At 43.6% G+C, this 1,153,433-nt stretch overlaps 15 protein-coding genes, 8 long non-coding RNA genes and 1 pseudogene across 73 annotated transcripts; 15 read left to right on the top strand and 9 right to left on the bottom strand.

The window, feature by feature from the left end:
- The first annotated feature begins 10,951 nt into the window (after positions 1–10,951).
- Positions 10,952–40,979, top strand: EIF2B2 (eukaryotic translation initiation factor 2B subunit beta). 2 transcript variants are annotated; one of them, XM_079127471.1, is made up of 8 exons: positions 10,952–11,188; positions 11,290–11,410; positions 11,563–11,711; positions 12,578–12,741; positions 13,330–13,425; positions 14,021–14,158; positions 15,349–15,415; positions 40,186–40,979. In XM_079127471.1, the coding sequence occupies exons 1-8, from the start codon at positions 11,026–11,028 to the stop codon at positions 40,296–40,298; spliced, it is 1,011 nt and encodes a 336-aa protein (XP_078983597.1). In that variant the 5' UTR covers positions 10,952–11,025; the 3' UTR covers positions 40,299–40,979. The 2 variants fall into 2 exon arrangements, with proteins under 2 accessions (XP_078983597.1, XP_078983596.1); XM_079127470.1 differs by lacking the exon at positions 40,186–40,979 and adding an exon at positions 16,572–17,116 and having other exon boundaries at positions 10,954–11,188.
- On the bottom strand, positions 23,867–55,521 carry MLH3 (mutL homolog 3). 4 transcript variants are annotated; one of them, XM_079127463.1, is made up of 13 exons: positions 53,952–55,521; positions 49,431–52,750; positions 46,048–46,146; positions 45,318–45,403; positions 44,378–44,482; positions 42,515–42,587; positions 37,105–37,176; positions 34,766–34,877; positions 33,048–33,207; positions 27,689–27,712; positions 27,528–27,606; positions 25,384–25,535; positions 23,867–24,211 (listed from the first exon to the last, which is right to left on the bottom strand). In XM_079127463.1, the coding sequence occupies exons 2-13, from the start codon at positions 52,687–52,689 to the stop codon at positions 24,092–24,094; spliced, it is 4,341 nt and encodes a 1,446-aa protein (XP_078983589.1). In that variant the 5' UTR covers positions 52,690–52,750; positions 53,952–55,521; the 3' UTR covers positions 23,867–24,091. The 4 variants fall into 4 exon arrangements, with proteins under 4 accessions (XP_078983589.1, XP_078983590.1, XP_078983591.1 ...); XM_079127464.1 differs by having other exon boundaries at positions 53,987–55,521; XM_079127465.1 differs by lacking the exon at positions 46,048–46,146.
- Positions 55,522–55,663: 142 nt separating this feature from the next.
- Positions 55,664–70,442, bottom strand: ACYP1 (acylphosphatase 1). 5 transcript variants are annotated; one of them, XM_079127473.1, is made up of 3 exons: positions 70,158–70,442; positions 64,029–64,120; positions 55,664–56,041 (listed from the first exon to the last, which is right to left on the bottom strand). In XM_079127473.1, the coding sequence occupies exons 1-3, from the start codon at positions 70,318–70,320 to the stop codon at positions 55,826–55,828; spliced, it is 471 nt and encodes a 156-aa protein (XP_078983599.1). In that variant the 5' UTR covers positions 70,321–70,442; the 3' UTR covers positions 55,664–55,825. The 5 variants fall into 5 exon arrangements, with proteins under 5 accessions (XP_078983599.1, XP_078983603.1, XP_078983600.1 ...); XM_079127477.1 differs by lacking the exon at positions 70,158–70,442 and adding an exon at positions 64,986–65,031; XM_079127474.1 differs by lacking the exon at positions 70,158–70,442 and adding an exon at positions 64,504–64,638.
- Positions 70,443–70,540: 98 nt separating this feature from the next.
- On the top strand, positions 70,541–80,749 carry ZC2HC1C (zinc finger C2HC-type containing 1C). 2 transcript variants are annotated; one of them, XM_079127469.1, is made up of 3 exons: positions 70,541–70,693; positions 71,453–72,270; positions 77,384–80,749. In XM_079127469.1, exons 2-3 carry the CDS (start codon positions 71,472–71,474, stop codon positions 77,551–77,553), a joined length of 969 nt encoding a protein of 322 aa, XP_078983595.1. In that variant the 5' UTR covers positions 70,541–70,693; positions 71,453–71,471; the 3' UTR covers positions 77,554–80,749. The 2 variants fall into 2 exon arrangements, with proteins under 2 accessions (XP_078983595.1, XP_078983594.1); XM_079127468.1 differs by having other exon boundaries at positions 70,543–70,693; positions 71,453–72,785.
- NEK9 (NIMA related kinase 9) lies at positions 80,473–117,248 on the bottom strand. Its single transcript, XM_079127467.1, has 22 exons — positions 116,875–117,248; positions 114,371–114,548; positions 112,520–112,575; positions 111,911–111,981; positions 109,989–110,094; positions 108,265–108,396; positions 105,933–106,043; positions 104,985–105,049; positions 101,229–101,279; positions 100,609–100,801; positions 98,512–98,656; positions 97,682–97,882; positions 97,459–97,505; positions 95,780–95,935; positions 93,905–94,013; positions 93,084–93,245; positions 91,626–91,796; positions 91,300–91,359; positions 87,705–87,919; positions 86,522–86,683; positions 84,402–84,611; positions 80,473–82,891 (listed from the first exon to the last, which is right to left on the bottom strand). Exons 1-22 carry the CDS (start codon positions 117,091–117,093, stop codon positions 82,769–82,771), a joined length of 2,943 nt encoding a protein of 980 aa, XP_078983593.1. The 5' UTR covers positions 117,094–117,248; the 3' UTR covers positions 80,473–82,768.
- A 4,737-nt stretch (positions 117,249–121,985) lies between these two features.
- TMED10 (transmembrane p24 trafficking protein 10) lies at positions 121,986–157,626 on the bottom strand. The gene is made up of 5 exons (XM_079127472.1): positions 157,338–157,626; positions 140,700–140,811; positions 135,134–135,207; positions 125,499–125,625; positions 121,986–125,091 (listed from the first exon to the last, which is right to left on the bottom strand). Exons 1-5 carry the CDS (start codon positions 157,560–157,562, stop codon positions 124,970–124,972), a joined length of 660 nt encoding a protein of 219 aa, XP_078983598.1. The 5' UTR covers positions 157,563–157,626; the 3' UTR covers positions 121,986–124,969.
- An 80,607-nt stretch (positions 157,627–238,233) lies between these two features.
- On the top strand, positions 238,234–241,634 carry FOS (Fos proto-oncogene, AP-1 transcription factor subunit). The gene is made up of 4 exons (XM_079124783.1): positions 238,234–238,541; positions 239,303–239,554; positions 239,950–240,057; positions 240,181–241,634. The coding sequence occupies exons 1-4, from the start codon at positions 238,401–238,403 to the stop codon at positions 240,820–240,822; spliced, it is 1,143 nt and encodes a 380-aa protein (XP_078980909.1). The 5' UTR covers positions 238,234–238,400; the 3' UTR covers positions 240,823–241,634.
- Positions 241,635–248,899: 7,265 nt separating this feature from the next.
- LOC306655046 lies at positions 248,900–253,313 on the top strand. Its single transcript, XR_013762166.1, has 3 exons — positions 248,900–249,085; positions 250,091–250,379; positions 250,580–253,313. It is a non-coding gene; the product is annotated as an uncharacterized lncRNA (long non-coding RNA).
- A 10,507-nt stretch (positions 253,314–263,820) lies between these two features.
- On the top strand, positions 263,821–266,500 carry LOC306655049. Its single transcript, XR_013762170.1, has 3 exons — positions 263,821–263,973; positions 264,113–264,368; positions 265,753–266,500. It is a non-coding gene; the product is annotated as an uncharacterized lncRNA (long non-coding RNA).
- A 19,906-nt stretch (positions 266,501–286,406) lies between these two features.
- LOC306655048 lies at positions 286,407–301,474 on the top strand. Of its 2 annotated transcripts, XR_013762169.1 has the most exons (5): positions 286,407–286,476; positions 287,263–287,354; positions 291,010–291,277; positions 291,604–291,676; positions 300,931–301,474. It is a non-coding gene; the product is annotated as an uncharacterized lncRNA (long non-coding RNA). The 2 variants fall into 2 exon arrangements; XR_013762168.1 differs by lacking the exon at positions 291,010–291,277.
- Positions 301,475–334,987: 33,513 nt separating this feature from the next.
- On the top strand, positions 334,988–340,236 carry LOC306655052. The gene is made up of 3 exons (XR_013762172.1): positions 334,988–335,223; positions 336,042–336,187; positions 338,020–340,236. It is a non-coding gene; the product is annotated as an uncharacterized lncRNA (long non-coding RNA).
- A 27,140-nt stretch (positions 340,237–367,376) lies between these two features.
- Positions 367,377–404,944, top strand: JDP2 (Jun dimerization protein 2). 2 transcript variants are annotated; one of them, XM_079126268.1, is made up of 4 exons: positions 367,377–367,614; positions 376,219–376,442; positions 397,563–397,667; positions 403,825–404,944. In XM_079126268.1, exons 2-4 carry the CDS (start codon positions 376,242–376,244, stop codon positions 404,008–404,010), a joined length of 492 nt encoding a protein of 163 aa, XP_078982394.1. In that variant the 5' UTR covers positions 367,377–367,614; positions 376,219–376,241; the 3' UTR covers positions 404,011–404,944. The 2 variants fall into 2 exon arrangements, with proteins under 2 accessions (XP_078982394.1, XP_078982393.1); XM_079126267.1 differs by lacking the exon at positions 367,377–367,614 and adding an exon at positions 367,740–367,937.
- A 66,773-nt stretch (positions 404,945–471,717) lies between these two features.
- Positions 471,718–493,727, top strand: BATF (basic leucine zipper ATF-like transcription factor). Its single transcript, XM_079125766.1, has 3 exons — positions 471,718–472,006; positions 474,372–474,476; positions 493,366–493,727. Exons 1-3 carry the CDS (start codon positions 471,944–471,946, stop codon positions 493,573–493,575), a joined length of 378 nt encoding a protein of 125 aa, XP_078981892.1. The 5' UTR covers positions 471,718–471,943; the 3' UTR covers positions 493,576–493,727.
- Positions 493,728–495,371: 1,644 nt separating this feature from the next.
- LOC306655047 lies at positions 495,372–508,117 on the bottom strand. The gene is made up of 4 exons (XR_013762167.1): positions 507,915–508,117; positions 504,520–504,675; positions 501,471–503,150; positions 495,372–497,171 (listed from the first exon to the last, which is right to left on the bottom strand). It is a non-coding gene; the product is annotated as an uncharacterized lncRNA (long non-coding RNA).
- Positions 508,118–515,986: 7,869 nt separating this feature from the next.
- Positions 515,987–575,384, top strand: FLVCR2 (FLVCR choline and putative heme transporter 2). 2 transcript variants are annotated; one of them, XM_079129233.1, is made up of 10 exons: positions 515,987–517,033; positions 545,652–545,793; positions 548,726–548,866; positions 563,261–563,328; positions 564,590–564,693; positions 567,754–567,864; positions 568,884–568,989; positions 569,114–569,225; positions 569,776–569,831; positions 573,580–573,917. In XM_079129233.1, the coding sequence occupies exons 1-10, from the start codon at positions 516,365–516,367 to the stop codon at positions 573,649–573,651; spliced, it is 1,581 nt and encodes a 526-aa protein (XP_078985359.1). In that variant the 5' UTR covers positions 515,987–516,364; the 3' UTR covers positions 573,652–573,917. The 2 variants fall into 2 exon arrangements, with proteins under 2 accessions (XP_078985359.1, XP_078985360.1); XM_079129234.1 differs by lacking the exon at positions 573,580–573,917 and adding an exon at positions 573,926–575,384 and having other exon boundaries at positions 515,991–517,033.
- On the bottom strand, positions 557,601–558,726 carry LOC306655045 (cell division control protein 42 homolog; annotated as a pseudogene). Its single transcript has one exon. The product of its transcript is annotated as a cell division control protein 42 homolog (transcript).
- A 2,393-nt stretch (positions 575,385–577,777) lies between the features above and the next one.
- ERG28 (ergosterol biosynthesis 28 homolog) lies at positions 577,778–586,621 on the bottom strand. Of its 4 annotated transcripts, none has more exons than XM_079129239.1 (5): positions 586,399–586,548; positions 583,971–584,133; positions 581,477–581,571; positions 578,668–578,786; positions 577,778–578,547 (listed from the first exon to the last, which is right to left on the bottom strand). In XM_079129239.1, the coding sequence occupies exons 2-5, from the start codon at positions 584,101–584,103 to the stop codon at positions 578,376–578,378; spliced, it is 519 nt and encodes a 172-aa protein (XP_078985365.1). In that variant the 5' UTR covers positions 584,104–584,133; positions 586,399–586,548; the 3' UTR covers positions 577,778–578,375. The 4 variants fall into 4 exon arrangements, with proteins under 4 accessions (XP_078985365.1, XP_078985363.1, XP_078985364.1 ...); XM_079129237.1 differs by having other exon boundaries at positions 583,971–584,129; positions 586,399–586,524; XM_079129238.1 differs by having other exon boundaries at positions 581,481–581,571; positions 583,971–584,129; positions 586,399–586,521.
- Positions 586,622–586,851: 230 nt separating this feature from the next.
- Positions 586,852–856,912, top strand: TTLL5 (tubulin tyrosine ligase like 5). 24 transcript variants are annotated; one of them, XM_079129232.1, is made up of 35 exons: positions 586,853–587,007; positions 588,287–588,455; positions 593,259–593,365; positions 604,829–604,911; positions 606,187–606,293; positions 616,930–617,060; positions 624,166–624,248; positions 631,640–631,709; positions 632,159–632,243; positions 641,966–642,067; positions 643,777–643,868; positions 644,586–644,693; positions 661,717–661,798; positions 663,260–663,321; positions 664,384–664,478; positions 666,724–666,765; positions 672,783–672,896; positions 673,425–673,516; positions 692,322–692,384; positions 695,830–695,868; positions 702,767–702,924; positions 703,834–704,140; positions 708,441–708,561; positions 711,139–711,285; positions 712,555–712,658; positions 715,185–715,312; positions 718,121–718,204; positions 718,743–719,144; positions 725,148–725,335; positions 745,305–745,459; positions 786,118–786,313; positions 803,140–803,357; positions 821,587–821,669; positions 825,551–825,625; positions 856,278–856,436. In XM_079129232.1, the coding sequence occupies exons 2-35, from the start codon at positions 588,382–588,384 to the stop codon at positions 856,298–856,300; spliced, it is 4,020 nt and encodes a 1,339-aa protein (XP_078985358.1). In that variant the 5' UTR covers positions 586,853–587,007; positions 588,287–588,381; the 3' UTR covers positions 856,301–856,436. The 24 variants fall into 24 exon arrangements, 23 of the variants coding, with proteins under 23 accessions (XP_078985344.1, XP_078985358.1, XP_078985357.1 ...); XM_079129231.1 differs by having other exon boundaries at positions 825,551–825,673; XM_079129220.1 differs by lacking the exon at positions 856,278–856,436 and adding an exon at positions 828,669–833,647 and having other exon boundaries at positions 725,151–725,335; positions 825,551–825,673.
- LOC306655051 lies at positions 771,745–775,913 on the bottom strand. The gene is made up of 2 exons (XR_013762171.1): positions 775,169–775,913; positions 771,745–775,074 (listed from the first exon to the last, which is right to left on the bottom strand). It is a non-coding gene; the product is annotated as an uncharacterized lncRNA (long non-coding RNA).
- Positions 856,913–859,762: 2,850 nt separating the features above from the next.
- TGFB3 (transforming growth factor beta 3) lies at positions 859,763–882,216 on the bottom strand. Of its 2 annotated transcripts, XM_079129236.1 has the most exons (8): positions 880,389–882,208; positions 879,893–880,040; positions 872,115–872,278; positions 871,724–871,853; positions 866,153–866,260; positions 864,377–864,548; positions 862,134–862,287; positions 859,763–860,930 (listed from the first exon to the last, which is right to left on the bottom strand). In XM_079129236.1, exons 2-8 carry the CDS (start codon positions 879,996–879,998, stop codon positions 860,772–860,774), a joined length of 993 nt encoding a protein of 330 aa, XP_078985362.1. In that variant the 5' UTR covers positions 879,999–880,040; positions 880,389–882,208; the 3' UTR covers positions 859,763–860,771. The 2 variants fall into 2 exon arrangements, with proteins under 2 accessions (XP_078985362.1, XP_078985361.1); XM_079129235.1 differs by having other exon boundaries at positions 879,893–882,216.
- Positions 882,217–884,846: 2,630 nt separating this feature from the next.
- Positions 884,847–966,005, top strand: IFT43 (intraflagellar transport 43). The gene is made up of 9 exons (XM_079129241.1): positions 884,847–884,993; positions 887,422–887,514; positions 913,153–913,217; positions 941,982–942,014; positions 942,656–942,702; positions 964,737–964,809; positions 965,071–965,146; positions 965,534–965,596; positions 965,730–966,005. Exons 1-9 carry the CDS (start codon positions 884,940–884,942, stop codon positions 965,847–965,849), a joined length of 624 nt encoding a protein of 207 aa, XP_078985367.1. The 5' UTR covers positions 884,847–884,939; the 3' UTR covers positions 965,850–966,005.
- Positions 966,006–972,842: 6,837 nt separating this feature from the next.
- On the top strand, positions 972,843–1,013,468 carry LOC306653774. The gene is made up of 5 exons (XR_013761791.1): positions 972,843–973,019; positions 979,065–979,242; positions 1,005,306–1,005,464; positions 1,011,037–1,011,190; positions 1,012,598–1,013,468. It is a non-coding gene; the product is annotated as an uncharacterized lncRNA (long non-coding RNA).
- Positions 1,013,469–1,019,929: 6,461 nt separating this feature from the next.
- On the top strand, positions 1,019,930–1,021,992 carry LOC306653773. The gene is made up of 3 exons (XR_013761790.1): positions 1,019,930–1,020,208; positions 1,020,495–1,020,605; positions 1,020,715–1,021,992. It is a non-coding gene; the product is annotated as an uncharacterized lncRNA (long non-coding RNA).
- A 4,090-nt stretch (positions 1,021,993–1,026,082) lies between these two features.
- Positions 1,026,083–1,085,262, top strand: GPATCH2L (G-patch domain containing 2 like). 11 transcript variants are annotated; one of them, XM_079126578.1, is made up of 11 exons: positions 1,026,084–1,026,589; positions 1,028,754–1,029,425; positions 1,042,823–1,042,887; positions 1,047,324–1,047,500; positions 1,050,028–1,050,107; positions 1,053,379–1,053,446; positions 1,054,380–1,054,434; positions 1,056,436–1,056,521; positions 1,068,414–1,068,508; positions 1,068,774–1,068,823; positions 1,073,534–1,073,666. In XM_079126578.1, the coding sequence occupies exons 2-10, from the start codon at positions 1,028,764–1,028,766 to the stop codon at positions 1,068,794–1,068,796; spliced, it is 1,311 nt and encodes a 436-aa protein (XP_078982704.1). In that variant the 5' UTR covers positions 1,026,084–1,026,589; positions 1,028,754–1,028,763; the 3' UTR covers positions 1,068,797–1,068,823; positions 1,073,534–1,073,666. The 11 variants fall into 11 exon arrangements, 9 of the variants coding, with proteins under 9 accessions (XP_078982702.1, XP_078982704.1, XP_078982705.1 ...); XM_079126579.1 differs by lacking the exon at positions 1,073,534–1,073,666 and adding an exon at positions 1,070,563–1,070,645; XR_013761752.1 differs by lacking the exon at positions 1,054,380–1,054,434 and adding an exon at positions 1,070,563–1,070,690 and having other exon boundaries at positions 1,026,085–1,026,589; positions 1,073,534–1,073,668.
- Positions 1,085,263–1,153,433: the final 68,171 nt, after the last annotated feature.

The raw sequence follows: 1,153,433 nt of genomic DNA, 5'->3' as shown, positions 1-1,153,433 counted from the left end.
CAGCCTCAGCAACTTAGTCAGACTTGGCCTCAAAATAAAAAGGGCTGGGGATGCAGCTCAGTGGTAAAGCACCCCGGATTCAATTTCCAGTGTGGGGTGGTGGGGCAGGGAAACTATGGTCCAAAGTTAGACGATGACTGTCTGTTGTTAGTATGTTCCTGGCCATGGCATCAAATCAGGGACAGAAACCATTCCTGGGACAGAGGGGAGCTGGATGGGAGAAGTGAGTCTGGAGCCTCTGGGGGCTGCCAGTCAGTCACTGAGGATTCTTTGAGCACCAAGAGGAGCAGGAAACTGTTGGAACCAAGGACACAGTTGTGCTGCCTGGGCAATACCATCATGCAGAGTTGGTGATTCTGAACTTTTCTCAGGTGGTTACAGTAACTAACAAGTCCTTGAAAGAGAGGGTTACTGAAATGAAAGTTGGCATTATTATTCTGGTCTTTGAAATTACAACAGGTCATCATTAAATGCACTAGAATCAACTTCTGTGGAGATTTTTTGGGAAAAAAAGGCCCTCTGCAGTGTGTATCTAGACCTACCACTTCGAAGATCAATATTAGTATTGATCAGTGTCACCTTACTATTAAATCTAGCTCCAGATGAGATCACTCAGTTTGTGAGGGGAAGCCTTGAGGTTATCTGTGTGACTTCGAAGCCCAAGTTATGGTTTCAACACTCAATGTCACAGCTGCCATAGCTGAGAAAACAGCTAGTTGGTGGACCTTGATCCCCAGTTTTTTTCCCAGAACTATAGACTGTATTTGTTTTGTGTCTGCCTGTGTGCATGGTACAGTCTCCGACCTATCAGTTGTTGAACAACTGATTTGGTCCCAACCAGTCCACCCCATAGTGCTGTTGTAGACACCCAAAGAGATAAGCAATATGAGATAAGAATTTTATCAAAAGGCAAAATCCTCTCAAATGTAAGGGGGTATACTTTGTACAAGGGCTATTTTCTGTACTCAGCGTGGTGCTTGGTATACAGGTGCTCAATATTTATTCCATACTGAACACACTGACTTATGAAGATAAACTGTTAATACACAGTAGGCAATAACAACAGGGAATTTTTTTTTTTCTAATCACATGCCCTGGAACCCCTATCTGCGTCTGTCATTAGAATTTCCCTCCAAAGTTCTAGCAATTGACCATGACCAAGTGGCAGAGAATTTCAAGAATAGAGCCAGATTACATAAAAATGTAAACCCAATATTTAGATCAAGTCCAGCTTCTAGTTTAGCAGAAGCAATCAAATAAGGACTCCCACCTCAGTCGAGAATAGGGCTTGGCTTCTAGGAGTATAAAGGTGAAACTTAGCCAAGACTGAAGCAACTCAAAAAGTTAACACACAAGGGGAATTTGTTAGAAGTCCCAGGGGGCTCCACCTTCAGGCATGGTTGGACCCAAAAGCATACATCAGCGCCTTTCAAACTGTCAGCTCTTTTGCATTCTCTCTCACTCTAAGGACTTGGCTCTGCTTCCTTCTCTGGAGTGGTTACCTGATTCTCCTAGGCCAGACAAGCTCTCTCCATAGGCAGGAAAGGTAGCAACTGTCTATCCAAAGCCAACCTCTTTATAGGAGATAACGTAAAGGAGAGAAACCTGCTTTTCTTTCAGAGTCCATATAGCAAATTGCAGGGAAGTCCAGAATGGCTTTGCACCACCAATCACTTATAGAAGTTGGGTGGTGGACAGACCCGGGTGGTGTGCCATGCCTGTCTGTGGCTAGGAGCCACTTGGGGCATCTGGAGGCACTGAGATTGACAGTTCCACCCAAATCACATGGGACAAGGAGGGGTAGTTCCCAACGGAAAGGGGGTGCAGGCAGACAAAAACAACAGGTGTCCACGACAATAGCACTTGTTCTCAGGTTGCGTAGAGACATGACTTATCCACCAAAACAATCTGAGAAGGATAAAAACAGTAGTGCATTCACATGCCCAAGTGTTGAGTCAAAGCCCTTCAGGAAAAGGAAGTGATCCTATGGTCTAAAGGAGATTCTTTAGAACGGGAGAAAGAGACAAATATTTTGATCAGCTTCCCTCCCTCCTGTTGAAAATTATCATCATAATCATTTACCTCCAAATTGAGTTCAGGTAACTTACTTGATAAGACAGTTATCCAGAATGTTTGAAATTGGGACACTTTGGGAAAAATCTGGAAGATTTGGTCAACATCACCGTGTTCCTGATGAAGGATTTCTTCTTTTTCTTACAAATAACTTTTATTTCTGATTATAAATGGGATATGTTTATTGCAGATGTTTTGGAAAATGCAGAACAGTACACAAATAAAAATGAAAATCATTTGAATTTGTTAGGATTGGGTGTGGCTGCAAGTGATAGAAATTCCAAAATAGCCATGGCTTTAATGAGACCAAAGTTTATTTTGCTCTCAGCTACATGAAGTCCAAAGGCAAACAGTCCAGGCTGGTATGGGAACTCTACTCCTTAGAGACCTCAGAGTGCCCACACTCCTGCCAGCTTACTGCTCTGCCATCCCTAAAGCATGACCTGCATCCTCATCTCAGCTGGCAGAGCAGGAATACAGGAAGGAAGAGAAAGGGAAAGAAAGACCAAGGACTCATCCCGGCTCTCTCCCAGGGAAGATTCTCAGAAGGAGCAATACATTTCTACTTCTACGGCATCCCATTGGAAAACATGGTCAGCTCTCCCTGCTAAGGATCCTGGGAAATGCAGTCTTTTTTTAGGTGGCTCTTTGCCCAGTTGAAATTCTATTACTATGGAAAAGAGGCAGAGTGGTTTTGGGGGGAAATTAGGGGTCTCTGATAAACTGATAATCATACTACACAGAGATAGTCATTGTTGACAGCAGTATAGGTCGTGATATACATGAAACACACAGGTATATATGCATATATACATATATATATATATATATATATACACACACACACACACACACACACATGCCCAGATATGAATATACACCCTGTATGTATGTGTAAGTTTATGTGTGTATGCATATGTGTGTACACATACATGCATGTATATATGTATATGTATATGAAATTGAGGTCCCACCAAATATACTATTTTTGCATCCTGAATTTTTTTTTTTTTTTTTTTTTTTTCCAGGGATCAAACTCAGTGGCACCTAATCACTGAGCCACATCCCCCAGCCACTTTTTTAAAAAAAACTTTGTTAGGGGGCTGGGGACATAGCTTAGTTGGTACAGTGCTTGCCTTGCAAGCACAAGGCCCTGGGTTCAATCCCCAGCACAAAAACAAAACAAAATGAAACAAAACAAAAAACAAACAAACAAAAAAAATCTTTTTTAGTTGTAGAAGGACACAATACCTTTATTTTATTTATTATTTTATGTGGTGCTGAGGATTGAACCCAAGGCTTCACATGTGCTAGGTAAACCCTCTATCACTGAGCCACACCCATAACTCCCCAGCCCTTTTTAATATTTTATTTATAGACAGGGTCTCACTGAGTTGCTTAGGGCCTCACCAACTTGCTGAGGCTGGCTTTGAACTCACAATCCTCCTGACTCAGCCTCCCCAAATGCTGGGATTACAGGTGTGCACCACTGGACCCAGATGCACCCTGCTTTTTAAAAAGATTACAGACTTTAAATGGTTTCTTTTAAAAATCTATTTTAGCACTGAATCATTTGACTGTAATAGGTAGAGTTATTAAAAATTGACTACCCCAAATGTAATGCTTTATAATTTTCTTTCAAATATATGTTTTTTAATAAGTTTTTATTTTAAAAGTTTCTGTAGGTTCTGGGGTATAGCTCAGTGGTAGAGTGCTTGCCTAGTATGTATGAGGTCCTGAGATTAATCTCCAGCACAGAAAAAAAAAGTTTTTGTTTAATTGTTTGTTGTGAAATAATTGTAGGCTCACATGAGGCTACGATGTACACACTTCTCTCTCTCTTACACCTTCCTGCAGCCTCCTCCAATGGTAACATCTTATACAGCTGTGGTTCATCAAAACCAAGACACTGACATTGGTGACAGATCATAGAGCTTATTCAGAGTTCACCAGTTATACATGTAGTGTGTGTGTGTAGCTCTATGCAATCGTGGGTAGCCTTGCATAACCACCACAAACAAAAAATTCAGCCACACTATCACAAGACTCCCTTATGTTATTCTTTCACAGTCACGCCTATCTCCCTAACCCCCCATCCCTAACTCCTGGCAACCACTGATCTCTGTAACTGCTATTTCATAAATGTTCCATAAGTGGAGAATTATGCAGCATGTATACTTTTGATTTCCTGAACATGATTTAACTGAACATGATTTCCTTGAGGTTAATCTAAGCCGTTGTATATATTAATAGTTTGTTCTTTTTTATTGCTGAGTAGTGTTCCATGGAGGACACCAATTGGAGGACATTTGGGTAGTTTCCAGTCTTTGTTATTATGAATACAACTGCTGTGGACATTCAGCAAGTTCCATGTGGACATTCTTTCTGTGGAATAAATGACAAAGGTACCAGTGCTGGATTGTATTACATATTCATTTTTAGTTTTGAAAGAAACCGTCAAACTATTTACAGGAGAAAATTTTAAATTTTAAATTTTAAAATGTGTCCTCAACAGTTCTTATCATTAAGCATTTCCTGTGTTATTTTAAAATATGCTATTCCATTGTATCTCTGTATTCTAATGTCCTTAACCAACCTCTTTAATTTTTAATATTTTGGTTTACCTACTTTTGTATTATAAACAACACTGAGAAATATTGTGGATTACTTTCTGTGCCTATTTTTGATTATTTTCTTAAAATAATTTTCCAAGTGTGGACATGATGGTTTGAAGGGTACGAATGAACATTTAAACTTTTTCCCTATGTTTTTCCAAATTATCCTACTGAAAGGTATTTCAAACACCCCCATAGCAACATGTGAAAGTTGGGACAAAGTTTCTAAAAATATTAATATTGCAACACAAATGATAGCTACAGGGTTGGTATCCTTAATACATAAATAGATCTTACAAATCAGAGAGAGAGAGAAATTACCCAATATTCAGAACATTGCTGCAAGTGAGAGAAGATTCCATTCAAAGTCATATAAACAATGGAGAATAGTTTATATAAGAAGTTTAGAGGTAGTTCAACTTCTGGATTTGTTGATTTTAAATGCTGCTTTAATAAAAGACACTGACTTTATTAAAAGATGCCACAGTACCTAAACTAACTATGCAGTCTCTGAAGCCAGACTGCCAGGCTTATATCCATTTTAGTTCTTCCCTAAGAGCTTGCTAGAATGTATGACTTCCACTTGCTAGATGTATGACTGAGCAAGTTACTAACCCTATGTGTTTCTGTTTCCTATTTTTAAAATTGTTGTATTAACAGTATCTATTTCAGCCGGGTATGGTGGTGCACACCTGTAATCCCAGCATCTTGGGAGGCTGAGGCAGGAGGATCATGACTTCAAAGCCAGCCTCAGCAAAAGTGAGGTGCTAAGCAACTCAGTGAGACCCTGTCTCTAAGTAAAATACAAAATACGGCGGGAATATGACTCAGTGGCTGAATGCCCCTGAGCTCAATCCCTAGTACCCACCCAAAAATACAGTACCTATTTCAAGATTGTTATGAAAGTGAAAGCACACATGCTGAGATATTGCACATAGCTGAGATATTATCAAGATTCTAGATTCTTTCCATTTTTCTGTCCTCAGCAGTAAACTTTGTCCCCAATCTTGAGATCTGATGGTTGCAAGATAGCTGCAATAACTCCAGGCATCATATTCAAGATCAAAAATAGAAAAGACTAAGTAGTATTCTGTTTCCCTCTTGAGAGTAAGGGAAACCTTTCTAGGAAGTGCCAAACAAACCTGTTTTTCATATTCTTTTTTTTGGCGGTGCTGGGGAGTGAAAGTAGGGCCTTGTGCTTGACAGGCAAGCTACAAACTAAGCTATATCCCCAACCTCTGTATTTCATATTATGATAGTTAGAAAATAGGTTATCCTACATCCATTTGTGAGTGTGTGTGTGTGTGTGTGTGTGTGTGTGTGTGAGAGAGAGAGAGAGAGAGAGAGAGAGAGAGAGAGAGAGAGAGAGAGAGAGAAAGGAATTAGCAGGATTGTTGTAGACCACTCAGGATTTACTCATGAGCTAGAGTCACTTTCTCTTTAGGTAGAACACAATAAAATCAGTTCTATTAACAAGAAAGAAACAAGAATGGATATTGGACAGGCAACCAGGATTTCTGTCACACATCACATTAGAAAAACAGGTAAACCATTATGACCAGCAGTTCATGAGAAGAAATGCAAATGATCAAATGATCAATAAACATATTTAAAATGTTCATCCTGATTAATAAGCAAAGAATATAAATAAAAGGTGTTGTATTTTCTCTACTGAGTTAGCAATGATGAAAAAGAATAATAATCCACAATGGTAACAAACACTTAAGGTGGCTAGCAAAATCTTACACAAGACATGTAAGACCTTTATAAGGAAAGTATAAAATTTTACTGAAGATCTAAATAAATGGAGGTATATACCATGTTCATGAATAGGAAAACTCAGTATCTTGAATATATTGATTCTCCTTAAATCGATTCGTAGATTTAAGGCAATCCAATCAAAATCTCAATAGATGTTTCTCTTAAAAAGTTTTGTTGTTTCTAGTGTGTATGTGGGTGTGTGTGTGTGCACACAAAAAATGTGAAACAACTTAAGACACTTAACAACTAGGAAATGAATTTTTAACAGCAAAACTTTCTTTAAAAAAATAAGGCAAGGTCTGGTGATATGGCACAGTGGTAGAGTGTTTGCCTGGAAAGTATGAGGCCCTGGGTTCAATCCCCAGTCACAAAAAAAGGAAAAAAGGGCAATTGTTTAAGAAAATGCTAGATTAGTTTAGAAATAGACAAATTAGTTATGGAATAAAATAGAAGGCCCCAAAACAGACTCACATGTTATAGAAAATTGACATTCAATGGTGGTAACATTAGAAATTATGAGACAAAGAATGAAAAAAGAAAATTGCATTAACACTTTTCACACTACATAAAAGAGAATTCCAAATTATATATTCAGACAAATTTTAAAATATTTAGAAGGGGCTGGGTACATAGCTCAGTGGTAGAGCACTTACTAGGATGTATGAAGCCCTGCTTTTGATCCCCAACACCACACACACAAAAATTAATAATAGGTCTGGGGCATAGTTCAGTGGTATAGCACTTTCCTAAGCAATCCAGAGGCCCCAGGCTTAATCTCCAACACCACTAAATAAACAAAATAAATAAATAAAATATTTAAAAGAAACTAGATTTTTTTTAAACTTTGGATTAGTGGTATCTTAAATTAGAACTAGAAGTTATTCACTATAAAAGATAAGACCAATATCTTTCAACATACATTAAAATAAAAAATTCTATTCTAAGATGTATCAAAGTGAATAAGAAGACAAGCCATAAACTGGCAAAAGATGTTTATTTATTTAAAAACATATTTTTGGTACCAGGAACTGAATCCAGGGGCACTTAGCCACTGAGTCACATCCCCAGCCCTTTTATTTATTTTCTATTTTGAGACAGGGTCTTGCTAAGTTGCTGAGGCTGACTTTGCACTTTCGTTCCTCCTGCCTGAGCTGCTGGGATTACAGACTTGTATCACCATTCCTGACTGGCAAAAGATATTTAGAAAACAACTGAAAAAAATTAGTATTCTGAGTATATAAGAAGCTCCTACAAATCTACTAGAAGATTTTTGTTTTTAAATCCAAAAGAAAGTATGTCAATCAGTTCCTTTTCTGTTACTAAATGAAACACTTAAGATAAATAACATCATTGGTAATCAGGAAAATCCAAATTAAACTTTACTTTTAAAAGGCATTTATTTAGGTCACAGTCTGGAGTTTCAAAGTCCAAAATCATGGAGGACAAGGGAATGTTTAGCCTCGAGTGATGACCTAAAGGTGGATGGTGTCACAACGGCAGGAGTATATGTGGAAGGAAGAAATCACATCTTGAAACAGGAAGCCAGAGAGAGGGAGAGGGACCACCAGTCTTGCTCCTTTGGTAATAATACTCTCAGAGGACTAACCAAGGGGTTCCATGAGAACTGCCTTAATTCCTTTCAAGGGCAGTGTCCTTAAGGACTTCCCACTAGGCCCACCTTTTTAAAGTCTACATAACCTAGGTTCAACTATCACCTCACTAAGAAGCTCAAAACAAGCAAAACTAAACAAGGTATCGTTGGGGATTCCAAATATACGTTATTTTTTTTTGTATAAAGCAATGAAATATAAGTAAGAATTTAGTTTATCAGTTATCCTTGGGTATGGGAGAAGGCAGAGAAATGGGGTAGAGGAAGAGTGCAAATATCCAAGTGTTAATATTTAGAGTATTTTTTAAAAAAATAAGACATAATTTTTTAAATTGCAGTAAAATAAACATAACCATCTTAGCCCTTTTTTTTATAGTTCAGCGGCATGCCAGGCAATGTAAATGCAAAAACATTTACCATCTATCTTTACAACTCTTCCCATGTTTAAAAAATAAAACAACAACAACAAAAAACACTCCATCTTGCAAAACTTAACTTCTGTAGCAATTCAACAAAAACTCTTACCTTTTTCCTAGTCCCTGGAAATCACTAGTCTAGTTTCTGTATCTGTGAGCGAATATTTTAGCTCTGGGAGTTGGTGTACACACACACACACACACACAGTTTTGTTGTTTTAAAATTCTGTTCCCGTCCTGCCATGTGTCTTGGAGTCCTGTCTCAGAGAGGTCTCACCCCTTTTTGGCCCTGCATGACCCCAACCATTCCTGTTCCCCAGCTAAGGTCTAAGTTGGCATGCTCATACTTTTTGTCCCTCAGGACTGGAGATGGAACCTAGTGGCACTATACCATGAGCTATGTCCTCACCCCTTTTTCTTTCTTTTCTTTTCTTTCATTTTTTAAAAATTTGAGACAAGGTCTCACGAAGTTGCTGAAGCTGAACTCAAACTTGTAATTCTCCTGCCTCAAGCCTCCTGAGTTGCTGGAATTATAGGCATGCACCAGCAGACTTGGCTCATTCTTTGATTTTTAATGGGCTGATTTATGGAAAAGAATAACAATACCCAAAATTGGCAGAACATGGTAAGTGCTAGCAAGCATGTAAAGTAAAATAATTTTAAAGACATTTTAAAATTTGCACACAAGAAAACTGATATTCTGACTTTTTCTAGCAATTGTTTTCAATTTGCTTCTGATTGTTACTGCTGTTATATAGAAATACAATTCATTTTTGAGTGTTGTATTCTTGCTAAACTTTTTCTATTGTTGTTGTTGATTCTTTAGCATTTTTCTATGTAGCCAATGATGTTTTCTATGAATAAGGACAGTTTTCTTTCATTCCATTCTGTATGCTTTTTAAATTTATTTTTCTTGCCTTATTGCAATGGCAGGAACTTTGAGGCAGTATTAAATTGGAGTGGGTAGAATAGATATCTTTACTTTGTTCCTGATCTTAGGAGAAAGCAGTCTTTTTACCATGAAGTTATGATTTTAGGTGTGTGATTTTGTAAACATTCTTTATCAACTGAAGAAGTTCCCTTTTATTCAGAGTTCTCAGTTTTTATCATGAACAGACCTTGAATTTTATCAAATCTTTCTTTTTGCCTCTATTGATATAATCTTGTGCTTTTGCTTCTTAGATTGTTAATATGATATATTGTAGTGATTGATTTTAAAGTGTTGAAGCATTCCAGGTTTAAATTCTGCTTCATACACATGTATTATTCTTTTTTAGTGTAGCTGGATCTGATATGCTAACAATTTGTTGCAGATTTTGGGTTCATGACAGATGTTGGAGATGTTAGTTTTCTTGCACTATCTTTGTCTGACTTTGATACTGATAAAATCTTTTGAAGGGCAATTTGTTAATTTGTCTTGAAAACGTACATGCCTAAGGACTTGGCTTTGAGGAATTTCTCTAAAGAAAATAATTAGAGCTGGGAGCGGTGACATATCTGTAATCCCAGTAACTCAGGAGGCTGAGACTGGAGGACTGCAAGTACAAGGACAGTCTGCAATTTAGGGAAACCCTGTCTCAAAATAAAATTAAAGGACAGAGGATGTCGCTCAGTAGTAAAGCACCGCTTCATTCAATCCCCAGTACAGGGAGAGGGGTAAAAATAGAGACTCCTATTACAGATTTTGGGTTCAGATCGACCTAATACAAGTATGAACTCTTCCCCTTCCTATCTGCTTAAATATTGTGGGTCTGTTTCCCTTGTAAAATGGGGTAAGAGCTCTATTTCACCGAACTGTAGAAGAGTCAACTCTCACACAGTGCCCATTACATGACAGGCTTTAAATAAATGGTAGCTCTTATATGTACTCTCCAGCCTCTGCAAGAGGGCAAGTCTACCTAATTGGTGGACATCACCTTTGCTCTCGTATTAGCTTCTATAGTGAAATCCTTGTTAACGGGTACTCTCTTCATCCCCGATTTCCTCTCTTCTATCAGACGTGCCAAGTCGTGGGAATATAAAGACAAAATAGATAATGGTCTCCGTCCTCGCAGGGTTGAATCCACTGGAGAGACGGGAGCAATCAGTACTATGCAATAAACAGCACTATAATGGGGCGTCTTCCCAAGGGGCAGCGGGCCCTGGACTTGGAGCGTTTGCGTCAGGACACCAGACGGTCACCCAGCTGCCGGGCCAGGAAGGAGGGCGGAGACTTCTCCGGCGCAGCTTCGGGTCGCCGCGAGCAAGCGTAGAGGCTTGCCGTTACCATAGCAGCAGAGTAGCCTTCCCTCCGCCTCTTCAGGCGGGACCGGTCACCCCAGCTCAGCGTTGGAGCGAACTGGAAAAGCCACTTCCGGTCGCGGCGAGCAGAGGCACCGTGGAAAGTGAACAACCCGAGCCCCACGTCTCTGATTGGCCCAAGCAGATGAAAGGGGCGGACCTGTTGTGTCTCATAGCGAAGTTTTCTTCTCCGAGCGGAAGTTGACCTCTCCCGCCCCGGAAGTGTAACCGTGCGTCTCTCAGGTGTGGATTGCCACTGTCTGCTGTTGCGATGCCGGGGGCCGCGGCGAAGGACTCGGAGTTGTCCGAGAGGATCGAGAGCTTTGTGGAGACCCTAAAGCGGGGCGGCGGGCAGCGCAGCTCCGAGGACATGGCTCGGGAGACCCTGGGGCTGCTGCGCCGGATCATCACGGACCACCGCTGGAGCAACGCAGGTGAGGGGAGCCCACCTCGTTCGCGTCCCGGATCCCAAGGATAAAAGTTGCCCAGGCCGCACGGTCAGCTGCTCTGCCTCACACCCTCTCTCGGATTGTAGGGGAGCTGATGGAGTTGATCCGCAGAGAGGGCAGGAGGATGACAGCTGCGCAGCCCTCGGAGACCACCGTGGGCAACATGGTGCGGAGAGTGCTCAAGATCATCCGGGAGGAGTACGGCAGGTCGGGCTCACGGCCTGGGCTCTGGGTTGGACACTTTGGGGACACTTTTTGCATGTGCTCTCTGCGCACTTGGAGCCACTGTTGTGGCTGAGCAGCACTTGTTGCTTACTTGACCATACCTGCTCCCCATTTGGGTCTTCTTGTCCCCGTAGACTGCATGGACGCAGTGATGAGAGCGATCAGCAGGAGTCCTTGCACAAACTTTTGACATCCGGAGGCCTGAGCGAGGATTTCAGCGTCCATTATGCCCAACTTCAGTCCAACATTATTGAGGCGATTAATGAGCTGCTAGTGGAGTTGGGTAAGACGTCTGAACGCTGGGTGGACTGAACAGGTTGCAAACGATTAGGAAACAAAAGCAAGCCCCTGGAAGTCGTTCATCAGCAGAGGTGGAAGGGATTACCTGTCCTCTGGTTCCCTAATTAGGAATGGGTGGAATACGCAGCAAGACTAAAGTAACCTTTTCTATTTTCTTTACAGACCAGTCGCTTATAGGCTGCAGATCCACTGTGGCAAAGACTCTTTTAGGACAGAGGTTTATTTTCATTTCAAAGGAAAAAACTTCCTAAAACCACACTTGATACACCCACCCTTACTAAACTTCCTCTTAATTTTTTTTCTACATATGTACCTTGTCTCTGTGACCCAAGAGACCTACAGATACTCATTACAATCAGAGTTCCTCATAGGACAAAAAAGCTAGGCCCCAAACTACTACTTCTAAATTCCTTCCCCATTTTTCTTCTCTTGCTTCCCTCTCTCAGGTAGAGGTTGTTGTGGCCACATTTTGGAGGAGGAGTTCTTTTAGGAAGCAGCTCTGTTCACCTCACAGTCAGAACTTTAGGGTTCCCCCAGATTACTGTTTCTTGACTGAACTTAGTGTCTTCAGAAGTATTTTTAAGGAGCTGACATTGCGGCAGGAAGGAAGTTGATGAGTAGGAGTGCCACTGGAAAAGAGATGCAGGATGAGAACTTAAGAGGTAGAAAATCCCAAAGGAGTGGAATTTTAGGAAATTGTGACATTTCATTTTAAGTCCATTAATCTTGTAGTACCAGGTTCTGCCAAGTGGGCAGTTTATGAAGGGCAAACATCCCTTTCCATACTCTTGTCATGTCTGTGATGTAGCATGGTGGTTTCATATTTCCCTTGCAAAAAATGTTTTGCAGAAGGCACCACGGAGAACATCGCAGCCCAGGCTCTGGAGCACATTCATTCCAATGAGGTGATCATGACCATTGGCTTTTCCAGAACAGTAGAGGCCTTCCTCAAAGAAGCTGCCCGAAAGAGGAAATTCCATGTCATTGTAGCAGAGTGTGCTCCCTTCTGCCAGGTAGGGTGAACTGGTGGAGTTGCTAAGGAAAAATGAAAAATGAAGGAATAAAGGAGGGAATGGGTGGAGGTAGAACCTTAACAGAATTCAGGTTGTTCATCTGGTGAACATTTTCAAGCTTTGGTTTAAGAAAGTTCGGTGAAACTATTGGTTCCAAGAAGAGATACATATTGGTTCTTTTAGGAATCACAAGAGGGTAATTTACCTTGGGAAGACTGGTGCTTTGTCTGATCTCACCCAATCCTTAAGTAAATAACAGGTTTCAAGAAGAGAAATATGTAAGGATGCAGGATGTTGTAAAAGAATGAGCCAGGAGTTATTGTAGCAGCTATGCTCAATTATGCAAGCAAGTTGTATTTCCAGTTTTGTGACTGCTTTAGTGCTACTGTAGAGTAATATGTTTATTAGCTTCCCCTGAGCTTTCCTGCAGCTCATAAGAGAATACCCATCATAGGCAGAAAAGTGGGTTATCTTTTGGAACTGGCTGCTGGATATGCCTATAGTACAGGATTCCCAAGTCCAGGTACATCTGAGAGCTTTTTCACTATTTCTTTCTCTCCCAGAATCAGCCTTTCCCTCCTATTGCAGGGCCACGAGATGGCTGTCAATTTGTCCAAAGCAGGTATTGAGACTACTGTCATGACTGATGCTGCCATTTTTGCTGTTATGTCAAGAGTCAACAAGGTGGGTGTCTTTGAAGTTACTCTGTAGAATTCAAGAAGATTATATTTCTAAAATACTGGGTTTTTTTTCTTCTTCTCTTATATCTATGGTAAAAGAAGAAAGATACTAATTACCCTTTGAAAGTACATACTTAGGCACTTTAAATCTATTAGCTGAATTTCTTTCCCTCTTGTCTGCATCATTGTTCTTCACTTGGAGTAGCATCCAAATTTGGTTAAAAAATTGAAAAGAAAGATGCAAAACCAAGTTAGGAGTGTCAGCTGTTAGGGATTGGCCACAGGGTTCCTGTCTTAGGCTCAAAAGAACTTGGCAATAGTGGATGGTAAATAAAGAAGACTCCTGGCTTGTCGGGAGGTATGGCATATAGATTCCAAAAAAGACAGGGCAGAGAGCAATAGGAATTGCAGTTTCCTGTCCAATGCTACATTCTTGTTTCCTTTGGAAAGCCAGAACTTTATAGTACTGAGCCTAGGCTCACTCTCCCCCTGCTGATCTATGATTTCTCAGGGTGCCAAGATGGAGGCCTGAGCATTCAACCTTTGGTGGCCAATGGCCCTGTCCCCGGGATGGCTCACATTTTCTTCTTGTCCCAAAGGTGATCATTGGCACAAAGACCATCCTGGCTAATGGCGCCCTGAGAGCTGTGGCAGGAACCCATACCCTGGCACTGGCAGCAAAGCACCATTTCACCCCACTCATTGTCTGTGCACCCATGTTCAAGCTTTCCCCACAGGTATGTGTGTCTGTCTCTAGCTTGTAGCAACAGAAAGAAGGGAGCCAGAGTGTGGGCTTGAACTTGACCTCCTCACTCTGAGTTTACTCAATGAATTAGACCCAGTAGAGGACAGAAAGAGCCACAGAAGTCTTGATCCAGAAAACACAATTGATAGTTATATCCTGCCAGCTTTAGAAGTCAAAATTATAATGTCAGTTCAATATGGACTAAGGAAAGACCCTGTACATGCAAGTAACCTCCCCCCCATTGCCCAACCATTTCTGAAAATGCCTAACAGGTTGAAAGTAGGGTCATAGAATTGGTTTTATTTGTCATTGTCATAAAGGCCTGTCCTTTATGGCCTGAATATAAGCAGATGCTAAGTAAAGAGCCATTTTGTCAGTGATAAAAGCTAATTGCATTGAAAACAACCTATTTATATGTCTCTGTATTTTTTAATTGAGGTGAAATTCACATAGCATACAATTAACCATTTTAAAATGTACAATTTAGTGGAATTTAGTACATTCACAGCATTGTGCAACTATCATTCTCTAGCTTTAAAACTTTTTGTCATCCCAGGGACTGTATAGAGGGAAAAGAGAGGTGGGAGGGGTGGGGGGGGAATGAAAAAAAATAACAGAATGAATCAAACATCATTACTCTATGTAAATATATGAATATGCAAATGGTATGCTGTTACTCCATGTACAAACTGAAACAACATGTATCCCATTTGTTTACAATAAAAATAAATTAAAAAAAAAAACCAACAACTTTTTGTCATTCCAGAAAAACACCCTGTACCCATTAAGTCATTGCTCCCTACTCATCCTTCCCCATCTCCTACTAACCACTAGTCTGCTGTCTATGGATTTGACAATTTTATATATTTTTATATCAAAGAAATCATATGTGACATTTTGTTTATGACTTTTCATTTAGCAGAATGTTTTCAAGATTCATCCATGTTGTAACATATGTCAGAATTTCCTTTTGAAGTCTGAATCATTCCATTGGGTATACCACAGTTTATCCATTCATTTGTGGATGGGCAATTGGGTTGGTTCCTTTTGGCTTCTGTAAAGCAAGCTGCTTTAAACATTTGTGTATAAATTTTCTGTGTGGGGATATATTTTCATTTCTCTTAGTTACATATCTACGAATGGAATTACTGGGTCTCCTTTAAATTTTTTTTTCTTTCCTAGTTCCCCAATGAAGAAGATTCATTTCACAAGTTTGTGGCTCCTGAAGAAGTCCTACCTTTCACAGAAGGTACTGGAGAGTGGTGTGCGTGTGTTTGGTCTTTTTGTCATTGGGGTGGTTAGTAGGATTGAGTGCTGTCATGTTGTGTATTTCATTATACTTCTTGTGATAACTTTGTATTTAGCAGCTGAGGATGGGGACCTGAGCTAGTCCTTGTTAATTTGCTCTTAGAATAATATATATGTGTTAGCTGAGTTCTTGGGGCCATGGTAGGTTGGAGCACTCAGCATTAACTGGGTTTGGCTTTGCACTTTATTTGAAATACAGGCAATGATTGAGTAGAAAACCTTGCCTGTTTTCAGTTGCTGCAGGGAGTCATTTTGGTGACATGACTGCCAAAGAAGCAAGTTTTGGAATTTTCATACCTGTAAAACTCACGTGTAGCCTGGATGCCCTTGTGTATTGGGTTCTTTTTCTCTACTCAATGAACCTGCTGCCTCCTAAGCAGTTAAGCTGGCCAAAAACACCTCTGAGCACAAAGCACAATACGTGGGTTCCTAATTCTTCTTGGAAGTTGAATAATTTCATCCCTTTATTTAAATACCCATTCTTTAAGAAATATATATTGAGCACCCACGGTCTCTAGGCATGTCAGATATAACAATAATAGGCCCTGTTCCCACAGAGCTTTTATTCTGTTGTGGACAATAGATAAGAAAACGTCAGGACCTGGGATGTTTTAGGAATAAAACAAAAGTGATGTGTTAGAAAGAGGCTGAGGTACTAACAAGATTGGACAAGGGTCTTAAGATGACATTGCCACCAGTTTTACTGAATGAATAGAGCCTGCCATGTGAAGATCAGGGCAAGAGTTTTCCAGGAGCCTGAAATGGGTATACGCTTACCCAGTTGGAAAAAGATGGCCATATGGCTGGAAAGTCCTGAACATGGAGGAGAGTGGTACAAGTCATAATGTGGTGGTGGTGTGAGGCCAGATTTTGAAGGTTGCAATCGCCAGATTGAATTTTACTAAGGACTAGGCAAAGGCATTGGAGAGTTTTAGCAGGGAGAATTACGATCTGGAGTCCTCTCTTCCAGTTTGTACTGTGTCACAACTTCCCTTCCTTGATTTTCAGTATGCCTGCACTATTGAGCCTAGACTCCACGTGCTACTTAATTCTTAGAAGCCTCAGCTTTGTCTTTAGCAGTTGTGATTGCCTTTCAGGGGACATTCTGGAGAAGGTCAGCGTTCACTGCCCTGTGTTTGACTACGTCCCCCCTGAGCTCATTACCCTCTTTATCTCCAACATTGGTGGGAATGCACCTTCCTATATCTACCGCCTGATGAGTGAGCTCTACCATCCTGATGACCACGTCCTATGACCACCAGTTGTTCTGAGCAGAAGCTGCTTAGACAGCGGAGAGGAGACTTGGTGCTGCTGCTGCAACGCATCCTCCTAGCAGCAGAGGAGTGGACAGAGTAAACCTTAAAAAACTTGATCCTGTTTCCTGCCTTTTTAGTCATCCCAGAACAAGGCGCGCATCCAGGACTGTATCTTGCCTTTTAGGTCTTAACAGAGCAGCAGGGCTTTACCTATTGATTTTGGAGCCTCTTAGTGACCTGGCTGTGTCTGTTTCAGGGACTTCAACTTTCTGGTTCAGTGATGTGTTAAACATAACACTGACTACCTTGCTGGGATGTAAATTTTTGCTCAGAAATGGCTCCCACACCTTTTCCTAGGCTGTGCCAATAAAAGCTACTAGAAGGCTCCTGAGTTTGTTTGTTGTCCTGAACTCTGATTGAACTGAAATAGCAGTAGCAGAACCATTTTCTTGTTTTCATAGAGGGCTGTAATTAGAGGGGAAAGTCTAGAACATAGAAGTACAAATGAAAGTATTTAGTTTTCATAATTCAGTGGATATGGTCCCCAATAACTCCTCAGTAATCTAGTCAGTGGTTCCAAGATCGCTGATTACCAGAATCACTGGGGAGCTTAAAACAATACACCATTTTGCTCCCTCTTAGACCTACTGCATGTGATCTTTGGAGAACCCTGGGAGTTAGTTTAAACCTTCCCAGAAAAGGACCCTCTTAAATGTCTTAATAGGACTATAGATTTGTACAACATTTTAAAAGGCAACCTACACTTCTAGAATTATGTGTACAAGCACACAAAGGTAAGAATGTTCAGCGTCACATTTGTAATGTCATGGCTAAGTGTTCAGCAATAGAAGAAACGTTAAATATGGCATTTTCGCTGTGGGATATTATGTATATAAGCAATAGCGGTTTCAAAAGGGTGGCTGAGAGCAGTGACTGGGTTGAAAGCATTTTGGATGGTTCACCCAGCACTTGATTTTTAGTTACCAATATTTAAGAATCTGGAGATTGCCCATTTAAGAAATTCAGATTTCTTGCTTTTCTTGAAAACTTAGATTGTGCAACTCCTAACCCACATTCCTAAATGGTAGGAGTTGGCTGCAGTTGGTTAGGGTCTGCAGATTCCACTGGAAGGAAAACCCACTGAAAACTTCCTGTTGAATCCATTTAGCTTGTATATGGTACTGGCCTATGCCCTGTGGGCAGGTGATTTGACACCCTTTAAAGATGGGATAGATTTATAAGGAAGTTAGTTTTAACATTCTGTTAGTTAAAAACAAGCTGGAGTGAGGGGAACCAAGCTGTAGAACAAAATGCATAATGTGACCTTTATTCAAAAGAAAATTTTATGATTTATGGTTTTTAACTTAAAATCTCCAGATGATCTGCCATATTTAGGAACTAGTCATCCTGAAATTGAACCTCCCTAGGATGCTTGTCACAAAGGCTGGCTTTCTACCTCATGTGGCAGTATTTGGGTGGAGGGAGGGAGCCTAGGAATCTGCTCCTGAGAGATTGGACAGGTGGTTTGATAATCACATTTAGGTCAACACTGGTCAGAGCAGGTTATGAGGGAAAGGCCTCTGCTCTGGTAGACAGAGCTCTGCCTTGGGTTTCATCTTCCTGACAGGGAAAAACAAGACCAAGGCTGTGTGACTCAGAAGAACTTGACTCACTCAGGCCTCAGTCTGTCAATTATTCTTTCAAGCATCTAAGTAAGACCCTATGCTTGCTCAGTGAAGTGGCTCATGGCTACCAATTATGAGCAATTGTCTCCTCTGAAGGCACCAATTCTAACAGCAATTCACTTGGGTATAGTTGTGTGGTTGGGGGAAGAAGAGCAGTGAGTCAAGGAATTTAAATCTGTTCCTGGCTCCAAAAAATGCTTATCCTTTGTGCATCGTAGTCTTGGTGTCTAAAATTAGCACCAACATCCTTCCCAGGCATGACTGAGATAGATGAAGGTTAGAAGCCGCCTCATCAGGCCAAGTCTTCAGTGCCTAGAACACAAGTACAGGAATGCGTATTCTTCAGGATCTTTATGTCCTAAGTTAAGTAAACTCCACAAAACCTTGCTTCTTTATTTCCCCTTCTCCCTTTTTCCATTTGAAGAGGGGCAAATGTTGGAAAGAGAAAAACTAATCTGAACAGGGCAAAACAGGAGTCCCACATCCCTCCTCAGAAGCCAGAATAAAAATCCTTGGAGAGAATGAACAGAAATAGGATTCCATGGATGCAGAAGTCTTCCTGAACATGCTAAATAAACCAAGTTAGATAACTAAATGAAGTTTGTAAAGACGCTCTTTCCCACGGTTTCTATCTTCCAAGTTGGGCGGAGGGCAGGAAAGGCACAATTCTTGGAACTTGAATAAGGAACAGAAATTCCTAATTTAGCCTCAGAAGAAAAATCTTTGAAAAATACTCCACCAAGAAAAACTTAAGTGTAAAGTGATACCTCAAAGAAAGAAATGCCGGTACTCATAGGACTGTACATTTCAGAGATGTGCTTCAAAACTGTGTCTCACAGCAATCTGTTGACAATCTTTGGGCTTATGAAGGCCAGTGGTCGCATGGGGTCTGCACACAGTGTGGCTCTGCAACACTGCATATATAGAACTCAGTACGTCAGAACTGGTTGGTCACATATAAGACCATGATGTAATTATTGTAAAGGTCACATACCTGGTCTTTGCAAAAACTCCGTAGATGTGCACCTCCCTGACAAAAAATGAATATGGTGTTTGGAAGTGTTTTATATCTGACCTACTTCTCTTTATTTCTTTTTTGTGGTACTGGGGATTTGAATACAGAAGTCTCCTACGTGCTAGGCAAGTTCTCTATCACTGAGCTATACCCCAGCCCTTAAATTATTATTTCATTTGCCAAACTGCTATTCCAGGGTATCGTGCAATGGCTAAGCAATTTAGTAGAGTTTGAGCTTTCAGTCCCTGCAGATCATTCGCATAATGGAGGGCAGCCTTTGAACCTCACTGCATTTGAAATGGTGACACTTGATGTTGCTATTAAATACTGTGCTAAAGAGAAGGATCCCCGGACCCCTGCCACCCTGAAAGCACATGTTGCATTTAGAATTAAGACCTGCCTACAGAAGCTTAAGAAGCATAGTGGTGAAAAAACAGAAACTTGATTTTATATATATATATATAATATAAACTTGATTATATATATATTCTTATTTTTTATTTTATATTCATATATATATATATATTATTCTGCATTAAAAGAAAAGTAATGCAATGTTGGCTAACAATAAACTTTGAACAACAGAGCTAACTCCAGATTGCTTTTTGGGGGGTAGGAGATGGGGGCACAGTACAGGCATCACTGGCCATTCCTTGTTTTTGTAGTAAATAGCAAGCTGCAAGGCCTAGGTCAGGGGCAAGGCCGGCCCAAACTCCGTTCTTCAGACTGCTGCTCAAGTCACACTAGCTCACTAGCTCAATTTGTTCACTGGCAAGACACTTAGGTCCCATAGCTATGATAGGTCACCTGAACTTTGGGAGAGGTCTTTAGATGAGACTGAGTACGCTGTAACAAATGGGCATGGGATCAAGATGACTCATGGGCATGTAACTCTCCTTTATATGCCCCATGACTTCAGAGGCAACACTTTGAAGGAACTTACTACATATTTGCTAAATGATGAACCAATGAATAAAAAGAGGGGTAGAAGAAGGGTAGGTGCAGATTGTGTGAATTGGATTATCTCAGACTTCCTTCTTTTCCTTTCTCCTGGCTCCACCTCTGCTGTCTGACCATTGATGAGCAAATCAGCCAAGAAAGGGTGAAAATAGGCATGAAATGCCGTGGGGAACATGCCAGTCACTTCTCTGGGTAAGCTGCTAAGTGTTTTGATGAGATGGGTGCCGCTGCAGGGGGAAAACAAGCAGTAAGAATCTGGTTCTTTGTGCCAGAAGCAGCTCTTCCTCTATTCAGTGAGCTGAGCATGGCTGTGACTGGAAGCTTTGCTGCGCTGCTCCTCCTGGCTCTCCAGGAGCCGCTGGGGCGCAGCTGCTGGGCCGCAGCTGCTCTCCCTTGGTCTGGCTTCCTTAGCCGACATACATCTCTAGAACCTGACCTTGGGCTCCTTCCTGCTTTGCCTTGGCTTTGTCACGGGAAGCCCACTTGCTAGAGAACCTCTCCACTTTGCTGCTCTTGAGCTCCAGACCTGAGCTCAGTTCTGTCCTTGCATGAGCCTCTCCCATTCTCCTCATTCTTGCCAGCACTCTACGCTTTGCTTTTGGCAGCTCCTGCTCATCTCAATAACAAAGAGTTAGCTGTGACTGATGACCTTTGAACCTGCAGGAAGCTACCGCATTCATCTTTCTCCTTCATTCCTTCTCTTTCTCCCTCACTAAAGCTAAGATTCTTGAAGGCAGAGACAGCCATATACACCTTTATTTCTCAGTAAATTTTGATGTTACCAAAAAGGGAACTCTCAAGAATGGCCATATTTCACATCTCTCAAGTTTTCCTCTGAAGTTACTTTACTAACCAGAATCTAATAAAGTTGAACCACTTAGTTTACAAATGAATGAATTCTTAGTAAATTTAAAATGTATTACATGGATACATCATGGGGTAATAATGGGAAGGAGTTTGCAACCTGAAGTCACACAGGCCTGGGTCTGCACTCATTCTTATTTAGCAAGGTCCTTAGCAACTGGGCAACATCTTTGAGCCTCAGACTTCAGCTGTGAAGATGGGAGACTAGCTTCCTAGAGGACTGTGGTAAGGATCAGAAATAAGTGTATGCAGGGCTGGGGTGTAGTTCAGTAGCAGCACACACAGTGTGCCTGGGGCCCTGGTTCAATGCCCAGCACCACATACACAAAAAAAGAAAATAAAAAAGTAGTATATGCAAAACACTAAGTATACAAGTCCCAGTAAATTCTAACTATGGTTCTTATTGTTACTGGGGTCAGAAAACTGGGATGCCTCTTTTGGCTTTATCATTTACTAGCTGTGTGATCTTAGACAAATCACTTAAGATTTTTCAGTTTCCCCCTTTGTAAAATGAAAATAATAATACCACCTATCTCAAAGGTTATCAAGAAATTCAAATGAGATAAATTATATGAAAAGTTATTTTACAAACCTTAAGGAGTGTTAATAATTACTATCATGTATTAGAAAATTAAATGCATCTCTGTTCATATGGCACTTGAATTAAAAACAAAACAGAAAATAAAATCTAACAGGCAATAAATTAATTTATTGGAACTGGGTACCCACCAATAATCCCAGGCAGAATGATCTCAAGTTCAAGGTCAGCCTGGGTAACTTAGTGAGACAAGGAAATCAAAGAGCTGGGGATATAAATCGGTGGTAGAGTGTTTGCCTACAGGCATGAGGCCCTGGGTTCTAATCCCAATACCACGAAAAGTAAATAGATATTTTTGGTTAATAGGCTGTTTTTATGCTAATGCATACTACTAAATTTATAAATTAAAAAAGGTAGCTCTTATGTTGCTTAAGTCAGACTAGCCAGGAAGACTAGTTACATAATTTATGGAGAACTTTTTCTAATTCTCTGCTACTCTCAAAAATACAGTAGTATGGAATGACATATACCAAAACCTTCTGAACTTCTCCCTCGTAATCTTAATAAGAGGTAACACTTTTTGAATTCCACAAATTGGTCTGACCTAAAAAGATTTTTCAAATTTTTGGGACAGGTGGTCTTCACACAACTCTGGTGAGTGAGGTTGAGGCCCAACGCCATAGCTCCCCACTGGACCTGGAGGCAGGGCCCCTTACAGCTTTGCAACTCCCCTGAGACACCGTCCTTTCTAAGATCAGAGTTCCAAGTGTATGAAACCCCCACTTATACAGTACAACGAAGGCCATTTGTAGACAGTGGTGCACATTCATCAGGGTTTCAATTATGTAACTATAAGGATCCCCTCAAAAAAGAATGAAAACTTCCCTTGCATCTATCCCGAGGCCCAAGTAATGAAGGCAATACTTTCATTACCAAGATTCACTCCAGGGTTGTTGGCAAACAAACTTTCTTCCATAAGCACACATTTGTTTCCTGTATTAAAAAATGAGGAAAATTATTTCATTGATATAAAGGCCAATTTGAGCCGGCTGGTCAGAAAAAGTCTTGTTGCAACATTTTACTAATTATACAGTGTCCCAGATGCAATAAACTCTACCAGCTGATTTTTTTGCTTTTTCACTAGTTGAGTCCCATTAACCACAATCAAGTCATCTGAAAAGGTGGAGGAAATACAGATTAAGAGTGCAATAACAAGTATTTGTAGTAAGATTAATCCTAGTCCCAAGTAAAATCATAAGGTCATTTGATAGGCATAATAATAAAACCAAGACAATTTAAAAGGGACCAAAAGAACCCTTGTCTCCTGGGGAGAAAGAGTGTGGGCTATATCTTGTTAGGTTGAAAGAATAAATGTTGCATTTGATATGACAGTTGCTTTCACGTAAAGAAACACTTTATAAAGCACAAAAAATCATATTTTAAAAAACAAGCTCATAGCATTTTTACCATCTTATGGGTACAGAATCTGAACATTAGTCTGTGAGTTTTAAAAATGTAATAACAAAAAACTAACAAAAGACCAGGAACAGAACTTGAAATTTTTCTCGTTCTATCTTTGTCCATGTTTCTCTTTATTAATAGTTTTTTAACCCATAAAATAATTTTATTAAAATCCCCACTTTTTTTTCTCCTATCTCTTTTGCCATACTGGGCCTCACACATGCTAGGCAAGCACCTTCCCACTGAGCCCCAGCCCCAGCCCTTAACTACACAGCTCTGATGGACAATTTCAGGAAGGGATTCACTGAAAGTAGAGAAACTGTAAATTTGTGATTTAGAATATTAAAAAGCAACAAAGGGAAATGAAGACTGAAGGAAAGGAGGGACTAATGGAGAAACCAGGGGGTAGTGGAGAAAGGCCGAATAGGACTAGCTGTAGTGGGGGTTTAGTATCAGCTCAATTTCATAAGTACATATTTGGAGGTTGGAAATAAATTACACAAAAAGAACAACCATGCCCCTCAAACACAAGCTAACCCACCAGTCAAACAATTAATCATTAAATTTCATCACTTAAAAGTAAGTTATAAATGGTAGACAGTATATGGCAACCTCCTGTGTCTATGGGTGCAAATAAAGAAATAGTCTTTAGGCGTGATTCCATCTGACTCTTCAGCCAGAGGGACCATCTGCACCAGAGGACTGACATGAGGGCCCTCTCCAGGCACCAGGGGGACTCAGCCAAGGCTGCACTGCTAGCTGCTGCTCATGCTCTCTGCTCAGAGGCAGTTAGCGTCCTTCAAGCCCTTGGGTTCCTCATGGATCCAAAAATCCACTCTCAAGGGGGCTCACGAGAAGGCATGGACTGCAGGCTCTGCCTTGCATCATGGCCTCCTTCTTTTCCAAAGAGACGCCATGCCTCGGCCATTTTTCGAAGTTTAGTAAGATTAGGTTTAACCTATGAAAGAATAATTCCAATTAGCAATATGAAAAGCCAGGTAGCATAAAAGTATTTGAAAATTACAGTTGTTCAAATCTGTTTAGGTTTCTAGTTTCTGGACTCAGAAAAGATTATAGAGTTCTATAGGATTATTGAGACTGCAAACTTTAAATCTAGATTCTTATCTCTTCACCAATGGGGAAAAAACTTTTTTCATTTTTTTTCTTTGTTATGTGAAACAAAGAGCTCTTAATGGAGTAAAATCAATTGGCTGAGTCAGGAAACTAGAAAAGTCTTTTCAGCCTTTAGCAGGAAAAATAAGCAAAAGAAAAGATTTTGGAAAAGAGCAACATGGACATTACTACTATTTGCTCATGATCTGTTTTCATTTAAGACTATAATAAGGATAGAGCTGGGTGCCCTGGCACACACCTGTAATCCCAGCTACTCGAAGGACTGAGGCAGGAGGATTGCAAGTTTGAGGACAGCCTGGGCAACTTAGTTAGAGTGTCCAAAGTAAAAATAATAAAAAAAAGGGATGGGGATATAGCTCAGTGCCCCTGAATTTAATCCCCAGTGCTGGGGAAGGAGATTATAATAGGGATAGAAAATGTTCTTAATTTACGCCACTCTGTGCCTTGATTGCATTATGCACATCATTGTCCATGGCTGCTGGGTAGCAAGAGCCACAGCAGTGTAGAGATCTCCTAAAGCCTGGTTCCCTGCCTGACAAGGATCCCCAGCCACAACTCAAGACATCATTGGATGTGGCTAGCTATAGTCACAGGTCACATTTCTAGTACATACTAACAAGAAACTGGATGCTGAGGCTATATTCTACCAATAGTGAACTTTTTGTATTTCTATCAACCTTTTCTACCTCCAGGAAGAACTTCTGCACCTTATCAGACCCAGAGCCATTAGATAACATTTCAAGATACACAAATCTGTATAGAAGTTAAGCTTAAAAATACAAAGCCATCATGTAGATAATCTGACAATTTAGTCTACGTTCCGTTTTGAATTTGAGCTGGAAGCCGAAATGAGCAAGGCTTTCAATGAAAGCTCCAATGCTTGTTTTTCCCAACTCTCACATTTTGAAAAGGATTAAGACAGATTGCACTTAGAAAGCAGGATTTGGAAAATAAAGACAAACTGCTCCTTCCTGCACATCCTAGTCATTAGTGTACCTGTTTCTCCTGCTCCAAGTGGTCTAGGTCAGCTAGTGGCAGCATAGAAGGTCTCCCGTGAGCACACTGGAATGGCAACTGGCACCACGACAGAGCTTCAATAAGGCGATAGCTCTCCTCTAGGCTCAGGCTGTCATTAAACTTGATGGCCCCTAAACAAAAGAGAAACCAGAAGGTTACAGTGTACGTGGTGGGAAACCAATGTTGACCCTGGGTCAGAGCCAAATATCTGGAAAAAGTAGCATTTCTTAGACTTTTTTTTTTTTTTTTTAATTGTGGCTTTAAATACAGCTTGAAATTGGAATTTATAGCCATGGATGAAACTTTAAGGCTTCAGGATTGACCTCTATCTGTCAGCTTTTCCTTAGGGAGTATTTACACGAGGCATTTCTTACCTTGTTAGGAGCTTGCTTTTGGGATTTTTCTAAGAGTATTTTTGCCTCTTATGAGTTTGTGAAATTGAAGTTAGCTTTTGTCCAAGGATTGTCCAACAGCAATCTCTGATTGTTTTCTTTCAATGCCAATTTTATTTGCTTCTTTTTTCTAATTTCCATAATAATTTCCTAATTTTATAAACCCTTGTATTATTAGAACTTACCTTTTATCTCTACATTAATTCACTGTGAAAAAATATCTATTAAGTATATGCTTTGCATTAGGAACCTTTCTGGGCAGTGAGACAAACATTAAACAAATAATTACACAATAATTTAGGTATTATAAAATAGAGAATATGAGTATATAACAGGAAGACCAAACCTAGTTTAGGAAGTCAAGGAAGGCTGAGACCTTGGACTAAGATAGACAACTGACTGAAGAAGGGGCAGGAGAGATTCCAAGCAGAGGAAAGACAAGTGCAAAGGCCCTGAGACTGACAGAAGTTTAGCACACAGGGAGAACAGAACCAAAGAAAAATGTAAAGATCAAGAGAAAGCCCAGTCATGTGAGATGACATTGAAGAGGCAGGCAGGGGTCAAATTATGAAGACCCTTAGAGTAAAGAATAAAAATATTATACTAAGAGCAGTGGGTAGCCATTGCTATATTTCAGTTAGAAGAATGACATACTCAGAGGGATGCTTCAAAAAGATTAAGAGAATAGCTTGAAGGGAGAGCCAGAATGGATGTGGAGAACTAAGAGCATTGAATAGTGGTGCATGCCTGTAATCCTGGCGACAAGGAAGGATGAGGCAGGAGGATCCCAAGTTCAAGGCCAGCCTGGGCAACTTAGTGAGACCCTGTCTCAAAAAGGGTTGGAGAAATAGCTCAGTGGTAGAGCACCCCTGGGTTGAGTCCCCTGTATACCCCACCCCAAATAGGGGCTAGAATGAGGGAAGAGGGGGTGAAAGTGAAGTCAGATCAAATGAGACAGATTTAGGAAACATTTTGAAGATAACGATGATGAAATTTAGTGATGGAGTTGCTGTAAGGATTAAGGGTAAGATAACGGGGCAAAGGACTTGAGGATATTTGCAGGAGACAGATTAATGATAGATCACAGGAGGTGAGAGAGAGAGAGGGATAAAAGGGTGAAGGGAGGAGGTCAGTGGATTGGAGACTTCACTGTGGTCTAATGATAGTCATGGGAGAGTCCGTAGCTGTGTGATCCCTAAAGTAAGTTCCTCCAATACCATTCCACATTTTGTCATCTTTGACTAAACCCTCAGTGCCTTTCATGCCTTCTGTATCAAGTCTAAAGAGTTTGCTGTGACCCAGGCGTCTGCTCTCTTACAGTCCAATTTCTTGGTGCTCTGCAAAGGCTACTTCCTCTCCCTGTGGTGAACTCCCCCTTCCAGGCCTGCATCCATCACCCTCTGCTCATTCAAAACTCAACTCCAACTGTACCTCTAGAGGCCACTCCTCCAGTGCATGTGCAAATATGTAACAAAGAATCCCACTATTGTGCACAATTATAATGCATCAATTTTAAAAAAATTAAAAAGACATCACTCCTCCACTTACATAAGTCAGTGTTGGCACCATGCTTTGTAAAATGTTTTAGGCTTTGTTTTTTGTGTACTTAGTTTTTTGTTTTTTTTTTTTAAATTTAAATTATGCTTTTTGGGAGGGAGCAGAAATGTGCCTCTGCTTCTTTCTCAGTCACTGCACTGAGGCCAGTGCTCAGCTGGCTGTTGAGGCTCTTACCATGGCAGGCTTGGGAGGCCAACACCTTCTGGACAGTCAGTGGCAAAGTCCCCTGGATACTTCCTGTGGCCTGCAGCAGCTACATTATTAACAGAAGGAAATGAGACAATGAAGCCTTTTATGTGTGGCAGTCTGTGTGAAACCTCAAGAGAAAAGCTTACCTCCACTTGTTCTTGAACAAATTCCTACAAATCAAAAAAGGAAACCAGGCATTAGTCTACTGTTACGTTGTATTACCCCTCCAATAGTTTACAGACTATCCCAATTTTCTCCTTTAAGATATGCCTCTGCAAGGAGAAAGTCCCAGCAATACAGTCTTAGGTATAGATTTGTTTTGTTGTAAGACTGCTTGTATGTATAGTCATAACTAAAACAAGTTTAATATTACATGCAAGATGAGAATAAATATACAAAAATCATCAACACAACTGTGCACTGTCACTTGTTTAGATATAACAAGCAGAAGTAAATTTACTTCTCACAGTCTATTTTTGGGACAATTCCCTTCATGTCAAAAGCTTATTTTCTGAGGCATTTTGTAAAGAAGTTTCTCCTCCCTTGGATATCTGTGCCCCTGGGGTAACCTTTTCAATAGTTAAGCCCCTGTAGATACTACAAAAGCTTAAAGAAATTTAAACCCAGCACTATTTAATGCTACCAACTTGTTTAACTTCTTGATGGGGGGAAAAAACTTGTGAGATACAGCACATTTAATGATTTCATTATAAGGAAACATGAGATTTCTTTACTCATGGAAATGGCAATGTAAAAATCGTCTTCCTAAGATTACAAAAGCATGATTTTCTTTCTAAATCAGACTCAGAATATTCTCTCTGCTCTTTCCTATATATTCTAGTTGACCAAATTTATAAATGAGCACTGTTACCAAGAGCCAGGTGGTAGATACTATATTTCATGTACATATAACATGCCACATATTTTCCCAAACAAATCTAAACAGAAATGACACCCAATTCACTAACAAAGCTGGTGTGGATGGAAATCAAACCTAACTTCTTTACTATTCTCTTTTATGCTTCTATATCAGGCTGTAAAACATCAGTTTGTAAGTCTGATGAGGGGAAGAAGGGTCTAATTCTCAGCTTATTTCCTATTTCAATGGTTCAAGTAATACAGCATAATTTAAATAATGTTTAAAAGGCTCATTCAGCAGACTGGAATATAGAACATTATAGAAGGATGTATTAAATGATCTTTCAGGTCAGACATGGTAGTGCACTCCTGTAACCCCAGCGACTCAGGAGGCTGAGGCAGGAGGATTACAAGTTCAAAGCTAGCCTCAGCAAAAGTAAGGCGCTAAGCAACTCAGTGAGACCCTGTCTCTAAATAAAATACAAACCGTGGCTGGGCATGTGGCTCAGTGGTTGAGTGCCCCTGAGTTCAATCCCTGGTACCCACTGCCAAAAAAATCTGCTGCTAGGATTCAAAGAGTTACCACCTCAAAACACCAAACTGTTTTGGCTTCTTCCAGAATCAACAAAATCTCTCTTGATCAGTCTGATCAGGTTTCAGAAAATCGTGATTATCTGAAACTGTAAGCTTTGTTTCATATTGAAGAAAAAGTCCTTAATGGTAGTCTTTGAAGTCACTCTAGGAAAAGTTTTTAATTATAATTTTCCAGTTAAATTTTTAGGGATTGAATTACAATAAAAGATTCTAACAGATCCTATCTTTTGGATTTAAGACAACTTGGAAACCAGAGCTGTGGAGAGAAGAGGTCTGCTGAGAGCAAAGCAAAGGTTGCAGGATCAAAAGGCAGCTGTGGGAAGGGTAGAGTCCAGGTAGTCCAAAAACTGCCTCTTGCTCTTAGATGTCCTCTCATCCGTAGCCTACACCATGCTCATGTCTCTTCCATCTTAAACAAAATTCCTTCCTCAGCCTCTGTCCTGCCCCCACACTTCTCGACACTCCCTAACGGTTAGCTGTCACTCTATCTCTCTTTATCTGTCTAGCCAAAGTGGATGGAAGAGTAGTCTACCTGCCTCATTCCTCTCCCTTTGCTCACTCCTGACCCCCACTCTGTCATCTGCCCAGCTTCATCCCCAGAAAGGGATTCTACAAGATGACTAATCCAGTTTCTCAGGCTTTGCTTTATGGCCACTGATGATCAATCCCTTCTCACTTACAATTTTCCTTGATTTTGGTGATATTACTTTTCCCAGATTTCTGCCTTCTTAGACATTTTCAACCAACCTTACAGTTTCCTCTTTTCAGCAATCACTTTCAGACCTTTGCTAAAACATACACACTGTAATGCTGGTGTTCCTTTTGCTCTCTCCCTTATATGATCTTCCTGTTCTCCCTGGACCATCACTTCCTTCCTCTAGATCCTTCTCTAGTCTCTGGTATTGCCAAAATGTACAATCTATTAACTTTCAGATATCTATCTACAGCCCAGATTTCTCTCCCAAGTGCTAGCTCTGTAGGTCAGCCCATCCGCTAGGTGTGCCCACCTGAAGGCACATTCACTGTCGACACCAAGATCATGATCCAACTCCTCGCCAGATGTGCTTCCCCCCTCTATTCCTGTGTCTTTCAATGACCTTAGGCTAGAACTCTCAGAATCACTCTAATGTATGTTTTTTCCTTCATCACCAGGTCTTACTGATTTTACCTACCAAATTAGTTCTCTCAAATATGTTGATCCTTTCCATTGGCTGACTTGGTCAAATCCTCATCCTCTCCTATTTGACGAAGTGCAATAGCCCTCAACTACTCAGATCTGCTTAGATCTGCCTCAGATCTTCTCCAGATCAACCTATCCCAGAACTGTCACTAAATCTATCTTCTAATTTTTATTTTAGAGATTAGTAAAGTAACTCAGATTACTAGACAAACTGTGAACTGATTTGCCTGTGCTCCAAACATAAGTGCTAAAGAAAAAGGAATAGAAAATTTTAAAGGGAAAAAAAAAAAAATAACAAGCAAATTTGAAAAAGAACCAAATAAAACTTCTGGAAAAAAAATATAGTAGTTGAGGGCTGGGGTTGTGGCTCAGTGGTAGAGCACTTGCCTGGCATGTGTGAGACACTGGGTTTGATTCTCAGCACCACATATAAATAAATAAAATAACGGTCCATTAACAACTAAAAAAATATTTTAAAAAATAGTAGTTGAAATAAAAGATTCAGTTTATAAGTTAATTATATAATTAAAAAGTAAATGAAGACAGACTTTAGTTCACTGAAATATATACAAGGAACTTTCCCAGAATGTACTAGAAAAAGATAAAGCAATGGGAAAAATGAAAGAGTCTGAAACATGGAGAGTAGATAGGTAAGGTCCAACAAATGTTTTACAGGATTCACAGGAGAGAGACAGAGAGAGAGAGAGAGAGAGGAGAAAGAGAGAGAGAGAGAGAGAGAGAGAGAGAGAGAGAGAGAGAGAGAGAGAGAGAAAGAGAGGGAGGGAGGGAGGGAGGGAGGGAGGAGAGAGAGGAGAGGGAGAGAGAAGGGGCAGTGTAGCAATACTGGAAGCAACAATGACTGTATACCTTCTAAACTGAAGAAGCAGATGAATCTCAAGAAAGAAATGAAAATAAATCCATACTAAGATACATCATAAAGAAACTGCAGAACACCAAAGACAAATAAAAAAATCTAAAAAGCAACCACAGGGAAAATCAGATTACCCACAGAGTAGTGACCATTAGCTGACTGAACTTCAGTGGCAAAAATAGAAAGTCAAAAGTAGTAGAGTATTTCCAAAATACTAGGGGATAAGTGGTGATGTGAAAGACTGTTTTCAACTAGACAATCATGCAAGTATGAAGGCAAAATAAACTTATTTTCAAAGACAGCCTATTATTCATGGGTTCTTTTTTACTTTTATTTTTTAAAAAAAATTTTAGTTGTAGCTGGACACAATATCTTTATTTTATTTACTTTTATATGGTGCTGAGGATCGAACCCAGTGCCTCACACATGCTAGGCAAGTGTTCTACCACTGAGCCACAACCCTAGCCCTCATTCAATCCATGAATAATTTTTAAAAGATTTATTTTGGTAAAAAAAAAGGAACAAGTAGGATGTAGGAAGCAACAGCAAAGACTCTAATAAATATTTTGGTTAATGTAAACATTGTAGAAATAATGATCACTGAAGTCTTAAAAACAAGGTGGAGTTAAAATTGAACAAAAATATGGAAGATGAGAGGGGAATGATGAAAGATAAAGGGCTGAAAGGTTTTTGTACAGTTTAGGAAGAGGATAGAGAAATAAATTACCTTTAAACTTTGCTAAGTGTGCATGTGAAAATTCAAGACTAGTTTCCGAAATGAATGGTGTATATAACTTCTAAACCAGTAGAGAAAAAAGAGAAAGCTCTAATGGAAAACAGGATGGCTGAGAATGCAACAAAAACAGAATAAGTTATATTTGTTGCAAAAAGTGAAATAACAAAGTAAGTAGTAATGGTCCTTCCCAACACCTCCTCAGTCACATCCAGGCTGTAGCTTTCCAAACCTCTGCCAAAGTAGAGTAATCATATTTAAAATGCAATCTCAAATGCATCCCTTCTTCTCCAGCAGTACCAGAAAGGGTCTCACACATGCTAAGCAAATACTATACCACTGAGTTACATTCTTAGCCCTTTTTATTTTGAGGCAGGGTTTTGATAAATTGCTCAAGCTGGCCTTGAATTTGTGATTCTCCTGCCTTGGCCTCACAAGCAGCAGGCATTACAGATGTGTGCCACTGTGCCTGGTTCAAATGTATCTAACTCTACTGCTTAAAATTCTTCATTGGCTGACTAGAGGATGAAATACGAACTACTCAGTATAAAAAGCTAAATTCCTTTATGATTTTGTCTTGGTAACCTATCAAGCCTCATCTAGTTCCAACACTACCCCATATATATCTTAATTGGAGCTGTATCTGTTAAAAGTTCCCCCCACGTAGATCTGTTTTGAATCTCTGACATTGGTTCCTGTCTAGAATACCCTTCTCCCCTGTATCTGGAAGGTTCTATAAAACATTTCTTAGAAGGCCTTTTGCTGGGTGCAGTGGCACTTGCCTGTAATTCTAGCAACTTGGGAGGATGAAGCAGGAGGATCACAAGTTTGAGGTCAGCCTCAGCAATTCAGTGAGGCCCTAAACAATTTAATGAGACCCTGTCTCAAATAAAAAAACAAAAAAGGGCTGAGATGTGGCTTAATGGTTAAGTACCTCTGGGTTCAATCCCCAGTACAAAAAAAGAAAAGAAAGAAAACAGCTTTTTTGTGGCAGTTTTCTTGACCTTCCTCTCCCTGTGCATAATAATCATTCTGTACTTCCATAACACTTTTTGAACAAACCTCTACTGGCCAAATTTCTTTTGTACTATAATTATCTAAATCTCCTTTCTCCTCACCTTGAGCTAGGTCACCTTTGAATTTCTAGCACCTCAAAAACTATTGGTAAATTATGTAAATGCATGTTTAATAAGGAAAAATATAGAGATTCTCCACAAAAGTTGAGGTTTTCACTCAGCAGTCTCCTCAATGTCAGAAGCTATGTCTCACCTCCACAATACTCTTGGTCACGGTAGATCTTCCTCTTCGAAGTTCATTGGCTTCTCTTTCCACAAAACAGAGTGGTACTTTTCCCACAAGGACCAGAGAATTACTAGTGTCTGGAAAGATAAATTCAAGGCCCAGATCTTCTAGATTTTTGTGGTAATACCTAAAGAAAAGAGCCTCAAATGTAAATGGATTGCTAGTACTTAACTTGCATTTCAGTACTAGTTCCAAGTCCTGATAGTTCTCAAAAACCGCCACAATCTTTAAAAGCTGTACTGTTTTTCCCATACTTACATGTTGGTTTGGGATTTTATTCTCAAATTTCCTTTTTGAACTATAGTAGTTCTCCCCTTATCCACGTTTTCACTTTCCAAGATTTCAGTTAGTTGTGACCAGTCATGATACAAAAATATTAAATGTAAAATTCCAGAAATAAATCAAAAATATTAAGTGGAAAATTCCAGAAAAAAATTTTTTAGGTGCTGGGGGCTGCACCTAGGACCTTGCACATGCTGAGCATGTGCTCTACCACTGACTATTTTTCCCAGACACAAGTTTTAAACCGCATGCCATTCTCAGTTTCATGGTAAGATCTCATGCTGTCCTGCTGAACCTCTGTCCCACTCATCCATGTGCTGTATTCACCACGCATATAATAGTCATTTAGCAGCCATCTTGGTTATCAGATGGGCTGTCTCCGGATTGTGGTGTTTGTATCCAAGTAGCCCTTAGTTTACTTAATAATGGCCCCAAAGCACAACAATTGTGATGCAAAGAAGGCACATGAAACATGGAAGGAAAGATTAACTGATATATGTGGTCATGCTTTCGGGCCCTTAGGAAAACCAGTATATGCATGCTTAGTGCTATCCATGTTTTCAGGCATCCACTGGGGGTCCTGGAATATACAGTAACCTTTTTTTTTTTTTTCCTTTTTTCCATTGAGATAATCAATTTGTTTCAAAATCTTGTTCCTAAGTTTTTATTCTTTACTGGGGACCTGCTAACTTCTTGGAGAGAGTACAAAGAAAAGGTCTGAAAATTCTTTGAATCAACATTAAAGCAGGGAGGTAATTAATAGCCAGGAAATGGGAAGTCCTGATTAATAGGGAATATAAATAAAGGAATCTGCCTTTAGTATAAATTATGCCCAGGGAGAAAGATGTATTGGCAACAGCAAATTCCCAAACTTGAAATAAACTGAGAGACAATGGTATTTTTCATTTTTAATAACTTGTGCTGCCAGGAAGGGGAAAATGTCCTATCTTCTGACTCCCTATATGATTTGTCCCTTCCTTGCATCTCAGTGTTTTACTTTTTTCCTAATAAGATTATGGTAAAATCTAGAATGAACCAAGACAAAGCAGAATGGAAGCAATTACTATACTAATTTTGCTTTCAGAAACAGCACAGTATAAACACTTGACTGTTCCAAAAAATCAGAAAACTGTTCTAAGCCAACTCCTGGAAAAAATTATCAGGGAAACTCTATCCTATACTCAACAGCTGTGATATAGTGGAAATAAGGGCATCTGGAGTCAGAAGAACTGCCTTTGAGCGCCTGCTCTGCCACTTATTGTTATGACCTTGGACAAGCTGTCATGTGAACTATCTTGGTCTCAGTTTCCTCTTCTGAAAATGGCACAACAGTTATGCTTACAGCTCAAAGAATTACTGTGAGAATTTATACTACAACATCACATCTTCATGGTAGTACTAACCACAGGAGTCTCCTTTGTGCCTCTGTCACTGTTATCTCTAGTGGAGGAATTACAGTAGAAGACAGCAATTTTTTTCGACCAGAGCCTTGTGGTTGTTGTTTCTCATAGGAATCTAAGAAGAAAGATGAATGGATTAAGAGTAAGAAGGGAAATCTATGTTCAGATAAAAATGAAGCATGGTAAGGTGCAGCCATGATATAAGTGCTCTAGTGCTTGGAAATGTGTTCACAATGTTCAGTTCTGGATTTTGGAGTTCCATTATTAAAGTCAAACTAGGAGATAGCCAGTCAGTTTACTCATTTGAGTAGTATTTTCCAAAATAAGGAATGTAAGATTTAATTTTCGCATTCAAACAAACAATTCAATGTTCCTGTAGTTAATATATGTGAGGGTGTTTTTGTTTTTGTTTCTAGGAATTGAACCAAGGGGTGCTTTACCACAGAGCTACATCCCCAACCCTTTTTATTATGTTAATTATTATTATTTTTTGGGGGGTGGTGCTGGGGATTGAAACCAGGGCCTTGTATATGCAAGTAAGCACTCTACCAACTGAGCTACATCCCCAGCCCTCCTTTTTATTTTTTATTTGAGACAGGGTCTCTCTCAATTGCTGAGAGCCTCACTAAATTACTGAGGCTTTCTCAAATTTGCAATCCTCTTGCCTCAGCCTAATGAGTTACTGGGATTACAAGTGTGCTCCACCATACCTGGAAATAAGTATGATTTAAATAATAGAGGTGCATAATGTAGATTACTGGGCAAATATATGGGTTTACCATATAATCCCATAGCTCAAGAAGGCTCCTGTGTTCTTCAGAAGATTTTCCCAGTCTCAAGAGAATTCATTAATTCTATTCTCAAATGGTGCAGAGCCTGTGGCAAAAGTTTTTCTAACATGATTTTTATTTTATCTTTCCTACCATTTTATAAGAAAAAGTGAAAATAGTGGTAGTATCACTGCCATTCTAGTCTATGAAACAGTTCTCTAGATCCTTACCTAATTCTTGGATATTAAGGTTTTTCATTACTTGACCACAGCAGTAAAGAATTTCCTGGTATTTTACCACCTGGTTGAACATGCTGCCTCATGACAAAAGTGTGTAGCAAAAATTAAAAAGCAGCTGGGCACGGGACTGATAGTGGTTCAGTAGCACAGCACTTGCCTAGCATGTGTGAGGCACTGGGTTCCATTCTCAGCACCACATACAAATAAATAAAGATTCATCAATAACTAATAAAAATATTTTAAAAAGCAGCCAGATGGGGTGGCACACGCCTGTAATCCCAGCAGCTCAGGAAGCTGAGGGAGGAGGATCAAGAGTTCATAGCCAGCCTCAGCAACTTAGTGAGGCCCTAAGCAACTCAGTGAGACCCTATCTCTAATAAAATATTTAAAAAGGGCTAGGGATGTGGCTCAGTGGTTAAGAGCCCCTGGATTCAATCTCTGGTACAAGAAAAAAAAAAAAATAGAAAAAAAGAAAGAAAGAAAAAATTTAAAAACATACATTGACTTTGATAAGACATAAGGAAAATTATTAATATTTGGTTGTCTGTGGGAAGAGAAAGGATGGGGACAAGGGTATAAAGGGCCATAATTCTTATACCTTTAGAACTGCATTTATGTGATTATACTACTTATTGGAAAGCAAATTAGATTTTAAAATAAAAACTTGGCCTTCTGAGATGCTTCCTCTGCACGCTGAACTGTGAAGAAGGTATACCAAGATCATATGGGCAGAGAAGCACATTTTGGTGCCGAATGTCATAATAAATTAGCCTGGTGACACACAACTCCAGCAGCTTGGGAGGCTGAGACAGAAGGTTCACAAGCTCAGGCCAGCTTCTACAACTTAAAGGACTCTGTCTCAAAATAAAAAATAGGGCAGGGGTTGTGGCTAAGTGATAGAGTGTTTGCCTGGCACAAGTGAGGCACTGGGTTCGAATGTCAGCACCACATAATAAATAAAATAAAGTTAAAAAAAGAGAGAGATTTGCAAAAAAAATTAAAATAAAAAAGGCTGGAAATGTTGCTCAGTCATAAAGCACCCCTGGGTTCAATCCCCAGTACTAAGGGGAAAAAAAAATAGCTCTGTCCAATGGGTAGATAATAATATACAGCATATATGCATTTGATCATGTAGATAAGACCCACACTCGAATTAGTGATCTGAACTACTACATTTCAGTTAAAACAAAGGCCAAACTGGAGAACTTTAGCTCCATTTTTCTAACAAACAATGCATGCTTCCTCACAATGGTTCCACTGAGAAAAACTCTTTCAGGTATACTAATTCTGCGGGCGAATCTCAAGTATCTTCTAGTTGTGGACAGATTCTTACTGGTAATAAGCTGCTCCAAACGGACACGCTCATGGGCAGCGTGCTGGTCCACCAAGATTAGCAGGTTTCCACCTACAAGATCAACAAGGATAACTGGAGGTTCAAATTCTCAGATCAAGATTAAAATAATCACTCTGTGTGGGGGTGGAGAAAAAAGTTTAATTCAACTTATTTAACAATATGAGCATAAGAGAATATACTAAGTAATAACAATTGTACCTTTATTACCTAAAAAACTGAAATTACGGAGAGAATAATAAATTTATCCCTGATTAAAAAAAACCTCTTTAGTTCATCAGCATTTCATTTATAAAACAGTTAAAGTTCTACATTTCCTAATGTTTAAAAACAAACTTTGCTTTATTAATTCAACTTTAATACAATGAAGAATAATTAAGACATTATTATAATCGGCAAGCTAACTTTAAAATTCATGAAGAATGTATTTCTTGTAAACTTTAGAATTTTTTTTTCCTATGACGGGGCAGAGAGGAAATATTTTAAACTTTTGTGGTCATATGGTATCTGTCATGACTATTCTTCAGTTTGAGTAACAGTAACCACAGACAATATGTGACTACTATAGCTGTATTCCAGTAAAACTTTATTTATGGACACTGAAATAAGAATTCTAGCTGGGCATGATAGAGGATACCTGTAATCCCAGCAGCTCAGGAGGCTGAGGCAGGAGGACCACAAGTTCAAAGCCAGCCTCAGTAAAAAGTAAGGTGCTGAGCAATTCAGTGAGACCCTGTCTTTCAATAAAATACAAAACAGCTGGGGATGTGGCTCAATGGTCAAGTTCCCCTGAGTTCAATCCCAGCACCCCTCACCCCCGAAAGAATTTTATGTAATTTTACTGTGTCAAGAAATAGTCTTTTTTTTCTTTTTCCACCATGTCAGAACATAAAAACCATTCTTATCTCCCTGGCTGTTCAGAAACAAGCAATGGCTAGATTTGCCCACCGGCTGCAATTTGACCTGCTTTAGATAGGCTTCTCAGGCTGCTAGGGGCATACAGGTTACCTGGGATCTTACGGAATGCAAATTCTCATTCAGGTTAGTGATGGTACACAAGCTTCTACAATTTAACAAACTCCCAGCTGATCCTGTCTACAGGCCTCACTTTAAAGAGCAGGTCTTTGGGCTGCCATTTTTTAGCTTGCAATTTTACTATTTTTGGCCAACAGGTGGAGGTTTATGCATTTAATCAAAATGGTTAGTGTCTATTTTTCTCATTTCTACTAAAAGATTCAAATATTGTCTATGACATTATAAAATTCATGGCACAAGAGCCTAAGATTGAAAGATGATAAAAAGGAAATAAATTTTCTGACAGCATGCTCAACCACAGGAAAAAACCTCTAAAATGTTGAATTTTAAACTCCTTTGAGGATAGGAGGAACTACAGCTGGTTTTGATGAACAGTGAACATCCTGTATTGGGCAAAACGATGGAATAAATCATAAACTGTGAAGGAGTTACCTCAAAGTTGGAACTGGACCTAATGTGAATGTCAGGGACCCTCTGCAACCCAGCCTGCACTGACTAGAGGAATAGTTTATCTTCTCATTGTGTACATAGTGTTCTTTATATCTTCCATTTCTTGAATGAAACAGAATGTAGATGGTAATTACTCAAGACGAAAGCTACAATTTTGATATTCCAACACAACAGGATAGAAGCTTCATGAGAGCAGAGATTTTTTATCTATTATATTTCCAGCACATAAAATAGCACCTGGCACACTGTAGGCACTCAATAAACATTTACAGAATAAATTCTTATTCTTTAGGGTGTCATAAGTGAATGACTGTATTTTATTGTAGGCAAAAACATGCAACATAAAATGCCAATATGTGGCATTAGTTTCACTATAATTTAAGAGAATAACTGACCACAGGAGTAAAGATTTTCCGGTATTTCACCACTCAGGAAACACTGCCAGTTTGCCCATTAAAAATATGATAATATCAAAATTAAAGCAAGTCAATTATAGGATAGGTTGCATTTGGTGTTTCTGAAAAAAATACCTGCATTCTAATTTAGGAAAATGTATTTATCTAAGAGCACTCTTGAACTCTGGTTTCTTTTAAGAGCATATAAATATTTAGCCTTTTACTAGAGATACTCTGGTAGCATCTAACTAATCCAATAATAATATACAATCTCAAGAGAAATCTTAGTAGTCCCTTTTGCTTCTTGGAACATCTGCAGATTTTGTGGTTACACTCATCCTGAGTGCCACCAGTAATGCTGTTGGTATCTGCAACAAAGAAGCCAGTGGCGCATGCCTGTAATCCCAGCTACTTGGAAGGCTGAGGCAGGAGCATTGAAAGTTCAAGGTCTGCTCTAGCAATTTAGGGAGACCCTGCCTCAAAATAAAATTTTAAAAAAGGGCTGGAGACAAAGCTCAGCGGTAAAGCACGTGCCTAGCATGTGTGAGCGGGCACAGTGGCACATGCCTATAATTCTAGCCACTCTGGAAGCTGAGGCAGAACTGCAATTTCAAGGCCAGCCTAATCAACTTAGTGATACCCTGTCTCAAAATTAAAAAAAAGAAAAGAAAAAAGGCTGGGGGTATAGCTCAGTGGTAGAGGGCCCTTCAGTTATCCACAGTACCATTCCAAAAAGAAATTTTTTTCAGAGAAAAATCTATTAATTTTCTAGAAATGGTAAAACTATAGGAATTTGACCTTTAATTCTATATTCATGATAATTCTTTTTTTTTTTTTTTTTTTTTTTTGCAGTGCTGGGGATCGAACCCAGGGCCTTGTGCTTGCAAGGCAAGCACTCTACCAACTAAGCTATCTCCCCAGCCCCTATTCATGATAATTCTGACAGAACTTTAGGTTAATCTGCCCTTGATCTATGACCTATGACATTTACTAAACAAGGTAAAAGAAAATGTTTTGAAAAACAAAAAGAATTAAATGCTCTCAAACTTTAGAGGCACTTATCCACAGGTCTATGAATCTAGAATCAACCTTCCATAGCTACTCAAGGCTATATACCACTCCGGCTTTTTTGGGAACCTTGAACTATTTTGCATTCCTTATACCAGTCCTCTCCTGCCCATAGAGCATATGTTCCAAGACTCCCAGTGGATGCCTGAAACTGCAGACTGTACCAAATCCTGTATGTACTACGTTTTTTTCCATACACATAAGCCTGTGAGAAAGCTTAACTTATAAATTAGGTATAGAAAGAGATTAACAACAATAACCAATAACAAAATAGAACAGTTATAACAATACATTATAATAAAATTGCCAGCATCTTTACTCTTGTGCTTTGGAGACATTATCAAAGAAAATAAATATTACTTGAACATAAGCACTGTGATACCATGACAGTCAATCTGATAATGGAAACTGTTACTAAGTGACTAATAGACAGGTAGTATACATAGTGTGGATACACTGGACAAAGGGACAATTCACATCCTGGGTGGGATAAAGTGAGATGGGGCAAGATTTCACCATGCTACACAGAGAAGTGTGAAATTTAAAACTTATAAGCGGTTTATTTCTGGAATTTTCCATTTAATATATTCTGACCTTGCTTGACTGTGGGTAATTGAAACTGCAGAAAGTGAAACCACAGAAAAGGGGGGACTACTGTAATTACACTCAAGATTCTCTCAGTAAAAAAAGTCCCGTCTCATCCACACCCTCACCTTATGCCATACATACTCCGTGTCACAGATTCTGAGTCTCAACTCACAGTCTCCATTAGCACCATCAGCATTTTTCCCGTCTTGTCTCTCAAACAGCTTTCATTTGCTAAAGTCTCTGATCATTGTCACAAAATCAGACAGTCCTCATCTTACTAAACATCTCAGCAGCATCTGGCATGAATGAAGTCTTGGCTTTACAACAACATTATTCTGTCTTCTCACTGTTTCACTATCCGTTGACAATCTCTTTTGCTGGCTCATACTTTTCTACTTAGCTATTAAATGTTGGAATCATTCTAGATTCAGGACCTCTCCTCATTCACTACTCTTTTTCAAGAAGATAAAATTTACATCCAGAATTTCAATGACTAACTTTATGCTGACAACTCATATTCACATCACCAGGTCAGAACACATCTGTGTAACACCTGTAATATAGAAACATTCTTGACATTTCATTTTGAATATTTCAGAGAGAATTTATACTAAACTCATGATTCACACCACACTATACCCCCAGCCTGCTACACCTCCAACCTGGCCTTCTAACATTGTCAACTTAGCAACGTAGGCCAGAAAACTAGAAATCATCTTTGCTATACCTCCCCCATATCCAATCCATCACCAAGTCCTGCCTGTTGACTTTATCTCCTAAACATTTCCCCAATGCATTCATTTCTCGCTAGGCCACCCTGGTCCCAGTCCACTACCATTTCTTATTGAAATGTCCTCCTCATAGTCTTTCTGGAGTTATTGGAAATCAAAATCCACTCTTCACTCTAAAACCCAGAGCAATCTTTTCAAAATGTAATGTGATGTGACATGAACTGCCCCCAAAACAACATCAAAATACAAACAATTTAAAAAAGAAACAACTTTCAATTCGTTCCAATTGGTGTTGGGACAAATTAAAGCTTATAACTGGCACTGAGTATCTGGTTCCTAGTCACTTTTCTAGACTCATCTCCAGCTGCACCTGCTGAAGGGGAAGAACTCACAACCTGTGTACATTATTCCCCCTCTTCTAAATCTAGTTAACTCATATTCATATTTCAGACCTTATTTTACAACATTTCTCTGACCTCCCTGACAAAACAGGTTCTTACAGCATCTTCTATTTCTCCTCCATAACAAGAACTACAGTTAAAACTATGTGTTTATGTAATTATTTATTTTTTCTCATATCTTTGTTTCCCAATCATTGTATCCCTAGAGCCTGATCCAGTCCCTGGTATACAATAGGCATTCAGTATGTACTGTATAAGTTAATATTGTGTATGCACTATTATTGTTTCATTAAATCAGATCATCAGGTGATTCTGTAAAACTCTTGATAAACCTAGGAGAGTTCATTATATAAACTTTATATTATTATAGAGGGAAAACATTATTAAAAAGTTAACAATATAAACTATTTTAGAGAGTAAAAGATGAAATCTCCCCCTTTGCCCACGCCATTTTCACTCCCTAGGCAAATACTACTAATAGTTTAACCTGTGTCTTATGTTATTTATGTGTGTATGTACATAAAATTGATTGTATTTTAAAACTGCTGTTTCATAATATTCTTAATTTAGATTGGTTTTTCTTCCTATGTCTGAATCATTGAAATTGCACTGTATACCAAAGATCACCTTAAAGGATGTCATCAGTCAATAAAATAACGTGGAAGAAAAAAAAGTTATTAGAAGACTGGCTGGCTTATTAATTGCGGATAACCTCCGTGCTTACCTGCTTTGCCGTTCTCTTCAGACTTAGTGCTCATTAAACAGGCAATAAACTTGTTATCCACTTGCTGGAGAACCTGCCATACGTTCAAAGAAGTGGAACAACGATAATAAAAATTAACAAAGGCTCATCTGCATAGGACACAAAACTGTAATTTAGAGTAGTCTGAACTACAACATTCATACTTAAGACTAAGATAAGGTACTGCTGAACCTGAGAAAGTCCTTAGGAAAGATAAAAAATTTGGGCAAATTAAGCTGGGGATGTAGCTCAATTGTGCAGTGCTGGCCTAGCATGTGCACAAGCCTGGTTTCCAGCCCCAGTACCAGGAGAGAGAGAGAATGGGCAAGTAGAGTGATCAGATGACATGAAAAGAGGAGACCACAAAGGAAGACAAACCAAAGCATCTAAGAGAAACATATTAATAACACTTTAGAGTAGATCTGAAAATTTCCCAACAGAGTGATTCTTACTAATAAGTAATATGACCAGAGACTGCTAACAAATAGAACTAAAATAACTTTTTAGAGTTTATGTGAAAGCAAGAAAAACCATTCTGGAAGAGTTACTCTATTAAAACAGTAAAAAGTCACTGGTAGGGCTGGGGAGATAGCTCAGCTGGTAGAGTGCTTGCCTTGCAAGCATAAAGCCCTGAGTTCGATCCCCAGTACCACAAAAAAAAAAAAAAAAAAAAAAAAAAAAAAGTCACTGGTAGCTTTAGACCTGATGGTTCCTCTCTGTCCAGATATCTGAGATGCTCCCGAAAATCTCTTAGTCTATTCCACTGCCCCAGGGTCTGTTTCAGTACCAACTTCTCCCTTGCTCCAATACCAGGTCAAAGTCACATTGACAGTTCACCTCCTTCTATCTAGCCTCCTAATTTGTTTCAAAACTGGAAATCAAGAAAACTAAGACAGCCAAAGTGGTGTATAGAGGTCAAAACAGAAAAGCAGATGAGATGAGGGGTTCCTTTTAGTTAATGGAACTCATCAGTCTGGGGTTCCCTAAGTCTTTGTAGCCCCACACGATAGAGTCATTAAAAAAAAAGTACATTATTGCACAGTTGAGGGCAGTTGATTTACAAATTATTTGTTGACATTTGTTGATCTGTCAATTATAAAATATAAAATCAAGTCAGGCCCTGTGGTACATGACTTGGGAGGCTGAGGCAAGAGAATCCCAAGTTCAAGGCCAGTCTTAGCAATTTAGTGAGGCCCTAAGCAACTTAGTGAGATCCTGCCTTAAAAAAAGGTGGGAGGGGAGCTGGGGAGGACTTAACTCAGTGATAAAGCACCCCTGGGTTCAATCCCCAGTTACTCTCCCCAAAATACACACACACACACACACACACACACACACACACACACAAACACACACACAATCTACGTATAATTCTGTATAGAAATCTGTTAATATTCCTTGAAACTGTAAGCCTGTATCCATAATTCATTACCTTCGAACCTGTTCAAGGACATTTCTTTCTTATAATTATAAAAAATTATAATTATAATTAATTATAATTAATCCCTTGCTTCTTCTTCTGATGATAAAGGATCCAATAAAACTTACAGCTGGGTGTGGTAGTACACACAGACTCGGGAGGCTAAGGCAAGAGGATTAACAGTTGGAGGCAACCCTTAGTAATTTAGCGAGGCTCGAGCAACTTAGTGAGACCCTGTCTTAAAATTTAAAAAATTAAAAGGGCTGAGGATATGGCTCAGTGGTTAAGCACCCTTGGGTAAAAGCTCCAGAACAACAAAAATTAACAAAATAAGCCCCATGCGCTTTGGCCAATGTAGTCTCTATCGTTAAATTAATCCAATTTCACAAGAACTAGTGTAGTTTGATTACAAAGTTAATTTTTACCTGCATTGAATGAATCATTTCTTTGGTGAAACGATAGGGATACAAGATGTTGTGAATTTTAACTGCTAAGCTCTCAGCCTGGCCACTGCTTACATCAACAGCAACCTAGGAATACACCAAAAATATCATTTAAATTTTAATTTTTTATGTCTACAGAATAAATTTAATTATGTCTATTTTACCAAAGATTTCAAAATCTCTTAAAAGCATTCATTTTCATATAATCTACAAAAGGTGGACTGAACTCAGGGAATTTATAGATTAAAAACTCCTAAGAATTAGTCTTAACTAACAATGTTTAATGGTGTATTATAATTATACATAATAGTGGGATTCATCATTACATTTTAATTCATACACATGATATAACAATAGAATTTGGTCAATTTCATTCCCCAGTCTTTCCTTAACTAAAATTTTTTTGTTCATAAACAAAATAACTGACAAAACCAATATTGTTTCAGAACACTTTGTCTGTGTTTCATGATCAAGTCCTTAAAGATAACTTAACTGAAGAATCAGTAGTCAAAGGTTCACCTATTACACACCCTCATTAACACACACAGTACATTCTGTGATGATGCAGCGAGGACAGAACATGCGCCCAGGTCCAACAATGAACTGTTCTCCAACAGAAGATTCACTACTTTATCTAATGATGCTTTATTATTCTCACCCTGCATATTTTGCTAAAGCTGCAAGTTAGGGTAAATGCATTCACTCCTTGTACTCTGATTATACACATTTAATTCAAATTGCCTGAGCTTCCAAAATGATGAGTATTCCTCTCCACATTAAATACTAATTTCCAAATAAATTGTCTGGAAACATGCCTAGTTTCCATTTATAATTACAAATTAGTATAGTCATTCATGTCCATACCCAGCTTAAATGAAATCTAAATTAAAATAACAGGAAATAAAAATTGTCACAGACCTACCTCTGGGTAACGGGCAAACACTGGATTGTCCCATTCTGAAAACAAAGACTGAAGGGATTCACTACCAACAGCAACATCCACAGCATCTAGGACAAAGAAGAAAGGTGAAGTTGGAATCACAAAGCTCAGGGAAAAGAGTGAATGGCCTGTTTGCTTGCAGCCTCAATATTCTACCAGTGTTCAGAGTTCGCTATACTATATCTCTAAGTTGTTTTGGTTTTGATATGTTACTTTTAAAACTGGAGTTGATGATTATAACTTCTGACATTATAGATTTTCTCCAAACTGATAGTAAGATTTCAGAATGCAAGTCCAGAAAAAACTGTGGCTCAAAATAGTAGCCTCACTGCATTTAGGTAAAAATATCTTTTATTTTTAGAAACAAAAAACAAAAAAAGTCTAACTTTTTCCAAAAAGTTCTGCTTAGATCAAACTACTGCAACATGAATTGCAATTCCAATCTTTAAAAATAAGAAACATTTCCCCAATCACAAGACACCACAGACTATGCATAATCACCCAGTACTGACCTCAAGTCTGGAAAAGTAATTTCTGATCTAAATGCATGCACTGAACTACTTAGTTTTGCTGTTAAATAGGGCCATGGGGAGTTCCTGGTTCCACTAAGGCACAGCTGGCACTGATCAGGCTTAATAATACAACCCTGCTTTGTTTTGTGCATTAGGTGGTAGGTGTATAAGAAATGTCCCAGAAATGTTACTGCCCCCACCTCTGTTATTCTGCCTCAGCACAATCCTCTCTTCCCGAGCTCTTGGAAGGAAAGGAAGAACAAGGTCGCTTCTGAAAGGATGACATCTGTACTGAGACCCTATATATTAAAAAGAAAAACCTAGAAATTTGAACTCAGCATACTAATAAACTATTAAGAAATTAAATCACATAAAATTTCTTTCTCTATAAACTGAATGAAGATATAAAGCAGATTAGTAAACACTAGCTTGAGCCGAGTAGAGTGGCACACACGCCTGTAATCCCAATGGCTCATGAGGCTGAGACAGGAGGATGCTGAGTTCAAAGCCAAACTCAGCAAAAGCAAGGTGCTAAGCAACTCAGTGAGACCCTATCTTTAAATAAAATACAAAACAGGGCTGGAGATGTGGCTCAGTGGTCCAGTTCCCCTGAGTTCAATCCCTGGCACTGAAAAACCAAAACAAACAAACAAACAAAACACTAGCTTGAGAATCAGACGTTCTTTAATGAAATTAATCTGCTAATTTTGGAATCCACATTAATATTTAGTCCATTATTCACCTATACCAGAATGAAGACCCATAAGTCACAGTGAGAGTTTTGCATGGGGAGGGGACACTCGGCAATATCTTGAGACATTTTTTAATTATCATAACTTGGGTGAAGGGTACTTCTGGCATCCAGCAGATGAAGGCTAGGAATGCAGTTAATGATATGATGTTGCCAGGTTTTTGGTGGTGCGCACCTATAATCCCAGCAACTGGGGAGGCTGAAGCAGGAAGGTTGCTAATTTAAAGCCAGCCTCAGTAATTCAGGAAGACCCTAAGAAACTTGGCCAGACTGTCTCAAAAAAAATAACAAGCAACAATAGGTGTTGGAGAGGATGTGGGGGAAAAGGTACGCTCATACATTGCTGGTGGGGCTGCAAATTAGTGCAGCCACTCTGGAAAGCAGTGTGGAGATTCCTTAGAAAACTTGGAATGGAACCACCATTTGACCCAGCTATCCCACTCCTTGGCCTATACCCAAAGGACTTAAAATCAGCATACTATAGAGATACAGTCACATCAATGTTCATAGCTGCTCAATTCACAATAGCCAGATTGTGGAACTAACCTAGATGTCCTTCAATTGATGAATGGATAAAGAAACTGTGGTATATATATATATACATACATACAAATACAATGGAATATTACTCAGCTATAAAGAATAATAAAATTATGGCATTTGCAGGCAAATGGATGAAATTAGAGACTATCATGCTAAGTGAGATAAGCCAATCTCAAAAATCCAAAAGACGAATGATCTCACTGATAAGCAGATGATGACACATAATGGGGGTTAGGAGGGGGGTAAGAATGGAGGACAAAGGGACTGTATAGAGGGAAAAGAGGGGTGGGGGGGGGGGGAGGAAAAAATAACAGAATGAATCAAACCTTATTACCCTATGTGAATGTATGATTACGCAAATGGTATGCTGTTACTCCATGTACAAACAGAAACAACATATATGCCATTTGTTTCAATAAAAATAAATTTTAAAAAAATTAAAAATATAAATAAATACAAAGGGCCGGGCATGTAGTTCAGTGGTTAAGAGTCTCTGGGTCAATCCATGGTTCCAAAAAAAATTACCTTTATAAAGTATCCTCTTCTATACAATAAAATTTGCCTCTTAATAATTTTCTTGCTGGGGTTAGTGGCATATGCCTATAACCCCAGCGGTTCAGGAGGATCAAGAATTCAAAGCCAACCTCAGGAATTTAGCGAGAAACTGTCTCTAAATAGAATATTAAAAAGGGCTGGGGATGTGGCTCAGTGGTGAGCACCCCTGGTTCAATCCCCAGTACAAAAGAAATTGTCATGTAACATTTTTATGTATGGTTCAACCTTGTCCTAATGTACTGCTCTAAACAAACTATTTCCAGAAAGGTAGCATGCCATGTGAATGGAGGGTGCTGAGGAATCATCTTGTCACGAACTTGTTTCTATACAAAAATATTCTTCATTAGGAAACCATTGGTTAACATGACCCTCAAAAAGTTTATTATAAGATAAACTAATCCAGAAAGTTAAGTGGATTAAAGTGTTTAAACATCTAGATTTCATTAACAGGAGCAAATGTTTATGTTGAGCAGGGCAGCTAAGACTTCCTCTTTTGTTTTGGCAACAACCATCTCACAGTTTAATGTAATCCAGTTAGTTATTCTCTTGGCATCATATCAGAAGCAGTTGCATTTCAGGAAGATGAGGTGTTGGTGCTTTAAATTTACTTCTGGTAAGCATTCTGTGAAAATCAGGACATAAAATGACCTAGATTGAAAAGCACATAAAATTGCCTTAAGAGTAACCTGATAGTCTTGGGAGCAATATGAAAGAAAAGGACTTTCTCCTCCTATTGAATACTTTGAAATTACAAAGTTATTTTTTTCAAAAGAAAAAAAACTGTAAAACATGGAAAGTTAAATATCTTACTTAACTTGAAGTCAGAGGCCCCTGCTAGATATAATCATCATAAAGAAAAATTATAAGCTAATTTGCAATTACATTCATAGGATTTACATTCTTTTGCAGCATTCAAGACTTTTAATATGGATGCAGATTTAACATTTATCCTCCTAGTACAAAGCCAAGAGTATACTCAGATAGAAAGCAGCTTTACCATCTCCAACATCTGGCTCTCAAACACACTGCCAAAACAATGTCACTTTGTTGACTGAGACCTGAGAACCCATAGCTCTAGTCCAGGTTTAACGTAGCCTTGTGAAAGATCTAAAAGTCACGGTACTGTGCTCCAGAATAACATCTTCTTATACCGAAAACAGATAAAGTGGATTACCAAATGCATTACAATAAAGTACACTTGAAAAGTATAGTTATGACAGTATATACTCAGCCTACATTTTGAAAAATTTATGGTTAAGTCCTACTTTCTGGGGAAAAAAGTTCATAAAATAGTACCATACAGAGCCATAGGTTTTATTGGAAAACAGAATGATTACAAAATCATTCTATCCTTAGTCTGGAAGCCACAGAGAGACACTTTCATTCTTTAAAGACAAATTTCTAGAAGAGTTGTACGTATGGGAAGGAGGGAAATGGGACAGGGAAGCACTGTGGAGCTTCTCAGCTATTAAATAGTTTCTTTTTCATTAAATGGGTTGTTTGGCCCTTCCTCTTACACATACACACACTCAGACGTGCATATATATGCTTACTGCCTAGGGGAGTCTTTCATTGTATTTCTATATTTAGTGTTGGAGAATCTTCATACACCATAAAAAATGTTTTATAATCAGTCTTTGAGTGCTCTGTCTGCTGAAATCATTTTTCCCTTACTCCTTGGCCATTATTACCATCTTCAAAAGCACTTCATGCCAGTGAACACTATATACTTACCATTCCCAAGTATGACATCCACAGCTACAGTTGTCAGGTCTTTAGTACAAACAGTCTGAATGTCCTTAGCAGGAGCAATGAATGTGCTAAGTCCAGTCAACTTGTTGATATAAACCATTCTTCCCAGAGCTTCATCAAAATGCTGCTGCCAATCCAAAGTGTTTGACTTTTCATTCTCAGAACAAGCTCTTGCTTTAGACTTCTTACTCCAGGAACAAATTTCATTTTGGTTGGCTGTGGAATCTTCTACCTGATTGATTAAAATTCCACTGTGAGAATCAGGACTTCCTATCTGTTGCTCTGAACCTTGGATGAGAACATCTGAATCTTGACTAATAATTTTAGAATCACTACAGGGTAATGCCAAAGGAGCGTCTGGTATTGCAGTGTTCTCCATTTTGTTGCTAGAATGCAATTCACTGTCTTCATTGAGGGAATTATCCTCAATGACAGTACCTGGCCTTGGAAGGATGCTGCTGTCTGTTTTTTCAGGTTCATTTTTAAACAACTCACAAAAATCTAGGCTTAACCCACTGTACAGGTTACCGTCTTCCCTACTGGGATCTGAATTTGGAAGTTGATTAAAGTGACTCTTGATCTCCATTGTTTGAGCCTCTTTTTCAGAACTCTTCAGTCTGGATAATTTAGAGGCCAGTGATTCTGGTGACTTCTCAACATTTGAAGGTTTTCTATTAAAGTGAGATAACTCGGTTAGAGTTACAGGACTTTCTTTCAAATGAGGCATCTGTTGTTCCAAACGATCTTTGGAAAGTGGAAACTTCTCTGAGCACGGATTGTGACTTACTGGTTGACAACTACCATTTGAATTGGTACACTCTGTAGTAGTGATTTTACAGACATCAGAGTTTTCTAAGTGGTTCTTGTCTTTCAGTGGAGTGTCAGGTTCAACTTGAGGACTGAGACTGGTAATGACTTCAACATTATTTTCTTCCATTTCTGTATCTAGAGGATTTACTTTTCCATAATGCCTCTTAAACTTCTCTAAAGATCCTAGTTGTGAACTTAGGCTTAGCTTCTTACGGCCTACAGGTTTGGAAGAACCAACCAATTTATCTGTTTTCTTAATACCATTTGAAACATGTCTATACCAAGGGAAAGAAGATGAAGCAGGAAATAAGCAACCTGTGTGTGATTCTTTATCACCTTCCTGAAAATCAGCAGCACTTTTACATTTTCCTATAGATGTGTTCTCTAGTCCATAACTAATATTTTGCCTGCAAAAATTTTTGCTTAGCAGTTGAGTAGATTCTTTACTTAGAGTGCTCATTAAAGCTTTGATGTCTGGAGTTTCAACAAAACGATGTGTTCTACTTCCAAGTGTTTCTTGGGCACTTGCAGGACCAGGTCGAACATAATTTTTAAATGAATGTTCTGCTTCAGTTGACTTTGTTTGCTCATTTTGTAGCACATGAGTTATAAAGCCAGTGGAACACAATTTTACTTGTCCATAACTAAAAACATTTATTCTTCCACAATTACTGGGCTCTTTTTCTCTCTGAGCACTATGTACACTCAATAATTCGGTCTCAAAAGGCAGAGATTGGCATCCCATTTCAGTAGCATCTTCAAATCTCTCTAGTTGATTCTGAATTCTTTTATATTTCAAGATGTTGGCAGCCATGCCACTAACAGTAGTACGTTCTTTCTGTATTTCTAAATCTACCCCACTCTCCTCAAAGTGATGTTGTGTCTGAAAAGGGCTCGAAAATATTTCTGAACTGGTTCCACATGGACTTTCTAAAGAGTTATGTTCCAAGCAAGATTTTTCATGTTTCTCATTTTCTCCTGATTTTGATACTTCAACTGTCTTTTGTTCTAACATCCTTGATTCTAAGCAACAGCCGTCTTTGTTGTGTAATGACAACTCTGTCATTTTACTATGGCTGGGCCCATCTGATTCATAAGTGTACAAAAATGAGTCATTTGTCTTTCTTTTGATAGATTCTAAATCCCGAGAATTCTGTGTGTTTTTGTTTTCTATAGTAGCTTTTCTTTTCACAGCTTTTGACTGCAAATTAAACATTTCATAGGAATCCAAAATATTATTACATGCTTCCTGGAAGCCACCCTGCTCATGTTTCTCATCTAAGGACACATGTTTCTGAAGAGTAGCACCAAATAAATTAAAATCATTATCTTCACTGAATTCCTTAATGTCCTCACCTGATAATTCCATAAACAATTTTTCTCGCTTTAAAAACATTTTCACTCCTTCCTGAATGCAAACCAAGAGAGTATCCCAGTTCTGAAACTCAATCAGAGTTTTTGCTGGCTCCATGCACACGTCATACTCACCAAACTGGCATTGCACATTGATGATATATATCCCATGGAGTTCTGGGGTAGATCGATGCCGAGGACTTGAATTCATTTGCTTACTGGCAGAGCCATTTTTTGGCTTGCATATAGTACTTTCTTTTCTTAATAAAAAGTCGATAAGTTTATGCAACTTTGTCCTTAAAACTAGTCTTCTGTTCACAAACAAAAACTGCATATTCTTATTGTAGTGTGCTTCAGAGCTGATATAGCCACTAAACTCAAACTCCTTATATTTAAAATGTATTTCTCTTAACTTTTGGGACTTGCCTAATCCATAAATTTGACAAAACCGGGAACATATGTCTTTAGTTTTAGGGAGTTGAAGAACCATAGACCCAGAAACATCATTTCTCAAAGAGAAAGAAACAGAAGGGTGCATGAGTGAGAGAGCTTCTACCCTCTGTCTAACCTTCTCAAACTCCAGTCTAGGATCCATGCATTTCCTCCTCACTGGTAACTGGTAAAACAGGTTATGTACTGTTATGGTTGTCCCAGCACTTGGTCTAGTCAAATCAGCTTCACAAGCTTTTAGGGCTTTTCCATTCTGAAACAGTTTCACAAAAGTTTTCATTGCCCTGTTTTTCTTGGATGAAATTTCCACAGCACTGGCCATGTCAGCTATGCTTGCCAAGGCCTCCCCTCGGAAACCATAAAACCTTGGGTTCTCCAAGTCCTCTACCGAGCTGCATTTACTAGTGAAATAACGATTTCCCACCTTGTCCACATCATCACTCCCCATCCCAAATCCATTGTCTATCACTTGAACTTGGAAGGTTTCCATATTCACCCTGATGGCCACGCATTTTGCTTCAGCATCAATACTGTTGAGGGCAAGTTCCTCAACACATTGGCCTAAGGAGCTTATGGCCAAACCAGAACGCAATTTGGCTTGTACTTCAACTGACAAGCACTTGATCATGGCAGGTAAAGGTGGTGAGAATGCCAGGCACTGGTTTCCTTCTCTGACTGGAAATAATTACCTATGAGGGGGGGAAAAAACACTGTATTAAGGCTTCGGAGTTACATAGCATTACCCATTTCTCTCATGCAAAGAAGAGGTAAATGAAACCTCTTATTAAACCAACTTATGAAACTGAACAAAATTATACCTCTGATTTCTAGACAGATCACACAACTAATGCTTGATGCAATGGATTTAACATCCAAAGAGGCACTCACAATTTCATAATTTCATTGCTCCTTTCTAAATCCCACATGCCCTAAAGTGAAATCATAATTAACTTGATGTTGACCCATAGAGACAGTATTCGAAATTCTAACCACTTCACCAAAAACAGCTGCCTAAATTAAATTCAGCTAAGAAACATTAGCTAGAAATTATTCATGAAAAGAAATCCAAGTTAGTTTCGTAACATTTATACATTGCACAATAACCATGACTTTTAGAAAAACTTATAACGAAAAGCTAAGCTATTGTACATAGGAAGGTAAAAACATGGGAGGAAATAAAAAAGTTAAAACTGTTTTATCAAGGAGACAGGCTTGAAGAGATTATGATGATCTGTTATTATTAAATTGGTTAAATGTAGTTGACTCAGGGACAAGGCTGGGAAAAGAAAGGATCAGGCAGAAAAAACTACTTTGCATATAAGCCTTTGATTTTTAAGTTTCCTTGCAGGAAAAATTAGGATTCTAGGAGCAGTAAAGAGCCCTCTCCTTCTTCATAAGTGAGAGGGAAGCATGGCTGCATTTCGCGCAGGTAACTGGTTTCCCAAACCTGGAAAAATCGGGGCTTACAGAACTTCGAATCATGAATTTAGCAGAGGGCAGCACGCCGGGGGCGCTGAATGCTTAGGAAGTATTCTGATTAAACCCAAAGCAACGATTTTCTAATTACGTCCCAGAACTTCCAGGGCCACGGTTCCTGGACAAACGGGCCAAGTCAGTGCGGAGCGGCGAAGGCCTGGAGGTGCGGGGCAAGCTGGGTCTCTCCCGGCCGGCCTCGCCGGACTCAGGCTCCGCCCTGTCCCCTCCCTCGCCTGCCTCGCGACACGCCGGTCCCCTGCTAGGGCGTCCGAGCTGACGGAAGGCCGTAGGACCTCGCGGGGCCCTTGCGCACTTTTGCTGCGAAAAGCTGGCCCGCAGCGGCCACCACAGCCCTTCTGGAGTTAGAAGGGCTCGAGGGACCGTCCTTTCGCCACGTGCCTTCCCCCAAGCCACCTCGAAACGAGCTTCACCAACTCCCAGACACTAACCGCCTCGGACGCCGGTCACGCGCACCTGGGATCCAGTGGGTGCGCGCGAGCCGACGAGCATGCGCTTCTGAGCGGACTCGCCGCGCGCGCGCTTCAGCCGGCGACACACCAGCGCGCATGCGCACAGGTGTTACCTGCCGCGACGCTCCCGCCGCCCAGCCTTCCCGCTCCTCCAAGTCCCCGCCCTTATTCCCCGAGCCACGCCTTCGGCCCCCCAACCCCGCCCTTCCTTTAACGAGACAAGTTTAATTTTCCCAGGTTGGCCTTGAACTTGGGATACTCCTTTCTCTGCTTCGCCAGTCGCTGGGATTGCGCACCACCGGGCCGGGCCTGTTCCTGGTGATTTTGTTTTATCCTTTGGTTTCTCCTCTGCACGTACTACTATTTGATTCAATATATTTCATTTATTTGCTTATTCTCTCCCCTCCCCAACCCCAGTGTACACGATGTGCCGGTTTGGGATTTTGTCCGTTTATTTCTGCCGTTATCTCCATGGCCAAGAACAGCGTCTGCCCTGTGGTAGCCTTAAGTGACTAAATCCAGAACCTTCAATCTTAGAATTAATGATTTTTCAGAGATGGAAAAGACTGAGAAACTAGCTCAACTTAGTTTACAAACGAGGACACCACGTCTCCCTTCACTGATTTTTTGGGTATCTTCCCAATGCATGGCAGCAGCTTTCCTTACTGAAGAAGAGCAGAACTCTTAAGAACACGGAGAAAAAATACTTTGGGAGTTAACCAATCCTCAGTTCTGCTTTCTGTCTCAATTTCATTGAAACCTTTTTCTTTTTTAAAATTGGGTCTTATGACAAAATATTTAAGCCCAGTGACTGTTGGACACATATTCAATCACTAACCAAACCAAATCAGACTTCTGGGGCTGATGAAGCAAAATTCTGATTACTGCGTGTATTAGTTTGCTGGAGCTCCATAACAAAATACCAGACTGGGTGGCTTAAACAGCACAAGTTTGTTTTCTTACAGTTCTGGAGATGATAAGTCTGAGATCCAGGTGTTGGCAAGGATGATTTTTTCTGAGGCCTCTCTCCTTGGTTTGTGAATAGCTGTCTTCACAGGTCTTTTGTCTGTTCATACACATGTGTCCAAATTTCCTCTTCATTTTAAGGCCACCAATCAGATTGGATTAGGGCCTTATTTAATCTTAATTATTTCTTTAAAAGTCCTATTTCCAAAGTCACTTACCAAAGTGTGTGTGTGTGGGGGGGGGCTTCATCATATGATTTCTGGGGGATCAAATTCAGCCCATGACATTACTTTATGTGAATTTCTTATCTAGAGGAAAGGAATGACAGCAGACATTCCATAAAAGTAATTAGTCCAAGACATCACTGAAACTGCTAACAAACTGGTGGCATTTGTTCTCATTAGGCATGCAGTTTCCTGAAGAAAACTTCATGTAAACCACTTAAAGAAATGATTCAAAGTAACTGCTTTTTCTTTCAAACTTCTTTTAATGAACTTGAAAACCTTTCTCCCACAAATGTTTACTAAATAAATATTTCTATGCCCCAAAGTCAGTTCACTAAGGATTTAAGAAAGTAGCATGAACAGGGCCAGGGATGTAGCTCAGTGGTTCAGTATTTGTTTCACATGTGCAAGGTCCTGGGTTCAATCCCCAGCACCGGGGGTTGGGGGGTGGGAAATACCATAAGCACATAGTTCTAATGTGTTTTTATTAGAATTGTGTAACATTGTGTTCCATCACACATGTAACATGCAGTAACAAATACCTGATACAAAAATAACTACTTCTAATATTCAAATTAATAATAAAAATCAAAACTGAGTTTTTCCTGGAAAATTTAAATTCAGGCCATTATTTCACAATTTGGAAATCGGAGTACTCCAACTTCAAGATGACTTTCTCATTGTTGAAATTTGCTCTGTCAATGTGCGATTTGGGACTTCCTTTCGTCTCAAGCCATTCCTGCATGCCACGCACCTTGGAGATGGGACCTTGCAATTGTCCTTGTACTGTGCCCCGGTCAGTGTTCTGGACCCAGCCTACCAATCCTAGCTTTTTACCCTCAGCCTAAGGGGAAGAAAGAGAGATCCAGTGAGATTGAACAAAATAAGACTACAATCTCTTGCCAGAATCTTGGCCTAGGATCAAGCCACTGAAACTAATTTGATACTGTCCAGAAAAGTCAAAACAGAAAGAGAGCAAGGAGGATCTCATTGCTGATCTTAACATCAAGTGTTGGCCACTTGACTCCATTTCTTTCTTCTTCTCTATAAAACCCAGGCACTAGAATTTTTTTCAATATGTAGTAAATTTGGTTAAGAACTAAAGACTCAAGTCCAAAACAGATGCTTTTAAAATGATCCCCTAAGGCAGATTGTTTTTTAGGATACTGGGTTATATCTTGTTCATTTTCCCTTAATCAAGAATCTACTGGGTATGATAAATGGAAAAAGCGTGAAGTTATCTGATCCTTCTCTTTATCTTTAACCAGGACCACACCTAAACATATCCAGATGAATTAGTGTCCATTATATCTTTAAAGATAATTAGAGTGTATTTTGCAATTTCCTGGGCAACTCAGCCATTGTTTTTACTGTAGAGAAACTGTCTAACCCAACATGTTTATGTTGCATTCAGGGCCCACTTTCTGTCAGCCTCCTAGAGAAGGAAAGCAGCTGTGACCAGCCTCTGAGCACCAAGTTTTCATGAGGCTACATAACTATTAAGTTTTCACTTGACTTTCTTCTCTTTTGTCTAAATAATCACAATGTCCTTAAAGTTGAATAAACTTACAAAAGTCAACTAATCACTGTAGTGGCTTTTTTTTTTTTTTTTTTTTCCTTTTCAATCTTCTTTAAGTCATAAAGCTGTGGCAAGACTTGAACATTTAGTAACGATATTTTACAGATAAGCTTATTTTTGTGAAAATATATAATTAGGATATTATAAAGGCCATTGATTACAAAATAATCTATCTATCAGAAGAGGGTGGATTATAAAAGAAAATGGGAGTTAGCATGATTTCATGTCCAAATGCCAGAGTAGTGACCTAGTAAATGTGGGAAATTGCTGGAGTTTGCCAAAGAAAACTTTATGTACAGCAGAAAAAAAAAAAAAAAAAAAAAAAACAAATCTGTGATAAGAAACTGAAGCATCCATCAAATTAGTTATGTTCAAAGCAAAGACATGTTTGAATAATAAAGAAAGAAAGGGACTCTGGTCCAATAGCTGTTTAAGGAAAAGAAGGAAATGAAGGAATGAAGAAAAACAGGAGATACCTACAGCATGCACTGTTAAGTGCCAGAGGAGAAAACATAAAAGAAAAATGCTGAGAATGGACTTTGAGGAGGACTCCATATCCAATTGACTAACAATTACGCTGTTCTGCTTCAAATTAACCTAGGGGAACTGGCTCTCTGGGTCTTAGAGTTACCATAAATGGTAAATAGCTATCAGAATGATTGTGCAGTTTTGAGCACACAGGGTTACAACAGTCAAATCTTTAAATTGCAGTGTGATTTATCTGAAATCCTGAGAGTGAATAAAACACTCCAAAATTTGAACTACGTTGAGAATGGAAATTTCCTCAGGTTTTATTTGTGCATTTGATTCTCTTTTTATCTCTTCTTTTTTTTTTTTTTAAAGATGTTGGTAGACCTTTATGTTATTCATTTATATGTGGTGCCAAGGATGGAACCCAGTGCCTCACACATGCTAGGCAAGCACTCTACCACTGAGCCACAACCCCAGCCCCCTCTTTTTATTTCTCAAAGAATAGCATAATGTTGCTCATTCATATTGTTTTGAATATCTGTCTTTAAATGAGGAACAAGTGGCTTTTTTTTCCAAAGAAAATTCCAAAAGCTAATTCTACTTGATAACCATATTTCTGCTTAAACAGTAACTCTGACCTTTTTTGTGACAGTTTTAAGGATTATAATCACCAATTCTAGTTTGCAACCTAAAAGGAAAGTCTTCTCAAATCATGAACTTAGAAGTCCATCTTAAGATAATAAAAAAAGAAGAGTGAACTAAACTCAAAGCAAGCAGAAGGAAATAATAAAAGAATAGAACAGAAGTCAATAAAGAATAGAAAAATTCAGAAAATAAACGAAACCAAAAGTTAGTCTTTGAAAAGGTCAACAAAAGTGAAAACCTTTAGACTGACAAAAAGGAAAAAGGCTCAAATTATTAAAATGAAAGAGGGGATACTGCCACCAACCTTACAAAAGAGGGAAAACTATGAACAATTATGTGCCAACAAATCAGAAAACTTATATCAAAGGTCAGATTCCTAGGAAGAGACTGAATCAAGAAGAAATAGAGGGGAGTGCTCGCCTAGCATGTGTGAGGCAGTGAGTTTGATCCTTAGCACCGCATAAAAATAAACAACTAAAATAAAGGCATTCTGTCCATCTACAACTACAAAAAAAAAAAATTTTAAAAAGAAGTAGAAATGGAAAATCTGAACAGACCTATCATAAGAGATTAAAAACTAGTAATCAGAAAACTTCCAAAAGGAAAAACCCAGGACCAAATGGCTTCCCAGATGAATTCTATCAAATGTTCAAAGAAATTCACCAATCCCTCACAAATTTTTCCAAAAAATAGAAGAGGAAACACTTCCCAACTAATTCTATTAATCTAGCATTAGCCTCATACCAAAATCAAAGCATCACAAGAAAACCTAAGACCAACCAATAGCCTTCAATGAATATAAAAGCAAAAATCCTCAACAAAATACTATTAAACCAAATCCATCAACATATAAAGAAGATTACATTACAAGACAAACTGGGTTTTATGGTAGAAATGCAAGGTTGGTTCAACATACAAAAAGTAATCCATTTAATATGCCATAGTAGTAAATAAAACAAAATTACACAATCCTCTCAATAATGGCAAAAAAAAAAAAAAAAAAAAAAGACCAAAACACTCAACAAAATTCAAAAACTCTTTTATGATAAAAACACTGAACAAACTAGGAACAGAAGGGAACTTCCTAACCTGGTAAGAGTATTGAGGGGGCTGGGGATATGGCTCAGTTGGTAGAGTGCTTGCCTAGCATGCATAAGGCCCTGAGTTCAATCCCCAGCACCACCAAAAAAAAAAAAAAAAAAAAAAAAAAATATTGAAAAACCCACAATTAATATCATACCTAATAGTGAAAAACACTGAAAGCTTTCCCCATAAAGCAGGAAGAAAACAAAGATATCTGCTTTTGCCACTTTTATTCAATATTATCCTTGAGGTTCTTTCTGTTCAGGACAGGGAAAAAGAAAAGGTATTCAGAAAGGAAGAAATAAAAATTACCTCTACTTGCCAAAGGCACACCCTGTATAGAAAAAATTCTAAGGAACACAAACACACACATACAAACTAGAGTTAATGAACAGGTTCACATGGTTGCAGGAAACGAGGTTGGTATAAAAAATCCATTTTATTTTTATACCCTAGCAATGAACAATTGAAAAACAAAATAAGCAATCCCAATTACTATAGCATCTAAAATCACAAAATGCCTATGAATCAATTTAACAAAAGAAGTAGAAAACTACAAATCATTGTTGAAAAACATGAAGGTCTAAATAAAAAGGCTTTCCATGTTCATGGACTGGAAGACTTCATATTAAAATGGCAATATTCCCATCTACAGATTCAACACAATCTGTGTAAAAAAATCTCAGATGCTTTTTTGCAGAAATTGACAAATTGACCTTAAATTCACATGGAAACATAAAAGACCCAAAATAGCTAAAAATAATCATGAAAGAGAAGAACAAAGTTGAAGGATTCACACGTTCTGAATTCTGAACTTACTACAAAGCTACGGTAATCACAGCAGGGAGCTGTAGCACACACCTGTAATTCTGGCTACTCCAGGGACTAAGGCAGGAGGATTACAAATTTGAGGCCAGCCTCAGCAACCTAGCAAGACCCCGTCTCAAAATAAAATAAAAAGGGCTAGGAGTGTAGTTCAGTGGTAGGGTACTTGCCTAATATGTGTGAAGCCCTGGGGTTAAAAAAAAAAAAAAAAAAAAGCTATAGCAATTCAAAAACAGACATAAGATCAATGGAAGAAAACTGAAGAGTCCAGAAACCCTTACAATTTTGACAAGAGTGCCATGATAAATCAGTGGAAGAAATATTAGTCTTTTCAACAAATACGGTTGGAACACCTGGATAAGCATATGCAAAAAAATGAAGTTAGGCTTGAGGTATAGCTCAGAGTGCTTGCTTAGTATGTACAAGACCCAGGGTTCAATCGCCAACATGTACACACACAGAAAAGAATAAGATTGGACTTCTTAATACACACCACATTAAAAAAAATCAAACTCCATTAAAGACTTAAGTCTAGAAGCTTAAACTGTGAAAGTCTTAGAAGAAAACATAAGCATGATTCTTGATCTGAGATTAGGCAAAGTTTTCTCATGCAAAATTAGCTAAATTAGACTTCATCATAATTAAAAAATTTCCAGGGTGCCTGTAATCCCAGCAGCTCGGGAGGCTGAGGCAGAAGGATTACAAGTTCAAAACCAGCCTCAGCAACTTAGCGAGGCCCTAAGCAACTTGGCAAGACTCTATCTCAAAAATAAAAAATAAAAAGGACTGAGGCTGTGGCTCAGTAGTTGAGCGCCCCTGGGTCAATGACTTGTACCAAAAAAAAAAAAAAAAAAATTAAAAATTAAAAACTTTTGTACTTCAAAGGACACTATCAAGTGAAATGATAACTCACAGAATGGGGAAAATATCTGCAAATCATATATCTGAAAAAAGACTAGTTTCTAGAATATACAGGAAATTCTTATGAATCAACAGTAAGAAAAAGAACTCAAAAAATTAAGCAAAGGATTTGAATGGAAACTTCTCCAATGAAGATATGCAATATCTTCTTTCACATGCCAAAAAACACATGAAAAGATGCTCAACATCTCAGTCATGAGAAGAAGGCAAATCAAAACCAAAGAGTATACAGAACAGAATATTACTCATATTTTATTTATTTATTTTTTTTTGCGGTGCTGGGGATCGAACTCAGGGCCTTGTGCTTGCAAGGCAAGCACTCTACCAACTGAGCTATCTCCCCAGCCCTACTCATATTTTAAAAAGAAGGAAATGCTAATACATGATCGCTGGATGAATCTTGAGGACATTATACTAAGTGAAATAAGCCAGTCACAAAGGAACTATACTGATTGCACTTATGAGTTACCTCAAATAGTCAAATTCATATAAAGGAAAAATAGATTCATAATTGCCAGGGGCTGGATGGAGGGAAAAATGGGGAGTTAGTGGTTAATGGGTACAGAATTTCAGTTTTGCAAGACAAAAAGAGTTCCATGGGTAGATTATGGTGATGGTAGCATAGCAATGCATGGATGTACTTAGGGTGACTGAATTGTATATTTAAAAATGGTTAACATAGTAAATTTTACATCCTATGTATTTTACCACAACTTTAGAAAAACATGTTGTATGGTTTCCAAATAGTTTTGGATTTTCCAATTATCTTTTTGCTACTGATCTGTATGTTCTCCAGAGAACATTCCTTGTATGACCTAAATCCTTTTAAATTCCTTGACACCCGAAAACATAACAACAAAATTCTCAAAGAAAGTCTGCTACCTCACATCCACTAGGATAGTTGTAATAAATAAGAAAGTGACAATGTTGGCAAGGATCTGGAAAAACTGGAATTCTCATAAACTGCTGGTGGGACTGTAGAATGGTATAAAGATTTTGGAAAAATTTGGCAATTCCTCAAAAAGGTAAACAGTTGTTATATGACCTTGCAATCTACAAGGAACAGAAAATACAGTCTACACAAAAACATGTACATAAATGTTTATGGCATTATTCCTAATAGCTCCAAACTGGAAACAATCCAAATGTCCATCCATTGATAGAAGAATAAAATGTATATCCAAGGGCTGGGGAGATAGCTCAGCTGGTAGAGTGCTTGCCTTGCAAGCACAAGGCCCTGAGTTCGATCCCCAGTACCGCAAAAAAAAAAAAAAAAAAAAAAAAAAAAAATATATCCATACAATGAAATACCACTCAGCCATAAAAAGGAACAAAATATGGATACATGCTACAATATGGATGAACTTCGAAAACACTACTGTAAGTGAAAGGAACCAGAAACAAAAGGTCACATTTGTATGATTCCATTTTAGTATGAAATATCCTGATTAGGCAAATCCGTAGAGACAGAAAGTAGGTTAGTGGTTGCCAGGGGCTGGGAGAATGAGGAGTAAGTGCTAACAGGTAGGTTCTCTTTTCTGGGTGATGAAAATGTTTTGGAATTAGTGCACAACTCTGTATATATGACAGAAACCACCAGATTATACTTTTTTAAAGGATGAACTTTATGGAACATGAATTATATTCCAACTTAAAAAAAAGCCCATTCCTGTATTCTCATTCATTTCTCTAGAAGTGATGTACTTTAATTAAGGGCTTAAATGATACTGACATGCAAACTGACCATAGCAAAATAAAACAACTGTTAAAAGTAACATATATATTTAAATGATTATAAATGGTAAAGAATAAGCTACCATCTGGGGCTGAGGCTGTAGCTCAGTTGCAGAGTGCTTGCCTAGCAAGTGTGAAGTACTGGGTTTGATCCTTAGCACTACATAAAAATAAACAAATAAAATAAAGGCATGCTGTCCATCTACAACAACAACAAAAATGTTTTAAAAGGAATAAGCTATAAGCTAATAAAAATGACAAGGCCTGGGGTTGTGGCTCAGTGGTAGAACACTTGCCTGGCATGTGTAAGGGCCTGGGTTCAATCCTCAGCACTGCATATAAATAAATAAATAAGAGATCCATTGACAACTAAAAATATTTTAAAAAAGAAAATTTACATTTTCCTTGTAGTTTTCCTAATCATTATTTGTTTTTCTGCATTCTTTTATTCCCTCTCTAAACTGGAAGTAAGAGGTAGCAGGTTGAGTAAGATGGACTGTATACCATCTGGTCCTTTTCCCTCAACAACTGAATTACTAAGTCACAGGCAAAGTTAATTGGAACTTAGCTCTTGCAATGACTTTCAGCAATTCTCTTTTTGACAAGCACTTTTCATGAGTATGAAACAGGAAGAAATTATTTGCAAATAATTAGAATAAGAGATACTGACAATTGATATTCTCATTTCAAAGATTTCGGTTTGAATTTTGAGTACCACAGTCCCAGAAGACATGGCAAGTTCTATAGTCCTAACTCATTACCTGTGGAGTTGGACACAGAGTGGGAGGCAATAGCCCAATATCTCCCTACAGAGGCAGGAGGGAAATTGAGATTGCACTCGTTTTTGTGTGTGTGTGTGTGTGTGTGTGTGTGTGTGTGTGTGTGTGTGTGTATGCTAAGGGAGATTACTGACACTAAAGCAGAAACAGAGGCTGCTAATGGTTTGTTTATCCCCTCAAATACTCTGTTGCTACAGAAGGAATACCAGAGTCCATGTTCAGTATTAGCATTACCTAGGTAATCTGGAACGGATAAAATATTTTTAGTTAGAAAATCTTCAGCTGGAAAAGGTGACTTTTTCCACAGCTACAATGAACAGAAAGGAATTCAGTTGGGAATGTTGGGAGATGGCTGGAGAAATGATAAAAGTTGGAGAGATAAAGAAAATGTAACAGCTATGACTTGAATAATAGCATAATTTACATAGATATGATCAGTTCATCTAAAGGCCATGTCCTCCATGAGTGGTAGCTTTCTTACAGCAAATGTGACTAGGTTTGATAAAGCCACATGAGGTGAACTAGCTATATTCCTCTTTGGAAGAAAAAGATCATTAACAAGTTTATCCATATGCTCAGGTACCACTGTTAGAAACAAACCAATAATAACATCAGGAGAATCTTCCATTTACATCCTGTTTTACAAACTGCATTTTCACATCCCTTGCTTTACAAACTAACTCCTTACCATTCAGCTACCAAATACCCAGCTTGTTCCAGTTCATGTCAGACACGCATCTCTGGTTCCCATGCTTAAAACCTAGGCATGTCCCCAAAGCCTGTAGGCCACATACCTGTGTGTACTTGCGGAAAAACACCCCTTGCACCTTCCCAAAAATTTCGTAATCCACTGATACCAAGGTGTCCCCTTCTGCCATGTTCAAACCTGTCAGAGACCAGGAAAGCAAAAATAGTAAAGGACGACCCCAGGACCCCCAATCCTGAGGCAGAAAGGGCCACACCGCCCTTCTCCATCCATCACCTCTGCCACCTCTCCCAGACCCCAAGGTCCCCGGACTGTTGTAAACGGAAGCCTATGAGTAACAGGAAGACGGCCGGGCGAGGGCTCGCAGCTGCCCCCAGAAGCTCTTTGGGGGCAACTACCTGCTTACCGAAGGACCGGTCCCGCTCCCTCCCACCCACTCCCCTTCCCACGCAGCCGCCAGAATTCCTTTCCACTAAGCGTCAGGGCTGATCACTCAGGGCCATGCCCTGGGCCCTCTTCCCGCCTCACCCGCCTGCTCTACCCCACCGGGGGCCGAATCGCACCGGCGACCACCAAGCCAACCGCCCGGGTCCCGCAAACGGCCGCTCCCGGAAGTTTAGCGTGCGGCTCCTCCTTCGCTGCCTCGCACGCCCATTACTCCGCTTGACCAATCAGAGAGGGCGTCTTAGCCCCGAGCCCGCCCAGAGGACGCGAGGTCCAGCCGCTGGGAGCTCGGCTCGGGGATCTGTCCAGTGTCTGCCTCGTCTCGGTAGACCAAGCCTTCAGCCCATCTCAGTCGCTAAGCGCATCCCAGGTCGCAGATGCCCAGGAGTGAAAAGCCACAGACGAGACGCACTCGGGAAACATTCACTCATTCAATAACGCTGGCTGACGACAGCCTGCGGCGGGCGGATCTTGTAGTAGGTCGTTTTCACACATCGGTGAACACATCAGAAACCTGCCCGGGGGAGTTTAAATTCTGGAGTTGGGAGTCGGACAACAGACACTAAACATCTTACATAAATAAACTGAATAGGGCACATACCACTTTTCTGTACTCTTTCAACTTGGGGTCATGCCTAGACGGGGAGATACAGGACATCTAGGTGGAGGTTATTTCTCTTGGACTTCTGGAAGCTGTCCATCAGAGACAATGCTTACTAAGACAATGCTTTTAAGAACTAAATAAAACACAAGCACAAGCAAATGGTTCATGGTTCTAGATTCTCAACTAAGCCAAATTACCAAATTTATTATTGGGTAAAGGGTATTGTTAAGGGGGGTTGTAGGTGGCGATTGTTAAAATTAGAATCAATTTGAAGACATTTAAATACAGCTACCGTTATGATTAAGAGTGTGTGTGAATGGTGAATGCATGTAATCCCAGCGACTTGGGAGACTGAGGCAGAGGGGTCGCAAACAAGTTCAAGGGAAGCCTCTAATTGCTTAGAGGCCCTAAGCTATTTAGCAAGACCCGGGGAAGGGGAAGGGGAAGGGGGAAAGAGGGGGAGGGGAAAAGAGGGAGAGGGGGAAAGAGGGGAAGGGAGTGGAAGGGAGGGGAAGGGAGGGGAAGGGAAGGGAAGGGAAGGGAAGGAGAAAAGAGAGGAAGGGAGGGGAGGGGAGGGGAGGGGAGGGGAGGGGAGGGAAAAGGAGGAGAGGGGAGGGGAGGGGAGGGAAAAGGAGGAGAGGGGAGGGGAGGGGAGGGGAGGGGAGGGGAGGAAATGTGTCTCGGGAGTTAAGTGCCCCTGGGTTCAATCCACAGTACCCCGCCCCACCCCCCAAAAAAAAGAATGTGTATGAAGGAAAACTGATGTTTATTGTTCCTCTTTGGATTGCTTGTATGCACTACATTTCTTCATAATATTCCATTTGTGAATATGCCAAGTTGGTAGACTTGGCATGGTGAGATGGGTTTGCAATAGTAGACATGTTCCCCACTATAGAGTAAGGATCTAGGTCCTAGACAATCATAAAACCTTAGTGCTGGGAGGCAGGGGGAGCGGGATTGAGTGCTGTATGTGGAATTATTTGAAAATAACAGTGAATGATGCTCCTGGCTGATATGATTTCTTTCTCTAAAATGCATTAAAAAAAAGGTTTTCTACAGAATTCAAAACCTATTGAATGTCTCAATGTATGGGGCATTATATGGTATACAGAAATGAATAATACATAATTTTTGCCCTCAAAGAGGTTTATAATTTAGTGTAAGGGATAAATATGCATGTACATAATGACAATACAATGCATGACATGATAATTCAATTCCATGAACACCCACTAAGAGCTCATCATGAACTAGCCCTGTGTTCTAACAAGGTCAGAAAATGTTAGGAAGAGCAAAGAGATTAATTCTGACTGGGAAGACTAGGGAAGTGTTCTTGGAAAGCATTTTTCCAGAGTTACACACCCACAACTTGTAGTTGAAGTTGGGATTTGATTCCAGGCAGCCAGTCCAGAGTCCATTCCCCAAAATGCTATGACTAGCATCCCAGTAAGCAGAGCGCATGGGAAGGTGGTACCATTGAGGCCAGAAAGTACCATCACTGCAGCTAAACCAGGGACTCTCAACTCTGGCTGCATATTAGGACTTTTGGGGAAGCTTCTAAAACTATGGATGCCTGGATCTCATCAAAGATATATATATATATATTCCTTTTTTTTTCTTTAATTTTTTTAGTTGTAGATGGACACAATACCTTTATTTTATTTATTTATTTTCATGTGGTGCTGAGGATGGAACCCAGTGCTTCACAAGTGCTAGGCAAACACTATCAGAGAGCCACAACCCCAGCCCCCCAAAATATATATTATTTAAGCAGTTTTTATTTTTATTTTTATTTTTTGTACTGGGGAAAGAACCCAGAGGCCCTTTACCACTGAGCTACATCCTAGCCCCTTTTTTGCTTGATATTTTGAGACAGGGTCTCATGCTAAGTTGCCCTGGCTGGCTTCAAACTTGTGATCCTCCTGCTTCAGCCTCCCAGGTTGCTGCAATTACAGGCATGTGCCACTGTGCCCAGCCTTTTAGCAGTCTTAATGCACAACCAGGGTTAAGACCCACTGGGCGAGACACTGGGGTTTATTCAGGGAAGCAGGGCTGAAAAGATAGGTTGGACCTAATAGAAATGCCATGCTAAGTAGGCATTTCAATGTTATTCTATAGGTGAAGAAGTCTTCACCAGGAGAGGGAAATGATAGGATCACTATTTAATAAGCTAAATTTAATCATTTCACAATGTATACATATATCAAAGCATCATGTTGTACACTATAAATATATACAATCTTTATTTATAAATTTTATCTTTTGGGCTGGGGATTTAGCTCAGTTGGTAGAGTGCTTGTCTTGCAAGCACAAGGCCCTGGGTTCGATCCCAGCACCAAAAAAAAAAAAAAAAAAAAAAAAATTTATCTTTTAGTGTGTATGTGGTACTTGGGAATCCAACCCAGGACTTCATGCATGCTAGGCACGTGCTCTACCATTGAGCTTCATCCCCAGCCCCTGTTGATTCATATTCTCTCTCTCTCTCTCTCTCTCTCTCTCTCTCTCTCTCTCTCTCTCTCTCTCTCTCTCTCTCTCTCTCCCCCTCATAGTACTGGGAATTGAGCCCCGGGCCTTAGCACATACCAGGCAAGCACTATACCACTGAGCTATATTCCCAGTCCCATTTAAAAAAAAAATTTTTTTTGGCAGGTCTCGCTAAGTTGTTCAGGTTGGCCTGGAACTTGTGATCCTCCTGCCTCAGTGGCCAGGGTAGTTGGGATTACAGGTGTGTGCCACCATACTTGACTTCAATTATATCTTTATTTCCCCTTCCGTAATGGGGATTAAACTCATGGCATCATGCATACTACGTAAGTGCTCTACCACTGGGGTACATCCAAGGCCCTCAACCATATCTTAAGAAAGCTGAGAAAGAAGTATTTAGAATCATTATTCTGGCAGCATCAAGAAGGACAGGCTTGGGGAGCAGATGTTAAAGGGAAGAGTAGCAGTAAGAAGGGTGAGGGCATCCCAAGGAAAAACAAGGAAGATTGCAACTAAGGGCACTAAAAACAAAGGAAGGGTCATTGTTTATTTATTTGCATTACTGGGAATTGAACCCAGGAGCATTCTAATAATGAGCAACATCTTCAGCCCTTTTAAAAATTTGAGACAGGGTTTCACTAAGTTGCAGAGGCTGGCCTCGAACTTGCAATCCTCCTGCCTCAGCCTCTCTAGTAGCTGGGATTACAGGAGTACACCACCATGCCTGACAGGAAGGGTCATTTATGGGAGACATTTGAGAAGTAAACTCAACAGAACCTGCAGGTCAATCAGAAGATAGAGGTGACAAAAGAAAGGAGTGGAAGGTGAGTGATGCTTTGAGCAGGAGCAGGAATATGGAGAAGCAGCAGACTGGGGATGGGGAGGTGATCACAAGCTTTGTGTTCTGTCACACTGAGCTTGAGGAGCCTAGGCTCAGTCATGTGCAGGTGTTAAATGGGTAGTTGGAAAGAAGATAGATTACAGTTCAGCTGGACAACATTTAAACAGATGAAACCTGAAATTTCAGCATTTGATAAAAGGAAGAGAATGTCTGGAACTGCACATATGTGAAAAGTAAAAGGGCTCAGGAGAATACCTAAATTTAGGGAACAAGCGGGGAAAAAAAGATATAAATGCCAGAGACTTGGAAGAAGATGGAGCAAAGACGTGAAAGAAGAAAGCAAGAGGGCGCGGGAGCAAGGAAAAAGAGTTCTCAGGTGGTAAATAATCAATAGTGTCAAGTGAGTAGGCTTAAGAAATAGAAGCTTATCTTTAGTCATAGGAAGGTCATTGGCAGCTGTGCAACTAAATAAACTGGAGAGGGTAGTAGCAAGACCACAGTGGGCCAGATGAAGAGGGGGAGATGAGAAAGGGAGGGGGTAGTGGATGTGGTTCTCCATTAAGAGCTCTCGTGTAGCTGGGCAAGGTGGCCTTTGTCTGTAATCCCAGGAGGCTGAAGTAGGAAGGACTAGGCCAGCCTGGGCATTTAGCAAGACCAAAATACACAACACAAAATTAAAAAGGGCTGGAGGAGTAGCGGGTTGTAGAGCACCCCTGGGTTCCATTCACAGTGAGGGAGTCAGCAGGGAGTCTCGTGGAGAAAAAGAAAAATGAGTGGGATCCTAACACAAAGGTGGCAGGTCAAGGGAAATGAGATTTGTTTTGTAGGGAAAAGTTAAATGTGTTTTAAAACCAAAGAAAAGGAGCCTATGGAGATGAACAAAATGGAGGGGTAAAGTGATGGAGTCAATTCCCTGGAGGGTTCTGAGAGAAACTAACTCAGGGGGAGCCCCTTCTTTCTCAGAAAGCAGAAGGAAGGAAGTCAGAGGGAGGGTAACATGCTGGAAAATTCTACTAGCTCGCAGGGAAGCTGTGGAAGTTGACAAGAGATAGGGGGAAGCTGAGATGACCCGCCCTGAGCAGAGTAGGGAATGTTCCCATCTGCACAGAGGTGGCACACATCTGTAATCCCAGCGGCTGTAGAGGATGAGGCAGGAGGATCGCAAGTGCAAAGCCAGCCTCAGCGATTTAGTTAGGCCCTCAGCAACTTACCCAGACACTGTCTCAAAATAAAAAAAAATAAAAGGGTTGGGGATGTGGCTCGGTAGTTAAGTGGCACGGGGTTCATTCCCTGGTACGAAAACTAAAGAAAGAAAAGAAAAAGAAAGAGAAGAGTCAACTGAGAATGAAAACTAGGAATAAAGGAACTGCCCTTGGAGGGCCCACCAAGAAATTTGTTAACATGTGACGGCTGCAACGTGACTTCAACACCGACTGCTGCCGTCTACATTGTTTCCCATGTTCTGGATCTTTTGAATAGTTACAGGGAAAAAGTGAGCTGCCTGTTCCAAACAGTTTACCCATATGAACTGAAGCATGAAGAAGAGAAATAAATTCTCTTCTGATGTCAAAAAGTTAGAGTATCATTTAGTGTTGAAACCAAGCTTTGCTGATTATTTTCGATCTGGTAGTTAACTTTATTATCATTACATTTGGCTGAGTCATTCCTGGGCCTAAATAGAGACGTCCACAGTTACCACGTGAGAATAAAACATAATATCAAAATAATTAGACTGGCCACAAAAACTACCCCGGAAAGACTGCGTAGCAAAAAATATATATACATTAACAGCAAGCTTCAAAGTATTGGCGAGGGAAGAAAGCACGGAGAGCACACAGCCATACCTGGGGCCCGTGCAGAGCAGCCGAGCGTGCTAAGAAAGGCTATCAGCAGGCCCACTCCGGCTAACAGGGCGGACACCGGAATCCTGCGGCGGGATGACTCTGGGACACAACTAGGGGCTCCGCCCTTTGCCAGAGACCGGCACACCCCAAGGTCAGGGAGCATCGTTCTCAGAAAAATACAAGTTCCTCTTTGATGGAGCCCAGAAAAGCCTCGCCTGCCCCTCCCCCGCTCCCCAAGGGCAGGGCTGAACTGAGCTGCAGAGCTGGCTGGACACTGGGTCAAGTGACACGGAGGCCGACCGCACCCCCGGCCCCGGCCGCCCGGGACCGCGTGCGGACTGCGCCTGCGCGCGCCTCCCAAGCGGAGTTCGCGGGAAGAGGCGGGGAGAGGCGCGCGCCGCGCTGGGGTCTCCGGGCAACCGGACTAACAGAGGCCGGCTAAGAGCGCCTGCGCGGCTGTCGGTTGCCGAAGGGTCTGGTCTTCAAAGCTAGGTCCTGGGGTTTCCCCTGAGCAGGAGCGGTCCCGAGAGCCTCAGGTACCGGGAAGGGAGAGGAGACATGGGGTCACACCGTGAACTCCCGAGGACCCGAGGGGCAGGAGAGCGAGGGCTTGCCCCTCAAACTGGAGTGTCCAGTGAGGGTTCCCGCAGACCCTCCAGGACAGAACATAACTTCCGCGTTCCGGATCTAAAGCCGGCCACGGTCAGGTCAAAGGGCACCCACCTCTCAAGTAGCCGGCCTCCACCGTCTGTGCCACCTGGACTCCTTGGATAAAGTGTTTGACAACCAGGCACCTGCTCCAGGTTCCAGTGGCCTCTGTGCTCCTTGGAGTCCTGCGCGGTTCCGGAGGAGAAAAACCCTGAGAACTCTTTGCACTGGTCACGGGGCAGGCATTTTTCTTACCTGTATGACGTTTACTTTACAGGTGAAGAAACTGGGACCAGCAAGGGAATGTTGCTTGTTTCGTGTCTCAGGCCTAAAACCAGACCTTCAATCCAGTGCTCTTTTGCCTGCTTCATAATCATGTATGGTAGAGGCTGGGACTGGTGGAAAGGAAACCTAGGTGGCAGGAACACCTGTGTCTGTTTTCCTGTCCTCAGGGCCTAACATAGTGGCACTTGATCATCACTCACTGTGTGCTTACTGAAGGAAAGCTCTGGCAGAACCAGCTCCACTGTCCCTAGAAAAGTTTAAGGGAAGTGTGGGCAGGGCAAATGTAGAAACAGTTTACTTTAGCAGCCGGGAGTGAACCTCAGACAAATTCTTCACATGTATCTGGTTTAAATCTCCCCTAGGCTTCAGTCCAGGCCCTGAATGGCTGGTCTCCAGTTGGCTCCACATCTGCCTGTGGGCGTTATGTTCCCACATAATAAAACGGAAGCTCCAGGGCTCCACTCAGCCCAGCAAGACCCTTATGAACAAGGTGACTCTTCCCAGCGATCTTCGATGGGGCAGAACAATTTTCAGCAGAAACTTCTGAGCAACAAAGAGCTAGCAATGGATAATGTCTACTCTCAACCCAAATGGAACCCGCGCACACAAGCCCGGAGCCACTTTTATCCCCACTGTGCTGAAATCAGCCAGAGAGACATGGGCAGTGATCTCCAGGGCCAGGGAAAGTGTTTGTTTTCCCCACGTTCTCAGTCGCGGTATCCCAAAGCAAATGACCAGGACTTTATCCCCTTTACAAAGAAGCGAGTTGGGGTGGACCGAGCATACCCTCTGAAACCCATGGTCTACCGGAAGTCTCATAGTTCAGGTGAGGCCAGCACTGATGGGGACCAGAATGTCTACCTGAGACCCCCTAAGTCACGAGAATTTTCAGACAGCAATTTTGACTTGAGGAATGGGGTGAACTCATCTGTCCTTGCTGACTTGCAGGGAGAGAAGGCCATGGCAAACCTCCGAAGAACTGAGTGGCTGCAGATCCGAAGACTGGAAGCTGCAGGGGAGAGCTTAGGGGAGGAAATACGAAGAAAGGAGATTCTCCTGAGGGAAAAGTTGAAGAAGACAGAAGAGGAACTCAGACGGATCCAGAAGGAAAAAGAACAGGCCAAGGGAAATGAAGACAGAGGGCTACAGAGAATGATCCTTCCTAGGAGGAAAGTTAAAGGTAATAACAGGAACACGACATACAAACCTGTCTTCTCCCCAGAATTTGGGTCTGAAGAGGTGTTCAGTAGAGACAGGAGAGAGGATAAAACTTGGGGACAGCCTCAAGAAAATTCTAGCTCATTCCTGTTCTCTGATCATAGAATCCAGAGGCTTAAAAGGGAAAGGCTGGTGGCAAGCAAAAACAAAATCCGAGACCAAGCCTCAGGGCCATTAGTGGCCAAGTTCTCTCAGCCTTCAGAAGAGCCAAGCAGTACTTTGGAGAGATCCACCAGAAGTTCTGGCCCGTCCAGGGTGCCAGGCTCCTCAGGTTCCAGCTGCTCCACGGAAGAGCCAGAACTGGGCAAGTGCAGCCACTGTGGACGCACTTTTCTCTTGCTCAGACTGGAGAGACACTCCACCGTCTGCGGCAGGATGCAGGGTTCCAAGAGGAAAGTGTTCGACTCCTCCAGGGCCCGGGCCAGGGGCACAGAATTAGAGCAGTACTTGAATTGGAAGGGGCCAGCTGCAGTCAAGGTAATAAGAACCCGGTGGATTTGACTTTGTGCGTGGATCCCTGTGAGGATCCCCGTGAGGACCTCGCTGTGAGGGCCTGATTTCTTTAGGGAAAATTCATGTGTCATGTAGGCTGAAGGTGGGAATTAACAGTTGTTGAGTATTCCTATGTGGCAGGCACCATGACAGGTTTTTCATGTGATTTTCATAATTCTGTAAGGTGTCATTACCTCTCATTTTACCAGTTCAGAAATCAAGGCTCAGACCTACCCTAAACACACACACATACACACACACACACACACACACTACGGGGCTTGGGTTAAGTAACTTTCTTGAGGTCGTAGCTTTAAGTGGCAGGGCCAGCATGTAAATCTTGGTTAGTCTGACTAAAAAAATCTAGAATAAAGAAATATATGCCCTTTTGATTATAAAAGTAGTACATGTTTATACCACATAAAAATGTAAAAAACATGAAACATCCAAAGAAGAAAATTATGCAGCAGTTTGTGTTTATTTTCTTGGTTTGCCAAGAGGCTCCTTGCTTTTGGCAATATTCTGTCACTTTTCAAGACTAACATCTGTCACCACTCCTTTAGCGCTACCTGTTCTTTCAAGATTAGATCAATTTGATGTGTCTTCTTGGTAAATACAAGAAGCACAACTACATTTGAAAATACTTTTCTCTTTTTAGAGTGTAAACACCTTGAGGGTAAAGGACTTTGGTTTTGGTTTTCTTTCTTTCTTTTTTCTTTTTCTTTTTCTTTTTTGGTACTGGGGATGGAACCTCAGGTCTCTTTACCACTGGAACTATATCCCCAGCCCTTTTTATTTATCTGTTTTTGGTTATCTTTTGAAAAAAATTCCTCATGTTAGAAAAACCAGGTTGTTAACTATATGGGCTTCAAGACACTGACATGGTAAGTTCAGGAGAACTTCATAGATACACTTGGAGAGATGTGGAGATTGTCTCATGAATAACCTGATTATCAAGGTTGTACCACTTGGTTTGTAATATGAATATTTTTCTAAGTGTGGCTTGCCAAGAAAATGTTATTTTAATGATATTTGTGTGTATTAGAAAAATACAATAATATGTAATTTCTGGGGATCATGAATTTAAAGAATAATTGTAAAGAAAATAAAGTGGTCAGTGTTGGGGAAAGCCTAGGCCATTTGATCTTAAAGTCCCCACCTAACTCTAATGTTGTAGGAAAATGAAAGTCCTTCTGTCTTCATTTCTTTCCAGCCCTGCCTCTGCTGTGCAGGCACCTCTCTCATTTACTAATTGATGTATGTATTTGCTGAGGTCCTTTCAAAACTCACATTGATGTGACGGCCATTGAGATGTGTACTCAAATACATCTCTTAATGGAGATGTACTCAAGTGCTTTTCTCTCAGAAAAGAAATATTCAGAGATGATCTCCCTAAAATCTAGTTTCCAACACAAAGTCAACATTTTGCACTGGCAGATAATGATAGGGTGGCCAGTTACTGTTCTTTCTTGTTTTCTTTTTGGTCAACCCAGTAATCCACTGGGGATTCCCTTTTCCCACCACAGCAATTTATTTTTGGCCACAACCTAAAAGAATCTTGAGCTTCTTAAAATTCCTAAATATAGTAGCAGTAAAGCTGCTGAGATCAAGATGCCCAACTTTGTGGAAACTAATTTGAGGTAATGTGTTGTATTGGGGAACCAAGGCAGGATTGAGGTGTACCCACTCCTGAGAATGTCCCAAGGATTATTCCAGCGCTCTGTGTCTTTGAAAGTTGAGTGTTATATGTCCCTGCAATTCCTCTAGTGCACTCACAAGAACAGGTGATTTTCCTGACACCTTTTTATCTTTTCATTACCTGTATCTCATGTCTACTAGACCATAAGCATTTGAGGACAGGAACCACACACATCTTTGTGCTTTGTGCTTAAAGTGTTGAGTAAAATTTCAATGTGATAAAGAATTTAAAAAGATAGGTATTGTACATACAGGGAGGCTTCCCCTAATTGGATTCTCTTTAAGGTCCCTGGGCACCATCTCTAACACTGACTCTTTGACCACCTTTTCAGAGGCTCTCTTAATGGATCCTTTCTCTTTCTTTGGTTGTATCTCTTAATGTTATCAAGAGCTTTTCCCCTTTTCTATTTTTCTTCTTTTAAAGATTTATTTTACAAGGGAGTGGAAGAAATTTAAGAAAGATTTATTTTAATATTTGCATGCATTTTAAAAATCATATAGTACTAAATCATCTGCAGTGCAAATCAGTGGTTTCCTTTACTGACCTTTAATCCAGCCGTCAGTTCTGTTACATGGTTCTTTTTTTTAAAAAAATTATTAGTTGTTGATGAAACTCTATTTATTTAGTTGTATGTGGTGCTGAGAATCGAACCCAGTGCCTCACACATGCTAGGCAGGTGCTCTACCACTGAGCCACAACCCCAGCCCCTGTTACATGGTTCTTTCGATATGCATTTACCTATCCTAAATACGATTTTTTTCTTGATTTTCCAATATTCTGCATTAGCTGGTGATTTCTTATGGAACTGTGGGCCAAGCTCTCCTTCATATCTCCTCTGCCTTTACTTTTCTCCATCCCTTTTCCCTCACTGTAGCTGAATTACTGTTTTGGGTTAATTCAGTAGTAGGATTTTTACATGACTTTGTACATTTTGTTTACTGCTGAGTGAACAAATTTCGCCCCTGTTCACATGTACTTCGAGTTAATAACTGAACATGTTTTTATTTCCTTCATCTTCTACATATCTATCTCTAATTTCTTTTCCCTATCTGATGTCTGACATCTGTTTATGTTCTAAGTGCTCAGATACCTCACATAATCTATCAGTTTGTTTTTCCTGAACCCCCACTTTCCTTTACTCTTTCCCCTCCTGCTCCAATCTGGACTGGCTCTTCTCCAGGCCTGGTGCAGACCTGTTTTCTTGGAACTTCTCTTAGCTTCTCTTCTGTGTTGGATTCCCTATTTTCAGCGTCCTCTGCCTTCTTTTTTCTTGCTTTTGAAACTTACTAAGAAATGTGCACAGGAGGTAAATTTTTTGTCTTGGAATGATTGAAAATATCTATATAATAGACTCCTATTTGACAATTTGGGTACAGATTTCTAGGTGGAGAATTATTTTATCAGAATTATTACTATTTTATCTTTTAAGGTATTTTGCTCTAGCTTTTAGCATCTAGTGTTTACTGTTGAGAAATCTAATGCCATTTTGATTCTTGCTCCATTATATGAAATGTTTTCTTTCCTTTTTCTGAATATTTATAGGATTTGTTTTATTATGAAAGTTTATGATGATTATGCTAGGTACATGGTAAGCCATTTCAGTGTCAAGAATTGTAGCCTTCAATTCTAGGAATGTTAATTGTATTATTTATTGGATAATTTTCTCCTTGTGCTTTTTTCCTGCCCTGTTTGGAACTCCTGTTGGCCATATGTTGGACTTTTTGAATTGACTTTGTAATTTTCTGATCTTTTCTACTTTAAATTTCTATTTTGAATTTTTTCCCATTCTGAGGCGTTTTATTGACATTATTTTATAACATTTCTACTTAATTTTTAGTTTTAGCTATGAAAGTTTTATTTATAATTGATCTAGCTGGTTCTCTGTTCCTGGGGTTTTTGTTTTTGTTGTTGCTTTTTTGGTGGTGCTGAGTATTGAACTCAAGGCTTCATGCATGCCAGGCAATTGCCACATCAATGAGCTATATCCCCAGCCTAATGTCATTGCTTTTTAATATATTCTTTTTATGGACACATTCTTTTCTAATATTCATCTTAGTGATACGTTTTTCTGTAAAAAAGTTTTCTTCTTGTTGCTGCTTCCTGAGTTTTTGTTTTATATTTTGGGGGTGCTTTTTCCTTTTTAGAGCTTTCATCAAATATCTGGTGGCCTTTGGCTATCCATTCATATTTACCATTGCATGGGTCTTGTTGACTAAGGTCTTCATGTTGAAGATTATTGATAGTGAGTCTTGTAAGTGGGTGCCCCAAGATCAGCGTTTGGAGGCTTTTCTCAGCACCTTTAGTGCATTCAGAGAACCCTTCTCTTTCCTAAGAGAACACAAAGGTGCTTGTTATTCTGGGAGCTGAGTTGGGGGGGTGGAGGTTGACAGTCACAGAATTTGCTATGTATCCTTGCTCTTAGTCCCCATTTTCAAGTCCAAGATTAACCCTGTTCTCCACCCTGTCTGGATTTCCTGAATCTGAAATCCATCTAGTTGGGTTTCTCCAGAGCAAAAAAACCCTGTTTTCATGTGAGGGCACCACAGGTGTTGGACATTTGGATGTGCAAGGGGAAGGGGAGCCCTGGGGTCTAGCACGCTTACAGCCCTGCACCTCCCTGCTTCCTACCTCCTGGTTCTTTCAAGCACTGACCCTCTCAGGGGTTCTGCTGGGAACGTCATTTGCTTCCCAGTGTTACAACCCTTGCAAGCCCTTGGTCTGTGTCTCCATTCTGACAAGTCAGTAACCACAGTCCTCCTTTTCTGTTCTCTTTGATTTTGTAGATTAACACCCTTTTTATTTCCTACTGTCATTCTCATGGAGACTGAGGAAGGAAATAAGATAAACACCACTTTGAAGGTCCAGTCTTCTTTTTTCCTTATAGGTGGAACCTCCTCAGAAGAACAACTGGAGGCAGAAGCACGAATCTTTCATCCATACCCTCCGTCATGCCCGGGAGATCCAGCAGATAATTGCCAAAGGTGGAAAACCCTCAGATTTGCATCCCATCCTGCCTGCAGAAAACCCAGACTATGTTCAGTGTCCTCACTGTAGCCGCCACTTTGCTCCCAAGGTGGCTGAGCGACACGTTCCCAAGTGTAAGACCATCAGGAACCGTCCTCCACCTCCACGGAAGCAGTATAGTTGAGTGAGCCGGCAACAGTGGAAACCTCCTTGGGTAGTTCAGAAGGTTCTGCTTCAGCAATGAACAGAAGTAGAATAATTTGATGTAAAGCAAAAGCAGACAAAACTTTGACATTGCCTAGAACTGCCTGCAGAGTCAGAAACAATGACAGCAGTTGCTAGGCACCAAGAGGCAGGAGGAAGACCCAACTTCCCACTAAATTACAAACTCTTCTGTGTGCCTTATGGTCTTGCCCTAGGAACTGATGGGTGAAGACAGAACAGCAAGCAGCCTACATTAAAGCTGTCTTCTCGCAAGCCAGACTGTGGTTTGTACGAGTGAAGTGCCTGTATTTGGCTGTGCCTCTTGGTCATGGTACATGTGTATGGTTTCTGTTAATTCTTCTAGCTCTTGCAAGAGGTCGAAGTTTTGGGATGAGCTGGAATCAGAGGTCCATGGTCGCCCAGATGGTAACTCTTACAAAAGATAATGAGATTTTGCCACAAGACATTGTGAATGGAAGTCTATCCTTGGCCTCCCTGGGGCATGGTCCTGGCCAAATGCCAATAAAAGTATGTGATGTTAGGGCACAAAATATCCTAAATCTTCCCTGTGGTGTACTGTGTAATAAAGGAAACATCTTTATGTACTTTACAGGGTAGGGGTTGGGGGAAGCTCATTATACTCCCTACTTGTTCTTTATTCTAATGGGTTTCATATGTTGAAAAAAAGAAAAAGGAAGAAACCGCTAGTCCTCTTGCTTTCAAATCAGATTGGTTGACTTTTTTTTTTTTTTTTTTTTTGCGACTGGGGATTGAACCCAGGATGCTTTACCACTGAGCTACATCCCCAGTTATTTATTTTTTAAATTTTGAGACAGGGTCTCATTGAATGGCTGAGGCTGGCCTTGAACTCGTAATCTCCTGGCTCAGTCTCCTGAGTAACTGGGATTACAAGTGTATGGTGACCACCACACCTGGCCTTAATGACTTTGAGGCAGCAAATCTACCACCATAGCAAGCTGGGAGGGTGTATAATGTCACGTGTCCCTGCTGACTAGAGCACACAGTCTGATTTCTATTTTAGACAGTAAACTTGGAAGGAAAAAGATCTTTTAAATTTTCTATGAAAAACAGTGCCTAATGCAAGTTGGCCCTCAATTAATGGGTTTTGAGGACTTATACAAATAAAAAGATGAGTGAGTCCTTAAGGAAAGCTCGCAGACACTGGATTATTTACTTAACCTGATATTTACATTTCCCAGGCAAGTTTACAAGGAATACACTAAGTTCCACACTTGATGTTAAAAGAAATAGATGCCAAGAATAAGCTGTGGTCACAGTTACAGAATGGTAGCTGGTGGACAGCTCTGTCCTGCAGATGTGTATTATTTGGTTGTGCAGTGTTAAAAATATGATCTGACATTTAAAAACTGGAATATGGAACATCTCTTAAAAAACTGGAGGTTCTGCAAACAGTGGGCCAGCAACCTAAGGACAGGTTTGGTGGGATTCAGAAAAACTGGCTCCTTCAATCAGGGATGGCAACGGGTGGAGCCTAGGTCACTTGCCTCATCTGCCCCCTTCCCCCCAGCCCCAGGCACCTGGCTTTGGAATCCCTGGATGGTTATTAAGGTTACAGGTCACTGTGTGTGTAGGGAGTGTTTTCTATATACACAAGGATGCGGTTATTCATTCTTAGTTGCCAAAGAAATAAAACAGTAGTCAATGCCTGGTGTTCTCTTTGATCTCTACACGTTTAGACCTTGGTTATTCACTCACCAGTCTTTTAAATTTAGCTTGACCTGGGTTTGGGGAAGAGGGAAGAACTTTATTTCTAAGTTTCTTCCTGGATAGGATGAGAGAAGACACAAAAATGCTGCCTATAAATGTCCATATTTTATATTACTTTATCCAGGAAACTTTAGTTCAAGTAAACATTATAAATTTTTAAAGTTCAAAAAGTTAAACTATGGGAAAAATCTCATGGTGAAACTCACATGGAAATTCACTTCGTTTAGAAGTGCCTGCAGAGACTATTTCTTCATGTTTCATGCAGGACGGCACCTTTTGGTCGACATTTGTTTTCAGGTGATTGATTACTTTCCACAACTACTTGGGAGGTAGCAGAGATTTGACAGTGGAGCTTTCCTCCTTAGGTTCATGGTTCTGGGGGGTTAATGAGCAGTATTACTTCCATGGTTAATCATTACAGCAGTGGGGGGTGGGCATGTTTTACAGTCCCGACTGCAGCCCACTGTGCTCTGACACTACCGACTGATACCTCCTTGGAGGCCCAGAGACTGTATTTGAATGAATTTGTCCAAAATACATCCTCACTGTGGAAATGTCCTATTAGGAATGTTTTGAATAGATGATAAACCAGATGAAAATGAAATTTGAGTTTTAGACTTCAGCAAATGCTCAGCCAAGAGCAGTTGTAACTTGGCTGTGCTATGCCAGGGAGACCAAATACGGCTCAGCCTCTTTGAGAGAAAAGTTTTGTACACAGAAACTGGCATGATCACTTGGAAAAGCCCCTGTGAGACAGAGGAGGTAAGTACCAGAAAGGATCCTTCCTTTAATAACTTTTTTGTCCCCCTCCCTCTGAACTTCCAGAGCTGTCACTTCAAAGTTTTCATAAACAAGTTGTAGTAGCAGAAATGATTTTGCTGGCAAGAATAAGAGATGGAAAAGCAGCAGAGATTATTTCTGTGCAACGTTCCTTATGCTCTTTCTGTTATAAGAACACTTATTTATTTATATAAACATTCAATTCAGATCCGGAATGTGGGTGTTTTACCTCCAGTGATGGCGGCCATGTTCAGGCTTACTGAGGCACAGCACTAATTCAGAGTTTAAATGTTTATTTAAAACAGAAATGCCAAACCACTCCACCCTCAACCTTTCCAGCACAATAAGCTAGTTCTTAGGCAACAGTGTCAGCGTAGAGGAGTAACTCAGGTTATACTGTAACTCAAAAGCAATACCTAGCACTGCAAAGAAGAAAAGCAGGACAAAGGAAGACTCAGCTACAGGAAACCATTCAAAGGCACTTCTGCTGTATCACCTTTCACTCTCTCCAACTACACTGCCACCTCTGAACTGGTTTCTGTTTGCATAGCTGTTTGGTAGGAAAAATCATGTTGTCCCAGGCACAATTTGGGAAAGTGCAAATTGTCTCTAAGGCACAGAATTTAGATTCTCAGCAAGAGAATAGCAAACCTAGATTTCCCAAGGGAACATGCTAGAGAAAATGACCAAGGCGTTCCACAGCCAGGGAATGACTCCCTTCTAGAAACAAAGCAGGGCTTTTAGCCCCTTCAACACTTGCCATCACCCCAGCCTCAGCAACGTACCCATATCCCTCAGCTCCAGAGCAGGAGCCAGCCTCATGATGAACACCAAAATCAGCCCTGCTGCTCAGGCCTGCTGAAGTGGTGAGCGTGAGGACGCAGGAACGTGAGAGGCCAGTCAGTCCTTAAGAATCCAATGCTGCATTTATGATGAACCAAAACCTACTGTCAGGGTTTACAGCAAACCCTCAGACCTTCTCTTACTTTAGGAAAAGGTTCAGTGATTACATTAGTACTAATGTACTACTCTTCTCAGAATCGAGAAAACAATGGGACATCAAACCAAAGAAGATCCCATTGGACAGAGCTGCCCATCCCCAGAGATGCGGCTTTCTCTGAGCACCAGCCTTTACGCCACTAATTTTAGGGAAATGGCAGATTTTAACTTACACAGGTCCTCCTCCAATATTTCACATCTGTTTGGTTTTTAGAAAAATAAAATTAAGTTTGTGACTTGTAGGAAGGAGGATGTAAGACCATCATATCAGTTCCAGTGACCCGAAACACCACAGGAACACTTCATAAGGCTTGATGGAAACACAAAGCCCCAACCACGTGGGAAACCATCTAACACTTGCCTAGAACTATCTACATGGAATTTTGTTCTTTCAGGACACTGTTTCTCTTTGGGAACACTATCTTGTTCCTATCTACAAAGGCACATCAGAAATGAGCTCACAGTCAAACTCCTTTCATTTGGCAGGTTCGACCTGTTCTGTTAGGCTTCCGGGACCCCCCAAGGTTTGGTGCTGGCTTTGGGCCACTCAAGTAAGAAAGATGATACAGATTCACTGTTTATGACATGGTTTCAAAAGACACCAAAAGGGGAAAAATACTGACTAGATATACAGGAAAGGATCAGACCTCTCAGAGCCATGAAGGCAGAGGCACGAAGTCTTCCCGGGGTAGAAGACTCAGTGTCACTGTCACTCTGACGCACTCTTGGATACCAGGCAGTGGCACTGAAGGAGGCACTCCTTGTGATTTTCCTAAGGCTCTTCTAACTGCCTGACTCAACTCTCTGAGACACTCCTCCTTAGAGGCATCTTCCAGAGCTGGGAAATCCCACCCTGCACTGGCCACAGCCTGAAACTCCAGCTGTGTGCTGAGGCGGGGCCTGCCCTTTGTCGACTCCTCACTGAAGACATTTCATCAACCCTCAGAGGAAAAGCATTCTAGGCCCACTTTTCCTCCTAAAGCATTTAGCTGCATGAAGTAATTGAACTTTCTGAAAACAAAACCTAGATTGACTCCACCAGACAAATTTTCCTGGACTCTGGGCTCCAGAGAGGGCTCAGAATACTTTGCCACTCTCCAGAGGAACCCGGGCAGGCACACCTGGTCCCGGCTGGCCCCAGCTTCATACTTTTCCCTCCCCCATCCAGAGGTGCACTGCCTGGTGCTGAATTCCCAAGGCAGCTTCCAATCAATGATGAAAATGACAAAAGGGATATGAGCTGCTACCAGTGCAATTAAAGTGAGCACTGTCTCTCTTCTTCAAAGGTAGGATCAATAGATGAGGTACAGAGCTGCTGCTGCTATGGCAGTCACTGGTGACAAAGCTAGGGCCACAGGGCCCTTCCATTCTCCAAAACAATAAAATCACTCCTAGATCCTATCTAAAAGGCAATGCCACTCTCCAAATGTACTAGGAAAGTGCTTCAGAGCCTCTGCCTTGCGCTTCTTGTCTGCAAGTGAACAAAGCCAGGAAAGCTGCTCTCTGCGTTCGGTAGGTGTGCTGTGAAGTACTCTGGATCCCAGTTTCCTGGGGGCAATATAGGCTCAGGAGGCTAGAGGCTGGGTCGACAGGAGTCTGTTCCCAGGAGGCACCAGGAATCTGAATCTAAGTCAGGCTTTGGATCCATTTCCATCTCTTCCTTTGTTGTCTGAGTTCCTCTGGAATGCATCCCCACCTGTTCAGAGAAACAGTTCCACATTAGCAACAGTGCCGTCTGGTCCTGGCAAATCAGGACTATGTTTTCAATGTTAGTCTCCAAAGGTTTGTAGCCACAGTTTTGTAGGAAGTTCATGGCACCAACTTAGAAAATGTCTACATCTTTACATTTGTGGCAGACGGGGTGACCAACTGCTGTGGTCTGTCCAGGACTGTAGGGTTTCCTGGGACACAGAACTCTCAGTTTTTAAACTGAAAGAGTCCTGGACAAAATGATCTTCCTGCCTGCTATAGCTGCCAATCTTACCTCAAATGTATATATTACTTTCTAAAATAGTTTCATAGGCATTCTTTCATTTAATCCAAAAACAAAAACAAAAAAACCCTGATATGGGATGGGTGGTATTATTTTCTTCTTTAGGTGAGGAACCAGGGTTCATAGAAACAAAGTGATGAGTCCAAACACATTTAGTTAATAAATGACAAACCAAGGGCTGAATCTATTTCTCTACTCCTAGAGTCTATGTGCAGAGATACCAGGGTTCTTTTTTCTTTTTTTTGGTGGTGCTAGGGATTTGAACCCAGGGCCTTGTGCTTATGAGGCAAGCACTCTACCAACTGAGCTATATCCCCAGCCCCCTACCAGGGTTCTTTAAAGACAGCACAAACAGCATCATCTGTGAAGTGCTTTTCCCAAACCATTTAACCTGAATCTTACCAAACCTTAAATCCAACTTCTAGTTTCAGAAAATACAGAGTAAAAGAAAAATGAATTAAACAACACTCCAGGGAAACAAGACAAATCAAGAATGTGGGAAAAAAAAAAAAAAAAAAAAAAAAAAAAAAAAAAAAAATCATGAAAATATTTTAAAGAGTGATAGTGGTAGAGGAAATTGTTCTAGGTTAAAATGAGGCCAATCAAATACAATGTGTGGCTCCTGACAAAATTCTAGTCTGATAAAGAACATTTTTGTGGAAAAACTGGGAAAATAAATATTATCAATGGAGTACTAGATGAAATTGAGAATATTTAGGGTCAATTTTGTTAGGTGTGATAAAATATTGTTGTTGTCCAGGACAATGAATATCTTTATTTTAGGAAATGCAAGATGAAGTATTTAGGTGGGCTACACACAATTTACTTTAAAATGGTTCTGAAAAAAATATACGTATTTACAAACACACCCTCCGCCCCCCAAAACACAGCAACATACGAACAACTGTTGGATCTATATGGTGGATATATGGGTATTCATTGTGAGGTTTAACATTTTTCATAAAAAAAGGTAAAAGAAAAAGCAAATAGGAACAACAAACAGGAAAAAAAAAAACAATGGAAGTTAGGTGATGAAACTCATTCATCCAGGTGCCTGAATAGGGTCCAAAAGCTTCTGGGACCCATTGCAAAAGTGACACCACAAAAGATAAGAGACTTGCAAAGGAATAAGTGTATCCAGTGCTTGGTGCTTTGTTTCTGTGATTTTTTAAAAAAAGACTCAGAAACTCAATTATTCTGTCAATGCTCTCACCTGCTGCCCTCCTTCTAATTTTTTGTTCAGCTTCTGCAGTTGTGTAAAAATCTGGAGGTTTTCTTGCTGCAGCTTCTGTTTTTCAGCCAGACACTTTAACACCAGACCCTGCAATCTCTCCACCTCCATCTGCAGAGTGTTGCACACACAGGCAGGAGTCAACGGTGTTCCTTTCCCAACACACGGTACTGCAGGATTCAGCCTCGATGGCTGGGGACAAGAAAAAGATTGCAGGAGAATCAGCTCAGGTGTCACAGTTTCCCAATCCAAACAGATTTCACTTTTAAACTAATATGATAAAAAATACACACACAAGAAAAGGTCTAAGAGAAACAGAAAAGTGCTGGGTTTACAACAGTGCCTGGAACTGACAGGACAAGGGAACTCTCATTGCCTTGGTCCCCACTAGGCAAAGGTAAAAGAACAATCACCTATTATAAAGGAGTCTGTAAAAAATTTAAAGTGCATGATTTGGTTTGGAACAAGTCCTTCTGATCACAGCAAGGACATGATGATCTAAAGGGTCAACATTCATGAAATGTAGTGGATCACTCTATAATGATTTGAAGGTGTGACTGCCAGCACAATTCAAGAAGGCTAATTCACCATCAAGTTTCAAAGGTTTTATTACCTCTTCTGGGAAGGTTTTCAATTATCCCAGTCTGGATTTTTCTCCCTTCTTCTATTGTACTTTGTTAACAGCCAGGGTCAACAAATGACAGCCCATGGGTCAATTCTGGCCTACTGCCTGTTTTATAAATAAAGTTTTATTGAAAGACAAGCATGCTCATTCATTATGTATTATAGGTCAAGCATCCCTAATATGAAAATTCAAAATGCTCCCAAATATAAAACTTTTTGGGCACTGACATGATGCCACATGTGAAAAATTCTACATCTGACTTCATGTGATAAGAGATTGTGGTCAAAGAACAGGCACACTAAAATATTGTATAAAATTACCTTCAGACTGTTTATAAGGTGTCTATGAAATATAAATAAATTCTGTGTTCAGACTTGGGCCCCAGCCCCAAGATATCTCATTATGTACATGCAAATATTAAAAAAAATCTGACAAAGTTTGAAATATAAAACACTTCTAGATCTTAAGCATTTTGGATAAGAGATACCCAACCTGTATTTGTGGTTGCTTTTGTGCTATAATGTCAGAGTTGAGTAGCTGCAAGAGATTGTATGGCCTGCAAAGTCTAGAATAGTACCTGGTCTTCTATAGAAAAGTGTGCTGCCTTCCCATCCCCAGTTTACAGTATTGTTTTATTTTTTTCCAGGTTATTTTTTAAAAATTTGTTCTCTTTAGGTATACATGACAATAGAGTATATTTTGACATAATACACATACATGTAGTATAACTTCCCTTTTTTTTTTTGGTACTGGGGATTGAACTCAGGGGTACTAAACCACTGAACACATCCCCAGCCCTATTTTGTATTTTATTTAGAGACAGGGTCTCACTGAATTGCTTACTGCTTTGCTTTTGCTGAGGCTGGCTTTGAACTAGTGATCCTCCTGCCTCAGCCTCCTGAGCTGCTGGGATTACAGGTATGTGCTACCACACCTGGCCTAACTTCCCATTCTTATGGTTGTAAATGATGAGTAGTTAGACACTGGTTATGTACTCATATATGAACACAGGAAAGTTGTGTCCAACTCATTCTACGGTCTTTTGGTTTAGTTTTATTGAAGTATTTACCACAATTTCATTTCTGCTGGAACTGGGTGCACATGTGTTGCTCCCTCCCTACACTTTAAGTATTACTTCTTATACTTAAGAGCCTCCAACCCATCCTAGCATTATCATAAAAAAATGAATCAGAATTTAGGAACTTCAGTTTTGGTATTCTAGAAGCAGAGAGAAAAGAGAACTTCTGGTGTAAAAAGGTGTTAGCCTGTCAGAAATGTGGCAGGGAAAATACTGATCCAAGGCAGCTCAGTTTAGTCTTGGGCAGAAACTTACAGGACTACTAGACAGAGAGAGCAAAGAGTTGAGGCAGGGCAGCCAGAAGACCAGGGAAGCCAGAGGACACAGTGAGGCCAGAAGGACTGGGCAAAGCTTGTAGTTACTCTACCTAGTTGGCAATTCAAGGTAAAAAGCTGTTACCCAGGCTCCCACTGGGGGCTTGTGCTCCGGAGGAATTGTGGAGGGCACTTTGAGTCCTTGAAGCTCTTCATAGGGCAGAGTATCTTTCTCAGATTCTGAAAATGCTGCACTTAGGGGAGATGGGCTATCAGGCATGGGGATGAATTCTGCATTTTCCAGCTCCTATATACATGAGAAAGAATCTCATCAATTGTTTGCAGAAATTTTATTTCTTCCAAACTCCCTTCTCACTTTTGCTCTAGCTTTCATTCTGTTGTGACATTAGCACCCTCTAGTGGGGCAGGACAGTTGTGATTAACAACATAGACCACCCTAAGTGGGAATAAAACCAACAAACCTTCATGGGTGGAGTAACAGTGATGCAAATTCAGACTTAAGCTCAAGGAGAAAGTCTGAAGTGTCTGGTGCATTTCCCCAATATGTTAAATTCTGCACAGGCTATTCAATGAGTGGGGAGGTCTGAAGGTGAGGACAGTAAGGCCAACTGCTATTCTGCTTAAAGGCTGTGGTTGAGGCTGTGCTTACACTCCTCCAAGGACTATAAAGTTTAGTCTTGTTGGTTATGGAGCTTTAAATCTGTAGTTTTTTTTTTTTTTTTTTCATAAAAAAATTTTTAACTTCAAAAACTTTATGTTTACTGTATATAATATGAATGGGCAAAGGAAGCTAATAAAAACCACCAATTCACCATTCAGATCACTGTCAAAATGATTACTATGCAGTCTTGTCCACATTCTTCTGTGCATTACATATTTAATTAACTTTTCACATAAATATACTTGAATATCATTTTTACTGCCTAAACCTCAACTTTCATAAATTGTATCTCTACTGTAAGGCATTCCAATTGCCCTAATATTCTACTTTATAACAGTACAAAAATCTATGAACTTAGTATTTGTACACATGCACTACAGAAACTGCCATCCAAGTAGATCATATTAATTTATAGTCTGTTTAAATAATACAGGTATGAGGATGTTTTTATCACTTTTATTAAAAAGAAAAAAAGGAATTAACATTTTGGTGATTTCTTTCCAGGTAGAAATCAGAAACCTAGATTCTTGCTACAAAACAGTTTACTAGGACAAGGAAAACCAAGAGATCCTGAAAGCTCTTTTCCAGTCCTTGCAAAGGGCCTGACACTTTTTTTTATCTGAGGTATTTCTTCGAAAGGAATTACCTTTCGAAGCCAGCCGGGACAGGAGCTGCTGGCCCCACAACTATTCCCCATGGCCTCCGTGGGACTGATTAAACCTTCCATTCCTCGGTCTGCTTCCATCGTTCCTCGGAAGCCTCCACTTGGGTCAGGAGTTTCAGATTCCTGATGACTGTTCTCCTCTTCACCACCACCACCAGGGCTGCCGCCACCACCTCCTGGACTAGAGTTCTGAACCACTGGTAGATAAATGGCACAGAGGTAGAGAGCTTTGCTACGCAACAATATAGATCTAGCATCTAATGGTTCCACTTACCCCTGGAGAGGTTCTTAGAGTTGCATTAAGTAGAATGGAAATAGTGCAGGACAGATATTTGAGACTAAATTGTTAGTTTTTACATAAGGTATCTTTATGTCAGGATCTTCACCAACCATAATTCACTTCCACTTTCTGAATTTGCTTATCCTATATTCACAGCAGATAATCAATATCATAATGCAACCTGAACAATCCCTTCAACCATAGCTCACTAGACAGGAGTGCCCAGGCTTACTCTGCATCTTAAAGAAATACATTTAGACTCCAGCATCCTCCACTGACATTCATCTTATATGAAAAGTTCATGTGCTTGCTTCAGCAGCACTACACTAAAACTGGAAGGATACAGAGAAGAATAGCATTGCCCCTACACAAGGATGACATGCAAATTCATGAAACATTCCATATTAAATAGAAAATAAAAGTAAAAAAAAAGTTCATAAAAATATTTGAGTCAAACACATCTTAAAGTTACCAGATAAACTCACCACTGGCAAGTCCCTGTCTGGGGAAACACCCAAACAGTGAATTCTTCAACATTCATCTAAGCATTAAATTTCTTGATAACTGTTTACATTTTTTTTTTTTTTTTTTGACTGGGGATTGAACTCAGGGGCACTCTACCACTAAGGCACATCCCCAGCCCTATTTTTTAATTTTGAGATGGGATCTTGCTAATTTGCTGAGGCTGGCCTCAAACCTGCAATCCTGCCTCAGCCTCCAGAGTGCTAGGATTACAGGAGTATGTGACTATTTGTACGCAGTTAAAAAATATGATGGCTGGTTCTTTTCAAGCTATTGTAATGAAGACTAGCTGATGTGTGCTCAGGAAATGCAAATGAATTTGGATATGGGCCAAAGAAAAATATAAGAAAATAAATTTGCCCAAAGCTAAAAAAAATATTGCTTAGAGCCAGGTACAGTAGCACCAAGAGACTCCACCCAGAGACTCAGGAAGTTGAGACAGAAGGATTCCAAGTTCGAGGCCAGTCTCAGCAATTTAGCAAGACCCCGTCTCTAAAAAATAAAAAGGACTAGGTATCTAGCTCAGTGGTAAAGCACCCCTAGGTTCAATCCCTAGTACAAAAAAATAAAAATACAAAAATTTTCATAGTATATTCTAAGGTTAAATGTAAAGGATTGTTTATCATCCCATGTTATGCTGGTTTGAGGACTGACTACTATGCTATACTGTGATCCTACTGCAACAGCTGTAGGTATGTAGATTCCAACATAAGCTCTTTTTTTTTTTTTGGCACCAGGGGATGAACCCAGGGGGACTTAACCACTGAGCCACTTCCTCAGTCCATTTTTATATTTTACTAGAGACAAGGTTTCACTCAGTTGCTTAGGGCCTTGATAAATTCCTGAGGCTCAGTTTGAACTCTGGATTCTCCTGCCTCAGTCTCCTGCTGGGATTATGGGTGTGCCCCGCCATACCTGGTTCCAACATAAACTCTTGAAGCTTATTTTTTTTTTTTTTACTATAAGTGGCTTTTAATAATTATAAATACAAGATCATTTTAACATATATACAATTTTTCATGCTAACAATAAAATAAATGCATGATGCTATCACTAAAATAACTAGAATTATGCTATCAAATAGGGTGGCCATTAATTGTATGTAGCTGCTGGGCGAGGTAGTACACGCCTATAATCCTACTGGCTCAGGAGGCTGAGGCAGGAGGATTGCGAGTTCAAAGTCAGTCTCAGTAACTTAGTGAGGCCCTAAGCAACTTAGCAAGACCATCTCTAAATAATATATAAAAAGGACTGGGGATATGGTTTATTGGTTAAGCATCCCTGGGTTCAATTCTTAGTTAAGGAAAAAAAAAATGTATATAGCCATTTAAATTTAAATAAAATTAAAAGTTCAATTTCTCAGTCACATTAGCCTCTTTTTGAGTACTCTGATCACATGAGGCTGGGGTTACTATTTTGGAGAGCCAAATATAGAGAATATTCCCACTGTTGTTGAAAGATCTATTGATATTGCTGATACTCATTGTGTCTGTCTTGAGAATTCCTTTCTTCTCTGGCCTCCTACCAAGATGAAACCACTCTTTATTAATTTTATATATGCCATTTATTCTTAAAAAGATTTAATCAATGTCTGTGTATCCTTAAGTAACACATTATTTATTTGGTTTGTTTTAAAACTTCATAAAAAGGTGTCAGGAGTGGTGTCACACATCTGTAACCCCAGCAACTTGGGAAGCTAAAGCAGGAGGATCACAAGTTTTTATTTTGCCGGCCTCAGCAAAATAAAAAATAAAAAGGGATGGAGATGTAACTCAGTGATAAAGCACCACTGAGTTCAATCCCCAGTACTGCAAATATAAAGTAAAAAATTAAACTTTATCAAAAGGTCATGAAATTTGCTTTCTACATTTCAAATTATAGAAATATCTGGAGGTGTTGTTCATTTTCACTCTGTACAAAAGTGTAATGGATGGGTATAACATTTAATCAACAAATATTCACAGAGCATTTTCCATTTGCCACTGTAATGTGGATACATTTAATGAATAAAAAGACAAAAATCTCTGCCTTTCCTTGAGAAAACTGTATTTAGCAAAAAGATATTTAATCATTTGTGACATGTACAAATAGAAATGCTGAACAATGGATTACTTAAGGAAACCAATAAAAGGTGTAAAAGGGGTGCATGTGTATGTAAATTAAGTTCAATAAGTCTAGATTAGATTTTAAACTGTTTCTTTTGGGGGAATTAATCTGTTTTATCTGTTGGATTCCATGGAAGTACTGGTCCTGAGATAACAAAGTCCACGGGGACTCTAGTAGATGAAAGACCAAGAAGGAATATTCAATTTCCTGGATGGTCCCAAGTATCAGAGAACCATGGAGAAAACAGTTAAAGGAAAACTATCAAACAATTTCAGGCTCATTTTCCTAAATATGCTGAAGTTTAGTTGACTTTCATTTCTGATGGCTGATTTTGAAGGATGGAATACCCCAGGGAATACCATGGAGCAAAGAACAGAGAGAACTCATGGCCCCTAGGAGAGTAAGGTTAAGGATTAACACAAGTTACAGTATGAGAAAGTCACTTAATTACTTCCATATGTGCTGAAGGCAAAGAAGTACTCTCCCTGACCACAATCTAAGTCATGACTTACTGTGAAACTCACCAACATAGTATCCTCCCTCTTAATCACTATATTCCTTGTTTCCCAAAGAAATTTTGTTTTCCCTTCAGTTTTGAAGACTACATGAACTCTAATCCAATGACCCACTCTTCAGAAAACCACTGGTACCTGAGATATTGCTACTTACCAGTTCCGATAGAGAGGCCACTGCTATTAGAACGGATGGTCTTAGAATTCAAGACTTTCTCTGAGGAAACATATTCAATCAATAAGCATTGTATACAGTCACAGGCAGGAAAAGTGAGAGACTAAGAGGGAGGTAATGAAGGAGGTAACTGCTATCTCAGACCCCAGATAACTTCACAATGATTAAATGCTGTCCATTACAAGACTTAAGAGAAGTAGCCTCTTTACTAGAGGATACTTTTGTTTCTAAGGATATGATCAATAGCACTGTAGGTGTGGGCCAAACCTGCCCAAGCCATCCCAACCCCTCACATATGAAACCCTTACCAACAATGAGAATGGTATGCCACCCACGGCATGATAGGTCTGGGACATGATGCAAAGATCCAAAAATAGGCCGAGGCCATGAGGTACAGATATCAGAACCATGTGGTCTCTCTGTGGGGGTCATTGCCAGGCGACCATTACCACCATTTCCCCAAGCAAAAATGTGATTATCTAGAAAAAAAATTAAATAGAAGATCATTTAACAGAACACTGGCCTCCCAACTTTTTGAGTGCCCCATCCTTTCTTTGGGGGGTGGGTACCAGGAATTGAACTCAGGGGCACTCTATCTGAATCACATTCCCAGCCCTATTTTGTATTTTATTTAGAGACAGGGTCTCACTGAGTTGCTTAGCATATCAGTTTTGCTGAGGCTGGCTTTGAACTCATGGTCCTCCTGCCTCAGTCTTCCAAGTCATTGGGATTAAAGGTGCATACCAGTGTGCCAGGGTGGAGTGCCCCATCTTTTCAAGATAGAAAATTGCCCCACCCTGTCCCAAAAGAAGTTGTTTACTCCTCCACAGAAGCCTAAATTCCTGATCCCACCAGGTAAAACAACCACTGCTCCTATGTACTGCCATTCATCCACTGCTTTACTCACTCAACAACTCTTTACTGGTCATTCATTCAGACATTTATTGGACACCTACTTCATGATAGGCACTGCCTGAGGCAACTGAGCAGTGAACAAAATTCAGTCCCTACTCCTGCAGAACTGACACTGGAGCAAGAGAGACTGATAATACACAAAGAAATACATAATGTTTCAGGGAGTAATACATGCTATGAAGGAAGATAAGGGGAGATGAAAAATAAGCAGAAAAATAGTGGGAAGCGGTTTATTATAGAAAACGTGGTCAGAGAAGTACTTTTGGACACTTAAGTAGAGATGTGGCTGAATTGAAGGAGAGAGTTTCCAGGCAGATGGAATGGCAAGCACATTCCAATGGCAAGCTATCTTTTGAAACATCTAGGTTGAGGGGTGTTGAATTAATGAGTCAAATGGTGATACAAAGTTTAAGGAATGAACTCATCTGGAGAGAGGACTGAGCCCTGAAAGGAGTTGGATACCTCTATCACAGCATTGAAAGATCTGCCTGTATTCTTTCCAGTTACCTAGTCACTGATAATTGGCACCAACGCAATGATCAGCAAAATACAGATAGAAATACTCAATAATTCTGAAAACATTTTACCAAAAAAAAAAAAAAATTAAAAATTTAAAAGGAAGGAACTTAGACTATTAAGTAATCATTATCTAGAAATCTGACCCATAAAAAAATCACTATGTTAAACACATGAAAAGTCAACGAGATTCAATATGTATAATAACTGGCCATTGATTTAATATAAATAAAAAAGTAAATCATAGACCAGCTATATAAAAACTAGTCCACCTCTTTCCCAATTAAAACATACCCATCTGTTTATAAAGCTTGAAATGAGAAGTACGGACTCACCATCAGTGGCAGCAATGGTGAACTCATCACCACAAGAGACCCTGATCACTTGCTTCCCACCAAGAGGTCCCCCCAACAGGTTGATCCCCAGACGCTTCTTGTAATTCCCAACTCCCAGCTGCCCACACTTATTACAGCCAAAGGTCAGTAACCGGCCTCGCTCTGAAAGAGAAGCAAAAATAAAACATAGATAATTGGGTCACAGAAGGAAGACACAGCCAGTGGACTCCCTGCACTAGCTTCTGACTGTCAGAGAGTCCACATGACTCTAGAACTATGGAGGCTATACAATCTAGCCACTGTAACCAGTTAGATCTATTAAGCAACTCAATATTCTATTCTTTCTCCAATATTGTATTTTTACTGTGGAAAATGGGTACTACCTAGCTTCTAATACATAGAGGGTACTAATTAGAGACAATGTAAGTCAGGAATCAGGTGTGATGTCCAGCATTTATAATGATTAACAGTAAAAAAAATATGTGTTTGAATGCCTGATTGTTAATGACAATAACAGATGGGGGAAATCAGGAAGATGAAAATGTTGTTAAGAAAAGCTAACGCTTTGGCTTGGGAGTCTGAGGCAGGAGGATTTGAATTCAAAGCCAGCCTCAGCAACTTAGAAAGGCCCTATGCAACTCAGTGAGACCCTGTCTCTAAATAAAATACAAAAAAGGCTGGGGATGTGGGTCAGTGGTTAAGGACTCCTGGGTTCAATTCCCAGTACCAAAAAGAAAAAAAAACAAAAGAAAAGCTAACACTTGATGGTGGAAAATAGCCTGAGCTCCTAAGGGACATTACACAGTTGAAAATCAACTTACCATCAATAGCAGCTGTATGGGTCTTGCCTGGGGCAATGGTACGGATCTTATAAAAGGACAGTTGCTTGGCCAAGGTAAAAGAGGTTGTGTAGGGAACCTCATGGTATGCCTGAAACGAGTAAAAGAGAAAAAATGGAGGAATAATTAGGCTGGGAATGGAAGAGGGTCAAACAAATCATGTTACCAGGAAGAAGGTGCAGGTAGCTTTCCATTTTAATACAATACAAAAGGAAATAAGCTCAATATGCAATCAGAGAATTTAGCATATGAAGCAGGATTTTCTGACAACAAATTTTTACATTCTAAATGTAGGTATGCAACACGTGAATTCTTCACTCTCCACCCCAGAGGGTACTTATGTAAGATAGAATCTTGACATCTGTCTTGGTTTCACACTGCATTTAAAAAGGTCAAGGCAAAGAATTCACATCCTGAAGATTCTCTCCAGCCTATGAAACAATGTGTGATCTAATGTCATCTAGCAGGTCAATAGTGTTTCTTAACTTCTTAAAACCCATATTGCCTTTTGAGTTAGTATAAAAATATTCTCTCCTGTAAATTTAAAATTTCACAACAAATCCAATGTTCCAACCCAACACAAAATCAAGCAGCAGTAATTCTGAATATGCCTTTCAAACTACACTTTCCAGTCTTGACCAGAGTTTGTACTTGTCTGAAAATTGCTACTTCACAGACAGCTTAAAAATTAGCTTTTGTTTTCCTTTTCTTTCTTTATATATATACATATATATAGTTTTTTTTTAGTTGTTGATGGATCTTTATTTTATTCATCTATTTTTATATGTGATGCTAAGAACTGAACCCAGTGTCCCACGTGTGCTAGGCAAGCACTCTACCACTGAGCCACGACCCCAGTCCCTCTTTTTTTTTTTTTTTTTAATAGGTCAGCAATTTGGGGCATAGTATTTTGGTAATTTAATCAAGGGCAGAAGTTCAGTAAGTTGCAAACTTGGTCTTTTATCAGGTGGTTGAATTCTAGGGCTGTGTTAGTCCACTTTCTGTCACTAACTTTCATATTTTTCATTGAGTCAGAAAAATTCTTTTACTTTGATTCTTTAGAAATCATCATACTCACAGAAAGAGGAAACTGACTTGATATCAGTGGTGAATTTCATGATGTCCTTGAAGGGGGAGAATGGCAACTATACTTAATGAGCCTATAAAGGATTAGTGATTTGAAAACAAATCTAAAAAACTCTCCAGGCGGATGATGAATGGAAATGTTACTTTTTTCATATTAATTTTCTTGTTCCTCTTTCAATAATAATGTAGAATCTGAATTTTTTCATTTTGTTCTTTATAATCAATTTATTTACAAGGACTGACATACTGCAAAATACCACATAGATTGATATATTTTTCTGTAAGCACCCGCTTATAAAACCACCACCAGATCAAGACAGACTATTCCCATCATCCCAGGATCCCTATCACCTCTTCTGACAATAACCAGACCCCTCTGCCCAGAGGTAACCACTATTTTGATTTCTGACATCAGAAGTTAATTCTGCCTGTTCTTGAACTTCACCTAATTGGAATCAGATAGTATGTTTTCTTTTGTGGCTGGCTTCTTTTGCTGTAAACAATGTCTGTGAGATCATCACTTGAATCTTTTTTTTTTAACAGTTTTTTTAGTTGTAGATGAACAAAGTACCTTTATTTCATTTATTTATTTTTATGTGGTGCTGAGGATCAAACTCAGTGCCTCACACATGCTAAGCAAGCACCATACAAAAGAGTTATAACCCCAGCCCAACTGTATTCTTAAATCAAATTCTGTGGTCAATAATCCCAAAGAAATTCCAACCAAGACATGTTCTGATGGTACGGCTGGGATATGGAGGGAGCACTCACTTCATGGTTGATAATTCCCGACATGCACTGATTCAGACCCAGTTTATTGAATTCATTGAGCCCACAGGCCAGCACTTTGCCTGACTGAGTCAGTAGGAATGTCCCATCACAGCCACACTGAACTGCAACAATGATCAAGGCCTTAGGAACATCTACCTGTAAAGGAAAAGGAAGTTGGAAGAGAAAAATCCCAAATATGTAATTCATATTTGGAAAAAAATTCCAAAATTCTTTCAGAAGCGACATGCTGCATTTAGCAGAAGGGAAGTAGAGGATGGGGAATGAAGTAGACGATAGGGAAGTAGAGGATGGTCTCTTCAGATTTGCCCAGCAGCTTAAGAGCTAGTATTTTCAACCAGGAGTTCAAGTTTTATAATCTAAAGGAAAGGTGACAGTTCCAGTCTAGATAGTCCCTGTCAGTTTGTTTTAGTAACAGGTCCTACTTTTCTGAAGGAGAAAATTTCTAAGAAAGGGGACTGCTCAGAACAAGCTGGAAAGGAGATGCTTCAATCCCTTGCTGGTTTCCTTTTCTGAGATGTAGGGCTTCTGGACAGCTATAGAAGAAGCTTCATGGTCCTGTGGGTTCCAAGTGGTCATTTTATAAGAGAAGTGATAGGGCCGTGAGATAGCTGCTAGGACTTCCAAATGCCCACATTCTTCTTCTTTTTAACTTTAAAAAAAATTTCTTTTTAGTTATACATGACAGTAAAATGTACTCTGACAAATTATACATACATGGAGGACAACTTCCCATTCTTCTGGTTGTAGATGATGGGGAATTACATTGGTCATGTATTCATAACGAACATAGGAAAGTTATGTCTGATTCATTCTACTACCTTTCCTATTCCCATTCCTCCTCCCTTCCCTTCATTCTCCTTTGTCTAATACAAAGTACTTCTATTCTTCCCTACCTACCCCCGCTTTATTAGGAATTAGCACCTGCATATCAGACAGAACATTTGCAAATGCCCACATTCTTCTATAGCTAATGTGTACGAAGCCTGAAGCCTCAAACCTCACGATTTCTACTATAGCTTTCAGAAGAGCAACTGCAGTGAATCCTATTGAAGGTGGGCCCCACAAACACACCATTTAATTTAAAAATGTAAATAGAAACTGGTAACAGTAAATGGTATAGTTAATTGTAGGTACCCTTCCATTGGGTAAGCCTGTGCCCAGGGGGTAGGAGAGAAATGTGAGGATGCTTTTCCCTCAGTTGGTTTCACCTCCTGTCAGCCTCTCACAGTGCCAGCTCTAGTAGTGCTGAGTGACCAGATATGACAATTCCTAGCACACGACTCCTAAATAAAAACAATTTCTTCTGCTGTTCAACTATAGAAACAGGAGGGGGAAATGGCTGTGTTAAGAGGTAGTATACTGTGTTCCAGTAGGTTCCTGAGGAAATTTCTGGGTATATTTAACTGTATGTGACTTTTCTTCTGTACATGCTGATTTTAGCTCTCATCCCTGAAAGGTGTGACTCCACAGTGCCCACAGTAGTTGTATCCACTATGATTCAATCAGATGATAAGACCAACAGTACTAAACCAGGAACCCTGGATTATCAACATACTTCAGAAATAAACACCTTGATATGAAGAGTTGGGGAACAGGCATACTTTTGAAGCCTGTGTGACTTAGACAGGCTCTAGGAAAGAAGCTGCTTCTGATTTTACCTTTTGTGGTGTATAGTAATCCTCTTCGGAATCCAAACCCAGTCGTCCTGAAACACACAAAAGAAAGTCATTCAGATTACAGCCAGTGAAGATGTTCTAAAGATTCCCTTTAAAAGAATTAACACTTCTTAAATAGAGGTTATGTGATGTGTTTGGATGCACACAAACCTGAAGTTAGGTTGTGCATCTGGGAAGAAATAGACAGAAACAAGGCTATACCTACCATACTCGCCACAGCCCCAAGAATAGACTTCCTTGCTTCGTGTCAGGACCACCACATGATTATCTCCACAGGAGACCTGGTCCACTGGATTGTTGAGGAAAAAGTTTAATTGCATCGGTTCTAGCACTTCTGGGCCAGCAACCTTGTCCACCCCCATACAGCCATAATAATCTGATCCAAAGGCATAGAGCTGACCCTCATCTGCAAAAGAAAAGAAAACAATCCATCATAGTACTGACTTATTTTGTCCAGTCTGAGAGCTGGGCAGGGCTGAAATGAGGATTTAGCCAATGATCACACATGAGACAATTACATCAGAGAAACCGAAAGGACACATGTAAGTCTAGGGCTGTCTGTATTTAAGGGATCATAAATAGTATTAATGTAATAAATAGTTTAAAAAGTAGAATTATCATGTTTATTCTATTTTACAGATAAAAAGATAAGCACCTAGGAAAAGTAAGTAATAAAATATGTAATGACTAAACCAAAACTAAATTTAGCTCTTAATCCTGATTTTGTTATCCACAGCCTCAAGAGGTAGTGAGATTATATTCTCCCTCATAAGGGGTACACACTGCATTTCTCCTAATCCTGCCTCTTCTGTGTTATCTACCTGCCTTATCCTTGCCCATCATTTCCTAAGAACAGCAAATTGGGAATACTGTTACTAATGAGCATATTTGCCTAATGTCTTTGCTCCTTGGATATTGTTTTTTTTTTTTTCTTTTTTCTTTCTTTTTTTTGGGTAAGATCTTAACCAAAACTGCACAGTGTTGAGCATAATCCCCACATTAAATGTACTTAGATGCTTTCTGTAGTTGGCTTACCTGTCACACAGACCGTGAAATCATCACCACACGACACCTGACGGATAGCTTTGCCTTGCAACTTTTCCACATGCTTTGGCTGTCGATAGGAAGCTTTGTCTCCATGGCCCAGTTGACCGTGGAGTTTAGTACCTCCTTGCATGTTCTGTGAAATAAAGAGGTCTCGTGAAGTTCTGACTTTTCACAATAATAGCTTATCTGTAAAATAAATTCTTTTTTTTCCTTTTCTGTGTATGTGTGTGGCCGGGTTGGTACTAGGAAGCAAACTCAGGAGCATTCTATCTCTGAATTACATTTCCATCCCCTTTTATTTTTGAAATGGGGTGTTTCCAAGTTGCCCAGCTTGGCCTCAAACTTCAGATATTCCTGCCTAAGCCTGCAGGGTAGCTGGGATTACAGGTGTGCACCACTGCACCCAGTTAATATACTTCTTATGAAGAAAAACAAAAAGGGAAAAAACAATTGGAAATTTAGAAATTAGAAAAAAAAATGGGAACATGGATTAAACCTTTTAATGGTAGGTAGTATAAAATCAAGGCCCACAGGTAAAGATTTAAAAAGTATTCGGAGTCATATACATCAGGCCTTAAAAGGATACATTTTTCTTGTTCTTCAACTAACTCTAAAGTGGAACTATATACTTAATTATGGTTAATTTTGGTCATTTACCTGAAACAGAACAGTTATAAAGAATCTGGCAACATCAAAGAGGCTGCTATATAGAGCTAACAGTCCTCATAACTTTTCTACAGTTTTACAGAGCTAAGTAATTCTTTCCATTCAAGGACTCAACAACAGTCCTCATACAAACGGTATTCAGTTACTGGTTTCACTCTACTTTTGGAAGCCACCCCTGGGGGCTAATTCTTTAAGGAATAGGGTCTTAGGAAATAACAGTAAATCATCACTCTACAACAGAGGCCAAATCATTCTTTCAATCACTCAACAGTTGTGTGTCTACTCCTCACACACTGGGAGACAACTACAGTCCCTGTCCTCAAGGAGAAGATAATCTGAAACCACTGAAAACAATGAACCCCCTCAAGGAGAGGAACCAAAGGCCTAAGGCATGGCTGGATAAAGAAAAAGCAGCATGAAATAAGCCTGAGAAGGCAAAGCCAAAGAGACAAGGGAAGCCATGAGAATCTGCTACGAGGAAGACAACTGAAAACAATGCTTCAGGAAGGGAGTGGCCCATGATGTCCAACGCTGCCAAGAGGTCAAGTTAGGAAAGGGCTAAAAAGCATTTGTTTTGCTGGGTGTGACAGTGCACAACTGTAAACCTAGCAACTTTGGAGGCTAAGGCAGGATTGCAAGTTCACAGCCAGCCTGGACAATTTAGCTAAAGACCCTGTCTCAAAATTTACAAAAAAAAAAAAAAAAAAAAAAAAAAATGCTGGGGATGTAACTCAGTAGTGGAGTGCCCTGGGTTCAATCCCTAGTACCAGGAAGATAAAAAATAAACAAAAACAAAAACACAACACCTGCTTTATTTTAGCAATTTATCAGTTATTTTGAAAACTGATCAGTTATCACTTGATCAGCTGACTCAATTGAGTGGTAGGGATGGAGGCTGCATTGCAGGTGAATGACAGAATAGGAGGTAAGGAAACAGTAAACTCACTGTGTTAAATAGGTGAGAAGGCAGAATCTAGAGGGCAACAAAGGGAAGTTCTATGCAAGATATACCCAGGCATCTTCAATCACTGGTGGAAGTCAGAGGTTTTCTGACATGGTGCAGTATTTCATTTGTAAAGCTATTTCACAGATTCTAGCTGCTCTGAACCTCACAATAATGAAACAAAGTAAATCCTCCAGCAATAACTCAAAGAGCACAGTCTTCTGAGTCCAAACCTAGGGCTCTTTTAGTTTTCAATCCTCTTTCATTCATTCAGAACACACTGACAGGTGATCTAGTATGTACCAGGCATGCTGTATAAGTCAATGAACTAAACAGAATTTCTGCTCCCCTAGAGCTAAAGTTCCATCACTCCATGCTGCAGCCTGTGTCATGTGACTAACAAAATGATTAGACATCACGGTCCAGGAAACAAGCAGGCTTACAGCACTCTTCCAAAGTCCTTAGCTCTCACTTACCACCCAGGTGTACAGTTCCTTCTCCACTGTGACCACAGCAAAGTGGGTATTCCCTGCGCACACCTGCCGGGCACTACAGCCACTCTTGATGACATCCAGTTTCTGAGGGGTGGATTTCCCACCACCCCAAACATAGACTTCACTGGTTCGTGATGTTACCACAGCAATGGGTGCTTCGGTTACGGTGCTTGACCTGCCAGTAACCCCCAGAACAAAGGCACATTTAACATAAAAACAATCTCAAAGAAGACTGCTCCCAGTCTGTTCCCTGAAAAGAACTGCCAATTATGATATGACAAAATATGTTCTTTTGACCCTCTCTTAGTAGGCTTTGCAATTCTTGCCTCAGGTATTCATCACAGATTGGCCAGGCCAGTTTCTAGTCTGATCCATAACACCTACACTTTTCAACATTCATCAAGGTAATGATGTCCACATTAATATAAGGTGAAATTATGGCTCTCTTCTCAGAAATGACTATCTGACATTTAAGCACATGGTAGCTCCTAAAAAGATAACAAAGGCCACTGAGATTAAATAATGCATAGACCCAAGTAAGACCCTTCTGGTGGGAATTTGGTACATATAGTATTAATTTTCCAGAGTCTCTTAAGTATTACCTTGGTCTCTTTGTAGGTGCATTAAGCAGAGTGACTTTTTCTTCCATCTCTCTACCAAAAGAAAAGCACAGACACATGAGTTTTGAAATAACAGGCTTCTACAATGCAACAGTGTCTCTTAATACATTTCACAGATTTAATTCTCTTATTAACTGAATGTATCCTACAACATGACACTACTTTGAAAGGCACCATGATAAAACTCAAAACAGTTATACAGGTCTTGCATTAAACAGTTCATCATATTAAAAAGGTCAGCAGTTTGGGGCCATTTTGAGTTCTGTTTCTGAGAACCAATCTAGGTTGGAATGGGAGCCTCAAGAACCTCTGATGCACATAATAGGTACCTGCATCTGGTATGTGCACTGACTCACCAAATCAAACACCTTCAAACCTGGGCTTGTTATCTTTCTCCTAAGCCAGCTTTTCTTTCTGACTTTCCTATTTCTCTAACTGGCAAAAATCTTCCCCTATTCTTCAATCAACTTCAGTCATCTTTGATTCCTTTCTCCTCCTTTTTTCAACATTTCAATTCTGTAGATTCTACCAATGTAGTACCTTTTATAAAATACAACTCTTTCTGTCCATTCTCACTGCCTTAGCATTTCCTATCTATACTGTGGTAGTGTCTCCTCACTGTAGTCCCACTCACTTTCATCACTTCTATATTAAGCTAACATTGATCCTAGTACTGTGAGGTGACTCTTCCTTAGGTGTGCCTCATCACGTGAACTGTCCTCTCATAAATGCCCAATATTTCTGTACTATTTTTAAATTAAGCCTGGCATTCAAGATTCTCTCTTTCCAATCTTCCTTTCTTTCATTTACAGCTCATGTTCTGGCCCAGGGTTATCATTCTGACTAAATCTAGCATAGATGCCTTACTGGGACGGTGCTCAGGTTATCAGTAATTTGTGTAAGCTCCTGAGATTCTGCACTAAGAATCCCAGGTCTAGAATAGCTAATGTAGCCAAACGGGACTTTGTGTTTCCTGAACATTTCTCATAACTTCCTGTGTCTGTGCTTTAACTTATGCTATTTTCTGTCTAGAAGACTTCTTGTTTTTTTCATCGAAGTACAAAATTTCACAAGTATTCCATGTAAATCTGTAATTATTTCAATAAAAATTTCAATTAAAAATTATCAGCTGGGTTGGGTGCAACAGTGCATGACTAGAATCCCAATGATTCGGGAGGCTGAGGGAGATCACAAGTTCAAGGCCAGTCTGGGCAGCTTTGCAAGACCATCTCAAAATAAAATAAAAAATAAAATTGGTAAAAGGGCTGGGGCTGTAGCTCAGAGGTGGAATTATCCTAGGTTCAATTCCCAGTACCATAAAAATTTATCAATTGTAGTATTTCAGTAAAAGATTTAAACATTTGCTTATACTGTTGGAAATAAACTAGACAAAAATTTTAAATGTGTTCGACTAGCTCCAGAGAGCGATACTGCCTGAATATGCATAGAACATTAATGGAAGATCACAGTGCTGTATCTGGAGTATGACACATAACTCTAAGCACCAAAACACTGGTTAGAGACCACTGGAAACCAGAAAAGATTAGTATGGATCAAATGCTTAAGTGTAAGACCCAAAACTATGAAACTATTAAAAGAAAACAGTATACATGAAATCTTTCTGGATATGACCCCAAAAGCATAGGCAAGAAAGCAAAATTTGACAAATAGGATTATATCAAACTATACAGAAAGGAAACAATCAATAGTGTAAAGAGAAACCTATAGAGAGGAGAAAATATTGGCAAACTATTGCTTTCAAGAATACATAAGGAAATTAAACAAGTCAATGATAAAAAAAAATCCCAAATAATCTGATTTAAAAAGTGGGTACATGAGGAAAAAAAGATTAAAAAAATGGATGAATGATCTGATAGACATTTCTCCAAAGGGGATATTCAAATGACCAGTAAGTATAGGAAAAAATGCTCAATAACACTCATCATCAGGGAAATGCAAATCAAAAGCATCCCAGTTAGAATTACTATTATTAGAAAAAAAAAGACAAAAATAATAAATGCTGCAAGGATATAAAGAAAGGGAAACTTGCCAGATACTGTTATCGGCAATAAATTAGTACATATTATGGAAAACAGTATGGAGGTTCCTCAAAAACTAAAAGTAAAACTGCTATATGATCTAGCTATTCCTCTACGGGGTATATATACAAAGGAACTGATATCAGTATATCAAAGAAAAACCGGCACTTGCATTTATTGCAGCACTATTCATCATAGGCAAAATATAAAATCAGCCTAGGTGTCCATTGATGAATGAATGGATAAAGAGAATGTAGAATATACACACTGTGGAATATTATTCACATCATTTGCAGGAACACAGATGGAACTGGAAGACATTATGATAAAAGAAATAAGCACAGGAACATAAGTACTGCATGTTCTTATGCTCATGTGGCAGCTAAAAAAGTTGACCTTAAAGGAATAGAGACTAGAAGAGCAGTTACCAGAGCCTAGAAAGGATGTGGATGAGGGAGGAATGAAGAGAGGATAATTAAGGGGTACATGGATACAGCTGGATAGGAGAAATAACTTCTAATGTTCTACATAGCATAGAGGATAACTACGATTAACAAAATTAATTGAATATTTCAAAATAACTAGAAGGGAGGAGTTTGGAGGTTCCCAACACAAAAAAATGATAAATGTCTGAGGCAACAGATATGCCAAATACCCTGATCTGATCATTACACGTTATGTACATGTATTAAAATGTACTGTACTAACTAAAAAATAAATTTAAAATAATAATACCTTTGAATAAACACAAAACAATAATAAAAGATTTAATGACAACAGGATAAAAGTAAATAGCAATGATTATGGAATGAGGTATGTATTTACTATATACAAAGACATGACTTGAAAAGAGTACAGTAAATGTTTGAAAAATTGGAGGAAATATTAAAAAAGATACAGTATAGTAGGACAAAAATAATATAATAAGATGAAATATGAACTACAAAATTTAAGAAAGATAATACTTCTCCTCTAAGTCGAGGCTTGAAGCCTCCTACAGGAAGGACAGCCTTCCTACCTCTAGACTGCTCAGACAGAATAAACCTCAGGAAATAGTCCGTCAGAAGTTAATAAAAGTTGACCTCAAGAAGTGGGCATGGGTTAGGGAGATAGCTCAGTCAGTAGAGTACATGCCTTATAAGCACAAGGCCCTGGGTTCGATCCCCAGCACCGCAAAAAAAAAAAGAAAGAAGTGGGCAAGAAGTACCAGAAGAAGATTCCAACTCCAACACACCATCTCAATAATCATATTTTAAAAAATTCCCAGATTCACACTTGTATCCCATAGCTGATAATCATCTTCTACCAGGTCCCAGGCTGAGCACCTTTTATGTATTACCTCCTTTAAGCCTCACCTTACCTCACTTTATAGAGGAGAAAACAAAGAAATAGAGTTGTTAAATTGACAAAGATAATGACAGAACTTTGATTCAAACTTAAAGATATCAGTGCCTATATTGTAGAATAGAAAATCCACATACTGAGAGGGTAGAAGGCTCTTGGGCCTCATCAATACAAATTTAGAGCAAATAGTTAAGAAGGTAAAAGAAATCACTCTCAAGCAATGGGAGCAGAGGTGCTGGTAGAAAACAGCACTAGAGTGGCCAAGTTAGGAAACTCCGCCATTTCCTGTGGTACTCTGATCAGGCCTCTACAGCAGTCAATCATCTCTAATAAAAGTGATCTATTTGTACTTTACCTCCTGCGTTTCCTGAGAAGGGGACGATCCAGAAGTTCATCTGCAGTGGGTCTCTGCTCAGGATCCTAAAAAGTAAAAAGAGATCACTTTTCACTTAAAGGAAATGGGTAATATTGGACTAACGAGAAATTTTATTTTGTCTTATAAGGATGAAGATTAGTAAGTCAAAGACTACTGTATGTTATCCTTTTGTTTCAAAAATCATAATTTCTTACATTGCATACCACATTTAATGCCCATCCTCTTGGCACCATCGACACTGTACGTGAATGAGGATGTTTACCATCCATGTTCTTCACTTTGTTCAATCAGGGTAGTAACTCTCAAACCTCAATATATATGGCACAGAATAATCACTGGGGTGCTTATTACGAATAGTTTTAAGCTTTAGCTACAGAAACTGTTGGTCTGGGGTGGTATCCAGGAAATTCACCCCCTCTTTTTTTATCTTATAAAACTCTAACTGGGTGTGGTAGTGCATACCTATAATTCCAGCAACTTGAGAGGCTCACAAGGTCAAGGCCAGCCTCACAAGTGAGGGCCTAAATAACTTAGGGAGACCCTGTCTCAAAAAACAGGGATGGAGATGTGGCTCAGTGATTAAGTGTCCCTGGGTTCAATATCCAGTACCACTACCATCAGAAACTCTACATCTCTGACTGAGGTTTACAAAATCAATTTATAGAAATCAACCTTGACCATAAAATATAGAGCACAGTTTAGATGGCAAAACCACCTTGCAAATATAGCAAAGTAACGTAAAAACGTGTTAGTGGGAGTATGTAACTACCATGAATTGCTAATACACATTCTGGGTACAGCTATGAATACATTCTATCCTGGGAAGATAGATGTGGTTCTGTGTGGTCTGTATCTATGCCATATCCCAAAAACTGAGGTTAGAACAAGAAAACAAAAAACTGAAATCAATATTTAAGTCATACCTACCTGGTCAAGACATGCATGGACCATTTGGATCAATTCCAAAGAGTACTGGCTAGAATCGACTTCCATGGCTCGGATTCCTTGTACGATCTTCACACACAAGTTGAGTGGATTCTATGAGAAAATGATGACTGCATTGTTCCTGGTTATATAAAGATGACATTATAATCTACCAGCAGGGGCTCACGGATGTCTGTGACCATTATTTAAAGAATTGGCAATTGTTCTATATTAGGTCTGATATAATATTATAACTATTAGTACACATTAGTAAGAAATGGTTGGGGATGCAATGCTGCTATCACATGGAATGAAGCTAACTGGCCAAAATGGAGATTAAAACTATGACTATATAGCCAATAGCATATTGCTCAGAATATATTATAATCTTCAACTGAATCCCAAGAAAAAGGAAAGTATGATTAGTTATGTTTCTAGACTTTAAGTAACTCTCCTGCCAACTAATTTACCTCCTAATGTATATATCCTAAATAACATCTGAATAGGTAATAAGTAAATAATACACAGACATCTTACGATAACAAGATAATAATAATAAAAATTATTCTAATATTATAACCATCTAATTGAAAGACCACTATGAACTAGACAGGCATATTTTATATATGATCTTATTTTCCCTTACAAAGACAACATAAAGAAGTTATTATCACTATCAATTTTTACACAAGAAAAATGGGGCTCAGAGATATAAATTGCTCAAAATTACACTGATAAAAAAAAGAAAGCCATCCTCCAACCAAAGTCTGACTCCAAAAGTCATTTTTGTTCCACTATATTATTTTGGAGAATTAGATGATAGTACTGAACAAACATTAGGATTTAGAAAAATGAATAGGTCTCAAAAAAGGCCAATGAGTTTGCATTACATTTGCATTTTTCTTTTTTTAATATTACATTTGCATTTTTCATATACAATATCTGAAAATCTTCATGAGGGAAATATATATTGTCTGGGAGATATATGTTGTTTCCATAGTACAGATAAAAAAAAATAGAGGATCAAAGCAATGAAGTGATTTGTCTAAATTCTCACATCTCATTGAAGGAGAGTAAACAGGAATTCACTTTAACTACTCAAGTGGTAGCCCATGGAGAAGCATCAACAGCATCATTTGGGAGCTTGTTTCAAACACAGAATATCAGATCCCTACCTGCAGACCTGATGAAACAGAATCTGCATTTTAACAAAATGCCTAGGTGATTTTGTATGCATATTAAAGCCTGAGAAGCACTGCTTTATATCAGGCTTTATTTCACTTTAAAAAAAGAGAAAAGGGGGCTGGGGTTGTACCTCAGAGGTAGAGCGCCTGCCTAGCATGTGTGAGGCACTGGGTTTGATTCTCAGTATCACATATAGATAAGGAAAAGAAAGGTCCATTGACAACCAAAAAATATTAAAAAAAAAAAAAAAAAAAAAGACTTAAGGGGAATCTGTTGCCCAAAAAACAATGACAATCTTTATTACGAGTCTGAATGTGTGATTTTTCATAAAAAAAAGATCAAAATACTTTAATGGGTATTATACAATTTGCTTTATCTTTAAAAAAAAAATTATGTAAGGTGAATTGGTGATGCATGCCTTTAAGCCTGTAATGCCATTTACTCAGAAAGCTGAGGCAAAAGGATCAAAAGTCTGAGGCCGGCCTGGGCAACTTTATAAGACTCTATCAAATTTTAAAAAAGGGTGGTGGTGCAGGGATGTAGCTCACTGGTAGCATACTTGCCTACATGCACCAGGCCCTGGGTTCAACTCCCAACACCACATAGCTAGAGCATAAGAACTAAAATAACTTTTCCACACTGGAGCATCACACAGGTGACACTAGAGTCAGTTCTAAAATCATAGTCAACAAATTCAAGTACAGTGCTCAAATTCTTTGATTATGGTCATTTCAGTAGGGAATTCACGTTGGAGATAAATTGATATACACTTTTTTTTTTTTTTAGTTTCAATGGATCTTTATTTTATTTTTAGTTTCAAGATATTTTATTAACAGCTACTATAAACAGTCAGATAGCTCAATTAGATTACCAAGTACAAAATCAACATACAAAAATCAGTAGTTTACATGTATTCAAACAATCTTTTGGAAAATTTAATGGAAGATTTCATATATAACAGTAACAAAAATATATTAATATGTTCTATAGTATTTCAATGATATAATACTAATCGGGTGACTGACTAGATTATTTTTGACTACAGTTGATTTCTGTCCAGGAAATCAGAAGCTCAGAGATAAATGAAGTTGATTCACTTAACCAACCTGTATTATTTGCAAAGACAATGTGGGATAATATACCAACTTACTGTAGCATCAAATGTTCTCTTGAGTGTAAGCAGTTCAAAAATGACACAGCCTACTGCCCAGATATCAGACTTGAAGTTGTATTTCACTCCTTGGCAGAGCTCTGGAGACATGTAATATGGGGTTCCCACAAGCTGAACAACAAAGAAAAAACCAAAAATAACCTCTCTTTTGAAGTAACTACATTAACATTTTAATAGTTAAATTTCCTAGAAAGTAGTGATAATAACCATAAAGCATTCATTAACAGATCCCAAAATGGTTTTCATGAGATAATGTCACTATGGGGAGAAATTTTATTCATATTAAATCTCTTGGGTCAGTTATAAAAGGGCAATCGGTGATAAAGGCACTGTAGTTAACTTGGGAGGCTCAATGGTTTTGATTCCTAGTTCACACAGGCTGTAGGCATTCAAGACCTACTAAAGACTTCACATAGATTGGGACAGACTTAGTCAAAGTTCCCCAATGTGAACTGACAGTGGGGAGATGGTAACTGAAAGAAGGGGTTAAAAGTTCTAACTGAAATGCACAGTAATGAAACTTTAAATGGCTATGTTTGGCATGTTAACATAGCTAGTAAATTTCTTTTTTAAGGAATTTTAAAAGGAATTTGAAAAAGATTCTCTGGTTTTAAGAATGGTTTTGGAAATAAAGTATTCTGTCCAAAAGTCTGCTTCTCCCACTATTAGAGACAAGCCATCTTGAATCAACAAAATAAAAAAAATTTTCAGATGATATGCCTGGCATTTATAAATTTTCAGATTATTCTTTCATTGTATTTAAATGGCTAAGAAAAGTCAAGTCTGGGTTTTATCAGATTGTTCTTGATGAGAAAAATCCATATAAGGACATAATTGCTTCTTTAGAAGCTCAACTTGGCCATCATCATACAAACAACTGAGTCCCTGAAACAGGGACTCACAACCCTGGATTGCAGACATATCTTGATATTATCCAAAAAACATCAGGATAAAGTTAATTTTTTAAAACTTACATTTCCAAGTTCTTTTAAGGATAGAGCATTATAAAACCAGAAGAATCATAATTGAATTTTATAATTCCTAAAAGGATAAGACTCCTGTCCTAAAGATCAACTTGTGTCTTCTTTTTACCCAAAAAGATGCTGCATATGAAGTCCAAAATCGGGTATTAAGTGAGTCCTCCAATTCCAACTGTGTATATTAAAGAACAAATTGTTTTCTGGGCATTAGGTTTTGCTTGTAACACAGGCTTCCCTCTGAACCAGAAGCAGAATTCAAAGGAAACATAAAAAAATGATTTTCGGGCTGGGGTTGTGGCTTAGTGGTAGAGCGCCTGCCTAGCATGTGTGAGGAACCGGGTTCGATTCTCAGTGCCGTATATAATTAAATGCATAAAACAAAGGTCCATCAACAACTAAAAAATTTATATATTTAAAAAAAATAAAAAAGATTTTCAAGGTTGATGTGGTGGTACACGTCTATAATCCCAGTGACTCCAGAGGCTGAGGCAGGAGGATTGCAAGTTTGAGGCCAGTCTCAGCAACTTAATGAGACCCTGTCTTGAAACAAAAAATAAAAAGGGCTGGGAATGTAGCTCAATGTTATAGTAACCTGAATTCAATCACCATTAAAAAAAAAAAAAAAAAAGTCTTGGGAAAAATGCACAAGATTTAGGGGGTATGATTATATCTCACAGAGCTAGAAAGGAAAAGAAAAGAAAATGAAGGGCAACCTGTACTCACAGTTTCAGCCATGGAATATTCGGAATTAAGTTTCTTTGCTAGGCCATAATCTCCAAGTTTTATCAGGTTTGCCTTGGTCAGAAAAATATTTAATGTCTTTATATCTCTGGAAAAAAAAAGATGCTGCGTATGAAGTCCATATAGACAATAGTTCTTTCTTAATCTCCATCCTGCCAAGATTGGTACAGAGTATAAAATGAATGTGTTACCACTGGTCAGATTCTGTTATAGGGTCCCAAATATTCCACAGAGTGATCATCACTTTCACACATATTCAATACTGAAGAGGGGACTTAGGGAGTAAAGGCAAAGAATTAACTTCACTATCCAGGGTTTCACAGCATAGAAATGTATCCCATACCAATGAGACCATTAGGAAAAGTTGAGAGTCAGATGAGAAAAAGTGCTGCAGGCAACCATAATTGCTATAAAATATACTGCCTTTTCAACTACCACTTACACCTTGAATTATAGTATCATACAATTTAGCAGGGGTTGGTGTCAAGGTTTTAAACAATCTGTTAAGGCAGGAGAAGAGGCTGCATGTCTCCGCATCAACACGACTAGGTTATTTTAGATCATCTTAATAAGTCACTGACCCTTTTTCCAAAGATGAATTGACCATGTATAAAATAAAATAATCCTAGTTTAGATTCCAGCTTCCTTTATTGAAACATATGAATAAACCAGAACAATATACTTGTTACTTTGAAAAAGAAAATAACATGCAACAGTAGCCATCCAATAGTTATCAAGAATTATATGCTTAGGGCAGGGGCTGTAGTTCAGTGGTAGAGTGCCTGCATTGCATGTGTGACGCACAGGGTTCAATCCTCAGCACCACATAATAAATATAGATACTGTATCCATCTACAAGTAAAAAAATATATATATTAAAAAAAAAAAAAAAAGAATTACATGCTCACTACAATTAGGTGAGGCGGTACATGCCTGTAATTTCAGATATTTGGGAGCCTGAGGCAGGAGGACCACAAGTTTGAGGCCGGCCTAGAAAATTTAGTGAGATCCTGCCTCAAAATAATATAAAAAGGGCTGGGAATGTAGGTCAGTAGTAAGTATTTGCCTAGCACACACAAAGCCCTGGGTTCAACCCCCAGTACTACAAAAACAAACCCACATATATGTATACATAAACTCATGTATGTGTACATGTAAACTAAGTGAATAAACCAATAAAAAAAGAAACATTAATGCATTACAATTGCTGGCAATGGTATAATGATGTAGAAATGCTCTTAAAATGGTTCTATTAAATAGACAGAAATAAACAGAAACCTGTTTTGTTCCTCCTAATTTTTATCAAATATTTAGTAAAACTGCACAATTGTACAATGAATGCCGTTTATTTAAATTGAAATAGCTTAATTACAGAATTAAAAACAATTGCTAATTATTATTGTGCAGAGAAAACATTTACTATGGATTCCATCCAAATTAATACTATTTCTCATAGCACCTTCTTGGCTTTCCTGATGAATTAATCTACTAAATTCTAAGACACCTCTAAAAGAAATGACTAAATGGTATCTAGCTACTGAGGAGATTTTTCTTAGATCACAAACACAGTTTAATCTCAAAAAGTGAAGATAACAACCCCTACTACTCTTTCCTGTCCTAATTACATCAATGGAAAAACTCTGACTGTTTAGTAAAGAAAAAAAAGTGCTAGCTGGGTACAGTATGCATGCCTATAATTCCAGCAGCTTGGGAGGCCGAGGCAGGAGGATTGTAAGTTTGAGAGGAGTCTGGAGAATGCAGTGAGATCCTGTCTCAAAATAAATCAAAAAGGGCTGGGGATATAGCTCAATGGTAGAATTCACTGGGTTCAATCCCTAGTACTACAGGAAAAAAAGAAAGAAAGAAAACAAGAATCCATCCATACATATTTTTAAATTCATTACCTATGAAGGATTCCAGCTTTATGAATACAGCTCACTGCTGAAACAATCTGAAAAAGGTACCACACCACCATCTGCAAAGACAAAATAAATTATATTTGGTTTGGAAACAAAAAATTTGAATATACTCTTGTACACACACACATGAAACAAAAACAAACAAAGGAAACTGCAACCAGAGACTATGATTTAATGACTTGACATCTTTTGCATGTACATTGAGTAGGAAAGAAAAGTGGTAAGGATAAAAAGAAAAAGCAGGTCACCATAAAATAGTTCTGTTGTCATAAAGTAAGAGTATGGTGAAGCAATCTTGTGGAAAGAAACTCAGGAAGCATGCAAATGTATGGAAAACTGGGCATTACCAGTAGGCAGTAACAGAACCAGAAAAGAAAGCCCAGAGTGAAGCATGATGTAGACGTGAAATGTTTGGGAAGCAGCTGGACAGGTTTCTTGTTAAAGGTTTTCTTACTAATGAATATCAATCAGAGTATGGAAGGAGCCCGGATAAAAGGAAAAAAAAAACACTCTCCATTGTTGGAATAGTAAACAGAAGCAAAATGTAAAAATTACATTATAATTCTAGCTTCCTTCTACAAACATATAAATTACCTCTTCCTCAAACAACTTGTCTTTCTGGCGAAGGATTTTGTCATACAGGTTCCCTCCTGAAATTAAACAAGAAACAGGTTTGAATTGCTTAATAGAGATCAAAACTCAACTCCTGTATCTAATAGGGTTTTAACAGGTGACACAAGGAAATGAAAGACTGAACTTTTTTTCTAAAGGAAATAATTTCTTCCCTTTCGGCTTTTCACCTGGTACAAAATATCAGTACTATTCGATGAAGATTCCCGTCCCCTCCCTAATGCAAGACAAAAATGGGAAGTATGGTATTTTTAGAAAAGAGGAGAGTAAAGATTATTCCTATAGTACCTCAATTAATGAAATCACTTCAAAATCAGATGATTTTCTTTTCTAGGCCTCTTTTTAAGGAATCTGCAATAATTTTGTAATTCTCCCAGTATGACTGCTAGAACACTTAGGTTACGTCTGTGATGCAATGTTTTATATATATAGGGTGCATGTCAACATTCTTTTCTTCCCACTTCCCACTGAAAAGGTTTCCCAAAAAATGCACTCCTAGATTGTTTCCAATCATTCCTCCTTTACAAATTTCTTCCTGTGAAGTAAGTGTGAATTTGCTTCTCTCGTTTTTTATAAAGTAATAGAGACTGCAAACAATCCTGGCTTGTCTTATTCTCAGCTGCAACTTATACTTTAGCCCTGGGTAAGTTTTTACAATTTCTCTTCCCCTGAAATTTAGTAATTTGGAGTTTTGATAAATGTATCATTTGTTCTGGTTCCTCCTAATCACAAAGAAAGTTAACTTCTTAAGGTTTCTTCTGTTTAAAAAAATTTCTAATATAATCTCCTACATTTACAATTGATCAGAACCAGAAACAATCATGAAACACCACAGTTTAGACTGGAAAGTTATACGTGAAGAATATGCTGGTACCTTTTTAGCATGCAGCCCAGAAAAGGATCTTGGGGATTCTCTTGTACAGTATGTACTGAACACTTGCTACATACCATGTCTCTACCTTAAGGGCTTTAAAGTATGATTTAATACAATCCTATAAGCTAGATACAGTGATCAACAAACTCTTTTTTGTTGTAGTTGTTACTGGGGAGTGAACCCAGGGGCGTTTAACCACTAAGCAATGTGCCCAGCCCTTTTTGTTTTTGAGACAGGGTCTCACCAAGTTGCTGAGGCTGTCCTTGAACTTATGATCCTCTTTGCCTTAACCTCCCAAACTGCTGAAATCAGAGGTGGGCAACACCATGACTGGTTATCAACAAACGCATTTTACAATAAGGAAACCAAGGCACAGAGAAGTTTCTTGTCCAAGGTTACAGAGCTAGAAAGTAGTGGGACTTGGGATATGGGTTGTCTAGTTTCTTAATAACAAGGTACTACTCATAGCTTACAAATGAATGGTCCAAAGAAATCAGACAAATAAAGCCATGCATTACTATAATTTTCATTTAGTTATGATCTTTAGACACCTTGCAACAGGATAACTTTAGCTAAAGTCAATAAAAATAACTACCACCTATAAGATTTCATTAATATATCAAGTGGTACTAAACCATACTATGTCCCTAATGGCTAACTAATATCATTTCAAAAGGAAAATTTTTGAAAGATAAATATAAACTCCAACTGAAAAAATAGTTTGAAGATGGAACTATAATCACAAGGAAGAATTTGAATATGCAAGGGAAAATTCCTCCCTTTATTTTACACACTTCAAAACTCTTCAAGGCCTGAATATGTCTCTTAAACTCTAGAAATTCATTTAAAGTTTTATCACTATATACCTGTACTTTTCCCCTCAAGGTAAGTATGAGCATAAGAATGTCTTACAGAGGAAGTCCCACTGAATTCTACCTTACCATTACAATATTCCAGCTCAATCAGCAGGGTTGTATTGTCCATGAAGTGATTGTAGTAGGCAATAATGTTGTCATGCTGCAGCAGTGCCAGAATAACAATCTCATTCAAGGCATCACGACGTTCCTTCTCAGACAGCCGGGTCAAATCAACTTCCTTCCACACAACCAGTGAGTCATCCTACAACACAGTAACAGAGGCTTTGTGCTTTCCTCCTGCCCAACAGTGAATGAATCCACGCCCAGATCTGTAAGCCTAGAAAGAAAACTTCCCACAGGGGCAAAGATTGATTCTTTTAATTTTTTCCTTTAAATGGATGTTAAGCTAAAGGTTCTGCATACAACTGAGAATTACAATTTATTACGGGAGAAAGTAAGGAACCAAGATTCCTTGGTTACTTTTACTTCTTACTTTGTTGATATACTTAATTTGCCTGAGGTCAGTTCTAAGTAAAAATATGGGATGGATACAGATGTCAAAGATTTTATTAAGGACAGAAGGGCTTGAATATTGGAAAAGAACTGGATAGCAACATTCACAGCTGATCACGACTTTTTATAAAGTGAAAGTACTAAGCTTGCCTCTAATTTTATAAATTTAGATTTTTCTAATGATTTTCATTTACCCTTTCCAGAAAAGTCAGATCCCCCATGGTGCACCATTATAATCTGTCACATTTTCTCTGTTCATGAAAATTTACCTGTAGCTCCTCATGTCTGTCTATTCCTTTTTACCATACCTCTAATTTTTTCCTGGTACCATTTCCCAGACACAAGCATCTCGACCACATAACCCTCTTCACCCTTTTGAATGCCTCTTCCAAGCCTTTGAAACTTCTTGGGGAAACTTTTAATAAGCTTTTTATTGTACAATTACTGAATGCAACCATTCCCTTAACTTTCAGCATTCACACACAGAAATGGCATTTGTCTATTCTTTTTCATTAACATACATATACAACTGAAATGCTCTTTGTTTACTTACTTGGTTTGATTATCTTCTTACTGAAACATAACCTTCTAGAGGGAAAGGGCTGCTTCTAACAGAACCTTTGTAAATTCATAGATCTAAGAAATATTTGGTGATATGGATAATGCTATAAATTCTGGGGAAGTTAAATCAAACTCAACTCAAAAACAAAAGAAGTAATCAAGTTCAACAGGGTAATAATGGAAAGGGATGAGCAAGGAAATGTGAAACTAATTGTAGTCCAAGATTTACGTCTAAACATTAAGTGAGCAATTCATTTACATATACTGTCATTTCTCTAAAAACAACAACAACAACAACAACAACAAAACCCAGGAATAGCAACATTCATCTCCTCTTTCTTGGATTCAGGGCAAGTAAGAAAACAGATTACTAATATATAATTTATAATAACAGCAAATCCTACAGTAATGTGGCATTAGGAAAAAAAGAATTAAGGATATTTTCCTGCAACCATCTTTCCTCTTTCCCATCTTTCAGTCTTAAACATATGCTGGGGATTGGGGGTGTAGCTCCAGTGGTAGAGAGTTTTCCTAGCATGTGGAGAGCCCTGGGTTCAATTCCTAGCAGGACAAAACAAAATCAAATCAACATATTCTGGCTTGGAACAGACAGCAGAACTGCAGATGGATCACTGGCGGATGAATCACCTTTGGCTACCTCAGCAAGTTCTGATTAAATGTTTGTCCTAGAGCTAAAGTTTCAAGACTCTAGTGATCAAATCTAATTTATGGTTTTTGAAAGTAGAATCATTATTGTGGAGTTCTGAATATACATTCCTAACTTGGGAATCAGTGATCCGTGGCTTTTTGTAAAGTATACACATACGCAAATGTAAATGGAAGAGGGTGAGATTATTTTGCTTATATTGGGTTCTCAATTGGTCCACGTTCCCCCAACAGCTTAGAACAACAAATAGTTATTTTTCCACGCATGAACCTGCAAGATGAACACCAATGAAGAAACCAACACATGGGGATCGTCTCAATGACGTTCAAGAAAAATATCCAATGAGGTGATCACTTCTGAACTTAGATAATGACAAAACTAGCCATGTTGAGGTTGAGAAGCTATGCCCCTCCTCCCCAGCCCGACCTTTGAGAGCTAGCTATACAAGGAGAGGAAGTAAGTTTTGGCAACACCTAACGTTCGCATACCACTTTCACTTAGTTTGCAAAGCACCTTCTCTTGATTCACAAAATAACCTAAAAAAAGGTGATTTTTAAGGTGGGTACCACTTTACAGATGGGGAAACTAAATCTCACAGACAGTTCAGTGATTTGCTCAGGTTTCCGGGGTTACACAAAAATGACCAGTTAGTGGAAATCAGTGATTAACCTATCCCTACAGCAGGTGAGCTGAAAAAGTGAAGACCCTGACACATATACCCTGCGGGTGTCTAAACATTATGCAAGGAGGCTCAAGACGCGGAGAAAGCCGGGAGCAGGTCAGGAAGGAGGGACCGGGAAGGAGGAGCTCAAGCGGCCGGGCAGCGGCCTGAGCCGAGGGCCGCTACCTCGGTGCGGCGGTACAGCGTGGCCTCCCCAAAGGCGCCGCGACCCAGGACGCGAATGGGGATGTAGTGCAGCTCTTCCTGCTCCGCCGCGCCACCGCCGGCCCGCGGCCCGGGACTGGCGCTGGGCCCTGGGCCCGAGTCCCCGCCACCCCCGGACTCGCTTCCAAAGTCCGAGTTGATGGAATCGCAGTGCCGCTCGTACTCGCCCAGCACCGACATGGCGGCGGCCGCGGCTCTCCGGGACCGGCCTGCGTGTCCCAGGCGGCGCTGGCCGAGCAGCGCTTCACTCGGTTCTGACGCCGGCCAGCGGTTCCGTCGGCCCCGCGGCCCCGCGAGGCTCCATGGTGGCGCCTGTCCCCTGACCCGGAAGCAGATCTGGGTGTTTCCGGCCCAGCCAAGTTTCCCCCGCCTTCGCTTGCCCACTTGATTAGTTCAGCTGATCCGGCTTTCCCACTCGGGCGGTGGGGAGAAGTGTGATCTCCCGCGGAGGTGGGCGGGCGCGTGGTGAGAGCGAGGTGGAACGGCTCGGCTTCCGCAGGGTCAGGGCGTCACCGAAGGGACGCTCTCGGGGCTCAGCAGCTGCTTCTCTGCATCCCTAGCCAGGTTTCCTTACTACCTGGAGGTCCAGAGGTCTTCTAGACTCACCTGTGCGTCAGACCTCCCACACGAGTGGTGATTGTGGAAGCAGTCCCTTCCAACGTTGGACAGCGCTCTTGTTTAGAGATACTGTAGTAAAGATAGCAAGTTGATACTCTCCTGCCATCTCAGTGGGTCCAGTTCTTTTTCCTCGGACCACCCCAGATTCCCTCTTCTTTACAACTACAAAAATATTTTCAGTCAACTCTCCCGACACTCTCCACTCCCTTCTTTTCCAAATCAACAGTCTCCTGTGTGTTTCTCTAGATCTTTGACCATCTAATCTCAAGCATTGTTTTGAGCATATTTGGAAATGGAGAATCTGCAGTAAGATGCTCCCTGCCCTAATAGCCAGAAAATTGCAGCACAATGAGCAATACCTTTCATCAGTTATGTGACCTTGAGCAATGTCACATGGCCAAAAATTTTTTTAATAAAGTTGCGGAAATGTGACCTACAACACAGGGATGATGGCTAACATTTATTTAGGGTTATGTTCTGGGCTAAATGTTTTTCCATATATTATAGCACTTAATTCTCACATTCTCATTTTACAGAAACTAAAATACAGAATGGCAAGTAACTTGCTCAGTGTGACACAGCTAATTAAGAGAAGTTGGGAGGTCACACCCGGCAATCTGGCTCCAGAGCCATGGAAAAGCAGGATGCGTTGGAGCTAAGAGGTCATGTGGCTGGAGTCCAGGGTGCATGTGAGGTAGAAGATGTAACCTCTTTTCAGAGTTTGGGGTTTCTTGTGGGCAATGGAAAATTATTGGAGATTTTTAAGCAGATGAGTAGTAACTACATGTCCAGCTTTTCTAGGGAAGCCCCTGTTTGTCTTTTTTCCCCCAGCATAATTAATAAAGCCTTTTTGTTGTGGTGCTGGGGATTGGACCACAGGCTCATACAGGCTAGGCGAATGCTCTACCACTGAGCTACATCCCCAGTCTTTTTTCAAGATAGGTTCTAAATTGCCCAGGCTGATCTTGAATTTACAATCTTCCTGCCTTAGCCTCCAGAGAAGCTGAGATTACAGGAGTAACAAAGCCTTCTTTTGCATGAACACCCAGCTCGGATACTAAATATGGTCACCTTGGATTAAGACCCAAATTATAATTTATGAGGAACTCTGATGACTATGTAGAGGATGAAAACTGGAAGCAATTTATATTTTAAGAAGAGGTGCTGACACATTATCAGTGAGTGAAGAGGAAGTTCAGATTTAAGAAATCTGAGAGATTTAGAACTTTATTAGTTGGGATATCATTGGTAAGGTAGATGTAAGCATTCCAGAGATTCTCTTGTTTTTTTTTTTTTTTTTTTTTTTATAAGTAGACATAAATAGAAAATATAGAAGGAAGATAGACTGGTAGAATGGGATGAGGGATGTGAGGACCAAGTTCACACCCTGGCCTCTCTATAATTCATCAATGTGCCTTTCAATATATAAAATCCTGCAGTCTGCATAACACTCTGCATTGGGTCTGAATGGAGAGTACAACGGAACTTCTGTCTTCCCTTATCTGGAACCAGTATTTCTATTAGTGTACCAGCCTTCATGATGATCTACTCCTACTACACATGTACTTGAGAGTTATGTTCTAGGCACTATACTGAATGTTTTCCATCGCTAGCTCTTCACATCCAACTGAATCCAAAGTAACTCAGCCTTCATATCCTATAATGTCACTCATTTTTTCAGAATGCTTACCTATAAAATGCTGATGCATTTATCTTGTTTATTACCTTCACTCATCAGACTATAAGTTCCATGAGAACCTGGATTTTGCTCTTGTTCAAGGATATATATATATATATATATATATATATGTATATATATAAATATAAATAAGTATATATATATATATACATATAAATAATCTGGGCCTAGAAAAGTGCTTGGCATTACAGTAGAGGCCCCAAAATTACTTGCTGAATAAATATCAGGTTGTTATCCCGTATGTATGTAACATTTAAAAAAAAACCAAAATGTAAGACTGCTTGATTGACGACTCATTAGTTTTGCTGGTTTCACCCCAGGGCTCTAAATTTTACAAGTATCTTTGATTTCAACTAATTCATTGAACAAATGTGTGCCAGCTTCTGGGATATAACACAGAATAAAATACATGTGGTTTCTACTCTTATGGAGTTTCTAGTTCCTATAGCAGAAAATAACCAGGCAATAATAATAGTTTGTATAAATGGTATAAAAATACAAAATTCTAGAAAGGAATTTTGGAGGGGCATCTTTCCAAGCCAAATTTGCTGGGTGTGTGAAGACTTCCTGGAGGAACAGCCAAAGCATTAAGTCAGCATTAAGTCAGCGATTAGCTAAGCAAAGTAGGGAGATCATTTTAGGTAGATGCCATTTCATATTTCCATTAGAAGGCACTTTGAGGATAGACATTAACTCTCATTTAACTGGATCTACTCTAGATCTTAGCTTGACTTAACTGTTAATTCTGTTAATCTGTTAATTTTGTTTAACAGACTAGGTGCTAAATACACACACACACACACACACACACATATATATATTTTGGGGGGGAGGGAGAGGCTGAAAGAATGGGAAAAAAAATTAAAATCAGAAGTGTAACTTTCATTCTGAGAAACTTAATAGGTTTCAGCCACAACTTAAAAATTTTATTTTTTCAAACCAGGCATGGTGGCACACACCTGTATCCCAGTGGCGCTGAGGCAGATGGATCCCAAGTTCAAAGCCAGTCTCAGGAAGTTAGCCAGGCCAAAAGCAACTTATTGAGACCCTGTCTCAAAATAAATAAAAAAGGGATGGGGATGTAGCCCCCATGGTTGAGTGCCTCTAGGTCAATTCTTGGTCAAAAAAATTTTTCCTCAGCACCTTTCCAATGAGGAACTTGATAGGTTTTCTACAATTAACTGGCCTAAAATTGTGAACTGTTCTAGTTATAACACTATGTTATAAGCTTAACAGAAAAACGCCCTCTTGCAGGGTAAGAACAGAGCTCTTATGCCAAATTCCTCATTATACTGGATATAACTGAAACTAATCATCTGACTTTGAATATTAAGTCCAGAAACACTCAACATTTATTCTAAAGGCATAATTCATTTTAAGGTGTCCTTGGTCAAAACAGACTATTTTCATATTTTAACAAATGAATACTTATGATATATTGCAGAAGTTCCCAATTTGTGGATGGTGGACTACCAGAAGCCACAATGTTATTGTAAAGATTAAAGAATCTACCAAAGACCAAGCAAAGTGTAATCCTTCACTGTGTGCTAAAGCAGTTGCTAGCTACATGTAGCTACTGAACACTTTTAGTATGGCTAGTCTAAATGGAGATGTGCTATAGTTGTAAAACACACACTGGATTTCAAAGACTTTATGTGAAAAGCAATATAAAATACTTTAATAATTTTTTAATAGTGACTGTATGTTACAATAACATTTGGATATATTGTTAAATTTATTATTTAAATTTAATTTTACCTTTTTCTTTTTGCTTTTTTAATATGATACTAGGAAATTTTAAATTGTTTTTTAGTTGTAGGTGGACATAATACCTTTGTTTTTACATGGTGCTGAGGATTGAACCAGGGCTTCACCCATGCTAGGTGAGCACTCTACCACTGAGCCACAACTCCAGCCCCAGGAAATTTTAATTTATACATGTGACTCACATATAGGACACCAATACAGTAGACTGAATGAATAATTTACAAAATATGTATTACCATGACAAGTATATAATACTATTAAATTCATTTGTAAGTTTTGCTGAACTCATTCATAATTTCTCTAAAAGTTAAATATCACTAAGAAATGACATTTTTGATGTTAATTTACACCTAAAAACTGGGAACCACTATTAAATTGAACTCAGATTATGGTGTCACTAATAAAATTTGTCTGGTTTTTGGAAGAATGGAGGTGGAGGATAAATAAGAGGTCAGTGAATGTACAAAGCACTTCTTATTGGCTCTTGAAAAGCAGCTTTATGAAAAAAATGTTTTACTGTCAAGCGAAAGCAAAGGAGACAATAGCTTTTACCTCCTGTGGTGGGGTTTTACATAGATGTGATGGGCCAAAAAAAGCAAGTCACAGGGGGTTCCAAATTGGGAGAGTGAGTTCAGGAATGGAGGGGAAGGAAGAGGGCTCCCTAGAGGAATAACTCCAACAGAAATTTCCAAAAAAGAAGTTACAGAGAATGTCTGGCTTATGTTTGGGCTTTCTGAAAAAATACATATGCATATATAAACATATATACATACAAGCATATATATCAGAATTATTAGTTTATACATGACTTACTTTATATACATATATATGACTTTTGTGCAATAAAATTTTACTAGCTCATCTAAACTCCACCTGAAGTAAAATTAAGAACATTATTTTTTCTCTAATCAGGTATCCTTTGAATTGGAGGAATTATTGCTAATCCAAAGAGATATTCAAAAGTAACAGAAAAAATATACACCTAAAATGGTTTCTACTAGCATTTATTTGAGAAAATTTATACAAAACCCCCCAATTCAACACAAATGAATCTGTATAAATCCCACATGCCTCTTTCCATTAAACAAAGAAAAAATGGCTTTGACGGGTTCATGACAACGCATAACAAAGTTTACTTAGAACTGAACTGTTCCCACTTATACAGATCATTCTGAATAAAAAACGGAGGAAAGCAGATAACAGCCCTGTTTTTAAAGCTTATTTGCTCTTATACTAGCCTGTTTTCAAAGGCAAATACTTTGACCTTTTAGATAAAATCAAGGCATAATATTAATTAACTTTTAAACCCAAAATACAGTGTCCAAGGTGGTATTTTGGCATGAGTAAAAGGAACGGACGTTAAAGAATTTTAATTCCCTAAAGCTTAAAATCACACTTGAAAGCAAAAGCATCAGCAAAGTAAAACATTCTCTCCTCTTCTACCTTCTTCTTTGACACTTTTCAGAGGAGAAGACCATAACTAACAGAAGCTTTCACTGCTTCTAAAATGGGAGAAGGCACCAGTCAGAAATATGAGATTCTTGTTAGACTAATGATACAGGCTAGGACTTTATATTTAAAAGTTTAAGGATGGAACTTAACCTCCTAGTTTATGTTTTTCTGTACTTGGTTGCATCCTGTCTTTTAATATGCTACAGACTTTCTCAACATCTGCTGTCCCTATGGCAAGGAATCTACTGCCAAGTTCTCAGAAGCAGCAACTATCCCTTCTCAACAGCAGATGGCAGTGTTGCCCAAGTTGGCAAGAGCTTATTGCTGCACAAGAGTTTACAGGAGTTCCGTTCCCCTCCAAAAAGCTTTTATATTAATAGTAACTAGAACATTGACAGACTAGCCTGACATTTTAACATAAACCATGCCCTCTTTCACCTCCACACTTTATCCATGTCATCACAACAGTGTTCTTTGATAATTTCCATATTCTGCTTCTTAACTGCAAGTGACATAGGCCCAAGTTCAGTAATTGTTATCACTCAATTAGACAAGCTCTGTAACAGTCAGCAGGGTTAAAAAAAGATTCCAGAAAAGATGGACTCCTTCCTACTTTCCTGGGGGAAGTGGGAAAGATTTCAAGTTACAGTTTTCTTCTCTTTCTAAACATCATCACTGTATCCACTCTGTGGGTAGGGGTGTGTGTGTGTGTGTGTGTGTGTGTGTTTTGCTGGGGCCTCATGCATCCAAGGAGAGTACTCCACCCCAGCTCCATGTTTTCTTTTTCACATTAGTATGGCCTTTAGGCACCTCCACACTCCCACATGTAATTCTTGGTTCTGCCTTCACAACATGTATTTTTCAAGTATTTACTCTCTCCATGACCCTCCTAGATAACTATTTGATACCTAGTATGCCTCAATTAAGTTGGTGATTGGCCATGCAAGAAGAGTTGGTAAATTTTACTTACTTTTCCTTGGTAAAAGTGATGTTAAAAATTCAAGCAACCACATATCTGATAGAGGACTTTTATCTAGGATAAAACTCAACAGTAATAAATGATCCAATTAGAAAATGGGCAAAAAGACAAATATTTCATTGAAGAGGATATACAAATCACAAACAAGCACATGAAAAGATGTTCAACACCATTAGCCATTAGGAAAATGCAAATGAAAACCATAATGTGACATTATACACAGCTATTCAAATGGCTAAAATTTAAAAAATAGTAATAATACCCAATGTTGGTGAGGATGAAGAGAAACTCATCAGTGATACTCTGCTGATAGAAATGTAAAATGGTACAGCCACTCTGCAAAGAGTAGGGATTTCTTATACAACTAAATGTGCTTTTACCACAGAACCTGGCAATTGCCCTTTTTGGGCATTTATCCCAGAGAAATGAAAATTCATGCTACCTAAAAACCTATACACAAAAATTCACGGAAGTTTTATTAGTAAAGGCCTAAAACTGAAAACAACCCATCTGTCCTTCAAAGGATGAGTGGTTAAACAGGCTGGGTGGTACATCTGTAACCATGGAATATTACTCAGCAATAATAAGGAACAAACTATTGATAAAATTTAACAACTTGGATGAATTTCATGGGAATTACGGTGAGTAAAAAATATAAATCTCAAAAAGTCACATTCTATACTGTTATATTTATATAACATTTTTTAAACAACAAAATTATAGAGATGATAAACAGGTTAGTAGTAGCCAGAGTTTGGGATATAGGGGTATATAGGAGGGAGGTGGTGGCTGTGGCTATAAAAGGGCAGTAGGAGGGATCCATGTGATAGAACTGTCCTGTAGCTTGTGATGGTCTCATGACTCTAGACACATGATAAAACTGCACAGAACTAAATATACATACACAAAAAGAAAAAAATCAAGCAGTTGCACGCAAACATTTTAATTGTCTAAAATGAGATTTTCTGTAAGAAGTAATCTACAGTTCTGAGTTCACTTTTATAAGGTATCACATTCACGACCCTTTTAAGAGACATAAAATTATGAAAGGATATCACCAGAAGCTATGTAAACATTTCAGCTAAGGGCCAGGTGTTTTCAGGAGGAAACCCAAAGAGGACAATCAGTATGAAACAAGTTCAACATGGTCATACGAATCCTGGTAAAAGAACTAGAGTGAAAGCCCAAGCTGGTGAGCAAGTGGGAGAAGGAAAGCAAACACGGTGCAAACAGATCACACGAGGAAACCCAGACAAATGCTGGCTTTGGCATCATCTAGGTAACCCCTGTTTTTTTGTCATGGGTGACTCTAATAATAGTCCTATTGTTGCAAAACCAGTCCAAATCCTACCAAGTTAAAAAGAAGTCCCTCCTTGACTTGTTGGGTGTAGGTAGTACCCTATGTCCTCCCAAAAGAGATCAGTTCTGGCAAGAGCGTCAATGTGCCTTCATGGTGCTGTTAGTAGGATGCCTGAGGCAAGGCATGTCCCAGCGATGTTCTGCTGGCTGAGATTCACGAGGGAGGAGGAGACTGGGTCTCATTACTCAATCAACTTCTTGGCCTTGAAGAAGCGACGCAGGTAGAAGACCTGCCAGGTGGCTAGTCCGATAAGGCAGAACATTGAAAAGATGCTGAAGTACAGGACCCGAGTGTTTGTTGACTCTAAAAGACAAAAGCATGTAATGAAGTAAGCTTCCTCAGTTGGCTGACCAATGACCAGAGGGAAAAGGCCATTAATGAACTTCACTCTGTCCCTACGTCTAAGAGTAGGACCTTAGATAATTAAAAAAAAGAAAGATAATTCTATGTATAAATGCTAAAAATTACAAAGATTAGTGCTATTGATCTGACAAACTATAAGCCAACAGAGGATATGATCAAGTGCATCACAGAAGAAAACTCGACTCTAACAAGGTTGATTTACTCTTAGCACAGCACTGAAGCACCAATTTTCCTTCCATAAACCCCACTTTTGCAAAACTGAGAAAAAGTACACCAAAATTTAATGTTTGGGGATTTGTCTCCTTTAGGGTTCACTTTTTGAGAAATAAGAGCTGCCTTCCTCTCACCATTGGTGTCACGCATCTCTTCCTCTCGCTTCTTCATGTAGGCAAAATCATTAACAATGGATTCTGAAAGGTCTTCTAGGCGTCGTAGCTCCACCTCTAAGGGCTTGAGCTTCTCAACTTTGGCGATCTGGAAAAGAAAGAAATTAGGAATCTACTCCCTGAAAACACTGCTCTGGTTAGGAACACAAAGAAACAGAGACATCTTTTTAGAAGCTAGTATGTTTAGATTCTCTCATTAATCATCCTAACAGATTTTAAAATCTGGCCTTTTACTCTTCCCTATGAATTATTTATATCTTTTAAGATACTTTAATTTAGATTATAATTTCTTCGTAACTATAATGTGGTAGGCTATAAAGTAAGACATACTCGTTTCCCTGAACTTTTCACTTTAATAAAGCACTTTACTTTTATTTACCCTTCCACTCATGTCTAGGAAAGAGACAGTATTATTAGTATAACAAGTGTGAGTCATAAAAGTCAAAACTAGTTTTAGAAGAGAAAACTCACTGAATTCCCAATAATACACAAAAATGAGAAAGTATGTATTGCTACAACATTAAGGTAAAACTCAAAATATAGAATTAGAGAATTCTGGTTTGCTCATACACTTTTTTTTTTTTTTTTTTTTTGTACTGCTGGGGATTGACCGTAGGGCCTCGTACATTAGGAAAGCTCTCCACCTCCAAGTTATACCTCTAGTCCAGGTTTGCTCATATTAATCCTACAACTTTAAGGTTTATTTTAGAACTCAGAGCCACAATGAATTCCACATTTACTCAAAACTATTGCACTAAGGTTTTTAGTTTACTCATTTATTTTTTGCAGTACTGGTGATCAATACCAGAGTACTCCACCACTGAGCTACATCCCCAGTCCTTTTCATTTGAGACAGGGACTTGTGAAGTTGCTGAGGCTGGTCTCAAACTTGTGATCCTCCTGCCTCGGCTTTGGAGTTGCTGGAATTACAGGCATGCATCACTGTGCCCTTTAAGAATGATACCCTGGTTATCAAAAGAAATCTCTAAAGATTTCCTTATATACTGAGAAATGAATGATGTGAGAAAGTCTATCTAATAACTAGAGGCATATATCACATAAGCAAGGATTTCATTATTCTACATTGTTTTCTTATCAATTTTGACTTTTGGGGTTTTTAGTTTGTTTTTGGTGGGGATTGAACCCAGGGACACACTACTACTGAGCTATATACCCAGCCCCTTTTAAAATTTTGAGATAGGGCATCCTAAAGTTGCTGAGGCTGGCCTTGAACTTCTGATTCTCCTGTCTTAGCCTCCCGAGTTGCTGGGATTACAGACACGTGCTCTATGCTGCCTAGGAGGAAATCCTGGGTTCAAGCAATCATTCTCCCTCAACTTCCCAAGTAGTTGCTACTATAGGTGCATGCCACATGGAGCTCATGATTTCCTTTAAGATGGATAAACCACCAGAATTTTCCAGACCTTGAAATTCTTACATGTCAGTTGCTCTCAAGTTTTTTCCACGGTGGGATTTCTTCAACAATTCTTGCTCTATATCTGCTTGTTTACTCCCTACTCCCCTATTTTACTATAAATTCTCTATAGAATACCCACTTTCTCTTCTCCTTTGTCCAATGTCTTCCTTGTTCCTTCCCTCTCTTAAATGTTAACAGCAGTTTACATGGGATGAATGGGAAGAGTTTAAGGGTGACTTTTATGCTCTTTGTTTACCTATATTCTTCCTTGAATGTGTGAAAAACAAGAAAACATTTAAAAAAAATTAGAACCTGCCATTAAGATTGGGACAGAAAGCCAGGTGTGGTGGTACACACTTGTTATCAGCTACTCAGGAGGACTGCAAATTGGAGGCCAGCCTCGGGAACTTTTAGTGAGATCCTCCCTCAAAATAAAAAATAAAAAGGACTTAGGATGTAGCAAGTGCTGGAGAGCCCCTGGGTCCAATCCCCAGTAACACACACACACACACACACACACACACACAAATTGAGTTTATATTTGAAGTACACAAAAACATGCTGACAGATTTGTGATTTTGTTCCATTGTACACACATTTTCTTACATTTGCAAAATGCTGGATACCAATATAAAAGATATATAATAGGCTGAACTTTAACATGCTTAACAATTTCTCTCCTGCTCTAAACTTTCCCTCCAAAGCTTCCTGAATGAGATAGTATAATGACATGACATGAAACTTCTTAGACCTAAATTATTTAAGGCTGCCTAAATAGAAACTTGCAAAAGGAACTGGAAGTGAAACTATGGCTATGCCTCTGCCAGCTGAAAATAATATATTTTTTGTTAGATGACAAGCCTAAAACCCAAAAAAATAAGATAGAATTAAACCTGGTACCAATGGTAGCTTTTGTAAGTAATAGCTCAAAAAACTTAATCCAAATGCTTTTCCAATATTTCTTTTTTAATTGTATAAGCAACACATAAATATGTACTCCTGCTAAAATTTTTAACTATTCAGAAGCAAAGAAAACAAAAACCGAAATTCTACCTTGGTAGTTCTTCAACTCCCAAATTCCCACATTCTTTTTCAGAGTTAATGGTGGTTATGAACTCCGTATATATTTTTCCAGATCTTGTTAAAATCCACACTACTTATGTTTCTGTATCTATACGCAAATCTTCTTCTAGTGTAGGTATTGCTCGGAACTCTGCCTCTATTCATAACCAAACTGTCCAATTTCTATCTTCTAAATCAATTTTATTTCCTCAATGAATCCCATTCTTGCTTCAGGAAACTATTCTATTTATTAGTGGAATGAAGATCCCATTTAAAAAAATTACTGCCCTAAAATAACTACTTTGTGTTGATATCAATTTAAAATCTAGAAAGCTTAAAGAAAACCCAAGTGCCTAAAACAACATTGCAAATATATTTCTACGCTTAAAAGTAGAAATCAAAATAATATTGGAAAAGGAATCAAGGAACAAAAAACTGTTCCAACAACTAAACTCTGAATGACTTGGCAACTAAATGGTGTTAAGGAAGGTCATCTGCCTTTGACATGTGAGAGCACAGTAAGACAGCAGTCTGCAACCCAAAGTGGGCCCTCACCAGAGCCTGACTGGGCTGGCAACCTGACGCCTTGGACTTCCTAGCCTTTCAATCTATGAGAAACAAATTTACTGTTTATTTTTAAAATGGAAACAAATAAAAAGTAATTATGTCCAAAGACAAAAATAAAACAAAGAGTAAAGGAGAGGAGGAAACTCAAAATTATAAAGCTATTTGATTATAAAAGGAAACCATTAAACTGGATTGAAAATTGACAAGTAAATCAAGAAGGCCTGAAAGATTAGTAACTGATAGATGGGGAGGAAAGGGAAAGAAGCACATAGGCACATATCAAGTTAAGAAGTGGGTGGTAAAAAACTTTTCATTACAAGAAAAATTTAGAATTAGTGATAGACTTTTATGATTAGTTTAAAACACGTATACAAAGTTTGCATGATTTTTTTTGAGATCAAACCCATGACCATATGCATGCTAACCAAATGCTCTACCACTGAGCTACAACCCCAACCCATTTTTGTTTTGTTTAAACCTTTAAAGATCTTAACAAAATATACTTTGAGGGCTTAGTGTGTGCAAGATATGAAGCTAAGTTACCACATTAAGCTCATAGGTGTAAAGTCTCACATATAAAGCTATAGTTAAAATATAAACATTATTTACTGACTTTTACAAAGATACACATGAAAAGCAGAGTGGAAAGAAAGTAGTAAGAGACTGATTCTAACTGGGAGAATAAGGAAAAACTTAACAGAAGTTAAGCGGGGTCTCACAAATTGGGAGAGGATATTGAAAGAGATGAGAACATTTAAGGTGTGTAGGCCTTGCTTTGAAGACTATGAATAGTGTCGACATAAGGAGATTAATATGCTGGAAACTAGAATAGAGGGTGTTTCAGCAGGTACACACATATACACACATATTCTTATGTTTAGGAGAAGGTGGTGTGATAATAGCAAATAAAAGGACCAAAAGTCAGGCTGAAGATAAACTGGGGAAAGAGATGAAAAAAAGCAGACCGATTAGTACATACTCGGAATGTGTTATTTTACATCCTATGATCTCATTCAATCCCATTACCCCAGAAAGTATTATCCATAAGTTTTCAGACAAGGAAACTAAGGCTCAAAGATGTTAAATAACTTCCCCAGGTCTCAGTGTGCTGATGCTAGGACTGAAATCCAAGTCTGAGTGTATACCTCACTCTACAGGTACTAGAAATTAGACAAAGAAAATTAGAAGACTACACTAAAATCTTCCTGAATCAAAAGTAAAGGACTGGGGATGTAGTTCAGTTAGGTAGAGTGCTGGTCTCACATGCACAAGGCTCTGGGGGTTCAATCCCCAGCACCACAAATAAATAAATAAGTAAAATAAAGTAAACAAGCTACTAGGGTCACAAGGATCTAAGTAAGTTGTCCAGTTGGTTTGACTAATGAACTTCCTCGCTTTCCCCCATTACCATTTTTGAAGGTAATAGAGGAAAATTTTAAACCAAATTCTAGTTAAGTATTCTCACGAAGATCTCCTCACTTGCCCAGAACTAAGTATCTATTATTAATGAATATCAAGAATCTTTATATCATAGTCAGTACAAAAAGCTAAGAAAGAAAAGCTCAGTATCAAAATCCCCACTTACTGTTCTGCTCTTCTGAACATTCTTCCTGGAGGAGGCTCCACGAAGGCAGGCCAGGGCACTTCTAGCCTACTTCTCTCCTATGGCTGGAAGCCTGGGATGTTTTGTCAGCAGTTTGACAAAGATGGACCACAGGACAATGTATACCACAGGTTCTCCACCAGGGGGTAGCACTCCCCTCGTGTGTTGTGTGCTGCCGTTACAATGAGTGCCTCTTACAAATGAGGAAACTAAAGAGCCCATAAAGTTACTTGGCCCTTTAGGTGGCAGACCAGGATTAGCAGCACACCATGGTTACTTGACTCCTCCCCAGGGTCACCAAAGCATTCATCTAGCATCAAAACTGCAAAGCTCTGCTATAAAACCCAAGAATAGAACCCTTGACTTCCAGAAGCACACATAGCTGTTCTCAAATCGTACATCTTTCAGACCTTATCCATGAAGACCCTTTCAACCACTCCTGTCCACACCAACTTCCTCCTTCCTAAAACCCTAGGACGCTTATATCGTGCCACATGATTAACAATCATACATTGTCATATTCACAAATTTGTTCTGATTTTAATCCTCTTCCCTCACAGTTTAGCCCCCCAAACCCAAGGAAATGAAAATAATTTACAGCTAAATACTAAAACACACTAAGCACTTCCACCTCATGTGTTGGCATGGTCTTCTCTTCTAGTAATTAAGTGCTGCTGATCCCTGGCTTGAGCAATTGCTTCCTGTGTGCGAAGAGCACTTTGCATCTCTTTTCACTCGGCACTCATATTCTTGAGGCCCATTATCTGAGAGAAGGCCCTTTCTACCACAACATCTATTGCTCACATGCAGTAGTAGGTAGGGCTGGGAAAAGCTAAAAATTATAGGCTTTCCCTTTGTATCTGTAACACCTCCCAAATATTATTAAATTAAACTCCTCCTACCCATAAACAAATCTGCCACTCTACTGATGATTTGAATCGACAGAGTTCAGAGTTATATGTAACTATACCAAGGAAAGGAGCTACCTCTCCAAAAAACTGCTTCCTAAAACAAGGGTGTGAATCCAGCTTCTAGGGAATTTATATTCTTTTCCTTGGTGGAGCAATGAGACTCACAAGAGAAGCTTCCAAATTCAATCAAATTAGTTTTCTGCCTCTATGTTCTGCACAAACTCCAAAAGTACAGCAATATGTTAAGACCATTGAGTTTAACACGATCAAGGTAAAGATGACGAGTGATATCCAAGGACAAATCTACTTACACCTTGGGGTAGGGAGCATATGAATCATCAGCCTACTACTCATAAAAAAGTTCAAAAGGCTAAGAAGGTGCCAAAATAAGCCCCAATAATTAAGAAAGTCCAGAAATTTAGAAAGACTTTATCCTGTCATGGCTATTTGGCAGCTTCCAAAACAGGAGAAAGGAGCTAAAATCTACTAACTGACCAACTATGCATCAGGTACATAGTTCTTTCATTTAACTTGTGTCATGAAAGGGGCTCTGGACCTAGTATGTGGAAGTGCAACTCCTCCTCTCTGAAGGCATTCAGAGAAACAGTTTTTTTTTTTTGTTTGTTTGTTTTTTAATTATTTATTTATCTTTTAATTTTTTACAGACTGCATTTTGAGTCATTGTACACAGATGAGGTACATCATTTCGAGAGAAACAGTTTTGGAATGTCTTCAGCTGTGGCTTCAACCAGCACTGTGTTTGAATATATGTGCTGATAGCAAATAACAGACTAACAGAACCCCTAGGCAAAACAAAACTGAAAATGCTGACAGCCACAGCAAGAAGGGACCATACACCGTTCAGGAATTAGACAATGGGTCAGAGAATTACTTCTTTATGAGACAGTACCTGCCTTAATTTGCTGAGCTGCACGATCAGACAAGTTCCTGAAAACAACTACTCTACATAGCACAAATGAAAAAGAAATAGCTTGATTCATGTAATCAATCTATAAGATGCTCCCCTGCCCCAGGAGGCAATAGCAATAAAGTGGCCAGAAGTTCTTTTTTCTTTTTTGGCAATATTGGGCTGTTCCAAACCCAGAGGCACTCTACCACTGAGCTACAGCCTCAGCCCCTTTTAATTCTTATTCTGAGACAGGGTCTTTTCTACATTGCCTGGTTTGGGCTTGAATTTGTAATCATCCTGCCTCAGCCTCCCGAAAAGCTGGGATAACAGAAGTGTACCACCATGCCCAGCCTAAGTTCTTAAAATACAACACAGGGAATCAAAAGTGCTTTATTTCTGAGGACATAAGAATTCTTTAACTTTATGCTTCTTTAACACATGGCAAGCACTATGTCTTCCAAATAATATCATCTCACATTTGTACGGTGTTTATACAGCAATTTCAAGGGCATTAACTAAGTCCTCCATAACATTTTAGATAGGTAATACAGTACTTCACCCAGCTATTAAGATAATAATTACTACTGAATTGTTCAGGACCACATGGGATTTCAGAATTATTAGTTCACATATGAGGAAGAGATCCAACATATGTTGGATGTGAGGAAAATAAACCAAAGAAAAGAAATGTGCTGCCTTTATGAATCCTAGCTGATGCCAAAGGATCCAAATCCTTTGGGCGTAAAAGCTCTCCATTATCTGAAGGGCCTAAAATTAAATGCCTTGAACTCTAAATATGCTCAGTGCTCTCTGGCAATTAACCAGGGAACAAAGTGCTTCTATTATCCATATTCTTATTACAGACATTATTAGCCCAGGAACTACTAATAGCTGTTTCTAACAAAGGTTCAATGGAGCCACAGACTGAAAAAAGGACTGGTCTTTGACCTGTGTTATACCCACCTCGCCTCCTCTGCCTCTATTGTTTGGGGGATGGCAGAGGGCTCATAAGGAATGTAGTGGGGAGGAGAGGTGGGTGGTTAAGAAGCGGAACCTTAGAGCTGTGTTGTAATCATGTGCGTAAAGAAGGGTTAGGATGTGCCAAACATCCCAAGCAGGAAGCAGGCAAAGGAAGCAATGTGACTTCCTTTCTGCTAGGGATTCCCCTCTTGGGTTAAATAGAAGGTCAAAAAAGATATAAAGTCCTTTTCCCAGAGTTAATAAAGCCCAAGGATAATGAGGATTCTAGGAGGTACAGTGGTTCTAAAATGTCAAACAGTGGCGCCCACATTGCTCTTTTTGTAAAGATAAAATAATATCAAGGGTTTTCAAGGGGGAACAAATTAGGTCTCAAGACTAATAGGGTATCAGGTGCCCTGTTACTTAAAAAATATTCATTAATGACAGACACTATGTTGGAGAACAATTACAACAGGCAAAATTATATAGCTGCTTGGAGAGTGACCCATGGTGGGGAATGGCAGCAGTAACCACAAACTGAAAACCATTTTATCTACTCTTGCATAATACCTACAACATTTTTCTTAGTGTTTTGTATCTCACAACAGCACTTTAACATACATTATCTTATGTAAATGTAATTAAGGCTGTTCTGAATCATGTAAGTTTAAAAAGATTTTTCAGTTTACTCTTAAATTCATCAAATGAAGAGGCTCTCTTGCTTCTTTCTTTTACTTGCACTAACCTGGAGAACAATCAAGTCAAAGTCTCTACTAGGAACTGTCTTCCATTCATTGCTGGATCACGTGCTCCTATCTATTGCCTTCAAATAACTCTATCTGTTCAAGTGTTGTCTACCTAAACAAGGGGAAAGAGCAAAGACCCAGGGAGCTGCAATTGTTAATACTACTACTTCCTGTTGCAGAAATAACCAGTCACTTCCAGTCTTCGTCCATTTTAGGATACGCCTCTTCTAAAGTTCTGGCCATTCCTAGAAAACTCTCCTAAATCACTTGAAACAAATTTCCTTCATTTATTTAGATTACGTTCTACAAAAATCACTAACATATCCTGTATTCCACTTCTTCGTGCCCTCAGGTACTGCTTGGCTGGGAAAGAAATCTTTTCAACTTTCTGTACAGTTATCAGTCTTAAATAGTTCTTAAATAGTGGTTTTTCAAAGGCGCTCTTCATTTTTGTTTTTGTTTTTTGCAGTACTGGAGATATAACCCAGGAGCATTCCAACACTGAGCCACACCCCAGTCCTTTTAAATTTTTGTTTTGAGACAGTGTGTCACTAAGGGGCAGAGTTGCAATCCTCCTGCCCAGCCTCCTGAGTTGCTGGGGTTATAGGCATGAGCCACTGTCCCTGGCTCAAAGGTGCTCTTTAATCAGGCATGGTGGCAACTTGGGAGGCTGAGGCAGGAGGACCTTGAGTTTAAAGACAGCTTTAGCAATTTAGCAAGGTCCTAAGCAATCATTTTGTGCTGCCCTCAAAGTCTCAAATAGAGATGAAAAAGCCTGTCATTCTTCTCCTTATCCCATGTATCCTCCACTTCCCTGTCATTCAAACACGTCAGTTTTAATTACTCTCTAATACTTCCTTTCTACTCATTATCACTATTTCTTGCAGTTTTCTCCTCTATCCCGCCTTCTTTCTTAAAGTTTGAAATTGTTTTAATTAAAAGCTGGGTTTTTTGGCTATGGTTGTTTCTAAAAGACATCAGAATTGTTCAGGACTAAACAGCATTAAATTCACATTCCAGATATATACCTAGTCGTTGGCTCTGGGGGAACAGTCTTCGGAACTAAAAACAAATCACCTTTTTTAACCTTTGACATCAACACGTAACTGAAGCTTAGCTTTTAAATTTTAATTATTACTACATATACCTGGTTTCTGCCTCAAGAGGGCTCATGGCATATGCTTGAGTGCAACATCTCTAAGGGACAGTTGGTTCAGTCCTTTGGCTGATGGCACAACCAGAATTACTATTTAAGGCCATTAATACAACTTTTTGTATTAATAAGATCATAGCTGGTTATCACATGACTGCTGAGAAAAACATCCTTCTGGACAAAACATAGCCTATTGGCCTGACTAAGGCACAGAATCTGACAGCACAGCACACTACTGCCTCCTCTGGCTGTTGCAGCAACACATACCTCTTCATAATTTTTCGCCTCCACTCCATGCTTCATGTCCAGGATCACGAGTTGGTCAGGTATCCGCCCTGTTCCTGAGAAAGAAATCAAAAGAATCATTGTGCAGAATATTTAAAATTCCGGGAAATCACCCACCCACCTCCCTCTCCCTCACCCCTATCCTCTCAATAGAGGGAAACAGACACAACTCCTCCCCCTACTCAGCAGCAGAAAATTCCTGGCTAAAATCACAAACATTCCAGACAAAGCCTCTATCTGTGTGGCGTGCTGGAAAGCAAAGAGAACATGCTGCTGGCAAACATCTCTGAGCAGGCACGACATAAGATCCCGCTACTGGTACTACAGAGGAATAGAATAAGAGAAGAAAAAGCACACAGGCTTTTCGAAATAAAAGTCACAACCCTGTGAAATTTAGTGGCATACAGATCAATAGGGAGTGGGAACCACCTTAGGCTGAAAATGCATATTTCCCTATCTGAAAAGAAAGCCCTGTTAAATTTTGAGAGAAGGCCACACTCAGGATTACTGAGTACACACTAAGCTTGAATTTATTTAACACGAACCTGAGTATCCAAAAGAATATAGGTTTTATCTAATATTTCATTTTAAGTCAAACATTCTGATCAATGCAAGGCCTACTTTAATAGATGAATAAAATGTTATAAGGCTATTCCCACTAAATCCTTAAAGGAGTTAGTAAAGCTGAAGGAAAAAAAAAAAAAAAAAAACTTTACAGGAATTACAATTCTCAGGGATATTTCTTAGAAAGAAAATGTCTATGGGGATAATAGGGCCAACAACACAACATTTGTATTAGAAAAAATTAATTTGATTCAGTGTGATCAAATAGGAATTCTACAGTGGCACATGCCTGTAATCCTAGCTACTCGAGCGGCTGAGGCAGAGAATAACAAGTTCAAGGCCTGCCTGGGCAACTTAGAAAGACTCTGTCTCAAAATAAAAAAAGGACTGGGTAGAGTAGCAGTGGTAGAGTGCCTCTGGGTTTAATCCCTAGCCCTGCCCCCACCCCAATCTAACCTTTTATTTATTTATGTTTTTTTTGAGTTGTAGAAGGACATAATACCTTTATTTTCTTTATTTATTTGTATGTGGTGCTGAAGATCAGACCGAGTGCCTCACATGCGCTAGGTGAGCGCTCTACCACTGAGCCACAATCCCAAAATCTAACCTTAAATCACTGAGTGAGAGAGGAAAGGGAATGACTCAAAGGGCCCCAGGAAACCACTTGCAAAAATTCCTTGGATTTCATCTATTTATAAAAAGCTAAAAATCACCTTATGAAATTCAGAGGGCTTAGGAGACGGTGCCACTTAACTACTGGGGTCCTTGAGCACAAAAGCCACAGAGAATGGTAATACCTCTACTGCCTGAGAGACACTGGAGATTTTTCTGAAATGGACTGAAATCAATTCAAAATTTACTCATGAGCACCAGGTGTAGTGGTGCATGCCTGTAATCCAAGTGGCTTGGGAGGCTGAGGCAGGAGGGTCACGAGTTCAAAGCCAGTCTCAACAAAAGCAAGGTGCTAAGCAATTCAGTGAGACCCTGTCTCTAATAAAATACAAAATAGGGCTGGGGATGTGGCTCAGTGGCTGAGTACCCCTGGGTTCAATCTCTGGTGAAGGGTTATGGAAAATAATATTCCTAAAAGACAGCCCCCCAGGAAAAACAGAGGGACAGTGTGGCTTGAGGGGAGGGAGGGGAAATTGGCCAAACATTAAACCTCTCTCAGTGCACCCTTTCCTAATAACAATAGGCCCTAAACTTAGACGGTCCCCCATCGCAGATTAGCCCTAAATGGAGGGACAGCAAAATATTGAAACTCTGGGAAACAATGGATCCCAAAGAACAATGAGTTTCAACCTTTTTACAACCACTGTCCTAAGTTAAAGTTTTAACCTGCACAACTAGCCCCTGACAGTAAAAACTGCACATACACAGCTTCTAATGATTACTTTACTTACCCTATAAAATCAAAATCTCCTCTAACTGACAGCCATTTTTCCCATCTGGAAAATGGGCCCCAATGGCACCCAAGTCCACGAAGGAATAAAGGCTTCTCTGAATCCCTTGAGGTCTGTCTCCCCTCCTTTTGTGCTTACATCTAGTACCAAATAAAAAATTAACTCATTGAGCACATGCCTGTAATCTCAGGAACTCAGGAGCCTGAGGCAGGCATGAGGATTACAAGTTCGAGGCCAGAGTCAGCAACTTAGTGAGACCCTGTCTCAAAATAAAAAGTTAAAAAAAAAAAAAAAAAAAGGGCTGGGGATGTGACTCAGTGGTAAAGCATCTCTGGGTTTACTCCTCAGTACCAAAAAAATAAAATAAAAATAAAAGAACCTCATTGAGAACTCACTGGGAGTTCTAGAACTGTGCTGGAGACTTTCAAAAGGTATAATCTCTGCCTTCAAATAATTCAATGAGGATCTAGGACATCCATACACATAACAGCAAAGCATAGTAAAATTTTAAGCCAAAACAAATGGCTCAGGTAATCCCAGCTGTGAAGGAATGGTAAGAGGGGGAAGAGGTGAGTTGTAGACTGCCTGCACCTCTGGTTCAATTCCTAGTACCAAAAAAAAAAAAACGATGAAAGAAAGAAAAAGAAGTACCTGAAGACCTGAAGGCAAGACTTGAGCAGAATAGTCTAGACAGAAGGCAAAGCATGGAGAAAGGCTCAGATAATGGAAATGAGTATGGCATGTTTAAAAGACAGTAAATAACTTCTTTTGGATAGACTAGAAAGATTGATTTGAAAGCAAGAGAAATACATAAAAATAAGACAAATCACAGACTAAGACAAATCACAGATGTCTTCCGAGCATTGAACCAGCAATCTCCAAGCAAAACAAAACATGGCACCCAGAGTAATCTCTTCTCCCAAATCTGATGTGTAATCCTGATTATGACATTACCCATAGGAGATGTAATACAAACTTTGCCTTTCTTTCTTCATTTAAAAAGCTTTGAAACACAAGTAGCTCCTAGCCCGACCTGGTTCAAATGATCAGATGTATTCTTTCTACTAGAATCTTCAGATTATCTCTTGTTTGTCACAGCACATATTAGGATTTTTCAAGCCTAAGTGAAACCACAAAACCACAAACCTCTGGCTGGTCTAATTTAAGACCATATAGTGTCTTGCACAGAACAGTCAGCTTATTCCCTTAGCTGATATCATGGCCTTATCGGTCTCTTTTGTAAAAAAGACCCTTCCAGTAAATCTCTCTGCATTTGCCTGGAAAATGATACCCCCCCCCTCTTTTAATTAAAACTTTATTTTGTTAGAGTAGTTTTAGGTTCAGAGCAAAATTGAGAGGAAGGTACACAGACTTCCCAATTCCCCTTACTCCTCCATGTGCGTAGCCTTCCCCATTATCCACATCTGCCTGAGTGGTATATCTGTTACAAATCATGCACCTACCCCACTACATCATTATCACCCAAAGCCCATAGTTTACATTAGGTTTCCTTTTGGTCCTCCAATAGTGACACTGGGATCAATGTATAATAACATGTGTCCACTACTACAGTTTCACAAAGTTTTTTTTTTTTTTTGGCTTATATCTTTTTTTGCCATATTTTTATTGGTGCATTGTAATTATACAGAATGGTGGCATTCATTGTTTCATATTCACACATACATATAATATAATAATCTGGTCAATATCATTTCTCATTATTTCCCCATTTCTGCCTTCTTCTCACTCCAGTTGGTCCCTTTGTACTGGTCTCCCTTTGATCTTCATGAGATTCTCCATCCCCTTCTTTTCCTTTTTTCTCTCCCTTTTCCACATATGAAAGAAAGCATATGACCCTTGACTTCTGCTGAAAATAATGTTTTCAAATTCTATTCATTTTCCTGAAAATGACATAATTTCATTTCTTATCATTGAATGAAACTCCACTTTGTATACATACTGAATTTTCTTTATTTATTCATCAGTTGGTAGTCACCTGATCAAGTTCCATAACTTGGCTATTATGAATTGCATTACTATAAACTTGGATATACATGTATTGCTATAATATGCCGATATTAGTTCTTTTGAATAAATCCTGAGGAGTGGTATAGCTGAGTCATATGGTGGTTCCATTCCTAATCTTTTGAGGAAACTCCATATTGATTTCCATAGTGGCTGTACTCATTTACAATTCCACCAATGGTGTAAAAGTGTTCCTTTTTCTCCACATCCTTTCCAGTATTTATAATTGTTTGTATTCTTTTCTTAAAATTTATTTTAATTTTTATTCTAATTATAGATGGACACAATACTTTTATTTATTTATTTTTGAATCCCAGGCCTCACACTTGCCAGGCAATTGCTCTACCACTGAGCTACAACTGCAACTGTGGCCCATATTGTTTGTATTCTTTTTTTTTTTTTTTTTTTTTGTGGTGTTGGGGATCGAACCCAGGGCCTTGTACATGCAAGGCAAGCACTCTACCGACTGAACTATCTCCCCAGACCCACTGTTTATATTCTTCATGGCTGCCATTCAGACAGATAAAATCTCAGTGTAGTTTTGGTTTGCATTTCGCTAACTGCTAAAGATAGTGAAAAATTTTTCATATATTTGTTGGCCATTTGTACTTCTTTTGAGAAATGCCTGTTTAGTTCATCCACCCATTTATTAATTGGGTTAAGTAATTTTTTTTTTTCTTAGTATATTCTGGATACTAATCCTGTAAAATGAGTAGATAACAAAGATTTTCTCCCATTTTGTAGGCTTACTCTTCACATTTTTAATTGTTTCCTTTGCTGTGCAAAAACTTTTTAATTTGATGTTGTCCATTTATTAATTCTTAGTATTATTTCCTGACCTTAGAAGTCCTATTGAGGATATTGTTGCCTTTGCCTATATGTTGAACTGTTGACCTTATATTTTCTTCTAGAAGTTGCAAAGTATAATTCCTAAGTCTTTGATCCATTTTTAGTTGACTTTTGTGCAGGATGTGATAAACATCTCATTCTTCTACATATGGATAACCATTTTTCTAAGCTCCATTTTAAAACGCTGACTTTTTTCCAATAAACGTTTTTGGTACCTTTGTCAAGGATTGGATGACTATACCTGTGTGCCTTTGTCTGCATCTTTTATTCTGTTCCATTGGTCTGCGTCTTAGTTGTATGCTAGTATGATGCAGTGTTTGTTAATATAGCTCAGAGATATAATTTGAAGTTGGATATCATGATGCCTTCCAGCATTGCTTTTTTGACCTTAGAATTGCTTTCGTTATTCTGGATCTTTTGCTCTATCAAATGAATTTTAGGACTGTTTTTTTCAGTTCTGTGAAAAATGTTATTGGTTCACAAGGTATTTTCATTGCCCTAAAAATCCTCTGTGCTCTACTTCATCAATCTTCTACTCCATCTACACAATCTTTCAGAAGATGTTACAAAGGCCATGAGACATCAAATCTCCATATTAGAATGAACGAAAACCAAATTGAAACTAGAAATCAAGTGCTGTCTATAGCAGAGCATACTACAGAGTTGGAGAAGATGCTCAATTCAAAGAAAGTTTTCTGATTACTTACCCTTGCTCTCAAAACATACTTCAAACATGTCATAATCTTCAGTGGTAAAAGCAAACTTCCCCTTGGATGCATCCTCCTTGGAGTATAGAATATGTCCAGCAGAATCTGTGATCTAAAATAAAATATAAGTAACAGTAGAGAGCAAATAACAGGAAGGGTATTCATAGAAACTGATAATAGAACAAGTCATTATCCATATAAGAGTTAATAGTCTTTAGCAACATTATTATATTTCAACCATCCCCAAAGATGAGACTGGATTAGAACATGAAATCTAAACATGATAATAAATGATAGTTAATCAAACAGTTTAACCACACTTGAGCCTAAACTGTTGCCACTATAGGATGCCTTACCTTACCAAAAATTGATCCAGCAAATGGTCTTGGTGATATAACTTGCATTTATTGGGGGGAAAAAAAATCACATTTTATAAAAAGCAGAATTTGATCATTTCCTATAAAGGAACACAGTACATATATGGAAAGGGACAATTATCAAAAGAATACACAAGAAGGAAAAGATATATAAAAACACATTTCTTCTATAAAACAAATCCCGATGGGGCAGAGATGAGAATGTGGAATGGAACAGAAGGTGTGCATGGAGAAGAACATCTGGGAGATCTATTCCAGCAAACTTCATGTCAATGGCTACACAGTGGGAGCAAGACATGGGGTATAAACAAAAAGTTTCTCCTAAAAGAGACATCCTGTGGACTAAGACAGACATAATTACCCTACGTACATGTATGATTATATGAATGGTGTGAATATACCTCGTACAACCATAGAAATGAAAAGTTGTACTCCATTCATGTACAATCAATCAAAATGCAGTCTGTAAATGTTTTTTAAAATTCATTATAGAAAAAGTTAAAGAGAGAGAGAGAGAGAGAGAGAGAGAGAGAGAGAAAGAGACACACACACACACACATTCTTGGCTTTCTCAAATGATTATTCCTTTCTTGTAGGTACTGCTCCATTACTAAAGAATGGCCTACAGGTGCACATGCCTATAATCCCAGTGGCACTGAGAGGCTGAGGCCCTAAGCAACTTAGCAAGACCCTGTCTCAAAATAAAATAAAAAATGGCTTGGGGTATAGCCCCATGGTAAAGCACCCCTAGTTTCAATCCCCAGTACTACCTTGCGGAGTGGCGGGGTGGGGGAGAGTGGCTTATAAGCACAGATGAAATGATATATATTACTAAACAAATAGCCACATATAAAGCAAGGTATGATGTGGTGATTTAGAAGACTGGGTTCCAGGCTAAGAGTACATGGCTCTTAGCAAAAGACACATTTCATCATCTAAGACAGGAAGCTACTTTGCAATGTGAAACATAAAAGCAGTGGCTTCATTAAATTAAGCTAGATGTTCTAATGCTATTTGTTAAAACAGAATTCTTCCAAAGAAGAAAGAAAAAAAAAACAAAAAACCCAGAATTCTTTTATAGGTGAAACTATAAACAAGAAAAATGGAATAGTGCACATTTAAGCTTATATATTTAAAAGCACTTTTTTTTTTTCCTCCTGAAAGTGGGCATTAAACCCAGGGGTGCTTAATCATGGAGCCACATCCCCAGGCCTTCTTTCACTTTTTTTTTGAGATAGGGTCTCACTAAGTTGCTTAGGCCTTGCTAAGTTGCTGAGGCTGAGATCCTCCTGCCTCAGCCTCCCGAGCTGCTGGGATTACAGGTGTGTGCCACCCTGCTTGGGTAAAAGCACTTTTTTGTTTGGGCGGGTGGGGGTACTGGGGACTGAACCCTGGGGCACTCAACCAACTGAGTCCTTTTATTGCATTTTATTTAGAGACAGGGTCTCGCTGAGTCACTTAGGGCCTCACTAAGTTGCTGAGGTTGGCTTTGAACTTGTGATCCTCCTGCCTCTGTCTCCCAAGCCACTGGGATTACAGACATGCGCCACTGTGCCTGGCTAAAAGCACTTTTTAACAGTAATTAATTCTGAATGGTAAGATTTCCCTTCATATTTTTATATTTTCTTTTAATTTTCCACAAAGGTATATATTGCTTATGGTCAAATATAGTAATAAAGTTATTTCATTTTGGAAAAAATTCTTAATAACTGAAAAAGATTATCATTATTCAATTTGAAAGATGTGTTATTGTAAAGGGTTTTATAGCACATCTTCTAAACTTCCTAATAATAACAGCAGTTAATATTAGTCCAGTGTTTTCTGCCATCCAATATCATTGATTAATTTATCACACATTGAAGATACTTGATCTGTTCTGGTCACAGGGTAAAAGGATGAGTAAGGTAGTTTCTATCTTCAAAGAGTTTAAGAATCTAAATAAGGATAGAGAATATAAAACAATACAGCTTCATTTTAGTTTTGATTTGCATTTTCCTGATTATTAATGATGATGGACACCTTTTCACATATATGCTGGCTGTTTGTACAAGGTGATGGAACATATTAATGAACTTGATTGTGACAATCACTTCACAATGTATATCAAAACATCACATTGTACACTTTGAATATATACAATTTCTATTTATCAATTATACCAAAGTGAAGCAGGAAAAAAAAAAAGAGAAATGAGACAGCTTTGTTGCAATGTAAAGAGCACACTATGAGAGAGAAGCACAAGTGTCATGCGATTACAGAAGGTCAGAGTGAGTGTACACTGGAATGAGTAACATGAACTGAATCCTAAAGGATGAATCTCCATCAAGGGAAGAAGAGGGATAAGGACATTTAGGACACAAAAGGTAGCAAATATGAAGGCCTTGGTTGGAATACATAGAAGACTCGAAAGAATAACAGAGTATTTAGATCCCTTCAGTCAGTACAAATCAGAGAGGTGAGAATCTTCTTAAGTGGTACACAGCACTCTTCAGACCACATTCCCCACTAGAGAGATGAGCAGGCAATGGGAAGGTAAAGAACTTGAAGTCAGTAACATCTAAACAGTCTTCCAAAGTCATCTCTGAAGATTGATAAAGGTCTCTTATTCATGAGATACTTTTTCTAACTAATCAACTAAAAGAAAAAGCGTAAAAAAGAACTACTTGAGAATCTTGGACACACACATATTAAAAGCCAAAGAGTCTGGGAACTAATCAAATCCCAAAGTAATGTGTAGTCACCAGTGTTGTTCCCGTCCTTCCTTTCCTCAGAATCACTTCTTGCTGTGCAGCCCCCAAAAGCACAATGATAACACTTAAGAACAAGAAGAAGTTCAAAAAAGGAGACTGTAGGAATAACAGATTTTTTTACATTCCAAACTGATGTGAAACCCCTAATTTGAATTTGGCTCCTATGAATGAAGCTGCAGACAACACAGAACTTCTCCTAGGCAAATTTGGGTAAGAGAAGTTTCTAGACTTGCTCACTGTACTAGCTTAACTGTTAAGAGAGAAGGCGTGAATTACAGATTGCTAGAAATATTTAAACATTAAGTGAAACCAGTAGAGGACAGCAGAGAATGGGCATCAAGGTTAGAGCACTGAACAGTCATAGAGTTTATCATCTCCACTCTCAGGTAAGAAAAGAGATCAGGTCATCATCCTAGGACAAACAACTCAATTTAACAGGGTTTACAAGATTTGGCACACATTTGCTCAACCACCTTATTTCCTGGAAGAACAGATTATGATCTCTTTATTTTCTCCTAAGATATTGAAAATGTCCTTTAAAAAAATTATTTTTTTAAATTTAAGGAGAAGAATCTCTCTAGATCGTAAAGGTACTTAAGTGCAGATCGTAAAATTATTAAGGCACTGGTAAAAACCCTTGGGCTGGGAATGTGGCTCAGTGATAAAGTGTGTGCTTGGCATACCTGGGTTTAATCCCCAGAAACACAGGACAGGAAAATAAAACAACAACAACAACAAAAACATCCTGCGTAGTGTGCTCTGTGAAATGAATTAACAAGTATTGCAAGGCATGGTGGCACATGCCTGTAATTCCAGGAGCTCAGAAGGCTAAGGCAGAGGACCATGAACTCAAGTCAGCCTCAGCAAACTTAGCGAGAACCTAAACAACTCAGGGAGACCCTGTCTCTAAGAAGTCTGCCATGTTTTTCTGAAAGACTCCAGAATAATCCATACCTCCTACTGGTACGTACAAGAAGTAAAAATTGTTTAAATTGTTCTCTTCTATGTTATACTAAGAAACTTCAGTGAAGGAAGAACCATTTTCTTTGTTCAATGACATCTGAAAATTATTTGTGATTCACCTTAGGGTAAAGACTTAAATGCATCACTAGAAGTCTGAAGGCAAAAGACCCAACCCATTGCAGTTTTCTATCAGCATGAAATTGACCCAGAAATTGTGTACAACAATGCTCACGGTTCTCTCAGGACCTCCCATTTTTATATTCCCTATAACCTTTAGCTGACTCTATGTGATAGTATTAATTTGGATAATTTAGAAATACAGGCAGGTAACTTGATAACTGAATTTTTAGGTTGGGCTAACTAATAAAACTACTGGATCCTAAGATTTTTTCAAAAAACCTGTAGGGTTCCCATCTAGTTAATATAACTTTGCAGTTATTTAAGAACAAAATCATTTGTTAAAAAAAAAAAAATCATATCCTCTAACCCCAACTTCATTACACACACCAGCAAGTAGCTAAAATTAGGGAACAGGAAACTAGGCCAAACACAATGAGTAGCCTGAGTTGGCAAAGTCTAATAGGTTTAAATAATGGTTTTTAATTTCCTTTAATTAAATGTTCTGATTATAGCCAAGTATGGTGGCATACGCCTGTAATCTCAGTGACTAGGAAGGCTGAGGCAGGATGATACCAAGTTTGAGGTCAGCCTCAGCAATTTAGCAAAACCCTCAATAACTTAGACCCTGGCTCAAAAAAAAAAAAGGGGCTGGAGATACAGATGTAGCTCAATGGTAAGGCACTAAAAAGGCTGGAGATGGAGATGTAGCTCAGTAGCTCAATGGTAAGGTGCCCCTAACTTCAACCCCTAGTACCAACACCAACAAAAAAGTTCTGATTACAGATCACTTTGAAAGATAACCTGTTTTTTTTCAAGAATTGAGAGATTTTATTTTTTCTTCTTAAATTCTACTAGAAAACTATGCTAAATGATTGATGCTTTCAACTATAATAGCAAGTCCTTAAAGGAGTCTTTTAATAATAAAAATACCTGTAATATTTATCATGAAGTTCTTTCATTGAACAAAGGTGATATTCAGCTATAAACCTGACATCAAGGAATAGGAAATAATAAGAGTTTGTTTTTAGATAACACTTCTGAAGAAAAGCAAACCAAGGTTCACAACTTAAAAAGTAGGGGGAAAGTGTTAATTATATATGTAGAGCGGATGATGTCAAGATTATGTGAATACTCACACTGAAACTGTCAAGTAAGTGAGAAGAGGTCACTGGGAAAATAAACTCATTTAGAATTAGATTTTCTTGGACCATTCCAGGCAGTGGCTTGAATTAGTTCCTAAGCACGTACTGCTCCTGAAGTCCTATTCCTTTATCAAACATTCAAGGATCTTGAAGTAGCTTAGGCCAATAAAGCAGTTAGGAACAGAGTTCACAAAGGAAGAAACAAATAAGTGTTTCAAGAGTCTGAAGTCAACAAATGATATCTGCACAATAAATAAAATGTGGCTCTAAGTTTTCTGGAAGCCAAGATTAAAAGACTAAAAAAAGAAATAAGCTGGGTTACACATCATTTGTTTTCTGATGAAAGCTCACGAATTTATCTCAGGGACAATTTTCCTGGAACTAACATGAACAACAATTTAGCAGGAAGGTCCCTGTCATTTTCAAACATGGTCTTGCTAAAGATACAGATACAGTTCAGACCGACTCTGTACAGATGAATGGCCTGGACTAATGCAGAGCTGGGACCTGGAGCAGTATACCACCAGCCCCAAGCCCTGGTTCTCCCTCCTGTCCCTCACCACTACCACTTTCCTCCCCATCCCAGCCCACTCCTACTGTTCATGGGATTCAGCCTTACTCTAAAGCTGCAAGAAGGATGGGCCTACTTTTGGCCACTTGTTGCTACAAGTGTATTGGGGGGGATACTAGGAAAAGATGTCTTAGTATTACTGTCCACCTAGATCTTGGTTTTTAGTATGACTTACTCTCCAATGAGGACTCTTTGAAGAAATAGCAGATGCCAGGACTGCTAGGGCTGAGGTGGGAAATGCACCAGATGAGCTGGAGCATTTTGTAGTGCCAGAAAGGAAATGCTTGAAAAGAAAAAAAAAAGTAAGAACGTGGAAATGTTAAAGAGACACAGGAACTAACCAAGAGCTCCCAATGGCCAAAGCTGAAACAACTTAAACAACAAAATAAAGCAGTAGTGGATTATAACCCCAAGTACACATACTGGTATAAATGACTGAATAAATAAGTTGGGAAGGGGAGACAAGTCTCTCAATTTATATAAATACTGGATATTCAAGGTAAAGGGTAACTCCCCACTCTTTAAGTGTGGAATGCACAAAATAACTTCCTTCCAAAGAACACAGTATAAAGAAAAATAACTTCACAGTGGATAAACTTGACAAATACTGTTAGCCAGATGCTCAAAGTGAAAATAAACAGTGATAAGTAATGCTAACATGATGTGATGAAAATGACACTTGACCTCCTAAAACCCGTAACTCCATTCTTACCTTGAGAAAAATCATCATATCCAATTAGACAGCACCTACAACATACCGTAATACTAGTACCCCTCGAACACATAAGGTCATCAAAAACAAGAAAAGTCTGAGAAACTGTCACAATTAAGAAGCACCCAAGGAAATATGACTAAATATAATGTATCCAAGATGGGATCCTACAACAGAAAAATGACTTACCAAAAACCAAAACAAACAAAAAAACCCCAGCCTATGGAAATCTGAATTAAGTATGGAATTTAGTTAGTAATAATGTAGCAAGATTGTTTCACTGGCCATGACAGATGTACCATAGTAATATGAGAAGTTAATGACAGGATATTGGATACAGGGTGAATGGGAACCATATTATCTTCACTATTTTTCTGTAGATTTCAAACAATTCTAAAATAAGTTTTAAAAAATATCCAGGGAGCTGGGTGGGGTGGTGCAGGCCTATAATCCCAGCAATTTGGGAGGCTAAGGCAGGAGGACATCAAGTTCGAGGTCAGTCTCAGTAATTAGTGAAACACTAAGCAACTTAGCAAGACCCTGTCTCAAAAGAAAAAATAAAACAGGCTGGGTGTGTGCCTCAGTTGTTGAATACCTCTGGTTTCGATCCCTGGTAACAAAAACAAAATATCCAGACAGATGAAATCAAACACAAATACACATGCACACATCTCCAGAGTCTCAAATTTAGTCTACTCAGAGTTCAGCAAGGAAACAAGCATTTTCACATATCTTTCATGAAGTACATGCAAATAGTTCATTGACTAGTCTTTACCTACTCTCATAAAATGACACATGCGCCCCATGTGATGGTACATGCCTGTAATCCCAGTGATTTAGGAGGCTGAGGCAGGAGATGGACTGCAAATTTGAGGCCAGCCTCAGCCATTTTGAGAGACCCTCAGCAATTTAGCAAGACCCTGTCTCAAAAAATAAAGAGCAGGATATGGTGATCCCAGTGATTTGGGAGGCTGAAGCAGGAGGACACCAAGTTCAAGGCCAATCTCAGCAACTTAGTGAGACCCTAAGCAACTTAGTAAGACCCTATCTCCAAATGAAAAATAAACAAGGGCTAAGGATGGGGTTCAGTGGCTAAGCACCCTTAGGTTCAATCCCTAGTACCAAAAAGTAAGAATTAAAAATAAAAAAGTAGAGAGGACTGGGGATAGAGCTCAATGCTAGACTGCCCCTGGGTTCAATCTCTGGTACCTAAAAAATAAATAAAATAACATAACATATGAACCATATGGGAGGTGGCAAGTCTGGTTTCCTATTGGCACAGGGTATGATCGCTTTCATTTGCTGAGTTAGCACCATACCATCACCCAAGAATATGTTTCTCTGACTCACTTTTACCACCCCCCACCCCCCCACCCCCCCCACCCCCCCCACAAATAACAACGTTTTTGCTGGGAGCAGCAGAGATCAGTTTGAAGCTTTGGTGTAGCTGGTAGAGATGTGAAGACATAATTTCCTTCAAACAACTCCAACCCACATTCTGTATTCTTCAGGTTATGATCAATCTGTAGAATAATACTAAGTATACAACTATTTTAAGAATAACCACCAACCTTGTAGTTTCTGACAAATTAGAAGCTCTGATATGGAATAAAAATGAACTGAAACAAAAAACAAATAGCCTTCTCTCTGACAGCATAGCTTAGTAATTAAAATGGATGGTTCTAGAGTCTAACTCTGGTCTGTGCTCCAATCACAGCTGTGCCATTTAATAGGTATAAAGTCTTGGGCCTGTTCCTTTATCTCTCTGTACCTCATTTGCAAAATAAGGACAAAAGCTGTAGGTACATCAGAAGATTACTGTGACGATTATTAAACGTAATACAGTTGAGTACCTGGAACTGTGTAAGTCACATAACTAGCACTCAGTAAGATGTTACTATTATTAGAGTAACTGTTAGCATTATTGCTATTATAATCATTAGTGATAACTCAGAACTCTATAAACATTTAGGTCCTTAACCACAGTTTCAATGTAAGAGTACTAACAGATAGCAAACTAGATAAAAGTATGCTTTATTGACCAAACCCAGGGATGAGTAGGGCCTGAATGGTTACTGCATGGAAACAGAGAGAAAAACAGAAAAGGGTAAATTCTCAAGAAAGCAGCAGCAAGATTTAGGAACTGAAGGGATACAAAATGCTTAACAGAGCAAGTATTCGATCCTTTCATCTGACAAAAAGGATTACTATAAGGACTCCAAGATGTCTCCAGCATTCCCTGCATGTGGTTTTTCATCTGATAAGGAATAACCACATAAGGATCCAACATGAGACATGAGGGAGGACTGTGTATGCATATGTAATGATCAGGGTTGTGGATGTATGTTTTATTTGGTGAGAGTTCATAAGTGAGTCTTGATTCAACAGGTCTATTACCTAAGATATAGAAAAGCAGAAAGAATACCAATTTACTAAAGAGGCTTGAGTTTTAGGCTAGGAAAATAATATCAGAAACACTTTCTAACGTCTACCACAAGGCTTGGGGTGGTAACTCAGCAGTAGAACACTTGCCTAGTATTCATGAAGCCCTAGTTTCTATGACTAGCACTGCAAAAATAAAATAAAATAAAATAAATAAATAAAAACAAAAGGGCTCGATAAGTCATCACTCTATCTCAAAAATGAAGACCATGGACAACTCTGATGGCTTCGTCATTATATTTAATGGGCATAAAATGAATTTACCCTGATCTTTCAATCAAGAGAAAGTACAACGTCTATCAACTGCCTTCCTGAAATCAAAGGATCACATCTAGATTTTACCCAGAAAAAAGTCAAAATTATAAAGTCAAATTTATAAAGGCCACAAGCAGAGTTTAACAACATCAAGTTCTTTCAAATTTCTAACACAATTCAGTAATGACATAGCACAGCACAGAAGTATTGCTTAAGCTAAAATATGATCAAAGAGGCTGGGAAGCTTTTTGTACAAGTGTGGAGAACCAGAAATGGAAAATTTCCAGGCACTGGTAAGATAATGGATAGATGCTCTCTTCCTGCTTCTATCAGAATTTGCTACATTAACTTAACACAGGCAATACGTCATGCTTGACTGAGGAGCGGAGGGTGGCAAGGAAGAAAAGGGGAGAAAGAGAAGGGGGAAGGGAAGGGAATGAGAAGGAAAAATCAGTTGCTGCCTTAACAACACTAGTGTGGGGGTGAAGCCAGATCAAATGTTTTTTTTCATACTGTTCCAAAGTTATTTACGGTAAAAACCTCCAGCATGACCCTTTCAGGCACAAACAAAGCCTTGTTCTTTCTTAACAACTAGTCCCTTGATTTCCCACACATTATGTTAAACAATGAGGTTGGGGGCACAGGATAAAGCAGATGACATCAACCTCCCTCATGCTTGAGTCTTGTTTGGGAGACCAAATTCTGGTCTGTGGCCAGCTGGCTGATTTCACAGAGGGCTCTACTGTCTCAGCTGCCAGGCTGCGTTATGAATATGGGGGCACTAGCTTAGCATCAACCGCCAGTCAGCAATTCACACCAGAAACAGCACAGAAGTCACTGCACCCCTCTAGGTTACCTTTATAAGTCTGTTTCACTTCCTAGAAATTAGACTGAGTCTTCAGAAGTTCCCATAAAGATGTGGTATAGCAATTTCAAGTTCAAAGTAGTCTCTAGATCAATTTAACAGGGAAAGGTGTGGACAACCATTTACTGAACAAGGTTTAAATGAAGTAAAAATCCTTTAACTTTTACAGACAAGGAAATACAAGGTCAAGTTTTAATTAAAAGCTAGGATTTGCTTGTTTGAGACTAAGTCTCACAACACTGCACAGGCTGGCCTCCAAATCATCATCCTCTTGCCTCAGTCTCCGGAGTAGCTGAAATTATAGGCTTGTACCACTGCCTAGCTAAAGCTAGAAATTTTTTATATAAGACAAAAACAAAAAACAAAAAAAAAAAAAAACAAAACAAAACGCAAAACACCCTAGATTTTAACTCAATAAAATGTTAAGTACTGAACTATCTATTCCACTGGACAATAGTCACATTAAATATAAACTTGGAAAGACTGTATTTTTCTCCCAATAAAAAGAGATCAGCCTGCACAGGGGTCCCCATAGCAGTCATTGATAAAAAAGACAGATACATTGTAGGCGGAGTGGGGGGAGGCAGGTTTGAGGGATTGAACCAGGGGCTCTCTACCATGGAATGACATTCCCAGTCTTTTTTCTTTTTTGAGACAGGATCTTACTAAGTTGCCCAGGTTGTCCTTAAGCTTGTGATCCTCCTGCCTCAGCTCCTCAGTTGCTGGGGTTACAGATGGGTACCAATGCACCTGGCCCAAGGATAGCTATTTTGAAAAATGAGCAAGAAGCATCCCATTTTTTTCTCATCTTCAATATAGAAAAGCCCTCAGTAAATACTGAGTAATAATAAGCTGAAATATAATCACCACCCCCACTTTGAAAACTGTAGCATATATAGTATCTTTCCATATAGCTTTGGTGAGGGGGAAGAAATCATAAGCCATGGCTTCCCAACTGCTAGTTTGCTTCTTCATAATTTTTAAGTCTTAAACTGGGGGTAGGCCTATGACTCAAGGCTGATTTTTTCAAAAGATCTGTTTGTCTTTAAGATCACTGGGAAGGACTAAGGCAGTAACTGGGCATAATATCCAAATTTAAAAACTCATATTTAGCAAAAGAATTGTTAATTAGTATTAACACTTCTGAATATGACAATGAGAAAAAAAAAATCTAGTCTGAGTAATTAGTTAGAAGATGATAAATTACTTAAATTATTACCATTGGCCTTTTCTTTCCTTTATAATAATGATTATAATAACTCTTTCCAACTTTTTCTGTAATCTATTTCTAAGGTACAAATCACCTTCAGACAACTTGTGTCAGGCCCTAAAATTAACTCATCTCCATTTTCCACTATTAACCAGGATTCTAAGTAAGAAACAGTAGAGGGTCCTACTAACTATTCAGGTATCACCTAGTCCTAATGAAATGCGGTTTTTTGTTTTGTTTAGTTTGGTTTGGTACCAGGGATTGAACCCAGGGGAACTTATTCACTGGACCACATCCCCAGTCCTTTTTCATATTTTATTTAGAGGCAGGGTCTCTCTAATTTGCTTTAGGGTCCCACTAAATTGATGAGGCTGGTTTTGAACTTATGATCCTTCTGCCTCGGCCTCCCAAGTAGCTGGAATTATAGGCGTACGCCACTGCACATGATGAAAATGAAGTTTTCAAATTCAAAATTAAGAAAGCTGATTCTGAGTTCCTACAGAAGGCTTTTATTGTCTACCTGATGTGATGGGGTAACTTCCACATTAAGGATGAATGACAATTTGATACTTCTGCTTCAATTTTGTGCAGCAAAATCTTTATAGCTGATAATACTGAACCCAACTTAGCCTCATTTTATGAAGAGTAAGGAAAAGGGGTACGGGGTAGACACAGTTGGAAACCTCAATATGAAATGCATCTCCGACAGGCCTGAAGCAGCAATCTTTACAGGAAAAGCCCTCCCATCATTTTCCATTCATTTGTCTGTATGTTCAGAGGATCTCCCTAACTACTCAAATGCTCTTTACTCGGTCAATCACTCCCTACCCCAGTCACCTGGCTTTTCACTACCTGAAGTTGTGTTTTTGGATTTTTATTTTCCCTCTTTTTAAGCTTTTTTGTCTTTGCTCCCCACTAAAGTTCAAGAACCTTGTCCCCTATTCATTCCCAATTCCCAGCCAGGTCTGGCACATAGTAAATATTAAATAAATATTTGTTGAATAAATGGAAGACTCACAAACAAAATGCTTGAAATTTTTTTCATTAAAATATCATATGGGAAGAAGGGAATAATTTTTTTTTTTTTAATTTATCTGGTCACTTCAATGACCTGTGTCAGATGAGCAATTCAAATTTTATTCAACAGGAAAACAAAAAGTATTCACATCTGTAAAGTTCCATAATGTGTCCTGCACAATAGAAAATCTATTTACCTCAGTCCTCTAACAATTATTTGAGCTCTATCATCACCACCTTACACATAAAGATCACAGGAAAGAGGTTAAGTAATTCCCCCAAGACCACACATCCTTTAAGTAGCGGAACTGCCAGGATGTGAACCCAAATCTATCGGAGTCTATTCCGGGCTCTTTCCACTGTACCGCAGGGCTTTAATAAGACCATAAACTGGGTGGAGTGGAGCACAGCTGCAATCCCGACTACTCAGTAGGCTGGGGCAGGGGGATTGCAAGTTTGAAGCCAGCCTGGACACCTTATAAAATAAAAAGAGCTCAGTATGTGCTCAATGGCAGCACACTTGCCTGGCATGCAGAAGGCCCTGGGTTCAATCCCCAGTACCAGCCCCTCCCACAAAAACCCAACCAATGTGAATGTCAGTTAAACTGAAGACACAATGACGGATAAGACATTAAGGAGTTCATAATGTAAGCACCATGCTGCAGAAAAAGTGCCACGTCTAACAGGATGTAATGGAAGCACACAGGAAGTACATAAAAGCAAAGACTAATTCAGGTTAAAACAACATTATATTCAAAGAACTGCAACGTGTTCAATAAGACCACAGCCATGACAGAAGTAAGAGAAAAGAGGAAGAGGGAAAGATCAGAGAAGAGGCAAGGACAATGCCTCATTCCTTCTGTTGACATTCTACCTAGAGGCAGGCCCTGTAAACATACAATGTCGGTATGGGAGGGACAGAGTCTCCACTTAAGGAATTTACAATCTTTCGGAAGAGAGGGATAAACACAGAAGTGCAACACAGATACAATAATGTAAATGCATTCACTAGACATTAAGACACTCGTAGGCAGGAAAAATGAGTTGGTCAGATAAATCCAGTCACTATATCCACAGATATCCTCTAAGAGACTGCCTCTTGGAGCAACCACCAAATGCCAACTTCCGCTAGATGGGTTTAGCACTACCAGAAGTTCTCATTTCTTCTACCTTAACTCAAAGCACAGCTGCTTTGGACATGTGACCAAAGAGGAGACAATCCATAGGCTCAGACCTAGAACATGGCCTGGCATATAAAAAGGAACTCTTCTGTTCAGAATTATATGTCTGAAGCTGAAATGATGTACTGAGAGAATCCTTGAGGCAGAGTCTGAGCCAAGAGGTCAAAATAGAATAAAAAGCAGAAGTGAATAGATAAATGAAATGGTCACAAATTATGCTAAAGGGCTGGATCTAGCCCACTAATGTGTTTTGTGGCCTGCACCATATGTTACAACTTTAAAAATGACATCCAGTCTGTGGTCTCTAAATATCATTCCCTATAAAAAGGAACCAGGACTCACTGGGGGAATAGACCTTCTAGTGTCTGGGGACAGATATATGTAAGATGAGGCTAGGGGCTGGGTGTGACAATGGTGTATGTCTATAAACCCAGTTATTAGGAGGCTGAGGCAGGAGGGTCCCAAATTCAAGGATTCAAAATCTGGGTAACTTAGTGAGACCCTGTCTCAGAATGAAATTTAAAAGCAATATGGCTAAGTGGTAGAGTCTCTGCCTAGCATTTGTGAGGCCCTCGGTTCAATTCCCAGTACCACCAAACGAAAAAGATAATCATAGGGCACCCTATTGTGCCAGGAAATGAGGAAGCTATCAAAACTAATGGGGTTGTCCCAAAAGGATACAGAAACCAATAAGAAGGAGCAAAAGGAACAATTTAACTTTTTTTTTTTTAAAAAGAGGCAACTGAATAAAACACAAAGATTCTAAGAATCAAAACAATAAAGAATTCGGTAAAATACTTAAAGAAAAAAAAAAGACAAGAAAACAAAACCCAAATCCCTCACTGATTCACACTGGAAATTACAATTCCTTATCCTGAAAATTGTCAAAGATAAAAGTATAAATTCTACATTTATCCTGCCTATATGACTTGTAAATTTCAGGGTAATCAAATGGTCTTTTTTTTTTTAATTACAGAAATATATACAATAGTATCTTATTTCACAAATAAAATGAGTGTACTCTGTTAGCCATACTGAGTTTAAAAACATCTTTGGTATTTTTCACTTTACATGCCCTCTACAGTTTAAAGTGCCCTGCCACCCTCTTCTTCACTTCCACTCCAAGAAGTTAACCACCATCAACCAGATCTAGGTTTCTGAATTCTTTTGAAAAATGAGATATGACAAAAGCACCCACATGCTTATTATCCTCCATTTATCATCACTGCTGTTGGATTTTCTTTCTTTTTTTAAAATATCTGGCCCAACTCATTCCTTTGTTATCTACTTGGCATTTGGGTTTAGGACCCCAGTAGTCCAATTAAACTGGTTAGGAGCAAAAGAACACAGCAGATACATCGGAGTAACTGAGAGGTGGTGAAACGCTAGTGTGCAGATGCACAAAGTCCTGTTGCTGAGGTCCCTTCAGCAGCTTTAGATCTAGATGTAATTCCCACAAGGCTGTACTATGGGCCTGTTTTTATTGAATGCTTACAAAAAGCAAGGCAATGTATTTGCACTCTGGAAAACATGAACATGAAAATAATCCCTGCCCACAGGATACTAACAGTTAAATAAGGAAGACAAGGCATAAACATGAGTAGTTACCAAAAAGATAGACAACAAAGAGTTTAGGGTATTGCTTAGGGTAGCTCTGTGGGAAGTGGCAATATAAAAAGCTTTAGAAACAAAAAATGAAAAGCACTACAAAGCATATTGGAAAATTTAAATTATTAGATGAGCAAGCCATTGAAAAGGTTTAAAACATTAAAAAAAAAAGAAAAGAAAAGAGATGACAGCAAGGTCTCTTTCACTGCTCCAATCTATTTGATGAACTACATCCTTTGAAGAGCCAGAAGCATGACCTCCAAAACCCTGTTTTTGCCTCTAAAAATTTGCCATCACTGCTTTCTGGGGTGACAGAGTTTACTACCCAAAGAAAATAATAAAATGAATGGGTCCTGATAATAGTTTATATTTCCCAAACACCATATAAACTACTTTATCAAATATCTTCCAATATCTTAAACTATGATGTTATTATAGCTGAAGATGTTAGAAAGTAAAAACCTTTCTTCCTTTTTTGACCAAGAAAAGCCCCATCCTGTTAAAAAGAAACTGCCATTGTTTTTATGGTGAATGAGTAAAATCACCTAAAACACAATCATATCTTAACTTATTTCGAACTATATTCAAGATTCAAAAACCAAACCAGGCCACTCTTCACTGTAAAACCAGATCAAAATGGCATTATGGGAAGTAGCTCTCTCTACCCCCGAGTTCAGCTGAGATTTAAACAGCCGAGTCCAGGCTCGGCATATCAAATGAGAAAGACTTTTGTGGCCAACAATGGACTTTAATCAATTCCAGAAATTACAAATTAAAGACAAGGGGAGGAGATGGCAGCACTTTCTCAACATACCCGACTACCAAACTAAGAAGCAAGTCCATCTGTAACACCGGCTTAATCTACCTGAGCCTGTTTCCTCATTTGCAAAAGGAGCTAACAGTGTCCACCTGCTTCACAAGGTGATGTGCAAACTAACTCATGGTAACGAAGGCAGAGCAGTACGGGCAGTGACACAGCAGATACTCAATAAATAACATTTTATTAATCGCGGTAAGATCTGTTGTCGCCAATATTTCCCCGTAGGTACCGTGTGTCGGGTGAGGCCAATCCCCCACAAATCCCCGGCATCCTGACTTCTTTGGAGAACCGAGCTACGTCTCAAGGCACCTGAGAGCCAAAGGTATAGGGCCCTGAAAGCGACCCCATCGAGGACGCCCAAGTTCGCCAGCCACCTCCTCTGCCAAAGCCTCGCCAGCCTTCTAAAGGCTCCCGGGCTCGGTCGCCGGCCCCGCCCCGCGAACGCCAACGAGCGGGGTGAGGGGGCGGTCCCCACCGCGCGACCTTCGCGCTCGGGGGAAGGCCAGGTCAACCCCGGCCTCCGCGGGCCGGACGCCCCGACTAGGCCTCCCCTCGCCCACGCGCGCCTTCGGTTTCCCTCCAGCCCCGTGCCGCCCAGTGCCCACCTTGAGGTGGGTGCGCAGGCCGCCAGCGCCCCCAGACTGGTCGGCGATCTCGTAGGCGCCCGTCACTAGCAGGTCCTTGTGGATCTCCTCGCGGAGACACTTGCGGGAGTTAACGGGCAGATGGAAAGAGATGGCGAGGACCGAGCTGGGGCCAAGCAGGAACGCAAACAGCAGCGCCAACGGGCGAGGGCCACCCTGGGATATTGGGCCAGACAAACCAGACATGGTGCCGGAGACTTGTTCGCCACCCGGGGCCTCTACCACGCCGGAACCGGGAGGGGTCACGTGACTCACCTCTGACCTAGAGATGCCATCGGCGCCATTTTGGAGACTGGCCAATAATCGAAAAATACATAGCAAATATTTTGGAAGGGGAGAAAAGCTGGGATACTATGTCGTAATCACGAGTTCAAATGATTAAATAAGATTTCCTGGAAACCTACTGCAGACGTTTTATTTTTGTTGAGATTAGTGACAACAGAGTCGGCCATGGCAACTGCGGGCAGCCCTGGAACTAATTCTCTTTGACCCTCCGGAAGTTGTACCTCTAGTTTTAAGGTCGGCGATACCATAGCAACCAAACTCCAATAGGGAACAGCCACAAGGCCCTTGGCTGAGCCCGCCCACTCGCCGCCTAGGCGCGCTTGACGGAGTCGGAGAATGAAACTGTCACCCCTCCCCCCCCCAAGCTTTGATGCCCTGGTGACAGCTGGGACATTGAGGCACTTGGGAGGAAAATTTCAAAAGGTTTTTTTCATTTGTCTATGAACGAGTGTAGGATAGAATCTTGAAGAAGAAGGTACATGTAGAGATCACGAGATAAGTGTGAGCTGGCGGGCGTCCAGTTCATGGCCCCGAGCGGGGTGTTTGAGCTGGAGCAACAGTTTGGCTTTCTGAGTATGCATCTTACTTATTGAGCAAACATTGAGCGTTTACTATGTTAGGTTACACTCTAACCAAATTTTAATTTTGTATTTAAACAATAAAACACCGTGTTTGGATCATTCTGAGAAATGGGCATAAAATTTACCAGATTAGCATTGTCAGGAGAAGCAAGTATTGCCTATTTCAAATGCACCCTTTATAGATCAAATAGGCTAGTATAGTAAGCAAATTCACATGGTAATTATTCATACACTCTTTTACAAATATTCATTGAGTACCTACTGTGTGCCAGACACTATACTCTGTATGTATGCTAACATGTTTATTGACTTAACAGACCATTATTGAAATGCTATCACATATTAAGAGCTGAAGAACACATGACGAAAAACAAGTAGAACAAACCCAGCCTGGTGGCATGCACAGGTAGTGCCAGGTACTCGGGTGGCTGAGACAGGAGGAATTCTTAAGCCTAGGAGTTCAAGGCTAGCGTGGGCAACACAGTGAGACCCCCCCCCCCTTTAAAAAAGTAAAAAGAAAAAAGAATATACAATAACCTCTGATTGTAATCGTTATCTACTTTGATTAATATGTATTGTGTATCAGCAGAAATACACAGAAGGTGAACTGTCTGCCCTTGGTAATTCAAATGATTGTTCTTTTTTTATAAGTCCTTTCAGTCCACCTAGTTCTTTTCCTGGAACTGAAGTCCCACAAACAAAACAAGAACAAACATAAAGGAGCTGTTAAACATTTTAAAATTTGACAAATGCCATATAATAATTATTTTATGGGGTGTCCACTTAGGAACATTTAGTTTGATTGTTTTATCCCTGATCTAAGATAAGAGTACTAGTCTCCTGAGTACATCCTGATAATTTGCATTGGCCTTTTCCCTGCTGTGCAGGGATTCAGTACAAACAGTTATTTAAATCATTGTTTACTTGAAGTTCTGGGGTTCTGCTTACCATTAGCAAGAAATTTGCAACCCATAAAATACCTGTGTATGTGTTTTGTGTTTTCATCTTATGTTTACCTAATAGATTATGCATTTTAAAATATTTTCACATATTTTAATGATCTTATTTGATATTTTCAAAACCACTGAAATAATCTGGACAAGTCTTTTCATTTTACAGATGAAGAAACTGACATTCCGAGAAGTCAAAGAGCTTTTGTACTGTTAAAAAAAATACTCATGACACTTCATAGAGAACAGAAAAGCAGACTTTCTTTTTTCACGGGGACTGTGGAGATTGATACACATGGGACTGCTATAAAGGGTTTTTGTAGTGGGGAAGAGACATCAGTCTCAACTTTGAATACAAGGAAAAATAGAAATTTTTAGCCAAGGATCAGAATGGGAGTCAGTGGGTGAAAAATTACTAAGAGGCAATATCACGGGTGAGAGGAGATTCTGGCTAAACTGACTTAGCAGGATTTTTTTTTTTTTTTTTGGAAATAGGGTCTTGCAAAGTTGTTGATGGCCCTCCTAAATTGCTGAGATTGGCTTTGAACTTGCAATCCTCCAGCCTCAACCGGCTGAGTTGCTGGGATTACAGGTGTGAGCCACCATACCCCGCCCCTTAGCAGGATTCTTGCTAAACCTGGACAATGCACACACATGAAAGTTCAAACAAAGGCCTAGTTCAGAAGAAAGTTCAGAACAGCTCAAACACTATTTGTCAGTACCCCAAATCCCTTAACTGAGAAGTGACAAATGCCTACGCCTTCCTCAGGAAGGCGTTATTATTCCTCACCCACATCCTAGTACTGGGATTGAACCCAGGGGTGCTCTATTTCTCGGCTACATCCCAACCCTCTTTGTTTTTTTATTTTGAGACAGGTTCCAGGGTAGCTGAGATTCCAGGAGTGCACCACTGTGCCCGTTTTTATTCCTTATTTTACAGATGACTAAACTGAAACTTGGAGAAATTGAGTTATTTTCCGATGTCCCAGCTCTCAAGTCCTTTCTCCTCCTCCTCCCCTTCCTCCTGTTCTTCTTCTTCTCCTTCTTTTCCCCCCATTACTGGGGATTGAATCCAGTGCCTTACCCATGCCAGTGCTCTACTACTGAGCTGTATCAAGTCCTTTCTTCTCTGTTCTTCCTTATCCCTGACCTCCCACACTTCCTGTCTCTCTCTGCCTTCTGTCCTTTGTTTGTCTCAGCTCTCACCACTATCTCATGTAACATACATTTTACTTATTGATGGTCTTTTGTGTTCTGTCTCCTTCATTTTAATATCTGTTTGTGAGGGCAAGGACTTTTGTCCCTTTTGTTCACCGCTCTATCTTCTTAACCTAAAATAGTGCCTAGCACGTAGGCTCAAAAAATAATGGTTCCACGAAAGTAAGACTGGTTCCTTGGCTCCTAGCAGAGGGTCCAACAGCAGATTCCCTCTTATTATTCACTAGCTATTTCCACACAAATTTATTTAATCCACAATCTATCATAAGTCCATGTAGGTATGATTTCTGTTTCACCAACATTATGCATATCTTTCTTTTTTTCATTGAGAAGTGTGTTCTTGGTTCCACGTAAGGACACAGAACAACAACAAAATCTCCCCTTTATCCTGTAGAATTAGAGGGTGGATAATGACCTTTAGGGAACTGAAACTTTTAAATTCTGTGCTTGCTTTAAGGAAGATACCAGCTTACATCTGTATGAATGAAAGGCTTCATCTGGAATTGGAGATCAAATGGAAAGCATCCCACAACCAAAGTAATTGCTCCTTCCTGGCCAGCAGTCCTGTGCTACCCCGTTGTCCTGAAACTTCCCCAGCCAGATTCACCTAAGATTCCCAAAAAAGCGTCATGAGGCCCCACCCTCTCCCCAGTCTATTCCTAAGCCACAGATTTCTCAACTTTTCCTTTGTATTAAAGGGAGCATGTCTAAAACATACTTCACCCAGTGAGTGAGTCGGAAGTTCTTATTAAAAATTGGCATTTACTACAAGCTTGCTGGGTGCTTCCGTGGCTGGGAGTCCTCCGAAGCACTTCGGCCCTCTGCTGCTGCCTTCTTGAAACAGTGTGGCTGGAGTCTCCACAGCCCCGTGCACAAGCTGTCAAGGATTGCTAACCCCAGTGTCCCTGCCCATTCCTGTTTACAGTGCTACTCACAGTGGGTGTTTACACAGCTAAGACAAGATGGGTTCTGTGAAGACACAAAAGACCCCTTTGGAAGGCAATTTGGCAATATTTGTCATGTGTCATACTCTTTGACCCAGAGGTTCCAAGAATCTCTTTAATGGGCCCTCTAAATGTTGGATTCCCCTGGGACCTGTACCTGGAACGTTTGGGCTGCACTCTGAGTGACATCTAATACCATGACTTTAAATCCATCTATAGGCCAATAACTTCCAAATGTAAATCTCCAGCCTTGACCTCTCCCGAGGCTCCAGAGTCTACACTGAGCTCCCAACTCCACAACTCCACTTAGATGACTAATAAGCAACTCACACTTAACTCTTGATTTCCCTTCTCCCTGCCCCCACTCAAATCTGCTTCCTCCTCATCTCAGAAGTAGCACCACCTTCTACCCAGTCACCGAGACCATCCTTGCTTCCTTTTTCTTTTACCCCCTCCCCACACAGCCAGTTTATCAGCAAGTCCTATCCGTTCTGTGTCCTAAATAGATGCTAATCAGTTTCTCCTGTCTAAGCTAAGGGCACACAAACTACTGCCCAGCCAAGCAGGCCTAATGGAGCAAGCAGCCTCCTGTTTTGTATTGCCCAAGAGCTAAGAATTTTTTTTTTTTAACCTTTTTAGAGGGTTTAAAAAAACAAAAACAAAAACAAGGAGGAAAAGCAGGAGCAAGAGAACATGTGACAGATCTTATATGGCCTGAAGAGGCTGGAATATTTACTATCTGACCTTTCACAGAAGTAGTTTGCTTCTCTCACCTAGACAAACAACAGCCTACAGATGGCTATCTCTCTTCCATTCTTGTCTAACCATAATCCTATTCATTAATATACCCAGAGTGATTTTTTAAAAATTGTTAAATTAGATCATGAAGAATGACACCAGAGCTGGGGTTGTGGCTCAGGGGTAGAGCGTTTGCCTAGCATGTGTGAGGCACTGGGTTCAGTTCTCAGCACCGCATATAAATAAATGAATAAAATAAAGATACATCAACATCCTAAAAATATATATTAAAAAAAAAAAAAAAGGAATGGCACCCTACTGCATCCCCAAAGGCCACTGTGGTCTGATTCCTACCTACTTCTCTAATCTCATCTTCCACTCCTGGCCTTCCCTCTTCTACAGTCACCTGGCCTTCCAAGTAGCTTGAGCTCTGACTAGCATCAGAGTTTCCTCCTCAGATCTTGTCTGGTGGACTCTGGACTCAGCCAGCTCCTCCTCACTCAGATCCCAACTCTAGAATCACCTGGAATCACCTAAACCCATCCCCAAGTTACTTTCTTAAAAATCTGTTTTTATTATCTGCAAATACTTGTCACTAGCTTGTGTATTTCTCTTCTTATTTTTTATCACCTCACCCCTTAGAAATTTAAGCTTCAGAAAGTCTAGGGCTTTGTTTTTGCCTGATCTATCCTGAGACCAGGCACAATATCCTGTATCTAGTGGTTATTCCACAAGTATTTGTTGTATGACTGAATGAAGTGCTACAACATAACATAAAGCATCTAGTAAGTGATGAACATGGAGCAGTTGCTCAATAAATGCTAGTTCCTTTATCTCCTAGTATTTCAATGGCTGCTTTTCATATGGAGAAGCTGAGGTCCAAAGCTGTTAAGTGATTTGTCTCAAGCCATACAATGAGTCAGTGTTAGAGCCGAAAATAGAAAGGAGCGCTCCTAACAGCAGGCGAGTTTTCAGACATAATTGTCATTACAGTTTGTAGAACTTGGTATTTATTCTTTTGTTCCAGTTCTAGTAAAAAGTTTTAGATACCTGTGTCGTCTTTCTCTATATGTGGTACATATTTGTAGTTTATACATGAATTTAAGTCTTCCAGAGCATCTACGAGGATACTAGTAGTCAATACTGAAACTTGCCGCATCCACCAGCATCTCCCCTCCATTCATTTTGCTTAAAAAAAATATAAATCTTCCTCTCCAAATTCCCACGGTGCTAAATTTTTACCTTCCTAGATGAGAAACGAACCTCCTCACCAGCTCCCTGTGACAATTAATGCTCTTCATCAATATTGTCTGTAGAATATTGTCTAGATAAACTACCAGGACCTTGTATGCTACAGCAAATCCTGATTGTCATGATCAAAGTTCTCCTAGTAATACGTGAGCTGAGAGCAAAAGAAGTCTGGATTTAACAATAAAAAAAATTAGGTAGCTAGACAACTCTCTCCGATTTGATCATTACATACTACATACTTGTATCAAAATATCACACTGTCCAGCTGGCCGTGGTGCTGCACGCCTGTAATCCCAGCTACTTGGAAGACTGAGGCAGGAAGATCACAAGTTTGAAACCAACTTGGGTGAGTTCAAAGACCCCTGGGTGAGTCTCAGAATAAAGAGTTTTATAAAGGGCCAGGGATGTAGCTCAGTGGTAGAGCACCCCTGGGTTCAATTCCCACTATGGCAAAAATAGATAAATATATAAATAGATACAGTGTGTCTATTATACTCCACAAACAGAATTATTATGTGTTAATTAAAATTTTTAACAATTGGGGATTGGGGTTTAGTTCAGTGGCTGAAAGCTTGCCTAGCATACACAGGGCCCTGAGTTGGGTCCTCAGTCCTGAAAAAAAAAAAAAAAAAAAAAGGATTAACAACTAGAAAGAATTATAGAGATGATACAAGCAAGAGATGCAAAGTGTGTCCCAGAAGAATAAGTTTCAGAAAACCATCACATGAATCATCACATGAACAGTCACCACCGTTCACATGCCTTAGAAACAAACCAAAGGCGAAAGGATAGGACCAGAGGAAAGGAGGCCTCTCCTGCGCCTCATACACACTACTGCTGCAGAGTCTGGGCAGAGACGAGGTTCTGCAGGTCAGGAAGGCAGAATCCCAGTGCAGAACGAGATAAAAGAAACCCATGGATCAGTAGGACTGGAGGAACTGGGGGACAGAAAGGAGGATAGAGTTGTGAAGATGGAATTCTTGGGAGAAGGAAGTAGTATTTCCAGGGAGGTAGATGGGAACTGCCCAGGTCCCTTGTCCACCTTATGTTGGTAGTCACTGATGCTACAAAGAAGGGAAAAAAGAAAGAAATGGAAGAGTTGCTCAGAATTTTGTGAAATAGCCTCAAAGTTAAGGTCCTCCAAAGGAGAATTCATGGGGTTCAAAAGGCATCTGCCCCCAACCTTAGCTACGCTCTGCACGTGGGCACGATACACACCCTCAGAGGGCTTGAGATTACTTGGTAGCACTCTGGGACCTTAAAGTTTTGTGACCCAGAGTGGAGATGACTGTTATAGGACTTCACTCCTGGTTCTGTGACGGTTTTGAATTTCTTTTCTAATGCATTTCCTAACAAGGTCATTAAGTCATCAGTATCCAGTGGACACTAGCACCAACTTGAAATCTGCCAAACTCTGTCTTCAATAGACGCTCCCTCCTGTGAGGAAGACGGAAGGAAGAACACTGGTGGCCGGCTCCAACAGCTGTCTCTTTACGATCTGTTGGAGTAGACTCTGCATGCCTGAAGCACCTGTGCAGCTTTTTAAACTACCAATGCCCAGGGCCCAACCCAGTCCAGAAGAATGAAAGCAGAATGTCTGGGCATGGCCTGTTTCAGTGGTTCCTGACTTTGCTGCATCTGAAGATTTTTTTTTTTTTTTGGTACTGGGGATTGAACCCAGGGGCGCTTAACCACTGAGCCCCAACCCCAACCCCTTTTTATATTGTATTTAGAGGCAGGTCTTGCTGAGTTGCTAAATTGCTGAGACTGTCTTTGAACTCACGATCCTCCTGCCTCAGCCTCCCGAGCTGCTGGGATTACAGGCAAGTGCCACCATACCTGATTTATCTGAAGATCTTAAAACAAACAAACAAACAAACAAACAAACAAACAAAAAAACCTGGTTCCCAATCCCAGATACTCTCATGTAACTGGTCCAGATTGCAACCTGGGCATCAGGGTTTTAAAAAAAATACTCCCCTGTGATCCAGTGTGCATCCCACCTTGCCTGTTCTCATTTCAGCACCAAGACTGCCCGGGCCTTTTGGTACATGGTCTCAACATCTCCCCGTTTGGTTTACATCCTTGTTTACCTTGCTGGCGCGCTGTCACCTTTTCACCTAGAACACTACACAAAATTTGTCCTCTGGTAAGTAGAGTGCCTGCAATCCTAGCTGGAGGACAAAGTTCGTTCCTCTGTAGGCCACATGCTCCCAGCTCAAGGGGTAGCGAAGACGAAGGAATGGAAGGCAAGGGTCAGGGTGGAGGGACGCTCTCTCCACAGGCACACGGGGGAGTCTTTTTTCCTTCTCCCTCGTGGCACGTGGACAAAGGAAGTATTAATAGCTTTTCTAAAGACCTACTTCTCCAATATTTGGATTTTCACAAACCACAGCCGGTGCTGTCAGTTCTACAGATGGCCAACTTCTGCATTTTGGATGACAGCTTCTGAAGATAGCTCAAGTTACATCCCTAAAGCAGAACACTCAATTATGGGGAAGGGAACCATCCCAATCTCTAAGCCAGAGGTCAAAAGCCACTACCCACACATTGGTCAGGGACAAGAAGATCGACCACCAAGCAAAGTCATTAGAGGCAACTGATACTTTGGAGTGAAACTGAAGTGACATTATGGCCTTAAGACAACCAGAGCTTAGTGGTATGGACTGGTGTGGACACAACGGCTTGAGACAGGGGTCTGACTCTGCCCTGCCGTGCTTTCACTGGGTGACCCTGAGCTAATATTTATGCTCGTGTTGACTGTCTCCTTGATAAAATGTGAAGCCAGAGACTGAGAATGGAGCCTTTCTTTGGCTTCTTACAAACCCGCATCCAAAGAGAAGTAGAGAAGCATCAGATTCACAAAGGTGCCTACACATCACTAACATGGTGTCTGCCATCCTCCTCCAAGGCCTGGTCCTGGCTGGCTGCAGGCTGTGGCTTCCATGGAGCAGAGTTCACTCTCAGAGACCTCCCCAGGGAGGCTTGTGTGACTGGGACAAAAGCTTCTACACTCATTTCCTAGGACTGCCACCACCGTGTGGCTCAGAACATCTGAAGCGTATTCTCTTGCAGTTCTGGAGATCAGAAGTCTGAAGTCAGGTGTTGGTGGGATGCAGTCTTTCTGAAGTCTCCAGGGAGACTCCTTCCTTGCCTCTTCCAGCTTCTGGTGGCTCTGGGCTTCATTGGCTTATGACTGTCTGACTCTCATCTCTGCTTCTGTCTTCACATGGTCTTCTCTTTTCTGTGTCTGTTCTCTTTGCATTGAGAATGCTTGTCACTGGATTTAGAACCCACCCAGAAGTCCAGAATGACCTCAAGATTCTTAACTTAATCCCATCCTCCAAAGCCCTTTTTTCCCAAATAAAGCCACCTTCACAGTTTCCAGGAATTAAGAATTCAATGTACCTTCTGGAGAATATAATTCAAACCCACTCAGTCTTCAAGTGGAGAATGTTAGAAAGATGATATACGAACTCTACCCATTCTTAAAGCCCAGGTCAGATGCTACCTGGTCTAGGATTTCTTATCACCTCATACCACACAGACATGATCTCCCCCAACAAGACGTTTGGGGACTCTTGTCTTGCCCATGTCTTCTATCCCTACCTCTAGACTACCTGTAGCAAAATTACCTGGTTAAAAAACTAATTTCTGTTCTTCCTGCCCCAGCCATCACATCATTGCTCCCAACAAATCAGGCTCTGGACCTAGGGGTGTGCATTTTAAGACCTCTTCCTGGGGGATGCAGGTACACCTGAAGGCTAAGCACCCTGTGCCGTTCTCTGAGCTCCAGGACCTGTTCCTGCTGTATCTCAAAAGGTCTGACCTTTATTTAAGCTGATGGAAGACAAGATTTAAGTGTATGGCTCTGGAGTCAGAATGCTTGAGTTTTGATCCAGGAAAATCTAAGCTTGGCCATCGCCAGCTGTGTGATTTCAGACAAGTTACTTGAACTGTCTGTGTCTGCTTCCTTGTGTAAACAAGGTTGATAAGAGTGTCTCCTTCCTAAGATTTGTGAAATAAAGCACATGAAAGACTTAGAACATCCAAGCACGGTGGTGCCCACCCATAATCCCAGCACCTCAGGAGGCTGAGGCAGGAGGATGACAAGTTCAGAGACAGCCTCGGCAACTGAGCAGGGCCCTGTCTTGAAATAAAAATAAAAAGGACTAAGGGAGGCTTAAAACAGACTCTGCCACATGCACCTGATACATTTAAGCTGGATCGTGAAATAGAACCGCAGTGGTTTGTAGGTTTTTTTTCTTCCAGGCATTGTGCTAGGATCAGTATCATCAACCCTCCATATCCACAGGGCCTATATTTGTCGATTCAACCAGCCGTGGATGGAAAAATATTAGAAAAAGATTGCATCTGTACTGAACATATGCAGACTTTCTTCCTTGTCATTATTCCCTAAATGACACAGTTTCACAGCAATTTGCATAGCATTTACATTATATTAAGTGCTATAAGTAATCTAGAGATGATTTGAAGTATGCAGGAAGATGTTGGTAGGTTATGTGCAAATGGTACAGCTCTTGGGCTGGAGTAGTGGCTCAGTGGTAGAGCACTTGCCCAGCAGGTGTGAGGCACTGGGTTCGATTCTCAGCACTGCATATAAATAAATGAATAAAATAAAGGTCTATCAATATCTAAGGAAATATTTTTTAAAAATACTACAGCTCTTTACCTGAAAGGGGGTCCTGGAGCCAGTGGCCTGCAGATACTTTGAAATGACTGTTTATGCTTTGACTTATTCACCCTTATGACAATGGTAAAGGCACGTCCTATTGTTCTCTCCCTCTTGTTGGATAGGGAAACTGAGGGCCAAAGTCCTGTAGCCAGTGTATGCGGAGTGAGGCTATGAAGCCTCTGCTTAGGGCCCACCTCCCCTGCCACCCGCACTTCTACAGCCAAAGGCGTTCCCTGGACCCTCATCAACTCTGCCATCTTTGAACTAGCTTCCTAAGCCTCTGCTCACACAGCATCCTCACATCAAATTCCATCCTTCCTCATCATGCTATGCTTTTCCATTCTCTTCTTCATCTGTGCGCTCCAAGAAAGTGTCCTCTTCTCAGGGGTGTTCAATCTGAACCAAAACTCTACATGTTTCTATGGAGCTTCTTCAATCTTTTATGTGTCCCCAGGGTTTCTCAATCTCCCTCCCCTCGCCCATTTCCCTATTCAGAGGTCGCCCCTCACATGCAGTCACTCTGTCTATCTTCTCCCCAAACCCCCGCAAGACCCTTGTGTCCTTTGAGGGGCTGCCTCCCTCTCACTTGCCTGTTTCTGTAACTCTTGTTGGTGGAGGAAACTGAGGACCTAGATGCCAGGGGAGCCGACCGTCAGCCCTCCACTCTCCATCCCTGGTCCCTTGGTCATCCCTAATCCTTCCCTCAGCCCCTGTCAGGGAAAGGCATCTCACGAGGCCTCACTGTGCTGCCCACCTCCTGCTTCTTGTCCCCGGTTCAGGGCACGAGGTTCACCATCAGGCACACAGGACTTATCGCTGTGCAAACACTTCCTCTTTCCCTAGTCCTGGTTCTCACCAATTGGTAATCAGGGCAAACTTCCTCCAACAATTTACTGAGCAAACATAATGCCATGCAACTGCTCTATGCAGGGTTCTGTACTAAGGCCAACGGGGAACTCAAACCTGATCTCCACCTTGAGAAGTCTCAATCTGGTACAGATGGAGCCCACCAATGGATACCACATGCCATGATGCTTTGTGACCCAGAACACCTGCCTTCTGATCCCATTTCTGCTCTTTACTCACTGTCTTACTTTGGAGCAATTTACCTTTCTGATTTTGAATTTCTTGGTTGTGGGATGGGAATAATGCTGTCCAAGTTTGTGGTGTGAATTAACAAAGATAAGATGCATTAAGGAGCTGGGCGTGAGGGCACACGCCTGTAGTCCCAGTGGTTGGGAGGCTGAGGCAGGAGGATCACGAGTTCAAAGACAGCCTCGGCAACTTAGCGAGAACCTGTCTCAAAATAAAAAATAAGGGGTGGGGGGGGGGGAAGGAAAAAATAACAGAACGAATCCAACACCATTAACCTATGTAAATGTATGATTACACAAATAGTATGCCTTTACTTCATGTACAAACATAAACAACATGTATCCCATTTGTTTATAATAAAAATACATTTTAAAAAATAAAATAAAAATATAATAAAAACTAAAACTAAAAAAAAATAAAATAAAAAATAAAAAGGGAGGAACGTTAGCTCCAGAAGCCAAGAGTAGAGGTGGTGCCACCTTTTGGTATAAATTGAGTGGTCCCTGTATACTGCAGGGTCAGCCAAGAAGTCTGTCATTAAGATTACATGAAAAACTGATGTGCTGAGCTCTGTGTTGGGCGAGGTGGGGAACTCACCTCCATTAGCTGGGGTGCATGGCTGGTGGTGTGGTCAGTCGGAATGTATCCACATACAACAACAAGAGAATATTATGGACTCAGTCTGCTTCCTAGGTAAGTGCTAATTCTGTGGGCACAGTCTACAAAAGAGAGACTATAGCAGGCCTGGAGTAGTCAGGGGACTGTCTCCCTGTGGAGAGGTCAGCATGCAAAATCACAACAGTCCAGGCAAAGTGATCATCAACACATCAAGGCCGGAGAGCAAAACGAGGTTCCTTCCCTCAGCCCTCTATCAAAACAAGCAGCCAAAATGGCCAACCTCTAAGCCAAGTTTGGTTTGTTCTTAATACTTCAGGGTTGCTTGGTGCTCTGGGCTGGGGAGGAAGAGGAGAGAAGGGCTAGAAGGCCTGGGCAAAGGTGGAAGGGACTGGGAGTGGGGAGAAGGGGCAGTGAGTGATGACAAGGAGAGGCAGGAAGTGGAGAGCTGAGCCAACTTCCCTCCTGGACTCTCCTGAGGTGACCTGGGAAGGAGGTGAGGCTAATTAGCCTGTGAAAGGAAGGATCTCGAGCTGGACACCAGGAGGGTGCACAGTACAGGCCCGAATAGGAGCTTCCGTGTGGGACCTACCTGGGTTTTCATGAGGGCTTCAGTGCTGACTGACCCTGTGACCTTGGTCATTACTTTTCCTCTTTGAGCATCAGTTCTCCTCTCTAAATGAGAATAAGAACATCTGTTCTGGAGAGCTTTCGTACAGGCTATAAATTACATAACAGAGCTTGCCAGAGCGTAGGTGATCAAGTTCTCTTCCTCCCACCCTCTCAAACTTCTAGGAATGCCCCAGAAATATCGGCCTATCTTTAGCTTCAGACTCCCTCCCCTCTAACCCATGGTGAAATTAGTATAAATAAAGAGAAATGGGGATGTAGCTCAGTAGTGAAGTGCCCCTGAGTTCAATCTCTAGTACCAAAAAAACAAACAAACAAAAAGAAAACCAGAAAAAACTGTAAAACGATTTAATGCTGAAGTCCTTTAAGTCTAAAATTCTCTGGCAATTCAAGTGGTTTGGTGAGTGAAGACAGGATCAGTTCACCTCCTAGGGACTTCCTAGGGACTTGCCGGTCATGGATGCTACATGGCTGGCTGTCTGAGGAGCACATGCCAGTGCCCCTCTGTTGCAAGAGTCTGTTACATGAGGCCATCTGGGAGGCGGATGGGATTCCCCAAAGCCTGGCAACTCTCCGTTCTCCATGCAGATTTCCTGAATCCGGGCTCCCTCACTTCCTTCTGCCAAGATTGACCTTGTGTGATGGTGAACGTGGAGATGGGAGTGGAAGGAGACATGACCCTGGTAGAAGAGTAGTAGTGGGTGAGTGGCGACGGTACGTGGAGACGGATTTCAGCCCACTCGGTAGAGGACACTGAAGTAAGAAGATGTCAGAGCGTCTGGGCCCTGGAGAGTTCACCGAGATACCATGGTTGTTCACTTCAGATGCACAAAACATCTCTCATTCAGTGAAAATGCCGTTACCCCAGCCTCCTTCTAGGAGACTCTGGTTCTGTTGTTCCATGGTGGCTGTGAATCCTGTAACTTTGTTAACCGTGTCCAGGTGACTGCACTGTGCAGTTGAAGGTGAAGGTGGGGTCCTGAGGCTGGCGACCCCAGGCACTCGGGGCTCCTCTGTGCTCCTTTCTAACCCTATCAGTGAAGCGGTTTGAACCTGCCCCCCGCAAGTTCATGTGCTGGAAATAATCCCCAGTGTGACAGTATTTAAGAGTTGGATCTTTAAGAAGAGATTAGGTCATGAGGTCTCTGACCTCATGAAGGAGTTAATACCATTTTTCTGAGAGTGGGTTTCTGATTAAAGGATGAGTTTTCTCCCCTTACCTCCTCTCTGTCCCCTCTCTCTCTCTCTCTCTCCCCCTCTCTCTCTTTCTCTGATCTTGGGCCTGAGCATGCTCACGCTCTCTTGCCTTCTACCATGGAATAACAAAGAAGGCCTTTGCCAGATGTGGGCTCTTCAACCTTGAACTTCCCAACAGACTAAGACAAGGAGTCCACATGTCTGATATGCTGTGTGTTTTACCATCCACATTCTGGCCCCTTAAAACCCACCGTCCATAACGTAGCACCCAGAGTGATGTTCCTATATGTAAATCTGATCCCATCCCCTCCCCACTTCTCGCCATGACCTGCTCTACCCTTCCAGTCCAGCATCCTTCCTCTGTGAGGACCTCTCTGTTCCTCACACGCACTGAGCTGCTCCTGACTTTGGCACTCACTGGGGTTGTGGCTGTTTCCTCCTCGTGCTCTGGATCTCAGAGGCCCCCTCTGCAGAGAAGCTTTCTCTCACCTGTCAGGTCCACGTGGTGCTCCTTCCTCGTACCTGTCTCTCCTGAAGTCATCACCACTTTGCTACAGTGCCTGGCACAAATAGATTCTCAGTAACTATTTGTTGAACACATGAGTGAATAAGTACATAGGATATGCTTATATATAAAATTATTTTTAAGTCCACATATATTTGTATGTGGTGTGATCACAGGCCTGGGGTGGACAGATGTTTCCAGGAAAAAGGGCCTCGAAGGCGAAGGGAAAGGAACACTTACTGAGCACTGACTCAGTGCCAGGCACCATCCTAGAGCTTCTCATACATTTGGTCCTCACGACCACCCACTGGGGCCCAATATGGTGGCGCACACTTGTAATCCCAGCGGCTCGGGAGGCTGAGGCAGGAGGATCACGGGGTTCAAGCCAGCCTCAGCAACTTGTCCAGGCCCTAGGATACTAAGTGAGATGTTAGGCAATTTAGCAAGACCCTGTTTGTAAATAAAAAAATAAAAAGGGCTAAGGGGTTGTGGCTCAGTGCTGGAGCACTTGCCTAGCATGTGTGAGGCGCTGGGTGTGATTCTCAGCACCACGTAAAAATAAATAAATAAAATAAAGTTTAAAAAAAGAAAATTAAAAAAGGGAAGCTGGGGACATGGGAATGTGGCTTAGTGGTTAAGCACCTCTGGGTTCAATCCCTGGTACTAATAAATAAATAAATACAAACAAACAAAAAACAATGCACAGGACCCTGTGGATGAAATCCCAAGGAATCGGATTTTTTGATGGGGACTAGCTTTATGGTCCTCATTCTACAGTTAAAGCAACTGAATCTGAGAGAGAGAGAGAAAGTAACTTGTCTGAAGTTAGCTATTAACAAGTGCCAGGATATAAACCGGAGTTTATCAGACTCCAAGGCAGTCTTGTTCTTTGCATCAGTCTTGAAGGAGAAATTACTTTAGTCATTACCTTCTTCTGCTATCAGGGAAGAAAAACAAAAGGCTCTAGTGGATGCAGCCCCAGATAGCTACTGGTGACTGGAGCTAACAACCTTGGCACAGAGCAGGGAAGATAAGGGAGGGATAGAGAATTTTGTAACAGTCTTGGCACTTGATCAATCTAGAATCAACCTGTTTCTTAATTTTATTTGTGATTGTTAAGAATCTGAATTGTTTTTCTTTTGTAAAAAAATATGTAAATAGTCTACTTGATTTAAGTCTCCCATGAGTGACATTTCCTGGGTCATCAGGATGGCCTAGGGGTACAAATAATCTTTTTGAACATCTCATTGCATTACCCAAGAGGAGTTTAGCTTCATCACAAGTGTGCTAGCTAGTTCAGGTCCTCTACCTTAAAATTCTAAATCTAATTTTCAATCAAAGGAATAGACTGTACTCTTTAGAATATACTCTTTTTTTTTTTTTTTTTTTGGTACTGGTGATTGAATCCAGGGCTTTGCACATGCTAGCTGAGTGTTCTACCACTGAACCACACCCCTATGCCTAGAATATACTTTTTAGAATATCCCCAAAACTTAATTTATACCCAAGTTTTCTGTTATCTTAGTTTCTGGCCACCATTTCTAAATGGCAGAAAGTCTTTTATTTTTAAATGTTAGAGCTAATTCTCAGTTAACCTGATCAAAATATATCAAACCATCTAGCATGGAATCTCCCAAGTTTACAGAAATGAGTAAGATACTTTCCTTGCTGGTGAATGCAAACCATCTAAAAGCCAACTCACAAGAGATTGTCACACCAGGGCTTAAAACTTAGTGCAGAGTCATTACATGTAGTATAAACAGAATCAGAAGGCTCTGTAATGCAGGATGAGAACTTAGTATGCTTCATTTTGTAGACAATGGGGAGCTGTATTCATTAGGACTCTTCAGTTTCAGGAGACAGGAACCAATTCCAGGTTAAAAAAAAAAAAAAAAAAAAAAAAAAAAAAAAAAGAATTTGCTGGAAGAGCATCGGGAAGTTTAGAGAATTAGAGGAAGAAGAACTGACCAGGAAGGAGGGGATCGCTAGGGAATGAATTTATGATTCAACTTCATACTGCAATCTCCAAATCCCTGCTCAAAATTCATTTGCTCAGAAGAGAGTCTGATTGGCTTAGCTTGGGTCATGTGTACCCCTCATAGGATCTGAATTGATTGCCTTCAGAATTCTGCAGAACAGGGAAAGGGAGACAGTTTCCAAAGCAATAGATGCTGGCCAGACAGAAAGAGACATCTGCTGTAGTAGCCACTGGACGTTTCTGAGCATAGTTATGATGCGATCAACTTAGATCATATGTCACTAGGTACTAGAATCAATAGCCATATTTGATCCTAACAACAAACCAATGATAAGGGCATATTGATAAAGCCCTATTTTTTTAAGACGAGGAAACAAGTTTTGAGAGGGTTAAATGACTTTTCCCAAGATGTAAATTTCTGCTTCCTTTTACTATATTATTTTCCTATGCTTTAGAATCGTTGATTTGGCTGCAGAGTTGAGAGGGAGAGAGATGGAAGGTGGGTTAGAGAGCTGTTCCAGTCAACCCTTCTAGAAAGAACCATCCAGTGATCCAACCAGGTATGAAGCACAGGGGCTCAAACACTGAACACAAGAACCATCGTGGCAGTTTGCCAAAAATGTTGACTTCAGGAATGACTGGTAATATTTCAGTGAACTAACTAATGAATTAGTTAATTGAGACAGGGTCTTACTGTGTTGCCAAAGCTGGTTTCAAATTCCTGGGATAAAGTGACCCTCCTGTTTCAGCCTAGGACTGTGGGCTCACACCTCTGCTCCTGGCTTGGAAATTGTGATTTCCATGTGATTATTCTGTAGCCTTCTGGATATTGGTCTGTAGACAGGCCCTTGGAAACCACTGACCTATGAGACCATTTTTTTTTTTCTCCCTAAATGTCCTCTAGTCCAGTTTCTCATCTTATCTCTTTGTTGTGGCTGTTAAGCATTATCAAGGCGTAGCTTTGGAGTACTTACAATGTGTACTCATTACATTTAGAGTCACATATCTGCAGGATCTCTTCTGAGGTCTTCAGGATGGAACAAGGACAGAGAGGTAAGGTGGCTCCTAACTGTCCCCTCATTTTGTTAGTGTGTCTGGAGCTTGTGACACTTGACAGGAACTCTTGAAAAATGACTTTGTCAGCTTTTCCTTTGAGGACAATAATCCTGGGTTATACCCTCCCTTTCACTCTTCAAACTCACCCATTTCTGGCATTTTGGAACCTAGAGCTGTGTGCTAATACATGCTGTCCCCGGAGGCGGGATCGTTTTGGAGTTCCTCCCACCCTTTGGTCCTCCGGTGGGCTCATCCAGCCTCGGCCTGTGAGAACCCACAGGTTCTGAGTGCTCTCTCTAGGCCATTGTAACAGTGTTGAATTTTCAGTAGTAGAAGAGTTCAAGAGAATGATGGTCTTTGGGAGTGGAAATCTGGTACGGGTGGGAAAACAGAATTTATGTTCCCAACTTTCTCCTGCCCTTTCCTACGGTGAGAGGACTCATAGACTAAGTAACTGGGAAAGGCTTTACCAAACTGCAGTCTGTTGAACACCATCCACATGATTTTTGCCAAACCTGTGTGCCACCCATCTGTTATTTCACATTTTTCATTAAATTAATTAACATGCTTTGCCACTGCTTGCTCTAGCATTGCTATAAACAATAATACTCTTAAAGTCACCGATTCATGAAATTGAGTTGAATATGCTCCCTATAATTTTTTTCTGGAACATAGTAAATGCACACTTACAGAAATTGTGCAAATGGTCACCAGTGTACCAAAATCTTCCCATGTACCCTTGGGGGTATGTGTACCACACTTTGGGAACATTACCCTAAAAAAGCCCACAAGCCAAGAGGCGGCCATTCCAGACCTCTTCGTTCATCATAGTTTGAGTGCCAACTATAAGAATATTTTTCAAGAGTCTCTTTCTAGATAAGTTACTCTTTCATATACTTCTGTTGCAAGGTTCAGGACAGGAAACAAGCTACCCAATGTATTTTAAGCAAGGATGAAATTCATAATTTTATCATTATCAGAAAGCTTCCCTCTTGGACCTAGGACCCAAACATTCCAGAACTGACTTTCCAGGGCAGCTGCAACTCCTCCATAACTAGGAGGCGACTAGTGAGATGGCCGGATTCACCACCAGGGCCTCACCCAGGGTTCAGGTGCCACCCTCTCCTCCTGTTGACACTTGTGGATCTGGAAATTGCATAGGGAACTACTACTGCTGCTGTACCTCCTGACATCTCCTTGACATTGACAGCATCACAGAATCAACAAAGCAGGAAGGGAGCCCCTGACTCAACCTCCTTTTGCCTTTTAATCTCTCAAGCGTGCATCTAATTTGATGGTATGTATTGGCATCATTCAGAACCCTACCTGCAAAGGAGTCTGAGAAGCACAGTTTATAGCCCTCCAGATTCTGCAATATGAGAAGGCTCACACAAGGGTGGATGCTGAGAGCCCATTTGTCATGTCCAACACATTTCCAGTCAGTGCGGCTCTGCTGTGGAGTAAGAAGTCACTAAGCTGAAGGGGAAAACATGATCAATGATCAATGCAGTTTCTTATGCTACCTCACAGTTACTCTTCTGTGAACTGGAAGAGAGAGTGTGTGTGTGTGTTTCTGTGTTTGCATGTGTGTTACCAGGTTTTATGTAATCTGAAGCTTTATGACACTCTTGCAAACCTAACAGGTTAACTCAATAAGAGTGGCCTCGGTTGCACAAATCGACAAGCCATGCCAAATGCTCAGTGACTCCTCGCTGCCTGTGGAAGTGATGGACTTGTGTTCTATACCTTTTACAAGTTGGCCCTTCGGTATCTCTCACAGTGTGCTCTGTGACAGCCCTCCACTCCAGTCAAAGAGCTCTAGTAATTGGACAAGAAACAACCAAGCTGTCTCCCTTCCACCCCTCCTGTCAACAGGGGCTGCCTTCTTCTCCATTAACTTGAGTCTCAATCTTCCTTTAAGGCCCAATTCTGTGCATGTGCAGTCTGCTCTAACATGGGCCTTGTTCTCTTGCTGTCTTCTCCTTGTTAGGAAAAATCTTTCCCCTGGGTTGGGATCTGATCTTCACCCTCCCAGGTCTTCACTTCCCTGGAACCTGCTTGGGGAGGTGCCCCTGCCCAGTTTCTTCCTTGTCCTTGGCACCTCCATTCATAGCATCTGGAGCTATGGGAATAAAACCATCTCCACTGTCACTCACACTGCGAGACAAAGGCTTGGGTAGAGGGGCTCTTGAGAGGGAATGTGGGTGGCATCTAGTGACAGAGAATGAACCCTGTCTGGCAACCAGCAACAAAAGAGGACTCTTGACCCTACAGTCACCAGGAATTAGATTTTGCCAACAACCTGAATGGGTTTAGAAGTAGGTTCTTCCATGGGGCCTCTAGATAAGAGCCCAGACTGGTTGATATGTTAACATCCACCTTGTGAGGACCTAGGCAGGGAACCCACGTGAACCTGCTGGCCTCTGACTCACAGAACTGAGAGCTAATAAATGGGTGTCATTTGAAGCCATCAAGTTTGTTATGGAGCAATGGAAAAGGAACATACCTCCAATAACCTGTCAACCTTGGCAGTACCTTCTGCTCCTATAGGATTCATGTATTCTTTCATATGGAATGCTTTAGCAGGGATCTCTTTGCTTAGCCCTTTGATATTTGGTCCTACCTGAACAAAAGTGTGGCCTCTTGTATTAGTCAGCTTTCTGTCACTGTAACAAAATAGCTGAGACAAACAATGACAAGGAGGAGAATTTTATTCTGACTCACAGTTTCAGATCAAAGTTGGTTGGCACTGTGGCTTTTAGGTCTGTGTCAAGGCATTATATCATGGTGGGAGTTCATCCTGAAGAGTCCCCAAAGTCTTAACTTCCTGCACTGCTAAAAGTCTAAGTGCAAAGTCTCCTCTGAGACCCAGGAAAAACTCTTAGCTATGAGCTTCCTGTAAAAATCAAAAGAACAAGTTACATGCTTCTAAGATACAATGACACAAGGGAAACATTCCACATTCCCATTCAAAGACTGAAATCCAGCAGGACAAACATCAAATCCTATATAGCTGCTCCGTGTCTGACACCTGGGGCACATGGTGACATAAGTCAGCTCCAGTGGACTTAGATACCTTCCTCGGACTGTTCCACCCTGGGGATCCTTGGAAATATCTGCAGGGTCTCTGAAGTATCAGGTACCTCTTCTTTCCAGTTGTTTGATAATTGTGATATCTAACAGTCTAGAAGAGCAGCCCATATCTAATGGGACTAACATTCACTCCCCATATTCTCAACATCTACCATGGGGCCCAGCATATGGTTGATGTTCAATAATACGTACTAGTGATACTGATTAATACAGAGCAAAGAAATTCTCCAGATCACCCCCTCAAACACTCCCAGAGTTGGCATTTGATGGTGTAGTTAAGTTGGACAACATGCAGTTCTCAGGAGATCCATGGTCTCCTTGCCTCTGAGTTCCTCCGTCTCTAACTTGCTTTCCTCTACCCTTACCCTCTGCATCTCACTCCCTTTTTCACCTGGTTAAACCTTTTTATTCTTCTTCAGCTCAGCTATGACATTCTGTGGAAAGCCTTTTCTGGGCCCCCAGTTCAAGATTAGCTTCTCCTACCAGGTACAGTGGTGCACACCTGTAATCCCAGCCTACTTGGGAGGCTGAGGCAGGAGGATCACAAGATTGAGGCCAGCCTCAGCAACTTAACAAGACCTAGTGAGAACTTGTTTCAAAATAAAAAAGTGAAAAGGATGTAGCTCACTGTTAAGGTCACTGGGTTTGGGCTGAGTTTGTGGCTTAGTGATAGAGCACTTGCCTAGCATATGTAAGGCACTGAGTTTGATTCTTGGCACTACATATAAATAGATGAATAAAATAAAGATCTATCAACATCTAAAAAATATTTTTTAAAAAGGTCACTGGGTTCAATCTCTAGTATTTAAAAAAAAAAAAAAAAGATGGGCCTCTCTTTTGTTCCCAGGCAGTGACCATCACCACAATTTCACAGTTGACCTTATGGTCATTATTATTTTCCACTAGATTATAAGTTCTATGGTGGCAGAGATAGGCTTCTTTTTTTATTTTTATTTTTTTCCAGTATTGGGAATCGAACCCAGAACATCACATATGCTAGGAAAATGCTCTACCACTGATTTACACCCCAGCCCTCTTTATTTTACTTTTGAGATTCCAACAGTCTCTATTAAGAGTAGATTCCCAATAAAGATAATAAATGTAGCAGCTGTGCTTCCTAATCACTAGGAGATCTTGTTAAAGTGCTGATTTTGATTTTTGGATTTGGGTAGGACCTGAGATTCTGCATTTTTAACAATTCCAGGTGATGTTGATGTACTGGTCCATGAGCCACACTTTGAGTAAGTACGAGTTAAAGGGCAGGCACTTCCACTTTTATCTCATTGGGGCAAAAAAAGTTTGTATTTAAGAGATGCTGCATGGGTTTAGGGTGCAAATAGTGGCCACAGGACAAAATTTCCCCTGTCATGGCTAAGCCAGTTGACTCATTTCCAGGGATAAAGCCAATAACCTTGGCCTTATTAGCAACTGAGCTAACTGCCACAAAAGAATAAATAACCACATTTGGCAAATTTGCATTTCAAAACTGTTTCCTTCCTTTGTTCACACTCTAGTGGAGGTGTTAATGAACCATGAAATGTCTAGAACATGGGTAGCCAGAGGGAAAGTAGCAGAGTTGACCCAGTCCCAAAGATCAACAATCTTCAAAAATCAGAAGCTATTAAGTGCAATCTGGGCCTCACCTAGTGGTGCACACCTGTAGTCCCAGCAGCTCAGGAGGCTGAGGCAGGAGGAGCTCAAGTTCCAAGCCAGTCTGCGCAATTTAGTAAGACCTTGTCTCAAAATGAGAAACAAAAAGTGCTGGAAATATAACTCAGTGGATTGAGCCCCTAGGTTCAATCCTGGTAGCACAAAGAAAAAGAAATGCAATGTGGTATTCTGGATTGGATCCTGGAACAAACAAACAAATGAACAAACAAACAAAAAAGGACATTAAGAGAAAAACTGGTGATATCAGAATAAAGTAGGGAATAATTAAAGTTGGTTAATAGTAATGTATCAATGTTGGTCTTAGCTTTTGATAAATGTAACATTATAATGTAACAGTATTAACATTAAGAGAACCTGGGGAAAGGTATGCATCAACTCTATTATCTTTGCAATTTCTTGTTTGTTTGTTCTTGGGATTGAACCCAGGAGTGCTTTTACCCCTGAGCTACATTCACCTCCTCTTTATTTTTGTTTTGAAGCAAGTCTTGTTAAATTGCTGAGGCTGGCCTTGAATTCGAAATCCTCCTGCCACAGTCTCTGCAGTCACTGGGATTTGTTGCAACTTTTCTATAAATCTGTAATTATTCCAAACTAAAAAGTTTATTTAAGGGGCTGGGGATATGGCTGAGTTGGTAAAGTGCCTGCCTTGCAGGCACAAGGCCCGGGTTCAATCCCCAGCACCGCAAAAACAAAACAAAACAAAACAAAAAGTTTACTTAAAAAAATAAAAATCAAGAACCAGGCCAGGCACAGTGGCACATGCCTGTAAACCCAGTGGTTCCAGAGGCTGAAGCAGTAGGATTGAAAGTTTGAGACCAGCTTCAGCAATTCAGCAAGGACCTAACTTAGTGAGACCCTGCTTTGAAATAAAAAATAAAAAGGACTCAGGATGGAGCTTGGTGGTAAAGTGCCCTTGGGTTCAATTCCTAGTACCAAATAAACAAAACAAACAAAAAACAAAAAAAGCTGGACTGTATAAGTTTTCTTCACATAATATTAAGTATAAAACAAGTTTCTGTAAATATAAAACCATTGCCATTAGCCAGGTGCCATGGCACCCTGGTATAAACCCAGCTACCTGGGCGGCTGATGCAAGAGGATCACAATTTTTAGGCCAGCCTCAGCAACTTAGGGAGACCCTCTCTCAAAATAAAAAAAAATAAAAAGGATTGAAATGTAGCTTGGTGGTAAAGCACCCCTGGTTCAATCCCTAGTACCAAAAAACAAAGCAAAACAAACAAAACCACAACCAACCAACACACAAAAAACCATCAATTGACATTGACTTCACAATATAAAACTGGAGATATGTCTTCATGGAAAAGATTCTCTAACCAAACCTAAGTAGCAATTAAGGAAGGGGTCACGGTGGCGCAGGGCATCACGTAGCAAGACAGAATGTCGTAGCTCAGGTCTTTTCTCATAAAACCACAGTTCCATTCCATTTTGTCCCCACTTTTGCAGCCTCATTTAACTCCCAAAGGTACCAGCTGGATTAAGTTTCCAACTCTTACTACGTGACAGTATGAGTTTTGGTGGGGACATTCAAACCACAGAGTGTGGGAATCCTTGGATGCTAGTAGACTTAGGATTTGGGATGTCTATCTGTGTAGTGACAATACTTTGAACACTTGGTCTTTGAACACATTTCACCTTAACTCTGCTTCCTTACATATTGAAGTCTCTAAGTCTGGTGAGGTCGTGAACTTGAACTTACCCATTGCTACATGTGTAACTTCTGACTCCAAACTTGGTCACATCACAGGTTCTTGGTAATTATTTGTTAGAGGATGAATAAGTGAGATCCTCAGTACTTGAAGTAAATTCCTGCCTGAGACGCATACAATTTTCAATGATATTTTATTTAATTAATGTATTTGTTTTGGTGCCAGAGATTAAACCCAAGTTTTCTTAACCACTGAGTCACATCCCAGTCCTTTTTAATTTTCATATTTTATTTAGAGACAGGATCTTGGTAGGTTGCTTAGGGACTCGTAAAGTTGCTGAGGCTGGTTTTGAACTTTTGAGCCTCCTGCCTCAACCTCCCAAGCCACTGGGATTGCAGGTGTGGGCCACCATGCCCAGCCTCCTATCAACTCTTACAGAAGCCATAGCTTTTCACCAAAATCATGTATGTTGTAGTGAATGTGCCCTGGCCTCAGAAGGCCACTCCCAGGGCCTGTGCTGAGTGCTAGGATCTGGGCTGACAACTGTGGTGTGGTTGAAGGGAAGTTTGTACTGTGCTGTGGCAGGAATTTCTCGCTTGCTGTCCTGTCTTATCTGCTTGCTTCACAGTTCTTGTGCCTCCTCACAAACCTGTGACCCCTGCCAGGCCAACTGGAGTCTTCTCTGTGATCTTTACAACTCGAAACTGGAGGACAAGGGGCTTTTGACTTTCAGAACATTGGATCGGGAGGCTGTGTCTCGAGGGCAGCTCTCAGTCACTTTCTGGGTCACGTGGAGACAATCTGCACCAGGAAAGAAGGAATTCAGTCAAGATATGGAAATGGCACGAGAGAGAGAGCTAACATCCAGGGTTGGGTGCTGGATCCAATTATACTTTAGGCCACAATGACCACCTGAACTTCCCAGTTGTTGTTGTTGTTGTTGTTATTATTATTTTGCGGTGATTTGGAGCAGGGGGCAGGAGAAGTGCTGGGGATTTTAACTCAGGGCTCCATAAGCTTGCGTGGCAAGACTGAGCTACACCCCCAGCCCTTTTAAAGAAATTTCATTTAGAAATAGGATCTCACTAAGTTGCTGACGCTGGCCTCAGAGTTGTGATCCATCTACCTCAGCCTCCCTAGAAGCTGGGATTGCAGGTGCGTGCCACCATGCCTGGCTGAACCTCTCCATATGATAGCCAAGAGATGCCTGTTTTTCTTTGGCTGATTTGAGTTTCTCAGTTGCCATAGAGAGTTTTGATTACTTTCTATACTTCTGGAGAAAAATGTGTAGTTTCTGTCCCACCCCTAATGGAAACCAGTATCAGTTCAGGAATGAGCTATGGGACCTCTGCTTGCCTTGGGTGCTGTCACCGAGATGGACCAGCAAACCTCAGGCCTTCCCTCTCCATCACATGATGTTGCCACTGGGGGATGGCACCTCAGCACAGACTGCGGGTCCTGCGTCAGCATCGAGGAGAGGGTACATCAAGGGCCTGACAGTGGAGGCAATGGTGCTACGGAGCACTTGTCACTCTCTCTTCTTTGCTACCCATTGGCTGGATAAAGAGGATCCTAAGACCCTGAAAAATAGCACAGCCACTACTGGAAGGAAGCCCAGTGTTTGTTGCCTTTTGCTATGGATTGAAAAAACTCACGTTGAAATCTAATTGCCATTGTGGTGGTGTTGGGAGGTGTCACATAAAGAGGTGATTAGGTTGTTAAGAGGGATCACTGCCTTTCTTCTGAGGGTAGATAGTTATAAATCAATTCCAGTCCCTTTTGCTTGTTTCTTCCACAGGCACCTGCACACTCTCCCTCTTCTGCCATGAGTTGAAGCAGCCCAAGCTTCCAGAAGTTTCTGCTATGACTCGGACTTCACAGTCTCCAGAACCATGAGCCAAGTAAACCTCTTTTCTTTATAAATCACCCAGTCTCAGGTATTCTGTTATAGAAACAGAAAATGGACCAGGACACCCTAAGAGCAAAAAACCTCACCTTTGTTATGTAAGTAATAAACTTTCATTGTTTTAAGGCACTGAAATTTTGGACATTTGTTTGTTACAGCAACCAGCATTAGTCTGACTGATACATTTCCAAGGGCTGGAGCCAGATTGAGTTGGAAATTTTTTAAGTAGGAAGAGGCACAAGCAAAACTTAGTGTACATCTTGAGAAAGACCATGAGTCAAAGGAGGAACTGAACTCTGTGGTCAACTCCGAGAGATGATTTCAAAGATGGAAACAGGAGAGCCAAAGGGTCAGTAACCAGGTAAGCCCTGAAAGAAGTGGGGAGTGGGAAATCAGATCAGGGATAGAGACTAACTGAGAGTAAAGCCAAGTGGGGTGCCCGTGGTTTGGATTTTGTGGCTGCCAGTAGGTTGGAACATGGGCGAGTCTACCTGAGAGGGGCAGGGGCAGGGTGGGCAGGAAGCACAGTAACCTGGGGAAATGATGCCAGGCATTGGGCCAAGGGGATGAGTCGAATCCACAAACAGGAAATCAGTCATGACGTCAGAACCTCCAAGGCTTGGGAACATGTTGGGATGTAGGGCGGGAAACAGGTCAAGGCAAGTGGTTCAGAACTAATGATCAAGGTATTTTGGAAGCCTGTCTCTGTGGAGTCTTGGGAATGGGCCTGGTAGGGAAAGGAAATTAGAGGACCAGCCAGGTGGGGCCGAGGCTGCCAAGAGGGGCAGCTGTGCTCTGCTCCTGCCGACTGTTGCCACGTGGATATGCAGCCCCCACGTCTTCCCATCTTTCCTCCCTTTTTAATTTTTTTTTTTTTTTCAAGAAAAGCAGGAAATTCAGATTTTTATGTGAAATCGCCTGAATTTTAAATGCTGGCAGTTCATTCAATTTTTCAAAACAACACCCTGTAGGCCAAACAAAACACATTCACAGGCTGAATTGGCCCACAGGCTGCCTGCTTTTGGCCTCCAGCTTGGAGGAAATGGGCAGAACCAGAAGCACATAAAAAACAAAAACCCAAACCATGAAAATCATTGACAGTTTCTCCTCATCTCCAGGCACCTCAAGATATGACTGGGAGGTACATGGATGGAACTGGAGAAGATCATGCTGAGTAAGATAGGCCAGTCCCCAGTACCAAAGGCTGAGTGTCTTCTGATAAGTGGAAGCTGACCACAGTGGAGGTGGTAGGAAGGAATGAAGTAACTTTGGACGGTACAGAGGGGAGTGAGGGGACGGGTGCAGCGGGAGGGGGTGGGGGGGATGGGAAGGGCAGTAGATTGAGACAGACATTATTACCCTATATACATGTATGAAAAAATTATTTAAATTTATCACTGTAAAAAAAAATTAATGAAAACAATTTTTTCTTTTCTTTTCTTTTTTTTTTTTTTTAAGATATGACTGGGATAACGCTTATAAAAGCATCTGGATTGAATCCTGAAAAAGTTATGGGCTCCAGAAGTTGCCAGAGACGGACCTCACAGTCCCCCAGCCAGGGCAGCTTCCTCAGGTTGGATCTCCAGCTTCCACGGAGCGAGGTCATCTTCCCCTTCCTCTCAGGTGGGCTTACTTTCCTTTCTGAATGGCCATCAACCCAGTCTTGACAGCTGTTTCCAGTGAAAGCAATCACTTGGGTGAAGGCAATTTAAAACAGTACTTGAACCAAACATGACCTTGACGGACTACATTTTATGATAGGAAATGCTTCCAGACCCAAAACCTCAAAAGCGATCAAAGGTTTTCAAAGACTGGATCCAACTAGTTCCGTTTATTAACCTTGGCCTGGGTCTGGGCCCAGGTCCTGCCCAGAGGATGTGGCAAATGCAGTTCGATTCATTTAAATGTGGTCTTAGGGGGAGTGTATCAACACTGCTGCCTGCACAACTCTTCATTTCGGGTGCAAACTTAGAATCTAGCTTAAAGTTTTGCACATTCCCACCATCCTGTTTGCCCAGGACCAAGCTGTTTCCTGGCATGTGGAGGTTTTGGTGCTAAAACGAGGACAACCCTGGGCAAAGTGGCACGGTTGTTCGCCCTACATTGAAAGGTTCTTTTCTCAGTGCCCAAGCTCTGAAGGCTTGATACTTTCTGAATGTCACTTTAAAAAGACAATAAAAAGCAGGCTGGGGATGTAGCTCAGTGGTAGAGTGCTTGCCTGGCATGTGTGAGCCCTGAGTTGGATCCTGGGCACCACAAAAAGAAACAAGTAAAGCAAAGCCTAACCAACAAACAAAAGCTGTCCATGCTGAAGTGCTCTAGTGCCTGCCTAGCCCTCCTGGTTTTCTTCTTAACTCTCTGGTTTTTTTGTCTGTTAGTTTTTGTTTTAGGGTTTTTGTTTGTGTTTTGCTTTGTTTGATTATTTTGGTACTGAGAAGGAGCCCAGGACCTGGCGCATGCTCCACCTCTGAGCCCAAGACCCTGCCCTCTAATTATTCTTACTCATCTCCTTTGCTGCTTTTTCTCCCTCTTCCTCCTCCTGCCCCCTGAAATTGCCCTTCAAGGTTCGGCCCTGGAGCTTCTATTTTCTGCCCATCCCAATGGACTCGGCTTTACGTAGAAGACATGCACATCTAATCCTTGAGTTCCTGCTCTCTTCTGAGATCCAATCCTCTAGCGCTGACAAATTCACAAACATTTTCCACGGGGATGTCTGATCGTCTCATGCCCTGAGTCATTGTCTTGCAGACCAATCCAGCTCCCACTCCCTCGCTTAGTGCCCTCTTCTATTAGAGGCAACATCATCTTTTCAAGCCTTTGGTCTCAAAATCCCAGACTAGACCCAAATTAGCATCCACACACTACGTGTCTCCCAGCAGCTGCCACACACTCCTGGGTACGTTGGAAGGACTCAAAGCAGATCTGGAGGAAGGAGTCCAAGGAGGAGGACATGTATCAGCGTCCCATCCCAGACTTGAAACGTCCAAGTAAATGCCCAGCATTTGCAAGGAAAAGCACAGCAAAGATCTGGCAGATGTCATTGCTGCTGACATAGTTAATACAAATTTTCATGGATGCAATTTCAACCACAGACATCTGGTCACCTCTGGGCATCTCTCAGTCCAGTCAAGTTGACAACCAAGATTACCCAACACCAACCCGACCCTTGTCAACTTCACACCAAAACACATCTTCTGAAGCCAACTTAATCCCCAAACAAAAGCAATAACAAGGTCGTGATTCTGCCTAACATCACACAACTGTCCTGTATACAACCGAAAAAGCACTAATTCCTTCTCTGGAATAAGAGGCAAAGTTGTGTGTGTGTGTGTGTGTGTGTGTGTGTGTGTGCTACTGGGGACCAAACCCAGGGCCTCACATATGCTAGGAAAGTCCTTTATCACTAAGCTACATCCCATCTTGAGAGAGGGTCTCACCAAATTGCCCAGTCTGGCCTTGAATTTGATCCTCCTGCCTCAACCTCCTGAGTCATCAGAATATAGGCATGCACCTCCACTCTTGGCTGTTTTAGTTACTCTAAGTAACTCAGAGGGCTGGGGTTGTGGCTCAGTGGTAGAGTGCTTGCCTCGCACGCATGGGCCACTGGGTTTGATCCTCGGCATCACATAAATAAATAAATAACAATAATAAAAGAGTATTGTGTCCATCTATAGCTAAAAAAAATTAAAAATATTTTTGAAAAAGTAACATAGAGATAATTTAAAGTACCAGAAGGATGGGGTTAGGTTATATGAAATTACTACACCACTTTATATAAAGGATGTGAGCATCCTCAGATTTTGGTATCTGTAGTGGACACTGAGGGACAACTGTGTTGTTGATCCACTTTTAGGGATAGTCAAAGATATGTCCAAGGTTCCAGACAATTAGGAGGATTAACACGACAAATACAGATTCCACTATTTTGCTTCATTTGCCAGACTCCTGACGGGAGAGCCTTTCCCTCTCACCCAGTACTGGGGTACCCAGGCACGCGTGACTACTGAGCTACACCCCCAGTCCTTTTTGTCTTATCCTGAGACAGGATCTGGCTAAATTGCCCAGGCTGGCCTGGAACGTTCGATCCTCCTGCCTGATCCTCCCGAATCGATGAGATTATGGTTGTGCACCACTGCGCCTGGTTTATACCATGTTTTGTTCAGCAGCTTGGAAACATTTCTTACTCTTTAGGAAAATCCTCTTCCCTATAGGTCTTCCTTTCAGGTATCTCCAAGTCTTTGAATTCCCCAGAGTTCCTTAGTTTTGCAAATACAAAGCACAGAGCACCCCTTCCGGGGTTTTCCAACCTCAGCACTGCTGGCATTTGGGGCTGGATAATTCCTTGGCGGTGGGAGTGGAGGTGCTGGTATGCTGTCCTGTGCATTATGGGATGTTCAGCAGCATCCCAGGCCTCTACCCAGGGGATGCCAGTAGGACACACCTACTTCCAGCGACCACCAGAAATGTCTCCAGACATTACCAAACAAATGCTAGGGGTGCAAATGGCCACATGTGATTCTTTTACTCAGAAAGGACATGGAGACTGTTTATGTACAGGAGTGAAGTGCATCTGATCTTAGATTCCTCGTAGGCTACATCCCAGGCAGCCATTCTGAGAGGTGGAGGGGGAGAATTAGCTCCAGGAAGGTCCCAGATTGCCCCCGTCCCCGCTCAGTCCAGGAGACTAACTGGACCCCATGTATCCTCCGAACAAACTCACCTCTGGAAGATCCTTTACACCAGGCCAGAGAGGATGTGGAGAGGGCAGGTTGGCGGGCATCTAAGGCAGTCCCAGAATAGGTGGCCTGAGTCAGCAGAGATGCTCCGGGCCTTGGGGATTTCCATGGGGAACTGTGTGGACAGAATTCCCCCTGGATGATGGTCTAGACAGGGCTCATCCTTCCCTCTGCTCACCAGGAGCTTCTGCTTCCCCTTTAGGAAGAGGAAACACTCTGGCTGCCTATTTTGGGGCTGAGGGACTGTGGTGAATTTGTCCAGGATGGGTAGCAGGATGTGTCTTCTCCTGCAAGGCATTTCAGGAAACATGCAGCCAGGCCCAAGGGGTCAAGACCGTCATTAAGACAATTAAGCAAATAAATGAAAGAAACCTGCCTGAATAAGAAAATACTATTTACAAGCAGATTAGAAACCAGCATGGTAATGCATGCCTGTTATCCCAGCTACTTGGGAGCCTAAGGCAAGAGGATTCCAAGTTCACAATTTTGAGGCCAGCCTCAGCAATTTAGTGAGACCCTGTCTTAAAATAAAAAATACAAAGGGTTGAAGATGTAACTTAATAGTAAAATACCCCTGAACTCAATCCCTAGTATAAAAAAAATGCTGAGTAAAATTCTTATTAATTTTCCCTATCTTAAAAAAAATCTAGTTTTTAACTGGAAATCCATATGCAGTAAAATGAAATTAAACCCCTACCTCTCACCCTGTACAAAACTCAACTCAAAATGGATCAAGGATCTAGGAATTAGACCTGAGACCCTTCACCAAACAGAAGAAAAAGTAGACCCGAATCTCCATCACGTTGGCTTAGGACCAGACTTCCTTAACAAGACCCCCATAGTGCAAGAAATAAAAACAAGAATCGATAAATGGGATAGATTCAAACTAAAAAGTTTTTTCTCAGCACAGGAAACAATTAATAATGTGAAAAGAGAGCCTACAGAGTGGGAGAAAATCTTTTCCACACACACTTCAGACAGAGCACTCATCTCCAAAGTTTATAAAGAACTTAAAAATCTTTACACCCAAAATATAAAGAACCCAATCAATAAATGGGCTAAGGAAATGGGCAGACACTTTACAGAAGATATACAGGTGATCAACAAATATATGAAAAAGTGCTCATCATCCCTAGTAATTAGAGAAATGCAAATTAAAATCACCCTAAGATTTCATCTCACACCAATTAGAATGGCTATTATCCAGAACACAAGCAATAATAAGTGTTGGTGAGGATGTGGGGAAAAAGGCACACTTGTTCATTGCTGGTGGAGTTGCAAATTGGTGCAGTCACTCTGGAAAGCAGTATGGAGATTCCTCAGAAAACTTGGAATGGACCCACCATTTGACCCAGCTATCCCACTCCTCGGTTTATACACAAAGGACTTAAAATCAGCATACTACAGTGATGAAGCCACATCAATGTTCATAGCAGCTCAATTCACAATAACTAGATTGTGGAACCAACCTAGATGCTCTTCAATTGACGAATGGATAAAGAAACTGTGGTATATATACCCGATGGAATATTACTCAGCCATAAAGAAGAATAAAATCATGGCATTTGCTGGTAGATAGATAAAGTTGGAAAATATCATGCTAAGTGAAATAGGCCAAGCCCAAAAAACCAAAGGCTGAATGTTTTCTCTGATAAGTGCATGACAATATATAATGAGGGGAGGTCATGGGGGGAAGAGAAGAATGAAGGAACTTTGGATGGTGTAGAGAAAAATGGGGTGGGAGGGGGCGGGGATGGAAAAACAGTAGAATGAAACAGATAGTATTACCCTATATATATGTATGATTACATAAATGGCGTGAATATACATTGTGTACAACCATAGAAATGAAAAGTTGTACCCCATTAGTGTACAATGAATCAAAATGTCTGTAAAATTAAAAAAATTAATTAAAAAATATAGTTTTTAAAAAATATAAATTTGGGCTAGAGGTTTTAAATATATGTGCCTATATCTATATACAAAACATATGTACCCACATATATATAACATACATATATATGTATATATATGTGTGTGTGTGTGTATGGAGAGAGAGAGAGTCAGCCAGGTGTGGTGGTGCATGCCTGTAATCCCAGAGACTTGGGAGGCTTAGGCCGGAGTATCTCCCAGGAGTTTGAGGCCAGCCTGGACAATGTAGTGAGACTGCCCCCCTACCAACTCAAAAAGAAAATTAGCATGTATCAATATAAAGAGCTGGGCTCTGGAACTTCTACTATAATTATCATGTAATTTAAAAATTTTTTCTACACACCATTTTATATTAACATACATGCTCTTCATCATTTCTAAGAGCTAAAACGCTTTCTGATGGTATGAATGAGCCAAAATGATTTTAACTGGAATCTATACCAAAACATTTACAGGTTCACATTCTCGACATTATCAACTATGCCTGTGATAAATAGACCTCTGTAGGCGTTTTCTAACTGCCTTCTTGAAAACATTTTCTTTCTTCTTTCTCACCTCCCTTCCCTTCCCTGAACCCTGCTCTAGCCAAGCAGATGCTGACAGCGTGATGTCTATTTTTCTACACCTCCCTCTGGCCTCAGGCGATAACCCACAGCCTGTGAGCGACAGCGGCTGCATCTGTCTGGTTATGTGTTTATGAACATCGGAATGTGGCTACTTACTTAGTGACTTGGTTTTCTCTCTTGATCCACAGGGTCTTTTCCAGGTGCGAGCACCCACAGGGTCAGGAGATCGGAAAACTTTCTCTTTCCATATTTTCCACTGTTGCTCAGAATTCCTGGATAGAAGGTATTATCTCCCCAGATTTTAGTTTCCCCTAAATGGGACCAAGTCTTGCCCCATCTACTCCAGATTTCATAACACACACACACACACACACACACACACACACACACTTGAGACTTTATATACTCTAAGCAAAACTCTCCGGGGAGAATACACATTAATATACAGTAAACTTTACTTGTTTTCCCTAGCAGTCCAGGGACACAATCTCCTTTACTTGCTCCTTTTCAAACACTCCTAGTACCTCCTGCCTCTGGGTCTTTGCTTATGCCTTTCCTCTTGCCTAGAATGTCCTTCTACCTATTCTACTTTCCCATGTCCCCTAAGACTCAGAAATTCCATTGCTTTTTTTTTTCTTTTCCTTTTTCCAGTACTGGGGATTGGACCCAGGGCTGCTCTACCATTGAGCTACATCCCCAGTTCTTTTTTTTTTTTTCAGTACTGGGGATGGAGCTCAGGGCCTTGTGCTTGCGAGACAAGCACTCTACCACCTGAGCTCCCAGTTCTTTTTTATTTGTATTTTTTATTTTGAGACTGGTCTTGCTAAGTTGACGGAGCTGGCCTCGAACTTGCCGTCCTCCTGCCTCAGCCTCCTGAGTCGCTGGGATTACAGGCGTGCACCACCACTCCTGGCTAACCTTTAGCATTTGAATGTATACTTTTTAGTCTTCTGCGAATATACACACCGAAGTGCAACTTGAGGCTCTCTGTGTGCCCTGGTCATGGGGCCGTAAGCGGATAGCAGCGAGTCTCTAGGGGTCGTTTCTCTGTGGATCCCACATGGGACAGAGGGACAGTGCCCACAGTCTCCCGCTCTTCCAGCTCCCCTCTCTTTCTTCCCCTTTTTTGGGGGAAGTCCAGGTACCCAGAGAGTTCCAGATCTCAACCCCCCAACGCACCGCGGCCCAAGGACAACCATTGCCCTGTGGCTCCAGGTTTTCCTACTGAAAGTTCAAGAATTTTCTGACAAGCGGGTGAATAAATCAGGTTCTCGTAGGGGACTGTGACACTCCCCAGGAGGGGTCCTCAGCCAGGCAGGGCTGGCAGGTAGAGAAGCGGTGCTGGGGTGAGGCAGTGGTAAGAACTCACGTTCCCTGTGCGTGCCAGACACTGCTGTCCCTTTACGCACTTTCTCATTTCACCTGCAAAGGGACCTCTGAGGTGGCATTATTGTGCCCATTTTACAGATGAGGAACTTGAGGCCGATGCTGAAGCCTCCGGAATTAAATGGGGCAGACAGAGCTGACTCCGCCTGGCGTCCCACGTGGCCACTAGCTGTCCACTAGCTGGTTCTTCCTCACGGCACTACAGCTGCCCACTTCATTCTGCAGGCGGGACCTTCCGCCTCTCAGGTGCCTTCGCCGTCACCCCAGGCCTAATCCGTCAGCCGGACCTGGTGACTGCTCTGGCTTCTTCCTCTCTCCTCTGGTCTCAGGCACCATCATCCTCTCCTAAACTGTTCCAATCGCCTCTTAGTTTGTCTTCCCGCCTCCTTCTGGGTCATTTTCCGTGCCATCGCCAGAACGATCTTTTAAAGAGATTCTATGGCTGCCCTGCGTAGAATCCTCCGATGAACTCCCGAGAAACCGTCCATCAAACCCGAACTCCTTCCTGAGCTTTCCAAGCCCTGCAGGATGTGGCCCCTACTTGCTCCTCAGACTTTACCCCGGCCACTTCCCCACGCTGGCCACACTGCCCTTCTCTGTTCCTCAGTCAGGCCAGCTGGCCTCCGGGGCACTGCAGTGGCTGTTCTCTCCGTCTGGACTGCCTTCCCCGCAGCGTCCATGGAGGGTTCCTCCTCACCACTCAAGACAGTTTAAAGGTCACCCTCTCAGAGGGCTCTCCCTCCCTGCCTGGGTCAGTGGCCACCTAATCGCTTGCTATCCCATTGACCTGTGTTAACCATCTGCACAGCACTTAACCCCCACGGGGTGCTTCCTCCCACCCTGCCACCTTACTGAGGATTGAAGTTGGAACCCGGAGCCTCAACCTGGGAGGCAAGTGCTCCATCCCTGAGCCACACACCTAGCCTATTTTTAAAACTTTGATGTTGAGACAGGGCGTTGCTAAGTTTCCCAGGCCACTCTTGAAATTGTGATCCTCCGCCTCGGCCTCCCTAGCTGGGATTATAGTCATGTATCACCACGCCCAGCTAAATGACATGGTTTTTAAAATAAAAAAAAAAATTAATTTAATGAGTCATACATGACAGTAGAATGTACTTTGATACATCATATGAAATGAAGTATAATTTCTCATTTTTCTGGCTATACACGACGTAGAATCCCACCGGTTGTATAGTTATATATGTACATGTATAGGGTAATGACGTCTGATTCATTCTCCCATCCTTCCCATCCCCACACCCCTCCTCTCCTTTCACCCACCTCTACCTAATCTGAAGTAACTCTGTTCTTCCCTAGCCACCTGCCCCACCCCCACTGTGAATTAGCATCCACATAACAGTGAAAACATTCGGTTTTTGGTTTTTTGGGATTGGTTTATTTAGCTGAGCATGATATTCTCTAGCTCCATCCATTTACCAGCAAATGCCATCATTTCATTCTTCTTCAAGGCTGAGTAATATTCCATCATATATATATAAATATATATATATATATATATAACTTTTTTTTTAATATCCATTCATCTGCTGAAGGGCATCTAGGTTGGTTCCATAGTTTAGCTATTGTGAATTGAACTGCTATAAACATTGATGTGGCTGTATCACTATACTATGCTGATTTTAAATCCTTTGGTTACAAACCAAGAAGTGGGATAGCTGGGTCAAATGGTGGTTCCTTTCCAAGTTTTCTGAGGAATCTCCATACAGATTTCCATAATGGTTGCACCAATTTGCAGTCCCCACCCGCAATGTATGAGTGTACCTTTTCCCCCACATCCTCACCAACATTTATTGTTGTTTGTATTCTTGATAATTGCCATTCTGACTGGTGTGAGATGAAATCTTAGAGCAGTTTTGATTTGCATTTCTCTAATTGCTAGAGATGTTGAACATTTTTTTCTTGTATTGATTGATTGATTGTATTTCCTCTTCTGTGAAGTGTCCGTTCAGTTCTTTAGCTCATTTATTAATGAGTTATTTGTTTTTTTGGTTTTTAGTTTTTTGAGTTCTTTATATATCCTGGAGATTAATGCTGTATCTGAGGTGCATGTGGCAAAGATTTTCTCCCATTTTGTAGGCTCTCTCTTTATATTATTGTTTTCTTGGTTTTAAAATTTTATAACTTATTTATTCATTCACTTATTCTCTGCATCTGCTCACTAGCCTCTGTCCACAGTTCCACAATGCCTACAACATGCCTGTCAAATAGCAGCTACTCAATAAGTCAAGGTGATTTTTTTTTGGGGGGGTGGGGGGTCCCAGGGATTGAATCCAAGGCTGCTTAACTGCTGAGTCATATCCCCAGCCTTTAAAAAATATTTTATAGAGAGATAGGGTCTCAATGAGTTGCTCAGGGCCTTGCTAAGTTGCTGAGACTGGCTTTGAACTGGAAATCCTCCTGCCTCAGTCTCCCAAGCTTCTGGGATTACAGGTGTGCACCACTGTGCTTGGCTATTGAGTGAATTTTTTTGAGTGAATGAATAACATTTTTCTCTAATTAATTAATTAAATTAACATTTACTATCTGTTAGGGACCAGATGCTAAGCTAAGGATTATGTGAAAAGTAAACATGAACAAAACATAAACTATGAAGAAATATTTGACTTGTGATGTCTGAGATGTGCTTTAAAATAATTTAGAAAAAAAGGTGGGGGAACAGGTAAGAAGTCTGGCCAAATGCTGATGACTACCTACAAGGCAGCATGCTGGAAATGGGGGTTACTCTATTATTCTCTTGTCTTTTTTTTTTTTTTTTTTTTTTAACTGGAGTCTCACTTTGTGGCCCAGGCCGTCCTTGAACTCCTGACCTCAAGTGATCCTACCTACAGGTGCACATCACGGCTCCCAGCTCAGCTCTTGTATGTCTTCAATGTTCATTGCTGGGTGTGGTAGCACACGTCTGTAATCCCAGTGACTCTGGAGGCTAAGGCAGGAAGATCATGAGTTCAAAGCCAGCCTCAGCAGTTTAGTGAGACCCTAAGCAACTTGGAGAGTCCCTGTCTATAAATAAAGTATAATTTTAAAAAGGACTGAGGATGTGGGTCAGTAGTTAAGTCCTGGGTTCAATCCCTGTACCAAAAAAAAAAGTTTGTATTAGAAAAGCGGCTTAGTTTCTTCTTATCTGTTCTGTGATCATGCTTTATGTTAGAGACCCTGCACAGGCCTTCAGCCGCATAGATTGGGGATTTTTTTTAAAAGAAGAGGAAAAAGCCCCAAAGGTAGGATGGGTCTAAGATGATGTCAAATAACCTATAAATATTGTAAGAAACTGTGGATTGGGGCTCAGAATTTTGGAGTGCTGATCTCCTCTGGGCCCACCGGCATAAAATAAAGTTTGGTTTATCCTCAAAAAAAAAAAAAAAAAAAAAAAAAAAAAAAAAAAGAAAAAAGAAAAATAAATAAATAAATAAATAAATAAATAAAAATAAAAATAAAAAAGCATAGCTGGGCATGGTGGGGAATGCCTGTAATCCCAGCAGCTCAGGAGGCTAAGGAAGGAGGATCACGAGTTCAAACCAGCCTCAGCAACTTAGTGAGGTGCTAAGCAACTCAGTGAGACCCTGTTTCTAAATAAAACAGAAAATAGAGCTGGGGTGTGGCTCAGTGGTCAAGTGCCCCTGAGTTTAACCCCCAGTACCCCCCTTCCCCCCAAAAAAAGCAGCTTATAGCTGGGTGTGGTGATACCTGCCTGCAATCCCACTGGCTCAGGAGGCTGAGGCAGGAGGATTATAAATTCGAGGCCAGTCTGGTTAACATAGAGAGACCTTACCCAAAATAAAAAGGAAAAAGGTCTGGGTATGTAGCTAGTGGTAGAACTCCCTTGGGTTCAATCCCCAGAACTGGAAAAAAAAAAAAAAAAAAAAAAAAAAAAAAAAGTGGTTTATGATCAAGACGCAGAGAAGTATATACAAATAACTATTTTGTTGCAGATTGTTGAGAATTCTATAAATGGGGAAACTTGTTAGTGAGTAAACATTTATTGAGCACTAAGTGTCTACCTGGGCAGTGTGTTAAGGACCAGGGATATAATAACCCTGCACGCACCACGGGCTCCACCTTCAAGCAGCATACAGCCTAGCAGAGCTGACAGACAGAAAGACAAAGCGCAAGAGCATATCCACTAGAGAGCACTCACTGGGTTTCGGGGCCAGGAAAGTGGTTGGGGTGAAGGGCAGGCAGGAACAGACTTCTAGGCAGAGGGAACCACATGTACAATGGCTCAGCATTAGAAAAGCCCCACAGGAGTTCCTGGACAGAAGGAGCAAAGAGAAGAGTGGGAAGAGAGAAGGCTGGATCAGGGAGCAGAGCAGACCCCACAGCAGGGATTGGAAGGTCCAGTTAAACAGCTGAGCTTCAAAAAGGAGGATCCAGGAAGGTGCCTATGACCCGACCTTGATGGCTGGGGAGAACTGCAATAGGCAGAGGTAGCCGGAAAAGGTAGCAGTGTGAACTCCAACCTGGAGGGAGAGAGTCCAAGGTGTTGAGGCAGGAAGGAGAGGCCGGGCGTGGGAGGAGCCCATGGTGTGCGCAGGGGTGCAGAGGTCAGTACGCCGAGGTAGGAATCCAGAGACAAGCGCCAGGCATGGATGCCAAGGAGTCTAGACTTTACCCCACAGACAGTGGGGAGCCATATTTGATCACTGGAGAGCTATGATCATGGGTGGCCCTTAGGAAGGATGGATTCGGTGGGGAAACCCAGCAAAAGAACACTACTGTGTGAGAGGCCATGTGTGTCTGATCTTAAGGCTCACTGAGCAGTCTGTGTGCCAGGAATTGCACTAAAAGTCAAAGATGCAGAGAGGAAAAAGGGATGGCCCTGTCTTGGCCCCTGGAGCGCAGAGAGGAAGACAACGCCAATGGTAACATAACGAGACATGGTGGAGACTGACCAGGATGTTATGAAAGCCTTATAAGTGGGGACGGGGGGCACAGAACTCAGCCTGAGGGGGGACATGGTCAGGAAAGGCCTCAAAATGACATGAGGCCTCCCTGAAAGGTTGTGTTCTGTTTTTGCAGTGCTGAGAAATGGAGCCGGGGTCTGGCCATGCCCTGCAAGTGCTCTGCCTCTGAGCTGCACCGCTACACCCCAGCCCCTGCCCGGCTTCTTGAGGCAGCTGAAGCTCAGGCAGAAAAGGGCTCGGAGGCGAAAGAGGCTGGGCTGTGCTGGGGAGAGAGACCAGAGAGACAGGGGACAGCCCTGAGGGCTTTGCTTGCCAGGCTCCTTGGTCTCCTGTCTCTGTGCAGAGGACCACCTCCTCCAGGCTCTTAACTCAATCACCCCAATCCTTCCCATTGTCCCCCAGCCTGGGGCAGGGCAGCCCCTTCTTACTGTTCCTTCGTCTTTTCACTTTCCTGATTGACAACTTCAGACCCAATCAACAATTCTTCATCTGAAATTGTCTCAAAGTAGACTGGCTGGTCGAGAGCAGTTGGGGGGTTAAACAGGAGGAGGAATGGGGCTGGGGTGCAGCCTTGTGGCAGAGCTTTGGTCCCGAGCTCTGACAATAAACAAATGGATAGTAAATAAGAGGAGGAACACGATCAGATCTACATTCCAGAAGGTTCTCTCATGAAGAACGACTAGAAGCAGAGGGTCCATTCTGGCAGTTTCAGCATTACAAGGGAGATCTAATGATGGCGGGGATACAGGTGGCAGAACACAGATGGACAGTGGGGGATGGTCAGGAGACACTAAGAAAATGGAATTAACAGAAGAGGGAGACAAGTTAGGGGTTTGTTGGGGTTTCTGGGTTTGCATGATGTTCCATTTACTAGGACACAAAATACAGAAGAGCTAGGTGGTGTTGAGAATGTGCGCAGGGGTACAGAGGGCAATAACCTTAGGGAGGGAGGTAGGGAGGTCAGAGACATATGCCAGACGAGGTATGCTAAGGAGCCTGGACTTTAGTCCACAGACAGTGAGGAGCCACTGGAGATTTTCTGATCATTGCAGAGATATGATCATAGTTGGCGTTTTAAAAAATTCTTTTTCATAGTTGTAGATGGACAGAATGCCTTTATTTTCTTTGTTTATTTTTATGCAGTGCTGAGGATGGAACCCAGTGCCTCATACGTGCTAGGCAAGCGCCCTGCTACTGAGCTACAGCCCCAGCCCCACAGTTGGCTTTTAAGGATGGGTTTGGTGGGGAAATCAGGCAAGAGAATATTATTTCTATGAGAATCAATATGGATTTGATTTTAATACTCAGTGAGTTGTTGAGCACAACTGTGTTGAGTTGCTGTGTCTTGGGTCTGAGGGGAACAACCAGGTAGAAATGTTGAAGGCAGCTGTATTTACATATGCACAGACCTGTGTGGGGAAGAAGGGCTGAGCCAGGCAGGGGGATTTGGAAATCAGTAGGATATGGTTATGGCTGAGGTCACCCATGTGACCGCACCATGTGGAGGGTGACAGAAGTGGACGGAGGGTAGAAGGTCCTAGAACTTCAACACTTAGGAGATTGGCTGAGGAAGAGGGACCCAAGTTGAGCTTGGAAACCAAGAAACTGGTTGAAGCAAGGACTGGGTAGGGCATTCAGAGAACGCACAGTATCCTGGGCCCTAGGGAAACCGACTTGTTGAGAGGTGTGTGTTACAGGCATGTGGAGACTTGTGTTTTTGAAGTAATTCCTTCCCATAAGTTGGAATGCTAAGCAAAACTCTTTCTCATTAACCCCAGTGCCACCAGGTGACCCGGCCCAACCCTTCACTATTGTCCAAGTGCGTCAGGAAAAGCCACCTGGCAGGAAGGAGCCAGGTGGAGCAGAGAGCAGTCAGTCTTATAGTCAATAACTAGTGATAAGGCCAGATGTGTGGCAATATCAAATAATCAAGAACTGGCGTCATCCCCAGGCTGCACGGTCAACTGTCTTCAGTGCGGAGACAAGGAAGGGGTGGAGGGATGTCCCAGACACCTGGGAGGGGCCACGGGAGGGAACTCACACTTGTGGGGTGGGCCAGGCACTGAGCTAGGCTCTTTGCATGTCATCTCACTGACCCTACCCCTTTCCAAGATAAGGAAGCTAAAGCTGAAAATGTCCAATAATGTGCTCGAGGTGGTGACAAGGTAACCTGGGATTTGAACTCGGAAGGCCAAAGCCTGGGCTACCTCAAGTAAGCCTCTGGTTGCCAGTTAAATGTGTTCCCCCCATGGCCTGAAGGTCTGCATTCTCTAACTTATGGGCACTGATACAAACTTTCCCGTTGAACTTGACCGGAGTGGTGGCTCTGTGCCCAATCAGCGGCCAAGTTAGATGGACTCCTGAGGTGGTTTACTGCTGGCACTTGCTTCAGACCAGACTTCCTGTTTCATCAGTCACACCTAGTGCCTCACTGCTGGGGTTCTTGCCAAATGCCCTCCTTGCTACTTCTGGGATGGGGGTGAGGTGACTGGGGAGCAGCCTACAATGAGGAGCCTGCCAGATCTACCTTACTTTTCAGAGACCCCAAAACCTGAAGAGCAACCTGTTACTATGGGGGTAGACCCATTTCCTCCTAGCTAAAAGAACCCCTTTGGGCCTGATTACAGGCCAAATAATGGGAATATTGAAAGGTTCTCAGGTGACTTTCTGGGTGCCAAGCCTTACGTGTGTACCTTTTATGTATTGTTTCACATAATCCTTAAAACAACTGAATGAGCTGGATATCATTATCACACAAAGAAGCAGGTTAGAGAAGAAAAAGGGTCTGTCTACACTCACTATATACCAGGGATGTCTGTATCGAAGGCCCAGAGAGCCACCCGCCCTGCCCCTCATTCTATCTCTGCCCCAAGGCCTGTGACTTGCCTTCTCTGATCTACGAGAAATTCCTCCTCTTTTCTAAGGCCAAAGGAAAGTCTGGCCAAGATTATGAAACGATGGCAAAGGAAATGCAGGCCTGGGTGTTCCCAGAGTTCCATTCGGAAGCTTTTACTCCATAAATCTTACACAGAAAGAAGAGAAAAACCCTGTCCCCTATTATGGGTGTTTTATAGGATTGTTAGTGACAGTAAAGAAGGGGCATCATGTGCCTGCGCATGTGTGCGTCCATGTGAACGCCCATAGGTGCGGGTGGGGTAGGAATTAGGCAAAATAACCTCACAGACCTGTTCTCTGTTTCTGGGGTCACACGGTGGCTGCAGTGACTTTTTTTTTTTTTTTTTTTTTTTTGATGCCAAGAATCGAACCTGTGCCTTGAGCAGGCTAGGCAAATACTTTCACTGAGCTATCCTCCCAGTCCCAGGGACCAAACTTTTGAACCAGAAGTCAGGACACATGTATTGGCTGGTGCAATGCTCTTTGAAGGGACAATATGCCAACAATGAAATTGATGCTGTCCACATGAGACACAAAGGTTGCTGGTTAACAGTCTGGCAGAGCCGCTGTGGTGTGCTCTGGGGGCATTCTAGAGGCCTCTGAGAGAGACAGTATTTTGCCAAGAACTGAAGCCTGGGTCCATGAGCATAGACCTGACAGCTGCCCTTGGCTGCTGAAGGGTTAGTGTTATCACAGGCAGATTTAAAGATGTTGTCATGGAGCTGGGCATGTGGCCCACACCTGTAATCCCAGCAACTGCGAAGGCTGAAACAGGGCAATGGCAAGTTCAAGGCTAACTTGGGCAGCTTAGCGAGACCCTGTCTCAAGACAAAATTAAAAGGTCTAGGGATGTGGCTCATGGGCAGAGTGCCCCTGGGTTCAATCCCCAGTACTGTGGTGTGCGTGGAGGGGGTGTTTTCATGGAGGATCTGACTTTCCCAGACATTCAGAGAAATTATAGTCCCTTCCTCCCCGCCTTCCTTTCCTTTTCCCCTTCCTTCCTTCCTTCCTTCCTTCCTTCCTTCCTTCCTCCCTTCCTTCCTTCCTTCCTTCCTTCCTTCCTTCCTTCCTTCCTTCCTTCCTTCAAGACCTCATGAAATCATAGTCTAAAGCCAGAAGGGAGATCTAAAACAATATTTTGTTTTAGGGGCTACTATGGAATATGTCACATTAATAATTGAATTGGCTGGGGCTGTAGTTCAGTGATAGAGCACTTGCCTAGCACGTGTGAAGTCCGGGGTTCTATCACCAGTACTGGGGTAAAAAATGTAAAAAAAGATTACCTGTATTTAAAATAGTGAGTGAGAAAAGAAGCAAAAGAAGCATGGAAGAGGAGTTCACCAGCAGGCAGGACTCCTGGGGGCCGTCTTGGAATTCTGCCCAGGGCTGGGGCAGTGTGGGAGGGAAGGTGCCAGAGTAGGTAAAGTTTTCACTGAAAACTGAAGAATGAATTTAACTTCTCCAGGCTGCCAAGAAAGGGAGGCAGGTAGATAGGGGAAGGGAAAAGTGGAACAAACATGTATTCCCTATTTTTGGGGAGGTGGTGTTGGCATCTGGTTGCTACTTAACCAATTACCACAAGTTTTTTTAATTTTTATTTATTTATTTTTTTATACTGGGGATTGAATCCAGTGGCACTTTACCACTGAGCTACGTTCCCAGTCCTTTTTATTATTTGTTTTGAGACAGGGTCTTGCTAAATTACTTAGGGCCTCACTAAGTTGCTGAGACTGACCTCAAATTTGGCAATCCTCCTACTTCAGCCTCCCAAATTGCTGGGATTACAGGTGTGCGCCACCGCACCTTGCTACCACAAGTTTAGCAGCTTAAAATGACACTTATTCATTCTCTCATAGAAATGTCAGGGGTCCAGGCGTGGCCTAACGGCATCTTCTGTTCAGGGCCCCACAAGGGCCTTGCTGGGGTACATCCGTCTCTGGAGCATGGGGTCCTCTTCCAGAATCACGTGACTCTGGGTATTGTTTAGTTGCATGTGTGTGATTGGGGCCCCTGTGGTCTTGCCAGCTGTTCACAGGGACCACTCGCAGAAACCAGAGACCACACTTCAGTCCTTGCCATATAGCCAGTTTATTTCCTCAAGGCTGGGGGGATTCTCTCTGACTTCAGGAAGAGCTTTCGAAGAGCTCACTTAATTGGGTCAGACCTACCCAGGGTAATATCCCTTTGATTAACTTAAAATCAGCTGATTGGGGCCTTAATTACATCAGTAAAATCCCTTTTGCCATAATCGGTGAAATGCTATCTCACCATATTCACGTCCTGCCCACACTCAAGGAGAGGGGAGCATCTCAGAGGAGTTCACCAGCAGACAGGACTCCTGGGGCCATTTTGGAATTCTGCCCCAGACTGGGGAGGTGGCCGGAGGGAAGGTGCCAGTGTAGGTAAGGTTTTCACTGAAAACTGAAGAATGACTTCAACTTCTCCAGACTGCCAAGGAAGAGAGGCAGGTAGATGGGGGAAGGGAAAGGTGGAAAAGACTTAATGGAAGAGAGAAGCGGGACAAAGGTTGCTCCTGAACAAAGGGCAGCAATGGAGCTGTCACATAGCAAGCTGGTGGGGCCATCGGGTGAAAGGCAAGAGGGTACAGAAAAGGTAGGCAGGTTACTGTCTTGACTGTCACGTTCTTTCAATAAGTTCTTAGCCTCAACTCTTGGTGACTGTGCAGGGTAGACTAAAGACAGACGCTGCCAACAGCAGAACTTTCACCTTGAAGCTCACTGGGCTCTGTTCCATATCTCTACCCACCCCCCATCTTTTCTAGAAAAGTCCCCTTCTCACCAGGGCACCACAGCTCTGTTGGTCTGGTGAAATGAGTATCCACACTCTCCCTGGACCCTCATGTCTGCACTTGGAAAGAGAAGCAGAGTCAGCTTCTGGATGCTCCTTCTGTGTATTTGTGGAGAAGCCAAACTGTGGGCAGATTGGAAAGGACTGGAAGAAGCCAGAGATGCTGGTCAATCTACACAAAAATAAAGAGCTAAACCAGGCACAGTGGTGCAAGCCTGTAATCCCTGCCGCTCGGTAGGCTGAGGCAGGAGGATCACAAGTTCAAAGCCAGCCTTAGCAACTTAGTGAGGCCCTAAGCAACTTAGTGAGGCCCTGTCTCTAATTAAATATAAAAAAGGGCTGGGGATGTGGCTCAGTGGTTAAGTGCCCCTAGGTTCAATCCCTTATACCAAAAAAAAAAAAAAAAAAAAATCTAATAAATCACCGATGCCTCCTTGAAATAGTTCAATAGGTTAGTACTCTCTGACGTATACACTTAAAAGAGAACTTCAAGGACAGAAAGGCCCCCAAATGAACATGCAGTGGAATTTTAGAGACCCTGGTATGGACTGATGGTGCATGCTTACCATGTGCAAAGCTCTGGCAGCAAAAAATACAAAAACAAAAAACAAAACAAAACAACACAAACAAAGCCCTGTCTCATATCATTCTGTCTAGTCCATGTTGTTTTTCTGTGCTCTGGCTCATGGGGTTGGCCAAGCTTCCTCCCTTGGACTATATCTAGTGCCCAGTGATCAAGATAACAAACCCTTGGCTGGGGACGTGGCTCAGTGGTAGGGCGCTGGCCTGCCATACGTGAGGCTCTGGGTTCATTCTCAGCACTGCAAAAAGAAAAGAGAATCTTTATATATTTATGTGGGAAAAACACTCTTCTGCCCTGCCTTCTGTCAAGCAGAAAACAAATCACCTGGCTGCCTCAGCTGGATAGCACTTCTGCCCATCCCCTCACACCTGTGGGCTGTGTTCATGGCTTCCAGACAGGGTCAAGGCCCTGAGGCCTCAGAACAGTCAGTCATGCTTACTCAGCCTTCTCCCTCCTCTCGACCTCTTGGCACAGCCTTTGAGTGGCCAGACTGTGTGTGGCGGGGACGGGGGTTGGGGGGACTGGGGGGTTGAAATTAAAAAGTAGGAATTGGGTTTTGTTTATTTTGCAGAAAGGTTTTAAAGGGGCCAAACTTGATCCCACATAGCCCAGATATGGTATGGAGGTCAGAGAAAAGAAACTGTGAAGTAAGATGGGGACTGGTGTGGGCACTGACTTCCTCCTAAGAAGCCTGGAACATCCTTTTCAAAACCCCACACAGCAGGACTACAATCCAGACTACAATTACAGGGGCATACCTGTGATCCCAGCCATTCAGGAGACTGAGGCAGAAGGATCACAAGTTCGAGGCTAGCCTGAGCAACTTAACGAGACCGTGTATCAAAATAAAAAAAATTTAAAAAGGGCTGGGGATGTGGCTCAGTGGTAGAGCACCCTGGGTTCTATTCCCAGTACAGAGAGAGAGAGAGAAAGGGGCTGGGGTTGTGGCTCAGCTCAGTGGTAGAGCACTTGCCTAGCATGTGTGAGGCACTGGGTTCAAGTCTCAGCATCACATATAAATAAATGAATAAAATAAAGGTCCATCAACATCTAAAAAAAATTTAAAATAAAATAAAATTTATAAGAGAAGAAAGAAAAAGGAAAACAGAAACGTGTTGTTGAGCCCTTGCCTCCAGCTCCTGGGCTAGTCCTAGACATGTTCTCCTTGGATCAGGGCTCCACATGGAGAGCACGTACACCCCTGAAACACACACACACACACACACACACACACACACACACACACACACACACACACAGAGTCTGGTGACAGATTGGGTCTGAAAAACCTGGCAGCCGGCACTGGCCGATGGCAGTATCGAGCCTGTTCTCGCGTCTCCCTGGAGTCCCTCTGCAGACGCAGGTGCGCGTCAGCGCCTGCTCTAATTTTATCCCTGGTTGATGGAGGAGACTAACTGAGCAGCAGGGAGACTGCTATTTTAGGGCTCTCGGTGGTTCTGGGTTATATAAAGCCTGTTGCCGTGACCTGCATTGCTTTGAGGCTGTGCCTCACTCTCTTGCGCGTTGTCACAATATGTCATCGGTGCAGACATTCACACACACACCCCCGGGTCTCTTGGGGAAGGAGGAGGGAAGAGTGTGCTGGCGGAGTGTATGTGTGAGTCTGTGTTCCTGCCAGCTTGCCGAGGGACGTGGCCTGCATAGACTGCGGGGAGGGCGCGCTGTATGTGAAGGAGGTTTGTTCTGGAAGGAAATGGAAAGATCTTTCTGATGCAGGAACGTGAGGGTATGTGCTTTGGGCTTAAGGACAGAGAGTTTGTGAGGCGATGTTGTGGTTCTGCCGTTGGCATGGTGATAAGAATAACTTCTATTTCAGAAACTCTTTTCATTTGAAAGGAACCCAAGGGTTCATAAATTATACACAAACATCTCTGCCTTTGAATGGCAGGAATTTTTTATCTGAAGTTAGGCGCAGCAGCCACATGAACAAACGTGATAGTCTGAATTTAGGGATGGCTCAATGGCAGAAGATGACATTTCCTACATAAGTGGGGTCAAACCTCACCTGGAAATGGTTTCCTTATTCATCAAAATACCCTCATGTTACTGGTATTGTGACAATGTGTAAAGATAGGTGCTCGCTGATTTAATCCTGTATGACATCTAATCTATCTGTGTCATTTCCAGAACTGAGTCTCAACATTTTTATTTTATGCATTTATTTTTGCAGTCCTGGGGATTAAACCCAGGGCCTGGCTCGTGCTAGGCAAGTACTCCACTACGGAGTCACCTGCCCCTCAGCCAGTCTTAATATTTTTAGATATATACACTTTAATAGATGGACAGACAAGAGAATTCTAATATAACACAGCTTGTTATTCTATGAATTTGAAAATACCAGGTTTCTTAAAATATGTATGATTCCTACAGATGAAGCATAACGGTTCAATGAGCTGATCATGCAGGCATTTTCCTGCCGCCCATTACCAGCCGGGGAAAGATGTCCCGTGCTTGGTGAGCTACGTGTTTCCCATATATAATCTCCCAGGGTACATGGCTGACATGATGGAACCCATGGAGCATGACGGCTTGGCAGGAATACAGCTTGGCTCCTGGAGCCTGCTAGAATGTGAGGCCTGAGGCTGAGACTCATGTTGCTGCTTCCTGGCAGCAGCCACAGCAGGTGGGATTCCCATAACTGGCAACTTGACTGAAGTGCTATTTCTTAGCTGCCTTTTTTTTTTTTTTTCTTTGTGATACCAGAACCCAGTGGATGCTCTACCACTGAGTCACATCCCCGACCTTTTCTATTGTATTTTGAGACAGGGTCTCACTGTTGCTGAGGCTGGTCTCAAATTTGTGATCCTCCTGCCTCAGCCTCCAAAGCAGCTGGGATGACAGGCGTGCACCACAGTGCCTGGCTTCTTAGCTGCTCTTTGAAAGACCTTTCTTTTCCACTGGCCAAAGCACTTCTAAGGGATTTTGGAGAAAAATTTGGGAGCTTTCCACTAAGAAAACCGGAAGAATCCGGCAGCTAGCTAGCTACACAGGGCTGAAGGGAGTCGGCTCCTTAGAGAACTCTAGTGAAGGAAGCCACTAAGGGAAGGAGGAAAGGGAAATGAACCAGAATCAAAGACGGGGCTTGCAGGGGCCGGATGAGGAAATGAAGCCAGGAATGGGGAAGGTATAGATGAATCACTGTGTGGAGTTTAGTAATAATTGACTTAAGCAGAATCTTCCCACTCATGCCTTCCCAGCCTCCTTCCCACAGGCTGGTGTCAGATACTTGCCACTCTCACTCTTTGGTGGGCTGTGGGCTGCACTCGAATCCCCCTCCACCCTGCTGTCAGAGTTTCTAAAACACAGATCTGGTCATTCCACTGAATAGACCTTCTCAATGGTTCTTTGCTGCTCTCTCTGGAGAAATCTCAAAAGCCTTGGCAGGCAGGCCCACTCAGACTGAGTCTGCTTATCTCTCTGGCTTAGTTTCCATGGGACCCTGCCAGCTCCTTCCTGTGTGGCCCACCGCACTCTCCATGTCCCTCCTTGACACCTCAAGATGAACATGCTGAGCTCTCCTGCCCTATATGTGTTAGCATGGACTGTTCCATCTGCCTGGAATGCTCTTCCCATCTTTTTTTTTTTTTTTTTTTTCTGGGAAATTCCTAAGCTTCCTCCAGGCCTCCACTCAAGCAACTTGTGCTAACCCTTCCAGGTCTAGACCAAGTGCCTCTCCCTTGGCATCTTCGTGCACCTCAGCTGGCGAGTTTAAATGCCCTGTGACCTATTCTGCATACACTGTGAGCTGGAGGAGAACAAGGACCACAAAGTTGCTCACCTGCCCGCCTGGTTTGTCCAGTGAACCACTGAATTTGAGCAGAAAGCACATTGTACAACGAAGCCTTCCTCAAAGTCATGAGGGATAGGATCTGAGGGAGATGTCAGTGCAGCTGAAGAGGAAAGCCAGGTCCTGAGAAATCTGAGGTCCCCATCCATGTCCTTGCCCTGGTCCTGCCAAGGCACTGCCAAGCCAGCTGAGTGTGCTGTGAACAGAACCTCACAACTCCATCCCACTGGGTAGCTGCTTCCTCTGCCCACATCTTGGTCATTCTGGCCTCAGAGTTCTGGCCTGAGAGAGAATCCAGCCACCTGAGCACCTGATGCTTGACCGAATTAAACTAGGTTGGTTGTCTTGGGTCAGGGGATCCACTCAGCCATTCAGGTGTCAGCTGACACTGGTATTTTTGAGGAAACAGATAGGATTGGGGGAGGTCCCATACCATAAATCAGGGTCCAATGCACCTAAAGAGGCCATTTAATTAAATCCCTGATGTGGTCTTCGTGTATAGGAAATATTTTTTATAAGATGGTTAATCATTACTTCACTCATCTGTTTTAATATCTGCATTTTCCTCTTGGGGGTTTATGATAGTAGGGCTGACCTTTTCTATGCCCTCATGGTGTCACTGCCCAGCATATTTTCATTTAACATTGTGTTGAAAATCCACACACGCGCGCACATATGCGTATGCACGCAACCGTTGCCCTAAATTCTCCATCTTCTCGGAGTTGCCCCAGGATAATAGAATAATAATGATATTAACCCAGGAAGAAACTGGCTATGGGAGAGGTGGGAACATAATTAGCATTTTCTGGGAAACTTTCAGAATTTGAAGCAGATTCTTTTTAGGCTCAGGGATCCTGGCAGACACTGGGCCCTCCGCCATGGAGAGGGAACAGGGGCGAGGGAGGGAGAGGAAGGCTGGCAGGCTCTCAGTTTTAGAGCAGCAGTTGCAGCAGCTCCCGCCCAAAAGAGAGGACGCTGGGCCACTGAGGGGAAAGAGGGAGAAGATTCTGTAGCCCACGGTGATGACGAGCAGGAGAGGGGACACAGTGGGATTAGGTGTATGAGGCAGGGTTACCATCACTCAGAAAGGCATGCACTTGAACTGCCAGGAAGCTAATCATGAACTGGAACACCATTCAAGAGAGCAAGTCAAAACAGTAGATTCTATGCTCAACATGTATGATATTTCAAAATCAGTAGCACGTTTGGCTTTAAAAGCTCTACAGGATCTTATGCTGTCAAATAATTTGATCTCTGTTTTAAAAGTCATACAACAGGGTTCTTCACAATGAGGATACCAGCTAATAATTATTGAGTGCTAACTGCATGCCTGTTATTCTTCTAAATATTCCACCTCCATCAGCTCAGGTAATCTTTACAGCTTTACTAGGTATGTATTCGGGGTATCCCCATTTTATAGATCAGCAAAGGAAGTCACAGAGAGGTTATGTAACATTCCTAATGTCACACAGCTAGTTCAGGATTTGAACCTAGGTAGTCTGGCTCCAGATCCCAAACCTGTAACCACCACTTGATAACCACCTCTGTGGTAGCCAATACACCTTTTTTTTTTTTTTTTTCCAGAGTTAAGAATCAAATGCAGGGACTTATACACACTAGGCAAGTGCTCTCCCACTGTGCTACAACCCCAAACCCCAACATGCCCTTTCAATACTGGCTGCTGATGATGTACGAGGTGTGGGATCTACCTCAATGCAGAAGAATGAGAGAAGCTACATGGAAATCCTGTGCGAACGTCAACATGACATCATTACTAATAAACACTATGAATCCAGGTCAGTCATGTCACATTCAAGGCTTGGCAACATCTCACGCAGGACTCAGAGCCAGTCTCACTTCTAGATGACCTGCCCCAAAGTATCCAGCAAGTGATTCCTTCATGCATTCACTCAGTAAATCTTCCTTGAGCATTACTCTGTGGCAGGTCTGCCAGCCACATGGTACTACACTCTGGAAATACATCTGGGACTAAGGACCTGGCCTCACGGAGCAGGTGATACATGGACTTCTCTCAACCAATGACCAACAGGTTTAAAGCCCTACAACATGGTAAGGCTGATGCCAACCTTTGTCCCTTTGCCCCTGCCTCAGAGGTGTGGGTTGCTGCTATCTGCTGGAGACTCAGGGGCAGCTCAACCACTGTGTGCTAGGCTGTCAGCCCTGAATGTCACCTGTGTCCAGAAATATCTTCCTAAATAAAAGTTTGAAGTTCTTACCTGGAAAGCGACATGGAGTAATGTCAAAGATGACGGTCATTTAAGACAGACAACTGTGAGGATGAGTGTGGTGGCGCACGCCTGTAAACCCAACAGCTCAGGAGGCTGAGGCAGGAGGATCACAAGTTTGAGCTCAGCCTGGGCAACTTAGCAAGACCCTGTCTCAAAAAAAAAAAAAAAAAAAAAAAAAAAAATTATTATTTTTTTTTGAAAAACAGATGTGGATGTAGCTCAGTGGTAAAGCCTTCCTGGGGTTCAATCCCTAGCACCCCCTTAAAAAAAAGACTGGATAATTGTGAAGAGAATATGTAACATGAATTTATCAGTAGTTTAAATCTGTATACTTGGGGCTGGGGTTGTGGCTCAGCAGTAGAGCGCTTGCCTAGCATGTGTGAGGCACTGGGTTCAATTCTCAGCACTACGTATAAATAAATGAATACAATAAATGTCTATCAACATCTTAAAAATATTTTTTAAAAAATATGGCTAAACATCTAATTGTTGGCAGTATAATCCAGTGGCTAAGAATCTGAGCTCTGGAGTCAGATCACTTAAATTTTATTAGCTTTACAACTTCAACCTTCCTATGCCATACATCTTTCTCTGTAGAACGCAAATGATCATCATAGGATGAGACGAAGGCTAAATAAGAAAATACATGTACTTATAATGGTGTCTGGAACATGCTAAGCCCTCTATAAACATGAGCGATTATTTTCTAACAATATTATTAGTAACCATAGTTACCTCCTGTTACCTCTAGAGAATGGCTTGAGGGGAAAAGGAGGGGAGTTCTTTACTTTTTAATTTGCATTATTTGCTTTTTGATTATTAGAGCTTAAAAACATATTACTTTTATAATTAAAAAAAGAAAAAAGGAAACAACAATAAACTTGCTAATTATTTTTTAGGGTTACCTGAGAGGTATGTAAAAAGTGTACCCCTTCCACCTTCTCCCACCCTGTCTTGTTTTTTTAGCAAAAAGCTGACTTCGGGTAGAAGACCTTAAAAGGCCTCTCATGACACTGAAAAGCGCAGGGTTGTCTGCATCAGGCAAGGCTTCATCCAGGGGCTTTCGGATCCTATCTCTCATCTTTCAGCAGCTCTGTCCTCTGGTGCTGAAGCCAGTCTCAGGCTCCTTGAGTTAAGGTGGCTCCTCTCTCACAATCCCTGCAAAGGTCTCATTGGGTTTCCCTGAAGCCCTGTGCCCACCTCTGGGCCAATTACAGGGCAGAGGAATTGAGCCGCGCTCTGATTGGCCAGGCTTCTGTAACACACCCACTTAGGGAGTACTAGTAAGCCACCTCCACTTAATGCATAGAGATGGAGAGTAAACTTTTTTATTCTACTAAAAAAAAAAAAAAAAAAAAAAAAAAAAAAAATATATATATATATATATATATATATATATATATATATATATATTAGTTATTTTAGTTGTCGACAGACCTTTATTTTATTTATTCATATTCGGTGCTGAGGCTCGAACGCAGTGCCTCACGCATGCTAGGCAAGTGCTCTACTACTTGAGCTGCAACGCCAGTCCTGCTATCTTTTTTCTTATTCGCGGGCTGGAGAAGATTATGAACAATGTCTACATCCAGGGTAGCGAGGACTAGCGACTTGGAATCAGGAGACTCACATAGAAAGTGAAGGATGAAATATAAAGGAAAAGGCCAGACACGCGATGTCAACCTCAGGAGTGACAGCTTTCTGACCGCCTTTCATGTCCTCAAGGCCTAAGTCTGGAATCTGGAACACCCCTGGGGACAGGCAGATACCTCAAATAAGTGCAGTGGGCGGCTGCACCAAACCCAAGACATGTGACCTAATACAGGCATCTGGGGACCACGATCACTATTACAGAGGCTGCAAATTCAGATTGGGTATGTGTGCAAGTGCATGTGTGCAATCTCTGTTTTTATTTTTATTTTTTTTGTGGTCCTGGGGATTAAACCCACACCTATATGTGCTCCACTGCTGAGCTATATCCCAGCCCTCCTACTTCTCCTCTTCTTTTTTGAAATGGCATCCGGCTGTGTTGCCCAAGCAGGCCTCAAACTTGCAATCCTCCTGCCTCAGCCTCCCAAGTAGCTGGGATTGTACATGTGAACCTTCATGTCCAGCTCTCTCTCTGTTTTTAAATGTTGATGGCTAAAGCAAATTTTAAAATACAGTATGTGAGCCAGGTGTGGTGGTGCACGCCCATAATCCCAGTGGCTCAGGAGGCTGAGGCAAGAGGATCCCAAGTTTGAAGCCAGCCTCAGCAACTTAGTGAAACCGTGTCTCAACATAAAAAATTAAAAAGGGGTGGGGATATGGCTCAGTGGTTGAATGCCCCTGGGTTCAATCCCCAGTACCAGAAAAAAAAAAAAATACACTTACGTGCGCCCAAACAAACATATCAATAGGTCGGAATCTGCCTGTGCATTTCCATTCCCCCAGTTTGTGACATCTGACAGAGTCGTATTGACACAGAGTGAATGAAAGTCCCTTTGGCATTTGTACAGTATTAAATCTGTGTACTAATCTATGCCCCAATCAACAAGAGCCCGATGACAGCCCACTGCCCAAAGTTCAGCCCTTTCATCTACACTATCGAATTCAGATCTGAAAAACACCACGGGAAGGTGAGGGAACATCACTATGAGAACTGTATTTTCATTTCCTGGCGGGGGTGTGGTTAAATTCACAACTTTGATGAGACACTAACCGTCGGAGGGTTTTACATTGAATTTCCTGTTTCCTTTTCTTAATAAAGAAAGGAAAAGTGGGCCCCCGCAGCAGCAACCGGTGATACACTGAGTTCCATAGGAAGACACCATGGGGGTTCCAACGTGGCCACAGCAAAAACAAAACATAACCCAAACCTGGTAAATAGTAGTACGCAGAAGATTGTGGGCCAAAGGGTTGCATAGGGTTGTTTTGATCATCTTATGCAGCAATTTTCCATCCTAAACCCATTAGACTAGTGGCCATGACCTTTATTTTTGAATTGCTGGAGGTTTTTCCCATGAGAGGTTTAGAATATAACAATGGTGATGGTGATAATTACTGTAGCTATCCTGTGCCAGGCATTGCGAGGGGTGCTTCCCATGTCTCGAATTATGGAACAAACCCTCTGAGAATCATTCCCATTTTACAGATTTATCTTGAGTTTCATTTGCTTAGACTCTCATGAGGCACCTACTATGTGCACAGTTCTAGGCCGAGTGCTGGGAGCAACACAGAGGGATAAGAAGCTGATCTCGACTCCCAAGGGCTTGTGGGGAGACAGCTTATGCACTGAGACATTTGCATAACAGTGTAATGATGCATGACTCAGGCCAAGACAAAAGTTTAGAGGGATGAGAAACTGCTCTAGGCCAGAATGGTTGGGACAGCAGAACAGGGGGAATGTCTGCTGGGGATGGAAGGTGATGGAGGTGATATCCTAGGTAGGTGTGTGGAAGGAAAGGGGCAATTTCCAGCATAAACAGAAATTTAGGAAGAGGACAGAATATGGACAGCATAATTTGATGCATGAGCACACAGCTCTAGTAGCCGCACAGTCCTGGGTGGGAAACCAGGCTCAGCGCCTTCCAACTGTGTGACCCTAGATCAATGATTTTACTTGTACTAAGCCTCAGTTTCTTAACCTGTGAAGTGGGCATAATGAATGAAATGATGCAGAAAAGATGCATGTGGCACCTGACCAGCCCTCCGTGGCAGTTATGATCACGGTCTCTTTGTGGGGATACCCTTGTAGCTAGCTGTTCCACCTGAATAGTGGAGAGAGATGTGTGGCCACGCCGAAACCATAACGTAAGAGCCCAAAGGAGGCCTGGAAACTCTAGAGCCATGAACTAAAAGCAGCGTGTATCAGCCCCAGAATCGGATAGCACAACCAAACCACAAATGTGCAGCTCAGGGCTTTAAAGTTCTGCAACAGGGCAGGACCCACTGTAAATTACTTTGTGTGATGGAGTCAAACCACATTTTTTTTTCTTCTTTTTCTCATCAGACTTCACAGGAAATGTACTCTTTTGTTCAGATGTGAGATAAGGCACCCTTCACCTTGACTCTCCTTTGCAGCACTAACTCACCCATTTATTTGCTCACTTTCTATCCTAGGCCCATATCATCAGCAGCATATATTTAGTAGGCACGTAGGTTTGTATTGCCCTTATGTTCTATTAAGACATGGTTTGGAGTCTGACATGACAATCTAAGAAAAGGAGGTGAGAGTCCCCAGGCAGACCCAGCCAAGGGGGGTGGATTTTTTAAAAGGTTATTTATTTTGCCATCAGTAATCTCCTACCATGCTGTTGCCCAATAATTATTTTTAGGTTTCATGACTTTCAACCTAACCTCTATGCCCAGCAGAGAGGATCTATGCTGAGGTGTTGACACGATTTCCTAGCAGCTGTTACAAATTAATAGCTTTGGCTGCCTTCCCAAGTTGACCCATTAAATTTATCAAGAAAATCGACCTTAAGGAATTTCCCCAAGACCCCTGGCCCAATATGATGAGACCTCTGCCCCATTCAAAGAGTGCCTCTTCTTGAATCACTTCAGAAAGCACTAACAGGATTGACGGTGGAAGGGCCTGGAAGGAGGAGTATACACAATAGCCCAGCAGGGCACAGCTTACAACAGTGACCAACAAGGGTCAATGAATTTATCTCCATATCCTGAGAAAGAAGGAGGCAATGATGTAACTAACCACAAACACAATACTCATGCCCAGCCTTGACTGAACATTTGCCACGCCCAGACATTATCTCATGGTCCACCCAACGACACTCTAAGGAAGTTACAATTGTATTCCTGTTTTACTTATAAGGCAACTGAGGCACAGATAGTGTAACTACTTTGAAAGATCAATAGTTCATAAATAATGGCGGACCTAGATTTTGAACCCAGGGAATCTGACTCCAGGGCTAGTGTTGGTAAATATTACCAAGTGATGTGTTTTTACTGGGGCAAGGCATGTCAATGGACCAGAAATAGAAAGGTGTCTTGAGAGCTTTGGCCTAGCATGATGTTGTTCCCAGTCATAACAGAGCTCAAGCTCAGACAGAAGAGGACATGTCCAGACAAATACCCAGAGATAAAGACTTTTTCTTGTTTTTGCAGTGCTGGGGACTGGACCCATCTGGGAAGGTTTTGTGCCTACTCTTTTCCCATCCTTTTCTGTTCTGTGGGGCCAGCCAGGTTTCAGTCCAGGGTGACACTTGTCATAGGGACTTACTTAGCCTATAGGATTACTAGAGCCATCACTGGTGCATGGGGCTCTATAGTGACTCTAGAGTGGCCAGTGAGACTCTGGGTGCCATGACACTTCTGGATAGGATGTTCTATTTGTTTGTTTGCAGTGCTGGGGATTGAACTCAGGGCTTCTTGCATACTAGACAAGTGCTTGCCCACTGAGCCACAACCCCAATCCTCAGATGATACTACTGGAGGCATGGCTCTCCTTGCCAAGCATCCCCAGACAACGGGACTTCAGGTCTGTGGATCCCCAATCCAACAGGGAAATGCTTCAAGGGTCTTCCCTGATCCTGTGTGTTTCCTGACTTGAAGGAAGGCCTCCACTTTGCATCAGATAGTTGAGCACAGTCTGGGAAGTCAGCTGTTCCTGGGTTTGAATCTGTCTTGTGCATGCTGCTTTGGGGAAGCTAACTTCTCTGGGCCTCCATTTCTTCATCTGTCAAAGGGGAGCGAACTCGAACCTACCTAATAAGGTTGTTTAAAGAATTAAATCAACGAAGTCACATCAGCCACATAAAGCTGTCCAAGTGTAAACGTGTGGGCGATAGTAATTGTCTACACTTTGTCTCCCTTTTGGAAATGATTCTCACTGTCTCAAGTCTCACGATGCACATGATCACATCCGGGTAGGGAGTGGCGAAGGGAACAAAGCCTGTTGCCATTGCCAGCCTCTCTTGGAAAGGAAATGGTTTCATCACCCAGTTGTCTAGGTCAGGGCCACTTTCTTCAGGGAAGGGCTCGCTGAGGCCTTGCCAGCTCAACATGCTTCGTTGCACCCAGCAACCCAGCCTCGCTCTGCCAGCCCCCAGAGTGCGAAGGATCCTGGAGAGACACAGGCAACCTGCTGGGCAGAAGGCTCACTCGTGACAGACCCAAAATTTCATTGTGCTGGCTTTTTTTTTTTTTTTTTTTTCCTGCACTGGGGATGGAACCCTGGGGCGCTCTACCACTGAACTACATCCCCATTTTATTTTATTTTGAGACAGGCTAAGTTGCCCAGGCTGGCCTCAAACTTGGGATCCTCCTGCCTCTGCCTCCCTTGTTGCTGGGATTATAGGAATATGTCACCACACCTGGTAAGGCCTTGTTCTTGTCCATGGTGCAGGTGAGAAGCCCATGGAAGTTAGTGCCCTTTGGGTCCTTTTGTGGATCTCCTGAATGACCATGACTGTCAACTTCAGCTAAGAAATCCTTGCGTTGAAAGAAAGGTTACCCTATTTTCCAGGGCAAGAGCAACTGCTAGGCTAATAGGAAACCCCCTTACGAAGTTGCCTCAGAGTTGCGTGGGCTGCCCCCAGGGCTGCCTGACCTTCCAGGAACAGCAGTCACCAACATGGGTAGGTGTACAGGTTCTGGAGCCAGACTCCCTCCTGTGCTGATCCTGTTACCCAAAAAACTGGGTAACGTGGCAATTGCCTTAACCTCTCTTTGCCTTCATTTCTCATCTGCAAGAAGGGATGATGACAATTGTATGCATCTACTCGCCTTTTTAGGCTGTTTTGAGGGCTCAGTGAATTTTTATAAAAATGCTTATGACAGGGCCTGGTGTGTTGTAGCATACGTGTTAACTGTTATGTCCCACAGACTAGAGATCTTAGTTCTGAACTGAGGCTCATATAAAAAGCAGGAATAAACCCAGAGTCCAAGACTGAGTAGATCTGACCCGAAGTCTTTGAATGCTAGCTACCAACTTGAATGAAAAGAATCCCTACTGTAGGAACCGTCGCAAAGTCCATTTCAACTCTGGGGACTGCAATCTCCCAAAGTAGAGAACGAAGGTCAGACAGTGGTTCTAGAAGTAGGAATCAAGGTACTCCTAGGTGGTAGAGGCAAATGAACTTGACCACTAGGGATCCCTGATCCTGGATCTCAGGGTGATCTGGAAGCCTGCCCTTTGACCTGAATATAGGTGACATTAGTAATACATGACTAGGTGAAATGCCAACCCCACCTGGCTGGCCCAGAAAAAGGAAATACTTCCCACACCTTGCCTTCGCACACGGGGCCCCCAGGGAAAGGTATCCCTGGTGCAAGTGCGAGCCTCAGGCTTCAGCGCCTGGGTGTGGCTGCAGGAACCACCCAGTACAAACCGGAGTGAACCTGCTGCCCTTTCCCTCCCCTGCTGCCAAGTCAAACAGAACACAGGGAACACAAATAGAATCATCACAATAAACCGGTTGTTGGAGCCAGACACAGGAGAACCCACTCCCTGGCACTGCCACCCCCTTTTCGGGTCCAGACATGATGAGGTGCTCTGAGGGCTGGGGAAGGTGTGGCCCGTGGGCATTCCTGCCCAGCAAGAAACCCTCTGGCTTGTCTGGACTCATTGCCACCCACATGGACTGCTCCAGGAGCTGCTTGCCAAGGCAGGGAGGGAGGAGGGTCTCCCCATCCTCCAAGCCCTGGGTCACCGGGAAATGCCCTTCCCACCCACTCTGCTTGACTAATGCTGCCTGTCAAGCAGGGAACTCTTCAAATGCATTCAAATCCCGAAGGCATCTGAGGTTGGGAGGAATTCGTGCTGGACGTGATTCCCTGCAGGGTCAGGCATGGGGAGGAGGGAAGAAGAGAAGGTGGGGCTAGTCCTAAGTGACGGTTTCAGATAAATCTGGGTAGAGTTCTCCAGGTAGCCGGTGAACTCAGGTAGTGCCCTCCCTAGCCTGGAGCAGGTCACAGTCTCCCAGAACCTGCCCAAACCTTTCTGTTGCGTGTGCTCTGGGGCATGTCTCTCTTTGCCTCCTTGGATCTTGGGCCAATGAGGAAATATGGGTGAGTCCCAGGAGGCAGGGATGGATCCATGTTCTTACTTCGTGGCGTCAGCACCTTTTCATGAAGTTCTAGCAGATCTTCAATCCCTCCTCTATTTTCTTTTGAATAAATTTGAGGAAAGAGGCTAGAGACTTCCTGTGGGAAGGAAAACTTGTGGACTGATCCAAGAGGTTTTCTGTGTGTGCCAGGGCATTGTGAGGATGTGGGAAGAGTGGAAGATCTGAAAGTGGGCACTGGGTTGGAACCTGACTCCACTGCATCTTTGGTTACCTTATTTAACTACCTGAGCCTCAGTTTCTTTGGTTGTCAAAATGAACAGAGGACCTAGTTCTCAGGGAGTTAGGAAGTTAAAATGAGAACATAGGGCCAGGTATGATCGTGCATGCCGGTAATCCCAGCAGCTTGGGAGGCTGAGGCAGGCGCATGGAGAGTTCAAAGCCAGCCTCAGCAACTCAGTGAGATACTGTCTCTTAAATAAAAAAAAAAAAAAAAAAGGAGGCTGGGGATGAGGTTCAGTGGTTAAGCACTCTCTGTTTAATCCCTGGTACCAAAAAAACAAAACAAAACAAAACAAAAAACAAAAAACATATGTGAGAGTACCTTACATTGCTTTGTCACATGAAAAGTACTAGATAAATTTTCCTTCATATTTCCCTCCTTCCCCGTCACGGTTAGAGGTTTGCTGCATCCTTGATTGGACTGAAAATTTGGAGAAGAGCTCGATGTGGTGGCATGTACCTATAATCCCAGCTACTCTGAATCCTGAGGCAGAAGGATTGCAAATTCAAGTCCAGTCTGGGAAACTTAGTGAGACCCCCTCTCAAAATAAAATAAAAGCACTTGGGGATAGTTCAATGATGGAGTGTTTGCCTAGCACGTGTGAGGACATGGGTTCCAATCCCAAGACTAACACACACACACACACACACACACACACACACACACTCTCTCTCTCACAGGCACACAAAGAATTGGAGGAGAGATCGTGAGATAGAATTGTACAGTAAACAAAACTTCTCTAACTCAACTCTGTTTAAAGTTGGGAAAATAAGGACACTCCTCCACTGCTTTCTAGATGGCAAGATGGGTTATTCAAGGCCTGGGGGCAAATCACATCAATGCTTTCCCTTCTGAAACAAAACATAAACACTTCATTCTCATGCCAACAACAGATCCAATCTAATCTACCCCCAAGTTAGGCTTTCCCATTAATCTGAACTTGAGGTTTCTCTCTCCTCTCTGACTTATGTTCTAGGTGGAGTCTTGGAGGTAGCGACCCACACTCTTAAAGGGGTCTAGTTTGACCATTAGTTGACAGAATAAAGTAGAGATTATCATTGCTTACCTGAAAGTAGCAGAATTAGTACATTGCCGTCCTGCCTACAGTCTTATAATAAGCAGTCTGCATATTGTTGGATATGTGGTATGCATCTCAACAATTATCTGGAGAGATTTAAAGTGCTGAATTTGACTTTGTTCCACTGACTATACCCTTGGTTGGAACTGGACAGCAGTTCCAAAGCTATTGTCTTCTATTAAGTGAAGACCAGATATGAAAACATCATGCTGGAGTTGGGTGGATGAGGCAGATGTTTAGGAGTGCTGGTGAACGGCATAGAAACCTGGGGAGTGGCAACAGAGTGGGAAGAGAGGTGAGGGAGAACTGTTTAGAGAAGGGTGTCAGGGAAGTGAGTAATGGGCAGGTCAGAGGATGGAGCAAAGAATGTTCGAAGGGAATGGATACATTCTGTAGGCAGGTGGTAAGATGTCTGAATGGGACTCAGGGAGGCTACTGTGAAGCAGCAAGAAAGGAACTCTGAGGTGCTTGTCCCTCAGAGATGGAAAATAGAATTGATACATGTTGGTAGAGAAATGGAGGGAAACAAGGCTAATCAGATGCCATTCATGTTCATGTTCATTATGCTTCCAACTCTGAAAGAGTATGTGCTCACCCCAATGGCTCCGCCTCCCATCTCCAAGTACTAGGGATGGAATGCAGAGCTTCATGAATGCTAACTAAGAAAGGACTCTACCACAGAGCTATACTTTTGGCCCTTCTGTATTGTATTGTATTTTGAGACAGGGTCTCACTAAATTGCCCAGGCTAGCCTTGAACTTGAGAACCTCCTGCCTCAGGGTCTAGTAGCTAGGATTATAGGCCTGAACCACTGCACTCAGGCTAATGGCTTGTTTTTAATTCCATCCAATGATACCCCCTTTGTATTCCCCTAAAAAAAGACAATTTAAATTCAGGTCGTGATATCTGAAGAAAATTCAAAGTGCCTTATCTTCAAACTTCACCTTCTGTTCACGAGTTGCTTTCACATGGTCATCTTGACACTACTCCTGTTTCTTGATCTGGTTTTATTTACAATCTGTTGCTGCACACTTCCTGTAACTGTTTCCAGAGCCCTGTGAGGAAAAAAAAAAAAAAAAAAGAGGCTGGCACATAGAGATTTCTCATATTTGCCCGACTTGTAAAGACAGAATTAAGCAATGTACAAGTCTAAGCTTCAGTTGCCACTGACCCAGCTTTTTCAGGCCTTCCCATTCTTAAGAATCACAGTCCTCAGGAATTTCTGTAATTTGTCCTTTGGCGAAGAAATCCTCCTGAATGGGGGTTATTCGGCATCCCCCTCAAGATCTAAGGAAAACATTTCTCAAGTTCTGCTGCTCTTAAAGCATGAAAGGCAAATCCAAACTTCTTTCTGGTTCTGCTTGACTCTGGGGCTTACTTCAATAGGGACAGTCCTCTAAGCTGGATTTCATTCATTCCTGTCTCCTGGGCAAGGCAGTTTGGTCAGAGACGGTTCTGTGGTCCGCTGTCTGGAGGAGATGCGGTTTGGGAGGGCACCCTGACAATTATGGCCAACTGAGGGCGGAGGGAGTGGTCTGGGTTTGGCCCTCAGTCTGGAGTCCCAGGCAGCACAGAGAGATCTTGGCTCGGGACCCGAGGCTGAGGCGTGCTGGGACAGCCTAAGGGGTGTCCTGTCTTTCCAGGGGCTGGGGAACCCTCTCTGGCCCGGGGGCGGGAGTTACTCTTCCAGAATCGGTTCTGGCTCCACAGCCGCCTCAGCACTTTCTAATTGCAGCCCCAAACAACAACAGCTACAGCGGCCGTCATAGCAACAGGCCCCGCCCACCCGGCCTCCCTCTCCGCTGACCGCACGTGACTGCAACGCCTGCGTCTCTCTCTCCGCCCCCGGCGCTAAGGGTGGGGGGAGGAGGCGGGGAGGATGACGTTTACTCTGTCGTTTCCAAGGATATAATGCATAGACGTCAACGTCGCCAGTGTTTAGTGTGTAACGTTCTTCTGTCTCCATGGGAACGTCAGGCGGCTAAACACTGGGCCCCAGCAACAGGCTTCTGATTGGCGCGGGGCTCCCAGGGGCGGAGCCTGGGCTCCCGGGCCGCTCCACTGTGTTGCTGTTTGGGTTGTTGTCTACCAGTTGTTTATTTCTCTGTCAGATCTTGGAGCTGAGGTCTAGATCCGTCGCCAGGGACGGGATTCAGGAGAAAACGTGCTCAACGTGCAACTTGCTCCTGCCGATTACAGCCCAACAACAGATGACATAGTTCCACCGTATCCAAGTTCATTGTGGGAATCTTGGGCCTCATGGCCGGCGTCTGCCGCAACCCAGTATTTGGTGTTATGCGCCCTGCCCCCACCCCGCATCACATCTCAGAAATGCCATTAGCCTCTTAGACACATCCCAGAAACTGTGTTGCCTTCACAGCTGGCAGTTGTTTATGCTCTCAGGAGCAGTCGGGGGACTTTCATACCTAATGCCTGGATTCAGTGCTACCCCCTCAGGATTTGGCTGCATTTTTCCGTCTGGTCCTAATTCTGTTAAATGACATCATTTACCCGTATTCCCACCCAGAGATTTCCAGATTTCTTGGAGGTTAGTATAAAGGAATCCCAAAGGATTTGGGGTGGGTACGTCTAGTTATGGATGTATTTTCTTTCTGCCCATTTTAATTCAAAACGAGGGCCTTTTGATTTCCCCAAAAGAAATAGAGGACAGAGATGAAAAAATAAATGTCACATATCAAGATACCAGATTTCTTTTCTTTTTTCTTTTTGCTACTGTGGACTGAACCCAGGGAGGCTTACCACTGAGCTACATCCCTAATCCTTTTTATTTTTTACTTTGAGGTAGGGTGTTGCTAAATTGCTTAGAGTTCTGCTAAGTTGCTGAGCCTGGCCTCCAACTTGCGATTTTCTTGCTTCGGCCTCCCGAATCACTGGGATTACAGACATGTGTCACTATGCCCCATCAAAATGCAGAATTTCTTGATATGTAATGTATACCTATGGAGTTAAACATTCCAGGCCAAATAAATGTCTCCAAAAAACAGTTCTGCATCTTTATTTTTCTTGTAGTATTAGGGATTGAACCTAGGGCTTTGTGCATGCTAGGCAAGTGGTGTACCACTGAGCCACACCCCCAAGCCCAGAAAGTTTTAACCTTACCCTGGACTCCCATCAGTGAAACCAAGTTAACATCTGGCAAGAGATAGTGATCTAGCTTCAGGGGTTTCAATCGAGTTCTTCTTAAAAGAATGCCTTAAAAATCTTTAGGTATAGTGTCAAATAGAATAAATCTTCACTTGCTCATGCACATACAAGTCTGAAATGTTTCATAAAAGGTTTAGATGACCAGATAACATGTTTTAAAAACCCAGAGAGATGCCAATACAAACCTCAAGTTGAAAACAAGAAAGTAAAATTATTCTCCTGGATTGGAGTGGATATAAAGGTTATCTGTTCTCTCTAATCTTAGACCACTACCTCCTTTCCCCTTTATCTGCTTGGATGAATATACTTGTTAATTCTCCCTGCCCCCATCCCTTGGCTAGCTTGGCTAGTCTCACCGCCTGTAATTTCCTTCAGAGATGTGAGTGAAATTAAATGAAATTGGGAACTTGCTTAATGCAAATAGAACCAAAGGGCACAGGCTCTTTATCATAATGAACTTCATTCTGATTAATTCAGGAACTGCAAGTGCTTACTATTTACCCAGTAAATATATTTAAGTGTCATGCAAGTCTCCCTCTTGTCCTGACACTGCCAGGGAATATTTGGAAGTCTGATATAAGATCATTTTTAGACCATCGAACACCCCTTTCTAATTCCATCCATTCCATTTTTGTTTCCAGGAATACAGAGTGTCTTGGTCTCTGAGAGCCAATGTATCTGGGTTACACTGAAAGAGAAGTAATGAGACAATATTTACATCGAACACTGAAGATGACCTGAAAAGCTGGAGGAGGTGACTGAGGACATTTTTACAGTGTGACTGAGGAAGAGGGGAGGAAGGTGGACAATGACAGAATCTCTAAATGCCTAGATTTGACTCCAGCAAGTGAACCAGATTTATGACCCTGTCCAAGGGCATCAATTTTGACCTCTCAGCTTCCATCTCTTTTCGTTCTTTTTTGTGGGGGAGGGGGACTTGCTGGGGATTGAACCCAGGAGTGCCTTACCACGGAACTACATCCCCAACCTTTTTTTTTTTTTAATTTTGTGATAGGATCTCACTGAATTGCTTAGGGTCTCACTAAGTTACTGAGGCTGTCCTCCAACTTGCAATCCCCCTGCCACAGCCTCCCCAATTGGTGGGATTACAGGTGTACACGACTGTGCTCAGCTAGTTATTGTTGTTGTTGTTGTTATTATTATTATTATTTGGAAGTACTGGGGAGCAAGCCCAGGACCTCAAGCATGTACTTTACCACTGAGCTACATCCCTAGTCATTTTTTTTTTAAATTTAGCCAGGTGTGGTGGTGCACACCTGTAATCCCAGCTGCTTGGGAGGCTGAGACAGGAGGATGGAGAATTCAAAGCCAGCCTCAGCAAAAGCAAGACACTAAGCAATCCAGTGAGACCCTGTTTCTAAATAAAATACAAAAATAGGGCTGGGGATGTGGCTCAGTCGTCAAGTGCCCCTGAGTTCAATCCCCAGTACCGCCCCCCACCAAAAAAAAAAAAAATTAAAATAAAAAGAGCTGAGGATGTAGCTCAGTGGTAGAGTGCCTCTGGGTTCAATCCCAAGTACCAAAAATGAAACAAATAAAACAGAAATAACTTTTTTTTTTTGGTATGATGAGGCGGAGACCTGGGTGCAGTGGTTCGCACCTGTTATCTGAATCATTCAAGAGGCTGAGGTTGGAGTGAACCCAGCCTGTGCAACATAGCAACACCCTTTTGCAAATGAAAAAAAAATTGAGAGAGAGAGAGATTGGTGGCAGAGGTGGGGATATGAGAAGACCTAGAAATGGAGCAGCAGAGTCAAGGTGGAGTGAAGGGGTATAATTCGTGGACAGACCCAGATGAGGGCCCAGCTGTGAATAGATGTGCCCTTTGTCAAGGAGTGGTCCCTCATTGTCCCTAAAATTCTACTGTAAGCAATATATTCCTTTGGATTACACATTTGCCACTCCCCTTAGGTGTCAGTTTTAAAATAAAAATTCTCTGTGGTAAGTAAGCTCCTGAAATTTAATGTAAATTAGGTTACCAGACATGTCCCTGACAGGTAAAATAGCACCATGCAGGAACAATGAGCTCTTTCGCAGGTTGGGGTGTGAGAAACAGGATATTGGGTGCCTAGAGAAGATTTTTTGATTGATTGATTGACTGGTACCAGGATTGAAGCCAGGGGTGCTTAGCCACACATCCCCAGCCCTTTTAAAAAATATTTTATTTAGAGATAGGGTCTCATGAAGTTGCTTAGGGTCTCTCTAAATTGCTGAGGCTCAGTGCCTTTGAGCTTGCAATCCTACTGCCTCAGCCTTCTAAGCCACTGGGATTTCAGGCATGCGCCACAATGCCTGGCTGAAGATGCTTGTTTGAATCAGTCAGTCTTCATAGCTATGCGTGCGTGACTGATGAGCCCATCCATCAGCCCTGTAGCTCTATTCACAAATGAAAGGGGAAGACTCTTTTTGCAGGATCTTTACCAGAAGCCTCTAAAAGCACCACTGTACAGTAACCCAGGGGTTTTCTGCTGTTGGGTTCTAAGGGCAAGCAAAGGTCATTTAAGTTGGGAACTAGGTTGCTGACTTAATTTTACTGAACAGCAATTGCCATTTATTATCACCATCATCTCATAAAGGAGAGGACATTTTAACCCTATAAAAGTGAAAAGGACATACCTAAGACTAGTGGACAGTCCTTTTAAATCAAACATATTAGCTTTACACACTAACGGTGTTGTCTTCATTTTTCCTGTTTTTGACAGTTCTATTTCTTCTTTGGTATCCATGGGATGGTGCAGTGGAGAAAAGCAGATAGAAATATTAGAGAGAGGTAAAATTTTAACTCAAGGATTTTTCCCTGGTCAACCTGACCACTTTCACACTAGGTGTCTTTGGATCACCAGGTTCTTTGTTAAAGGAGAGGAACATCCTCTCATGGGGATGGTTCCCCATAGCAGGAACATATGCAATTTGAATAATTCTCTTAGAATTCCTTCTACTCTGGGACAGATCAGTTTATTTTCATTTGGTCCAATCCTTGCTTGAACCATGTCCCACCCACCTGAACCCTTTGGGTTTTATCTGGGGAGGTGGGGTTATTGATTGTTTCATACCTAGTTTAACCAGATCCGATGGGACTGAATGGTAGAGGCTGGCATGGTTCCCAGAGAAAGGAACAGCCTGCCTTCCAACTAGCCTCTCAGGCAGGTGCCTAAGACACTGGCAGAGCCAGTGTAACCAGCACTTTGAGCAAGATTCGGCCAAGATTTTTTCCTTGCCTCTAGTTTCCTCTCAGAATGCAAGCATTTTGCGTGTTCTGTGGTTTCACATGAACCCAATGCAACCAGCATGATGTGCATACATCTTCAAAGCCTAAGGAGAGCTGAGGTTATAATTTAATTCCAAGCAACATAAATGTAATTAAGGCCCATGAGACTGAGATTCTCTCTTTATCAGTTACTCTGTGGTAGGCACCTAGGGAAATAAGTTTGCTTAGGCCACTAGAGCTCATCTACTATACTGGAGAAAGTAATAGCTCAATTATTCCACTGTGAATTTGAAAATTATAGGATTATTATTTTAAAAAATACTACAAGGGCTGGAGTTGTAGCTCAGTGGTAGAGAGCTTGCCTAGCATGTGTGAGGCACTGGATTTGATCCTCAGCACCACATAAAAATAAATAAAATAAAAGCATTGTGTCCATCTACAACTAAAAATATTTTTTAAAAAATTTTAAAAATTACCAAATCTGTTCAAACAAAATGGCATAATAATATATGTCATCATTGAAACATGGTGAATATTAAATCATACAATCTTTGTAAAGTACTTAGCAGAATTCCCAAGCAAGCATTCAATAAAATTAGCTATTATGATTTGCATTCATTCAAAAAGTATTTTTGAGCAGCTATTATGTGCCAGATACTGTGTTAGATCTAGAAAGCCAATGTAGTAAAGTAGGCAAACCATCTTCTTCCTGGAATGGGGTGGCAGACACTAAGTAAAATCATTCAATAATTATCAGCTATTAGGACCAGGCCTTCTTTGAGTGCCCTGGGGCTACATCAGTGAACAAAACAAAGACCCCTATCTTTTTATTTTTCTTCTGGTACTGAGAATTGAACCTAGAATTGCTCTCCCACTGAGCTACATCCTCGGCACTTCATATTTTAAATTTTGAGACAGGGTCTTGCTAAATTGTTCAGGCTGGCCTTGAACTTATGATCTTCCTGCTTTAGCCTCCCAAAGTGTGTGCCACTGTGCCAACAAAACAAGGATCCCTTTATTTGTGGAGCTTATCTTTTAGATATTAGCTCAACTGCTTTGTAAATAAATATATATTATTACACATGTTGATCAGTGCTCTAATGTGCTCTAATGAGAAACCTAAGGTGGTTCTAAGGAATGTTCCTAATTCTGCCTGGGTGTTTAGGAGTAGTCCATGAGGATGTGCCATTTGAGACCTCGACAAAGAGTAGGATATGTTAAGCAGAGTGGGAGGTGGGGCAGAGAACGCATGCGCACTACAACTCATTAATTCTGTGATCGTGTGCCTTTGAGGCCAGGACTGCCAAAGAACTGGAGATGATCCCTGCATCGGAGGTTTGCAATCAGATTGAATTTAGTCCTCAGCTGCCCATGGTTGTTCCCCTTCCTAAGAATCACTGACAGTTGATATTAGCTGCTTCCCCTGGTCTCCATTGCCTGGAACAATTAGTACCAACTACGACAGGAATAACCTCTCTGGGAACTGAGCGTGGCTTCTTGTCCTTGCTGTAATGAAAGTCACCCTAGTGCCCCCCAAGAATGTGTCAGCATACATTTGCTGCTGGATTTAAATAATCAAGCATGGGCCGAATAATTCCTCTCTGATGCTGGAGCTCCCCACTCTATCCCACCCACACATCAGCCCTTGAGCCCACTTTTCTTTTTGCTACTGATTTCCCCCCCTCTGGTTTCAGTTTTAATGCTCTCCTTATGTCATTCCCATTAGCATGTTTTCACAGCCTGGTTCATATTCCAGCTATGAAATAGTTCACATAGTTCGGAGCAGACATAATATTTACAGGAACTAAAGATGGGTGGATTCTGATAATGGCTAGTGGAATGGTCTCCAGTACGGTCAAAATAACAGAGAATTCATGGAACAAATGCTTTGAGTTTAGTTCCCCGTAAATCTTCCAAGTGTACTTGCTTGAACCCTGTGCAAAGATCAGCAGAATGCAGGGGAGGGATGTCCTGGGTGAGAAAGCTGGGTTTGTTCAGTGTTCTGCTTTTACGGCACAGATTCTAAGCTGAACTCTGTTTATTGTCAATTGCTCTCCAACAGAGGGCAAAATGGAATGCGCCTGTTTTCACATTCCTGTAAAAAGGGGCCCTGGAAGACCTCAAAGCCAAAGGGTGATTTATTTCACTGTTTTTCTCTGCTTTCATTTAAGACTCCAAGTTATGGAGAAGGATCTCACCAACCATGTATGGTTGCCATCTAGAAGAAGGATCCTCAAGGGTTGTGTTTGCGTGAGAATGAAATACAGTTGTCCTGTCTGAAGTGTAGGGACAGCTCAGGAGGAAACTGAGCTGGGAGGAGCAGGGAAACTTCCAAATTTAGTAGCACTGATCCAAAAGTTGGTATTCAAGGTCTAGGGGAGGGGGAATTGTCAGTAAGTCACACAGTAGGGTTGGAGGTGCCCCTTGAAAGGACAGGTGGCTGCAGAGGTGTGGGGATCAGAACTTAGGTTTCTAACACCTTAACCTTACATGGGGAAGCATTTCCTCTGCCCAGATGCTCTGCTACCTGTCCTTCAATGGCCAGTTCCTGCTTATCATTCATTTCTCATGGCAAATGTTCCTCCTGCAATCAAAATAGCAACACAGTTCCTACAACATACCCTCTCGTTTTGATAACCTGCCCAACATTTACTATTTTTTTTTAACTAGGGATTGAACCGGGGTACCACTAAGCTACATCCCCAGACCTTTTTATTTTGAGACAACATCTCTCAAAGTTGCTGAGGCTGGCCTTGAACTTTTGATCCTTCTGCCTTAGTCTCCCAAATTGCTGAGATTATAGGTATGCACCACTATGCACTATAGTATTTACTTTTATTTGATGTTTTTGTTTGTTTTCTCGTTTATTTTTACTAGACTGTAACCATCATGTTATAGGAAGCTTCTCTATTTCCTGTGCATTCCAGTGACTTGTACATAGTAGGTGCTCAATAAAGGTGTTGATGGAGGCATAAACAATAGGACACTTGACTCCGTACAATTTGAATTGAGGCAGAATTAACTTTGCAGAGGCCCTAACCCAGTACTTGTAGATAATTGTTTTTTCTGGCTCTTATACGAGGAAATAATATTTTGAGTCATGTGAAAGCTCTTTCTTCCCTGAAGGGAACTCTGAAACCAATGGAAAAATAGAAAGCAGGCTAGAAATATCAGATAAGAATACAACTAAATTAATCTCAAATGAGATATGAGATATAAACACCTCAGGCTTGCTCTTATCTGGACTTACAATCTAAAAACAACTACATGTGAAACTCTTTGGCTTTCTCCGTCATTATTCTCTGGTCGCTTTACCATGTGGGCTAGAAATGGGTTAGAAAGGTGGGGACTGTCCGCTGTGACCTGGAGCTGTCATGCAGCCAGCCTGTTTTGGTGTCCAAGGAGAAGTGTGTGTTGAAGAGCATCAGGATTTTTGTTGTTGCTGGATTTTGTTTGTGTTTTCATTTCCCCAGCCTATTTTACACCCCCTTACTCCTTGCTTTTCCAAGTTCTAAGCTCAGACAGACACCAGTTGGGTGAAGCCTCAAGTTCAAATGAACTTGACTTGGATGCTGAAGTGTGAATAGCAAATGAATTCCCAGGTCCTCACCCACTGTGAAGGTTTCCATTCACAGACAGCAGAGTCCAGGTGAAAACAGTCTTCACCCACAGACACCCTCTGGGCAGGTAACCCATGATTTATTCCAAGCCACCTGATGAATCTGGAGAAGGGAATAGAATGGCTTTGCCAAATGTGGGCCTATCACATTCCTTCCTGCTAACCAATCTGAAACAGGCAGGAGCACGTGGAGAGCTGTTTACAGCAGCAGAGACCAGCTCCGCCCAGATGGGGCTGACATAGGAGAGGTAGCCAGGCTCAGGTGATCCTCTGGTATGTGATACTCCAGTCCCTGTGTTCTGTGACGAATACTGACCTGGTCCCAGCCATGTGCTCAGTCTTGGCTGAATTGCTCAAGAAGCCAAGTTAGCACGTGCTGGGGCTGGGGTGGGGGTGCTCAAGAAAGAAACAGGAGAGCTGGATTCATTATTCCATTTATTGAGAGCTTTGTGTTATATAAGGCACTGTTCCTGGCACCTGGGAAATGGTGAGTCCCTCGGGATAGGGACTCTCACGTGATTTCAGAATATTTGTAATTTTTTTTAAATAAAAAATTTATTCTACAATTCAATATTATTTTTGTTTTGCATTACTGGAGGGTATATTCTAATCGGTTCAGTATTGGGGCCATGAAAGTTGTATTATACTTCCTTGGCCAGTGTTTTAAACTGAACACTCAGTTAGATTTTTACATTTATCCAATATTTTCTAAAATGTCACTTGTAAAATTAGGCTGAACTGGGGCTGGGATTGTGGCGCTTGCCTAGCATGTATAAGGTACTGGGTTTGATCCTCAGCACAACATAAAAAATAAACAAATAAAGATATTGTATCCATCTATAACTAAAAGAGAGAGAAAAAAACTTATTTAAAAAAATTAGGCTGAATTTTTGGAGAAACATATGGGATACAACCCACCCAGGAAATTTCTCTCTCTCTCTCTCTCTCTCCTATCTCTCTCTCTCTCTCTCTCTCTCTCCTATCTCTCTCTCTCTCTCTCTCTCTCTCCCTTTCTGTGCAGTCCTGGGGATCAAATCAAGTGCTTCATGCATGCTAGGTCTCATTGACATTATTTCTGTGAGGGGTGGCTGTAGATTCAAAATTAAAGCACCTCATACCCTCCGGTGTGGCAGGTACTGGAAACTTCTAGGCAGCAGGAGTGATATGGGTCTATGCAGTTCTAAGGATGTCTGTTCCCCTTGGGTTTATAAGCATTTATATTATTATATCTGATAACGAGAGTGCCAGCTAGAGTTTGGGTTCTCCTTACCTGAGGGGGACACAATTAAGAAGTCACTTACCCATCAAAGCCTTTTGTCCACAAAGGGGAATCCACGATGCCCTCTTAACCACAAGGACGATCATTGATGAGCCTTCTGTTTAACATTTATTCATGCCACAAACATTTACTCAGTGCCCACAAGTGTCAGGAAGCTAGACCCTGAGGATGGATACCTACTGAGTCAGATGAGGTACCTGCTCTGGAGAAGCTTATGGCTGAGAGGAGGAAGAGGGTGGACAAGTGCTTACCTGAATAGACAGGGTATCACAATGATAAAGAGCTCAAGGGGAAAGAAATCCAGGTAGTGTGACAGAAAGTGACTGACTGAGGAGTAAGGAAGAGCAGCGAGGCATTGTACAAGGGCGGGCGTGGACAGGCTTCCTGGAGAAAGGGGTATTTGAACAGATGTAGGTATGAGGAAGAGTCAGTGTGTCACAAACTGTGGGGAAGGGAGACAGTAGGCACATCAGACCCGGGCCAGTGGCAGAGCCAGCTTGGCAGATTTGAGGAAGAGAAAGAAGGTCAGTGTGGCTGAATGGAGTGAGAGACAGAAGTTCAAGAAGAGTTTGGAGAAAAAACAAAACAAAACAAAACAAAGAGGTTGGAAGGCTGGATCCCACAGACTAGAGACCCAGGGAGGGAGTCTAGATGCATTCCTGTGTGTCATTCCATAAACGGGACTCTAAACAGGTTGGGGGGACAAAGTTCTTTTCAGGTTTTTGATTTAATTCAGAGACCTCAGCCCCCCTGAGTAGATTCTGTCAGGGAATGATCTGTCCTTGTCTTAATTGATTACCTGATAATCCAGGGTGGGCCAGAGTCTGAAGGTGAAATTCTTAGCAGAGTTATTTTTTGGAACTTCACCAGTGATCCTTAACTTGGTAATCCTCCAGGTCAAACATCAGTGGAGAAATTCAGACCTCCCCTGGGAGTTGCAACTGGAAGCGTTTTTGTACTAAATTAAGATAAAAAGCCATCACAAGGACGAAGCTATGCGCTATGGATCAGGAACCTAACTCTGAATGCCCTGATACTTGTCATGATTTTCCTGGTTTAGGACAGAGGAATCTTTCTGGCATTACAGCGATCAATTGTAATAATCTCCTTAAAGTTGGTCTTGTTGTTGGGTGAGGTGGCACACGTCTGTAATCCCTGCAATTTGGGAGACTGAGGCAGGAGAATCTCAAGTTTGAGGCCAGCCTCAGCAATTTAGTGGGATCCTGTCTCAAAATAAAAAAATAGAGGGCTGGGGATGTAGCTCAGGTTGTAGAGTGGGGATGTAGCTCAGGTTGTAGAGTGGGGATGTAGCCCAGGTTGTAGAGTGCTTGCTTTGCAAGCACAAGACCCTGGGTTCAATACCTAGCACTGCCAAAAAAAAAAAAAAAAAAAAAAAAAAAAAAAGAAAGGGAGAAAGGGCTGGGGATGGGGATGTGGGGTAGTGGTAAGTGCCTTGGGTTCAATCCCTAATACCACAAAACAAAGCTAAACAAAACAAAACAAAACAAAACCTCTCTTGTTAAGGAAGATGGTGGATAAGATGTCTTGACACCCCAAGCACGTTTCCTGCCAGCCCTTTCAAGATTCCCACAGCCCTGCCCATGCCAACTGTGAGATCTTCTGATTGGATGGGAGCCCGGCAGTTGAGGTTTCTCTGTCAGGGTGTGTTGTTATCCTGTAGGTTTAGTGACGTAGGTGGGGTTCCTTTGCGATTCCAACAGTTAAGCCCAGCAGAGCCAGAGAAGGTCAGTTTGGGACATCTGAGGAGCTGATGCCTGGAGGAGACTCACTTGCCTGCCTATGGAGCCCTCTTGTTTCTGCAGCAGGGGTCACCGTGGCAGATAAACGAGTGTGCGACTGGGGCTGGTGAAAGATGCCGCAGGCTTGGGCTGCATTGCGTCAGTCTTTGCACGGTGGCTGGACCCCAGTTTCCTCAGCTCCAGATGGAGTGTATCCCAGGATCCACACAAAGCTTTGCTTAAATGCTCACATTAGCAGCAGGACGGGCATCCCATTGAATCATCATCTCCTGTCAAAAAGCCAAGAGTTGTTCAAAATGAAAACAGACTTTTTTCTCAAAGAAGCTAAATCTCTAGGACTAATTAGTCTGGGTGGTGGCATGTGTGTGGGGTGGTGGTGGTGGTGGTGGGTAACTCTGCCTCCGCTGTTCTAAATAGGGGCAATGTTTTTGTCCACGATCTGAAGCTTTGGGTGAGTAACCTTGACCTCTAAGACTCTGCACTGAGCTCACGTGTGTGTGAGTCCCACAGGAAGGAATTATGGAACGCTTCTCTCCCTTTTTGGGTCCAGACATTTAGAATGAATAAATTAAAGGGTGCTGCTGACACAGTCATTGTCACTGCAGACAATGTGGTATTTATATATGGGCACTGGCTATCTTTCTCATAGGGCTCGATAACAAGGGTGAGTTTGATCCTTCATCATGAGCCACTGGCATGTTACACATAGGCTTCATCAACTGAAAATAGCACAAGCATCTTGCTATTTTCTCTTTCCCAATTTTTGCCTATTCATACACAAGAATAAAAGACTCAGCCTATCAGTTTTTCCAGAGATTTAAAGAACACTGTCAATTTCCTTTCTAAGTACCCATCAAGAACAATCATCCATGTTCTCTGTGCCTGGATGAGGACATTCATTCATTTATTCAACAGATATTTACTGAAACCTACTATGTGTCAGGCACTGTCCTAGCTGCTAAATGAACACGAAAGAGACAAAGGCCAAAGGTTATCAAACAGGGGCTAGAGTTGTGGCTCAGTGGTAGAGCACTTGCCTAGCATGTGTGAGGCACTGGGTTCGATTCTCAGCACCACACATAAATAAATAAAATAAAGTCCATTGGCAACTAAAAAATATATTAAAAAAGTTATCAGACAAGTCTAAGAAATGACTTCCCCAAGTCCCTGGAGGAGTTGATTTTGGAGTACGCATCTTCCTGACTTCAGGTCCCATGCTCTGACCACAACTCTTTACCACTAGACCACACTTCCCCAAATAAATAGCTACTTCTGCATGCTGGGGACAGGCTGTGTGCGGCAGCATTTACGTAGGCGGCACAAGACAGCAGCCTTTCACTTAATGTTGCAATAATTGCAGGCTAAACAATACGTACCCAAATGCAAAAATTGTCCAACAGTTAGATGTGGGCCAGGTCTCTTTATTCAGCTGTCATAGGGAATGTGCAAAATAGGAAAAGTCCGTATGCGATAAGGAAAATCTGCTGAGGAACGAGGAGTTTGTTTTCTTTTGGGGTTAAAATCAGGTGTGAAATTCTATCCTCTTCACTTTTGGATCCCCAAATAGGAGGAACTCAGCACATAGATGATCACTTATATGTAGTTTCTGGTCATCTGCTCAGCCTGGTCCACAGCATGGAATCCCTATCCTGCTGAGAGCAGCTCCATGCTCACTGAGGCGCACGCTCCTGTCTCAAGTGGCAAAAATGATTTCACATATGGGGTCTGATTTGTCTTTTAAACTCTATTTTGTAAGCTCCACTTTTTTTTTTTTTTTTTAGCTTTAGTCTTTCTTTCTTTTGTTCTTTACTTATCCTGGGGATTGATCAGGGGTGATTAAACACTGAGCTACATCTCCAGCCCTTTTTATTTTTTATTTGGAGACAAGGTCTTGCTAAATTACTAAGGGCTTTGCTAAGTTGCTGCAGCTGGTCTCAAACTTGCAATTCTCCTGCCTCATCCTCTCAAGTAGCTGGGATTAAGAAGTATACCACCATGCCTGTCTGGTTTTATTTTATTTTTAATTGACATAATAATTATATATATTTGAGCTGGGGATGTGGCTTAGTGATAGAGCACTTGCCTAGCATATGCAAGGCCCCAGATTCAAGCCCCCATCCTGAAAAAAACATATGTATTTATGGGGTACAAAATGATATTTTGATACATCTATAGATCTTGGAATGACTGAATCAGAGTGATTAGTACTTCCATTACTTTTATCATTTCTTTGTGGTAAGAACAATTAAAATCATCTTTTAGCTATTTTGAAGAATACATTATTAATTATAGTCACCACGCTGTGCATTAGGACACCAAAATTTATTCTTCCCATCTAATTATAGGTTTGTACCTGCTGGCCAGCCTGTCGTCTTTCCCACCCACCCCTCCCCTCAGCATCTGTAACTACTTTTCTCTTCTCTACTTCTATGATTTTAAAAGCTTAGTTTCCACATCTGAGTGAGATACTATGGTATTTGCCTCTCTGTATCTAGCTTATTGCATTTAATGTTCTCTAGGTTAATTCATTTTGTTACAAAAGATAGAATTTTATTTTTTTTTAGGCTGAATAGCATTTCATTGTGTTTGTACAGCTCATTTAAAAAAATCCATTTGTATATCAATGGCACTTAGGTTGTTTCCACATCTTGGCTGTTGTGAATAATGCCGCTGTGAATACAGGTCTACAGACATTTCCTTAAGCACACCAATTTTTTCCTTGTAGGTTCATATCCAATAGTGAGGTTGCTGGAACGACTCCACGTTTTATTCTTTATTTAAAAATTTTACTATTGCATATATATTTTTTCCTGTGCTGGGGATTGAACACAGAACCCTGAGCATAGTAGGCAGGTGATCTACCACTAAACTACATCCCCAACCAATTCCACTTATTAATTTTTGTGCGTGTGTGTGGTGCTGGGGATTGAACCCAGGGCCTCGTGCTTTACAGGCAAGCACTCTACCAACTGAGCTGTTTCCCCAGCCCTCTGATCCCAGTTTTTAAAATATGATTTTGCAGTCCTTAAATGGATACCATGAATAGACTGAGATGGGAGTGGATCTTAGAATGATCACAGATGTGAATGTTAATGGGGCAGGAAAGGGTGTCTGAGGTTGTACCATCTTATTCCATTGCCCTGGTTCCCTGGATGTCACTCTCAGCCCTTTTCAATCCGGATCATTTCATTAGCCAGAGGACAGAGGATCTAGGTCCCACCTCTGTGTTGCAGTCACTTCCTTGGGACCTGTCTCCAAACCCTCTTAGTGTTCCATAGCACCTTCTTTTTCCTTTCTCCTTCCTCCTCCTCCTCTTCCTCCTTTTTCTTTCTTTTCTTTTCTTTTCTTTTTTTTTTTTTTTTGGTACCACGATTTCACTCAAGGGCACTTGATCACTGAACCACATCCCCAGCCCTATTTTATTTAGAGACAGGGTCTCACTGAGTTGCTTAGCCTTGCTTTTGCTGAGGCTGGCTTTGAACTCTCGATCCTCTGATCCTCCATCTCAGCCTCCTGAGCCCCTGGATTATAGTCATGTGCCACTGCTCACGGTTACAGCACCTTCTTCTTACCTCGGTCAAATCACTTGCTGCTGCCAGCAATGCCCTATTGACTTGTCTGTGTTCTTCATGAGGCTGAACTCTTTCTGAGGGTAGGAACAGGACCACCATATTCATTACAGTAGACACCAGTCCCCAAGCCCAAAGTCAGGCCATGTAAGGTTCTTTCTTTCTTTTTTCTTTCTTTCTTCTTTCCTTTTCTTTCTTTCCCAACCCTATATATCTTTTTATGTGACGCTGGAGATCGATGTGATTTTATGTGATGCCAGGGTCTCACATGTGCTACAAGTGCTCTACCACTGAGCCACCCAGTTCCCATGTGAGGTTCTTGATAGTTCTTCGTTAAATAAATAAAAGAAAAAATGAATGTGTGGTCTATACTTTCAGAGGATAAATGTATTAAGTCTTCAACTCTCTGGTCATAGTGGTGCCAGAAAGGAAAGAGTTAAGCTTTCTGGAGTAGACAGCCCACCACAAGACCCCCATTCCTTTTTTTTTTTTTTTTTTTTTTTATTGGCAAAGGCTGGATAAGTGATACATGAGATAAATCCTGGCTATAAAATCTTGACACATCTTTTCGGTGTTGACCTGAGCTGTTTCAGTCCTGAAGAGGAAGTAAATCAAATCATTCTAGGTTTTTCTCTTAAGTGGCTCTGAGATCCATTTGTGTGAATAGAAGGCAAGGCCAGACCCAGGAATTCAAGGCTTGACCTACTTTGTCGAAGCGAATAATAAGAGGAGAAATAGATTTGCCTTCATAAACTCTCTCTCTCTCTCTCTCTCTCTCTCTCTCTCTCTCTCTCTCTCTCTCTCGCTCTCGTTCTCGCTCTCTGTAATAATCAAGGGCAGTGGGATAGACTGACAGGTGATAGAATTAGCAGAACAGAAGACCGCAGAATTGCTTTAGGATACAGGGGACTTCCACAAAGTCTGTTTATATTATGTGCACCTCCCGCCGCGCGCCTTTTGGGTGAGGAGGGAAAAGCGTCTAGATTCCCACAAACATAAACCAGTGACATACAGTGATGAAATTCTGTTTTCACCTCTGCCTGTGACAGGGAATGCAAAAATAGCAAGTGGCCCAGTTCCACGAATCCCCGCCTCCCTGCCCTCGCCGCTCCCGCCGGGTTCGGATCTCTAAGAATGGAGGTTAGCGCATAAGCCCGCGCTAGAGGCGCTCAGCCCCGGGACCCGCCGGGTGATGTCAAGCGGCGGGAGCGGCCGCAGCAAGGACCGGGAGGCCGCGTCCCCTGGGGAGCGGGGAGGGCGGGTGGCCGCGCTGGGCCGACGGGCGCACCCGGCCGCGCGGCGTCGCCTGGCGACGGCCCTGGCGGCGCTGTGTTGCTGTAAACAGCAGCTTCCCTGTTACTATCTATAGCAGGATCGCCTGGCTCCCGGGTGCGGCGGCTGGAGGCAGGTTCGCGGTTCCGCTCCCCGAGCACCAGGAATGATCTGCCCTAATCGTGCCTCGCCCCCTCTGGGTGCCCACCGTAGGCCCAGTCTCCGGGTCCAAAGTGTGGAAGGCGAGACACAGGGGATCTGCAAGGGACCTGCGGCTTATTGCCCCGGAGGTAGCCAACATGCTGGGGCTGATCCGGGGCAGTGTGACCCCGGTTGTCCTTTGCAGCGGGACAGGAGACTGGGGGCATCTGGGGGTGTGGTACACTCTGGGACATTTTTTTCTTCCCCCAACCTCATTTTTCAGGACGCAGAGCCGCGCCTGGGGCAGCGGCTAAGGTCTTCTGCCTGGGCACTGCTGGGCACTGTCCTTTCAGTCCCCCCGGTCCTCCCCCCTCCAAGTCCGAGCTGGAAAATCACCCGCTGCTGCCTCCCGGTAAGCGCAGCTTCCTGGCGGGACTGAACCAGCCCCCATCTCCCCAGCGCGGACTCTAGTTCTCCCTAGAAGATCACCCCACCTTGTAACCCCCAATGGGACACTTACCTACATAACGCAACCGCGGTCCCACCCCAAGGTCCCACTTCCCCGCCCCAGCCCAGAGTAAGGCAAACGACCCGTTCAGACATCTTGCATCGAGGTTTTGCACAATGTTTGTCGGATAGTGTCTCAGATTTGACAATAACACTAATACCCCACATATGGCTAAGAAAAATCTGCGCTGTCTTCCTTGAAAACGAATGAATGAACGAATGAATGAATGAATGAACCCACATCATAGATAAAGTAGGTTATCGTATTCTTTGGATCCTCCACTTTCTGCTTCAAAACGCAGTTCTAGTGTTGCTTGAGCCTGGGGGCTCAAGGAGAGGGCTGAGGGTCTGATCCCACATTTTGCACTGAATTAGGACTAAGGGAATGGGGGTAGGGACGCATTCGTCCAAGAGCAGAGGCTTCAAGCCCTCAGCGCCCTGTACCTGTTTCTCCTATACCTGTACCCAGTTTCTGGACAATGCTAAGGAGGCGGCCGTCATCCCATGTCTTCCGACCGGGGGAGCAAGGGTCCGCATTGAATCAGGTGCGAATGTTCGCTAGCGTTCTCTGCCTTTCCCGCCTCCCCTCCCCCGGCCGCGGGCCCCCGCCTCCCCCCGCGCTGCACCCTTGGTGTTGGCTGCAGCCCGCGAGCAGTTCCCGTCAATCCCTCCCCCCTTTACACAGGATGTCCATATTAGGACATCTGCGTCAGCAGGTTTCCACGGCCGTTCCCTGTAATCGTGGGGGGAGTTATCCCCGAAATCCCACATGTGGACGGATCCGAGAGACCCCTAAGATCTGGACCGCAAGACGTTCATAGGATAAGGACACCAGCAATACGGGAACAAGGGGCTGCCAACGCGGCGGAGGTGACAAGGCGGCCACAGAGGCACCCGGGAGCGCACGCCTCCCCCCGAGTGCCCCAGTGGTTACGCCCAGTGACGTGTTGGCTCATTCATAAAATGCTGTTATAAAAGCGGTGGCTGCGGCGCCTAGTACTCCAACCGCATCAGCAGCGAGCAGCCGAGAAGCCGAGACTGAGCCGGCGGCGGCGCAGCGAGCGAGCAGTGACCGCGCTCCTACTCAGCTCTGCTTCACAGCTCCCACCCGTCTCCGTCCCTTGGTCCCTCTCCCGGCTTTCACAAACCGTGACAATGATGTTCTCGGGCTTCAACGCCGACTACGAGGCGTCATCCTCCCGCTGCAGCAGCGCCTCCCCGGCCGGGGACAGTCTCTCCTACTACCATTCCCCGGCCGAGTCCTTCTCCAGCATGGGCTCTCCTGTCAATGCACAGGTAAGTTGGCTTCGTGCCGCCGTGGGACCTGGGACTCTGGGTCTCCGGGAGGAAAAAGCGGGGCGGAACGCTCAGGGACACCAGTCGGGGTCTCCCTTTAGCTCGGGAGGGAGGCTGCCGCGACTGGAGCAACCCTAACTTGGCAGCTCGGGACTTGTTCTCAGCACACGCTCGCTTGTCATAGTAAGCCTTGGATCCCCTTTCCCGCTGCAGGTTCATCCTGAGCAGCCTCTGGTTCGCACTCCATGGCTTATCCCTGACATTAGCTGGAGCAAACATGTCCCAAGCAAAGACTCGCTAACTAGAGTCTGGCTTCTCCCGGGAGGCGGCAAAAAGTGGCAATCCCCCCCTTCCCGTGGCAGCCTGGAGCAGGAAGGAGGGCTCAGGGAGGAGGGTGCAGCGGGCGGGTGTGTAAGGTAGTTTCATTGATAAAAAGCGAGTTCATTCTGGAGACTCCGGAGCGGCGCCTGCGTCAGCGCAGACGTCAGGGATATTTATAACAAACCCCCTTTCAAGCGAGTGATGCTGGAGGGATAACGGGAACGCAGCAGCAGGATGGAGGAGAAAGGCACTGCTCTGAGGACTTCTGGGGAGAAAAGGGAGAGAGTTTTCATCCAAGATGAGAGGCATTTAAGCTGGGCAATTCATAACAGGACGGTTTCTCTCCCTCTCCCTGCTGCATGCCGCACAAACTCTGTTCTCCCCACCTGTGTCTGGAACGCGCTCGCTCACGTCAGCTTTCCCCTTCTGTTTTGTTTTAGGACTTCTGCACGGATATGGCTGTCTCCAGTGCCAACTTCATCCCCACGGTGACTGCTATCTCGACCAGCCCGGACCTGCAATGGCTGGTGCAACCCACCTTGGTCTCCTCTGTGGCTCCATCGCAGACCAGAGCTCCCCACCCCTACGGAGTCCCCACTCCCTCGACTGGAGCTTACTCCAGGGCTGGAGTGGCAAAGACCATGACAGGGGGCAGAGCACAGAGCATCGGCAGGAGGGGCAAGGTAGAACAGGTGAGGAGTTCTTCGGTACCTGGGGACAGAGGAGGGGCAGTGGAGATACAGAGCATAGTAGAGAGGGGGCAGCCCTGATGGAATTGCCAGCACTTCTTGACCCTGGTTCCAAGCCCTTTCCCTTCAAGTCACACTTAGTCCTTCTCCAAGAAGTACCCTTCTAGTTTCTTCCCTGAGTTTTCTACCTCGTGCTTTAGCTTGGGCTCTTCTTTGTTCACTTGCTGAGAATCTTACTTTAAACGCAAGTCACGCCCAGTTCGCAACTGCAGGTTAGAAATGGCTTCACAGAGAGGTATCAGGAAGCTGCCAGAGCCAGTTTTATTGGGGCTGGGGAATGCAGGTGATGGTAGACACTGTTACTGAATGTTATTCTTTTTTTCTTTTTTAAACTTTAGTTGTCTCCTGAAGAAGAAGAGAAAAGGAGAATTCGAAGGGAAAGGAATAAGATGGCTGCAGCCAAGTGCCGAAACCGGAGGAGGGAGCTGACTGATACACTCCAGGCGGTAGGTAGAGCCTCTGGGTCACTCCTTTGAAGAAGTTGGGGAGAAAGTTGGAGATTGGGCATAGGGAGGAAGGTCCTTGAGAAAGACCGTGACTTACACTTTCCTTCACCCCACTGTGTACAGGAGACAGACCAACTTGAAGATGAGAAGTCTGCTTTGCAGACTGAGATTGCCAACCTGCTGAAGGAGAAGGAAAAACTAGAGTTCATCCTGGCTGCTCATCGACCTGCCTGCAAGATCCCCGATGACCTGGGCTTCCCAGAAGAAATGTCTGTGGCATCCCTGGATTTGAGTGGGGGCCTAACAGAGGCTGCCACCCCAGAATCTGAGGAGGCCTTCGCCCTGCCCCTCCTCAATGACCCTGAACCCAAGCCATCGGTGGAGCCAGTCAAGAGCATCAACAGCATGGAGCTGAAGGCTGAGCCCTTTGATGACTTCCTGTTCCCAGCATCATCCAGGCCCAGCGGCTCTGAGACCGCCCGCTCCGTGCCAGACATGGACCTGTCTGGTTCCTTCTATGCAGCAGACTGGGAGCCCCTGCACAGCAGCTCCCTGGGGATGGGGCCCATGGCCACAGAGCTGGAGCCCCTGTGCACCCCCGTGGTCACCTGTACTCCCAGCTGCACTACTTACACGTCTTCCTTCGTCTTCACCTACCCCGAGGCTGACTCCTTCCCCAGCTGCGCGGCTGCCCACCGCAAGGGCAGCAGCAGCAACGAGCCCTCCTCTGACTCACTCAGCTCACCCACACTGCTGGCCCTGTGAGTGGGCAGGGAAGGGGAGGCAGCAGGCACTCACAAGTGCCACTGCCCCAGTTGGTGCATTACAGAGAGGAGAAACACGTCTTCCCTCGAGGGTTCCCGTAGACCTAGGGAGGACCTTGTCTGTGCGTGAAACACACCAGGCTGTGGGCCTCAAGGACTTGAAAGCATCCACGTGTGGACTCAAGTCCCTAACCTCTTCTGGAGATGTAGCAAAACGCATGGAGTGTGTATTGTTCCCAGTGACACATCTGAGAGCTGGTAGTTAGTAGCATGTTGAGCCAGGCCTGGGTCTGTGTCTCTTTTCTCTTTCTCCTTAGTCTTCTCATAGCATTAACTAATCTATTGGGTTCATTATTGGAATTAACCTGGTGCTGGATATTTTCAAATTGTATCTAGTGCAGCTGATTTTAACAATAACTACTGTGTTCCTGGCAATAGTGTGTTCTGATTAGAAATGACCAATATTAAACTAAGAAAAGATACGACTTTATTTTCTAGTAGATAGAAATAAGTAGCTATATCCATGTACTGTAGTTTTTCTTCAACATCAATGTTCATTGTAATGTTACTGATCATGCATTGTTGAGGTGGTCTGAATGTTCTGACATTAACAGTTTTCCATGAAAACGTTTTATTGTGTTTTTAATTTATTTATTAAGATGGATTCTCAGATATTTATATTTTTATTTTATTTTTTTCTACCTTGAGGTCTTTCAACATGTGGAAAGTGAATTTGAATGAAAAATTTAAGCATTGTTTGCTTATTGTTCCAAGACATTGTCAATAAAAGCATTTAAGTTGAATGCAACCAAAGTCTTGTGCTCTCTTCATTCTGGGAGTTTTGTAAGATTCTGAAAGGTATTATTGGAGACCAGTTTGTCAGGAAGGGTAGCTCCTGGAGGGGGACACACCCCTTGTCTGATCCCTTACCAAAGAGGAGAAGGAAACTGGAGAGGCGATTTTAAAAATATGTGTCTTCACATTGCATTGCTGAAATTCTCTACTTTCTAGCTCTGGGGGCAGAAATCTATCCAGTGGGTTCTGTGTCTTCCTGCTTCTTTTTCTGTTTTGGTAGCCATAGGGGTAAACGTTTGAATTGAAGTTGTGCTGACCTTAAATTCGGATGTTTTAATCTTAAAGGGCTCCTTTGAGCAAACAGAGCTAAGCTTTGCACAAATTAGTTCAACTTTTTAAATAATGCGGTGCTGTGGATTGAGCTCAGGTACTCACACGATGCTAAGCAAGTGGTCTACATGGACCTATTTTAAGTTTTATATTCCTAAAAAGTCATGTGAAGGGTTGCTGCTACATGAAAAGAGAACAAATTGAAGACTAGTTGGAATGGAATGATTTTTTTTTTCAACATTGTACTGTGGTGGTTAGAATCTTTACTTCCCACTCTTTGTCCAAAACATCAGGGCGAATTGCCTCTTAAAACTGGTTCTAACTGGGCATGGCAGTGCATGCCTGTGATCCCAGCAGCTTGGGAGGCTGAGGCAGGAAGATTGCAAATTCAAAGCCAGCCTCAGCAACTCAATGAGGCCCTGAGTAACTTAGCAAGACCCTGTCTCTAGATAAAATATAAAAAGGACTGGGGATGTGGCTCAGAGGTTAAGGGCCCCTGGGTTCAATCCCTGATACCAAAAACAAAACTAGGTTTAAGGGCTAGGGATATGGCTCAGTGGTAGAGTGCTTGCCTAACGTGCACGGGCCTGGGGTTCAATTCAGCACCACCAAATAAATCAACAAAAGTTCTGATAACTAAAAACAAATGAAAACAAACAAAAAACTAGATTTAAAAAGGTTTTCACTTGGTTAAAAAAAACTTTTCAGTCTTTAACATACTTAGTTGGCATATTTTGTTCTCAAAAGGAAAAGAGGACTATTGTCCTATCCCTTGGTAAAAAGTGCATTGTGATTTCTGAAGTTGCTCTAACATCAGGAACAAGCTGGCTCTGACAATTGAAAAGAGATCTCAAAGAGCACAAATAAGGGCTGATCATTCTGTAAATAAAGAGTTACATAATCGCTCAATAAGAAGAAGTCAATGTGACTGAATAAGTTTTAACTCAGAAACTTTATCGTCTTAAAGAAGAACATGACCTTTGTCTGGGACACCTCTGGTAATGGGGCACTTACACGCACATGTACAAACCACAAAGACAGACGACTGTGCCCTTCTACCCCTGCTCTCAAGTGTCACACAAGCACCGAGCTTGAAAGCCAGAGAGCATGTTTCTACACATGCTGGTTGGAAGGAGAGATTCAAGGCCAGTCTCCTAATGCTTTGGTGATAATGAAAATCACTGGGTGGTCACAGAGTATCATCTTCAATCAAGTTAAAGGTTTTGATTTGAAATGACAGTTCCATTAGGCTTGTTCTCACTTATGAGCCCCTGCTCCTCCCATGATAATTGACATTTGAAAGCAACTTACTTGTGGCTCTTTGGAGCACTCCCACATCACACATGCTTGCCTACTGTTTTTGCCAGTCTTGCAGTATGCAAAGTGGCCTTGGGCTCATTGTTTGTTGTTCTTAGGGCAAATACCTTATACTTTAAAAATATGACCTAGGCTAAATATGGATGAATGTGCCTAACATCTGAATCTGAAATAAAAAGGTGACGTGTGTATGTGTTTGTATATACAATATTTATCTAGACAATGTATATACATAAATATATATGGAGAAATATATATATTATATTATATTAATATAATATATAATATATTATATATATATATTAAGGAACCCAGCTGCCTCCCTTATGTGTACACTAATAATATGAGGAAGAAGGAAGGAAATGTCACAGATAGAGAAGGGCAGCTGGACCTGGACATCCCTGGACATCCCTGGTCATTGCCTGACCTTACTTTGGCTACCCCATGCTGACTACAGAGGGGAAACATTGCTTTCCCTTTGACAGACCAGACAGAACTTTTCTCTAATTCACCATAGCCCAGGTTGCCCCATCAACAAGGCTGCATTAAAGCTCCAGGGAGAGGGAGTCTCTTTAGCAGGTTTCCTAAAGGTCATGGGGTCCCGCACAGGATTGACAGCCTGCCAAGTGCCCTACTGATTCCACTTTCATGGTCTGGAGAGAAGAAGTTCCTTCTCTTGCTAGCCAAAGGACTTCTTCCAAATCCTCCTTTCCTGACTCAGGGTTCAATTATTCCTGTAGATGATTGATATTGGGAATTTCAATTTTCTTTTGGAAAAGGCTTCACTCTCGTAAGATATAGCCTCATACTAGTCTCAACAAAACAATGACGTCAGCAGGGTATAGTGGTGCACACCTGTAATCCTAGCCACTCAGGAGGTGGAGGAAGGAGGACTGGTTTGAGGTCAGCCTGGGCAACTTTGTGAGATGCGGTCTCAAAATAAAAAATAGAAAGGACTGGGGATATAGTTTAGTGGTAGAGCACTTGCCTAGCATGCATGAGGCTCTGGGTTTTACCCCTAGTATGGCAAAAACAAATCAAAAAAACTCTGCAAGGACATCACTGTTAAAAACCTTGAAATGCAACATCCAAATATAATAGAAGTGGCTGGGAGGTCATTTCCTTCTGGGAACCATGTCCCAGAACTCACTCCCACTAGTGAATTTAGCTCACTAGTGGATCCCCAGACCTAGCTTAGGACCTGGCACATAGCACAGTGTTAATGAATATATTCACTGTGGATGAATGAATAAATTCTACTCTGTTTCCACAAGCAGAAATACATTCTACTCATATTCTCTAACTGCTATTCCTGACCCTATTAGGATGTTTGGCAATGGGAATTTCACATCTTCTATGTCTGGCTGTATACAACATCCCACTTCCATCCTTGGGTGGTGGAATTCCTCCACTGCCATCCCTGGATCACCTTGGCCAATTCAAGTTCAACGTGAATGCATTGCCGGTGTACTCTGGCTCAAAATTAATTTTCTTCAGAAAAAGTGTAAAAGAAAGACATATTTATCTCTGTAGAATTATGGATTATAGATCCTGCATTGTCTTTGCACCTCTTCTCATCATGTGCAATTATCAAAATTAAAGAATAGCATTTAACAATTTGTTCTAACCACGGTCATTTTGTATCGAAAACAGTTTCCATGTGTGAGTGGAAGTAAATCAATTAAGTTATTTTTAATTAATGGACCAAGAAGAGACTAAGGCACAACAAAATTCTCAGATGATTAAGGAAATTACCTGAAGTTTCTGTCCAGGACCCCTTCTGTACATACCCTCTCCTGTGACTATTTCATCCTGTTTTGTTTTTTCACAGCAAAATTGCCATTTGCAACATAAATCTGTTTTCTTTTCCTTTATAAAATATTCTGCCCCATCACCATCAAAGTGTAAGTCCAGTGAGAATAGGAACTTCTCTGTCCTGATCACTTGTGTGTTCCTAGTGTCTGCTGGGCTTGTCGAATGGAAGAACGCAGAGGAAAATTAAGAAAATGTGTGAAGGGAGCTAATAGAACTTAGAAGTGAAAATTAACCACGTTCTTCATGGATTTCTTCCAGAGTAGAAGAGCACGCCTCTTTGTTGAAAAAATTCTTGTTAGGCTGGTGGTGTAGTTCAGTGGTAGTGTGTGCTTACAGGCCCTTATTCCCACCTGAGGAAAAGGAGTTCAGAATAAGGTGCATTGAATCCTGATGACTGAGTTCAAAGTCTGAAGGGATCTGACTGGATAGATTTCATTTTCTTTGCACACAGGTGAAAGCAACCAAAGCATAAACCAGTTTAGTTGCAATACAATTCATTTCAATGGTTCCACACACCCACTTATGGACTAAACTAAGCTGCCTTTCTTTGTCCTAGAAGCATGGTTCAGTTGCTTAAGAGGAGTCAGAGCAGAAAGGACTCTGGCTATTGTCCCAAAGAGGCTGCCTGATCTGATGGTCATCAGCTCTACTTAATTAATAAGCTCTTTTTACTTTCAGCTCATGCTGTTTGTGTTTGTTTAAGTCAGGTGATTAGGTCTAAGAACCCACAGGGGTTTAATTGTAGGTTACATTAGAAGCAGGCGCGGGATGGGGATAGAGTTCAGTGGCAGAACACTTACCTAGCATGCTGAGGTCTGGAGTTCAATCCCTAGCACAGCAGACAAGAAAGCACTAGAAGCAGGTCTATATGAAGAAGGTCTTGTTAAAAGGGTCTGAAGCAAAAGGCAACACCTTTATCCTGAAGGCAACTGGCCTGCCCTCCAATTAAGTTGTTGCTATGTTTACTTTGGAGAAAAAATTGTGGTCATATCTACAGGCTTTTTAGTCAATCATGTGACTATAATCACAGGTAAATTTATCAAGACGATAATGATAAATTAATCTGGATTTGAGGAATTGGAGCCAATGTAAGAGAGTGGTCCAGAGCTCTCTCACATTTCAATCATGGCTCCTTGACCTCGGGCAAATTCCTTAATCTCTCTGCATCTTAGTTTCCCCATCTGTAAAATGGAGATGGTAATTGTATTCACCTGTTGGGACTGTTGTGAACAATAAATAAATTGGTATGTATAAGTGCTTATTACAGTTCTGGGCATGCAGAAGTATACCAGAAGGGTTAGCTGTTATTATCTTTATACTTTAGGAAGATGGGGGTTAGTGGAGCAAACATGGGCTTCATTTAGTACAATAAAAAAATTTCTAAGCTGGTGCAATGGTACATTCCTATAATCCCAGCTATTTGGGAGACTGAGGGAGGAGGATCATAAATTCCAGGCTGGTCTGGGCAATTCAGTGAGACCGTGTCTCAAAATAAAAAAGAAAAAAGGTTGTGGGTGTAGCTCAGTGGCAGAGTACTCTTGGGTTCAGTACACAATAACACACACACACACACAGATTCTGAGTGTCTACTGTCTATCAAATGTTGAATTGAATTCAGATGTGAACAAGACAGTCCTCTTTTCAGAGTATGTGGTCAAGTAAGGGAAAAAGAAAATCATCTAAACACAAACATAATACACACTGAAACAACGAAAATCGACAACATTTACAGGGGATGAATGGAAGAGGGAGTGATGTACTGTATTTGGGGGAAGTCTCTAAGGTGACCTCTGAACTGGGCTTTGAAGGTGGATGGGGTTTATAAGTGTCAGGGTGGAGAAATTCAAGGCAGAGGACTAGTACTGTATAACCACAGACTCATAAAACAATGAATTTGGTTTTGCTAGTCTATAAATGGTGGGGGGAGGGAAGGGAATGTGGGGATGTAAATTACAGAACATTACATAAGTACATTTGATTTCATTTACATCACTATTGCAGTGTCAAACTGGAGGAGGCTAGATAGGTTAAGAAGAGGTAACTGTGGCCAGATCATAAAGAACCTAGCATTTACTTAGTTCAGTTGTGTGAAGGCTGAACCAAGGTAGTGGTGGTGGGAATGGAGAGTGAACAAGAGGTAATTAGGGGGTACAACTGTCGGGACTCAGTGACTGAGTGGATGTGGGAGGTGAGGGACAGAGAGGAATCCAAGTTCATTCCTACATTTACCAGGCTTGACACACAAGGATGCTTGTGGTTCCACCAATGACTTTGTGACTATAGGAAGAGGAGCAGGTTTAGAGGGTACAAAGGCAAGTTCCATGTTGTGTATGTTGGGTTGTAATGCCTGTGGGATCAGGCAGGAGATGAAGTCCATGGTAACTGCACAATAGAGGTTCTAAGATAGGAATTCATAGGGCTTCTATGGAGGCACATGCTTGAGATGGAACCTGGAGACTTAGAATTAAAATATTCATCATGGCTAACATTTCACATGTATTGTTTTGTTCCCGGCTGTGCTATGCACAGTATAGGCAATGCTAAATCAGAGGCCATATTTGTTTTGCTAATCATTGCACCTATAGCAACTGGCACATAGTGGACACATAATAATTATTTTGTCAAATGAATGCTCTCAGTCTTCACGAAAATCCTATGAGGCAGATATTATTAGTATACTCATTTTACAGATAAGGAAAATGATCTAGGAAAGCTTAAATAAGAGCGATTTGAGATTTGAATCTAGCTCTTTGTGACTCTAAAGCCCAAATGTTTAACTACATTACTAGAATGCTAAAATCAGTCCCTATGATATTTGTGTGACCAAATCTCTTTGAGATTGTTTCCCATGCCATATCAAAGGTGGGCTTAAAAAAACCTCAGAGATCCCTTTCAATTTCAAAACTCCGATGACATCAATGACTGCTATGGAAATGCATCAAAGGGCCATCATTCATAGGTGCTTACGATTTGACAGCAGCATTGGCTATGTACAGCTATTGACACTCCTTGTATTCCTTTCTTGGAGCCTTTTTAGAGTGGAAGGCCCTAGCAGCATATGCAGTGCTACAGTGCAAAATTGGAGTACTCTGTTCCAACTGCAGGCAGTGAGGGTGTATACATGTTTTTTTTTTTTTTTTCTTAAAACATCCCCGCAACTACTCTCTAAAATAGGTTCTGCTATTATCCTTAGTTTTAAGGTTAATGATACAGTCTGGGCGCAGAGTGTGATCTGCTCAAAATCATCCAACAGGAGTGGCAGAGCTGGAATTAGAGCCCCTGGCAGCGTGGCTCCAATGCCTGCACTCTTCGCCACTAGTAGGGAGAAACAAAGCAAAACCAACGTCTCCAACAACCCTGGCAGCTGATGGAATCCCTTCGCAGTGGCTTGAGGGTTTCTTGCCATTCCTGACCCGCTCCCACTGGCTGCCGGGTAGAGGGAGAACTAGCTTCCCAGAAGCCTCCCAAAGGGATGTTTGGGGCGCTCTGTCGGCGCGGCGTGCCCTCCTCCACCCTCTCCGCACCCTCGCCGCGCCCCCGCATTCGTCTGCCAGGCCAAGGTTTCTCCAGGCCCTTCCCAGCTTCCGGCCCTTTGCTCCAGGCCAGGTCGCTGGGGCCGGCGGTGCCAGGAGCTCCCGAGTCCTCTATTTACTGTTTGGTTTCCACGGTGACACGTAGGCGCCGTCAGCGCCTCCCGTCAGCGGCCCCGCAGCGCTGCCCCCACCCGGCGCCGTGACGTCTGCCCGCCGCTTCCGCTCTGCCCATATTTGGCGCAGCTGCGGCGCCGCGGGTCGGGAGGAGGGGGGAGCCGGACTCCCGCTGCGCCCCGCCCCCGGCAGGCCACGCCCCCGCGGAAAGCCGGGGAGGTCCGGGCGTCTCGGCCCGCTTCCCTCGAACCCAAGCGGAGGCTGGCCAGGGGCGCTGGGCTCCGTGGCATGGGCCACGGTTCTTGTGGCTCGGCTCCTGGAGGCTGCATTAAAGACCTGGGGGACTGACTTGTCTTCCTGGTGCGTGATCTGGGGTCACGATTTTTTCTGTCTGTGCTCGGAAATCATGGAAACAGCCATCTCTTGCCTAATTATGTTTTATAGACTTGAATTTAAAATTCTTGCCCGTGGCGCAGATGGAAAGCTTTGAAGACCGAGGTTCTGGGATCAGTGTTGCTCCTTGGGGGGGGGGGGGGGGTAAGTGACCTTGGAAAGGCCACTTCCCTCTCCCTGGCCTGAGCCTTGTGGGGGTGGGGTCGTAATGTGTGCCCACGGTCATCAGGCGTGTGAGAGATCTTCCATCACTTTCCAACTGCCCCCTCCCCATGACATAATTGGAGTATCGGTGGAGTTCTTTGAGGATCCCTACAGTTCTGATCCCTGCAGTAATTGGACTTGTGTGTCTCTCTGCGCTTTGCTCATATTAGACGCTTAATTAACTTAGTTAACTGGTTATTGAGTGAATCCCAGGCAGGTTTCACCTTCATAAGTCCGGATCCCCGCAATTCCTCTTACAGGAGGAGGGAATGTCGTGATGATTAATAATCGCGCGGCAGGGTTGCTGATGTAAAGCGATTTGCAGATGTAAAGGGCAATAAACATTCCTGAGAGGAATCCAACGAGATTCCAGAAGTCTCTGAGGAACCGTGGGTGTGTACCGCCTGGCCCTGAAGGCGGGGCGGGCAGTGCCGCAGTGGCCACTGCTGGGCAGCGAGTTGCAATTCCAGGAGTTGCGCGGGGTCAAGTCTTCGCGGTGCCTGCCATCCCGCCCCTCCAATCCCCCACCCCCATGTCCCAGTTCCTCTGGCTGCAGGAGCAGCTGTTTTCCAGGATTTCAGCACTGGAGAAGGTGCATCAGTGATTATGAATAATATAACTTGATTGTTTCACAAATGGGGAAAACAAGGCTCAGAGAAGTTGGTTCACCCATTCGAACTTGCCCAGCTAGTTAGAAACTATAAAAGTCAGATTTCTGACTTCGAACTGTGTCTTGGGTGCTTCTAACCTGTGCTCCTGTGGCTTCAGGACCCTGTGGCCTGGTTCACCTGGTAGAACGTAGACTTGGGCTCAGTGTGACTTCAGGGCACCTAAAGGATGCCACTAACACATTTACTGCCATACCCAGCGCACAGCATAACACTAGGGATGGGTGGTGGCCGAGCGGCGTGCACTCCCTAAAGCCAGTTGCATTCCTCACCGCAGCTGGACTGGCTGCTTAGAGAAAGAACCTGGTCTAGAGAAAGAACCGAACTGGAGTTGGCTGCTCTGGAGCCAGTCTTGGGCTAGCAGTTGATCACTTTCACCCTCACCCAAGGTAAGCATTAAACTTTTCGAAACCAAGACTGCAGCAGAGGCTGGTGGCCAGAGTCCCTGTAAACAAACCCTGGTCCTGCCGATTGGAGGGTCTTGTGGTGCACGGAGGTCCTGGTGGAGCGCGCCTCTTCATGCGTCTCTCTTTTCCCTTTCAGTCTCACCCAGTTTCCTCTTACACCGACTTTCTTCTCTAACCTCCAGGCTGAATATGAAAGCAGCTCACACTGAGAAAACCGGTGCCCACCAGCGGCCCGCCCACTGACCAGTTTGGGTAGGGGTCTGCGATTCTTCACAGTCGCGGATCGTACTCGCAGCGGTCAGCGGCAGAATAGCAGCTCTGCCACCTTGTGGTAGCGGGAGGCAGTGCGTCCCCCTCCAATTCCAGAAACATCCTCGTGGCCTTGCAGCCTGAGGAAGTTTTTCATTGTTTATTCCAATAGAAAGAGCGAAACTTGATAGACAAAACAAACAAAACAAACAAAAGCACAAGCCAATCTAGTGTTTTATCCCTCTGGTTTATTTCTGAGGATCTGCTCGATATGGATGCAGGAAAACATTCTGTAGTTTCTCTTGCTAGGAAAGTTGTTTTTGTTTTCGTCTTTTAAATCAAAATCTACCCTTTCTTTCAAACTCTAGTTTAAACGCTACCGCCTTCAAAATAACCTTTCTGACTCCTCTCCCGTACGTCTTTTGAAATTCGACTCTACCTAGATCCAACACACAGCATGGACTCGTCTGCTGTCATTTTACTGTTATTTCCTTGAAGTCTTTTATGTCCATAGACCCTATAGTGCTCAGCCCCAGGGCTGGGACCAAAAAGAACTTTTAATAAGGGCTGCCTCCTGCTTCCTCCTCCTCCTTTCTAATTCTTCTTCCTCTTCTTCTTCCAGCACTGGGGTTCCAACCCAGGGGAGCTTTACACTGAGCTGCATCCCCAGCCCTTTTTATTTTTTGCCTAGGCTGGTCTTGGACTTGTGATCCTCCTGCCTCAGCCTCCAGAGTAGCTAGATTACAGGCGTGCAATCTCTTGCTTCCTACTTGATTAATTTCTATAGGTACAGCTCTGAGCCTTTGCTTAGAGAAAGCTTCTAGAACTCTTAGTTCTTTGGGGAATCTAGATAGTGATCTAATCTAATGTGTACTTGCACAATAAGTAATTTCACAAAGCAGTTTCACAAGAGAACACCAATACCACCCAGAGTGGGATGAGGAAGCTTGAAGTTTGAAGCAGACTACCAGAAAAAGGAGGGGAGTGACAATATGACAAGGTCAAAGGAGGGAGAATTGGGGTGGGTTGGGGGACCCTCTCTCCCTGAGGTTGGAAAGACCGCACAGGCTCTAGAGCCAGCCTTATGTCCAAACTCCACCATTTGCTGTGTGGCCTTGGGGAAGTTAACTCTTTTCTCTGAGCCTTAGTTTTCATACTGTAAATCCCCGTCTCATCATGATGTGATGAATTCAAATGGAGATTTTATTTGTAGAGTGCTAGAACAGTGCCTGGCACAAAATCAATATTATATAACTGTTTGTAAATGAATTTCCCTGCTTAGCTATCTCCTGAATGGAATGGGGGAAATGATATACTCTGTGGGTTCCCTTCTACACTGTCCTTTTGGTGTAGTGCCTGAGCTTTGGGGTCAGGCAAGTCTGGTTGACATCTGTCCCTGTCCATAGCTGTGTGACCTTGGGCAGACCTCTCTTCTCCTCAGTTTTCTCATCTGTGAGTAGGGGTGATTTTGTCTGCCTCCAAAGACTTGCAAGTGTTCCAGGTTTGGAAAATAAGAGGCGTGACAAACAGAAGCTATAGTTATTATCACAGATGACAGGAGCCCCACAGAAAGGAGAATAGAGTTCCCCAAATCTTTGCAGTTTAAGAAAGATGGAGCTTGTCAAACAGCAATGAAACGTGTTTAACTCACAGAGCAGGGGGGCTGGGGAGGTAAGCCCTGGGCCTGGGCTTTGAGTTACCATCGCAGCATCTGAAACACCCAGGATGGTCCACGCACATTCTAGGAACATTTTCTGCTCCAGGGCTCTGCTGAGGGTGTGGACCCTGTAGTGCTGGGTGCCAGGAAAGGCAAGCCCTCTTGCCCTCCTTCCCAGGAGAGGCTGTGGGCTGGCTAGGCCTTGTAAAACTGTGGTTGGTGCTTGTGTGCATGGGGTGTGTGTGTGTGAACGGCCCAGGGCCATCCTGCCCCAACTGGTGGACTCCTAGGCCTGGCATCGGCAGCACCTGCCTGCACAGCTCCCCCATGCCATTCCCAGCCCCGAGTGAGGACACCCCAGATCGGCTGCTAGCAGTTATCCGAGGGGTGGGGGGAAGGAGGGTTACGAGAGTCACTGATCTTAATTCCCTTCAACTACACAGGTGGAAAAGAACTAAAGGGCATGCAAATGCTATTTATTTCTTCGAGTTCTTTTCAAAGGGGTAACTGGCTTGCAACATCTGCCACGGGTGTTGCAATCCCAAACATGTCAGGAATCACATTTCTGGTCCCCACACTTGACAGCTCTTGTCTTCTGTGCTTTAGGACAGGCCAAGGACCGGGGTGGGGGTTTGAGGGGGGTCTATCACAGTGCAGTCTGTTATTCAGGCTTCCAAACAATCTGAGGCCCTGACAAGCCACCTTGGAATTGCTTGGGGATCACAGAGGACTCTGGAAGCCTCCTTCCATATGCAGATTTCCAGTAATGGCAACAAGGTGGACTCTGATGAGCAGCCCTCACAGTGGAACTCCACAGTAAAAATGTTATGGGGGATGACGGGTCATGAAGGTGCAAATATTCAATGTCCCTGGGGAGAGGGGAATGTGTGTTTATTTTCTTCTTTTTTGCTTATCTGTACTTTCTGATTTTATTTTATTTTTTTGTTATTGTTTCTGGCAAGCACATATTGCTTTTGTAATAAGGAAAAATATTTTTTAAATGTTCTCAGCAGAGCAGTATATTGTTTTCTTTCTTTCTTTTTTTCTTTTTTTTTTTTTTAGAGACAGATAACAGAACATATTAAAGGGGAAGTTGCAAACACCCCCTTGCTTTTTAATTTTTTTTTTTTTTTTTTGCTTTGCTCTCTCTCCCAAAGGAAATAGGTTTCCTGGTTAAAAAAAAAAAAAAAAAAACAACTTTGAGAACGTGGACAATAAAAAAAATAGAGAAACCAAGCACAGTGGTGCATGCCTGTAATCCCAGCTACTGGGAGGCCGAGGTAGGAGGCTTGCAAGTTCGAGGCTAGCCTGGGAAACTTAGTGAGACCCTTCTCAAAATAAAACAAAAAGGACTGTAGCTCAGTGGGAGAATGCTGTTGGCTTCAATTCCCAGTACCACAAAATAAATAAGTACACATGTAAATAAAAAGAGCAAAGAAAAATCAACTGTAACCCTATCACAGAACCACTGTCAATAGTTTTTATTCTCATTTTCCAATACAAACTTTCATTTTATACTTTATATAATGTAGTTTTTACAACAATAGGACCGTGCTGTAATAGTGTTTTGTAATCTGATTTTTAACATAGTAGATAATATTTTCCTACACAATCACTTTTCAGCAGTTTTATGGGTTTCTAGTTACAAATATACCATTTAACCAACCTCGTAGTGTTGGACCTTCGGGTCCTTTCTAAGTTCTTTGCTATTATAGACATGCTGCCCATATCTTTGCAGCTATAATGTCTGTGCCCGTCCCGGATTTCTTCTTTAGGAGTGGGCTCCTTCTTCACGCTTTGGAATTTAGCTGACTAATCAATACAGTACCTGGACAGGACCATGAGCCATCCCTACTGTCAGATAGGATGGTGCTGGGGTTGAGCATTGCTAATGTGAAATCTGAAATGATTCCAAATATGAAACTTTTGAGCAGTGACAGGAGGCCACAAGTGGAAGAGTCCATCCCAGACCTCGTGCTGGGTTGCAGTTGAAACACACAGGCTCTCCCTCTGGAGGTAGCCCATGTCCTCTCTCGTAGGTGGGCTCCTTGCTTTACCCTGAAGACCTCTTTCTTTTAAGATTGCTTCCATTCTCCCTTGGATATGTATCAGTTTTCCGAAGTAAACCTCTGTCTATGCTTTTTGGGAAAAAATGTGCAATGGAAAGACTACGAAATCACCTTCGGGCTGCGTGTACAAGGAGTTTACCAAACAAAAAGGAATTTTGTGCTTGGACTTGGGTGTGATCCCCAGGATATCTTATTATGCATATGCAATGATCAAAAATGGAAAACACTTCTCATCCTAAGCATTTTGGGTAAGAATATTCCACCTGTATCCACTCGCTCTTCCCCTCCCTACAACAGATAGGGTGAGGGAGGGATCAGTAGAGGAGAGAGCAGGCTGGGGAGGGTTGGGATCAGAGGGACTCTCAATGGACAAAGGGGAAATGTTCACGTGGGCCACTGGGAGAAGGAATCCTGGGAAAGAGAACCAAGAACCAGTCACTGTGGGGCCTCCTCTCTAAGGCCTGAGGAGGGCCTGTGTCCTCTGGTCCCTGGCCCCCTTGAAGCTGCTGCTCTCTGCCTTTCCCAAGGACTCACCTCGCCTCCTGCCATGCTGGTCTTCTTTCAGTTCCCTGAGTGCACCATGTTCCTCTCGCTGTGTGTCCTTTCACATTCTGTCCCCGTGCCAGGAACCTGCCTCCTTTCCTAGATAACTCCCAGGCATCCTTCAGCTGTTAGGATTAAAGCTTGCTTCCTCCGCAGGCTTTCCTGACCATTCCGTGTGAGCCAGATCCCCTGGCCTCCCTTCCCTGCCTTTGCTCCCCCAGGGTCCCCTTTCTATACCTGCCCGGCAAGGTGGGGGCTTGCAGTTCTATATGTTTGTGGGATTATACACCCTTGGAGTCCCCACTAGGCTGAAAGCTCCATGAAGGCACATCAGGGTCTGGGTTTTGCTCACTATGGTAACCCGGGTGCCCTGCACACAGTGGGCACTCGATAAGCACTTACTGAAATGGAAGAAGAATTGTTTGTTCATTTGTGACCTGTACGGTTCTTCCATATCCCCTCCTGCGGCTCTAGTTCCACCTCCACAGATGCTGCTTGCTTGGTTGCAGGAACAATTCCAGGACTCAGCCAGCCCTTCTCTCCTTCCAGGAAAGCAGTCCTTACTGCTGTTCTAGGGGTAAGACTCAGGGGGACTTTACCACTGACCTTCATCCCAACTTTTTCCATTTTGAGACAGGGTCTTGAGAACTTGCCCAGACTGGCCTCCAACTTGTGATCCTCCTGTCTCAGCCTCCAGAGTAGCTGGGATTAGGCAAGTGCCACTGAGCCAGATTTGTGGCTTCCCTAAGACTAGACACTTGAAACCAGTGATTTTCAAATTTTATTAATTTTTGGTAAAGGGACTCAACCAGTAAGCCACATTCCCAGCCCCTCCTCTATTTTTATTTTATTTTATTTTTTAAAATTTGAGACAGGTTCTCGCTAAATTGCTTAGGGACTCTTAAATTGGTGAGGCTGCCTTTGAACTTGCGGTCCTCCTGCCTCAGCCTCCCCAGTCGCCGGGATTACAGGCATGTGCCATCGCGCCTGGCACTTCACAGACTTTAAAGTGTATATTAATTAACTCTGAAGCCGGAGGCCTGGGGTAGGTCTGAGATTCTGCTTCTCTTAGAAGCTCGGGTGAATGCGGTCGGTCCCAGGAGCCACGAGGCTTCGCCTCTGCTGCCTGTCTGCCACCGCGATTTCCACGCTTAAGCCTGAGTCGCTGCGCCACCTTTCGGTCACTAAGAGGCATAGCAACCTTCCACCGGGAAGGGAAGGGCGGGCTGCCTGAGTTTCCAAACGCAAAACCCGCGGGGAACAAGACCTTCTGCTAATCTATATGGATTCTAATAGCTTTAGGAGGCGTTGCAGCGTTGACCCTGAAAGGATGGCTGCCCTCCTGGGGCAAAAGGGATTCCCGGAACTGAAGGATGCCGGGCTGGGAGGAACCCTTAAACTCATCTTTTTCTTTGGCGCCTGTTGTTTGCTCTTCTAACTTTTTTTTTTTTTTTTTTTAATGGCAGAGGTCTTTCCTCATCAGGGCTACATTAGGACTTAAAAATTAAAAATTAAACATATTGTGTGTGTGTGTGGGTGTGTGTATCCTCCCGGGCCCCAGTACTAGAGATTGACCCTAGGGACACGCTACCACTACATTTCCAGTCCTTTTTACCTTTTTACTTTTTTTTTTTTTTTTTTTTTTTTTTTTTGGAGACAGGGGTCTAGCTATATTGCCAAGGCTGACCTTGAATTTTCCACTCTCTTACCTAGGCCTCCTTGTAGCTGGGGTTATGGTTGTGCACTACCACCCTGGTGTAAAAGTTACGTACGTATTTAATTGGCATTCATTTACTCAGATTTCCAATGTATTCTTTTCTTTCGTTATAAACAATTGTGGTAAAAATGCATGTAACATAAAATCTGCCATTTTCCCCACGTTTAAGTGTACAGCTCAGGGGTATTAAATACATTCATAATATTCTGCAGCTGCCACCACCTATCTCTAGAACTCTTTATCCAGAACTGAAACTCTGTATTAAATAATAACTTCTCATTTCCCTTTCCCCTCAGCCCCTAGCAACTACTGTTCTACTTTCTGTCTCTATGATTTTAACTACTCCAGGGACCTTGTAAAAGTGGAATCACACAGCATGTATCTTTTTCTAACATGGCTTATTTCACTGAGCAAGATGTTCATCCAACATGTGGCATGTGTCAGAATTTCTTTCCTTTTAAAGGCTGAATAGTATGGATGGAGTACATTTTGCTTATCTATTTATCTGAGTTGGTTTTTTTTTTTTTTTTTTTTTTTTTTTTTTTGGTACCAGGAATTGAACCCGGGGGTGATTAACTATTGAGCTACATTCCAACCGTTTTTTATATTTTATTTAGAGGCAGGGTCTCACTAAGTTGCTTAGGGTCTCAATAAGTTGCTGAGACTGGGTTTGAACTTGCAATCCTCCTGCCTCAGCCTCCCGAGCTGCTGGGATCACAGGCGTGGGCCACTGCACCCAGCTATTTATCTGTTATCCATGGGTGTCTAGATTGCTTTTTAGCAATTGCGAATAATGCTGCTACTGTCATGGCTTTGCAAATGTCTCTTCAAGACCAGAGGCAATTCTTTTGGGTGTACACCCAGAAGTGGAATATCTGGATCATCTGTTAGTTCTATTTTTGATTTTTTTGAGGAACTGCTGCATTGTTTCCCACAACAGCTGCATCATTTACATTCTCACCAACAGAGCACAGAGTTCCAGTGTCTTCACATCCTCAACGAGACTTTTCATTTTCTGTATTAATTTTGGGGATAGTAACCCTTCTCAGTGGTGTGAGGTAACATCTCATTGTTTTGGTTTGCACTGCCCTAACGATTTGTGATATTGAGCATCTTTTCATGTGCTTCTTGGTCATTTGTATATCATCTTTGGAGATATGTTTACTGAAGTTCTTTGCCCATTTTTGAACTGAATTGTTTGCCTTTTCTGTTTATTTACTTTAGGAGTTCCTTCTGTATTCTAGCTATTAATCCCTTATCAGATACATATATATATTTTTTTTTGTGCAATTTTTTTCCTTTTCTTTGGATTGCATTTTTACTACATTGAAAGTATATTTATTTTTGGACACTTGAGATTGAACCCAGGAGCACTTAACCACTAAGCCACATCCCCATCCTTTTAAAAAGTATTTTATTTAGAGACAGGGTCTCACTAGGTTGCTGAGGCTGGCTTTGGACTCATGATCCTCCTGCCTCAGCCTCTTGAGTCAAGCCACTGGATTAGTCTTTTGCCACCATACCTGGCTGAAAGTGTCTTTTGATGCACATGATATTTTCATTTTTATGAAGTCCACCTTGTCTATTTTTTCCATTTTGGTATGCATTTTGTGTCATATCCAAGACATTATCAAATTCCATAGTCCGAAGTTTGGCCTTTCGTTTTCTTCTAAGAAATGAGTAGTTTTAGGTCTTACATTTGATCCATGTTGAGTTAATTTTGTGTGTGATGTTAGGTAAAGGCTCAGCTTCATTCTTTTGCATATGGATATCCAGTTTTCCCAGCACTAATTTTTTTTTTTTTTTGACACCAGGGATTGAATCCAGAGGCACTTTCCCACTCAGCTACATCCCCAGCCCTTTTTTGAAATTAAAAAAAATTTTGAGACAGGGTCTCATTAAGTTGCTTAGAGCCTTGCTGAGTTGCTGAGGCTGGACTCAACCTGCAATCCTCCTGCGTCAGCCTCCTGAGCCATTGGGATTACACCTGTGCTCCACCATGCCTGGCTCCCAGCACTGTTTGTTAAAAAGAGTGTTCTTTCCCCATTAAATGGTCTTGTCACCCTTGTCAAGTTATTTCACTTTAAAAATTATATTTTTTGGGGGGCTGGGCTTGTGACTCAGTGGTAGAGCGCTCCCCTGGCACCTGTGAGGCACTGGGTTCGATCCTCAGCACCACATAAAACTAATAATAAAACAAAGGTATAGTGTCCATCTACACTGGGATAAAGATGGTATTAATACTACATTTTTAACCTTTTTGAGCTCAAATTGTGTTTCTTTCTTCTGATTCTTAAAATAAATTAGAACATTTTATATGGATTCCTGAGGACACTGTGGACATTAGATACTGTGCCTCTGTGTGCCCTGCTGGTGTTCCCCGCCCCCGGCAGGGCTGGATCTCCATGACATGCCCAGTCATACCAGATGTTCAGAGGGCTGTGTTGCTTTTTCTTTTTCTTTTGAATCATAAATGCATAAATGGGGTACAACTATTGTTTCTCTGGTTGTACACAAGTAGAGTCACACCATTTGTGTAATCATACATGTACATAGGATAAATATATTCTTATAAAATTTTTTTTCAACTTTATTTTATTCATTTATTTGTATGTGGTGCTGAGAATTGAACCCAGTGCCTAACACATGCCAGGCAAGCACTCTACCACTGAGCCACAACCCCAGCCCTGCATTGCTTTTTAAGTAGGTGATCTCACTGAACACATCCAACAGCTCAGGTGTAGGATGAGCTGAGTGTTGACTACATGCTGAGAGCTTCAAAACATCATTGAAGGGTCAGGCAGCCCTGGTGGGTAGAAACTTCTATCTGTTTTGTGCTGACGAGAAAACTAGAGAGGTGACATCACTTTGCTCACATCACACAGCTGGCAGGGGGCACACCTGAGATCTGAACCCTGGCTTGTCTGATCCCCCCAAAGGCCGTGTGCTCCACGTGACCGGACATGTCATAGATATCTTCCTGGATGTGGGCTGCCAGATGTATGTTAGGGTCCTCAGTATCAGGACTGCTCAGGCAGGCTGTCTGGGAGACAATGGGTCTTAGACAGGAGGGGACTGGAAGGAGCCTTTAGAGACAGGGTAACTGCAGAGATGAAGTGGCAGAGAAAGAGTTTGGGCACCACAAGGATTCAGAGGTTGGGACAAGAATGGCATGTTCTTGAGAGGAGGAAGAGACTTTTCAAGCTGAAGGGGACTCAAGGTGAGGAAGCAGAGGGCCAGGAACAGTGAGGAAATTGGGTCTAATGTAATATTTGGTGGGAAGTTCTTTGCTTCCTTGAGCCCTAAAATCTCATCCTGAATCATTAATAAGGTAGCAAAGGTAGCAAAATTTTATCCACCCTCCCTATTTGGGTTCCTTATCAAGCACATGGGAGATACAAAGTCTGCCCTACAATCTCAGAGATGTCGGGATGGTCAAATGACCATCAGCCCCAGATGGGAGGGGAGCTGTGTCTGATTCAGGCTGTATCCCAGGGCCTGGGTGCTCAGCATGCATTTGATGGAGGTGTGGACACCACACCCTTCGAGTCCCTTCGCATGCTTCAGCCAGAAGCGCGTGGCAGGAGGAAGGGCTCCGAGCCAGCAGAGGGCGCTCCTCAACGAAACAAGGTTTGGTAGAAGGAACCACTAGGATTTTTCCGGATGATTGTGCATTGAGAAATTGCATCCCTGGGCTTTACTTTAGACTGTAGGATTTAAGGGATCAGATAATTCCATTATCTTAAAACTGTGACTAATTTATTGTATCTCATGATTTTGTGGATCAGGGATTAAGGCAAGACTAGTCTGGGAAATTCTGCTCACTACAGCAGTGACTGATCCTCTGTGGTATTCAGCTGGGGCTGATCTGGTCTGGAGGATCCAAGATGGCATCGCTCACATAACAGATATAATTTTACATTTTGTGTGGTTATTTGACTAATATCTGTCTCCCTTACCAAAAACTAACAAAGGATTGGGGGACTCTTTTTTTTTTTTTGGTCTATCATTTTATTCTTAATGTCCAGCACAATGCCTGACTCATGAATAGTACTTAGTAAATGTTTGTTAAATGAATCGATAATATGATTCTTTTAAAAATTTTTTATTTGTTCTTTTTAGATATGCATGACAGTAGATTGCATTTTGACATGTCATACACACATGGAGTATAACTTCCCATTCTTGTGGTTGTACGTGATGTGGAGTTACACTGGTCCTGTATTCATGTATGAACATAGGAAAGTGATGTCCCATTCATTCTACTGCCTTTCCTATTTCCATTCCTCCTCCCTTCCCTCCATTCTCCTTTGTCTAATCCAATGAACTTCTATCCCCCCGACACATATGATTCATATGAAGAGTGTTAGGATCCTCAGAAAAAAGGTGGGTGTTAACAATTATAATAGTGGTTCAGCAAGAGTCCACACTGTTAAGTACTTTACAACCTGGCCAGTTGGCATTATTTACCCCCATTTTACAGATGAGAAACTGAGGCTGTCCTTACATAGCTTCAAAGGGGGAAACACAAGAAGCACCTTTCCTATCTCCAAGCAGAGGGTCTGGAGTAAACTTGGGATCCCCAGAAATCAAGCAAACTATTAAAATGAATTATTTGGGAGATGAAAACCAGATGACATGATGAAAGACCAGATGACATGAGGAAAGACCAGAAGCCATGTTTTCAAATCAGTCAATCTTCCAGGTTCCTGCTTTTACAGTTATCTGAACAATGGAAACAAAACTATCCCAACTGTTGGTGGAAATTCACCTGGATGTTTATCACCACAGTCACCTGTTCCTCAAAATCTCTTCCTTCCTTCCTTATTGCCTTACTTTATTTATTTGTTCCGGTGGTTGGTTCAGAACCCTGGGTCCTGAGTATGCTAGGTTCTCAATCACTGAACTACCCCACCACCCCAGCCCAGATTTATTTATTTTTGATGTTTCCACATAAACTGGAATTTTCTGTCAAATGTTGGATATTATTTTTAAAGTCTTTATTTTTTGCTTTTCTTTGTCAACAGTTATATTGCTTCTACCTTTTTTTTTGTTGTTGTTAAATAGTGTATATATTAACTTAGGTAACAGATATTTTTTTCCCTGTTAGAGTAAATTGTAAAATGTTGAGTTGAATTCTTAATCAAAATTGTCTGCATGTGCTTGTAACATTTACAGTTGGGTCCAAGAGTTTCCACATCCAATATTTGTGGAGTCAGAAGATACATATTTTTTTTTTTTAGTACATCACTTCAATTGTTAAAAGTCATTTCTTTTTGAAAAAATACCACAGTTGCCAACTGTTCTTTCTTTCTTTTCTTTCTTCCTTCCTTTCTTTTTCTCTTTTGGTGGTGCTGGGGCTTGAACTCAGCACTACATCCCCATCCCCAACCTATCCTTTCTAATGATTTACTTTTTAAGAAATAAAAGTGTCTTTTTTATAAAAGGATTTAAAGTATAATAACCCTTTATGTTAGAATTATGTTTTTGCTAAGGAAGGTAGAACATTTTTGCTTGAAATGTGTTCTAATTTTATGGTTCAAAAATTAAAACAAAAATTTTTTTACTTGTTCTAATTGGTTATGGTTCAAAATATTTACCAATCAGTTTCTTTTAGCCTCTTTTCATTGTAGATGAAGAATAAAGAGGAAATACAACTTGTCTGAAATGAAAAGGTGGAGGAGAGCAAAATGGAAGTATTTACAGCCAACTCTATCCATCATTTTTAGTTTGATCCATTGTTTTTAGAAAAAATTTTTAGTTGTAGAGGGACTCAATACCTTTAATTAATTAATTAATTTTTTAAATTAAAAAAATTATTTTTATATGGTGCCAAAACTCGAATCCAGTGCCTCTCATGTGCTAGGCAAATGCTCTACCACCGAGTCATAACCCCAGCCCAGATCCATTGTTTTTAATGTAGGGAATTCCTTCACTTAGACTGAGCTAAAGATGAGCCATCTTCTTAGAATACCGAGAGCACCTACCCAGCTAAATATATTATGAATGAGAAAGACTCAATTTAGGGAATAGGAGGGGGGAAATAAACTTTTTCTCTTTTTAAGTTTACTTTTTATTTTAGTTTTTTTGCATGTGGTGCTGGGGATTGAACCCAGAGCCTCTTTTGTGCTAGGTATGATCTCTACCGCTGAGCTACACCCTCTGGGCTACATTTCATTTATTTTTCGGAGCTGGCTGTTGAATCCAAGCCCTCGTGCCTGCTAAACAAGCTCTCTACTGCCTAGCTACATCCCCAGCCCTCTAAATTTATTTTTAATTTGACACAAAAATTTGCCCATATTTATGGGGTACCATGTGATATTCTGATGCATGTATATATTTTATAATGTGCAAACCAGAGTAAGCATATGTATCTCCTCCAACATTGATCATTTATTTAAGATGCAAACTTTTAAAACCCTTTTCTTCTACCTTTTGGCCATGTATGGGATGTCATGGTTACCTGTGCCACCTACTGCACACCAGGACTTCTTACCCCTAACTGTAACTCACCACCTGTTGACTTTCCCTATTCCCCTTCATCCCTTCTCTTCCCAGCTTCTGGTAACCTCTATGTAACTTTTGAAATGCTTCTTTATGGTTTTGTCCAATAACAGGGCTTTAGTCACAAGTGGTTTAGTTACTGGGCTCTTGACTGAGGTTGGGGTGGGGATCAGAGCATTGACAAGTTATCTGATGCTCCCTCTCTGTGGGCTCTGCGATGTCTGGCGGGTGGCAAGGATGTGATCATCTGACTGACCCCCTCAGATCTTGTTCTCATGGTGGGGAAATACCCAGGAAAGTCCTGCCCAACCCAGGAGCTGACTTTCCCACATCCCAGGGACCGCAGCCCCTTGCAGCCAATCAGCAAAGGAGCCTTTCCAAACTGACAGGCAAAACAAAGCCCAACAAAAGCAGCCGGAACCCAAACAAACAGACTTGGGTGAGGCTGGGAGGGGAGTCGGGCATGGCGTCACCAGGCTCCGGGCCAGGCTGTTGCCTAGGTAACAGCCAGTCCGTTTACCAGCGGGCAGCAGAGCCAGTTCTCTGAGGGGGAAGCCCAAAGAGGGGGCAGGGTGCCCAGGGGAGCCTGCGCTTCTCCAAGTAACAGAAACCACAGAGAAGGCTTGGCTGTTTCCAGAGGAGTGGGGCGCGAGGCCTGGGAGGGGAGCGGAGGCATGGCAGGGAGGGAAGTGGCCCTCTGGAAAGGCTGGAGTGACTTCTGGGCAGAAGGGACATGTCGTTCTGTTGGCTTTCTGGGCAGAAGTAGATCAGAGTTTAAATGCTGCTGCCCTCCACCACAGGAGCCAGCGAAGGAGAACAGCAGGGGCTTCGGAAACCGTGTGTGTGTGTGTGTGTGTGTGTGTGTGTGTGTGTGTGTGTGAGAGAGAATGGATGAGGAGGGGGAATATGCAGACTCCTTATGATCTGCAGGAGCTGCTTTTTCATTTATTTGTTTTTTACCTTGATCCCAATTCAGGTAATTACCTGGTGGACAAGAGGAATAAAGGGCATTTGGCGTAAAGCGGAAATGAGGAAAGCTCTGCTCTGATGGGCTTGGCATCATCAAGTCTGACCATGAGCCACGCTCATGCCCACCAGGCTGGGTTACTTTAGGATGGAGAGGAGACACCCTTTCTGGCCCATGTGATGTTAGCCAAGATTAATGCAGTGAAGGAAAGCATCTGGGTCCTTCTTTCAGAAATCTTGCTCCAAAAGTGTCTGTCACACAAAAGGCGGGGTATTGTATGATTTCACTTAACTAGGTTGTTTGAGTAATCAAATTTATAGAGACAGGAAGTAGAATGGGGGTGCCGGGGGTAAGGGGAGGAAACAGGGGGCATCAGTGTTGAATGAGTAGAGAGTTTCAGTCTGTGAAGCTGAGAAAGTTGTGGAAATGGGCAATGGTGATGGTCGCCAAACAACATCCGTGGACTCAATGCCATTGAACTGTACGCTTAAAAATGGTTAAAATGATAAACTGTGTTATGCATGTTTTACTACAAGGAAGAGAAGTGTCTGCCGTAAAGACATTCTTCCTATTGCACCAGAAGCAGTAGCTCTTTTTTTTTGGTGCTGGGGATTAGGCAAGTACTCTCCCAGTGAGCCGCACCCACAGCCTAGGCAGCGGCATTTGCTTGAAGGTGGGCACCCAGGCTCAGCTGTGTCCTCAAGTGGGACTTAGCATCTTCCTTACACCAGTTGTGAAGACTGGATATTATCGAAAGTGGTCAGTGAAGAGAAATGTGCCCTGAGAACTCTATCATTCCACACAGTTCAGTGTTCAGGTCCCGAATGCCAAGGGCAAGTTGAAATGGAAAGGAGGAAACTTGAGGAAAGCATTGCTTTTGGCACTTAGAGGAACTGCAGAAAGGCCAGGTCCCTGTGGAAAGGTGGAGAGTATTTGGGGCTCATTCTCAGGGGCCAGAAGGTGAGATGAACTTGGACCATCACAGCGATTTAAAATACTTCTCCCTTTTGCTCTGGATAAATTGAGAAACGGATGAAACCCACCCATCTGGAGGAAATGAAATGAAGTGGAACAATGTCAAAATATCACCTCTCAAATTTCATGAAGGGAAATGGTACAGTTACAACATCACACTGAGTGAACGCGTGTGGGATTCAGAACCCAGATGCACGGGTGGAACCAGAGTCACCCACAGAGTCCTATTAAATGTCAACAGTTTATTCAAGACAACTCTTTTTTTCAGTCTCAAGTAATGTCATTAATCCCTCTCACCACTTACCGAACATGTGTTACATTAGCATCTATTAGCATGTCCCAACAAGCACTAATCTAAATGCAGTGTTACCTTATCTTTCAATTCCTCATAAGAACCGTGCAAGGGGAATCCTTTTTTATAGATGATAACATGAGACTCAGGTTTAGTGATTTGGTCTTTCTGGGTCTTTGTTTCCTGATTTATTATGTAAGAAGAATGTTACATGGGGGCTGAGGGTGTGACTCAGTGGTAGAGCACTTGCCTGGCATGTGTGAGGCACTGGGTTCGATTCTCAGCACCACATATAAATAAATGAATTAAAACAATAAAGATCCATAGACAACTAAAAATATATATATACATTTCTGAATATATATATTTTATCTTGTTACAGCAAGAGAAATTCATCAGTTTGCCCCAACTCCCACATCTGGGAAGGAGTAATATCAGGATTTGAACCCAGGTCCATCTGACTCCAAAACTTGAACTGCAGTGTGTCAGAGAAGACACTGCTGCCCAGAAGGTTCTGAGACAAAACCGAAAATGAATACGATGCTCTGAGAACAATTAGAATGAGCCATTGCTAAATTGCCTTATGATGACATGGTGTGACATGCAATGACATACAACAGGGAAGGACTGGCGTCCTGAGTGTGTGTGGGCAAGGATTTGACTTTAAAGTTGGACAAAACTGCAAAGCACACAAAATACAGGGTACGCAACAGTGCTTGGCTGTGCTACGTGTGTTGTGTGAGTTGAAGGTGTTTGTTGTGCGTCTAGTGGTAAGTGCTCTGTGTGTGGATGTGTGTGACATGGACGCATGAGGCTGGACGGGGACTGACTGATTCAGGACTGTAGACCAGGCATTCTAACGGCCCACTCGGTGCGTCCCGAGAGCTGGCCATTCCTCTCAGGGTCTCACGCATGAACAACTCACTCATCTTCACAATCACTCCGTGCAGTTGCTGTAATAGCGTCTTTATTTCATGGATGGGGAAATGGAGGCATGGAAAGATCCAGCAGCCCGTCCTCCACTACCCTCCTAGCAAGCGGTGGAACTGGGATTTGAACCCAGGCAGGTTGCCATGGAATTCTGGGGTTTTGTGTTCTTTTCTGCGTTGGTGCCCCTGGATCACACTGTGAGAAGTGATAAGCTATTCTCATTCTGTGACTGGAGGACCTGTGAACAACTGAGCCTGTCTCAGCCAATTTGTACTTCGGTTCCCCACGAGCCAGGGGTGTGCGCCTTGCAGTGTGCAAGCCATTTTTAGAAACTTAATGATTTTAAGAACTGAAAAGAGTTGTTGTCAACATTTTATATGGTCTAGAAAAAAATTGCTCCACTGATTTATCTCCAGTAAAACTGGGGACCATGTAGTTTGGGGGTGTAGCTCAGTGGTAGAGCACTTGCCTAGCAGGCATGAGGTCCTGTGTTTAATCCCCAGAACGATGGTTTGGAGGTGGTTTGAATGTGTCCCCCAAGACTTCATGTGTAGAAATTTAATTCCCATTAAGAGAGTGGAAATTTAATCCAACTAGAGTTGGATTAGAGGTGGGCCCTTTGTGGAGGTGACTAAGATTAGATAAAGCCACTAGAGTGGACCCCTCATGATGGATCCTGGTGGTTTTATGACAGGGAAGGAGCCGGGTGTGGTGAGAAACACCTGTAATCCCAGCGGCTCAGGAGGCTGGGCTGGAGGATGGTGAGTTCGAAGCCAGCCTCAGCAACTTAGGGAGGACTTGAGCAACTCAGAGAGATGCTGTCTCAAAATAAAAAAATACAAAGGGCTGGGGAGGAGACTATCACGCTAAGTGAGATAATCCAATCCCCAAGAACCAAAAGTCAAATGTTCTCTCTGATATGCAAATACTGACTCACAATAAGGGGGAAGGTAGGGAAGAATAGAAGTTTATTGGATTAGACAAAGGGGAATGAAGGGAAGGGAGGGGGTGGGAAAAGGAAAGATCGCAGAATAAGACAGTGGAATGAATGGGACATGATTCTCCTGTGTTCATATATGAATATACGACCAGTGTAACTCCACATCACATACAACCACAAGAATGGGAAGTTATACTCCGTGCATGTATGATATGTCAAAATACATTCTACAGGCATGTGTAACTAGAAAAATACAAATAAAAAATTAAAAAAAAAAGGGCTGGGGATAGCTCAGTGGTTAAGTGCCAGCTGGGGGAAGGAGACTTGAGGACACACCCCCGTGCACGTATGTGCGTACATGAGCTCCTGTCTCTCATGCCCAGCACTGTCTCAGGACTCTGCCAGCAAGCAGGCCCTCGAGAGCAGGCTGGTAAGTCCAGAGACCAGTCTGAGAAATTTAGCAGGAACTTACCACAAAATAAAATTCTAAAAAATGACTTGGGGGTGTAGCTCAGTGGTAAAGCAGCCCTGGATTTAATCCCCAGTACCACAAAAAGGAAAAGGAAAAGAAAAAAAAAAAAAAAAATGGAGGAGGAGGAGGAGGAGGAGGAGGAAGAGACAGTTCATCAACCACAGACAAGAACGGGAGCCAAAACCAACCTCTTTTCTTTAAAATGTACTCAGGCCATGATATTATGCTATGAGTAACAGGAAATGGACCAACACAACCTGTATCTACGGGCCAGATGTTTTCGAGAGCGCGGGGATGGTCTGTGATTTCTTTGAGGTAGGATGGTGTTTCCTTTTGTCTTTCTCCATCTGCCTTCCTGGGGCCTTTCATCTTAAAGTTGAGGATACAGAAGGAGGCCTTTGGGAATGCCATCCGGGTGGAGAAGAGGACTGATCCTGTAACTGTAACAACACGGGGAAGATGGCCATCCCTTTATCCATGCATCCATGCATCCATGCATGCATGCATCCAGCCAGCCAGCACATGTTTATTGAGCAGTTATTATGTACCAGACTGTTTTAGATGTCAAAAACTCAGTGATGAGTGAAATAAAGTAGTTCCTATTGGGGGGCATCTATTCCTTGTGGAAAAGACATCAATAAGTTAATCAACACAAAACAATATAAACTCACATAGAGATAAGGTCTATGAAGAAAATAAAGCACTGTAGACTGCGTGGCCACCAGGGGCTTACCTGAGACTGTGCACCTCACTACATGCAGTGTAGATCTGATTGCCCTCTACACAGGAGACCCCAAGTCCAGGCCACACTCACGGTCAGTGGGGCTGTTTCTCCTAGTTTCCCTTCTCCTCCCAAGAAGATCCCAAACTCTCAGCTGCAGAATGGAGGTGATTGATGGACACATGGGCAGCGGGTGAGGAGGACCTGAGGCCAGACCCAAGGGAGCGGGGCAAGGGGTTGTGGGGCTTAGAGGCCCACGGGATGCAGAGTGGTGGATTTTCATGGGTTACCGACTCAGTATCCACTCCTCTTCTCCCCACTTCCTAACCACCCAGATTCTCCTTCGGGTGGACTATCGGGAGGTTTCTGAATGGTTCTAAGCCATCAGATAATGCGAACAACGCTTTTGCCTCAGGGCAGGGTTCAGGCTCTGAAGGCCCAGTCTTCTGAGGGATACAGACGTGAAGGTTTCTTCCCTGCTCCTGTGGACATAGATGTATGCCGCCCAGCTCCATCTTATCACCTCCATGGAAGCCATCCTGAGGGCAGAGCTAGCCAGAGAAGAGGGCAGACAGCAGGAGAGTCCGGATGTCCCGGATGGAGCCGGAGTCCCCAACGAACTGCTCTGGAAACCACATCACTGGGTTTTCCTTTCCTTTCCTTTTCTCCGCCCCCTGGCCCCCTTCCTTTTTCTCTTTTGCAGTACTAGGTATTGAACCCAGGGCCTTGCACATAGTAGGCAAGCACCAAGCTACATCAGTAGTCCTTTTTATTTTATTTTTTGGTACTAGGGATTAAACCCAGGGGCACTTAACCACTGAGCCACAATCCCAGGCCTTTTTTGTATTTTATTTAAAGACAGGGTCTCGCTAAGTTGTTGAGGCTGGCTTTGAACTTGCCATCTTCCTGCCTCAGCCTCCCAAGCCACTGGGATTACAGGCGTGCACCTCCGCAACTGCCTAGCTTTTTATTTATTAATGGACTTTACTGCACACATGCCCTTCTCAGGTATTGTACAGGTTCACACCTTTACCTGGTTTTCAGTTTCTTGCTGCTGCTTTCCTGGGGATTTGGCAAGGACTTCTCACATATAAAAGCTCAGCTTTAGTGCTGTGATGGGTAGGCCAGGTAGAAAGGGACAGTCTCCTGGTTTTACAGTCAGTTGCAGGCAGAATTTACTTTCCCGAATCTGGAGAGGACCCTGGTGTTCTCAGTCAGAATCTGGCCCCTGGCAAATACAAAGCAGGATTTACTGCAGGCCTTGCTCAGAGCTTTGCTGGAAGGAGAAGCCTGTTCCTGTTCTCCGGCTTCTTAAGTGATAGTGACCCAGGAAAGCAGACTGGCTACACTGTTCCTTCAAAGCTAATGGACCCAGCTGAACCCCACAGGCATCATTAGAGGGCTTACCATGGATCGATGCTGTGTGTGTGTGTGTGTGTGTGTGTGTGTGTGAGAGAGAGAGAGAGAGAGAGAGAGAGAGAGAGAGAGAGAGAGAGAGAGAGAGAGAGAGAGAGAGAGGAGAAGTAGAATGAAATAGAGATAAAAAAATGATAGGGTCCCTATTCCTACCATCTGCAGGGAGATAAATCATGTACCCAAAATGACATTTTACATAGCATGCATCAGGTTTGGAGCCAGAAAGATCAACACTCAAATTCTAAGCTAATCCTAGTCCTGCTAATGAAAAAGGTGCTTTTATATTAGAGGTGACACAAAGAGCTCTGGAACCTAAGGGCGGAAGGTAGTAGTTCTGAAAACTTCTTGGCTGTGTTAAGAATATTAGATTCTGCTGTAGGAAATGAGAGAAATTTTGTTTATGAGATAGACCCAATAAATGGAATTTATGTTTTGAGTATAAAGTAATGAAAGAAATGAGATTCTTCTTATAGACAGGACAATGAACACACCAAGTAAACCTGAGGTATTTACAAGGCATAGATCATGTCTTCTTCAGTTTGAAGCAAAGTTATTGCTAATTTGATCATCCAGTGGTGACGTTCATTATATTCAAGAAACACAGAAAACCCCACAGCTGCTCTGTAGATTCATTGGTGCTGCGGCGGGAGAGGGGTACCTGCCTGGAACCTACCCACCCAGTCGAGCCAGCGGCAGCTCCTCTGGCTGTTTGCCTTGCCCGATCTGAACTCTGACTGCTGTGGCCGCCCTGGCAGGAGGGGAGGAGGACAGATAGAAGTGTGAGTGTGACACAAACCGGGCATCGGGGTGATGCTCCCATCTGAAGTATGCCCCTTCGTCCCAGCTCTCTGCCTTTGCTGCTCTCTGTGTTAAACTGATCAGATGAGTGTGTGATTCAAGCACCTTGATTTGGTCTGCAGAACTTTTCTGCTCTGCGACCTCTGGGGTGGCTTGCTGCAAGTGTCCCTGGAGGCCACCGTGTCCTCAAGGTAGTTTCCTGAGCGGCAGGGGAAGCCTCCTGGAAGCAGAGGAGGACATGGCAGCTCATGCCGATGATGGAGGAAGTCTGGGAAATGAGAGGACCCGGAGAGGACAGGGCAAGAGGACCAGTTCTGCGGTGCCATAGTCTCAGCCCCATCCTAAGGGGAAGCTCTGGAATATGGACAGCGCCACTGGATTGTACTCCCTGTGTGCAAGAAGGCTGGCCTTTTGAACCTTGTTCAGGGGCTGATGCCCAAGGGACTTTGTGTAGGGCACCAGCAGCGCCTGGTGCAGGTGAATCATACAGGCAGGAACTTCTGTCTGGAGAAAAGAGAAGCCGGGAAAGTAGTGACAAAAAGACAAGGTGCAGTGTAACTTGCAGGCCTCTGAAAGCCAGAGCAAGAAGTTAAGAACTAACTAACTCCCCAGGCTGAAGCCACAGGGAGCCACCGTGTATTCTTGAGCACCTGTGTGAACTGGAGCAGCGCTTAGGGGGAGTTCTACAGCGGGGGCAGGTGTTGGGAGGTAGCTGCTGGTAACGAGAGCAGTGGGGACCTGTCTGTGCTGTAATATGAGTGGCTTAGGGCATCTTTCTCTCTTGAGGTCACTGGACAGCCTTATGCATTCTGAAGATGTCCTATCGCGGTCTAGTTGGGTAGCCATCTTTCTCGCCTGAATCTCATAGGGTCTACATTTCCTTAACAACCAGGCTAGTCTGGGCTGGAGCTGGAGCTCAGTGGTATAGAGCTATTGTCCAGCATGTCCAGGCACTGGGTCGGTTCCCAGCACAGCCATGCATGACTGGGAAGTAAGCCCCACCTTTGGGGGCCGGGGGTGAGTGAACATGGAAAGGGATGTCTTGCTGAAGTCTTCCCTTAGGGACTAACACCTTCAAAACGCTGTTCTAGGTCCCATTGACTGTGGGGAAGCTGGTGTCCACTGGAACCCTACGAACCTAGCTGGTTACCTGATTCGTAAATAACGCTGAATTTACAAACCTCAGGCCTTAATCCAAGGCACTACGACCACCTGATCAGAGGCACACTTCTTTTTTTTTTTTTTTTTTTTTTTTTTGGTACTAGGGATTAAACCCAGGGGTGCTTAACCACATCCCAGCCCTTTTTAATATTTTTATTTTGAGACAGGGTCTTGCTGAGTTACTTAGGGCCTCCTTGCTCAATTGCTGAGGCTGGCTTTGAATTCATGATCCTCTTGCCTCAGCCTCCAGAGCAAATGCCACTGTGCCTGATCAGAGACACACTTCTTGACCTGAGACAAAGCCAGCCACCAAGCCAGGAGTCTTCTTAGTATGGAGGTTTGACTGTCAATCAAAACCTTAAAGGACAGTGGCTCGTCAACTTCCACATGCAGAAGACTACTCGAGTGTTCTCTAAAAGTGCAGAGTTCTGGTGCAGAGATTCTGAGTAGGGCTGGGGTAGAGGAGGAGGAGTTTGCATTTTTAGATTAACTTGCAGATACTTGGGAACAGGTGGTCCAAGTATCGTTTGTGGGACTGGGGAAAGTTCAGCATTTACTTATTCAGGAAACGTTAACATCCCTGTGAAGAGGTAATATTATTTTTATTATTCTCAATTTATAGACAGCTAAAATTAGGCTCAAAGGGATTAACTGAACTACCCAAAGTCACAGAGCTAGTAAATGATGGAGCCCAGCTTCCAACCCACCGAAGTATAGCCTGTGCGGCCAACTGAGATCTGGAGAAAGAATAGGAGGGACATGTGCAGGCTTGGCTCCTGCTATCCCCCAGTATAAGCCTCTGTCTGAGCCAGATGGAGTCAGGAGCAGGCTAGGTTGTGCTCCAACAACAAATGAGCTAAGTTCATTTCTTGTTCACACTGTCTGTCCAGTGCAGACCAGCAGGGGCCTCCATTCACTACAGTCGATCAGGGATCCAGGCTGGTGGAAGCTCCTTCTTGACACGGGCCTCTATTGCAGAAGTAGGGAAAGGAGGATGCTGGCTCTTGAACCATGCTTTTCTGTCTAGAAATGACATGCATGTCACTGCTGGTCAAATTTTAATAGTAACAAGTTCCATGGCCATGACTGAGTTCATCAGGGTCTAGAAACGTAAACAATAATATAGTTCACCACACCAACCCACTCATGAGACCTGAAGGCGACTTCTCTTATGAGCTGGTCCATCTCCCTGACATGTCCTGTCTCTGCTGCTCCACCAGGCTAGTGCCTCTCAGGGTCTAGTTCTTGATTGCCTGCCATCAGCTCTGGGCAGCCTCTGTCAACCTGCCCGGGTTGGATTAGGCACCCCGGTTTGCAGCCCCCAGAGGATCCTGGGCTTATTTCTACTATGGTGCATGTCATGTTGCATTGCGAGTGTTCATTTCCTGTCTGTCCCCCTGCCCCACCGGACTGTGGGCTCCTGGAGATGGGAACAGATAGAGACAAGTCTGGCATCTATAGGCCCTGGAAGGCAGGCTTGCAGGAGCCCAGGGGCAGAACAACAGGGTGATTAAGAGTTGGGTTTTGGGCCTTGCGGGCCTTTCCCAAAGGAACAGGATGTCTGGGGGCTTTAGAAAATGAGGAAGAGGAAGGCCAGCCTTCTGTGACTTCAGGATGAGCAAACTGCAGATGGGGGAAGAAACCCCTGCTCCAGCAGTGGGCTTTTTCCAAGGCTTTGCCTCATCATGGAAAGACTTGTCTAAACCTGTGTTAATCACTGCCCAGGGCCCTGTGTGTCACCACAGGGTGAACTTCAAGGGTCCAGGGAGAGACATTCTGCTGCTGGGTGAAAATCCTCACAGTTCTCACTGGGGCCCCTGAAAGGCATTAGAGGCCAGTATTGGCCCAGGGTCAGACGTTCCTGGCCTCCTCAGAGAGAGCTTTGCCTGAGCCCACCCATGTTACAGCCTGTGTCCTGGTGAAGACTGTTTGGAGTGAAGGCCTGTCCAGCAGGGGCCTAACTGACTCTGTGGGGCCCACTCGCTGGGTGCCCACATCTGGGGTAACCACAGAGCGGGGACAGAGAGGCCCAGCACTGTTACACAGGACTGAAATAGGGGCTTCGATGGACACGAGGCAGGATCCTTGCTGTCAACCTGGCTTCTGGGTCCTCAGTCTTCCACTTCTCACCTCACACCTGGGACTCCAAGGAATGAAGCATTTCCGGTGCTCAGGATACCCCACATTCTCTAGCTTCCGGGCTGTGTGTACATTAGCCCCAAGGCAACCCTTGGATCCTTCACTGTATTTATTTACTTATTTTCAAAAAATTAAGCTTTTCCAGTGATTTGCCTCTCTGTGGTACAGCTTTCACTGAAGTTGAGGGGGGTGCTGTTCTAAGGTGGGGTTCCACTGTGCACTGGTACTCTGCTCTCTTCTTCCCCTCCTCCTGCCTCCCCACTCAGATTCCTGGGGCACTTCTAGTCCCCTCTACCCACCATGCACAAGAACTGTTTCTTCCTGCAAAGCCTCAGGGTCACCAGATGCCCTAGGCCTAAGGTTCAACTCTTGTCCATATTTAAGAACTTTAAAAAATATATATATTTTTAAACTTGGGGATTAAACCCAGGGGTTCTCTATCACAAAGCTACATCCCCAACCCTTTTTATTATTTTTTATTTTGAGACAAGTTCTCAAGGCGCACTCTGGCCTCAAACTTGAGGTTCTTCTGTCTCAGCCTCTTGAGTAGTTGGGAGTACAGGCGTGTACCACCGTATCTGGCCTCCAGGTCTTTACTTGACAAAGCAAGTGTTCTTTTGGGGCAATCTCTCTGAGCACCTCGGCTGCTCTGTTGATACATTCTCTACTCATTATGTGCTGTTTCTTTCACATGGATGCCTGGTCCCACCTGGCCTAGCTAAGTCTAACCCCTTTAGTCTCAGCCTGCTTGAATCCCTAAAGTTTAGACCAGTATCTCACCACTGTGCCCTGGTGTCTGGACCAACATGCCTTGCAAGAGCCTACTGTCCAATTATTAGAAATTTTGCAAGCTGGTTGTCAAACTCAACCATTATTAAAAATTCAGCTGTGGGCTGGGTGTGGTGGTGCTTGCTTGTAATTCCAATGACTTAGGAGGCTGAGGCAGTAGATCTTGAGTTCAAAGCCAGCCTCAGCCACTTATAGAAGCTGTAAACAACTCAGCAAGACCCTGTCGCTAATAAAATATAAAATAGGCCTGGGAATGTGGCTTGGTGGTTAAGTGTCCCTGGGTTCAATCCCCAGTACCAAATTAAAAAAAAAAAAATTCAGCTATGGTAATAAATACTCAAAACTTGTTGCTTCTTAATTACTTTACTTCATTTTGCTATTACCTGTGCTCTTGAGGTTATTTATTTATTTATTTCGGTACCAGGGATTGAACCCAAGGGTGTTTAATCATTGAGCCACACCCCCAGTCCTTTTTTGTATTTTATTTAGAGACAGGGTCTCACTGAGTTACTTAGGGCCTCACTAAGTTGCTGAGGCTGGCTTTGAACTCATGATCCTCCTGCCTCAGTTTCCCAAGTTGTTGGGATTACAGGCATGTACCACCATGCCTGGCTCTTGAGGTTATTAGTCTCGTTGTGTCTATGTGGTGAAAAGATTTCATGTTTTGTAGGCTACTGTACATCTCATTCCAAATCTGCACTCAATGGAATCACACTGGTAATTGGTGGGAGTATACATACCAAGAAAACAGGGAAACATTGTAAATGAGGAACTGATTTATTGTTGTATGGATGATCTAAACTTAAGGAAGTTATGAAGAACATGTTCATAATGCAGATTAAATTTAAAAGTGTAACCGTTATGTTGTACATAGCATGAAAAATTGAGGAAATACTCTTTCAGTATTCAAAAACAATTATCCAATTCAGCAAAGAAGTTGCTCGTTATATTTACAAATATGTGACGTTCTGACAAAAAAAAAAAAAAAAAATTTGTACCTGGAATTGAATCCAGGGGTACTTAACCACCAAGTCACATTCCCAGCCCTTTTTATATTTTATTTTGAGACAGGTTCTCATTGAGTTGCTTAGGGCCTCACTAAGTTGCTGAGGCTGGCTTTAAACTCGAGATCCTCCTGCCTCAGCCTCCTTAACCTCTGGGATTACAGGTGTGCACCACCACGCCTTGCCTTACATACATTTTTATTATTTCACTTTTATCTTACTGAATGGATGATGGCAACCAATTCTGTTAGGACTATACTTGTTCATCTGTTACAGCAATAGGTTGGCTACAGACCAAGTGTTCAGTGCCAGTTCATGAAGACATCCGGTAAACCTCCCTTGTTTATATGGAAGTTATGATGAAGAAAATTGCTTATTTCGTTATTTTTTATAAGTCACTTGCTGCATGCCCTTTTTATCAGCCATGTCCATAGACACACAGACATACACCTGCACTCGTACTTTTCTGGACAGGTGGTTGGTACACATTTATGAGCACACCACTGCCCAGTCTCCTGTTCTGCCACTGTGGGACTTCCCCACTTGCTCTAATGGCTGGTTTGCTCATTGCTGTCCCTCTTAGGACAGTGGCTGTCTTGGGGGCGGGGCTCACAGACATGTACTCCCCTTCATGCATCAATTCCCCAAGCTGGCATCAGACCTAATGTTCAGGTGTTACCAACAAACCCCTGGTGCATGAATATGCTAGGCCAAAACTACCCTTCCAGGTCCAATGCAAGGCCCCAACTCCTGCCCTCTGTGTCACCCTGGGAAATGGAAGTGGATGTGGAGCCATGGAGTTCAGTGTGACAGGTAGGCAGCTGGCATGGGCTTTCCCTTCTCTGTGTTTTCCTGCCCAGGCCCAGGGAGTGGCTCAGTGTCACGGGTGCTCTCTGGCTGCCTTGTCCCACCTGTAACCAGAGGCCTCTGGGACAACAGGGTCATGAGGAGAACTCAAGATGCTGAGCATGCACAGGTAGGTGGGAGGGGGTCACACGATCAGACCACAAGCCCCTTAAGGACAGGGACATGATTATTTCATCCCCAGGACCTGTCTTGACCCTGCCTTCCCTGTCTTCTCTCCTCTGCTCAGGTCTTCTGATCTCCTCTCCAGCCATCCTGGCTGTTCCCTGTAGCAGACCATGCTTTTCCCCACTAAGGGACCCTGCACCTACTGTTCCCTGTGCCTAGATTGCCCTTCCCCAGAAATCTGCATGGCTTGCCACTGACATCAGGTCCCTGTCCAGATTGCTCCTTATCAGAGAGCCTGCCCTGGCCACTGTGGCCCTCTCCAGTGAGCCCTGCTTCCTAACCTGCTTAACTTTCCCGGGCCACTCGCCCCTCCGGGGATCACGCACTTGATTATTTTCCACCTCCTCCCACTGAACTGTGTGACAGCAGGGATTCTTCCTGTTCCATTCCCCATTTTGCCCCAGGATCTAGAACAACATAAGTGGATGTACAGTCATTACTTACAGGAAGTCTGAAGGGCGACCCACAGCTGCAACAATAAAGAGTATGTTGTCAGACAAGCAGGTGCCAGATACAGCTCTGATTTCCTAGGTGTTGTCGAGTCTCAGTTCATATTGATCTCTGTTTATTATTTTCTTTTTAAAATTAAACCCAGAGATGGAGATGGAGATGGAGAGATGGAGACATCCCATAGAAGGGTTCCAAAGACCTGGCAACAGGGGGCTGTTTAGCTGGGGCTTCTCATTTGTCCGGTTCCTCACCACCCTGGAACTATTTGCTCTGCTGCTGTCTTTGAACTGACTCTGGCCCCAGGGCAGGGCCTTTGCTTCTCTGTGTCCTTTTATCTGCAAAAGGGAGTTGTCCGTGCCCTCCACCCCTCCCAGTCTGGGAGGAGGACTGGAAGAGAAAGTCCCCGGGAAGGTGATTGGCTCCCTGCCCCAGGTGCTGATATCCCACTTCCTTTTCCCTTCCTCCCTTCCAAACTCCATTGCTTCTACCTGGGGGAGCCGCTTTCCACAGGCCCAGGTGGGTCCTTGGCTTAGCAGCTGGCTGCGCCTTCCAGGAGGAGCACGTGGGCGACCCTTCCTGCTGCACCTGCTGCAGCGAAAGGCGTCCATCAGGGAAGGTGCTTATGTCATGGTGAAGGGGTGTCTGGGTCACAGGCGGGCTCTGAGTCCTGGCTGGGCTTGGCCTCAAAACAACTGGAAAGGAAATTTGAGCAAGGGCCAACCACCTTCTTAAAGAGCAGATGGGTGGTTGCTACTTAAAATTGTTTGCTTTTGAACTCTAACGCCTTGTTCTAGAACCAGGTGTCATAGCAACTGCCAGTGAAGTCAGCTAGTCCGCTCAGCTCTGCTAGGAAATAGCTACTTTTCCCCTCCCGGGGCTATTAAGCTAATGCACCTTCTAAGAGGTTTTAAAGTTTTATTACTTCCTCCAAGTGAAGCTTTCCTCCCATTTCAAAATGAATTGCACTTCCAATGGATTTTCCAAGATTTCCTTTGATTTGATTATAAAAGTAACCCATGCATGTTCATTAAAGAAAAATTTGGAAGGAAGTAAAAACCTCCCACAATCACTGCTAATATTTTGGTTTATGTCATTCCAGGATTTTTTTTTCTCTGTATACATAACCATTCATGGATTTATCCATCCATTTCTATATATATATAATTTCCACATACATGTTAGTCTTATGGTATATACACTTTATGTGGGGATAGGAATGATAGCGGAGTGAAACAGACATTATTACCTCATGAACATGTATGACTGCATGACTGATGTGATTTTACAATATGTATAATCAGAAAAATGAGAGATTACACTCCATTTATGTATGATCTACAAAATGTATAAATGCATTGTACTGTTAATGTACTACTAATTAGAACAAATTAAAAAATTAATTGAAAATTAAGAAAAATACATGCAAAAGGCCCAACCAGTGGTAGACAATTAATAAATATCACCACTTTAATATGTATCACTTCTTGTTGTATCACAGTGTTTACAGTATATCAGGCATGGTGTTATGTGTTCTACCTACACTATCTCATTACATCCTATAAACAATTCCATGATACGAAAGCTGTACCATTCATATTTTACAGATGAGAAATTGCAGGCTCAGAGTAGTTATATTACTTTTCAAAAGTTAAAATGATCTGGGCATGGTGGTACACACCTGTAATCCCAGCTATTCTGGAGGCTGAGGCAGGAGGATTGCAAGTTTGAGGCCAGCCTTGGGAACTTAGAAGATCCTGTCTCAAAATAAAATTTAAAGGGCTGGGGATGTAGCTCAGTGGTAAGTGCCCTGAGTTAAAAATAAAAAAAGTTACAGAGGCAGTCAATGAGATGGACATATACTTATTCTTGCCTTCCCCTCCCCCAGGGAACTCAGGGCCTCTTGCCTGTTAGGCAAGCACTCTACCACTGAGTCACATCCCCAGTCCTTTAAAAAATTGTGTGTGTGTGTGTGTGTGTGTGTTTGAGAGAGCGGTACTAGCAATTGAACCCAGGGGCGCTTTACCATGAAGTTACATCTTGGCCTTTTTTATTTTTTATTTTGAGTCAGGGTATTGCTAAATTACCCGGGCTGGCCTCAAATTTGTGATCTAGTCACTGGGATTAGAGGTGTGTGCCACTTTGCCTAGCTATTCTTGAATTTTTGTACAAAGTATACATTTACCGGTTTAAAATTTTAAAAAACTGCTCTGAGAAGTGGCTACCTACTCCAGGTAACACTTTTTACTGAGGAAGGTTATCCATTTGGCTTTGAGAAATAGGTGATCTCTAAATGTGCTCAGGTTCTGAAATATCCCACGTTCGTACCTCAACATCTTTTTGGTTCAAGTAAAATCAGTAATAAGGGAAAGTGAAGAAACAAAACACACAGAAGGCTTGGATATGAATTAGATTGAGCTGTATTGCAATTAGGGATCTCTCAATTTCCTTCCTTCATGGGGCCTGACTTCTCTAAGTGTCCATCTTTTCAAGTGTCAAATGAGTTAGTGTCCCTTCTGGAGGCTGAGAATGAGACCTGTGAGGGTGACTCAGCATCTTAGTCATAAATCAATGACACTGTGCATACATAGGCTTTGGGGTTAGATCTGGGTAAAATTCTGGCTCAGGTATTCCCAGCTCTGTCACCTTGAGCTAGTTACTTAGCCTCTCTGAGCATACCTCAAGGGGTTTGTAAAGATTAAACAGTAATACATGTAGCACCTGGCCCAGAGCAGCTGTTCAATATTCAATACTATATGGAAGCCCTCTTTGCCTTCTTCCAAACACATCATTCCTTTGCTTTTTTGGTCCCTTGCAGCCTGAACTGCATAATGTAGCACTTGATGACACGTTACCTCCAATTGTCCTTTTGTGCTGTGCGTGTGTGCATAACTGACTTTTTTTCATCAGGTTTGGACCCTTGAAGGTACCGTCTGGGACACACGCTTCTTTGGTATTCCTTCCAGGGAAGCCTGCATGTGCATGCTCAATAAATCCTTGCTGCCTTGAATTGCATCTGATTGATAGCTCTTTCCTCTCTGATTTCTCAAGGTTTCACCCAGATTGAACTGAAACCCTTGGAGAAAATTACAGCTGCCCGCCCCAGACCCCAGAGACCTGAGCTCTTGGCTTTGCCGCAAATGACAAATGGAGAAGCTGAAGGGCTTCCCGCTTCCACAGGCATCTGACAGCTAATGAGAGGGGTGGGCAGCCCTTTCTGGTCCTCCCAGCCACCTGACTCTGCAGTAGTATCTGTGGCTTTGTAGGACAGCTGTGGCCTTAAATGGCACCAGAGCTTAAGATGCTGGCCTTATTTACTTAGCTGCTGTTTGAATGCCTACTGTGGTCCCAACAGGTGATGGAGAGTTAAACAAACATAAAAAAGCTGAGGGAGGGGCAGAGGAAGGACTGGGCTGTAGATTTTCAACTTTTGTAATTTTCCCAGCTGAGTATAAGTCATTAAAAAAGGGGAACTTTCCACTCTCCCAATTCCTCAATTATTTCTAATAGCTTACCACAGAAAAAGGGACTAAGGACTCAATAAAACAGTCACCCTTTGATGTACAGCAGAGCTGAGGGGTGGATATGCTAATCTGTGTTTCTAAAATTGATCCTGAGCATAAATTCATAATTCAAGGATGTTTATGAATATTGGCTACTTTTTTCCTTTCCTTTTCTTTTCTTTTGTTTACCAGGGATTGAACCCAGGGAGTCTTAACCACTGAACCACATCTCCAGCCCTTTCTTGTATTTTATTTAGAGACAGGGTCTTGCTTAGTTGCTTAGGGTCTCACTAAGTTGCTGAGGCTGGTTTTGAACTCATGATCCTCCTGCCTCAGCCTCCTGAGATGCTGGAATTTCAGGCGTGCACCACCATGCCGGACTTACTACTTTTTTCTTTTCCCACATTTTTTGCTGGTACATTACAGTTGTATATAATGGTGGAATTTGTCATTACATAGTCACACATGCACACAATATAAGAATATAATTTGGCCAATATCATTCCCCAGTATTTCCCCTTGGGCTACTTTTTAGAATGCAAATTTTGTTATTCTCGTTGTTTGATGTTGAGGGTTGAAAAGTCATTCATTTCTTTAGCAAATATTTAATAGGCTAGAGGGTAGGTCCTGTGAATACAAAGTTTATCCGTTCATTAAGCAAATATTTGTTGAACCCTAAGTGCGCAAGTCTTGTGCCAAGTGCTGGGGATACATCTGTGAGAGCAAAAGGCCTGGACCCTGCCTTGTCAGGCCTGGTGGGAAATAAGAGGCAAATGAATGACCAGTTGCAACAGAGGGTACAAAGTGCTAAAACAAATTTCATAGAGTGCTAAGGAAGTTCTTATTAAGAACCCCAGGCCCAATATTTGGGGTTTAGGAGGGAGGAGGGACAACTAATCTAAACCTGCTAGAAAAATAGAACTGGTCCAGGTGGGAGGATGGGGGGCAGAGAGGTAGAAGGCAAAACCATACCAGGGAGAGGAAAGTGCATGTGCTACGGTAAAAGGGAGTCACATGTTCTCAGTAGATTAACCCAAGAAAACTTTATTTCTTTTTCATGCAGTCTGATGTGAGGCAGCACAACTGTCCTCCGTGATGTGTGTCAGTGATCCAGGGTACTTCCATCTCCAAACACCATCACCTCAATATGTGGCTGGGGAGAAGAGAGAGAAGGGATGGAGATAGAGTGGGGCAGGGCAGGCACTGGAGATGAGAGGCTTTCGCCTTGGGCTGATCACAGAACTCTCCAGAACTAGTCACAGGGCTCCACCTAACTGCCACAGGACTGGGAATGTTGAGAAGCACAAGGACTATTTGGTGATTGCCACTGTGCCAAAGCGAATGAGGCATGCTGGGAAGTCAGGAGTAGTTTTTGCATGGCTGGTGTTTACTGTGTGTGTATTGGGTATTGGTGGACAGGATTAAAATGGGAGAGAGAAATTATAGGGAATGCCATAAGCTGAGTCATAAAGGGACTTGGAAACCATATTAAGTGCTAAGGAATTTGGACTTTAGGGAGACATGAAAGAATTTTTTTAGAGCAGGATAGAATCATATTGGCATTTCACCAAGATTATCTTAGGAAGATTAGGTTTTCAGGTGGAAAAAGGATGGAGAAGACAAGATTAGAGAACAGGTAAGAAGCTCCTGTAGTGCTTTAGGTGAGAGATGTTGTGTCCTGACCAAGGAAGGAGCTGCAAGGAACAGAGATGGATGCCTTCAAGAACTATGCATGATGTGGAATCCAGAAGGGAAGTGAAGGACGGAGCTCAGATATATGAGTTGAGCTACTGAAAGGAAGGCCTAGTTCACCTGCCCAGGTATAGCAGGAGGAGTGATTAGGGGAAAGACAATGTGTTCAATTTTGGACTCAGGGATTTGAATTTCAGGGATTTGTAGAATACCTGGTGGTAGAAGTTCAGGGGACATGCGAACTTAAGGTTCTGGAGCTTGGGAGAGATAGGCTGCTGATGTTGGTTAGGGAATTATGACATAAGGTGGCAATTGAAGTCATGATAATGGAACGTTGAGTAAAAAGTTATCCTGAGGAGCTGAAAGCCGAGTGTGGGGCGGGGCCAGGCATGTAAACAATTGGAATTCAAGGTGAATGGTATGACATAGAGGTCTGTACATGGTTCAATGGGGCCACAAAGCCTGGGAGGCTTACAGAAAACTTGGCAGAAGAGGGGCTAAAGCTGATAAAGAGCTTGGCAGGAGGCTCAGGAAAGGGTGATCCACATGGAGGACATGGCTTGTGCGAAGGCAGAGAGAATAAAAGCAGCATTGCCAGCAAGAAAGCCCTGTTCTGGAGCATCTCCGTGCTCACTGGAGGGAAGAGGCAGCACTGCACTTGAGGCCTTTGAGTAAACACCTGTCCAATAACTTACCCAGATCGCCCTACACAGCTGAGGGGCTCAGGGTAGGATGACATCTTTTAAAAATTTAAATATTATTTTTATCATGGTAGCTTTGAAATATAAAAACACATAGAGAAAGCAGCACAACAAACCCATGTGTTCATCACCAGGTTCAGTAATTACGCACATTCTGCCATCCCTTGTACATTACTTCACTTCTCCCTCTTTTGATGACCTGAGTACTATTTTTTAACTTTATATTGTGGAGAAAGTACAAGAGTGTAAGAGATTTTTTTTTTTTTTTTTTTTTTTTTGTACCAGGGATGGAATCCAGGAGTGCTTAACCACCAAATCACATCCCCAGCCCTTTTTGTACTTTATTTCGAGACAGGGTCTCACTGAGTTGTTTAGGGCCTTGCTAAGTTGCTGAGGCTGGCTTTGAACTTGAGATCCTCCTGTCTCAAGCCACTGGGATTAGAGGCATGTGCCCCGGTGCCCAGCTAAGGAATCTTCATGTTCTAATTACCTAGACCCAACAAATGTCCACCCTCCATCCAAGTTATTCTTTCCCTACCCCACCCCATCTGCCTATTGCTCTCCCATATTATTTTAGTTCACTATATCTTGTCATTTCATTGGTAAATTTGTCAAAGAATGCCTCTCTAATAGTTGTAATATCACTGTTATCCTCTATGAGATGAACATTAGCTCATAAGATGGCATATTGAAAACTTTGGAGGTGTTTGGTAAAGCCAGAAAAATCTCGTGACCCTGAAGACACGTTGGGAAGCAGTCTTCTGTGTTCAGGTCAGTATAGATCTGACGCCTTCCACCAACCATGTTGGGTAAGCCAGCGTGACCAGGAGTGGAGAAAGAAACAGGGTGACCTTAGGGACAGGCAGGGGTGGGGTGGAGGCAGGGCATGCATCCAGGAGATGCTGGAAGGTGGGGAGAACCCTTAGCCCTCCTGGGTGCCCCTGATAGGCAGGAAACATTCATCCCAAAGAAAGTAGAAGGAGGGATAGAGCAGGAAACAGAGAAGGTGGAGGGAGGAGAGAGAGGGGCAGATATTGAGAAAGAAAGTAAATAACCACAGAACACTCACAGCACGCCAGGTGGGAGGGGCGCCTGGTTTCCAGCAGCGGGGTGCCACCTGGCTCCTGCTCACCCCGTCAGTGAGTTACTCAGTGAGGGGAGGCTAGGGGAAGGCACATATGCATGAGATGAGCATACTCCATTTGTAAGGAAGAGGGTTCTTTCTGCCAGGCTGAAGAGGGTCTGCTCCGCCTGCGTGCAGAGAGCAGCCTCTGCCAGCTCTGCCAGGATGCTGTCTCCAGAATGTCATCCCCCAAAGCAAGGTCAAGGCAGGGGGCAGAGATGAAGGGTGCCCCTCCTGTGGGCAGGGTGCTGTGAGGCAGCAGTCTCCCCACCTAGGGTCTGCCCAGGCTGGTGTCCGGCTTGCAGGGTCCGTGCAAAGTGCCCCCCAGTGCCCTGCTGCTGGTGGAAAGTGGCCTCCCTGTTTTTGGCTGTTGGGGAGCAGCACAGGGTGTGGGGAGGGTGACCTGAGGAGGTGGGGTTGGAGTAGAAGGTCCTGAGTTTTGGTAGATCCTTGGGGAGAGTTTCTGGAGCTTTGCAGGGTGCACTGTGGCTGGGGTGGTGACAACTGACTCCCTCGAAACTGGAAACCTTGGGGGATGTCACCAAAGGAAAGGACAACTCCAAGGCCAGAGACTACCTTCCTCTAGGGATTTAGGAGAAAGGGGTGACGCTGGCCTGGCAACGGACACTGTGGTTGCCCAGAACGGCTCAAGGCCCCAGTTACAGTGAAGTCCCAGGGCCTGCCCAGGGCCTTCCTGCTCCATCTCAGCCAAGAGCTCATCCTCCAACTACCAACGCCGGGCGGAGGTGCCCAGAGAGCAGGGTTGCAGCAGGCAGTCACTGTTCCCCTCTGCAAGGCCGGCAGTTACTTCACCATTTGACCAAGCCCGGGCACGTATTTGCAGAGTGTTTCCTTCCTGGATGTTCCGGCATAAATTGCAAGAGGCCCCCAGTCCAGGACCAGTGAGGATCTTACCTGTGGGGAGCATCTCTTTCTTATTAGAAAAAGCACAGGCTGGAGGTGAACTGCACTGATTAGAATGGACGCACTGATGGTGGCCGCAGGAGACCCAGGGAATGAGGACAGCTGGGGTGTGGCTTCCTAGACCTTGAACTGGTGTTGGTGAGCTTGCCGCAAGGGGCAGGTAGACTGAATTAATTAGATCCGGGGACTGGTCTTCATCTGCAAATAGTAATGATGGCAGTTAACACACTGAGCATTTCTTATACACAGAACACTGTTCCAAGCATTGTTCTAATGCAGATTCTAAACGTACATTGTGTAATTTGAAAGCATTATTCCCTGGGGTTTAGCTCAGCTGTAGAGTACTTGCCTAGCATGCAGGAGGCACTGAATTCAATCCCCAGCACTGGGGGTGTGGGGTGTGTGTAGAAAAGAGAGTTTACTGAAAAGAAACACAAAAACATTATTTCCGAATTCACAGATGACAAATCATAGGTGTTAAGAGATGACATCACTTGGCTAAGGTCACGCAGCTTCTGGGGTCAATGTCCTATTTTGCCTTTGTGAAGAAGGAGGAACATGTGCTGCAATTTTCTGAAGGAACAACCAGCTGATGTCAAGAATTCTTTCAAGAAAGCAAATTTCAGGGCCTCTGCTGACATCACCACCCATTCAGCAAAATGTCTCAAATGCTGAATGCACTTCTGTGTCTCTGGTTTCACTTTGCAGCACACAGCATAACCGATGCTCCCTATGACCTTCAACCACCAAGGAGAAAGCTTTGTTTAATTGGTGGGGGAGTAACAGGTTTTAAAAAGATCTTGATCAAAACTGAATTACTAAACAAAGGAGTTAACTGTCTCTCTGAAAAGATGGCTAACTTGGAGAGTTATACTCAACTTTCAAAGTTGTCCCCTCTGGAGGGCTTTGCTTTTGTGCCACCAGTGCTGCTGTGGTGGTATCCGTGAAGCAGGAAGGACAGTGTTTCTTCATTGTTTCCCTGATGATAACCCCCGCCCCCCACCCCAAGATGGTGGAGATCTCATGGTGACGTTCTCTTTCTTCCACTGGCCTAAGTCTCAAATTCCCCGAACGCTTGGGCCTTGCACTGCTGGGCTGCCGGCAGTTTCCCTGACAGTTGCCCTGGCATCTTGCCCCCTTCACACAAAGCCATCACTGTTGCTGAAAATGAGGGTCCTGTGATCGTTTGGCACCACCCCCTGCCTGGTATTCTTCTGGGAGAAGAAACTTTCTTTCTCCCTGACAATAGATTCTGATCATGAAACAGGCCCCATTTCAGAGAAACAGCTTCCCATAGAATGCCTTCGCCCAGAGGTAAGAACCCAGCATGCAACAGAGAAACCACCAGGCCTCTCTGCTCATAGCCTCGCCCCTGTCCCCACTCCCACCAGCTCTCACCCAGCCTTCTCTGCCTCTGCCCTGGCCTTTTTAAAATGTGTTTCAAACAGTGTTATATCTGGTCCCTGGCCACTGTGACAACACCCTGTAATTAGTGGTTTAGAATCCTAGCTTTGCCTTTCCTGCAGATTACATTTATCTGGGTTATTTTCCTAAGATATTATTATTGGTGCATGCTATAGTTTGGATCTGGAATGCTCCCCAGAGGCCCATGTGTAAAGCTTGGTCTCCAGTTGGTGGTGCCCCTGGGAGTTGGTGGAACCTAGAAGAGGTGGGTTGGGTCTACTGGAAGCTCTTTAGGTCACTGGGGGCTTGCCCTGGAAGGGGATTGTGGGACCCTTTCCTCTTCCTGACTCTGAAGTGAACAGCTTCTTCCACAAAGTCCTCTGCCATGGTGTGCTGCCTCCCACAGACCCAAAAGCAAGGGAATTGAGCCATTAAACTGGAACCTCTAGAACGTTTTCTTTTCACAAGTTCATTGTCTCAGGTATTTATTACAGTGATGGAAAGTTGGCTAGCACAGTACAATACTATTTATTACCATTGACTACACTTGGATTTCTCAGGGTTTTTTTCTTTTTTAAAATTTGTTTTAATTAGTTGTACATGACAGTAGAATGCACTTTGATATATTATATATAATGAAGTATATCTACAATTTTGTTTTTTTAATTTTTTACTAATACTCCTTTTCTGTTCCAGGTTCAAATCCAGATTAGCACATTGCATTTATTTGCCACATCTCCTCTGATCTGTGAAAAGTTTCTTATTTTTCATGACCATGACACTTCGAGGTATTGTATTGAATGTCCCTCAGTTTGGGTTTGTCTGAGGTTTTCTCATGATCAGACCATGGTTTTGGATTTTGGAGAAGCATAGTGCAGAGGTGAAATCTGTTTCTCTTTGCGCCAGATCAGGAGGTGCGTGATATCAACCTGACTTATCAACGGTGAAGTTAACTTGGATCATAAGGTGAAGGGGGTTTTGCCAAGTTTCTCCAGTGTGAAGCTACTGTTTTTCCCTTTCTATTCTTAATGGAAGTGAGTGGCTAAGTACAGACCAAAGGTAGGAAAATGAAGTTGTACTTCCTGGAGAAGGGAGACTCTACATGTGTGATTTGGTTTTATCTTTAAAGAAAAATTTTCTCTTCTCTAATTTTTTTTGGTTTTATTCTGTAATTTATTTATTTTTATTCAATTATTTATTTACAGCAGTTTGATCTTATGGTCTCTTGTTCTCTGGGCTATAATCTAATACTTTTATTATTTTGGTGCCCTAATTGTCTTGATCTTGGCAACTCTGTCAGGTTGGCTTCTGTGTTCTTTTGGCATACCCTCATTTCTCCCTCACCCCCATCACCATTTGCTGACTTTCTGGCCCCGCAAGATTCTCTGGTGCTCTTGGTTCACCTTGTATTCTCCTTGCTTCCATCCTAGAATTAGTTCTTTCTCCAAAGAGCCCTGATTCTTTTCATTGGAGAGTGGTATTGAGAAACCAGGTTTCTGAGTGCTGGTGTGCTCATTGCTACTGCAGCGTCATTGCTTCCAGGCCCTGCTGGTGGACAGAGATAGGAAATAGGTCTGTGTGTACTAACTCATGTGTATGTGCATGTCTGTATTTATTTGTTTATATCTTGAATAAAAATGAGTTCCTATTGATATCTCTGACTCTAGAAAAACTCCCCTTCATTTTGGCCTGCTACCTTTCTTCACTGTCACTTCTTTCTCTGAGAGTGAGAAAACTGGCTCCCTCTACAATTTATTTCCTCATTTGTTCAACTCTGGTGTACTTTTAGAGTAGTTTCAGAATTTTTCCTCCACCCTCTGTGAGAAACTAATTTATCAACCAGAGTTCAGTATTTTTGCCAAGCTCCTTTGTCTTCAGCCTTACAGATTCCAATCCAAACATCCTTTCTCCAAACTACTTAGGGCAACTTCATTTCTTCATTTTTCCCCTTCTTGAGAGCACATCTTATTTATTTATTTTTTTATTTTGGTACTGAGAATTGAACCAGGGGTGCTTTATCACTGAGTTACATCCTCCGGCCCTTTTTTTTATTGTTGTATTTTGAGACAGGTTCCCCCTAGGATGTTGAGGGTTTTGTTAAGTTGCTGAGGCTGGCCTTGAACTTGAGATCCTCCTGCTTCAGACTCCTGGGTTGTTGGGATTACAGGTGTGCACCACTGTTCCCAGCTTGATAGTACATCTTAATATTTTCAAAGCGTTTTAGTTTCCGGCTTCCCCCTGATCATATTATTGCGTGGGAGGGAAGATGCAACCATGACATGTGGAGGCTGAATGAGTTGCCTTGGAGAACACGGTCAGCTGGATCTATGATGAGAACTTGGGATATTAAGCTTTGCCATTCCAGAGCTACTGTTTTCTTGGGGGTCTGGAATGCAGAACCGGCTGTTATGTAGAATATCGGGTCAAAGGAGAAGGTAAAGTATGGATTAACAGCAAGGTTCTCTTTTGATCAGAGAGAATCATAATATGTCACTGAAAAGGAAGCTTAAAGATCTCATGGCTCAACACACCTCCTTTACAGATGGGGAAACTGAGACCTACACAGGTGATATAACTTGACCAAGATGAGCCAACTGGTCAGTGGGGACATGATCCAGTACTCAGTGCTTCCATATCTGTGTTCTTCCCACCACAATATGTGGGCTCTTGAAATAGGGGGTCATGGGCCTCCAGAGAAAAGGCCTTTGGAATAATTTCAGTAAGTTGGGAGATTTTACCAACATTCCCTAAATAGAGAGAGAGAGAATCAGGAAGCTACCCTCATACCCTGAGTGTCTCCAAATGGGTAGAGAGCTGGTTCAGAAATGCCTAATGGGTCTGGAAATTTGGTCCCCACATGTCACAGCAATAGTAACCTCATCCAAAATTGGAGACTTGAGAGATGTTGTGAATTCCAGAGCTACCATACTTAAGGGGTATCATATTAATTTCTCCTAATTGTCACCCACTGAGTCCCTAAAAAGTCTGAGGATACTACCTTTTGCCCTGCTCAGGTCATGGAGTTATTTTGAGGTTCTACTTAATCTAAGGAGGGAATCGAAACTTTTCTTTGCTCTTTCTTTCTCTTTCAACTTCTGATTTCCTAATCTCAAGCATAGTACATGGAACATCACAGGAATTCAACAAATATTTACTGAATAAATGAAGGAAGGATCATTGGAGATGCTTTAGGTGAAAGTCTTGCTATCCCTGCAGCACTACACAGATGTAAAGAGCTGTTAGCCTTAGCTAACACTCTGCCCTTGGGCAAATTGCTTAACCTCTCTGGACTTATGCAATGCAAGATGCCTCAGGCTCATCTCATATTTTGATGAACTTAGATGATTTCTAAGTTCCCTTTCAGATCTGTAGTTCTGTAATTTCAATGCTTACCAATATTACAAAGAGTAGTAAGGATTTACAGATTAATTTGGGATACAAATGGACTACAGCAGGGATGATTAGTTGAGTTTTTTTGCAGATGTGGACTGTAGTTGTTTGGTAGTGGTTTATGGAGTGCAAGTTGAAAAAGACTCGGAGGGCAAGTGGTACAGATTAGCAATGTCTCATGGATGCAGAATGCAAAGTCCTTGCAATCATGCAAATCTCTGCCATCTTCAACTTAAATGCCTAATGCAGCATTGCCTTGGAATTTCTGGAAGCAGCATTATTTTTCTCTGATTTTGCATAATGATGGAGAGACCACTGGATGGGGCTGGGATTTCCTAGAGATAAATGTAGAGCTCTCCAGGCTTATGGTAAGACACATCACCCTCTGCCTTCTATTGTCTCTCTTTTAAAATTTATCATGTAGAAAAATGAAATTATGTCATTTGCAGGAAAATGGATGGAACTAGAGATCATTATGTTAAGTCAGGATCTTTCTGTGACCCCAAGACTCCAAAGGATACATGGATACATTTTCTTCAGAAAAATGAGAATGCAGAATGACATTAAAATTCTCAACATAAAGTGAACCATTCACGCAATAAGTCTGTATTAAACACCTCTAATGTGCCAGACAGGCTCAGGAAATCCGCACAGCCCTGAAAACACAGGTGATCTTCCCGAGATAGGGCCTTCCTCCTTTCTCTTATTTCCTGAAGCGTGGTGGCCAAGCCACCATGGAAATGAGCCATGCTCATGTGTGTGTCCATGAGCTTTCTGAATATAACTTGTTCTTCCCTCAGTGTACCCTAATGCTGTGGAAATAAGTTTGGGTCTGAGTCCCAGAATTCCTGAAGAAAATGTACAAATGAGGCTCATTAAATCTCTCATCACCCTCGGGGAAAGCTAACCAGTCAAGGAGAGACCTTCATAGCCTTTGGGTACTCTTGTTGCTCAATATACTTTTGAAACTTACATGTGTTAGTTTTCCATCACTGTGACAAATACCCGAGATAAATAAACTTCAAAAGAGAAATGTTTTATTTTGTCTCACAGTTTTGGAGGTTTCGGTGCGTGCTCATTTTGGCCTTGTGGTAGGGAAGTGCATCGTGGTGGGAAGCATGTGGCAGAGCAAAGCCACTTACCTCCTGACCAGGGTATAAAAGAGAGGAGGACAAAGGGTCTGGAGTCCCACTCTTCCCTTCAAGGACACCCTGAATGACCGGAAGACCTCCCAATAGTACCTTGGGCTGGGCCCAAGCCTCTAACACAGGGCCTTCGGGGGACATTCCAGACCTAACCTACGAAAGGACCTGAGCTTGCTGTGAGTGTGACAGTGATCCCTTGGGAGTGTGGAGAAGCCTCTGCATCTTGGCTCAGGGGTCATATATATTGATTGACTCTCCGTGTGGTTACTTCATGGCTGGCCAGAAATGTTTCGCCTCAAAGATTTACATGGAAGCCCCTACCCCCTTTATCCTTCTAGCCTATCCTTCTTTGCTTAGTGACACATGCTTCCAGTTGCCCACCCTTGGGATTGGTCTTTATTCACTGTCCAGACAGTTCCTGATAAGGCTGCTAACCTTTTCAAGTCCTGAATGATTACTTCAGGATTTGAAATAGCTTTTTTTTTTTCTCTTCCTGTTCCAGATATGACGGTCGCTTCCTCAATAGGACCATCACTCCAAGAGGAACAGGACGTCCTTGTAATGGAGCCAAGAAGGTCAGGTGATCAGACAGTTGGGGGCCTCCTGGGACCTTGTTTCCCCTTATGCTGTTGGCAAGGACTTGTCCACAAAAGCCTATGTATGATAGGCCCTGGCAAGCCATCCTGAACCTGCTCCCTGACAGGGTTTCAGGCCAGGACAATTTCTGTAGGCAGCAAATGTTTGGCAAATGAATGACAGGGAGGGTTGTTCGGGAGACTTTCTGTGGAACATCTCTGGTGACCACAGGGAGAAAAACTGGGAATGCACATGCTTCCACACTAGATCAGGGAATCTCATGGCTCCATTATCTCTGTTCCCCATGGCATTCCTGAAGGAGGCCATAAAGTTTGGATGAGCATCCCAATTTGCTGATTGGGGAATTCCTTGGCCCAAGCTGGAGCCAGCTGGAGCAGAGACTGGGAAGCAGAGAGAAGAAGGGTTTCCTTAGAATTCAGGCAGAAGAGAAAGGCATTTATGAAAATGAGTCCCAGTCCGAACACCAGCTCTGGATCCCTGGACCCCAGACACATGGCCAAATTTTATTGGGAAGTGACCAGGCGCCCCAGCGAAAAACGTGACTGAGGCGTCAATGCAGCAGCAGGGGTGGGGGAACTGGGGGAGGACTTTGAGAGGCCAAGAGAAGGGGAAAATTTGCTGAGTCAGAAGCTAACAAGAGGAACCTGAGGAGGGGAACTTGGTCTGTAGAGTCTGAGGCAGCCTCACACTGGGAGAAAGAGTTGGGTACTTTTTAAAATCTTGAAATCCTAGTGCCATGCATATCTTTAGGAGACACAGGATAATTTGACATTTATTCAGTGAAATCTTCCAGTCAAGTAAAAGTCACCTCAGGGGTGACTGGGTGAATCCCCACTCTAACAGGGAAAATCTCCAGAATCCCAGGAGCCCAGGAGGATTTTCCAGGGCCATCTGGTCTTGCTACTCGACCCTTCCCTTCTCCTGAAGAATGCAATAGCAGATAAGCCCAAAGGCCCCAGGGATTTTGACCCATGGAGGAACTGAAACCAGCCATGAGCCAGGTGAGGTCACATCATTGCAACTCATACCTGAGGACATGAGAAAGCCACTCAACCAAGGAGCGCACATCAGTTGCTTTGCTTAAAGTGCACACTTGGAGACAACAGAGTTCACTCTAGCTGGTTTAAGCAGGAAGGGATTTATTTGGGGGTATTGGGAAGAGTGCAGAATATTCAGAAGGACTGGAGAAACAGGCTCCAGGCTGAACTTCTGTGACCAGCTCTTGGAGCCACACTGTAGGATGGGATTGGAAGTGAGCGGCTCTAACTACCTGCCGTGAACCACGATTGCCTCTGCTACGGTCAGGGGGCTGTCACTGTGTCACCTCTAATTCCAGAAATCTGCTGCACCTGCCACCATGCAGGCCCACAAAAGACACGTCCGAACCCCTCTTGTTTCCTCACGTAGCTTACTTCCATAGCCGTCTCGTGTGGGTACATCTAAGTGGCGAAACCTGTCACCTGTCTATACCCAGCAGCAAGAGAAGGTGAGGAATGATTACAGACATACAAAATGATTCAATGTGAAAAACCTTAACATGTGGAGGGATTATGTGAAGTCTTTTGGGAAACCTACAAGGGTCTGTGAACCTCAGGAAAAAGTAGTCTTCAGAGAGCGCCCCCACAGGGCGAATTCAGTGATGGATTCCCTGGCACCAATCTCGAATTTTACCTTCATTTAAATTGGGTATGTCTATCACCTGAAACTAAAATAGTCCTGACTCATCCATGAAGTAATCAAGCTTCTCCAAAATGTGGTCCCGATTCAAGTTTCTGTTGTTATTACATGTAACCCCATGCTCCTTTCCCTCAACAGCATGAATCTCAGTCTTAGGCAAAATGGAGAAGTAAGAAATGCTGTGTTCTAGGTTCTTCACTCGACCAACCAAAAGGGTGATCACCATCTATTGATTATGAAGATTCTTCTGAAAAGGGATTTGAGTCAACCAGAATATTACTTTGCCTTCTACAGTGTGAGTCCATTGTAAGCACGGTGCAAGGTGCAGACAGTTCTGCACATGGCTTCCAGTCCTGAAAGGGAGCCAGGAATACCTACCTCTTCTATCAATGGGAAGAGCACTAAGCTTGGTTAGCACCAAGTGAATGTGTGGACGTGCATGGTCATGGAGCTCAGAGGACAGCTTTGGATTGGGATAGTTGGGATGGCCTTTTGATGCAGCAGGGCCAGAGTTGGGTCTTAAACAGTGGACTGGATTCAGTGAAGAGGAAGCAGGAGTCCCAGAGGGTGGGAATGTGGTGAGCCATGCCTGGCGTGGGTGGAAGGTGTGTGCATAAACAAGATCGGGGGCAGTTATGAGTCTGAAAGTAGAACTGGGTTAGAATAGAAGCACTGTAGGTGAAAATGACAGAAGCTTGAATCAGGACCATATTTTAGAGAAGCCCGATTGCTCCATGGATTAGTCAAGACTGTTTTAGCTTCAGGTGATAGATAGATCCAACTCGAATTAACTTAAGATAAAGGGAATGTATCATTTGATCTAATTAAAAAGCCCAAGGCCCCAAGTCTGATACATAGCTAGATCCAGGTGCTCCACAGATATCATCAGGATTCCGTTTCTCTTCATCTCGTAGCTCTGATTTATCTGCACTGGCTTCATCTTCCAGCAAGCTTTCTCCACGTGGTGGTTCCTGGCAACTCCAGGCTTACCTCTTCTCAGTGAAGCGAGTGCTTGCCAAATATTCCCAGCAGAATTCACAGAATTCTCAGGACTGGGGCTGGTTGATTGGCTCAGCCTGAGACACGAGAAACTGTCCCCTTACTCTGCTAGAGCTACAACCATGGCCAGGAGAGGAGAATGTTGGGTTTCTCACTGACCGGTCTGGGATATGGCCCCACTGGGCAAGCTCAGCTCTGTCTGACCACATGAAGGATGGTGACTGCTAAGGGGTGGCCCCCACTCCAACACATGCAGGAGCTTAATCCCCCCAGTTTTAAGAGTTAAGAAGCATAGAAACTTAATCCCACCATGGTGCTTAGAGGTAGGGCCTTTGGGAAGTGATGAGACAGACATCAAGGTGCAACCTCCATGCTTGAATCCTGATGGCTTTATAAGGAGAGGGAAAGAGATCATAGAAATAAACACACATGTGCCTTCCCTGTCTTTTGCCATGTAATGCTCTGTGCTGCCTCAAGACAGCTGCTGACAATGAGGTCATCACCAGATGAGGCCTCTAGACCTTGTACCTCCAGAACTATGAGCCCAAACATATCTTTTCCTTATAAAGTAGCCTGCCTCAGGTAGTCTGTTATAGTAATGAAAACTAGACTAATACAGTAGCCGTAGCAGATACTGTCCATGCCTCCTATGGTTTGAATGTCCTCTCCAAAACTCATGTTGAAATTTAGTTGTCATTGCAATAGTACTAAGTAGGACTTTTAAGAGTGATTAGGTCATGAGGGTTCTGCCCTCATGAATGGATTACTGTTGTTATCTTGAGAATGGGTTAATGTGGGAATGATTTCTGATAAAAGGAATGAGGTTGCCTGATTTTCTAGGTCTTATGCATGCTCATCTGCCCTTCCACCATGTTGTTATGCAGGATGGAGGCTCTTTTCAGATGCTGGTACCGTGTTCTTGGTCTCAGCCTCCAGAACCACGAGCCAAAGAAAATTCTATTGTTTACAAATTATCCAATCTCAAGTGTTCTGTTAAAATAGCAGAAAATGGTCTAAGGTCGTGCCTCATCCTTATCCCCTTGACCCTTAACACTGAACCAGTGTTAACACATAACAACCGTTATGTTAACACCTGCATCTCTTTGTCTCAGGGCATTTTCTCTATCAGAGCCTATTCTGAATACCTTCAAGAAAGGCCAGAGTGCTGGAGAGTTAACATGTCCTGGGAGCAGTTGTCAACCAATGGCTGATGGAGTTGGTACATAAATACCTAGCTCTCTTGTGGGGGATAATTCTGAGGCTCATGTTCTACAGTGTTTCTCAGAGTTTCCCAGTGGGATTAAGTTCTAATTGCTCAGAATCATCACCTGAGTGATAAAATCAGTTTTTATTGACTTCCTTCCTTCCCTGGTTCACTTTTCTACTTCTCTAGTACTGTTTCCTGGATTATCTCCCAAATAAACCATTTGCACTTCAATCTGTGTCTCAGGGTCTGCTGGGTGAATCCAAATAAGATATACCTTAGGCATTTTTTCCAGAATAAGGGGGAATGGATGCTGGTTAGGGAGAAACAATGAAGTCTAATTTCCTCTGGTTAAAAGATTTGGACTCCTTAGTTTTCTTGCTTAGTAACTCTCTCCCTCTTCCTAGGAAAAGGTGACAAGTCCCTCGAGGGAAAGGGCACAGCTTGTTCATTATGGTGTCCAGAACCTAGTACACAGCAGATGCTAAACCAATACTTACATTGAATTGAATAGGCAATGAAGAAACTTATTAGTTTGTTTTCAGTTGTTATAACAAATTAGGTGAGGGTGGTATTTAATACAGAAAATGGGTTTATTTAGCTCATAGTTTCAGTGACTGAAGGTCCAAGATGGGATAGCACCATCAAATTGGCCTTCTGTGAGGGCACCAAGGCAGATGGCTTCGTGGTGAGAGAATATGGGGGAGCAATTACTAGTGAGACAGGAAGCCAGAAGGGGAGGGGCCAGTCTTTCTCTTTTGATAGCCACTTGCTCTCTTGAGAATTCACTCCACAAGACCAGTATTAATCCTGTCTAAGGTTAGTGCCCCCAAGGACCTAGCCACCTGCCACTAGGCCCCTCTTAGTTCTACCACCTCCACACTGCCACACTGAGGACAAACCCCAACACGTGAACCTTTGGGGGACACATTCAAACCATATCCAAACCATAGCAGCACAATATTCCAAATCAGGTAGATGTTCAGAGGGGAATGAGACAAGGACAGTTTGATTTAGAACTCTGGACACGTTCTTACCCTTGCCAGGCGGGTTTCTGTGTGTTGTAAAGCCTGAACTCCAAATCTACATCATCAGATTGCATCAAGGGGTCCAAGTTGGGTTTCTGTACATTGTTTGGGAGTAGAAAGGAGTTCCAAAATTTCCCCAGATGGGTCCTCTGTACTTAAGAAGACTCTTAGGACACCGGAGAGTCACAGTGATTCTGCTCCTGAAGAGCCACGGCATCCTCTGAAATTCTGTCTGGGTTGTGTTGAGATTGCTTTCAGTATCTCTCTGAGGAACGTCATCCTCTGCAACCCATCTCCCGACCTCTGACAGCAGCCAGCCTCTTGTCAGCTCTCATGATGACTGGAGATGACCTCTCAGGACCCTGCTTGGATGGGAGTTGACTGGATTTGTTTAGACCAGCGTGCAGGCAGGTTGGCATAAAGACTGCTTTGGTCCCTCTGTGAGCCCGTTCCACACGATCTCAATTCTGAGGCCTCTCAGCCTCACATTATTCAGGACTCTGCCAGGAGACAAAGATTATTAGGGAAGAAAGAGAAATTACTGGAAGGCTATCGGGGCTCATAGAATTGCTAAAGGGTTAGAGAAGCAGGCTTGGAAAATGGCCAGGCACAAGGGCTTTTGTAGATGAGTCTGCCTGACCCCAAACTGCTGCCACACTGCTCTAGACCTCCAAAGTATGGTCACCACTATCACCAGATCACCAATTACTGCTTCCTCAAATGCTTCTGCATTATTATTATGCCTTAGTCACTCGTTTTAGACTCAAATCCTGGTAGGACATCTAAGCCTAGGTCACATGCCCAGGCCTGGTCAGCATGGAGGAAGGCAGAAAGAGCATCTCCTCATTTCCATTCCTGGTCGTGGTTGAAGTTGCCCAATAGGGGACTGCCCCCAAATAATCGGGGGAGCTAAATGCTGGACAGTCAAAACCTCCTGATGCGCTTCCACCCAGGTGTGCCGATGCTGCCCAGGGACAGCAGACTCCACCCACTTCTTCATTCATGGTACCTGGTTGGAGATCAAGGAAGTCAGGACCTCCATTATACATTCCAAGGCCTCATCAGTGAACACCTGGATTGTTCTGGAGACAAGAATGTGCCTACTGTCTGGGCCTCTTAGTAGCTGACTCTGGAGCTAGAGCAGATCCGTAGACAGTTACTCTGCTATGCAACTGGAGCAAAAATTCAAAATATGGAGATGCCAGACGTCCTCAGACGTCATTCTTGGAGGACAATGACTAGAGAATGATTCTAGGAGCTAACCGATGAAGGAAGATGCGTGATGATTCATGTTGGGGAGCACAGATGATACTATCTGTCCCCCAATAACAAGTGTTTGAGATATGTATTAGGCTCTTATGTTTTTTTAGGCACCTTCCTGTATATTTGACAAAGGAAAGGACTTTTAAAAGGTGAATAGCCTGGCGTGGTGGCACATGCCTGTAATCCCAGTGCCTCTGGAGGCTGAGGCAGGAGGATTGCAAGTTCAAAGCCAGCCTCAGCAATTTAGTGAGGCCCAAAGCAACTTAGTGAGACTGTCTTAAAATAAAAAATTAAAAGGGCTTGGGGATGTGGCTCAGTGGTTCAGTGCCCCTGGGCTCAATTTCCAGTACCAAAAATAAAAGACAAAAAATTAAAAATAAAGGGTGAAATAATAATGTAGTAAATGTTTTCCTCAGGTTTGAATGAGGTCTTACAAGATGAGATCTTCCAGAGGGCAGGGGCCATTTTTATAAAAAAGCGCCTTTGTACCTCTGGTACAAAGTAACTGGCACAACTATGTTATTAACTGAGTGTTCGTTGTAGTAGTCATGTGGGGTCAATGTCGTTAAGCTGATATACAGGGGTATTTAAGCAGTTGAGTTTGAGCTTCTTGGAGGAGAGAAGACTGAGATTTCTTAGGGTGCTTCTTGAGGGTGTAGGCACCCCTGGGCTGAGTACCCAGGTTGACAGCTCTTTTTAGGTCATTGCTATGTATTCATCAACCCCCCTGACATTTTTTTCCTCCAGGGCTTGGAGCTAGTCCACATTTTTTTTACCCTCTCTTGCAGTTAGATGGAAACAATGTGACTGAGTTCAAATCCATGGAATGTTAGGGGAAATGCCAATTTAGGCCAGACCCCAAGATATCCCCTGAGATTGGTCACACTTCTCTTGTCTTTCATCTGCTGACTGGATGCTGAGATGCAGTGGAGGACCCCAGGCCTTATGAGGTGACAGAGCCACTAGCTTGAAGGGGCTTGGGTCCCCGAATGACTATGTGGAACAGAGTTCCTCACCTTCAGTTTCTTACTGGTCTGTGGCAGGAGTGAGAAATAAACTTGTAGGTGTTAAGATTTGAGGTTGTCACAGGGTCACCATTAGCCACCCTATTACAGGACAATTCATTTCAGCCTCGGAAGGGAGGGTGGAGCTCAGCATTACCAGTGAGGGCAGAGGCCTGGCCACAGTTTGCTTTCCTCAGGGTGAAAACCAACAGATGTGCTGACAGACATAGGGGAGTTGGGAGAGAGAGCTGATTGTCAGGGAGGATTTGGGACACTTCTAAGCTTGAAGGGGTGACAGCATTCCAAGTGGACAGTTGTAAAGAGGTTGGGCCTGGGATTTGGTTAGGTCTGTCTTCACAGAAGTGGTTACTGAAGTCATGAGGGGTTGGCTTACTTGAGGAAGAGATTGTGAAGGGAAAATGGCGTGGGGGCCAGGCCTACTCTCTGACTTTCCAGAGTTAGGAGATGGCAGGAGGAGGAGGAGCTAGGGATGGTGTCTGGAGGGTGGGATGAGAAGCTTATGGAGACCCACAAGCCACAGTAAAAGAAGAGCACAGAAGGAGGCAGACCTGCTGTACTCAAAGAGGTTGTACTTCATCCTTTGAAGAAAGTGCAGAAGGACCTCACTTCTCCAAGGACCAAGGCGAATCTAGAGGAAAGGTCATGCCTGGTGTGAGCATGAAGTAGCGTGGAGCTAAGAAGGGAAGCCAGCCAGCCCTACAACGTGGAAAGCTGCTGGCTCTGTGACTGGCTGGCTGGCGCTTAGTCATAGCGGGGCCATCTTGCTTCATTCTTACTGGAAAGGGAACTTGTTGGGTGGAGACGCCCAGGTATTCCTCTGAGTGATTTGCACTAGGCTGTGGGGAATGGCAGGAGTTGGTTTTGTAAACAGGTGCCTGGGACTGGAGATAGGGGAGAGAGAAGGACAAAGGAGGGGTAGCATGAGGTGTTTGTGAGTAGAAAGGAGCCTACACCCAAATAATTGCACGACTCAGCTAAATTTGGGTACGACTCCTAGTGTGACCTCATCTTGTACACAGAATCTGCTGAGGGCCAAGAGATCGCACAAGTTATACTTGGCAGTTCTCTGGTCATGTGAGTATGTAGCAAGCTGTATGTGTAGGTATACCTAGCCTTACTAAGTCTCAGTTTCTTCATCTGTAAAATGGAAATGAAATAATTCCTACCTCAAAGGACAATTGGTAGTGTTGAATTCAATAATATTCAGTAATGCCTAGAAAGCAAATGATGCAGAGTAAGAGACTTAGTACACAGAGAGCTTAGTCCTGTTTTGTAGCTTGAATGTAGGAGTTCTAGAAATAATTGACCATTTGCACAGAACTTTTCCATGTATGAAAAGCTTTCACGTATGTCACATGATCCTTTGTCTCTGAGCTTTGACTCCTTAGTTCAAATTTGTAGGCTAGAAGAGGTATGCTGATTTTAAAGAGGAGAAAAACTGTAATGACTAATTCACATCTTCTGAAGTCCTGTTCAGCAGTAAAGTGAGCATCTCTTCCCCCCGGATGGAAATCCGGGCCTGACTCTCTTGGTTCATTTGGGGCTATGAACCCGTCCTTGAACAAATTGCTGTGGGAAGAAAGTGGGATGTGTTGGTGGTTGAGCTCCAGGTCACAGACTCTACCCTGGAATTGGAAGAGGTCTCCATCTGAAACTTTGGGACTGGGGGAGTATGTTCCCAGGGCAGATCAGGAAATTTTCTTGAAAATGGCATGAATAGAACTTAGGTGGCAACAATAGCAGTGATTCCCAAGAATCTGGGCTTTTCTAGGAGTGGGGGTGGTCTCCATTGGGTTCTCCAATAATGTTTTCCTATTTCTCTGGTATAGAAATGTACTATTGATGATCTTTGGATCCTCGGGCAGGGGCTGGAAAGTCTCAACGCTACAGCCATCTTGGCACCAGAGGGGTTTAAAGGTCAAGAATCTAGTATACAGAGAGATAAAGGATGTGACCTGGGGTCTGTTGCAAATATTTCTGTGTGCTATGCACCACGCTGACTGCTCTCCTGATAATCCCATTTTATTACCCCACAGCCACTGCCAAGGTCGGCGCCATTACTAATCTTCATGTTGGAGGGGAGAAAACTGAGGCTGACAGAGGTTAAAGAATTTTCCCGCTCAAGGACTCACGCCAGTAAGTGTCAGATTAATGTCAGATTAATGGAATGGTTTGGTTTGTAGGCTTCTGAATACTGGCCCCCTTGGGGAAACTGAGGCACCAGCTGGAAGACACTGACTTTTGGGAGAGGAACCCCTTAAGAAATGGACCACTTAAGGGGGCTGTTGTGTTGAGGCTCTGGAAATAATATTTAATCGACAGCCCTTTAGGACAACAAGCAACTCTTTGGCATCAGGTAAGAAGGAAGGGAGTGGCTTCTGGAAAATTCATACCTTACCACCACCTCCTTCCCTCTCTTCTGTGGTGTTCGGGCCCAGCCAAACCTCCCTGTGAACTCCCTTCCGTGGAGGTGGCTCCTTACTGCCAGTCCTGGGGCTCTTTGTTGTATAGATTCCTTCAGGGAGGGCTTACCTGGCCCTGTAGCTGAGATGGTAGTGGCCTCTTATCACCTCACTCTTATTTTTTTATTTATTTTTCATAGCACCTGAGTTATATTACTCATGCTCTGACTCCCTCAGAGGAATGGAAGGCCTGGATGAACAGGATTTAATTTTGCTTGGCGCTGGATCCCCAGTGCCTAGAACAGTACTTGGCACATAATAAATGCTAATAAATATTTGTCAAATGCATGCCTGTTCTCCAGGCTGAATTCTCCCCGTGCATTATCTCATTGAATCCTTAAAAACCCACACTAGTTTGTCCACATTGGGCCCTAGAATCGATTTCAGTAGGTAGGGAAATAGGAGAGCAAAGGACAGAGGTGCCCCATGCCCCCATCTCCCTGGGCATAAGAAGCCTAAGGACAGACCAACCCGAGGTTAAGAGGCTGTGAAATTCACAAGGTCAGTCATGCAGGGAGGTTCTACCCTGGCTGCCGTTAATGGCACCATCTGATCCCAGCAGCTTCACACTTCCCTTGGTGTTAAAGTCCTTGGAGGTATGGGATAGTCACAACTTCTAGAACCTTCTTTTCAGAAATTAGCACAAATCAAACAGGGGAGAGTCATCCACAGAAGAGCTGATGTTGGAGTATGGAGGGGGCATGGGGTTTCAGCCTTTTCTTCCTCCTCTTCCTCCTTTCGTCTCCTCCTCCTCCCCCCTCATTCTTTTTCTTCCCTCCTCTCTCTCTCTCTCTCTCTCTTTTTCTCTCTCTCAGAGATTGAACTCAGAGACATTCTTGCCCTGAGCTATATCACCAGTCCTTATTTTTTATTTTGAGACAGTGTCTCCTTAAGTTGCCCAGGCTGGCCTCGAACTTGTGATCCTCCTGCCTCAGACTCCTGAGTCTCTGGGATTACAGGTGTGCATCAATGTGCCCAGCCGCTTCACCCCTCTTGCTGCTACCATCTACTCCTTTAGGTTCAGAGGGAGGGAGGGCTTTGACCTGACCAGAAGTTGTCCCAAGAAGATCTGAAGTTCAGTGTCCAGCTCTCAGTCAATGACATTCTCCTTTCCTAGGCTGGGCCTTTTGAGATGAGCAGAGGAAACTGCACAGTGTCACACACCAAGAGCCAATAGCCATCCCCTATAATATAATGTATTGAAAACTTTGGGGGCAGACAGTGGCCTGGAATGAGATTTCTAGGAGTGAATGTTTACAGTCCTGGAAAGTTCCAGCACTGACCTGCCAGGCAATAGAATCCCTTTTTCCACTTGCTTTCCAATTTTAACTATTTAAAATTGAAAATTTCTTTCCCTGGCCTGACCCTCCATTGACCATTCATTTAAAATAAACTTCCTCTCCCTCAAAGTCAGCCTGCTTTTTGCTCAATGAACAAGCATGTGACAAAGATGTACTAAAGAGCTCCCGGATATGAAGCCGTGCCCAACAGCAGTGGGCAACACAGAGCGACAAAGCCCCTGCCCTCCTGGCTGTGTAATTCAGGGGCAGAGTAATTTATTCAGCCTGCGTTGCTGGCCTAGCTCTGTCCTTGGTGTCACCTGGCTGAGCCTCGAGACACGCGTGGTAGGAATACGTGCGGAACTTCTAGAATTATGAACGTGTACCACAGGTATCCAGGGGGTCTCCTTCCCATACATACCACCCCATGCCATCCTGTCCCCTTCCCGCTTTTTCCTGGAGGTCACATGTGATGCCGTGAACACTGGGTCCCAGGAGGGGCTTTACCCGAGTGCTAGTGGCCCAGACTGCGCCAGTGAACGTGCCCAGGGGCTGCCTGCTCCAAGAGGGGGACCCTGGGAGAAAAACCCATCCTGGCCCCCAATCCAGGCTTGCTGTCCAGCCCCCCGGGGTGCAGAGTCGGCAGGCCGGAGAAGGGAACCAGGAGCCTGGGTGCGGGGGGCTCAGCCCCTCTGTGAACGAGCCGTGGGGCTCGGACTCGCTTCCAAGCTTCCGGCCTTTGTTATGGTACCGTCAGCTGTCTCCTCATGCCTTGGGGTCCCGATGTCACTGTTTATACTCCGTGGCACGCAGCTCCGTGAGCTGGTGTAGGCAGGAGGCTGCCGAGTGTCTGGAGGACGAGGAGGAAGTGAGAGTGTGCAGGCGTCTGCCTGTGTGGGAGCTGCCGTTGCTTCTCACCTAGGAAATGGGTCAGAGGGTCCCAGCTGGGGACTGGCGCTGTGGGGCCTGGGTGGACATGACAATGTGGAGGGACTGGGGCCAGATAAGGAGCAGAATTCTGCACTTTGTCTTCTTCCATATAAATCTGGCTCCACCCTTCCCTTTCCAGAGGAGCATTCTGAGGTTCAGAGAGGTGAAGTCACTCAGTCTTGATCACACAGGGATTGAGGATGACTGTTCCTTAAGTCACTGCATTCCTCCTCATTTTCCATCTAAACTATCGATAGTAATTTGATTTTATACAAATACATGACTATGTTTTCATGATCAAAATTATGACTTTTGCTGGTAAATGGATAGGCTAAGCACAAAGCCAATCCCCAAAATCCAAAGGCTGAATGTTCTCTCTGATATGTGGATGCTAACACACAACAAGTGTGTGTATGTGTGGAAGAGTAGTTCACTGAATTAGACAAAGGGGAATGAAGGGAGGGCGGGGGGATGGGAACGGGAAAGACAGTGGATTGAATCGGACATCACTTTTTCTGTGTTCGCATATGAATACACGACCAGTGTAACTCCACGCATGTACATACCCAAGAATGGGATCCTAATTTGAATAAGTTATACTCCATGCATGTTTAAATATGTCAAAATACACTCCACTTTCATGTATATCTAAAAAGAACAAATTTAAAAAAAGAGAAAAAGGCACAAGTGATTTTTTAAAATAAAAGATTGAAATATTCTCAGTAACCTGGAAGGAGAACAATGTAACTTTCCCCAATGCCTAGATCACTTCCCTGGAGGGATTTTACAACCCCGTGCTCCTGAGTACAAATCCCAGTATAACAAATCTGAACCTGTTATTCCAGACAGTGCTTTAATTTCTGATCCAACTCACACCTTGCAACTCTCTGTGTTATATGCATGTATATCTTTGTGTATGTGTGTGTGTGTGTGTGTGTGTGTGTGTGTGCGCGCGTGTGTGTGTGCACATACAGGGATTTTTGCTGTAACAGTATTTGTCGTGTTCATATTTCAAATGAATATTGAAGAGACCATTCTGGATGAATCTGTCTTTAGGTGCTCAAACTTTATTCATTGCAATGGTGGTCAGGGGTCCCAGTTCTTGGTTTTTGAATGTCTAAGTGATACTGGATAGCAAGTCCCTAACTTTTAATAGCAGAAGTTCAACTATAAAAGGGTTATTGGAACTTGGAATACATTTTCTCATAAAAGCCACGTTATATATGGAGGCTATGAGGGTTAGTTAATCCCTGAAACTGGTTGAACTCCACATATAGTTGAAGTGCTGCCCAGGTGGAATAAATGCAAGCATGAAACACCACTTTTTTCACCATCAGTGATTAAATAGAAAACCATAAAACTAAAGAAGAAAGTTGTTTTTGGTTATCAGCAGTGCTGGTGGTAGGAGTGAACTGTTTCTAGTAGAAGTGGAGGCAAGTAAAGATTTTGTAAGCATTAATGATGGCATCTATGGCTATTCCAGGGCCTTAGGATATTAGTGGTCCTGGTTCTTGATATGGTTACTTTGGTGTTTACATTTATGACCTTCTCTTCTGCAAGGCACCACTAGCCCCATTATTTAAGTTGATAAGGTGTGACTAGGGCTTGGGATTTTGTTTACAAATGGAAGACTGAAGGAAGAAACAGACATTTTTCCTCCCGAAGTTATTAGGTATTTGTCAGAAGAGAAAGAACAAAGAAACTGATTGCAGAGGCCAGGAGGGATGCTCCTGGCAATTACCTTCCTGGGGGGAGCTGGTGTCCAGGTCAACTCCTGCTCAGGCCTCCTCGAAAGCACAAAGCCCTGAGCTCTCCTTGTGTCTGACAAGAGGCAGAGACTCAGCATCAGTATGTCACCCATTCCTGCAGCTCAATCCCATGAGATCCCAGGAAAAAATACCCTGTCATCCAGAAGGAGTGGTCTGCCTGCTCTCACATCCTTTTGGAACCCAGACCCAGTCAGCTTAGAACAACTCCATAGACATGAATCCTGGTATCCTTTGGGGCACCTGGTCCACTCTATATGCTTAGGGAATAGAGAGAGGATGGGGGAGTAGGTGGATAGAGGGATGGCAGAGCACCCCAGGATGAAAGATGGAGTCTGGAGCAACAGAGAGAGAGACTTAGAACTAATTTTGGGTGAGGCATGAGCTCCACTTGTCTAAAGGCGGTACTTCATGTGAGAAGGAGCTCTCCTGAGATAGGCCCAGCGAGGCTCCACGTGATAAAATGGCAAAAGGAAAGACCTTGGCATTACAAGTCTCCCCCAGAAGAAAAGAAAGAGGATGAAAGGGAGAAGGTGTGGTCACTTCCCTGCACTACCCATCAGGGATGTCAGGTCCACATGGGGCCTAGCTGAAGTTAAAGCAAATGACCTGGTGTTGACGGGCATCAAGGGTGCTGGTCAGGACCCAGCCACAACTAACTCACTGTGCTCAGAGTGAACACTTGGTTTGGAGAAAGGAAAGTTGATGAGGATCCCCTGGTTAGACAGTCTGTTCATTACTTCCTAAAACTTATCCTCAAATCACATCAGCTATTGGTCTGAACCATGGGGTTTTGGTCTCCTCTGGAAATACTTCTAATAAGCCCTTCTTTGTGAAGAAGTCATTAGCATACATTGACGGATGTTTTAAGAGACGTTACTGAGGGACTGTGTCATATTTATGGTAAGATTATTGTTTTCTTTATGAGGATCAATGGGAGAAATTTTTCTTCGGTTTTCTTTCCAGGGATACTCGTGCTTCTCCTGAACACCTAGCTTTGCTTTGTTTGGACTGTGTAACAGATCATCTCTATTTGCTTTACCCGCCAGGGAGATCATATTCAAACTTGCATCTTGTACAAATGTACAGATCCTCCCTACCTGCGGAACTGAAATTCCACCCTTCATATCTTCATCTTATTTTTTCTTCCTTTTCTTCACTTCTTTTTTATTTCCTTGTTTATCTTTTTTTGTTTGTTTGTTTTCATTATATCATTTGCATTTTTAAAAGAGCCATCTTAAATTATTTTGGGAGCAAGGTGGTTAAATAAATAAATACAAAGGTGGTGATGGGGTACCGGCTCACACGAATCCAGTTGCTGAGTGTGGTTGGGTGGCTTTGAACAACGGGCTATTCATAAGTACAGGAAATTTGCAAGACTGATGTTAGAAACTCTGGAAGTACCTGCACTATTTATAGTTGCATTTTTAAACAAATTCTTGAGTCTGAGCAGTGAATATGTGCCATTCTAACTGGAAAGGTAATTACCAAATTCCTTAGTAGTCCACTTGGCCATGGTATATAGTCCCCTGCACTCAGGGGAGCGAGCGGCTGGTGATCTCTTTCATCTGAGCAGAGCTGTTTTCTTTTTAAGGTTAATTCCTGTATGTACCCATTCAAAGATCAAAGTCCAAATACTTAATCAAAACCACTGATTTTGCAAATCCTCAGCCAATCTTGGACTAGATTTGCAACCACCAAGTACTAAAGAAAGCAACATAAAATGAAGCCAGAGCTTTGCAAAATACATAGTGGATCGAATGCATTTTTCCCCCTCGTTAGCACTCAACGTCGAACCCTGTTGCTCATCCAGTTATCCCTTTCTCTCAACCAGGGAAAGAAAGGCACAGTACAGGGCTATAAATGGCTGGAATGGGACAAAGAAGTATGTCTGTTTCTCTCTCAGTCTAACTATGCTTTCCACTTATCCCTCTATTATTTGGTCACGAGAGGAACAGCAGTTTGGTGATCAAACTACCTGTTTCCAAAAAGTACAGTGTGGGGTTCAGCTCAGTGCCTCTGGGGGGCAGGTGTGATTTATGGAAATGACTCAGCATCTTCCTGGGCCTGTTTTCCCTCCAGGGAACTATGAAGAAAGGGAAGATCTGTCCTCATTCCTTTGGCCACCTTGTCCAATGAATCCTCTCACCTGCTTACAACTAAGGATGTCCAATAGACTTTCTGATACAAATATTGACCGTACAGAAAATCAGAGGGGAATTTGAAAAGCCCATTGTATTCATAAAGAAAAGACATTGAAAAAACCCCATGACTTATGGATTTCGAGAGAGCATTTTCTTTCCAGTTTTGCCTTATGACATATTGGTACAATGATACACATTTGCCACAAGTGCCTTAAGAAGAAAGCCCCGTGGATGCTGTCAGATAGGAGGAATAACTTCTGTGTTCCATAGCACAGGAGGGTAACGACTGTGGTTGACAATTAGTTGTACATTTTAAAGATTTTGAATGTTCCCAACACAGAGAAAGTGATAAGTGTTTGGCATAGTGGATGTGCTAGATCTGATCATGACACATTGTATAACATGTTCTGAAACATTACACGGCAACTCATCTGTTATGTCAATTAGTTTTAAAAATATGTAAAATAAAAAAAAGAGTATCCCTCAGAAGTGCATAGTGGTTATCTCTGAGTGGTGGAATTCTGGGGGATTGTTATTCTTCCATTGGCCCTGTGGTCTGGTTTCCCACAATGGATGCAGATAACAGTATGGCTGGATGCTAAGCGGAGGTCAGGTTCTAGAGTCAGTATGCAAAAAAGAAAAGGATGTCTAGGCTGGGCGCAGTGGTGCACGCCTGTAATCCCAGCGGTTTGGGAGGTGAGGTGGGAGGATCACGAGGTTCAAAGCCAGCCTCAGCAAAAATGAGGTGCTAGGCAACTTAGTGAGACCCTGTCTCCAAATAAAATACAAAATAGGGCTGGGGACGTGGCTCAGTGGTGGAGTGCCCCTGAGTTCAATCCCTAGTACCAAAAACAAAAACAAAAACAAAAACAAACAAACAAACAAAAAGGAAAACGATGTTCAGTAAAATCACTCTTAAAGAAAGCTTCTCTATTAAAATAGGACATACTTGGCTTTGTGTGTCACAGTCATTGCCTTTCAGTTAGAGGACAAGATACATGAAAAAAATACGTATCTTACCCATCGGAATCTGCTCAGAGGTGCCATCTGTGGCCAAGCGTGGTGGAATTGAGACCAGCTGCGGAACATCTGTCATCCTTTTGCTTATTCTCATGGTGGAGCTTTTACTCGGGAGTAGAATGGCCCCAGGAAACATCCTCACTCTTCGTTTTTCTCTTTCTCTACCCAGAATGCAGCGTGGGAGTTTGTCTTAAAGCCGGACTGCAAGGCATTGTTTTAACTTAGCTTGCATGCTTCAGATCAATAAAATTAGCTGGGTTTCTGGGGATGAATTTATTTCCACTTGGCCTAAGATTAAGAAAAGTATGGGGTGGTTGGAATGGAGTGGGTCTATGGATAAAAGCAGAGCCTTTCAGGAGAAACATTCTCAGGGGAGAATGTTGCCCACATTTGTCTGGAAACCCAGCCCGGAAGCTCTGGGCTGCTGCTGCAAAGGTTTTCTGTGAGGGTAAACTTGCCCATTAATTATCAGGCATTTCCCTTTGGCCCCCATAAGACTCGTGTGCACTGGGAGATGTCTGGGGTCCCAGACAGAGGGAGCACTCACCCACACTTGACACATGCTTATGGAACACCTATTATGTGTGAGGTTTGGGGTAGGTATTAAGTTCTGGCTTCTGCCCAAGGACCTTACAGACTCTGAGAAAGACCAACGTTATTATTTGTAGGTACAAACAGTGAACTCTCCTAAGGGAAAAGGCTAAATTGTACGAGACTGTAGCGGAAGTCCTAATTGGGGCCATTTTGAAGAGAAGGGTTCCCTGAAGAGCTGCCATTTAAGTTTGGAACTGTGGGATGAGAAGGTGTTGGGCAGATCAGAGTGTGGGAGAGAACATTCCAGTGGAGAGGAAAGCTTTTGTCCCACCTCCAGCCCATAATACACACCTCCCACAAAGAGCAGGGAAGCCCTCCTTAACTAAAAATCAGCTTGCTGAGCCTCTGGGGAAAATCCTGTCCCTGCCCAGAGAGGCCCCCACCCCCAGAGGATTCTGTGACTCCACCTCTGGTGCCCCACCCCACAGGATGTGTGGTCCTGGTGGTCCTCAAACTGCAACTCCAGACCTTCTCAACTAATTTCACCTCCCCAGAGCATGTCTCCAGCGTGGCTGGGCTCCCAAGCTGGGCGCCCGCCAGTCAGTCTGGCCAGGGAAGGAACTATTTTGGGAATTTTTATGATTGAACAATATTTTTTGGGTAAACAAATGGAAAGCTGTTAAGCAGAGACGCTCACCTCTAGCTCCTGGTTCACCTTCCTCTGTGCAGAGGTGGCACAGTCCAGTGGGGAGAATGTCCCCTGGGCTGCCACCTTCCTACACATGCCCCATCTTTCTTCCATAATAGACATTTATGGAAATCAATCGAGGAGGCTGCCCCCTTCCCATGCCCAACCTTGGAGTCCTTGAAAACAAAATCCTTGGTGTATTTTGGGGTGGTGGGGGCTGGGTCTAGCTCAATTAACCTGTTAGGGCCTGAGACTGGAGTGGACTCCAAATGATAGTGTTGGAGGGATAGGGATCCTTAGACGGCCCACTCCCTTCCACACCCTGCAGAGGGGAGAGGACCAAGGCCCAGAAAGGGAGTCCCTTTTCTCAACATTATGTAGCTCATCAATTGTAAATGACGTTGGAACTTGACTCTTGGTCTTGTCTTCTATTTTCAGGAATAATGAGCCTGACCAACCCTACGCTCATAGTAGTCATGACTTCCGAGTCCCCAACCTCAACTAGGAGAGAGGACTCTCCTGTTGAGGACCTTTCCTTTCTTCCATTCTGACATAACCCAGTGGCCCAGCCTCCCAGGGATGGATGCTTTGGCCTACCCATGACACATGCCTCCGATTGACTATAGGGGAGGCTGGAACTTCCCAAGTGATAGAGCTTCTTCCTGGGGCTGAGAGATTGCCCTGCCACATCCTGGTCCTCTGCCACTTTCGTGTCTCTTGTTCCACCCCAAGGTATCCAAGTACCCCACAGCTGTGTGGACCTGATTTTCTTAGACAGCCCAAGGTCGTGTTTTAATGTTTGGGCTCAAAAAAAAAAAAAAAAAAAAAGACAATGAAGTCCCCCATCCAAAGATGGATTGATGGATCACCTTCCCCTCACTGGTAGTCATTGAAAAACTAGTACTAATAGGCACCTTTCACTGAGCCGTGGTGAGCCCTTGTAGATATCTTCTTATTTCATATTCACAACAGTCCGGCAAGGTAGAGATATTTGTCCCACTTTATAGATGAAGGTGCTAAGGACCAGAAATGCTGGAGGTCACATGACCAAGGAGTAAATAGTAGAATTTTGGATTTGTCCCAGCTCTGTCTGGCTTGGACCCCACAATTCTCTCCACATAGGCCACCTCCACGTGTGTGACAGAGAATGTGGCAAGGAAGGTGGATGGAATGTGTAACAGAAGGGACAAATACGGGCTCCAACAGATTCAGTGTTGGAGTTGAAAGAAAGGACATATAGAACATGTCTTCTAAGTTTTGAGTCTAGGATTAGACAGGAATCTTTGGGTTTTGAGTGACAGAAACCCAACTCGAAGGGGAGGAAACCCAAAGAGGAGAAATGCAAGTTTCAAAGGAAGGCTGTGTTCATTGGTGTACCTGGGAAGACGGACTGAGGACTGAAGCTGGCTCTAGGGGCAGCTGGATCCAGGCACAGTCATGCCCCGTCTCCTCTCGGCCTGGCTCGACTTCATTCTTCTCTCAGGTTTTCTCCACATCATGGCATCTGCGGTTGCTGGCACGTTCAGACTCTCCTGGAAGAAAAGGCCATTTTCTTTCATAACTTTGAGAAGAGTCCAGGAAGGACTCCAGTTGGTTGGCTTAGGTCATGTGCCCATCTCTGAACCAATCACCATGGTTAGGGGAATGGAGGACGCTGGGTCTGGGGATCATGTGCCACATAGAACAACACAGAAAAAGGGCTTTGGCCTCTGACAGGAGAGGAAAAATGGGTCTGGAAAGACAAAAATAACAGATATCCTCTAGGCTTAGGGACCAGGAGCATGTTGATGATCAGAAGGAAAAACTAGGAGGAAGGTTACTTAGAAATAATAAAGCCAATTATAGGAACATGAAGACATTTATTACTTCACAGTTTGTAAAACCCTTTTATATACCTTATTTGAGCCTCATCTAATCTTGAAAGGGAGGTAAACTAGTACTGTTGCTGACCCAATTTTACAGATAAGAAGCCTGGAGAGGATTGATGAGGTGTGCATGGCTGGCAGGTGGCAGGTGGGACTCAGGCAATGGACCCATACCCATGTCCTCTGAACTCAGGTCCAGTAGAGAAGACATGCTGAGTGTGGGTGCCTGGTCTCCTGGTCTCCTGAAGGCAGATGCTACTTTTGAGGCAACAGACTCAGCTGAGCATGTCATTTTGGGGGTCCTTGAACTTAGAGTGGTTCCCTCCTGGGCTTTAGGTGCCATGTAGACAGGGAGCTGATCTGTCTGGTTCATGGCTCTCCCTTAGTGCCACACCTGTGCTTAGATACGAGAGGCATAGAGTACAAGATGAATCAGTGGTGGCCCTACTGAGGGGCTCAGTCTTCACTAGGGGTGGGGAGGTGAAGACCAGAATAACAGACCCAGGATTGAACCTTGGGGCATGAGTATGGGGGGGACAAGAGGAGGAGACCAAAGAAAAGCTCCAGAGAACCTTTGCCAAACACACTGCAAGACTTAGATGTGCTTGGCGGACCCAGCAGTACACATAGGATCTACAGGCCCTGCAAACCCCCAGTCCGTACAACTGGATGGTGTTGGTACTAGGCAAGTCATGCCTTCTTGGTCCAATCTTTGCTGCAGCTGATTCTGTTTTTCTGGGTATATGTACTATTTGCATCTTAATTAAGTTCATGTCAAGCAAATTGGGCTCTATTAATTGAATACCAACCATGTGCTGAGCATTATGCTCTGCACCAGGGTATAGAGATCACTAAGATGCAATTCCTGTCATTTGCAGGGTCGTTTATTGGTTAAGCCCCCATTATTTTTCAGGTTTTTACTGTATTAAGCACTGGCTATAGAAGATCGGGGGTGATTCTTATTTTCGGTTGTGTGGAGTGACCCAGTTATGTACAACTGATAGTAATACCACGTGGTGGGGACTGGATCTACACATAGCGCATTGCTTTGGGATTATAGAGCTGGAAATGACTAATCTTCATTTGGGAGATAAAGGGCACTCTTGATAAGGAGTCACTGCCTGAGCTAGACTAGCAGAGCCCCTGACAGAGGTGAGTGTGTGCAGGGCATGCCTGCAGAGTGAGCTGTTTGGCGTGGGGAGAGTGCACGGGGGAGATGGTGGGCACAGGAGGGTGGGGAGGAGGCCAAGCTTGAAGAGTGCGTCCTCATATGCACTCTGGTGTCCTGGTGCCTGGCGAGGCAGGCCCCTGGATGGCCTAGGTGTCTATGTTTTGTTCTTCAGTCATCTGTTGGTTTCATGCCTTGTTCTCTGGTCAGCCTGTTCTGGTTTTGTTTGGTCTTGTTGCCTTTTATGATGTAAGCTCTCAGGGCAAGGACAGTTTCTACGCCATTGTTTTTGGTCCTGAGTACAGTACAATATGGATCTTACAGGTCCCCTGGCATCGTTGTGCCCAGGTGTGCCAAAGGGAGATCCTGGCTGGAAGCTCAGGATACGTGTACTATTTCATGCACAGTTTGAATAGCTAGGGAGCAAATGATGAGACCCCCAGAGGCTGTTGAACTTGAGCCTCCCTGAGCTTCCCTCACTTACCCACCTCCTGTGGGGTCGCCATGATTCACATGCTGGAGTATGCAAGGTGTCCACCCATGTCCATTCCCCTGTATTTGATAAGACAACTCTGAGTTTGGGCTGGCCACCCAGCCTCCCTTGATGATGGGTGTGTCTCTATGACTATGTTTTAGCCACTGAGGTGAGAGTAGAAGGGACCCATATTTGTGTGTGGCCCCCAATACGAATGCAAGACTGCTCCCCTGCCCTTTCCCATTTCTTAAAACAGGGACAAGGGCCTTGGATAAAGCAATGGAAGCTCGGCAGTGAGGATGGCGGAGTTACCCTAGTGGCCTGGACACCCACCTATGGGTGGCGTCCTTAAGCCTCCTTATTGCAGCATTTGAGTCTGTACTGCAATCTGTTTAGCAGAAGAAACCTTGATGACTAGTTCTTCATCCCTGGTCTTGGACAATTCACCTTATCTTTCTAGTCCTCAGTTGCCACATCTTCCAGATGGGAATATTAGTACCTCTTTTCTGGCTGCATAGAAAGCATCTAAGAGCTGCTGAGGTGACTATGATCTGCACAGCATGGAGAGCAAGGTCAAGGTGTGGGGGGAGCATTTTCAGAATGAAACCGCAGTGCTAATCTCCCTTCACTCCGCCATTTCCTTTCAACTTCTTGTGAATAGATGGGTTTACTTGCTAGTCCAACGCATCAGAGCCAGGGCCGGCCCTGTGGCTGTCCACCACCTACCCAGACACCATTCTCCCCAACCTTCCAAGTCCTCAGAAAACACAGTTTGTCTTGGCTGTTAGGGACCAGACCTAAGGAAGTGATCCGGATCGAAAAGCTTTTATACAATTCTAAGAATGGAACGTGCTGAACCCAGTTGAACCTCATTAAAATGCCATGGCGGCGTGAGTGTTTATATTTCATGTTCGTGATGTTTGAATGTTTAAATTCACAGGGAAAACGTAAGCACCGAGGTGCAATAACTGGCAGGGTCTGGGCCACTAATCCAGGATGAAGTGTACTTGATGGTGACAGCAGTGTTGACAGAACACATTGATCTGAAGTGCATGGGGGGCCCCAGCTCAGGAGGGACACCCACGTGGCCTGTGGATTCTTCCCACTCCTCTAACTCACAATTAACACCACTGAACTTTTCTCATGAAACCCAACACTGTGCTCAGAACATCCCTGACTGATTCATGATATATGATAGAATTATAAGATGGGAGAGACTGGCAAGGAGTGGAGTTTGTAGGGGTGTACTAGGGAAAAAGGAAGGATGTGCAGGAAAGAAAGAAGACAAGGTGTTTAAGAAATTGGAAACGAATTTCTTTTTTTTTTTTTTTTTTTACTTTTGGTACCAGGGATTGAACCCAGGGGCACTTAACCACTGAGTCACATCCCCAGCCATTTTTATTTTCAATTTTGAGAAAGGGTCTTGTTAAGTTGCTTAGGGCCTTGCTACATTGCAGAGGCTGGCTTTGAACTTGCAATCCTCCTGCCTCAGCCTCCTGAGCTGCTGGGATTAGAGGAATGCACCATCGCAGCCGGCCTCTGGAAACACATTTCTTAAATATCTTACGATAAGAAAATAGTAAGACAAATTGTGACCCCATCACTCACTCCATTCATTTAAAAAGAAGTGTTCTGCTTTTTGGTTATTGATGCTTCCTCCTACGTGCTCCCTGCCACCTGGCATGGGCCATCACCCAAGCTTGCACCATGCCATTTGGACTTTCAGTCTCCAAAACGGTAAGCCAAACCAAACTCTTACTTTATAGATTAAAAAACAAACAAATAATAATAAAAAAAAACAAACAAAAAACAAAAAACTCTTGTCTACTATGTGCCAGGGCCCTGTTCCTAGGCTCTAGGACAAAATCCCTCATCTCATGTTATGCAGCTATTTAAAAACGATAGTCATGAAACTCCCATAACAACATGGAAATGCTCGTGACATAAATCTAGCTGAAGACACAGAGGTCAAAATTTGGGTGTGATGTGATGACCAGATTTAAAAACAGAGGCAGATGCAGGGCTGGGATACAACTCAGAGGTATCGTGGTGTGCTCAGGGTAGTGCTTGCCTAGCACGCATGAGGCCCTGGGTTCACGCCCCAGTACTGAAAATCAAACCAAATCAGATGCAGAGGAGAATGAAGTGAGATAATGTGGCACAAAAGATTGATTGTGTTAGGGTGGGGGGGGGGGTTATGGCAACTTCTCTTTATTTTCCAAATTTTTGGTATAGTAGCTATACTGCATTTGTAAACCTAATAAAAGTTTTCTTTCTTTCTTTCTTTTTTTTTTTTAATAAGAAATCAGACAAGTTCAGCCATTATGGAAAACAATATGGAGTTTTCTTTAAAAATTCAAATAAAACTACCATATGATGCAGCAATTTCATTGCTGGGTATATATCCAAAGAACATAAACTTTGTATGTCAAAGAGACATCTGCACACCATGTTTATTGCAGCAGTATTAACAATAGTCAAGAAATGGAAACAACCTAAATGTCCATCAACTGGCAAGTGTGGCACACATACCACCTGATATACCATTCAGCCATAATATGTTCAAAATCCTGTCGCTTATGACAACATGGATGAAATTGGAGATCATTAGGTTAAATGAAGTAAGCCAGGCCTAGAAAGCTAAGGACCATGTGTTCTCACTCATGAGGATATTAAAAAGTTCATCTCAGAAGCTGAGAGTGGAATGGAGACTACCTGAGGCTGGGGAGAGGGGGTGAGGGAGGGAGGGGGAGAGGTTGATCAATGGGTACTAAGTAATAGTTAGATATGGGAATAAGTTCTGATGGTCCAATGACAATGTACTCTGCATTTCAAAAAGCTAGAAAAAAGGATTTGGAATGTTTTCACCATAAAAAAATGATAAATGTTTGAGGAGATAGACATGTTTATCCTGATTCGAACATTACACAATGTAAAACATCACATGGTACTCCATAAATATGTGCAATTTTTATGTTTTTATCTATTAATAAATAAAGAAAGACCCATCATCTGACCAGCTCACTTGCTCACTAGACACCCTGGTCCATAGCCTTCGAGGAGTGTTCCATACTGGGGAAGCCGTGTGACATCCTCCAGGTGGGGGCCCTGCTTCTCAGTCTGAACCATACATGTTAAAGATTAGGAGGGACGCAGATATTCAAAAGGGCACCTGGATTCTTAGTGATGGCAAATTCAGCAGAATTATGGTGGAAATAGAGAGGTCCCCGATGCGGGACCTCTCAGAGCCTGGGTGACCATCCATTGGGTGCATAAAGTGAAGGACTTGGTCAACTTCCCACCTTAGGAATGGATGGGCCAGGTCCTGCTACCAAGGTGAGACCAGGGCACTCACAGACATGCCTGCCTCCCATGGAGAAAGTGGGGAGTTTCCTTTCCCCACATAGGCTTGTTCATGACTGCCTGCTCAGCCTGCCTGGGTGTGACTAGGGCGCAGCTTGGGAATCTGACAGATCCAAGGTTTTAGAAACTTACAAATATTTAATTGAAGAAGTACAGGTATGTGGTTGGAAAAGTAAATGATACAGAGGGCCTTACCTTTAAAAGTAGGTCTCCATCCATCCTTCTTGAATTCAGTCTTGCTTCCTGAAGGCAGTGGTTTATAACTATTTTCTGTTCTGCTGGCTTGCCTTCATGTCTCTAAATAACCGCTAATACAGTCATCCTCTGTATCCATGGGGGATGGGCTCCAGGACCCCCTGAAGATACAAATTTCTAAAAAAAAAAAAAAAAAAAAAAAGATACTAAGGATGCTCACGTTCCTTTATAACCTATCCCCATCCTCCCAAATATTTTAAATCATCCCTAGATTACTTATAATACCTAAGACCATGTAAATATCACACAAACACTCACTATACCATATTGTTTAGGGAATAATGACAAGGTAAAAGTCCCTACACATCTAATACAGGTGTAATTTTTTTCTAAATATTTTTGATTCACCTTTGTTGAATCTGGGGATGTGGGGGGCTGACAGTACTGCTGTGTTTGGTAGATCAGCTGGGCATGATCTCTTAGTTTCCCAGCTCTGCTAAAGCAGGATTTAGCTCGTCCGTAGACACAGAGATGCCTCACCCACAGCCCTCTTAAAAAGACTGAATTGCTGCCCAGCTTCAGGGAATGTGGCAGCTCCCGGTGGCATGCTCCATCAGGGTCCACCTCAGGTGGACAGAGCTGCATGGCCCTTCCTGGGACAGTCTGCTTCCAGTGACTGCACAAGGTGAGGGTGAGAAGGCCAGGCTATTTTGGCCTGAGCTGGGTCACTTTAATGGTGGTCAGTGCTCACTCTAGGGCTCTGGGTGGGTTGGTGGAGGTTTGGTGGGCCTGCACTGTGGTTCGACTTTTCCTTCTGCCCAACCTGCTTCCCTCCCTTCTTTGCATTCATATTGGTCCTAATACACATCCCGTGCCACCAACTGTCGTAGTATCTGCTTCCAGGGAACCCAACCTGCAAAAATTACCCCTGTCTCCCTATTTTTTAGAGTATATTAATTTGTATTGTGTCAAATTAATTAAGCAAGGACTATATTTTCCCAAATTCTCTTCCCTGGTTCTAAGTTGGGCTTAGCCATGAGGGAACTTTGTGCAAATTTGGAAACCATTTTTACTGTCTGCAGGTTGGGGTAGGGCCAGGTGCTGTCGCAGCTTGCCTGAGCGTCACTGACACGTAGCTCTTCTTGCTGGCAGGCTGCCCAGGGCTCCTCCAGCACCTCCTCCTTCTGCTTTTTAGCCCTTCTGTGCCCTTGGCCAGATGCATGTGCAGCATCATGATGGGGCACCTGCTTTTCCAGAAGATGACTCACATCATGGAGGTTGGAGGGAAGAGAGACAGATGCAGGTTTCGGTTTGTCCTTGTGAGTTCAGATTGTCTTTCCTCTTCCCCACTTCCATCTTGTCTTCCCAAATGCCAATTCCACTGACCTCAGGCTCTCCACCAGACACGCAGCCAGTGTCTTCCACAGACTGTGTGACTAGTTCCTATTGAAAGCGGAGTTTTGAGGTGAAACTATTCACTGCTTCCGCAGCCAGGTGGGGTCTGCACAAGCTGCGGGTCTCTGCAGCCAAAAGTGTCTCGGCTCTTCATGGGGGCATGCCCTCCAGTGTTGCAGCAGACCCCAGCAGCTCACCCTCAATTTCTTGTTCTTTCTGGGTTCTTGTCTCCTGAATTTGAAGAGTAAAATCCACACAGACCAGGATGAGTGAGAGTAAGAGTAGGAGTTATTGAAAAACAGGAACAGAACTCCTATAGTGCAAGAGGCAGCCGAGAGCACGTTTTCTCCAGCCTAGCATGCTAGTCTAGGGATTTAAATAGCACCTGGTTCACCAAACTTATGCTAATTAGGGTTTGAAAAACTACCAATGCTATTGGTCCAAACTTATGTTAATTAGGTGTTTGGAACCGTACTAACATTATTGGTCAATTCTTGAGTTTCAACTTTTATTCAAGTCTGGCCCACTTCCATTTTCTTAGGGCAGATCAGGAAGCTGGAGGTTGAGGTCATCAGATGGGACTGCAGCACTGCCTGGAGTGTTCTTCTGCAGCAGGCATCCCTACGGTGGGCAGTCTGCTCTGCTATGGGGTGACAGGTCAGTGCGCCTTGGTTTGCCTGTGCTCTGACTCACCATGCCGCATAGCAGGATCCGTGCGGTCCCTACTTGCCACCTGCACCCAGGCTGCCACTCCATTGCTCCACTGCTCCGCTGCCCAACAGTGACCAACAGTTTGGCTGTGTGGCTGGGGAGCCATGTCACTATAAATTGCATGAAATCTAATCTCTTTAGTAGTTCCCTTTCCCCTGAATCCTAATTGATACAGCCATTGTTTCTAGATCCTCTGTTGATAACTTTGTTTCATCAGTTCTTGTTAGTACTTAGCTCCTTATTCTGTAAGGTAGGATATTAACATCACCCCCCTTTCCCTTCCCTCTTCCTCCCTTTTCACATCTCCTATCAGCTGTTTATTTTTACATTCATTGTCAAGTGTGGTAACATTACATCTTGTCCTAAAGCCATAGGGGAATTTTTCCTTCTTTGTCTATGGTCCATTCTAAAAGCTGAGGACCATCCAACAGTGTTTAGAGTAGTGCCTTTTTTGTGGATAAATGGGCACAAAGCCTGGTGATGGACTGTGACTGTATTTCCTTCCTTACATGTTAAGAACAGACAACTGTGTCACTTAAAAGACAATATTCTTAGCTCCAGGACCAAATAAACTTTCTTGCTTTATGTACCACCATTTGCTCAAATGTACCTTCCCTCTTACGTTTCTTCAGTTTTTGACTCTGACTTTCTGGCTTAGTGGTTGGTTTTTCCTAGAGTTTTTGATTGCTTTATTATTATTATTATTATTTTTTTACTTAGACAAAACAAACCAAAACACAACCCAAGTCATCATGTCCCAATTACCACTTAGCTTCTTATTCACTTTTTATATTGCTTGGAATCCATTCTATTCTTCTAGGAGACATTCTCCTTGAGATCTACCAGCAATTTATTGACATGAATTTCTTCTGAGGCTCACTTAACAGATGTCACCCAGTGACTTCTTTATACTAGACTCAGGTTAACCTCACCATTTCTTATATTCTCACATTATCTTTTTGTTCCCTTGATGTATACAGAAGGCATGTACAAGAGGCATACATCAAGTATTTACATGAGGACATCTTACCAGTATGATTTGGGCAAGTTCCCAACCTCTTTGCACTTCAGTTTCCTCAACTTCTAAGTGGGAATTGTGTTATTTAGCTCATGGACTCACTGTGAAGAAAACTATACTTGACAACATTTGTAAAGTACTTACCTTTTTGGGCTGAGCAAATTTTCATTTATTTCCATAATTCAGCCACTTTTATGCTAAGAGATTCTAAAATGATCCTATGGCCTATGGAACGAAGTTCAAATTCTTCAGCATGGCCCAATGCCCACCATAATTGCATCTCAATGGACTTATCAAATTTATTTCCTATTACTTTCTTGGTGTACCTTGTGCCCTGCCAGACTCTTTTCCCAGCACAGCTGTGTCTTCCAGTCATCAGGCATTGACTCTGTGTCCCCTGTCCCTGGAAAGCTGTTCCCCTAAAGTCTACGCAACAAACTCTATTTGCCTTCCCAAGTGCACCCTCCACCATATATCGTTCTGTCTCCAGCTACAAGTAATCCCCATCTGTCCCCTCTTTTTCATCCTCTCTACAAATTACGGTTGTGGCCCACACTTGGCGGGCTGCCAATGGATGGACCAAGCTCTTTCAATGCTTCTCTGCAGCTGGGGCAGCCACAGTGTTGAATGATTCTCTTTTTTGCAGGCTGGGCAGAATCCAGCATGCCTGTAGGCAACATTTTTAGAAAGCCCCAAAGCATTGCTTCCTTCCTGTCTCTCCAGTGCAGTGTTCCTCCCCCATGAGCAGTCCCCACGCCACCCCAGGTAGGGCCCACTTTATTTTAGGGAAGTCACCCATTAGATGAGGTCTTTTGACCACTGGGAAAATGTTCTTCTATCAAATCTCTCTCTCCTTGGAATTTAGAGGAACAAAATGCATGTACCCGTGGGAGGGGCACCACATTAAGTATGACTTATTAGTAACACAGCATTCATTCGCTCACCCACTCGAGTGTTTATTCATCCATTCAATTGACAATTCTATAAATGTATGAGATGACTGGTGTGTCAGTCACTGTGAAGGGCTTGGGGACATAAAGAGGAAAGACATAATCTCTGCCCACAGGGAAATGACAACTAGCTTCAATTGGTTTACAGATTGTTTTCCAACCATGAGTTCCAGCTGAGCAGGATGTCGGAGCATCTGAGGGCAGGGAGAGTGGAGCTCGGGTCTGTGGATTGGAGAGCTGCAGGAGGAGACCTTGAAGGTCCCAGGGAGCTGGGTGGAAGACCCACAGAGCAGCAAGGTGCCTGAGGCAGAGTTTCCTCTGCCTCACACGTCAGCCCTCAGGTGTGATGGAGCCCGGCCAGCCACCTCACTAGGCAGGAAGATGAGGAGAAGGGGAAAGGGGAGATGAGGCCGGCTCCTGACCCAGGTGAGATCCTGGACAGCTCCTCTAAGAGGGAACCACAGGGAAAGAGAAAGGAAAACCCCTTGGTCGCCTTCCTAGAGGTCTGAAAGAAGGGTGGCCTCAGCCAGTGCTCACCCCAGGCCCTCCTCTTCACAGCCACCAGCCCCGCCACCCTGACCTGGACTGGCGCAGAGGGCATCCGGCACAGGAGGAGTCATGTGTTCTGAGCAGACACTGCAGCCCATTAAAGGTCGAATTCTGTCTGGTGGTCACATCCTGGCCTGGCAGCCCCACGGCAGACAAAGGTCCTTTTGTAGTCAGTGGGACCGAGGGAAGGGGAAGCTGAGTTCTTAATGTGGCCAATCAACTTGCAGATTATATCAATAAATTTCTCCCTGGACCTTGTCAAAACAAAGCTTGGCTAGTGTGGAGCTGAGGGCTGTGGGGCTGAGGGCACTGGCTGAGGCCTGGCATTGCCCATAGGCCTGGTTCCTCCTGCCCCTGGCCAGAGCCAGCTCGGGGTAAAGTGAGGGCTCAGCCTGTGGGATTCTGGGACCCTAGTCTTCTAATTGGGTTTTGGTGCTGTCTGCCCTGTTCCAGAGGAAGGCTGTTCAGGGAGCCCACCCACACCTAGATCCAAGACCAGAGGTTCTTGCAATTGGACATGTCCTCAGAGACAGCCAGTCTAACCACACAGGTGGAGGGGTAGGCTGGGGAGGAGGAGGACGCTCTCTTATCTACAGAGATAGTGACCCAGTGGGGGCTAGACTTCATACTTCCCCATTTCATATCCAGAGATCTTTTTGCTTATATTAGGCATGACTTTTCTTTTGGAAATGTGTGCACTTCCACCAAAGGACAAAAGGAAGAGAGCAATCGGCTCCACAGAGCCAATTGACGATGGCAGAAATCAAACAAAGTGGCCAGCCTGCAGGCCAAGGGCCATCCTCGTCCCCCACATCAGACCAAAGGTTTTGCTTGTACATCACACCATGTTGCTCCTGGAGGCTCCCTTTCTCCTTAGCCAGGCGTCTGAGCAAGAGGACCAGAATCTAAAACCCTGTATACTAGTGGTATATTAGCCCTTCCTGAGAGGCAGCTCATGTGAGCCATGAAACCAACTTAAGACATATTATTATCCCCTTAGATCATAATAGATGAAGCAAATGGGGTGCAGAGGGAGAATGCAATTGCCAAATATAACAACCAGTAGGTGGTGAGTTGTGTCTCAAACTGCTGTCTTCTAGACTGTGAATCCTGTTCTCTTTCTTTTGCACCACGAGAAAACATGTAAAAAAGTGCTTGGGAAACTGTACAGCTGACCACCACCACCACCACCACCACTACCACCACCACCAATACCACCACACCACCATCATCACTACAACCATCACCACCACCACCATCACCACCACTACCACATTGTCACTACCATCACCATCAATATCACCATTACTACCACCACTGTTATACCACCAATACCACCACACCACCACCAATACCACCACACCACCACCACCACCACCACCACAGCTATCAATATCATGACCACCATCCTTAGCAGCACAGCACTGTCATTATCATCACACTACCACCGCCATTGCTGCCTCCAGGGCCAGTGAAAATTGTCTTCTTCCCTAACCAGTGGTTCTGTTGCCAGGACAGCACAGGGGGAAACTAAACTGGTAAGTCATTTCAGGGTCTTGTGCGTACTGGGGAAGGTGGTACGGTACAGCCAAGTGGTTTAGAAGATAGTCAATGGAGCCAGACGTAGATGGGGTTCAATCTTCAGCTCTGTGATGACTTATTAGCTCCATGACCTGGGGACAGTTGCTTAACTGATTTGTGCCCTAGTTTCTCCATCTGTAAAATGGGGATAATACTTGGATTGTTTGGAGGATTAAATGAATTAATACATAAGAAGTGTCTAGAACAGTGCCTAGCACATAGTAAGTACTCAATACATGTTATTATTACAATTAGAGGAATAAGTGAAAACCATAGAAATTTGTTAAGTGTGTTTGGTCTAGGTAGTGTGGATGCTAAATGCTTTTGGGAGATAAAAGAGATAAAAGAAGAGAGAAGATACTAGCCTGTTAAATGTGAGGAAGGCCATGGAAATGAGACTGGTAAAAGACTGAATTTTGAGAAAGGGGATTGGGTTCTAGAAGGAGAAGAGCAGAAATCAGGCCAGAACCTGAGCATTCTGAGATCTCAGATATAGAAAAATTACCTTGAATAATTAGGGGTAGCGAGAAAGTCAAAGCTTTTCAGGTTAGAGGGCTGGTGTGTGTGTGTGTGTGTGTGTGTGTACACCTACTTACAAAAAGAAAGGCCAACTTTTTTAAGCAGAGAGAAAGAAACTTTCCCAACACCTCCCTGTAACCTCATTCCACTAGGCCTCTGCCTGAATTCATTAGCACATCAAGTATGGCACCTTTGTTTCAGTAAACCAGCTCTCAGGAAAACCGGGGGATTTCTGAAAGGTCAGCTTTTCTAGTCAGAGAGAGAAGGAGCCAAATGGAGATTTCCAGATCAGAGCAGAGCAGGGCACCTCTCCCTCTGGGAGTGAACTGGGAACCTCACCTCCAGTTGGTGGAAGGAATCTGGCCCAGGGACCATTTCTATGAAGGTTGGTTCATGTATAAGTCTCTAAAGAGTAGCTATTTTCTTACATAATAACAAAGGGGGGAAAGGAGGACATTACCCTGATTTAGAAACTCTTCCTCAGCTATTCTGAGCCTGTGGTAGAATCTCACTCCACAAGGATGAATTCTTCTACAGGGTTAAAAAGTTTCATCCTTAGGAGCCAAGCTTAAAGTTAAATTATTCTAATGGACATTCAAAACCACATACATTCTTTGTTTTGTTTAGTAGAGCATTGGAAACATAACTTGGCTTTTTTTTTTTTTTTTTTTTTGATGACTTAGAGTACTTAAAATAACGGCACTCTCTTGTCCTTATTAATTTGTATATAGGATGCTGTGACAGAATGCTATGTGCCATCACTTCTCAGCATCTCTGTGGGACTGAATTCACCAGTACTCAAGTCCCACATAGAAAATGGCACACTATTTGCATGTAGCCTACACACATATTCTAGTATCTTTTAGATTATCTCTAGATTACTTATATTATCTAACACAGTGCAAATGCCACCTAAGTGGTAGTTGTTATACAGCATTATTTAGAAGTAATGGCAAGGAAAAGTCTGTACGAGCTCAGTGCAGATGCAATTAAAATTTTCCATCTTGTTGATCGAATCCAGAGAGGCAGCACCTGTGGATATAGAGGACTAACTGTATTTTGAATTTCATGTATATGTATTGAGAAAACCAATCAACTTCTCAATCATCTGTGGCTTGTAAAAAACGTGAAATTCGTTAATCCTGTCTTTCTAAGAAGAAAAAGTTGGACAAACTGAAAATCACCAACTTTTCTTAGATCTATTAGAGAACTGGCAGAGCAAACCACCAGTCTTAACATCTACAGAGAAAAATACAGAGAAATACAGCTGAGACTAACTTACTTGCCACAGAAGCTGTTGGAACTATGTTCTGGTAGGATAATGATACTGTGACAAACTGCTAGAGGACGAGAGTGCACTGTTTTGAGGGTCCTGAGAGCTGCAATCCTACGAGTCCCCACACTGTTGTGAGTTTTACTTTCTGGAACTTTACCAAAGGGAAGGGAAAAGAATTCATTTTGAAACACACTGTATAACAAGAGCCTACCGTTCAGGGGAAATATTTATTACCAGAGTCTCAACCTACCTGGGAGGAAGGGCAGCAACCCAACTCTAGCCCCCTTTAGACTTTCTGTCTCACCTAAAAGGAGAGGGAAGCTAAGAAACATTTGCAAAGGCAACATCCCAGAGACATAGGCCGACTAAAAAACTAAACTGCAAGATTATAGAACATTTTCCCTCTTCATATACTACCTCCTCATATTATGACCATATCATCAGGGATCTAGTAGATTATATCTGAAAGAGATGCAAGGTGCAGACTCTATTTAAGGAGGAGTTTGTAGGAAAGCCTAAAGATGTGTAGAAGATGAAAATAAGGATACTAGAGAGATTTGAAGGCTCCATCACCTACAGTTGCAGCAAAACATTAAACATGGCCTAGCTCCAAGCCAGCTTAATATATGACCTCACACAAAGACTTTTGTCTCAGTTCTTATTACCCTCTACATCACAGTTGGCTTTCAACAATAGTGTCAACAACAAGAATTTACAAGTCACCCTAAAAGACAACAAAAACAATCTGAAAATACAAAGCAAGCATCAGATCCAGAGTCAGATATGACACAGATTTTGGATTTGTCAGAAAGGGAACTTAAGATAACTAGTATGTTATGGATTCTAAGACAAAAAGCAGACAACATGGAAGAACAGATAGACAATATAACCAGAGAGTTGAAAACTAAGAATCTGAAGGAAATACTAGAAATAACAAACATTGCCACAGAAATGAAGAATGTCTTTAATGGTCTCATCAGTAGACTGAATTGGCTGGGGCAAGAATCAGTGAACTTGAAGATATGTCAATAGAAATTTTCCAAACTAAAATTCAAAGGAGGGAAAAAGAGACACTCCTAAAAGCCGCCCAGAAAACACCTAAAAAGTATAGGGAGGGGCTGGGGTTGTGGCTCAGAGGTAGAGCACTTGCCTAGCACGTGTGAGGCACTGGGTTCCATCCTCAGCATGATATATATATATATATAGTATCATTAAAAAAATCATAGTATTCACATAAGCAGAAGTTAAAGAAAGAGAAAAGAGAGCAGAAGTTATATTTGCGGTCACAAAAGATGAGAATTTTTCAAAATTAAGGACAGACACTAAACCATACATCCAGGAAGCTTAGAAAACACCAAGTACAAAATCTACGTGCTGGCCAAATTATATTCAAACTATAGAAAACTGAAGACAAAGAGAAAATCTTCAAAGGCCTAGAGGAGAAAACCACTTTGCGTATAGAGGAACAAGGATAAAATTACAAAGGATTTTTTGTCAGAATCCATGCAAGCCAGATGGATTAGAGTGAAATAAAGTGTCAAAATAATAAAAAAAAAATACACCAGCAGAATTCTGTACCTAGTGAAATTATCTTTTAAAAGTTGAGAAGGGGTAAAGAACTTTTCAAATGAAAACTGAGAGAATTCATCACCATAGGATCAGCCCTGTCAGTAATGTTAAAAGAAGTTTTTCAGGGAAAAGAAAAATGAAATAAGATCAGAACTGCATAAAGACAAGAAGAGCACTGAAGAGGGAAATAATAAAGACAAAATGAAATTTTACTTTTTCATTCTTAGTTGATATAGAATATAATTATTTAAAATAATATTGTAACAATGCATTGGGTGATTATAGCATATAAATGAGAAATAAATGATAGCATGTCATCTGGGATAGGAGGAGTAATTGGATATACTCTGTTATGAGGTGCTTGCATTATACATGAAGTAGTATAGTGCTCTTTGAAGATGGACATAAATTAGTTATACCTTTATATTGTTAACCTTAGGGCAGATAGAAAAAAAGTGTTTTTTAAAAAGCATAATTGATATATTGTATCTTTTGCCTCGCTGCATCCTTGAAAGCAAGATGTGTCACTAACAGCTCTGTTGGAGCCATCCTTGAAAATTCAGCCTGGGTTCTTACTGTTGCCATGTCTGTTCAAACAGCACCATCTGATCTGGAAATACCACCTCGACGTGAGCCGGCATGTTTCTGTTGGTATGCGAAAGACACAGGGTTCATTACGTTGGACTAAGTGATCTTCCACAAATGGGTTGCACGAGACAGCCACTCAATGAAAGAGAACAGACTAGCTCTTTGTACCTAAAATAAAGTTCTAAAAAACCTCCTAAAAATAATTGACATATGTATAAAAAGTGTAATTGATATATGCTATGGTTTGGATCCGGAATGTCCCCTAAGGGCTCATGTATTGAAGGCTTGGTCCCCAAAGCTGCAATGTTCAGAGGTGAGGCTTTTGGAAAGTGATTGGATCCTATAAAGCCTCTTAATGGATTCATACTGAAATGGACTGTTGGGAGTTGTGGAAGCCATAGGAGGTGGGGCCTAGCTGGAAGCAGTAGGTCCCAGGGGCTGACCATGAGCATGGCTCCCACTCCAAACTAAGTGAGATCCTCTCAACTGGATGGGTCTGCTGCCAGTCCTCCTGGTGGCTTGCTGCACTTTGACAGAATGAGCTGGTGTTGGGCAGAGGGAGAAGAACCGGAGCAGCATGGGCAGAAGCAGTGCTGTTGGAAGGGTGTATCTTGTTCCCAACTTTTCTGTCCATCTCTTTGTCTGTCGACCTATCAATCGTCTATCTTTCTATCTATGTATCTCTATTTCCTTGAAAAACGCAAGCTACTAAAATACACAAGGAAAAATATTCTGAATAGGCCTGTATCAATTAATGAAATCAAATCATAACAAATAGTCTTTCTGATATTATTAATAATCATATTAATAATTAATAATCTTCCCAGATGATTTTGGTGGTGAACTCTACTAAACATTTAAGAAAGAATGTACCACTTCTCTATGATCTCTTCTGGAAAATAGAGGTAGAATGTTCCCTGACACACTCCTTGAGGGCAGAATTTCCTCTAAAACTGAAACCAGAGAAGATGTTACAAGAAAGGAAAACTAAAGACTATTATATGTCATCTACGTAATTGCAAAAATCCTCAACAAAATGTAGAAAAAGAATTGCACAGTATGACCAAGTGGGATTTATACCCGGTATGCAAGTCTAATTCAATGTTCAAAAATCAATCCATGTAACTCACTATGTTAATAGGCTAAAGAAGATAAGTGATAAGATTTTCTCAATTGATTCAGAAAAAGCATTTGACAAAATCCATTTTCTAGGGCTGGAAATATAGCTCAGTTGATAGAGCACTTGCCTAGTATGCCTGAGGCCCTGGGTTTGATTCTATAAAAACAAAGAGAGAAGAAAACAAAACAAAATCCACACTCCATTCTTTATAAAAAAAACTCTCAGGAAACTTCCTCATTTGAATAAAGAACATCTACAGAAAGCCTGCAACTAACATCTTACCAAAAGTTGAGAAACTGGAAACTCCTGTAACATTGTACTGGGAGCCTTAGCTAGTACAATAAAATGAGAAAATTAAATAAAATGAAAACAAATTTTAAAAAGAGAAAGAAGAAATAACTTTTTTTTTTTGTGGTGCTAGGGATTTGAACCCAGGGCCTGTGCTTGCAACGCAAGCACTCTACCAACTGAGCTATATCCCCAGCCTGATATAACATTCTTTTCATGGATGACTTGTCCATGTGGAAAAGCCCAGAGAATAAAAAAAATAAAAAATAAAAAAAAAATAACAGCAGCAAACAAAACCAACAAAAAAGCCATACCATGGAATTAGTTAGCAAGGATAGTAAGGTTTCAGGCTACAGAATAATATACGAACATCAATTATTCCCGCATATCAACAAAGAACAATTGAAGTTTAAAAAGTGTCATTTAGAATAGCATGGAAAAAAGTGAAGTATGTATAAATTAAGTGAAATATGTACTGGATCTATATGTGGAAACCACAAAACTGAAGAAAGAAATCAAAGACGATTTAAATAAATGGAGAGCTGTTCTGTGTTCATGAATCAGAAGACTCAATACTGTTATGAGGTCAGTTCTTCCTAACTTGACCTGTACACTTGGCATAATCTGAACAAAAATCCCAGTGTACTATTTTATAGATATCAACAAACCTATTCTAAAATTTTTACATAAAGACTAAAGACCTAGAATGGCCAGTGGAATACTGAAGAACAAAGTTGAAGGCTCTTAATACCTGTTTATTTTTATAAGTAGAGCTTTATAATTATACATAGTAGTTGGGTTCTTCCTAACAAACTCGTATGTGCATGGGAATTGGTTTCAGTTCATGATCTGGACGGCCTCCTTTTCCCTCTTGTCCTCCCTCTGCTTTCCGATTCTCCTTTTTCTACTGGACTTCCTTTCATTTGTCTATTAATTTACATTGATTGGTTCTTTATGTTATCCTATCCTTCCCTCCACCGTCCTTTATTTTACTCTAGCTTCTGTATATGAAGGATAACATTTGGCCTTTGAGTTTCTGAGTCTGGCTTATTTCACTTAGCATGGTATTCTCCATTTTTATTCATTCATTGACAAATTACTTGACTTTCAGAGTTACTCTAAAGTCACAATTAACAAGATGGCGTGGTACTGGTGAAAGAATAGGCACATGCATCAATGGAATAAAATGGGAGCTCGGCCACAGAATCACACAACATAGTCAGATGATCTTTAATCAAAGAACAAAGGCAATACAATGGAGAGAGGAAAGTCTTTTCAAGAAATAGTACTGGAATAGGACACTTGGCATAACTTTCCTATATTCTTATACGAACATACCACCAGTGAAACTCCACATCATGTACAACCACAAGAATGGGATCCGAATTAGAATAAATTACACTCCATGTATGTATAATATGTCAAAATACACTCTACTATTCAGTATATCTAAAAAGAACAACAACAACAGCAACAAAGAAATAGTACTGAAACAATTGAATGTCCATGTGCAAAAAATTGAATCTAGATATAGACCTTACATGTTTCTAAAAATTAGTTCAAAGTGGATCACAGACTTAATATTAAATACAAAACTTCTTCTTAAATATTAAATACAAAACTTCTTAAATATAGAACTTCTAGGAGAAAATGTAGGTAATGTTGAGTTTGGCAATAAGAAAACAAACAACCCTATTAAAAAATGAGCAAGATCTGAACAAACATTCCACCAAAAAAGATATACAGATGTCCAATAAGCATATGAAAAGATGATCAACATTATTTATAGTGATTTGCTCTTCGGAAATTGCAAATTTGAATAACAATGAGATACCACTACAGACTTATTAGAATGACAGAAAACAGACAAAAACAAAAACTGTCAATACCAAATGCTGGGTAGGATATGAAGTCAGAGTAATTCTCATTCGTTCTCATTCACAGGACTGCCTCTTTGGAAGAGAGTTTGGCAGCATCTTACAAGGCTAAACATAGTCTTATGTATAATCCAGCAATCATGCTCCTAGGAGTTTATCCGAATGAATTGAAAATTTACACTCACACAAAAGCCTGCATGTGATTATTAATGGCAACTTATTCATAATCACTAAAAATTCAAAGCAACCAGCTTTGAATAGTTGGGTGGATAAACAAACTGTGGTACATCTATACAATGGAATATTATCCAGCAATAAAAAGAAATGGGCTATCAAGCCATGAAAAGACACGGAGGAGCCTTAAATGCATATTGTTAAGTGAAAGAAGCCCATGTGACAAGACTACATAACGTATGATTCCAAGTATGGGACTTTCTGAAAAAGGCAAAACTAGAGAGAAAATACAAAGATCAGTGGTTGCTAGGGATTGGGTAGACAGGAGGGGGCCGTATAGGTGAAGCATTTTCTTAGGGTGCTGTAAGTACTCTGCATGCTGTAATGGTGGGTGTATGACATGATGTGTTTGTCAAAACCTGCAAAACTTCACAATACAAAGAATGAATTTTAGTGTAAACAAACTTCAAAAATTCTTTTAGGGAGTTGAAATCCCAAGATAGAATGTAGGTTGACAAAATAATCTGTCTGATGAATTCATCAAAAATCTTCACTGAAGAGACTGGGAGTAAATGTGACTGATCTAAGAAACTTTGGAAATAAGTGGAGTCTGTGAGACTAAAGGCAAAGGGAACTGCACATAAGCACTGTACTGTAGCTGCTAAAGTTTTTTTTCCCCCCAGGGAGGTGCAGATTAACAGGTCTGACACTAATACACATACATACAGGAGCTGGACAATTAAGTACTTTGATGGCAGAAGATGGAAGCCAGGTGTTTCACTGTTGGAATGAGATAAACAAAGGATGAGGCTAGAATGATCCATGTGGTAATGGATTGGACTTGGAGACACATATATGAGCTCCTGTTTAGGTTATGTGTGGATTTTTACCTGAAGAAAGATGTATAGACAGATAGATAGGTATGCTTTGCCAGCTTAGAGGCCCAATGAGCAACGCCACCCTGGTAACACTCAGACTTGGTTTCTTTTTTTCTTACTACTCTCCTCCTCTTCCTCCTCCTCCTCCTCCTCCTCCTCCTCCTCCTTCATAGCGCTGGGGATTGAACAAAGCCTCACCAGATTTGGTTTCAAATAGTACTTTCTAATGAAAGGAAGCAGGACCTTTTGAAGAAATGGATGTCAGGGGCAGGAAATATGTAAGATGAGCCCAGAGATTCTCATAGTGCCAGAAAGTAAGAAAGTGCTTAAAAAAAACCCCAAACTCCACATTGAGGGGAGTATAACAAAAGGGTATGAAACAAGCTGAATGATTTTAAGTCCAAAGTATAAAGTAAATATCCATGGATCTATACTGATATAAATAAATGATTAAATAAATTAGTAGAGAAGAAATCTTCCACGCAGAAAGATCTCAATTTATGTAGATATTTCCCCCTCAAGGAGATGAAGCCCACTACTTAAGAGTGGGCTGTGCATAATGAATACCTTAGAAAGAGCACAAATATGGAAAGGCAGAGCCCATGTAGACAGTTCAATGTCATGTGACATCCTGAAGGAATCCTGGAACCAAAACAGGAAATTTGAGTAAAGTACAAATTAATTACACTTACACATGCACATATATAGATTTATGTGCATGTACGTGGATAGATAATATCACTATTGCTATGTAGTACATGTGCATATGTTAAGTTATTGGGTAATTTTCACTTCAGTCTGCTATCTGGGCGCCTTCAACAAACTCTCCTTGTTGTAATTGATCTGCTACTTAGAGATCAAGTTTGTTCAAATTATGCATAAAGCAAGAATACACAGTCCCAAAGTGAGACCCTGAAGTACTCTCCCATAAATGACAGACATTAACGTATGGCATTTATGACACCCATTTGGCTTTTCATAGGACTTTTGGGGGTTTAAGGCTGTAAAAGTTTAAAATGATCCCGATTTGCATTTACGAAGCACTTCTGGGTCTGGAAAGTGCTTCTCCTACCTCGTTTCATCTGAACCTCTCAACAGTTCTGCCTAGCAGGCAGGGCAGGGATTCTTATCCTCATTTTATGGAGGGGGGGTTGTGACATTCAGAGAAGACAGCTGAGCAACTCAGCTCCCAGAGACCTGTGAAGTGGCCAACTGGCTGAGTTCCACCCAGGAGAGATGTGGCCATTTGCCTTCCAAGGAACCGAAGACTTTGAAACAAAGTCAGATTCTTTTGGATATCTGCTTGCAGGTCTTGGGGCTTGAGGTTCGTTTTTAGTCTTAGAGACACAGAGATTGATGTCCTCCTCGGGACAGTGAGGAAGGGACTTGATGTCCCTTCTGTCTGTGAGGCACTGGTCACTCGGGAGCTCTGCCTGCAAGAGAGAACTTGCTCAGTTCTCTTTGGCCTGGAGAGAGTCACTTTCTTCTGGTGCCTGGTCTGCCACTGCCCTCTGCCCTTCCTGGAAGCCTGGGACACTGGTGTTGACCTTGAAGACCCTGGTGAACAGGGTGATGGGGTGGGGACATCTCCCTTCTGCTTGGCTCACTCCACTGGAACCTGATGCCCTGATCAGGGTGCCCCGTGTAGAAGCTGATCCCCTCACACTTCCAAGGGAACCAGGATTCCCAAAACCTCTGGTGGACCCACCGTCCGGGGCCCACCCCCAGGGCCTCCTGCTCTGTCCCCGTGGAGTCATCTGTAAGACATTGATCTTCACAGAGGAGATGGCACGGGTCCAGAGATGGCCACTCACAGCAGATAGTTTAGGAATTACCCCCCAGCATCCTCCCCAGGGAGGGTGGATGCAGCGGTAGAGGAGGAAGCTTTGGTGGCATTCTAGTATTTAGTCCTCTAATGAAAATCCTCCCCTTGGTGACAGAAAGCAAGGATGACAAAGGGACCCTCAGGCTATTTTTGGCTTACTTGCGTGTATTGTTTTTCTTGCTGTGGGTTTGAATTAGCTTCCAATATTTAAAAAATCAACATATTTCACACGAAGACTGAACTGGCTGCCGTTCCCACCCTCCCTGCAACCTCCGCTATCTGCCTGCCTGTCAAAGCACGTGACTTGACCATCCCCATGTTGAAGGCTGTCAGCAAGCGGCATGGGGATGGGAGGTCAGGGAGCAGAGCAGCTCCTCGGGCAGCTGACAGTGTGGCCTGCACTCTGGGCTTCTGTCTGCTTGATCTCCAGCTGCCCCGGGAGAGCAAGTAGCCGGTGTGGGCGCGCCTCAGCTGCCAGCCTTCTGTGGGTCCTGGTAAGCAGATCCTTCCCGCCCCAATCTTCCCCCACTGTGCTGAGAACTTGATGCTGTCGGCAGAATCGAAATCTCTCCAGGTCACTGAGTCTTTATGAAGCTGGGACACCGTGTTGCTGTTTGTTTGTTTTTTCTGACATTTCTTGCCTGTTTTATGTTGCGTTGCACTGCAGAAAGACTCAACGGCTCATTTTTCACTCTCTCTCAACAAGACAGGCTAGCATTAATACTTCTGATTCATAATGTTGACTCAGACACCTGAGTGAATACACTAATCCCCAGCTGTTCAGATGAATAACTGGATTAGGCAGAAGTTGGTAATAATTAGAAGTATCTGTTGTGTTTGGGCTTAGATTCGAATTCTACTACCTACCCGTTGTGTGACTCTGGATAAATTGCTCACCATCTCTGTGGCTTGGTCCCTCCTATGTCAAGAGTCTTGCATAAGAAGGACTGGCCATGGGGCTTTTTGTCCATAGGATCATTATATAAGAGTTAGTTTATATGGTTTACCACTATTGCTTACTGTTCAGAAAATTACTTTAGGACCTTAAAAGGCAACTTCAGTTCCTAAAAAAATTTGCCATAGAATTATAGATTTTTTACAATGGAAGGGATCTCCGAGTCATGAATCCGACTCTTCAATGCCTGCAAAGAGGAACAGGAGGGCCAGCGAGGCGGTGAAGTCAGGTCCTGTCTGCTTGCTCAGTTTCCTTTGCACTGCTCTGTACTGGGCTTTTGCCACTTTCTGCAATTCTAAGCCTGCCGTGGGGATTAGAAGGTTTATTTTCCACAAGAATCTCACTTGCTCAGATAAAACTTTACAGATAGAGAAGCTGAGACTCTGCAATGGAGGCCAAATCTTGCTGCAACCAGAATTTCCATATAGGAGTTCCATGCAACCAACAGAAGGGGTCCTTTGCGTGGTATCTTCTTTCCAGGAAAGACTGGGGGCAGAGCTCCTGCACAGAAGAATGAGGGCCGCCCCTCTGGCACCCAAATCTCTGGTCATCGCCCTCTCAGAGGAGGTCAACGGATATGCAAACCTTCTAGGAAGGCCATGAGGGTTTCTGGTCCCAGGTTGCTGCCCAGAGTTCCCTAGCGTCCTAAATCCTCTCCTATTGACTATTGTCACACATTTCTGTGCCCACTTCTTCCTTTGTTTCTGGAGTTGCTTGATCTCGTGTTGCTGGTTTCCTGATCTATTTCATTTTATTAATTTATTCAACAAGTACACATTGCGCCCCACTCAGATGCTGGGATAAAGCAGGAAGCCAGCCAGACCGGGGCTCTACTGTCCTGGGGCCTGTGGACACATGGAAACCACAAAAAGGTGTGTGACCACAAATTGTGACAAGCAGTCGACAGGAAATAGTCGAGGACTGTGGGGGCCTGAATGAGCCCAGAGTGTCACCCAGCCTTCCCCGAGGCTGTGACACTTAAGCTGAGACCGGATGGAGACCGTGAGGGAATTGGGTGCTGGGCAGAAGGTGGGAGAACAGAAGTCGTTTGCATGGAGTTGAGGGTGGTAGAGATGGACGTGGAAGAAAGAGAGGCCCTGGGCCTGCTGGGCCTTGTGGGCTGGTCAAAGGCAGCCGGACTTGGCTGAAGCTCAGGAGAGAGACTGGTAAGCTTGTCCTGTGAAATATCTACCTGGGTGCAGGGTGAGGAAGAGACTGGGAAGGGGCAGGGGTGGCTGACACGGCTGGTGTGGACCCAGTACTGCCTGCAGCTGTACCTTTTTCTCTGGTCTGGAAAGCCCAGGAAATAGGCTGGCCTGTGACCTTGGAGAGCGTCTAGTCCAGTGACAGGCTGCAGTGGGATTCGCGCTGCTTCCTCCTCCAGTTTGACCTGACCTTGTGGGGGTGGGGACTCAGTCTCCTCTAGGTTGAGGTCTTCTGTGCCTCCCATGCTCCTCCCTGGTCAGTCATTCACACCTGGTCACCCATTTGGATGGCTATATGATCATGGAGATGTCAGTAAAAACCAGGGTGCACCCAGAGGAGGGGACATGAGGTCTTCTTCAGGGAAAATAGAGGCTGTCCCACAGAGGAGGAAGGCAATGTCCACCCTTCCTGGGCTCCCTTTCTGGGAAAAGAATTCAGTGGTTAAGAGCCCAGACTTAGCCGAGCACAGTGGCACACACCTGTAACCTCAGCAACTCAGGAGGCTGAGGCAGGAGGATCACAAAGTCAAAGCTATGTTTTGGCAGTTTAGTGAGACTCTGTATCAAAATAAAATAAAAGGGCTGAGGACGCTTGTAGCCCAGAGGCCTAGCATGCACAAGGTTGTGGGTTCAATCCCCAAGACTGCAAAACCCAACAGATAATGAAAACCAGGCTCAGACTCTGAAGGCAGGTCTCCAGGGGCTGTTTTTCAGCTCTGCCCTTAACTAACCATGTGACCCTGGGCGTGTGATGCCTCGGTTTCCTACGTCTGTAAAAGAGCAGGGATCACAGTTTCATCCATAGTGACACCTATGGCACTGGGCAACAGGACACACGGCGACTGCTCCCAGCTTGTGATGGATACCTCTGATGCTAGCTGTCCAGCTCACAGTGACGCCCTTCCTGGAAAAGTCACTCCCATAGGTGAGTGGTGGCAGACACAAGGACATATGTGACCTTGGTTCTAGTTCCTGTGGGTCAGAGGTGGACACTTGTCCAAGGTTTGGTCAATCACATTCTTAGGAATTTGGAGGTGGAGAGGCAGTCGATGGATTTGACTTGGTCCCCTGAATGAGGGAGATGGAAATGAGGAAAGTGTGTGTGTGTGTGTGTGTGTGTGTGTGTGTTGAAGCTGGAGCAGAAGAGGAGGGAGAATGAAGCCCAAGTACAGATGACATCTGCAGGAAGAGCTCCTGCCTGGGTTCCAGTGGCTTCTGTAGGCACCCCAGGATTCCTTCAGAAAGTTCTCTTTCTATTGCTAGTTCAAGATGGCTTCTGTTGACCCATACATGGGTCTTGGGCACCCCCAAAGGAGGGGACCTAGGCCCACGAGAAAGGGCACGCTCCTTTCTCTCCTTCAGAATAACAGTTTGTGGATAGACAGCTGAATTTCTCCTGCAGGTCCGAATACTAAATCCCTCTCTGAGGTCTCCTTCCAAGAAGGCTCAGGGGGGCTAAAATTTGATTCTCTGCTGCCAATAAAAGAAGCTCACGTGTGTGCGAGGTCTGGTGTCTTAGCTCAGTGCTGTGGCCTGGATTCCAGATGTGTTCCTTCCAAGCTCCCCAGTCACCTCTTATTTTCTCTTCTTTTTCCTTTTGGTTTTAGCCATGTCCTGGGTCAAGACTTACACCTGTTTAGGTTGCAGATAAGGTAGTTTAGCAAGTGGGGTGGGGCTTCCAGTGAATAGAAGACAGGGCCAGAGGCAGAGCCAGTGTCTGCACTTTGGTGGGCCAATGTGGGGTTGGTTTCTGAACATCTCCCAACTTTGTGTGGTTCAGGAACCTGATGTTGGTTCAGGGGTGACAAGCTTCAGAGAAGTGCTGTCCAATAGTAATGTGGTGTGAGGGCTTGGGATGTGGCTCACTGTATGGTGTTTCCCCCTAGGTGTGAGGCCCTGGGTTCAATCTCCAGTGTGCGCATGTGCGCGCACACACACACACACACACACACACACACACACACACACACAGAGCCAGAAACAAATTTGCTGTGAACCATGAATTTAACCTAAAATTTTCTAGTAATAACATTTTAAAAAGCAAGCTACCGTTCAGAATAGCTCCTTTCCCTTATCAGACTAGAATTAGGTTTAGCTGCTAGTGTCAAATGAGGGTTAAACTAGATAGAAATAAATGCATTTCTCTTATGTAAATGTCCAGGCAGCCATCAGGGTTATATTGGGGTTATATTGTGGTAACGGTCAACCTAGGTCCCTTTGACCTTAGCCTTCATTTCATTTCAAATTCCTCAACCGTCCAAGGTGACTCCTCCAGTTCCGGCGGCTAGCACATCTACCTTCTAGGCAGGGTTGGGGAGAGAGTAGGGGGCAGGGGAGGGGAACAAGGAGAAGAAGAGGAGGAGGAGAAAACACTACCCTTCCTTTGGTAGTATTTCCAAGAAATTACACACATGTAACTTTTACTCACATCCGATGGGCCAGGATTTAGTCACATGGTCCCACCTAGCTGCAAGAGAGGCAGAGTAATGGACTCTGTATTCTAGGTGATCATCAATTAGTTAAAAATTGGGAGTTCTGTGATTAAGGTAGAAGAGAACACCACCAGGTAGTGTTGGTCTGAGACCAATCTGCAGTAAAGAAATGCAGATCGAATGGCAAACCAGAGAGCTGGCTTACCAAGGGACGAGGAGATTGGAGTTGCCAGCCAGGCGGAGTGCCTGTCAGCTGGCTGCTCCCGTCTCTTCCCAGCAGGAGAGTCTAAACGGTGATGGTCTGATAGTTGCTTTCCACTTCTAGGAATGGAAACGTTCCTGCCAGCCTGTGAGGGAACCCGCCCTCCTTCTGGGATGACACTGGAGACTCTTGGACAGAATCCTACTCTTCCACATGCCTTTCCATGAAGTCATCATTGGCTGGCACATTACAGCTCTGCTCATCTCTGTCTGTTACATTTTTAGACTTTGGGGAGAGAGTTTGAAGACACACCAGCTCTTTGCTGTAGACCTTGGAAATATCGTCGTCTCATCAGCAGAATTCAATCACTTAACAGGTCTTTATTGAGCAGCTACTATGTGACACAGGTTGCATGTTCTGAGAGTGAATAAGAATTTGGTTTCTGTCCTTCAGGTGATCATGATGTCTAAAGAATAGAGAAGGCGATTATGGGCAAGGGCTTTAAAAATGAGTAGGTGTTCCCTGAGCAAGAGGAATGAAAAGGGGTCCCGGGGCAGGGACTGCACAGGCAGGGCTTTAAGAGACTGGGAGGAACGTGGTGTGTTAGGAGCAGGAAGCAGCTCTGTGGGGCTTGTCGGGGGAGATGCTGGAAGGTGCTGCAGGGGACCCTGGTGCCTTCTCAACACCCATTCTCTCTTGGTAGCTACCCATTTACCTTCGAGGGTCCACTTTCCCTACTCTTTCTATATGTGTTGCAGTAAGTCAACTCTACTCTAGTTGAGCAGGGGTAAATAGGCTCAGCATAGGCCAATCAGCAAAAATCCATTCTTGCTGCGTGTGGTGGCACAGGCCTGTACTTCCATGGCTAGGGAGGCTGAGATAGGAGGATTGCGAGTTCAAAGCCAGCCTTAGCAAATTAGTGAGGCCCTAAGCAACTCAGCAAGACCCTGTCTCTAAAATAAAATATTTTTTAAAAAAGGGCTGGGGATGTGGCTCAGTGTTTAAGTGCCCCTAGGTTCAATTTCTAGTACCAAAAAAAAAAAAAAAAAAAAATCCATTCTTGTCTGAGTGACTCATTCTGATCTGAGAGATTATAGGAAACTTTTCTGGCAGCTTCAGGAGAAGATCTCTCTCCTTCTCTTTCTACATGTGATGAAGTGCAGGTGTGAGGTCTGGAACTGCTGCAGCCATTTTGACACCATAAGAAAAGCCTGCCTGAGCATGAAGACAACACCATGGAGTCTCAGAGGACAACATCCAGAAAGAAGCAGAGACTTTGATGATATAGTTGAGCCTCCACTGAAGCCCACTGTACTCCAGATCCTTAGGCAGCTCTGGGCCACAGAGTGAGGGACATTGAGGCTTAACATTATAGAAGGCTTCCAAGCAGGGGAGAGAGAGCCAACCTGAGCTGTAGGAAGTTGTTGGGTGCTGAGTGCAAAGAACCTGGACCAACACCCCAGACAAGGAGCTGAGCCTGACAGGGGAAGGGAGGAAGAGTGGAGGGCCAACTAACTGGGTGGGTGGGCGTGAAGAAGCGGCCTGGGAAGAGACTATGCAGATGGAGAACTTCCTCCTCCTGCCTCCATCGCTGCCGCCTGGGCAATCTTTTCGACGGCCAGACTCTCCCCTCTTTTCTGGATTCGTGCAGTTTCTTATGGGCAGGCCTGGTCCTCAGAAGCAGGGGCCACGCCTCATCCTCTTCCCATCCCCGGGGACTGGCCTGGCACACAGTTGGCACTTGGTTGACGCCGACTTGGACTGAGTTGATAGCGCACTGGCTCTTGCTGAGCTGGCGAGAGCCGCGCCCCCTCCTGCCCCTAGGGATGAGTCATCTGTTTCATAAGCTGCTTCCAAAGGCTGCAACCCCAGTACCCAGCTTCCTTGTCGTTGGCAGGTGTTGGCAGCCCAAGTGCCAGAAGGCCAGGGAGCCAGCGAGGCGGAGCGGGCCCCTCAGGCTCGTATGCATTTATGAGAGGCGTGGGAGTGTGTGCTCCCAGGAGACCCGTAAGGGCACCCCCTCCAGGAAGCGGAAGCCGGCCTGCTTTTCTCTCACCTGTCCTGTCTTGTGGCCAGAAGTGCATCACCAGCTTTCCATGCTTCCAGAATAAATCAGCTGCGGGCGTCGCCCTTCCAAGCCACCCCAGGCGTGGCGCCTGGGAGGTTAACCCTGCGTCCTCCCTCTGGGGCGCTCCTCCTTATTCTCTCAGCCTGGCCTCCTCTGGCCTTTGGAAGGCTCCCTCTTCCTCCAACCCCAAGGTTTTCCTCGTCACTGCTCCCAGATGCTGAGGTTTCCCTCTGGTCTGCTTCGTCATGGAAATTCCTGGTCCCCTGCTAGCCTGAGCTTCTCAGAAGGGCTCTGAAATTCAGCTAATGTTATGTTGTTTTCCCTGTCGCCATGGCAGGGATTAAGACTGGAGCCAGGGAGGGCGGGCAGAGGGAAGAAGTGAGCGGGGGATGTAGCAGAAGGGTGACAGCGAGCCCGAGCCCAGGGCATCGGCAGGGGGGAGCCCCACCGCATAGGCCGCGCGTGCCAGCCAAGCGAGAGGGATTTCTGTTTTGCCTTATTCTATTTTGGTTTTGGTTTTTTAGTTTTTAGTTGTTACCAGAGGTGATGAGAAATGCATTTTAGGGCTGATTCCTCCCCCAAAGCGGAGTCACAGTGAAAGAAATCCCGCTTCCCGCCCGTCGTCAGTGATCCCAAGATGATCCTCAGATCCCAGGTCTAACGGGAAACTCTCAAAATCACCTCCAGTTATGCCCAGTTCACTTTCTGGACAAGCCTGCCCTGTGGGTGGAACCAGGTGACCTAGTACCACCCTGAGACCCAGGCAGGAGGCCCTGCCCTTTGGAGATCCCCACCTTGGTCTCCCTTTGTCTCTGGAGTGAGACCCAGGGACAAAGGACCAAGGGAGACATCTAAGCAGAGCTCATGTCCACACCCACCCCTGCCAGACCATTCATCCAGGACTCAGGACCCCAGAACTTCTGCCCAGATGGCCCAAGATCCAGGGGACTGTTCCCATGAATCCTGGATTCAAGATTGCCTGTGCAGGGTGGCAGCCTGCAGGGCAGGGGACAGACCATGGTGGCACAGGCTGGTGTCCTGCAAATGGATGTGGGGAGGCTCTTGGCTGAGGTAGGAATAAAGGGGGTCTGTCCCCCTGTGTTGCCATATGAGAAATCAAGAATTCTAAATTCATCTTGGGCTTTCCAGATGATGAACGTTCACAGGTAGGAGAGTGAGACCTTTTAGTTTACAGTTTGTTAGCTGGTCAACATCTAGATATATGTGGTCTGTTGGTCTTTATTTGAATTCTTACCCTGGTTCTACAAACCTGTGACCAAATGATTTGTATGTTGCAGATAACTCTATTTCCAACTGGGTCTCCAGATCTCTTTGCTCCATGTCCCAGCTTCCTCTGTCAAATGCCTTCATTCAAAGGGTCCCTAACTATGTGAACCATTTAATAGCCAATCACAGGTATAGTAAGGGCATACACCTAATGGTGGCATGGCCATTGGGTATTCTTTTCTGATTCTTTTTGGTTGTTTACTATGTTAGTCAGCTTTCTGTCACTGTGTAAAATGCCTGAGAAAAATCATCTTATAAAGAGGAAAGGTTTATTTTAGCTCATGGTTTCAGAAGTGCCAGTCCATGGTTGGTTGGCTCCATTGCTTTGGGGCCTATGGTGAGGTAGGCTGTCACAGTGTGTGGTGGAGCAAAGTTGTTCATGTTATGACAGCCAAAAAGCAAACAGAGAAAGGCAGGGACCAGGAGCCCATATCCCCTTCAGTGACACACCCCTCGTGAACTAACTTCCACCAGGTCCCACCCCCTAAAGTTTCTACCACCTCCAGTAATGCCACAAGATGGTGACCATGCATTTAGCACGGCCTTTGGGGAACATTTAAGGGCCAAATCGTAACATCTATCTTCTGAACCCTTTAGCTGTGGGATATTAGAGAATATCCCACCCCCAACACCCTTGCTTTTCCGAGTCATGGTGGAAAGTGGAGCTCACATCCTAGTTCCAAAGACAAAAATGCTAGGAACTTGCTGTGGCAGACACCACTGGTGGCCTCTCCCGTGATATTCATTCTCCCTTTCTTCTTTAGCAAGAGAAACTCTAAGTTTTTGCTGGATACCCAGCTACTTGGATCCAAGATTATGTTCACCAGACCATTTTTAGTTAAATGGTGGCCAAGTGACCAAGTTTCAACTACTGAGAGGTAAGCAATGTGGCCATTTCCAAGAAGTTGGTATAAAGAGCTGAAAGGTCATCCTCCTTCTCCCCTGTTTCCTGACAGCTGGAAGGTGGACTTGATGGCAGGTGAACCAGCAGCCACATTGGTTCAGAAGGCCACGTGCAGGGCAGAGTTGGAGGAGCTTCAGAGTCACCTGGCATGGTTAGCCTTCAAACTTGTGTACACAGAGAAAAACTCATTTCTCTTTTGTTTACACCATAATTATTTTGCGTTTTCTATCACACAGTGCAGAACCCAAGACTGACGGACACATTTGTCTTTCCAGCCTCTCACACGAGGGCAGGACATGCGACCCCTTCAGCCAGATCAGGCTCTCCAAGGGAAGACAGCCTTGCAGGCAGTTCCGGGGTCAGCAGCGGTTGCATCTGGTGTCTGGTGCCAGGAGTGCAGATAAGGCAAGATGAAGTGCCCAGGGCTGGGTGGCCATGGTGGGGCCTTGCTGGACTGGTTCTGCTACGTGCTTTGGGTACTATTTTTGGTTGCTTGGCCTCAACCTGATGATTCTGAGTTATCCAATATTCAGTTAATACATTTCTTTGCTGCTTCTATCTGCCAGAGTTGGTCACTAAGGCATACTCTCAGTCCCTGTCAAAAATACTTTTTAATAGTAAGTTCATCAAGATGATGGAAGTTGCCATCGATTTAGTCCACTGGATAATCTGTTAACTCAACGTGAGGCATGAATTCCACTTAAAGATTGGAATTTTCTCACATGCTTGTTTCTAAATGTGCTTCTGTCAGGAGCCGAACTGGATTCTTTGGGACACTCAGTGTCACTTGTCGGAGGGGTCTGTACCACTATCCAGTGGAAACCATACTATGGGGAGGGGGTCTACTAGCAACCCAAATTAAATGCAGATTCAATTTTATTAATACAAAATTCAGTTAGAAGTGTATTCAAAGTGGAGTGATGTATCCAGCAACTGCAGCTGTTTGGAACAACTTCAGGAACCAGGGAAAGAGTAAAAAAATCAACAAAACCCCCAAACCAAATGAACAACCAAGAACAGCCCTCAAAGCAAAATGAAACAAAGAAAGATGGTTCCCAGCCAAAAAAAAAAAATCACAGAATTCGCAGCCGAGTTTACCTCCTGACTCAGAGGCAAGCCTGTGGGACCCGCTTCAGAGCACGCTCATTCTGTGGACGCACAGGTCAAGGGCAGAGCTGGCCGAGGGGCCTCCCATTCAACAGCAGGTGGAAGGAGCAGCTCAGGAGGGGAGTGGACCAGGCTGCTCCCACTGAACTCTGCCTGGAATGAGGAGACTGGAGAGTTTGTACTAAAGGCACAGGCGAAGCTAGAGTAACAAGCGGACAGGAGAGCCCGGCACTGGGTCCATTCAGGGGAACAGTAATTACTCTGTGTGGCTGCTCGGCCCAAGAAGGGAGTCATGGAAGGCTGGTGGGACAACGTCGAGTGTGGGCGAACATGTGGAGCGCCCCATCGCTGGGAAGGGGACAACCACATGGGAGCTCCTTCGGCAGCACTTTGCAGGACCGAGCACATGCAGAGAGGCCTTGACCCTACAGTTCCACACCTCAGTGTGTGCAGAGAGAAACTCTCGTGGTGGGTGTGTGAGACATGCTCCCGAAAATTCATGGCAGCACTGTTTATAATAGTATCCCAAATCCCTCAGGTGTCCATCCAGCCGTAGACTGGATGAATGCACTGTGGTACTGTCTATAGTGGAATATTATACAGTAGAGAAAAATGACACGTTAAAGCCACACATGGCAAAATGGATGAATCTGAAAACATAATGTTTGGCAAAAGGAACTAATCACAAGAAAAGACATAAACAGGAGTCTATGTATATGAAGCTCAAGAATAGGCAAAACTCATCATATTTGGGGAGCTACATTCATATGCAGTAAACAATAAAAAGAAAATCAAGGGAATGATGATGTATGGTTTGGGGAAGGAGGGGGCACATAAGGTACAGTTGTGATAGTCCTTTTCTTAGCTGGGTGGCAGGTCTTTTGGTGTTTTTAAACTGTGTGTCTGTGGTTTATGAATGCATAGGTTATATTTCACCAAGAATTTTTTATTTTTATTTTTTTACATTTTGTTACTGGGGATTGAATCCAGGGGTGCTTAACAACTGAGCCACATCTCCAGCCCCCCTTTCTTTTAGCATTATCCTTTTATATCAGATTTCTCATAAAACACCTATCTGTACAGTTAAACATTTCAGTAATAAGATATAATCGTTTGCATAAATATATTCAATATTATCAACAATTTCACGGTTCCAGACTGTGGTAGTTTAAAAATGCATTTCCTGAAATATGGTGAAACAGGATCAACAATGTTATATAATACTTCACGAACTTAACTCAACATTTGAATATCAAAAGCATATTAGTGTTCATAAATCGCTGCATGGACTGTTTTACACATACCAGCTCTGTGCCACATGGCTTCATACATCTAGACTTTTCTGCACTTCATTTTATGCCTCCAGAGTACACTATAGTCTTATTAAGTGAGCATATTTGATTTCAAAGATGTCACTTCTGATATGCATACACTGGCAAAATAAAATATTGAAATCTTGCTTTCTCTGTATTTCCATTATAGAAGTTTGGTAAAGAAAGCACAAACATTAAGCTTTTACATTAAAATACCCTGTTAAGAATCAACATATTTTTCTTAAGAAAGCTTAAAATTTCTTCTACATAATCTAAAGTTCCTCCATTCTTCTTTCACTCCCCACTCCCCCCACCCCCATTATATATCATCATCCACTTATCAGGGAAAACATTCGGCCTTTGGTTTTTTGGGATTGGCTTATTTCACTTAGCATGATATTCTCCAATTCCATCCATTTATTTGCAAATGCCATAATATTATTCTTCTTTATGACTGAATAATATTCCATTGTGTCACTACCCTATGTACATGTATGATTACATGAATTGTATGAATCTACATTGTGTACAACCATAGAAATGAAATGATGTACCCCATCTGTGTACCATGAATCAAAATGCAGTCTTTAAAAAATAAATAAATAAATAATTTTTAAAAGAGAAAGCTTAAAATTCTCTCATTATTACCTCGGATTCTTTAATTTTACTGGGAGGAAAAAGTGTATCATTATACTTTTGATTCATTGTACAAAATGGGGTACAACTTTCATTTCTCTGTACACAAAGTAGAGTCACACCATTTGTGTAATCATACATGAACATGGGGTAATGGTGTTTGTTTCATTCCATTGTCTTTCTCTATTTCATTTAGAGAGAGCATCTCACTGAGTTGTTTAGGGCCTTGTTAAGTTGCTGGATTTGAACTTGTGATCCTCCTGCCTCAGCCTCCCAAGTTGCTGGGACTATAGGTGTGCACCACTGCACCCAGCTCACCAAGAATTTTTTAAAAGAAAGAGAAGAAGAGGAGGAAGAAGAAGAAACGAGTCAGGTTCTGTCCAATGTGCTCTTTTTAAGAAGCAAGATAGTATTTTAAAATATTACAAACGCTGCCACCAAAAACAAAACCCAGAAAAACCATTTTGGCACTTGGAGGACCAAAGTGCCTGTTCTGGTGACCTACGGGACAGTGTCCCGGCGTTTCCCCGTGCAGCGTACCACGGTAATGCCCCAAACCCCGTCTCTTCACAGATGAATTTCTGAATCTTGAAAGAAAAGAGAGAGGAGCCCTAGTCCTGTGCCCTTTCATCCTCACCCTCAGCATGACACCGAGGACCTTTGCCAGCCAGCTCCAAGTCTGCCCGGCCCCCATCAGCATCGCCTGGAAGCCAGTTAGGAAAGCAGCATCTCAGGTCCCACCCCAGACCTGCCGGGGAGGATCTGCCCGCTGACAAGACGCCCAGGGGCTCCAGCTGAGCACCACAGTCAGGAGCATTGCTCATCCTAGACCTTGGCCAGGACCCAGTTGCCCAGTTCTTTACAGTTTCAGGAAAAATCTTCCTTTTTTTTTGTTATTATTAATTTATTTTTTTATTAAAATCTTTTTTAGTTTTACAGACTGCATTTTGATTCATTGTACACAAATGGGGTACGACTTTTCATTTCCATGGTTGTACAATGTAGATTCACGCCATCCATGTCCTCATACATGTACGGAGGGTAACTCTGTCTCATCCTGCTATCTTTCCTTCCCCCCCCTCCCACCCCTTTTTCCTCTACACCATCCAAAGTTCCTCCATTCTTCTCTTCCCCCCATCAGACCCCCTCATTATATATTGTCAAGCACTTATCAGAGAAAACATTCGGCCTTTGGTTTTTTGGGCCTGGCCTATTTCACTTAGAAAATCTACCTTTCTGACCGGCCCTCCTCATCCCGAACTCCAGGCTGTAGTGAGCATCACGCAGGGACCGTGGGACTCAGCCCTTCATTCAGTGAGTGCTCAGAAGTCATGTAAGCTGCCCTTTGATAGGGCCAAGATGGCCAACTGCTGTCAGTTTGATGGGGCCTACCTCTTGATGTCTATTAACTCCTATTGTGTACCAGGCACAAAGCTAGGCATTGGGGCCACAGCAGTGGGCAAAACCAGCCCTGGCCCCTGCCCTCACAGGGTTTGCAGTTTGCCAGGAGGGAGCCCATTATTTTAAAAAATATCTATACAAATAGATGTTAAATTACAACTGTGGTGACAGCTACCAAGTGGACGTCCCTGTTTGCAGGGAGCATCCATAAGCTGCTAAATGGCGTGGTCTGGGTTGGTCAGCAAGGTCTCCCTCAGGGATGTCGCCAGAACTGAGACTGGATGGGCGAGAAGTCAAGCAGACTGAAAGGGGCGGCAGTGAGGCACGAGGACTCGCGGGGCCCAGCCCGATGACCGCGTCTGGCAGGCCCCCGAGGTTGGCCACAGAGCCACCCTCAGCTCCGTAGGCCTGGGCTTCTCCTGCAGCCTCTGTGTTCAAAGAGCTGGGCAGCTGGGCGTGGCAAGCTGAGGCAGGAGGATCACAAGTTCGAGACCAGCCTGGACAAACGGCTGGAGACTCATCGCTAGAGCTGCTGCCTCGCCTGTCGGGGCCCCGGCGTCAATTCCCAGCCTGCAAAAATGAGAGTTGAGTTGTGGGCTTGGGCTCCTCTGTGGGAAGAGGCTGATAGTTTCTGTTAATCGTCCTGCCAGTCAAAACACTCACACTGTGTGTTTGGCGCTTTCTTGTTTGAACACACTGGCGTGGCCTCAGGGAACTGCTTTTGGTTCCTGAGTGCCTGCCCTGATCTCCCTTGATGCCCAGTCTGCGCTGCTGTTCCCTCTGCCTGGCCCGGGTAGCCTGCGCGCCCCCACCCCACCCCAGGCCTGGCTTACGCGTGGTGGTTGTCAGCACCCGTCCAAGGGGCCTCTCTACCCCTCCCACCACAGCCCTCGTTAGGCCTGTCAATCACTCATCACCCCAGAGCACCATCAATGTCCCCCAGCACACAGTAGGCACTCAATACTTGCTCACTGAACAAATGCATGAAACCCTTCACTTAACCTGATACACAGCGTGGCTGACCCTGTGGGATGGCTTCCTCCACCCTCTCCGGGCTCTTTCTTCTTTGCCTATCTCTCTATGGCCTGGAAAATGTGAATGTTTGCTTTCTCAGCTTTCCTGGCGACTAGAAGTGACCATGTGATATCACCATGCCAATGAGGCATCTGCTGGGGGCTCCTAGGAAAAATTTTCCTTTATTATAAAAGCAACTAAAGTTGTTTTTACTATTTTACAGGACTATTAAAAGATGTTATCCCTTCTTTTCTTCTTCCTGTCTGGAATGGAGCTGTGATGGTTGGAGTTGCAGTAGCCATCTTTTAACCATGAGGGAAAGGCCAACAGAACCAAATAGACAGCAATCTGGACATTGGTTGAGCCACCACACAATAACCAACAGCTCTTTATCTCTAGACTTGTCCTTCTATGAGGAAAATGAACACCTAATTAGGCCATGATTAGATGGATTTTCTGTTATTTGCATCTGATTGCATGCCCAATAAAATCTCTTGGTTGCCAGAAGGGATGTAGGGAGAAAGAACAGTGGGGAGAATCTATTTGACTTGTCAAAGAAGGAAGCTGTTTGCTGAGCCCCTAAGCATCCCTGGTTACTGTACTCGCTGCTTCATATGCATGAAACATTTAACCTCAGTCCAGGTCGAATTGTCCTCACTGTAGGGATGAAGCAGCTGGGCTCAGGCCTCAGTGACTGGCCCCAGTCACCCAGCCAAGTTCCCTTGGGGAGGCAAGAGCGGCTGTGGAGCTGGCTGCAATTCAGACCTCGCCCAGATGGACTGGGGCGCTCCTACCTCAACATCCGCTGCTGCTGGCTTTAGGAGAGCCACTCACTCTAGTGAGAGCAGCAGTGGACCACGTGCCTTAAAACTGCCCACAGAGAAGCCCAGAGAGTCAGCCTCCTGCTGAGAAAGCAAGTCCTTTGCCGCTGCCTTCTCCTCCCTTAGCCATGTTCCTCCCAGGGCTTGTGTCTCGGCGTCCCCAGGCCAGGCAGTGATGGGCACTTCCCTCTCTTTTCCATACTCCAAGTTCTTAGGGCTTCCAAGTTCTCTGTTTTCCCTATTGTGAGAAAAAAAGAAAGCAGGTGGGGGGGGGGAGGGAGACAGGCAGAGAATTGTATGCCACTATGGCTGTTTAGCTTGTCAGCTTGTTCCTCCTTTCTGGCAGTTACTCCTCCACAGCCCCGCCCAGCCCTGGTGCAGGTCTAGTTCTGCAGATAAACACCCAGCCAGCCCCAGAGGCTGAAGCTGACCCTGGTCCTTGGCTGGGGTGTACCCATCTCCTCAGCTCATCTACTCCCGCCTGAGACCTCGCGCCCCACTGTGCGAACAGCCCTGTGAGTTAGAGGGCAGGACCCCGCTTTATGGACACAAGAACCTAGGCTCACCCAAGGCCACACGAGGGCGGGGGATCAACCCAGACCCGTGGGACTTTAAACCTGAACGGTCGTCTTTTTGGTGAGAGTGTTTCTTACCTCTTCCCTGAATCAGCTCCCCTCTGCTTCTGAGGATTTTTATCCCTAAAAATAAAGGAGGCTGAACATCTTTCAATTTCCAAGTCTCCATTAGAAGGAAAAGTCCCTGGGAAGTCTAATCCCTCACAGCGCTGCTTATAACACCAGGGTGGGCGTGGTGATAGACCATTCCAGTGGGGGGGCACACCCCAAAGTAGGGTGGGGGCAGGAGAGAGGGGAGTGGAATGAAAGTGTTAAATTTGCTGAAGGCCCCTTTTCCCTGGTGTTTTGAGGAGACCAAGGTTAGCTTCCTGCCTGATTCCCAGGAGCCCCAAGGCTGATCATTTCCAGCGAGCTATTTTGGGAGGGCAATTATCATCCCCGTGAAGCACAGTCTAATAAGGCTTCTGGGAAAGCTGTGAGCTCTGAGTGCTGCGTGGAGAGGAGAATGGCCAGGACCACAGGCTCCCTCCTGTCCTTGGGACCCCAGCTTTGGCAGCTCAGGAAGCCAGGCTCCCTACAAGACAGGTCTGAGCGTGTGGTGGTGTTTCTGATGCTACCAGGTTGTCATGGCAACCTCTCCTTGAGCCAGCCTCAGGTTGATGGGGTGTTTCTGAAGGAAAGTGATAACTTCCTGGCTGGCGGTGCTGATGGAGGCTGGGTGGAAAGGCCTTCTAGACGAAGCACCACATTGCTGGCTTTGACACCTTGGGCTTCCAGGATTCCAACTCACAAATCAATATTTTTATTCCTGGCTCAGCGCTGACCTGCAGCAAGACACCTGCCCCTGGATGCTTCAGGGCCACCTGAGTCAGACCTGAAGGCAGGCAATAAACAGCGCTGTCAGCAGGAGGGCTCCCTGGATTCCCCTTTGCTGTCTCCCTCCTGTCCTGCCTTGATGCGGGTCTGCATGGATTGCTCTCCTTCCCTGCATATTTCTCAGCAAATAGTACAGAGCAATCCTGATGGCCAGGACAGAGCAGTTCATCAGCACTCCAGGCGTGCCATCGGCACTTTGCCAGCCCCGTTTCCCTCCGGTCAATCACATCACGTCCAGACGAGGACTCATTTTACACTTGGGGGCACTGATGTTCGAGGAAGTTAGTGGCGTGCCCAGGGTTGCTGAGCTGGGCTGTGGTAGAACCTGGATTGGAGCCCAGGTTGTCTAGGGGCTGAGCCTGTGCTGGAACTGCTAGCGCACTACCCCTGGCTCTGACGCCGGGAGGCAGAGCTACCATACACTGTGTGGTGCACAAACTCAACTGTAGGGAATACAAAGGTGGCCAGAGAGAGGCCCTGCCATTTACTGTCCTGGAGAGAAAAATGATATGCGAAGAGGAACCCCTTCCAGGATTTAATGATCTGGAATAAATATCAACCTGCTTCCTCGTAAGTTCACATTTTATTTAAAATATCAGCACAGTGGTTTCCAGTCCTCTCTAGACTTGCGATGCTCCGTTGCTTTTTGTGGTTATTGTTGCTTGTTTTTGTTTTTCCCTTTTGTTTTTGCACTGCCTCCTTTGTAAAAGAACAGTTGTGGTGATAGAAAATTCAATTTAAAAACTGTGTGCTTAAGTCTTCAGTGGAACTTTTTTTGGGGGGAGATACAGGGGATTGAACTCAAGGGCATGCTATCACTGAGCCACATCCCCAGCCCTATTTTGCATTTTATTAAGAGACAGGGTTTCACTGAGTTGCTTAGGGCCTCACTTTTGCTGAGGCTGGCTTTGAACTCTCGATCCTCCTGCCTCAGCCTCGGGAGCCACTGGGATTATAGGTGTGCATTGTCATTCCCAGTATCAGTGAAACTTCTTAAGATAACTGAAGATGCCTCAAGATGCCCACCATCATGGTGATAAGTCCATTACCAAAAATAAGTGGAGCGGGTTACCAGGTGTAATGCAAAATTCTTGCGTCTCCTACCAAATCCACATGTTGAAATCCTAGCATCCCTGCAGTGGTGGTAGGAGATGGGGTCTTTGGTAGGGTATTATTTCATGAGGGCAGAGCCCTCATGAGTATTAGTGCCCTCATAAAAGAGATGCAAGGATGTATTGAGAAGGCATCTATGACCCTCAAACATCAGAACACTGAATCTCCTGGCCCCTTGACATTGGACTTCCCAGCTTCCAGCACTGGGAGAGAAAAAATTCTGTTGTTTTTCAAAACACTGTTTATGGTATTCTGTTATTACAGCCTGGACGGACTAAGACACCAGGGTTTTTCACTTTGTGAGAATTCCCAGAGTTGTACACTTAAGCTTTGTGCACTTTTCAAGTGTGCGTGGAATGGCATACAGGTAGTCCCAGCTATTTGGGAGGCTGAGGCAGGAGGATTGTTTGAGCCCAGGAGTTTGAGACCAGCCTGGCAACATGGTGAGATCTCTCAGAAAAAATTTAACATATATAGAAATATATATATATATATATAATATATATATATTATATATATATATAGGTTTGTGTGGTTTTTTTGTCAATAAAAATTCCCTTAGCTATTTAAAATCAGAGTGAGGGCTCTTTGAATGGTATGCAAACCCGAACAAAAGTGCCTGTGCCCTCATCTCTGTGTTTTGGTGGAGCCAATGGGTTCTGGGGCCCTTAAGAAAGTTCTCAGGGCCCCTGTAGCCTGTGAGAAGGGAAGGAAGGGAGTTCCTGTGAGCCTTCTGGGGTCATGACACTCCTGGCACTCAGATCTGGCTTCCTGGGACTTGCAATGCAGGCTTGCACAGGGGCGAGTGTACAGACTTCGATACCTGTGCACACACACCCTCATGGGCAGGACAAAAGCCCACCAATACCTCAGAAAGCAGCTAGATTGCTTTTATTTCCATCTGTCTCTAGCATGTACTAGTTGTGTGACCTTGGGTGAGTGCCTCCACCTTTTTGAACCCCAGCTTCCTCATTTGCAGAGTGAGGATGATGACAAAGCCCACATCATAGAGTCACATGAGGAGGGATTCAGTGGGAGAATGTGCAGAAAGGGCTTAGTCCAGGACCTGGTGCATGGCACACAAACATCAAATTTCCCGGGGATGGGGCCTTGGCATCTAGTCGTTAACGAGCCATCATGTACTGCTGATCATACCCCAGGTTAGAAATGACATTCCTTTTGTAAAATTTTTCAGTTGTAGATGAACACAATAACTTTATTTTGTTTGTTTGTTTATTTATTATTTATTTTATGTAGTGCTGAGGATCGTACCCAGTGCTTCCCATGTTCAAGGCAAATGCTCTACCATTGAGTCGCAACCCTGGCCCAGAAATGACATTCTGACCCAGCCTCTGTCCTTGCCATTGTATCTGGGAAGATATGGAACATTAATCCTCTTCTCTCTCCCTCTGTTCCAGATCAGAGCCGAAGCTGGAGGTCTGCTTTTGGAAAGGTGCGTAGATGCCAGAAGAAGGTCATTCTTTCCTCCCCCGACCCAGAGATATATGCCAGGCACCATGTGGAGGAAGGATAAGTGGATGGTCAGGTGTGACCCTTGTCCTTGGGAGCTAACCGCTCACAGAGGAAATGGCCTGACGGCCACCCTGTGGTGCAGGGTGCAGAACTCACGGGGTTGGATTTCAGCTTTGCCCCTGCACGTCTCTGGGCCCTGTTTTTTCACATATGTAACATAAGAGGAATGAACTGGATGATTTCTGAAGTCCCTCCACCCAGCACTTTATGAATCCACAAGTGTACCCTTAAAAATGTCGTACTGCAAAACTCAACCATAAGAGAGAACAACCAACCTGTTTAAAGAATGAACAAAAAACCTGATGGGCCAACTTTATCAAAGAAGATATGCAGGTGGCAAATAAGCACGTGAAAAGATGCTCAGCATTACATGTCATTAGAGAAACAAATTAAAATGCTTATAAGATCTCATTAGATACCCACTAGAATGGTCCAAATACAGAACACTGACAACATGGAATGCTGGTGGGGACATAGAGCAATAGGAAGGCTCTGTCATTGCCAGGGGCATGCAAAACGCTAGAGCCACTTTGGAATACAGTTTAGCAGTTTCTTGTAAAACTAAACATATTCTTACCATATGACTCAGCAACCACATTCCTATGTATTTACTCAAAGGAGATGAAAACTTATGACTACATAAAAACCCGCACATGGATGTTTATAGCAACTTTATTCATAATTGCTATGATTCACAGGCAACAAGAAGTTCTTCGGCAGGTGAGGAAATAATAAGTTGTGGTACACCAGACAATGAACTTCTACTCAGTGACAAAAAGAAACATGCACCATTACCCTATCTACATGTATGATTACACGAATGGTGTGAATCTACATTGTACACAACCATAGGAATGGAAAGATGCACCCCATTTGTGCATTTGTGTACAATGAATCAAAATGCAGTCTGTAAAATTAAAAAAATAATTTAAAAAAAAAGGAAACATGCTATCGACCATGAAAAGACATGGAGGAGCCTTATAAGCACATTAGGAAGAGACAGAAGCCAGTCTGCAAGGGTTATGCCATGAGGGATTCCAGCCGACGTCCCAGAAGAGGCACAACTATGCAGACAGCCAGGATCAGAGATTGCCAGGGGTTGGAGGGAGAAAGGGATGAATGGGCAAAGGACAGAGGAGTTGTATGATGCTGCAATAAGGGATACCTGTCAGCACACACTTGCCCAAACCTACAGAATGTGACAACAGGAGTGAACTCTAACCAGGCCAAGTGGTGCACACCTGGAATCCCAGTGGCTCAGGAGGCTGAGGCAGGAGGATTGTGAGTTCAAAACCAGTCTCAGCAACTTAGCAAGACCCTAAGTAACTTAGTGAGACCCTGTCTCTAAGTAAAAAATATTTTTTAAAAAGGGTTGTGGATGTGGCTCAGTGGGTAAGCATCCCTGGGTTTAATCCCCAGTTAAAAACAAACAAACAAAAAACAAACAGTGAACCCAGAATGGCAATTATGGACTTGGAGTGATAATGGTGAGTCATTGTAGCATCATCCACTGTGACAAATGTGCTACTATGGGAGGACAAGGGGCATAGGGGACATCTCTCTTCCATCCCGTTTTGCTGTAAACCTAAAATTGCCCAAAAAACAGTCAATTGAAAATAAAAACAATTCACCAAAAATCACTCTAATGGATGATTAGGAGCATGAACTTTAGAGCTAGACTTTTTGGATTTGAGTCCTGGCTCTGTCCCCTAACTAGCTGTAACCATTGGAAAGCTAGCTAAACATTCTGTGCCTTGGTTTCCTTATCTGTAAAAGGGGCATTGTAATGCCTCTATCAGGGGTTTCTGTGAGGATTTAAAGAACTAATAAATCTAAAGCCTTTAGTGCAGTGTTTGGCATGTAGTAAGAGCTCAGTCCATAGTAACTACCATTTTAAAAGTGAATTTTATAAAAAGTTGATTCCAATTGATTGGCTGTCATTATCTTTTGGCCATAGCAATCCATTGAACATGGGCTAGACCATCAGATGCCTGACAGAGAGATTTCTCTTCACAGAGTGGAAGCCAAAGATCTTTTCACAACCAGAGTTTTCAAGTCCACCCATGCTCTGAAGCTGAGAGAAAATGCTCTTGATGGGACCATTCCCATAGACCCAGCAGGAAAGATGGCGGTGTACCTGTGTCTCGTTTGCCTGAGTGACCTTGCAGATGCCCCAGCCCCCATTCTTTCTTTAACAGCCAAGCACTGCTCTGTTACTCTGGGGAAGAGGTCACTCTGGGGAGGTCACTCTGGGGAAGAAAGCTCTGTGCTAGATTAGAACAAGATCGGTGTTCCGTCTTAGGGTCATCTTCCCATCTCCTGACCATGCCAGCTGCCCTTGGGTGCTGTGTTAGGGGACACCCTCCAGAATGGGATGGCAAAGTCTGCAAAGGTCTTGCATAACCACTTCAGCTTCTTGGAGCTGTATAACAGTCCTATCAGATGAATCGGAGGCTCTGAGAGACTGAGTCCCACTCAAGGGTTTTCAGCTGTGAGGAGGCACAAATTAGACCCACTGGTTGGCTCTAAAGCCATGTTCATTACATTTAATGGGCTCTCCCTTTGTGGTTGTGCATGTCACTGGGGCAGGGATCACACTGGTTGCTTCAGGAAAGGCCACCTTCCCCTTTTCTTTCCCCAGTGGAGAGCCTCAATTCATTCAATTCAGGGACCCAGCTTCCTTAGCTCCCCAGGCCAGGGATTGGTCTAGAGGTGGGCATGGGACTCTGTTCTGGTAAATGAGCCATGAGGGGAGGACTAGGGAAGAGGTTTTCCTGATCTTGAAAACTGAGCATCGAAGCAACAGTCTGGCCCCTTCCACCCATAAACGAGCTTTGAATTTTCCAAAGGTTCACTTTATGGTGATTCCTACTTTACTGTTCACCATAGTCTGTTGAAGAGCCCCTGGCTGACTTCTTCTGACTCTGGGCCTTGGCTCATCTCTGGGTGGCACTGTGGCTGGATTTGTGGCTTGATGGTACTTGGTTGTTCTAAGTCAGGGAGTCTCCCCCAGGGACAGGTACGGCTGTCGGGCTAAATGTGCCCGGGCGGCTGCCCCAGGGTGACATTTGTGGACTCAGGCCTCCAGTTGCTCTCAGAGAAGGCTGAGAGCCCAGCTCCGGGCTACGCATGTGCTTCACCTGGATGCTTCAGAGCCACACAGGGAGAAGTGGCGTTGGGTGATAAAACTGTCAGGGAGCTTTCCTGGAGACCATGCTTGCTCAGCACTCTGTCTTGGGAAAGCTCTGTCTTCTTTGAGGAACCCAATTTGTACTGAAAAACCTCCAGAACCAGAAACTAAGTTTTTACACATGGACATTAACCCCTTAGCTCCCAGAACCCTGGTCAGCTTTCCAAATGGGTTCAGTAGATCACAATGGATGGTTAACACCGACTGCCCAGAATAATCACATGGTATTTCTACCTTCAGAGTCTTTCTTTTGTTTCTTTGCTTAATTTTCTTGGCGACCTAGTGAGGAAGGTACAGAAAGGGATTACCATGTTACACTGGAAAGCCCTTACTGAGTACCTACCCAGCTCTGTGAGGGTCCCATGTGAGGTCCATCTCTGTGTAGTCCAAGCCCTCACAGTGACCAATGTGGAGGCATTACTACCTTTGCTTTACCAAGGAGGATAATGAGTTGTGGAGAAGAGAATGATTTGGGAGTTTAGTGTTTATAGCTGATATTCTTTTCTCCACCCCAAATAGCCCATGTCACACAACTTTTCTGGGTATCAGTCCCCCAAGATGAAAAATTAAGGGGCTGGGTGGTATTGCATACCTGTAATCCTAGCCATTTGGGAGTCTGGGTCAGGGGGATCACAAGCTTGAGGCCAGCCTTGTGAACTTAGAAAGATCCTCTCTCAGAATAAAAATCAAGTAGGGCTGGGGGCCAGGCATGGTGGCACATGCTTATTGTCCCACTGCTCAAGAGGCTGAGGCAGGAGAATCTTGAGTTCAAAGCCATCCTCAGCAACGGGGAGGCGCTAAGCAACTCAGTGAGACACTGTCTCTAAATAAAATACAAAATACAGCTGGTGATGTGGCTCAGTGGTCGAGTACCCCTGAGTTCAATTCCTGGTACCAAAAAGTAAGAAAGAAAGAAAAGAAGGGCTGGAGATGTAGCTCAGTGGCAGAATACCCTTACGTTCAATACCAAGTACAGACAAAAAAAAAAAAAAAAAAAAAAAAAAAGGAAGAATGAAAAGAAAGAAAAAAAATAAGGGGCTGTAATACAGAATTTCTAAGGCTAAGTTTAGTTCAAATTCCATGATTTTATGAATATTATTCTCTACTATGAAAGAATGGAGATGATCTTTGGACCTACATAAAAAGTCAACATAGGTGAGCCCTGCCTACCACTGGGCTCCTGGGTTCCCTTGTCATTATTTGAGCAATGGACAGTTGCAGTGGCTCCTGGCGTTGGAGGATTAAGATCTACATGTCGCACATCCAGTTGCCTTCAGGGCTTTGGTCTGCCTGGCTCCCAAGCTCTCTTTACTGTTGCCAGTAGCTGGTCCTTTTGAAAAACATTCCAACTCTCCTCCCAGGCTGGCAGCAACCTGAGGCGCTGACCCAGGCTGGGTTCTAGAAGCCAAAGTAAGACACCTTGCCAGGAGAGGTTCAAATATAGCATCCAAGAGCCGCCTCTCTGAGTCCTTATTATGTGATAAGCACGCGTTCAGGTGGGCATTAATTTATTAAATCTTATACTCCCCTGGGTTGGACATTATCACACACACCCTGTTGATGATGATGGAATTGCATACAGAGAGGGAAGGAACTTACCCAAGGTCACAAACCCCGTATGCATCAGAGGATGTGAATAAAAGTAGTCTAGTTCCAGAGTCCACAACTTTTGCCACTATGCTCGACTGCCTTGCATGATGCACTAATCTTTAAAGACCAGGTAATTAATTAAAATTGCATATATGGCCAAGGATGACAACCTGAAACACCAAGACGGCTGGATACGTCCAGGAGGATCATGGCAGGGCAGCAGAGGCGGTACTGAAACTGACGTGTGGGAAGAAGGAAACAGAAAGAGGCTCCTCCACCCCCAAACAAGTCCCCAGGAATGCTCTTTAAAGGACACCGGCTTCTGTGTGAGTGAGTAGGATAGTTCTGGTATAATCGAACACATTGGTTTGCATCTTGGAGAATGCAAAGCCACAAAGCAAAACCAGGAGATAAAAGAATGGAGGAAGATTCATTATTCACAGCAAATAAATAGAGCTTATTTGCAGGGGTTTACTGCAAAATCATGCTCTCCCTGAACAAAGAAGCGTGGGGATTTTCTTGGGGAAACCTATACATATTCAAATAGGAAAGCACACATACAGGTGGGTACATTCCTGGGTATGCTCAGTTCATGATCATAGAGCATATATTCAAAAAGGAAAGATGGTGGACAACAAGGCTTCTGAGCATGCTCAGTTCAATATTACAATGAGCCAAGTTTACTCTAGGTTACCTAAAAGAATGAGTCAGAGTGGCTTGCTGACCTTGGCTGGTTCTTTGAAAGTTTCTCCAAAGAATTTTAGCTGACACAAAAAGAAAGGACAACTTAAAAAAAATTATATATATATATATATAAAATTTTTTTTTGTAGTTGCAGATGGACATAAAACATTTTTTGTTTATTTATTTATTTTTGGTACCAAGGTTTGAACTCAGGGGCACTTTACCTGAGCTTCATTCCCAGCCCTATTTTGTATTTTATTTAGAGACAAGGTCTCCTTGAGTTGCTTAGTGCCTTCCTTTTGCTGAGGCTGGCGGCTGGCTTTGAACTTGGGATCCTCCTGCCTCAGCCTCCCAAGCTGCTGGGATTACAGGTGGGCACCACCATGCCCGGCTTATTTATTTATTATTACATGGTGCTGAGGATTGAACCCAGTGCCTCAAACGTGCTAGGAAAGCGCTCTACCACTGAGCTACAACCCCAGTCCGAGAAAGGACTATGTCAAAAGTGTGTTAATGTAGGAGTCTGCTCCTAAAATTGCCTGCTTCACTCGGCAGCTAACATTGGCACATCAAACTGATTTGGATAAAAATTTCTGACAAACAGGGAAAAGTTGGTTTTCTACCTGACTTGTAACACCCTTCAATTCTCTTTTTGACTTGTAATTATTAGTTAGCTAATCATTTATTCACCTGAGACCTGGGCCAATCGTGTGCATCCTTTTATGCAGGTAATAGCCCTGCACATCTATATAATCAAATATATGTGGAATGAAAGAACAACTGAATGAAAGAAAGAGTGAAAAAAAAAAATCTGGCCTTGTGGTCTGAAATATACTTTCAGTCAGAGCTCTTGAGGAAAGATCTTGCAGGAGAGAGCACAAAAATAACAAGCTGGCATTTGAGGAAGTATTTGAAAGGAAAGGCAGGCTTTAAACAGGAGGAAGGAGGGGATTAGGGAGGTGTATTTAAGAGAGAGAAACACGGGTGGGAGGTAGGGGGAGGGTAGAGGAACTGTGGGCTTGAAACCTGAAAGGGAGACTGTGAACCCAGCCAGGGCTACCAAAGAGGCCCTTGTCCCCAGGCCTCCCTCCAGAGGGCTTCTGGCCTCCCTCTGCGGCCCACCCCTGAGGCCGGCCCAGCCTCTTACAGCATTATGTTCTAAACCTAAACAATTTATCTTTGCCTTCTGATTCCCCAGGTGACCAGTGTGGGAACCATTTCTGGTGTCTGGGGTGAGTTTCTGAGCCCAGCCTGGGGGACTCCCCCTGCCTGAGGACTGAGCTGGGACAGTGGATCTCTCTGGAAATCATACTTCAGCTGACTGAGGGCAGCGAGCTCAGAAATGCAGGCGGCAAGCCTGGCCGGGATTGCCGGGGGCCAGAAGAGCCTTCCTGGAAGTGGCAATCCCACCCCTCCTCCAACGGGGCCACACAGGGGCCAGTCACGGGTCCCTTAGCGCCCTCCCCCACCTGTCTTCACCACGCTGCCAAGGCTGCTGAGTGTAAGAGGAAACGCCACCTCGCGCAGAAAACCGAGGGGACTTTTTTTTTCCCCTTCAAAAAACATTTGCTGAAATAACTTTTTATTGGTGGTTGTTTTAAAATACATAGCAGAAAAAGAGTCCTAAGCATTACTCCCACCATAACTGTAGCTCAGCTAGATCTGTGTCATCAATTTGCGCCTCAGTTTCCTCATTGATAAAATATGGCCCTTTCCTCATTTTAATATTCCACTAAGTTGGGCCACATGAAGTACCACCGACAATGGTATCTCTGCTCAGTATCCATTCAATGAATCTGCTCTGAGTGCCGAGAGTCCAGACCGCTTTTGATGTTATCAAGAATAGAAAAGAAATGATTTTCTGGTCCCTGTCCATCATTTATTGAAATGTTCATTGAGTGCCAAGTATGAGCTCAGGACATGCTAGGCGTTTGTTTATAGGAGTTTTTAAAAATTTAAGATATTGTTCCTACCTCGAAGGACCTTTCAAGCCTATTGCCATGACAATGCACATAGGAAATAAGGAGCAAATTTAAAATGGCTCGTGGTTAGATGTTAGAAGGGAAGAGCTACTCAGGTTCAAGGGAGGAAGAAATCACTGGGGTTTAACAGGTCTGAGAGGACCACATAGCAGCAGGGTTTGGGTAGATGGAAACGTAATGTTGATGGTTATAATGATGCTGACAGTGGTGGCCATGACAAAAAGTCATGTTTACTGAGTTCTCAGTACGTGGGAGGTATGGATAGAGGACTTCATAGATATCGTTTGATCCCTCATGTCCCCATTTAACAGATGAGGGAACTGAGGTCCAAACTTCTTATGGAGGATTCTGATCAATCTATTGTGACACTTCTAGGAGTGAGGGGCCAGGATTAGAAAGAAAGGAAAAGGCGCAGAAAGGTCCTCAATCCCTGTCAAAGTGGCCTCGTATGGATGCTGGGTGGAAGCATCACTGTAGTATGAGGTCTGTCTACATTTTCAAATTAAACTCCCTAATTGAAAAATAACTTGAGGCTTCTTGACTGTAATTGCTGAAGTCATAACATACCCTCTGGATCTGAGCAAACACAACAAACTCATCTCAGAACTTATTTCCGTGTGGCACTTCACCGTAGAGGCAACACATTTTGACTCCCACAGGAGTGGGAAGTTGTTGTTCAGGGAGAGGGATTTGAGCAGCCTGGAGAGTCTGTGACTGTGCCTTCCCTCTTTTGATCTTCTGGGGCATCTTCTGTCTTATAACTTTTTTTTTCCCTGTTCATTAATTATTAGCATCTCTCAAGACTGAGTCCTAGACCAGCTTCTGTATTCTCATTCATTAGCTGAACATTGATTGTTAGTCACCTATGATTTGAAATTTGATAGGACCCAAATATCATTTTTGATGAGTTTAGTGAGTCTACCTGTAATCCCAGGGTCAACTTCAGGGGCATATGGATGACTTACACAGGCCAACTCCAACGTGGGCCTCACATCCTCTCCCTACGGATTTGGTTGTTTTCTTGCAGTACTGTGGATTGAACCCCAGGGTACTCTACCACTGAGCTGCTTCCCGGCCCTTTTGATTTTTTCTTTTGAGACAGAATCTTGCTAAGTTGCTAAGGCTGGCCTTGAGCTTGTGATCTTCTTGCCTCTGCCTCCTGAGTCGCTGGGATTACAGGTGTGTGCCACCACACCCTGCCCTTCTCCCCATGTTTTTAGGACATGTTTTGAAACATAATATTCGGGGAACAGAATGTATCTGCTAGACCACTCTAGTCTTCATTTCCCCACTTCTTTCAATCTCATCCATCTTCCTGGGCCTCCAGTCTCATTCTTTATGTCAGGGATGACATCTTCTTTTTCCTTTGCCTCCTCAATAAGTCGGGGTGCAGGCTCCTAGCAAACGTTCAAACGACGCTCTCTGCCTAACTGAACCCTGAGTCGTGAGAAGGCAGCTCGGTGCAGCTCCGTATTAATCTCTCGGAGGTCATGTGGCGTTTGATGGATGAGGCAAGAATAGAAACCGATAAAATTCCACGCTGTCAGTTCAGCACTCCTTTATAAGCTTTTATTTATGTATTCTTCAGCATTCTTTTGGTGGCAAGTGTCAGAAACCCTGACTCAAATTATCTTGGCAAGAAAGAGAGATGGGATGTGTTGAGACCCTCACCGTGTGTCCAAAGACTGATTCAGCCTGTTCCCATGGCATGTTAGATTCAGGGACTCAAATGATGATCTTGTGGCTATTTCTCTCTTGACATGTCTTGGCTTTCTTTTCCTCTGAGTCTTAACTTCATTCTTGGTCAGATACTTATCATAAGATAGGAAAAACGTGTCACCAACAATCACAAACTACATCCTCACCCTGGTGTTTTAAAGAAAAGGAACTCTCCTCTTCCTTAATGTTCACAGATCAAATCTCAGGGAAGACTCTGATTGGTCTTGTTTGGGTATGTGCTCATCCCTGAGCCAATCACTGTGGTCTTAGAAATGGACTTCTCTAATTGGCCAACTCAGGTCACTCATCCACCCCTCAGTATGATAAGGCACCAGGATCAACACCCCATAAGAGCCACAGGAAAGAGAGAAAGTAGGGGTTCTGCAAAGAAGGAATGCTGAGAACAACAGAAGCATACATCCGCCACACTCCCCATCTCCCTAACCCCTTGCCCCAGCATTTAACCAGAGAAGTTACTGTCTCTTCACCCTCTGAAGCCTTACTGTGTTAGGAGATTAAGGAGAAGTTGCTGGACTTTTCCTGGTGATGGTTGCATTTCTACAGGTGCTGATTTACTTGTAAACCTTTAGACATGTTTTAGAAAATTATCATTGGTGGTTATTGAAGGAGAAATCTTCCTTTTTCCGACTCACAGATTTCCTTTTCCTTCAGCCTTGAATCTATATGTACCCACCTCTATATGTACACATACGCACATATGTCTGAGTTTTTAAAAACTTTAAGCCAGACAACTCCCCCAAATTATTACCATGGAAACTTCCCCTCACCCTTGGAAAGATAGTGGGGAGACTTTTCTCCTGGTGGCAGGTGTTTGATCAGTGGAAGAACTGGAGGAAGAAATGCTCATAACAGGTCTTATAATGTACAGAATGTATATTGGCAAGTCTCAACTTCTTATTGATTTCATGATACTATCCTGCCTTCCATCCTATGGCATATTTTTCTTTTTGTTTGAAGTAGATCAAACATTGGTTTTGAAAGAATAATGACAACTCCACACATCCTCAGGGACACCTGGAAGACTGTTATTGAGATTGGCTTTGCCTACATCAAGACTTACACAATCAAAAGCCCCCAGGGTCCGGGCAGGTTGTGTAAATGAAGTAGGATGGGTGGAGACTGTGTCCAAGTGGGACAAGTCCCATTTCAAGGTAGCAGCTCCTGTGGGTTCCAGCCCATCATCATCATAAGAGCATGCATGCTGCGACAGATACTAATTATTCACTAATTCCTGGTTCCCTTCTCCTCTGTCATACATGGGAGGACCAAATTTCCCTGCTTCTTTGAAATTAAGAATGGCCATGTGACTTGGTTTGGCCAATGAAATGCAAGCTAAAGTGAGGTTGCTGGAAGAGGAAGGATTAATGCTGGTGCTTGGCTGTCTCTGATTGTCTCTGTGCCTGCCACGATAGCCATTATTGATAAGGAGGTACCATGCTGAGCTGTCACCCGTAGGACAGTTGGCCTGGAGAATCACATACATCCACAGTTGTCTTGTGTGGGTGAGAAATAATTTTTCTTGTGTTATTTCACTGAGTTTTTTTTTTTTTTTTTTGGGGGGGGGCATGTTTGCTATCGCAGCAAAACCTAGCTTTGACTATTATGTATGCTCCTGTCTTTGATTTTTTTCAAGGGAAGTTAGAAATAAAGATTTTTGTGTGAAATCTTTGAATTTCATGTTGAGCTAGTGAAGACAAATTCAGCCTGCCAGCAACTAGAGATGATCCCGACTTACAGTGGTTCAACCTACCCGTTTTCAATTTCACCATGGTGAAACAAGGTGCCAAACAACCGTTCTCTGTTTCACTTCAGTGCAGGATTCAATGAATTGCCTAAATTATTCAACACTTATGATAAAATAAGCTTTGTATTAGATGACTTTGCCCAACATCATGCTAACGAGAGTGTTCTGAGCATACTTAAGGTAGGTTATGCTAAGCTATCATGTTTGGTATATTAGTTGCATTAAATACATTTTTCACTTTTAGAATTTTCAGCTTATGATGGGCTTATCGGGACACAACCCCATCAGAAGGCAAGGAGCAGCTGCAGTTTGCAATTTTAGTCAATACAGTTTGAGTAGAGAGAAGGAGTAGCAACCCCGTCTGGATGCCTACAGTTCTGATCGTCTGTGTCACCTAATTAGCTCTTAGTCACTCTTGGTTTTGCTGTTCATTCATTTTAAAATCATTCTTCCTAAAGCATGGTAGGTGGGGACAGTTGAGGAACCATGACTTAAACTTTGTGTACCTCACTGGCACATAAGGGATTTTCAGTAAAAACTAGTATAAAGACGAGTCGATTGAATGATCACTTCCTCCCTTGATATTGGAGGGTTCTGGGGAATTGATTATTTTGTCTTATCATTTTGCTTTTCCTTCTTTGCAAAGAGTTTGGGATTCCCTGATGTTCATTGAATTTTAAAACGAATTAGTCCAAATGAGTCAGTGATGCGGCCCTCCTTTGTTAATGAGGACTGTCTGTCTCCCCCTTCCTGGCTTGGCTCTTTTCTACGCTTACCATTAGCTATATTCTCAGTCCTCCCCTTTCATGTAATCTCTTCTGGCAGTTTCAGGTCCAACTTCTGGCAACTTTGGTTCCCAGGAGATCCACCAAATTTCTAGTCTCATCAACTTTACCAGGGATGTGTGACAACTTCTGAATCAGCCACCGGCCAGGGCTGGGTGTCTTAATGAGGACTTTTCTAGTTGCAAGTGACAAGAAACCTAAATTTGAACTGCCTTAGGCTGGGACACTGCCTGTCCCTAAAAGCCAGAGGCAGATCTGTTGCATCAGACAACTCAGGGAGAAGAAGCCTGCTAATGTCTGCACAAAGGAGCCAGTTTATGGCCTCTGCCTCCAGCCACTCCTAGAGGCAGTGGCTGCGCAGAGGGGCCTGGTAGGGGGCAATGCGGTGGAGGGGAGGCCCTGAGCTGTGTTTGTACAGCATCCTATATAAAATTGAAAAACATCCATATCAAATAACAGGGGAGACTAAACGGATATTATAAGCCAATGGGGGGGGGGTTATAATATCCACCCAGTCACACCTTGGTGCCACCCCTGCAGCATATTTAATTTGTGGGGTAAGCAAAGACCCAGAAGGACTGCCAGTGGCTCTACCATGGGCCAAAGTAGGCCCTAGAGAGGCTTGGCTGTAACCACACACGCCAATTATTAGTCCCTGCATGTAGATCAGTTTAGTTTTTTCAAAATCCCAGCAGAAGACGCATAAAATCACGTTGCCCCTGTTCAGTGTTTTCTTCCATATAAATGTCCAGACCCTAGTCTTGCGGGAGAAACATCACAGGGCAGTTTTTCAGCACCCAGCTTTGATCTCTGTGCTGGAATAGAGGTGTAGCTGGCCTCTCTAAGGTTGAGAGGCATGTTCTTCCACAAGACTATCAAATTACCGCTCAGTGGCCATGTGTATTCTTTAAGGGCCTTACTCTCTTCTTTCTTACCTCAATGTTGGAGGAAGGTTGCTGACTGTGATGATGAAAATGGACTGGCAATGTCATCTGAACTTGGCCTGTCTTTCCATATGACCAGTTCTCTCATACAGAAAGATTTCAGTGCCCTGGAAACAAGGAGAATGGAGCCCCCACACACCACACTGGGGAGACATGCATGCAGGGCTTGGCTCATATGCTCCCATCTGGTCTCGAGTCTTGTTTCTTTCACTCTGAGCATCTGCACTCCAACAAGGCATGAACCGTTTCTTTCACTTCCTTTCTTCTTTGGGTGATGACCTGTCATCACTCTGAGAAAAAGGCTGAAGGTCACTGAGCATAAGTATTGCCATCCCTATCTAGCTTAGGCAGAAAGGGAGGGGACTGGCTGGGTACCCTAGAGGCAGGAGAGGCCAGAGAGGGTGCCAGTCTCAGGTGCCTTGTTTTGGCCTGAGGGCTCTGTGTTTCAGCTTTGCAGAGTGGAAGGCACCATGGATTACACATTTCCTCTGGGATCTCCTTTACCATCTACCTATCTAGGAGGGTGGGAGGTGGGAGTGGAGATGGTGTAAGGAGCAAAATTAAATGTGTGACATTTTACGTGCTGTGTAACTTGCAAAAAGTAACTTGAGTGATGTGTGCTGTGATGATGTGATGATGTAATGTTACCTCAAGATAAGACTGACATTGCCCCAAGCTGGAGACATATGCAACTGACCCCGAGTAAGATAACTGACTTCCCCTGACCAAGCATGGCTGGCAGGGTCTGATAAAAAGGAGTTATAAAGACTCATGTTGAGCCTAGCCCCAGTCTCCGTTTTACACCAATGATGCCAGTGCTGCACCAAGCCTGGAGGAGACTCACTGACTTGCTCGTTGCTTGCTGGAACAGCCGTCCTCCTGACCAAGACGCTCCTGTGGAGGTGACCTTGGAGCTGCCCTGTGCGCATCCCGCCTAAGACATCTCTGCCCCTGCCTGCAGGCCTTGACCTCACGCCCTCCTTCGCCTTCCCACCGTTTTTGGCGATCAGGACTCTGGCAGGAGGGAGTTCCCCAGCAAGGTCTCCTGAGTTGTCTTCTTGATTAACCTCTGGGAGTCGCTGCCCTTCGACTCAAGAGACGTCACATAGGAGTGGACCTTAGGAACGGGTCTCAGTAAGGAGTGAGTCTTGCTTATTCGGGGCTTATAGTAATTTAGTGATTAGAATTAAGGTGTGACTAGAATTAAGATAACTACAATACTTGTGTGATTAGCATCAAATAAAAGCCAATTGATTTTGGACCAAATTTCTTCTCATTGACTCCTCCTTGCCTCCCTTGACAGCTGGTCATGAAGTCCTGCTGGGGAAGAAGGCCACTGGGAGTCTGCAGGAGCTGGTCTGTTCACTGCTGTCTGCTCCCGGAGAGGAGAAGCCTGGTAGACTAGGGCAAGAAGCCCAGGGCCAAACTGGGCCAGCCACAGAGACAGCAGTGGTGTCAGGGGCAGCCCTCCAAGAGGGCCAGCTCGTACACACAGTGGTTTCAGGACTGAGGGGCGCTGAGGAGGCCAGTGGGTACCCAAAGAGGCCCCTGAATGCCTTAATCTCTGCCCATCCTTCACAGAAAAACGAAACAGGCTTGCGAGATCACCTCCTCACCACTCGGTCCTGAAGTGTCCAAGGACGCAACCGTGCTGAAATCGCCTCTCCCTGTGGGTCTGGGGGAAAGCGCCGAGGACTGCGGAAGATGGTCCCACACAGGCTCTACTCCAAGGGGCTTTTGACTTGTCCCACGGCCGCCTTCTCCTTTCTGCCTCCTGGGGCCGCGCTAGTGTCCCGGGGGTGGAAGCCGGGCGGCGGAGCGCGGGGGATGCTCTTACATAACCGCGCTCCGCGTCCTGCTTTCTCGCGCGCTCCGGAGCCGCGGGGTGGGAGCGCCGGGGGCCGCGGTGGAGCCCGGGCCGGCGTGCCGGGGCTCCGGCCGCCCCTGCGGGCAGAGGAGCGCGAGCGGCGGCGGGAGGAGGGCGCCGGAGGCGGCGGGGGAGGTGAAGGTCAGTGGGTGTGAAGCGCCGGATCCACACCCCCTCCTCCCCTGTCCCCTCCTTCCCTTCCTCTCCGTCCCCCTGTGACGTCTGGAGCTGGCAGCTCCGCCGGTTCCGCATTCCCGACCCCTCCCCGCCGCCCAGGGGCCGCTATATAGCCGGGGCTGATGCAACCCGTCCCGCCGCCCGCCACAGCCTGCGGGAGGGACGCTCGGCGGCCGCGACGGGGGGCGCTGGCGGCGGCGGACGCTGCAGCGGCGGCGGGGCTGGCGCCGCGGCGGCTCCCGGGCCGGGACGGGCCTGGGCACCGGGCGGAGCTCCGCGGCCGGGCGGCAGCGGCGCGGAGTGGGCACGGCGCCTGCAGCCGGGCCCCGGCCCCGGGGGCGCCGCCTCCGCCCGCGGCTTCTGCACGGTGGGTGCGAGGGCGCGCGGGGCCGGGCCGGGCCGGGCCGGGCCGGGCTGGGCGGGGCGGGGCGGGGCGCGCGGCCGCGGCCACCTGGGTCGGTCGTCCCCGCGCGGGCGCAGCGCGGCGAGCCCCGGAACCCGCGCCCCGCCGGGCGGCTCCCGAGCTTCGCCACCGGCGCTGCAGCGGGTGGCTTCCCGTGCGTTCCCGCCCCGGGACGCGAGGCTCCCACCGCCCCGGGGCAGCCGGGCGCTCCCTCCGTCTCCCTCCCGCGCTCTCCTCCCCCGGCCGTCTGCAGGGAGGTGCTGTCCTAGGGTGGCGGGGAAGGCGGGGTGAGTGGGGAGAAGACTGTCCTCCGAGAGCAGACGGCCGTGGGGGTGGAGGGTGAAAGGCCAGGAGGTGCGGGGCGTGGGGTGGGGATGACAGGGACCTGCTGGCAAGTCGTGTCCTCCCGGAGGTCTCCCAGGAGGGCTTTGAAAGGGCTCCGATTCCGATCCAATGGAGAGGGCTTCAGTCAGGGCCAGTGCTCCCGGATTCTGGGTGAGAAGGGAACCTCGGGGTGACCTGGGTCCCCTTTGGGCTTCCCCGTCTTCCATGCCCCTTTACATAAGGAGGGAAGCAGGCTTCTCTAGGTAACCAGCCTAGTTTAGAAGGCTCTCTTCTGCTCCTCCCCTCATACAAGGCTGGGCTATCCACTGGACCCCTGCACCTTGGGCTGGCAGAGCCAGGCTTTGCCTGGGTCCCTGGAGGAGCTGGGAGGCCCAGGGAGCCTTGGATCTTTTGCAGGAACCAAGGGGCCATCTGTGGAGTGAGAGATGGAAAGGTTGGTGGGAAGAAATCAACTGATCCCTTCTGTCAGCTCTGTTTGCAAGATTGCCTGACCCTTTCCCAGAGTGCATCCTCCTCAGTGGCATTCAGGGCACCAGAAATCAGTGGCCTGTCCAGGGTCCTCAGGGCAGATCTGTTCTGGTCTGTGTCTCAGAAGGAGCTTGTGCAGTGTAGGTGGGTATACTCCACTCTGAATCCTGGTCAGCTGTCCCCAGGGTTTAGTTTGAGGAGCAGGAGACGCTGTGAAGGTCTGAACCACTTTTGGGTACCTGCTGTCCTTAAAGCCTGCTAGGAACTGTGTTCCTCTCTCTTTCCCCCAGCCTCCCTTCCCTGAGGGGTTTAAAAGACACCTCTGCTTTCACCCCCTTCCCAGCAAATCTGGCTGCAGCTTGAATGGAAAGCTTATCTCCCCTTGCAGGTTTCTAGGGGAGAGTTTAGCCAGGTATCAGGTGTGAGCATGGCTCTGATTTTACAGGGAAGAGAAGTGAGATCTATTCTTGTGCCTCTGGGTGGTTGAGGTTTTGCCTTGCTTAAAGCAGGGAGGATGGATTTCTCAAAGACTCTTCTGTTTCCCCTCTACTTTGGCTCTGGTTCAGAGGTACAGGCAGCTCCAGAATCTTCCTGAAGAGCTGGGTGCTGTGTGATTTGAAGGGTTGTAGGAAGGCCTGGGTGTGGAGGCGTCTGTTTTTTCTCCTAGTTGGATCAGCCACCTCCAAGGAGATGTGTCCATAGTGGTGACAGTGTCCCCTAGGAAAGGCTCAGATGAGAGTCTTTTCCGCTGGCCCACTGCCAGCTTCTGCAGCCTCCAGGACACACTCCTCTGCCTGCCTGGATCTCTCATGGTCTCCCTGACCTGCTTGCAGGAGGTGTGGGCATCCTTTCCAGCCTTCAGCATCCTCTGCAGGGCTCGGCTCTCTGGGCCTCTTCTGTCGTGGGCTACCTGTGCGGCAGTGGGAGCTCCTCTTTCTCTTGTCTGTTTCTGGCTCCACTCTGGAAAGCAGGGGGCCAACGCAGCCCCCAGGCTGGTCTGCTCGGTGTTCATTCAGCCCAGCTCCACTTGAGCAATCAGAGCCGGGCTGAGGGCAAGCTACATTCTTTTCCGCTGCAGGGTGCAGTTTGCTTTTTTCCATGTGAATGAATTATGTTTGAAACTGAAATGGGAGGAAGAGAAAAATAGAGTGAGTGTGTGTGGGTATGTGCGTGCACATACCTATATGGGCAGGGGGAGAGCAGCAGGCACATTATTTTTCCATTTTCCTTTAATTAAGGCGCTGTGGAGGTGTGTTTGGAAACAGAGGGTCTCCTATGCCTTTGAGGAGGGTGAGAACACTGTTTTGGCTGCGTCCCGGGCCATATGCAGCGTATGGTGGCCAATGAAGCTGGGCCTGGCTCGTTCTGTTGCTTGTCTTGGCAGTCAGTTCTGTGGCTTGTGTTACCAGCTCTGGAACTTCGGGGCTGCCAAGCTCCGTGTGCCTGTGTGTATGTGTGTGCGTGCATGTGTGTGCACGCTCATGTGTGTGCGTGTGTGTGTATGTGTGTGGTTTGGCCTCTCGGAACTCAGCAGAGACAAATGCCTTAGTGACCCAGGCTTGGAATTTGCAGTCTGTTTCTTTACACGTCTTACTGGCTGTGGGCGGCTGGCCAGAGCCCACCGGTTCAGATTTTTTTTTTTAAAGTCTCTTTTCTTGCTGCAGCCCATGGGGTCTGGTCAGAGAGCTCCATTGCCAAAGCTTCAGCTGGCCAGTGACGCTTTCACAAAAAAGACCAATGCAGTTATCACACATCGTGTGCCTGCCTGTGTCCTGCGTTGTCCTTGCCACCAAGGAACTGAGCTGGGGTGAGGCAGGAAGAGAGGAGTGAGAACTTGTGCTTTCCCAGCCCCTCAGGTCCTGGAATACAGATTGCTGGCGGGAATGATTTCATGTCATTCATTGAGCACCTACATGAGGCGGAGTTGTGTCCACAGGCAGAGCCTCACTGGAAGCATTTCTCTGTTCTCCAGGGAAGAGCAGGAATCCCCTGAGGAAGGTTCTGGATTCTTCCATGACTAGGACAGCTATGAGGGATCATGCCTGCCAGTATGCAGTGGCTTCTGACCCCAGCTACCCTTCTTTTTCTTCTTATGAAGGTCCGAGGAGTGACCCCTTCCAAGCAGCACCGAGAGTCAGTGGGCTGAGGGAGACAGAAGGTGCTGGCCTCTGCTCCTGGGATGGGGCTGGAGCCCCAGCCTGCTGCTCCTTCTACTTTAGGGCCAGTGACCTGTACAACTGCACTGTGGTCTGCAACGTGGAGGGAACCGAGGAGAACTGAGGCAGAGTGCAGGCGCGGGGCCTCATTTCTGTGCCTTCGTGGTCAGCCTTGGCCTGGCGTACTGTTTCTATTCTGTAGTTTAGTATGGGATGCAGGATGGCCCTGCCACCTTGGCGTTTGGGGCTGGAAAGTAGGAGAGCAGAGAATAATACTTTGGAGAGGATCCGCTTATGGCTGTAGGAAAGGGAGACTGCTGTTAATGAGAACAATCCAGAAGGTACCTTAAGGGGTCATCTAGCTCTACTGCCCCTGCAGGAAGGAAGGCCCTGTGGCCACAATGATTTCATGCTTACCACGTGCAGGTGCTATTCCAGGTATCAAGTAATTTAATCATCTCGGTAGCCTTACAGGGCAAACAACTTTACAGTTGTGGAAAGTAGGGAACAGAGGGGTTAGGAAACTTGACCTAGGTCACACAGCTAGCAAGGGGCAGATCAAGGATTCACACTTAGACCATCTGCCTCTCCAGCTCCTCCTCTCACCTGTCCTGACTCTCCTGCCTGCAGAGCTTGGGACAAACTTCCAAAGAGGGCCTTTGACTGTTTGCCCTTGTTCCCAGTCTTGGGGTACCCTTTTGCTCCTCGTCTTCTGGACCTCCTTGGATGTTGGAGTTTGAATGACCTGCATCATTCAGATTCCAGAGAGAGCAGCACACACGATTCCTTAGTTCCAAGAATGGAGGGCAGTTTTTCCTGTGCTCTGTGGTCACTGGTCTGACACCTCTCTGTCCAGGTGGGGGACTCCTGCCCTGGCATCCTCTTCCCTTCTGGGAATCTTCCAGGATCTGGCTCCCAAGACGCCTGCTCCCCTCTTGCTGGTTCTCAGTGGCGGAATCCTTGCGCTTGACGGACAGCCCCGCTCTTGCTCCTGGGGCTGGCCTGTAAACTCACTCACTCCTCTGCCGCCCACCCCCCACCCCGGCTCTCAGCACGAAGCCTCGAGCCTGTCACCACCCGTCCCTGCTGCCAGCCTCCACAGCCTCGACAGCCTTGCCTGCAGGGGAGCTGACCCTCCCAAAGAGACCCAGACTCTACCAGCCTCCCTTAAGCTGTTGTTTCTATCGACAGAAAGTTGACAGGGCAGCTCCCGAGTTTCCCTTAACTTCTCTCTTCAACCTGTTTTTTGTTATTCCAAATGAAGATGTGCTGGTTGGGCACTTTTAATAGGGAGATCCCTTTATAAATGTGACCCTGAAAGCCAGGCTGTTATTTATAGACACTCCCATTAAAGAAGACTTGAGATACTTTATCGCTTTACATGTAGTAAATGAGACGCACGTAAGAGGGAAAAGCCAAATCCGCTCCCTCTACCCTTGATTCTTTTTGTCACAGTGATTTTTCATGTTAATATCTCCCAGTAGATATTTTTGGACTTGAAATGCTTCATGGCTCTTTCTTCTGCTCCTGCAATGCAGCATCCCACTGTGTCCCCACAAGTCCCCAAGGAAGTTGGGTAGAGAGATAGATACCAGATCTTTTCCTCAAGTTTTTTCCCTTTGGATCCATCTGGCCCTAGTTTTATTTAAGCTGGATTTTAGGGAGCTGCTGCATCAAATCAGCCAAAGTCTTAGGCTCAGCAACAGCCTAGGATCCACTGTGACCCCCTGAACGCTTTCTTATTCGTGCCTGGTTTGTCAGGGCTCATCTTGGATTGGTGCACTCCCCAGCTTTTCTTCCCTGGCTAGCTTCCAACTTATTCCTGGTCGGTGTCCCAAATTGCCAAAGTCTCTTTGGATTCTAGGCCTATATTTTGAGGCACAAACCTCATTTCCCAGTTTTGGTGTTTTGTCAACGTACAGAGCTTGCTCTTTATTCACGCGTCCCAGTTGCTCAAGGAGTCATGGCGGGTGTTTATCGGCCTTTCAGACCTCCTGAGCCCTGAAGGGGAAAACTCTGGGTTCCTCTCCTAAAGCGTTTAGTGCGTAGTTCTCCTTTTCCCACTAAATTGTTTCCGTATGGAACAACCCGTCTGGGAGATGATTTCACCTCTTGTCATCTTTCCTGTGTCTTCCTTGAAGTGGGCAAGTTCCTCCTCGCTGCTATTGGTTTCCTGCCGCCACTGCCACCCCCTATTTCTAGATCCCTAAATCACATCAAATTGTTTTATTTTTCAAATCACCCAAGCTGCCTCTGCGCCTTAGATCGCCAGCCAGCTCTTTGCAGTTAATGAGGATCCAATTAGAAAGGCGGCGGCTCAGCCTCTCCACCTTGTCCCCCTCCGCCAGAGACAGCTGGGTGACTTCTTGCTGTGGTGCCTATCAGGCTGGCGTGCGTTGAGGGCTTGGCGGTTTATAGCTGAGCAGCCAGGGGCTTCCTTGCAGGGTTAGGAAAGACTGGGAGAGTTTTGCTCGAAAGGAGAGCGTGGTACCTGGTTCCTGGGGCGAGGCTTGTTACGGGGTTGGGTTCCCAAGAGCGGGAATGGTAAGAATTTATAGGGCCACTACTCCCAGGGGCTGGCTACCCCTCTGGGGGTTCCCCGGTAGCAGAAAATTCATTATATCTTGGGAGCATTTGTTAGTGTCTCATTTATACCATCTGTATGAAAATAAACAGAAGCTCCAAACAGAGCCTGTCGTTCCTGGAACAGAGCAGGGTCTGGCTTCCATCTCCCAGGGTGGCTGAGGCGGGGAATGGGGACGTCTCTGCAGTATTTCTCTTGGGGGTCTACTGTGGGAGTGAATAACCTGGAGGTGAGATCATGGCCTGATGATGAGCTTCGAAGCTTCCAGAAACATCCCTGCCCCCCTCACTTGTTTGCTCAGCTCTGAATTCGTTATCATTCATTCGTCGTTTCATTCATTCATTCGTTCATTCATTTGTTCCTTGAAATATTTCTTCATCACCCCTGCCGTGTCAGAAATGATACCAGGCTCTGGGGTCACCCAGGCAACAACCAGCCTCGACTGCTGCCTGTTCCCCAAATCATCTCTCCGCCTGCCAGGTGGTGGCATGGCTGGGCCCCGGCGAGGTGGGTGGGTCCTGGCCCTGGCCCTCGTAGAGGAGGACGGGAGGACAGGCAGTTCACCCAGCATGCCCCGGAGCTGCCTCCTGGTGTGGCAGCCTCAGCCCTGCCTGCAGTGCAGGCCCAGCTCTTGAGGGTGGAGGGTGGCCCTTCCACTGGCCCTGACCCACCTTGGGGTTAGGGAGGATCATAGTTCACCAGCACCCCTGCACGGGAGGCCTCAGGGGCTGCTTCTGTCCGGGCTCCCACTTAGGCTGCTGGATCTCGGTGGTGGGTAGAGTAGAGAGTCCTCTGGGCGAGAGAACGATCCCCAATTCAGGGTTCCTGTCTGAAGTGCATTTTCTGGAAGGCACTTCCTCCAGCTGAAGGCATCTCGCAGCTCTTAAACCCCAGGAGGGGAAAAAAAGGGCAGGGTCCTAAAGTCCAGGGACCAGGAGTCTAGCCTCGGTTCTGTCCTTCTCTGGCTGTGTGATCTTGGGCAAGTCATTTAACCTGAGCTTCGGTTTCCTCATGTGCAAAATGAGGATGTGGTTTAGATGAGCACAGGGCCTCCCCCAGCTCTGAGACTGTCACTCTGTGTGAATAAGTCTCAGGCCCTTTTCTGAGGTGGCCCAGGGGACACTAGGTGCTGAGGAGGGAGAGAAAGGATGTGGGGTGGAAAGGAGGGGCCAAGGGCCCAGGTGACGAAGAGGTGGCAGAGCTCAATGAAGGAGCCTGGGGGCGCCAAACACCAGTGTCGGTGCAAGTCAGAGACCGTGTACGGAGGGTCAGGGATGGGCTGCGTGCGTGCCAAGGGTGCAAGGGTCGTTCCACCATCCTTTCTTTTTCTTTTTTTCTTTTCTTTTCTTTTGGTAGCTCTGGGAATCGAACCCCAGGGCACCCTACCACTGAGCTACGTACCCAGCCCTTTTTATTTTATTTTGAGACAGGATTTTTCTTCAACCTTGGAATTCTCCTGCCTCAGCCTCCCCAGCAGCTGGGATTGCAAGCGTACAGTCTTTAAACAAAATGATGTCCTGTGAAGTCTTTGTGGTTTGAAGTTGCAAATCACTCACATGCTTTTGCCCTCAGAGTGCAGAACCTATTAAAAAAAAAAAAAAAAAAAAAAAAAAAAAAAAAGACACAGGGCTTGAATGGGGACCAGATCTCTCCCTTGAAAATGACACAGAGACGGACAGTGTGGTTTGCACCCTGGCCAGGACAGGCCCCCTGATGTGCCCCTCTCTTGGGTTCTCCATCTGAGAACCTGAAGGAGGGCTGGTGGTGTGGGTCACCCTCCAGGGCCACTTGTATGTGAGACAGAGCCCAACACAGCATGGCCACCTGAGTACATGAACTCTGCCCAAAAGCAGCCGTGGCCCAGGGGACATCATGGCTCCCCTGTGCTGCCAATGCATCCTTCTCCACGAAAGACCATAGATGTGAGAATGGACGGACAGGTGGGAGATTTCCCCTGGGAATTTCAGTGACAGTGGAGATTGATTTCACAGCCTGGCCAGTGCAGACAGATGGGACAAGGGAAGAATGACTTCCTTTCCAGGAAACAAGGCTGCTTTGAAGTGCAGCACTGACCTCCAGGTGGGTGGGCGTGCCTGCAGCGTGGAGGCAGGGTGGGGATTTGCTCGGGGGCTGGACTTGCCTGGCTTTATTGGCAGATGAGCTTGCTTCAAGAGAATGACTGTCTCTTACCCGTGAGCTTCCCCAGTGTAAGGAAGGCGGAACCGAGTCCCGGTGTTGACCTGCCTCATTGCTGTCCTTCCTTCATGCCTGCATGTCTCTTCCCTTGTCAACCTCTTGGGTCAAGCAGGGCGAGGCTGTGTGTTTGCTCTGGGCCTAGAGAGACCAGGGAGGAATTGTCTGGTACCTGGGGCCCCTGGGACAGCACCTGCCAGCTACTTCCCTCTCCTCTGCCTCCAAATCGTCTTCACAGACGTCAGACTCACCTCTGACTTGGAGTTGCCTCATTTCATATTCAGGGTGTCTTAACGAGTATGCAGAATAGGCTGTGTGATTCGAGGGGAGGCACGATGCCAGGCCGAAAATAGCTCCCTCTTAAACAGGTGCGAAGGCGCCTGAGCTTCCACCGTTAAAGCTGCCTCTCCCGAGGCGCTCTGCTGCCACGTGAATCCCTGCCCTGCCAGTTTTAACCGTGTGCAACCTTGAGCAAGTTTTCTCTCTGAGTTTCGTCTTCTTCCACCACCCAGGGGCTCTGGCCCAGCCTCCAGGGCAGATGGAAGGATTGGGTCCCGGCACAGAGCGCACGCTGGGTAGATGTTACCTGTAACTGCCTTAAGCATCGCTTTAAAAACCCAACGAGAGGGCAAACGCCCCTGGCAGTGCCAGGGATGGTGACCTCAGCATGAGTTAGTTGATTGAGTTTCCCTTGATAATAGAAAGGACTTGTGGGCGTTAGGAATGCCCAAGAGGGGAAGGGATCCAGGAGAGCACTGGTGAGAGACGGGCGGGTCCTGGCCAGGTGTGACTGCCCTGTCCTGCTTCTTCTGCTCACTCCAGGCCAGCCTGCCGCTCCTCCTGCTATGATGCCTGGGCAGATCCCCGACCCTTCTGTGACCGCAGGCTCTCTGCCAGGGCTCGGCCCCCTCACCGGACTCCCCAGCTCGGCGCTGACTGCGGAGGAGCTGAAATACGCCGACATCCGCAACATCGGGGCCATGATCGCGCCCTTGCACTTCCTGGAGGTGAAACTGGGCAAGCGGCCCCAACCGGTAAAAAGTGAGGTGAGCAAGCCCCATTAGACCAGGTACAGCTCAAGCACAAGAGACCTGGCTTTGTGCCCAGGGTCTGGCCCTCATTGTGTCGTGGAACCTTGGCCTCGCTCTTTGGAGTGTGGCAAGCAGTAGCTTCTATGCTGCTCCAGGCTTGTTACCTGGGGAATTGGCCTCACTGCAGACCTGCCAGGTCAGAATCTGCATTTTAACACGCTCCCCCTGGGATTCATGGACACATTAAAGTTTGAGAGGCGCCCGGCTAGGATAGGAGTCTTAATCTGTCTCTGCTCTTTCCAGGGGCAAGAGAAGCGTGATGATAACGATAATGAATGATATCTAGGCAATCTCTCTGGGGTGTTGGGAGGACCAGCAGAGAGGATGGAAATGTGCACATGTTTAAAGCGTACACGGGGACACTGATATTGAGCTCTCTTTGAAAGTTTTCATTAGCAACATCTTCAACTTCACCCCTTTCGGCCCCAGTGTGGGGCTGAGCGAGTGAACTTGAAAGAAGGCTGGTGTGAGCTCCCTCTGCAAGCAGCTGCCAGAGCTGGGCATGGCCTCAGCCCTAAGCATCATCTGCCTGAGGTGGAGTTTGCAAAGGACTCACCCACGGAGTTCCTCCCACCCCCAGGTCCCCTGCACCTGCAGCTCTCTCTGGCTTTACTTGCAGAAGGGCAGCTTATCCCCCGGGACTGGTGAGAAGGAGAAGTCCCAGCGTGACTGAGTATCAGTGCAGTGCATGCCCTGCCCACTTACTTACGGCTGGGGGTTTGTCCAAAGACCTGCCTGGCAAGGGCCTCAGCAGCCCATTTTAGAGGCCTGGCAGAGTAGCTACCACCTGGTGAGAGGTGAAGAGAGCAGAACCTGGAGGGCTGGAAGTTCTGGAGAGAGGAGCTCCTGAGTGGACACTGGGCATGGGGGGGCTGCATTGGTTTGCCAGTTAAGGTTCAGCTCTCTCCTAATGAATACCACAAAAACTGCAAAGAAAGACTTTAGGGGGCATGGCCACTGGTGACAGACTGGCCCCTTGAGGGCTGGATCTGGCTGTCAGATGCGTTTTGTTTGGTCTGTATTGCACTTTCAAAGCACGTTGAATTGACATTTCACTTAAAATTTTTTCACTTAAAATTATGGGGCATGGCAGTGGCTAAATGGCATGCAGAGCGAGGGCCACCTCATTTTTCCTCTCTCCACTTGTCCACAGTCCCCACCCCATGACCTTGGCCCTGCTCACACTGATGGCTTTGCATTTGTTAGTGCCAGCTGCCTTTGTCTACCTTCCTGCCTGGTCCCTGCTGTGGCTTTCTGTGCTCAAGACACCTGGGCTAGATCCCTCCTGGGTGCCTACTAGGACGGTGGCTCCTAGTCACTCCCAAGCCCTAGCTTGAAAGCAGCTGTTTCTGGGGCATCCCTTAGTACAATTGCTGTCGACAGCTATGGCCGAGCGATGGCAACTGGGGCTCTGCGGCCATGAGCAGGGTGGATGAGGCCTCGGGCGGGGGCTGAGTCTCCACATCTCTCCTTCCCAAAAGGCCCTGGAGGACCTTCCTTTTTTGGAAAAGACCTTTATTTGGGTTGGGTATTTTTACATTTCACAGCCACCCCCAAACTGGTGGCATATGCCCTGTACCTGAGAGTGACGCGCTGTCCTCACAGGCACCCACAGACGTGTACCATCCAGGCTGTGAAAATAACAAGCCGTTTTTAGGGCATATTTGCATGTCCTCTTGCTGGCTCCTTCGCTGTCAGACTGCAGCGCGGGGGCGAGGAGGCAGATGGAGCCCCGGAGACTGCGCCTCACCGGGCCGACCAGCCTTCCCGGGGATCCACCTCCCAGGTCAGCCCCAGGGGTGGGGCAGCTCATTCTTGGAGCAGTTGTACCCAAAGCGGGTGGGAGAGAAACTTGCAGCTGATGAAGCTCCCATCCGAAGATCTATCTGCAGGTGGCAAACTGCCCTTTGTGGATTTTCACGTAGGCATTGTAGTAGAAATTTCTTGAATAATAATGAGGTACTAGCTCACGTCCATTAAATCTTCAGTACGTACTAGGCAGGCCCCATGCTGAGAGCGTAGCACGCATGATCTCATTTCTTCCTCACCCAATCCTGGTGACCAGGTTACCCCCGTATTGGGCAGAAGGATTTTGAGGTCTAGGAAGGAGGTTCAGTGACTTAGGGTCATGCTGCCGGCAGCAGCAGAACTGGGGTCTGGATGATGTTGGCGGTGTTGCTGTCACCATAGCAATATCTCCCTGTCCCTGAGCCAAGCACCAGGCGTGTACCAAGCACTGTGTGAAGTACCTCATTCATCTCACACAAGGACCCTGTGTTGTTGTGATGTTCGATTGAGGTTACAAGGCTAAGAGAGGTCCAAGGTCATCTGCCAGGAAGTGAAACCAGCAGTCTGACTTTAGAGACAAGTTTTAACCGTATGCTGTGGCCTCCCATGTCCCCTAAGTCCTTTCCAGGCTTCTAACCAGAGATCTATCTGGCTGAGGAGGCCAGATGAACCCGGTCCCAGAAGACTTGACCATTTAGATGGCATGGCCTGTTTGGTGCTGAGTCCTGCAGTTCTGTAGCCTCGTGGTCTCCCAGACCCCAAGAGAGCACAGGCCGGGCCTCGCTCAAAGCAGTCATGACACAGCAGACTCTTGGGCTGTCCGCCTCATAGAGGTCATCTCCTGGGCCTTGTCCAAGTGCATGAAGGAGTTCGGTAAAAGAGAACCAGAGGAATTAAGTTAAGCAGCAAGTTTGTGATCTATACACTGCATTGTGTTGATTATTTTCTGTGAGACATAATGTTAAATTGTTTTGGTATCAACTGCTTGCCTGTGGTCCATTTGCTAAGCACCTCCTGTGTGCCAAGCCCTGGAATCTGAACCATGAACAAAGGAGACAGCATCCCCGTCTTGGAACTCTGTGTAGTAGACAGGCAGTCTTTTACCCTGCAGGATAAAGACCAGGCAGTGATCAGTCCTGTGAGGAAAAGTTAAGCCCCCATGGGGTCAATACAGGCAAGATGCTCATCCTGCTGGTTGGTCAGGGACTCTGGGGACTCTCTGTCCCTGGCTCTGGGACTTTTGGAGCTGTTGCTTCTTTCTGGGCTCTCTCTTCTTTCTTTGCCAATATTCCTTTGCAAGACAGCTTTGCTCTCTAGTTGTTTCTAGACCTTTCCTTCCTTCCTTGTTTGTTCTATAGCCCCTTCAATTTGGACTCCTAAACCAGTCCCTACTGGCCGGGAGGTCCAGGTCATCTGCTGCTGTGGTCACCCTTGCACACTTGGCCACACTCTTGCACACTTAGCTGTACACTCACCTGCTGGATAGACTCCCTTCCCCCGAGGCAACTCCGCAGTGCTCTGGAGGGGCTTTCTGGTTCAAAGGAGGCTGGTCTGGATGACCTTTCAGGAAAGAAGTTATAAACTGTCATTCCGAGGTCAGTCACCAGCCTGCAGATGAGTCTTGTGTGGTTCCCACAGTATCCCGTCGGTCCCTCCCTTTCTTCCTTCCTTCTGTCTCTGAGTGAGTTGCCATATTTGAAAGCTAGGAAATGTGGACTTTTTGGTTTCTTTCATAAAACCAGAATATCTGGCCACTCTAGCCTGCCACCCTTGTAGGCAACAAGATGTGGGAGCTGAGGAGCAGCTGCCTGTGCTACCAGGAGGTTTTTACTTTGCTGCAGGCCACACTACTCCCTGTTGCTTTGCACCTGGCCCACTTCACATTGCCTGTGTTTGAGTCTCTGTTCTGGGTTTAGGTCCAAGGGCAGGGACTGTATCTTACATTCCATTTTACTTCCACCAGACTGTTCAGTTCCTCACATGGATCATGTATTAATACCTGCTTACTGGTCAGGGAATTATTAGCTGTGTCACTTAAATTCAAATTTTTCTATTCCTCCATTACTATATGTCTATTTGTCCTAGTTCTTATCTCGTGTTACACAAACACACACACACACACACACACACACACACACACACACACACCTACCTTTATTTTATTTATTTTATGTGGTGCTGGGGATCAATCCCAGTGCCCCATGCATGCTAAGCAAGTGTTGAGCCACAACCCCAGCCCACTTACCTTGTTCTTGTTCCATGGTTTTCTATTTCTGAATTTAAATGACTGCAGGTAGAAGAAAAAGGAGAAAAGGGAGAACACAAATCAAATCAAGTCATCCATTCCCCAAACCTGGCCAATCATCCTACAGGTTGGGGAAACTTCTTTAGATATTGGATTTCCGGACCCTACCTCAGGCCACTGGAATCAGAATCTCTGAGGGTAGAGTTCAGGGAACCTCTTCACTAGTTGGCTCAGAGATTACTCAGATCCTTTTAGAGCATGACTCTAAGCCATTTATACCTTTCCTCCAGCCCTGTGATCCTTTGGGGTTGCTTTCTGTGGGTTTAACCTCGAGGAATTGGTGTGTGAACACCATCACAGACTGGCCTTTCCAGCTTGGTGCAGTTTCCAGCACATTCTTCACCTGGTGACTAGATCCATTCCTCATCATCTTTAGAGCAGGAGAAGAAATTTAGCTATTGGTGGATTTCACACTGGTGACTTCCCATTTTCTTCAGAGTCCTGTGAAACATTTCAAGGACTTTCACCTTTGTGTGAAAGGTGAATTGGAATCTGTGAGCCATCGGGTACCCTCAGAAAGCAGTTCACTCTCAGATGCAGGTGATGTCCTCAGAGTATGTTCATAAAAGAGACTAAGGTATCCATCCATGTTTCTAGCCTGAGCATAAAATGTTGCCCCAAACCAGCTGGTGTGCGGGGAAAACATTGGCCTTAACTTGCTTGTGTTTTTAGTGACTTGAAACGTAAAGGCAGCCCACTGAGATTTTTTAGCAAGCCTTGCATAATTGGTTTTTAATTTGTGGCTCTTTGGAATAGCATTGGCCTTCTTCCCCTGGCTGAGATGCTTTTTTTTTTTTTTTTTTTTCTGGTCTCATACTTGGTTGGCAGAGATCCAATCTGTCCTTTCTTTGAAATCCTGAATTTCCACTTTAGTTCCTTCAGTTAGTTGGCACATTTTAAAGAGTGGCTAGCTTTTTTGTTTTTAAACAATTAGATTTGAGAGAGAATGAGTGATAGTGACTGAAAGTGATGAGGGAATTTGACACTGACCCTTGTGGTACTGAGTCTTGTGTGATCCCATACCCTGAGCATTCACGGGGTTCTAGAGATGATGCCTGTCACCTAGTAAGATGCTCACATGTAAGGTAGGATTGTGACTTGATTTGCAAATGTGTGAATTACACAAGTTTCTTTTTATAATTGATTCAAAAACTTGTTTGCTTGGACTTTCATTTCCTGGAGGGTCCCTTGCCCTGGAAGTGCTAGGCAGCCCGAATGTTGGGAGACACCCAGGTAATGTGAGAGTCGGGAACCATCCTGGCTTCCTAGTCAGAGGGGCTGCTAGAGCTCTGGGCTTGAGTTTAAGCTTCAGAGTTCACAATGCGGCTCTGTCACTCATCCCCAGGAGGACCTTGAACAAGGCAGCTGCTCCTTCTGAGCATACGTGTCCTCGGCGAGGAAGTTGAAACTCATCAAGTTTCGTCACGAGGGTTAACTGGGACACTGAGTGCAGAGGTGACATTAACAATAGCGTGAGTTCCTTTACCTGTCAATTACCTCTGTTGGGACCTTAGTACCAGTGTAGTGAATCACCTAATCTGACAGCGTGGCCTTCTGATGTGTTGAGTCTGTGTCCTGGAGTGCAGGGAAGCAAGCAGACCTTCCTGTTTCTCATGGTTCATGGAGTCTAACTGCAGCTGGAGTTCCGGTTATCTTCATACTGTGTGAGCGGGAAGATCCTTCAGCCCTCTGTTTCCCCTCAGTTGCCTTGAGCGACCCCTTATCTTGTTTCCTGTGGTGTTAAGCTTATTGCTGGATTCCCATCAGCCACCAGTTTTTTAGCAGCCCTATAAAATGACCTCTTCAGTCAATGCTGGTCATCTTACTTTGGTGTTCCCAGATCCACTGGCAATGTGGACTCCCAAGTTAGGAAGTTGAGTTTTCTCCCAGGTGAGGCTCACCTTGATCAACAATGTGGAGCCATTCAAGTCTCTCTCCCCAAAAAGGCACTAAGCGATGTGGCCTAAAGCTGGAGCGTGAAGTCCTAGAAGGACATGCAGACAGATTCAAGCAGGCTGCAGAGGTTCTGGGAATAGGGTCCCAGGCCTCCTCTGGGCCTGGCACCCCTCAAGGTTGTGCACATCCTGCCATGTGCTGTGCTGGTCTCTGTGACTTCAGTGTCCCCCTTTACTGTGCACAGTGCATGTGCACACTCAGGATGACAAGCCCCCGCTGCTTGCCTCCTCCCTACCCCCTGACAAACTAGCCCCTACCAATAAAGACCCAGGCTTTTTGCAAACAGTGCAGCAAGATGCTGCACTGGAATAGTTTGACCCCAGAGAGATCACTAGTTTGAGCTTCAATTTTCTCCCTTGTAAATATGCGGGGAAAAAAAAAAAAAAAAAGACATGTGATGTAGGTATTTGAGCACTTTTAGCTCTGTGGAAACATTTCCCTGGTCAGGAATAAAGAAGAAGTAAGTTGGAAGCTGGCTCTCAAATGTGAGATCAGGGAGCAAACAGCATATTATGACTGTGTTAGTCAGCTTTGTGTTGCTGTGACGAAATGCCTGAGAAAATAACTTGAAGGAGGAAAGACTTATTTGGGCTCATAGTTTCAGAGGTTTCAGTCTGTGGTCACTGGGCTCCGTTATTTTGGGTCCTGTGTGAGGCAGAACATCATGGCAGGGAACATGTGGTAGAGTAGAGCTGTTTTCATAGTGACCAGGAAACAGAAAGAGAACATGGGGCCCAGGATAAGATATCCCCTTTGAGGACATACCCCAGTGACCTACTTCCTTTAACTAGGCCCCACCTCCTAAAGTTTCCACCATCTTTGTAGCACACGAGCTTTGGGGGACATTCCAGATCCAAACTATGACAACTCTCACATCTTGAATAATCCAAGAGCAGGTGGGAAGCTAGCCAAGGGAGCCTGGTCACTGGAGAAGGGGGCCGGCTCCTCAAGGTAGCATGGTGAGAAATGAAGTAAATAGTCAACAAGAGCTGAAAAGCACATTGGTCTAACGAGTGTGGAAGAAGATCTGGGGAAGTTTTTGAACAGTGGACCAGGAATGGGATAACCTGAATGTAGACTTAGATTGTGAACGAAATGAAACCAAGCCACGCTCAAGGGCCTCCCTGGACGCTGAAATTCGGGAACCTTCCTCTCACTGACTTGATGACTGGGTTTGTGTTTATAAATTCGATATTTTACCAACATTGACTCATTTTCTACTTCAAGAAAAACAAGACTGTCTTTGTTTTTGTTTTCCTGGAAGAATTTTTTTTTTTTTAAATGGGGGGAGAGAAACCTCTACCTCAAACTATAAACAAAAATCAACTCAAGATAGATCAAAGACCTAAATTTAAGAGCTAAAACTATAAAACTCTTAGAAGAAAACAGCTGTAAATCTTTACGACCTTGGATTAAGCAATGGTTTCTTAGATATGACACCAAAAACACAAACAACAACAAAAAATAGACAAAGTAGACATCATAAAAGTTGAAAACTTTTGTGCTTTAAAGGACACAAAATATAAAAAGACAATCACAGAATAAAAGAAAGTTTTTGCAAATCATGTATCTGATAGGTGGTTTGTATTAAAACACACACATATATAAACCTATTACAATTGAACAATAAAAAGGCAATCCAGTTGTAAATGGCCAAAGGATCTCAATGTACATTTCTTCAAAGAAAATATTTAAGTGTCTACTGAGTGCATGAAAAACTGTTTAACATCAATAACCATCAGGAAATGCAAATGAGAACCCAGTGAATTACCACTTCACACCCACTAGGATGGTTATAACAAAAAAAAAAAAAAAAAAAGAGACACACTAGCAGGTATTGGTGAGGATGTGAGGAAGCGATAATAAGATATTGGTGGGGAAGTAATGGTGCAGCCTCTTTGGAGAAGAGTCTGGCAGTTCCTCCAATGGCTAAACAGAGTTACCACATGATCTAGCAATTCCATACCCAGTAGAAAGGAAAACATGTCCACACAAAAACTTGTACATGAATATTTGTAGAAACATTATGCATAATATCCCCAAAGTGGAAACAACTCAAATGACTATCGATTGACTGATAAATAAAGGGCTACATATCCATCCAATGGGATATTATTCGGCCATGAAGAGGAACGAAATACCTGCATGCTACAATAGAGATGAAACTCAAAAACATCTCCTGAGTAAAAGAAGCCCTTCAGAGAGGACCATTTATTGCATAATTCATATATATGAAATGTCCAGAATAGGCAAATCCATAGAGACAGGAAATAGAACTTGGTCCCCTGGTCCCCTAGTGCTAAGAAAATGGGAAGAATGGGGTGTGACAGCTATAGGTTGTGGGGTTTCTTTCAGAAGTGATGGAAATGTTCCAAAATTGATTATAGTGAGAGTGGGACATCTCGGAATACACTAAAAGCTGATGAAGTGTATATTTCCTTGGGCACTCCATGTGATATGTGGGAATTTTATCCCAATAAAATTTTTTAAAATGAGAAAGGATAGCATCTACCTCATGGGACATGGGAAGGATTAGTAGCCATGGCTAGTAAATCCCCTTTTTAGGCCAGTAGCAGTGAAGAAGCCAGGAGCTTTTTTGGGTTATTTTCTGTTCTTTCCTTCTTACTGATATGTTAGTAGCCCTATGGAAACAAAGACTTGGATGGGATTCGGTACAGAACTGCAGAGGAAGGGGTCTAGAACAGGGGTGTCTAACTGCCTGCACATCAGAATCCCCTGGAGAGCCTTCTCATTGGACTGGCCCGATGGAGCAGGAAGTTTTAGCTACTGGTTGAAACCAGCCTAGGTCTTTGAAGGAGTAAGGACAATGTGTTCAGGACAGATGGCTTCCCGAAGCCATGAACTTGATGGTTTGTAAACTTCTTTGCAGACATCATGTCTTCTGATCTGTTCCAACAATGCTGAGAGGCAGGTGTCATTAGTACCACTAGTTGCTGGGGAACGAGGCTCCTTGAGATCAAGTCACCTGCCAGGGCCTCATTTTTAAAGCATAATCTCACCTCTTCTATTTAAAAGAAAGCAAGACCCACATACATGCTCATATCTATTAGTTATCAAAGTGAATACCTTGGAGAGCATGGCCAAGGTGCATCTGCTGCCAGGCTGATCTGTTCTGCAGACTTCAGAACAAAGACTTCTGCTGCTTGTCTTTAACTGATGGGCCTCCTGAGAGTGCACAGCAGCTGAGGAAGCAGTCTGTCTGTCTGCCCCGATACCTACCATTTGTAACTAACTTCTCACCTGCCTGTTCAAGGAAAACAAAAGAGGAATAATCTGCATGCCCCATCTGTCAATCTGCAACTGTCCTACATAACCTCTGAGTTAAAAGTTTTGTATCAATCAAAACACATCTTATTTTCTCATGTGACTATAATAAGTGTATGTTACAATTGTAAGCCTGTAGATAAAATTCTGCTTTGTCTAAATTTAGTATTTTGCAGTATCATGTGAATAAGAGGCTTCTGCTGAAACCGATCTAAAATCCTCTCGGTTTTATGTATTGGTATTCCCCAAAGTCGGTTCACAGACCAGCAACACCCGCATCTGGGAGCTTGTTAGAAGTGCTAGATTCTTGGGTCTTGCCCTAACCTACTGAAACCCACGCCATAGAGGGTGGGGCTGAGAGATCCGTGATGCAATAAGCCCCCCAGGGGACTCAGATGCTTTCTGCATGTTTAGATGACCTGATGGTGCCTTCGAACTCTAACTATCAAAGATCCTATCTGTGAATGGTTGCAAGGATCTAAACCAACGTTTTTCTTCAAACCTACCTCCAGTTTCCTGGATGGTTCTGCCTGCCATGAATGCATGTAGTACCTGAATCTCAGCGAGGCAGGACTTGCTCACTGAATCATGGTTCCAAAACAGTTATTTCCACATCTGGGGATCCTAGGCATGGCATTGCCAGTCTCCATGTCTTAAGCGACTTCCCAACTAATTAAGCAGCAGATTTTGCCAATAGCGGGATGCTTTATTGTTTTCAAAAGGGGAATCATAGGAGCTATTCTGATGCCAAAGGAGCCTCATTTTCTGCTCCTAAAGTGGAATCTCAGCTGCTCTGGTCTAATAACTGGGGGGTTGCTCCACATGCCTGGCCGCGGGGTAGCGGGGTGAGGGGACAGCTCTGTCAGGCCTCCTCTGCCTCAGTGTGGCCAAGCCTTTCTTTACCCCTCTGAACTTTTATTGCATCCAAATCCTTACGCATATCACTCACAGTAAAATCACCCTTCCATCTTTCAGGCCAGGCATCCCTGGTTGGGAACTCATTTGGCCCTGTCACCTCGGTGTGATTTTTATTAGCAGGCGTTCAGTACCCTCCGTGTAGAGGTGGCCCGTTCTTCTGGGCAATTTGTCTGTTATCTATGTCTTGTGCCAGAAAGAAATTGGCTGAAATCCGTGTTTTAGCCGCACGCCCTGCATACAGATTAAACGGAGCTGCCTTGGTGGAGAATAATTAAATCAAGGACCTTGCTTTTCACCTTCATGATGAAAGACAAATGACTTCCAAGGCTTTAATAGGATGGCACTTGAAGTGGTCTTTGACTTTGGCCAACTTGGGGCTTTCAGAAGGGCCCGCTCATAGATATTCAGTGCCAGGACTGCTCTTTCCTTTAATTGTGGAGAGTCCTTCAGCAGGGGCTCATCTCTCTGTTTTCTGACCTGGTGTAATCCAGGCACATTACACCACTGGCTGCTGTGGTTCCAGAATCGGTTTCAACTGGATGGGAACTCTTTGAGAAGAAAATGGGTTTCCCCGGCAGGTATATTCTGCTTCTTACTCGTCTTTTGGGATGTTGAGAGTCCTGGGGGGCCACTATTTCTCTCCTTTTCTCATCTGTTAGAGCTGTTGTTGGGCAAGAAACTAGACTGATTGCCTAGTGGGAAACCAGACCCCACAAAACCATAAATGGGGGGGACCCCAAAACCGGAATAGACACATTTTAACAAGTCATCCTTCTCTAAATGGCTCTTTTCCAGCAAAGGAGTTCCCAGCAGTCTTTGTCTCTTTTCCTCTTCTCTGGTGGTTTTCTGCCTGTGCCAAGGTGACTTCTGCACTTTCTCACGTTTGTAGTAAGTGTTTGCTTTTTCCCGGCAGGACCATCCGCAGATGGGTGTCAGCCCGCCCAGCAGGCTTTCTCAGGCTTTGTTCCAAACACAATGGTCTCTTCTTAGCAGTGGAGACAAGCTGGCTTTTTGAGAGATTGGCCCTTCCCCAGTCTGTTCATAGAAACCAGCACAAAGCCTGGTTTATAGGTTCTCTTAACCCAGAAAAAAGTTTTTCCTGTGGACAAGAGGGGTTGGGAGGTCCAAGGCCAGAGAACTGCTTCCTCTTGCTGAAATGTGGGGAGACAGAGAAGTTGGTGGGATGGATCACCTGTGGGCACTGATGCCCAACGAAGAATACAGGTTGTCAGGCTTCTAGTTCCAAGAAGGTGCCCTCTGGCTGGTCCTGCCACTGTCCCCACTGGGGTCCTGGGCAGACTCACTCCCCTTTCGTGAACTGGAGCTCCTGGCCTGATGATGCACGAGGGCATGTAGATCTCCTCTGTTCTGGAACCTCTGGAGGGAGCTTAGTTTACAGCCTTGCCCCTTCCCACCATTTCCTGCAGATGTTGAGACCACCGAGCTGCCCGTTCTCCATCCATGCCCCAGCCATGGGAACTGAGTGAGTCACTTTGGCAGGTGGGACTGTTGCCTCTGCCAGCTCCTATCCAGAGCTTTCACCTGGTGGTTGGCTGAGCTGCTGCGAGCACAACTTCTGTGAATGGGTTTGTGCATAGGCAAACGTGTTTCGTTCTGTCCCGGGGTCCGGGCAAGGCTGGAGTGAGGTAGAAAGAGCACTGGACAGGGAGTCAGGAGTCCTGGGTTCTTGTCCAGGCCACCAACTGTGGACCAGGCCTCTCTCCCTCCCTTTAGCCAACATGTAGTGAGCAATACTGATTGCCACAAACTCTACAAGGTACCAGGAATGCAAAAAGTCAACAAAGTACAGACTTCGTTCTCATGGAACTCCCAGTTTGGTGAAGGAGGCTGAAACTGGGGATAGAATACGATGCAGTAGAGACCAGGAGGAGCTCAGAGTTGTGCGGGAGCTCAGAGAAGAGGATACCTCCTCAGCCTGGAGGGTGTGAGACCTGGGAGGACTTCTGTGGGAGGTGATGCTCCAGCTGAATGTATGGAGACATGGAAGCAAGCCAAGGGGACAGTGGGGCAAAGGCATGCCACCAGGGAAGCGTGAGGCAGAGAGGAGCTCAGAGCTTCTGAGCACAGACACAGGGTTGGGGTGGATGGCAGGTGAGACCACAGGAGTGAGGCCAAGTCCAGGGATCCCTGCTTGACATTAGGGAGCCTGGGCTTTATCCTGAAGGTAAGAAGGGCCACTTCTTGCCATCAAAGGTCAGTGACTGGGCCATATTTGTATTTTGGAAAGATCCCTCCAGTGGCTAGGATGGAGGATGGTCATGCCAAATTGGAGTCCTAGAAAGTGGCGGTGGGGATAGACAGTGAGGACACATCTGAGGACTGACTCGGTGTGGGCCTGGATGACCTCTGTGTTCAAAGCTGGAGCTACTGGCAACAGGTGAGGGTGAGGCCCGAGTTTCTAACTCTAGGAAAAGGGGGGTGGGTGGGCCAGCAGGAGTGGAGAATAGAGATGCAGGAACCAGCGGGCGACAAAGGTTTTGAGGCACTGAGGACGTTCACACCAAGTGTTCAGCTGGCCGTTGAATGGCTGGGTCTGAAAACGAGGGTGTATTGGCATTCAAAGCCACGAGAGTGGATGGACTGCTCCAGAGAGGGGTCATGGGACTGAGAGAACAGAAGGCCAGGGATGAGCCTGGAAACATCACCTGGACATAGGGAGAGGGTCCCGGGCAAGAGACTGAAGAGGCACAATCAGAGGACAGACAAACAGAGTGTCATGAACTCAGGACAGAGAGAATCCAGGAACAGGGATGGTATATAGTCAGCACAGGAGGCAGGAGGCTCAGGAGATGAACTTAGCAGTATCCTTTACACTTGTCCTGAGGTCCCTATCCCTGTCCTCAAGTGTGAGCCTTGGAACCTAGATGCTTGCCATTTCTTAAAAGGGGGGCAAGCACGGTAGCACACACCTGTAATCCTAGTGACTCAGGAGGCGGAGGCAGGAGGATTACAAGTTTAAAGCCAACCTCAACAGCTTTGTGAGGCCCTGTCTCAAAATAAAAAATAAAAAAGGGCTGGGGGTGTGGCTCAGTGGTTAAGTACCCCTGGGATCAATCCTTGGTACCAAAGTTAAGAAGGTGGGGTAGGGGATATCCTTCCCACAACTGGTTCTTCTCCAGCCATCAGGCCAACATGCCCTTTAGGGTTGGGTGAATAAAACCCCAGGGAAGTCAGAGCCGAGGGGGCCTTGCGGAGGTCTTAGTCCCACCAGCCATGAGGAAGGTTGCCTGCCAGTTGGAGTAGAGTCCAGTCTCTGTCTTTTTCTGCTTTGGTGACTTCTGGCAGATGCTTCTTTGCTGAGTGGCAGTTTTCCCACTTGCAGATGGAGGCCCCCAGACCCAGCTTGCACAGGTGTTTGGAGGCTAGTGAGAAGTGGGGGTGATGTGTTTATTAAAGATGCGCCTCAGGTCTGGAGAGGTGAATGGATGACCTGAGGTCCCAGAGCAGGGCGTGGCCGTGGTGAGGACCAGGCTTCTGGCCACAGCCCTGCTGGGCTTTGTGTGTGCCGGGGTTGTAAATCAGCAGCCCACTGGCTGGGGCGGCCCCCTGAAGTGTTCTGTTTGACTCACGTAATATTTCTTTCAAAATGGAATTCATTGCCAACATTAAAAATTGGAAGATTTTTAGGCCCGGCACCATCTCACCTCCCTCTTTCGCTAATGGTTCGTTACTTGCTTGGCTCCTGGAGGTGACCTGAGTTTGTAACCACAGTCTTGACTGATCATTTGTCTTAATTTTTTTTCTGAAAGCCCTGCACACTCTTGCCAGGAGCAGCTGAGGTCCGGACCTCGGCCATCTAAGGGGGAAGGCCAGGCCAGAGGAGTTTGAAGAGACTTGGTGGCTGACAGTTTCCAACAGCTCGGCCCCAGGGGAGGTGCTGGGGGAGAGGGCCCTCCCAACCTCTGTGGGCAGCAGAGGGTCAGCAAGGGTATTGGACAATGGCCCCTGGGGTTTCCTCATTCCTCCCTACTGGCCTGGCCTGGCCTGGCCAAGATCCCTCCCCTGGACTGTCCTACTTTGTGGAGGGGGCAGGGAGGAGGGGGGGACCACAGCCCCTGGCTCAGCGGAGCCTGTTTATATGGGGGAATGTCTGGTATGCTTGGCATTTGGGTGTTTACTTCCCAGGGTGCTCGTGGGTCCCTGGTGTTGAAATGTGGCTTCTGTGTGTGGGGGTGGGGGTGCTCTTGTGGGCCTAGCTGGCAGCTCTGGCCTGGGCTAGCTTGGAGGTTGCAGGGTTGTCCCACCCTGCTCCTCCCTCTCCCCAGGTCCCCTTTCTGTGCCACCTGCTGTCAGGAGGGAGGCTGAGTGTGCTGCTGTGCTCAGTCACTGTCTCCCAGCCTCACGGGATGCAGCAGGAAAGCGGCCCTCTGCGGACCCCTTCTTCCTGTGTTTCAGGCTCTGGGCTGGCACATAGGCCTCATGAGGACCCTGGGCAGCAGGGCTCAATGCCTGCCTTTTACAAGTGAGGAGTGGAGGCTCCGGGACACCCAGCGACTTGTCCAGGAGCCCACAGCCATTCTGTAGCACAGTTTCTGGAGATCTGAGTCCTTGAAGATACCCAAAGCCCATGCGGTCAACCCTGATGCCCTGACCTCCTCTCTGCCTGGCCTGCTGTTCTCAGTGTGAGATGAGTCGCTTCATCCCTCTGCCGCTCCAGTTAGTGCTGGTTTGTGTCTCTCTCTACCTTTCCTTGCTGCAAGTTTTATTGCTCTTTTCCCTCGTTGCCTTGTCCACGTGAGAGTTTCTGTGTTTCCGGTGCTGTGGGTGGAATGGGTCACTTCTCTTTTCTCAGTCCGTCTCTCGGTGCATCTCGCAAGATCTCATTTTGAAAAAGCCTGTGACATGTCAGAATTCAAATTCACGTCTGGGCTGCCGTTGCCACGGTGGCAAAGCTGTGTGGCCTGCAGAAGGGACCTGAGAAACCTGCCCCTCTGAGGGTGAGCGGGAGCCTCTCCTTGAACCAGGTGGCGGGCGTGGTGCACATTGGTGTTTGTTGTGCAATGGACTTTTTTTTTTTTTTTTTAATTTAAGAAAACCCAACAAGGGAAAAGCAAAAAATGATCATTGCCCCTTAGAGTTGGAATCTTCTGCTACTGATTTATGTTCCCATGGTAAGGATGTAACTGAAAAAGCTGGGGACTTCGTTACATGTGTGGGGAATACCACTTGCCTTTTGAAAAGTAAGAGCGCCCAGGCCCTGTGGCCAAAGGCCTGGATTGGAACCCTGTGGTGTGACTGGCCATCCCAGCAGCCTTGATATCCCCAGTTCCCTCACCTGTAAAGTAGGTGAGATAATAGAACTGTCCTCGATTGTCTACTAAGGTGGAGAAGCCCATTCTGTGCCACCATGCGTGACCTCTAGTAGAGATATTTATGTAAATAGATGAACTAATGTTCTCGGGGGACAGTGACAAGTGGCAGGCAAAAGCAGGTGTGGAAAAAGTAGATGCAATTAGTGGAAAGCACCTAGATGGAAATAAACGGGGATGATGGTGGGCTAACTTCAGATCGGGTGGTCAGCAAAGTCTTCAACAAGAAGGACTCAACGGAGAGGACAGCAAGTGCAGGGCCCAGGGACAGGAAAGAACTTGGCATTTTGAGGAAGAGGCCCTGTTGGAGTTGAGGGGTAGAGAAGGGAGGGTCAGAGAGGCAGGCAAGTCAGGTCCCCTCAGCCCTGTGGGTTCTGCGGAGCAGCCTGGAGTCTATTCCACCTGTGATGGAAACTGCTGGAGCGTTTTAAGCAGAGGAGCCAACTTACCTTTTAGCAAGGGAGAGGGCGTAGGTCCGCTGGCCTGGTCGAGGGCCCAGGGTCGAGGGCTGGGCCCAGGGTAGAGGCAGCAGGGCTGGAGAGGTGCGGGTGGGTGGCTTAGAGACGCAACCTGCCGGATGAGCCGCGGGAGGAAAGGGATTAAGGATGACTCGGGGTTTGCTTCTGGTTGAATGACCAGGTCGGTGGTGGTAGTGGTTACTGAAATGAAGAAAGTGTTTGTGGAGAGAAACTCCAGCAGCACTTAACGGCCTCCTGAGCCAACCTCTAGGCGCACACAAGACACCGGGGCATTGTTCAGCACACAGACGCCAATTCAGGAGGTCTGGGGGGGTTTGAGAGTGGCACATCTAATCCGGCACTCTGGTGGGGCTGATACCTGGCTGTCTGGGGCCATGCTTGGAGTCATGGAGTTTCTGGAGCACTCCACAGGGATTGAGCTGGCAAGAAATCAGTCAGAACCAGCTGCAGGGATGACCCTGATCCCTGTGTGTTTCTCTTGCCTGCCAGTCCTGACTGGGGCCAGTACTGTGGTGGGCTTGCGGGGGTCACATGGATATTCTCCCTTGCCTGTCAGCTCCATTCCTGTTCTACCCTGCTGTGCGCCCCAGGTGGCCTAGTGCAATGGACCACATTACCCAGCATCCCTTGCACTCTGGCTTTGGGTTGGGCTTGGCCACTGGGAGGTAGCAGCAGGGAATCAGGGATTTTCCTTCCTCCTGTTTCTCCCTGCTGGGTACCCACTGTTTGCTTTTTATGGCTGCTGTTTAAGGTTCTTACTTCATCCAGGCCCTTTTCCAGCAATTGGTTCTACATTGCTCCTGAGTAGTATTCCTCCTGGAATCACCGGGGACCATCTTCTACTCTCCATTATCATCTGGCATGTCCTGTCTTCACAAGAGTACAACCCTGGTGTCCCAGACGTCATTCTGCAAGTGGCAGAAACCTTCTCAACTCACTTGGGGACCGTCAGGCACAATGGCACACACCTATAATGCCTGCTATTTGGGAGGTTGAGGCAGGAGGATTGCAAGTTCAAGGCCAGTCTTGGCACCTTAGCAAGACCCTATCTCAAAATGAAATAAAAAATAAAAAAGCTGGTGATGTAGCATAGTGGTAAAGCGCTGGGTTCAATCCCAGTACACACACACACACACACACACACACACACCCCATTATCACCACCACCACCACCAATAACAGACCCTCACTTTCACTCCAGGCCAAAGGAGGAAGTTTCAGGATAAATTCAGGGGTGCGAATCATGAACCCCAAGGACAGGGAGCATGTTCAGGCCTCACAAGGAGTGGGATGGAGAGGACCAAGATAGTTTCTTCCTGTGTGTGTCTTTGCCTGTCTGCTGCTTGTTCCTCTGCCCATACCATGTGTCTGTGGTTCTCTCTGCCGCTCTGCCTCTCTCCACCCATCTTTGTCTCTGCCTGGAGCTTTTGCAGGGCCAGGGTGAGCAAGTGAGGGACCCAGGCACGACAGTGAAGGAGACACGCTCTCAGGTGCTGACCCTGCACTTTCGTGAGCTGGAGGGAGGGGCGTCCTCCCTCGTGTGTGCTGGGGGCCCTTTGCTTGCTGGCCCTGGTCTGGGACCCACTTGCTCTCCTGCTCTCTGTTTCCTTGTCTTTCTGACTCCCTCCTGTAGCTCAGTTTCTCTCTGGTCTCTGTTTATCTTTTTCTTCAGCAGCCTGATCTTTCTGCTTCTGGCCTCATGGCCAAAGCTGGTGGCCCCACATGTCTCCCAGCCTAGCACTTAGTACCTTAGTGAATGTACTGAATACTGCCCAGCTTAGTAGGTCGGTGACCTCGTCCAGTCAGCTGTGGACAGGGTCTGGGGCTTCCCTGCCCTTCATCAGGGACTTGAGAACAGAGTCTCTGAGGAGGGGAGGGTTAGGGAAGGGCTGACAGATACAAGTGCCCTCTTGGCCATGGGTCCCTGGTCTCTTCCTCCAGTGCGAGGTGTGGCTCAGGGGCTCCCCTGACTGCCAGCAGTCTGCTTTGCCCTCAGGCCCTCCTGGGAGTTTGGGGAAAACAAAGGCAGAAGTGAGTTTGAGAACAGGGAAGACATGCTCCGTGGTTCTTTAAATGCCCTGAGTGAACATCAGGCTGCCCCTCGTCACACACTGGGGTTCTCCCAGCTGTGTCTGGAGAGCATCGTCACGTCCCGTTTGGATTTCTGCTCTGAGATGTCTGTGCTGTGTGTGGTGCCAACACCGCGGTCTCTCCCCAACTCAGACCAAATGCTTTAGAGAATTCAGGAAGGCTCAGGAAGGAGGCAGAAGCCTTCACTCTGGAGATGCAAGAAGAGCCTGAAGGAGGGCCGGAGGAGGGCCCAGGAGGTCCCATTTGGGGCCACAGACGGTGCAGGCACCTGTGAGAGGATCCTGAGGTGCTGTGGGGCCCCTGCAGATCCCACTTTATTTCTGGGGGCCTCGACAATGGTTCTCTACATCTCCCCGGGGCAATTCTTAAACAGCAGCAGGAGGGTTTAGGGAAGACATGGCCCCAGCTTGACGGGGAAGGGGTGGCAGGGGACTCTGGGGCCATGTCTTGCCTTACTAGGAGATGTCCCCCGAGGGGGGAGCATGGGTGCAGGGAAGGCCTGTGGATGAGCGTGGAAGCTGGGGAAGGAGGAAAGGGCTGCCTGCCAGGGCCCAGGCCCTCTGTCCTGGGCTCCGAGAGCACTGGGGACACGTGGAAAGAGGCCATGGAGCTGGGCCCTGAGCCTAAGTGCACACTAGAGATTCTTCCTGGGCCTTCCTGGGACTTGTGCAGACCTGCCACGGCCATCAGTGCCCTGTGCCCCTGAGTCTGGACTCTGCTTCTGGGGAAGGCAGGGCCCAGTGCTCCAGCTTTACTCACCTCCTGCAGACAGAGAGGCCATCGCTGCAGGAAGGCCCCAGGAGCACCGAGGGAAAAGGGAAGCAGATGGATGCTAAGGAGTCCCAGCCCGCAGCATCTTTCTCTGGAATCCTTATTCCATTCATTCATCTGAGTGACATTTGTGAAGCTCCTTCTAAGTGCCAGGCTCAGGTCCCTGTGTCCAGACCTTCCACAGGGAAGACAGGTGCCACGTAAACCGGGGGTTGCTATGAGATACCACAGGAAAGGCAGCTGATTCTACCTGGGGTGTCACAGGAGCCTTTGCAGAGAGGTGACATTCACTATCGAAGGCTGAGAAGGAGTTTACGAGGTAGGAAAGAAAGCTCCTCTTAATGGGGGCCTGGGAGGCCTGGCTGGCTTGGGGAAGGTGAGACTGTGGCGTAGGGTGTGATGGCAGGAGGGGCAGATGTGACTGAAGAGGGCGGGTGGCTCAGTTGATCTGTTAAGCTTCCTTTCAGCACTGGGCCTTTTTTGCATTTGCTCCTGACTCTGTGCAGGGGTGGGGTGGGAGTCAGGCCTTGGGGGCCAGGGCCGTGTCCACCGAGGGAAGGCTCGAGGCCCCGTGAGCCCGGCAGTGCCCAGCCTGCACACATCACCTTGACAGTTTGTGGGCAAACCCTCTTGGCCGAGAGGGGATTGCGCTGCCAGCCACTTCCTCCAGTTCCTTCCCTGGGCCTGTCGTCACGGTTACCCAAAGGGTGAGGCTGAGGTTGGGCGGAATCAATTTCGGCCAGGTTTCTATTTTCCCAGATGCGGGTCAGCCAGAGGAGCTGTCACTTCTGGTTCCGTTTCAAAGGAGGCCAAGGGGTTGGGAGGTGCTTGGGTGCGGTGGTGTTGACGAGGCGCCTCTCCAGCAGCTCCCGGGGGTGAGAGTGGGTCAGGAGGATGGCAGAGGTGGTGGGGAAGGAGGAGGAGGGCTGCCCTGCCAGGCTTGGGCCCTGTGTCCTGAGCTCCTAGAGCATGCCGGGAGTGCATGGAGAGAGGCCGCTTATTTTCCTGGCCTGTTGCCCTGTGGGCTGAGACCTCGCTGCAGGCCTTGGGCTGCCAGAGTCACCCCCGCCCCACCCCTGCCCTGCTTGAGAAGTGAGAGAGTTGGCAAGCCCAGGCAGTCCGACAGCTTCTCTAGTGGCCTCTGACTCTGAGCTGGCCCCTGCCCAGCGGCCCTGAGTCCTCCAGATTTTCCTGATAGGTAATGGGCAGCAGGAGGCACCATACCAAAGTGCCCTGCGCACGCCAGGGGTCAGGAGCAGGAGAGTTGAAGCTGGTGAAATCTGAATGAGAATCCTGGCTTTGTCATTTCCTTGTTGTATGGTCTTTGATAAACTGAGCCGTTGAACCTCAGTGTCACTATTTGTAAAATGGGACAATAATAGCACCTTTCTTCTAGGACTTGATTGTGAGAATTAAATGATGAGAGTATTTAGCAAAGTAGGCAGCAGATGGCAGCTCTGGTTGTCATTGCTAATGAAACTCTGACCACTGCCACTTACTCAAAGGCGGAGCTGGTGGGTGGTGGATTTCTGTCTCCCCATCTAATGGGCTCATGCGTGGTGAGTTTCCAACATGTCCTGGGAGAGAAGCAAGCCCAGGGACACAGGAGGCCCCTGGGCTGTGCCCTGGAATCCCCTAGCTCCCTCACAGCCTCACAGAATAAGCAAAGGCAGGGAGAAGGATTTCCCTGGGGCATTTGGGAGCCTGTCAGCATAAGGTGAGAGGAGGGATGAAAGAAGTCCGGGAGGTGAAAGGGGCGGGGTGGAATGGAAAATGTGTCCATGCCCAAGACACTTTTAGAGGAAGTGTCTGAGAACCACTGGCCCGGATAATCATGCCCACAGGCCTTGGGCCGGGCAGGGAGAACCGGCTGGCCCACCCACCAGGTGCAGTACTGTGAAAGGGGCTTCCCGGGGCTCCTGGCCCCCTAACTCTGGCAGAACCAGGTAGCCAGTCCGGGGCTGGTGGGACAGCAGGTGCTCTGGGGATGCCCACCCACCCAGAGAGGATCCTCTTAGCAGCCAGTGGACTGAACATGCGCGATCGCTCGGTTGGGAAGGGGGAACTGTCCCTCTGTGTGTTCGTGTGTCCTGGGCGAGGCTGTGCTCCCAGCTGCTCTCAGTGTCTAATCGGTGGCTGTGTGCCCTCACAGCTAGACGAGGAAGAGGAGCGAAGGAAAAGGCGCCGGGAGAAGAACAAAGTCGCAGCTGCTCGGTGCCGGAACAAGAAGAAGGAGCGCACGGAGTTTCTGCAGCGGGTGAGCCGGCCACTGGCCAGGGCGTGGGGAGGCCTGTCTGGTCTTTGGAGTGACTAGTATTCTCTGCACCAGGAGATATCATCAGATGGTGTGGAATCAATGCCCACACCCCTGTCCTCTCTGCCACCCATCCGATACCCTTTCCCAAAACCCAGAAAACCAAGGCAGCCTGCAGCAGCTTCTGCCCACACGTCCCCTGGAAGCCTAGAGAAGGTAGACCAAGTGCCAATTGACCACATGGCCCAGCACTGGCACTACCAAATTTGGTCCCTTTTGGCCACCACTGTTGTCTAGGGTGGGTGCTCATGAAGCCAGATGATAACGTTGTGCACCCAGGCAATGGACATAGCCCCCGGCCAGCCACTTTTGTACAGAGATAAGCACCTTCCCTTAGCTACAGTGGCTCATGCAGCCCTGCATCCCACCTGGTCACCTGTCAGCCCCACTGAAAAATGCCCCCACACTCCCCCAGTCTTGGCCACTGCCTCTGGGGATCAGAGGTCAGCCCTGGGCAGCCTTTTCCTCCTGGTCCTACCTGCCCTTTCTATGGAATGTGCCAAGCAGGTGTTTTGTTCTCTCCCCTCCCCTGAGTGCTGTCTCTCAGACCTTCCCTGCATCCCTGTAATGACAGATGACAGTGAAGAAACCATCAGAAAGCTGACTAGTCCAGACCAATACTCATCAGTCCCCAATCATGATAACAGTAAATATAATAAATAATAGCTGTAACAATATATAATAATCACATATGGACAGGTGCTGTTCTGCCAATGTGTAATAGTTAACAAAAGTTGCTAGCATTTGTAAAGCTGGGCATTGTGCTAAGTGCTATGTAAAATGTTTCTGATCTCATTTTTAAAAAAAAAAAATATTTTTATTAGTTGTTGATGAACCTTTATTTATTTATCTGTGGTGCTGAGAATCGAACCCAGTGCCTCGCACGTTAGGCAAGCGCTCTACCACTGAGCCACAACCCAGCCCCTCTGATCTTATTTTGTTGGCTGAATAACTATATGAGGTGAGTGTCTTTCTATAGATGAGGACTCCAATGTATAGTGAGGTCAAGTCACTCACCCAGGTCTCTCAGCAACTGGGTGGGATGAGACCCCAGCCTGAGGCTGACTCCAAGCCTTCGCCCTCCACTCTGCTATACTGGCTCTAATTCATCAGTTTATTGGTCGGTTCATTTGTTCTTTTGTTCAATTGTTGATTCAACAATTGTTCTTACACATCTGCTACATGTCCAGAGGGCTCTGCCAGGTACCCTGGGGGACACACAGGCAGGGGCAGACACGGTCCTGTGGGAGTTGGGATGGCCTTGGTGTTCTCAGACATTGGGGATCTGGGGGGGGGGGGGGTCCCTTCTCACACTTGCTGCAGGAAGAAAGCTATTCTGAAGTCACACATGTAGACAGGGCAGGGCCATGTGCAGACCTCCAGACCACGAGGGCAGAGGAATGAGAGTCCTCGAGCTGGAAGCCCCTGTCGGACGCTCAGCAGCATGACATGCCTGAGCCAACACACCAGTGACAAAGTGTGGTACAGTCATTGCCAGACAAACAGCACTCGCTGCCCTTCATTCCAGTGACACTTGCTGAGCACCTACTATGTGCCAGGCTTTTCACGGGTCTCACTGAATCTTTATAACAGTCCAGTGAGATATTAACTATTCTCATTTTAGTGATTGACCTGTATCTCTGAGAGGTCAAGTTACTTGCCTGAAAGCACCGATAACAGGTGGAGGGCAGGGACTCATTCTCCCCTTGCCCAACCACCTGTCCATCCAATCAAGGAGGAGTGAACGTCGGCCGCTTGTGCTACACTGTGGATGAATAGGCTGCATCTACCCTGGGGTGGCAAGTGGGAAATGGGGAACAGTCAGTGTTCTGGGTATCACTGGGGAGGCCCAGTGCACCATGGGAACTGCAGGGGGCCTGTCCTAGGCTAGGCCAAGGGAAGTCTATGCTTCAACTGTGAGATCAGAGCAGCGGAAGTAATAAGATGCTGGACACGACGTAGGGTTAGCAGGAAGAGCTCGTGCAGAGGCTGGAGGTGTGGTTTACAGATGTGGTTACGGCATCGGAAAGCATTCCGCATGGCTGCAGGTCTGAGTACTGAGCAGAGGCTGCAGAGGCAGGCAGGCCCAGAACTTGGATTTGTAAAGTGGTCTTATATGCTGGGTTGCCTGGGACAGTCCCGGTTTGTGTCTGTTGTCCTGGCCTAGTGACTAGGATGACGACTTATGGAAACCATGGCATGATTTCAGGAGGAGAGGGGCAGACCTTTGAAGGATCCTCTGGCTACAGTGTGGGGCACAGGCTGCAGAGCTGAGGTAGTGTCCTCGTTGTCCCAGTGAGAGAAGACGAGGCTGGGAAGGTGAAGAGATGAGTGTCACCTGGGGGTCTGGGTGGGAGAGTTTGGGGCAGCACTGTCTGGGCCCAAGTCCAGCTGCACTCCCCACCCTGTCCTGGTCTTGGAAGCGGAGGTTGGGTGTGAGGTCTAGGCACAAATGCAAATGCCTGGGTTGACTGGGCCTCCAAACCCCCCAGCACCCACATCCTCCCCCGGGACGTTCTTACTGTGTCTTGGAGAGTTCCCTGCCTATACCAGCTGAGGCCCTGAACCCTGAGCAGGGGTCAGGTCCACACCCTATAGGCCCCACAGCCACCCAAATGCCTCTTCTGTGCGCAGCCAGGAGCAGCAGTCCGGGGTGTCTCTCTTCCATTCACTGCCCCTCTCCAGCTGCTGCGCCCAAGACAGGTTCTCTGGGTCTTGGGAGCAATGCCACCTCATGTTCCCATGGTGCTGTCAGCTCTTTGTAGAACTCTCTTCTTGCTGGTCACAGTGACTCCAGGAGGAGACTAGGAGCCCCATTCCGCTGAGGAGGATCCTGAGGAATTAAAGACTGGCTCAAGGTCACACAGTGGCCGAGTCAGCCGACTGAGAACCAGGGCTTCCTCTGCTGCCTGGTATCCTATTCAGGTTGCCCAGACTCAGAGAAATTAGAAAACATGTTCACAGTGGTGTAGCTGGCGAGTAAAAACGTCAGGATTTTCTTTGAGACACATCTTTCAGGCTCTGTAATGCTACACCTGGCTCCTTCCCAACTCTTACAAAAAGTTAGTGGAACTCTTATGTACCTTTGGGTTATTTTTTGGACTTTTAAAAATATAAAGTCAGAGACTTTAGTGCTGTAGGTCTTTGGGGCCAATCATCACATTTTCTGGGAAGCCACTGAGGCCCCAAAACAGGGAGTGACTTGGCCAAGACACCCAGCCCTTCACCTAACTTTTCTTTCTTCCGACTTTGCCGGCCACAGTGTAGGGGACAGAACCTTCACTTGCACTGATTCTGTTCTAAACCAACAAATGGTTTCAAATTTTCTAGAGCAATCAATATCTACCAGAAGTCAAAACAGTAAACAACAACAACAAAAATAGAATCATTTCAGTTCCTAATTAACTTGTGAAAGTCCTAGCTGGTTCCCATTCGTTCATTAGGAAGACAAATCGGGTAATTGCTGTTACAAAGCCACAAACTACTTCTATGATCACAATTAAAAAGAGATTCTTCTGAACACAACTTATAGTTGCACAAGAAATAAATATGTAGCACCAACCAATAACAAAGATAATGAAAGCAAAGGGTGGGTTAGTGACATTGTAACAGCCAGGCAGAGTTCAAGATAGCCGGTGATAGGTTCTCACATTCAAAATCCAACAGACAACTGCATTCCTGTGACAGCTGCATGTGGGAAGCCAATTGCCCCATGCCTCTTTGGTCTCAGGTGACACTGACATCCACATAGAGGGCTGCTTGGACATGTGGCGGTTTTTCACAGGTGCATCAGTGTGCAATATTAATGATTCTGTGTGTTGGACACATCTGCTTGCATGTCAGTTTTGACTTCAAATTCACTGTACCTACAAACTTCTTCCAGGCCCCGCCCACACTCTGCAGAACAGCTCCCCTCCCAGACTCTGCTAGGGCCCCTTCCACAGGCTCACAGTCAGCTCTGCACCCTGTTTCTTCCATTCTCCAAATCCAGACCATCTTCAGTTTTCTTGGAAACATATTTCTTCTCTTTCTTTTTCATGTTATTTTCCCACATGAGTCTAATCCCCAGGGTCATCACCTTTTCAGGTGAGATAACCAAGGCTTTGAAGTTAAGAAACGTGCTCCACACTCTGATGCTGAACCCACAGGCTTTCCAGAGCGACAGTCCTACTCTAAACCTGCCTTTCCTGCCTTCTCCACTACTGTGTCCAAAAGTGAGCTGTGGGCACGTGGACCACTTGGATCTCCTTCACACATCTTTTGCTTTCCCACCTCTGTGTCCTTGTTCACTCAGTGATCCTACCTGCAAGTTCTCCCCTACTCTTCTCTACCCACCAGAACCAACTCATCTTTTAAACCAAGGTCACACCCTGCTCATTAATCCTCTTTGAAGGTCTCCTGACCCCTGGGGGATGATGTTTGCCAGTAAATTCTGGGATTAGAAGCTCCACAGAGCCTTTGGATTCTCCAGAACATTCACTGTTCCAGCAGGTCCTCTGGGTGGTGGACTAGCCTGAGTCTTCTAGAGGCAGAAGCTCAGGAAAACTTGAGAATGGAGTAACACCTTGGGCTGGGGGAACTGGAATGTCAGAAGTCCCCAAGGTTACTCACCTAACAGGTGTCTAAAATTGGCACCAAACTGTCACCTACTACTATGGTTTCCTGTGGGATCTCTCCTGGTTCCCAAGGTGGATTTCTGTCAGAATTCTGAGAACCATAGACCAGGCCAATTTCTTAGTCATGTCTCGGCCTGTCAAACTAAAAACCACCATAAGTGGTTTTTAATATTTTTCCCCTAAGCACTTTTTTTTCCTTCTTTTTTTGAGACTCTGTCTCTGGGTACCTGGTCACAAGGTCTCCTTTCTCAGCTGTCCTGAGTCTCCTGGAGCTCATGCTGCCAGATGAGTGTGAGGAACAATTCAGATGGATGGGAATGAGAAAGACAGCCCACCTGGGGTGCATGCGCCCCACTGAGGGCTCCAGAGCCCTTGGAGGGAGGCTGTCCCACTGCCCTCTGCTGGTGGAGGAACAGTCAGATTGTCACATCATCGGTCACACCACAGCCTGCTTCTTAACCGATTCGGTTGCTCAGTCTCTGCCCTGCTGGTGTTTTGGACTGGGTGGTTCTCACTGTACATTTCAGCGTGTCCACAGCAGACCTGGCCTCTGCCCACCCTTCCCCACCTGTGACAACCAAAAATGTCTCCTGGGAGGCAGAATCACTCCTAGTTGAGAACTATTGACCTAATACTTGGCCGGCCCATGAATAAATTTCAACTCTCAAACTGGTGTTTTAAGTGTTTAGACACAATCCCAGAAAAAAGTCCTTCAGCTGCTTTTCTGTCATTCTGTTGGCCCTCCAGGCCCATCATGTGACCCCACTATGAACACATGACCCCAAAAGTCATCAACATCCCTTCCTTTGCTCAGAGCCTCTCCAGCTCAGCTAGAAGTGCCTTGGAAATCTCACTTGTTTAAAACCTCACTCTGTATCCAGTGGGATGCCTGACACTTGCCTCTCTGTGGACAGATGTCTAGATTACAGCAGGTATGAAAGAGACTTTGAATAATTATAGACTTACATTTTAGGAGGACCGACATGGCCACACCTGGCTCATGGATCCCACAGACCAGAATATCCCCCACTATATATTTGTCATACATCAAAGCACTCACCATTGTACTGCCATCTCTGGCCACCAAGGGCCCCTCTGGGGACCCTCCGCGGACCTGCTCTAGATCCTCCTGGCGTCTGTTCTTTGCCCACCTTTTGCTTCCTGTGCGGAAGCCCCATGGCAGTAGAGTATGTAGCATATTTGAGCAGTAGCAAAGAGGCCACTGCATAGACGGAGGGAGGAGAGGAGATGGAACACGAGCCAGGCTGGCCTCAGAATGTCACCTAGACTCTTGCCACTGTGACAGAGCCCAGTGTCACAGGTGGGATGGTCACTGCCTGCAGAAAGAAGTTGACCCAGAGGCTCAACCACCACAGGGAACTAGCAGACCATACCGATGCCATCCCTGGTGCCCCGCGCCCACCGCAGGCAGAACCCATCCCAGAGCCGGCGCGAAGGCTCACAATGTCTGTCTGTCTGTGCAGGAGTCTGAGCGGCTGGAGCTCATGAACGCGGAGCTGAAGACCCAGATCGAGGAGCTGAAGCAGGAGCGGCAGCAGCTCATCCTCATGCTGAACCGCCATCGCCCCACCTGCATCGTCAGGACCGACAGCGTCAAGACACCCGAGTCCGAAGGCAACCCGCTGCTGGAGCAGCTGGAGAAGAAGTGACCATGGGCCCGGTCGAGGAGGAGGAGGATGAGGAGGAGGAGGAGGAGAGGTGGAGGAGGAGGGGGCTCCCAGGGGCCTTTCCTTGGTGCATGAAAAACTCTACACTGAGGCTCAGCACTGCCGGCCTCGGGCGGGCTCTGTCGTGAAACTCAGATCAGCCACACGAGGGGAAGAGCGGGCTGAAGAAACCCAGAGGGACCAAGCGCTGAGACCAAAGTTGACCTGCGGGTAGGGCGGGCCTGCCTGGGGTCCGGCTGGAAGGAGGCAGGACTGAGGCACCTGGAGCAGAGAGATGCCCGACCGGCAGCCCCGGGCAGGTCTCCAGCTTCTCCACCAACACAGCCCACCCGAGGGACCACCGAGCAGCCAGGAAAAGCCACGAGTCATAACCAAAATGGAGCTGAGGGTGGGACTCAGCATGAACCTGCAGTCGCCTGCCCCCAGCCCTCCCCGACCCTGACGCAGAGATGGAGAGGGGCTGGCTGCGGGCCGAGGCCCCTGCCCGGGAGGTGGCAGCCGGGCGCATCCTCGCCAGCCTGCTGGGCTTGCCGTGGGCATTGAGGCGCGGGCGCCCTTCCAAAGCACACACTCACTGAATGTTTACAGACTGGCTGTTCTGGCAGGGCTTTCCACTGCACATGGTTTTTATACTTTCCTTTTTTTTTTTTTTTAATATTTTTTACAAAAAAAAAGATTTTATACAAGCAATATATATATGGATTTCTATAATCACTCGATGTGATACAGTATAAATATGCTATGGGTTGTTTGTTATGGACAGATATCCACCAATTATGGCCGTTGTGTGTAACTCCTAAGTACTGTAGTCTCTGGGTGTTGGGGGTGGCCGGGGCGGGCTGGGGTCCATTTCCCTCCTTGTAAACCCTTCCTAGTGCGCAGTCCTGTATTGCTCAGTAAACATTGCTCTTACTTACCCAGCGCCTCCTGTGGTGTCTGCTGGGGAGCAGGGTGCAAGGCTCAGAAAACGCTTGGAGCTTCTGCCGTTGGCACTTGGTTTCCAACACCGCCCTCCCAGGTGGGTATTAATATACCCATTTTACAGGTGAGGAAGCTGAAGCTGAGAGAAGTTCAAGTAACCTGTAGCTGCCATTCTGAGAGTTCTTATTCCATTCATTTGCTCCACTAACGCTGGCTGGGCAGTACTCTCCAAGGTACTGAGCAGTCAGTCCCTGGGGAATGAAACACTGCTCTGTCTTGCCCCCGGAGCCTAGAGGAACTGGCTAATCTGGTGCTGGCTCCACAGGCTGTCCCATGTCATCCACATGGCAGCATTGCACGGGATGGCAGCAACTGTCCCTGATTCACAGGTGGGGAGTGAGAAGCCCCTGAAGTTAAACCTGCAGCCATGATTTGTTGAAGACTTTTTTTTATATAATTTTTTTGAATTGTAGATGGACACAATACCTTTATTTTTATTTATTTTGATGCGGTGCTGAGGATCGAATCCAGTGCCTCACACGTGGTAGGCAAGCGCTCTAACACTGAGCCACAACCCCAGCCCCATTGAAGACTTTTAGTGCGACAGGCATATAGAGTGTCATTTACTACTCAGGACAGTACAAAATAGGAATTATTTCTCTCATTTTACAAGTGACTTAGCTGAGGCTCTAGATGAGCAAAAGACCTGTCCAAGCACCCAGCTAGCAAGGGACAGAGCTGGTATTTGAACTCTGCCTCCAGAGACCTGTGACTTTCTTCCTGCTGCTGGTTGACCGTGACTGTCCCCATGGTTGAGTATCTCACCTGGTCAGAACAGGAAGCTTGAAGGCCTCAGTTGTACTTTCCCAGAAGGCTTGATATTGTTTCAGGCTTTCTCATGATCATGGAGTGAACCAACATCCTGGCACTTCCACCTCTCACCTCCAAAGCATGATGCCTCCTTGCAGAGCAGAGCAGCTCCATGCCATTCACATGGCACTGCCATTTCTTGGCACTCAACAGTTTACAGGGCACTGCCGTGTGCATTTTCTCATTTGCTATCACAGCTTGAAATGGACAGTTGGGAAAGGTGCTTTTAGCTTCCCTGAGACTTATAAAGGTTAAAGTCCACCTAGCTAAAAAGAGGCAGAACTGAGAGTGGACCCCAACACGCCTATCTTCTCACCACTTGTTTTTCTCCCATCGCTGGGGGTAGATAGCTAGTTGATGATAAGGCTTTGTGTCAAGAGCACCAGTTACCTTGGATTACTTCCTAAATCATGAACAGGGCCCTCAGGGATGGATGAAAATGGAAATTAGGTCGCGGTTGCACGGTTGGTCCCTTGCTTCTGCATCTCAGGTTCCCTCCACTCTGCTTGGCATGGGCTGCCCTGAGCCCGGCCTTGGCCAGCCAGGGCAGCCACTCTCAGCTCTGGCTGCGTGCAGGAAACCCTCAGCTGTGATCCTTCTACATTGCTCAGCTGAGAGAAGAATGAAGTCATGGACTTACAAGGGCCGTCAGGTGACCTGGTGGGTGCTCCTGCAGGACCCCTGCCTGCCCTGGCTGTGGCTCCTCCAGATTAGTACCCTTTTTAGGCTGTGTGGACGGGCTGTCCCCAGAATCAGCGACCTGCACTGGTTTGCACCTGCTGTGGTGTCTTCCTCTCACTCAGACCTGCAGGCCCTCCTGAGGGCAGCCACAAGTCACAATCACAGCTTCGTTGTGAGAAAAAGTGCTCAATTGTCTTCAGTGCCTGGGACGGTGCATGGGCTACTTCAGCTGGTTCCCAAGCCTTGCTGGGAGGCCAGTGCTGTCGTTCCACATTGCAGACAAGAAAACCAAGGCACAGAAAGGAAGTACCTTGCTCAAGGTCACAGGCCTGCTAGGGGCAGAGTGGAGATGTTGCAGCTTGATTTGGGGTGTCACTAGGTAAGGAAATGCTCCAAGTCTGTGGTGTGACCTTGCCAGGGGAACTTGGCTGGAGGCCAGTAGAGATGTCAGAAACCTGCCTGTGCTCCCGGTACCTATTCTGAATCCCTGATTCTCAGATGCCCATCTCAGCGGTATATACAGAAGATGTGCTGCAAAGATAAAGGGCTTCAACATCCAATCATCTGAGTTTTTTTTTTTTTTTTTCTTTTCAGTATTAAGGATTGAATCCAGGGCCTTGTGCCTGCTAAAAAAGCACTTTACCACTGAGCTACATCCCAGCCCTCAAGATCCAATCTTCTACTAAGAACCTTACTTATCCGTTAAGCAGGGACAGTAATAATCTGAGTGTTCTCATGAGGGTATTGTCAGGACCAAAGAAGGAATGGATGTATTTTATGAAAATCTCCAAAAAAAAAAAAAAAAAAAAAGCAATTACCTCATCCTCTGTTGGCATGTATAATTGTTGATATTTACCACACATTCTTACCATGCATCTGGTCCCCACGGTGTGACGCTTGCCTGGATCCAACATTCCTGGGTCCATTCAGTTCCTGATTGACCACGACCAGCTGTGTTGGGCTCTGGGCCTCAGGGTACCCTCCTGCCAGGTAGTCATAAATAAGACCTGTGTCCTTTCTGCCCAGGGTTCCTATGAGAATGCACTGAATTCATATGTGCAACCACGGGCTCAGAAGGACAAGACTCTGCAGCCATCAGGGAGCAGAAACTAGTCCGTGTTGGTCAGAATGTGGATTAAAGGAAACTCACACATGCTGTCAGAGGGAAATCAGTGTGACTACTATGTAAAGCAACTTGGAATAACCAGTTAAAAGCTTAAAAAACCCATCCTTTGACTTAGCGAATCACTTCCTGAGTGTATTCGTAGAGGAATCCTAGCCTAGGGCACAAAGCAATGCACAAGGATGATCATTGATGCTTTGCTTCTATTAAAGAGAAATTGAAGAAATTGAAGATCACCTGAGTACCTACAAATATAAGAATGTATAAACAAACTGTGGTGTTTCCATAAAATTGAATATGACTCAGCAGATATAAGAATGAACCAGGGCTATATGTATGGATGAATCTCAGAAACATAATGTCCAGCTGGAGGGTAGGGAAGCAAATAGTAGGATGCCATTTATGTAATGTTCCTAAACATGTAAATCGATACCTTATTGTTTAAAGGTATACACAGATCTGGGTAATAGAAGTATAAAAGCGTGCACAAGAATGTCGTATCAAATATCCCAGCAGCTCGGGAGGCTGAAGCAGGAGGACTGTGAGTTCAAAGCCAGACTCAGAAAAGCAAGGCACTAAGCAACTCAGTGAGACCCTGTCTCTAAATAAAATGCAAGATAGCACTAGGGATGTGGCTCAGTGGTCGAGTGCCCCTGGTACCCTCCCCAAAGAAATCAGTGATAGGGAGTGTTTCTGGGGGTGAGTATGGACTGGGGATGGCATTGACAAGGATAAGTAGGACATTGGGTTTCTGCTTTATGCATAATATTTTATTTAATTTGAGAAGTTGTCACTGGTTGGGTGCAGTGGCACACACCTATAATTTCACCTAATAAGGAGACTGAGGCAGGAGGATTGCAACTTAGTGAGACCCTACCTCAAAATCTAAAAATTTAAAATAGGAGGGGGACGTAGTTCAGTGGTAAAGCACCACTGGGTTAAATCTCCAGTCACCACCCCCCCATCCCTTCAAAAAAAAAAAAAGAAGAAGTTGTCATCAAATGTAGAATCACAGTAGTATTTGAACTGGTGGGCTGTGTGCACACAGACATGAGTTATAGTCTCCACACTCCTTTGGATTATTTCCTAATAAAAAAGAGCAAGCCACGTGCAAAGAGGTGGTTTCGCATTTTCCATTCTTTCCTTAGCAAACCCAGAAACCAAAATATCAGTCTGAAGTTACAGTGGATTGCAGCATATGGTCCCTGAATTTATGCACATTTAATTATATGCCTAGAGGGAGAGAGAAACAACCCTGAGGGTGTGGAAGAAGTTGGGTTGGCCTTTTCCCCTGGGGAGGGCATCCTGTGGGGAGGCGTCTTGGAGTCTGTTGATCTGCTCTAGTTCAGGGGCTCCTGGTTCCTGAGCTCTACAGGGAGCGATTAAAGCATGCTCAAGGCTGATTCAGACTCTCCAGAATCCTCCTTACCTGCTGCCTTTTAAACCCAATCTCCAAGAAAAATGCAACTCCATGGCATCTGTGGATTAGAAGCAGTTGTCACAGGTGTATCTGTTTCCTGTTGCTACTGTAAAAAATCTTCACAGATTTAATGGCTTAAAACAACACTCATTGGGCTAAAATCAAGGCGTTGGCAAGCCTGCGTTTCTTTGGAGGTTCTTGGGAAAGAATCTATTTTCTTGCCTTTCCTAGCTTCTAGGGGGGCACATTCCTTGGTCCATGGCCCCTTCCATCTCAAAGCCAGCAAGGACTGCTCAAGTCTCATATCCCCCCACTCTGACTGACTCTTCTGCCTCTTCTTTCTTTTTCTTTCTTTTTTCCAGTTCCAGGGATTGAACCCAGGGGTGCTGTACCATTGTGCTATGTCCCCAGCCCTTTTTAGTTTTTATTTTGATACAGGGTCTTGCTAAATTGCTGAGGCTGACCTTGAACTTGCAATCCTCCTGCCTCAGTCTCCCAAATCTCTGGGATTGCGCGTCCATGCCACCAGGACCCACTCTCTTCTATCTTTTAAGGACCCTTGTGAGGGCGCTGGGCCTACCAGAATAATTCAGGATCATAATTCAGGACTAAGTGGTTAGTAACCTTAATTTCCCCTGCTCATGTGACATATTCACAGGTGCCAGGGATTAAAACGTGGACATCTGGGGTGCCCATTATTCTGCCTACCACACCAGGAAATTAAGAGTTAGTTTTTTAACTATGACCCTTCCTACTTGCCGGCAAGATAGGCTATCTCCCATGTAAGTGCCATGAGGATCAAGTCCCTAGTGGCCAGCATGGTGCTTGGCACATGGTAGAGTCAACCCACAATACACACAGATACACAAACTCAGACTCGCAAAACAGTACAGTTGCATGCATGACACACAGAAACACACACAGATACATACTTATTGACAGATCCACGTTAAATGTGATGAGATTAATGTTAATCTTATCTGACAGTTTGGAAATCTTGAAACTGATTTTCTTGTTTGGCTCCTAAACTGGCTGTGTGGGTGATTCCTGGAGAAGCAACTCCTGAAGCTTTGTGCCGCTGGCAGCAAGCTCACATGTCAGCAGCAGCCACTAGCACCTGAGGGACAGTACTCACCAGGTGGTCTGCCGTGCACACCTGGACACTCCCTTTACAATGCTCGACTCCAGCTCCATCACATGACCGGTTCGGAACAGGCGCGAGCAACTGCACACCGTGCGACCCGACAGTACCTCCCCTCAGGCGCACATCTCACACCTACCTGCACTGGGGGATGCCTGCCGTCACCCCTTGGCACACATACGCAATCTGAAAATTTAATTTAAGGAGTTAATGCCTGTAGGGCCTCTGTGACTAACTGGGGTAGAGGTTGACTTTGACTAAAGCTTTTTCTTTTCATCTTCCAGTAGGAGGGTTCTGAGATGTGTTTCCTAAGGTCCCTCAATAAGGATTGCAGGATTCAGACCGACCTGCCGAGGTGAGCCAGAAAGGTAGCCCAGCTCAGTGACACCTCTTGTGTTGCTGTTCTCTCCTTCCCTGTTCTACCCCACCTGTCCTTCCTGCTCCCCAGGATCCCTCCCAAGACCACCTGAGCATCAGCATGTGTTTCAAATTCTGCTTTGCGGGGAGGCCAAGCTAAAGCAGTTGGAATCAGAATTGGCCCTATGAAGCCACCCCTCCATTCGGACAGGGTGGCACACGCCTGTAATCCCAGCAGCTTGGGAGGCTGAGGCAGGAGGCTCTTGAGTTCAAAGCTGGCCTCAGCAACTTAGTGAGGCCCTAAGCAATTCAGCAAGACCCTGTCTCTAAATAAAATATAAAAAAGACTGGGGATGTGGCTCAGGGGTTGAGTGCCCCTGGGTTCAATTCCTGGTAAAGGAAAGAAGGAAGGAAGGAAGGAAGGAGGGAAGGAAGGAAGGAAGGAAGGAAGGAAGGAAGGAAGGAAGGAAGGAAGGAAGGAAGGAAGGAAGGAAGGAAGGAAGGAAGGAAGGAAGGAAGGAAGGAAGATGAAAAGAAAGTAAGCTAACCCTCTGAATGGAATATCTGGAGCTCCGACCCTTGCTGGTCAGATGACAGTGATAGTGGGGTGGCTGTGACACCTGGCTTGTGCAGCTGCACAGGTGCTCAGATTGTCACCCATGTGGACTGAGATGTAACACAGGTGAAAAGCCAAGTGGTATCTTTGGCACCTGAGTGGCATGGGCGTGAGTTACGAAGCTCGAGCTGCTTTGTGTTAACTGCTTTGGAAGCCATGAGAAACAGAATGAAAACTGCATTTCAACCAACTGCAAACTCAAGACAGGCTATGGAAACAGAATGTCCGTCCCTCCAGCAGTCTTTAAGGGACCCTGCGCTGAGAATGAGGCCCAGAACTCGAAGTGGAGTGAACGCCCACCCTTGATGAATTGAATAAAGCCAGGGCCCTGGGAGGGAACAATGTAGGACCCTGACACCTGAAATGGAGGCATGTGGGTGAGACTCTTAAGCCCCAGAATCCCCGGGAGCTTCTGGCTGGCCCCCCAGCCCCTTGCTGGGGACCCTGTGAGACTGCCCTTGACGTGTGCATTTATCTTCAGGGCCCCTCTCGACCTCCAGGTAGAGAAGCTATCATGTGAGGCTGAGCTACCGCCAGCGAGGTGGAATGCTAGAAGTGCTGGAACTGCCTTGTCAGAGAATTAAGGCGGGGTCAGAAGTCCAGGGAGGCTTGCTTTCTGATCCTGGGGGACCTGCCATCTGCCCCTGTTCTTCAGGAGGCCCAGAAGAGTTTCCCCTAGGTGACAATGACATCCTGGTGAGCGGGTTCCAGCATCTTGGAAAAGCTCTGCACCAACCTCCTCCGCAGCCAGGGTTGGTGGGAGGAGAAGCTGCCACGGAGCTGGGGCCCCCGCGGATCAGTGGGGACTGTGGAGTTCCAGGATGGGAGAGGCCTGGCAGAGGCGAGAAGGGCACAGTCACATCGCAGAGAGCAGGTCCTGACCCACGTCGAGGTCTAGGTCAGATCGCACCTGAGAGCCAGTGATGGAGGATAGGCTGGGCCCCTGAGCAGAAGCCCGGTGCACTATTCAGTGTTTTGGCGATCTTCCCGAAAGCACAACCGTGCAGCGAGGAAAGGGGATTCTTGGGTCTTTTGGGAACTATTGAATCCCAATGTCTCCACTAACAGCAGGGATGTGATATGAAGGTACCTGAAACATTGAAACATTTTGTTTTGTTTTGGGTTTGGTTGTTTTTGTTTTGTACCAGGAATTGAACCCGGAGGCACTTAACCACTGAGCCACAACCCCAGTCCTTTTTGTTTTTTGAGACAGGGTCTTGCTAAGTTGCTTAGGACCTTGCTAAGGCTGGCCTTGAACTTGCCATCCTCCTGGTTCACGAAGGTCAGGAGATAAAAGGTGCCACACCGTGGGCCCCAAGGTGTCTTCCAGTCACTTCCTCCCTAGAGGGCTCCCCACCCCTGAGTGTGTTAAAGCAACAGATACGCTTAGGGGCTGCAGAGCCATTTCATCGATTCCCTGAACGGTGGGGTCAGAGAGGTTTGATAGGAATAGCTAAGTGGAAGCCCTTAATTGCCCCACCCCAGCTAAGCTGGCAAACCAGAGATGGTGCGGCATCCTATGCGCAAGTGCGGAGAAGAGCATCAGCATCAAGCATGGTGGTGGGGCTTCTCAAGTCCCTGTTGGATTCAGTTTGTTTTATCCCTGAGAAACAGGGTGGGTTATGGTGGGTGAAGGTGGACCACTGTAACCTGGCTACCACCACCGCTGTGCCCAGAGTGCTATGTCAGCAGAACGAGGGCCGCCTCTGCTGCTTGGAAAGGCAGTCCCTCAATTCCCATCTATAGGGAGGATGGAAACCAGCTCACTGTCACATGGAGAGGCAGGGGGTACTGCTCACGGTTCAGGTGAGGACTGTAGCTCTCCATCAGGGGACGAGCCCAGCACCCTACTGCTCCCCTGTATCCATGGCATTGTGTGAATCAGACCTGCAGAGCAGGAAGTGGCAGCCACTTATAAAACAATGGGAGCAGGAGCCACACAGATAAGGTTGCCAGTGATCCGGAGACCTGGGGCCTCCTTCAAAATGAAGGACAGGTTATTGCTCTTTGAGCCTTCCCACAAAGAAAGAGGCCAGCGGGGCTAGTGGACCTCTTTAGATTTTCAAGGTAACATACACACTACTCTTAAGAATAGAACCAACCTAGTGCCCTTCAGCAGATGAATGGATAAAGATAATGTGATATATATACATATATATATATTTATATATGAATATTGCTCAGCTTTAAAGAAGAATAAAATTATGGCATTTGCTGGTAAATGGATGGAGTTGGAAAATATCATGGGAAGTGAAATAAACCAAATCCAAAGGTTGAATGATATGCGGATACTAATTCACAATTGGGGGTGGGGGGAATGCTAGGGAAGAATAGATTTACTTTAGATTAGGTAGAGGGGAGTGAAAGGCAGGAAAGGAATGATAGTAGAGTGAAACAGACATTATTACCTCCTATACTTATATGACTGCATGACCCATGTGATCCTGCAAGATGTACAATCAGGAAAATGAGAGATTACACTCCATTTAAGTATGACCTATCAAAATGCTTAAATGCATTTGCTGTCATGTATAACTAATTGGAACAAATTAAAATTTTTTTTAAAAAAAGGATAGTTATCTAACCATTGGTTAGTGGGTGGGAAAGCTGCCCAGGTGGCTTTGTGGAGGATACAGCCTGCATATAAGCTACTCTGCCCACTGCACCATCTAACTCTGGACTCGGTGAAGCCACAAGTGTCCCTGGTGCACAGGGGCTGGATATTTTGAATGCACAACTCCTGATCAATTAAAATATAACTTTCAATAGTATCTCCCACTGTCCTTTTGAAATTTATCCAATGAGGGTTAACTTTCCTTGGCCCAGATGAAAATTTCAGCAAGTCTGGAAATTTACTGCTCACGTTCAGGTGAGAGACAGTCCTGTGCCACCCTAAGTCTCAATTTGTGACTGAGAAGGTCCAGTCTAAGAGAACAGAAGCCCCGAGTTTATCTCACATTCAAACCTGCCCCCCAGCACGAGCCTGCTTCTGGCTGGCGGCCCACAGAGGAGAACTGGTTGTTTCTTTTCTATTTCTCCCCCTACCCATCTCCTCCTTCTCCCTTCCTCCATCCCACGCTGGCTGCCCAGTTTCTGACCCCTCCCAGGGTACAGCAGGACAGGGAGCCGTGGTGAGGGCTAGGAATAGTGTCCCGGCCTTTGACCCCAGGGTTCTGAGGTGGCCATGGGGCCCCTGGCTTGGCACACATTTAAAACAGGTTCTGTCTTTCATGGGCTCTTCTGTGGGCTCTGCTGAGGTTTCTGTTTCCAGGGCCCCTCTGCTGCATGGCCTTCCATGTGGGCAGCCCCTGCAGATCCTCTCACCCCTAGGTTCTCCCCAGCATCCTCTAGGTGGCCCTGTTGGACTGAACCCAGGACAGACCACAGCAGCCCACACTGGCCTCAGGAAGCACTTGGCCTCTCTTGCCTGGAGACACTCGGGTACCATCACTTCTTCAGTATCCCTGTGGGAGCCGCCTCCTCACATGGCTTGAGGGGCAGGAGGCAGCAGCCTCTCCCTGCTGCCTGGTGAAGGTGGGGACTTGGGGCTTTTTCCAAAGACATTGCTGGGCAAAGCCTTCCCCACTTCTCTGTGCTCAGAGAGCCCTGTTCATATGCTCAAGCTGGACGAGGACCCAATCGTCTTGGAACTAGCGTAGTCCGTACCTGGTGATTTGGCTTCACATCTATTGAGCCTGAAGTCTCAATCAAAACTTTCATTTTAATATCTGGACTCATTATTTTCTGAGTTAAAGGGCAGATAATGATTATAAAGATCCATGGGCTCATATTATTTAATCACAAAAAAAGAAATTCTGAGGTCTGTGAAATTCTATAGCTCAGAGGTACAGCCCTCACCTAGCGTGTGTGAGGCCCTGGGTTCCATCCCCAGCATGGCAAAATAAATAAATAAGTAGAAATTGTGCACAATTACAGCAGACGGTGTGGCTTCCCCAGGAACTCAAGGGCAGACTCTAACTTGCATTGAGTGCTTGGCATCTGCTGGGGTCTCGTGAGGTGGGTAGTATAACTTCACGTCCCATTTTATTAATTAGGAAATGGGCGTGGCTGAGAGATTTGTCTGACAGCTAGCACCACTGGATCAACTCAACCAACACTTACTGAGTTTCTTTCTGGCTGGTTGGCAGATATGGACCCAAAGAGATTCCCTGCCTTCAAGGAGGGTGTAGTCTCCAGGGGCGCAGACAGATCCACATGGGAAGTGCTAGCCCAGGGCAGGTCTAGGGCAACGGCAGGAGACTGCCACCTGGGTCAGGTGACCCTGGAGCCTGTGCAGCTTTCCTTCCGAGGGAAAACAAAACCTCACTTCCACTGGGTGAGCATCATGGTTTGGGGATCATCTTGCCATTTTTTTTAACTTTTTTGTTTTTTGATTGGTGCATGATAGTTGCACATGATGGTGGGATTTGTTGTTACATATTCGCACATGCACACAGGATAATATAATTTGGTCAGTATCACTTCCCAGCACTTTCCCCTCAATAGAGGAAAGGGACCTCGGCTATTGATCTCCCTTCGATTTTCATGAGATTCCCCACCCCATGACCTTCTGAGTTTGACTTACTTCACTTAACATGATGGTCTCTAGTTCCATACCTTTTCCTGCAAATGACATAATTTCATATTTTTCTTTATGGTGGAATAAAACCATTGTGCATATGTATCATATTTTCTCATCTTATCATTTTTCTCCCTGAGGGGTAACTGCCCCCCCAAGGGCAGCTCTTCTGTTAACATTTTCATATTTTGGCAGCAGTCCTGGCCTCCCCCAGCCCAACAACCAATGAACCATTCTTCTCCGACATTTCACAGTTGCTCCTTTCAGGTGACCAGAGGCTGTCCCCTTGGTGGTAGCCTTTTCTCGCTGGCTGTCCTTCCTGAGAGAGGAAATCCTGACGCACCGGCCGCAGGCCTCATCAGAAGTAAGCTTCCAGTCCTTCCAGCCCTATTTACAATGGTATTTATAGCCCAAATGGGAAGGCTATGATTATTCTCCTTCTCTGCCTCTCACTGCTTGAAATAAAGCCTCAGTCCACCCTTCTATTAACCCAGATTTGCATACTGCTGCCTGGGAAGAAACCTCCTCAGGGTTTGGGGATCTGAGCTTCTGAATGCTCCGACTTGATACAGGGTTTCTAAAAAAGCACATTCCCTTTGAAGGTGTAGAGAAACCAGCAGGCGCTTCCCTCAAATGCATTCCCTTCTAGTAGCTGAGACCCTCGTATTTCCAAAGCAGCCTCCAGCCCAGGCTCCAGAGAGTTCTCTACTCTCCTTAGAAAGGGAGGGGAATGGAGAGAAGGAAGTCCAAGGTCATCACTTCTGGATCCTATGTGATAGGCACAGGGGCGGCAGACTTCAGCTGCCCAGGTCTAGTCAGGAAGGCCAGACCCTTGTGGACCCCAGGCAGGTGGAGGCATGGGCAGCGGCTATAGAGGGCTCCACGGCTGACTGGGCTCCCCACCAACGAGCAGAGGACCCGGGTGGGCCCCCTGGACTCCATGTCCCTGCCCTTGCCGCATGTTGGAAATGAGGACTTGCAAAACAGGGGTTCACTTTCATCATACTGATAGATAATCAGTGGAACTTACCAAATTACTTACAAAAAGATGAGAGCTGTTTGCAAGGATAACACGTAGGTGTGGATTGCATTTGCAGCCGGTTTCTACTCGCTAGGAGACTTAGATAACCGTGTAGCCAGGCTGGGGCAGCTAAACTGTGCCAAGCATTCCCATTATCTTTGTATGTTTTATTTCAAAATTTACATGAAAAATAAAAGTGTTCAAAATGACCTATGATTAAGAAAATGGAAGGAACAGACAAGAAGAAAATATTTGCCAAAAAAACACACTTTTTTTTTTTTTTTTTTTTTTTTGTACTGGGGATTGAACTCAGGGGTACTTAACCACTGAGCCACATCCCCAGCCCTTTTTAATATTTTATTTAGAGACAGGGTCTCACTGAGTTGCTTAGGGCCTTGCTAAGTTGCTGAGGCTGATTTTGAACTCAGAATCCTCCTGCCTCAGCCTCCCAAGCCTCTGGGATTGTAGGTGTGCACCACCATGCCTAGCCATATCCAAAATACTCAACCATAAGGAAGCAAACAACCCAATTTAAAGGTGGGCAAAAGATCTAAACAGACATTTCATTAAAAAAGATATGCTGATGGCAAATATGCATTTAAAAATATGCTCAACATCATATAACATGAGGGAATTATAAATTAAAGTGAGCGATCACTACCTACCTAATAGAGGGGCTAAAATCCAGAACACAGATAAGGTAGGACAGAAAAGAAAGAAAAGATAGGTTAATAAAAGAAGGCAAAATCCAGAAAAGGGGCCTAGAGATTTCTTCTGAAAGCCCATGCTGAAGCTCTCTCCCTGGGCCAGTTCTCCCTCCCAAGCCTATCACGCCCAAATATCTGGGAAATCTACAAGTCTTCGTTCACAGTCTTTAAGCTACAGGAAATTCACCCACTGATGAAAATTGTTGTGTGCACTGTTAATTATAGCCCACTAATACATGTAGTTTTTAAGAAGAGATTGAGTGAGGGGAGACCCCAAACCTATAACATGGGGAACTTGCCCAGAAGCCCACAGTGTAGGGTCCTTTCCCAACATCATCCAAAGGAAAAGATGCCAACTAAGTATCCTGAGAGCCACCAGACTGCAGTAACCCATCTGGGGGGGCTGATGTTACCCCCAAATACCTTCCTATGTACACCCCACTAAGTTTCCTTTGAAAGAAGAGCCCCGAACCCCCACAGTGCAATTTTTAAATAAGAACTCCCTACTTCTTGGTAGCAGTTTGTGTCTGAGTCTACTTGTGCTGTTACTGCAAAAAGCCATAGAATGGGCAATTTATCAAACATAAATTTATTTCTCTCAGTTCTGGAGAACGGGCATCTACAATAAGCTGTGGGCAGGTTCAGTGTCTGGTGAGGGTCTGGCTGCTTCTTCCAATATGGCACCTTATTGTTGCATCTGCTAGCGGGTAGGGACAGGAGGGACCAAAAGGTTGTGATCAACCCCATCAAACCTTTTATAATGGTACCTTATCCCTTCTCCGGGGCAACGTCCTCATGACAATCACCTCCTCAAGGACACCCCTCCTTCTACCGTTGCACTCAAGATTCCGTTTCAACATGAATGGAAGGGATATAACATTCATCCATAGCAGTAGACATTCCAGCCCATTCCATCCCTCCACTCCTTAAAAGGTAACTTATTTATAATTGGTGTGCACGCTTCCTTATTTTCCCCCTAATTTTCTACAGATATTTCTAGAAGTACATATGGACGTAGCATCACAGGTTTAGAGCAAATAAAGATGAACTCATGTTTTACACATCAGTCTGAATTCAATATTTCACTTACATTATGGACGTCCTTCTCTACATGGAGATCTAATGCTTTCTTGAAAATCATGGCTGCTATCATCCCTGTGTACTAACAGTGGTCCACAGGCAGGGTTTGATTTCTAAGAAACAGTCACAGGATCCGAATGGACAATACTTTACAAACCTGTTTATTGAAGTCGAAGCATCTGTTTAATGCAGCTTCAGCATTAATATAGGACAGTAAGGCGTCTGTAGAAGTCACCAGTGGCTCACCCTCTGCAAGGACCACACCTGACACACTTTTTCTCTGGATCATAGACATGTCACAGAACACCCTGGAACTAAGAATCTCCAAATAAAGCTCCCACCTGGGCTTCTCCCTGCAGACACATTGCTTGCTGCATTGCTAGACCCACCAGTGGAGACCTCCCCTCAAACCAGATATAAATCATCAATCTCATCATTATCAATAAACAATGCCGAGCAAAGTGAAAATAAAAATAAACACTACTGACAAGATAGTACAAACCACCCTGCAATCTCTCAGACCCATGGTTACAAATCAACAGTACTAATCAGTATGTTCAATGACTTGGACAGGGGCCAGTACTGCTCAGAAAGAGCTCTCATTTCAGTAATCCAGTTCATGCTCATGTCAGGCCTGCTGGAATGAACCCTCACAGAAGACCATGGGAAGGATGAACCATTCTTTATTCAACTAGTCCCGGACGGGTGGATGGATTAGTCAGGGTTCTCCAAAGAAACAGAACCAATAAGAACTGTGTGTGTCCATATATAAATGAACACATATGTCCATCTGTGTAGCTATGGAGACTGAGAAGTTCCACCATCTGCCATCTGAAAGCGGATGACCCAGAGAAGATGGTGGTGTAATCAGCCCCAAGTCCAAAGGCTGAGAACTAGAGCCAGTGTTGTGAACCCCAGGCCAAGAGAAGAAGATGAGATGTTCCAGCTCAATCAGTGAGGCAGGAGAGGAAAGGGGTAAATGCCCGCTTCCTCCACCATTAGCTTCCAGGCCCACAACAGGCTGGATGATGGCCACTCACCTTGGGAGGTACCACCTCACTGAATGAGGGCACTCATTCAGATACTGATCTCACTTTCTCTGCTCATGCTTATGGTGTCTGCAGGTACGGAACTGAGGCCAGCAAGTTCATGAACCTGTGTGTACAGCAGAAAGACCCCATGAGGAATTGCATCATTTTTCTTTTCTACAGATTGCATTTTGATTCATTGAACACAAATGGAATACGACTTTTCTTGTCTGTGGTTGTACACGATGTAGATTCACACCATTCGTGTAATCATACATGTACATAGGGTAATAATGTCTGTCTCAGTTCACTCTTTCCTTCCCCTACCCCCTTCCACCCCCATTTCCCTCTACACAATCCAAAGTTTCTCCATTCTTCTCTTATCCCCCCACCACACCCCCATTATGTATCATCATCCACTTATCAGAGGAAACATTCAGCCTTTGTTTTTTAGGTATTGGCTTATTTCACTCAGCATGACATTCTTCAACTCCATCGATTTACCTGCAAATGCCATAATATTATTCTTCTTTATGGCTGAGTAATGTTCCATTGTGTATATATACCACAGTTTCTTTATCCATTCATCAATTGAAGGGCATCTAGGTTGGTTTCATAGTCTGGCTATGGTGAATTGAGCAGTTATGAACATTGATGTGGCTGTATCTCTGTAGTATGCTGATTTTAAGTCCTTTGGGTATAGGCCAAGGAGTGGGATAGCTGGGTCAAAAGGTGGGTCCATTCCAAGTTTTCTGAGGAATATCCATACTGCTTTCCAGGGTGGCTGCACCAATTTGCAACCCCACCAGCAATGAATGAGTGTACCTTTTCCCCCACATCCACGCCAACATCTATTATTGGTTGTGTTCTTGATAATTGCCATTCTAATTGGAGTTAGATGAACTCTTAGGGTGGTTTTGATTTGCATTTCTCTAATTACTAGAGATGATGAGCACTTTTCAAATATTTATTGAACACCTCTATATCTTCTTCTGTAAAGTGTCTGTCCAGTTTCTTGGCCCATTTATTGATTGGGTTCTTTGTATTTTTGGTGTAAAGTTCTGTAAGTTTATAAATTTTGGAGATTAGTGCTCTATCTGAAATGCCTGTGGAAAAGATTTTCTTCCACTCTATAGGCTTTCTTTGCACATTATTGATTGTATCCTTTGCTGAAAAAAGCTTTTTAGTTTGAATCCATCCCATTTATGTGCTTTGGGAGTCTTATTAAGGAGTCTGGTCCTAAGCCAACATGATGAAGATTCGGGTCTACGTTGTCTTCTATTTGGTTCAGTCTCTGGTCTAATTTCTAAGTCCTTTATCTATTTTGAGTTGAGTTTTGTGCAGGGTGAGAGATAGAGGTTTAATTTCATTTTACTGCATATTTTACTGCACATGGATTTCCAGTTTTGCCAGCACCATGTGTTGAAGAGGCTCTCTTTTTTCCATTGTATGGTTTTGGCTCTTTTGTCTAGTATGAGGTGACTGTATTTACATGGGTTTGTCTCTGTGTCTTCTGTTCTGTACCATTGGTCTGTCTGTCTATTTTGGTGCCAATACCATGCTGTATTTGTTACTATTGCTCTGTAGTATAGTTTAAGGTCTGGTATTGTGATACCTCCTGCTTCACTTTTTCTGCTCAGGATTGTTTTGGCATTCAAAGTCTCTTATTTTTCTGGATGAAGTTCATGATTGCTTTCTCTATTTCTATGAGGAATGTCATTGGGATTTTAATTGGAATTGCATTGAATTTGTATAGCAACTTTGGTAGTATGGCCATTTTGACAATATTAATTCTGCCTATCCAAGAACATGGTAGATCTTTCCATCTTCTAAGGTTTTCTTTAATTTCTTTTTAGTATTCTGTAGTTTTCATTGTAGAGATCTTTCATCTCTCTTGTTAGATTGAATCCCAAGTATTTATTTTTTTCGAGGCTATTGCAAATGGAGTGGTTTTCCTAATTTCTCTTTCAGAGGATTCATCACTTATGAATAGAAATGCATTAGATTTATGCATGTTGATGCTACTTTGATGAATTCATTTATGAGTTCTAGAAGTTTTCTAGTGGAGTTTTTTGGATCCTCTAAATATAGAATCATGTCATCAGCAAACAGTGACAGCTTGATGTTGTTTTCCTACTCGTATCCCTTTAATTTCTTTGGTCTGTCTAATTGCTCTGGCTAGTATTTCAAGCATGATGTGGAACAGAGTGGTGAAAGAGGGCTTCCCTGTCTTTTCCAGTTTTTAGAGGGAATGCTTTCAGTTTTTCTCCACTAGGAATGATGTTGGCTGTGGGCTTAGCATAGCTTTTACAATGTTGAGGTATGTTCCTACTATCCCTTTTTTTCTAGTGTTTTGAGCATGAATGGGTGCTATATTTTATCAAACGCTTTTTCTTTATCTATTGAAATAATCATGATTTTTAACATTGAGTCTACTGATGTGGTGAATTACATTTATTGATTTCCAGATGTTGAACCAACCTTGCATGCCCAGGAAGAACCCCACTTGATTGTGTTGCACTATCTTTTTAATATGTTTTTGTGTGCAGTTTGACAGAATTTTGTTAAGGATTTTTGTGTCTATGTTCATCAGAGATATTGGTCTCAAGTTTTCTTTCCTTGATGCATCTTTGTCTGCTTTTGGTACCAGGGTGATACTACCTTCATAAAATGAGTTTGGAAGAGTTCCCTCTTCTATTTCATGGAATACTTTGAGGAGTGTTGGTATAAGTTCTTTTTTGAAGTTCTTGTAGAACTCAGCTGAGAATCCATCTGGTCCTGGGCTTTTCTTGGTTGGTAGGCTTTTGTGATGGCTTCTTCTATTTCATTGCTAGAAATTGATCCATTTAAATTGTGTAAATTGTGTATGTCCTCCTGATTCAGTTTGGGAGAATAATATGTCTCTAAAAACTTGTTGATGGGGAGATAGCCCAGTCAGTAGAGTGCTTACCTTGCGAGCACAAGGCCCCAGGTTCGAACCCCAGCACCACAAAAAATAAATAAGTAAATAAAAACTTGTTGATGTCTTCAAGATTTTCTATTTTGTTATAGTTAAGATTTTCAAAGTAGCTTCTAATTATGTTATGTATTTTAATGGTGTAGGTTGTGATATTTCCTTTTCCATCATAAATTTTAGTAATTTGAGTTTTCTCTCTCCTCTTCATTAGTGTGGCTAAGGGTTTATCTATCTTGTTTACTTTTTCAAAGAACCAACTTTTTGTTCTGTCAACTTTTTGAATTGTTTCTTTTATTTCAATTTCTTGATTTCAGCTTTGATTTTAATTATTTCCTGTCTTCTACTACTTTTGGTGTTGTTCTGTTCTTTTTCTAGGGCTTTGTGATGTAATGTTAGGTAATTTAGTTGTTGACTTTTTATTCTTTTCTTGAATGTGCTCCATGCAATGTATTTCCCTCTTAGTACTGCTTTCATTGTGTCCCAGAGATTTTGATATGTTGTATCATCATTCTCATTTACCTCTAAGAAGTTTTTTTATCTCCTCCCTGATGTCTTCTGTTATCTATGCTTCATTCAATAGCATATTATTTAGTCTCCAGGTGTTGGAGTAGTTTCTGTTTTTTATTTTATCATTTTATTATTATTATTATTATTTAAACAAATAGGATACATGTTGTTTCTCTACTTGCACATGGAGTCAAGGCATACCATTTGTGCAATCATAAATCCACACAGGGCAATGTTGTTTGATTCATTCTGTTATTTTTTTTCCCTTCCCCCCACCCCTCCCACTCCTCTTTTCCCTCTGTACAGTCCTTCCTTCCTCCATTCTTACCACCCTCCTTATCCCTAACCCTAAACCTAACCCTAACGCTAACCCCTCCTACCCCCCATTATTTGTCCTCATTTGCTTATCAGCGAGATCATTCATCCTTTGGTTTTTTGAGATTGGCTTATCTCACTTAGCATGATATTCTCCAATTTCATCCATTTGCCTGCAAATGCCATAATTGTATCATTCTTCATGGTGGAGTAATATTCCATTGTGTATATATGCCACAGTTTCTTTACCCATTCATCAATTGAAGGGCATCTAGTTTGGTTCCACAATCTGGATATTGTGAATTGAGCAGCTATGAACATTGATGTGGCTGTATCTCTGTAGTATGCTGATTTTAAGTCCTTTGGGTATAGGCTGAGGAGTGGGATAGCTGGGTCAAATGGTGGCTCCATTCCAAGCTTTCTGCGGAATCTCCACACTGCTTTCCAGAGTGGCTGCACTAATTTGCAACCCCGCCAGCAATGTATGAGTGTTCCTTTTTCCCCGCATCCTCGCCAACACCTATAGTTGCTTGTGTTCTTGATAATCACCATTCTAATTGGGGTGAGATGAAATCTTAGGGTAGTTTTGATTTGCATTTCTCTTATTACTAGAGATGGTGAACATTTTTTCATATGTTTGTTGATTGCTTGTAGATCTTCTGTGAAGTGTCTGTTCATTTCCTTAGCCCATTTGTTGATTGAATTATTTGTATTCTTGGTGTAGAGTTTTTTGAGTTCTTTATAGATTGTGGAAATTAGCGCTCTATCTGATGTATGAGTGGCAAAGATATTCTCCCACTCTGTAGGCTCTCTCTTCACATTACTGATAGTTTCCTTTGCTGAGAGAAAGCTATTTAGTTTGAATCTATCCCAGTTGTTGATTCTTGCTTTTATTTCTTGTGCTATGGGAGTACTGTTAAGGAGTCTGATCCTAAGCCAACAAGTTGAAGGTTTGGACCTACTTTTTCTTCTATAAGATGCAGGGTCTCTGGTCTGATTCCGAGGTCCTTGATCCATTTTGAGTTGAGTTTTGTGCAGGGTGAGAGGTAGGGGTTTAATTTCATTCTGTTGCATATGGTTTTCCAGTTTTCCCAGCACCATTTGTTGAAGAGGCTATCTTTTCTCCATTGCATATTTTTGGCACCTTTGTCTAGTATGAGAAAATTGTATTTATTTGGATTTGTGTCCATGTCCTCTATTCTGTACCATTGATCTACCTGTCTATTTTGGTACCAATACCATGCTGTTTTTGTTACTATTGCTTTGTAGTATAGTTGAAGATCTGGTATTGCAATACCCCCTGTTTCACTCTTCCTGCTAAGGTTTGCTTTAGCTATTCTGGGTTTCTTATTCTTCCAGATGAATTTCATAATTGCTTGCTCTATTTCTGTAAGGTACATCATTGGGATTTTAATTGGAATTGCATTGAATTGTATAGCACTTTTGGTAGTATGGCCATTTTGACAATATTAATTCTGCCTATCCAAGAACATGGGAGATCTTTCCATCTTCTAAGGTTTTCTTTAATTTCTTTCTTTAGTGTTCTGTAGTTCTCATTGTAGAGGTCTTTCACCTCTTTTGTGAGATTGATTCCCAAATATTTTATTTTTTTGATGCTATTGTGAATGGGGTAGTTTTCCTAATTTCTCTTTCTGAAGATTCATCACTTATGTATAAAAATGCACTGGATTTATGAGCATTGATCTTGTAACCTGCTACTTTACTGAATTCACTTATGAATTCTAAGAGTTTTCTGGTGAAATTTCCAGGTTCCTCTAAATATATAATCATGTCATCATTGAACAGGGATAGTTTGAGTTCTTCTTTTCCAATTCGTATCCCTTTAATTTCTTTGGTTTGTCTAATTGTTCTGGCTAGAGTCTCAAGAATGATGTTGAATAGAAGTGGTGAAAGAGGGCATCCCTGCCTTGTTCCAGTTTTTAGGGGGAATGCTTTCAGTTTTTCACCATTTAGAATGATATTGGCCATGGGCTTAGCGTAGATGGCCTTTACAATGTTAAGGAATGTTCCCATTACCCCAATTTTTTCTAGTGTTTTGAGCATGAAGGAATGCTGTATTTTATTGAATGCTTTTTCTGCATCTATTGAAATAATCATGTGATTCTTAACTTTTAGTTCAAACTCATTCTATGAAGCCAATATCACCCTGATACCTAAACAAGACAGAGACACATCAAGGAAAGAAAATTTCAGACCAATCTCCTTAATGAACATCAACGCAAAAATTCTCAAGAAAATTTTAGCAAATCACATACAAAAATATATTAAAAAGATAGTCCACCACGATCAAGTGAGTTTTATCCCAGGGATGCAAGGTTGGTTCAACATCCAGAAATCAATAAATGTCATTCACCATATCCACGGACTAAAAGTTATTTTATCATTGATTTCTAATTTCATTCCATTATGATCTGATGGAATACAAGGTAATATCTCTATTGTTTTTTTTTTTTTTTTTTTGGTATTTACTAAGGGCTGCTTTGTGACATAACATGGTTTATTTTAGAGTAGGATTCATGTGCTACTGAGAAAAAAGTGTATTTCACTCATTGATGGATGGAATATTCTATATATGTCTGTTAAGTCTAAGTTGTTGATTGCGTTATTGAGTTCTATGGTTTCTTTGTTCAGTTTTGGAAGATTTATCCAGTGGTGAGAGCAGTGTGTTAAAGTCACCCAGAATTATTGTGTTGTAGTCTATTTGGTTCCTGGAATTGAGAAGGATTTGTTTGACATACATGGATGCGCCATTGTTTGGGGCATAAATATTTATGATCTTTATGTCTTGCATGAAATGTCCTTCAGTATCCCTTCTGACTAACTTTGGCTTGAAGTCCATTTTATCTAAAATAAGGATGGAAACTTCTACTTTTTTTTTTTTTTTTTTTAACTGAGTCCATGTGTGTGGTAGGTTTCTCCCATCCTTTCACCTTTAGTCTGTGGATGTCTTTTTATATGAGAGGAGTCTCTTGAAGGCAGTATATTATTGGGTCTTTCTTTTTAATCCAATCTGACAGTCCATGTCTTTTGATTGATAAGTTTAGGTCATTAACATTCAGGGTTTTTATTGAGATATAATTTGTATTCCAAGACATTTTGGCTTATGTTTTGGTTTTTAACTTGACTTAGATTTTCCTCTGATTGACTTTACCTTTAGGGTAGTTCCTACCTTTGTTGACTTTGTTGTTTTTCATCTCTTCCTTATGGAATATTTTGCTGAGAATGTTCTGTAGCACAGGATTTCTATTTGTAAATTCTTTTAACTTTTGTTTATCATGGAAGGATTTTATTTTGTCTTCAAATCTGAAGGTTAATTTTTCTGGGTATAGGATTCTTGGTTGGCAGCCATGTTTTTTGAGAGCTTGAAATATGTTTTTCCAGGCTATTCTAGTTTTTAGGATCTGGGCTAAGAAATCTGCTGCTCTCTGTATTGGTTTCCCCCTATAGGTAATCTGATACTTTTCTCTCATAGCCATCAAAATTCTAACTTTATTTTGTATGTTAGGCATTTTCATTATAATATGCCTTGGTGTGGATCTGTTGTGATTTTGTGCATTTGGTGTTTGTAAGCCTCTTGTATTTGATTTTCCATTTCATTCTTCAGGTTTGGGAAATTTCTTGCTATTATTTCATTGCATAGGTTGTTCATTCCTTTGGTTTGTATCTCTATGCCTTCCTCAATCCAGATAATTCTTAAATTTGGTCCTTTTCCATAGTTCTTGGAGTTTCCATTCATGATTTCTTACCATCTTCTCTGTTTGGTCAACTTTATTTTCAAGACTAAATATTTTGTCATCATTGTCTGAGGTTCTGTATTCCAAGTGATCTAGTCTGTTGGTGATGTTTTCTATTGATTTTTTAATTTGATTTATTTTTTTCCTATATTTCAAGGATTTCTGATTTTTTTCTTTTTCAGAATCTCTATCCCTTTGTTGAAATGATCTTTTGCTTCCTGCAGTTGATCTTCTAACTGTTTATTGGAGTGATCGTTCATTGCCTGCATTTGCTCTCTTATCTCATCCTTTGCTTCATGGATCATTTTAATTATGTACATTCTGAACTCCTTTTCTGACATTTCTTCTACCATGTCATCCTTGGATTCTATTAATATAGAATCTTAGTTTGTTTGGAACACTTTCTTCCCTTGTTTTTTCATGTCGTTCATATATCTTCCCCTCTAGCAGTGCAGATCTGGGGTATTACAGTTTCCCACCTATAGGCTTATAGTGACCCTGCAGGTTTCCAAAACTACTTATTTAAGGGGGAGATCAATAATAGCAGCACCTGGTACAAATAATGTGTAGCCCTAAACCAAATAGCCCCTATGAAGATATTAACACTATTGTCATAATAAACAAAGAGGATAAGTTCAATTATTATCTACAATATAACCAATAGATTTGCAATGAAGTCTATAGTTTCTAATGGTGGACAAAGAGGATGGGAGGGGTGCAGAATGTAACTGTTAATGGGATAAGAAAAGAATACATAGGGGAGATCCAAGATGGCAGACCAGAGGGAGGCTGCGTTCCTTGTCACTCTGTAACTCCGGTTTCAAGCAGAGGATATCTGTTTCTTGGTGAGGCAGTTTTGGCTGCTTATCGATCCCCTGCTGTTTACCCCATTTGTCTACTGTGATCACCTGCAGTCTGCCAGCATATCGATGCCTTTTTTGAGTGCAGATTGCTCACTGTCGGGCGTCTATCATCTGCCATTTACCTGCCTCTTGCCTGTCCATGGCCTGCCTTACACCTATCCATCACCCAACCCACGAGGCTCACCTCCCGATTGTCCGACAACAGTCAGCAAACTGACCGCTGACCGCCAGTGGAGCACCAGCTGCCTGCTGTTGCCTGGAAGTTCACTGTGACAGTACCTGCAGGTTTGATTACACGTGGCTGCCACCATTTTGAGACAACAGCTGGGCCCTGTAGAACCTCTGGCCGGACTGACTGAGTCCCGTCTCCAGGATCCCTCAGCCCGACCGATCACTCCCTGCCTCTGGGGCCCTCGCATCGACTGACTGCTCCTTGCTGCCAGGACCCTCAGACCAACTGACTGTGTCCTACCACCGGAACCCCAGACCGACTGATTGTACCCGGCCTCCAGGATCCCACAACCACACCAAACACACTGGACCTCCAGGACCCCTGCCGGACCAACCACACCCCGCCTTCAGGACCTCTAGCTGACCATGTCCACACCCTGAGCTGCAGCTCCCAATTTGCCAACACATTTGGAAGCCAGAGTGGCCATCTTGGATAATCCTGGAAGCCATAGCTCCGATCTTTAGGTGGGGCAAATCCCATCCTGAGACGCCTCCTGGAGGCTTGAAGCTCATTGTCAGGTACCCATCATGCATCAGGCTACTGAAAACTGGGAGGTTTCATTACTATATGACTGTTATACTGTAGATTTTCTTTTTTCTCCTTATTGAAAAATTTTAAGTTTTCATTTCTTTATTTTTCTTGCTCTCTTTTCCTTTTGTTTACCTGTTCCCTCAGAGTCTCTTTCTCCCTTTTTTGCATGCTAACACCCAATTTCTTTTGATTACACTCTCACCCTTTCTATTATCTAGAACTTCTGTATATCCTTTTCTTATACCATTAACAGCCACATTCTACATCCCTCTGCATCCTCTTTGTCCTCCATTAGAAACTGCTGACCTTATTGCAAATCTATTTGTTTTACTGAAGATAATATTTGAACTCATTCTGTTTATTATGACAATTTTGTTATTGTCCTCATAGGGGCTATTTGGTCTAGGATTGCATAGTGTCTGATTTGGGCACTGCTAATATTGATCTCCCCTTAAAGAAAGGGTTTTGGAAACCTATAGGGCCACTATAAGCCTATAGGGGGAAATCTGCAATACCCCAGATCTGCACTGCTAGAGGGGAAGATAAATGAACAACATGAAAAAACAAGGGAAGAAAATGATCCAAACAAATCTAGATTCTATATTAATAGAATCCAATGACAGTATGTTAGAAGAAATGTCAGAAAAGGACTTCAGATTATACATGATTAAGATGATTCGCTAAGCAAAGGATGAGATAAGAGAGCAAATTCAGGCAATGAATGATAATACCAATAAGCTGAAAGAGCAAGTGCAGGAAGCAAATGATCATTTCAATAAAGAGATAGAGATTCTCAAAAAAAGAAAAAAAAAAAAAAAACCAAAAGGAAATCCTTGAAATGAAGGAAACAATAAACCAAATAAAAAATTCAATGGAAAGCATCACCAAAAGACTAGACCACTTGGAAGACAGAACCTTAGACAATGATGACAAAATATTTAATCTTGAAAACAAAGTTGCCCAAACAGAGAAGATGGTAAGAAATCATGAACAGAATCTCCAAGAACTATGGGACATCATGAAAAGACCAAATTTAAGAATTATTGGAATAGAGGAAGGCACAGAGATACAAACCAAAGGAATGAACAACCTATTCAATGAAATAATATCAGAAAATTTCCCAAACCTGAAGAATGAAATGGAAAATCAAATACAAGAGGCTTACAAACACCAAATGCACAAAATCACAACAGATCCACACCAAGGCACATTATAATGAAAATGCCTAACATACAATATAAAGATAGGATTTTGAAGGCTGCGAGAGAAAAGTATCAGATTACATACAGGGGGAGACCAATACAGATAGCAGCCGACTTCTCAACCCAGACTCTAAAAGCTAGAAGGGCCTAGAACAACATATTTCAAGCTCTGAAAGAACATGGTTGCCAACCAAGAATCCTATACCCAGCAAAACTAACCTTCAAATTTGAAGATGAAATAAAATCCTTCCATGATAAACAAAAGTTAAAAGAATTTACAAATAGAAAATCTGTGCTACAGAATGTTCTCAACAAAATATTCCATGAGGAGGAAATGAAAAACAACAATGGAGGTCAGCAAAGGGAGGAACTATCTTAGAGAAAAACCACTCAAAGGAGAAACCAAGCCAACTTAAAAACCAAAAATAAGCCAAATGACTGGGAATACAAATCATATCTCAATAATAACCCTGAACATTAATGGCCTAAACTCATCAATCAAAAGACATAGACTGGCAGAATGGATTAAAAAGAAAAACCCTACAATATGCTGCCTGCAAGAGACTCATCTCATAGAAAAAGACACCTGCAGACTAAAAGTGAAAGGATTGGAAAAAACCTACTATACGCATGGACTCAGTAAAAAAGCAGGGGTTTCCATCCTTATATCAGATAAAGTGGACTTCAAGCCAAAGTTAGTCAGAAGGGATAATGAAGGACATTTCATACTGCTTAAGGGAACCATAAATCAGGAAGACATAACGATAGTAAATATTTATGCCCCAAACAATGGTGCATCCCTGTACATCAAACAAATCCTTCTCAATTCCAGGAATCACATAGACCACAACACAATAATTCTGGGTGACTTTAACACACCACTGTCACCACTAGATAGATCTTCCAATCAAAAACCAACCAAAGAAAGCATAGAACTCAATAACACAATCAATAACCTAGACTTAATAGACATATATAGAATATTCCATCCATCAATGAGCGGCTTCATTTTCTTCTCAGCAGCACATGGAACCTTCTCGAAAATAGACCATATATTATGCCACAAAACAGCCCTTAGGAAATGCAAAAAAATAGAGATACTGCCTTGTGTTCTGTCAGATCATAATGGACTGAGAGTAGAAATCAATGACAAAATAAAAAACAGAAATTACTCCAACACTTGGAGACTAAATAATATGCTATTGAATGAAACATGGATAACAAAAAACATCAGGGAGGAGATTAAAAAATTCTTAGAGGTCAATGAGAATGATGATACAACATATCAAAATCTCCAGGACAAAAAAAAAAAAAAAAAAAAAATCTCCGGGACACTATGAAAGCGGTACTAAGAGGAAAATTCATTGCATGGAGTGCTTTCCAGAAAAGAATGAAAAGTCAACAATTAAATGACCTAACATTACAGCTCAAAGCCCTAGAAAAAGAAGAACAGAATAACAGCAAAAGTAGTAGAAGACAGGAAATAATTAAAATCAGAGCTGAAATCAATGAAATTGAAACAAAAGAAACAGTTCAAAAAATTGACAAAACAAAAAGTTGGTTCTTTGAAAAAGTAAACAAAATAGACAAACCCTTAACCACACTAACAAAGAGAAGGAGAGAGAAAACTCAAATTACTAAAATTCATGATGAAAAAGGAAATATCACGACAGACACCACTGAGATACATAGCATAATGAGAAGCTACTTTGAAAATCTGTATTCCAACAAAATAGAAATTACCGAAGACACTGACAAATTTCTAGAGACATATGCTCCTCCCAAACTGAAGCAGAAGGACATACACAATTTAAACAGATCAATATCAAGCAATAAAATAGAAGAAGCCATTAAAAACCTACCATCCAAGAAAAGCCCAGGACCAGACGAATTCTCAGCTGAGTTCTATAAGACCTTCAAAGAAGAACTCATTTCAATACTTCTCAAAGTATTCCAGGAAATAGAAAAGGAGGGTATCCTACCAAACTCATTCTATGAAGCTAATATCACCCTCATACCCAAACCAGGAAAAGACACATCAAGGAAAGAAAATTTTAGACCAATATCCTTGATGAATATAGATGCAAAATCCTTAACAAAATATTGGCAAACCGTATCCAAAAATACATTAAGAAAATCGTGCACCACGATCAAATGGGGTTAATCCCTGGAATGCAAGGATGGTTTAACATCCGTAAATCAATAAACATAATCCATCATGTCAATAGACTTAAGGATAAGAATCATATGGTTATTTCAATTGACGCAGAAAAAGCGTTTGACAAAATACAACACCTCTTCATGCTCAAAACACTGGAAAAAATAGGGATAGTAGGAACATACCTGAACATTGTAAAGGCTATTTATGCTAAGCCCATGGCCAATATCATTCTTAATGGAGAAAAACTGAAACCATTCCCTTTAAAAACAGGAACAAGACAGGGATGTCCTCTTTCACCACTTCTATTCAACATTGTCCTCAAAACTCTAGCCAGAGCAATTAGGCAGACTAAAGAAATTAAAGGGATACGAATAGGAAAAGAGGAACTTAAGCTGTCACTATTTGCTGATGACATGATTCTATATTTAGAGGATCCAAAAAACTCCTCCAGAAAACTTCTAGACCTCATCAATGAATTCAGCAAAATAGCAGGCTATAAAATCAACACACATAAATCTAAAACAATTTTATATGCAAGCAACAAAACAGTTGAAAGGGAAATGAGGAAAACAACTCCATTTGCAATAGCCTCAAAAAAAAATAAAATACTTGGGAATTAATCTAACCAAAGAGGTAAAAGATCTCTACAATGAAAACTTCAAAACACTGAAGACAGAAATTGAGGAAGACCTTAGAAGATGGAAAGATCTCCCATGTTCTTGGATAGGCAAAATTAATATTGTCAAAATGGCCCTACTACCAAAAGTGCTGTACAGATTCAATGCAATTCCAATTAAAATCCCAATGATGTACCTTACAGAAATAGAGCAAGCAATCATGAAATTCATCTGGAAGAATAAGAAACCCAGAATAGCGAAAGCAATCCTTAGCAGGAAGAATGAAACAGGGGGTATCGCAATACCAGAACTTCAACTATACTACAAAGCCATAGTAACAAAAACGGCATGGCATTGGCACCAACATAGACAGGTAGATCAATGGTACAGAATAGAGGACATGGACACAAATCCAAATAAATACAATTTTCTCATACTAGACAAAGGTGCCAAAAATATGCAATGGAGAAAAGATAGCCTCTTCAACAAATGGTGCTGGGAAAACTGGAAATCCATATGCAACAGAATGAAACTAAACCCCTATCTCTCACCCTGCACAAAAATCAACTCACAATGGATCAAGGATCTTGAAATCAGACCAGAGACCCTGAATCTTACAGAAGAAAAAGTAGGTCCAAATCTTCAACTTGTTGGCTTAGGATCCAACAAGGACTCCCATAGCACAAGAAATAAAAGCAAGAATCAACAACTGGGACAGATTCAAACTAAATAGCTTTCTCTCAGCAAAGGAAACTATCAGCAATGCAAAGAGAGAGCCTACAGAGTGGGACTCTCATACTTCAGATAGAGCACTAATTTCCAGAATATATAAAGAACTCAAAAAACTCTACATGAAGAATACAAATAACCCAATCAACAAATGGGCTAAGGATATGAACAGACACTTCACAGAAGATCTACAAGCAATCAACAAACATATGAAAAAATGTTCACCATCTTTAGTAATAAGAGAAATGCAAATCAAAACTACACTAAGATTCCATCTCACCCCAATTAGAAATGCGATTATCAAGAATACAAACAACAGTAGGTGTTGGAGAAGATGTGGGGAAAAAGGTACACTCATACATTGCTGGTGGGGCTGCAAATTAGTGCAGCTACTCTGGAAAGCAGTGTGGAGATTCCTTAGAAAACTTGGAATGGACCCTCCATTTGACCCAGCTATCCCACTCCTCAGCCTATACTCAAAGGACTTAAAATCAGCATACTACAGAGATACAGCCACATCAATGTTCATAGCTGCTCAATTCACAATAGCCAGACTGTGGAACCAACCTAGATGTCCTTCAATTGATGAATGGATAAAGAAACTGTGATATATATATATATATATATATATATATATATACACAATGGAATATTACTCAGCTATAAAGAGTAATAAAATTGCGGCATTTGCAGGCAAATGAATGAAATTGGAGAATATCATGCTAAGTGAGATAAGCCAATCTCAAAAAACCAAAGGACGAATGATCTCGCTGATAAGCGAATGATGACACATAATGGGGGGTGGGAGAGGGGCAAGAATGGAGGAAGGAGGGACTGTATAGAGGGAAAAGAGGGATGGGAGAGGTGGGGGGAAGGAAAAAATAACGGAATGAATCAAACATCATTACCCTATGTAAATGTATGATTACCCAAATGGTATGCTGTTAGTCACTGTTAGTCCATGTACAAACAGAAACAACATGTATCCCATTTGTTTACAATAAGAATAAATTTTAAAAAAGAGAATATATAGAGGTACTAGGTTATAGGAAGAGTGAAAGTGGAATCAAAAGAAGTTGGTTGTTAGCATGAGAAAAGGGAGAAAGAGACTCTGAGGAAGCAGGTAAACAAAAGGAAAACAGAGCAAGAAAAATAAAGAAATAAAAACTTAAAAATTCAAAAAGGAGAAAAAACCCTACACTATAACAGTCATATACTGTTCAAGCCTCCCAGTCTTCAGTAGCCTGATGCTTGAGAGGTACCTGACAATGAGCTTCCAGTCTCCAGCAGGCGTCTCAGGATGGGAGTTGCCCCACCTAAAGATGGGAGCTACTGCTTCCAGGATAAGCCAAGATGGCTGCACTGGCTTCCAAATGTGTTGGCAAATGGGGAGCTGCAGCATGGGACGTGGGTGCCGAGTTTGTGCAGGGCGTGGGTGATCTGGCCGGGGATCCTGAAGGCAGCGTGTGGCTGGTAGGGCTGGGGGTCCTCAGGAACTGCATCATTGGTGTCAAGGACTATGTGTCCATCCAGATAAACATGGTCATGGCTGACAAAGACACAAGCGTCCCAGGATGACGCCGTTCTTTGATTGGCCAAGACTGATAGTATTGTCTCAAAGAACTGCCTGGAGGGAATCATGAATGTGGAATATTTGTCATAAATAGTGAAAAAACAAAACAAAAATGCTAATATCATCTGGAAACACTCTCACAGATGAACCCAGAAATAATGCATGATAATAATGCATGGCTCAATCAGGTTGGGCACATAAAATTAACTCTTACAATGGGCATTTAGGTTGCTCCCTGGCACACACTGTGATTATAGAACTGACCACAGTGAATATCTTTGTACGTTGATGCTTCATGTACCTTTGTTTCTGTAGCATGCATTCCTCAAATGAAGGTGTTGCCAAATCACTTTGCCCTTCTTGGTGGATCTTCCATTTCCTTCTGTCCCCTTGTTTTAGGAGGACAGAGACTCACTATTCAGGAGTGCTGGGTTCTGATGCACCCATCTCTGTCAGGGTTTTTCTGTGCTTACTGCAGATCTCCCAAGGTGCTTTTCTCTTTAGCTTCCTGCACCTGCTCTGGTACCCTCTTGTTTTCTGGCTTTCTATGTCTTGATCCTCTTAGTAAATGTGATTCCTTCTATCTGAAGTCAAGACTCTTGACCTCTCTGCACAAGGGATCTGGAAGGAATTGGTTCTATTAAAAGCAAATCTATTATTTTGGAAGAAAACTGTTTCCTAATAGAATGCACATCTAAAGACAAAAACAAAGACTTCTCTTGCTTGGGTGTTAGCTAGCTGCTGTAACAGATGGACTCCACATTGCAGGGGCTTCCCGTAATAAGAATTCATTTCTCCTCCTATAAATTCCACAAGGTAGCAGTGTAGAGAGCTCTCCTCCCTGCTATCACTCAAGGACCCAGTTTCCTTCCAGATTGTGCCTCTGCCTCCCTCTAGGACCTTAGAATCCTTTCCATTTTGCCAACAGATGGAGAAAGAAAGAGAGAGTGGAGGTCTGTACAGGGGTTTTTAATGGCCAGACCTAAATGTGATGTGACATATAGCACATTGTGGCATTTTAGAATATTACCACAAATATTTTGCCATTTCTTCCTTTAAGAGGTGTAACTTAGGCAGGCACTGTGGCACATGCCTATAATCCCAGTGGCTCAGGAGGCTGAGGCAGGAGGATCACGAGTTCAAAGCCAACCTCAGCAAAAGCAAGGTGCTAAGCAACTCAGTGAGTCCCTGTCTCTAAATCAAATACAAAATAGGGCTGGGGATGTGGCTCAGTGGCTGAGTGCCCCTGAGCTCAATCCCTAGTACCTCTCCCCCCCAAAAGAAGTGGAGCTTAATTCTCTTCACCCTGAACACAGGCTGGACCCTAGCGACTCACTTCCAATACATGTAAGTCAGCTGAAGTGGTAGCAAATCGCTTTCACAGTTCATTTACAGAGACGGCAGCCTGCGTCCTCGGTGCAGTCACGCTCCCAGGGAGGAGTGCCACTTTAGAGAATCTGTGTTTCAAGCAGTCTCATGGAGAAGCCAGTCGGGGGAGGAGCTGAAGCCCCACCAACAGTCATGTGAGTACCTTTGCATGGAGTCCTCCAGCTTCTATGAAGTCTTCAGGGCCACAGTCCTGGCCACAAAGTTGACCACAGTTTCTTGAGAGGCCTTGAGCCAGAGCCACTCCTGAATTCCTGACTCTCAGCACAGTGAGAGAGAGCTTTAAACTGCTAGTGTTGAGGGTAGCTTGTTACACAGCAATAGATGACCATACACATTTCCACCTGCATTTCATTGTCCAGAACTCAACCACATCATCACACCTAACTGCAAGAAAAGTGGGAAAGGTAGCCTAGCTGCATGTCAGGGAAAAGGGAAGTGGATTGGATGAACAGTTGGCTAGTGTCTGCCTCACATGGAGCTCTGAGATTTTTCTTCCAATTGAAAGAAACCATGGTCCAGTCCATTGACTCCTGACACAGAAGAGCCAAAGGTCACAATCAGAAAAGTGGGAAATTACACTCTGTTTATGATTTATCAAAATGTATAAGTGTGTTCCGCCATCATATAAAACTAATTAGAACAAATAAAATAATAAAAAAAAAAGAGGCGAAAGACTCACTTTTTATTACTTGTTGCCTAATTTGTGAGTTCTACAGTAGCCTCGGATATCTAAAAGGAAGTAAGGAATGCTAATCCTAAGTCAACATCTTATTTTATATATTTAGATCATAATATCACTTCTTGTTTTGTTGATGCTTTCTTAAGGCTTTTGCCTAACAGTTTACAAAATAATATTATATGTGACTTCAATGTTTCAGGAGCAAATAGATATTCAGATGTAATAAAAAAAAAAAGTCTAGAAGAAATAAACCAAAATATTAAACAAGATTATTCCTGTGAGGTGAGATCGTGGTTGACTTGGACTTGTTGGCTTTGTATGCATGTTTATTTGTATTTTCCATTTTATCTAGGATGAAGACGTGTGTTATTTTGTAAGTAGAAGGGATAATTATAAAAGTAAAGTTCAAATGGAAAAACAAAAACCCAATTCCTCTGAATGTGTGAGAGTAGGGGGGAGTGGGGAGTAGGGAGGGCTGCTGAGAAGCACGTGGTCTGTTCAGGGTGAGGCTGGACAGCCCTGGAGCTCTGGGGAGCCCCGTTGAAGCTCGAGGGTTCCCCCACCCCAGGGAGAACAGAGCTGACCGGCTTCTCAGGGTGATCCACGGTGGGGAGACTCCCTGGGGTGCTTGATGTGGTCACGTGGCTCTCTCGACCTCGACTTTTTCCCCTTCTTGAATGGAAAACATCTGTCTGCTAAGAGGACTTCTTCCAAGGACCCGCTGCTGCCCCAAATGCACAGCCATCGACCTGAGAAGGAATCTTCGTATTTTCAGAATTGCATGGAGTGGAGGCACCCTCTGGCCACCTACCCCTCGTGCACCTCCTTCTGTCTCCCTTTCTTCCATGAGACTCTGGGCTGAGTGTCACAGCTAGAGGTCATGGTTAAGAGGGTAGGTCCTAGGGTTCCAAGCTTGATGCCCCCACCCCTGCCTACTGTGTGGTTGGGATGAGTTGCTGGGCCACTTATGTCACACACCCATCGCATTTAGCACAATGATGGCCCAGGAGGAGAAGGTGGCACGTGGGAATGGAAGACAGGCAGGCCCGGCCCCCGTGGAGCTGGCAGCTTGGTGGGGGAGACAGACATTGAATACACACTTCCAGCTGCAGCGAGGGACAGTGAGGGGCACTGGAGAACAGGACCCGTCAGATGGTCTTTTATTCCGATGAGGAAACTGGAGCTTGGGAAAATTCACTTTCCTCTAGGTGACACTTGGCTCAGGGATAGGGTGGGGATCCAAGTGACCTATCTCACTCCAAGCCTTGTCCTTGGGCCTCACTGGGCCTTATTATATACTTGGCTTTAGGGAGCTGCTTTCTCCATTAAAAATAAACTCAGTCTTTACAATCACATTGAGGTAGAGATAAATATAATCAGGCCACATTGTATTCCTTTTTTTCTTCTGATTTTAAAAGAAATTAAAATCATTTTATGGGTTCCTGAAAATATGGGCGTCAAGCTGTGTGCCTACCAGGCTTACTGGATGCTTCCACCCTGTTTATCACAGGAAGATGAACACATGAGATTCAACTGGCCTTTCTGTCCAGCGGGAGAGATGGGAAAACAACAATTAATTTAAGTAACAATAGTCCAGCTTGGACGTATGGAGTGTCTGGGTACCTCAGTTCATTCTCTCCATAACCTCAGAATTAGTAGGTAATTCTTTTTTTTTTTTTTTTTTTTTTTTTTTTTTTAACTCACAGGCAAGGAAACAGGTCCCGAGTCTGCATTGATTGCTCCCAGTGCTGAACCTGTCAAGGGCTGGGGCAGGAGGCAGAGCCGCTCTCCGAGCCCCAGGCTGGTTCTTCTCATTCCAGTGCACCTTCTTGTCATGACACCCTGGGAGGCAGCATGGAGGAGTGCTGGGGTGGAAGCGGAGCAAGAGGCCCGGCTCAGAGCAGCTCCAACAGCAGGGTGACTGCAGGGCACCCTCAACCTGGCAGAGACTTCATCTCTGAGCATGATCCTTCCTGGATCATGCTCAGCGCCCAGGTGTCCCCAGCTGCTAGGGGGCTTCTTTGTCTTCTTGCGGTCTCATCCTCCCCTGTGGCACCCAACTCATCCCAGCTTGGCTAGGCTTGAGGTTATGACATATCATCTAAGCTGTGACCCATCTAATCGTGACCCATCTAAGGCTGAGAGGGTCGCTTCCTGGAATTATCTCACAGGCATGGCTGGGTGGAGAGTGGGGTCTGGATGTCTGCCAGGCTGCCTGGGGAAGCCAATAAAGGTCGCCCATAAGTGAGATCGATGCCAATGACATGTCTATCTCATTTCCAGAGCACGGTCTTAAATGCCCTTTGTCAGTTTAACCTTTGTGCAATTGTGAAGCAGGTAAGGTCAGACACACAGTGTGAGGTAATCCTGACCTGAGGCCTGGCAGTAGCTCCTGGGAGCCTTCCCTGCTGCGGCCCTCAGGCCACCCTTCTGTCCACCTTGCTCTGCTCCTCTCATCCTGCCCCAGCCCCACTGAGCACCTGACGCTTTCTCAAAACTAGATTGGCCCAGGGGTATGTGACTTGCCCAAGGACAGACAATTAGGATGAGATGAAACTGAGATTCAGAACCAGGTTGATTTTGTTCCAAAGCACATGACAAAGAGAATTCCAGGGGGGGAGGGGGGCGACAGCGGTGTCCCAACTACTTGTGTGAATAAGGAAATGTGGCTTATAAATCCAGGTGGTGGGATATCCCCCCCATCACCTGGCGAACACCCGTGTCTCATTTCCGACTCAATTCAGGCATCGCTGTACTTTCAGTGGGTTCGTAGGCTTGAAGTTCACTGCACAATGAGCAAGAGGTGGCACAATAAGAATGCTGATATTTTTCTTTGGGAACAGGTGGCCACACCCAAAGGCAAAGAAAAAGACCTGCCCCTTGCTGCTGCCTCATTCCCACCATGTTGGTGCCTCTGTCTGAGGTCAAAGGACCCTGTACCCATGTGGAACCAGGAAGTGGTAATCCTTGAGACTTACCACTCATTCACACCTTCAGTGTGACTCATTTTGATGAAATTCAACGAATTCTGAGCACCTGCTTAGATGGTGGAGTATTTTTGATCTAGAAAGCTCCCCTCCTGCGACACTGCAGGGAGTTGAGACCCACGCAATGAGTAGACCCAGTCCAGTGACCCTTGGCCAGAGAGGATACTGCTCCTGACTGCCCACCCCTCCCTGTGCCAGCCTCTCACTCCTGTTCTGGGTGCAGTGGGAACTGGCCCTCAAGGGGCCCACAGGTGAGCAAGTGAGGGACACTTGGGAAAAAATTATATACATATAGGTAGTGATGCATATTTTTGTTACTGGATTTTTAAAAGTGGACCACCAATTTTTATATAGTGATCGATGTCAGTTTCATGAAATATAAATTATGTATATGTACACTTCTATCTAAATCTATATTACTTCTATGTCCGCCCAGAAGAATATTCATTAAAACATTAATGTAGTTCTCTCTGGGCAGTAAGAGTATAATGGTTTAACCCATTATTTCGTACTTGCTAAATTTTCTACAGTTACCATGCATTAGTTATGGTATGTGAAGAACAAGCCCAGAGCCCACTCTCCCAGACTCTGGGAGATAGACGCTCCTTAAGGGACACAGGAAGCCCCTTCTTGCTTTTCCTGTCCACCTCCCACCCTGTGAAGATGATATCCAGAAGACCTGACCCTGGTCTCTGCCTTCTCTGACCAATGTCTTTGCTGCCCTCTGGTGGTGACTTTGAGCTTCAGCAAGTCCAACGCTCAGTCCTCTTTCTTGGGCAGTTTCCTCTACTTTAGGTTTGTCCCTTGAAAGTCCCATTTCTTAGAATTGTTTTTGCTTTGTTCTGTTTCTCTGAGATTGAGAATTTTTAAAAACTCAACAAGGGTGTTCCAGTGTGACCCCCTCTAACAATCTTGTGGAAATGTGATTCCTGTAAACAATTAATGCTCCTCAGGCCTGTTTTACAGAAAAGATTTGAGTTTCACCCTTGGAGGGGATCTGGGGTGGTTTCACCTGCTAAGTCACAGTTTATTGAGGAGCAGTATTTGGTTTTGCTCAGTGTCATTTTTATCAAAGCCACCAGAACACCGCCAAAATGCAAAGAATGGTGTTTCTCATCGAGTTAGAAGCAGGCTGCTCTGAACTCCTACAGAATCACTGAGCAATAACTGGTGCTACGACCCCCGACCTGGAGCACCTTGAGACTGTGTGGCTTGGAGAAAATTGCTCCACCTTTGTGTCCCTTCATCTGCAACACAGGAGTTATAGCCAGGCCTACTGTTGTTATACCTTGGCATGTGACTTAATGTCCCTGTGCTTCAGCTTCCTCATCTATAAAATGGTGGGGGAAGGGGATCGCCATAGTGAAATTAGTGTATACATGTGAAAGCTTAGAACAGTGACTGGAACATAATTAGTTCATAGTAAATGTTTATTGTCATTGTTACAGTTACCATGGCATATGATTAGTCAAATGTTGTTCTGAGAATGCATAAAGTTAGTAGTAAGAGACTCATTATTTGATAAGCCTTTTATGTATTAGAAACCATTCTAGGTACTATTTATTTAATACTCACTGCAACCCTTACACAGGAGTATTCTTATCTTCATTTTAGAAATGAGGAAACTAAGATTCAGAACGAGTAAATAAAAACTTACCCAAAATCACACAACTGGGAAATAGGGGACAAAGTTTAAATCTTTTGATTTGAAGCCTCCACTCATTCCCATCCACTTTGCTGACTGTTGCCTCTGAAAAGTTAGGTTGGTTTTTTACTGATACATTATTAATAAATTTTCCATAAAACTTTATTTCCTACTCCTACTTGGTTATAAGTTAGGCAATGCCAATTGCTATAACAAATAAATGCCAGTTCTCAAAAATATGCCCATTTGGTGGGTACATCTTCCATGTGATGAATCAGGGATCCAGGCTCCTCCCATCTGTGGTGTGCCCCCCCACCCCACCCCATCGTTCCAGCTTTGGAATCCTATACCTCTGGCTGGTGAGTGAGCCAAGAACATGCTTCAGGCCTGGAGTGGCATTTCTCAACTGCCTGCATTCCACTAACTTAAAGTTTCATCACGCAGTCACATCTCATTGCAAGGGAGCCTGGGAAATGCAGTCTTGCACTGCGTCCAGAAGGCAGCAGCAATGTCCTGAGAGCTAGTCTCTGCCACACCTGGTTCATGCCTCATATAGCCTGATGTCTTGGTTGAAATTTTAGTTCCCCTGGGAGAAACTCCTGATTCCTCCCATCTGGGTTGATCCCCCTCTACTGTACTTCCTCTTGTTGAATTGTTTCCTCATCTGTCTCCCTCATTAGACTGTGGCTCCAGGGCATGGGCTGGGCTATGGGTTACTGCTGGAGCACATGGCGTCTGGCACCAGTAGGTGCTCGATCACTGCTAAGCGGACAATGTCTGGGAAGAACGGTGTGGGGGAGCAGAGGAAGTGGTTGACAGTGGTCTCCTGGGCTCCTCCTCCCCCCACCGTCAATGAGTTTCAGAATCAGGGGACAGCTTGTCCAGACCCAGGGGTGGAAAGCCCTCTTCTGCTCTTTACGAGTGGAACTGAGACCCTTGTGTGGTCACAAGTTGTCTGTGCGTTCACACCTGGCCCCCAAGGAGGACCCCACACAGTTGAACCCGCCTTTGGTCTCTTCCGGCGCATGTACCCAACAAAGCCTGGCTTTGAACTTAGGAAATAAATCACCACCACAATGATAAAAAGATAAATTGCACATATTTGTTTATGATTCATTCGTTGTTTACTTCCCTGAGTCTTTGCAGTCGCTTGCAAAGGGAAACGTGATATGAGGAAGAAGCCGCTATCTAGAGAAACCAGCGCAGGGACAGCAGATCCTTGGAAATCTGGGAATAATGAGATAAGTATGTGGTCATGGTTTTTCCTTACAAACCAAGTCTTTATTTGGGAACTTTTTAAAAAGTGTTTTTAAAATATCTCTTTTTAAAATATATATATATATTTTTTAAGTTGTCAACAGAACTTTATTTTATTTATTTATTTTTATGTGGTGCCGAGGATCCAGCCCAGGGCCTCACACATGCCAGGCAAGTGCTCTTCCACTGAGCCGCACCCCCCCCACCTAAAATATCTCTTTTTGTCCTTCTTTCTCCCCGGTGGCTGGAATCTGTGAGTCTTGGCCTGTAGCTAGACCAGGAATGGAGAGGAGGCTGTGACCAGCTCCTGGCCTCTTTTTGAGGGGATCGATTACCTCTTAGACCCAACCCCTTGAGCTCATCCAGTTGCTCCCACAGGTCCAGAAACAAAGTGACCGTCCTTACACGCTGTGACTGTAAACCCCATTTAACACACAAGGGAGTGGCCTAGCAAGGCGATGGCGCAGGAAATCCCAGCCTGGCGCCTGTTAGCTGGTGACCTTGGTCAGTCTTTCCATGGTTCTGAGCCTCTACTGTCTCATCTGTGAAATGGGATCATCCAACCCAAATCCTCTGGGTGGATATGAGAGTCCAAGACACAAAATGCCCTCAGAGGGGCAACAGACCACGTCAGAGCACTGTAACAAGGCCATGTATCCGGCTGCTGTTCTCACTGCCAGCGGGGAGGGGTCACTGTGTCTGGAGGAGGATGGGAAGAGGGGAATAATTTCTGTAGGGTCACTCGGTGTGGGGCTCTTTTTGCAGAGACCAGGACTTGTCTCACGGTGCCTGAGGGAAGATGAGTTTGTGGGAGGACCACGGTTTCCCACCGACCTCTCCTTCCATTATGGCACGTAGATCATGGAACCCTGGAAGTTGCCTGTCAGATGGGGTTTGGGCGTCTTTTCTCTGGACGCAGGCCTCGGGAAGCAGGGAGGGCAGGTTGCTTGGGGCCTGGGCTGAAATAAACCCAGGTCTCTGCCACCTAACGGGTCAGGGAGTCCTAGGAAGAAGAGGAGTCTATGGGTCCAGGAGTACTAGACCCCAGTCAGATCTGCGTTCCAGAAACTTCTCTGGCCCACTCAGGTCAATTCGTGCTGATTCATAAAAGAGAGAAGAAGAAGAAACCAAAACACCCTAGGTTCCAAAGGAGCAAATTTGCAGTGAGTTTTGAAAACAACCAACGCCAATCTGAGCTGGAGAAGGGGTTTCCCCCAAATTCCCCCTCCACATACTCAGCCATGGACAAAGATACCGAGAAAGTGCTGGCAGGTGGGCTGGGGGTACAGGTCGGGTACAGTCTCTTCTTGGGCATTTATCAGCAGGTGACAACCCCCACGGCACAGGCTTCTACTTTGTCACCAGAGGCTGCAGAGGCCTATTTGAAATCAACTTCTCTGCCTGTAGTGCTGAGCATCCATCACCCCCAAACACCAGAAATGCTCCCCATGGGGAGAGAAGCTCCAGTAATCTTATCACTGCTTCAGATAAACGGTTTTCATTGTCCTGGACTTCCACCCCAGTCTTCATAGTTCAATCATAACTTAACTAAGGGTATTAGCTTTTTCTTACTTTCTTAACATGGTGTGATGCTATTGGCTTGGCTCGTTTTTAAAACTCATTGTTCCTTTGGAACCCAGGGGATCTTTTTGTTTTGTTTTGCTTTCTCCTCCTCCTCCTCCTCCTCCTTTCTCCTTTTCGATTTTATGAATCAACCCAGAATTGACCTGAGTGGACCAGAGAAGTTTCTGGAATATAGATCTCACTGGGGTCCAGTGCTCTGCCTGAAATTATGAATGTAAAGCTGTTGGCATGGGGCCTGGCATATAGTAGGTTCTCATTAAATGACAGCTGAGATTATTTCAAGAAGCATCTCTCTGGTTTCCAGAAGTTCTGCACTATTAGAATTTTTCTACTAGAATTTTTCACACACACACACACACACACACACACACACACACACACACACAGTGTTACTGTGTTAAAGAAAATTGGGACTCTTATTTTAAGGTTCTTATTTTTCAATGTGCAGCTAGAACCCAGAGCCTCACAGATACTAGGCAAGTGCTCTACCACAGAGCCACATCCCCAGACCGGAACTACTTATTTTAAAAGAAGGTTGGTCACAGTGGAATATCTTCTATGGTTATCTTTAAAGATTAAATCAGCACATGCACATGTGCCCCATTCTTCCACAACTAGGGCATCCAGTCCCTGCTCATGGCTCATTTTGACCTGAGAGGATTTCACCAGGGATGGGGGTGGGGTATGGTGGTCTCATTAGAGCTGGGTTCTTTTGTGGCCCAAGTGAATGGCGGCAGGCAGTGCTGACATCACCTTCTTCAAAGGTGAGGTTCCACTGCCCCAGCACCCCATCCCTGCCAGTCTCTGGGAACAACCACCAGGGTCCCTGGGAAATTCAGCTCAGCTGCCCACTGTGGTTCCTGGGAGCAGTGGTGTTTAGACCTGGGCCCAGCTGACCGGAAGTGTGGGGCCCACTCTCTGTCACACTCTGGCGTTGGGGAACTATTAACGGGCACATCCCTGCAGAGCTGAGGGGCCGAGCTGGGCCGGGAGGTGGGCGGCTGGGGGCTCTCTGTGGTAAAGTGAGGCTCACCAGAGGCTCACCAGTTCTCTGACCAGTGAAATGAAATCTGCACAAAAGATCAGTCATGAAGCCAAGTTATTCTTGGCTCTGGGGAAGTAACTGGTGACATCTGCCCCAAGACTCGTCATGCAATGTGATCCTCCCAGTCTCACTAAGTCAGGACCCTCAGACGGCTGAAGTGGTTTGGTTCAGGGTTCATCAATCCAAGTCAATGAACAATGGCTGGGTGCCAACCCCGTGGTGGCACCATTGTTCAGGTCCACGGCCACTGTGGCACAGCTCTACCCTCAGGCACGCAGGGATTCACAGGATGCCGCCTGCAGTCACATCAACAGTGGCAGAGGCCGCCATTCACAGAGCACGCCCAAGGCGTGAACCCTTGGAATCCTCCAGACAGCTCCGCGCTGCGTATATTGGTAACACCCTCCTTTTTGGGGGTGAGAAAACCAAGATACTGAACTATTAAATAATTTGTCCAAAGTCACATAGCTAGCAAGCAGTGGAACTGTGTTTCAATCCAGTCCATCTGACTCCATGGCCATGCCTCCATGGGTTTGAACATGGTTTGTCCCTTCCTAAACTCATGTTAATTTTTTTCTTTTTGTTACCAGGGATTGAACCCAGGAGTGCTTAACCACTGGGCCACCTCCCCAGTCTGTTTTATTTTTATTTTTGCTAAATTGCTTAGGGTCTCACTAAGTTGCTGAGGCTGGCTTTGAACTCACAATCCTCCTGTCTCAGCCTCCCAAGCCACTGGGATGACAGGTGTGAGCCTGTCATGTTAATATTTGATTGCCTGGGCTGGGGTTGTAGCTCAGTAGTAGAGCACTTGCCTAGCATGTGTGAGGCACTGGGTTTGATCCTCAGTATAAAATAAAGGACCATCTATAACCAAAAAAACCTTTTAAAAAATTTGATTGCCACTGTGAGGTGTTGGGAGGTGGGACCTTAACAAGGTATTTGGGCTGTTAATGCTGCTCACCAGAATGAATGAATCCCCATTTTCTCAGATGGAGGAGTTACCTAGAGAGCAGGCTGCTATAAATCAGGTCACTGCCCATGTTCTGTCTCTTCCACACACAGCCACTTGCCACTCCGCTTTTCCACCAAGTTATGATGCAGCATGAGACCCTCACCAAAGGTGGCCACCTGATCTTGGACTTCCAGCCTCCAGAACATGAGCTAAATGACTTCTTTTCTTTATGAATTATCTGGTCTCAGGCATTCTGTTACAGCAACAGAAAATAAATGTACACAGGGGTTATTGTAAACCTTTCAATTTCATTTAACAAAATTTCAAATGAGGTCTGTGCAGAGATGGGCATAAGAGACAGTCCAAATCTCAGTGTAAAAGGATTTCCTTTCATACAGTTCTTCTGAGGAGTTTCAAGGCCCCTTCAGTTACTGACATTTGACACTTTGAGATTTTATCTACAGACACAGAAAATAGCGACATCATCAATATGCAAAGATCTCACTACGTGAGGTTGTACCTGGGTGTTAGTCACCCAGTCCAGAGTTTAATAACTGATTTATTTTCTTTGAGTCAAATTTCAGTGCCATTTTCTTCTTTTTCATTACCTCCTCCCCTTGTCCTTTCCATTTTCTCTTTTCCTTCCCTTCTTCCTCCTTTTCTACCCCTTTTTCTTTCTCTCCTTCATCTTCTATAAAGTATTAAGATGCTTGAAAATACTTAGGATCCCTGCTCATCTGTCTTCATACATTAAGGTAATGGGAGGTGGCAGATTTCAAGTCCCACAGAAGTCCAAAAGGTTACATGAAATCCTTGATGGAATTTATTTAACATTGTAGTTCCAAGTTTGGCAACTATCCTGGTACCAGTGACAGAGGCTGAAAGCATAAATTTTCCGGAGTTGCAGAACCTGGTTCCAAGATGCCAATCAAGATCCCAGAAGTAACTAGGAAAACACAGATTCACTTGGATCCACCAGAGCTGATAAGTTCCCAGGTGCGCAAATCCCCTGGAGGTTGGAGGAGTTCTGTTTTTGCAAAGGTTGTGACACCACCAGAAGCAGCCAGAAAGTCCATTCTAGATCATTCCACCAAGGAGAAGATACTGCAGAGCATGGACAAGTCACATCCTCAGGCCCCAGGCCTCTAACCAGTCCACCATATTGCATGTTCTACCTTGAACCGACATCCAATAAAACCATCAGAAAGCCTTTACCTTCTGAAGAAGTCACAACTAGCTGGAGATAACATTTTCCATAGACTCTTTAAGTTTTAAGAATCTTTAAAGCCTTCCTCACAGTTGACTAAGCATCCTCAGCCTGTAGATGAGGTCATTGAGGCCGGACCGATGGCATTCTCGATGTCACACAGTTAGTTAGCTCAAGGATAGGACCAGGTCCCTGGCAATGGCTCTCTGACTGGGGTTTTCTTTACCACACCACACCACGTCCCTCACCACACGGAAGCTGGTGTAATGAGGGAAGACTTCACTGAGGAGGAAGACCACCATCTGGAGGTGAGGGATGGACGGAGTGGGTTTGAAGGAATCACTGAGGTTTCTAATGCCACTGTAGGCTCCTTTGTGACTTTCCCAACTGTTAGCTCCTTAAAGATAAGCATGTGTCTTTTCTACCTTCTGACTCATCTCAGCGTTCCCATGGGGGCTGGCACAGACTATGGGGGAGGGGGTGTTGGATGAGACCCACTCTTTGGAACCTACTTGTTTTTAAGACATTTGTTAAAGCACATGGTACCAAACAGAAGCTTAGCTTGTTTGTTTTCTGCTTTTCTTCTTTACTCCTACAGATGGCACTTTTGACAGTGAGTGCTCAGCCACAATCCCCCAGTCTCAGAACTTTCCAGCCCCTCCCTAGGAATGGGTCCAGGCAGCCGTGTTGGTTACACTATTCCCCCCTCACTGCCCTCACCAGCTCAAATGGGACCCACTAGAGTCTCTTTCCCTATTTGGAATTCCAACTTTGAGGAACTCCTCAGGTGGTTTAAACCCAGGTGCTATTAGCTTAGGGAACTGGAGGGGGTGTCCCTCTTCAGAGATGTGGAGAAGACAAGCGCATGGGGAAAGGGAGGAATCAGTCATGCCCGCCTGGAGGAGGACTCTCCTGCAGTTGAAAGCCTCTCCACCAGTCACACCGAAGGACAGTCTGTTGCCTGGAGCCCTCGCTGTTCTGATGTTATCGAGTTTCTGCAGAAGGAGCTCACTCAACCTGGCCTCTGACGAGAGCCACCAGGGGAAGTCCTTGGTTATGCTTTGTGTTGGAGGAACCACAGTTCTGAAGCGGGGCAGATTTCTGCAGGGGAACTTCCTTCCCTGATTTGGAAGGAAACCCTAGGCCTGAAGGACACAATCTGACCCAGCTGCAGAAGGAATGGGACTCTAGAGAAGACATAGATGAATTCTTCTTTGCAAAGATTGTTAGTCAGCAGTCTTTATGGCACCGTGTTGAGAGAGAAGAAACCCTAGCAGTCACGTCAGCCCCAACTAGGTATGCTAGGTACAGTGGGACAGAAGCACTTCTGCTGATGGTTACTGAGCGAGGCAGACACGCAGAGACTTTCACAGCATGAGATATCAATGCTCTGGTAAAGAATGCGCAGCAGCTGGGGCTGGGGCTGTAGCTCAGTGGCAGAGTGAGGCACTGGGTTTGATCCTTAGCACCGCATAAAATAAACAAAATAAAGGCATGCTGTCCATTCACAACTACAAAAAAAAATAGATAAATAAATAATAATAATAATAATAAAAAGAATGCACAGCAGCAATGGTCCCCATGAACTTCTAACCTGGGGTGCTGTGGAATGTTTCCTAGTGGAGACAGCAAGGGAGTGGGAGGAGTCAAGGATGAATAGGAGTGACTAAGTCAGAGGGGCTGGGGACAAGCCCGAGGAAACATCTAGAACAGAACAGTAGAGTTGAGAAAGAAAATGGTGGTTGTCAAGGACAAGAAGCTAGAAACACAGTAAGCCCCCAGCTCTGGCTGGGAAGTTTGCCAGTAGGAAGTGCACCATCTCCACCCCTGTCTGGTCACCCACTCCATTTGTTAATCTGAAGTGTGCAAAACAAAAAATGAATAAATAAATAAAATTATATATGTATAATCGTTTACAAATCAGTACATATATTTATTTGCAAAATAGATATTTGCTCTTATACAAATCTACTAAACATGATCATAGCTTAATTTCCTTCTTAACTTTTTTTGGGGGGAGGTAAAAATAAATATACATAGAAATATTCAACTCTCCCCATGGCTTATATTAGAAAACAGCTCTACAGATGAGACCAGGAGCCCCTGGAGGGTTTGGGACTCTGTTTCCCCTCCTCAGAGTCAGCCAGATGTGTAACTGTGGCTCCAGTTGTCATAGCCACTGCTGGTCACCTCTGTGCTGCGTGATTCAGACTGAGAAACCTCAGTAGCAGACCCAGGCTCTGCTTTGGCAATTTCTAGCCCCTGTACCTGGCAATTTCCAGTCTGCATTTCTAGAAATGTGTACCCTTCTGACAGCATGCTGCTATCGATGCTCTTTTTCTGTTTGTTTTTTCAGTTAACTGGAACCTGGATCCTCTAGTCTGAGGGCTGTCAACAGAAAATGTAGATCTAGACTGCTGTCTTTCCTTCAGCCTTTTTGGGTAGAGTGCGTTGAACTTTCTGTCTGGACACTGCACACAGCAGGAAATGACAAACTTTGCCTGAAACCAGAACATCAACCCCAGAAGAGGGCTGAGATAGCCTGCTGTCCAAGGGGTTCTGGGCCAGGCCTTGTCAGGGGAACTTGCTGGGGGCTCGGGCTTTCAACATCACTAAGTTAGTCAGAGCCGGGTGTGGCATGGCGGTGCACACGTGTAATCCCCTCTGCTCTGGAGGCTGAGGATCACCTGGTGACTTAGTGAGACATTGTCTCAAAATAAAATAAAAGGGTTGGGGACCTAGCTCAGAGGTAGAGCACCTGCCTAGCATGTGTGAGGCCTGGGTTCAGCAGCAAGGCGCAAACATACACACACACACAATGGAGTTAGAGAGGTGGGTCAGGTGTTGTGTCCTTTGCCTCTGGCCGAAAACCTAGGACTGCTCCAGGCTCTTGAACCTTACCCTCGCTGTGGTGCTGATCTCCTCCGTGAGGAGAGGTCTCATGGGGTCTGCAGTTGGCATCTCCCTGAGCTTTTCAGAGGAACCCAGGGACAGCTGTGGCAAAGGCAGCAACAAGGGCACCAACACAGGGACATTTATGGAGTGGGCTGCAGGCACAGCACTGGGCTCTTCATTGTCACCTTCTCATTTCAGTCTGCCAGCAAATCCACACATGCTACTATTTTATTCCCACCCGGCAGGCGAGGAGATGAGCCTTGGAGAGGCTGGCACAGGACTCAGTCCAGGCAGAGCTGGGACTGGACGAAGTCCCAGCTTCCAGTTCTGGTGGCTCCTCACTCTGCAGAGGCTGGCTGGCTCAGCTCCAAGCTGTGTCTTTGAAAGTTGCTCTTCTTTTAGGTTCTGCTAACCAAGGCAGGACTAGGTCAAAACAAGAACACACAAAGTGATATTTCACTCAAAACCGTAGGGCAGGTACATAAGCAGATAGGTCAAATAAAATGACCAATAGGTAAAAACATTAATTTTAGTTCAAAAATAAAAAGTTAAAAATAAAATAAAAAAAAAAAAAAACTGTAGGCGGGGTGTGGAGGCACACGCTTATAATCCCAGTGGTTTGGGAGGCTGAGGCAGAAAGATCATGAGATCAAAACCAATCTCAACAACTTAGCAAGGTCCTAAGCAACTCAGGGAGACCCTGTCTCTAAATAAAATACAAAAAAAAAAAAAAAAAAGGGCTGGGGATGTAGCTTGTGTTTAAGTGCCCCGAGCTCAAACTCTGGTCAAAAAACGGAAAAAAATCTTGTAAAGTACTTTCTAAGCCTGGTCATTACTTTCTGATTAGGAATAAGACGGGAGAGGCTAGAGAGAACCAATTTATTTTATCAGTTGGAAGGACATAAAGAAAGAAATTTACCCAGGCATGGTGGTGACTTTGGAGGCTGAGGCAAGAGGATCACAAGCCAACCTCACAAACTAAGGAAGACCCTGTCTCAAAATAAAAAGCATTGGCAGAGCGCCTCCTAGGTTCAATCCCCAGTACTGGAAAAAAAAAAAAAAAAAGCCTGGCTGGGAGATACTTTTTCTATATGGTTCCTAATGTGGTGAATGTTTGTTATTGTTATTATTCTTAACTACTGTAAAAACGTTTCATGTACAATAATGGTAATAAAATTTCACAGTTACACAGTTACAAGAAGGCTAAAGAAAAAGTAAACATTTCCTACACCTCCAGGCCTGCCCCTAAACCTATTCACTAGAGATCAATGTTTTTAAATCATATCTGGATTTTATTCTTCTCATGCCTGTATCCAGTATTATAAAATATATTTATACCTTTCTCTGTTTATCTACTTTAAACATTTAAAACAAACTCTCCCCTACTTTGAATATTTAGGAATTTAATTCAATTAACTCATTTTTCCCTTCCCAACTTATATTTTTAGTCTATGGGAATTTTTATAACTTTAAACAATATACCTAAAACTCTACTTCTCGGTCCATCACCTTTATGGTCTATCTTGATCACACTGTGTAAGTTGAGGAAACCGCCCACAGGTAAACTCCCCTCTCCCTGTGGCAGATACCGTGGTGGGCTGGCCAAATCCCTTACGGACCAAGGCCCTGCATCCCCCACTTCTGGATTGCTGGCAGCCGACAGGCCTCTGCTGAGCCCCTCTGCAGGCATTGCCTTTGGCTGAAGGGAGATACTGCAACCAGGATTCCAAGGCTTCCCAGAGGGCGCCCGTATGTGTGACTGGTTAATATGGGTTGTCGGTTACCATGGCCCCGTCAACCCTCTGCCTCAGTGGGGCAACTCTGAAGGGCCACCTGGCTTCCCCTGAGCGCACCATGCCACTCACTGGGACCTTGTTCTACCCACTTTCTTATTCATTGCCTGGTCCTGCCTCCAGAGTTCATCACTCAGAGAAGACTGATGTGGAATGACCTCCCTCCTTGCTTGGTAAATTACTTGTTGCTTCTCTTGGGAAGTTTTCAGGATTGTTTTTCTATCTGTGGTATTCCAAACTTTCCCAAAGATGTGTCTAAGTAGAGACATTTCTACATTTGTTTCTTCTATTTGCATTTTAGATTTTAAGATGTGTCATTTTTCAATTTGGCGGAATTTTCTTTGGCCATTGCAGCATTACCTTCCTGTTTCTGTTCTTTTCTTTCTGGAGATCTTATTTGTGAAATATTTGACTTTCTAGGTGAATCTTTTTATTTTATATTACTCCCCCCCAACTCTTCCAAATTATTTTTCGTTTCAATAGACACATTGTAATTTCCAGATACTTTTTCTTTTCTCTGATTTTAGCTTGTTCTTGTTTTATGAGAAGAGAAATTTTTTAAAACTAATTAGCTCTATTGTTTCAAAATCAATAATCTGTATGTATTTTATTCTTTTGTTTGTATTTATTCTTTTGTATATATCTGTATGTTTCTTCTTTTTCTTCTTCCTCCTCCCCTTCCTCCTCCTTCTTCTTCTAGTAGTGGGGATTGAACTCAGGTTTTTGGGCATGCTAGGCAACTGCTCTACCACTCAGCCACATGCTGAGACAGGGTTTCACTAAGTTGTACAGGTGGTCCTTAAATTTATGACCCTCATTCTTAACCTTCTTACGGGCATGCGACACCATACCTAGCAGTGTTTTCATTCTTTTGCACAATCATTTCCTTCAAATATCTGAAGATCCTTAGTTGTCCAATATATGTAGGATTGAAGGACCAGGTTATAATAGGAAGATGTCATGGATTTCCTGGGTATGAATCTGTTTCTTTTTCTTTCGGGGTGGGGGAGGGCAGGTGGGATACTAGGGATTGAACTCAGGGGCACTTGACCACTGAGCCACATCCCCAGCCCTATTTCGTATTTTATTTAGAGATAGGGTCTCACTGAGTTGCTTAGTGCCTTGCTTTTGCTGAGACTGGCTTTGATCCTCCTGCCTCAGCTTCCTGAGCTGCTGGGATCATAGATATGCGCCACCATGCCCAACATGGACCTGTTTCTTTCAGAGACTTCTTGATGTAAGTTCTGTATATGTAGGTGCAATATATAGTCTACCAGGCTTTACTTTCCAGTGTGGGATACAAGCAAGGCCCAACCCCACCCACACGCACATGTACACATGCATACACACACATACACATGCTAACGTGCCTAATAGGAACCATAGTCACTCCCTAGAATATTGTCAAATACTTTTAGTCTGAATGCTCTACTTTTACCAAAAGGGTCACCCCCATGCTGTGCTGGAGATGGATTATGTGTGGGAACCTTGCTCAGATTTTCTCTAGACTTATGCCATCTAATAGAAATATAACGCGAGTCACATATACAATCTTAAATTTCTAGGAGTTGCATTTAAAAAGCAAAAAAAAGGTGAAATTAACTTCAATAATATCTTATTTAATCAATATATCCAAAATATTTTCACTTCAACAAAAAATATGATATTTTCATATTATTCTTCAAAATCTGTCGTGTATTTTATATTAGACGTTTACAGCACACCTTAATTCAGACTACCCACATTTCAACATCTGAACACCTGCATGTGGCTAATAGTCACTGTGTTAGATGACTTTACTTTGGATCTCCCTTGGATACCTACCTTTATTTTTGCTCCATTTCCTACTCCGGCCCTGGGTCCTTGCATACTACTACTTCTGGTGGACACTCTTCTCACGTGGTTTCCCTCCCACTATGGTCTACCCATTCTCTGTTATCCAGAGACTGTCAGGACTGTCTCCTGGCCTGCTCACCCTCCTCCCTCCATTACTAAGCATTGGTCTGGGCTTGTTCCTTCTGTCTTCGCTGTCATTTCAGTTGTATTCCATGTGAGCACATGGGCTTAGTCCATCTTGAATGGGAAATGAGAGGTGGTTTTAAATCTAATTTTTACTTGACAATAGAACTGAAAAATTTACTGGTGCATTGCAGCCCCTAACCCTTTAATCCTACCATGATTCCAAGGAAGCTACACCAACCAGGAGAACGAGAGGGGAATAAAAATCTTGTATTTCTCAGATGTATCCTTGAGGATGGTAGTGAGCACAGAGGGTCTGTTACTTCTACCCTGCCTGCTTTTAGGGTGGTCATACAAATAAAATGTCCTCTAAATTAATTCCACAATGAATTCAGTTCTACCAAATTCTGTGTACAAATACATGCATAAAAAACTTTTTAAATGCACATTCTTTTACATATAAAAGAATGGCTTAGAGGGAAAAACAGTCCTTCCATTCCCGAGTGGCACTAAGTGAGGCTCCATGGGACTGGCCACCAACTTTGTCACTGAGGTTCCTAAGGATGTTTAACTCCACTGTCGGGGAGACTAGATTAAAGACAATTGGAAGGTTTCCTCTAATCTAGCTACACTACAGGGACAATGTGATGTGGAAACACATGTGTCCAAACATGGAGACCATGTGAGTTGACATATCACTTTCTATTTGCAAAGTAACTAGCTTGATGACACTCTTCCTTGTGACATGAATTATGAAATTTGACAGATGTAAATAAGATTAGCATGCTAACCTTGTACAGATTCACCAGTTTTAATAAGCTATATACACCACCAATCCATCCACATTACTGCCATTTCCTCCCTAACAGCCATGGTCTTAGAAACGTATGATGTTCTAAACTGGATGCAGTGTGCACACCTGTAATCCCAGCTACTTGGGAAGCTGAGGCAGGGGGATCACAAATTCAAGGTCAGCCTGCAACTTAGAGAGACCCTCTCCCCAAAGTAAAATTAAAAGGGCTACAGAGGTGGGCAGGGGGCTCTTGCTCAGTGGTAGAGCACCTGTCTAACATGCCCAAGGCCTTGGCTTCTACCCCTAATAGTGGAAAAAAAGAAAGAAAAGAAATAAAAGAAAGAAAGAGAAAAAGAAAGAAAGAAAAGAAAGACAGGCAAGAGGGATGAAAGAAAGGGACGAATATATGATATTCTAAAATCTAGTAGATATACAATTATTTAAAGTCATTTTTATTATTGTTATAATAAGCATGTGCATAGTCCATTTTGTACTGCTATTATGGAATACCAGAGTCTGAGTAATTTATAATGAACAGAAACTTATTTCTCACAGTTCTGGAGGCCGAGGAAGTCCAAAATTAAGGCATGGCTTTTGGCAGGAACCTTCTTGCTGTGTCATCACATGGAAGAAGGCAGAAAGGCAAATGTCTAAGAAAGTGAACTGGTTCCTGCAGGTCATTTGGGGGCAGAGCTAAACACCTCCCATTACCACCCCGCAACACTACTGCACTGGGGACTGTTTTCAACACATGAATTCTAGGGACACATTCCAAACACAGCAACTAGAGAAAACATGTGAACTGTTTGTGTCAATGTTAACATTTTGGTGTATGGTCTCCCAGTTAACTATGTATGTATTGTCTTATGAAAAATATAAGCAAGATTAATACATTGGTTTTTAACCTGCTTTTCAGTTTAATGTATTTGTGTATTAATATATAATATGTAATATGTTAAATTATATAATTGACTCACTACATTAATGATGTATCGTGAACATCTTTGTGTATAATTAAATTTTGTATTATTCTTTTGCAGCATCTATTTTTTTGTTTGTTTTTGGTTTGGGTACCGGGGATTGAATTCAGGGGCGTTTAACAACTGAGCCACATCCCCAGCCCTATTTTATATTTTATTTAGAGACAGGGTCTCACTGAGTTGCTTAGCACCTTGCTTTTGCTGAGGCTAGCTTTGAACTAGTGATCCTCCTGCCCCAGCCTCCTGAGCTGCTGGGATTTCAGGCATATGCCACTGTGCCTGGCTGCAGCATCATTTTTAATGGTGGTCTCCATTGTATTGTCTTTCTCGCTCTCTTTCTAGTCAGTCTCCCTTCGTGTGCTAAACTCGAGTTTTGGTCATCAGCTAAAGAATGCACATGTCAGATACTTTTTAGCTTTCTAGAAATACATAAGACTAGAGTGCTGATGTCCTTTCCTTCCATTATCAAGTTTGCTTGGAGACAATTCCTTACTCCACTTTTTTTCTGTGCTTTCAGGGGGAATTGGAGGGGAGTGAGGTATTTGGTGGTTTTCTCTGTCAGTCAACAGTTCAGTCTCTGCAGGCTTGACTCTTTGTAAGACAGTCCTGTTGTGTAGTTATTTAATATTTCATTGCACATTGCCCTTTTCCTTTAAAAGGCAAAAACTTGAAAAGTGAAAGTGCTAATGTTGATTATCAAAATGCCAATATTTTGAAATTATAGTAACTGAAGCCAAAAACGAATACTGAGTATGTTGAAAGCAATAAGTCTTTATTCATTGGATATAAGGCAGTTTTCCTGGATATAAAAATAAAGAATAGGATTGAAAGGCACATGTCATCAACAATCCAAAATTCCATCAACAATTGAATAGATAGGTCAATTATAGTATATTCATTCTGTGGAATAGCAACATCAATAAGAAGGAATAAACTACAATTACACTCAATAGACAAATAGAGAAAAACAATACAGAGAGAAATCAATGAAATAAAAAGCGGGTTCTTTTTATCAAAAATCAGTTCAATCAATAAATAGACAAATCTACACAGACTAAGGTTGTCTAGGGAATGAGCTGATGGGTAGGTGGGAAATTTGGTGGGGGGTGATGTCTAAGGGGAGCAGAGTTTCTTTTTAGTGTAATGAAAATATCCTAAAATTTATTGTGGTGATGGATACATAATCCTGTGAATATTCTCAAGGCCATTGTGTTGTACACTTTAAAGAGTGAACTATATGGTATGTGAATTATATTTTAATACAGATGTTAAAAAATGAAGCCGTTGGACATGGTGGTGCATGCTTATAATCCCAGACTCAGAAGGCTGAGACAGGAAGATCACAAGTTGGAGGCCAGCCTGGGCAACTTAGTGAGACTCTATCTTAAAATAAAAATATAAAGGCCTAGGGGATGTAACTCAGTGGTAGAGCACCCCTGAGTTCAGTCCCCAGCATGACTAAATAATAATATTATTAATAATACTTAAGGAGAAAGACCTTCCCAGAGAAGAGAAAGCTAAGAAAATTCATTACAAGCCAAACTGCTATGCAAGAAATACTGAGAGTCCTGCAGGATGTAAAGATAATAACTTGAACCCATCAAAAGAACAAGGAGCACCAGTAAAGGGAACTACAGGAGTAAATATAGAAGACAATGTAAGTTTATGTTTTGTTTATCACGCTTATTTTCTCCAATTTGATTTAAAAGATAACTGTATTGCTGGGGATGTGGTTCAGTGCTAGAGTACTTGTCTGGCATGCATAAGGCCCTGGGTTCAATTTCCAGTACCAACCTGCTAGCTTATTATGTTATTGTAATCCTCAACATAATCATTTAAAAAAATAGAGCAAAAATATGGTGAAAGAGCGAAAGGAAGTCTAAAAGAGTAGAGGAAGGAGAAGGGGGAGGATGTTGGAGGGGAAAGGGAGCAGGAAAAGGGGGGGATCATGAACTGAAATTGATTTCCATGCATCTGTGAGGTTATCAGGATGAACCCAATGACTATATATAACTATTAAGCTCTAATTTTTAAAAAATGGTAAAAAAAAAAAAAATTAAAGGTAAATACAATGGCAATACTAGGATCTGGGAATGTAGCTTAGAGGTAGAGTGCTTTCCTAGCATGCACAAGTCCCTGGGTTCAATTCTTGGCACTGCTAAAACAAATAGATAGAAATTAAAAAATAAGTAGGTACACTAAAAAAAAACCTGTTTAACGCAAAAATTTATAGTAATGGAAGAACAGAAGCACAAAAAAGACATAAGACACATAGAAAACAAGTAACAAAATAGTAGATATAAATCCTACCTTATCAGGAATTACATTAGATGTAAATGAATTTAACACTCCTATCAAAAAATAGAGATTGGCAGAATGAATTTTAAAAATGACCGAAGCACATAACTGTCTATAAAAAACATGCTTCAGATTCAAAGACATAAATATGTTAAATGTAAGAGGATGGAAACATATTTATGATGCAAATAGTAGCCTAAATAAGTTAGAGTGGCTATGGTAATATTGAACAAAATAGAGTCCCCAAAATACATGAAACAAATTCTAACAGATTTAAAAAAAAAATAGGCAACTCAACAATAATTGTTGAAGAATCTGATGCCACATTTTTGTTACTGATATAACAATTAGAAAAAAAAGATCAACAAGGAAATAGAAAACCACATACTTTATATAGAAAATTCTAGGGAAACCATATGTGCCTTTCCCTAAATAAATGGACACACAAATAAAAATTTGTATGTTGTTGGATTCAATGTGTATATATTAGAACTGATAAGTTCAGCAAGATTACAGGATGCAAGATCAAGATACAAAATTCAGTAATATTGGTGTACACTGAAAATGAACAATCAAAAAAATGAAATAATTCTGTTAATAATAAAAATTGAATTTATATTAAAGAACAAAATGTTGCAGATTAAATTTAACCAAAAAAGTGCAAGCTGAAAATATGAAGAACTAAAAAATAATCAAAGGAAAATCTTAAAGACCCAAAGACATAGGAAGATATCCCATGTTCATGGATTAAAAGATTACTATTAAGAAGGCAGTGCTTCCCAAATTGGTCTATAGATATGATGCAATCTATAATATTTCCAGTTGCTTTTCTTTCCCCCAGAAAACTACAAACTGGTCCTATAATTTATGTGGTAATGCAAGAGTTCAAGAGTAGCATCTTGAAAAAGAATAAAATCAGAATACTCACACTCATCCCCCACTTTTTTGTTTTTGTTTTTGTTTTTTTTTTTTTAGTACTGATGATTGAACCCAGGGGTGCTTAACCACTACCAATCCTCTGGATACTAGTGCCTCAGCCTCCTGAGCTGCTGGGATTATAGATGTGTGCCACTATACCTGGACACACTCCCCATTTTTGAAACTTACAAGACATTGTGAAACTGGCATAATGATAGACATATACCTCAATATAAGAAGTTTTAAATTCCAGAAATAAACCCTCATATTTCTGGTCAATTGATTTTTGTCAAGGGTGTTGTGACTATTAATGGGGAAAGAATAGCCTTTCAACAAATTAATCTGGGATAAATGGATATACAGACAACAGAATGCATTTGGGTCCGTAACTCACACCACACACAAAAACGAACTCAAAACAAATCAAAGACTTAAATATAATACCTAAAACTATAAAACCCTTAGTTGAAAAAATAAACATGAGTCCCCATGACTTTGAGTATGGCATATGAAACCAAAAGTAACATGGATTTCATCCAAATCACAACAATTTGTCTTGCATTTCAAAAGACACTGTCAAGAAAGTACAAGAGACCACAGAAAATATTTAAAATCATATATCTGTTGAAGATCTAATATCTGGAATATATTTAAAAAACTGTCCCAACTCAATAATAGAAAAACTAATCCATTTTTTGCTACTAGAGAAAATGATGAATTAAGCAGAATTTATTTCCAAGCTCTCCAAAAATTTATTTCCAATCTCTTCAAAAATTATTACAAACACAAATAAAGTATCCTTCTAAAAGTGTCCCCATATTAAATCAAAGGCACATCATCAAAGTGAAACACTTGTGACATGAAGAATTATTTTAAGTTGTAATATTTTCATGTTTTTTTGTTTTTAGCCATTTGCAATATTTTTTAAAGACATGAAACAACATAGTATATTTTAAAAAGTGCAACTACAACTTTAAGATAAAGGAATTTAAAAAAAGATTGAATCTCATACATGTTTTAGGCAGCTTTTTCACTGCTGTGATCAAGAGACCAGACAGAACAATTTTAGAGGAGGAAAAGTTCATTTGTCACTCACGGTTTCAGAGGTCTCAGTCCACAGACGGCCAACTCTATTCCTCAGGGCCTGAGGTGAGGCAGAACATCAGGTGCAAGGGTGTAACAGAGGAAAGGAGCTCAGAAAATTGCACCAGGAAGGAGAGAGAGAGAGAGAGAGAGAGAGAGAGAGAGAGAGAGAGAGAGAGAGAGAGAGAGAGAGAGAGAGATTGATTCTCAACTTAGACAAAACATATACCCCCAAAGGCATACCCCCCAACCCACCTCCTCTAGCCACACCCTACCTGTCTACAGTTACCACCCAGTTAATCCCTATCGGGAATAAATGTGCCAATTAGGTTAAAATCCATAATCCAGTCATATTGCCTCTCAACATCCTTGCATTGTCTCACACATGAGTCTTCGAGGACACCTCCTATCTAAACCACAACAACACCCAAGATGGCAGAACCTATTATACATCATACCAATAACCTTTCCAAACAGGTTTGCTAAGAAACATCTCTCATGTTTGTGCTATAAAACAAAACGATCTCCTTTAGAAAAATCAAGGCATCATTTGATTAGTAAAGACTATTCTTCCCCCCAATTTTATACTTTCTTGTCTTTATTTAGTAATTGTAAATTCATGATCAAAGAACAAATTTTATTATAGGATAAAAATCTTAGGAACCAGAAAGTATAAGTATTCAATTTTTTAAATAAATGAAAGTGTTTTCTTTCCCAAAATGTAAACATCCAACAAATAAAACATACATGATACTATAGGTTTAAGTTACTTATTAAAGACATGTATTTTGATATATTTGATGATAAGTTTTTGGTTTATTTTCATATAAAGCTTGTCACCAAAACAATCAGGCCATTATTATTTAAAACTCCGCTCCTTCAGTTTGTTTCCTTATTTGAGAGGAAAAGTCACAAATTTCTGTAAAATTTTGGCTGTAGGAAGTCACAGGGAGGGTCTGAAATATTTCAAAGTCATTTGGCTGGAGAAAAGTGTTTTCTTTTTTTCTTTTTTTTGCAGTGCTGGGGATCAAACCCAGGGCCTTGTGCTTGCAAGGCAAGCACTCTACCGACTGAGCTATCTCCCCAGCCCTGAAAAGTGTTTTCTTGAGACTTGAGGGACCATTCATCATGCTGTGCCTGAAAGAATTCCTCAATGAACCACCCTACACTCTTCAGAGTAAAGCTTGGGATCTGGGTTCCAGGAAAGTGTTGCTTCCGGCTGGAACATGACCCGCAGAGCACCCTGGCAGCCCTTCTGCACCCTGCACTGTTGAAACCCTGCAGCTCCCAGAGAGACCTTGATCCTCTCATCCCAGCCTACAGCCTGGGCCGCTCCACCAGGCTTCTGTGGGGCACTCATGCTGGCCCCTGAAGACATGGTGGATTTTTCGAATGGCCTAAGATTTTGAGTAGACATTTCTCCGAAGAAGATCTATAATAGACTGCAGGTATATGAAAAGATGTTCAACATCATTAGTCATTAGGCAAATGCAAATCAAAACCACAATGCATAGCACTTCACACCTATTAGCTAACTATAATCAAAAGGCAGAATAACAAGTATTGTTGAGAATATGGAGAAATTGAAACCCTACCATATTTCTGGGGTGAATATAAAATGGGGCAGCTGCAGCTGCTGTAGAAAACTGTCTGGTAGTTCCCAAAGAGTTAAACATGGAGTGACATGACACCAGGCAATCCCATTTCTAGGTTTATGTCCAAGAGAATTGAAAACAGATGTACACACAGCAACTTGTACACAAACGTTTGTAGCAGCATTATTTATAAGAACCAAATGGTGGAAATAACCCAACAGTTCATCACCTGATGAATGGACAGTGGGGTATATCTACACAATGGAATATTATTGGGTCATAAAAAGGAATTAAGTGCTGATATCTGTATGGACAAGCTTTGACAACAGCAAGTAGGAGAGGCAGCTGCAAAAGACCACATGTAACTTCATTTATATGAAATGTCCACAATAGACAAATCTAAAGAAATAGAAAGTATTTTAGTGCCTGCTAAGAGTAGGGGTGTGGAGAGTTGGGAAATGACTGCTTACAGGAACAGAGTTTCTTTGGGGGTTGATTTTTTTTTTTTTTAACCTTATCACATGCCTGGAATGCACAAGGTTCTGGGTTCAATACCCAGTACTTATTAAAAAAGAATTTCAAAATTAGATAACAGGAATGGTTGTATAACACTGTGAATATACAAAAAAAAAAAAAAAAAGCCCACTGAAGTTTGAACTTTAAAAGAATAAATTTCATTGTTTGTGAATTATAGCTTGATTTTAAAATGCACTAAGAAGTATGAGCAAGTAAAATATGTCCCAGGAATGTAAGGTTAGTTTACATTTAAAAATCAGTCATTATCACTTCACTATGAAAATGTCTTTCAAAATAAGTATATCAAAATATCCAGGTGTACATCTTAATAATATGTAATAAAAATGGCTTTTTAAGAAAAAAAAAGTCAGGGATGGAGATGTGGCTCAGTGGTTAAGCGCCCCTGGGTTGAATCCCCAGTACCTCCCCAACCAAAAAAAATCAGTGTTTATAAATTATCACAATAATGGAATAAAGGAGAAAATCCATAGATTTATATCCACAGATTCAGAACAAATGACAAAATTCAAAATGACAAAATTCAGCACACATTCAAGACAGCTCTTGGCAATTGAAAACAGGAGGGAATTTCCTCAACCCGATTAAAGGATTTCTACAAAAAACCCTGCAGCTTACATTATATTTAATGATAAAAGACTGAATGCTAATCTCTTAAGAGCGGGAAAAAGATAAGAATATATATTCTTACTACCTTTACTCAATATCAGACTGTACAAAAAGGCAAAGCCACTTTTTTTTGAAAAAAGGAAATAGGTTGGAAAGGAAGAGTAAACTGTCTTTATTCACAGACAACATAAACTCATCTAAGAAAACCCTAAAGAATCTACATAAAGGGAAGAAAACAATCTGCGTAAGAGTGAAGGGAACTAATAATCCCTTGTAGGAGCTGATCTGACAGAAATGAAACGCACTGTGCTCCAAGACGTCACAGGAACCCTCAAGGTCAGGACATCCACAACAGCCCACCTGGAAACTCAGTGGTCCACCAGCTGAACAGAATGCAGACCGCCCCTGAAGGAGGCATCTTTGTTTGGACCCTGTAGCTATTGAACCTTGGCTCCGTGCAGTCAGGAGAGGAGGGAGATACAGGTGTGGCACAGGTAAGGGATGCTAACCCTGCCTGCACGTGTCCAGCCCCGAAGAACAGAGAGCACTGGGTTGGGAGGTAGAGACCAGAGTTGCTCCACAGGAAGGGGTGAAGGTCACAACCGAGCCTAAGCAACAAGGAAAGACCTCAGAAGAGAAAGGTAGATGGGCACAGAAACTGTGAAGAGGGTGACTTTGGGGGGACACTGAGTAGAGATTTTTTGGTATCGATATGAGGACACAATGTACTATGTGCGAGGGGCCCAGTTTTATTCAGGCTGTTATAGAGTTAAGATGATAGCAGCGACAGCTGACAGGCACTGCATGCCTACCAAGCACTCATCTTGGCACGAAGCAATCTAAGCGTGTTCAGTTTTATGTTGGGGCTCATCATTCCCATGTGAGATGAGGAAGCTGAGGCCCAGAGTGTTAAGTGAGCCCGAGTCCACATGGTTACCAAGTGGACAGAATAGGCAATTCCTTATTCAATCCCAAAGCTCAGAGGCTGTTTCCCTGTTCTCACTTTCTTCCTTGGCCCTGTCTCTCTCTCCGTCCTCTATGCCATGGGGGAGGAAGGGATGCTGAAAAGTCATTTGGCTCAGGCCTGACCTCAAAGCACCCTCCTCTCCTGAGGCCAGAGACACTCAGCCAGGCCTGAGAGAAGAGGGGATTCACTCAGCTTCCAGGCCACTTCTCATTGCCTGATGTTAACACCTCCAGACAGTCACAAATTAATAATCGGGTAAATCCCTTAATTACTAGCTATAGCACAAGTACCTAGTTTTTAAAACGTGCCTTTTTTTTTTTTTTTTTTTTGCTTCACATTGATATATCTTCATTTTTAATCTAGTGGAAAACTAAAAAAGTGGAGTGACCTCTCGCTCAACCTTGGAGGGGCCTTGCCCCCTGCCCTTTTGTCTGGAAGGACTAGGTTGTAGGGGAACCTGGAAGCAGCCCTTCTGGAAGCAACCCTGTGTCCTCTCTAGGCCTGGCCAGGGGCTCTGCTATCAGCATGGCCATGCTCACAGGTTGAAGCAGGTCACAACCATGGAGACCCAGAAATTGCATGGAGCAAGTACAGAGGTCCAGAAGTTTCCTGAGCTTCCAGGGGGAAGCTGTGAGGAAGCCACCAGGTCCAGATTGACAGAAGGAACAGGAACTTTCGGATGCACACTTCTTTAGCCCAGTATGCACCTGGGGCAATTTGGCCCATCTCCCCACAGGACGTTTGACAACGTCTAGGGACGTTCTTGATTTTCACAACTGGGGGTTATACTGGCATCTGAGCAGAGATGTTGCTAGACATCCTGCTATGCACAGGACAGCCACCACAACAAAGAATGATCTGGCCAAAATGTCAGAAAACCCTGCTTTTACCCTTTAGGACTGGCCTTGTGGAGGGCAGTCACACCCTTCTGGAAGCTTCCTGCAAGTCTTCATCTGATCTGAAAGCCAAGCGGGCTGGACTGCAGGCCACTCTGCAGGGGGACTTTCCCTGTCATCACCTGGCCACCCCTTCAGGCCCCTTCCTGTAGAACTCTGCCCTCAGGTAAATGTTTTCCCTACTGATTCGGGAAACTTTGTGAAAAATCCCCTCTTGCCATCTTGTAAGCAGTAAAGATACACCATAATGTGCTTTTTCAACCCAAAAAAATTTAGAGTAGCTAGGGGATTTTTATTATTTTAGTTCAAATAACTAAATAGTAGCGGCCAACCCTTTAGACTTCAAAACTTGATTTCTGAAATAATTCTCAGAGAGGAAAAGTACCTAGTTCTGCAGCCACCTGCCCAGGGGGCACACCACCAACTCGCTGGGTAGTTTCTGCTCTGCCCAGTTCCACCCTTCTCAACTCATTTCCAGATTCAGCTGGAGTATCCCTGCTCTTGTCAAACACCGGTCGGCTAGATCTCAGTCTCAGGTCTGGGCTCCTTCACTAGGCGTTCGACCGAAGTCTCTGTCCTGGCACAGGGAACAGCCCAGGATGGGAGAACTGAACTAGTATGAACAGAGCCATGTCCGTGCTGTGTGGTGCATGCCTGCAGTCCCAACAACTTGGGAGGCTGAGGCAGGAGGATGGCAAGTTCAAGGCTAGCCTGGGCAATTTAGTGAGACCCTGTCTCAAAATGAAATAAAAAGGGTTGGAGGGGTAGCTCAGTGGTAGAGCATCCCTGGGTTCAATCCCCACTTTAAAAAAAAAAAATTGTTTTCAGTGACCTTAATAAGCCCATTTATGGACAAAATATCCTGCTAACTTTAAACCAGGCTGATCAATTACTAATACACTGATATACATCTATATCCCTAAATCTTCGGAGATTCCTCCCTGTCCCTTCTCACTTTCAGGACCACCCCCACCATGATATAGCAACTAACCAATTGACGCAGCAGGGCCCAGGTTTTGTTCTGACAGGCGAGGGCTCGTGCTACCTAGGTAACCCCTGATTATAAATCATTTCACTCTGCTTGTGAGGACAGTTTCCCAGCTGCTAGTTATATTCGGCTAGAGTGTTACAAGAATGTTTTTAATTTAGCAAACGCTCCTACCGTGTTTTCTATGTTCCAGACACTTCTAAAGAACTCTACCAACATGAACTCATTCAAACCTTCATACAGCCTGAGGGTGGTTGGTGGTATTATATTCTCCCACTTCATAGGTGTGGAAATGAGGCACAGAGAGGTTAAGTGACTTACTGAGGTCACCCAGGAGTAAATGGAGAGCTGGGCCTCTAGGTGATGTGGCTGCAGAGTCCTTTGCTCTCAGCCACAGGAAATAGCACCATAAAATAACCAGGTAAGACTTCTTCTTTCTCTCTTGCCAAACTCACATTCACAAAGAACACTCTAAAATGGTTCCTATCATTACCTCCCCCAAAATTTGCACCTGGAGAAATGGACCCAGAGGGGAAAAAAGAGACTGTTGAGGTCAGAAAGTCAGTTGGAGGCAAAGCCAAGACAGAAAACTGCCTCTTGACCCCTTGTGCTCATGTCAGTTTGGGAAGTGTGGTAGGTTGAAAGAAAGTTCACAAATAAATACATTTATTTTTATTTTTATTTTTTTAGTATTGAGGATTGAATTGAGTGATGCTCTACCACTAAAACATCCCTAGTCCTTTTTTTTTCTTTTTCGTAAGACAGGATCTCACAAGTTGCCCAGGCTGGCCTCCAACTTGTGATCTTCCTGCCTCAGCCTCCCCAGTCCCTGGGATTGCAGGCATGTAACACCAGACCTGGCACAAATAATTCTCTAATACTCCTCCCTTCAAGAAGTAGAGACTGTTCACCTCCCTGCCAGGGGGAGCTGGTTCTAGTGCCTCACTTTTATTGAATAGAACAAAGCAGAAAGGTTGGGAGCCTAGATCATAAAAGGTAGGACATACCTTTCTCTCTTTTCTCTGTGACCTATGCAGGGGGAAGTCAGCTGCTGTGTCCCAGGGACACTAAGGCAGCCCCATGGAGAGACTCAACTGGGGAGGAGCCCAGGACTCACGCCAAGAGCCATGTGAGCGTGCCTTCTTAGAAGTGTGTCTTCCAGCCCAGCCTTCAGATTGGACAGCCCCAGTCAAGAGCCACAGTGCGGCCTCACCAGAGGCCCTGAGCCAGAACCACCCAGCTCTTTCTAGATTCCTGACCATCCAGACCTGGGTGGATAATGGGAGCTTATTGTTTAAATCTGCAAAGTTTTGGGGTAATTTAATCCTGGGGGCTCTACCTTACCCAAGTGCTGTGACTGTGGTAGGCTTTCACCCCAAATGAGTCCAACTCCACTTCTTTTAGGAACTTTAGGCAACTCAGGCATTTCAATTCTTAGGTCCTCCCAACCCCCACACTCCCCCCCCCCCCTTCATTAGTCCCAGTTGGAGAGATCCTTTGAACTTTTCCCTTGCGTGAGTTTATATAAAGTTCCTACAAAGCAGAGCGGTATCTGGTTCCACCAACGTTATTACATTACTGCAGATGCAAGAGTTCTTAGCCTCATAAAATAGACTAGGGTCAGGAGATTTGGAGATGTGGTGGGTTTGGGGTTTTTCTGGTGATACCTGGCTGGACCTTGGCTGTTGAGCATTGCTCAAGAGCAACAGACTGCTTGAGTCCAAATCCTGGCTGTGCTGGCTATGTGACCTTGAGCAAGTTACCAGACCTTCCGTGCTTCATTTGCCACATCTACAGCTTGGAGAATCTCATTATAATAACTGCTTGGTAGAGTTCTTGGAAAGAGTGAAATGACAGGTGGCAGAGGTCAGTCCATAAGAGCACAAGACTGTGCATTGCCTGGGTTTGAGTCCTGGCCTCACCCACTTTACTAGCTGTATGATCTTGGGGAATTTACTTAGGCTTTTTGTGCCTCAATATTCTATGCCCTTATAATGGGGGAGGGGACTGTAGTACTTACCGTTTATAACTGTTGTGAGAATTAAATGTGTCCATTCATGTGCAGCTCCTGGCACACTGTAATACATGACAGGGATGCTGGTATAGTTGTGTAGGTCGTTCACTGTACAAATGGGAACTTGCCTAGCCTGTGCATGTTAGCAGGCAGTTGCCCACCTAGAGGAGTTGGCCCTGTTTTCTAATTTGTACCAGGGCCAAGGATGGGGCTTATGCTGTCAGTATAAGGGATTGACCTATCCAGTAAATATACCTTAGCGCTGTTCTTTGCCTTTGGGGTGATGTTATTGGACTGATGCTGGGTATATCACAACTATTCCTTGGTAGTTCCATGGAATTCTCAAAAATCATCTCTGTGGGATGCCTATAGGCCAAACCCTGCTGTTACTATTCAGTGTATTGGAAACCAAATAAGAAATCTTAACAATATAAAAAGTTTAAAATCATGCCAGACAATACTTGATGCTTAGTTATACACACAGATATAGTTCAAATATAGAAATATAGGTCAAAATATAGAAGAATGTTCAGGAATGACAAAGACCACATTCTGGATTACATATGGCTTAAACTGTGGTGAGAAGCGGGTGGATTTAGGAAGCAGTGTACAGGGACCGTAAGCTCTGCTCAGAATTTATTTCTTAACCTTAACAGAGTGCACACAAGTGTTTATTATTTTTTAATCTTAAATACATAAAAATAATTTTTTAGTAATACTACTGAATGAGACCCATCTTTCTATGTGAGAGATCATTTTGCATTTCTCTCCACATTAGTTTCTGTTGAATAGCGAATCACTATGTTGACAGGGTCCCCCAGAATCCGGCAGTCTTTCATTCAACAAATATTAACTGTTGAATGGTAGCGTTCAAAGATGGAAGGACGTCATCTGTGCGTTGTGGCACAGATGTTTGGTTATTTGATCATTTTCCCTTCTTTCTGTGAAGGTGGGGGAGTTCTGCCTTATTCATATTTATGATTCCTACTACCTAATAGGTGATACACAAATGTCAATCAAACTGAGTGAAACACAGGTATGATTATTACTGTCCTTAAAGAGCTCCCCAAGCCCAGCTTGAGAGGTGATAAAGGCAGTGCAGGTCCCGAGACCTTAACTATTACCTCTCTCACTGACCACTTTTTATCCAGCCTCTACTAGGGACCCGAAGAGTGACCGAGAAACAAGGGACACCCTCCTTGGACTGCCCACCGCCTCTCTCTTCACCTTCGCCACCACCTCGCTGGTCTGTGCCACCAACATCTGCTGCGGCTGTCATGGTAACCGGTGCTCTCATCCCAGCTGGTCTCCCCACTTCCACTTTGCTCCCCACAGGAAACTCTCCACTGTGTCCAGAGAGATCCCATGAAACCTCACTTGGAGCAAGGGGCTCCTCTGTTCTCAGACCTCCCATGGCTTCCCACTGGGGGGGCAGCAGATGTGTCCCCGCACGCTTCCTCCAATGTCTCCCATGAGAGGTGGAGTCTGTTGCTCAGCCCCCTGCGTCTGGGTTGGCCTTGTGGCTTTCTTCAGTCAGGAGAATGTGGTGGATGGACCTCTGCCTGTTCTGAGCTTGGGCCTCAAGAAGCTTTGGATGCTTCTGCTCTACCCCGGAATCCTGCAGGTACCATGGAAACAAGCCCAGGCATGCCCGTCAGGGGAGAGAGACCATGTGAGAAGACTCACCCCAAAAAAGGCCATCTCAGACCAGCTGGTTATCAGCCAAACTATCAGTTGTCTGAGCCCACCTGAGATCAGCCTAGTCCAGTCTTCTGGAAACCTCTGGATAACCCAGAGATGCATCAGCTAAAAACATGGTTGTTTTAAGCCATCGAGATTTTTTTCTTGGTTTGTTACACAGCAGAAGCTAACTGATCCACCATCTCATTTAGAGAAAAGTCAAAAAAATTTTTTCAACTAACTTACAGTTATCCCAAGTACTTACGGCATTGTCTGGCACACAGCAGGTGTTTAATAAACATTTGTTGAAATAATTAAGGAAATGCAAAAATAGAGTTAACATTCAAATGAAGAAAATAAGTAAATAAACTAGTAAAATAATTACAAAAGTGCTACGAAGGAAAAGCACAGGAGCTAAGGTAGAGAGGAAGAGGCGGGAGGAGGGTGGACCCTCCTCTGGGTCTCTACCGGTTTCAGAATAAAAGCGAGCATCCTTCCAGTGGCCTCCAAGGCTGTGCGTGACCTGACTACCCCAGCCCTGGCCCCGCTTCCCTGCTGACTTGTCTGCTGCCACTCTCTTGCCTCAGTACTGGCTTCTCTACTGTCCCTCGGATGCCCCAAGCACACACCCCCTCGGGTCCCTGCTGATGTCCCTGCCTGGGACCTTCTTGTCTTCCACACTCACACCCTTCACCTCCTCCCTTCGGCCTATTTCCAGGTCCTTCCTGACCACGCCACAGAAACTGCAACCACTGACCCCTAGAATTCCCAAACTCCCTACCCTGCTTCATCCATAGCGCTCATTATCCTTGGAATAAATTTCCTTTGGGTCAATTTATACTTAGGACAATGTTGTCTTAGGGCATAAATTCAACCAGTGGTTAATGTTTTAGGGGCCATAACTTCTGGTCAAGCTTAAGATTTAGCAAGGCAAGCATTTGGCTTTGAGCCATCCTGAGAATAAGGCAAGGTCTTTTTTAAAAAAGCTGAAAGACTCAGGTAAGAATTGGATTGCTTACTGAACCCTCCCCAGATGTGCTCATGGGGAGGGCAGTAGCACACTACAAGTAACAGCCACTGAGGTAGCGTACTCTACGGTTTCTAGTTCAAGTTATTATTCATTCTCGCGATAACCTTGAGAGGTAGGCAGGGCAGGTTTAGGGACAAAGACAAGAGCCCCAGAGGTCAAGTGAGTTGGCTAAACTCAAGGACAGACAACAGGGAGGAGCCAGAATTCAAATTATAGTCGTCTGACTCCAGGTCTGGCCCTTCTTTCACTACTTTTTACTCTTTCTCCATTCTGGGTTCTGACCTGGTGACCTTGACTCCAAGAGTCAGGGTCCATCTTGAGCTTCTGTGGAGGGAGGGTCCCCTGGAACCCTCCTCTAGAGAGAGTGTGCGCTCCCTGCTAAGAGGCAAGGCCATGAACGGATTCCAGCATCCCTTCTAGAGTTCCCTTGCGGCTTTCAGGTGTACCCAACCTCTTACCTTGACAAGAAAGGACAGTGCCCTTGGGCCACTTTGTCCCCAGCCCACACTGACTGGGTGGTGAGAAAAGCCCAGACCAAGACAGGATGGGCAGCTGTTTTTAGCTGAAGTCCAGGAAGAAATCCCAGCCTGACCGTTTTATTTTGGTTTAGAACTCAAGTCGTGTGACAGTGGAAACTCTTTCCCTGTTGTCCTCTCCTCTCTGCCGTGTTGACAGGAGACTGACTTGCTAATTCTGACTGGGGGTTTTCCCTGCCTACCTGTTTTTCTCTTTTATCTTCATCAATTGAGAGAGCTGCTCTGCCTTTCAAACTGGCGGAAGGCATCTGGGGTTTTGTGGATTTTTTTTCTTTCACATAATTGTGGGTCTTTTCCCAGATCTGTATTTTCTCTCAGACTACCTTCTAACTTGTTGAAGTTTCCGCCCATGTGACTTCCAGCATGAATTACCAGAAACCACAAGAGAGAGCGCGCGCAAGCCCCGAAGTGAGCGAGATGTCCCTGTGGGGAGCAGTCCCCCTGCACCCCGGAGCAAGGAGGACGAAGGGGGTAGAGGTGGCTGCAGGGCCAGCAGGGGAGGCATCTGTGGAGGGTGGAGGGCTGGTGGGCCAGGGGCAGTCAGGACGGGAGGCCAGCTGGTGACCAGAGAGCCACAGGCGTCCGGGGCGTGTGTGAGGGCCTGGAGGATCTCAGCCATGTCTCACAGCTCTGACAGCAGCGACTCCAGCTTCAGCCGCTCGCCTCCCCCTGGCAAGCAGGTAGGGTCCCCTTTCCCTCTCTCCTACCCTCTGACTCTCCTGGGAGGCAGGAAGCGGGGCAGGCTTTCTTGTCCCACACAGGGAGCTGCAGAGGGAGGAAGTGGCTTGTGGCATGAACACTGTATTAGACTCAAGACATGGCATCTGCAGTGAAGCCATGCATGGCGGCAGAGACTCTCAGCCTGCCCCCTATTCTGCCAAAGCCCATTTTCCTCTCCACTCCCCAAGGGTGCCCACAGCCCCTGCCTCACAGCTGTCCCACCATGAAGCTTTCTAAGCAGCAAAGGAGAAGAGGAATGTCAAGGTGGTCCACTCTTCTTGACGGCACTAGAAAAGTGACCGGTGGCTTTTGAAGTGGGCTGCTGGCATGCACAACCCACATCCTGGATGTGTTGCTTCCCTGGAAGAGTCGACAGGTCCCAGGAGAAAAGTCTTCCAGGTGGGGTCTGGGAACGAGCTGTCAGGAGGAGGAGGAGCCCAGCGCAGGGGATCTCTGCTGAGGTGCTGCCTCTGTCGCTAGAACAGCCAACAGGGAGAGAGATGCTGGAGCTGCAGCCGATACCTCTTTTTCCAGGAGCTTCTGAACAGGAGGAAGGAAATAAAGGGAGGTGGCCCTGGAAACTTGTGGAAACATTTGCTAGTAGCTTCCCTCAGCTCTGGGGAAGTGAGGGAAATCGAGGCAGGGATTGTGGAGACTTTAGAATCCAGATTGATTGCCAAGTCAGGAGTTTTCAGCTTGAGTTGCCAAGATATTAGGTGCCCTACTCTCCTCACAGCGTCTGGGGGCTTTTTCTCTGCCATATTCTTAACATCCTACCCTAGGGAAGTCCTCCTCCTTCTCATCTGATATATCTCCATGGATTAAAATCTTCCCCACCTCTGCGGCTTAAGCAGTGCATTCTTTCCTTAGCATAGATATTCAAGAGGCTTTCAAAATGATCAGCCAAAATGAAAGAACGCAAACATCAGGCCGAGCATCTATCACTAGCAACTAACCAAAGAGCAGGGGGTCTGGAGGAGTCCCGGTGGAGACCTCTAGAGGGCAGACCTTCCAGTCTCTGTTCAAGATGGTATCGGAGTGGCTCAGACTGCCTGGAAGTCTGTGCTGTGTTCTTCTTAGGAAGGAAATTACTCATGGCTTCCATGGTAATCTGGTCCCCGGTCCCCCTTAGAGGAAGGGCACGCCCTCCTATCTAACCCGGTGTCCTCCTACGGCAATGGCCTGGGAGTGCTGGACATGCCGGGGTGCACGGTCTTGCCTGAGGATCTGTGCCCTCTGCCAGCAGGGCTGTGCAAGGCAGCAGGGCAGGAGCTGCACAGGTTCCTCTCAGACGTCTACACTAACCCACAGCATCCGGGAGAAAGCTGGAGGTAGCAGAGGATGTGCCCATCTATGGGATGTAATTAGAGCACCCAGGGCCCCTTGTCCCTCCGCGCACCCCCCTGGACCCCACAGCAGATGACCCCCCAATGAGCACATTCTTTCTGGCATTTCATTTATACTGGGCGTTCTGCTCGGGCGTGGGGAACATCGGGCTGGCTAAGCACAACGAAGGGAACGAAGGAAAAGAAAAGGCAGCTCTGGGCTGGTGCCTTCTGCCAGGGATGTGGCAGAAGACCTCTTGGGGTACAAAGCAGTGAGGTCACTGGTGGTGAGGGGGTCTTGGGAGGGCTTCGGATTCAGCACCAGAAGGGGCAACACTGCCAGATGACTTCAAGCTCCTGGGCCAGCTCGTAGAGCCTCAGTTTCCTCCTGTGTACAATGGAAACAACGACGCCCACTTCGCAGAACTAGGGACTTAAACCAGAGCACCTCTGAAAACACCTGAGCAGAAGTTGGCACATAGTAGGAGCTCAACAAGGTTTTGGGAGGAGAAAAAAGAAAGAAAGAAAGATAACAGCCAAAAAGAACAGCAAGGACGTTCTGGGGGGAAAAAAAATAGAGGGCAAGGGTGGAGCAGCCCTGGAGAGGAGGAGAGGCATAGACTCTGCTTTCACTGGTTTCACCATTGCTGCCCAGAATAGCCCTCGTGTGGCGTGGCGGTCTCATGCTGCTTCTTACAGCTTTTGACCAAATAAAACATAGAAAGACCTGAGGATGTGTGACAGGGTATGGGAAAGTATGCTCCTATGGCTGGAGGCTTCTGGAAAATAAGGGGATGGATGGGTGCATGAAGAGATGAAGACATGGAAGAATGGATGAATGGGTAGATGGATGGATGGATGGATGGATGGATGGATGGATAGAAGAATAGGTGGGAAGATGGATGGATGGAAGGATGGATGGGTACCAAATGCCACAAAAGCCTGCTATAATTCAGAAGAGAAGAGCAAACTCCTAATTCTCATCATCTCTGCCTCCCAGGACTCTTCTGACGATGTAAGAAAAGTTCAGAGAAGGGAGAAGAATCGCATTGCAGCCCAGAAGAGCCGGCAGAGGCAGACGCAGAAAGCCGACACCCTGCACTTGGTGAGTGCTGAGGCCTTGGGCTTTGCTCCCCAAAGCCATGGACCCTTGACCACAGCTTTGATTCTGCCTGTGTGGGGATGGGTAGGTGGGGAGAGTAAGTGGAGGGTGAGGGACAGGGTGAGGAGGAAAGGGAAGGCTCTCCCATGATGTATTTGAAAAGTTTTGTAGCAGAGAATGTGCCAGAGGATGAAAAGAGAAATGAACCTTTCTACCCAGGAGAGTCAAAGAGTGGATGTGTGGGTATTGGAAGCCCAGAGGCTGGGTGGAAGGCAGAACCACCCGCTTGGAGAGGGGACAGCCAGGGAGAGCTCCATCCTCATGAGCCACCGAGAGCAGAAGGTGGACTGACTTGGGGAGGAATTTAGATGTTAAGTGCTTTGGGGAGCCTATGATCCTGCAGTGCAGGGACCACACGAAATCTCATCCCTTTGGAGGGCAGCTGGGGAACCACCCAAATGTCCTTGCATTTGGGACAAGGAAGTCTACAGAATGCTACATCTTACTTCTTTACTCTAAGCATCATTAAAATTCTAGTTTGAAATTTCTATCATTAACGATATGCCCGTGTGGAAGATGCAGTTTCAAGTGCACACATCTGGGCGGGTGCCCATCAGGGGGGATTTGCCACTCGTCCCAAGCTTTTCTAGAGCAGTTCTGATGCTCGACTTGGGCACAGGGGTACTGGGTGGGGCTGAGGGACAGCTCCACTAGTGGGCTGAGGTCCTAGAAGTGCTTCTAAGTCCGGGCTGTGTGCTTCATAAAGCAGAGCTGCTTCCGCATCTTCACACCCTACCTTCTTCCCTCTCCTGGCTCTGCCTGTAGCTGGCTTCCTGTTCCACCAGCTCTTACTTCACTGGTTCCTTCCTCTTCCATCCACTCGTCTCTTCCTCTAGCTACTCCATCTTCCTGTCCTTCCCGAAATATTCCCATACCTCTAATATGCTGGCACTTTCTTTCAATGGTAAGAAATACAATTGGCACCAAAAATGAATAAGGTTGTATTTATTTGGATGATCAGTATGGCAGCTGACTGGTTAACATGACTGTTTTAACCTCATCAAGAGTAAGATACAGTTTTGCTGGACATGGTGGCGCACGCCTGTAATCACAGCGCCTGGGGAGGCTGAGGCAGGAAGATTGCAAGTTCAAAACCAGCCTCAGTACTTAGTGAGGCCCTAAGCAATTTATTGAGACCCTGTCTCTAAATAAGATGATAACCAAAGAGGCTGGAGATGTGGCTCAGTAGTAGAGTGCCTCTGGGTTCAATCCCCAGCACACACACACACACACACACACACACACACACACACACACACAAAGGAGAATAAGATACAATTTTAAGGGGGAAATAAAAAGATGTTTCTTCATCTTTGTCAGGAAACCAAGAACAAGCTGCACCAATCTCTCTGATTGATGCTTGTGCTTTATTTGAAATGTACCTGGCATATCCTCCATTGCAAGCTAACAGTTTTAAGTTCACAAATATGTGTCAAATTAAAAAAAAAATGAATGGCACATCTATACTAACTGTGATCAACAGTCTAAATGCTAAGCCATTGCTGTCCCTGCTACTGGCATGCTTCCCGTGATTTCCTGTGGCTTAGAGTCACAAGGAAACACTCCCATTTACTATTTTAGACTTGAACATCTATGATCTGTCACTTTCTCTGAGTCTGGTTCTTATTTGATATTCTTTGGAGCAAGCAAATATCAACTTAAAAGGCTAAAAGCTTCTTCTTTTGTACAAGTCGACGATGTCCTGAGACTGGCAAAGTAAACTGTATATGTTTTTAATAATTAAAAAAAAAAAAAGAAGTGAAAAGTAAATAGAGGTTGGCAGCTCAGACAGGGTTTGAATCCTAGCTCTGCCAATTGTGATCTCTCATCTGTGTGACTGACCTTAGAGACATTTCCAATCTCCCTTAGACCCTGATTCCTTACGTACAGGAGGGGAAATAATGGTAACTGCCTCATAGGGCAGTGAAGAGAAGGAGCTCACTCAACACAGTACCCGGCACACCAGATAGACTCCAAAACTTTAAGCAAGATTCATAATAACAGTTACTAGTATAAGAAGCAAAATTTTAAAAATCACAACTAAGTGTCTCTCTCTCTCACACACATACACACACACAGACACACACACACACACACACACACACATTTTCACAAAATCTCAGGATTGAGAAATTTCTTTAAGGCTAAAATGTTTAGGCACACTTTTTTTTCCTTTCCCTTTTTTGGTACTAGGAATTGAACCCAGGGCCCCTTAAACACTGAGCCACCTCACCAGCCCTTTAAGGGCCTCATTACATTGCTGAGGCTGGCTTCGAATTTGTGATCCTCCTCCCTCAGCCTCTTGAGACTCTGGGATTACAGGCATGTGCTACCATGCCTGGCTCAGGCACTTTTGATGTCCAAGAAAAGATCTGGAAACTTCTAGTGATAGATAGCTCCCTCCCTTCTAACACATGGAGAGGAGAACCCCTATCTTGAGCTGCACCCCTCTCCCTGTAAATCCATAAATCCAACCCCCAGTGTCTGTCCTCCCGCTTGGGGACATATCAATAAGCAGACAAAATCCATAAATCCAACCCCCAGTGTCTGTCCTCCCGCTTGGGGACATATCAATAAGCAGACACACGTGCCTCGTTGCCGCAGCAAGGTTTTTCTTCTCTGACTCAGCTGGCCTGGCCTCTGTAAGGCAAGAGTCAGAACCGAAAGACTTAGCCTAATTATACTGGTCGTGATTCTCTGGGGTTAAACTCTGGAGCTTGGAGGTCGATGGAGCCCCCAGTCATGGGGTGAGCATGTCCACCCTCGCGCCCCAGCCTCAGCCTCTAGAATGCTCCCATGCCCCCTGCATCTGAGCACAAACTCCTCACCCACTCCTTTCTTTTGAGCGCCACTACATTCATCTTCACTTTTCGCCCAGCAAGGAGATCACATCATAGTCTACACGGCAAGCCCATGGACTGCTGTCAACAAAATTTGGGTTTCTTGTCTTCTGGTGGGAACTTTGGACAGCAGCTTGTGAACTGCCACCACCAGACAGGGAGTTCGGCTGTGGTTCACACTGCTCATTTCCTCTTGGTTGACAGCCACCCTTCTTTTCCATGCTCGTCCCTCTCAATCGCATTTGCAATTCAGGTAGAAGCTTCAGCTCACCACCTGCATCAGGGTTCAAGGCTGGGTTTGCCCTTGACTCCTTTCCATGCTTGCTACACATGCCACCTTCTGGAATGTTCTGTAGGACCCATTCAAAACTTGGCAGACCAGGTTTTAGAAGCCACAGTATCAAATAAGGACCACATGTATCTTAGGGTTCCAGCCTCAGATGTTGGGGTGACATTGTTTTCCTGGTTTCAACTGTTGTCTATCTTTAAGTTCCCAAGGAATTGCCTTGTCTCTCCTGAGAGTTAGGGATGCTGGCTATGGGACATTCAGTGTAGCTGTCCCTTTCATGGCTCACACCAGCATGTGGATTGCTTTTAAAGTGACAAGGGGGAAAGAACATCTTGTGATGATTTTGTTATAAAATGAGCCAACCTGACACATAGTGGATCAGGCAACTTCTTTCATAATTGGGACAAAAAAAGAGACCACGTATGTTTTTGGTTCTTCCGTTTAATGTCTCACATGAGTGCCCATCATACTTAGTTGGTTTTTCTCCCATGAGCAACTGCAGGGTCCCAAGTGTAGGGTCCATTCTATACAGTCCAGACGTTGCCTAGAACAAGAAAGGCCTGACTTGACAGTTAGCCCTAAAAATCTCAGCAGCTAATAGGTGGATCCAAGATAATCAGCTGAAAAAACATTAGAACTAATAAGAGAATGGAGACAGCTTCCAAAATTAAAAACAAAAAGTAATGTCTTTCCTATATGCAGACCATAACAAATTAGTAAATTTAATGGAAGGAAAAATCTCAACCACCACCACCATCAAAATATATAAGAAAGGAATAAATTCAACAAAAATCATGAAGGGTTTAATTTAAAAAAAAAAAAAAAAAAAACTTTTAAATGATCCTAAATGACTCTTTAAAAATTCAAGTACTAAAAAGAAAGATGTATCTTATGTAAAGCTAATATTTTCATAAAATTAATCTATAAATTAATGTGATCCCAATAAAAATTCCCTAGGGTCTTCTGGGAATTGGGGAAGACCTCCATGAGCTATTCTAAGTTACCAGTGGAAAAAAACTATCTGAAAATTGCCAAGAAATGCTAAAGAAGAAGGGTAGGTAGGGATTAATGGACTAAATTCAAACAATTTGGAAAAGACAAAACATTGAACAGGACAGATTACAAAAAGAGACCCCAAAACAAATTCAAAATTTAAAAATCAAATACCTATGAGAATTCCCAAAACATTAGAACAAAAACAAAACAACCAGATGACATTTCAAACCAGTGAGAGAAAACTGAAATCTTTAATAAACAGAGTTGGGACAGCTGACTAGTCACTTGGGGAAAAAGGGAAAAGCTGGCTCCTCCATTCCTCATAGAACACATAAACTAAATTAAAAAAAAAAAAAAAGGAAACTTGAAAAAAAAAAAAAAACAATGAGCATTAAGAAATTTATCTTAGCATGAAGAAGTCTTTTCCAAATAAAATAAAAACCCCAGAGATCACCAAGGAAAAGACTGACATACATTAACTTCGTACATCAAAAAGTGAAAATTTCTCTATAGTTCAAAATACTATATGAAAAATCAAAGGCAAATGATAAACTGGGGGAAAATAACTGTAACATTTATGACCAAAAAAGGCGTGTTTACTTAATATATGAAAGCTCTTATGAATAGGAAAATGATTAACAACCCCAAAGAAAAATGAGCAATGATTATGAATAGGCAACTTCCAGAAAGAGAGATAAATATGGCAAATAAATGTGTGCAAATATGCTAGACCTCACTTATATAAGGAAATGCCAATGAAAGCAAAAGTGAGATTTCTCTGCCAGATTGGCAAAAATAAAATGCTGTGAAATCATGATGTTGCCGAGGCAATGGAAAGGCTGTAGGAGTCTAGTCAATGCAACCCCAGTCAAGGACAGCTTGACCGTGCCCATTTCAATGAGAAGCACACATGCCCTGTAGTTCAGCAATTTGCTGTTGAAGAGTCTGTGCACAAACACGTCCACAGATTATACAACACTGTGCATTTTAAAGATAATCATTGCTGCATTGTTCCTTATAGAAAAGACTGGAAACAAGCTAAATATTCATCAGTAAAGGAGTGATTAAGTAGATTAGACTTTGTCCTTTCAGTGGAATACTGTGGAGCTATTAATGAGTTACAACTGAATGTGCTGATCTGAAAAGATTATCAAGTTTCTATACTCTTAAAGGAAAAAGGTATAAATATGGCACCTGGGTTTTCCACTCTGTGTTTTTCATAACAAGAAAAACTCTGGGTGCATAATTGTACAAACAGAAGTTTTCAAATAGATTACAAAAAAAAAAAATGTGTTGATGATTTTTTTTTTTCTCTGAAAAGTAGGAATAAAGATCTAAGGCAGGAGAGAGATACTTTCCTTTTTAAATCTTTTTTATTTAATCAATTGCTATTATTTTTATAATATAGACATTGAAATTCTTGACATTGATCATTACTACATCTGCATTGAATGCCTTCTTTTCTACTTTTGATATCACACATTGAACAGCTCTCTATGGTGACATTTTAACTCTTGAACTTCCTACAAAAATCTCTCAGGCCTTCAGGAGAACCAAATGTTGTTTGGGATTTGAGTGATCCTAAGGTCCACTGTACCAGATGGCCACCATCAGGGAGGCAAAACAGTTTCCTTTATGTAGCCATCCCTGTTGATTGTAGTGACTCTTGGGTGCCTTACAGTGTGGAGGATTTTGAATCAATGTTAAGTCAGTGGAAAAGAGAATTAAGATCAATTAAGAAGCATTGTGGCCAGGCCCTGTGGTGCACACGGGTAACCTCCCTATTCTGGAGGCTGATACAGGAGGATCTCAAGTTTGAGGTCAGCCTGGACAACTTAGCAAGACCATGTGTAAAAATAAAAATGAAAAGGGCTGGGGATGTGGCTCAGTGATAGAGTGCTTGTGGAGCAGGTACAAGTCCCTGGGATGAAACCTCTGTATTGTTAAAAAAAAAAAAAAAAAAAAAAAAAAAAAAAGGAGGAGGCAAAAAAGAAGAAGGAGAAGTGTGGATCATGAAGAGGCTGAACATCGAGATGGAGACAGTTGGCAAGGGTAGCTCAGAGATGTGCTGCTGGCAGGTTCAATCTGGCCTTGGGGGTGGAGTGGGAAGCAAGTTAGAGTAATAGGGCCGAATTTGGAAGCTGGAGACCTAGGTACTCGTTTAGACGGAGATGGGCCACATGTTTACCCAGGGCTGATGCGTGAAGGAATCTCACACTCATTTAGGAAAAGAGAGGTTTACAAGTTCCAGGATACATGTATCATGGTCACATACGACAGAAAAATCTTGAGTGTACACTACACAGTAAACAAAGCTTTGAACTAATGCTGTGAGAAATAGGGTGTTTACAATTAGAGGGAGACTGAGAGATGAAGAAACTCAGCAAAGGTGTTACCCACCTGGGCCTCCTGTAGGATGGCACCCTCGCTCCTGGATTTCTGGGTAGGCCTGGGACAGAAGGCAGCTCGGGGTCCTGTTTCATCCTGGAGTTCTTTTTCTTTCTCTTGGGGAGACCAGGCCTTCATGTTTATTGGCATAGAGAAGTCAGGGGTCCATAAAACACCAAAGGAATATTCTGGATAGATCTACCTTTAAAAAGTTCCATGTAAAATCAGTGAAGCATCTATGAAAAAGAGATGCCTCTCTTGGGCTTCCACTGCTATGAATTTCTTTTAAAAAAAAATACAATAATTGAACACGATTGTGTATCAAGCACTGTGTGTTGCGTGCTGGCTGTATCTCATTCAGTCTTCACAGAAGCCTTATTTGATCATTCTCTGTGTTAGGTCAGGTCAACTTGTCCAAGGCTACTCAGCTTGCAACTTCAGAACCCATCTTCCTCACCCCTTCGGCCTCCTTCTCCAAACTTCCATGAAGATGTTCATCTTCCCTAGATTCTGTCTTCCTTGAATGTCTACTTGAATTTATTTTCTGTTTCTTAAGCAACATCTTCCAAAATTCACACTTTTTCCCATCCATCAATAATAGGCCTAGTCAAGAAAGTAAAGATATCCCTCTATCAATCAAAACCATTCTTCGAGAAAGCTATATAGCAATAAATGTTAACATCTTACATGAGAATGACCTTTGAAACAGTATTTCCACTTACAAGAATTTGAAGCAAAAATGATATATAAGGATGCTCAATTCACCAGTATTTGTGAATAGTAAACACTTTGATAAGGTGTTTGATAATGCTTTAAAATTGGGCAGGTTGCTAACAACAGAGGACGCATATTAGAATACACTCATACCATAGAATTTTATGCTGCTGTCCAAAATGACTATGTAGATCCGTATGTATCAACTTGGAAGATGTCAGTGGGAGAGCATTGAGTGAAAAACAAGGTAAATTATAAAGAGTATGTAGAGTAAAATTCTGTTCATGTAAGTGAAATCTGTGGTTTGGGGAACAGTTGCCTGTATAAAGAGATGTCTGGAAGGATATTCTCCAACATGCTAATAGTAGCTGTTTCTAAGTGCCTGAGTTTCAGTAATCTCCCTTAAGTACTTTTCTGCATTTTCTAAATTATATCGAATGTGTGCCATTTAGAAAAATCAGAAGTAATCTAAAATAGTCTAAAATTTTGAGTATTTTATTTGGGGGAGAAAGACGTGCCAAAGCAATTCTTCACCTGACTACTTATCCCACTGAGGATGGATCAGCGTGTTAAGTGTGGGGAATCGAAAGGACTGGTCTTGAGACTACAGAGAAGCCAGTCATAAAAGGATCACGGCGGACTGGGGTGGTGGCTCAGTGGTAGAACACTTGCCTAGCATGTGTGAGGCACTGGGTTCAATTCTCAGTACCGCATGTAAATAAATGAATGAAATAAAGGTCCATTAACAACTGAAAAAAAAAAAAAAAAAAAAAAAAAGGATCACAGGGCCCAGGTCACGGCTGTCATTCAGCAGACATCTTCCTGAAGCACAGTCAGCAGCAGCCAGGCTTCCTTTCTTCTCTTGAGAAAAGTGGGAGTCTCTCCAAAGAACCCAGGCTGCTCAGAGGGTTTCCTAGTCTCTTTAGCTTCCTGGGGTGATGCGTTGGATCCAAAGACCTCTTCAGAGGTGGGATGTCGGTACGAGGTCCCATCATGGGCCCACATGGTGGCTTTTTGGAGGGAATAATAATGATAATGGTGATACTCTTGTTCCTTGAATTACAGAATTCAAAGGAAACCCAGAGATCTTTCAGGCCAACCTGTTGTGTGGCCAACAAGGACACCTTCTCAAGGACACCTAGGAACTCAGACCTCTGGCCTCCCCCCACCCCCAAATCTGCTTTTGTTTTGTGCTATTTTGCTGAACAGAGCTTTGCTAGGTAGGTGATGTTGATGCCACCTGTCCTTTTGCAAAGGAAACACTGAGAACGAGGCCATCAACCAGATGCACAGAGAGCCTGGGCTCTCGGCATCTCCAGAACACTCAAACAGTGCGAGACCAGAAAGAGAACTCAAGGTCCAGAGGTGCTGAAGCTTCCAGGTGTCTTTATTCAAAAGAAGTTTTAAAGTAGTCACCCAAAATTAAAAGGACAATGACATTTGAGGGAGAATAGTTGCATCAAATTAAATTAATGAAGATATAACATTTATATCAAGAAAGAACATCTTTTAAAGAAAGACATCAAGACTCCCATCAATAAGTGGGCAGAGGCTATGAACTGAAAGCTTACACAACATTTTCCCTACCCAAATGAAAATAACCTAATTTTCTATTCCGATTACGAAAATGATACACACTAAGGCAGGGTTTCTCAACTTTGGCTATTGACATTTTAAGTCCAATAATTTTTTGTTGTGTGTGTGTGGTTATCCTATGTATTGCAAAATATAAGATCTATAATCTGCCCAACAGATGCCAGTAGCACTCCCTCCCCCAGTCAGACAACCAAAAATACACACAGAACGTGTCAAATGTCCCCTACAGGGAAAATCACTTGTGGTTGAGAATGCTACATTGAGGCAGATGCAGAGAAAGTCGCTCTTCCTCCTTAGTTATTGATTACTGTAACATTAAAGTGAAATTAAGAAACCTTCATAAAGCTAGTTGGCAAGAATAAATTATTCAAAATTAGACCCCTCAACCACTGCTCTGTGCCCCATACTATCAGCTCCATGCACTGTTGTCATGAAACTGCACAAGTCGTCGTGAAACTGATACACGCATTGATTTCTGGTGATTGAAGGATTGATTTTTCTGTCCCTTGCTCCACTAATCTCTCTCCTAGGAATTTATTCCTAGAAAATAATTGAACAAAGACAAAACCCAGAATGTATCAAGTCATTCATTCCAGCATTTATTTCTGCTAGTGAGATTGTGATAACAACCAAAAGGTCCAACATTAGAAGACCAATTTAAGTAGAATGTGGATCATCAATTTGTTGAAATAACCATTAAAAACAATACTTACAGTGAATGTGTAGATGTGCCAAAGTTACAACAGAACACAAGACACAAATTGTTTATGTACTATGGTTGAGATTTCGTAAAAATAAGTACACATGTTAACTTAAAAGGACAAGAAGACAGTATGTACAAATGAAGGCAGGTATATTAGGGCGCCAGGGACCATGGGTGTTTTAAATTTATTTTTTATTTGTGCATTATAATTTTACATAACGGTAGGGTTCATTTTGCCATATTTATACATGTACATGACATGATTTGGTCAATTGGTGCTTTTAATTCTTTAAAACCATCTTTAATGTAGTCATACTGTGCATTTTTATATTAAAAAAAGGAGGAAATGGCCAAACAGAGAGTCCAGGGAACCCTGGAGGAAACTGAGGAAAAGAACAGAGAGGCAATGTCATTGAGCTAGAATTTCAGGAGTCAGGTTTTGGCGGGAGTCCTTATTATTTATCCTCTAAGCAGAAACCCTTTTAAGAGTTATAAAGGGTACTAGAAAATACTACACCAGGGAACAAGTGATCTGGGGCAGCCCCATATGGCCATCCTCGACTTAGGGGAACCAAGGAAGGCAACCTGGAGCTCTTATGAAAACTCAAAGGCAATGATAAAGTTCAATGCCAAGCTGAGGGCCCAAATTCCTAGGGCCAATAGGCAATGGCCCACATCCAAGGACCCTGTAACTCAAATATTTTCTGGGTACTTGGTAGGTGCATTTGTTCACTAAGAGGGTAGGGGGCTACAGAATGTTGTCCACGCAGAGCCCATATTCCCAGCCCTGGAGTTCATGTCTGAAGACTTGATTCATCCACTCAACAGGCATTTCCAGTCTTCCCTGCAGATATAGTTAGTTCTAGGCACCAAGAATAAGCAGTGACTAGACAGCCTGGGTCCCTGATTTCATGCACCTTGCATTCAGTCTGAAGTCTAGAAAACAAACAAATAAATGAACAAGTTAATCACACCAAAATGGTTCAAAGAAAATGAAATAGTACAATGTTGAAAGTGGTTAAGGGACAGGATGGGACAGTGACCAGGGAAGACCGTCCTGAGGCCCTAACACGGGAAATCAAATACAAATCAAAGAGCAGGGTCAGCCAGGTGTGGTGGTGCACACTTGTAATCCCAGAGAGTCCCAGAGGCTGAGGCAGGAGGATCACAAATTTGAAGCCAGTCTCAGCAATTTAGTAAGACCCTGTCTCAAAATAAAAAATATAAAAGGCTGGGGATGTGGCTCGGTGATAAAGCTGAGCTTCAATCCCCAGCACACACATACACACATACACACAAAGCTGGAAGGATCTGGGGAAAGGGAGCTTTCCGCAGAACCTTGAGGCCAAGCCCCAGAAAGATGCCCAGTCGGGCAGAGAGAGTGTGGAATGAAGAGTAGGAAGGCAGTTGAGCTGTTGGAAGCAGGGACCCAATTGGGGTGGTGGTCCACAAAGCTGATTCTAATCCTGGCTTGGGATTTCTCTAAACCTAAATTCTGATCACAAATGGGAAGTAATAGCACCTCATTGAGCTAAATGAGAGCAAACTTAAAAACAAAGCAACACTATATTTTCTCTTCTGCATTGGAAAGAAAAGTAAGTCTAAAGATGTAAGGCAGGAGATCTGCCTTAGATTGGTTTGTTTGTTTAATGTGCAGCGCCCAGCCCTTCTTATAAATCATTCCATGTGTTCTCATGCAAAAATGTGCATGCCCTTCTTTCTGGTTGTTTATGAGAACTTTAGAAACACCAGCTGTCTCACTGTCTTGGCTTCTCACCACGACGCTCGCGTCTCCTCTGGTTTGGATGTGGAAGGTCAGGTCCAAGCTGGGGAAATTACATGCAGAGTTCTGCAAGTGGAATCATTCTGCTCCTCTCACTCCAGGGCTGGGCCTTTAGAAATAAATCTCTCAGGTCCCTTTGTAACCCTCCCAAGTTACAAAGCAGAAGCAATTAAAGTACTTGAATATTGGGTCAGAGATTCCCTTGTGATATCACAAGTCTAATTAGTAGATTTTCTTATAGGTACTTTTTAGGTTTTGATAAATTATTACGGGTTTCAAGTTGGCTGTCAAATAGACATGATTTTATTGAACATTTACTATGTGGCAGGCACTGTCCTTGTCACAGAGGACAAAACAGTGAAGACAACAGCAATAGCCCTCATAAAACTCAACAATCCCAAGGGCAATGAATATGATAGTTATAATTACTGAGATTTGAACAGATCACCTATCTCTTGCCTTTCCATCATAAGAATGAACTGCTGGGCTACTAGAAATTGTGTTTACCAAATATAGTAGTAATATAATGACAAAGTGATTAAATGGGCATTTTCTTTTAGGAAAAGCAAATTTAACTTAGAGGTGTCTCTCAACTCTTTAAAATTCTTTGTATTTACATTTTATATTATTATATAATAAAATATATTTAATAAAATAAAAATATAAAGTATATGCTGGCCTGGTGGCACATGCCTGTAATCCCAGCAACCTGCGAGGCTGATGTAGGATGATCACAAGTTCAAGGTCAGCCTAGGAAAGTTAATGAGACCCTGTCTCAAAAGAAAAATAAAGGACGGGGGTTGGGCACAGTGACACACCTGTAATTCTGCTAGTTCAGGAGGTTGAGGCAGAAGGATCACAAGTTCAAAATCAGCTTCAGCAACTTAGCAAGATCCTAAGTAACTTAGTGAGACCCTGTCTCAAAAAAAAAAGAGGCAGTCAGGGTTGGAGCTGAGGATGTGGCTCAATGGTTAAGCTGCCCTGGGTTCAATCCCAGGTACCAAATAAATTAAAAAAGGGCTGGGGATGTAGCTTAGTGGTAAAGTGTCCCTGGGTGCTTCTATCCCCAGTGTGTGTGTGTGTGTGTGTGTGTGTGTGTGTGTGTGTGTGTGTGACGTACTTTACTTATAAAATAAGTATAATAAAGTTAAACACTGGCATTATTATATTATCTTTAAAAGGCATCTGCTAAGAACATGATTCTCAACTTGGCTGAACATGAGGCTCACCTGGGAAGTATTTTTTAAATCTTAATTTCTGTGACCCCGCCCAGAACAATGAAGTTGGAGCTGGGGATGGCAGGCCAGGAATGAAGAGCTGGCAGTGAGCAGCCAGAATCAGGAGCAGGCCCCTTGGCACCAGCTGGCATACACCCAGATACTCGGTCCCAGTGGCCTGCTGGCTTAGAGCAAACCCAACGCTTCAAACCTTTGCTTTAATAGCCATTCCTGGTTGTTTTGTTGTTTTCTAAACCTGGGTTCGCTGGGGGTTCCAGCCGGGATTGCAGTCGGTCCCAGTCATAGACAGCCGGCAAGTGGAGTGTCAGCTCAGTTTGAGTTGCTCACATAACAAGAAGCCCAGAAGTCTGCAGAGCAGGCTAGCGAGGAAGAACCAGCTCCTTGGTCTGCACAGCCATCCTCAGCATGTGGCTCTCATCCTCAGGGTGCACTGTGGCCACTGAACTTCTGGGCAGCTGAAGGAGGGTGGCCTTTGGCCTTCGCAAAGAGGCGTGGCCTTTTCTGTGGGGAGGGCAGCTTTGCTCCCTGCCCCCTTGCCCCATCCTGTACTTCTGATTACATCTCCTTGGTCAGAATTCTGTCACATGGCCACCCCTTGCTGCAAAGGAAGCTGGGCATTTGAGTGACTCTTTGTTCCAGAGTCTCTTTTCTAGAGGAGAGTAAGGGAGAGGGAATTTGGGAGGGATGCCAAGCAAGCCATCCTAGGGCGTTTTTCATGTTTTAGGTCAATGAAACCCTAGTCTACCAGCCAAGCAATAGGGTGACCTAATCCTGTTCTCTAGACAGGCCCCTGAGGGTTGGCTCTTATGGCCCTAGAGCTTCAGCTCTAAGACCTCCAGAATTGGCACGTTCGTCATTCAGTGCAAAGACCTGTGGTTTGGCAATTCCTCTCCTCTCCTTTTAGGGTGAGAGGCAAGGGTTAGGGCTAGTTTCTCCAGGAATGGCGGGAGATGCAGTCACAGATCCCCCAACTGCTTGGGAAGTATCATACCTTTCAATCTGAAGCCTTTCCGGGAATGGTGGGCTCCCCACTCTGTGTGTAGGGGCTGGCGGCACCTGATGGAGATCCAACCCTCACCTGGCTGTGAAGGATAAACTTCAAATACAGTTCTCTATTTAAGTGTGGGTGTGAGCTAAAAGGTCACCCTACCAATAGATGACTGTATCTACTGTAGAGGAGGAAACTCACAGGGACTATTTTCACCCTTCTGGAAATTGTGATGAGAAGATGCAAGGAGAAGGTCAAGGCCCTAATCTGGAGCTGGCAGGGAGAACCAAGCCCACTCACAATGCCTGGAGAGTCCCTGCTAGAGCCTGGGGCCAGAGCCCAACTTGGAAATGCCAGCCTGTCCTTAGTCTTCGTCCCAACTTGGTTGCCTGAGTGTAAGGGAAGTGCCAGGGGATTCCCCGTCATTTGAAAGCTCTTTAAGTGACCCCCCTCTTCAGCCCCTCCAATAGGGGATTTCCCAGAATGTTCCCATGCCCCCAGGAAGCCTCCTTCTTAGATGGTTGTGGTTCGAGACAGAAGTGGCATCAGGCGACACCACAGGCCAGGTGAATTGTAAACATTAGCACTTGGATTTGCAGGAGGTGGGACCGAGAAGATGAAATCAGTAACTGATAGCGCTGAGGCCTCCAGATAATTATCAAATTTCATCAGGTTTATTATATTTATTTTTTGTGGTACTGGACATTAAACCCACTATCACTAAGCTATATCTGCAGTCCCTTTTTTTTTTAAATGGCTTTTATTGTGAGACAGAGTCTCACTGAGTCCTGAGGCTGGATTCGAACTTTCGATCATTCTGCCTCGGCCTGCCCAGTTGCTGGGATTACAGGCCTGTGTTACCCTGCCTGGCACACATGATTCTTGAACATTCCTCCCTTCAAGAGAAGGAGCCTGTTCACTTCCCCGAGCCTCATTCACTTCCCTTCAGTGTCGGGTGGACATGGCACCGCGCTTCTAATGAACAGAACAAAGCTGGAGACGAGACCATAAAAGGTAGTGCGAACCTTTCTCTAGGGTAGACTAGTTTGCTGAGAGCTCAGGTAGCACGTTTGCAATTTGAGATATTTGAAAGTTAAAAGGGGCCTGCAGATCCTCTGATCCTGTGGTTTTCAGCTTTAGCTGCCTGTCACATCTCCTGGGGAGCCTTTACCAAGCCCATGCTCAGGCTGCACCCAGACTTATTAAATCTGAAAGGGCATCTGTATGCCCATGGCTAACACTCCCTGCGGGATCCCAATGTATGGGAAAGGTTGAGGTTCATTGATTTGATCCAGTCTTCCTGTTTTAAATGGAGGCAACTGGGAATCAACAGGGTCACCCAGCCGGGACCAGGATCTCGGATCCCATCCCAGGTGACCACCAATGGAGCCCGCGATCGTCCTGTGTTCAGACCCTCTCTCTGTCTGGAGGAAGTTCTGGCCTCTGATTAGCTCTCTTCCAGAGTAGCTGCACAGGTGAGCAGCAGCTCAGCACTAGAGGCAGCTGGGCAGCTCTGTGAGTCCAAGAATGTGGCCAGCTGGAGTCCTGGTGCCCTGTTTCAAGGTCCCCAAATCCAAGATCTGGTTTTTTCGTGGGAGACCACAGGGCACTGAGGACCTCCCAGTACTCTGGAGACTTTTGCCCACCATGGTCTGAAGTCCCTCAGGTGTGGAAGAAGCAGCACAGGCGGAGCCACGCCCCCTTGACCCTCCCTGGATTTGGGTCTTTGGATCCATCAATGGAAGTTTCAAAACTCCTGAGAAAACGAGTGTCTTAGGTGAACCCTGTAGCACTTCCTCTTGGCAGCTGGCTGCCACTGACCTGTGCTCATTTTGAAAGTGAATGCATGCGATGGAGATTTGTGCCAGGGTGGGCCTCAACCACGGAGGGGTCTTAAGGACAGCAGCGGACTTCCTATGTCCATCTCAGAGTTACTGTGAGGAGCCTGATGGCCCTAAGTGAATTCCAAACGTGGAAAGCGGTGACAGAGACACCTGGAAGCAGGCTCCCTCCTCCCGCAGCATGGCAGAAGATGCGCTGGCAGAAGTCCAACTTTCCCTCCCAGGCCTCCTTCCCCCTTCCCCCTCCCTGAGCTCTAGGTTTCCAGCCCCCATGGGGAACTTAGGGGATGTTGCACCCTCTAGATAGACTACTCTCCATGCCCTGCATCACCAGTATCCCTTTAGCTATACAAGTCCTTTCCAGGGCACGCCTGCCCGAGGTGGGTCAGAGTGGACCAAGCAGGTAGCAGGCAGCAACGTTTAGGGCCGGCCCCAATCACCACCACTTCCTCCCACAAGGGAAGTCAACCCCAGCTCTGTAAGAATGGGGCTGGCAAGTCGGGTTTCTCTGGGGCCCTGGCAGGAAGCAGTCTGGCTTCCCAAGGCCAAGGCAAGTTTCTTGTAACGGGTGGTTGTTTTCTGTTTAGGGGCGGCGGGCCGTGGTTATACCGCTTTCTAGCGCTCTGGAATCTGCAGGGCTTGGGGTGCGCAGAGGAGGAATCTAGAGGGCGCTCAGCACAGTCTGCAGAGGGAGGAAGGGCCTGCTGTCACTTCCCGAAAGCTGGGCCTGCCTCTAGGCAGCGAGGTCAGAACCGGCCCACCGGCCCCTCCCTTCTGCCACGGGGTTTGCCCGGGCTCTTCAGAGACCAAACTTACAGTAAATGCTGTCACCAGTGGAAACTCTCAGAGGGCGTGAGGAAAAGGGCTCGAGGAAGGGGCCAGGGCTCCCGGCCCCCAGTTCCTGTCTTACCAACACCCCCCAGTCTCACCTCACTGCTTTATCTTACCTTTCAGTAAAGGGGGGATGCCCTGCCCCTGGGATGTGCCAGGAAACAATGAAGGGTGCAGGGAACTGGTCGACCCTACCTAGCAGAAGGCGCCTCCAAGGGTGCTGACTCCACCATCCCAGCTTCCGGGATCCCCCACCCTGTTCTAGAGATGAGGGTTTCCTTGCACTGACTTAGGTACATTTTCTAGCTAAGGGCCTCCTTCAGGAAATGTCAGATTGAGGCTGAACGTGTTTGCATTTGTCCTTCAAAACAGATGAAAGGGCTGGGGATGTGGCTCAATGGTAGAGCACTTGCCTAGCATGCAGGAGGCCTTGGGATCAATCCCCAGCACCACAAAAAGAAAAAAAAAGAAGAGAAAAAAAAAAAAAAACTAGGGCTTAACAAAGAAATCCCTGGGGGACATGGTGGGTCCAGATGATTGGCAGTGTAACTGAGGAATCCCATCTAGCTCTCTCGTGCTCATGATGGGTTACTTAGGGCAAATTTTAAAAGTCAAGTTATCTTCTATCTGATCACCGCCCATGAAATTCCTGAGCCAACTTCTTCATTCCAGCAACTGATGTTATTAACCAGTCAGTGCCCATATGATGGTCACTTTTAATGAGGGCTGGAATATTTAAAACAAATTTAACATCATATTTAACCCAGGTTTCCAAACTTGCCTGGTCATTAGAATGAACTGGGATACTTGTTAAAAACTCAGATTTCTAGACCCCTACCCTCCAAATCCCAAACCTACTAACAACCCAGTCTCCAGATTGTAACTATGGTTTTTTGTTTGTTTGTTTTATCGAGCCCTCAAATTAATTGTGAAGTGGCAAGTTTTGGACATACTGACCTAAACCAATGAGAACTAGAAAAGTAAGACCTGGTCTCCAAATACCAGGTTGTCATTTGAACTGAAAGGTAATTTGTAGGTCCTGGGTCTTGTCCCCTTTCTTGGTGGGCCTAATTAGTAGAGTGGGCCTGCTGGCTTCAATCACAGAATGTGAACCTCAAAGTCACATTGGAAATGCATTCTCTGGGCTTTCTGAAGGTGGGATTGCTTTTCAGTAATTGTTAATTACCAGAGTGCAATTGTTGATTTAAAAATAATGTATTCAGGAATCAGCACTCCTTACCCTGGGTTTTCCTGATTAGCCTGTATCTGATGGTTCCCCCAAGCAGCAGGGAAAAGGTTTTTCTGGACAAAGGACTTTGTTTCTACACAGACTTCAGACACACTGGGAAGGCAGGAGTCCCCCCTTGTAAAAAGTTTTGCCTCCTGTGGTTTTAGTTACCCACAATCAACTGAGGTCTGAACATATTAAGTGGAAAATTCCAGAAATTTCATACATTTTATTTATTTTTTTAAAGATCACAATAAAAGTACATTTTAAATAATGTACTTAAAATGGAGATACATTTTAAATAACTTTCATTAAAGTATGTTGTTATAATTGTTTTTATTATTATTGCTTATCTCTTACTAGTTTATAAATTAAACTTGTATCATAGGTATCTATGCATAGAAAAAAGATAGAATATAGTGGGTACTACATAGAGTACAAGTAGGTGCTGAACATAGTATATGTCAGGTTTCAGGAGCATCTTGGAACATGTCCCCTAAGGGTAAGGGGAGACTGTTGTACTGAAAAACTCACCCTTAGGTGGGCAGATAGGAATGGAATGGGACATGGTGGGTGTCTTTGACCCTTTAATATTTAGAGACCCTAAGTGTTCAAGAATCTGTGTGAAGTAGACAGTTAGCCATGGAGTGCATTTGTAAGACTGAGTGGAAATGCTGGGAACGTTTGGAGAACACATGGCATAACAGGATGGAAAGAAATGAAATTGGTCCAAGATGTTCTCACAAGCTGCCCTGCGTTTTCTCAGAATCCGGCTTGCCAGACAGTGTACTCGCCATGCTCAACCCACAGACACACACGAGAACCTTGCATGCGGGGGCTTTGGCAGGGTGTGCTCCCTGAGCCCAGGTGTGGATGGTGTTGAGATGTGGGGGGGCCTTCCAGAGGTGATTAGATTGTTAAGAGGGATCCATGCTTTTCCTACTTTCAAGGGATTGGATTGGTTCCCAAGTGTGGATTATTATAAAGACAGACTAGCATCCCCCTCTCTCTCATGCATGTGTCCCTTTGCCATTACCTACGTACCCTTCCACTTTTCTAACATGCACAGAGCAGCACTGGGCCCTCACCAAAAGCCACGCGGATGCTGGCATCATGTTCTCACATTTCCATAACCGTGAGCTAAAAACCCCTTCGTTCCTTATACATTACTTTGCATCTACACGCACACAAGTACATACTAATATGGATACACCCATAAACACGTACAAACATACATGCCCACGCGCACGCTGTCACGTATGTGCAAAAGTCCTCTGACACCCTCTGTGGTTGCGCTAGTGAGAAAGGAATCTGGCCTCCCCTCCCCTCCTCCCCAGCCTGCCAGCCTTGCCACCTTCCCTGACATCGATCACTAATGCTGACCGTTGCCCTCACAGGAGAGTGAAGACCTGGAGAAGCAGAACGCAGCTCTGCGCAAGGAGATCAAGCAGCTCACAGAGGAGATGAAGTACTTCACGTCGGTGCTGAGCAGCCATGAGCCCCTGTGCTCGGTGCTGGCCACCAGCACACCCTCACCCCCCGAGGTGGTCTACAGTGCCCATGCCTTCCACCAGCCTCACGTCAGCTCCCCGCGCTTCCAGCCCTGAGCTTCCTTCCGGACCAGGGGAGAACAGAGCCCCCCACCCCCGATGCTCCAGCAGGTCTCAGGAGGGGCACACGGACTGTGGCCAGGCTGCCCTCGTCCCTCAGAGCCATCTCTCCATCTGGAAACCCAGTGACAGAAGCCCAGACGGGGACTGAACACAAGGACTGTAGTGGACAGAGGGGTGTGAGGCCTCCCAGCAGGTGGCAACCAGTCAGTATGCACTGGACCTCCAAGTGGGCAGAGGCCCAAGGAGTCAGTGAGAAACAGGATGCCCGAGTCCCAGGCACAGAGGGAGGAGGGCAGGAAAGGGTGAGTTTTCTAAATAAATATATTAAAAGAAACCAGTTTGACAAGGCAGTGTCCCTCTATGACCCTGTCCCTTCGTCTACCTGAGATGATGGGCCTGTTTCAATGCATCTTCAACCTTCTCTCAGGGCATATTCTTGATTTTCCTCCCCACCTCTGTTTACCATGCCTTTTGGATCCTTCGCAATGCTCATGGCCTCCTGCTTTCTAGATTGTGAGCAGGTTGTTCTCTAGTCAGGGAGAAGACCCAGGGCGAGGGCCGCTGGAGTGATGGAAGTCAGGTGGACCCATCACCTGCCCCTCATACAGCTCCCCAGCCAGCCAGCCCCAGTCATGCAGCCCAGTCCTGGGGCTGCTGTGCGCCAGGCCTAGGGCAAGGTAATGAGTAACACAAAGGCAGCTTCTCAGGTTCAAGCCGGCCGGTCACCTCTGTTCATAGGAACTCCTGCCAGTGGGCCTTGTGCCCTGCCAAAGAGCCCACTTCCCTTAGAAAGCGCTGATAGAGTATGTGAGATGCCTGTCTCCAGGGGCCCAGAGGGCTGACCCCCGAGCACTTCAAGGGGCTCGGCAAACTCAGCATTGTCTCTAGTGTTGGCAGAGTCTGACACCAGGGTGTTCCACGTCCTTGCTCTGATGTCCACCTGCTCCTCAGAGATCCCCCGGCTGACGGGGATCTGGGCCTGCATGCCCCAGACTCAGCCACAACAGTGCCCAAGGGCAATAGTGGCCACATCCCCAGAGGCTGCAGGGGCCTGTCCACTTCTATGGCCTGGGCTCACCAACTGGGGACCATTGTGTGTGTGGCCTCAGTAACCACTCCCCGTCTCATCCATTGGTCCTTCAGAAAGACAGTCACTACGTGCTCCTTCCCTGGCGGCAGCCATGCTGGGATGAGGGGGAAGGAGGAACTGGCATTTCCCTGTGTGGGGGCCTCCTCCGCCTGCTGGCCAGTTTGAGGCCAGGTTTCAACTCTAGACTGCTCCACCCCACGTCTCTCCAGATCTCTGGGAGGATGCGGGTTGGTCTATTGTATTAAACTCTGTAGACTGTAGCCTGAAAAAAGAGTGCTCCCAGCATGTGGTCACCTGGCCTCCCTGTGGCCTCGCTAGGAGAGGAGTCCGACCTAACGGCCTCTGGAAGCAACTGTAGTCACTGGGGCTCTCACCTGCAAAGCCACTACTCACGGATGCCCAAACGTGGGAAGTGGGCAGAGACCTATAATTCAGAGACTGGGAGATGGCGCCAAAGACTTCCCCTGAACATGAGCTTTCTTTCTGATGGAGAATCTGGAATCTTAACCTTTGATCTTCCAACAAAACAGACATGGGGTTCTTCTCCCAGTGCAGAGACCCAGTGCGGACTGGGGTGTGTGAAGAGGAGGCTCTCCTGTCCATCTCCTTTGGGACCCGGTTCTTTGGTAGTTAATGCTCTATCGAGCCCTTTCCCCACCCCCTGTTAACCACTCCCCGTGGGCAGAGCAAAGAAGCCAGTCATTCCAGATGTTGCATGCAGTGCGTAGAATTTATTTTTCTTTGGAACTCTGAGTGCAGCTGTCTTGACAGTTAACCCTGCCAGGGCCTGGCCTTTCAAGGGCAAGCTTCCTTCCAGTCAGAGAGTTCTCTCCCCACCCCTGCTTCAGCACTGTGATTTTCCCCCAGAAACCCCCACAAAAGGCACATGACCTGGGTCCGGCATCTTCTGAATGACACTCAGGGCCAGAGCTAGACATGCAGGACTCACGTGCACGGATCCCAACTCGCGGCAGGGGCTTCTCTTCCCCTTTCATTCTCTACTTTCTAGTGACCCCAGAAAGTTCCACTTCTCCTTTCTGATCAGCCTGGTAGACAGAAGATGGCTGAGGCGAGGGCAAGTGCCAGTGCTGACCTCATCTCCACTCAGGGAAATCAGAGCGGCAGCCACCAGTAGAGATTTGATCTTCCAGGGCTTTGACGTGGGCTATTCCGTCTTCCCAGCCCCCTCCTGGTGGGCCAGTTGACCCACACGCAAATGCCTCTAGGCAGACACTGACATGCATGGAACTCATGGCACATAGGACAAAGGAGAGCGTGGTCACCCGAGGATTGAGGGCACGGCACTTTGTAGTCCATGTCACGGGGCCATGTGGGAATTCAGGTACAGGGGTTTCCGTTTCTTCCAATTTGTCACGAAAATCAAAATCAGAATTTCTACATGAAATATCCCAATTGATGATGATGATGATGATGATGATGATGATGGTGATGGTGATGGTGATGATTGTGTGTTGCTGGGGACGGAACCCAAGGCCCCACATATGCTAGGCAGGCACTAGACCCCTGAACTACAGCACCCCTCCTGAAAATCTCCCAGTTTTTAAAATGCTCTGCAGACCAACAAAATACATTAGTGGGTCAGGACTGACCTTTGCAAGGCCTGGGACAAAAATACAAATGGAGACCACATATCATGTCTAAATATTTAAATGTCATAAACCAAGTTTACAAATCCTCCCCAAAATACATTCTCCCTTGGCAAAGACCCCGAAAGGCCAGCTTTGAGTGGGGAAGGCTTGGGTGTCGCATTTCCACTGACACAGGTAGTGAGGGGGAAGCGACCTCAGGCTGCAGCACGCCCTCTTCTTGTCCCTCTTTGGACTCTTCCTGGACCACAGGGCCTCAAGTTCATGCAGGTGGACAAATCAGACTGCAACACCAGGTTCCTCCCATCTCCACCCCCACAGACAGCCATCCCTTGGCCACCTCGTATCTGGGGTGCGCAGAGGAGTGGCCTGCCCCACCCTCAGGAAGAAGGATCCGGGGAAGAGCGCCATAGCTCCAGTAGGAAGCTCAGGGCCAACTCGGGGCATTCTGTGTTCTGGATACATGGGGCATGGTCTAAAGGGGGACACAGAGCTCCTAAGAGTTATGTCTCCTTGGTCCTTAGGACTCCTTGCCTCACAGGAAGGGTGCTGCAAGAGGAAGCCGGGGCTGGTCCCCATAGTGTCAGGAGTCCAGAGCAGGGGCCTTTCATGCCTGAGTCGGAAGATGACACCGCAGGGTCTGGCCCATCTGTCACACAAGTCTAGGTCAGTGATGTCTCCTGAGAAAGCCCAGGTCCCGGCAAGGCCCTGCATAGCAAGAAATGGATGCAAAATAGCCTGGTTGCTGTCGATCAACCGCCTTGACCTGAGGACTCCTGGGGACTGTTGGCTTCCCCACCTGCTGTCCTTGCTGCTCACCTCTTCCTAGCAGCGTCAGTCCTTGAGTGAATGTTGAAGCCAATTACGAGAAAGCCAGATTTTCATTCCTCCGGCTGAGAAGCGTGGGTGGAGAGAGAAAGGGAGACAAACTCATCACAAAGGTCACAGAGTTGCTGCCTGTGGACCAACACTTACCAGCACTGTTCATGAATGTAGCAGTTGTGGGTGCGGCTTTGTGGTGGAGGAGGCGAGACAGCTGAGTGTCCCACTTCTTTTGGGGTCAGACAGGCTATGTCTAGTCCTCTGACCTTGTTCCCTTCTCCTCCACTGGTTTCCATATCCCAAAGCTGCTCAGGAATTCCAAAGAGAGAAAGAGGCTAGTGAACTAAGGCTGACATCAAGGTAGTAAAGACTCCACCCTCTTTTGTCTCTTATAGACAGGATTGGCATATTTGGAGGCAGCTGTGCACATCATGCTTGACCCAAAGGAATGAGTTCCTAATGGAACATCACAGGCTTTCTTGCCAGGGCAGTGGCTTTGCGTGGGTACAAGGGGAGCAGGAGATGGAAGGAAACAGAGATGTATCCCTCCAAAATATCTTGTTTTTAAACTAATGGTTATGTAATTTGAATTAATCCCTATCCAGGAAAATAAAATAAAAAGCCCAATCCTGGAGTCAGGCATTGTGGTGCACACCTGTAATCTCAGTAATTCAGGAGGCCAAGGCAGGAGGATTGCAAGTTTGAGGCCAGCCTCAGCAACTTAGCAAGACCCTGTCTCACAATAACAAGACAAAGGACTGGGGATATAGCTCGGGAATTAGGTGCCCCTAAATTCAATCCCTAGTACAAACAAAACAAAAAATAAAACTGATCCTGGCTTCAACAATCCACTGGTAGACAAAGATAAGAACCCTGCCTCAGAGGAATTTAATTGAAAATCTGTACAGATAAATGCCATTGCTACTCAGGTTTGTCTGGCTTCCCCTGGAAGATCCCTATGGAGAGACTGCTGAGGTCGTGACTGCACCTAGAAACCGAGTTGAGGGGGGCGGAGACTGAGCATTGCCCTCCCAAAGCTGTCCTTTCCTTTTTCCATACTTCAGAACCCTCATTTTGACCGCAATGGAAACATTGCAAAGGTCACATCTCCCAGGCTGTCTTGCAGCTAGGAGGGCACGTGACACCGTTCCGGCCCGTGAGAAGTCGGCAGAAATTGCTAGGTAGGGCTTATGGGAACCTTCTTTAAAGGGTGAGGAGGTCTCAGCTGGCACAGGCCTTTCTCCACGAGAAAACAGTGCTTACAGGAAGGGACGAGATCCCGGGTCCCTATGACACTGAAGAAATGTGATGGTGGAAACAGCTCTAGATGACCTCTTTTAAGCGACCACGGGAAGAGTTCATTCTGCTACACTCCTGTGAGTTGGATTTTCTATTAAATGCAACTTAACCTAATTCTGTCTAATGCAGGAGCCAAAGGGACCAAGAACCAAGCAAAGAATTTAAACAATTCCCCGAGCTCAGGGGTTCTAAATCGGGGGTGACCCTCACACACACACCATACACACAAGGCATTTGCTAGGGTCAGGAGACATTTTCAGTTGTGACAGCTTGGAAGAGAGCTGCTACTGGCATCTAAAGGGAGGAGGCCAGGGATGTCGCTGAACATGCTAGAAGGACAGGGCAGCCCCTACAACACAGGTGTATCCAGTCTCCAGCCTTGGTAGTGCAGATGTTGAAAACCCCTGCAGCTGGCTGTCGAGCTCCCCAGCACTAGACCATTAGCCACCAGCCTACCCAGACAGCCTTGCCCATCCCCCCTCCTTGGAAACAAACCCTGGGCATTGGCCAGCCTGGAAAGGTCACATCCTGGATCATATCTTCCACTTTCCTTGGCTCTCATGAACTCTTCCTCCATCTCTTTCATCCTTCAGGTGGGTCCACAGTCTCCATTTTTAATAAACTTCCATGGCCAAATATAAAGAATTCTAAAGTATGGAGACCTAGGAACGGCCATGAGATTTTACCTTTTCGTTTTTTCTCATAAGTATCCACGTCTGAAAAGTTAAAGGCATCATCTCTCACCTCTATCTGCAGGCATTTGAAGATACTGACCATAAATTTTCCAAACCATTTTGCAGCCATCAACAGAGGTCCCTGTTCCTAGAGATCAATTTTTTATATTTGTGCCACCGGAGCAGTGAAAACAGGCTGAGAATCAGATCAGCACCAGGTGATCCCAGCCCAGCCCACTCCCATGAGCACATCTCTCAGTGAAACCAGCCCCGAACACACAAAATGCCAGCATGATCGGGGTCTAAGCATCACTCAAGGTCACTACTAAGTTGAAGACACACCCTGGTGGGACTTGGAGACCTTACAGGGTCTGTCCCCAAGCTCCTCACTCCACTCCTTTCCTCTGCACTGGCTCTGCCCCCTCCCCCAATTCTCTAGCCCCATCTGCATAGCCAGTCTCTGGCTGTTCAGTCTTAACTCCCCACCTTTTTTGCAAATACCAGCTTTGGGAAGTTTTGTCTGACCCCCAGGCTAACTCAGAACCCCCATGATCACGTGGTCTCACGGCACCATGTGGTCTCCCTTCCTAGTCATAAACAGACTGAAATTCACATTGATCTGTGTGACTCTTTGGTAACATCTGTCTCTGTGATGGAACCCTAGGTTTAATAAAGGCATAATTTGCTCCTGTTTTGCTCATCTTGGTATTCTCAGTCCCTTGCACAACAGGATAAAGCCTGCCACACATGGGAATTCAAATAAATATTTGTTGAATGAATAAATGGATAGACGGAGAGGTGGATAGGTGAATGAATGGATGGAGCACGGTGCCCAGCTTCTAGGAACGTAAAATCCAAGACAATCCTTATTAGGACAATGGAATACAATTTTAAGAAAGAAACATCCAACCAACATATGGACAGTAGGCATCAATCAGATCTTTTAAGATCAGGAATCAGGGCTGGGGATGTAGCTCAGTGGTGGCGTGTTTACCCATCATGCACAAGGCCCTGGGTTTGCTCCCAAGCAACACACACATACCACAAACAGCAGAAACTGAAGGAAGGGATTCATTCCCATGGAGGTGGTAGAAATTGAGGACAGAAGCCCCAGGTGGAGCGGGAGGAGGTAGGGTAGTGAATCGTGTCTCCTGAGTTATACTGTCGTCTAGCGTTTAGTCTTATGTCTAGATGTCACCTATCAGACAGAGGCAAGAGCCAGGATCAAAGAAAAGGCAAGCCAGAGTCCTAAGTAGGGCTTTGTCAAAGGAGATCCACCTTAGTCTACTCTCCTCAGTCTCCATTCTATTACTCAAAGCTCTGCTTCCATGATGATGGACAATGGAAGTTGGTCTGTCTGCCTCACTGCCTGCCGTGCCCCATCCACTCTGCACACATAAACACCACACACAAACCAATCCTCTGAACTAGAGAAGAGGTTATCTTCCTAAGATGTGACTGCTCAAGCCACTATGTGCTCCTGCCATTGCCAGACACCCACAGAAATAAGGCTACCTGACCTTGAACTTGAACTTCCAAAACTATGAGCTAAATAAACCTCCTTTTATTTCATAAGTAGCTTGCCTCAGTTATTCTGTTATTGAAGCACAAAGTTGACTAATATACCAGCCTAACTGTTTAGGAACAATATTCAAAATTCACGCCAGGCACCAGTCAATTGGAATGGACTGGAGTAGGGTCAAGGCTTGCCTCTGTGTTGCTTATGGTGGGGCACTGGGTCAGAGCTGTTGACCAGCTGCAGAGGAAATATGTTAATATTCTGACAATCAGTTCAGCTGCCCTGGGTGCACACCACCTGGATATCAGCTTAGCACCCAGGGGGCTGTGAGCCCCTCAGAAGAAGGGGCTCTCCAGTGTGTCTTTATAACTGCTCTCTTTTCCCTTTGGTCCCCACCTGTGCCTGCCTAGCCAAGGGCTTTGCATAGTGCAGGTGGTTAGCATGTATATTTTTTAAAAAATATAAACTTAACACACACACACACACACACACACACACACACACACACACACACACACAGGGTAGATGAAAGAAAATGAAAAGGAAAAGAAAGGATAGGAGGGGAAAGTTGTTCTAGAAGAATAACACTACAGACCTTCCCCAGCCTTCTCACTCACCCACTATGTGCTTACTGGAAATAAGCATTGGGTGCTCTTGAAAGAGAAAGGGTACAGTAAGGGCACTGTGTGCGGGAGGAAGGGGACTCTGCCATGGGGGGGGGGGGGGGAAAGTGACTGCCATTGATCATGACCTCATTTTCTGTACTCAGGTTTTAGGAACTGCTGTCCCCATTGTACTGATTAGAAAAAGACTCAAACGAGGTTAGCTGGTCCCCCCAGGGTCACACAGCCAAGAGTGGTGACAGGACTCAGACTCACCTTTGCTGCCTCCAAAGCCAGGGCTGCATACCAAGGTTGAGCTCTGTGGGGGCGTTTCCAAGACTACAGAATTATGCCAAAACCAGGATGGCAGCAGTCCTCGGCTGGTGCTGCCACCTAGTGACATGAAAGGGAACCGCGGTGACCAGTTTTCCTTCTGGTTCCCTCTGCCTCCCACATTGCAGCCTAGAGAGAACTGGACCAGAGGGGTCCGCCTCTGGCAGCCAGCCACTGCTTTGGCTGAGGCTTGGATAGAGCGCTGGACTCTAATTGTAGGCTGGCACCTCTTTGGGCTTCCTCACAGCGTCTCCCAGAGCCCAGCTCTAAAGCGATATGTGAGCCGGGTAGGATGGCCGATGCCTGAAATCCAAGCAACTCGGGAAGCCGATGCAAGAGCACAGATTCAAGATCAGCCTGGGAAAATCAGCAAAACCGTCTCAAACTAAAAAGTACAAAGAGACGGGAATGTAGCACCCCTGGGTTCAACCCCAGAACTGCAAAAATAATAAATAGATAGATAGGTAGACAGACAGATGTGTGAATGAATGGCAGGGACGCAAATCTCCATAGGTTCAGGGATCCACCTGGTCTCCATACACAACCTCCGAAGGCGTTTCACCATGAAGGTCAAAGTTGATCACGTCCCCTTTCAGGTTGACCTCTGCCTTCAGTGTAGGTTCTGCTTGGTTCCATTTATCAAGCGCCAACTGTCTGCCTGGTACTTTCTTAAACAGTGGCATCTAATTTCATCCAAAGCCCAGGGAGATCCACATGGCTTTCCCAAGTTCCCAGAGCGGGGCTCCAACTCTGATCTTCAGATTCCAATTCGACGATCCTGCTCTGCCCAAGAAGTTACTTCAGTCTGAAACGCGTGACTGTGGAATGACGTCAGTGGTAACTGAAATACAGATAGGAAGGATGGCAGGTGAGCAGAAGCAGTTCCTACCCTTGGCCCTTTCCGCAGCTCTTTCCGGCTCTTCTTCCGAGCCCCGCATACCTGAAAGATGGAAGCCAGAGGCTAACTTTTTCTTTTAGATCCAGCTCTTTGGAATCTTGCTGCGAATGGAAGGAGAATAAGGATCTCCTGCTTGATGCAGGATGGTCTCAAAACACTTGCTTCACTTTGCCCAAAATGAATCTAGTAACTTCTCTGGGTAGTCCTCAAAGATTGCCTCTGAAGCTCATATTTGTGTCAGGAAATCTATATTTGATTTTGTGCTACACAAACTGGTGGCCCGTGGTGAAAAAAATCAACACAGTATAGCAAGGGCAGACATCAGGTGGCATTCTATAAAGCATATTTTTCTTTGACCTGAAATATATAGATTAGATATCTAAATTAGCAAGATCTTACATTTGCGGGGGGAGTCATTGGACTGTATATCTCCACCCTCTATAAAATACATGTGTACTCATCAGATTTGGGTTATACGGTGTCAGGGGTTCGTAGACTCCTGAACGTCTTTCATAGACCCCTAGGTAAAAACCCTTCATCCCTCAACACAGTAAACCCTCGACTCAAGAAACACGGTTGCTGGTAGAAAGCATGGTCCAGAGCAGCAGCCTGGATCAGAATGGGCCTGGAAGAGATCGGTAGCTCCTCGACTGGTACGGTTTAGTGAGCGAGGTGAAATCCTTGATTTGGGGGATACTTCAACTTGTCAGCTCTGATACGCGTCACTGCGGGTAAGCAGGAAGAAGCAGGGCTGAAGGATATAACCAAGTCTGGAACAGGATGAATACTTAGGTGCATTACTGTATACTCATTTGTGAAAGATGAGAATCTTAATAGGTTTTTAAAGATGCTAAAATTTCCCTTGACAAAATGTGCTTGTGCTAAAGTAACCATGTCCAGTGCCCTCATAGGACAGTGAATGAGATCAGCTTTTCTGTGAAATGACTGGAGGCCCACGGAACAGGATCCCAGGAACATAAGAACTGGCCCCAATCCCAGTCCCTCACCCCACACATATACAGACTTTCCTAAAAACAAATGACCTCTTTCATGCCTGGACTGACATCTCAAATCCTATTTTAAAACGTCATTCCTATGACTTGCAATATTTATCAGAATCAAAAACAAATGCTCCTAGTGAGAATTAACCCTTTGTCATATCAACCATTCACACTGTAGACAGAATTTTCACTTGCCACACTCCTACTAGTTTTTCTGATTCACAGGAGAATAGAGAGGGAATAAGATGGCTAGAGACTGGAGGGAGGGCAAGGGAGGGAAATACGCGAGGCAGAGGCGCTGAAACCAAATAGAACATGTCATGGTTTCTATCAAGTCTGATGCCAACATATCACGGTCATCTGGGTTTCAATGGAGGCTCAGCGGGCTGAGTTGTTGGAGTCATTTGCCTCAAAAACAAATTGCAGCCATCAAGATGCCAGCCCTTTTCTTCCTCTGACTTAGGTGTCCTGAGACCGGATGTTAGGTCACAAAGCTGCCCCTGCTTCGTGCCAGGAGGTACTGCTGTCCCCGCTGGGTGTACATGTGCCCCCGGGGCACGTCTGGAAGCGGAGCATGTGCACACGTCCTCCTGCTTTACACACTGGGTGCTTGTGAGTCCCTTGGCTTCTAAGTGGACACAGGGCCAGTTCCCACAGGCGTCTCCCCTTGAAGACTTGAGCTGCCTCCCCGCTGTGCCTCCGGGCCGCACTGCTGCGTTCTGACTACGACATCCACGTGGCCTGCTTCCTCACTTTTGCTCCAGCGTCTCTTCCTCAGCCAGGTCTCCCCCACCTACCGTCCCACTCTTTATCTCTGTCTTGCTACCACACAGGATACCTCGCAAGCTGTTCACCCACTGACTGTCCCATCCACAGTCAGGAAGTTCAGGACCTTGTCCCTGTGCTCACCATCAGGGCCTCTGTGCTTGGAGCAGTGCCAGACATTGGTTAGGGCTCAACAATGTTGGCTAAATGAATAAATGAACGTGTGGGTATCGCCACCCCCGCACCACCCTCCGCCCCTGCCCTCCTTCCACCCCTCGCTAACTTTAGCAATGTCAAGACCCCACAGAGTCTTTCCGATGCCACAAACCTGTCCAACGCACTGGCCACGAGCAGCCTTTTGACGGCCCTGGAGATGGTAGGGCTGCATCATCTTCCAAAGGAAGCAAAAGGGAAGCAAGTTTTTGGCATGATACTTGGGTCCAGGACACCAGGGAGCATGAGTCTCTGCCATGTGCCACCGAGGCTGTGGGGAGATGGGAGATGGAAATAGGTTGTGCCAGTAGTTGTCACATTGTGGTTGCCTGATTCACCGGCAGGGCTGGGCCATATCTACAGAAGCAATCATGTGAACCAGCTGTCGCCACCGCATGAATCTGGTAACTATTTTCTATCTGAGCTTATATTTAATCTCTCTAACTTGGTGTCACTATCCACATACAACCACCACCATTTCTTCTGCATCTATGAACCACCTGTGCTGTTATTCACTTAATCTTTAAAATCAACATACTTTTAAATGTTTAAAAAAATTAACTGACACATAGTAGTTGTGCATATTTATGGGGTACAGCATGATATTTCAATACATGTATACAATATGCAATGATCAGATCGGGGTAACTGGCATGTACTTCACCTCAGACATGTATCATTTCTTTGTGTTGGGAACATTCAAAATCCTCTCTACCTGTCATCTTGAAATATTCAATAAATTGTTATCAGCCACAGTGTGTTAGTCCGTGTTCCACTGCTGTGACAAAATACCGAGAAAAGCTATCTAAAGGAGGAAAATTTCACCTTGGTTCATGGTTTCAGATGTTCAGTCCTGATTACTTGCCCCAGTTGCTTTGGGCAGGTGCAGTCAAGTGAAGGGGTGCCGAGGAGTTGGGTATAACAACGGTCATGGTTTGGGAATAAGCCCTAAAAATTTAAGATATGTGAATCAGTTTTCTATTACTGTAACAAATACCCATGATAACTAATTTATAAAGGCAAAAGGCTTACTTGGGCTCACAGTTATGGAGGTCTCAGTTCATCCTCAGTTGGCCCTGCTGCTTTGGGGCATGTAGTGCATCAGCACTTCATGGCAGGGAGACCATGGGAGAATGCACTGGAAAAAAGCCATTCATCTCATGTTGGGAAGAGAAAGAAAAGAGAGCAGAGCCAGGGGTACAGATCCGTGAAAAAGCAATTGCCTGATGTGTGTGAAGCGCCCCCGGATTCAATCCTCAGCAATGGAAGAAAGGAAGGAAAAGAGGGAGAGGAAGGGCCTGGGATCCCACTATGCTCCTCAAGTAACCAGAGGACCTCACACTATGCCCCACCTCTTAACAGGTCTATTACCTTCCAATAGCACCAAGCTGGAGAAGAAGCCTTTAACACAGGGCCTTTGGGGACTTTAAGATCCAAACTATAGCTTAAGGGGAGGAAGGTGGGGGGCAGACAGATGAGAAAGCCAAGGTGGAGACAGGGCTGGAGGAGGAATGAGAGGAGGTAAGCCAGATGCTCGGGGTAGGTTAGGGAGGGAGAGAAGTAAGTGCCCCAGACAGGGCAGCCTGTCCTCCTAGGACTGGACAGCTGCCACCCTTGAGTCACCCCCATGCCACCTGAGATGATCTCAGAACACTGCTGTCTGAATCGCTGCTCAGAATCAGAGTTTCAGTCAGTCAGTCTGGGACTCTGGGGGTCAGAAAGCCAGAAACCTGCTCTCCGGTAGGAAAGATAAATGAGTTCTTGGAGCCCTGGGGACTAAGAAGCATGTTAGGGAATGAAAAACAAGTCAGCAAGACCAGAAAGGAAAAATGTCATACAGAGAGCTGTGCAAACATTGAGTCTGCAGAAAAACTGAAGACACAAAGCTGCGTTTGGGTTCTTGAGTTATCTGCAGAACCGCACGGATTACTGTGCATGAGAAATTATGGACACAGGCAGCCCTTGAAGGCGGGGGTGCTCCTGAATCACGTCGTGGTGAGTGGTGGTCTTTTCAAGGGGGATGATGCCAACGAGCACTGACAACACAGGGAACGAGGTGCCTCTTTTCTTTCTTTTTTTAAAAGAATGTTTATCACAGCTTTATTTGTAAAGACCCTGTCAATGAAAATTGAACAAAAAATGGTCTCTGTTTTGAAGGAAAATAAGGAAACAGTTAATTCTAAATCAGATATAAGTGGTGCAGGCCCAGGAGCACAGATTCACATTACTTTGAATGAATGATCCAAAGAAGAAGAGATGTAACAACTTTGGTGGTGGGTCCCTCATTTCTAAAGGTATGTGACGCTCGATGCTTACGGGTGGTGGAAGGCATCACCGCTTTATCTGGCTGGTGGATTGCTCATCTCATTCTGGGACCTGTTCCCCCTTCCACTCCAACAGGACCCTCTGGGGAGATGCCCTTGCTCCCAAAGTTATGGTTGACAAGGTTGGGAATGGGCACCTGGGAGCTTGCATTTAGGATACAAATTTGGGGCAGTCCCTCCCAGTCAGCTGAAACTGTTTAAAGATGAAATCTAGCCTGGACGGCTGCCATGTTGGCTGTCCTGTGGAGAAAGCTAAACTTCAGCGAGAGGGAAGGAAGCAGGCAGGCAGGGAGAGTCAGAGAAGGCAAGTCCTGAGTGCGCGGCAGCCCTTGGTTCTGGTCACTCCGGAGCCTGCAGCCACGCCCTGCCCTTCCTGCACTGGACCCATCAACTCCTCCAGGAGGTCTGTGAGCGTCTCCTCCTCCCATCTCAGTGTTCTGGAAACCACTCGCTCTGGAGTTAGGCTGCTTCCAGTTGGGCACCTGTCATTCACAACCAACTCGACAGTGAAAAGAGAGAAACGACTGGAGAAAAGCTGGGGTACGGCCAGCACTCTCGTTTCCCATGGGAGACACCAGGGAGCACTCTCGGGGAGCACTCAGAACCCGGGCAGCTGCCACACCTGCTGCAGGGGCTTTGTGCGCAGCTGGCTTGGAAACCTTACAAGGAATCCCTCCTTCTTTGGGGGCGTTTTGGAGTTGTTTATTTCTAATTCTTCTACTTATTCACAGAATTCAGGGGAACCAGAACAGCGGCCCCCGTAGCCTGGCGGCAGCGAGGAAGGAGAGTCTCACGCCAAGAGGCAGGATGAGGACAGGGGCTCTGCCCACACTTCCTTCCATAAAATGTGATTATTCCATAGGTTTCCATGGAAATCTGCGCTCTGAATTTATAGTAGGTTCTCTGGCCTCCGCCTGGCAGTGACTGGGGCAGTGGACGGGACGGAATGGAAGACACAGGAGAGGACAGTGGGGGATGTAACGGAGCAGGGCCATCACCTGCAGGCACCCCTCTGCGACCTCCCGTCCTGCTCCGCAGGAGTTTCAGGCTGATGCTGCGGGACCCCTCTGGGCGGCAGCTCCATCTGCCCTCACGGTCCCACCAGAAACCCAGGAAGGGCGTTTTCCCGATTCCAACTTTCCCACCCATGCCCCACAGTCCCAGTCCAGTCCCCGCCGTCCATCACCTGCCCACTCCCCTCCATTCTGTCGCTGCTCTTGTTCAATGCAGAATCCAATTTCAGTGAGTGATCACAGCAGCCTCCCCAGAGATCTCTGGGTCCCCACCGCAACTGGATTCTCTGCAGAGACGCCAGAACTGGGCCAGCCAGGTGACAAACCTGATGATGTCCCTCATCTGCTGCAGACCTCCTAGTGGCTCTCCTTTGCTCTTAGGATGAAGTTTTTTGTTTAAAAAAAAAAAAAATCCCATTAATAAGGCCTACGAGAATCCACTCCTTTCCTTCTCATTTCTTACCTTCACTCCAATCCAGCCGCACTGGCTTTGGTCAACTCCTTCAAAGCGCCCTGCTCCCTCCTGGCTCAGGGCCATTGTACAGTCTGTTCCCTCTGCCTGGAATGCCCTTTCCCCTCTTTTTGCCAAATGAATTTTCTTCTCTTCTCCTTCTTCCTCTTTTTAGATTGAACCGAGGGGTGCTGTACCACTGAGCTACGTCCCCGGTCCTTTTTATTCTGAGACAGGGCCTTGCTAAGTTGTGAGGCTGGCCTTGAACTTGTGATCCTCCTGCTCAGCTTCCTGAGTCACTGAGATCACAGGCTGCACCACCACTCGCAGGAACACCTTTCCTTAAGATCTGACTTAAGATCAAGGGAATTTGTGATTTTTACCAACACTCACGGCACCTACTATAATTTTACTTAGCTGAATATGGGAGTGTTTGACGTGTGACCTCTGCCTAGACCACACGCTCCTAGAAGGCAGGAGGGGCCCCATTTGTGTTGCTCACTACTGGATCCTCAGTACCTGCCACAGCCTGTGCAAGTCCTACCTACTGCTCAAGACCCTGTCCAACCACCTCTCTGAGAAGCTCCCTTAATCCCTTGCTTGGACAACCCATGAAGCAGCCAGGAACTCAGCCATGGCCTTCTCTGTGCTCCCTGGATGATATGATCACACACCTGTCTCACACTAGTGGTCAGTGGATCCCTGGACAGGAAGAAACTCATCTTTGTTGGGTTTGTTTCCCCTTCAGCCAGCACCATGCCTGGCCTGCGGGAAGTTCAGTGGGTCAGAGAATGAATGGCTCCAACACAGTTCCCTGGGTCTGGGTTTCATCCTTCAATCCCCCACAAACTCAGAGGCTGACTTAGAAGAGTCTAGTCTGTCTGTCCTTTCTCCAGCCCAATGACCCTGCTCAGTCAGTGCCCCTTCACTTTGTGATCCACATGCCTTTGACTGTTCCCCTGACGACCAACAAATCTAGCTGCACACAGTTCCTCTAGCTGGCTATGCAAATAGAGCCTGGCTCAGCTCTGGGCTTTCTATAGATTATGCAAAACAAGACCATTTAAATATCCCTTCCTCTTTGACTCTTGTGTTTTAGTTAGGTAGGTCTTTCTCATATCTGGAGTTGGGAGCAACATTTTTGTCTTCTAATTAAGAAGTACTTAAAATACATAAAAGATAAGAAGAATCAAAGTGGGCAGTCATAAACACTCAAGAACATACAGCTTGAGGAAATAAAATGGGACCCACATCTGTGGACCTTTTCTTTAGAGAAGGACTAATACCATCTAAGGCCTTTCTAGAATCTCTTGTATTTCCAGGGAACTGAGAAATCGATTTCAAACCATGTGTCCTGGACAGAGCCTGGTGTCTTCTGTCCAGGAAGGAGTCCTCAATCTTGACTTTCTCCTAAGAAGAGTGGTCTTCCTCTGCCCTTGGGCCTGGGTAGGCCCTGGGCACATCCCCTCAAGGAAAGACTCAGAAAAGCCCTGAACTGAGAGGACCTGATCAAGGAAGGCATCCAGACGTCCACTTGGCACAGGGACACCCTTTCAACAGTCCTACCCTTTGGGCCGTGTGAGGGGTGATTGTGGGGCCCAAATACCATGGGAGAGGCACCCTAAAAAAGAAAAGGGGAAACAAAAGGAAGAAAGGAGTCATGAATGCCCGGAACGAGTGGGTCATGTTTTTGTCTATTTGAGGCCACCTGGGGGTGGAACTCCCCTAGGAAACACACCAGAGAAGTGAAGTCAGTCCTTCATGTCCCTTCTATGGGCCAGATGTGGAGCTAAGGTTGGCGTTTAAATATGAATAGACATGATTCACAAACTCGAGGAACTCACAGGAAGTGGGTGAGTTGAAGTCGAGAAGCATTTATGAGAAAGCATGATAGGAGCTCGAATCAGGTGCACATGCAGGGTGGGGAAGAAGACCCTAGATCACGCTTAGGGCATGGGGTTGGCTTCCTGGGGGAGATGGGCTGGCCCCGCACTGAGAAGCACACACCAAGCGGTGGGTTCCTAATGCTGGCGGAACTGCAGGTGGTTCTACCTGTATGGAGCAAAAGCGGGTTGTGGGTAGCGGTCGGAGATGTGGCCAGAGCGATGTCACAAAGGCCTTGTGTGCTAAGCTGAGGAGTGTGAGCCCTCTAGAGCTAGAGCAGGAGAGACCTGAAGAGAACTGGGAGGTCCTGAGGAGCACATGGTGGTGAACTGCGAGGAGTGAGGACAAGGAGGAGGTGGTGACCGGGCCAAGGTGAGAAGCCATGAGAGTGAACTAAGATGGCGGTGATGGGAAGGGTGAGGAGGGAAGGCAGGAAGGGGTACTCCTTCAGCAGATGCCGAGAGTGAGCAGGGAAGTTCCGGGTAGTTCTCAGGCTTTGGGTTTCCATGACTGTGGGCCAGCACCACTACTCATCCACAGGATTCCAGGGAGCAGGCCGCAGCGTGGTTCTTTGGATGACCAGACAGACTTGAGTTGTAAGTGAGAGATAAGACTGTCTAGACTCTTCAAGGTGTAAAAGATATTTAAAACAAAAAGGTCACAGAAGGGCCAAACAAGACGAGGATGTGGGTACTAGGGCCTCTGACCATCGGTTTCTCCGAGGTGGTGATATCCTGGTGCAGCCTTGCGGGGCACAGTTCGCTAAGAGGACATCCACTCCTCCGAGGTTCCAGGGTCAGAGCCTTGGTGTTCATCTTAGCAAAAATATTATCAAATCCAGGATGGAGTTGACCACATTCCCAGACATCTTGGTGAAGCGGCTAGATCCCCATCTGATCTTATTCAACTTTTAAATTTTGGGGGTTATTTTGTGTTTTAAAAATGAGAATTATACAGTTTAAAGAAATAGAATCACCTATCAAAAATACCAGTTGCCAGGGATTGGGGTTGTGACTCAGTGGCAGAGTGCTTACCTAGCAGGTGTGAAGCACTGGGTTAGATTCTCAGTACCACATATAAATAAATAAAATAAGGGTCCATTGATAACTAAAAAATATTTAAAATAATACAAGTTGCCTATCTCCCTTTCCTGCTTTCCCAAGGCAGTTGCTTTCAGCTCATATTAGATGATTCTTCAGGTATTTACCCCCAAGTTCTAAATAGCATGAGTATATTGACACTTCCTGATTTTTGCCATATTAGATATTTACAAGACACAGCCTTTCCAACATGGCAGACAACAACCACACACAGGTGCCCACTTCCATTCCCCCACCCTCCCAATAAAGTTAGATCACCCAAGATGATGGTTATATAATGTGACTCGCAGTGTTCACGTGATTTTGATTGTGTACGTACTATGAAATGCTGAATCACAGAAAGTATACCATGATTTTTTTTCCTTCTTTCCGCCATAGCTCCACCAAAATCAATAATCTTTCTGTCACTTATTCGGTTATATGTATGGCTCTTGATCACTAGTTCAATCCCTCACTCTCCCCCAAAGGTGTAAACCTCTTCTTAATATTTAAAAAAAAATAATACTGCCAGTATCATCTTGAATAAATCTTTCCTCAAGTCTTCAGGCCAGCTTCAATGCAAACAGGCTGCCTCTTCTGCTTGGCGCAGTGCTGGACTGTCCGCCCGTGACTGTCCTTTAGCTTCGTGCTCCCCTCTGCCTGCCTCATGTGCTGGAATCCCGGTTCAATCTTCCTCTGGGTTTCCTCCCTTGTTTTAGTGGAACACATCCTTCAGCAGCTTTCTGAGAGGGGTGATAAGAGTCCCCATTTTTGAAACTCTGTGTCTGAACATGTTTGATTCTTTTTCATACTCGTTTTTTGGTAGCTTGGGTACAGAATGATAGGCAGGAAGTACTCTCCCCTCAGAAGGCACAGTTCCACTGACTGACAATTTCTAGGTTTGATAACTAATGAAATTTTGCACCTATTTTTTTCTCTTTTTAAATTTTTCAAATACTTTCGTATTTTGTAAAACCAGCTTTTCTTATCCCTCTGAAAGTTTGCTGGATCTCCACTTTGTGTACAGTTTTCTGAAATTTCATGGTGATGTGGAATTCAACTCGGTACTACAGACACATATAGAGGACATGAGCTATCTAATTTATCTCCCTAAATGCTCCAGGGTATACAAAGACATGCGTGAGTGCTTAGAGAACTAGAAATCTGTGGAAAGTGTGGGAGACAAGGCAAATGGAATACTGATGAGCATGTAGTATTACAAACATGAACTACACCTGTAAAACCAATAAGGGCAACATAACAGGCTGCAAGTGTCAGCAAACGCCTGTCTCTCCACTTGATTCATTTCATTGAAAGTTTACCCTTTCTATGCACTTGATAAGCTCCATGCCTCCCGCATCTGCAGCCTCTGGTTTGCTTATGGTAAACAAATAATAAGGGTGTGCCATTTTTGACTTCAAGTCCTGCTTTTAGGGCCAAGATGTTAGCCACAAGGGGGCAGACTTGGCAACCATCCCGCAGAGGGCCAGGAAGGTTGGAGTTCAATGCCTGAGGTTCTCTCAAGGTGTACCTATAGATACCCACAGAACAAATACACAAATAGAACATATAGTAAGCACTCAATAAATGTTTTCTCATTGGATAAATACAGAATATTTCTTTATCAGAACGTTAGTAATATCTTCCTAATTTTTTTTTTCTCTTTTGTCACTGGGGTTTGAACCCAGGAGTGCTCTATACTAAGCTACATCCTAGCCTTCTTTATTTTTAATTTTGAGATAGGATCTCCCTAAGTTGCTGAGGCTGACCTCAAACCTGTGATCCTCCTGCCTCAGCCTCCCGAGTTGCTGGGATTACAGGCATGCGCCACCGTGCCCAGCTCTTCCTAATATTTATATAGCTGTCCACCTTATTGTGGGAACCAGTCAAGAGTCTGCACAATTCTGGTGGCTGCTGGAATATCATCATTATTACTAAAAACAACTTATACACATTATCTTATTTAATGCTTACAACAACTCTGAGACATACTTTAAATCTTCAATATATTCAGAAACTGAAGAACAGAGAGATTAAGTAACTTGCTCAAGATCCCAAAGCTAATAATAATGGCAGAACAGAGCTTCAAATCTGAGTAGACACAACCCAGTGCTCACAGTGAATCCAATCCACTCCACCACAACAGTGACCCCAAATACTTCTTGAAGCCCAGGTTAGATCCTTGGGATTTGCCACCAAACTGAAGCACTTTTCCAGAAGAGAGCACAGAGGAGACTACATGGAAGGACAAGCTGCCTTACTGTTCTAGTTTGTTCTGATGCTAATTAGCTGTAGAACTCAGAGGAACCCAGTCCCCCTCTCTGAGCCTCAGTTTCTCAATCTGTAAAAGTGGCGTTAAGAATATATTCTGAAACCAGGAGTGGTGGCACACACCTGTAATCCCAGCAGCTCGGGAGGCAGAGACAGGAGAACCAGGATTTCAAACACAGCCTCAGCAATTTAGTGAGGCAGTAAGCAACTCAGTGAGACCCTGTCTCTAAATAAAATACAAAAAAGGGCTGGGGATGTGGCTCAGGGGTTAGGCACCCCTGAGTTCAATCCCCAGTACCAAAAAAAAAAGCATATATCTTGAGCCAGGTGTGATGGTGCATGCCTGTAATTCCAGTGGCTTGAGAGGCTGAGGCAGGAGGACTTCAGATTCAAATTCAGCCTCAGCAACTTAGCAAGACCTGTCTCAAGCTAAAATATAAAAAAGGGTCTGGGGGTGTGGCTCAGTGCTTAAGTGCCTCTGGATCCAATCCCTGGTACTAAATATAAATAAATAAATAAATAAATATATATATATATATATTTTTTTTTTTTTCTGAGTTTGGGAGAGGATCATATGACTTAGGGAAAAAGAAAAGTAGTGGGTGGTCTCAAGAGAACACAGGTTCTGTGCTCCCTAGAAAAGGATGGGAATTCTGAGAATACGCACTGTTAAATTAGTGTAGAAATTCTTAAAATGGTATAAATTTCCTCTTCAAATATCCCATTATAATTAAAGACTATAATTTCTACCAAAAAGTGATTGGGGAAGTCCTCCCAGCAGGGAGTTTGAGGGTTTCCCTGGAATAGTGAATCTCATTCTCTGGGGAACTAGCGGTTCTAACCCACCAAACTTGGGGCCAACTTGGCTGCAGATTTGGATGACCTGTCCACCCTCAGAGAGCCTTCTGATTTGGCACCCATTATGTCCAGAGCCCTTTCCTGTGTGATTTTTAATGTGCAACCCATGTTGGAACCACTGGTTCAGAGCTTTAAATTATTCATATTCAGCTGGAAGTTTTAAAAAGAAAACAAAAATGAAATGACACCCAGGGGCTCCCAAACTTTAATGTTTGAACCAATAACCTGGGGGTCTTGTTAAACCTCAGACTCTGATTTAGGAGATCTGGGGTCCCCAGGAAGTTCTCCCTTCTAGCAAGTTCCTGGGGATGCCCAGGCCACTGCCTACAGACCAAACGGGAATACCTGGCCTATAGCTTGAATGATTACAGACTTGACAGAGAATGATGGCTCTTGAGGCCAGCCGGGACCTTAAGTAAGAAGTGACGTCACTTCTAAGAGCTTCAGTTTTCTTATCTGTCTAATGAGTCATGGAGGCTGGGGGTTTGGCTTTGTGGTAGAGCCTGTGTTCCACCCGCCCTGGTTTCAGTTCCCAGCACCCAAAGTGGGGAGAAAAAGAGGTAAGCAATAATAATGACCTATCCTTGTAATGCTTAAATGAGATAATAAATTAATGTTCAGCACAGTGTAACAAATACTAGCTTTTTGCTAGAATAGCCAAGACTCACAGAATGCTTATCTGCCAGGAATTTTCTAAACACATTCCTGTATTAACTCATCCAAGCCTTAAGCAACACTTTGTGGTAGGCACTATTTCATCATCTCCATTGTACAGACGAAAAACTGAGGTGCAGAGGGAGCGTACCTGATCCGCAGCTGCATACCTAGAGTCCTTGAGTCGGAGTTCGAGCCAGGGAGAACCCGGCCTCTACCACTATCCCTTGGCTGAAATGGACAAAGGCTGCGGGCCTGCACTCCAACCCTACAGGCCTGTCTTTCTGGCAGCGACGAAATGAGGGTTTACTTTCGGGACTGGTCTGGCACCGGCAGGTGGCACCCTAGGGCTACGTGGGGGCAAAGACCACTTCCAACACCACGCCCAGAGCCAGCGCGGAACGACGCGTTTCACCACGACACCTCCGGTAGCTTCCTCGCCTTCGCCGACGTCTCCTCTCCCTTCCACCCTAGGTCCCCGCGTCGAGGTCGCAGAGACCCATCAGGAAATGATGGCCCTACTTAAGTTCACATATGAGGTCCCCAAGATAAGACCGTGTCCTCAGGGAAAGCAGCGAGTAAAGCGAGTTTTCTGCATCTCGCCTTTATTCCAGGAGCGCAGCCAGACCTAGAACGCTACAAACGTCCCTTTACACCGAGAGCTCAGCAGGCGGGTGGGAGCCCAGCCAAGAGGGAGAAAGTCGGGAATCGTCTTGGATTCCCCGGAGCACTCTGGGGACGCCCGGTCTCAGTGCATGCGGGCGGGGCGTGCGACTCGCACCGAGCCTCTCACCTCGGAAGCGCGCTGGGGATGTCCTTGCGGGGTTCACCCAGAGGGAGACGAATGAATTTAAGAGGCAGTGCCGAGGGGTGGGAGTTAACCGGGCGGTTTCCATGGCGCCCGGGGCGTGGGGGAGGAATGCACCCCGCAAGTTGTGGCGAAACAACTGCGCGGCCCTGCGGGCCAGGCTCGAGAAGGCAGGGGACACTGGGTGGGAGGGAGTTAGCGGGGTGGGGGAAGCCGGGCAGAACGGGGGCGGGGCGGTCACGTGCGCCCAAGGGGGCGAGGCCCCGATCGGCCCCGGAGTGATCAGAGCCGGCGAAGTGGCTGTCGGAGGAGCCAACTTTTTCTCGGACCAAGAACGACTAGGGGAACCCAAGGCAGGAACAGCCGGCAGCGGGCTGGCGCGTCTGAGGCCGGCCTAGGGACAGCAGCTGCCGCGAGTGGGGACAAAGATCCAAGAAAAAGTGAGAGCAGGAGTTTGGGGGTGAGTGCAGGGAGCCCCGGATTCACTGCTTTTACGCAGCTTGGGTCTCCGTTTCTTCTGGTGCACGGTCGCGCTCCTGGGCAAGTGTCCCATCAGCCACTATCCCTCAGGCGTGCCGGAGGCAGTACCTGTCCAGTGCTCCCGGGGAGGCTGTGGTCATGGTGAATGAAAGTCCCAACCTGGAGGAGCTCAATGACACCCCTGTGCCGGAGTCCTCACTCCAAGCAGATGCCAGCGTCTCGGCCCATCCCATCGTCTCCATCCACCCCAGCGTCTCCATCCACCCCAGCGTCTCTATCCACCCCAGTGTCTCGGCCCACCCCAGTACCTTGGCGCAACCTGGTGGTTTGAACCAACCCAGTAGCTCTTGTCCCGAGGGGCTCGGAGTGATCAAGGTGAGCCGACGCCGTTGGGCGGTGGTGCTGGTGTTTAGCTGCTACTCCATGTGCAACGCCTTTCAGTGGATCCAATACAGCTCCATCAGTAACATCTTCATGAACTTCTACGGGGTGAGTGCCTTTGCCATCGACTGGCTCTCCATGTGCTACATGCTGACCTACATCCCGCTGCTCCTGCCCGTGACCTGGCTGCTGGAGAAATTTGGTCTCCGCACCATCGCCCTCACCGGCTCTGCTCTCAACTGCCTGGGGGCCTGGGTGAAGCTGGGCAGCCTGAAGCCGCACCTCTTCCCAGTCACTGTGCTGGGCCAGGTCATCTGCTCCGTGGCCCAGGTCTTCATCCTGGGCATGCCCTCCCGCATTGCTTCAGTCTGGTTCGGGGCTAATGAGGTTTCTACAGCCTGCTCAGTGGCTGTCTTTGGCAATCAGGTGAGTGGATGGATCGTCAGACAGGGCATCTTTCCATGACTGGATTGAGCCTGTTAGATTGTATCTAACTGTACTCACCTGTGCGGGAGGCTGTTGTTTTCTGACCAATGGGCCTTTATGACTCTGGGTGGTTTTGTTGCTGGATATGCCTGGCAGTGCGATTGGGTGATTGTGACTGTGGGTGACACTCTGCTTTGATGGTGTCACTCCTGAACCTGTCTGTGTCAGTTCACCAATTTCCCCCCGGTGATTTCAGGAATGCTGCTCTTTCTCTCTGGCACAGGCCCTGGGCATCAGACTATTTTAGTGTCAGAATTTGGCAGGTTTGTAGCTGGAACAACAAGCTTTCCTAGAGTGCCGCATCCTCTGTGCTGCATAGACTTGCAGGGCCATGCCTGGTGGTGCTTGGCACTTTTCTTACCTTCTTTTACACACAGCTGAAGCCGGGACAATAGGGACAATGCTTTGTGCCAAACTCCTTCCCTGGGGTTTAGAGCCAAGTCCAGCAGGATGGACCAGAAATCTTGCTCTGAATTTCCAAGAAGTCTCCTGGTATAAATAACTCATATCAGAATCCCTTTTCTTTCCTTCTTTTTGGAAGGAGAATTATTCCCAGTTCTCTCCATCTCTGTGCGGTTCTAATCCAGAACACTGGGCGTGTTATGAATCTGATTGTCTTCCCCAAATACTTGAAGCAAATACTTGCAGGGGTCCTTCAGCAGGACCACTGCTTCCTGAGCACATGCAGCCCTGGCTGTTGTTTAACAAGCAACTTGGAAGCCTCAGTTCTCAGGCCTGTTTCTCTCATTCAGAGAATGTAACCCTTCATTTAGAAAATGTTCATTTGGGACAGAAGTTTTCTAACATTTCTCTACTGGCAAATCTCCATTCTGTTTATCTTCAGTAGCAGGAAGGTGAGTTGAACTCCATTTCCCAAAACCAGTGAGTTCTGCCACTTGGTAATAGCACAACAGATCAATGAAAGCAAGCAGGCCACCTTTAACCCACAACCCACTTTTCACCTGTGGGGTTGAATGTTTTGAAGATTGACTTGGTTTAAGGCCTGGAGGTGAGACAGATAGCTCTTTTACTCAGGGCAATTTAAAAGTAGGTATTGAGAATGATACATACTGATCTCCTGTCCCCTCAGCCAGGTGACTGTGGATTTTAACCTCCCATTTGCAGTCTTGATGGTGTCTCTAGCACTCTTGGATTTTTTCCTTCATCAGAGAATAAAGTTAGAGGAAAACAGATGGGAGCTTTCAACCTTCCAGAGAGTTAAATCACCCTGTCAGGGGCAGAATGGGAATCATACAAGGTCACCACAATCCCTAGCCTACTGTTTGAGCATGGCAGGGTTGCTAACTGGGAGACGCTCTGTATTAGAGATTCTAACACTTCTGTCAACCATATATACCAAGGAATGGGTTTTCACATTCCTTCGTGCACACCTGTGAAGAAACTTAATACTTAGTTGTGTCTTTAAAATTTAATAGAAATAGTTATTCATTCCCCAGCCCAGCCACCTGCCCCCCCGCAACTCCCCCACCAGGGTCAGGAAATGCTAAGAATTTTACATTTTAAAACACCCTGACAGGGTGTATTATTTTCATCAAGCAAACATCTATTTCATTTGTTCTTTTCTTCTTAATCCTCTGTGCTCAATTCAGCATTATGATTGTTTACGCTTCCTCACGACATATGAGTGTGTTTGTCTCTTTGTGGGCATTTCAGCCTTTTTCTGAGTAAACCACCTCCGGATGGGGGAGAAGTATTTGGATAGAGTACCTTGAGCTTTGCAACTTAGAAAAAAGTTGTCTAAATAGATTCACAAGTCATTCCAAAGAGTAGTTTGTGGTCTGCAATCTTTGCTTTGACCCTGCTGGTGCAGATCACCTTAACTCTGTACTGTTGTCAACCTAAATTTTTAAAAAGTCAGAGGGAGATTGTCCAAAGACAGTTTATTTGGGAGAGGTATTTTTATGGGAACAGGAGAGCATTGCCATGGAAACTTTCATACCAAACCATGAGCACACAATTTGGGCATATAATGAACTATGGGCATACTCAAAGAGATTGAGACAGGAGGAGTTTTTAAAGATAAAAATGAAAATAACATCAGATATTTTATAATAATGATCCTCGACCATAATCGTTACTAACAAGAGTGGCATCAGTCTGAGGCTGAACCAACAGTTGCTAGGCAGATGTCCTTGTAGAAGTACTTTTTGTGTAAGGTAGTGGTGGTTTCTGTGTAAGGTTGTAGTCCTCCAGAGTCTTTTGGTATACTTACTATCAGGCAGTCCTGCAGAAGAACCCTTCCTTCCTAATCACCTGGCTTTATTTACTTTATTTTGTTAGGAATGACCCAAGTGACTCCATTTTGATTCTGACAACTTTCACATCCTGGTAATTCTGACCTAATGTTTCTTATATATTCCACATGTGGATTCTATGAAATCCAACATTCATTCATTCAAGCAGCACTTACCTAGCACCTATCTCTTTCCAAATGTTCTGCAAGAGCTGTAAAGATAATCTCTGCACCCATAGAGTTCCTCTTCCAGGTTTGCAATTTATACCATGCCTCAGGAATCAGATTAAAATAACAACAGGCTGGGTGCTGTGGCACACATCTGTAATCCCAGGACCTGGGGAGGAGGAGGATCATAAGTTCAAGGCCAGCCTTAGCAACTTAACAAGACCCTGTCTCAAAATAAAACATAAAAAGGACTGGGGATAGTACTAAAGCTAAACCTGGATTCAACCCCAGTATCAAAAAATAAAAGAATTTTTTAAAGTAAAATCAAAAGAGTCATAGTATAGAAAATTTCTTTTTTGGTTCCCTCCCCACCCTTCGAATTTTTAGTATTTTCTTTGCCCAATTGCTTGGGAAAGAATGAAGAAGGTGGAAGGAAGCTAATAGCTATTGAACTTTTACAATACACAGGGTATTTTTGTATCCCTTATTTAATCTTTTCAACAATTCTCTGACATAGGTGAAATTGTCCCCATTGCTACATATGTAGGAATCAGGACCCAAATAAATGGAGTAACCTCATCCCAGGGCCTATAGTTACCAAACAGTAAAGGGGAGATTTGTACCTCCAAAATTCATGTCAGGAAGCCAGTGTTTTGTTGGTTTTGCTGTGCTAAGGATCTAACCCAGGGCCTCACACAGTCCAGGTAAGAGCTATGTCACTAAGCTGTATCCCCAACCCTCAGGAAACCAATATTGGGTCTTCAAGTGGATAAAATAGTGGCATTAAGTGATGTGTGTGTGGGGGTGTGGCTCAGTGGTAGAGCCCTTGCCTAGCATGCCCGAGACCCTGAGTTCCATCCCCAGCACCTCAGAAAAAAAAAATTTTTAATTAAAAGTTTTAAAAGTGGGATTCTGAATTTCTAATTTTGCCCCTTGAGTGTAGAGGATTGTCAGGGTGACACTTTCTAGCAGTTTTCTTCCAAGTCTGAGGGCCTAACCCTTTGTCCCCTTTTACAGTCACTGCTAGAGGACTGTTCTTGGCTCTTTTGACCTAGCTCAGTGGCACCTCGTAGTCAAAAAGGTGGGGCTGCAGCCTCTGGGAAGAAGCAGCGAGTGAACCCTGATGCTCTGGGGCAGAGAGGGCAGGGAGCCTCCAGACCTCAGCTGAGGCTCCTCCCTTTTCTTGGTAAGCTCTGACCAGTTGTCCCCAGGTGGTCACAGCTTGACATTTTTTAGCAACACTTGTAGCATTGTTCCAAGGGGAAATCATCTGTGTGGGGTTTTGAGTGACAAGCACACATTGTTGTTCACTGGGCTGGAAGGAAACCCTATGCTAGAGTCTTGAGAGCTTGGTGGCCCAGGACCTGTAGGAGTTACAAGAGATCTTCAAGGTCAGCTTCTGCCCAGATGAGGTACCCACAGCATGAGAGAGGAAGGGACAGCCCCAAGGACCCTTGGGCAGCACAGCACAGTGCCACCCAGAAATAAAATAGGAGAGACTCAGTTTGCTTTTGGAGGTAAAGAAAATACAGTGACATTACAGAGCCTGTCTTGTAGAAGCTACAGCTGGCTATCTAAAATAGCACTGGCCAGTAAATATAATGCCAGCCATACGTGTAAGCTACATTAAAAATGTAAATGTAAAAAAAGTAAAAAAAGAACCAAGGAAATTAGTTTTAGTGACATATTTAACTCAGTATACCCAAAATGTCATTTCAACATGTTATCAGTATAATAAAATTACTAATGTGCTCTTGTACATTTTTTACATTACTGAGTCTTTGGAAATTTACAGACTGGCTGCCTTTCCCGGTAAGCGATGTACGCACTGGCCCCATAACCAACTGGACGCGCAGGTTCAAAACGATCATGGTATTTCAGCAGTGGAAATCAGCTTCTGGCAGATAAGGATGGGCTCCAGGCAAGTGCCTCCAGCCTTGAGGAAGTTGTGGTTGCTGGACTGGCCAGTCACATGGTATCACCAAGCGGCTGAGAGGTTCCGAGGCTGGCTCAGGAGCCAGGGTCATGAGGCAAGTGGTCAGCCTAGTTTTGTTCAAAATCATGGCCACTTGGATATGTTCAATTCCAGGCTTATCTTTCTTGGATCTCTCAATATCAGAGGTCTTTCATGGTCTTAGTGAAGTTGGGAGAGGTGAAAGCAAACTCTTGTTCATGTTTATTGATTGTCATTGTGATGATGTTAGGGAGCTGGGTCCTTCCAGGAAACTGAGGCAGTGTGGAGGCCTCTTCCTTCAAACCCTGATTCTTGCAATCAAGTCAGAAGAATTTCAGACATGTTGCTCAGAGTAGCTGGCATGAGTTTATTGAAGGAATAAGAAAAGGGACAAGGAATAAGAAAAGAAAAGGGGATACTCTTAAGGGGTAGTGGGTCCTCTCAGAGAAGAGAGGGACAGTGTGTCTCTCTTGCACTCTGGTTTTATTGGGGATCCCAGAGAAGTTTCCAGAGAGTCCCTCCCAGGTCCACCTCTTGACTTTTGACTAACAACAGCAGGATGACATCAGACTTTCAAGTCCCCACTGCCATGACAACTGTAGGTTACTTGGCCCATGCTGACTGGTTCCAATTGGATTCTTACTCTTACATTCGTGCGGATTTTATGGTTAGAAGGAATTGTTGTTATCTCCCTGAGCTCTGGAATCTGATCTGTGAAAAGGACTGCAAGAGTCTCCCCCTTCGGGGTAACCTAGGTTCCTCTTATTGACATTATTTCGAGCCTGCATTTCTCCTGCAGATAACAGGTAGTTTGCCAAGGAATGTGACATATCCCGTCCATTTAAAACAGACAGGGCTGCAAGCGAATAGCTTCTTAGATAAGAAAATTGGTGGGGTTCAGCACAGTGGGCCCATTTTTTTTAATAGAATTATTCATTTAATCTCTTGATCCCACCACTCACATCTGTCTGTCTCCTATCAGTGGCACTAATGTACTTACCCCCTTGACTGACTGCTTTCTGGGCCCCCACTATGTATTGGAAGCAGTAAAAGGCAGGGGCTGGGAGAACTAAGAAGCCTGGGGAGACCCAGGGAAGTGGGGTATGTTGGGGACCAGCCTCTAAGTGCTTATGGGAGTCAGCCAGGTGATGAGAGTGAGTGAGTAAAGGGGACTTGGGAGTGTCGTGTGGCCCCAGCAAATGTGAGACCTGTGTCCCATTCAAAGGCAGCGTCGCCTCAGCTCCCACCAATCATATACCTAGTGTTGTTACACCTTTTTGTTTTTCCTTTAAAGAGAAACCAGAAACCCAGATTTTTTGGTGAAATCGTTTTGTAGATCATGATGAACTAGATAAAACATAATATCGTTTTACCTATTTACAAGTGTGTGGTTCTGTGACATGAACAACCATCATCACTGTCCATACCTAAAATTTTTTCATAGCCTCAACAAAAACTCTGTACTCCTTGAACGGTACCTCCTTGCCCAGTCCCTTCAGCCCGGTGGGGGTGGGGGTGGCCTCTATTCTTTCTGCCTCTGTGAATTTGCTTCTTCTAGGTGCCTCGTAAGAATGTGTTCATGTGATACGTGTCCCTTTGTGTCTGGCTTATGAAGTTGGTTTTTTAAATGCTGGTAACTAATTCAAACATTATTATTGTTTTAAAAAAATTATGTTTGTATATCTTAAAACTATGGATCAGATAAAATTGCTGATTTGAGATTTCTTTGGAGAGTAATATGGAACTGAATTCTAGTTCTGCTTTTTCCTGCCTCAGAAAGCCCTCACTAAAGATGTGAGCAGGGAGAAATCAGCCCAGGGCTAGCAGCTCTGGGAGGAAACTGTCCAGGATTGAATGTCATGGCTGGGGATCTGCCTCTCCGCGGGGCTGGGTGAAAATACAGATGTGTGGGCCCCCACCTGGGCTTCCTTGACCAACTGCCCAGGTTCCTATATTTCCAAATAGCTCCCCTGGGGAAGTTAGTGATCAGGCACTTTTGTTTGATACCAATGGGAAAGAAGATCTGCACAGGGGTAGGGACTTTCCTGCTTGGAGCCACAGTTTGGTTAGGGCTGATTTATTATGTGCTTGCTGTATGCTATGTCCAGTGTCCAGGTGGAAGTGGGGAGCTTGAAAATCAGGGGAGGTTGTTCTTGGCCTCTGTTGGCTTTGGGGCAGTGCCTGTTAATCCAGTCTAAATCTTTAGTTTGGATTCCAGGACACCTACTCCCTCCCTAATCCTATTCAGCCTGCCTCTCATTACCTCCCAGCCTTGTCTCTGCTCTGATCATTCTGGCTTCATAACCTCCTTAAAGATATGCTATTTGTGGAAAAAGACGCAGTGATCGAGCAAGATGGACTAGGACACTCCAGGCTCTTCCCTTACCCACAGAGACATTAACTAAACACCAGGAACTGACTTAAATAACTTCACGAGAGGAGTTCTGGAGGTCAGAGAGCTATAGTAACCAAGCCCACACAACCAGGAAAAAAAATTGTTTGGTAGAAATTCAAAATTCAAAATGGCAGAAATGTTCCATCTCTTTACTCCCCGGTGTCCCGTGTCTCCCCCACACTGCACTGCCCAGCACCCAGTTCCCTTCTGCAAAATGGAGAGAGTTGAAAGACTGAATTTGCAACATTTAAACCTGTTTTAATGCAATAGTGTTTCTGTGCACTACAATGAACAACCCACAAGGAAACTGAAAAAAACAATGCCATTTACCATAGTGGCAGAAAAAAACCAAAAATTTAGGAATAAACCAAGAAGGTGGAAAACTTATATGTATGCTGAAAATTACAAGATTGTGCTGAAGGAAATTGGCGATGACATTCGGAAATAGAAGGCATTCTGCTTCCATCAATTTAGAAAACTTAGTTAAGAGGTCAGCACTACCCAAAGTGATCTATGGATTCAGTCCAATCCCTGCCAAATTCCCAATGACCTTTTTTACAGAAATTGAAAAATCTATCCTCAAATTCATATTGAACCCAGAAACCAGAGTTTGAGGTGAAACTAAATTCTCTACTTCATCAAAAAAATATTTTTTTTTGAACTGGGGATTGAACCCAGGGGTGCTTAAACACTAAGCCACATCCCCAACCCTTTTGGTTTTTTCTTTTGAGACAAGGTCTTGCTCAGTTGCTGAGGCTTACCTACAACTTGCGATCCTCCTGCCTCAGCCTCCCAAATCTCTGGGATTACAGGTGTGTACCACCCTGTCCATCTGATCAAGTTATTTTTGACAGAACTGTCAAGTCCACTCAATGTGAGTGGGAGGGACAGTGTTTTCAAAAACCAGTGCTGGGAAAACTGGATATCCACATGCAAAAGAATGAAATTCGACGCTTTTATCATATTCAAAATGTAACTATGTGGATCAAAGACTTAAACACAAAAGCTAAAACTATAAAAGTGTAGGAAACAATGGTGAAAACTCTGATGATGGATTTGGGCATGATTTCTTGGATATTAAAAGCAGGTATCAAGAGAAAAAAATGGATAATTGGACTATAACAAAACTGAAAAAGTTTTGTGTATTGAAGGATACTATCAACAGAATGAAAAGACAAGATAATAGGAGAACATACTTGCAAACCATTTATTTGTTACAGCACAGTCAGGCCCCTTTTGTCTGCCACACAGCATGCCAATCACCGAAACAAGAATCACAGAAGAGAAAGTGTTGATTCATGAGATGGCCAGACAGAAGGAGGCAGGGGCCCAAGTCTCAATTCTACCTCCCCAACAGCTGGGCTTAGGGGTATTCATGGGACAAAGAAGTGGGGTGGTCTGAGGCACAGGAAGGGTAATTAGAGGAGGGGATGTGATCAGTGACCTGCCAACGCGCAACCAAAATTCATGTCCCTTCAGAGGACACGTATGCAGAAAATGGCAACCTTAGCATGCTTGCAGGGTGGAGTTTTGATTCTTATGTCAAAAGTCATCCATTGGACCCTTTGCACAGGCCACAGTGAAGTAAATGTCAGAGGCTCTAACCAGCTTGGGCTACCTCCAAGTTCCTGGAAAGCAAATTAGACAACCATTACCATGAGGACCTGTACATCAGAGGAGTGATCTGGAGATCACTGTGGGACCTCTAAAGCTGGTGATAAAAGTGAGCGAAGCTGGAGGGTTTTGTAAGCAAAGACCCGAATGAAGGAAATAAAGAGGAGAGGTGGCTCAACAGGACACAGGTGTAATTGGGACAACCTGCAGAGGAGGGTCCCAGCAGAGGCTGGAAACTGTCTTCCAGGGGACATTACAGGGGAGTGAGGGAGTGGGGAGGTTTGTGGTTAGGCTAGGGGGTTATCAGGAGAGGGTCCTTGTGTGGTCCCTCCATCCTTTGTGGTGGTCACTGTTCCATGTTGGACAAGGTGTTTCTCAAGGTTTCAGTCCCAGATAAAAATTCCCTTTCTTGTGTCATGATGGAGTATTGCCTAAGGTTAGGTCGGGCTGACTCAGAGTGACCACGGGGTGACTGTTCTAAGACAGAGGATATGTTTAAAAATGGCCTTGCCTGTGTCAAGTTCTCCCTAACAGATTTGTTCAGGCTTTCCCCCAGTTTCACATCTGATAAGAGGTTAATATCCAGAAAGTATGAGGAACTTCCACAATTCACCAAAAACAAGTCCAAAACAAAACTCAGTTTTTAAATGGGCAAAGGAAGCTAGCCACAGTGGTGCACATATATAATCCCAGTGACTCAGGAGGACAAGGCAGGAGAATTGCAGGTTTGAGGCCAGCCTCAGCAACTTAGCAAGACCCTGTCTCAAAATAAAAAAATAAAAAGGTCTGGGGATATAGCTCAGTGGTAGAGTACTCCTGGATTCAGTCCCCAGTACCACCACTGGCAAAAGACCTGAATAGATATTTCTCTGAAGAAGATATATAAATGCTTAGCAATTACAAGAAAAGATGCTCAGTGTTAGGGAAATACAAATCAGACCACAGTGAAGTACTATTTCACCCCATTAGGGCTGCTGTTATTTACAAAAAAGGGCCGGCAAGGATGTAAGGAAATTGGAACTCTCGTGCATTGCTGCTGGGAATGTAAAATGCTGAATCGCAGCCACTATGGAAAGCAGCGAAGGGTTCTTCAAGACTAATTACAAGTTTAATAACCAGGGCTGGGGGTGTAACTCAGTCGGACAGCACTTGCCTAGCATGTGTGAACCCCTGGATTTGATCTCAGCACCACGCACTCACACACACACACACACACACACAAGTTGAATAACTATATGATTCAGCAGTTCTACTTCTGGGCATATGTACCCCAAAGAATTGAAAGCAGGAAGTTCAACAGATATTTGTATACCCATGTTTACAGCAGCATTCTTCACAACAGCTGAAAGGTAGAAGCAACCCAAAGGTCCATCCTTCCACAGATGAATAAGTAAAATGTGGTGCATACACACAATTGAATATTATTTAGTCTTAAAAAGGAAGGAAATTCTTATATATGCTATAAACTTTGATAACATTATATTAAATAAGCCAGTCACAAAAAATACTGTATTGTTCTGCATGTGAGGTGTTGCTTTTTTTTTTTAATCTGACACCCACCAATTCTCCAATTCTCTGGATGCCATCTGGGTGTCCTACAATTCAATTCAAATTACTTCAATTCAATTCAATTCACTCTGACACTAACTCACTGGAGGTAGTTGAGGGCTCAATTTCACAAGACTTCTCCCACTTCAGGCTCTGTTGCAAGTTCTAGGAGCCACCAATATTTCTGACCTGCTAGCTATAAATTAGGGGTGCCCACAAGTTGATTTGCTACAGCAGCTCACAGAGCTAAGGAAAATACTTGACTTACATTTACCAGTTTATTATGAAGGGTGAACTCAGGAACAGTGGCTGAGGCTGGCCTCAAACCTTGTGGGGCAAGGTATGGGGAGAGGATGTGTGTGGAGCTTCTGGCTGCATCCTGGCACACCCTCCCAGCACCTCTGTGAGTTCCCTAACCGGTTAGCTCCCCTGTCAAGGGTTCTTATCCAGGGGCTGGGGAGATAGCTCACTCGGTACAGTGCTTGCCTTGTAAGCACAAGGCCCTGGGTTCGATCCCCAGCACCCCCCCAAAAAAAGAGTTCTTCTCCAGTTCAATCCCCAGCACCCCTCCCAGGTTGGAGGGGCGATGGATTGGCCTCTTTCTTTAAAGGTAATTGCCCTATCCCCAGGCTACCTAGGGGCCTTAACCTAAGTCACCTCAGTAGAATAAACTCAGGTCTCTTGGAAAAGGGTCTGTTCAGGAATAATAAGACATTCCTATCACTCAGGAAATTCCAAGGATTTTTCGGAACTCTGTGCCAGGAACGGGGACAAAGGTCAAACAATATTTTTATTATACTGCAACTACGTAGTAAAATTCATAGAGACAGAAGGCAGAGTGAAGGTCGCTAAGGGGCAGGGGAAGAGCTGACGTTTAATGAGTATGAAGTTTCAGTCTGAGGACATCTGTGTGTAGCAGGTTGAAATTGAACCCCTTTCTCTCACCCTGCACAATACTCAGCTCCAAGTGGATCGAGGACCTAGGCATTAGACCAGGGACCCTGTGCCTACTAGAAGAAAAGGTAGGCCCGACTTTCTACATGTCGGCTGAGGAACCAACTTCCTCAACAAGACTCCTACAGCACAAGAAGCAAAATCAAGAATCGACAAATAGGATGGAATCAAACTAAAAAGCTTCTTCACAGCAAGGAAATAATCAAGAACATGAAGAGAGAGCCTACAGAGTGGGAGAAAATCTTCGCCACCTGCACCTCAGATAGAGCGTTTATCTCCAGGAAATATAAAGAACTCAAAAAGCTTAACACCAAAAAATCAAATAACCTAATCAATAAATGGGCAAAAGAACTGAACAGGCACTTCACAGAGGAAGAAATACAGTTCATCAACAAACTTATGAAAAAATGTCCAACATCTCTAGCAATGAGAGAAATGCAAATCAAAACTACACTGAGATTCCATCTCACTCCAGACAGAATGACAATTTATGAAGAATATGAGTAAAAATAAACGTTGGTAAGGATGTGGGGAAAAAGGTACACACATACATTGCTGGTGGGATTGAAAATTGGTACAGCCACTCTGGAAAGCAGTATGGAGATTCCTCAGAAAACTTGGAATGGAACCACCATTTGACCCAGCTATCCCACTCCTCGGTTTATACCAAAAGAACTTAAAATCAGCTTACTACAGTGATCCTGCCACATCACTGTTTGTAGAAGCTAAATTCACAATAGTTAAGCTATGGAATCAACCTGGGTGCCCTTCAACAGATGAATGGAAAGAAAATGTGATGTATATACACAATGGAATATTACTCAGCCATAAAAAGAGTGACTTTATGACTTTTGCCACTATGTAAATAGAGACTATCATGCTAAGTGAAATAAGCCAATTCCCCCAAACCAAAGGTTGAATGTTTTCTCTGATATATGGATTCTAACACAACAAGGCGGGGGCAGGGGTAGGGAAAATAGAAGTTCAGTTAGATTAGATGGAGGGATGGGAATAGGAAAGACAGTGAAATGAATAAGACATAACTTTCCTGTGTTCATATATGAATACATGACCAGTGTAACTCCACATCATGTACAGCTACAAGCATGGGAAGTTATACTCCATGTATGTATGATATGTCAAAATATACTCTACTCTCATGCATATCTAAAAATAACAAAAAACAAAGTTTCAGTTTGAGAAGATAAAAATAATCCCGCAGTTGGAGGTTATGATGGCATAATGATGTGAATGTATTTAATGCTACTAAAGAGCACACTTAAGCTGGGTGCCTGTAATTCCAGCAACTGGGGAGGCTGAGGCAGGAGGATGGAAAATTCGAGACCAGCCTCAGGAACTTAGTGAGGAACTCAGCAAGACCCTGTGTCTAAATGAAAAATAAAAAGGGCTGGGGATATAGCCCAGTGGTAGAGCACCCTTGGGTTCAATCCCCAGTACCAAAAAAAAAAAAAAAATTTTTTTGTTATGGTAGTTAAATATACACAGTAAACAATTTTAATATTTTAGCCATTAAAAAAAAAAAAAACTGGGAATTGAACCCAGAGACTCTTCCACTGTGCTATATCCCCATCCCTTTTTATTCTTTCATTTAGAGACAGGGTCTTGCTGAGTTGCTGAAGACCTCACTAAATTCCTGTGACTGGCCTCTAACTTTCGATCCTCCCACCTCAGCCTCACACATCTCTGGGGGGTTTTGGGACAAAAACATAAAAGTAAAAAAAGTCAGCTCCCTACACAGCCTTTTCTAGTTGAAGCCAGTCCACCTCTTCCATCATCCACAGGAGCCTTCATGCTCTGAGGAATGCACTCCCTGCACCTGTGGACTTTATGACCTTTGGTTCCTGGTGGCTGGTGTCTTTCCCTCTTTCTTATCTCTACTTCGGTTCCCTCTTCCCCTCCTCCTCTTACCAGGAGCAGGGTTTTAGGCATGACCGGTGTTTGCACTTGGATGCATGAGTTAGCAGGTTTCGTCTTCCTGGAAGGTATCAAGGCGAGCAGGCAGGTACCCAGCGTCAGGTCTGTGGAGGAAAGGCTGATCATGTGAGCCTTGCCTTCCCCATCTTACTCTTGCCCTGGAAGGAGCTGGTAAGCCCTTACTGTGTGGATTGCATATGACACCTCCTTATCTCTGCGGTGTACCCCACTGTCCTACATCTTGGCTTCTGTAAAATGGAGATCCTGCTGGCTACCGCAAAAGGTGCTGGAGAGGATTAAATGGATCGATTCCTGAAGGGCAATGAGCTAGTGGAGTTTATTAGATAAGAAATGTCAAATGAAGGCAATCGATAAAGGTAATCACTTCCCATGTCTGTGGGCTCCCCATCTAGAAGCGGAGGTGGATCCCATAAACCTGTCCTCTCCATGGGAGGCTTGGGGTCAGATGTGCCAAGGAGTTAAGGGATGTGGGCCATGTGACCCCAGTGTGAATGCCAACCAGGAGCAAACAAGACAGCGTCCCTGAGGAGGTCAAGGTTGACCTGATTATTGATGAGTGAAGTGACCTGGAGTTGGTGCAGAGTGGAGGGCGGGCCAGTCCTGAAAGCTTCCCAGCCCTACGCTGTGGGGACTCGTTCCTCTCCAGAGCCACTCAAACCACAAGCCCAGCAGGCGCTGGGAGATGGGGTTACTTCCCCAGAGCTGCTTGTGATGGGACTTTGGGGACTCTGGGCTGACACAGACCCAGAGTCAGCCCGGAGCCTGCAGGGCAGACCGTAGCGCCAGGAGTCTAAGACCCTGCTGAAGGATGGGGTGCCCGGGCTTATCAGGTGTACGCAGCTGCTTGCCACCGCCCGGTTCCTGATCTTTTTCCAGCAGCGCTAACAGGATGTCCTTCCCTTGACTTCCACTCCCCCACCAACTTCAATCAGCTCCTGTGGACAGAGGTTGGAGTCCGCGGATGGTAGGACCCAGGGGCTCAAGGGGACAGCTGGAGTTTCCTCTCCTTTCTTTGTTCTCTGCCTCCCACCCGGCACCTAGCACCATTCCCAAACTTCATTCAACAGGCCATCTCCATTCCCATGATCCTGCAGAACTGAGGCCTTTTTAAAAATTTTCCCTGTGGTGAGACATTAAGCCGTGGGGTCACCCTCGGGCTTTGGTGACCTGGCTGCCTTGTTACAGGCATCCGAACTCAGCCTGCCGCCCATCTCGCACAGCTCCCATCCCCCACAGCTCGAGGTGACGCCTTGCCAGGCAGGAGGAGCACTGCAGCCAGTGCCATCTGTGTTTGCAAAGCGGGGAGGGGACTGGATGTCACTTCCTTACCTACTGTGGGGATGAGTGTGATGGAACCGCGTTGGCTTTGACTTCCATCCAACTCCTTCAGAGAAGAGAACACAAGTTCCCTTCAGTCCCAGAAATGGCTTTGGATTGGACAGTCCTGTGGGTCCTGTAAGGAGAGGTACAGAAACAAGGCGGGGGTTGCTTTTGTGCTTTCTCCCCTTTCCTGAAAATTCCTGGTTTCTGCCTCAAATGATGGGGTTGGCAGGGTCGGCTCTCCCTTCTGGCTCTGGAGACTACTGGCCCCTGTGTACTAAAGCTATCTGCTGTGTCCATCTTCCCTGAAAAAATGTAAGGAGCAGCCATGAGTCACTCATGGGAGAACAGGCCTATTCCCATGGGCTGTTTGTCCAGCGCGGTGGCTGCCCCTTGAGCCATCCAGACCTCCTTAGGCCTTTGTCCTGGGTGTCCTGTTTGTTGCTGGACATGTTTATGAAGCCACCCCTTTGAGAGCCCTTGGAACCATTCTCTCCTGAGGAACTTGTGGAAAGCACGGGCCTCTCCTGCCTTCTCTGCCTGGGGCACCTGGGGAAGCCACCAACTGAGGAGTGTCTCTTGGATTCCTTCTTTTGGGCCATGGAGAGCAATTGTCTCTCAGTGTGGTCCATGAACCCCAGAATCAGAACCACCTGGGGTGTTCATTAAAATGCCGATTGCTAGGCACAAGTGTGGACCAGAGAATTTGCCTCTCTGGGTAGGACCCAGGGATCTGTGTTTTTGATTCTCCTCCAGGGACTCTGATGTTCACAGAAGTTTGAGGTCTTCCGTAGAAGCCCGGGAAGCTGGACCAGGTCTGTCGGCAGAGGTTCCCTTGGCCTCCAGCAGGACACCTGTCCTCCTTGGGCAGAGTTTTAGTACCCGGAACAGGAACACCTGCCTCAGTGTTGCAGGGTCAGGGGAGGCAGCGTCTGGGACCAAACGTGCCTTCGGAAAACATTTCCCACGTCCGCATCCATGTCCATTTCCCCCTCTTGCCCTGACTCCTGTTCCACAGTCTTCTTTCCAGTATCAGCTCCCAGCTGCTGTCTGCATGCAGGGCATCTCCGCTGCTCTCCCTGAAATTCTCGTGAACGGATCCTCTTCACAGGTGTCATAGGTGGGAACGTTAGCAGACCCACCTGTCCACTCTGCAGGCGAATTAGGGGCGGGGCCAGCATCACATGCTTCTAGACAGAGCTCAGCCCTGTCAGCAGCTGGATCCTGGAGACACAGGCCTGATGAAGTCATGCCTGGCACCAGGAGGGACCAGGAGTACCGGGAGGGAAAGAATGCTGAGGTACATTTTCTCTACCTCCAGCGTCTCTTGGTCTCTTGCTTCAACGTTGGAGGCTGGATCTCCTCATTGTGGAAAGAAAATTCCAGAGCATTTTCTGTAACTTGATAAGTCAACCACGGCCCCAGGCAAATGGGAGCTGGGTAGAGGGAGAACAGTTAGACCCAGCCCACTCATGAATTGATCTTCCTCAGCTTTTGCGTGTGGCTAGGCCCCCCTGAGAACATCCCCTGTACCACCTCCTCAATTTCTAAAGCCTTTGAAGTGGTCCTGGGAAGAACAGAGATGATCAAGCCCCTCCCTGCTTGGGGCTGGCAGAACTGGGAGCATTTGGGGCCTGGGAAGACTTGGGCTCCTTGGTTCTCTGGAGCCACTTCCTCTCCTCTAACCGTTCACCAGCCTCAAGCATCTTGTGTGTGGCTGTCCTGTTCCCAGGAGACATCCTCAGCCTTAGGCCTGTTGTGTGGCCTTGGGACAGGCCCGCCAACAGCTTCTTTTTATGTTTGTGGAGTAAGGAGGACCCTCCTCGCTAATGTTTGGTTCTCAAGGCTGTTGCTGAGGGAGAAAGGACGTTGCGTTCTCAGGGCCTGGATCTCTGGCTGGAAGATTGTTTAGGGACTTCAGGAGGCACTTCATCCTCTTCTCTCACTGGGCTGCTCTCTGACTCACTGTTCAGAAAGAACTTTGATAAGAGGCACATGGTAAATATGATATCTGTGTGTGATGACCCAGACGTTCCACGGTCAAGTCACAGAGCAGCACGTTCCATGACCCCATCAGACTCTGGATCCTCTGAAGGCTCAGACTTGTGTCTTCCTGGAATATGCTGCTGCGAGTGCCGAGTCGAAGCTCAGTCAGGTTCCCTGGGAAGGAAGCGGGGCTGGGATTAGAACATCAAGATCAGAAATCTTCATGTTGACCTTGACCCCGTTAACTCGGGACTTCAGCAAGTTGCTTAGACTCTGCTACAAAGTGGAAACAGTCCTCCCAGGACTCTCCTACCCCAGCTGCCCCTTGGGCCTCCTGCTGTAGATCTCACGGGTGGTCTGAGACCAGAATAGCAGGTTGGATGTGCAGGTGTCTTGAAAAGGGTGAAATGTTGTGCATATGTTGACTTTTAGTGCCCTTTCTTGAAAAAAAAAAAAAAAAGAAAGAAAGGAAAAAAGACTCTGGACTTGCCCTTTGACAGGAACTAAAAGGGCTTCCCTGTGCACAAACCATGTGCTATCTATCTTGGGAAGTGCAACCTTGGACGAGGTGCCACTCCCTCCATCTAGTGAGCAAGGCTCTCTTGCTTTTACCATGCACTGCTTGCTCAGAATAAGCTCTGGTTGTTGGAGGGTCCCCCAGAGTTGCTGGGTTCCGGAGCAGCCCTCTCCTCAGTAAAGGGAAGAGGCAGCGCTTGATTCTTTTGAGCAAAGCCAGCTTCTGGCTCTGCTATAGTCCTGCAGAGCATTCTAGTTCTTTGGGATTCCCAGAAGCTCACAGCTGGCTGCAGAAGGGCCTCTTGCAAGGAATGCCAAGATGCCATTGTTACATCTCTCTGTGCCTTGCTGGCCCCCTCTGCTGTCCAGGAACACGGTTGAGGTCAGAACTGACTTAGTCCCCACCAGCAGAAGATGGGGCGGAGGAGTGAGAAGTTCCTCCCAAGGGCTCAGGTTGGATCTGGTCTTACCAAGTCTCCTCCCAGCCCCTCACAGTGCACAAGTGGCAGTGATCAGTTGTAATGATCACTGGGGAGTGGGGGTGGGGCAGGGGGCTTGGACAGCCCTAGTGAACATGTCGAGCCCTTCTGAAGATGTCGCGGTTTCTCCTTGGGAGGAGTCTCTCCAGAGTTCCTCTCTCTCCATTATCTGCCCTAGGTATGGCTGGCCTGTGCTTCCATGCTCGCTCACAAAAATCCATGGACTCTGTTAGGGCACCCCATTCTGGGCCGGGTCACTACCCACAGGCCCTTGGCCAGCCATTCTTCGCCATTGCTCCATCCTTCCTGTGAACCCTGTTTCTCCAGTATTGCTTCCCTGTGTCTCAACAGAGCAGCGTGACAAATGAGAGCCAGTGAGCAAAGATTTTCTTCCCCTTGGCCTGATGTGGGCTTTTTTTTGGAGGGCAGGGAGGAGAGGGGAAGTACTAGTATTGAACTCAGGGATGCTAAGCCCCTGAGGCACATCCCAGCTCTTTTTATTTTTTATTTTATTTTGAGACAGGGTCTCACTAGGTTGCTTACAGCCTCACTAAATTCCTGAGGCTGCCTTTAAACCTACAATCCTCCTGTCTCAGCCTCCCAAGCTGCGGAATTAGAGGCCTGTGCCCACCACACCTGGCTACTTTATTCATTGAACACATACTGAGCACCTACTGCATGCCTAACAATCTGAGCATTGGAAATTCAACCGTGAATGAGGAAGGGAAGGTCCCCGCTCTCAGAGGTAGTTTTTAAGAGAAGGCGTCAGCAATGGTGGAGATGTCAGGCCAAGCAGGAGGGGAGGGACCTTCAGAGCAGGACATGGAGAGATGGTTTTGCCTAAGGAGGTCCCTGGGTAACTCCTCAAATAACAAGGCCAGATCTGATGATGCTGCTCTCTTGGGGGTGATATTAGAGATGAATGACTAATATTTTTCTAGTTTTCATTTTCTTTCCAAATTTCTCTCTGCAGTCATGAGACAGGGTTAGTTCAACTTATGAAATCAGTTTCTCGGGAAAAAGCCACATGGGACCCACCCAATCTATTTCTGGAGGTGCACATTCAAATAAGAGGAACTGGGGCCAGGTGCAGTAGTGCATGCCTGTAATCACAGTGACTCCGGAGGCTGAGACAGGAGGATTGAAAGTTCAAAACCAGCCTCAGGAATTTAGTGAGGCTGTAAGCAACCTAGTGAGACCCTGTCTTTAAAGAAAATATAAAAGAGGCTGGGGATGTGGCTCAGTGGTTAAGTCCCCCTGGGTTCAATCCTCAGTACCCACCCGCGCCTCAAAAAGAGGAACTTGGTCTTGTTCAAGGAGATTCATGAAGCAACAGGTCTGAGAAAATGGGAAGGGGAGGGCTTTTACCAAGAAAGCATATCCAGACTTAGAAAATGGAAGGATTGGCAATTTTGACTGTCACATGACTGCATGGCAGACAAAAGAAACAGCTCTCCTTTGGGTGTGTGTCTCGGGGCAGGGAGCGGTGGTGTTGAGCAGGATCTGTCATGGACTGTGCAGTGTGGCGTTTGGTGGTGGGAAGCGTCGCTGCATTTGAATGGGGCTTCGCATGTTGCCTACTTAAACGTCAAAGGCGTGGGGTGAGATTGACATGATGCGACCCTGGCTGCTGGGTGGTTCAAAAGACCCACTCATATCTCCTCTGAGTCGTGGAGAAGGTCTGTGAACCTGTGACCAGTGGCTGTCAGCGTGGTCAGCTAGAGGGACTTTTGAGTGCTGAAAACAACAGTGATTTGTGACCTTGGTGAAAGAGGAGGCAGAGGAGGTTTGACTGCTGCTTTTGGTGGAGACTCAGACTTTGTGGATTTCCCCACGAGAACAGTCCCAACCCTTAAAAGGAGGGAGGTGTGTTCCAGGAAGCTCCAGAGTGGGGTATGATTGAAAGCAGGCATAAATATCAGGGTCAGTGAAAAATAAATGAATAAAATTAATAAATAAAGCTAATAAATCAAATGAAGCCCTTCATAAAGTTCATTTTTAAATTTTTAATCCGGCAGGTTTCCCTGTAGAACTCAGACCCTGTCCCCTAAACTTAGCATCTTCTCTGTTTACAGCCCAGGGTATCTGCTCTTCAGCTACCTTGCATCCCCAAAGATGAGGAGGAGACCCAGCACCAAGGCTGTAGGTCAAGATCAAGGTATCTTAGACAAGATTGTAAGCGTGGGGAGAGTGAGCTCTTGTCTTGCATTTGTTGTCTCCTTCCTTATTTTTTATTCGGATGCTTAGAATGCAGTAGATGTTCAGTAAATATTGAATGTAGGTTCAAGGGTGAGACAGTGATCAGTCCACATTTCTGTGACCTCCATGCCTGATCTTGGGGAGCCCCAACTGGGGGTCTTCTTATGTTGGGTCTTCTATGGGTCATCTCAACTCTCATCTGCTTGCTTTTGCTGGTGAACTCCTGCAGTGCAGCAAGCTGGGATCATGAGCTACTTGTCTGCTGTGGTCCTCCACTGGGAACACGTAGGCGTGCTGAGTTCTGAGAGTCATTTCTTTATTTGGAAAATGTTTTCTGAGTGCCATCTCTGTTCTTGGTAGGGCACTGGACACGGTGTGGGGAGAGGTCACACAAGGGAATGTTAATCAGGGTGCAAACAGCCTAACCTGGGGAGAGGACACCCCACACAATAAGAAACAAAACCGAGGTAAGCACCCCATAAGAACAAGAATCCCATATGGAATGTCCACGTGGAAAACAAACCAGACGACGCCTGGCGATCCTCTCACCATGGCTTCTGCTGACAGCTAGGTTTAGGCGACACTTGACCTACAGAATTGTAAGCCTGCAGGAATGTCAGGCCTTTGGTGGTGGTTGTTTGGTGCTGGGGTCTGAACTCAGGGGTCCTCGACCAGGAAGCCACATCCTCGCCCTTTCTAACATTTATTTTGAGACAAGGTCTTGCTGAGTTGCTGAGGGTTTCACTAAAGTGCTGAGGCTGGCCTCGGATTTGTAGTCTTCCTGCCTCGGCCTCCTGAGTAGTTGGGATTACAGGCGTGTGCCACTGCAGCTGGCTGGAATGTCAGCTTTTTGAGGGCATCTCTCTTCTGTGGCATTCACCGTCAAGGGCTTTGGAATCAGCAAAGGATTTGAATCGCAGCTGATCCACTAAAAGCTGGGTGACCTTGGACCAATTGCAGGTGTGTTCTCATCTATACACAACTAGAGATGATGCTGCTGGCCGCAGGGGCCAGGTGTGAAGACTTAAATGAAGTACCTGTGAAAAAGCCTCTGGCACACTGCCTTGCACAAAGTAGATGCCCAGGGCACATCCGTCTTTCTCCTAGTTTGAATGACAGTGAAGCCAGAGAATTTCATCTAATGGGTGAGAATAAAGACTCCTGAACAGGTGGCTGCAGTCTGAAGTCCAGCCTATTAGGTGACCTTGGGCAAGCTACTTCAATGCCAGTTTCCTCACTTTGAACATGCAGATCAGATCAGTGCCTGTCACATTATGAGCACAAAGTATCAGCCATCCTCACTGTCACCATCTTCCTGGGAGCCAATGATTCGTGGCTGTCCTAATCTGCTGCTGCTTCCTGCATTTCCTCAACCTCTTTCCCCCCAAAGGATTGAGGGAACCCACGAGTACCAAGGCAGCATAAGCCATCAGCATAATCACAATTTGGAGGACAAACCTGTGCCTGGGGAGGGAGCTCCAGGGATGTCTGGAGTTGATCAGCTGGGGCTTCTGTGCCCACGGTTCTTACAGACCCGAGCTTAAATCCATAAACTCCTTTTGTGAGTGATTTTTCCCCTGAACAATGGGATCATTTTGGTTCCTGAAGGCCTGCCGCCTCCTTAATCCCAAATTGACCTTGTTAAAGCAGCCAGGGGCTTCCATTTGGGGATTTAAGTAATGCAGTCATATGAGCAGGCTTCCTGTGCACGTCACCCCTTGCTGTGGTGTGTTCCTGGGGCGCCTGGCATTCTTGGCTGGCTGGGCCCCTCTTACGATTCGCCTCAAGCCCTGGGCTCAGCTCCTGTGTTCACTGCTCCGGCAGCTACCCCTGGCTTTCTCCTTTGCTTCTTTTTGGGGCATCCGCAGACAGTGCCAGGACACCTGCTAAGCCTCCGCCCAGGTCCACGGTGGCCTGCCATGCCGGGCCTTCACTCCAGGCTGTTCCTTGCATTGGGGTTCCGGAGCCTCAGTTTGTGCTCTGCTTTCCCCAGTCAGTTATTTGCTAACATCTGAGTGATTCTTACCAAGGGGTAGAGCTAGGCGGTCACAGCTCCAGAATTTTGACCTGGAGAATGTCTTCGTGGTGTTTCAGCATACACGGCAGTGTGTGGGGACAGGCACGGAGTGGGGGACACACCTCTGTGAAGTGTCCCATGTGGACTTGGTCCTGGGAGATGGAGCTCTAGTGGCCTGAGCCAAGTCTCATGGCTGCGGAAGTTTTTGTGTGGAATAGAAATTAGGCGTACTAGATTTTAGCACATTTCAAAAACTATAAATTCCATATGTGCTTACATGACCCTTTATGTAGGAAGAGCTCTGGACAAAGGGACAGACCAGAGGATGGAGGGGTTGGTGTCTCCATTCGTCCCGTTTGTCTGGAGTATGGGAGATCCACAGGGGCAGGAGGAGATGGGCCTGGACGGCAGGTTGAAAGTGATGGAGGAAGCCCAAAGCAGCAGCCCAGGGATTTGAACTTCCTTCCTCTGAGAGTCCAGCTCCTTGGAGGCCTTTGAGCAGGGACAGCATGGTCAGTGTGGCACCGAGGAACCTGAACATTGTGGAGCCTGGTCAGAGGAGAGGTTGCTCTTGCCTGGGAGCGAGGCAGGGAGGCTGAAGGGGGAGGGTGCGGAGGTGAAGGGGACGGAAGGAAAGCTCTGGAGGGTCTGGGTGGAGTGGATGGGAAGGACCGTGAGTCCCCCAGGATGACAGGGCATCTGGAGAGATCACTCAGAAGGAGCTGAAGAAGAGGAGAACCAGGGCCAGATGGCTTGTAGGATGGCCATAAATGAACCAAGCACGTCTGCGCATCTGCCAGCCTCTCCTGCAGTGGTCACTGCCATGTGGGGGCGTGCAGGGCAGGAAAGCCAGGCTTGCAGATAGGGGGCAAGTGCAAATCCTATAAGCTACATGTTTCCTTCCTTTTGTGAAAAAGAAAAGAGGCACGGACAGGTGAATTAATTTGCCAAGGTCAGACCACTAGTAACTGGTAGGGCTGGGGTTTGAAGTCATCTTTCTGACTCTAGGGTTTGCATCCTTAACAACTGTACTGATGTGATGTTGCCTCCACTAAATGTTAAGGTAGAAAGAAGAGGAGTGTAGGTTTTGTGGAAAAATAGCATAGCAGTGGGGCACCCTGGTGTACATAATCCCAACAGCTCAGGAGGCCGAGGCAGGAGGATTGCAAGTTCAAAGCCAGCAACTTAGCGAGGCCCTAAGCAACTTAGTGAGACCTGATCTCAAAATAAAAAATAAAAAGGGCTGAGGATGTGACTCAGTGGTCTAGCACCCCTGGTTTCAATCTCTGGTGAAAGAAAGAGGCTGGGGTGGGAGAGAGAAAGAGAGGGAGAAGGAGAAGGAAAGAAAGAGAAGGAACTCAGATGAACTCCTAAGAAGACCGCAAGCCCGGGTCTCTGCTGCAAGAACTGCTGACGCTTTTGACTCAGCAGAGAGAGCTACCTGGGAGCCCTGGCATCCCAGGTAACGTGTGCAGCCCGACCCAGGGACTGTGTCCAGGGGACAGGGAGGAGCCGACCGAAGCCCAGCCTGGGGCTAAGGGTGGGCTTATCTTTCCGTGACTAGCCCAGGATATCTGGAGGAAGGGTGGCTAGAGGTGGAACGAAGTTGGCAGGTGAGAACCTGCTTGTTGAGGTTGTTTTTTAACAAGAAGAGCCGTGTCCACCTAGGTCAGGAGGATGAAGTACCTGGGACCCTGACCGACGGGGACCGGTGGTTCTTTCCCTGTTCCGTTCAGACCGAAACCCTCACAGAGCCCCGTGCCTTTTGTGGAAGCCCTGGGTAGCTCCCTCGATGGCCTGACCACATCCTGACCCCAGGGCCAGCCACGATGCGGGAGGGCAGCCTCGTGCCTTGGTTGTGATTGAACTGTGACTCCTTCGGGGCTTGGTTGATGGTGGACGGGGATAGTCTACAGAGGGTGGTGATGGGGACAGGGGTTCTGTGACTCTCAGAGCTGACATCACGTGTGTTGTGCTGTGTAATGAATTAGGAAATCTTACCCCGATGTGGTCTGATGGTTTTTTGGTTTTCTTCCTCTTATGAGCCAGAATGACAAGCATGGCTCCTTCCTGTCACCTGAAGCCTTCGGGCTGTTTTTAACGGGGACATTTGTCCTAGAAATGTTTGTGACGACCGACACGGCCACAGCATTTGACTGTCATCCTTGAATTTGCAGAAAAGCCAGTAAAGAAATGGAAACAAAAAAGTCACACATCCCACGCTGCCTCTCCATTCCTTTGTTCATTACACTTTTGTTCAACATTTTCTTTGCGGGAGACATGAACCATAGTTAGTTAGCTTGCAAGCTCAGGATTCAGAATTGCTATGAGTTGAAACTCTAGCTCTGCTGCCTCCAGCTGTGTGACCTTAGACAAGTTACTTAACCTTTCTGTGCCTCAGTTTCATCATCTGTAAAACTAGAACAATGACCCCTCTTTCTGGGATCATTGTGAGATTGAGGCCTTTCAGGGAAACTTCCATGCATTTTACTATGGTGAGTAAAAATATGTTCTACATTCCAGACTTAACATGAGCCCTTCCCTCATGGAGCTTAGTCTGCTGTTAGTTAAACAGTCATACAAATCTAAAACGACCTTTGCAGGGACCTAAGAAGGGACTCCTGGGGAAGTGTGACTTGGGCTCAAATCTGAAAGATCTTTATTTACTGGAGGAATCAGGAAGTCATTACTAGTCCAGGAAGAGGCTCTGGTACAAAGTCCCTGTGGTCCTCAGGTACAAAGGGGCTTTGGATGATTGAAAGACAGAAAGAAGACCAGTGTGGCAGGGTCCCAAGGAGCCAGCAGATGACTAGGGGCAGATAGACCCCCTGTGCAGAAGTTTGTGGATTAGGATTTGTGTTTAAGATTTTTTTTATCCCTAATTTAAAAACAAAGGTCAGTCACTGCAGGCGTGAAGCAGAGGAGGGACAGGGTCCAATCACATTTTCCAGAGATCACTGACTGCAGAGCCCCGGGGAAGCTGTTAGCAGGCCTGAGCAATACTTTTTCTGAGGCCTCATCTCCTAGAGCCCTTTGATGGGCAATAAGGCTGGCCTGCCTGTGCAAATACAGGGGCTCATGACCACCCCCTACCTGAGCCACTGTGGTGGTGGAGGTGCTGCCGGTGACCTTTGCCACCAGGCAAGATTGAGAAACTGCTCCCTGGGACCTGCAATAAAGGAAGAGAGTCCAGTTCCACTTTAAAAACAGTTAAAAATAAAAATAAAAAGGTTCCTGAAGAGCTAGGACTGTGACTTGGTTTGATTCCGAATTTTGTATTTTGTCCATGATTTTATTTCGTTTTGCTTTTGGTACTGAGGATTGAACCTAGAGGTGCGCTACCACTGAGCTACACCCCCAGCCCTTTTTATTTTTTATTTTGAGATGGGATCTCATGAAGGTGCTGAGGCCGGCCTCGAACTTTCGATCCTCCTGCCTCAGCTTCCCAGGTCACGGTGATGACAGGCGTGCGCTGCTGCACCCAGATATGACCTTGTATTTTGTTGAGAATGATAAAACTCTAACCAGAGCCAGGACACAAGTCACCTCAAACCTGGTTAGCGGTGACACAGGGTTTACATTCCCACCTGGGTCTGGGTGTTTCTGTGGCTCAGAAAAGGCGCCAGCACCTCCCTCCAGGGGCAGCCTCCTTCCAGCCCTTCGGATTCATTGTTGTGGCCCCAGGTCTCTGATTCCAACCCCAGAGGTATCCCATCCCACATGCGATAGAATTCAAGTGGGTGAATATGTCGACTTTTAGTGTCACGTGATGTTTCATGGGAGCAGCGAGGCAAGTCTGGGTCCCTGGGTGACATGAAACTGGTTTGGGATCCCTGTCCTTCTAGCTCCCTGTGTGATTCTGAGCAGAGGACTGAGCATCAACTTTTCTCATTTTTTCTTCTTTTTTTGGTGAAGTTACTAGGGTTAAAATAAAAGATAAAGTACATTATACACCTAGGACGTGCTCGAGGGCTGGCAAGGACACAATTTTTCCATACGTGCATTTCCCCCCTTACCACCATGGGTACGAGGTGGTTTGTAGAAAGATCCTGGATCCTAATAGACAGAGGTGTGTGATATTCCCAGCTTTATGTAGACAAGATTTTCCACAAATTTTATCTGTCCCACCCATGAGTCTGCCCATCCATCCATCCATGCATGCATGCATGTATGCATCCATCCATCCATCCATCTATCCATCCATGCATCCTTGCATCCATCCATCCATTCATCCATCTATCCATCCATTCATCCATCCATCCAAGCATCCTTGCATCCATCCATCCATCCATCCATCCATCCATCCATCCATCCATCCATCCTTGCATCCATACATCCATGCATCCTTCCATCCATCCATGCATACATGTATGCATCCATCCATCCATCCATCTATCCATCCATGCATCCTTGCATCCATCCATCCATTCATCCATCTATCCATCCATCCATCCATCCATCCATCCATCCATCCATCCATCCATCCTTGCACCCATACATCCATACATCCTTCCATCCATCCATGCATGCATGTATGCATGCATCCATCCGTCCATCTATCCATCCATGCATCCTTGCATCCATCCATCCATTCATCCATCCATCCATTCATCCATCTATCCATCCATCCATCCATCCAAGCATCCTTGCATCCATCCATCCTTGCATCCATACATCCATGCATCCTTCCATCCATCCATGCATACATGTATGCATCCATCCATCCATCCATCTATCCATCCATGCATCCTTGCATCCATCCATCCATTCATCCATCTATCCATCCATCCATCCATCCATCCATCCTTGCATCCATACATCCATGCATCCTTCCATCCATCCATGCATGCATGTATGCATCCATCCATCCATCCATCCATCTATCCATCCATGCATCCTTGCATCCATACATCCATGCATCCATCCATGCATCCATCCATCCATCCATCCATCCATCCATCCATCCTTGCATCCATCCATCCATCCATCCATCCATGCATGCATCCAGCATGACTGAGTACCTTTTATGGACAGGTCTAGGACCTAGCAACTGGAAACCGAGCTGTGTGCTTTCCCTGAATGCTGATCTAAAGAAGCAGGAAAAAATGTCTTTGGAAAACAAAAGAGGCAACCTGGCACTATGTTTTGATTTTCCATACTGGGCGTGAAAGGACCCCCCAAGCCAGGCTCCTCCTATAGAAAGGCTATCCTGAACAGCGTTGCCACCAGTGACAGTTGCCGAGGTCCCCAGGCCTTCTGCTCCATCCACACCAGGTGGAATAGCACTACTCAGTCCTAGGGTACAGACGAAGTGAATGGAACGTGATGTGTTGGTTTTGGGTCCCAAGGAAGCAGGAAGGGTTTATTTATCAGGGCAGAAGATTCCTGGGCATTAAGTTCTCATCTATCAAGGTATCAGAATTTTTATCTTCCTTTTGGAAATGGAGTCCAGGTGATGTCAGTCACTTGGGTGATGTCAGTATCTTTCTTCACTCTTGCCAAGGGGACCCTCCAAGATGCTCTTTACCTTCAGGTCTCTAATCCAAAATGCTTAGGAGGCCAGTCCAGACCCGGAGAGGGGGTAAAGCTCTGAAGGAGGCTGTACTCGGCCCTCTGCCTCTGGCTGGTTTTTACCAGTGTTAGAGGCAAGCAGTTCAGAAGCCTGACTCTACTCTTGTGGAACTGAGGACCAGAGGGAGGTCCAGGGACAGACCCCTGCACACCCGGGCCTTTCTCAAGGCCTCAGTGCCAGGCCCAGTGGGGGCGGCTCTGGGTGAGAGGCCGGGGACCTGTGTTCTCACCTCAACTCTGGGTGACCCTGAGCTCCTTACCCTCTGGAACTTAATCTCACTGTAGCCTCTGTTTGTCCCTCTGCTAACTAACGTGGTTGGAATGGAGGGTTACTAGAGAACTTCCACACTGTAGCATTGAATCATTTCAAATCACAAGTGTGGCTGAGGGGGTTGTCTTTTGTGTTTTACTTTTAAACTGCTGCCTTCCACTAGATTACAGGAGTTCCTTGAAAGGAACCTGCCTTATATAAGACACCTGCCTTATATATCTTGGTACCTCCTAAAATATCTAGCAGAGTACTTCTCACATAGTAGTTACTTTAAAGATGTGCTTGATTTGTTCACTGTATACTGCGTGAGGAGCCCTACAGTCAACGGATGATGACTTCTGTGAAAATCTGGAGATAAGATCCCCAGTGTAACCATCAGGAGTGGCAGTGATTGACAGATGGGAAAACCAATCAAGATGCTCAGCGGGCTGGCAGCTGCTGAATGGTGTGACGGTGTGGTGTGACAGAAAGCACGTTTCCTTTCTACATGCACTTCCTTTCTGTACAACAATGGAAACTTTTAGACAAAAAATGGACTCATATTCCTGCACTCTTGGAGTCTGATCTGAAACCGGTCTCGGTTGGCAAGCTATTTTTCCATTTCTGCCTTGGTATTGGGGTGTCAGAAGGACTTTTGGATGTTATATCCTAGTCAGCCGTTCCTGGCCTCAGAAACACCCAGGTCGTGTTATCTACCAGGTCACTGGAGCTTGGACTCTAACTCTGATAGGAGATGTTTGCATCTAATATAAATAGTGTGTGGGTGTGTGTGTGTGCGCGCATGCTCAGGAACCTGCCATTTTGCAGTCCTGTGTGACTTCACACTACAGATGCTTTGAAAGCTGCTAAGTTAGTCACACAATGAACTCAAGTGTTTATGAAAGTGGCAATAACTTCAGCCTTCCAACTCTTACTAAATGCAAGTTCCTGTGGTTGGAGGGTATAGAACTTTTCCCAGGTGATCTCTCAGCTTCAGGTTAACAGATTTAATGAAACTAAAAATTTAAGTGCAGAAGCAGAAAAAAAATCAACATTATTTTACTTTCTACTCTAGAAATGGGAGTATACAAAGCTTTACTCATTAGTTTGCAGTCAGAGAAGAGCCAGCCTGCAGACACCCCCCCAATTCTAATTTTTTTCCCAAAGATATTGATAGTGAGGATCAGAAGTATGAATGAGTTGAGTTGTCAACCAAAAGAGAGACTTCTCTGTCATCTTGAGGTGGGGAAATAATCCCTATTTGGGCTTTAGAAAGGATTGGAAGTTGGGAATTGTGCTTCTTATTGGAAGTCTCTTTAAATTTGTGCTGTCACTTCTTGGCCTTGGTAACTGATTGATTGTGTCTGTCTTCATTAGCTTGGAATTGCAATTGGGTTCTTGGTCCCTCCTGTTTTGGTACCCAACATCAAAGACCGGGACAAGCTGGCCTACCACATCAGCATCATGTTCTACATAATAGGAGGTGTGGCCACCCTCCTTTTCCTCCTTGTCATCATCGGTAAGGTCATTAGTGGACTAAGGGGGGTGGACAGGGAGGTTCTGTCGACCTTGATGGGACACTTGTGAACAAGACCCTAACTTCTATGGACCTGACCACTTGCTCCTGATACAGTGCTAACTGGTCCTGTGCACTTTATTAGTGACTCAGTAAAAGTTTCATTGTAATTAACCAGTTCTCCAGTCCTACTTCAGTGCAAGATTTGGGTAGACTGCTGGTCCTCTTGATAAAACCCAAGTGAGGACCCTCAGTATCAGAGGCCAAGAATGCCTGATCTCATCGAGTCCTTGGCAGCCCCAGGAGGGAGGTATTATTATCTGTTCCATTTAACAAAGAAGAAAATGAGACTTGAGAAAGGCTAAATTGATTCGAGATGGCAAGTAAGTGGCAAAGATTGGGTTCAAATCTAAGCTTGTCTGACACCATTCTCTAAATTTCCAAAAGATAAAAGATGCAGAAATTGATCCTCAAACGCAAATAATCTCAGAGGTGAACCTGAGACTACTTGGGAATCACATTTCTTTAATGCTTTTAAAAATTATAAGAATATCACATATGCTTATTATCACCAAATCTGGAAAATTCACAAAATTGTAAAGTAGGAAATGACCATTAACTTTTCCTTACACAAGTTAACCCCAACCACCAATCTTTGAGAACTACCAGTAACGTTTTATATGCACATATATTTAATCATTGAGATATTTGATCAATAGAATTTGTGTCTTCCGTTTTCTCCTGAGTGATGTTACTTGGGCTGTGATAATTGCAGAGACAATAAAGTAGAGGTTTGCAATTCCAGTTAGTCACCTGTCTAAAGGATAATCAGTTTCCTTTCCAATGCTTGCAAATTCCAACCCATGTGTTAAAGGTTCATTCCTGCCTACTAGCCTTACCTCCATAGTCACATAGTTGTATAATTGTGCATCTCATTCAACTATTCTCTGAATCCAGCATGAGGACAGGTTACCTGGTGACTTTTAAAAGTTGGTAAAGCCAGGTGGGTTAGTACCTGCCTATAATCCCAGTGGCTCAGGAGGTCGAGGCAGGAGGATCAGCAGCCTCAGCAACTTAGTGAGGCTCTAAACCACTTAGCAAGACCCTGTTGCAAAATAAAAAATAAAAAGGGCTGGGAATGTGGTTCAGTGGTTAAGCACCCCTGAGTTCATTCCCCGTCACTAAAAAACAAACAAACAAAAGCTCATAGAGGCCTTGCTGCTCCTGGGAAGGAGAGCAGTAGAGGAACTTTGGATGAGGTCAAGGAGGAATGATAGGGTTGGATATGGAAAATGACAAGCCTCCAAATAGTGTGACCCTGGGAAAGGGAATAAGGGAGAAGCAATACATTGATCCTTTCCCAGGGACAAGACGGCCCCGGGGAGGAGATAGCCATCAAGTCTGAAATGACAATCTCTGGGAAGAAGCCAAAGCATTGATCCTTCCCTAAACAAATCCTTTTCTAGATACCAATCACTGACCCCGGGCCCTCCATTAGGCCCAGTAAAGATAAATCCCAGATACTGGCTGCTGACCCCAGACCCCTGCCCAGTAAAACAGCCCCCAAATTCCTGAGTGCCCAAACTGACACACTCATTAATCAAGTCACTTTTCAGTGTAACCAATGTAAACCCAGTCCCCTCCTTTGTCTGGTGGATCATTTTCTGCCAGGAGAGTGGGTCCATCAGAGGATGAAACTCTGTTCCTAAAGAAACAGCTGAGATGATCCATGAAGTCCGCGCCAGGCTCAGTTCTTTGGTGCTAACAAATTTTAAACTGTTAATGTGCTGGGGTCCAAATTCTTGAGTTTGTAGCAGATGAGGGTCTGGTTCTGTGTGATTGAAAACCTGGAGAGGAGGGCATCTCTGTTTTGGTGTTTTATCACCAAGCACAGATAGTAGCTAATTAAGTAAAGAATGGAAAAATCTTATCTGAATTCTGGTGTTTCCCTGCCTGATCCGGCTGATGCAGAGGCTAGAGCCTTCTGGTTTTGCTTTCTTCCCCATGGAAGGGGAGGTGAGCAGGCAGAGCTGGCAAGACAATGGATGAAGGGTTCCCATCGGGGAAGTTATCTGGGACTAATTCCAGAGAAGGAGGAAGTAGGGCTTTGAGGTCAGGGCTGGAGTGTTTTCCGGATGGGGCTCCTTTGATCTGCAAAAGAGTAAACCTCATTTCCAAGCTTCCTCTAAGAGGAGGGTCTATAGATCTTTCAGAGGAGTTCCAGGGGTGTGAAGGAGGCTGCCTGAGTAGACTCAGCCCAAGAACCAGTTGAGCCAAAGAACTAGTTACATTGACCCCCCCCCCCCCCCCACGCCCCAAGAACTGAATGGCACCCGGTGCGGTCACAATGGGGATACTGTTTTCCTACTGTCCCTCTCCAGTCCTTCTTATCCAGGTTCTTATCCTGGAAGAAGAGGCGTTAATCTCTTGTCTCCTACATGAGATATCTGATTCAGATTCCTGATTCAGAGTTGGCCAAACTGGGCATGGACTCTAGGTTTTGCCTTTGAAAGAAGACCCCTTTCAGTTATTGGGGGAATATTCCTTGGTTGCCACGGGCCAGGCTCTGTGAGGGGCTGCACTGTCCCTTGGGAGGAGCTGGGCTCACTGATCCCAAAACTTCAGTTTTTGCTTCTTTTCCGCCTGTGTGTTGCTAAGTGTTCCATGCTATGCTATTTGCTGGCTATTATGGGACTTCTTGATCTTTAGTCGCTGCCTGGGATTTCAGCTTTCCAGAGGCCATTAAGAAAAAGTAATCAAGGGACTATGTGCTAAGCCTCAGACGATGAGATGCAGCTGTAAAGTTTAGCTGAAGAATTGAAATTTCTTTGGTGGCCTTGGCTTCTTTTCATATGATGGAGCCCATGAGTGTGAGCCATCTCTCCGGGGTTGGGACCACAGGGATTTTCATTCACCTCTGTTTCTTTCCTTTCAGTGTTCAAAGAGAAGCCCAAACATCCCCCGAGCAGGGCCCAGTCCCTGAGCTATGCTTTGGCGTCCTGTGATGCCTCGTACTTCAGTTCCATTGTCCGACTTTTCAAAAACCTCAACTTTGTGCTGCTTATCATCACCTATGGTAAGGTGCATGTGGGTGCAGGAGTGTCCTTCAACTGGGAACGTGAGATGAGAGACCTGATGTGCCTTCATGTCTTACTCTTCCCAAATCCTGAATGTGCATGTGATGTTGCTCAAGGTTGACCAGAAGAGTCAGCTGTGCCCCAGGGTCTTTGCATGTGCTGAACGATCTACTTCAGTTCCTTCCCATATTGGATTATCTGACAAATGCCTGTTGATCCTCCAGGTCTCATCTCAGCATTAGTTCTGTAAAGCAGTAATAGCTCACCTTTCTTCTCTTATCATGCTGTTACTTTATATCTTAACACTTAATATTAATACTTATTAATTTCTAAAAGAATATTTCTAGGTCTATTTCCTCAATAGACTGAACTCTACCAGTGGGGATTTATGTCTTTGTTTTTGTGGTTCCTCTGCAATAGCCAGACTCCTGTGGATGAATGGATAAACGAATGAGTGCCTGCATCATAGAGTCTTCATATGAACTGCCCCTTCCCCCCCCATCTTGTCACATTGGTGCCATTTTTTCCCCCGAATGCAAGACAACATCCCTCTTTCAATTCATTTTCTTGTTCTTTGGCAAGATAAATTTGAATCTTTATGCAGGCATACTGCCTTGCCTTGCCAGTGTGATAGTTTCTGTATCTTCTTTCCAACCTTCAGTGAGACTATTGGATCAGAGAATGGCAAGCTCAGAGAGCCCCACGCATTCCATTAAAGAATGTCTGTCTTGGGGCTGGGGATATAGCTCAGTTGGTAGAGTGCTTGCCTCACAAGCACAAGGCCCTGGGTTCAATCCCCAGCACTGGAAAAAAAAAAAGAAAGAAAAAAAAAAAAAAAAAGGATGTCTGTCTTCACACGAGAGCACATCTACTAGGGAGGCTGAGGCAGGAGGATAATGGGTTCAAGGCCAGTCTGGACAATTTAGCGAAACCCTGTTTCAAACAAATAAACAGCAACAACAAAAAAAATTAAGAAATAAAGACAAAGAAAAGAAAGAGGCTGAGGATGCAGCTCAGTGGTAGCACACTTGCCTAGCATGCATGAGGCCTTAGGTTTAATCCCAGTACTGCAAAAAAAAATCATAGAAAAGTATAGATCCTTCCCAATAATATTGATATCCACCCTGCTTTTTTTTTTTTTTTTTTTTTTTTTTTTTTGTACTGAGGATTGAACCCAGAGCCACCAAGTTACATCCCAGCCCATTGTATTTTTTATTTTGGGACAAGCTCTCACTAAATTGCTTAGGTCCTAAGTTTCTGAGGCTGGCCTCGAACTTATGATCCTCCTGCCTCAACCTCCTAAGTCACTGGGGTTACAGGTAACCATGCTTCAACCTACATTTGACTATTTACTTTACTGGTTAAACTTAAAATTAAGCAACTTGTTCAGTAACCTATAAAACAAATGAGATTGTTTGGCAAGACTTGTTTTTAGTGACACCCCATTTGGCTATGATGTCATGTTTTCTCTATGCTCACAAATCATCGTTTTATAACAATAATAGCATTTGATTTTGCTTTTACTCTCATTGCACTCATGTGAGGTAGATATATTGATACTGTTGTTTACTGGTGACAAATTCTGCTTCTTCAGTTGTAGAAGTATAACATCAGAGAAGCACGCCAAGGCAAGCATATTAAGCAGGTTTTATTTAAAGGTAATAATACAGACTCCTCCCAGGAGGGAGAAGGGGGCCATGGATGATGTTCTAGAGTCCCAAGAAGTGAGTGCACCCTACATCTTTTATAGGTTAAGGTCTCTTTTGTTCTCCATCTCTCCCCCCTTATCTCTTCCTGCCTACTTGACTAGGCCAGGTTTTGCAGGTAAGATGCAAAAAGTAAGAAGCATGGACAGGGGGAGGGCCAAAGTGATTCAGACAGGGGCATTAATTAGCAGCTCTTTACCTGTAGTCCCTGACAAGGACAGGTAAATTTGGTGATCAATGGGCTCTGGACATTCCATTCTCCCAGGGGCAGTCTCCAACTTCCAGAAGCAGATGGCTTTCATAAACTAACTGCCTGTCCCCAATTCTGGTTTCACTATAATTATCCCCATTTAACAGACAAGGAAACTGAAATTCAGAAAGACTAGAGCAAGGTCATGCAGCTTTTAAGCAGCAGAGCCAGAATTCATATAGGGTTTGTGTAACTCTGACACCTGCATTCTTCGTGCCTAGTCCGTAATTGCCTAGGTATTCCTTCCTAGAGCTGTGCCCAAGTCTCATTTTAGGCTTATCGATTCTCTTTCTCTCATATTCATCTGTTGAGACACTAGATAAGAGGTGTCACCATCCCAGCAGAGAAGTATTCCTAAGTTTTTCAGGCATACACAAAAATCGTGTGACTTCTTGTTTGCAGTAGCTCTAGATGACCAGCTTAGTCTTAAAAGTCTCAGTTCTCATTTTCTCAAAGTTCTCAGTTCTAAGAGAACTCAGTTTCCTCCATTCTTTGCATCCATCCATCAGATAGTTCCAGCACTTAGAGATGTCCAACTCAGGCAGGTATGTTTTGCCCATGAGTGGGAAGTGTTCAGGCATAGAGGGACCAACCACTTGGTGTGGGGATGTAGTAGGAATTGCAGGCTGTTATTGGAGAGTGAAAGCAATTGGCCTTTGGGGTCCCTACCAGACAGGATTTCATGACTCCAAGAACTTTCATTTTTTTCTAGAGTTAAATATCTTGAGCGTATTGACCTTTGACCGCCATAAGCCTTATTGAATCTGACAACAGGATACTGGAGGCCTACTTGGGATTCTAGGGTAGATAAGCACTTAATAAATGTTTTCTGTGGCTGAAGATCATGATAATGATGCCAGATGGGCAGTGGTCCCATTTCAGAGGTCTTCAATGCTGGAGGCTGTTGATGGCAGGGCCAGGTCACTAACCCATGAAAGCAAGAAACAAAAACAAAATGTCCCAGGAATAGTGTTGCTCCGGTCATTGAGAGTCTCAACTGTGGGCTGCATGTGGGGACCTCAGCAGCTCCTCCTGCTTCCCTCTTGCATGGCTGGCTGCTTATGTGGTTTTAATCTGGCAGAGAAATTTTAATTCTGTACTTCTGGAACTCTTATTTATCTAATCAGTTAAATTATAACATAGCCAATAAATAGGGAACCACTTCTTAAATGGTAGGGTAAAGAGCTTAGAAAATCTGCTCTTCCATAAAAGCAGAAGTAACACTGGCAAAAATTGTCACAATCACTTTTTTTAGGATTCTTAATTAAAGGCTTCCAATGGTGTGAGTGATATTTTGCCAGAAAAAAAAAAAAAGGGCTAGATATTAGTAAGAATATTACTGAGTTTTGTGTCTTCTGGGTCATATTCCAATCCCTTCTCCCAGGTTCTCTGGTAGCCGTAAAAACCAGCAGTGTCATGACTACATAGCTACAAAAAAAAAAAAAAAAAAAAAAAAAAAGCAGCCACTATGTAGTCACATAGCTGTGAAAACTAGCTGCCTTATAGCCACTGAGGGAGCAAAACAGGTTTGGAGGACCCTCATGAGCCCCATCCCCAAGAATTACCAGTAGTTAACCTATTTAACAGGTCCATAGAAAAGACCCCATTCATAGGACTTATCTTTATTTGATCTGGCTTGGCGCTTGCTCAGTGGGAAAAGCCTTATTTCCAGGCTGTTTGTTGAAAACAATCAATGGTATTGTTTAATTTGCAGCTTCATGAGGTGATAATATAAGTGGTGGCTCATAAGAATCTGGCCAAAAATCTTGAGAAAGAGATATCCAAAGAATGCTTTGAAAAGCTTTGACTTGTTCTTAGGAATTTGGAAGTTCACATGCATATGCTGAGCTCATGCTCAGAAAAGACCTGATAAAGTCCTAAACTCTCACCTCTGGCTGACTTTGAGGCTCTACATAAGCAGGAATTAAAGGCTAAGACAAAGTTGTCAATTTGTGCTCACTTTAGCAGCATATATACTAAGAAAAAAAAAATTGTCAGTTGGTTGCTGGAGAATTAAAGGTGAGCCCAGTACATATACAGAGCTCCTTGGCAAAGGTGGGCAACCTATTGATCTGAGGCATTTAAATAAATCTCTGTCTAATCATTAGCTAATCACTAAGTTAATGGAGCAGAAACTTCAGGGACTGCATAAAACAGAAGAGACTTTACAAAATTAGTACAGAAAAGTTACTAAACAAGTAGCAGCAAAAGCAACAGAGCCCGGGAAGAAAAGAGAATCTCATATTCACAACTGACAGACTATTTACAATGTCCAGTTTTCAACAGAATATCATAAGACATTCAAAGAGACAGGAAAGTATGACCTATACACAGGAAAAAGAAAAAAAAAAAGAAACTAACCCTAAGGAAGTGCAGACATTGAACATAGTAGACAAATGTTGTAAATCAGCTATTATAAGTAAATTCAAAGAACTAATGGAAATCATGTCTAAAGAATTAGATTATGTCAAGGGAAATGAGAAGGAGGGGGTATGAAAAATGGTGGAATGAGACAGACATCATTACCCTATGTACACTTAATGATAACACGAATGGTATGAATCAATCTGCATTGTGCACAACCATAGAAACGAAATGATGTACCCCATTTGTGTACAATGAATCAAAATGCAGTCTGTAAAAAAAATTTTTTTAAAAGAATGAAATAAAAGTGTGAGAATGATTCCTCACTAAATAGAAAATATCAGTGAAGACACTGAAATAAAAAATGAATCAAATAGAAGTTCCAGAGTTGAAAAATACAGTAACTGAAATAAAAAGTGCTCTAGAGGGCTTTTGGATTTGAACTGGAAGAAGAAAGAATCAACAAACTTGAAGATAAGTCAAATGAGATATCTGGTCCAGGAACAGAAAGAAAAAGAATAAAGAAAAATGTGCTAAGTACTGTGACACATACCTGTAATTTCAGAAACTTAGTGAGATCCTATCTCAAAACAAACAAAAAAGTGTCTGGGGAGCTCAGTTATAGAATGCCCCTGATACCCATGTGTGTGCCCTCAAATACCACACACACACACACACACACACACACACACACGAGTGAGGAAAAATGAATTGTGAGACATCATTAAGGAGGAAAGAAAGGAGTGAAAGTAAACTGAAGTGGTGGTAAACTAGAAAGACATTTTCTCTGAGCCTGGAAGCATTTGACTCTGCTGTGCATAGATTGAGTTTATCAGCATATATCTCAAAGGCCTGGGATTATTCCAGTGAGAGCAGGTTAAACGAATTGGGATATTTTGTATGTATTTCATTATAGTCTTATTTCCATACTAAGAGGATTGAACTAGGTGGCAGAGTTCTTTGCCAACAGGGAAATGATTCCTTGGTTTAATCAGAGATTTGAAAATATTTTTTTATTAAGCCATGGTGTCAGGCATCATGGTCAGTCCTTTGTATGCATTATCTCATTTAATCTTCAAAACAAACTCATGACATATAGACACTTTATTCCATTTTATACATGAAAAAACAGGCTGAGATATTTGGTCCCTTCTCTGTCAGAGGACATCTAGCATGTTAACAGAGATTAGGTTTAAACTTCTCTGTCTGATGCAAACCATTACACTGTTTTGCCTCCCCATACAGAAAGGCACCTCTTAGGGACAGAGCCAGGGCTCTGCTCTTAGCCCTGTTTGCCTCAGTCTTCCTTTTGGTCTATCCAGTAGAGAAGGTCCCTCCTCAGATTCAGTCCTCTCAGCCAGTTGCCTAGAGACTGATTACCTCTTAGAAAAAGGTCAGGAGTTCTAGGTCTCAAAAGCAGGAGCAAACATATGTCTTTGGGATTTGGGGATAATGGGGTCTAATCTCGGTGGGTCCAAGGTTTATAGGTCATATAAAGGCAGTGTTTGACAATTAATCACTGAGAATTTTTGCTTTCTTCTCCCACTATATTAGCTCCAAATTAAAACAAATATTACCAACAAGACAGGTCTTCCCTAAACTCAACTGAGGCTTTGAAATCTCTCACAACACAATTGCCCCAGGCCTCCTAGCCCTCTGTGTTAGCTTTCCATCACTGTGATAAAATACCTGAGGAAATCAACTTAAAAGGAGGAAGGAGGTGGGAGTGTAGTTTAGTGGCAGAGTGCTTGCCTTGCATGCATGAGACCCTGGGATCTTCACTCCCATTTGAAAATAAGTGGGGAGATGAAAAAAATGGAGGAAAAATTTATTTTGCCTCACAGCTTCAGAAGTTTCAGTTCATGGGTGGCTGGCTGCATTGCTTTTGGCCCTGAGACAAGGAAGATCATGGTAGGGATCACATGATGGAGCAAAGTTGCTTACCTCATAACAGATAAGAAGAGGAGAGGGGAGGGGCTTCAGTCCTAAAAATCCCCTTCAAGGGCCTGCCCCCAATGACCTAACTTCCTTCCATTAGGCCCCACCTTTCCCAAGCCCCACACCTCTCAATAGGACATTTAAGACCCAAACCAATATATCCCCTGCAGTTTCAGGTCAGTCTTTGAAGAACAAAATGGTTGAAAATGTATATAGTACTGACACTTTGCTCTAAATTATACACACTTAATAGTGTGTATCTAGGAATCAAGCAGACGATAGCATTTTGTGAGCACTTATGCTGGACAGAGGTGGACAGGTCTTAGGGTAAGAGCCTTGAAGGCTCAACGCATGAGTTCAGAGTTGGCCCAGGAATGAGAGGTCTGAGTTTTGATGTCATCTCACCAATTGCTGAGTGTACCACCTTCACCCCTTCTTTATGCCCATCCTTCATCTCTCTAACACTCCCCTCCAGAAAATAGCGATAAGATCTTCTTCCCATTGGGGTGCTATGGATGAAGTGAACACTTTTAAAGCAGTTAAGAGTAAAGCCATGTACAGCTGCATCTGAACTGCTGACTTCCAACATTCTTTCTTTGGGCTGAACTACGTTTCACTGAGTGGGAAGTAACTCTCCTGCAGCTGTTGGTATGTCCAGTATTGCATTTGCAGTAGCTTTCAAAATGGTTCTCCAAGCTCTGAGTCAGCTGTTCAGAACTGGGGTGCAGTGACAGCGATCAAAGGCTTTGGAGGAACCCCAGAGTCCAAGAGTTGGGCTTTTCCCTACACTGTTAACCATAACTTTTGATGTAGGGTAGAGAGGTAAAATAAAGGCCGTCCAGTTAAATTTGAATTTCAGATAAATAATAAATACTTTCTAGTATAACATCTCCCATGTTGTATTTTGGGTATACTTATCCTAAAAGATTATTTCGTTCTTTGAAGTCCAAATTAAACTAGGTGTGCTGTTTGTGTGTTTTCTTCTTAAATCTGACAATGCAACTTGGAGGGGAGGAGATGCAGAGTCTGGGTTTGTGCTCAGTTGCTGAAACACCATGGTGATAAACTGCTCCCTGCTCAGTTCAGCACCTACCCTCCTCCAAGTCTGGCAATGCAAGAAAACTCAGGGCTGTCACCAGAAATTCCACATTTACCCGCATGTGGGGATGGGGCAGGGCTGTGCGGTGGGGTAAAGAGAATAACCTGCCTTCTCCTTATATCTCTGGGTCCTGCTCTCACATGACTTCCTTGCATGTCTTCATCAGTGGCGTTACTGCCAGGTGAAAAGGCTCACCTAGAGAGAATGTCCCCAAAGGGAGTGTGTTCCTGTCTTCCTGCCACCCCACCTTGCCTCCATTGTGTCTGACACTGATCTTGGAGATTCTCTTTGAGGTTCCCTTTCCCTTGGGGCTGTCCAGCACTTTACCATGGTCCCACCAACATGGGCCTAGGCAGGGACCTTTTCTAAGATCCTGCCTTAAGAATGGGGATAGCCAGGCATGGTGGAGCACGCCTAACCCAGATACTTGGGAGGCTGAGGCAGAAGTTGGAGGCCAGCCTAGGCAACTGAATGAGACCCTGTCTCAAAAATTAAACACTGACAAGAAGGAATGGGTCTAAAATCCTTGAGATTCCCAGGAGCTTTGCTGAGGTCCAGGTAGCCTTTTAAAGCTAATGTTTACTGCTAGCTGAGGAAGAACAAAAAGGAAGCATGGAACTTGGAGGTATGTTCTGGAATTAATGTTTCCCATGTGCTATAGTTTGCATCTGGAGTGCCCACCAGCGGTCCAGGTATTGAAGGCTTGATTGCCAGCCAGTAGCTCTTTGGGGAGGTGTTGGAACCTTTAGCAGGTGGAGCCTAGCAGGAGGAAGTTAGGCCATTGGGGGTGTGCCCTTGAAGGGGATATTGGGGTCCTGGCCCCTTCCTGTCTCCCTTTCACTTCTTGGCTGCTGTGAAGTGAGCAGTTTTACACCACCAGCTGCTCCCAGCCATGATGTACTATCCCACCACAGACCCCCAAACCACAGGCCAGCAGATCATGGGCTGAAGCCTCTGAAACCATGAGCCAAAATAAACCTTTCCTCCTTTTTTTTTTTTTTTTTTTTTAATTGGTTTTTTTTTTTTTTAATTACAAACCAAATTCATTTGGTGTATTTCAAAAGGTGCAATACTTTTCTTCATTTATCAGTGAAAGAAGTTAGAAATGAACCCCGCCCCCCCCAAAAAAACAAAAAACATCAGCAAATGGCAAACAAATTTCCTTGGAAGTCACAGTCACATATAGAGTGCATCCTAGAAAAAGAGGAGGGGCAAGACAGCTGCCACCCATTTTCATCAAATACTGGATCTACTCAAGGGTGGAGAGAAAAGGCAACTTTCAAAAAGGAGTATATTATTAAACGAGGCATTTACTATACTCCTTTCTAAGAGCACCAGGTGGGGAACACATTTTCTAAATGAGATCTAGGAAGTGGAATGTGGAATCAATTTCTCCTCCTCCTCTAAGGGCTGTCCATCAGTTATGAATTAAAAAAAAAAAAAAAAAAACTACTAAAAAACAAACCCCACACACACTCCTCCCCCCCCAAAAAAAGGGGGGGGGGAACAAAAGTGTCCCAGATTACTCTCCAGGTTGGAACCAGGGAACAGCTTCAACGAATTAGTCTGTTACAAAGTCATCACAAGCATGCCTTGCTTTTAAACAACAACAACAACAAAAGTGTTTTTTGAAACAACAAAACAAAAACTAGTACTGATCACTTTCTGACAATACACAATTACTCAAAATTAACTAGTATGGCGAGGGGCATACCTATGGGCCTTGTCTCACACGAGTGCATGTGGGTAGGTGCAGGGCATTTGTCATTATTGCAGAAACGAATTTTAATTTTTAATCTTTAGTTTGATTTAAACATTGCTCTTAGTAGGATGCCGACACCAGCTGTGCAGAAAGGAGTCTGGAGAGGTGGTCATAGCAGCACACACCTGCGGCTCTTCTTCGGTTCTGGAGGTTCCAGGGCAGCCGATATTGCTTCATCAAACACATTCGTTAGGCCTTTCTGTGTGAGTGCAGAACACTCCACACACTTGACAGCCTTCAGGTCACGGGCCAGCTTTTCAGCAGTCTCTGGAGTGATAGGCTTCTGTTTGTTCTTGGCAAGTTTCTCAATAGTAGATGGGTCATCTCTGAGATCAATTTGGGTCCCCACAAGCAAGAAAGGAGTCTTTGGACAGTGGTGAGTTATCTCAGGCCCCACTTTTCTTTCGCATTTTCAAATGAGGACGGAGAGACCACTGAAAAACAGACTAGAAATACATCTGTGGATAACTCAGCGGTCGTAATCTGTCATAATCCTCTTGCCCTGCAGTATCAAAAAGTCCAAGAGTATATGGCTCTCCACCAATCATAACTGTGACTGCATAGTTGTCAAAAACAGTTGGTACATATTCGGATGGAAATTTGTTTGTTGTGTAGGATATCAGGAGGCATGTTTTACCAACAGCACCATCGCCCACAACAACGCACTTAATTGTCTGCATTGCGGAAATAGTTTTGTATCCACTTTAAATATTTCAAATTTAATGTTGACCTCAGCCTCTCCGCCAAACCTTTCCTCCTTAAAAGTTGATTATCTCAGGCATGTTGTCACAGTGAAGCAAAGCTGTCTAACACATCAAGCTTTCTTGAGGATAGAATCCCCTGCGGTGCTTGATCGAATGTGTGTGTGCTTTTCTTCTAGAAATTCAGATTCAAAGTCCGGCTGGAAGCCTGCTCTTTATAAGCATTCCAGGAGATGCTGTCTGGAGGCAGAGTTGGGAGCCTCTGAAGTAGCTGCTTCGGGGTCAGGCTCATGGTCTTAAAGCCCCTTCCCTCCCAGCGGCCTCCATGTAACCCACCACCTGGGAGCCTGGCCCTCGTCTTTGGCCTTCTGTGTTGCTGAAGCCACTTATTCCCGCACTCCAGGGACTTGAAGAAATGCCTCGGGTTTTTCTTATTTTTTTCTCCTCTTTCTCTCTCTCTCTCTCTCTCTCTCTCTCTCTCTCTCTCTCTCTCTCTCTCTCTCTCCCTCTCCCTCTCTCCCTCTCTCTCCCTCTCCCTTTCTCTCTCTCCCTCTCCCTCTCCCTTTCTCTCTCTCTCTCTCTCTCTCCTCTCCCCTCTCCCCCTCTCCCCTCTTCTCTCCTCCTCCTCGCTCCTCTTCTCCTCTCCCCCCTCCGCTCTCTCCCTCCTCTCCTCCTCCTCTCCTCTCTCTCTCTCTCGTCTTTGTTGACATGCAGAGTCCTGAACCCCATTCCAGGAGATTCTGATCCAGTAGGTCTACAGTGGGGACCAAAGTTCCTTGAATTTCAAGGAATTCCAAGGCCAGTGGTCTCCGGAATAGTTACAATTAGAGAAAAAAGAAGAAGAAGAAGAAGAAAGAAGGAAGGAGGAGGAGGAGGAGGAGGAGGAGGAGGAGGAGGAGGAGGAGGAGGAGGAGGAGGAGGAGGAGGAGGAGAGAAAGAAAGAAAAAAAACCTGATCTTGACAAAGAGATGCAGAGTGATGACAGTCATTTTTGCCTCCTTAAAACCTTCTCCTTCGGCTGGGGTGGTGGCTCAGTGGTAGAGCACTTACCTAGCATGTGTGAGGCACTGGGTTCAAGTCTCAGCACCACATATAAATAAATGAATAAAATAAAGGTCTACCAACATCTAAAAAATTTTTTTTTAAAAAGGAATGAAGTTTAAAAAAAACAAAAAACCTTCTTCTCAACAACAGGTACTTCTAGTGATTGACAGCAGGAATGGCCAGGCCTCTCAGGGGAGATCACACTTTTCCTGCCCTGACTGACCCAGTAGGCTCACTTTGCTGTGAGTCGTGGGACCTGAATATCAGGCGCCTGTACTCCTGGAACAGGTGCGCCTGCATGGCAGAGTGTGTGTGTCCTTCCTGTTCTTCCTGATCTTCTTTGGGCCATGCCCAGCCCCTTGGCTGGGGCTGGGGAGTGGGCTTTTGCTGTTTAACTGTGTCTAGCAGTCCTTGACAATATGGGGAGGGACATTTGGACTACACATTGATTCAGAAACACACACACACACACACACACACACACACTCTTACACACTTCTAACTCCTCCAGGGCAGGGTGGTAAAGACAACAGGAAAGACTGGCAGCTCTTCAGCATGCATCCTCTTACTCTGATTCAGTGTCCTGACTGGCTGGGAGCGGGAATGGCCTTTGGTAAACCGTACTGGCCCAGACACCAGTGCTTGAGCACTGTTAAACCCACTCAGAGGGTTTGCTTAGACACAGAGCACAGGGCTCTGCTCCCAGAATTTCTGCTGCAGTAGGTCTGGGGTAAGTTAGGCATGAGCAACTAGCAAGCTGCTCAGGTGCTGCTGATGACCAGGGGCCACGCTTAGGGACCTATTTCACTAAACCAGAGAGCCTCAGTCAAACCGCTCAGCTTCAGTGGTGTGGGGTCAGCGTGCTCAGGGTTCGGTTCCTATGCTCTTTTTCAGGGTCGTGAAAGTGTTGGTGTATTGTTTGTTTGTTTGTTTTGCTTTTCATGGATAACGACCCTCTGCTTCCTGTGGATTCTGCCCTCCTTGCTCACCCCAGCTGGGGCTTCAAGCCCAGAGCTGTTCCACCTGACGCTGAAACTCACTGGCAACATCCTTGCAGGGTCAGGCAAGGACAAGCGACTAAGGGAGGAGGAGGAAGGGCAAGAAACGGCGGAGACAGTTTTCCCCCTTCCCTTTCCCACATTCCACCCCACCCCATTTTTGGGGAGTGTGTTTCCCCATGGGTGCTCTTCATGCAGAAATGGAATTCTGAGTGGCTGGGTGTGTGCTATCAAGTCAGTTGGGCATGCGTGCTCGAAGAGAGCCTCCGTTACCACAACTGCCAACCAGGCTGAGGGTCGCTGTGATGTTGGGTGACGCATCTGGGTTTCTTGGCCCACTGTGGCACTGTGCAGTTCAGGAGGCTGCATTTAGCCCAACCTTGTTGGATTAGTGGGGTGACCTGCTGGGAGAGGCTGGGACAGGAGGAAATTGTTCAGTGACCTGCCTTGGGGGAATCTTCATTTTCAAAATCAGTTTTGAGAGGATGTAGAATGATTAAGATCAAGGACTCTGGAGTCAGAGGGTGTGGGTTCAAATCCATCCCCACCACGCCATGTGATTGTGAGAGTAGGAAAGCAAATTTTTAGACAATGTGAGAATTTGACCTTCACTTAACTCTGTATCTATTCCCCTGGGAAACTGATATAGGGAGTATATCAGCTACATTTAGGCAACATTTCTTATGATAAAAATGAGAACAAGGAACACTTTTACACTCTTGGTGGGGTTGTACATTAGTATAACCACTGTGGAAATCAGTATGGAGACTCCTCAAAAGACTAGGCATGGAACCACCACGTGACCCAGCTATCCACTCCTGAAGAATGGAGGTCGGCATGCTACACGTATACCCATGTTTATAGCAGTACAATTCACAAGAGCCAAACTATGGAACCAGCCCAAGTGTCCATCAACAGATGTATGGGTAAAGAAAATGTGTATATGTACACAATGAAATTTTATTCAGCCATAAAGAAAAATGAAATTATATCTTTGATGAAACTTGAGAACATTAAGCAAAGTAAGCCAAACTCACAAAGTCAAGGGTCATATGTTTTCTTTCATAAGTGAAAGCTAAAGAGGATAAAGAAAAGAAAGCAGAGCTTTCTCATGAAAATCAAATAGAGATAAGTAGAGTGTAGGAAAGGGACCAGGGGTGGGAGGAGAGGAGAGAGAGGGAAAGTCCTGGGGAATGATATTGGCCAAACTACATTGCTCTATTGTGTGCATGTACGAATATGTGACAACAAATCCCACCATTATGTATAACTATAATGCACCAATAAGACTGCGGGGAAATTATCTGTGATAACAGTGGACAGGGACACTTTGTCATTTCTGCTGGGAGGCCATGCTTTGTACTTCCCTGAGTTCAGTGACTCTTTCCATCGGCCTGTCCCTTATGGGGACCCTGGGAGTTATGCTTGTGGAGTTAAGAAATAGTGGCTCCTAGGGGGCAGTGAACTAGGATAACCACCTTCCCTTGCACCTTAACCAAAACCTGGGGGGCCAAAGAGAATAGCTCCTGATGTCTGTGGGGACTGGGCACGGTGCGCTGGTTCCACCAAAGAAGAACTCCTGAGGCTGCCCTGCCTACAAGCTATGTGTCCTGTCTTATACCCTTGTATGTGAATCGAATGTCAAGTGTGCCCTGGTTTGTCCTGCAAGCCTCAGTGTTTTGTTAAAGCTAAAAAGACCCCTGGTGGCCATTATGGGGTGACTGGGTTGGTTTGTTTGTTCGACTCTGTGCAGTTTCCTCATCTACAGAATGGGGGCGCTGATACTCCCCACTTTCTAGGGTGGTTGTAAGGATTGCAAAGTGCTTAGTACAGTGTCTAGTGCACAAGGAAGTGCTGCGGCCACCACCACCACCACCATCGCTGAGGGAAGGTTCCAGTCTCATCGTAGCGATGGCGCAGTGTGTGACTGGTCAGATGACCTTGTTCTCTGAGAATACAGGTTCTTACAGTATACGCCATGTGTCCTTATTATTTATGGAACAAATTGATAACATAGAATGACAACTCAATGCTCTTTAGGGTGTCACATAGTAGATCTCGTGTGACATCATACCAGAGAAGAAATTGGAGGAGGAATGAAGAAAGAGGAGATAAGCGACCTGAGGAGGAGGTTTCAGGGGTGCGAGGCCTGGGCAGTGTGGAGAGGAGAAAGGGTCATCGGGAGGAGGTGGGGTGGCCTCTAGTCCTGCTGACCTGACGGGACTGGCCAAAGCTAAGAGCGGAATACAGATGATTCTGACCCGGAAGTCATTCTGTGAAGAGCCTGTACTTTGGGCCAAATTAAAGGGAGCAGAGGGAAAAGGCTGAGGGGAAGGTTGCAGTTATGACTTTTGTTCGCTTTGAAGTAAACTGCAGAGTAGCCTCATACCCTCCTGAATTTTTCTTCCAGACACCAGTCACAGTGGCCCTGGGGAAGAGGATTTCCGACCTCCCTAATCGCAGGTGGGAGAAGTTAGCACTGGCCCCTGGAGAAGGCTGGCCCTAATGCTGTTCCTCTCTTCCTCCTTCAGGTCTGAACGCTGGTGCTTTTTATGCCTTGTCCACTCTGCTGAATCGCATGGTGATCCTGCACTACCCGGTAAGGCACTTCCCTAAGCACGCTGGGCCTGGAGATGGTAGGATTTCCAATCTGCCCGCAGAGGCGGGGGCAGTGCTTAACTCCAGGTTCCCCCCAGTTCTCGGCAGCCCGGTGTGGGGGTGTGCGTATGGGATTTGAAGGGGCACAGCCCTGGCTTTGGTGGTACCAAGATAGGTGACAGTAAAAGAGTATGACAAGCTAGTTAGCATCTTTGAACTCTCTCTTTTCTGCAAAAGAAGTATAATTCTTGTAAGATTATTTTTAGGATTAGAGAATAATAATATTTGTGTATATATATCTATGCATATATATTCATATCATTTTTTTTTACATATGATATGTGTAAAGTCTATATCATGGCGCCTGGCAACACAGTCGGTAGAAATACACACATGTGCACAAATGTTTAATTTGTAATATATGGGCAAGGCTTAATTTTGAGCTTTTAGTTGCTCAACTGAAAAAAAAATTTTAAATGTTTCCAGAACCAGTGAGGGCTAGTTGTTGGGAAAGAGATAATGAGTGTCCCAGAGTCAGGGATACCAAGGTTCAATTCTCTCTTTGTGTGTGTGTGTGTGTGTGTGTGTGCGCGTGTGCGCACGTGCACACATATGCACATGCTCCTACAGTACTCCCCAGTGTCTTGAACCCTGTGTCTTGCTCATGCAAGACAAGCACTCTACCACTGAACTACATCCTTTCCCCCCTTTTTATTGCACCTCTTTATTTTATTTATTTATTTTTATGTGCTGCTGAGGATCAAACCCAGTGCCTTGCATGTGCTAGGCAAGTGCTCTACCACTGAACCACAACTCCAACCCCTCAGCCCTTTTTGAGACTGGGTCTCACTAATTCCTTAGGGCCTTGTTAAGTTCCTGAGACTGACCTCTAACTTGGTATCCTCCTGCCTCAACCTCCCTAGTTGCTGGGATTACCAACGTGCACCACCATGCCCAGCAAAAATTTTAAAGTCTGACTTGAAGTTGTTCTTAGGACAGAATGTGGTTCATGGTGTCACCCCAGCAGCCAGTACCATGCATCCAGTGTAACAACTGGACTTATATCGTTGGGAAGAACAATTCTTCTAGGATTTTTCTCCCAGATCATCTTCTTACAAGATACTTTGTCCTGATACTTTATGAATATTGGCTGTAAAGGAGCCCGAATTTCTTGGCTTTGCCCTCTTATTGCATGATGACTGCACATTGTCACGTATCTTGTGTCTTGTCTTATCACTGGGTTATCTTTGGGGTTTCCCCAGGGAGAAGAAGTGAATGCTGGAAGAATCGGCCTGACCATTGTCATTGCAGGAATGCTGGGAGCTGTAATCTCAGGCATTTGGCTGGACAAGTCCAAAACCTACAAGTAGGTAACTTTTCCCCTTAGCCTGAGAACTGGGGACCCATCTGCGAAAAGCGCACTTTCACTAGCAACGCTGCTCAGAATGTTTGGGTGGCAGCTGGGAGTCTGAGTGGTCAAGCAGGCCATTGAAACTTACCTTCTCTGAGCCTTAGTTTACTCATTTACAAAGTGAGGGATACCATATCCACCCTGTGGGGTCTTAGGAGGGTTAGAGACAGCAGACATGAAGGCTAGCAGTCATCTTCCCACCTCTGATCCCCAAGTAGCTCTGTGAAAGGGACAGATAAGGCAGAAGTGAAAATGAATATGAAAAAAATCTCAGCCATTGGCAAGTTGATGGACTCTCGAAAGAGTGGAGAGGAGGAGGAGATTTTACCCCGGTGTTCCCACGACTCAGCTCCTTATGGCTCCCCTGAGGTTCAAGGTGCTCTGTGCATGCTCCAGTTTGCAGAGAATATGATCTTGCAGTTGTTTATACCTTGCTGGTAAATACCCTGAAATGCTTTGGACCTGAATGTCCAGTGTCTTTCTGAGAGCCCAGAGCTGTCCTAAAAGGTTTAAATGTGTGCCATGCAGATTCCTGGCCCTACCCTGTGGTTGCCATTACAGTAGAGGAAATCGCATTTGTAAAAAGCAGAAGCAAGCTGGGTGCCCCAGTTCAATGGGACAAAGTACTCCTGACAGCAAATAGTAGCCCAATATCTTCCTCCTCCTCCTCCTCTTCCTCCTCTTCTTCCTGTGCTGGGGGGTGGAACCAGGGCCTCAGGCATGCCAGGCAAGCACTCCACCACTTCTTCCCACCTTCTTGGGGCTTTTCAGTGGTCCCATGCATTGGTGCTCAGCAGCCACTGCTGGTGGGCAGCTGCCAAGGTGTCCTGCGCCAGGGTGGGGCGTTCTGCTTTCTCAAAGCCTTCAAAGTTCCCAGGGTCTGGAGGCGACAGACAGTGGCAGACCTGTTTTCTGCCACACAAACCCGCTTCTGTGAGGCTCTGGTCAGACCGGGTCCCACTCTGCCTGCCCTAGTCAAAGGCCAATTGAGGTCACTCCTGGGGATGCATGTGGCTGCCTGGCTCACCCTGACGAGGAGCCTGGCTCTGCTTAATTACTGCTGGTGGAACTTGGCCGCCGTCTTGTCTCTGCCATCTGTTAGCTGCTCGCTTCCTCCAGAAGCAAGAGCAGAGAGGACTGGCCATCCCCAAGCTAGTGAATGGCAGGGTCCCTTCTTCCAGGACTTGCTCTGCAGCAGGAGAAGTGGGGGTGGGGGATGGAATGCTGCTGGGTGTGGGGTGTGGGCAGCCAGATGATTCACAGGAATCAGACGATATGACGAAAGGACTGGGGAGGGAGGACACATTCTCAACCCTCTTCAGAAATTAGCCATCGCCAGCTCCTAGTGTCCTTTGATGTCTAAATCCAGGGGTCAGACTCAGACCTTCTTGGTCCTCTTCTACTACCAGGCAGAGAAAGAACAGCCAACTGCGGGCTGAGGGAGCTCTGTGACCCTGTATTTTCAATGGTCATTTTCTTCTCCCAAAGGCTCCCAGATTTGTCCACTTGGGTTTAGAGGCTGGACATTGGGTAGTGAAGCCCATTTACTCAGGCTGGGCCTACAAATAATCTTTCTAAACTGGTCAGTGGTTAAAGATGAATCTGTGATTAAACAAACATAGCAAAAAAAAACAAAAACAAAAACAAATAAGAAGTTGGGTATCTGGTGAATTTGTGGAATCACTGAGAAAGACTGGTATCCGTGAGGTTGCTTTCTGCAGGATGGGTGGGAACGGAAGAAGGGGAGCAGGGTGAAGGGAGGACGAAGCTCCTTGACCTCAGCAGGTGCTTTCAAGCACCAGGTGGGAGTGACATCCTTTGGAGGCGCTGGCCTCGATCTTTTCCAAAGACGCGACTACTTAGCAGATTGTTACTCCCGCATGTGGCTGTAGAAAGTGCTGACGTTTCAAACTCAGCTTTGGGTTCAAATCCCAGCCCTGCATTTACTCAACCCAGGACTTTGGACAAGTAACTTAAGTAGTCTCTTTCCCCCTTGGTTAAGTTAGGGAGAGTCATACATTTCATGCAGGATTTTTGTAAGGGTTGAAATCATATACACATGGAAAGTATTTCACAGAATTTGATGCCCAATAATTGTAGGTATTAGTCTGACATACCATAATGTACCCGCTGGTGCCCCACCTTGTCTCTGACTCCAGGAGAAACACATGAAGCCTGTAAGCTTTCCTCCTCTCTGATGTTGATGGCAAGAGGGCAGAAGTTGTGTGGAGCCTGAGTCTGCAGGAAGTAGTCCAGGGAGATGAGTGGGGTCTCCTGCAGGGGTCTGCCACAGCAGAGTCCTGGGTGGTAGATGTGGGGAGAGAAGGGCTAGAGGGGCACAGCAGGGCTGAACCAAGTCTTGCTGATGGTATTTTTTGAAGGGACACCTCAAAGGGAAAGATCACAGCGGGTGGGTGAGGCTTTCTCATACTGGCTTCATTCAGAGCTGGAGAATCCTCTCTCTGAATCCCACTGTCTGGAACAGAATCTTTCAGGTTCAATAGGAAAAGCTCTGTTGGGTTGTGTAAATGCCAACAGAAAGAGCTTCCTGATGCCAGAGCACCTGAAAGTCAGATCACTGCCCAGCATTGCCCAGGAGGTCTTGGGACAAACCTAAAAATCTACTTTGGGGATTGTCCTGAACATCACTGCCCCCTGATCATGGCTGATTTTTTTTTTTTTTTTTTTTTCTTTTTCTGGTGAGAAGTGGTAAAGAAAAGGGCTGTGCTCCTCTTGCCGCAGAGTAGGAAATGACAAGTTGAGGAGCAGCTTGTCGACAGAGTTCTGCAGGAGACCAGCCTACAGCAGGATGGTTTCAGACTTGCCTGGTGTTACCTGTTGTAGCATCGACTGTGATGTAATTGAATCATTACTTGTGTGATCTTTGGTTCTGTGTGCATTGCACACCCTGCAGAGAGCCTGACGTATAGCCGTGGTGCCCAACAGATACTGTGGAATGATCGATCCTGCTAAAGCTGGAACTATGTGACTCAACTTCTTTGCTTCTGTCCAAAGGGAGACAACCCTGGTGGTGTATATCATGACTCTGGTGGGCATGGTAGTGTACACGTTGACCTTGAGCCTGGGACACCTGTGGGTCGTGTTCATCACCGCTGGCACCCTGGGGTAAGTTTCACCTCTGATCTGTGTAGCTGGAAAACACCATCCCATGCCTTCTACTCCTAGGATGCAATATAGTCCCTTTTGCTACCTTCTCACTGACCTCAGGAGATAACCAGCACTCCAGGTAGCCTGTCTGTCCCATTGGGATGGAGGGAAGCATGAAGTATGCCCTTCAGTGCCTCTGGGGTGCTAGGAAGTGTCTACAGTCTGTTTTAACTTTTCCTGGGATGACATGGGGTCACAGGAGCTGGAATCAGAAACTCTGGGTCTGGGTCTCAATTGTGCATGGACCATCTCTTAGACCACAGGTGCCTCACTTGGCCGTTTGGACCTTCAGGGTCCTTATCAGTAAATGAAAATGGGTGTGGCCTGCCTCCTGGAGTTGTTGGAAGGATAGAGAGAGAATGGATATGAAAATAAGCAGCGTGGTGCAGATATAGGGAATAAGAATTGGAAATTTCCAGGCCTGTCATATGAAAGAAATATGGACTAGTGCCCTTACCCGGGGCTTGTGCTCGGTCCCCGCTCCCACTCTTCTCTGCGCAGCACAGCAGTGTGTGTGTCATGCATTTGAGACAGAGACACCTCCAGACTCAGCTGCTACTCTTTGGAGGAAAATATGAAGGACTCTGCTCTCCTCCTTCCAGATCCCAGAGAGTCATAGAGATGCTGCCCAATGTTCAGGGCACTTCCAACACAGAGCATGTGTGCCCAGGACAGGGTCTCTCAACGAAAGTGAAACAAACCAGGCATCCTTGTCCTTCTGTAAATGCTGACCCCATCCTTGATGCTGAACAGAGAAGCAGCCCCGGACACTACAGGCCTGCTGAGCATAGGCCTACGTATGGGCTTCCCGCCTGCAGGGGTGTTCCTTTCCATCTAGGGGATGGCCAGATCACCCAAGAGCCTGGCATGTCTCGATGGGAAGGAAAAAGCAGAAGAGGGTGTCTAAGGGGCGACGTGGGTTCCCCGTCCTTGTTCTGGAGCTTCTCCATCACCTGTTTCTCTGATCTGGACTCCAGCTTCTTTATGACTGGCTATCTCCCGCTGGGCTTCGAGTTTGCTGTGGAGCTCACGTATCCAGAATCAGAGGGCATGTCGTCTGGCCTCCTCAACGTGTCTGCACAGGTAGAGCTCCTATTTTCTCTCCGTTCCCTGCCTGACTGTGTGGACGTTAAGTTATGGTGGCTCAGGTCTCTCCATGGGCTAGTTGGCAGGACCCTGGTTTCCGATCTTCTTTGTGGTTTTCCAGGTATTTGGGATCATCTTCACCATCTCCCAGGGTCAGATCATTGACAACTATGGAACCATGCCCGGGAACATCTTCCTGTGTGTATTCCTCACCGTTGGAGCAGCCCTCACTGGTGAGTTGGGGTCTGGGGCAAGATGAGGCTCAGGCTGTTTGGGGGGCAAGGCCACTGGCAATTTGGGACCCCAATTTGACCGATTATGCAGATGGGGAATGTGCATGCAGGAAGGGCTTATTAGGAAAGCCATCTGGGAGGCAGCGACATGCTTTGCTGGAATGAGCATGGACTTGGGAGCTAGAAGACCCATGTCGAAGTCTCAGACTGACCCCGACGTCCATGCTGCCAACCTTGGCAAGTGGACCAACCCCTAGGAGTCTCAGTTTCCTGATCTGTAACTTGAGGATCGCTGGGATTAGAGCAATATGTGTGCAGTCCCTGCAAATATAAATGAACTGTAAGTGAAGGCCAGTGTCACTGTGGACTTCTGCTTCTCAGGGACAGCAGTGATCCTTGGGGGTTCATGGTGTTAGCTGATGGTACCTTTGCTCCCTTGAAGATCTGAAGTAGTTTGGGATACCTGTGACCCTGGTGAAAGTGAGGCTCCCCCGTGGGATGAATCACCCCTGATTTCCATGAATCCATCTGTTGCTCTTTTCCGTTTCAGCATTCATTAGGGCGGACCTCCGGAGACAGAAGGCAAACAAAGAAATTCCTGAGACTGTGAGTATGTGGGAACTTTTTAGGGCAGAGATCTGGGTTCTGGTCTTGTGATCCAGATGTGGCCACATAGCGGGCCCAGAGGAGCTGCCAGGGGCACTGGTTTTGTGGTGGCTGTGAAACCAGCTCACCTCTTACAAACATGGCATCTCAAAGGAGTTCTCATTGTGTGTCCTGGTGCTGCTTTTCAGCTATTCTTTCCAGGGCTCTTGGGCTTCCTACCCTCCTGACTCCCTTGCTGTGGTCCCCAGGGCATGTCACTGTGCTCACAGTTTGCTGAGCAGTGCCCATCCCTTGGATTTTGAGCCAAGTCCTGAGTTCCTGTCTCTGCTACTGTCAGCCTGGGGACAGTGACTGGGGAGGAAAAGCAGGAGCCTGGCATGGCCACGTCCGCACTAAGGCAGTGGCGCTCCTGGCTTGTGACAGCCCTTAGGCAGGGCTGTGAGGATGGAGCCAGTAGGTTGCCATCAAGGAGCTATCATGGACTTGGGAGAAGTCAGGAGAAGTCAGGAAGAGGAGCTGGTGGTGGTGCAAAGGAGAGGACCAGGAGAATATCTAGAACAGAAGAGTGTTTCCTACCTGTTCTAATCAGCCGGGAACCACTTTAAACCAAAATGTTAGGTCTCAAATCTCAGCAAGGTTGAAAGGAATTTCAAATATGAGGAAGAATAAAAGTAGGATTTTTCTTTTAAAAATAAACAAACCAAAAAACCCCCAACCTATTACAGAGGTAGCATTAAAAAAAAAAAAGGAAAAACTTTTAAAAATCACCCTATAACTCCATCATCTAGAGATGAGATGTTCTTATTGTTTGTATTTATTTACACATCTGTATCCATATATGAATGTATATATACATATATGTATACATATATATGTATCTATATATAATTTTTTTCCTTTTTAAAATAAACAAAACCTATTCTCTTTTTTCTACTTACTGCAAACACTATCAGGCTACTAGTCTTCTAAAACGTATATTTAATGTCTGCACAGTATTCTGTGTATAGATAAACCATGATGTTTAGCAGTTTACCTATCTGCACATTAATTTTTTTTGAATTGTTGTTATACACACTATTGTAATTAATATGTTGGAAGCTGAATTTTTGTGCATGTTCTTTTTTATTATTTTTTTCTTTGGAGGTGCTGGGGATTGAACCTGGAGCCTCATGCATGGTAGGCGAATGCTGTACCACTGAGCTACATTGCCAGCCTTCATTTTTTCTTTCTTTCTTTTTTTTTGGTGCCAGGGATTGAACATAGGGGTGCTTAATCACTGAGCTACATCCCCAGCCTTTTTTATTTTTTATTTTGAGACAGGGGTCTCACTAAGTTGCTTAGTTTCACTAAATTGCTGAGGCTGGCTTTGAACCTGTGATCCTCCTGCCTCAGCTTCCCGAGCCACTGGGGTTACAGGCATGTGCCACCGTGCCTGTATATTCTACATATTCTTATATGTACAGTATTTCCTGGGGAAATGGACCAGTGGTCATGCACAATTTTAAGATTTTACATGTGTTATTAAACTGTTCTCTGAAAAGGTTCTGTCAACACTACCAATGTATATTGTTATAGCAATGTAGAGGAGTGCCCAAACTGAGCATTTGTTATTTGGAAATATCTTTGCCAATTTTCTAGGGCCAATGGTTTTTTGCAAGAGATGTTTTTAGCATGTTAGCATATGTGTTGGCAGATAGATGAGAATCTTCAGTACTTTACTATTTGTCTTCTGATATCACATTCTGAAGTTGGCAGGCACAGTGGGGTACACTTGTAATCTCAGCAGCTTGGGAGGCTAAGGCAGGAGGACTGTAATTTTGAGGCCTCCCTGGGGAATGTAAAAATGCCTTGTCTCAAAAAATAAAAAGGACTGGGATGAGGCTCAGAGGTAAAACACCCCAGGTTCAATCACCAGTACTGCAAAAAACAAAAACACACCAAAAAAAAAAAAACAAAACAACCACAACAAAGAACATAAATAAATGAAGTTGGTAGGCAGGAGTGGAAATAAGAGCCTAGAATAAGACATTCACTGGCAGACACAGAAGGAAAGCAGGAATGGTTGTTCTCTAGACCCACGTGAGGACAAAGGGCCACTGTGGATACGGGCTTTCACTGTGCCGCGTGCAAGGCAACATAATGATTCAGAACACTTTAGTCAATGAATACATAATACACCTGGGAGAAGATGATTATAATAAAATAATAGGTTTTTTGGTGAAGAGTTTTCACTTTGGAATGTGACATTGTGTTGACATGAGATTTTGCTGCTTATTTTGTAATCTGTGTTTATGTTGGCGGATACAGAAAAATTAGAAAGAAGAAATTAGAAATAACCTAAGACCTGACCTCCCAGAGATAACCTAGGAGCATTTTAGTTAGTTTCCATGCTGTCATCTGTAGGTCTGCTTGTGTGTTTCCTTTTCTACTCTGCTTGTTTGCTGTACAGAGCTTGACAGACTGCACATGCTTACGCTTGATTACAACTTCATCTCTCCCTCTCTCTGCATGTCCTTATGTGTATAGTATTTCCTTGGGAAATGGCCCAGTGGTCATGCACTCTCTATATTTATTTCTGTCTTGTTTACTATTTCAGTTTTTCCAATATTGTATTCTTCTTGCAGATCCTTGTGCACATGGTCCAGGTTTGTTAATCAAGGTTGGAGTTCTTGGCTCAGTCTCCTTGAATAGGGGAAGGAGCACAGGGTAGGAATAGGTTCTGGGAACGATGCACCATTATCTCGTGTTCCTGGATATAAGATGCTGTGTTTCTGGACATGACTGGCATCCATGACTGCTGAGTATGAAGGGGAGGTCAGAGTCAGGCTGGTACTGACACCAGCAGGGGAGCCATGGCTGTCTCTGTCCATTGGCATCCTGTCATTGTACACCCCACGGTGATCTGTGTAACTCAGGAGCCTGCAGACCCGTGTTGTCAGATCTAACCACACGTGTTCTCTCTATACATCAGTGATAGAACTTCTGGGGCAGGGATGATGACTGACCTTGGTCTGACTACCTTCTTGGTTTGGGCGTCCATTTTTCTTCCATCACACACTGAATAGCCATTCTTCTGTGGTTACTCCTTCTGGTTGTAATTCTAAGGTGATAGATTTGGAAGCAGTGGGTATGTGTGTATGTGTGCATGCCTTTGTGTGTCAGAGAAAGAGGAGCGAGTCTGATCAACTACTTTGTTTGAGTGAAGGCTTCGTAAGCAGGACTAGCCTGGCACAATAGGACAGCAAGAGTAAGAATGGGAAGAGTGGATTCCTACAGCTCTGGACAGGCCCTGAGACACTTCTGGGGAAGAAAGCACCATTTGCCCAATTGATCCTGGCCCAGCTTGCCCCTACACATGCTCCTCTGGGCCTTGAGTGTGCAATGCTGTGTCCAAGCCCAAGGCTTGATGATAATAGGAAAAGCACTTTTTTTTCAAACAGCAGACAAATGCCCAAGTTGGCATTTTGAACCCCACAGGATGATTTCCAAGCCGTATTTAATTCCAAATCCATGTAATAATCACGGCCCTGAAGACTCTTCCCCATAAGTGACCCTGGGCTCTTCTTCCTCAAGAAAACCAGGCCAAATTTCTTTGAAGTCTTTTTTTTTTTTAGGCATAAAATATAAATACACAGGCCTTGAGTTTATATATGCAGTTATGCATGCTGCCTTTTTAAATTCTCTTTGTGCCACCCATTCTCTGCACATGATAATGATGTCCCTCATCTTGGGGGTGGCCTCCTAACAGGGACAGTTGGAAATTCTGAGAGAGTTGCAGACCTGGCACTTTGGACAGCTGATTTTTGGAGTGAGAAAGTGAGTTTTTGGCTGTCAGAATAGGGAGAAAAAGTGTACTGTCTCTGCTCCAGTCCTGAGAGTGAGTCTGTGTTCTACGGTGGTCATGGCTTCGTGGGTACCTGGGTGTGTTTGGGCAGCGTTTGTAGTAGGGGCTGGTAGCTTCTCTTCTTGTCCTGTGTTGGCGCTAGGGCATACACCAAGTGGCCTCTGGCTCTTGGGCTCTCGCTGATTAGTCACCCATGGGTGGAGTTCTGTGTCTTTTACCCACAGGGTTGCCTGCTTGCTTTCCTTTGTAGAAAGTCCAGGAGGAGGAGAGCAACGCCAGCAAGGCGCCCACTGTCCTGTCGGAGGATCATCTCTGAGAGAGAGAGAGGTGGCAGCCACTCAGGGATCACAGACGCCCCATCTCTTCCTTCAGCTCAGCTCTCACTGCCAGAACAAATGTCTTCGCTGGAGAAACTGATGGAGGGAGCCAGCTGGTGGCACCTCTGCCTCCTGGAACCCACTGGAGAGCTTGCCTGCTTTAGTAGGGGGAAAGCACCCCTTTCACCAAACGCACATGGGATTCCCATCCCTCCTCCCTCCTTTGAGGTCCTGGGTGCTGGTGCTGGGTTGGGAGGCGCTGATGGAGGGTGTATTGGACCTGGCTTTCCCTCATCGCCTTCATCCCTCATGGAGAATGCTTGCAAAATTATCACAGAAGAAAGCTTATTCCGGATATTAACTTTTTCTAGTGTCTCAAGACCCTCCCACGAAGCCCAGTTTTTACTAAGGAGGGGAAAGCTGCTCTGCCTGAGGGTCATTCGTGGGTCATCAGATGGACCACTCAAGGTCTCTGAGAGGGGGCACCGTGTGAACAACCTCCATCTGAACAGCTCCACCAGGCAGCTCTGTTAGGACTCTTGGCATCACTTCTCCTGCCCCAGGGTTGGGATCTGTCTCCAAACCCTCTTTCCTAAGACCTCATCAATAAACTGGACAGAAACTTTATCATGGACACAAAGGAGAAATTGATTTGGGAGAGCTGATTGCCTAGGTGGGACAGTGCTCTGGCTACCTTCCGAGGGGGTTTGTGGGGACCCAGATGTGGCAGCTCCAGTAGCTGGAGCTGAGATGGGAGAGGTTTTCCTACCAAGAAGGGCTCACGCAGGGACTCCTGTGTGTCACAGTTACCTTCATCTGGATGTCACTCTGGGAAACGCAGAGCCCCTGTGCTTGTTTTATCCTGAGGGAAGGCGTTCAGAGCAGCTGACTCTAACCTTTACTGAAGACTAATCTTGATCCTTCCACTCTGACAAATCCAAGGCTGACTCTGCGAGATGAGAGGGAAGGAGGAAAGGTGCTTCTTGAAGTGGGCATTGAGCTGCCGGAATGACATTCCCGCCTCTGGTGGGGATAGTGTTAGCATACCCAACCTCTCTCTCACCTGCTAGCAATAAACTCAGTCTACATTTAAAAGGTGTCCCTTCAAGTCGATTCAAGCTGACCTCTCTCCTGCCTCACCTGCTGTCTGACTCTCTTATGGGCTTCAATAGTGTCTTCTGAAAATAAGAGAAATTTAGGTAATTTCTCCTGTGCATTTAGCAGCTATGACCATAATCACTGCCCTGGACTCAATGTCAGAGCAGCCTGGGTTGGCTGCAGTGTTGGGGTGCTTAAGCTACTGCCGGAGGGGAGCCAGACGTGTGCGTGTGTGTGTGTGTGTGTGTACAGATCCAAGCAATGGATAGGAGGAAAACACTACATATGTAATTTTTTAAAAAGTTCACACTTTTGATGGAGGGAGGGTTGGGGTGGAAGGGAGATGTGCCTTCTTTTGACAGGAGAAATGTGTGTATTCTTTAACCCCTCAAAATATATTAACATGTTTACTGTATAAAAAAAAATGTATTTCCTATTTGTAATTTCAGATGTTTTAAGGCAATAAAGAATTCTCAGAGTGATCTGTCTGGTCATTTGTGGGGGCAGAGAAGGCTTTTGGGAGTTCCACGAGGTCATCACCCATTTCTGGGTATTGAGTCTGAGGTATGGGGAAGTCTAGAGGGTGGGGGTGGAGGATGGAGGAGCTGCATCTGTGTCCTCTCTGAACATGGGTGCTATTATCCTGGTGGCTTTTTAAAAGATGAGACTAAGAAGGTTCCTGTCAGCCTACATGTGACACTGCAAATCAGTGGCCAGCCTGTGACCCTGACCTCTTTTCCTACTGTGTCCATGCTGGAATGTGACCACTGGTGGGACAGCCCACTGTTGTTTCTGGCTCTGCCTCAAAGGATGGCTGAAGTGTTTGTTCTACAGTCACCCCGGCCGCACACCAGCTCGCTCTGGCCAGAGTCCACAGCTGGAGCCCAGCATCTCTAGCTGTGCTTTACTGTTTTTCTGTGCTACTTACTGCCACTCCTTTCCCAGTAGTTACCTTACAACAGTTACTTGGAGATGATGCTGCCCTCTGTTTTCTGAACGTTTGTTCCCTAGAGTTGCCAACGCTGCACTTCCTGCATTGTGGCACCACAATTCTTAGCTGGAGATTCTACTTTAAATCATCTGGGAAGGAACTCAAGTCGGCGTTGTTAAGAGATCTCATGTCAGCGCTGTGACTGTGGCTTAGTGGTAGAGCGCTTGCCTAGCATGTGTGAGCCACTGGGTTTGATCCTCAGCACCATATTAAAAAAAAAATAAAATAAAGGTATTGTATCCATCTACAACTAAAAAATAAAAAAAAAATCTCATATTCACAGTGCCTTATAAATTCTCTACCTTCATCATCTCTTTAGGATCTTACCTTTACCTGGAATCACATTTCTAAGACATACAGTAAGAGGACCTAAATCATTTGTTCTCTCTTAGCTGGTTTCCAGGTGGGTCTCCACTGCTTTTCTGGCTGCCCCCTTACAATAGTGGATAAGGAAGTTCTTACCACAGTTATTTTCTCTACATGTGGTGTCCTGGGGATGTGAAGCCTGGAATTACTGCGCCCCCTTTCGGTACCATAAAGGAAGCCAGCACAGCTGGCAGAACAGAAAGAGCAGTGTAGCTAGAGTTCTGATCAAACCCTTCCTGAAGCTTATAATCCCAGTCAGTCACGGTAATTTTACCGTTTCAGGTAGTTGAAGGTAGATTTTGTTCCTTCTACTTAAAGAGCGGATGGAGAATTCCCACAGGGTTTAGGTGGAAACATTGAACATCCTTCTTATTCTTACGGATCTTTCTGATCTACCATGCTGTCCTTAGTCAGATCTTACTCCTTGAACAAGACTGTTCCTGCCTTCCAGCCGCTGCTCCCTCTGCCCTCACTGCTGCTCCCTCTGCCCTCACTGCTGCTCCCTCTGCCCTCACTGCTTGCTTCCTACCTGAGGACATCTGACGTGAGCATTCAAGTCTGAGATGAGACCCCCACCTTGGGAGGAACTTTCTGGTGACTGTTATACTCCCTCGTCCACCACGGCCACCCCTTCTTGATGAAAACACTTTATTTTCTCTAGAATTCTTCTATCTGAAGTTCTTCCTTCCTGGGATGGCTTGGCCTCTGTTACCTTGACTACAGCATAAAGCTCATGGGAGTAGAGGCCCTGCCATCTTGCTCATTTCTCTTTCCTGCATGTCTGGCATGGAAAAGTACTCAATTAATATTTGCTGAAATACTGAGTGGCCTTTCTGGCATACACAATGTGTGGAGGGCCCAGCCAGTGGAGGCTCGCCAGGTGGCCTGGATGGCCACTGTCCACTCTGGTGTATCACCTTCCAGATCTAGCTGGTTCCTTTTCGTGGTCATGCGGTTATTTCTTCTGTGGTACCTAATCCTACTTTGTTTGTGTTCTCAAACATCTGTTTCTTCTTTAGGAAGAAGAATAAGAAAGGGAAGAAAGGGTCCTGAGGTTGAAATGTGAACTTAGAATCATGTTTTTATTTTTTTGGCGGTGCTAGGGATTGAACCCAGGGCCTCATATGTGCTCTGCCACTGAGCCACACTCGCCCTGTGAACTTAGAATCTTGAAGATCAAGAAAAAGATGATCTGACCTTAGAAATGTAAGAGATGTGAGCAAGTGACAATAAGGAGCTGGAGGGCACGAGCTGTCCTCCTCGCTGAGGTGGACCTGATCAGGCAGAAAACTGTGGTGCTCTCGGTCAAAGTACAAGAACTGATCAAAGCAGAGGGTTTTTCTATTTATTACAAAATTCGTTACACAAATACAGCTGACCAGAAGGTCTAAAAACAGCCCAGACTCTTCCAACCCTCACCCACCTGTAGGTAAAAGAAGAGCCACAGTCCTGCCCACACAGAGGGGAGCCCTTCTCAGAAGAACTGCCTGTCCTCGGAGGGTTCAGAGTCGAGAGTCCAGCAGCAGAGAGGAGCCCAGTGTGTGTGGACAGCCCCTTGAAGCAGCCCTTGGTCACAGCTGCTCAGTGTGGGCAGCAGCTTCAAGTTTCACAGTTCTCATATCCCAAGTCAAATCGAGGAATGGAAATAAAGGGGGGAAAAAAAAAGCAAAACAAGAGCAGAAGCGGGAAGAGGGAGCCTGAAGGGGGCTATAGGTGGGGAGGACGCGTGGGGTGGGGGCTCTTTAGGGGCTGGCCATTTCTTGACTTGGGTGGCTTATTAGGATGTTCACTTTAAAATGATTCTTTAAATTGTACATACATGTTATATATTTTTCTGTGTGCATGTTGTGTCTTAAATGTTTTTAAATGTTAAAAAAAAAAAAAGGCAAAACCTCAACAACTTAAAAGGCTGAAAATGGATAAAGGGGCTAAGGATGGAGACAAAAGAAGAAATTAAAGAGCAGAGGAGGAAAAGACAGTAGAGGTGGAGGAGGTGGATCCTGGAGGTGGCCCTGTGGCCTCAGTTCCTCTTCTTCTGTCTGGATGCTGGCTCTGCTTCTAGGTACTGGAGCCCAAATAGCATACCCAGGATCGAGAAACCTTGAACAGAGACAAGTGGGGATGTCAACATGGAGCCCTTCTTACCGTGCGCCTGTCCCCTGCGCCAGCCCTGGTGCTAGGGCAGTTGTTGTGGGAGGCCTAGGGTGGCAGGGTGCTTACTTGCCACCATCAGGGGGGCCAGGACGCCAATCGTGGGTGCTGCAGTTCCAAATACAAACAACTCGGAGAGGAAGTGCCCCAGGGCAAGGAGGAAGGTCCAGAGTGTGATGTGATAGAGCCTACAAAAGAGCAGACAGAAATGGGAACGAAAATTACTGCTTGTTTGGTACAGGATGGCAGAAAGTATTAGTCAGACTTGATATACACAAGCCATGTGACTGTGCTTCAGAGTAAGGACACTTGTTCCTGACAAATACCTGGCTGGTTGATCACCTCAATTTGTTCTCACCTAGGATAAAATGAAAGGTTTTGAAACTAAAGGTAGCTCATTGGCTCATCTGGGAGGAGAATGGTCCAAGCACCCAGAGTGGGCCTCAAGTCGTAGCAAGGTAGAGAACCCAACTACCGTGAGGCAGACTCTGGGTCATGGCAATCCTTGGCAGTGCAGACCGCTGTGGGCCAATCACACTGACGTGTTCTGCTTGTCCCATTAGCAGACTCTCTAGTCTAAGCCCACCAGGCAGGTGTCTGGGCCTGTGCAGGTCAGGGTTTAAATGATGGATGCCACGGAATGAATGTCTGGAACTGAGAGCAAGGAGTAAGACATCTCTGGGGCTTTTAGATTCACTCTCAGTTGGTTATTTTGTGTCTTAGCCTCCGAAAGCGGTTAGAGGGAGGACGCAAGGACAACCCCATGGGCTCAGAACCTGTTCCTTAGTTTTGACCCTGAGGTGAGAAGAGACAAGTAACTGGCTGATGAACCTCTTGGATTGCTGATATTCTTTATTCAAGCACGAAATTAAGGAAAAAATTAGGAAATGCTTCAAATATACAAAAAATGGTAGTAAGCTATAATGAACCCCAGGGTAACTAATAGGCAGCTCCATCAAATCTTAACATTTGGACATTTTTGTTTCAGATACTTTTTTGCTAAGAAATAAAATATTACATCTAACAGTTACTGCATCCTGTGCACCCTTACCCTACCGTGATCCTGTTGTCATCCCCCTCTCCCTTCCCCACAAGTGGCCAATACCTTAAAATTTATTTTTATCATTCTGGTGTGTGCTTTTCTACATTAATAAACATGTATGCATGTGTATTGACTTTTGAGTTTCCAGTGAGTGAGGGAACAGTATCAGACTGCATGTTGGAAGTGCAAGGATCAAGAAAGGAACAGAAACAGTGAGTCATTTGTAGTTGTCCCATGTTGGGTGAGGGGGAGAAGTTCCTGGGGATCAGAGGTAAGGATAAGTGGGACTTATCTCTGCTCACTCCACAAGCAAAGCAAACAGAAGACGATCCCTCTTCCTATCACTACTACTTCATCGTGGTAAAGGTCTTTTTTTTTTCTGGTACTTGGAATTGAACGCAGGGACGTTTTATCACTGAGCTACATTCCCAGCCCTTTTTTGAGACCGTGTCACCAGTTGCTAAGACTACAGTTGTGTGCCACCAAACCCAGCCATGATAAAGGTCTCTAAAATGATTATTCAATCCTCCCTCCCTGTCACCCTGAGAAGTAGAACAGCTATCTATTATCATTTTATAGATGAAGAGACCAAGGTGCAGAGAAAAGTAAACAATGAACTTGTTGCTATAAAGCTAGCTGCCAACAAAACTGAGACCAGAATACATTTTCTTGTTTTCATTCTTGGCCCCAGGCTGTTTCCACTAAACCATACTGCTTCCAAAAATATGTGTCAATCTAGGACAAGTAAACCACAGTTTCAAGTTAAAAAAAAAAAAAAAAAAAAAAATGGAGTTGGAGAGATCAAATCCCTTGATTCAAATCCCTTGATTCAAATCACTAGAGTCAATCTTCCTCAGTTTAAATTAATTGGGTCTCTAATATTCAGATCTGCAAAATCAGGAATGAAAATCACTACCTCCCAGGGCTGCTAGGAGGAGACTTAATCAAGGTCATGTACATGAAAGCTCCTGGCATAATTAGAGGGGTTCAGAAAATATTATTGCCTTCTCTCTTCCCAGTTGCTGAGAGCCTGGATAAGACAAAAATATTTTTGAGTGAGGCTGTCAAAACGTCGGCCTCACCCAGAGAACTGAGCAGAACTTTTCCGTCTAGCTTGGGATGATTATTGCTGAAGAAAGCTTGAGCCCCCTCCAGTGGCCAGAGGGGGATATGGCACTGTCTAGACAGGAGGCTAGGCCCGCCGATGATATTGTTGCACACTTGTCTTGGTCCCTACAGGGAGGCAGCAAGCAGGTTCTTCTACACCTTTACCTACTGACTCTGCAAAAGCATGCCAGTTTACTTTGTGGGTTCCTATTTTTTCATGAATCAAGATTTCTAGTCATTCCTGCTTCTTAAAGAGGAATGTGAGAAAGTTATGTGTGGGTGGTTACTCTAAAAAGATCATATTGCAGCTCAGTGGCAAAGCATTTGCCTGCCATGCACCAGGTCTTGGGTCTGATCTCCAGTACTGCAAAATAATCAAGAAGACAATAACAACAAACTGAAGCTACAAGAACACAACATTCTACTTCTTTAGTAGAAGAAAGGCATATTCTTTAGTAAAGAAATTGAGGGATATGATGCAGACCAGTGGAGTATAACACTGCCAGTTTGCTATGTCAGTTCCAAAGATTTCTCAGATATTAAAGAAGACCTGTTAGGCCTATTATTTTTTTTTTTTTTTAGGCCTGGAAGGAATGGATCCTACTGGTCTTTTATTATGCAGACTCTAGGCTAATGTAGTAAAAGGATTAACAGGTCTCAACAGAGGGTCTCAGCACGCCTACCGCCTGATTTCCAACAAAAGGATGCTAAAGCTCTTCCTTCCCTTACATACGTCTTGTTGTGGATGTCAATGGCACAGAGGCAGCGAATCACGGATGACAGCAGTGTCCAGATTCCAAAGGTCCGAGCTTGGAGGCCATTCACTGTGTGGTAGAAAGAAGCAAGGGTGTTGAGAAGGGGTGGGCAGTGGGTGGTGCCTTCCACACTCTGCAGATTCATAGGAGATGGCTGAGCCTCTCCTCCCTGTGGCGGGGCAGAGTGGAGGCATTGGTGCCACACCTGGGGACTAGAAGGAAGGGAAGGAATTCCAGAATGAGAACTACTCAGATCCTCTTCAGATGTCTACAGTTAGAAGGGGAATGCCAAGAGTGGACACCCAAGCAAAAACTCACTTAGGCAAATAGTATACCCCTGGATCTCTCTCTGAATCCAGATCTACATTATTTGAACAAAACCCAAAGAGGGCTGTTTTTCTGTGTATGTGGTAGTGGAATAAAGTACTATTTCTTTGGGCTTTTCTGGGGGCACTTGGTTTTGTATGGCTTCATTCTGGCACTCTGCATTAAATATCTTTCCCTGAAAGTATGGGTCATATTCCACCATAACAATGGTTCTTGACCCTAGCTGCTTATCAGAATCAACTGAGGGAGTTTTATAAACTTACCGAGGGCCAGGTAACAGATTACACCAAACACTCTAGAGGTAGGCCCTCACATAGGTATTTTCTACAAACTCCCTGCTTGGGTGACAAATGTATAGCCACAGATTTGAGGCATCAGGTGGTTTGGAAATGCCCAAACAATGAAGGCAAAGATACTTCCTTCGTTGTTCTATCCCTTCCTGTGCAAGAGAAATTTCAAGGGACAAGACTGATGACTGAAAGATATCTTCATGTTACTGGGCTTCAAGGATTTTCTAGCCCTTAGAAAGGTAGATAGCTCTACCAAATTCATAGCAATGAATGAACACCTTCAGTTGGTAGTAAGAAAAAATTCCATTGGCCAACCAAATATCTAGCATTAGCCCTGAAGGGCTACATTTTTTCTTTTTGTTTCAGGGCCTCAGTACACACTAGGCAAGTGCTTTACCATGGAGATACATCCCCAGCCCAAGGACTACATCCTTTTTTTTTTTTTTTTTTTTTTAAATATATTTAAATCTTTATGTTGTGTAGATTGACACAATACCTTTAATTAATTAAATCTTTATATTGTGTAGATTGACACAATACCTTTAATTAATTAATTTTAATGTGGTACCAAGGATCAAACCCAGTGCCTCAGATGTGCCTGGCAAGCGCTCTACCACTGAGCCACAACCCCAGGCCAGGACTATATCCTTTAAAAAACAATTTGATAGCTTTTCTAAAGAGAAGACTGAGGAAATTTCACTATAGTTTGTCAGAGACTCAAGTGGAGTGTTTCACCAGGCCTAACCAGATTAGGATCAGGTAAAATTCTATGGGACACTCCAGAGCACGGCTACCATTAGTAGAATAGCATGGGAGCCCCAAATCCCAGGAGGCAGGCAGCCTCCACTTTTGGCCTGCCCTCCACTCCTTCTCCTGCCATATACTGGTTCTGCTCAGCTGTACAGCAAGTCACACTGGGCCTCTCAGTCTCAACTTTAAATTCAAAGGGCTAGACCATACAAACTCTAAAGTCCTGGGCATTTATACAGGCTTCCATGAGGTGGCACTGAAAGGTGAAAAACCAGAAATATCCTGCTCGCTTTTGCAGGTTCTTTACTCCTAATATATCTGAGCTTTGTTCAAAATAATCCTTAGCCTACTTAATTTCATTTTTTACCCAGATGTTGCAGAAAGATGAGCTAGGTCAGAGCATGAATCTGGGTTAGCTATTCGTGGGACACAGAACTGACAGCTGCCGTGAAACCATGCAGCTCAAAGTACCCACACATCCACGTGGTCAAGTACAAGCTGTAGCGTACAAATGCTCTCCACAGAGAGGTTGGGACCAGAGAGCCACTGTGAGCCTTCTGAAGTTTCATTCTGGAAGACCATCTTGAAGGGATTTTGGGAATCTGCTCAGGGACTACGTCACTTCCTGGGAAGACCTTGGATTACTAACAGTCCATGTGTAACATGGAATACAAACCAGGTGATTCCTGAAGAGGACTCTGGGATTCTGAAGCTTCTTTATGGCTTTCAAGTGGAACATTCCAGAGTCACCAAGCAACTCTATTTCCTCACTTTCCCTAATAAAGCTTTTTGTACACCCTAATTGTCCAGGGCAGTATAAAATGAATGAAAAGGTATCCAGAGAAGCTTGAGGAGTAAGGGTCAAGTGCTTTCTGTTAACTGCAGTGGCTACCAAATGCCAGAATAGGCAGCATCAGAAGTACCTGGAGGTTTTCAGAAACTGGATTCCTGAGCTTCTCCCAGGCTCGTTAATTAGATTTGGAGAGAGAAATGGGTGCCTGGGTTTGTTCTGAAGTTTCCTGGGTTGTTCTGATGTACAGCCTGGCTTGGGAACCACGGCTAGATCACTTCCACATAGGATGCGGTTCTTTGATTTCTTACCAAGGTTTGGCTTGCCAGTGTAGAGCTTTTCATAGAGAAAGGTGTGGTCTCGGAAGCTCTGGAGCGTATTCCCCATGGCTATGATGGATACCATAACCAGCCAGCTTCGCAACACGTTCAGGAAACGGCTCATGACTCCCCCAAACCCAAGGGGGTGTTCTGCCTTGGAAACAAAGGCAAAGGACATGAGGCTATGAGGGTCAGTCTACTTCAACCATAAGCCCTCTCACCTGTGTGGCCGGCCTGTCTCTGACTCACAAGGGCTGTGCAGAGCTCAGTTGACCAATCGCTTCATAAATTCCTCTCCAAGTTCTTTCTGTCCATTTACCCCCGGTTTTCTTAAAACACTACTCTTACTTCAGAGGGTTAGCATGCTATTTACCCTAAACCAAAGTGACAAAGGTTTGGTAATACAATGGTGGACGTGACAAATTCACCAGGATAAAATGGAGAGAAAAAAGAGAACAGAAGAAAAGGAGGTGCACAAATATTATTATAAAGTAACAATGGATTTCGGTGTGAGGCTTCTGGAAATTGGTCCCAATACTTAGTCACACTAACAGTGGTGAATGAACTCTATACTTTTCAATAAGCTACATGGTACTTATCTTTGTCTAAGTAACTTCTCCAAAATATAGGATTACTCTAAATCAGAACTTCTTTCTCTTGGCCAGAATCAGTACTTCTGTATCTTTAACTTTTCATGCCATTCCTCTTTGTAATGCAAGTGGCTCAAAAGTGATTGATTTTAAGTCCACTCACAGAGACCTGCCTGGTTATTGATGACAGATCCTTTCAAGCCTATAAAACCCTTATACAATTGAGTGGAACCTGTGGTATGATGGCACCATTTATATCATTAGGTTTTTCTCTACTGTGCTTCTCAGGTATACTACAACAATCTAAAAGTTGAAAAAGAAAAACACCACTGTGACTTTAGAACTAGTTGGATACTGAAAAACAGCAATCTTGGTACTGGGTTGCAAGAAAATTTACAATCGTTATTAATTATTAGCACTTGTGCCATGCACTGTGCCAAGAATCTAACATATATCATCTCATTTAATTCTTACAACCAGGTAGGCAGGCACTATTAATGTTTCCACTTTATAGATGAGGGTTGGAAGAGAGGTTAAGTGATTTGCTTGAGGCTACACAGCTAACATATGGCAGGGAGGTCTGGTAGACTGTTGCTAAACTATCTCACTGAGAAAATTTTGATGATGTTCCCGTTTTTGATGAAGACAAGCATACCACAACCACTTCGGTCTTCAAGTAGTATATATAATTCAATTATTTAACATATATATACACACATATACATATACATACATACATATATATGTGTAGGCTTACACCAACCCTTGTTGAATAGTGATTTTAATCAGTTTGACTTAAAAGCATCCCAGATAAATTAGTTCTAATAAAAGAACAGCTTTGTTCCCATCTTCACTATTATCTTTTGGTCCACATTTTCTCTGTTTGGTTAACTGCTCAGGCCTGAGGTGGCAATAAACTGTCAGGTTTCCTTTGACACTTTGGCAGAAGTTTCAGTACAGTTCCATGCTACTCAGTTGAGTTAGGTTATTTAAGTCAGCAATACTGAGTCAGTGTGAAGTACCAAAACCCCACCAAGAAAGAGTTGTAGAGAAGAAAAAGTGAATTTGGGAGCTCCTCAGGGAAATGTGGGTTACAAAGGAGGACTTCATCAAAATCCAGAGAATACTGACACTTAAAACTGGCCAAGGTTCACCTGTACTTTTTATTTCCTCACCCCCTCTGAATGAGCCTCAGGTCTCTTCCCAGAAAAGGTGAATGGATATCCCCACACTACCCCCTTTCAGAAATTACGACTTCCATTTCACAAATCTTAGAAATCCCAGCAGATAGCTGAGGAAAAGAGCCTGGTCACTTCTGAATTGCTCTGCCAATTACTGAACTCCATTTCCCTAAAGCTTTAGGGTTTCCCAGTGTATAAAACATCTGTCTTCAAATTCTGCCCTGGCCCAATCCAGCATAGATGTTGTGTTAAAAGTTACGAGTCAGAAAAGAAATTCCTATTTTAACCCTACCATTCAGTAGCTATGTGGCCCTGGGAAAGTCATTTACACTTTGCAGCCTCGGTCTCCTCATCCGCAAAATAGAGATAAAATATATGCCTCAAGGGCTACAAGAATTACAAGAGAAAAAGTGAAGGCCCCTGCACAGTGCAAAATTCACAGAGGCTGCTCATTCATCCATCCGTTCCTTCATTTCCCGATTTTACCCAAGACCTCTCCATGTTCCTGGCTCTCCCTTGTCATCTTCTGTCCAACCCCTTTTCCCAAAAAGGTATCTCCCAGGCAACCTCCATTTTCCTAGACTCTCCAAATCCTCTCAATCAGATGCCACACAGACACCTTCAAGCTTCTTCTCCAAATTCTCCTACCTGGCGATCGGACCCCCAGCACCGTAGAGCCAGCAGCAAACACGCTCCCCCAGGACTGCTCCAGCGGCAAGTCCACCTGAGCCATTTGTCCCCGCCCCCGTCCTCCGCCCGGCTTCAAGATTGGGTCGTTTCTGTCAGCCCTCTCTTTGATTGGCTGTGCCCGTTATGCTCAAGCAGGAGATAGGGAGTGAACCCCCTTGCTGCCAATCAGCGGTGGCGGCTGCCTAAGTCTCTCCTCTGCTACGCCGCTCACGCAGTAAACCCTGCTGTGGAGCGTGGCGGAATTATGGATTTGGCGTCAACCTTTTAGGGGCGGAGAAAGTAAGAATGGAAAAAAGGAGCCAAGACACCTTTCTTTCGGGAACTGGGCTCAGTTTCCGCGCTGCGCCGTGGTGACGTCATCCATCCGCGCCCGCAGCCGGGCGTTGTCAGCGCCCGGTGGCGGCGCCTGCGCAGTGGCTCCGAGCGGGCGGTTGCTTGTTGGTTGTTGTAGTAACGGGGGAAGCAGCCGTCGGCGACTGCCGTGAGCCTGGCTGGGGAAGGAGGAGGAAGGTAGGCGCAGAGCGCGGTCCCCGCCTGCCTGCTCCGAGCCATGGGAAGATGAGACAGGTAAACGCCTGCGCCGGCTTGCTCCCCTTCCCGAGGGAGGTGCGCTCCCAGGTCTGGGCGGGCGCGGTCCGCTGCACTTCCCTCTGAGTCCGGGGCAGCTCTTGGCTTCCGGGCGCGCCAGGCTGAGTCGCTGCAGACAGAGTGGCCGCGCCTTCCCCGCGGGGAGCACCTGCGGTCCTACCTGGGATTGGGATGAGCTGGGGTTGGGGCTGAAGGCAGATCCCTTCAGGGCCAGGACTCCTTTTCAGCGAGAGTCCTTACTCTTCCGAGCGCGGAGTCTCTTCTAGCTCTGCAGGAGCCCAGGAAAGGTTCGCATGCCTTCCTCTCTTGCAGCTTTGGCTTGTTTTAACTTAATGGACTGCTCAACCTTTTGGGGACAGATCGAGGTATCCCTTTGGGAATCCCCCGAAGAGAGTCACTAGGTTGTTAGATATCGCCCATTTTTCCGCGAAAAATCTGTAGGGATCTTTTTCCGGGTTGGTGTTTTTCGTCTTATTCACAATCTTATCGTATATTTGAATGCGTAGGAAAATAAAGTTTAGAACGATTGATACGAGATTATTATCTCTGACTATTGGGATTATGATCATTTAAACATTTTCATTTTATTTGTAGTTTCTGTTCCTTCCTCTAAAAAAACATTTAGAAATGCAGTGTTGGGAATTTCCCTAATTTTAAAACCTATTTAAGATTCAGATCAAAGTTTGTGATTTTTAGTAAGTGAGAATGATTAAGAGTGTTTGGAAAAGCATTGATTTTCCCCCACCTGTTTATATGACCCTCGATTAGGAGGAATATATCATAAATCTTTCAGTTCAGTTGAATTGTTTTTACTAGAAATGTGACAACAACTAGCCTGCTTGCTTTTCACAGTCTAAATAAATATTTACAAGGGGCTTGGAACTTGAGTTTTAATTTTCATTTTTAACCCAGGTCGGATTTGTCTGGCAAGGAATCTATGTTTTAGGGAATCAGCCACCTACCTCCGACTGCCCAAAAAGCGAAATGAATTTTCCCTTTTGGTACACATTAGATTTAGTATATAAAAGACAAGTGAGAGACATAAACTTAATAAAGCTCTTTAAGTACATATAGCATCGACAGTATGTATGAGAAAAATCTTGATTAGGAGCATATTTTAGGCATTGTGGCACAAGGTAAGAGTCTAGAGGTTGAGCACTCTTTAGGAATATATTCCTTTTCATCATTTGGAAGATTATCTGCAAAATCAAGAAACAGACAGCTACATTATATTTCAGATCACTTGATTTTCATGCAGGAATCTGTGCCACCCAAATTGTCTGATCCGGTGAATCTGCAAGGAAAGGTCTCTGAGGCCCCTGTCTGCTGACTGCATGACAAACTCTAAAGGAAATGCCAGTCGTGATGGCCCGGGACCTGGAGGAAACAGCATCTTCCTCAGAGGATGAGGAGGTGGTAAGCCAAGAGTAAGTAACAGCAAGCCTGCTTTTGACCCTTTGCCTTTAGTGTGGAAAATAGTTTCTTTCACTCATGTATTCTATCCAGTATTCTTCCATTGGTATTATCTGGCTCTGGTTTTAACTTTTATCCATGATCATTAGATAATCAAGATTTTATTCATTCCCATCATGTATTGGAAATGAGATAAGGCTTTGTTTCTGGATTCATGAGTGAACATCAGCGCTAGATGTTGTAAAATGCAGGTAGTAGCTTTTGGTGTACTTTTGAGCAGAGCATTCAGTGTAGGAGACTGAAATTTTTAGATATTGAAGAAAAGTAGGTTTCCAAACTGTGATGTTGATTGTTATGCTAGTTTTCTCAAAAGCCTTTACAGTGATAGAGTGGTGGTAATGTAAAGAGGTCGGATAACTTACCATAGCAACTCTGGGGCAGGATATTAGATTCTATAGCCTGTGCTATGTCCTTTGAACCACAATTGCTTTCCTGAATTCTTTTAGTAAGAGTCCATATATCTTGATCATTGATCCTCAATAAAAATGAATGATTAGAAAGAAGTAGACGATGGTAAGGGCATTATCTCATCTGTTTCTCATTTAATCTGGAGATAAAAGTGTTGTATCTTATTTAATTAGAAGATGTTGTTAGTTCTACTTTATTAAACACAGCCTTACAAATATAAAGAACTCAGGGGCTTGGCTTTCCTGGAACGTGAAGAGCTTTGCTTCTTTGCCTCCTTTAATATTTTTACTTGACACAGAATATAGAGAGAATTTGTCTTAAAGTTAAGATACTTTTTTTCCTCTCTTTCTTAGATACTCTGCGTCCTTTTGGATATATGTGTGCCCTGTAACCTGAAAAACAGGGATAATATCTCCCAGGCTATTTTGTATGAGTGTGGTTAGGATCAAATAGAATCATTGAGAAATTACTTGGTAAATTACAAAGTACCAGCCAGGTGCGATGGCACACGCCTATAATCCCAGCTGCTCGGAAGGCTGAGGTAGGAGGATCCTGAGTTCAAAACCAGCCTCAGCAACAGCGAGGCACTAAGCAACTCAGAGAGACCCTGTCTCTAAATAAGTATACAAAATAGGGCTAGGGATGTGGCTCAGTGACCGAGTGCCCCTGAGTTCAATCCCTGGTAACCCCTCCCCCCACAAAAAGTAATTACAAAATACCATACAAATGTAAGGTATAATTCGAACTGGTTTATGGAATTTATGGTAGACATTTTTATAGGGTAGAAGATTCCATTACTTACTAGCATTGAAGAAAATTTTGAAGTATTAAAACAGCTCTGAGGAAAGGCTTCTCATTGTTAGGTCATAGAAAATAATAGGAATTTGACAGTATATTTGGGTCATTCTCTTTTAGGATAATTAAATGGGTAATTCCCTCTGGTTACTTTGCCTTCTTGTGCCATTTTTCTTTCAGTGTGCTGCCACAGAATTTTTAACTTCTGCAGGAAGCATGGATCTTTCCGTTTTTAAGATTGTTCCTTTACTTCATTACTATCTTGTTGGTGGGCTTAGAGGATAGGCTCAGACAATGCTCATACTTCTGTGGTTTCCTGCCCATAGAACTTACTGAAAATACAGATGTCATTGCTCTCTACCCCATCCAAATTTATGGACCTTTTGCTCTTCTTTCTTTCAGATTCTTTCTGTTGTTTTTTAACTTTTAATATTCTTCCATCAACTTGCTTTTTGTTTATCAGACATGTGTATGTGAACAGTTTTATTCACAATAGGTTTACCTTGAGAAAGTTTTGAAAGTAAGAAGGCCCTAAGTCAACGTAATGATGTTGATTTGATCCAGAGATGTGTGTCCTTGGACATCTGTTTGATCCGCTCAGATCCCTAGGCTTTATGAAAGTATTAATGCCTTGCAGTCCTGGATTTTAGGATTGGAAACCATCTTAGCAGTCCTTGTTTTGCATGACATTTCAAATAATAAATGTAAAGAAATGTAAACGTATTTTGCTTGGGGATCCCAAATACATATTTATATATAGAACTGGAAATTTTCATGTAAGCACTCAATGTAAGGTTTCTCTAGTCACTGAAAAAAATAGTAACCTTAATTTCTGTCATGAAAGGTGACTTTAAATCAGTTTAAAAAATGAGCAGTAAACACAGTGACCACTGCAGGGGTTCTGAGGAGGAGGTTGTGAATCTGTGAATTATGCAGCCTGACTCCCTGGAGCAAACAGTATATATTATATTCCTCATGAAATTGCTTCTCAAAAACCAGAATGTGTGGGGCACAGCAGTGTCTGCCTGTAATCCCAGCAGCTCTGGAGGCTGAGGCAGGAGGATTTCAAGTTTGAGACCAGCCTCAGTAACTTAGTGAGGCCCTAAGCAACTTAGTGAGGCCCTGTCTCAAAATGAAAAATAAAAAGGGTTGGGATGTGGCTCACTGGTCAAGCCCCCTGGGTTCAATCCTTGGCACCTAAATACATACATACATATATACATAAATAAATTAAAAACCAAAATATTCTAAGTTTTCAATAAAATGAGTCATTAGAACTGGTCTTCAGTAATTAATCATTCAAAATCTTTGTCCTTTATGTCTAAGAATGAATTTTCTTAGTATATACCAGTTTCTGATGTGAATGACCATGGGAAGTTCCACTATTCAGTTTCCTAATCATTTAAAATTTTATTCCCTGTTAGTACCATCTGGTAGGAGCATTTTTTAAAAGATGTTGATGGACCTTATTTTATTCATTTGTTTATATGAGGTGCTGAGAATCGAATGCAGTGCTTCACACATGCTAGGGAAGCGCTCTACCCAACAATTTACCATCTGCCTTGAGTGTTTTTCAGTTGACTCTACTGAACTAATGATTTGCTACTCTTATCTTTCTATAGGTTGTAAGTGAGAAAACTTCTCTGTCAGAGATTTGGCTTCCTGCAGAGTATAGTCAGGGCCTTGGCTCTTCCCAGCTTTGTGTCTGTCTATTGTGTTGTTGAGTCTGGTCTGGCACTTTTAACTGTAGCAGCCATCCATTGTTCATAAGTGCTAAGGCACAGTGGTGCCAGTTTGTAGCTAGTGCTAGATTGCAAAGGAACTTTGGATAGTTTCCAAAGTTTTTTTGACCAAGACTCCATAGGCTGCCTGTCTTTCCCATCTATCCACTGATGTGAAAATATAATGGAAAAATTATAGTTGGAAGAGATCATAGGAATCATCTGACCCCATACCCATATCTTATAGGTATTTAAGATTAAAAAGCAAACAAACCACACGAACTCGTCCTTGCTTAAAAAAAAAAAATGGACCCTATAAACACCATTTCTCACAGACAAGTACCATCACCCAAGTCTAAGAACAAGAACAGTCAGCATCCATATTCCATTTCTAGAACAGGAAATAAACTAGATATGGTGTTCTTTGCTGTTTTCACTAAATAGCTGAGGGCAGCTCAACCCAAGTCTACAAGCTGCTGAAACCTCGAAGATTAGTAGCCTGGTACCTGTGCATTCAGAGTGTAGGACTTCTAAAACTTGGACTGGGAGGATATGTCTTGGCCCTGAAATTTGTGATACAGTTTTTGTTAAGGGGTGTGATCATGTGAGTTTTAAGAATAGAGTGTTGGCTAAATGAGTCTTATTCTATGTAAGGAATTGATTTGTTTAAATTCCCAAGGAGTTGAGTTCAGGTGTTCAATATGCAGAACTTCACTGAGATACGATTTTTCAGCAATAGGGCATTAAGAACCAGAGACACTGGGTTCAAAGACCTATATATGTAAGCAGCTGTATGACCTTGGGCAAGTTACTGGACCTTGGAGACACTTTTTCTACTTCATAGTGTGGGCAAGAGGAGTAAGTGAGACAACCTGAAAGTTTGTAGTTTAATCACTGGCACAGAGGAGGGATTCAGTTCCTTTAATATTTGCCGCCTTCCTTCCTCCAAAATTCCCCAAAGAATTTCTTAATCCATGAGTAAATATCCATCTGTCTAAGATGATTAAATTGAGCTTTCCTGAGAATAGGGAAAGAGAAAAAAAAGCCTATGATTTTATACTGGAGGAAAATATATATTGTTCCATTCACTCTGTTTGTTTTAAAATATGATTTTAATTGGGATACTTTTTAAATTTAGACTTCCTAGCCTGAAATTTTAGGATGAGTCATCAAATTGGCTTAAAAAGGGACTATAGAGTATTAAAGGGGTATATAAATTATTGGGGATATATCAGTTATGATTTCTTGTATGTGCAAGGAATTACAATATAACTCCAATTGTCTTAAAGAAGACAGGGGATTTATAACTCATATTTAAGCAAGGTTTGATTTTGCAGCTCTGACTTTATCACCCAGGCCTCACTGATTTCCTTTACTGACAGCTCTGGGCTGTCCCCTCAGTATCACAAAATGACCATTGCAGTGCCAGACTTCTCATTCTTATCTGCTCTTCAAAAGAGAAGCCATCCCCTGTAGTTACTACAGAAGAGAGAGGAAGCATTGCTTTCTCAGGGGGTCTGGGAACATGTCTCCTTCCTCTCGTGGCTATAATTGGTTTATGTGCCCACCTTTCATTCATCTTTGTGATTGCACTTTAACTGAATGCTCACATTCCCTGATTGGCTGAAACTAATCAAGGTTCACCTCTCCTCAAGGGTCAATCTTTAAAATCCTGGCTAAGAATTGGAGATGAGTGATTTTCCACAGGATATTTGGGGTTCTTATTCTAGAAGGAAGGGGGAAGTTGCCAAGCAACAAACCCTAGCAGTTTGCTTAAATAGTTAATTCAGATTTTGAGCTGAAAATTATTGAAGGCTTTTGTTATGGTTATAGGGATCATCCATGTATCATGTGGACTGGAGGCTGCAGGAGAATTCCAGTTTTGGTATTCCATGCTGAGGCTATTCTGACAAAGGACAACAATATTCGAGTAATTGGAGGTAGGTATAACCTCGTCCACAGGGAGCAGAGCTGGTCAACTTTCCTCACAACTTTGGAAAATATTAGTATGACATATGGATAGAGAAAAGGCCTTGGCCATGAGAAAAATCTATTGTTCCTTGAAAGAGTTCTTAGAATTTCTTAAATTATTTTCTGCATGACTTTTCTTTGAATTTTTTTCAGAAATATGCATGCATGTTTGTGTGTGTGTGTGTGTGTGTTTGTGATAAATTACATGTGACGGAATTTGCCATTTTAACCATTCTAGGGTGCACATTTCATTGGCATTTAGTACATTCTCAGTGTCGTGCACCATCACCATTGTCTAGTTTCAAGACCTCCTCGTCCAGAAGTAAGGTAGAGCTCAGTGGTAGAGTGCTTGCCTAGCATGGGAAGGCCCTGGGTTTAATCCCCCAGCTCTGCAAAAGATAAAACAAAACAAAAATAAAAAAGAAGTTAAAGCCCACACACATTAAGCAGTCACTTTCCATGCCACTGGTCCCTAGAAACTTCTAACCTACTTTCTGTCTCTATGGATTTGCCTACTCTAGCTATTTCATAGGCATGGAATCGTACAATATGTGGCCTTCTGTGTCTGGTTCTTTCACTTAGCATGTTGTCAGGGTCTATCCATGTTGGAGCATGTATCAGTCCTTCATTCCTTTTCATGACGGTAGTATTCCTTTGAATGAATATACCAATTTCACTTTTCCATTTATCAGTTGATAGATATTTGTGGTGAATAGTGCTGCTATGAAGGTTTTGGACAAGTTTTTGTTCGGGTACCTATTTTCAATTCTTTTGAGTATGAGTCAGAAATGAATTATTAGATATTCTCTCTTCCTCTCTCTCTCTCTCTTTTTTTTTTTTTTTTTTTTTTTGGTGGTAGTCGGGGTCAAACCTAGGGGCAGTCTATCATTCTGACCCCTTTCCTTTGGAGACAGGGTCTCACTAAGTTGCTGAGTCTGGTCTTGAACTTGGTATCCTGCCTCAGCTTCCTGAGAAACAGGGATCAGGTGTGAACCCCTGCGCCCAGCCTCTGTTGAACTTATTAAGAAGTTGTCAAACTTCCACAGCAGCTGCTTCATTTTACATTTTCACCAACACTGCAATTGGGTTCCAATTTTTCTACATTCTCACTGACATTTGCTATTTTCTGTTTTATAGATTATAGTCATCTGGTGGGTATGAAGAGATATTATGGTTTGGATTTGCATTTCCCTAATGACTAATGACAATGAGGCATCTTTTTGTGTGTTTTCACGTGCTTGGCCATTTGTATGCCTTCTTTGGAGAAATGTCTTTTCAAGGTCTTTGTCCAGTTTTTAAATTGGAATTGTTGGATTGTATGAGTTCTTTATACATTCTGGATATTAGATCCTTATCAGATACATGATTTATAAATTTTTTCCTATTCTGTGGATTGTTCTTGCACACTTTTTATTCTGTAGTTTATTCTTTCATGAGCAAAGTGTTTTTTATAGCAATTTTTAAATTCTAATTGGTTATACATGGCAGTAGAATGCGTTTGGACACATTGTACACAAATGGAGCATAAAAAATTACTTTGCTGACTTCCAGTTGATCTGTCTTTTCCTTTTGCTGTTTATGCTCTTGGTGTCATTATCTGAGAAACCATTGCCTGACCCCGGGTCTTGATTACTAGGTATCTTTCTAAGAATTTTATAGTTTAAGCTAAATCGTCTTTGATTCACTTTGAGTTATTTTTTTAAAACTGTGTTTTGTGAAGATCCACCTCCCTCCGTTCGTTTGTGTGTGGATGTGCAGTTTTCCCTGCATGGTTAGTTGAGGAGTCTGTTCTTTCCCCATTGAATAGTTGTGGCGCCGTCATCAAAAGTCAATTGGCCATAGATTTATGGATGTATTTCTAGACTCTTTATATGCCATCGTTCTGTGCATTTATCCCTATTCCAGTACCGTCCCGTTGTGGTTGCTATTCCTTTTTATTAAGTTTTGAAGTAGGGAAGTTCGAGGCCTTGAATATTTTTCTTCTTTTTTAGGATTATTTTGGCCATTCAGGGTCCCTTGCAATTCCATAAGAATTTTAGGATCAGCCTTATCTCTGCAGAATTGGCTATTGGGATGTTTGTGGAGAGTACATTGAAGCTGTAAATCACTAAGCTGTGCTGAATCCTTGGGTTAGACTATTTTCAGAGGTTCTCACAGTATGGATAAGGACTGTCATTTGGTGTAGTAGAGAGTCCATACTTGAGTTCTCAATAAATGGCATTTACTAGCTATGAGTCTTGGGCAAGTCACTTAAACTCTGAATTAGTTTCATTATTAGTTAAATGGGATAACTTGCAGGCATTGTGAGGATCAAATGGGATTGCTTAATGTCTGGCACATAGTAGGCACTCAGAACTTGTGCTGCTCATTCTACTTGATAATAGAATCTGCTCTACTTTTAAATGACTTTAAGGTCTGCAGCTACCCCATGATAATCCAGGGATAGTTCAGAGAACTGTGAACCTACTTTTGGGATTTGAATCTTCCTCCTCCCCTAGGGTCCTTCTGTTCTAATCCCCTCGGTAAGTTGCTAGGTTACCATTTAAAGAGACATGGCTCATTCTTGTTCTCTGAAGCCTGAGTAACTAACTGAAGCTTCTGCTAAGGAGCTCCCTCTGAATGTAATTCAAGCCCAAATGTCTAAGGTGGGAAGAAACAACAGAACTTAATAATCCCTACAGTACATGCTTTCTTTGGTTTCCTGTCACATAAAATAATCTATGTATCCCATGACAGTAAGCAGAACCTTCTTTTTTAAAATACCCATCATTTATTGGAAAATTGTATCCATGAATTTTGTCATCCTCCTATTCAAGCAATTACTATTTTCTGCAATTTATAAATCTTTACTTTTTTTTTTCTTTACACATTCCCATGGTTAAAGGAAAAAAGACACAAAACTTTTCACAAATTCTTTTTTCTTTTAAATTTTCTCTACCTTTCCTAGTTCCTTGCGGTTTAATAATTTTTTTCACCTTTTCTGAAAAGGACATTTTGAATGACTTATTTGCTTCTTTAGTTTTCTGAATTGTACACTTTTGGTCTTTAACTTTTCCCCCTTTCTCTGTCTCTTAACTACCTGACACAGAACATAGATTTGCTCAGATCTTAAGCCTATAACTAAATCCTTTGAGAAGTTATCTGGGGCATTAGTTACCTTCTGTTGATTTCATAATGTTAGGTGCCAACTTCATTTTCTTTATCTATTAAATATTTATTGAAATCACTGTTAATAATTTGGTATAATATGATTTCTCATGCTTTATTTGTGAAATATTCTAAGAACATGACTCCTTCCTTAATATAACCTTTTTTTTCCAAATTGTATATACTTCAGACATGTAATTACGATTGCATTTAAGAGGCAACAGAGGTATTTTTAACTTAAAGTAAGCTTTTTATAGAACAAAGCATCTTTTTATAATTTGTCTCTGTGTCTATTTAATAAGTTTGCATTTTATAGATTAGCAATAGAAGTATGATAGAAGCTATGTAATTTTAAATCTGAAAGTTGAAATTAATAATGTTTTATTTAACCCAATATATCCAAATATTATTCCCATATTTACTCAAAGTAAAAATCATTAATAAGATATTTTATTGCTAGTATGTATTTTGCATTTAGAGTACATCTTAATTTGGTACAAAATTTTCATTGTAAATATTTGACCTATGTTTACATTTCATAAAGATTATAGTTGAAAAAGTAAATTAATATAGTCAGGTTGTTTCAAAGATGTTTTCTAATAGTTGTTTTCTTTTTTGGGTGCTGGGACTGGACCAGGGTTTTGTGCATGTACTTTATTATGTACTTTACTACTGTGCTACACCTCCAGACCCTGTTTTCTAAGAACTTAATTGAGTATCAGTTTTTAAATTTAAATTTTAATTAAGGTTAAATAAAATAAAAATTTCTGGTCCTCTGTCAAACTAGTCACATTTCTATACTCATTAACCACATATGGCTAGTGCCTACTATAATGGATAACTAGGTATAGACTTACTTTTCCGATACTGGGGCACAGCTATACTACGTATGTTGTCACTTAAGAGGTTATACTTATATTCTGAAAGTCCAGTTTCAGTTTGATCTTCATTCTGGTTCCCATACAGTTTTTATCTAAATCCTTTAGGTACCTTGACTACTCCCTAGGTTCTTCTGTGCTGACAACTGGATTATTGGTTCCTTGTTTTTATTTGCTTTGCTAAATCAATCCTGAAACTTGCCACGGGACCTAGCACTGCAGGTTGCCTCCTGAGGCACATACAAGTGGTTGGGGAAGAGGAAATTCTACAGTCCCATGGTAGAATTGATGTGGTTCTTGTTCAGAGGTCAGAAACAGGATTATTAGTAATTTGCTCATGATGGAGGAGGACCATGCCCTGTCTCTTGTTTTTATGTGGGATAAGGTAGTTCTTCCTTGGGCAGTTGGGTAGTTTCAGTTTGTACTTGAAATAATTCAGTTGGCCCTTGCCATGATATTTGTAGGGTTCTCTAGAGACATAGAAACAGTAGAACATGGTGAGGGATGAAGGGGAAGGAGAAGGGATTTAATATGGTTATTGGTACATACAATTATGGAAAGCGAAAAGCTCTATGATCGTCTATCTGTGAGCTGGACATCCAGGATAGCTGGTGATACAGTTTGAAGGCCTGAAAGGTAAAGAGCCAAGTGTGTAGATCCCAGAGTGAGTCTGAGGCCAGAGAACCAGGAGTGAAGGGCAGGGAAGATCTTTGTCTCGGCTCAGGCAGGCTGAGAGCAGAGCAGATTGAACCACCTTTACGTTGGGTTTGTGCCCTCAGTGGATTACACAATGCCTGTACACGCTGGGGAGGGAAGTCTGCTTTGCTCAGCAAATTCAAATGCTAATCTCTTAGGAAGACACCCTCACAGACATACCTGGAAATAATGTTTAGGCATATATTGGAACTTCCTGTGGCTCAGTCAAAATGAAATATAAAATTAGCCATCATACGAAGGTTACCAGGTTTCTCAAGAAAAGCTAAGAAATCTAGATTTTATATGAATTCTTCCAGTTTTCAAAGGTTATTAACTAATTATTAATTCAATTTTATTTAAAGCCACATTAAGCGATAAACAGACTGTATATGCAATCTGGGTCTCTTAGGTCACTATTTTATAACCTCTGTTGATATATTACTAACCACCTTTGGACACAGAGGGCTGTTGACACAGAACATGAATGTGAATTAAAAATCCCCAGCAATGGTTGCCTCCTATCATTCCACCCTTTCTTCTTGCACTCTCCTTTTGGAGTATGTTCGTCTTATCTGGGTTGGGTTATGGTTAAGTGGTATGGGTTAGTTAGGTGGTTGGTCACTGCATAGTACTTACATACTATAAGAATCAGGTCTGCCACTGAGTATAGTAGAGCTTGCATTTTTCTTCTATATTGGGATGAATGGATGAAAGAATATTAATGGCATTTAACTTTTTATTTGCTATGTAAAATATGTAATTTACTATGTTTGACACTGTACGTCAATAGCTATTTTAATATATATTTACTTTTACTATATAAAAATAACTTTTACTATGTAGCAATAACTGTTCTAAAACTTTACATGTATCCTATGAAGCAAATACTGTTGTCATCAATTCTGTTTTATAGGGAGGAAATTAAATGTAGAAAAACTAAGTAACTTGTAGAATATTACAGGCAGGAAGTTGCAGAACCAGATTTGAATCCTGGCAGTTTGGCCATAGACATATGCTTTCTCTTGTTATTCCCCCTTCTCTCCCTTCCCAGTCCCCTTTTTTCCCCACACTTACCTTCCCCATGACCTGGCACTGTGGCAGGCATTGCAGAACACCCACAGAATCGGGGCCATTCCTAGCCTCCAGCAGGAGCCATGTAGTTGATGGTGCTTTGGCGTTTACATGTGCCAAAATGGAGATGTTAGTAATCATGTTAAAATGAAAGGACCTGATTTTCTTTCATTTTTCTAAAGATTTTATTTAGAAAAATTGCAAATCTTCAGACAAGCAGGTTCACCAACTAGGAACAGTTTGCCATGCTAGCAAAATGAACCATTTGAGACCCGCATGGTAATGCATGCCTGTAATCCCAGCAACCTGGGAGGCTGAGGCAGGAGGATCGTGAGTTCAAAGCCAGTCTCAGCAACTCATTGAGGCTCTTAAGAAACCCAGTGAAACTCTGACTCTAAGTAAAATATTAAAAGGGCTAGGGATGTGGCTCAGTGGTTAAGTGTCCCTAAATTCAATCCTTGGTACCAAAAAAAACGAACCATTTGCGAATTACTCTGACATGGCCTCAGACATTCCTCAGTAGGTATCTCCTGAGAACAAGGCATCTTCTGTAGAGGAACAGTAATCTGTCATTGGTAAACTACCATTCTTTACTATCCAGTCCCTATGCATATTCACATTGCTTCAGTTTTGTCCTTTGTAGCTTTTGTTTTGTTTTTCTGTCCAGGATCCGATCAGAGATTACATTTAGTTGTTGTATTTCTTTGATCTACTTTAATCTACAGCCATTTTCCAGACTTCTTCTGTGTGTATTTCATGAAATTGACCTTTTAAAATATTCTAGGCCAGTTATTTTACAGACATCCTGAAGTTTGATTGTTACCCTTTTCTGACTGTTGCCCTGTTAGGTTCAGATTTTTAAAAATGTACAGGAATGTCATTTAATGAAGTTGTATCCTTCTCACTGTTAGAAGCATGTGGTGTTACGCTTTTGCATCATTGGTGATGGCAGGTTCGAGCATTTGGTTAAGATAGCGTTGTCAGATTGTTTGTATTAAAGGTGTGTTGTCCCTTTGTTACAGGCACTCTCTCTAGTGATATTTTGTGAGTTACTGATTCCCCAGTAGTCTCTTACCTGTTGGGATCCATTGATTCTTGTTTGAATCCCTTACTCTTACGGTTTTTATCAACGGGTAATTTTCCATTTCGATCTTTCTTTCTCCATTTATTAGCTTGATTTTTGGTAAATAAGAGCTTTCCCTTTTGAGGTTGGCAGAATAATAGACCTCCAAATATGTCCACTTCCTAATTCCCAGAATCTGTGGATATGGTACTTTATTTGGCACAGGGCAATTGAGGTTGTAGAAGGAATTAAGATTCTTAATCAGATGATCCTAAAATAAGGAGATTATCCAAGAGGGCCCTGTGTAATCTCAGGAGTTCTTTAAAGTGGAAGAGAGAAGCAGAGGAGTCAGAGAGGTGTGATGTGAGAAGGCCCGCCATTGCTGTATTTGAAGATGGAGGAAGAGGGTTACAAGTTGGGAATGGAGAACCTAGAAATGAAATTATCCAGGGAATATCTGTGGAGGACTCTCTGTCTAATGGAGTGAATCCATGCACAAAAGACCTACAATGTTGTTTAGAATGTTATAAAAGAAAATACACTGCCAGATTGGACTGAAAGAGAGGCCAAGGATGAGATGAAAAAAGGCCGTTGGACCACCATAATTCTGTAGGCAAGAAGCAAGATGACAAAATTACTTAGCTGCAAAAATGTGCTAACTTTTATGGAAAAGAAAAGATAAATCCAAGAGTGGAGCCTCAACTCTAGACCTGTGAATCATGAACATTATTCTGAGGTCTTCAAATTTGTTGGTGTCTACCTGGCTAGATTTTCAAATTATTGAGAACTGTGATTCCTTATTTTTCCATTCACTTTTTTTTTTTTTTTTTTGGTGGTGCCCAAGAATTGAACCTGGGGTGCTATGTCCCCAGCACTTTTTATTTTTATTTATTGTTTAAAATTTTTTTTCTGTTCAAATACTAAGGATTAAATTAGGGATGCTTAACTGTGAGTTACATTCCCCAGTCATTTTTTTTTTTTTTTTTTTTTGGTACTGGGGATTGAACTCAAGGCACTCAACCACTGAGCCACATCCCCAGCCCTATTTTGTATTTTATTTAGAAACAGAGTCTCACTGAGTTGCTTAGTGCCTTGCTTTTACTGAGACTGGCTTTGAACTCTTGATCCTCCTGCCTCAGCCTCCTGAGCTGCTGGGATTACAGGCATACACCACTGCACCTGGCTACATTCCCCAGTCCTTTTTATTTTTTATTTTGAGATAGCATCTCACCAAGTTACCCAGGCTGACCTTGAACTTTGGGAACCTCCTGCCTTCATCCCCTTAGGAGCTGAGTTTGCAGATGTTCAAATACTAAGGCACCATTGTGCCCAATAGTTTACTCCTATTTTGAACAAGAATATCTGTAGCTGGTGTTCTGTGCTGTACCACCATTGTATTTGGGTGCAAATAACTTGTTCCTATTTTTCAGGTCCACAAGATGGAGAACAGTTCTGCCCCAGGTTGAATCATACCCAGTCTCAGCTATACTTATTTAGGTGATGAAATTTGAACATTTTGAGGTGATAAATTTAGATGAGATTTTAGACTTTGGGTTGACAGGATGTTAGGATAGGGTGAATGTCTTTTGCATGTGAGAAAGGTGTGAATCTTTGGGGTCCAGAAGGTAAACCATGAATTTCCCCCTACCCAGGATGTTCATGTCCTAACCCCTGGAACCTGTGAATATATTACCTTACATGGCAAAGGGGAGTTGCTAATCAGATGACCTTAAGATAAGGAAATTATCCTGAATTGTCCAAGTATGCCCCCATAATGACAAGGGCTCTTCAGCATGGAGGAAGGAGGTAGAAGAGGTGAGCGACATGATGTGAGAAAGACCAGACCTGCCGTTGTTGCCTTGGAAGTAGAAGAGGAGACCATAAGCCACAAAGGATGGAAGGGGGCGGCCACCAGAAGCTGGAAAGGGAAGGAAACAAATGGTGCTCTGAGCTGGCAGAAGGGAACACAGGTGTCTCTTTCTTTAGTGTTAGTCTGTTAAGACCTGTGTTCAACTTTTGACCTCCAGGGCTATGAAATGATATATTTCTGTTCAAGCTGCCAAGTATGGTGATTTGTTATAGCAGCAAAAGAAAACCATTGTGCCTTCTCACTTTCTTATTAGTGTGGATTCATGGATTCTTTTTATAAGTGTGTTATAACCTAACTCTGTTTTTGCATTGCTGTGACCAAAATACCTGACGGGAACAACTTGGAGGAAAAGTTGTTTGGGGCTTACGGTTTAGAGGTCTCAGTCCATACATGGTAGATTCCATTGCCTTGGGCCCAAGATGAGGCATCACATCATGGGAAAGGGCCTGGGGGAGGAAAACTATGCAGCTCATGATGGAGTCAGGAGAGAAGGGAGAAGGAGCAGTAGGGAAGATGAAGCTTCTAGGACGTGCCTCAGTCCCCCAATGACCCACTTCCTCCAGCCATACCCCACCTACCTACAGTTGCTCCCAGCCAGTTCATTCAAACTAGGATGGACTGATTAGATTATGGCTGTCCCAGCCCAAATGCTTCACCTCTAAGCGTTCCTACATTAAGAGGCCCTTTGCTGGGGGGTGGGGAGGTCACCTCACATCCAAATGATAAGTCTGTCACTTTAGACTTTTATGTGAAATTGTCTCAACTCTGGTCACTGGGAGCCCTTTCAAGCTCTCCAAGGCAGGTTCCCAATCAATTTTTGAGCATTTCTCTCAGTTTTGAAAAGTAAGCTGTTGCAGGCCCATCTTGTGCTTTCCTTCCCCAACTTGGAATCAGAGCATGTTTCGGTAAGCTGTGCTCTGACCTGCTAGCCCGTTCTGGGTGAAGTGAACACAAATCACTGCACTGGTTTTCTTATGCTGTAAAGACAACATTAACAGGGATGGATCATCGGGCAGTCTGTGACTGGGCTTTGGAAACTTGCTACGGGAAGTCCAGAGTGTCGGCTTGTTCATGCCAGTCTTTCTGTATCTGCTTGGCATGGACCTCCTGCCAGGGCTGGGCAAGGAGCAGAAAGGATTTATGAGTATTTTCATCTAAATTTATAAAACGAAATGATCATCTTTGACTATAGAGGCTGAATATTATTCTAGAATCTATGTCTGTACTATATGCATTCAGAAATTGTTCAGTATGCATTCCTTTAAAAACATTGTCCTGTAGAATTCTTGACTGACTTTCCCAGTTTGTAGTTGCACATAGAAAGAGAGTGAATTCAGTAGTCCAGAGGAAATGTTAGTCTTTGAGGATATATCAAAACCCCACGTGATCATAGACTGTCCTTCCAGATGGGGTTTATAAGCCCAGATGCTTGCAGGGATCTGGCAGGAAATACACATGAGTGAAGCAGGCAGGGTCCTGTGCCGAGCAGGGAGAGTGGGCCGGTCCTGAAAGGGCAACTGTGTCACCAGCTTCTAACCTCTGGCCTAAGACATGCTGGTAATCCGCTTCATTGGACTCAGGGCCATCAGGAGCAGGATTCTTAGTCTTTGGGTACAGCAGGCCCTTTGGCAGTCTGGAGACACCTAAGCACCTCCTCTCAGGATAATGTTTTTATTTATTTATTTTAGAACTTTTTTGCAGTACTGAGGATCGGATCTAGGAACTTGAGAATGCTAGGCAAGCATTCTACCACTGAGCTATATCCCCCACAGCCCTCAGATAACTTTTTTTCCCCCGTGGTTCAGTAGGTATTTATTGTGTGATTTATAGGTACAATTAGCACTCTTTTAACTATGACTCAGGATAACAACCATGAATAAGACATAGTTTCTTCAGTTAAGTAGATTACAGTCATACATTGACTTTATGTGGTGATTGGAATTCTTTTTTAAAATTTATTCTTATTAGTTATACATAACTGAATGTATTTTGACATATACAACAGATGAATGGATAAACAAAATGTGGTATATATACATAATGGAATACTACTCAGTCATACAGAGAAATGAAATTATGGCATTTGCCAATAAGTGGATGGAACTGGAGACTGTCATGATGAGTGAAATAAGCCAATCCCAAAAAACCAAAGGACAATGTTTTTAAGTCGATTAAAAAAGTATAAACAATTATAGAGGAAATCAGTTGTGTTGAAATATAATAATGAAAATATTTTAAAACATTTGTTGTATGTATGCTTTTTTTAATCAGTACATTGAATAGCACACTCTAGTGGAAGGTTTGTTCACTTCTGTAATTCATAAATACCGTAATGACAATGAGTAATATTTTGAGGTAACTGTAACAATTGTGAAGGAGTTTTAGAATACCTGATGCCTGTTGGTGGTAGGGTCACAGGTATTGTCAATACTATCTGCTTTGCTGCCCGTGTTCCTCATGAAGGCATTGCTAAATTTCAACTACAAACTGGCAAAAACAAAGATGGACGTTTCCCCCATATCAAGTTAGTGAATCCCGAAGAGTCTCAGGGTAAGGACCTCTGATCCCAGATACTTTCATTGTTTTTAATAGTAGTTTTAAGAGTAGAAATACAGTGTTATTGAATGTAGTTAAGCAAGCCACCATCTTACAGTTTGTTTTTACAGTTAATATTCAGTTTTCTGAACTTGACTTTGTTTTTCTTTAGAACGTTATCATTTGTCTTATAAGATTGTGCGAACGGACAGTCGCCTGGTACGCAGCATTCTGACAGCCCATGGATTTCATGAAGTAAGCTCAATTTTACTACCTCACCTGGTCTGCTCAAAAGCTGAAAATTCTAGCCACCCAAGCTTACCATTTACCAGAGCTAGCTCTGAAAAGTACTTGGTTCTCATGCTTAGTGATGACAGTAGAACTTGGATTGAATTTCTGAGTGGTTTTATCAGTTTCTTCTTGTAATACCTGGAAAACAGGTATTTCACAGCATTTTTTTTTTCTTATTATGTTCTTAGGCTTCAACTAGAGGCAGAGCTGCCCATAAGAAATTGTCTGTTACCCAGTTAAGGTTCTTTCATTGCAAGCAACAGAAATAGACTCTGTGTATCTTAACCCAAAGGAATTTTTAGGAAAGGTATGCACAGGGTGGCTAGTGGAATCAGAAGAAAAGCCAAAATCCAAGTCTTTGGAAAGAGTGAGACCAGGGCAGCCTTGGAGATCTAGGGTCAGGAATCTTCAGTTCCTCAGGGACTGGCCATGAAAGTCTTTGTACCTTTTCTGAAGGTAGAATTATTGATCTGGCTTGGTTCACAAATCTACTACCTTGGGGAGAGAGTTTGTGGGTTATTGGCAGGTCCTTTGAAATGTAAGTTATTCCTCCAAAGAAAAATGGGAAAATTAGGATGTCATCAAAAAGGACAGGTGAAAGTGCTCAATGGACTTCCACTGTAGATACTTGGAGAATATTGATGGAAGTCTGATTGATTGCTAGCTCCTTTTTCTAGGTTGAGATATTATTCTAGGTTGGGGACATTGTGATACCCATTTATATATTCAGTCTTGTTGCTCTTTTATCACCAGTGTTGTCATGGTCCTATTGCATAAGAGGCACTGAGTTCTTAATTATTTAATGAATGGACATAGGAATTTTAATGAGTGAATGAATGAAGTCTAAGTTGGTTTACTATTGTAAGGTTTTAGTTCTGATCAACACTTTATACCCAGGATCTGCAAAGACATAAGGAAAGTCTGAGAAAGGAGTTTTGGGTTTGAGCCCTACTCTCAGACTTTGATATGCCAAAGGATGATGAGATAGCATCAACTTCTGTAGAGGTTTTAATATATTCTATTTTGTGCATCTAGGATTTTCCCAATTCTCCCATTCTTTAAATATAATTATCTTGTGTTTTATGATACTCTTTTTTTCTCATTAAACTCACATTCTAATTGGGTCACCTTGTGAATTCACTGTGGATGAAAATCACTATGACTTTCCTACCATTGCTCTTCCTAGAAAGGATTCTTCCTGATTTTTATTTTTCCCTCTGTGTTTCTGTCTGCCCACAGGTTCATCCAAGCAGCACTGACTATAACTTGATGTGGACAGGATCCCACCTGAAGCCCTTCTTACTTCGCACCCTCTCTGAAGCACAAAAGGTTAATCACTTTCCCAGGTAATGCTCCTGTAGCTGCTTTGTTGCATTTAGAGGTAGTTGACATTGGAATATGTGGCTGGCAGAGAGTTACATTCTTTGAGGCAAAAAAAAAAAAAAGAAGCAATTGACAGATCATTTTGTGATTTTTCGGACATATAATTAATAAGAAATTCAAGTAATTATTATTACTATAGAAAGCTCTTGCCAGTTGCATTCGTTAAGGCAGCCTCCAGGTTTGGTGTTGCCTGCCTCTAATCCCATTGACTTGGGAGGCTGAGGCAGGAGGATCACAAGTTTGAGGCCAGCCCCATCCAACTTAGTAAGATCCTGAGTAACTGTGAGATCCTAAAAATAAAAAAAAAAAAAAGAGCTAGAGATGGAGCTCAGTGGCAAAGCATCCCTGGGTTCAATCCCTAGTACCAAAAAAAAAAAAAAAATGGGAAATCTGGCATAGGATAGCAGTCTGTTTATGTCCCTGGGCAGGTACAGACACTTTTCAAGGGCTGTGGAGGCATAGATGGTTTTAAATAAGAAGGTTTCTTGTTCTCTTTCCTAAAATTGATCAGGTGCTGCTGCTGCTGCTGCTTCTTCTTCTTCTTCTCCTTTCCTCCCCCTCCCCCTCCCCCCTCCTCCTCCCTTTCTTCTTCGATAACCCATTTTATAAACTTACATCATGGTAGTGAGCTTGTGAACCAGGAAGCAGAGAGAGAGAGAGAAAGCAAGTGAGCAGATTGAGCTTCTTGAAAGCACCTGTGGTGGGTGGATTCTCATATCTCACCTCCCCTTCCCCTTTTATAAAAGAATGGTTCATCTAGTATCTTAATATGATGCATTGTCCATAGGTGTAAAAATGTCCAGGCTTCCAAACAAAGGTACAGAATAATTAATGTCTAATTCTAGTAAGAGCATGACAAATTCTTCTTGCATGATGTGGTTTCCATTTCTTTGCTTTTAACAAAATTGAAAGATGATGTTATCTAGTTGTCAACTGATAGATCATTAAATAATTTTTAAGGACAGATCATTTTGTGATTTTTTTGGACATATAATTAGTAAGAAATTCAAGTAATTATTATTACTATAGAAAGCTCTTGCCAGTTGCATTCGTTAAGGCAGCCTCCAGAGACAGTATTATTCCCTTGTGGCTAGAAGCATAGGTTCTATAACCACCTATGTGGGTCCAGATCTCAGCTCTGCCAAGTGACCTTAGGCAAGTGGGCTTTCTGGGCATCAGTTTCCTCACTGGTAAAAAGTAGGTGCTAATGGTAGGCACATACTGTTGTGAGGATTTAATATATCAAGATGTAAAGTGTTTATAGTGGTGCCTGCCGCCTAGTTGTGTCCTCTGGGTTAACTGTATTCATGTGAACAAAGTTTCTTAATGTGTACATCTGTGAGAAGGAAAGGAAAAGAAAATTGATGCTGCAACCCTAACTTATTCTAGCAGCGTTCATGGAGAGATATGTGGCCTAATGATGATCTAATGAAGAGATGCAAATCTAATAAAAGATTTTTTATTTGGTCAGTGGTTACATTTTACTTTATCTCCAGGGCTTGTACCCCAAATAAAACCAGTTTTATTTTCAGTTACTTTATGTGCTTTTCTCCTCATTTTCATGAAACGAAGCTGTTTCTTGGTTTTTCAGTTCTATTATTGTGCACGCAATGTGTGTAAATATTGGCCTGTACTCTCTTTCTTGTCAGATGGTTTCTTCATACTCTTGGATAATTGTGTGTCTTCAGAGTAAGTTACATTTTTATTTTATGTCTGAACTTCATTGACAGAAAATAATTTAAACCTTAAATTTTCTTCCTTGGTGCTTGGATTTGGTTTTCTAAATGTGTGACTGCATGCTTGAAGTAAAGCAGATGCATCTATTTAAAAAAGGTATTTAAACAGTATTTAAAATAGTCCATGCTAGAGTCTGCATTCCTAATTCATTTTAGTAGTATATTATTTATTTTAGTAGTTTTTGAAGTATTGCTGTACTTATATAGAAATTGCATCTTGATTTGGACTCAGTAATAATAAAGTCCAACCTGTATTTTCCTTGACTACTCTTTGAATGCATTAATAATTCATTTTCTCATTGCAGTAATTTTGTGATTTCTGCTATATCCTTCCTGTTTCAATCCAAATTCTTGTAACTCGTGTTCAAGAGAAATTCAAACACTTTAATATTAACAATAATATTGTGAACTTTCTTAATAAAACTTTACAACTCTAATTTTAGACTTCCAGAAAAGTTGCCAATATAATATGAAGAGTTACTATGTTTCTTTAACCTCATTCCCTTGTGTTAATATCTGGCGTAACAGTAGTGTAACTATCAAAACTAAGAAATTAACATTAGTATGGTATTATTTCACCACTTTTTCTAGTCCTGTTCTTTTTCTGTTCAAGGATCTTACATTAGCTTATTGTTGTCATGTATTCTTGACTTCCTCACAATTTATGACAATCCCTAAATGTTTCATCGTTTTCCTATAGATTTCTGTTTTTATTATATCTTGGGGATGGTACCCAAGTCTAAACACAGAATTTATTTATGTTTCATAAATAAACACACAGTCCAAAGTAATTTTATACAGTATTTTAAATCATTTTGAATATGGTCAGGGGATGTAACTCAGTAATAGAGCGCTTGCCTAGCATGTGCATGGCCTTGGGTTTGATCCCCAGCACCCTAAGTAATAATAATGATGATGATGATGATACCAATAAACTTTGTGTATGAGCCATGTAAGGAAAAATGCAGCTCAGCTCGGGACCCGCGGCAGTTCCAGCCCCTCAGATGGAACTGGTACTCCATATGCCCGGTCTCAGTTGCGGCTCAACAATAGCTCCCAGAAAAATCCAGGACGGACACAGGGCTTCACACAAGAGACTTTATTATGCCAAGGAATAGCGCGTCTGCTCCGGGGTAAAAAGAAAGGAAAAGAGAGAGATGGCGTGGACGCTTCTCCCAGATATTGAAATCTCCCGGGCTGGAAGGAACCAATAGCAGAGGAGAATACTTGCAAGCTGGCTGATGAACCAATAGCTAGCTAGCATGTTAGGACATAACGTGGGAAGCAGGAAATGGCCATAGTAGCTTAGGCGGAAATTCCTGTAATGTAAGAGGCAGGCGGAGCACAGATTGACAGGTGGTTGGGAGGCGGGGAGAAATGGCTGCACCTGAAAGGGCGAAGTATCGGTTTTGTATTACAAACCATTTTCATGGTTTGGAATTTTCCACTTGGGTATTAGGTTGGTATTCAAACAATTTCAGATTTTAGAGCATTTTGAATTTTAGATTAAGGAAGCTCAACCTGTAACTGTAAGAACCCAGAAAACCATGCCGGACTTGGGAACTCACATAAGGGAGTTTATTAAACACACAGAGCGTCTCCCTGCAGGGTAAGAGAGAAAATGAGAGGAAAAGAGAAAGGGCGTGTGGGCAGGAGAGAGAGAAATGCAGGAGACAGCATGAAAATGAGGAGGAGAGAGAGAAGCATGAAAGTGAGGAGAGGAGAAGAGAGAGAGAATATGGTGGGGGGCTATTCTTAAGCAGTCGAATTCCCGGGCTAACGGGACCAATAACAGAGAAAGATACTTGTTGGCTGACTGATGAACCAATAGCTAGCTAGGATGTTCACAGACTGACAAGAAGTTGAGAGGTGGGGCAATGACTGCAGCGGAAAGGGCAGGGGAGCAGCTTTATATTATATTACAGTAACATACTTAATTTAGAATTTTCAATATTTAGGACATTTTGGTGAATTGTACACTTCATTACTTTCAGTGATAATCATTACACACACACACACACACACATACTCACACTCACATACATATTTATTGATCCCAAAGAAAGAACTTGGAAAACTAAAGGGAGAGATTCTAGACATTTGCCTCCTTGGAGACAAGCTGAGGTATAATGGAGGCCATGGCGCCTAGAGGCAGGGAAACACCTAGGCTGGCCAGGAGCCCCCTGTGCAGGTGGAGTTCTTCAGATGTTTATGAGGACATTCTTGTGCTTTACAACCAGGGTCGCTCTGCTTTGATCCTCAAAGGTTGGAGATAGGGAGGTGGCCAGCTTCCCCTCTGCATCCCTTCATTATCACATCTCTTTAGAGTTCTTATCTAGGCACTGATTAGTGTTTAACACAAGAAAGCCTTATGATCAAAGGAGATTTTAATTTTAAAATGTATATATTTGCTATAGAGAGTTTGATCTAATGTAAAATACAAGAATTAAATGTGTTCTGTTAGGCTGACTTATCTTTTGTTAGGAATTTAGTGGAAGAATGAAAACTGAGAGATCAGATGCTACCTAATGGGGGAGGGCGGCCTCTGGCATGCCTGAGTGTCCCCTACTCACTGTGCGTGTGACTACATAGCTGTTTTTCACTTTGCTAACATTGTCATGCTGCACCTGTAATTTCTGTCCTTTCCTGTACATAAGTTAACTTAAGGAAAAAGTGTTATTTTAAAAAGTAAAGAGCTGCTGACTAAGCGTTTTCTTTAATCAAGTTTTTAAATTGTTATGGGAGTTATTGAATCCTGATGTTATTTAGATTTCCTCGAATACACTTAAAAGTGTGGTGCTAATAGTTTTACTTTAAAATAATTTACCATTCATCAGTGACTTGGGAACAGTTTAAAATTGGTGATGAGAAATCCCAGATGCTTGACATAACCAGGCAAGAGGATATGATACACAGTTTCCTAACTGTGCAGGAGGCACCAGGCAGAGCATTTGACCACCACCGATATTGGGCATTTGGAGAAGTGCAAGTTTTTTGTTTTTGTTTTTGTTTTCCTTACCCTCTGGTTCTGTTTCTGATTCCTTAATTATAAGAATTACCTGGGATACTTTTAAAAATTTTTTTTTTAAATCTATTTAAATCTATGTATAAATTTTTATTTGTTTTTTTTTTAGGTATACATGACAGTAGAGTCTATTTTGACATATTTATACAAACATGAAGTATATCTTATTCTAATTGGGAATGTGTTGTGGTTGTACACAATGTTGAGATTCACTGTGGTGTATTCACATATGTATGGAAGAAGGTTATGTCAGATTCATTCTGCTGTCTTGGGGTATGTTTTAAGATGGTACATTCTCAGATTCCACTGCAGATCATGGAAATCGTCATCTCCAGAGAAGGTGTGTATTTAAGAATCATCTTCTGGGTACTTCACCCTCCTAGGAAATGGAAACCAATACATCTATATCTTTTAAAAAGCAGTATTGTTAATTTCAGATAAGTTTGGAAATTACTATTGCATACTAAATTAGTGGTGTGGGGCCTCAGAATCACCTGGAGTATTTGTTTGAAGTGCAGAATCCCAGGCTTCATTCTGGTATTTTGAGGCAGGGTCCAGGGTATAGATTTTTAAGGAGTTCTTTTGGTTATTTCATACTGAAATTTGAGTGCCTGTTCTTAGATTTCTGAAGAAGACAAGGGGTAAGAAAAAAAGTATTTGTGATACCTAGGTTTGACTAAGCAGTCTTTGAAATAATTTAGAAAAATTCTGAACTGAGGAATAGATAGGCGTAAGCTTTGTATGGTTATGACAGATTTACTAGATGGTTTTACAGTAGTGGAACAGGCTGGAGATGTGGCTCAGTGGCAGAGCACCTGCCTAGTGTGCATGAGGCCTGGTTTTGATCCCCAGCACTGTGAGGTCCAGGGAAACCACTCTAATGCAGACTTCTGAATTGAGGCTAATGCAAGTGCCTATTTGAAATACTCAAGAATATACCCCCTGGTATAGGTTGTGGTTATCGCTCTGATCAAATCTGTGCTTTTCTTTGTACTTTTACCTCTTATGTATTCATCTCTCAGTGATGTATTTAAGTTCTCAGTGGGGCTTTTAACCTGGAACTTGACTGTACTAAAGATTGTTGTAGTCTAAAATTAAGGTCTGTCTTAGGCCTTATGAGGAGGGATATAGCAGACCCTCGGTACTGGTGGTGATATGAGTTCCATATAGTAAAAAAAAAAGTTGAGTGATTATTGCCATGGCATTAGGTCTGTAAATATGGATTAGGTAGCCACATTCCATTTTCCTGTTTCCTATTTTTTTCTGATATGTTCAACTCTTTTTTTTTTTTTTTCCTAAGAAGAAATTAATGGAACTTCTTAGAAATTCTAGTATTTCAGTGTCTGAATTTTCTCAGTTTGCATCTTTACTTGTAATGAATCCAGAATTTTTTTGTCAGGGTGTATTGCTCAGGTCACATCTATAGACAGCAGTGGCACAATAATTTCTAGAATTCTTTAATTTTGCAAATTGTTGGTTGCTATATTGGTGTTTCCTCATAATCTGAATAAACCATATATTTTTGTACTGTTAGGGAGTTGTGATTCAATTAAAACAAAACACATAGCATTCCTAAAATATTTCATAATGATTTGTAGACGTGAATAGGCATAGATTTTATTGACAAAGCTAGACTTTCTTTTACATATTTGGTTTTTAGAACCTGAGATTTTTGAGTGTTTATCAAAAGTCAAGAATGCAGTCTTTTGCATTCATATTTGAAATCTGTTTTAGAATAGATTTTTATACTCATAGATCAATTTTTAAAAGCCCATTTTGAATAAGGATTATAGACCTAAATATAAGACATAAACTTGCGGGTTTGGTGGCACCCAGCATCTGTAATCCCAGTGACTGGGAAGGCTGAGGCAGGATGATTGTGATTTCAAGGCCAGCCTTAGCAATGTGAAGAGACTCTGTCTCAAAATAAAAAATAAAAAGGACTGGGGATTTGGCTGAGTGGTAAAGTGCTTCTGGGTTCAATCCCTAGTACTCCCACCCCCAAAGTTTTTAAAATATAAACTGTAGAGAGAAAATCTTTATCACTTCGGGTTAGGCAGACTTCTCAGATACAACAATAGAAGCACAACACTTAAAAGAAAAAAAATTGGGTAAATTGAACTTCATTAAAATTAAAAATCTGCTCTTTGAAAAACTCTTCAAATGGAAAAACAAGCCATTGGAGAACATATTTGTAAAACACATGTCTGATAAAGAATTTGTATCCAGAATGTATAATGAATTCTCAAAACTCAGCAGTAAAAGCCAGGCATTGTGACTTAACACCTGTAATCTCAGGGACTTGGGAGTCTGAGGCAGGAGGATCACTTGGTAGAGCAACTTAGCAAGACCCTATCTCAAAAAATAAAAAGTACTGAGGGTGTAGCTCAGTAATGAAGCATCGTGGGGTTCAGTCCACCAGGAATAAGAAAGTAACAAACCATTAATTCTATTTTTCAAAATGGGCAAAAAATTGGAATGGATATTGCAAAGAAGATACATGTATCTTGTTAGTCTAGTCATTGGAATAAAAATTAAACCACGTCAGGTACCAATATATACCTGTTAGAATGGCTAAAAATAAAACTGAAAACCACAAAACCAAGTGCTGGGCAAGACTCGTTGCAACTGGAATACTAACATGTCAGTAGTGGGAATGCAAAATGGTACAGCAACCACTTTGGATAACTGATATTTTGAAATATATTTGATCTAAGTCTTTATTTCCTTTTTAAAAAAATATATAAATATTTGCTCTTGTGAATGGAAACAATACCTTTATTTATTTCTTATGTGGTACTGAGGATGGAACCCAGTGCCTCACATGTGCTAGGCAAGTGCTCTACCACTGAGCCACAACCCCGTCCCTAAGTCTTTATTTCTTGATGTACAATTCCTAAAATCCTTTTTGTATGCTAAAGAATTGACTGGTGACTGGCAGTCCTTTGGTAGCTTCAGGATGGGAACTGGTCATAGGAAGCCCAAGGCATGGTTAGAGTTGAGGAGGTTCAGACTGCTCCTCAATCTCCAGGAAGGGGCAAGGTGCTGGAGGTTAAGTTGATCAATCACCAGTGATTTGGTCAGTCATGGCTATCTAATAAGCTTCCTTTAAGCCCCAAAGGCTGGGCTTCGAGAGCTTTGTTTAGCTGAACAAGAAGGTTCCTAGAGAATGGAATGCTAGGAGAATGGAGGAATGCTCCTTTGCCCATACCTTCCCCGTGTATCTCTCCATCTTTATCCTTTATACGATCCCTTATAAAAAGTAGTAACTGTCCTTCACTGAGCTCTTTGACCCACTCTTGATAAATTAATTAAATTCAAGGAGAGGGGCTTGAGAATCCTCCTCTGTAGACAATCAGAAGCACTGGTAAAACAATCTGGGACTTGCAGCTAGCTCAGAAGTGAGGAGCAGTCTGTGGGACAGGGACCTCAACCTGTGGGATCTGTTGCTCTCTCCAGGTAGATAGAATCAGAATAGAATTGAATTAGCAGACACCCAGCTAGGTCTGCTGTGGGACTACTTGCTGGTCTGTGGGGAAGATCCCCACACATCTGGTATCAGAAGTGTTGGCTGAGTAATCGTATTGAATTAAGAGTGGAGAATAGGAAAAAAACACTTTGGTATTTCCTCTATATCTCAGAGTATGGAAGGAGAGACTGAGCTTGTTTTTCCAGTATCCTCAGAATAACCGTTTGGCAGTTTCTTAGAAAGGTAAACATACTTCTGTGATGATTGTAAAATGTGTCCACGAATTCTTTGACACTGCTGCAAAACGTCGAGCTAAATTTTTCTGTTCTTGAGTGTCAGCTGGACTTGGTGGCTTGCCTCTAATAAATGGAATGTGACAGAAGTGACGGTGTGTCACTTCTGAGACTAGGTCATACGAGACATGACAGCTTTTTTCTTGGATCTCTGGGTCTGGGAGAAGCCAGTGGTCATGTCAGGAAGGCACTCAGCCTTGTGGAAGGACTCACATAGGGAGGAGCCCAGGCCACCTGCCAGCAGCCAGTGCCATACTGTTATCAGAGTTCTAGGCTGAGGCCTGACTCTGGGCATCCCAACAGATCAGATTTAGCCCCCTGCTGCCTGAGAGTCCTCTCAGAGTCATGGTGAAGCAAGAAAGGAATTCATTATTTAGTGGCCACACCAGGAAGAAAAAGGGACCTGTGTCTTAAGCCCTGTCTTAGGGTGCTTCAGGACTATATTGTGGAAGGACAGAATCAGCAGGGTGGTGGGGGGGCAAGGAGTTTGCATAGTTAAGGCGTCTCGGTCACACTGTGGTCTGTTCAGCTTTCTCTGAGGTCAGGCTCCGCAAGATTCTGTTCCCATCATGGAACACCTGGGGGACAGCCTCGGTTCCCATCCTGGGGCAATCGACCTGCAAGATTTGCTGTTCCTGGAATCTTGAAAATACCTTAGTTGTTCTAAGCTTGGTGTCTGTAGCCTTGCAATGGGATGGAGCGGCTAGGTAAATTAACCTTGTATTAACAGATTTTAGACAGATACTTCTTAAATGATAAACATGTCTATGGGCAGATTGGAGCAGGAATCTGATCCAAAGTTGAAGGTAGCAAAGGAGACAGATACAAAATGAAGGCAGAGATGCCAAGATTTTATCAAACTTTTAGTTACTCATTGGACATCTGAAGGCCCAAGTGAAGAGTCATTGCTTTTTAGCAAAAGTAGCCTCTGAGTTCCAGTTCCAGTGCCAGTGAGCCACCTGGGAAGTGGGTCCTTCATCTGCCATCAGGCCTGGTGACTGTGACACTGGACTACTGAGACAGAGCTACCCAACTCTGTCATCCCATATTCCTGTTCCTCAGAAAATGCATATTGTTATTTTAAGCTGCTATGTTTGGGGATTATTATGCAGCAATAGATAGCTAATACAATACATAACTAAACAACTTAGAAGTCTCACTCCTAAAAAAAAAAAGAAAATGCTCACATAAAAACTTCTAAAAACTTATTTGGCACAGTGGCACATGCCTGTAATCCCAGTGACTTGGGAGGCTGAGGCAGGAGAATCACAAGTTTGAGGCCAGCCTCATCAACTTAGCAAGACCTTGTCTCAAAGTAAAGAAACGTAAAGGACTGGAGATGTAGCTGAGTGGTAGAGCACCCCTGGGTTCCAACCAGAGTACTGGGAACAGTTAAGGATACATATCCTTTCAAGACTAGCTTGCCTGTGCTCAGGGAAAGAAGCTGATCTTGAAAGGATATGTAGCATATTTATATGACTTTGTGGAATAGGTGAAAATGCAGTGACAGAAAATATGAGCCCAGAGTCTGGCGACTGAAATGGTTGACTGCAGAGGGACTTGAGGCAATTTTGGGGTATTAGAATTGTTCTATAGCTTGACTTTGGTCATTGTTACCTAATGGTATGTTCGTCCCAACTCAGAATTATATACCACAAAGGGGGAAATTTATTGTACATATGTTATATCTCTTTCCTTCTTTCTTTCTTTTTGTTGTACTGGCGATTGAGCCCAGAGCCTCACACATGCTAGGCAAATGCTCTACCACTCAGTTAACATCCCCAGACCTTATTCTTGAGACAGGGTTTAAGTTGCCCAGGCTGGTCTCAGACTTGTGACTTCCTGCCTCAGCTTACGAGGTAGCTGGGATTACAGATGTGTGCCACCTCATCTGGCCATAAATTTTATCTTAATGAATAAATCTGATCAATAAAATTCATTTAATGACAATGATAATACACCTTTTGGTTAACAAATAGATTTGGGACATATCTGTAGTAACACTCCAGGACCATGAATTATTAACTCTTCAGAATGAACATAGGCAAACCTCTGAGTTTCTTTTCTGGCTTTTAGGTCTTATGAACTAACACGGAAGGACCGACTGTACAAAAACATCATTCGAATGCAGCATACGCATGGATTCAAGGCTTTCCACATCCTCCCTCAGACCTTCCTCCTGCCAGCTGAGTACGCGGAATTCTGTAGTAAGTGCTTGACTGAGAATGCCCAGCGCCAGCACCTGAACTTGGGGCACATTTACCCCAGAGACACCTCATGATATCAACCAATTGGGGCTTTTTGAGTCTTTAAAGGATTTAGTTCTCTAGTAAAACAGTTGCAGAGATAACTTTAAAACTAGTTTTATTCTGACTGTGCACCTGTACATTTATTTTTGGTAAGATGACTGTATTGTGTATGCAAGGACATTTTGGTGTCATAGGTATGCCCTGTCTTGGGACTTTTGCTTGTCTCTTCATCAGTGAGAGTTAGCGTCTGTGTAGACACTTGATACTTCTCCCTGTGAACCACATATGCTTCCTTTTGGGGGTCTCTTTTTCCCTTGCCCTCTAAGAAATGTTCTTACCACCTTGATTTCTGGACTTGTCTGATTTTTTTCTTTGGGGCACAGGTATCATATATCTTTTGATGTTAGGGTTTGGAGGTACCAGTTAGACACACCCTCTCTACTTTGAATTCAGACTAATAAAAAAAAATACACGCGGAAGTCAAATAGGGATCTAAATGTCAGCTGTATTGCTGGTAAAGTGATGTAGGAACGTCTGACCTAGATCCAGGTCTAAAATTGGCTTCTTATTTCTTGTACCTCATTGTAAACTTACCTACCCAGGCCCAGGCTGAGGAGCTGGGCTATTTCAGGCCCTCCTTGGGGACAGAGCCTGACTACTAAGGGTAGGCTTCAAGCACAGAAGATGCAGAAGATGGGGAGGGTCTGAGGTGGGTCTGTGGAGACTCTAAATAGTCAACATGATAGTAGCTGACACTTGAGGAACATTAGCTCTCTGTTAGGCACTCTTTTAAGTGGAACCTCTACTCTGAGGGAGTTTTATAGAGGACACTGAGGTACGTATTGGTTAAGGAATTTCCCCTGGCTCCTTCAGCTTGCACATGGTGGAATGCCATGCTGTCCCTGTGCCGTACTGCTAGACACCCTGGGCAGCATACCAGCACTGATCACACCTCACTTGATTAGTGAGAAAGGGTTCTTCTTTGAGGAGTGTCAGGGGAGACACACCAACAGGACAAACAGAAAGTTTCTTCTCAGTAAGTCCAAAAGAGAAACTTCCTATTTTACGAATGGAGGAAGTGGCATGGAGAGCAAGACTCTAGGGAGTCTTCCTGACTGGGTTCTTTTGACCTGTTGAGCTTGCCAATCTGATTGGGTCATCTGATGGGTGTTCATCCTTTGGAAGAAGAGAACAATGGTTCATCAGGAACTCTGATTCCACTTGTGACTCCAGTGGGGACCATTGGCTGGCAGTTCATTCTTGGCCCATGGAAGGCTCTGAAATGGGTCATATAGAGCACCAATTAAGTAAGTTAACTTTCCAGCTATAGTGCACTCAGAGCTGAGCATTTGTAATTAGTAATTTTTTTATTGGATACAGTGGTGCATGCTTGAATTCAAGCTTCTCAGGAGGTTGAAGTAGGAGGATTGCTTTTGCTTGATTACCTGATAGGTGCTTAGTAAATTCGTAATATTATTTCCCATTTCATGTTATGTTTAATTATATTGTTATATAATTAAAGTAAAAAAAATAAGCCAGCATTACAGTATAAATAGGCTTCAGCTAACATGTCAGCAATATAAAACAGCTCCAGATATGAACTCCTGTTGTTGAATTTCTAAGGAGAGATTCAAGTCCAGAATATTCTCTGTGAAAGCCTAAAGGAGTCTTAGATGAAGTCCCCCTCGCCTTCCCCTGGTCTTTGTGGAGGTGGGATGAAGGGATCATTCCTTCAGATGACTGGATGGGGTTGGAGTTCCTCCAGCAGCTCAGGCCTGACCAGGGTCTCAATGGAGAGGCTTCTTTAACCTGTTATTCAAACTTACATGTGTTCTACTTTTTAACAAAAACGAGTTCAGAAGGTCAATAGAACACATAGCATTATTACAGCCCTGACCTGAAGCCAGCAATTGCAGGCAAATGATTGAGATTCCTCGATTCCCAGTATATATCAGTCACCGCTGTTGCCACCCAAAGACTATGGCGGTGACTCACTGTGCCCGTGGAAGACGGGGACAAGAAAGACGTGTGAGGAAAGAAGAATCTGGTTGGTTTCAGTCTTCCCAGCATGCCAGCCACTCTGTCACTTGTCCACGATCTGTGCCCTTTACACTTAAATCCATTTGAGAAAAATCCAACAGCATCAGAATGTGTGACTAACTTTACATATTAGAGGGGAAAACCTCCTCCTCTTTCACAGAGACATTTTTTGTAAAGTCTGTTTTGAATTCCCCTCTTTTCCTTTGGTGTCCATTTAGTATGTTCAACTTGGAAATTCCATTTTTTCCATGACTCTTGTGTTCCTGAGTCTCTACTGCTTCATTGAGTGTGGGCAGTAGAAGATTTTTTGAGAAGGGATGTAAACAGACGAGACTTTAGAAAAACAACTGTGTGAAACAAATTAGAGAAAGCAGAAGAAAAGTGGTGTTTGCTTTGAGAGCCGTGCAGTGATGTGGTGTTGTGGATGAGCAGTGTGTTGGACTCCTGTGTCGCGGGCTGGCGGGCCTAAGCAGAAAGTGCTGGGCAGACAGGGCTGATTATTGTGAGGGCGAGGCAGGGCCGAGGATGCCTCTGGAGGTTGACTCTGGGGAAGCTCGGTGATTGCCAGTTTGCCCTGACTGGCCTCAAACTTTTGGCCTCAGGCAATCCTCCTATTGCCACAGTCTCCAGAGTAGCTGAGACTACAGGCTCGTGCCACTGTGTCCTGCTAGGATCATTAAGTCTTTGTGTGTGTGTGTGTGTGTGCTGTTGGCTTAATAATCCTCAGAGGATTATTAAGTCTTTAACAAGGGGACATAGTCAGGCTCATAAAGGGGGAGGAGTTACAGGGCAAGAGTCGTGTTAAATGTGGACAGGGTATGGATTTGAAGTGCCTCTAAGGCAGACATGTTTTGCATTCAGCCATTAAATCAACTTTGAGTTTGGTCAGAGACATGGATTCTGAAGATTGCAGTTGGAAGGAATTACTAAAGGGATAGAAAAGAAAGAGAAGAAGCCCCACAGAGAACCAGGGAGGAGGGAAAGATGGAAGAAGAGCAAGGGATAGAGGTCTGGAGTGGGCAGGAGAGGGTTATGTGGGGAGCTCAAATAGAAGAGTGAGCGGTAGAGCAGAAGGTGGGCATGGCTTTCCTAAAAGGAGGGAAGGAAGAAGGCCAAGTGCTGACACAGATAAAATTTTAAGGAAGAAGAACGCAGGTAAGTAGGTTTATGTCCTCCTCTTGGTGAGGAGGACAGTGAGGTGGGATATCAAGAGTGAAGGGCCTGTGGCTGAGTTTGGATGTCTGAAAGGGGCAAAAAGGGATTGGAATAGCCCCTGAAGAACCTTTGTATGAGAACCGATGCCGGTTGGCTGTGAGGGTTGCCCAGGGACACTGGGGATATCACCAGGGGCATCTCATGAATTTAAGGTTTTTGTACTAAAAAGAGAAAACCTTAAACCTGTCTTTGCAGAGATCTAGTTCAGAGACCAGCCATTGTGTCCAGAGGTGTGGAAGCCTGCATACTCCCTGACCTGTTCCCAGTAACTGGAACATCGGGACGGGAGTACACAGCAGGCCTTTAGGCTCCTGCAGCCCCTAGCCGGTTATAGGTGGTGTTTAGAAGAGTTGAAGGTCTATAACCCTGAAGGACCTGACCAACCCAGCCACTTTCCCCAAAGGACAGCATTTAAGCAGAAAGATGCAGGAAGCAACAAAGATGGGTGGCACCAGTAAAGAAGTAAAACTTTCCCAAAATTATGCTCTGTGGCCATCTCTTGTTAGAACAGAGGCTGAGAAATGATTTTAAGATCTGTGCAAAATTTTGATATCAGCCAGTTCATTACAGATGCTTGGATTTCAAAGCAATGAGTGAATTTATGAAATCATAACTTTAGAGTTATAAGAGATCTTGGAAAATCAGATGAAACCCCTTCTATTAAAGACTAGAGTAGGTAGTTTAAACAAATTACCTGTGTTGTCATATACTTGAAAAACTAGTGGTAGAATGATCTTTCTCCTCCTTCCTCATTTCTCTCTCTGTTACATGGAACATGCTACCCCTGCAGGAACGGAAGGCACTTGAAAGGGCTGTAGAACTTGTCTAAGGCGTCTTCATCCAGGCAGACTGCCCAGTCCTCTGCCCTGCCTTTGCCTCCAATGTTTCTTGCTTCCTGCTCACATTTTTAGCACTTGTGAAATAAATTGATCCTTGTTCTGAAATACCACAAACCAAGGTGAAAAGCCTTGCATAGAAGAAAGTCTTTGATATTTAGAATTTCCACAACATGATAATAATGAAGCTAGCTCGCAAAGAAGATTGATTATGCAACATGTTAGATAGAAAAATTGCATGTAGCTAGACTTTACCCTTCCTGGAAATGAATTCTCTCTCTGGTTGTCACTGTGGAGGGTGCTGTCTCCATTTTTATAGCACCTGACATTTCTTCACTTTGAGTAGCTTTAATTACTTATTTCATGGCTGTCTTTCCTGCTAATCTATCTTTGTGAGAACAAGACTACTGTATGCCTTTTGCCTAGCAAACTAATTGATACAGATTAGATACTTAGAGCTCTTGAATTAATGAATGAAGCTTAGAAAATTTTTAAATTTTTGCTTTAATATCAAAAGCTTATCCTGTTCAAACAATCCATTGTCTCAAAAATCTGGGGGAAATAGCACAATAAAAAAATATACTCAGTGACCTCATTTTATGGAGATTTGACTTTATCTTCTCTAACTATAAACCTGTCTTCTATAGCAGGACTTCAAAATTATATGAATTATATTTTTAAAAGATAATATAGTTTCATGGTATAAAATATATAAAACGACAATCAATGAAAAGCCTCCTTAGTCACCCAGTTCTCCTCCCTAATTCTAATCCTGTCTTTCTAGAGATATTTTTGGCATTTACTAGCAAGTAGCTTGCGTGTGAACAGAGGGAAGCATATAATTCACATTGTCTTGCACTTTCCTTTTTTCACTAGCAGAATATCTTTGCGATCATTCTATTAATAAATACTGTTCTCATTTTGCATGCTTAATGTTCTGTTGTGTAGACAGGTTTCTGCAAACTATAGCTTGTGTCAGATCAGTTCTGTGCCTGTTTTGGGGCATCCCATGAGCTGAGTGATTTTTACACTTTTTTTTTTTTTTTAAACGTGGTCCATCCACACAGTGGACCCTTTTCTAAAAAAAGTTTTTTTTTTTTTTTAACTCTGTTTTGTTTACTTATTTATTTATTTTTATGTAGTATTGAGGATTAAACCCAGTGTCTCACATGTGCTAGGCAAGCACTCTACCACTGAGCTACAACCCAGCCCCGATTTTTACAATGTTAAGTGGTTGGGAAAAAAATTCAGAAGAAAAATAAAATTTTTGATGTGGAAATTGTATGAAATTCAGTTTGCCTGAAATAAAGTTTTATGGGCACATAGCCATGTCCCATGGTTTACGCATTTGGCTGTTTTTGGCCTTCAGTGGCGAAGTGTGCATGATCCATAGGACCCAAGATGTTTACCACCTGGCTCTTATAAAAACACTTTGCCTACCTCTCATAGATGTGATGTAGTGTATTTAATTAATCTTTTGCTATTATAATGCAGCATTCTGTAATCTTCCCCATACAGCCTGCCACATGTGTGTGACTAGTAGAGGATTCAGTTCTGAGAGCAGAGTGAGTCTTAGATTCTGTGTGGCACATTTTTTCTGATTCTGTTAAATGGCATTAAGGAGGGAAGGCGGGGGAAAGTGGTTAAAGTGGACAGAGATCTTTTTCTTCTCTCCTGGTGAAATGGTTTGTGTCACTAACAAAGTCAAGTTCCTGTTGAGAAACCCAAAGAGACTATTTGGTAGGGAGAGGAAGGAACAGGAGGCAAGTAGTTGCTGGCAAGTGAGCTGAAGAGAAGAGCTGTACTGGGTTGCTGGTCCTGTGGCATGCCTGCCATAGGCCTCGTTCAGGACAGCAGAATGTGGGTGTGCTTATTTGGGGGCGGAGAGGGGTGAATAAGCACACAGTGAGAAGTACTTACCTTTAAATAACCCAAACCAGAGAAACATAAACTTTAGGGAACTTTATTGGGAATATGCTGTTGTGTTTTAGATAAAATAGTAGCATCTTGATCCTAAGCAGTCTAGGTACTTTGAAAAAAGGAAGTTTTGCGTGATCTCCTCAGAAGCAGTTGCATTTGCTTGATTTATTTCTTCACATATCCTTTCCCTGTCTCTTCTTTCACAGAAGAAAAATATCAAGAAACAATAAACATGTTAATGTTCATCTTTCACTGCCCACACCTGACCCCCAGTGGAGAGTGAGGGCTAGTCCACCCTCTCTCCAATCAGGGATATGAGAACTCATCGGCACCCAGCCCTTAGGCACCCAGCCCTTAGTCCTCGTCTCCCCTGTCCTTTGATAGTCCCTAAGTGGAAGACAGAGCCATCTGCCCCCTGGCCCTGTGCAAGCCTTTGAGATTCCTAGTATCTGCTGTCTGCTTTCTCTTCTCATGACCAGAGGTGTTCAGAGTGTGCACCTGAACCTGGGGAAGGACCATAGCAATGTACTGTGCACTCACTCGTGAATTACTCTTATTTCCTCATCCCTTGCATTTTGTGTGATTTAAGGGGATTATTTTTCTTGGAAGCTCTGAGACATTATTTGAGGAAAGTAACTTTACCAGGAGATCTGACTTTTGACTTACATTGTCACTGTTGGCTGAAGGTGAGGTGAGAATTTCAGATTCCTGAAGGTGGTTTGTGACAGTAATAGACTTGCACATACAGATGTGGCCTCGTTTTTATCTTCTTATTTAAGAAAGAGGGGAAATGGTAGAAGAAATAATTATGCGAGTAATTTTGCTATCCTCTATGCTCCCCCTCTTCTCCTTTCCCTCCTGCTATTTTGTTTTTTAAGGCTAGTCCAAAATTACAGATAATTTTAGCTGCTACTTTCCAGCTAGAAATTTGGAAGATTCTTTGGGTATCTGAATAGATAACCATTGTGGAAATTTAAGATAATAAACTCATGTTCCTTCTTTCTCTTTGTTTCTCTCTCCCCCTTTTTTTTTATCTCCCAATATTTGAGCAGATTCATATTCAAAGGACCGGGGACCTTGGATAGTAAAACCAGTGGCCTCTTCTAGGGGGCGGGGCGTCTACCTGATCAACAATGTAAGTATGCAGAAGTCAGCAGACCCAGTACTCACTCAGGGGGTTCCTTCTCTTTATAGGTAGGGGTTCCCTCCTGAAATCTGCATTTGGAAGTGAGTGAGGCTGGGTGTGAACTAGCTGTTGTTCACCCTGCTGGTAGAAACCTCCCCCTGTGCCAGAATTCTACTCCAGGGCCAAAAGTGGCTTCATCAAATACAGGGAAAGGCAGTTTGTTTTTTCTTTTAATTGATTTTTGGGCAGCAGAGTAGGAGTAGAGTTCCCTTTTTTGCCTTCAGTACCATATTGTCATGATGTTTCCTCCGCACCAGGCACGAGTGGTAGCATAACCTTCAGTGGAGCAGCGTGTGGGTTCCTGCTCTCAGTTACCCAGCCACTGAACCCTGCCTTGGTGTGGCATCCTCACTGCTGCTGCTCCTTCTTCCTTCCCTCCTGTTTTTCTTCTGTATCCTCTTTTATTTTGTGATACTGGGGATTGAACCTAGAGACTTGTGCATATTAGGCTTCTCTTCATTGTTCATAAGTCATCAGCATCTTCAGTATCTTGCTTGATTCTTTGCACAATTCTTATTAAATATTGTTTTAAAATTTAATACACATATAGAGTAAATAAAATCCCAACTCCAGTCTCACTCTTTAGACTTAATGTAGTGATTTGCGTTTCTTCTTTTCTCAGCTTTACATAGCATTTGATTATTTCTGGATTGCCATCTGTTGCACCTGCATCACCCACTACCCACCCTTCTGTGTTCTGTCTCTTAAGTTTGATTAGTTTTTATTTTTATATTTATAGGGTTGTGACATATATTCTCTTCAATAACTATGATTCAGTTTTTCTCCTTTATAAGTAGAAATTTTACGTTCAATAGAAACAGATTTTACAACATTGGGATTCTGAAACTTAACCTGTATTTAAGTCCATATATTTTAAAAATTTTTTTCATTTTTCTCCTGGACATTTGGTGGACACTTTCATTCTGAAAATAGTGTTTTTCTTTTAATTTTGGGAAAAATTATACTTTTATTGTCTGCCTCCACTTTAACAACTCCTTTTCAAGGCATTTTCAGTCTTCATGTTGTAACAGGGGTTCACTTGATGCTTTGACTATATCCCTTGTTGCTTTGAAACCTACATGATTTTTTCTTTTTCCTAACCTTTTCCTTGATCTTCTTGTCCCTAACCTTCTCCTCCCCGATCTTCTTTTCCCGAAACTTCTCTCCGATCTTTTCCTTCCTCATCTCTCCTCCCTAATCTTATTCTCTCCAAACTACCTCTATAAATGCTCCCTGTTCCTGCTGATGGGCAGAATCATAGCCTTTGGAATAAAAGTTCCCTGTGTTTCTCCTTTGCTAGCAAAGCAATAAACCTTCATTTTCCTTTTTCCAAAAACTGTGTCCTCGTTATTGGAGTGGCGTCAGGGATAAGGACCAAGCTTTCAGTAACATTGTGTCAGATTTTTTTCCTCATTTTTAGTATTTTGTCTTTTCTCCATCTCTATCTTCTGGGTTACTGGTTTTAGCACTATTCATTGTTACTTATTTATCCATTGTATTTTTATATTTGCTATCTTGTTTCCAGAAACACTTATTTTTTAATTTTTTCTTTGTAAATAATAGCCTGCTGTTGCTGAGTGGATGCAGTGTACCCATCTGTCTTTCTGAGGGTCGAAATTTCTTTACAGTTCTCTTCTGTTGTTGAATGTTCTTAGGATTGTCTTTCTTCTTGCTGTTGAATTTTTCTAATTTTGATGATCCCTAGGTGTCCGGCCATATTTATGAAGAAAGACTTGACTAATTGAAATCGATGGCTCTCTGGGTTTCCTTAGGTTCTGCAGGACGCTTTCCCTAGTAGCTCCTCCCTGGTGAGACTTGCTTGCGATTTTGGAGGGCAAAGCACTGGGCCTGTCAGGCTGGGCCTCGGGCCTGTGGCTGAGGGTGTGGGTGGAAGGTGTGTCTCTTCCCTGCACCAAAACAGGGTGGCCCTTGTTGTGGCTCTGGTAGAGATTTTGGTGATTTCCCTGTTTGGCAAAGCTGCCTTTCTTTGTTTTCCTTTTTGCCTCTGTTGGGGAGAGTGGCCTCCAGGTCTCTTGTCCTTCGTGAGCTCCCCGCACCCACAGAAGATGTTCTCCTGAAAGCAGCATCTGTAGATTTGACCCTTCCGACCAAAGCCGCTGTGAAGGTCTGCTGGCCTCACTGCTCCCAGTGGTGTTTGTGCATTAATTATGTGATTCTTGTTCCTTGGCCACCCCGTTCTCCATGTTTATTGGCTGCCAGCTTGGAACTTTGCAGGGGCCGCCTTGGGGCGCTCGTTCCCCTCTGGTATTTTGGGCTCAGGCTTCTTCCACTGTTTTTTTCAACCTGATCCATCTGCTTTCTATCTTTCAGGATTTCCTTAAACTTTTGGTCTGTTCTGGCTCCTTTAGCTTTTTTCTAGCCTTGCTATCAATTCATTCTGTTAAAAATATCCTTTCTGTCCTAGTGGAAGGGAGGATTGGTGGGGTAGATACATCATGTGTGTGGCCAGTACTCCATCTTAAATTCCCCAGTTATCTTTTCACAGTGAGCTATTTCCTATGTGTGCAGAAACAAACTTTCAGAGGGGTCTTTCACTCTGGAAAATCCTCAAATTCAGTCTGAACTCAAAACTATACAGTAAACAATGGTGGCGAGACCTTTCATGCTGTATAAATACATGATCTGGTTTTGACAGCACCCACCACAGTGCCAGGCCCCGGCTGTGAGCCCTGTTACCTGACCTGGGTCACTCTGGAGGCCTTTTACCCTGGCTCTCATGTGACACAAAACCTGGCCATATGTCTTGGCTTTCTGTTCTCTTGTCTTTCTGACCTTGGCGCAAAGGCTCCTTTCCTTCAGCTCTGCGCCAAGAGCTCCAGTGTTGTTTGAATCTCAGACGGCGCTAGTTTGGGTTTGGGTTTTAGCTGCCAAATGGAATTGCTATTGAAAGTCAACTATGGTACAAGTTTGCTTTTTATTTTCTTAGACATGAGTCAAAAAGAATAGGATCTATTCCCAGCTCATCTGGGACTTTTTTCTTTTGGAATGCTCTTCTGCCCTAGTGATTTGTTCTTTTAAAGCTAACATCATAAAGAATAGAACAGTTAAACTTGCCTTGGTGGAACTGAGAGCCCCATGCCCTAACTCTTCACTGATGCTGAGGCTCATAAAGGGAATGACATGTCTTTAGAGAATGTGGGCTTGGCAGGCTGTGTGAGAGTGTATTTCTCCCTCCCACCCCTCACTGGGCTGAATCCCTTGAGACCCCCTGCACAGATCAAAGTACTTGGCAGGACCTTTGTCTTGCCCCTCCCCCTCTGTGAAGCTTTGGAATGAATCTGATTCTTTTAGGTATTTAGTGGAGGTGCCAGACAGAAGCCTGGGGGGGTGCCAGCAGGCCGGAGGGGAGCTGGCAGGAGTACACCTAATGGGAACAGATTCCCCTTTCACCCCCAAATGGAACTTGATCACCTTCTATCCAGACCTACCAGCCATGTAGTTAATGCGCCTCTCTTTCCTTACACAGAAGGCCTACCCATCCCCTCTTTTCCATACCTGGATCCTTTCCCATGGAATATGTGACCCATTAGCCAACTGGATGAAGTAACTCTTTCCAAGACTGCTGCCTGCTTTCCTTTCAGATTGAGGGGAGGGAGTATGCTCAGACGGAGGGTCTGTGTGCAGAACTCGTGAGTGGGCGAGGGACTGTGGTGGGGCACAGATTTAGGCCTGAGGGTCAGAGGAAAACATCTTGCCCTGCCTCCCCCCGGGGGGAGAGAGACTCTTATTTCAGCTTCCCAGTACTAGTCAGAACCTTTTGGAAAATATCTGCAAATAGCAACTTTGAACGTAATTAGAACAGGAAAAAGGACAGGAAAAGCATGACTTTTATGTAATACTGAGGAGACAAGTGTGGACTCGTGTGGATAGAAGCGTCTTGGCTGGTTGGCTTGCATGGCCTCTCAAGGATATGCCCTTTAACTCCCCAAGTGCAGAATAAGGAGCAAAACCGTCTGTTCCAGCTCCCTCAGTAACCATGACTAAATGCCATGTTTTCCCAATTTAGTATATTCGGCTCGAGGAGGGGAAAGACCTGGTGTTTTCTGATGAAGGTTTGAATTTGATTATGCCTGTCCACTTCCTCCATCCTTGTCTGGTGCATTACCCATGGTAGATGAGTATTAATGTGATCCCTGAGACTCTGAAGGGTCAGGAGAGGTTGAGGTCACTGTTTTCACTCTGATATGTGTGAATATAAACCTGAACTCCCTTGTTTCTATTACTTTGTACTTTTTTTTTTTTAATCTTATTGTCTTTTTCTCATTTCTCAACAAGTATTTCAAGAGTGCCTGCTGCCTGCCAGGTGCTGTCGCTCCGTAAAACATTTTGAGAAATCTTAGTTCTTGTTTATCTTCGTTATAGATCAGTGTCCTGCTTTCTGTAGAATGGCATGTGACATGCTGATGAGTGTTGTAGACTGTGGAACTTGGTGGATAGAACCACACAGATTTCATTGAGTTTGCAACAATGACAATGACAACTGCTGTTTCTTGAGCATTTAACATGTGCCTGCCATTGTGCCTTCCAAATATAATCTCATCTTGTCTTCATCAGAGCCCTGTGGGGTGGTTATTATTATTATCTTGCTAAGTGGTAGAGTCAAGTTTTGTAACTCAGATCCAGTCAGTTCCAGAGTATACACTCACTCTTAATCACTGTCCTCTTCTGTTCTGCAGTAACTTAAGAGATGCCGAGAACTTTCATCTTAAGGTCCAGTGAGAAAAATGACTGTTTCCAACTTCCCCAATAATTCAGATTCCTGCTTTAGCCTATTTTGGAAGGAAATTTTAGCTGGAAATTGAAATAATTTGAAATGAGTTAATTGGGGATTGATGCAAAGGAAATAGGTTTGAGGGCATCAGAATGCTTTCACCAATGTTACTCTTCAGTGTGTACCACCAAATAAAGAAACCAGTCCCAGCTATCCTTTTATTCGAGAATTCACAATTTAATTCCTCATGCAGATAGAAATGTGAGATAAAGACAGTAGAACAAATATTTAAGTCACCTAGATAATTGAAGTGTTTATGCTAAGCTCGACTTAGTGGATGAACATGTACAATGAGGCCAGGAGGAAAGTGGAATGGAGGCCCTACCAGCGTGTTCTCTGGTACAGAGCACATGTGGGTGAGGCATATATCTGTTAGAGCCTGTAGGTGTTTCTCAGGGAAGGCGGCTGAGATTGATCCACTTTAGGTTTGGAGCACAGCCTGCAGATTACTGCTTTGAACAATGATTGCATCAATTCTTATTCAGTAAGCTGACTCAGAATGGAGATAGCACTTGTGAGAAACTGATCAAGAAATGTAAGGAAATCAGGAAGTGGTTGGGTGGTTGAGTCCACTGGGAATGAATCAATGCTGATGTCATTGTGTTCATAGGACACACAGAGATGGGCTGTGAAGGCTGCCTTCTGACTTTGAGATAGCAGTAGTGGGAAATGAGGGGAGGCCCGTTATTCTAACTCCAGGGTTGCTCACTGGTTGTGAATAAAGTGGGTTATAAAATTATCCTTCTTTTTGAATAATAATAGTATTTGGGATTGGAAATGCCTTGTTACATAGACAAATTTTTGAATTTGGGGATAATTATTTGGGTCAGAATATTGAGTAGTGCTTAAAAGTGTGCCTCTGAAGCAGACTGTCTGGGTTCCAATGCTGCTGTATTGCTTATTAGCTGTATGGCTGGGGCCAGGTTCCTAGCTTCTCTGATCCTTTGCTTATCTGTGAAATATGGGGTTGGGGGAAGATCGAACACAATAATATGTGTGATACACTTAGAACAGCTTGGCACATAGTAAATGCTCAGTACAGTTACTGAATTTTCATTGTTTCTGCAAAGGTTATTAGTTATTTCTGAGCTGCTCCTATAGCTATTTTTATCGCAATTGTTATCATTGCCACTTCCCTTTTGGAACTCTTTTGTCCTGCATGGATTGACTTGCAGCTAACTCTGTCTTAATCTGATTACACTTGAAGTCATTCAATTTCTCATATTTTAATCTTACTCTTTCCTTAACCTAGAATCCAGTGTTCTTACTTCCCACCATGTTAAACCTCAGTGCCCCTTGCTAGGAGTTCAAACCCCTTTGCCTTTGCCACTGGCGTTCCTCCCTCCTCATTCTCTAATCATCCCTTCCGTTATTTCTCAGTTTAGTCTTCTAAGCTCCAGGTCCATGAATCTGCCTGCCCTCCTGTCTGCTGGACCTTTCGTGTGCCATCTTCCCATGATGGCTTCCTTTCCTCCCCCTTGGCGCCCATTAGCTTTCAGCACTTACTTCTGCACCTTCTTCTAGGGCAAGCCTTCCCTGAGTGGTCCTGCTGGATTGGTCCACTTTGATATCTTATGTTTACAAAATTATTGCTTTTTGTTCTTTTATTGTTTTTTTATTGCTTTGTGTGTGTATATATATATATATCACTGTCTCTGTACAATAAAATTGTAATATAGTATTCAAACTCTTTGAGGGTAGAAATAAGAAGTCCTAAGTTCTGTGAGGGCAAGATTGATCTATTTTCTTCATCACTGTAACCTCAGTGCCTTATACAGCACTCACTATTTATTATATAAACAACTTTTTTAAATTAATCTTTGAAAGCTCTAATTTAGTGTTTACATCTAGTTGCTTGGGTGCTGTTAAGTGAATCCAGCAAACATTGCATTTCACAGAGGAAATGCTGAGATCCAGTGTGAATCTGTAAGTTCTCTAAAAAACTTAACGAACGCCTGCACTTGAGGATAGTCTTTGTGCACCTGATGCATTGTTGGCATACACCTGTAATCCCAGTGACTTGAGAGGCTGAGGCATGAGGATAGTGAGTTTGAGGCCAACCTCCACAGCTTAGCAAAACCCTGTCTCAAAATAAAAAGCAAAAAGGACAGGGATGTGGCTCAGTGTTAAAATGCCCTTGGGTTCAATCCTTGATCCAAAAAAAAAAAAAGGAAACAAATAGTCCTAGTGCTTTAAAATTTTCATTGTACTTTTATATTTTGGGAAAAGCAAGCTTTTATTTATTTTTTAAGTAGCTCTTCTTTTCAAGTAGCTATTTAATATGTATATAAATCTTTAAAGCTTTTTAGGTTATGTATTGTGTGAGAGGTGCTATATAAATTTATTCCCCCCTTTGCAACTGAATACCCACAGTGTTTATACGAGTAATATGTTATGTGGCCAACAGAATGTATGGGTACTTCTGGAGGAAGACTTTTCCTAGAGTTTTAGTTTTCCACATGATCACTTTTTGAAAGGTTAAAAAGTGTATTATAAATTAGAATTCCTGTGCATTTGTACCCTTCCATTCTTTCTCTTTACTCAATAGCCAAACCAGATTTCCCTGGAAGAGAACATCCTGGTCTCCCGTTACATTAACAACCCCCTGCTCATAGATGGTGAGTTGTGATTAAGCTCCAGACTAAGTTGGGTTAGATATTGCTAAATGTTTTAACCTTCTCATGGCCTTCTCTAATAAATTTTTAAAGCTAGTATGAATTTCTTGGAACCTGTGGCTCCAGAGATGAGGCTGGTTCCTTACCTACCACCAATGATTATTCTGAAGATAAAATGAGATAAGAAAAAGTGCTTTATAAGCTACAAAGCAATCAATCAATGAAAACTGCCTATTTATTTATATATACATATGTATATATACACTGTATATTATGGTATAATATCTATAGCATAGGAATGTAGTAGAGTTATTATTCATTCTCACCAGGCAAGGTGTGGGCAGTGTGGAGTGTGGTCTTTCTTTTATAGTTCTTGGTTACCTTGTCCTGTTCCTTCTGTGGCAGAAAGCAAATGAACATGTTTTTTCCTGTGCATCCAACCTTTTTCCTAGATTTCAAGTTTGACGTGCGCCTCTATGTGCTCGTGACTTCCTATGATCCTCTGGTCATCTATCTCTATGAAGAAGGGCTGGCCAGGTGAGACACTTTGTGTTTGGTGGAAGGGTCAGGTGGGCATATTGAAGTAAATCCACTGAGGAGTTTTCCAAGATCAGTCTGTTTATTTCTGTTTTATTCAATTCAGGAAATTAGAGTATACCCTGGCAGGCTTCCGATAACAGAAAACAATCCTAATACATTTCAGCCCCCCTTGCATGTCCACACAAAGTGTGTGTAAATGCACACCTTTCCCAGCAGGGATGAAGGCCACGGGGTATTGTCTTGCAATGATGATTGTTAGAAATATCTTACAGTATTAAGATAATTTGTCATTGTTCTTCAGAATAGATCCAGAAAGGAGGATGAAATCCCACATTTATTTACCTGTCATATATCAGACTTTTATTTTAATCCTGATAACAATCCTGTAGTTAATACCTTTTTGCACTTGAGGAAATTGAGACTTTGAGAAGTGAGGGAACTTATAGTCACTTTTCTGAGATCGCCCAGCTGGGTGGTAGTGGAGTGGAGATGAGAATCTATTCACTGGGCTGCTCAGGCTCTCTCAGGTTTAGTGCTATGCTGCCTTTCCCCCTTAAAATGCAAGTCATATACTTTGCAGTGGTCATATATACATTATTATCTTTTTCTCCAGGTGCCTTGTAGGTTTTAAGGTAGTGCAACTTACAAAATTAGTATGAGTTATACTAATTTGGAGTTTTGTTTTCCATAACCATAGGATTTTTTATATGTGGCAGTATTTCCATAAATAGTTTAAAATAAGTACATAATAAGTTTAAAATAAGTACATAAATAGTTTAAAATAAGTGACTTTGCTATATTTGTGTTCTTTTCCCCCCATAAAACTTTTTTTTTTAAACCAACTAGTCTGCCTTTAAGTTCATCTTATGTGCATTGTTGTAGGACACAGCAGTTTAGGATGTGGTTTGCATCTGCCAGCAGTCATGACAAGCTGTAAATCACAGTCTGTGCATGTTTCTGTATTTAGAAAGTGCATTTTGAAGACGCTAAATAGCTCAGATAAAAGAATGCTGCCTATTTATATACAGGTGATAAAGAAAATAGGTGGAATTTCTGTCCTCATAGAACTTAAGATTTAGCAACTGAAGTTTAGTTTAGTGGCTTTGGCATATTATTGAACTCAGACAACTGTTGTTTCTGAGTCATATTTTAATTATTTAATAAACTTAATTTCCTTTGATGTACCCTTGACTAGAATCAGAATGGGGAAGACTAACTAAAGCTTCTGGCTGGCTGAGTCATGTCTGCCCTTCACCTCTAGGTGGCAATGACAGCATTTATAAGCCTGTCATATTCTTGACTAAGATTTATGAGTTTGAGTCCTGGGAACACTGGAGGCTACGAGAAATCCATAGTCTGACCTCTTAGTCCCTTGAAAATCGAGAAGGGTTGGAAAACTAAAACATTTCCCAGTTGTTGGGTAAAGGTCTGAACCAGGCATCTGAGCGTGAGCTGACTGGTAGTGCTAATCAGGTCTTCGTAGGAAAGGAATTTTCTATAGTATTTATAGATTGTGCTCTCAATTTGAGTATAGACAAACAGACAGAGTAGGTTTGAGAGCCTCATTCCCATATTGTCTCGAACAAAAGAAGGTAAAGTACACCCCTAACTTTCACGCAGGGGTGTAAGGTGTCCATGATTTCAGTTTTGTAATTTGAGATTTCTGTGCTCTCTCCCTTGTCTCAGGAGCTTCTCCACTGTCCCTCCACTCACCCTAACCCCACCTGTCTCCTTTGTCCTACTCGGAAACTGATTGTGTCCTACCAGAAATTGATTTCTGCAATAGAGAAAGGATATCAAGATTATTTATGTGCACTGTTTCTCAAATATTGTAGCAATATGTTTTGCATAATATTCCAGAAATATTTCACCCACAACATTAGTGACCCTGCCTGTGGGTAAAATGTGGCATAGTTTCAAGACCTTTATGGTTCAGAGGACAAAATGAGAGCAGTATTAACATTTAACATAGAGAATAATAATAGCATTATTTACTAAAGAAATGCAAATGCTTTGACTACTGCTTGTGTGTTGGACATCAGAACCCACTGAATTGGAGTAACTCTTGCTTCTAGTATGAACTTAAAGAAATTAAAATGTATATGTGTGTGTGTGTATATTGTATATATACACATATACATATATAATAAAGTCTATACATGTGTATGTTTAATCAGTGGATGCTTTTCCTTAGAATAATTAGGAAAATAGCTGTGTAAATACTTAGACCACTTGACCCAAAAAACAACATGAATTAGCAAGACTTTGCAACATGAATTTGTTAGGTTTACTGGAAAGTATAGGTGAGTATCAGAGCTTTACGAAAGTCTGGTCCAAGGCAGCCCAAGGAGCTGTTTGCCAGAGTCCTGCGAGGGCACATTATTCTGTGCAGCGATTTCAACGTGCTCAGTTCCTGTGTCATCCTCACTGTGTACCTTGGCACATACCTGCTTCTGTTCCACCCCCAGAGTGCACTGGACTACTTACTGTGTCATTACATTCGACATTAGTCTCTAGCTCCTCCTGTCTGCAACTCCTAGTAATCTTGGATGACGTGCGCTTTATGCAGACGTAACTGAAGGTAATCAGGTTAGGATGAGATCTCTAGGTCTTTTTACTTTTAGGCTCAACAAGAAAAACCATAGTTTTTCCTAAAGAGACATAACTGGAGGCAAAAGTAGTTTCCTTCTTTAGAAAGGAAAGCTCTGATAGTGGATCATTTCTGTTTGGGGCTTCATTAACGCTAGGTGACAGAAAGTCCATTTCACAAGACAATTTTGTGAAATAAGTTATTTTATGTAAATTCTTTACCTTCTTACACTGAAAAGAAGACCCTGGTTTGTTTGTTTATGAGTTAGAGCTTTCAGTTGTCCTTGTTTTATTTCCACTGGAAGCTCTCACTGTTTTCTTTTATGTGGGTAGAATATTGAAGAGATGTGAAAATGGAATTGCCTTTCTGGAGTTTGGGTCCGGCGTCTTGTGGTCTGGTGTGGCGCCCCAGAGCTGCACCCAGCTTTCCAATTCCCCATGCACGTTGCCCTTTTGCACCAGCAGGGGACACTCGGTTTCCAAGGAGGGGTGCTGTTCTCACCAAAATGGTGGAGATTCCTTTTCCTTTCGGAGTGGAATCTTAAGAAGACTTTGTCCTGGATTTTACAGCTTTTGGTGGATCCAATATGGGGCTTAAATAATTTGACAAAGTACTTTTGGAGACAAAGCTATATCCAAATTTGCACTGAAACAGGGAAAATAAAAAGTTAAAAAAAATCAGAACAGAATTTGAGTTGAAAAACATATGTGTTGTCAGAGACCCAGTGATGGGTAGCAGTAACACTTTGGGGAACATGAAAGTGTCCAGTGGGGAACCAAGAGCATTCCACCCACGTTGTTGGACCCAGGGGACCCTGAATAGGTCTCAAATAGAACTGCTTCTTTTTCTACCTCAGCCATATTATTCAGCAGAAATGCAGAAAAGACCCCAAACATTTGTACTGCCTTCCCCTCTCCCCACCCCCAGTTCCTTCTTCAGTAGCCTTCCTTGCTAATTAACACTGGCTCCGCAGGGATATTTACCTTTTCTCTGTTGGATTCCTGTGGTTTTGAAAGAATTCAGGTACTCGCTGGTTGCCAAGGAATTCAGATTACCTCACAGGCTGCATACTGTCCAGAATCTGCCACAGCAGCAAGTGGGGGGGAAGAGACACCAGAAAGGGGGAGAAATCCTTTCCAGTGCTCATTGTCACCCTCCCTGGCAGGCCCATGCTGTTTGTGAAGTTTGAGTCATTTCTGGCTCTGAGGACAGAGGATCAGGCTGGTAATCCCCTCCCAGACGGCTCTGCTGGGCGCTGCCGAGTCACTGCAGTGTTTGGCAGCCTCTGAGCTGCAGCTGGTGGACAGCAGATCAGAGAGCTCTTGGGCCTCTTGCTCTCTTCCGTAAGATTTTTCTGGGTCAAGCCAGGATGAAGCCCAGTGGCTCCTGGCAAGGCTGCCTGAGGTGCAGTCCCTTCCTTGTCCAGGCCTCTCTGGCTCAGAATGGCTACACCTGCTGAACGATAACTCATGTGCCGCAGCCAGGGTCTCCTTTGGCCTGGCCTCCTCCTTTCTGTACATTTGTAGTGAATGTAGAAAAACTATTGAAGAAGAGGCTTAACTGTCCTGCATCTAGCCTCTGTGACTCTGACCTTAGGAGCACATGGTGTCAGAGTCTGAGAAGAACACAGTAGATTTCGAATAGGGGAAGAGAGTTGACAAGATCCCACTGACCCTCTCTGCTTGCTTTCCCATTTAGACCTTGGAACAAGCAACTCGGGTGCACTTTTGGTTTATGCTTATAATTACTACTACAGATACTCCTTGATTATGGTATTTGCCCTGATAAATCCATCATATATTTTTAGAAATGTCATAAATTGAAAATGCATTACTACTTCTACCCCGCTCACCACATGGCCCACGTGGAGGATGGGTTGTCAATCTCTCCATCGGCGAGGCTTCTCAGGGCTGCAGCTCTCCATGCAGCCCAGCCTCTCCAGAGGGCATCGTGGTGCACGGCACTAGCCTGGGAAGAGAGAAGTCCAAGATTTAAAGTATGGTTTCTACTGAACGCTGTCCCCTTTGCATCTCTGGAAAGTTGAAAATTGTAAGTCGAATGGTCCTAAGTTGAAATCTTTTCTTCAGACACGCACACACCTGATTTCTAGACAAATCATTACCATTGTTTTGATTCCAAGTAAGAAACTTTAGAAAACAAAAAGAAAGTGTAGCTTTTAAGAATTTATTGTCAGAATAGAGATAATGCATATTTGTTTTTTAGAGTGGTTTTAAAAAAAAACAAGGCATATGGTTCTGTGTTTGTCAGTAGGCTGCTCAGTAGCACCCAGGGTTTCAGAGTTAGCCAAGAAAGCAATACCCCCTCCCGCACCTGCCCCACTACCTTTTCTTGGCTTAAAGGTCAAGGCTGTGAAATTTTGTTCTGAGAGTTTTCCTAAATTTTCATTTTATTAAAAGAGAGATTCAAAACTCAATTCATCCTGTAAATTTCAGCCTACCGTTATATTAAGTATTTGCAAATTTGGCCCCAGGGTTGCCGATTAAAGTGTTATATTTTTTACTTTGTTGCTAATATAGAAACTGTGTTGAAATCTTTAGACCTAAATAGGGTGAACTTTAATAATATGTGTGAAGATCTGGTTTAAAGGTCACATCGCCTCTAGACAGTTGGCCAGGTGGAGACCGCAGAGTAGGAGAGCACCTGTCCCACTTGAGGGAGCCTGCCGTGTCGTGCCAGTAGGCCACTGATGCTGGGATCAGTGATTTTTTTTTTTTTTTTTTTTTTTTTTTAAAGGGAGATTTCTTTCTCGTGAAACTTAATTTTTTAGACTTCAAATTTTGAAACTATTTCAAACTTGTAGGATGGGGTGAAGGACTGCTTTTTACTTCGTGTCCAGAGACCCCATCTCACATTCTGCCATTTATTCATTAATGTTATTCATAACAAAAGGACCCAAGCAAGGATTGCATATTAGGTTTAATTGTCATTGCTTTTGACTTCTTCAGTCTGGGTCAGCTCCTCAGCCTTTCTTTCTTTGACTTTCACGACCTCAGCAGTTTTGAAGATTATAGGCAGTCATTTTGTAGATTGTCCCTCAATTTGGGTTTGTCTATATTTTCTCATGATTAAACCTAGGTTGTGCCTTTGGGGCCAGAATACCACAGAAGTGATGGTAGTTCTCATTGCATTATATCTGAAGGCACATGGTAACTGTTTAGTGTGGACTGCTTGGTGAGGGTGGTGTCTATCAGATTCATCCACTGCAAAGTTACTTTGTCTTTCCCTTCATAGTATTTTCTGAGGAGATACTATGTAAAATCTCATTTTGTATTTCACCTACGTTTTTTTTTTTTTTTTTTTTTTTTTTGGTGGTGTGAGGGATCAAGCCTGGGCCTCATACATACTAAGCAAGTGCTCTACCCCCTACTTTTCATTCAGTACTTTTAATGCCTACTGATATTTCTTGCCTGAATGAATTATTTCTGTAGTGGTTGTCCAATAATGGCTTTCTATTTACATCATTCCTTTTGCTTTTATCATTTGGCATTTTACTTCAAAGAAAAGCTTTCTCTTCTTCCCTGTGTTTATTCATTTATTTATACCAGTGCAGACTCAAGCAGACTCAAAGATTCCTATTTTATTGAATGGGTTCCTTTATTATTACAACTTATTTTGGTGCTTCAGTTTTCTCAGATTTGGCCACTGGGAGCTCCTTTAAGCTAGCTTTTTGTGACTTCTTGATTATCCCCATTTTTCTTTGAGCACAAGGTGTTTTAGGCTCATCTTGTTCTTCTCTTATCTAGCCCTGGAATCAATCTTATCTCCAAGGAGCACTTGTTGCTCTGTTGTGGAGAATAGTCTTTAGAAATGAAGATGTGAAGCAACAATAGGTGTTGGCGAGGATGTGGGGAAAAAGGTACACTCATACATTGCTGGTGGGGCTGCAAATTAGTGCAGCCACTCTGGAAAGCAGTATGGAGATTCCTCAGAAAGCTTAGAATGGAACCACCATTTGACCCAGCTATCCCACTCCTTGGCCTGTACCCAAAGGACTTAAAATCAGCATACTAGAGAGATACAGCCACATCAACGTTCATTGCTGCTCAATTCACAATAACCAGATTGTGGAACCAACCTAGATGTCCTTCAATTGATGAATGGATAAAGAAACTGTGGTATATATATATATATATATATACACAATGGAATATTACTCAGCTATAAAGAATAATAAAATTATGGCATTTGCAGACAAATGGATGAAATTGGAATATCATGCTAAGTGAGATAAGCCATTCTCAAGAAACCAAAGGACAAATGATCTCGCTGATAAGTGGATGATGACACATAATGGGGGGTGGAGGGGGGCAAGAATGGAGGAAGGAGGGACTATATAGAGGGAAAAGAGGGGTGGGAGGGGTGGGGGGGAAGGAAAAAATAACAGAATGAATCAAATACCATTACCCTATGTAAATGTATGACTACGCAAATGGTATGCTGTTACTCCATGTACAAACAGAAACAACATGTATCCCATTTGTTTACAATAAAAAAAAAAAAAAAAAAAAGAAATGAAGACGTGGATGCTAGGTGGATTCATCACTCTAGGACCTTGCGATGGACAGCCCTAGAAAGCATGCCTGTGTGTTTATGTACATATGCACATTCACATCTATATTTTTTTATCTCCATACATTGAAAGTAGGAGTTCAGATTAGTACTTCCAATTCAAGTTCAAAACTACAGGGCATGTAGTAGCTTTTTCCCTTTCTGTATTTTTGTGTGTCAGCTCCAACAGTGAGAAATCTGTGTTCCATTATCTTCAACATATTTATTTATTTACTTAGTTCCCTCTAATGTAGTCCATCTCCTGACCTTGCCAGTCCATTACCCACTCACACACTCTCCCTGTGTGGATTTAGAGCCCCGTGGGGCTGTGGCCCTACTTAGATAACCTCCTGTGCAGCCTGGGGTTTCCCTTCCCACACCATAGACCATTTACTTATGTGGGCCCTGGCTGCCACTGGGCTGCAAGAAGGAATGTTGATCAAGTAATTCAAATTAAAAAACAAAACAGAAGCCTTTGCAGGTTAATCAGATAATCAGAACTTGACTAGTAGACCAGATCTGAGACTACTGTGACTTTGGTCTGGACAATTTGAAGGAATTGGTGATCTGAGATGCATAAGATCTGTTTAATCTGGCTTTAGTGAGAGCTATAAGATCTAACTGGTTGGGAGGTGGGGTGAGCACACATCCCTGCCTCTCCTCTATATGGTCTTCTGCTCGTCCACTGGATTAGTAAATAGCAATGCCTTTGTCCTGTGGAACTTTTCTGCTAAGCTGAAGCTTTTCCCTCTAATTCTTCCTCCTTTCTATAGAAGCTCATTCTGTGACATTAGTAATATCTTCTTTGCTAGGGTTCAGAATGAAGCACCCCAGCAAAAGAAAGATGAGAAAGAAGATAGATGGTTTTGTAAAAAGGTATGCTCTTGAGAAAATGAGCCAGGAGTGACAGATGTCTTGCTTAACAGATGCAGCTTACTCTGGGCTTTTACCAGGCTTTTCCTGTTGACCAAGGTAGATCAGATACCCAAAGTCAGAGGGTGAAGACCCTCTTTTCCTGAAGCAGAACCTTTCTCCTCCCTGGCATTCATTACTTTTTTGGGAGAGAGGAGGATGTCACTGTGAGGAAACGTCTGGTCAAGGCTGGTAGCCTCTGGGGGCCAGGCTGTGCCCCTTTGCATTTCGTAAGAATTCAGAGTTGTTGTCTTGTTCCCACTTGGAGGACGAAGACTAGCATGCAGAAGTGAGTTTACTCACCACAAGTGACACGATGGAGAGTAGTGATAACTCCTAGTAGTTTCTGGAAAATCTGAAGTCTCTCTCAAGCATAGACATAATGCTTGTCAAACTCTTGTCCTTGAGCCATATATGCCTGGTCAGAATTTTCTTTGTCCACATCCTTTTTCCTGGTCTCATGTTTGTTTATTTTAGTTTTTGAGTTAAGTCCTTTTTTTTTTTTTTTTTTTTTTTTCTTTTCACTTTCCTTTCTTTGGCTCTTGTTTATTTCTGGAGCAGGGAATTAGGGAGCGGAGATGGTGGGTGGGTGAGAAGAAATAGAGAAGAGGAAAATTTTTAAATGCTGACCTTTAATGTGGTAAAAATTCATGTTGACTTCATAGTCTGGGTAAGCATATGTAAATAATTTGTAAATCATCTGAAAATAAACTTGTGGCCTTCCAGGTTTTTTTCACACACTTGGAATATACCTCTTGGGAAAACCACTTGAGGGGAGGGTGGTATGGTTATAGAGGTATGTAAACAGGGATTGATATTTACCATAATTATTTGCCTTGAATGGCCTTTTGTTGATATTGAGCATCACTGGAAAGTTTTCTCTTTCCCTGCTTAGTTTCTTCAGAGGCATATGTATTTTATGCCTTGGTCTTCTTTTGATAGTAGTGCAGGATATCAAGTTACTTCCCTGTTTTCAGTGGGTTCCATGTTTAATCCCTCTATGCCTTCATTCCAAATTTAAGAATTAGTCTCTTGCACTGTGCCCATATTTATGCTGTTCTGCTTTGTCTACTGTTACCATTATTGTTCTTTTTAAATGAATATTACAGTTCAGTTCTGTTCTTTCTGTGGGTGTGAGTTCTGTGTCTGTACATTTCTGTGCTGTTCCCGTTTTCTTTTTGCGTACTTTTTCTCCATGGAGTTTAGTATCAGGCACTGTGGGGACACTCAGTAGATACTTCTTTACCAGCTAATGCCCCATCATCCATAGCATCCTTTACATAATTTTTCAGGTTGGGCATAATTATTTTCCATTTGTATCCTTCCTATTCATACAAGGTTTTGTATAAGAGATGCAGCATCTCATAGTGATTAAGATAATGGATTTTGGATTAGGGGCAAGTTGCTTCATCTCTCCAAGTCACATTTAGTTTTCCTATCTATTTTATAGATTAGAGATAATAAGACCTACTTCATAGAGTTGTTCCAAGGATTGAATTAATATGTGACATATATTAAGCAGCCTGGGGTTGGGAGTTGGGAGGCATTTAGCATTTCCTTTATCATTGTGATATGGTTGACCCTCACAGCCCTAGCCTGTGTCCTTGAACCTCTGTTCCTGGCTTTTAACATGTGTCCCTTCTTTCAGGTTTGCCACTGTGCGATACGACCAAGGAGCCAAGAACATTCGGAACCAGTTCATGCACCTGACAAACTACAGCGTGAACAAGAAGAGTGGAGACTATGTGAGGTACTGGCTGTGTCTGAGCCAGAAAGCAGGGAAGGCAGATTGAGACATGGTGTTTAATAGTAGAAAGTTAAAGTGCTGCTCTGGGGCTCCATGTGAGGTTTCTGTTCATGTAACACTTATGGAAAGCTGTCAGGGTCATGTGACAGTTGTGAGGCGTACCTGGTGCTGCTGCCCCACTGTTTGCCCTGCTGCAGGGTCACCTTTCTCTACTAAAACGTGCTTTCATCATTTTGTGTTCTTCATTGTCTTCCCCTCACGAGTAGTAATTTCATAGGCATATAGAACGTTGAGAAGTCAACAAGTGAAGTCATTTCAGCACTTGGAAAACATACCCAGAACTTGACAAATATCTGTACTCTTGGACCCAGCAGTTCCATTTCTAGAAACTTAACCTTAAATGAGGGTTGTACGCATAGGATCAGAAGTAAAGAATGTTTATTACTGTGTATTGTTAGGTGGAAAAGCACATTATGAGGCAGTACATGGAACTGAATTTCTTGCATGAATATTTCTGATAGCTAGAGTTATTTATTTTTGCTAGAGGTGGAAAAGAGAAAAGGATATGTACTACTTAACTATAGGGAGTGGGATTGCAGGTGGGTGATTTTTATTTTCTTTCTGTGTGCTCTTACGTATTTTCTAAAACAAGTACTTATATGATCAGGAAAAAAATTAGGAAGAAAATTAAAAGAGAAATGAGGACATCTCAGAAAAGATTGTGTCAGAAGGGAGCACCAACCCAGCTGTGTCAAAATGTTCTTTTTGCTTAATTTTCTTTCATGCTGGTAATTTTGCCAAAAAGTGAAAAAACAGAAAAGAAACCCAAACAGTCACTTTCTCCTCAGGCTAAAAATAGGTGCCTAGTAGGTCCAGGGAAAGAAAGAAGGAAGGAATCCGGAAGTGTTGGGATAGGTGCTAAAGCTCTTAGGCCCCACGAGTGTCCTGTGGGCCGGGTTAGTTGGTCAAAGACATCACATCCTTCCCCTTGGAAGATGAGAGAGGTGCAGCGAGGTGGGACGGCGGGAGGGAGGGGGCGCAGCCACAGAGCACGTGTTGCAGGTGCCAGGACTCACAGTCTCTGTGGGAGTCACTGCCTTCGTGCACTGTCGCAGTGGGTGCTTCATTGCTCTTCCTGCCACTCTAGTGCACTCTCCCTACTTGGTGCCTCGGAAGGTAGGAAGAAGGCCCAGTCCACCACTGGAGAGGAGGGAGCTTCCTTCACATGCCAAAGCAGTTCTGTGTAGGGTGAGCCCTTTAAAGTGTTGTGCTCGATTAGCTCACTAACCCATTCCAACTCAGTTTGGTCTGAAAATGGCATTCAGGGTGGTTTCGTGGACTCGGTGCACTTGAGTGACATTCACTTTAAAGGCTTGATTGTTAATCCATTTTTTGTTAAATTATTGCAACCATTCTTAAATTTGCTTATATCCTTTCACATGTTTCTTCCACTCTTTCATGATGCATAATTATTTGGTTAAGGAAGAATTTGCTGCCTTCTCCCTTACCATTTTCAATAAGGGACACTATATGCATTTTAATTTCCACATAAGCATGACAAGAAGGACTGAGAAAAATTGGGTGAGAGGAAATCAACAAAGTGAGTGTTTTTCTAAAAACTTCAAAGGACCAAGAAAATTGTTCATAAAGAATCTTGTTTTTTTTTAGCCAGGCCTGGGGGCATATGACTTCGATTCATTACTTTGTTTCAGTTGTGATGATCCAGAAGTGGAGGATTATGGGAACAAATGGAGCATGAGTGCTATGCTTAGGTACCTGAAACAGGAAGGCAGAGACACAACTGGTGAGTAGTACCAGATCATTTTCCTTCCTGACTTTGTACAACCTTACCATGGCCTCTTGCCAGGAGTTCCACTCCTAACTACAGTGTATTGCTTAGGTATCCAGTGGGATGATTGTTCTTGGTGTTACTTTTTCTGTAACCCCATTTCCTTTTTCTTGTTTCTAGTTTGGAAGATAACTTTCTGCTTTAATCTTCAGTGAAGGGTGAATTCACTAAATTGTCAGCTTTTTAATAAATTGCTTCCCACTACATTGTCCCTGAGTTAATCTCTCATTCCTGTTGCTAAGTTGGAGAATGAATGGGCAGAGTGGAGTCTGAATACAAGACTTAGAAGTCAAAATGGGCACATTGCTAAACCTTGAGCAGATGGGAAGCACCTGGCAAAGAAACTACCTCAGTTCACAAGAGAAAGGGTGATAGGGGAGGAGGGGAAGAGACAGAGGCTCCTTTTCCATTCTGTGTCTGTCTTCTGTCAAAGGAAGGCTGCCTGAGTGCATCCCCAGACATTTCCATTCTTGACTGCATCAACCTATTTATGGATATAGCTGTCCCTGTTGGGTGTATTCTGAATACTGCTGTATAGAGTTGTTGTTTTTATTTTTTATTTTTTCTCTTTTTTCCCGATTGAGCACACATGCTTTTCCAATTAGATTGTGACCTGGAATCTGTTCCTGCTAGGAACCAGGTCTTTCTTCAGATTTACATTTTTTTTTCCAGCATTGATGGCCCATGTGGAAGACCTGATCATCAAGACTATCATCTCTGCTGAGCTAGCTATTGCTACAGCTTGTAAAACCTTTGTCCCTCATCGCAGCAGCTGTTTTGGTAAGGCACTCTGCAAGAGGCTTGTGTGTTTTGTGAAGAGGGTCTTGGGGAGTTGGGATGAGTTCTGGGGTAGAGAATCTTAATGATTTTTCGGGAGTGAGAGTTCCTTGGTGCACTTTCTCTCTGAGATCAGGTAGTGTGCAGATCCCGCTAAGAGGCCAGTGGTGAGCTTAGCTGGAATTCCCCCTGGGAGTAACTCTCTTTCTGTGTGGGAAGCAGGGATTAGAACTGAATTGTGGGTCTCTCTGTCATGCAGTCAGAAAAAGTCTGCAACGGACTGTACAGGAATCCAGCTCTAACAAATATATTCCAGAGCTCTTTGGCAGCCAGACTGGGAGCTGTTCCAAAATGCTCTGGCTGGTACCAGTGTGTGCTTTCTTCCATTTTCTGATGACTCCTCCTTTTTGTTTTAGTCTTCTTTCTAGTGAGTTCCTTTCCCCTCCTCCCACTCCTGCTTTTTCTTCTTCCTCCTCCTCCCCCATCCCCTTTTACTTCACCCCCAACCTGATGGCACAGAGAAGGAGAAATAAACAGTTCGCAAGCACCGAAACAGCAAACCTGTTTCCTTCGGACCTGCTAGCTGTGACAGTGGCACTGAGGGTGCCTGTATATATTTGCTGTCTTTGTGGATAGGAGCTTGTTAATAACTGCCAGTGTGGACATCTCTAAAATCACATAAGATTTCAGCCGCTCTGAGGCCTGGTTAGTAAAGTGTGCCAGGGTCACCCACCAGTACAGAGAATGCTTAAGTGCGGTGTGACTAATACAGCCAGCAAGGACATCAGAGGTACAGCTTGCTCAGGAGGCAGAGCAACAGGAGAAGAAAGGGGAGAGAGGAGAGGGAGGAAAGGGGACATATTGGGGAATGATATTGGCCAAATTGTCTTTTATTGTATGTATGTATGAACAAACCCCTCCATTATGTACAACTCTGATGCATCAGTAAATCGTGGAGAAAAAAGAACATGGCCTTTAGAGCCTGACAGCCTTCATTTTTTTTTTCTTTCTTTTATTTATTGGTATTGGGATTGAACCCAGGGGTGCTCTACCACCGAGCTACTTTCCTGCCCCTTTTTATTTTTTATTTTGAGACAGAGTTTTGCCAAGTTGCCAAAGCTAGCCTTGAACGTGTGATGGTCCTGCTTTAGCCTCCCAAGTCACTGGGATTGTAGGCATGTGGCGCTATGCCCAGTGGTCTGATGGCCTTCATTTGAAATCCATTTGCACCCCTTACTAGTTGGGTGACTTTCAGCAAGCTTTTCTAATCCTGCTTTCTCAACTATAAGGTGGCAGCAACGATGGTATCTATCTTCTAATAGGCTCATGAAGATGGAATGAAATCATGTATGCAGTGTTTGGCACCATGTCAGGCCCTTATGCTAAACTCAATAACTTCTTTTTAAATTATTTTTTATAATTATACATTATATTTCTTAATTTCTTTAATGGGTTATCATAGTAGCCTGTACTCAAGAAGCACTAAAATAGATGTACTATTGAAACTCTGAATAGAAGCTGTGGATAAATCAGGACCTACAGTTGCACAGGGAAAAAAGAGGTTGTAGTATATTATTAAAGTGTGTATCCAGATGTTGATGTCTTCCTAAGTGACTCCCAAAGCTTAAGTAGTAAAATAGAAACTATATGACCTTTACAGTCTCTAAGGATCTGATCACAGCTGACTTTTCTAGAATTCTCTTTTCCCTCTTGTACCTTATACTTCAGCAGTTCCCTACTGTATCTCTTGAGCACACCAAGCTTTCGTGTCTCGGGTCTCAGTTTTGCTCTCCAGCTAGAGCACCCTACAGTCTGCCTTGCACACTCTCATTTCTTGTCTAAGACTTAGCTCCACCTTGCCTCTGGAAACCTTGCCTAACGTAGCGCCTGCTCGTATTCCCTCCTTCGTGTTGCAATGCTTTGTTTACGTGTATACTTCCCCGGTTGTCTCCGAGTTTATTCTTGAATTCTTAACAGTCACTGAAGGATTGGTCGAGCCAAATCTTCTGCCATTTCCCTGGGCCTCCGAGGACTTTTTCTACCCCTTTGCCTTTGTACCTGCTGTTTATTCTGTGTCTGGTCTCCATTTCTCATGTTACTTTACCTAATAGCTCACTGACATCCTTCAAGACAAACCCAATTCTCGGCTGACCTTTTTCCAACTCTACTAGTCAGGGTTAGACTCTCCCATCCTCTAACCAGCACTCTGTTCATAACTTTGCAGTAGTACCTGTGTGTCATCTGGTGTCATCTTTGTGTCTGTCTCTCTCCAAATGAACTGGAAGCTTCTTGAGGACAGTAACAGTGACTCCATTGGTTTTGCCCCTGCAGTGCCAGGCAGCATCATTTATTCTTAGAGGATACATGGAAATGTTCATTGAATGAACAATTGGCACTTGCTTTAATTGCTTTTTGGTGGCTTGACAGTAGGTTTCCCAATGTACCTGGGTTGGTAAGGGCCTAGAACCCTTAGAATTATCACAATCTGAGGATGGGAGTGGGGGCATAGAATGTAGTGTCAACTTCCAAAACCTCAGATTGAAGTAATAAATAAATACTTCCACATCTACTTGAGGATAAATTTCACATAGTTGTTGGTGTGAAAATCTTTGTTCTGATCAGTTAATCATGGCAACTTCCCTGAATGTTTCTTTTTCTAACTTGTTTTATTACCTGATTAATTTTTTGGAAGCTTAGGAATTTATTGAACCTCAAGTCAGTAGAACATTTCAATGTGAAAGAAGCAGTGACTTTCTCTGATTGGTGAAATCCCCCCAAGTCCATTTGATCAGCATGGGTCTCCCTTCCCCTTCCTGCTTGTGTTCAGCTTCAATAAACCAAGTGCATCTGGACTTTTTTAAGTTGTTGACTGTCTTCTTGGCTTCTGTGGTTCTAATTCCACTTCCTGTCAGCCCTGGGATTTTGTGTGCTTCATTAACCTCCCCCCCCTCCACTGTCAGATATGATTTCGTATACGTGTGTATATTTGTGTCTCCTTGCTTCCCTCTGACTCTTAGCTTCCCTTGGGGTTTAAGTTACAAGGAGTAAGCTTTTTTTTTTTTTTTTTCCTTCTCTCTTTCATTTGTGTTAGAATAAACAGGAATTGAGAGCTTCCCAGAAGATTTTGGCTTCAACAGAGTGTTGTGCTTTCAGGAGAAGCAAATAGTCCAGAGATGGAGTTCCCTATATTCATTTGGTTGTTGTCCCTGACCTTCCATCTGTGGCTCTGTGCCAAGAGCACTCCATTACCACCTTGTTTCTGTCCTGTGGTTTGTTTCTTGCCCGACCACCTGTGATGTCTAACTCTGTTTCCAGATACTTTCAATATTCCCTTTCATTCCTTTATTTATACATTTTAGCTTTCTTCCCCCAGTTCTTGCTGTTTGAAGACAGTTCTTGCTGTCTTTCAGTAGTGCATTATCATCAGCAATCTGTCCCTCTCAAACCAAAATTTACATGGGGTGGTACATACCTATACTTGTGTTATATTGTCAGTGTTATGTACAGATGTAAATATGGTCATTTAAAGCTTTTTCATAGATTTGTACATCTAGAAAGACTTTAGAAAATAATTAGTTCATATATACAAAGGGAGATCTTGAAAAATTAACATGTCTCAGGTCTTAGAGCTAGTGAGTGAAAAAAGAGACAGCCTGAAGAGCTGGGCTTCAGAGAGCTGGGCGTCAGAAGTTATATCGTGGTAATCGTAGTATCTTGATCATGAAACTTCATTTATGTAATGTTCGATGCCCACCTCAATGAAACAGATTTTTGACGGTTATTCTTTACTGCCTTCCAAGATGGTGAAAATATGACCATATGTGAAATAATATGCTTCAATAGCAGCTTTTTAAAATATGCTAAGGGACTTGGCACTGTGAGATAACTGACTATGAGAACAGCCTTTTGACCAGTTGAAGAAAAACAGCCAAAAACAACAGGATGTTAGCTGTCCTTTAAAGATGTTCCTGCTGACAGTGGTTTTATCTTTGTGTGTGAAGATGGCTAAAGTGATGCACTGTGATCCAGTGGAATCCTGTGGATCAGAAGTGAGACCACTTAGGGAACTTACAGCCTGGCCTTGTTTTAATCAGAGACCAGTGAGGCGTGAGCTCAGGGCCACCCATGCCCAGTACATCTCTTTGTTGAATGAAATCTGGTTTGGCCTTCTATGGCTTCCTCGGCGTAAACTGAAGATCTTAAAGGGAGCAGGCCCACAAATGACTATCGAAGGACTGAACGTATGTAGTACACATTCTCCAAGAGTGTAAACCACTTGACCTCCAACTAAAAAAGAATGAAAGTCAAGTGTTCACTTTTCCCAAGATAATCTCCTTTTCCAGTTTATTCCTTGCTTCTATTTAGATGGGAAGGGAAGTTGACCCTAGAAGGGACTTGCAGGTTATAGGAAGTACCTACCGTTTGTCAAGCAAACAAAGGTGATTTCCTCCAGTTCTAGCAGTGTCATCGGTATTTATTTTACCCTATACCATATACCATAAAATGGGTTAAAAAAAAGATTTAGAAAGGTTAAATAAGTTATCCTAGGTCATGCAGCTAATAAATGGCAAAACCAAGTTTGGGAGCCAGGTCTCTCTGGCTCTTTCTCCACCCACATAAAGACAAGTTCTGATGAGCCTGCCACTTTTGGCATGCCTCATATCCTGGATTCTCCTCTGCTCTCTTGTAACTAGATCTCAGGAAAAATGATATCATCCTTTCTAGCAGATCAGGACTCTGAAAGGGCACTCTTACCCTCTAGTCAAGAGTACCCTCTCCTAGATAATCCTCTCAAATCTGCCTTTATGTCTGGTAGCCAGATACCATATTGATCTGTTGGACTAGCTAGTAAATTGTCTGTGGCCTTTTTCTTTAATTTCATTCATTTTCATGTGGGATCTTGGTCTGCTTTTTTCCAAAACTCTTCTCATGGACCCCATTATAAAGACCTCTCTTCACTTTTACACTTGAATCCAAAGCCAAGGTGAAAAGAACTTCCTTTATACAAAAGGATTTCAGTGACAGTGAGTACTGGCTAATGTCAGCACTTTCCATTGCCTCTGGGACTATAACTTCAACTGGGACTTTATTTCTGGGGAGGGTTAGTGGACTGTTTCCACAATTAGTGGTGTGACATGTTTAATAATCTCTCAGGCCTTGGATGAACTATTTTATGTCAAATCTTTTTTTTCCCCTTTCTCCTCCTAGATCATCTTTTGTCAGTTTTTCCTTAATATATTTTTAATATGTAAAATTTATATTGAGAATTTCTTTAATTTTCTTCTTGATTGGTGGTATATATTATTCTCAGGTCATGTGGATCAGGTTATTTTGGGGGGAGTAGCTGCAGATTATTTTCTTTCTCAAAAACTGTATGGTTTTTTAAACTTAAGTTTTTCTTCCTTTCTTTTCTTTTCTTCTTTTCTTTTCTTTTCTTTTCTTTTCTTTTCTGTTTTCCTTCCTTCCTTCCTTCTCCCCCCACCCCCACTTGCTTCTTTCCTTCCTTCCTTCTCCTGTGTGTTGGTTATGGAGCAGGCTGCTTGGTATATAAGGATGAAGGAAACATGGCCCTTGCCCTCATGGGATGGGAAAGAGCAAACATGAAATGATAAATGACAGAGCAAATAGTAGAATGAGCATAATGCTCTTGGAATACACAGAGTTACCACCTCTATCTAGGGGAGCCACAGAAAGTCATTTCTGACAGGGGAGTATGATAGCAAGATACAGTGTCAGGACACGATGTGGCATTTTTTGAAATGGTATGAAGTGTGACTAGATGTAGCCAGCATGGAATGGGGGTTTAGAAGATAAGGTCATACAGGTGGATTAATACCAGATTGTAAAAGACTGACAAGTTTAAGTTCATCTGTAGGTAATAGATAGCTACTGGAAGCTTCTGAGCAAAGAGTAATAGGATTATTTTTGTTTTCTTTAACTTTTATCTTAATTCAAACCAGAGCTCAAAATGACAGTTATAACAGGGGGAGTACTGTACAGTATTACTAGCAATGACCAATTTAAAATCCTTCAGGAACCAATCTGACATTAGTATTTATTGCTGGACCAATTCACTGTCTCAATGTGATAGATTTGATTTTTTTTTTTTTTTTTTATACCAGAGATTGAACCCAGGTGTAGCACTGAGCTACACCTCCAACCCTTTCTATTTTTTGAAACAGGGTTTTGCTAAGTTGTTTAGGGCTTTGAACTTATAATCCTCCTGCCTCAGCCTCCAAAGTTGCTGGGATTACAGGCGTGCTCCACCACACCTGGCCAGATTTGGTTTTTTAGAAGGGTAATTCTGATGGCAATGGGGAGGCTAATGGTAGGTGCAGTAACTGCATAGCGAATCTTCACGAGGTGACCAGGCGTTCCTACTCAGGATTCCCCAGGAGAGAGGAAACAGTACACTCCCACAGATACCTCCGCACAAACATTTACAGCAGCTTTATTCATAATGGCCTACAACTGGAAACAACCCAAATAGCCATCAAATGCTGAATGGATGTCATGTGGCATGTTCATATTATAGAATACTACTCAGCAAAAAAAGAAATGAATTATATTACTGGCACTTGTAAATAAATCTCAAAAGCACAGTGAAATAAGCCAATCTCAGAAGGCTATATTGATTCCATTTATTTGATTCTCTGGGAAAGGTCAAAAGGAGACAAAAATCAGATGTGGTTGCTGGGGAATGAGGGAAGTGTGGGGATTGACTGCAAAGGGGCATGAGGACACTGTGATAATTATCGTGTATCTTGACTGAGTGTTTAAACAACTATATACATTTATCAAAACTCATCAAACTGTTCACTTTAAAGGGGTGAATTTTATTATATATGTCATACTTCAATAAACCAGTTAAGACAAAAAACAGTGTAGATGAACCCCAAAAACGTGCTAAACTAAAGAGGCCAGACTCAGAAGAGTATATTTTGTATGATTCCATTTATAGGAAATTCTAGATAGGCAAAACAAATCCATGGTGGAAAAAAAAATAGGAATTGTGGTTGTCAGGATTAGGGGTAATAGGCCAGGTATTTACCAGGAAAGGGCACAGGGAATCTGTGCGGGGTGATGGAAATATTCTGCATGGGCTGATGGAAGTGTGGGTTACGTGGATGCATCCAGATACCAAGACTCATTAAACTTACCTTAAGGTCTTTCGCTTCATCATTGTAAATGATACCTTTGAAGGGTTAGAGGAGATCTGTTGGGTTTAAGAGAAAGAAAGAGAGAGACTTGGTTTGGGAGGTGGCAGGGAGAGTGTTTCTAGCTTTGAGACCTGGTGAATGGGGTCACCATTTTCCAGGATAGGAAACTAAATGATTTTGGGCAAAGATACCAAGTGCTGATTTGCTGGTGACAATGTCTAAATGGTAGTTGGAATTATGGATTTGGTATCTAGGAGACACTTGACTAAAGATAGTTAAATGTTATCCTCATAATATTAATTGTAGTCATGAGAATACATGAGCTTACCCATGAAGAGAATAGAATTGAGCAAGAACGAGACCTGATGATGTCAGAAGAGAAGGATTAAGAGGAGAATCAGAAGAGAGCAGTGTCCTGGAACCCAAGGAGGAAGGAAGTTCCTATAAGTAGGAGGTGTCAACAGTTCCAGATACTTGGGTTTAGTCGTTAAGGCCTTCTTTGGTGATCACAGTGAGAACAGTCCATTACTAGATGGTTGACACAGAAGCAGATTTTTATGGGTTGGGGAGTGAACAGGAATTAAGAGAGTTCAGACAGCTAAATGTAGAGTGCTGTTTTAAGAAGCCATGTTTAAAGCAATGGGGAGAAAGGGGTGTGAATGTGAAGCAGAAGGTACAGTGAAGCAGCCTTTTACCCCAAATAGTCTCATTTTCAGGTTTGCTTTGGTTTGACCAGGGGCTGAAGGAAATTTTTCCTACCAAGGAAAATTGTCCTGGGGAAATGCTAAATAAGGTTGTATCAACTGTCTTGGAAAATAGTGGCTCTGATTAGAGGAACAAAGAGAGGAACTATCAGCACAGGAAAAGCCTGGCTTGCTTGCACCCAGTGATGATAGGGACACTAGTAAATCCCATCCTGGATACTGAAGTTTTGAAATTCTGGACCTGGCTGCTTAAACACACAAAAATGAAAAGGTGAGGAAGCTTGATATTCTCAGCACAACCCTCTCTTTACCTTTTATAATCTTTAGCATTGGTAGAAAAGTTCAGCCCTCATTAAAAGGATAATTAGGAGGGCTTTCGTAGCCTGCTGCTGTCTCAGTCTCTTGTCACAGGCTGAGTTGATTATTCAAGAGAGAAAACAGATGCACAGCGTCTTTTTGTCCCATTTCTCTTCCCTGATCCAGCCTTTTAAGTGAGCTGGTGTTGTAATGGTGTCACGTAGCCACATGTATTTCTTCTCCACTCTTTGGTTACTGCAGATTCAAGCCTGATGCAGATGTAGTTAGCTTTTTTACTATGGCACGCTCCCCATAGACATCATTTAGCACCAACAGGTTTTATTCACTGGGGTGAAAATTAGTTTAGCACTGTGAAGGGAGTTTTCTCTCTTAGGACAATTTTTTTCTCTTTCACTTAACCAAAATATTTGTTCTCAACGTTTCCACTGAGGTTCCTGTAATTTGCCTGTGATTTGGGGAAATGGTTAAGCAAATGTGGTGCTTGCTTAGTGCTCTCCTGGATTGATAATCCAACTATGTCTTAATTTGTGGTTAATTCTACAAACCTGATTAATATAGGCATCAATCATTATTTTCACTATGTTCTTCATACCATGATTATTATTACTGCTTTATGAAACAGTTGAATCCTGTACTAAATTCATCTTTTAAACTGAAGAGACTGTTATTTTCTTGAATCTGATATTGTGCTTTCTTGTTTGCATAATGTCAACAAGGACTTCTGGGTTGTACAAATTTTTCCTTTCTAGCCTTAGTCGGTGCTATATTGCAAAAGATTTTTCTCAGGATAAAGTGGGAATATCCTGTGGCATTATTGAAGGTTGGGCAAGATATTCAGAGGATTCTAGTGGCTATAAAAGGTATGAATTTGCTACCAAAATAGATGAGTAAAGGAGTTTCCTTTTCTTTACATTTTAAAGTATAGATGATATATACATTTTATATAGTTACCTGAAGGTAAATATCATCTCAAACACTCATGTAATTTTTTATTAGTTTGCAAATTCATTGGAATCCTATATAATTGCTATGGAAGCCAATACATGCATGAAAACTTTGCCCTAGAGGGTTTAGAATACAAATATCTTCTTGTCCTCACACAGCACAAACAAGATAGAGATTTGCTGAGCATCCAGGTATTAACAGTGATTAATACAGAGGGCAAGGGAAACCAAAGATTGCTAAAGAAGTGTCAGAGAGAGAAGTGACTTTCCCAGGTTCCACAGTGCAGCGTCATGAGGACTACCAGGTCTCTAGATTCCCCTTCTAGGATTCTGGGGACAACATCATGTAACTTCAGACTTCCAGTGTTCTGAGAGTCTTTGAGGCCATCTTTTTAGAAGTCTACATTTCTTTTTCTTTTTCTTTTCTTTCTTTCTGAGAGGATTAAGAAATGAAAGGAAAAAAAAAAAAAAACCCTTCTTGAAACAAGGAAATTTGTTTCAGAATGGATTTCTGGAAAATTTCTGTTGTGTTCTGTGGGCATGACCTCTAATCACAGTAAGGAAGCTAGTCTTTTTTCTTGGAGAAAAGGTGTAAGTAATTTTTTTGAGTGACCTGGGGTGGGAAGTTTGAGCATCTGCAGCACTTATGAAACTTGTTTGATATGTGCACTTCAAGACAGTACACCACTGTGATTTCTACAGAGAGGATCTCACTAGTAATAATATGAAGGTCTCCAAAGTTAACCTTTCTTCTCTGAGTTTGTTAAATAAAATCAGGCTATCTAGGAGTAGAGCCTGCTCATGGGTCTTGTTTTGCTCCTTGCCATAGTTGGGGTGGGAGGTTGAAGAAGAGAATCAGGAAAGAATCCAGAAACTATGAAAATTTGATCTTTTTCTGTCCCGCTCCTTAAATGGTCATGGTGTGAGATGGTTTGTCACAGGCCTGCTCTACCATTCCTGGCTTCCTCTTTTCTCTTCTGACTCTCTGTCTACAGTCCAAGTATTTTATCTTCTATGTTCAAAGGGAGATTGAAACCATAGGAGAGGCGAAATAATAAATATATTTTATGTTTAAATATCTTCTTGACCTAGGTTGCAAAAGCAAGATCTTATGTCTGAGAAAATGTGATGGAAGGACCCTACAGTCTTGAGTAGATTTTTCTGTTTTCAGGGTATGGCAGGGAGGTTTGTGGTAGCCCAGAGAAGAGTTGATGTTGGATGCACTTGCTTCGTTCCTTTTCTCAACAGCTTTTTATCCATGAGCACAGCAGAGTCTTGCTTGTTAGCTCTTGTTGAGTCAGGTTGCTCTCTGTGGGGAACTTAGGAACACAAATAGAGTTGGTGCTATAAACAGGAATTGTATAATATTTTAAAATTAGCTTCTCTAGAACCTGATTAATGTCTTGAACTTAAAAGATTTTGTGCTTCTGTTTCCATGTATTACTTATACTCTGAGTTTTTAAGGCTTTTGGTGGGAGTTGATTGGATCAGCCCTTTCAGATCTTTTTTTTTTTGTTGTTATTTTTTTTTAATTTATTTTTATTGTAAACAAATGGGATACATGTTGTTTCAGTTTGTACATGGAGTAACAGCATACCATTTGCATATTCATATATTTACATAGAGTAATGATGTTTGATTCATTCTGTTATATTTTCCTTCCCCCTCACCCCTCCCACCTCTCTTTTCCCTCTATACCCCTCCTTCCTCCATTCTTGTCCCCCTCCCACCCTCCATGAAGTGTCATCATCCGCTTATCAGTGAGATCATTCCTCTTTTGGATTTTTGAGATTGGCTTATCTCACTTAACATGATATTCTCCAATTTCATCCATTTGCCTGTAAATGCCATAATTTTATTATACTTTATAGCTGAGTAATATTCCATTGTATATATATACCACAGTTTCTTTATCCATTCATCAATTGAAGGGCATCTAGGTTGGTTCCATAGTTTGGCTATTGTGAATTGAGCTGCTATGAACATTGATGTGGCTGTATTTCTGTAGTGTGCTGATTTTAAGTCCTTTGGGTATAGGCCGAGGAGTGGGATAGCTGGGTCAAATGGTAGGTCCATTCCAAGTTTTCTAAGGAATCTCCACACTGCTTTCCAGAGTGGCTGCACTAATTTGCAGTCCCACCAGCAATGTATGAGTGTTCCTTTTTCCCCACATCCTCGCCAACACCTATTGTTGCTTGTATTCTTGATAATCGCCATTCTAATTGGGGTGAGATGGAATCTTAGTGTAGTTTTGATTTGCATTTCTCTTATTACTAAAGATGGTGAACATTTTTTCATAAATCTGTTGATTGCTTGTAGATCTTCTGTGAAGTGTCTGTTCATATCCTCAGCCCATTTGTTGATTGGGTTATTTGTATTCTTGGTGTAGTTTTTTGAGTTCTTTATATGTTCTGGAAATTAGTGCTCTATCTGAAGTATGAGTGGCAAAGATATTCTCCCACTCTGTAGGTTCTCTCTTCGCATTGCTGTTTCCTTTGCTGAGAGAAAGCTATTTAGTTTGAATCTATCCCAGTTATTGATTCTTGCTTTTATTTCTTGTGCTATGGGAGTCCTTGTTGGATCCTAAGCCAACAGGTTGAAGATTTGGACCTACTTTTTCTTCAATAAGATTCAGGGTCTCTGGTCTGATTTCAAGGTCTTTGATCCATTGTGAGTTGATTTTTGTGCAGGGTGAGAGATAGGGGTTTAGTTTCATTCTTTTGGGTATGGATTTCCAGTTTTCCCAGCACCATTTGTTGAAGAGGCTATTTTTCTCCATTGCATATTTTTGGCACGTTTGTCTAGTATGAGAAAATTGTATTTATTTGGGATTGTGTCCATGTCCTCTATTCTGTACCATTGATCTACCTGTCTATGTTGGTGCCAATACCATGCCTTTTTTGTTACTATTGCTTTGTAGTATAGTTGAAGTTCTGGTATTGCGATACCCCCTGTTTCATTCTTCCTGCTAAGGATTGCTTTAGCTATTCTGGGTTTCTTATTCTTCCAGATGAATTTCATGATTTCTTGCTCTATTTCTGTGAGGTACGTCATTGGGATTCTAATTGGAATTGCATTGAATCTGTACAGCACTTTAGGTACTATGGCCATTTTGACAATATTAATTCTGCCTATCCAAGAACATGGGAGATCTTTCCATCTTCTAAGATCTTCCTTAATTTCTTTCTTCAGTGTTTTGTAGTTTTCATTGTAGAGATCTTTTACCTCTTTGGTTAGATTGATACCCAAGTATTTTATTTTTTTGGAGGCTATTGCAAATGGAGTTGTTTTCCTCATTTCCCTTTCAGCTGTTTCATCGCTTGCGTATAAAAATGCTGTAGATTTATGTGTGTTGATTTTATAGCCTGCTATTTTGCTGAATTCATTGATGAGGTCTAGACGTTTTCTGGAGGAGGTTTTTGGATCCTCTAAATATAGAATCATGTCATCAGCAAATATTGACAGCTTAAGTTCCTCTATTCCTATTTGTATCCCTTTAATTTCTTTAGTCTGCCTAATTGCTCTGGCTAGAGTTTCGAGGACAATGTTGAATAGAAGTGGTGAAAGAGGACATCCCTGTCTTGTTCCCATTTTTAAAGGGAATGGTTTCAGGTTTTCTTCATTAAGAATGATGTTGGCCATGGGCTTAGCATAAATAGCCTTTACAATGTTCAGGTATGTTCCTACTACCCCTATTTTTTCTAGTGTTTTGAGCATGAAGTGGTGTTGTATTTTGTCAAATGCTTTTTCTGCGTCAATTGAAATAACCATATGATTCTTATCCTTAAGTCTATTGATATGATGGATTACGTTTATTGATTTACGAATGTTGAACCATCCTTGCATTCCAGGAATGAACCCCACTTGATCGTGGTACACAATTTTCTTAATATGTTTTTGGATACGGTTTGCCAATATTTTGTTAAGGATCTTTGCATCTATATTCATCAAGGATATTGGTCTAAAATTTTCTTTCCTTGATGTGTCTTTTCCTGGTTTGGGTATGAGGGTGATATTAGCTTCATAGAATGAGTTTGGTAGGGTACCCTCCTTTTCTATTTCCTGGAATACTTTGAGAAGTATTGGAATGAGTTCTTCTTTGAAGGTCTTGTAGAACTCGGCTGAGAATCCATCTGGTCCTGGGCTTTTCTTGGATGGTAGATTTTTAATGGCTTCTTCTATTTCATTGCTTGATATTGATCTGTTTAAATCGTGTATGTCCTCCTGGAAGGAGCTTATGTCTTTAGAAATTTGTCAATGTCTTCAGTAATTTCTATTTTGTTGGAATACAGATTTTCAAAGTAGCTTCTCATTGTGTTCTGTATCTCAGTGGTGTCTGTCGTGATATTTCCTTTAGCATCATGTATTTTAGTAATTTGAGTCTTCTCTCTCCTTCTCTTTGTTAGTGTGGCTAAGGGTTTATCTATTTTGTTTACTTTCTCAAAGAACCAGCTTTTTGTTATTTCTATTTTTTGAATAGTTTCTTTTGTTTCAATTTCATTGATTTCAGCTCTGATTTTAATTATTTCCTGTCTTCTACTACTTTTGCTGTTATTCTGTTCTTCTTTTTCTAGGGCTTTGAGCTGTAATGTTAGGTCATTTAATTGTTGACTTTTCATTCTTTTCTGGAAAGCACTCCATGCAATGAATTTTCCTCTTAGTACCGCTTTCATAGTGTCCCGGAGATTTTGATATGTTGTATCATCATTCTCGTTGACCTCTAAGAATTTTTTAATCTCCTCCCTGAGTTTTTTGTTATCCATGTTTCATTCAATAGCATATTATTTAGTCTCCAAATGTTGGAGTAATTTCCTTTTTTTACTTTGTCATTGATTTCTACTCTGAGTCCATTACGATCTGATAGAACACAAGGCAGTATCTCTATTTTTTTTCATTTCCTAAGGGCTGCTTTGTGGCATAACATATGGTCTATTTTCGAGAAGGTTCCATGTGCTGCTGAGAAGAAAGTGAATCCGCTCGTTGATGGATGGAATATTCTATGTATGTCTATTAAGTCTAGGTTATTGATTGTGTTATTGAGTTCTATGGTTTCTTTGGTTGGATTTTGTTTGGAAGATCTATGTAGTGGTGACAGCGGTGCGTTAAAGTCGCCCAGAATTATTGTGTTGTGGTCTATGTGATTCTTGAAATTGAGAAGGATTTGTTTGATGTACAGGGATGCACCATTGTTTGGGGCATAAATATTTACTATCGTTATGTCTTCCTGATTTATGGTTCCCTTAAGCAGTATGAAATGTCCTTCTTTATCCCTTCTGACTAACTTTGGCTTGAAGTCCACTTTATCTGATATAAGGATGGAAACCCCCGCTTTTTTACTGAGTCCATGTGCGTGGTAGGTTTTTACCCATCCTTTCACCTTTAGTCTGTGGATGTCCTTTTCTATGAGATGAGTCTCTTGCAGGCAGCATATTGTTGGGTCTTTCTTTTTAATCCATTCTACCAGTGTATGTCTTTTGATTGATGAGTTTAGGCCATTAATGTTCAGGGTTATTATTGAAAAATGATTTGTATTCCCAGTCATTTGACTTATTTTTGGTTTTTAAGTTGGCTTGGTTTCTCCTTTGAGTGGTTTTTCTTTAAGGTAGTTCCTCCCTTCGCTGACCTCCATTGTTGTTTTTCATTTCCTCCTCATGGAATATTTTGTTGAGAACATTCTGTAGTGCAGGCTTTCTATTTGTAATTTCTTTTAACTTTTGTTTATCATGGAAGGATTTTATTTCATCTTCAAATCTGAAGGTTAGTTTTGCTGGGTATAGGATTCTTGGTTGGCAACCATGTTCTTTCAGAGCTTGAAATATGTTGATCCAGGCCCTTCTAGCTTTTAGAGTCTGGGTTGAGAAGTCTGCTGGATTCCATATTGGTCTCCCCCTATATGTAATCTGATGCTTTTCTCTCGCGGCCTTCAAAATCCTATCTTTATTTTGAATGTTAGGCATTTTCATTATAATGTGCCTTGGTGTGGATCTGTTGTGATTCTGTGCATTTGGTGTTCTGTAAGCCTCTTGTATTTGATTTTCCATTTCATTCTTCAGGTTTGGGAAATTTTCTGATATTATTTCATTGAATAGGTTGTTCATTCCTTTGGTTTGTATCTCTGTGCCTTCCTCAATCCCAATAATTCTTAAATTTGGTCTTTTCATGATGTCCCATAGTTCTTGGAGATTCTGTTCATGATTTCTTACCATCTTCTCTATTTGGGTGACTTTATTTTCGAGATTAAATATTTTGTCTTCATTGTCTGAGGTTCTGTCTTCCAAGTGGTCTAGTCTGTTGGTGATGCTTTCCATTGAGTTTTTTATTTGGTTATTGTCTCCTTCATTTCAAGGATTTCCATTTGGTTTTTTTTTTTGAGAATCTCTATCTCTTTGCTGAAATGATCTTTTGCTTCCTCCAGGTACTCTTTCAGCTTATTGGTATTATCATTCATTGCCTGCATTTGCTCTCTTATCTCATCCTTTGCTTCGCAAATCATCTTAATCATGTATAATCTGAAGTCCTTTTCTGACATTTCTTCTAACATACTGTCATTGGATTCTATTACTATAGAATCTAGATTTGTTTTTATCATTTTCTTCCCTTGTTTTTTCATGTTGTTCATGTAGCGCTGCAGATCTGGGGTATTGCGAATTTCCCCCTATAGGCTTATAGTGGCCCTATAGGTTTCCAAAACCCTTTCTTTAAGGGGAGATCAATATTAGCAGTGCCGAAATCAGACACTATTCAATCCTAGACCAAATAGCCCCTATGGGGACAATAACAAAATTGCCATAATAAACAAAATGAGGTCAAATGTTATCTTCGGTAAAACAAACAGGTTTACAATAATGTCTGCAGTTTCTGATGGAGGACAAAGAGGATGCAGAGGGATGAAGAAAATATGGCTGTTAATGGGATAATAAAAGAATATTTAGAAGTTCTAGAAAATAGAAAGGGTGAGAGTGTAATCAAAAGAAATCAGATGTTAGCATGTAAATGAGGGAGAAAGCAACTCTGAGGGAATAGGTAAACAGAAGGAAAAGAAAGCAAGAAACGTAAAGAAATAAAAACTTAAATTTTTTTTAAAAAGGAGAAAAAAGAAAATCTACTGTATAACAGTCATATACTAATGAAACCTCCCAGTGTTCAGTAGCCTGATGTATGAGAGGTACCTGACAGTGAGCTTCAAGCCTCCAGCAGGCGTCTCAGGATGGGATTTGCCTCACCCGAATGTCAGAGCTACAGCTTCCAGGATTATCCAAGATGGCTGTTCTGGCTTCCAAATATGTTGGCAAATGGGGAGCTGCAGCTCAGGGGTGGACGTGGACAGCTGGTGGTCCTGGAGACAGGATGCAGTTGGTCTGGCAGTGGTCCTGGAGGTCGGGTGTGTTTGGTGTGGTTGTGGGATCCAGGAGGTCAGGTGCAATCATTCGGTCTGGGTTCCCGGTGATAGGGCGCTGTCAGTTGGTCTGGGGGTCCTGGCGGCAGGGAGCAGTCAGTCGATGTGAGGGCCCCAGAGGCAGGGAGTGATGGGTCGGGCTGAGGGATCCTGGAGACAGGACTCAGTCAGTCCGGCCAGGGGTCCTACAGGGCCTGGCTGTTGTCTCAAAATGGCGGCAGCCACGTGTAATCAAACCTGCAGGTACTGTGACAGTGAACTTCCAGGCAGCAGCAGGCAGCTGGTTCTCCACTGGCAGTCTGCGGTCAGTCCGTTGGCAGCTGTTGGACGATCGGGAGGTGAACCTCGAGCATTGGGTGATGGATAGGGGTAAAGCAGGCGATGGACAGGCGAGAGGCAGGCAAATGGCGGATGATAGATGCCTGACAGTGAGCAATCTCCCCTTCAGATCTTTATGCAATTTTAATGTGCTAAATGATGTTGTGTGTTGTGTTGTATTCCTAGAACTATATGGCTTTGATGTGCTCATAGATTCTACTCTGAAGCCATGGTTGTTGGAAGTGAATCTCTCTCCTTCTTTGGCCTGGTAAGTCATTTCCATCAACTATGAAAGGACAAACCTGCAAGTGACACTAAAACACTTTTCTAGGGGGAGGGTTGGGTCATTTCACTTAACACTGGAAGACTTTCCCCCTTATTATCAGATAGAGATGGCTTAAATTTTTAAATGATTTTTTGGCATGTTTTCAAAGTCCATATGGCAACCAGGGATCCCTGTTTTCCAAGTCAGTTTGCAGTATATACTTACTGTTTATTGGACTTCTGGAGTATGATTTCTGCATTTGTTTTTACCTGAGGGTTTTTTTTTTTTTTTAAACTTCGTAGGTATTCTGTTAAGGATAAAAGAAATACATATGGTATTGTATTCTATTACCAAAGGTTTATGCAGTCTCAGGTCTGGACCTCTGACTGTGTATGTAATACCTGGTTCTTTTGCCCCTTCCATGTCCTGGTATCCATCCAAAATTAAAGTCTAACAACTTCAAAAAATCCTTTAAGTTTTTTTTTTTTTAAATGCCAACTCTTGTTTAGAAGAAGGAAAGAAACATATTTTTCAGTACCAGAGAAGATTCTTCTTACCTCTGCACCCAGAATTTCTATTAGCTATACACTTAACTAAATAGAAAACCCTACAGATTTATGCCAAAGACCACCCAGCTGTTGAGTTTTTAAGGATGAGAAAGTTTGGCGGAATGCCAGTGGAGTGGGAGTCTGGCTTCACCTCAGTAGTAAGGTGTAGAGTTAGATGTTACAGATGCTGCAGATGTGATGTGCACTTTGGTTGAGTCAGCCTTCTGCAGATTGCCCAGTAAAGCACTTTAGACACTGGTAGAGATCCCCAGGGTGTTGCAGCAGGTACAGCATGGAGGAACACCAAAGCTGGCCTTTTGCTTCCTAATCATGTTGCTCTTGTTTCTGTGTGGGTTCCTGCTGCATCATTTGGTGAGCTCTGGTATGGCTTGCTTGTGTCTTTCTGCATTATTTGCAAGCCTGCAAGCCTAAGAAGATTGATTTAGAACAGAAAATGAAGACTTACAGGAAACTATGAAGGTGGCCAAAGTTTCCTGTCTTATATGTGAATGTGATTCAACTATTGCAGCAGTAAAACAAAATTTGGATAATATGCACACTCGTAAAAGAGCACACTAAAAGTCTAAGCCTTTAAAACCCACAGTGATAATGAAGCAATGTTCTTGACTTGTGCAAAATCTGAATTGCATAAGACCTTCTGGAATAAAAAGATTACATGTTAGAAAATCAATGCGTTGGTGCTCGGCCTGCCTTACAGAGGGTGAGTTCTACACCAGGCTTTTATTTCTAGTACTTTTGCCCAGATGTTCTTTTCTTTTTCCATGGATTTAATGTGCTTTATGTGTTGTTTCTCATCAACATTTGGAAACTTTGTTATATTGGGGCCCATTAGAAAGCAGCTATTCTGTTAACCTATAAAATTATCGATTGTTCTTTTCTTTCTCTATTTTGTTAGTGATGCACCTCTGGACCTAAAAATTAAAGCCAGTATGATTTCAGATATGTTCACTGTTGTAGGTGAGTAGTAGTGTTTTTTGAAGCAGTCTCACATAAAAATGAACTAGAGCATCCATTTTGTCAGGCTCCATAGGTATTGCCAACTGGCAGTTCCTAAGCCATGCTGAATGTTTTGTACTAAAAAATTATATTTTCAGGGAAGTGTTTATATGTTTCTACTCCCCCTGGCTCCATCCTGTCCTGAGGCTGAACCACAACTAAGGCTGAGACCTGGGGCATAGGAATTATGAGCTGAGGCAGAGAATTAAGCAAAGATCTGCAGAAAGTCTATTTTTCTCTGGACTGAGAAAGTGAAACCCACTGATGGAGCCGGTTACAAAGGAGACTGGCTGTATTTCTGCTGGACAGTCTCTCCTGGTCTCAACATGATCCTTGCTATAGTAGTTATAACCAAAGCAGCCCAAAGAAGAAATCTCATTTTAAGTAGATAAGCCAAAACTTTGAAATGGAGATGGGCAGTCAGGTGGATATGATGTGGATTTATTGTTGTTTTTTAAAATTCTCTAAAAAGACATAATAAAACATATTCAAGATGAACTAGTACTTGATGTACCAGCAAAGGCTATAAAACTTAGCTACTCTATTCTTCTTGGATGGGAATCCACTTCTTTTTAGGAAGTCAGTTAAATTAGCTCAAGTCCAATTTCTTAAGTGATTGATAATGTACAAAGCCCATTTTGGGAGTAGCCAGTGGGCCACCTTTGGCAATTCCAGAAGTAGATCATATAGCAGCACAACATCTCTCTCTTGCTTTTGGATTCCCAGTAAAAACAACATCATTTTCTAGTCAGATTCCTGGAAGCACTTTGAAATAACTTGCTTTTATTAATAACTGTGTTTTAAAAAATGGCCATGTACACATTTATTCAGGATTCATCAAGAACCTACATCTCTTTTTCAATCATAATCACATTTCAGCTACCCAACTAGCATACTCATCTTGAGGATGGATCTCTGTGATAGTTATGACCGTGAAACTGAGTTTGTGCATCTCAAGTTGCAGCCAGATCTGCTAATATCTTAAAAAATGGCAGGTTTTAACGTCGCCCATTCCCCATTTAGGATTTGTGTGCCAAGATCCTGCCCAGCGGGCATCTACTCGGCCAATTTATCCCACCTTCGAGTCTTCTAGGCGAAACCCTTTCCAGAAATCTCAGGTAAGCAAATTCAGCAGCAGGGAGTCCAGGGGAGGATTACAGGGAAGTGGCAGCAGATGTAAATGAGGGAGCTGAAGCACCATGGAGGTGAGGTCGCTTAGGGGAGGAGAATTGGGGATCAGTCTAGACAGGGACAGTCATGTTCAGCTGTGGCCAAAAGCTTATGCTTTCAGTGCTTTCCAACCAGTTTACTCCCTGCTTTTGTTTTGTCTTTTCTCTTGGCTTCTTTTTCTCATGCCTTTCCTTTTGCCTTTCTTTCTCTTTTCAAAAAGTACCTCCCGCCTCCCAAATGGGCATACTCATAAACAGTACAGAGAGGGAGCCTACTAATTCTTCGTCATTACTGCGTTCTCTCTGATCTTCAGACTAATTTCAAAGATGCTCCCTTGAAATAGCATCTTCTCTACCTGAAATTCTCTTCAAAGGACCCTGAATGATCATGAGTTATTGATTGAGGCTAAATGAAATAAATGCCCAGAGAAACGTAGGCTTGTCAAAAACAACATTTGATCAAACTTTGCTCTAGTCTTTGTGTGCTGAGATTTTGTTCTACAAACCAATCGGCTAATCCTTCTGTCTGCTCGTTCCATCATCTCATGAGTCCCTCTCTGTTTCCTCACTTCTGTTTTCTTTGCTTTTAATTTTTCTTCTCATTTAAAAGTTCCATCTTTCCCCTCTGTCCATCGGGTTTAATCACCTTGCCTACCCAGAAGTTTTGGAGGTATTGTCTTATTAAATCCATTCCTCTCTTCCCGTGACCTTCACTTTTCATAGCAATATCACTTACTTATTCTGCATTGTATGGTTTTGTATTTGTTAGTTTGTGGCTTTTAAATTGTTCAGTTCTCCTTTACTAGGTGTTGGCTCTTTTCTGTGTTCCTCCTTCACTCTTCTCTTTCTTTTTCCTCCTGTCCTTTTGATCCTTCTCCCACCCTTACTTCAGCCCTCCACTCCTTTCCTTTTTCATCCCTCTTTCTTCCATTCCTCTTCCTTCTCTCCTGCCTTCTGCTTGCTGGTCTTATTTAGAGTGATGCTGTTTATGTTTGCCAAGCTCACATACTATTATTCAATACAGAACTTTCCATTGGAACAGGGTTTTCAGACTCATCTGTCTACAGGCAGGTGATGCTGTGCGTATGTAGGGTAGGTGTAACACAGCTAGAGTGATGTGACAGGGGCTAGTAGGAAAGCACAGGCCTAATGGAAAAGGGGCGTCTGTTTAACAAATGTGCTGTAACTGATCACTGCCACGCATCAGTGTGGGCCAAGGGGGCTGAGATCGTCCTGTGGTCAAGAGAAATCAGAAATCTTGCTTTTAAATATCAGCAACTAGTTCATTAAAAAGAAAAAAAAAAAAAAAACAAAAAAAACCAGGTTTGCAGGCCAAACATAACAGTCTTTGAGCTAGATACAGTCTATCAGCTGTCTATCTGTGACCCCTGCTCTGGAATGACTTCTTAAGTATTATTGTGATGTGGAACAGGGTGTACTGTATTTTAAGAGGTATTATCTTGGATTACAAATAAAACCAGACAACAGAGTTGTACTTGATCAGTGCATCATCGCAGATCAAAGGGTTTTCTTTAAATTTTAATAAGAAAAAGTAGAGAATTAATTTAGGTGTACTGGGAAAACTTAATTTGAGCAATCACATTCCTTTGCAGGTTATTTCCTGCAGCAGCTTTGGCAAGAGCCACAAAAATGATATAGAAAGAACTGTGAATGTTTCAGTGCAGTTTTAACATAGTTTCTGCCAAGTTTCACTTCTAGGGAAAGCTGTATAGCAAGCTTGGATGAGTGAATCCCTCTCTTGGCTTGTCTGTCATTTTTTTTTATTGGCAATTCTTCGCACGTGGTAGGCAATCTACTTAATGTTTGTTTTGCTCACTGGTAGGTAATGGCATTATGTCATCCATAAGTAGCCCATAGGACACTTACATACAGGTGCTCAAAGAACTAGAGCCTAGTTACATGTACTGTTTGAAACCAATGGTCAGGTGATGATGATCTTTAGTGCCTGGCAGGATTGTGCCCTTAGTGGTGAGAAGTTGAAGATGGAATGCAAATTGTGTAGGAAAAAGTGTGAAAAATATAAATTCTCTATCCACATAATGTAGACCTCTTGCCTCTGTTCTGTGCTTGGAGATTGTTTTTTTTCCTTTTTTATATCATAGATGTAGAAGATGGAAAATGTAGGCATGTTAGGAGAAGATAAGCCTTTATTCCATTTTTCTGTCTTTTATAGCGCCCAGTATCTGCACAGTTTCAGTCATCATATACCAAACAGGTAAGTTCTGGATCATTTGGAGACTTCATTCAAATTTAATTTCCATTTGCAGATGGAAAATCTTTCAGCTTTAATCTTTCATGGTACATATTTTATGCATCTGCTTTTTTTGCATAGTTTAGTCATACCAGATAGAATAAACAGAAAGACAAGCACATAAGTACTCTTGGTTATAGAACGTTAGAGTAGAAGATGCAGGAACGTATGGGTCCTCTTCCTGATAGGGATTTTGCTGTGGTAGAGGCAGCTGAATTTAAATAATGAACAAGGCATAGAGGTATATATATTGCTTTGACCAAAATATTCTAGAAAGGAAATATTTCAGTTCACAAATGAACTTTCTTTGATTCAGATGTCTTAATGAAATATACTTGTTAGCATCTTAATATTAACAGTGTTCTCACATTGGACGTTGTTCTGTATTTGAGTTTCTTGATAGATGACATTTCATGTATGTAGTGATTTGCAGTTGAATCTTAGAAACCTGCCATGATTAGTGTCTCAGATGCTACCTTTAAAACAAAGGCAAACATCTTTCTGTCTGAATGGTCAGCATTTGCTCTCTTACTGTTCTTGTAAGTCGTATTTCAGATTAGCTGTCACTTTCTTCTGAGCAGATTTTTTTGTTTGTTTTTTTGACATCTTTTTAAAGCAGTAGGCTAGAACTTCAAGTCCTCTTTCTGTTGATGCCAGGCTGGAGAGCCAGGCTTCTCTCTTGTGTCTTTAAACACTGTTTACATGCCACAGAACCTTTGCTCAATCACCATCAAACATGTTATTCTTTGACTCTTGTTCTTTGCAGTGTCCTATTTTGTCACTAATGAAGCACTCAATCTTATAGGAGTTCATCAGAACTAAATAAGAAAGAGAAAAAGAAAAAAAGAAATCTCTGCTCTTGACCATGTAGACTGTCACGTTTTCATCATGAAGTCTTAGTACTTTTGCCCCTTGCCTGCCTTTTCCTTCTGATTTATTATCTCCATCTACATTTTTCTTTTTCCTTGAAATTCTATGTCAGATTTTCCACTCATCAGAAATTGTATTGCATGGTAGTATACAAAGAGCTTGGACTTTAGAATCGGGTAGACCTGGATTCATATTTGATCTCTGCTGTAGCTTGCTGATGGACCTCGGCACCCTCCTTTAACTCGCAGCTCAGTTCCCACATCACCAAACAGGAGCATGGTACACACATGGAAGTATGGTGAGAGAGTAAGGATTAAACATGTCGGATGCTTAGGACAGTGCTGCTCACTCCAGGCATACTCAGAAGACATAGTCCTTGTCACACTTCTGAGTCCTATTTTGATTTCCTTTTTTCCATTGTTAATATCTAGTGTTATTTTGATATTCATCAATCCCTAATCACATTTTACACATTTGCTGTCATCTACAAGTGTTATTTATTTGTTCATTCCTTTTTTTTCTTCCAGATAGTAATGGAGGTTCTCAATAATGCTTCATGAGTATCCATTCTGAAAATTACTTCTTAGTTTCATTTACTGCTGTTGCTATCCCCTTTGAGTTGTTTTTTTAAACTGTTTTCAGTTTTGTCAATCTATTGTGTTCATTATATCATGGCTCTAACCCTTGACTGGAAATATAATTTAGAATAAACATTTTACGAAATTTTTTCAGACACTTCTCTAAAATCCAAAGACATCAAAAGTATCTTCTGTAATCTCCATTTTTGTAATTTTGCCCGAAAAGCCAAACTTTGAAAGCATGTTTTAAAATAAATAAAGCAGTCTCCATAGTACTATTCATGAGACTATTAAATTCCAAATGTTTATGGATTTTTTTTCTTTTAACATTTGTTCCATTATTTTACTAGGCGTTCTTGCTAGACTTGCCAGGTGGTAATCACCAGGAGCATACTTATTACATTTTTGAAGATTGGTACATCATTTTTTTTTTTTTTCTAACCCTCTGGTACCTCCTCAGTTCTTCATGAGTTTTCAGACGTAATGGCTAGTGGTTTTGTTAAGTTTTTTTGTTTTTAAAGCCAGTTCCCTTAAGGATAAGATGCATGTCTCTCAGGCCTGCTGACTTACATTTATTCCAAAGTCCCATACATTTCCTACCTCTTTTATTGTAACACAAGCCTGCTTGCTTACTTACTTAGTTACCTCCACCATTTCTGGTTATCATTACATTTAAACCTTCTCTTAGAAACCATTTTTTGGTCCATATCTACCCAGATTTATTAATAAGTCATTCTTTTTGTTTATTTTTTTCATTTGATAGTATCCTTCATTTTTCTTTTTAAACTTGAGTTTACCTTTACATGTTCTTTTTTTTTTTTTTTTTTTTTTTTTTTTTTTTGGTGCTGGGGATCGAACCCAGGGCTTTGGGCTTGCAAGGCAAGCACTCTACCAACCGAGCTATCTCCCCAGCCCCCTTTTCATGTTCTTGATGTCAAATTGTATCACATATTAATGAAGCTTATTTCTTATTCCTTTGATTTTAATGATGAATTCCAAACTCAGTGAAACTGTTGGAATTTTTTATTCTTTACATTTAAATTCTGTCAAACAGATTATTTTCTGCCCCTCAATTATGATATCTTTTAGGAGAGCTCACCTTTCTTCATATTCTATACTTTGTTAGGTTCTTATTATTAATACTTGCCAGCTTTCTTTAGGATGAGAATACGTTTTCTGAATCAACATCTGTTTCTTACTGGTGTGAGTGGGGACACAGGGTTCCTTGTCTCAATAAGTTAACTCAGTCAATTCTTCCTTAGCAATAATGGTTAGATACATAAACATTTCTTCTCTGGGTAGATTTGTGAGTCATAAGTTTTGCTTAGGATAATTTAACATCTTTGATGCATGTTGCAAGGCAGAATTTTTACCTCAGTAGTAATTTAGCAGTTTAAAATTTATCTGGGCACCTGGTAGTCTAAATCATGTGTCATCTAAGCAGTGGCAATGGTTCAGAGGGGGCTCATTGCCTTACTGCAGTCTGTCAACCCATTGGAACATGTGATTTGTTATCTCTGAGGTCCCCAGAGTTGAAACCACAGAATGGCTTACATTTGTGTTGTTTTGTCCTTTTTTCTGATAGTCGTGAAAACCTTTCAAATCAGTCTGATTCCTTTTGCTTTTTGTCTCCAACTGTGTCTCCTTGACACTCATGAACATCTCCTTTCTTTCCTTTTCTTTCTTCTCCCCTTTTCTCATTCTCATCTGTCTCTGACTCGGGTGGTAGCTCTTTGTTTCTCACACCTCCCAAATACCCTGGTCAGATACTCAGTCCTGAAGCCCTGTGTCCTGCCCCGCCCCATATGGTCTGCCTGCGAGTGCCCAGTGGCTGGCTAGAGTTGTGGACTAACAGAGGAGTGGCTGGGAGTGAAGACATGGGAGGGGGAGACATCTCTTTGAAAGTGGTTGAAGAAGTGTAAGAGTTTTGGAATGCTAATTCATGGTTTATAAGATGGCTTTAAGTTAGTATTTTAGAAGAAAGTTACAATAATGTTATTGTAATTTGTGGAAGCCAGGAATATTAAATATCATTTTTAAAACTCTCCAAACTGGAGGTGCTTATTAGATATTACTTAATTGTGATACGACCTTTCTTCTTATAATTACAAACATGGATTCCTTAAAACTATTCTCGTGTAATAACTATTTTCTAAAATATTTTTATTAACATTTTACTATAGGTGTTAACCTATTAACACTTTTAAATAGAGTTCTTTTTATCCTAAACTGTTTAAGGTCTTTATTTTATTATATCATTTGAATGAATGCTCTCGCCTTACATAATTTGAGATGACTTAAAATACCCTTAAAGCATCAAGTATGGCTACTTGACTTTGGAGGATTCACTACCAGTGACTTCATGTGGTTTACGATCAGAGCCATCCTGTCCCATGTGAACTAGATAAGTTTTTGTTTTGCTTTTCTGGTACTGGGATTGAACCCAGGGTCACTCAACCACTGAGCCACATCCCCAGACCGGTTTTATATTTTATCATGAGACAGAGCCTCACTGAGTTGCTTAGCACCTCGCTTTTGCTGAGGCTGGCTTTGAACTCGAGATCCTCCTGCCTCAGCCTCCTGAGCTGCTGGGATACAGGAGTGTGCCACCGTGCCTGGCCTAGATAAGTATTTTTTGATAAAAAAAATAAAGTATTTTTTGATAACAGTAAGTAGGGTGTGATCACACAAGGAGTTCTCAAGCCTCTCATTTAATATTTTGACTTTTCAAAATAATGCACTAAATAAGCGTCATACTTTAAGGATTTTCGAAAACATGATTATATTACTTATCTTGGTTCCCTTCTTAAATCTTTAAACTTTCCCCATTTTACCTTCTCATTCCTATACATACTATTTTATGTATTCCTAGTGACTGAACGGAATTAAAGTATTTCCCAAAGCTTTCTGCAAGTTTTAATTCTAAATATGATTAATTTGTTTGTCAGCACATTCATTCATTTATTTGTTCTGCAAATATTTGTTGATCTAGTCCATGCCAAATACTGCTCTAGGTGTTGGAGATACCATAGTAAGTGCTAGACAGGTAAAAGTCCCTGCCATCATGTGACTTTGTTGATTTCAAGGTTTTTCTTTACATGGGTATCTCCTGTAGAGTTCTCTATTAAAAAATCTAGTTTTTATAATTCCCTCGCTAGCTTTGAAATCAGTATGTCTTTCTCTCCCTGTGTCCAAACCATTCATGTTTTTGTGTGTACCTGGGTATATTGGTGTGTTGGGGCTGGCATAACAATATACTATAGATTGCGTGTTTTAAACAACAAAAATTTATTTCTCACAATTCTGGAGAATGGAAAGTACAAAGTCAAGGTCCTAACAAAACCCATATTTATTCTGACTTTGGCTTGTAGGTAGCTCTTTTTGTGTGCTCACGGGGCCTCCTCTCTGGTGAGCAGGCCCCTCTGTTAGACCAGGCTCCACCCTCAGGACTCGTCTAACTCGCGTTACCTCCCCAGGGCCCCAGAGGACTTGCCATGTGGATTTGGAGACACAAACATCCATAGGTAGTCTAAACATGGACATAATCATGGCTGTGTACAATGGGCTGCTTCTCCCTGGTTGAAGTTTCTTTTGGGAATCTAGAAAGGCAGTTTGCATCCATAGTCCCTGAGTTCGTTCTTATTTTTTCTGCTCGGCAGATTTATTTCTCTTACTTTATCCGCCACTTCATCTGTTTGGATATAGAGTTATGGTCATGCTTCAAACCGTCTGACTTCCCTTGCTGCCTTTCTGTTCCTCTGCCTGCACAGCATCAGAATTACTTAGAACTTTCATACCCAGATGACCTCCCTGATCCTCATGCAGAAGCTGAGATGGTACAGATTGTTTGCTGGCATGGACATGGCTCTGTGATGATCCCTCCTTGAAGTGCCAGAGCCTTCGTCCAGCTCTCCTGAAGTCCGGCAGCCACAGCGCTTCCATCACGTCTCCTCTGTGTCGCTGACGAGACCCGTCTCAGTGTGCCCTCCGATGTTCTAAAACCTGCCACGCCCAGCTTGTCCATCTGTGGCTTGATGGACTGTTCCTTGGTTTTGTGTCCTGTGTCCCATTCCCTGAGCTCTCCTTCCCCAGTGCTAAGAAGAATATAATTCCTAACTGGAGTAAATACACATTTTCCTTTCTTTTCTGTCAGACTATTTTCAAATCTTTTTCCATATCCTTGACATATTGGATATATTTTAAGACCAGGATTAGGAGTAAATACTAGCTTACAAAACTCATGGACATCATTTCTTTTACCTGGGTCTTTTTTTCTCTTACCCATAATGTTTTTCTACTGTTCTCTTTTTCTCTTCTGGCCTTTAAATTTACTAGTTTTTTTTAGGAAACTCTGTTTCCCTAGGTTTCAGGCCAAGTGATTAATTACAGAAACTGGGCTATATAGATTTGAGCTTATACACGTTAGGAAAGATAATGATGTTGAGTAAATGAATAGAGGGAGATGAGGACAGATAATGAGAAGTTGTTTTTTGTTTTTTGTTTTTTAATTTGCTTTTATTTTCTTCTCGTTAGCGTTCCCGTCCACTCTCTGCCAGTGATGCAGAAATGAAAAACCTTGTGGGCTCAGCCCGGGAGAAGCTGCCAGGGAAGTTGTGTGGTTCTGTGCTTGGCCTATCAATGGAGGAGGTAAGGATCACTCCGGTTCAGTCCTTTGTGGTTAACACAGGGTCACTGGAAATTAGTGAGTGATTCATCATATCCACAATAAGCTCTTAAATTGAAAAGAAAGATTCAAGATGGGAGAGGCTGCTCAGAAAACACTTTAAATGCAGTTAATTTCTCCCTACATGCTTTCGTCATTTTCTTGGATCATAACTCTCTTCCTTTGTCCAATAACCATGTGGATTTCAGTTTTCAAAATAGGTACTTAGAGCCAGATGTGGTAACCCACGCCTGTAATTCCAGCAACTCTGGGGGCTGAGGCAGGAGGATCACAAGTTTGAGGCCACCCTCAGCAACTTAGTGAGGCCCTGAGCAACTTAATGAGACCCTGTCTCAAAATAAACAATGAAAAGGGCTGGGGATGTGGCTCAGTGGTTAAGTTTCCCTGGATTCAAACCCTGGTACCAAAAAAAAACAAACAAACAAGACAACACAAAACAAACAAACAAAAAAACCCCAGGTGCTTGTTTTATTTTCTCTTCCTCCATCTAGATCAAAGTTTTACGGAGGGTAAAGGAAGAAAATGATCGGAGAGGTGGATTTATTCGCATATTTCCTACATCCGAGACATGGGAAATATATGGGTGAGGTGACTACCTTTTTTTAATCCGTACTTCAGTTGTAGAGTTAGATTCATTGTGAAGCAGTTTTCATTCCTCCCCTGTAGTGCCTTCTGTTTGTTTAAAATATAAGGACTGGGTTATCCACAGTGATCCACCTGTGTGTATTTCTCCCCACCACCCCTCCTTTTTTAATCCCAAGACTCTCTCTTCACTAGTTCCCCAACCCAGGGTTAGACCTAGTCCTAAATTTTGTATTTCTAATGATCTTGATTCTAACTTTTGTTTTATCATCTATGTATGTGCCTAAGCAGTAGATTGTTTATTTTTAATCATCACTGAGATCTAGTTTACATGCAGTGAAATGTATCCATTTTAAGTGTACATTATGATTATATTTTTGACAAATAGGAACATAGATTTGCTCTCTCCACCACAGTCAAGATATATGGTATTCCTGTATCTCCATCAGTATCTTTGTACCCATTGTATATCATCTGCCCCATGACCCTGGGCCTCAGACATCTGATCTGCTTTCTCACTATCGTCATATCATAGGAACTCTTTTGTGTCTTGATTCTTTTATTTGGTGTAGTGTTTTTGAGATTTGTGTTGTCTGAAGAAATAAGTCATTCTTCTTACTTTGTACTCTTGGATTGTGTGAATATACCGTAGTCAGTTTATCCATTCACCTATTGTGAGCCCATGGGTTGTATCCAGTGTTCAGCTATTATGAAGAAAGATGCTGTGAACATTCACGTACAATTCCCCGTGTGCTCTTAGGATCTCATTGCCCTAGTAAATACCTAGGGGTGGGGTTGATGGGTTATATGAGGAGCTGCACTATCCTTTTACATTTATCAGTGACTTAGGAAAGCTTGGGTTGGTCCCCATCCTTGTCAATACTTAGTATTGCCAGACTTTTTAAACTTTAGGCAGGTGAGTGTATCTCTGTGGTTTTGATTTTCTTTCCTCTGAGGTCTAATGATATGAAACATCTATTCAGATGCTATTGTCATTTTTATTTTTTGTTATTATGTTAAAAAGGACTTGGCTACTTCTGGGACAAGTCTTTCCATATAAACATGGAAAAATACATATTTTCTCCAAGTTGAAGCTAACTTTTTAATTAAATAAGATACAGTGCCTTTTATTAAGACTAAAGCTCTTTGTATTTCCTGTCAAAGAAATCTGCTATTCTCAGCTTTGCAAAGCTTTTTTCTCTTACATTTTCTTCTGGAGTTTTGCAATTTCAGCTTTTTATTTCAGGTCTATAATATGTTTTGAACTAAATGTTTAGGGCATAAATTTCCTTTTGATTTCTTCTTTAGTGACATGCCATGCATTTTCATTGTTTTGAGGTTTTTTTTTTTCATTCTATTTAAAATACTTTCTAATTTCTCTGTTGATTTTCTTTATGGCCCACAGGTTATTTAGAAGTATACTATTTAGTTTTCAAATATTTGGGGTTTTCCCAGAGATCTTTGTGTTATTTATTTCCAGTTTACTTCTATTGAGAACAGATTTCATGTTATTTAAATCTTTTCAAATTTACTGAGATTTGTCTTATGGCCCACATACCATTCATCTTGATAAATGTAATATTACACTGAAAAGAAAGTATAGTCTGTTGTTGGATGGAGTGTTCCATCACCATGTGGAGACTGGCAGTGTTGTTCATATCTTCTCTATCTGTTCTGGTTTCATCAGCTATTGAGAGAATAATGTTGAAATCTTCAACTATAATTGGTGAAGCTTTCAATTTCCTTTTGATTCTGTCAGTTTTTTCATGTGTTTGAAAACTCTGATTAGGTAAATATACATTAGGTTTGTTATATCTTCTTGATAAATTGACTTCTTCATTGTTCTTAAATGTTCCTCCTTATCCCTGATTATTGTTCTTTACTCTGAAGTCTGCTTGTCTGCTGTTTATATCCTTTACTCCAACTATCTTATGACTAGTGTTTGCCTGAAATATTTTTTCATTATTTTACCTTAAAAATTTTTTTAATGACAGATAAAGTTGTGTTTAATTGTCAGGTACAACATATTTTGAAGTATATATACATTGTTGAATGGTTAAGTCTAGTTCATTAACGCATGTGCTACTACACATAGTTATCATTTTTATGGTGAAAACACATCTATGTTGAGTTTTTTGGAGAACCCTCATACTGTTTTCCATAATTCTTTTACTAATGTACATATCCAGCAACAGTATATAAGGTTCCTTTTTCTCCACATTTTTGCCAGCAATTGTTAATTTTTGTCTTTTGTTTTAGTCTTTGGTGCTGGGGATCGAACTCATGCATGATAAGCATTTGCTGTACCACTGAGCTAACCTATCTTTTGTCTTTTTGGTAAGAGCCATTTAATAGGAATGAGTTGATACTGTGTTTTTTTTTTTTTTTTTAATTTGTTCTAATTAGTTACCATGATAATAGAATGCATTTTGACTTATCATACATAAATGGAATATAACTTCTCATTCTTCTGGTTGTACATAATGTGGAATTATACCAGTTGTGAAGTCATATATGCATATAGGGTGATATGTCCCATTCATTCTACTGTCCTTCCTATGCTCATTCCCCCTCCCTCTCTTCACTCCCCTCTGCCCAATCCAAAGTACCTCTATTCTTCCATTGCACCCCCCCTTATTGTGAATTAGCATCTGCATATCAGAGAGACTATTTGGCCTTTGGTTTTTTGGGTTTGGCTTATTTCACTTAGCATGATGTTCTCCAGCTCCATTCATTTACCTGCAAATGCCATAATTTCATTCTTCTTTAAGACTGAGTAATACTCCATTGTGTATATATAACACATTTTCGTTATCTGTTTTTCTGTTGAAGGGCATCTGAGTTGGTTCCATAGCATAACTATTGTGAATTGAGCTGCTGTAAACATTGATGTGACTGTGTCACTGTAGTATGCTGATTTTAAGTCTTCTGGTTATAAGCTGAAGAGTGGGATAACTGGGTCAAGTGGTGGGTCCATGCCAGGTTTTCTGAGGAATCTCCATACTGTTTTCCAGAGTGGTTACACCAATCTGCAGTCCCACTAACAATGTATGAGTGTACCCTTATCCCCACACCTCACCAACATTTATTTTTGCTTATATTCTTGATAATTGCCATTCTGACTGGAGTGAGATGAATCTTAGAATAGTTTTGATTTGCATTTCTCTAATTGCTAGAGATGAGCATATTTTCATATTTGTTGATCAGTTCTATTTCTTCTTCTGTGAAGTGTCTATTTAGTTCCTTAGCCCATTTATTGATCAGGTTATTTGTATTTTGGTGTTTGAGTATTTTGAGTTCATTTTATATCCTGGAGATTAATGCTCTATCTGAGGTGCAGGTGGTAAAGATTTTCTCCCATTCTGTAGGCTCTCTCTTCACATTCTTGATTGTTTCCTTTGCCAAGAAGAAGCTTTTTAGTTTGAATCCATCCCATTTAGATATTGTGGTTCTGATTTACATTTCTATGATGATTAGTGATGTTGAGAATTTTTTGTATACCTATGTCTTCTTTTGAGAATTGTCTATTTAGGTCTTCTTGCCCATTTTTAATAGGGTTATTTGTTTTCTTGCTATTGAATTGTTTGAGGTTCTTATATATTGAATATTAATCCCTCCTCAGAAGTAGTTTCCCGATACTCTCACCCATTCTGTTTGTTGTTCCCATTCTATTGATTATGTCCTTTGCTGTGCAGAAACATTTTAGTTTGATGTGATTCCATGGGTCTATTTTTGTTTTGTTGCCTATGATTTTGTAATCTTATCTGGAAAAAAATCATTGTGCAGAACAAGCTCATGGAGTTTGTCTCCTATTTTTCTTTTCCTTTCCTTTCTCTCTCTCTCTCCTCTCTCTCTCTCTCTCCCTCTCCCTCTCCCTCTCCCTCTCCCTCTCCCTCTCCCTCTCCCTCTCCTTCTCCCTCCCTCTCTCTTCCTCTCCCTCTCTCCCTCTCTCTCTCTCTCTTTCCCTCTCCCTCTCCCTCTCCCTCTCTCCCTCTCCCTCTCCCTCTCCCTCTCCCTCTCCCTCTCCCTCTCCCTCTCCCTCTCCCTCTCCATCTCCATCTCCCTCTCCCTCTCCCTCTCCCTCTCCCTCCCTCTCTCTCTCTCCCTCTCCCTCCCTCTCTCTCTCTCTCTCTCTCTCTCTCTCTCTCTCTCTCTCTCTCTCTCTCTCTCTCTCTCTCTCTCTCTCTTTTTGGTGGTGTTGGGGATTGAACCAGGGCCCGGCCTTGTGCATGTTAAGAAAGTGCTCTACTATTGAGCTATATGCCTACCCGTTTTAATTTTTTAAATTTGGAACAGGATCATGCTAATTTGCCCAAACTGGCCTCAAACTTTTGATCCTTCTGCCTGAGCCTTCTGAGTAGCTGGGTTTACAGGCATGTGCCAACACACGTGGATTCCCCTCTGTTTTCTTTTTTCTTTTTCTTTTTTTTTTTTTTTTGGTAATGAGAATTGAACCTAGGGATGCTTAACCACTGAGCCACATCCCCAGCCCTTTTTATTATTTTGAGACAGGATCTCACTAAGTTGCTTAGGATCTCACTAAATTGCTGAGGCTGGCCTTGAACTTGTGATCCTCTTGCCTCAGCTCTTGAGTTGCTAGGATTACAGGAATGTGCCAGCAGGCCTGACTCGCCTGTTTTTTTCCAAGTAGTTTCATAATTTGAGTTCTCCATTTAAGTCTTCTTTTTAATTTTTAATTTTTTTATTTTTACAGACTGCATTTTGATTCATTGTACACAAATGGGGTATGAATTTTCATTTCTATGGTTGTACACAATGTAGATTCACACCATTCTTGTAATCATATATATACATGAGGTAATGATGTCTGTCTCATTCTACTATCTTTCCTTCCCCCACCCTCTCCCACCCCATTTTCCTCTACACCATCCAAAGTTCCTTCATTCTTCTCTTCCCACCCCTCATTATGTATTGTCATCCTTTTATCAGAGAATACATTCGGCCTTTGGGGTTTTGGGCTTGCCTATTTCATAACATGTTGTTTTCCAACTTTATCCATTTACCAGCAAATGCCATGATTTTATTCTTCTTTATGGCTGAGTAATATTCCATTGTGTATATATACTATATATACCACAGTTTCTTTATCCATTCATCATATGAAGGGTGTCTCGGTTGGGTCCACAATCTAGTTATTGTGAATTGAGCTGCTATGAACATTGATGTGTCTGCATCACTGTAGTATGCTGATTTTAAGTCTTTTGGGTATAAACTGAGGAGTGGGATAGCTGGGTCAAATTGTGGGTCCATTCCAAGCTTTCTGAGGAATCTCCATACTGCTTTCCAGAGTGGCTGCACCAATTTGCAACTCCACCAGCAATGTACAAGCGTGCCTTTTCCCCACATCCTTGCCAACATTTATTATTGCTTGTATTTTTGATAATAACTGTTTTAATTGGAGTTAGATGAAATCTTAGTGTGGTTTTAATTTGCATTTCTCTAATTATAGAGATAATGAGCACTTTTTCATATATTTGTTGATTACCTATATATCTTCTTCTGTGAAGTGTCTGCCCAGTTCCTTAGCCCATTTATTGATTGGGTTCTTTGTATTTTTGGTGTAAAGTTTTTTAAGTTCTTTATAAACTTTGAAGATTAGTGCTCTGTCTTAAGTGTGTGTGGAAGAGATTTTCTCTCACTTTGTAGGCTCTCTTTTCACATTGATTGTTTCCTTTGTTGAGAAAAAGATTTTTAGTTTATTAATCTATTCCATTTATTGATTCTTGCTTTTATTTCTTACACTATGAGGGTCTTGTTAAGGAAGTCTGGTCCTAAGTCAATGTGATAAGATTCAGGCTTACTTTTTCTTCTAGTTGGTGAAGGGTCTCAGGTCTAATTCCTAGATCCTTGATCCATTTTGAGTTGAGTTTTGTACAGGGTGAGAGATAGGGGTTTAATTTCATTTTACTGCATATGGATTTCCAGTTTTGCCAGCACCATTTGTTGAAGAGGCTATCTCTTCAACAAATAGTAGAGTATCTTCTACTCCTAGAGTAGTAGAGTATCTTCTACTCTGGGTCTTTTGTTCTTCCAGATGAATTTCATGATTGCTTGCTCTATTTCTACGAGAAATGTCATTGGAATTTTAATTGGAATTGCATTAAATCTGTATAGCACTTTTGGAAGTATGGCCATTTTGATAATATTAATTCTGCGTATCCAAGTACATGGAAAATCTTTTCATCTTCTAAAGTCTTCTTCAATTTCTTTCTTTAGTGTCCTGTAGTTTTCATCATAGAGATCTTTCACCTCTTTGGTTAGATTGATTCCCACGTATTTTTTTTTTTTTTTTTTTTTTGAGGCTATTGTGAACGGAGTTGTTTTCCTTATTTCCCTCTCAGATATTTCATTGCTTATGAATAAAAATGCTTTAGATTTATGCCTGTTGATTTTATATCCTGCTATTTTGCTGAATTCATTTTTTAGATGTAGAAGATTTCTGGTGGAGTTTTTTGGATCCTCTAAATATAGAATTGTGCTATTGGCAAATGGTGACAGCTTGAGTTCTTCTTTTCCTGTTCATATCCCTTTAATTTCTTTGGTCTCTCAAATTGCTCTGGCTAGTATTTCAAGGACAATATTGAATAAAAGTGGTGAAAGAGGGCATCCCTGTCTTGTTCCAGTTTTTAAAGGGATTGCTTTCAGTTTTTCTCCATTAAGAATGATGTTGGCCATGGGCTTGGCGTAAATAGCCTTTACAATGTTGAGGTATGTTCCTACTATCCCTGTTTTTTTCTAGTGTTTTGAGCATGAAGGGGTGTTGTATTTTGTCAAATGCTCTCTTTGCGTCTATTGAAATAATCATGATTCTTAACCTTAAGTCTATTGATGTGATGAATTACATTTATTGATTTCTGGATGTTGAACCAACCTTGCATCCCTGGGATGAACCACACTTGATTGTGGTGCGCTATCTTCTTAATATGTTTTTGTGTGCAATTTGCCAGAATTTTGTTCAGCATTTTTGTGTCTGTATTCATCAGTGATATCAGTCTAAAATTTTCTTTCCTTGATATGTCTTTGTGTGCTTTTGGTATCAGAGTGATACTAGCTTCATAGAATGAGTTTGGAAGGGTTCCCTCTTTTTCTATTTCCTGGAATACTTTGAGCAGTTTTACAATGAGTCTTTCTTTGAAGGTCTTGTAGAACTTTACTGAGAATCCATCTGGTCCTGGGCTTTTCTTGGTTGGTAGGCTTTTGATGGCTTCTTCTATTTCATTGCTTGAAATTGATCTGTTTAAATTGTGTGTGTCCTCCTGTTTCAGTTTGGGAGGAGCATATATCTCTAGAAATTTGTCGATGTCTTCGATATTTTCTATTTTATTGGTGTATAGATTTTCAAAGTAGCTTCTCATTATTTTATGTATTTCAGTGGTGTCTGTCTTGATATTTCTTTTTTCATCACAAATTTTAGTGATTTGAGTTTTCTCTCTCCTTCTCTTTGTTAGTGTGGCTAAGGGTTTATCTATTTTGTTTACTTTTTCAAAGAACCAACATTTTGTTTTGTCAATTTTTTGAATTGTTTCTTTTGTTTCAATTTCATTGATTTCAGCTCTGATTTTAATTATTTCCTTATTTCTACTACTTTTGGTGTTGTTCTGTTCTTCTTTTTCTAGGGCTTTGAGATGCAACGTTAGGTCATTTGGTTGTTGACTTTTTATTCTTTTCTTGAATGCACTCCATGCAATGAATTTTCCTCTTAGTACTGCTTTCATAGTGTCCCAGAGAATTTAATATGTTGTATTGTCATTCTCATTTACCTCTAAGAAGTTTCTTATCTCCTCCCTGATGTTTTCTGTTATCCATACTTCATTCAATAGCATATTATTTAGTCTCTAGGTGTTCGAGTAATTTCTGTTTTTAATTTTGTCATTGATTTCTAATTTCATTCCATTATGATCTGATAGAACACAAGGCAGTATCTCTATTTTTTTTTTTTTTGCAGTTACTAAGGGCTGCTTTGTGGCATAACATATGGTTTATTTTAGAGAAGGATTCATGTGCTGCTGAGAAGAAAGTGTATTCACTCATTGATGGACAGAATATTCTATATATGTCTGTTAAGTCTAAGTTATTGATTGTTATTGAGTTCTATGGGTTTTTCTGTTTAGTTTTTGTTTGGAAGATCTATCCAGTGGTGAGAGTGATGTGTTAAAGTCACCAGAATTATTGTGTTGTGGTCTATTTGATTCCTGGAATTGAGAAGGATTTGTTTGATGTACATGTATGTGGTATTGTTTGGTGCATAAATTATGCATTATGTCTTCCAGTTTTATGGTTAAGCATACCTTAAGCAGTATGAAATGTCCTTCTTTATCCCTTCTGATTAACTTTGGCTTGAAATCCCCTTTATTTGATATAAGGATGGAATCCCTCACTGTTTTACTGAGTTTGTGTGTGTGGTATGTTTTTTCCCATCCTTTCATTTTTAGTCTGTGGATGTCCTTTTCTATGAGATGAGACTCTTGAAGGCAGCATATTGTTTGATCTTTCTTTTTAATCCAATTTGCCACTTTATGTCTTTTGATTGATGAGTTCAGACTATTAACATTCAGGGTTATTATTGAGATACAGATTTGTATTCCCAGTCATTTGGGCTTGTTTTTGGTTTTTAACTTGCCTTGATTTCTCACTTGATTAGTTTTTCCTTTAAGGTTGTTCCTCCCTTTGCTAACCTACATTGTTGTTTTTCATTTCCTTCTCATGGAATGTTTTGCTGAGAATGTTCTGTACCAGAGACTTTCTATTTGTAAATTTTTTTAACTTTTATTTATCATGGAAGAATTTTATTTTGTATTCAAATCTGAAGGTTAGTTTTGCTGGGTATAAAATTCTTGGTTGACAACTATGTTCTTTCAGAGCTTGAAATATGTTGTTCCAGGCTCTTCTAGCTTTTAGGTCTTGGCTAAGAAGTCTGCTGATATCTGTATTGGTTTCCCCCTATATATAATCTGATGCTTTTCTCTCATAGCCTTCAAAATCCTATCTTTATTTTGTTAGGCATTTTTATTGTAATGTGCCTTGGTGTGGATCTGTTGTAATTTTGTGCGTTTGGTGTTCTGTAAACGTCTTGTATTTGATTTTCCATTTCATTCTTCAGGTTTGGGAAATTTTCTGATCTTATTCCATTGAATAGGTTGTTCATTCCTTTGGTTTGTATCTCTGTGCCTTCGTCAATCCTGATCATTCTTAAATTTGGTCTTTTCATGATGTCCCATAGTTCTTGGAGGTTTTGCTCATGATTTCTTACCATCCTCTCTGTTTGGTCAACTTTATTTTCAAGATTAAATATTTTGTCGTCATTGTCTGAAGTTCTTCCTTCCAATTGATCTAGTCTGTGGTGATGCTTTCCATTCGATTTTTTATTTGGTTTATTGTTTTCTTCATTTGAAGCATTTGTGGTTTTTTTTTTTTTTTTTTTTTTTTTTTTTTTTGAGAATCTCTATCTCTTTGTTGAAATGAAACGGTCTTTTGCTTCCTGCTTTCATCTGCTTATTGGAGTGATCATTCATTGCCTGCATTTGCTCTCTTATCTCTTCCTTTGCTTCATGCATCATTTTAATTATGTATATCGCGAACTCCTTTTCTGACATTTCTTCTACCATGCTATCACTGGATTCTATTAATATAGAATCGAGGTTTGTTTGGATCACTTTCTTCTCTTGTTTTTCCCATATCTTCCCCTCCAACAGTGCAGATTTGGAGTATTGGAGTTTTCCCCTCTATAGGCTTATAGTGTCCCTATAGGTTTCCAAAACTACTTCTTTAAGGGGGAATCAAAATTAGCAGCACCCAGTACAGACAATATGAAGCCCTAAACCAACTAGCTCCAATGAAGACGTTAATAATTTGAGGGTGAGTTCAATTATTATCTACAATATAACAAATAGATTTGCAATAAGGTCTGCAATTTCTAATGGAGGACAAAGAGGATGGGGGGGTGTAGGATGTAACTGTTAATGGGATAAGAAAAGAGTATATAGAAATTCTAGATCATAGAAAGTGAAAGTGTAATCAAAAGAAGTTGGTTGTTAGCATGAGAAAAGGGAGAAAGAGACTCTGAGGAAACAGGTAAACAAAAGGAAAACAGCAAGAAAATAAAGAAATAAAAATTTAAAAACTTTCAGAAAGGAGAAAAACAAAAAGAAAAAAAGTCTACAGTATAAGTCATATAGTATTCAAACCTCCCAGTCTTCTGTAGCCTGATGCATGAGAGGTACCTGACAATGAGCTTCTAGTCTCCAGCAGGCATCTCACGTTGGGATTTGCCCCACCTAAAGATGGGAGCTTCCGCTTCCAGGATACTCCAAGATGGCCACACTGGCTTCCAAATATATTGGCAAATGGGGCGCTGCAGCTCGGGACGGGAGCATTGTCGGCCTGGGGTCCTGGCAGCCCAGTCAGTCAGCCTGGTGGTCCTGGAAACAGGGTGCTGTCAGTTTGGCTGAGGGGTCCTGGGTTCGGGGCTCAGTGGTCCAGCCAGGGTTCTTGCAGGTCCTGACTGTTTTCTCAATATAGCGGCAGCCACGTGTAACCAAACCTGCCGATACTGTGACAGTGGACTTCCAGGCAACAGCAGTCAGCTGGCAACCTGCTGGCAGTCTGTAGTCAGTCTGTGGGCTACTGGTAGACAGTCAGCAGGTGGACCTCAGGCAGTGGGTGATAAGTAGGTGAAAGGCAGGTGAGGGGCAGGCAAGAGGCAGGCAAACGGGCAAATGGCAAATGATAGGCGCCAGTCAGTGAGCAATCTGCACTCAAGGAATAGTGGATATGCTGGCAGATTGCAGGTGATTGCAGTGGACAAATGGGGTAAACAGCAGGGGATCAATAAGTAGCAATGGCTGCCTCACAGAAAAGCAAATATCCTCTGCTTGAAACCCGAGTTTCAGAGCAGTCTCCCTCTAGTCCACCATCTTGGATCTCCTCCATTTAAGTCTTCAATCCATTTTTAGTTGATTTTTTAATATGGCGAAAGGTCAGGGTCTAAGTTCATCCTTCTCTATGTGGATATCTAGTTTATACATCACCATTTATTGAACAGACTATTTTTTCCCCATGATATTCTTAGCAGCTTTGTTGAAGGTTGGTCAGCCATTAAGTGTGTAGATTTACTTCTGCGCTCTGCTGTCCATTCCATTGGTCTGTATATCTTGTTTTCATTCAAGTACCATGCTGTTTTGGTTACTGTAACTTTGAGTTCATATAGTGTGATGCCTCCAACTTTGTTCCATTGGCTCAGATTTTGTTATCAAGAGTTTTAGTGTAAAGGCTCTGATTCCAGGGATTTCAACAGACTGGATTTGTCTACCCATTCCAAAATGCCAATTGAAGAGACAAGCAGTAGTGAAGGAGGAAAGAAGCCTTAATTAATGTGGCCACATTGGGAAGAACAGAGAAAGGTCTAGTGACCTAAGATCTGTGTTTGAGGAACTGACAGGCACTTTGAGGTTTTATGATCAAAGGCAAGGGCCAGGGGTTTCCATAGCCTTTGTTCATGAAACCTCAAAGTTCCTATCAGTTCCTCAAAGACCGATCTTAGATCACTAGACCTTTCTTAGGATGGGGCATGGGGTTGGTGCATATCTGGCAAAGCAGGTAACCTTGGTCAGGGTCATGGTCTGGTTGATGATTATCTCAGTACTGGTTTTATGAAGTTCTGGGGAAGTTTCCTTTGCTTGAGGGGCAGTTTGATTCCCATCATGAGATGATTTCTCCTGTTTAGGGGGGCAACCTCTGCTCTGTCATGGGGTAATTGCTCCCACTTACAGGGCTCATCTCATCATGGGGTTATCTGTCATGAGGCTTGCTGTTGCTTGGGGATAGTCTCAGTTCCTTGTTACAAAGATGTTTCTTGGTGAGACCTATTGTTCCTGGAATTCAGGGTAACTATAGGAGAACTCAAGGGAAAAACGGGGAAAAGGGATTCAAGAGACAAAATGGAGTTAATTAGGTCAGCAACTAAATCTTCCTTCAATTGCTTTGTCTATTTGGGGTTTTTTATAGATCCACATAAATTTCAGGAATGTGTTTCCTGTTTCTTGAACAATGGCATTGTTATTTTGATAGGGATTGCATTGAATTTGTAGATTGCTTTCAGTAGTATGGACATATTAACAATATTTACTCTTCTGATCCCTTAGTATATAGATATCTTCCCATTTGTTTTTGTTTTCTTCAGTTTTATCAGTGCTTTATAGTTTTCAATATAGAGATTTTTCTCTTAAACTTATTCCTAAGTATCTTTTTTGTAGCTATTGTAAATGTTTTGTGATTTGTATTTCAAATAATTCACTATTAGTGTATAGAAGTGCTTCTGATTTTATATGTTGATTTTTTTAATCCCGCAGTTAATTAAATTTGTCCATTAGATCAAACAGTTTTTTTAGTGTAGTCCTTTAGGGTTTTCTATATATAAGATCATGTCATCTACAAACAGGGACAATTTAATTTCTTCCTTTCCAGTTGAGATGCCTTTTCTTTCTTTCTCTTGCCTAGTTGCTCTCACTAGGACTAACTGCTATGGTGAACAGAAATGGTAAAAAGTGGGCAGCCTTATCTTAGGGGAAAGGTTTCAACTTTTCCTTGTTCAGTAGGATGTTAGCTATGACCTTTTCTGTGTACATATTTCTTCTGTACTTAGTTTTCTGGGAGTTTTAGTCATAAAAAGTTGTTGGATTTTCTGCCCCTGTTGAAGTTATCATAGAATGTTTATCCTTCATTCTGTTAGTGAAATGTATTCTAGTTGTTGATTTGCGTATGCTGAGCCATCCTTGCATTCCTGGGATGAATCCCATTTTATCATAGCCAATGATCATTTTTAATGCGCTGTTGAATTCAGTTTGCTAGCAATTTATTGAGAATTTTTGCATCTAAGTTCATCTGTGTTCACCTATGGGCTGTGTGTGTGTATGTTTGTGTGTCTTCATCTAGTTTTGGTATCATAATAATGCTGGCCTTGTAGAATGAGTTTGAAAGTATTCCCTCATCTTTTTTGAAAGGTTTGAGAAGAATTGGTGTTCATCCTTTACATATTTGGTATAATTCAGCAGTGAAGATATGAGGTTTTGGGCTTTTTTCTTTTCTTGGGAGACTTTATTACTGATTCAGTCTTGTTACTTGTTACTGATCTGTTCACATTTTTGCGTCTTCATAATTTAAGCTTGATAAACCATACATGTCCAGGAAAGCCCCCATTTCTTCAAGATTACCCAGTTTGATGGCTCCCAATTGTCCATACTACTCTCATGATCCTTTGCATTTCTTTTTTAAAATTTGTTCTAATTAGTTATATATGACAGTAGAATGCATTTTGATACATTATATACAAATGGAGCACCACTTCTCATTCCTCTGGCTGTACATGGTGCAGAGCCACATTGGCCATGTAATCATACATGTATATGGGTAAAAAAGTCTCATTCCACCATCCTTCCCACCCCTGTACTCCCTCCCCTCCCCTCACTCCCTCTGCCCAATCCAAGTTCCTCCATTCTTCCCTACCCACCCTCCCATTATGGTTCAGCATCTGCTTGTCAGAGGGAACAATTGGCCTTTGGTTTTTTGGGTTTGGCTTATTTCACTTAGCATGATATTCTCCAGCTCCATTCATTTACCTGCAAATGCCATAATTTCATTCTTCTTTAAGACTGAGTGATATTACATTGTGTATATATGCCACATTTTCTTTATCCATTCATCTGTTGAAGGGCGCATCTAGGTTGGTTCCATAACGTAACTATTGTGATTTGAGCTGATGTAAACATTGATGTGGCTATGTCACTGTAGTATGCTGATTTTAAGTCCTTTGGGTATAAGCTGAAGAGTGGGATAGCTGGATCAAATGGTAGTTCTATTCCACATTTTCTGAGGAATCTCCATACTGCTTTCCAATCAATAACATGAAGATAGAGCCTACAGAATTGTAGAAAATCTTTTTATCATTTGCACATCAAATAGAGCACTAATCTCCAGGATATATAAAGTACTCAAAAAACTTAACACCAAAAAAACAAAAAACAAACAAACAAAAAAAAAAATCAAGAAAACACCAAATAATCCAATCAATAAATGGTCTAAGGAACTGAATAGACATTTCACAGAAGAAATATAATTGATCAACAAATATATGAAAAGATGTTCAACATCTCTAGCAATTAGAGAAATGCAAATCAAAACTACTCTAAGATTTCATCTCATTGTAGTCAGAGGGCAATTATCAAGAATACAAGCAATAATAAGCGTTGGCAAGGATGTGGGGGAAAAGGTACAGTCATACATTGCTGGTGGATCCTTTGCATTTCTGATATCAGTTGTAATATCTCCTCTTCCTAATTTTATGGATTTGAGACTTCTGTCTTCATTATTTTAACTACTGATTTATTGATTTTGTTTGTCTTTTCAGAGAATCAACTCCGATCTTTATTGTTTCCTTTCTTCTACTAATTCATGGTTGAGTTTGCTCTTGATTTTTCAGTTCTTTGAGGTGCAACATTAGGTTGTTTGAGATCTTTCTTCTTTTTTTGATATAGGTGTTTGCATGGTATATCTTTCCCCCTTGTTTTACCTTTTTTCTATCTTTATCTTTATAATTAAGGTGGATTTCTCATAGATGGTTTGTGGTTAATCTTGATCTTTAAAATTTAATCTCTGCCTTTTATTTGGAATGTTAAAGGTATTTACATTTAACATAATTATTCATATGATTAGGTTTAAATATGCCATGTTACTGTTTGTTTTTTAATTGTCGTGTTTTTGTTTCCTTTTGATTTTCTCCTGCTGTCTTTGGATTAATTGTTTTCTCTTGCCTCTTTGTTTTACTTTTATTAGGGATATTACCCTAGTGAAAGTGTAGATCTTTAACTTATTGCAGTGTCACCTTCAAACAATATCATAGTAGTTTGTGTATAATGTGAGAACTTTACAACCAGTATCCTTTCCATTTCCTCTTCCTGTTGTTTATGTTATCATTATCATATATTTTATTTCCATACAAGTTTCACAGTACATTGTTATTTTTGATTTGAATATGAGTTACAATTTAAGGAAATTGAAGCGTTTATTACCATTTTCAGTGTCATTCATTCTTTTATGTCAATTCAGGTGTTTACCTGGTATCATTTTCTTCCATCTGAAGCACTTCTTTTAGGATATGTCATATTGCAGGTCCAATGGTAACAAAATTCTCTCTTATGTTTATCTAAACAAGTCTTTGTTTTTGATGTTTGAGAGAATTGTTTGACTAGTTATAGAATTGATTGATTCTTTTCCCCTGGTACTTTAAAAATGCCTTTCCATTGTTCTGGCTTGCATTTTTCTTATGAGAAATGTGCGGTAATTCTTACCTTTGTTCTTTTGTGTACAATGCCTCTTTTTCCCTCAGCTTGCTTTTTTGTTTTTGTAGTCTTCCTTTTTAACTGTCTTCCATAACATGTATTCCCCTACTCTACAGCATTCCCATATTCATGTGGACTATTGGTGGTCTGGGCAGTTCCCTCCAAAGATAACCTGGGGTAAAACAATCAGAACAGCTCATTCTTGAGCTACTGATAGATTCAGAGATGGACATGACCAGGTCCTGTCCAATCAGAGCCTTCTTGGCATCCTGCCTGAGACAGAGGGCCTCTTTCTTCCTGCTGAATGTGGATAAGGGAAGCTTATCCTTTGATTCTGTAGCTGCTGTATGTGATACCCCCATGCCAAGAACCAGCCCAGAACCAGCAAACCAATCAACCAGGGCACTGGGGACAATTTGCATCTGCTGGATCTACACTCACTGAGACCTCTAGCTTTGAAATGGCCTTCATCACCAAGAATGGAATTAAATTCCCAATTCTTGAGTTTGAACTTTCAGCAAGCAGTTAGCCCAGATATTTTTCCCTCCTTGTTTTACTTGTCAGGTGTCAGTGCTTCTGACACCCACAAGGGAAAGATGCTCCTGATGCTGAGAGAGGTGTCTTTTACATGTTGCCCTGAGTTCTACTGGGAGAGAAGGTCCTAGCTTCAAATCTCAGCTTTCTAGCGGTATTTTAGCAGAGGAAAGTCTCTGGTCCCCTCTGTCAGGAGACCTGCTTACCACTCTGTCAAATTAAAATAATTCCTACTTCGGACGGCTGCTGTGTAAATGAGGTGGCACATTTGGTTTTCTACAGGTTTCTTCTCTTGGGGATTCTTTGAGCTTCCTGGGTTGTGGACTCATAGTTTTCATTGAATTTGGTAAAGTTTGGGCCATTATTTCTTCAAAAACTTTTTTCTAGTTCCCTCCTTTCCTTTCTTTTTCTGGGACTCTGGTTGCATGTTAGATTGGTTCATATTTTGCAAGTTCAGCAGTGTTCATATTTTTTCAGACTTTTTTTTCCCCTTTCTTGCCTTCATTTTGAATAGTTTTGTGTTTCCCTGTGTCTCTTAGGTCATTTATCATGTCTGCAATGCTAATCTATTACTTGCAGTGAAATTTTTATTTCAGAACATTTATTTTCATCTGTAGAATTCCTGTTTCTTTTTAAGGATTTCCTTTGCTCCTTTTTATTTTTTTGTGATTTCCTTTAGATCATTGTGCTTATAATTATATAATTATGTTAACTTTTAAAATCTTTTCCTTATTCTGTTATTTCTGTCATTTCTGGGTCTGTTTCTGTTGACTGATTTTCCTTTTGTATATGGTTTACATTTCTCCAATTTCTTCTTATGTACTATAATTTTTTGATTGGATACTGACCATTGTGTACGTGTGTGTTTGTATTTCTTTTTTTTTTTTTTTTTTTTTTCGGTACTGGGGATTGAACCCAACGGCACTCAATCACTGAGCCTCATCCGCAGCCCTTTTTATTTTTATTTTTTATTTTGAGACAGGGTCTCACTAAGTTGCTTTGGGCCTGGCTAAATTGCCAAGGCTGGCCTCAGACTTGCATTCCTGCCTCAAACTTGTAATCCAAGTTGCTGGGATCGCAGGCATATGCATCTCCATTCTCAGCCTGGGTACTGACCATTATAAATGTCCTATCTTGAGTGTTTGGATTTTATTGCCTTCTTAAAAGCTGTGAAGTGCGTGTTTGGTTTTCTTCAGGCACTTAAGTTACTTGTAGATCAGCTAAATATTTTTTAGGCATATTTTGAAGCATCGTTTGGTATATTGAGACTACCTTTTTTCCAAATCTTGGATAGTTCCTCCACTTTAGATTCTTTTAGGATGACTAGGGAAACTCAACTTGCAGGCTTGTGTGAACTCTGGGAGTTTGGCTTGTGCTTTGTTCTTAATGTACTTTGTTCTGACAGTTGCTTTTTGCTTAGCCTTGCAGACTTTTACTCTTTGCCTGAGTGGATTAGTATTCACCAGAAGACTCCAGGGACCCCTGTTTTGAATTTCTGCTTAGGCACAGCTTAGTCCTCTGCAGCTCACTGCTCTGAAAACTCTGGCTGCTTCCTGGAATTCAGATCTCTGCCATCTCCTCTCAGAGACTCTTGGGATGTACTTGACTTCCCCTTCCTTACGTAGTTTGAAGATTTTTATTTCCCTCTATCAGGGATCACAGTTCTGTGCTGCCAGTTGTTTGATATCTGAAGACAATTGTTTCTTATGTGTTGTACACTTTTCTAGCTCTTTGCTAGGAATGCAGGTCCTGTAGCAGTTATCCTCTCATGTATAGAAGAATTCTGTTGTTTAGTTATACATGCTTTGGACCTTCTTCTAAACAAAAAATAGTATGCTTTAGGACTCTTGCTTTTTTCATTAAGCATTATGGTACTGAGCTCCATGTGGTGGCTGTAGCTATACATCATTCCTTTTCAGTGCTTTATTGTCTTTTACTGTGTGTTTGTACTACTGTTGATTTTTCCATTATCCTGTTGAGAATGGGCATTTGACTTCTTTCTGGTGTTTTGCTACTCAAGAGAGCTGTGCTATAAATATTCTGGTCTATGTCTCTTGAGTGTATATCTAGGAGTGAATTGCATCCTGCAGTTTTCCCAGAAGAAAAAGTACTCTGCAAGGCCATCCGTGTGTGACAGGTCCCGCAAGCATACTCTGACAGGAAAACTTCTGTATTGGAGCAGTCCTATCAGGGAAGGCTTCATGCAGCAGGGTAGACGTGAGCTGCAGCTTGGTATGGGAGCAAGGTGTCCAGTCAGAGGCAAAGGACCCCTGGCAGTGTGGTGTGAAGGACTGCAAGGAGACTTGACTGACCACACTGCAGGATAATGATGGATAACTGCTGGAGAAAGTGTGGCTGAATTGGTGGTATGGAGTATCCAGCTGTCCCACGCAGGGTTAGAGGGAAAGCATGTGCCTCCTGCAGCAGACATCAGAGCCACTGAGAGCTCTAACGTGGAGGAAGAACATGATTAAAATGATTTCCTATCTGTATTTTCATGCCCTTTCTGCATCTCCTGTGCTTTACTTCATTCAATATTTTCTACATGTGTAATGTAGTAGGTTTGTTTTTCTATTTTTAATTTCTAAATTTTATTCTAATTAGTTGTACATCACATTATCTTTTAATTTTATTTTCTGATTTTAGTATTAATCCAAGAAATATTGTCTTTTTCTTTTTATTTTCTAAATTAAGTCTTTTTTCTTTATTCTTTTCATTTTTTCTACTTGCTGCTACTCTAATATTTTGCAATTTTAATGTGAGCAACAGTCTGTTCATCTGCCACTTAAAAACAGTGTATTTCTTTAGAAACAGTATGTAAGTAACGTGCCCCTTCTGGGCTTGGTTCATGTTTTTATTTCTATATTTTCCTCTTGAACCAAGCTTATGGATTAACTGGGTTCTTTCTTTGTCCTTCAGGTCCTACCTTGAGCACAAAACCTCCATGAACTACATGCTGGCAACACGTCTCTTCCAGGACAGGTGGGAATTTGCTGGACTTCTAAATGTAGGACTAGATCACAAGGTTAGGAAAAAGTGTATGTCAAAGGAAGATGTTTGTAAAATCTGTGATGGAGCCCTGCAGGAGACACAGCCTACTTCATTTTCCAGACTCTATAGTAACTCTCAGCACTTCATAACATTCTCAGAAACCCAAAATTAAACCATAAAGGTCTCCGAGCAGTCTTAACAGATGCCGTTTCTATTCATCGTCTTTTTACCTTAGGCACAATTTTAATAGACCTGGTGGTTTTTCTAGATCAGAAGGGATTAGAATTATCAGATCAGAAAAAGAGGAGAGGAAGTAATTTACAAAATAAATTCACTGAGACTTGTAGGAAATGATAGCCAGTCATCTTGACACAAGGAAAACAGGGAAAGGATGGAGAACAGCCACTGGAATTCAAATAGCACGGCAACCAGGGGCCACTTGGTCCCACATAGTTTAGTGGTTGCTGACACACAAGTGCGCTGAATATAGTTCAGTAATTATCAAAACAAGGTACCCTACTTATTTGGAGAAATTCATATTATTTTGAGAATATGTGTCCTATTTTGAATGATTCTGAAAACAGACGTAGACTCTAGCTGTTGTGGCTGTGTCCCCTGAATTCTTAGCTTTTCACTCTAGGATATTTCTTGAAACTTGTCTTCTAAAATTCTAAACTGGTCCTCAGGGTTTTGATTTTTTTGAATCTTTTTGTTGTTTGTTTGTTTTTTAATTCATTACCCTCACAGAAGAGAGCTGTTTAATTTCCTTTAATTTTGAGGGTATGATTTCGATATCCAAGAACTATTTTCATTTAGTTTTCATATTTTATGGATACGGAATCTTTTCAGATCTCTGTCTTCATTCACTTAAGTTTCTTTCAGCTTTTGCATTATATAATCCATCTGTATTGATTTTGTTTATTCATCTTTTTCTTTTAATTTTTTATTGTCACGTATCTGCAACTATCTGGTGATCTCTGACTGTTGAGTCCTATTGAGAAGGAATGGACTGTTTGGTAGTTTGTATGGGCTTTCTTACAGGTTGTATAGGGATATTCCTGAACTGACATGGGCTCTGCTTGAGGCTGGATCTTCCAATACTTGGGTTTCCTGAGGAAGAAGAAGGGTTTAGCAGACTAGCTGGGAACCATCATGCTAGACAAAATTAGGAAGCATTCTCTTATGAGTAGTATAACAATCAAAAAAATTTGAGATTGTAATAATGTATATGCTTTGCTAACACATGAAATAGCAAAATCTAACAGCAGTTCTAAAAACTACCATAACCTCACAAAATGATAAGAATTGACAGTATTTTGAGATCATTGTTACAATTCTAAGTAGTATGAGAAAAGATGTATTTCTTTTGGTAATAAAGTTACACTAATCCACTACTGTGGATGTTTTCCTACATTTATATGGAGGAATGCTACCTTTTCATTAGAGGATATAAATTTTTTTCTATACAAGTTGGTATACTCCCTGCATTCTTTCTTCAAGTCTCAGTTAGCAACTCCTACTTATAAAGCATTCAATAAATTTTGATTAAGAAAACATCAATTTCCCTGTTAGTAAAGAATGCCTTTGTGATTTACTCTTGCCTGCCACTTACCAACCCATGGCCAATGAGGCCATCTTTACTTGCTGTTTTACAAGTCCTTATCCTTACAAACTTTCCTTCCCTTGCAATGGACTTCGGTTGATAACTAAATTCCTCTAGCTATGTTCGTCCTCCCTCCAGCCTTGACTTCTATCCTGAAGTCTGATTTAAATTCCTAGGTTGTATTATAATTTCCTTTTTGCTAATTTGTGTTTTACAAGTTGGCCCTTTAGAGTGGGTAGTTTGTCATCTTTGTTAGTGTCAAGAACCTACCTACCACATAGTAGGCAAACACACAAAACCAGCCATTGAGAAAATGAAATTGCATTTTTCCAGGTGCTGATATAGTCTAATAGATCTCTTCAATCCGAATCAGTGTATTTCCTCTTATAAATCCAAGTGTGCTGTTGTCAGAAGCACTTTCAGACTAGTCTCCACGTTTCTTATAAGTGCGTTTTGTTTGCCTTCCTTCCCTACCAGCTCCTCTGCCTGTCACCCTGGCACACAGTATCTTACATGAGTGTCTTATTGAATAGCATTAGTTTTAGCTTGGCTGCATATTTGTAACTCCTGGGGATCTTGTAGATCACATTCGTGCCCTGGCCCATCCCCAGAAGGAAATCCTTACTAAAAGCTGCCCTGCTGATTATAATGTGAAGCCATGATTATAGATTACTGGAGAAAACTTTCATGTGGTGAAGAAGTTAAAGTCGCCTTCAGACTTTTTGATGATAATGTGACAATATCAGGGATAAAAGACGTGGGAAAGTAAAGACAAAAATCTTGGTGAAGACAGTCTTTTCACTCTACTTTTTAAAATAAATATAATCTGCATTGCATTTGTCTCTTCATAAAAGAAAACTCATAAATTACATGCTGAGGGATTCTATTTACATGACTTTTTTGAGATGACAAAATTTTAGAATGAGCAGTTAATGAAAGGGGGTTAGGTAGGAGGTGTGTGTCGTTATGAAAGGGCGACACTGGGGTGCTTATGGTGGGTGATACAATTTGCTCAGCAGCTCACAAGACAAGAATCTTCAAGGGTGATAACATTGTGCTGAACTAAATATACACATTCAGAAATAAAATGTATGAAATGAAAGGAAACAAATGAGAGAATGTTTTGAAAGAGAAACAAAAGCCTATTTAAACATGAATGGTACTCAGTTCCTGTGGTTAGAGCCCAACCCTAGTTTAGAGACAGTGGATGGTCTCTCTCTCTCTCCCTCCTTTTTTTTTTTTCTCCATTTTACACGTAACACACACACACACACACACACACACACACACATTTTAAGTTGTGAAAAGTCTTTTTCTGATGAACATCTTTTTGGAATCCCATAAAAATTGAACTTGTTTTCCTTTCCTAAAATAGTTCAATGAAGGTTAGAAAGAGGCCTAACCAATTGGGTTGAGATGTAAAACCTTTAAGCTCTGACTGTGGGCAGGTTGCAGAATTATTTTTATCACTCTCCTTTATGTAAAGAAAGCTAATAACATCCTTCTTGACAGGATTGTGGAGAGGAATAAATGTGATTTGCTTTGTAAGCAAATGGACACATGCAAGTCATTGTTACCATTTTTCTCTAGAATCTCTGTTCTTTTCCTTCTGTTTTTTATTGATCTTTCCTCCAGCACAATATTCTGCTCTTCTCTGAGAATATTTCTAATTGATCCATGTCCCACTCCCCAACCCCTAGAATGCGTCTTCTCTTCTGATTTCATGTTGAATGTCCGTAATGAAGATTTCAGGAGGAGTGTTTGTGTGTGTGAACTCCAGAGTGAATATCTGAATAGCACTCTCTAACCCAGTTGTCCTTTCTACTTCTGTAGGGGAAACCCAAGAAGAAGCTTATTGACAGGAAGAACACGGTAACTGATTTTTAAAAGTTGAGAATTCTTTCCATGTGCATAATGGTGTGACCATGCACAGACTAAGCATAATACGTTATATGATCATTTTTAGTTTGGCTCAGTATGAATAGTAACATAAAAAAATGTTTTCTGTTGAAAGGGTATTCTGTGGCCACTTTTTATGGATTTATTTTCTTATAAATACATGTATATCATTTGAACTGATAATAACTGTATTCTTGTATGGCTAAGTGAGAGAGACCAGAATATTAATGAGATTTTGAGACCATTGCATGTTAGATTTAAATAAGAGTTTGTGCTTTGGTCTTGATATTCTGAGGCATATGACCCTGTGTCTTATAGGACTGAGCCGAACTTTCTTTCAGTTTGCCCCAGAACTGAAAGGGTGCAAAATACCTGGGACTTTTCATTTGGTCAGAAAAGAGAAATGTGTCAGAGATAATTTTGCCTCACTAAAGATTTCAGCTACCACAGAAACTCTTTAACATAAACATATTATCTTCTGGTTATGGAGAATTTGAGGTTTTACATATTCCCTGTTTGTGCTGTACATCTTTAAAAATGGCAGTGTGATAACAATAAGAAAGAAACCTTCCATATATAGCTTTTTGTGTTGCCTCTAAGAGTTAAGATAAAACAAAGAGGTAAAATAAATTTGGTTTCCATCTAGAAAACCTTTGAAGCATAAATCTAATTTTTCTTTAAAGAAGGAAAGCATTAACATTGTCTTTTAATTAAGGGGAAAACTGAAGTAAGTCAAGTTTGTAGCTTGTTTCCAAAGGAAAGTCACACTTAGTTTATCAATTTTCTCAAGTTTTTAGTCCAGGAATATACTTCCTAGAGTATAGTGCTATCAAATTGGCAGTGGGAACAAAAAGAATAAATCTTACACAGTAAGAATATTTGAGATCTGAGTTCTGTTCTTCATTGTTCAGCACTCATTTAGTATTCCTATCAGTAGGGGGTTTGGTGGTATAGAGGTATAAACAAATGAAAGCTGGCATACGGTACGTATAACCAGAGCATGAAATAGTGTTAATATATTTAAAAGGATCGACATGATCCAAGGATGTTCTTTGACCACAGTGGAATTTGATGTCAGTAACAACAGAAAAATCTCCAAACATTTGAGAATGAAACAACACATTCTAAATAATCTATGGATCAAGGAAGAAATCACAAGGAATCTAGGAAATACTTGAATTCAGTATAAAAATATAGAATCAGAATATGTGGGATGCAGGTAAAGTAATGCTTTGAAAGAAATGTATAGCTTTAAAATGCTTATGTTGGAAAACTGAGGACTTAATGTCCACGTAAAGAAACTAGAAAAAGCAAAATAACCAAAAATAGAAGTAAAAGATGGGGAATAATAAAGAGCACAGATAATTGAATAAAAGACAAGCAAAAAAGAAAATTAACAAAATCCAAAACTTACTCGTTGGTAAGCTACTAGCATTGATAAGCCCTTAGATAAATTGATCTAGAAAAACAAGAGAGGGAGAATACACAATGCCAATATCAGGGAGAGAAGAGCAGATTCACTACAGATTCTATGGACATAAAATGAATTAAAGGAGTATTACTTAACAGCCTTATTCTGTTACTCTCTGACATCTTAGATGAAATGCCTAAATTCCCTTGATGAGGGGCACTTACCCAAACTGACAAAAACTGAAAACACATTTTGAAGAACACTGTATCTTTTCAGAATATTGACTTTATAATGGAAAATCTTTCTGTAAAGAGCACTCCGGACTCACCGGTTTAACTGGCGAATTCTGTTAGTCCTATGAGGAAAGAATAAGACCTTTCTTACACCAACTCCTTCAAAAATAAAGGGATCCTTCCCACTTCTTTCTGTGATACCAACATGACCTTGATGCCAAAATCTGACATTAAAAAAGAAGGAAATTATAGGCTAATGTCCTTCACAAGAATAGTCACAAAATTTATTTTAAGAAGAGTAATAAATCTGGCTGGGTGTGATGATGCACATCTACAATCCTAGTGACTTGAAAGGCTGAGGCAGGAGGATGACTCGAGCCAGTAGTTTGAGGCCTGCGTTGGCCTTATCTGAGAGAGCGAGAAGAAAATTAGATCAGGCTAATCCGCAGTATATGAAAAGGATATATGAGTAAGTAAAATTTACATATGAATAAGTGAAATTTTCCCCAGTGATTCAAGAATGATTTCACTTTGTTTTTTGGTAGTGCTGGTGACTGAACTGAGGGCCCTTTATAAGCTAGGCAACTGCTCTGCCTCTGAACTACATCCCCAGCCCAGGTGTAATATTGGAAAAATGTCAATATAATTCGCCATAAAGGAGAAAAACTAAATGATTATTTCATTAGATAACCCTGCTAAGAAAAACCACAGCTGATGAAATTCAAAGCATATTTTATGAGAAAAACTCAGCAAATCAGGAACAGAAAGGAGTGTCTTCAATCCGATAAAACCATATGTGAAAATTCTCACTAACATCATGCCTCGTAAAATACTGAAGTCCTTTCCTGTTGATGAGTAAGGAGGCAAGGTGTCCACTCACCACTTTTATTCACATTGTGCCAGAGGCCCTATGCAGTGTGATGAAGCAAGGAAGAGAAAAGCAAAAAGCATACAGACTGTAATGCAAGAAGTAAAATGTCTTCATTCTTGGATGACATAATCAAGTTAGTAGCAAATCCTAAGGCAGCCACAGAAGAACTACAAGATCATATAGGTGCGTGTAGTGAAGTCTTAGGACACATGATCAATATACTAAAACCTGTTGAGTTTTAATATACTGGCTAATAATAATTTGAAAGTGAAACATAAAATTCTATTTGTACTAGCATTTGAAAACATAAAATACTTAGATATAAATATAATGAAATATGTTTAATACAAGCAAAAGCTATAAACTAAAAATTAGTACTGAAAGACATGAAGAGAGAGCTGCTGTGCCCTGGGATTGGAAGACTCAGTATTGTTGAAGTATCCATTCTCCTAAGATGAATCTAAAGATCCAGTAGAAACTTAATCATTATTCTAGTACATTTCTTTTTGTAGAAACTGAGCCACTTTTAAAATTTATATGGAAATGCAAAGAACCTAGAAAATCCAAAGTGATCTTGAGTAAGATTTAGAGAACCTGGCTTAGATATTTGATGCCATAGCAGTCAAGATGGAGGCACACATGTCATTGCAACAGAATACAGCCCAGAAATGGGCCCGTATTTATATGGTCATTAGATTTGCAGCAGAAGGCTGAAAGTAGTCCAGCAGGGAAAGGAAACTGTTTTTTTTTAAGTACTGAGGGTGGAACCCAGTGAGGGGTGCTCTACCACTGAGCCACATCCCCAACCTTTTTCATTTTTAATTTTGAGACCAGGTGTTGCTAAGTTTCCCAGGCTGGCCTTGAACTTGAAATCTCCTGCCTGGGCCTCTTGAGTAGCTGGGATTATAGGCATACACCACTATGCCCAGCGAGGGAACTCTTTTTAACAAATGGAGTTGAAACAACTAGATATCATCTTTTAAATGAACCTCAGCCCCTGTCTGCTGCAGAAATAAGAGGCGATTCATAGACATAAACATAAAAGCTATTCACATAAGACTTATTGAGGAAAATATAGAATATTTTTGTCTTTGCATTTGGAAAAGGTTTATAGACAAAACAGCAATAAATTTTAAGAAGTTAGATTTCCTTGAAATTAAAACTTCATCATAAGAAAATGATTAGGCAAGCTATGGACTGAACGGAGATATTCATCAGCTATATCTGTTGAAGGATTAGTATCTAGAAAATCTACCAAACACTACAACTAAAGAATAAAAAGACAGTTTCGTTACAAATGGGTAAAATATTTGAACAGATACTTGAAAAGAAGATGTGTGAATAGCCAACAGGCTCATGAAAATGTGCTTAACAACACAGAGAATTGTGAATTAAAACCATGATGTACCACTGAGCACCTAGTAGAAGGTCTGATTGCACCATCTGTTAGTGAGGAGGGGGAGCTAACAGCTCTGATAGGGTGCCTTTAGTAATTTTAACTGGTACAAGCACCTTAAACAAAGCATCTGGCTTCTTAGAAAGCCTAGTAAATTTCTCTCTGAGCTCTTCACCCAGATGAAAGGAAAGACGTAATCACAAAATGATTCATACAAGTAGCTTTACTCATAATATTCCAAAACAGGAATTCAGGTGTCCAACAGCAAGAGAGTAGATCAATTGGATTGCTCAGACAGTGCTTGCTACTCTATAATAAAAGTTGATGAATACTGATGCCCAGATACATGCTGAATACAGGAAGCTTTACACAAACGAGTTCAGACTGTGGTTCCTTTTTTTTTCTTTGCGGTGCTGGGGATCGAACCCAGGGCCTTATGCTTGAGAGGCAAGCACTCTACCAACCGAGCTATCTCCCCAGCCCCTGTGGTTCCTTTTGTATGAAGTTTTGAAACAGGCAAAATGAACATGATGAAAACTCAAACACCAATTGCCTTTAAGGTGTTAGGGGGGAATTAACTGGAAACGGGCACAAGAACTTTCTGAGTTGATAGTAATATTAGTTTGGATTATATAGTTGTAGGCATTTATTAAAATTTATCATGATATTTAATATTTGGTTATTTCACTCTTAAGTTTTTACTCTAAGAAAATTTTTTAAAGCAAAATATTGAATTCCAGGTAGTGATGATTATAAGTTGAAATGTTTAGGAGCGAAATGCACTATTGGTCTGAAACTTGGAAATGCTTTGAAAATTAAATGGATTGGTGGATGGATAGAGGAATGTATGATTGCATATAGATATGATGAAACCAGTACTGTGAAATGTAGTCATTGTAGACTGGATGGTGGGTAGGTATATGGATGTTCACTTTGTAATTCTTTTAAACTTCTGTTTCAATATTTTTATAATAAAACATTGAAAAAAGAAAATGAAATAGATATAACTAAAAGATATTACAACTTATTTATAGAGAACTAAATTGCTAATTAACCGGTGATCAACACCCAGAGCAGCTTAGATTCACACCTTTCCCCACATTCCATCTTCTCCATCCCTTGTACTAGTAGGATTTATCTGTCCACCCAAGATCTTTTAGTTCATATTATTACTTAAAAATGCCCATAGAAAAGGAAAAGCCCATTGCTTTTCTATATCTCTGAGCTTTTAGGATTTGTGTTTTCAGAGTCTTTTTATTGGGTTTTTATTGATAATTGCCCCCCCAAAAAATCATTTTTTCCCCTAAAGAATTGTGTTCTGTTGGGCATGGTGGCACATGCCTCTAATCCCAGGGGCTTGGGAGGCTGAGGCAGGAGTATCACAAGTTCAAAGCCAATCTCAACAACTTAGTGAGGCCTTAAGGACTTAATGAGATCCTGTCTCAAAAAATTTTTTTAAAAGGGATGTGACTCAGTGGTTAAGTGTCCCTGTGTTCAATCCCTGGTACCAAAAAAATAGTGTTTTGGCAGTGTAGGAGTGTAGGCAGAAACAGTCTTACTTATTTAGTGGACATTGGTTTATGAGCATAAACTTACTGGACTTTAAATCACATTAAATTTTTAAAAGACATGTTTTTGGGAAAAAAACACTCATGAGCATATTGGATAGAAAATTCATGTCTACCTGTGTTAATGTTTGCCTATAGAATTATTAGATTTAACCAAGTTAGCCGGATAATATTAAATAAATGGTTTTGGATGATTTTATTTATTTTATTTTTTAACTTCCTAAATATTTATTTTCATACCTTTGTGTTTGCATGCTTCAGTCTTTGGGACTATGAAAGAAGATAGGGTTGAATGAGTGCCTGTAATCACAGCCACTTGGGAGGCTGGAAAGGGGATTGTTTGAGCTCAGGAGTTTGAGGCCAGCCTGGACAACATAGTGAGACTGGCCTCAAAAAAAGAAAGAAGAAAAAAAGTTCATTAATTAGCTTCCCACTTCCCATTCCTGTTTTCAGTGTCAGGACCTTGCTCTTGGCTCAATATCCTGTTCTGTAGAGAACACTTCCAAAAGATTCCCTGCCCTCTCCATCCGCCCCAAAAGTTCTAAAGGGTGTAAAAGATAACAGCTTCTCCATCACACTTAGAAACCGAAAACTCCCAGAGGAATTTGGGTGATTCCTTGACCTCAAAGGGAATATATTTTGAGTTCTAGAGAGTTCAGAGATAACCAGTTAAATCTTGAGTTCTTAGCATTCAGAGTGAATTAGCTGCATGTTTTCAGACACTGCCATGGATCCTGCTTTTCTGGCTCAATTACCCAGCACCCTCTCTCTTTTTGTGACCCGTTTATCTCTGTCTGCCCAGTACTTCAGCCAGTCCTTGTCTGAATTGGACCTGAAATCAAACACTTCCCTAATTTGTAATTGGTCCTGTTTAATGACTGCTGTGGCTGCTAGCAGCCCCCTTTGCCCATCCCGTTTCTCATTCATGACCCGACTTTGGCCTTGTCCTCCATTTCTGCCTTCCCTTTCCTGTGCCTCTGACTGTAACTCTGTCCTTCACTGCACACCTGGAGAAGTCCTGCTATCTCTCCCACCTCCTCCTGGAGCTAAGCAGGACCTAAAGGAGTGCAGTGGCCTCAGCAGGACCTCATGTTGGGATGCTTGAGACTTGGTGAGGTCCTTAGTCTTGTTAACTTTTCACTGAGACATTTCCCCTGTGAGTCTTAAACACTCTCTTTAGGTAGATTTTTGTTCAGAATCTTTTAACAACTTCAGGTAGGCCACTAGTGAGGTTTTAATAGAATTCCTGTATTCCCCTTTATCTGTCAAACCTTTTAGAATTCACTGTAGTTACCATACCCATTCACTTATTCTTACAGAATTCTGAGTTTACCTGGGGATGAAGGAGAGAACTTTCCAAAGGCTGTAGCTGTTCTGTTGTTTTTCCCCTAGGATGGCTGTGGATGGGGCACCAGAACTGAAGGTAGAGAGTGTGAATTCAAAGGCCAAGCTGCATGCTGCTCTTTACGAGAGAAAGCTCCTGTCTCTGGAGGTGCGAAAACGTAGAAGACGGAGTGGCAGATTGAGGGCAGTGAGGCCAAAATACCCAGGTACCTGCCTGTGGGCTTTCCCCAAGCTATGTAATGTGGGTCCTGCCAGCAGGTTCACAGCTTCCTGCTCAGCACTTAATGAGCCAGAACTTTCCTCATCACATGCACTCATTTTTGTTTTATAGTCCTCCTCTCTGAAACTTGATTTCAAAATGAGTGTTAAACCTTCCATTCCACAATATTTGTATTGAAGAGTATACGAAGTATACAGCTTTTGGGTCTTGTCCTATTCCACCATCATACAAATACCTGATACTTGAGAAATAATATTACCTTGAGTTTAATGGAATTCTGAACACTACTCTTGGGTTTTTGAGTAGGTAAGTCCGGTTCATCCTTTGAAATTGCAAAATGATGAAACTATGTTAGACAAAGGGGAATTTCCTTCTCTCAGATTCTCTCGTGTTGCAGGTCTATTTTTAATTGACTAAGAGGCTGATTTCCTCTTTCCCCTGCTTCCCTCCTTTGTAGAGCACTGTGTCAGGTAGCATATTAGTCACTGGACTTTCATTGGTAAATAAAAAAGATGGTTCTTATAGAGCCTGCAAGGCAGTGGAGGAAAGGGGCAATGAACAAACATGACAGGAAGGTGTTCCCCTATTCTTTGTGCCTCTATGCCGGGTGCCTTTCTTGATTGGTTACTCAGTCAAGAGTGTGGGGTTTTTTTGGGGGGATGTTTTCATTTGTTGCCTTAAGCTGTTGATATGATGAGAAATATCAATTTGAATGAAGATAATCCGTTTTTATAATATATAAGATTAGAGAGTGGCATGTGGTTGCTGTTAATTTTGTGCCTTGTTTGTGGTTTTATTTAGAAGTGGGTCTTTACTGCAAAGGTTAAAGGAAGGTATTGGGAGAGAGGAAAATTTAATCCTTTTTTCAGCAACATTAGTGATTCTTCGCATTTAGTGATTACCCAACCAGCTGAAATGAATGTTAAAACTGAGACAGAGAGTGAAGAAGAGGAAGAAGTTGCATTAGACAATGAAGATGAAGAGCAGGAAGCTTCTCAGGAGGAGTCTGCAGGGTCTCTTGGAGAAAATCAAGCCAAATATTCACCCTCATTAACTGTGATGGTAGAAAATTCATCCAAAGACAATTCCATGAAGGTTTCCGAATGGAATAATAAAGGTGAACAGTGCTGCAAAATCGATACTCAGGAGCCAGAGCCTAAGTTCAACCTGATGCAGATTCTGCAAGATAATGGAAATCTAAGGCAAGTTACCTTTTGTGATTGTAATAGTGAAACTAATCGTGGCTAACTTGTGTACCTGGTACTTTTTTAACAGCCTGACAGTCATTTTTCATTCAATATTCATACAAGTCCTGTGAACTCATGACTGTGATTGGACATTGCTGTTGTGAAGGCCTCTGGGCCTTAGGTTAAGCGCCTTGTCCATGGTAGAGCTGTAACACAATCCCAGGTCTTATTGGGCTAACAGATATTTGCTGGGCATTAGTGTCAGTCACTAAGAGCACAAGGTTTCATTCAAGTTGCTCAATCAGTTCAAGGTTGAGTTTGGGAGCCCCTTAAGGACCTGGGGCTCTGTACCCTTGTAAGAACAAATTGCTCTTAGGAGACAGAAAAAGGAATAATGGTGAGTCTTTGAAGGGCTAGAAAGGTGCCCGGAGGAGGCAGTATTACACCAGGCCCTGGCTGCTGAGTAGGACTGCAGGAGGCTTGGGCAGCACCAGCCAATGTGGAGCCCTGTGGAGAAGAGGAAAACACGGCGAAGTAGAACTGTGTAGGCGTTCATTTGGTTCCTCAACACGTGTTTACTGAGCACCTGCCCTGTGCCAAGAATCGTGCTGGGCATTACAGTGGGGACCAAGGCAAGGCTTTGGAGCTTGTAGTCTGGTCTGATGGGGAACACTGACAGTGACCAGATAAATAGGCAGGTCCAGGTGGTGAGAAATACTCTGAAGACAGTAGCTGGTGTCATGTTCCAGTGATGAGGCAGAGGCTTCCTCAGACCGTAGTGGTCAGGCATGAAGAGGCAACCTTTGAGGTGAGTTTTGAATGATGAGGAGTCAGTCATGTGAATGTCAAGGGGCAGAATACTCGAGGCAGAACCCAAAATACAGGGCCCTGACATTGGGAGGAGCATGATGCGTTTATGAGATACCGATTAGAGTAGTAACAGTTGTGTGGACAGAGTGTGGAAAGAAATGAGACTAACAATTTGGATGATGATCAATTACTAGGACCCTAAGGGGAGCATTTTCTGGATGATTTTTAAACAGATGCATGATAGTCTACTCTCATTTTAAAAAGTAAATTTGGGTTGCATTTTGGGTCAACCATTTTTGGGTCAGAGAAGTGGGTTAGAGACAGTTGATTGTCCAGAACCAGGAAGATGAAGGCATTGACCAGAGCAGTGGCTGTAGGAATGGAGAGACTGGGACCGGCTCTGTGGAATTTGCAAGGTAACAAGTGGCAGAGATTTATGTTCACATTTGTCAACCTGGTGATGCCATCAGTCATCATTAGGGACGTAGGAGTTATTTCATGAAGAAATAACAGGTTTCATTTGAGACACAGTGAAGACAGTGAAAGTACAACTTTGTAGGGCAGGGCCTTCCAAGTGGATGAAACTGGCAATTCTGTAATTCACCAAGGAGAAAAGGAAGAGCATGGGGCCCTGGGGAACACCACTGTTAAATGAGTAAGTCAGTAAAAAGACCTAGAATTAGAGAGAGGCATAAAGGTGGGAGGGCATAGTATGTAAAAAAGCTCTAAGGGGAGATGTCAGGCCTTTAGGATGCCCTAGCCACTCTAGTGGTGATAAGGAATGAAAAGAGACTCCTGGATTTGTGAGCTGAAGAACCAAGACTCCAAGTGCAAAGGAACTTTTTCAAAGGGTTTGGCAATGAAAGGAAGATAAAAGATCACATCAGGGAGAGAACCAGCTAAGAGAAGGAGGATTGATGGACAGAGGATTAGAGATGCAGAAATGGATATATTGACCAAGGAGGATCCTAAAGGAATGTAGAAAGAGGCTGGGGAGGGGTATCTCTCTCTGAAAATCAGAAGGAGAGGACTGTGGGAAGAGCGCAGTAGGTAGAAGCTAAAAAGCAGGGAGGTGTTGGTGTTTGGCACGACGACCTGTATTTTCTAGTTATAGGCCAGATGTCATACTGAGAGGCTGAAGGGTGACGTTGGCATGTGGGGGCATAGATTTCATTTTTGCAGCAGAGTCATGGAGAATGAGAATAGTTCATTAGTGAGCTCAGGTCTTATGAACTCAATCAGCATACCTGGGCACTGGTCTTCTAGTGTGCCCAACTGGTTATGTGATCAGAGGCAAGTCAAAGAGCTTCTATAGGCCTCAGTTTCCTTTCCTGTCAAGCCAAGGTGTGGGGCTAGACAAGGGTTTTTCCAACTGCTTTCTGGAGGGGAAAAAAAGATTCCAGTGAATTGAAAATAGAACATCTGAAAACCACTGGACTGTATCCTGAGTTCCTTTCCAGCAATAACATTCTCCTTAGCTGTTATAGAAATAAATTACTTCTTCATAAATCTTAGGGATCTCACTTTTTTACAAGTAAACTGTTAGAATTGCAGGGTGTATTAGTGTAGATTTCAGACTGTGTTCCCCAAAGCTGCTTGTTGTTCTGTGGGGCATCTCAGTAGCTAGCAAGAGGTCTGGGGAGGGGCGACGTCAGGGGCTTGAGACTGCAGGCACAGCCTCTTGTTGTATGTTTCATATGCTGAGCATCTAGACAACCCGTTGGGTTTTAAAAATAAGTTCCTTTGGTGTAATTCATTCTGGTTTTCATTCATTCATTCTTTCTTTTCTTTTCTTTCTTTTTTTTTTTTTTTTTTTGGTGTTTGGGGAGGGTGTGCTACAGATGACTAGCTGATCAACAACTTTGAGACAGTCTTAGAATTAACATTGCAGGCATCTCTTTAGTAAGGTTTATAGAAATGAAAAACTCAGTACTTTTCCATTTGCAAGAAAACAATGATTGAAATACCAACTTATGAGCAATAATTCCCTATCCAAAAGACCTTCATGCTTTAGTATGAAGGGACCAGTCAATGCAGTTGACTATTCTGCTACATTTGGAGATGTCCAAAACACTTATTTTGCTTATTATGTTGAATATGAATTTGTTCCCCACAGTGAACAATCTTTTTAATGTATTTTGACTTAAAAATCATTTGTTGTGGAGGTAAAGCTTATGGAGATGGTGAAGGGGAAAATAGTAGACACACTCTCTAGGTGAACAAGAATATAATTGTTGAGAACATTGGGATATACAGGTTTGTTGTTTCAGATTCATCTCATGCTCCTATATATTATCCCTGTCAATAACAGAGATTTGGCCTTATTTATATTTATAGTTCATGTTCTGAGGCTCTTATGTATGAAACTCTAAAAAGCAAGCGGACTACCCAGCCCAACTCCCTTGCCCTGGAGTCATGCAACAAACATATAGAATCTAGACCTGGACCCTCTTAGGATTTCCAGTTTGCCCTGGACAAACCCTTCATCCTAATCTTGGGGGAACAGTGAGTAGAAAGCATCCAGTGACTGCATGTGTGAGGATTGTAAACACAGTTTGTGTTGGGCCCTAATCATCGCTGATGTCATTTTGGCTACAGTGCCAGAAGGCCGATCAGCTGAAGTAACCAAAATCTTGCCTGAAAGAAAACAGATCTGCCACAATTAGCAGCCGAAGTGAAAATCATCACTGTCTCCCTGGTACCTTGGTCTTCCCTACTATAGCCTGATCAGATCCCCTTGTCCAGGCAGAAGATGAATGGCTTCTTCAGCGATGTTGCTGTGGTGCTTGTCACCACCACTAAAGCTTGCTTTTTCCTCGTTGAATGTCTGGGCTCGTCCCGGCCCATTGGTTTATCTATGCCAAACTCTGTTGGACCTCATTCATTTGTTCTGGGCTCCAGCCACTCCTGTCTTGTAGTTGAGAAAAGCATGACCTTAAAATATGGTCTCAAAAGTTCCTTTGTAGGATCTATCAATTTCCTGTTTGGGAGATTTAGCACACTAGAAATCTTAGTTGGCATAACAAAATCCATACTTTTGCACTCTCTGATAAATATGTCCTCAAAGGCCTCCAACACAAAAACAACAAAACACACACCTACAAAAAATAACAAGCCCCAAACCCTAAACAAACAAAAAACTTACTACAATGTTTCTTGGGAGAATTCAGTACTTTTGTCCATTCTCCCAAGAATAGAGTTAAAAAGTTAAAATAGATAACATAATGAGTAGGAAATCTGTTTTTTTTATTTTTGTTTTTGTTCCCCTATGCCAATAATGAGAATTTAAATAGAATTCTCCATATCTGATCCTTTTAATAAGAAAAAAATTTAAACCTCATGTATTGTTTAGAACTGGGGTTCTTTATTCAGCACACGATGGGCTTCATATTTCTTAGCCATCCTAATGGAAGGATCATCAGAGGCCACTTTGAGAGAGGCAGGTACACATTTGGTAGAATCACCACTCTGTCTCATAACCGTGTATTGTTTTGGATTTCTATAGCAAAGTGCAGGCCCGAATAGCATTCTCTGCCTATCTCCAGCATGTTCAAGTTCGCCTGACGAAGGACAGCGGAGGTCAGACCCTCAGTGCCAGTTGGGCTGCCAAAGAGGATGAACAGATGGTGAGGCTCTTCCCCTTGGAACCTTCAACTTGCCCTTTTTCTTTGTTTTTGTTTTCCCTCCTCCTCCTTTCCTTTCTTTTCCCTCCCTTCCCCCCTTTTCTGTCTCTTTTGTATATTCTTCTGGTGAAAGCATTATTGCATAGTAAAATTTCTAGATTACTCTTATTTTAATGTGATGTGACACAAGTCTTTGACCTGGAGTCGTGTTCATTATGCTACTTAAGGAGAGCACTGATTTATTTCATTTGAAAATGGAAATTGATTTCTCATTTGATGTTAAGCCCTGTGCATAGCCCTCAAGAAGAATAACAATTTACTGTCTTTTCTCAAACATCCTCATGTTTTATTAACTCTCTGAGGTGGGCATGGTCATCCCCATTTTACGGATGAGGAAACAAAGACCTAGAGAAGTGAGGTCTGTTGTTCGCCAGCTTCTATGTGGTGAAGCTAGAACTTGAGCCCAGGTGTTAAACCTGTACCTGACCTCTCTTCCACTTTTTTCAGGTGTCATAAACCATTCATTTTTTGTCCTAAGAAGTCATCTTTGGTCTTCAAAAGTCACCGCCTTGTTATAGGCCCTCTCAGAACACATCATCCTCTCTAACTTAAACATTTTTTCTTTACCAGTTGTGCCTTTATAAAATGCTTGGATATCTGAAATCTGCCTTGTGTGGTGGTTTTGACTTAATACCAGTCATTTGGACAGGTTGGGATTTAACATTTTAGGAAGTTTTTGTTGTTTTTGTCATCGTTGTTTTTGGATCACAGTGATAGGTAACTTGAAACTCTTTGTTAAGGCCAGAACTTATAAAAGAAGCCACAACCCTTACAGAGCCATTTTAACAACAGGGATGTGTCACCAAAAAGTGAGGGACCTTTAAGTCGGAGAAAGTTGCATCCTTTATCCCACATAGTGGTGACCCTACTCTAATTTTTAGTCTTTTGCATACAAAAGGCAAGTCTTTATGTGAGGCTTGTTATAAAAACATGTTAGTTATTCCAGAAAACAACTTGAGAATTTAAAGTAGCCAGTACAACCCAGAGATAAAAACTTGTGTGTTGTGAATAATCCTTCAACCATCAGTGGAAAATGTTAGCTCTGCTCTTTCCAAGTGGAAAATTGAGACTGCCTTTTTGAGAGTCAGTTTGTCTGCTTCACTATGAAAAAATCATGTTTTAATATAGCAACTTAAACCACCCTATAGTAAAGACAGAAGAGTGGAACTGTGAAATCCAACCCTCATAATCCAACAGGTTATGAGACTATTCACTTAGAGCTGGAGTAAATTGGCACTGAAGGACAATGAACCAAAATCAAATTCAAGAAGAAAAAAACATAGCTTAAAAGAAAGTAACTGCTGAAATACTGGCTTAGAAGTCACATGGGACTTCTGTGAGGCTTTTTATAAGAATATGTAGGATCAACTCTGCAAACTTAACTCCAGTTCTGTGAATTCTTTCTTGAAAATATATCCAGAGAGCAAACTCAGACCATCGTGACGATTGTGACAGTGGTTTTGGTTATGAGGAAGGTAGTTGTAGAGCTGCCTCTCTGGCCTGGTTAGTGTTTGAGATTCTTTATCTCATAACTCCAGAAGACACAGCAACAGGTCTCCAGGTCCCTGATTTGAAAGCAATTTTATTGTGTTTACGGAGCAACAACCTAAAGGCTCTTCGTCCCATAAAATCTCTGCAGCATTTGGGATGTTCTGAGTTCTCTGATTAGTATCTGTTCAGATTTCAGTCCTTCGCCTGCATCTGAAGTGCAATGTATTCTTTCCTTCCCTTTAGGACTTGGCAATCCCCAATTCTGGAAGCTCCCTCGTCTTTGGGGAGGGGGAAAGTCACCACCTTTCTACCCACTGTGTATTCATCACCAGGCTTTAAATCGGTAGTTTCTGCTGTTTACCCCTATCCGTTGTTACCTGTGTGCATCTGCTTGTCTTCCTTCTGCTCTCTTTACTGAAAGATGTCCTCTTGAAATTATCTGGCAATGGCTCCATCATGGTCCTTTCCAGTTCCAGACTTTTGGAAGTCCTGACATGGGACTCTTTTCTCCCTTGGCCCCCATGGCATTTTCGCCTGGGTTTCTTTCTATCCTTCTAACGTTTGTACCCTGTTTTCTCCACCCCGATTCTTCCTCCTCTTTTTCCGTCTCTAAGTATAAATATTTCTGTATCCTTTTCTGCTTTCTCACCTTTGGTCATTTCATCTGCTCCAAGACTGACTTTGCTGCCTTCCCTCAGTAGCTCTATTTGATCATCTTAATAGTGTTTTCTGCCCTTTGATTTAGGACAGGACCATTTATATGTGTATTTTTACAAGCACTACCTTATTCCACAGTTATTTGCATACACATTTAATTTTCTGATTGTCAACTTATTGAAAGAAGAAAATAAGATTCTTTTGTTTTCTTTCTGTTTCCTTCTTAAACCTAACATGTTTGCTCTGAATCTTGTTTGTCGGGGTGTATAACATACCTCTTCTAACATCTCTGTTGTATAATACCCTCACAGCATGTCTTCCATTGATTAACACAAGCCCTCCATTTTTCCTTCCTGATTCTTTACTTTATAGGAGCTGGTTGTTCGTTTCCTTAAACGAGCATCAAGTAACCTCCAGCATTCACTGAGGATGGTATTACCTAGTCGACGATTGGCACTTCTAGAACGCAGGAGAATCCTCGCCCACCAACTAGGTGACTTTATCATTGTGTACAACAAGGTAAGTCATTAATCTGGTGGTCTTGTGCATTGAGTTGTAACACATCATCAGACACACAGCTGTCCAGCTTCTGTTCTGTGACCCATCGTTCCTGGTGCCTTGCTGTCAGGGGGAGGGGGATCCCACACTTTAACTTGGCTGGGATGAAATGCTACTTATTATTTCTGACGACCCAGTAGCCACAGTTAACTCTTATCAAAAACCATGTTCCTTTTGAGTTCTGTTTTGCCTGAGGTGAATCCTGGCATATGTGCATCTGTATTATTGTCACTGGCCTGTAGACGATGGTGAATTGACTATAGAGAGAAAATTTGAACTGTGAATTTAATATGATGGCATATTTTTTTTCAAAGAATAAGCTTTTCTTCTCCAAAACATTTTACACTCAAACAAGAAATACACTACTTAATTATAATTTCTGCAAAGTGTCTTATATCCAAGGGTCTCTGAATATATTAAAAGTATTACTTGTGAGAGAAAAAAGTATATAGTTATATAGTTCAGTTTGCAGAAGTAAAAACTGAGGCCTAAAAATGTAAATGACTTTTCTAAAGTTACATGGAATCTTAGAATATCAGCCCGCCATACCCATATACACAATTTATCCCAGCTCTACTGAAAATTGTTTTGTCTTGCATAAATAATTTGTTGAAGTTGAGCTGTGCGTGGTGGCACATGCCTATAACCAGCTGTTTCAGAGGCTGAGGCACAAGGATCACAAGTTTGAGGCCAGCCTCAGCAATTTAGCAAGGCCCTACACCACTTAGTGAGGTCATTTTTCAAAATAGAAAAGCCTGGGGTGTAACTCCATGGTAGAGCACAAGGCCCTGGGTTTGATCCCTAGCACCAGTGGGGAGAAAAGAATTCATTCAGTTTGGAAGTTGGTGTAAGTGAATCTTTCAAGACAACTTCTTTTTCTGAATTGCAACAAAATGCTGTCTGTGCTGTACCATAATATTGTTCAAGGTACGAATCTGGTCACAGATATTACTAAGCTGCCATCCAATGCTCTTTTCATAATGGGCTATACAAATAGAAAGTAAAACCTTGGAAAATTTTACATTTATTCAGCAGCTGTTACTTGGGAATTTCAAAACATTTCACGGTATAGTGACCAAAAGTAAGATATTGAGTTTATAGGTGGCAAAAGTACATGGAAGAATAAAAAGTCTTTACTATAAGGAACGGTTAACCCAAGGGTAATGAAGTGTGCATTTATCAGGAGTCAGTTTTATCTTGTTATTTTCCTGTGGTGTTGGGCTTGGATAGGAAACAGAACAAATGGCTGAAAAGAAATCAAAGAAGAAACTTGAAGAAGAGGAGGAAGATGGGGTGAATACAGAAAACTTTCAGAATTTCATCAGACGAGCAAGGTAGAAGACATTTTTGATTAATAAAAGTCACCTGATTCTTTCTTCCATAGTGTTCATTGAATACCCCAAATTCCCTTGTTTCTGACACACAGATATGAATGAAATCACTCTCAGTAGGAGCAAAAATTTCATAGGCTCGGCCTTTTCATATCTCAGCCAATTATGTTGCTGTTGTCATGGTTTCTGTTATCAAAACACTGCCTCTGGGTGTCTGGTCTGTTGGTCTGGACAGCTTTTAAAGTACATACCACTCAAAGAACTGAGAGAAGTTTTTGGAAATTTGAAGTTAGAGGCTTCTAGTGATAACTGGGTCTGAATTTGTCCCTGACCTATTGATGTGTGGAGATGACCAACATTTGCCTACATTGAGTGGATTGAGAAATTGACAATTTTTCAACTATGGGATTATACACCTAATTTATATAAAATAGAACAAGTTTTTCACGCTTAAGGTTAACCTTTAGAAATTGAAAGTCTCAGTATTCAGCTCTATCTTGATACAAATCCGCCAGGTTTTGTCCTTTGACATTATTTCCAAAGCATGAGATAATAAAAGCATGTAGTTTTAAATTTTGTAGAAGCTCATACTGGAGCACCTTTTTTAACTAGACAGTTGTGCAGACTGTTGAAAGGTTTATGCAAGGTGAAAGCAACTAACTACACCCCATTAATTAGACTCCAATTATCAAATCACAGTGGGGTGAAAAAATCAGTAGAAAATCAGTTCTCTCGTTTGTGAAGTTAAACTAGGTGAGGGCACATCAGTCTCCCCAGCACATCCATTGTTTAATATCTTGTATAGACTTCACTGTAGCCTTATTGCCATGCCCTTAAACATAGCAAACAAATACATCATTTTGTAGGAGTTTTATAATTATTATTTGCCTGCTACTTTGCAATTCTTGGGTTTTGAGTAAACAGGTATAGAAATAAAGCAAGAAACAGTTTCTTACATTAACATTCTAAAAACAGAAAAAGAGTAGAGCAGAAAATAGGTCCAGAAAATAGCTGTACTCCTAAAGCTAAAATATTCATTCTGGTTCCTCCTCGGGGTCTTCAGATATCCCTAAAATATAAGAAAAAAAAATTCCAAACTTTTAAAAAGTACTATGTATTTCCCTAGCAGGTCTAACTGAATACTAAAAATGAATCATATATACTATTAACTTTTGTTGATTTGAAGATGAAATAAGTGGGGTCATATTTACTACTGATTGTTGATTGAAAATTGATTACTGGGGAATATGTTGTAGTGTCAGTTCTTCTTTTATTGAGTTTTTGCGAGTACACAGATGCGTTAGTGAGGGCTAGTAAATTCAAATGCCAGGGAGTAGAGGATAAGACAGGAAGGGGGCAGCTTGTATTTCAACCAAGCCTTTCAGTATTCTGTGAAAGACCAGTTAAAAGACACTGCCATACAAAGGCAGCTGTCTGTTTTGCTGCCCCAGCCTTAGCTCTATGGTAGTCACTTGAGGTACTTATCTTGTGACACTGGGCTACCTCAGAAGCCTTGAGGTTTACTCTGAGATTTATAGAAATGGTTTCCTAAAAATAAAAAAAAAGAAATGGTTTCCTATGTCCTTATTAGTGTATTTCGAAGATGGCCTGTAGTTCCTTTGTAGTAATGCAGTCATACTTTGCTTATTTGAAGACCAGCTATTGAACAGTTAGTTTTCAGGAAAAAGAAAAGTCCATCGAGAAGCTGCTACAGAAGTTACCAAATTCATGCACGCATATGTTGACCAGAAGGATCCCTTAGGCCTCATGTTTCTGTATAGTAACTTCCATTTTGTGGATGGTCATAAATTGCATGTAATTTCAGTAGTTCAAAGTGACCTTAGAGGCCGTCTAGTTGAGCCTCCTGTACCATACAGATGGTTAGAGAGCCCTTCTGGAGTCACACTGGTGGGTCTCCTTAATTCTGACACAGGCAATTAAAATGACAAGTAGCTTCCTTCAGTGAAGATGCGTCAGTTTTCTAGAAGTGTGGTAGGCAAACCAAAGGGCCAGATAATAAATGTTTCAGACTTCATGGCTATAAATGGTGTTTTTCTCATTTCCTTTTAAAATATACATGTGTATTTTATTTATATGTATAAATATATAAACTTCTACATTTGGGTCCATGGACTATAGTTTGGTGACTCCTGACCGAGAGCATGACTGTCCAGTAGACCTTTCTGTGGTGACTTCTGAGCACTTGAAGTGTGACTAGTGTAATTAAAAAAAAAAATCTATATTTATTTAATTTTAATTAAATTTAAATGTCCCATCTGACTAGTGGTTACCCCTTCAGATGGTGCAGATCTAGAAAATTCCATGTGGGATGAATAAAACCTTACCACATTTTATATTTTTTAGATTGTTTTCATTTGTACTTCGTTTTTAACCATCTATTAATGACATATTTTCAGCTTGTGCTTTTCGTTTTTCCCTTCTCCAGTTTATTCTGTTTCCATAATAAAATCTAGTGGAAAGATTTTCCAGAACAGCTTCCTGTGCTGACCATACTTTTTCTCATTTCAGTGAGGCTGAATTGGAGGAAGTATTGACTTTTTATACTCAAAAAAACAAGTCTGCAAGTGTCTTCCTGGGGACCCACTCTAAAAGTCCTAAGAACAGCAGCAGTTATTCAGATAGTGGAGCAAAAGGTGGTAAGTGTGCTGGCTGTTGAATGAAATGAGAACAGGTGAAAAAGCGGAGGTGCAGGGAGAGGCGGGAATGGTGGGCTGGCTGAGCAGCCAGGGGTGAGACTGCAGCACGTGCTGGAGTGGGAGATGGGCCATACACGTCCTGTCCTCAGAGCAGAAGAGGGGCATGGTCTGGGTTTGTTGTTTTTTTTTTTTTTTTTTTTTTATGATAATTAATAACAGAGAGCTTTTCAGGAAATGCTAATAATAGCTAGCTAACATTTAGCGAATACTTATCTTACAATCTGTTGGACATGCTTTTATTTTTTAACTTCCCAAAACCACATGGAGTAGGTTCTGTTTTTAAACTTCTTTACGGATGAGAAAATGAGCTAAAAGAACCAAGTAAAACTTCACCACGCACAGGCAGGACTTTGACCCCTAGTCTGCCTGGCTCCAAGTTTGTGCTCCCAGTCTCCTCTCCTTTGCCTCCCCTAAGGCTTGTTTCTCTCTCCTGTCAAGTGAAACTCCTCAGCACCACTGGCGTTTGGGGTGGGAGGATTCTTTGTTGTGTGGGGCTGTTCTGTACCTGGTGGTATATCTGATCTCGTTGGCCCCAACACCAAATGTCATTGGCTGCCCTCAGGCATTGATAACTCAGAACTTTCCCATACATTTCTAAAAGTTCTCACTGCTGGGGAACTCCATGATTGGGATTCTGAAATAGAATGTGAACCAAACTATCTTGCCCACATCATCGTGATCAAAATAGCAGTGACATTCTGTTATAAACAAAGCTCTGTGCTTTGAATGTAAGATTCATTTAGACCCTAGGTGGAAGTATAATACATAATAAACATACTAATTTTCCTTGTGTTTTAAGTATTAGATGCATACACGGACACTTCCTCACTGTTCTTAAATCTATCATAATCTGGTGTGGAAGTAGCCAGAAAAATTGGTTACTTAAGATGTGGAATAAAGCTGGGAATGGTAATACCAGCTACAAGTTCAAGGCTAGCCAGAGCAACTCAGCAAGGTCTTGCCTCAAAAAATAAAAAGGACTGGGAATTTAGCCCCGTGATAGAGCACCCCTGGGTTCAATCCCCATAGCACCCCTCCAAAAAAAATATTGTGAAGTGAATTTTTCCAAAGAAACAATGTTAGTGGGTTTTTCTTTCTGATTGGTTAGTTGCTTGTTTCACACATGGTAGGCAAGCCTTTTCCTACTGAATTACACCTTCAACCAGTGTTTTGAAAGCTGATTGGTTCATAAACTAATCCAGAAAGCCTCTTTAACTCACAGGATAATTGAATTATTATATCACTAGCAGTCCTTCTGAGTCCCACCTCATTAAGCGTTCCCAATTTCATGTTCACCTGTCCATTCATTCCTTCTGTGCATTTTACTGAGCACCTGTAATGTGTTAGGCACTTGGATAGTTGCTCGCAGTACAATGACCAGGGCCATCACAGTCCTTAACTTTATAAAGTTTATTGACTGGTGAATGGAGTTCAGTGACAGATTACCAGAATGTTGTCGGAAGCTCTGAAAAGCTCCTGTAACCACAGTGTTGTGGAAGGAGCCAAGGGATGCTCATGATAAGGTTAGAAGGGAGAAAAGTGTGCTCACCTGGGGAGGTGGACCCACCTCAGTGACTCCTCCCCGGTGGTAATGGGGAAGCCTTCACAGCACGGCCTGGCAGCACCTCTTTATACCGATGGGTCAGTTGAGATTCTGTGGTTCATTTATTAATACCTACTTTCATAAAACAAGATCTGTACCTGTCTGTACCTATTAAGAATATCTAGAGGTACAGGAGGAAGGCCTCAATCAAGAAAATAACATTTTCTCATTGCCTCATTGTGACCATGAGCAAAAAAGTATAGTGACAGAATTATCATCTCTGGTGGTGATGGAGAGGACCAAGTTCCTACACCTTAATCCTTTCACTCTGAAAGTTAGTTTGTATATTTTCGTGGTAGTGAGATCAAACCCAGGGCCTCATGCATGCTAGGCAAGCTCTCTACCAGAGTCACATCCTCAGACTTTTCTAAACTTTATTTTGAGACAGGTTCTCCCATATTGGCCTCAAACTTGGAATCCTCCTGCTCCAACCTCCAGAGTAATTGGGATTACAGGGAAGCACCACTGCCCCAGGTTAAATTTTTGTATGAACTTCACCCTTGACAAAAATTTTGAAATATTTCCCCAAGTATATTATTAGCTCTGGTTGTTCTGTTTCAAAGTTCTGTAGTAGAGAAAAACTAATTTGCTACAGTGGAACCATTAATGATTTTGGTATTCAATGTACTGAGCAACCTATCTCAAGTAAAACTGAGGCATTGACCTTGAAGTATAGAGTCGTCATATTCTCTAGGTATTATGCCAGCACATAATGGCACCATTCTTTGTGTATCATGGTCGCTGCCCAACTCCATACATATTGTGACCTCTTGGCTTCTGTTGGCACCACCACCCAACTTGGTCTCTCACATGCCTAGTCTCAATACCTGACAAAAGCTTCTGACTCCCCTAATTTATTTTCTTTTCCAGGCATGTCCTAACTTGTCGGCAGTCCGTGGATGGCTGCTCTGGGTTTAGGTATCTTTCCCTGGTTCATTAAGGCAGAATTGGGGTTGGCGAGACCTGGGAATCACTGAATTGGTTGTCCACTCAGCAGGACTTGGGGGCCATCCTCAGAAAAGCTTGTGATGTGCAGTGTCTCCCAGTAGGGATTAGTACTTGTGTTATATTTTTGTAAACAAAATTGTTATACTTGATTAGTAAAAGAGCCTAAGTTCAGTATTTTTCTTTATTTCTTCTTTCAGATCACCCTGAGACAGTACAAGAAGTGAAAATAAAGCAACCCAAACAGCAACAGGCAACAGAAATTCACTCTGATAAATTATCTCGTGAGTGATTTCAAACCTATATAGATTTGCTCTGATAAATCTCTAAGAGTCATCAAATAACAAGTTTTTCTAAAGCATGAAAATTACCCCTGAGACATTCCCTTTCTTTGTTCTTCTCTTCCCCTAGAATTTCCTCTTAAATACACTTAACCTATTTTCCTTCCTAGGAATTGTTCCATTTTCTTTAGAAATCCTGAGCACTTTCTTTTCTCCTAGAAGGGTGAAGAGGGAGAAGAATTAGCTAGGGCCTGCAGCTAACATTTGTAAAACGTGCCTGCTCTGCTTTGTGGAGGTATTCCCAGTTCCAGTTTTTAGAAAGGACTAAAAATAAACTAAAATGCCTCTTGCTAGGTTGTCTCTGATAGGCAAAATTCATTATGTTCATGGCAAAAACTCATTAACGTCTGTATTTTTCATGGTTTCTGTTTCATGCTAAGATTATTCTGATGTTTTAAAAATGTTTATGTTTTATAAAGATGATGTGTTCATTTTTTCCTAAAATGATCTGTTTTGTTTTGTTTTGTTTTTGTTTTAATAGGATTTACCACTTCAGCAGAAAAAGAGGCTAAATTAGTCTATACCAATTGTACCTCTGCTTCTTTCTCTGGCCCTGCTGCTACTCTTCTGCAGAAAATTCCCAACACCCATCTGTCATCTATTATGACAACCTCTGCCCTCTCGCCAGGGCCTGGCCACCATTCTACTTTATCTCACATTCCTCAAGCCATCCCCACCATGCCTCATCAGCCAGCAGTTTTACTGAACCCAGTCCCTGACAATGCTTCTTCCTCCATACATCCTGGGACACAGAACATACCAAGCCCCGCTGGCCTGCCGCGCTGTCGATCAGGCAGTTACACCATTGGCCCCTTTTCCTCTTTCCAAAGCGCTGCACACATCTATAGCCAGAAACTGTCTCGTCCCTCTTCAGCCAAGGCAGGTGAGTGAGAAAATACCAGCTCCTCCCCAGCCCCCTGGAGAAAGAATGCCATCTCTTCCCTTTGCCTTTTCTTATTGAAAGGTAAAGGGGCACACACTGCAGAATTGTGCTGTGACTAAAGAAAAGTCTTGCATTTTGTCCACTAGTATTCATTCACTGAGAGAACAATGAAACAGGACTTCTTCTAGGTATTGCCGAGGAGGAGATCGGTCAAGGCTTCTCTTCACTGGATGCCTACTTCTAGTCCAGGCATTTCCCACACGGATAAGCTTAGACCTGTGAATGTGCTATATGCATTTTTTCTGATTCAAGAAGTCATTCAGACAAATTAGCACTTTATTTTTCAGTGCATTTAAAGTCAGGAATGACGCAAATAAATACCCTCTTTTAAGAAATCTTTGGTATTTAACTTCAATGAAGTTAAATTATCAGTCGTTTCCCCTTTTCCTATTTTTTTTCAGTACTGGGGATCAAACCCAGGACCTCACACACTAGGAAGCACTACCACTGAGCTATATCCCCAGCCCCCTCAGTTTTAAATAACTTTATTGAGATTTAGTTCATATTTACAAAATTTGCCCATTTAAAAAGCGTACAATTCAGTGATTTTTAGCATATCCACAGAGTAGTGCAACCAACAGCCAACACCATTTTCTAATTTTTGAGCATTTTCATCATCCCTAGAAGAAACTTCACACCTATTAGTCACTATCTACTTCCTTCTTCTGCCAGCCCCTCGCAACTCTGATCTATTTTCTGTTTCTACAGATTTGTCTGTTCTGGACATTTCATAAAGTGGAGTCATGTAATAGGTAGTCTTTGGTGACTGGTTTCTTTTTACTTACCATGTTTTCAAATTCCTCTGTGTTGTGGCATGTATTGCCCTTCATTCCTTTTTTATAGCTGAATAATAAATAATCCATTGTATGCATTTTGCTTATCCATTTGTCAGTTGATGTGCATTTGATTTTTTTCCCCCACCTTTTGGCCATTATGAATAACAGTAGTGTACACGTTTTTATGTGGATATATGTTTTCATAATCTTGGTTATATAGTTAGAATTGAATTGACAGGTCATATAATAATAATTTTATGTTTCCTCTTTTTGAGGAACAACAAACTCTTTTTCAAAGTGTCTGTACCATTTTACCACTACCAATGTATGGGAGTTCCAGTTTCTCTACATCTTTGCCGGCATTTAATGTCTTTTTAATTTCACCCGACTCTTTGTGAGTGTGTGTGGAGGGGGTTATGATTTCCATTTCCCCATTTACTAATGATTTGAGCATCTTTTCATATGCTTTTTGGCTATTTGTAAATCTTTGGAGAAATGTCTCTTCAGATTCTTAGCCTATTTTTAAGTTGAGATGTTTGTCTTTTTGTTGAATTGTAAGTGTTCTTTATGTATTCTATATATGAGTCCCTTATCAGGTAAATGACTTAAAAATATTTTTTAACCCAATCTGCTAGTTGTCTTTTTGCTTTCTTGAAGCATAAAAGTTTTAAATTTTGAGGAAGTTAAATATTTTGTTGTCTTTTTTTCCCTTCAATTGTGTTTTTGTTGTCACATCTGAAAAAGTATTTTCTAACCCAAGGTTACAAAGATTTCTTTGTATTTTTTTCTTAAGAGTTTTATAGGTTAGACACATACATTTAGAGCTCTTATCCATCTTCAGTTCATTTTTATGTATGGTTTGACATGAGGATCCAACTTTTTTCTTTTGCATGTGGATATGCAGTTGTTTTAGCACCAGTTGTTGAAAAGAGTATTGATTGTTTCCCCATTGGATTTTCTTGGCACTCTCATCAAAAAATCCAATGAATATAAGCATGAAGATTTATTTCAGGAGTCTCCATTTCGATCTGTCCATCCAGGACCACATTGTCTTACTGTATAGCATTACAGGAAGTTTTAAAATCACCAACAATGATTCCTCTAGTTTTATTCATCATTGTTAAGGTTGTTTCAGCTGTTCTGAATTTCTTGAGTTTCCATATGGATTATAGGATTAGCTTGTCAAATTCTGCCCAAAAAATAGAATGGGATTTTGACAAGGCTGGCATTGAATCTGTAGATCAGTTTGGGGAGTATCTTAACATTGGCCAAGTTTTTAAACACTTTAGTATTAAACATGTGAAGGTGAATTATAGCTAAAAGCCTTGCTTTACAAATAACTGATCCATATTTGTTCATTAATACCTGATTTTAAATGAATAGGATATTGTAATATGTAACTTGAAGAATCATAAATATTAAGTGGAATACTTAATAAGCTACAAGTAAGGATATATACATACGTGTGTCTTTGGTAATTCCAGGTGATTGTTCTTATGACTTTGTTTTCTAAAATCAATAATAATAGTAATCAATAATGTTCTCATTTAAACCTTTTTCCCCGCATGAGAAATTCAGTAGATTAGTGTCTCCAGTACTCTGTGTCGTCATGAAAACTTTTAAAACCTTCCTTTTCTGTCTTTTCCGAGAGTGAGTCAGGGAACAGAAGAAGAACAAAATTATTTCCTAATGTCTGTTATGACTTTATCTTTGACCCATGGATTATTTTTAAGTGTATTGTTTAATCTTCAGGTAGTTGGAATTCTTTACATTTTGTAACTGGCTTTCAGCATATTTCTGCTGTTATCAGAGAACATGTTCTGAATAGGTTAAAGAACAATAGACTACATGTAAATAAAAATACACATATATTAGATAATAATAGCCTGTTAATGATTGAAGATAAATTTTTCAATAGTGATTGAGTAGTTTGGGAATGGGAATAAGATACTATTTAACTATGGACTTTTAAAATTTAAATATACAGTATCAAAATTCAATGGTCACCACTACAAGAATGAAAGTATGTAAATCTTAATTCTGTGGGAAGAAATAAAATGAATTGAAGGAAAAAACTGCCCCTTGGAGTATATAAGCAAGAAATATAGGAAAAACAAGAGTAATGGAATTTAAGCCTTGATAACTGAGCCCAAATATATCAGAATAAAATGAACAAGTGGGTGGGATTTAACCTGTTTGAAGACCGTGTCAGCTTCAAGTTTTGAGAAAGATCAAAACTAACAGTCAATAGTTTTTAAAATTATAGCCACAGAGCATTAGAAAACAATTTTCATTGTGATAAAATATATACAACATAAAATTTACCATTTTAACTATTTCTACAAGTTTTTCAAGCCTGGTGTGATGGCACACACCTGTAATTCCAGCAACTCAGGAGGCTGAAGCAGGAGGATTGCAAATTCAAGGCCAGCCCTCAGCAACTTAGTGAGACCCTAAGTAACTTAACAAGACTCTGTCTCAAAATAAAAAGGGCTGGGAATGTGATTCGGTGGTAAAGTGTCCCTGGATTTAATCCCTAGTACCAAAAAAAAAAAAAAAAAAAACCTTTTTCAGTGGCATTAAATACATTCACATTGTTATGCAGCATCACCACCAATAACAACAACAACAAAAAAATGTTTTTAAAAACATTATTTGAGGCCTGGGAATGTAGTTCAGTGGTAGAATGCTTGCCTGGCATGTATAAGACCCTGGGTTTGATCCTTAGCACTGCAAAAATAAATAACAGCAATAACAAACCATTATTTATAATAGCAAAAACAAAATAAACAAAAAACTATAGACTAGGGAAGATTTTAGAAAAGACGTTTATGGTTGGGTTTTTTGGTTGTTGTTTTTTTTTTTTTTGCCTGTCATTTTGGCAGTACCAGGGATTGGACCCAGGGCCTCCATGCTAGGCAAACAAACACTCTACTACTGAGCTACATCCTCAGCCCTTTTAAAATTTTATGTTCAAGACAGGATCCCACTCAGTTCCCAGGATGATCCTGAACTTATGATCCTCCTACCTCGGCCTCCCTAGCCTCTGGGATTTCAAGTGTGTACCACCATGTCCAGCTCTAGAAAAGACTTTTTTAAAAAAAAATTTGGTAAGACTTTGTCAAATGACATCAGAGAAAATTAAATCAATGCATAAAATATACCTAGTGCACGCATAGGAAGACTCAATATCAATTGATCTTTGAATTCAATAAAATTTATAATCAAATCTCAAGCTTATGGTGAACTTAATAAGCCTATTTTAAAATAATAATAGAAAGGCAGGAAGACCAAGAATAGTGAGAACTCCCTGAAGAAGATAATTGAGGCAGAGGAAAAACTTTATTAAAAGGTATAATATTTAAGACTGTGGAATTGATAAAAGTAAAGACAACTGACCAGTGGAACAGAGTGGAAAGTTAGAAACAATCACACAGATAGATGGAACTTTGATATATGATAGAGATGCATTGTAGATCAGTGGAAAAAGAGGGAATTGCTCAATAAATGGTGCTGGGTAAAGTGAAATTAGATCCCTGCCTCACATCATGCATGCATGCATGCAAAATTTTAAACTTCTACAATAGACTAAAAGAGACCATCTTTAAGATCTTTGGTATGGAGAAATGGGAGAAACAAAAGCATGACTCCAGTAAGGCAAAAAGGAAAAGACAACTCAATGGAAAACTGATAAAAGGCTATCAGAAAAGAAACATGCTTAAAATCATTGTGGATCAGGATATGTAAATGAAGACTACAGTGATATTCATATCCTCATAAAGAAGAAAGAATTAGGATGTTTGACAAAACTGAGTGTTGAAGGAGTACATGAATCAGCAGGAATTACTTTGTGTTTAAGGGAATCTAAAAAATACCTTTCTAGTTTTATCACATGAATTTGAAAACTCACTGTGACTTAACAGTCCCACTTGTAGGCATAGATATGAGAGAAGCTCTTCTGCATGTGCACCAGCAGGTATACCGAGTTTGTGTGGCTGCATTATTATAACAGCAGTAAGTTCATAATAACCAAAAATCCTGGGTAGTGGAATGGAATAGAGATATCAATGATGTTTTGTTTTTGGCACCGGGGATTGAAGCCAGAGGCACTCAACCACTGAGCCACATCCCCAGCCCTTTTTAATATTTTATTTAGAGACAGGGTTTCACTGAGTTGCTTGGCACCTCACTTTGTTGCTGAGGCTGGCTTTGAACCCACTGTTCACCTGCCTCAGCCTCCCAAGCCACTGGGATTACAGGCGTGCACCACCGTGCCCAGCAGAGATATAAATTGTGGTGTATTTGCAAAATGGAATACCAAACAGCAAATAAAATAATACCAATTTCAGCTCCACCCCAGCACCGCAAATATGAGAGGGATGGGTGAATCAAATGAACAAGTGAAGAAATGGACAGGAGGAAAAATATGGTGTTCCTACTTTCCTCAGTTTTTAAATTTTTTTCAATGAAATGTGTAAATTTTATAATCAGGCAAATATGAACTTTGATTTTGTATTAAATAATTTCTTTTTGCCAGAATTTCAGTGCTCAGAATAATAGAACTCTGATAAAATAGTTGAAAGAAGAAAGTTTAAGTCTGAGGGGACAGTCATTTGAGAATATGTAATCATTGCTGTTTTTCTAAGTACACTCAGTTTTTCTTTCATCCCCATTTCCCTTTGAGCTTTGTGAGAAATATTGTAGATGATTTGACTGTGGATGCCATAGACTACTGATGAGTGTAGTTACATAACAAGAAAACAAAACAAAGAGTCATGAGTTTCAAAGCCTTTTTCCCTGTGGTGGTGGGATGGAACAGAGGCCCTTGTGCATGTTAGGCAGGCTCTTGACCACTGAGCTGGACCTGCAGCCCAACATACTTTTTAAAGTTAGTAGATTCTAGGAATGGCTCTTCCCCACTAGTTACAATGAAAATTCTTTGTGAAGTTGTCATAGTTAGCAAAAGCACGTTGATAAATGGGTGGAAAGTTGGCTATAAGGAAGGACTTCCAGGGTATGTGATCATCTAAGGATAGTTTACTGCTCCTTATTGTTAAAGATTCTTAGGGGTCAGTGAAGATTCTCCTGGCCTGATATCACTCTGTCATCATCCTGATTTTTTTCAGGGCTTTTCCCTAAGCCAATGAATTTTTTTTTTCCTTTTCAGCAGGTTCATGCCATCCAAACAAGCATCATTCAGGAGTAGCCAAAATGCAGAAAGAGGGAGAAGATGGTTCTTCATACGGCAAACGGTACAACCAAAGTATGGTGACGGCTGAACTTCAACGACTTGCTGAGAAGCAGGCAGCAAGGCAGTATTCTCCAGCCAGCCACATCAGTCTCCTCACCCAGCAGGTAGGGACCGTCTGGAGTGCCAGAGAGCTCCTCCCATCCAGAGGTGGGATGGGATCGGCAGGGTACTCAGCCCTTCCCTGACTTGCCTCTTTACCGCATGCGTTTGCCTCTCGAATGAGTGTTGTTGGTACCAAGCTAAGGAACGTGTAAATGTAAAGGAAGTGACATCTGCTGCTGACTGTGATCCTGGAGAGACAGATTGGCATAAGTTCAGCTATAAATAGAATGTTAAAGAATTTTTTAAAGTAACTTTTTTCTACTGTAAAATTTTCCAGTGTGTTTTGGTTTTATCACTCTTTCTACCAGAATGGAGTAGCATTACCTTTCACTTTTTTATTCCCTACTATACTGCCTTTTATTTCATGATCTCAGATCTATAAAGATATGAATTAATGAACAATTATACTCTTATCTACTACATATCTTTCTCCCAATTTTACAGAGGGGTAAACTTAAGGCTGAAAGAAATGAAATGATCAAGATCATTCCGTAAGCTGAATGCCAGGTTATTGACTTTACATTTCATATATATATATAAGAGAAGCTTATAGCTGGGTATGGTAGGGTATACCTGAAATCCCAGCAACTTGGGTGACTGAAGTAAGAGGATCTCAAATTCAAGGCCAGCTTGAGCAACTTAGTGAGACTCTGTCTTAGAAAAAGAGGGCTGGGGATATGGCTTAGTGGTAGAGTGCTCCTGAGTTCAGTCCCCAGCACAAATATATACATAAATATGTATTGTGTATATATAATTTTAAAACCAAGCAAAACAAGCTTACAACACAGTGAAGTTAGATGACTCTCTTAAGAACTTTGTAGATTCTCTTTGTTCCTCTTTCTGTTTATCCCTATGGTTTTTAATTAGAAGTAGAAGCCATATTGTTTCTTTTCCTTAATGCTAAATGGCACCAAAAGTCTTCCCAAGGACTTATTTATAATTTAATGCCACAGTTATATTTTGCTCTATCTCTTTTGTGTCAGAGTCTTTAATGGTGTTAACTCTGTAATGGTAATCAGTCTGGAAAAAAACGAAGCTCATAAGGACCTCACGTGCTTGCTATAACAGTAGGCAGCACCCTGCTCCCCGGTGCTACCGTAGTTCTCTGAAAACTTTAGGACCACTTCGCAGAACTTAGTTTACTTCTGCCTCATCCCAGTGTATGAGGCAATAATTATTTTTTCAAATCCCTAGAAGTTTGAAGGGAGTAGAGAGGAGGCCCAGTGTCGAGTAGGAAGCAGAAGAACGTACAGAGGTGGTGTGCCTTGATGGGAGTTGGATAGTTGGGCTTCCGGGCTAGACTGAGGGGAGGACCATGGTGGAAGGAGGGATTTTGAGATGTGAAATGGCTGTGAAAAGGGTGAAGGCCTGTGGTCTGCTGTGCTTTTATTGTTGGGTCACAGACTGCAATTTGTGTTTCCAGTTTGTAAATAAACAGCTAGAAGCACCAAGACATGAAGAGATTTCCTTTGTGATTATTGTAAGAAAACATATATAACCAGTTTTAGTGCTTACTTATTTTTAGTTCCTCCCATTTGCTATACTGCAGTGCCTGCAAAATGATAAGATCCTTATCCTGTAGGACTCTAAGGTTTGTGTGTCCTTATTGGGAAGTCATCCCCCTTGAGCCTATTTTTCTCACCTATAAAGAACTTAAGTGTCAGTGAACTGAAAGCTCACAAGCATCCTATTCGTAGGAATCTGAGCCTGCCATTAGATGTCAGTCTTAACTTTCAGAGTCTTGGTAATAGGGTGGCTAGTGCTTGGTGCAGGCTGAGAGGTGCTGCAGTTTATAATAAGCAGGGTGTTGGATTAGCTTCTGCAGACTTGGGTTTAGCCCTTGTTGCTGTGTGACGGGCATTTCACTCAACTTCTCCCAACCTCAGGATCTTCATTTGTTGGTAGGGAGAACACAGCAGGGTCAGGAGGATAGGATGCAAAAGGCTCTTTGTAAAGTCTAAATGCCATATACTCGGAATCTTTGTTATTTCAACAATAAAGAATTTCGGTAATAAGTGGTTTCTGGTTTGTTTTGAGAAAAGGAAGCTGTTGCATGAAATGAGCTTTGTTATTAAAAGGCTCAGTTGTGTGTTATCCAGTCCCTTTTCTTTATAGAAAGCATTTTCTTAATTTGGAATTTGGGAAATTCTGTTACTGTTCTTTTTCTGGTAAATAGTTAAGAATCCCCTAACAGCGGTTTAATAGGGCTCTGGTACACTTTGCTCACCTGTCATTTCCTTTCCCTTTGTCTGTGTTTCAAAGAAAGTTGCCTTAGTCTCTTACCCATGGAGGTAAGCAACACCTTCCCTGGCTGCAAACACAGGGCCGGAGCTCTGGCCCCTCTGCACTTGCCGTCTGAGACCTGTTTCCAGAAATCGCTTTAAAGGCTTTTGATTTTCTCTTACTTCTTTTCCTTCTTTTCAATTTCTGTTTTGTGCCTGTGCTTTCTTTTCTTTTTTAATGTTTCTGATAGGTTTAATGGTACCCACCCCCCTCCTTTTTTCACAAAAAGATATTTTTATTCATTTTTATTCTAGATTTTTTATTCATTCTATTCCAATTAATTTTTTTCTTGTTTTACCTTTACTAATTCTTTCTTTCTGCTTTCCTTATTTTATTCTTTGTTTTAATTTACTTTATTCTTTAGTTCTTTATTATTTCTCCCCTATTTCTTGAATTGGGTACTAAAGTATTGAAAGCTATGAATTTTCCTCTGAGCATTGCTTTAGTTATAGTCCATAAACTCTGTCCTTCAACTGGTTTTCTAGGCAAGGAGTTATGAGACCACCTAGATAAGGAAAGCAGACTTTATTTGTTCTTTTTTGTGGACAGTGGATGTAAAACTTGAAATTATTGGATATTTCTAAGAAACCATTTTATTTTGCTTTTAATTTCAACTACTTAGTCTTTTAAAGCATTTAGTGGCATTTTCCGTAAAACTCTATTCCACCATGTTTTATTTATTTATTAAGAAGCATTTGAACTCAGCTCTTAAGAGTGTTCCAGCCTTTGAACTAAGTCATAAAGGTGGTCCTCAGTGTGAAGTAACTCACAGTGTCACTAGGGTGCAGCCACCTGACCAGATGAACACATGTGACAGGTGCAAGGAAGCCACCAAAGGGTTCCTGGCCCAGCTTGTGTGGAGTGGGAGGAGGCCAGAGCAGCCTACGTAATATCAGCTGGGCCTTAGAGGTAAGCAGGTAGGAGCAGAGGAAGAGAAGGAGCAGTTTCCAGAATGACAACGAGCATGCCTGTGTTCAGAGGTGTGTAGGAGGCTGGGGAGTCAGCAGTGGTACCTGGGATTGAAGTGCCTAGAAGGCAGGGCTGACTCAGGGAGCTTTGGAGGCCCCCCCATGCAGGAGCTTGGCCTTCTCTTAGATGATGCAGAACCACTGAGGGACAACTGCTCGCCCTTCAGCTGGATCACTCAAGCCCCTGGGAGAAGGTGGGCTGGAGGATGAGGCAGTGTTACCTTTTTTCCCTCCCTGTGAGGCTAGGGACCAAAGGCAAAGAGTACTCTGACAACCCCCCAAATTGTTAATAAAACCTAGAATACGAAAGAATATCAGACTTTTGCTGCCACATGAGCAGTGGCTACTTAAAAAATGTTCATGCAAGCATATGTACATCTGAAATAACACGAGGTGCATGTTCTCAACCTATTATTATTCAACAGATATCTTAGAAATCTGAGCAGAGAGCAGTTCAGATTTAATCTTTTCCCTTGGCATGTGAGAGACTGGCTGTCACGTGGGATGGGATCTTGTGGCAGCCTATGTGTTCTTTCCTGAAAGCAATGTTTTCTAGAAGCATCCGTGCCTGTGGGGGCCCCTGTGGAGGCTCTAGGGTGCTGGTGCATGGCGTCGATGTGAGGTCTCCCTATCTCCATCTCACTCGGTGCCGCGAGAGAGTGCAGCGCTGAGCTCAAGCAGACGTGGCCCTTTGTGGTTAATGCTGTTAGAGCGCAGAAGAATGTGGCGAATTAGCCCGGCCCTGTGGTGAGGAGTGGGAGGCAGGCCTCAGAGGGAGCGCTGGCCCTGTCTGTGCTGGCGAGTGTGAGATTTCAGGACCCAGCTATCATTAGGAGCAGCTCCAGCTCTCCCAGCCTGGAGTTTAATCAAAGGGATAGCAGCAGACCACCCAGGCGGCCCACTGCGAACCCGGTGCTGTGTCAGTCTCTGCTCCCCAGCCAGCCGCGCGCGACGTGGCCAGGCCTCCTGGAAATGTGCTGACAGATACGGAGGAGGGAGGAGACACTCTTTGCTCTTCACATTTTTCATTTAGATGGAGAAGGGAACAGAAAACCATTCGGTTTCTTTCATTTTCTTGCTCCTTTCTGGGATCCCTTCCTGCCTAGTCCTAGAGCAGCTATATCTGAGGCATGGAGCGTTTGGTTCACAGCGCGTACTGACTCACTCGCATTCACAGAGGAATTCTTTATCGTTCCTTCTGTTTTAGCAGCTACCATTATAAGGATCCAAAGTGGACCTCGAGAGAATCTCCACTTCAAAATTGCAATGTGAAAGTGAAATTGGGAGAGACTAACCTAACCCTAACCCTAACTCTTAGAAACGGTGCCCAGTGTATCACAAGTGTGAGCATCTGGCCACGGAAACTTTCATAATGCCTCCTTATCTAAGCTTATCTGGACATGTATGGACACTGCACATTTGTGCTTTGCTTTTGTGATTCTTTACTAACTTTAGTTCTTTTGGTTTTGTTTTCTTTCTTGGTAGAGAAAGTTGAGCTCTTTCAGACCATATACATTACCTGTTCCCATTTCTAGAAAGAGAAAAGGGTAAAAAGAAAAACAGAAGCTTTTCAGTTGGTGAGATCTTCAGCAAGTTACTTGGCCTCACTGGACCTTGATTTCTTCATCTGTAAAAAAAAAAAAAAAAAAGGTAATTTTAGTATCAAGACTAAGTCTCCCTCCTGGAGGTTTGTGCCTTTGCTCTCTGACCAAGCTCCGAAGGGTCCTGGAGGCTTGGCCTCTCTCCCTGGGGCCTAGCTCCGAAGGGTCCTATCTTGTTCCCTCATTCTTTTATGTCTCTTGAGACTTTAATCTCCAGTGTTCCTTAGTTCCTTAGCTATTGTTTGAAAATAACCTTTCTTTTATTTTTCACCTCTTTTAACTTGTCTTCCCTAAGTAACTTGCTGTCCCCTATTTCCCTTTGGTGCCAACCTCCCACACTTACCTGTGCAGACCAACTTTATTTCTTAACATTTGTTCAGCTCTCTCAGAGGTTGCAGATGACCTTGAAATTGCCAACTTTAGTCACCTGGCTTTAGTCCTCTCCTTCCTTCAGCTTTTGGCTCTGTTATTGACCACCTCCTATGTGAAATGTTCTGAGTTTCTCCAACCCTCCCATAGTTTCTCTGACAGCTCATTCCTGTATCAAAGCTCTTCCCCCTGGAAACTAGGTTCCATTTTCAACAATGTTTTAAAAGCCACTGGTATGTAGACCTAAATGTACAGAACTGATAATAGCAGAGTGGCCATGGTTGAAGATGAGGTGACTACTGGGCTCTGTGTCCCCTTATTCTCTGTGACTGTCCTCCACCAGACCTGTGGATTTCAGTCTGTAATTCTAAGAACTTTTCTTATTTTTTCTCTCTGTAGTTTCTCCTGGGGTAAATTTTCTTCTTCTATGGCTTCATATCGTATCTCTCAGTTGATTTTTCCCAAATATGCATCTTTAGTTTGAACCCTTTGCTGAATGCCAGGTCCAAATTTCCAGCTACCTGCTAGACATTTCCACCTAACTTGTATTGCCCAGCATCCAACATATTTGATGTATTTTTGTTTCAAACATGTTTTGAAAGTACTGAAAAAAAAATTGGCATATCTTAAGCTGTTAGCTGTCCTCGATTCTCTCTTCTCTGTGTTAGAGGTAGTGCAGTCCTAGGGACTTGGGCATGGAGATGCGATTATCTCTCTGCTTCCTCATTCTCTCTGTGTCCAACCAGTTCCCAAGCCTTGTACATTCTGACTCTACCGTATCTCTGCTCTCTATCTTCTCTGTTTCACTTTTACATTCACTGTCCTGCTAAAGGCCTTCATTATCTCTCAGCTGGACAGCTGTAATTACCTCTTAATGGTCTTTGGGTCAGTCTCCTCCTGTTCACCCTCATCTTTACTCTGAAGGACTCTTTGTAAACCACCAGTCTGATCATGGTAATCCTCTGCTCCGGAATCTCAAGGGGGCTTCCTGTTGTCTATGATGTGAAGCCCAAGCTATTAAATGTTATTCTAAGCCTTTATTTAGAATCTGGCTCCAGGCTGCTTCTGTTGCCTGTTTCCCTCCTATCCCAGGTTTCTGTGTGGCTCAACTAGAGTTTCTGTTAGTTTTCCTGCCTTAGTTTACACCATCCTCTCACAAAAAATGTCCCCCAGTTACCGTGTCTGATGCTCACTTCCGTCCAGGCTCAGCATAGACACCACTGTGCTCATATGCAGGCTGTTTCTTCATCACTCTGTGTGTGTCAGCATGGCTGGGAGTGAACTCCTTGAGGGTGGTGTCCTTTGCTACCTCAGAACATGACTTGTGGGTAGTTTAGTTGGCCCTCTATACCTGTGAGTTCTGATATTTTTGAAGAATCAAATGAAGGACCCCCTAATGTCCCAGCCTGAAGTCTTCTTCCTATTCTATGTGCACCTTTAGCCCTGTGTTAATCCGTAGCCTGCTTGTGCCAGGGCAGTTTGGTAGGTTGCCAAAAGACCAAAGAAAATACCTGACAGGATATGAGGCATAAGGCTTCATTGAGAAATGCTTCCAGGGAAGGCCAGTGGCCACCAGCTGAACAGAGCACCTCCTCCCTCATAGTGTTTTCCAGGTTGTATCTCCTCTCCTGCACAGCATTTTGTCCAGTGACAGCTGACTGGATGAGCAGTACGTCCTTTCCACAGGGCCCTCAGTTCTGCACCAGTCACCACCAAGAGAGTTTTGTGTTAGGCTCCAGAAGCAGTGCATCATTAGCTTGCTTAGTTTGCTTGTACTACCAGTATCCCAAGGACTAACTGTCCTGACACAGAAGTAACCAAGTAGCTTTCTACAGATAACACTAGATTGCCTAATTCCCAGCATGCGCCAGAAGAAAGCTCTATTCAAAGTAGTAAATATCTGGACATTCAGGCCCAGACCCACTTTCATTGTTCCTTTAACTTGGCTAGATTTTTAGGAATGGGTGTTTCTTTGTCCCCCTTTTCTTTAAGGATGACACACCTTTGTTAGTCACTCTCTGTAACAGGTCTATTATAATGGTTTGAATCTCTTCTTTCTGGTTTGGCTTTAAACCACACGATGGCAGTTCTTTCTAACCTAACACCTTGCCCTTACTTGGTAGACATTAATTGCATGACTTGCTAAATGGAAAAGAATTTCTCTTCTGCTTTTTGTCAGCTTTTAAATTCTCTTTTAAAACTACTGCTTTCCTTTTTTTCCCTCCCCATTAATAATACCACCCCTGCCCTTCATGCTAATGCCACTGACATTAATTAGACACCTGCTTTGTATTAGGTGTGTACTGGGGACTAGCCCCCTGAGAAATGTACTTTTTTTTTTTTTTTTTTTTTAACCTATGAAGGTGAAGAAATAGAAACTGGTCCCACAAATGGCAAGATTCAAACTCAGGTCTGTCTGGACTGCGTGTCCTGCGTACGTCAATGTTTTTCTGCCTTTTTCTCTTTGAATCAAGAATCAAAGCTCTTGTTAGACTAAAACAACTGAGTATAATGCTGTCAGCCTGCTGTTCCTGTGACATTGCTGCAGAGTTGTAGCCAAGCCTGTGCTCGAGCCTGTACATAGACTGGGAATGGAACTTCCTTTCTGTTTTCATGATTGCTCACCCTGAAGCAGGTTGAGAAACATGTGACTCTATCTAGATTATCAGTTGTGTATTGTGTGAACTTCTTATCAGTCCTTATCAGATTATTTAATGGGATGGTCACCTAATTCTTTTGAGCAGGCAAAAATCTACCTTCCTTAAGCCCCGGAGATGCAATAAGTGTGGATCTACTTACGGTGACAGCATCCTGTAGCTCCAATCAGCTCACAAAAACTGAAAGAGATCTGGCATTTTATCAGGTTGACTTCCCAGGAACGTCTTTGGAAACCCTTAATCTGGAACTCTTAGTGGATTTCGGAGCACTGAACGTTTTATGTGTATTATGTAAGTGATGAAGTAGGATTGGGGGTGGGGGGGGGAAGCCATGCTTAAGTTTAGTGCTAACATGTCCGTACGTACTGCAGATCCCCTGTGTTTCTTAACCCCTTTTAAAATATAGTTAACGTTGTAGCCCTTGTCTTCTGGTTATGGGAGTGTAAATGTGATGTTCATTTTATTAGCACCCAGGAATTCAGAAAGGAATTGAAACTGCCTTAAAACATGTTTATTGGTTGTTGTGACTAGTGATTTAATAAATGCTCTTGAAGTGCCCTTGCAGAAGTACTCCAAGTATAACTGTTTAAGGGCGATTCTTCTCATATCATTGATTAAATATATTTTTTAGTGTTTCTCCAGTGGTGAAACTCTTACAGTAAGAGGAGTCATGGTGGGCTGGGGCTGTAGCTCTGTGGCAGAGAGCTTGCCTAGCATGTGTGAGGCACTGGGTTTGATCCTTAGCACCACATAAAAATAAACAAACAAAATAAAGGCATGCTGTCCATCTACAACTACAAAAAATTTAAAACAGAGAAGAACAGACATAGCACTTTGGGTTTTCCTTTTCCTTGATAATGAGTGGAATAGATACTGGTATTTCCCATTCAAGGGCTACCCTTTGCTCTATGGACACACTGAAACACGTCAGAAAAGTAGCTGTTGCATTTCCCTGTTCTAGATCATCGAGAGCCCCTTGACTGGTGGAATGGAAGCTTTCATGGCAAGTTTAATTGATCCAGTCATGTTCTGATGAGCCTTTATATAAACACCACAGAGAGCATTATTCTCAAATGCTACTGAAAATAATGTGAATATAGAACTAGACAAATTTATCTTTATGTTGTTAGCTCAAGTGGTCACTTTAAGAATCTAATTAAAGCTACATTCTTCCTCCTGAAAAAAATGTGCAAACTTAGAAATTTGTATTCAGTCCCAAGGAGTTTATAGACAGGCCCACATACATACCCAGGCTCCCTCTTGATGCCCCATGGACACTTGCTCTCCAAGTTTAGAACCCCTGAAATCTTCAAGGTAATATATGGCCTTTAATAGCAATAAATTGGTCCAGACTCAGCCTATAAACCACTTTTGCCTTACACATTCTTTATGTATTTCAGTGATATCCTCATTAGGCTGTAATCTCCAGAAACACAAGGATTATTTTTATTGTTCTTCCTTACTGCTCAAAAGTATGTCAAGCCCAGAGTTGGTATCTGATAAATATTTGCTTTAGTTCCTGAAATAATCTTGTAAACACTCTCTTTAAATCTCCTTGGACTAGAAATCTAAGACTTTTCTCTGCGCAGTCATGCAAACCTGTAATCCCAGGTACTTGGGAGGCTGAATCAGGAATATTGCAAGTTCAAGGCCAGCCTCAGCAACTTAGTAAAACTCTGTCTTAAAATAAAAAATGAAAAGTGCTGGGATATAGCTCAGTGGAACAGCATCCTATGTTCATTCTCTGTGCCCGCTCCCCCCAAAGAGAATGATACCTTAAGATTTTATGGACCTTTTTTGATGAGGAAATTGAGCTAGAGGAAGGTTAAAAGCTGCCTTGGAAATGCCGTGTCACCAGTTGCCAATATGTTAAGCTGCTGTTTACTAAATCTTTGATGTTGAATTTCCATCTCCATTTTGATGAAATTTGAACTTCATTTGAGTGAATCACAAATGGTTCACTAGGCCTTTTCAGTTTCAGAGCCATGAAGACAAATATAGTATACACATTGTTCAGACACGGGACAAAATCTGTATGTCAAAGCTATTATTTCACTCATTTGAGAACCTTGCCCAAGGCTTCGGGAACAGGCCAAAATCATCTCTAAAATTATGCCAGACGCTAGCAGGAGCAACACTTACCCCTCACTCTAGTCCCTGATTATTTTATTTCCTTTAATTTCAAAGCTGTCTCTCCCTTGTGGTCTGTGCAGAAAGAGGTAATTTGGAACCTCTAATTTCCTTTCTAGCCTTCCAGTGACATTAACCACTTTTCTGCTCACTGGTGAAACTGACTACTAACTGGAGAAAAGTGTGTTTAGGAGTAGAAGGGTCTTTGCCAGGATGCTTTGCTGGAATATCTTGGGGCGAGATCCACTCATTTAGCCCTTTGTATCTGTGGGTTCTGCGTCCTTGGTTTCAACCAACCATGGATTGAAAATATTTGGGGAAAAAAAATTAATCTGTATTGAACATGTACAGACATTTTTTCTTGTCATTTTCCTTAAACAATACAGCATAACAACTATGTTCATGGCATTGACATTGTATTAGGTATTATAGGTAATCTAAAGATGAATTAAGGAGATTGTGCACAAATTATACGTAGATCTTTCACCTTCCCCTGCCCTGCCTCTGCCCTGGAGGTTGAACTCAAGGTCTCACATATACTAGGCAAGTACTGTACACTGAGTGGTAACCCCAGCCCCTCATAATTTTATATAAGGGACTTAAGCATCCTCAGATATCTGAGGTCCTATAACTAATCCCCTGTAGATACAAAGGGAATGTAAGTGAATTTGCACTTACTAGGCCAAGTTCTGGATATATAAACAGTGAATAAAGTACAGACCCAGTCCTAAAGCAGCTTGCAATTTGTGGGGTGAAATCCAAAAAAATAAAAATATATTTGCAATTGTAATACAAAACATGGCATAAACCATCTTCAACCCTACCACTATGCTCTTGAAGCACTTTAATGGCAGAGATTGTTCACAGTAGAGGGAGATTCTTTATGAGAAATAAATTTGACATTAGAATATGTAAAGTTTACATAAGATGAGAGTGATCAAACACGCAAAAGCGTCTGGTTTTCCTATTTCCAGGTGGGGGCTGATTTCTACCTCTCCTGGCCCAGCAGTGATACACAAGCAGCAATGATAAACCTTGGTACTGTGTTAAGAAAGGTCAGAGTTATGTGTGAACCTGCAAGTCCTGGGCAGAGGGGGATCTTTGCCTGTACATTTGTAGGCAGGCCATACATAAGAGAAGTGTGGAATTCTGGTGTCTGCTGTGTGGAGTGTCTTGTCCTTCAGGAATTGCCACAGCACATAGGATAGAGTGCACACACACACACGCACACACACACACACACACAAGCAGATGCTGCTTAATGGGCTCTCTCCTGGAGGACTTGAGGACTCATATTGGACACATTATTTTTTCACTAACTTATGTTACTTTTTTCAACCTTTACTAAAAACCTCACCAACTCAAAATATCACTTTCTTTGGATTTGTTTTTCCATGGTGGAGCTTGAAGGTTATTACACACATAGCTGTTAAACATTGATCCAGAGAGAACTGTGGCTAGAATCCAGAATCATTACCTTGAGGTTCAAGAGGAGATGCCCAGAGAGAATCTTCCAGAAAAAAAGAAAAAAGCTTTCTGTGAATTACTATAAGTTCTTTGGCTCCAGACTCCAGTATTATCACTAGCTTTGGTGACTTAGGCTACATAGCGTATGATCCGACATTTTCCTTTCCCATCAGGCCTAAAACTATATCTAATTGTCCTCCTAGGCTCACCTTCTAATCTTGATTTTTAAACCATTTTCATTTTGATGTTAAAGAAAGGTATAGAAAGATCAATCTAAGGAAAGACACATTTTCCCATTTGCCCCTAGAACAAAACTGGTATCAGACACCCACTTTTTGACCTTCACTTCTTGAGTGGCAGGCAGCTCCGTTTTGCCTTACCAGCTACGTGAGAAGATATAATTCAAAAGAGGGCAGATCTGAAGAGAAAACTGTCAATGTGTGAACTCAAGAGCTTTTACCATCAGATTATAAACCAGGATCTGCAGTTCTGAGGCTCAGCTCCCTCCCCTAGCTTAGCCGGAAGGAAGAGGAGACCCCAAGAGCTGCCCTGCATCCCAGCCTCGTCCTTGCTCACCTGGCTGTTGTGACTCAGTTGACCTCAGCCCTTGCAGCCCATCTCGGCTCACAGCACTGGTGGTGCCTACCCTTCCCACAGTTCTCACCTGGCACTGTTGTGTGATTGAGGCGCTTACTCTCATCTACCTGATCCAGGGTAGATCCAGTGTGGCACTCGAGGACTGCCTCAAGGTGTTCTCTGTCCCTGTCACCCTAATTTTCACCAAATTAGACTTTCACTTCTCATTCTTCCTGCTTGTCTGTCTCTGAATTCCTTCTTTCCTTCTCCCTATCCTTTTAGGCCTAGCTGAAAGGCTTTCTTTCACATACTTAGCATTGCTCTGTTCTGGAAACGTACATTGCTTTTTGTCTTAGGGTCTTGTTCCCCCCATTAGATTATAAATTCCTACATGGCTTGAGGGCAGAGGCCACATTTTTATTTATATACACCTTAGGACTTCTTCCAAGGCCTTGCCTATGATAGACATTATGCTAGTTCTTTTTAAAATTATTTTTGCCTTTGAGCTTCTTCTGAGCATTCCAGACGCAGCGTTGTAGAGCATGGAACCTCAGTGAGGGGATCTAGTTGGACCTGTTCCTGCCCTTCTTTGAATACCGGTATGGTATGCATCTGAGTGGATAGGGGTATGTTCTGGGAATCCATCAGGGGCGGTGCCATGCTATTTTAATTATAGCGCTGGCTGCAGCACTACTTTTAGCATACAGCAGTAACAAGCAGTAACACTTGGGCAGGCCAGGCACCGGAAATTGGCCTCCTCCTCTGTTTCTCCTACCCCCTTTCAATCCATCACCTGTATTTATTCCTGCTATAATTTAAACACCTGTCTAGATGGAATGCATGCAATGTGTCCCTACCCCACACATTTAGATATTTGCTCACCTGCCTTATTCGGAAGGCTGCCTCTAAAATAAACAGTGTTCTGGTACTAAAAGAAAAAATGCAGTGAGGTCAGCGTGGCAATGGACATGAGGCAGGGAAGGGGAGTGGAACATCTGGATAAGCTGCTCCAGGAGAGTGGGAGCAGAGCAAGAGGAGGGGGAGAGACATCTGCCAGGCAGGCCACGGCTGAGGTGGAGATGGGCCCAGTGGCCAGCTTTCCCACAGGCAGCCATTCATGCAATGAAACAGCTGGGGGGAGGCGCCAGTGGAGGCATAGGAAACAGGCAGATTGTTTGGGGACTTAAATGTTTTTTATTTATTTTTTAATAGTTGCCATTTCTCATGGCAGCATAATAAGCAGTCTTAGAATTTTCTGAAGTTTGTTCTAAACTGTTTATCTACTTTTGCATTCTGGACATATTTAATGACTACTCCTTTTAAAGTTAAGCATCTGAACAAAGTTGAGAGAGTTCCTGATGGAACAATTTTCTCGCCCCAGTTCCCTTTGTTGTTTTATATCTTGCTCCTCACCCTATCAAAGGCATTTGTGCTATTTGTTGGAAGATCCCTTGAGGTTTATAGAGGACAGGAAGCAGTGAATGGTTCCTCCTTCCTGTTTTCTCCTTTCATTTTCTACTGCCTTGTAGAAAATGACAGCTTTACAAGACATGAATTACCTGTGGATTTTGTTAAATGTGGTTCACTGAGGCTGGGCTGAGATTCTGCATTTTGAACAAGTTGCCAGTAATGCAGTTGCTGCTGGTCCACAGGCTGAAACTCTAAGAAACTCTTAAGAAGTAAGGCTCAGTGGTACCAGACAGTGCGAGTGGGACCGTGATCAAAACTACAAGGGTGAGAGGTCACGCAGTAGGAAGACCAGCAGTTGAACCTGGGACTGACACGTTTGTTCTTGAGCAGGTTATTTCACCGCTCATTCTCAGTTTCCCCATCTAGCTGTCTTAAAACTTAAGTGAGTATACATATCATTGGCCTAGAGTAATGCTTGCAACAAACTAAGTATTTGTTAAATTTAGCCATTGTTAGTGATAATATGATTTTGTTATTACTACTGTTAATGTAATAGAATCTGAAAAGTATCATATTTGCTTAAACATTGACCATGGAAGATCATCTTAAAGGTCCAAATGCAAATTTATAAGGTTCTTTTATGTGTATGCGGCACTTTGCACATAGATGTCAGTATCCGTTATCAACTGGGCACATTCTTTTGAGTCATAGTCCCCATGATAAAAATGGGTTTTAAACTGTCCTTTGTCTACCAGAACCTATTGTGAACAATGGCACAAGTTTATGACCAATGGTATGCATTTCATTTGCCAGTCTAGATTTAATAGCCTAAATTCTAGTTATTAGCCCAGAAAAGCCAGCAATCCCCAAGGCTGTAACCTCCATGTTAATAGCCTATACTACTAACGAAAATGATGAGCCACTGATTTTGCGAGTATTTCTGTCTTTGTATGTGCTATAAGGCTGTCCTTCTAAACAATCCTGTACCAGTGAAATCTTTTTTTTTTTTTTTTTTTTTTTTTTGGTGCCAGGGATTGAACACAGTGATGCTTAACTAGTGAGCCACATCCCCAGCTCTTTTTTATATTTTATGTAGAGACAGGGTCTCACTGAGTTGCTTCAGGACCTCCCTAGGTTGCTGAGGCTGGCTGTGGACTTGTGATCCTCCCGCCTCAGCCTCCTGAGCTGCTGCGATCACAGGTGTGCGCCTGCTCCCAACACCAACGAAATCTTGATTATTGTTGCATATCAAGTACCTATAAGTGCTGTTTATCACTTTCTCTTCTTCTGCTCAAAGCTGGTTTCATAATGTTACCTGGACAAATGTAGATGGTCAAGAGGCAGATGCAGCATAGATACCCTCATTTATCCCTCCTCTGTTCTGTCAGGAAAGGAGCCTCCAGGTGAGAACCCTAATGGGCTGTGTAATTTTAGGTTTGATGCAATGCTGGGAAGTTTGCCTTGACTTTGGGCCTTCACTGGGTTAGACAAGGTGGTGTTAGGGCCAAAATTAATCCTTGGATCCATTTTAGTTCAGTGGCTCCTTCTGCCCATTCTGAAATAGACTAGGAACTGAAAGGAAGGACCAGAGGTCGCCTTGGTTTAATCTAGAGGTGATTTCGGTGTGGTAAACTTTAACCAGGTGTAAACCTGTACCCATAAGATTTATCCAGATCTTGATCAAGGCTCTGGAGGTTTATGGTCCAATAAAATAGTCTCTAGCGACACCTGACTTTCAAAATTCAAGTAAACCCTCAGAATCCAGTTTCTTAGCCACATTTCAAGTGTCTAATAAGTACTGTGGCTAATGGCTGCAGTATTGGACAGTATCGATTACAGAACATTTTCATTATCAGTAAATCTTCTGTTATATGATGCTCCCCTAAGCAGCTATAGAAAACAGACTGGTGATGGCTGTTTAGGGACCTGCAGAAAGAAATTGTGGTATGTATACACAATGGAGTATTACTCAGCCATAAAGAAGAATGACTTTATGACATTTGCCATCAATGGATAGATAAGGAGATTATCATTCTAAGTGAAATAAGCCAATCTCAAAAAACCAAAGGTTGAATGTTTACTCTGATATGTGGATAAGCTAACCCACAACAAGGGCAGGGGTGGGGGCGATTAGAAATTCAGGAGATTTGACAAAGAGGAATAAGGGAAGGGAGGGAGATGGGAAAAGGAAAGACAGTGGAATGAATCTCACATAACCTTCCCATGTACATATATGAATGCACCACAGCGAATCTCACCATCGTGTACATCCATAAGAAATCAATTTTTTAAAAATATGGGTAAATGACTGAAAGATCAGTAGAGGGAAGGGAACACAGGGGCGGAGAGAGGGAAGAGAAAGGAGAGGTACTGGGATCTGAATTAGAACAAGATATATCCCATGCTTTTATAATGATATCAAAATGGATTCTGCTGTCAAAAAAAAAAAAAAAAAGATGCTGATTCTGAAGCCACATTGAAGCCAGCCCTGAATCACGTGATCAGCAAAGGCAGAGCTGGTGTGAAGGCTGGCGAATGTGCTGGTGTCTTCTAGGCTAAGAATAGGGTATTTAAAATAGAGAGGTGGGTTGTTAACACTTTTGTTTTGATTTTGTTTTGATCGGAAAAAAAAAAAAAACCCAAAAAATGAAAACAAGAATCCGGTAGACAGAGAGGTGAGAATCCTGTAAAGTTTTCTCATTCCTAAGTAATGAATGGTACTATTATAGTTTAGATGTGGGCTTTCCCCAAAAGCTCACATATGAGACCATGCAAGAAGGTTTGGAGGAGAAATGTCAGTTATAGCTGTAACCTAATCAGTGAATTAATCCACTGAGTGGTGACGAAAGTGGTGTGGTGCGGCTGGAGGAGGTGGGAAGCAGGCGTGTGGCTTTGGGGGGTGTGTTTGTATCTGGAGAGTGGAGTCTCTCTCTGCTTCCTGATCATCACGTGAGCTGCTTCCCTCTGCCACACTCTTCTGCCATGTTGTTCAGCCTCACCTTGAGCCCCGAGGAATGGAGCCTGCTGTCTGTGGATTGAGACCTCTTGAAACCAGGAGCCCTTCAATAAATTCTTCTTCCCTTATAATTGTGCTGGCCAGGTCCTTTAGTCATAGCAGCAGAAAAGCTGATTGGAACCATCACTTTTGCTACTTCTTAAAATAAACTATTAGTAGTGCTTTGCTTTTTTTGTAAAAAGAAATTAATCAGCTGCCAACTGTGTATGTGTGTGTGGGTGACTAGGGATTGAACCCAGGAATGCTGCATCAAGCTACGTCCCCAGCACTTTTTATTTTTTGAGGCAAGGTCTCGCTAAGTTGCCTGAGGCTGGTCTAGAACTTGTGATCCTCCTGTCTCAGCCTCCTGCATCGCACTATGGCTGCCAGTTCTGGGATTATCCATGAAATAAGGATGGTTGTTACATGAATAAAAAAACCCCAGTAACCCAAAATTTGTTACATGTTCATGCCACTTTTTACTCTACCTGCTAAGTCAATGAGGATTTTTTGTTTGTTTTCTTTTAGTGTCCTGTGATGAAGAGGAAAGTGGGAAATAAAATTTGAGGGAAAGAAGGAAAAGTTGGTATTACTGATCCTTGTATAATCACTTTTCAGATTTGGGGGTCTGTATCAGAGGTTTTAAAAAACCTCTGATTTGGGGCAACTAGGATTGTTGTTTTACAGCCAACAAATGTACATGTTCTAGAACTGTTATGTAACTTTGAGTCAATTACTTCCCATAACCTCTCTGAGCCTTAGTTTCTTCTCTGTGACATGGGGTATAATGGTATCCATGAGTAACAGCCACTACTGTAGGGCCTTAAATGTTAAACTGTATCACTTGGGGAAGCTATACCCCATGTACTGGGATTCAAACACTGTTCTGATCTTGGCCTTCCCACTTAGCGGTGTGTGACTTGGGTCTAGCTGTTCAGCCTCTCTAGACTTTTGTTTTCCTTGGTAAAATGGAGTAATAGTAAAACTGTTTTCAGAGGCATTGCTCAGGATTAACTGAGATAATGCACTTCAAGATAATGTGAGGACATCTACTACATGGCATATAATGAGTGTTTGACAAGTGTTAACTGTGAAGATGTAGACGATGATGCTTAAATTAGGGGCAGCCCTGCCAAAAGATAGGAGATGACCAAATCTGTTCTCGCCTGTCCTTTTTGTTCACTAATCTCCAGACAATACCATTTATACCAAACATCGTAAAGTGTGCACATTCTGTTCTATCGATACTCCACTATTTATCATTATTAAGCCTCCTCTGGCACAACTGTTATCATAACGACCTTTCTCACTTTATAGTTTTTCTCCAAGCAGCAAGATCACATCTAATTTAAAAGGCCTGGTGTTTAAGTCCAGAGGGCAGGCTAGGGAGGAGGGGCCAGTGTGGGTTAGGAGTGTGTTCCCTCCCACGGGGCCTTCTTCTTGTCTGAGGGCCTGACCTCTGTTGCCTCCAGGGTCCAGGAAGAAAGACAATATACTTCAAAGGAAAACTGAGGGCTGTAATTTGTGACTGTCAGCCTGTGCCGTAGCTCTGCACCTGATATCTGTAGACAGCAGGACAGAAATGCTAAGTGGTTGCCTTAGGAGGCTTCTTCAAAAGCCTGGCCCACTCTGGAGGGCGCAGCCAGAGCGCCACACTCCTCACCTCCACAGATGCCAGAGACTGCTCCTGACCTATGGAGAACAGCATTCTGACAAGAAAAGTATTTTGAGTTTTTTGGTGTGAAGACATAGTTGTGGGCTTCTTTCACTCACTAACTTCTCTAACTAGGAAGGAAACACTATACTGTTACTAAAAATGACTTTTCTTCATAATTTTCAGATCGTTAAGAAATCTAGAATTCTTTTCATTTGTGAATGTCAAAATTATTAGTAACTTAGGATATTATATAGGAGAACATTTTGATTGGAATTTAAATCTAGATCATTCTCCTCTGAGTTCTTGCTCAGAACCCACTAAGTTTTACATCTTCCCTCCTTACAGCATCCCCCACGAATCTCACTTTGAAATGCTTTTCACAACCAACCTTTCTTCTCTGATTCCACTACCATTGCCCAGGTTTTAAACTTATCACCTCACATCTGAATTTGTCATAACTACTAAAAAGAACATTCTAGATTATAAAAGTAACAAATGCCCAGTATAGAAAATTAGGAGAATATATAAAGGTTATAAGAAAGAATATGTCACCAATCAGAGATAAATGCTATCTTTTCTGGATTTTTAGAAGCATGTATCCTTGTGTGTGTGTTTATGGTTAAGGAATTTGCACCTCCTCTATTTGGCTTTGTATTGTGGTTTTATATCACAGTTTTTTTTTTTTTTTTTTTGTGAGTTGTCAGCATGTTCCTGTATCATTTTTTTTTTCCAAAAGAAATGTTAATGGATAAATAATACCTTTTTACATGGAAAAAGAGAAACCTATTTGACAGTATTCTTAGCTATTTAGATCTCCTTTTTGAACAATAAAAGCAAAGCTTGCTTTGCCCTGTCTGTTCACTGTGGCCTGTGGTGAGAAAGAACATGGGCCCTGGACCAAAGACCATGCTCAGATCCTGCTCCTCACGTCCATTCCCAGCCTCAGGCAATCCTAAGCCTCAGCTTCCTTCTTTGTAACGAGGATTGTTATAGTACTCTTCACCATGCTTGAGTTAATTTATGAGATGTATGTGATGTATGCATTTACACAAAAGTTGCCTCACAGTAAATTCTAATAAATATCAATTGCTTTTGTAATACTTACTGTCATTAATCATCAGCATTTTTTCTCATAACTCCTAAGAGCTAGATTATGGCATCAAAGTGTACACATATTAGACTTTAGTGATATATTGTGAAATTGATTTTTAGAAAAGTTTTATCAATGTATAATCACACAATACCTAATTTCACTCTTTGTGGTCATGTGACACACAAAAATTGTATTTTTAACTTGCATATCTTTGTAATTTGCGTTTCTTTCTTATGATTTATATTTACCAGTGTAAATTAGTTAAAAATGTTTAATTGACCAATCATATTTATGCAAATTATGTTTTTTAAGTTATTTATGGAAGTCAATGTCCATTTTTATTGACTTCATTTTTTATAAATCACTGAGTTCTTATATATTATGATAATAATCATTATTTGTAACTAATGTCTGTTGAGCATTTAAAGCTTTCACATGAGGAAAAAAGGGCCAGAGTAAATCAGTGCTCAGTAAATCCTTATTGTTTTCATTATTTAACTTAGTTTTTTGCAGCACCTAGTACAGACCAGTGCCTTGCACATAGTAGGAGCAGAATAAGCCCATGTGCACTTATAGGGCCCATAGCCACCTGTGCCTCCGCTCTTGTGCACAGAAGCCACCCTCTCCTGTGCCTTTGTCACAGCCACTGCTTCAGCTCAGATGAGTCAGCATCTCTTGGACTTGACTTGATTATTCCCATATGTTTTTCACGATTCTTTTCTAAAACTCTGTAAAATCAGGTTATTTCCCTCACTTCATTTATAGGTAACAAACCTGAATTTGGCAAGTGGCGTCCTAAACAGAAGCAGTGCTTCAACGCCCCCCAGCCTCCGACCTGCCATCAGTCCTAGTGGTCCGACATGGTCCATGCAGTCAGACCCCCACGCGCCAGAGAACCGCTCCAGCCCCCCTGGAAGCAGGTACATGAAGGGCCCTGGAGGAGCATTGGGTTGCACGGGAGGGACTTCGTCCCAAGCAAGCAGGCCCTTCCCACTTGCAGGAAGTTCAAATGAACAGGAAATTTCTGATGATGTGAAGAAAATCACTTCTGCATGAAAGAGCAATTGATGCTACTTCCAGTCACACTGTCATGTTCTGAATTTTGGCATTTTATCCTTGCCTCCTGGATATTTGTTTGTTTTTGTTTTTGTGGTACTGGGGATTGAACCCAGAGACTCTACAACTGAGCCACAACCCTAGCCCTTTTCAAATTCTTTATCTTGAGATAGAATTTCACTAAGTTGCTGAGGCTGGCCTTGAACTTACAATCCTCCTGCCTCAGCTTCCCAAGTCCTTAGGATTACAGGCATGTGCCACAGTGTCCGCCTCCTCGTTCTTTTTTATGCCTTGTACTACATTGTGTTTCAATCACTTTGGACTCTTTTTTTTTTTTTTTAATCTTTGGAGGACATATTTGTTTTTTATGTTTTCACATAGGTTATATAATTAAACACAAATCAGGTTCCTGATTCCATTTGGGAAGTGGGAAGGAAATGTCCATTATGTAGAGAGAAGTAGCTATTTGTAAAATACAAATAGATTCTGGCCATAAGGCAAGCACCTTCTGAATTAAAAAAAAAAAAATCACTGTATTAAATTCTGGCCTCGGGACTGGGATTGTGGCTTAGTGGTGAAGCACTTGCCTAGCATGTGGGAGGCACTAGGTTTGATTCTCAGCTCCACATTCAAATAAATAAATAAAGATTCATCAACAACTAATACAAATATTTAAAACAAATTCTGGCCTCACTATATATTTTAAGTATTCCTGTATAAAAAATAAAAGAAGTGAGTTCCCACTGCATTTTAAGTGCATTAAATTGCATCAGTCCCCGAGTCAAATGAACTAGAGAGAAATGTGACTATAACAGTGACATCTCTGGCCATGGAGATTTTGTTCCCTCCAAATAAAGAAGCTCTAGCCCAGGTGACCCACTGAGTCCTCGCCCTGCACCAGCCTCTGTCTCTTCTATGCTGCCTTGCTCTGAGCTTGGAAAGGGGGACCAAAGACCTGAGCTTGAAGGAAATACTTGATTGTTATTAAAGTATCAGTTGGTATCAGAATTACTTATTAAGGGACTGATTTGGGACCAGAAACTGCCCGGGATACAACATAAACACCATAAACACAAGCACATTGTGTCATGCTCTGGGTCGATGGCTCTCAGACCCATTGTCATTGTGTTCGATGTGAAAAGAATCATCTTGGTTGAGAATTTTCATGAAGAGTTGGAGACCAAGGGGCAGGACTTTTTGGGACAGGACATCCTCTATATACAGTTTTTTTCACAGGAGAAGTCTTACTTGGTGATTTACAATCTACATTCCTGAAACAGAAGTTGTAAAAAAGTTCTGTTTATACCATAGAGCTTTATTTTCTATATAAATGTCTTCAAATATTCCATTTTCATGAGCCTCGTTCCTATGGAGAACACTTTCAGTACAATCTTGGATATTCTGTTTGACAAGGCTACAAGGCCTTTTCTATACTGTAAACAGAATGTCAAAAGTGCATATTTTGGAAAAGTAGAATTTCAGCACTTTTTATACTTGTAGATAGAAACAGGAGGTAACAAAATTGTGGCTGGTGGAGAGCTTTCTTGGGAGCACCTGCTGGTGGTGACATGAAATGTGGTGGAATCTACACACATTTGCGGGGACCCAGAGTTCAGCACGGGGAGTGACCGCCTCCCAGCCAGAGTGCTCCTTAGGCTGCAGTGGATGGTGCACTGTCCGGTTTCCCTCAGAGCCATTGCAGCCAAAACACAACCCCAAGAAATCCCCAGGCTCTTCCTTTTTGACTAAGTCGTACCCACAACAGCCCTCTCTTTGCCTCCTCTTTAAGCAGAGGGCCAGCCAGTTGTCAGGTCCCATTCCAGTCCAGCGTAGCCTTGGGGAATCTTCCACTGCCCCCAGGTAACCTCTGCTCGCCAGGACAGCCGCAGGCTCCGCTTTGGAGTTGCAGTTCTAGCGGCCCTAAGTGAATTCTCAGTCCTTCCAGAGCTGGCTGTTGTGGGCCCGGGCCAGAGGCTTTCCACACAGTGCCGAGTTCTGATTTCCATTTTTACCTGGTAAGTCACTATTTTATGAATATTTATTTAGTCTCTTATTGTTTTTCCTTTGTAGTGAGGGTGACTAAGTTCAATGAATATGGGACTCGCAGCTTAGAGATGTGAGTTTTATTACTGGTCTTGACACTAAGTGACCCTAAGCTATTCATTTAATCTTTTTATTGGGTAGGCATACTTACATGTAAACTGGCCTGTTTTGAGAGCTTTTAGATCGCCTTTAAAGCACTTTGATCTCCTTGAAGTGGGGGCTAGGTAAATAAAAGGTACTCTTACTAGTTTTTCTACAATAGCAGCAGTGGATTCCAGTGCTGATAAACTCTGCTAATTCACTAAACTCCAGGCTGCCTGTAAAGTGTAATGAGATGTAAAGAGAACCCCACTGCTGGCTGACTGTACTTTTTATCTCTCCGTGTCGGAGAATTCAGTGACTTGGTAGCCACAGGAATGAAAACTGGTGACTCACGAAAACTCTGCAAATAGTGTTATTTTTCATTTCCCCGTGGTGTTGCCATTGTTCTCAGTTTTATGGATCACACAAGTTTTCACCAGACAACCTTGTTCTTCCCCCGCTGTTGGAAACCACCCCAAATGTAGCCTCAGGGCTGTCGTCTCCCATTGGGTCAGTGTGAGCTCAGCCCAGCTCCTCAAATCCCCTGGTTCCTTTGGTCTGTCTGGAGTCCCTGTTCAGGCTTTGTTGTGGGAGAGGAAGGCAGAGAGCCCACAACTTGCCCAGACAGTCTGAGGCCTGGCCATGCAGCCTGCAGTTCCCTAGACACTCCGGAGCTGGACTTGGCCAGCCATTCCTCTGTTGTTACTTTCAGAGGTAATAAGTGAGATTAATTGCAGGCCATTCTCCAGAAGAGAGGAGTTAGGGCCAAATGCAGTCACATGCTTAGAAACCTGAGGTGTGCCTCCGAGCAAGGCCAGCTCAGAATTATACAGCAGGGACTCCAGGAGGCAGGTACCACGCGTTTATGACCTCCTTTTTTCTTCAAGTCACGTTTCCGGTCTCTGGATTTTGATACCTGGGTATTTCAGCTTTTCTTTGGCCAATGAGAAAGTTTGAATTTTTCGAGCTACCTTTTAATTATCCGTTTTCTGGGCACATGGGGAGTCATTAGGAGCTGAGAGCTGATGTACAAGGCACCTCCTCATTACTGCCAGCCTCCCGTGGAATTGGACCATGCCAGGGAGGAGAATTTCCTAGGTTAGGAGCACTCAGTGGGTCAGAGTGCATTTCTCTTTGTGAGACCTGGAAGGGTTACTGTGAAGTCTTGGCTGCTGCTGGGAATGATTTGGGAAGGACAGGGCCTCAGACAGCTTGGCAGGAACCTGAGGCCCTGTTTTTTCCAGTCCAGCCCTTCCTTGTGGATCGAGCTGTCAGGGAATCCCACGAATGTCTGGCTTCTGCCCCTTTGTATGTTTTTCCAGCATTTGTCATTGAATTATTTTTATCCATCTCTGGCTTTTTCACACACGCATCCTGGGGATTTGTCTGTTCCTCGATATTAAAGGTGGGGGAAGTTGACAAAAGAGCACAGCCATGAGTTGGTTCCTGCTTTTCATGATAGGGCATGGCTCTGTGGGCATGGCCGCCCGGCCTGGCCAGCTTCCACTCTGTAGTGACCACCTACAAGCCAGAATTTTGAATTCTACTGAGGAATGGGAAATCTTGGAAGGCCCTTTGTGATGTTACCCTGTCCTTCTGCTCTTTAGTAATAAATCATGAAGAGCTTCCTGTCCTGTCATACATCATTTTTAGGAAGACATTTTTCAGAGATTATGACTCCAGTTTAGCTAATACTTTTGTCCCTTCCTTTAGATTATTTGTTACAAATGTTGCTGAAGATTCTAGTCTCTGACTTCTCAGAGTTAATCCTCAGGAACTTTGGATTTGTTCATTTCTTTAAAAAATATGTCCTGTGTATTTTCTCTATGTCAGACATTGTTAGCTGCTGGGGAGTAACGATAAATAGCAGAGCATTTCCTGATCTCACAGAATTTACATGTCCTCAACACAAGGTTGGGTGCTAGGTAGGGTCTAAGAGCTTTAAGACAGGGTGTTTGGTTAGCATCTGGCATGGAGAAGGAGCCCTATACATATGAAGCAATTAGAGAACAGCGTCTGGCAGCATGTAACAAAGACCTCAGTTTTATTGTATAATTAGAAGAAAGATTGTCAAGAAGAGTATGTAAAAATTCAGTCCTGTCCCATGATAGACGACAACTGGGTTGTACATGAAATGAAATGAGCCTTTTGCAAGAGGGCAGATAATGTATGAGTCTGCTCATGTGAAATATCTAAAGTAGTCAAGATCATAGAGACTACACAGGAAGGTAGTTGCCAAGGACTCGGGGAAGAGGGGAGGGGACTTAGTGTTTAATGAGTGTAGAGTTTCAGTATTGCACGATGAAAATGTTCTAGAGATCTGTCGTAGAACAATGTGAATGTACTTCACACTCCTGGACTGTATACATAAAAATGATGAGATAGTAAATATAAAATCATGTGCTTTTTTACTATAAAAAAAGAAAGTTGACAATGAAGAATTTCCAAGAGAGCCCCATAGTTCCACAAAAATCATACAGTGACCCAAATGGCAAGGTTCATTCCTTCCCTGTGTGCGAGGGCGTTCTTCTGAACCGGCCCTTGCGGGGTTTCTCTTTCTTTAACAGCATGCCACCAACTTGAACCAATTCCACATAAGTGCAACTGAAAAATTTTAAAAAAAGAGCATGTGACCAGCGACCCTTGCTAGTGTGTAGTGAGGTGGAGGGGAAAGGACTTCACGAGTCAGATAGACCTGGGTTTGCGGGACTGAGTGTGTCACCTTGGGTACACTGCTTGGGATCTCTGAGAAGGAGTGAAATATCCCCATCTTTTAAAAAATGTGCGTCAATAGAACCTGCCCCATTATGCTGTTGAAGATTAATTTGAGTTGTATGTATGAAGGTAGCCAGCACGATGCCTGGTTTTGGTGTAGGATATTGATGACCCTTAGTTTCCTTTCCAGAAAAAAAGAAACTTAAAATTGGACCTGCTTGGGTTACAGTGTTGCTACACCCTAAGTTTAGCGCCCAGTTTGGATAAAATGGGCCCCTCCCCCGAGCACCATTCTGGACCAGCCCGCAGGCGGAGAGCACCCGTGCAGCTGGGGATGGGCAGGCTTCAGAACAGGCCGCGGAGGCTCTTCCCTCGCTCTGGCCCTCTGTGGAAGGGTGGCTTCTTTCCGCACAGCAGGCCTTCCTCTCTGCTATCTTCTGATTGTTGAAATTTCCATCGCAGCTCTGTGTTCCCGCCAGTAAACACTCATATTTTCCATCCATCCTGGGGGTCGAGCTTTGGGAGAGTTTTTCTCTGGAGGAGTTTGGAGCTTATAATTTTGTACTTTATCCTGTTAAATAAACAGTGTTCTTGAGCCAAAGAGCACAATCACAAAAAGAAACCACAGGGGTGGGGGGGAACCCCAGCTCTTTTATGTTCAGAGTTCTGTAGAAGTGATATTTCACTCCTTCTTCTCCTTCTTCCTTTCCCATAAAAGTTTGCCTGACCTTCGTCCTCGTGAGTCTTAACTCTCACCGTTTCTTCCCCTTTTTGTTCGGTTCTGTCTGGAATTCCTGCGCTGCTTTCTCCTGCAGCCAGCCACGTAACCTCTCATTGGCTGAGCTCCGGGCCAGATCAGGCTCTGTCACAGGTTCCCCAGCTCCTCATTCACCAAGGGAGCTGAGTGTCATCAGTGTTTGTGCCAAGGCCAGAATGAGTGGCTTCTGCCTGTTGAGGCGGTGTTGATAAACCTAGGAAGTGGGCCCAAGAGGCTGGCTGGCCATCATTCCAGAGCTGTGACAATGTAGGTTGGGAACTTCTTGTATCAGAAGTGAAAGAAGTGGATCTTTCTTATCCAAAGTGAAAATAAAATGCAGACTGCCAGGGTCAGTTTTTCTGGTTCGCCTCCTTCACCACACACCACCGACTTCAAAGTACTAAAGATACACGTGTGTGCGTGTGTGGGCACGAGTCATTGTCAGAGGCAAGAGCCTACCTTATTTAACTGTTTGCCTTACAGTTTTAATATCATCCAAAATTGATGATTATTTTGGTGTTAAGAGACCTGGATGACAAAGCACCATGTATAGAACTTAAGGAGACTCTTTCTAGAATAAGAAATTACAGCCATTCCTTAGTATTCAAAGGGGATTGGCTCCAGGATCCCTGCAGACCCCAAAATTGTTGATATGTAGATCCCTCGTGTGAAATGCTGTAGTTAACATATGACCTACACAATCCCCGCACTGTAAATCTCCAGATTACTTGTAATACCTAACATGATGTAAGTGCTGTCTAATAAACTCTCATCCTAAATTATTTAGGGAATAACAACGAGGGAAAAATTTTGTACATGTTCAGTACAGACACAATTTAAAAAATATTTTTGATCCAAATTTGCTTGAATCCTGCAGATACAGAAAGCCTACTATCTATTAGAGTTGCCTCATTTATAATTTAGCTTAATTCTCCTCTTAAACTTTTCTTCATTTGCCTCTATCCTTCCAAGTTAATGGTGTTTTACCATCCTTGAAAGAGCTTGGAAAGAATCACACTGGGGAGGACATACTATATCTTTCTTACCCACTCCTGGGGAGAAGCACTGATGGGCCATTTTAAAGCTTACCTAGTGTTGACTGAACAGATTTTGAAAGAAGACCAGCCAGCTTTCCCGAACTTTGAACCAAAGATCTCATCCTACCTTCCTGCCGTTTTTTTCTCTTAAAAGACTGCCAGCATATTACTAAGTACAGCTAAAAAAAAATACAACTTTTTTTCCCCTACACTTTTAGAGTTTCAGAAACTAAAAGGAAAAACTCCTTGCGTCTATGTTTTAATAAAAGAAAACAACAGAAATGTAGCACCTGAAAAGGGATAAAAGTCAAATCTTCCCTGCGGCTGCTCTGGGGATGAAAGTTTTGATGTAGGTTCTTGATAAATCTTAGTTCCCTTCTTTGAAGGACAGAAATGTTCAATTGGACTTGCTTGGAATATAGCATTTGCTGCACAGCGTAATTTAGTATCCACTTTAGAATCAACTGGTCACTACTCATGCGGCATCATTGCAGAAAAAGCAGTAATGCTGAATCTCAAGACTGAGTTTCATCATATTTATATTTATTATGTGAAGCAAGTGTTTGTATATTAAAATTTTGATTATAGACCTTAAAGTGCTCCTAAAATAAAGATAACTAAAAGAAGCTAAACTTAAACAGTTATTTGAATATGGAGCCAACTTTCTTTGAGAGGTGACAGCAGGACTGGTGGTGGAAGAGAAGTGCAGTAGAGAGCTTTGGGGTTCAAACTGTCCCACCAGCTGGCAGGCTCAGATGTTCATTATAAGCACAGAGCTCTTGTCTTACTTGAACCATGCTTTTGCTTCATAAGCAATAAAGGTATTATTCATGGTTTTCATGAATTATCAGGCTAAGACTATTAATTTGGCTTCAAAAACAACGATACCACATTTGAACTGTTTCTTAAAAATAAGTTTACATGCTAGGTGTGGTGTGCATACCTGTAATCCCAGCAGCTCGGGAGGCTGAGGCAGGAGGATCACGAGTTCAAAGCCAGCCTCAGCAACTTAGCAAGGCCCTAAGCAACTCAGCAAGACCGTGTTCTCAAAATAAAATATAAAAAAGGGCTGGGATGTGGCTCTGATTCAATCCCTAGTACCAAATAAAAAAAAAAAAGTTTTATTCTTTCTGTGACGAGAGTGAAATACAGATATGTCTCAATGATGTGACTGTAATTTAGAAGAACTTAGGTGACAAAGCAGGTTTTCTAGGACAGCAGGTAAAGAAGCCCCAAATGGGGTTAATAAAGGGCTAGGACCTAACAGTTGGTAGAGATTTCAAGCTATGTTCTGCCATTGGGTCACACCAACGACAATGGAAAGACCTGCCTGTGTTGTTTGGCCCTCTCAAACCCCTTAATAGCTACTTGAACCCAACATTGCTCTGTGCATACTGGGCAGGTGCCCCATCACTGATACAAGCTCCAAAATTCTTGTGACCTTCTTTTTCAAATATTTAGTAGATTGAAATAATTGAAAAAGACAGAAGCCAGTTCACACAGCCTGGGAGAGGACTGCACCAGACTCACTGAGGCAGTTGTTCCCTGATTGGGCCTGGAAATGGGATGCCGAGCCTCCTCAGGGAAGACCAGCGTCTCAGGGGCCTCTCCAAGCTGCTGGAGGATATTTACCACCATAATGGCCTCCCTGCAGGGATGCACGGGGGGGGGGGGGGGGGGGGGGGCAGGCCCCCAGGCCCCCAGGCCCCCAGGCCCCCAGGCCCCATGAACCCACCCCCACCACAGGTCTCCACATGAGCAAGACAGGTAGAATGTGGGTGTGAAGACACTCTTCTGGAAGCATCAGTTCCCCGGCCCTTCTCCCAGCCCATAGATGCAATCAAACCCATTCTGCACAATTATCACAAAATAATAAAAACCCAGTGGTATGGGGACTGTTAAGAAGAGACTAGAAAGTAATTATCGGAGTGCAGGTGCACGCACACAGGACCTCAGCTCCTCGTTTTTACCAGTTGTTAGAACGAGTGACGTGACTGTAGACAAGAGGACAGGAATGCTCCGCTGTTGGAAGGCTCTTTTTCTTCATGTGATGGGATGAAGACTGGATATTTTTTTCTTTCGGTGGTAGTGGGGTTTGAACCCAGGGCCTTGCCCATGCTGGGCAAGTGCCCCACCACTGAGCCACAGCCTGTGAAAGCTGGTTTTTATTTTCATGCTTGTCTGTATTCTTTCAAAATTTTCCACATTAAAATATAATTGTCTTGCCCTTGCCTGCTCCACCAAACCTCTTAAATTTGAAATAAAAACTTTCTTAAGCTACAGAAAAAAGAAAAAAATGTCTTCTTTTTGGAAAAAGAGGGACGGTGTAACTGCAAATATTCTCCATCTGGGGAAGTTTCATCTGATAGTTGTTCAGATAACGTATCCCCTTAAAGTTAACGTGCAATTAGTGAATATCTCCAAAATGCAAAGTGTTGGGCCAGGCTCTGAAAGAGCTTTTAGATAAGGTTCCTGTTCTCTGGGAGGAAAATTAATAATCATATCCGTTATTAATGTGAGTACTGTATAGCAGAATGTGTGCTTTATTGTTGAACAGAAGAATTATGCTCTCAGGGCCAGTGTTCAGAGGAGAAAGTGATCACTCTGGCTGGAGAAGTCGGCAAAAAGTCCAAGAAAAAAAGATGGGAGCTGATCTGGAAGGGTGGATGGGGCTTGAGAAGCCATGAGGCTGATATGCCTCAGTTAAGAGAGGATGACACATTTACCTGGTGCCTGTCACTGTGTGAGGAGCTGTGAAAGAATCAAAGAAATCTGATTCATGCTCGTACTAAGCGAGGGTTGTTGGGTCCGCAGGGAAGTGTAGAGAAGCCTGTGCTATATGTGTACGTAACGTTTCTACATGTAAAATGCAAATCCAGTGACTGAAAGGGCATTGGAATTCAGTGCAGCTCACGATTCATAAAAGGTCTTGCACCGAGTGGAAGGACAAAGCTCTACAGAGGAAGGGTTAAAGTCAGGGTTCACAGGCAGTCCCGGCTTGTGTTCAGTCTCCAGACAGGTGGAGAGGAGGAGGGGAGGGAAGAGGATGGTGTTTCTGTTTGAAATAATTTATTAGTCAAAACCCTTTGAGGGTCAAGTGATAGAAACTGAAACCAAACCAGCCTTACCTAGAATGGCGATGTTTTAGTCCATATAACTAAAGGTTAGTGTTGGGGGTTAGGAAGTATCATTAATCATATAATCTCTTCCTCCAAATTCACAAGTGAATGAGAGATTAATAGAGAAATCAGAGAAAAAGCAAAATATTGACTGTATTCCTGGCAAGGAGAAGTTGGAAAACACAGTTTGAGAATATGGCATCACTCGGTTTCTACCTCTCAACTGAAGTGTCTGCTCTATTTATTCTGAATATTTCCTGCATGTTTACTTGGATAATTTAAACAAAAATTTTCAGGAAAAAAAAAGATAACGTGGCACAGTCTAAAAAACAAAATAAGCAAATTTTATTGTACAGCATGATGACTGTAGTTAATAACAGTGTATTATATGCTTGAAAGTTGCTAAAAGACTAGATTTTTAACTGTTCTCACATACCCACACACCTACAAAGATGTAAGTTGAGGCATGTTAGTTAATTAGCTCAATTTAACCATGCCAGAATGCATATTTATTCCACACTTCACATTCTATATCACAGATATATGCATTTTATTTCTCAGTTAAAAATAAATACAATTACTGAAAAAAAAACTAAAAGGTTAATATTTGAAACAAAATGAATGAATGAATCTAATATGTTTTCCTGTCACCACATCCTCACATCTACCACTCCATAACTCTTAAGCTATGAGTTTTTGTTTGCTTTCTGCTACTCACTAAAGTGTAAGTTTTTTTGATATTGTACCTAGTGCCGTAGTAAACAGTAGGTACTTCATAAGAAACACAGTGAATAAGGGAATGAATGGCTCACCAGCCAGGGAGGCTGTCTGCAGGGCTCCGCTCAGCCTCCTGGTCTCCAGGCAGATCACATCGACATTTCCCACATTTCCCTTGTCCCTCATCTCCTGGACTCATGCGTCTAAGGGATGTCACTCCAAAGAAACTCTGCTAAGTGCGCAGTTTTAATTTCTAGGGAAAAGACCTTTGCAGCCCTTCTATCAGTGAACTAAACACAGAGAGCTTATCCACTGAGCTTAAAATCCTCCCTCTCTTCCTCTCCCTCTCCTCCCTTCCCTCTTTTTCCAAGTCACTAGTTCCTTTGGATCTTTTTCAGTTCTTTCTAGTCATCTAAAATCAAAAGAACCAGAGGTTCTAGGGTGTGGAAGAAAAGAAAAAGGCAGAGAACCTTTCTCCTCTCATCCTTCTCTCCACTCTGCCCAGCCCGTAGGAGTTTTAAGAGCCACTTCTAAGAACACACTTGAGAGTGGAGGGGCTCCTGCCACCTTGAGAAGCCCCATGTAGGACAGCCCTTGTTTACTCCTAACCTTTTCACGTTCGTTGCCCTGGAAGTGGTGTTCCTCTGAGGTGCAGCTCTCGGCCATTATTTTTTAGTGGTTTCTCCGCCTGGCCCTCATAGGCTATGCCTTCTGGCATCCCCTACTTGAGTGGTCAATGTGAAGGGGCTATATGGCGTCAGGCTTCCGTCTCCCAGCTCCTAGTCCCATGTCCTCTGTTTACCTCTGCTGTGACATTGGTTGTTTGTATACTTGTCTTTCTGCCCATATTAGATGATAAGCTCTCAGAGGGCAGAGACCAAGTCTTTCTTACTGTGTGTAGTGCCCCACACAGAGGGCTCAAATGAGTACCTCGTGGATGCCTGACTAGACAGATCAGTGTTCAATATGGCAACCACAAGCTACATGTAGAAAAATTGAATTTAATTAAATTGAAATAAAATGAAAAAATTCAGTTTCTCAGTCACATTTGCCACAAATCAAATATTTGAAAGCCACATATGGCTTGTGGTTACCATATTGGGCAGCTCAGGACTAGATGGCTGGTATAAATTAATGTGATAATGACCCAAACTTGGTCAATGGTTTAAAAAATAAAAACGAAACAAATTTCTAATGGCATTTTCTTGATTATTCTCTTAGGATCTTCAGTAGATCCCAAGCCTCTTTTGTTTAGATCTGAAGATTTACCACAGATGCTGTTCTTGAACTAATTTGTGATGCTGGGAGGAGTGTACTCTAATGCCTTGGAAATCTCAAAAGTTGGGAGCATTTCTTACTGGTGCCTAACCAATCGGTTGGGGTGCCTCAGAGGAAGGGGTGTGTAAGGCTGATCCCATCGTTAGCCCTTTATTTTCCAAGAGCTCCGTGGCTAGATGTTGGGGGAGGTCTTGCCTCCTGCCCACCCCCTCCACCCTTGCCCCACCTGCCTGACTGGCAGTCCTGCCTGGCTTCTAGAGCTGCTCCAGCCCTGGGGAACAGCCAAACATGCGGAAGTGGTTACGTGTACTGGCTCCCAGGGAAGCTGTGGCTAGCAGGGGGAGTGGGTGGGGTCCTGCCTGATGGCTTTTCAAAGAAGCCAAATCTTTGAAGTTTTGTTTTAGCAGCTGCCAGGTATGCTGCTTCAGCGCTTTGCAGACTCTCTCCCTGTGTTCCCATATCACATTTTTGCTTTATGATATGTGTACAGTATATACAATGGAGCTTGGATTTGGGGAGCACAAATATGAAATTGTGGAGGAAGGAGGTCAAATCAGCCCTCTTGGCCTTCTCTTTTCACTGTGCTGGGAATGGTCCCTTTAATGTCCCCTTTTTCCTCTTAGCCCTGTCCCTTTCCAATCACCTGCCAAAGGAGAGGCAGATTCCTTATCTATTTGGGGAACAGAGTAAGGTTTGAAAAATTGAAATGCTAAACTTCTGTGGTACACTGGGATATCACGCTTGAGATTAGAACTCCTTCCTTTTTCAGAAGATGAGATGACCTGCATACCCCAGCAAGTAACTCTGATCCTGCTGGTCTTGGAGTCCCTCTCTTGTTCACCAGAGCCAACAAGAAATAAGAGTGCGGTGACTGCACTTGTAACCAGTGCGCTGTGGGGGACGGTGGGTAGAGAGCCCCTTTAAAGCCCTCTCTGCGCCTTCTGTTTCCTTCTTTCCTGCTTAGGAACCCCTTTCTCCAGCTTGTTCTCCCATCACCTCAAGCCTTTTCCAACTCTCTAAAGTGTGTTTCTTCCTCTGAACCCCTCTCTTTTGGACTTTAATAATGTTCCCTTGCATAAATAGCCCTCTTTTTATGCTTGTTTTTCCACTCCTGAGATGTAAGTCTGTTAAAGACAAAGAATATATTTTATTTCTACATAAAGGACCCTGGAACAGGAATGGGAAGACCTAGGTGTTGGCCCCAGTTCTACCTGTCACTTCTAAACTCAGGACAAATTGTCGAACAAAATTTAAGCTTCATTTTGCCATGTGGAAAGTGACAATGCCTGGGTTTCATGGATGTTGGATGAATGCTATTCATGAACGTTCTTTATAAAGCACTACCACATGAGATGTTTTCAGTATTGTTAACACTTATCACTATCAAATAGAGCTGTTTATGTTGCTGACCTACACAGGCTAATCTCCCCTCATGGTTGAGTCACCGGTTCGGTCTCACATTGCTCAGGTAGGTTGGCACGGGTTTAAAGCGTTCGAGTCCATTCCAGGCACTCCCTGTCATCACCCCCTTTCAGCACACAAGCCCCTCCTTTCAGACCTGTGGGGTCGTTGTTTTCTTAGTGTCTCCCCCTTCCTCTCCTGTCAGGCCCAGGCTGAGCTCTGTCTTTTAACTCCCTCAGTCCTTAGAGCAGCAGGCCAGCCATCCCACTTGACAGTTTCAGCTTCAGTGGTTCTTCTGGTGGACTGTCCATTCTCTGAGATTTTGCCTTTTATTCAAAAAGGCTGTTCCCATTTCAAGACCCTGCTGTTTGGTGCATATTCATACTCCTGTCTCCTCAAAGCACCTCCATCTTAGAGAAAAGGGGAATAAAGAAGCACTGCCTTTTTTAGCACAACCATATAGCTTGAGAAGCTCTCAGTTTTTTTATATGAAGATATGAGAGACCGCACATTTAAATATTATGACCTACAAATTGAGGACATGTGTTTTAGAGGCAGACCTATTTGGATTCCTCCTTTTTTGTTACATACTAGCTATTTCACCCAGGGTAAACTCTTTGAGCCCCATATTCTTGTCTGTAAGATGAAAATAAAATACCTACTTCCTAGGGGTGTTCTAAGCAGCAAATGAAAGTGACATGACTAGGAAAAGCCCTTTTAGCTGGGTGGAATGCCACACACCTGTAATCCCTGCCACTCAGGAGGCTGAGGCGGGAGGATTGCAAGTTCAAGGCCTACTCTAGGCAACTTCGTTTATCTCAAAATAAAAGATTTTAAAAGGTCTATGGATATAGCTCAGTGGCACAGTACCCCTAGGTTCAATCCCCAGGACAAAGAAAGAAAAGAGAAAAGCCCTTTTATGCAGTCCCTTCTGAACAGTAAATAGGAATTATTTTTATAGATGTTTTGTAGATGTTAAAAAGTGGGACCCTGAGAAGTTAGGGATATTGTGCAATTTCTCACATCAACTGAGTGATAAAGGAAGGACTGGTTACAGGGGCTTCTGGTTCCCTGTCTGACTTTTTTTTTTTTTTTTTTTTTTTTTTTTTTTTTTCTTTTTTGGTACTGGGAATTGATGCCAGAGCCTCTTAACCACTGAGCCACATCCCCAGCCCCCCCCCTTTTTTTTTTTTTTTTTTTGAGACAGGGTCTCACTGAGTTGATTAGGGCCTTGAATCTGCAGCCCTCCTGGCTCAGCTTCCTGAGTCACTGGGATTATAGGCATGTGCCACCATGCTTAGCTGAAAGTCCTGTCTTCAGATGGAATGTAGACTATTCCAGGTGGAGGAATGTTCATTATTCATCCATTTGTTCATTTAGCAAACATCTTACAACCAGGCTCTGGATGTACAAAAGAATTCATTGCCTTAATGGTTAGTCCAGTGGGTAAGAAATAGTCACTCTGAAGACGGTCACAGTACAAAAAGCATGCCAGTAAAAGGACCATTGAAGAACAAGCTGTATTAGAGGAAGCCCAGGGCAGACTTTGTAAAGGATGAATTGTTTTTTCCTAGGTGAACTGCAGGGAGGAAGGGAGACATGGAAGAGGGAGCCTGAGGTGCATATTATGTGGGCTTCATGTGTAGGACAGGGTGGATGAGCCCCAGGAGGGAAGATTAAAAAGACTCTGTGCCCAGCATGCCATGCCAAGAGGGTTGGCTCTGTCCTGTAGTTTCCCGTTTTCACTAGTTTCAAATGAAATCAGTGTTTGTGTTTTGGCTTTCCGTTTTTTTTTTTTTTTTTTTTAATCCATTCATATATTCATTATCTTGCCTTTTTACTGTTCATACCCGAAAAACTCTTTGTCATTCTGGATTTAGCCCAGTTGTGACCCAGAAGCTGTGTGCCTTCTCCTGTCTTCCCAGGCAAAGGCAGCCTGTGAGCCTGCGGCTGTCACACATTAAAGTTAGATCTCCATGCCTTTCCTCCACCACATCCTCTGGAGGACATAGTACACAGGACATGTGCTATATACCTGTTTCTGCCTGTCCCTTGATGCAGTGACTGACACACAGCATCCACTAATTTCATATATAAGAATGAGTTCAAATACCTAGGTCCATAGTTACTGACCATACGTCCCCCTGGGCAGCTCTCTAGCCCATCTTTGGCACCACAGGAAGTCACGCACCATCACTTTTTTAAAAATTATTTCTTTGATATGTAAATCAGGACTGGGCTTTCTCCTTTAACAGGAACCACAGCTCAGCCTGTGTGCCTTTGAATCTGAGCTTTGGCTTCATGGTAAGACACCTGCTGCTCTGCTGGTTCCATCCTGCCTATTGCAGCAGTTGTCCTCCTTTCACATACTTCAGCTTGGATCGGCACAATCAGAGGGACCAAAGGATTCGAAACAACACTTAACCCAGTGAATTCTACCTGGTGGCATCAGTATCAAGGCTGAGCATTTTCTCCAGTGCCCATGAGAACATCTACAGCTCTACTCCTCACTTGCTGGTCCTTCAGGACTGTGGGGATATTTGAGTAGCACTATTTAATTACTGCTCTGACTAGACTCTACTGCACTCATGAATCAAGGTGTCTTCACATTCTAATAAACATACAGTCTGCCTGAAATGTCACAGATAGACCCAGCTCCACACCATGCCACAGGAGCCAGTCAGCTGGGCATTTCGTTTGACAAGCATGGCTCTAACAATGTATTAAGATCTGTAGTTAGAGGACTGGGGTCTATCTCAGGGGTAGAGCACATGCTTAGCATGCAGGAAGCCCTGGGTTCAGTCCCTGGCAACCCCCCAGAAGAGTAGTCAAGTACATCTTACACTCTGATCATATGTTACATGCTTGGGAAATTTTCTCAGTCCAGAGCTAATGAGAGCCTCTTTCCTAAAACACTAGTGAAGAGCTGTATTGTAATGCAGCAATGGACTGTTGTGACAATGGACCCTGAATAATGCCCTGGTAAGAGAGCAGACCACTGTGATATAATACATTGACTCTGGTTTTTCTTTCCCTTTTCAAATTTTTATCTAATTGCATCAGTTAACTTTTGCTGCAGGATTCCTACATTTAGTGGCTTAAAACAATCAACATTTATTACCTCAATTCCTGCAGGTTGGCAGTTGAACAGTTTAGCTGGCTGGTTCCCGCTCAGGTTCTCTCTAGAAACTGCAGTTAAGATGTCAGCCAAAGGTTACTTAGGGTAGAGGATCCTCTTCCTTGGTGGGTCATTGTCACGTGGATAGTGAGTTCACGCTAACCATTGGCCAGAGACCTTGGTTTCTCACCACATGGACCTCACCACCATGCTGCATGTGAGGCCTTTCGACAGGGAAGCCGCCCACCCCCACAGAATGATGATTGGACAGGGAGGAAGGTAGTGCCATAATGTGTTCTGTGACCTAGCCATGGAAGTCACATTTCATCGTTTTTATTTGTTTTTCGTTGTGGTAAAATAGATATGACATGAAATTTACTATTTTAGTCATTAAATTTTTTTAAATATGGTAAAATATAACAAAATTTGCCATCTTAACCACTTGTAAGTGTGCATTCTAGTGGTATTTAGCACACTCACAAGTTATGCAACCATAACTGCCATCCATTGCTGACATTCTTTTCATCTTGTGGAACTGAAACTATTTCCCCATTAACTCCCCATTCTGTCCTCCCCCTACCCCCAGATACTACAATTCTACTTTCCTTTTTTAAAAGTGTTATCATATTTTCAGACCTTTATTTTATTTATTTATTCTTGTATGGAGCTGAGGATCGAACCCAGTGCCTCACACGTGCTAGGCAAGTGCTCTACCACTGAGCCACAACCTCAGTCCCCCTGTTCTACTTTCTATCTTAATAATTTTGACTACTTTCGGCACCTCACACAGCTTTTGTCTGTCCATGACTGGCTTTATTTCACTTAATCAGCATCGAGTCTTTAAGATTCATCTATGTAATAAAGTGTCAGAATTTTTCCTCTTTAAGAAGAAAATGATATCCCACTGTATGTATGTATCATGCTTTGTTTCCTTAATCATCCATGGATGGGCATTTGGAGTGCTTCTGTCTTTTTGTTGTGTTGAATATAGGTACATAAGTGTCTGTATCCTTGTGTTCAGTTATTTTGGTCACATAGCCAGAAGTGTAAGTGCTGCATCGTGTAATAAAATTGACTTTTCTCAGACTTAATTAATTCACTTTATTTTTCTTACATAAAAACTCTTTGTGCTGGCAATGGCTGGAGTTGAACCCTTTGCCCAGAGTCTCCATCATAGGTCTTTTCTCTGTGGTCTAGAAGGAAGACTTTGTACATATGGTCACTTTCCAGAGGCCAGGGGTCATATAGCTGTACCTGTGGAAGATGGCATCACAGGTGGCCCTGGCACAGTTGCCAGGTGGAGCAGCACAGCCTCTGGCCGAAGTGCAACAGTTGTCAGCAGTGGCCACCAGCAGCAGCTTGTGGGCACAGGGGCTGAGATGTTGCTGGTGCCTTTGGGGGTGGCAGTGAGGATCACCTGCACAGAGCTGCAACCCCTGGTCATGTTACACAGGAGGATGTGGGCCTCACCAAGCTTGTTTCCATCAGGCTGCGCAGCATGATGGCCCTGTGACTGGCAGTGGCTGCCTCCTGGGAGCACTTACCCTGATTGGAGTGCCCGTGGTGACAGATGCCTTGAACCTGGTGTAGTGGCCAGCACGGGTCTGCTTTTGCACAGGTGTAGTCTGCAGAAGCTCAGCTTGGAGAGGGCGTGCCAGGAAGAAGATAATCTCAAAGTCCTTGATGCTCAGGGAGACGACATAGATCTCCTCCAAGTCTTGATCTTCATGTCCTTGACCAGGCGGCCCAGCAGGTGGCAGGTAGCCATTCCTTGTCTTCAGACTTGCCTCTGCTATCTCAGGCCTGGGCCCAAGCACCTGCAGCCCTGGCCCCAGATGCCAGCAAGAAGCTGCCCTGGCTTCTTCCTGGACACCTTGGCCTTCCCACAGCACTGGCAGCATCTGCCATTGGTGCTTTCTGGAAGGACAATTCCCGTTTTGAATTTGGGAAACCACTGTACCACTTGTCCTAGCTTCTGTCGGTTCTGCATTCCATAGCAGTGCCCATTTCACCACATCCTCAGCAACACTTGCTGTTTTCTGTCTTATTGATCGTCACCATCTGCATAGGTTTGAGTTGGCATCTCACAGGTTTGGTTTGTATTTCCCTACTAGAAAGTGATGTGGAGCATCTTTTCATGGTTTTATTAGCCATTTATATATCCTCTCTGGGAAAATTGTTCGATTCCCTTGCCTGCTTTGTAATGGCTATTTTATTGTTGCTGCTGTTTTAGGTGTTCTCTGTGTGTCATCCCTTATCAGATATATGACATGCAAATGTTTTCTTCCTTTCCACAGGTCACCTTCTTACTCTGCCAACAGTGTGACCTTTGATACACAAAGATTTTAATTTTGATGAGTACACGTCTGTTGTTTTCTCTTATTGCCTTGTCTTTGGTGTTGTGGCCAAGAAGTTACCGCCAGCCCCCCCCCCCCGCCCCCCGTCGTGACGGTTTTGCCCTGTGTGTTTCTTCTAATAGCTTTTGCTCTTCAGTTTGGGTCTCTGATGTGGCCCTTGTGTAGCATCCTACTGTTAACCTAGGCCAGCTCCATTCAGCATGGAAGAGAGGAGGCAAGGGATGTGACACCAGGAGGTGGGGATCTTCGGGAGCCATCATGAAGGCTGGCTCCCACAATAATTCAGGTGCACAGTTTTAAAAGTGAAGTAATTCTAGAATGTTTACAGTGAAAATGGGAATCCCTTGTCCCTTCTTTCCTCAATGCCACCCAACCTAAATTTCCACACTCCAGGTAAAACTACTCTCAACTTTCTTTTACCTGTTTCTTGGTAAAACCTTACATTTTTAGATCTTGCTGGTTCTGCCATTTTTTTATTTTTTATTTTCTTTCCTATCAGAAAATGTATTGCTCTACCTCCTCCCTCAATATCATGCCCTTCCTCCTAAGATGGCAGTAGAATGTTCTGGTAGATCAGTGCTCACTGTTGTTTTTTTGGAGGGGGACATTACTGGGGATTGAAATCAGGGGCACTTGGCCACTGAGGCACATCCCCAACCCTATTTTGTATTTTATTTAGAGACAAGGTCTCACTGAGTTGCTTAGCCCCTCGCTTTTGCTGAGGCTGGCTTTGAACTCCCCGATCCTCCTGCCTCAGCCTCCCAAGCTATTGGGATTACAGGCATGTGCCACCATATCCAGCACTGTTATCATTATCATGGCTGTGTCCTCAGAAACTTTGGGGCTTCTTAGGTCATCATCTCTTCTCTCTGTATATCCACTTCACTGTCACGCTGTCTTACTCTCTGGGGATTCCCCCAGTCATCGTCTGTATCTTCTACTTCCCTGAGTCAGACTTGGTATATGTTGTGAAATTAAGAAATCTCCCAACTTTCAAATTTCTTCTGGTTCAGGACATTTTTTACAGGCTAAAGACTAGAAGGACAAGTGGGATTATATATATAGGTTTATTTTATCTTATGTTCTATAGACTGAAATATTTACATCCATGCCTTTAAAAAATCAGTTGCATAAATAACACATTCACATCATATGGTAGTCTAACAAACCTATACTGAATGTAAGAGGTTTGAATGTTTTCCACATAGCCACATTAAAAGGTTGACTTGTATATTTTGTCATGTCTTCTCTTGTGTTTTTTCCCCATCTTTTTTGTTTGTTCAAATAAACATACTTAAATATTTTTAACCACCATGTCATTTTTGAGAGTTTGAGTGCACCATATTTATTTTGCCTTTCTCCTATTAAAGAGTACTAAGATATAGTCAGTTGGGGCATTTGTAGGGAATCCCTTATATATATATATATATATCTTTGTGTACATGTGCAAGTATTTCTAGAGAATAATTTCCTAGAAGTGGACTTATTTGGATCAGATAACATGTTCCCTTTGAATCTTTATAGATACTGTCAGTTTGAATCTTTATAGATACTGTCAGTTTGGCCTCCAGAGAGGCTGGCCATTAGCCCCTTTAGCCTGGAGTACAGAAGCACATCCTTTCCCTGCCCTGGCTTGCATGGCCCGCCACTGATCCTTCCACCTAGTCAACTGGACTGTTACTTGATCTTTTTATATAAGTTCCTTCCCATTTTTACTGACAACAGGAAGAGAACCTATCTTCAGATATGTTACCTTAAGGGTGTTTTGTTTGGGACAGGAAGACAGCTGAGAGAGGTCCGGGAAGCCAGGAGGGTAGAGGGTTCTCTGGAGCCTGTTCTTAAGTCATTAAAGCTAGACAGCATCCCCGAGTCTGCATCCTCTTTCCCCTGCACTTCTTAGGTGCTTTTCTTTCCTGGTTCTGTTTTTTACCAATTTCACCCAGGAGCCTAATCCTCCTCCCTCCCTCAGTAATGAATAACCAGAAGAGTCATGGAACCCAGAAAACTGAGTGAAAGAAGCTTAAGGAAAATATTAAAAAGGAATAAAACTTTTGATGTACTTTTAATATAAAATGTGGAAAAAGTAGAGAAAGGTGGGGGTTGGGGAGGAGGGAGGAAAGAGATTATTCACAGTAATGGGAACCAAATGTTGGCCGGGCACGCCATGGCGTTCTCACACTCTTCCTGTAAACGCTGCGGCTTTTCAAAGTGATAATAATGGAGAGCCAGCAGCTAGGACACACCTTAACCCTTCCCTGCCTGGATGCTCCTTCAGTTGAGCTTCAGAGGTGGTGGCTGCTGGGAAGAAGTCCTGGTGCATGGACATGTTCTGTGGCCCTTGTGCCATGTGGGTAGAAGGCAGCAGGCCAAGGCCAAGGCTGAAGAGAAAAGCACCTGCCTGCTAAGATCCCTCTGTGTGCACCTGAATCTCTCCTATGAACAGAAAGTCCCCTGCTTGGCAGTAGCTTACCTTGTTAGCATGATGGTATCTCCTCATCTTGCTGTCTTCAGGGAAACTCAAAAGGAGATGAGGACCCTCATGTGACAGGCGGGCAGGCAGTCTTTTTCCATTGGTAATAATCCCATTATTTGAAAGCCCTCCAGTCTGAGGTGCTCTTTGATGCTGGTGGGGAGTGTGTACCCTTAGTTGAAGTTTGGGGCCTTAGTTTCTCTTGGTTGTCCATTCTTGCCACTGGAACAGAGATGTTAAGGCTGTTCAGAGCTGAAGGGCTTTGCCTGGCCCTGTGACTTCCATGTAAAGAATAGTCGTCTGCCTCTTGATCTGTCCATTCATCCAAGGAGAGAGTATTAAATGAAACTCCTGGCTCTTCATTTCCATCTAGATTCAAACTTTGTCCACATGGCTTTCAAAGTTCATCTTGCACTGGAAAGAAAAGATTATTTTTGTGCATGTCAAATATTTCCCGTTTCAGAGGGACAGACACCAAACGTAGAACAATGGTGGCAGTAGAGCAGACTACTGCAGAGCCCATTATGCTCAGACTGTGGTCAGTTGTGCAGACTGCATTACCTCTGTATGACCCAGTTGGCTCATTTGTCTTTACCTTCTAGCAAGGTTAAAGGTTGTTTTTTTTTGTTTTGTTTTTATTGAAGTCCTGGAGATTGAATTCAGGGTCGCTCCAACATCTCCAGCCCTTTTTGTTTTTTAGTTTAGTTAGTTTTAGTTTTAGTCTCTCTAAGTTGCCCAGGCTGGCCTTGAACATGCGATTTTCCTGCCTCAGCCTCCCAACCATGTGCTGGGACCACAAGCATGTGTCACTGCTGGCTTGTTAAAGCCTTTACTGAGATTAAAGCAAGAAAAACATTTAACACAGTGCCTAGCATCTACCCTTCTGTATCAGGATCCTCATATTACATACAGCTAAATCTGAAACATCTTATGTCTGTAATGTTTTTAAAAGTCATCTTTGAGTTGATTTTGTGGTTTTGTGTTCTACATTTAAGTCTATGAACCATTCAGAGTTAATTTTTTATATTTGGTATGAGATTTAGGTTGAGGTTCATTTTGTGCTGAGGGGCGTGCAATTTTTCCAACACCATTTGTTAACAAACACATGTCTTAAAAAGGTTGTTCCTCATTTCTGTTGGTTTTGGAACTTTATCAAATATCAGTTGAATATATTTGTGTAGATCTTTGAATGATTTTAGTATTCTAAAATAAAGGCCTATAGCAAGAGTAGTTTGTTAGAAAGTCTTTGACAGGGGCTGTTTTGACTTCTAATTTTTCTGTTCATTGTTACTGTGGAAGCATACAGACTTAGGGGTTTTTTAAAATTAATTTGTTATATGTTCTAATTAGTTGTGCATGACAGTAAAATGCACTTATGCATTTTGATAGATCATAAATGGAGTATAATTTCTCATTTTTCAGACTTAGATTTAAAAGCAGTTCTTTTGCTTAATTCGTATGTGAACTTGCAGAAATTATTTAGCCTAGGCCTCAGTTTTCTCATCTGCAATGGAATAATGATGCCTGTCTCAGCAGGTTGCTCTGGAGGTGAACAAAGATGAGGCATCTTAAGAGCTCACCTTGGAACCAGACGTTAGAAAGCCCTCGCATTAACGGTGGTGGTGAGACCTGGCTCTCTCCACGCTTGGACACCACCCCGTACCCCACTCACTCATGCCCTTTTGTTCCCCAAACCTTCACAGTTCTAATCCTTTTAACTAGAAACTTCATCATGAGTGATGGGCATTCCAGTTGAAGCTACTGTGCTATGCGTAGCTTAAATGGCAGTTTTGACCAAAATAGTTTTGTGACATTACTATTTCAGAATATGTTTGAGCTCTGTCTTACCAGCTTCAACAACAGCATCTGTGCCCCCTCCATTTGGCCACGTTGGCTTTCCTGTTGTTCCCTACTCTTCTAGATGCTTTTCCTTCTGCCTGGGACTTCTGTCTAGTTGACAAATGCCAATCATCTTTTGAGACCCTGGTAAAATGTTCTTTCTGCTTCGAAGCCTTCCTTGATTTTCCTCCCTAGGAAGTTGTTCCCTTCCTCTTGCTCTCTAAAACTAAAGCTAGCGTCCTGTTCCCAGTACAGTGGCAGACAGAATTTAGAGAGTGGTGGGAGTTTTTATCCTTAATTTAAAAAAAAATGTGCACACATCTTATAAACACATAAATGAAATATATCCATATAAGTTGGCATTATTATTAAATGATAAAAGCCAAAGGATGTAATCACAACATACTGGGACAAGACTGAAACAGAGTGTGGTAAAGTACCATGGTTGCAGATGGCCCCATGGGTAGCATTTTTTTCTTTACGGTTTTTGTACTTAAAGATTTTCACAGTCCACATGTTTTTAAATTTTTATATTGTTTAAAGTGCTGGGCTGGGGTTGTGGCTCAGTGGTAGAGCACTTGCCTAACACGTGCAAGGCACTAGGTTCGATTCTCAGCACTGTATATAAATAATTAAAATAAAGTTCCATTGCCAACTAAAAAATATATATTAAAAATTTTTTGAATAAAAAATAAAGTGCCCTACCACATGATATTCATTCATAAGTATTTCCCTAATTTTGAAATTATAAGATCAGGTTCTTCATTAAAGAGAGGAACAAAAGGAAGGCAAAGGAAAAGAAACTAACCTCTATGGAGCACCCAGATTCTGTGCTTTGTGTGATTTATCCTATTATTCCTGAAAACATGGCTGTAATGTGGACAGTGTTCTGCCCTTGTGTGAGTGATTACATCATCAGAGAGGTTGCCATTTGTCATGGTCACTCAGCAGGTGAGTGACGGTGCAGGAACTTGAGGCTGGCTCTTTCTGATGTGAAGCCTCCTGGTTTTCAACATCCCTCCTTTAATAGGGAGGAGAATCAATGCTAGTCTCTTCACAGTGGCATCCAGGACCTGTACATGGATGATGTTCGAAGGGAGATGAAAATATTTCTGAAACCAGCCCTGGTGAAAAGAGAGACAATGTTTCTATAGACCAAAGTGAAAGAGAATGTAGTAGCTAAGCAGTATCATTCAGCATCACGAATGTCTTCATCATAGTCTGTGGATTTGTGCTGTTGTTCACATTCATAAGTACCAGTGTCACAGAAGGCTTTGTGTGGGGGCAGAAAACATCGGTAGTCTGAAAAAGCTAACCATAAATCTGTCTTGTATTTACAGCTTGGATTAAGTTTCTCCTTGCGTTGTACGCTGACCCTGGATATAACTTTCTCTCGTAGATTCAACCCGGCAGGTTAGGCTAATCAGGATGGCCATTTGAGATGGTGGGTATACAGTGGAGCTCTGTTGACTCTAGGGGGTGGAAACTTGGATTGTTCTGGCTCCTTACAATAGCCTGGTCATACAGGTGTTTGTCATTAGGTCTCTTAACTGTCATCTGTCATCTCAGTTCTAGGTTAGCAACTGTATTTAGTTTAATAACTGTCACATTTTAGATGAAAACCATTTTTTTCATGAAAAGGAAGAGGTAATAAAAGATGTCCCTGTTAGCCTCCAGATCATTTATGGACTTGATGCGTGGCAAATTAGGCCACAAGACAGACATACAGATGAATCATACATTTCTTCATCGGCAAGTGTAATGTCTGAATTTTTGGCTTTACAGTTACAGATGTATATTTAATTCAATCTCTAAAATGCAAATTCTCTATTTCTATTTTTATCATATTCATACCAAAGATGATTTTGCCTATATACCAAGAGGGCACAGTTTACTGGTATATATGAATCTATACCAGTTTTGAGAAATTTGTGTTATGTCCCATTAAACCTTAAAAATAACACAAATAATAGTAACTAATTGCTGTATGCTCCCAACTCATTTAATAGCTAATTTGTTCTCTTGCCAGCAAGGATTCTAAGACTTTGACATGTATTAGCTGACTTTGTGCGCACAGATACTCTGTGAGGGAAAAATTATTATCATCCATTTTACAGATGAAGGAACTAAGCCCAGATGAGATGAAATAACTTTCCCAAGGTGACACAGTTGGTGAATGGCACTCAGGATTCCCAGTCGGCAATGTGGAGGCAGAATCTGCGGTGGTGCCACCCTGCCAGTGATTCTCCTGGGGTATCAGAATCATCTGATGAGCTTGCTGGGCCCAACCACAGAGCAGCATGGAGTGAGACTCAGTTCTCATTTTTCAACAAGTTCCAGGGTGCTGCTGCTGCTGCTGCTGGTCCAGGGACCACACTTCACACTGTCCCCTGCCCTGCTGCCTCTCCTGGGACTGGCAGTGATGTGGTGTTCAGTGCCAGCACTGAGGAGCAGGATGGTGTGTTTTCACAGTCTCCTATCAGAGACACGTTCCTCCATTTCATGCCAGCAGTAACCTTGAACTGGCCCTTCTAGTTCATCCTGAGAAAATTTCAGTATACTTGTCTCTTGGCCTAGCAGAAGCGTGTGCCATTGTAACTAAGCCGTGGACTTGAATAAGAGGCCACTTTCTAGGATAGGGAAGGGTTGTTTGCATCGTCGTATGTGAAGGTAGCCTGGGAGTGGGCCCTAACAGCACTTTATATCTGTACTATCCTAAGAAAAAGGCTTGACCAGTAATAAACGTTTTATTTTCCCTACTTTGGCAATACAGCTTTTTTCTAAAATATTTTGTGATTTCCCGTATTGTCCCTATTTTATAAAAACATCTTTAGTTATAAAGAAAGTAAAAGCACAGGTGGAGAGGTTTAAAAAAAAAAAAAAGAAGAAGAAGAAGGGTGGAGTTTTTGGAGTTGTCTCTCATTTCCCTTGGCCAGTTGAAGGAAGGGGGCAGAGGCGGGTTACCAGAGCCAGAAAAGCTGTGGACTTGACTGTGCCAAGTTGCCTGCTGTTTTGCTTCCTGGGGAAAAGGGGAGAAATGATGGGAGCCCCGCTGCTGTGACGGGGCAGGAATTCTAAATCGTGACACTTTGCAGGCTGTTTGTGTGCACTGGGTTTGAACCCAGCTACGACTCGGTGCGGATGTTCTTGGAAACTGGCACGTCAACTGCCCTGGACAATCTGCACATTAACTTTCACTCTAAAAGCTTTTCCTGGCTTGCCTCTGCAGGCTGTGAAAGCAAGGTGATGGCCGTCCAGTTTTACAAGGGCCAGCTGCGCTTGTGTGTGCCTCCATTATTGTCCCAAGGCATCAGACTTCTCCCTTCATTTGAGAAAAGTCCTCCGGAGCTGGACTCGGCCTTCGTTGTTGAATGAACTGGTGTCAGGGAGTTCTCCTTTGGCTTTCTTAAAGGTCACTCTTTGCTCACTTCTTTTTTAGTTCACAGCTACATTTTTCAGGCTTCATGTGGTATGCTGGTTATGCCAAAATAAAGAGCTGGATCAAAGACATTTCTTGTTCATAAGGCTAAGGATCAGTCTGTTTTTTCAGATCCAGAAAACGAATAGATAAAGACCAAGAGTCTCTATCTACATAACTGGCTGTCTCCCAGGATCCAAAATTGCCTTCTAGAACAGTGCTGTGAACTTAACCTTTGGAGAGGTTTGGTTTTATATCCAGCTTTGTGTTCCATAAAGCTAGCTCCCAGAGTCTCTGCCAGATGTACTAAGAAATCCAACTTTGTCCTTATTTCCTCCTCCTGGGGACCATTCCATCAATCATGGAGTGGTAGGGGTGTGGAGACAGCATAAGTCTGGTTCACATTCTGTATCTACTGTCAAGTCCAGCTGGCTGGGATCTCACTGTACTCTTAAAGGACAGGCATATCAGATCTTAGCTTTTTGACATACCTCAGTGTGTTCTTCCCAAATTTATGACCTTGTCACACAGTTATTTAGTAAAATCAAAATACAGTTAGTCAAAATAGCCCCCCAGACATCTTTTCATCCACACTACTGCTTCTTTTTCTTTTTTTTATCTGTTTATTAAATGAATAAGTGGAATTTTTCCTTCACAATTGCTTGTAAGTCTAAGTTTCAAATTCCAAATCTTACTTGGTTCCTGCTCATGTTCTTAATATCTTCTGATTTTTTTTTCTTTGCCTTTATTGATTTTGAGTCACCTTGTTTTAATTTGTCATTCTGCTTCTGCCTTCAGCTTTTGTACTAAGATGTGTAGTAAACAATAGGGGACAGATCGATTTTTCAAGTGCCATTTGACATACGATGTTTTCCTTATTTAGGTTTTTAGTTTTCAGACCACATCATTGTCCTGTCCCAACCTCTTAATTCATCAAGGAAAATGAAACTCACTAAGAGTCGGGCTTTCTTATTTTCTCTATTGAATTGCTATGTCCAAAGAAGAGCAGTTTCTATGGTTGCTAATTCCTGATTTATGTTTCTAGTGTTTGTGATAGTGATTCAGGGTATTATTTAATGTGCAAAGCAGGAGCTCATATACTGGGAAAGGAAGGAAGGAGCTGGAGATAAATTAGATGCAGAATATATCATTGAGATGTCAATTTCAGGCCCAAATCTAATAGATTAGCAAACCAGTGGTTTGGCAGCCCTAAGAGAAGGAGAAGGGAATCACTTAAACACAGCATTGATTAATGAAAAAAAAGTCATGCTGGACTAATCTCATTTGCCTTCATGGTAGAATTATTTTTGTGAGAGAAGATCAGGGAACTGCAAAAGAATGACTGTAACTGAGTTACTGCAAGGCATAAAAAAATCTTGTGAGCACAAGAGAGAAAAGTGAATAATGCTATCAAGAATATTTGGTAACTAAATGGGTATCTGTACCAAAACCATGAATCAGTGTAAGTTTAGGAATTAAGTCCCTGTCATTGTCATTAGTTCACCATTTTTATCAATGAATTCATTTATTCATTCATATTTATTTAGGTGCCTACAATTTGTTGGACACTTCTGTATCTAGAAGAGGCATAAATCCTGTTTTCAGATGACAAGAAGTGAGATTTTGATGAAATAATATAAACCTTGGATGATGTCAAGGTTTGCAGTAATTAAAAGACTAGCATGATGAATCTAGGGAAGAACATGACCTTTCACGTGGGTTCAAAAATTCAAGTGTGAAGAAGGCTTGTGAGTTTAGCTTAAGGGTTTTAGTAAATGTTACAGAGATTAACAATGGCATAAGAACTGTCAAACCCCAATATTATGATGTGGGAAAACGTTTGCAGCTATTACTGGAGGAAAAAAGAAGGCTATATGCATCAGAATATTGACAAATGGGTGGGGGGAAGGAAAAATAACAATGAGACAAACATCATTATCCTGTGTACATGTATGATTACACAAATGGTGCGACTCTACTTCATGTACAACCAGAGAAAAAACAGTTGTACCTCATATGTGTACAATGAATCAAAATAAATAAATAGAATATTGACAAATGTTTATAGTAGGCTTCTTTAGTTGTTGGGTCATAGATGACTTTTGTTCTAGATATTTTTGTGTTTCTAAGGTTTAAGGCATTGAGAATACATTGGTTTAGTTCCTTAAAAAATTACTTTTGTTTTTCATTTTGCAGATGTGAAAGAGCATGTGACCACTGCTGACAGTTTAGGCTTGGGGTAGGGAGAAAGAGGAGGGGGTGTGACAATCCTTCTCATTCATCGGTGCTCAAGTCCAGTGCCCCAATAGTTGTTCCTCCCTGGTGATCAACATCTTTAGTAAACCAACACTTACCTGTAGGAGCCAGAACCCTGAAGTTTATTCTTCAGTTGGCTTGACTGGTAGCAGCAGGCTTCCATCATGACGTCCCCTCCTGCAGGGCTGCCATGCCACAGCTGTCCCCGGTACGTGAGACTGACAAGTGAACTTTACCCTCTTGATGCACATCCATTAGTTTAACTCCCCTCACTTATTACCCTGGTGATCTCACATGGACATAGTATTTGGTAAGGGGATTATAAATACTTCTTTGCCTCTTCTTCCTAGGAAGTAATAGAATTGCTCACCTCTGCTCCTTAGTGCCCTCACTCCACCCCCACCCGCCCAAAGGTTCAGATTCACTTTCCATAGGAAGAATGTTAATAATAGTAGCTAGCATTTATTACACATGCCAGCATTGTATAAATGCTTTACAGATTCTCACATTTAATACTTGGGCCAGGCCTGTGAGAGGTGGAATTGATTGTCATTCCCATCTCACAGATTAGGAAACCAAGGCCTAGAGAGGTGAAATATGTTGCTCTTAATTGGTACAACCAGGATTCAAATTTGGCAGTCTGTTCCTGATACCAGCTCTAGGTCACTAAGATGCTACCTCCCAGCCTGGTTTGGTCCAGTTCAAAACCTGTGGTGTGGCCTCCAGGGCACAAAGCCTCCACTACTCCAGATTTCTCTCACTTACCATCTCTGGCTTTGGTTTTGATGTTTTTCCAGCAACCAAAATCACACTCACACATTTGTGCTCGCTTGCTCTCGCTTGTGTGTGCATGTGCGCTCTCTCTCTCTCTCTCTCTCTCTCTCTCTCTCTCTCTCTCTCTCTCTCTCTCTCTCTCTCCCTCTCCCTCTCCCTCTCCCTCTCTCCCCCTCCCTCCCTCCCTCTCCACTCTCTCTACCCCCTTTCTTGGATTATTTCTTTAATCCTTTCCCAAGAGCCTTTCATCCTCTCAAGTAAGCAAAGTATTTCAAGTTTTTAAAAGTCTTTTTATCCTGTTGTCAAGCAATAAGATCAGCTCGCACTGATAATTGCATATAGGTCTGTGCTTTTGACCTAGCATTATATATCATCAAGTTCAAGTTCACATAGCTTTTCTAGATCATTTATGAGCTTTTCAGTGTTTTTAATACTTTAACTCTTCCTGCAAAAGAATAATTTCAATATAACTCCACAGATTCAATACAGAAAAAGGTAGAGTATGACCTTATCTCAAGGAGAGAGTCAAAGGTTAAAAAAAAAAAAAAAGTTTCTTATAGTACACCTGCATTTTTAGAGGTCATTTTAAAAAGATATTCCAACACACAAATTCTCTAAGAACCAAGGCGTCTATCACCATGAGCATGAACTCTCTTGGCAGGTCTAACTCATTCTTTTTAAATAATGTAAGGCATAAATTTTGTTTGCCTAGAAATCCATGTTCCCAGTCAACAGTTACCAACAGTAATTAACAGTTACAGTTAATTGGTGATTTACCGTATTAATTAAGACCTGTTCGTATATGGTTTTATTGTTATTGGATTTATATCTAAATGTGATTTGACTTTCTTTCACTAAGGAAAGTGGTTCTCAATCATTTATTGAGTGCGTTTCATAAGCAGCCTTGCTTCTTCCTCGCAGAGCCTACACTGTGTGACCTTACCGCTGTACTTGAGCGTCACGACCGCCGCACTCTTTTCTGACTGCCTGGAATGGGAGTCTCTCTCTGCTGGCTTCCGACTTCCCCTGTCATATCCTCAGGTTCAGTTTCAGAGCCGGCTTCCCTCCTTTTCATCCATAGTGCTCGTTCACATTGTGGTCACTCTGCTAGTGTTCCCTTCACTTCTGCACACCTGGCCAGGTTGTTTCATCCTTTAGACCAACGTGATTTTCATCACTATCATTATCATATAAGCGCGTTCACCTTGACTTTCACATAGCCCTTGTGCTCCTGTGATGACACCATGTATTCCCAAATCTTCTTGTTCCTGACTTTACTCCTCCAGACGGCGAGCTAATGGAGAGCAGGTCCTAAGTGTTTATCTCCTTGGTATTCCCTGAGTACCTCGGAACAGTATCCAGTAAATGTGGGTTCCAGTAATGTGTGCTGAAATGAAACAACTCCTTGGGTGTAGGATCCCAGTATTGCAAAGTGTACACAAAGGTAATGTTATAGCTAAAATCAGGAAAGCGAAGAAACATACACACAGAACAGGAAACAATAAGTGAGGTTTAAATGAAAGATAAATGAAAATGTTATAACTTGCATATTTGTCTTTTTAAATTGAAGTTTAATAACATAAACTAAAATGCATATATTTTAAGTGTTCAATTTGCTGCATTTGACAGTTTTATATGTCCATGTAACACCGTTAACACCACACATTCAGCATGCCCATCACACTTCAGAGCTCCCTGTCTCTCCTCAGTCGACACTGCCCCTCCCTGCAATAATCCTCTTCTGACTTCTCTCACCCACCATATGTTCCTTTTGCCTAGTCTTTGGACTTCCTATAAAGGGAATCATACCGTATTTACTTTTTTGTGTCTGCCTTCTTTCATTCAACACGTTTCTGACAAGTCATTTTGTTGCTTACATTAGTAGTTCATTCCTTTTCCTTGAGTAGTATTATGCTGTGTGAATGGGCCAGTTTGTTTATCTAGTCTAATGATGGGCATTAGGATGGGTTCCAATTGTTCACAATTCTGAATACATATTCAATGAAAATTCTTGTATAACTTTTCCCCCTGATTCTGGGGATTGAACTTGGAGATGCTTTACCACTCAGGTACATCCCCATCCCTTTTTATTCTTCTTTTTTTTTTTTTTATCTAAGTTTGAGATAGGGTCTTGTTAAGTAACCCAGATTGACCTTGAACATGTAATCCTCCTGCCTCACCTGCAGAGTAGCTGGGATCACAGGTGTGGGCCAACTGTAGTTGTTTTGTTTTGTTTTTGTAGCCAGGTTTTCATCTTCTTTAGATAATTACCTAGGAGTAATATTATAACAAACAATTTTCTAAAACAATTATATTATTTTATACCCTTATTGGTAATGTATAAGAGTTATTATAGTCATTCTTCATGATCACCAGTATTTGGTATTGCTATCCATTTGATTTTAGACTTCTTAGTAGATGCGTAATGGTATTTGCATTTCCCTGATGACTATTGCTATTGAGAACTTTTTAGGTGCTTATTGGACATTTATTTGTTTTCTTTTGTAAAAAGTCTGTTCAAATTTTGTACATGTTTTTAAACTACATTGTCATTACTAAAATCAACAATTAATAACAAGGACTTCTTTATACATATCGATAGGAATTCCGTGTCACATGTATGTATTACAAATATTTTTCTCCAGGGTATGGACTGCTTATTCATTTTCTTAGTGATATTTTTTAATGAGCAGAAATGTTTCTATTGTTATTACTGTTTCCATTCGGTTCCTTTTGACTTGGTTTTGTGCTAGGTGTACAGCCCAGGGCCTTGTGCATCCCAGGCACGTAAGTGCTGTACCACTGAGCTGCACTCTCATTGCAGAATGTTTAGTTTCAATGAAGTGCAGATTATCAGTTTTTTCTTTCTTTCTTTCTTTCTTTTTTTCCCCCTGCGGTGCGGGGATTGAACCAGGGCCTTGTGCTTCTGAGGCAGGCACTCTACCAACTGAGCTATCTCCCCAGCCCTAGTTTTTTCTTTGATGAGTAGAACTTTTTGTGTTCTGTTTACAAAATCTTTTCCAGCCCCAAGGTTCCAAAGATATTCTCACATATTTTCTTCTAGAGGCTTTATGAAAGCCTGTCCTTATGGGAAGTCCAGCCACATGCTGAGGAGATTTTGCACTTTGCAGATTTCTCTCCATATTCCCTCAAATTGATAATCAGGAGGCTGGGGAAGGAGGATTACAAGTTCAAAGCCAGCCTCAGCAACTTAGCAAGGCCCTAAGCAACTTAGTGAGACCCTATCTCAAAATAAAAAATAAAAAGGACTGGAGATGTGATTTAGCATTAAGTATCCCTGTGTTCAATCCCTAGAATCAAAAAAAGAAAGAAAGGAAGGAAGGAAGAAAAGAAAAGAAAGAAAGAAAAAAGATGAAAAGATTAGGACACAAATGTGAACTCACCCCTCTAATTTAATTAAGGTACTAAACCAGAGGGAAAAGTGTAGCCCTTCAGTGTGTCTTGGCTGGAGTTTTATGTAGCGGGAAGGGCAGTTGTGGAGAGAAGCATTTCATCTATAGTTGAAGTTCTTAATGAATAAGGCTATATAATAAGAGAATATTATTCAGAGTCTTCAGGAAAACATGCCATATTATTGCCTATGAGCTACATTTTTTTTTTTTCTTTTTGAGATAGAGTCTCAAAAAGAGACTTTGCCCAGGCTAGCCTCAAACTCCTGGGCTCAAAACAGTCCTCCTGCCTCAGCCTCCCAAGTAGCCAGGATTGTAGGTGTGTAGCACTGTGCCCAGATACTACATATTTTAAAGGTGAAATATGGCATAGTTCACTTTGAATCAGATGTTAAACATTCAGAGTACTCCCACGTCTTACTTTTTGCTCTCTGTATTTTGTTCTAGAAATAATAACTAGAAGTTATTTATAAGAGATATATACAATATTGTATTTTAGTGTTGAGCAAATACTAATGCAGGTTGAATATCCCGAATCTGAAAATTCAAAATCCTTCCAAACCTAAAACCTTTTGAGCACTGACATGGTGCCACAAGTGGAAAATTGTGCACCCAGCCTCATGTGATAGGTCATAGTCAACTCACAAGTACATAGCACTGTTGTATAACATGACCTTTGGGTTATGTGTATGAAGTATGTATGAAACATGAATTTAAATGTTGAACTTGGGTTCCATCGCTAGGATGTCTCATTATGGATATGCAAATATGGAAACATTCAAAGAAATAAAAAGCCCAAAATCATTTTGGTTCCAACTACTTTGGATAAGGGATGTGATAAAATTTTAGATAAAATGATTAAATCTCAAATTTTTGGTGGGAGTAGAACATGTATTACTAGTAATACAGAATGAATTTAGGTTCAAGAAAATGGGATGAATTTTGGATAGAAGTAAAAGCTATTAGACTATAGAAGGGAACATTTTGATGTGTAAACTCAGTTACTAACTGGATACAGTGGCATACGTCTGTAATCCCAGCAGCTCAGGAGGCTGAGGCAAGAGGATTACAAGTTCAAAGTCAGCCTCAGCAATTTAGCAAGGCCCTAAGCAATTTAGTGAGACTGTCTCAAAAAATATAAAGGGTTGGGGATGAGGCTCAGTGGTTAAGAACCCCTGGGTTTAAACTTCAGTACCAAAAAACCCTCAGGCACTAGAAATCAGGGAAAGCCCAAGTTCTAGTACACATAGCCTCCTGTGTCAGTCATTGTAGTGCTCACACAGTGTAAGTCACCAAGACTTGTGCCCGAGCAACTGCATTGTAATTCAAAACAACCAGGTTTCTGAAACATTTTTTCTAAAATCAAGACTGAAGCCAGGATGTCTACCTCTACTGCTCTTTTTCAATAGAGTTCTGGAGACTTTAGCCAGAGCAGTTAGTCAAGAGAAAGAAATAAATGAATCAAACACCATTACCCTATGTAAATGTATGATTACACAAATGGTATGCTTCTACTTCATGTACAAACAGAGAAACAAGATGTAACCCCTTTGTTTACAATAAGAAATAAATAAATAAAAGGAAATATAAATAGGAAAGGAAGAAGTAAAATTGTAGATGATACGATTCTATACCTAGAAAACCCTAAAAACCCACCAAAAGTTCTTAAAAATGAAAAATGTAGCAAAATAGCAGGATACCAAATCAATGTACAAAAACACTAGCTTTCTTATACACCAATAGTGAACCTGCAGAGAAAGAAACTAGGAAAACAATCCCTTTCACAGTAGCCTCAGAGAATTCAAACAAACAAATAAAAGTTCCTAAAATAAACCTAACCAAGGAGGTGAAAGATTCTACAGTGAAAATTATAAAACACTGAAGCAAGAGATTGAAGAATACACCAGAAGATAGAAAGGCCTCCCGTGTTCGTGGATGGGCAGAATTCATATTGTTAAGTTGCCCATATTACCAATAGTCTGCAGGTTCAGTCAGTTCCCATCAGAATACCAATGACATTCCTCACAGAACTAGGAAAAAACAATCCTAAACTTCATTTGGAAACAAAAGGAACCCCAGATAGCCAAAGCAAAACTGAGTAAAAAGAGAAATGCTTGGAAACATTGCAATATCTGATTTCAGAATATACTTTAGAGCCATTGTAACAAAACAGAATGGTGTTGGCATAAAAGTAGACACGTAGACCAATTAAATGAAACAGGGGCCTAGAAATAAACCCACCCACCTGCAGCCACCTGATTCTCAACACAGGTTCCAAAAATACATTAGAGAAAGCTTCTTCAGTAGATGGTGCTGGGTAAACTGAACATCTACCTGTAAAAGACTGAAACTAGATCTCTAGACTCATCCTGTATAAAAATCAACTCAATATGGATCAAAGACCATAATGTAAGATTTGAAACTACTAGAAGCAAACAAAGGAAGCACTTTAAGATATTGGTATAGGCAGCAATTTCCTGAGTAGGACTCTAATGACTCAGGAATTAACAGTAAGAATTTACAAATGGAATTACATCAAACTAAAAAGTTTCTTCAGAGCAAATGAAACAGTCAAGAGAGTGAAGAGACATTCTACAAAATGGAAAAAAAATCTTAGCCAGCTATTCATCTGACAGAGGATTCATTCATATCCAGGACATATAAAGAATCAAAAAAGTTAACACCAGAAGAAAAGTAATCCAATCAAGAAGTGGGCAAATGAACTGAACTGACAAAAGAAGTAGTACAAATGGCCACCGTAAATATATAAGAATGCACAACATCTTTAGCCTTCATGGAAATGCAAATCAAAACTGCTTTGAAGCACACAATGGCACATGCTTGTAATCCCAGTTACTTGGGAGGCTGAAGCAGGAGGGTCTCCGCAATTCAAGGCCAGTCTGGGTAACTTAGCAAAGCTCTGTCTCAAAAAATAAAAGGGCTAGAGATGTAGCTAAGTGGTAGAGTGCCACTGGGTTCAATCCCCAGTACTGCAAAGGAAAAAAAAAGGCACATTGAGATTCAATCTCCTATCAGTCAGAATGGCTATTATCAAGAAAATAAACAAAAAATGCCGGCCAAAAAGGAACCCTTATATGCTATTGATGGGAATGTTAAATTAGTTCAGCCACTATGGAAAACACTGTGGAGGGTCCTCAAAAAACTAAAAGTGGAACTACAGTATGATCTAGCTATCCCAGTCATGGGTACATACAGAAGGAATCAAGTTGGCATAGAGAAGAGATACCCACACACCCTTATTTATCATGGTGCTATTCACAATAGCCAAGTAGTGGAGTAAGTCTAGATGCCCATCAACAGATCAATGGATAAAGAAAATGCCACATATATACACAATGGAGTCCTGTTCAGCCATAAAGAAAACTGAAGTTTATCATTTATAGGAAAATGGGTGGAACTGGAGATCATCACATTAAACTAAACAAACCAAACCCAGAAAGACAACTATTACATATTTTCTCTCATAGGTGTAACCTTAACAATGAATAGACAGCATGAAAGTAGAAGAGGAATTTTTAAGGAAGGGGGCAGTAGAGAAGCTGGTTACAATTGAATCATATTGTACACATATATGGCAATGTCAGGATGAAACCCATTAGTTAATTTGAATAATTAATATGCATTAATAATTAAACCTTAAAATTTTTTAATTAAAACAAAAACAATCAAGTTTCTTAGGCACTTATTACATTACACAGCTGAGCATCCCTTACCCCCACCAAGTGTTGCACTATAAAAATTCCTCCCTTTTTGCTAAAAGCCTCTACTTGCTTGAGAAACTTCCTTTTGTGATTTGGAGACGAAGCTTATGTTACTGATGAGATTAAAAACAGATTTCATTATAAAAGTTTATGATGTTCCAGTCTGTTCAGTGTGTACAGTTGGAAGAACACTTTGCCTATCCAAAGTCCCTTATTTGATCTTCTCTTGCCCACTGTCCTGCCCCCTGTTCATCCATAGACCCCTTCTTTTGTTCATATACCTGAGAACCTGTCTGTGAGCATCCCCAACAAGGGGACCTAGTTACAGACTGCAAGTTCTAAGAAGGTACTGAAGCGAATGCCCCCGGGAATGTTTCTTATTAAAACTTTTTTTTTTTCCCCAAATAAAACCAATCTAGCTGCCCTGTGAGATGAATTCGCATACCTCCTCGAGCATCCAGTCCCTGAGGCTGTGTTGCTGCCTCTGGCTAGCAGCTTCCATAACCAGCAAGCCAGGAGTAGAAGCAAAACCACTATTGATGAATTTTCTGATCTTTGGTCCAGTGATCAAAAATAGTATTAGAGTCTAGTTTCAGAGTCAGAACAGTCCCTAGCCTAAACTGGCATGGCAGTGTGAAGATCCCTCAGCCGAGGCAGGTCCTGCCTTGTCATCTGCCCCTCCATTTGTGTTTTCTTTGTTCGGTAGACAGGTCACTCCTGCCTTGACACTTCTCTTGGTTTAAGCCTTAGTGCCGTTGTCCATGCCCTCTTTTCCCTTGCAGCTCACACAGTGCCTTTTGCTATGGAATCTGCTTTTAAGTTAGCTTCCCTCAGAAATGAGAAAAGAGGCAATAGGCTCCTCTGACCCCTCCCTTCCTAACCATATTTGACTCCCACTCAAGACTCTACTGGTGACGTTATATTTGATTAATATACTTAGGCACGTATTTGCATTCCATTAGTGGTCACAGTTTTTCATACCTCCAGAAACCCCTTAGGAAAGGTGACTTATAACATGCACATTGAGAAATTTCCAGAGTATCACAGAAAATGAGATGCCAAATTAACAAATCAACTCTGAGAAGTTGGGTCCTGTTCTCCAAGAAGACTGACCCATAGTATATAAGTCAGCACACCTAACTGTGGGAGTCAGACTGAGCACCCCCTCCCTGAACAGAAGATGTGACACATCGGAGGTGACATTATATAAACCTTTCATTCATGGACTTGAGAAGAGCACGTTTCTCAGACACACCCTTTCCTCGGTATTTGGGAGTCTCTTTGACATAGACTGGGAAACCAAAGCAGAGACCTGAAATTTCCAAGTTATAAGGTCACAGGCAGAGAGTAGCACAGATTCGTGGGCCCAGCAGACAGGCCTTGCTCTCCCTACAGTATTCTTTGGAGTCTGATTCTGAGCTCAGGTCTCACCCTAGTTTTGATAGACCTCTACCATTGAATCGATCATTAAGGCCAAAGGAAAGAAAAGGGAAAGAAAATGAATGATTTATTCATGTATTTATGTATTTAATGGTGCTGGGGATTGAACCCCGGGCCTTGTGCATGCCAAGCCCCAATAACACAACAATTTAAATCATTGGAGACACTTCTCTCAACTTAGACATTCTTATTTCTCTAAGCCCAGATTTGGTCTAAGGTTGTTCATTATGAGAGTCTTTATAATGTTTCTTATCTATATAGTTTTCTGGTCACTGTAACTCAAAAAGGGAAAATATATGTGTATGTGAGAGAGAGTAGTTCAAAAAAAGTTCAGACCTGGTTATGGTGACACACACCTGTAATCTCAACCACTTGGGAAACTGAGGCAGGAGGATTGCAAGTTTGAGGCCAGCCTCAGCAATTTAACAAGGCCCTAAGCAACTTAATGAGACCCTGTCTCAAAATTAAAGAAAAAAAAATTAAAAGGTCTGGGGATATGGCTCAGTGGTAAAGTGCCCCTGGGTTCAAACCCCAATACCAAAAAGGAAAAGCAGAAAGGAGGGAGGGAGGGAGGGTGGGGAGGAAGGGAGGAAGAGAGATAGATAAAGGGGATCCAGAGAAGAGTAACGAATAGCGGTAAGGAGTCCAAGGACTGCCAAATAAGGCTGTTGTCAAAATAAGCATGGACTAAATAAATAAATAAACCACTGTGTATTAAAGGATGTATAAGTTTTTCTTTGTAGCCATTTGAAGTGTCTGATTCAGTGGCATTTGCTGCATTCACACTTAGGCCTTCACTGCCGTCCATCCATCTCCAGATGTTTTTCTTTATCCCAACCTGAAGCTCCGTGTTATTAAACAAGAACTCCCTGTCTCCTTGCCCTTGGCAGCCATCGTCCTACTTCATTTCTACAGTTTGACTTTTCTAGGTTCGTCACATTGGTAGAATTGTATAGTGTTTGTCCTTTTGCGACTGAATTCTTCACTTGGCGCAGTGTCTTCAAGGTTCGTCCACGTTGTGGCATGTCACCTGTGTCAGAATTTCCTGCCTTTTTCCCAGCTTTTTTTTTTTTTTTTTCTTTCTTTTTGCCGTGCTAGGGATTGAACCCAGGCCTCCTTGAACCCAGGCTGGGTAGGTGCTCCACCACTGAGCTACACCCTAGCCCCTCCTTCCTTTTTAAAGCCAAGTAATATCCCAGTGTATGTAGATGGTACATTTTATTCTTCCATTCATCTGTTAGGGACATTTAAGTTGTTTTTACTTTTTGAGTCTGTGACTAATGCTGCTTTGAGTATTGGTGTACAGTTCTCTGTTTTGATTTAAATTCATTTGGATATATATAGAAGTGGAATTACTGAATCAATGATTTTATTTTAGTTTAGTTTTTTTTTTTTTTTTTTTTTTGGTAGTGCTGGGATTATGAAATTGCTGGATCATATGGGAATTTTGTGTTCCTTTTTGAGGAACCACCAAAATTTTTCCACGGTGACTGTACGAATTTACATTTCCACCAGCAGTGCACAGAGGATCCAGTTTTCCATATTCTCTCTAGCACTTGTTGTTTTCTGGTTTTTCTTTTGTTTTGTCCTGGTCTTAAATAATAGCTGTCCTAATGGGTGTAAAGTGGTACAATGGGGACTTTTCTACCTGAAGAAATAGACCGAGGGGGAAATTTAGCCGTGTATAGTTGTGAAGACATCTGGTTGTATGTACATAGATGTGTTCATCAGAATCTAGGAATTAAGAATTTGGGCAAGAACCAGTGAAACTCCAAATCATGTACAACCACAAGAATGGAATCCTAATTAGAATAAGTTATACTCTATGCATGTATAATATGTCAAAATACACTTTACTTTCATGTATATCTAAAAATAACAAATGGGGAAAAAAGAATTTGGGCAAGGAAGAGAGGCAGAGTATTAAATGGTGAGTACAGGTACTCCAGTCACAGAGGCCACCAGTCCTTTGCCTTCCTCATGTGTGTCAGCTGAATGCCAGCCTGGATAGGGGCCACATTGAGTTCACATTGCAGTCAATTTGGAATGATGAAAAACGTGACTTCTCACTCAGTTACATTTTCTCTTGATGGAGACACAAGCACAGATATAAATAGCTTCTAAAATAAGTTTGGATACTTCACTAATGGGTGGTTAAAAAATTGAGAATTCTGTGCAGTTTACCTCTTTACTTTTGAAGTTAACAGAGATGAGTGTCCCTTTGTTTCTACCTTAAATTAGGAATTTGAAGCTCTCTGGACTCTTCTTGGAGGTTCTGTGGCAGTCACAGGGGAACGAAATTACTATTTGAATTGTTTAGCATTCAGCACATATGTGAGTCCACTGCTCATGTGCCAGGCCTTGCGACAAGTGCTAAGAATAGCGTGGGCAGCCCCGTCCTTGTCCTTGTGGGGCTATGGTTGAGTGGAGGAGTCAGATAATTTATCACACAAATAGACTTGTAATTCCACCTGCATCTGATTCTGTGAAGGAAAAATACTTGAGACACTTCCCTCTTTTCTATTGGATTGTTCACCCAACCAAAGAAATCTGCTTTCTTTTCTCTTCAGGAGCCTCCAAACAGGTGGCTTTGCCTGGGAAGGCGAGGTAGAGAACAACGCGTATAGCAAGGCTACAGGGGTGGCTCCCCAGCACAAGTACCACCCCACAGCGGGCAGTTACCAACTCCATTTTGCTCTCCAGCAACTTGAACAACAGAAACTTCAGTCCCGGCAGCTTCTGGACCAGAGTCGAGCCCGGCACCAGGTAATTCAAGATAAGCCTTTCCGTGGGCTCTTCCTTCTGTTGGAAAAAAAAAAAAAATGTTAGCGTGCATGAATGGGCAATGTGGGGTTAATAGCCCAAAAGTTTTCCAACAGCAGCTGGCTTGGATGGTTTGTGGGGAGTCTCCTCTCAGAACTGTTCTGGAACCCTAATGTTGGCTTTCCAGGAAGGTGATGTGCAACCATGCTTGACAGGCTTCTTTCATTTGAATGTACAGAAATTCCTATTGTAGTCTTTACCCTTTCCATTATATACTCTTAGTTCAGTAACTTCCCAGAGGGTCTATTTCCAAAATACCTAAAAGCAAGCAGGTTGAGCATCTTTATTTCCAAAGGTACTTTCTTATCATCCATAGACTTGGTATACATATGTACATATGAATCCTTCATTGATCCATCAAGGAATAAATAACTTGCAAGTTCTTCCTGTAGGAAATGGTCACATGTTAGAGAACCAGCCTTCTGTAAATGACAGCTATTCATTCAACACGTTTTGTTGAGTGCCTATCACATGCTAGGCAATGTTTTATTAAACAGTGAGGCTTTAACAGTACCCTACATGCAAGCATCCTCATACTGTGGAACTTAGGCAGCGTGAAACCTTCATTCTCTGCCCACTGTCTGTGAAATAAGAGGAACACCTGAGCATATGTCAGAGGAGCTGTGTATGACACACCAGCATGGCCCCAATTACTTAGAGGAAGAAGGACCTCACAAAAGGTCAGGTCACTAAGAGTTAGCTGTGCCTTGGTGATTCAGGATTATCATTAGAATCATTTACCATGTTCTACAATAGAGATACTGAACTGAATTAATACTGATTCTATTAGCTTCCATATTCCCTATTTTTTAATGAAAAAATACCTTGTTTCAGTTTGATCTCTTATCATTTGCTGCTTTTTTATAAAAATGTAGTTCATGGTATACATGAGTTAGTGCTGAATTAATACTTATTCAAATATAAAGTCAGTGTTCCCCTGAGGTTTTTTATGCTCTGTTCCTCTAAGTAAAATGATTATCATTATGTCCTGTAGTTTTACTTTTCAATTACTACCCAGAATAAAATATGATTATTTTATTTTTTAACATAGTTCATCACATGATCACCTTATCTCTGATATTTACTCTGGAAATTAACACATCATAATTAAGAAATGGTAAATTCGAGCATTTGTGAAATAGTTCTTTAAATTGTTTTTAATGGACAAATTCCCAGACATTTTTAATCTGGAAGCATAGAATATAGCATCTCATTCTGATCATATCATCCTTTGTCATGTAGAAATTTCCTCATTTAGAAAATCTTTGGGACAGCAGAAGCATGTAAGCCTGTTTGCATTTTCACAATTGCAGATATAACTGTATATTAGGTATTTTTTTTTAACTCTGCATATTTTTCCTAAAGTGTTTTATACCTCCAGGCTTCCTGTCATTTTGAGTCCTTGAGAATGCCAGCTTGCTCAGGTGGTGGATAGTGGAGACATCACTGTATACCTTACTTTTCTCATGTGGTGCCAGGGAATATAGACAGGTAGTCCCTTTTAAGCTACACTTCAGTACCTTGAAAAGGTGAACAGGTTTGTTTTTATTTTTGTTTTTTAATAAAAGGAGATGTTTGCAGGACATTGAAGTTTTGGGGAAAGAGAGACAGATTTGCTGATTTTCTCTTTGCGAAACTGCTTCACTTTTAAGTCCCTCTCCTGCTTTTGATTAGCTTCCAGCAACTCACATTCCTTTGAAAATTTAGAGTACTGCTGTTCTTGTGTGGATTTTTTTCACTGAGGATTACACTGGTTTAGTTTCACTGAATTATGAGGTATATGGAAAATATGGTTTTTAGAATCTGTCAGAATATTTGTCTTAGGGAGGAGGCAGAACTCCCAAGAAGGGAGTTATCTCGTGTCTCCTGGAGAAGGAACAGAAAATCATTCATCATGATTTTATATATGTATATAACATCATTTTGTTTCTTCTCCCTGTTTTTCTGAACCACAACTGGTTTAGGTAAGCGTGAGTAAGGATGAAGTTTCAGGTTTGTTGGGAGAGCTAGAGAAACTAAATTCTGTGGGCTTAGTCTATAACTAATAAAATAAGAGTCTATAATAAAATAGCAAATAAGATATTAACTAACATGAAGAACATTTAGTAACTTAGAGTGCTGTATTTCACAGGAGAAACAGCTCTTTGAGATTTTTAGACCTTTGTTTTTAGTGCTAGACCCGACTGAGAATTATCACCAAATTGTTAATTAACGCATGGTTTTCATTCTCAGTCTGTCCTGTATTTCTGTCCTTGAATTAATCCTTTAGATAGAGATAGTACTTCTCTAATAAAATCCTTTCACTTTGGAATCATTTTCCCTAAGTATAGGTTATAAAATTTGGTTTACTTCCCATTTGAAATTGGTAGGCAGAATTAAAATCAAATTGACCTAGCATTCATCTATAAAAGAAACAGGTTTTTTGGAAGAGGATATGAAGGAAATGGTACTGTGTTGTATGATATAGTCATTATTTTTATACATAGTACCTTGCATATAGTGATCTCCTAATAGATGTTTGGGGAAACATCATGTGGCCTTTCTCCCATTATTTGCAAAGAAGGTTCTCTATCCTTTTCTGCCTCTAACCAGAGCACTTAGGTATGCAGCTGTGCCGATGTCAAGAAGGCACTGATTCAGGCTGAGTGTGAAAATGGGCATCTCTAACCATTCATACAGAGCGAGTTTGGGTCTTCATCTCTATCTAGCCTGTGTTTACTCAGAAATGTAGACCTCATCATGACCTGAATCCACCCCTGAAGAAGACTGAGCCTGTGACATGGAAGTGAGAGGAAAGTCATGCTGAGCCATTGGCAGAGGTATCTAAGGACAGATACAAGAAAATTGAGTGTGATCCAGTCTTTTTGATGGAGAGCATGATAAAGGAAAAAAAGACAGAACTGAAACTATGAGCTGTTATGCCCCGATAGGTGAAATTCCAGCAGTTTGAAAAACATCATTTTAAGTCAAAGCAGAGTCCACAGACTTTTTCTGCAAATAACCAGATAGTAAATTATGTTAGGCTTTGCAGGACATAGGTTCTCCATTGCAGCTACTCGGTTCTGCCATGGCAGAGTGAAAACAACTGTCCACAGTAGGTCAATGAATGAATATGGCTATCTTCCAATAAAACTTTATTTACAAAACAGACAACAGGCTGGATTTGTCCTGCAGGCCCTGCTTTGCAGACCCTTTGTCTATAGCAACATCTACCTGAAGGGCTAGTTAAAACTCTAATCCCAGCTACTTGAGAAGCTGAAGCAGGATGATTGCAAGTTCAAAGCCAGCCTCAGCAACTTAGCAAGGCTCTAATCAGCTTAGCAAGACCCTGTCTCAAAATAAAAAGGGCTGGGAATGTGGCCTAGTGGTTAAGTGCCCCTGGGTTAAATCCCCAATAGCAAAAAAATAAATCAAATTTTCAGATTAAATTTTCTCCCCTTGGTTATTTGTTTTCTGTCCTTTGGAAGAGAGATGGTATGTGTTAAAACTTAATGTTGCTCTTATAAAATATCAGGCAATAATTTTTACAGGATAAAATATCAGGCAATAATTTTTACAGGAACTTTGTTGCTGTCTTTTTCACCCCATCGACCATAGTATTCTCATAAATAAATTATCAAAATACCTCCTTACTCATTCTTATCAGGGTGCATTCTGCTCAGCAATCACAGCTCCCAGGATTCAAGTCTCAGGGTGGGCAAGAGATAAATAGCAGGACAGATTCCTCCCTGTTTTACTAGTGATAGCCAGCACTTCATAAGCACTTACGTTGTTCCCAGCACTGTTCTAATCTAGGTGCTGTTCATATTATTAACTTGAGGTAGCTAGGGCCGCAAGGGACTGCTGTTGACCGATACATCCCGCTGGTGTCCTCTCTGGCTTGCCTCCCTGCTTCCCATTTCCTCTACATACTGGCTTCCTGCCCCAAAGGACAAGGCAAAAATACTCTTCTTTCAGCTGAATTGGGGGACCTGCTTGGGCAACAGTGACTACTGGTGACATCAGCATGAGTAGCTCTGCATGCTGGGGTCTGTGAGAGGGCTGCACCGGCTGTGAGGCCCGACTGACCTGATTCTAATTGCCGACACTGAGCTGATGTTATTCTTGGCGCGGGGCAGAGCGATTACTCAGTAGTTTCTGTTAAAGTGATCCTTTGTTAAACTTGTGCTCCCAACCCAGTCCCCCCTGTCTTCCCTCCCTCTCTCTTCTCTGCCTCATCCAGACCCAAAAAAGAGCCCAGAAAGCAAAAAAAAAATTAGGACATTTTGATGGCCAAGGCAAAACTGCTGACATCTCTTTGAACAACAGCAGGGGAGAGGAGCACTTTTAAACACATCCTAATTCTTCAGCGGCTCCGTTCTCTTTCCAAAGCTCTTCAGTTTTTAGTAGACTTAATTTTCAACATGAGTAAGGTGACTCAAGGTAGAAGACTGCCTCCCGAGTTCGCTCATCCTTCCACACATCTGCTCTTTACTTCTCCTTTCCTGCCACGCCCAGGTTTGTGGACCAGCCTAGATTCACTGAGGCTAAGGGAGGCTACTGCTCCTCTAACAAGCAGGGCAGGGCAGGGGGTAGCAGTCAGCGTTCCCTGCAAGGGGTCCTTCTGCATGCTGCAGCATCCAATGGTGCGTATGTACGTGCACAACCTCAAAGACCAGGAAGGGATTCCCATATAAACCCAACCAAGTCCTGTTATTTTGCTCCTAAAAGTTCATTGCATGTGTCTAGAAAGCTCTGCACCCCCTACAGGAAGGAACACTGTTCTCTGAGCCATTGGCCTGTGTGTTTGGGTTGTGGAAGGAGGGGAAGGAGCGAGAACTCAGCAGGCGCTTTATCCAAGCACCAGCAAGAGCATGGGAGCCACTGGGCACTGCACAGGAGCAGGAGGTGTATCAGAGGGGAAGGTCAAACCTGGGCGTGCAAGGGAGGAATTTGTGTGTGCCTGTGCACACATGCGCGTGCTGAAGTCCCAGGACCTGTGGGCCCAAATGCCAATAACCTCCTGCTTCTTTGCTTTTGTTTGTCTGGTTGGTTCTTTTGTCCTGTTTGTTTTTTCCTCCTAACCTTTATCAAGAACTCATAATGCTTAGTTTCTAGCTTTTAATTATTATTATTACTGATTTTTCTAGGATGATTCTATTTGATTTTGCCAAACCATTTTTTTTCTTCTTACCTAAATAGAATACATTGAAAATACATGAAATAATACTCATAAAACTCCACTCAGTTGTTTTGAACATAGGCACTCTGGACAGGCTTTGGAGTCAGATAATTCTTGGTTTAAATCTTGGCCCTGTCTAGTCCATGACCAGGGAAAGGTTGTTAGACATTCTTTGAACCTCATTTTCCTTCTCTCTAATGTGGAGATGATAACAGATAACTGAGTTATAAGGATTATAATCCCCAGATGTGATATCATGAAACCAGGCATTTTATTTGTATCATTTCACTGAATCCTTACAGCTGTCCTCTTATTAGCCCTGTTTACAGATAAAAGGGAAGAGTGTCATTCATGTAACTTTCTCAGGGTCACATAACTAATAAACAGATTTGAACTTGGTTTGTCAGCCTCCACATCTGAGCTCTTGGTTATCAGGCTGTATTCTGTCTTCCTGATCATAAGACATTCAATACATAGTAGTCATTGAGGACTACTGCATAAATTTTAAATTGTCGTTCATAAATTCAACAAGTACTTATTGACACCTGTGAAATTATCTTTGAAAATTTATTTTCAAGAGTCTTAACCAGTCTTCTACTATTCATATGCACAATCTCAAAAGTTTTACTAAATGCCTGTAAACTTAGGCCTAGACATTATCCCAATTACCTCAAATACTTAATTAAAGAAGCATCTTAAGAAAGTTTCCTGGGTTCAAAAATCTTAGAAATGCTCATAATTAAGCCTCTCTTGTACTTTTATTACTAAGTAATATGGTCAGGAGCTAATGAGTCGTACAAGATCCTGAAATATGTTCCTACAGCTTGGCAATTCAGAGCCTTATGTGGAATGTTACCTTTCCAGGTAGGACTTTGTCCTTTCAACTCTTAGCAATATCAATAGTGATAATACTATTATTAATAGTATTTTAATATAATAGTATTATATAATATGATAATATTATAATAGTATCATCAATCATGATAATACTATTTATAATTTTATTTCTATAACAGGCTTTGTTGAGAAGACAAAAAGGGAATAGGGCAAGTGTCCACAAATGGGATATCGCAGATAACATCTTAGTATAATTCATGTTAGGCTTGCTTTTTCAATACTATATAAATGTGAATCCCAGTGTATTATGACACTTTAGGCATTAGTTTGTTATGTTGATTCATAGCTGATAGCAAAAGAAGTCCCCTGATTATCAGCAGGTTGTTTTCTAAGCCATTGTTAAGATAACGTTCCTCTGAAATTTTGGACTTCAGTGGGCATGTCCTGTGTGCCAAATGCACTGTTCACTCCTACTGATGAGGACACCTATGCTCAAATTGTGCCCCTGAGTTCACACCACTGCCCAATTGCAGAGATGACATTGGAACCAGGTAGGAGGGCTCCTAGAGCCCTTTCCAGGTTATCACTCTCCCCTAGACAGAGCTGACTCTTTTCTCCTTGTTTTACACGTTTATCACTAATCACTTAAGCCACTCCAGATTTATGACTGCTGCACTACCGAACATTCTCACAAACATAAAAGAAAGGGTCAGTGTAATCAGTGAAAATCCAGAACTCAGCTTGGTTGTCTAAAGAAGCAACTGTTCCCATGCCAGCTGCTGGGGAGCAATCTTGTTATCTGTTGTTAAAATGTCATTTGTTACAGGACCAGGTGACTGATTACACTCCCTTCCCTCAATCTGTGACCTGTGGTTTGTTTTCCTCTGTAGGCAATAGCTTTGTGTAAAATAATGAAACATATCTGTAAGCGTGAAGAGCCAAAAAAGGAAAAGGAAAAGCAAATTTATTTTTTAAAAAAAGCAACAGTAAAAAAGAAAAAAAAAAAGTACATACGTACATACATACAAGAACCATTTGAGATGGATACAGCCACAGGAAAAATACTTAATGACTATATGACAGCAAGGTCGAATATACTGTTGAAGATATGAGCAGTAGGCCAACCATATGAGGTGCTGGGCCAAATAAAACAAACCATATATTTCAGGACAGAGACAAGTTAAATGTCTATAAACTTGGAATTTAAAGTTATAAGGGAACATAGAGAATGTCTTTTACTAACTATTTCATTTTACTAATCAAGAGACATAAAATACAGATACTATCAGGAGAATGTGAGCAGTGATGAACAAATAATACTCTACATCCACTAACAAATAAATGATAAAACAGACGATTGACAAATGAAACCGAATCCTCTTTTTTTAACCAGTTGAGCTCTCAATCTGGGGCCATTCCTGATTTTTTTTTTTCTTTGAGGTATTGGGGATTGAACCAGGATCACTTTGCCACCAAGCTACATCCTCAACCCTTTATTTTATTTTATGAAATTATCTGTATACAGGTTGAGCATTTTGTTTGTTTGGTTGAGCGGTCTTAATTTGAAAATCCAAAATGTTCCATGGTCCAAAATTTTTTGATCCCTGACATGACACCACAATTAGAAAATTCTACTTTGAAAATGAAACTCTTAAAAATATTATTTAAATTTCCCTTGGGTTCTATGTAGAAGGTATATATAAAACAAGTGAATTTTGTATTTAAACTTGAGTCCCTTCCCCAACATACCTCATTATATATATGTAAATATTCCAGTATCTGAAAAAAATTTTAAATCTGAAGCACTTCTGGTCCCATCCAACCAAGCATTTTGAATCAGGCATACATACATAGGTAGGCACGTGTGCACACTGTGATGTTTAAAATTAGTGGGACACTGGGTGTGGTGGCTCACACCTGTAACCCCAGTGACTTGGAAGACAGGAATTCAAAGCCAGCTTCAGCAAAAGTGAGGTGCTAAGCCACTCAGTGAGACCCTGTCTCTAAATAGAAAATAAAACAGGGTGAGAGATATGGCTCCGTGGTCGAGTGCCCCTGAGTTCAATCTCCAGTACACACAAAAAAATAAAATAATATTAGTGAGAAATATTTGCTTAAAAGATTTGAGACAAAATTTTCTCAGTGTTCTCTAAAAGAGTGATCTTGGGGTAAAGTGAATGAAATCTCTGGTTTTTAGATGCATCTGAAGAAAGCTGTTAACATTGCTAGGTTTGCTTTAGTTTTTCTTTGGAAAGGAGATTAGAGTTAAACAGATTTTGCTTTAGATACATTTGCCTTAAAAGGTAGCATACATAAATCAGGGCAGTAGTGTAGTAAATCACACCCCAGGGGTGCAAATCCCAGCTTACTGCTCAGAGATAGGCAGTCCTGGTCACAGTACTTACATATTTGTGCTTGGTTTCCTCTTCAAATGGAGGTGATGGTGCAACCTGCCTCAGATGACTAGGAGGATTAAATGAGTTAACAAATAAAGGATTTAGAGCAATGCTGACCCATGGTAAAAGCTCAATAAACCTTAGTTGCTCTTATTATTCATTATGCATGTTAGCCTTCCATTACTATAACAAATGTAAAAATCTTATAAAGAGAAAAAGTTTATTTTGGCTCACAGTTTCAAAGGTTTTGAAAGGTTCTTACCATGATAGGTTGCTTTGGGTGAAGTAGCAGATCATGGTAGAAGTGTATGGCAGAGGAAAACTGCTCACTAGGAAGCAAAAGAGAGGAAGTGAAAGGGTCTGGGGTCCCACTGTCCCCGTCAAGAAGACACCTTCAGTGATGAAAAGCCTCCCACAAGTCCCCATCTCTTAAAGGTTCCACCACCTCCTGATAGTGCCATGCTGGGAACTAACCCTTTACCACGTGGACCGTCGTGGGACACTTCAGGTCTTTCATTATGGTAAAAAGCATAACATAAATCTACCCTCTAAATACAGTGCACAGTGTTGTTAATCATGTGCACATTTTTGTACAACATCTCTAGAACTTACTCATATTACATAACCGAAACTATCCTCGTTGAACAACCCTACATTTCCTCCTCTCCCGGCCTCTGGCAACAGCCATTCTACTTTTGTGTCTGTGAATTTGATTACTTAAGGTGGCTCACATAAGTAGAATAATACAGGAGTTGTCTTTTTTGTAATTGGCTTATTTCAGTTAGCATAACATCGTCCAGGTTCATCCACGTTGTAGCATATGACAGGATTTCCTTTTTTAAAAGCTGAATAATAATCTTTGGTGTGTGTATATATAACATTTCTTTATCCATTCATCCATCAGTGCGTCCACATCTTGGCTATTGTCAATAATGTGAATAGTGAGTGTGGATGTGCAGATCTCGCTTCAATAGTGTATTGCTTTCACCCTTAAATAAACATAGTATTATAATTTCATCTTCAGAATTAGAAGTTACTTAAAACAATATTAAAGATGTCTTAGAAGAAGCTGCAGGCTCATAGAGTACTGATTGCTTACTTGGATAATTAAAAAATTGTATATAAATCAGTGTGTTCATAGTTGCTAGAGAAAGAGGTATGTGAGTAAAAAAATATTAATACCAAGACAAAATGACTATTCTTTAGAGTAATATCTGTGTAGACTATAAAATGTTGTCCAAAGACAATAAAATAGGAAATAAAAAAGGAAATAAACAGCAACAGCATCAAATTATGATCCAGATTTTCATGGGACACAGTTTCCTCATAATTATCAAAGGAAAATAAAGAAATCAATCCTCTCAATCATACTGATGGAAGTGTAAATTGATACATTCTTTACTGGGGGCAAATGGGGAATATAGAGAAGAGTTTTAAAACAGAAGACTGAGAAGACTTCTGATGGATCTATTCTTCAAGGAAATTATTTGAAACCAATAATATATGTGAAAAAATATTAATAACATGATGTTTATCACAGCAGTATCCTTAAAGAGCAAAACCAGTTGGTGACCACCTAAGTGTGCACGTGTGTGGGGGGGTGGTATTTCAAAAGGAAAGGATAAAATTGGGGTGGGTCCTGCTTTTCTTTCAGAAATCTGTGAACATATTTAAATATTTCCATAATCACAAATAAAAGCTACCTCAGTGTGTCTGCTTATAACATTCTACTATTGATGTTTGACAATTATGACAAACCATAACAGAAAATATGGAGCCATTAAAACAGTGATCTAGATCTACCTTCATAGATGTGAAAAAAATCTCAAGGTAGATATTTGAATGAAAAAAAAAAAAAACAGGCCTCAAAACATTGGGTGTCCTATGATCCCATTTTTTAAGCATACAGAAATACATACAGAAAATAAGTATATAGAAAAATGTCTAGATATTAACGGGTTATCTCTGGTAGAATTAGAAATGGCTTTTAATGCTGTTTTCTGATGATCATGTGTTAAAGAAACTAAAGTGTTTCACAAAAAGGAAAGCCTCAGCCTGCCAGGCTTTAGTGTGCGTGTGTGATTGGTGTTCCTTGTTGCCAGATGTAGGGTGAGACAGGTGAGAAATGAGCAGCAAAACAAAGCTACACTCACGGGAGTTGAGTTGCCCTCAGGATCTCAGCCTCCTGACTTACGAATGGCTGGATGTCTTGTTGGGTGGAGCAAGGGGCTGCTGGCAAGGGAAGGTCATCCATGCTGTCTGAGGTCTAGTTGGTCATGGAGAGTAGCCGTGTCCTGAGCCAACTGCCTCGTAGGGAGTTAGGCTTCTTTGGTCCTGTCTCCCACCCAACCCAAGAAGAGTCCAATTATTGAAAAACGAACTCAGGCTGTCCATGGAAGCTTTGGTTTGTTTGGGTGAAGGATTCTGAGGCTCATGAGATATTTGAATATCTGGTTTAAATCATTTGTTGTTCCTCAAGTGTTAGCAAATAGGATTAATTTAGAAACTTTCTGAAGAATACTGGTTTCAGTTGGTTGGTGAATAAGAGTTTCAAATTTTTTTCTGTCCAGGTAAGCACCTGTATTTACATCTTTCACAGTAAGCTATTGGGGGTAGTAAGATCTTTCTTGCTTGCTGAATGAGTAGGAACTTCTTCATTGGTTTTAGAAATGGAAGGATGTGCCAGAGGACTTCCAGGAGGTTTGGCAGTCACTGTCCTGCCTGGGGTATTTGTTGTGTGGTTGTGCTCACTCTTGCCCTCTCCCTCCCCGCCCATATATATATATATATATATATATATATACTGTTATTTATATATATATATATATACACACATATATGTACTGTTTATATATGTAGTAACTCCTGGGTCTCTGGTTTCTGCTCCATCCCTATCCAAGTCATAGCACTTCTTATGGTAGCAGTACCAGAAATTGTACCCCTTTCTTTTGCTCAGCCCCTACTCCTGTCCCAGCTGACAAACACTGAATGGAAGACAGCCAAGAGCTCTGTATGAGTTAGACAAAGGCCCTTTGGAAGCTTTCTTTTGCCAAAATAAAAACAGCTACTCTGACCCTCACCTTGGCGCTGAGGTTTTTACAGCATCACAGTGTTGCACAAAAGTTGCAGCATGTTCTTTGCCTTCTGCAGTCTCCCCCTGGTTGTGGTCCATTGAGTGGGTGGTGGCTCACATATTCTAGAAAAGTACCGCCCCCACACTGCAGCTGCCAGTGAGAGATAAACTGGTGGTGGATTTGTATACTGTGTATGGCAACTCTGTGGCAGTTAGGACAAAACCTCACATGGGGAGAGTGATACCCAGCAATGCTTGCTTCTCTGAAATCGGGGTAAAAGAGACATTGGCCTACTCAAACAGAGATTAGCATTTGCTACCTTCTCTCCCTTAATTCTCAAAAAATGGAATTTACAGTTATTTTATTACAAAGAGCCTTCCAGCTCTGTTCCATCACCAGCAAGCCTAAGTGAAGGCTAAAAGGAGTGTTTTTCTGGAAGGAATTAAAAAAAAAGAAAATGAACCTTCCAGAATTTAATCTCTGAATAGTATTATCTTTCTAGTTAGAGCGCCCAGATCTTGCTTCCTTTTAACCTTCCAAGTCGCAGGCTGTGTTCTTTCTATCAGGAATCCCTCCTCCCACCCACGAGCACCCCTCTGTTGTCAAGGGAGGGCCTTTCCAGTCTTTTACCTGGGGCCAAGCCAACCCTCAAACTGGAGCTCTGCGTCTCCTTGCTGTCCTGTGGCTTTTTCCCACACCCAGCGGAGCAGCAAGAGTCATGTAGATGTTGCCCAGCTCTAAAGTAGAAGCCAGTGCTTGCTTATCCAGTGCTCCCAAGCCCAGGATACTGAGTGGCAACAGCACAGCTGTGTCCCTAGGTTGTTAATATTGTGTATTCAGTCCTCACATGTCTTAGAATTTATTCAGAGAACATCTTATAATTCTGTCCTTTCAAGAGTCAGGACAAAACAGTTCACATGATCTCTAGCTGGTGGAGTTGCAGGGTTGAGGCCAATAACAGGGTATGAGGAGCCTGGGAAACCAGTCTAAACATACCCACTTACATATCTGCTTTTAATATTGCCTGAGTGTTTTCCTGGGCTGCTTCTTATCATATTTGATTGCTTCAGTCCCACCCCAATTAACCTTCACTTTGGTGAGATACCTCGGGATTTGTCTTCATTACTGACTCTTCAATTTCAGATGGAATTCAACTATGATTCCTTTGTTGTCCATTCAGTGTATTCCAGCATGGCCACCAAACCATAAGAAGCACAACCTAGAAGCTTTTTACTGTATTTGGAAAGATAAGTTGCTTTGAGATGCAATCCATGCCTGCTGAGGCTTAAGTTGGCTTGACTTTGTGGTAGACTGAGAATTAGTTCTCATATCAGGATTTCGTTTGGCTGCACGTACCACACACACACATTCAAGTCAGAAAGGGTTTTTACCCCCATATAATTAGAACTCTAGAGGTAAGAGCTCCCACACACCAGGTGCCATCAGAAGCCCATGTTCCTTCTGTCTCTGTTCCCTGCCATTACACCCTGTGCCTGTCCACTTCTAGCTAGCTAGTGGGAAGAATAGTCAGGGCGAAAGGTGTGAAAGTTCAAAGAACCTTCCTAAAAACCACACCCAGGAACTTCTGTTTATATCTTGTCATGTGGTTACCTGTAAGGGGCGGGGGTGGGGGGGGACGGCAGGGGAAGGGCTAAGCTAAACACACATTATTATGCAGACAGAATCAGAACAGTATTATTAGGAAGAAAGGGAAAGGTGGCGATATCCAGGCAGGTGGCAGTGTCCTAAGCAATAAGTTTTTTTTTTGTTCTGAGGATTCATCTAACCTTGTATAGAACATCAGTGTATCAAGTCCTACTACAAAATTTGCATCTAAGGAAGAAATTTACTTTGGGGGAAATCTTAAGAGGAATTACTTGTATTTTGGACACAGCACACTAGGTACTTTTCAAATTCAGAGAATTAGTCTTATTACAAGATTGCATCTCTATGTGTATACACATTTGCCTATTGTAGAGAAATTTAGCTGTTGCTTAAGAAAAAAAAAAAAAAAGATAGTTAATGTACTATTTCATTTTGTTCATTCCTGGAGTAAAAGGGTATTAAGTACCTGGGCGTTTTACAAGCCTCTGTGGGTGAAACCATAATTAATAACCATATACAAATCTAGCTATTTTCAGTGTGTATTGTCCAGAAGAGAGGAAAAGTACACAGATAAGTGGCTGTAATACAAGACTGAATACAATACCAGGTAGAATAAGACATGCAAATAAATTTTTATAAGCATTCAGAAGAGGAAAAGATTATTTCAGCCAGAGAGAATTGAATAAATATGATCTGGGAACCTAAACATATGTTTTCATTTTAAGAGTTTGCTTTCACAGTGAGTGAGCGTCATCATAAGACTAGAAAAATATGTTGAAAATATGCATAACCAACTACCATCCACAAATGATTATTGATAGGTAGACTTGAATATCATCCCTAACCCTTGATAAACTGAAGTAGAGAATGAAGAAGGAAAGGAATGGAGCATTTGCTAAGTGTCTATTGTATGCCAAGTATTTTATCTTAAGAAACCCTTATTGATTACATAGGTAATCTTCATTTAATCTCCAGCAATCCAGCAAAGTAGTTATATAATTGCTTATGAGGAAGCCAAAGCTCAGAGAAGTTAAGGAACTTGAAAAGATAACCCATTTTGGGAGTAACAAGGCTGACATTTGAGCCCCATGCATTTAACTGAAAAGCCATGTTTTTTCCAGTCAGCCTTGTCTCTGCTTTTCATCAGTGACCTCATCTGGTTCCAAAGCCGGCGATGGATAGTCAGTTCCCTCTTCAAGGCTGTCTAATAGGGAGTCCTGTACCTAACTGGTTGACATTGGGCTTCATGTGAATATTTTCAGTTATACTCAGAGCTAATTTTTTACACTTAATGTTAGTAGAACTTGACTTTTTAATAATTTATTTATTTTTGTAATAACTGCACACCAAATTTAAAAAAGTAGTGAAGTTAATGTTCTTCTTACTTGACACTTAGCTAACCAGTTCTTTCTTCATGGAAATTACCAACTTTTTGTATATCCTCCCAGAATTTTTCTGTGCAATACTAATGTGTGAGTGTGTGTGTGTGTGTGTGTGTGTGTGTGTGTGTACACTTTTTAATACACAAATAGGGGCTTAGTATACACTCTGTTCTGAATTTGCTGTTTTCATTTATTCTTTTATATATATTTAGATGACCCAGAAAAGTTTTGGAAAGAAAAATATGACGAATTTGGAAAATAAAAAGAAAACCGTGATGAATTCAGTAATACAGTTGTTGTTACCATGGGAACATTTATTGAATAGGTGTTCTGACCCGTGGCAGTTCCCCTGCAACATAAAAAATACAACTCACTAAAGAATATTTTTATTTCTAAGAGTTCTTTATTAACAATTTGTTTCCTTGACTGCTGATTCATTGAAGTTGTCTGTGGTCAGCTCAGTGCGGCCCTCATTCCAGTTCTTCAGTCCCCATCTGAGTCCTGGTCTTCTCCTATACACTCTTCACAGCCGAGCTCACTTTGTAGGATGGAGTAGGGAAAACAGCAGCCTAGGGTTGCCCCTTCCTGCCTTCCTCTCCCAGTTGAGTCTCTCCCTCAGATATGGGAACAGCAGTTGAAAGAAGGTTTGTTTGAGAACCTTTGTGGAGTTTGAAGAGTTGGTGCCTTCCCTCAGAAGGCTGGCTGGAGCACCAGGGACCCTCGGCCCTCTGGCGCCACGGAAGGGCCTTCTCATGTGCACACACGACAGCGCTGCTCTGCTGGCTTGGCCCATGACCTTGGGTCTTCCTTTCTTCTCTTTGTGTCATGCATCCACAGTTCTTCAGTTTCTCCCCCAGGTGGTTTGCAAAGGCACATCTCAGTCAGATGGGTCAGTTTGAAAATGCTCAGATCCTCTCCCTTAGAAACCACTTTGACCTGTATCAAGTGTTTGAGTCAAACACATTCGATCCTTGCAAGACCCCTGTGACCTGCTGAGCCAGACTTTTGGACTCATTTCCCAGAAGTGGGACTCTCCAGGCCTGAGTAGAGAAGGGTTGGTTGACAAGTTTCTAAACCTACCCAGCTCATCTTTTAAATTTGAATTTAAAAAAAAAATTCATAAAGGACAAAAATAGTACAGGTGAGGTCTGTCTGGAAGGTGAATATGCCCTAAGAGCATCTTTTCCTTTTCCGTCAAGCCTGACCATGTCCAAGTGACTTCTCTATCTACAGAGAGATCTGAATTTCAGGATAGCCTTTTCATAAAAAGTGCTATGTATTCTGCCCATCACATTATTTTTCTCTTAAAATGACTTTACATTAAAAGTTTTTGCGGACTGGGGTTGTGGCTCAGGGGTAGAGCGCTTGCCTAGCACGTGTGAGGCACTGGGTTTGATCTTCAGCACCACATAAAAATAAATAAATAAATAAATAAATACAGGTTAAAAAAATGCTTTAAAACTTGTTTTGTAATACATGCGTATTGATGGTAGTATTAATAGTATTAAAGGACCAATAACAAAACTTAATGACACACACAAACCTATTTTTTAATGACGTAAATAAGTTGTAAGAATTCTTTAAGTACCTACTTAAAGAAAGTATACTTTCACAGCCTGCAGATATCTGTGGCATCTGTGATGTTTAGATGGTGTTTTCAGATCTTTATTTATTGGCCTCCCTTCCAGCCCAAAATACCCTTGTATTGTATGCATGACATGAGTTATATTCATGTCACAATTTTTACTTTGAAAACATTTTCAAATGTAAAAATCTTGTGTTAATCCTTAGGTCAACAGGGTGTTACTGTGTTAGAATTCTCCAAGTGCCCTCAAAGCCATGCTTGGTCTGGCTCTGGGCCTCATCTCTGCACTCTGGTCATTCACTGTGCTCTGGCCACACTGGCCTCTTCCCTCTCCTCCAACATGTGGGCCTTCAGATTTCTGAAGGAGCTGGAGTCAAATTTCTAGCACTCAATCCTCAGTAGGAGACATTCATTAAAAAAATCTGTTGACTGTAACAATGAAGGAAATCAAGACTGAGAGAGAACAAATGCTTTTCTAATTCCGGAATAGGGACCAACACCTAGTACCAGGTGCCCGGATTCCTATCCCTGGTGCTTGCACCTCAGCTCTGCTGCAGGAGACTCCCCTTCTGAATCTGGACCTGCACTGGCAGGGAAGTTTGCCCTAAAAACTAACTTTAACAATTTCCCTTTTCTCTTTGCCCCTGCCTTAGGATTACAGCAGTTATATACAGCAAATGGGTGGTGAGAGGGAGCTCCTTCAATCTTTTTCTTTTCTTTTTCTTATAGGCGATCTTTGGCAGCCAGACACTACCTAACTCCAATTTATGGACAATGAATAATGGTGCAGGCTGCAGAATTTCAAGTGCCACCGCTAGTGGCCAGAAGCCAACCACTCTGCCACAGAAAGTGGTGCCACCTCCAAGTTCTTCCTCCTCCCTGGTCCCCAAACCCCCATCTAATCACAAACAAGTGCTCAGAAAGGCCACATCCCAGAGGGCTTCAAAGTAAGTTCACTGTAAACTTTTCAGTTTCTTCTAAGTTATGTCAATGTTAAGCTAATAGTACTTTTAACTTCTGAAACCTTCCATAAGGTACTGAAAACAAGAATACCATCAGGGCGCCGTGGCCCACACCTGTAGTCCCAGCAGCTCTACAGGCTGATGCAGGAGGATCCCAAGTTCAAGGCTAGCCTTGGCAATTTAGCAAGACCTTGTCTCAAAATAAAAAAGTAAATTAAAAGGGCTAGGAGTGTAGCTCAGTGGGGGCACAGGAACACCCGATGGGGAATAGAGACTAACTCTAGACTCAACCATAGCTACAAATTGGAATCACTTGGGAGTAATTAAAGCATGCCAGTGGCTGGGCTGTGCCCTGTGAGAAGAGCAGCCCCTACTCCTTCAGCTTCCCTGGGTGGTTATGGTGACAGCTCCCTGCACAGTTCAAGGTCATTGCTAACCAACTCTGCTGGCCTTTGGAGTTACAGTCAGTGCCCCAGGTAAGAGTCCCGAACTGTGGGCTTGGAGAAAGGAAATGAAAATTTCTCTCTCGTTGTATCTTCTCTTGCCTGTTCTGCACAATCAGATCATTTCATTTTCATACTAAAGTCAATGCCTTCTTCCCTGCTGTTGTTTGTTCATGTTTGGGCACTGGGATGGGAAGATGTAGCATTGAGATTTCATTAATGTCAGTGTCACTTCATTGACCTTATTCAACAAACAGGGTAGCGAAAATATTTCTAGTACTATGGGAGGTCTACCTGTTTTATACTAAAAAACATTTCTGTGCCTGAATTAAATTGTCATAGGTCATCATCCTCCATTCTGCCTCCAACGCTTTTTTAGCTAGGGAACTAGAAATCGGTGGGTAAATGGTGTTGTTTCTAGCCCTTCTGCAGTTTCAAATTGGGGAATTTCTCAAAGATGTCTGGCACTGACTGGCCTTTCTCACTTTCACACCTTGAGCTTGTGTGCATTTCTCGTACTCTCATTAATGTTCCACGTTCGTTTGTCCTTCACAAGCTCAATTTTAGTTGTAGGAAAGAATCCTGGAACAAAGAAAAATGCCTTAGTGTTTCTCCCCCTTGGAGGGTGAATCAAATTCTGGATTTGAATTGAAAACAATCTCTTGTGACTGTTTTAATCATATTGCTGCCATTATTCATCTATCCAACAAATATTTACACAGTGCCTGCTAAGTACAAAGCCCTGCTGTAGGAATAATTGGCATTTTAAGGACTGCAGAACTCTCTGGAGCAGTAGCAAAGGGCAGTAGGAAGGCTGCAGATTGTGGTTGAATGCCAGTGTCAGGATAAAAAGGAAGCTGTGTGTCCTCTCAACAGAAAGAACAGTCGAGTCCTCAAGGTGCAGCTGCAGAGGCAGACTGCCTGGCTCCCTTCCCCCTCCACACTTGACCAATTGGGCATCTTTGGCAAGATACTTAATCTCTTGGCCTCAGTTTCCCCACTTATAAAATGGGACAATAGGAGTATCTGCTTCCTAGATGAGTTGGTAAGTATTGACAGAACTCCTGTTTGTGAAGCAGTAGTGCAAGGCCCTGCTCACTTCGCCACCATCACTGCCCTGCAGGTCCCAGAGCCACAGCTGAAGCAGCAGGTCAGAAGTGCACTTCGAATCTGCCAGTGTGCTCTTCGTGCATCCTCTCCTTATTGCCCCTGCCCCCAGAGGGCCCTCGGTGGCCTGTGTGGCCTGCTGGCCTGCTATGGAAAGGAGGCTTAGGCAGCAGCTGACATCTGAAGGCACTGTCACCGCCTCCAGCCCCCGCCCCCGCTCACAGGAGAGCTCTTCAGCATCCCGAGGTAAAATTGCAGCTCTCTGGACAAACTTTGCTTTTCTGCATTTTTGTGGTTTCTTCTCTGTGACAGGCAGGAGTGTGGGAAAACCGGAAATAGCTTAGCATCAAAAATGCACCGAAGTGGGGAAAAGCAAAGATTTCTTCAGAATTTAAGAAATATAATTCAAGTATCAAAAGGCATGCTGTGAGGCAGTGTTCCAGGAAATAGTTTCCAATTTGCCTTTAAAACTCCAGCACAAGTCAGTAAGGCTGTTAGCTCTAACGGAGACCTTAATGTCCTCTCACTTACGTGTAACGTGTCTGTGAAGGCCCCACCAATATTTTCAAATATTCTTTGACTTTCAGGAAAAAAAGAAGTTTTCTATCTGCATTGACTCAATGAAAAACTCCCTTTATGAAATATTCAGATAAAAGCTTTTTAAATAAACTTTATATTAATTTTACATTTACAGGAAAGTTGTAAGAACAGTAGAGTTCCCAGGTGCCCCTCACCTAATTTTTCACATTGTTAACATCTTGCATTAGTGTGGGACATTTGAAGGCTACCATACTAGGAAACTGTCATTGGTACATTACTATGAAGTGAACTTCATTTATTATTTGGATCAATGAAGTGATTTTTAATCTAGAGAAACTTTCCATGGCTCCTGAAATCAGGATACTTAATCTCAGTTTACATATTCTTCCTGTTCTATAGTAATTCTTATTCCTAGCCAGCATAACAATTTAGCTACTGTGACTCAGTTTCTGATTTTAAAAGTGGAATAATAGTAGTATACACTTCTTAGGGTCATTAAGAAAAATAAATAAATTAATGAGTGTCAAGTACAAATACAGTGCCTGGCACATAATATGTGTTAAATAAGTTTTAGGTATTAGTATGTTTAATATCAAGATGGCATTTCAAGAAATTTTCTTGTAATTCTTTACTTCTTATAAGATGTGTTGCTTCATTTGCTTGGATCTTATTATTGCCTTTATCCTGCTCTGTCCAGATTTATCAGGAACTTCAGTTATGACTGGTGGTACTGAGTCACACTCAGGAATGCCTTAGTTGCCCCAGGAGACACAACTAATGAGAAGTTGTAATGAGCTGTGGACCATGCCAAGCCCTGTGTTTTGGGGATGAACTTCAGACTTCTCCTAACACGGAAGTTGGCATTAGACAGATATAGAAGCAATTTCCAAGAGCATCAGAGTTTCCACATCTTAGAGGGTTGAGTTTGGAGAACAATAGGACATAAAAGATGGAATGTCATTTGAATTTTGGTGCAAAGGGAGTTGAGACTCAGAACAGTGGGGTCTTATTTCTTTATGATAATATTCAAGTCACTTTCTCTCTAAAGGTTTCATTTTCCCGTCTGTAAAACAAAAACCACTGTCCCTACTGAATAATCAGCCAAAATAACTTGTTTTCTGTCGATTCCATTCATGACCTTTGAGAGCACACTTGTCTCTTAATACTGAAGCTTTGCGGCCATTTTCCTCACCTCTTCTTAGCCCAGAAGTTCTTCTTATTGTTCTCAAATTTGTAATTCTTTTAGGTGTGCTCATTTGTCAATTCTGCGAAGAGAATGCTTTGGATTCTCTTTTCCTCCTCCCTCTCCGTTCTTATTTTTTCCTTTTTTAGCCATTTCCATTTTAGCCAGCAGCCTGGCTCGGGTTTCCTCTATAATGTTTGCAGCACTTCATAGTGTAGAAGCCACCTCAGTCCTCCTTTCAAAACTCTCTGGTGTTTCATCCAATAGTCAGCTGCACTAATTAGGATGACAGCCTGTGTGCACCTAACTCCCTCCTCCTCCACAGAAGTGACCTTTTTTCTCAGAACTGGAATCATACATCGTACTATGCAGGAAAAGTGGAGAAAGAAATCTGAGGACATTGAAGTTTGCTGGGCAAAACTCAGACTAGAGATGAAGTTGAAAGGGCCAGGTCAAGGCTGTTGTAACTTGGGAGGCTTCCCCAAAGAAAGAAAACTGTTTAAGAATCACTGACTAGGGCTGGGGTTTGGCTCTGTTGGTAGTGTGTGTGCTTAGCATGGGCAAGACCCTGTCTTCAAGTCGTAGCACAAACAAAAGAGGAAAAAGAAAAGATAAAAGGAACTCAGACTGAATGACAGTGCTTGCTTTGTGGAGCTTGGATTGCCTTTTCTTGCCCACATCTTAGCTTCTGCAGGGAGCTCTCGGTGGAAATGGAAGCTAACCGCGCTCTGGGTCAGCACCCAGGACAGTGGTGTTTGTCAAAGGCTGCCAGGGATTAGGAGGGAGGAAAGCATCAAGAGCTGCACAGCCCAAGAAAACCACATACCAATTAATGGGACCTGAACCTTTGTTAAAAGCAGCATTATGAGGACAGATGCTCAGAGGCTGCTGTCACAGGATAGAACAATAAGCATCAGGTGAATATCGCTGTGTGTTGCGTCTTCTGACACATGAGTCATTAAACTATGGCAAAGTACTCAGGAATCATAGTGGTCCAAAAGTTGTTGGTGAGAGCATAGAAGATGCCATACTGTAGATTAACCTTGTCTGTCAGCCTTTTAGTCTTTTATGATGTGGTGTTTGAAGAAATGTGGTTGAATCTATGGCATATCCATCCTTAGATACAGGGTTCTCTAACTTACACATTTCTAAGATGTATAATTATAAAACTTCATGCTGGAAGGTAAAGGAATCAGGAAGCACAGTTTGGGGACAGGTGGTCAATGACTGAGCCCAAACTGTCATTCACACCACCTATTATGCTAATTTCAGACTCTTCCCAGTAGACTACTGCTTTCAAAAGTCCCTACCAATCTACTCCAATCCATCTGTACAGCAAATGGCAGATTAATTATCCTAAAACATTGCTTTTGGAATATAATATAAAGTAAGCAGTTAGGAACTTACTCCTCTCTCTTCACATAGAAATTTCACCACGTAAGTGACCAATGAAGTAGTCAAAAGAAGGGAGAATTAGTGTCACTCTCACGCCGGAAGGATTGGGGGAATTCCTGTTATGTGTTACACAGGAAGGACTGGGTTGAAGAACAACAATGGAGGGCTTTTATGCAGCAGCTTCCTGTGAGAGCACAGTCTGGGAAATGAGTGGGAGATCTGGAGTACCCCAGACAACAGCTTCTCGCTCCAAGGGGCAAGGCTGGGACCAGGGAGGCCATGAGTGCCTGCCAGGAGGCTACCACTCGGATCTTTTCTTTCTGCTACTGCTCTCCCAGGTGGACCTCCGTGATGGCAGTAGGATGGCTTAGGATTTGCTTTTGACGTGAACAGTAACATCAGAGAGATGGGTACTGGCCACCACTTCTAAGCCACAGTTGCCAAGGGTTGTGTATGGGTCAGTAGGGTGGAGAGGTACGTGAGGGTCATGGAATGATGGATCTTCCTCTAGTGATTCTTATTTGTGTCATTTAAGTTAAACTCTTCTCATCCCTGCCTGCTGAGATGTTAAAATGGTTGTTGAACTGGCAGTATACTTGCTGGATATTTACTATCCCTTGCTTACCTTCTTATCTGAGTATGAAAATCTCTCTTTAAAAGATTTGGGCAGTCGTATTAAGCAAAATAAGTCAAACTCAGAAGGCCAAGGGTCAGGTTTTCTCACATATGTGGAAGTTAGAGAGGAAAAAGGAAAAGAAAGGTGAGGGTGGATCTCCTAAAACTCAAGGAGCTAGATCAGGAGAGGAGAAGGACCAAAGGGCGGAAGGCGGGGAAAGAGTGGGGAAGCAGTCAGTGAAAGATTGCTGAAATATAATATTATATATAATTGGTCAAATTGTATTGTTTTATTGTATGTATGTATGAATACATAATAACAAATCTTTTCAATATGTACAACTATAATACACCAATAAAAATGCAGAAAAAAGAAAAAAAAAGATTTGGGCAGGAATTTATACTACTTTTTATAGAATCCATATCAGTTTCTCCATGAATGTAGGTTCATAATGGCGAATTTAGACTTTCTTCTCTAAGGATGAGCAGATATTGAAGAATCTTGAAAGATCAAAAGAAGGCTTCATGGAGAAGATTCAGAGGTTCTGCCAACCTCTGAAATAACTTAAGAAATAAAATAACATTTTAGGAAATACTTAACTTGTATTCTTAATAGAATTTAAGAGTACAGTATCTCATGTGCAGAGCTAGCAAAACTATCAGATAGAAAGTACTAGCAGTCTGGGGCCAGGAAGGATTGTGTCGAGATAACTGCCTGCGTGAAAATATTGAGTCAAAGAAAACTAATAGCAACTGAACACTCAGAACATTGAACCTGTGAAATAAAGGACAAATGTCAAAAATTCCAAGGAAAAATATACAAAAGTAAAAATGATGAGAGAAAAGATAGACTCAGCCTAAGTAAATGACTTTCAAAAAGAGACGTGTAGTCATGCTATTTTTATTACTATAGCTCAGTAGTATAGTTTGAGGTCTGGTATTGTGATTCCTCCTGCTTCACTCTTCTTTCTAAGGATTGCTTTGGCTATTCTGGGGCTCTTATTTTTCCAAATGAATTTCATGATTGCTTTTTCTAGTTCTATGAAAAATGTCATTGGGATTTTAATACAAATTGCATTAAATTTGTATAATGCTTTTGGTAGTATACCATTTACAACTAATTAGAACAAATAAAAATATTTTTTTTTTAAATCAAGACACACTATATTGAAAGTAAAAATCATAGTTGGCCCTAGTGGTAATACCTGTATTCCTAGCAGTTATGGAGGCTGAGGTAGGAAGATCACAAGATCAAGGCCAGCCTCAGCAACCCAGCAAGGCCCTAAACAACTTGGCAAGACCCTGCCTCAAAATAAAAAACAAAAAGGTCTGGGAATGTGGTTCAGTGGTTAAGAGCCCTTGGCATCAACTCCTGTACCAAAAAGAAAAAAAAGAAAAAGAATTGTACATACCAAAATTTATATTCAAAATGTAATCAAAGACATATCCAAAGGTAAATTCATAACCTTAGTCATTTTTTTGTTAAGATATAGAAAAATTGAAATGAACCAAGATGCAAATGGCAGATTGGTTTCAACAGAGAGACTGACTGCAGCTGATGGCCCACAGTGTCATATTGGAAGGAACTGTGAGAACCTTTCTGATCTCAGCAAGAAAGGGAACTTTGAGAGATTAGTCAGGGAGATGAGAGGAGAGTGGTGAGTACGCGTGCCACATACCGCCACGCCTTAACCAAGCCTTCATCTCATACATTTAAACAAGGGACGATGATATAAAGCTAAGGAAACAGGCAAAAGGAAATCAAGGCAAATGCAACATTAAGTGACGAGCAAGCAGTACAATTAGTGAAGTTCAAAGCCTCATTGGGTTCGGGGCAGGAGGACAGGGAAGGAGAAAATAAGCATACCTCTGGCCAGAAAAACACAAGAATGAAAAACAAGGGAAAAAAATCTTCAAAAGTAAGTATAGAGAAGATTGAAAAATTATGAGAACACTGTGCACAACTATATGCCACTAAATTTTAAAACCTGGATGAAAGACTGCAAGTATTGAAATTGGCTCTTCTTGAAGGAAAAGCAAACCTCAGTAGATTAAGGTGGAAGTTTTAAAATTATCCAAATTGGTTCTTTAAAAAAAAAAAAAAGGTAGGATACATGAGTCAGCCTAGGCCACAATTTTTAAACATCATCTCTGAAATAGTTCTTCAACCTTTTTTAATTTTCGGAGGTCTCCAGAGAGCCTGCCAGGTAATTTGCCCCGTGCTTCCCATTCTTGGTTCCTGCGTGCTCATGTCACCTCCCAGCACAGTTCCCTCAGCCCTCTTGAACCTGAGTCCTGCCTTTTGTTCAGGATTGGGATTTAGTCTATTTTGATCATTTCTCCCAATTGCTTCTGTGCTGATTCTCCATTTACCTCCTTGCTTGGTTTCTCCTCTCCAAATGTTCTGTATCTGCTGTCTCCTTAAGGACAGATGGCTGGATTCACCCTCTCATCATACACGCTCACGTCCACATAGACTGTGCCTGTGCTTTACAGTGCTCTAGGTGCTGGTGATAACATCCATTGACAAGGCACACAGATCTCTGCTTTCAGAAAACTTACTTTTGAGAGAGAGGAGATAAGTTCAACCCCCCATCCATGACATAGCTTATATTTATCACAAATTTTCAATAAATGGCAGGGGTGGTAATAGAGATGGAAATGGTTCTGTAGAAGAGATGATGGCAGAGGCAGAGGTGGTGGTGGTGGTGGTGGGGTTGGCAGCAGCAGTGACAGTATTTTGAATCAAAGTATATACTTCAAGGATGAATAAAAATAATTTATTTATACTATATAGAGTAGCATCTGGGAGGCAGTAGAACACAGTTGTTATTCACCCAGAATTTGAAATTCTGTCTCTTTTATTTAATTGACTTATCTGGAGATAACATTTAAGCTTTTGTTTCATTGCCTGTTAAATATCACAGTGGTGCATGCTGTAATCCCAGAGGCTTTGGAGGCTGAGGCAGGAGTATCTCAAGTTCATGACCAGCCTCAGCTGCTCTTAGAAAGACCCTGTCTGAAAAACAAAAAGGACTGGGGATGTGACTCAGTGTTTTAAAGCAAAGCACCTCTGAGTGTAATCAATAAATAAATAAACACACACATATAAATATATATGTATAAACATATACATACTTTACATATCATACATTTATATGTAGTATATATGTATATAGATCCTACATCTTAGGGTTGTTCTTAGGATTAAATGAAATAGTGTGTTTCCCTTACATTTATGTCCAATACATGGTATTGGTGGGCTTGAAAGTTCTGCTGATGCTATTGTTCTCTATTAAAAGAAATCAGAATTGGGTGCCGTGATGCACACCTATAGTCCCAGAACTGGGGAGGCTGAGTCAGGAGGATTACAGGTTCAAGGTCAGCGTCAGCAACTTAGCAAGACTCAAATCAACTTAGAGAGGCCCTAACCAACGTAGTAAGACCCTGTCTCAAAATTTAAAAATAAAATAAAAAGGACTAGGTATATAGCTCAGTGATAATACACCCTTGAGTTCAATTACCAATATCCACCCCCCAAAAAAAGAAAAAAGTTTAAAAAAAAAAAATCACACTTTTGTTATTAGTAACTTGATATTCGTAAGTGTGATTTGGTTCTAGCTAGCACAGCTATGGAAATCCAAACACATTCTGATTTCCTTAACCCTAATAACTCTAGACTTTGGAAGGCAAAGGTTTATTTCAAACAAAAGAATAGATTTGGACCTAGTGACTTGTAGTCAGACTGGCTCCATAAGTTGACACTTAACTATGCCCCTCTGCTTCCAACACATGGCAGTGAGAGAGAAAAAGTTTAAAGAGGAACCACCATCAGGGCATAACCATGCTATAAAATAAGGGAAACATCTCTTTGACCTCAAATGTGAACTCTGCTTTTGGAAGCCGGCAGGGGCATTGTGGTGTTCAGCTTCTGTGGCATTTGGGGCCTGAAAGTGCCCTGCTTTGAGGAGAAATTAAAGCCAGGTCATTACTTGAAAATAAAAACTGGTTTTTCTACTCAGGGTGATTTTGCTCCACAGGGAGCAATATCTGGAGATATTTTCAGTTGTGATAACTGGGAAGTGCAGTTGGCATCTAGGGGACAGAGACTGAGGGTGCTCATGGTCATCCTGCAAAGCTTAGGACAGTCCCTCACCACAAAGAATTATGCAGCCCCAAATGTTAGGATGCCGGGAGACTGCAGACCTAGAGAGTCAGGAAACAGTGAGGCAGCTTTACATCAGAACTGGGTTTCTAAATACCACTGAGGCAAGGCCTCCATAATGCCACTACAAAACCTGATTCTGGACTGGGGTCAAGGCAGTATTTGGAAGCAACACTAAAATCTTCAGCGGGAGGAATAAGCGAATAGAAAGAATCAGGTGATTCCTATTCAAAATAAGCAGGTTGGGGATGTACCTCAGTGATAGAACACTTGCCTAGCATGTGTGAGGCCCAAGTTCAGTCCCCAGCACTATAAAAACAAACAAAATGAGCCTGCAGCCCCAAATTCCAAACATGAATAAATGTCATACTAAAAATGATGACCGACAAAATCAATGGCGGAATATTCCTTACAGATAAGTCAATGTTTATGAATAGTCAGACATGTTATGTCATGTGTCTCATAGGAGTAGCTTGTGGATCGTGGCATGTGTCTGTGATGGGACTATCAGAATACACAGATAAGCAATACTTGAAAATGTCATAACTGAGGATTTTCCAAAATTGAAGAATACACGAATCCTCAACTAAAAACATTCATGGACCCAAAATCAGTACACTTCTAGACACATCAGAGTGAAACTTCAGAACATTAAGCATAAAGAGAAGTCTTGGGTGGGGGCATAGTTCAGAGTAGAGTGCTTGCCTTGCATGCTTAATGGCCTGGGTTCAATCCAGGCCATTAAGGGAAGGAAATGATAAGTCTTAAAGACTTCCTGAGAAGCCAATAGAGTGGCGCATGTCTGTAATCCCAACTATTCAGGAGGCTGAGGCAGGAAGATCACAAATTAAAGATCAGACTCTAGAGCTCAACAAAAGGACAATCCCTATTACTGCAAAAAATGAAATAAACAAATAAATAAAGTCCACCTGAGAGAAAATTTGCAAAGCAGCACAGAGTTCCACGTTCTTCTTAACAATAGTAGATGCTGGAATACAATGGCTAATGCTTTCAAAATACTGAGGTAAAGTGATTTTTCAGTTTAGAATTGCACACATAGCCAAATTCTCAAGTGAAGGTAAAATAAAAATTATTTGAGCTGAAGACACTTTTTTTTTTTTTTTGAGTTGTTCAGTCTCTGTCAATACCGCACATGATCTTCACTAAGATAATCTAAGTAATAAAGACTATCAGGTAAAAGTGAACTCAGAAGTATTAGATAACAAGAAACAGAAATGTAACAAGTTTTTAAAATGTCAGTAAATGTTAACAACTATAAAATCATCAGTTTTTAAAAAGCTGTAATGTCAACAAAGACAAGGTGCAGGAACCAGGAATATTCAGGGGTAGTTGATGTATAGTAGGGTCTGTGTGAAGTTTAAGGGCAGAACAGGAATATTGAATGACTTTGCACTTTATTAGGGGAAAAAATAATGAAATAATTGATATACAAGCTATAGCTTTCAGCCCGACAGCGAGGAAAGGGAAATGTAGAAATTCTGTGAATCCAGGGGAAGGAGGCAAAGAGAAAGAAACAAAAGAAAAGCATGGTAAAGAGAAAAGGAAATTAGTAGTAGAAATATATGAGCTGTCACCATAAATACTAACAGGTTGCACCTTTTTAAAAATCTCAGTTATAGGCTGCTTAAAAGAGACATACCTAAAGTTAGATCTCACAAGAGGATAGAAAACAAAGGATTGGAAAAATACAAACCACAAAATACTCATTAGAAGGAAAACTAGCAGAGCAATATTAATATTAAATAAAATAGAATTCAGCAAAAGGCAGCAGGAGGGATAAAGAAAAGTGCTTGTATGCACTTAATATCATAAATTCAAAATGTCCTAAGTCAAAAACTGACACACTTACAAGGAGCAATTGGCAAATCATCAGTCAGTGGGTGATTTACTTAAATCTACTTCTGTCAGTAACTGACAGGTAATTCAGACAAGTGCTACTGAGCGTTTGGACATTTGAAATGCAGAATTGGCTTTTAATTTTTTTGGCCATCACTCATAATAAGAAAAACCACATTTAATAGGCAATCCAGTAAAAATACCTACGTGTATGTGCATGTGAAATAAAGCAGTGTTTTCTACTCATGCTTTAGATGCTGATTGTGAGCACCTAAATTGATTTTATACCCGTCTTATGAGGCACAGCTCACAGTCCAACATTGAAAGCTATGTACAGACTCCTGCACCCAAAAGGGGAGAATATATATTCTTTTTTTTTCTTTCTTTTTTATTGTTTGTTCTATTTAGTTATACATGAAAGCAGAATGCATTTTGATTCTTTGTACACAAATGGGGTACAACTTTTCCATTTCTCTGGTTGTACACAATGTAGAGTCACATCATTTGTGTAATCATACATGTACACAGGGTAATGATGTTGTCTCATTCCACCATCTTTCCTTCTCCTGTTCTTTTCAATTAAACATGAAACATTTACAAAAATTCAGCACATACTGCGTCACAAGTGAAAGCTCTGTACATTTCAAAATATCAGTATCAAACAGTTCACTCTTCAAGCAAAATTCACTTAAATTTGAAATAATAGATGGTTTTTTAAGATAGAGAAGTTGAGAAACTTCATGAAATAAAGTACTACCTTTAGAGATAATCACAGTGAAAATTATAAAATAACTAGAACAGAAGGGCTGTGAAAGTACTATGTATCAAATTTGTGGGCTAGCCAAAACAATCCTCAAAAGTAAACTTTTTAATCTTAAATACATTTATTTAAAAAGATAAGAAAGATTGAACATTCGTGAGTTAATTATTTAATTTGAAAATCTATAAAAGGACAACAGAATAAACTAAAGAAAATAAAGGAAAAAAATACAGAAATGGCCTAGAACATCCTGGCACATGGTGGAACTTGAGAGAACAGCCCCTTAAACCTTGTCGGTACATGGTAGGTGCTCATTAAACAGCTGTTGAAGGAATGAATGAAACTGACAACAAGCAACAGAGAGTATTGCCTCTGGAAAGATTAACTAACAAGAAGAAAAGGCCCACATACATAATTTCAGGAACAGAAAGAAATGTAACCAAAAATGCAATGGGATGGATAGTGTGTTGTGTATTTATAAAACAGAGTTTTATCTACTAGGTCTCCACTAAATGTTCCTGGAATTGGTTTTGAAACCAGACCTGAGTTAATAATGTTCCAATGGTTATTTTCTAAGGATTAGCATGTTGATTGCTTTTTCCGATGCACGTAGAATCCCTGGACTGATAGAAAAGAGGAAGAGATGCATGTACCCGTGTGCATGCAGGTGCTTAGGAAGGAAAGGTGGACAATACTTAATCAGTAAGCAGACATTTGCCAAGAAAAGTCAGAGTACGTGTTCCCTTTCTGGACATTTGTTTCTTAAGTATACCTTGCACCCTTGGTATTCCTTCTCTCCTTTGGGAATTGAAGGAGGCTGGTTGTCACCAGTATTTTATAAAAGTGACGATGTTCAGTGATATTGTTTTGGAACCAACACAAATGCAGGTCTGTTCTACCTCAGCCCTGGCCAGGCCAGCATTTCTACCTCTGCTCTTCCTGTACAATTGTGCCTTTTCCTTTTGTGGTCTTTCCATCCACAGAAAGGTCATCTCTGGTGTGGTGGCATGAAGCCAAGATAAACTTTTACTAAGCCATTGAAATAGAAAAGTAGTACCCTGTGTTAGAGATGGGGAAAGCCTCAAAAAGAGCGCAAAGAGAAACCGCACAGCCCCAAACCGCAGGCAACCTGGCGAGGTCATGAACAAGCCAGCCTTAAAGAAAGCGTTTCGCTTTCAGAAAGTTTCCACAGATCAAAATAGTGGGCAGAGAAAAAACAGAGGAAACCACAAATAGAGGAAATGAAGATGCACAGAAAAGCACATCAGAAGCCTTACCGGCAAAATGGATCATGGGGCTATTGCTCCTTGCACCCTCCTGGCCTGGCTGCTTCGGCTGTTATATAGATGGGCTCTGTGGTGTGGCCCTGGTACCAGCTGTTCAAATGGCTTGTGTTCTCTAAGTGGAGACTTTCACCAGAAGAAATCTTCCAAAATGATAAATGCAGGCAATATTTCACTATAGGGGTATTATTTGTTTGTAATGTATTGTTGAATAATTTCTTTGAAGGACCAGAAAAACTGCTCTCTCATGGTAGGAATAATGCCTATTCCAGGCACTTTTCTCAGACTTTAGAAAATTGGAAAGGCAGGAGTAGATAGGCGTAGAGCCAGTGAATCAAATTCTGGGCTAGGATGTGTATATTTAATATTTAAGGGAACTGTAGGTCCTGGCTGCCAGCAAGGCCCAAAGAAACGTGCACCTTAGTTGAAAGGTGTGCGTCAGTAGTAAAGGAGGTTTTCGGTTCTTTGTTGCTGCTACACACGGACACATTTCTTGTTATAGTTCTTAAGTGGTTAAATGAATCAGACAGCTTGCCCTTAAGCAGTTTTTAAAAATCATGGGCAGAGAAGGACCTGAATTAAGTCCATTACCATAGCCCAGGTGCTGTGAGCACGTCACCCTAACCTTTGACTGCATCTAACACTTGTCCCTCTCCCAGACACCCGTTCCATTTCCAGGAAGGGCTCTTAAAGGCTAGGTACTCACATCTCGTGTTCTTCTTGGGTGTGATTTCAAGTTAATAGCACTTTTCAGTATCTCTGCCTGTAGAACTCTGGATACTTTTATAATTCTAGTTTTTCTGAGTTCACTTTTAGCCCCTTCTTCATAGCCCACGAGTGCCGTGATCAGAACACCTCAGGTAATGAATACCACTGCATCAAATACTCATTTAACTCTGCGCAGCAACTACTCCAGGAGAAGGGCAATTATAATCTCTGTATAAAGTGGCTGATTCCACGTGATATTCCACACAAGTTAGGATGGGAGATGCGCTGTCTTCCAGTCAACTCCTGTCCGCCTTTCCATAGTGCTGTTCTCGTGCGCAAAGATAAATATCTTATACAGCATGGCCCCTGAAGGCCAGACACCAATTTCCTTTAGTGCCCAGTGCATCAGTGATTTGTTCTCTTGTTGGCAGAGAAAAATATGTATGTATCAGATTTATAAAGAGAGAGTCCGTCAATCAAATGAGGCCTCTCTTCCTGTGGGATTATAAGAGTAATTTTGACTACGAGCTTTCTGTCTTGTAGTTTGATTTTAATAGCAAATTGCTGTTAACGTCCGAGTTTGGAAGGTGGTCATTCTCCTACAGTTTAGCACTAATATTTCATACATTGGAATCAGTGAGTCATCTGGTTGGATATTTCTGTATGTAGAGGCTTATCGTGATCGCAGAACGCTATCGATATTAGCATAAAAATGGCAACACTGGTAATAGTTCACATTTATTTAGTCCTTACACCTGTCACTGCACTAGGATGTGTTCCCTATTCACCATCTTGTGGTATCCTCTAGACCCCTATGAGGCAGTCCTGTTATACTATTATTAAGGGACCAAAAGACAATCCAGGAAGTAGATCCATACCTTCCCTTGGAAATCTGTTCTGAAACACAGGTGTTCCCAGGAAAACAGTGAAGAAGCATTGTAGTCACATGCAAAGTAATACACCAGTTCCAAACAAGCCTGCTTCAGACGTTCTCATATAGGAGGGGTTGTCCAGAAGTCGGAGTGAATTTTCCCAAGGAGATGATATTATCCCAGCAAAGACATCATTACAGTAGTGTGCATGAAGCAGTAACAACAGACCTAAACCATCTGGTACAAGGAAAGTTTCACTCGAGACTTTCCCCTCATTGCTTTGGGCACATTACCCTGCCAAGCGGGGAAATCCGTTTGAAGCAACAGAATCAAGCCAGACACGGTGGCTTACACCTGCAGTCCCAGATATTTCAGGAGGCTGAGATAGAGGATCCCAAGTTCAAGGCCAGCCTGGACAACTTAGTGGACCGTGTCTCAAGAAGGAGGACGTAGGTGCTGGGGACGTAGCTCAGTGGTAGTGCCCCTGGGTGCAATCCCCAGAAGAAGAAAGAAACAGTAGAATCACTGGATTCAACTTCTGACTCTGCGCTTCTCAAGGCCTGGGATGGGAGCTTATGGGAGGAAGGAGGACGGAGGAGGGAGCAGACCTGGGCCAGGAGATCTTAGATGAGGAGAGGATGAAGCCTGTGAAGGTGACGAATGAGTTGGGAGTTCTAGAGAGGAGAGAGAAAGCTAGAGAGTTTGAGGACCCTCGAGCCTTCTCTCCTTAGGCATCTGCCTGTTCACTGCCTGTTTCTGCTATTGAACCAGGGAGTTTGCGGCCTGGTTCTCTCTTTTTCCTGCTAACATGCTTCCTCTGTGAAATAGACCGGTCCCTGGCTTTCCCTCAAAGCATGGGGGAAAACCAGCACAGCAGCCCTGAGGGACTTGAACTTCCGCACAGGAAAGAGCCCATCCTAGGCCCTCCAGGGCTTTCCCTTTTTCTCTGGGACCTGGAAGTAAATGTCAGTCAGCAGGTGCTTTGGGTGGCTTGTGGGCCTATATGGGGCTAAAGTAAAAAGCTTGAGCATTTCAGATGTAGCTCAAGGGGAGGCTCCTGGGAGAAGGCAGAAACCCTCTGCTTCTCTCCTCCCCCTGCAGTTCCCCCTTCCTCCAAGTAACTGTTAGGTGCCGACACTGGAGACACCTGGGCCCCGGATTGCTGCTTACCAGAGGGAAGGGCCACGAGCCAGCATGATCTTCCGCAGTCAATGGGCTGTGTCCTCAAAGGGCATGTCTCTTTCAGGGGTGTAGGGGCCACCTGGTCACCTAAAACTCTACCCACCTCTCCAAAGCACCGATCTTAGCTGTTTTCTCTTTACCTAGTCACTGGTGCCTCCCCAGCTTTGCTGGAGATAGGAATCCCCTGTGGTGCTATGAACAGCCTAAGTTCTCAGACCCAGTCCCAGACCCACCCAGTCAGTGTCTCCAAAGGAAGAGCCTGGAAAGCAAGTAACTCCAGTTAATTTCTGTTGAAGTTTTGGCAAAAACTGCCTGCTCCCCCCATCCAACATATACACACCTTCGTCTGGTTCCAGGGCACTGTAGGCCCCTTGCTGGCTCAGAAACCTGGTTTGTGCTTCACAGGAAGCTTTCCTGCCCCCTGCTCTGGACTAGTGTCTTCTTCTCGTAACATCTTGACTCTACTGAAGTGTGATTCCCTCAGAAAGACCCTCCTGGACCTCTCTCCTCACTGTTCGGATCGCGCTCTCCCGGGTCATTCTCTCCTAACCTCCTGTGCTTTTTCTCCTTAGCATTTGTCCCATGGTTTGTGTCGTACATTTGCTTTAATGTCTAACCCTCCCCCACCCCTATTATCAAACACAGGGAGTGCTTCATATTTTTTATGTGAATGAATGAGTGGGAAAATGATGTTGGAAGAGGCAAAATTGGATTGAGTGTTGCTTCATCAACAACAGAAACAGTCTGGCTCTGTGATCCCAGTGGAGGCTGAGGCAGGAGGACTGAGAGTTCAAAGCAAGCTTCTTAGTGAGGTCCTAAAGCAATTCAGCGAGACTCTGTCCCTAAATGAAATATATACATGATAAAAAGGATTGGGGATGTGACTCAGTGGTTAAGTGCCCCTGGGTTCAATTCCTAGTGCCAAAAAAATAACCAAGAGATGAGTATTTTTTTCTTTTTTTGACCTCCCAGGTAAAACTTGAACATGTCAACTAAAAATCAAGGCAGGGCCCACCACATAAATGCATTTATGAGCACAATGAGTCAGATTCCTTCAAAAACCACGTATCAGATATCTGATGAGTGCAAAGTGCAGCATGAGAGAGCCGCAGATACAAAAGTGCTAGTAAAATCTGGGTCTTTATGGAGCTTAATTCTAGTGTGGGTGACAGATACAGAACATCTCTTTACATAATTCATAATTATAATCTTAATAAATGTAGTGAAAGAATTCCAGAGGCCTGTAGAGCCCCAGGGAGATGGGACGTGGGTGCAGGTGTCCCAGCAGTCATAGAGTTTCTGAGACGTGTAGCTGAGGGTCCTCTGTGCAGTGCACCAATGACACTGTGTCCGGCTTCCCGTCAGCGTTGGTGTGAGCAGAGGTGTGCTGTATGATATTTGGTCACTCTCAGCACAGTTGACATTTTGTATCAGGTAATTCTTTGCTTGGGTGCTTTCCCGTGTCCTGCAAGATGCTTGGCAGCATTCCTGGCCCCTTCTCACTAGCTGCTGGTAGCACCACAGATATCTTGACATTGCCACATGATCGTGGAGGGTGTGGGGGCTCGGCTGGGATGATGGCGAGTTCCACTGCTCCACCTGAAACGCGGTTTCTTTAAAATGTGTGTTCTTGCCAGGAGCCGTGGCACGTGCCTGTAATCCCAGCAGCTCGGGAGGCTGAGGCACGAGGATCATGAACTCAAGGTCAGCCTCAGCAAAAGCAAGGCTCTAAGCAACTCAGCGAGATCTGGTCTCTAAATAAAATACAAAATAGGGCTGGGATGTGGCTCAGTGGTTGAGTGCCCCTGAGTTCAATCCCAGTATCAGGGGGTGAAAAAAAAATGCCTTGTTTTGATTTATCTAAGTCAATTCCAGGAACCTAATGTTTTCATTCACTAAACAACCATTTCTCAAGTAGCTGTTAGGTGCCATTGGTCATCGACGTTCTCTCTAATTAGATGACATTTGAACAAAGTCTTGAAAGAAGCAAAGGAATGAGCTGCATGAGAGGAAGCACCAAGAGCAAGAGGCAGAGCCACTGGTTGGTTCGTACTTGACCTCGCCTTCCGGTCTGCGGGTCTGACCCAGCTCCTTTGTGTTTCAGAGGGGCCTCCGCCGAAGGGCAGCTGAACGGACTCCAGAGCAGCCTTAACTCTGCAGCCTTTATGCCCATCACCAGCTCCACAGGTCAGTGATCAGCAGCCCTTCGGTAGGTGGGGCAGAGGAAGGTGGCAGCTTGGCATGTTCTCTCTTTTGCTTCTGAATGGAGCTCCAGTTTCAAATAACAAAGAGCCCAGACTCCTAACGCATTGGCAGCCTAGCATTTTTGTTATGTCCTCCTTTGAAATTGTTCAGCAGCCTAGACATTTTTTTGGAAAATTTTGGAAATTTTGATAGAATGCTATCGGATTTGCATTTAGCAAAAATGCCCTGTATTTGACTATTACTATTTCTCACTTAATCCTCACAACAGTCCATGAGGTGGACCTTCTTGTCCCCTGAACATGAGGAATGTGAAGCTCACAGACTTTAGGGGCTTGAGGGAGGTCACATGTGGATCCAGAGCATATATGTAAGTTAAACAGTGGTGGTCCAGGGTTAGTGTTCTATGAATAATAATTCGTAAAAACACACTAAGTAGACAGAAAATTGGATGAAGTCACTTTGATTCAATTCAACAACTCTTGATTATTGAGCACCTGCCATGGAGAAAGGTAACTTGCTGGGCCCTGAGGGACAGGGTGAAGGACACAGTGTCCACTCTGGGAACGATAGACTCAAGGAGATAGAAACATCCTCAGGGACTGTGCTGCAGGTAATCTCATGGGTCTTTTTGAGTACTAGGGGCACATGGACAACTTTGAATAAGCATTTGCTTTGTGCCGGGCTCAGTTGTGGATGCTTTATGGGTCTTAACTCATTTGTTCACTGAACAGGCATGTGGTGTAGGAACTATATTCCGTATTTTATGACTGAAGAAATAAAAGCACAGATTATGAAATGTGTCAAAAGTTAGAGCTAGTTAGTGACTGGGCAGTATTTGAACCCAAGGAGTGGCCCACATCTTTTGGAATCGGGGAGCAAACATCCAAGCCAAGACTTGAATGTGGACAGGTCAGTCAGGAGAGAGATGGAGGTCCAGGAAGAAGGTGCAGTGTGTACAGAGACCCAGGGGGCATGAAAGTGGGCTGGGTTCTGTGACCTCTCCCTAATCAACGTGGCATGCGTAGGCAGTGGCAAGAGAAGGCTATAAAGTGACAGGGTCCATCAGGAGCCATTTAAGGAACCATTGTCCTGATAGCAGTGAGGAGCCCTGGGGGAGTCTGGGGACAGGCCCAGGGAGTGTGAGTGGGAGGTTGACATAATGCATCTTTAAGTGACCACTGCCTAAGGAGCTTAGCTGCTTGGCTGCATCGTAGGATAATTATATAAACTTCATAGGCTTATTGTGAGGATTAAATGAAGCACATATTTGGAAGGGCTCTATTGCTACACCCAGGTCAGGTAATAGTAATATGATGCTATGAGTATAAAGATTTGTTCTCCCTTTAAAATTTTAAACCCGAATTTAAGAAATATTTCATAGGTATGTACTAGTGACCCTCCCCATAGAATTGCTAGAACATGGTAAGTTGGGGTTTTGGTGGTTGTTTTTTGCTGGCTGATTGGTTTTTGTGGTGCTGGGGGAATTCAGGCCTTGTGCCTGCTAGGCAAACGTCTACCCCGGAGCTACACTCCAGCCTGGAGAACGTGGTGCTCATGTTTAAGGAAGTAAAATTTCCACCTGGAATTGTCGTGGGGGTGAGTGCTGGCCCTGAGACTCATGGGCAAGTTTGAAGGTGTTCATGAGACAAAGGCTCAGGGCTGCTTCCGCTCTCCAAATTTGCTTGAACTGGAGACACTGACCGTGCTTAGAAGCTCCAGGAAACCCAAGGACTTGATTTATAGGTGTAGTTGACAGCTACTAAACTGAACGGCAGGGGTGCCCTCCGGCCGAGGAGGTTAGAAACGTTGGGGGGTCTCGTGGGTCAGGCTTGCTGCACCTTGACCAGAAACTCAGGTCTACTTAAGCTCGGTGACATTACTTAGAAGGTTTTGGCCTAGTCTCCTGAGTTTGGTATCAGCGTAAAACCATAAAGAGAGGTTATACTTCTCCCTGGACTGTTTGACCCTTGCCCATACATCCACCTTTCAGTAACAAGCAGATTATTCTTACCTTGCTTAGGTTGCCTGTTATTGACTGCTTTTTTCACCTGGTGACTCTGGGCCTCTAGGTGCCCTTGGATTTGTTCTCTGTGACTTCCTGGCATTCTTGACCAGGAAGTTTAAAGAAGCGCTGATGAGGATGACGCAGTGAGGGTCAGGGTTTCCCATCCCTCCCAGGAAGCATCTTGCCTTCGCAGAGTCAGTAACTAACTCTGGTGTGGTCATTTACACAACCAGCACCTCATTGTTCAGCTGCAGATCCTGTGTCTTCTGTGGTACGGTTAGATTTCACCAGTTACTCTAGAGGTTCCAAAGGTGTCCTATGGGAAGGTCAAGTTACCAGTCAAGACATTTTTCTTTAAACTTAGAGGAAGGGAGAACAACCCCCATTATAAGTTAGGAAGGGACCTGGGAAGTTTGTGTCTGTCTAGGAATCTCTGAACTGTCTTCAAAAGATATTTAGCCCCAGTCTTACCCAGTTAACTCAGTTGGTTAAGCATGTACTAACAAGTTCATGAATATAGCAGGTTTTTGTTTCCTGGCCTTTGACCCTTCCCCTACATCTGGCTAGCCAGGCTTGATGTGTGACCTTGTTCCTCAGGCAGTCTGAATCAGGCAGTGGCTCATCCCAGGGCACTATTAAAAAACAACTCGCAGCTGATGGTGGGCTCGTGACATTCTTTTTATTGCAAATATGAATTGAGATCGTGCATGTGGGCGCTCCTAACAGAGTGCCCGGATGCCCCATGCAGGCTACTTTCCCCTGACTTCCTTACCTCAAGCTGAATATTCTAATTTTGCTGTGGAAGGGAAGGGGTAAAGTCAGCAAATTTAGAAATTCGAGAAGGAAACTGGAGTGAAAGAGGGCTCTTGGCCCAAAGCCAAAGTCATTGGCTTTCCTTCTTTATAACCGTGGCATTCTTCTGGAGTTCTGAAGTGCTAATGGTGAACTAAAATAGAAGACAGCAACAGATTAGATAACTGACATTTCTCTCGTGCTGATTTGATAATGTCAACCACCATTATTGTAGGAGTTCGAAGCCAGACCAGCTGCCCTCATCCCTGCCCCTTAGCTTCTGTGTAGGTCCCCCCTACAGTCCTGGATGGTGCCCCTGCCTCTTATTTTTAAGCTCTTATTGACTGGTGATTTGTGCAAGGAACCTAAGAGGCTCTTGAAAATCAGTGATGGTTTCATTGACAAGAAATAAGTAGCAGTGTCCTGTTAAATGTCCATAGTTTTGAGCCCTGGTAAAATACGCCAGAGCTTGACCATAGCTTTGTGCTCTTTGTGTGAAGATAGGACAGCAGCACCTAGCCTGACTGCCTGCCCACTTCCCCATTGTACCTTGAGACAAGAAGTAAAAGGAACTTACTTTAAAGTAAAGCCAGTGGGGTTTAAGCCTCAAGAATCTAGAAGTTACTTTAACTTTCAAGTGAAATTCTATGCCTGACAGCTCTCAGGACAACGACCTATTTTCATATCAGTTTCTTATTCTTTTAACTACATGTTATATAGTTGGTGGAGCAGCTGGGTGGATCTGAATATGAGGTTAGAATGAAAAAAAGGGAAAAAAAAGACTCTTTCAGTGACTGCCCTACATCCTGTGCCCTTTATTGCTCCCTAGATGTTCTTCTCTCCCCAGGCCCAGGGCCCAAGAATTTGGGTTGATGACCCACTCACGCTGCTAGAAAGCAAAAGAGAGACCACAGCTCTGGTGTTTGGCAGGAAGTGGGTGGCAGTATCTGTGAGAACAATGATCCCCATAACCTTCTTTTGGATTTTACTTCTTGTCTTTTGGGCCAAGATCAAATATACTGTTAAGTAGGGATTTTTTTTTTTTTTTTTTTTTCCATTTTTTCAGGATCTTTGGAAGCTCCCCAAGTTATTTTCGCAAGATCCAAACCCTTGCCCACACAATCTGGAGCCCTTGCTACAGGTATAGGACAGAGAAAAACAAAGTCGGTGAAGTCAGGGCCAATTGAAGGTATAGTAAGAATAAGAGCATATTTCAATCATTATCACTTTCTGACTATGCCATCATAGTGAGAAGTGTTGGCTTCTCAAAGTGACAGTGAAGACGATGGTGATGTAGCTCACTGGTAGAGTACGTGCTTAGTATGTACGAGGTCCTGGGTTTCATCCCCAGCACTTCCAAAAGAAGAAAAATGACAGTGAAGTTGGGGCTTAATAAAAATCAAAGCTCAGAACTCTCCAAAACCATAGGTCAAAGTTTAGACAGAAATACTTTGCTCCTATAATGATGTACCAGTAGGTGGCGCTGTGGCAGTAAGAAATTTCTCTGCTATTACTAGAAGTTTTTCTTTTCAACATATGGGGTCTTTGAGTTAAATCAAAGAAAGAAACTGAAGCCATAATTGAGTTATCATTGGTGAAGTGAAACAGAATACATTGGGAAACATGATGTTTTGAAAATCAAGTTGTAATCTATTGAGAATGGATATTTATTAAAGAAGGCTTTTTAATACTAAAGTTAGGTAATTGATGAACTGGACCTTCAGATAATGGGAGGCAGGAGAGAACAAAATTTTTTAAAAAAATCTTTGTGAGGTTGATTAATTATGCTTTTTGCTGAGTTATTTTAAATCACATATGCTATAATTGGCAGCAAAACAAACTGTAAGCCCTATCCTACACCCATCCAAAAAAAACTCATACATTGAAGGAGTTGTCAAACTTGATCTTGTGAAGCTGTATCCACACTTCACTAATGCTGCCCTCAGTATTTTCTTTCCAGCTGTGGCCTTCAAAACTTTCCAGAAAATTCTATGAAACCTCAAGGCTGTGATGATTCCTTTCCTCTTTGCACTCCCCTACACACAAAGTATTAATGGCACATATGCTTTGAGCTTAATATCCTTCTTACCTCTTGGGGGATATTTATACACTTATTTGAGCAGCATTATTCATTAAAATACCCAAGAGAACAAAGGAAAGAGGAAAATTATTTACCCACCACAGGGTTCATTTACATTGGATCAGAAAACTTCAAATATCCTTCCCTAGCCCATCTAAACTCTTTCCAGAAAGGAATGAGAAGAGAGATGGGAACACCAAATCCATGGCTTGGTCATCTACCAGAAGGTATCAGAGAAACTGAAAACAACCTATAGTGATACTTAGCCAGTGGTCCTTTAATGCTAAGCAGCCTGTTCCATGATGAACAACTCATAAGATATAGAAAGCTAAAGTGAGAAGGTCAATATTTCCTTCAGGAAACTGGCAGCCAGAAGAATGAATGTGACATCAAGCTCCAAACCAAACTGATGGCCTGCCAAGAAGTACTCATGTCCATCCGCTTCCAGTGCTATGAGACTTGGATCTGCCACAGTTTAATATCTCTTTCCTTGAACCTCTCTCATGAATATCTCTTACAGTTCACCCTGAACAGTACATGGCAACATAGGATCCTTGCAAAGAAGCCTGGGGAAAGAGCCTCTCTCTCAACTTGGAAATCTCTGTAGCAAGCATAGCCCTCTGAGCCTGCGCCGTGCATAGCTGGGCTGCGGAGGTTGGGCCTTGTGATTGGCGGAGGCGGAAGATAAGAAGCCCCATGCACGTGGATGCAGAGGGCAGAGCAGGCCAGAGCACCTCAGGATCTAGCCTCCCATGGCGCAGAGTCACTACTGGGAAGCACCCACGGCAGGCCTGCTACCCTGGCATGCAGCGGATAGCAGTGGGCTGCCTCTCCTGGGGCAGGGGAATTACAAAGTGAGGGAAATTGCAAAGAGGATGCAGCCCATCACCTGAGGCAGGCTGCTTTTCGTCGTGAACGCAGTATAGATGACAGGTCCCTTACAACCATAATCATATCTTTGCCAGTTATGGCAGTCCTAGGACCTTTTCCTAAATGGGTTTAGGGAGATGGTCAGGTTAGATTAAAGGATTTGCAGTGTGTTTGCATAACCTGCCATATAGTACTGAGAAAACATGACTCGTCCTTATCAAAGAATGGAGGGCACAGTGCTAAAGGATATTAGGAGCTAAAGCCTATCTGAGACCCTATATGCTGCCTCAGGCAAGTGTTACATTTAAATACAGACATGGTTCTGTTTATTCAGGTTCTATATTTGTCTTATTTGACTTCTGTTCATCTACATTATGTTAACTATATATACTACGTATATATACTCATTATCTTTACTATATTTTCTGTGTTCTTAAGGCTGTGGCATTTGGGGACTTTACAGACCAGGGAGAGACTGCACCACGAAGAGCTAGTTCATTCCTGGAGACACTAACAACTTCCCCCTGAGCACGGGCTTTATATGAAACCAACCAATCCCAAGTCTGTATACCGCACCACCTCTTTATTTATTTCTCCCCATTAGTCCAAAATTCCCCCTGCCCTAGTCATCCCAGGGCGGGGCAACTGGAGACTACCCTGGAATTATTCAGATAAATCCACCTATCCCGTTTGCTTGTCATGCCTTATGTTACCCAGCAAACCCCAGCCAAGACTTTACCCTCACTTCTGTCTTCTGCTTCTTGACCAGCATGGATTTCCCATGACTAGTGACTGTGTGGCGTGCATTGTGACTCCACCCCGCCCCCGCCCCCACTCTGGGACTTTTGAGTATAATTGACTTCTTTCCAAGCTTCTTTCTCTTTTCCTCCTGTATCCATACCGACTTCACTCCACCACATCCAACATGCACAAAATTAAAACAAACATTAATAGGAAGATTATCTTTAATTTGCATTACCAGGAACCAGGAAAAAAAAAAAAAAGAATTAGGTTTATGTCACCTAGTTCTAAGCAACTGTCTTAGCACTTCATTATAGGCTGGTTACACAAGTGATATTTTAACAATATGTATTTTGCCAAACTTGATCTGGCTGCAGCCACACAAGAAGGATGTAGATCTTTCTACATGGCAAAGTCGCTGGCTGCCAGCCATTGAACTTTCATGCTTTCCTGTCCTGAGGCCTCTTTCATTTCATTTACTAACTGTTTCTAGGTCCAGAAACAAAACTGCAGCACAGCGGAACCACCTGGTTACAAGTTGGGGAGAAGACACCCTGGCTTTCAGTTTGTGGGGAGGGGACTTCTAAGAACCCACCCAAAGGAGATTCGCGTGCCTTAAAGAAAACCAAGGAACTCTGTTTCTGAAATGGATTAAGAAATAGGCTACTGAGAAAGATAACATCTGAAAATTGATATTGTCTCTTGCTGAGCTGGCGAAATCCCAAGAGAAGAGTGATGATTCTCCAATTGTTAACAATTACTACTTTGTTATAAAGAGACTAGGGATGTGCAGTGGCCGCTTTCTCAAATTACACTTACATTACAGAAGCACACACACCTCCTGGAAAAAAATGCCTGGCACCTGGACTGTTAGGCTTGTACCTACCGCTGCATCTGGTAGCAGAGTTGTGTGGTCCTGCATAGTATCCGCTCACTTTGAGTGAAAGAAGAGCCAGCCCTATCTTGTAGCCCTGAGCTGGGCAAGTAACCAGAGTCACATTGTTCTCTAACCAGTGTCACATTGTTCTCTCGGTGAGTCTTTATACATATCAATCCAGGTTATCAGTGCATCCTCCATGGCTGCCCATCCTGTGAATCCACACACCTTCCTGATAGTTTCAATGGGATGCTTGTTATAGCCACATACCTTTCCTTTACCATCCTTGTGTCCTCAGGACATAATTGTACCTGAAAGTTCTGCAGAAAGAAAATGGCATGCTAAGCCATGCCTGTCTTTGGAAAAAGCAAGCTTTACACATGGAAATATTTACAACTCCGCTTACCTGGTCTGTAGCGTTTGCTCTGAGCCCAAGGTGTGTAGGTGTTTAATTGCAGGGCTTAGGGAATGATGACTTGAAGTATATATTGCCCTGTTGACATGATCAGCACTGATATTTATCCTTTAATCTTTCAAATTATAAATAGAAGACTCAGTCTCCTTCAAGTTTTAGACTGAAGAGCATCACTAGTAAAACTGAAACAATAGTCTCTTATACTTCTCTGTTCTCATCTTTTAAACATGCAGTATTTCCAGTTAGCACTGTAAGTATCCAGGGGCTCTCTGCTCTTGAAACCTAAGTCTGGGTAATCCAGTTATCTGACTCCAGAGAGGAGCAGCTTGAATGTGTGAAATACCCCTTTAGCTACATCAATAAAACATAACCTATGTCCCCAGCATAATATGGGTTTATACGTTGGGAAATCAACCTAGTTATAGGACGATGAGGTGAAGAAGAAAGTCAGCAAGGTGGAAGTCCTTCTAGTGTTGTTACTTGTTTCTTACTATTAAGTAGAAGAATAACTGTTTTTTATCTCTGGTATACAGAAAAATTCCCCCTTCCATGCACTTCTGATTTGCTTCATAGGGAAATTAAGACACGAGACAAGCCCAAATGAAGATATCAGGGGATTTGACCAGAGTTTTTAGCTTGTGATGGCTGAGCTGCAAATATTATTAGGTAATGAGCTGTTCATAGTTTTTGGCCAGATATTGGAATAAGGAATTTTCAAAACCTCAGTTGTTTCTTAGAAATATGGACTCCTCAGACAGGCATGATGACACACACTTGTATTCCCAGTGACTTGGGAGGCTGAAGCAGGAGGATTGCAAGTTTGAGTCCAGCCTCAGCAACTTAGCAAGACCCAATCTCAAAATAAAAAAATAAAAAGGACCGGGGACATAGTTCAGTGGTAGAGCACCCCCGGCCTCAACCTTCAGTACAAAAAAGAAAAAGAAATATGTCTCCTCTTAAGCCTTTTGTTTTATATCCAGTCATCCTTCTTACTGTTCTCTAAAATAAATCACTGTTGTACATGTGCACACATACTTACCCTCTTCTTTATGCAGAGGATTTGAACTGTCCACAATAGCCTTTGATTATCAAGAAGAGAGACACCCTCCATTTACCTCTGCGCAGGGAAGTTATTGTATATAAACACAGGGAAGAAAAAGTCTCAAGAGCCAGACCTCATGAAAACCTGCAACTTTATTTGGGGTAATTAGCAGCTCTCCTGGCTGCAAGCAATTGTCAGTCCATCCCTCTGACCAGGTCATCTGTCGCCTCCTCAGCAGCTGGCTCCTGCGGTCGTCCAGGCTAACAGCACTGCTCTGCCTCGGCTCCCCATCTCTGAGTGAGCTTGTTTCTCACTTTTTGCTTTCAGTCTTCAGAGGACACAGTCAGACTACTTCCCATCATTCGTTTGTTCATTCATCCAGCAGAGTGCTGCTGGCGAGCACGGAGTTCGCTCTCCTAGGCCAAAAGGCAGGACCCAGGCCAGCCTGGTGCTAGTGCAGCATGATTATGGAATACAGAGATGCCAATTTGGGCATTTCTGGCAATTTCCTTCAGATGGGTGCAACATAGACTTTTCATCTCTAGCATAAGGTCTTAAAATATAAAACCACATGTGATAAAGTAATAACATATAAAGGGAAGCTTGGGGCCAAAAAACAAAATAATTCAAGTTTTTCACATGTAAGACCATAAAAATGTACTGTAATTAACGTAAAATTTAGTTCCAAGTCTCCTAACAGCCAGTACAAACAAGAACATGATAAATCAGATTATATAGTTCTCTATCAGAAAGGAAGAAATACTGGGGGGAAATCCAGCTTGCTCCTAGTTCTTATCTAAGGACATATTTTACATAGAGTACATCAAATGAAGTAGTAGTACCCTCAACCACCTAACAGAGCAATGTATTTCATATGGCTACTTCTCAGCATGATCTACAAGAAGGTAAAATAGTGAATAGTACACCTTAATAAATAGTGTGCGTGAAGGGGGAAAACCAGTGTAGTCTAAATCTCTTTGTAGTCCATACAATCCACAGGTAAAATAACAATTACTTAGAGGACTGGATGAATTGTGTGCCATAGACCATCCTAAATATGACTTCTCTCAATGGGGTTACTTGACAAGAACTAGTTGTCTTCCTAGGCAAGAGCCCAGATACCTGTTATGTTATCTTGCTGTTTGAAGATGCATCTGTATGCTTTGGGAAGCAGGTGACAGAGTCAACATCTGGGAACCACACAGCATTCTCACCCTGTTGTGTGTGGCCTATTGTTCTCTGCTCCTTTACGTACATGTATAGTTCCAGGGGTCTGGGCACCTCTGGCTCCCCAATATGGCTGATTCCAATTGTCCTTAACTTCTTTTCTCCTTTCCAGCCCTATCCTATTCCCAGCCCCAATCTAATTAGATGGTTTTTAACTGCTCCATCAGAACTCTGTGATTACCTCTTTCATGGCATTTCTGACAAATCTGGGATCTTTAGGGGTTGCTTGACTCTGTAATTCCCTGGAAGTCAAGGTGTAATTTGACTATGAAACCCCATATAGTAGCGGCTTAAGAAATTCTGCCTGAGGGCTAGAGATGTAGCTCAGTGCTAGGAGGATTGCCTAGTGAGAGAGAGAAATTGAGTGAATTTATCTCCTCCAACGATCTTTACTCATATAATTACATATATCTTGCCTTGTTTTTTAAAATCCTTCTAGACTTAGAATTTAGACCATGAAGTTTAACATTTCATTTTATTTTGTCATCTTTTATCATTATTTGCTTCTTGGGCAAATTCTCTCTTCAAAAAGAATGAACTCTTTGAGAGCATATTTACATTCTGTGTGTTTCTTACATACATACATGTGAACATATATACATTTTTTTTTCAAAAATGCAAAATGAAATAGTCTGTTCTCTCTATTCTGACTTCAAATAAAATTCTAACCTCAGAAGACAAAATTTCAAATGAAGAATTCTAAATACTACATTTTATTATTAAACAATCTTCAAAATCAGAATAACTTTTCCTATAAATTACTTAATATTTCTATCTTGCTTATTGTAGTGTTGTAAAATCACTTGCTCTAAAAGAATGACTGACTGGTCCCTACTCTTTAGATGACAACCTCTGATGTCCATTCATCACCTTACCTGTTTATTACAATGCAGATTCCAGCATGAAGGTCTTCTGTTTTAGATCACCTTCAAGGATCTCACTATTAAGAAATGAGGTTAAAATGAGGTTCAGTTTATTTGAAAGACTATTCTTCAACTTGTTTTTCCTCTTCTCTTTTACTGTATCACACAAAGGAAATTTTGCTTGAGAACATACTGAATTTTTTTTTTTAATCCTGTGAACTTTCCAGTTTTTTAGATGTCTCTTAAATTGTATATTACTTGAAACTGAACACCTCATTCTATTAGAGCTCTAACTAGTGTTGAGAACAGTGTAAAATTTGTCATCATGGTTCTGGAGTCATAGGTTATACTTTTTATTTATATTTTTATGCTGTTCTCAGAAACAAAACTGATGTTCTCTCAACCTTAATTATCTTCCTCTTACTTCACAATATGCTTACTCTTACTTCAGGTTCAAGACCATATAGCTATTGTCAGTAACAATGCCTAAGTTCTGTAAAAGAATGTAGGATGGAAAGGACATAATTCTGTAGTTAGACCTGCCCCCGTGGGCTCTGTCGCTTCCCAGTGGGCAACTTTGGGTGAATCAGTTAACCTCTTTAAGCCTCGGTTTCCTCATCTATACAATAATCATGAAAATATCAATCTTGCAGGATTAATATAAAGATTATGGATTCCCTCTGCCAGGTACCATGGGCACGTGCCTATAATCCAAACAACTTGGGAGGCCGAGGCAGGAGGATCACAAGTTCAAAGCCAGCCTCAGTAATTTAGGGTGGTCCTAAACAACTTAGCAAAACTGTCTCAAAAATAAAATAAAAAGGGTATGTAGCTCAGTGATAGATCACCCCTGTGTTCAATCCCCAGTACCAAAACAAACAAACTAATGAAGGTTATGGATTATCTCAGGAGCAGAAAAACAGCCCATCTCAAAATAAAGAGGGTTGGGGATGTTGCATAATGATTGAGTTTCCCTCGGTTCATTCTCCAGTCCAAAAAAAAAAGCGTAGAATTAGCATAGCAGTCAACAATTCCTCTTCTAGGTATATATCCAGAAGAACTGGAGGCAGGGACACAAACAGATATATCCCTGCTCCTGGCAGCGTTACTCACAGAGGCCAGCAGCCTCTCCAGTGTCCGTCAGCAGCAAAGGTGTGAACAGACGTGATGTACCTATGCAGCGGAGGATCCCCAGGCCTGGCAGGAAGCGGGTTCCGACACGCGCTACAGCGTGAATGAACCTTTAGGACATTACACTAAAATGAAATGAGTCACCGAAAGACAAACCCTGTGTGATTCCACTAACATGTTGTACCTGGAGTAGTGGGAAAGCAGAGGGGTGGTGGCGGGACGGGGAGAGGGAGAACCTGTGCTTACTGGGTCGTCGTGGAGTTATAGAGAGCTTACACTCAGTACCACTGAACTGCATTAAGAATGGTCAGGACGGTAAGCTTTACATTATGCGTGTTTTGCCAGAATTTTTTCAGATTATAGATTGTTGGGCTGGAGGTGTCGCTCTGTGACCGAGCACTCACTCAGCATCCCCAGCATCCCCAGCGCAGCAATAAAGAGATAAGAAGATAACAGATTGTGATGCTTTCACCCTACAGAAGTGGGGGGGGGGGGGTTGTTGTTATGATCTCAGTTTTGCCTCTGAGGAGTCTAAAGCAGAGAGAAGTTAAGTAACTTGTTGTCCAAGCCGCAGTTTGTGGTGGAGCTGAAATTGTAACGCAGGCAGCTTGTTCCAGATCCTGCTAAACCGCCTCTTAATGTCCGAACTCTGGGCCAGTGGAGGTGATTCTGCTTTATCAGTTTCCTTTCCTAATGGAGCTAAGTGGCTGCTGGTCAGGCGGCAGCCTCCGCCTCCCCACAGTGTCTGGTCCTTATCTCCTGTCTTCCCCAGGGAGTCCTGGCTGTGCGAGGCTCTGCTGGCCTTGTAATCCAGTCATATAACTTTCCCTCATTTGGATGGAGTCAGACCTGGAAAAGGGAGGATATGGCACGAGGTGGGCCTTCTGCCTCAGTGCCCCGAATGGAGGTGGTAATCCTCCCACACTTCCTGAGCCGCCTCCAAGGCAGCAGTTGTGATTGGAGAAGGAACTTGGATGTGGATGAAGCGAGGAACCAGGCCTCTCAGCAGTGGAGGAGCATGTGGGGGAGGGGAAGGCAGAGCAGAAGCAGGAGGGCTCGGGAACCACCCTGGGTTGTTAGGAGAGCATTCCTTGCAGGCAGGCGACAGACACTCAAGAACTCCAAGGCAGTCTGGAAGTCAGGGATTTGTTTTTCTCACATGTCCAGAAGCTGGAGACAGGAAGTCCAGGGCTGGTGCGGCTCTTCAGACGCATCACTGACGAGCCGGCTCCTCTCTTTCTGCTCTACTAACCCTAAAGCATCAGCTTTCAGGTTTTTGGTCATAAGATGGTACTGCTTTTACTGGCATTGTGTCCATGTTCTAGGGAGGAAGAGGGGAAGGGCAATATACAGATGCCAGCTCAATCTGTCCTCCTTTTAAAAAAGCTTCCTTGGGAGCCTAGCACTTCTAATGAACATAATGTCATTGGCCAGCACTGGCTCGCCTGCCTGCTTCTCCCTAGCAACAGGGAAGACCAGAGAGGTGGTCTGTTAGCTGGGCACACTGCCTCCCCAAGCAAATCCAGGCTCTCTTCTTGAGCAAAAAGGGGAGAAGGCACGTTGGAAGACGTCTCCTGGGATCTGTTTCAGCATGTTTTCTTTCCAGAGTCTCCTCCCCCGTGGTTGGGGTGCACTGCCCCTCTGCAGCGGCTCTGCCACAAGCTTCAGACTGCTACAGAGACAAATGCCATTTCCTGATCCTACTTTGCCCCAGCTCCTAGAACACAGGGTTTTGGGGGTCCCTATTACCTGGAGGTTTCAGAAACACTTGAGAGCTCCCATCTTCCTAGAAGACTTAGAATGGCTGCTGTAAAAGAGGAAAATGTAAAAAATGAGCCCTAGAGGAAAAAAACAAACTGAACATGTTTATTAATGAAAATGATGTTTGTTCTAGGTACGGCATAAAATTACGACACACCACATCCATTTACATAAGTTATTTACTATCCTGCAAGAGAATAATGATTATATATACTCTTAAATTATGTAGACTATAACATAAGCATAATTTTTTTATGAAATTCTCCACAAATTTTATCTCAAGATTTTGCACACAATACAACTGTTTTAAAAACAGAAGGCCAGGTACATTGCTGCACACCTCTAATCCCAGCTACCCAGGAGGCTGAGGCAGGAGAATTGCCTAGTTTGGGGCCGGCCTTAGCAGCTCACCTTGTGTCAAATTTAAAATTAAAAAAACGACTGGGGATGTAGCCATGTGGTAGAGCACCCCCTGGGTTCAATGCCTAGGACCACCACAGGAAAAAAAAGAAAAGAGAGGGGTCATTAATGACTTCGTTTCATTTAATGAAAAATTTCCTTGTCCTCCGGTCTTTGTGGAGATTCTCCAAAAAGAATAGCATTGAGACCTGGATTAGCATGGATAATCAAAAAGAGAAATTTACTGAGCAGTACTGAATCTGAATTTAAACAGAATTGAAAACTAATAGTGAATACAAAGGCTCCAGTAATCAAGGCAGTGTGACATGGAATAGATCAATAGAATTAAAGTGTTCAGAAATAAACCCACCTGTGGTCACTGATTTTTAACAAGACTAAGCAGTGGTACAAATGTACTGGGACAGTGGGTTATCTACATGAGAAAGAATGAAGTTTAACCCCTATCTCACACCATACATAAAGGTTAACCCATAATTGATAAAAGATCTAAAGGGTTGAAACCATAAAATTCCTAAAGAATACCTACCAGTAAATCTACATATCTTTGGATTCAGCAGCAGTTTCTTAGATTTGACATCATAAAGCACATGCAGAACACAACTAGAGAGATTGGAGCTCATCAGAACCTTTGCATTGGGTGCTTCAAGACAGCCTACAGAATGAGAGAAAAATAATTGCAAATCATATGTATTGCAAGGGACTTGTATCCAGAATATATTCCAGATTCCTACAGCTCAACAATAAAAAGATAAGTAACCCAATTTCGTAAATGAACAAAGGATTTCAATAGATATTTGTGCAAAGCAGATGTAGAAATGGCAACTAGACACCTAAAAAGATGCCAGGGTGCATGGTAGCACACATCTAACTCCAGCGGCTAGGTGGCTGAGGCAGCAGGATCACAGGTTTGAGGCCAGCCTCAGCAACCTAACCAAGGCCCTTGTCCAAAAAAAAAAAAAAATGTTTAAAGGGGCTGGGGATGTAGCTGAGTGGTAAAGGCGGCTGTGATCAAAAGACAGGTACTAAGTGTTGGTGAGGATGTAGAGAAACTGGAATCTTCATACACTGATGGCAGGAGTGAAAAAAGGTGTAGCTGCTTTGAAAAGCAGTCTGGCAGTTCCTCAATTAAACATACTGCTATCCTACAACCCAGCAATTCAACACCTGTGTATATACATTTAAGAGAAATACTAACATATGTACACATACATGTGGGTGTGTGAATGTGCACAGCAGCATTCCTGGTGACAACCAGAGTGTGGAAAAAACCTATGTCAACCAGAGGGCGATGGACGAACAGTGTGGTGTGTACAGATCGTGAAGTAGTACTCAGCTGTGAAGGAGAGTCAAGTGCCGACACGTGGACCTTGAAAGCATTAGGCTATGCCAGTCATCAAAGGCCACGTGATTTTTCTTTGTGTAAAAATGTCCAGAATAGGAAAATCCATAAAAACCGAAAGTAGATTAATGAGTGCCCCAGGCTGGGATTGGGGAAAGAAAAATGGGAAGTGGTTCCTGATGGGCGTGCGGTTTCTTTCTGGAATAGTGAAAATGGTCAAAAATTAGATAGCAGTTATTGACACAACTCAGAGGCTTTAAATGGGGGAATTTTTTCAAAGATGTAAAATGTATCTCAATCTTAAGGCTAATATTTAACAAGTCCAAAACAAAACACCTTCAGTGTAAGCAGTCAACTTCTTACACAGCCAGATTATTTAAGAAACACTTATTTCGTGTATCCTGCTCATAAGTTCCTCAGGTGTCTGACTTTTCGCTCCTGTGCAGTAGGTGTGCTGTAAGGCCTTAGCCGAAGAGACCTGGGTCCGAGGTTGCCCTTCGCATTTAAGGCTGCCAAGGAAGGTGGTGCACTTGGAGGACAGCAGCTGTCCCTAACCCAGCCTGAAGGTGTCAGACTCCAGGGCATTTATGTTGCTTGAGTCAGCACAGTGCAAGGGGGACCATGACTACAGTTTCAGGCCCTTAAGCTTCCCAGGGTGCTCCAAATCCACAAGAGCAGCTGCGAATGCTGCCTTGCTCTCTCCCTTTGTTAATCCCTTTGATTCTGCAGCTCCTGGGCGCCCCTCCTTTTACACGGCCCTCTAGCCTGATTGTGATATGATTGAACAAGTGGTTTGGGCTTTGAAAGGTGACTCTGAGAGACACCTCAAGTGACCCAGCCCCTGGTTGGCCGGGATGCTCTTGGTGTTCATTTCCATGCCGCATCAGAGGTCGTGTCTGGGCTAACCCTTTCCAATCAAGCCTGGCCCCAAAAAGGAGGTAACTGCTCCCCAGATCCCTCAAATCCTGGCCTTGCTGCTGGTGTCACTAGGGACATAGCATTTCTTTGCTAAACCAAAATGGTAGGAGAAGCTTCAGTCCTTTTCAGCTCTTATTGAAGAGTTTATGCTGTGGCACTTGAGTTATTAAATCATGGCTCAAGCAGCTTTGTGATGAATGGGAAAATATATAAATATATATATATATAAATATTAAATGCATAAATAAATACACACACAGTATACAGGATGTGTATTCTGGGTGTGTTTTTCTGCTTTACTTTGTCATTATCTGATCAAGATGTTAGGGTTTTATTTAAAAATTCATCCATCTCTTTCACAAATCCCGGCTTTTATGAAGAGAAGAAAAAAAATAAAACATTATGAGTCACTTTTTGATCTGTATGACAACGGAGAGCACTGTGATTAAACCTTTCTAATTTCTTCCTCTCCCCAGATCAATATCAGTATTCTCAATGACATTCGTAAATACTGCTTCCTGATGGCTGTGGACAGGGCTCCCAACCTGTCCCGGGGTAAAGGGACAATTGCACGTAACCCTGCCGGGGTTGTGCTGCGCTTGGTGGGGAGTGGACGGAAGGGAAGCCTCTTCCCCACCCAGGGCTCTCCCCTGGTGGCTGTAGGAAGGGAGTAGCAGGAAATGGAATCTGCCCTGGTCATGGGAGTTCTGAAAGGAACAAAGCATGGTCAGATGAAGAGCAGGTTAATCCTGCTATTTCGTTTCCCTTTCAGAAAGAGCGAGGGCAGGATCGTGATATGAAGTATTTGGTTTCACATCTGTTCTAGGAATTATCCTCGGCATAAATCCATTTTTCTTTTAAGCAGACTAAGGCATCCCAGGAGCTCCTCCTCCTGCCCCCTTCCCCACCCTCCCAGTTTATTTTATGACCACAGAGCAGCTGACAGGCTCGAAGAGAGATCATCTTGTCATTGCTACCAAAGGAGGGAATCGCTAGGTCTGGGAAGTCAGAATTTCTGTGGATCAGTGGTATCATTGTTGTGCTCTGCTCTCCATGGAGGGTTTAGAATAAGAAGTAAATAGCCTACCAGCAGTGTAGGACCCAAGTGAAAATCTTCTCTTTACTGTGCTACTCTTTGTGTGTCCTTAGGCCAGTCACCAAAGCCTTGTGGGCACAGGGTCCTCAGCTGTCAAATTAGGGCCCTGTTTCCCAAAGTGTATCTATAACATACAGGCCTTCGGGCCTTCGCAGTCAGACAGCGGAGAAATGCCGCTCACCCTGTGCCCCTCCCCGGCTGCTCTCTGTTTCTCTCTTGTAAAACTTCTCATCCTTTGCTTACTTGTGAATTTTCATATTCTCTAGGAAATTCCCACCTGTCCCTGGTCCCCTCCCTTCCCCCCAGGTGACCTCCTGTATGGAAGACAACCTGAACCTGAGCCTCCAGCCAGGCTGGTCATACACTGGGGGCACCCTGCTCCAGCCCGCACTTCTTTTTAGACCTCCACGCCAGCCACCTCTAGTATCTCTCCTGGGTCACACCGGCCCTTCAGCGTGGAGTCCCCAGCTGAATTTGTCATCCCCTGAGGCCTCCTCCTCCTGCGACCTCTCCCTAGTCTCCTTCAGGGGTGAAGCCAGAAACCTGAGTCTTTCCAGCTCCTCCCCTCCCCCACACCTCCAAATGGTTATCAGTTATTATACTTTTCCCTTAAATAACTCTGAAATGGTACGCCTGGTCTCATTCATAGCCAGCACCTTACCTGGCCCACATAATCCCCTTTCCTTTGAATTCCTACAGTGATTTCCAGGCAATTCCTTCACCTTCAGTCTTAACCCAACCCACCTTCTCCTTCTTGCTGCTTTCAAGTGATCTTTAAAACAATGGAGTCTGTGATGCTTCCTCACTGAGCAGCCTTCAAGCCTCTGTTGAGAGTGCAGACTCTTTCCAGGGTGCCCACACCATTCAAGGTCTGCTCTGTCCCTACCCATCTTGCCCACTCCTCCAACGCGTACCCTTCAGTTCCAATCATTCTAGACTGTTCACCACGCTGTCTCCCACTTCCCTACTGTTGCACAAGATATTTGCTTTCCTACAAATCCTGTCTCTTATTATCACTCCTGTAGCATCCTTACCTTGCCCTTCCTCTGGAATAGAATATTTGATTTGGTTTATTTTATTTTTACTTGCTTTACCTATAATATAAATTTCTAAAGGGACCGGGAATTACGTTATTCACCTCTGCATCAATGCTTTTCACAGCGCTGGACATTTAGTAGAATTTTGGTAAATGAATATGGGATAAAAGATAAATTTTATTGCTATTATAATATTAACCATTCACCAAATAAGTCTCTGGTTATCATCTACACAGGGTTCATACCCTGTTAATTACTGTGAGTGTTTTAATAACTGCTTCTATACTTCTTTTGTCCCTTGGACTTCTAAAAGGAAACGAAAACTCTGCTCATTTTTGCAGTCACCTGGTATTATCCTTGGTATTTAGAGGCTGTGCTACTTCACTCATGTATGATGAGGTATATGGTGAAGCACCTGTCTTTAATAAGCTAAAGGCGTTAAATCCAGTACTCACTGACTGTTAAAAACATAAGGAGAGTTAGGTACAAATCTTCTAGGATTGACTCAATGGCAAGCTAGAGTATATGTGCCCATATATGAATATTTTCAGAATATAGTTGTTTGCACAAATGGTGCTGGGAAAACTGGAAATCCATGTGTAATAAAATGAAATTATAGACCCCTCTCTCTCATCCTGCACAAAACTCAACTCAAAGTGGATCAAGGACCTTGGCATTAGACCAGAGACCCTGCACCTACTGCAAGCAAAGGTAGGCCCAAATCTCCACCATGTCAGCTTAGGAACCAGTCTCCTCAAAAAGACTCCTAAAGCATAAGAAGTAAAATCAAGAATTAATAAGTGGATTGTATTGAACTAAAAAGCTTCTTCATAGCAAAGGGAACAATCAAGAACATGAAAAGAGAGTATACAGAATGGGAGAAAAACTTTGCCACCTGCACCTCAGATTGAGCATTAATCTCCAGGATATATAAAGAACTCAAAAAACTGAACACTAAAAATACAAATAACCCAATCAATAAATGGACTGAGGAAGTGAAGAGATACTTCACAGAAGAAGAAATATGAATAGTCAACAAATATATGAAAAAATGTCAACATCCCTAGCAATGAGAGAAATCCAATTAAAACTACACAGATTCCATCTCACTCCAGTCAGAATGGCAATCATCAAGAATACAAGTAACAATAAATGTTGGCAAGGATATGGGGAAAAAAGGCATGCTCATACATTGCTGGTGGAACTGCAAATTGATGCAGCCACTCTGGAAAGCAGTATGGAGATTCCTCAGAAAACGTGGAATGGAACCACCATTTGACCCAGCTATCCCACTCCTTGGTTTATACCCAAAGGACTTAAAATCAGCATACTACAGTGACAAGACCACTTCAGTGTTTATAGCAGCTTAATTCACAATAGCCAAGCTATGGAACCAGCCTAGGTGCCCTTCAATCGATGAATGGATAAAGAAAATGTGGTATATATAACAATGGGATATTAACCATAAAGAAGGATGAAATTATGGCATTTGCTGATAAATGGATGGAACTGGAGACTATCATGCTCAGTGAGATAAAGCAATTTCAAAAAACCAAGGCAGAATGTTCTCTCTGATACTCAGATGCTGACTCACAATAGGTGGGGGCCAAGGGGAGAGGGGAGTGGGGGTTCACCAGATTGGACAGGGAGGAGTGAAGAGAAGGGAGTAGGGGATGGGAATAGGAAAGACAGTAGAATGAATGGGACATCACTTTCCTGGGTTCATATATGAATACATGATCAGTGTAAATCCACATCACGCACAACCACAAGAATGGGAAGTTATACTCCATGTAGGTATTTGTCAAAATACACTCTCCTGTCATGTAGAACTGAAAAGAACAAATTAAAAAAAAAAAAAAAAGATTGAAGAAAAAAGAATGTAGTTGTTTGCTTCTGTGTACTTCTCATTCATCCTAGCACAGCCCATGTTGTAAAAAAAAGTAAAATGTCAGTTAACAAAACCTTTTATTATGTTTTTAAATTATGTTTTTACCCATAACTTCAAGGAAGAGAGATGCAGACAACTAATACCTAAGGTGAGATGGTGGAGTAGAAAACTCCCTGGACTTGGGCTCTCTTCCACCACCTGCTACTTAGCAGCTGTGCAATGTTACGCAGGTTAGCCGACCTCTCTAGATTCAGTTTTATCATTGTAAAATAGAAATGCTTTCTTTTAGAAATAAATTTTAGGGCAGGGGATATAGCTCATTTGGTAGAGTGCTTGCCTCGCAAGCGCAAGGTCCTGGGTTCAATCCTCAGCACTGCAAGAAAAGAATAGAAATAATTTTTAATACCTACTACATGTTAGATGCTTTGCTTACACATGAATTAAAATAGTTGCAGTGTTGTTTTCTTGGGGTCACTGTGAAACCTGTTTGCATGTGACAGTGAACTTGTTGGCCTTTTTTACTGTTAGGTGACACCTAGAGCAGTCTCAGTCTTCAGTCGTCAAAGACTCAGTTACTTGTGGCAGAGAAGTACACTGATTTCATTTGTAGCAAGGTTTGAAATAAAGACATAGTTGACCTTAATCCCAGTTAATGAAAAATAAAGCCACATCTTTGTGCAGTGTTTCAGTTAATTGCAGTTTTCTTTGTTGATAGGTGAGGTTACTGGTTGTGTTAGCTATCTATTGCTGCATAACAAATTTTACCCCAAAACTTTTGTCTCTAACAGCACTTGTCATCTCACAGGTTCTGTAGTCAAGGTCTCTCTCCAGGTTACAGTCCAGCTGTCAGCCAGGAGTGTGAGCTCATCTGAGTGAAGTGGGCATCCGCTTGCATGCTCACTGGCATGATGGTTGGCAAACCCCTTTCCACTTGGGCCTGTCAAAAGGCCACTTTTATGGAATGAATTTGTGTCCTCCCAAAATTCATATATCAAAGCCCCTAGCCCTCAGTACTCAGAGATGCCCCTTTAAATAAGTGATTGAGTTAAAAGTACTCTGCTAGCCTGGGCCCGCATGCAATCTGATTTCTTAAGAGAAAAGGAAATGTGGACACACAGAAACACCTGGAATGTGGGGACACAGAGAAAGAAACCAGTGAGCAAGTGGCTATCTGGAAGCCAAGGACAAAAGCCAGCCTGCAAACACCTTGATCTTGGACTTGTAGCCTCCAGAACCTATGAGAAAATGAATTGATGTTATAAGCCACTCAGGATGTGACAGTTATAGCAACCCTTGCAAACTCATACAGCTGCCTTGTGACATGGCAGCTTGCCTCCCCTGGGCAAGCCGTCCATGAGACTGTGAGAAGGCACCCAAGGCAGAAGCCATAATCTTTTTATAACTTTTTCTGTGTTCTCTTTCTTAGAAGGGAGTCATTCAGTCCAGTTCACATTCAAGGGGAGGAGAGATGACTTAAGGGTGTGAATATCAGGGGGCAGGAATTACCAGAGGCCTTCTTACAGACTACCTCTCACACCAGCCTTGTTTTTTAGTTTTTTTTAATAAATTAAAAATAAAGCATAAAGAGATGAACGGGTTGGAAATTTTAACACGACCAAGATTCAACCTCACCAAATACAGGGCTGCCCTGGCTGACTGAATCTATAGACCATTGTACCATTTAGGCCAAGCTTTTCTGAAGGTGAACAAGAGCATTTTATGGGCCAGACTGAAGAGATACATTGACTCCTTAGTCTTAAGTGTAATACAGTGGTTTTCAGCCAGGGGTGGTGCATGCCCCGAGAGGGTGACGGGAAGGAGGAGAGGAGTATCATAGGTTTTACAAAGTGGAGTCAAAACTCGAATACAATTTTATGTATGGAGAGTGGAAAGAAATTTATAGCTGTCATAAAACAAACTACACAAAGTAAAACTGAACAGAATCTTTTCAGCTGTTGGAACACAGGTCAGAAGAGGTTGACAAACTACCCTAATCATTTTCGTGGCTCATGGACATAAATGGGGATAGAGGAGATAGGGTGGGAGATGGGCAGCCCTGCTCCATAATCCCCAGAGCGGAGACAGCTTAGGAAACCCCGGGGAGAGTAATAAAAATGATTAAGGGGCTGCGTGGATTAGTTTGAACGATAAATATAAAATAGCAGACATTCAGAAGCCTTTAGAGAACTTATAGGAAGAACTTGACAAGAGATTGGTGATCGTTGAACCCACGCTTTAGTTCAAAGGATCCAGAGGACATCTGCTTTGTGGAGATAGCAAGCTGACATCTGATTCCCCAGTAAGTACACTGGGTTCCCAATAGCTGTGGCCTCTAAAATTAGTAACATTGTCAGTTTGATTGTCTAGTCTAACCATCAGAATCTGTGTGGCCGAGCTGCCAGATCTCAACCAGAGTCAAACTTCTTTTCACCAGGGGTGTTCTTTTGTGTTTGTTTTTTTAATTTTGTTTTTTTAGTTGTAGATGGACACAATATCTTTATTTTTGTTTGGTTTTTTGTTACATGGTGCCGAGGATCAAACCCAGTGCCTCACACATGCCAGTCAAGCACTCTACCACTGAGCTATGAGCCCAGCCCTCTTTTGTGTTTCTTAAGTGATGCTAATATGGGGGGAAAATCTTACCTTTTCTTTTTAGACCACTCCATCTCCAAAAATTAAGTTCCCCAATAAATTGTCTTCTGCTGTTGGAACTCTCCAAGATGAGCCTTGTTTTAAGAGAGGAAGAAGTCATTTCCCGTTATCTCCTAGTTGCAATAGCAAGATGACAGGCTGATTCTAGGGTCCGTTTCAGTAGAACCCCCATTAAAACTGTGGAACAAAGCGGGCGTGTGGTTTCCACCTCCTTAGAGACGTCTCCTCTCCCCACCACCCCGGCTTCCGCTGGAGAGTGTTTTCTTTCCCACTAAATTGCTAAACCTTCGCTACCAAAACAATGCTGTGGAACCAGAGGGGAGAGTTGCACCAGACCCACACCAAGAAGGTGTCTTGGGGTTTGCTTATTTCTATGGGCCACCTGAAGAGTTCTTGTGAAGTAGATGTTTCTGTGGAGAAGTAATTTCCAAGATGCATTATTAAATAAAAGATGCCTAAACAAAACCCAATGTAGACATTGTTCCTATCTGAGTAAAAAGGGGAGGAGGAACATACACGTACCTACATATACATACATATACATGCATATATATATATATATATATATATGTGCATATATCTGCATTGACTGCCCTGAGAAAGGCAAACTCAAACCTAGTACCAGACAGTGTCTGTGTCTGTGGAGACCAGAGTCAAGGGTGGAAGAATGCCCTCGGGTACTGTTTGGCTTTTTTTTTTTAAATCATGCATGGATTACTTTTAAACAACACAAATAGGAATATTATGGAACTGAAGTTGCTCTATATAGCCTTTAAACTCATGTTGTATTGTCTCTTACGGTGATTTGAGTTTTGTGTTTCTCTCTCCTTTTTATCGTTACGGTTTGAAAAAAATCAAACTATCATGACAGTAGCTTCTTCATTGAGCACCTGCTATATCCCAGGTGCTGTACTTTTTACATAATTGTTAGTTATTCATCCCAACAATCACATGAGCAATATACTTCTTACTTATTTTTCACTCGAGATTTATATATTCTTTTCTGTGATTCCTGAAAAAAATAGTTCCAAAATTAGTTTTCTACCAAATGCCAACTAGTACTAGCAACTAGGTCTAGCAAAGATCTGGATGGCTTTTTCTTACTTTGACAAATACCTGAGAAGAACTTTTTTTTATTTTTTTATTTTTGTAGTTGCCAATAGACCTTTATTTTATTTATTTTATGTGGTGCTGAGAATTGAACCCAGTGCCTCATGCACGCTAGGCAAGTGCTCTGCTACTGAGCCACAACCCCAGCCCCGAGAAGAACAATTTAGAGAAGGAAAGATTTATTTTGGCTCACATTTTCAGAGGTTTAAGGCCATGGTCAACTGATTCTGAGACAGAAACATGGCAGAAAAAGTATGGCAGAGGAAAGTTGCTCAGCCCATGGAAGCAGGGAAGCAGAGAGAGAGAGAGAGAGAGGGAGAAAGGGGCCCAGCCCAGGAGAAGGTATCTTCCCGAGGGCATTGCCCCCGGGACCTACTTCCTCCAACCATGCCCTACCTGCCTACTCAGCTTCCTTGGACCAGTAAGGAATTTGATGATCTAGTGCCAGAATGGTGAGTTTTAAACTATGGTTTACGACCTACTAGTGAGCCATCAAATCAATTTAATGGTCACATGTAGGCTCAGGAGAGCTGGTGTTACGTGTCCCTTCCCAGCTGTGTCTTCAGAAGCATCACATTGGTTTTTTTTAACTCAGTTGTGGTGAAAATCAGCCAACAACACGGAGTTGGGACTTTTGTTTCACCACCTAGAGCCCCTTAAATATGTACTAGCACAGGAGGGCTCCCAATTATCAATTGCCTCACCTCCCCGTAGAACAGAATGGAATAGAAAGAGAACAACCAGGGTCTGTTGTGAGGATTCTGTTTATGTCATACAGATATTTAAACATTTGTTCGGTGACTCAGCAAGATGTACAGTCCAAAAAAATGTTTCAGAGTCACTGTCTAGAGTCCCTTCTTTACTCCTGCTCTTCCTCAGTAGTTGAGAGTTTGCTCTTCTGATCTTTAGAACTGGCAGCCAGCACCCTGTGACCCACCAGTGCCACATCTCCTCTAGGAGGACCACCAGGCTGAATTTGTGTGTGTGTGTGTGTGTGTGTGTAATGCTGGGGATTGAACCCGGGACCTTGTGCTTGACCTGCAAGCACTCTACCAACTGAGCTATATCCTCAGCCCCAGGCTAAATTTTTATGTGACGAGAAGTTATTGTTCTAGAATAGATGAAACCCCTGCCTATCTCAGTCTGTTCTTTTGAACTCAAAACTATTTAAGACTCCATTCTTCAACCCCAAAGATTTCCTACAGAGAGCAGAAAACAGTAATCATTAGTATTATTAAAGCCAAGGTGAGAGACAGGTGAAAGGCAGAAATCAGATTAAAGCCTGTTGCATTGTTTACTGTGACACTCCATTACCAGAGCTCTCTGCAAACTAATCTTCTTAAGAAAGTAGTTTTCATAAAATAAGTCATTTCCTTATAATGATTAATTTGTTTTATAAATCTAGATCTTATGTATTGACCAAATATAAAAGATATGTGGATTATGCTTCAAAACTACCATGGTTCTTACATCACAGAATGAGATCCCAAGAACTTTGATCTAGATCAGCCTTGCAATTTTTAAATTTTCATTACGTGTAGTTATTAAATATCCTCATGCAAAAAAGCTGTCAAACATAGATGGTCTGTCCTTAGAATAGTCGCTATCTATATAGTTAGAAAAAGAAAACACGTTTCAGCTGGGTGGAATGGTGTAGGCCAGCTGTTTGAGAGGCAAGAAAATGGCAAGTTCAAAGCCACCCTGGGCACCCTGTCTCAAAACAAAAATTTTTTAAAGTCTGGGGGTGTAGTTCAGTGGCAGAGGACTTGCCTAGCATTCATAGGCCCTGAGTTTAATCTCCAGCATGGGAAAAAAAGAAAAAAAATTTTTTTTTTAAAGTTGACCTCTCTGTATTCCATTATATAATTTTATCTTGCCCATTCACCAGTTTGTTGTAATAAGAAAATGAACCAGAATAAGGGAAATGTAGTTTTTTAAGTTTGTAAGAGTTAAATATGTTTTCAGAAATATATATATGCATTTTTCTTAGAAGAATTAGCTTATTGTGTAAAAACGACAACAGAATTCCTTAAAATAGCATTTTATTAAAATTATCAACATTCATTTGCAAAATAGAAAGCTGGAATCTTGAACTCAGTTGATTTTGACATTACGCCTTGAACCAAGTGTGTTCATTAGCAATCTGAAGGGAGTCTGGAAAGACCTGTGAGCCATGCTCCAAAAGGTGCTGCTGTGGTCAGCAACTCCCTGCCCCGAAGCTGCATTTCAGAGTCACCCAGGGGCTGTCTTTGCTCTGAACAAACCCCTTGCAGCTGTGCCCGGCGCCTTTGTGTCACCCGGGCAGGGTTTTGTGAAATGGATCCGATGTTCTTGTGCCTATGTTGTTCATTCCTACATATTGGAGTGGTGCCCAGGAAGGTGAGAGGCCAGCAGGTTGGCCCTCACTCCCCAGCTGTCCCTTTCTACTAATGTCACTCAGGATAAAAATAAATTGCTTCATTCACTTCCTTTCTCATCAAACCAGAATGTCACCAGAAGAGAATACCTTCTGTGGGGAAAGCCTTAGAGACAATTTTGAGCAACAAAAGTCTTTGCATTTAGGTTAACTTTAAAAATCAAGTTGTTTTGTTTATGCAATATTGGGATTGAACCCAGAGCCTTGTGCATGCTAGGCAAGTGCTCTACTAGTGAGCTACATCCCCAACCCTTTTTATTTTTTATTTTGAGACAGGGTCTCCTTAAGTTGCCAGGCAGGCATTGAACATGTGATCCCCCTGCGTTAGCCTCCCAAGCATGGGTCACCATGCCCATCTAAAATAAATTTTTTAAAAAAATTTCTTATTTACTTAAAAGGAGGGATTAAAAATAACTCTAGCTGTATGTTCATAAGGTTTGAGGGCCTGGACCTTTACTGGCATGGTGGTCCTGGTGAAATCTCTACCTTTTCTGAACAGGAAAAGCTGTGAGTGGGATGAGCTCATGACAGTCGTCTTCCCTTCCTTCCACAGTATGGACTGGCAGTTGTCACACCAGTGTTTTACTCTTTGCACAAACATTGCGTGCACTGTTAGAGGTCTTTTGCTTGCCCATGTGCCAGCGCTGCTATTGAACGTTTCCCATGTCTGTCGATCAACTGTTTACCAAGCAGCTCCTGTTCACATGTACATGGCAAAAGGCTGGTGCCCCGGGTCTTGTGAAAATTGAAAGGGGTGGTCTCTGCACTTGAAGGAGTGTGGCAGGGGAACTAAGTGACACAGGCAAGACAAATCTTTCCCACTGTCCCTCCAAAAGTGGGGGAAAAAAAAAAACCCAAAACAATGACTTTGATCATTTCGAAGAGTCTTCTCCACCTTTCCTCTCAGGGCACTTCCTCTTCCTGTTGAGTGTGAAGTGTGAATCTGCTCATCCCTCACAGGCCTCCATTTTGAGGTGATTCTCATGGTGCTGTTCACCTTGGCAAAATGTTGATCACAGTGTCTAAAATTAGTTTCACTCACTGTGGCCCTAAATACAAGCCAGGTATTAAGCAGGCTAGAAGAAAAACTGGGTTTATTGGACTCTGATATTTGCCAAACTGGTATAATGTATTTTATAGGTTCTTTAAGATTTTTCATGGTAATTCAGAATATATTTTTATGTTTGTGTTGCTTGTTGACTTTAGAACTAATGTAATAAGACGTAATTCCATATATTTGATAAATACAACTCAGCTTATCAAAGACTAGTATTCATATACATCTGACCAAAAACAAAAGAATGAATGAATTTCCAGGTAGGGCTTGTAAGGAAAAAATGAAGAAGATGGGTAACTTCAGTGCCTGGTATTTTGAAGACCTACAGAGAGAGAGAGAGAGAGACAGACAGACAGACACGGAGAGAAAGAAGGCACACACACCAGTCTACCATCATGGCCTTGGAGGCCACCATGGGAGAAAGGCTGTATGTGAGACATTGTTTTATATTTGTTTTTTCTCTTATAAGCCCCATCACTGAATTATCAGGCAAGGGAGGGGATGGAAGTGACTCTGGACCAGAATTACTACAGGGTGTGAGGAACAGCAGATAAACCCAATGTGTGGAGTCAAATGGGAGACCCCTCACCTAAGGCTAGGCTCCCAAAGGCTGGGCTACCATCTTCACATAAAAGTCGACTAGGAATGAAGCCTCCCTTTCACTCCTTCAGGTACTGTAAGAAAATAACCTTAACCTGTCTTGAACCTTGGTGCCCAGTGGAGAGGAGCTTAGGAGACCCTCCTGTGATAATTTGTAACCACATGCTGGCCTGGAGTATGAATTCATGTTCTCTAGATATCCTGAAACACTTCAGACTAAAATTTTAGTTTAAGGTGGTCCCAAGATGACAGGAGACCGAGGCATCTAGCAGAATCAAATGCATATTTTATCTGGAGGAATCCTTCAACCCAAACCTCACATAATTCCCACAGGTAAAGTTCTAAGGAATGTGAGGTTATACTTCTAAGATCACAAAACAAATAAGGAAATAACACTCATGAGTCAGCAGAAATGACAGATAACAATATTGAACTTGCAAAGACTAAGATACTAAAATTATCAAATAATGCAAAATTAATTTTATCATGTACTAGAGAAATTATAATACAAATATGAGTAAAACTAAGAGATTATGACCATGCATATTTTTTAAAAAAACTTAGCAACTTTCAGAATTGAAAAATATGATAATAATTATAGTTGATGGACCTAACTGCAGATTAGACTCAGCTGAAGAGAGATTTAACAAACTCAAAAATATAATTAAAGAAAGTGTAACACAATTTGGGGGGGAAGGCAGAAAACCAATTGAGGCCTAATTTCTATCTAATTGGAGTTCTGGAAAGAAAAGATGGGAAAGGGGCAATATTTGAAAAGATACTGACTAAAAACTTCCCAAAACATACATATTGCAGTGAATCACAAAAATCCACACTCAGACACATCATCCTGGAACTTTAGAACACTAAAGCCAAAATTACGTCAGAGCAGATAGAGAAAGCAGAAGGATCCCCATGGGATTTGCCTCTGATTGACAGCTAACTTCACAAGAGCAAGAGTAGAAAGGCAAATGTCATGGAACGTGTCATTACCAAACCAGAACTGTGTTTTTAGCAGAAATACCCTTCAGGAGTGAGGATGAAATATATGTTGTAACATATAAGGTTCAGAGGAGTTTGCCACTAGTAGGCCATCACCAAAGCTGAGTCTGAAGAGCATATCTCAGTTAGAAAACAGTGATACCAGAAGAAAGGTCTGAGATGCAGAAGGAAGTATGAGCAAAGAATGTGGGAAGATATGGACAATAAAATGATGATAATGTTCTCATGGATTAGAAGAATGAGGAAGTATAATCATCCAAATAATGCCATGAAAATCCAGAGGAGGAATGACCAGAGTTAAGTAGTCTCATGTGGTATTGTACAATGGAAGGGTAAAGATGCTGACCTCAACTTTACATGGTTTATACAGCCGCTACAATGAATAGAGTAGCTATTTCCCAAAGTGACCTTGATTCCGGAGACTGTTAGTTGTTTTTTTGAAATTGACAGAGTGATTCTAAAATTTATATGGAAGTAGGGTGTTATGTGTGACTTGCCCTAACTGAATGAGAAGAATCAGAATGGCACCTCTCCAGAATACAAGCAACAATAAATGCTGGTGAGGATGTGGGGAAAAGGCACACTTGTACATGGCTGGTGGAACTGCAAATTGGTGCAGCCACTCTGGAAAGCAGTATGGAGATTCCTCAGAAAACTTGGAATGGACCCACTATTTAATCCAACTATCCCACTCCTTGGTTTATACCCAAAGGACTTAAAATCAGCATACTACAGTGACGCAGCCACATCAATGTTTATAGCAGCTCAATTCACAATAGCCAAGCTATGGAACCAGCCTAGGTGCCCTTCAACAGATGAATGGCTAAAGAAAATGTGGTACATATACACAACGGAATATTAGCCATAAAAAAGAATGACTTTATGACTTTTGTTGGTAAGTGGATGGAACTGGAGACTATAATGCTAAGTGAAATAATCTAGTCCCCAAAAACCAAAGGTCAAATGTTCTCTTTGATATGTAGATGCTAACACACAACAAGGGGGGAAGGGAAGAATTGAAGTTCATGGATTAGACCAAGGGGAATGATGGGAAAGGAGTGGGGATGGGAATAGGAAAGACAGTAGGAAGAACTACTGTCTTCTTTAAAAACTAAATAAATAGAAAATAAAGTAGAGGAAAGGGAACAAGGAGGAGGGGAGGGAAAAGGGAAGTACTGGGGATGGAATTAGAGCAAATTATATTCTGTGCTTGTATAATGATATCAAAATGAACTGTAATATTATATATAAAATGAACTAATAAAAAATCTAAAATTCTTTAAAAAAGAATTGTCAAGCTAAAATACTTAAGGGAGTGTGATGTTGGCATAAAATAGAGAAATATAAATCTAATCTCCTAAATGGAAGCAATATGTGACTGAGAGGTGTTACAGTTAAAGGAGGAACAGACAAATTTTTCAATGAATAATGTTAGGACAATTAGTAATTATATAGGAAAAATGAAATTAGTCCTGTGCTTTACACAGTATATATAATCTCAGGTTGGATTAAAGACTTAAGTGTGTGAAAAAGCAAAAGTATAAATCTTTTAGAAGACATTATGGTACAGAATCTTTATTACCACAGTATAATGAAAGCATTTTTTAAATTATACCCCGAAAGTGCGGACTATAAAGGTAAAAATTGACAAATTCGACTTCATTAAAATTAAGACCATCTAAGATACCACAAAGATATTGTGGGTTTTTCCCCTTAAGTCTGTATGCCTTCAGGTCACATTCTGAAATATTTAATAATATATGATCTTGCATCTGCTTTGAAATTGCTCCAGAAAACAATGTAAAGAGAATGATGAAACAAAAAGGGTAGAATGTTAGCCAGTTGCAAAGGTGGGCCCCTCCACTGAAGACCAGGGAGAGGCTCACAGCTGGAGGCCAGTCTAAACAGATCAAGACCCTCAGAGCTGGATGGGAACATGGAAATGTATTATGCTCTTCTCTCTTCTGTGTGTATATTTGAAACTTTATATTTTAAAAAATGTTTTTTTCAGTGACCATCCTAGATTTATTGTAATGTCCAGATTGTACAAAAGTCTAAATTTTTTTTTTTTTTGTGGTACTGGGGATCAAACTCAGGGCCTTGTGCTTGTGAGGCAAGCACTCTACCAGCTGAGCTATCTCCCCAGCCCCTAAACATTTTTTTTAAATATCATTTTCTAGCCCAGCACAGTGGCACATGCCTATAATCCTGGAAACTTAGAGCAGGAGGATCACAGGCTCAGGGCTAGCCTGGGCAACTTAACAAGACGCAGTCTCAAAATTTTAAAAATATGTTAAATGGGCTCAGTATGTAGCTTGAGGGTAGAACCTCCCCGGGTTCAATCCCAGTATTACACACAAAAAAATTGTCTTCTGAAGAGACTGCTTGTTAAGTATATATTTAAATACAATCTGAGTAGGACTTTCCTTACAAATTAATAAATCATAAAACAATATTTTGAAAATACTGTAAAGAGAATGAAGAGACATAGAACCAAAAGATCAGTACAGATATTAAGCAAAGAACTCCTGCGAGTCAATAAGCAGTTTCTTAGAGATGGTATCGAAAGCCTTGTCAAGCCGGGTGCAATGGCGCAGGCCTGTAATCCCAGCACCTGGGGAGGCTGAGCAGGAGGATCTGAAGTTCAAAGCCAGCCTCAGCAAAAGTGAGGTGCTAAGCAACTCAGTCAGAACCTGTCTCCAAATAAAATACAAGATAGGGCTGGGGATGTGGCTCAGTGGTCGAGTGCCCCTGAGTTCAATCCCCAGGACCTCCCCCTCAAATGAAGCATTGTCAACAGAATAAAAAAGACAAACCAGTCATCATCAAAAGTTTAAGTCTGTGCTTCAAAGGAAGTGAAACAACAACCCACAGAATGGGAGAAAATAGGTACAAATCATGTATGTGACAATCATGTATGCATGACATTAGAGTACTTGCACAATTCAATAACAAAAGACAACTCAGTTTTTTAAATAGTGAAGGATCTGAACAGATGTTTATCCAAAGAAGACAAACGATGCCAGTAAGCACATGAAAAGATTCTCAATATCATTAGCCACTGGGGAAATGCAGATCAAAACCACAGCAGGATACACGTCACACCGGCTAGGATGACCATAATCAAAAAGAGACAATAACAAATATCAGAGATATAAAATGGTGCTTTTGAAAAGTTCAGCATTTCTTCAGATAGTTAAACATAGACCCAGCCAGCAATTAGTTTCACTCCTAGACCTATACTCAAAAGAAATGAAAACATGTTCAAACAAAAACTTGAACATAAGTGTAGCAGCATAATTAATAATAGGTAAGAGGTAGAAACAACCCAAAACTGATGAATGGATACATAAAATGTAGCATATATGCACAACAGAATATTATTCAACCATAAAAAGGAAGAGAGTATGAATGTTTATTAAAGCGTGGAGCACCTTTAAAACATATGCAAGCTAGGCATGTTGATGTACACCTGTATTCCCAGCAGCTCAGAGGCTATGGCAGGAAGATCTCAAGTGCAAAGCCAGCTTCAGCTCAGCGAGGCCCTAAGCAACTTAGCGAGACCCTGTCAATAAATAAAAAATAGAAAGGGCTGGGGATGTGGCTCAGTGGTTAAGTGCCCCTGAGTTCAAACCCTGGTACAAAAATATATATATATATATTAGGAGAAGAGAAAGATGGTAGTTACAAAGAACTGTATGTCGTATGAGTCCATTTATATAAAATGTCCAGAATAGGCAAATTCTACACAGACAGAAAGTAGATAAGTGGTTTCCTAGGTCTGGGGTATGAGAAGTATAGGGCGTGATGGCTGAGAGATACGGGTTTCTTCGAGGGTAAAGAGATGTTCTAAACCTGTGATAAAGGTACAACTCTTAAGTATGGCAGAAGTTGTTGAATTGTACACATTAAGTAAGCACATTGTATGATATGTGAATTCTCTCAATAAAGCTGTTTTTTAAAAAGCAATAACAATAGGAAAATAAGCAAAAGGCACATGCAGGCATGTCACAGAGGAAACATGTATGCATGGGAGACACTTGAAAAGATGCTCGGCCTCATTCCTAGCAGGAAAACACCAGCTAAACACAGTGCGATGTGTAAACTCATTTGAGTGACCAAAACGTTTATATTGAGGCAGTGCCATTTCTCAGAGAAATGGGGGAAGCTCATCCCCTGTCCCAGAGTGTGAACTGTCATGAAGAAGCAACTATTTATGACCCTGAAATTCCTCTCCTTCTATGCACCCAAAGATGTTTTCCCAGTGGCTCACTGTGCCACATGCAAAGAGTCACGGAAGTGCTAAAACCCAAACCCACTAAAACTGAACAGTATATTACCTAGAGACACAAATATATGTGGTAATCAAACATTTTTTAAAATCATACGGGAAGGATGATTGTAAAATTCAGGATGGTGGGAATGGGAAAGAACAGAGAAGGTCCAGCAGGGATGTGGGGGAGCAATATTCCTTTCCTAAAACTCGGTGGTGGGTACATTTGGGGGCATAGGGACTGGAGTGGAACACGAAGTATCATCTGACAGCCTAACATTGAGGGGAAATTTAGAATATCTCAAAAGCATACATGGAACCATTTTTCCATGTAGTTCCAAATGCTAATGCTGACTGAGATTCTAGAAAAGAGGAACATATTTGAAAATCAAGAGGGTTTATTTACTGATGGATTGAAACGGGTCCCATTGTGTTGCCCAGGTTATGGGTCTGATGGTAAGCTCCTTTGACCCAGCTACTTGGGAGGCTGAGGCAGGAGGATTGCTTGAGCCCAGCAGTTCTAGACCAGCATGGACAACATAATTCGGCCTGGACTCTTTTTTTGTTGTTTTGTTTTTTGTAGTTGTAAATGGACACAATATCTTTATTTATTTTCTTATGTGGTGCTAAGAATCGAAGCCAGTGCTAGGCAAGCACTCTACCACTGAGCTACAACCCCCACCCCATGGACTCTTAAAAATAAATAGATAGATAAACTAAAATACAGTTTTTATCCAAGAGAATGAGAAACACAAAGCCAAGAAAACTACCAACAAAGCAGCAGCAGCAGCAAAACACAAACATTTTAGGAAGGTTTCCAGCAAAAGTGTTTAAGTCTTATTCTTCCAAGGAACTTCACTTATTGGGGCCAGCACTTCTTCTTCCTTCAGTGACAATAAGTAAGCCACCCATTGCTATGAAGATGTAAAACTGCTCTCTCCCTCCGTCACTCAGTGGTTGACATTCTCTTTCCAGATCCTGCTCACACTAACAGATGAACCACGGAAGCACAGAGGAAGAACCTGCCCACTGCTCCTGGGCACGTGGCTGAGGGTGAAGCATCCGCCAGTGCTGCCAGGGGTCCATAGTATTTTTTTGCTGCCTCAGAGTCCCCAAGGCCTTCAAGCAGAAGTAGCAGTAGATGGTTGCCATCAGCCAAGCCAGACGCTGGGACAACAGGAGAACAGAACCTCTGGGTTTGGGTGGAACTTGGCAGTGGGGACATCCAACTGATGCAGTCTCTATTCGTCCGAGCACACGTGTATCTTCACCTTCCCTTCACCCCCTCCCCAGCCTACTCAGGTCTCCTCTGTCCCTTTCCTGCTGCCGCACAGAGATGATATAAAAGAGGCTCTTTGGCTATTTGGATCTCGCTTCCTCTTCTTTTCCAGATTGCAGTATTAGCTCTGTTTTCTTTGTACAAGCTTAAAACCCCAATATAATCATCTACCAGAGTTGTTCTGCTCTTTTCGAGGGCCTGGGGGAAGGGAGTGCACATCACCAGTTTCCCAGAGCGTGGAAGCTAGTTGGCGCGCTGCTCACGTGAGCCAGGGTAAAGGCACCCCTTGGAATTACTGATTTCTAAGATTAATAAAGTAATTCTATTTTTATTTTCTTTTTTTTTTTTTTATTTACTAATTCCCAACAACCAGTATTCACAATCAAGATTGAAATAGAACCAACTTTTCATTTTATTCCATTGCTGGACAATTTTTTCAACTTCATGTTGTAAACGTCAGCTTTCAAGAAATTGTGTTTCTGCAGATGTTGGGTCCAGGCTGTTCCCCGAGGGCAACTCCTGCACCTAGGGAGCTGGTCTGTAGATTCTCCACAGTCGCCTGCAGCAGGAGGCTCGCCCTTGTGGTCCTCCAGTGGTGTGTGACTGTCCATTTGCCCATCACCTCCCTAAAAGTCCATGTCAGTGGTGCAGCTCGGCCTTGAGTTGTTTGCACTTGGCCCTCTGCTGTCCTGCTTACTCACCTCCCCTAGGTCCTCGCTCTGGCTTCTGCTGGAGAAAAGGCTGAGGGCTGGGCCGCAGAGCCCATGGAGCCTTGTCCTCGCTGTCCTGGGGAACTGCTGGGGAGAATCCAGAATCTGGGGCTTCTGCAAGGTTCTATAGATTCAGCATTGAAATCCAAAGAGAAAAGTGACATACAGAGATTAAAAGGGACTGTACTGCCTTCTCAGTGACTGAAAACAGGTTTGGGCACATTGAAGCACTGTGCTTGTGAAGGTTGAGGTCTCATTCCACGTGTTCCTGGGACTCCTGGATGATGGTTCGAGAACCATCCTGATTGTGCTCACTTGGTTGTGAGTTGGTTAAGAAACAAATTAGAATTCCTCTCTCCATAATCCTCTGCTGATGCATAGAGCTGAGAAATAAGGGGTTTGGAGAAACTCACCAAATGAATCTTGCAGAAAAGGGTAAAAGGGTATGAGTCTAATAAAAGAACCCTCAGAGCAACAATAATGCTTGGAATTGCCTAGATAACTAATCAGACTTAAATGCTCAAGTTAATATCTTTCTTCATTTGCTGTGTGCTGACCAGGCGCTAAGACCAGCCTCCTGAGCTCTCCCTCCTGTACCCAAGTGCTCTCGTTTTTATTGGTTCTGGACTTGTCTTGGTAACAAATCAGATTACTTGAAGCCTTCCTTCAATAGAGGTGTCATTTTCAATATCACTCTATCCTTCCCCAAAACCACCTTGTATTTTTGGAGACATTGATCTAAGTGTCTGCAGTGCCTCTAAGTGACAATGTAGAAAGGCGGGGCTGGAGTTTAGACCCCTGCCCATATTCATATCAGCCGCTTAATGCAGGAGTAGCACTCTAACATACAAAGAATATTTGGGCCGGGCGCAGTGGCACATGCCTATAATTCCAGCTACTTGGGAAGTTGAGGCAGGAAGATCTCAAGTTCAAGGCCAGCCTCAGCAACTTAGCAAGACCCTGGCTTAAAATAAAAAGGGCCAGGGATACAATTCAGTGGTAAAGTGCCCCTGAGTTCAATCCCTAGTAACCAAAAATAAAAAACATTTGGAATTGCAGTATGCTCTGTTTTCTTTGGGATACTTCAGGAAACACATCTAGTTGCTTTTGGTTCATTAGGATGGACCACCAGCTGTTCTAATGGTGTCCTATAAGGTGGGATAAAAAGAAAGGTTTAATCTAAGGCCAAGAGCTTATTTCCTTTTTCTTTATTGAAATCCCAAGTAAGGCCCAGTAATGTTGGTTGCAATGCACACTTTCCAGAATGCAGTTCTTAGGCATCCTGGGCCCTGCCCCATTCATAAAGTCAGCTCTAGAGGGGCAGCCTGGAATTGGACATTTTCCCCAAACTCAAAGGTGATCCTCGGGCTGGCTGAAATTTGGCTGCCACAAATGAATACACCCTGACACTTGGGATAACAACAGCTACAGCTAAGGTACTGGCATCCTGGGCCACCCTCTCTACCTGCTGGCTCCGGAGGTGAGATGGAGTTCACTCCCAGTCAGGATTTTAGGGCAGGAACATAGTATAGCCCCTCTGAAGGACATGGAAGACACAGGATGAAGACAGAAGCCTTTAGAATTGGCTGGGCACAGATGGAGCCGGAGAAAACTCGTGACCAATGTCAGGAGGTCAGTCTTAGAGAACTTGAAAAGGAGCAGGAAAGCCCAGACCTAAACCTACGCACAGCATGAGCCTGTCCCGCGCATCCTGTGACAAGCAAACTGTGCTTCAGAGAGACTCTGTTCTGAGTGCTAAGTTGAGCTCACTAGGGGCAGGTGGTTTTCAGGGGCCACTAATTAGGTGGTTCCCTGCTCTGCTCACTCAGAGATGGCTGCTTCAGGTGGACACAAGTGCCCCAGCAGAATTCTGCCTTGCTCTGGGATCTGTGACCTCAAAAGTGCCATAGTAGATCCTTAACAAGAGGCACGTAGTCCGAAAGCTCCTGGTTGGCTTGTTTAGACAACCCAATAACAGAACAGCCTCATTCTTAGGCCGTCGCCCACAGATGATTTCTCTAGTGCTCAGCTGATTTGGGGGCTGAGATGAGATTTCCAAAAATGCTGATGGTGCTTATTTAGATTGAATGTAGAAACCACAGTTCCATATGCCAAGGTTCACATGCCAGTTACCTGGATGTCAAATTCATAGGCTTTCTGCAAATCTGAGCCACTGCCTGTGTGTCTGAGGGTAACGCACTGTGCAAGGAAAAAGGGCACGTGAACAATGATGCCGTTTTGTCAGGTGACAGGAGGCAGCACAGTGTCCCTCTGTCCCACAGATTCATGCGAAGCAATGTATTCAATGGATGCTTGAGAGATTCTCTGCCCAGATTCTGGTTACTGCTAATTAGAAGATGCTGACATGGAATTAAGAAAATGGTCATTAAGGATATGAATGGAGTCAGACGTATACCTTAGAATAAGGCTTTTACTGTTCTAGAAACAATCTTCCAGAAGATGAAATCATCCACAATTCCCCAAAAATGTTTATTCATACAAAGATTTTGAGAGTAATATTTGTACTTGTCTTTCTACCTCAGTCTACGCACCTTGGGCCAAGTCACCATGTGGCACAGGTGCAGCCTCCCCAGATGCCTCCTGTGTGGCACCGGGTTCCAGGAAGACTGCGTGGACACAAGGTCTTGAGAACTCAGAGGAGAGGAGCCCCTCATGCTGAGAGGCTACACGGACCCAGGACCCAGATATGTGCACCCTGGCCTGGAAGGTGTCTAGCCAAATGTCCAAGGGGAAATGTGATCAAGGAAGAAGGCGAGAGGAGGGACCCAGAGGGCAGACAGGAAGGGGCCAGTTCCCACCCTTTGCTTCTGAGTTAAGCATCCCCAGGGGCACAATACAGTTGCTGGCCCAAGAACCATATTACATTACCTGTAATGACCCATGATGCTGATTGATGTGGAAAGGACAATTTGGAAAAAAAAAAAAAAAAATTGTCCTTAATCCCAGGTAGTACAAGATGCAATTCTGGGACTTTGTCTTAGTACCTGTCTGAAGAGAAATGCTTGCCTCATATGACACCGTCCAGATCCCCCAGAGCAGATATGGTACAGCAATGAGCAAAGCTGACCTCAGAGCCAAAGTGTCTTCCAGTCTGGGCCCAACCTGGCCATCCTTTGTCCATCCTTTGTCCTTCCTCCTCCCTATGGTACCCAAGTCCCATTGCCACATGACATGTCGACCTGCCATCCTCTTTCTCTATGCCCACCACCTCTGTCTGCACCACAGAAAACCTGTGTTCTGAAGAGTTTGCCTCCCCTAACCACCCACACTTTCTTTACCACAGTGATTCTCAGAGCCAGCAAGAAGGGGAAATGTTCCATAAGGAAGCCTCCATCTCGGCCACGCACCAGGAGCCGAGGTTTGTGGACTCCAGGCCTCTAGGTGAGGTCTGTCACTTGGTCTCCCGAGGAGCGGGCAGTCGGGCAGTGGCAGTTCTCCCTCCTCTGTCGCAGGCAGGCCTCAGCTACACTTGCACGACTTCACCACCATGTTGGAGAGCTGCTCCACTTTGGGGGTCCTCCCAACATAGTACAGAATGGTCAGGGGCTCCAGGTCCTGGGGCACACAGCAAGGCGAGGCCGATGCCTCCGGATTCAGGGTGTTGTAGAGTCCTAGCACCTGGGAGTTGGGGAAACGGCATTTAGAGGTGGGAGAGCCAAGCCCAGGCCCGCAGCCCAGGAATACTACAAGCTCTGGTGGCCACTCAAAGTCAGGGCAAGTGGTAGAACGGCCACTGATGTTATGTAAGAGGATCTGTCAGAACACCATTTGGGTGACTAGTTGTGGTCATCCCCTAAGGCAGAACGCAGAGCGTGCCTTGTTGAGGATTATCAGTTTAAGCATATCACAGTTATCGAAGGACTTTGAATGAATAAGGAAACTCTTGGCTGGTAAGAAAACACACCTATATTGGTCTTCCTTACTATAAATGAGCACTCTGGTGGAACACGGTCTCACTAATGACTGCTGAGGGCCATTTAGGAAGTGCCACAGTGTGGGGCCCCAGGCTGCAGTGCTAATGAGCTACAGGGAAACTTCTCGAAGACTGCCCTATTGCCCGTTCCCCTTAAGGAAAGGCCCGCTTCAGAGGTGTGGACTCTCACTCACTTTCCCTTCCTGGAGTTTTGTGGCTGCTTCAGAATATGCTTTACGTTGTCTCTCAGAATGACCTCTGCACATTTGAGAGGCTGCAGCTGTCAGAGTTCTTTTGTGGTGGTGACCTTTCTGCCCCAACAGTCCCTGCCACCCTGTGCACACATCTCTGATATATAATTAACTTCCATGGTAGAAAAGCTTTAGACAAAGCAAATACAAAGTCTGGTTGAAACCACGGTAGGAACTTTTTGGTTTTGCTGCTGAGATCCAACCCAGGTCCTATGCTCACTTGCTAAGAATGGCACTCTCCCACTGAGCCGTGTCCCTCCAGCCCGGGGGAGGATCTTTTTTTCCAGTACTAGATACTGAACCCAGGGGTGCTCTCCACTGAGCTGCATCCCCAGCCCTTTTTATTTTTTATTTTGAAACAGGGTCCTGCTAAGTTGCCAAGATTGGCCTTGAGCTTGCAATTCTCCTGCCTCAGCCCCCAGAGTTGCTGGGATTACAGGCCTGCACCACCACATCGGGCTCCCGTAGGAATTTGAAAAGGCAGGATGTTATCAAGTAGAATTAGGCCAGGGTACAAGGTCAAAACCTTTAACGAAGAGATTTTACTTGCCCCAAATTATCATTTGTTTCACTTAACATTCAATCATTCATTCGTTTTAACAAGTGGCCGGGTCGGCTCAGCCCCAGTGCCCAGATGGCATGTGCTGGGCTCCCTACCGTGCTGTGGGTCGTGTCTGCACTGCGGAGATATGGGCAAGGGCCGGAGCAGAAGTTGGCATAGTAGCCCTTAGGTTCATGGACCCACTTCCAGCCCAGGTCCTGTCGGAAGTCAATGTAGAGGGGTCGCACGCAGCAGTTCTCCTCCAAGTTACTACAACAGAAAACATTTACAGATCAACCTAAATGGAAACCACCAGTAAAAGCAACTTCACGGATGCCTTCATAGTTCCCTTTGGCCTCCTTCCATGCTACCTCAGGAGGTGGGCCTTCCCAACAGAATCCCAGGCTCAAGAGCGTGGTGTGGAAGAGACCAGGAGACATTTCTCTGTGTTGAACACCAGGATCTCAGCGATAGAAGGAAAAGTAAAGAGGTAAAAGTGACCCTGTCCCCTTTTGCATCACAAATCAAAACAGACATAAAATGATCCACACACAAATGAGCATTCACTTTACATTATCAGCCAAGTCAGCTTTGTGGAGAACAGCTTCCTAAGGTGCACCCAACCAGAAAGAAACTCAAAGATCATGCAGCTTGTATCCTACGACAGAGGATTGCTCAGACTAATCTAGAGGCCATTTAGCCAAAACAAGGTGTAGTTTCCTATTAGAACTATGACCCTCAGGACCCCCAAATGTGTCAGGCCCCTCCAATCCTGTTGCCTGCAGAAATCCATTTGGCAACACCCCTTGCCACGTGGGCATCTAGCCTCCACTTTAACAGGTCTCTTCTGTGACCTAGACCTTGCTACTTCCAAAGGCAGCCAGGAGACAAAATCTGGCTTCTTGTGGGTTCCATGGCAGAATCCATTGGTTATCTATGCAGTGACCACCCCTAGTGCCCTCTCCCTTGCCACCTCCCATCGTGGAGTCTGGAACACCAGATACTCATTGTCCCGGTCTTCCTTGCAGGTGGGGATGGTCCTGTGGCCCAATAATGACCAGCCACAGGAAGAAGTATGCAGAGGGTAAAAGCGAGTTCTGGTGAAGACGTGATTATTTATAAAAGTAACAGAAGGGAAAGGAAAGCTGCTGGCTCTTCCCTGTCTCCCCTTCTCTTGCCCTAAACAGGACAAGATACCTGGAGCTCTAGCAATCCCCTGCGGCCACAGGCAAGAGGATGAAAAGCCAAGGTACCACGCACAGCAGGCCCACAGAGAGGAACACCTGTGTCCCAGTGGCGTAATTAGGCAGCCCTGAGCCTGCTGCCACAGGCCTCTGTGCACAAGAGACCCCCTGTAGCTTAGGTCACAGTTGCTTGCAGGCACAAGTGCTCATTCCTCATTGACAAAGCGAGGCACAGGACAGACCTGCATGCCAGCCTTCAGACAGGGGGTGGCCACCCTGTCACACCTCCCGTGCCTTCTGTTCCTGAGTCCAACATCCCCAGTTTATTCAGCTGTTTTCGCAAGATGCAGTTTCTAGATCAAAGATTCTTCCACTCCATTGGTCCCCAGGTCCCACTCCACTCAGGCATCTTCTCCAGTCAGACTGACTCCATCCTGCTCCTGCCAGATCCCCACCTGCCCAAACCCCACCCACCCTCAAAGGTAAGCCCAAATTCCACACTCTTCTGAAGCCTTTCCTGAATCCACACATGAACCCCTTGCTCTCGATTTTGGGAAAGTACTTTATCCGTCAGACCCTCTCCTAGCTGTGAACTTTTCCTACCTGTTAATATCTAGTCTGCAGGCTTCATCATGCCTCTCTCCTTCAGGAGCAGTCCCATGCTCTCAAAGAATGGGAGAAGCCGCATCTCTCCATCTCTATGTGGGAGCTACCCAGTTATTTCTGAATTTGTTGATTTCTCTAGCTCAGATTTCCCCTATAAATGGACACCATTTCCCCAACCCTGCAGCCCGCCCGCCAGGGGTCTGCACAGGGAACTCAGCACTTCTTTACCAGAAACTCCTGCCTTAATCTCTCCCACATAAGCACACCCTGCAAATGCTTAGAACACGAAAACCATGGAGGGGCTTCAGCCAAGTGTTCCCTGTCCAAACTATTCTCACAACACTCTCCTCCTAGAAGTTGCCCTCTTTCCCTTCATCCAGGCCCCTACAGAGTCAGGCTGCAGGAAAACACTGGAGCTCCCAGGAAAACAGGACAATTTTTGTAAGAGATTTCCAGTCTTTTTCCCTGGAGAAGTTGGTGAACATCATCAGAGACACTGGCTGAGGGGCGCTCAGGTGTGAGGCCTGTGCACAGGAGGGAAATCTCGGTCCACGTGGGCCCAGGCTCACCGGAAGCAATAGTTGGTGTCCAGGGCCCGCTTCTTCCTCTGGCCCCCCTGGCCTGGGTTGTCGAGCCGGTGCGGAGGGATCATCATGAGGATCAGGTGAGGGTTGTGGTGATCCTTCTGCTTCTTGAGGCGCCCCAGGTCTCCACGGCCATGGTCATCCTCATTGTCCACCCCTGCAGAAGGAAGGGAAGGTGACAATATCCTGTCTAAGGAAAGCAGAGCCCTTGGAGGCTGCTTCCTCACCCCAACCCAGCTCAACCCAAGAGGAACGGCCGGGCTGTCTGCTAGGAAGGACAGGGGAGAAGTGTAGCTTCATTCTGAGGTCAAAAGACCCCAACGTAAGAATGCCACTCAACCAGCCATGTTCACTCTGCACGAGGATATTCCCGAGGGCATGGGAGCATTCCTGGGAGGCTTGGTGGATCCAGGAGGCATACTTATCCCCAGGCAGGTACCTCACACATACCTTCTGGACGTCAGTTTAGATTCTGAGACTTAGAACCAGTTTCCTCTTACAATCAAAATTGGTCAACTTAAGGTGTCACAATTTAGGTAGCCTGACTAGGAGCCAAAGAAACAAGACTGACTCTGGATCATTAGCATTCACATTGTGCTTATAGTTCTGGAAGTGTTTACACTATAAAATTCAGATGAGATAATAAAGCCCGTGATAAACAGCTTATTGAACACACTGGAAAGAAAGCCCGAGTCCATTGGAGCTTGTTTCATCTAAAACGCTGAACACGGCTGGAGATCTAGTCTCCAAAGGACAGCGGTGGGCCGTTGACCACCTTCACCAGGGCGGGAATAAGAGAAGCCTAATTTACATCACAGGGACCTAGATCTCTGGAAGGGGAACTTGGTCTGTAAGATAAATGGAATATCTGGATCTCAAAGTCCCTTTCTGAAAGTCCTTATGAACTAGGTAAGTGTCCATCACAGTGGGACGGTTTTGGCCTGACCTGGCTGGAGGGGAGGACTCTGAAGGGCTGAGCACTAAGGTTCTGGGGTTAGGTTGACAAATCCTTGGCTTTCATTTAAAAAAAAAAAAAAAAAAAAAGTGGGGGGTGGCTCTGAAATGGAGGCCATGCAGGTGAAGAGGACCATGTGGGCCCAGGAGCCAAGAGCAGCCTGTCTGACCACAGGGGTCTCTCCATTACCCAAAATGGGAGTGCAGGAGGAAAAGCACCTCTGAGCTCCAGAGACTGCCCAGGCCAAGTTCCTGGAGAACACACTGTAGACCCAGAAGTGACTCTCAGCTACATCCCAACTCTACACAAACACCAGGGGTCAAAGGCCCTGAGCCATGAAGCAATCATCCAAACTCAGGTGGATCCTGGGCAGGGATCAGGTGGGCCACAGCGTCTGAAAAGCTCAGGAGTTAGGGCATGCACGTTCAGAGCCATCAAAGTTAACTTCTTCTAGGGAAGGGAAAGACAGTCCATTTGTTGAGCCTGCCTGGCCCTGTGTTTCACATTCTGCCTCTCATTTAACTGGGAGAGAGGTAGCCCTGAACCCCTTTTCACTGGGCTCAGAAAGAGTGAACAGCAGCCTACATGACTTCTCCACTTTTCTCAGCATCCTGTGGTCTTCCACATGCTAATGTGTTCTCCTAAGCCAACAGTCACCCTCAGGGCTTCGGGGGCAAAGCAGAATTACTCAAGTGAAAAATGGGGGCTGTCTCTGTGAAGGAGATTGGTTCTTTTTCTTGGGGTCTGGTAGGCATCTGCTCTTCCATAACCCTCCCACAACCGACCACACACATTCACTTTATTACCTTTGAATTTGATTTCCATCACCTCATGAATGTTCTCCAGGATATCTCCATTGGGCTGAAAGGTATGACATGGACAGTGAATGCTGATTTCCAGACCCAGGTTGGACTCTGTAAAATAAGACACAGCACCCATGAGAAAAGCACTTTGCATGATGGGAAAGTGTGCCCACCACTCTGTCAGGGTGGGCCAGGGCCTCTGCTCCCATAGGCACTCAGGAACAGAGTTATATGAAGGGTCACAGGAGACAAGAAGTCCTTCCAAAGCCCAGAGTGCAGCTCTACACACATTTCCACAGTCCACATACTCCTGTTATGTAACGAACCACCAAACAGGTGTAAATAGTGGGCACCATGAAGGAGAATGGAAATAACCATCCATTTTCAAAGGATGGCATTAAGAGAAAATTGTAGCTTACCTACTCAGGGGCAAAAGGACAAGTATACAGAAAGGAAAGAAAAAACTCACACCACCTAAGTTTTGGGAGAGGAGATACTTAAGCTAACCCACTAAATATGGATGAAAGGAAGAGACAGGGACAGGAAGGGACTGGGGAAGGGGAGTAATTGAAGAGCTTCAGAGCAGAGAGACAGTGATTCAGTTCCATTCAAAGGACCTCAAGATGGAAAGCTGAGCAACTCTCAGGAATCCATGCTAGAGGGGGGTCCCCTACAAATGAGATGCAGAACCAGTCTAAGTGGAAGATGCGAGCTCTTCTACTGAGCTGTGATTGTGGGTAGAGAGGAAGTGGTAGATTCCAGAGGCAATGGGATGAAAATCATGGTTACACCTGACCATGTTTTCCCTAAAGAACAAGAGCATAATGAGGTAAAAATAACCTGGATGTTTCTTCCTTGAAATTCCTTGTTCCCGTGATGGGAAAGTTGGTTGGCTTGCCAAGATGAACAGCTTGGGAAGACAGTTGTGAAATTAAAGAATAAACCAGAGGCAATGACAGAGGGCCATGACCAAAGGTCCAGATGACAGGAGCTCAGAGAGAATGAGCATGAGGAAGCCCAGAGGTGCCCAGAACTTGGTGATGACATTCCAATGCAAGAAGGCCGATTCTCATTCTTTCTCATGGTAGTTGTGGGAGCGTCTGTTTCGGCAACCAAAATCAATGAAGCAGGGAAGTTAGGAATGAGAATGAGTGGAGGGGAATTTTAAAAGGACGGGAGAAGTGAATAGGGCTGGGGCTGCAGCTCAGTGGTAGAGCATTTGCCTCGCATACGTGACGCAATCCTCAGTATCACAATAGGAAAAAAAAAATTTTAAATGAATCAAGTAGTTTTGTGCAGGGAAAATGAAATGCCATCTGGCATTGCATCCATTTGGGTGAGTAAGATTCAATTAGGGACGCTCTGTTGAACCTGGGTAGCCGCCAGTTGTTGCCAGGTGTTGGAAAGATCCTGAGGTATGGACCCTTCTGGATTCAGGCCTAGCATCTCAGTGAATGGATTTACTGCTCCCTGAGGCCACCCTAGCAGTGTGTGAGCTTGAGGTCTTCCCGAGTCTGGTGTCATCAGGGAAAAGCCCAGAGTCCAGCGTGGCTCAGCACCCTTCTCAAGGGCAGAATGGTGGAAGCTCAGGGATTCATCAGCATTATCAGCTTGGACATCCGAGACCTACTGGACAAAACACAGTTCACTTCTTCTAACAACTCCAGAGCCCGGCTGGACTTGTTCCATACCAAGTCAGGGCTACCTCTGGGACACATTGACACATACTAAGCTTGAAAATCTCTGTTCCAGAAGGTTAGAGTAGGCAGGCTGACCACTCTGATGAGGCAGCAGAGACTCCGCTAGAGAGGACATGAACGCAGAGGGAAGCAAAGGAGTGCCTTCTTCCTGGAAGAGGGAGTCTGAGTCGTTAAAATTTGCTGTCTTCGATACATGTACTTCCTGCTCAAGGTGACCGTCCAAGGTGGCCAGGGTGATTTCTACAATTCTCTAAGTAAGAAAGCCTGTTGGTAGCAGGTGTGTTGAGGACAATAGGGGTTGGGGTCTGGGTGGTCAGCATAAGACAGTGGCTTGGCTTGGCCAACAGGCTCTATCTAGGTAGAGGGCTCAGAGCAGATGACAATCATCACCATTTTTTAACATTACACATGTATCAAACGCTGCTCTAAGACTTTACAAGCATTGACTCAATCTCTATAATAGTCCTAATAATCCCAGTAAGAGATATTATTATTCCTCATTGTACAGATAAGGATACCGGGGCTTAAGGACATTAAATGGCTTGCCCAAGGTATCCAATCGTAGGTGGTAGTTCCAGGTTTCAAATACAGCCTGTGTGTTCTGATGCCAGATCCCACACTCCTAATTGTTAGAGACAGGAAGGGAGAAAAGCAGGCAGCAGAGAGCACAGAGGAATGTGCCCACACATTGAGACGCCAAATGACTGCTTTCTTGGCGTCCCACCTGTCCTGGGCCAGGATGCCGGGAGTGCTCCCTGCCCAGCCTGCTAGGGGCAGCCTGGCTCCACATACTGAGAAGCTGCAGATTACATGAGTAACAGGAAATGAGGACCTGGGCCCTGCATCCTGGATTGGGCTCCAACTAGTTCTGGGACCCAGAACACAGCCTGCATAGCTGGAAGGCTCAGATGCTTGCCAAATGAATCCAAGGCCACAGGTGTGACCCAGTTCCTCATCAATCCGTACTACCAACTGCTTCAACCCAGAGTCCATTTGCAGCCTGGTTTGGGGCCATGAACTCTGAAGAGATTCACAAGCTCCAAATATGCAAAAGCCTCTGCTGATTCCCCTGTGGGAGGAGAGGGCTGGGCAGAATCCGCCTAAGTAGGAACTGAAGGTTCCAGTGAAGAACTAACCTCAGAATTGGCAGCTGTGGAGTGGTGGGTGGGGGACTCATAGGTTTTATTATGAAATTATCTTTTCTGATGTCTCAAAGAAGATGGAAATCATTCTCAATGCACACTTCTCATGGAGTTCTGCAGCTGTGAAAATAAGAACTCCAAGTGCCCAGGGCTTCAAAGAATCCAGGTGGCGCAGATCGAGATCAGACAAGGAGGCTAAGAGATTAATTTCCCTGGCTCCTTTTTGTAGCCAAGCGGGCTCTGGGCTCTAAGCAGAGCACCGTCTGAGTCAGAATTCCCAACAGTGCTGCTGCCGGCAGAGCACACGAGCTCTCGCAGGCTTTGCCTCCATGCTTGGTAGGAGGGACAGGGACAGGATCTCCAACCCACCGTCTGCTAACTCAGCCACCAAATAAGGCCCCTTAGATGGAGACTGGAAACTCAGATGCCTGCAGAGCCCAGGCAGGTGGCACCAGCAAGCCACTCATGCCAGCAGATGGTGCTGAGCAGAACTGTCAGCCTCACTCCTGGGGAACACTGTGCAATGTGGGAGCGTGGGGACCTCCATCCCCAGGGGCGGCCACGACTCATCTCTGGTGGATTGTTACAAGGAAAAAATTCAATTCTTCAAGAAAAGCCAGAAACTCATGCTTTATATAAAATCTCCTAACTTAAAACTGTTGAACACAAGTGAGATTGAAAACAATATGCTGGTCAAGTAGTTTCTGGTCTCTGCCTTTGAGCTTTAATCCCTAGATTCCTCAAACACCAAGGACACGGGAGGATCCACCTGCCTCAGGGACTCTGGCCATCAACATGTGGATGACTGTGGCTTTATAGGAGCTAAGAATAGTGGAAAACTCATCATAAGAGGGAGACAAGGAACAGATGGGACTGCTACATGTGACCCCCACCCATTGAGCAGTCAAATCAAGAGTACCAGCCAAGTCAAGGGAGAGAAACAGCAGAACAGGTGTCAAGAGACATATGTACTGTCCATCAGGGAACTCAAGTTCTAAGCCAGGCTGGATGACCTTGGTCAAGTCACTAAACTACTCTGGGCCTCACTTTCCTTATCCGACACAATAAAAGCTTATAAAACATGTTGAGGGCTGGGGATATGGCTCAGTTGGTAGAGTGCTTGCCTTGCAAGCACAAGGCCCTGGGTTCAATCCCCAGGACCACAAAAAAAAAAAAAAAAAGACTTAGCATAAAACATGTTGAAAACCTTGAAGTTCTCTCAAATACATTTGATCCTCAAAACATCTCTGTGAGTCTGGGTACAGTGGCACATGCCTGTAACCCCAGAGGCTTGGGAGGCTAAGGCAGGAGGATCAGGGGCTTAAAGACAGCCTTGGCAACTTAGTGAAGCCATAAGCAACTTAGTGAGACTCTGTGTCTAAATAAAACAAATTTAAGGACTGGGGCTGTGGCTCAGTGTAGTGCACCCGCCTAGCATGCGTGAAGCCCTCGGTTCGATCCTCAACACCACATAAAAAAAATAAAGGTACTGTGTCCACCTACAACTAAGAAATATATTTTAAAAACCCTAAAGACTAAAACTATATTTAATATTTTTTAGAAAATTAAATAAATAAATAAAACAAATGAGAAGGGCAGAGGATATGACTCAGTGGTTAAGCACCCCTGCGTTCAATCCCTGGTACTAAAAACCGAACATCTCTGTGAGGCATGCAGGGGAGGGGGCATTACCTAACTTTCCAGGTGAGGAGACAGGAGTAGGTAAGGTATTTGGGACATGTGAGGTTTGACATGCCTATTGAATGGTGCTACCTGGATGACTCCCAGGCCTTTCAAACTTAATTGGCCAAAAGACAACTCACCTCCAATCCTGCTCTTCTTCCAATCTAATTCCTATTCCCATACACGATAACAGTCCAAAAATCTAGAAGTTACATGCAGCTATGCAGCTGCTCCTGTGTCCTCAAAACCATACCTAATAGCTTGTCCTACTGGCTCTACCTTCAAAACACGCAGCAAATCCATGCACTTCCCACTGCCTCTGCCCTCGTCTGAGCCCCGGTGTTCCCACTGCCTCTGCCCTCGTCTGAGCCCCCGGTGTCTGTGTGTAGGTGCTGCAGTGGCCCCTACTGGTTTTCCGGCTTCTTCCCTTGACCTCATGGCAACCAGAACCATCTTTTAAAGTGTGGGTAAATCACCTCACCCATGTCTCCAGCCCTGCTTCTAGCATTCCCGTGGCATCTCCTCACACTTGGAGTAAGTCCTACAGCCTCACCATGGCTGACAGGTCCTAAATCACTGTGCTCTGGGACATCAGTCTGTCACTGCGGCTGGAACAAATCAAACTGGTTTCTTCCTGTCTCCTTTGCTGGAGACTTCCTTGATCCTGACCCTGTGACCCCTCAGATCCCACTATTGGAACTCCTCCCTCACAGGGACCTTCCCTGAGCAGCCGCTGTGGGACCACCGAGGTCACCACATGGCACTCTATTTGAAACTCTTACTCATCCATACGTTTACTTGTTTATGACGTGTCTCTCCCACCAGAATAAATGAGATCTGGGACCTCACCCGTCTAGTTCACTGCCGAACCCCCAGGGCCTGCTATAGAGCCAGCATTCAGTAAGTGGTAGAGCGGATAAACGGTGGACGGGCAAATCTAGGCTTTGAACCCAAAGCTGCGATTCCCCTAATTCTGTCCTCTTCCCTCTCATGAGAGACGAAGGGAACTGGGGTTACTGCTGAGATGCTCATGCTAAGGGTCCACCCACCTCTTCGCAACAGCCACTCGCGCACAGTGTCGGTGACATCAAAAGACAGCCACTCAGCAGTGCCCCGTGTGGGCAGATTTTTGCCTCCGATGTAACGTTGTTTGGCGATGTGCTCATCTGGTCGGAGTATCTACAGGGCAGAGAAGGGAGTCAGTACCTGAGGCTGCGACATGGTGCCAGAGAAGAGGTCACCAGGCAAGTGAGAAAGCAAAGGCTTCTGAGTGCCACGTCCTTGGGGCACTCAGGGAATTTTCGGTCTTCTTAGTGACATGGAAACGAAGGGTCAGGGGAGCCAGGATTCAGACCCAGGCCTGCTGAACTAACTCAGCCCAGGGGAAAGCCAAACGCAGTCGAGGAACTGACTGGCCTGGGTTCTGTCCTGGAAGGGTACCTGGAAGAGCTCGATTCTCTGCTCAGTGCGCTTGGAGTTGGGATTAGGCACCCGCAAGACCCGGAATTCTGCCCGGAAAAGATTGGTTCCATTTTTCTCCACTGAGGACACGTTGAAGCGGAAAACCTTGGAGGTAATTCCTTTGGGGCAGACGGCCAGCTCATCTAGAGGATAAAGCAACGGGGGAGAAGCACAGCATGAGTGATACCTGTGAGAACAGTGCGCTGCCAGCAGACGTGGCAAGTGGCCACAGTCCCACCTGCAACCTCCACAGAGGACTGAGGCCTGAGGCCTGAGGGTGGAGACAGGAGGAAGGTTCTTGGTGACCCTCAAGCCACACAGTCCTAAGTGAGGAGCAGGGAGACCACAGAGCCCCTGGACGGGCACAAAGACTGGATCGTGACACACAATCTCCCCTCCCACCACCGCCTTGATATCCTGCATCTGCTAAGCTTTCCAGCCTGACTTGGTGGCTCTTTTAGAAAATACAGATTCTCAAAAGATAGCAGCAATCCCTCCTGGTGGCTTAGTTATCTCGCAGCTCATGGACTATGCGTAGGTGTGTTCATTTAGGCATTCATTCACCTGCTGAACCCTGGAGAGCAACGCTATATGCCAAGCCCTGTAGATGCCAACGCTGGGACGCAAAGAACCAAAGAACAGCAGACAGTGGCCACTGCCTCCCAGGGAATTAACATCCAAGGGAGGTCATTAATGCACGAACCCAGATTACAGGACCAGAGAGGAAGGGCCTTTGGAAATGCCAAGGAGAGGTGCAGGGAATGGGAGGAGGGAGAGACTAGGCGTATTTGTGGAAGAGGTGACATGGATCTGAGCCTGGCAGGAGCAGCAGGGTGTGAGGATAGGAAGGAAAGAAACCTTGCATGGGGGACTGCTGGAGGCAGAGGCAGGGAGGAGAGCAAACCCAGGAGAGGAGGAACCCACAGCCGCTCAGCTGCAGCCGGTGAGTCAAGACAGCAGATTGTGCCCTGCTGTAGGGAGACCCACGTGTCAGTTTGAGAGGCTGGGTTTTCCAAGGGAGCCTTGGAACGGGATAGAATCAAGTTGAACAGCACAGGGGCAGAATCAATGTTGTGGTTTCAACCTCATGAGGCAGGGTCTGCATGGCAAAGAGACCGTCTTGGTCCTGACAGAAACACGTGTTTCTTTCAACAGGGGTCAGCTGCCATTGGCTCCAATCTCTTTAAGGGTCTCTGTCCTTGACAGGACCTGCCATGCCAGCCTCTGTCACCCTGCTGACCTCCTCACCCCTGCCCACCAGACAGAAGGCAGCACATGCTCTTTCCCACCCTTCAGAACCAGATCTTCATCAGATCGGAGAGACGAGAGAGAGAAAGCCCCTGTCTCTGCTCCGGCGCACTAGACAACCTCAGGATGTGAGCGGCATCGACACCCACAGAAAACGTTCTCCACTGGTAACCACAGCCAGAACTTGAAATTCAAGCTCCTGGACCCAGATTCCACACATAATGGACATGGCTGGAATGAGCTCATAATCACCCCGAGGGGTGATTTAGGAAGTCACGGACAAGGCGGGACAGATCAGAGGCTGGAAACAAGCAAATGTGCTACTGATCTTTAGGAAAGGATGAGTGAGTGTTTCTGGAAATTGCCATCTGGTGGGCCTGACACTGGTTCTTAGAAAATGAATGGAACAGATGTGAGGAAAACAAATGTGTGAATGCCAGCTAATGAAGCCCTGATTAATAAGTGGCCTTGAAAGAACAAATACTGCCAAGTATTCCCTAAGCCATCTCAGCAAGGACCAAACAGAGGAATCTGTGTTAGCAATCTTTTTCTCTTTTGGTTCTGGAGATCAACCCGAGGGCAGGTACAGATACATGCTGAGCACACACTCGACCCCTGAGCTGCACCTCCAGCCCCAGGGAGGGCGACTTAACGTATAGGGCCACAGGTTTGTAACTGGACCGTGATAAGCGACTGGATCTGCTGACCCTCTCAAGGACTGACAGAGGCGGGTCTTGAAGGAGCTGTCAACAGTCTGGCCTCAGTTATAACAGCAGCTCCAGTACTGTCTGCAGGAGAGAATCAAGGGCAAGTCAGGGCAAAGCTCACCTTGCTGTCAGAAAGGGAAGGTAGAAATCGGCACCTGTCAGGGAGGGCAGCCCCAGAGCAGCCAAACAGCAGGAAGGCAGACGGTAGGGAAGGGGACAGCGCTAAGAGAGTTCTCAGGACACCCTAGTGACCACCCCTCCTTGGTTTCTTCCTGCCCATCAATCATACACCTTTGCCTGAGATGACTTTTCTTTCTGAGAACATGAAAGAGATTTCAAGAGGTAGGAAGGGTCATTTTCTATCACTATTTCCAACAAAGTTAGAAAGGACATTAGGAATCATCCTGTGTGACCCTCTTCAGATGAAGTAACCAATGTCCAGAACAGACTTGGCCAGGGTCACACGTGAATTAGCTGACATGAGTGAACTGGCACTAGTAAGTAAGCAATGCTCAGACATATCGTTAGTGATTAAAAAACAGAACTACCTGGGACAGAAAAGATAATGTAAATATGATCTTGACAAATACATCTGCTGGATAATAATGATGTTTTAAACATTTTGTGGAATGAATGAATATAAATAAATAAGCAAACTAAATAAGTGTAAATAATACCACAATACATTTTATAGAGCTTTTATGAACTTATATGACCCTGCAATGACCCTTGAGAATAAAGAGAATATGTAAAACTTATCATTCTGCAAGTGAGAAAACTGAGCAACAGAAAAGTTAAATGACTCCCAAAGTCATTCCTTTAGTAGACAGCAGAGGTGGGATTTGAACCCAGGTCTTCCATCCTCTTCCCAGTTATTGAAGCAGAGACTCTGGAACTTGGAGGGGACCTGGGAGATCATGCAGTGGAGAGCTGATATCAACTACAAAATGTGGCAGAATTCCTTGAAATGGGCCTAGTACCAGCCTGTGCCCCACATGAGAGCCAGTCAGTGCATTTTGTGATTCTTAAGCCATACTTTCCACTGAACATGAGCATCATGAAGAGCTGAACTAGAGGAGTCGATGTTTACAAAGTAAATTATGACCAACTGTTTCCATTGCACAGAAAAATATAGATATCAATGGATGGCATTTTCCCTGTTTTGCTTTGGGGGGCAAGAAAAGAATAAGCAAGCAAAAAAACATCAGGTGGCGTATTCATGTTTACTTAACTGCCTTTTAAAATGTTTGCAGACCCCCCAGGCTGCTAGGTGTGCCTTTGCTTGTGTACACCACTCCTGCTGGTCCAGTGAAGGACCCGGGTATGTCAGTGTGGACGTGCTTCTCCCTGCTGCCTGTGCAGCAGAACTACCTGGAGAGCTTTAAAACCAGGTGAAGTCTGTCACTACCCAGCAATTCCGACTACACAGGGTGGATCCGTGGCATTTAAAATAATATGTTCTCCAGATGATTCTAAATGTGTAGCCAGGATGAAGACCACAGTGCATAGTTTTCTGCAAAGGGTGCCATGGCTTCAGATGTTCTGGAAGTTGGAGAAACCACTGGATTAATGGTTTTTAAGCTTTAAATGGATTAACCTTTAAATGAATTAGAAGTGTTGTTTAGCCAGTGAACCATGTTTAAATTTTTTGAATTAGGAGCCCATAAACATTTTAAGCCCATGTTAAAAGTTGAGAGATTTCACAGAAAGATCCAGATTTTCTGCTCTTCTGGGAAGTGGTAAGATGGAGTCAAGCTGGACCCACATTCCTGAGTGCAAAAATCAGCAGGAGCTGAGCGGTGGCTGCTTCTTTCAGCAGGACACTGGGGAGCCCAGGTCCCTCCCTCCCCTGGCCACACACAACTACTTTATCCACGACCCTGAAGCCAAGTGTCCTGTGTGTTTTGTCATGGTGCCTGGGCCATGGCTTTTCTTCCAGATCATTTGCATTACCTGCCTCTCTGTAAGCACTGCCTTGTTCACCAATGACAACACAGATTCCCCAGGATCACCCCTGCCCCCAGAGATTCTGATTCTATAAGGGCGAGGTGAGACCTGGGAGTCCACATTCACCTGCCTTGGGGTCACCCTTGGAGAACTGTTGCCCTACTGTGCACAGAACACGGGCACTTAGAGCACATGAGTTCTTTCAACATGAAATGTCTTTTAATCTCCAGAAGAACAAAATCTATAGTTAGCAGCCAGAAAAGAAAGGCTAAAATACCATGATTTCTCTTTGTTCGGGAATTTTGGGTTTGCTGGCTGTCTCAGCACTACCCTTGACTGAAAACAGGAGTTTTTCCCCAGACCCAAAGAATTCTAAGCTAGAAGATAAAACAATACCTATGATGATGATATCCCCTCCCCCTCCAGGCTAGGTTTGAACTAGAGATCCTCCTGCTTCACACTCCGAAGTAGCTGGGATTACAGGCATACATCACCATGCCTGGCTCCTTTGTGTGTGTGTGTATGTGTGTGTGTGTGTTGCTAGGGATTGAACCCAGGGCCTTGTGCATGTGAGGTAAGCACTCTACCAACTGAGCTATATCCCTAGCTCCCCTGATGATATCTTTTAAGAAGGACCATAAAGGAACTGGAAAGACTGCATCCTACCTTTCCCCCACCCGCCCACCACAAGGTGGGTCAGAGCAAGACCCTACTCACTTTCCATACAAAATCCTGAAGAATTATAAAAGGATTATAGTCTTGCCCACACTTCCCGGCAGAGACTCAAGCAAATCATCCAAATGTAATTATAAAACTCTGTCAGGTGAAAGGGTGTTTAGAAATCAACTTGAGCATTACAGATGAGGAAACTGAGGCTCAGAGAAGCAACTGTTACATAGTTGTACTTGCTTAATCTGCTTTATACTCTTCATTAAATAAAGGAAACCCTTATATTGAATTTGGAAGAACATTTGTGACAGTCTGAGTCTACTGGAAAATCTAATTGTCCTTGTGCAATCTGCCAGTTACTGAGGCAGTATCTTCTGTCCCCTTATACATGGGCTAACATGGGATTCATTTGTGTTATAAACCCAGTTTCACTGGGTCCTATAGGTTAAAGGTGGACATAAAATGTATATTTCACATGTACATTTGTGCTAACAGCACGTGGTGTGCATGCAGCACGTCTAGGTTAGAGGCCCTGCTCTTTGTGCATAGATCACTTAACTGACCCACATCTCAGTCTCCTCATCTGTAAAATAGGGAGATGAGACCTGGGACAGGGCAGAGCTAGAGAACCAGCCCTCCTCTCCACTCTTACCTTGGTACCCCTTCTTCTGGAAAAGAGTCCTTCTTTCACTTTCCTCTCCAGGAAGCCCTCTCCCCTTGCCCTAGATCTGACTGTTACTACCCGCCAAGTGCCCACTAAGTAAGGGAGTGGCTGGGAGTGACAAAACATGGAAGAGAAGGTCACCTCATTACCCTGTCCCCCAGTAGAAGCTCTGGCATGGGGGCCCTGCCAGTGCCATCCTATAGACCCAGAGCCACTCCCGTCCGCCCTCAGGAGTTAAGAACAGTCTTTCCTCCCCTGACACCTCTGATGATGGCTCCCTCTGGCTCGGCATCTGGTGGGCCTTTGCATCTGCCCACTGCCTTCCATGTAATTAGCGTGCCTTGTGCATCCAGGGCAGGCTCAACACCTGATCAGCTGCAGAGCCAGCCCCAGGTCTGCATCTGCTCAGCCTCTGTGTCACCTCCAACAGCTGCAGAGAATCGGGCCTGTTTCCTGTTTGCACCTGCAAGCCTCCGTGGCCTGCCTGTGCCCCACTGGGCACTGGCTCTTCCTCAGCATACTGAACAGCTCCTTGCTCGCTGTGCTGAGCCACCCCAGGCTCCTGCTCTGCAGCCAGCAGCCACCCCATCCACAGCAGTGATACAGATGGTGCTGCAGCCTGAAAGCTGCCCAGCACTTGCGGGGCCCTGTCTTGGCTTCTCCCAAGGCTCTGTGAAGCTCATACAATGCCTGCTTTTAAGCACCAATGTACACGTAGAATATACATTTTAAGGACACCTCTGTGCCCTTGAGTCTCGGCACGGAATTGGTGTACATGCACACCTGGGTAGCCTTGCACCCATCCGACCCATTCACTGGTCCAGGCTGGGTGGGCCATTATGACTCAGAATCCCTCCTCCCTTGGACTCCTCCTCCTGACCGGGCCCATGAAGGTTTGAGTCCTGCCCCCTTGCTCTGGATTCTCCTCAGACTTTTCCTGCTGGCCTTTAGAGTTCCACCCTCTGAAGTTTGTGGCCAACGACCTGCCTTGTGTGACCAAGGAGCAGCCATCCAGCTCCTGGATGCCTTTGGGAACTGCAGGCCACTGGCAGACCCAGAGCCAGCCCCACCCAGAGGACCCTGGGCAGGGAGCTCTGGCTCTGCCTCAGCCTCAGCCTCCACCCCCCCAACAGCAGCCACATCCTAAGGAAGGGCGCTCCAGGCAGCCACAGGAAACTGCAGCGGGAACCCCTCGCCAGTAACCACAGGCTCCTCTGCTTGCTGTGCGCCAGCTCGGAAAGGGGCCTTTTGCACCTTCATCCAGAGCCGTTCCACCCAGGACACCCACTCCTGTTCCTTCTCTCCTGACAGGTTCCTTCTGACCCCTGCTGTTCACCCATGAGTACCCTCCCCCTGCAGTCTCCATCCCACCCTCCCATCCCCAATCTGGGGACTGTCCACCTCCCAGGTGGGCCTGGGCCCAGGTAGCCAGGGCAGCGAGGACACCTGCTGGTAGGGAAAGCAAACAGAGCTGCTCCCGAGTCTGGCTCAAGAGTGGCTCACATTCCTCTTTCCTGGGCTGTCAGTTTCTCAACATCTGCCAAATTTCTCTCTTGTATTGAGGTTTTTTAAATCCCCGTTCAGTAAACACACATGACTTCCACACGTGTACAAACACACACAGGCGTCTCACCAGAAGCTTCCCAGCTCCTCCGCATAGACAGGAGCCTCTGGGAAGACACACTCCCAGACACACGGCCCCACTGCCCCCACAGCCACCCCTCCCACCCGCTCCCCCGTGACACGCAGACACAAAGGCCCACCAGCCCTCCTCTGTACGCCCAGAGCTGTGACCCTGCTGTCCCATATCCACTGGCCCAGAAGGCCCACTTTCCATACATGAATCTGTCTACTGTACAGCATGGAGTCCACGTTGCCCTAAACTCTAAGTTCATGTGAACATACGTGCAAACCCCCGTCCCAGTTCACATGAGTCACGTGTGTGGGGTAGACCAAAGGCCCAGGCAGTAAGAAGCTGTCTCCTGCCGGGGCTGCCACACACTTGACAGACCTTCATTTGGAGCAGGTACTCTGCTTCCCAAGGGCTGGAAAAACTGAAACGGAGACGTGTCACAATGGGCTGTGAAAACCAGAGAGAAGGCTGAGGTGCTCAGGCTCTTGGAATCATCAGGGCTCTGGCTGGACACAGTGAGCCGGCCTGCCCCTCACTGGCACCCATATGCTTACCGTTACCCATACGGTCACATGCATGAGAACACATATGTTCCCCTGGGCGGCACCATGTGATTCCAAATTAAAATCAGTCAAGGATGCGATGTGAGTTCAGCACACCGCTTAGCTCCAGAGCTCCTGGCCTCCCAGAAGGGTTCAGCTCTTACCAGAATGGCTGTCCCCTTCCCCACCCACCTACCCAGCCCCACCTGCTCATTGCACCTCCTAAAGCGGATGCTGGTGAACCCCAGGGCATCCTGCTGGGTGGCCACTGCAAGGCCCCCTCCGTGGGGCTCCCTACTTGCGTTCACCCCCGCCGCAGCAGACACCCAGCAAGCGTTTGGACTTACTGTGCTCCGCCAGCCCCTGGATCATGTCGAATTTATGGATCTCTTTAGCATAGTATTCCGACTCGGTGTTTTCCTGAGCACAGCCTTCCTCCCTCTCCCCCTGCATCTCCTCCAGCAGCTCCCGGGTGCTGTTGTAAAGGGCCAGGACCTGGTAGGGGACGTGGGTCATCACCGATGGCTCAGGGGGGCTGGTGAGCCTGAGCTTGCTCAAGATCTGTCCCCTAATGGCTTCCACCCTCTTCTTCTTGATGTGGCCAAAGTCCAAGGTGGTGCAAGTGGACAGAGAGAGGCTGACCGAGGCAAAGTTCAGCAGGGCCAGGACCACCAGAGCCCTCTGCAAGTGCATCTTCATGTGCGAGCTGGGGAGAGAGGCCAGGGGGGCGGCGAGGCCTGGCAAGGAGGAGACCCCAGCAGACGTGCAGAAAGAGGGAGGAAAACCAGGCGGCTTCCCCAGATCCCAAAGACTGAGGCTTGGCAAGAGGGTGCATGAACTCACTGCACTGCGAGAGCTTCAGGACTTCCAGGAAGCGCTGGCAACCCTGAGGACGAAGAAGCGGACTGTGGGCCTCGTAGCGCTGCGATTCTTGTCCATGTGTCTAAACAGGTTTTGCTGGGCTCTGACTCCAGCAGGCCAGGTGGAGGGCAAGCAGAGGGCCGGGAGGGGTGGCAAGGCAGCTGGGAGTGGGAAGGGAGCTGGAGTTTTTCCTTAGGTAAAAATAAATAGAGCGGATATCTGATATTGCCAAACTCTGCTCGGCGATGGGGAGAAAGTGGGTATTTTAAAGAAGGTGCAGAAGGACCATGGCTGGGCCCCAAAATCAAAATCCTCGCCTTGCCCTGAGGGAGAACAAGAAAAGAGACTGGAAAAGAAAAAAAAAAAAAAAATGTTAAAAAAAAAAAAAAAAAAAAGAGAAACCAAAGTCAGATCAGCAGAGAGTAGGTGGGAAGAGGCAGGGCACACAGTTGCTGGCCCAGCTAAAGGTGGGGGAGGACAGGACACACTTGTCTCTCGGGCCCTCCATTCATGCTTTGCCTTTTGTTTACACTTCCTCAGGGGCTTTCTAAATGACTTTGTTCACGCTGCCTCTTGTCTTCATTGGCTGGCATGTGGGGTTATGTGCCACTGGAAGGCAGGGCGGACAGGCCTCTGGAGAACAGCCCCAATAATCCACTTGGACGCCCACGGTCACCAGCACCTCAGCTTCTCTTCTCCCTCGGCCATGGCTTCTGTCCCCTGCTTCTCTTTAAAAAATCAAAAGCAAAAGGAAAAGAAAATAGAAGACAGTTCACTGCAGCCTGCTCCGGAAAGCGGTCATTTCTTGCTTTGCACGCTTCTTCCCCTACCTCTCGCCTCTCTCGCTCATTCCCTTGGACTTGACTCTCTGCTTCCCTCCCTTTCTCTCTCTCCTCTCTCTCTTCTCCCTCTCTCCCTCTCGCTCCTCTCCCTCTCTCTCACACACACACATGCACACACACTGCTTTCTCTATTTCTCTCTGCTGAAATTTTATACCTCCCTCCCATGACGTCTCGGGTCTGGGGTGGGGGAGGGAGGGAGGGACCAGCGCACGCAGCCTCTTCTGCTGCACGATTTTAATGTTTTAAACAGGCACAGGAAAAGCCGAGCCCATTTGAAAAATACTTTGCGAGTCCTCTCGTTCGACGTGGTAACTGAACTTTTTTCCCCCTTTTGGAGTCACTCTGCTACACGTTGGCTGTTTTTCTGGAAAGTTACTCCGCCGAGCCCCCTCCCTCCTTCTCCCCCAGCCCCTGCGCGCTCTGGCCAGCTGTCAGTCGCTGCTCTCCGCCCGTCTCTCCCTCGCGGTCCCCCGTGCCCGGCCGCCCCTGCGCCGGTGGACACCCGGCAGGGGCCGCAGGGGGAGCGGGACCAGGCAGGGCGGCCGTGCCATCCTCGATCGGGGTGACGCTCGGCCTGAGAGCGGGGCTGGAGGGGGGCCTGGGCTCTGCGGCGATCCTGGCCGCGATTCTTCATTGACAAGCCTGGAGTCGGCGGCCGGCTGAAGCTTGGAGACTCTCCAGGGGCATGGAAAAATGGTGGCGTTTTCCGGAAGACCGAGGGTGCCCTCTGGCGAGGCCTGGCCGCCAGTGAAGGAGGCTTGGCCGGCCCGGAGCCGGGCAGGCGGGAGGGCCGGGGCGGGGGCGGGAGAAGGGGCCGCCGGGGAGGGCGAGAAAAACAAGCCCGGGCGCCCTGGGAATCGCCTCCCTCTCGGCCCCACGTGCGTACAAGTGCACCTCTCCCTGCCGGAGCGCGGCTCCCGAGCAGCTCCGCGCCGCAATGTCAACCAGATGTTCGCAGCCTCCCGCCCCGCCGAGGGTTCCGCGGGGAGCCGCGCCAGCGAGCGCGAAGTCAGCAATTGGCCCGAGCCCATTTCCCAGATGGGTGAGGGGAAGCTCGCGCTCCGCTTTCGTGGCTCTTTTCAGCCTGGAGCTTCTGGTTCTTTTCCCACGAGCAGCTTAGGAAGTGCAAGACACATCTTCTCCCTCCCAACACAGGGCTTGTGTCTGAGTTGATCACTGTCCTGAGAATTAGTGCTGCCCCTCCCTCCCCCCTCTCCCTCCCCCCTCTCCCTCCGGCCTTCCTGGACCCTTCCTGAGAGTCTGGCTCCTAGACCACTAATTGAAGGGATGTGAATGTGTCCCCAGGACAGTGGTGGGTGGTTTTACAGTTGAGGAAACTGAGGCACAGGGAGTTGTTGTTTGTTGTTGTTGTTGTTTTAAAGGTCAGGCTGCTTGTGAGTAGTGGAGGTGATATTTCATGGACAGGCATGATCTTCATGTGCATTACCAATGAGGAAACCTAGGTGTAGACACCTTCTAACTAGGGTCACTTTGCTATTAGGTGTCAGCACTGGGATTTAGACTTTAGGTGCCAGAATCTGTGCACCTAAAGTCATGCTGCACTGCCTCTGGAATTTGAAAAATAGTTTTCATGTTTACAATAAGCCAAGCATTTTTCTGTGACTTTTGTCAGTGAACAAAACAAAGTCCTTACTCTCATGAAGCTTATATTTTAGAGGCAGGGCTGTGGCAGTTGGGAGACAATAAGCTAAATAAATATGTAAATTATGTAGTCAGATAAAAGATAAGTGCCACATTGAAAAATAAAGTAAAGAGGATAAGGAATACCTCTGTTGGGGAATGTAACAATTTAAATTTTAAATGGTCAGGGAAGGTCTTACTAGGCCTTTGAGTTAATTCTTGCAGATAGGAGAGAAAATTATTGAAGTTATACCTTAATGGGATATAGAAATTTCATTACTACCAAGTCAGTCTCTAGAGATGGGGCCCTTGCATCTATTTCTAAACACCCCTCTCATTGGATTCAGGTGCTCAGCAAGTTTTGAAAGTCCTACAGTAGGCTTCTCTCTATTCCAGATGAGTGCTAGTCCCCTTTTATTTTCAGGGAGTTGGGGTTGGGAACGAAGTTCTGGATACTGACTAGAAGGTGGTGGGATAGCTGCAAAGTGACAAGAAATGGAAAAATCCAAAGGCAAATCCCTTCTTCCTCACCTAGTGCCGAGGAAGAAAGGAACAAGGGATTCACTGGCAGATATCTCAGGCTGTGTTAGATTTTTGGCACTGAATGTTGCTTCAGATTAGAATCTTACAAAATATCCTCACCAAGAAGCAGAGTAAGTAAAGGATCTTAGAGGCACTGTAATTAGTGAACAAACTGAGGTCCAGGAGGGCTATGCCCTGACTGCATAGATAGTTATTAGCAGAGCTAGGATGAGAACTTGATCCTTCGATGTCCATGCCGGTATTCTTGCCATTACTAGGCATGCTAACTCGCAATCCTACCCAGTAAACATGTGAAATGAATGAGGGAATCTAGTAATTTACTGGGTATTTAAGAAATCTCATAATTCTGTTTTAAGGATGCTACTTCCATTTCCAAGTCCTCTTTTTAAGGGCAAAGCCATCTAGGCCTTACTTTCAGCATACTGGGGACATTGCTTGCTTTCAGGGTCATGAGCCCATCTTTGGTGACTCCCAGAGATCAGTGTCAGGGACCTGGCCAGTAGTGTTGACTTGGGGATCTTAAGTGAAATGTGAGTGAAGACTCAACTCGACTGTTGGCCTAGGAGAATGGCTGGCACCCACTAGTTTGCACTGGTGAAAAATACTCCAATAACATTTGGTTCTGCTATTCAGCACTCAGGTTATTTTCCTCAAGTCACTTCTTTGTGCCTCAGTGTCCTTCACTGTTGAATAGAAATATTATTGCTACTTGCTTTGTGGGGTTGTTGGAATTAAATGAGAAGCCAAATATTTATCCTATTGAAAGTCATTACCACCCAGGCACTTGATGACTTGATATTTTGGTTCAGCCTCTCCATAAACTTCTTGAAGACAGAGATTACCATATATATATATATATATAATCTTCTGTAATTCTTTATAAATCATTTATTGCATCTGATCTCATCTGTCAACTGGAAACAATACAATTTATCTTGATTCCCTCAAAAGTTGTTGTGCCCCTCACTTGAGTTAATAACTCTGAAGGCCCTCTGTACCTGCATGTGAGCTATACAAATGGGAGGGATCGAGTTACCACTACTTTTAACAGTAATGCTTTGCACTTACCAATGTATTTAAATAGAGCTACAAATGTGGACAGTCCCTAAGGACTAACACTTTTTCACTGTCTCACAGGAGCAGTCTTAGCTGGTTTTGCTATCTGGAGGTTTCTTCTGGAAGTCAAACAAGGGAAGCTTAGGAAAAATTTGCTTTAAATTGGAGGGTGGAGGTGCTGAGGTTGTGGCTCAGAGGTGGAGCGCTCGCCTTGTACGTTGGAGGCACTGGGTTCAATACTCAGCATCACATAAAAATGAACAAATAAAATAAAGGTATTGTGTCCATCTACAACTAAAAAAAAATTATTTAAAAAAATAAATTGGAGGGCGGCACGCAGAATCCAGGAACAACGCGGCGGGCCCTTTAAATATTGGAAGGGCGGAGTCGTCGTCAGGGACGCGGCTGGGACGCTAGGTTTCCAGGAAGTGACGTCAGGCGGCCGTGGAGATGGACGATGTGCTGGACCTGGGCGAGGAGCGGCGTCGCACCTCGGCCTTCTCCGTGAGGACCGAGGCGGGGGGCTTGGGACCAGATTCGGCGGGTGGGGAGGAACGGCCCCGCCGGCCCGGCTCCGCTGAGGCGCCTCGGCCCGGCCTGGCGCAGGCGGCGGAGCGGGCGGGCCGAGGCGAGCCGCGCCGGGCTGCGGCCCGGGGGAGGCGGCCTGTTCTGTCCCGCCCCCCGGGCCGCGAGGAGCTCCACGCTGCCTACGCGGTTCGCTTTCTTTAAAATTCCCCCAAGTAGAAAAGAGATCCTGTGCCCGCTGGCCTCGGGGACCGTGCGAAATCTCTGCGCCTCTCTCGAACCCCAAGTGCGACCTCCCCCGGATCGGAGGGTGACAGGAGGGTCCCGGCCAGGGTCGCACTTAGACCCATCCTCAGGTTTTCCCTTGGAACTTCTCTCCCCAGAAGTTCTTGTAAAAGTCGCATCGTTTTCTGCAAGCAGTGGAGGGAAGCCGGGGATCTTCCCTGTAATCCCCCGGGGATTTTCACTGTTGGGAATCAAGTCTTTATAACGTTCAGGTGGTGATTAGGGGTGCTCAGGCCCTGAAGCCAGATGGAGTGTAAAGCCGTGGGTAGGTTTAAAAAAAAAAAAAAACAGTTTAATTTCTCTGAAACTCCATGATAAGCACTTACAGCCTGGCATGTGCTAAGTTATCAGAAGAGATTAGCAGCTGGTGCCTGAAGCTGTGCTTTACCCAAGGTCATAGTCAGTAAATAATAGAGTTTCAATCAAGACCTAAATACAGTGTTTTTCTTAGTCCATCACGACCCTCAGCATACTTTTAAAATTAGTCAAGATCTTAGTACCTTAAAGATGGAACACCTTCAGGTCTTTGCTTTCTATTGTAAAAAGATATCATTGGAAGTCCTCCACAGTGCCACAGAGCACTTTTCTAAGGGAAGCAAATTGATCTGGAGTGAAGCAACCTGGTTGACCAAGTAGACTATGAGGTCACTAGGTCTTTCTGATATATGAACTTTTTTAATAACTGGGGTTATGAATGTAGTTATTTTTTCATTCTTTCCACAAATGTCTGAATCCTACTGTATCACAGGTATTGTCCACGTGACAGCAGTGACTAAAACTCATGTCCTTGTGGGGGAAGATGGAACCCAGACAACATATAAAATATATAAACTCAGGTTATAAAGTGGTGTTCTACCCTATGGATTTATAAAGCATCTTCAAAAAGTTCAAAATCTTAAAAAATATTTACCAGTTATTAGACTATCTGTAAACAGCATTTTGAGACAAGATCATTGAATTTTTGTTTTACACAATCCCTGTATTTATGTAGTGTACAGTATTCAGATACCTGATACTGTGTCAAATGGAAGAGGGCAGCCATGTATGAAAGGATGGAATTGTCTGCCTTGAGAAGAAAGTGAGCTGCTTATTATCAGAAAAATGTTTCCATCCTCCCTGGAACCTAAACCATTGACATTGTAATTTGAAACATGAACCCTGCATGAGAGTTCGGATTCAACAACTTGAAACTTAAAACTTCTTTCTTCGTTCTTAGAACATCCTCATGAATCTCAGCATGGCACAGTGAAAAGAACCCAGGATTTGAAGTCAGAAGACTTTGTTCTTAGATTTATATCTGTCACTTAATCACCTTCCTGGGCCTCAGTTTCCTCATTTATAAAATCTGTCCCAGCCCTTGTCCACATTATTGTGAGAATCAAGAAAAGTCACATTAAATGAGATCTAGAAGTGCCTATATTAATACTTTTTTTAAATTAAACAACCAAAATTATATGTATTTCAACACTCACTAGTAAGTCTCTAAGTCTTGTTTGTGTGCTGGGAAGTGTTTGAGAACAGAACCTCCACCCCAGGTGGGTCTTGGGAAACACCTGCAAATGATGCATTTGATGACTCAGAATTTTGAAGTGCTGTGATTTCCAAAATTGATGTCTCAGCATTCTTGTAGATTTCCCTTCCTGTCTATAAGTGCAAATCCATTTAGTGTATATATCAAAGCAAATTTTTCCTATATTTCCCTGGTGCCAGTTGCCATGGAATTTAGGAAGTGTTCTGAAAGCCTGTTTAATAATTATTTTCAGCTGTGATATTAGGCCTTCCTAAAATTCTGCTTAGGAACGAGGAGGCCACCCCCTCTATGAGCTGTGACATGGGGTCTCTGCCCAGTCTACAGGCATTTCTCACTACATTTCTTTGTGTAGAAAAGTGATTTTGCTTTTGCAGCCCTTATGGTTATTAAAAGAAAACCTCATGAGCCTTAACCTGGAATGTCTTGTTCTCTTATCAGGTAGAATTGATCTCAGCTGCTTTGCTTTAAGGTCAAATACTGTTCTCTACTGTATCAACCTAAATCCAGTCCTTGCTTATCTTCCCAGAATTGTCATCCTCACAGTGGTTCAAATGACATTTGGCCAGCAGTGCCCTTCATCTCTCTTTACAGGGGGCCAAGATGGGTCGCCGAGCTCAAAAGGAGTCAGCTCAGGCCGAGAATCACTTCAGTGACAGAAATGCCTCAGTGACTCTGACCGGAGAGGTAAGTGCTAAAAAAGAGAGAAAAATGTGAAAGAAAAGAAGAAATACTGGTTACGAGTTAGTGAGTTCTTAATAGCAAGGACTCTGAATTCCATATTTCTTCTTGAGTGCCAACCCTTCCTTCAGTCTGGATATGGGAATGTCCATCCTTGACATTTGTCCTGTTAGCAAATGAAGGAGGAAGAGTTTTCTTTAAGGCCAGACTAGTTTCTGTGCATTTCTTCGTATTCTTGGTATAGAACTTTTTATGTTAGCTGAAGCAGAGGACTGTGAAGTTTCAAAATGCAGTAGAAATACAGGTTTTTATTTCTCCTGAATGAAAGCTAGTGAGGCATGTTGGTGACATAAGGGTAGTGATAAAACTGGACATTACTCTCAGTGGTGACCCACACTTTCTGCAGTTTTCAGGCAGGGAGAGGATAACTTACTGGACTTAGGTTCCTGGAAGCTCTTCCCAGTGGCCTGGGATTATGGGAAATTATCCAGTTGTTTTGTGGAGCGTGGGTACTCCTGAGGAGTGGGACTTTTTAATGTCCGAGAGCTATTTTGGGCAGTCTCAACCCTTTATATCTTCCTCTGTCCATTAATTTGCCTTTCACGAGTCAGCCCAGGATCCTCCATTCTGTTAGCTGTCCCCTCACTTCTGCAGGTTAGGGCTCCTTTCTCTCAGTTCCATAGTACCTCCTCTACGGAAGACCACAATCTATGCTAATTGTCTTTTTATGTGTCTCTGTCCCACCAGACAGAGTTCCCAGATGGTAGGACACCTGACTTCCGTGTTGTCGGACTTGCAGGCGGAAGGTAGGTTTACAGCAAATGAGGGCCAGGCAGGTACATGAGAACAACCGTGCTGGGTACACAGCACAAACACACTGTGGCATCAGATCTGCAGGAATAATCTTCACTTGCATAATAAATAGGTCCACTCTTAAGCTCTCCTGTCACTTTCTCTCTCAGACTCTCACTTATTGGAGAAGTGTGGGCAGGGAGAACCCCTAAGATAACCATGCCAGCACACAAGAACTGGCAGCCGACCCCTGGCCTCTTGGCCTGGAAGACCCTCAGGAGCAGGTTGAGATGCAGGTATTGGGAGCTGCAGGCCACTTGTCTCTTCTAAAGGGGTAACCACTGCGTAGCTGAAGCTGGTTGATGTGGGGAATACAAGGTCAATCTTCCAGGAGATGCTGTCAGTCTGAAGTGTTACATGATAGCAATAAGTGTTAGAAATTAGCAGCTAATTATGAAAATATAAAGTCACCCTATGGGCTCTAGGTTTGGCCTACTATATTGGCTCTAGATTGAGGATTGTCAGTTTGTGACTTTGGCCATTGTACCCCTATTATAGTATTATGTTGTGTTCTCATTGTTTACCTGTCTCCCTCATAAGTTGTGAGCTTCTGGAAGGCAGGGGTTGTATCCTATCACTACACCCCTTTGTCTGTCATAGTTCCTGGCAGTTGACACTGCCATCGGTGAGGTGGGTGAAGTTCCTGGTGCGTGGTATGTTACACCTTAGGAGCTGAGCAGGAGTGTTACAGGGTGGGGGTGGGCAGACAGTGAAGCGTGGTGGGCACAGTTATGGGGGACAGTGGCACAGAGTAGGAAGCTGGTGAAAGCAGACTTGTCAGATTCCAGCCTGGATCTCGGGGGGCTTGAACTGTAGGAGTGTATGCCTTCAGAGAGAAAAAGAGGAAGCAGAGGGCAGGGTTGCAGGAAGCCTCTTCTTGGCCTCGGGCCTCTTTTCACTGTTGCACAGGAGTCTAGGAGGACCCATTCTGACAGCAGATCCTTCATTTATTTCTCCAACAGGTATTTATTGAGCTTATTGTATGCTAGGTATCAGTTTAGGACTTTGGTATACTTCAGGGAACAGAAGTCCTAAGATCCTTTGCTGTAACAGAACTTACATTCTCATGATCACTGGCAACCAGAAAGACTAATTAAAAGTCTATTTTATTGCAAAGGAGGTTATAAGCACTATTGTGGTTAGATGAGAGAGCCTGTGACAGGCCAGGATGTCTAGGAATGTCTTGATGAGCCCTTGAAGGTGACCCTTGTCCCAGGTCAGCTCCAAGGCTGAGGTCATGGCCACTGTTCACCTACAATCTCCTTCCCTGGTTTCCCAGTTGAGAATCAGTGCAAATCCATAGTCAGAATGGGCTGAGCCCTTTAGTGTTCCAACCTTTCGGGAAAACCTACTTATTTCCCCAGAGACATTTACCTTTTTATTTATTTTTTTTGACTCTGGGAGCGCATGATGGAAAATAATTCTGTTCCTCATTCAACTGGTGCTCCTGAAAGCAAATTGCCAGCCAGGATTCCAGGAGCCCTTCTCTTCCTGGGTTAATCAAGGTTTAAGGCAGTGCAGGGAGCCTCCCAGGGGGCCAGATGCACAGGGCTTTGTGGGATTTTTGGACTGTTTCTTTCTAAAATTAGATCCCAGGACTTGTGTGTGTGCCATTTACATTCCAATTCTGAGTATACTACTTGATGTATTTATTTTTGTCCTCTCGCTGACTTAATTCTCTGTGAAGATGTCCATGAAAATGTAAATGTGGTACCTGGGAGCTGCCAGACATACTGGAGTTACTGTAGAATTAAGAATTAAGTGGGAATTGGTTTCAAACAAATACTTATTTTAAAGTGAGGTGGTGGCATTGGGAACTCTGGCGAAGGAAGCAGAGAGAACACAGGAGACCAGGGCTGAGTCTCGGCGCTGCTAATTGCCTGGATCTTAAACAAATCCACTAATCTCTTGAATCCTCCATTTCATTATCTGTCATGTGGTGATAATAATACCACTGGGTTGATGTAGGGATTAAGCGAGATATGTGTTTAACAGCACTTTAATAAACTGAAAAGCACTGTGTAAGCATTTATTCACTTATTCAGTACATTAGTGAATGAATATTTGGACAGCTTTGCTGTTCTTATTAAAGGGCAGCAAAGAAAGAGAATGTGAGCCAGGTCTTTTTAAGAACTGGTATGGAAGTCTCGAGGCTGCCACTCATTTACCCCTAGGTTGTTTAGCAGTGACCCAGGTATTCCTTATGAAGGGTATGTAAGACAGACCTGGCCTGAAATCCTGCTGTGCTCCATGCTAGTCCTCCAACTCTGAGCAGTCTCTAAGCCTCAGTGTCTTCATTGGTACAATAGGGATAATAACATTATGTATTTCATAGAGTGGCTAAAAAGAAAAATGAGATAGTATGTGGAAAGCCCCTAACAATCTGACACATAAGTGCTCAGTATGATGCTCACCATTATTATTTCTCTAGAACTTGCATGTTCTTTTAATGCTATCCTAACTCTCTACTGAGGTTGAAAGCTGGCCTTCAGGCTGAAGTTAGCTTGCAGTCATTTTTTTTTTTTATTTGTACAGAGTTAAACATTTTAAAAATTTGGCTAACATTTTTAAATCAGGGAATTTCACACAAAAATCCAGATTTTGGGCTCTTGAAAATCTGGAGTTCTGACCCAGAGGGAATGGTGGACTTGGTGGCAGCTGGTTGAAGGTCTTGGTGGTGTTACTTACACACACTAGCCGTGTTTAGTTTACCACTTCTTTCTCTAATACACCTGGTGAGATTTTCTCCTTTGATCTGCCCAGCTCCTATTTCCACTTGAATTTAAAACTCCTGCTCTTTTAGAATGGATTGATTTCAAGTATCTTCTTTGTCTGTTAGTACTGAATTTAGCTATATGCAATAGAAACTTAATTCCAGTACTTGATTCAAAAAGGAGTTGTTCTCTTTCTCACACAGCGAGGAGTCCAGTGGAGGGCAGAGCAGAGTGTAGTCAGTCACTGGAGGAGGATGTCCTGTGCCACCTTAGCCTTCAGCTTCCTGCTTTGCCATCTGGAGCTGGTGACTTTTGTTCTCATGGTTACAAGGTGGCTGATGATTGTCCAGGGATCAGATCTGCATTCTAGGCAAGAAGAGAGGGAATAGTTGAAGAGTTTAAGGTGCATGCTAATTAAACGTGCCCCTTCTCACCAGGAAAACAGCAGCCAGAAACCTCAGTAGGTAGACATCTGGTTGCATGTCACTCATCAGAACTGAGTTTTACAACTTCCCTAACTTTCAAGGGAGTTTGTAATTAGGTTAGAGTTGTGTTTTTAACTACCACTCTTAAGCTTCAGTGGAGATTTTTGTTTGCTTGTTTTTTTGCATTACTAGGGATTGAATCTGGGCCTCACACATTCTAGATAAGCACTGTACTGCTGGCTACATCCTCAACCTGGACAGGGGAGTTTTTAACTGGACTTATTGCTATACCCTATCATTGGGGTTTCTTGATAAGGGAAAAATGGCCACTGAATAGGAAATACAAAACTGACATGACAATTTTTTTTAAAAAAGTAGACTTTAATGTACAACTAATTAGAACAAATAAAATTTAAAAATTTTAAAAACTAGAATTTATATGTAGGGTCTTTTTCTTTTTCCATAGATAGGAAAGGAAGGACTTGTTTTTACAGATAAGAAAGGAAGGACTTGTTTTTAGTGGCTTAAAAAAATCACATTCCTCTTCAGTTTTTAAATTTAAAGTTATGTGGAGTTTAGTGAAAGAATTGTTATGTCCTGGGTTCCGGGATACCTGACGCAGTTGTCCAGGTTACTCTCCTCCATCTTTTCCTCCCTTCAGCCGTCTCCCTAACTGCTAGTGCTTTCTGTCTATAGGATACTTGTGGTTCCACCCAGGTAATTAAACTGTTCCTCTGTTTTGAGAGAGGATGAAAGGTCTCTTGATTAGTCGGTCATTCTATAAACTTTAGAGAACCAGGTAGATGAGCCCCGTGGATTATTCTAATAGCTCAGAGTTGGAGATGCAGGAAAAGTTCTTAGCACAGTATGTAGCAAATGGACCCCCCACCCCTCCCCAAAAAGTGGTAAGCCATAAGATAGCTTATGACTGTACCTTTGTGTATGTGGTGGTGATGGGTATGGTGAGGGGGACCTGTCACAAGTCCGACTTGGATCATCAGAAGAATAATCAGTTAGCAGTTCAAATCGTCAATAATCCAAGTTATTGAGGATTTTTCTGGAAGATAGTTAAAGCCTGTCTACATGTCTGCAGTATCAAACTTTCTCCAGGGAAAGCAGCTTTTGAGAGTTAAACTGGGTTTCTCTACCTGTGCTAGAGATTCCATTGATTCTGATGGTTTTGCTCTTATGTAACTCTTCAGGAAAAGACCTGGACACTCTACTATCACATTACGTCACACTTTATGTGGACAGAAGTGATCTTGGGCAAAGCCTGTCCAGGGCAGGCTTACCATTTGAATGCGCATTCCTCACTAGGCTCCAGATCCCTTTTTGGTTTCTCTTTTATTTTGTAGATTGTCCTTTTGTTGATACTAGTAACCATAGTCTACTTTGGAGCCGTGCTCCTACCTGTGAGTCACATGCAACATCCTAGCAAAGCCTCATGGGAGCCCCTGTAGTAGGTGCTGTTGTCCTTTTACCTGTGAGGATGTTGAGGGGTTGGATAACTTGTCACTCAGCCAGTCTCTGACTGTCCAGGTGAGTGCACAGGCTGTCAGTGGAGAGGATTTGGGAGAGAGCAGAGAGACTTTGGGGTTACTCGCTTGGAACTTGCTGCATTGGGGGTTAGTTCACACTTGATCACCCTTATTCGTCCAGTGGTGGAGAGCAGTGTTTGAGTCACACTGTCCCCCCTACCCCCATTCCCTCCAAGGACGCAGAACTGAAAGTTAGCCAGATTCTCTCGAAGGAATCTGAGAAATGCTGCTGGACTCATGTTCCCAAATTAGGCCAGCTTCCTCATCCCCCAGCAGCGTCGCTCAGCCGGAGCTCCCTGGGTGCTGTGCGTTACGTCCCTCGCCCTCTGCCTGTTCCCTGACTGGTCTGCCAGCTGGGCAGTTATTTTCAGCCCAATAGGGTTATCTGCTGACCCTTTTTGGTGACATTTTTCTTCTTTCTCACAAAAATAACTGTCTTGATTGGTCACATTTTTCAGCCTTTTTCGTAGCTTCTCTCCAATCAGTCCGATTGAATGATGCTTCTGATAACGTTACTGAAGAGGGATGTGGGGAATGTGATATGGAGCTGTTCATAAGGAATGTGTTTTCCACACTTCATATTTATTTCAAGCTTTGCGTACTTCAGTTCTGAACTCTCCCTTGGGGTGGGCAGATGTCCATCTCTGACCCAGCCCTGCGGCCGTCCACTGTGTGGGAGGGAATGTCACGTCAAGGGTAGAGCCTGTAATTCTAAGTCAGCATCTTAGGGTTCTCTTTCAGCCACTGACTCTGGCTCTGGCTTGGGCTGGGTGCCCCAGGACAGTGCACTTTCTTGCTGGCTTCCTCCTTGTGCCAGGGTGAAAGTTGATGATCAGGAGCACTTTAAGCGTCTCTTCCTGTAGGAGGGCTGGATGTATGAAGAGCTGAGCCCAGTGCTCCAGGGAGTCACTGTTGCCAGTGTGTCACTGTTGTTGTTATTACCTATGTAATTTGATAAGTAGAAAGGCTTATCTTTCTATCTTTATTCCAAGCTCTGCCAATTGCTAGGTGTATCTCCTGGGAAGTATCTCAACCACTCTAAGCCTGGTGCCTATATCTGCTGAGTGGAGATAATAGTAGTACTTATCCCATAGGGTTGTTGGAGGATTAAATGAGAGAATGTATAAGCTCACAGAATAGTGCCCAACACATGCTAGCTATTATCATTATTATGCATGTCACACATGAGAATCAAAACATGTTATCAATTTATCTTAAATTTGAGTTCTGTTCAAGATACAGAGATATTTGTATTTCATAGAATTAACTGGCCTTTAGGGCCAAGAAGCATTTAGATGAAGAATCCTTTTGGTGAGAATTCTTTGGGCCACTTGAGCCCTGTCTCCTCTATTAGCATCAGCCAGTTACATTCAAAACCCATGGTCTATGTAGGGGTTGGCAGTCTTTCCAAAACATAACCCTTAATTGTTGACTTGTAACCTCCTGTTGTTCTGAGGGCAGATAAGTAGAAAATGAGGAGGGCGGGAGAGACCTTGGTGACCTTAGTGACTTTGGATAGAAGGTGGCATTCATTCATTTATTCACTTTGAAACTAGACTTAAAATTTTCTATGTGCTTGGAAAGGTAGCAATTGAGTGATAAACCAGACATGTTCTCTGCCTTCTAGAACCTTGATCTAGGGGCCTGCAGAGAAGTGAGTGGCAGGTGGAGGGAACACATAGATAAAGGAGGACTCACAGTGAGGGTCATCCACAAGGCTGTTCAGGATAAAACCACACTGGAGCTGAAATTTGACAGATGAGTAGATTAAACAGAAGAGTTGGGGAAAGAATGTTCTGAGTAGAGGGACGAGCATGTGCCACACTCTGGAGGCAAGGAGGGCATGGCAATCTGGATCCGTCATTGGAACAACTGACCATACAGGTGACCATCCAGGAGTGGGGGGTGTCAGTGACTTTGTGTTTGAAACCAGCCCCTTGGCCAGTACCCTCTTCTCTGTTTGTGTTCGCTAGTCAAGAAAACCTCTGAGAAATTCTCAAGAATTTCAGATGCTATTGTAATACTGGAATTTAGTGTGACTCCTGTTTGGAGTGAGTAGACTACTGGCTTATGTTGAGAAATCTTTGGGTTTTTTTTTTTTTTTTGGTTTGAAATGTTTCATGGTAATCATATTTTAGTTGTGAAGAAAATTGATTTCTATTTAGGCAAGGATCCCAGAGCAAAGACGTCTCAGAATCTATGACTGTAAATAGCATTCTGTTAAGGGGATCAGTTGGAACTAGAGAAATGGTTTGAGCGTTGTAATCCCACCTGGATCACAGCAGTGGCCTCATCACTGGTGTCTCCTCTCAATTCCTTCCCTCCTGAGGTGCAGCTAATGTAACCTTATAACCATTGCACATTCAAAATCCCTTGATGGAGCTGGGCATATAGCTCAGTGGTATAGCACTTATCTAGCATGCATGAGGACCTGGGTCCCCAGCACCACACACACAAAAAAAAGTTCTTTAATGGATGCTTATTGTACTTAGAATCCAAAAATTTCAAACCCTAAATTTGACCTGTGTGATATGGACTTTCCCTATTATCTCCAGCCTCATTTCATGGCTGTTACCATATTGTTGACAAGCTGAGCTCTTTTCCTTGTTCATATATTTTGGTACTTATCCTAGTTCCCTAGAATAGTATAATTCCATAGAACAGAAGAGTTCACTAGATACCCACATCTTTGCTGGACTGATTCCTTATTCTTTGGGTTCAGCTTTACTTTAAAAACATCACCCCCAGTAGAATGAATTGGACATCACTTTCCTATGTTCATACATGAATACACTACCAGTGAAACCACATCACGTACAACCACAAGAATGGGATCCTAACTAGAATAAGTTATATTCCATGCATGTATAATATGTCAAAATATACTCTACTGTCTTGTGTATCCAAAAAGAACAAATAAACAATTAAAAGAAAGAAACAAAACAAAACCATTACCCTCTCTTAAGGAGACCAAGGAGCACTTTTGTACCGTTGGTGGGATTGCAAATTAGTACAACCCACTATGGAAATCAGTATGGAGGTTCCTTAAAAGACTAGGCATGGAACCACCACATGACCCAGCTACACCACTCCTCAGGAACTATCCTAAAAAAATAGGGCATCATACTGTAGTGATACCTGTATACCCATGTTTGTAGCAGCACGATTCACAATAACCAAATTATGGAAGTAGTCTAGGTATCTGTCAATAGATGAGTGGAAATTAAAATGTGGTGTATATACCATGGGATCTTATTCAACCATAAAGAAGAATGAAATTATGTAATTTATTTTAAGGGCATTAAGCAAAATAAACCAAACTCAGAAAGTTGATCAATGGTCATATGTTTTCTATCATGTGGAAGCTAGAGAGAAAAAAGTAAAAGAAAGGTGTTATGGGGCCAGGATCCTGAATATGGAAGGGAGACTAGTAGAGGAGAGGAAAGAGACCAAGGGGAGGGAGAAGGTAGGGGACAGGAGAAATACTGGGAAATGATACTGACTGAATTATATTGTTGTATTGTGTGCATGTGTGAATGTATAACAATTCCACTATTATATATAATTATAATTCACCAATAAAAACTATGGGGAAAATTTTAAAAAAATATTGCCCTCTCATTTAAATTAGGTCACCTAATTATTCTCTTGTAGTGTTTGGTTGTGTTTTCTCCAACACCCTAACTAGTGTATGATTACATTTGTGTAATTATTTAGGCCCATGTCCATCACGGATTGCAGGCTCCAGAAGTGACTGTTCTGCTTCCCCTGAGCCTGGTGCTTGGTAGGTCTTTAGAAGGTACTGGCAAAAATGAATGAGGAACAGGTGCAGAAGGGATGATACTTTGTATCCAGGGGCATGACCAGGAGGCTTTAGTGTGTGGGACTCAAGTGTGCTGGGCTCTAGGTCGGACCTAGAGATTTGGAAGTCATTAGCATTGAGGTGTGTACAAACCCAGTTCTCTACAGGAGTTTGTAAGGGAGTAAGAAAAGAGCACTTTGGACAGAAACTGAGGAATGGACAGAGCTGAAGTGTGCTGACATTCAAGAACACACAGCCGGAGAATGGCTCATAGAAAGAAACTGAGGTGGAGTGGCAGACAGGAGGAGAAAGCCAGGCATCTGTGGTGTGCAGAAGCCAAGGGAAGTAAGTGCCCAGGTGGATGAAGGGGTCAGCCATGTTTGATGCCTCCTGGGACCAGTGAGGCAGTTTATTGTATTTAGCAATTGGGAGGCAGGAGTTCCTGCAGTTTCCAGGGAACAGAGAGGGGGCCATGTGTACCTGGCGCAGAGCCACACCAAGTGGGTTCTCAGTAATTGCTTCTTGGAAGAGTCTAGCGATCAGGTCCTGACATCTGTACGTTCTCTACCAGATGTAAAGTACTTCTCTTCCTTCCAGCATCTTTCTCTGGGTTTTCCTCTTTTATTGAGCCTTCCTTTGTGTTTCCTTGTCCCTCCCTTATTTCTTTTTTTCTTTCATATCTGTCTGCATTTTCTTTTAACCAGTGATAATGGAGAACTAAAACCCCTATCCTTCTTTTTGCTCATTCATTCACATATATTTTTTATCAACAAAAGAATTTTATTGGGACTGATTGTGGCTCAGAGGTGGAGCGCTTGCCTAACATGCTTGAGGTACTGGGTTCCATCCTCAGCATCACATAAAAATAAATAAAGATATTATGTCCATCTACAACTAAAAAAGTTTTAAAAAAAGAATTTTATTCATTTATTTAACCTATATTTAATATATACTTTCCAATACAAAGATGTCCAAGATAGCTTCATATTCTAGCTGAGATATCACACATTTAGATGATGATGGTGTTGATGTTGTTGATTTGATACTGGGGATTTACCCAGGGGAGCTGTACCACCAAGCTACATCAGCAGTCCTTTTTTAAAATTTTATATTTTGAGACAGGGTCTCATAAGCTGCTGAGATCTTGCTAAGATGCCGAGAATGGCCTCAAACTTGCCATCCTCCTGAGTCCCTAGGATTATGGGTGTGTGCCACTGCATCTGAATCTGCACATTAGGTTAAAAATTGGAACACCAAAGTCATATCAGAGAATGAGAACACAGCGGGAGCAACTGACCCTGTCTTGGAGTTGGAGAAGAGATGACTCATGGGATGGGTAGAAATGAATGAGTAGGAATTTGCCAGTGAGAGGGAAGGGCAAAGGACATCTGTGACAGTGGGCAAGGCCTGTTCTAAGGTAGCCCCAGTGGTGGGGAGGAAGAGCCTTCATCTGCATGTTGATGTCCCTCAACAGGCTGGGTGCTGATACCTGCAGAGCACATGACTGACTGGATCCAGGGTTTGGAGGATTCTAGGAAAGAGTGAAGACAATGGGTAGGCTCAGTGGGGTAGACCTTGGAATAGGCTAGGGTTCCAGGAAAGAAGTGACACCAAGAGCAGGTCCTGGTGTATCCAGGGTATGGTGAACAATGTAATGTATTTGCATATAGATCTATGTCCAAGGTAGAAAAGTTGGGATTTATTTTGTACATTGTAGGAAGCCTACAAATATTTTAAAGCAGAGGTTGGTAATTATCAAGTCTTTTTTTCCTAGGAAGATAAATCTGGCAGCTATCTTGGAGAATAGTCTAGAACGGGAGAACTTGTTGGCAGAGAGATCAGTTGGAGGCAGTTGGAGCAGTCATGAGGGATGATGTGGCATGGACCAAGGCAGTGTTCCCAAACTTGGCATTCCCAAACCATCTTTTTGCAGTTTTTGGTATCCACATACCACTTCCATTATTACTAACTTAAAAAAAAATCAAAAAACAAAAAAACAAACTCTCCTTTTATTCTTAAAGACATCTATTTTTAAAAGGAAACTTTGTCAGTGAACTCACAGATTGTGATAGGTGTTTCAGAAATGAAGCAATTTTAGGTTATAATTGGGTTTGAAAAAACAGCACAGTCATTGGTGTTTAAAGGTCCAGGGACCCATGAAGCTCAATATCAGATAAATTGTTCACATGATCAGTGGCTCTTCTTAGGATGATGAGACTGTGCAGAGGGAGCCAGATACCGTGTTTTTGACTGGTATGTGCTCAGGCAGTTGTTAGGGACAGGAAGGAAGAAGAGGATTGGTTTAACTGAATGGTATGGATTTCAAAAGGGATGTTCTGTAATAGTTTGGAAGAGTAATGTCTAGAGGGACTTGAGGGAGTGAGGCAGGAGTATGGTCTTTGGACTCTGGGGGTTTATGGGGGTGAGGAATGAGTAGGCTTCTTGAAAGACCTGCAAGGACAATGTCGTCCAAGGGAAGGCAAGGAGCTGGAGACAGGTGCTGTGAATGCCATCTGCTTCGGAACCATAGATTGCGAACAGAAAGCCTCATTGAAATCATTAGCTGGGCTAGATTTCTCCTTCTGTTCATGTCAATAATTACTGAGAAGGAGCAGAATGATAGTAAAATATTCTTTTAATAATGATGCTTTGCAGGAGAGAGGTACTAACTAAGGTTGAATGTCACCAATTATAGACTAAAACATTTCTGGTCACATAATTTTACCCAGTATAATAGAGAATTATGTCACTGTGTTTAAATGATTGCTTTTACATCCCATTTTAATTTCTCCATTGGCTTTTTGGGATAGCTTCTTATGTAATTTTTATAGTGGTTACTCTAGGGATTAGCATAGGAATCCTTAACTTACTACCCATTACTCATGTGTACCATTTCACACATAATGTGAGAATCTTGCACAGCAGTGTGCGTCCACTTGTCCCATCCCATCTTTTGTGCTATGGATGTCATATTTAAAAAAATACCTATGTTATAAACACCTCTCTGACAATTTGTTCTTTCACTTTAAATATAGAACCTTTACCATTGATATTGTTGATCCATTTCTATCAGGTATTATTTCTCTTTAGTTTGAAGAACTAGCCTTAGATTTTCTTAAAGTATAGGTTTGCCAAGAACAACTTTTCTATTTGATTTACCTGAAAATGTTCTCATTTCTCCCTCATTCTGAAGAATATCTTCTTTGGACATAGAATTCTAGATTGAGACTCGTTTTTGTTTCAGAACCTTAAAGATTGCCATTCCTTTGTTCTCTGACCTTCACTGTATCTGATGATTGTTTACCTATATATAAGTCTTTTCTTATCCCTCTGACTGCTTTAAAGATTTCCTCTGTTTCTGGTTTTCAGCAGTTTCACTATGACATACCTAGTCATAGTTTTCTTTGTATTTATTCTTTTGGGATTTGCTAAGATTCTGATACTTTTTACCAGATTTGGGAAAAGGTCATTATTTCTTCAAATAGCTTTTTGCCCCATTTTCTCTCCTTGTTCCTGGGATTCCAATTTTATAAAAGTTAGACTGTTTTGATATTGTCTCATAGGTTCGTCCTGTTTTTTTTCCTGTAGTGTTGCTAATTTTGTCCCTTCTTTTATCTTTCTTTTCTTTCAGATTAGATATTTTCTGTTGATCTGTCTTCATTATTTCTTCTGCTGTCTTTAACCTACTGTTAAGCCCATTCAGTTTGTCATTTCAGATACTATATGTTTAAATTCTAAATTTCCATTTATTTTTCCTTTCATTTTTTATATTGAACTTCTCACTTAGATTCCCCATCTGTTCCTTCAGCATACTGTGTTTTCCTTCAAGTTCAGATTTCCCATCTGTGTGTTCATTGTGACTATCTTTTCCTTCAAGTCCTTGAAAGTATTTAAAATAGCTTCTTTAAAGCCCTATCTCTTAATTCCAACATCTGGGTCAATTGATGTCAGTTTTTATTTTGACTGTGGATCACACTATTCTTTGCTTCAGAAGTTTAGTAATTTTTCTGTTTGTGCACAAAGCATTGTGGATGGTACCATGTAGAAAGAAACTCAGATTATGTTACCTTCCTCCCAAAAAGTATTGACTTTTCTTTTAGCAGGTAGTTAAATTATTTGTGGATCCCTTGAATTTTTGGAGGCTTGGTTTTAGGTTTTGTTAAGTCAGGTCTACTTTTGTTTTACATTTGGTCCTAGAGCAAATTCTGCAGTCTTGGGACATGATCTTTTCTACTAAGGTATGATCCTGCTGGGATTTTAGTGGAATATTCAGAATGCATATCAAGTGCCTTTACTTGGTGAAACTCGGATTCCAACCTGTCTCCCCTGCAGTGAGCAGCAGTTGAAATCTCAATCTCCACTCCAATTTTGTTGGTTTTTCAGCAGTTGCTTTCCCTGGGTTTCTTGGAGTCTTCTCCATGCATATGCAGTATAAGTGTTGACTAAGGGTTTTAGGGGATTTTTTAAAGTGCAGATTTGGGGCTTCTTTACCTCTCAGGATTTCCTCCTTTTTATGTCCTCTCTGGTAGCCTGAAGCTTTTGTTCTCAAGCCCCTAAAACAGGATTTCTTCTTCTTCTTCCCTTTTTTTTTTTTTTCCCCAGTGTTGGAAATCAAACTCAGGGCCTTAAACATACTTTACCACTGAGCTGCAACCCCAGCTCTTCTGCTTGATTTCTGGCAGGCCAGTTGCTCTCCAGACTAGAGCATGCTCTCAGGGGACAATCCATTTAAACATCAATTTTTACCTGTACAATACTTTTCTTTCAAGGATCAAATTCCCTTGAGTTTCTACCTGCTTTTATTTGTCCTTCAGTGCCTTCAAAATAGTGATTTTATACCTCTTGTCCAGAGTTTATAATTCTAATCCATGTGAAATTAGTTTGTCATTTCAGATATTATATATTTAAATAAGTCCCCATTACCTGCAAGTTGCTTTTGGATTGTTTCAAAATACACTGAATACCCTGTGGTTTTTTTCAAGTTGTAATATTGGTGAGAAAAGAATGAGTCACATGTTACAGACAAATGGTATCAACATTCTCTTGGGATTAATGACAGAGACATTTGGGTACATCAGTTACTGAGACAGAAAGTATTCTGACATCAGTACCCTTGGACGTAATGATCAGAAACACAAAAGAGGCCCAGAGGCCAGGAAAAAGTCCCCTGAATATAATCATCCATCCAAGCAGATGCCATGCTGAGCACTGTGAAAAGTTAATCTAAAAAGTCCTCTAGTGTTGGACAGGTTGGTGGTGTAGTTTTAATGGCAGGAGCTCTTCCTGGACAGCCTCCTGCTGAGTAGCAAAATTTGTGGTTTAAGTGACTAAATGTGGCCCATGTCTTTTGTGACTGACCATTGTCACCTGGCAGTAGTAAAGGAGAGCTGGCCTTCAGCCTCTCTTATTTGAGAAATTAGCCCTTGGGTTTGGACTGATAAGGTGAAAAAAGATATTCTACTCTGTTTTAATACTGGCAAATGAGAAAGTTTTACCAAAATAAGTAAGCAAGGACAACGTAGTAAATTTTTCTTGAACTAAATTTATTTGATTTAGAGGGCCTTTCCTTATCCTAGTTTATGTCCTTTGTAATTTGGGAAGATTGAGAAGGTCCATTTTTTAGTGAAGTGACGGTGAAAGGACATGGTGGTTTTTTTTGTTTTGTTTTGTGGTACCAGGGATTGAACCCAGGGGCACTTAATCCCTGAGCCACATCCCCAACCTTTTTGTTTTTTTATTTTTTGAGACAGGCTCTTGCTAAGTTGGTCAGCACCTCACTAAGCTGCTGAAGCTGGCTGCGAACTCACGATCCTATTGCCTCAGCCTCCTGAGCCACTGGGATTATAGGCGCGTGCCACTGTGGCTGGCTTGAAATGTGGTTGTGAAATTTTGTGTGTGTGTGTGTGTGGTGCTGGGGATTGAACGCAAGGCCTTATACATACAAGGCAAACACTTTACCAACTGAGCTATATCCCCAGCCCTAAAATGGTGGTTTTTAAAAGAGGTTCTTAAAATTAAAAATTGTTAACCCTAAATAGCTAACTACATCCTACTGCCCACCCCTGCAAATAAAAATTTATGTTTTGAAATATTGACAGTTCATGAAGTGTAGAAGTTTGGGAACCAGTTCTAGAAGTGTAAAAAATATTTTTTAAAGATCATTGGGGCCACTTTTGAAATGGTACGTAGTAGGGCTAGTGAAATGTGTATAATTCGCCAGCCATGCTCTGTGTTTATCGGGTTTTCTCTTTGGGCCCTGAAGCAAGATTAAAAACAGCAGTGTGAGACCTGCAGTGTCCGTGGTCTCAGCACAGTGTGGCACAGAGTGGAGGAGCTGGGCCTTCCTCTCAAGGTCTCACAAGATGGGGGCCGCCCATGGATTAACAGTTCTTTGAGCTAGCCCCACTCCTCCATCATCACCCTGGAGGCGTCTCGTAAGAGATCAGTTTCTTAAAGCATCAGGGTTACAGCATTCTTCTGCTGCTCGCAACTCGCTCCAAGTTGTTCCACTCTGGATTTGGTTGAAGTAACAAGTCTAGACTGTGCTTATACAAAGTCACGAAGTCACAGGTGCCAGGAGGGCTTGCTGCTTAGGGTGTTGGGAATTCACACCCTGACATCGTGCACATTTCTGGCTACACACATGCTGGATTAATTTTAACAAATAGAAAGGAGGTAAGAGAATGACAAAAATGTATAGGCTTTGATTTATGATGAAAGTTGAAAAGAATGTTTATGTTGGCTGAATGGCAAAAAGTGTGGGGGACAGGGCGCCTCTTTGGAAGTGTCTGGAAGGTATGTAGACCTGAGAAGAGAAAGAAAGGAGAGCTGATTTAGGAGGGCCCAGGGGATGAAATTGAGATCAAGAGGACGCCATCCAAGATGGGAAAATTCAGGGTGAATTTTAAGGATGATTTTCAGGACTGAAATCTGTTCTCTTTAATTCAGCCTCTCTAGAAACCGCCGGCAGCCCTATGCCCTGAGTGACGTAGAGCAGGAATTTCCATGTCTGCGCTGAGACACAGGGCGCAGGTCATTTTACTCTGCTGTGTGTGACTGTCGGGAAGGGAGACTTCACCAGAGCATTTGCCAGGCACTGTGGCCGTCCCATGCATCACACGTATGTCTCAGTGAGCACAGGAGCTGTGGTTTCCTCTTCTTGACTTGGGAAATTTTAAAGGGCTTCTCTCTCTTTAGGGAAGGTAGGATAGAAAAAAATTAAATCCTTGGGCTGAAACATGGACAGGATGGCACCAGATAAAAGACTCCACCATGTTTGACCACCAGAACTTTCCTTCCGTCTCAACCCTAGGCATTAAGGCTTTCTCCTCCAAGTCTCTGTGTTATTACTATTATTATTTCTGACAAATAATAATAGCACTATCATCTCTGTTTTTTAAATGTCTCCTCTGTGCCAGGAAGTGTCACCAGGGTTTACAGTAGAACTCCAAGGGACTTATGATCATTCTCACTTTACAAATGAGGGAAAAGAGCCTTAGTGGAGATGTGACAAGCCCAAGACCACGCAGCTAGAAAGGGGCAGTTTAGAATTTGAACCCAGGACTGTTCCTCCTTCCTGTCCCCAACTGCTGCACCTTCTAGAACTACAGCTTTCCCCTACTTGCTTCCCACTTGTCCACTCACTTCTCCCCCTCAAGTTAGTCCCTCATTCTTGAAAGCTACTGCCTGTGACAGGCAGTAAGGACCCAACAACTTTTCAGTGCAAAGGTTTATACTGCATCCAGCCCACGCAGCGTGGCACAGTGGTCCAGCTGTTCTAGCTTATTTTTGGCATCACTTCCTAATCCTGACTCTGCCTTAACCCTTCCCTCAGTGTCAGCCTCACCCACAGGGTAAGGGTCAGCCAGCCCGAGCTGCTTTCTCGTTCTCCTGTCTTATTGAATATATTTATATATCAGTAGATACACCTTACTTTGTCCCAAGAAAACAAATGAAGGACATGGCTCTTTGGGTTTGGACTTCTCAAGTCTTCTCTCTAGATCTAGATGGTACTGCTCTAGGTTCTCTTATTCTCCAGTACTTTGTTCCAACCCAGATTGACTCCTCTGTAGCTGTGGAGTTCTTCCAAGCCCGTTCTAACTGGCACATATCTAGCTGCTGGGAAGTCATGACATATCAGCTGGTCTAGTCAAGATCTACCATCAGACTGGCCTTGCTCTCCTGTTTACAAATGGAGTGATTTTAGGTGAGTTAACCTCTAAGTTGCAGTTTTCTCATCTGTAAACTTGGTATGTAGTTGTGTCCTCTTCTTTGAGTCATGGGATTCAGCAAAGAAGTCTTTCCAGAGCTTTGGTGTACAGCACACCCTCAATATGTGTTGGCCATCATATCATTATTAACTCTGAATTAGTTAACATACTCTGTCTCGTTGCCTAGATTGGCTTGCTGGCCTTTGATCAAGTCTCCGTTTTCTCATTTCTCTCTTTAGGCTTGTCTTCTCTCCGTTTTTGTTCCTGTCTCCTTTATACCCATTCAGATTGATGATAAGTGTTCCATGTCTTCATGTGTCTTTTTTTGGCTTAAATACCCTCTCCTGTTTTCACAATACTACAGTCACACAGGCTTGTAGAATTATAGAATTGTATAACGGGAGGAATCACTTCTACCATGAAAAACCCAGTATAAGGGGTCAGTCAGTTGAAAGCTGGGACTAGATGCCACATTACTTGGTGTTCTTTCTACTACATTTTTTTCCTTACCAAAGCTTCAGATGCCCACGTAGACAATTAAAATACCATCTGCAGCTAATTGCGGGGATGGGCACAAGCCACTTCCATCTCAGGGCACATTTCCCCGTCTCTCCTGTCATAGCAGGGATCTCAAGACCTGATGTTTTACATAGAGAGTTATTCTCTGGTCCTTAGGCTGTTAGGAATTCCTGACCATTCAGCGGAAAGTCTCTCTCTTTCTGTTCAACACAGCTCTTTAGTCAAGTGATACACTCATCAAAATGGTGTCCTCCACACCAATCCTGCTTTTTTTTTTTTCTCTTTTGTTAAGCTAAACTCCATGCATCCAGTTTCTTTCTTGTTTACCTCTTCTTTTCGCTAACATTAGCAGAGGAGGAAAAAATAGTACAATGAACAGCATGCATTCATCCCCCAGATTTGACTGTTACTAACATTTTGCTGTATTAGCTTAAATTATAATTTACATAATATTTAAAAATATGATTGTTATATTTTATGTATAATTTTTTTCTGAGTTATTTCCAAAAATGTTACAGATATCATGTTACTTAAACACTTGAGCATATTTCTCCAAAAATGGACATTTTTTTTGGAGAAAACAACAATGCTACACCTAACAGTATTAACAGTTTCCTAACATCATCTTATGCAGTTCATATTAATTTTCCCCATTTGTATCCAAAATGTCTTTTATAGGTATTTTTTTAAAATCCAGGATTCAATCAAGAATCACTTCATTACATTTTTCTCTCTTATTATCTTTTTTATTTTAGAGTAGCCCCCCCCACACACACACACCTTTTTAATGGCATTGAGCTTTTGAGAGATTGGGGCATTATTCTATAAAATTTCCCACATTCTGGATTTCTTTTTTCTTCTTCATGCCATTGAATTTATTCCCCTCTCACCTGGTTTCCTATAAGCTGGAAATCAGATTGGAAGACTTTAATTAATTAGATTCCAGTGGAACACTTTTGTTGGAAGTTTTTCCTGGGTGGCACTGTATACTTCAAGGGGTGGATGTCACTTCCCATCATTAATGCTGCCAAGTTAGGTCACTGGGCTGGGTGATGATAGACATCTCCATTGTTAGGAGAATTCTCTCCCGTGCACCTAATATGTGACCTATGGGGCAGTTCTTTGTAACCACTGGAATGCCTGCTTCTTCCCAATCTCTCACCTAATGTTTTGCAGTCATCAGTGATCAGTTTGCATTAAGATATATCCATTTCAGCTTAAGAGAACTTTCCTTAACCTTAAATCTACTATGGGAAAACCTGGGTCCAATGAATTAGTTGCCAGATCCAGGGTTTGGGCAGGATGAAGAGACTCGTAGAGATGGAACAGAGGACAGATGGGAGAAATCAGTGCCAGCCCTGTGTGGTATGCACATATTAGTAAGCATCTGTCTTCTGTCTCATCAAGTGCATGAAGTGTGTTGGATTAAGGAAGCTTGTTTTTAGTTAGTAATCCAAGTTTGAACGTGGGAGTTATCTGGTCCCTCGAAGCTGGAAGATGTTTAGTTGTGAAGTTTGTACTGGATCCTGCTTAACTAAATGTCTTTCTGTTGGGAATTTATGCGTGCGCTTGAACTGGCTTTTTGAAACAGGTTGCCGTTTGGATTCAGAGCTCTCGGACTGATTCATATTTTGGGGGTGGAGAGGGGGGTTTCTCCAGGACTCCTGAGAGTGTGTGGGAAGTTTCTAAACTCAAAAGGCTCCTTTTTTGGCACTGCCAGCATCTTTTCTGTGTAGGCATCTTAAGAATCTGGAGGAACCATATAAAGATCAGAAATAAGTCTGGCCTGAAAAGCTCCCTCTGACATGGTCATTCCAGTTGGTTGAATCTCGGCCCATTCGGATGGGACCATATAAAGAGGCCGTTTCCTGAATTTCCCGCTCGCTGCCTCTCACAGGCTTCTTTTTGTAGACAGCTGGTATTTCAGGACTGTGGTCACGTGCTCGCAGCTCTTTACTCGCCCCTTGTTTATTTTTGGAGCAGGCACATTTTTGCTTCTCTTCAGGAGCTATGCAGGGTCCTGCCCCCTCCGTCCATTGGGCGGCAGCCCCAGCGGGCTGTGCTCATTTCCCACACTCTGAGACGTGACTCCGCTTTCAAGAGAACCAAGGGATGCACTGCCCAGGGCTACGTCACCCGTTCCTATTTCTGTCCCTCTTGGTGTTGCATATTTTAAGACTCTTTTTTTAAAAAGTTTGGGTAATGTTACCTGGCAGTAAATCAGCCAGAATTGGAAATTGTTTTTCCAGCTGATATCTTAGAAGCTGGATTTCAGAAGCAGAGCAATTTAAAGAATACACCAAGACTTTTGAATTCTAGGGTTGGGCCTTCTCTTATTTACGACACGTAAGGCTATTTGAGCTCTAATCTCTTTCATCCAGTGTCGTCCCCCCCCCCCCCCCCAATCACAGGGATAGCAAATCAGTTTCTTCCAAAGCAGTACCTGAAACTGATTGGCAGTGTTTTCCCAAGTGTTTGGTTCTGGAGTTGGATTCCAGGAAGAAAATGCTCTGTCGTAGCCTGCCTAAAGATTGTGCATTGTGCATAGAGAATTTTAGCTCACAGATTAAAAAAAAAAAAAAAAAAAAATAAGACATGCGTCTGTGTCTCCTCTGACCCTATGAGAAGGACCCTGACTAAAGGGTTTCAACTTCTCACCAGTCCAAACAGGGAGTGGAACTTTAACGTTTAAGCTGGCGAGGGCATTCAGGCCCTGTAGGTCTCTAGCATCCAGTGTGCCGCCTCTGGGAACAGAAAGCACATCAGTGGTGGCAGCTGGGCCTCGAAGGAGCCACCACAGTGGTTTGGTCTAGGTGGCTGTGTTTCAGATTGCACTGGAGAGGGAGCCCTGGGACTCTCTTGGGAACAGAGCTAACAGGTGTCTAGACGTCATCAGAGTTCCTAGGGAGAGCAGCCAAGGCTTTCAGGGGCTGACTGTCCATGCAAAAGGAACCCCCAGACCTTTTCAATTATATGACCAAGAGCAACCATCCGCTTCTGTTTCAAACAGATCGTTTGCACTTAATTTCAAACTGCTGCATTATGATCTTGTTACATCAGCTTCCACTTAAGGCCATATTATAAAAGTAATGGATGTCGAAGGGCTGAGCCCCCAGCAGTTTCTCCCAGGGACCCTCACCATTATGGTGATGATGTAACAGCATTTGCTCCAGAAGTACGTGCTGTCCCTGGTCTCACTCTACCCGTGGATCTGGTTGCTTTTGGAATGCTTTTTCCTTTACCTTTCCAATCCAGGCCAAGCCCCACTTTCCCCATAAAGCTTCCCTGACCTCTCTTCCTCATCTAGACTTCCCTGGTGGGTAGAGTTCTGCTTAGCTTTGCGTCATGTACTGCAAGCTTTGCACATGCTCATCAGAGCACAGTCTTAATGATGTCCCAAGAGAAAGTGATCCAGTAAAGTCCTCCAGGTGACACGAAAACTGCAGAAATCAGTAGAGCTGCCCTGTGGCTGAGAGATTCTGCCTCAGCTTCATCTTTGGACCCTGATGGCCTCTCCCTGGAATAGTTCCAGACCTCCCTCACTCCCACCTGCCACGTCCATGTGGCCTCCTGGACATCCAGTCACATAGACTTCACGCATACCTGATACTCCCTGAATTCTACCTCTCCTTGGCTTCATTACTGAGTAACATTTGGGGACAGGGATGAAGTCGTCCTTTTCTGTCTCATTGTTCCTAGGGTAGTGCCCAGCTCCCCACAAAGGGAACAAAGTTGAATTCTAGGGAAAAGCCTTTATAATTTGGCCATAGTGGTTAATTAAGCCTGTGTCATCCAGCCAGGGTATCTGTATGTGGACATGACAGAAACATTCCAAGTTCTAGGGCCCAGAATACTAAACCATGAATGGAAGGATTCCCCATCTGGAGATTGACATCTCCCGCTAGATGGCCAGGCCTTACTGCAGAGACCTGAGTTCTGCCTGTCCCTCCTCCTCTCCCATATGCCTCAGTGCTGTCCTGAGGCTTGCTGGCAGCAGGGTGGGATGAGGAGGAAGGACCTGTGCCCCCTCACCTGTTTTGCTCAGGATTTCTTTGTACCTTCTCTGGGCTTCCTCTCCCTGGAGCTCTTGATGTTTGGGGGAAATGAAAAACAGCAGCCTACACTTTTTATAGTATTATGTCAATGCTTAAAGGCTTCTGTCTTCACTAAAGAAAACTTCTCATTTTAGAGCAGCTGTTAAACTGCACTGGATATGAAGGAGTGACTTGTATGAGCTTTTTGCAGCTGCTAGCACCATTTTGTAATGGGGAGAAAATGAGAGAAAAGGTGGTTTTGTGTTTTTTTAAGCAGAAAGGGCCTTCACTCACCCTCCAGTAGCCATGACTTCCTGGGGTTTGGTTCAAGGAGAAAAGCAGATCATTTGGCTTTTAGACTCCTAGGGAGCTCTGTTAGTCATACGATGCTCACTAGTAGTCAGAGTGACTACAAGATCGGGCCAGGCACAAAGGAGTCTTTTCCCCAAATGATTGTGCATTTTACTGCATGCGGCCTACCCCGTCCCATGTGGACATGAGTAATAACCATGGGAAAGTTAGAGCTCTTATGTGCCAGGCACTGTTTTAAGCTATCGTTGAGTCACTGATTAAATCCTTCCCGGTTTTAAGGATTGCTCAGTGCTCCCCTTCCATGCTGCATAATCATTTGCAATCCCTTCCCAGTTCAGCCTCTGCTCCTCCTGTTGCTGTTGTAACCCACATCCCAGAGCAGAAAGCAGAAGTGGTATTAGGAGACACAGGTGCCGTCTCCCCTGTGGTGGCTTCTTGGCATCATATAGGTTGGGGCACCATGGATTTTGCTTGGATTCCTCTGTCCTTCCCAAAGAGAAGGACAGAAGCAAAGAGAAGAAGGCAGAGGGTCCTGTCCCTGGGAGTTCAGTTCAGGAGCCACATACCCAGATGTCACTGAGCAAATGGGATTTAGGAGTAAGGCGGATGTGCTTTCGGTTTGCACACTGAACATGTAAGAAGGATCAAGATGCTCCCCTTTTTCTCATCTCCCATTTTTTTCAAAATGTGTAGCATAGTTTTCATTTTCCCATTTCAGGTGTTCATAGGAACAAGGAGAGAATTCTGTACTGAAAGACAAACAACTGCACAATGCAGTAATAAGAGATGGCAGCTATCACTTTAGTAGGAAGGAGACAGAAAGGGAGGGTGGGGCCTGTGGCAAACTGCAGTACACATGTCCTGCCTAGAGGAGGCAGCTTCTGCTCAACCCCAGCCTTACTGGATATTCCAGTTTTTCACAAGAAGGTGGAAAGTGAGTTTTTAATGTCAGAATCTTCCAATTTTAAAATGTTAGCTTAAATTTAAAACAAAAGCAAAAAATATAAGTGGCCAAACAAAGCATGGCTATTAGTTTTTGACCTTATTACATTATCACAAGAGGGTCCTATCCTTGGGTAAAGATAACTGCAGGCCAGACTGACTTAAAACACCATCAGGGGGACTCAGTCTAGTTCAATTCACTTCATCATTTGGTCTCCCCAGCACAGTGCCTTGTGCATTGTAAGAGTTCCAGGCAGGGTCCTTGGATTCTGCCCACTCCCAACTTTGGCTTATGTTGTTCTCAGGTTATTCTGATTCTTGCTGGTCCTTATAGTTCCAGGGCTCGGTGCCGTGCAAGCTACTCAGCTTCTGTTCTTCAGTTCCAGATCGTTGGGACAGGGAACCCAGTTGGTTCTGATTGGGTATCATCCAGCCCTGGCTCAGTCTGGAAGAGGGATCATGGGTACAAGGCTGCCCCTTCCAGGCTGTGGATGGAGAAGCATGGAGTGATTGGGGAAGTTAATCCATCTTAGAATTTTCTCCTGTGGGTCAAACAGTAGCTGGTTTTCCACTTATATTTGTGTTGTTGCTGAGATGTACTGAGTCTTTAAGCAGCTCTTGCCTGCCTCTGGCATAGAAAACAAGTTTGTTTTCTCTGAAGTGCTACTTGGATTCCCAGTGGCTAACTGGATGCAGGCATCCCAGGACTTGGATTTGTGGCAGTGATTCCAGCAGGCTGTGGCTTAGGCAGCAGAAAGGCCCCACAAGGACATGGAGCCCATCCTTGGCAGGCTGGAGTGCTCCTTGAGAAGTAGGAAAGAAAACATATCTTGGTGTAAAATAAAAATATCAAAAGTATGAAGGTATTCAGTCAATTCGAAGGGGGTATTCACTTTAAAAGTTTCAGGTTCAGCTTAGTCCACTTAGAAAAGGAGACCTCCGTGACACACAGTTTAGTCTAGGGGTCAACAGACCATGTCCTTGCCTCCAAATTTGTCCTGCTGCCTGTTTTTGTAAAGTTTTCTTGAAATTCAGCTATACTCATTTGTCTGTTTATTCCCTGTGGCTATTGATTTTTGTACAGTATCAAAGTTTGAGTAGTTGGATCAGAAACCATGAGACCTACAAAATAAAAAATGTTCACTACCTAGCCTTGTGTAGAAAGTTTCCCCACCTCTCTTTAGTCCTTTTATCATTTGTACCTCCTTAGACTGAGAGCCACAGTTATGATTCTATAAAGTTCTTAGAAAAAGAAAATTGATGATATCAGAAACCAGTCTTGGGAGAATACTGGGCAATTAAAACTAGGCAGCATTCTATCTTGTTTTATCCACCTCACACGATTTGGTGGATTGGTGGTTGTGCCCTTAGCATGTTCAGTTAGAATGTGCTGGGCAGGAATTCATGCACTTGGGTTCCTGAATTTGTCCATTCTAGGCAAACAGACTTTTAACCAACTAAGTGTGTATGTCTTCTAAGCAAGACTCAGTTGTATTTTGTCTTGCTTTTATGTTTATAAAAGTCATATAACTTGAATGCTTAAAAATGGGAGAATGCATAACAGCATGGGAAGGGAAACTAAAATTGCCATAATTGAAGTCACCGCCTGTCATGTACATACAGCTAATTAGCATTGTGTATTATGTGTTCGTGATCTTTCCACAAAGTCAGAATCATATACCCACATGTTTTTGAAAATTGGTATAGTTGAAGTTTCTCAAATCCAGCATTTTTGTAATGTAGTTTAGCATTATTTGCATAGTATTTCCATGTGTATTCTGCTGTTTAATTCCTTATTGCTGGCCATTTTTATTCTTTCCAACTATTCGTTAAGTTAGCATTATGTTCCTCTCTGATTATTTCCTTGGGATAAATTCCTGAGATTAGGATCACTGAGAAAACAGGAGCAGACTGGAGCAGAGCTCAGTGGCACAGTTGGTTTGTGCTTGGCACACACAAGGCCCTGGGTTTGATCCCTAGTGTGCTAGACATAGACACACACACACACACAAAGTGTGAGCATTTTTAAGTCTTTCAATGCACATCTGAGGAATTGCCTTCTGAGAACATTCTGCCAGTTTGTCCATCCAACAGGAGGCTGTGAAAACACTGAGATTTTCATAGTAAATTAGAAAACTTATTCTGTGTTTTTCTTCATATACATTTTATTTTTGTATTTTTCTCAGGGAGGTGCTTTGATAGGCTGATTGTTGTTTAAGTGACCTGAACCTCAGCCACCGTGGTGTTTAAATGTGCACATTGAGTGACTGTCATTTTGGCTTCTCTTTCATCGCAGGCTCCTCCTCCAAAACCCCCTCGAAGGCTAGGAGGCTGGGCAGATGATTCCATGAAGACATCAAAGTAAGTGTCAGCAATTCCTGGGGGTGGGGTGGCGGTGGGCAGGGTGGAAGGGAGACATCACTCCTGTGTGGTTGCGTTAGTTTTTGTAGCAGCTTTATTGAGATATTATCAATTCACATACCATACCATCCACACATTTACAGTGTGCAATGTGATCATTCTTAGTAGAGCCCTAGAGTTGTGCAATCATCACAACAGTTAATTTTATAACATTTTTATCACACCCACCGAAGAAACCCTGTGTCCAGTAGTAGTCAGTTTCCATGTCCCCCCTACCTCCCCAGCCCTAGCAATAGTCAACTTTCTGTCTGTCTGATTCACCTATTCTGGACATTTCTTATCAATGGAATTGTGCATTCTGTGGTTGATCATGCCTTGCCTCTCTTTGGGCATAATGTTTTCAAAGTTCATCCATATTTTAGCATTGTATGTTCTAGACTTTCTAAACAGAATGGGATTGCCTCTTAGTAACTGTGGGTGAACTCTGTAGTTTGTCTGCCCCACACTGTTCATTCACAGAGAATGGCTCAGGCATACCATCGCACTGCCTAGAAGGTGTCTTGTGTTTATCGTAAGCCATTGCTGCAGGTGACACAAATATTGGTGCCGTGACCATCCAGTATTATCAACCTGTGCTCTTGCCTCAGAGCTCCTGGGAAGAGTAATCTCATCTGTGCCATTTGTTATCTCAGAGACTTTGAACAAGTGATTTAACCTGTCTGGCCTCAGTTTTCTCATCCTTACAATGAGTTGCAGGAGCTTTGAGATGTTCATGCATCTACATGAAGGGTCTGTTTGGGAGAAGCAATTCCAGGTCAAGAAAAGCAAAAGTTACTTTGAATATCATTGTGAGTTACATTAAGAGCCTTAAGAATAGGAGTGTTGGTGCTGAGGCTGTAGCTCAGTGGCAGAGTGCTTGTGAGGCACAGGGTTCGATCCTCAGCACCACATAAAAACAAACAAAGTCATGCTGTCCATCTACAAGTACCAAATAAATAAATAAATAACAAAGGAGTGTCACTTTGCCAAAATGACAGAATTGCTTTCTAAACATTTTGGCGTGAAGATTGGGCATTACTAAGAATGAGATCCTCTAGAGTTGCTTACAGCATCTAGGAATGCTTGTGACCGAGAGTGGAGATCAGCCTCTCGGGCCATCCGGAGTGAGCATCCGTGTCAAATGGTTTCAGAGTTACCTTGTTTTGAGTGAGGAGAAGGCAGTCCTCAGACTCGCGGTCACATACCTTTCCTGCGTTCCTCCTCAGCAGGGCAGGGTATGCATGCTGATTAAGTCATCTGTCTTGTTTGACAGGAAGCAGCATCACAATAACTAAAACTGTGGACATCTGATTCAGACTCACCTGGGTTAGAATTCAGGTTTCAGCACTTAGCTAGCAGTATAAACTTGGGGAAATTACTTAACCCTATAAAGTAACAATAATAATACATTTTGGGAAGAGTAGTTCTGAGGCTGGAGCATCTGACAGAGGAAAAGCGCTAAGCGTGAGGCTGGTACCCGTGATTAACATGGTGCTGAGAAGGTAATGGTGCAGGCCTCTCAGCTCTGTGACTGTCAAACATGGAAGTGTTATGTAACGTGGTCCTAGAGAATGGCTCTAGAATGTGACAGTGCTGGCTGCCACCTTCAGCCACTCAGGGATTTTAGAGCAGGTAGCTTCCAGACTAAACAGGTTTCCATTGCAGTTAGTCTTTGTGATTCCCTGTGATCTGGTTCATTGCTGAAATCTGGTTAACCTAGGCCAATCTGACACAAAGAATACTATGTTAAGGCTGAGACTTTTTCAGGTCCTTGCCTTTAGTCCCATTTTATAGATGAAATAAGTGCAGTCATGGGTAACTAGGAGTGGAAGAACCAGTGTTAGATGTCTGTAGGTTCTAAAGGCAGGATTGCAAATCATGTTGGTCCTTAAGTCTTAGATGAAAAGTCAACCAAAAACATATTTTTACCACATCATTGGAATTTTTGCCACATCAAGTTCACTTATGATATAAACAGGAATAAGGATTTTTTTCTTAAAGAGGAGACATTATTCTTATTTAAAATTTCCTTGAGCAGTGGTTGCTTTCAAAATGGCACAGTTTTTTCCCTGTTCTTTCTACCCTTTCCTCCTCCTTCCTCCAGCACCTCCCCTCTACTTTTTAATCCCCTAAATCATTTGAAAGTAAGTTGTAGATGTCATGACATTTTACCCCCAAATATTCCAGCATGCATCTCTTAAGATTAAGAACATTCTCCAGATAATCACAGTATCATGATCTCATCTAGGTCATTGCATAGTGATTTAATGATATTTAATGTATAGTTTATATTTAAATTTCCCCATTCCCCCATTCCTCCCCCACACACATGTCTTTTAGGGGTCTGGGACCCAATCAGAGTCCATACATTGTGTTTGGTGTTTCTCTCTCTCTCTCTCTCTCTCTCTCTCTCTCTCTCTCTCTCTCTCTCTCTCTCTCTCTCTCTCTGTCTCTCTCTCTTTGGTACTGGGGAGTGCATATCAGGGGCACTCAATCACTGGGCTACATCCCCAGCACTGTTTTTTTTTTTTTTTTTTGTTTTGTTTTTTTTCAATTTTATTTAGAGACAGGGTCTCACTGAGTTGCTCAGGGCCTCACTAAGTTGCAGAGGCTGGCTTTGAACTCTCAATCCTTCTGTTTCAGCCCCCTGAGCCACTGGGACTAAAGATGTGTGCCACTGAGCCCAGCTGTAGTCTCTTGATCTCAACACTGACCCCAGCCTCAGCACAACATTACCCTTTTTTAAAAAAATTAATTTTTTTTAGTTGTTGATGGACCTTTATTTCATTCATTCTTTATATGTGGTGCTAAGAACCCAGTGCCTCATACACGTGAGGCAAGAGCTCTACCACTGAGCCACAACCCCAGCCCATGACATTGCCCTTTTGAGGAATGCAGGCCAGTTGTCTTGTAGCATGTTTCACACCCTGGATTTCTCTAAATTGTTCATGACCAGATCCAAGTTGAATGTTTTTGGTAAGAATGAGTGATATTGCGTACCTCTTGGCATGTCAAATAAGAGGCATAGGATGTCAGTTTTGTTCTTTATTGGTGTTACTGAGTTTGATAACTTGGCTTAGGTAGTGACCTTGAAAACTCTTCATTGTGAAGTTCCTTTTTATTTTTTCCCCTCCTTTATAATAATTACTAATTGCTTTGGTGTGTTGCTTTGAATTCTGTTCTTTATAATCTTTCACGTAGTGGTTTTAGTGTCCATTCATGTGAATCAGCCAAGGCTTACCAAATGTTAATTTTCTAATTCCATCATTTATTCTATATTAATTACATGGTGTTTTTTTAATAAAGAAAAACTTTCATTTTCTGTCCTTTCTGTATTACTTTAAAAAAAAATAGACTTTTTTTCCATAATAATAATGTTTAATGCTCAGATTGTCCCAAGTTAGCCAGGGAACTCGTTCAAGGCTGCTCTTATACCTTGCTATTCCTTACTAGTGTTTGAGCACTTGCTTGCTTTCTGATACGGTAGTCATATTCCAAAATTGCTTTGTATTTTCCTTGTCTAGTCCTTGAGTCAGCCACTGCTCCAAGGAGCGCTGGCACCTTTTGGTGGAGAACAGTTTTAGAATTCAAGACCTGGGTACACATTGCTTATTGCTCTTGGGACATCATTGCTTCTGGCTCCTTCAGTGAACAGAGCTGGGAAACACATTTTTGAAAATAGGCTCTGTCCTTTTGCACACTTGAAGTAGTTTCGTAATTACAGCACTAATGAATGGCCAATAAAAACCTCTTAAGTAAAGTTCAAGATTTCTTTGCAGTTCTTCTTGTCTGTAAAATATATCACATGAAAGATTTAGGTACTGCTTTCAGAAGTTACTTGAATTCGTTCTCATAAAGAATTTGATATCATAAGATATCAATTAGGTTCATTCTGGTGTTTGATTTTAAGGGTTTTTGTTTAACTGACTTTTTTTTTTTTTTTTTTCTGGTGCTGGGGATCGAACCCAGGGCTTTGTGCTTGCAAGGCAAGCACTCTACTGACTGAGCTATCTCCCCAGCCCGACTTTTGAATATATAAAACACGTGGATCAGAAGTTGAAATTTTGTGCAGAGACGTCCTCAGCAAGGGCCTGCTCACGCCCTTCTTCCCATCCTTCTGCTGTGGGTATTTTCTTTATGAGTTTCTGGTGTATCTTCCTCTACCTTTTTTTTTTTTTTTCTTTTTGCAAAAGTAAACATATATACATATGTAAGCTTTCAAATTCTTCCTTTTTGGTTTCTACATACCACAAGATGACAAACTATTGCCCAAAGGCTACCTGCCTGTTTTTATCAGTGAAGTTTCATTGGAAGGCAGCCACATCCTTTCATTTTTGAAATTCCGATTTCTTATCCATGTGGAATTTATTCTAGTATGTGGTATGAGGTGTGGATCCACTTTTATCTTTTTCTAAGTGATTGTGTCCCAGCGCCACTGATTTTTTTTAGTAACCCATCTTTCCCTTAGTGATCTGAGAAGCTACCTCCATATTATTCTAAATCACTGTGTGTAGATGAGTCTACTTTGGGCCTTGTTGTTCTGTTCCAGTGGTCTTTCTGTCTACTCATATAATATATTGAGTCCCCCACTAATTTGTTTATATAACATAACACTGATTTTCAGTGTTCCACAAAAACAACTTTCAAACGCAGTTCTCATACTAGCGAGAATCTTAGAAGTTGCATCTTTTTAACTTATTAGGAGATTTTAGTACTTGGAATATCTAGAATTCACTTTGAAATATGGAATAAGACAAATTACGTGTCTAAGAGAATGAAGGATCATCACAAGTTTTTATTTCTCATTGAAAACATTAAAGATTTTTCTCCATCAAATCAGTTTCCTCTTGGAGTGAGATGCTTCTCTTTTGCATGTGCTCCTTCCCAAGGTGTTCCCTTGTTTGGCACCTCGGTCTGCAGCCTGTTCTGTCCCCTCTAGTGTTGGAGGCCCTGGGGAATAGACTGAAGGAGAGAGAACCAGACCTGGGAGGGAGAGAAGGGAAGGTAGTCTGCATCTGTTGTGTCTCAGCCTGTCTGTTTGGGGCAGGTCCTTAGACCTCTTCTCTCTCAACACTCACTGTGTGATTTTGGCCAGTCTGAGTTTTAAATGTCAAGTTCACTCTGATGGTTCCAAAATTTGTTTCATCAGAACACGCCACAAACCAAGGGGCCAGGCAAGGGAACACCTTGGAAATGGCACATGAGGATCAAAACCATCATACTCCAAGAGGAAACTGATTCGATCTAGGAAAAAACTTTAGTATTTTCAATAAACTTGTGATGTTTCCACGTGTATTTACGCCTAAGGCATCAAGATTGGTCCTCTTGATTTCCACCCCTGGCACCCTCACCCCTACCTGTGCCTCCAAAGTCTCCCAACTCTCAGTAAACAGTGACTCCATCTGTCTCGTTACTGAGACCACAAATGATGGGCCCTTCCTGACCTGGGGTGGATGAGGCAGTTGTCGAGCTATGCCGGGGACCTTCCCTGTGAAGACTGGGCACCTGAGCGCCTGTGGGTACCAGAACAAAAGATGTGCTCCTGTCCCAGGAAGGGTCCTTTCAGGCATTGCCATTCTCAAAACCCAGGAACAACAGACAGAAGGAGCATCCGTGAGAAACAAATGGGATGGGTAACGTTAGCAGGGTGACTTCCGAGGCGACAGTAATCACTGAGTCCAAGGAGGACCTCAAGGAGAAGATGGGGGTCATGCTGCATGAATTCTGATGAGCAGAGAGGAGCAGGAGAGCGTTCTGGTTTAAGATTTTGGTCTTGGGGGACGGTAACCTTGTCAGTTGCAGAAAGTGCACACTGAAAATAGTGTACCCACCTTAAACCTTTTTTGGGTGATAATACTCTGTGCTTAGCACCCGTCTTAGCTGCTATAACACATTAGCATATACTGGAAGCTCAGAAAGCAAATATTTACTTTTCACAGTTTTGAAGCCTGAACGTTTGAGATTGGGGTGCCAGCACGGTGGTGATCTTGGTGACAGATCTCGTCCTGGTTCTGTCCTTACGTGGTCTTCCCTTGGTACCTGTGCACAGGGAGAGGAATCTGGTGTCTCTTCCTCTTCCCCATCGTGGGAACTGTGTGCTTCTGACCTCATCTAAACCTAATCACTTCCCAGAAGCCCCATCTCCAAACACTATCACATTGGGGGTTAGGATTTCAACATAAGGATTTAGGGGGGACCAGATACAACATTCATGCTACACCCGTGCAGTTGGTCCCATTTGCCTCTGTCAGGTGTCCCTTAAAAGGAAGGTGAGGCTTACAAAGGTCTTCAGCTGTGTTGTCCCAGTGGGGTAGGAAGACTGGTCATGGATCTGACTGAGAGGCTCATAATCTAGAAATAGGAGTTTCTGGGATTCCTTTTATTTGTATAACACTTTCCAAGAGAGAGCTGGGTGTTTGTCAGCCATCTCACTGGCTGGAGATAATGGGTGCCAGAACTCTTGTGTTCACCCCTGAGACACAAGGAAGGGCTGAATTCAGGCATTGCTTAGGACCTGGAATCACCAGCTGTCCTTCTCCTGGCCCCAGGATAACAACTGTGCCAAAGATTCTGTCTGGAGCCAGCCGTCCTTGGCACTGAAGTTGCCTAATTTGGGACACTTACAGTTGATGGGTCACTGACTTGGCCATGGGGACTAGAGCTGAAGAAGAGGGAACCAGACTTGGTAGAGAGAGGAGGAGGGAAAGGTAGTCTGATTAAGTTTTGTCTCAAAGTGTCTGTTTTTGGGTTTGTCCCTGCATTGATCTGCAAGGGAATGAGGCAAGTAATGGCCCCTCGGGGACTTTGAGGACTTTGCTCTCAATGTCAGCCGTCATTTTCAATCACCCTCTCCCTCCCAGCCATTAATTTTGGCCCAGGATCATGGGGACTTGTCCATCTATCACTCCTAATTGACACTAAATGATCTGTCAGTTTATTGATGAACGGCAGGAGTGGAATTGTCACAATATATTTTACTTTCTAACAACTCCTCCTGACAATTTTACCTTGTCCATCTCACTCTCCTCACATAAATCTCCACTGGCTGCTCTTTCCTCCTCATGGGCTGTTCTGGTGCCAGCCACTTCCACACCATCTGCACGCGTCAAGGACATCAAGATGGTGGGAGAACTGCTGTGTGCCGGTCCCGAGGTTACCCCTTCCCTCCTCCTCCTCCTCTCTTTCTCTCTCTCTTTTTTTAATGGCATAGATGTTCCAAGAATACTAAAGGGCTTCTGTCCTCTCCATCTATGTCATTGCCATGTCAGAGTCTTTACCTTCTCATTAGCAGCGAGTAGTTAATTCTTATTAGGCTACAAAAGTGTGAAAGGCAGAACCTCAGTGAGCAGGGGGCTCCCAGATCTGAAGCACAGTGGTGACCACATGCTTTGTCCTCTCCACCAGCCATTGCAGGCTGTCCATCCTCACAGAGGCCAGTCTCTTAGGAAGTGCCCCCAGGGGAGGCCCACTGGAGCATCCATCCGCAGAGCCGTGCCCTGCCGTGAGTGTGCTGCATGCGGGCGCTCTGCCGTGGCCCACTTGGTCAGGCCCCGTGCTGCCAGACCCCGGGCTGGGAAGCCTTGCCCGTCCAGCCTGGTTCACCGTCCGAATGTTATTTGTAAGGGCACCAAGACTTGAAAGGTGGGAGTCACTGGGCCAACCGTATGTAAGATCTCATCGTCACTTAGTCCTAAGAAGATGTACGGATGGAGGTGGATAATCCATCATCCTTGGAGGCCCGCGGCCAGTGCAGAGCCTGACGGCGTTTCACCCTGTCGTTGATCTCCCCGCTTTGACGCTGAACGTGATTTCTGTTAATTGATAAGGACCGTTTTTGTTTATTAACCACTGTGCCCTTATCATACCTATCAAGATGAATAAGAATCCCTTCATGTCATCTGATACCCAGGTCACATTCAGTTACTTTCATTGTCTCAACGATGTCTGTGTAGAGTGGGACTGTGGAAAGGACATGTCGAGGTCCCCCTGCTGGCTGTGGCTGCACGCAGCCTTCCGGGGCCTCCCGTCTGCAGCCCTCACTGCTGCCTCCTCCCCGCACCCCACACTGATTTTTTTTTTCTTGGTAAGAAACTTGTCCGTGGAGTGTTGCCCATTGTGGGTGTGGCCCATTTCTTCTAGTTGAGATGTTGAACTTGTCTGTCTCTCGTGACCCCTCGCACACGGATGCTGAGCTCTGGTTAGGCTGGCAGTTCAGTTTAGGCTCTTTTTTCGTGGCAGGACTTTGTGGGCAGTGCCCTGTGGGTCCCAGGCAGCACTCCTGAAAGCACAGGTGTCCGGTTATTCCACTTAAGTGGGCTGCGACTGACGCTGAGTCGGTGGCGTGTGATCCTCCACTTCACCGTCCCTGGCTAACTCCCGGCTAGTGGTCGGAGTGTCCGGGATCATAGCTGCCCAGAGAAATGATCTCATTAAAACTTGTCAAATGGCGATTTTCTGATCTTCACTTATTAATGGAGGATTTTCTATAAAGAACTTCCTCTCATGAGCTGTGTGGTTGTGTGAAATACAATTTATGCTTGCCTTTCTGTCTGCCCCTCCGCATAGCCCCAAATCTTTTTATTTTGAAAAACTTCAAACCCATAAAAAAAAAAAAAATTCAGGATCAGCACAAGCGCCCGCACACCTGTGCCTTGAGCCACCATCGTGAGCCCTTGTGTGCCTGGGGCTCCTCCTCGGTCTCTCATTTTGTTTTTGTCTTTATTTTTGCTGAGTGCTTTGGAGCTGTAGCTGCCTTTGCCTCCGCATGACTGGTAGCTAGTTAATAGTTACTATGCAAGGGACACGTGTCTCTCTGGTTGCTTCTGGGTATGCAGTGCTCGGCACGCACAGGTACACGGTGCATATGTGATCAGGGAGTGCATTCTGCATGTTTCTTAAGACCTCCAGTCATTAGGAAGGGACCCTGTGCATTGGTCCCAGTTAGTTATTTTACTTAATCTCTGATCTTCAGATTTTCCTTGATAAGCACAGTTTTGCTTATTTGTTATTTTTCATGTAAGTTACACTTAATTTTATTTTCAACTTTTTTATTCTAATTAGTTGTACATGACAGTAGAATGCATTTATACATTTTTGATAGAGTATATGTAAATGGAGTGTAATCTCTCATTTCTCTGATTGTACATATTGGAGGATCACATCAGTCATGCAGTCAAACATGTACATGAGGTCATAATGTCTGCTTCACTCCACTGTCATTCAGTGACATAAGATTAAAAGTATTGAGAATCTATTTAGTGCATGTTACTGTTGGCCAAAAAGAACCCAGAATTGGCATGGCATGACCAGGGGTCCTCAGTGTCCCCAGGGAACAGTTATTTGGTTCTCAATAAGGAAAGTCCTGTAGCAGAGTCAAGTGTCCAAGATCAGGTGAAATCAGATGGGCAAGGAGCATGCGAGGTGGTTAAGAAAGGAAGACTCTAGGGAGCTAATTGTACATCCATTTCCAACACACGGGGCCCGTGTCCGTTTTTGTGGGTTTTGGAGATGCAGGGTAAACTCCCTGCTGGAACATCCATCTCAACTTATCATGCACTGTGGTGCGTGTGTCTGCTTTTCCTCCAGGTAGCTTTCACAACACCGTAGGTTCAGAAAGGATGGCTTTTGGTCCAAGCAATATCCTTTCTTTTTAATGTATACCTTACATTAATCTATTCCATGTAGGTGCCTCAGTAATTTTCACTTTGCTCTTGATTTATATTCAGAGCCTGGACAGAAAGATGGTGGAGGAAGAGCTAGATACATTTTTATTTTAATGAATTTAGAAAACCCATAGTTTTTTTTTTTTTTTATATTGAATTGCACCAAGAGGGGTTGTACCACTGAGCCACATCCCCAACCCTTTTTATTTTTTATTTTGAGACAGAGTCTCACTAAGTTGCAGAGGCTGGTCTCAAACTTGTGATCCTCCTACCTCAGCCTCCTGAGCTGCTGGAATTTCAGACATGCACCACTACTCCAGGCAGTAATTTTTAAAAACTAGAATTGAATTAGAATTGAATTGCATTGTTTATTGGGGAAATCTTATGCACTCAGGATTTGAAGGTGAAATTCCTAACACCCAGCCTGTGTACACTGAAATGCCAAGTAAGTATCCCACTTCAGCTAAGTAGGGAAGAGTGGTCTGGTGAACCCATCTGTCCTCAGCCTTCCCCACCTTCCGGCACCTGAGTGGTTGGTAGATTGTTTTGGTAGCTGGCAGGGGAGGAGGCATGGCAGCGGCGGAGCAGGGTGTCAGCAAAGCTCTTGGCTGAGCTCTCCTCCCCTTCAGTCCCCAAATCCCGCATAGCTATGTGTCCTACTTACCAAAAGTCACTGTTCCTGGGTGGAGGAAAAGCAAGCATTTCTTCCTTGTGTGGGTGTGTCACAGAGCACGGGCCCTTGGCCAGCTCAGGCACCCAGGTCTAGCTGTGAGTAGATCTGCCTTTTTGTGGAGGAAAGTCTGTTTGATCTTGAAGCTGAAGTGCAACTAGATTGAGAAAGATGATCATTCCCAGAGGCCTGAGAGAGAGAAGGAGTAGATGTAGAAATAGTACAAATTCTTATGTGTGAGTTGTTGCATGACTTCATGTCATCTTGTCTTGGTGAATTTCAATTTTTTAGATAAATAAGAAATATATGTAGTATAGAATTCAAGGCATAGAAGGGCAGGATGTGAAAAGTCAGTCTCTTCCCTGCTTTCCTTCTTGGAGGCAGCTACTGCTAATCAGTTTTGTGTGTGTGTTTCTTTCCACTCTATGCATTTGCAAAATAATACAAGTTAATATCTTCTTATCTCCCACCATGCACACAAATCAGTGTATGTATTCTGCATTTTTCTTTCATCGCAGAATAATATTTCTTACTGAGCTTTCTGAATCTTTGTGCAGGATAGAATTGCCTCCTTCTTAAGGGCTGCATAGTACTCCACAGTTTCCTATCTCCATGAAAATGACCACAAGCAGACAGTAGGGATGATATTTTGCAGTCTGAGAAAGCAGACTTCCAGTGCTTACTCATGGAATAGCCATAACAGGGCCCTCGGAAAGTTTCATAAAGGCTTTAGATGTGGTACTTAGGGATCGCGTAGACTAGCGAAGAGGTAGGGAATATGCATCCCCCTTCTTCTCAGTGTGATTTGGTGGGTACTTTCATGCCACACCCCTTGGGTTGACATGGGGATGTTTGGTGCAGAACAAACAGGTGTTCTAGGTTGTATTTATTGCAGTTGAGGGCCTCGGATGGCTTGTGTAGTGTCACAAAACGATTTGCTTATGCAGATGAGGCCTGAAACAATCGCACTCTGTTGAACGCTTCCTGCTTCCAGTAGCATTAGGATACTTTGCTTGCCACTCTGAAAAGTGGAGCAGTCTACCTGACAAGTGGCCCTGGTCACTCCTCTCCTTGAGCAGAGGCAGCACCTGAGGCACAGGGTGGGGGGTTGTGGAGAGAACAGTGTCACCCATGATGCTCGCCCGCCTGCGCGCGTGCACCAGGCGACGGCTGGTGCCCACAGGGCCAGACAGCAGAACTGCTCCCAGTTGCCAGAGGGGAGGCCTGGCTCACCGCCCGCTCCAGGCACCCGTCCTGCCTCCCAGAGCCTGCTCTCAGCTTCCTCTTCCCCTTCGCTTCTCTTCATTAAAGTGCCCTTGACTTTTGCCTCGTTGAAAAACGGGTGTGCCTAGAGTGGGTTCTCTGCAGGACCCCAAAGCCTTTGCCTTGGTCTCTGGTTTTGTAAAGCGAAAGCCCTCTGGTGACGGAGCTGGTCGTTTCTTGGAGCGAGGGGTAGGATTATAGAGCTCCAAGGGTCTCTGGTGTCAGGAAAGGAAACACAACCCACAGAACTCTCTTAACCAGCAGCAGCCAAAACACGGAGGTGGAATATTCCATTTGTTTCTCTGGACTGCTGCATCGTGCAGGGCTCTTCTAGACTGTCAATGTGAGCGTGGCTGTCAGTGCTGGTCGGGGTCTGTGTGAACCCTCCATTGCTGGCGGACTCATAGAAGCAGCCTGGTTTTTTTTTTTTTTTTTTTATTTGTTTTGTTTTTTTAAAATAAAGTCTCTTTTAGTTGTTCAAGCCAACTGAGAATTTTCATGATGCAAAATTCAAACAAGACAGTTAAAACTGAATTTACCTGCAACTGCCATCTCTACTCTCAGCCATCTCCCTAAAAGTCACTCCTGGAACCATTTGTTGGTACCTTTTTAAAATTCTTTTTGCTGTAGATGGACACGATACCTTTATTTATTTTTTTATGTGGTGCTGAGGATCAAACCCAGTGCCTCCCACATGCTAGGCAAGCGCTCTACCACTGAGCCACAACCCCAGCCCCATTGTCTTATTGGTGCGTTATAATTTTGCATCATAGTGGGATTCATTGGTACAGTTCCTACGTGCACACAATATAACAGTATATGTGGTCAGTTTTGGTCCCCGGTACCTCTTTTCCCTCCTTGTTGGTATCTTTTACGCACTCCAGCATGCACAGCATGCACTTACGATGGTTTGATTTATGATTTTAAACTTTACAGTGATGTGAAAGCAATAGGTATTCAGTAGAAACAGTACTTTGAGTTTTGAATTTGGGTCTTTTCCTGGCTGGGGATTTGTATACAGTCCTCTCTTGTGATGCTGGGCTGTGGCAGCCAGGACCCCCTGCTGCCTTGGAGTACAGGACAGACAGCCAAACTCTACACAGCCTGTGTCACCAAGCTGTGGTGTTCAGTAGGTGAGGTGTGTTAGATGCATTTCCACTTAACAATGAGTTTATCAGGATCTAACCCCTGTAAATCCAAGCATCTGTACTTACAAAAATAGGTATTTTTTTAACATAAGCAAGATCATATTAAGTGTTTTGCACCTTGAGTTTAAATGTTTTTTTGTTTTTCACTTAACAGTAAGTGCATCTGGGGACGCTTCAGTGCCTATGGATATACTTCCTATTCCTAATTGCTCTATGGTAATCCCTCCTATAATAGTAGGAGACACTACTCCCCTGACTGGACGTTTCTAACCTAAGTCCAGTCACGCCCCCATCCACCTCATGATCAACCCCCCAAGTTTTTCTGTTTTCTTTTTTCAGCAGCTCTGTTTTTTAGGGAAATGATGGTTTCATCCGTAGAAGTAGATTCTGCCTTTGGGACTATGCTCCCAAAGCTGTAGCTGGACAGCCCACATCTTGCCAGCCCTTTTGTTGCATGACCAGAACCCACACCTTGCGCACACCACACACACGTAGCACTCGTACACAGACACCTTCTCTCTCGTGACTCCAGTCCTGGACCCCGTGCTGGACACAGTCACTTGGTCCTAGAAACAGCCCGTGGGTAGTTGCTGTTATTATTTCTGTTCTCAGATGAGGAAACTGATGTTCAGAAAGGTGAAATGACTTGCTCACAGTCACACGGCTGTAAGTCGCCAGCCAGAACTGGACCCAGGGGAGTCTGATGCTCTCTGGTGCTCTGCCACCTCCTGTCTTTTTCCCCTTGGCGTCGGAGTGTCCCTGCACATGTTGGTGCCTCAGCAGACATTCCCACGGGACGTGTGGACACAGCTCAGGCGGGAGAGCAGTGGCAGGTGGAGCCTTCCCTGACCTCCCTTGGCCGACTGTCTGCAGCGCTGCGCTCCAGCCAGTTGCCGGGCCTCCAGAGGGAGGCCAGCGCAAAGGATGCCGCCTGCTCCTAGGGGCACAAGCCAAGGCCATGCCATTTCTGCCATTAAAGGGCTTAATTAGGCTAGTCGTTAAGTTCAATTAGGCATTGGAAACGGTTGTCCCTTCTAACCCTGCAGTGCCCTCCAAGAACTGGATCCATTCCCAGGCAGCCAGCTTGGGAGGCAGGTACTAGTTTCTGGGCCTTGGCAGCCTCAGCCTCTGCTCTTGGGTCCTGTGAGGCTGTTTCCTGAGCTCATTACTGACCACCCTCCTTTGCCGGGGTCACCCTTTCCCCACACCTATAGTCGGATCCACACGTCTGCCTGCATGCTTGTCCCCAAGGTCAGGGCTGCATGACCTCGGAGCATATCTTGCGCACCCTCTGGCCGAAGTTCCCTGAGGGGTGTGAACTTGATCGGGAAGTTCCCTTTTGACCTGTGGGCTCTTAGGATTCTGGGAAGTGAGTCCCCTGTTATCCACACCTCACAGGGAAGAAAGTTCAAGGTTGAACTTTGAGCCTTCTTTTCAGCAGAGGAGGACATCTTTAAAAGAGGGGGCAGGGAAAGGCAGTGTGCACAGTGCAGAGCCCTGGGTAGGATGTGCAGAGGGGCAGAGGCCCAGGGCGGCCTTGAGCAGCCAGCTTAGCACCCTTGGGCCAAAATCAAGTGGTCTCGCAGGCCCTCCCCAACTCAGAAAGTGCATGTGTGAGCCCCTGACACGCACTCTGCCCGTGCTGGCGGGTCATTTTTGTCTGTGAGCTACAGCCTTGCAGCGAAGAGCTGACCGTGAGGAACAGGCCTCCAGGCAGGGCCAGGTGAGGGGAGCGCCCGCACACCTGTGTGCGGCGTGGTGCACGTGACTGAGCCCAGCGTTTTTGAGGGAAGCAGAAGGGCCGAGGGGTGGGTGGAGAGGGCCTGCGGCAGGGCCTTGAGCTACAGGCGCTCTTCATTGTTCAGGGCAGGAGATCCTCCGGAGTGTTGGCAATGTGCTCAGTGGTGCGGGGACGCCTCGTCACTCCTCTTGCGAACGTCTTTTTGACGTGGCACCATCTTCGGGCATGTGCAGATGTAAAAGGAAATCCATTTCTCCCACAGTAGGAGCCTCTTTGTCAAATGAGAAAACATCCCTCTTCTCCTGCGACGCCCTCGCACCCTCGGTACTTCCCTCTGACACCATGTGTGTGGGGCTTCCCCACACCAAGCAGGTGGACGGGGCAGGTGCCCTGCAGTGTTCCTCAGCCCTGACACTGTCCACCTGGAGGTGACATCAGGGCTCCAGAGCCAATTAACTGGCTGCAGCAGCTGCAGAACTCGGGGAGGTACTTAGTTTTGCAGATTTTTTTCAAAGCATGTTTGCTGTGCTTTGATCTGGAAAGTCCTCCAAAAGTCCGTGTGCTCATGGCTTGGTTCCTGGCGCTGCCCGTGTTGCAGTAGAACCTTTAAGAGGTAGGGCTCTAGTGGGAGGAGATTAGGTCATTGTGGGTGTGCTCTTGAAGGGGATAACGGGTCCCCTGTCCTTTCTGGTCACTGTCTGCTTCTTGGCCACCTTGAGGTGAATAGGCCTCTGCCACGTGCTCCTGCCATGATATACTGTGCTGCCACAGGCCCAAAGCAACAGGGCCAAATGATCAAGGACAGAAAACTCTGAAGCTGTGAGCCAAAATAAACCTTTACTCCTTATAAGTTTATTATCTCAGGTATTTTGTCATAGTAACACAAAGCTGGCTAACATAGTATTTTAAAGGATACAAATGAGCAGTTAGACAAAGAGATACATAACATGAGACTAGGAAGGGTCATGAGCTTGGGAATCTCAGTCCCCATGGAATGAGGCATACTCTCCTCCTGTCACTAACTTGGACACTCTCAGAACTAGTCCCTTTGGGTGTTTATGGAAGCTTCATTACATAGCCAAGATTGATTAAGTCATTGGCCATTGGTGATCACTCAGCCCTCAACCTCTTTCCTCAGAGGTCTGGCTGTCAGGGATAGAGCGGGAACTGGGACTGAAAGAAAGTTCCAACCTTTCAATCACATAGTTGGTTCCTTTGGCAACCAGCCCTCCATCCTGAGGCTGTCTTCACTTCAGAAATCCAAGAGTTTGGGGAGCCCTGTGCCAGGAGACCAGATCTGTACTTCTGATTAGAAGTCACAGTGGCTCCCTCTGAAGGGCTCTCTTGGGGCCACTCTCCAGTGGCTGTGCTCTCTTGAGGCTGCAGGTGTGGAGGTGTTGCTTGTCTTTCTCCTCCTCTTGCACACGTGGTGATGGCTCTCACTCGCACCCTGGCTGTTGCACTCCCTGGAGCCCAGTTCATACTGCTGCTTTCCCTGCGGGGACGCAGTGGATCAGCCGACGATGCTCGTGTGAGATTGGAGTTCTCCAGCTGCCTGTTCCTGCCCTGCGATGTGGGTTCTCCTTTGCACTGGATGAGCTGTGGTTGGGTCACAACGTCTGCAAGCCACACACCGCATCAGCAGAAGCTGTCATGGAAGGCATCTGCCTCAGACAGGGGAGGACCAGGGCCCAGCCACCCAGGGACGGAGTGGCAGCCCTGCACCAGCAGAGCCAGCTCTTTCCTCTCTGGGCCCACTGTCCTTGGTGTGTGGCTCTTGTCATGCTCTCATCTTGATTGCACAATGGCTGCTGCCCCTCTAGCACTCACCCCATTTTCCAGGAGGGAAAAAGGGACAATGACCTGGAGGTGAAAGTGGAGGACTCTTCCTTAGGAAGGCTTTGGTTTGGGGCAGCAAGGGACATTGGTGCGCACTCCAGGGGCTGCTGCATCTGCTGTGTTCTCCTTGGTCAGAAAGGCAGCACGTGAGTGGCAAGGGAATGGAGTATTTTTACTTGGGTTCATTGTCACTCCAAGCACAACTGGGGTTTGGATTAAGAGGGCAGGGAAGTGATTTTTGGCCAGGTAGCAAACTTTTCTGTGCTCTGGCTCCATCAAGCTAAGGTTCAGAAGTCTCTGGACGATGCTGTCCTGCAGTAACGACCGTGTCACATGACAGGGTTAGTTGTGCTGACAAGCACAGGAGCAATGTCACCTCATTCTGGAAGCTTTCTAGGGGTGGAGGATCCTTCAGAAAGAATTGGAATGCCAGAAAAGCTGCCTTTTAAACAGGGATGGAACACAAGTAGCTGAAGGAAGGAAGGGGCCCAAGAGGTAGAAAAAGTGAAGCAGAGAACGGAAAGGCGAGAGGGGTTCACGCAAACCAGGGGGTTAAGTCGATTTGTCTGTTGAAAGCAGGGGCTGCTGGTGGTGAACGTCCCATGTGCCCAGAGTCTGTAGGCGGGAGCCGGCAGGTAACGTGGCCAGGGCAGGCTGCTGGGCGTGCGACCCACGGTGAGCCGGCAAGTTCAGCAGGGGTTAGCGGGAGCATGTGAAGCCAGGGGAATGGTGGTCCCTGGAGGCAAAGGGTACGAAGGTGGCCAGCATCCGCCTGGGGCTGGTCTTCAGTTAGGATCACGGAGCAAGAGCGGCTTAAGTGTGGGAGTGTGAACCCACGATCCCACGATGGCCATGGTGGCAGCGGCTCCGGTTGGCAGAGCACTTCCTGTGTGACAGGTACAGTCCACTACCGGTGACAAACCAGCGGTCCTGAGGATCATATCACCTGGTAACATCAGAGCTGACTCAGTTGGTGTCAGCACGCTGCGATGTTCCCCAATGATGAAGCTGCCTGAGGATGCATCTCTCGGGACATTCTCCATCATTAAGTGACACCGACTGCACTCTCTTAAATGTCTTGCCTGAATTAACTTACTTGATTCTTAGAACAAAACTTTGAAGTCGATTGTGGTCTCCTCACCCGTTTTGCAGAGTTGAAGTGACTTGCCCAGGAGCGCACAGCTCGGAACGTGAAGCTCTTCTGAACCTAGCCCCCAGGTATTTGTGTGTTCCTGTGCTGTGACAAAGTACCACAGACTGGGCAATTGTTAAGTAATGGAAATGGACGTCTCACAGTTCTGGAGGCCCAGAAGGGCAAGGTGAGGCACCCACAAATCTGTGGTCTGCTGAGAACTCTTCTCTGCTTCTCAGATGGCGGTCTTCTCCTTGCCATGTCCTCACGTGGCGGAAGATAGGGCAAAAGCGCCTCAGGAGTTCCCTCCAGCCCTTCTGTAAGGCCCTCTGCTTTCACGACCGAATTAGCCCCTGAAAGCCTCGCCGCTTGCCAGTGTTGCCTTGGGGACCACGTTTCATCATTAACCATGGAGGAGACTTGGTGGGCAAACGACAGCAGCCTCTCACTCCAGGACCATTGGTTGAACTGAAGCTGGTTAGAGCAGAGCTCGGCATACACACCGTGGCTGGCCTGACCCCTGTGCTTACTCTGGTCTCTTCGAGTCCCTCCACCCAGGGGACAGGCAGGTTGGTTTGGAGGTGCCCGTGTCTGGAGGCTTGGAGTGTTTAGCAGGTGCCCTCTTCCCAGTTGCTTGGTGGGAAAGGAAGCCAGAGTGACATTAAGCAGGAAGAAACAGTTGGGAGTGTTAGGAGCAGGTGAGCAGTTTAGGAGAGGTGACAGGAAAGCAGGATTTCTCAGTGTAGTTGGGAAAATTGAAGCAAGTTTTGACCACAGCTAAGAAAGAAGAGGATGGCCCAGGGAGGAAAAGACTGTAAGTTATTAAGGAGGAAGAGAATTCATGTTAACTTTGTTGTCCCTAAAAGCTATTAAAAAAGGAAATAGGAGCTGGGCATGGTGGCACATGCCCATCAACCTGGCTGAGGCAGGAGGATCTCAAGTTCAAAGCCAGCCTTAGCAACTTAGCGAGACCCTGTCTCAAAAAAAAAAAAAAAAAATACACACACACACACACATACACACACACGTATGTATAAAGAGGTGCTGTAGAAGTGGCTCAGTGGTTAAACCACCCCTGGGTTCAATCTCCTATACCAAAAAAAGAAAAGAAAAAGGAAAGAGGGTTTCCTCTTGGATTCTCTCTGCTCCCTTTTTTCATTTTTGGTTCCCCCCTGCTACGTGGACTTGGAGAAACACATTATCCTGGCTTGATTGAAATTTTAGGGCAGGATAGACCATCTATTGTGGGGAGAGGGCTTCTAGGGGCCTGTCAGAACAGGGAACAGATGGGGTAGGGTCAGGATTGAGGGAGGCAGTGTTGGTGGTCATTCACAGAGCTGGGCAGAGACCTGAGCAGTCCTGGAGTCTGGCCCCTTCGGTTTGCAGACAGGGAAAACGAGGCCTGGGGAGGTTTAGTGACTCCAAATTCTAGAACCTTAAGAGTTAGAAAGGGCCCTTAAATGTCACCTTGCCCCGCTGCCCACGGTCACACAACTAATTAATATAGTGATGAATACCTTGCATCCCATGTCCGTGCCCCTTTGCAGACCTCGAGAGCTGGGCCATTCATCTCAAGTTCATGAAGGGCCGTGCACTGAACTGTCTGTGTAAGAGCAAGACTGAGAATAGAAGCGTCTTTGCTGCAGTCCTCTGGGACTCTCGCAGAAATGAGGTGTTGATCATATGAAGCAATCTGATTGAACAAAAAACTTCCAAGGAAAAAAGTTGTGTCCCCTGAGCCAGCCAGCTGCTGCTGAGGGGGCCTGGCTCCTTGCAGCTTGAGCAGTGGGAGGCCAGCAGGGAAGGACGAGAGGTGCCTGCACTGGTTAAGATTCACCCGACAGAATGGTCCCCTTGTTCTTCCTTTGATGAATTCACGCTCTCAAAAATAAAATGCATCTGTGAACATCACACCTTCTTCTTTCCTTTTCTTTTTGGTCCTTTATCGAGAAATAACCCAAAGCGGTTTTAATATAAGCAGCAGCAACTTGGGCATATGTAGGTATAAATATGCACACGGAATGGAGGCCTCTCGCAGAGTCTGGATTTTCTCTGACCTAGTGGGTTTAATGAGTGAGTTTACTTTTTGACCCTTGCTGCCCTGACTAGAGCTGGTTACTGGTGGCTGTGCCATTGTCTCCTGGTGTCACAGTGGTCATTATGCAAGAGGCCATGTTTAGAAGTGCTGGAGTGTCCTTGGTTCTGTTTACCAGAAATTCACCAGCAGGAACCATAAGCCTTCCAGGAGGCCACCATATGTCCCTGCCTGATTCCTGGCCTTGTGTGTGGCAGCTGGAAGGGGGACCCCCCTTAAATACCCCCCAAGACCTTCTCTTTGCACCCTCATCACTTGGGCGATTTCAGTGTATCTTTGGGCTTTGTGGGTAGGGGGACCACAGGTTGTAAAAGAGGGGCAGAGAAAACAACAGAGTAGAAAGAAATCTACCTAGGAAGAAATCTTCACAGGTTTCTCAATTACTGAGCAGAAAATTCTCTCCAGAAGTAGAAGACCCTTCTCATCCAGCAATTATGAACTGAAGCCAGGTGCCATGCGTGACACTTGCCTGTAATCCCAGCTTTGAGAGTCTGAGGCAAAGGGATCACAAGCTGAAGGCCAGCCTGGGCAACTTAGTGAGACTCTGTCTCAAAATAACTAAAAGGGACTGGGGATGTGGCTCAGTGGTAGAACGTCTCTGGGTGAAATCTCCTGTCTACCTGCCCCCAAGAAAATTTCTTTAATTACATTTATTAAAGTAAAAGTAAAGACTCTATTTAATGAAAATAGGTGTGGAAAGGAAAGTTCACAACCATCGCACAATCCCTGAAGGTGGCACTTGAGCACAGATGTTCGGGATGCATTGTCCCATTGTGCCTGTCAGCTGCTTTTCCTCCCTGCTGTTTTTGGGGAGATGGCGGTATGCACACCCAACTTCTTACACTTAACCCTTGGCTGCTTTTACATTGCAGAATAACACGGCGGGTTACATATTAGTTGCATGTTATTCTTTTTGTTTGTTGGCTTCAGTGACTTGAATGGGAAAAAAAGAATCCATTGAAAATTAATTCCTAGCTGCACAGCTTCCTCCTGATTCCTAATCAGTTGGTATATGCACAGTTGAGACCCATGAGCATCCTACCCAGCTGCCACCTTGCCCGCGTTTGGCCACACCAGGGTACTCTGGTGCTTTCTGAGCACACCTGGCCCCTTCATGCCTCTGACCTTTATTCAGGTGGTTTCCTTCCTTTCTGTGGCTTTTCTGCCTGTCTTACAAGCATCCCCAGATTCCCCAACTGCAGAGGCTAGTTCCCTCTGGAACCTGTGACATCTTGCTAACACTGGTCTTACTCGTCCTGCAAAATTAGGGGCGTGGTAGAACCAGCACACAAACCAAGGGGTGTGTGTGAACCTTAATTTCTTTTCTTTTTGTACTGGGCATTGAACCCAGGGACACTTAACCACTGAGCCACATCCCCAGCCCTTTTTATTTTTTATTTTGAGTCAGTATTTTACTAAGTTGCTGAGGGCCTTGCTCAGTTGCTGAGACTGGCTTCAAACTTGTGATCCTCCTGCCTTATCTTCTGGAGCTGCTGGGATTACAGGCATGCGCCACCATACCCGGCTATGAACCTTAATTTTTAGTCCCAGCTCTGCATCCAGCTGATGGTGAGACTTTCTTCAGGTCCCTTTACTGAATCCAAGTCTCCCTTTCTACCTCTAGCAGGTACCAGTTTGGATGGTGGTCATTGTCTTTTAGACCCTGCAATTTGTGTGTTTATGGGAGTAGTAGTTTATTTCCGTTTTTTTTTCTCCCACCATATTATAAAATCCTAAGCAAAAGGTCCTCAATTCTCCCACCTCCCATGTGTGCCTAAGACATAATTAGCAATCTGATAAATATTTCCTGAATAAAATAATGTTCATTTGAGACCTAAGGTCTAACTCTGTCTCTGCTGTTTTTTTCATGATAGCAGGCATGTGCACATCACTATTTTTAGCTACTAAAACGGTTTCTGTATGTTTCACCCCCCCCCATAAATACTGAGTTTGATTCAAAACAAAGATGTTATTTTTAATCTACCCAGCAGGGGGCAGACTTCACCCAGGAATTGCCTTGTAATTCACTGTCCCTTCCAGAGGTCAGGACTTGGCGGTCTACCGACGGGAGTTCTTATCTCTTTACCAGATACCTTATTGATGAACTATGCCAGCAGGAGCTAAATGTGGTCCACTTCTAAAATCCCCGAGTGCCAAAATATTGGTGCTAAGGAATTCTTGTCTTTAAAAGAAAGGAGAAAATATAATACCTGATACATACTAGATAGTAAACAGGTAAATGGCAAGAACTAGGAAAGGGGGGGGGCACTTTAGCTTTCAGGAGAGGTTTGAATGAAGAGGAATCTGTTGGCCAGGAAAACTTTAGTTCATGAGAATCAGCTGGCTTTTCACCAGTACTGTATGTGTGGGGACACACCTTAGAGCTGAGTGTCCCCAAGCATCCTGTTTACCATCTGATACTGAAGGGGCAGTGTAGCCACCATGACAACAGCAGGTGTCTCCTTTCCGTTTTTTTCCTTGCAAAGGCTCGTTTGGTGGGTCACACCATTTATTAAGAGCCTTGGTTTTGGATTTGCTAAGTGATGTGATCTGGGGCACACTGTCTTCTCTGTCTTAGGCCTGGGTAACACTTACCTTAACGAGGTTTAAGGGCATCTTGAGATTTTTATTGGACATCTTATAATCATGAAGGTAGAAAACTTTTTGAGAAAATTACATTTTGATCTCTCTTTTCTCTAGAGGAGTGATACATTTTTAAAATGTAAAGTAGTTTTGGTGCCAGTTTAGTTGTTAATCTTATTTCTAATCTTGCCCTTATCAAATTTTCTTTATGAATTTGCCCCCAGCTGGAGAATGTCTTCTCTTTGCAATGGGGCCACGTGAGTGCCCTGCAGTGGCTTTAGGTTCGCACCTGTAACAGGTTGCAGTTGTCCCTATTTGTCCAAACAATGTTCACATTTCTCCGGGGCTCAGAGGCGGTGGTTCTCAGGAGTGGGCCAGGGAGGGCGTTCCCCTGGGCCACTCAGGGACCTGGCACTCTGGTCTGTTTGAAGCCTGTTCTGTCTTGCAGTAGGAAGGTGAGTCTGGGGTCCAGTATGTGCCGTGGGTATTAAGAGGCTTCAAGGACACTTCCCCCCATTTATCCCAGTTATGTCCCCTGCTAAAATAGGTTAACGGTGTCTAATTAACCACTGAACATTGTCATGCTGCATAAAGATAGCATCCGGGCTGTCCTCTGAGCCATGGTACTTTATCTCCATTTAGATCTCTGCAGTGTTCCATTAGACACGAGAGGAACATTTCACCTGAGATGATGTCTGCGTTAGCGCTGCCTCTCAGCCTTTGGCACGTAACCTGGGTGGTAGCAGTTGAGGCCTTATGTGGCAGGGGGACTTGGGGTGCTTCAGGGCATCTCCCCCAGAAGCTAGTGGGGTTCCTGTGGTTGGAGTCATGACCACTTGTAAGTCTCACAGACGTTGACCTTTGAGTGTGGTCTCTTGATCATGATGACCAGGACAGGCCCCTCACATAGCAAGGGGATGACAAGGACAGAATCCACAAGAGGGGAGGATTCACATCTTTACCATTGAACCCCAGAAAGAAACAGTGAGGATTTGGGAGTCCACAAGGAACCAGGCACAGTGGCACACACCTGAGATCCCAGCTACTTGGGAGGCTGAAGTGGGAGGATCACAAGTTCAAGGCCAACTTCAGCAACTTAGCAAGACCATGTCTCAAATAAAAAATGGGCTGGGGATGTAGCTCACTGGTAGACTGCCCCTGGGTTTAATTCCCAGATTCACACACCAAAAAGAGTCCACTGGGTCTATGGGGCTATAGTCATGGGGTGCACCTCTGGAACAGGCTTGTCCTCATCCAATCAAATGAATGTCAGTGTGGTCTCTGAGTACCAAGGAAGGAGACCGAATTTAAGCAAAAGAAACGCAAAAAGGAGGGAACATGGAGGGGAAGGTGACTTAGCTAGCCAGGATCCCTTGTTTTTTGCCATAATGCAAGGTGTCATGTTGTAAATAAGACATAATAATAAATCACACAGAATAATTAAAGCAGCGTTAGCTACCATATCGTCAGGCCTGGTGAAGCCGTAGCCCCTTGTAAGTTGAAAATGTGTCCCCATCTTGGAAAATATTGATTGGATTGAAGCAGAGTCTAGAAGGAGCATTTTGGTGGTGTGGAACTGCCGACCTGCCTCTGTCCCATAGGGGTCAAACGCTGGCCTGCGGGTCAGATGGCCGAGGCTGCATTCTGCTGCTTGTTAGCTGGGTGACCTTAGGCACATTAACCTCTCTGAGCCCCAGTCTCCTCACCTGTAAAACAGCAAATGAAGTGAGATAGTGTGATCATTCAGTAACACCACATGTGAGACTGTGCGCGACATAAGCTGTGGTGACAGGAACATATAAACAGCACGATGCCAGTGATGACAGTGCCTGGCACCCAGCAAGCTGGTGAATGCCAAGTGCTTGGCCATCGTCCTTCTCTGGCAGGTTTGTGGGGAAGCCGGCTGCGGTCTGGGAGTGGGTTCCCCCCAATTAAGAGTGAGTAACTACATCAGGCCAAGGAGAGGGAAGCTGGGGTGAAAAGCAAGAAAGGGGGCTGAGGATATGGCTCAGTAGCAAGTGCTTGCCTACTGAGGCCCTGGGTTCAGTCCCCAACACCACCACCAAAACCAGACAAACTCGAAATACGTATCCCCTTTAAACAGAAAAGTAGGACTTGCTGAGTGCTGGGCTGAAGGATTGGGCTCTACAGAAAGACCACCCCTCATCCTTAAGCACCTCTGCCCAAGGAGCCGATGCTGAAGCACATGGTGGCTTTGTGGCTGAGTGTTTGGGGCAGTTTGGAAAGGACCACACAGAGGTGGCCGTGACTTCCCTTTGCTAGCCCTCTGGCCAGGTGGGTGTCTCACTCACAGGAGGAAGGCAGCTGGTGGGTGGAGGTGAGGGAGGATGTTTACCCTCGTAGTCTAGAGGTGAGGCTTCACTCTGCAAAAGGGCCACAGCGATTAGCAAGTGATGGAGGAGTTGTTAAAAAGAAACCTGGCATTTAATTAACTTTTCAAAATGCTGGTTCAGCAGCCTCCCGGCCGTACATTTTGCATATTGAATGAGCATCTGTAATCAGGTCTGAATTGCCCCGTCCAGGTGGGGAGAGCACAGGGGCTCCCGTGTGACTCTCAGGACAGATCCAGGAACAGAGGCTTCCTTCCCTCCCTTGACCACTTGGGGGCCCTGGCTATTCCCTCCTCACCGCAGCCTTTAGGCCAAGTCCAAGTTCATTAACACTTCTGGAAAGAAAGTAGGCAGCTCAGGAGGAGGGGGCAGGTAGCTTTCCAATCGCTGCTTAGCAACTGGAGCGTTCAGCCTCATATCTGAAATAAGGTTAGGGCACTGAGTCTCACAGTCGTGCCTGGGGCCTATTTCTGGAAATTACTATGTGGTGGGGGTGGTTAGCACATCTTCATTGAAAAAGCTTCCCAGGTGTGATTCTGTGAAGAACTACCTGTTTAAAGGACTCTCCAGCTTTACGTTGGCTCAGCCTTCTGTTGCCTTCTGTGAGTCAAGAATGGAGTGGCTGCCGTCAATCCAGACAGATGTCTGGGTGTCCCAGGACACTGAAGGATCAGGCGGGATCCCCTTTTGAAAAGGCTGGGGGCTGCGTGTTTGGGACTTAGAGTGAAAGTCGGGAGGTGCAGAGTCTGGTTTCAGCCTTATCACTAACTAGCTCTGTGATTTGGGTGAAGCCCCCTCCCCGGCGCCCAGCGTCCCTGGGTGTAAACGGTTCTGCTGAAACCTGCTTCTCTTCCTTTCCACGCTCAGCTGACAGTGTTGTAGATGTGACAGTCTAGAGGGTGTTGAAGAGTGCTCCATCTCTGCAAGGTGGTTTCGCTAGCATTATGGCTGTTGTCAGCTCCCCAACCCTCTAGTAGCCACTTCCGGGCAGCCAGGCACGAGGCCCCTGTGGGCAGTAATGGACAGGAACCCACGGGCCTCAGCCACAGCCTCCATTCCCTCAGGTTGGAGAAGAAGTGCATCTGTGAGGAGGAGGTGACCCCGAACCCACGATTCTTTTGCCTCAGCCTCTGTCCTCACAGTCTGTGGGTGCAGAACATCAGCCCCAAACCCTTTTTTGGTTACCCACCCTGGTGGGCTGTTTTAGGTTTTTATTTGTTTGCTTGTTTGTTTTCAACCTGTCACCAATAATTAAAAATATATCCTACATATGTTAGGTTGTGAGTCTATAAAACTAAAAACAAAATGCTTATGCTGTATGCTATTTGCAAGCTTATGCTCTTCTTTTCTATGCTATAAAAACGAAGAGGGCTGGGGTTGTGGCTCTGTGGTAGAGCGCTGCCCTGGTACAAGTGAGGCACTGGGTTCGATCCTCAGCACCACATGGAAATAAATAACTAAATGAAATAAAGGCATTGTGTCCATCTACAACTAAAAAATAAAAAATATTAAAATTAAAAGAAATAAAAGAAGGAAGGAAGGAAGGAAAGAGAAGCACAGCAGGCTGGGGTGATCCGCTAAGTTGATCTCATGACTCTAATGCATGACCTGTAGTGTGAAAACCTTGTGCTTAGATGCTGCGTCTCCTAGGCCCTATGTCACTGTGCTGGCCTGAAGTGCCTCTGGGGACTGGGCAGATAAGATGAATCTGTGAGATGGGTTTTATTTCAGGTTCTGTTCCTGAGACACACACACAGATTGTTTGCGTGTTCACGTTTCTGTAGAGCAACCCTCCCAGCCGTTCTGTCAGCCTCCTTTTCCCTCCCATTTGATACCTCTAGGGCTGTGGAACCTCTGCCCGTCTCCTGACTCTTGTGAGAGAACTAGCAGCAAGACCCAATGCTTCAGAACTAGTCCCAGGCTCTAGGGCAGGACCAGGGTTGGCAGAAATCTGGACCTTCATAAAGACAGTCTCCCAGTTTTGGCAACAAATTCATGTGAAAACAAAACAATAAACAAACCAAACTCATACACACTGGAGAGGTGCCCAGTTCCCATCTGTGATGCAGATCAGAGTCGGGGGCTCCATCCCATTAGACTACCTGTCCACAAGGAGAAAGTACTCAGACCTGTTATTTCTGGCAGAGAGAGAGAGAGAGAGAGAGAGAGCATGCCACCCAAGGGCATCTCTGCTGCCCCTCCCTGAGGACTCCATTTGATCTTTCTCTTGCCTCTGTTGGGGAGTCCTTGGGCTCCCCCTAGAGGGAGAGAGACCAGGATGTGGGCTCTCCAGCAATTAAGATGAATATTAAACTCACCCCCTTTTTGGGTGTTTAAGTGGGTAAGTGGCAATTAATCAGCCTCCCCGCAAAGATTTATGCTATTGTTACCATTTCTTTCAGACAAAATCACCCCTGCTTTTTCCAGGCACATCGCTTAGGAAGGGAATAATTCAGCCACTCTCCTGAAGGTGATTGGACGGAGTCCGTCTCTTGTGTACCTAATCTCCGCGTCCTGTTCTTCTCTTATTACCCGTCTTCTTCCAGGCATTTCTACCTTTGGTGACATATTGGTTGAATGGGTCAGAGGCAGTGGTTCTGGGCATGACAGGAGCTAGGACAAGAGACTGCGTCCTCCCACATAGAAGGTGGCCTTGGGGGCTTGGAGCATTGGTTAAGTGGTCCTCTGGTGGGGAACAGGCATTAGAATATCCCATGTCACCCAGCACAGGGGTGATGCCTGGGGCCTCCTGTTGCTGCTGGCCTTGGCTGCCTGCTGCTGCCTCTGTGTCCCACCTCCCTTCTGCCCTGGCTGCCCAGGCTGCCCAGGCTCCTCTGCAACCTGGGAAGTCTCTCTTTTCCCCCTACTTTTCCTACTCGCTTTCTCCTCCCTCCCGGCTCAGCCATCCTTTTCTTTTCTAAACAGTACAGTTGACATATTCTTAAATTTCATGGAGGTTACTCTATTTAAACTTGGGCTTAGTATATATTTTATTTTTGGCTTTTTTTTTGACAAAAATGAAAGTATGGCTCAACTCTTGGGAGAGTCATTTGCACCTTGCAGGAATTGGTGGTTGGCTCCAGGGCAGCTCTTCCTGGTGAGGCCCATGGATCCACCCTGTCCAGGGCCTTCTTGGGCATCCTGCCTCTGGGCCGTTGGAACATTGCCACCACCTCTTTTGAACCCTGGCTCGTTGTGCTAGATTTCTGACCAAGAATTCATTTAAACAACATGCAACTCTTTTCTTGGGAATTTTCAGACCCTAAATATGTATCACTGTGCACTTGGCACCCAGCTTTGATCATTATCAGTATTTTGCCAGCCTCGCTTAGAAGACTTTAAGTCAGTGTTTCTCAGTGTCAGTAGTGACCTCCTTAGATTAGAATTACCTGAAATTTTCTTTAAAATGCATAGTCCTAGGCCCTCCCTCCCCGAAACTAACTGATTTAGAGACTTCCCACTGCTAGACCAGCAGGCATGCCCAACAGTCTCCCCAGATGGTTCCTGTGCCACCAGTGTGTGTGTGTCTACCTTGCATCCTGTTCCTCATGGAATGTCACAGGGATACTCCTGTGTGGATCACACACACACACACACACACACACACACACACACACACACACAAAACGGTGGCTGGGCCTACAACCTGAACTTCTACACCCCAGGAAGCTCCAGATGCTGACAACTAACACCTCCAAATAAGACCCAGAGCCTCAGTCACAAGAAAGTGCTTTCATTTTCAGTGGGCCAGCTTTGGTTGACAGTAGGGGCCATATCATTTGTGTCCCTTTGGGTTTTGAGCTCCTCATTGAACCTTCTCCTACACAGGACAGTTGGACTTGTAGTTGTGCTGGACAAGGTGGCAGGAAGGCACTGTAGTACCTGCAGTTTGCTTGTGCTGATTATGGGGCACGTCTAGAAAGAGGACTCGGCTAACTAGGTGTGGGGGGCTCTTGGGAATCCCAGTACTCAGGAGGCTAAGGAGGGAGGATCAGAAGTTCAAGACCAGCCTCAGCAACTCAGAGAGACCCTGTCTCCAAATAAAAAGGGGTGTGAGTGCGACCCAGTGGTAGACTGCCCCTCGTTCCAATCCCCAGCGTAAGGGGAAAAAAATAGAGGAATCAGACAAATGAAGCACTTGAGATATACTGATTTGTCCCACTTTTGAAACCCTTTCCCAGAACATTACCCCAGTATGTGAGACTCATGGATTCTCAGAAATCTCATCTTTTCTTTCTCAGGTTTGGAAGGAAGGCTTCAGAAGAGATAGAAGAGTATGTTTCCAGTTCTCTCGTGGCATCCTACGGTGGCCTTTGTCAGCAGCACAGCTCGGTGGTCATTGTCTCTTCAGCCTGTGTTGAATACAGCATTTAAAAATGAGACAGCATGAGCCTGGCTGTGCACTGGGCTGGTCTTACGCACACTGAGTCAAGGGGTGGACGGTGCTTCCTCCCCGGTGGAGATCTGGACTCTGGCATCGGTGCCCACATCACATCGCCCACTGAGTGGTCTTAGAATCGTTATGCTTTGATACCAGACACTGACCTAAGCTTTGATAGAAACAGGCAGAGGCAGTGCCAGCTTCCTAAGCCTTACCTTCTCCTAAGATTTCCCTCAAAAAGAAAAGTTTCTAGACAAATGTGGCTGTAAAAGCAGAGGCCCCCATTTCACACTCCCAGGGGCAGGAGAGCAACATGTCACGGCGTGCGTGATGACGGCCTTCAGAACGGAGCATCGGGCAGCCTGTGCAACCATACATGGCAGAGCCAGTTGCCCAGTTGGGTTTGACCAAGAGGCGGGAGGAAAGCTGGTCTAGGGGCGTCACTACCTCGGAGAAACTGACTGCAATAAAAAAGTGGGTAGTTCCTTTTTTGGGTTTAAAACTCATCTTCTTCTCTCTCTTTTTTGGGGGCAGTCACCGCCTCAGACGGCAGAGCCTGGATGGATTGGATGATGGAGGAGGTAAGATGCCCTTGCAGGAAGTCAGAAAGGCGTCTAGAGAGGGCACAGAGCCCTGGGCATTTCTGGGACTACAGCCTCACCGAACACATTTGCCATGGTCTGCTCACGCACACAGAGTCACATTTCCATGCCATGCTGAACGATCTTGCCTCTGCCCAGAGATCTCACCCCCATTGTTACCCACTTACCTTGCTTGTCCTTGAAAACCTAGCCGCCTCACCTCCTCTGAAATGTCTCCCCTTCCCATCCTGCCCCTCTCTGTCTCAGATGTTCTCTGTGCTCCTACAGCCTCCTTGGCAAACCACCCCTGTAATAACAATAGCTAAAACTGACCAGGTGCTTAGTATAAACCAGGCACCAGCCCTGCCAGTTCTGCCAGTTTATATGTTAAAACATTGATTCTTAGCACGACTCTTAAGAGATAGTCCCATGATCATCCCCCTTTTACAGTGATGAAAACTAAGGCACAGAGAGATGATGTTGCCTGAGGTTGGCCTGCTAGGATTTGAGAACAGTTAGGAGGTCTGTCTTTAACTCTTTGACTTGGTTGGCCCCTCTCCCCTTTCACCAACCCCAGGCACGGAGCTTCTTGATGGCAGAACCATGTCTTATTTATCTTGGCCTCTCCAGCCTGAAACATAATGGTCAGTTAATACTGACTGTATGAATGCAGGGGAAGCAGGACTGAAAAGACCAGCAGATGTGGCTCAGCATCAGCTTGTGTTCAAGACTCAAGAGAAGAGATGACCTTTGTGCGCATCTCTAAAAAGAAGCCTACTAGAGGGGAGGTCATGCTTGGGACCTAAATTACTAAAGCTTTTTTCTTTTTCTTTTTTTTTTCTTTCTTTTTTTTTTTTTTTTTTTTTTTTTTTTTTTTTTGCAGTGCTGGGGATTGAACCCAGGGCCTTGTGCTTGACAGGAAAGCACTCTACCAACTGCTCCTACTAAAGCTTCTTAAAAACCCACACATTTACTGTTTCCATACTTCTTACTCCTTTGTGGAGATCCAAGTTTCTCTCTGGTGTCAGTTCCCTTCAGAACTTTGTCGTTTTTGGTAGAACAGGTCCTCTAGCAGCACGGTCTCCCTGCCGTGCTCATTGAAAATGTCTTCACTTTTCACCAGACCCAGAACTCTAGGCTAATGATTTTTTTTTACTTCTAGCACTTAAGTCATTTCATTGTCTTTTGTCCTATGTTGTTTCTAGTGAGAAGTCAGTAGTCATTCTTATCTGCATTCCCCTGTATGCAATGTCATTTTTTGTGTTTATATGTTTATCCTACTTGAACTTGTGGAGTCTGTGGATTTATAATTTTCATCAAATTCAGAAAATTTTAGCCAGTATCCCTTTATGTATTTTTTTCCTTCCATTCCTCCAGAGATTTGCATTATAAGTATGTTTGTCCACACAGGTCATTGAGGCTGTGGTTTTTCTGTTTGTTTGTTCTTCAATCTACTTTTCCCTCTTTTCTTTCATTTGGATGATTCTGTTGCTGTGTAATTGCTCTTTTCTTGTTTGTTTATTTGTTTGTTTAATTCTTTTTTGGGGGAGGGGTTCTTTCTTTTTCTTTTTTTTTGAACTTAGGATTGAACCCAAGGCTTTGCAAATGTAAGCCCTGTTTTTCTTTTACAATGTCCAATCAACCATTAAAATAGCCCATTCAGTGACTTTGTTATTTCAGCTCTCAAAACTTCATTTGTTCCTTTTGAGGAGTGGTTACTAGGGATTAAATGAAGAAGCACTCTACCACTAAGCTACATCCCCAGCCCTTTTTATTTTTATTTTGAAACAGGGTCTCATTAAGTTGTCCAGGCTGGCCTTGGACTTGGGATCCTCCTGCCTTAGCTTTCTGAGTAGCTGAGATTACAGGCGAGTACCCCTCTCCAGGCTGTTTTTCTTTTTTCCTGACGGTAGTCTTTATAGTAGTTGTTTTCAAGTCCTTTTTCTGCTAATTTCATCATCTCTATCTTTTCTAAGTCAGTTTCTACTGACTGATTTTTCTTCTGGTTACAAGTCATATTTTTCTGCTTCTTCACACGATTAGTAGTTTTTGACTGCATGCTGGACATTGTGGATGTTAATATGCTGGATGGCCAGATTCTGTGTCCTCCTTTAATGACTGATCTGTTTATTTTGGCAGTCTGTTAATGTATCTGTTCGTTTTAAGAATTGTTTTGGAGCTTATCAGGGCAGGTCTAGAGCCAGCCCTGAACACCGAGACACTGAGGTGTCTGCTGAGTGCCTGGTTGTTCGCCATGGTCTCTCCACTCTGGCTGGATGGGGCTGAGCTCTTCCACTTCCACCCACTCTGGGGATTGTTCAGCTCACATCTTCCTGGTGCTCATTCTTTACCCGGCCTCGTGGATTTTCCCCCACAGAGGCATGGCTTGTATTCAGAAAGTCCAGGTTTCTGGAGCTTTTCCTCTGCACTGAGTCTCTGCTTCTCTTCCCCGTCCATGCTCAAGTCAAGCTGGAACTAGGGCCAGAGAACAGAATTAAGTTAACTAAGCTGCCCAGGTAAGTGTTTGGCATTCTGAAGACACCAACCTGCTTGCTATGGTGCCCCTGAACATCAGAACTGAGGACTGAAGCAAATGGCAGTATGTGAAAAAGTACTTGTACCTCATCTCATCCCAAAGGGGTTTCAAGGCAGAAGAGTCAGCACTAGAGGTGAGGACGGCAGCCTACCATGTGAGAGTAGTGAGAGCCCACGGACGCCCTCACCACTCCTCAGCACTTACCTCTGCTCTCAGTGTCTCCTGTTGACAAGCCACATCTTCCTTCTTAGCTTTACTCACTAATCTTTTAGCTGCCAGACTTCACCTACTAATAATTGCCAATGACCCTGGTAACTAAGATACCTTGCATTTCTGTTCTCAAAGTCTGTTTTCCCAGATGTCTACCTGGGATGTCCTGCCAGCACTGAGCTGGCTGCCCAGTGATTGGTGGTTGCTGGCCCTGCTTTTGACGCCTTGTCCTCATGGATTGTCAGCTACTTCAGCCATTAGTTGCACAGGACAGTAAGGTGACCAGGAGGATGTGACAAGGGACTCAAGGAAACAGGGCCTCCACTAGATATTACTAAAAGTGTTAGAAGGTTAAGGAGCAGTGTGCAGGGAAGTTTGTAACGCTAGAATCAGGGTTCTGGAGCCTCGATTTGAACAGGGAAGGAGATGGTGCTGAAGGCAGGTAGTTCATAGCAGAGGATCTGTCCAGTCTGGATGGTGCATAGGAGTGAACACACTGCAAGCTGTTTCCTGTAGTGGGTCTTCTTGGGACAGCTTCAGTCCCCAGTTGCTTGTATATTTGTCAGTACACCAAGAGACTTGTGATTTAGGTAAGAAAGCCTTAAATTTAGGGAAGAAGGTTTTAGAGTTCTTCAGTCAAAACCTCCAAATTAAAACTCAGGAAAACAATTAAATTAATGGTCCTATTGGAGTTTTACTTAGCCTTCAATACTCTGTTTTTCCAACTTCCTGCAAAGAACTTCTGAAATCCTACTTTTTCCACCTTTATCATCATGGAAAATGGTACATTTCCAGGAGTAACCTTTAAATGTTACAGTAAAACTCTCTGAACGCTGTCATGTGTGTGATAAATGCATGGTGTTAGAAGGTTTCTCAGGCTGCTGATGGAGATGTCACTGTAAAAGCAAATTGTTGAGCTCTGAGGAACTCTGTAGGCCATCTTGGCCAAACCTGCCTTTCCACATGTTAAGAAGTTAAGGCTCACCGATTATTATACAGTAGAGTGGGACTCGAAGAGAGACTTCTGACTCCCAAGAAAACACTTGTTCTTAGACCTCAGTGTCTACTAGCATTACCATCGACATGTATTACCAAACACTCATGTGCCAGCTGCCAGGCCTAGCGTTTTATGTTTTCTCTTATTTAATTCTCAAAATAAATCCATGGGAAAAAATTTTTAATCAACTTTGTTGATATTTATAAATAGTAAACCTCCGATTCAAAGTGAATAATCTGAGTTTTTGACAGATATACATGCCCTGTGTAGACTCCACCACCATCAATATACAGAACATTCCATCACCCCATCATAAGAAAAAATTTCCTTATGCCCCTATCCATCCCTCCTCTGCCCCTGACCTCAGACAACTACTGATGTGTTTTTTTTTTTTTTTTTTTGTCATAATAGAATATTTTCATTTTCTGGAATTTTAATTAAGTGGAAGCATAAGTATACATGCCTGGCTTTTTTCACTCAGCACAATGATTTTGAAATTCATCCTCGTTGTGTATGTTGTACGCCTGCTCATTTTCATTGTTGAGTAGTATTCCATGTGTGGGCATACCACAGTATGGTCACCTGTCAGTAGACATCTAAAGTGAGCATTATCCCCATTTTGAAGATGAGCAGACTAAGATGAAGAGAACTCTTTCCAAGGTCACAGAACTAGTTAATGGCAGCACCAGGATTTGTAGATAGATCTTGACCCCAGAGCCCTTGTGCTATGTCTCTGTAATGAATGCTGGGACCCTCAGGTATGCTGGTGTCACCTTCCACAGGTTAAGTTGTATTGATGTTAGTTCCCAGATCTATAATATAGAGTGTCTTGAATGATTGATGGGGTGCTTAATAGAATTGCACTAAGGAAGGAAAAAAGAAAAATACTGATTTCAGAGAACATCTCTAGTGTTTTTTTCCCCTTCATAAACTTGCAATGTGAAATTCATGATTTGGCCTTTATTTTGGTCCTGGAGGTTTGAAACATGAAACCCTCCCTTGTCAGAGTGCAGTTACTTTTCCCTTGGAGGAATGCCTCTTCTCTAGCATAAATCTGTTTTCCATGCAGTTATGCTTACGTTCTTTAATGGAAAATCAGTTCATATGTTACACTTCACACTTGACTTAGTCCATTTCACTCTGTGAATGTTTAGAATTCATTTTGCAGTAAGAATCATATATTACATATAACTAGTTTCTAGAATTATCTTTGCTCAGAGAATTACTTGGTTGGCTGGTGAAGGCTGCTCCTTTGAACTTAGAATATCGGTGGGTAAGGAGACTCCAGAAGTGATTCCCCTGAATCATCCATGGATACTCACTCAGCGGACATTAAACAGCCCTTTGGACACCTGTAAGGAAACCCACTGGTTCCCTTAATAAAAGTCACATCCAGGTTCCTCGAAGTTGTCAGTGCAAGGATCTGGGAAGGGGCTGATCGTTTTCTTACACTTGGTGAGGATGAGTGATGGGTGAGGCATTCGAAAGGAGGAAAGACCAGAGGTCAGGCCTTCTTCCTGCTACCTGGTCCCCTCCCACCAGCAGCCTCGGAGGTGTCACTGGGGAAAGCCATCAGTGTTTTATTGTCCCAGGTGCTGGCGATGGGTGATGCAGTCCCCGTCCTCCAGGAGCTTCTACTCTAGCGGGAAGTTCCCCTCGCTCCTTTCCCTTCATCTCTCACCCTGGACCTGAGGAGCCCTGTCTGTCTGGACACGCTTCTCAGCAGTCGGACTCCCTTGCAATACTCATGGTATGTGTTGCTCACTCTTCCTTGGGGAAGGCACACGCTTCCTTCCAAGCCCCCCATGCCTCGGGAGAAAGAAAAAGCACTCCCTCCCTCCATTGAGGCCTCCTGCTTCCCAGGGAAGACAAGGGAAAAACAGAGAGAAAAGCACTTTGAAGATGGATGAGGTGTGTTTTCAAATTGGAAGTGGAAGAGTGAGTGAGAATTGGAGGTGGCTTTGGGATATGTTGGTAAACAAGAATGTCCTGCATGGGGACTGTGGCAAGAGCACGGCCAGGCTGCAAGCTCAGATGGCTGTAGGGCCGGGCAGATGATCCAGCATGTGAAACAGCAAGGCGAAAGACTGAAGGTAGGGGTGCTGGGATGAGCTCAGAGGGGACGTGGCACATCCTCAAAAGTTTTCAAATGTGTCTTTTGAAAAGTGACAGTTCGGGGGTGTAGCTCAGTGGCAGAGCATGTGCTTAGCGTACATGAAGTCCTCAGCACCAAAAAGTGAGAACTGGAAAAAAAAAAAAAAAAAAAAACAGTGACAGATTTTTTTTTTCTTGGTCCCAAGGATTGAACCCAGGGCCTCACACAAGGTGAACAGGCACTCAACCACTGAGCCACACTCCAGTACCCAAGAGAGAATTTTGTAAACAGAAGGAAATACATCTGCCAGTCAGAATAGGTCTTTGGAGAGTGACATGGAAGTCCTTTTCAAGATCTTATGGACCTCTGCTCTAAAGGAGCACAGAACCTCGATGGAAGACAACACATAAAAGATAAAAAGCACTGCAAGAGTCAAATAGACAAGAGCAAAGGCAGCCCACAGTGGTGCCGTGTCGGTGGGTTATATTCTTAATGGCCTCGAGTCGAGAAGAGGAAGCAATCCCTGTGGGCTGAGAGCACTTCAGGAAGAAGGAGGAACTTGCACCGGGATCTGAAGGGTGAACGGGGTTTGGTTAGCTAGAGGAGAATGGGAAACACCTCCAGTGTAAGATGCCAGATCTAAGAGAAGACTCCAGCTGGAGAGTGAAGAAGGAGGTCAGCATAACCAGAAGAGAGACTGGTTCTGCTGAGTCGAGCGGAGTCTCATCCATTCTCAGCCTGGCTACACCCAATTCCTTTAATAACGTTGTAAACACTGGCAGTCATGGACCTTGCTGATTCTAGCTCCCAGCTCTCGCTAACACAGTACTTCAGGAACATTGGAATTTGAAACAGAGAACAGCTGGAAGATGACTGGCAGACCGAACTCAAAATGACGCCAGAGTCCCTAAATCGTAGGATGGTAAAACTGGTCTTGAAATCACCATCCTTCAATGACATAGTCATCCATTCGTAGAATCAAGTTTTGGGTTTGCCCTAAGGCCTTTGGACTTGTGTCATGGAAAGTCGTGTGGCATTGGAGAAAGACCAGATCTGGAACAGGGTTGAACTCGGCCTGTGCAGGTGACTTTGGGCAAATCACTCGTTGATTCTTTCAGCAGCTGTTTGTTGAACATTCCTGCATGTGATGCATGGAGTGGGGCTCTGAGAATGTGCTGGAAATGAAACATTTATTGTCCTTGCCCCATACAGTTTACACTCCAGTCTGGAAAGTGGGGACTAAACAAACTGTCCCACAGTGGTGATTGAATGCCCCAAAGGAAGAGTGCAGGGTGCTATGAGAAGGAAAGACTGGTTTGCTTTAGCTGAGGAGGGACAGCCACTCTGAAATAGGGATTTTTCAAACTTCAGTGTGATGGAAAAGGAGTCGCCAGGACAGGGAGGTGGCGGTGGGGCTGGAGGAGGGAGACAGCAAGGGCAAGGTCATGTCACACCCTAACCTCGTGCCGGCCTGCAGTCTCCCCAGCTCTAATACCAGCTCACAGAAAGTGAACTCTGGGCAGAATGTGAAACCTTGAAAACAGAACATCGAGGGCTGGGGATGTAGCTCCATGGCAGAGCCCTTGCCCAGAGTGGGAGAAGCCCTGGGTTTGATCCCCAGCACTACAGAAAGCAAAGCAATGTACTGAGAGGCCCGTGGATAGAAGAAAGGAAATTCCTTATCTTAAAAAAGGATGAAGAATATTCAGGATGAAATAATGTGATGACCAGTTACACAAGGACTCAACTTTCAAATTATGTCAGAGCTAAGTTCAAATTAGAGGAGAATTTGTGAGCCCCAAAGTCTGTCCTTAAAAAGTAGAAAGTCTCTGAAAGCAGGAGTTAAAAAAAAAAAAAAGTCAGTGATTCTTGTGTTTAACCGTGGCCTTTTCTTGTCGCACAGGGCTGCGAGTAGAACTGGGACTGTCCTTCCGGGGCAGTCCTGGCTCTCGGGCATGCCTGGGCCCGGCTGGAGATGGGGCTCCTGTGCATCCTAAGATACAGTTTTGACAGCATTGAATATCTCAAAGCCTTAGGAACAATAAATTCTTCTGGCCAACCAAAAAGTATTTAATTCCTAAAGGACAAGCCTAGGCAAGCCATTTCTAGCCAGGGGCGATTGGGGACTTAATTCCGCAAGTGTAGCAATCTGGATGATCTGAGAGCTGAGTTTAAGGGTAATTGCTCAATTTTCTATCCATGTCAACAGGGAAAATAGGTAAGAGTGGCTGAACACAGCCAAGCAACCAGGCTGGAGGAGATGTGAGATGCTGGGCTGCCACTGGGATTGGAAATACGCCATCTCTAGAGGACCATCTCTCCGTCACCCTGCCACGTCTTCCACTGCCTGTTCATCTCTGTCTCGGGCTTTCTAATTCTCTTTTGGGCTCTTTTTTTCATTCCTTGCTTAACCCTTTGGTTATGTTCTTCATCCCTTCTCTTGCAAACACCAAAGTCACTCTGAGCCTAAACAGCATCAATCTTAAGAAAGCAAAGTAGAAGAATTCTTTAAGAACAGATCAGTTAGCCAGGCACAGTGGTGCACACCTATAATCCTAGCGACTTGGGAGGCTGAGGCAGGAAGATCGCAAGTTCAAAGCCAGCCTCAGCAATTTAGCGAGGCCCTAAGCAACTTAGTGAGACCCTGCCTCAAAATAAAAATAAAAGGGCTAGGGGATGTGATTCAGTGGTTAAGCACCTCGGGGTTCAATCTCCAGTACCAAATAAAAAACAAAACCCCATGAATTGGAACCCTGGTGTCTCAGCTCCATTCTCCCTCATGAAGCTTCCTAGGTGGCTCCTAAACCTAGTTTCTTTGCCTCCCTGCTTTTATTTAAACTACTATAACTACCACTGATGCTTTATTAAAACAGGTCTGTTTTTCGAAGTTCAAATTTACTAGCCTTTCTTCCTTCCCTAGCACAGGACACACAGCAGGAATCGCAGCAGGGCTGGGGGTTTCTGCTCGCCTGTTCATGGACTAAGTTGCCCTCTCTTGTGTTTGTGCTTTGTTCTATTTACAGGATACTGGTAAGCAATTTGAAAAAGAAGTCATTCTTTTAGGAAATGGCATTGATAAGTAACATTTGTGTTTACCCTGAGCCAGGCGTTATGCTTTGCCTGCAGTACTTCAGTGAATCCCCCAGCAATTCCGAGAGACCCTGCAATTCTCACCATCTTCGAGGAGGAAATGATAGCTTTGTGATGTTAAAGAACTCATGGAGGTCACATGGCCAGTAAGCCAGGATGTGATGGCAAGTCCACAACCAGCTTTCCAGGGGGAGAAACAGTTGTGGTTGTTAGTGTTTGCCAGTTTCTGTGGTGCAGATATTCTCACCATGGCTGGTTTTAAGCTACCAACATGACATCACTGACCACAGTTAGGACAAGAGGGGCAGCAGCACACTGTGGCATCGTATTTCCACCCTGTAAGAACATCGTATGTAGATAATTTTGAGCGCACAGGTAAAGTAAATGTAATAGCATGTAGAAAGTGGTGAGTTTTTGAGGCTCTATTACCTTTGTTTTTAAAATAATTTAATTATAATGGTATATAACCACATCTTTATTGATGTTTATGTTTGACAACCTTGCTTCAGTCACTTTCCATTACTATAATCAAATACCTGAGATAATTAACATATAATGAGAAAAGGTTTATTTGGGCTTATGATTTTGGATTTTCAATTCAAGATGAGGCCTCCAGGGGGGTGTTGGTTGATACTTGCAAGAAGCTCATGGCTAAACAAACTTTTTGCCTCATGAGCCAGGAAGCCAAAGAGAAAGAGGAAGAGAGCAAGATCCCACAGTCCCATTCAGGAACACGACCCCAGTAATCTAAGGACCGCCTCTACTCGACCCTGTCTCCTGAAGTTTCCACCAACTCCTGACAGCACCAATCTGGCACCAAGCCTTTGACACAGACTTTGGGAAACTGTTTATGATATAAACTACAGCAAACTCAAATGCAGAATTCCTAAAAATTCAGCAGGTGGTTTTGTGCTAACTGCAGGTAGAGCTGAGGTTCTGATGTGGTCTTGTGACTCCTAATCCCTCTGCTCTCATTCAGCTTCAGGCTTTAGGCTTGCTCTTCAGCTCCTCTTACATCCTGTTGCACATTCGTTCTCTTCTGCTGGTTCTTAGATTCACCGATGGCCTCTGTCCTCATCTCTGCTGATCCTCTTACTGTGAAGTCTTGTCCACAACGATATCTGGACCGAACAGAGAAAAGCTGAAGAGGCCAGGTTGTTAAAGCTCTTGTGACATGAAGCAGAATTTTCAGGGTTGACCGTTCCCCTCTTTCTTGTTATCCTTTCTTCTCCGTCAAGTCCACTGAGATTGCTTTTGCATAATGAATTCCTGTGTCTGTGGCAAGTCTTTCAGAGGAGAGAACCTACTTAAAGGCAAAATAGGTTGTGGTGTGTGCTGGGGAATTTGGGCAGTTTGGTGAGACCAGAGGCTCCCCAGGGCACTGCCTGGGCTCTGAAGTGCCATGTTGTAGCAGCCCACCTCTGAGACACAGCAGAAGTAAACCAGCAGCACAGAGACGGGGACATTTAAAGACTGAGTAGACTACCAGCAGGCACCAGGAACTGGTACCAAGTGATGGCAGGAATACCAGACTGAGTCTGTAATGGGCCAGAGGTGGAATCTGCTGGTTGATTGAATCATAGAAAATGGATCTTTTATTATATTGATACTATACAAAAGGGGTAGTGCTTTATTTGCAGGCCATGATTGTGACTGTGGAATATTTAGAAAGACTGCCATAGATAAGTCTATCAGAAAGGGTCTTGCTTTGTTTTCTTGTTTTTAATCTCATTGATATATGCCCGTGGACACCCAAATATCATAGAGACTCATTTTGGTAATAAGGAATCTTAGTACTAGAGTTGACAAGTAATTGGTATAAGGTCAGCCAATTAGGGGCAGATCTAGGACCCAAGATTCCTGATTCCCAGTGGAGTGCACTCTCTAGACCAGGAATCTGAATTTAGTTCTTCCTCGATAGGCAGTTACAGCCAAGTTCCTGGTGGCAAAAGAAAAATGAACTCTAATAGACGTAGATCCTTGAGGTCACCAGGGCTCGGGTTTAACCAGTGCCGGGCCGCAGAGTGATTAAGACACCACAGAAGTTACTTTGACTTCCCAGGAGTGTCTGAATTGTGAGAGAAGTTGTTTTCACTCGGCTCTGGTTTTTGCAGGAGACACAAGGCAACATGACCCTAGCCTAAGAAGTGCCTATGTCATCACAGAGTAGGTTTCTAGAAGTCCCCTGGAGGGAGAGATGTTGGCAATGACCTGATTCAGCCAGTAGGATAGAGACTGGTTTGCTGTGTTCGTTTGGCACCCTCTGCTACAAAAGGCAGAATTCCAGTTTTGAGAACTGTGTTAAGCTTGGTTTCAGTTGCTAATCTCTGTCCACTCAGTCATATTCTTCCTTACCTTTCTGGGCTGTACAACAAAGCCCAGAGTCCTGACCAGACCCCCTGGTACACTGATGGGAGCTGGAGGAGAGTGCTTTTATGCCTGGGTGGTGCCCTGGAATCTCGAGGTCACACCTGGCCGCCGTGAGTCACCATCATTACATCTCTGCCCAAAACATGGTTGATAGTAATCTCCTTGGGGATTCCATTGTCTTTGTTTCCATGAGCAGGTTCTTTGCACATCCCTATCTGAAGAGGTGGCCAGGCAAGAATCAAAGTGAAAGTCTTGTGCTACGCACACGTGCGCATTTGAAATGGAGCAGGTTGCATAACGCTCCTCCAGGACCTCGGAACGCGCCATCAGCATCCTGTCATGCTGTGGTCCGTTTGGAGGAATGTGATTAATAACAAATCATCTGACAGTAAATGCCAACAGAAGTACAGAGTTATATCTCCCTGAGATCATTAGAGAGATCAGGGTATTTGTTCCGTAACTCTCTGACTTCTGTCCTCAATGAATTCAGAAGACAGGATTGGGATAGGACAGAGTTACTCCCATTTAGTGTCACGAGGCTGTCCATGTGTGGCTGTGAGCTAGGTCTCAGCCTTTGGGGAAGGGCAGGGACATTTCTTGTGGTTGTGAAGGGAGGGGCAGCTAAGAGATGAGAGCAGGCGACATACTAAACGCACAGGCCCACACTGAGGAGAACCACTACCCAGGGATCTTAGACTCCTTAGATTTTTATTTGACTGGAAGGAGATAGAGGTCAGCCCTAGGATGTCTGAAGTGATGGGAACTGTGTAAAGAAAAAGCCTTGCAATGAAACAAGGCAGGTGGGGTTATGGAGTTGCTCCAAATAGTCTTTATCCAAAAGCAGCAAAGTGTAGCCTGGATGGCTGGCGACTGTTCATGCACTCCTAAACCAACAGCTGTGGTTCACTTCACAGGTTGAAGCCCAGGTGAGATGGCAGGGGACAGGGATGCTTATGCATCTGAGGTTGGACTTAGGACATCCCTCAGTTGGAGAACCCTTTTCCTTCTGACACTCAAAATGGAGATTAGTTTCTAAAGAAGGACGTGAGCCAGAAAAACCTAAAGATGGCAGAAATCTGGGGAGAAGGTAACGGGATCCTCTTCTAGGGCAAATTTGAAGACCAAATGGTGGATCTTCCTTCCTAGCTTTAGGTCCTGCCAGCTCTAAAGCTTCACAGACGTTCGCTGTGCATGTGTGTGTGGACTCCTCTGTACACACACACAGGAGGGCACACTGGGAATGTGATTCCCAAGTCCGTAAGTGTGGTTGACGGACTAGGTTTACCTAAAAGACCCTTTAAGAGAAAGCTCTTGAAAGATGATTACAGAATTGAGACACCATCATTTAAAAGTGCCCGAGGCAGACTCCTTTGAAAATTGCAGCAGCGGAGGGACAGAGAAAGAACCTCGCAGCCCTTGATTGTTGCGCTGTTCCCTCAGGACCTTCCCCCCTCCCCCTCCATTTCTCATCTGATAAGAGAGAGAGCAGCAGTAAGACTCCTCATCTATCTTATGAAAATCCGATTCGGGATGGCTGTGATCAAAACCAGCTGGCTGTCACCAGCAGTGGCCTTGCACGGAGGGAACCGCTCAGAAGCGTTCCGCATGTGGGGGTGTCACGGGTGGCACCGATCAAAGGAGCATTTTTTTAATAAATATATATAAGGAAAAATACAAAACCTGAGGATTTGGAATGAAAGCAGTGTAGTTTGTCTTGTTTTTTCCAGTGTAACATGAAGAGGATGAAATGGAATCAGATATGCCCGTTTCTAACATGCTTGGGCTGGTGCCCCTAAGAAGGCGCTCTGTCACATTAGTACCGTGTCATTCATCCTGGGCCTCATTGAACAGTGGGGAGATACAGCTTTCTGTTCCTTCCAGCCCCTTCATTCCTTCATCCCATTTAAAGTCCTTTACCCCTCCTTGTCCTTAACACAGCTCTGCAGATGAAAGCTGGAGAAAACCGCCACGGAGCTTTGCGGGAGCTCTCAGTGGGGCCTTGCTCCTTGTTTCCTTCAGTTGTCACTCATGGTGTTCCCCAGAGGCCACCCTGGCAGTGACACCGAGGTCTTCTCAGAATCAGGTCACCTAAGGCTCCTCGGTGAACGGGGCCCCTCTCTGGAGAGAGCCCTGAGGGGCCCACGCGTCCCTCCTGAGTGCCTGTGGCTTGCTTGCAGACTCGGACCAGCTGCGCGTTGGACACTGGTGGGCTTCAGTGGGCTTGGGGGAGTGGGGGGCATTTCCATCCAGGGCATGGTGCCCGCGGCTCCTTTAGAAATCTGCTGCAGCCGTGCTGGGGGTGAGGTAACAAGGTCACCCACCACCCAAGCCCACTCACTGCTATTTGCTGACCCTGTTCTCTGCCAACAGTTCAGCCAGAATCCAACTCTGGGGAGGCCTGGCAGGAGCCAAGCCAGCCCAAGCCTTCCTCTCAGCCCATCGTCCGCCAAGAGTCCTCCCAGCGTGGGGCTGAGCAGAACAGCCACTTGACCTTGCGCCTCTCAAGGTCTGCGTCTCCTTCCCCAGCATTAGGAGAGATTCACTCAGGCAGGAACGCAGAGCACTCGGCACGTGACGCAGATGAACACGTCCACCCCAAGCTGGCACTGCAGGACGGGCACCTGCCCTCCATGTCCCCATCGCAGCTCCCTGAGGAGCTGCCCAGGCTTGGCTCCTGGCCCCATCAGCTCTGCCTTGTGGACTGGCGCTCGGTCAGCCATGTTCCTCCACTTGGGCGGTGTGGCGCTCTGGCCATTGTCGCAGCTTTCACACTCTCCCCTCACCTGCCAGACGGGTGTAGCCAGGTCCAAGTGTTATTCAGCCAAAAGCACAAGGGACACGTCTTCCTAAGGTGGACCTGCCAAGGACCTGGAGATGTGTTTGTGCCCCTCGCCCCTAATCCAAAGAGCACAGGGGACCGCTCAGGAGCTCCTCCGAGACCGCCTCTTTCCCTTGTTCCTTCCGTGTTTGAAGCCTGTTGCCTGCTGCTCTCCCTTTTCTTTTTCTTTTTCAAAAATTCTCCATTTTTTTTCCACTTAGAAAAAAAATTATTTATACGATTGAGATCCACTAATTAAAGCCATTTTCTGGTATTTGGTTACTGGAGCGTTTGATGTCTCTCTGACAAGACCATGAAATGCACGGGGCGTCCACAGGGACAGAATTTGCTGAACACGGCTCTTTGTAAATGAGGGGACATAGTGTCGCAGCAGCTCATGAATATGAAACGCCCATGATGCCACCTCAGTGGACTTGGGAACACAGATGAATCCTGTCATGTGCTAAATGAGACCAATTTCTTTCACTTAACTTCATCTTCAATCAGACCTTCTTCCATTTGCCTGTTTAAAATTCCCCATACGTGATGCAGAAGGTAACAGCATTCAGTAAAACAAAGTTTTGCAGCTGCAGAGAAAAATCATAATGATCTCTGGTTTAAAGTTGCCATCTCCTAAAAATACGGACATTGTTTTCTTTCACTCGTGAGCTCTGCTAATGTCTGTTGACTTTTGGTCCAGAATTAGGGGTTTGTCAGGACCACTCTTCTTGGGGTGTCCTGAGGCAGCATGTCCAGATTCCTTTCACGTGGATTGGTTGTTGAACTTGGCTGTGAATGGTAGGCATGAGACCTGTAGTGCCAAGGCAGAGTGGGAAGGAGCTTGGGAGGAGACTGTGTAACCCAGAAGAGTGGGGTTGGGAGCTGAGTTAGTAGATGAAGTGAGAGGGGCAGATGTCATCAGTAAACACCTGAGCGACCCAGTAAAGGAAAGGTAGGCCAGCCCCTCGTCTGGCGAGAGGAAGTGCTGGGAGCTTGGCGTGGTGCACACCTGCCATCCCAGCAGCTCAGGAGGCTGAGGCAGGAGGATCACAAGTTCAAAGCCAGCCTCAGCAACTTAGTGAGGCCCTAGGCAACTCAGCAAGACAAAAATACCAAAGGCCAAATGTTCTCGCTGATATGTGGATGCTAACTCACAATAAGGGGGAGGAGGTGGGTAGGGAAGAATAGGATTAGACAAAAGGGAATGAAGGAAAGGGAGGGGGGATGGGAATAGGAAAGGTAATAGAATGAGTCGGACTTTACTTTCCTATATTCATACATGAATACATGACCAATTTAATTCACATCATGTACAACCAGAAGAATGGGAAGTTATACTCCATGTATGTGTAATATGCCAGACTTCATTCTACTTCGTGTATAACGAATAAAAACAAAAATAAATAAATAAAATAAAAAGGGCTGAGGATGTGGCCCAGTGGTTAAGAGCCCCTGGGTTCAATCCTTGGTACCAAAAAAAAAATGTTGGGATACTGAAGAGACTTTATGCATCTCTATAGAAACCATGTGGTCAGTGGTAGAGCGCCTGCTTGGCATGTTCAAGGCCCTGCGTTCCATCCCCAGCACTGCTCGGGAAAAAGAAAAGAGGAGGAGGAGGAGGAGGAAGAAGAAAAGGAAATCAGCAAAGAATAGAAACCAAAGGGACACAGAGAGAAGGGGGCTTCATGCTTGAAACCTCCTTGCCTGGTTGGGACCAGATTGGGAGCCTCCTTTGTTTGCTCCTTTCCATGGGACCTCAGTGTCTGCCAGGCGAAGAGCTTGTCGGAGGCGCCCTGTGACTAGCTGAGTCCACCTAAGAAAGCCCTTCTGTTCTAGCGGTTCCCCAACAAGCTAGGCCAGAGGGCTGGCTGCCACACAGAATGTCCCAGAGATTCGAGCCACCTCACCAGAAGAGGCAGCTCAGTTTTTACTGTCAGATCATGGGAGCAGAACAGGATCCCTCTGGGACTTTGCTGGGTAGTTAGCGTTTTAGTCCTGGTGTGTGATGATACTATTCCTGAAGAAGGTATTTCAGGGCAAATGGCAGCTTCTCACATCTTTGAAACCAGTTGTAATTGATCTTTTGCTGTACATTTCTATTTGCTGTTTATTTGGGCACCACTTATTTGTGGTTTCATGTGTTGGTTTGATAAGTTTGTTAGGTGGCTGCAGACCAGTGTTCTAGGATTTAAATGAGGTCCCTATTTGGCGAACTCTCATCTTGAAAGAATCTTAGAGCTGTTGCTGTGTGTTAGCAGGCCTCTGTTGTATGCTTCCAGAATGTGGAGATTGGTGGCGAGCATGTGGCCCCACCTCAGGAAGGAGCCAGATGGCCCAGAGTGCACCAAATTTGAATGACTCTTTCTCCGCCCCCTTGTCCCCACTCATTCATTGTTTCTTGTCTATTCACTGACTTTTCCCACGGGCCTTGCAGCTTGCAAGTAAGGCAAAGCCTTTGCTGTGTTGTAATCAAGTCCAGGAAGCCTCCAAGGATCCCTCTAAGTTGACCTTGGAGAGTGAATCCTACTGAGTCTCCTAGACTACAACCAGAACAGCACAGAGCAGATGAACTTGGCTCTTCCACACATGAGACTTTTCAGATTGGAGGTGCATCTTTTGGTTCAGTTCTGCTCAGTTGTCCTGTACTTGGCCAGCCCTTTGGGATGCAGAAGTAACTGGGATGTGTCTCAGCCAAGGGGCTGAGGCAAATTTCACTTACCCTACCTCCTGCACGGTGGTGAGGTGCACCCTGAACAAATTAGAAACGGACACAATAGTGAGCTCTTAATTCTGCACCCTGGATTCAGAGATTCCCTTCACCAAGGAAGGGATGTGCATTTTCCTTATTCTCTTGATTTATTATTTTTTATGAACAGAGCTTCCCTTTGCAACCTTGCCACGCTGAGTCTACCTTGGTTGTCCCTAGTGTGCCTTGGCGGGATCTTGCTCATAGCAGCACCACCTAGCACTTTCCCCGGCTGATGTGCAGGTCCTTCCTCAGCTGGTGCTATGCGCTCACTCCTGCTCCTGGCCATGCACTGGGCTGTGCCAGCCTGCCTTCAGATCCCCCAGTGCTGCAAGTTACTTCTCATCTCCTAGTGCCATAGCAGCTGCTGTCCTCTGCCTGGCTCAGTCCTGCTTCTCCTTCAGCTCTCAGCTACTCTGTTTCTCATTCAGAGATCTTGCCTGGATCCTCACCCCATGCCCCAGATTCAGAATTACACCCTTTCTGGACTGGATTGAATGCATTGTGGAGCATCATTCAAGAGATAACAAGGTGGTCATTGAAAAGCATGAGATACATCTACATATGGACAAGGACAGAGGTTTCAGAGCAACACGTATGTAGCCTAATCCCATTTGCAGACATTTTTAAAAGGACATATATACTGGGCAGGTGGCGCATGCCTGTAATCCCAGCAGCTCTAGAGGCTGAGGCAGGAGAATCCGAGTTCAAAGCCAGCCTCAGCAATTTAGCCAGATCGTAAGCAACTCAGTAAGACTTTCTCTAAATAAAAAATATAAAAGGGCTGGGGATGTGACTCAGTGGTTAAGTGCCCCCTGGATTCAATTCCTGGTACCAAAAGGGGGGGGCACATATGCTATGATGTGCATAAATGCTTTTTGGTAAACATGTACAAGAAATTGAGTGATTACTTCTAGGGAGATAAGAAGGCTTTTCTATAGCATTTCTGTGTATTTTAATTCCTGAGCAGGACGTTTATTTGTGTGTCTTATCCTCTTGTCTGACTGGTGCTCCTGAAGATGGAGAACTTATGTTGTTTGCTGCAGTTCTGGCACCACCTCTCGTGGCTTCTTGCACCTGGTAGGAGCTCAGTCGATGCTCCTCAAACGAATGAATGAACAAGCAGACAAATAGCACATCCCAGAGTGTGGCCGGGCAGGCACTTCGTGGGGTGGAGGAGCCGCTGGACCAGCGTGCAGGAGAGCTGATAGGGCCGGGAGCGAGCGTGCAGGGCACAGAAGGACTGGTCTGAGCTGGGACCACACAGCAGATGCTGGGTGTGAGGGTGGCACTGGCCTGTCGCGGCACTGAGCCAGATGGGAGCCTGCACCCCGGGGCACTGCGCCACTCCAGCTGTCTTGCCTCACCGTCCCCTACTCTGGGTCTGTTCCTGGTACCCAGCCACCTCATCCTCCTTGGGGCTAGTTAGTAAGGCATGGCTGGTGCGGTGGCGGGTGGCATTTCCAGGTTCTCTGATGTGAGTGCACTTTTACCCTTCTGTTCCATTTGACCTTGAGGGAAGGAGAACATCAGGGCTTGTGAGAAAGAAGACTTAGCTTGTTTATAGTTACAGGAATGGAGAGAAATACCAGAACAAAGGACGTTAAATCTTAGGCAAAAATAAAAGTATCCCAACTCTAGGCAGCATCTCGCCCCTCCACTGTGGGAGGAGGTGCCTTCAAAGCCACTTTGCATTTTAAACAAAGCGAAGCAGAGCGGGTGCCACTTTGGAGTGGGACGCCCACCCTGACCAGTGCGTTACTAATAGTGTCCTCAGAGGTTTCACCTCACACGAGGTGCTTAATCTTGCTTTAGTCGTGTTGCCATCTCAAAATGACTGGACCGGGCAGGATTAAATGTGAAAGTGAAGATAGGACCACCTAGTTTTTCTGTGTGCACAATATTATAATATCTGTTAAGAGCAGTGACTATTAGGCACTGAGCACAGTGCTTAGTATTTTATGAAGTTCATTGCATTTGATATTTAGAAAAAACATACGAAGTAGACGTAATGATCTTTATTTTACAGATAAAGAACTGAAGCACAAAGATACTAAAGTCATGCAGCAGTTACGTGGCAGAGGCAGGATTTGAAACAGGCCATCCTGCCTCCAGCTGCTCTCTTATACCACCAACTGGAATCTTGCACTTGCTTTATTTATCTTGTTGCTATTGTTAATGTTCTTTGAGTAATAGCAGCATAGAGGGAATGAGAATAAAGTTCATGTAATATTGGATTTTTTAAATAGCAGCAGATGGGCTGGGGATGTAACTCCGTGGTAAGAGCACTTGCCTAATGTGCTCCAGGCCCTAGGTTCAGTCCCCAGCACTGTGAAAAATAAAAACAGCTTTTCAACAGTACTAGTACTTGAGTACTCAGGTGTCGCTGTTAAACCTGTGTGCTAGCCTGGTGCGCACCTATAATCCCAGTGGCTCAGGAGGTTGAGGCAGGAGGATTATGAATTCAAAGCCAGCCTCAGCAAAAGTAAGGCCCTAAGCAACTCAGTGAGATCCTGTCTCTAAATAAAATACAAAATAGGGCTGGGGATGTGGCCCAGTGGTCTAGGGCTCCTGAGTTCAATCCCTGGTACTCTTCCCCACCTAAAAAAGTATGTGCTTTGCATGTTAAGCTTCACAACCTGCGAGACTTGGTCACCCGGCCACATTTACAGATCAAGTCACTGCCTCTGAGGGGAAGCAGGACTGGCTCATTTCCTGTGAGGAAGCAGATTTCTCAAGTCCATTTTCTTTTCTTCTAGGTTTGTTCATGGTATTTATGGGGGAGGGGGAAGGGACAGAGAGAAGCAGTTCCCCAGACCATCTCATGTACACATAAGCAGACACGTCTGCGACTGTAAATCAGAAACCATAAAATTGCGAAGTTCTTTGAAGTTTGCCCAAAACCTGCTCCACGGCCACCTGTTCCACTGGGGGCCGGGAATTGGATGGGCTGCCTCTGCTGCGATGGCTCAAGCTGTCACTGTACCGGAATGTTCCAGCTTGCCTTGGCCTGGCTGTCATCGCTGGCTCTGTCCCACTCAGGCGGTTCACCGGGTTCTGCTGGGCACTGGGCTTTCCAATTAGAGAGAAATCCCACTGTGCGGCCAGCCCCGCCAGCGCCGCTCTGAGCGGCCCCTTTGCCAAGCCTGCGCTGACCTCTGATCTGTCACAGATGGGCCAGCCCCGCATTCTTTTGTGCACATTTGGAGGAGGGGGGTGGGTACCAAGAGGGAAGTCCGTGGGGAGTGAGAGTGGACATTGGGCAGAAGTGCAATTCCTTGGAGCTCAGAGAAGCGGGGCAGACTGACAGGACCCAAATGCTAAAGTTGTCGAGGGAAGGGGAGTTTGAGAAGACCCTGTCCTGGGCCTTAAACTCAGCGTGGGGCATTTTCTTACCAACTTCTGAATATTCATCTCAGGCTGGACTGCACACCGAACAGAGCCACCAGTGGCAGCTAGCTGGCTCACTCCAAAACTGTCACACTGCTGATGGCACATGGCACAGCCAGCTTCCCCTGTCCCTCTGCAGGGCCTGTGCCATCTCACAGCCAGGGAGCCCCACACAGCCTGGGCTAAGGGAGCAGAGTGGCACCGAGCAGCCCACACAATGGACTGTGTGCATCACTCAGAAGGGGAGCGAAAATGGAAGCTAAATGTCCATCAGCATAAGAAACAGAATCTTAGCGAATTCCGTCTCTAATTCGGGAGCCGGACAGGGGCATATGATCTAAGCTTTGGGGGTGGTGTGTGTGTCTCTTCTTTGTGTCCCCTATCAGCAATTTCTCTTTATTTTTATCCCTTTTCACCACTTTCTCTGCCTGTCTCTGTTTTATTTTCTGTGTCTCCGTCTCTCTCGCCCACTCTCTGTCTTTCCAAGTACAACATCTGTGAGTCCTCAGTCAGAAGTAATGATAAAGACAGCAGGCTTCAAACTGATATGTGGATACTCAGGCCTGGCTGGACTGGAGCAGTCCAAAGTCTAAGTAACGAATGGACTGAAAGTGGCCAGCGTCTTCCCAGCTGTTGCTGGACTCATCGTGTGCCTCGTTTAGAAGTAAAAGTTGAATTCAGTCCTTAGAAGCAGAAATGGAGGGTTTCTTCACTCGTCTGCTCTGGAATGTTCCTCGTTTTGGTGTTTGCAGTTGGTTTAGGAATTCTAGGACTTTCTTCCCACCTTAACCTTTTTTCCCCACCCACCTCTTTTTGATGTTGTCCTGATTGGTTAAAGTGAAAGCCCTAACCAGTCAGTGATGCTCATTTGGAGACGGGTAATGGCTGTGTCTTTAGGGGAGTCATTTGTCCCCATGAGGGCGGGCAGTTCTGGGGAACTGTAGCCTGATGCCTCAATGAAGTGATGCACGTCTCTCAGTCTGTGTGTGTGGCTTTTGTTAGGCTGATAGAAGGACTGGCCTCCTGTCTCCGCATATGTCTCTAATTGTGATTCAGAGAAGGAAGCTCCGTGAGGCAATGAGAGAAGTGTGGTCATTAGAGTGGGTGGTGGTTGTTATATCCGGCCTGGCAGGTGGAGCCCTGTTCACCAAAACACAGTTGGAGAGTCGGGTTACATCACTGTATAAAATGTCCTTCAGATGCAGGCTGAGTGCTGAGACCTGGACTGTGACAATTGCTCTCTAGACTGAATGCATGCGTCAATATTGGTCATGATCAGGTGTCACTCCCAATGACATAATTTTGTGACACTACATATCCTCAATTCTGTCTCTGACTGTGCCAGGCTCATTCACCTGTTCCTTTCCTCTTTCCTCTGTTCTAAGCCCCAAATGCTGTCTGGGGGCAGCATGGAGTCTCTGTCACTTCTTTCCCTCTCTCTGGAGATCCACTCCAAGGCTTCCAATCTGCTGCTTGCATCAGAGTCATTGAAGAAACCTTAGGGGGAAATACAGAAGAATGAACCCCATCAGGGGGTTCTCCTTCAGTGCATTCTGGGTAAGGCCTAGGGGTCAGAAATTGCTGAAGCTCCACTTCTGATTCCAGTTGCACCCCTAGTTTGGTACCACAGCCCTATGCCAGAAACTTCTGGAGGCCACAGACTCCATGCAGCCCCCAGCGCCCAGCCCCCTAGCTGGGTGTGGAAGGTGAACCGGCAGTAGATGGAGAGCCGGCAAGATCCCCATCCACTGTGGACAGTCGTGCCTCTGCCTCTCGTTGCAGATATTCCCATCATCCCGGATCTGGAAGAAGTGCAGGAAGAGGACTTTGTTTTGCAGGTGGCCTCGCCTCCCAGGTAGGTTGTTAGGTCTGAAACTGGCAAAAACAGAGAACAGACGAACTAATACACTCCAGGTATCGTCCAGAGAGGACTCCTGCTGCTCCCCAGAGTAGGTCAGATTCCTGGTGATGGGCTCCTCCCAGGGCTCCTACTTGTTAACACACTTTGTTCCCACCCTGGTCATCCCCAGCTGCATGCGGGGCTCTGGCCACAGTAGGCCAGCAGCAGTCCTGGAACCCGCCCTGCCTGTCCCTCCTCACACTTCCTGTCCTCCAGCGTCCAGGTAAACCGGGTGATGACCTACCGCGACCTGGACAATGATCTCATGAAGTACTCGGCCTTTCAGACCTTGGTGAGTGAAAGGGCTGTGCACGGAGGGGCTGGTTCCACGTGACCTGCAGAGATTCTTAGTTCCTCCAAAGCCCCGCAGCACCTTCTCCACAGTCCAGGTCGGGGTGTCCTTGGTGTCTCGCAGCACGGACCCACCATACTCCAGGGTTGCCCAGGGCCAGACCCACTGCTACGTGGGCCCTCTGGACCTGAGGACATGCGCCGTCCTCCTGGTGTGGCCCTCTGCTGCGCAGTGTGGAGGACATAGCCATCCCTCCTTTCTCAGTGGCCTTGTGGCCCCCTCAGGGGTTGTCTCTGGGTCTGTTTGGGGAATTCTAACACTTCCAAACGCCCAGGTAAGGACCTGACTGCCCTTGAGGGACTCAGCTGGCTTTTTGTGCATTCACAGGATGGCGAGATTGACCTGAAGCTCCTCACCAAAGTGTTGGCACCGGAGCACGAAGTCCGAGAGGTACGGTAGCAAGAGCCACTCGCCATTGCCCTTCCAGGCCAGCCTGAGCCTCCCCGGGGCCCAGGTGGGTAGGAGGTGGCCATTGAGGAGGAAGGACATTCTTTGTCTTACCAACCAAGTGTGCTCTTGGCAGGAGGATGTTGGTTGGGACTGGGACCATCTGTACACGGAGGTGTCCTCGGAGCTCCTCACCGAGTGGGACCTGCTGCACACCGAGAAGGAGGACCCTGCGGGACCACCTCGGAACACCTGAACGCATACCTCTGCCTCAGGCCTGGAAAAACGCAGTAGGCCTCAAACCAAGGAGACGTGCAAGCAGTTTAGAACTTTTGTATGGAATATTTTGTCATAAAAATATTTTCAGTAGACCACATTGGGTCATTTGCATGCAATAAATGGCTTTATTCTGTGGGTACCTCTTTGATTTCTTTCCAGCACTCTCCTGGAAAGACTAGTGACTAGGAGGGCAGCATTTGAGCAGTCTGAGGGCGGCGCTGAGCTCTCCAGGAGCTGAAACGTGTGAGGGAGCTCGGTGAGGGGGTAGTGCTGGCAGTCACTGCTTCTCAGGAGGCCCCAGGCTCCCTGGAGCATGGAACCTGGGCAGTGCTGTGCTGCGGGAGGTTGCGGACAGCAGCCTGGCGTGATGCCTTCTGACGGGCCCTTCAGCACCCAGGGGCCCTGGGGGCGGCACTGTTGCCTCTGTTCTGTGCTTCCAGGCAGCTGGCACTGAGGAGCAAGCAGGGGTGGTGATGAGTTGCCCGTCCACATCAGGGCCTGGTGGCTGTTTGGATAGCACCCTCCCTCCCCACCCGCCTGTACCCCAAGGTCTGTGCTTCCCTTCTGCCACAGGGTGCCAGAGCCCCTTTCCAGGTTCTCCCAGGGAAAGGCAGACCTAGTCTCCCTGAGAACACCACGGAACATTCCCCCTGGGAGCAGCCCCTTCTCCTCCCCCCTGTTGTAGGAGCCTCTGACCACTGGGCACACAGCTGCTGGTCTGCTCTGCCCAGCATCACCCCTGCTCGCCCACCATGTGCTGAGGTAGAGCAGAGCCCAACCCTTCCCCTAAAGGGCGGGCACTCTTGTTGTTTTTCTTGCTTTCTCCCAGAGATGTCTCCTGGAGGACAGGGACCTTCCCCTGCCAGCCTCTCCAGGCCGCTGCTTTGGCTCAGGCCCATGCAGGTGGCCTCAGCTGACGAAGGCCCACTCCTTGGCGACAGGGAGCCCTGAGTACTTCTCTTATCCTGCCTGGAAAGCCCTTCATTAAAATTCAGGAAAACAAAGAGGCTCAACACATCAAAAAACCACTGGGGGGTTATTTTTATGTGACTAAGGTGCCCTTCCCTGGTGAGCCACGTGCTTGGAGCAGGCAGAGCAAATGCTTGTCTGTTAATTAATAAACTCAGGGACTTAGTGGCTTTGGGGTCCTGTTTCCTCCTTTGCCAGAGTCAACTTGCAGCCTAGTCAGGCCCTTTTTGGAATAATTCCCTTGGCCACTGAGAAGTTTCCATCCAGGCTGATTTTTCTTGAGCCTACCTCATTGTGAAACCCAAAGGAGAAAGGCTGTATTGCTGGTCTCTTAATTACTGGCAAATTCCACTGCCTCAGGGCTCTGATAACCTTGGAGGTCTTCAGCCAGCCACAGCGAGTGACTAGGGGTTGACTCCTTCCTCCCTTTATAACAGCAGCCGCAACAAGATCTGTTATTGAGCTCTTACTACATTCAGGTTCTGAGCTCAGCATGTAGGAATTCCCTAGCTTGATCCTCCCAGTCACCCAGTGAAACAGGTACTGTGGTTATCTCATTTGACAGATGAGGAAACTGAGGTTCAGCGAGGTGAAGAGATTGCCTAAGATTATTCAGTACTGGACCAGAGCTGGAATTCAAAACCAAGTTGCCTGACTCCACCACGCTTTTTGACACCTGCGTTTTTATTCACCCTCTGCTGCCTTTGGTTTAGAAAACACTGCAGATTATAAAGGACAGACTCAGAAGTTCTCTAGGAGGAACTCCCTGCCACCACCCACCGTCCCCAGAGCAGACGCCATTCCCATCCCAGGAGGGCACCCGGGCCAGCAGTGGAAAGCCTGTCCATGTGGCTGAGCGGAGGCGGGGCCCCCGGTAGCTGGCATGCAGCCAGCAGACCAGGTGAGGCCCAGCTCTTCAGGCAGGCTCAGGCCATGTGTGACCAGGTCTCCTGTCACCTGTCCTGCTCTGGCTGTACCCTGGCTTCATTCTTTACTTAGCACTTGAGCATTATTTTCAGAGAACCTGGGAAAGGAACTATTCTAGAATCCACATTTATCCAATCCTTCCCCTTCTTCTAAGACCCCTTCCTTATGTGACAACCAGCAGTGTCACATGGCCCAGACTTCAGAGAACCTTCCCAGCAGATGGCCTTAAGATGCAAGATAGACTAGACAAGCATCCATGGGTACCGGCCCTGGGGTGTCTGTGGGCTGTGGAGGAGGTACCACATGAGTCTGGGTGCAGCTTCTCCATATGCAACATTGACTGGCTCCTTCCCTACTTCCCCTAGACTGGCTCCTGTCTCCTCCAAGTAGGCTTGGTTAGTCCCTGCTGGGCTTGATGGAATCTCCCTGGTGTGTTGGGTGCTGGCTGGTAGCTGCAGAGGTGCTGTTCAGAGGCTGTGCTCTGATGGGGAAGTGCATGCCTTCATGAAAGATGATCGCCACCTGCCACCTGCCGGGCTCTGCCGAAGGCTCTGCAGATGCAAAATTTCCTTCCCGTATCACGCTTACAATCCAGAGGGGCGTGGACAAAGGAAAGCACAGGTGTGTGGGTGGTAATAGATGCTGTGCAGAAGAGCAGAGCGGGGGAGGTGGGTTACTGGGGGTGGGGGCTGCAATTTTAAATGGATAGTCCAGAGAGGCCTCCCTGAGAGGGGGATGTTTGTGCAAAGACCTGGAGAGGGTGAAGGAGCAAGGCTGGCATCAGGCACTAGTGTTCCGAGTAGAAAGAGCAGTGCCTGGGAAGCCAGGAGGGGGCGTGGCCCAGCCTGTCTGGGGACTAGCAGGAGCTCATGGTGCCCAGCATCAAAGGGACCAGCAGAGAAGAGATGCTCTGCCTCTTTGTGTCCAAGCTGGGTTTATCAGAGGAAGGGCCTTTGGGTGTGGGAGTCCCCTCCCTCCTGTGTCACAGATATTCTTGGGCCTCTGGCTTGCCAGGCAGTCTTACAAAAACTTTCCTCAAACTTCTTCCTGGTCCTGCATGCCTCAGCCTGGAGAAGAAATGATGACTGATGCTTCATTGAGGGTGTGGGGACAATGGACTCTGTTGCACAGCCGAGATCAGGATGTGGTGGCCAGCTCCCTGCCAGGGCGGGTGTGCCCAGTGCACTGGGCAGGCAGAGCAGGGTCCTTATAAAGCCCCTGCCTGGAATGAATGTTCCCTGGAGACTTGCTGTTCCTGTTGAAGAGCCCAAGAGAAATTCAACTGGGCGGGCCGGCGGCTGAAACTGAGATTCTCTCTCTCCCTGGCTGTTGGTCATCTTGACTGAAGTCCGGCCAGGCTTTTGCTACTACGTGCTCCAGAGAGAAGGTAATGCTACTTCCTGTTCAGTGTCAAGTGACCACAATGTGCTGTTTAGATGAATCAGGGCCACGTAATCAAGGCCCACTCTGCCCAGGGGTTAGGAGGGCTCATGGGCACATGGCTGCTGGAAATCTACATGCAAGCCAACATCAGCTACAGAGAGAGAGGGAAGCTTCCTGCAAACCCAGCAGCATCACGCTTTTCCCCTTGAGACCAAAGAGTTGATGGGCAGAGGACAGGCAGCAGTAGGTAGGTAGCAAATAACTTGGCAAAGAACACAGATTCTGGAACCAGACAGGGTGAGGTTCCAGTCCCAGCTCTGCCACTTAGGAGCTGTGGGCCCTTGGGCGAGTTGCTTTCCCTTTCTGATCCTGTCTTCTTATCTGGAAAATGGGATAATACGTAGCCATCACCCACTTAGAATTGTGGTGCCGGTTGCTCTTATTGGGCATTTGAACTGAATGTGATTGAAAAATGAATCTAGATAAAGTCACTTGGGATGTTTTATAGCAATGGCACCCATGTTTTGCTGGGGGAAACCACCTTGGTCTCCCCTCCAACAGCTTCTCTCAGTCCTGCACAGAACAATGGTTTGGACCAGGTTTTGTTTCATTTTGTTATTTGTGGCATCTTTATTGAGATATAATTTTCATATCATAAAGTTAAAAGTATATAATTGAAGTGCACAATTCAGTGATTTTAGTAAATTCAGGCAGTTGTGCACCATCACCATAATGCTGCTGGCAAACATTTCCATCACCTCCAACGGTCCCTCGTGTCTACTTACAGTTCATCCTTGCTCCCATCCCCAGCCCTAGGCAACCACTGATGTGCTTCCTGTCTCCATAGTATACTGTCTCTGGACGTTTCCTAGAATGGGACTCATACCATACGTAGTCTTCTGAATCTGGAGACTTTCACTCATGCTTTCAAGGCTCATCTGCATTGTGACATTTATCAGTAGATCTTTTTTTTTTTTTTTTTGATACAAGGGATTAAACCCAGGGTTGCTAACCACTTAGCAACATCCCCAGCCTTTTTATTTTTTTTATTTTGAGACAGGGTCTCCCTCAGTTGCTCAGGGCCTCACTAAGTTGCTGAGGCTGGCTTTGAACTTGCAATCCTCTGCCTCAGCCTCCTGATAAGGGTGGCATTCCCTGGTATGGATGGACACTACCATTTCTTCATTGGTGGACATTTGGGTGGCCTTGGTTGGGGCTATGATCTCTGGGTGCATGCTTTCACCCGGACAGATGCTATCACTTCTTTTAGGCAGATTCTGGGAAGGGAAATTGCTGGAGGACATGGCATGCTTATTTTCCAGGTTTAAAAAGAAACTGCCAAACTTTTTGAGGGCATGGGCTTTATTTATGTATTTGTTTCTTTTTCATTGCTTTAGGGTATCAAGATTAATCTTTTACTTAGTTTGTTTTCTTAAGTTTTTCAAAGGTCACTGTTGGGTTTGTTGGGGGCACATTCTCCTGATCCTCTCTCCCTTTCTCCTTCTGTCATTGAATTTATCTGCTTTGAGAATGTTTTCACCCCTAACTTATAAATTCTTTAGGTAGAAGACTAGGTGTTGTGTGCATTTCTATCAGGCTCCATTCGAAGAGGTCAGTGTCCCAAATAACATATGGTCCTGACCCCAAGGAGCACGCAGTGAGTAGACAAAGAGAAGCTTTCTGCAGGAATAGCATGTGGAGCCCAAGGATCTGCAGCAAAGGGCAGAGGAGAGGAAAGACCGAAGGAGCTTCATGCGTACACCAAGAAATACCAGAGGTGGGTTGGCTTGCTCTGGGCAGGAGTCAGTTAATTTCAGCCCGTGGGCCAAATCCAGCCCCTGGCTTATTTGGTGAAGTTTTCCTGGAACACAGCTCTGCTCATTGTTTACATGTGGTCTGTGGCTACTTTTGTGTGGAATGGGCAGAACTTAGTTGCGACATAGACCATCTGGCCTGCAAAGTCCCTTTCAGAAAAAGTTGCCAACTAGAGGAAAAAGATGAAAATGAGAAATAGCAGCATCCACATGCTCCCAAAGTGTAGTTGTTTATTTCTCTCCAGAAAATCCACTGTAGCAGGAATTATTTGAGTTAGATGGAAGAAAAGACTGGAAGGGTAGAGAGATCCCACCCCCTGAAAGAGAGATGAACTTCCCTTAGGAAAAGGAAATGGTCACTCATCTGTTCCAAGAAATGGGGATGTGATCTATCTGGGACTTCTGGGTTCCTTCTCAGCCCAGATGCGGAGCGTCGGGGAGTCTCTAGGAGCCCAGTGTCTCTGGCAGTGGGCTGAGGATTATAAAGAGAAAGCCCCGCAGAGTTGGTGTTAGGAGTGAGGCAGGCACGGAAAAACCTGACTTTTTCTTCTGGCGAGATAGAAATCAGAAGGCAGGGGTGGTGGAGGCAGACAACGGAAGAGGCTGTCCTCTGTGGCTGTGCCGGAGTGAATTAATTCACGGCATATGTTCCCAGCATCTGTCATGGTGACCTGGACTGGAGGGGTCAGTGAGAGAGGGGACCATGCCAGGGCTGAGCATTAGCCCAGAATTCCCGGGCTGCAGGGGCTCTTGGCTCCCACAGAACGGTGGCTGGCCAGCCCGCCCAGGAACATCTGCTGCAGCTGCAGTACACAGCCCTGCCTTGAGGAGGAGGGACAGAGTCCCCTCTGCGTGCTCTCTGAAAGAAAACACCTGTCTGCAGAGAGGCTGGGAGAAGCCCAGGAAGAGGCCTGCCAAACGCTCCCTTCTAGGCCTCGAGCTGCCATGGACGCAACCCAGCAGCCACATGTTCAGCCGTGGATGGCAAGGAGCAGCAGGGAGGGGACCCCCTACCCTGGATGGAAAGACACAGGAGTCATGGAACTTAATACAGTCCCAGAATCCCCCCGGCAAGCTATTTGGGGTGCTTGGTACACCTCGGGAGCCAGAGGTCAACCTGGAAGAAGGAAGGCAGGAAGGCTGTGGCCGAGGGTGCCGACGATGCCACATTTGCTCTCTGCGCCATCGCAGGACGACCTTGGCATGTCCCCATACCTCTTGGGCCTTGGTGTTCTTTCTATAGAGTGGGGCTGAAAATAGTCTCTAGCTCAGAGGCCTGACCTTGCTGGCCCACAGTCAGCACCCATTGAAGGCTAGTTCTGGTCACACCGGAGGGGCAGGCCATGGGTACCCATTGCTCCTGAGTGTTGGCACATTAGCCACCAACAGAGGCCAAGTGGGCATCAACCCCAAGGTCATGAACTGGAGAACCACTGGCTTATCCTGACCCACAGAACATATTCCATATGACTTACACACTCATAACTGTTGACTTACCTGCTGGCATTTCAAGCAGAAAGACTTCTTATTAAAACTTGGATTCTCAGCTTGTCTTAGAGAAGCAGGAGGTGTGTCCACCCTGGGACTGTGGTCCTCACGGTGGCAATGACTTGAGCATTGGAACAACAGCTCCAGGAAGTAGTGGTGACTCAGCAGCCACCCCTGGGTACATTCCTGCCTGGCCACTGCAGGCGTCAGACTTGAGGATTCTGTTCCCTTAGAACACCCAACCTGAGTCGTGTTCCTGAACCTGGAGTCCTGATTTGCAGGCCAGCACCCTTTGTCACTGACCAGGATTTAGCCTGAAGGACAAGTGAATTTGTGTGAGCTCTGTAGGAGGTCCAGCTTACCTAGCTGGGTGACCCTCAGATCAGGACACCTAGCCCTAGGTCTGCATAGATCTGACAAGAGTTTAAGCAGAGTCACGGGACATTTCCAGAGCTGATAACTGGACCCTCAGCCATTTGTCCTCTGCTGCACTGTTGAAAGACACTCTGCCCTGGAGCCGGTGGTATCTCCTCAAGAAGAGTCTCCAGCTTAGCAGTGGCCAGATGGTAGGGAGGTTGCTTTCTTCCTTCTGTAGTGGTGCCAGGGCCTCAGTCATGCTGCAGCGCCATCATGAAAATGGGCATAGCCAGAGCACATACCCAAACCATTGGCCAGCCAGGCTGCAGGGTGGGTCGGGAGGCGGGGTAGTCCCCCAGGGGAGTGCCACTCAAGAGCAATCTATGCAAGGAGTGTGACCAGCAGACATCCCACCAACTGTGGTGGCTTTGGGGTCTGCTCTGGTGCCCAGGTGGCACCTAGCCAGTTTCCAGACATGGCAGAGCTACACAAGTTCAGCACTTCTGGCCAGTGCAGGACAATCTCTCCACCAGAGCTCCCTGTTGGGAGGCCAGGACCTTGCTTGCTTGCTAACCACTCCTTCAAAGCCCTTTTGTCAGATCCCAGACCTTCAAGGTCACCTGAAACCTTTTCCTGCTACTCCTGCTTCCTCTCCCCTCTGTCTCTCACAGACAATAAATCTCTTGTGCTTCCAACTCTACCCGGGGTCTTTTTCGCAGAGGATCCAAACAGTGGGCCTTGGGTGGTTCTGTGGAAAGTAGGGCAGAGCCTCGGGCAGGCAGGGTTGAGAGGGCATAGCCCCTTACAGGTAGTGGCCTCTCCTCCAAAGTGGTGAGTGCCCAGCCAGAATCTAAGGTGACCAGAGGACTGAAAAGGAGGAACCGCACCCGCCACAGGCAGTTGGCAAAATAACATGGTGTCTCAGCGGGAGGAGAAAACAGCTCCACCCTTTCTCGCTGAGGTAGGACTTGGGGAGCCTCTGTTAGAGCTGTATAGGCAGAGAATGGGGGCACACCTACACCAGGGCCTGCAGGAGATAAGGAGGGACCCTCCATAGTGACACCTGCCACCCAGCAGGATCGGGAATCACCTACAGAGGTAGGAGAAGAGAGAAAGTTTAGCCAGTATAACCCAGTCCTTGCCTGAGCAGGGACCAACCAACAAGACCACCTCTGTGACACAGCAGGCCAGGGTTTCGTGTCTTCTGTGGGTAGAGGGACAGCTACTGAGGGATTCGTGACAGGCCACACTTGTTCTGATGAGATCCCTAAGGATGTTCTCCACTAAGCCAGGATAAAAAGAAATAGTTCAGCTCTTTAATGAGAGAACAGAAGCAAAACAGATCCAGTTGGGCTGGGAAGGGTGGGGACTTTGGGGAAGGAAGGAATGCTTCCTATCTCGATCGTGGGGCTGGTTTACACGTTCATTTTTTATATTTGAAAAAAAAAAAATCAAAACATATGCCTTAAGTAAGGTGAGTTTATTGTATGTAAATCAAACCTCAGTGACCCAGGCCAAAAAAGTCCTCTCCCCCTCAGCCCGCCCATCTCAGGTAGGTGACTGGGGGTGGGGGTCCTATGTGTCCCATGATTTCTTTGCTGTCCCTGAGCACCAGGTCTGGAGGCGGGGGTCACTGCGGTGCCACCTCCACAGCTAGCTTATTAGTTTTACTTTCAGTGTAATTTTCTATGATTCTGTTTAAAAAAGAAAATTCAGCTTATTTGACTATTGGGGAGAGCAGATGGTCTAATTTGTTGTAGAACACGGGCATTTGGGAGTTGTTTTTGACATTCTTCTGGAAGCCACAAGCTTGTTGACCAGAGTCAGGAAGGACGCAGGAACTGGGAACACCCAAGTTGGTTTCAAAAGGCGTTACCCAGAGAGGGCAGGCTGTGCCATCTTGTGCTCTGCAATCACACTTTTGACTTGGGGATGAGCAGAAATATAAGTTTTTGATGTTACATCCTTCAAAAAAAAAAAAATAACATCAACCACTTTTAAAGTCACAGGATCCTATTTTAAGGTATTATGTTTACTTACACAATTAATACATATTCACCAAATTTAAAACAATTTATTTATACATGATGAAATTCCCTTTTCACTCTGCCTTGCCTTTACCCATTGCACGGCCTTCCTCCCAAGGTGATCGGGTATCCTTCCAGAATGTTCCACACTTTGACATACACATGGCTATACCAGTCGAGACGCAGAACTCAGTTTCACTGTGATGGGGACCATTCTTGCAAGTATGTCCACACCTTGCTTTTCCCCTGTGACAGCCCATCTTGCAGGACTTTCCAAAACTCTTATCCTTGTTCCTTCTAATGGTGCACATTATTCCATAGTTTCGCTATTCCACAATATTATCCCCCGTGAACCCTTCCTCATGGATGTCATTCAGTCTGGGCACCTTTCTTGAACTAGGGCTCCTCTTCCTCGTACCCTCCTCTGAGGGAACCTGCTCCACCCAGATCTGGCTCGCCTCAGAATTCTTCCTGCCAGATGGCCATCAAGCCCCAAGCCCCAGAAAGGACAGACCACTCTTCTTCTCCTTCCAAGTCACCTTCAGGGTAAGAAAATGGCAGAGAGAATGGAAGCTCTCAGGGATGGCTTGATCCGGGGCAGTGGGGGCTGAGGTGGGTGGGAGGGTGAGGTCACAGGGCAGAAGGTACAGGGGCCCATGATGGAGACAGAGAGGCCCGAATTGAAAAGCTAGACCAGCCTGTGTCTGGAGGTGGGGCTGGTATCGTATTTAGTCTTAGAGAAAATCATAGTTGGAATCCGTTTTGCACATTTGTTTGATTACGGAGCAGAAATGGGCGAGCTCTGTGGCCAGACATGGTGTTAGGTGCCCTTATTAGCCACGTGTCCTAGCTCACGTTACTCACCTGCAATCACAGTAACCACCAATGTTCCCCCAGCTCCTCTGGAATCAGGCACTGAATGCTCTCTGTACATCCACTCAGTGTTCTTAATTGTGAGGCCGGTATCATACCCATTTTAGAGAAGAGAGATAAGACTTAACCCCAGGCCTTTCTCAGTCCATCTTCATGAAGCAGCTGACAGGTGAGCAGGGTCTGCCCCTGTTTTGTGTACCTGGCGGTGCTCAGTTCCTCTTCCTGATGGGGGAGGTGCAGCAGGGTTCTGCCCCTCCCCAGACTCCTCTTAGTGACCAATGGTCCACAGCCTCTGCCCATTGACTCCAGGGAGCCTTGGTTACAGGGAGTCTGCCTTTGAACCAAGATCAACAGGTTTTCCTTCTGACCCATCTCAGGTGGGCTGGTTAAGGTGTTCTCCTAGAGCATAGAGGCAAAATCACATCACCTGCAAGACAGGGGCCCCAGAAAGGGCCACCTGGCCATGAACTGCCTATGTCAGAAGCTCCTGCACAGTTTAGTAAACATACGGGTTTCTAGGCCCCCAACCTGCTGGGCCTGAAAGACCTGAGAATATGCATTTAACAAGCGCCTTCCCAAACTTCCGACCCCATTGGGGACTTTGGGGAAGTGGTTGCAAATGGCAGACTTGCTGTAAAAACAAGTGGACCTGCTGCAGAGGCGCACGCCTAACCCCTGCAGCTCAGGAGGCTGAGGCAGGAGGATGGCGAGTTCAAAGCCAGCCTCAGCAACTCAGCGAGACCCTGTTTCTAGATAAAATATTAAAAAAGGGGCGGGGGTGTGGTTCAGTGGTTAAGTGCCCCTGGGTTCAATCCCTGGTACCAAACCAACAAACAAAAACAAACAAACCACAAACAACAAGTGGACCTCTGCTTCTTGGAAGGACCTAGCGATGCTGCGCCTGCCTTTCCTCCTAGCACTGACTGCAGGAGCCGGGATGGGGATGGGGCTCTGCGGTTTCCTCCAGTCCCTGTCAGGACTCTGCCTTCTGGCTTCTGGGACACTTTGAGTGTGGGACCACTGGTTGAAGGAGACGGCAATGCTAACCCCCATCAGCACTGATGCCTGGTGACCAGAGTGTGACAGGCAAGGACAATTCTGGTGCACACTTCCTTTCTGTATGCAGGTGGCATCTCGGTCCAGCTCGTGGAGCTTCTGGGGAAGGCACAGCCCCACCTTGCTACTGTCTGTCCTTTGGCAGCCGCGGCCACGTGGACTTTCATGAAAGGTGCCCCAACTCCAGGTCTAATACCCTCCCTGGTTTAAAATTGGTTCAGTTCACAACCTCCAGGGGAGGCTCACAAGATGCAGGTGCCTGGCTCCACTCCAGACCTGGGGAACAAGAATCTCTGTGACCGGCCCTCGGAATATGCATTTAAAATGTTCCAGCTGTGAGGACCCAGGGTCTTGGGGAGGAACCAAACATAGGTTAATTGAGCTCCTAGCCAAGTCGGTCCCCTGGAAGCAGAGGGCCCTGGGGGAGCCTCCACCACAATTCAAGCCTGCTCCTCTGGCCTCTCCCACACCACACCTCCCGGGACAGCAGGACCCGGGCTCAGCCTCCTATCAGACTCCATCTCCTGTCACTTTCAGAGCCAGTTCATTAGTCCTTTATTATTCCCATTCTCCAGCTTATCATCATTAATAATCACTCTACACAGGCCAGGGTGCTGACAGGTCCCCGCTGTCCATTCTTTCTGTCTGTCCTACTGCCCACTTATCTGCACTGACCTGATCTTTTCCCTGTTTAATTAAGCAGGGTTGGTCGGCCACTGCGGCCCAGGTGGAGATGAGGATTGATCACTTTCCTGATAGGCAGAGGAGGGCTGGTCCTGCAACCTGTGCACGCCACCTCACCAGAGGGGCTCAAGGACAGGACGAGTTCCAGGAGGGCCATTTGGGGTCTGGAGGGCTGGGAGCTGGGTAGTTGATGATGAGTACTTATTGAACAGTAATGCCACTCAAACGTCAATGAGCCTGAGGATGGCCCAGGGGGGCACCCTAGGACCCAGGTTCCTGAGCCTGCCCCAAGTGATTCTGACGCAGTAGGTCTGTCTGGGGAGAGACCAGGAATCTGCATCCCTCATGAGCGCCCAAGCAGTGCTAATGCTCATGGTGTAAGGACCACACTTTGAGTAGCTCTATGTTAACAGGCTGATTCAGCTTAGTGGTGAAAATGTGAGGCCCCTCATTCAAAAATGATTGAGAATTTCAAGACAGGAACCACAGACCGTGAAATCAATGTTGGGGCCCTTCTCTGAGCAGGGTCCCATGTACCTGTACCAGTCTAATGCCATCAAGTTGACCCCTGCTGAAAGATGAGAAGAATGGGCGATCACCTTGGCAGCCTGTCGCTCACTCTGCAGTTCCTTCAGTGATTGGCACATCCAATTCTAATTCTATAAGAGACAAAATGGAAAGTCATAGGGCCTAAGATTCATAAGTCAGAGACTTATGGGGGAAGGGCCTCAAATAGGACTCGATTGGTAAGATTCTCAGAGGACTTGCTGGTGAAGTCCAGGGAAGGGAACCTGGGCCTGCCTTTCACCAGAGTCCCCACCTTCAGGAAGAGAAAATCAGATGTCGTCTGTGGGCAAACATTTAGTTCTTTCTGCTACCCCTTATTGCACAAGACCCTGATAAATTACTTCCCTGCAGTGTGCATTATTGTCCCCCTTTATAGACCAAAAAACTGAGGTAGAAAGCAATACAATAACTTGCCGGGTGAGTGAGGCAGCCCGCCCATCAGGCCTGGGTGTGTGTTTGGGGCTGGGAGACTGCCTTGGTTGGGCTTAGAGTACAAAGGACCAGAAATTGCTGATCCTGGTGTGTGTGGGGAGAGGGTGCTGTGGACAGGCACACACTTTTGTGCAGGAAAATGCATATATACCCAAGTGCCAGCCAAAGATGGAAGGATTTATAGCAATTAAAATGTTTTGCCTGGGAGCTGTTTGGAGCCTTTTTTTTTTGAAGCCAGAGTTTTCTGACTTCAAGGTGTTAACAGGCCCTCTAAATGGTTTTGTTTTTTAATTGCAGCAAATGACTGTGGAGCCATTAGATTTTGCCTCTCTGCGGTTGTTTCTGAGCCCTTTCGGTCCTCCTCCTTCTATTTATTCTGTTTAATTCAGTCAGGTAGCTCCGGGGCAATGGAGATCAATACTTCCCTTTGATAGAAAAGAGGCAGGTTTGAAACCTAGAGATAAAACTGACACATTTTGTATAAATTTAATTAAAAATGCACCTTTCCTGGCTTGTTGCAGGCACAAAGCCCAGGGTCTATCTCTCTATCTATCTGCCTCTCTCCCCTCTTCCTCTCTCTCTTCCTCAGCTTCTCTCTTTTCTTGGTCCTCACAGGGAGATCTCCAAATCCGCCTCACCACAGTCTCATCTCATCTCCTGATATGGGACTTGAACCATCTGTGCTGGGGGACGCCCAGGGAAGGGTGTGGAATTCCAAGCTGGCCAGCTCGGCCTCCTCACAGTGACCCGGAAGGGGAAACCGAGGGGGAGACCTGGGAGGCCAGGCCCAGGGGTGAGTCGGCTTTCTGGTTTAACACCTTCTTCTTTGGCCCCATAGCCTGGAGGCTCAGGGCCTCCTCCGTCTGGAGCCGGCAGCTCCTCCCTGGACCTGCCATTGCAGATGCAGGGGCCCCTCACAGGGCACGTGGTGGGGCCCTGGGGCCACAGAAGCCTCGTGTCCCTCTCTCTAGTAACCCCAGGGCTGCTGCGCACATTCGTCTTGTGTTTTACAATCCACCCTTCACCTCTTCCCTGCCATCTCTCCCCCTTGCCTTCGTCTCAATCCCATCTGGCTTTCCTCATTTTTCACTTGAGTGGGTTTCCTAGCCCTGACTCCGCTCTGGCCTCACTCTGCTCAACACCAATAAAACACACTCAACACAGGTAGAACAAGGTGCCCAGGCTCCGCCTGACAAATGACTTGCCCGGCCCTGGCTAAGCGTGGCTGTAAATCGCCCCTCCTGCTGGCTGGCCTGGTCTCAGAGGCCCCTGGGTGGAGGCAGGGCTGCCAGCCGTGGGCCTCACGCCAGCTGGCCCTGAGGCCTTTCCCAGGGCCCTGGGTGTCCAGGAGGGGCAGGGTGGCAGTCTGGGACCACTGAAATGTTTAGACTTTGGCTTTGGTTGGAGCAGCTCGGCGTCTTGGTTTATTGGGCTACAGCTTCGATGGCGAGCATGCCAGGCGCCATGCCGAGGTTCTACATTCACTTTAGAGGCCTCGCCACAACCCTGTGGGGCAGAGGTACGATGACTGGCCCTCTTTCACAGATGGGGACCCTGATGGAGGCTCAACAAGGTCACACGACTTGCCCAAGGTCATCTGCCCTGACCGAGACCAGGGCAAGCCTCCTGGGCTCTAAAGTCAGGGCTTCTGCTCTCTCGTCCCATGTGGGTGGCACCAGGCGGGGCACGCTGGGAGCAAGCTGCGACCTGCAGTCTCTAGATGGGATGGCCTTGTGCTGGGGGAATGGGGGCCATGGAGCCAGCCCACAGGCACGCACCTGCATTTCATGAAGCGCCTCCTGCTGGGCCCCCCAAACGAGGACATTGGTGGCTCCTTCTCCCAGAGCAAGTGATAGAATTGAGGGTGCCGTGCTCCTGTTCCCCGTTGACCCTGGAACGGGAGCTGCCACCACCTGGGGAAGCAGAGGGTGAGGCTGGTCCAGTTCATTCCGATGCCAGCAGAGCCTCTGGAACCCCTTTGGGGGAATGTGCCCCCAGGGACTGTGGGTCTGACCTCACCCACAGGCATTGCCAGGCAGGTCCCGTCTTTTGCTTTGAGTGTCTTTCAGGGCTGCAAGTGCCAGTTGGGTCTGAAGAGGTGGCCACCCTGAGCTGGAGTCCTGGACTGCCTCTCTGCCTCCTTTCTCACTGGTAATTACAAACATGGGCTGCTTTGTGTCTAAAATGGCCGAGATAATTGAAATGGAATTCGGAATGAGGGCCCTGCAGGCAACACTTGTTGAAAGAAGAAATAAAGATCGTTTAGGTCACGTCTTTTGTAATTTGCATTTAATAATCATACCAGGAGGTGCGCACAAAGGGAGAGGCGGCCTGTGAGCAGCTCCCAGCCTGCCCCCCACCCTCCCTGGTCTGCTGGGGATGGGGAGAGGGAGGGAACCCCAGGTGGGCAGCTGAGGAGGGGGTGCTGGAGGCAAGCACCAGCGGGAGAGAGGTCTCTCCAGCAGCAGTGACAGTGACCAAGACAGGGCCCAGCCGAGCTGCTATGGGGTGAGGCAGGGAGCACTTCCTCGGCTCTGCACAGATCCTCCACCCACGGGGCCTGCGGAGGTGAAGCGACAGCTGCAAGGTAGCAGGGGACAGATGTGGTGATTTCCACAGGCTGCAGTGGCGCTCTCCTTGGACCCTGCCACCCCTCAGTTGTGCTCACCAGGGAGGGTGGGGAGGAGCCGCCCATCAGTGAGACTGCAGATGATCTGCAGATGCAACTTGCAGGCCGTGGGTGTGGGCTCTGCAAAGTGTCCCCCAGAGCCCTGCAACCCGCCACTCCCTAGAGGCACACTGTCCACTGCCCATACATCCCCCTTCCTGTCCCCAAGACCCTGGGGAATTAAGATCTCAAAGGCTCCCCAGTGCAGGCACATCCTGGTGGGGTAGGGGAGCAATGGTGTCATGGACTGGACTCTGTCCCCACCAAGATTCACGTATTGAAGCTCTGACTCCCCGTCCCCTGAGGGTGGCTGCGGTTGGACAAGGGCCTTTAAAGAAGTGATAAAGTTAAATGACGTCATAGGTTGGGCCCTCCTCCAACAACTGATGTCCTTATAAGAAGAGGAAACTTGGAGATGCAGAGACACCAGGGATGGGTGTGCGTGCTAGAGGAAAGGCACATGAGGACACAGCTTGAAGGCGGCCATCTGAGGCCAAGAGAGGGGCCTCGGGAGAGCCAAGCTGTCAACACCTTGCTCTTGGACTTCTAACCCACAGAAGTGTAAGAACATAAATTTCTGTTGTAGAAGGTGCCTGTCTGTGGTCCTGTGCTGATAGCCCAGCAGGCTGCTCCCATGGTGCTTTGCATGCAGACATTTGCCTGGCTGCTCCTCATTGGCAGGCCCCTTCCCTCTCCTGCTCAGATGTGCTGGAAAAGCTCCAAAGAGGGCAACTCCAACTGCTCCCCTTCCCCAGGGGGCCGGAATCCAGGTGGCACGTGGCAGAGGAACTGTGTATGGTTCTTTCTCTCTCGAGGGTTGCTGCTGCCCACCCCAGGCCCTGGGCTGGGATGCTCATGGTGGGTGATGCCCCACTCCTCTCTCTTCCTCCACTCTCAGCCTCTTTCCTTTTTGCCATTGATCAGAAAAGGTATCCCATGTTAGGGATGGAAAGGTCTTCTCAGGCCTTGCAGAAGTCAGAGTCCTGGCACAAACTCGTCTTCTGGAATCTGAGAACCACCAGTCAGTCACAGTTCAGAACAAAGAGCTCCTATAGAAAAGAAAGCATGTGCACAAAGAACTTTCCAAGGTATGTGTGGAGTGAGCAGTGTGAACTTCCTCCTGCCTGCAGGCCCTGGCAAAACAGCAGTGCACATGGGAAGCGTGCATGCATGGGGACCCAGTAAACACCACACAGAGCCAGAAGCTCAAGCGACAAGAGGCGGGGAACCCTGTGGTAGCTGTTAAGAGAGATGTTGAGACAACACTGGGGGTTGGTGAGCAGCACCTTCCCAGAGTGTGAGACTCAAGAGGTGCGCAGGGTATATCCACATGGAATTCAGGCGGGTCCCCCAGAGGGAGGGGAGACAGGGCCAGGGCTGCGAGAGGGCCTTCTGAATTGGGGACAAAAATGTGCAATTGCTCTGGCTGGAGGGTGAATGCAGGAGAGTCCTGTAATATGATTTTTGAAACCTTTTTGTGGGTCTATGTGCCTTGAAATATGTCTCTCCACACATGCACATTTTATGTAGGCAAACCCAGTAGAATTCAGGGGGCCTCTGCATTTTACCCAGAGTCCCGGAAGACAGATCAGTAGGGATGAATGCACCCAGGTGGGCATGGTGCCCTGGTGGTGTGCGGGCTCACGCCTGACACTCCAGGCCCTGCGTACACCCACCCTGTCCCCTCACCTGCACGTGGACCTGATCCTCCCCCGCCCTCCGCGCGGTGCCCAGCAGCCCCTCCCCATCTGCTTGCTGTGCTGTTTCTTGCTCGGAACTATGCCCACTCTGGGCTTTGGAGTGGCGGAGGCTCTGGCCCCCTGTCCCTGGTGAGGCGCAAGGGCTTTGGAACATGTGTTTCTGGGAGGCAGACGCCAGCTGGTTGGGGAGGCATTTGCATATTCAACTGAGCCCCCCAGAGCCAGGCCAGGGTTATGAGGCGGAGGCTGTGGCAGGACAGAGGGAGAGGGAAGGCTCTGGTCAGCTAGGGGTCAGGAGGAACAGATTTCAGATTGGAGAGACAGATGGTTAAAGCAGGAAGAGAGGGAGGAGGGCGAATACCGACTCGGACACGGAAGGAGTCACTCGAGAGCCTGAAAATATGTCTTCGCAGGGCTTGGCGGTTTTCAAAGCTTTTTTTTTTTTTTCATTTGATTTCTCACTGTGCCAGGAAGTTATTGTCATCTCCATTTTACAGATGAGGAAACCGAGGCTGGGATGCATCCGGCCCCTGGTGGCTAGCACCTGGGCGAGTCCTCTGGACTGCGGTCTAGGGCTCTCCACCCACCTGGAGCCGATGGTGTTCCCTGTCCCCGATTCTTCTCTCAGCCCGCCCCAGTGGGGTGCCTGACTCTCCCATTGCTCAGAACCTGCTGTCCTCAAGGTCCCCTGCAACCCCTGCCCTCGTGCTGCATCCTGATCTCACCTGACTCAGCCTCTCTGTGTCCAACACAGGTGACCGCTGACCGCTGGCCTCCCCTTTCTTCCTGGAGTGGCCGCTCCTCATTTCCATGGCAACCTGCTCCTGCTGCTCCTTCTCCTGCTCTTGGCTTCTCATCTGAGTGCCTGGAGACCTCAGCCCTGTCCTCCACTGCTCTCTGTCCCTCAGCCCGAGTTGCCTCCTCTAGTCCTGGTTTCAAGTCTCCCAGATCTGTTTCTGTGGCACGTCACTTGCCTTGGTCTGATTCTCACTGAGGTCAAGAGCGCAGGCTCCAGAGTACGCTGCCTGGGTTCTAATCTCGGTGCTGCCACTTACTCGTTCTGTGACCTTGGATGACCTCTCCCTGCCTCCTTGCTGTGCATGGAATGGGGGTGTCGAGCCCCTCTCCGACAGGGTGGCTGTGAGCTTTAAATGAGATGTGATTAGAACACCGTCTGCCACATCTTGGAGCAAATGTGGCAAATACCAGGCTCCATTGCCTGACATCTGCTCCTCCAAAGTGGCAAGCATCTTCCCACCCCAGGGCCTTGGCATTAGCCCACCCCTCTATCTGGAATATTCTTGCCCTGATTTTCCTAAGGTTAACTCTTGCATTCAGACTCTCTGACTACCCAGGCTAAAATTGTCCCCCAGCCACCCAGCCGACCCCACTCCATTTAAACCTTCTGTGTAACATTATTGTTACTGGATTTTTCTTGTGCATTTTTAATTTGTTGTTTGGCACCCTCCCCCCACCCCCCCAACACACACCCAGTGTATCATCCTATTAGGACAGGGATTCGGGTCTGCTTCGTTCGTTCATTATCTTCTCAGTCCCGGGAAGGTGCCTGTGGTTGGTGCCAGGAACTAATTTATTGCAATAAATAAAGTGAACATTGGCCTAAGCTTCCAGCCTGGGAGTGGCCGACCTGACCGGCACCATGTCCACGGCCATTCTGGTCCTTGTCAGCCAGGCAGAAGGTGTTTCCCACTGGGAAATCACTAAGAAGAGGTTCCCCTGTGTGGCAAAGCCCTGGAAATGCTGGATGTCTCATAAATTGTCCTCCATTCCCTCCCAAAGCACAGTGGCAACAACCACATCTCTGTCAGTGCCCCCGTCACTGTTGGAGGCCGTCGATGCTAGCGAGCTCGGTGTGGTGAAAGGCCCAGGGATCCAGAAGCACCTCGAGGTGTGGCCCCTGCTCTAGAAGACCCTGCAAATCAGACCCAGTGTCGGGCGAGGCGAGGTCATGGCCAGCCCTGACCGAGGTCCAGCCGAGCAGGAGGGGTTGCAGAGGAAAGTGCCTGTTAGCCCCTCGCCAGAGCCCCCCTCGGCTGCCACATCCTGGCAGCAGGGAGCAGGGGGCTGCCCACGCGCCCCTCCTGCAGTCCCCCCCATCTTCTCAGGTTCTGCCTTATCTTCTCTCTGGCCTGGCACCGTCTCCTGGGCTAAGGACAGGGACTGGGACTTTCACAAAGCCGAGCATACCAGGATCAGCTGTCCACTCCCGCAGAGGCCTGTCCCTGGGCAGCTGAGCCTTTTGTGTTCCCTCAGGGCCTGGCTCCAGACCCTGACGATCATGAGTACCTGATTCCATTGCCTATGTCGCTGTGGCGTCCAGGCTAGGCAGATGCAGGCTCTGGTTTTGGATCTGGAAGTTTTGCTCAAGGGCATCAGAGAGGTCTGGTGTCCCTGCCCACCATGGGAGCAAGATGGCTTTGGGGAATGTACTGAAGGGAATGGCCTGGGAGAGGGATAGAAGCCTGGGAGCCCAAGGTTCCACAGCAGGCGACTATGGGGAGGGTGGGCTGAGTGGGGGAGCAGACCACCCCTCATAATCCCTTATCCCAAAACACACCAAGGTGTCACTGTGAGATTCTCCTGGTGTGCTACAGTCCCTGTGTCCTCCTCTTCACAAGGTGGCTGCAGCTGCTCCAACCAGAGTCCTCAAACCCACTTCCAGGATTCCTCAAAATAGACTCGGTGCCCTGTTGGCTCTGACTAGGCTACGTGCCCCTTGAAGAACCCATTGGTGGTTGAGGGTGATGGAGGCTGGGATTGACTTGAGTCAACAGTAATTGCTCTGAGATGGGATTGGGGCCCTCCATGCACAGTGCCTGAGATGAGGAGAGGACGTTCCCCAGAAGGGAATTGGAGTAATACTGCTATCACAGAATGCCTCAGACTGGGTTATTTATAAAGAAAAGAAATTTATTTCTCATAGTTATGATAATTGGGAAGCTCAATATCAAGGTGCTGGGTCTGTCTTCCTCTTCTAATCCCATTACGGGGGTGGGGTCACACCCCCATAACCTCATCCAGTGCTAATTACCTCCCACAAGCCCACGTCCAATGCCAGCCACCTCTGCATTTGGAGATTACTCCCAGCCTCTGAACTTTTGTGGGACACACTTGAACTGCTGCAGATACCAAAATAGAAAGGAAATAAACATTTCCTTTTTGAAAAAATTGTCCTTTAGTCAAAGATTGGCTTTGAAAATCCGGGCACTTCAATTGCCCACATGTGGGTGATTCAGGAGCTCATTCTCTGACCAAGAGTGAGCCAAAGCCCCGAGGAATCCAAATGCCCCACAGGTACTCGTGGAATTGCACGTGTGCCCGGCCGTCTACTCCGTTGGCAGTGAGGGGATGGGGGAAGACAAGGTGACAATGTTCCATCTCCCATCCTCCCTCGCCCTGTCTGTCTATTAAGCATCTATATATTGGCTGGGGACAATAGCAGATTTTTGTTTTGTTGTTGCAAGTTTGGGAGTGCTAAACCAACAGAAACAAGGAGCCTGCTCTTCCAACTCTTTCCAAAGTGATTGATCTGAATCTTTTTTTTTTTTTTTAATTTTCTAGCTCACATGGTATAATTGTGGGATGTTCCGTGGGTTCTTCTCCCAAATGTCTGTCTCTGAGTCTATCACACACAGTTCTCCAAAGTGTTTAAAGAGTCGCGTGGACCCATGTTTCCAGGGGAACCAGACGAGGGGGCTCCGTGTGGCAGGGTCCATGGGCCTGGGCGCGGGGCCTACAGAGGACCCAGTGGGCTGCATGGCTCTGCCTGGTGTCACTTCTGGAGGAAGCTTAGAGTCAGCTGCTCAGGGCCAGCGGGGCAGATGGCAGCTGAGGGTCAATACTTCCTGTGGATAATGGATGCCCCAACAGGAGTGGATGGTGGCCGTGGCTGCGGTGAGGTCCCAGCCACTGGAGGGCCCCCACCTGAACCTGGGTGTTGTGGAGAGGACTGCACATCAGGGGCAGGCACCCAGGACCTCAGGTTCTTTCACCCCGCTTGGTCCTCGTGAGGACTGAAGGTGGGGCCCACGCCGGTGGGAGCGGCCAAGGTCCACCCTACCTCCTCCCCTCAGACCTGGGGTCCTCCAGTTCTTGTTGGTTCTGGAAGCTTCTCTGCAGGCTGGAGGTGCCGGCTGAGCCAGCCCCTACACACAGGCTGGTGCTCAGCAGGCTGGTCCTTGTTGCGCCTCCTGGATGCTCAGCTGGACAGGGCCGCGGAGGCTGGCTGCACCTGGGAGCTCGCTGGTGTCCCAGGCAATGCAAGGCGGAACCTGCACTCCTGGCCCTGCCAACTGTCCTGGCCAGCACTCCAGGCCACTTGCCACCCTGTTCCAGATGCCCAGGTCCCCTTGAGGCCCTCACCCTCCAGGCCTCCAGTCCCCACCTGGCCTCAACCCACCCTGCTTCCACTTTGTGTTTCTGAGGCAGGGGCCTCTGGCCAGCTCCCTGCAGGGTGGCCATCATTGGAGGCCACCCTTCCTCTGTGTGTGGAGTCCAGGGCAGCAGTGAGGCTGTTTCAGCACGTGCTGGGACCCCAGGCACCACCCCTTGCCAACCTGGGCCTGAGGGGGACTGAGCCAGGCCCAGGACCTGCGCCTGCCTGGGGCAGCGTAGGGGCTCTGGGTCCCAAGGCAGCCTGGCTGGCCCTGCAGTTCTGCTTCACACTTCCTGCTTCCCCTGAGCCAGCTGCGGGGGGCACAGGTGTGAGGGCGGGAGCTAAGTGGCAGGAGACTGGCTGCATCCAGTAGGACCTCAACCTGGCTCAGTGTGACTGTTTGGAGAGGAGGTTGTGCCCTTCCCTCCCGGGTGACCTCATCAGCGCTGTCTCTTCTCCAGTCACGCTGGCAGCCCCGTGCTGGCCAAGCCCTCTCACATTGCAGGGCCTGTGCACGTCCCTTGGCCAGAACGCACTGCCCCTGCCCAAATCGCCATGTGCGCCTTTATCCCGACTCAAACACCGCCTCTTCAGAGCGATGGTCTCGACCTCGGCTGCCTCCCAGCTCCAACCTGCTCCCCTGGATCTCGTCATCTTGATTATGTCGGCAGGCCTCCGACCACACTATTGTCCCTCCTTAGGTCACTTTGCTGTTGTCCACCTGCCCTGCCCCAGCCTTGACTAAAGCCGTGTGAGCACAGGGACTCTGCCTGTCTGGCTCCCTCATTGGCTACCCTCTGGAAGTTATGCAAGGTCATGCGGTAAGCTCCAGTCAGTGGGTTGGGGTGATTTCCAGGCTCGAGTCTGTAATTGCTGATGTGAGATTCCGCCAGCATGGCGGTCACAGGAATTTGGTTGAGGTGGAGTTCAGTCAGCTAGGGTCTCTGTTTGACCTCAGTGAGCAGCGCTTCCCCGCCAACTTGTGCTGGGCATGTAGCTTGAGCAAGAAACAAATAGACATTGTTTTAAGCCATGGGATTCAGGAGCTCTGTTACAACAGTGCAACCTCGCCTAACCTAACCGATAGCTCCATCAGCAAAGTTTCCCAATTTTAGTGTTCAGGGACCAACTGCTTCAGATTCCCATGGAGCAGCTTTGTTAAAAATGCACTTTCTTGTCAGGTGCAGTGGTGCATGCCTGTAATCCCAGGGCTCGGGAGGCTGAGGCAGGAGGATCTCGAGTTCAAAGCCAACCTCAGCAATTCAGCGAGGTGCTAAGCAGCTCAGTGAGACCCGTCTTGAAAAAATATAAAAAAAGGGCTGGGAATGTGGCTCAGTGACTGAGTGCCCCTGATTTCAATTCCCATCATTAAAAGAAAAAAATATTGCAGTGCCACATACCTGTAATCCCAGCAACTTGGGAGGCTGAGGCAGGAGGATCACAAGTTCAAAGCCAGGCTCAGCAACTTATTGAGAACCTGACTCAAAATAAAACATAAAGAGCTGGAGATGTGACTCAGTGGTAAAGTACCTCTGGGTTCAATCCTCTAAAACAAAAATGCAGTTTTTCAGGCCCCACACAGAATTCCTGATTCAGAATGCCCAGGGGTGAGGCCCTGGGATCTGTAATGATAATAGTAGCAACTGCATCTTCAGAGGCAGCCAGCACCGCCCAGGCCTGGAGGGCAGTGGGGGAGGCCTCTGTGCCTCTTCTGCCTCTAAAATACTGTAGCAGGCCTGCTCTGTGGTCTAGCCTGGGCTCTTCAGTGCTGTGCGGCTCCTCAGAGGTCCCTGCCCTGGGATTAGGCCACAGCCTCCACCCTCCCGTCAGCCTGCTATTCTCTCCCACCTCCAGATGCAGTGGGTTCCCTGGGCCTGGGGCTGGGGGAAGGGCTCAGGGAGATCTCCAGCGAGTGCCATAGAAACCCTGTGTGATGGATTGAAGGAGACGAGACCATTCCCGGCTGATGGCTGATGTGTGGCGGCAGTGACAGGCGGCGATGTTTGTGCTCTGAACCTGCAATCTCAGTTAATGGGAAAGATTGAGGGGTTCAGAATGAGATGCCGCGCGGCTCGCCACCCCAGAGCCAGAGGCTGCGGGAACAGCGCGGCTTGCGCCTGCTGGGGTGGGGGCGGGGTGGGCTGGGACACCCCGGCCACCCGCAGGTGGAGGCGGCCTCTGGCCGGGCTGGCCCAGCAGGCCTTGGTGGCCTGCGCGTGTGAGAGGTCCAGGCGAAGGAGCCGCACAGGTGGGCGACAAGAGGGACTCCTGGGGCACTGTGGGCAGCCACCTGGGACTCTGCCGCCCGCAGGCACTCACGGCCCAGCGTGTGGGGAGTGCCTGACCCTCATTCTTGCTCTCCCTCCGGTAGCTGCGGGGGGCAGTGCAGGGGTCCTGGGGTAGGAGGCGTAAAACAGAATCAAAAGCTTGGAATCCAAGGAGCAGCTCCCAACCCTCCTTCACTTCAGTGTGGCTTGGGTGGGTCTCAGTTTCCTCATCCGTAAAACCTAAAGGAAAAAATAACCACCTCCTGGAACTAAGGCCAGAGACAGCGACAGAGACAAACTGTGACGTGGTGCTTCTCTGGTGTTCCCCTGAGTCTCCCAGGAGAGGTTTCCAGTGCGAATTTCTGCCCAGCAGGTCTGGGTGGGGCCTGAGGTCCTAGTGTCTAACCAGCTCCCCGGGGATGCTGCTGCTGCTGGTCACAGGATGGCGACTTTAGGAGCGGAGATGTAGAAGATCATAGCAGGAGTCTGGTTTGTAATGTGGACTCAAAGCTTGGCACTTTAATTTTTTATCATGATCGTCATCATTGTTGTGGTCCATGCAACACAGTTCAGGGTGTCTCCTGACCACTGCCCTTGTCTTGCTTCAAAACTGTCCCATTCAGAGTTTGCCTTGACACCACCTGCACACAAATATTGTAGATTTATCCTAAGCCTCACCCAGGGCTGTCCATGGGCCCATCATGGGTGCCCATGACCAACCTGACCATTAGGCAGGTCCCACAGGGAGAGGTCTCACCATCATCATGAGTATTCTGGGCTGCCAGAGCCCCGATTCATGAAGGAAGAAATGCTGGGAACCTTCATGACTCTTGGCTCATCTTCTCTCAGATCCTCACAAAACCCTTTCCCCTCCCTTTTTAGAGGCAGTGCAACTTGGGAAAGCAAGGTCACTCATGGTGGTTCTCCGGTCAACAACATGAGGTGAGGACAGGGTGTTTGTTCTAACACTGTGGCTGAACCAGATGGAAAAGGGGTTGTCAGCTGTGTGTGAATGAGCGTGTGTGCCCGTGTCCCGCATGTGCATGGGTGAGTGTTGGGAGTACCCGCAGGTACCAGTGCTGTCTCCTCGTGTGTGGGGGGGTGCGCGTGTGCATGAGTGTGCGTGTCTTCCCCGGGAGACCCTCACGCTGTGCCATACTCCTCTGCTGGACTTTTCCTTCACTCACCGATTCCCTCACTCACCCATTCACTAACTAACTCATCACAAACTAACTAATCACAAAATGATGAGTGATCATCTTGCTAAATGCCATGGGGCCATCAGAGTAGATAATGGGACACCTTCCTGTCCACCACCGTGTGGGGTCCAAGCCCATGGGCGCGCAGGGCATCGGCACCTGTTCCTGCACCGTGGGGTGGATTGGGCCCCACACAGGCGTGCTGGCATGGGGGCCTTGCTCCTCCTGCTGCTGCATTACCCATCGGGCGTGCCTGGGCTCCATCCAGGGAGTCTGTGTCAACTAACCCCAGGAGTGTGTGCCATCCCTGGACTGATGCCCGCATACCCCTGGTACGGGGTGGCAAGCTCTCCTCCGAGGTCTGGGGGATCCCGAGTCAGTCTGGGAGAGGTCTGAGCTCTCCAGGTGTGTGTGGAAGTCTCTGAGCTTGGCCTGGGCCCAGCCCCGGTCCCAGCAGCCCCCGCTGCATTGTCCTGCCAGTAATTACAGCAGATAAACTGCTCCGGTTGAGGGCTGCTGTCCCCGGCTGGCGGCCGGCCGAGCGGCCCCAGGCTGCGCCGTGGGAGTCCATTCATTTTAATAAGAGGTACACCCTGTGTTATTAGGAAGAGTGTTTATTACTGTCGCCACGCGCTGACAGCAACCTCCATCATCGTTAAACGGCAGATGGGGGGAGGGCAGGGGGCTGCGCGCGGCAGCTTCCCGAGCCCGGGCCCAGCTGGCGAGGTGGAGAGGGAGGGTCCGTCTCCCCCTCTCCTACCCGGGCGCTGCGTGGCCAGCCCTTTCCCAGCGAGGAGGCAGCTTCTGCCGAGCCGATCCTGCTTGGGGTGGAGGACGGGCTGCCAGGGGATTCTGCGGGGGCCTCTGCTCAGGGTCCACGTGCTTTCCCCAGAGGGAAAGGGGCCCCTGGGTCTGAGCTTGCCTTCTTGGGACCTTGTGGCCTCCCTGCCCAACAGTCCCAGGTTCACCAAGGGCAGGCCCAGCTCTGACTTGGCCTGGAACGTTGCTCCCAGGAGTCCGGCTACTTCAGCCCCTTCTGGGGTCTGCGTCATCCTGTCCCTGGTGAGGACGCTCCATGGAGAAGGGCCGCTTCGGTCTCATCAGGGCTTGCTCCCTAGTGCCAGGAACAGGGCCTGTGACTCAGAAGGCCCTCCAGAACTGTGTCCTCGACCTCCGAATGATGAGGCGCTTCTCCCTCCTTTCCCTTCCTGGGGTTGTTCAGGGCATCTGCATGTGGACAAGCGCTGCATGCAGTAGGGAAAAAGGCACTGCAGAGGAAGAGAGGACAGAGTAGCTGAACTTCCTAGGTTCTTAGGCTGGGTAATTTTTTCATGGCGCTCCAAGTCTAAACAACTTGAAACTTGTTTTTTAAATAGCTAGGTCTAAACTTCAGTATGCATGTCTGAATGACAAGTCAGTACAACAGTACACATTTATTTTTAAAAAATATTTTAATTGGATTTTTTACCCCCAATTTCATACCAGTGGGATGTCAGGAAGCTGTTGGGTGCTGCACAGCTTCCCAGACCTTGGATCATGTTGGATACTATTATTCAGATTTCTGTGACTGTGACAGAATATCTGAGATAATCAACTTAAAAGGAAAAAAAGGTTTATTTTAGTTCACAGTTTTGAAAGTTTCAGTCCTTGGTCACTTGGCTCTGTGACTTTGGGCCTTTGGAAGAAAGCATGTCATGGCAGGAACTTGTGGAACAGGAAGTCTGCTCACCTCATGACTACTGGGAAGCAGGAGATGGTGGGGGGACTAGGCCAGGGTAGGACCCTGATGACCTAACTTCCTCCCACTAGGCCCCACCTCTTAAAGAGGCACTACCTCCCTGTAGAGCCACAGGTTGGGGGCCAAGAGTTTAACACACAAGCCTTTGGGGGACATTTCAGATCGAACCTATAGAGGACACTGCCACCCTCGTTTCTGGTTCCACACTAACTGTTATTGCGGCAACCACTGAACACCCAGCTTCTCAAAGATAATAGGGGATTCCCAAAAAGACTGTAGCAAGAGCTCATGTTGAAGCCGGGAGCCCTCGAGCTAGGGGTTCCCAAGCATGTCAAGTGTCCTGTTTGCCTGGAACATTGACAACACCCCACAGTCCCTCTGAGTGTGCTGCTGTGCCCAGGGCACCTTGGGACACACTTTGGAAACCACGGTGGTGGAAGACCTGGGTTCAAGTCTGTTTATTTATTTCCTTATTCACATATTAATTAATTTCTTTTTTAACAAACACTTTCACGTACCAACTCTGTTCCAAGAGCTTCCAGAAGCACTAACTTGTGGGACCATGCCAACAACCCCTGAGACTGGTATTATTCTGTGATGGTTGATTCTGTGTTCGGACTTGGTCAGCCTATCACGCTGAGTTGTTTGGTCAAGCAGCAGTCTAAATGTTGCTGTGAAAGTCTTTTCTAAAAAATGCTTTATCAGTGCATTGTAACTACACATAATGGACTCATTATGCCATGTTTGCACACGCACAGGACGTGATTTGATCAATCTCATTCCCTGGTACGTGGAGGTATTTTTAGGTGTGATTAGCATTTACATCACTAGAGTGAGGCAGATTGCCACCCACAGTGTGGGTGGGCCTGGTCCAATCGGCTGAAGGTCTTAGGACTGAGGTTTCCCAAAGAAGAAGAAATTCCCAGCAACATAGAAATCCTGCTGCCTGTATTTCCAACCTGTTGCCTGCAGAATTTGCACTCAGGACTATGACATCAGTCAACTTACTGGAACTTCCAGCCTGCTGACCTGTTCTATAGGTTTCAGACATGCCAACCCCCACAACCGCATAAACCAGTTCTTAAAACCTCTCTCTTTCCGTATATTTCATTAGGAAAAGATGAGAGAGAATTCACTGGTGCTCATCCTTTTCCTGTCTTTGTGCCTCAGACAAGGCTAAGATGCCAGGAGCTACAGCAGCAATCTTGTGACTACGCGGCACAAACCAATAGGCTAATGGTGGCAGAACAGAAACAAAGAGAGACTGGGACTTTGAGTTTGATTGAACGGCTAAACCACTGCTAGAACCTGCTGCCTCTGATCTCCTTGGTATGCAGAGTATGTAAATCCTTATGGCTAAGCTACTATGACTGAGTTGTGTTGCTTGCAAGTCACAGCATTGTCAATTGATAGAAATGCCCTTATCGGCTCCTAGGTATCAAGACTTAGTGTGGCGAGTGATCTAGGGTCCTGACTTTGGGGATTGTTGATATGGGCTTCAAAGAAACTGAATTTACTCTTATTTATTTATTTTTATTCAGTGCTGAGGATCGAACCCAGGGCCTCACCCATGCCAGGCAAGTGCCCTACCACTGAGCTACAGCTACAGCCCCTACCCTCCTTGGTTAAGTTGTAACTTCGGCCAACAGAGAGAGGCATTAATGCATGTTTCCCCCCCAGTAGGTAGTGCCCCCCATTCTTGATCGGTAAGACCCGTGCTCCCTAACCAGTTCTAGAGCCATCAGAGGGCTTTGGAGCTCGTAGGGGGGTGTGAGCCCCAGGGCCAGCCTCGCTCAGACCAGCCGCCTCACTCTCCTGCTGAGACCGAGGAGTATCTCGGGGTGCTGGATAAAACCTGTCACGGTGGTTTGGGGACTGATATGGAAACGTAGGCTGAATCATAACGCCGTTTAGTTCAGGCCTCTCCGTCTCTCAGTCGCTACCTTGTTGAGTGAACACGTTCCCGTTGCTGCCTGTCCCCGGGAGGAGCTTTCCCATCGAGCTTGTGACGATCTTGTGAGGTAGGAGCTGCTGTTTTCACCAGTGAGGTTCAGTCTTCAGACAGATGTGGGCCTGGCCCCCACAGGGCTCTGCTCCTACCCCGCTGGCCAGCCCTTTCTAAATCAAGGCCCCCGAGAGGAAACACAAGGCACGTGAGCACGGTTTAGAAAGGCCCCTGCTGTCATCCGAGAGATGATCCCAGTGAGCGGGAGTGAGGCGGCTAATGCTGTGAGGCTGAGGTTGGATAGGGTCATGGACGAGGCCATTGGCCTTCATTAAAGAAACTGCTGACCACACTCCAAAAGGGACATTGGAGACTCACTGTGGAACATGGGAAGGAAGACGCAGGCGTGTGAGTCGCCTGTCGCCTCGGGAAGTCTGAGCGCAGCATGGCTGCGGTGTCCAGGGGGACCCTCGCTCCTGTAAAGAGTGGGGTGCCTGGGGGTGCAGTGGGTAGATCTGGGCCACTCTTCACTGTTGGCACCATACGTGGGCTCAGCTCTCTGAACTGCACCCCACAGAGAAACAGGGACACCCCAGAGTGGTCAGAGAGAATGACCAGGGTGGGCTGGGCCTGGACATCACCGGGACGTGATGGTAGTGGTTGTTTTGGCCCAACCTCCCTCACCTTGGCGAGAGATCAGTCTGTAATCTCTGGGCCATCATCTCACTGGTCAGCCCTGTGGGCCAGGGCAAGCTGGTCAACCCTCAGACACATGCTCCATCTGTCCCCGTGGGGTGGTGCTGTCTGTGGGCCTTACCTGCAAGGCTCAAGTGCAGTAAGCTGAAGCTGGACAGGGTTTTTTATTATTTATTTTGATTCCAGGGATTGAACCCAGGGGTGCTTAATCCCTGAACCACATCTCCAGTCCTTCCTTATTTTTTATTTAGAGACAGGGTCTCACTGAGTTGCTTAGGGCCTCACTAAGTTGCTGAGACTGACTTTGAACTTGTGATCCTCCTGCCTCAGCCTCCCCAGTCACTGGGATTACCGGCATGCACCAACACACCCAGCTAAAGCCCTACAGTTTTGAGGAAGTCAATGTCTCTCCAAGTGGAGGTAAGAGGCTGGTAGTGAGGTGTGAGGTGGAGAAGGAAATGCAAGAAGGATGGAGGGTCTCCGTGGAACCTTCCAGAAGCCAGGCCTGGACTACAGGGCCTTCGGGGGGCTCACACTCCCTATGGAGAAGAGGTGGGAGACGTCCTTGATGGGTCTAGAAGGGGCCAGGCGGCAGCCCTCTGTGGAGCATGCACTGCAGAGGCCTAAAAATTCTAATTTGACAAAAATATAATGCAAACCAAATAAAAGATGGTAATTGGCTTATGGGCACCCACCAGCAGCCCCAGGCTAGACCCAGGGAGCAGGTAAGGAAGGACTTGGGAGCGGGCTGGTGTCTCAGGAAGGAGTGTTTCAGAATCATCAACTCGTCCCAAATCAAGGGCTGGAAGGGGATGTGCCTGACCAGGTCAGGGTTTCAGGTCATCAGATTCCCTCTTCTTCTCAGATGCCTAGAGGGACTTCATGCTAGTCAGAGAGACTCAGACCCTGCACATACCTGTGAAGCCACCCCCATGTGTGCCCGGTGTCTAGGAGGCCTGTCACCATGTAGGAGACCCCACTTGGGGCTGCCTAGAGACTCACACCCTGACCCTGCCCGTTAGGAGCTCCCGACTGGTCCCCACCTGGGGAGGGGCCAGGCTGGGCCACTTTGCTTGCTCCTACTCCGGGGTTCTTGTAGCCAGCCCCCGTAGCCAGCAGCGCTGGTCCTCAGCCCCTGCCCTGCCTGTCCTCCCCAGGGACCTCGGGGTGGACGTGACATTGGGACTCGTGTGGAGGCCGCTGGCTTGGGCAAGGTTGATGGGGACCCGCATGTCAGCGTGGGCCACCTCCTCATCACCGTAACTCTGCGCCAAATAACAAGACCCCAGGACTCGGCCAGCGCAGGCCCAGGGAGCACACTCCATTACTCTCTTTTATTCACTCGGGAGATTTATGTGGCCTATCTCCCTTCCCTTTGTCCACCTGCGAGGGCCTATAAGTCATGTCCCTGGGCTGACAGGTCACAGGGCCTGTGCTGCTGCTCTGTCAGAGTGAGTGATGCTGGGGGGTGATTAAAAGAGAGGAAGGGTGAGAGGTCAGCAGCAGACGGCATGATGGGAGTTTGGAATGTAATTATCACTCCCGTGACATACTGCTGGCTTGTTCTCCCTTCTCATAATAGATAGACACACTTGGGTGCCGCTCGGGGAGGAGGAGGCGGTGATGCCAGGAGGTGCCGGAAGCCCCTGAGCAAAGGGGCCTTGTGTAGTGGGTCTCCCAGGTGGGCCGGTGCACCAGGCCCAGGGCAGCCTCTGTGGCACGCTGGGAAGAGTGTCCTCCACATCCTGAGCTGCTCCCCAGAGCCCTGGGTACAAAGGCTGGGACAGAGGAAGCACGCGTCACTGACCTCACTGCCCTTGGATCTGAGGGGATCTGTCGGGGAAGGCCTGGACCGGGCCAGCTCAGGAGGCCGCTGGTGGGCTAGCTGGTTATGCAGTTGCCCCCAGGGAAGCACACCGCTCTGAATGCACACCCCGCCGTGGTCACCTCCCTTCTGAACCTGGACTGGCCTACGGATGTGCACCAGAGTGAGGTGTGCAAGCTCTAGGCCTGGGTCTAAAGAGGTCTTAGGGTGCCAACCTGGAGGTCTGAGTCGCTGTGTGGAGAAGTCCACGTCATCCTGCTAGAGAGCATTCATAGTGAGAAAGAGCCGGGGGATGAGAACTTCGAGAGGAGAGACGGCAGTCCTGTGTTCTGACCTTCCTGGCTGGCGGACCAGGTGTGAGGAGGAGGCCATTTTGGAACTCTGAGCCCAAACTGTAGATGGATGGAGCCGGTTGGACCTCACAGACTAGAGATGAGCCATCCCAGCTGAGCCCTGCCCTGCTGACCCACAGAATCAGAAGCAAGAACGTGACCGAAACCATTTTTAAACTGCATTATTTTGGGGTGCTTTGTTATGTGGGAAGAGCCGATGGTCTGGGCTGGGATGCCTGGAGCCATCCCTCCATTGCAGTTCACTTCCTGCCAGGGGCCAGACTCAAGCCCGGACCCTTATTGGAATACATGCACCTGTACCGAATAGAAATCCCTCCAGGGGTGTCCCTGCTGGGATTGGATAACAGGCTTGCTGAGTGCAGGATTTAGAACTTAGACCAACTCACCACTGGGGGGGACCATTGTCACTGGCATGGTCTAGAATGGTTAACGCTTGGTAATAATAAAAAGCAGATTGACTTTTAGTCAGTTTCATTGTTTCTAAATAAAGCAAAGGGGCAACACACACCCCTGATTGACCACTCCTGGGGCAGACTGCTCATTGCCTGTCCTTGGAATACCACAGCTCTTAGTTCTTCCTCATGATGGTAGGAACTTTGAGCAGAGAGAATTGGAAAGGAGTCAAATCTGCAAACAGCCCAAAGGCCAAAGGAAGGAAGGATTGGAAGTGTTTGGGGGTCTCTGGGTTGTACAGGAATTTTTGTAGCCATTAGTGCTCAGGGGCAATAATTCCTCTGGAAGTCCTGCATGCATTTTGACAGAGGAAGAGAAGGTAGGTCGTCAGGGTTAGGAAGTTTGCCAGTTTGCAGAGCAAGGAAGTAGCGGAGCTGGGGTGTGGACACAAGACTTTTGGATTCTGGACTCCAGGACTGGCGAAGCTGAAGGGAAGAGTGATCCCTGGTCTCACAGGCTGGGACATCCTAGATAAGGCTGGAGTGTCCTCTGACAGAGGCTATGAGGGCCTCGTCCTTGATGCTTTCTTGAGAGGCATCTCAAGAGAGTTTTACCCCAACTTCCACAGCTATCCTAAGAAGGAATCTGGCTGATACAATCTCTCTCTTTCACACAGCAGCATACAGTGCCAAGTTACACGGGGCTGGACAACCTGGACTCAGATCTCAGGTGCTCAGCATAGCTTTGTGACCTTGGACAAACCTCTCAGTCCCCATTTCTTTTTCCAACAAATGGAATTAACAACCGTATTTATCACATTCAAACTGATGTGCAGCTCAAATGAGTCAATATACTCAAAGAATGAGACTCTGGCATTGAATCAGTCTGCTTTTTATTTGCTATGACCAATGTACCCACTCAGAACAACTCTGAGGATGAAAAGATTATTTTGGGCTCACAGTTTCAGAGGTTTAGTTCAATACCGGTCAGCTCCTCCATTGCTTAGGGCCTGAGGTGAGGAGGACCATCATGGTGGAAGGTATGGAATCTGCTCTGCTCACCAGGAAGCAAAGAAAGGAGGGGGCGCCACAGGGCTGATGAACCCTTCTAGGTCATGACCGCAGTGACCCTCTTCCTCCAGCCATGCCCCACCTGCCTGTAGTTATCACCCAGTTAGTTCATTCACACCATGGTGGATTAGGTTACAACTCTCATAATTAATCACTTTACCTCTGAAAATTCTCGTATTAACATAGGAGTTTTGGGGGTCACCTCATGTATCCAAATCAGAACAGACACATAATATTTTAAATCATCTAACAAATATTATTATACTGCTGCGGACAGGCTCTTTCAAAAACGTTACCAATATTAGCTTATTTAATTCTTCCAGCAATGGTATGAAGTAAATACTATTATCCCCCATTTAATAGATGGGGGACCCAAGATACAGGATGATTAAGTGACTCACTCAGAGTCACACAGTTAGAAAATGACAGGACTCAAACCCAAATACTCCTATGTCCCAGATATATGCTTGACATGTACACAGAGTTGTGCTCAGTAAATGGCAGCTGGTAATTTTACCCAGTTTCCCTGAATAAACTTCCAGTTTCTTTTATCTTTCCCTCCCCTTTCTTCCACAGAAATTATGGTGGGTGCCCTTTGCTATGAGTCATCGCAGGAAAAGAAAAGGCAGAAAAGTTGACGGGTACCATCTTCCACCCCCCAAATAAGCAAAATGTAAAAGAATAGTGATATCAGATATTGTGGAAAGGACGGGGAAGCCGGGGGAATATAAACAGTAAATCCTCCTTGGAGGAGGGACGGTTAAAGTTAAAACCCTGTATTTCCCATGATCCACCAATGCTGCTTCTTGGTGTCCATCCCAGAGAAAGGCATGTTCATGTGCACGAGGTGACATGGGCCTGAGTGTCACTGCTGCATTGTGATGGGGATAAACTAGGAACAACCTCGGTGTCCACTGGTCGAGAAGGGCCACACCAAGTACAGAGCCACCCGCTGCCACACCCGCTATGAGCACCTCATGATGGTGAAAAGAATGTGATAAGTCTCTAGGTGTTCGTGTGGAAGGACCCTCAGATTGAGTGTTCATTCGTTTATCCAACCAGCAAGCATTTACTGAGCACCTTCTAGGTGCCAGGCACTGTTCTAGGTCCCAGGGACAAAGCTGTGGACAGGCTAGACACACAAACACAAAACCACACCAAAGAATAATAATATATATTCTCTCTCTCTCTTTTTGATAAACAACATATGTTTATTAGCCACAGTTCTGGGGGCTGCTCTGGCAGATTCAGTGTCTGGTGAGCTTCGTTGCTCTCTGCTTTAAAGATGGCGGCCTGCTGCTCTGTCCGCAGCTGGCAGAGGGCATTGTATCTTTCCTAAGGGTACATGTGTCTGTATGTGGGTACACAGAGAAGAAACTGGAAGTTTACATCCAAAATTGCTACAGTGATAACCTCTAGGGAAGCAGAAAGACACCGAGACTTGTTGGTCATTACTGATTTTTTTATTTTACAGTGAGAGTTTATTTTTGTATTAGTTTTATAGTTAAAATTTAATACTAAAATGGGAAAAAAAATCAGGAAATGTGGCTTTCTGTGTAGTAGACCTTGAAATCAGACAAATATGAAGTCTTAGTCTACTCAGGCTGTCGTAACAAAATGCTACAGACAGTGTGGTTTAAAAAAACAGTTCTGGAGGGTGGGTAGTCCAAGGTCAAGGTCCCAGTAGATTCCATTCTTTCTAAGGGCTTTCTTCCTGGCTCACCAATGTATCCCCCAATGATGAGTAAGAGCGTTGGCCTCCCTCTTCCTATATGGAAACCAATCTCATCAGAGGGGCCCCTCCCCCATGACCTCATCTCAGTCTAATTACATCCAAAAGGCCCCGCCCAGGTCACCTCCACATACTCACTTTGGGTGTTAGGGCTTCACCATATGAGTTTCAGAGGACCTGAGTTAGAATCCCAGTCATTTACTGTGTGACTTTGGCAAATTATTATTCTCTCTCGAACTCTGTTTAATCAGCTATAAAAATGAGGTTCCCCATTCTTTACATTACAGGATTGCGGTGAGTTCTAAAGTCTCATAAACGTGAGTCCCATTTCCTGGTGACTTGAACCCTGGTCTGTTTCCCTGGCAGACCCCATCTCCCTCCAACCCCCCTCCCCGATCTCCCTTACCTCCTGCACATGACTTACTGTCCTTGGGCTCCTATAGGAATGTCCGTGTCTGGGAGGCCCAGGGAACACGTGCGGTGTGCTCCAGAGAAAGCCATCAGGAGCACTCCCGAGGGGAGCAAAGCTGGGCTTATCAACCTGTTGCAACCATGGGGACTGCTGGTCTCAGGAAGAGGGGAGTTTAAACGAATTCCTAAAGGATTTGGGTTTGTGGTAGGCAATTTGGGGAAGGATTCAAGGAGGTGGGGCTTTGCTCTGGTTGGATGCTTTCAGGAAGTGGGCAATTCTATAATTTTGCATGTTAAGGACTCTTCTCTATAAGAAGAGACTAGATCTAAGCTAAAACTGTCATTGGTAAAGAAGCAGCAGGCATTCTATTAGCCAGGAAAGAGCCCCCTAATCAGTGACCCCTAAAGCATCCTCAGGGAACCCGTAGATCTCTTGGGGCAGCATGGCTAAAATCCTTCATCTTCCTGAACATTGAACTTTCTGGAAGTCTAGAAAAGGGCAGTTTTTCATCCAAGGAACTAACTCTGTCCCCCACCAACCTTCTGGTCCCTTCCACGGCTTGAGGGGGGTCTGCTTATATGTCATTCAGGTGTTCAGACAAAATTTCTACTATTTCTACTAGATGGTGAATGGGCACAGCAGAGAATGTTGTCATTAGAATGTTCTAGAATGTGTCTGGCTTGGACTGGTGGCTACATGACCCTGTTCTGCACTGTGCCTACAGCTCAGGGAGGTGCCGGATCTGGCTCACAGAAGCTCACAGAAGCTCAATCTGTGCATCCTTCCCCAAATCTGCATTCAGTGATGTCCTACTGGTGGCTGGAAATAAGCCATAGTGGGGGTACTTATGTCACAGAAATGGGCAAAAGTTACCTTCAGATCTTTTCTCCCATGATGGCCCCCTTACATATTTACCAGCACACTGTTGGGGTAGACATATGTAAATATGTGTTCAGCTGTACACCAGTATTTGTGTGTTTTCCCACATGCATATTGTTCCTTCATAAAGAGAGCTGGGATCTCCGACTCCAAGTTCCACGATGCACCTCAAATGATGTGCTGTCAAGGGCTGGAGATGTAGCTCAGTGGCAAAGCACTTGCTCACCATGCAGGAGGCCGTGTGGCTCCCCATCACCACACACACACACACACACACACACACAACTATTTATTATCTTCCCTTTCCCCCTAAGTTCTGTGAAGGCCAAGAGCCTCATCTGCCTTATTTACCACCCAGCAATTAAAGGTTAGATGATAAAAAGAACTTCCATGGTTCCCAGGAAACTTGAGCCATCCTAAGGGCGTGCCTGTCTAGGTTTATGGTAAAGACCCTTGGGTGTCCCCCATTGCTGCCTCTGCATCCCAGAACTATCAGTGTAGACAGCTTCTTATGGCCTCCACCCTGACATTTTTGGAAAACTTTGGCTCCTTTTTCAGTCTCTCCTGACCCCTATAGATAGCATTAGCTATAATTTCCTTTCTGATTCTTTGTTTCTCTAAAGAGCACTTAACCCTGTCGAGTAGAGGTCGAAGGCCATGTTTCCCCAGCAGGACTAGAGGTTGCTGAAGAAAGACCATGTTTTATTTGCCTGTGCATGGAGAATACTGCAGTGCTGCATCCACCTGATCAGGGGACTGTGGAATGAGCAAAATGGGCTTCAAGAAGATAGCCTGAGAGGTCTGGAGGAAGGACATACCAGTCCTTTGACAAGATCGCACATTGCTGAAACCAGGTGACTTCAGAAACCAGAAAGGCCAGTGGGTTTTGAGCTGTGGAGGCTGACCAAGCAGTCTTCCCAGCCCGTCTCCACTACTAAAGCAGAGGAGAGAGCTGTGCATCCTGGACACAAGGTCGGGACTCATCTACCACTGGCTGCCCTTTGCCTGGGGTAGGTCGTCTTAAGATCCTGCACAGAGGCACTGCCTTGCCCACACACAACATTCGAGATTTTTTCTGGATCCTCCAGGTGGAAGAGATTTGTTCCCGTCTAATCCAGGTCTCCTTTCCAGGAGGATTTTTATTCTCAAACATCTCCTTTACTGGCAGGGGCAGGAGGGAGGCAGCTGGGGTGCGAGGCTACGCTATGACTTGACGCGGTGATGCCACGGATGTTGTATATGTAAGATGTCACAAAGCTGCGCACCTAAGAATTGCGCACAGAAATGAAAAAGCAAAAGAAACAGCAAAATGAAATCCCTCTCCCAGTGCTATCCCTGTGACTCCTGCAAGGGATCCTGAGCCAGGGGCCAGTAGGGTCCAGGAGGCTGAGCTCATCAAGAGAGAGGCAAGACCTAGGGGAAAGGAAGACCCCCTAAGGCTTCCCAGGAAAGACAAGGATGCTTGGGCTTCGAGAGATAGGAGGGCCCGCCGGAGGAAGGCGTTGGACATTGTGAAAGACATGGACACACCGAGGGTGGAAAGCAGAGGGGCCCGAGTGCTGGGGGACCGCCAGCCAGAGGGAGGTGGGCTCTGGGAGGAGGGGGCGGGCTGGGGAGGAGGGAAGGGAAGACAGCGTGACTGCGTCTGATCTACAGTGACGAGTACCAATGTTAACTGTCACCTCTCATCTCCAAACTAAATCACACCTGGAATTGGAGGCACCGAGGAGCTGATAGAGTCAGCCTCGCAGAGGCGACAAGTCAATCAGCACGGAGATGCGCGCGGAGACACCAGCTCCACCGGCCCGGGCGCCTTCATTCATTCTGGGATTTACACTTGTCAGGCTGCCGCCTGGGGGTGGGCAGGAGGAGGGGTGGACAGGAGGCTGGTCTCACTTCAGCTCCACTTAAAACCGGATGACTGGCGGCTTCTCCCAGGGGTCCTGCAGGCCGGCCACTCTCTCTTGTTGCCCCTCTACTTCTCTACCCTGTGGGTTTTCACCGCGGGCTCTGGTGGGAAGAAGCCCAGCAATGGGCAGATTGGGGAAAGATGGGTGGTCTCAGTATAAGGGGGACTGACTGCCCAAGCAGCCCTTTCCATGCTGGGAGCACAGGAGGGCAGAGAGAATTCTGTCCCAAGCAGCAGGTCAGGGGTTTGGAGAGAGCAGGGCGGCCTTATGGAAAAGGAAAGATGAATTTAAATGGACTACTTGGAGCAAGTCTGTGGTCAAATGAAATGCAAAAAGATCTTTTCATTCATTCTATTACTGAGGACTTAGCATGGCGGAATCATTACATCTGGATAAAGGGGAGAATACAGATGTCAAAAACTTCTCAGATTGCCATCTACTACCGTCTTAGAATTAGTGAATGAACCTACAACCCTCCCACTCTCCATCCCTCACTACACCATGGTAATCCTCAACACCATCATTGATAAAAGTGCTCATGCCCATAGACATAACTGGGCTAAGTGTGGTGCATAAAGAAAATGCCCAGAGATATAAATCTGAGATGGAGAGGAAAGCCCCACTGAGGTTCCATTGCTGTTTGAACATCTATTTTATTTTCATCACCCTGAAAGTAATAAAACTTCATTACAGAACATTTGGAGCAACAGAGGGAAAAAGAATCACTACATATAGAGTTAACATTTTGATGTGCTCCTGTCTAATCTTTTTTTCCCTCTATCTCTTGAACATTTTTTCTTAAAAGCCCTTAGCCCAGAGCACATCCCATGTCAATGAATGTGTAGTTAGGGGCGGAAGCTTCGTATTCTCCTCTGACCCCCATTCAGACTGGCCCCTGAGGATAAGGCTTCATTCTGCCTGGTGCCCGGGCACAGAAATGGTGATACAGGCATTCAGCAGGCTGATCTCTTAATCCAGATTGGTGTAGTCATTTGAAACTGAAAGCAGCTCCTTTTAATGTTGCCTGCTTCTCGGCATTAACTTCTCTTTGATGTAATTTTTGCTTCCGATGCTCTCTCCCTTCATGGGTTAGATTAGTGTGAAATTGGCCTGGCTCCTCTAGAGACTGCGGTGTTAAGCTTCAAATATTTGGTCCTTATTGGAAATCCTTAGCCCACATCAGGGGAGAAAAGTAACTGTGTAACTAGGAGTGAGTGAGTGTGTGTGTGTGTGTGTGTGTGTGTGTGTCTTGAACACACGTGTGCAGGAAAGAAGTTAATGTTGGCAAGAGGGAAGGTGGGGATGTTGAGACTGTTCTCCCTTTATTGACTATGAAAGATCTGCTTGTCATGATCTGGGGTGGAAGCCATCAGAATAGGTCTTAGGGAACTTGAGAACTTCATAATGGAAGAAAGTCCCATTAGTCTGCTGCACCTCGGGCTGGAGCTGTCCAAAGTTCTGAAGAGAAGGAAGAAAGGTGATGGTATTCAGGAAAGTAGTAGGGCAGTTATGTACCCCTGCCTGCATCGCTGGGGTTCTGCCTACTCCTGTGAGTGTGCCACCTATTTCGGTTGTGACCTTGGAACACAGACTATATAGTCACCAACATTCTGAAAGGACTGGCAGGTGTGGTCCCTTCAACAGTCCTTCCTTTCTTTTATGCTACTTCCCAGGTGACAAAGAAGAGTGGTAACTGGGCGCAGGTACTCAATTGCAAGGAAGACTCACCTGAGCACCTGGACAGCAGAGGGTCCCCCTCACTTTTAAGGGAGAATTGCAGAGTCATCTGCAGCGAGTGATTCAGATGAGACCTGAAGAAAGAGCTGCTCCAGGTATCATGACTCATCACACCTCCACCTCACTCCCTTAGAAGCAGACTCGGGCTCTCTGCCCCAAAATTCAGGTTGCTGTCTGAGGTTATCACTGGAGGACGGAAGCTGCCAGAGGCAATTCTGACTGCCATCTTGCCTGAGCTGTCCATAGTGGAAGTGATCACTGAACTATCTGACCACCAGGGTCTTTTGGGACAACTAAGACTCTCCATTTGGGAAAACAGTTAAGTTCCAAATGTTTGAAGCTTGTTATCAGCCAACCAGGTAGCCCCTGCAATCCACAGTCAACTTCCTCTGCCCCGCTGCTATTCTTTTTCTTTTCTTTTCTTTCTTTATTTTGGTATCCAGTATTGAACTCAGGGGTGCTTAACCTCTGAGCTACATCCCCAGCCCTTTTATTATATTTTATTTACAGCCAGGGTCTCACTGAGTTGTTTAGGGCCTCACTAAGTTGCTGGGGCTGGCTTTGAACTTGCCATCCTCCTGCCTCAGCCTCCCGAGCTGCTGGGATGCACCACAGAGACTGGCGCCACTGCTATTCTTGACCATTACTTTCATGTCTGGTCTCTTCTTCACACCACTCCTTTCCCTGGTCTTGGCCCTCTGCTCTCGAAGTCAGTATGCATCTTTGACCTTTCTTGGCTTGCCGGTCCCCTCGCTCCTCCAGGATCCTTGCACTCACCTGGGTCTTTGGCCTTGACCCTTCCCCTCCCAGCTTGCCCCACTCAATGGCCCTTGGGCCAGGTCTCTGCCTGGGGAAGGGCTTCGGCCCATTTTGGTTTAGCCTTGTGCCTCCTTGTGCGGGGCCCTCCTCGCCCCTTCCTGGGTCCGCAAATCACTCCTTCCAGTGTCAGCCGGCAAATTGGTTTATCCTCCCCCAGCCCGGCTTTCATTACCTTGCCGAGATGAAGCGATATCTCCTCTCGGAGGCTTCCCGTCCGTGCCGCCGCTGGCATAATAAATGAAGACAAAGTGCCGGCGGCAGAGACCATCTCTCCCACCGCACCACCAGCCGCTGCCAGCTTCATTATTCGCTTAAGTTGCCGGAGAGAATTACTTAACCCTGACCCGTGTATTAGGGGCCTGTATTAATGCCGCGACAGGCGCCTCTCACGGCAGAGAACAATTTATTAGTGCCGAAACAGGCTGCTTTTCTCTGTCATTTTTCCAATCTGAGCTTTGAACACACATCATTAAACTTGTCTGACTCTCTCCCCTTCTCCATCATTCCTTTTCCATTTTTTTAAACAGAATGCACCGCAGAGAATGGAGATTGTTCTGAAAATCGGCTTCTCCCTCTCTTTTCTTCCTTTTCTTTTCTTCTTTTCCTATTTCTTATTCTTTCCTTGAGCTCTTTTTGATCTTGGTCAATCCCCTAGTTTTGGAGTCAATACATCTGGAGGGAATATTTGGTTTCTGGAAGGAAATTGAGTTGTCCATTGGATTTGGGTGTGGTGGAGAGGACAACTCTGGTCCTGTCCCTGGAGGCCTGCATCAGATGCCTCTCCCTCGGATGCTTCCACCTCTGTCTCTTTTCATGCCTCCAGTGGAGCATCTTACTTTGAAAGGAGCCTTGGAGCCAGGCATGGTGGTGCACACCTGTAATCCCAGTGACTAGGGACGCAGAGGCAGGAGGAGCACAAGTTCAAGGCCAGCCTAGGCAACTAAGTGAGATCCTGTCTCAGAATAAAAAAATAAAAAGGGATGGAGATGTAGCTCAGAGGTAGAGTGCTCTGTACTTAAAAAAAAAAAAAAAAAAAGAAAGCAGGCCTCAAGACGGATTCTGGGAGCTAACGGGCCCAGGTGTGAAGAACTGGGCAGGGTTTCTATTTGCTATGGGGAACTTCCCATGTGCACAGTTGGGAGCAAAGGTGGGGAGGGGCATAGAAGCACCCAGAGATGGCCGTGCAGTGTCTGAAGCACCCTGAGCCCAGGTGCAAAGGCTGGCCATGGCCTGGGGAGTTGGCCATTGGGCCGGGCCACCCTACGACCACATGCACAGCCCTCCCTAACCAGAGCATGCAGGGTGTCTGTTCCTAGGTGTTCTCACCTTTGACTCCTCATGTGGCTTGGTCTTGGCACCTGAGCTTCACCTGTAGCTTCCACAACTTCCCTGGCTCCTGGTCTGGGCTCTTTTACCCTTACACAGGCCTTTGTCTGTGGCACCTGCTGCTGCCCAAAGCCACATGGAGCCCTGCTTGGAGGCAGTGGCTGCCACTCTCCCTGGTGGCCCTCTCTGACCCTTTGTACTGAAGATACATATGACCACTGTCTTCCTTTCTGTTCTCCTGAAGGCAGAACTTGAGTGGATGAGGGTCCAGATAGTTTGAGAGGCGACACCAGGGAGCAGGAGTGCAGGGTGGAGAGAGTGAGGCCAATAAGGAGGGAAAGTCCATAAAAGGATTTGGAGCCGCTGTGGGCAGCAGGGTTTGGCGCTGCAAGGTCCTCTGAGCTGGGTACAGAATGCCTCAGGAGCCTTCTGTCCACCATGGGCTAAGGGGGCATAAACTCTCATAACCCAATTACTTCTCCCCGTCCTTGTGTGATGTTGGGAAGGGGGAGATTTGCTGCTGAGCAACTTCCCCTGGGGCCGAAAACTGGGGAGAAAGGTGAGGCTGTGGTTGGAGCAGGCTGGGGTAGGATGGTTCACACGATGCTGACCAGCGTGGTTGTGGCTGAAATCAGAGGCAGGTCAGGAAGAGATGAACTGCGCCAACAGCACCCACTCCTGCCACCACCCCACACAGTCCCCTCTGCTCCCCTCAGTCCTCAGCACCTCCAGCAGTTCTGAACTTTGCAGTCCCAGTCTGACCAGGGCTGCATACATAGGCCAGGCAAGGACAAAAACAAGCGAGGCAGGAAGAGGGCAGGTTTTTATTCAGCCTTTTCACTGCTGTGGGTAAAAGTCCTGACCTGAACAATTGTAGAGGAGGAAAAGTTTATTCAGGGAGTCATGATTTCCGAGGTCTCTGTCCATAGGCTCCATTCTTCAGGGCTCAAGATGAGGCAGAACATCATGGTGGAATAGTGTGGCAGAGGGAAGTGATGATCAGGAAGCAGAGAGACTCCACTGGCCAGATACAAAATAAAAAACCCAAAGGCATGCCCCCAATGACCACCTCCTCCAGCCACACCCTACCTGCCTTCGGCTACCACCTCAGTTAATCCCATCGGGTGATTCATTCACTGATTGGGTTAAGACTCTCATAACCCAATCATTTCTCCTCCAAACCTTCTTGCATTGTCTCACAGGTGAGTTTTGGGGGGAACACCTCACATCCAAACTATAACAGGTAGTAATCAGGAACTTGCCTGGATTGGCAAATCGCGGAGTGAAGACAAGTTCATAATTAAAAAACGGGCGTTAGACAAGCATGTTTGGGGTCCTGAAAAATTTGACTCACAGACCCCCAGTTTAGTACCAGGTGGAGACTTTAGAAGGGAGGAGACGTCCGTGAAGTTTCACTCACTTTTTTGCATTCTTCCCAACCCTGCCTCAGGGCGTTGGAATCTGAAAGGGAGTCCTGAGGAGAAGGACTAAGACTGGAGAAGATTAGGAAAGGCCATCTAAAGGCTAGTGGCTTTCCCCCAGCTCAGTCCTTCCCAAATCCCTGGGCCTGCAGATCCCTGCGACTCTCCCTCCAGCTTAGCTTCCTAGCTCTTGAAAAGTTCTCTAATCACCTCTCTGCTTCCTGCATTAATGAGCCTCTCATCTCGCTGATGGCAATCAGAATATTTGCTTATGAAAGGGACACGGTTAATAACACGATTGCTCCCCTCCGCCTCTTTCCTTCCTCTTCTCCCCCCTCCCCCTCCCTCGCCCTCCACACAATTCTCTCAATTAACGATAGGCAGAAATTAATTTTTCCCCTCGATCGAAACAATGGCAGGGAAGCGGATTGCCAGCGTGGCTTCAGATAGGGACTGCTCCCGGCAGAGCGGAGAGAAAGGAAGGGAGATGGAGGAGATAAGCAGGCTCTATCTGCAGGCACAGGACAGAGTAATACAAATGTTATCCTTAGAAATGTACTTAAAGAGGATATGTTTATAATTCGGAGGGGATTTTCGGGGGCTCGCCTGCCCTCCCTCCCTCTCCGGGGCACTCCACTCCACTCACTTCTGCATGGCAGAATCCAGAGTCGGTTGGGAATTTTGCTTCTGCTGCCTCAGTAAGTGAAGCGTCCCCACCAAGGGTGAGAAGGGAGACCAGGTTACCCAGGGGTCACGGCCACGGGCCAGGGCCCAGGGCTTAGCCCACCAATAGTGCTTATTTTGTGATCAAGTGTCAAACACCAGGTGTAAAGTCTGGCTGGTGTGTGGCTGTCCAGGTGGCACCTGCCTATCTGCCACCTGTGCCACCTCTTGTGCATCGTCTGGACTTTTGACATGGGCCTCCCTCTCAGTACGCTCCTCCGAGCGTGTAGAGAGGCAAGGGACTGAGTGGAAGCCAAGATCACATCCTAGCAAACTGGTCCTGAGAGCACTGATGCCGGAGGCTGGCAGCCAGCGTGCAAATCCCAGCTCTTCTGCTTAACAGCGCTGTGATCATGGGCAAGTTACTTAACCTCTCTGTGTCTTCATTTCTGCATCTGTGAAAGGTCGATTCACCTGTCTTACAGGGTTGCTATAAGGAGAAATGAGTAAATGCTGGTGTATCAGACAGCTTCATGTTACGGCCACAAAATACCTGAGCTGATTCACTTTAAGAGTTTATTTTCACTCCTGGTTCTGGAGGTTCAAGTGCAAGATCATCAGGTAGCTCCACTGACTTGGGCCTCTGGCGAGGGCAGCACATCATGGCAGGGGAGCATGTTAAAGCAATGGGGATCCCATGGCTTGAGGATTCCCACCTCTTAAAGGTTCTACCACCTTCAATAGTCAATAGTGCCACTCCTGACCAAGCCTCCAAGACAGGAAACATTGGGGCCACTCAATACCCAAACTAAGGCAACTAGTAAGTGTTTAAAATAGCATGTGGCATATAGCAAGTGCAATTTAAATGTTTAGTAGAGAAAAATGAAAGCCTGTATTTCTGTGGCAGCCAGGAATTTGTTGATCCACCCATGCACAGAGTAGGTAGGTCTTCTTTCTTTTTCTCCCTCCCCACTATTGCATGTCTTCCACTGAGTGACGTCCGCAGCCCTTGTTAATTTTTATTTTGAGTCAGGGTCTCATGAAGTTGCCCAGGCTGCCCTCAGACTTGCAATCCTCCTGCCTTGCCTCCCAAGTTGCGGGGCTTATAGTCCTGCGACACCGTGCCTGACTAGGATACAGACATTTTGAAGAGTTGATAGTCTTTATATTTTGAATTGTATAAAACCAAAAGGTGTGAAGAGTTCACTATAATAGTAGGGTATGACAGGGGCTATGAGTGAGAGTTCAGAGAGAGGAAGTGGAATTCAGCCAGGACAATCAGGGCTGGTTTCACAGAGGAGGTGACATCTGAGCTGAAATTTGAAGAATGTGTTGAAAAAAAAATTTTTTTTTTGGTACTGTGGATTGAACCCAGGGTGCTTTACCACGGAGCTACATCCCCAGCCCTTTTTATTTATTTATTTTTATTTTGAGACAGCATCTCCCTGAGTTGCTGAGGCTGTCCTTGAACTTGAGATCCTCCTGCCTCAGCCTCTCCAGTTGCTGGGACTACAAACCTGTGCCACCCTGCGCGGCTGGGAAAGGCCCCCGGTGGGAAGAGGAGCCAGGAAGAATGAGAGTAATGCCAACAGGTCAGTCTGGAAAGTTCGAGAAGCGGGCTGGGGCCAGGAGGATGACAGTAGCCCCTCCTGCATGCCTACCCTTCGGTGTTCACCCCACCCCCACCGGCCGCACTCTCCCCTCGCTCTCGATATCCAGGAAAAGATTAACTTCTCTCCCAGAGAGAAAGTTATCATTAGCCGAGAATTAAAAGAGTGATTAATGATGCACCCCCTCCCCGGGCCTTATCTGGCGCTGAGCTGGACAATGGGGCGGGTGGGGAGGGGAAGGGAAGGAGAGGGAGAGAATGGAAAACAATAAATATTAAGTGCAAGGGGAAAGGGGGAGCGCAGCGCTGTTCCCACTTGTTAGATTGAAGGCGCCTCTCCAGAGGGGGCAAGGCTCCAAATTGCTAATTAGCGCCTCTGAAAAGGCCTCGCTCTGATATGCGCGCCGCTGAAAGGCCGCCGTTAATGAAGGCGCGGCGGACCCGCTTCCCTTTGACTGGCCTTCATCCCTCCTCCGAGCCCCGGGCCGCCGAACAATGAGGCGGGGAGCGCCGGCTCCCCCAGGCCTCGCCGGGACAGCCCGGGCAGCGCGCGCGAAATGTGGAGGGGGAGATAAGGCCGAGCGGAGGGAAGAGGCTCACTCCCAGGGGCCCAGGGAAAATTTGCAGTTATTATGAAGGAGATGAGACAGATTAAAAGCCCTTGTGTTCGCCGCTTTGCCCCTTTATTTAGTGGCTTCATCTTCGAGATGAAAGAAGTTGGAAATGACTTTCTCTGCTTTGCGCTGCAAGAAGCTTCATGGCACATTTCTTGACTTTATTCCTTCTTTTGTTTCTCTCTTCCTTGCTTTTAACCCCTGCAAGGCTTCACTGTGCGGCCGTGGCCATGTGAGGCCTGGAGATAGGGACAGGTAGGGATGTTCCCTTTGGACCACTGGCTGCCAGACCTTGCAAGTCTGTGGCTTCGCTTGCTGAGGACAATGGCCGAGAGGAACCTCCCTGGAGAGCTCCAAGAGGAAGTCAGGGGACCTGTTATCCCCATGGTTGGAGGTTTCCAGAAGGCTTCCAGAATGCAAAGGGCCTATCTGCATTGGCAGTAGGGATGCCCAATCACCTGGACTCAAGGCCAAATTCCACGTTGCATCAGCACATGACCTTGGGAAAGACACTTCTCTGTGCCTCAGTTTCCTATTTGTAAAATGAAAATGGTGATGATCATCACCAATACCTATTGTATAAATACCTATAAACCAATGGCATTACTGTCCTTGGTTTTTTATGCCTCCCTGTTTCTATACCCTTTGCTAGTGCCTGTTCAAACTGATTCGGGGATTGGCCCCTTGGCTTGCTTTGGCCAATGTCAGTTAGCAATTTGATTCAAGCAAGGAACTGAAAAAGTGTAAGTGCTCTCTGTTTCTGCCTCTTCTTTTAGCATCCTGCTAGGTTGTGAGAACGGGTCAGCACTGGCCTCTGATCATGAAAGCATGACTGGGCCAGCCTGCTGGAGAGGCATGTGGGAGGCATGGAGGACAAGAACATCCTAGAACATTCAACCCTCAGCTGACTGTGGATTTGTGAGCAAGTCCAGCTAAGGTCAGCCAAGCCTGGGCCACATGGGCAGAACTTCCGAGCCAGCCCACGGACGTGTCAGAAATAAGTAAATATAGTTTAAGCAAATGAATTTGGGGGTGACTTGTCTTTGCAGTACTGGGGATTGAGCCCAGTGGCACTCTACCATTGAGCTATATCCTCCACCCTTTAATTTTTTTTTTTTTTTAATTTTGAGACAGTCTCATGAAATTACTGAGGCTAGCCTTAAATTTATAATCCTCCTGCCTCAGTCTCCTGAGTAGCTGGGATTACAAGTGTGTGCCACCATGCCTGACTGGGGGTGACTTGCTATTCAGCTTTCCTGTGACAACAAACTGACATACAGATGGATGCCTAGATGTCAGATGCTGACATAAACCAAACCAACCCTCATATATACACCATGGCCTTTGGGATCAGAAAGCAAGTGGCGGCTAGAAAAGGTGGTAAAGAAACTGCTATAGAAGGTTGGAAGAAAAGGTGACCCAGACTATGCCAGGTGAAGTGATTGGTGCAACTGTGGTCTGAGGTAATCTGGAAGATAGACATATTTAACAGATGTATGGATTTGAGTAATGAGAGCCCGTGTAGAATGGCAAAGGGCCAGATGCTCTTACCGACTGAATTTGATAAGGTAAGATGAGCTAAAGAAAGAAATGGCCAGAGTGTTAACAGAATTTAGAGGGAATGTAAAGAGCTCAGAACTTGCTAGATTGGAGGGAAAAAAATCTGTCCCTTATCTTTGGCTGCCCCCAGTAAAAGATACTCAATGTAATACAATGCCTGAAACTCTACTTTTGTTCTTAATGGAATAACAGGAACTATGTTTATCCTCTCATCTTAAACACTTAAAGGAATAAAAACTACCAGCATCCAACAAGGTAAAATTAGCAGTGTCTGGAAAACAGTAAAGAAATTAGAAGACAAGAGAAATGGGGAAATACAATTATAATGTACAGAAACATTAATCAATAAAATAGAGCCAGATATTGCACAGATGACAGAACTAGTAGACAAGAATAGTAGTCTACTAGTAGACTAGTAGAAAATTGACTTTTAGAAAATTAAACAGCTATTATAACTTTATCCTGTAGGTTTGAAAAGTAGAGAAAAAATGAGAGTATTTAAGAAAGACATGGAAAAAAAAAAAAAAAAAGCCCCAAATCTAACTTCTGTACAAATACAGCCTGAGATGAAAAAATACATTGGATGAGATCAACAGTAGATTAAATGCCAGGGAAGAAATGATTGGAGAGCTGGGTGTAGTGGTGTATGCCTATAATTCTAGCTACTTGGAGGCTGAGGCAGGAGGATTGCAGGACTGCAGGTTTGAGGCCAGATTCAGTAGCTTAGTGAGATCCTGTGAAGAAGAAAAAGGAGGAGGAGGAGAGGGAAGAGGAAGAAGAGGAAGAGGAGAAGGAAAAGAATAAAAGAACTGAGGATGTAGCTCACTGGTAGAGTGCTTGCCTAGCATGTCTGAGTCTTTGGGTTTAATCCCTACTACTGCAAAAAGAAGAGGAGGAGGAGGAGAGGGAGGAAAGACTCGTGATTTTGAAGACATATAGCAACATAAACTATCTGAAATAAAACATACTAAGAAAAATAAAAAAGGAATATAGGACAGAGAGAAGGAAGAAAGAAAAGAGAGAAAGATTTTGAAAAGAACAACCCAGAACAACTAATATCTGTGTATGGATGCTCCTTGATTTAGTGTGGAGTTGCATCCTAATAAGCCCATCCTAAGCTGAAAATATCATAAGCCTAAAATGCATTTAATACACCTCCCCTGGTGCACATGCTTAGCCTATATTGCTTAAACATGCTCTGAACACTTACGTTATCCTGTATTTGAGTAAAATCACCAGAGAGCCTATTTTATAATAAAATGTTGGATATCTCAGAATACTTTATTGAAAATGAAAAAGACAGAATGGAGTATGGGTAAGATTTTAACACCATTATAAATTTTAAAAACCATAAGTTGAACCATCATCAGTTAGGCATAGCTGTTATTAGATTTCCAGAAGCAGAAGGAAAGTGGGAGGAAAAAAAATTTTAAGGAACAATAACCAAAGGGCTGGGGATGTGGTGCAGTGGCAGAGAACTTGCCTAGCATGTGTAAGACCCTGGGTACCATTCCCAGCCCCACAAAATAAATAAGTTTTTTTTTTTTTTAAAGAATAACCAAAAGTTTTTCAAAATAGATAAAAGCTATAAACCCACAGATTCAAGAAGCCCAGCAATCCCCAAGGACAAGAATTCAGATGAAAATAACACCAAGGCACATGATAGATTTTTAAAAACTAGAGGTAACGAGGAAATATTAACAGCAGCAAGTACAGAAAGCCACATGACTAGCGGAGGGAAGAAAAGAAAAACAGCAGACTTAGTCTTTGAATAATGTGAGTCAGGAGACAGTGGAGCAACATCTTTAAAATGCTGAAAGAAAAACATGGTCAACCTGGCATCCAGTGCTCTATAAAGCCATCTTCTAAAAATGAAGACAATATAAAGACTTTTGCAGAGAAAGTAAAACTAAAGAATTATGACAGATGTACCAGAACTATGAGAAATGTTAAAGGAAAAATTTCAGATGGAAGCAAAATCATAATGGAGATCTTAATCTGAACAAAAGAATCAAAGGCACCAAAAATGGTATGTTTGAAACTGTAAAATTATTTCTATTTAAAAATCTCTTCAAGCAATAAGTGGCTGTTGAAGGACAAAAAAAAAAAAAAAAGAAAAGAAAAACAAACAAAACCAACATATTATATAGGACTTCCACCATTTGTAGAAGTAAATGGTATGGCAACTGATGGGTTCAGGACATGCTACCCCAAAATATGACTCATTGGCCATGAAGGAAATAGCAGAAGCAGGCCATGGGAACTAGAAGGAATTCATGGGAACTAGAAAGAATTCCTCTTGTCCCTTTTCCTCTCAAGTGGGCCATAAAATTTAGCTGAACTTCCCCTGAAAATAGATCAAAAGATCCCTATTCCAGAGGGGTCCTCCCTATCCCTGAAGGAAAAGAATGTCCGTGTCCTCAGAGACACAGGAATGTCAAGAAGAATCTGAACAAACGGGCCTAGGTAGTTCCCCCAGTTTCTTCCCATTAGACCATACCCTTTTGTCCCCCAATCACACTTCTGTGTGACTCTCTGTAAAAATACACACATTTCTGTTTCCTTGGTCTTCATTTCTGAAGAAACTGATTTAAAATACACAGGCATGCTTTTCTCTGGTTAATATGTCTTTTATTGCACGTGTCTCAGCCACAAACCTTGCAACGGGTTGAGAAATCCCTCTGTCCTACACAACAGTGGCGTGAAGCCTATGCAAGAGGAAATGGTCGTGTTCCGTGCCAGGCTTCCCCACATCCCCAGCCCCAGTTATAAGCTTCTTATCCTAAGCATGAAGAGGCATGATGTTACTTGAAGGCAGACTAAGATTAAGTTTTAAAATGTATATTGTAAACCGTGAACAACTGCTAAGAATATGAAGCAGCGGTATACCTAGTAAGAGAGAAAAAGGAAACCATAAAAACAACCCAGAAGAAGGAAGAAAAAGAGGGAAAAGGGAACAAAGTGCAGATGGGACCAACAAGAAAAGAAACAGCATGGTGGTATATTGAAACTTACCTGTTATGAGATGAGTTGTATCTCTTCCAAATTAATATGTGGAAGTCCTAATTCCCAGTGCCTCAGGATGTGACTCTGTTTGGAGATAGGGTCTTTAAAGAGGTCACTAAGTCAAAATGAGGTCATTAGGATGGGCCCTAAACCTATATGATTTGGCCTAGGAAATTTGGACACAGACATGTACACAGGGAAGACTGTGCAAAGACCCAGGAAGAAGACAGCCATCTACAGTCAAAGAGAAAGGCCTCAGAGGAAACCAAACCTGATGACACGTGGGACTTCTAGCCTTCAGAACTGTAAGCAGATTTCTATTCTTTAAGTCACCCAGTCTGTAGTACTTGGTTATCGTAGGTTGGGCCAACTAATACATTACCCATGTCAATGACCTTATCCATATTCTTATGAAATGTAAATGTTTTATTTGTGGGCCCTACCACCAGTGCCACCAGCCCAGTCAGATCAGAGCCAACTTGTCCCTTTGATTCATAGATCTCTGGATCAAAAGGAGCCACATGTAAGGAACTGCATTTGGTCCTCCTGTAGATCCCAGCGTCCTAGACCTATAGCCTGATGTAGTAGGATGAGACTTCCGGGTGTCCAGGAAGCAGGTGTACAGGTTTCACAGGTGGGAGGGACATGAATAATCTGCAGTTAGAGGGAGGCCTGTGATAAGATGATGCCATTAATAACCCCAATTTTTAATGTGTCTCCCCCAAAAATATATGTTCAAGTCCTAAACTAACCTCTGGTACCTATGAAGGTGACCTTATTTGGAAATAACCTTCAAAGATAGAATCAAGTTAAAATGAGATCATACTGGATTAGGGTGGGGCCTAATCCAAGGCCTAGTGTCCTAACAAGAAGAAGAAAAGAGACAGAGACAGTCACACAGAAAGGAAGACTGCCACGTAAAGATGGAGGCTCATTGGAGGGATGCATTCATGAGCCCAGGAACACCAGGCCAGGAGCCGGCAAGGAAGGACCCTTCCCCAGAGCCTCTGGAGGGAGCACAACCCTGTTCACACCTTGATTTTGGACTTTTACCTTCCAGAGCTATGAAAGAATAAATTCATGTTGCTTAAAGTCACCCAGTGTGTGGTATGTGTCATGGTGTCCCAGGAAACCAGTGCACCACCTCCTGGCTTTTGCTCTTACGGTTCCGCCTGCTTAGAATGTCCCCGCTGTGGCTAGAGGGCACACTTCCTCTCTTCTTCGAGGTATCTGCTCAGAGATACTAGTCTCCCTCCTAGTACACTTTTTCCCTTATCCTGCAAATTATTCTTCATAGCATTTCCACCACCTGACCTTTCATGTTTTGATCCACATATTGTTTTTCTCCCTCCCTGGAAAGAGAAGAATCCTGAAGACAGGGACTTTGGTCTATTTTGTTCATGGGTGTGTCTCTGGTATCTAAGACATGGTAGGTACTGAATAACTATTTCCTAGCAGATTGAGTTAATGTATGAATGAATGTTAGTGCAGGAAATTCCTGCCAAATACCTCCCCAAAGGGGAGACAAGTGAGTGTACCTTCTGGAGTCAGATGCCCAATTCAAATCAGGGTTATTTCATACACCTTTCATGGGACCCTGTTTAACCTCTCTGAACTTCAGTTTCTACTTCTGTAGAAGGACAGTAGGTAACACTTAGATTAAAGGGTTATTTTGAGAATTGATTGAATAATCTCAATGTTATAGCTTGGATGTGAGGTATCCCCTACCAGCTTATGTGTGAGACAATGCAAGAAGGTTCAGAGGAGAAATGATCGGGTTGTGAGAGTATTAACCTAATCAGTGAATTAATCCCTGATGAGATTAACTGAGTGGTAACTGAAGTGGTAGGGTGTGGATGGAGGAGGTGGGAATTGGGGTGTGACTTTGGGGGGCAAGTGGAGACTTCTCTTTCTCTCTGCTTTCTGATCACCATGTGAGCTGCTTTTTTCTGCTGCTTTTTTCATCTTCCGAAATGATGTTTTGTCTCACCTTGAGCCCTGAGGAATGGAGCCAGCTGCCCATGGACTGAGACCTCTAAAATGGTGAGGCCCTAAATAAACTTTTTCTCCTCTACAATTGTGCTGCTCAGGTCCTTTAGTCATAGCAGCTAAAAAGCTGACTAAGCACTCATCAGTAGATAGGGGAGGTGAAAATTTCTTTGCATAACAACCCATGCCTAATGGTTAATGTGCATCACCTACGTGTGAAGCTCATGCTGTGCAAGACGCTAGGTGCATGCTCTCCTTGGACATGCAGTTACCAGTTGTATAGCTGTAGGCAAGCTTAAGGAACCTCTTTTGCCTTAGTTTTCTCATCTATAAAAGGAGATAATAATTCTACCTCCCCATAATATTTCCATGAGGATTAATCCTCAGAAGATTCATGAGTTAATCCATGTTAATGGTTAGAATTGTGCCTTGTACTACTGAGTGCTCAATAGTTGCTACAGACGGTTACACTCATACACCAAATAATGATGCTTTGGTCAACAATGGGCCACGTAGGTAATGGTGGAATTATAAGATTCGCCTGAAACTGAACAATTCCAATTAACCAGGGACATGATAGCCATCATAATGGCAGAGCACCATGCATTACTCGTGAGTGTGGTGCTGCTACTGCACTGCTGGTCACATAGAAAATTTAGCACATACAATTATGTACAGGATATAATACTAAATGATCATAAACAACTAATATTACTGGTTTATGTATTTACTAAACTGCATTATTTATTGTTAGAGTATATTGCCTCTACTTATAAAAAGATTTGTTGTAAAACAGTATGTTGTGCTGGGTGTGGTGGGGCACATCTGTAATCCCAGTGAAGGAAGGCTGAGGCAGGAGGATCACAAGTTCTAGGCCAGCCTCAGCAACTCTGTGAAGCCCTCAAGCAACTTAGCAAGATTCTGTCTGAAAACAAAGAAGAAAAAGGGCTGGGGATGTAGCTCAGTGGTAAAGTGCCTCTTGGGTTCAATTACCGGTACAAAACCGAAGCAACCCAAAACCCCAATGCAATAGCAATGGTAACAGAATGCCCCGTTGCACTGACGTCAGCCTCATGCATCGCATGTCCACCACATCTCGTGAGAGCATCAGGAGCCACATCTAGTGACCAGCCAATGCCAGCTGGGTTTGTGTAAGTGCTCTCTGTGAGGTCTGCACAATGAAGAAATTGCCTAGTGACACTTTTCTCAGAATGTTGTTAAGCATTGCATGGCTGCATTTTATTATCATTTAACTTAATCTTCCGTGTGTTTCTGGGGTATTTCCTGGCATACTGGTGTCTCATAAAGACTAATTTCCCTTCCATCATCCCCTCTGGCCAATCCACAAGGCCAGGTCCAACTGTCCTCTGATCACTTTCCTCCATGCCCCCCAGAGTGGAATGGTCTGGGCCTAGAAGCCCGAGCACTCCCATTTCTTGATCTTTTTTTTTTTTTTTTTTTTTTTTTTTTTTGCGGTGCTGGGGATCGAACCCAGGACTTGTGCTTGTGAGGCGAGCACTCTACCAACTGAGCTATCTCCCCAGCTCTCTTGATCTTCTTGATTTCCAGTGATGTCCAGGTAAAAACAAGCTCATCCAGGCAGAAAAGGTGAGTGACGTGTGCTCAGTTACTTCAGCCCCTCTCCACCTACCCAGATGTTCCTGTGCCTTTGAGCACCTCTTCCACACACTGATCTCTAGGACTACCTCCAAACTTTTAATGGCAGGGTGATTTGGGTATCTGCAGTTGAAGTTTGGGTTTGTATTTCATTCTCAATTCTGCAAAGGGACAGGAAGAGGGACATGAGTAGTGGACCTACAGGTTTTGCCCAGGTAAGTGGTGTCTTCAGGTCCTGAGGGTGGGCGAGAAAGAAGATGGTGGTGGATATGGGAGGTGGCCTGGATGTGGGGCAGGTGGAAAAACTAGGGTACTCTTGGCCTCAAGTATGAAAAATCACAACTCAAAGTTGAACAGTAAGGATAATTAGTATGTCGCATAACAGAACATTCTGGAATAGATCCTAAAGAGTTGGGTGATCTGGGCTCAGTGACCTCCTCAGGGACCTGGGTTCTTTCCACCTCTCGGAGCTGCCACCCTCAGTGTTGAAAACATCCTCAGGATGCTGGCAAGAAGGTATCACACCTAGGGATGACAGTTTCCAGGAGAAGAAGACCTGGCCTCTTCCTGTGATTCTCTCTAGGAGAATTCTCCTTGATTCTCTCTCAAAAGGTGCCAGTGACTCTTTCCTCATACCTTATTGCTCCCTGTTGGGTCATGGCCGCTAAGCACATGGACTCTTGGGGTACTAAGGATGAATCAGGTCTCTTTACATTCATAGGTTGAACCTCTAACCTCAGAACCAAGACCTCAGAAAGAGGCTGAATTTGGAAACAGTCTTTAAAGAGGTGTCTGAGTTCAAGTGAAGCTGTTAGGATGGGCCCTCATCCCATTTGACTGGTGTCTTTATAAGAAGACACTATGCGTATGCCTACACAGAGTCATCCATGTGAAGAGGCAGCCAGAAAGTGACCATCTACAAACCACGGAGAGGCCCAGGAAGAGACCAATCCTACCAGCAACTTGATCTTGAACTTCCACCGTTCAGGACACTCAGGAAATACATTCCTCTTGTTTAAGCCTCCCAGTCTGTGGCAGGTTTGTCATGGTAACTCTCTCAGAGTAAGACAGTGGGAAGATCCCGGAAGGAAGAAGGAAGGGGGTGGTACACAGTCCACAGTGTCCACTACAGCGGTTGTGACAGGAAGGGTAGGGTAGGAAAAGCTGAATATAGCAGACAGACATAAGGCAATGGAGTCAGCTTGGGTTCAATTTCAGTCTGGGCTCTTTCGTTTCCTGGTTGGGACTTGAGGTAAACTTAACCTCTCTAAGCTTCACTTTTCTCATCTCCAAAATGGGGAAAACATTGTAGTAGGCAGAATAATGGCCCCCCTGAATCTGTGACTATGTGACACAGCAGAAGTGACTTTGCAAGTGTGATTGAGGTTAAGGACCTTGAGAGGGAATGGTCATCCTGTGTCCAAGTGGACACACCCTAAGCACATGGGTTCCTGGAAGCTGAGAACCTTTCCCAACTGTGGTCAGAGACAGATGTGAGGACAGAAGAAGGGTTGGAGCGATTCCACATTGTGGGCTCTGAAGATGGAGGAAGGGGCCACAGGATGAGGATGTGAGTGCTCTCTGGAAACTAGAGGCCAAGGAGCTAGAGCCTCTCCCCAGAGACTCCTGAAAGCAATGCAGCCCTACTGACGCTTGGAGTTTAGACCAGTCAGGCTGCAACTAACTTCATACAGGATGACAAGAAAATCGGTCTGTGCTGTTTTAAGCCACAGAGTTTGTGGTAACTTGGTCTAGGAGCCTAGGAGACCAATACAGTCACCTATGTCCAAACAGTTGTCGAGAAGACCGAATGAAACAGTAAGTTTAGAAGCTGGGTGTGGAGGTGCACAGCTGCAATCCCAGCACCTGGGAGACGAAGGCAGGACAATCACAAGTGTCAGGTTGGCCTGGGTAATTTGTTGAGACTCTATTTCAAAATAAAAATTTTAAAAAGGGCTGAGGATGTAGTTCAGAGGTAGAGCATGCGTCAGGCCCTGCGTTCTATCCCCAGTACCATGGGGGAAAAGAAAGAAAGAGAGAGAGAGAGAGAGAGAGAGAGAGAGAGAGAGAGAGAGAGAGAAAGAGAAAGGGGGGAGGGAGAGAGGGAGGGAAAGGAAAGGAAGGAAGGAAGGAGAAAAAAGTTGAGCCTTTGGCCTGATGTGCCTGGCCTATGAACTTTAATTAATGCTACTTCAACACAATTCAACAGAGTGTGGAGGAGGGTAGGGGCGAAGTGTGGCCCAGGAGTCTGGCAGACCTGCCAGCTGCCACTGGCCCCTTGGCGTGCTCTGGACCCCGGCCGGGCCTCCCACCCTGCGCTCTACTGGAAGGAACTCTGTTTCTGCTGCCACCGCTGTCAGTGAGTGCTCAGCGTCCCCATCCCTAGATCCTTGGACGGCTCCTACAGAGCCAAAGAGGAGGGACCAGGAGTGCGGGGCAGGGGAGGGGGCACATTGCTGATAGTCACTCATTTTCCAAATAAATGCTGACATTCCTGCCCTCCTGATAGATAGACGCTGCTTCTATTAGAAACATCTCTTCAGTGGCTGCTGGAAAGAATTTCTGGGAATATTCCAAGATGTTTTGGATTCGTTTACAGAAAATCTGAGCCTGGAAAAGGGGAAAATAAGAAAAACAAAACTGTGGAGCTGACAGAATGTGGAATGAATTCATCAAATGTTTATTGAGCACCTATTATGTGACAGGCACTCTTAGGTGCCAGAGGGATCAAAGGTCTTTTTTTTTTTTTCCCCTATGGTTTGGACCCAGGGGCGCTTAACTACTGAGTTACATCCCCAGTTTCTTTTTAGATTTTATTTAGAGACAAGGTCTTGCTGAGTTGCTTAGGCCCTCACTAACTTCCTGAGGCTGGCTTTGAACTAGCAATCCTCCTGCCTCATCCTCCCAAGCCGCTGGGATTACAGACATGCACCACTGTGCCTGGCGATCAAAGGTCTTTTTAAGGATAGCAATGTCCCTATTACTAGGAAACTACATGGTGGTGGGAGGCAACAGGCTACAAATAAGCAAATACCATTGAGACAATGCTGGGTGTGATCTGTGCCACAGGCAAGTAACAAGCTGCTATGGTTGAATGTATCTCCTTCAAAATCCAGTGTTGAAACTTAACGGCCACTGTCATGGTCTTAGAAGGTGGACAATTTTAAAGTGATTAGGTCATGAAGATGCCCCCTTATGAATGGGATTAAGCCCATAGAATAGTGGTGTTCTGCAGCTCAGAGTTTTTGGCTCGCTCATCTGTTCACCTTCTGCCATGTAGAGACATGCTCTTCCCCCCTCTGGAAGATACAGCAACAAGCTGCTATTTTAGAAGCAGAGAGTAGGCCTCATCAGACAACCCAATCTTCCAGAACCTTGATTTTGGATTTCCCAGTCTTCAAAATTGTGAAGAAAAAAAATTCTCCTCTTTATATATTAACTAGTCAGTGGTATTTTGTTACAGCAGCACAGAATGACTTAAGATACAAAGCGATGGGATGGAAAGTACTTTAGATCCTATTAGGAAAGGCCTTTCTGTGGAGGTGACATTTTAGACAAGAGCTCAAGGATACTCAGAGGTGCAGGGCACATGTCAAGGCCCTGAGGTGGTTGGGAAAAGAGAACTTGGTGGGCTGGTACTGTGAACCCACCAAGCTCATGGGGAAGAGGGTGAAGATGAGAGGTAGTCAGGGGGCAGACATTTTGTTATCCAAGCCATGGAGAGGACTTTAGGTTTGTTACAAGTGCAGGGAATCTAATAGAGCAACAGAAAATTTCTATTAACTAATTTAAAAATCTTTTATGGTGGGGAGGAGGGAGGAGGGAGAAAGCTATTATTTCCTCCCGTGAGCTGGGAGTTTTCCACATCAACCGATTGCCTCAGCTACTCCAATCTTCTCTTCTCAGTAACTATAAACACTTTTGGGGCGGTTCATTTGCATCAGGTTCTCTGCTACATTATTTGCGGTCGTTATTGTATTCCCAACCAAGAGAGATGTGTGTGCCAGACAGTCCCCATATGACAGACCAGGAGTTGAAGGTACAGAAGCTATGCAGCCATTTCTAGATACAGCTGGTCAGTGCTCACCTCCCTCCTCCACAGTGGCCTGCTAGCAGTCTGCTCAAACTCATCGGTGGCCTCCCAATGGCCGATGTGTTGGCCTTTTCTTTGAGCTACTTATTCCCAATGATCCTTTTGGTCTTTTTCTTAAATCTCTCCTCCTCTGGATTTTATACCATGGTTATCTTCAAATTCCCTCTTCCTTTTGAGCCATGTCCTCCATCTCTCTCTCTCTCTCTCTCTCTCTCTCTCTCTCTCTTTTTTTTTTTTTTTTGTGTGTGTGGTGCTGGGGATCAAACCCAGGGCCTTGTGCTTGCGAGTCGAGCACTCCACCAACTGAGCTATCTCCCCAGCCCCTGTCCTCCATCTCTTGCAGACTTCTTCTCTTTCCACCCTCTTCTGTCAAGTAGCTCTGCCCATGGCTTCCACTTCCCATGAAGGTGCAGCTTTCATTAAAATTAGGATCGAGGCAAGTACTTCTAATTTCCTGACCCAGCATTTAATAAACAAGCATTTAGTTTTTTGATTTACTGAGCCATGTGCAAAGAACTGTGTCTGGCACTGGTGAGAAAGCGATAGAACAGGGCCCCTGGTGCGACGGAGGAAGCTCTGCTAGAGCTTAGCACTGGGCCAGATGTGTGGTAGGTGCTCAGAAAATATCTGTTGGATGAGTGATTACGTTGAGGAGACAAACTTGCGTGTAATTGCCTCTAATTCAAAGTTGAATGAAGAAAGTGCTGTAGTGAAGATTCTGGCAAGTGCTGAGAGAGAGAGAGAGAGAAAGAGAGAGAGATTGTCAGAGGACTGGCAAGTAAGAGGAAGTCTTCATGGAGGTGACATTAGCACTGAGCCAAGGTGTCCAAGGGTGTTCAAGTGGCATGATCAAAAGAAGAACAAAAGAAGAAGGACAAAGTGACATGATCCAGATTGTGTTTAGCAAGCTTTTGGAGAATGTCTTTTCTGGGAACAACCACAAGTGGAAAGACCCCTAAGGTTGCTGTATCATCCAGAAGAGTGTTTGCTTTTCCAGATGAGGCCAAGGGCAGACAAAAAAAAAAAAAAAAAAAAAAAAAAAAAAAAAAAAAAAAAAAAGGATGGTAGGAGAGGGTCTGTGAGCTTAGGCTTAGCATTGAACTAAATAAAGGGGAATAAGGAAGAAGCAGGAATCTTTTAAAATTGGTTTTGAATTTTCTCATTGCATGGCGGTGGTGAAGTTTCTCAAACAGGGAACAGAGAAGGGGCAGATCTGATAAGGAACTGTAGTAGAAACTGAGCTTTATGTTGATGAATTTTGGAGAGGCTGGTGGAGCACAAAATGGAGACATCTAGCTGAGACCAGATAATCAAAGCAGAATTTCAAGAAATTTGGGAACTTTCAGTGCTGATGGAGATGACTGACATCATGGGAACTGATGTGATTTGTGGGAGAGAATTTTCACTTAAGTAGAAAAGAGGGTGGACCCCTGTTGAATATTTCCATACGTCTGTCCTGTGGGAGTCAAAAGTTCAGCACGTCTAAAGTAGAATTAATTACTTGTCATGTCTCCTCAGGCTCCACTTGGCTGTGACAGTTTCTAAGACTTTCCTTGTCTTTGAAGATCTTAAATTTTGAGAAATACTCAGGCATTCTGTAGGCTGTCCCTCAGGTGAGGTTTGTTTGATTTTTTTTTTTTTTTTTTTTTTCAGCTTGTGATTAGGTTGGGGTTATGGGTCGCGGAAGGGAAGTGCCATAAAGTGCCATTCTCATCAGATATCAAGTTCCTTCACTAGCGATGATTTAGCACTGCTGACATTAACCTCGATCACCTAAGTGAGAGTGTTTGTCAAGGTTCTCCAAGGTAAAGTTACTCATTATTGCTGCTTTTCCACACTGTACCCGTTGGAAGAAGTCACTGTGCAAAGCTCACACCTAAGGAGTTGGGAGTTATGCTTCAGGGTGGGGTAGCTACATAAATGACTTTGGAGATTTCTCCTTCCCATGTACTTTTTCACGTACTTAAATTCGTATGGAATTATGAATATTTCTTTTATACTTTACTATAATTCAATATTTGTTTTATTGCTCAAGACAAGTATTCTTAACGCTGCGTAATTCAATGCAAAATCGCTCCCTCCCAAAGGCTGTACTAACATTTACGGTTAACAACGAAGATCCATCGCCTCTCAACCGCACAAACCCTGGGCACGCAACCTTCTGCAGCCCCTGAGAGACCAGGCCAGCTCTCAGAGTCTTCCCGGAGGCGTCGCCCGCCGGTCCATCCGTACGCCCGTTCCACCAGCCGACCCTATTTGCCCACTTCTTTGCTTCCTGCCCCACCTCCCACCTTCCCCGGGGCCCCGCCCACCGAAGGGCGGAAGTGGGCGCGGCCGAGGGACGGAAGCGCGGGTCGGGGCGGGCCTTCCAGCAGGCAGCCCCTCCCACCACGCCCTCGCCCCACCCCTCCGGCCCAGACCGGAAATGAGGTCAGAGAGGGAAACCCCGGCGGGGAGACTCGGCCCGAAAAGCGGCGCCCGTTGGAGGTGGCTGTGGCAGCCGGTGAGGGGGAGGAGTGGGCTGAGAGGGGTGGGGTACCGGGCTAGCGACGGAGGGGATCGGGGCTCTGGGATGCGACTGGGCGGCTAAGGGCGCCAGGGGGCCGCGGTGGCCGGCGGGAGGCGCAAGGATGGTGGGGCCTTGCTTTTCAGGGCCCATCGCCCCATTCCGGGCGATGAGGGTCGGCGCCTCCGGGCAACAGGCCCCTCTCTTCGCTCTCCTTTCTGTTTCTGTTGGGCCGGCGACAGCGTGGGCTTGGTGTTCCAAGCCGTGGTCGCCCAAGCCCGCGGGGCCGGGCCGGGGCATGGTGGAGAGTCCTAAACACGGTTTTTCTCACATTTGTGGTTCTATTGCGACCCTCGATGTCGGAGGGAGCACAGTCGCCAGGACTTGCTGTTTGTCACTTTGTGCCCTAGGAGGCCGACTCCACTGTCCCAGGTCGAAATGAGAAGTTACCTTCCTGCCTCCCACCTCCCACCCCTTGGTCTCAGCACTTGGCCCTCTTCCAACTTGCTGTCCACTAGCTTCCTCTGTGTGACTTGGATGGCTTACTTCTGCCCGGGGCGTGCCTGGACCCGGGGTCCTCTTGGGCACCTGAGCGCGATTGGAGGTGTGGGAGTCTCAGGGTTCTTCTATTACCTGCATTTGAATTGCAACCCTTGAGGTAGGGTAGGATTCTGTACAAGCCTTCGACTATTCCACGTTTAAATTTGCTCAGTTTTGCCTGTTTTTAAAGCAGTAGTTCTTTATTAGGGATCGAGATTTAGATGTGCTTTTCCCATTTGTTTGTTTTCATTGTAGGGGCAGTCGTCTTCCAAATCCCAATCATGGTGTTTAAAACAATTTATTGCTTGAAAGTATATGGCCTTTATATGTGTGTGGCTTTTGACACTTTGAGAAGTTTTGTCTGGGTGGTAGTTTTGGAATTACCTTCCTCCCACAGATGTGTCATATAAACCAGAAGACTTTTCCCGCCTTTGAATTCTTTGGCCATTTGTCCAAATAAGAAGGGAATGAAGAATAGGTTTTAGAAAGCCTTTTGGGAAAATATAAACTGCATGAATGGAAATATGGTCTGAGAGTGATGCCACACAGAGTTTTAAGCTCTAATTATGGTCTTGAAATACTTCAGGCTTAACAAGGGCTAGGAGAAAGTGCTAATTTAATATATATTTAATTAGGAGTTGTATGGATTACAGTAAACATTCCATGTTAAGAGGCAATTTTGAAAATTGCCTCTGCTACTCTCATCCCTTGAAAGATTTGCCTCTGATAGTTTGACAAGAATGAGAAGAAAAGCAGGAAATTTTGGAAAGCAGTTAACTAAAAATTTTAGGAGACTCTTCTGTATCCCTGTCATTTCATTTTCCCATTTTTGTGTGATTGTGTGGCATTGAAGCACATAATTAGGATGATCAGGATGAGAAATGGAGCCTAAGAGTTGCTAGATAGTAAAAAATACGACGTCTGTAAGTTTTATACCGTAGCTTCCAGATGGCATTTGGTACCAGAATGGTACCAAACTTAGGTTCTTTTTTTCTGTTCTGAGTAAAAACCTGGGTCACTACAACTTCTTGGTTCACTGAAACTACAAATGGTCTTCTTGAAGTGTCGCCAGGTTCTTTCTCTATTCTTGCCACATGCATCCTCAGCAGTGTTCCCAGACCACAGAGCAGTACTTATCCATTCTCAACATCTTGGTGGGACTGAGTCCCACCCTTGTTCTCCCAATTGTACCATGGTTTTAAAGTTGTGTGTTGTTCTGTTCCTATCTGATGAAACATTTTCTAATCTTTTTGGATCTCTTTAACAGATAATTCAGTGACAAATTTAATTGGGGAGAAAGGAGAGAGAGAGCTAGTCCCCTGACTTTGCTTGTTTTTGCTATTATCCCAGTTGCTATTTGGTGAGTAACTAAGTTTTTGTATTTAAGAACATGTTGACTTGGCATTTAACAAAAGCAAACACCTATTTTTAATGCCTTAAAGGAGCATGAATGGTAGGAACTGAGTCTTAAATATAGCTAGATGAAAGGTATCTTTATTCTTTATATATAGGTGGGACTCTGAATTTCTATAATCTGTTTTATAAGTTATTTGAAAACAACAGATCCCTATTCAGACTTTATTTTCTTTTTTTCAATTTTGAACTTTTTTTTTTTTTGCAGATGTGGCCTCATGGATGAGCTGGTACACGATTTAGCCTCAGCCTTGGAGCAGACATCAGAGCAGAATAAACTTGGTGAACTGTGGGAGGAGATGGCCCTGAGCCCTCGGCAGCAGAGGCGGCAGCTCCGGAAGCGCAGGGGCCGGAAGCGCCGGTCTGACTTTGCTCACCTGGCAGAACATGCTTGCTGCTACAGTGAGGCCTCTGAGTCAAGTCTGGATGAGGCCATTAAGGATTGTCGAGAAGTGGCCCCAGTTACCAATTTCAGTGACTCTGATGACACAATGGTAGCCAAACGGCACCCAGCTCTCAATGCCCTAGTTAAGAGTAAGCAACATTCTTGGCATGAATCCGACTCCTTTACTGAAAATGCACCTTGTCGACCACTCAGGCGCCGGCGGAAGGTGAAACGAGTGACATCAGAGGTGGCTGCCAGCCTTCAGCAGAAGCTGAAGGTATCAGATTGGAGCTATGAGAGAGGCTGCAGGTTCAAGTCTGCTAAGAAGCAGCGTCTGTCCCGCTGGAAGGAGAATGCGCCCTGGACCTCATCAAGCCATGGGTTGTGTGAATCAGCAGAAAATAGGACTTTCCTAAGCAAAACAGGAAGGAAAGAAAGAATGGAGTGTGAAGCAGATGAACAAAAACAGGGCTCTGATGAGAACATGTCAGAATGGTGAGCTCCCTTGCATGGCTGCTGTTTATGCCACATAGTTCATACATAGACACTGTCCTTTAGCTCCAGAGTCTCAGCAAAGGCTGGAGTATGTATGTGCATGTGGGAAAATGCACAGGTGCCAGGCAAACGCACTTTATAAATGTTCCTGGTTTGCTGCTTTTCCCCTTTAAAGATCATGGTTTTAGGTATTCCTGGGGTGTAATTCTAGGCTCTGCTTATAATTTGACTATATGGAGTACAATTTTTTATAGCAGACGTTTAGGTTGTCTAAACACATGGTGGGCTTTGAAAATAATAGTGCTGAGTTCCATTAGTCTTAGATTAAATATGTCAAGCTAAGAAATTTGTTTCCATTGGTACATGCTTAAAAGGTTGGTGTGTTTTTTGGTAACTTTATTTTCCTGTATTTCAGATAGTTGTAGGAACATTAATACTCTCCACCTTGCTACTTTAATATTAATCTGCGATATCTGCTTCTCAATGAGAATACTACTGGCCTTCGGGTGTGACGGTTCTTTGTGGTGCACTGCAGGATATTTAACATCTCTACTTTGATACTTACTGTCTTCATTGTATCAACCCAAATGGGTTGAGTTCTCCAGGTTGAGACCTTTGTTTCTATCCCTGTTAATATTGGTTAACATTTATTAAGCAATAACTTTGTGTGGCAAGCACTGTACTTCATGCTTTGTGAATATTTCTCTTCACTGTTCACAGTTCTACTGTATAGTAAAATTGAACTATTTGTATTTTATGGAAGAGGAAACTGAGATTAAGTGTTTAGATAATTTGCCCAAGGTCACCCACTGCCAAAACGGAGAATCAAACCTGATTTCAAAGCTCATATTTTACCATGTTTTGTGGCCCTCTGAGTTTGTGCCTTTTCCATGACCCTTTTCTGTGTCATGTTAATTTTTATAACTGTAGAACATATGACCTTTCTTAGGATTTGGCTTCATCTGAAGTTTGTCTTAAAGACAAAGACGTAAATCTCAAGTACCTTAAGGTGAAGCAGCTATGTAGGTCTGTCTCCATGTTTTATGGGTGGTTTTGATCCACCTTTCAAACTTTTTCTCACTTTATATTTGTCAGTCTGTTTAACTGCATTGAGTTGGGCTTAGAGTTTGACTTTCCTCATTTTCCTCTAACCCTAATTTTTTAGCTGTATTTACTCAATTTAGATGCATATTTTTGGATTATGAAGGTATTTTTCTTCCTGTTTTTCATTTTTTTCTCCTGGGAATTTGAACCCAGGACCTCACCCACGTAAGACAAGTGCTCTACCATTGAGCTACATCCCCAGATCTTTTTATTTTTTTATTTTGACTCAGAGTCTTGCTAAGTTACCTCGAACTTGCCTCTCCTCCTGCCTCAGTCTTGAATAAGCTGGGAATAAAGGCCTGTGCCTCTGCTCCTGGCTTTTCATGTCATTTTTAATCAAACAAGAACTGCTTAGTCAACTTACAGCCTTTCATGATATTGAAACTCTGTTGAGATATTCAAGTTTGTCCTAATATGAAGCATATTATAACTTGTAATCTTCTTACTATCGAAAATGGCGATTTTACCCCAGTGCTGCAAAAAAGGAAAAGGGTGGTTTAAAAAATAGTCTTTTGGCTATTGAATTTCTTGTTACTCTGTGAAATAATTATATGTGTTAGATACTTTTAACTCTGTCTGCTCTATGATATGGCTTCAAATGCAGAGCCTGTGGTCTAACAATGAGATCCTTCAGTCTTTCTCTGACCCTGGATCATCAACTGTGGTCAGGTTGTGATAATATAAATTCTAGTCATCTGAGAGCCGGAGAAATTGAAGTAGACAGGAGTTCTTATGAAATTCTTACTCTCTTCAAATTAATTCATTCTCCCTTTTGGGCCATCTCCCTGGTCCGTGACTTCAGAGTTCTTTCAGTGGTACAGATGCCAGAGTGCTTGTAGCTATGCAGGAATAATGGGTAGAGTTTTAGCAGACATGATCTGAGAAAAACTCTTTTAAATCTTCTAATTATTTAAGATGCCAAAATTCCCCTTGACTTGTCTCCTTCTATCTATAGTTAAAAAAACAGAAGTGCTTTGTATTTCCCCCCCCAAATCCATTCTGTAGGGAAAGAGGGGTGATTCTTTCTTATTCTTTAATTTCTTATTATATTCAGCTTCTCTTCAGCAGTAGAGTGGAGCTAAAATCTTTTCATTTTCAAGCTGCCCTCAATTATTATTATTAATATTTTTTTTGTGGTGCTGAGGATTGAACTTAGGGCTTTGTGAATGCTAGGCAAGGGTTCTTCTACCACTGAGCTATAACCCCTGCCCAGCTAAACAGGACTAGCATTAGCATGTAAGTAGAAAATAGTTTATGATTTGGATATGATTATTTTGTCTTGATGAGTTGATTCTGTCAAAAATTTCCTACTTTTTTTCCTCTAGCATTAAAAGAAATACTTTCAAGAACCCTCTGCTTATTCTTTAACAACTCTTCTTAAATGTGCCACAGTTAATTTACATAAAGATCAAAGCGTTGAACTTTGCTTTTTATTAGTGATGTTGAGGGTTGTCAGAGTCATGATTGACTTTGTGAAATTATTAAGATGAAGTTGATCATAAAGATTAGCATTGGCTTGGTCAGTAGGTAGAGTTTTCAAAAAAATATATGTTAGGTGTTTTAGATTTGAAAATGTCCATCTTAATCAGCTTATTTCTGATTCCCTTAAATTCCCTTTAAACATAGAGTAGTTTTAAGTTTATATATAAAGTTGGGGGATATTTGATGTGTTTACTTTTCTCTTTCTGTTCTCCCTTCATTTCTGTATCAACCAATTCCTCATGGGTTCTGAGGAATTGAAAGTGGTTATGATATAATAGGTTTCTTTTTTTTTTCATGCTTGCCTAAAGATCAAATTATTCTTTGAATCTTTTTTGGTGTATTTATGTTTGTGAGTACCTTAAAATGGAATGACTCTTAAAACATTTTTTACTAATCCTTACTCAAATTGTCTGTATAGCAACTATTAATTAGGTGACTAACGTCTATTTTTGCTCTGTTCTTCACTAACATATTACTTGTTTTCCTTAAATGTAGTTTACCTTCTTTTCCTTTCTTAAGTGCATTGGTTGGGTGATGGCCTGAAGTCACATTCAGAAGCCTTCCTTAGGTGATGTATTAGAGGCCAATCTCACAGGAAAGAAAATATTCCCCTCTCTTGGAAGGCGAGTGACAGAGATAGAGTGCTAAACCTCCCCCCTCCTTCTACAGCCCAAGCTGACCTTCTGCGGCCCCTTGGTGCCTCTTGTTTTCTTATTTTTATAGAAAATCAATATCCCTTCTGACACAAACAATAGCTCAGAAGCTAGAATAAATGGGAGAAAGCTGAGATCTCTGTCCATCACCTCTCACTTTAACTCCCCCAAACTCTTTAATTATGAGTATGCTTTGCTCCAAGTGTTTGTGACAGTGAAATTGCTAAATGAGGACCATTTTAACCAAAGATTGGGTGATCAATAACACTCTATAGCAGTAGCTTGTTGGATCAATAACATTCATTATTTCATGGTTAAGGTAAGTAGCCTCCTTTGCAAGTGGAGGTCATTAATCAGGGGTTCCTGGAGCTGTGGAAAAAAATATATGTGGTAGGTTGAAGATGTTCTGTTTTCTTTTCTGTAAATAAGGGTGCTGACCAAGAGTGTATTTACCATTGTTGCTAGTGGTAGTATTCATTTCAGAGTATTGAATAGCTAGTTTAGTGTGCTTATTTAGATTTAATCAGCGTTCTGCTAGTATATCCTTAGGAACATCTGAAAAAGACAACTTGGGAAGTGGTATACTACTACTGTATTTGAAAGTCTCTCTTGAGAAAAAAGGTCTATCCCTTGAAAGGGTTTCCCTCTTGGAAGAAATGTTAGGATTATTCCAGAGGACTAGGACTCAGTGATAAAAAGTACATAGAGTTTAAATGTTGCCTCAGTACAAAATATAACATTCTGAAAATTAGAACCCTGTAAAAACAAAAGGAACTGTTTTACCAAGTGTGAGTTCTAGATCACTGGAGGGAGTCAAGCATGGGCCTGAGGACCCCTTAGTGTTACTGTAGAGGCTGAACTGAAACACGTCTCAGGACCCTTGCAACACAAGATCCTGTAATTCTTAACAGTCACAACTTATTCCCACCTTTGTGACTTCTTAACAGGCACTTGATGAGTAACCTCAGCTTTCTCCTACAGACAGGACTTATAAAAAAATAAAAATGAAACATTTGCACATTCACATCACCATAAACCTAGTACTACTTGACCCATTACTAGCTGATAGGACTGCACTGAAAAATTAGTTAGAGGCTGATGTTGGCAGTGCGGAGTCTGCCCTGAAGGTGCGAGACCCTGCGTCCTTCTCCACAGACAGCCTTTGGTTCACAAATGCAAGGCCTGTCTCAGTCAGAAAATCCGGTAGCACGCTTTTGTGCCATCCTTCACTTCCCAATCTGTGTCTTTTAGTTTCTGTTTAGAGGCTGTGACTCCCAGAATACCTTGAGTAGGGAAGTTTAATGTTTTCTTTGTGTATGTTTGTGTTTGGGTATAGCAAGCAGCTTCAGGGTATTGAGTTTTGGGATATTGAGTCCAAGAATAAAGTTTACTATTGACCTGGCCAGAGAAGGGAAAAAACCCTCTTTGTAGTGAATATGGAGAATATAATGTTTTATTTATTCATTTATTTATTTTTCCATATTTTTATTGGTGCACTATAAGTATACATAATAGATTTATTATTTGTTATTATATATTCATAATGCTCATGGCATAACGATATAATTTGGTTAATGTTTCCCAGAACTTCCCCTTCCCTGTCCTCTTTCTTCCCGGTATTCCCTTTCTTCTACTCTACTCCCTTCAATTTCCATGAGACCCGCCCCTCACCTTTCTTTTCCTTTTTCTTCTCTAGCTTCCACATATGAGGGAATATATTTATATTCCTTGACTTCCTGCTTAACATAATGCTCTCAAATTCCACCCATTTTCCTATAAATGACATAATTTCATTCTTCTTTATGACTGAATAAACTCCATTGTGTATATATATCACATTTTCACTATCCATTAATCCATTGACAGATACCTGGGCTGGTTCCATAGTTTTGTCTTTTAGGAATTATTATGTATGATAATATTTATTCTTTAGAGTAAATACTGAGGAGTCATATAACTAGGTCATATGGTAGTTCCAGTCCTAGTTTTTTGAGGAACCTCCATATTGATTTCTGTAGTGGTTGTACTAATTTTGGGATTATAGTATTTTATATATCTCCATTTATTGCAAACTCCTGAAGTGGAGTCAGAATCAGACAGGGAGGGTTAGGAGAAGTTCCTGTCATAGTCTGGCATACCTCTGTAAGGTAAAAGCTGACTAGCAACACTGAGAATTAGGTTAATGTCTCAGCCAGTTGTAGATCTGAGAAGAGCATGTTACCCGTGTCTGAGGGAGTAGAGAATGGAATCAAGAATAATCTGTGCACCCTTTTTGTTGGCAAATACAGAGAGGTCTTTGAACACATTCTGCAGAATAAGCAAGGGAACAGCATTCTGAAATTTCAGACGAAGAACAAATCTTTGAAGGTGATTGTCAATGGGAACCAGAAGAATACTTTGAAAAATCTTCATTGGGATATAAAAAGATATGATCATGTTGAAACAGGATCAGTAAGTTGTAGGAGAGACAAATGGCTATTCAGAAATCCAGTGGTTTGGGAGAAAAGATTATAGGGAAATTTAAGATATAATTACAATATTAAATGAAAGACAAATCACTCTGCAGAAAATTAAGTTGATGATGTGGTAAACTTTGGAAGCCCTCCCAAAATGCAGAGGGAGGTGATAAAAATGAGAGAAAATCAGGTCTGAAGGATGGAGAATAGAGGCCCAGTCTAAGTAAGTAAATATTCCCAAGGAAGAAACCAAAGTACTGGAAAAGAATTTAAAAGAATGAACTGAAGAGAAATGTTGAAGAAGTTAAGCTCAATGATTGAAAGGAAAAACTAATGAAAAGAGACCTCTGCCTGAACATATCTGTCAATAGTTTGACATTCTGCCTTGGTGGTGGGACTGGGGCAAGTCTAAAGAAGAATCTTAAAAAGAATGAAAATAGACTGGCATTTGTCCTTATAGCACTAAATGTGAGGAGCTACATTCAATGTGAGGGGCTACATTTGCCTGTAGAGGTGTTTTTATTTTCGTTCTTCTTGTTTTTGTTTTTTTGGTACAAGGGATTGAGTCCAGAGATGCTTTACCCCTGAGCTACATCTCTAGCTCTTTTTATTTTTATTTTGAGATGGGATCTGAATTGCTGAGGCTAACCTGAAACTTGTGATCCTCCTCCTTCAGCCTCCTGAATTGCTATGATTACAGGCATATGCCACCATGCTTGGCTTTGTCTGTAAAGTTGTGAGAGGAAAGGAGTTGCTCTCTCACCTCATCCTGAAATTTACGTAGTAAAGATATATTTCATGTGAAAAGGCAGCAGAAAGACATTCTTAGAGATATAAGGCTTAAGAATATTCTTTAAAAAAATTTGCTCTGAAAGATACTTCGTCCACCTCAAGATGAATCATTTTTAGCTCTAAGAACTGTAAGTCTTAAAAAGATGGGTGGACTTCTCTGAGGCCCAGCCCCCAACTCAGCAGAGGCCTGAGGAAGCTCATGATCTCAGCCAAGTATACGTGATTGTACTCATCACCTTGATGAACCTGTAGGCTGGAGAGGTTGTTGCCTTCTTTGACGGCACCATCTGAATGAAACTGAAAAACTCCTTCATTATCCCTTCCCTTAACTTAATGGAATAATTTTGGAGTTGGATAAGAGAGATTTCCCTGAAGAGCTTCTCCTTCAGTTCTGTTTACCACCAGATTCAGAACTCGTAATTACATATGGTGGCATATGTACTACTTTCGCTCAAGGAAAAGATGCTAGACGGGGGGTGGGGGGTAGATAGTAAAAGCAAAGATGTCTCGGGCAGTGGATCTAAGAGTGACAGTTTTCTTTCTGTTTTTCTACATTTTAAAATAATTTTAAATATTTGTTAAATGCATTATTATCTAATGAAGAAATTAAGCCTGAAAAACCATAGATTTTGGAATGATGATGGAAGCCATAAACTTCATCGTATTTATTTTCAGTATATAAAAATTAGATGAAAACATACTTCTTATAAAACTACTGGATGAATAAATTTTAAGTAGGAAAGAAACAAAACCAGGTCTTAGCTTCCCAATATCAACTTTTGTTTATAAGTGATAAACTAATTTTGTGCTTCCTCGTTGTAATCAACAAAGGTAAAAACTATTTTTATTTCTAAATGTGTACAGTCTTCTGTGGTTAGGAATATGAAAGAATTTGCAGGCTCTCAGGTCAGAGGGCAAGCGATTTATCTTGTTGAAACTAGAAACTCATTAGGAATAGTAAAAGGGAATTATTTATACCATTTTACCTACCTATTGTGAGAGATAATTGTCCTAAGACTTAGTAGCTCTAAACAGCACACATACATTGTCTTCAGTTCCTGAGGGCAGGAGTCTGGGAGTGGCTTCGTGGGTGGCTTTGGTTGAGTCTCATGAAGTTGCAGTCAGGCTGTTGACCGGGCTGCAGTTCTCTCAGCTTGACTGGGGCTGAAGATCTTATTTCCTTTAAGGCCTTTGGGCTGACAGTCTCAGCTCCTTTTCATGTGGGCCCCTCCACCATGCCATCAGTGTCCTCAAGACATGATGTTGGCTTCCCCTTGACTGAGTGACCTGAGAGTTGTGTTCATGGGAGGGGAGTCCAAGATGGAAGCTACATAGGGTCTGATCTCAGAAGTGACATCCTGTAGCTTTTTTCCGTGTGGTATCAGTAACATAGACAAACCCTGGTGCAGTGTGAGAAGGAGTAGCGGGGTGTAGAATAGCTGGGGACTGGGGTCCAGAAGTCTGGTTACCACAGATGCTACTGGCATTCTAAAATTTTTTCCTAGTCTAGAATGCTGCTAAATTAAGGAATAGTACAGTGTCCCCCTTATCCTTGGGATACATTTTTCAAGACCCCCCAGTGGATACCCAAAGCCCTGAATAATACTGAACCTGATATATTTTTCCTGTACATACATACTTATGATAACTCTTAGATTTCATTTACTATTCTAGGTCAGGATTTTCACCTTGGGAACTACTGACATTTTGGGCCACATCATTCTCTGCAGTGAGACTGCCCTGTACATTGTAGGATGTTTAACAGCATCCCTAGTCTCTACCCACTAGATGCCAGTAGTTCACCAGCTCTCCCTCCCCCTCCTCCTTAAGTCATGGCCATCAAAAATGTTTCCAGACATTGCCAAATGACCCTAAGTTGGAGGCATGCAAAATTACCGCCAGTTGAGAACCACAGTTGTAGGTATTTCTGGTACTGAGTTTGGGTTTTTACTTCTTTGACTGCTTTTACCTAAAGTATGTGTTTCAAATTGAGATAACTTGGTAAGCCCAAAACATTGATTTCTTCTATAGAATAAGTATATTAGAGTTTTAAAACTAGATCTTTGGTTAATTTGAGAATGATACCCTTTAATTGCTCCTCTAAAGGGCAAACAGCTCATTTTCCAAACTAGAAGAACATTTTAGATAAAAGCATTTTCAAGTTCTTGCCAAGGTTTATAATTTGGCTACCATTATACCTGCTATCCTTACTGGCTTCATCTTGTTCCTTTTCTGTCTTCCTGACTGAGCCTTAAAGGACCACAGATGTGACAGACATTAGAGGTAGTATCAGGTTTTTCTTATAAAAATACAGATGGAATTGTTTTAGTGGACAAAGGGTATCACTAGTGTTTTATTGGGCTTGATTCCTATGATGTTATACTTCTGTTGAAGTGGATTCTGTGCCTAATCAACTAGTCCACTGAGAGCACCTCTAATTACAGAAAAGCTCTGGTGGGAAGGTTAGATGGATAGATGTGTAGTAAAGCAAAGAAAGCAGGATGCTACTTGGAGAATCTAACTCCTATTAACTATTTTGTGTGTTCAAAAATTTTCATAATAAAAGATTGGTGGGAGGATCAACCTTTAGAAATGCTGGTTAAGTTTACATTTCTATTTCAGTTGGATGTGGCTCAATTGCTTTTCTAACAGTATGATAGTAATTAGGTAATAGAATTGTTGGTCCAAAAACCAGATTGTCATTTTGTTTGTGTCTTATTTAAAATGGTGATAATGTTGCTGAATAAAATGTGTAAATATTTTATATTTTATATTATCAAATGTGATAAGCATTGTATAGAAATGTAAAGTATTAATACTACTTTTAAGTGAATATTTTTTCTTACATAATTGAATTATACTTTAAAAAGTCAAGACCAAAAAACCCCCACAAAATTCAAGATATTAATACTCCTGGGTAAGAGGCAGAGATGGCATTAGTGATGTTATAACATATTATTATTTTATTGTCATATTATATGTCATTATAATATTCCATTATAACTTTGACAAATGCTTCACGTGTTCTTTCGAATGCATCCAACATTACAAAATGAAACAATTGATTAAAACAGGATTGTAGGGGCTGGGGAGATTGTTCAGTTGGTAGAGTGCTTGCCTTGCAAGCACAAGGCCCTGTTTCAATCCCCAGCACTGCAAAAAACAAACAAACAAACAAAAAAACAAGATTGTAGAGGACATCTTACATGAATATTTTCAGGACAGTTTTCTGGCTTCTAAATTGGGATGATTTTTCTCAGGTTTGTAAAGTTAAATTCTAAGCTTGCACCACTCCTTATTAATTGCAGAGTGTTTGTCATTGAAAAGCATTTTCCTCTCTACCTCTTTATAATCTTTCTTCCACTGTCTTGACTAATTTTTCAAAACTTTTAATCAAAATGCATTATTTAAATTGGGAATGAATGTTTCTTTGTTAGTTTTAGTGCTGGTTTTAGCAGCGTCTGGTATTTAGTAAGTAATAAATGCTTCCTAAATGAATTTGTGGTTTAGGAGAAATAGGTGGAAATCGTTCCTCCTCCTTTTCCATTGGACTATTTACTTGTTTATTATTATTATTTTTCGTAGTAGAGATCTAACCCAGGGACATTTTACCACTGAGCCACATCACCAGCCTTTTTGTTTTTTTATTTTGAGACAGGTCTAACTAAATTGCTTAGGACCTCACTAAGTTGCTAAGGCTGCCCTTGAACTTGGTGATTCTCCTGCTTCAGCTTCCTGAACCACTTTGATTACAGGCGTACACCACCACACAGTTTGAAATTGAATTTTTTTTTTTTTAAAAGAAATGTACACATTTTTGTAAGATGTAGTTCTCCAGAATATTTTAGAAGTAGTTTAGGAAGATTTCTGTAAGCAAACAATTCATAGGTTAGAAGCTTATAAGTCATGAGAACAGGGAATATAGTTACTGCCATTTTGAGAGAGGACAGGTTTTCATTACCTGCTGTTCTTGTTGGCTTCATCGTGTTCCTTTATATCTGAAGATTGATAGTATGTGACTTTATTAGTAACTGAATATTAATTGAACTAGCTAAATTAACATTTTATAGTTGACTAAATCTTTATTAAAATCATATTGATCATGTATATATTTTAATCACAGTCTTTGTGTCAGGAGTGAGTAAGTGATACAAGACTGGAAAACTCTGACTTGTAACTTGGAAGGAAAATTCTTACCTTTATTTTTATTTAGTACTGCACTTTTGCAAGCTGCATTATTGTGTTTATGTGGAAGCATGCAAGGAAGCTCCCCATGTTTTTTCTTAGCAAATTGTGCTAATGATTTTTTTTACATATTGATTACATTTTCACAAGTTATTCTGGGGGAGTAAATAAAATCAGCAATGCCATCAGATAATACATTTGTTTCCAGACATTGGTAAAAGGATGATACTTGTATATAATAAATGTTCTGTAAAAATAAAAATTTTTATGAGAAAAATACACATCTCCCTTGATCATAGTCTTAATGTCCTGAGGATGTTTCCATGGTATTATTTTAATTTCCATGGTATTATTTAATTACTATATGTAGAAAACTCTTAAGAGACAAGTTCATTCTCAAGAACTTTGATATTCTTGAAATGCTATTGATAAAACACTAGAAAATGTACACTGATAGTGTACTTATCACCTTTCTTGATCCAGCAGATATTCTTTGAGTCTGCCCCTTTTATTTAGAATATGAGGAAAGCCTAGAGCAGTAGTGCACTCCTGTAGTCCCAGTGACTTGGGAGGCTGAGGCAGGAGGATCACAGGTTCAAAGCCATCCTCAGCAAAAGTGAGGTGCTAAGCAACTCAATGAGATCCTGTCTCTAAATAAAATACAAAATAAGTTGGTGATGTGGCTCAGTGGTCGAGTGCCCCTGAGTTCAATCCCTGGTAAAAAAAGAAAGAAAATTCACGCCCCCCCCCCCCCCCCCGCAAAAAAAAAAAAAAGAATACGAGGAAAGACTGAATTCCTCCTAAAAAGATCTAGGAAGCATCGTATCTTGTAGTGCTTACAAATGGCTGGAAATGAATGGAGAAGATAATTGATAGATTTTGTGATAGAGGAATTGTTTCAACCTTTTAATAGAAACGTTCAAACAGAGGGAATCATAGTCATTAAACAGGGATCCACACATTTTTTCTATGAAGAGCTGGATAGTAAACATTTTAGGGTCTTGTGGGCTATATAATCTCTGTCGCAGCTACTCTTCTTTGCAAATTAGTACAGAAGAAATCGCAAAGGATGTGTTCATGAGTATGATTGAGTTTCAATAAAACTTTATTTACATATACTGAAATTTGAATTTCACATCATTTCCACACATCACAAAGTATTTGTTTTTTGATTTTTTTGTTCCCCAACAACTTGCTGTGAAAACCATTCTTAACTCATAGGTCATACAAAAAACAGGTGTTAGACCATTATTTGCTGATCCCTAAATCTTAGTAGTGATGGTAACCAATGAAGCATATAATATGAGGGTGAAATAGCATCTGTCCCATGGCCTAATGTGCTTTGTATCTTTCCTTAAAATCCTGAGAACTACAAAAAATAATATAAAATATACTTTATCCTCGAGGTAAGATGAGAACATTAAAGTAGTAATATGAGAGACTATATAGTAAGTCTTGGTGGAGTTAGACCACTACTGTTCTTCAGATTTGCTGAAAATACAAAAATATCCAGTTCCTTAAGTTCAAGAACAAGCATAGTTCCTTAGATTCAGAATGCAGTCCTCTGTGTGAATACTTCTGGATTTCACTATAGAACCCTTTGAAGAGTCCAGTGGTATGGTTTTGTGAGACAATTCCTAAAATGATCCCTGAGAATCTTCCCACTAAATATACAGGAAAATAAAATGAAAGAACCTGTATAGAATTAAAGTATGTTTTTTTGGCTCTTGCTGTGACAAGTCTCTTGCCATCTGTTATTCAGAGACAAGCTTAAGCTTGTGAGGAAAAGCATCGCTACTAATTTAACCAGCATTTTGAGGATTTAGTGTTGGCAAGATATTTGGAAATGTTGCAAAATACAAAATATTTTCAGAGTTTTGATCCAGGAATGTAGATTGGGTTTTGTCAAGCCTGTTCTTTCTGCAGCACAGTCAAAATGCCTTTTCCTTGCTTTGGTTTCTTGTATCTTCTAGAGTAGGTGAAAAAAATTGACTAACTTGGAAGCAAATACTCAAGGAAATAGCTTATAAATTATAAAGAACAAAGAAATTTTTCTTGAACCAGGTAAATCACATTTGATAAAGATTGGGTGAAAGAAAATAGCCACAAGAAGTAGAATCAGTTATTAGGACAAGTTTTATTTCAGTGAGTCTGAATGGAGTTTGTTTTTATATTTTTATTTTTAATCTTAACTCCTTTTTTCAAAATGAGCTTTTTGTATCTACTAGATGTCAGGGAAGACATGAAATTTTGGGGAAACTATAACTGGCCATATTAATTTATTTTCTGCTCATTAATGTTTGCTGCTTTGTAAGTGGTCAGAAATTTAAGATATGTTAAATGTTGAATTTGCATATCTTCATTTGAAATTAATAGTTGACTATATTTAAAAATAAAATTGGTAAATTTGTGGTGTTTAATATGCCAAATCAGGTTGAGATTACTTGTATGAGCTTCAATAAATACCTTAGATCCTAAGTAGGTGATTTTAGATATATATTTTTAAGTACTTTGAAGTACAAGTAAAAGTTTTAGCATTTTCTTCTTATATATTTTTTTTGGCGGGGGGAAGAAAATTTACCTGTGAAATTTACCTACCTGATTGACTAATGGACTGGAGTGATATTAGGAAAGCTTGAGGTCTTTCCTTTGGAAAATCAGAAGAATGTATAGTGATTTTTGACTGGAGTCATTGAATTCTCCATGTCTTATTACTCTTTTTCAGTGAAACCAGCAGTGTGTGTAGCAGCAGTGACACTGGGCTCTTCACCAATGATGAAGGACGGCAAGGTAATCTGGATCCCAGCTTTGGGACATGGGTTCTGTGTTGATGGGAAGACTCACTGACAGTATGATAATTGTCTGTGGCAGTGGTTCTCAAACTTTAGGGCCTGGAGAGCCTTTTTGGGCTACTATTAAAATTGGAGATGCCTGAGCTAGAAATTAAGTAGATCTAGAGTTGGCCCCTGGAATCTGCATTTTCCACAAGCATCTGAAATAATTTTTATGCAGGTAGTTCAGATTTCGAGAATCATTGTTCAGGGGTTTAGAACCAAGAAGTATCCTCATGCACTACTGGATGAGATACTCTTATTACAGAAGGAAAATTTTTTCTTATTTTATAGTGTTCTGATGTTTATAGTGTTCTGAGTGAATATATTATATATAATGCTTTTCTTAAGTTAAAACTCCTGAAGGTTAATATAGTCCTGTGAATAAGACTAGTGTATGTTAATTGCCAGTTCTTTATTTTTGCTACCTAAGTAGTAATTTGAGACTTTGCGTTGGTATAAGGGCATTTTACAAAATTCTTGTTCTTTAGACTTGCTTAGTGTGCCAGTAAGAATTTCACATAACTTTTTTTTAATTTTAGTTTTCTTAATCTACAATAAGGAATTCATAGATTTCTGAAGTTCTTTTTAGCTCTGAAATCCAGTAATTTTTCTCTAAGTATTGTGTTTAAAGGACAGAGGCATGCTGGCCACATTGCTAGATTAATCCAGTTAGGCTTCCCAGTAACTTCAAGCATCCAAGTCCTGATTTTGAAAAGGTACTACATGGGGCGGCATCTCATGCACACCTCAGTTATTGACATAGAAACAGTTTCATCCCTATGGAATTATTGAGCTTTCTACTATAAAGGAAGTTGTGATGAGTACATTTCTTTCTCTCTCATTCTGAGGGAACTAGGTGTTGTTAGGAACTGTGTGTGTGTACAGGTTGGCTCTAGCTAGAGTACTAATTCTTTTATCTCATACTGAGAAAAGTCCAGTTGTTTTCCATGCAGGATTTGGTAACATTCAGAGTTACTGATACTTGTTTTTTTTCTTTTCTTTTACTACAGTGTGGTGAAGTAGTGTAACATACCTTTTTATGCTTTAGTAGTACATTATACTTATATATAATATTAGGGTTCATTTTGACATGTTCATATGTGCATGGAATATAGTTTCTTCCACTTCAGTACCTGGTACTTCTTCTTTCCCTCCTCTCCTCCCTATCTCTGTTCTCCTTCCTCTACTCTACTGGTGGTCTTTCTTTTTATTTATTTATATGTTTTTAAAATGAGTGCTTTATAGATATACATAAAGGTGAAATTCATTGTTATGTATTCATATATGTATATAGCATAATTTAATCAATTTCATTCAACCCTTCTTCCCTTTTCCTGGCCCTCCTTCTTCCCCCTCAGTCCTCTTTCTCTGCTCCACTAATCTCCCTTCCTTTTTCATGGAATTCCCCTCTCCCTTTCTTCCTTATTTTAGTCTATTTTCCACATATGACAGAAAACATTGAACCCTTGACTTTCTGAGTCTTATTTCACTTAGTATGTTGTACAGTTCCATCCATTTATCAATAGATGCTGTAAGTTCATTCTTCTTTAAGACTAAGTAAAACTCCATGTTTTCTTCATCTGTTCATCTATTGATAGGCACTTGAGCTGGTTGCATAACTTGACCATTAAGTTGCACTGCTATAATAAACATTGATGTGCCTGTGTCACTAGTGTATGCTGATTTTAATTCTTTAGGACAAATACCAAGGAGTGGTATAACTGATTTCATTCCTAGTCTTTTGGGGAATCTCTACACTGCTTTCCAAAGCAGTTATACTAATTTGCAATCCCACCAAAAGTGCAAGAAATAAAACTAAGAATCAGTGAGTGGAATGGCATCAAATTTAAAAACTTGCACAGCAAAGGAAATGAATGTGAAGAGAGGGCCTACAGAATGGGAGAAAATCTTTCTAGTTGCTTCTCTGACAGAGGATTAATATCCAGAATATATAAAGAACTCTAAAAATTTAACACCAAAAAAAAAAAAAAAAAAACCCCAATTAATAAATGGACATACAAGCTAAACAGACACTTCTCAAAAGAAGCAATGCAGATGGCCAACAAAAATGTCAGAAAATATTCATAATACACCTTTCAAAGGTTATTATACATGATTATGCAGAGGTAGAAGAAAGTGTGAACCCATTATAGCAGATTAAGTTTGGGAGCCTTTGAAAGTCTTTCCATTAATAAGGATTGTGTATTTTAACATGAAAGATGTAGACTATCCCATAGCCCTGCTCTCCACTTGGTTTCTTCCTTAACTTTACACATTCTGATGATACTTAGATGTTCGAGTTCTTAGTAGAAAGCCATGTCATTCCTGCTTCTGTACCTTTGTTTGCACTGGTCTTTCTGAAATCTCACCCTCACCTTTCCTTGAATGGCTGATCATCCACCAAGAAAGAGTACTCCTTTTGCCCCTCCAGGTATAGTTATGGACTTTATCAGTGGGGTTTTTTTGCCTTCAGTATCTTGTTGGGTTTGGCCAGTCAGGGGCATCTGCAGAAGATTGGAGAGAGGCAAATGAGATTTATTGTTATTTATCAACTTTTTACTGTGGTAATGCTACATAAGAGCCCCCAGATTTCAGTGGTTTATATTTATTTCTTGCTGTGGGTTTTTGGTTCAGCTGTAGTTCAACTGATCTTGACTGGGCTCATCTTTTTATGGTGATGAAACTGGCTGTATGCATCATTCACTTGTTATGGCAGAAGACAATGCCAAGTGACCAAACCAGACCATGCATGTGTAGTTAAAGTCTTTGCTTGAGGACTGGGGATATAGCTCAGTTAGTAGAGTGTTTGCCTCGCATATACAAGGCCCTGGGTTCAATCCCTAGCACTGCAAAAAATAATAAAAATAAAAAAATAAAAAATCTTTGCTTGAATCACATCTGCTAATGTTTTGCTTCTTGCAGTAAGTGAATTGTTGAAGTCCAGTGTCAGCAGGATGAGGAAGCATGCTGTGCCCCAGGGGAAGGCACTGTGGATTCCAGTGGTGAAGAGCAAAGAATGTGGATAAATCTGTTGTAGGGGGCAGTGAGGACCTATAAAACTACCACATTGCATGATATAGCTTTCCCTGACTCCCTTTCTGTTAGATGACCTATTGGCACTGGTTTTGTTCCTCTACAGAAGAATAGCCCTTCCGTTTGGCAGTGTGCACCAATAGCTATAGTTCTTTCTGTGTTCTTTGACAACCATTCTTTTCCTTGCCACTCTATGTCTAGTACTGGTAAAATGCCCTGCTGTGCTGGCTCTGGGGTTTAGCATCCTTTGTTGTTTTCTTATCTATACATCTGTACCTTTGTAAATAGTCACTTCATTAAATTGTCCTCAGGCATCCGATTTAAATGTGCATACTTCCTAAAGGGATTCTAACTGATAATCTTTAGTCTTTCTTTATGCTCTTGTGGTTCCTTGGACTTATTGCTTTTTTATCATTTGCCATATTAATTATTGTTTATAGTATTCTTACCTTTGAAGCTTTCCAAAGGGAGGAATTGTTTGATTATTTGCAACCATAATACCTAGTGCATTGCCTGGCAGATAGGAAGTTCTTAATGGTTATTGAGGAACCCAGATAAGAAGAGCATTCTCTTTTTTCTTCTCCAAACAGAATTGTACATAGAATCTCAAATTGTAAGACAACTGAGCCTGTTTTGGTTGAAGCATGATTCCAGAGGAACTGGAAGTGGGGAGCCCGATCCACTCAGCCTCTTCCTTGTGCCGTGGCTGTGTTCTTTTAGGAAGCTCCTGTGCCTGGCATCCTAGTTAACCCAGGCTGAAGTCCACTGGTTTATGGATGATCTCACAGGTTACTTCTAGTTCAGTGAGGTTGTGTGTGTGTGTTGGAAATCTTGAGCAAATACTTGAGAACCAAAAAGAAAAATCCCTCAGAAATAACTAGTTTGAATTGGATTTTGAGCTCTAGATTTGTCTATGCCATGGAACATGGTAAGGGGACAGTTTTTTTGTTTGTTTTTTGTGGAAAAGACCTCAGACTTTGGAGTTAATCAGGCTTTTGGTTCAAATTCAGACTTCCTCATTTACCAACATCCACGACTTCTTATTGTAACTTGGAGTTAGTGTAGGACTTGGAAGAAATAACGTATTTACAGATTCTTAGCATGGATTCTTATAGACTGTGAAGTTGTAGTAAGTAGAAGTCTTATTAGTTTTTATTATTAAACCAGTCTGTCTAGCACAATAGTGGCATTCAGGGAAAACAGTTTAATGCCCCAGTTTTCATCATAATGTGTTCCAGAACAATTTTTTGGCACTTTGATTTATTTAAAAATATTATAAAAACTGTAGAGCTGAGCAATAATCTTTTTTTTTTCATGGGTGTTAAAATTTCAGCTCATGATATGGTCTGTTTACTTTAGGGGATGATGAACAGAGTGATTGGTTCTATGAAGGAGAATGTGTTCCAGGATTCACTGTCCCTAATATTCTGCCCAAGTGGGCTCCTGATCATTGCACTGAAGTAGAAAGAATGGATTCTGGACTGGATAAACTTTCAGATTCCACTTTCCTTTTACCTTCTCGACCAGCTCAAAGAGGTGAGTTTGAAGAAAACTAAGATATAATTAATGCCTTTGTAGTTCTTTTTGGGAAGAATCATTCCATAGTCAAGTATACTCATGCCTCTAAATATGCATTACTACCTGAGTGGTGGAGTTAGCCCAAGGATTTTCTGGAGGATTCAAGGGTGAGTCTCAACTTGAGGGTATCTCAATCTCCATTCTTAACTCAATCAATCTGTGGAGACTTTTAGAATACATATTAACAAGGCATTTCTTCAACTTGCCATTGCTATTTGTGCTAAGCCACTTACCCCACTGTAATGAAGGGTTACTGAGTGAGTGTTCATTGGAACTCTGTCTCTTGGAAAGGAACGGATTTCAGTGAGAACATACACATACAAGTTATATTGATGTTTTTTAAATGGATGATTTTTATTTTTATTTTTCAGAAAAAACATGTTTATTTTTATGTATCATCAGTGAACAATTAGAAATTGAAATTATTAAAACTACACAAAAAAGACATAGGTATAAATATAACAAAATGTGTGCAGAATCTATACATTGAGAAATATCTAACAATAAAAGAAGTCAGAGGAGACCTAAATAAATGAAGAGATATACTATGTTCATGAATTGTGAGTCAATGTTGACAATTTACCTCAGACTAATAGAAAGATTTAACACAATTCCAATTAAAATACCAACAGGATAAACACACACACACACACACACACACACGCATTTTACTGTCTCAAAGCATTGTGGATCAGAGTCTAAGAGTTGGTTTCTACTTAGTTGGAACTTTTGCTGAGAGTTTTGCAAAGCTGCAATAATTATGGTGCTGCTTGGACTGTGGTTTTATCCGGAGACTTGACCAGAGAAGAATCTACTTCCAAAATTGTTCAGGTGACTGACACAGTTTATCTCCTTGTAGTTTTTATGAGTAAGTGGCTAGCTTTCACTGGTGGTTGATTGGAGTCTTCCTTTGGGACCCTACAGCTACTAGAAGCCCCCTGTTGTTTCTTGACACACAGACATCCTCAACATGACTGCTTATTTCATTAAAGTAGCAAGGAGAATCTTCAGTCTGCTGTGAAGTCTTTTGTAATGTCACTTAATTGCAGTAGTGATATCTCACTACCTTTGCTGTATACTCCTTTGGTTAGAAACAAATCACAAGTCCTGTGCATACCAAGAGGAAGGGATTATGCAAAGGCATGAGCATTAGGACATTAGAATTATTGATCTGTCTGGTATGTATTCTTTCAAAAAAAGGTGAACTGTAATCTGATCAAGACTCTAGATCTAATTGTGAATTTATAGACATACAGATTATAGGAGAACATATTAAATACCACCACAGTATTATAGAGAGCAAAACCTCAAGTATGAAAATCTCTACAGAACCATAAATGGATGATTTTTATTTTAATGATTCTGTTATTACATACTTTAGCATAAATATATATCCTTTCCTTTTGCTTTTTTTCAACTGTGAGGTAGCACAGTGGGATGAAGAAACCAGCCCAGGACAGGGAAAAGGAGATGCCATTTGGTACTGTCTGTTACCTCTGTGGTGATTATCAGGTTGTTTCATTTCCTTCAATGTCAGGGACTTTGCTTAAGATATGTGAAGTTGAACAAAACTGTTTTTTATCCCTGTAAATTTATAATTTTAGGATTCCCAGTAACCAATAATCAACCTGTTAGTCAGGTATCAAGTATTTGTTGAGTATTATAGAGGGTCAGGGTTACACTAAGAGCTATAAATACCTATTAAGTAGGATTTTATTTTGATGAGTTTGAGAATTTGATAGACTTTCTCAAAGCATGGATGCTTGGTAAAGATTACTTGGTAAAGATGGGCTAAGGCGCATCGTTTGCTACCTTAGTAAATTCTTTCAAATGTTTCAGTGAACATTGCTATAAGTTCTTTACCGACCACTTAAAATAGGCACAAAAAAGTAAAAATAACAAATGGCCTGCAATTCCAGATCCAGAAACCATGTCATTGATAACATTTTTTGTGTGAACTTTTTTACTTCTTCCTCTGTATGGAATATAGGACAGTTAAGAAAATGGGACTGTACTATGTATTCTCTTTTCACCATTACTTCATAAAATTAGAATGCTTTTTTTTTTTTTTTTTTTTGTGGTGCTAGGTATTGAACCTAGGACCTTCTGCATAGAGACAAGCACTCAACCAACTGAGCTATATCCCCAGCCCAAAATTAGAATGCTTTTGATGTAGTAACTAGCATTTAATTTAACATTAGAAATTGTTAACATACCTTATATTTACATAGCATTTGCAGTTTACAAAGAACCTTCCACTTGCTATTTCATTGGGTCTTCAAAACAACTCTATAAAGTAGGACCAAGTGATATAGGTCAGGGTGCCTAAGTAAAAGGCAAATGGTATGCCTAAGATCGTTCACCTAGTGACATGGCTTGTCAAATAGCTCTATGAAGATCCTGGGTGTAAGGGCTCCAGTGTACTAGAAACATCTCACTGCATATGGATTTTCCACATTCAGTAACTGAGGCCTTCTTTTTTCAGGATACCATGCTCGTTTGAATCGTCTGCCAGGAGCTGCAGCGCGATGCCTCAGAAAGGGGCGAAGAAGGCTGGTTGGGAAGGTGACAGCTTTCATAGTTTCCTGAGTGCCATAGGAAGATGAAATTCCCTAGGGGTTGGTTTATCCTGCTGGTGATCAAAGATGCCACAGAACTCCCTGGTGTTAGCGAAGCCAACTGGAATGTTTTGGGAGTTTACAAGAGTGAACATTATATAGGAATTGAATGAATACACACATAAAAGATAAAAATTTAATCCACACAGGAGTTCTGACAAAGCAGACACTCTTCAGAGCCTCTTGTGAATGAATCTACAGGCCTGATCTCTTGTCTCTCTGCACTTTTGATTAATCATTAATATTATGGTTTAAGTTAAAATACTCTTGGCTCTTTTACAACTTGTGTTCTTAAGGAATGTTATTTTGTTACATTCCATCTTTGGACTTTTTAATTCTAGAACTCATTTTAGAAAAACAAAAACCCCCTCTGTTCTCAAATTAATAAGATCCCCTCCTTGGCCATGAGGGAGAAGTCTCCATGGTCTCTGTAGTTCTGCTCGGCCAGGGACTGTGCTAGGCACTCAGCTTATTTCACTCCTCCCAACAATCTTGTCAAAATGTTGATAGTTCCTCTTACAGATGAGGAAAACTTAGGTTCAAAGAAGCTAAGTAATGTCTGATTCTACCTGGATCTTAGTGACAAAATAGAGATTGGAATCCAGGGCTACTTTATCTTTTTTCATTTTATTTTTTCTCTAGCCTGAGAGATAGGCTAAGATAGGGGCTAATATTCAGCTGAAGATGGTGGTAGGTGAGGGATAAGAAAGGAGAGATGTTTGAGAGTGTTGATTTGTCACCTAATGTGCCTTGTATACAGGCTCTGTGCTGAGCTAGGTATATAGCAATCAGCCACAGTCTGACATCCCTTAAGGGACTGCTGCTTTATAGTCTACTCAGGGAACTATTCCCCACTACCCTGACTCCCTGCCCTGCCCTGCCCCAGTACTGGGGATTGAACCCAGGGGTGCTCTATCACTGAGCTACATTCCTTGTCCTCTTTAAATTTTTTTAAAGACAGGGTCTCGCTGAGTTGCCCAGGCTCACCCAAACTTGTGATCCTTTTGCCTTGGCCTTGTAGCTGGGATTATAGGTGTGTGCCACTGTGCCAGTCTTCAGGGAACTGTTTTCCAAAGTTTTAGGCATGCAAAAGAAGTGAGGCTGTTTATTTGTAGACAGATTCCCTTTTATCTTTTAAATTCCCATTTTGATCTCATTAAGTTGCAAGATTTGATTATTGGAAGAATGATAACTCAATCCTTTGGATTATTCATTTTTGAGACATTAGTGTGCTGCTTTTGCTATTCTGGGAGTTTATAGGATAGCTAGTATAGAAGTATATATGGTTGAGGGAGGTAAGAGGTTGGGAGTGGAACAGAGAGATGGGTTTACTTTTTCTCTTTATTGATTAGGTTGGACAGATGATGTCCTCCCTACCACCCTTTTTTCTTTCTTTTAGCTCTTATAAAATAAAAGCCTTCCACTTCCTTAGAAGTGAGTTAGTTCATCTTGAAGTCTCCCTTCAGCTTGCCTGGGAGGGAACTAGGGTCTGCTGGACAAGCCTGTAATGATTTTGAATGAATGGGATAATATTTACTTGTTTAATTCATTTTCATCACCTTAAAGGGATATTTGTCATTTCTAGCAGAGGTCACTGCTCTGCCCTCCCTTTTTCCCCCCTCCTCATTCTCTCTTCTCTTTTTCTAAATTGTAATCATAAATAATGAGTTTCATTCACAGCTCCCTGCCAGCGAGCTGCTAATTACGCAAAGTACTGCTTGTAATTTACACAGTAATAAACTGTAAATTTAAACATTACGGCATTCTAAGTTAATAATTTTTCTGCCGTAGCAAATAGCTCATTTTTCACCCATCTTTTCCCTTGGCCCCCTACCATTCTGTGTCTGTAAGCAGGAGGCATAGCCGTAGGAATAAGAAATATGTAAAATGCATGTGTAAAACCTGGTCACTTAGCTACACTATTGTCCAGAATCTGACCTCAGGTTAATTTTTCTATAGCTAGCAGTTCTGTGAAAATGTGTGTTCTAATGTTTAGGCTAGTCTATACACATAGATGAGTACAGATAATAATACTTACCCAGAAACAAATGTGTCTGATTAACAGGCTTGCCATCTTGACATTCATGCCTGTGACTTATGTTCTCCTAACACTTACCCACTTGTGTGTAACTGTTATTCATGTAGGGGTTGGTGTGCGTTTCTAGATATTCTGTGATAGTCATTATAAATGTACTCAAGTTCAGTGAATAGTGAGTGTCTTTTTCCACTTTCCAGTTTTTTGGAGATGATTAGTTTCTGAATTGCTTATAGTGTTTTGGATAAGCTTTCACATTACACTCTTGAGAATCCTGAATTTACAAGTCTGAGTTACAAGTTTCTGTTTTTACTTTGAGATGCTGTTTAATGGACAAGGTACAGGGTTACAATTTTTGTAAGTCACAAAAGTTCTGTGACGTGTATACACAAACGTCCTATGATGCGTATACATTTAGTTAGCTGCTATGTAGGTTTTACCAGTGAGAACCCATTCATTTTCCCAGTGTGAAGGTAGGCTTACATGGCTGACTGAACTTGGTGTGCTGGTCTGCTAAATATTGGCTGCCTTTGCATTTTCTGCAAAAGTGTTTATAGTATACTTTAATAACCACAGTATGCATAAAGAAATGATGTATGCATGTATTGAAGTATCACTGTGATACCCACTAGTACGTATAATTATGTATAATTTTTAGTATGTATAATATGTATAATTTTTAGGTTTTATGTATCAATAAAATAAATTTGTTTTTAAAAAATCACATAAATTAAACAATAATGACTTTGGATCAGTAGAGAATAATAAGGATAACATGTAACACTTTTCAGATAGATTTCCATAAAAGGAAATAACAGTTGCTGTTGGATTTTAAGGTTGACATTTGAATTGGGTCCTGTGTCACACACCTCTAATTTCAGCTACTCACAAGGCTGAGACAAGAGATCGTAAATTTGAGGCTAACCTGCGCAATTTTGCAAGACCTTATCTCAAAATAAAGAGGGTTAGAGATATAGGTAGAGCACTTGCCTAGCATGTGTGAGACCCTGCATTCAATCCCTAATACTACAAAAAAAGAGAAAAAAAGATTGACATTTGACCTGTGCATTTGAGGTTGCTTCAGGTGGCACAATTATGGGAAAATGTGAGCTTAGAAACAGATTGTACTTCATATGTTTGCTTTTGTGGTGGGATGTTACTCTTGTTTTTCTTGTCTTTTTAGGAGTCTAGCATAAGTACTCTGGGTACTGAGAGGATAAGCCATATCATCAGTGACTCCCGGCAGAAAGAGTAAGTGCTGAAGTATTTACTGGCTGTCCAGACTGTTCTTAGGAGAATGAAGCAGAGGGGGTTTTATCATGCACCCTAGGTATCAGGCTACAGAGCTGAAAGGTGATCTAAAAGATATGTACTTAATAATAGTTAAGATGGTCAGACCATGACAGTGATTTTCTTCCTAGACTAGTTTTATTTTCTTGACTTTTATGTTCCTAGTGTTACATTCATACCTGCCAATGTGGATATTTTAAACTTACTTTTTAATCTCTTAATTTTTTTTTCAAAATGAGTGATTTTCTTCATTTTGTTTTATTTTTCCATTTTCAGAGGTCTTTATAGGGAAATCTCTTTTTGTCCTAATCACTTTAATAAGTGCAACGGGAATCCTGTATGTAGCTATAAGAGAATCATCTACTCATTCTTTTGACAGCCTCGTCCCCTACCACGGTTGGCTCTGTCATGTATCTTGCCTGTATGCCTCATGGTCAGTACCCAGTTATGATCTTGTACACATTCACCCCAGTCTAATTTTTAATTTATAAAATAGGCAAGATGGTTTATGCCCTTCTTGAGCTGAGAGAGAGCAGAGAGAACATTGGTGTCACACTGTGATCTTGGGTTTATTGTAGCCTGCCCAGTCATTTACATTCCATTATGGGGCTTTTTCCTCTGAAGAGTTACTTTCAGCAAAAAAATGTTCACACACATATCTTTGTCTTTTCTCATTTGCATCTTCTCCCATTTTCTTTGTCTTCACTTCATTATTCCATCTTTTTATCTTCTCCCCTCTGTAATTTTCTACCACTTCTTTTATTGTTTTCTTCCCTGTTATTCTCTCCCTCTCTTTAGTTTCTGGTTACCATCAGCTGGGAAAAGAGAACGAAATCAGGTAAGATCACTTTTCCTTATCATCTTTATTTTATCATTTGATTTCCTTTTCTTTAGAAAGAATAAAACATTGGCTTCTGATTTTCCTCACATTTCTGCTTGTGCACAGGAGGTAAGGTTCCCTTCTCCCTATGTTATTCTGATTCTCTCAGAGGACTATTCTCCAAGAATATCTGATGCTCGCTGATGAGAACTGTAGCCACTTCCCCTGTTTTAGGTTTACCCATGATCATCCGTTTCTTACTTATAACACATATGTCAAGGGAATTCTGTGTTTATTTTAGTTTTGAATTTGCAGTAAGAAAGTAGAGTGAATCTCATCTGTTTATGGTTTAAGTTCAGCACCAGAATCTTGAACTGTGAAGTTCTTTACTGAAAACTTGATATCTGCAGCAGAAGAGGGTAGAGCTGCTTGGGTGAAGTGGATCAAGGCCTAGAGCCTTGTCCTCTTGGTCTTTTTCCCTAGCTTCCTCTCGAAAGGGTCCTTGGCATGGTTAGGCCTTTGTGTAGAATTCACTACCTGCAAAATTGCTCATAGTGGCTACTGTAAGGTTCATTCATGTTTGAAGCTCTTTGACTTTTGGGGGGATTGAGGTTTCTTTATGTTGGTAATGAGTTGTAGAATTGATGAAGACTGATAGGTTAAAATTTCTCAGGCTTCTGCTGCTCAGTGGTCGGTTTGTTTTTTGGATTACTTCGTAGCCTACCAGGTTGACATACACTTGAGACTTGGAACTTGTAAAGTTGCTGTTTCAAAATGTACTAAAGCAGTGGAAGATGTAATCATCTCATGAGATGATTTCAGGTGGTATATGGACACACAATACTAAGTTATGTATTAAAAAATGTAATCATTACATCATACTTGTTACTTCTTGGAAACATAGTTAGGACAAAGCCAAGTAACAGTAATTGGCATAAAGAAAAATATTAGATCTTTGATACTGCATGTGGGAGTCAGATAAGGAAAAAGTCATAAAGGTGACAGTTGACAGACTGCTGTTTAGATATTCTTCAGTTAGAGCTCTGATCATGTTCATCAGAGCATTCAAAGGCAGAAGGAGACCTGTGGCCATCACCTACTACAGATCTGTTAAGTACATATGAGGAACCTGGAGGTCCCTAAAATGTCAAATATATGCCCAAAGTCATCCAGCTAGTAAAACTGGGCCTAGCACCTCTGTGGCTTAGTTTGCATTCTTATGGTCTTTTGAAGTTATCATTTAAAGTTCTTCTAGTCTTAAGATGTTACGTTAAGTTACTGACTTTTGGGGAATGAACTGTTATGGGAGAAGTCCAGAGAAAGCTAGCAAACATAAAGCAAGGTGCTTTTATACATACTGTCCCAGTTGACCCTCATAGCCCCCTTTATGTTTTTGTTTCTGGTTTTGTGCTGGAGATGAACCCAAGGCTTTGTATATGCTGAGCATGCACTCTTTTACTGAACTAGTCCTCTGTTGCTTGCCTACTTTTTGAGGTCATTAGATGTTTACAGATGGAAAGTTAAAATTATTTGGAAATCTTAAAACAATATTTCAAATAGCCCTCAAAAAAATCCCAAAAAACTGTAACATATGGTCTGCATATGAGGATAGTACAACTCAGAGACTTTGTAATTTTCAACACTGAGCAACTTGAGGGACTGGGATTAGGTATTTCAATTCTAGTAGTATAGTCTAGTCTCTTTTTGCTATACTGTGCTGCTGATCTGTGCTCACCAATTATTGTTAAAAACATTTGCCAGAATAAGGGAATGAAAAGGTAATTTCACACTAGTTTTCTTGGGAAAAGAGACTGATACACAGTTGATAGTCATTAGATGTAAGTTCCTATTACGCTACTTGGAAAGTACTTTATTCTGCCATTTAAATGTTCATTGTATGTTGAAGTATTATTTAACAAGGAATAGTCTTTTTTTTCTTTTGAGATGTGCTAGATGAGTTATACCATATTCCTAGGCACACTATTAACTGTGCACAACCTTATGGAATGATGTCTGTGTTTAATATGATGGAGAATTGAAGAGTCAGAGAAAAGTAAATAGTAGGTGGCCCTTTGGGAACAGGTGTGTTTCATTTCAGCCTTACTAAAAAAATCTTATTTATCCCCACAGTTTAACCCGCTTTCTCCCCTTTACTCCCTGGATGTTCTTGCTGATGCTTCTCATCGAAGATGTTCACCAGCACACTGCTCTGCCAGGTAATTGTTCAGTGGCTGTTACTTTCTTCTGGACAGTACAATTTTCCTTTTTATAACACTTCAGATTATAAGTTTGTTTGTATATAGGATCCAGTTTTATCCATGCAACAACCTTCAGAGATAAATAGATGTTTTACAGATGCAAAAACTAAGGCCGAGGACTGAGGTGTCTTTTCTGTGGTCACATGGCTAGTGTGTGATTAAGTCTCAACTGTGACCTCAGTCTTCTGGCTCATATTTCATATTATTTCTGCTGCTAAAAGCCCCATCTTCAAAGAACATTATTAATGTTCCTTGCCATGACCTGCAAAACCCTGCATAATCTGATTTCTGCCTACATGTCCAGCCTCCTTTCATATAATTCTTCCCCCTCTCTGGGGGAGAGAACCAGCTGCACTCGAGAGCTTCATTTTGCTCTTCAAAAATAGCAGGCCTTACCCGCCTCAGACCTTCACTCTTACTCCTTTTGCTTGGAAACCTCTTCAAGGTCCTGCTCTCCACACCTCACCTGTTACCTCCTCAGGGAGGACCACTCAAACCACCTTCCTGTAGGGGCCACCTGCAGCACTCTCAGCTCATTGTGTTTCCTCCTTTTATAGCTCTTAACACAATCTGTAATGATTTTATATATTAGTTTATTTGCTTTTCTTTTTCCCCATGTGTCTTGCACTAGAATATAAGCTTCACAGTGCAGGGACCTTGCCTCGTTCCCTCGTAATTCCCCCTAGCACCTGTGTCTGGCACTTGTTAGCTGTTCAGTATATGTTTGTAAAATGAATGAATCTTATGCCTCTCATTATGAATTTTCTTATTTTAGGTGTCATGGAAAGTAAATATAGTTTTATAGACTTCCTTAGTAGGTTATTGTACACCAAAGAGCAGCTAACTGGCTGGACTATAGAATTATTATTTCTGGTAGCATAAAGAATTTCTTTTCAAGTTCTGATGATTTTCTTTCTTCCTAATAAATTCTTAAATAGATATGTTCATAGATTTGGAGTGTAGGCTATGCAAAGAATTTGTTCTTTATGGAAGTAGTTAGAACTGTGCACCCTGACCTACTGCCAGGTCTTTTTGCTAGGAGAAGTAGCATTCAGCAGGGGAAGTCTTTTGAAAAGAGACATGATAAGTGGGGTTAATAAGAATGTGGAAAACCTGGGCCCGTGGAAACTGCCACCACAGGCCTGCCTTCAGGAGCATCTGTTTCCTCATCACTCGTTCCTTCAACATGGCTGACTCCCTACTACATGTCAGCCTCTTTTTCAGGCACTACCCTACAGGAGCTTGTACTCTTGTGGGAAAGTCAGTTATGGAAACTGACAGTTGCATAGCAGTTTGTATCTGAATGATACAAAGTACAGTGGAGGGCCCCTAGCTTAGAGGTTCAGGGAAGGTTTTCTTATAGTGGTGGTGCTCAGAAAGCCTCAAGAGGTCACTCCAAGCCGGGTGCCATGGCACACACCTATAATCCCAGCAGCTCAGGAGGCTGAGGCAGGAGGATCGTGAGTTCGAAGCCAGCCTCGGCAACTTAGGGAGGCCCTAAGCAACTTAGCAAGACCCTGTCTCTAAATAAAATATAAAAAGGACTGAGAATGTGGCTCCTGGTTGAGTACCCCTGGGTTCAGTCCTCAGAACCGCAAAAAAAAAAAAAAAAAAAAAAAAAAAAAAAAGTCACTCCCTACAAGATCTATCCTCTAGCTTTTTGTCTTGATACCAAATGAATTAATGACTGTGCATACTCTGGGAAGAAGGTATGAGCTTCACCCTGTCATATCCAGTGCTCAAAGCAGATTACTTTGCTCTCTTCCCTTTTCCTCTGCTGCCTAGAGCTGTGCTGTGCTGGAGTCAATATCAGCACTTGCCTCAGATTTTCTGTTTCCTTTAAAAGCCTCATCCTCTGGCTGGAGTGGGCGGCAGCTTCTTGTTTCTTTGTGTATATCATTATCCACATCATTATCTTCATTTCTTAGCCTGGCAGTGCTTGTGGCTGGACTGGGAAATATTAGGAAGTCTCAGCCAAGCTTTGGTACACTTGGCTCTAGGGAAACACTGCTGTTGCTTGAGACGATTGCTGAAAGCAAAGGCAAGAGACTGTGGACAATTATGGATAATCTTTGTCCTTACTCCTACGTAGCATTCCCAGGGTAGTGGATTCTAAGTTGCATGCATGAAGTTTCTTGAAGGTAGAGGAAGAAAACTTTTTTAAACTTAACATTTATTTGTTAACTTATCTGTGAAATTTTTCTTTTGTTTTAAACTGTACACCTACTAGTGTAGTAGCACATGTTTAATGTGTGCATGTGTAATATGCACCCACATAATGCTTATTTCCTCAGAGTTTTTACTGAATGAGGGTACACAGTCCATCAAGTTTGGCAACAGCTTCTCTGTGGGAAATGATCAGCCCAGGTGACCTCTCTGCAGTTTTGAGAAAATGTGAATGATGAACACACTTCTTGGGGCTACCTTTCACTCCTTTGAAAAGGTGGGGTCCCTGCTAGCAAGGGACCAGTGGAGAAGGAGCAGTCTACCACCAATGCAGGGGACTGAGGAGATCAGACTTGGAACAGGGCAGTGGGTTTTGTGAAGAGTAGGCCATTTAACAAAAGCCTGAGACCAAGGAAGGAATGTAAACGAGCCGTGATAACTGGGAAGAGGCAGCTGAGTGACGGTGTTAAAAAGTGTTTCGAATGGAAATTTTTTCTTTTTCTCGTCCTATTTTATTTGTAGTAGGAAAATATTTCTTTCAAAGCATCTAGGCAGCATTGGGAATTTTACACCCATCATTAGAACAATTCGTGTGTGTGTGTGGTGACTATGTTATCATTAGTGGTATAATTTTATTTTGCAAAGAGAGAAGTGTTTCCTGTTTTATCACAGCTTTCCCCGAGGAGGGCTGGTGTATTAATTTGCTGTATTGCCTCCTGGCTGTTCCCAGGCTGTTTTTCCTCTTCATCATGGAATTTTTAATGGCCCTCATGCCTCTTGGGAAGCATGTGAGGAAGAGTTCCTCGGGGAGAGCTTTCCTTTTTTCACATGCCTATAATTACTCTCCTTTAAGAGCACAAAGAGGCTGATAGTCATGCCTGCACTATGCAGGTTCCTCCTGTCCGGAACCGAGCTGAGGCTGCTTCGGGCCTAGACACTGTCAGTTGCACTGTGCCAAGCACTTAACCATTGCATGAGAGCCAGGCCACCTCAAGAGCCACATGCAGCTCAGGGGTCCTCACAATAGGCCCAGGGGCATCTGGTGGGTAATGAATGACCTCTTGTTTAGTATTTCATTGCTTAAACAAAATAATGGGAGTGTAATTTTAAGATAACACTATGGATGTATCATTTTAATGTGGCTCAGGTGGCAGTGCAGTGGGTACAGGGGAGTTTTGTGGTCTTTGTACTGTCTGATAGATTTGTGGATTAAGGGGTTTTCAGAAATACCACTCTAGAAATACTTAGTTTGATGATTTTCAACCCTGGTTACACTTTGGTAATCACCTAAGAAGCTTTAAGAAATGTATCCATGCTGGGCCCCACCTCCAGAGATTCTGATTTAGTTGGTCTGGAATGAGGGCCAGGCATTGGCATTATTGTAAAGCTCTTCAGCTGGCTAAGATGCAGCCAGGTTTAAGAACTGTCACCCCAAATGCATATGGTTTGAATGACTGGTGCTTTGTAGTTTGCTTAATAAGGACTCACATTGCAGAACTGGCACGAGCTCTGTACTTGGGCATCATGAACATGACCTCTCATGGGAGGTAGACCTGTAGACTTCCCCTAGCTTTGGAGAAGCAGCTGCAGATGAAGAAAAGTGTTAGTATCTAGCACAGTGCCAGTATTTAGTGATAAATGGGAAGAGTAGAGGCTTGTTGGATGGTCGGATGGATGGATGGATGGATGGACAGTTACATAGTTGGCTTGGGTGTGTGGATAAAATTCACAAATTGTTTTGGTTTTGTTGTTTTGGTTGCTAGTACTGAGATTTGTCATTAAAGTAGTAATACTTGATGCTAAGAATTGCTGCTGCTCAACAGCAGATGGTGTGATTGGTGCTCTGATAGAGGCAGTGGTATTGCTGTCAAGGACGCAGTTGCAGGTTTGTGAAGAGACTAGAGCTATAGCTATAGGCAGCTTTTCCCAAAACGAGAGATTGATTGTGACAGATAGCTTTTCTTACCATTATTGCCTATAGGAAACACTAACTAGAACTTAGCAGTTGCTACTCTCTGCTTTCTGTATGATGCACAAGTCACTAGTTGTCATTTTTTAGTATTTCATGGCAGTTTAGATTTTTCTCTAACTTTCATGACTTTTTCCTCTGCTTTGGGTGGTGATTTGGTAATGCACCACCATTTCCATTTTTTCTTTCTTAAGTTCTGAAATAGCAAAGCAGTTGTTTTTTTTATCTTCTTTTCATAGGTCAGTTCCTTTATAAGTAGACAGCTTTTCATTTGAGAAGTCTCATTTTCATTTCCAGTAAGTATGATAGATACCAGCTTGGTATGCAAATGTTATATATGTTCTTTAATGAACGAATGAAAAGTTTCATAGCTTCTATGGTTTTGTTTTTTTGTTTTGTCCATGAGTTATTGGCAGGGTCAGTATGGATATGAATGTGAGGCAGACCCAGGTAAGAATCTTGGCTTTGCCTGGGCAAATGACAACTTCCCCATTCCCCAGTTTACTAATGTTTAAAGTGAAAATACCGGACTGGTGAGGATCAAAATGAAATAATATATGTAAATATTTAATATCCTGGTCTCAAACATTATTTTTCTTATAGAGTTTCTTCCCTATCCTGTCCTCAGGGTAATTGCAATTTTAAGAACTTTGAATTGGCTTCCAGAGTCATTTGCTAATAAGATGTAGTACAGATTCTTGAGAACCGTAAATGGCCTCAAATAGACTACATAAGGAGGCATTTGGACAGTGTTGGGTAAAAAAGAGAGAGACCTTCCTGCCCATTAGAGAGTTGAAATATGATAGTCTGCGCTCATTGTAATTCATTTTATCTGTTCACAAACGTTATGATCTGCATATCAGAGTTGTGTGCCCAGCTGGCTGTGCCACTTGACAAGGAGTTTCAAAGAACAAGAAGACGACTCAATTCATGCTATTAATTTTGACCTTTGGAGCCATAATAAACAGCCTCAGGTTTTACCCCAGGGCTTGGGGGAAGGAACCTTTTGTTAGTCCTTTGTCAGGAGGCTGGGATGCTGGGATGCTGGGATGCTCAGCAGCTCTTGCTCACCTCTGGTGCCTTAGTTTTAGCTGTGTGTGAGGAAGTACTTCTGCTATGATGTTGTCCTTAAGGCTATCCAAGCCTTTTGGAACCTCCCAATATAGCAAGCAGTCCCCAGGTCTTTTGTCCTCTGTTGGAGGATCTTGTTTACAGCAGCTCTCAGCTGGCTGGCATCTTATTGCCTGAGTGGAGTGATGAAGGAATTCTCTCCCTGTATTTTTCCGTTATGGTATGCCCATCTTTCCGCTGGATGCAAAGTGATTCTGCTCCTGTGGCTGGAAGGAGCCAGCTTGATGATGTCCTTCCTGCCTTAGTCCAGCCGTGGGAAGTAGATTAAGGAGACTTTTCAGGGGCTAGTGAGCAGTTTGTCACAGACTGCTGAGAGTTAGATTTGAGTGAAATTCCATTAGAGGAATCGCCAGGCTCTCTTCCTACTAAATAAACCCCCTCTGTTCCCTGTGGTAATTGTGAAGTAGTTTTCTCTCCCTAGCTGCTCTTGGTGTCCTAGACTGGATCTTTTCCCACGCACAAGTCCGTGAAAGTCTTTCCTGTGCTGGTGTTTAATAAATGACAGTTAACCCTGAAGGCAGAGTCACAGCTGAGTGAGGGGTGTCTCTTCCCTAGGTTTAATCCTCTCTCTCATTTTACCCTAGCACTTGACTCGTTCCTTGATTACATCTCAGTGTCTCTGATTATTAGTCCTGTATTTATGAATAGATCTTTCCACCATGTTGAGGGCTCCTGGGAACAGGAGCTCAGTTATTATGTGCCTACCTTCTCCATGGCCAACATAGTATTTTACAACCCGGGTGGGCCTCTATAAATTTTTATTATAATAATTGAGGTTAATAGTAATTAAAGAGAAGAGTTGAGACATATGATATGTAGACCTTTGGTCCTTAGAAACATCAATTTTTTTTCCTTGATATTTGTATGTATTTAAGAAAAAGTACAGCAATACTTTTTTACTTAAAATTTTATTTCTGTTTCATACGAAAGTGAACTTCTCAGTTGCTTTCAAGAACAAGTGAGTTTTGAAGGTGAACTGTTCCTTAAATTATCGTGCCATTGGCAGAGAAAGACTGCTTTTGCTCCTTAGGAGTGACTCAACATCTTTGTTCTAAACCGAAAGCAGTCACTTCAGTTATTTTTTTGCCAACATTGGTTCTATTAAACATGCATGTATTTCTCAAAGTTTTTTTTTTTTTTTTTTCACCTAAAAGTACATTCCTGCCCCAGGGACATAGTGATCTGTCCCGTTTCCTAAGTAACACTACAGTTTAAACAACTCACCTGATCTCTCAGTTCCCTGTAGTAAAAATAAAGTAGAAATGTTGTGTTTATGTGTAGATGTAAAGAATACTCTTTCAATTAATTGTTAATCTTCAGCATTCACCTTCACACTTATAAGAATTTAGTGACCATTTCAGAAGTAAGAATTTTTTTTAAAGATATATTTATCTCTTTTAATGCTCATTCCCTCTGCCTTCCCTGCATCCTTTCTGGCTAATGCTGCTGCAGTGGAGAATGCAGCCCTGAGAAAGCGTGGTCCCAGCACTCGCTGGAAAAGAAGCCTGTGCCCCAAGTGTTCACTGGCCTGAGTGCAGATCGTCCCCGAGGCCCTGATCAGATGAAATGGAGCAAGCGGAGCCTGTCTTTTCTCTAGGTTAATTGCTTGTGTACCAGGGAGCAATATTTTTATCTAAATTTATATTCGTTTAATCATTCTTTTATTCCTTAGGCTGAATAGTTAGATCTTTGTTATTGACTAGGTTGGCTTTGGGAATTTGGTAGATTTTTTTTTTTTTTTTAATTTATTTTTATGGTGACATTTTATTCTTTTTTAAAATTTATTTTTATGGTTGGTAGATTTTTCTAACTCAGTAATTTCTACAGTAAGTAGGCACTTAACCAGAATTATCTCAGGACAAATTTCAAAATAAATATATCACTGATTCTGTTCCCACTCCAGCCTACTAAGTAAGGATCTTGATGGGGCATGTGTATTTTGTAAATGCTCCATATATTATATGATTCTGGTAACTATTTGCTACTAATTAAGTGAAGTTTTTAGATGGTAAAGCTGTTAGCTTATTCTGCTTAGCTTCTGTTGTATCCTGAATGGCTGAAAGATCCTTCTCCTCCCTGGTTTGCAACACAGGAACAACTATGTACTGCTCTTGCAAGAGAATTTTTAAAAATCTGGTTAATTCTTCTGCCTTTTCTGCCTATAGGAAAGGTCTCTGTTGGTGAAGCTTCAGCTCTTTTTCCTAATCCTTTCTGCTACCTCATTTGTGCATCATCCCTCTTCAGTTTCCATTTCATGAGGGTAAAGAGTGGTACTGTCACAGTAAAATTACACACATTAAATAAGTAATATATTAAAAAGAAAGGGAGCCAGGTAGTTGACTACCCCTAAATGAAAATGGGTATGGGGAGAAAATCAACCTCTTTATTTATCTTCCCCTTCCTAAATTTTTTTATGTAGACACTTGATGATATGGAATTATTTGGTAATTTAAAATAAACCTGGAACTGCCTCTTGAATAGGAAGTGAAGGCTGCAGCAATTGCTACCCACATGCTCAGGTTCTACAAAATAACATGAGGGTCCCATCTAGTCCCACACCTAATATTCTTTACTCCCAAGCAGGCCATCTTGGTGTTCTCGGTGTGCTCTACAGTATGCTGGTTCCAATTCCATTCACCTTTACATCCTTTTGCTTCAAGCACCCAGCTTCTTTCTTACTTTCCCCAGGCTTTTTCTGGTTCTGCTTCCTTCTTTGTCCTATGAGGTTCTTCCCAAGCAGATGGAGTCCTCATGTGGGCTATAAACACAACCTAAATACAAGCATTTACTTAAAATCAAAAAAGGAGAGAAATAGCTTAGTGTCCTTTTATGACAGTTTAATAGTTTCTCTTCTTGCCTCTCCAAACCAAGTAAGGGATGTAGAAAGCAAAAAAATGTCCTTCAAGTACTCAGCCCAGAGCTACGCTGCTGTTCTGCCTCCTATGAAAAGCTCTCCAACCTGGAGATGGGTCTTGAGAGAAGTGTTTTAAGAGGAAAGACATATTTCAGCTGAGTTTTAGAAGTGAACTTGCCTTTCTGTTGATGCCTCTGTTCCTCCATTATTTGTTTCCTGTAAGCAGAAGAACTGTGCAGCTGCACATAGGACTGGTTAAAAGACCCATTTAAGGCAGAGATGATCGGTTTTGTCACTGTATCCTCATGTCTAGTACAGTGCTTGGCACAGAGTAGGTGTTTAGTAAAATCAGGGAATAACGCAAGAACCAAAACTGCTGAATAGAAAGAAAATAGTCCACACGAAAAGAACATACTTTTTCAACAAAATAAGGTTATTGTCTTAACAAGCTTGTTACTTCGGTTTCTTTAGGAAGCTACAGTTCTTTCCTAAATTTTAACCAGAGGAATTTACAAAATTTGGAGGATTTGGTGTGCTCAAGGCAACAATTACAAGTAGGAATGGCATGGTAAATGTTAACCATTTACTGCCGAGAAAAATAACAGGCTGGTGGTTAGCAGTCGGGTCATTTAAACCCTAAAGTGCGTAGTTACTGAGCAGAGCAGGAAAGAGCACCAAAGAACCATCACCTCAGGGTAGAGAAGCGTGAGGACCGGCTGAACCAGTGAGTCCACAGGTGGCCTCCAGAGGATGTTACACAAGGAAGTGTAGTTTAATAACCTGTGTGCATAATAATAGGTAAATAATGCTATTTTCATTTTGCTAAAATATTTTTTTAAATACAAAAATTTATAAACATTTTAGTGCATTAATAGCTTCATCTTTTTATTCAAAATATGTCCTTCCTTAAAAGTGTAAGATCCATAAAGGATTTGAGACCTTGGCCCTGAACCTTGTTGCTGACATGATGAAGCCCGCAAAGCCAGGAAGATGATGGAAGAAATGTGAAAAAAGATAGGACTGAGTTCAGTCCAAGGTGACCTTCTAGGAATTCGTGTCTTAACGTCCTTTTGAGTACTTTCCTTATGCTTCTCATTGTGCTTGTGCTTTTCTCATAAAACTCAGAATATTGTGAATATTGATCTTGAAGAAGCAATTTTTACGTATATACAAAGATGTATATACTCGATGAATTGTCAAAGTCACAACTAAGTTACCAGCAGCCAGATCAAAAAGTAAATATTATCAGAAAGAACCCCAAATCTCCCCATACTAATTCTAGTCACTGTCCTTTCCCTCCCACACCCTACCTTCCGAAGTCTAATAACAGTTTAGGTTGAAGGAGTGGTGTTAACACTTACTCTGAGGCGTTCTGGAGGTTTCTTTAGTGAGCTTAGGTAAAGAAGAAAGAAGCAGGAGTACAAACAGTTATCTTTTGACTTTATTTCCCTTTCTTTAATATGTGCAGCTAAGCATGGTTGAATTAGGTCAAAGCTCTTGGGAGTTTGTACCCAAGTACCTTGTTGATGGAAAAATGGAAGCACGATTGTGCACACTTTTCTCTTTGGCTGAGGAACACAATTTCGTAGTGCTACTTTCTTTTCTACCTGTTCCTGGTTTGAAGGGGAATTACCTCCTCTCTGTTCAGACTGAAGTAACTTTGATGCTTTGTCATCTGTGTTAATTTATTACTAAATCAACATGCTGATTTTAGACTCATTTCCTGGATCTACGTAGGGTATGAGAAATGAACTATTTACTTCACATGTTTATTCAGAATTAATTATTTCAGCTTTCAGAATTGACTATTCATGGAATATATAACTTAAAATTAACTTTTTTCCATATAGGGAGGAGTGATCAATAAAAAGTGATTTGGGGGCTGGGGATATAGTTCAGTTGGTACAGTGCTTGCCTTGCAAGCACAAGGCCCTGGGTTCAATCCCCAGCACCGCAAAAAAAAAAAAAGTGGTTTGGATGGAATTTTCTAGACCACTAGCTTTATATTGTAAATCTTACCTTATAACATTTTTTCCATTCTAAGAAAACTTCCTAGGATTCCAGTCAAATTTTTATTTTCATGTTTAAGGTAAATCAACTCTTAAGCTTTGGCTTAATACATGTTAAGAGAAACATGTATTTGTATACATGTGCTGTGGAAATTGCCAGATTGAGGACCTGCTGAATAGGAAAATCTGTCCATTTGACTGTTGTCTTATTGCCTTGCTACCTAGGTTCTCTTAGATTTGAGGTTCCAGTTTTAAGACTATTAAGCCATGAGACTTGATCCCCAGCTGGGATTGCCGATTAGGGGTTCATCTTGTGTAATTTTATTAGATTCTTTCTTATATGTTTCATACTTTGGCTTTTTTTTTTTGGTACCAGAGATTGTACTCAGGAGCACTCCACCACTGAGCCACATCCCCAGCCCTTTTGTATTTTATTTAGAGACAGGATCTCAACAAGTTGCTTGGTGACTTGCTAAGTTGCTAAGGCTGGCTTTGAATTCATGATCCTCCTGCCTCAGCCTCCCAAGCAGCTGGGATTACAAGCTTATACCACTGCACCCAGCTATTTTTTAACATCGTGGTAAAACATATATAAAATTTACTATTTTAACCATTTCTAAGTATTCTGTTGGCCATTTGATTTTTAGAATTTTTATTCTTTTTCTGTTTTTTCCCTGAGATGTTGGGGTGAACTCAGGGACTCATTCATACTAAGAAAGTGCTCTACACTGAACATTTACCCCCAGCTCACTGGAATTTTCATTCTTAACAGTTCTAATCAATACATACCTGACAAAGGTATGTGCTTCGTGCTGATGTTGATAGATCATCGGAAAATTTTGAAAGAAGTGTAAATATGGATCTTGTTCTCAGGCTTGCTGTTCTTAATCTCAAGGAGATAAAGCCTCATTAGGAAAATGAGATATATTTACACCAGTTAATTAATGATTCATGGTCGATAAGACTTTAGATGTTCAAAAGGTTTATGTAAAGGTGAAACTTTACTTGGTCCTTAAACAGGGTCAGGATCTGTCTAGATTAAGAGAAAGGTGGAGTGGGAAACAGTGTTGAACTAAAATAGCATCTTAGCTAGCTACTGCAGAAGTCTATCCTCTTTCAGAGAATCTTTTTTTCCCTTATATTTTAAGTTCTCGGTCTGTTGTTTTTAAAAATAAGCTAAATATTCAGTTGAGGGGGCATAATATTGGTACATAATTCATATTTTTAAAAATCTCAGAAACCAACTTATTTAACTTGTGATAGAGACAGAATTAAAAATCCAAATATATAGTGGAAGAAGGGTTAAACTTCCTATTAAAATTCTATGCGAATATCTGTGTTCATGCAGCATTAAACTTTTCAATATATTATCACTTGGGAGTAGGTATTTCATTAGTGAATTTAGAACAATTGCAGTTATCATTTTCTTGAAAAATAATTGTATAAAAATCAGCATGTGATAATAAAACATAGTTATTGAAATTAATCTTGAATGTCTGCTACTCTGAGGTCAGGTGAAAATGTTTAGAGTGGTGTGCATTGTGGGTAAAGAGTGAGTTTTGATTAATTGCTGAATACTCTTATGCCAACACTCGGTGACATGTGGTGCCCACTTTGTTAGTATATGTCTATAATGGGTCATGGATTTCATCTGGCTTGAACATAATGCCTTTTTTATAATAAGTACAAAGTTAAAAGCACATTTTCTCTTCTTTCTGCAGGCAGCCAAACGTACATTGGGGACCACCATGTTCACGTGACATCAAGAGGAAACGGAAACCTGTGGCTGCAGCATCTCTGTCTAGCCCCAGTGCAGGTGATTATATGTAGTTACCAGCTATTGAGCACTTACTGTGTTTCAGGCACTAAATTATATGGTTCATATACCTTTTCGTGTAATCTTTACAATAAGATAGGTCATTTTATTCCCATTTTACTTAGGAAAACATATTGAGAAGTAATTTGCCTAGTTCTCTCTAAGCCCAAAGTCTGTGCCTTTCATTGTGTCACATGGCTTTCTAGATTTTGAAACCTTATATTCCACTATTAGCAATCTTCAGTCATCTGACTTTTGTTCACAGACAGGAAATTGGGTTCAAGTTAATGAAAATTCATTTGGGGTGGCAGTTTGGTAAGTAGTCAGGGAATCATGGTTCCATTTACTTTCTTATATGGTGTGCAGAGTGATACATTCTTGCTATCTTTATGTATAATAGAGTGGTAGTATTTTACAGGTCATGACATTTTTAATAAAAAAACAATTTTTCAAGTTAAAACTTATTAGTTTTCTGTTCAAAACTAATACTACTTGGTAGGAGCCAAAATAGTGGTTGTATTTGTTGGAAGGTAATGACCAAGAGAGGATACCAAAAAACCTGGGGTGCTGGAAATGCGACATATCATGAACCAGGTAGGGGTTACATGGTATTTAAATATCTGCATAATTTCTGTGAAGATTATTGAACCTAGACACTTAAGATTTATATATTTTACTGCACGCACGTTGTCAAAAATATTGGATCTTAAGCTCCTTGGGAGACTGAGGTGGAAGGATTGCAAGTTTAAGGCCAGCCTGGGCAATTTAGTGGTACCCTATCTCAAAATAAAGTTTAACAGAAGGGCTGGGAATGTAGCTCAGTGGTAGAGCATTGCCTACCATATCTAGGGACCTGGGTTCAAGCCCAGTATTGTTAAAAAATATACATTGGATATTGGGCACATCATAAATTGCTTTATTTTCCTTAGAAAATACAGGTTGAACACTCGAAATCCAAAAATATGAAATCTGAAATGCTCCAAAATCTGAGACGTTTTTGAGCATTGACATGATATGCCATAAATGGAATATTCTACACCCAATCTCATGTGACAGGTTGCAGTCAAAATGCAGACCCAGTAAAAATACTGTATAAAATTACTTTTACGCTATGCATATAATGTGTTTATGAAACAAAAATGAATTTTGCTATTGGAACTTGGGTTCCATCCTCAAGATATCACTCTATTAATATGCAAATGTTCCAAAAATATGGGGGGGGGATGACACTGAAATCTGAAACAGCTGGTCCTGAGCATTTTTATTAAGGGTTACTCAGCCTGTGCCATATATTATACAGGTCAGCACAGTTGACAGATAAATAAAGAGTAAAGTCCAGGCAGGTATGAAACTCTACCCTTTACTTTGTGAGTTTCAGCATACTCTTGAATTATCCTCTTTGAGCTTCTGTTTGAGATGATTGCCTCTTGGTGGTTCGTATAGGATAATCTTAATCACAGGTTTAATGATTATGATGAATTTATGTAGTGCTTTTCATATGGCCATATGGCCAAGCCCTTCACTGAATACTTTGCATGTATTATTTCCTTAAACTTTGCAGCAGCTTTATAAGATAGATGCTATTTTTATTCTCATTTATACATAAAAAAAACTGAGACTTAAATCACTTCTGCAAGTTCACATGATTAATAAATTAGAGTCTAGGACCTGCAGAGCTGCCCTCTACACACTGTAGATGTTTTGCTTCTTGTGGAGAGTAGAATTGGTTCCATACTGTGACCCTACATCAAAACTCGGTTCCTCATCCAGTCTCTGGTATTCAAAGTATTAAAACAAAGCTTCCTTTCTTGTCTTTTTTTCCTCCTTAATATCAACTTCTGTTTTTAGTTTTTAATTCTATATAAAAAGAGAACCATTGGGAGTAGTTTAAAATGCTTATTCCATATTCAAATCAGGAAATATATTGGGGGGGAGTTAAACAAGACTTTAGCATTAAACATTTCCCCTATAGAACCAAACTGTTCTCCTCTCACTTGTTGACTAAGCCCTGCTTCACTGAGCATTTTCTTTTTTTTTTCTACCCACAACCTGAGTGCCCCATGGAGGTGAAGGACATAGCCTGAGCCTGCGCCATCAGTCAGTAGAACAAATGGGCTTGCTCTGCCCAACATCGGGCCATCTCGGATTCCACCTCTTTTATAGAAATGAGTGATGAAGAGAGGTGCGTCCTGCTTTGCCGCTGTATTAATACACATCAGGGGCCAGCTCCTGGCACTAAATCACGCTCCTGCATACATCTGTTATCGGACTCTTCACCAGTGTGATGAACAAGACTGCAGATAGAGGCTTCCTTGTGTCATTCTTTATAGGATTTTCCTAAAAGAATAAATAGCTCAGATCTCTGCCAACACTCTCCCCTGTCATTGTGATGAATTCAGCTTCTTTCTTAAACATGCAGCCACAAATCTTTTCCGTTTCCTCCCTCCCCCACTGGTAGAAAGTTTTGAGTTGAAATTGAATTTAAAGATATTAATAAGGCTATAGAGGTAAAGAGCAGGAAGGAACAGTGAGTCTTTCTTGTCTTTTTATCTAATAATAACAAAAGGCCAGGAAAAGACCCCTCTCATAATGCTCTTCAGTAGACCCTTCTTGAAAGGGCAGCACCTTTATTTTCTTCTCTTACATCTTCCCTCACCTTTATTGCATGCAGGTGTCTAGTACACAGAGTCACACCCTGGACTTTAGTGAGTAAGCATGCAAACCTGCTTCCAGGACTGATACCCCAGGACAGGGATTGCCCAGCAAGTCTCCATCTCATGTTAAAGTGAACTCCTGAATATCCTCTTAAGAATATACTTGGAAAAGACAAAAAAATGATTATTTTCTCCTAAATTTGAGACTAATTAGCTAAGGAACATAACTCAGATGAAAACCAGGCTTCATTTCCTCGAAATGATTTTCTTTATCAGAGTAGTAGATCAGAGCTACTGGCATGCAAATTCCAGTTTTTCACAAAGTAAACACATGGCCCCCCTGCCCCCCTCATTTTCCAGTGCTAGGGGAGGAAGAGAATTAAGGTATTGCTTAATGAGTGCAGAGCTGCCATTTGAGATGATGAAAAATTTCTGGTGGTGATGGTGTGAAATGAACTTAATGCTACTGAACTCTGCTTAAAAATGGTTAAGACAGCTGAGCGCAGTGGTACATGCCTGTTATCCCAGCAGCTTTGGAGGCTGAGGCAGGAGGATTGTGAGTTCAAAGCCAGCCTCAGCAAAATAGAGGCCCTAAGCAACTCAGTAAGACCCTGTCTCTAAATAAAATACAAAATAGGACTAGGGGTGTGGCTCAGTTTTCGAGTGCCCCTGAGTTCAATTCTAGTACCCCCTACCTAAAAAAATAGTTGAGACAGTAAATTTTATCAATATTTTATCATAATAAAGAAATGTCACAGTGCTGGGGATATAGCTCAGTGGTAGAGCTCTGGCCTACCTTGGGTGAGATCCTGAATTTAATCCCCACCACTGCAAAATATTTTAAATTAAAATTTTCAGAGGGAACACACACACACACACACACACACACACACACAATGCACCAATTTTTTTGAGGGTTGAGTGTTTAACTATGGTTTGGTGACCGTTTAGAAAGGATAGGTATAGTTTTGTGAATTCTTTTTTCTGTTAAATATGAATATGTATGCATGAGTTTGTGTGAGTGCGTATGTGAGAGAGAGAGAGATTTGAAATGTCAGATGTATTTCTTGCTGCTCTGGTTAAGATTACAAAACATTTGAAACAGCCCATTGCTTTTAAAAACTTTTGTGTATGTGATATGGCATAATAGTTTTCAAGATGGTTTTGTATTTATTAACCATAGTAAAAAATTTGTGTTTGAATATATTTGTGGTGTACATGTAAATCTGAAATAAATTCTGGGTATGCTCTGATATTTTCTTTTTTTTTTTTCACTGAGGAAAAAAGGAATACTGATCATGACCCATTAAATTAATTTTGTGATCTACATTTGGAAATTACTATTATAGATTAGATTACATTTCTGGGAGTCGGATTATTGGATGACAGGGTAAAATTTAAACTTTACTGTGTTTTGCTATATGTGTATACTCATTTTCAATAGAGTGGTGATGACGGTAGTTCATACTACTCTATTCAGAGACTTTTGGAAATGTGAAGAAAATGGTTGTCATAGTAGGAGGTGGGGAAATGCTATTGGCATTCAGTGGATAGGATTCAGAATGCTGAATGTTCTAAAACAGCCAGCACAACCAAGCATAAGCAATGCTTATTCTGTCCAGAATGTCTTTAGTAACTTTGTTGAAAAGCACTGTGCCTGATTGTGTTATTTTTGTGTCATTTTCCTTGTTGTATAGTATTTGTTGGGGACACTGTCACATTGGCAGACTGGGGTATGGCATAAAGAGCATAGGGTGTAGATCTAGAATCTGTTGCTACTTCAGCAGCTTTGTTGCATCCCTGAACAAGTTATTTGGTCTGTCTATATGCCTCCGTTTCTTGATTCAGAAAATGGAGGTGATCATATCTACTTCTGAGAGTTTGCATTAAGAAATCGGGTCACAAGTGTTCAAGTATTTAGTGGTACAGTGCCTGGCACCTAAGTGCTCAATAAGTGATATTTCCTACATTATGAATCTGTACTGCTGAATTTATTAATTTGTTTAGTTGAACCCCCCCCCCCTTTTTTTTTTTTTTTGTAGATTTTACTTGCCTTTTGGTTTCCATAAAGAATAAAGAGCCACGTAGCTTGGCACATTCCTGTAATCTCAGCTACTTGAAAGGCTGAAGCAGAAGGATCACAAGATTGAGACCAGCCTCAGCAACTTAGACTGTGTCTCAAAATAAATGAATTGCATGCATGAGTGAGTGAGTGAGTGAGTGAAGAAGAAACCTATGGGGCACTTGGTTAATAGGACATGGAATGTAAGGATTCAAAAAATTTTATTTCCAAGTGTCTCTCATTCTAATTTCTCATTCTGATTTGTCTCCCCTTGATTGTTTTCCTCTTTGCTTTTATTGTTGCAACCAGTTCACTTGGATTTGATGGAGCCAGCCACACCTGCAGCACAAGCCCAGAAGTCCCCACACTCTGAGTGGTTGGTCAGGACCTCTGCCACAGAGAAAGCCACTGACTCAATTACAGCTACATTTTTTAAAATGCCACAAGAAAAGAGTCCTGGATGCAGCTAGAGAGCACTGTTCACCCACCTGGAGCTGACTTGGTGTTGAAAGAAGCGACAGACTTCGTATCGTGTAGTCCTTCCCCGTCCTTTTATCACCGGGACAGGCTCCTCTTCACACAGTGGCAGACTCTTAGAAAATCATGTTGTGGGAATCTTTTTATTAAGCTAGTAAAGTATTGAGGCAACAATTTTAAAAGGAAAAAAAAAAAAAAAAAGGTCATCCTGTGCTGTATCTGTTATTTTATTGCTGTCCCACCATTTACCTGCGGCTCTGTTTACAGAGCTGTTGCCTATTTGCAGGTATGTCTTTGTTCTTGAAAAACTAGTAACTGCTTTTGCATACCTTTTTGTGAAGAGCTTTTAATATCACTTGATGAAGTCCCAAATTTGCAGCCAGTTCCACATTCCTGAATGGAATTGTGTTTGTAGGAGATAAGGCCTGCGTTGAGCCAGGTCTTGATTCATTTAGAGTGCCAATAAGCTGTATCCACCAAGTTCTCAAAAGAGACACCATCAGTGTGGCCGTTGGGAACTTCTTCAGTTTTTCTGCAGATGATCTGATGGGATCACCAGCAGCTGCATGGTACTTCACCTTATCTTCAAAGTTCATGTTTTAATGAAAGAGGACATATTTATACTTACAGATTGGTATAATGAGAAAGATGGTTTAGGTATACAGCAAACTTAAAATAGTCATGGATTATGTCTATTTCATGTTACAGTGTAAACCTTTATGTCCTAAGTGGGACTTGATTATTAGTGTTAAAAGTTGGTAACTTGCAGCAGAAATTTATACTCTATTATAATTATGGCTTCTTGGGGCCATGCTTTGGTAAGAAGATGTGTCTTTTTGACTTGCCTTTGTAGTTGGTGTGTTTATGTCGGCTCAGCTTCGTGCAAAGGTAGATATACAGTCGTGCCTGAAGTTGGATGCTACTTTGTCAAAGTGAGGAATAAGTAACTGCCTGGAGCTGCTGGAGAAAGCCACACTTTCTCAAAAAGTATTATCAAGAGTGTCATTCAGGGGCCTGGTTGACAGAAGGGCTCTTTTTTTGTACAAATTGAGTGCTTTTACTCTGAAATGCATGGAAACTGTTTGTTTCCATGCTCACTGCTCTGGTCACGTAGGAGAGGAGCATCCACCCCAGCACCTAGATATTTTCTGTCTTAAAGAGGTGCTGAGTGGAACAGCACCACCTTGCCCAAAGTGTGATTCTCTCTTTTCTCCCATGCAGAATGTAATTAATGGTGGGTTTTTTTATTGTGTTTCTTTTACAAAGTGTTGTTTTTATCATGAAAACTCCAGAATTTCTTGGTGGATAGGTAGGAATCTGGTTGGAAAGGGGAACTTGGAGATCAGTTTACAGAGCACTTTATGTGAGACCGAGAACATGTCAGTTAACCATAACAAGGAAAATAGTGGAGGGAGGGGCCCATGGAATGGGAGGGGGGTAATGCTGAAGTTAGCCAGCACCCTTGGGAATATCCCTGGCTCTCAGGCAGGAATGAGTGTACTGACAGGGAGTCCAAGACCATACTCAAGAAATACAGGGAATGTAATGTCTGTCAGATATAAAATGGCACCACTGAATTGTCTTAGTGATGAAGCTAGTTTTGTTGTCACGTGCATTCTCACCTAGTCCCCGCAGTGACCAAGGGCATGTGTTTCTAACATACTTAGTTGGATTTAAGGGAGAAATCTATGGACATAACTTTTTTACTTTGTGCCAAGATCTGTGATTCATTCAGATAATTGGTCCTGTCATGGCCTAGTAAGACCTCTACAGTTCAGCTGCAGAGATATTTCAGCATCTTTTCTTTATGACCTGTTGCCTACCTTTCTACCTATGATTTAAAATAATTTATATATACAACCTTATTTACATTTTAAACATCTCTGTGAAGTTATGCCATTTTACAGAGATGAAAAACAGAGTTGAGTGACTGGCCTATCACATAACTAAGCCAGGACTAAAATTCCAGAGTTTCAGACTTTTCTCCCTTGGGTTTTAATCTTTTGTTTTTCCTTTGTAGATCTAAATCAGTCTTAGACCCACGTTTAGTTTGGCATGAATGTTTATCATCTTTCTTGAGCATGCTTTGCTATACATTTTGAACACTTTCAACAGCCCTCAATCAAGAATGCAACATCTACCTGTAATAAATGGAAAGATAAAATTAGTTGACTAGGAGAATAGAACATTAAGCACAGAAATACTTTCCAACACAGGGTTGTAAATTGTGTTCTTCATTTTAAGGTGCTGAATGTGCATGCAAAATTATTAATCAACTTATTCTGCTTGTTTTTTGTATTAACCAGTGCCAGAGGCTAACCATTGCATCAAGTGTATTTTAAATCTTTAATTTTAATATAATGTATAATGTTATAAATTAAGACAAATCTGTTGCCTTTCAAGAAGAGATATAGTTTCAAAATCAGGTTTATAATCAGTTTTGAAAAAAAATTGATAGCATGATATACTTTGAGGATAATCATGAGCTCACATGTTTGATCTGATCAAAAGTATTACTGAAGCCCGGTGCCACCGGTGGTGCACACCTGTAATCCTAGTGGCTCAGGAGGCTGAGACAGGAGGATCGAGAGTTCAAAGCCAGCCTCAGCAAAAGCGAGTTGCTAAGCAACTCAGTGAAACCCTGTCTCTAAATAAAATACAAAATAGGGCTGGGGATGTGGCTTAGTGGTTGTATGCCCCTGATTTCAATCCCTGGTATCCCTCCCCCTCCCCCACCACTAAAAAAAAAAGAAAAAGAGTAACTGAAGCTGTTTCATGATTTTTATTTCTGGGTTCTGGCTGCACAAATTCTCTGAACCCAGCTTTTGTGGGTTTTCCACAATGGAAGTCAAGACATTATCTACTTGCATGAGGACCGTTCATAAAAAGTAAGTTTTACTTAGGAATTTAAGGAAATTTGAGATTATTTCTCAGATACAATATTTTAAAGGAACAACTTAATTTGTATCAAAACTCTTGTTTTGCTTTTTGGTAAGACTTGATAAGAAGAGGAAATTAGTAGCTGTTTTGTTTACATGGTTCCAAATTTGGAGGAGGCAGAATATAATTTATACTGAGTTGTAGGTGGTTGGAAAATAGGCCACATTTAGCCTTGAGTTTTTTAGAAATCAATTTCAGTTACAGATTTCAGATAATATTGTTTTTCTGGGCTGTGAAATAGGCTCCAAGCAACGTAGTTCTTGCCAAATGACCCAAAGCTCAAGTGAAGTTTACACTGCGATACTTGTGGTTGGCATCCTTTGTTGAGTAAAACGCAACACCTCGGATAGTAATTACACCAGTTATGAATCCAAAATGGTTTAATCTGGCATAGCTTTGCATTTCAGGATTAGTGATACTGTGCACATAGTTTTATATCATCCTCCGTTGGCCTAGGAAGTCCTGATGCTGCCAAGTTATCCCCGAAGCCATTTGGAGTTGAGAAAGCCATTGTGGAAACAAAGGAGCTAGACTGGCTTGTCTTTGCTAATGTGCTGGGCTCTTCACTTGGGCTCCAGGTGAAGGTTCCTGGGATGCAGGATTCATTTTAGGTCTTTGCCTTCTTTGGGCTTCATTCCAAGCCACAGTTTCCTCCTCCACTTCCTGGGGGAGAAGGCTGTGTGCAAGTCTCCACATTAGAAGCTGTATGCAGTGCCCTGTGCGTCTTGTGAACCTTACCTGAGCTGAGAGCACAGTGGCTTACTCTAGCAGCTGTGAGTGCAGTCTGGTTGAGCCAGAGTTCAGAGGATGGGTCATGGGTCATGGGATGGTGGCAGGGGTGGTCAAAGTAGTTAGCTCTTGTTGGCTGCCTCCTTTGCTGATGCTTGAGCTGCCAATTTTACTTGTCAGTATTTCCTTATCTTTTATTCCTCTTAGCAGAATTACTCTTGCTGGCAACAGTCAGTGGAGTTCCTAATCCATCAGAAAGCTACAATAGAAGGCAAAGGTGAGGAAAATTTTAAGTTCCACCACAAGGCACTAAACAAAGGACACAGATGCTTTGTTAAGCAGATCCTTTGTTAAGATCACAAAAGGATGAATGTCAGATGCCTGGAAACATCAGTATGATAGAGAAATTAAGATGAGCAATATTATTGGAGTGTGGATTTTAAGATTTGTAATAAACCCAGCAAACAGATTATGGTCAAAAGAACAAATTTTCCTGTAAATAGATAAAATCACTTAACACAATGGTCAGATTTGGGGACTAAGGAATTTCCAAAGTAGAGTATAGAAAGACCCTTATATAGATTCAGTATTCTCTGACCATCTCACCTTGGTGAGATGAAGATGTGGGAAGGCACAGGGAGAGGGGAGATGCATAGATAGAGCAGAGGTTCTCAAAGTATGGTCCCGAGACCAGCAGTGTGTTTTAATCATCAGACTAGCCCAGCAAGCTTTTAGCAAGCCCTCCAGGGGACTACTGTGCATGCCAACATATGAGAACCACACGCTTTGCCACAATTAAATGTTTTAATGCTCCAGTATGTGCCTAAGCTCAGAGTTGCTCTTTACTCCTCTCTGTAAGAGATTTTTTGCATATGGTTCTTTGCAGAAACTATTAATGTCTTTATTTCCCATATTTTTTCCCCCACAAGCTCTTGAAAGATTGGAAATACTGAGAAAGGATGATATGGAGGAAAATGCCATCAAGGCCATGTTCAGATGGTTGAAAATAACTTTTTTTAAATGCTTAAAAATATAGCAGTGGATATTTAGTCTTTGAATGATAGTCATTTTCACTCTTGACAATAAAAAGAGTTGTGTAAGATACAACCGCTTATTAGATTAACATATTTGTTCATTAAATCTTAGTTCCAAGGGAACATCACATACTCAGCATGATAACTATGAATCCTTTAAAGTGTGACTCATAAAAATGGAAAACTCATCTAGGTGTGGTGATGCATGCCTTTATCCCAGTGACTTGGAATGCTGAGGCAGGAGGATCACAAGTTCAAAGCCACCCTTAGCAACTTAGCAAGACCTGTCTCCAAAAGTAAAAAGAACTGAGGATGTGGCTCATTGGTTAAGTGTCCCTGGGTTCAATCGTGGTGCCCTCCCGAAAAAAAAAAAAAAATTGGAAGGAAAAAACTAGGGTACATTGCATATAGGTAATCGATATCTCCAGTTTTTGGTAATCTGTTAATGCTTAATCTCAGTACTTCAGAGCATACAAAAATTAGTTTTCCACAATTCCATTAACATTCTTGTCTGAGTTTTACACTGCAGCTAGTTGAGTCTGCAGAGGTTGGACATTAACAGCAATATGCTATTTTTCTTGTCTGACTCTGGATTCAACATTTCAAAATGATACTGTAATCTTAAAGCTTTGAAAACACATCATGACCATTTTTGTATTTTATTTTTAATAATTAGACTGGATCCGAGCTTGTTGCCAGAGCCTAGGAAACCAAGTTCCTTTTCAGAGAATCTGTGTGGTTAGGGAGTTCTTGTGTCTGCAGAGGCGTACTAGGAGTTCTGGAGGATGTCTCTTTAGGTGTTTTCATGTAAATTGTTTAACTGTCTTTTCAATTGTTGCTGTCTTTTTAAACACCAATTTTTCTTTTCCATCTTGAAGATCAGTTAAAATGACCTCTAACCAAAAAACTTAAGTGTTACTAGAAATGATCAGGAAACGTTTTATGACATGAATTATGTAAATTTCATTCTCTGAAAGTTCTGACCCTTGCAGTGTTCACCCAGATTTTTTAATTGAAAAGTGAAAGCTAATACTAGAGAATTTAAAAACGGCTGTGGTAGGTTTAACTTAAAATCAACCCATTTCACTGTGTATAGATTCTGTATCTTGTCCCTCCCTGTAGTCCTTGAAAGAAATTTTATGACCAAGCAGACTGATGCCCCCCCAAAATGACAGTGATGGTGATTGAGTTGCTCAGTATTTATCTCAGTTAACCCTGTTCCTGTTGGTAGCAGCTTTTGCGCAGTCATTCCAAATCCTTGTGACCCCTGCCAGATAGCAGCATCAGGCAGCACTTCCTGTTTGCACATACCCCCACCTGTTCTTACAAGTGCCTGTCCTGCCTGGGAGAGCCCTTCTGCACCCCTTGCACTCCCTTGATTGATGCTTTGCTCAGTCTGGTCACACAGCTTTGCAGCCCAACGTGTTAAAAGACCCTCTTCAAACAGATTACCCTTCCTCAGCTCTGAACCCCTGTTACCATTAAAGACCATTAGAGTATACCACCCTTACCTGCAAGCCCATTCGTTCTGCAGTCCACTGAAGCAGTGGTTTCTTAACTCCAGCTGCACATGAGGATCACCTGGGGAGCATTAAAAAAAAGCTGAATTCCCCAACTAGACCAATTATATCGAAAAGAGGAAGAGGCGACAGGTTCATTCTTTTAAAAACTGCAGCAAGGGCTGAGGACCACTAGTCTAAGACCTGCCTGTTAACCTTGCCACCTTTGAAGTTGTTCTTGCTGGGTTCAGTAGTGACTTCTAGCTGCCAATATTTAGTCCTTGGGTTGATCTTTATTATACTGGTGTTGTAAGACCCCTTCCTTTATCAGGGGAGCAGGATCAGAAAAGAAAGGATTTCAGAAAAGGAAGTGATTTGCACTTTCTCCATTCTCAGAGAGAGGCAGATCGTTAGGTGAGTCCAGCAGCCTGGATGTCTGCCTTGCCTCTGTCTGTTACTTCACCTGATGCCTGTGTGCCATTGAATTCCTTTGCTATACCACCTTAATGCATTGACTTAAAGCATGGACTTAGAGTGAGGCACTGAGATTCATTAATAACCATTATAAATTTCGAGGAGAGCATATTCAGGGTCTCTGTTGCTTCCTTCTTCTCTGCTGTTCCTCCAAACTACTAAGACAGTAGGATTAGCTAATCAAATTAGGATCTAAGCGAGGCCGCCCTATGTACTAGCTGGTAGAGCTGCTACTCATGAAGAGACAGCTTTGGGCCACGCCCTCCCCCATCATATGCTCTTTTCACTCTGACTTATTGGGGGTTTAAAACAGGCACTGACCCTGCCACTTTACCATCACTGTATGCGACCCTGACTTGAATGTGTAGGGGTTCCACTCAGAAGGGATCTTATGTGTACCTGGCTCCTTTAAATTACTAATTTCTAGTTCAATATCTGGGGCAGGTGGGTCTGCTTAGTAGTCATGCCCTAGCTGTAGGAAGTGAGGATGAGGCTATCTCCAGTGTTTGACTTTCACTGGGGATGGAAGAATGGCACAAACAGGAACGTACCTCAGATGCTGGAAAGCCAAAGTAAAACACTTCCACTAGAGCCATGCCCTAGTCCCTTGCTCACAGACATCTACTGAACACTGGCACTAATCCAGTCCTCCTGGGGAACCTCTTAAGGAAAGGAGTAGCTTCCCTAGAGAATATTCCAGGGCCCCTTAGATATACCCTTTGAAACCACTGGAACCTTTCCACCATCTGGTAAATGATGGAGAATATTTACCAAATGATTATATGCCATCTATAAACAGCATTTCATTTCATTTATTCCTCTACAACCAAGGTAGGTACTTGTCCATTTTAAAGCAAGGAAATATGCTTACAGGTACAGATTAACTTGCTCAAAGTTGTAGTTAGAGTCTACCCAGACTCAAACTCACTGATATTAGAGTGACTGATCCCAACCAGTACCTCTGCTGCCTCTTCACAATATAAATGAACTGTTGGGGGCCATGTATGGAAGAAATAAACTGGGTCATTGGGCCCAGGGCCAGTTGTCTCTTGAGACCCCTTAAACCCTTGGCTTATGCCCCTGGTAGGCTGTTTATTTAGCAACTGTGTGTGGGTTCATCCTCTCTGTCTACATCATTGAAAGGAAGTAGCCAGTTTCTGTGACATCCTCTTACTACAACCCATTTTTGTTTCAAAAGTGACAAAAGCAAAGGAAAGACAATAAAAACTTCCAAGTCTGTGGCAATAAAAAAGGACCATCCTGTGCTGCGCACACTTGTAATCCCAGTGGCTTGGGAGGCTTAGACAAGAGGATCGCAGGTTCAAAGCCAGCCTCAGCAACTTAGTGAAATACTGTCTCAAAAAAAAAAGTATTGCCCTATTGTCCTTTGTATACTAAGGTTCAACAGATTCCTCAGCTGGAAGGACATGTGTTTTGAGTTGTTAATGGTAGTGGTGGACCCTTCAACATCTTGCTAAACATCTCTGCTAGCAAAACAGCAGTCTTGAAGTCTTGGCTTTTAGGAATACTCTTTGTTCAATAGATGTGTATAGAACACATTTTATGCCAAACCCAACTAGGAGCTGGGTACTGTGGAATTCCTACTTTCATGAGGTTCATTGTCTGACGAGGAAGAGACAGGAAAAACAAGTATTGCAGTGGGGGTGTTTGGGAGAAGATTCTCAGTGTTTTGGCAGTACAGTTGAGGCACTTTAAAACCAGGCAGAAGGAGGTGTCAAAAAACATGGCTCCAAGTCCTGAGAGATGAGCGGGCAGTGAGTGAAGAAGAGAGGCTGAAGTCCTCCAAGGATGGAAGCATGCTTCGTTCAGAGCATGGCACATGTTCTGGTATGGCCAGTATGTAGAGCAGAGATGCAGCAGGGAGAGGCGGATGGCTTATGGGTTTGGAGAGCTGTGGTGGTCAGCTGAGCTCAGGTGTGGTTACGGAAACCTACTACTGCCGACCCACTGTGCAAGGCAGGAACCAACAAGTGAGCAGGTTTGCACTCATTCCCTTGAACACCTTCCCTGGGAGACAGAAGCAGGCCCACCTACTGGTAGGAGCCACTGATGTGTAGAATAGGTTGAAGTGCACTGGAAATAAGATTTATCCCATGACCGACTGATTGCCTTATATCTTCTAGCATGATACCAGTCTGAGGTTATTTCCTTGGAACCACCTACTTACCTTGGTAGAGTTTAATGTACATTGTGATGATCCTCGTTTCTGTACTGTTCTTCAATAGCAAACTTATTACTACCAACTTGCTGTTAAGCATTTTTAGTTTATTTCTCAATAGTGACAATAAATTTGTGTTGATCCATTCACACCTTTTGAACTGAGCACCTTTGCAGTCATTGATATTTTAAGCCTGCAGAAAGTACCCAATACATAGAGTAAAACCAATTCAGCTGTCTTACACTAAACTCTGATCCCATGATTTCCACCTCATTAGTACCATGCTGTGAACAAAGTCTTCTAAATCCTCTAGAACTAAAATAAGTATGAGTTTTTGGTTAGTATTTTTTACTGAACTGCTAATGATTGACCGGCATTTAAATCAGGAGCTTTTGTATATAGAAATAGGAAAATGACTTTTACATCCCATTATTAAGACAGTAGAGAGAACAAATTTTCTAATCATTGCTTATAGTAGGGAATTAAGATATATTGACTAAAGAAATAGAGGACTTTAGGGGATTCTGTGAAAATGCATGAAAAGAGATCATTGTTGAAGAAAAATTCAGACTTGTGAAAAAAAGTTATGAGAAAAAAACACATGTATACACAACCAAACCACAAAAATAATTTTTTAAAACTAATAAGTCCAAACAAATCTGTCATGTTAAGAAAAGTAAACTTAACAATAAGTAGAAGACAAAAATGTCAAGCAAACATTAATTCCATGTTCTAAGATTCAGAATGGTTCAGAAAGGTTGAGCAAGAAAAAACAAGCAAAACCAATAAGAAAACCAGTGGTAGACTTAATATCAGAGAAGGCTGAACTAAAGGAAGAAGAATTAAAAGAATAAAGGAGCATTATATAATGCTAAAGAAGGCACCTGAACAGTGAAAATATAATAGTTATAGATACCCGCACAAGTAACAGAATGGCCATTTACATATTGTCAACTATAGGAGATACTGGAAGAAGCATACAAAGCTAGTTGGAGATTTTAATGCAACCATCAGTCGATGACAGATAAGTGATAAAAATTAGAACACGGGAACATTGAAATAAGGTATATCTATTTTATATGTACTAGACTTTTTCCTAAAATGATGGCTACACCTTATATTCAAGTGTTCATGAACTACCCCCCTAATTTATTGTCTGTTGCATATCCATAAATTCCACAATGGAGAAATGGTAATGATGGCATTTAGTGATGTGAATGCAATAAAATATAACCAGAAAGCAATGCCCATCTGCAATCTAAAGTGTTTTTTTTAAGCTCTTGAACTATTCTTGGATTGAAGAGGAACTGCAAAGCATTAAAAAGCATTATTTTATTTTATACCTAAAAATACACTTGTTTCAGCAGATTCAAATGAAACCGTGCTCAGAGGAAAATTCATAGCCCTTATATTGTATATCAAAAATAAAAATAAAAGATATTAGGAAAAAGACAGCAAATGAATCTTTAAAAAGCAGACACAAAGATAAATTTATTTTTGAAATGGGGAAATAGATTTACTAAAAACATTTTAAGAATATGTGGTAAAATATATAATATTTTAGCAAATATAAGAGAACAGGTGAAATAAGGTAAAGCTACCAGATGCAATGAATTGAGTCATAAATTATACTTTGCTCAACAATAATAAAATAATTTGAAAACTTGGGCTAGTGTATAACTTTTTAAAGGAAAATATAATTTGCCAAAAACAACTTCAAAAGAGAAGTCTAATGTACAGATTATCATAAAAAAAAGTATTATTTGTAATAATATGACAGACTAAATATTCAAAAGACCCTCTCAACAAACATATTTATTTGAAGAATTAAAAAAAATTTTTTTTGGTGTATTAGATTTTAGCATGAACGAGAATTTATTTTAAAAGTATGTATTTTACAGAATCCAAGCAAAAGTTCAGTCAGAATTGGAAGTAAGGACAGTTTAGGGAGCATGGGTAGTGACAATTCATGGTCCTTGCTTCTAGTATCTGCATCAATGTGACAGAGTACCCACCCCCAGCCCTTCTCCCAGCTTCTAATGTTAATTACCCCTGGTACCATTATCTAACCCAGGAAATTAACATTGACACAATGGTGTGAACCAAACTACATACTTTATGAAAATTACCAGTTTTCTCACTAATGTTCTTTTTCTTGCTCAGGATTCAGAGCAGGATCCACATGTGCTTGTGTTTTCTGGGGTTTTTATTCTGCTCCATGGTCTAATTGTCTACTTGTGACAGGATCACACTGTTGAATTTAGAGACTTCAATAATATGTTTTAATGACTGATAAGGCTTGTCCCATTCATAATTTTTCTCTTTTTGTGTATTCCTGTCTATTCTTATATGTTTATTTTTCCGTGTGAAGTTTAGTATCAACTTCTCTGATTCCAATAAAGTATGTTGGTTTTTTATTTATATTGTTTTACCATTAACTAAGTAAGGAGAACTGACACCTTTGCAATGTGGAGGGGATGTGTTTCCATTTATTCATGTCTAGCTTGGTGCCCTGTTGGTAGTATTTTAAAATATCCCTTGTATAGGTGTTATGCATGTCTAATTAAGTTTATTCCTGATTATTTAAGTCTATTTATTTCATAAGTGGGAGGTTTTGTCTGCCATTAAGTCTTCTAACTGGTTATTCTATATATGCATGGTATTGATTTTTGTATCTAATTTTATACCCTGCCTCTTGACTGAATTGTTTTACTGTTTGGGTTAGTTTTATCATTGATCACCCACTGTTAAAATTTTTTTTTTTTTTTTTTTTTCTAAATACACAGTAGAATGACAAGAAATGAACAAGTACAGGCTGGGAGTGTGGCTCAGTGGTGGAGCCCTTGCCTAGCCTGCGTACGCCCTTGGTTTGATCCCTAGTACCAAAAAAAAAAAAAAAAAAACCCAGCAAACAAAAAAAGAACTCCCACAGATAGTCATAGAACATATAAATAACAGTTAAAAACCACAAACCAAAGAAGGAAATAATTATAGATACAGCAGAGATTGAAAGATTAATAAAATAATACCTTGATCAACTTTACCCAGTAAATTTGGAAGCTTAGATGAAAGGGACAGATTCCCAGGGAAAAATATAATTTACCAAGATTCAATCAGGAGAAAGGAATAGCTTGATCAGTCCTGTAACATTAAACAAATCTAATCAGTAGTTTAAAAATCTGGGACTATGTAGAAAGATTTTATGTGATCCTTAAAATACTATCAGTTCTTTTTCTGAAGCTGAACATTTATTGATGATAAGCTTCATTTTGTAGAACAAATGTGTAAGACTAGCACACACACACACACACACAGACCCTGAAAAGGTCCTGGAAAGGGAGGGCTTGTTCTAAAACATACTAAAACATAAAACCTGTAACGCTCAAAGTGTCGTAGAGGCATGTGAGTATATAGACAGACTAATGGATCAAAAGTAGCAATTCAAAAATAGGCCCAATTGCATGTGAATATTCAGGATAAAATAAAAGTGGAGTCCAAAGTTAACGGGGAAGAAGATGGGCTATGAGAGCCAATGGTGTTCAGGTAAATGGATTTAATTCTATGGCTATACAGAGTTCTAGAGCCATATAGACGGATCTGTTTCTCACGGGATAATTTTCAAATTGATTAGAGATTTGTACAATTTCACAGAATTATTAGAATTTGTACAACAGAATTAATAGAAAAGAAGCAGAATGAATTCCTTGGTAACGGGTTAATAAGCTATGGCCTGTGGGCCAAATTGGCCCCAAAGGGACATTGGGAGCTGCTGTGATCTGAGAACAACTTTTGCACAATTAAATGATTTAGTAAAACAAAAGGAGGAGGACATGGGACAGAGACATTGTGTGGCTGCAAGCCATAAAATATTTAATATTTCTGACCTGCAAAAAAGATCGTTGACCCCTGGTTCTGTAACCTGGAGTGGACACCCCCTCCTTATTGTGAGCCTTGGTGTAATAATGCCACCCAGCTCAGTTGAGGCAGCTCTGCTCCAGGGTCTCCTTCCCCTTGGGCCAGTTAGGAAATGGGCTCTGCTGCTGTGGTGTGGAATGTATTGTAAATCCATATGGCAAAGGGTGGGGATGCAGGGAGGGTGAAGGATTATGGCCAAAATGTAATCCTCTACACCAAATACGACTTAAAATCCAGATGCAATCAGATACATTTGATTTCATGGAAAAAAGCTAACAACTTTTACATGCAAATATACCGTAAGCAAGCTCAAATAAAAGTGATAACTGATAACCATGTTTACAATTCATGTCACAAAATATGGGCAAATTATTCATGTATAAAGAATTCTTTTTGTGGTCCTGGGGATTGAATCCAACAGGGCCTTCTGAGCTACATCCCCAGTCCTTTTAGGTTTTTATTTTGAGTCAGGGTTTCACTAAGTTGCCCAGGCTAACCTGGAACTTAGGATCTTCCTGCATCTGCCTCCTGAATCACTGGAATTACAGGCGTGCATCACCACATCCAGTTTAAAAAGAACTTCCAAAAAAGAGGATAGTCTATAGAAAAAAAGGGAAAGAGATGTGAACAGACTCCTCATGGGAAAAAAATGCAAAATAATTCTTAACAAGATGCTCAACTTTCCATATAATTTGTACAAAACCTAATGAGTAGATATTCTTATCATCCCTATTTTAGAAGAAATGGAGTCATAAGCAGTAAAATATTCTGCCTGAACACAAATAAATGGTGGTGCTATGATCTGAACCAAGTCAGAAGGCTCTAGATAAAAGAAATTCACCATGACTAAGTGACGTTTATTTCAGGAATGCAAGGATAATTTAATATTAGGAATAGCTGGGTGTTTCCTTAATGTAATAAAATATATTTATCTCAATCAAAAGCCAACGTTGTGCTTAATTGAGAATACCAGAAGCAATTTCATTAAAGCCAGGAACAAGACAAAGATGTCCACTAATCATCACTATTATTTAAAATCATTCTGTAGGACTTAAAACAATTAGACAAGAGAAAGAAATTAAAGATAAAGAAATTAGAAGGGAAGAGAGAATAAAATTATAATTTTCAGATGACATGATTAGATTGTTTACCTAGAAACTAAATCGGAATAATCAGAATAACCAAAAACTTACAAAGTAAATTTAATAATTAATTTTCAGAAATCATTCTTTATATATAAAATGCAATTCTATGCTGTATGGGAAGAAAAATTCTTTTAAAATAGCAGAAGAAAGCTTAAAAAATAAAATACTTAGGAATAAACTTACAGTATTTATAGACAACTTTAAAATGCAAATGAGGAACACAAAACAAGACCCAAACATATAGAAAGACATATCGTATTCTTACATAGGAATTAGTTTGTATTTACTTTCCTTTAGTTAATCTATGAACTTAATGAGGTCACCAGAAAGTATACCACTAAGAGTTTTAAAAAAGAGTTGCATAAACTATTATGGAAAAATAAGTGTGAATAACAAAGATGGAGATGGTTGAAAGAATAAGTCTTCAAGACATTTAAATTGATACATCTATAGCAACAGTGTAGTAATAACTTGTCAATAGACTGATGAGTAGAATAGAACAGTTCAGAAATAGATCTAAATACATATGGGAATTGATATAATAAAGTTAGCTTTTCAATGGGGTGGGAAATTATTCAGTAAATGAAGTAGGGACCATGGTGTAGTGTTCTGGAAGACAGTCAATTTTGATCCATACCTCACTCCTTACAACAGACAAACTGCATACAGACCAGAGATTTAGGCATTAAAAAAATGAGATTCTAAAAGCACGAGGGGAAAAAAATTCTTTTTATAACCTAAGATTTGGGTTTTGTGATGCAAAACCCAGAAGCCATAAGAGAAGAGATAGCTGGATTAGATTTCATAGTGATAAAAAATTTCTTCATGATAATAGTACTATAAGCAAATGCAAATGAGAACCTGGGCAAGATATTTGTAATTCCACCAAGATGAGCACCTAACTTGTCCAACATGGAAGAGCCCCAGCAAATCAAAAAGAAATAGATAAGCAATCCAATATAAAATTGAGCCAATAAAATTAATAGACATTTCATAGAAGAGATAATATAAATGGCCTTAAGCATATTAAAATGTTTACTAATAAGTAAAATTTTTTTACCTATTAACAATAATAAAGTTTGATAACACACTATAATGACAAGCATGTGGCTAAATCATGTGTGAGGTCTAGCATGTGTGAGACCCTGGTTTTGATCCTCAGCACTGTGAATGAGAGAAAAAAAAATAACAAGACTTGAACAACTAAAAATGGCTAAAAGTCAGTCTAAGTATGTTTCAAGAAGTAAGAAAAGAATAGCAGCAAATTCAGTAACTGATTCTTTGAGTAGACTAATAAAATTGGCAAACCTCTAACAGAACTGATCAAAAAAAATAAATAAATAAAGGCAGTCAGCGAAGAAAATAAGAAAGCAAGCCACAGACTGGTAGAAAATATTTGTAAAAGATACATCTTTTAAAGATCTATTATCCAAAATATAGAAAGAATTCCTAGCAGGGCACAGTGATACATGCCTATAATCCCAGCTATTCCTTAAGAGACAGAGGAAGAGGAAGAAAAAGAACTCTTGAAACCCAACAATCAGACAATCAGATGTAAAAATGAGCAAAAGATCTAAACAGATACCTCAAGAAAAAAGGCATACAGATGGTTATCACTTATCATTAGGAAATTGCAAATAAAAACAATGAAATCCCATTACAGTGGTGAATACCAAAAACACTGACAAAATCAAACACTAGTGGGAATATGGAGCAACAGGAATGCTCATTCCATTGTGGAGATGCAAAATGGCATAGCCACTTATGCTACTTCCACAGTTGGCAAGTTCTTATAAAATGAAGCGTACTCTTACATTTGGTCTGGCAGTTTTAGTCCTTGGTATTTACTCAAATGAATTGAAAACTTATGTCCACATGAAAACTTGCACTTGGGTTGTGTATAACTGCTTTATTTATAATTGCCAGGACTTGGAAGCAACTAAGATGTCTTTCAGTAGGTACATCCACACAATGGAATATTATTTGGTGCTATGAAGAAAAAAGCTATCAAGCCATGAAAAGACATGGAAGAAATTTAAATGCATATTATTTAGTGAGAGAAACTAATTAGAAAAGTCTGAATACTGTATGACTCCAACCCCATGACATTCTAGAAAAGACAAAGCTATGGAGACTAATTTTTGCCAGGGGTTAGGAGGTGGAAAAGATGAATAGGTGGAACACAGAGGAATTTTAGGGTAGTGAAAATACCCCCATACGATTCTGTAATGGTAGATAATTGTCATTATCACATTTTTTAAAACCCATAGAATGTATACCACCAAGAGTGAGCCCTAATATAAACTATGAACTCTAGGTGGGAATGAAGTATCAGTACAGGTTCATCAACTATAACAAATATACCAGTCTGGTGGGGAAGGTTGACAGTGGAGGAGTCTGTGTGTATGAGGAAAGGAATATGCGGGAACTCAGTAATTTCATCTCAATTTATCTGTCAGCCGCTAAAAAAAAAAAAAAAAAAAAAAAAAAAAAAAAAAAAAAAAAAAAAACCCAAAGTCTGTTAATAAGAAAGAAAGAAGTCACAAATTACCATAAGAAGATGTTACAGAGAACTTTATGCCAGTAAATTTGAATATCCAAAGTAAATTGTATTTCTCGAAAAGAATAATTTAACAATACAAGAGTAAATAGAAAATTTGAATGGTTTATTTAAGAAGTTAAATCTATAACTAAAACTTTCCCACAAACATTCAAGTTCAGAATTCTTCACTAGTAAATTCTTTTCAACACTTAAATAAATGACACCAATCTTATACAAACTCTTCCAAATAACAGGAAAAGAGAAATAATTTCGTTTCTTTTGAGACCACCCTAATTTTAATACCAAAGTGTGATAAGTCTGTTACAAGATAGAAAACTATAGGCCAGTATTTCTCGTGATCATTCTTTTAAATATCCTAAACAAAATATTGGCAAATAAGTTCCAATGATAAGATTTATCTTAAGAATGTAACTTTGACTTAATATTATACAACATTTTCAACAGATCAGTTGAGACTACCGGATATCCACATGCAAATAATGAAGTTAGATTCCTCCTGACACAATATGCAAAATTAATTCAAAGTGGTTCAAAGACTTATATGTAAATGCTAATACCATAAAACTCTAGAAGAAAACATAGGCATAAATCTTTATGACACTGTGCAATGGATTTTTAGATATGACACCAAAAGCAGAAGCTACCAAAGTTTTATCAAACTTCATCAAAATGTAAAACTTGTACTCAAAAAGACATTATCAAGAAAATTAGGGCTCAGGGTGTAATTCAGTGGTAGACCACTTGTCTAACAGGTCCAACACCCCCAGTTCAATCTCCAGTACTGAGAAGAAGAAAAAATAACACACACACACACACAATGGAAGTAAATATCGACAAATCATGTAAGGGTCCAGAATCCAGAACACATACAGAACATGACTCAGCCAAAAAAAAAAAAAAAAAAAAAAAAAAGGTAAACAAACCAATTTTAAAATAGGAAAAGGGCTTGAATAAACATTTTTCCAAAGAAGATTTACAAATGATCAATAAGCATGTGAAAGATGCTCAGTATTATTAATCATTAAAAATGCACATCAAAACCAGAAGATACTTCTTTATACCCACTCCCAGGTATATATCCAAGAGAATTGAAAGCCTATGTCCCCATAGGAAATTGTACGCAAATGTTTATAACAGTATTATTTATAATTGCCAAAAAATGAATACAACCCAAATGTCTGTCAACTACTGAACACGCAATAGAACATTATTCAGTTACAAAAAGGAATGAAGTGCTGATTCATATGACAACACAGATAGTGAGAATATGTATGCTATGTATGCTAAGTTTTGAAAGCAGCCAGGCTCAAAAGGGCCCACGTTGTACAATTCCTCCTATAGGAAATATCCAGAATGGGCAAATTCACAGAAACAGAAAGTATACTAGTAGTTTCCAGGGGCAGGGGGCAAGGTGAATGAACAGTGAGTATTAATGGGGGTTGGGTTTGGGTTCTGCTACTGGGCATGGTGACACGTGCCTATAATCCTAGCAACTCAGGAGACTGAGGCAGAAGGATAATAAGTTCAGTGCCAGCATGGACAACTTAGTGAGACCCTGTCTCAAAATAAAAATAAAAAGGACTGGGGATGTAGCTCAGTGGTAGAGTGCCTCTTGGTTCAAACCCCAGTACAAAAATTAAATAGTCATGATGATCAGACAACTTTGCAAATATATTGAAAAGTACTGAACTGTACAATCTGAAAAGATCAATTTTATGATCTATTAATTATATCTCAATTTAAAACAATTATATTTCACTAAATTAGCATTATAAGAAGAAAAAGTCAACTCAAGAGAATGATGCAGAAAAAAATATTTCAGCAAAAACAAATAATTAATGATAAACACTAGGAATACATGGAAACTTCCTTAAACTGGTAAGATAATCAATAAAAATATTACAGAAACATCATAGTTGATAGTGACATATTAAAAACTCTCTCCCTGGGATAGGAATGCCTCCTAATACTACTTATATTCAACATTGTACTATAGATCCTTCCATTGCAATAAGGCAAGAAAAAAAAGTAATAGACGTTGAAGAGAGAAATGGAACTGTCCTGATTCACAACTGATATGATTGTTTAGGTAAAAAATCCAAAAGTATCTACAACTAATCTTACTATACTTATTAGGAATAAGTAAATTTAAAAGGCCAATGGTTTCAGTCATTATACAAAATCATTTGTATTCCTCTGTATCTGCAATAAATAGTTCTACAATGAAATATTTAAATACTATTTAGAATAGTATCCAAGACATAAAACACTGGAAATAAACCTAATACAATATGTGAAAAAAACTGGTTTTTTAAAAAAATTATGGAAATAAAATAAAGATGACCTAAATAAATAGATCTGCTGGTTCATTAATTAATTGGAAAGTTCAATATTCTGAAGATGTCAGTTCTTTCCAAATTGCAACTGCAATCCCAGTAAAAATCACAGCAGCTATTTTAGGGGAAATTAACAAGTTGATTCTAAAATTTAATTAAAATGTTAAAGACCAAGAAAAGATAAGTGTTGCAGGAACAAAGCTGGAAGATTTACACTGCCAGGTATTAAAACTTCTTGTGATATAGCAATTAACCCCGTGTTGTATGGGTGCAAGGATGGACAGATGTCCTAATGGAATAGAAAAGTGAGTTCAGAAACTGACCCACACGCATGTAGTCACTTGACCAAGGACGGAAGTGATGATGTGGTGCGGTAAGGAATGCATGACCTTTCCCATGGGCTCTGCTGACTCAGTTGGAGACTCATTTGTAATATGAATCTTGATCCCTATCTTCACAACTTAAATGTGAGCAAGTCTGCTAGGTTGCATAAACAAGGACAGACAATAAAGCTGGCAGGAAAAGATCTCCATTACTTTTGAGGTAGGTAAAGATTAAAGTGCAAAAAGCACTATCCAAAAAGGAAAAGATTGATTCTTTGGATTAGAGTGAAATTAAATTTTCTTTCATTTATCAAAAACCCCTCTAAGATTTAAAAGACAAACCTTAAGGGAGGAGATTGTATCTGCAAATACATTTATCTGACAAAGGACTTTCATCCAGAATCTATTTTTCAAACTCTCACAAATTAAGCAGATAATTCAACAGAATAATGAGCAAATGAGCTGCACAAAACATCACAAAAAGGAATATCCAGGTGGACAATAAATATATGAAAATGTGCTTAAACATCATTAGCCATCAATAAAATGCAAATTAAAATGACTTTTCGGTACTACTACATACTCAACAGGATGGCTGAATTTAAAAAGATCACAACACTGGACTAGAAAGAAGGCAGGACAACAGACCCTTCCAGAGACTGCTGGCCAGCATGTCCATGGGTAGAACAATCTTGAAAGGCATTTGGTGGTGTCCAAGATACGTATGCAAGTCCGGTGCGTTGGAATCCATTCTTAAGCACATACCCATGGGAGACTGGTCCTCACACATGCGCAACAGGACACAGACACAGAGAGTGGCCACCCGGGGAGTGGCATCCATGCCCATCAACAGGGTGATGACTTCACAAATTATGGGATGTTCATACAACAGAAAGTATACAGGAAGGAGGGTGAACAAACCATAGGCAGCAACATGAAGCCTCAGAAATACAGCGCTTGGCAGGGAAGCCGCAGAGGAGATCACCTGCTAGGACCCCGTTCGTCAAGGGTTAAGAACAGAGTTGTGGCTTGGATCTTAAATGTCCCCCAAAGGCCCATGTGCTGAAGGCTTGGGTGACAGCCTGGGGCACTGCTGGGAGGTAGTGGGACTTCCAGAACGTGGGCCTTGGGTCAGCCATTTACCATCGTTGTGACAAAATACAGGAGATAGTCACTTTACACACTGGGAAGATTCATTTCTGTTCATGTTTTCGAAAGTTTCAACCCGAGCTTGGTTGCCTTGTGCTCTGGTGCCATGGCTGGGCAGCAGGTCTTGGGGAGAGCACGTGGTGGAGCAAAATTGCTCCCCTCAAGGCGACCGAGAAACACAAAGAGTGAGAGAGGGGCCAGAGTCCCAGCACCCCCTCCAATAACATGTCCCCAGTGACCTTCCTCCACCTCCATCCCACCTCGCAAGGGTTCTTCCACCTCCTGACAATGCCACGGGCTACCATACAAGTCTTTAGCATAGGAGCCTATGGGGTCAGTTAAGATCTAGCCATAACAGGCACAGTGGAAGGAAATTAGGTCATGGCATGGGGTCCAGCCCTTAGAGGAGATGCTGCGACCCTGGCTCTTTCCTGCCTCGCTCTTTTCTTCCCTGTTGCCATGAGATGAACAGGTCTTCCCACCATGTGCTCCCACCATTAGGTACTGTGCAGGGCCAAGGGAACATGGACCAAGACCTCTAAAATCGTGAGTCAGAATAAACCTTTCCTCCTTATAAGTTGTTTATCTCAGGAATTTTGTCACAGTTAAAGAAAGCTGACTAACACAATTAGCAAAACTGAGCTTTGCTGTTAAAAATCAGTCTCATGCTGTGCGTGGGTGTGAACAGTAACTGGAGAGATACAAAAGGGCCCTGGAAATCGAGCTAATGCTCTGTGCCTTAGTTTATGAATGTTCTCACAAACATTCTGAATATGTCCCCACAGTTCTCATGTTGGATATTTAATGTCCAATGCACCAGTGTTGGGAGGTGGGCCTAATGGAGGTATTTGGGTCATGAAGCCTTCACTCTCATGACGTGATTAATGTCACTAGCAAAACGGACCATGTGGCTGAGTCCATCCCCTTCTGCCTTCCACCATGTGAGACTGCAGCAAGAAAGCTGTTTCAGATACTAGAACCCTGACCTTGGGATTTCCAGCCTCCAGAATTGAGTGTCAGTCAATTTCTCTCTCTCTCTCTCTCTCTCTCTTTTTGTTTTAAATGATTTAAAATTTTTATTTTGTCATATGTGTACATGGTACAAAATTTAACATGTCCAAAAGAAGGGTACACAGGGAAAATTAAATCTTCCTCCTACCCAGTGCCCTTCCCCAGAGGTGACCACTCTTTCCAGCTTCTTTTATTAGCCTACACAGGGTCGTTTCTGCATAGTTATCTATAACATATAACTATATATATTTGTAGGTAACTATACAGAGAGGTGACTTCATAGAGGTATAATTCAGTCAGCCCTCTGTATCCATAGGTTCTATATCTGAAGATTCAACCAACTGCACATCAAAAATATTTGAAAAAAAAAACCCGCCTCTAAACATGTACAGACTTTTTTCCTTGTCGTTATTTCCTAAACAATGCAGTAGCTATTTACATAGCATTTAAATTATTTTAAGTATTAAAGTAATCTATAGGTGATTTAAAATATACAAGAGGATGCTCATAGATTTTAAGCATCTCTGGATTATGGTATTCTTAGTGGGCAAGATCTTAGAACAAATTCTCATGAACAAGAGGGATGACTGTATAGTTATATATAGAGAAAGTATATATATGCTGTACCTACACATATATAATGTATATATATGTATAAATACAACTCTATCCACATATAAAATCATATAGGGGTTGGGGTTGTGGCTCAGTGGTAGAGTGCTTGCCTAGTACGTGTGAGGCACTGGGTTCAATTCTCAGTACCATGTGTGAATAAATGAATAAAATAAAGGTCTATCAACATCTAAAAAAATTTTAAAAAAACATGTAATTGTTAAATAATTGTATAACACAATTGTGTTAATGGTTAACATCATCAAATATTTCTCAATAAGGATTTCTTGCAGCCATTTAATTTAATTTTTAATTTTTTTATTTTTACAGACTGCATTTTGATTCATTGTACACAAATGGGGTACAGCTTTTCATTTCTATGGTTGTACACAATGTAGATTCACACCATTCGTGCAATCACACATGTATAATGTAATGATGTCTGTCTCATTCCCTCATCTTTCACACCCACCCCTCTTATTTCCCTCTATGTGATCTAAAGTTCCTCCATTCTTCTCTCACCCCCACCCCCATCCCCATCCCCACCCCACCCCCATTATATATCATCATCCACTTACCAGAGAAAACATTCAATCTTTGATTTTTTTGGGACTGGCTTATTTCACTTAGCATGATATTCTCCAATTCCATTCATTCATCTGCAAATGCCATAATATTATTCTTCTTTATGGCTGAATAATATTCCATTGTGTGTGTATACATACCACAGTTTCTTTATCCATTCATCAATTGAAGGGCATCTAGGTTGGTTCCACAATCTGGCTATTACGAATTGAGCAGCTATGAACATTGATATGGCTGTGTTACTGTAGTGTGCTGATTTTAAGTCCTTTGGGTATAAACAGAGAAGTGGGATAGCTGGATGAAAAGGTGGGTTCATTCCAACTTTTCTGAGGAATCTCCACACTGCTTTCCAGAGCGGCTGCACCCATTTGCAACCCCACCAGCAATCTATGAGTGTGCCTTTTTCCCCACATCCTCGCCGACACCTATTGTTGCTTGTATGCTTGATAATACCCATTCTAATTGGGGTGAGATGGAATTTTAGGGTAGTTTTGATTTGCATTTCTCTAAGTAAATTTCTCTTATAAGTTAGTCTCAGGTATTTTATTACAGCAGCACAAATGGACTAAGTTCTCTTTGTGACAATTCATGAAGCCATACACTTATGATGGTGCATTTGTGTGGGGGCGGGGGAGAAGGTCCGAGAGCCTGGCAGGGCACGTACAGGTCTGCTTCCCCGCAAGCCCAGGACCTGGCTGGAAGTGCTGCACAAAGGCCCTTCCTCCTGGCTCTCTGGGGGTCCTCTCTCCATTTGTTTCGGGGCTCCTTGAGTGCCCCTGGCATTTCTGTTCACAACAGGTCATGGAGCCATTTGTAAGTCCACCCATGGTTTGGAAAGGAACTCGCACAACGAGGCACGTGGGGGTCCTGACCTCTGGTCTTCCCAGCATCGGTTCTGATTCAGGTAATTCCCCTTCCCACCCCCCAAAGCCCTGGTGTGGGACAAATAGCTGCTCATGGCGGTCTTGAGCATCTTTCTTCCCCTCATCCATAGGACCTGAGCTCCCGCCTGGCCATGCGGAGTAGATGAGAGTTAGACAGCAGGGGAGTGACCGTGACTAGCTGGCAGGGCAGATCTCGAAGCATGAGGCGGTCCTGGGATCCAGGGTGCAGAGAGACATGGTCTCAAGACCATTCTAGGGTGCTCACAGTCCATTGCCCCAGTGGCAGCCTTGCTGGTTGTTTGAGAATCAAGTAGCATAAAATGGATCATATTCTGCTAGCACAAATGCTTTTAGGATATTAAAAAGTAGCATGCGTTCATTACACGGATATGATCCTGTGCATTTAGAAATGCATTTGAAAAAGTTCTACTTGTAAGAACTCTAATAGGCTTCCTATCCACCTTGGCTCGTGTATTAGTCCATTTTGTATTACTATAACAAAATATCAGAGGCAGGCTAACTTTATAAAGAAAGAGATTCAGTTTGGCTCGTAGTTTATGAGGCTGCATCTGGTGGTGGCTTTCTTGCTGGCAGAGTCCTGAGCAGCACAGGGCATCATTTGGCAAGACAGGAAGTATGTGGGTGTCTTCTCTGGTCTCTGTTCTTCTTGCATGGTTACCAGCATTCATTCAATCACAGGGACTCCACCCTCATGACGTTGTGTAATCCTAATCGCCTCTTAAAGACCCCACCTCTAAACATCGTAATAGGATTAATTTCCACTCTCTTAATCCATCACAATGGGGGTTAAATTTCAACACGTGATCCCTTGGGGGCATGCTAAACCACATCAACTACGGCAGCTAGGTGCGTGAAACTCGGATTACTTAATTCTCTCTACAAGCAATAAACAGTCACCTGGTTCAGCCTTTCCGGGACAGAGGGCTCAGCCCATGATTCCTGGCCCCCGAGAGCAAGGAAAATGGGGAAACCCAACCATCTCATCCCACGAGGCTAACCCTTCGCTAAGGGATAGCCATAGACAATCCTGGAGGTTTCCAGAAGCAACAGGGCAATGGGGTCCGCGTGGCCGCAGCACTGGGGGGTTAGAAGCTGGTTAGGAAGCCCTGTCGGGACTGAAGGCAGGGCTACCTGTGGGTACCTGGATATTTCCATTTTGCTTCCCCGTGGAAGAGATCATTAAGCAGTTTTGCTTCCACTTCGCCCTGAGATCCTGGAAGCAACAGCATTTCCCCTTTCTGTCTCATCCAAGAGTCTCAAGAGTTTGGTTTTGAATGCTGAGTTCCTTTTGGGGAAGGGGGAACATAAACACTTTTGGTGTTTGATGTGTGTGTGTGTGTGTCTGTGTGTGTGTGTGTCCCCGTGTGTGCGTGTGGTGTGTACACAAAGAAAGAGGCTGCCTCTTCCCTCTCACCTCCCTGCCTTCAAGTCTTTGCCTCTTGCTCTGCACGTGTAACTGTCAGCACTGTGCCAAGGGGCATGCAGTTTCTAGGCTGTCGGTTTTCCAAGGTCATCCTTTGAGAGGAGCTGGCTGCTGGATGCATCTGTAATAAGTCAGATGAGGGCTTCTTCGGCTGCCTTAGTGGGCTCTTCCCCTCTGATCTGAAACTGCACAGGAAGCCCGAGTGGAGTGTTTAGTTGCTATGAAATCCTAAAAGGAAATGAAAGCAGTGTTTAATCCTTCCTGGTAGCCATTTCTTCTCTGTCTCTTGGTGAGGGCGAGAGGCTGCGTGGATATCTGGTGGAGCTGGTGGAGAGAGAAGCAGTGGCCTGTGGGTTGCAGCTCGGAGAAAGAGGTTATCCTAGGATGAAATATCAAACCAGATCACATCGATTTTCCCTCTGGGGGGCCCGGATATCACATCCTTCCATTTCCCTCTAGTCCCTGCCTGCCATCGACAGGGAAGCATTAACGGGGAATAATCAATGATGCTCTGTCCTGAAAATAAAAGGCTTGTCATGTCTCTCCATTTGGTGGAATGGATGTGGGACCAGGGGTCATGTGGCCGCTTCCATCTGTCTCCTGACAGAGGCACTGACTCAGACAAGCTTTCCGCCCAGAGGGCTGCAGCCCACAGCCAGGTGACCGCAAGCTCTCCATGGGCATCAGGAAAAACAAGACTTCAATTTCTTTGAACTCTTGTGTCAGGAGCTTGGCTAACTATCAAACATGGCAGCTTAGGAGAGGCGTTCGTGAACTTCAATTTCTGAGTTCCATCATGAATTGATGTTTCCTAATAGGCTGGAGGCTGCACTTGGAGTCCAAAGGAGGCCATGTATTCATTATTTCATGACTGAATCACAGAAGTTTAGAATCGACAGGGCCTGAAATCTGTGGTGCAGCCTCATGCCCCCTCCGACCGGTGAACTTGCTGCCATTTTCCCGACTGTGAAGCGCCACTACTGCCTCCGGTTGCTGCTCATGTTGTCAGAAAGCTCAACTCTCAGGAAGCATTTTTGACACTTGACCAAAATCTACTTTCTGGTGCTGCTCTGTTGTAACCTCTCCAGAGCTCTCATCTCTCCTGGCCATCTCGTTAAGTCTTTTTGGACTTAGCCCTGTATCATTCATTAAAACGTCTATCTCGAAAGCATGCCCAGGGCCTGTCTCCTCTTAGCTCCCTGGTAGCCTCCCTGATCCTGCCTGGCCTCCCCCCTTCAGCCCAGGAACATGGGGAGCATCCCTTCTGCTTTCCAAGCTTGCGTTTGCATAGCCGAAGGCTTGCTCTGCTGGTCTTAGGAGATTGCCTTGAGATTGTTGTAATCTAAAATCTCTTTTCATTTTCATTGTGTGCTATAGCTAAAGCCGTACTTTTCCAATCTCTACCTGTATGGTTTGGTTTTATTTGGATCTACAGAAAGAACCGTACGACTGTTACAATTACGTTTTATCTTGTTAGATCAGTTTGTTGATCTACCTTTAAGGATCTCTTTTAAGATCCAGTTCTGCTATTAAAAGCATCGCAGGGTGACTTCAATGGGAAAAGCACTCTCTCTACCTTGGTCATTAGGTGGGACGGGAGTGCTTTTCCCTCTGAAGTCCCCCACACGTTAACATGGACTCTAGAAGCAGAGGTTTTCTCAATGAGCTGCCCAGTTTGGGAGCCTACTCAAGAGTCAATAAGGTGAGCCAGGCATGGTGACGCATGCCTGTAATCCCAGTGGCTCAGGAGGCTGAGGCAGGAGGATAGCAAGTTCAAAGTCAGCTTCAGCAATTTAGCGAGACCTTAAGCAACTGAGCTAGAGTTGCTCTCTCTAAATAAAATATAAAAAAGGGCCGGGGATGTGACTCAGTGGTTGAGCACCCAGGGTTGTTCATTCACCTCAATTCCAGCTATAACCTGATTTTATTTGGGGAGGGGTCTCCTCTCTTCTGCTCTCACTTCATGAGGCTTAAATGAAATCCCTCTGCTTCTTTCTCCAAACGCAGGGGGTGAGCACAATGACTAAAGTAAGTCTCCCTATCCCCTCACTAAGCCAACGCTGGCTCATATATTCCAGGGAGTTCCAGACAGTTCCTCTGACCAACTGAGTCCTGCCCATCCTGTGCCGCCTGTTCTCCCTGTCAGGTCTGTGAGTTCTGCAGTACTTTTCCGGAAAAGCTTATTTCCCTTAAATGCCTGAGAGGTACAATCAATTGCTTACAGCAATATAATTACAAGCAAAGCAAAATGCAGGTTTCCGTAGTAACTAGGCTCCAAGCCCCGCCCATGTGGACTGGGCTTCTAGTTCCACAAACACAACTATCCATTTTTCTTGGTTGGCACCCCAAGTTGTCACTGTCTATCAAGGAATAGCCCAGCCTCCTGATGGACAGGGGAGGGGTTAGAAAAGCCTTTGCTGAATACAGATATACCCTGTCCAAGATAGAAATGATGTACATCTGACACTACGTGTGTGTACGTTGTAAGGAACCCCTGCGATCTCCCCCAGATAACCACCTTGTTTTCTAGGAGCATTTATGTTCTTTCAAATGTGTGGTTTTGTTTGGGGGTCATTAGTAAGCTCCTGTATTTGCAGATTGAATCATGGGTGGGACCAGGGCCAAGTCTATTAGGACCTCAGTTCCCACAACTGGAAGACGGACGGCGTAATTATATTCACCTCACCGTGGGGCAGGCCTCTGCGTTGGGCTCTATCATTTATGGTCATATTTTCTCTTTCATGAGATCCAAATTTTTTGTTGTAAGAACAAACAATTTGTGTGAAAATAATCAGCGGAATGTGATGCATTAAGTCTGAGCTGTAATTTGTTGCACGTGTCAACCTTCATCTTCTAGAATCTGCTCTTGTTCTCCTGGTTGTCTCCAAGATCATGACAACAATTTAGCAATCCTATTTGCAAGAGTTATCAGCATCCTGGATAGTAATTCATTGAGGTAAGTGACTTTAATTCATTAGTGGAGCTAGAGAGAAGGGGCACTGTTTATAATCTCTTCACTCAGAGCTTTAATTTCCTCTTATCATTTCTGCTACCCATTTCGTGGTAAAAGATTTTATTTGACAGTAAAGATGGAAGCAAATTAAGGGTATAGAGGTTCTGCTTCTTTCTGATAAAAATCACTGCTATTCCTAAACAGTGACCTGTCTCATCTTTTTTTTCTTATTACCCTCAACTTAACTTTAAAAAGTCATTTTTGATGCCTTGGGCTCTTTCTGCAAGTTGCAACTCGTTACTGGCTTCAGCCTTCCAACACTCTTACACCAAAAATCATCTTCTTTATTAAAGTTTGTGTTTGTCAGCTTTCTGTCACTATGACAAATACCCAAGATAATCAGCTTATAAAGAGGAAAGGTTAATTTTGGCTCACAGTTTAGAGGGTATAGTCCATAATCAATTGGCCCTGTTGCCTTTGAGTTTATGGTGGCACATCATGGTGGGAGTACGTGGTGAAGCTAAATCATTCATCTCATGGTCAGGGAAGGAAAAAAGAGAAGAGTAGGGGAGAGAAAAGGACTGGGATCCCACAATCCCCTTCAAGCGCATGCCCCCAGTGACATTAGGGCCTCCCACCAGGCCCCAACTCTTAAGGTGTCCATTAGTTCCCAATAGCCTCAAGCTGGAGACCACGCCTTTAACACATAGGCCTTTGGAGGACATTTAAGATACAAATTCTAGCAAAGTTTTTATTCACATTCCATTCTGCCAAGATTCTAAATAAGAGAAGCCCATGAGATTGGAGGCAATATTTAGCGAAGTGTTCCGTACTTGCTATCAGTTTAAGGCCCTTCTGCTTCCCTCAAGGAATGAGGTCCTTACCATTGGTATTTTTTAAACCCCAAACAAAAAGCAAGCAAACAAACAAAAAACCCAAATGACTGTTAATGAGCTTTCTGTTACTGTGACAAAATACCTCAGATAATCAACTTAAAAGGGAGGAAGGTTTATTTTGGCTCATAGTTTCAGAGGTTTGCTTTGGGCATGGGGTGGCAACTGGGGGACTGGACCAGGGCCTTGCACATGCTAGCCAAGCACTCTACGCTGAGGACTTCATGGTAGGAGTACATGGTAGAGGAGCCTCTTCATCTCGTGGTGACCAGAAAGTAAAAAGACATAGTCCAGGGAAGTTCTAGACATGGAGTTCCAGTTGTCCTTTGCCCCTGAGCCATAGACAGTTGGTTTCCTGACACTGTTGTGCTACAATACGCACAGTATACTACCAACCAGGGAAGCTCATTCAAGCCTTGGGGTCCAGGGTTTTTACTGGGGCTCCAGTGTTGACTGCCCTTGAGGGTCTGTTTAGTCCCCGTGCCTCTAGAGGTGGAGCAGATACTGCCTGGCCCAAAGTCCCAACAGAAAGCATAGTATTAACCTGTCCAGTGGCCAAGGCCCCAGGCAAACTATGGCAATCCCATTAGGCAGACCCTATCCAGCCAAGGGCCTAAAGATCACCCTTTGCTGCTGGGTAAAGTAAATTCTTTACTACTGATCCTGCAGTGAGTAACTCTGGGCAAAAGCATTGCCCATCCTGAGGGTTATTTTTAAGAGTAAATTCCTAGGAGTGGAATTATTATACCAAAGAATACAAACATTTTTAAGACTCTTGATACATATTGCCAAAATGCTTTCCAGGGAGAGGACCAATTTGTTTTCCGTGCCTTCCACCGCACACAGCAACATAGCAGAGCGTCTGTTCTATCTCACCCTTACCTGCAATGGGTATCAGCCTGTAGGAAAAAAAAAAAAATCCTGAGCCCATCATGGTGGCCCACACCTGTAATCCCAGTGACTCTGGAGGCTGAGGCAGGAGGATTGCAAGTTCAAGGCCAGCCTTAGTGACTTAGCAAGATCCTGTCTAAAAATAAAAAAGAAGAAGGCCTGGAGATGGAGCTCCATGGTAAAGCAAAAATTCTGGCAATTTTATAGACGAAAAGTGGTTTTTGTCTATGAAATTGCATTTCATTTGCATTTCTGATTACTACAGAGGACAAATATGTGTCCATTGCTAAAAGATCGTGGATGATTTTGAACACCCACGGAAGTTCACCAAGTATCTTGATGAGTTCCCACGTGCTCTTCACCCAGCCCCACAACCCTCGACTCCAGGAATCCTGCCTCAGCCACAGCCCCATCTTTTCCCACCCCCCATCATTTTTCTTTAAAGAAAATCTCTGGAACATACTATTTTATCTTTAATATTTCATTGTGAAGTTCCAAAAGACAAGACTTTTAATTGAAAGTCCACAAATTGCCACAGTTTAAAAATGAAAAATAATTCCTTAATGTCATTATACATCCAGTTAGCAGTCAGATTTCCAATTGTCTCATAAATATCAGGTTCATTTTGCATTTAAAAAAATCAGGATCCAAATGAGGATCAGATTTGTCTTCTAATTTAACACGTTCTTTAATTCTCTAATCTATGCATGCACTCTCTCCATCCCCTTCTCTCTCCAGCTGTCTCTTGAAGACATGACTAAGAGGTCCCCAATGTCCCTCTTGGTGTTTACCACCATGTATAATCCCCTCCCTGGGCTGTGACCTGCTTCTAACCAGCAGAACATGGCAAAGGTGAGAGGTCACACCTCGTGACCATTTTAGGTAAGAGTCCATCTTGCTGCAGCTTCACTCTCTGTTTCTGACTTTAAATGAACATGCTACCATGGAATAAATGGCCACGTCGGGGAAGCTGGTGTGGCCGGGGACTATGAGCAGTCTCTAGTTGCTGAGGTTAGATGCCCACAAGACACTGAAACTTGGAGTCTGGTAATGGCAAGGAAATAAATTCTGCCAACAACCTGAGGCAGCTTGGAAGCAGACTTTTCCTCAGCTGAGCCTCCGAGGAGACTGAGGCCCCGGGCAACATTGGGGTTGCAGCCCTGTGAGACCCTGAAGCAGAGAAACCAGCCAGGCTGTGTAGTACAGACTTCTGACCTGCAGAAACGAGAGAGAGAGAGAGAGAGAGAGAGAGAGAGAGAGAGAGAAAGGGAGAGAGGGAGAGAGAGAGAGGGAGAGAAGGAGAGAGAGAGAGAGAGAGGGAGAGGGAGAGAGAGGGAGAGAGAGAGAGAGAAAGGGAGAGAGGGAGAGAGAGAGAGAGAGAGAGGGAGAGGTGTCTCCAGCTGCTCCATCTGTGGAGGTCAGTTAAGCCCTGACCGAGTTGGCCAGGCCCCTCTGGTCAGGTGACTGTGTCTGCTCTAGTGCTTGCTTTGCAACCTCCCCTTCCCCTAGGATCTCTCTGCTGGACTACATTGACCTACAGATGCTTTTCTGGAGAATGCTGGCCAAGAGTGTGCACCTTCTCAATAGACCTGGAACTTTCTTTGCTAATGTGAACAACATTGAGCATCCAATCTTTGGGCATCTCTCTGCACTTTCTTCGCCCTGTGAAAGTTTCTACTGTGGGTATCATTGACCTTCTACTCTGCACACAACTCTCCTAATCTAATTTCTGGATGGCGTAAATTACTCCCAGTGAGAAGCTTCTGAACAGAAGCATCCAGCCCCGAGCTGACCCTGTGTGGTCAGTGTGTAGCTCAAGCCAGTGGGACACCTCCTCACCCCTCCACCCTGCAGGGGTGGCTTTCTTTGTGATTCCCCATGACCCATTATCATGGGGGTCACAAAGGCTTCACAAACCGTCCCTTCTCCTTCTAGTGTTCTCTCTGCCACCTCCCCTGTCCCAGCCTAGCTGTCTGAAAACAATCATTGTCAGAACATGCCATTGACTCTGTTTTCATATTTTATTGTAAAAAGAGAAGGCGAGGACTAACCGTAAGGTTGCAGATGAGTAATAAAAAAAATTCCTCACAGCTGTCCAGGGATGTATATTTTTTCTGCAGTGAAGCACGACGGATTCCCATCACAGCTCGGGGACATGTTCCATGAAACCCCTCATCTGTCATGCTATGGGCAGGGGGAGGCGGGGGAGAAGTGTCATTATGGATGTCACTGGGCTCAGAAGTGACTGGTCAAGGTTGACTCGGCAGTCCTGACAGAGCTGTTTATGGAGATTTTCCTGGAGGCATGGCTGCCGGTGGAGCAGGACACCCACACGGTCCCTGCTCTTGGGCGGACCCCCAGTTCCATCCCAATCAGAGGGCCTTGGAGTTGAAATAAGTCCCTCCAGGGTAGCAACTCAAGGAAGATACGCTCTCCCCTGCTCCAGCCTATACGAACAGGAGCTCAAAACGAAGATGTTCTCCACGTTTTAAATAAGCTTGAATCCGGTGCTCCTGGTAGTCGGCACTCTCCTGTCCTGGAGTTGGGGTGCTCTAGATCCGAGGCTGGTGCATGACGCCAACAGGGAGACAGAGGTACTTGGACCCGTCACCTGCCCTGGGGATACTGACTGAGCCTTCAAGTGAGGAGGGTAGAAATTGGTCCACCTCAGAAGACATGGAGGCTGGGACCACAGCTTTTCTCTCTCTTCCCTTTTCCTAACTCCAAGAAACGACTTGTGCCAAGAGGGTTTCTGCTGCTAACAGCTGTTCTGTCCCCTCTCGGCAGCCTGACTGTAGGTGCGGCCCCGGGAGGGCCTCTCTACCCTACTGAACCAATGGCTGTCTCTGCTTCTCCTCCCAGGTTTTCCGTTGGCTTGGAGGAAGAGCTTTTCTCTCCTTTCCCCCTTTTCCACGTATTTACATATGGCCAGCCTTGTTCCTAAAAGGATTTGAAATGTCCAACAGAAATAGAAACAGTACTCAAGGTAGATGGTGAGGGAAGGAAACTGGGCAGAGGAAAGAGAGACGGGAAAAGTGACCCAAAGCCAGGTGACTCTTGTTCCGAAGGCTGATTGACGTCCACTTGCTAGTTTGGTTCCAAGTTTTCGGGAAGAAGGAAACAGGGTCAGTGGTTCCCTTCCCAGTGTCAGGAGACGAACGCAAACTAGTGTGGGAGACAGTGCTAAAGTACCAGGAGGGTCTCTGGGGGGACGTTCGCTCTTTCGAAGATGTGAGCCCCACCCTCGATGATGATGGGCTTTATGCAGCACAAAAGAATTTAAAATTCTTAACTTAGTAGATCTGCCCTGAGATCACTCGTGATTGAATTCAGTGATCGTCTTTAGAAAGAATTGATGCCTTGTGAAATCAAGTTTGGAAATACTTTAAAAATCTCTCTCTTCCGCCTCCTTCTTTCTTTCCCTTTCCCCTCTCCTCGTCCATCTTGAGAGCAGACAAGACATTTCTCACTTTCTGGGACCGGGGAACCTGGGTTCTGGTGCCGACTCTCTGAGTGGTTTTTGGTGTCATTGTGCTATGTGTCCTGTGTCCCACTTCTCTGTGCAACTACTGTGATATTGTTTGTGCATGAAAAAGAACCAAAGAAAGCCTCCAGTCCAGCTGCATTATCAGGTTATTATTAAATTTCATGCAATGAGTATGGGGGAAGGTTTTTCTGAAGCAGTGATTCTTAAACTTGAACACATAGTAGAATCTCTTACCAACCTAGATTCCCTTTAACAGATGAATGGATAAAGAAACTGTGGTATACATATATATACAGTGAAATATTATTCAGCCATAAAGAAGAATAATATTATGGCATTTGCAGATAAATGGATGGATTTGGAGAATATCATGCTAAGTGAAATAAGCCAATTCCAAAAAATCAAAGGCTGAATGTTTTCCCTGATAAGTGAATGATGATATGTAACCGGGAGGGGGGGGGGTGAGAGAAGAATGGGGGAACTTTAAATGATCTAGAGGGAAATGAGAGGTGGGGTATGAAAGATGGTGGAACGAGACAGACATCATTACCCTATGTACATGTATGATTACACGAATGGTGTGAATCCACATTGCACACGACCATAGAAACGAAAAGATGTACACCATTTATGTGCAATGAATCAAAATGCAGTCTGTAAAAATAAAAAATAATAAAGAAAAAACTCTTCAAACATAGATAGCTGGGCCTACCCCAGAGTTCCTGATTTGGTAGGTCCAAGTGGGTGGGCCTGGGAATGTGCATTTCTAACAGGTTTCTGGGTGGTGCTGGAGCCACGGTTCTGGGGAATAGCACTTTGAGAACACCTTTCCTTTCTTCCTAAACCATCCTACACTGGACAACCAAGATGCTGCATTTGGAAGTTTCCATCTCGTTGTTTTTTTTTTTTTAATCCTTAGCCAAAGATGTTTTTTTGTCTTCTGGTTTTATTCTAAACTCAAACCAGAAATCTGTCTGGGCAAGGCTTAGAGCAACTCACACTGGAGTCACAAGGGAGCAAATACTTAGGACTTTGTGGGTGTGCACATTTTATATAGGCAACTGTTTGATTTTCCCATAATTCACATTTGGGAATCACACCATGTTGAGGTCAACCAGGTGGTACCTCTCAGATGCTCAATAATGTTCTGAAAACTAGAGAGAGATACGTTATCCATATGTCGCAAATATAGGTGTGTCAACACAGGCTGATTTTCTGGGTAAAGTTTTCTTTGCCAACGCTATCACCTGAAACTAAATTTCTTGCTAGCGAGCATCCCACTGTCAATAGTGCAAGAGAGTTGGAAGGCCAGAAAAGAACAAGTAACTATGAGGTTTTATAGCTGAAAAACACTCACATTCTCAGGACTGCTTGTCGTCTGTGGCCCTACGACAGGGATCAGGTAAGTTGAGAGCAAGACATCAGCATCCATCTGCCATGGTTTTAAAGTGTGTCCACGTAGTCTCTGATTCTCCTCCCTTTCTTACGGAGGTAGGGCTCAGCTGCCATCCTGTGTGGGGGCTCTACTCGGTGACTCTCTTATAAGGAGTAGAACACGGCAGAAATCACATCTTACCTGAAACCCGAGCACTTCAGGAAGCAGGTCATCGACGTCATGGCAGTTCCCTCTTTCTCCACCTCAAGGACTAATTCTGGGGGAAACTAGCTGCCACATTGTGAGGAAGCTCAAGCAGTCCTGTGGACAGACTCATGTCTCAAACCTTCTGTCAACAGCCTGTGAATGAAGGACCTCTAATGTGGACCCTCCAGTGCCAGTCACACCTTCAGATGACTGCAACCCCAGAAAACATCTTAGTCAAGATCATGAAAAACCATGAAATAGAACTGCCAGGTAAGCTACTCCCAAATTCTTGACCTGCAGAAACTGGGTGAGATAATAAAAGTTTGTTGTTTTAAGACACTAACTTTTGGAATTAATTGTTACACAGCAATAGAGAACAAATATATTATTTTTTATGATTTTTAAAATTTTTTTTTATTGTAAACAAATGTGGTACAACTTGTTTCTCTGTTTGTACATGAAGTAAAGGCATATATACCATTTGTGTAATCATACATTTACCTAGGGTAATGGTGTTTGATTCATTCTGTTATTTTTTTCCTCCCCCCCACCCCTCCCACCCCTCTTTTCCCTCTATACAGTTCCTCCTTCCTCCATTCTTGCCTCCCTCCCACCCCCCATTATGCATCATCATCCGCTTATCAGCAAGATCATTTGTCCTTTGGTTTTTTGAGATTGGCTTATCTCACTTAGCATGATATTCTCCAATTTCATCCATTTGCCTGCAAAGGCCATAATTTTATTATTCTTTATGGCTGAGTAATATTCCATGGGGTGTGTGTGTGTGTATATATATATATATATATATATCACATGGGGTGTATATATATATATATACATGGGGGGTGTGTATATATATATATATATACCACAGTTTCTTTATCCATTCATCAATTGAGGGGCATCTAGGTTGGTTCCACAATCTGGCTATTGTGAATTGAGCTGCTATGAACATTGATGTGACTGCATCACTGTAGTGTGCTGATTAACAAATATATTATTATCAGACAAACTTTTACATGACTATTGCCAAGACTCTTGATCATGTGACTTTCCTTCTAAGGAAATTTCAATAACTTTATATTACTTTAAATCAAGTGCTTATTCCTCCATTAAGTGACCAAAATCATCCTACACGATCTCTCACATCTTCTCTACAAAGACCCAACCTGAGTATTTGCTGTGCCGGGACATATCTCAGACTTTCGCATCTGTGTCCACCAGCTGGAACTTACTTCCCAGCTCCACCTTTTAAAATCCTTGCATCCTCTTTGCACAAAATTATTCTTGAGTATCTCAACCCAATGTTCCCCGGTTCACCCAACCCCCACTGTGCTCCTGTAATTGCAGATCCAGTGGCAGAGCCCTGGTTTGGTTTCAGTGGCCATCCCTTATTTTGACTCAGGGCAAATTCTGATTAGATGAAGCCACTCTCAGTGACCCCAATCCTCTGGCAATGACTGGTGCAGGAGTGGTCATGTGATACAGTTCTGACCAATGAATGCTGAGGAAATGTCTGCTAGATAAGAGCATAGCCCTCTGGGAAAGACTTACAAAAATATTATGGTAGATACAGTTCTGGTTAATATTACTTGCGTGGATATGATTTCTGGAGCCATGGCTGCCACTTTATAAACAGGAAAGAAGTAGTCCAAGGATGGGCTACTCTCTGCTCACATAAGTACATACATTTTTGTATCTCTACTCACATACAATCCTTGGTCTCCTGTTCCTCTCCACTCAGAGAACCTACTTTGCATGTAATGGGTTCATAACAAATAATCATAATATCATCATATGCATACATATAAAATTATATGTTCATATATGCACACGCATATATAAATACATGTATACATACATGATCTGCATGTGTGTGCACATGTATGTATACATATGTGGATATGCTGTACATAATAGAATTAAATATAACCCTAGTAAGCAGAGATGGGAAGAACCAGGATCTTCTATGATTTTTGTCAGACCATGAATACACCAGTCCTGTTGCTCCCATCTCTGAACGTCATGATGTTTTAGATATTCCAGAGCAAGCTGGTCGGGTTGGTCTTCTTGTTATTTGCAACTGAAGATATCCTAATTAGCACAAAAACTCTGATGATAGTTTTTAAATTCATGTTAAGTATTGTTGTACTCAATTTTCTTAGATTCTGTTATAACCTGAAGGGCAGTGATTAGTTTTGTTGAAGTAGAAGAGACATACCGAAAAATCCATAAGGTTCCAGTTGCAGCTTGATGAACGCTCACAGAGCAGCACACTTCTCTAAGCAGCACCCGAAACCATTCAACAGCCGAGGTAACCACTAGCCTTCCTTCTGAAAACACGCATCGGGGTAGCCTGTTTTAAAGCTTCACATAGGAGGAATCACACAGCGGGTACTCCTTTGGTCTGGCTTCTTGCACTCATTATTATGTTTGTGAGATTCATCCAATTGGTTGTGTGTGGCAGTGTTGGGTTCCTTTGTTAAGATAGGCCAGTCCACTGTGTAGATATACCTATGTGTATATGTGCTGTTGTGGATGAGGCCCCCATTTTGGGGCATTACTGGAGGTGCTGCTCTATGAACACACATCCAGGGGCTGGACTGATGATTCATAGGGTAGGTGTGTGTTCACTCCTGTCATATATAGTGCCACCTGGCTTTTCAGGTGCTGTCATCTTTGTGTCTCTGTCACATACATTCCTTGATCTCCTGTCCCTCTCCACACAAGGAACCTACTTTGCATGTAATGGGTTCATATCAAATAATCATAATATCATCATATGCATACATATACAATTATATGTTCACATGCACACATGCGTATATAAATACGTGTGTACATACATGATCTGCATGTGTGTGCACATGTGTATATACATATGTGGATATGCTGTACATAATAGAATTAGCTATAACCCTAGTAAGCCAGCTTTGCCTAAGTTCCAAAAGGCAGGAGGTTGGCTGGGTGTTAGTCAGGAATCTCCATTCCCACCTGAGATTGGATCAGCAATGGATTCACCCTCAGGCGTGTTTCAGTTCTCTTTGGTTTGCATTCTGGAAGTTGTTACAACTTGTGTCTTAGGTATTTGACAAAATATAAGCAGGCCTTTGTCAAGGTGGGGGTTAATGAAGAACGGGGTTATTCTTTTTCCATGGTACTGAACAAGAGGGAAAAGAGGAAAGATGAGCCATGCTAGGCTGTTTGGAACAGAGAAAAAGATTTTTGGTGTGAGAAGAGTCCAGAAAAACTGGCAGGCCAAGGTTTAGATGTGGTATTGATTCTCTTAGAATCATTTTTGTTTTCAATTGATGACCTTTTCCTGAATGCTTTCTCCCCATTCAACCCCCAGAAAGAACTTGGGTAGTAAAATGATATTAACACAGCTTTTCTGGAAACTATCTCTCAAAACCAGAAACAACTTTCAAAATCTTCTACAAAATGAAACATTACAACATTGGGTGTTTCTTTTTAAACCACGGGAGGACTCTAAAATAGGTGCTAAAGTTTACTTCACTCTTGGTCTCCTGGGAAAATTTGATGCTGTTAAGAAATATATAACTTCCCATAGACATTACATTTCTGATATTCAACCGTTAATATCTGGAAATCCATGTGCTTGTGGAAAGGTCCAGAATTCATGACTTTGACTAACCATTCATCGTTCTCAGTTTCTAATGCAGGAAAAAAAAAAAAAAAAAGAACTGAATGGTTGCGATTCAGGATCTCTGTATCAGGAAATTGTGGTGTGTGTGTGGAGAGGTGTGTAGTTCACAAACATATCTATCTTTTGTCATGAAGGCTCTGGACTATGATCACCCGGCCGTGAAAATGCAGGTCGGGAAGTAGGTAGTTGGAAAAGCTAGACTCAAAGTAGCCTGCGCAAATGTATCGGAAAACATTACAGGATTCAAACTAACTTGATATGTTTGAAGCCAAACCAACAGTAATTAATAATTTAAAGGAAAGAATGACAACTATTAAAAGCCCTGAGTGACTCGTGACTACGTTGATGACTGATGGGCACTGATAATAAATGATCCTTTTTGAAAGAAGCAGGAGTCCTGACTCCATGCAAGTGTGTTCAGGAGTCACCGAGCGTGTGGCCAAGGACCGTGCAGATGCCAGATGGCTTAGCAGACCCTGGGCTGGAAGTCCCCAGTGAACCCTGGGACTGTGCTAACGTAAGCCTATGAATATGAAATTCTCTAATTCTTAATAGCCCTCTCATGAGGTTACGAGTATGAACCCCTTAGTCATATGGGAAAAAAGCCTTAACAGTTGCTCATCCTTTGCCCTGGAAAACCAAGAAAGGAACCAGACTAATTCTTGACCCAAGAGGAGACTGAACCGTGTAACAGCGGGATACTGAGAATCAGAGTCCTACACTAACAGATATGAGTAGCAGTCCTAATGCTCTTTATGCAGATTTGTTTAAATCCTCCTGCAGGACTGGGGTTCTGGGGGTGAGCTGAAAGGCTACATCCCCAAGGAGCAGTCACAGAGCGAAGTGCTGGCCACGGCTGCTCAGGGCATGGAGTATTTGCAGCCAAGTGTGTTTGGTTAAGAGGAAGCTCTGGGGTGATCAATTATCATATATATCATAGCAGGCTGTGTGCGAGGATAGTTAGAGGTGGTTTGGGTTGCTAGGGGCCAGGCTGGTACATCGTCTATTTATTTTTAGTCTCCTTTACTACCCAAAGACTCCTGATCACCTTTTATGGCTCATGGATCCATTTAGTTTCCATATAATTGCCTAAAAAATTAGGAAGCATGGAATTGATTTATAACTGAAGTCAGTTTCTAGGTATGTTGCTTGGTTCCAAATATATATTTCAAAGCTCTGCATGACATACAGAAGCACAGAGAGATCACACAACATCCAAAGAACAGATCTTGTTTGTGAATTCGGTGAATCATACATTGGAATCACCACTTGAAGGTTTATTGTAGTACAAACCTTACGTATTTCTGGAAATAAGGGAGGTCTTCGGCCACCCAGGTGTACACTCGCCTCTCATGTTCAGCCTCCTCACAGATTTTGCATTAATCTCCTCTTTGCCTTTCTTACTCCTGGGCCATTAGTATTTCTCTAACCAGATTCCCAGTTGATTATGTTTTAAACGCGTGCATCTCTGCTTGTGAAGTTTGCTTATAAAGATAGTTGCACATCCTGAGCTCCTGCCGAATTTCAAAAGACAGAATTAGACATGAGCCTGTCCCTCTGTGCTCACCAGGAAAATATTAAATAGGATAGAGAGATGAGGAAGACATGCGAACACACACCTTTGTAGTTGTGTTTTTCCACCGGATCCTGTGGATCCATCTTCATTTTGTGAAATATTTTTACAAATGTGTTTATTGACTGGGTTTTAGAAAGGTAGATGTACCTGTGGCTTGTTCTATGTTCGCTAGCAGTAGGTTTAGGACTTCCTGCCTGATGTGTTAAGTAGGTGTCATGCGCCTATCACACCTAGTAAGCCATAGAAGGCCACCAGGACCTGAGGAAATGCCCAATGCAGGGACTGCTCTGTGACTGACTTATTGACATATCTAGTGTGGTCTTGGAACAAACATGGTCAAATTTAGAAAGTCTTTCATTTCTGCAGTTGGTATGTCTTTATTCTTCACTCTAAACTATTAAACACCATTCTGTCAAACTCTAATTTTTTGGCATTCCAACCTGTTGTCATGACATTAGAAATTGTCAGGCACCTCACAGGTATTCTTTCTACCCCAGATCAATGGAACTGTGAGGCAGAACTGGTTTCTACACTGGCAGGGGAAGTGTGAACTTTGCTATAATTACTACCCTAACTTCCTCTCCCAAAGGCCCTGGGCTCTCCCAAAGCTTGATTGAAAGGTACTTGATAAGGTGCAAGAGTCTCCCGGGAAGGCAGGTGGGAATGAGAAAGTTTGGAGTCAGAGCAGGACGATGGGGTCAAGTCCCTGGAAAGCTGGTGCAGACTTGACTCAGAGCTGAGCACAGGTGTGCTGACGCACCTGGGGCAGGGAGGATTCTGGGCCCATGGGCATTCATAAAAGCCTTACCCTTCTTCTCCATGTGCACATCCCATCTGCCCAGGGGCTCAGGAGCCTCTGCAGTCTAGGGAAAGGGGAAATCAACAATTGAGCAACGGGGGTGGCGGAGAGGCCGGATAAGAGCGCCAAAGCAAAGGTAGTAACCAAAGAGTTACTTCTGGTTTCCCACACACGGTAGAGTAACTTTTGACTACAATCATCTATGATATATTCCAAAATAACTAGAAAACAAGGAGTGTGAACGTCCTTAGCATATCAAGATGGTGAAGGTTTGAGGTGGAAGTGCTTACCTCTGATCTGATCTTTACGCACTGAGTACAGGTGTCAAGTTATTACACTGTACCCTGTAAAAATGCTCGAATATGTGTCTCAAAACAAACAAAAAATGATCTCACTCTCCAAAAGGCCTTTTCTATCTGAAGGAAGGTGCCACTTGATTTGCTCTTTGGAGTTCACTGTTCTAGAATTGGTTATGGCTGGAAAAAAGGGGAGAAAAGGGAGTCGGTGCCCCGTTTCCACACCCACCCAGTGTTTCAGTACCAGCTCCGTTCCTGGCGTCCCAGCGACTCCTTTTGTCTTTGTAAAGAGTGTTTATGCAGAAGGTCTTTATGCTCCTTGCAGATGGAGTTTTCGATTTGTTTCTAACTGCACTTTAGTGACCAAGAATCCAAGAAAGATGATGAATTAATTAGTGTTATTGACTTCCTAAAAGGGTAAGCAGTTCATCTCACAGAAGCCAGTCGTTTTCTAAAGCTTGCGGGAAGGCTTTGCACACATAGAGACATGCGTGCAAGCATGAACTTCCTACTGTGCTGAATGTAACACACACTGGGACCATTTTGAAAAAATTAAGCAGAGTTTCCTTTTGTTTTGTCACATATTTAATCAGGCCTGAGTAATTGTCAGTTAAGCAAGCACTTGTCCCTGTTCCAGAACCAATGTTCAGATGGACAGAGACAAGTAAACACACAAACAACCCAACAACACACACCATTTTAACTAGCAGATTGTGGAGTTTCTCTTCTCTCTCCAACCTGCCTTCCTTAGGCAGTCTCTCTCAACTCTTTAACTGAAGGCACAAACAATAAGAGCACACTCCTAAGGGTGGGATAAGTTACATGCACTTGGGAAATATGGTGTCTGTCCCTCACCTTGATCCCCTTCCTTTCCCAATATAAACCCATTCCTCTGCCCCAACCCCGACTATTCACGGTTGGCCATCTTAGAATGGAAATCATGAATGAGGAGGGGAGAGCCCCCAGCTCCACACAACCAGTTTTGACCTTGTTTGCTTATGGGGTATGCGTTGATGTGTGCGCACCTGCACGTGCGTATTTCTTTATTCTCTTTGCATGTACCTCTAATTGATCTTGAAAAGAAGGGACAGTTAAAGAAGACGTTAAGGTGAAATGAAGCCATAACTGCAGCTGGAGACTTTTATTAAGTGTGGCAAAGTTCCCTGGGCCGCGCTGAAATTGTTTATTGATTTTGGTATGGCTGGGTGCTCGGGAGTAATCGCCCAGAATGCCGCTGGAGACCGCGTCTTGTTAGCTCCACTCAGCATCCTCAGCACCCGTTCGCTCTGGCGCTTGCCTCTTTAACCTGTAAATAAATACCCCGTTAACTCCTGAGGTGCCTCTACTGAGGACCAGAGGTGCGCCCCACCCTCCCAGCAGCCTTTAAAGACACCCAAGCTTTAATTTCTGCCATCGGAAAGGGTTGCCTCCACGGCGAGGGGTAGCAGCGCTGGGTTTGGCGTCAGGGACGCTATCCTTTTCCATCTTTGTATGTTTCTCATTTCCCGCTCAGTGGTAAGGTTAGGAGCTTGAAGAAACAAGATGATTTGAGATGTTTTTTCCCCCGGTGGTGGTCTCACTCTTCTATCTCTTCGTCTCTCCCTGTGTGTTGATCAGGTTCAGGGCTCTGTCCACGCCTGCGCTTTCCTGAGTTTCCATTACTATAACTAAACTTGCTCTGGGATCTTGACAGAAGCAGAGGTGGACCTGAAGCCAGGCCTGCTCTCCAGCAAGCGACCCTCTGGACGGCAGCTGTGTGAAGAAGTGAGGTGTCCACAGGATCACACGTCCATGCCCTCAAGTTTGCGAGGAGATGGAAAGGAATGCCCAGTTCCAGCATCATCCAAGAGACTGGACCAAGTGGGGAAAAGAGAGCCAGAAGGTTTGGTCAATGGAAAGAGAGTTGGTTTAACATGGGACGTCCCCCTCCAAAGACAAGGAAGGCTGGTGTGTCTTGGAGTCCCCAGGTTGACTCTGTAGGGTCACATTCCTGAAGCTCTTCTGCTTTAGAATCAGGATTGGTGGTGTTGGGGAGATGGCCGCCATTTGTTTTTGTAGCTTTTATTCCTTGTTATCCAGTGAAATATCTTCATGGCGCTCTTTTCCTCTGCCTTCAGTAATTTCCAGGCCCCACTCTTTCCAAGCTCTATGACCACACTGCCGTCAGGCTACTCACAACAAGGTACACCATAGTTCTGAAGTCACAGAGCTTCAAACACCTGGGTACAGGGTCTTACATTGGTCATTAGGAACCAGTAGCTATTCAAAAATTGCATTTCTAGGCACTGTCCCTCTAACTCTCCTTAAACGAGCTCTCTCAAGACGCTGGTGTAGTTTTCTGTCCTTTGTGAGTCCTTCTGCATTGGCCTCCTTCCTCCCACCTAAGCACTATTTTCTCCTGAAATCAAGAGTCTATTTCCTCTTTTATTCTGACCTCAGAGAGTGTTTCCCCTGAACTATAGAAAGAATCAGAGATTCTTTGGAAAGTATTGCATTCTGAATACTTCTATAATCTCCCACGTCCCTCAACCTGAATGTGTGGCAGACATGCCCAGTGTCTTAGGGAGCAACCATCTCCAGGGAAGGAAGTGAAAATGAAAGAAGATAATGCTTGGGCTTCATCCCCAAATCACAATAGGTTATTCCTTGGCATCTTATCTGTTTTCTGTTGCTATAAAAAATACTTCAGACCAAGGAGTCAGCAAATAGAGGTTTATTTAGATAATGACTCTGGTGCTTGGGAGCATGGTGTCAGCACCTATAGCACCTGGTGAGGACTTCATGGTACAGTGTAACATGGCGGAGGGCATCCTGTGGTGAGACAGAGCTAGCAGGTTTCAACTCAGGTCTCTCTTCCTCTTCTTATAGAGCCACCAGTTACCAGTTCCATCATGGAGACCCCACCCTGATCACCTTCTCTAATTCTAATATTTTTCCACAGACCCCCACGTCTAGATGATCATTGACATATGTGTATGGGGATTAAGTTTCCAGCACATGAAGTCTGGGGCACACATCCAAACCATGGCACTTGACTTTGAGTTTTCATGTCTCTACTTTACCTCCTATTAGAGAGGAATCGTATTGTCCCCATCCAGTTGGTCAGGGTTGGTTAAGATGAAGGAGGAATTATATGCTGTCAAGACGAAAGGAATTGTGAGCTGACTCTACAACAAAAGCCGTCACCCTGAAATCGCAGTAGAACCAAAGGATTTCTAAATCGAGGATGGTAATCTTAACCTTGAAAACAGCTCCGCTGAATGATGTTTTAGGGAAACAGTGGGATTTGAACAGTCCTTGAACCAAATTTGACTTGTATATAGAGATATGCTCTGTGGAGATGTTTGACTTGTGTAGATGATGTTATTAGGAATGATCATAGTATCTTCTTTGGAAAATAACACACATCTCAGGAAAAATTTTTTGCATTATGCAGACCTGTATTCAAATCCAGCACCATCTTTAAATCTGACGCTGAACGAATGATTAATCCGTACACATTAAGTCTTCCTTACATAAAATGGGGACATGAGATCCTATAGCTCATGGGTTTGCAAACATTTTCTGTAACAGGCCAGATAGGATATCTTTGTAGGCCCAATGATCTGCATTATCATTCACCAACTCTACCCTCATAGTAAAACAGGCAGAGACAAACACATAAATAAGTGGACATCACTGTGATCCAACAAAACTTTATTTTTAAGAACAACCAGGGTGTGTGTTGGGAGGGTGGGGAATGTGAATGGGCAAGACAGTAGAATGAATGGGACATCACTTTCCTAGGTTCTTATATGAATTCATGACCAGTGTAACTCCACATCGTGTACAACCACAAAAATGGTTACACTCCATGTCTGTATAATATGTCAAAATGCATTCTACTGTCACGTATAACTAAAAAGAACAAAGAAAATTTTTCTAAAAAACCAGTGGTTAAATTTGGTCACAATCTGTCAAACCTTGCTATCAATGAAATATCTGGCAAATGATTTGACATTCACAAATGTGAAGTGCTGACTCTTTCAATGATCATAGACTAGTTAGCTAATAGACCGTGTTCAGTCAACTGATTTGGTCAGTATGAAAAACTGATTTTTAAAAACCTTCTAGAAGTTTGGACTGGCTGTTGATGCTACATTGTAATCTGTTCTAGCTCCCTAGTTAATTTTTTTCTTTTCTCCTTAAGCTTGAAATTGCAGATTTCATTCTGACCCTTCCTGCCCACAGCCTCTGATTTGGCACTGGGACGCCTTGGTCTTCCATTCCTTCCCCAGCCCACACCTTTTAGAGAATTTAGAATTCCTGTTAGAATTCCTCAGTCTGTTGCCTCCATTGGAAAGAGTTATTTTTGACCTACTCTGACCCTGTCTTGAACAACAATAAAATGGGGATTGGGAGAACCGTGACACAAATCAATAGGTTATCCCAACAGACGTGATCTTCGAAGCTGTTTTTTCTTGGACACTTGCAGCAGTAACAAAGATAAATAGCGGCTCCCTCACATTGCCATGTGAGCAGTAGGTGGCTTAGTGAATCACAACGTGACCTCAGGGGCTGGGGAGCAGCAGGTTTGAGCAGGACGAGGAACAGGGAAGAACCAAGGTCCTGGCCACAAGGAAAGAAAAGGAGGCCAAAGGACAGGCCATTTCTCTTTATCTTTGTTGGTAGCACATGGGTTCCCTGCCTACTTTCCAGTTTGCTCTGCTCATTCCCGTTCTCCTTTATTCTGATCCTCCTATTTTACCTTGACACGATAAGTATTTATTGAGCACCTACTCTGTGCAGGGCACTGGCATGGTGAGATCCTGTGAATGTCAATCGTGGCTCAAATGTGGCCCTGGCCTGCCTCTCAGGAAGAGTGGTGGAGAGCTGATTTCAGGACCCTGCAGGAAGAGCCCGACAGTAGCCCTGTGGCTGCCTCTTCTGCTGCTCAGGCAGGCCAGCTGGCTGGAGAGCGGTAAAGAGCAGATAAAGCAGATGGAACTCCCCTGTCCCTTGTGGGGCTGCGTGCCCCTCCATGAGCTCTCCTGGTGGTTGGAGTGGAGGTGGCACCAGGAGTGGTGGCAGTAGTGAGGCAGTATGGCTGGTGGCAATGACGTCGGCTAGCCGACACCTTGACCCCGTTCCCCCGCTTCCGAAGCGCGCTCTGGCTGTTATCTCTGCTCACTCGTTTCTTCCTGACAGCGACTCCGGAGGTGATCACAATGACTATTATTCCCATTTATAAGACAAGAAGCCGGAGAGCGCTGTGGTCACTTGTACGCAATGACCCCCAGGCTGCGGCAGATCTGGGATGGGAAGCCAGGCAGCCCCGCTCACGGTGGCCCTGATTTCAGTGGGTCGTTGACACTCGTTGACTTTTCTGTTTCCACAACTTGACTGTGAACTGGGTGGTGCCACGGACCACTGTGTGTGTGTGTGTGTGTGTGTGTGTGTGTGTGTGTAATTATTGCGGTGCTGGGAATCAAACTAGGGCTTCGTGCCTGCTGGGCAGGTGCTCTACCATGGAGCTACATCCCCAGCCCCTTGCTCTAGTGAAATTCTTAATTTTAATGTTTAAATTCACCAATCTCTTCCTTTACTGGCTGTGCTTTTCTTGTTAATAGCTTTATTATTTCTTATTAAATGATTATTAAGAGCTTTATTGTTTTGCTTTTCTTCATAGATCTGTAATCTATTTGAGGGGTTTTTGTGTATGGCATGAGGTAAGGGTCATATTTCTGGCTTTTTATTTTCCATATCAATATTGAATCGGCCCAGGAGAATTTAGTCAACAAACTCTCTGCCCATTGCTCTGCAGTATCTTTTTTTTTCCTTCATAACTTAAACAAGCCACGTGAATGGGTTTGTTTCTGGACTCTGTTTTGTTCCATTGGTCCATTCGCCTATCTTGTGCCAATACCATACCGCCTTAACTGTTGAGGCATGCCCCCCTGGACCTTGGATTCTGTCCTTGGATCCTCAGTGCCTATCATATGCTTACACACAATAGGTGCTCATTAAATATTTGTTGGGCGGAAGGGCCTCTAGAACTGGTTTCTGTGGATTTACCATTGTAGAGGCTGTGGTGGGGTAGGAGGAGGAGGATGACTTCACTCTTTCTCAGGATGGAGGCTGGGCTTGGACAGGGCTTTGGACCTCCCAGTGTTTTGTTGAGGTAGTAAGATCTCCATATCTGAACAGTTATATTCCAAAGGGCCAGGGGGTTAGTGGAGCTGGGAATCTGTGACAGATCACCGTGAGAGGTGAGACAACACCTGGTGTTGCCCATTTCTGAAACTTCTGGTGAATTCATATCCGTACCACAAAGTTTCCATTTACAGCTCTCCCTCCAGATGGCAAGAAAGGAAAGCCGTTCATCAGGGTCCTCTTGGTTGCTGTATTAGTTGGCTAGGGCTGCCATAACAAAATACCACAGTTTGGGTGGCATAAGCAACGGAAATTCATTTTCTCCCAATTTTGGAGGGTAAAAGTCCAAGACTAAGGTGTTGGCAGTTTTGATTTCTTCTGAGTCCTCCTTTGCTTTTACCTAGCCCTTCTTACTGTGTCTGGTCTTTCTTCTGCTAAACGTCTCTCCATGTCCAATTTCCTCTTCTTATAAGGACACTGGGTCCAACCTATTGGACTCATATTAACTTAATCCTCTTTAAAGGCCTTATATCCAAATACTTTGCATTCTGAGAGGTAGGACTTTCTTGTGAATTGAAGTGGGGGAACATATTTCAGCCCCAAGTGGTTGCCACAGAGGAAAAGGTGAAGAATTCGTTGTTTCCAGCTTCTGAAAAAGTCAGAGTTGATCAAACTGTTACAGCTGTATCTAGGAATCCCAAGTTATCTAGAGCCTGCTCTCTCTCTCCCTCTGTCCTCTCTATTTGCTTCTATGTTCTGCCGGAAACTCCCCTTTGGTTGTGGCAAGATGGCTGTCATAGCGCTCAACTTGCATCTACCCACTAAGCAATTTCAGGAACAGAATGGCCCGATGGTACCAGGGTCCAATTCTCATTGGCTCAGACTCGGTCATGTGCTCATCATTTAGCCAATCACTGTTAATCTAATTGGCTGATTTGACTTAGGCCAAACAAAAGGTAGAGTGATCCAAAAAACACATGGACTGAGGAGAAGGCAGTGATTGCCCACAGAAGAGGAGAAGAGGAACAGGATGAAGAGCAAGGGAAAGGAGAACTCTGCATCCCCCGTCTTTCCCATTTGTCGTGTGCTGATCTACACGATGACCCCATGAAGCAGATTTTAGTATTCTCATTTTCACAGTAAAGCAAAGGAGACTCAGCTCAAGGAGAATCCACAAGTCAAATAGCTGATTAAGTAAGATCTCGATTTAAATCCTGATCTGACTCCAAAACCCACATCCTTTCCTCTACTCCACTATCTCAGCTTCTGGGAAGGGAGTTAGCTGCTCACATCCTCACAATTGACACGACTGTGAGAAATCTCAGCATTCAGTTAACTGTGGAGGCGAGCGGCAGATTACAGTTGGTTGAACTTTGGACGTGCTGCCAAGTGCACTAACCCTCAGATCCAGAGATGGGAAAGGGCTGAGAAGAGAAAGTGTCAATAAGGGATTCCCAGGCAGTCAGTGAAGGGGGTGGGGAGGAGGACCCGGGGAAGGACATGCAGTTAGCGGTTCAGTCAAAATAGCAGGTGCAGCTCACGTCTCAGGCTTTGCCTGAGGCCGTGTGTGGCTCGCTTGGGGACTCTCCTGCTCGCTCTCATTTCTCTACCCCGGGACTTGAGTTTTGCTGCGTAAGTGAGGGCAGATCTGCCTGGCTCCTTCAGATCTTTCTCTTTGCTCCTCTTATTTGCAGACACCTTTTTAGACTTCCAAACACTGGAGCATTAAATTCTGAGACCGCTCAGCTTATTGCCACAGAGTAGAGTGATTGAGGGAGACCGAGCAGTGGTCTACCTGGCACTGCTACTTAGGTGCTGTGTGACCTTGGACAGGTTTTTAACTTCTCTGAGCTTCAGTTCCTTTATGTGTAGAAGGGGGATAAAAAAGAGATTGACATCACAGAGCTAAGATCAAAGATCTCAGCACAATGCCTTATGCATGGCATATGGCTGTAAATAAAAGTCAGGCATAAATAGAAATGACTGAGGCATTACTGAAGCACAGCTGGGTAGGGGCTGCCCAACCCAGAACAATGACCCAGGCGAGCAGAGGTAAATGCTCTCCTTTTTCAAGATGTTCCCTGTGCTTGACCAGAGTCACGGTGTCCTGGGACTGAGTTCATGGGCCAGGCAGGTCAAGAGTTCCATCAAAATTTGCTTTCCTTGAGAAAAGCTTAGAATAAACTTCTCAAAACAAGTGAGTCTTTAGGGATGATTTTAAGAAAGGGAAGTTGCTGATTAATAGGGTGTATGAAATTCAAATGTTGAACTCCATAAAAATTTAACTAATAAAAATGGGGTGATTTTATAACTCCCCATAATAATGGAGGACTTCTTTTGCATGGAAATTCATATCCACTTATAATCCCAACTGTGCCTTGGATTTCAGTGTGTGTATGTGTGTGTGTCTATTTGGCAGTAGATTTACTTCCTAATCATGTTTATAGCTTAAATTAATATGGAAGTTAACCCAGAAAACCCAGACCATTTCAAAGTCCTGAATTTTGCAGACTTTCAACCACTTCAAAATAAATGTTGAAAATGTGGACTGCATGAAAAATAAAGCTGATAGTATTAATTCAATTTAATCTCCATTAAAGATATCAGGAATTATTGAGTTTTCAAAAGAAAAAAGACATTTGCTCTGTTATAGGCAAGTACCACTTATAGAAACAGGTTATTTGAATGAAAAATAATGCTTTTGCCAGATATTAGTTTATTGCTGGATCCCAACCAGGAATAAAGTTGTGTGGGTTTCACTTTAATTTTTTTTTTCTCTAGGCAGGCTGTACCACTGAGCTACATCCCTACCACTCTTAATGATAATCTCTATGAATGTGTCTTTGTGCAAAAATGTTTCACATCTTTAACAACATAAAGCGACCTACCAGGATGCCTCATGTTCCAGCTTCTGGAATCGGAGGATGCCCCGATAGTGGGGGAAAGAAGCTTCAAGTTCATGTTTATGAAGAATGTGAATTTAGGGCTGGAGGTATAGCTCAGTTGGTAGAGTGCCTGCCTCACAAGTACCATGCCCTGGGTTCAATCCCCAGCACTGCAAAAAAAAAAAAAAAAGAATGTGAATTTACTGAAGGGTCACTCTGTGCTCTGCACTGCACTGTGTGCTTCCTGGAAACAGTGGGAGAAGAGGGCAGATCCCCTGCCTTCGTGGGCGAGAGGGAGACAGGAAATAAATGGCCCCAAGTGAACACACAATGATCATCTGGCATAAGTGTGCTCGAGAGTGAAGATGTGAAGGGGGCTTGGTTCCCGAAGGGTCTGAGAAGGAACTGACATGTAGCCCGACATGCAAAGAAAGATGAGCACTTTGCCTCTTGGTCCTGCATGCAAAGGTAACCTGAACGCACGTCCGTGTCATTCTACAGAGGACTTTACTAGGGAAGTGTGGCTCTCAGTTTGCAAGGATCCTTGTGAACCCTGTGGTTAACTCAGAGGTTCGGGGACAAGGCTAGGGACTTTCAGCACTTGCTCTGGGTACTCTCTTCCCATTCTTGCTCTGGGTACTTCTCATTCCCTCCTTCCACCTTAGCTGGTCCAGTAACACAGCTGGGATCCAAACCCAGGTCTCTGTTTCAAAGCTTGTGTTCTTTCCCTCACCCTCAAGACCTCTCAGGAAAGTTCCCCTCCTGCACCCTTAACTTCCAAGTGCTGCGTGGAGTGCTTCTCTGCAGGCAGGTGGAATTTCAGCTGCCTCCTTCAGTTTAGGCTGAGACAAATGGGTCTTTCTTTTTCTCAGAGGGATGCTGTGGACCAGAAGACCTGGGCTACCCATTTCACCCTGGCAGCGAGTGGGGGATGCATCTGTCAGCGTTAGAGTCCTGATGGGTGGGTGACTTGCACAGAACAGTGGTAACCAGAGCCCAGGAATTCTTTGGGAGGCAGAGCGGTTTCTTCAGCCCTTTTCCTCCCAGCTCGAAGCCAGAAGAGGCACAAAAGGGGCCATCAGCCCTGAGGCTGAGGACAAATGAACTTGCCAAAGGACAAGGAGCAGGTCTGGGAAGTGAAAGGTGTCATCTGTAGGGTGGCCATATCTGTGGGAGGAGGAGAGACAAGGTGGTGTTCTAAGCCTCAAAGATCAACTTCCAGTCTTTATTCTTTTTTCTTTTTAACTGACATTTTTAAAAAATCAGTAATAATTATATAGAGTGATTTCACTTTCCTTGATTTCAGTTACCCATGGTCAACTGTGATATGAAAATATTAGGAGGAAAATTTCAGGAATAAACACTTTTTAAGGTTGTGTGTACATGTCTGTGTGTATACGTGTGTGTGTTGCTGGAGATTGAACCCAGGGCCTTGTGCATGCTAGACCAGTGCTCTACCACCAAGCTGCAGCCCCAGCAAATTTCTAAGTTTTAAATTGTACCGTGTTCTGAGTAGCACGATAAACTGTCTACACTGGTTCTGCTCTGTCCCACCAGGGGCCTGAATCATACATTTGTTCAGTGTATCTATGCTGTATATGCTACCCGCTCATTACTCACGGGTAGCCATCTTGTTGATCAGATCGTCTTTCTCCTGCTTGTGTTCAGGGAGCCCTTAATTTACTGAGGATAGCTCCAAAATGGGAGAGTAGTGATGCTGGCAATTTAGATATGCCAAAGAGAAACCATAAAGTCCTTCCTTTAAGTAAAGAGATGAAAGTTTATCATAGGAATGTTCATTTAGGGAAAAACATAATGTATGTAGGATTTGGTGCTACTTGGGGTTTCAGGCACGGGGGTCTTGAAACATACCCCTGTGGATAATGAGGGACTATTATATGGTAAATGCCCAGATCATGAGTTCAGTTCAGTGGATTACGGCTCTGCATATACCTAAGAAACTGCCACTCTCAACAAGGTATCAGCCATTTCCAAAACTCTGGAAATTTCTCTCATTCCTCTTTCTAGTCGCTCCCATTTCTCATCCACCAGAGACACCACTATTCTGACTTTTATCTCTATGGGTGACTTTGGCCTGGTCTTGAAGTTCATATAAATGGAATCATACACTATTTATTGGGGGAAGGCCTGGTTTCGCCATTTACCTAATGTCATGAGACTCGTTCAATTTGCTGCGCGTATCCGTGGTTTTCCCTCTTCTTACTGAATACAGTGCCGCTGTATGGATATACCACAGTTGGCTTATCCAGTTTTAGTTGCTGGACATTTGGATCATTTCAGGTTTGGAGCTGCTGTGAACATTTGTGCAAAGTCTTTTGTAGACACGTGTTCTCATTTTTCTTGGGTAAATACCTAGGTGTGCTAGGTCACCAAGGCGTAGTTCCTGCAGCAAGATGGAGCCTTGCTGTCCTATGATGAACCCCTGATTCTGGCGCTGAACAAACACTGGTCAACATTGGTGAGTTAGGCGGGGTGCCGGTGACGGTCAGGGCTGCTCCCACCCTACCTTCCCCTGCACTTAGCTTCCTTTCCTGGCTCACTCTTGGTTCTCTAACTCAGCAGCACGCCTCTCTCTTTCCTCTTGCTGCAGGAAGGAGGGAAGCAGGTGGATGTGGTCTTGTCCTGGCTCTGCTGCTTCCTAAGTGAACTGAGCAAGTTACTTAACACCTCTGAGCTTTGCCTTCCACGCATGGTCAACAGCCCTCACACATGGGAGCCGCCAGATGCCACTGTGCAGATTGCTAGTGCTCAGAGTTCCCAGGTCCTGCCCCTGTACCATTGCCTTGCTGAGTCCTGTCTCCACGTGGGGCTGTGTCTGCCAGGAGAAAGGGCCATCCTTTGTCATCGGTCTGCCAGAAAGGGAAGCTTTTTCTTACACCCAGGGGTTGTAGAAGACAGTGAGAGTCATACCAGAGATGTACAGTCGCTCACATTTGGAAAGTATACCACTCCATAAATGGCAGCTATTTTAATGCAAATTACATCAGGAAGAATTTTGGTTGCAGGCAACAGAAATTGGCTTGGAGTTTCTTATGGAAAAAGGAGATTTTTCTGGAGAGAGCAAGGGCTTACAAACTTGTTAGGAGGCAGGAGGGCCAGGCTTGGGACTGTCTGGAACCAAGGAGTGTGGGTGGAGTCTTCTGAGGTTAGATTAGCTGGAACTTGCTGGTCAGTGCCCTGCAGGGGTTGGTGAGCTCAACATGTCCTCCAACGGTCCCACATCCTTGTCTCACTACCCAGGGAAAGAGGGATTGGTCAATTCAGAGTATTGTTCTTCCCCACTGTTAGGGACCAACTGGAAGAACCAGATATGGCCTCTTAAGCCTCCTTAACAGTAGGTAGTCGTTCTTTCTCCAAGAAGTCACCCACGGGGGGTTCCCCTTGATGATGGGCAGTACCTCCTATCCCCAAGGAGGCACCCAGTGGGATTTCCCACATTGAGATGGAACGAGAAGGGATGATATGCTGGAGAGTTAACAAAGTGATGAATCCACTACTCAGATCAGCTTCTTATTTCGTTTTGTTTTGAGACAGGTTCTTGCTATGTTGCCCAGGCTGGCCCTTAAGATCAGTTTGAGGATGGGAGAAGGCCTACCTTCTTGCCAGGAGAGCTCATTGCTTTGTAAATTGAGCCACGAAAATGCAGGAGCCCTTTAAGCCAAGTCCCCTCTCAAGTTGATGGAGGACAAAGACGCTCAGACAGAGCAGGGCACAGGCCCCAGCCTTGCTTTCCCCTCTGAGGGGGGCAGAAGCACTCGTTCACTGCTGTGGCTGATGTTGCGGTGCTGGGGATTGAATCCAGGGCCTTGTGCTTACAAGGCAAGCACTCTACCAACTGAGCTATATCCCCAGCCCACGTGGCTGATGTTTTAAATGCAAAATCACCTCAAGAGAAGGCGTTCGAGTTCTGAGAGAGCTGCCTGCTGACTTCAAGATTTACTCCTCACAGAGTGACTGTGAGCATAGCAGAGTGAGTGCCTGGAAGAGACGGGATAGCGATGGTGGTGGCGGGATGCATGCTGGAGGGTGCTCTTGGGGAGGGCGGACGCGTGGCTTTACGGCCTCAGCATCTAGGGGTTGCAGGCAGTGCTGCTGGAAGCTGCCTGGGCCCTTGGCACTGGTCATGGGGAAGGAGTGGAGCTCCAGAAAGAAAGAAGCCCCGGGTGAGCGAAGCCACAGGACAGAGTTGGAGCAGCGTGTGTGGTGCGCCCTCGTGGTGTGAGCCTGCGGCCAGGTGGCAAGGCTGAGGACAGGGCGAGGGAGCGTGTGGCTTCCCTCCTGGAGAGAGGGTCGGCTTCGGAGGCAGAGGCGGGGCGAGCGCTGGGTCCACACGGCCCCCTCTCGACCACCGGTGGAGGGGGCATCGGGTTCCCACGGGAGGCTCAGAGCGGCCGTGTGCCTGTGATTCACGGGAGGGACGTGGCGCCTCCTCCCCACACGGGTGGCTGCTCCTGCCCAGGTGCTGCAGCTGAGCTGTTCGGGAGGAACACAAGGTGCAGAGGGTGATGGGTGAGGGAGCCCTGGGGTCCTCCAGCCACCTGGCCCGTCTCTGTGCAGAGTGGCGGAACAGCCACGGCCTTGGATGTCAGGCCTGCGGCAGGCCGAGGTCTTGCTTCGGCCCCGGGTTGTGGCGGCAGAAGGAGCCAATCCTTCCACCCGGGCTTCTGTGCTCTGCAGAAACACCCTCCCTGAGGCCAGCACGCCAGGGTGGCTGAGCTAGCCACGTGATGGTTATTCCTCGCCACTTTCGCCCTCGTGCATTTGCCAGGCACCTGCCGTACCCTGTGGCAGGCGGGGCAGGGTCCTGCCGAGGGGGCCAGCAGAGGCAGACCTTCTCCTGCAGAGGCTTAGGGTCCTCTTCGCTGGCTCCCTCCCGACCTGCCCACCACCCAAGCTGTTCCCTGCCCGAGCTTACACCCCAGGTCCTCCCTGCAGGCGGACACCACGCTGACACACGCCAGGCTGCTTGTCAAAGGCCCCATTGAGAGCCGGCCACACTGGAGAAAGCAGCAGCGCTGGTCGCGAACCTGACCCCAGGAAGGGTCGCTGTGTTGACAGCCCTTGACAGCAGGTGTCTGTCAGTCCTCTGTTTCCTGCTCCCGCCTGCCAAAATTTTTAGCCAGCCTCAAAGTGTCGTTCCATTTGGAGGGCAGGGAGGAAGTGAGGTGGTGAGAGGACCCAGTCCTCACTCCTGACGACCAGCGCAGGCCGGGCGTGGCCAGAGGACGATGGCGCCTGTGCTGAAACCGCCCGGAGCACAGTGGCTGACGCAGGGAGCTGGGGCCGCAGCCCCCGCCCCCACCGCAGCCCCTCTGCTCTCCCCCTGTGACCTTGAGGAGGGTGTTCGTCCCCCTCGATCACCCATGTTTCACCCCGGAGAAGCCATAATGTGTCCCTAGGTAGGGATGAGTGGTAGGGAATGTCCTGGCTGAGGCTTGAACCACTGCTCAGGTTGAGGAGGGCAGTAACATAAGGCAGGAGGACACAGGCTTTGGGGTCAGGTAGTCAAATCCTAACTATGATCCAGCAGCTCCACCCTGGAGGTGTACTCAAGAGAGAGGAAGACATCGCCCCGTTAGGACATGTGTGCTGAGGTTTGTAGCAGCATTATTCATAACAACTAAAGAGCGGAAACAATCCAAGTGTCCAGCTGATGAATGGATGAATAAAACATGGGATGTCCGTACAGTGGACTACGTTCAAATAAGAATGAATTGCCAGTACGTGCCACACCATAGACAGACACAGAAACCCGTGCTAAGAGAAGGCAGCCAGATGCATAAGATCATATATTGTATGATTCATTTACGTGAAAGGTTCAGGAAAGGCAAATCCACAGCACAGAGAGTGGCTGCCTGGGGCTGGAGAAGAAGGACAGGGAGAGTGACCACAGGGTGGCCCTCTGAAGGGGAAGGAAATGCTCTAGAACTGACTGATGGTCAATCATTGGATTGTATGCTTAAAATGGTAGGTGAATTACACCCCAATAAATCTGTTATAAGAATCCTAACTATTCTACTTACAAGCTGTAGACCTTTGGAAAGTTACTTAACTACTGAGTCTTCTCTTCATCTGTAAAATGGGGATATAAATAACTACTTCATAAACTCATTGTGAGAATTAGGGCCTGATTCATAATGAGCACTCAGTCAATGTGAATGATAGCAGGGGACAGTTGTTTTCCCTACTCCTGATTTTAAAAAGAAGGAGGGGGGGGGAGGAAGAGAGGGAGGAGGAGGGGGAAGAGAAGGGGAGGATGGGGAAGAGGAGGAGGAGGAGGGGGAAGAGAAGAGGAGGAGGGGGAGGAGGAGAAGGAAATGATTGAGAGGGAGAGAGAGAGAACAAGAATCTTGGGTAGCAATGAAATGGCAGTTCAGGGTTTGAGGGCTTTTGAGACCTTGCCTTCTCTCTTGGTTCCTGGTGGATGTTTTTAATGGCTTGTCTCCATAATACATTCCTGAATGTTCTCTCCGAACGCCAGAATGTTCGGATCAAGAGATCACGAGTTGCCGAACTGGTTGGAGGAAAGGTGAGGGAAACCTTGGGGATCCAAGAGGAGTCTGGTGCCGCCAGGGTCTCCCTTCCCTTTCCAGCTCTCCATTTTCGTTGATGAATCCAAAGGTGCCTCTGAAATGTACCGAGAAGCCAAGAGGAGCTGAGATCTCCCTGTACCTCTGGTTCTGCTTCGCTGGGGATGAGCTCCATGCCCAGGGACCTCCCCCCTTGGAGGTGACATCAGGATTTCCAGCAGCTGCAGGCTCCTGTTCACTCAGCTTAGCAACCAGGGAAAACATGCATCTCTCCCAAAAGTTCAGTCAAATCCTCAGGGTTTATTTTCATTGAGTACTTAGCTATTCCACGTCTTTTTTCCTGTATCCCTGTAGCTCGCTGATTTTAGGTCTTTTAGGTAAATACCAAGGAGTGGGACAGCTGTGTCATATGGTGGCTCCATCCCTGATCTTTTTTTTTAATTATTTTTTTACGTTTACAGACTGCATTTTGATTCATTGTACACAAATAGGGCTCGACTTTTTATTTCTATGGTTGTGCATGATGTGGATTCACACAATCCGTGTAATCATACATGTACATAGGGTAATGATGGCTGTCTCAGTCCACCATCTTTCATAGACCCGCCCCCTCCCCCTCTCATTTTCCTCTACGTAAAGTTCCTCCATTCTTCTCTCACCCCCTACCCCCGACCCCCATTATATATCATCATTCACTTATCAGGGAAAACATTCAGCCTCTGGTTTTTTGGGATTGGCTTATTTCACTTGGCATGATATTCTCCAATTCCATTCATTTATCTGCAAATGCCATAATATTCTTCATCTTTATGGCTAAATAATATTCCATTGTGTATATATACCACAATTTCTTTATCCATTCATCTGTTGAGGGGCATCTAGGTTGACTCCACAATTTAGCTATTGTGAATTGAGCTACTATAAACATTGATGTGCGTCATTGTAGTATACTAATTTTAAGTCCTTTGGGTATAAACCAAGGAGTGGGATAACTGGGTGAAAAGGTGGGTCCATTCCAAGTTTTCTGAGGAATCTCCACACTGCTTTCCAGAGTGGCTGCACCAATTTGCAACTCCACCAGCAATGCAAAAGTGTGCCTTTTCCCCACATCCTCACCAACACCTATTATTGTTTGTGTTCTTGATAGTAGTCATTCTAATTGGAGTAAGATGAAATCTTTAGAGTTGTTTTAATTTGCAATTCCCTAATTACTAGAGATGTTGAATACTTTTTCATATATTTATTAATCACCTGTATATCTTCTTTTACAGACTGCAAATTGTCTTTTTTTTTTTTTTTTTTTTTTTTTTTTTTGGTATCAGGGGTTGAACCCAGGGGCACCCAACAACTGAGCCCCATCCCAACATTTTTTTGTATTTTATTTAGAGACAAGGTCTCACTGAGTTGCTGAGGCTGGCTTTGAACTCTCCATCCTCCTGCCTCAGCCTCCCAAGCCACTGCGATTTCTGGTGCTTCTTTTGTGTCAATCGCTGTGGCCTAGGGAATCGGCATGCTGATTGGTCAGGCCTGGGTCACTTGTCCTGTGGGAAGTGGAGGTCAGGCCTATTTAACACACGCTGATAGAAAGAGAAGGAGGGGAGGCGGTCCCTAATGGGAAACTGGGAATTCTTACCAGTGGAAGAGCGGATAACTGATGAGCAGAGAATCACAGACGTCCAGTGTGACCGTTCCTCGTGGGGCCTCCACCCCTCTTGTGCCAGTCTTGGAGGGATTCTGGAACCGTTATTTATGGGACACCTTGGTCCTACTTGATGGACACACTTAGTGGACTGTTTTCTAGAGGCCTCAAAGCTGTCCTTCTATTCAAGGAGAGAAATGGTTAGCAACTTCAATTTCATAAGAGATTGTTAATTCCATTTCTCATCTGGCTCATTTTCAAAGCATATGTTTCAATACTTAATGGAAACAGAATGTAGCGTCTGTATTACAAATTCTTGGTAAGGAATGTAACCCCAAAGATTTATCTGGCCAACACATAAACACTTTGATTTCTAAAAGTAATTCCCATGCAGGACTCTGGGGAGCATTTACAGACTGGTAGTTCCTCTAGATATTCCAAAGTGCCCCTCCGGATCCAGCCAGGGCCACCTGAGAGCAATACTTGCTGACTGTATGGCTGTGGTCGCACTATGCAATTCTGTACTGGGAATAAATTCGTGACTTTAGCTGAAATAAAGCAGTTTATTAGTCAGGATATTTCAGTTCGTGATGCAATAACAAACTCTTAACTCCCAGGGGTTAAAGGCAGTAAATCTTGACTCTGTGTTCAGCTCATAGTGCAATGGGGTCAGAAAGATCGCCTCCAAAAGGGACTTACGGTTCCAGAATGCTCACTCCTGTCTTCTCAGCTATCTCTGAATTTTTTCCTTCATCCTGAAATCTGAGAGAGACTTGGGATTATGTTAGCAGAATTCATGAGAATCTAGCTACATGATCACAACCTAACTACAGGGGAGTCTGGGAAACAGTCTCCTGAATGCCTAAGAGAAAACAGGATGGTGGACCCACGGCGTTGCCTCTGCCACACTGGCAGTAGGAAATCCATGAACACGTTGATTATAGGAAGGCCGTTGAAACACAAGACTCAATAGAGCTGATGGAAATGTGTGCATTTATCGCCTTCCCTTCCCCCAAACCAGCTCAAATGTGGTAAATGGATTTTCAAAAGGCATGGACCTATAAGGATAAAGAAAATGAAAATTGGAATGGAATTTGGAAAAGCAAATGAACAACTGGTAACCGACCTAGCAAATCAGGAAAGCAGAACCTGAAGCCAAGAGTCAGGGTGCAGATAGGGGTGTGAGAGTGTGAGAGAGGAGTCTGGGAGCAGGTTAGGTGTGGTTCTGGACCCCCAGAAAGGCTGAACCATCAGAAGCACCAGGTATCACTGAAAATGAGAGGGTAGATGGAACTAACGGAAGGATTAATTTGGAAAAGCAGCCATTAGCAAATGCATAAAGGCCGGACAAACCCCCGCACCCCTTTCTCCCCCGCTGCAAAGGACAACTGATTTTCCCTCCATCACCCCAGCAAATGGAGTCAGGTTCATCCTAGAGAAACTTAGCCGGGTTCTGGATTCTCCACTCTCCACACGGCTGAGGGAGGAAGATAGGAAATTTCTGCACTGAAAAGTGATGCACTCTGTCCCTTCCCCACTTGGCTCTTCTTGCTCCAGCGACCAGACTTCCAACACTCAGAGTGGAGAGTGGGAGGTCTCTCTGAGGAAACTGGTGACACCAAGAGAACAGACCTGCAGGAGCTTGACACTCACCTCTTCATGGCGCCATCTTGGTGAGGGCTCAGGAGAAACCTCTCTGATTTTACTTGTGCTTCTGTTGGAGGGCTGAGGGGCACAATCTTAGGAACACTGAATCTCTTGAGGAAGGACATTTCCTGCTTTGCTTTGTCCCTTAGGAAACAACTCCAAGTGTTCTGCCCATCAGAAGCACTTGTGTGGGAATTCTGTTAGCGTTCTAAATTTATGCCTGGCTATGCGTCCACATTTTAGTTTCACCCCAATTTCCATCCTTTGATTCACTCACTCATGCAACAAATATGGGTCGGTTGAGCGCACTTTGCGTTCCAGATAACGGGTTTTGTGCTGGGAATGAGCACTAGCTCTCAGAGACCTGACACGTGGACATTTATGCATTTGGTAAATATTCTCAAGTCCATTTTGAAAAATATGTGTGGGTGTATGATTGTTATAAATAAATACACACATATGAGATTTTCCTTTTCACCCTGGTCCACTGCAGTCCAAAAATATTAAATAGAAAATTCCAGACGTGAACAATTTGTAAGTCTTAAATTGCACGACATCCTGAGTTGCACGATGTAATCTCATGCTGTCCTGCTCCCTTTTGCCTGGGATGTGACTCATTCCTTTGTCCAGCATGTCCACACTGTATACGCTACCCACCCGTTAGTCATTTAGTAGCCACCTCAGTTACCAGATTGACTGCCATGAAATTGTAGTAGTTGTGTTCAGGTTCCCCTATTTGAATATTGGTCCCAAAGCGCAAGAGTAGTCACGCTAGCCACTCAGCTATGCCAAAGAGAAGTCAGAAAGTGTTTCCTCTACGTGAAAAAGTGGAAGTTCTCTCTTTATATAGGGCTCTGTGGTTTCAGGCATCAGCTGTGAATCTGACTGTATCCCTCAAGGATAAGGGATACCTACTGTACGCAAAGAATAGAGCTGAGCGTCCCTGTAATGCTAGAGAATATGTCTTGTACGTGGCAAAATTTCAGTAGCATCTTACGGTGTTGGCAAGGAGGGGTACCTGTGGAGGGGAGGATTCTGGGAATTGTGTGACTGCTCATGGAGTCTTCGTGCCTCTGGGAATTGAAATGAGAGGCAAAGATATGGGCTCTAATTTTTATCACTCAGGTTCCTCTTTAGAGTCTTTACCCGGGACATGGCCTGAGGAGCCCAGCAGAGCCACAGCACTGCGGAGAACTGCCAGCCAGCCTCAGGAAGGTCCCTGTGAGTCCAGCTACTGCTTCTCTCAGTGCAGACCTTGGCTGTGAAGAGGGGTTCACCGCCCAGACCCTCCGCCATCACCCCTAGGCGGCAGAGCAGGGGTGTGCAGAGCGCGGGCGCCCGGCATCCACCAGTCCCGCTGGGCCTGTGAAGCTGGCAGGCGGGGCTGTGTGAGCGCCGTGCGCGGCACACAGGTGCCCACACGTGCACGCGCCCGCAGGAGGCTAAGGCCCGCGCGCCCGCGCGCCCGCAGGAGGCTAATAGAGATCCTCGGCCTCGCTACCTTTCGCTTTCACACATAAATATGTTGGATCGGAAGCCAAATTTATTTCTGGCAACATCTGGCCGGCAACACCTCTCCCTCTGACTCGCAGTTCCCGGAGCGACCGGCCGCTTCCGCCCCACCCCCAGGCATGACTTTCTCTCTTAAAATTTTATTTTTAATTTGTTGTGATGAATGAGTGACACCTCTGACAGCCGATTCGCAGAGATTAATAGAAACGACACAATATTTACGTCGGCGCTGCGAACAATTATCCTGCCATCTATCTCTGAGATTATCTTCCTGATTGAAAACTACTCATCCGTGTAATCGGAATTATTTGGAATTAGAAGGGAATTTATAGCCCCCTGCAGCAGGCCCTCGCCCTCGCGCGGCCTCCGCGCCATCACTCTCTCTCTCCTCTGGGCCTTTGGCCTTCTCTCCCTTCGGGTGACGAGGTAGAGGAGAAGCCTGTCCCCTCTGGGAGGGCGGCCTGGCAGTGCTGGGGACGTCTCCCTGGGCGGCGTGGAGTGCAGGATGTGGGACCTAGAAGTGGCGCCCGGCAGGAGGGGCCCTGGGTGGTGCGGCAGGATCGGGACCGTGAGGCAGCTCCCCCATCCACGGGGAGGAACCAGCCTAGGGAAGAGGCCTCGCAGGAAGACGGAGGAGAAAGGCGACTTTGGAAAGAGCGTGGGGTGAGATGGTGACAACCGTGAGAGAGCAGGCTAGGACTCGATGAGGGTGTCGAGATTGTTACTAAGACCTGGTTTCACTCAGCTCTGCTGTCACAGCAAATCCCACAGGCTGTCATCCCAGAGACTCTGGAGGCAGAGGCAGGAGGATCACAAGTTCAAGGCCAGCCTCAGCAACTTAGTGGGATCCTGTCTCAGAATAAATAGTAAAGATGACAGGGGATGTAGCTCAGGGGTGGAGCATCCCTGGGTTCAACCCCCTGTACACACACACACGCGCACACACACTCACACACACACATGTGCACACACACTCACACACATACACACACACACATACACACATACACACACACATACACACAACATACACACATACACACACATACATACACACATACACACATACATACACACAACACACACCCACATGCACACACCCACATACACACACATACACACATACAACACACACACATACACACATACATACTCACATACATACACACAACAAACACCCACATACACATACCCACATACACACACATACACACATACAACACAACACACATACACACATACATACACACATACACGCACATACACACACAGACACAGACACACACACACACACACACACACACACACACACACAAGCCTCAAAACAAATACCACAGGCCGGGAGCTCAGACACCATTATTTCTCACAACTCCGGGGACTGGATGTGATATCACTTTTTTCTTTCTTTCTGTTTTTTCTTCGATTGGGTCCTCTAAGTCACCCAGACTGGTCTTGAACTTGCAATCCTCCTGCCCCGGCCTCCGGAGTGCTGGGATCACACCAGACCTGACTGTGGGCACAGCAGGCGGGGCTCTTGCGGGGGGCCTTCTTCCGGACTTACAGGGGGCTGCACTTCCGTGCCTTTTCACATGCGGGGTGAGAGCAAGCAGGAGGGAGGGAGGGAGAGTGCCAGGCCTATTCTGAGGGTGAGAAGAAGAACTTCTAACCCCCTCACGAGGGCCACACTGGCCACTCAGATCCTCCGGAAGACACCACCCAGCCACATGTCTACACTGGGGACTAGGGTTCCAGCATGTGAACTGTGGGGAGACACAAACATCTGGTTCCTGGCAGACAGTCTGGTGTGAGGAGCCAAGGAGGGGGCATGGGGTGGTCTGGACCCTTGGCTCTATCAAGGCTCACATTTGGGTTATTGGGTGAAGACAGGGACAACAGCATGTGCAGCTCTGGAGACACCAGCAGACCTGTTTGTCAGGCAGAGGAGTCCAGAGAGTGGGCGCTAAAACATGAGTGAATGGAGACAGTTCTCAGCCCAGCTCCTGCTCTTAGCCCAGTGGATATAAGGTTGAGCTCTGAGGCAGACCCCATTCTGTAAGTTCAAAGCTGTATGACCCCAGGCAAGTTTCTTAACCTCTCTGTGCTTCAACTTTCACTGTAAATCCCTCTTTTATAATCCTCCCAGTTGGAATGTGCACGATCTTATAAATTGGGGGTTGCGATAGTACCTGCGTTACAAGGATGTGGCATGGGTTAGGTGGGGTGGTGCATGCAGGGCACTTTGTACAATTCCAAGTACTTAGGAAAGGCTCCATGTATGTAGATGCTACAGATGAGATAAAGCTGAACCCTAGGCCTCTTTAGGAGATGGAGATCTGGGTTCCTGGGAGCAGCCCAGCTGGCCAGAATCCTTTCCCATGCTGGCACCCAGCATCTTGGTGACCTGTCCACTGCAGCCTCTTCCCCCTCCCTTTCCATGATCCTAGATTGTCTTCTACGGCAGCAGAGCAGGCAGGACCCTAGACTAATGGACTGGCACCTCAAAACCACTCTCTGGTATTTCTCCCGTCCTAATTCTTATAGTTGCTCACACGTCTTGAACATGCACTGTTCCCAGGCACGTTTTAAATTCTTTACTTGGTTTGATGTACATAATTCACCCAATATTCCTAGAGACGAAATATTACTAACTATTAGCGTCTCCATCTTAAAGATGGGAAGGGAGGCACCGAGAGGCGAGATACCCTTTGAAGCCCCTTGGCTGCGGCGGGAGGCAGCCTCTAGCCACCCTGCTATTCACCCCGAGTGTCATTCCCTCCCCTTGCGTGTGGACTGGCCTGGTGACTAGCATGAGACCAAAGGGATGAGGGGCCACTTCAGAGATTAGGTTACAAAAGGCTCACACTTCCTCCCCACTCTTCTCGGGCTGCTGCTCTGGTGAAGGGGGCCTCCATCTTAGGAGCTGTCCTCGGCAGAGGCCTCAAGGAACCGCAGGCAGACTTTGCTCAGCAACCAGGAGGACTTGAATCCTGCCGACAGGCAATGGAGTTTGGAAGCAAGTCTTTCCCCAACACATGAATGAGTCTGGAAGTTCGAGTGAGTCAGGTGTCCCTATAAATACCCTGACTGTCATCTGGTGAAAGATGCTGAGGCAGAGGACTCAGTCCATCCTAGATTCCTGGACCCACAGAAAGGTGAGTCAGGAGTGTGTTATTTTAAGCTGCTAAGTTTGGGATCATTTGTTACAAAGCAATAGGTAACAGTTGCAAAGGAACAGCCAGCCAGGGCTTGGACCCTGGGAGCCTAGAGCCTTTGCTCTTGGCCACTGCGCTACCTGGCAGGTGCGGAGCCCTTTGGGATTGAGTCCTCCAGGTTCTTGAGTCATATCTGAGTGAAGAAAGGGATCTGGGTGGCTTTCCCAGATTGTCATCCTAGAGATTCAGGCTGAGATTTAAGCCATGCCCTGGGAGTTATATAAATATCACCTGAAAAATATCTTTCCTCCCTTTGGATTAAGTGAGCCCTGTCCCAGGGCAACTTGAGAAATAATCTCTGGGTCTAGAGGAGCGCCATTATGCAGGCGGCACTGAGGAAAGCTTGACTTTTGTAAGAAGTCTAGTGCCATCGGGGGAATCTTGGACCCAGAGCAGCTGAGAATAATTGCTGAGTGACCTCAAGAAGTGCTTCCCGTCGAGGAGCCTTGCCTGCTTCCTATCACGGTCCCACCTTGGCGCTGGTGGGACTTTGCTTACAACGGATCACCCCAGGGCTACCTTGCTAACTTGGAATTAACTTGAACCAATCTGGATTTATCTGTGTGCTCTTTAAGGAGTGGGATCTGCTATCGTTCTTCAGGAAGTAGGGATGACACAAAGGTGTCATTAGGACATTATCAGTCCTTTTCAATAAATGGGTTTCTGTAGCCCAAGAATAGTTGGTCAGTTCCCTCAAAGGAAGACTACAGGACCTTTGGAACTCAGTGGACTCCAGGGCCCACTCGTGAGTAGGAAAGGAAAGTAGGATGCAGGCCAGTGTGGCGTGTTAGCCACCCAGGCAGGACCCGGCGGACAGGAGGGGAGACAAGTGCTATCGACAAATAGCCCAAAGCACACGTTGGCTTCCGGGCAGGATTTGCTGACACTTGAGAAAACAACCATCTTCAAGTTGGGCTTAGACACTGTTACCCGCGTGAATATCTTTTGGGGAACAGTGTGTGCCTACTTCAAGGGGCCAGTAGGTGAAGCCGGCCTCCCTCCAGCTACTGAAGTAAAGCCCAGAAGGACCCCTTGTCCACCGCAGGCCCCGCCCCTTTTCCACCCAGTTGTGGTGCTCAAGCATGTGGATGTGGTGCTCAAGGATGTGGGGCGCTCAAGCATCACACACCGTCTGGTGAAGGCCTGGTCTTCTTCTCCAGAAGGATGTTGCAGACTGGGGGCATCACACGTGGACAGGAAGAACAGAGCCAGAGAGAAGGAGCCCCTCCTGTGTTGGAGCTGGTGCCCAAGAAAAGTGGAGAACATTTCTGAGAAACCATCTGAGAAGGTCAAGAGACCCAGGGGCATGATGAGGAAAGAACACTGACCTTCGGCCCCTGTGTTGCAATTTCATTTTAAAGTTGCCCAACCCCAGATATAGAACATTCCTCTAAATCTAGTCTTGGGAGATAGAAGAGAGAGGCTGGTGAGTGGCGAGTTGGACTACCCAGGGCATTGGATAACCAGCTCCATGGTGATCTGGTTCAACCCTGGAATGTTCTGGAAGGATGGAGGAGCCCACAGGAAGGGCCAAACCTCAGAAAGGCCAGGAGCCAGGGCAGCCAAAGGTGGGGATGAGCTTGGCTGCTTTCGGCCTCAGGGTGCCCAGTCCGAGACCCTGCGGGAGAAAGCAGCACATGACCATCCTGGCTCGTGGTGTGAGCCACGGCATCTCCAAGATGGCCAGTAACAGACGTGGGCCCACTGCCAAGGCAGAACGGGAGAGATTTGCCAGAAAAGGGTTTGCTGCACAAACAAAAACAACAAATCGTCTTCTACACTACAACGGGTCTCTTTCCAAATCTCCTGTTTGTCCAGTAAGTGCATATTGGTCAAGGCAGCACCTTCCACTGACCCCAAGCTCCTCCAGCACAGCGCATCACCACTGGCCTGTGGAAAGCCTCCTGCCCTTGGCAGACTCCTGCTGAGACCCAAGTCCCTGCACTGACTGCCTGTGTCCAGCACGTGCACCGGGACATCACAGGACCTGGCGGAAGCTGCTAGGGAGGAAGGTCACGTGCACTAATGCAGAGTGCTGCCCTTTCGTGGGAACGTCTTTGGATGCAAATAGCGAATTCTACAGAGGACCAGGGCAGGGCCCAGGGACAGAAACTGAACCTTATTTAAAAACGACAGCAAGATGTCTGTATTTGTTTGGAGCATGGCATGCGGGGGCAGGGGGCACCACGATGAGGTGGGACCTGGGAGCAGAGCAGACCGAAGCCATTGGTGCCGCAATCCCCACAAGCCAAGGAGCTGGAACCCTCCCCGGGCAGCACCCGGTGCTGGAGGACAGTCAGCCCGAAGCCAGTCCTCAGAGAGCAGCCTCCTCTTAAGAGGGGCCACGAGGGGCATGCGCAAAGTCACCGGGGCAGCCAGTCTTAATACAGGCAGCAGATGAGATCGGAGAGGGTGGGTTGGAGCAGGGGGTGTCTGAGGGAAGGAAATGATTGTGGGAGAAACAGATGCAATTGAGCAAGACTCCTGGAGATGGATTTCCCTGCCTTGGTCCAAACTCAAATCCCTGTGCTCAGATTAATTAGCAAGGAAATATTTTCCTGTCTGCAGAAAAAGGCTGCTGGATTGCCAGTGGGACAGAGGGTGGGCAGTCTATCAAATAACTACTAATTAGGTTACTTCCCACTGCTGTTGACATGCTGGGGACATGTTCCTGGACCAAAATAAAAGGGGGAGGAGGGGAGAGGAACAGAGAGGCAGAGATGGAGGAATAGACCAGGTTCCTCTCAGCTTGTTTTAGAAAATCGTTGGCTGCGATTCGGAAGAACTGGGTCCAAAGCCCAAAGGAGAGATGGCATAGTGTGCTGGTGAGCAGACAGCTGTGCCAAGACCCGCAGCAGTGCTTGTGTTTCATTGTTTTCCAAAAATGATCTGAAAGCACGCACAGTTCAGCCATCACCAGAAGCCCCCGAGTGGGATGGGTGTCCCTGGGGCAGAAATTTGGATGATGCTGATAATGATGGCGGGTGTTTATTGAGTGTTTACTATTCAAAACTCTCTCCCTTAGCACTTCATTCATTCATTCACTCAACAAGTATGAGACAGAAGGTAGTAGATTATCATGCATTTGTCTCATTTATTTTCACAAAAAATACAGAGAAAGCAATTGGTTTTTTTTTTTTTTTTTCTTTTTTAATAGATAAGGAAACTGGGACCCAGAGAGGTTTAGTAACTTGCCCGTGATCGCACAGCAAATAAAAAGTTGTTTGTTCCTTCCTATGCTTTGTTTTAGTTTTGTAGTACTGGGGATTGAATCCCAGGCCTCAGGCATGCTAGGCAAGTGCTCTACCACTGATTTACACCCCAGCTTTTTCTTCTGGGTTTTTTTTTTTTTTTTTTTTTTTGGTCCCAGGGATTAAACCCAGGGCTGCTTGACCACTGAGCTACATCCCCAGCATGTTTTATTTTTTATTTTGAGACAGAGCCTCTCCCAGTTGCTTAGGGCCTCACTAGGTGGCTGAGGCTAGCTTTGAACTTTCGATCCTCCTGCCTCGTCCTCCCAAGTAGCTGGAATTACAGGCATTTGCCACCTAGCCACCTTACCGGCATGAAGCTGATCGCCCAACCCAAGACCTGCCCTCCCGAGCCCGGCCTGCCCTCCCATGCTGCTGTGCAGATGGCGCACCTTGGCCAGCACACGTTCTCTTCATTCTTGTTCCTTTGCCCGAGTCTCATTTCTCCCCTAAGGTCCCGGGCGTGTGTCACGTGTAGGAACCTTCACTATACGGCACCATTTCCCCTGAGATTCGAGACTTTGAGGTCGGGTGGTGAGCTGAGAAGCCATCACTCCAGTTCCTTGTCTTCAGTCAAATCTGACCTTGAACCCCGTCCAACCAATGAGCATCCATCCTAATTTGCTGATGGACCCACAAAGCACAGCGGAACAACCCATTTCACGACGGCACCCCTAATCTGTCTTCACTGAGCCCGTGTGAAATTCGTCTGTTTCTTTATGTTTTGTCTTCACGGAGAGCAGGAAGGGGCACCGGCGGGGGTCTGCCGAGCGGCCGCCTGTCATCCCTCCTCCTGGATGGGCCACGCTCCTCCACTCCTTCCCGCTCAGCGAGTTGGGCCACCGGTGCTCCGTTGCTCTCCCGGGGAGCATCCCTTCGGGCCTCCGTCCTGTGGGGTTTACTCGTCTTCTACCCTCGGAGCCCTCTCAGTCTTCTCCCTTCTGTCGCAGAACTCTTGGTAGCTCAGGCCGCCTGCGCACCAGCTGTACGATTCTCAAGGCCGGGGGACGGCGTCTCGAGCACCTCTGGGGTCCCTGCCCTCGTACAGGGCCCTGGCGATGAGTGTCCCACGAAGACCTGCTGGACCAGAGTAAGCGCCTTAGCTCTTCCTTTTGGCCCCCTAAATGCCTCTCATTTTTAATGCTAGCATTAGACTGAAGGACTGAGGGACGGGGCGTCTAAATATCCCACAGTGACCGCAGGGAAGAGGAAGCCCGGCCGTGTGCTGTCTCACCCGGGCACGTCCAGCTTCCTTCTAATCACCGAGCGGCGACTCGGTGCGGCGTGCCCTGCCCCGTGGCGCGGGAATGGAGGTCCTGCGCCGCTGACCCCAGAGCTTCGGAAGCCGGATCCGGGCTTGGGGGCCTGGGGACGGGGGTGCCAAGTGACGGGATGGGCAGACACAGCAGAGCAACTGGAACGAAGGCGTGTCCCGCTGGAAGGCCCGCTTCCTCGGAGCAGGTCCTGCGTGCGCAGAAGAAACCTGTCCACCGAGGGGGAGACGCGGAGCAAGTGGGTCACCAAAAATAGCGGAGCCGGTTTCCCACGCTGAGAGGTGGGTCCTCTGCTTCCAGCAAGTTTGCTTACTTACTGAGAGAGGAAGGGATCAGAGCAGTCACCCCAAGATGAACTCCGCAACCAGCAGCCAGGCAGGTGAGCCGAGCGAGCAGAAGCCCCTGAAGTCTCAGAGGCCGGGGCTGGCGGTGGGGGAGGCGGGGATGCAGGCAAGGTCCCCTCCGCTTGCGCCTGACCCCAGCCAGGGGGACTTCTGTGCAGGAGGCGTGCAGGTACATACGCATGTGTGTCCACAGACTCCCATGCATATACCTCTCTAAGAGAATAGGCAAGGTGTGTGCATAAACCACCTACCCTCGCACCTGGCACACACAGTAGGGGCTTAGAAAATGTTCATGAGGGAGTGGAGGAGGCAGAAACTCAGGTCAGGATAGGAGAAAGCAGGGAGAGAGGAACACAAAGTAGCCATCGTGGTTTTGGAGGAAAAAAATGGATTGCAGAGCCAGGGAGCCCTGGGTCCTGACCCCAGCTCTGCCCTTTGCTAACACTGAAGCCTCAGGCAGGCGACTGGCTCATGGAGTCACAGAGTCCTCATCTGTAAATGGGGCTTGATAATGGACTTAATGACACCTTCTTCATAGGGCTGCCAGGGTGAAGTAGTGTGGCTTACTTTCTTTTCTTTCTTCTTCTCTCTCTCTCTCTCTCTCTCTCTCTCTCTCTCTCTCTCTCTCTCTCTCTCTCTCTCTCTCAGGGATGAAGACCAGGGCCTCGTGAATGCTAGGCAAGTGGTCTACCACTGAGCCACTAGGCCACACTCCCAGGTTTTCTTTTTCTTTTTATCATCATTTTTGAAAGAAAACCCTGGACAATGAAGATTCTTAGATAAATGGAATCTAAGTTTTAAAAAGAATCCAAAGTGAAAATATTTGCAGATTTTGTATCTGGTAAAGGATTCATATCTGCAATATATAGAGACTCCTAAAACTCAACAGCAGTAAATACAAATAATTCAATTTAAAAATGGGCAAAGGGCTTGAGTAGACATTTCTCCAAAGAAGATACACACGTGGCTAATAAACCCATGAAAAGATGTTCAGTATCACTAATCATTAGGGAAATTTTTGATAAATTGACATTAAAATTAAGGTCCCTTACTCATTAAAAGACATCAAAAGAGTAAAAAGGCAGTTTGAGATTTAAAGAACATATTTGATATAGCCAGAACTGACAAAGAGACTTATATTCAGAACAGGTAAAGAACTCATAGAAATCAGTAAGAAAAAATAAAGGAAGGACCAACCAAATTTTAAAATGGGTGAAAGATTTACATAGACACTTCCCTCTCCTCACCACAGACACACAATCGAATGGACAATACACATATAAAAATATGCTCAGTGTTAGTTTTCACCAGGAAAATTAAAACTAACCACATTAAGAGGTATTTCTACACCTACCGGAATGGCTAAAATTAAAATCCATCAAGCTAGCCACATGGGATTTGTTCATTTTCTATATGTAAGTTTTTGTCCATTTTCTATATGTAAGTTTCCAAACAATTAACCTCAAAAACAGCTACAGAGTATTTTTGATGTGTTACTTTGGCCAGTTTTTAAGGTATAGTTTACATATAACAAAAGCCACCCACCCATCCTCTGGTTGCCAGGGATCTGTAGACTTTGACCCTTGAGTCACAATCCAGCCATGCCATTTATTCACAAATTGTTTGAGGCTGCTTTCGTGTGGCTATGGCAAAGGAGCAGTTACAACAGAAACCATGTGAGCCTCTATCTGTTCCCCCTACACCTTTTTTTTCCTTTCTTCCTTTCTTTCCTTTTTTTAAAAATTTTTTAATTTTATTTTTTGTACCAGGGATTTTGAACCCAGAGGTGCTTAACCACTGAACTACATCCCCAGCCCTTTTTATATTTTATTTTTGAGACAGTCTCAATAAGTTGCTGAGGCTGCCTTTGAACTTACAATCCTCCTGCCTCAGCCTCCTAAGTCGCTGGGATTACAGCTGAGCACCGCCACACCTGGCCACTATTTGTTCCTTTATAGAAGAGGTTTGCTAATTTCTACCACCACAACTAAGAAATGGGATATTTCTATCACACCCAGAACTCCTTCCCTAAAATCTCATACAAGGGAAACCATGGAATATGTGTTTTTCCGTGTCAGACTTAATTCATTTAGTATGTTTTTGAAATTCATTCACATTGTGCATGGCTGTGGCCCTTTTTATTGCTTTTTATTCCACTATATTGTATACTGTAATTTACCTACTCGCTGGTTAGTGGATATTTGGGTTTGTTTCTAGTTTTTAGCTATTACAAATAAAATTGCTATAAACATTTATATACAAGGCTTTGCATGGACATATGTTTTCATTTGTCTTGGGTGAATAAAGGTGGAATTTGGGGGTTGAGTGGTAAGTGTATATTTAACTTTATAAGAAACTAACAAATAACTTTCCAAGATGGTTGACTATTTTGCATTCCCACCAGCCACACGTGTAAGTCCAATTGGTCTCTGTCCTCAGCAACACTTGGTATTAACCACCTTTTCAGTGTTAGCCATTCTGATGGCAAATGGTAATGTCTCGCTGTGGCCTTAATTTACATTTTTCTGACAATTTAATGATATTATACTTCTTTTTGTGTGCTTATGAGCCATTTGTATTATCTAATTGTGTCTGTTCAAATCTTTGCCGTTTTTAATTGGGCCGTTTGTCTTATTGAACTGTAAGATTTGAATTCTTAGTATCAGTTTGTTTGTGTGAGTGTGTGTGTGTGTGTGTGTGAGAGAGAGAGAGAGAGAGAGAGAGAGAGAGAGAGAAAGAGAGGCATTTCTTCCAGTCCATGGATGGCTTGGATTTTCCTTTTATTAAGGATTTCCGCATTTGTTTCCTGTTAGTAACAAATCAACACACAGCTGGTGGCTAAAGACAACACAGATGATGAAGTGTTGTTCCTTTCTCTTACACTACAGTCCTCAAAGGTTGAACAGGGAGCTTGAGATGGTTTCGATTCCCGTCTTCAATGTTCAGCTGCCCTGAGAGATCTCCAAAGCCCTCTGACAGTTTTGAATTTTATCTAGCTTTTCTATTTATTCTTGTTTGGAATATTAGTCTGCTACAAGTTACTCCATCAGAGCGAGAAGCAGAATATAGACAGTATTCTTTTTCACAGTCTCTAGAACTGTCCTAGGACTGAACCCATATATTTCCTGAACAAGTTTTATTGAATGGCTAGTATGTTTCAGGTGCTGGAATATAACAATCAATGAAAGGAAAAAATTAGTTGTACATGTGGTACTTAGATTTTTAGTGGAAGAAATAAACAATTAGCAAAATAATTAAGGAAACTATATAGTGCCTAACAGAAAGTGTTAGGGAAAACAAGTCAAGAAGCCAGAACAGGTAATGTCTAGAGGAGGAAGTTATAATCCTACCTGGGATAGCCAGGCGGTCTCTGGGAAGGTGACGGATATTACGGATGTCACATAAAGACCTGCAGAGGTGCAGGAGCAAGTCAAGCAGGTATGCGGGGGAGGAGTCTTCCAGGCAGATGGAAGGGACGGGGACACAGCCAGTGCTGAGGAACAGTGAGGAGGTCTATGTGGCCGGAGCAGGCGGTGAAGACAGGCTGGTGGAAGATACTGCGGGGGAAGAGAGGGCTGCTTAGGGAGGATCTGGGGGTCCCTGTAAGGACTTCAGCTTGTACTCTGAGTCACTGTGTAGTGAATAGACAGACGAGCAATGGCGTTAGAAGGCAGTGATCTAGGTAGCAAAGGTCCTGGACCAGGGAGCGGAAGAGGAGGAGCTCAGGCTGAGTAAGAAGGAGCAGATACGGTGCAGGAGAGGGGGAGCTCAAGGTCCTGCAGGGGGCTTGGCCAGCAGTCAGGACGGGGAAACCTTGACTAGAATGAGAAGGGCAGGCTGGCGGGTGTGGGAATGGGACTAGCAGAAGCTCAGCCTTGGGACTGACGGGAGATGTCCTGATGAGGTTATCACTATCCACCAGGGTCCTGGTCCAGAAATCTCACAGCTAAGAAGTGTAAGTTTGAAGAGAATAAGGGCTAGTGACTCCCCCAGACCTCCTAAAACCATGTGCAAGGGTAGCAATCACAGACCAGAGTCTGTCCTCAGAGGGACCGTCATGAACTAGCCTTCGGCCAGCAGAAAGTGCCAGAACCTGACAGACCCGTCCCACGGGCACAAGGAGGACCCGGCTCTCTCTGTCTTCAGTTACTCCGAGGACACACAGTTTGAAGGGTTCTCCCAGAAAATGCCAAGATTCCAGGCATTTCCCTGGAATTCCCATTTCCCATAAACCCCCAGCACCCAGAATTTCCCGAGGTTTACAGCTGTCTGGCCATTTGCAATTTGGCTATGAGCCTCACCATGGTGGATAAAACCTCTGACCCCACTGGATTCTTACATGCTGTGCACACTGGAGGGAGGGAGGGAGGGGGAGAGAGAGAGAGAGAGGAGGAGGAGGAGGAGGAGGAGGAGGAAGAGGAAAGAGAGGGGAAAGGAGAGACAACATCTGAAGATATTTAGCTCTCCCAGATAGTGTCACAGATTGAGGTCCCCATAAGCAGACCCTGAAGCAAGGACTTTGGTACAGCTGTTGTATCTGGGAGATGGTTCAGGAACCACAGTGAGTGGTAGAGAGAGCAAATCAGGGAGGAGAGAAAAGAGCCAGGGGCGTGTGGGGAGGGGCCCTGCAGGGCGTCGGGCAAGTGGGATGAATGGGACATTTATACAACAACCTGCGCCCATGGCTGAGGGTCACCCCAGGGCAGCTCTCCTGCTTGTCCCAACTTTGGGCAGAGCAAAGAGGTGGTGGAGAAAACAGAAAAGAGCAGACACTCAGGCGCTCGAGCTGGGACGTGGTCAGGCTGCGGACACTGTCCACCTAGGGTGGGGGAGCGCGGCCCTTCTCGCGTGGGTCTGAGACTCCCAAGTGCTCATTTCTAACGCCGGCCGTCACTCACAGGCCACCCACTTGCCAACATAAATCCGCTTCTGACCTTGGCCGTGCTCTCATGCTTGCTCATGGATCTAGACAAACGGGACCCTCCGACTACAGGGGTCCCATTCATCACCCTCGCCCTGCACTCTGCATCCTTTCTGAAATACCAGTGCCCGGGGCCTAGCTCAGCCCAAGTGGCACACACGTGACACCGCACTCCCATGCTGAGGTCTTTTAAGGTGAACTACAGACATGCTCCCAGCCATGGCCTCTCTGAGGAGGTGACCATAAAGCTGAGCCCATCAGGCAGGTCCGGGCAGGGCTGGGCATCTGAGGTACAGGGACCAGCTCCTGCCACCTCTCCCCCTTCTTCTCTGGGTATCCCAGCGCCTGTTATGCTTCTCATCTGTCTACCTAGAAAATGACTCTACGGTGCCTCCGTGCCTGGCTGCCTCCTCTTCAGCCTTCAACGCCCGGTGTATACATCCCATCTCCTCCTCTCACCATCCGCGGGTCCTGGCCCTCCCCCTGCCTCCGTATTCACTATGCGTTCTGTTCTGTCTTTCTATATGTTTGCCTCCTTAGGCATAGTGACAGTGGTGTGTCACCTCTTTATCCCTGGTCCTTAGGCTAATGCCGGGCTCACAGTATAGTTGCTCAGGAAACATTTGTTCAGTGGATGGTGCCAGTGGGCTGGTCAAGGAAAGAGTTAGATGACAGGCCAGGGCTGGCTCCTTTTCAGTCACTTTCTACCAAGTCCTCACCTCAGCCTCAGCCTCCTCCCGAAGTACAAGATGGGGAAATGTCCACGTATAACAAGGGGACACTTGCTCGCACCTGCCAGCACAGACGGGTCTTTAGGGACCTGCTGTGGGAAGGTTCTGCCCTCTGCCGTTCTGTGGTTTAATGTGTGACTTGTCACCTTTCCTGAATGTCAGTTTCTTTTATTTGCCTGTCACATTTTCACCTTGCTCAGTCTCCTTGGTTACCATGCGCAGCTCCAGCCCACACCAGGTACCAGGAGCCCAGCTACCTGCACTCCACGTGGCTGACAGAGTCTTGGGCACTCTTGACCCAAGCCACAGGACTTCCCAACCCACCCAGCTCCTCCAGGGCCGCGCATCCCACGGCAGCTGTAGGTGAAGCTCCGAGGAGCCTCAGCTCTTCCGGAGGGCAGATCCCAGGGCCCGGCACCACCTGGGACACGGGCGGTGCTCAGAGGTATTTGTGGAATTAAAGGGAACTGCTGCTCCTTCTGCAGAGGCCCCTTCATTTGGGATCGAAGCTTCTACTTAGCTATAAGCTCCCCCCCCCCGGGGCCTGCTCCCCCAGCCCCGCTTCCTCCCTCTGGTCTACAGACAGGCACCAGGCCTGCGGGGCCCTGGCGAAGACTTCCTAGGTGTCTCTTCATGGAGAGGACCTTACAGTGGGGACAAGCCAACAGACCAATGAGGTGACCTCACACAGTGGGGGACATCAGAAGGGACATGGCAGAGGTCCCCACAGAGAGAATAGGAGAGCGGCGGGCTTTGGAGAGGCAGCCGGGGAGGAGCTGGGAGAGGAAGTGAGAGAAGCCCAGCGAAGCAGTGTTGGAGTCTTAATGACATCTGGTTCGTTTCTGAGAAAAGAAAAGAAAAACGACATCAGGCTGACTTTGTTTATTCTGGCGGAGAGTCCGTGGGTTTCATTACCTTTTGCACTTTTCTGAATTGAAAGCATTTCTGTATTTAATGTTTTCTGCATTAGATCATGTGATTTAAAAATTTTATCCAATAATTCATAATTCATGATGAACGAGCCAGAGCTCATATGAGTATAAGGAACCACCTTGGAGCATCACGACTTGTCCCCTGAATGACTCTCTTTCCCTTCTCTGGTGGCCACCCTTGGCGTTCTTCTTTTCTCTTCCTGGAGAAGAGAAAAACCCTTCTTAAAAATCACCATCCTAGTAAAGGCTTCCTTTAACTCCTCTGAGAGTCAGTTGCTCCATAATTGTGGTCACTCAGAACATCGTCTATATATTGCTAAAAATGGTACATATTGAATCACAGTTTATTTGTGTGTGTATACATGTTAGTCTGCAGATTCTTCCAGAGTAGCTCCCAGTCCTGCTCATCTCTTTATCCTTGGCTTCTAGCAGAGAGCATGTAGTAGCAGATAGTATATTCTCCGCAATGATTCTCTGGGATGCCTGAAGGATATCTGAATGAATGTTTAACCTTCGAACAACAAGCTTTCCAAAGAATCTTAATAGAAGATATTTGTATACAAAGGATGTGCTAATTAAATTAGTTTTATTTATTCATTCACACAAACTCAGCAAGAACTCCATTTGGCTGCTATTAATGTTGAGTGTGATTTATTATAAGTACGAGACCTGTAAAAAAAAAAAAAAAAAAAAAAAAAAAAGGATGTTTCTTTTAAAAGGAAAGCCACCATTCCTCCTGGTGGCCACACCGCTCCCCATTTGTCTGAATTAGTAAGGCTCCACTTTCGTCCAGGTCTTTTCCTGAGACTTGCAGGCTGATTGTGTGGTAATGTAATTACCTCTGTATCTGCTGAAGGCAAATACCAAGCAATCTACGGGGAAAGATTATAGAGTTCCAGGTTATTTATTAAGTGCGCCTCATGTGGCCCTCGTGGCTGCGATGTGACCCCACCCCGTCCCTGTGTCAGTGCTGGGAGGAAAGCCCAGTCAGAAAAGCTTGCTTCTGCCCATCAGCCAGCAGGAGGCCCTGGAAAAGCAACTCCAGAGAGAAACTCCCTCCCTGGGCTCCAGGCTGCTTCCTAGAGGGGCTCAGGCTGCATCACCATCTAACTCCCTCTCTTCTCTTCGCCGGCAGGAGTTACCACCATCCCATCGAGAGCATGTTGTGGGGAGGGGGCCCTGGAGCCGGATGAACTTGGTTCACATCCCAGCTTTGCTCTGCTCCGTCAAGGTGGGAATGTCACGGGGCCTCCCGGTGCCTCTGTTTCCTCATCCATAAAATGGGGGTGCGAATGAATCTCCTCTTATTGGATGGAGCTGGGGACAGTGCCCACCTGGCACCTAAGAGTGCCCAGGTGCGAGGGAGCACCCGAGAAGCTGCAGCCCACAGATTTTCAGAGGAGGACGCTCTTCACGGCTGCCACTGGCCCCGGCTATTTCCTCGCCCCTGTTCCTCACTATCTGCCTGGGGTCTGCTCTCACTCGACTTGTGGGGGCGTAAAGGGCTACGTAGTGAGCAGCCTTTTTCCTAGCCCAAAGAATGGTGGGACTTGTGGCTGCAACGAGCTGGTGCCAGCTGGATGTACGTGAGTCGGAGGGGAATGGAGTGACCAAAAGGACTAGGCATTTCTGTTCAGTGACTCCCGGTTTGTAACGGGTGGGCCGTGGCTCATATGCATGATGAGTAACCACCTTGGAGCATAAGTCTGGTCCCCAAATGACTCTCTGGCCCTTGTCTTGTGGCCACTCGTGGCTTTCTCCCTTTCTCTTCCTGGTAGACTTAAGGGGGAGTCTCCTGGGGAGAAATGGAGGACATTTGGGAAATATTCATCGAAGGTGTCCAGTACGTCGATTACTGGGCTGCAAGGAACAGGAAGGTAATACCATTCAAGCAGTGAGAACGTGCCTCATCTCCTAGGATCAGAGGAGGGACTTCCGGGATTCTCTTGGCGTGTCGCTCGCCATGCCTCAAGGACCCCGGCCTCTCCGTTCTTGTGCCCTGCCACCTCTGCACGCTGGTTTTTCTTTGCCAACTTTATTTTTCAGGGTTGCAACGTGACTCCTGTGGTCTTTCCTCCCTGTGTCTCTTTCTTTCCACCCAAGAGGAAAATATCGCCCAAATGTTCTCCATTTCTCCTGTAGGAGGCTCCCCTGGAAGTCTCCTTGTCGGATTGGGACGTATGGACTCCTCTAACTGTAGGGGAAACAACTGGACCTTCAGCCTCTATTGGCTGCATCTGGCCTGCTAGGAAAAGCTGGGAGAGGACAGTGCAGGTGGCTGGTGAAGTCCCCAGGCTGGCTTGAGTTCCTGTTCCATAGTTCTCACTTGTGGTCCCCTTCCCAAAAGTCTTTTCCAACTTAAATATTAACTGGAAGCTGGTTCTTTTTTTTTTTTTTTTTTTTTTTTTTTTTTTTTTTCCTAGAAGAGAAACTATATCTTCCTAAGTTATTTTTTATGGAGCTGTTATATATACCTACCCAAGTTGTACTCTGCACAATTTCAGGAAGTTCATGTAGACCAGCAGCCATATGAGTGGTGCTTCCTGGAGTTGTGCAGTGCACAACCTTCTCATCCAGCACCCTGTGAACCATTCCTCACTCATCCTCATTTATTTTTTTCCTCACTATTTACCCTCAAACTCTGTATTTCCTAACTCAGTAACTTTCATTCATTCATTCAACAAACATTTGTAGATCATCTACAAAATTCCAGGAGCTGGGATAGGCACTGTTTGGTGGTGGAAGTCCTGGCAAGAAAAATAAATAAAAGGCATCAAAGTCAGAAAGGAAGAAGTAAAATGATCTCTACTTGCAGAGGATACCATCTTACATGTAGACGCCCCTCCAAATGGTTACAACTAATAAGTATAGTAAAGTTGCATGATATAAAATCAACATTAAAAATCAGTTGCATCTCTATACACTATCAGCAAACTATCTGAAAGTGAAATTATGAAGGCAATTCCATTTATGATAGCATCAAAAAATAAAATATTTAAGAATAAACTTGACCAAGGAAGTTAAAAAAAAATCTTACAATAAAACTAACAAATTATTGATCAAAGAAATTAGAGAAGACACAAATACTTAGGAGGATATCCCATGTTCATGGATTGGAAGACTACTGTTAAAAATATCTATACATCCAGTGCAATCTACAGATTCAATGCAAACTCTACCAAAAATCTCAATGGCATTTTTTTTTAAGAGAATAGGATAAAAAATACTAAGATTTATATGAAACCACAAAAGGCCTCAGATAGACAAAGCAAGTTTGGGCACAAAAAACACTGGAGACATCGCAAGTCCTGATTTCAAAATATATTACAAATCTACAGTATTTAATACTTTATAATCCAGAAATAAAAACGGACATATAGACCAATAGAATAGATTAGAGGACTCCAAAATAAAATCTTGCATATATGGTCAACTGTATGGTTTACGTATTAGGTGTCCCCCAAAAGTTCCTGTGTGAGAAAATGTAAGAAAACTTAGAGGTAAAATTATTGGGTTATGAGAGCTTTAAACTGATTATCTCATTAATCCTCCAATAGAGATTCACTGGGTTGATAACTGTAGGCAGGTAGGGTGTGGCTGGAGGAGGTGGTCACTGGGGACATGCCTTCAGGGCATATATTTTGTCTGTGGCGAGGGAACTTGGTGCTTCCTTGTGTGATGTTCTGAGCCACTTTCCTCTACCACACACTTCTGCCATGATGTTCTGCCTCACCC

The sequence above is a fragment of the Sciurus vulgaris genome, assembly GCF_902686455.1.
Source record: "Sciurus vulgaris genome assembly, chromosome: 2".
Taxonomy (NCBI): Eukaryota; Metazoa; Chordata; class Mammalia; order Rodentia; family Sciuridae; genus Sciurus; species Sciurus vulgaris.
This window is presented reverse-complemented; position numbering and strand designations above follow the sequence as displayed.

Bases quoted from the DNA above. Each gene is read 5' to 3' on its own strand.
- ZC2HC1C (XM_079127468.1), top strand. From the start codon at position 71,472: ATGGCTGGTCTCCAGTTGGCTCCACATCTGCCTGTGGGCGTTATGTTC. The intron at 72,786-77,383 runs GTAATAAGAACC...TTTTCCTTATAG, and splicing joins AGGGGCCAGCTGCAGTCAAG to GTGGAACCTCCTCAGAAGAA.
- ACYP1 (XM_079127473.1), bottom strand. From the start codon at position 70,320: ATGCTCCCTGACCTTGGGGTGTGCCGGTCTCTGGCAAAGGGCGGAGCC. The intron at 64,121-70,157 runs GTATGGCTGTGT...GGTCTCTGACAG, and splicing joins CTGCTCTGCACGGGCCCCAG to GTTTGAACATGGCAGAAGGG. The intron at 56,042-64,028 runs GTATGTGGCCTA...TCTTCCCCTTAG, and splicing joins TTTTCCGCAAGTACACACAG to GCTGAGGGTAAAAAGCTAGG.
- NEK9 (XM_079127467.1), bottom strand. From the start codon at position 117,093: ATGTCGGTGCTGGGCGAGTACGAGCGGCACTGCGATTCCATCAACTCG. The intron at 106,044-108,264 runs GTAAGTTGGTAT...ATTTTCTCATAG, and splicing joins AGAGAACATTTGATGCTACA to AATCCACTCAACTTGTGTGT. The intron at 84,612-86,521 runs GTAACAGCTTTT...TCTTGTCCCCAG, and splicing joins AGCCCCCAGTGGGAGCCTGG to CCATCGAGGCTGAATCCTGC.
- JDP2 (XM_079126268.1), top strand. From the start codon at position 376,242: ATGATGCCTGGGCAGATCCCCGACCCTTCTGTGACCGCAGGCTCTCTG. The intron at 376,443-397,562 runs GTGAGCAAGCCC...GTGCCCTCACAG, and splicing joins CCCAACCGGTAAAAAGTGAG to CTAGACGAGGAAGAGGAGCG. The intron at 397,668-403,824 runs GTGAGCCGGCCA...CTGTCTGTGCAG, and splicing joins GCACGGAGTTTCTGCAGCGG to GAGTCTGAGCGGCTGGAGCT.
- ERG28 (XM_079129237.1), bottom strand. From the start codon at position 586,483: ATGGCTCAGGTGGACTTGCCGCTGGAGCAGTCCTGGGGGAGCGTGTTT. The intron at 584,130-586,398 runs GTAGGAGAATTT...TTTCCAAGGCAG, and splicing joins GCTGGGGGTCCGATCGCCAG to AACACCCCCTTGGGTTTGGG. The intron at 578,548-578,667 runs GTAAGCACCCTG...TCTCTGTTCAAG, and splicing joins GGCCCCCCTGATGGTGGCAA to GTTTCTCGATCCTGGGTATG.
- EIF2B2 (XM_079127470.1), top strand. From the start codon at position 11,026: ATGCCGGGGGCCGCGGCGAAGGACTCGGAGTTGTCCGAGAGGATCGAG. The intron at 11,411-11,562 runs GTCGGGCTCACG...TTGTCCCCGTAG, and splicing joins ATCCGGGAGGAGTACGGCAG to ACTGCATGGACGCAGTGATG. The intron at 11,712-12,577 runs GTAAGACGTCTG...AATGTTTTGCAG, and splicing joins TGAGCTGCTAGTGGAGTTGG to AAGGCACCACGGAGAACATC.
- IFT43 (XM_079129241.1), top strand. From the start codon at position 884,940: ATGGACGATGTGCTGGACCTGGGCGAGGAGCGGCGTCGCACCTCGGCC. The intron at 887,515-913,152 runs GTAAGTGCTAAA...CTTTCATCGCAG, and splicing joins CAGTGACTCTGACCGGAGAG to GCTCCTCCTCCAAAACCCCC. The intron at 965,597-965,729 runs GTACGGTAGCAA...TGCTCTTGGCAG, and splicing joins CGGAGCACGAAGTCCGAGAG to GAGGATGTTGGTTGGGACTG.
- FOS (XM_079124783.1), top strand. From the start codon at position 238,401: ATGATGTTCTCGGGCTTCAACGCCGACTACGAGGCGTCATCCTCCCGC. The intron at 238,542-239,302 runs GTAAGTTGGCTT...GTTTTGTTTTAG, and splicing joins GCTCTCCTGTCAATGCACAG to GACTTCTGCACGGATATGGC. The intron at 240,058-240,180 runs GTAGGTAGAGCC...CACTGTGTACAG, and splicing joins TGACTGATACACTCCAGGCG to GAGACAGACCAACTTGAAGA.
- GPATCH2L (XM_079126571.1), top strand. From the start codon at position 1,028,764: ATGGATGAGCTGGTACACGATTTAGCCTCAGCCTTGGAGCAGACATCA. The intron at 1,042,888-1,047,323 runs GTAATCTGGATC...TGTTTACTTTAG, and splicing joins CAATGATGAAGGACGGCAAG to GGGATGATGAACAGAGTGAT. The intron at 1,054,435-1,056,435 runs GTAAGGTTCCCT...TTATCCCCACAG, and splicing joins TTTCTGCTTGTGCACAGGAG to TTTAACCCGCTTTCTCCCCT.
- TTLL5 (XM_079129210.1), top strand. From the start codon at position 588,382: ATGCCAGTCGTGATGGCCCGGGACCTGGAGGAAACAGCATCTTCCTCA. The intron at 631,710-632,158 runs GTGAGTTGTGAT...CCTTTTTCCTAG, and splicing joins CAACCCCCTGCTCATAGATG to ATTTCAAGTTTGACGTGCGC. The intron at 715,313-718,120 runs GTAAGTGTGCTG...TTCTTCTTTCAG, and splicing joins AGATAGTGGAGCAAAAGGTG to ATCACCCTGAGACAGTACAA.
- TMED10 (XM_079127472.1), bottom strand. From the start codon at position 157,562: ATGTCTGGTTTGTCTGGCCCAATATCCCAGGGTGGCCCTCGCCCGTTG. The intron at 140,812-157,337 runs GTGGGCACTGGG...ATTTTATTTTAG, and splicing joins GCCTGCGCACCCACCTCAAG to ATCACAGATTCTGCTGGACA. The intron at 125,092-125,498 runs GTGAGAGGAAGG...TTTGTCTTTTAG, and splicing joins AGAGATGCGTGACACCAATG to AGTCAACAAACACTCGGGTC.
- FLVCR2 (XM_079129233.1), top strand. From the start codon at position 516,365: ATGGTGAATGAAAGTCCCAACCTGGAGGAGCTCAATGACACCCCTGTG. The intron at 569,226-569,775 runs GTGAGTTGGGGT...TTTCCGTTTCAG, and splicing joins CGTTGGAGCAGCCCTCACTG to CATTCATTAGGGCGGACCTC. The intron at 569,832-573,579 runs GTGAGTATGTGG...GCCTCCTAACAG, and splicing joins ACAAAGAAATTCCTGAGACT to GGACAGTTGGAAATTCTGAG.
- TGFB3 (XM_079129235.1), bottom strand. From the start codon at position 880,244: ATGAAGATGCACTTGCAGAGGGCTCTGGTGGTCCTGGCCCTGCTGAAC. The intron at 866,261-871,723 runs GTGGGTGGACCC...CTTATTTTACAG, and splicing joins CGAGTGGCTGTTGCGAAGAG to AGTCCAACCTGGGTCTGGAA. The intron at 864,549-866,152 runs GTAATAAAGTGA...TTCCTTCTGCAG, and splicing joins GATGGAAATCAAATTCAAAG to GGGTGGACAATGAGGATGAC.
- MLH3 (XM_079127463.1), bottom strand. From the start codon at position 52,689: ATGATCAAGTGCTTGTCAGTTGAAGTACAAGCCAAATTGCGTTCTGGT. The intron at 27,607-27,688 runs GTAAGCTTTTCT...TTAATAATGTAG, and splicing joins TTGTTCAAGAACAAGTGGAG to CTGCTGCAGGCCACAGGAAG. The intron at 24,212-25,383 runs GTACACTAATGA...ATTCTTTCATAG, and splicing joins ACTTGGAGCAGGAGAAACAG to GTTAAACCTAATCTTACTAA.
- BATF (XM_079125766.1), top strand. From the start codon at position 471,944: ATGTCTCACAGCTCTGACAGCAGCGACTCCAGCTTCAGCCGCTCGCCT. The intron at 472,007-474,371 runs GTAGGGTCCCCT...TCTGCCTCCCAG, and splicing joins CGCCTCCCCCTGGCAAGCAG to GACTCTTCTGACGATGTAAG. The intron at 474,477-493,365 runs GTGAGTGCTGAG...TTGCCCTCACAG, and splicing joins AAGCCGACACCCTGCACTTG to GAGAGTGAAGACCTGGAGAA.